Here is a 982,997-nt window from a genome sequence, read left to right as displayed (position 1 = left end):
AGGGCTGGGACGCAGACTTGCATCAAGAGGGCGGTATTTTGCGTCTGTTATCACGAAGCGAAGACCGGTGCGGAATTCTGCTTTTTAGCCGTCGATTTGATCTGGAAGGATTTCTGTAATTTGCGTGGCATTTGTCGATCCAATACGCTTTGTTCATTCTGTTGCACTTGCAGTATATTTCGGGTGGCTATCTGTCTTTGCGTTAGGCTTTTCGCCTACGGTTTTGTATTGTTGCATTTCAACCGTTTATTTGGGTGGTTAACTGCGCCGTCGTTTTGCGAAAAAGGGAGGCTCTCTCTGTTTTTCACTGCCCGTTCTAATCTGTTTTCTATATCAATATCTCTTTTATCTTACCCTGGGAGGCTGTCTGATCATATTTTAACTAGTTATCATTGCAAATCATGATCACTATCTATTATTGCATTATCTAGCATATCCCTAGCCTACATGTACATTGTTGAATATTATAAGCCTTCGGTGCCTTACATATAGAACCACATTATAAGATCACATACTCGTTCTTTTTCCCTACTCATAAGAAGGGGAAACTTGGTGGGGAGTCATTACATTAGATGAACTACTAATAAAGTAACGCTCGCACATACATGAAGATGTAGCCTAACTGTCACCCCCAGAAACACAAATGAAATGGCAAGGAAATGCATGAAACGAGCGTGAGAATCAGATAGCAAGCTCGCACTCAGTAGTATGGGGACTACTGTGGCTGTGCCAATTCCGTCAGCAGCGGGCCCCTCAGGAATCAGGATGGAGCCGGCTATTTCGGATCCCGGGGACTGGTGGGGTTGGTGGGGTTGGTAAGAAAGTCACTGGCTGTATGTAGTATGCATGTCGGTAGAAGAAAAACAGACGTCGTGTCGTATCACCGGATTCAAATCAAGCCAACGCAAGCCAGGAAAGGGAGAGGAAAGTAAATGGGCCAATATATCAATCAAAACACCAACCAAGCTAGTTAACTGCTTCAATGAAAAAAAAATATTGCTATGTAATATGAGATGGTATAGCTCAAGCCAATTGAACGAATGAGGAGGGCGTAAGCGAGTGGATGAGTGAGTGAGTAAGTGGGTTTATGAGTTGGTCATTGCATGTAATCACGCATTGGGAAACGCATCAAGCACCTGCACCATTCTCTTTGCGCGGACCGGGTCCTCGACTACCAGGCCGCGCTGCTTCATGACCATGGAGAGGGTGTCGACGACTTTGTTGAATGAAGAAGCGGCGCCGCGCTCTTGTCGGAAGCGGACAAGGCCGAGGTTTGCTTGTCGGCCGTCTTCGATGACTGTGTAAAAGTCTGCAGAGAATTCGACGGGGCGGAGGTGGAGGACTGTTTGGGGTTGCTGTTAGTGAGCTTCTTTTTTTTATGTCATGAAATAGGGTTGACAGTTGGACTTGTACTCTCCGGGGATATGAGAAGGGAGAAGAGGGGCCGTAGATACGTACAGTTTGATTCGCCAACTCGGCCGTAGATAATACTGTTGGCTTTATCTAGGTGGATGTCCTCGATGCCGTACTGCTTCCACTCGCGGAGGATTTTGTAAATCTCCTTGCGGCCTTTGACCTTGGTGGTATTAAGAGGTACGACGCGCGTAGCAGGTTTGATTTGGAATACGCGGGCAAACCAGTTGCTGCTTCGCCCACCGGACTGCCGGCTTCGGCGAGTCTTGGATTTCTTGGGCTCGGGTTGTTGCGTTATTTGTTGTGGTTGTGGTTGGTGTTGCTGTTGCTGTTCGTTATCAAGACGAGCATCGCGGAACGGGTGTGGGGGTGTTGGTTCAGGGTCTGGGTGTGAGGCTTCAGTCAGTGAAGGAAGTCAGTAGATGAGGTTAATGGGTATTGACATACCAGGATTCTTGTTTGTCTTCCTCTTCATGAAATTCCAGAAAGAGCTCTTTGGTGTGTCCGATGGTGGTTTTCGGAGCTTTGGTGGGCTTGCCGGTGTTGTTGTAGTTTCTGCTGTAGGGCGAACCTCATGGACGATCACTGTTGCTGAGCTTGGATGTAGAGGCTTAATGACCTTAGGTGATCCTCTCGCGATATCGTCTTCAATGTTCTGGGATTTCCTAAACCAAGACCACTTCTTGTGGTCGGAGGTTCGGGCAGCACTACGTCGGGGTGACGCTGGGTGTTCGTCAATCGGATCCAGCTCGCAAGGCGTGCGAGAATGCCTATGAGTAGATGTTGCTCGAGTGACTGTATCAGATCCCACGTCACTCTGCTCGGAGATTGCGCGGGTCTTGCCGACTGCCAAAGGACCGGCTTTGCCCATGGACTGAATAGAACTATGAGGCACCATTCGAATTGAGCGCTTTCCGCGGCTGATGTCACTTCTTCGACTGCTTGCAGCAGTTGAGTCCGAGGCTTTTCTACCATCTTTCCCAGCATTCAGGCTGTCAGACCTCACGGGTATCGTGTTCAAGTGTTCGGACACGATTGAGAGCCTGGTGGGCTCCAGTGAAGGTCCGGAGCGTAGGTCACTCATTGAACTGCCGGGTTCCCTGTCCTTGCAATTCTTTCCATGGTGCCGCGACTTTTCTTGTTCGATCAGCCGATCAAGATGGTTTATTACTGTTGTAATGTATCCTGGGAGGTCTTTAGAGCCATCCTTCGTTGAATGCTCGATGAGCTTGCGGCGGGTTTCTTCTAGCTCCTTGCTGGCTTGGGAAGCCTTCGGCGATGGCACCGGTGTCTTTTCTGTGAGGCAGATAGTTGAACTACCATCATCCATCTGGTAATCTGATGCTCCCGCACTGCCCATTGATACCGAAGTAGCAGGAGTTTCTGATCCTGCGCAAGTGGTATCCGTACATCCAGTAGACAGCGAGCTCCCATTGAAAGCCTCTTCGCATATCTGACTGAGTTCGTGTGAAACTTTCCGCGTGTCATCTCTCCAGATGAAGTCAGAATGGTGTACCTTCCGTTGTATACTGTGTTTGACGGCGGCGCCAGCACCGCGGACCATTGTTGGCTGAGCCGGTAACATAGGGCTACTTTGTGGGTCTGAGAACGGGTCATCCCCAAGCGATGATATGAGACTTCCTTCGCTTGCTTGTCGTCTTGGGTAAGCCGTCTTCGCCCTAACGGATACAGAACTTTGTGAACGGTTTCTGTTGTGGCGGAAGCAGACATTTCGCTTGTAACTGGCTGACCGGGGGTTGGATACGGAATTTGGTACTCGACGTGAAGCAAGCGAGGTCTTGGATTGAAATGACTTGACCGAAGCGACTCTTGGTCTCTTTTTCCGCACTATTTTAAATGGCGGGCTTTCTTGGCTTTCAATTTCCTCCTTGTCGACATCGAGGAATGGGTTTGAGGGGTCACTCTCAACTTCGATAGGTTGGCTCGTCTCAGGCGCATCTCGGTGGATAGTGACACGTGCGTACTGTGGTGACTTGTCTGGCACTCGCTGGAAAGGTGATCGGAAGGGGTCGTAACTCTCAACTGTACATGATGATGCTGGCTCCCTTAAAGAGGGCTTGCGTTTGCCGGTTTCTTTGGCGGCTGGGGTTTGCGGTCGCCTTCGTGATCCATTCTGCGAGCGGCTTCGCAGGTGCTTTGAGAGCCGGGCCTGTCCTCGTGAAATGTGGTGATAATCACTTGCTGAATACTTTAGAGGCTGGCCTTGGTAGTTTTCCAATTGTTCGTTCCTAAACTTAACCAAAGCATAATAGAACATCCGCTCCTGGGTTGCCCTATAAATTGTGTTAGACCAGATTGCATACTTGACATAATGTGGAGCAAAGAAGTCGGCACTTACTCAAGGCTTAGTAGTTTCTCGATGAGCTTCTCCGGTTTCACATCATGCCACAAAGTTTGCAGATTCCTCAGCAGGTCCACGTCAATGTCTTGTCTTACAACTGGCGGGCCGCAATCCTGGACTGTCAGAGGAGGCGCGGGTCCTAGGTGATGGTTGCATATAGCCTGGTGGAACTTTTCGTACTTTTTCAGCAACGGATGCCGCCAAATATCCCTCATGCTGATGCGGTCGTCTGGCCTTTTCTGTAGGATACGCTGGATAAGGTCCGCTGCCTCGTCACTGATATTCGGCGGGATCATGTAGTCGCCCCGTCGAACAAGTTGTAAGGTGGTGTGAAGATCGCCTCCATCAAATGGAAGGAAGCCAGTTAAGAGCGCGTAAAGGATAATTCCACAACTCCAAATGTCAGCACTGGCGCCCCTGTACTTGCGGCCATAAATGATCTCCGGAGCCGCATAATGCGGACTTCCGCAGGAAGTATTGAGCCAGTGTCCTTCGGGCTGAAGGGCAGCCATTCCAAAGTCAGCGAGCTTGACATTATGTTCTCCGTCTAGTAGGATATTCTCCGGTTTTAGGTCTCGATGGCAGATGCTGAAGCGATGACAATACCCAAGACCTGCTATTATCTGTCGGAACAGTCGAACAGCCTCTTCTTCTGGCAGCGGGCCATGATTAGAAACATAGTCGAAGAGCTCGCCTCCCTCAACGTATTCCAAAACAAGGTATCTAATCACTGTCAGCTCAATAGAAAGTGATAACACCCGGCTTCACTCACAATTCCCCGCGATTTTCCCACACGTCATACAAACTTATCACGTTAGGGTGCTCAATGAGCTTCATGATCACCACCTCACGTTCAATGCCGGACGGCATTTGCCTTCCTCCACTCCCAGTGAAATTCCCCGCACTTCTATCCATCGCAGCGATGCTGTCACTCTGTGATATGGCAGCGCATTTCTTAGATACGATCTTGATCGCCGCTGTTTGGCCTGTGACCGCATGCTTCGCGAGTCTCACCCGGCCAGTCGCCCCGCTCCCAAGCGTTCTGCCCAGTTGCCATGGTCCAACATGCGTCTTCCTCTTCCCCTTTCCAGAGATTATGGAGGTAGCCGATATTGTAGAGTTCCGTTTAGAGCCCGCCCTGGAGTCGACTACTGGCGAGAGACATGTCTTATCCGCATTGCTCTGGGGCGATAACGGGCTCGTCACGATGGACATCGGTTCCGGTGAAGTCAGCATGTATTCCTCCCTCATTGATGCTTGTTCTGGAATTGGTGTTTGGCAGTTGTTAATTCTGTTGCTGGCATCGGTTAATGGTGACCGCATTGCTCTGGAGTAGAAATTAGGAGACGACTCCTCCATTGCCAGGAAATACCCTAGCACGACGCGAATCTCTTATCGCAAAGGCCCATGTGGACAGTAGTAGCGTTCTATCAATCAGGTCAGTTATGACTAGGACGGACAACTTATGGAATATCGGCTTCAACTGCGGGGATTCACTAACCTCAAAAATCTGAATTATTGTAGGTGCTAGACTATATACGGGCGTGTGTCGTTGTAGAAATAGATACTCGATAGCTGATTGATCAGTTGGCGTCCTCAAATGTGTTGTCGAATAGTCCCTGCTTGTTAGTGGTGAGTAGTCGCAAAAGCGTCAAGCAGGCGAGCACCGGTTGGAAAGACTGAAGGTCCTCCAAAACCAAGATGGTGGGAAGAAGGCTCTTCGTCGTCGTGGAACGGTGCTGGGAATGATACCAGTCCGGCATAGGCTCAGCGAAAACCTCCAAAATGTCAAGGTAATTTCCTGCAAAAATGCTACCAAAACACATGCCCAAGATCCACCAAGTACAAAACCAGGCAGCTGGAGATGCTTGGGCATGCCACAGAGAGGCCAGATGCTGTGGAATGGGCCAGTGTTGAGATTTGAGCTGTTTGTTTTGAGAAGGATTCTTCTTGTTCCTCCGACACCGAATGGCATCACACTGAAGAATGCGGCTTTTCACTCAACTATGAACATCAATTCCTCCAGTTTCTGCGATGACGACGTTTTTCAGATGATTATCGAGAGGAAACATGAGGATATTGTTGCAGCGATATTTCCAACCCTTCTCGGTCTAAGATGGAGCGCGACTGAGTGTGATCACGATCAGTGTCAACCTGGCGGTCTTTCGGAAATTATATCCTATTGAACAACGGGCGAAGTCTTTCTAAAGAAGGGATGCTTCATCCTAAATCGATGTTGTTCAATCAATGTGATCATCAAGTCCAAAGGCCATACCTCGCTTACAACACCCGACCCGAATCCAGCATGCCCATAATCCTGATCAGCTCTCATGTAGAGTTCATGTCTCCGTTGTGGCGATATTCCAAACACCTTCTCCAGCCCATGCTGCTTCGCTTGAGTTCAGAGAACAGGGGTGAATATGCTCATTCAAGGGAGAAGGGATGCCCATCCAAGTTCGATCAACATACTCAACGGGTCAAACATTCCAACCGTCCAAAAATACTGTCAGTATTAATCTCTGAGGCATCACTTAGTCCGTTGCAAGTTGGTAGACATTCAGAATAATAACTGCAAAGTATTTACCTCCATAATCCGGGGCGCAAATAAATCACCAGTGCTCCTCCCCGATATCTACATCCTCAACATCAACTCCATCCACAAACCACCGCCCTTCACCATTCCCATCAGGCCCAAGTAGGATATCATTTCCGCTCATCATCCGCTTACGCATTTTCCCTGTTTCCCTATCGAACGTCCAGTCTTCAAGTCCGTAACACCGCTTCCACCGCATGGAGTCACTGGCATCCTGAAACTCGTACCAGAACTGAACAGCAATACGGTCATCGGTATACGAGAAAAGTTCTTTTCGTAGCCTGTAATTCTTCTCGCGGTTCCACTTCGATGTTAGGAAATCGATGATAGTCTCTGTTCCGGAGAAGAATGAGCTGCGGTTGCGCCAAATGCACGTCGGCGTGTATGCCTGAGCAACGCGTACGGGATCTCTGTCATCCTAAGTAAGCACGAGCCTGTAAACTATTTTGAATTCTCGACGATGAAGCAATCTGCACCGTGTGGTTGTTCGAATGCGAACTGCAATAATACTGCATATAAGGGGTTGAGGAGTGCAGCTCCATAAACGCGTGGAAATGCGATATGCAAGGGATGGGGACGAATCAGCATTTCACGCCTCGAGCAGAGTTCCACCGTTAACAGATATAGTGATAACAAACACTGCTTAAAGAAAGAAAAGGAGAGGAAAGAAGTAGAAATGGGAAACTTGATCAGGGCAGATTATAAAGATCACTAAAGTTGTAGAAGAGGTCCGAGAAGTTCTTACTGGGTATTCCAGAGGTTTTGGGCTACCTTGACTTTCTTCCTTGCTGTTTCTTCGGTAAACGGAGGCTTGAGATCCGCCATACTCGTTACTGGAATTGGAGTGATTGAATTGAAAGAATCACGGATAAACTGTTTATTTAACTATGTTTCAATAGTCCAACACGTCAGTGATATATTTAAGCCTCGTCACGTGTTACGGGCTTATGCATCTTAAATTAACACCAACTGAGGAAGAGTCGGAGTTTATGGTGGGTCAGAAATATGTATCTTTGGAGTAAATCTTTAACACCAGCTAAGGAAGGGTCGTCTACCTATTAGGTGGAAATATGTTGGCCTATCAAGCACTGTAGAAGGACGCCTTGTTTTTATGGTCGAACGGTCAAGTTCGATAAAATATATATTTTTGGAGTACATCTTATCAATACAGTTCAAACCCTTGTTTTCTAAATATACCCCTACCAACAGGAAACTGTTTTTGTATTTTTTTCCCAAATTACTACCAATCTGTAGTCTTCCTGGAAATGTTGTTCAATGTTTTTGTATACGTATTTGTATACCAACTGTTTGCAGTTGCATGGTGTACCGCACAAGGAGAGATGACTTCAACATAAAGATATCCATCATATGACCGTATAAAGACCCCGGGATAATTTGGAATTACGATTTCTGCAAATCAAATCCGACCGAGTATTCTTCGTTTAGCCACCCGGGCGGCGAATCTTATCAGATTTCAATAACCGAGTCTAAGACCCGATGGCGGCTCGGATAGTGGGGGACTACACTGATTTCCGGTGGCGAGCAGCTAGCCAGGTGAACGCGGATACCTATCGCCGAGCTCACGGGGCAAAAAAGAGAATTCATGAATAATCTATAACACTCTGTACCAAATCCCTGAATCTACTCAGAGTCCAATTATTAAGGGGGCTGTTTCTCGGAAGGTCTTCGGAGCTGGGCCCCGAGGCGACTCTCGGTCGTGGGCCTCCACGTGAATTCTGCCGGTCAATTGGAGGGGTATTTCTCGGCGGTAAATATTTCCTCACTATCTCTGGCTAGAAATTGGCAGGCGGTGGGGAATTATTATCATTCTTAGGTTTTTTTTTTTCTTTTTTTTTTTTTTTTCGGATTGGACAAGGCAACCTAATCAGTTCCGCCGCTTGCACACCTCAGGCACAGGTCGACAAGGAGGGGCAAGTTCAGAGATCTTCCTCAGGCCCGAGGACCTTGGATAGTACGGCCCAAGACAGGCCTTATGCGTCATTGAGCTAATGCTACATGCAGCTTGAAGTCCCACTCAACTTGAAAGTACTGGGGGAGGGGTCAGTAGAAAGTGCGGTGTGAACCCTGTACTCGAGAGTAAATATGAGACGTCGCAATCAATTCTCACATTATTGAAATGAATAAACGGACGAAAATACGTTGGAAAGGGTGAAGTCACAGGCTAGAGAGCCCCGGTGATATCACTCGGTTTGAATTAGTCAATGCCGGGGTCTAGATAGCATAGTATTACTATTGCGTGGGTGCGGCGCCGAAGAGAGCACCCATGGTGGGGGGATGAGGGAGGAACTTAGTAAGGTGCTGGCCTCCCTGGGACTCGGAACTCGAGCAATTGGCGGGGCCTCAGTCTCGGCCCTCTTTCTTGATAATACAGACCGGCGAATCATCGACAGGATTCGTTCGGTATCCTTCTGCTTCGGATCACCTCACTATGGATGGCGTCTCTGTTGCTCGGAACTGCGCCATTCCCTTCCTCTTTCTGGAAGGCGCGATCTCCAACGGCAACTCTGGCACCGTTCCTATTTAATACCCACCTCCCCTCCCCTCCCGGTTTTTCCTTCGCTTTCCTTCACTATCCGTACTATAAAGTGAATCCTACCTGACCGATTTCTTGCCTTTTTTCAATCTACTTTCTATCTACCAAAACACACAACCACATCACTCACAATGTCTGGACTCAAGGCCGGTGACAGCTTCCCCGCTGACGTTACCTTCTCGTGAGTTGCTCTTATCTTTCAGCAACCCAATTGACCTCGAGGCTAATCGTCTGCGCTCTAACAGGTACATCCCCTGGTCTGAGGAACAGGGCGAGATCACCTCCTGCGGTATCCCCATCAACTACTACGCCTCCAAGGAGTGGGCCAACAAGAAGGTCATCCTCTTCGCCCTCCCTGGTGCTTTCACCCCCGTCTGCTCTGCTCGCCACGTCCCCGAGTATATCGAGCGCCTTCCCGAGATCCGCGAGAAGGGTGTCGACGTTGTTGCTGTCCTCGCCTACAACGATGCTTTCGTCATGAGCGCCTGGGGTAAGGCCAACGGAGTCAAGAACGACGACATTGTATGTTTTCTCCCCTGATCTTGTCTGCACATCTCGGATTGCCACTAACCCAAGTCCCTTAGCTCTTCCTTTCGGACCCCGAGGCCAAGTTCTCGAAGAGCATCGGCTGGGCCGACGACGAGGGCCGCACTAAGCGTTTCGCCATCGTCCTCGACCACGGCAAAGTCTCCTACGCCGCTCTCGAGCCTGCTAAGAACCACCTTGAGTTCTCTAGCGCCGACGCTGTTATCAAGAACCTGTAAATCATGGAAAAGAGACAATAGATGTGTTCTAGCAGAACGCATGTGTTCCACCGGTGGGGTAATGTCCTGCGAGAGCAGGTGTTCATATTAGATTTAGACCTTCCGCATATAGAGGAATGCAATGCCTTACGAAGCTATGAAAAAACACAAAAGAGCATCCTTGAAATTTCCCTGACATGTATTCAACGTATATTCCGATAAAGGGTGGGGTATATATAGAGTGAGGGACGATGTTATTGTTAGATGTGCTACTGTAGCATGAAACATTGAACACCAGGTGGCAAGAACCCGTAGAGCAAAGTAAGCTTAATATTAACTACCCCAGCTTCCACACGATCTACGTCGCTCAAGCGCTGTCGGATTGTTCTTCTCGCCATCGATTGGTTCTCGACTTTTCTGCGCTTTTCTCTCGGCCGGGAGGGATGACGCGCTAAAAAGGTCCATCTTAACGCGGAATCCAGACCCTTACGGATGTAGCTCTGAAGCTCCAAGTCCGACACTAAAGAAATTTTAGTTTTGTTCCCCAGACACCCTCCTACACCATCGAGTAGTGTCATTTCTTCGTCCCTCGGCCATTATGGCCCTCAACCAGCCAACAAAGCGTAAAACTGATTTCCCGGGCCAAAACTCCGCCGCCGCCCGCAAACGCGCGAAGACCATCGATGCTCGCTCACTTGCGGTGCAGTCTTCTGAAGCAGCACTCTCTGTGACGGGAGAGCTCGATGTGGCTGCTTATGTTAAAGCTCGCGAGTTCGAAATTCGCTCCCTTGAATCCGGCATCCAACGATCGAAAGCCGCCCTCACCAGTCGTGCTTTTCAGCAAGTGCCTCGATCGCTAAGACGGCGGACCGCTAGCCACAATGTGAAGAGAGTGCCGGGGAGACTCAGAGCTCGGGCGAAGAGAGAGGTATATCTCCCGATTTTATCATTCAGCGTTCGCCATTGACGTGGACTTGTTATATCTATATTTTATCTTCCCAGACCGTCTCGCTAATATCTGAATGACGAATAGATGATAGAGGACAACACACCGACTGTCACCGCACGGCGACGGAAACCTTCAGAGACAATGCGAATTCGCCTCGAGACTGCTAGACGCCTACAGAACCTCAATGCCAAAAGCAAAGCCAAACGAGCCGCTCTAAAGGCGAAGCAGAACAAGGATGGCGAAAAAGCTTTGGAAGAGGCGGGCAGTCACCCGTTTACTATCGCGCCGCGAGTTCCTAAGATCAAGAAAAACAAGCTTTCACGACCGCCGCCGCCGGAGTCGAAATACAAGAAGCGGCAACGTACGAAGATTTGGATGCCTACGCACATGTTTCATGCGAAACGCGCTCATATGGCTACGTCGAGAGACCCATTGTGGAGGTTTGCGGTGCCGTTATCGCCGACGGAGAAGAGCTATAGGCCTACGCATCGGGCGAGTGGTGCTAGGGGCGCAGTAGCTTGGGACATGAGTTATATTTCTACGATTCAGCTCGAGGGCGCGGAGGCAGCTCTGGAAAGTGTTCTGAGAGGCGTGGGCGTTGTGGGGGAAGACGCTTGGGGCGTGAAGGGAAAGAAATGGAGAGCTGGTGTGAGGAGCCTCCGCACGTGGGTTTTCGAATCCGAGGGTCAGCAGAGGCCGATTGCACCTGTTACTTTGATCCGATGTGCCCGAAGAACAACAGAAGATGTGGAAATGATCGATGTTGGTAGTGATTCTAACGCCAAAACAACGTCGGATCAAAAAGAGAAAACGAAGATGTTCGTCCGGGTCCATCCTTCTGCATTCTTGCGCCTCTGGAACGAGCTGCTTGGGATATCAAAGAAACAAAGCCCACCAGTCATGGTTGAGGACCTCCGATTCGAGATTGGCAGCATCGACATTACCGGTCCAGGGTCAACTGAGGCGCTGATTGCAACATTACGCCCATTGGAACACGGGGGGGAGGATGCTTCGACGGACAGTGTAGAGGCCACATGGCGTGCTCTTCTGGGGGTTACAAATCCCTCCTCGCTGCCACAAAATGCGCTCCTTTCATTCTCCATATCAGATCCTCGCCTACACTTCCCCCCTCAAAAACTTAAACCTTCATTTACTGAACAGAGAATGCAAGAATTGGCCGTATTGCTATCAACCTGGCCTCCTGATAAGAACCCAACATGGCCGACAATATTTGACCGTCGCAACCGATTAGTGGCCAGTCGCAACCTGGCCAGCCAAAAGGCCATCAACCGACGGCGCACTGAGGCAGGACTGGGAGTTTACCCACCCCCTCAAGCTTCTGATCCACAAATCCCAGTTCTTGTATTGGCAACCAGACCTAGCTCTCAACAAAAGAGCAGCAATTCACTCGGAACCTGGACCGTACTTCTCCCATGGAAATGTGTGGCCCCGCTGTGGTATTCCTTGATGTACTATCCACTCTCGAGTGGAGGTAATCCGAGGTTTGGCGGGCTGAAAGAGCAACAACAGCTCGCCTTCGAGGCAGGAGAGCCCTGGTTTCCTGGTGATTTCCCGGGCACCCTTGCTGGCTGGAAATGGGGCCTACGAGAACGTGAAGCATCCAAGAAAGAATGGGAACGACGGCCAAAAGGACGGCGAGTTGAATTCGACTCGCTGGATCTGGGGAACGGCCAGAAGGGCGAAATCGGTCATGGCTGGGCGTGCGATTGGGAGAAACTAGTTAAATCTGGCAATGTTCCCTCCGTGAAAAAGGATACAAGTACCGAAAAAGAAAAAGTCCTAGAAACTGATGACGCATCAGCTGAGGCACGAAAGGGTGAAGCCGAACCACGATTAAACATCCATCAACTGCCATATTCCCAGGCAAATCTTGCCATCAACGGCAAATCCTCACCTGAGGTCTGCGAGGGCGCTCTCGCAACAGTGAAGCTCACTCTCCATTCTCGTGGACACCCAACTCCACGAGCACGCATTTACCGACTTCCCTCGAATAACCCGGAACTTCGGCAGAAATGGACCTCGTTGGTGTCGAAGAGCGCGCGGTCAGAGGCACCAGGCCAGGCCGTCCCAAAAGCCCAACGAAATATGAATACCGACAATATCAACGTATCCCGACAACGTCTCGCCGCATCACTCTTGTCAAAAACTGAGTCCTCCAGCCACCAAGAACATCTACCCCTGCCTTTGGAAGAGGACCTTATCGGCTTCATCACGACAGGAAACTTTAACCTTTCTGAAGGGAAGGGCACAGGGATAGGTTCGATACTGGTATCGAAAGTAAGGGATACAGCGAAGGATTCTAAACGAAAGAGCAAAGAAAGGAATATGTGCATTGTTCGAAATGCAGGTGAGACCGTGGGTCGATTGGCTTTCTGGGAACTCGTTTGAACTCAGTTCGACCTTCGGAATTCCGAATAAGTCAAGTTCGAAAGCGATGTATGATGGCATGATACCCATAGATTAGATGCGCGAATAAACCGTATGCTGCTTATCAAGGAAGAATCTCTCCCCGTCTTTGGGCCACTGCCGTGGTTCTAGCGTAAACAAATCATATGACCTCAAGTAAAAAGTAGGTATACAAGTAATATAAATGAACAGTACCGATAAATCCAGCAATTCTATTTTCGGCAAAGACGCTCTGTTCTCGCAGCGATATCGCTCAGGCACACCACATCACATCACATAAAAAAAAAAATTCAACCCACAATCCGATCCACAAAGCCCTCCTCAAGCTTCGCAACCTCTCTCTTGAAGTTTTGCACCTCCTGCCAGCAATCCAGCGGCCGTCGGTCATTCAGTCTCAAACAGCTAGCCACATCCGCCTGGGCCTTCGCAACGCTTCCATCCAACTCTGCCAGCTTCTTCCGTCCTTCAAGCTTAAGCCTCAGTTCCTCAATATCCGAGTTCACCGACTCCCGGTTCAGGTCGTGGTTGATGGGGACTGCAGTCTCAATGGCTGCGGGCGCAGCAGGCGTGTACTCACGGCCCGCAAACGGGATCCGGGGTGCATCGAGATCTAGTGAGCCGGCTGGGTAGCTGCTGATGCTTGATGTTACGGGTGCGGCGGAGGTAGCGGCGCCAGCAGAATCCCTGGCTTCCGCAAGACGCTTCTCGACTTCGGCGAGGGTTTGTTGTTCGCGAGCGCGGAGGCGCTCAAGTTCTTTGGCGACACGTGCCTGGATTTCGAGTTCGAGGGTTTTTGCGCGGGCGGAGTCGGTCTGTTGATTTCGTTAGAACCTTGCATTTCCCCACCACATTTGGGTAAAGACATGTTTGTGGGCCTTGATGGGTGACATACTTCGGTGTTGGATTGGAGGCCATCAACGAGGTTGGAGGAGAACTGGATTGGGGAGTTGCTGTAGTCGTTTTATCTGGTTAGCTCCTAGGTTTTAAATCGCTCGGAGTGGTTCAAGGTTGTCTCGGGGAAAGCGCCATTGGGAACGAGAAACACGTCCAATATATCTAAATCAATCCAATGGACCTTCGATAGAGACCATTGTGCTTTCAGGGTAGTGGTCCGTACCTCTCGAAAATGTGTTTTGACCCGGCCGAGGCCTCGGGCTTGGAGCCGCCAGCGCCCATTATGTGCTGTATTTATAGGGAAACTTGGGGTCTCCTGTCCAAGTACAAGAATTCTCCTTATGTGTCCGCTGACAGCGCGCCGCAATGAGGTGTAGAGAGTGAATTGGGGAGCTATTCAAGGTCGTCGTCCGGAATGGAGGTTGATACTGCAGCCGACTTCCGCCGGCGGTGGTCACGTGCCAAGGTACATAGATTACATAAGTCCCTTGATGTTGGTCAGATTATAAGGTTTCTATCATCTGCAGATAACTACCTCTACGGCACGATGCCTGCCACCTAGCTGAATAGGCATTCGGCATGCGATGGAAGGTTTCGGGTAATTCCGCTTTAAAATGCGCCTGATTATATTGAACATGACACCAGCAGTGAAAAGATAAAGGAGGGCTCTGTATCTCAACTGGGGAGAGAAAACCGTCGTGGACGAGTACTGCCCCAGATGATACGTTTAAGATCGTTGTATAGCCCATGCCAACGACCTGGGTCGTCGCCGAAATCTGGCCGTCCAACATAAAGTCTGCGATGATACGACAAAACACGTTGATCCCCATTTTTATATTCGCGCTTTTGTATATCCAGGTTGTCTGGATAGTGTTTAATATTCAGGTAGACCTAGGGCTTATGATAGGCATCAGACTGAATGGAAGCAACCACTGAAGCTCTAAATCATATAACCTGAAAGGAATACAGCGTACCGATTGCGATGCGGGTCTCTAGAAAAGTGACGGATAGCGTGGCGTTCCAAGAAACCAAGAACAACTAAACCACTTCAAGGTATTAATATTACGGCGGTTTCTCCGCAAATCGAGGCACAATTGACAAAAGAGCGTGACCACCAAAGAGACTTCAGAATGTGCCACGATGGCCTCATCAGGTGGAAGACAGCGGGCTGCATGTCAGAGTGTCACCCATGTCAATCAAGATTCGCTCCCAGTACTAGTACAACAGGTTGAGCAATGGGGTGATTCTATTCCCGGCGACTTGAACCTGCAAGTTGCACTAGAAACACCCATGTCTTCTTTTCGCGTGTCTCCGTCCCCTGCCCCAATTCTAACCATTGTTTCTCACCGGTGAAGCAAAAACCCGAGCCATCCCCACTGTGTTTCGGAGCGTCATAGAATCAGAAATGGAAAAGCCGTGGACTAACTTTGGCCTCCGCCAATAATCTCGCTGTTTCTGCAGAACACTCGGGAGACAGGCTCGATGCAAAGGAGCTACGAAAGAACCCGAGCAAAATATCTCAATGCCCAGAGATGCCGATGATAGCCCGCGCCGGGCGAGGACGCTCGCAGCAGAACAGACTGGAACCCCGCCGGCCGACGCTCCCGCAAACAGAGACAGTTTGTTACCCACTCTACTTTGACAACTGACCTCATCGACCCCTCCGTATCCAGGAATTAATATCCTCTTGCTTCACTTTTATCGTTTTATAAATTAATATTCTTCGTTTCTCCCGCATCCATTACTGCTATCCTCATCTCCGCCATAATTTTCCCCCATTCCCCAGAACCTCCTCCGCATTGCCCCTCCTTACTTCAATCCCTCGACAAATCGTCGTCCTTGCTTTAAAACCTCGTCTACTCCCAGGTAGGATTCTTCTGCCACTGTTTTGACTTGGTCTGTTCTCTTTACTGACTCCGCTATCGTCTAGTTCCTCCCCGCAATTATGTCTGCTCTCCTGCAAGAAGCTGAGCGCATCGCGAACCAGTTCGACTACTCGCCGAATGGAGTGCAACGAGGCGTGAAGGAGTACATTAGAGAGGTTGACGAAGGACTGTCCGAGGAAGGCACAACTTTGAGCCAAATCCCAACGTTCGTGACGTCCGTGCCTAATGGCACCGAGAAGGTACGAGAATCAATTCACGAGCACGATCAGGTCGGCTCTGACATTATTTGAAACAGGGCTTGTACTTGGCCGTTGACCTAGGAGGCACCAACTTCCGGGTGTGCTCGATCGATTTGCACGGCAACAATACCTTCTCGCTCACGCAGTCCAAAATTATGATCCCTCGCGAATTGATGACGTCAGGATCATCAAAGGAGCTCTTCCTCTTCCTCGCGCGCCAGATCGAGTCGTTTCTGCGCATCCATCACAACGAGCACTTCGAGGCCCATCAGCGACGAAAGGTGGAGGCTAAGGAGGTGGACTTGTTTGACCTAGGATTCACATTCAGTTTTCCTGTTCGCCAGCTGGGAATTAACAAAGGTACCCTGATTCGTTGGACGAAGGGCTTCGATATCCCCGACGCGGTAGGCCAGGACGTTTGCGCGCTCCTTCAAGATGCCATTGACGAACTGAATCTTCCTGTGCGCGTGGCTGCGCTTGTAAACGATACCGTTGGTACGCTGATGGCTCGTTCATATACGTCTCCCGGTGAAACTGGAACTTTTCTCGGTGCCATCTTTGGAACAGGCACCAACGGTGCGTATGTCGAAAAACTTGACAGGATTACAAAGATGGACAAGATTGAGCACTCGAACTATGACAAATCAACTGGTGAGATGATCATCAATGCGGAATGGGGCAGCTTCGACAACCACCTGAGCGTTTTGCCAAACACCAAGTACGATCAGCAACTGGACGCCGATAGCAACAACCCCGGTATTCAAATGTTTGAAAAGCGAGTGTCCGGTATGTTCCTGGGTGAGATTCTGCGTTTGGTCTTGCTTGACCTGCATCGCAATGACTCTATGGGTCTCTTCAAGCCTAGTTCATCATCAGATGTCGTTGTTCCAGAGTCCTCCTCTTTCTACCGACAATGGGGTATCGACACCAGCCTTCTCAGTACAGTCGAAGCGGACAAAAGCAAGAACCATGAGCAGATCAAGTCTGCACTGAAGGAGCACTTGAAGATTGAACGCCCAAGCGACAATGACTGCAAAGCTGTGCAAACCGTGGTTCACGCCATCGGAAAGCGTGCGGCTCGTCTGAGCGCCGTCCCTCTAGCTGCCGTCCTCATCTCCACCGGCAAGCTGCAGACCGACGATCTGGTAGATGTCGGTGTTGATGGCAGCCTGGTCGAGTACTATCCCAACTTCGAGGGATACATGAGGGAGGCTCTACGTGAAGTCCCCGAGGTCGGTGCAGCCGGCGAGAAGAAGGTACGTATCGGTATCTCCAAGGACGGCAGTGGAGTTGGCGCGGCTCTGATTGCGCTCGTCGCAAGCAAAGAGGGAACGAAGGCCCCACAATAATCACGATACTCTGTGAACACTTCTCTTCTTTCTCTTTCTCTTGTTCATACTTTTGTGTCTTGGCCTTTCTCATATCTTCCGCCTCAGCGAAGGCTTTTTTTTTTTCCTGCTGTATATGGGCTGCAGTAGCTGGGCTCCTTGCCTATCCCCAGCGCCAACAAGAGAGGCAGCCAGTATTGCAAAATGGAAATGTATCATTAGAATTTTTGTGACTTGTCTGTAAATATCTCTATCACATCTAGCAATCTATAAGTTCAAACCGCTCAAAGATCTCTCACGCGGGATTGTATGCTCAAGAAGCAAGTGACTAACTGAGCCGGCACAATTAATAATTATTGATAACAAAAAGACCCCGGATAATCTAGCAAAGCCCGAAATCAGCCAAACACAACACAAATGAAATCAGCTAATCTATAACTTGATGATGACTTGGCCAGGGCTGGAATTTAGGGTACGCTGCAACACAACACCACCCCCAGAACAACCCCACGGTCTTGCAATGCGTCTAAACAGCTGCATACAGACTCAAATAACACCCCCAGAGCACTCCGGTGAAGCTCCCGAATACGACTCGACGGTCCAGTGGGATACTCGTGTACAACAGCGTCGATACAACAGGTCGGTACTTCAGCCGGGCTATCATGATTGGTTTGAAGTCCTGCTTTTTCGTTAGCAGTGCGATACGACGAAGTTAATATACGGCATACCTCAAGAACTAACTCCCAAGTCCTAGCCAAGCTCGCGCCTTTAAGCAGGTTAATCAGCCCAACAAACAGAACGATGTTCAAAACCCCACCGGCCGTCTGGTCTAGCAGGAGCTTCATGGTGAAATTGTAAAAGCGTCTTCGTTTTCCAGTTGGTGGTATTGCTGTCACTCTCCGTGGGATGAACTTGTCTTTGACCTCGACAACCTCCTGGCTTCCTTTTTCATTGGGAACGGTGGATAGTGGGAGTGAGCCCGGGTTAGGCGATGATGATGACGGTGAGCCTGCATCTGTCGTCGCCTGAAATAGAAATCCCGGAAATGTTACCTGTGACGAGCATGTTAGTAAGACGTGGATAGATCAACTTTGACGGGGGTGATAAGTTCCAAAACGGTGGATACTCACCTCCAACCAACGCTGCCACCAGTGGTTGATGGGGACAATGATAATACCATATGTGATGAACTGAAGGAACGCGGGGACGTTCAGGCTGAATGGTTTCTATATAGCACATACCAATGGCTCTCATTACTTTGCTGTACTTGCGATGTTTTGTTTTTATGGTAAGGGGGAGGAAAGAAGGTCTACCTAGTCTACGGGGGTCGTATCTAGGGGAGGGAGGGTTGATTGGGAGGGTAACATACATCTTTCTTCCACTGGTCTATAATCTGAGCCAGTATATTGGAAATTGCATTGAGAAAAGTGCTTTGGACTGTGATTGTTAGGAGGGTGTTGTAGGGCGTCATTATGATGGTCGCGGATAGGGGATGGTTGCTATGGTGTCAGGAGGGAATGCATTGAGCAGACTTATAAGTCCAGACGGCGCAAAAGAAGCACTGAGGAGAGTGTTTAGGGACTTGAAAGTCATGGGTTTGTGAATGGAGTAGTTGTCAACATCTTTCAATTGCAGGGACGAAGAGTGCCTGGTGGACGGATTCCGTGTTCACGTGTCCTCAGTGACAGTTCACCTGAAGTAAGGCATTGGCACTTGGCAGGAGAAATTTTTATTCATTGCCTTAAATATTGATTTCAGGCCTACAGAGCTGCTTTGCTTCGACGGTGTATACCGTCATATTCCACATGTCAACGGCGACATGGTTGGGTAAACTTTCAGGGGTCTGCAGCCGTTGTCAACCATGACTCGCTTGTCCATGGCCCAGATTGCATGTCTTCTATAACAGCCCGAGTTCAAACTGACCCATTCCTTTTAATTGCCTCAACAGTGTGGGAGTATTTTATTTTTTGTGGTCTAGGTCTGGTGCCCAGTCTATTTTTACTACGTCTCCGATGTTGATTCTGTATAACCGTGCAAACCTCCGTCTAAAATCCACTGCTCGTTATCATCTCTGTCATCTTGAACTCTTCGCCACGTCTGCTGTCGCTCTTTAGGCTCTCCCTTCTTCTCTTCAGGCGCTTTCCAAACAGGTCGCATCAGGCCACCAGCCGCAAGCAGAGGATTGCGACTAAATGCCTCACCGCCGCTTCGTTGGCGGCCAACATCGTAGGAGAGATCCTCTGTCTCCTCGTCCTCCGCTGCGGCGGAAGTAGTTTCAGTTGGTGCGGTCTGATACACCTTTCTAACACGACCGCCCTTGATATCCAAACTCATAATCGCCTTCTTCTTCTCCCACTCCGGTCGTGCTTTCTCCTCCATCTCGCGCATAATTCGTTGCTGCTTCTTGAGCGCCAGCGCTCGCTGTGACGGTGTCATCCACATCGTAGAGGAAACGTTAGGTGTATCAAAGTCGGCGGCCTCATCGACCACGCGCGTTCTCTTTGCATTCTGCGCTTGAAACTGCAAAAGCTTGTCCCTGTGCGCTCTCGCAGCATCCAACTTACTAGACGACTGCGATGGGCTGGAAGTAGTCACTCCAGGGCCGCCCTCATGGTGAAGGCTATCGTTATGCGCGCGCATTTTCTCTTGCCCCCGTTCCGCCCGCAACTCACGAATCATACTTTGAATCTCATCGTTAGACAACAACGGTGTCCCGCAGAACGAACATGGCTGCAGCCCCTCCAGCGAGCAGATTATCTTCCCACAGCTCAAGCAGTTCGGCGCCGCATCGAATACCGGATGTAGGGTCCCGTAGCATGTACATTTCCTCTTCTCACCACCTAGCTTCGGGTTCGTAGATACTTCCAGCGCAGCAATCGCGGCCGTTAGATCTGAAATGTTGTTCGTAGTCAGGGATCCTTTCGGCGTCGCCGTCCCAGAACCTCCGCCTCCTCCAGCCCTCGAAGGCTTTGCCGCCTTGGACTTCACATTTGGAAGAAGATCTGATAATACTGGCCCGGCAGCAGAGGGCGGGGCTTTCGATCCCCCACCTCCTCCACCAGTGGGCGATTGATTTCTTGACGATGTTGCAGATCCCTGGTGCGAAGGTATCTTCAAACTCGAGCTCGGTCCAACATCCAGCGTCCGGCTCCTCGAAGACATATAATCCTCATCCAAATCTGCTTTCTTGTAACCCCCAGCAACATTCCCGAAATTCTCAGGCCTCCGTGGAGGTCCCGCGCTATGCAGCGGTGGTTTGCTCTTCTTATTTTTCCTTGTAGAGCCTGCTCCGGGGCTTGGTGTCTGAGACGGCGAGGGATGCGACGCTGTGGTAGATTGTTGTTGACGCTCGTCCCTGTGCGAGTTAAACGCTGATATGAATTCGAATGCAGCGGGAGAGTCGCCTAGGAGATTTTTGAGGTGGTCGGCGGCTTCTTCCTTGGAAAGGTCGGCGGCGTAGGTGAGAATCTGGCTTAGGGAGTCGGAGTCGAGGGGCAGGATTTTGGCAAGCCGTGGGACAAAGGGGGAGATATTCATGGCGCGTGGAGCTGAAGAGGATTTTAGGGAGTTTTTGGGTCATAACATTAGGGAAGGAAAAAAGTAGAGATTATTTAACGTGGGGGAATAAGAAAAAGCGGAGAGAGCAGTAACTGGACATGAATCATAGTGATGCGGATATACGAATGTTTGCCTTGGTTCTCAGGCAAACTTATTGTACCACCCAACTTGGACGGTCTAAAGAAGAATGGTACGGAAGATATGAACCTGACTCTCTAAGAAGGATTCGTACCCTTTATAATCTTGAAGAGTCCTCAGGCTTTGTTTATTTGAGGCTACAGACACACAGAGGCCGAAGTCAACGGCATGGTCGAAAAGCAACCTTCCATGAATATAAAAGCACTGCAGCTTCTGAACCTGAAATCCATCATTCAGGCTATTGTACATTCGTTCAACCACATAATCGTCTATTCCCAAAATCAAAAAACAAAGTACCCATGAAGCCTGAAGAAACAAGGAAATGTAAATGTCACGTCATGATGTCCAGACTTTTAGACATGATGTGTAGTACCGTTGACGCCTGCGATGCCGGAAAATATGTACGTCGAGATCATTAAGTTAGGAAATAATATGTTCGCCCCGATACAGACACACCCGCATGTCCGAAAAGGGAAAAGAGTGTCAGAAAATAGCAATTATGCATCTCCGTTTGTTTCAGTCTTGATTTCGCGGTCCCCAGAAGATGCCATATCAGGCGTGATACCGTTCTTTAACTTCGAAGGAGGTGGTGGCTTCTTCCCAGATAACTTCTTCGGCGCACCCAGCTTCTTCTTCTTTGGCAGCGTTGTGGGAGTATCATCATCCAAGGACCGTTTTGTCGAAACGGAAGCCGGGGTGCTAGTGCCATTGTCCTGTGGTGTTTTGTTCCTGTTGACCTGTCTACCAGAAAGACCCAGGCATCTATCCAAATGCTGTGCAACTCGTGTAACAACGAAGTAGCGCGGGCAATTTGGGCATTTGACTGTCGGAAATGACACTTTCTCCGGAGCTGCTTGCTTGAAAGAGCCATCGGGTGTTGTGGGAGGACTCGACGCTGGTGTTGACGTGTTCGTCTGTTTCTTTTTCTTCGGATTCAGCTTGTCAGTCGCAAATGGGCTTCCATGGACGTCATGACCAGGTTTGTTAATCATCGGTTGCTTCTGACAATACTCCCTGTAGGGATCTGGCGGAGGTCGGGCTCCAACGCCAGTCACTGGGTATAAAAGACGAGGTAATCGACAATCAGGACAAACAATCTCTTTCGTTGTATGAAGTGGGTTTCCCTTAAGGTAGACCTTGCCTTCATCAAAAACTGCTGCATCGGTCTCAATGCGAATGTCCTTGAACTCTTCCGAGTCCTGATCACCTGGTTTCGCTGGGGCAGCAGGTTTGGTTCCAGCTTCTTCACGGCGTCTAGCTGCTTCTTCTTCGCCTTTCTGCCTTGCAACAACTACCGCAGAGCGCATCCGGGCAACCTTTTCTTCACGATGGGCTTTCGCAACAATGTCATGAATGATATTATAGAAAGTGTCATTCAAAACGTCGCAAGTCTAGACAATCAGCACAGTGTTTAACGGAGTGTTATAAGAAATCTTGAGCTTACTAATTTCGCAATCGTTCCGGCTTGGTATGCCCTTTGCCCGTCGGTGCCGTTTTGTTCGCTCATGGCTGAAGCTTTTCTGGATCCATAAGATGTTAGAATTTGAGCACACTCTTGCGGCATCCAACGGAAAGATGCTGTTTAAGGAAACTCGGTCGGTAATTGACTAGAAATTGATACGCCAAAGCCGGTGGCGCTTGCCTATGAAGTACCAACCCCAAGGCGCGAGTCTCCGATGCACACTATAACCGTAGAGCAACGCATAATCGAACTAACCTCTGTATTGATCTTCCGAAAGTCTCTCTAAAACCCTAGCACTGAAGAACTGGATAACAAGCGGGAGTCCAGCTGCAGAGAAATCTCGAACTCAAAGTCGTAGCTCCATGTACGGTGCGCAAGTAGATGGATCGAAGTGGGAAATAAGGAAGCATAAAACCGATGCCTCCAGAGATCGGAAGAATTGCGATGACGAGGACACAGCTAGGTGTTATATGATCGCAGTTGGAGCGGATGCCGGAAAAGGGACAAAGGAGCGTCGGTAATCAATGGAGAGGCGCGGGCTCGACGAATAGCAGAAAGAAATAACACTGATTATAGTCCATTCATCTATAGGATTATGAATGGTGGAGACTATTGTGGTCAGTAACACTGGAGCGGCAGCCCAAGGGAGTGAGTGTGTTAATGTTCGCATGGCAACAGCACCACCGAGGCTTACCTGTCCACACCAATCAACCACAAGATATGGTTTTATTGTATATATATATAATAGAGAGTCCACAATTAGAGCAGAAGCCCAAGAAAAACGATATCCGGATTGGAAGGCGCTTGAGGACGGTGCTGCTGAAGGGCAGTCGTGAGCCGAAGAAGTGGTGAAGAGCCACTGGCTGTGTTGGCCTCAGGTTTCCACCTTATTCATTCTGCCGCCCGATCTTATCTTATCGCAATCTCCGCCTTTGTCGCGTCCTCCGCGCTCCTCCGCTGCTTGACTTGTCTCACCGGATTCCTAGTCGCGGCCTTGCAAGACTACTGTCGTTACCCTATTCTCTCGCTTTATGTGTTAGATCTGCTCAAATACCACTGGCTTACTGACTCCTGAGCGGGTCACCTCCTTTATGGCATACCAGTTCTTTGCCAAAGCCCACCAGGCTAAGCGGCCCTCCGCTTCTCCCCCGCTCCCCCAGCACTCCTCATCTCCGCAAACATCGCGGAGCATTCATAGCAAGCCTCCAAAGTACCCCCCGCCAATGGTGGCTTCTCCGCCTCCAGCGCCATCAGTGCCCTCGACTGTCAATATAGCCACAAAACTGAAACCGCCAACCTCGAAAGACCCTTCATTCCAGCCCCGGGCGTACCCTCATCCCATTCAGCATGGCTATTCTACTCCGCACGATCATGTCACAGTAGAGCCAGTGAACACGGCTCATATTCAGTCGCTATCTCGTATTACCGGTCTCCTCTTGCCCATCCGCTACCCAAATTCTTTCTACACCGCTACTGTCACAGATCCCGTGATCGCATCTGTCTCGCGCGTGGCCATATACCATGATCACCCGGTAGCCGCCGCGCCGCCGTCGGCGCCAACGCAATCGCCTACATCAGGGACTGACAAAGTTATTGGTGGCATCCGGTGTCGACTGGAGCGACTCACCCCGGGCACCTCTGAAGCTCCTTCGCAATCAGGCAACGAGCGGGAACCCACAAACCTGTATATCCAAACACTACACCTACTCTCTCCGTATCGTGGCTACGGAGTGGCAGCATCTCTGCTCAATTCGCTGCTATTCTCGTCTCCGCCTAGCCCCAATCCAACCTCGAAATCGGGGTACAAATTGTCAGACCTTGTGAAACATTACAACATCCGCTCTGTCACAGCCCATGTGCACGAGGCAAACGAGGACGGCCTCAAGTGGTACATCTCACGTGGATTTCAGGTAGAGGAAGAGGTAGTCGAGAACTACTATCGCCGTCTGAAGCCTTCGGGCGCGCGGATTGTCAAATTAGAGCTCCAGCGGGGCTACGCCACAAATGACAATCAAGCCACCGAAATTCTTGCACAACCCCCAGCGGTACACACGGAGACTAGCAGAAAAGTCTCACCGGACGCAGATGATGACTGGGAAAAGGTCGAGGCGGAGGACGAACTCGAGCCCGAAGAACTTGGGGTGCAGTCGTTTACGGAGTCTACATTCTTAGATATAAATGAATCCGCAAGGAGGAAGCGAAAGGCCGATGAAGAACCGCAGAGGCATTAACTCATTTGATACACTTACTAAATGCCTCGTCTCTCCCCTAACTTGCATTAATTACTTCGCCCCTCCTCGCTCCACTTTCTTTGCATTTTGTCGTTCAGGATACCCTTATCGTTTATCAAACCTCCCTTTATTTAGTATTTAGAGCACTCTTGCATTTTCTACAGTTTACAATGCCAGACTCCAAGGCGAAACGAGAAATATAATATGTTAAATATGTAACTGGTCATTACTTTCGGATCTACATTACTAGCAATATTATGACCAGTAAACCTTCAAAATCGAAAAACGATCCCGGTAATCAAACTCCAAACACCATGGTATCAAGCTCCCAAAAAATGTAAAGTGGATAAGAGACAATAATGAGCATATATAGCGTCAAGTAGAGATAGGTCAGGTTGTTCAGATATTATAGTTCTCGGCGTGCAGGAATATCTCGTCCTTGGAAGAATCCGTGAGGACCAAAGACTGCAATCTGGCAACCGCATCCGAAACATCCATTCGCAAACTCGGAGGACCGCAGACATAGACACAAGTCCGACGGCCAAATGTCTTGGAGAAATCGTTGAGCATCTTAGGAACGTCTGGGCGCATGTACTCGATTTTCCATCCGTTGCGTTTTTGCAGAGGTAGAGATGCGAAACGTGGGTTGGGTCGAGCGGGGGCGGGTGGGATGGTTTGAATTGTGAGTTGCGGTTGCTCTTTTGTTGGCATCTGCTGCTGGAACTGGGTTGGATTCTGACCGAAGCCGAAGTCGAAGGGGATGTTCGTAGGGGTTTCAGGGGATACGGAGGCGAACTGCTGGGGCTGGTGTATGTACTGTTGGAACTGGGGTTGCTGGGACTGATAGGGAGACTGATATGGTGTTTGGTAAGGAGTTTGGTGCGGAGATTGGTATGGCGAAAAACCGGTGTTCTGCATAGGGGGTTGGTAGCTTGGAGACCGCGGCAAGTTTGCGGTATAGGCGCGTGGGAGGGCAGTGAGAGTGTCTTCATTTTCTCGGCGCAATTCTTTCTCTCGCTCCTCGTCTCCGGCAGCTTCCTCGCGGATGTATGCTGAACTGCGCTTCTCGATATCCTGTAGCGTATCGTAGATTTTCTCCTGCACCATGTCGCGGTAGAGTTGTTGGTCTTGTACCTGAAATGGGTTTCCATGGTCATCCTTGGCCCCTGTCAGGAAGAAGTAACAATGCACTGTATTGAAAGGTGCATGGTCCCTGCAGATACGCAGCTCTTCTTTGAACCAGTCAATGGACTCTGGATCTCTCAAGGCCCAGATAACTCGAACTGATCTCGTGACAGCCTTACCCTCACGCATCTTCTTAATCAGATCGAGCAGGTGGCTTGCAATTGCTGTGATGCCACTGCCGCCGGCGAAGAAGATCACGTCGTCGAAAGCTGCCATCTGTCGCCGCATACCTCCATAAGGCCCTTCAAGGAAGGCAGTCCATGTCTTGAACGGACCATGTTCGGCACTTTTGCGCAACACACTCCGCGTGAAACCACGAAAAGGTCTAAATACAAGAGCCAGGTCGCGATATTCCTCGCCATATGCGGACGGCAAATCGCCGCTGCAAAGAGAGGCGATGGTGAAAGGATGATTCTGGAAGAACGCAACTCCAGGCATACGTAGGTACACGTACTGTCCAGGACTCCACCTCACCTGGGTGGGAACCGTAACTTTAATGGCGTTCTGTGGTAAAATAGTGACCGCGGAATCTTCTCCAATCATGAAGGATAATCGCAGAGGATTGGTCCAGTTGAGGTAAAACAATCTCAAAACGTATGAAAGAAGGAAGATTACAAGTGTAGACCACAAGTAAGCCCACGAGGATAGAAAGTTTTTCGTGTGCCAGAAAAGCATGGCGACGAAGATGATGGACACAGGGAGGTGAACTTTCAAAAACAGCTCATACATCCAGTCCCTCACAATTGGCAGTGAGTGAACACACAGAAATGCAAGGGGCACGAGTGCCGCCACACCAGTTCCATATACGTATATGTTCCGTGGTTGGAGGTACATTTGATATACTGACAAAGCAAGCCCATCTTCCCAGACGGGAGTGATGTAAAAAGGAATCGTGTGGATCAGGCTCAGGAATAGGCAAATATAGCCAGCCCAGCGATGAAGGACATTCAATCTCTCATGGCCGACGCCAGTCAGCATACTGATAAAATTCACCCTTGTGCTCATGGCCACAATCCACGGAACCATTGCGACTGCTAGCATTCCCGCGCGGATAGCCAGGGGCGGAGATCCAACCCTGATAGTCGAGTAGTAGAACGGCTGCGGAATGAAGGTATATAGTGTAATAAAGATTAATGCCGCAAGGATGATCACCGAAGCACCCAGCGATGGGAAAATAATTCGGTATCTCCCTACTCGAATCTCTGGAAGCGATCGATAAAAAACCCAGCGCGCGAGTGCGATGACTTTATTGAGCGGGGAAATGGTTGAAGTAGGCGACGCCTGCCGCTTCTTATTATGGACAGTATCTGGAGGCGGGAAAAAAAGTGTAGTCGAGCTATCGGTGGCAGCGCTTGGAAGCTCATATTCATCCTGAGGCGACTGAAAACCTGCCTGCGGTTTCTCCTTGTGTACAGCGATTCTAATTCGGTCGCTCCATGTATGGTAAAATCGAATTGCGGTTGTCATAGCTAGCAGCACCAGCGAGAAATATATCCAGCCTCTCCCATACTTTCCAGCTTCGGTCCATGAATCTCGTTGGCGTTCAGCGAGTATCGCATCATCATAAGGCGCGTCGGTAGGGAATTTAATGCGCTTCACTAGGGAAGCAACTCGATCCCAAGAGGACATGATTCGGCGTGTTATCTCGAATCACGAATTCGGTTGTTTGGTGTCTCGACGAGATACAAGCTGAAGGATGCGTTCCGGAAGACCAGCTTCGGAACTAAATATGAGAGTAAAAAACAAGTATCCGTGTTGCTCGTCGTCTGTTTCCCAGCTCTCACTCAAATCATTGAGTTGAGCGTCCGTTGGCGACCATATCACTTTAACTGCTTGGTGCTCTTGACAAGTATGTACACCGTACCGTGTAAGATTCTTTGTCTCAAATCGCGGTCTGGCCATGTATGTATGTACAAGAGAAATTGGATATGATCGGCTCAGGAGGAATAAATCAAATAGCTATAACTCCTGTGGGAGGCCGAGAGTTGAAAAGGCCGCATGGTCAGAGGAGGGGAAAGCCAGCCGAACTCTGAGCTTACCCTCAGCACCCTGGGCGCCAGCCATGATGAACTCTGTGGCAGGGTCGAATCGATAAGGACTGATTGGTTGTCACATTGCTCATGCGGGGAGCACACAGTTCGGCGCAACGCTTCGTTGACCCTCTGGCCAGGGTTATGCTTGCATTTGGCAGAGGGAGATCTCCAGCGGCGAGGAATAGATTGGTTGCACGGGTTCCTGCTCGGGCCGCAGCCAACCATCGATTGTCGCGGGCGTGCCAGTCTGCAGCTCGATCCCCACTAATGCGCCAGCCTGGGCGCTCGTCACTCTCAGAAGCCGTCGTGGCGGCGTGATTGGCGGTTGCTCCATGGGGTCGGCGGCAAGCCCGACTTTCCTACTCGTTCGCTCAGTCGCTCTGTGCGAGAGGCAGTCCCCTGCCTGGAAACAGGTGCAATGATTTGTCAGTGCTCAGTGATGCAGCATCTTCGAGGTTTTGATTCGAGGAGTTGCTTTCATTGCGCTTTCACCGCGAAATCCGTTCCGAGTTCCGGGTAGTACATTATTTAGAATACTCGTCGCCGAGAGCTTTTGCCTGAACGGGAGACTGGTCGAGACAGCCCATGCTATCACCTGACTTCACCTGACCAGGAAAGAGAAGCCCTATTCACAGGGCAGTACTCCATACTGGACCTACTAGATGTCTAGATATTCTCGATTCGGCGCATATTGGACATACAACTGATATACGCGCAAATACCTCCGCGCCATGTCCACTTGTATAGTCATTTTAACCTTCATAACCAAGAAGATTATTCATAATTTCAATCAAAACACTCAGGGCTTTTCTCATCCATACTGAAAAATGAAGTGCTTCGCTCAAACCGGCATCTGCCAAAAAACTGAGTCGCTATCATTGCTCATTCGCTAATATGCGATGTAAGACAGTCAACGCCGAGATGCCCTTGTTGCCAATAGTTGCCACAGTCCCAGCACCATTCCCCCAAACACATTCCGCCTATTGAACAATTATTACTCCATTTGCAGAAAATGGCGGTCATGTTTCAGAGAGAGAATACATACATCGCATGTGTTTGCAACCCCCTGCCCTTTCTGTCGCGGCGTGACATTCAGGACACGCACGAGTAGTTTCCTGAATGGTTCTTTGACTTAGAAACTCGTCAGATAGAGGCCGCTCTTGTCTTGCATCGTCCACTCTTTGTATGTCCAGTGGCCCTGTTATCGGGTTGTCGTTTATTGCACTCTGATAGTCGGTTGTCTCGTACTCTGCACAGGTCAAGCCGTCGTGCCAGGGCGCAGTCCGATGGTTGAAGCATGTCCGCGTACCACATGCCCGACAGGCGACGACGGGATTCTCCAACCCACCAGCATGCAGCTGTCCAGAGCTACAGTCTGGGTTGATACACATGACAAATTCCACATCCTGCTCCAGTATTCGCCATGTCCGAGCCATATCATAAGCAAGAAATGTTGGCGTGCTAGCCCACCGTTCAACCTCTTCGTCAGATAGTTGTGCATGGCAGAGGGGGCAGGCCAATAGCGCTGATCGTGATATGGAGAACTGTGCGTCGAGACTGCGGCTCAAACAGATAGTGCACATATGTGTACCAGATATCGATGTATGGTCACACCCAGCAGCTATCGGTGTTTCTGGATAACGGTGGGGTTCGAGGACCTCGAGGCACACAGAGCATGTTATGCGTGAGATGCGTCCAGTTTGCTCGCCGATGGGAGAAGTTCTGGATAGAGAGTCCGGTGGTTCCTTATGAAGCAGAGAAAGCACCGCACCAGCAGTTGTAGCGTCGCTCCAGAGGCCATCATCCCACGATTCGCTGGGGTCTAGAGGAGAGATATCACAGACTGTGTTTGGAAGACTGTCTTCCCTCTGGCGAGCCGTTGTGCCATGCGTGCCTGGTGTGGGAAACGGTTCACGACGAACGACAGGAGTTAATGGAGAGATAACATCAGCTTCGGTCGATAGTCCCAAGCTTGAGGGCGCAGAAGTATCGTTCAAGGCAGCATTGATGGACAGTTCCCAACTTCTCTGTCGACCTTCACCAAACGCGACCATCATAGTTTGTCATTCCCTCTGTGTGCTCCTGGCGGTCATTTGGAACATGAGCAGACACTGCAGACATATGAGTACTCACACACGTGCCAAGGGGCCCTTCTTCTATGCACAACACGTGGAGTGAAAAGAATAATAGCGATATTTTATTAAAATAGCACAGATAAGGGCCTTTGGAGCCCTCAACGCCAGGAGGGGGGGAATGATACTCAGTTTCGATAGTGTCCAAGCACATCATTCCAGTGGGCTCGTTAATACGAGGCTAAGGGTCACCAGAACGCCACTCGCATCACATCAAACACGGCTCCCAAGACGACGGAAGCATCTTGCTGCATTGACGCGAAGGGAATGGGGAAATCATGATCCGCTCGTTGGGAGGGACAATTTGGAATCCTCCACTTAGTCAGGCCACTAACATCGGCCATATGGCTTCTTGGAGGGTGGGCGTGATGGTGATCCTGGAATAAAGGTTCTTGAGAATCGGGTAGTAGAAGGAAGTTGGGAGAAAGAGCGGTTCACAGGCGAACTAACGGAGTGCCGGAGAAGTATGCAATATCTAATGAAGGAACATGCGATATAAACAGGTACCGTTAGATGCCACAAGGCACAGCATTAACATGGTTACAGCCTTACAGGAATCTGGAAACACAAAATAGGTATTCCGTTCTGTTTGGTTCGTTGCCATTCCATGAACAGAGAAAACAAGGAGGTATCTCAGGGTTCGTCGGATCGACACCTTCTCGTATTTATATATAGATTTGCTGAACCATAAAATTTAAAATGACCTCTGCACTCGTCAGAAATTAACAAATCAGGTATGGTCAACTCTGGGGAGCACTTGTCAGTGGAACCCAAATCATTCCGTCCACATCGTGACCGCATCCTGTCGGCTAGTACTCGTGTGCCTTTTCAGTCTTCAAATGCTTCACCTTTCCAGCGCAGACGGATTGACTTTCGTAGTGGGCTCGTATTAGTATTTTGATCGGATCATGTAAAATTCAACAGTTTGTCTACCTATACCGTAGAAGCGGAATTTCGCCCAGCCTGTTCAGGGACAATAAAAACTGTCGCGAAGCAAGTACGGTGCGAGTTTTGAATACGGCTACCAAATGAGTAGAAAATCCGACTCGGGCTCGTGAGCCAAATGTACCCATTGATGGCTAGACCAGATCAAGTAAAGATCCTTGTTCATGACTCGAAGCAGACCACAGTGTATGACTTGTATGGGCGTAGATCCGGATGAGATGGGTTATGCACACGGCGGCTGTCCTTTGTGCCCTTCCCTGTCGTATATCATTCTCACCGCCGTGGTGCATGACATTATTCTGCCGCATAAAAACGATTTTCTTTAGTGTCTGTCAGTCGCCAAAAAACCAAATCGACTGACATTGAGCGGAGTATTGGGAAGCAGGATCCAGCACCTTGGACCCTCAAATTTTAACAGGATGGCATCAACCACTACAACATCAGCGCCACAGTCCGCGCCGCCATCTCTCGCGCTCCCACCCTCCCAGTTCGCCCGACTCCAACCACATGCCTACCTTCTCGCCCACCTCTCACCCCCCGCATCGAGCCAACAGCCTTCAATTCGAGCCAATGGTCGCGCTCCTTCACAGTTCCGTGTCACATCCGCAAACACAGGTTCGCTAACACATACAAATGGGAGCGCCGTGGTGCGACTCGGCGACACCACGGCCGTGTGCGGTGTAAAAGCGGAGATCCTACATACAGAAGATATTGCCTCATGGAGTGTCTCGCACTCATCGTCCTCCGACTCAAACAAACGACGGAAATTTACGAACCCAGCCGACAAGCCTGGTGAAGATCGCGAAGATGGGTCAAAGGAAGACGAAGAGGAGGAGAACTCGTACATCGAAGACTTTAGTTTACTCGTGCCCAACCTCTCTTTGAGCACTGGATGCGCGCCAGGATTCACACCTGGCGCACCTCCTGCCGCTCTAACCCAGTCTCTATCGCATCAGATCCTCTCATTACTGCACAGCTCCCGCCTAGTCCGCCCCGAGGATCTGCAAATATGGTACGATCGACCAAATCTAGGACCAGAAGATCTGGAGCGTCATAATGAGGATGAACAGATGGATGTGGACGTTGAAAAGCAACCGGGCGAGGATACTCTACAGGCGCGTGAGATTAAGGCGTTCTGGGTCCTCTACATAGATATCATGATTATTTCTCTGGCAGGGAACCCATTCGATGCAGCTTGGACAGCTGTTCTAGCCGCTCTCCGTGGTACGAAACTGCCGCGTGCATGGTGGGATGTTGATAATGAAACGGTAGTGTGTTCGGATCTCGTTTCGGAAGCTCGCAAGCTATCGCTGCGGGGTCTACCTGTCGCTAGCTCCTTTGGTGTCTTCGAGGCAGATGCCGCGGCTGGTTGGAGAGCGGTTATCATCCCCGACGCTGAAGAGGAGAAACAATTAGCGGAGAGTGACAGGAAAGGTATTCAAAGGAGATGGATTTTGGCTGACCCTGACGGTTACGAAGAAGGGTTAGCTGCTGAACGAGTGAGCTTTGTTGTTGATAAAAACCCAGATAACGGCAAGGTTACCATCGTAAAGATGGAAAAGAACGGTGGGCTCTCTGTTGATAGGAAAGAGTTGAAGGCGTTAGTGGACGTATCCGCTCGGAGGTGGGAGGATATCAACCAAATTCTTGGACGATGTTAGAAATATTAAAAAAAAAACACAACAAAAAAAACCGACATTTACGGCATTTTCACATTTAATATGGCCAATACTACCATTAATATACACATCAAACCCCACATGTATGTTTGCACACAATGATTTGCTTAGAAACTCCAGTAAAAGCCCGTCAAACGCCTTCCTCTGCTGTCCAAACTGCGTCACACGCTAAGCTCATTTATGAGGAGATGCTGCTATCCTAGGACTCCGCCGTCGCCTTTTGGTAGGGGGCTCGTTGTCCTGTTTACCGACGCCAACGTAACAGCGTTCGTCGTCGGGAGCAGACTCAGCAGTATCCCCTTTAGATTCGAATTTCCTTGATCCTGCCTTGCGAGGGACATAGATTGATACTGAAAATAGATCCAGCTTCTTGGGATTGTCATTGTTACCATCTGACTGCGGCTTTCCCTTGTCATCGGTTTCGGATTCCTTCTCGGTCTTACCAGCTTTTCCCTCTGGGGTCTCATCGGCGTCATCCTTTTTGTCAGAAACTTTGTCGGAGTTCTTGGACTCGTTGCCGTTACTGGGGCTGGAAAAAATACGAGCGAAGAGTCCCCGGCTTTTGTCTGAGGATGGCTCCCGGTTTTTCTGGCCGCTTTCGCTATTCTTCTTGTCCGCGTCTTCGTCTTCACCTTCATCTTCGGAATCGTTGAATTCCCACATTTCGCGAATTTGACCTTTAACCAAGGCAGTTCCCCATAATGAGAGTACTACTCCTGGAACCAAGTACAAGAGCGCCGGCTGTGCGTGGTGAAAAATATGCATAACAGCAAGAGTTGAGGTCATTCCAAGCGCGTACCCAACAATGCTGGCCTTGAAGTACGTCTTGGGAAAGGATCGGGCATCGCGATAGGGGGGCTCCATTTCAGATTCACTTGAACGGGCTTCTGGTGCCCAGAACCGCTCTCCCCATCCTCCCGTAGCTGACTGATAGGTTGGCTTGATGACCCCCGAGTCTTCGCTCTCTAACCGTGATTTTAGGACGCCTTTCGCCTTGTAGTAAAGATAGAGATCGAATCGTAGGGCCAGTCCCATCATCATGCCTGGGATAACAATGTCACCTAATCCCAACATCGACAAAGAAACAGCACCAGCGGGGTCAGTAGGATCTGACGGACGAGGAAACAAGAGTTTGACTGGAACATCGAGTTTTGTTGCGACTGTAACCATCAAAGGGGTGAAGTAAACAAAGTAGATATCGTAGAAGAAAAGCGAGCTCAGAATGAGAGAGCCGGTGACGAAGGTAGATGGTGACATCAACTGCAAACTACCATAGCAGAAAGAGAATCCGAGAAAGTTGGTTAACCACCATGGTTTTGAAATAAACGCGAAGTAGGCCACCGCAGGTAAAGATAAAATGGCACTTAGGATATCCATGGTGCTCAATGAGGATTCGAAATGGATAATGCGATGTATATGGACACGAAGCTTCGCACGCCAATAGAGTGCCGCGCGGCAGGCCCAGAGTCCCTTCAGGACAAATATAGGCAATGGAATTGAGCCGAATACTCCTGGTAAAGGCGACTGCCGCACATCATTTGCCCTTGAAGCATCTGAACTGGTCATGACTGAGAAGATGCGTTCGGACGGTCTAGGTTTCCAAGTCCGCCCACCGGATGCATACTTGCGCGGAAAGACAAAAGACCTCAAAACTGAGAGGGCATCTTTCACAAAAGCCATGGCGAAGAATATACCTATTTGAGAGAAATAAAACCCGAGTATTTTGTTCAAGAGGTCGGCTCCCTTCCATTTGATGATCAGATATAGGCCACCAAGGGTAGCACCAGCGGTCAAGGGAAACATTATAGCATCACCGGGTGAGAGTCCCTCCTTTTTATTGTCGTCGTTTTGGCATTCTTCATCTTCGTCTTCATCTTCCTCTGACTCGCTCTGGGCATCTTTGTCAGATTTAGGAGGTTTGGCAGCCGAGTTTGGCCTCGAGAGTGAGGCATGAGCTCCGATATATATCAGAAACAGCGCCGATGCAATCACATGCCCGTAAGTTGGCAACATCGGTTTCACGAGTGTGAATTGGTACAGCGCCTGCCCCAGGAGCTCTGCGAGTGGACTGACCTCAGCCATAATACGCTGGCAGTTTTGTCGTAGTACAGGGCAGGTTGTAAGGCAGACGAGCCCAGGCGAGCGGTTTAAAGTCTCAAGAAATAGACTCTATTGTATTGGCTGGTGAATGCGGGATTCTTGAAGTCGCGGGTGTTTGTTGATGAAACGAAAAAGTCTCATTGCGCCCAGTCACAACAACATTTGATGCCAAGACCAGGTACTGCCTTCTTGCTTCCGCCTCGGAGGTCAAACTCAACCGCAACCCCTCCACACATACAACTGACGATAACATCCTCTATCATGGCAACAGGCGTGACATTTGACACGAGCATGGTAAGGGCTGTTGATTAGATACTATGTATAAACTCTAACCTGCTGCAGGGCTCATTTACTGTCGAGCTCTACGACTCGCATGCTCCCAAGGTCAGTCGCAACCATTCACCGCAGCACTCGGTGTTCAACGCGCAAGTTACTAACTCTGGTAATCACCATAGACGTGCAAAAATTTTGCGACGCTCGCACAGCGCGGTTACTATAATAATGTCATATTTCACCGCATCATACCCAACTTCATGGTCCAGACTGGCGACCCTACCGGCACTGGGAGGGGAGGAAGTTCTATCTACGGCGAGAAATTTGAAGACGAGATTCGCTCAGACCTGAAACATACTGGAGCAGGGATATTGAGCATGGCAAATAGCGGGCCCAATACCAATGGGAGTCAGTTTTTCGTCACATTGGCGCCGACTCCCTGGCTCGACGGAAAACATACAATATTCGGTCGCGTAAAGAGTGGGATGAGGATAATCCAGCGCATGGGGCTTGTGAAAACGAACAACGAGGACCGGCCGATGGACGAGGTCAAGATCCTGCGCGCCAGGATTGTGGAAGAAGGGAACGAAGAGTGAAATGCCCCGAAAGCTCCAACACGGTTGCCATTCAGGTGCCGCCATTTCGCGGGCAAGAACACAGCCACCTACTGTCAATTTATCTTACACGAGGCGGACAACGATCAGGTTATCAGCTAGATGCGAGAACCCATGGCCGCATTGGCTATAACACTCGCGTCGAATAGGACCTTTGGGGGTACAGGGTCCAGCTTAGAAACCCAGAGTCAGGGGCGATATGGGTAACCGTCGAACCGACTACTAAGCTTAGATTGCCGTCTCGATGATAGGAGATACATCTAGCGTCTAGCAATATAGAAGCTTATAATAGAGATGTGTCACTACAAACGAACCGCTTCCATCAAATGTTTCCATCCAGAGCAGCAGATACAGAGTGACAAGATTCTATCTACCACTCCTAAACGACAAAGCCAATGAAGGTTTGTGCGAAGAAGGCAAACTGCGACGGAGATGACGGCAGCCTGGCTATGCAGAGCACTAGGAGTGGTGTGTAGAAAGAAAGAGCCTGTGCTGCGGGAGAAAAAGTCATTTAAGTGTGCCGCAGTAGTCGATCTAGCCGAATTCAGGATAGCGTATATTGAGCTCTGTAGGTCGACATGGCAGCTTGAGGACACAAAGCTACTACTATACAAAACATTGCATAATTATCTCGACAAAGGCCGACAATGTAATATTATCCTTGAAGTTTGCTTTCTGTTCTCCTTTGTATTTCTGTCCGCACCAACTCTGTCCCTCCCTTACCCACCAGCTGCAACTAGTTATATCACGTGATCTAGCGACTCCATTTGTATTTCTTCAGTGGGTTTCTCAGGTTTTCTTTTCGTTTTTCTCACGGCGTCTCGCCCGTGGGCAAACGATTTTATCAGCCACCACGAATAAGTGACAGGACTTTCCAAGGGCGCATAGTATTTAGCCAGCCGACGTGATGCTAGCTGGGCCAACTGCTCTACACAACAAGCGATACTAACGCACAGCTCTGACCCTAGTTAGGTGCTAGCTACAATGGAGTCACTGGAGGAGACCCAGTGGGATGTGACAATCTCTGGTACTGGCATTGCCCAGTCACTTCTAGCTTTGTACGTTCGCTTCCTGTTACGGTTCGACATTTGGCTAATATCACGCCAAACAGAGCTCTTTCTCGGTCAGGTAAAAAGATACTTCATGTTGATAAAAATCCATATTATGGTGGCCCAGAAGCCGCCCTGAGCCTCCAAGAAGCTGAAGACTGGGCTTTGGAGGTAAACAAAGGTGTGATTTGCCTCTGTTGATATTCGATCCACTTGCTAACTGCGATATTTACAAGCTAGATACCACTCATCTCCCATTTGAGGATGCTACTGTCTTTACACCGGGCCCATCTGGGTCAGGTTCGGGATTGTCTTCCTCTAGGACTTATACACTCTCCTTGTCGCCACAAGTTATATACTCCAGGTCTCAATTGGTGCCGACTTTGGTGTCATCCAAGGTCTATCGTCAGCTTGAATTTCAAGCCGTTGGGAGTTGGTGGATATATAAGCCAACGACTGACAGGGCCAAGGATCTATACAGAGTTCCTAGCAGTCGTGAGGATGTCTTTGCGGATGACTTTATAAGCATGAAGTCAAAGAGAACCCTCATGAGATTTCTTCGGCATCTCGGCCAAAATCAGTTGAACCGGGAGTCACCAGTTGAAGAGCAATCAACTCTGGTAGACGAGGATTCGGCCAAGCCTCTTTCGGAATACCTTACCTCGAAGTTTCAGGTTCCACCGGAGCTTTACGATCCCCTACTCTCGCTCTCCTTATCACAAGCCCCACGACAGGGAACTGTAGCCCAATATGCTGTTCCGCGCATCCAAAGGCACTTGACGTCAATCGGGGTCTTTGGCCCAGGATTCGGAAGTGTTTTAGTGAAATGGGGTGGTGGATCCGAAATTTCCCAAGTGGGATGTCGCGCTCTTGCTGTTGGCGGCGGTATATACGTCTTGAATTCTGGGATTGAGTCGTTGAGCCAAGCCGAGCAAAACGGGGCCGACGATTCACGCGCTCAGTTGAGATTACTCAGCGGTGAAGCCATCTCTACAAAGTGGGTGGTTGGATCTGACTGGGATTTCCCCCCAGAGAGCCAAACCGCGGGTGATTACGATAAAGTCTCACGATCGATTTCAATCGTATCATCGTCCTTGGCAGGTTTATTCCCAGTCACGGCAGAGGGTGGTCCGATCCCTGCTGGGGCCGTTGTAGTATTTCCGGCAGAATCACTCGGTCTTACTGACGAATCTCCCTCTGTTTACATATCCGTCCACTCTAGCGAAACTGCCGAGTGCCCGACAGGCCAAAGTAAGTTTCCATTTATTTTCTTGTTATCTTTTTTCTATCATGCCCCTCTTGTGATGACTTTTTTTCAAAAACTTATCTACATTGCCTGAAATTGCATTGTTGAGAACTCTACGAAACTGATCATGGCATTTGACGTTACCAAATTCTCGCGCCAATTTTTGCATTGTGACATGCTAATGTTTGTGCAACAGGTGTTTTGTACGGTAGTGTCAGCATCCCGGGACAGCAAGGGCAATCCTTGATTGAAAGTGCCGTAGAGAAACTCCTCCAGTCCGGTGCGGAGCCGGCTGGCAGGGTATTATGGTCCCTCCGTTACACCCAGCTTGGACGAGCAGCCGTTGGGGGTGAAACACGCCCCGCCAACGTCGTGTCCGGCAACGTCATTCGGTTCCCTGCGCCGAGCCTAGACCTTGCCTTCGACGATTCCACCATCGATCTGGTGAAGGACGCCTGGACCACCATCATGGGAGACGAGGCTTCTTCCGAAGAGTTTATGAAGTTCGAGGATCGTGAGGCTTACGATGATGATGAATGATTTGACGTAGACTTTGCGACAGTGCATCTGTCAATAATCGCACCCCTTCCGTTGAATTGCGGGCAAACAATGCGAAGGGGCTGTAAATAGCTTTACTTTTTACGTATTCGTATAAATTTTCAATTATTGTTCGACTTCACAAAACTCTGTCTCTGGTGTGCGTAATCAATCCTTCAATAAGGCATGTCGATGACTCGATAAAATCTCCCCATCATCCCACCTCAGCTTACTCGATGTATGCCCGCCCAATGATATGTTTTAGCTTGACACAATAATCACAAATTCATTACAGGCATCATCCTATCATCCCATCATGCGCCGGCAAGGCATCTAGTTGGTCTGATTCAGAATCTCCCCGCAGTTTGAAGAATAATTCAACAATAATACAATCAATCAAGCTACGTATACTGTCTTACTCCAGGGTGAAAGGGGAAAGTGTATGCGTACTGCACATTCAGGCAGGCAGTGTAAGTATGCCAGATGCCAGATGCACAGATTTCATACTTAGACGGATGATCAACACCTAACATTTTCCAGGTAGATTCTCGAGTCTCGACTTTTCGACACGGTAGGCATCGACTCTTCGAGATTTAGTGATCTGCCGAGTTGTTGTCAAATCTTCCGTCTTGAGATCTGCCCTGCCCGACCCTTCGGCATAGCGATCTCAGATTCTCCGAGGCAGCAGGTACCCGTCCAAGTCAACGTCTTCAAAATAATCGGGCCTTGCGGCACCGGAGCAGACAATGGACACAGCACGGGAAGTGGATGCCCTTCCACCCTTCAAGGAAACGATGATTGGATAGGTAGGTGGATGTCATGAACCCCTATTTTCTGCCTTTTGTAAAATCGATCAAGGTTCGAGCAAAGCGAGGTACGGAGCAAGCTATGAAGACGGGCAATGAAATATCATAATCTCTAGCCGTAATGGCGAGAGATCGCGTCATAAGCCAATCACTGGGCAATTTCCCCTATCTTAATCTCATGGAAGGTTCGAAAAATGTGCCTGATGAATGATGATCGTCTGTAATTTCGCTTAAGAGAGAACCCCATAGACGCGGTTGGAGTTGAAAATTTCAACATTATTGCTTGCTTTTGAAAGATCCAAGACCATGGACTGTTCGATAAGCTACTGGTTAAATGGTTATTCGAAATACGTATTTCGCTGTCTGTTGTTGGCAGTTGCTTAGGTCCAATCTCCGTGGCTCGAAGTAACGTGCGTAATTGCCCCTTGAAAGGGTCTGGTCGTGAGAGCTGGAGAGGCGCTTATTTTGGGACGGCTGATTGGTTCGGATTGGATTGGATGGCGAGCTTGGCTTTCTTGTCCACGTAAGGTACTTGACGATAGCAGTCCAATTCCTCACCTGGAAAAAGCAGGGAAGTGTACAACAAGATGTTGTCATCCGCAAGAATGTAGATTTCGCTCAGTGAGCCCGGCGGTCTCAACCGCTTCCTTGGTAGCCCTGTGGCACTGTGGCCCCTGTTGGCGATGGGTCGAGATTCAAGAAACCAGTGATCGGCGAGGGCCATCAATTCCAGAACCTGGACCCTGCCCTGTCAGTCGGTTGATTCAGTTCAGGGCAGTCTAACGGGAGGCTGTCGAGATAGAAGTTGATGGCTTGAAAGACAGACACCTTAAGTTGTGGGCGGGTTAGTCCGCTCATTAACTTGAGGGTCTGCAGCGTCGGTCTTTCCTTGGTCTCTATCTAGAGGCGAATATCAAGAGCAGAAGGAAAAAGCCCCCCCCCTCCCATTCTTGCCTTTGAACAATCGTATGCCTCGAATTGATCTGAAGGGCCTCTCTAGTCTCTACGGAGTACGTGCAATTTGGCGGACGTTTGATACAAAGTTACGTATGTGGCTTCGGTGGACATAATTGGATCACCGGCGTCGACTGTCTTGCGCGTCTAATAGCTGAACCGTGCAGATCACCCTCCACTGCTGGGGCGACACTTGGGAAATGTTGCCATCTGTAATCTGAGGCTGACCAGTCGACAGAGCAAAGGCGATCCATGCGCAGGAAAAGCGTATTCCTGAAGGAAAATACCGCGGATCGGTGAGCGCTGAGTCTGTGAATACAGGCAGGAGCACAACATCCGAAGCAGGAGGGTGGAATCCGCTGTCGGACTGTGAGCAAGCGTAAATTCACTTCATTCTGCAGACCTCAGCTCCTTTCCGAGAGCCAAGCGAGAGATTGCGACGCGGATCCACGACAAAAGCTTGGGAGCGGACAAAGCCCAGTCCAGAAAGGCCTGGATAAAAGCTGGAGATCTGGTCACAACAGCGCGGCCGTACACAGTCGTCAGCACTCAGCAGGTGTTTCGTGTTGATTCTGTCGAGTCTCAGGAGAGACGCCATGCATGGGACACGCGGCCCGTGGGGCAGGCAAAGAGAACCACAGGAAACCACTGGAACAATCCCTCAGGAGCTCCGCGCTGAATGGCCCAACCGGCGGGAGGCGGCGCCGATCGATTGCGCTTCCTCCTCGAAATTTTTGCATCCAAGGGTCACACCAAGCTGCCAACAGGTTCGCTGAACCGCGTTATTTTTATTACGGCGACATCTGACGCAGACGCAAAAGCTCCTCAGGCATCCGAGATTCAGCACTGCAGCTTGAATACGGCAAACAAAAATAGAAGACGCCGCCACTCGAACATTCCGCGAGCCACACTGAATAAGAATAGCATATCATGCACTCCACCGCCTTGGTGAATGCAAAAAACGGGAGTGGCGTAATTTCAACCCCCCGTTTGCAGTTTCCAGGGCTTGACGATCACCAGTTTGAGAGTCCGAGGATGAAACATCGACATTTCTCAAGACGCATGCATGCCATGCACAACCTTGCGATATCTGTTTGTTTTCTGATGGGTGGACAATTTATGCTTTGATCTGCTGCTCCTGCCTGAATGGACAATCCAGTCTGGGGTTGCATTCTCTCCGTGCTCTTTCCCGGGCGACCCAATGACTGGTAGTTCCATGAGGCCATGACTTGGATGTGCCAACCCTATATCCCCGAAGACTCCGAGATATCGAACAATTACGGTGTCGACCAGAGTTTTAGCGCACGGAGCATTCGTTGACGTAAGTATCACAAACGACGGAGTCTCCCGGAGTAGCCATAGCACCCTGAGAGAATGGGAATTGAATCCCTATACAGAGTATGTAGACTGTAGAGAACGGCGAGAAGCCACTTGGCAGGGTCCAGGTGAAAAATACGCATATGGATCCGTCACTGGAGGACTGTGCCTGCGCCTGTGGACTTGCTGCATCCACTGAGCTCACGAGTCACGACATTCCTCCGTCTATGATCGGCATCGCAAACAGAGAGCCAGGCGCACAGTATGCGATTATTCCGGCCACAATCGGTGTCGAAATGGGAGGGGGAAATGCATCGACGACGGTTGGGCAAGGATCATAAACAGCGACGGCCTCGCTCTCTTGCTCTGCTGATCGATCGAAGCTTTGATGAAATTGAAAGTACCGCGTCACCCAGGCTGAGTGTAATTTTGCAGATCAATTTACCGCCCCGTGGTCCAAATAGTAACCATTTTCAGTTCCCGCTTCCCACTCGGGGTCGCCTGTCCACTGTCGCCTTTTCTGCGTCTCCTGCCACCACGTCCTCATCAACTTTCCCTCTTCCACTTCGTTCGTTCTTCGCTCCTCTCTCCCTCTTCTCTTCTCCCCAGAGACTCGAGGTCTTTGACACACTTCAAACCCTCCTCGTCACCCCGGCTTGCCCATCCAACACTCAGGGCCTACGTCTAGCTGTGCTCTTTACCTGCCGCTCCCCCTGGATTTTCGTTTCGTCCGCGCGGCTCGACTTGTTGACTTCACAGACATAATCCATCTGTGAACCAGGCAACAAATCTCGGCGCCGCCTGTCCTTCGTTGATATTCTTGTTTGACAACCCTCACTCGTCACATTCACTCTTTTGGTCCCTGACCCTCCAACGATAACGAGAGCCCTTGTCTTCTCTCCGGTCGATGCTTTTTCGATACTTCGGACTCTAACATTTCTCAACCACTTGATTTTTTTTTCGAACCTCTTCATGCTGAAGAACACTTCTAATACTCCGCGCAAAATGCCGACCTTTCGCCTGAAAACCGCTTTCCCCCTCATTGCCCTATTCTCCATAGGTCTTTTCTTTTGGTGCATCCAGCGATATGATCGCGAAGCGCTTATGCGGTTGAGACACCCCGTTGATCGGGTCGGCTCGTCTGGTGCTCCGCAGATTCAACTGCAGCCTACACCACCCACGTCGAACTCGCACTCGAATTCGAAGCAGTGCGAGGTCGAAAACATTATGCCGCCTCTGCCTTTCAACGAGTGGATCCTCCGCAAGAACTACACCCGGGCCTACTTCCGCCCCAACTTCCTGCCTCCCAAGACCGAGTTCAAGTCGCTCGAAGACATCAGCGTTCCTGTCCTTCCTCCTACAACCGTTCTCGAACGTGGTATGGTCATCTCCCCAGCTAACCACGAAGATGGGATGGCCTGCCCGCCAGTTATCGACGTAGACGTCGCCGCCGACCATGACATGGATGAGACGGATAAACTACTATTCGGGTTGGCCACATCTGCCGATCGCTTGGACCGCTTGCTTCCTTCTCTTCTGTACTCTTATGGAAACACCAAGGCTGGTGTTATTGTTCTGGTTCCCAACTCCGATGACGACATCGCGAAGCAGGAGACCTATTTCCGTAACCGTGGTCTCGATTTGAGGTTGATCAAGTCGCCCCTGGATTTCACTGCTCGCTACTTCGGTCTCGTCCAGGCTTTCGCTGAGATCATCCGAACTGAGCGACCCCAAACCAAGTGGCTCGGCTGGATTGATGATGACACTTTCTTCCTTTCCCTGCCGACTATCGCTCACGAATTGAAACTGTTCGACGTGAACAAGAAGCACTACATTGGTGCCCTCTCTGAGGCTAGCTGGCAGGTAGACAACTTCGGCCACATTGCCTTCGGAGGAGCAGGAGTGTTCGTTTCCAAACCCTTGCTCGATACTCTCGAAACCTACTACGATGAGTGCCAGTCCTGGGGTGAACAACCCGGTGACCAGAAGCTTGGGCAGTGTATCCAGAGATTTGGTGATACTCACCTGACCCTCTGGCCGTCTCTATACCAGATGGATATGCAAGGTGATGTCGATGGTGTATACGAATCCGGTCGCAAGATCGAATCTCTCCACCACTGGAACAGCTGGTATACTAAAGATGTCGTCAAGATGACTTCCGCTTCTGCGGCTGCTGGTCGCCGATCTATCCTTCGTCGCTGGGTCTTTGACCAGGAGGAAATCATCAACAACGCCACCGGAAAGTCTATCCGCACCTTTTGGGTTTTGACCAACGGGTATTCTCTTGTCAAATATACTTATGATGAGAACACTCCCGACGATGCGATCGACTTCGATCACACCGAGAAGACATGGGAGGAAGACCCTCGAGGCTACGAAGCCCGCTTAGGACCTCTGCGCCCTAAGGACCACCCTGGAGTTACCAAGGACAGGTGGCTCTTGCGGGAAACATTTGTCGTTGGCGACAATGTTCATCAGTGGTATGTGCGTGAGGAAGATGAAGGCCACAGTGTCATTGAGATCGTGTGGCTCGGTCCCAAGGGTGGCGGTGGTGCTGGTGTTAGGGATTTTGCTGTCAACATCCACTAAATTTACTTGCGGCACATCCCGAGGCTGGACCTTGGACTCTGTGAGGGCCTTCATTTCTTGCACATTATTAACATTCATTACTCTTCTTCTCATTTCCAACCCTTTTTTTTTTCTTATTCTTGTTCCCTTTTTTCTTACCAACAACGAAGACGGACGACATGTATGAAGTGGTAGAAAATGAACGTCCGCTTCAAACCACTACCGAAGTTGGACACGCACATTTTCAATCGGCTATTACTCGGCGTTGTCTAGGCGAAATATGATGGCGCAGTCTGTTTCAAGCTACGAGTCTATTCTCTGAACCAACAACATTGCTCACAAGCGACCTTTCTGTGTCCCTGCCGTTTACTTCTGGGGAGGAACTGCTTTTTATCACTGCATGCATATGTAAAAATAGAATTTTGTTTCCTTGGTCATTGGCGCATTGTCATTTCCCAAGAATATGATGAGTTAAGTCTAGATCTTATTATAGTTAGGATACCGTTGCCCACTACGGCTAATATGATAACTAAATTATATATTATCATATGTATTCTTTTACTCCACGTGGTGCTAGGGTTGACTGTTTCAGCCTGACGTTTCATATTAAGTGTTGGCGACATCACGCACATTCTCTGACACCGGCCGGGGATATACGACTGGGCCATTGATCTCAATGCCCCGGAGTATATGCGGGGAAATGGCGCAGTAGTTTTATGGACAGTTTAAATTCTGTAATGCTGAGATTGCGGGGTTGTCATTGACTCATTAGTATTATGGCCATCATCATCCGACAACTTGGCCAATTGAATATAATATGCTGCAACTCGAAATTTGGAGTATACGTATGAGCTTAGTCGAAATATATTTCTCTCAGCCAACGAAACCGTCTCAGTCGCCTTGATGAGATAGCAAGAAGTGGAGTTTCAATTGAAAGCTGTCTCAGTAGTTACAGCACTTCCTACGTATTTAGCTCAATCTGGTGGTTGTCTTGATTATGGAGACGCGCACTGTTTCTTCCTGGAAATAAGGCTGAAAGAATGAAAGAAAACGGTTGGAGCGTTATTGACGAAAGTTGTGACCCATGCCCAAGTTCGCACGAGGGACTCGGCTTTCAGAATCCAGCCAGCCCTAGCCGACTTGGTGCGTCTCGTGCTGGTCTTTGTGACGATGCAGGGTAGAATGACAATGATACCGACTAGAGGTTTATTGGCATGGATATTGCCGATATGGCTGATAATTATTGGATCAACTATCGCTGCCTATATCCTATAGTGGTGTGGATTTCGATTTTCAGGGTTCACAAGACTCAGGAGTCAGGAGCAGTCATTTGAACTTTGTCCTTTCGTCTAGACTCTAGTCCGTTTTGTCGATCTAAATCAATCATGGGAGGTTTGCTAGGGGCTGCACTTGCAAAGTCCGTGAATACTGACAGTGTATTGTACTCCGTACGACCAGTTCATTCAGCTGCTGGCCAACGACTCCCTTCCTGCGCGACTGCAAGACAGCGGAAAGAGGATATCACCTCCCGAAGCAAGGTACTTCTGTCCCCAACAGTGAGCCGTTGTGATCCAGGTGCGCTGGCCAGCCTCTGCATTCCTTACCCACTGATCACCTCTGTTCGTTGATTAGGCTAGAGATGCGTGATTCCAAGTGGTGGGCTTGAGGAGGTTGGTATGCTGGGACTCCACAGGTTACATGCTATTCTGGTCCAGTTGCGGACGAGACCGTGTCCGTGTTCGGTGAAGACTAAGGATAGTTTCAGCCGTCTAGTAGATCAGAAAGACATGCTTGGAGAGTCGTTCCCCCCCTCTGGCCCCAATGTCCAGAGTATCCTCCAGGCATGCCTTTGGGCCTTAGGGACTTCTGGAGCGATGGACAGGCGGGCTGGACGAGGGCGCTGGCCGTCGGACGGAGTACCGGTAATATTACGCGGTATTGGTGGGGAATGGGCGACTGGCAAATCACGACTCCAATACCTCACTGCGACTGATCCAATAATGCGCGCTGCCAAGAGGAGATTGTCCCCACTAGAAGGTCTGGACAAACTTAGTACCGGCCGGATTCCAGCCGTGCACTTGTCACCACTGCGACTCTTGCTTCCTGATTCGAGCTTTTATGAGGGGGAGGAAGGAAAATCTGGAGCTGGACGAAGGGGATCTCTGAGTAACTCGTCCTCTGACTCTAGGGAACGTAGTGTCAAGGAAATTGGTCGCTAGTGAAGGCGAGGCAACCAAGTTGGGGGAGAGTGACAAGCGGTGGGGCAGTCACGTACTGTAAGGCACACGTGAGACACCGCCTTCCTCTCTGCACCGGCACTTTGCCTTCTTCGACCAACTTCCCAGCTCTCCCCGTTTCCCTCTTTCTCTCGTCTTGAACCCAAACCCTGCGAAGCCAAACGCGTTACTCGATTTGGTCATCCTCCCTTCCCCTCAAAAGCATCATTCCTCTTTGGGCATTTGTCCTCAAGTCCCCCAGATCCTTCCTTTTATTATTTGACGACTCGATCCGAACAATTCTTCTCGTCGCCTCCATTTCAATTCAATCATGGCCGACATCACCGCTGTTGGTGAGGAGAACCCTTCGCCCACTCAGGACGAGCTGCAACAGGCCGCCGGTAACGGCGCCGCTGACAACCGCGGTACCAAGCGCTCTCGCATGAGCGCCGACGACGACGATGATGACGAGGATAAGCCCGGTCGCGAGCGCAGAAAGATTGAGATCAAGTTCATCCAGGATAAGTCGCGTCGCCACATTACGTTCTCCAAGCGGAAGGCGGGTATCATGAAGAAGGTGCGTACATCCGCGTCTCGAGTACCAGCCTCACAACATCTGCTTTGCAGCTCCCTGCATTGCGATATCTACCATTTATCTTGTCCCTTTTCTTTAAATACATCGTCATCTTTATTCCTTTACCCCGAGAACGTGTATTGTTGGATTCCCACTGACATGTCGATGCGGTCGCGTAACAGGCATACGAACTCTCCGTCCTTACTGGAACCCAAGTCCTTCTCCTGGTCGTGTCCGAGACCGGTCTCGTCTACACTTTCACAACTCCCAAGCTGCAGCCATTGGTGACGAAGCCCGAAGGAAAGAACCTTATCCAGGTGAGTCTTTGCCCAGGCCGACTTTCTTCGCACGAGACTGACGTCCCTTGAACCCCAGGCCTGCCTCAACGCTCCCGACCCCACTGCCAACGAAAATGGCGTCGATGCCCCCGATGTTCCCGCTGAGACTCCCGAAGATGTGAGCCACAGCAACGTCAATGCCCAGCAGTCGAGTATCCCTCGACCTGCGGGTATGCACCCAGGCTACATGACAAACGAGCAACAGCAGCAAATGGCCTATTATCAAAATCTCCAGCAACAGCAGCAGGCTGGTGGGCAATACCCTGGAATGCCCGTTGGCAACCGGATGCCCACTCAGCATCAACCCACTGCGTAAACTTACGCATGTGTAGCCACCTAGAGAAATGGAGAAGCGTAGATTGCGTTGCAATCCATATAGCTTCTTCTTGCGCAATCGCGCACTCTCTTGGCCCTATCTTGATACCCAGCGAATCCACGATTGTTTACCCTAAATCCGGTCTTCGTTGTATAACAAACCTACGCAAGACAATAACCTTTCCCCATAACCTAACCTGTGTATATCCTGAGCCGCCTGGCTCTGAATGTTGCAGGACGCTAAATACTCAATTACGGCGTTTGGCAATATTTTTTTTTTTCCCTCTGCTATCTATCCCGTTTAATGACGTCGCCCTCTCCCCTCTTTTCCCTCGCGAAAATGGTCAAAAAAATCCCAGAAAAAAAGAAAATAGAGAAAGAAACATGAGCGCCCGGGATGGTGATTGATCGATGCAGGCTATGTGCAACCTTGACCTGGATCTCGATATTATTATTTGATCTTACTGTCCGTCACCTCATAATCATTTCCTAGACGAGGGGGAAGATGCGGTGTTTCTGGTGCCTTTTCGTCTTGATTTATTCTCATATTACTTAACGGCGAATGTGGTTGTCTTTGATTCAATAGTCTGCGGCTTGTCGTGCTCTTTATTTCCTAACCTATCTCTGTTCTCTTATCTTTCTCGATTTCCCCTATGCGATGAGTGATTGCCTTCCTCCCAAGATGATTGTCTTCCTCGATACAATACTGGCTTGCGGGCAAGTGGAGAATAATAGCTCAGGCAGCAGGAGACACTCGTGGAGAGAGGCAAATGGCTCTGCTCCAAGTTGTTTTGGGAGTGTCCGATATGATAAACACGTCATGTATGGTATGGAGAAAATTGGACTTTCCTTGACTACTCTTACAAATGCAACTCTTAAAGAAATACATATGATTCTACATTGACTGAATGGGTATTATATTATAAAGCTCTTCAACAGCCCGTACTCAGCAACATCTCTGAGGCCAATTCTTCCCACTCCTAAAAAGGTAGATATATCGGGTATATAGTGTAGATAAAGCATAGGAAGAAAGCGGAAGGCATAAAGCAGAATATATAGGGAAATGCCATGATGTTTGATAATAAATTCCTGGAGTACTATACATATCTTGTGTTTCTGTATTCAGAACAATAAAGGGCGAAAGGCGGAGACTGCGCCAGGTCAGATCGGACATGTAGGGTCCACGACTCCATGGTAGGTGTTACTGGTCTGGCGCATGCCTGTTGATTGGGTTTGCTTCCGGGTCGGGTGGTTCTCGTTCACGGGCTAGCGGCTCCCCTCTCTCTTGCCTTCTCTGAATACTAGTCCCGGTTAGACGAGCTAGGTACTGTATGCCTGTTCGCCAAACCCCTAGGGCGTTCCTCGAGCCTGCGAGGAGACGGTCTCGGGCGGTGTCCGAGTACTGCGGTTGATCTGATTCTTGAGGAATTAGTGGATTGTGTGAAGTGTCGAAGGAAGTCCCGTATCCGGTGGAGGCGGGTTGTTGGTCTCTATTATTAGCAGCTGCGGGTTGGACTGGTGTTCGCCGTTTGGGGAGGAGAAGGGCATGCTCGGTGCCCGAAAGGGATGTTCTTCTAGGTTTGTTGCGAGCCTCGTGAACAGAGTGGGGAGTCCGACGTGGGCCCCAGCCCGATGGGAGACGCGGCGCGTTGCTTTTGCTCCGCGGGCGGTTTTGGATTGGGTCGACTGAGAACCTGGTGAGGAGGGACGATCGTGCACCCGTGTCATTTGTTGCCTCCACGTCAGAGTCATCCAACTCGGCCCAGATGGAAGTTGGGTCCAGGTTGGAGGAGGCGGAGGCTCGTTTGGACATTGTTGAGTATAATGGGAGACTAGGTGCTCGCTGGCGGTGGTATTCATGGAAGGTGTTGGTTGAGCGAAGCAAGGGTTCTCGTTCTCCGAGGCGGTTCTCTTCATCCTCTAGTTCCAGCCTGAGAGGAGATTCTGTGTTTTCGTCAATAGCGGCCATTCCGGGCCCTATGGCCGTTTGGGATGGACCGGCGGCTGCTATGGGTGCATGGCTGTCAACGTCCTCTAATCGCCAAGATAGGCAGAGGACACCGGCCAGAAGGACTACTGTACCTAAGGCGATGAGTCCGGCATGGAAGCCCGTGAGCCGGGACATTTGGCGAAAGTATATTAGACCGTCTAAGATGGCGATGATGTTGTAAATGCAGAAGACGAACGGGTAGAGAACACTGGTACTGCAAAGCTTCAAACCTCGATGAAGGTAATACAATTGCAGGAGAGCAAGTCCGATCATAGAAAGCAGAATTATCCACGACTGCCAGCGATTGAATTGATTATGGCGATCCACGATTGTCCGGACGAGTAACTCCACGGCCGACTTGGCTAAGAGCAGCGAGTGGGCAGAGAGAATGCCGCTTATCAGACCGTAACATAACCCACGTATGAGACGGACACGGCTATGCGTGATATTCAGGTGTGGTGTATACGAATTTCGGAGTATAGGGTGTTTCGATCGAGGGGAAGTGATGGCTTTGAGGAGTTTCGATCCGGCGAAAATGACTACTGACAACACAGCTGTCGCGGCCACCCAGAGGATAAATCCCCAGCCACGGAGAAGCTCGAGGAGTTGATCAAGGGTGTGCGCTGGCTCTCCGATAGCACCAAAGACCGCGATCAGAATTGCGCCGCCACACACCAGAAGGGTACCGATCAATGAGTATCGAGTGAAGGCTTCTCCGAGGATCAACGTAGCAAAAATGGTATTGAAGACGAGGCCCGACTGTTGGAAGGAGTTTAGTTAAGCTTAGCATTTGGGGAATCCGGGTCACTGACTGCTTGAAGCGTCGAAAGCACAGGAAGCGGAAGTGTTGTGATCTGGATTGTACTCCCGACGATGTTTGAAACAACAAACATGAACATTCCCAGCTGCACGAAGTCAGCATGCTGTAACTAGCAAAAGGCTTCACTGCTCATTCATACCTGCCATCGTCGCCGCTTGTAGGGAGGTCTCCGTGATTCGTATGGGTGTTTTCCATCTTCAAGAATATGCGACTTGCGCTGGAGGGTCAGTCCGATCGCTTGGAGGCTAGTCGAGATCAACCCGACAAGAACCCCGATCTGAATAATGAAATCGCATTAGCGATTGAAAGATAATAGATATTGTATTCCAATATAGAACCTACCGCGACACTCCCCTGCGGCGACAGGCCACCAAGATTGCCCATCACGGGGTATCCTCATGCATTGGATACAGAGTGGGGAGAGGACTAAATTCGGGTACCGCACGGCGTCAGACAGAACGAGTGAAGAGATGGCGAGGAGGGTTGGCCATGTTGGTATAATGTAGAGCTTCTAAGTTGCAAAGGATAAGAGGAACGAGAGTATGGAGAGCGATAGACCAAGGAGATGGGGAGGAGGAGTGATCTCATGGTTGCGGGCGGGAGGTCTGGAGTTTAACCCGCCAAGTCATCCAATTCCAAACCGACTAAGCAATGAGCATCCGTCCCCGACTGCACGCCGTCCTCTGCCCCATCATTCCGCCCGTTCCCCTCTCACAACACTGGGAAATAATACTATAGACCTGAACTAGGTGACTATGCACCCCCATGCTGAATCCCTTCTGACCGCACCACATGCTTCGTCGACGCCCGTGCCGCAGGACCCAACGCTGACCTGTCCAACCTCACTCCAGACCAAGCTCAACCCGCGCCCAGCTCCCCTTCCTTGTCCTCCAAAATCGTCGATCCTAGCTCTAGACGCAATCTATAATATCAGGCAAAATGTCACAAAGTCATGCTCTCTCGGATGATCAGGTACGGCGCAGCTCCGGTGTGAAAGGCAGTGGTATCCCCAAACTCATACAGTCTTGAAATGATCAGGTGGCGGGCGAGCTCCGCAAGATGACTGCGTTCATCCGGCAGGAAGCTCTCGAGAAAGGTCGCGAGATTCAACTCAAGGCCGACGAGGAATTCGCCATTGAGAAATCCAAGCTCGTCCGCCAGGAAACTGCCGCAATCGACACCCAGTACGAGAAGAAGTTCAAGCAGGCCGCCATGTCCCAACAGATCACCCGCTCCACCCTCGCCAACCGCACTCGTCTTCGTGTCCTCTCCTCTCGCCAGGATCTCCTGGACGATCTATTCCAAAAAGCCCGTGGCGAAATTTCGAACATCGCCTCCAAAGACGCCAAGAAGTACCAAGCTGTGTTGCAGGCCCTGATTCTGGAAGGTCTTTATGCTCTGAACGAGGCGAACGTGGATGTTCGTGGGCGGAAGAAGGATAAGGATGCTATTAATAAGGCGATCGGTGAAGCGGAGAAGGAGTTCAAGAAAACCGTTGGTAAGGAAGTTAAGGTCAACTTGAACGAGGATGAGTCGCTGCCAGACGACAAGTAAGCCCTTGTCACACACCACCGCGTTACGATTCCATTTACTAACGCACTTCTTCTCTAGCGCTGGCGGAGTGGTCATTGTTGGTGGCCAAGGCAAGATCGAAATCAACAACACTTTCGAGGAACGACTGCGGCTACTCGAAATCGATGCCCTCCCTGTCGTGAGGGAGACGCTTTTTGGTAAGAACGTCAACCGGCGGTTCCATGACTAGAACACCAGCATATGTCGTTCTAGTTTCGAATTCGCAACCAGCGTGCCTCTTTCTCAGTTTCAGCCTTGTAACTATGTAACTTTTCATTTTATCTATGATTTCCTTGACTATTTTTCTGGGAGATTAGCATACTTTATATACAGTGGTGTTTTCTCGTGAAATACTCTATGCGAAGCTTTTGCTACGAGTCAAACCTGTTCCGTCGTAATGTTGTACACGTACACGCTCAAAAACGTGGAGCGAGTCCATGCGAAATATTCTCGAACATCACCTACGTTATTGGGTGGAAGATAAGGGGACCTTGAGTAGATATGTACTGATGTACTGATTTATTGATGTACCATTTTTCAAAAGGGTCAATATATGACCAAACTGACAAATAACGTGCACCCCTGCTGAATTTCCACACCGGTGCCGTATAGCTCTATAGTGTTTTCCATGTGAAGGGTCCTATAGAACCTCGAAAACATGGCAAGTTTAGATAGAGTCCGAAGCAAATAGGATGGAATTTTCGCACGGCCATATGCTCGATACAATTAGATAGCTCCCCTAGTTGCTTTTTGCCCTTATATCAAGACTGAGTTTGTCCGCAATTGGTTTATAAAGAGCAGCGAAATGCAGCGGATACGCTCGTTGGCAAGATCCTTAGCCATCACATTGTGATGAATGGCAAGGATATCCTCTGAGAAGGGAGGAAGCCGTGTAGTATGCCAGGAGTTCGGTAGTGGGCCTGACACATCCCGGTGAGAGTTCTATTGGTCGCCAATATCCCAGGGTTGTAGGGAAGTATGGATAGGCTGTCCTTTAAGCATCCTGAAAATGCGATTTCATGCCTAACGACTTCAAGATCCAGATTTATCGCTTAAAATCACCACCTCTTTCTTCTTGACAAATTTGAGGATATTCTGGGTCTTTTGCTGTGATTCGTATTCGCCAAAGTAGGTCTTCTTCGGACGTGGCTTCGTTCTGACAGAGTAGACGACGCGATAGTGCAGAGTCTCTAAGGCCTCCTTCGCGAGAGTGCGCTTAAGATGAGACGCACCGGAATCTTCAATAGCAGTAAAGACCTTCTTAATCCTGTCAGCAAGAACGTCCACTTCGTTATTGAATTCGTCCTCTGCGCCTTTATCAGGAAACTGGGTCTCGGACCACCCAGAGTCAATGATAATATTGAGAAATGTGGTGATGGCCCTTAGTGCGCCGTAGTCGTATTCAGGCTGGTCTTTCCTTTTATACCGCTTCACATCGTAACGAGGATCTTTGAGGATATTAATGATTCTTTTAATTTCGGCCGTCCTGTCCTGGGATCCAGCATCGACTAACGGATCGCCTGTCAGGAAGATGTATGCGAGACGACGCCTTAATGTTGCAATCCAGTCGTTCACTGGGGCGATGTGTTCCAGAAGGCGACTTTGTAGCTCTGCATCTTTTAGAGTGGCGTATAAATTGTCACAGACATTAGTTGCCTAATAGTGGTCAGCAACATTCTCTCTATGCGAAATTCGAAATGCCATACCAACTCATCAGCTGAATCATCAGTGACAGCGTCGAGCACAGCCGTGATGGTTCTTTCGATTTCCGAACATATGACTGTATTGCGAGTCAAGGAAGCATCGAGTGGAAGACGGAGAAGAATACCCAGAATGTGATTCCGGGTATCGCCAGCGAATCTAGTTGACTGTTAGTGGGCTTTGTTGCAACGGGCAGCACTGACTAACAGCTTTGCTGAATCACGGAAGACATTCAGGACGGATATCAAAGCTATATGATGTTGAGCTTGTGAGTCCGAGGCATTGCCTATTGATATTATTAACCAAAACGAATCGAATATATATGGGGTTAGCCTACTGTTAGGGTGAGCGTCCGGCACAACCGCTTCAGACGTAGCTAACGCCTCAGGCCTAGCGCTCAACTGCCAAAAGAGAACATCAACATCGCTTGGCCGTATGAGTGCCCTCATGCGTTCCGCCGGAATGCGCTTATAGAATATTAGTTAAACGCCGTTCGTTGACAGGGCAGGGATGGTAAACCTTCAGTGCTCTCCCATAAGCATGCCTCAGACTATCCCGAGGCTCGGATGGTACTAAGGGACGTGAGTAACACGACCTTTAGAAAGAGACAGGCCCATACTAACTGGAATGAAATATCCACTTGACCAATTCATCAGGTAGGAGTTCCCTAGACAGGGCAAAATCAATGATTCCGGAATAGAAAGCTCGTACCCGAGAATCGGGCTCTAGGGATTGTCAGATCTCGTAACACAACTTCTAGTGACACCGATATACCCACCTCGTAGCACACCTAGGTACGTCCTGGGGGAAACACACTCGCGTGGAAAATCTGGGCCGGGGGGTAGGGGTGTCTGAAGGTCAAAAAATGACCAAGATTTTCCTAAGTCAAAAGCCTCCGTTCGCCGCACAGCATCTAGCAGTCGTTGAAGCCCCATGCTATCATCATTCCCATCATCAATCGCAGATGCGAGAACACCCTCATTCAAATTACTCGCTTTGTCCGGGCCGCTATCGGTATTACGGTCAGATTCATCATTCAATGATGCCCTCAGTTTCGCGATACCAACTTCAGTCTCGTTGTCAGAAACCGCCTGTCTGACGAGATTTTCCAACGAATTCTTGTATTTTCGAGGCGCAGACTCAGTCCTTACGACGCTATTATGTTTTGGGTTCTTCCGGTCAGGCTGTGTCGTTTCGTTGTCATCGCCAGCGCGCTCTTTTGTTGTCACCGGGGATTTTGGAGTTAAAAACCTTGCCAAAAGATCGTCCGGCGACTCAAGAGACCCTGCTGAGTCGGACTCATCGCCATCGGAACTGATGACGACCTCCTTTCCATTCTTCATCATGCGCTGCGCCGAGTTAAACGATGTTCCTGTTTCGGCACTTTGGAAGCTCGATTGTGGTGCTGGGTCATTATCAGCTGGCTCATCACCTGCTGCGCGTAGCAGAGATCTATTCAACTGTGAGGAAGGTCCATTAGGCGTGTCCGGGGCTGTGATATCTGACGGCAATAGCTGTGAGGAGAGTTCAGTGAGAGGCGAGGACTGCGGCGAGGACTGCGGCGCGGGGTCTTCTCCGGGTGATTTTGACCGAGTTCCTATTGCCGCCGACGCAAAGGCCGGGCGCTTGAAATAATTAGTGATTTTCCGCGGCGGAGGCATGGCGGAAAATTGGTTGAGCAAACGAAGTCTGGACTCTGGAGGCTTGAATTTGATACCTAATCGTTGGTATCGCCATTCACGTCTCACGCGTGGAACGGATCGCGAAGTCACATGACCCGTCAGTCTAAATTTATCCGGTGTCTTTGTCCTCTGGACGCCTCAAGCAAGATGATGAAAGTATATTTCCTTTGTTTGGATTGAATCTATCTGAGCGTCTTTTAGAGGGTGGAAATCTCAAAATGACACGACTGCGTTATCCACGGTTAGCCTCAATTATCCGGAGCCATTGATGAGTATGGGGTTGTTTGGAATATTGGTGTGAAGGTGAGAGAGACTGTTTCCAGTACTATGCTGTCGCTGTATGCAAGATTCTACGATGCAGGATTGCGCGCGGACGTTCGGAATTGGCCACCTGGCACCTCGTCATCGTTCGAGGTTTATTTTATAGACTTTTGCATAGAGCGGACAACTCAGCGGGGGCGGGGAGCTGGCGCCAGATATTACTGAGTGCAGGGCAGGGCTGTGCAAGGGATTGTCCTACCGGCCATCGCGATTCGCGAATCCGTAATCCAGATCAGACACAGTCAGCTTGAAATCTGAACGCACTGTGCAGGCCAGAATGATGGGGCGTCAGATCACTAGGTAGTATCAGACACAGTCAGATCGACCACGGGGCAGTGAAGACCAGGCGCTCCGTATCCGTAATCCGTATCATTTCTCCTGTTTGGGAACAGTTGCGGGAACTTTCGCCCGGCCCCTCTTTACTGTCGATCTCTCCTTTCTCCGTGCGTCAGAGGATCGCAACACCAAATCTCCAGTCTCCACCAAACTTCGGAGTTTGCTACGCCTATTTGCCCCGGCTCTCCCAATGGTGAGGCACCAGTTGACCAAAACCAAACCTCCGTATCCGATTTGAACATAGTGAAGCAATTGAGCCAGTGTGCTGTAAACATGCCGTATTTCCGCTCGGGCTTGAAAGAAATTTCTGCAGGTTGCTGAACATGTCAGATTTATAATCGGATGGAGACAGCCTGTGCTAAGCCTGACAGTGACAACGCAGTGCAATTTTGCAATATCAAAGCTAAGGAATCGAAACCGTTTCAAGATGACAGCCTGAGGTGGTCCGAAAATCGAACCTTTTTCGAAGGGTAAAATGGTGATGTGCTCGGTTTACGCGTTGACTGGAGCCACACTATACGGTATCGGGAAGCTGGCCTGTGCCGCCCAAGAAGCCAAGCAGTAGACTTTGGGGTGAGAATAGGAGAACAGAACAAGGGAGAAAGGGGAAGGGCTGAGGCAATTATTGTGCAAGAGTACATAGTGGCCGTGTGCATTTGTAGGTGTGCACAGTTCTTGGACTCCGAAGGTCCGAAGCCCCGTAGACAAATTGAATCACATAAGTAGGGAGTGCGTACTGTACAAGGGTAGGGTCCGCAACAATCTCGAAGAGTATAGGGGAGTGGACAGCATCGACGGAGTAGTGTATCGTCGTACGATGCTACAGAGACCAGACCCCCTTTTGCGCGCCTCTACTCCGTACGCTGTATGCGAATTTCGGCCTCCTTTCCCTTAAGGCTGGATCTTCTGGAAGGAATTGTACTCAGGGGAGAATATCCATTTCTCGGAGACTTCTGCTGTGTGATCGAACTGTCCTTTACGATAGGTGGAGTGATGTCGCGTCGCCAGCCCACGATGACCCGTTAACTATCCTAATCGAAGTCTAGTAAGTTTCAGTCTGAAGACTCCGAGTATGGAGTCGATCGATATCAATGTGGTATTTTAACGACAGATACGGGGCTACTACGGAGTAGCTGGCGAGTTGACCAGCTTTTGCGCACGGAAATACCAATCCAGGCCGATGGCGAGAGCCCTGATGAATCGATGATATCCTTGGTTCAGCCGAAAGTGTTCAAGCGGCCAATTTGAAGAGACGCCGAATTTCCGACCGGCATCCCTCGACTCGGATCAAGAACCGTTGCTGAATAATTCTTCACTGACGTCCACGGCAGTCGCCTCATCTGTACCAACGTTTGGCCTGCGCCATGATGTCCGTACCAGCATTGTGTCGTAGGGTGTTGCCACATTGAGGATTTTGCGTGGGAACCATATCCTGTCACTGCCGGCTTGGATGAGGCTGGAGGATCCTCGTGGGAGTGGGAGAGGCCCAGCCTGCCGTATTTATGGTACCATTTGATACACCAAAAATTACCGGAAGAGGATGGATGTTGCTCGGTCAGCTTTGAGATTCGAAGAGTATAGTTGCCTACAAAATAGTCCGCAACTGAGCTCCTGTAAACCTGGAACGTGCAGCTTTAGTTTATATCTGTGTAGAAATCTGTGTATAGCCTCTGAGACGACGGGGAATAAGCGAAAAGCATCATAGTTGCGCGTCCAGGCATAGTTAAAATGAAACTCGTATTGCGGAGGGTGAGGATGATGGTACATCTTTATGTAAATAAAGTGACGGTAATCCGGTGCAGCTGACCACCAATCGTGCGGCGCAGCTGCGTATTGCAGCGGTAATACACGTTCCCTGTTTCCCGCGCCTTCGAGAGGAGAGTATGTCAGCCTGCGCCAGCGCTCCTCCAGAAATGCTGTCCTTAACGGTTCTTGCTCTCACTCGATCTTTCACTACTCCCCCCTCACACGTCCTCCAACTACATGAGGGTTCTTCCTCACGATACCCTTGTCTTCTTATATAACTTTCATTTAGCATATTCATGGCTCATGGTGTTTGATTTTCTTCGCTCGTTCATCATTTTTCCTCTAAAGCCGCCCTTCCCCTGTGTTGTGTCTACCGGACGTCTCTGTCTCATCTCGACGCTCTGCCCGATCGCATCCTGACGTTTACCGACCGCGCACTCGCGAAATCCGACTCGAACTATCTAGGTTTCTTGTGAATAATCTTACGCCGCGCGATATAGATATAAAACTACGTCGGCAGACTGGCTACGCTGTCGGGTTCGGCTCGCCGGAGCGTCGGCTCCCTAATATCCTATACGATTTAGTTGCGCCGCTTCACGCCCTTTACGAGCGAGTCCATTCAAGATGGCTTCAGTCAACTTCGACCAAAATGCGATTGACCCTCCGCCGCCTCCGCTGCGCCCGGAGGAGAGTAATATCTCAACGCCGACGAACCGTCAACGATGGGCGACTCATCGAGCCACCAAAGCCGGAGGTATGCGGAAACGCGTTTCTATCATGGATCGTTTCCACAAACGTTCGGAAATGAGAGATGAGAAGCGGAAATCTACCGCAGCCAACTCGACAACGACAACAGAGCCATCGCCCGCCGCATCCCCAGAGGACGAGAATAGAAAAATTTATTTCAATATTCCCCTCCCCGAGTCGGAAAGAGACGAGGATGGCCATCCCAAAGCAAATTACCCGCGAAACAAGGTCCGCACCGCCAAGTATACGCCTATAACCTTTGTTCCAAAGAACCTGTGGTTCCAGTTTCAAAACATCGCCAATATTTACTTCCTTTTCATCATTATTCTTGGTGTAAGCTTCTCCATTGTCATTTCCTGATTCAGCTCATTTGCACACGCGCAAAACTAACACCGATTTTGTTAGTTCTTCTCTATCTTCGGTGTCGATAACCCTGGTATGAACACTGTACCGTTAATTGTTATCATTGTCGTCACAGCCATAAAGGATGGGATAGAGGATTGGCGCCGAACGGTACTCGATACCGAGTTGAACAATTCCCCCGTATATCGATTAGTCGAATGGAACAACGTGAATTCTACCGATGACAACGTTTCCTTGTGGCGACGCATCAAGAAAGCTTGTACTCGAGGGACGATTTGGACATATCGGCACCTTCGAGATTTGTTCCAGAAGAATAAGAAGAATGCCGAACCCGCAGATGCCGAGCGACGCGCCTCATATCTAACTACTGTCTCCCCAAGGGCATCTATGGACTCGGAACACGGAGATCGTGGACGGGACGAAGCTATCCAAATGACCCCTGTTCCTTCACCAGTTCCCGATGCGCGCTCGGATTGGCCACTCTCAAATTCAGAATCAAGCCAGTATTTGCACCCCGACAAGGCAGCGCGTACTAGCAAGGCCCCATCAGAGATTTCTTCGCTATCTCCGAAAAAAGGTGGCAGTGTGGTCGATCCGACCAAGCAAGCAACTGGCAATGCGAGATTTAAGCGTGACTACTGGAAAAGTCTACAAGTCGGTGACTTTGTCCGGTTGTACAATGGCGACCCCATCCCAGCAGATATTGTGGTGATGTCAACGTCCGACCCAGACGGTGCGTGTTACGTCGAAACGAAAAGTCTTGATGGTGAAACCAATCTAAAGGTTCGACATGCGCTCCATTGCGGTCGAAAGGTCCGCCATGCACGCGACTGCGAGAAGTCGGAATTCATAGTTGAGAGCGAAGCTCCGCACCCCAACCTGTACGCGTATAATGGTGCCGTTCGTTGGGATCAACGTGATCCCGACTATCTCGATGCTCCCCGAACGGAGATGGTCGAACCGATTACGATCAACAATATGCTTTTGCGTGGTTGCTCTCTCCGTAACACAGAATGGATTCTTGGTGTTGTTGTTTTTACCGGTGTTGAGACAAAGATCATGCTCAACTCTGGTGAGACACCGACTAAGCGGCCTCAGCTTGCGAAGGATCTCAACTGGAACGTTATTTACAATTTCATCATATTATTCTGCATGTGCCTCGTCTCGGCTATCGTCAACGGTGTGGCATGGTCCGAAACTGACAGGTCTTTGAATTTTTTCGAAGAGGCCTACGGTTCAACCCCCGCAGTGACCGGTGTCATTACTTTCTGGGTCGCTCTCATCTTATTCCAAAATTTGGTACCAATCTCCCTCTATATTTCACTAGAAATTGTCCGGACAGTCCAAGCGATTTTCATCCACAGCGACGTTTTCATGTACTATGAAAAACTTGGTATTGCTTGCATACCGAAGACCTGGAACATATCCGACGATGTCGGACAGATCGAATATATTTTCTCCGACAAGACCGGCACGTTGACTCAAAACGTTATGGACTTCAAAAAATGCACTGTCAATGGGGTTTCGTACGGTGAAGCTTTTACAGAAGCTCAGCTTGGCCTTGTACGGCGGGAAGGAGGCGATGCTGATGCTATAGCTGCAAGTGCTCGCGAAAAAATTGCTGCGGATACTACCAAGATGATTGGGATGCTTCGAGAAATGCACGATAATCCGTATCTTCGCGATGAACAACTTACATTCGTATCCTCGGATTATGTTGCTGACATGAGTGGTCGGTCTGGTGGAACTCAGAAACAGGCAACAGAGCATTTCATGCTTGCTCTTGCCGTGTGCCATTCGGTTATTACCGAGCACACTCCTGGTGACCCCCCCCAGATAGAGTTCAGGGCACAGTCCCCAGATGAGGCCGCTCTAGTTGGTACGGCGCGTGATTTGGGCTTTACACTACTCGGGAGATCAAACGATGACCTCATTCTCAACGTTATGGGCGAGGAGAGGACGTACACTGTTCTGAATACCCTTGAATTCAATTCTACCAGAAAACGTATGAGTGCCATTGTCCGCATGCCTGATCGCAGCATAAGACTATTTTGCAAGGGTGCGGATAGCATCATCTATTCGCGTCTGGCGCCAGGGAAGCAACAGGGATTTCGAAAAGAAACAGCCGAGCACTTGGAGACGTTTGCGCGTGAAGGTTTAAGAACACTGTGTGTCGCGGACCGAAAGCTTTCGGAAGAGGAGTACCGAGCTTGGAGTAAAGAACATGACATCGCCGCCGCAGCGCTTACAGACCGTGAAGAGAAACTCGAAAATGTGGCAAGCTCCATAGAGAATGACCTTATGCTCATTGGCGGTACCGCCATCGAGGATAAGCTGCAGGATGGCGTACCCGATACGATATCTTTGTTGGCTAGAGCAGGAATTAAGCTTTGGGTCCTCACTGGTGATAAAGTCGAGACTGCCATTAACATTGGCTTTTCGTGCAATCTTTTGACTAACGAAATGGAGCTCATTGTCTTCAATATTCCGGGCGATCAACCGCAACAAGCAGCACGGGAATTGGATGAACATCTGCAAAAATTCGGCCTTACAGGATCTGATGAAGAACTTGTTGCCGCACGACGGGATCACACTCCACCTGAGGCAACCCACGCTGTTGTTATTGATGGCGAGACCCTGAAGTTGATGCTCACGGACGAGATGAAGCAAAGATTTCTCCTTCTTTGCAAGCAATGCAAGTCCGTCCTGTGCTGCCGAGTCAGTCCCGCCCAGAAAGCGGCCGTTGTAAGGCTCGTGAAGGAGGGCCTCAATATTATGGCTCTCTCTATCGGCGATGGTGCCAATGATGTCGCCATGATTCAGGCCGCTGATGTCGGTGTTGGTATTATTGGCGAAGAAGGTAGACAAGCTGCCATGTCAGCAGACTATGCCATAGGCCAGTTCCGATTTTTACAACGACTTATTCTTGTTCATGGGCGGTACTCGTACCGACGCCTAGGAGAAACAACTGCCAACTTCTTCTACAAGGTAAGTATTTTTGCAAATGACTTTTAAGCTACTCGACTGACGATTTGAAGAACTTGGTCTGGACTTTCGCACTTTTCTGGTATGCGATCTACAATGATTTTGATGGCTCTTATCTGTTCGACTACACCTACATTATCCTGGTTAATCTTGCTTTTACATCTTTACCCGTTATCTTAATGGGGATCTTTGATCAGGATGTGGACGACAAAGTGTCGCTCGCAGTTCCTCAACTATATATGAGGGGCATCGAGAGACTTGAGTGGTCTCAAACGAAGTTCTGGTATGCCACCCCTTTTTGAAATTCACCTAGGCCATCGAACTAAGTGACGCAGGTTGCATATGCTTGACGGCTTTTACCAGTCCGTCATATGCTTCTACATGCCATATCAATTGTATGAGCCAGCAAACTTCGTGCACGCTAGTGGAAAAGACGTTAGCGACCGGAACCGAATGGGTATACTTGTTGCCTCTTGTGCCGTTATTGCCAGCAACACCTATATCCTTATCAACAGTTATAGGTGGGACTGGTTGACGGTATTGATCAATGCCATCAGTTGTTTGCTTATCTTCTTCTGGACCGGAGTCTACTCCTCTTTCCAAGCCTCGGCCCAGTTCTATAAAAGTGCTGCTCAAACGTACGGGACATTGTCTTTCTGGGTCGTTCTTCTGGTTACAGTTACGATATGCCTCACCCCCCGGTTCGTGGTCAAATCCGTTCAGAAAGTGTTCTTCCCGCTCGATGTCGATATCATCCGTGAACAAATCACACTCGGCAAATTCAAATACTTGGATCAGTATGAAACGTTTGTACCGAAAGCAGCTGGCTCTGCGGATGATTCCGCGGCCTCTTCTGATCTGGGCAAGCCGGTCGATTCTGGTACGAGGCAAAATCCTTTCTCAGATGATCAGCAGATCTATGCGGAATCCGTTGCCCCGACGGTTCGTACGCATAATCAGCGCGGCCAGAATGGTAGTAACGGAACCACCTATGCTTCTAGTATTGACACCACACGACATCCCCACCCGCAGGCAGTCGACTACGTGCGATCCTCAGCCGAGCGAACGCGGCATTCCTTCGATGGGGCCCAGCACGGTTTCGACGGACCCGACGGCTTTGCGCACCCCAATACGTTAACACGCGTGGAATCATCCTTGACAACCGGTGCTCAACGGCCACAAAGCCCTCATAGCCCGCTTCAGGGTTCGAACTGATCTCCCATCATATCGCGCCTGAACCAATTTTGACTCTTGCATATACTAACATCATGTCTTTGACGGCTTCACGTCGGTATCTTACCGCTGCATTCTGATCTGTTTCTTATCTTTGTTTGATGAGTAATCTTCTGTTTCTTCTGCTTGTCGCACCATTTGTCGATTCCCCGATAGAAGGCGTTTGGTATACACATATGGGTGGTTGGGTGCAACTTTACTTTTGTTTTTATACCTATTATTCCCACACTGGGACTTTTTTTCACGCTTATCTCTCGTTCGTCCCTGTCCTTGTCTTGTTTACGGCATACAACTTTGCTGGACCCTCTCTTTTTACTGTACAAAAGCATTTGTGCGAACGCATCGTTGCCTGAGCCCCCGTTACAGTTGCTCTTTCATAATTTTTCTTTTCTTATAAATAGTTTTTCTCTCCATCGATGGTGAGATTTGTTATGTCGGAGTCTAGCTTGGACATGAGAGGCGTATGAGGGGGACGTTTATGGACGTTATGTACTCTGCCGAGTTTTACAGAGACATTGTTAATTTTGAATGATGATTCTCAAGACACTGTATGTCCTTAATTGATTCATGTAGAGTCCTTGTAGTGAAGGAAAGGCTTCCTTGAGCGCGTAGGCGCGTAAAGCGGCCTTTAGCGTGTCTCACCGCCTTCCTCTGAATATCCCCAATAAACGGATCAATTGCTAGTAATTATTTTCTTTCTTCAGTTAATCCCAGGAACTGAGCACCTCTCACTTCACTTGGGAGGTGAACCACTCTGAATCTCTTGGTCCATTAGGGATTTCTTTGCTCCAGCCATACCCCGATCACTTGACACGCTGACGTACATTTAACATCTGCACATTGGCTGTCGCAGCCTCCTCTTGAAGTACTGAGTTTCCTAAGCTTCACTATGGTCATCTAAGCTGCTTCAGTAAACCCAGCCCTGACCGTCGTCAGTATAAGCTCTATTTATACCCTAATATTCACCGCAACTTCATACCTCGCTCCTTGCCGGAGGAATGTGGTGCGACCCTTTGCTTGCCTGTGGAACATATCACTCCAGGTGTATTAGCAGATAGCCATGGAATTCATGGATATTGTCGCGTAAGAACCAAGCGCAAGCCTTTCTACTCTCGTCCTCCCTTCTTGTCTAGTTGGATGCTGAACAAATCTTCTACTATCAGGGAGCTTCAGACCCTTCCTAGCGAACTCCATATTCTATGTCCGCGACAAAACGACGACGACCATTCACGATACGATAACGATAACGAAGTCGATGAGTCGGGGAGGAGTGTTTCGCAATTGGTGGCGGAGGCCAAAGACCGCAGAGAAAAGTTCTTATCTTGCTTCCGGATCCTGGCTTACAATGAAGAGGTCGCAGATATACAAAATTGGATTTGGCATAAGGTAGACGACACGTTGGAGAAATGCGACCTTTGCATTAAACAGTACTACGTCGGGAAAATATGGCTTATGGAGCAACTCAAAGAGAACTACGATGACGAAGATATCGAAAAGTTTTCTCGCATGCTTGACGGGTGGGACATCAAGCGGATTACCAGAAATCTGACAACTGCAACCGCCAAATTAAAAGAGGTGCCTCCAGATCAAATCGGCCTACATGTGCTGGATAGGGCATCGCTGTTGTCCATCTTTGAGACCTTGAGCTGTGATGCTATGCTACGCAACGACAGCTTACTGACGGAGCATTTCGACGAGCCGTTTAGATTGATTCAAACCAAACGCACTCTCAAGGTTTCGGATTACATTCCCGCTGTCACCCGCTTTTTATTTGATCCCAACCAAAGCCGCAGCTTCTGGGCCATTCATTCTTGGATGCGGTATCAGCGACCTCCAACCACATCGGAATTTGATTGGGCGATCAAAGAAGGCCTTGTTGATGCGTTAAGGACAGCATCTCAGCAGCCGGTGCAAGTAGCTGTAATCCAGCGGCTGTGGCGCGGCATGCAACTCATAGCAAAAAAACTGGATAAGGAGCAAATAACACACAATCTACGCGCGCTGGAAATCGATCCATGTCGCCTCTCCGTTGAGCATCTTGCCATCCAATCCCATGGTTTACGATTCACCCTTAACACCGTTCAGATATTTCTAGAGAAGGCACCTGGGGATTTTTGGGATGCAATGCAGACAATATCGCCTCAAGCTATTATTGAACTGGTGTTTTACAACCCCCAACTGGACGCTTTCCTTATGCAAGCCACCGAGGGCGAGGCATATGAGAAGTCAGCCATGAAGGATATGTTATCATGGGTCAAACCGTTCATGTCATCGCTGAAAGGCCCTCATCAGCCTACAGCATGTAGGTCGCTTGTTTATCAACTGATAGATCGCCTGCAGGACCAGCGCTTTCCAAACCTAGCGAGGTACCACTGCTTTGATGTCGGATTGGACAGCCTACTCCATACGCTTCGCAGTTTTACCGACCACGAAGCATCAAGAGAATCAGTAGCGCGTATTGTTCTGTCTGAAACTCTGGGGGTCGTGAGCGAATATATCAAGACAATCCTCAGGCCTCCACAGTTTGCTGTTGAACAGAGTCGACAACGCAATATCAAAACACTTTGCATGGACGTCATACGCAACACTTTAGCCCTCGAGTGCCAGTCCCTGAAGAGCGATTACGAAGTAATCCTCAAGCAAGGTTCGCTTCAACATGGTGTCAGCACATATTCTTCTTCCATATGGGATGCGGTTATCGTAAACCTTCACGAAGATGATCTCGCTCTTTCAACTTCCGCTTTGCTTGGTATCTTACCATTGGTAGGTCTTGAGAAATTTTCCACGAGAGAGGGGACCGTCCCAGAGAAAACAAAATTCAACTCCATATACGACCACCTTACTCATATCGCCTGCCAAATCATTGAAAGGCTGGCCGATTTCAAACCAGAGCATCTTGATGAACTTTTCAAGAGCCAGGATACTGGCAGTGCTCTTGTATCTACTCTTTTTGCTGCCGACTCCGATACCTACCAGGCGGCGGTGGATCTCATCAAGAACGTTAGCAGCCAGTCCGCTAGAAGAGATGCAATTTCCCACCTTCTCCAATCTTTCTTTACCACGACAATGTACGGATTTAGTTGGTCATTCCGACGGATCTCAAATATGAAGACATTCGCTTCGGCACCGAGAATGATTCATACCGGTACAGATATCGTGGATATCCTCTGCGACAGCCAAACTGGTATACTCAGAACCCGAAAGCTTGTTGATCGCAGAGAAACCCTGTCTCTTCAAAAGCTCTGGGAATATCTTTGGCAAGCATTGACGACCATATTCGACGAGACAGAGGAGTGGCATCGTCGCGGTAATGATAAGTCAGTGATGTTGGAATTTTGCCGTGACAGCATCCAATTCGCGGATCTTTTATTCAGTCAATATGGTGTCTTCTTAAGTGCTGTTACAGATGCAGATCCCTCCCAGGCGGCTGCTGCTAGTGAAAACTTTCTCAAGCCGCCCACGGTGACAATGAGTGGAATGGCTAAGTGGCTCCGACTCAAGGATGAATATCTTGCGACCACATTGGTTGGGCTTGTATCCAAGATTCTTCGTCGTCTAGGTGAACTTAGCGTGACAACGCTAAGAGCCGATGCTTTAAGCTTCATCGAAGGAGTTGCAGTCAAGAATACTGTCAAAACTATACTCACTCCGAGGGAGAAGGCGGAACTTGTGAGAGCTCTAGAGGCCTATTACAAGAAACCTGTGGTGACTGCATCAACTGCGAGCCTCAAGAAGCAGAGCATGATTACTACATTTGCCAAGCCAACCGAATCTTCTGCCTCACCGAGTCCTTCAAGGGCGACAGATGAATTTGATGAAAGCGACGTTTCCGACAGTGTTCTACTACAGCTCTCCCGATCTGTTGAATTGAACAAAGAACGGATTGCGGCAGTCGAGGCGAAGAAGGCGGAGAAGCCTACGCGAACACTTCCTGTTACTTCAAAGCCGGCGCCTGCAACTCCGTTGAAATCCAACTTGGCCGTTCAATCCTTCCGAGAGAAACGTGAAAAGGAAAGGGAAGCTAAGAGACAGCGCGACCTCGCAGCATTGGCACGTCTGAAGAAGAATGCGCCCACAGGTGTTGCCGAACAAACAGCCATGCAAGGCTCCGCGATTGCCGGACTGGGGGTGAGGGGCAAGGATCATTCTGCTCCTGCTGATAGCATGATGGTTTCTTCTGGCTCCGAATCCGAATCAGAAAGCGAAGATGAACTCGATAAAGAGCTGTTTGGCCCTAGAGCAAGCTCCAAGCCAGATGCCGTCAAGGCTTATGAGGAGAGTAAGAAAAAGTCATTGAAGCTTCAAGGTCCCGTCAAGAAAATCAAACAAGTGCGTTCTGCAAAGGATATGCGTGCTCGATTGGCTCCCGACCTTTCTTCGCTGCACCGTACTATTCTTGCTTGGGATTTTTTTGCAGGCGGTGACCTACCTCCTAATTCAGGACGCACTGATTATAGTCTTGTATCGAACGCTTTCCGAGATCCAATCGAGTATCAGAGAACATTTGAGCCTCTCCTAATACTCGAAGCCTGGCAAGGCTTTCAATCGTCGAAAGAAGAAGGTTCCTTCAAGTCTTTCGATATCAAAGTCGCAACACGTCTGTCGGTGGACGCGTTTGTCGAAGTTAGCACCGTAATGCCGGGCACTGAAATCAAGGATTTGGGTATCGGTGAAGCAGATCTCGTTTTGCTTTCTAAAGCAAGTACCCCTGCAACCAATTCGTCAGCACCTCACTGCATGGCCAGAGTTGCCGGTATCAATAGGAAAAAGGGCAATGTTGAGGTTTCCTACAGGGTTAACCCTGGTAATCCTTTCATTAATTCACTTGGTCCCGGAGCAGCAATTTTTGGGGCAAAAATAACATCTTTAACGCCGCTTGAGCGTGAATTCGGTGCCCTCATGGCACTTCAATACTACGACCTTTGCGATGAGATCGTCAGAGCCAAACCATCGCCTATCCTTAATTACTCGGATGCCAGTCTCAAGCCTCTCACAGATAACTACAATGTTAATCCTGCTCAGGCAAAGGCCATCAAATCCGCACTGGACAATGATGCTTTTACTTTAATCCAGGGACCTCCAGGCTCGGGAAAGACAAAGACCATTGTAGCGCTCGTGGGTGCACTATTGACCAAGTCCCTTGGGGATCAAGGAGTTTCCATATCACGTCCAACTGCGCCAGGCAATTTGCGGCCCGCTGCAAGAGCAACGACCTCAAAGAAGCTCCTTGTCTGTGCACCCAGTAACGCTGCTGTCGATGAGTTAGTCATGCGATTCAAGGACGGTGTCAAGACAATTCATGGCCGCAACGAGAAGCTGTCAGTTATTCGTTTAGGAAGAACAGATGCTATAAACACAAACGTCCTTGATGTTACTCTCGACGAACTAGTGAATGCGAGGTTAAACCAAACATCTCGCAAAGAATCAGGTGAGACAGACTTACAGTCGATATATATGGAACATAAGGCCGCAGACACCGCGTTTAAAGAAACCCGCTCGAAAATCGACCAATGCAGGGCACAAAGCCTCCCCGTTCCGCATGAGCTAGAGCGAGAATTTGATCTGCTCAAAAAGAAAAAGACCCTCTTGAGTCAACAGATCGATAACGCGAGAGACAAGAATCACACTGCTGCCCGCGACGCGGACCTTAACCGCCGACGGATTCAGCAGGAGATAATTAACGGTGCTCATGTCATTTGCGCGACCCTCAGTGGTAGTGGGCATGAGATGTTCCAAAACTTGAGTATCGAATTCGAAACAGTTGTTATTGACGAGGCGGCTCAATCGATCGAATTGAGCGCACTTATTCCACTCAAATACGGCTGCTCCAAATGTATCCTTGTCGGAGATCCAAAACAGCTGCCACCTACGGTTCTATCAAAGGTCGCCTCAAAGTACCAATACGAGCAGAGCTTGTTCGTTCGAATGCAATCAAATCATCCCAAGGATGTGCATTTGCTGGACATTCAATATCGTATGCATCCAGAAATCAGCATGTTCCCGCGCACCGCCTTCTACGAGGGTAGGCTACAGGATGGTCCCAACATGGCGCGTCTACGTACTCGCCCTTGGCATCAGAGCGAGCTTCTTAGTCCGTACCGTTTCTTCGACGTGCAGGGTCTCCACCAAAGTGCTACCAAAGGACACTCCTTGGTAAACTTTGCGGAATTGAAGGTTGCAATGCAGCTCTATGAACGCCTTTTGACAGATTTCCGGGACTATAACTTCAGTCGCAAGATCGGTATCATCACTCCCTATAAAGGCCAGCTAAGGGAGCTTAAAAACCAATTCGCCAACAAATATGGAAACTCGATCTTCAATGTAATCGACTTCAACACCACGGATGCCTTTCAGGGTAGAGAAGCTGAGGTCATCATCTTCTCCTGTGTCCGGGCCTCTAATAAAGGAATTGGTTTCTTGTCCGACATTCGTCGTATGAACGTCGGTCTAACCCGTGCCAAGTCATCACTTTGGGTTCTCGGCAATTCGCAGTCTTTAGTCCAGGGAGAATTTTGGAAAGGTCTAATAACCGATGCTCGTCAAAGAAATCTATACACTGATGGTGATATCCCGACTATTCTCAAGAAACCCCAGTTTACTGGCTATAAGAACGTGGAAATGGCTGAAGCCGACGCCTCAGAATCTGCGGTGCCGTCGAGGGCACCTTCTGCCGGGTCTATCTCCCGACCATCTTCAACATCTCTTGATAACCTTCCATCTGAGTCCCCATTCTCTGGAACTGCGCCACGGAAAGGCACGCCTTTGATATCAAAACCTGAAGGGCCATCGGGTGGCTATAACGGCTTGGACGAAACGCGCAACTGTGGTATTTGCGGGAGCTTCGCTCACCTGACGCCTAAGTGTGACAACGAAGAGTCGAAAGAAATAGCGCGGGGCAATTGCTTCAGGTGCGGAGAAGCCGGCCATACAAAGTTCAATTGTGCCGCAGAACGCTGCATGGAATGCGGACAATTTGGCCATGGTTCAAATAATTGTCGCTCGACAACCGTCTTACCAAAGCATGAAAAGACGCGAATCGCACGGGAGGAACTCCATCATTCTCGAAACCAGAAATCACGAGTTGAGAAGCAGCGCCAAAAGCAACTAGGCGGGCATGATCCGAAGGTGCCCGTTATCCAAGTCCCTACAGAGAAATCGAAAGTCCAAAGCACCGATGCTTCGGGCAAGCGCAAGCGTACAGACTCTCCAGCGACTGATGGCTCCAAGACTTCACGACAAGGAAAGGCTGATCAGAGTGCACCTCGAAATGCACCGACTGGCCCAAAGAATCAGCGACGCAAGCTTGATGCTAATGTCCCCCCGCCAAGCACAGCGGTAAGTTCACGATATCTTATGAGCGTGATTTAAGTTTGACTGACGGTGTGTACCTCAGAGCTTGGTGAAGCCTTCACGGGACGGGCCAGCGTACGCTCCGCTGAACAATAATAAAAATATGGGGGAGCAGCAGACAGGCCCAGGTTCTGCAAGTGTATGTTTAACAAGTCCACATATCGGGCTACGATTTGAAGTATGTACTGACTGACATCCCTGCCTCAGCATCCTCCTCGTCCACCACAACGACCAGGAAACGGACCTCGGCCGCCACCACCCATGCGGAAAAAGAAAGAGGCCGATCCGTTCATTCGCCCAAAGCGACGATAAACAATACATCTTCCGCTCGGTCCATCTTACATACGTGCAGCCTGCTTGAAAAAGCGCCAGTGCTGTATCACTTTTCCTGCCTCACATTATCATCATTTTGCAGTACCCTTCCACATTATCTGTATTACCTTAACCCCGTTTCATCCTCAGGCCTTTCGAACTCAACTTGGGATTGGCCTCAGCATCATTTCTTCGCCCGGAGATTTAGACTGGTTGTGCATGCCATCATCGAACACATAGCGGCAAGCATACAGTGGCGTTTGGGTTATTGCTTTTCAATTATTTTATTTACTTTTCTCGGTTTACCTTTTTTTTTTGCTATTCTTGCATAGGCCTGAGCATTTTTGTGCCAGAAAGAGGGGAGGCAGGCAGTCTTCATGTGCATATACCCGGTGATTCTCTAAAGCAAGACGGATTTTTCGCTTCCTCGTAGATATGATACAGTCAGCCGTGGTTTGAAAATCGCCACCATATTTGGGATATAGCTCTCTGAGCCACTTTGATTGATCGTTAAGCTGATTAAAGTTTGGTCCCATCTTGATTTCGTCTTCAGATCTCCAGCAGTAGATTGATCGCAAAGCAGTCCCCGCAACTTCGGAAGCCATTCGGGAACGGGCATAAGGCATGACATATTCCTCCGAAAGATGGAGCTCTGGTTCACACCTCCGTAGGGAGCCAAACCAGAATAAAGCTCAAGTAATTGGAAAGCGCGCTCTTCCAGTCGCAGGTCGCAGTTAGCTGCAAAAAAGGTTCAGCCTTTCCCGGAGGAGCACATTAGTTGCAGGACAGCGACTCATGCCGCCAGCCCGCACGGCCACTGCATAGAGTCAATGTCACAAGCCGCGGAAAATGGAAAGTCAAGGCCGAACCCATACATCTACTGGCTCAGGGTTCAGACCACGCATTGATATCGGAGAATTTCAACTCTAGCATGGGCGATTTGCACATTGATCTGCCGCAAGGAGGCGGCCTGTTCTCTGGCCTGAGCAGTGGCCTCGAATTTAGGGCAACGCTACCTACCGTAGTAAGGATCCTAAGAGTTGCCCAGCTACTGTAGCCTCAAATTTACAGCAATTCAGAGCAACCTCCGCTCATTATGGCATATGCGCTAGCATATTCTCTCCTCTTTTTTTCTTTCTTTCTTTTTTTTTTTTAACTTCAAGTCAGAGGTAGCAGGCTAGCAGCATCCTTCAGGCAAACAGACAGCAGGCCCGGTCAATGTTGAGGAAGGATTCAAATCGCAGCTCGCAGTGCTCAGTGCTGGAATAATGGAAATACTCTTACGTACTTACTTATCAATTTTACCTCACAAGCTCAGCATTTCCTTATCTCTTCAATTATTATCCTTGGACAAGTATAAAAGTCGATAGTCTGGGCTGGCGAGAGAAGCTCTCACAGAGAAGGCATGTTTGCTTATTTACACTCCATGATTTGCGTGTTATTGTTTGGTATTGTTTCTCGCCGCTATTTTTACTTTCTTGCATCAAGCTATTCTCCAACGGTTGAGACTCTTAATATTGGGGGTTTTCTTTGGTATTCGGCGAGTTGACAAAGACTAGGCGGGGACTGTGTGCAGCGGGAGTAATGTGATCTGTAACAGCCACCTCCATTCTCCTTTCTTTCTTTCTTCTCCTCCTCTCCAACCTCCCCCCCTCTCTCCCTCATCGAGTCATCGCCAATTGTCCATCTTCCCCTTCGACCCACTCCTCCATTGCATTCATTTGTCTTTCTGGTCCTCTGATCCTGGGACCCACTCTCCTGGGTTTGCTGATGCTCCTCCTGTTTGCCCATCTGTCACAATGACGAGGGTTCCTGGTCTGCCACCATCCCATTGGCGCCAGCTCTGTGTTTGCCCATTTTTCAGCTCTGGCAAAGTACGGACGGGCCTGGCCTCTCGCCTGGCAGCTGTCACTCCACTCTTTATCCTGACCCACCAGGGATCCTCCGTCCATCTATCCGCCCAAACTCCAAAGCGTTATTCTGGCCGTGAAGAAAAAGGCGTCTGTCTCTCTTCCTTTGCCTTTGCAATAATGATTAACACGTCTAGAATCAGAAGTAGCCTAGATTGCGATCCATCCACAAACAGAATTGTAGTCCACTCTTGTCTTTCCTGAGGGGCAAGGCTTTAGGGATACTACTACGAGATACCCCTTGCATCGATCGACTTCAGGAACCCATGCCCGAAGCATTGACTCGGGAACGGTTCGAGGTCCAAGATTACACAGCCGGCAGACTAAGCATCGATCCAATCGCTTTTATGTTGGGGGGCATTTCAATGGGGCGGGTCCACACCCCAAGCCATTCTCTTTGAGACCTGCATCAGCGGAATAATGAGGCAGGAGGCAGGCCCGTAGCCGGGCGATTCTTCGAGAAGCGAGGCTTCTTCGACGGAGCAAGAATGGGCACAAAGGCCCGAGGAGGACAAATTTTACGTTCTAAAATACCGTACGCGGGCGATCTCCGGGCCCCCGAATCTCTAGATCAAGTATCATTTCTGGTTTACAGACATCTATCATCTCGATTGACAGTTGACTGGACCTGGTTCTGCGCCAGCAGAAACTCCGATCGATGTGTTCACCGTCTGACAGGAATGACGATCAAGATTCAGGATCTCCCGCCGACGTTTCTTAGTCGAATTTTGCTTTTTTTTTTGCCATGTCCACTTCGAGGCTCATTCCCTCTTTGGTCGATCAATAGATCCACAATCTGTGCCTACTTTCTCCAGTTCATTGCCAATGCTTCCCCTCCTCCTGGCCTGGATCGCTCGAGATCCGAGCACGTAGGAAGACCTAGCATGCTAGCTCTGCTTTGGTCCAACTCTATCTCGTAATGATCAAGAGCGAGATATGGGTCCCAATTGGCGTTGCACCTTCTGCACTGTTGCATCAAGCGTCAATTCGATGAAATATCCCCGAATACAAAAGACTTTTGCAGTACTGATTTCCGAACTGCACCTTCTTAAACTCCAGAAGCCCTCTCCCTTCTCCCGAGAGGTTTTCCTTTTCTGCTGACGATTATTAGTTTTCAACCTTCGGAACTGTATTCTCATTTGCTAGTTGCTTGTAGATATTGGCATCCTCAATACACATTCGGCTGCCTTCCCTTGCTTTTCTTCACGCTTGGTATCCCCTTTGGGATCTTTTGGCCACCTGCACGACGTTGATGGTCCTTATTGACCTTTTTGGCAAACGAACACTCCCGTTTCGGTGACTTCCATGAAAGAATACAACGCGCACAGAACTTCACATCCCTGAACCGAACAAACGCTAGCCCTGCAGATATTGTCGAGCATTGAGCTTCCATACCCCTGTTGAAGCCGCTAACGTCATACCTTCCCGGTGGCTTCACCCTAGCTGCGAACACTTATGCAGAAGCGCAACGAGATCGGATGGATCCTCGAGGCACCGAGTCCAATTATCCCCATGTATCGGCCCGCTTCACAATCATCCAAACGCGCAAATTACACTGTGACGGCGTTGTCCCCGAAATACCAAGAGCATGTATCCATGGCAGATGATATACATTCTCCCGCCACTCCCAAACCACGATCGAGCAACGAGAATGTCACAGAGATTGTTCAGTTCCTCCAAGCCCACGTATTTCCCCAAGACCAGTCGCAGTCGATTGGACCGAAAGACATGATCAAAGCTGGACAGAGGCGCCTCAGGTTGGCCCTCCGCAACAGGAAGGGCACAGAATCAAAGGCCAAAGCCCAGGACACATCTAGTCAAGTGGCAACACTACACAATAATAGCTCCTTCCCGATATCTCAATACCGCAAATGGGGGCACAAGCGAAACTCTGCTTCAACTGCGTCTAGTTCCAAGTCTGTCTCGGACCTCAGTTTCCAATCGAGTTCTAGACGGGACGTCGAGACCATTGGCCAGCCATGGCTGGAGAGCCCACTTGAAACCAGAGATGAGCCGGGCTCGAAAGCAAGCAGTCAACTCTCATCGCTCGACCTCCGTGATCTCGCATCATTTGTTGAGGCTGCTGTGAACTTCTCTCAACTCGAAGATTCCATTCCACCGCCTTATCAGCCACCGACAGAGCAACATACAAACACGGCAATCGGGGCCCTCGCCGCTCAACATGTACCACACCTTGATACACCGGTTAGATCAGCAATCAAGGGTTCAAACTCGGACGCGGAGGACATGATCCACAAGGCTAGTAAAGAATCACCAACAGACCCAAGGTCCAGCCATCCTGCTCAACCGAGGGCACCGGCCAACAAGAGCAATGTAAAAGTTCTATGAGTGTACCTCATCTATGGGCTAGAATATGCTGACTTGAAGCAGTTTGATATCCAACCATTAGAATTCAAGCCAAAACGCGCTAGCCCAGTCACTACTAAACCGCCTCCATCCAACACGGCAACCAGCTCTAAGAGCTCGCCAACACTGAAACTATTCCCAGATGCGGCTGTCCCACGCACTTCGAGTCGAACGACGTTACGTGTTCCAGCTGGCCGGTCACCAACCCCAAATCGGTGCTTTTCGCCTGCTCCTGGATCTCAGAGCACCCCAGCGTTGGCTACTTTCTTCGGGTCAAGTAGCAATGAGTCCAGAAGTTCCACCAACAGCATACCCAGAATTCAAGAGAACACTTCAGAAGCACGTAAATCCACCAAGCCTTCCTCACGTGGATCGGAACGACCTTCAGCAGATGGTATGAAAAGTATCAAGCCTGGGAACACTCAATTCAAACCAAGTCGCCGTCATTCGTCATTGCTCCCTAGTTTGGTTAATATCTTTCCCATCCCAGCACCATCCAGACCATTGCCTTCAGTACCAGTGCCAAATCCTCGATTCCATGATGTCAATGATCAAAAGGTCTCTTTGGACCGACAAACTGCACAGATTGACACGAGGCATCTAACTTCAAATACTCCAAACAGCATGTCGTCGGGACTTAACACGTCGTCGCTGAAGAGTTCAGAACTTAGCAACAGTCCTACCCGTGGCCGTGACTCCCCGTTTCCAAGGCTAGCTACCGAAATCGAGGATCCCGCAACCACCAGTACAACGGCCGTCGGACCACCAATACCGGTACAGCCGCGCCATGGCTCTCTAGGGAAAGCCGGGCGTAGTCGTGAAGCGAAAGTCCGTTCAGTAATAATGAAAGACTTGCGTGCGAGTCGCCTTGAAAAAAGCCCAAGTAAGGGTAAGACTGTGGAGGAGCACCCATCTCAAGTCCATGGCGGCGGCCACATATCACTAACGCAAAGCGATGATTCCCAAATAAGAGCCCAACGGCAACATCAGAGAAGGATTTTGTCTGGGCCTTCCTCGCCGCCTCCTACCTCTCCTCCACCAAACAACCCTCCGCGACATGCCTTTCAAAACCGACGATATTGCACATCCCCAGCAAGTACTATAGCCGCCGCACTTGAGGTTCTCGAAGGTGTTTCGCGCCCGACTTCCGGCCGGGAACACGGCATGTGTCAACAAAAGGATAATTTCCGGAGCGTCGAAACAAAGCGTCGGCGAGAGTCCACAGAGCCGAATGTACCTGATGCACTCGAGATACCTCTTCCCTCTTCAGATGATGAAGGTCCAGACGGGGACTTTTATTGGAATCCACCGCGTAAAACCTCTGGCAAACGCCGACGTGGGAAAAAAACTCCTATCATCATCGATGAGCCTGCGTCTGAGAGGGGCCGGTCGTTAAAGAAACGCCAGGTAGCCGGAAACGCCCAAAGACAGCAGGTTTACAAGAGATGCGATTCCGAAAAGGCCCTTGGGAAACATCGCTCTCCAAAAGATTGCCAACCTTACGAGACCTGCCGCCACCAAGAACAAGAACCCAAGGCAAATTCTTCACTTGAGGGACGCATCGAGCACCTCGAACGCCAGAACAAAATCCTTCAGGCTGCACTCCTTGCGGCTTTGGATGTGGGTGTCAAACAAGATTTATCCAGTCTGCTAGCAACCTCGACAGCATCGACCACAGCGCCTCCTCTTACGGCTAGATCTTCATCGTCGACAACGAACACCTCGGTCTCTGAAGTTCCTTCGATGGAACACATCAAACGCACACGAGGTAAAAAGGTCCCTTACCGTCCAGAAAGCTGGATTGCAAGTCCCGACTCGTTCACTACCTGCAGTTACGACGGAGATTGTAGTGCACAAACCAGGGAGTTGGAGGAGATGATAGACAAATTCGATCTCAACTGGGTCTCAGATCCATCCAACATGATGAACTAGGAAGCCTTAAACCAGACGGTCGACTATCTACTTTCATTTGTTGTTCAACAAGGTTGCCTGCCATTCACTTTGGATTTCCTTTCTACCTCAAGTCCGCAGTTGACCGCATATCATGGTGATCATTGCTCATACTTTCATGTTCCTCTTGTTTAGTTGTCGCTCGCTTTGTTGTGTCCCTAATACCCTGTGATCTTCGGCAAAAAGTCCAGTCGTATTGTACATAGCCCATTCCATTCTATCAAGATGCCGTAATATTTAAGACTCCTTTATTTCAACACCCAAGTCACTTCATAGAATTACAGTGTCTTCTGTCTCCAACGAGGGAAAAATCACAGTCCTTTTACAATATGAGAGAGGAGACCAAAGTAGGTGTCCATGACGGCATGACCCCTTGCCCTAGCCAAGCCAAAGAAGGTGCTTAGTCATCTGTTATTGCAGCGGTTGATCATCGAGATTTGTTGACAACAGCACAAACAGCTTCAGTTATCCCACAATTAAATGATCCTGGCGAACCGTGTCGAGCTCTACGGCTACTAAATTTTTGAACATCCCGAAACAGCGCTATAAAAAAAGCTTGATGCGTCCGCTGCATCTCTAATCGGCCCAAATAACTTCACCATTCTCGTCACCTCCCCGCAGCAGCTCAGCAAATGGCGAACTCAACAACAGTACGCTTTCCCCTCCACCATGGATCTCGCAAAGGCAAGATAAAACAAACATATACTGACAAAATCATCTACCAGTCCCCGCAAATCCCACAACACGTCTCAGCTCTTCTCTCCCACCTCACTTCCCGCCCAGGGGTCCAATCGACCCTCATCCTCTCCCGCAGAGATGGCTCCATTATCCAAACAACCGGCCTCTTAGCCCCTCCTAAACCTACAAGAAGCGAAACCTCCTCCCCAACTCCAGTTGGCGCCTCTACAGAAGACGCATCTACTACCACCGCCGTCGCCGCCGCCGCTCCCTCGTCTCCACAAGCAGAACCCCAACAACCCTCCATCACCTCTCCCACATCAACATCAACACAAACGAAGCCCTACCAACCCTCCGCCGCAGAAGCTCTGGCAGCACATATATTTGCATTCGTGTCTAGCGCGTCGAATCTCAGTTTCTCGCTCACTCACCCGCAAGGCGATACCGCGGCATCATCCAACGGCGTCCATGAGACGGTATTAGGCAATGGTTCTGGATCTGCAGGCGGGTCTGCGCGGGAGGATGGTGAGGGCGAGGGCTCTGAGGGACAGGATGATGATGAGGTGAAGCTACTCCGGTTGCGCACGAAGAAGCATGAGATTGTGGTTGTACCTGACCGGAAATATCTACTTTGTGTTGTGCAGGATGCGACTCCGAACGCAGCGGGTGGTGCCGCGACGGGGACGGGAATCGGAGGGCGTTCCTCGAGGTAATGATAATGGTACGATATGGTTCAATTTACTGGCTTCTTTTCTCTTCTTGTTTATTCTTCCGGATGAGGGTTTGCCGATGGTTTGTTTGGTGTGGGATACTCCTTTTGAAGTAGCATTTCTGTTCAAAGTTTGGTACCTGTTGTTTTTATGACAGTGTGGAATTGCTTGGGGTGTGAAATTGAACCTAAGCGCAATGGATGTAATTAATTTAATACAATGGTCTATAGATGGGTTGAGCTTCTGAAATATATATGTGGAGATAGTTGTTGAATTAGCATTTACAACCAACGTTCGCGTTACCGTTGTAGCTGAAGATAGACTTCGGTAAGAGTGAATTTAAACTCGCCCGGAATACATAAAATAAACAACGTACAAACCATGATAGTTAAGTGGAAAGGAGTGTAATCACCCACATGGCCATACACCCAAAAAGATGGCATCTGTATTTGGATTAGCGCAGTGGAAGAAATATCCCACGTGAATTTATGCTGATGCATAGACTCAAACTGACTCATCATGGCCTCATAACTTTATTAATGAGCATGTGTAGACACCTTCCTCATCAGGAAAGAAGCCAAACCGCTTCAGGAACATTCGCCGGTAAACGGAAAGATTGCGCCTCTTTGCTCTCCGTCCAAATTTCCGTTCTTTGTGTCGGCTCGCCTCTTGACTGACGAATCTGGTTTGCTGGAGCATCACGAAAAATCTCGTCCTTTTTGCTGCCAAAAGTCCCCCTCCTTAACTGCTCGAGACTAGGTTGTCGAGAGTTTGTCCGAGTTTCTGACGCGGGGAAGCCAACCAGGTGCTTGAGAGAGATCCAGAATAGGTGTATTATGATTGGCTGGGACCGGGGCCTTTCAGAAAGTCCTGGCAATGGCATGACTCAAAGTACGTGGGGCACCGGTAAAGGAGGGAATCTCTCTTCAGCTCCAACTCCGGCCAAGGCTGGAGATGGTGCGGTGGCAGTGAGAGCTTGGGGATTATTATTAGGATTTGTCCTGCCTTTGCTCAGCCTGCGGCCTGCGCCGGCCTGGCAGGGTATGGGCGAGTTTTCTCATCTGATGATGTGTGTTGCTGAGTTCTACGATCCCACGTTGTCGGTCGGAACGCGACGCCATGGCCAATGGCCCACGGTTTCTCGGATGGAATGACGGTGGAAAATCCTTAGTCGTGTCTGCTATGGCTCTCGTGATTACGGGGTTTCGGACAAAGTAAAGATGCAAGCTGTGAGGATGGCGAGGGCCGGTATCTGAGTCAGGTCAAGCGCCCTGCACAGCATCTGCTCCCAAACAACATACGATTGGGTGCAGGCTGGCCATTTGGAAGGTGCTGCCTGGTTGGTTCCACAGACAGTTGTCATCAATCTGCGTACGACCAGAAGCGCTCTGGCTTTGGACCTCCGCGTCCACCTCCACGGGCACTTTCTACCCGTCAAGCTAATAATCAGAATTATTCACCACCCTCGGGTGATAACGCGAGAACCACCTCAACTTCACAAGTATGGGCAGCGACAGCCTGGTTGGGTGTTGCTGCCTCCGTTGAAGCTCAGCCTGACCTGGGCGGGATGTCAAGGGGTGGCGTGGCTGGCAAATCCGGCCGTGGTGGTTGGCTGACCACCGAATTTTTTCTTTGGTTTGGGCCGCCGTCAACCTCCGCATCAACGCAGCGAATCCAACTGGCTGGCCGCATTCAGGAGCAGGGTGAGGGAGGGATGGATGAATGGATTCATAGGTGTTCATGCTCTTCCTCTGCTTCCATCGAATGGTGGGCACGCGGATGGAGACAGGATTACTCTCTTCGGAATTCCATACATGCACGTCCAACCACGATCGCATCCTATTGTTCATGCCAACTAGCCGATATCGCGCTACTCTGTTAGTCTGATTAAAGTATGGAAGTGGATTTCGAGTCGAACCTCCCCAAGACCTAGAGGCTAGAAGACTACAAGACAATAGTTGACGGAGCATGACGTTTGGGGAAGGAGATTCTAGCCTCGACGGATGAAGGCCGCTATCAGTCCATGTCGGTCTATCGCCCGTTATCATAATGACTGTCAGAGGAAGAAAGCCTCCCGGGGGTCCGGACTCGTAGCCAGCATTCTGTTAGTCATTTCAAAAAAAGACAAGGTGAAAGTCAAAAAGTGCATGACACAAAGCGTGGTGGCTGTCGGGATGGGAAGGCAGACCTCAAGAAAGAGAAGGGGGTGAAAATAATGAATAAATTATTAAGTTAAGATTAAGATAGAATAATTATAGAATGAAAAGCAGCACCAGTCAGGTCGGGCTGTGTTGCTACGTATCTCAGGTCGGGGGTGAAGACGAAAGAGTCATCGACATCCGCACCCGTCCCTCAAGTCTCATTCTGCTGCCGTCGCCGTCGCTCCAGCGCTTCCGACCTTCTCCCTCTTTCTCATTTCTCTCCCTCAGGGCTGAACTGAATCCCTCTCTGCCTTTTATCTTTATTCTCTTCAGAAGCCTCTTTTTTTTTTTTTTACACTTCTGACTTTTCTCAATGATTATTCCGGCGTCTGTATAGTTGTCCCTGCTATTTCTGTTCTCCTGTTTTCGCCATCTCGGTGGTCCCTGCATCCGCTCTCTCCCTCAGTTCCGCCACCACTCTTGCCACTCCACGGTGAGTAACCCTCTGATCTTGACTGTCTTGCAAATCGTCGTTTCTTATTGTCCCTCCTGTGCCACCTTCTGCCCAGTTCTCTCTCTCTCCTCCTGCCTAACCCAACCATTATCTCTTTTTATCCTTTGTCTTTCACTGGGTCCGCAAGTTAGTCATTTGTCTTGGGACTCCGCCGCCCTCCCCGTATAGTCACCAGACGGCGGACCCTTGGTTTCTGCCCGTTCGCCTTTACGTTGGAGTCATAACCAGGCGCCAGAGGATCCATAAATTCGGAAGAATCTCTTCGCTGACTAGCTCTTCCTCACATCAGCCTATTCGAGCCTCATAACGACACAGTCTTCCTCGTCGCTTGATCTCGTGTTTGCCTCCCAATAAACAGCTGACTGCCTGGACAAGCGCCGGACGACATCGTACCTGCCTACTTGCTTAGTCGGTCCGCCGTTCTATCGGCTCACTTCTATAACTTCACATTCGCCTCTCGGTCACAATGTACCCTGTTGCCTCGTCTCTTGTTCCGGTCACCTTGATTGCAGAATCCATTACCCCAGATCTCCGAGCCTCTTCTGACATGGTTGCTGTCTCTTACTGAGTCATATTCCATACAACATCTGTCTTTGGAAAAGAGTCACTACCAACGTGTCTCTTTGCCATCTCACTATACTCCCCCGGCTTGATCTACTTGGACTCTACAATCGGTGACCGGAACATTAGACGGTGAACCCGTTCACTCCCTTCTCTTCCGACTTCGACTACATATTCTACCTAATCGCCACGACCTTTTACATCCAACTACCTAATATTCCTTACCCTATCTTGATACTCTAATACAAACTGGAGTATTATCGCTCTTAGGCTCGCCGTCGCCTGCGAAATCAAGACGGTTTCTTGTCTTATCGCTTCTCGTTCACGGTTAATTGCACAACGGTATTTCTGACAAACTCACGGTTACAATAACATCTCCACATCGCCATCACCATATTCGACTGTTGATCCTACAACGACGAAAGTCCTCTCTTAACAAACATATTTTGAGGGTGCTTGGGTCGTGAGACGATACAGAATCTCGGATATGAACGCGATTGACGTGTTAGGTTTGAGGGACTCAAACCAAAGCATTCAATACAAAGCGCCTTATGCGCATCCATATGCCTCGTCGATCTCGTCTTCGGCATCCTCCTCTTCCTCCTCGGTTTTCTCATTAGATGCGGTATCCACCCAAAGCTCCAACTCTTCGACCTCGACAAGCTCTGTCGATGTCATCTGGGAGAATGAAGGTGAATACCAGGCCGGGGGAAGAGGACTAGGTGCCACCGGTGGTGTGCGTGGTTGTTTCAGGGGCAACGCCCCAACTACTGCTGATGCCGCTGTTCCGCCGGAGCTGCGCAAGCATCCTCGACGTACCAGCAGTGGCTTGCAGTCTAACGGCGCATCATGCACGCGCCCTCCGCCCTGCCTTTTACGGCAATCTGAGCGGAAGGTCAATTTTGTCGATAATCTTGTCGGTGAGTGGAGAAACAGCATTTTCTTTTGTGAATAGTCGCTAAATTTATACCCCCTATGTAAAGACACTGCGTCATTGATCGTCGAAATCATTTGGCCCTTGTCCGCGGTCTCGCTTCGGAGTGATTCAAATACGGGATGTAAAGGTGTTTTGCCTCTTCGGACTTTCATCCAAGAAACACTTCGTCGTTCGCGGACTAGCTACAGCACGTTGCAAGTAGCGCTCTACTATTTGATTAAAATCAAGTCGCACGTGCCAAGCCCAGAACAGACGCAGGATCAGTCGCGAGCTAAGCCGGTTTGCCGGGCTATGCAGTGTGGCCGACGCATGTTCTTGGCGGCTTTGGTCCTTGCCTCAAAATATCTTCAGGACCGAAACTATTCCGCTCGTGCTTGGAGCAAGATTTCTGGTCTGAACACAGTTGAAATCAATCAGAATGAGCTGATGTTCCTGGAAGCTGTTGACTGGAAGCTTCACATTTCTGAAGCCACTTTCCAACGCTGGACGGACATCGTTCTGAAGTACACTCCTGGTGCCGGTAACATGTTCGCCCTCGACGGGCAATCCTGGCGCACCGTCATTCCTAGACTCACACCCGATTTGGAGGAAATCGACAATGAGCCCATGACTCCTACGAGCGTGGGAGGATTCGAGGGTGGCTTTGCATCAAACTCCCCATCGCCTCGCAGCGCCTGCACGCGGGCACCGACTTATGCTCATTCGGTCAATGCAGAGCCTAAATCGCTTCCTTCTATTGCTCAGATTCCTGAATTCAACCGATCAGACAGCTCCCTTCCATCCTTGCCATCAATTCCACGACTTCCTTTGTTGCCAACTCCGCAGCTGACCCCCCAACCGAGCAATGCTTCCACTCCTGCAGCGAGTGCTAGTCGCCCCTCCTACCGACGTCAAATGTGTGCTGCCATGTCCCAGAGTATGTGTACAGCGCGGTCAATATATGACCAGCGTCCGTCGCTTTGCTCAAAGGCTAGCAGCGCACTAGATAGCTTCCCGACATTTATGCGTCGTTCTTCGTTGGCTCGCTCGACGTCATCTGCATCATCGCCGGAGTCGATGGTCTCGGATGTCTCAACCCTGTCCTCCCAGTCCTCTCGCTCTTCCATGTCCTCCAGTTCTTGTGGGACTAGTGCACCAACTCTACCTAGCTTAGCTATGCAGGCGACTTTACGATGCACTGGCAACTCGATGAAGGGAGCCCGGAAACACATGCCAATGGTCTCACCCATTGATGAGCCTTCTTACAGCGATGTGCCTAGCTCGCCAGAGACATACCCGCGGCGAGTTCGAGAAATTTCCAGCTTCTCGACTGAACCTCCGTCGGATATGACGTCGACTCATGAAGCTGCACAAAGCCTGTGCCAGCTGTCGGGTGTCGCGTCTCATCCCCAGAAGTCGGCCGGTCAAGCGTCACCACGACGCCAGTGCCGGAAACGTGGCCGGACCGGATCTGATGATCTGCAGCTACAACAACATGTGCGGCATTTGATACGTTCCGACACTGCTCCGGAAGGAACCGTTCTCCCGGACAGTAACATGGCAAACTTGCTCCGCATGTCTCAACAGTCTGTAGACCCTTCCCCGTCGCTCCCCTCACTGAGCGCTCTGGGTTTTGGTGTCCCGTTGTCTGGTCCAGCTGGAATGAAGCGTGCTTGCTGTGGAAGTGAAGCAAGAAAGATCGCTCTACACCCTGCGTTGCGCGTGGACTACTGACCTGACTGGGTGGGCTTTGTCATAAAGGCTCTCGTTTCCCCTGCGCTCTCGGTCCTGTTTGAAACCCGGGTTTACCTTTTTGCGTTTCTTTTCTGTAACAAGGAAAAGTTGCCATTATTCACACCACCTATTGCGTAATTTTTATTTGGTGCCGGCTCCTACGACTCGTCGACCGAGTCGCTCTCTTTCTGCAAATTTTCAGCGGCGCAAAAGGGCAAAAGGTCGAAACAGTTCTTTACGAACTTCGAGGTCCATAATTGCAACGGGAAAAAAGCGTGTCCTTTTTTCTACTCATTGTATATACCCTTACTACCGTTGTTGGGCTTCGGAGATGGGAGTTTATAATGACTTTGACCTATGTTCAGTGAGCCTGGTCCAGCTCACTGGTGTATGATGTATGTTGGAGAGGACCATTGCACTCGTTGTCATTTCCTTTTGATGTCACCTACTTGTTTGATCTGTTCATATCATACGAACTGGAGTGATTGGGAGGAAATGGAATGGATTGATTTACGCGCGTGCAATCTGATATTGCCCCGACCGGCGAGTATCTCTTATTCTCGTCATCTCATCCATGGAGTAGGGGATAGGATTGCATATTGCAATCAGGTGGAGTTTACTGGGGGTCCCTTGGAGTCTCGACGGGTTTTGCTTTCTTGAAATGTGATTTGTGATTCTATATTTTATTCTTGTTTGATATTAGATGCCAAGTCCATCGGGTTTCCATTTCATAACTTGTTATTATTCTCCTTTTTAACTGTAAGCAGGGATTTTATTTCTCCCCTCATGATGAACTAACCTCTCAGCTCCTCTTTTGACGTTCTGATGAGGCTTCTGACCCACTGGTTACGCTACTCAGCTGAGGCTGGCTGGACGCCCGAATTGTTAAAGATAGGCCGCAAGCTCAAGAGCTGCCTGTGGTCAGGGAACTGAGCCTCTCACTACTCAGGTGATGCTTCTCCCTCACCTTTATCCTTGGTAACATGAGACTAACCTGCTGAGCATTTATGACTCATTGGCCCTGCGCCCCGGTTTCGATTTAACCGGCATCGGAGGAGATCGTCTCAAAAAAATCCCCCAAAAAAGTGAGTCACGCCGGTTTCCAATCCGATGAGGAGGGTGGCGATGAAAGTGCGCCTGAGGCAGACAGGAGCTGGGTGCCTGAACAGGCACCAAGACCATAACTTAGTTAACTAGTTAGTTAGTTACTTTAGTTAACGTATTTATTAGGTGATCCGCCCACCCATAGTGATCCGCCCACCGCCTTAAAATCTTCCACGCTTATTAAACTTGAAGTCATCACCAACAACGCAATTTTTTGAATTAGGAAATAATTTAAATATAGCTAGGTACAGGACAATAAGTTCTCTTATGGCCCAAAGTTCCATAGTTAGAACACTTAGGGGGACGTTGTCTTGGCGCAGTTGAAGATCCTGGAGCACTATTATCAGGAAGGTATATAGAGGTATTCAAAGCCTTATTCCTCCGTGAAATTAGATCTCTAGCCTCTTATACTGAGATACCTTTATTAGGTGTTATTTAACGTTTAGATTGTTACTTTTTAAGATTCTCTGCTGCGCTTTTAAGGCGGAGAAGGCGGTTTTTATAAGCCAGAAATTCCTTATTATATAGTGCCTCTTCAAAGCCTTTTTGCAACTGTTATAGGTTATGAATAGCGTTATTTACAAGCGCCTCGGAGGCCTTGTGTATTAAGTTTTAGATTAATAAAGTTTTTTGATGCAGATGTCGAACTGTATAAGGCGTGGCAAGTATAGAAGAGGCCTGAGAACTCCGGGGCCCTGTTAGGGGGGGGGGTGTTGGGGTAGATAGTACTATACTAAGCTTGTTAATAACCCGTTCAGGATTAAAAGGGTTGATTCCTGCAGCTGCAAAGCCGCTCTTGATATTCTGATTATTAAATATCTTTATATAGGCTTGGGGATAGGCCTCTAAGAAGTCAAACTTATTAATATAGTATTTGTTAAGTCGGGATCTCGATTTAATAAGGCCTCCATATGCCCGCTTTAGAGGTCTAAAACAACCGACATCTAGCAGTTAAAGAAGGTGAGATGAATGCGAAGGCATATAAAGTGGTATAATATTATTATCTTAACAGATCTTATTAAATTTAGGTATTAGATGACTTCTATGGCTGTCTAGAACTAGTATTCGATATCGGGCCACTGTACAGGGTGTAGTTGTAGGAATAAAGTAGTTTTAAAGCTAATAAAGGCCTATTTCATCGGTTATCCAGCTATTCTTGCTAACCTTAATATACCAGTCTCCAGGGATGCGTTGCTCTGAATACCAGCCCTTAATATAAATCTTTTCTTTGAAGATAATCGTGGACGGGATAGCCCAACCTCTAGTATTAATATATTTAATTATAGTCACCCATTCCCGGTTTCCTGGCTGAATAAGATAAGGCTTTCCAGGTATATCATGTCTTATAACTACTCTTGTAGTTGCAATAAGGCCTATCGCGAAGCTAGTTTCGTCGAAATTATAGATATCATCGGGGAGGATGCCTTTGTTATTGTAGATAGTTTTATAGGTATTAAACCAGTCTAGACATGCACAACCCGCCCTGAAATCCTATACCCGATCCGCCCCGAACCCACCTGGGTCCGGGTCCGGGTTAGTTTTCTTATACCCGCTGTGGGTTGGGTTGAATATACCTAAACCCGCGGCGGGGTTAGGTTATTTAATAGGTTGGAGATCTAGGAATAACCTGAACCCATAACCCAACCCACCCTACTTATAACTAATATAATTACTTCTAATAATAGTTAGATTATAGATCTACTGACTACTCCTGTAGGAGAGAGATATATACTAAAATATATAAGAAGTTAATCTTAAAATATATATTATATAATATATATTATCTAGTATCTACTGACTATTATTTAGTTGATGATAATGGCTGGGGGACTGTCTCTATTAATATAAAGCCCGTGAAGTAGGTACTATAGAAGGTTAGGAAGTTACTACTACTAGTAATTCAACTCTAATCTATTCTTCTAGTATATATAATAGTACCTGTTCCTCACCAGTACTATTAATACCTTTAATATTATTAAAGAAACCTCTATCCTAAGAAAGTTTATTGTCTTCTAAGCCAGCTTTATTCTCTGAATTACTTATTCTATTATTATAATCGAATTCAAAAACCTTCTTACTTATTAGATATAACGGAATATTATGCCTCTCAGGATTCTTAATACTATCTTGTAGGAATATATACTCTTGCTTAAGTTTAAACCAGTTACTATATATCTGTATAATACTTACCTTAATAGTCTCAGGTGCCAGCTGACTTTAATAATAGTGATAGATATCCCGAGCAGTATTAAAGAGATTCTTAATACTAACACCTGATACCGGAATTACAAGGAAATCACAAGTGATGCAAGCAAGAATCAGGAAGTATAACTAGTGTATTAACTACTAAGTAAGAATATTAGAGCAGGCTAATAAATATTTAAGATCTGTATAATTTAACTATAGTTAGAATTATTATATCAAGAATCCAGTATTAGAGAAGGTACAAATACTTACTTTTAGTAAGATAAGTTCATAACTTTAAATATCTCTCTAATAGAGCTGTCTCTTCTGGAGATAGACAGCAGTATTTTAAATTATATAAAGCTTTTTTAAGCAGACCTGTAGGCTTCTCTAATACTAATATCTAAACTAGTAATAGAAATTATATTATATAGTAGATATAGATCTTAGTAAGTTTCTCTTTATATTATTAAGTATAGTTCTGCTCTCTATTATTACTCTAGGATATATCTCTAAAGCCCTCGAGTTTATTATATGGATTTAGGATAGTTATAATTATATATATATCCTTATAAAACTTATAGGTATCCTGATAGTATTTCCTTAGCTTATTTTATACTACTTCAAGGTCCTTGTAAAGAATCTTCTTCTAATAAAACTGCTTATTTAACAGTCTTGTAAGATAGTCTTTAATATGGTTAAAAAGTGAATCATATATATCATAGATATAATGAATTATTATTCTGGTATATTTAGAAAGACTGACGGTATAGATAGTAAACTTATAAAGAAGCTCTTAAAAATATATAACTTAATACTATTCTACTAGTATTATCACAAGACTCGAGAGATCGTACTTTGTATTTACTATAATATAGTGATTAATAGTAATCTGAAGCTGATAGGCGCGCTTAAACATCTTATATATTAAGTTCTAACAGGTGCGGTAATCAAGAAATAGTACTAATAGGTATCTGATATAATCAACTAATTTTTGTTGTTTAATCTTAAAGGCTTGTCAGCGCTGCGGGCTTGTATTAATAAAGTAGCTAATCTTACAGATCTAGGATAGATATTATATATTAGTAGTATTCTAACTATAATTAGAAATAATAGAAGTATTATATCTTCTTAAGTATACTAATAATCCCTTTCTATTTTATTTAGCTCTTACTTTTATCCCAGGAGAACTAAATATTATTATTCTTAGGTGTAATTCTTAGTTTATCTAAGAATACTTTTACAGAGAGTTAAATAATATATATAAGATAAGGAATATAATAGGCAGATTAAAGAATAGCAGCAAAATTAGGGTTAACTATAGTACTAAGAAGTAAAGAATACTTATTATTTAGCTTATTCTTTAAAATTTATATTAGTTTAGTAAATATAGTAGTATTATTAGATGTATTATTAGTTATAATACCTAGTATATGAGAGCTAAGCTAAAACTTGCGGATTATTAAAGTAATAACCCTAGCTAGTTCTTTACCTGAGTAATCTCCTTGTAAAGGAGGAAACCTAAGTAAGATCTCCTAATAATTCCAGTCTAAATTAATAAAATAGCCTATAATTACTATAAAAAGCTTCTAGTATAGGCTCGTCCAGTAGTCAAGTATAATTAATATTCGGGAATCAGGAGGGAAATAGTTGAGAATATGTTCTGATATTATAAAAGATAGTTCTAAAAAACATAATTAAATCTGATTATAGCCAGGAATATACAGGTTAATCAAAGAGCTATATATTATATAAAGAATCCGGCGGAAGAATATATTATCTATAGTTATAAATAATAGTTAACAGCAGATAATAAATCAGGTAATCTCATTAATAAGATTCTGATATAAATATTAGCTAAGTATCTTATTATTCTTCTTTATTATAAGTAGAATATCTAACTATAATTAGAATTCTATGACTCACCTTTCCCTGTTCAAGAAGGCTAGCAATTGCATGATATATTAATTAAGAAGTATTATTAGATTTTAGTTTATATCTTCTGTAATTTAAACTGTCTAGATGGGTGTTTATAGACTTAGTTCCTATACACCTGTAGAAGAAATAATTTATAACAGTCTTATAGTAATAGTAGTAAACCTTAGGCTTTCTACTTAGAATCTCAGTAATTTTAATAAATAGATCCTATCCTCGTGATCTTCGACCCTCTACTCTCTAGTAAATTTACTTCTTAATATAATATATAATATATTCTCTAATAGAGGTTTTTTACTATTATAGAGTAAATTATTCTCTTACCTAGGATAGTTCTCTCTAGTCTGGAAAAAGCTGTGGTGTAGGGTATTTATAATACCTCAGACCTTAGATAGATTCTATGTTTATAGTTAAAGAAAGATAGTTTAGTTCTTTATAAAAGAATATTACTATTAGATTAGAATTTAAAAGCAGTATTAAATATAATAGTGTTAATTATATTAAAGGTAAACTATAGTTATAAGAGAAATCAGAAAATAAATCTGATCCTAAATATTATGATTAAGACATAATAAATATATAGTACTGTAAAAGTAAGTATACTATAAAGTATTAAGGATATAAAAGAGAGCTATAATATAGAAAGAAATAAAATCCTAATAATACTAAGATTATTATATTAATAAAAGAGTTTAGAAAGAGAAATTATATTAAGTTATTCTAGCTTATAAAGTCCTGTCTCTCTTTACTTATTTTAAGATATAATTATTCTTCTTCTCTAACTGATCTTCATCCCTACTAATTTCCTTCTGCTTGGTTGATATTATACCTCTTAGATTCTTAAATAGTTTTAGATATATTATAGTAAGAAAACTAGGATATATATCTACTCTTTTACTATATCTCTATAATTAAGATATAGTAAAAGCCTCTAGATCTTTATTTTAATTATCTAGATATACCTGCTATCTATATTTATTTAAAATTTCTGCCTTTTCTTTTAGAAGGATAACCGCGGCCTTATATTAATCCTAGAGAAGAAATAAGAATCAGTAGTATTAGAACTAAAAGTTAGAATAATATATATACCAGGGATTAGATACCTATTATTATAGAACTAGATAACCCAGAATTATAAGTTTTAAGTAATACCTATTTTAGTAGATAATAGTATACTATTGCCCCAAATAAATCTCCTTCTAAAATAATATATTAATAATTCGGAGGAGTATTTAGTCCTAGAAGCAGGCGTAACTGTTGGTTATGCTTAAAATTAGCGTAGTAAATATTAAGCCCCTAACTTAAATAACAGGATAAAGAGTCCCCCTAGGATTATCTAGATCAGTATATTTTCTAACCAAAGTTAGATTATATAGAAAATCTATATTATTGTAAGGCACCAGGCTGGCGCCAAGGATCTAGCAACTATGAAGAGATGTCGACGGAGTATAGAATTACTGGTTCGGCCAATCAGAAGGCTCCGTTAGAAACAGAATGAATTGCTTAAGGATCTATAGAACTGGAGTAGCTAGGGGTTCTATATAGAACCCTGCAGGAGGGGTCCCCGATGCCTGGCTCAGCTGACCTCTGGTCAGCGCCGTCAGGCTGTCATGCAGTTCTACCTAGTTGATCCTTCCTAAATAGGAATATGCGAGGTCTTGAGGTATATGACATATCAACTTCTTGGTGGTTGCCCGGATCGGAGCTGAGCAGAGGTCAGTAGTTGGTAAGCAGTTGCCGGTCTGAGGTGTTCCGGAGGTGCCTCGGCGGCGGTCCGCAGGGGTCACATGGGAGGCATCACGTGGCGCGGCCTTGGCGGTCGTGACAATTATAAACTACTTTAGTTAAATCATTTAGTAGCTCTATTAAGCCTCTTAATTATAAAGAGAATAATACTACCACTAGAACTAAGACCTAATACTAATATAATAGCTTAAACTACTGACAGTATTTATTTATTTCAACACCTCCAGATATAAAGGTTTCTGATAGAAGAAATACCAGAAGCTTAAAACCAGATCAGCCTAATCTAATAATAAAAGATTTTATAGATACTAAGTTACTTACTAGATTTTTATAATAAGGATTATATTATTATAGATCAGACTTTACTTAATCCTATAATTTAATAATAAAAACCTCTGCCTGTTTATAGTAGGCTGACTATAGTAAAATAGAATATTTATTATAGATCTTCTATAATAAGTATATAAAGTAGTTTATCTAGAAAAATTCCTTCAGCTTCTTACTTATATATTCTGGATAAACCCAGTCTAGTTACACCCAACAAGTAATATAGTTCAGGATACTTATAACCTTTAATAAAATATTCCTCTTACTTATATATTATAAATACCTAAACAAAATATTTAAGTACTAAATCAATAGTTAAGCCATAACAGTAATATATTATATAAGAATAATAAACAGCTTTATATTATAAAGCCTTTACTATATATCTTAGTACTTAATATCTGAAAGACTTAAAAGAAAGCCTGAATATCAGGAGAGTATAATACTTTCTTTAGTAATAGACATATCTAAAGAGCCTAGTACAGGATAATCCTTTAAGAAAGTTATAAAGGCCCTAGGAAAGTTAGAGTTACTTTCCCCATAGCTATTATTATAAGATATTAAGAAAAACAGGACTTATAATTAACTATTCTAGTCTTCTGGCTTAAATTTGAGTATCTTAACCCAGTCATCAGATACAATATTATTAATATAATGTTAGAAAATAGTATAGCCGAAGTTAAGAAATTTCTTAATCTCACAAATCCATATCTAACCATGGTTAATTAACCAGTTAAATAAATATTATAGCAAAGGGGAGGAACTTATATAATCCAGTTTAGAATTTATAATCTATTTAAGAAAAGACCAGGTAAAGAATTTCTTACTATAGTCTATTTTATATAAATCTAATATAATATATCAGAAGATATTATACTAGATTACTACTAATACACGTGCCGTGCTTACCTTCTAAATATCTAGAGAATTATAGAGCCACTTATTAAATACTCTAGGTTTTAGTAATTCCTTCTACTAATTAAGGGAGAGTCTGGTAAAATAACACAGCAACTGACATACTATAATATCTTCTATCTTAAGAGATAACTAGGTTCCACCTCATGCTATAGTTATACTATAAAGCGAGTAATCTAACTATAGTTAGATTACTCTGTATATAGTACTGTTTAAGATATAGTTAATTAAGGAATAAGGTTATATATAAAGGAATAATAGGGAAAATAAAGAATCAGAATCAGAAATACTAATAAACAGTAATTATAGATTATTAATATCTAACCTAGTATCATAGATTACATAAGTAGAACTAACTAATAAAGGCTGCGATTTATAATAGTCTTAAGATTACTAAACTAATAATAACTACAGTAAAAGAACTAAGAATATATATAAAAATATATATCTATATTTAAGCCAGCTTTACTTTATATAGTATAAGAATCTACTACTTAATACTAGTCCATAATATCTTAACTATTAATCCTAAGTATATCTACTCTCTACTATATATATAGATAAATAATTTTAACTTAAATCTTATATTATTTTAACTATTTCCTATATAGTATTGTATTTACATCTTTCACTAAATTATAGAGTAGGCTGTTAGATAACAGAGCTATAAAGTCAGTACCTAATACTATTACCTTACTCAAGATATTCTAACCATAGTTAGAATATTTAATTAATTAGGTATCTCCTAATCTACTTAATCTATATCCGCTATTTTAGCACCTGCCGCGCTATTATCTTTAGGAGTTAGTTTTACTTTAAGATCTTCTATTTTATCCTCTAGTATCTATAGCTTGTAATAGATATATAAATTCTTTAATTTTAACTATTTCTGGATATCTTGAGTCACTTAAGTCTTGTCAGTCATATTAATATATTCCAGGTATTTTTACTTAATTCAGTTAGTTACTTACAGATATATATCAGCATCAATACGGTTTCTATCCAGTTACCTGATATTAACAGATATTAGTATCTCAAGGATAGTACAAATAGTTATAAGTATAAGATCAGCTAATATCCTATTAGTAACCCTGTAATTTCTAACTATAGTTAGAAACTTATAATTATCTCTCTTATATTTTCTAGTACCAGATCTTTTAATTATTATGTTCATCTGCTGACGCCGGGCGTGTTTAAACTTATTAAGGTATTCTTTCTCTAATATCTTGTACTTTAGAGGGCGTACATCTTAAAAACCTAGTTTTTCTGGTTAAGTATCAACTAGTCAGGCAATATCTCTCCTAAAAGTAAATAATCCTAGATCCTTATTAAAGTTATTATAGTTAAGATTATACCCTACTTTCTATAATATTATATTAAGTTCTATAAGTACTTCAGCCACAGCTATATAATCCTCCTGCCAATAAAATTAATAACTTAATCTAACCATAGTTAGAAAAAGAGTATATAAATACTAACTATAGAAGTAATTAAATTTTTTAGATAAAGAGAATTCTTTCTAAGCGGTATGATATAGCCCTACTCAAGAATCAGAAGTATTTTTCGCTTTAATTCACGGTAGTAGATTAAAGCACTAAAAACATCCCTCTCATTAGTAAATACAGCACGGGTCAACAGGTTATCAAGAGCTAGAATCTTAAATAATATTATATTATTATAAAAATTAGTATTAATAATAATATTTCTCTATATTAGGGTTAGCAGGAGTTTATCTTACTATAATCCTATTAATATTATTCTAACTATGGTTAGAAGCTTCACTTACAAAGATTATTTTATTATTAAATTAAGCCATATTACCCCTAAGACAGTCTGCTTTCTGGTAGATTACCAGATTAATAATATTAGCCTAATAAATCTTAGTAAATTATTATAGATAGTCTTTATTTTTTCCCTCATCTAATAAGTTTATCAGTAATATCTTAAGCTAGTATTTATTAGCTAAATATTTCTAATATTAATTAGAAATATTTTATTTCTGTTTTGACCACGGTGTCTCTCCATATAGTCTCCTATTTAATCTCCTTAAGAATTATTAGAATAAACTACCGGGTAATCTCTATATCTATATCCTTATTAAGTATAAGTTACTTAACCTCTATTATAAAATAAAAGTATTATAGTACATGATTCACCCGCTCAGAAAACTTCTATATTAGTTCTACCTATATTAGAATATACTTTAGTAGCTGGCAAGCTAGCTTAACTAAATACTTCTTAAGTTAGGTCTAGTCCGACCTTCTTATTATTAATATCAAGTAATATTTAACTTTGGTTAGAAAATCACCTACCAACTAGAACACTCCAAGTCACGGTTATCACAAAGTATATAGAAGATACTAATATATTATTTCTTATTTAATATATTTATAAAGTCAGGCCGATAATATTCGAAATTAGCTCTACTAATATAGACTAGTTTAGACAGTTTCGGTAGAGCCTTATTTAATTAATATTTAACCAGAAGAACAAATAGGCATTTATGCGGGGTTTTCCCGTCCTAATAATCAGATATATTCAGAAAAAATAGAAGATATAAGTAAAAGTCAGGTCTTCCAGCAGGAAGAGAGAAGATCTTTATAAAATTATTCTTATACAGCAGGTTTTCCGATCCCCTAAGGATCTTTAATATAAAATAAAAGTACTTCTTAAATTCAGTAATCTAAATCTAATAATAGTTAGAATAATAATAAGAGAGTATACATAAAAACTCATAAAATTAAGTCGAGTTCCCAGTATTCTAGTGATCAAGGTCTAATTAAATATCGCCTTACTATAGCGAGTTAACATATAACAAAAATAACTATTCTTCCATATATTATTACAGAGAATTAGCTTGATTCAAGGGGTGGTATCCAGGGTGATCCTAAATATTTAATATAGCCAGCTATTAAATTCAGTCTTACTTAAAGTTAGTTTCTACTAATCCTCAGCAGACAGGATATTCTATTTTAATATAATATAATATACAGTATAATCCTTGGAGTTTTAAAGACTAACAGGTTTACTATTCGCGCAGAGTGCGGCCAGTAAATTTAAATCCAGATTATTAATAGTATATAAGTCAATTGCCCAGTAATAATCCTACTAATTATTAGATAAATTTTAATTTTAACTATAGTTAGAAAATAACTACTTTAACTTCAGACGCTTGAATTATATTACTATACTAATTATTTACCCCTTGCTGTATAAGTTTCGCCTGTTCCTCTAATAATATAAGAAGTACCTCAACGCGATATTAACTATTTCAGAGAACAGGTCAAACCAGCCCGGAATATCTAATAAATAATCCCTAGTTTTATTAGTCCAGTATCACCCAGAAAAAACTAATTATAGTTAGAATTATATCTCGCTGTCTCTACTAACTTTAACTCTATTTTTTATATTCTTTAAAGTCACGCCATCTACTATATATAACTGAAGAATACTTGCAAACTCCTCCTTCTAAACAGTTACAGTAAGTTGTATACGATTAGAATATTATTAGATTCCATATTAGAACGCGCTGACGAGTTGGTAAACTAGATAATTAGAAATTATTTAGTTCTGTTCTTACTTAACTAATCATACCCGGTCAAGGCGGCGTATATTAATTATTAAGGTTTCTAGGAAGTGGTCTCTAAGTTTTTCCTGTATTATATCTTTAGTTATAATAAGACCGGTTTAGGACGCTCGCGATCTAGTCTTAGGAGAGGTAATCTGCCTCCCAGCACTTTTTAGTAGCATTAGAATCTAATAATAGTTAGATTTAACTAGAAACTACTAATAAGTTCATGAAAAGATTACTGGATTTCAGAAATAGGGTTCAGAAACAAAAAACCCAAACACCTAGAAAGAAGAAATCAAAATTACCCTTAATAAATAAGAGATAGTATCTTAACCCTTCTATATATTCACTACTATATTTACTAATAATAATAATAGAAAATCTAACTATTATTAGATTTTCCCCTGTTCATGAACGACCTAACCGCCTGATCCTAGTAACTACTTAATCCTAGACTTAATATCTCTTATTTACAGACTACTTCACGAACCGCTTTATAAACCACTTAACCACCTAATCCTAGCCTCTGCTTGATTCTAGCAACCGCCCGATCCTAGCAACTGCTTGATCCTAGTCTTAATATCTCCTATTCACGAACCACTTCACAAACTGCTTTATAAACTACTTAACCACCTAATCCTAGCCTCTGCTTAATCCTAGCAACCGCCCGATCCTGATAACTGCTTGATCCTAGTTTTAATATCTCCTATTCACGAACCACTTCATAAACTGCTTCACAAACTACTTAACCACCTGATCCTAGCCTCCGCTTGATCCTAGTAACTACTTAAATCTAGCAATCATCTAATCCTAGCCTTAATATCTTCTACTTACAAACTATCTAACTGCCTAATCCTAGCCTCTGCCTAGTAACTATATAATTCTAGTAACTATCTAATCCTTAGAACTACTTAATTCTTATCCCTATTCTAGTACTAACTTAAAATAATATTATAGTATAAAAAATAGGTTGGATCGGGTTTTCTAACCTATTCTAGTTAAATATTTAGTCTAGCTCTATTTAGTATAGTATCTTACTATAGTAGGTTAGTCCTATTAATCTCTGGGTTTAATAGGTTAAACCTGCAGAACCCGCCCCAAACCTATTATGGGTTGGTTTAATATTATTAATACCCAAACCCGCTGCGGGTTGGGGTCCGCGAGGCCTTGACCCGCCCCAACCCAACCCGTATGCATGTCTAAACCAGTCTATAATAACTTTAGGATCCTTATACTGTGCCCGCTGTCGATTATAGCGTCTTATAAAATAAGATTTTAGCTTAGGATAATGCTTTAGGAAGTTGGTGACCCAGTTTCCCCCTAGGGGATCCGGAGGGGTTGCAGAATCTGACTGGAGTATAATCTTAGCTATTTTCTAGATATAAGAGTGTCTTAGAGCATATCCGCGCTTATCCCTGGATATAATCTATTGTACTAAGTAATCCTCTTGAGTTTTAGATAGCCTTATATTCTGGTTGTAGAGTTCTTACTAATTTTGTTGACCCTAAAGTCAATCTCAGAGCGTACCACGCGGAATATTAAAAACTACTACTGCTCGATGTACAGACGCGATTTCGTGGTTTTTTAACACGCTTATTATAAGTTGGATCCTGCTCTCTTGCTTAATTAATTCTTGACGCGATCGACGATTATTTCGTGGTATGGTGGATAATTAAACTCAGGGTGTTGGAATGCGCTACCAAATATTGAAGGGGTGGGCGGATCACTATGGGTGGGCGGATCACCTGATAAATACGTTAGTTAATCCGATTACATAAACATTATGTCATCCATCACATGACCGCAATGTAGAGCAGCCCGTTTAGGAGTAGCATGATCTGATAAGATCAGACCACGCCGAAACTAGGCCCAGAGGGGTAATGTGCTGGGTGAATCCGGGATACACAGGTGCCCACTGCCCACGCGCTTTTTCCAAGTCTCCCCTCACTTCTTCTCTCCACCTCTCCTCCCTGATCTGTAGAGGTTAGCAAGAGCGTTTAGTATACTATTCTTTGACTGTTCTTGCTGAGAGATTTAATTTTCCAGAGATTTTCCGTTTGTTTTAGCCCTCGAACGTCTCAAAGACAACGATAGCCCACTATGGCACCTTCCCCGGTCGCGAAGCTGGTCTACGGCCTCTCTGTGCTTGGAGCTCTGTCTCAAGGAATCCTTGCAACACCTTTGACCTCCTTCAATATTGAAGTGTCCGGTCAAGCCGTGATGGCGGAATCCCAGGACTCGTCGCCATACGTTCCGACCGAAGAGGGCGATTTTATCTCCGTGGACCCCGGCTCTGCGGAGGAGATGGAGGAGTCGTCCATCCTACCACCTTCATGGTGGACCTCTACTTTAATGGCCCGGCGACTCCTTGCTCTCTCTAAGTCTGGCGTCATCTCAACCATTTTCCCGGACCCTTTGCCGCCCCGAAGCCACGCCCCAGAAAGCGTTGCTGGCCAGTCCATCAGTCTGAAAGAATACTTTGCCGACTGCGACGAAGCGCTGCCCTCCGACACTGGCAATGGAGGAGATGGAAACCCGACCTTTCTCGCCCTCCGCGTTGCAACCACCTTCCGTAACACTGCTGCTGGATCAAATGTCAGTCTTTCTATCGACTGGTGGGATCACCTGAACAACACTAAGCCTGTGTTCCCGGGTTTCCCGCTCAGCGAGGCCGGTCTCCCTCGCGTCACGCTGTTTGGGTACATCGAGTCGTTTGAGACGCCTGTGCCGTCGGACACGGAGGCGGCGCTGCGGGCTTGCTATGTGGCTGCCCACCCCGACTCGAAGGTCTGGCTCCCCGGACGGATTGGGTCGCCGCACTCGAGCTACTGGGCCAAGATGGTGGTCACGCATGTGTACTGGATTGGAGGCTTTGGTGGATTCCAGCAGATTGGATGGATGAATGTGACGGAGTGGAACGGGATTCGGCGCAAGGGGAGCCTGCCGGGGGTTGGCGATGGGAGGGGATGGGAGGATGTTCGGCTTCCGGGGGAAATTTAAATGCTGCATTCCAATGTGCGCAAGGGCTTGTGAGCTGGAGCGATGAGGTTTGATGGTGGACGGGGGTTGAGTGTGTCTGAATGGGGTGGCTTGGCTGGCTGGTGATATCACCAAAACAATACCATATTATTAACAACCCACTGTGGGTATCATGAATAGTTATGAACTAGGACAATAATGGATTATATTGTGTCCATGAGATAAGCTGAGAGACTCGGGGATCAACGCGCCAATGGCAGCAGCTGCAGGGTTATCACTTCTATCTCTGTGCTTAATTGCTTATCTTGCATGCAGCCCAGTTCGCCAATGGACTGATGGTCACTTTTTTCCCCAGGCCATCCCTCTGAAAACGCACATTCGAGCAGCCTGCCTCTGTCTCGCACGATGAAGCTCCGTCGCCCTCAACTCCGTCTCCGCGTCGCGCAATCACAGTCTGCATTTGCCGGGGGCAATGCGCGCTGGACGAATCTCGACCTGGACCCTGTTCCCCGCGCCGGCCGACTCTGGGGTCCTCTTAGCTTCCTCTGTATTCTCCCCGCATTCTCTTCGTAGTCCCAACGGAGTGCTTGATTGAATATTGATACACTGCCCGCAATAGCATACTGGATCTCTGACGCCTTCAACGCCGCGACCTGGCAGTTTGCATCGAGCATCATCGCCGTCGGCCTCTCCTGGCGCGAATCGCTCGGCATCGTCGCCCTCTCGTTCTTCATCATATCCTTCGTCATCGCTGCCAACGGTGCTGTCGGCTCAATATACCATATCCCCTTCCCCGTCATCGCCCGCGCAAGCTGGGGCTTCTGGGGCTCGTACATCTCCATCCTATCACGCGTGATCCTCGCCGTCTTCTGGTTCGCGATCCAGAACGTCAACGGCGCAAATGCCGTCAAGGCGATTATTGGCGCGATCTGGCCGTCGTTTTTGACGATGCGCAATGCGATCCCTGAAGACCAGGGAATCGAGTCTAATACGATGGTTGCGTACTTGATTTTCTTCGTTGTGCAGTTCCCGTTCCTTTACATGCATCCGAACAAGGCGCGCTGGCTCTTCGTTGTGAAGAGTATTATTGTCCCCATTGCCTGGATTGCGATCTTTATTTGGGCGCTTGTCGTTGAAGGGCCCGGACGGATTTTTGATCAGAAGCCCTCTGTCCAGGGGAGTCAGTACTCTTGGGTGTTTTTGGCTAGTATGACCTCTGTGCTGGGGAATTATGCTACTCTTAGCGTTAACCAGGTATCTACCCACTGCTTACCTAGCCCTAACTCCATACCAGTTTGCATATGCTAATGTATCACTTGCTTGCTGCCAGTCCGACTTCTCTCGCTATTCCCGCGTCTCCCCCAAATGGCAACTGCTCTACATTCCCCTCCTCCCTATAATATTCACCTTCATTTCCTTCATCGGCATCGTCGCCTCCTCCGCGGGCTGGACGCGCTACTCAACCCCCTCTATTCCCTGGGACCCCCTGGTGCTAATAAGCTACTGGCCCAGCCGCGCCGCACGCTTCTTCGCCGCCTTCTCCTTCGCCCTCGCCTCTCTCGGCGTAAACATCAGCGCGAATTCCATCTCCGCCGCGAACGACCTTATGGCCCTGCTACCGCAGTACGTGAACCTCCGGCGCGGCCAGATTATTTGCGGCATGCTGAGCTGGGCGCTTGTACCCTGGAAGATCCTTGCATCGGCTGGAAACTTCCTGAACTTCATGTCTGCGTATGCGGTCTTCCTCGGCCCCATTGCGGCGATCATGCTCTGGGATTTCTGGCTGGTGAAGGAGATGAAATATGATACGCTTGCGCTGTATCAGCCTGAGAATCCGGTGTATCGGTATGGGAGTAGGTGGCTGGTGAATTGGCGAGCGGTCGTGGCGTTCCTCGCTGGTGTTGTTCCCTCCTTGCCTGGGCTGATTCATTCTGTTAATGAGCGGATTGAGGTGGGCAAGGGCATTCATCCGTATCAGTTTGGGTGGTTGCTGGGGTTTGTCGGGACGAGTGTGGTCTATGTCTCCCTGTCGTGGGCGTTTCCGGTGGAAGAGGCGTTGGTGGATAGGGCGGTTTTGGCGGATGAGGTTTACGAGGCTAGGGAGGTGGACGGTCTAGAGGGTGGAGAGGAGGTTAATATTGGGATTGAGGATGGGGGAAAAGAGAAGGGATTTGGAGTTTGATCGTTGGACTGTTTATGATCAAGGCTTGTATTTTGGTATCTATATACAAAGTGAATTGGTATTCAGACGGCCCATCGCTTCTGCGTATATTATGAGAATCCTAGGGAACCTTGCCTCCTGATGCCCATCCAGCAAGAACAAAGCACAACCATGGCAGCCTAAGCTAGCTGAATGGTCGTCTTAACCTCGAGACAGTTCTACAGCCCAGATTTTGCCTCAGCCAACACCTTCCTAACCCCAGCACTCGCCCTCCCAACTTCACCCCCCTCGCTCCTCGCCCCCTCAACGCCTCTCTCCACAGCAGCCAAAAACCCCCTACTCTCAAACACCCTCCACCGATCCTCCCTCGTCTCATACATCTCCCCCTCCTCATCCCGCGGCGCCCCAAACAGATTCAGGTACAGATACGGCGCCGCCACAGAGCTCGGTATCATCTGCGACTGGAACTGCACAATAGGGAACGCCGCTTCGCCACCAAACTGATACCGATTCTCATCGTCCCCATCCTCCATAGACGAATCCGCCGATCCAATCCCCGCATCCAGAAACTCCGCAAGGACAGCCAAAAACCGCACCTGCGGTCGACCCTTCGCACCGGCCTTCCCGAATGACGATTTCGCACCTGACCCAGAGCCAGGTCCCGAGCCAGAACCAGAGGGGATCGGCTTGGCGGAAGTCCATTTCGAATCCGCCGCTTGAACATGCCATCCCAACACAGACAGGAAGCAATTCAGCGTCTTCACCCAGCCACCCGCAACACCCACGACCTCCTCGCCCGCAACGGAAAGCAACCACCCCAGGATCTCCACGCTGCTGAGCCGCACCTCGGCTGCGAGATGTGTCATCCCGGCGCGGATGTACGGCATGAGCTGTGTGACGTGGTCGCGGACGTCGTGCTCGGGTAGCACGCGCAGGAGTTTGAGGAGGTTTCCTCGTACTGCTGAGTTGGAGTCGAGGATGAGGGGGAGGAGAGGGGGGAGGATGACACTTACGGGGTGGGGGAGGGGGGAGGAAGTTGGTTTTGATTGGATTGAGGTGGTGAGATGGGCTAGGGAGTCGCGGCGTTGGGGGTCTGATTTTGAGGATAGCAGGGAGAGGTGGTGGGTGAATTGGGAGGTGGTGGAGGGGGCGCTTAGGGTTAGAGATTGTTGGTTTAGCGTTATTGCTGTGGGTTGTTAGCTTGGCTCTTTCTCTCAAGCAAATTCTCAATTGAAGATTCATATGGGACGTTGATTGCGGAGATGATGGCGATGTTGATAATGGAACAAGCTATCACCGCAGTGGAGAAAAGATTGGATGAGCGGCGTACATTTAGATTTGAAACTTGTGTCCGTGAAATTGTCTGGCTTGGCCTTTGCCTTGCCGACCTTGAGTTTTGGTTTCTAGAATTGTATTAGCAGGAGATTCACTTATCAAAGATCTCGATGACATACATGGAAGTCCTGCTGCTTCTCCTTCTTTCTCTTGGTGCTAGCGCCCATGTTGGGCTATTTGCCGATTTCGAGGTTACGACGAGGCGGGTGGATATTAAATTTGGAAAACCTGAATGCGAATAAAATTGTACCGGAAGCGTACGGAGTACTTTTTAAATCAGACGTGAGTGTTGTCGTTATGGAGAAGGAATGGATTCTTTACTGGTCGATGCTCTGGAAATTTTATATTATCACGTGTAGTCACGTGCAGCGTATCTTCTACCGTCTCTCATTGGCCAACTACGAACTACTCAATTTCAGTTCACTCAGTACAACTTTCAATGTTGTGCAATCAATATTCTATTAATGACTAAATCAAAGAGATGCGCACTTCTGCCCGGCCTTGGCCTCGAATGCAAACAATAAACAGAGAGAAATGGAGAAAAGCAAAAAACAAAAAAAAGCAAACAGACGAAGGCCAGGTTCCGGACAGACGCGGTTGTATCAAGCAGAAATCACAAGTCAAGCACACAAATAGCTGAAATGACACCTTCCCAGAGACAGACATTTGCGTATTTCGGTCTATCCCCGAGGATTCTCGTCAACCTGCAAATTAGAGGTAAAGAAAGACCCGTAGACAAAAAACCGAACCGAAAATTGCATCACTCGTCAACCATTAATCAGCGGCGTGAAGCCATTTTTGGCCGTCAATTCCGCTTCGTATCACCAAACGCCTGCTCTGGCGAGAATTCCAGCTCAGTAGTCATCATCAGGTCTATATGTCGCATAAAATATCATCGCGGAAGGGCAGGGAAAAAAGTCAAAAAAAAAAAAAAAAAAAAGAGAAAGATAAACCACACAATCATGAACGGCCGAAGGTGGGAAGGATGCGCGGAACACCCTACAAACTCATAGTCAACCACTCCCACTCTTGGCTCGCTCCTTGACCGGCAGCAATGCTATGGTTGGCGGGGTTAACTGCTGCTGGAGGCATGGCCGGAGCCAGCGGAACAACCTTGGATCTTCCACCAGACGAGTTGCTTGACCGACTGACATCATCAGCTGCATCAGCCTCAGAAGCCCTCTCTAAGCGACGCTGGCGTTTTGGCGCTACTGGGACCGCCGCGCGAGCATTAGGCGTGCCCGGAGACGTAGTCGTCGGGTTAGATTTAGGCGGCGCAGCCGCAATAGGAACGACACCGGGCCCTCGATTGGATGAGTTACCGGGCATTGCGGGAGGAGACTCGGACGCCGTGTTGTTTTGAGTTCGACTGGAGATTGGCAGGGATTGAGGCAATTGTTGAACCGAGTTCTTGCGCGACGATTTCTTGGATACCCGCGAGGACCCAACAGCAATGGTATTGGCACTGTTGCGGTTACGTTTTTTGATCACGTCGGTCTTGAGCGATAGCGGTCGTACCACGCCATGCAACTTGAGGAATAAACCACATGCATTGCACAATGGCTGGCCTTCTGGGTTACGCCGCCAGAGTGGTGTAGTTTGCGTGAAACAGTTGGTACATGTGGTTGGACCGCTTGGCTCACCATTCTTGGTCCCACCTGGACTAGCCGGGCGGGATGGGGCAGCACTGCTCAGACCCGACTCGGGTGGAGTGTTGGGGGAGGTATGCGAGGTCTGCGCCGATGCCATGCTCTGGCGTAGCAGCTGGGCCGTGTTTGGAGTGGATGCTGTGCGAGCAATCTTTTGTCGTCGTGGATCCTGATCCCGATTGCGAACTTCACTGACGGACGCAACCGATCCATGAGTTCGACCCAAGCTCCCACTCTGGTTCCACTCTCCGGGGGTATCTATCATATCGGTAGACCCGATAGTGACATGCTTTCGATGCTGGGCGGTAAAACCAGGGAGCGATTGGAATGAACTGGGGTAGGATGTATCCCACGGCATACTGCCATTCAGATCACCCATGGTTTCGTCGCCGAGTTCAGCGGGCATCGCCAATCCACCACTTGTGAATTGGTTTCCGTCATCCTCATCCTCGTTATCAGAGTCTGCACCAAAGGCGAACATAGCAGAGTTGTTCCCATTGAAGTCGTTCGGATTCAACACTTGATTTGGATCAACATGCTGGGGAATCGAGAACGCCGGAGATCGCATCGAGGACGACTGATTGTTCAATTGCCCAGTTTGATGTGAAACATCCTGGGACGAGTTTCCTTGGTTATACATATATCGGGGTTGCAGTGACGCAGAAAGGTTTGACGACCGCTGAGCAACATAGTTGGGAACTCTGCGTTGCGTCCGCGTATCGGCAGGCATATCGAAGTACTTGGAATGTTCGCCATCGTAGCCAGGTTGTGGAGTCGACGCAGTGGACTGGTATCCAGAAGGCGGAGGAGAGAAGAAGTCGGTTGAGTTCAACGACGAGGCGATCGGAGTCTGAGCATAGAGGTTGGCAAAGGGATTTCCACTAGTCATTGGCGAATCGCTCGGCGGAAAGGTAAATTGCTGTTGATAGGGCCCTGCAGATGAAAGAATGGGATCATCGCCGAGGTTGAAACTATCCAGCGCAAACGCCATAGATGGAGAAGTGTGGTGGCTGTGAGCGCTAGCGAGATTCTGAGCATTCATCTGGTTATGTAGAGCAAATCCGTGCGAAGAGTCCAAGGCATACTCCGGCACAGCATGCGCAAAATCCGGGTCATGAGCCAACAGACTGTTGGACAAGGGTGGCACGTGAGGAGACGACTCCGCCGGCCGCTTGCGAGAAGGAATCTGCAGGTTGAAGAACTGACGCTCGTCGATGCTCGTCTTGCGAACTCTGCGCGGCACATAACCAAACTCACTATCCCTCCGCTGGTCCTGAGGGGGGTGGGGGAACGATGCAGGTACGGGAGTGGCCTCAGACTCGGGTTGATCCCTACGAGTCTTGATAGGGATAGCGCCACGCGTTGGCTCGGAAGGTCTCGTGGTTGGAGGAGAGGGGTGGTCGGGAGGAGAGAACGGAATGATGAAATCGTCAAGGTTCATGGGATCGGAGAGTGTGTCCGCAGCATTGGTCGGGGTATCAGAGGCACGATCGGATAGACGGAGCTGAGCAATACCACTCATGGCCGGAACAGGACTATTCAGGCTGGAGAGACTATAAAGGATTAGCGAAGGAAAAAGAAAATAAGAAACACTAGATCGAGGGGGTGATGACGTACCGAGCCTGTTGCTGGGCGCGTTCCCTTTCCTGACGCCTTAAACTCAGAGTCATCATCCGCCACGTCAAATTTTCCATGCGCTCCTGGTTGGGCAACTGAGCTTTGGTTCGAGAATAAAGCTTCCATATCTGAGTCGCTAACGGATCCCTCCTCTGCATCTCATCAGGACCGTCGATCCCTTTCGGAGTATCAGCCCTCCATTCCGGAAATAATGAGTCTCCGAGCAGGCTGTCAGGGACCTGGGCCGAGTCCGACGGCGACCCGAGCGAGAAATCGTCAGAGAGTTGCGACGGCGCAGCAAAATGATGGGAAACGAAGTTGGGATTGCGGCCGGAAGAGGGAGCTCTCGAGGACGAGCGATCAAAGTCGGCGAAATTATGCGTAGCGGGAAAGCCAGCAGCGGCGGCTTGTGTCGGTCGCACACGGCCACCAGAACCTCCCCCGAGAGTCAACCCAGACATGATCTTGGGTTGGAAATCTCGTGGGCTCCTCTAATTGGAAGCCCGGAAGGAAGAAAAAAAAAATAGATAGAGGCCAGAAAAGGAAGAGAGATAGACAGGACAGGGAAGGGGAAGGTGGTAGATAAGAAACGACGAGAGGGTGAGATGGAGGGAACGGAGGAGGCAGCGGAAGTAATGCAGCAGACGTCGATAATTGGCCCCTTCAGCCATGGAACAGTTAGCCTGGGGATCGAGAGACCACAGCCAGGAATGGAAAATTGAACTTACCCGCCGTTAACGACCAGAAGCCTCAGGGCCGGCTCCAAGCGTCACGGTGATGGCTGGAGCGCTGGAGGTTGCAGGGAAGATGCGAAGAAGGCGCAGAAGAGAGCGGAAACTAGGATCGGGTCAGTTTCGGTGGTGAGATCAATGGATCAACTCCATCCAAAGAATGGACAATTATTAAGTGACCAAATGAGCAGGCCTCTGAAACTCGGGATGCATACCCCAGTTTTTTTTCTTCTAGTTTTTTCTATTTGCTCCAGCTCTGACAGATTTGGGAGACTGGAGACGATCCGGGCTCAAGCCGTTACTTGTTCTTCGTCTTTTTTGGTATATTTGATGCTCTGAAATTCGGCAGTTGCTCCAGCCTGGGGTTTTCCGGGTGGTGCCTTTTTCTTTTTTTCTTGTTATCTTTGTGGGGGCAGCCCAGGATGAGCTCCAGCTAGATTGGCGTCGTGGTGCTGGGACCGCAAACGAGGCTCGTGCAGATACAGCCCACGAAGCGCATTGGGATTGGAATTGGATTGGATTCCGGCCGCAAGAAGGGGAGAGGAGAGAAGAAGAGGGAGAGGAGGGGTATACTACGAGTGAAGAGAGTGTTGGAGGGGGAGTCGGATGGATGATGCAGGTGGTTGACCAGCCAGGAGCGGACTCTTAGCTCGATGATAAACAGTTGTAGGGATGAATTATGGATTCAGGTAATAGCCAAAATAATGGAAATGACCCCCCTCATGCCAGTACGAAGTACCTTAACCCGCAGCATGGCTGCATTCTCACTCCGGATTCTTCTCTTGTCCAGACGGTCTTTTTTTTTTTTTTTTTTTGCTTTCCCGCCGTAAGAAAGCGAAAACCGCCAGTTCTGGGCAGGTGCACCGATTGTCAAGCTCAACGCTTAACTCTACTGATCTTAATATAGTTAATATATTCAACATTTCCACTGAACATCTACCATTTTCTGTGCTCTCTTTTGGACAGCTTGAGGCGGAGGACAGCACACCGCGACATCAATATACTTTGTACGGCTGTTTGAATGTAATACACGGTAATACAGTGGCAAGTAGCGCAGAGTTTCATAGCGGGCGGGGAGGACTGGAGTCGCGCTGATTCTCGAAGACGGATTACACTCTAAATCCGAGCTTAATAAACCTTCATCTATCGCTCGTACTTTTGTAAATTTTGTGCGTTCTCGAATCGCGAGACAATAGCGCTCGATTCTACTCGATCAGTGAACTGGGCATCACTGCGTTCCTGTAAAGTACTCCTGCGGGATCCCAAAGTACCGGCTGTGAACCCTGCTGCCTCTCAGTCTTACCTGGGAGTGGCGGCCTCGCGGGGATAAGCCCGCCAATCGCAGTAGACCTGTGTATTGCTTTTAGCGTGCGTTGATGACCACGGCGAGCTCCAAGACTAGCCCAAACCGCCAGGCTTTGGCCTCGGTATATCTCGTGCCGTCTACGATCAACCAAGCGTAGTTTCGGACGTTCGGCTGCTGAGTCTTGACTCGTGCGATGGCTCTTCTTTTTATATCAAACCGTCAATGCTTGGTCCAAATAGCCGCAGTTCTCAAAACTCGCAACAATTGGTTCCGATTCGAGCAGCATGAGCTCACGCACGCTTTGTCCGTTGGAGATTGGAAACCAATTTAACTGTAAATGGTCTAGCCAGATCGATTGTCGCGTGGTTGGGACAATGAAGTCTGAGGTATACACCGGTGTAGGCGCATCTCGCTCCGGTCCTAGAGGTACCATATCGCACACTGAAGGGTGCCGGCAACGTCCGCTCGTCGGAGGTGGGCTCGGCCGTTGCTACGCCCGATATAGGACAGCCATCGAAGCAGGCTGGCGGGGCGGACGACATCGGGCAGTCCGTCTGGACCGGAGACGTGCCGAGATGGACGGGAGGTTTGGTGCCCGAAGCAAACCATCCTCGAGGCAGCTTTCCTGAATCTCAATTGCCTCGGCCATTGTGGGGCTTGGAAACTAAGGAAGGTAGTACGTACTTCAAAGTTCAGCATCGTGGCCGAGCCTAAGACCGTACCGTGGTTCAGATACCCTCTTCGATGAGCCTTTTTTTTGGTGGTCTTCGAGATAGAAAAGTCGACTAGGCTGCTCGGAGATTGGTCTTGGGCGGAGCTGAGCTGCTGGTTCCTATCTTACCCGAACCCCGTATGATCCGGTATTGAACTGCGGTATCGATCGTTTCGTCAGCTCGTTTCAAGCGCAGCAAGGAGCGACTAAAAGCTTCATCCTGCGAGAACGCAGCCTATCCGCATCCATATATTCACAAAGCGAGGGGACGCAGGCCGTGTTGGTCCCACCAGGCATCGCGCAGACCCTTGCCAGCCGGCCCAGCCTAAGGGCGGACTGCTCACTCTGAATCTTTCCCGGTTGCATCAGTGTCTTGGTCTTCGTTCTTGTGATCGTCAGCAGTCATGGCAGTGGCTTGTCTGGTCGCCTATGAGACAGCTTCTCTCCGGTCGCACAGAGGGCGATCGCTTGGAACTCCACGACGGGTGATATCATCTGCCCTCCTACTGGAGAAGGAAACTGAGCCAACGTGCAACGCCAGCGTCAGGGAAGAGCCTCCCCATATACTATGTATGTATGTGTTAGTATTGCCCGAGCTGACGGTGCCTACTGTGGCTACGAGATCGGTCGAATGAACTCATCCAATGCTGCCAAGGCTACACAAGGTTGGCCACGCAGCCGTTAGGCCAACTGGACTTGTCCCTGAAGCGCGCCGAAGCCGACGATTCGAAGACCGAAGCAGGCCTGGAAAGAAGGTTGGTGGCAACTGGAAACTGAGGCACCGCAGTTCGAGGACAATTCGATAAACCCACCTTTGTCTCCAAAAATCGAAGACACCGAGAACAAGGCCCCGCAGGATAGACAAACGTGAGGGTCCACTGTTGAGACTCCGCTTGTGAGGATACTCGACGTCGTCGATTCGCCGAAGAGTCGGTTGTACCTTATCCCACTGTTCCCACGCGGCTGCAGTGACGGTTTCCACTGTAATCGGCGTGATAAGCTGATAAGAGTCTCGGCATATGTAATTGTTAATTGGATTTGTCGGCTCCTGGGGTCACTGTCACCGTCAAGCGAAGGAAACTGAGCGAATGCGCCGGCTGCTTTTTGAGGTCTGGACCAACACAACTCGCCCTAGCATTCACACCAAGCTGCAAGACGACATTGAAAGCAAGTTCCTGAGTCATGCTGGGTGGCTTTCAGTGTGGCAAAAAGCTCAGATTCCGCGTCGTCAATGGCAATCTTAAAGTGGATGAGGTGGCGGTCGCGATCGTCCATTCCTCGTAAGAGTGCCTTCGGATAATCGAAGCGAGTATGATATACGGATTGAGTGCCACAAATAAGATCAAGTAGCATGAAACGAAGGCCCTCGCCGTCCTTGAAAATGACGTTCGTCTTCCTCCCGGCGTCATACATCCCTAGGGACCGGAGTTTCGTGTTGATACCATTTTCGTTGCACCGAAACTATCGAGTTGCTGATCTCACCCATCGTGTTTTGGGCCTTGCGATAACAACCAAAAAATCCGCTCTGTCGCGTGTCCCCAGGCCACTCTGCCCAGTCATACTCGAGCGGAGTAAATCCTTTTGTTGCTGATGATGAGGCAACCTTTCTTCCACCCACCAACGAGCATCCTGCACCTTACTCGAAAGGATTCTCCCGTCTCGTTCTGTGCCGTGTGCAAAATAACAGACAGAGACCATGCCCTTAAGGATGCTGCCCAAAATGGAAAGATTGCATACCATCCGACTGATCACTAAAGGGATCCCTTGGCACATACCCCGCAGGCAGTTGTGTAATGCCCGACTGCCCATAGCCGGGGATGATTAATGCCTTAACTTGATGGGCTGGATTGACTCCCCTTCCCCGGGATGCGGATGGAGTGGATCTGATGGATACGGGCTGCGCCGTTGCTTGGACCAAGTGCCACCATGCCACTGCTGACCATGGGGAAAGAAGCAATCGGACTATCGGGAATCATAAGCCCTGTCTTCACTTCAGCGGTGTCGATTCCATGAAGCAAACAATATCAACCGTGCTTCGTCAGGGTCGCATCTTGACAGGAACTCCTCCCCCACGCGCTCAATTGAGGCGCCATGCAGGCTCGATAAGGCTTCCTTCAGCGTGTTTGATATTGGTGATAGATTCTTTTTTGGCGGTTGCGGCGGATGTTGGAAATGCACGGGACAATTGTGATACCGCGCACCCCTGCCACCGAATTTCGGAGTCGACCGCAGGGTGGTGCAGGAAGACAGCAGGAAGAAAAATAAATATTAGGGCAGGGAAGACGCACCTCGATCCTCGAAGTTACCGGGGGCTGAGCAGGCAAAAAAAAAAAAAAAAAAAAAAAGGCCGCACACTCAAAGAAGGATTTATCTTGTAATGGTGAGGCAGAGGTCATCATCACACGACGCCTCAGATGAATCCCGGCGGCTCGACCAGTATGCTTAAAGAGATCGGGGTACTGGAGAGATTCGCGGCGACAGTAGCGTATGCGTGACCACTTGCTTGCTATAAAGAGACGGCGAAAGTGCTGCTGTCGAACTGGTGACTGGATGGGGTCGGCGGCCGAAGAGACGATTGAGAGCAGAAAAGAACCAGGGCAATTCGCTTGGGTTTGAACGAGTTTACTGAACATTGTCGTCTGTCACTCATCTCTGTCAAGTGAGTCTCTTATGGGTTGGCTCTTAGTCACCTTATAGGAATCTTCGATTAGAGGGCGAAGAGCTTTCTTTTCAAGGCTTCAATTTAGCCTTCAACAGCCCAATGCGTAACTTCCTGGGTTTTGTACTACAGGGGATGCTGCTGTCGGTCAAAGAAGGCTATGCTAATCAATAATCGCAGAGAAAGCATCAGAACAAATGATGAGCTCGCTCCGGCTATCGGCCCTCGAAGTCGTGATAATCAAGATAACCACGGGGCAACTCCTTCATTTGCCGACTACAATGGTCGAGATAAGACTCAACAAAACACGTCAGATTAGCTCGGTTGACCCTTGCTGAGGGCAGCAACTAGGATTCGATTACGTGCATGTTACCCGTCAAATATTTGGCATGGTTATCTCTTGGTATCTCTTGGTATCTTGATATCTTGTCACTACCCTACCCTAACCGACCGGTCTCTCTACGTCCATACCCCAGACGACTTTTTTCTTGGGGGTTTTGTACGAGCTATTATTCTCCAAGTGGGACTTTGGGGAGTATAGTGATGAAGCGGTTCTCCCTTCTCCCTGATTTTATTTTCCCCCATTCCCCATACTGAATCCTGCCCACCGCGGAGAAAGGCTCGTCCCGTGCTGATCCGACCCAGCGCATCCTTGTTACAAGATAAGCAGAGATGAAGTGCGATCAGGAATGTCCCAAGCTTAGGTCCCTCATTGGTAGGACTGCGAAACGAGGGTTTTATCTCCGGTACTTCATATACTCTCGACCACCGCTGGCTTCGCCATTGGCCAAAATCTAGCTATCACCAGGCTGCACAAAACCTTCAGTATCTTGCGCGATATCTTTCAAGATAAACACGAGGTTGCCTCCTCTTTGCAATTTGCCCTACAAATAACCTGATGAGACCCGACGTGTATATCCACGGTGTACGAACGGGGAGACAACAGTGTCGGTTTCGACTGCTGCGAGCTCCGCTGCCGGCCCATGTGCTATCTGGGTCCGGCCAGCGCATAGTCATGGTAAGCCTTATACACTGGCGGATATAGTTTTCCGACGTTAAAGAGACATGGAATCTCCGTAGAAACAGCCTCATTAGGAGATAAGGTCGGGCCAAGTCGAGCAAAAGGTATCAGCCAGTTTTTCTTATCTTGATAAAGTATATCGATGTCAATACTGTGCGAGCACAACACCAAGTAATGTCGCTGACCTGTTGGTAGAAACAGCTGATAGCCAGTATTTTCTGCTTAGTCCGCGCGTATCTTTAATCAATTGTTGCGATATACAGTCCACGTTTTCATCCTCCAACCCCAGGTAATAACTTCCGGAGTACAACTCTAGTATAGAAATTAACTACCTACAATCCACACGAATAGTACTTTAGATCTACTGGTAAAAGGAGACTGTGCCAAGATTCACATGAATATTAACAACACTTTCGCAATCGCGCCTCACGTTACTTGATGTACTCCGTACGGAGTATATGCATGCCCCCCACCCCCGCATACCATACGGGTTAGGAACTTAGGTAGCACTACCGCTAGTAGTAGCATTAGTGTGTAGTCGCAAAAGAGGCTCAAGTATCTCGTTAGCATTAGCAAGCCTTCTAGACCAGGGAGACTAGAGTAAGAACCTGGCAGTGGCGCCCAGATTCTAGGTTTTACCTACTCGGCCCATCTGGTCAAGTAGATAGAACAGTTAAGTTAAAATCCATCACTCTGACTTGTCGGAGTAACCTGTTATAGTACCCACTTTAATGCAGATACTTATATAAGGTAGACACTACTGTAGTAACTACGTATTGAGATTGTCTACCTGTATGACCTCGGAACATCGGCAGGTCTACGGTAGCGCAATTATACCTACCTCTATCTCGTTAATGACATAGATTGACATAGTGTATATATATAGAAGTAGAAGACTGAAACGTGTGGATTGAGAAGTGCTGGTTGAGAAACATAGTAATCATGCATATGCGTAGTAAAAATGCCATTCAAGCGTGCTGTACAGTAACCAAGCTTCTCTAAGTAACATGCATAGACAATGCATCTAGATGGTCACAGGACACACTTTCCCTGTGGCTGATTATATCTAGTTCAGTTCATAAGACCACGTAATGAGTATCCAAAACATAACAAAAAAAAAGAGAGTAACCTGACCGGATGGCGAAAAGAAAAATGGCGAGAAGGTCACAAACATAAGGAGAGTGAGTGAGAGACAGAGACAGAGTCTAACCGCGAGCTGCGTATGTATAGTAATGAAGCAGGAGCACATGAAACAAACAAATGATGACGATGATGATGAGGAAAATGCCGCCCAGAAACCCTTGCGCCCGCTAATGCTTAGCTAGTATGTAGTATATCGAAAACCCCACCGGGAAGATATTTATGAAACCAAAAAGAAATGCAAAATATCGAATGGGGGTATATATTAAGGAACCGAAATCGTCGCTCTTCGCCGGGTTTGTCCTTTCTCTATAAGTTCGATTTTCTTCGTAGTTATTGATGTTGGCCGGGGTGCCCCATCGGGGGACTGCCAAACGCGGCCTGTTGCGTCGTTGCATCTGTGTAGACAGGGTATTGAACCATGTTCACCTGTGACAACCCGTTTACGTCCTGCCACGCACTAGGGTAACCCATTGAGGTGGGCTGGGCAGCGTATGAGACCGATACCGGCGTACCTTGGAGGTCGGCCGGGGGACTCTGCGGGTTCATAGGACCGGTATGATAGCCTTGACCAGGGCTTGTCACTCTGCGCTTGAGATCGGCGGGGATTGGTTGCGCGAATCCAGTGGGACTACCATACGGCGCAGTCATGTTCTGTTGTGCGGGGAACGTCATTGATCGCGTCGGGGTCATTTGCCAGACTGATCCATCGGGTTGAACGGTATACGGGGAAGCGGGACTGAGAGACTGCGATTGTGATGGCACGGTTGGTGCTCCGGGTAGCGAAGGGTTTGGCGGCATGGCGGCCATGGGAGTTCCCGGTTGACTCCATACATGTGGAGGCATGTTGACCATTTGTTTCCCTGCTGCGGACATTGTTGCCAGCATCTGGGGGTCTGATGGGAGGGTAGTAAACTCGTCCCAGGGAACGGACGGATCCATCGGCGCTGTCGCATCTAGAGCCAACCCGCGTCGTTAGTCGTCAATCTCCGCAGTTTTGGCGGTTGTTAAAAAGCGCATGGTTACTCACCTGGTGGAAAATGTGCCATCGGATTCGCAGGATAGCCCGCAGCACTGAAGGATGCTACCTCTGGGCCGGCACTCAAGGGCATGGGTTGGTAAGGATAATAGGCATCTGTTTGCTCACCAGTAGCCGTCGGAGGCGAAGATGAAGCCGTGGAAACATCTGCTGAGATCGTCTCAATGCGAGAACTGGGACGAGATTTCTTCTCGATAGGTGGCTGCTGGTCCACGGGGAAGAACTGGCATTCTTTTCGCAGCCGAATGCAGTTTTCGCATCGCCCTTGGGGGTCGTCTGCTGCTACGAGACACCGGATTTTGCGCCGTCGACAATGGACTATCGAGACACGAATAAGTAACGCATCGATGGGGCAGGACGATCGGGGAGAGGAAGATACTCACCGCATGCGACAGATGTACGATGGTATCCTAGCTTGTTGCGCTTCTTGTCGGCGGTAGAGGGGTCCATGACGGCAGTCTGTGATATGGTAACCGATGTCATACACTCGACAGCCGCGGACATGCTTTCTGGAAGACTGGGAAAGAGGAAAGCGAATAGACCCAGCCCTAGTAGCGCAGGCGCATTGAATACGCCCGGTGATCAAGAGGACACACGCGAAGTCAGTGGGCACTGATCGCGAGAGCTGGATGGGCGAATGGCAAACTGCGAGAGCAGACTGGCAGCGAGTAATCGTCGAAGCGAAACCACAGCAAGTTCCGCATGAAAGGGCCAATCCACAAATCCCAGATCCAGGCTGCTGGCGTGATGGTCGTACGTCTCTTGGGCGCTCGTTTCAGCGTTGGGACTCCACACTTGCGACGAAGCAGGAGGGTCGCCTGAATGGATTGAGGGCCAAATGGAGGGGTAGATAGGTGTTTCAACACAATTAACCCGAGGCCCGGCACTAAGGAAATAGAAGGAGTCTATATATTGTCGAGATTAAATGTCGTGGTTGTTGTCGTGTCGTCGTGATGCAGAAAAGCACTGCAGGTACCTCGGCGGACGTCACAGGAGAAAAAGGACCCACGAAGGCTGGAAAGAGGAATCCGGTGAATAAAATCAGGAGCAAAGGAGAGCAAGAAGTAGAAAGAAGAGAATGATAAAAAAAAAGGCGAATGAATGGACAGTGAAGATTGGGCAAGAAGGCCAGCAGTGAAGACTAAAGGACCCAAGTAGGTATGCAAGTGAGCGAGGATTAGGTACCAAGAGCAGCAGCAAGCAACCAGGGAATGAAACAGCGACAGGGCAGGGAATGTATCGGAGAAATAAGGATAAATTAGGATTATGGGCCAAGAAGCAAGCAGGACGACAAGGAGCGGACACGCGAGGATGGAAGAGCGAAGAGGATGCGATAGCGAGGAGAGAGTTAGTAGAAGAAGGCCAGAAGAACTCTGGAAGCAGTCCGGCCAAAGTCTCGGGAGTTTGACATCAACAGAGTTGATGATGATTTCCGAGCATCTTATATTTAAGATTAGGCTTGAGTTTTTTTTATTATTATTTTTCTTTTTTTTTTTTTTTTTCGCGTGGTGCTCGCTGAGGAACTGCAGGCGTGGTGCTGGAAAGGGGGTTTGGGGTGGAAATCAGGTAGGAAAATAGGCCTTGGCCTAAAATAATAAAATAAAATACAAATAATAATGGCGAAAAGTAAGGCAGTTAAATGACATCAAAGAGACAATGAGTAAAAAAGTGGATAGTGGCATGAGCGTTGAGAGAGTCAGAATAGAGGCCGTCAGACAAACTGCCAGTACGGAGTATCAGCGGCGCTGCCCACGCTGGAATGCAGAATGCACAATCAGAATGCAGTTTAATAATAGTACACCTCTATCTGACTCTTGAGGCTGTCATCTATCTGAACCTTGGGTGTGTCCCCAGATGAACATGAAATAAGCGGGAGGGAGTGCTGGAACTGGGCCATTTGTGGCGGGAGTTGGAGCAGCAATTCTGGCTAAGTATAAGATGAAACAGCTAACTAGAGGTAATTTTCCAGCCTCTGGAATCTGGGATTCTGGGTACGGGAGATTCACCATCAGAGGAATTGCCGCGACTGAGACTGCCTCTATCGCATTTACCACTTGCAGCTTCAGCTCCATCTGGAACGATGAATCTCGACCCGATCCTGGGCCCTCAAACACCCCCTCCTCCTCCTCAATCCATCGTCCACGGGCCGCCGGGAGAGATCTCAGCCCTCACAGGCTATTGCCCGTTGGGCGATAGGGCATGAAATGATCTATCCATAGTCGATGAGTCGGTTCCTACTTGATGTCCGATGTAGACCACCGGTAGAAGATTCAGATCGAGGCGTCGTCACCAGACGTGCGTTCCTCGACTCCTTACGCCGTACAGTCAAGCGTGGGTAACATTGGGATTCTCCTTGATGTCCCCAATCCGGGCTCCCAATCCGAAGACACCCATGGAACCAGATCTGTGACAGAGAACTGGATTAGGACTAGCCCAGGGTGGGGGGGGGAAGAGTCCCTGAAGGTGTTGGGAGGGCTGAATGTCATCATCTCTGTCCAGTCGCTGCGCGTATTATGGCGCGATGGACAAGTGAGGAAATGTCTCCGTGTCCGTGGGACTTGGGGTCACATTCTTCGCGTCCTTTGACTGCCAGCCATGGCCTGTCAGGCCCCAGGTCGCTTCGGGGAGGCTTTTCCTCTGTCTGCTTGTTGCTTGGAGAGTACACCCCTGAGTGTTCATTGGGCGGTTTTAGTGGGCCCGATTCAGCTGATGGAACCAATAGGAATTTGCGACGAGGGCAGCAGTTTCCCCTCTGGGCGGCGGACACCCCCGTAGCTCCCCGATGCGGCCTAGCGCCAAGCTGAAACAGACCCTCGAGGCATCGGTGGTCCTTCGAGAAGCCTGCACTCGTCAGCATCTCCACCTGCTGCAATTCCGATGCAATTCGTTATTCGAGCTCTCCATTTCTCCAATGCTGGCCCTGGCCCCATTCTTGTTATTATTGGAAGAACCCTGGGACATGCAACCGCTGCTGTGTCTTGCACCTGGGTATCAAGTTATTCTTGTACCTGCTTCCGTCCAACACCTACTGAGTCGTACGTGCAACCGGCCACGCCGCGGTGCGCGATGCTGTCTGATGGGGACTAACGAGCTGTCAGAAAGTGTCGGTGGACCCAGCAAGGTTTAATTAAGGATGATTCTCCAGCTCGCAGTCTCTTCAACGCTGCAATTTCTGCATTTTCCGGTGGGCCTTGGCCAGCACTGCATGGCTGTCTGCAAGGGGAAGTTCCAGAGCCAATCTGGAAGCCCGGCTTGCGTTTTCCCATCCAAAAGCAACAATGCAGGTGAACGATCATCTGGTCGATCTTCATCGCTTCATCGCCTTGCTCTGCGCCGTCTCCCAAGGTAAGAATGCAAGATCGAGCCTGCTGCGAGCCTGCGACTGGACTGCGAGTTGGGTGTGGGCATTTGATGACGAGTCGTCGTTGCTTACTTGCTGCTAGACCATCCAAGGTTCCAGACTAATTATACTTGCAAATAGGGGTCCATTGTCATATCCTGGAGAGGACCGGAAATTCAATGTCAATTGGCACCACTAGCTCGGATCTCGGAAAAATGCCCCAGGGGGACCAAGACTAATAAGAGACATGCCAGGAGCCCATGACAGCCTGACGTCGCTCAGCATTCAGGGTCTGGCAGTGGCTTGGGCTGACTGCTGACGCCCGCACCCTGGACAACCTGGGCCTGAAAGTCGAGCCTGAAGTATCACGCAGCCCTCGGCTCGTTCCGGAGTCGATTCCCCGGTCACTATCGCGACGCGAGGCGCGACTCGCACCATTGGAAGATTGGGCTGCGCAAGCAATTCGGAAACAAGTTGACCCTCATTTCTCACTGCCCAGTGCGCATCATGGTCTCTGCTGAGCTCACCTATTCTGGACTCGTAGTTAGGCATTACTGACTCGCCCAGAAACATATCGATAGACGATAGTGGACTAGTGGAGCTGGCCCAGTCAGCCCACGCTCCTCGTGCTGGCAGCTGGAGTAGTACAAAATAATAACACGTATCGGAGTCGTGCTTCAGGCCCGAGAACTGGGAGATCTGCTCCGAATGCCCGATTTAAAAAGGCAAACACGCAGGCCCGGCAAAGCAAACGAGCTGATCGTCCAGCCTCTTGTCACGTTGGGCGTTCTGCGACTTTCATTAACGCACACAGCAGTTCTGCGATACCGCGCCTGGTCTCAACTGAGCCAACTCCTCATCGCGGCTCATTGTGCATGGACTGGATCCATGTTAGTACGTAAATGCGAATCCAATAGCCTGGTCGTGTCGTCCAATCCAACGGCAGAATGCAAAACTGGGGTGAGACCGAGGGCGTTCGTGGACGGTCGCTGTGCCACCGTGGAGTCTTTTCTCAACGGTCGTGGCCCTCGTGGGGCACAGTTGCAGACAATCTGATAACGGTTTCTTTCCTCTTGAGTCGTGAGACTCGAGTCGTTCGAGTTTCGATTCCCCAGTCGTCGTCTGTCGTCTCGTCATCGCTTCGAGGGCAAATTTGCCAGCCCCCGAAGAAGAAAATAATCTCCGTAGCTGGCGACAAAGAGCGGAGGGAATTAATTCCCTCGCGGCCGTTGCCGTTTTGAGGGACGCGCGATTTTGCCTCACTCTCCTCTTCCACCCTGGCACCTCGTCGAGTCTTCGCTCGCCCATTATCCGATCTCCATTATTCAATCCCTTGGCTCGGCGCCTGCTCGGCATCCGACGGCCTGTTTCACCATCGTCTGTCGCTTACTTTCCATGTGGTGATCCACCTCCTCCATGCTTCCTTCAAACCGACATCTTACGCGTCCTTTCTGGGGCCTGCGCCAGCCCTGCACCAGCTCTCAATCTGGTTCGTCTCCCCAGGTCTGCTGCCCTCGTCGACCATTGCTGTCCTTCCTCGCCTATATAGCGGACGGCTAACCTTGAATCATGTGCGTGCCAGTTCGGAAATTCGATCTCCTCGACCAGATCCACGCCTCTTATCGCCTCGGACTTCGCGCTTTCTCGGGCTAGTCTCGACTTTCAATTGGCTCCTATCGGCCGCTTCCTTGGATTATTACTCCTGTCGGTAATAATGGCGATAAGGCGACGTCGGAATATGTGGGGAAATGTGTGGGTTGATACTGCAACAACACGCCCATGACTCGAAAGCTCGAACAACATCTACGTGAAACCCGTGACTGACTCCAACGCAAATTCCTCCGTATCGCATTGGTCCTGACTCTGAAGTCTTGTCTCTCCTGTTTTCCCCTCCGAAACTTTGCCCACTCGGCCGTCAGAACGTCAGACAGCCCCTTCGGACTCGACCGATGAGTTTTTGGAATGCGGGCGAAGCCATGTTCTAGAATGTTTCCTTCTCGGGACCGCAGTGAGTGAGACACCAAGATGCTGTGCCACATGGGAGCCCAGTGGGTATGTCCAGATGCCGATTGGCATCTAGGCGGTGTTAACCCCGGGGCAGAGTCAACGGGAATGGCGGGTCGCGTATGAAGGGGAAAGCTATGGCGATTATGCGACTGCATTTGCGGATGTCGACTAACGCCCGAGCAATCTTGCATTTACTCGACGCGCAATACGTTATGGACTAAGCGCGCGGGCAATGTTCGTGGAGTGGAATAACGCGTACATTCCATTCAAGAGTGCGTCAATCCCGAAAAGTGTTATCGCCAGGGTCAATGAACGGACCAACTAGCCACCCCTTAGCCATTTGACGGAGTTCCGTCATCTGTGTTTCGGCGGTGCCATTGTTACTTTTTATATGAAGCACCGACGAGTGGAAGTTGAACATGATTCTAAGCAACTGATATGGCGCTGGAGTAGCGAGGATGCTCTGCATATTAGGTGGCCGAACTCGAAAAGGCTAGTTTGAGAGGTATCTTCCTCAGTCTGCTGACAAGACGGGTATTCGCAGCTTTGATCACAAATTGTGTGTTTCTGGCAATTCCACCGTCCGAGCATCTACGTTGTCGCACCGAAATCCCTGCTATGTTTGTACCAGGACTTGAAGCCACTCCTGCGCCAGTTTCCATCACAATATGAACACCAGCCATGGAGACCCGCAGGCGGCACGAGCCGGATCATGGTAGCATGTTGGTCTTTAAAGTGTTGTTCAAATTGCAACTTGGGTGAATAGCCGGATAGCGCGCACAGGAAGCCAAGTAGAACGTCCGCCGTGATACCTTTCCGAGCTGTACCGCAGTCACGAACCAGCATATTTGCGCGCCTGCTGTGCTAGGCAATTGTCTTGCACCCTGTTCGATCATCGGGAAACATACACCTTCCGCTTCGATGACCTACGGCCAGCAAATAGGTCAAGTCAATCGCAAACCTCCACTGTCATATACGGCTATGTTCATGCAGAGTTCATTTAGTCCGCCGTGGTGTTTGATCATCCTTTGCTTTCAAGGAAACTCGAAATTCTCAAATGGGTGACTATTTTGCCTGTATGGGGCAAGCAGGGAAGCCGAAATATGCTGCCATCGCGTCTTCGAAAATAGATGAAGCCCGGGGAGTCCAGGCAGTTTCCGGGGATGGGGCCTATTGACTTCGATTGCCAAAACCAGAGCTTGCTTTGGACAGTCGCATCGTCGGACAGTTGTATTTGCCTGAATTACCCAGTTTGCAATTGATGCGTGTCTTGAATGGTACAGAGTTATACGGACCATGCGAAGGATGCCCTTACCAGGATAACAGAATCATAGCGGTCAAGCTGCAAGGTATCATGCAGATACCGGTTTTCAGCGTTCCCCTGCTGCAAAAGCCAGCATTTCAACAGTTCCCCTTGTTAGCACCCTCAAAACAACTCGGTGGTACTGCAGCCGAGGGTCTTGTGCGATGTTACCGACTCGGCTACGGGTGCAACAGCTTGTTGTGGTGGGGATTTAGACAAGGAATGACCGCTTGACTCCAACGAGTACCAATCTCGGCAGTAAATATCCGGCATTCCACAAGATGGTCATTGAAGCAGCCATGCACCTCCTTACTGGATTGCGATGCTGAAAATCCTCCGATTTCTTGCCCGAGGCCGACCCCTGGACTCGGCAACAAAATCGCGTAGGTCGAGGCCCGTTCTGTACCGCCCGGCGTCGCCCTTTTGCCGACGGCGACTTCTTAAGGCCTCTAGTAGGGGTTGCAGGTAGGTGAACGGGCGAATCGATAGCTTCGGTTATGCTTTAGGCATGTCAGGTAAGTAGGGTTGGTAGGTTTAACGTTGATTTGTAGTTTATCGTGACGTCTGCACTTTTGTCCATCTTCTATCACATGTTTTGATGAGGCGTGGTACATTTATCATTTAATTAATTGAAGACCTTGGTCCATTTCATAGCACTTGATTAAAGGAACGGATGGAGTTATACACCGGGCATACCAGACGGTTAGCATCGCAAGCGTTACTATACTATACTATACTATAGTTATCTGCCAACACCGAAGTGCATACAAACCTGCCCCACGGATCATATATATCATAATGTATCATAGCATAGCATAAACATGGAAGCGTAGAAGCTTAAGCATGCTTCCCCAAGAAATCAAGCGCAGTGCGATAACCGCGCTCATACTCCTTCTTCACATTTTCATCCTCAAGATCACTCCGGGCCGCCATCCAGCCGTGGATCTGGGACGGGAAAGTCTCGACATAGTGATCCGTCTTCAACCCCGCGTCGAACTTGGACACATCGTCGGGGTTCTCGTCCTTACTCGCCAGCAGGGCCATGGGGATATTGATGTTCTTGGCGTCATTCGGGTCCAGCATGGCCGGGTGGCACTGCACGGCTGCCTTGAATGTTTTGTTCTCGGTGCCCGAGGAGAGAACGCTGATCTTGCCGCCCCAGCAGTAGCCGAGAATGCTCCAGGAGGTGAAGCCGCCGCCGGAGGGGGTCGGGGGTGCGAGGGAGTTGGCTTCGGAGACGACGCCGGGAATCTTGGAGAGGGTGTTCGGGGGTGCGGCTTTGGTTTGGAAGAAGGCGCCGAGCTTTTGCTTATGATCGTCGGTTTGAGGGGGGAACCAAGAGATGTCGGCGGGTTGGCCTTCGAAGAAGTCGGGGATGAACACGCGGTACTTTTGCGAGGAGGATGTGGAGAGGATGTCGGCGCCCTGCAAGGTTTGAGGGAAGAAGCCAAAAATGTCTAAGTATCCAGTACCTTGGTTAGCTGGGGTTTTGGATTGGGGGGTGTGGGGGAGAGGGGAAGTACCGTAGATGACGAGAATGGCCTTGGTAGCGGATTCAGGGCCCGTGACATCTGTTGCCATGTTAGAGTGGTTTCAGGTGGTTGGAATGGAGGACGGACATGTCTTCAGGCCATTGATGGTCTTGTATTCGCCCTTGGGCTGGTAGCCCTTGGAGACGATCGGGGGGATGCTGTTGACACGGCTATGTTAGCTGTTTGTGCAGCTGGGGTTGCCAGAGAGACGCACGAGCAGCAGGCCTTGCTAACGCCAGACATGTTTGAAGCTGAGCAATGGAGTGGTCGTTGGAATTGGAATTGGAATGGCGAGCTCGAGATGCGGGGTTGTCTCAGAGAGAATATGGACCTACGAAGGGGGTAGGTTAGAAGCTGGCGGGTAAACATAGACAATTGAGAGACAAGAGAGATTAACGTACAATTGACAGCAGTTGATGAATTGGGAGAGAGTTGGGAGGGAGGATATGAGGTTGAAGAGGGCAAGCTGGGTGGTGAACGTTTACCCGAGCCCCGCGTCGACGTCATTTCGGCGTCGGTCGCTCGGTTACCAGCTGCGATGTTATCACATCAAGCATTTCAAATAACTAGCTGTTTGATATTCCAATACTTCAATTATTTTCGATGGCGTCTAAAGCAGGATTTAACCCTTGTGACAGCTTTAAATAAAGCATGGACTGGTCACAATACGTGGTATATTAAGCGATATATATAACCGATATGCTAAGTATAAAGGCTGTATACGATCGACGATTACACAACGCCTCCCAAACATGGCACAACAGCGACAACAGCAACATGGGAATAGGCTGTAGCCAATGCTGAATAAACTACCGCCATGGGGGAATAAACTACAATAAAGTCCCAGAGCAGACGCCACGACAGTGCAGCCACGGCGCCATTGCAGCTTAATCCATGGGCAGCGCAGGAGGAGAGCAGGGCCCAGGCTCGCCTGCGCATTCCTGGCCAGGGCGGAGCAGAAGTCTAGACTCTCGGACCTCCTGGATGTCAAAGAAATGCAAGGATGCACATGCGACCCAAGATTGGGAGTGGACGGTTTCAGGAGAAGCTCACCGACACCAAGGGCGAGCAATGTGACGGGACCAGCGCATTCTTCCTCAGTCTCATTTCTCCAGAACACAGACCGAACATCCTAATCTCACACGAGAGTTTGGCTAGCTTGTTTAGACTGGTCAGCTTCGGAAAGCGAGGCAGAGGAAGGCAGCGACAGGTAAAATGCGAGACATGCCAGCGGAAAGCTAATTAAACAGCCTTGACTGGTCCAATCCCGGGTCGATGCATAATTTGAGTGGGCGGAGGAAATTATTTTTATTATTGAGTGCTGTCAGTGTCAAGTCCGCCACCCGACCCACCGGCACCGGCAGGCTGGTGCGGAGCGAGCCATTCCGTGTGATGGACAGTTTTGGAGAGAATTGTCAATTGAGAAAGACAGGATGATGGATTATGGAACAGAACAATAACAGAGAACAGAGACCAGAGACCGAGGAGAAAGACAGATAGCGCTGGAAAAAAGGAAGAGAGACCGCGTTTTCCCGACAAATCATGCACGAGACCCAATTGGGAGCCCAAACAGCACTAGCCCCATCCGGCTAGTGCTGACAATGGGGGAATGCAATTGGGAGCCTGCGCCCCGCTGCCTGGGCACGCTGGCCGCTGACTGGCCGGGACCGGGCAGGACTGGCAGGTGACTGGGCAGGTGACTCGCGCGGTCGTTGGCCACTCGCTTTGTTTTCTGAGAATCCGAACTGGACAGCCCAACCGACACCTGCGACGGAGTGAATGATGAGGGCAGGAAGAAGAAGTGGAATGGGATTGGAATGCCGAGGGAGGCCCACCAGGTGTCCGTGCCACGGATACGAGCGAACCCCAGCGCTGGAACTGGGAGAGTTCATGTCGCTCGCTTGGAGCCTTGGAGGCTGTCAGAGTCAAAGCAGGTTGTCTGATCGATCGCAGACTCGCTATTAGCAGAACCACACGGCTGCCTCAGCTGTCATGCAGCAGCAACGCAAGGAAGCCCCTAATCTTACTCTCTGACTTGAGTCGGGTTATTTAACCTCGTTAGCTTGCGATAGTACTGTTAGCAGCATTCACTCTGTATTCCTAATCCCCGTTATACTCTGTCCTGCGCAGTGCGCGCCCCTAGACTTCAAGCCGAACGGTGGACCTCTTCCCTGTCAACCACGTTGCCGAGTGATCATCGTGAGATACAAAGAAAAGAATCGAGATCAGAGTAAAAGACAAGTCGAGGCAATCGGCCTGTGAGCACTGAGCAAAAGCCGGACGAGGCCATCGCAGTCGTTAGTCTCGCTCCTCTCGTTTCTTTTTCCTCCTTTTGCTGCGCGTCTCCTTTTCTGTTTTTCTATTTCTGTTTTTCCTCCCAATTTTCACTATTTTCACCATTTGCACCCCCGCGTTGGCCAGACCCTCGCAGACTCTGCCTGATATCGAGCTCTTATTCTGATTATTATTATTGCAGTCTGACTTTTGGCTCCTCTCTTTCGTATCTGACCGCTCTCTTCTTTCTTTCGCCTCCCTCTCTCTCTCTCCCTCGCTCTCCTTCCCTCTCGCCCATGGGTGACTGACTGACGGACTCTTTGTCTCTCCACGCCATGTCTTTGTCCTGAATCCGCTGGTTCTCGCTGTCAACTCCCAAGTCCTGCTGCTTGTTTAGAATCCCCCGGGTATGCCTGTTAGTTGAGATCTCCACCGCTCCAGCCTCTGCATCGCAGGCTCTTATCTCGGCCGATCCTTTACTGCTCTGAGAGATCGCGCTCTGCGATCCCACTCGCCCTGGATCCTCCCGACATCTCGGGGGCCCTCTCTGGGAATCATCGTTTCTGGCACCTGGGTGCCGGTGCCGGTGCCGGTGCTGAGTCCGCTGAGCAGTTTGCCTTTCATCTTCCTCCCTCGCAGTCCTCGCTCTCCCCGGCCCTGGCTGTCGCTCCTGCAGCATTGCCCAGGGACGCGTCTGCAAACCTGGCGACTCTTGCGGTCCTCCCGGGAATGGGGCCCGGCCTGGACATCCAACAACAACCCTTGAATGCACGTCGACCGGCTGCTCCGCCGCTGCCGAGTTTCGAGTTGCCTACACCGTCATTCAGCAACGGCGCCGTGGCCGCCTTGAAGTATCCCCAGCATCACCCGCATCTTCCTCCGCCGACATCTAGTGTCGGCAACATCATCGCGACCCAAACAGCACATGCTGGTGACATTCCGATTGCGACAACGGCGACTGCGGCTGCGACGACTGTGACTGCGCCGACGTTGAGCGCGATCTCGTCTTCTCCCGAGTCGACGTCTTACTGGGCCTCCCAAGGCTCGTATAGCGGAAGCGCTGGCCGTCAGCCTTGGACCCCAGGGCTCAACTCGTCCTACTCAAATCGAGATCCCTTTTCGCCATCATTCAACCCTTCTCTCCATCGCAACCCGGCGACCTCGACCCCCGGCGCCGATACCATCCCCCCAGGATACGATATGAACCATCTACCCCCGTTCCATCAGCCGATGGGGACAGCAGCATCCGCGCATGCTGGGATGGCCCCTCCGATGATAAGCGCTCCGCCGCATCCGTCTGTCCCGTCGAACGATCCGTACATGGCCAAATCTTCGTCTGCGCCGGCCTACGGAGCCGTCCAGCAGCTGTCGAGCCCGACGAACGCCTACCAGCCGTACGGAGGGGCACAACAACCGCATCCTCCGCCACTGGCGATGCATCACGCTCCGCCTCGGGTTGCCTCAAACCCGCCTCCGCCACCACCACCACCACAGCAACCACCTCACCTAAGTTACCAACGCCAGCCGTGGCCGTCATATTCGCTGCCTGCCATGACAGGGCCGGTGATGTCCAACGTCCACAGCCCGGGTGGGCAGATGTCGATAATGGGCCCGTTGCAGTCGGGGATTCTCCCAGGCTTCAACAGCGGACATGTGGCTAGCATGCAGCAGATGTATGGCGGACACCCGCCACATCCGATGCACGGAGGCGCGGGCCCGACAAACGACCGGCCGTTCAAGTGCGACAAGTGTCCGCAGAGCTTCAACCGGAACCACGACCTGAAGCGACACAGTCGCATCCACCTTGCAGTCAAGCCGTATCCGTGCCATAACTGCGACAAGCAGTTTTCGCGCAAGGATGCATTGAAGGTACGTTCCGTTCTTTGTTTTCCGCTGAAATTCCGATAGTGTACTGACATGAGTAGCGCCATCAACTGGTCAAAGGCTGCAAGGATGAACTGGAGAAACCGGTCAAACAGGAAGTCAAGGTCGAGGAAACTGGCGAGCACTAACTGCTCGGACCGTCCATCGTTATAAGCTGGCGCCCCTTTGAGTGTACAGTGCATGTCACGTCACTCAGACGGGGTTACTCAAACGAGTACCTGGTACTAGTAGCGACCGACTCTACGGTGCGCACCCGGGAAAGCGGAGCGAACCAGGAAACGGCCGCAACCCGCCCCGGAATGAAACAAAGCTGGGAATATAGAGAGTGAGAAGCAGGAGAAGCAGAAGGAGAAGCAGACTGGCACAATCAGGGATGGATGGAAGGAGTTTCGGCGGAGGTGGTGTCCCGTCCGCCCTCATCGCATGTTTGTTCGGCGTTTTGTATGTACTGAAGACGGATTGATTGATTCCACACGTGGAACGTCCAGGATTATTGTGACCTGGCTTGAGGTTGGCTTGGCTTGGCTTGGGATTCGGCTGGGTGTTTGGTGTCTGTCCGTTTTTTGTGTCCCGTATGTATGTATCTGTATGCAATAGCAAGAGCACTGAGTAGCATTGCTGTACCGTGCCGTTGTGCTGTGTCACTGTATGACCTCCTGCACTACGTTATATTATTACAGCGCTTCCATTATCACAGTATAAGAGACCAAGAGTATAGACCAGACTACATAAACAACTTCCAAACCCACCAAATCAACCACTCATCCAGACATTCTTGATTCTTTCTCTTCTTCAACATGCATCCAACCCTCCTAGGCCTACTAGGCCTAACCACCCTAGCAACAGCCCGCTACGCCCTCAACATCCCGCCAACACTCTCCACGGGCCCCATAACCGCCGACTACCTCACGCCCTCCCTCGACCAATCCGACCTAGACAGCCCCAAGCTCTCGCACGCCAACGCCTCCACGTTCGACTGGTGGCACTTCGACGCAATCGGGATCGAGAACCCCAACGCCAGCGTCGCAATTACCTTTGCCAATGCCGGGCCCGACGGGTATCCGCTTGACAGGCCGGGCATTGGCAATTTGACGCAGCCTCTCCCGGGTAATGGGACTGGGACGGGGTTGAATGGGCACTCCCTCTGGGCGCATATCTGGGTGACTTTTGCGGACGGCAGGCGGTTTCGCCATGTGCAGGCTGTGGACAGTGCGCGGATGCATGGGAGTGGGGATTCCAGTGTGGCGATTTGGCATGGGGCTGGTGGGTGGATGGGGAGTGAGGAGGGGTATGAGGTTGAGTTTGATGTTGGGGATGGGGTGAATATTACGGGGGGGATTAGTATGGAGAGGGTATGTCTTTCCTATTTCTAGATCTCTCTCTCTCTCTCTCTCTCTCTCTCTTGATGTTATGGATTGATGATGCTAATACAGATCAGATAACGCCCTCGCACTCCCGCTGCTCAACAGCCTCGGATTTCAGCGCTGCGCTTGATATCGGAGACTCGGGGCTCGGCTGGGTGGCTGTTATGCCGGATGCGATTGCCAGGGTGGATGTCAATGTGAATGGCGAGAGGCTGAGCTTCGAGGGGTATGGGTATCATGACAAGGTAGGTTCCCCCCCCCATATTGTATAGACGAGGACAGAGGAGACTAATTATAATTCCAGGTCTGGTCATCTCGCCCATTCACCTCATCCACAAAATCCCTGCAACGCGGACGAGCCCATCTAGGACTCTACTCGGTTCTCTGGCTGTCGTATACCAGTGAAAACAACCCGAACCAGGAAGTCGTGAGTTCGTTCCTGGCGCGGGACGGGGAGAATGTGAATGCAGGGTGTGCGGATGGATCAGTGACGATTATCGCCGGGCAAGAACAGACGGAGGGAGGGCTGGTCAGTGGGTTCCAGGTTGGGATCCCGGGGGCGCAGGTGAATGTTGCGGCTGATAACGAGGAGAGAGGGGGACAGGGGGCGCATCTGCGGTGGAATGGGAGGGCGAGAGGGATGGTGGAGGGCGTGGACGAGGAGGGCGTGGCCATTTTCGAACGGTTTGAGTATTGATCATTTAAGTGATGAGAGTGGACTGAGTAGATAAACAAGACAGACAAACAATTACGCAACAATCTTCTCGTCCCTCCCCCTCCACTCCCCAACAAGCCCAACATAATCCTCCACCCCATACGGCTCAACACACCTCTTCCACCCCCTGTCACTCTTCCTCGCCCCCTCAATCCCCAGATCCTTCAGAAGCACATCCACATACGGAATCGCATCGAAGACAAAGTCCGGATTCCTCCGTCCAAGACCCCCGGGGTACCGATGCACGCCGAACTGCGTGTGCAGGGCCGTTTCATATAGGATGTCCGCGTCTGTATTTGTACCCTGTTCACTCACATCTACATCCACACCCTTCCCGCTGCTCTTAACACCACCCTCCCGACAATAGCTCCGGGCAAGCTCCACCGGACACCGCTCAGTGGTGATCCCCTGCAAACTCAAGCGGTCGGAAAAGAATGCCGCGATCCAAAGGGCCTGAGTCTGCGCAAGCAAGGGGGTATTGATCGTCATGGCGATGCCCGCGAACGCGACGCTGCGCTCGGCCGCGAGGGGCGACGCGGGAACCATGAACCGCGTCAGGCGGTAGGGGTGCAGCGACTGGGTCTCTGTCTGTGCGTCTGGTGCCAGAGGCGAGTATTTCGACGGGGAGGCGTGTGTTGGGCGCTTTGCGAGGCGGGGGAAGCGGCGCAGGATCTCTGTGTCGGCTGCGCTGATGAGGGGTTGGGGGAGGGGGTCTGGGGCGTTGGGGAAGCCGAGGAGGGAGGGGAGGGAGGCGGGGAGGAAGGTGATTGAGGGTGTGGGTTCCCAGCCTGAGGCGACGATGAGGGCGGAGATGTTGGACAGAGGGTCTGGGGTGTTGGAGAGGTGGATTGTGCCCTGGGAGAGGTGGTCGATGTGGTCGACGTGGATGCGGACGTGGCCCTGGGTGACGAGGTCGAAGAAGTTGGTGGGATAGTTGAGGATGGAGAGGCCCGACGCCACCCAGAAGGGCGAGATCCAGGGCTTCAGCTTGGCCAGTTCAGGGTGCGAGTTGAACTTATTGAGCGAGACGACGTCGTTGCCCAGGATGGTCCAGAAGGTGTCGGTGATCTTGCGTCCCAGCCAGGTGCCGTGCAGGAAACGACGCACGCGCGAGCCAGGCTGCTCGGCGATGGGATCAGACCAGATGCACGGGCTGAACCAGGTCAGGAGGCGCGTCGTGACGAGCTTCTCGAGCCAGCGGTGCAATGGAGTCACATAGGGGGGCGCCATCCAGCAAGGGCCGTGGCCGTTGTCGCGGATGATCCAGTCGACCTGGGCGCCGGCGGATGCAGCTGTATAGACGGCGTCCCAGGCGGACTTGGTGGCTCCCAGCACGGCAATGCGGTTCTGGGCCTGCTGGACGGTCGACTTGTGGTGGATGGGCATGTCGACCGTGTGGAAGAGCGGCCGGTCGAATGTTTCCTGCCCTGGGATGTGCGCCAGATAGGGCTGCGACGTGATGCCCGTGGCCAGGATGAGCTTGCGCGCGTGCACCTGGACCTCAACATCGCCGTCTGCGGTGGAATCGACGTAGGTCACTGTCCAGGTAGTGTCGTCGTGATGCTCCACGACTGAGACCCGGCACTGCAGCCGGATATTCTCCACGATGCCAAAGTGCTGCGCGTATCGCTCAAGATACCGCTGGACGACGTGGCCCGGGATGTGCTCGCCGTGCTTGACGCCGTAGGAGTCGTCCATGGGGAAGTCCGAGTACTCGTACGTGCCGCGCATGTTGTTGGACTTGAGTCCGTCCCACAGTCGGTGCGTGGCCCAGACGCCACCGACTGAGGATGCGCCCTCGAGCAGACATACTGAGGCAGAAGGGTGGACTTCGCGGTATGTCTTGAGGGCAGCAAGGCCGCTCCAGCCTGATCCATTAGAATAGAAACAGAGTCAATTGAGGGAAACGTACCAGCGCCGATGACGAGCAGGTCGAGGCTCTCCATGAGACTTATCAATGGGATGTAGGAGACTAATGTACAGGACGCAGACGGAGGAGCAAATGCGGATATAAATGCGACGCTGCATCCGAGAATGCAATGCACAGGCCTTTTGTTCCGCCGATTAGTTGCCTGATTAATTACCTTGACTGCTGTCTTTCGCCAAAACTTAACGGTCGCCCACTTGGTCCACCGTGTCCACTCTGTCGCTGTCATTCCACCAGTCCCGCTGGGTCCAGCCGTGATTGCAGGTTACGTATTGCAGGCTCGACCGCGGAGAATAAGATTAAAAGCTGTGCAACTGCACTCGGGCCAACTTGCCCTGGGAGCTTGTGAGGTGTCTGTCGGCTGATCTGTGCGTCTCTGTAGGTTGTGATTCGTACAAACGAGGGGCAGGATTGAATCGGCGAGAAAACTCCCTACATGCAGAACTGGCTGGAACGATGTGCAGGCTGACTGCAGACGGACCGCAGATGGACCGCAGATGGACTGCAGATTGGCTCTGCGATTCGAGCAGACTTTGGTCGGCAAAAATAGCCTTCTGCAGCTGGCTGTGCTGTCACGGTCAGTGCTCAGCGCTGTCAAAAGTCCGATGCCGATCGCAGCGACACAGACCCGGCGCGTCCCTTGGATTGGAATCTATCGACTCTTCGATCCGCCTGTTCCAGTAATACTTAACGGTCCGGTGGGGCTGGCAACGGCATATCTATGACCTATATCGTCTCCAGCGGGTGCACTGTCTGCGATGTGTAATTTCGTCTCTTCAAGGGATGAGAGGAGATTGTTTCAAAATTCGAATGGGTATATCATGTAGGTACCCTTCCACGTTTGCTTCCTTACAGCAAAGCAAGCCTCTGTTTCTGCAAAATGGCCCAGTTTGAAGTCGAAGCGTTTACTCTGCTGGCCATCGCGGTTGTGGCCATTGCCATTCGTGTCGCTGCACGATGGACCACCGCGGGGCCCAGCAACTTCCAGCTCGACGATTATCTCATGCCATTGGCTGGGGTATTGCCTCTACTCACTTGTTTATTTGCGAATGCCGAATGCTAACTTGGCCAGGTGGTGTACGGCCTTGAAACAGGCGCTGCTTTCTGCGTCGGAGCCTGGTGGCAGGGCCTCGCCAACAACTCCATGACAGACGAGCAGCGCGCCGCTCTCGACCCTTCGTCACAAGAGTATGCCCTGCGTGTTGGCGGGTCCAAGACGCAGGTCCTCGGGTGGTCGCTGTATACGACCCTGTTGTGGCTGCTGAAGGCCTGCATGGCTATCTTCTACTCGCGGCTTACGTCCGTCACCACCACAACAACTGATAGAAAATGATATGCTAATAGTGAATAGAGCCGGATTAATCAACATGAATATCCGCGTCAAGATCGCATACGTCCTCATCGGGGTGACCTACATCGCCGTCATCTGCTCCATCCTCTTCGGCTGCCACCCGATGAAAAAGAACTGGCAGATCTACCCTGACCCTGGCAATTATTGCCAGCCTGCAGTGTCCAAGATTGATGTCTATGTTACGGTGACTTTGAATGTCGCCACGGACATGTATCTCATAACCATTCCTACTCCAGTGCGTCCCTTACATTCTTACAGGACATATGCAGCAATGACTGACAGATATGATATCAGATCCTATTTAAAGCACGCCTCCCCCTCCGCGAGAAACTCGAACTCCTGATCCTCTTCTCCGGGGGAACATTTGTCATGGCCGCTGGAATCCTGCGCTGCGTGTTAATCCTTACTGTAAGCCTCATTCCCATCTTACTCATTACCATCTTACACATAAGAGAAAGAAAGACAAAAACTAACACTAAACCCCCAGGCCGGTGCAAACGGCGCCTCCCAAGCCGGCAGCTGGGCGTGTCGCGAGACCTTCGTGGCCGTGATAATCGGCAACGCACCCATGATCTACCCGTACATGCGGCGCGCCGCAAAGTCCGCGGGTATATACATGACGTCGACTCGGTCGCGGTCAGGGCGTTCCCGCTCAGGACGCAGCCAGAGCTACCCGCTCTCAGACGGGGAGGAAATGAAGTGGAAAAGCCCCGGTGTCTCGCAGGCGTCGAAGAAGAGGAGGTTCCGACACCCGCTGTCGTTGCCGGACAGTCAGTGGAGGGATGAGACAAGGACGGGCGATGAGGCTTGTATGCTGGATATGCATCCGCTGCCGAGGCAGGTGAGTGTTGAGGGGTTTGAGTTTCCGCCTAGGAGGGAGGGATCGAGTGCTGGGGCTGTTGTTACGAGTGGGAATGGTGGCAGTGGCAGTGGCAGTGGGAGTGGGAGTTTGGATGAGGAGTTGGTCGCGGAGATTGGAGGGATTAAGGTTGTGCAGGAGACTATAATTGAGAGGGGGTGATTTATTATATATCTTTTTGAAGTTGGATTGGTTCTGTTGTATATTCTTTGGTTCTGTGTCTATATTGCCTGGTATATACTTAATATAATATCGTCAGCCCTAACCGGATCCTTCGCCGACTTGCCAATCAGACAGACAGGCCTATTCTCGGCATCTGACACAGATGCTCTTGGACTTGAGCTTATCTGCGCTTGATGAGATGTTGATTGAGTTTCTCTCGTGTAGCAGCTCTGCTCAGGTTGAGATATCTGTTTCCTGGCTGTTCAAGCCATTTCCTATCTCTGATAGCCATTTCAGCTTTCACAGCGAGTAGAATGCCTGGAATGCCTGGAATGCCTGGAATGCCTGGAATGCCTGGAATGCCCTCAGTTGAATCTTTAATGCTTCTGCGACCTGATCAGGTCGTTAGAGGCACCGCCGTAGTCTCCGAGTGCCTGAACTCGGTGATCCCCGTCCTGGTAATCCTCAACTGCGACGGACAGTTTGGATCAGGGCACGCAATGATCGAATCGGTGGTCATCCAGTCATGCTCATGGGTCATACGCTGCTTGCAAGCCAGAAGAGGGAGGACCGATGCTGCAGTATCCAGTGAGTAAAGCCCTACATGCTCACAGTAAAAGTAGACGCACCCAGGCTGTATATACTGATTCCCTGGCCCTCCGGGAGATGCATCATTTCGCCCTTGAGGGTGAAGTAGTCGCCCTGCTTTGCACCGCACAGGATGCGCTTCCCCACGGGGCAGATCACCTCGACGCGCAGGTCGTACAGTTGGAAGGAGTCAGCCATTATTGTTGATGAGGGGAAGTATTTACTATTTGCGAGATTGAAGCTAGATATGCACGGCGAAATGTCGGATGCCGGTGTTCTAGAAGCCCGTATAGAACACCGGCGCGCCACACTAACAAGCGATTTCCCCCTTTCCAGTGACTGACTGCCTGACTGACCAGTTACTCGCCCTTTCACAATCCCTTTGTGTCTGGTGGAGAAATAGACTTTCAGCCTTTCGTGTTCCGATATCTCGCCTTCCCTCTCCATAAGTAGCTGGCCTGAGCTTGCTGCTTGCCTGACGACGATGCCCTGGAGCGATCGTCAGTTCACTGCCATGATGGACTCGTCGCCTGGCTACGAGAAGACGGTCGGCGGCGCCACAACAACCGATATGGAGATGTGGCCAGGCCAGAGGAATGTCGCGCCCGCCGCCCCTGAGGAGATCAAGCGGAATCTCCAGTCGCGGCATATCACTATGATCGCCATCGCGGGCATGATCGTGAGAATACCCAAATAGGATATATCCATATAGCTACTCCGTCTCCGTCGCTAATGTACCGTCAAGGGAACGGGGCTCTTCCTCACCTCAGGCCAGGTCATTGCGACCGCTGGCCCCGCGGGCGCGTTCCTGGCGTATATCGTCATGGGCCTCGTCACGGCTGGAGTCGCGTACACGACTGGCGAGATCACGGCGTTTATGCCGACGACTGGGGGCTTTATTCGGCATGCGACCAAGTTTGTTGAGCCTGCGCTTGGGGCGGCGACGGGGTGGAATTTCTGTACGGGCTGTTCTAGACATACTGTTCGTTGTATACTGACTGCCGACACAGGGTATACGATGTCGATTACGGCGCCCACGGAGATCACTGCCGCGGCGACTCTGATTGAGTTCTGGCAGGTGGATGTGAATATGGCTGTTTGGATCACCGTCTTTGGTGTTTTCATTGTGGCCGTCAACTTCTGCGATGTCCGCGTATATGGAGAGGTGACAGCCAAACCCGGACCTCTGAATGTGTCTAGTCTAACATCATACAGTCAGAAGTGTTCTTCTCCACGCTCAAGATCATGCTCATCGTCGGCCTGATCATCGGCGGCATCGTCATCAACGCCGGCGGCGGCCCTAACCACGAATACCTGGGGTTCCGATACTGGCGAGACCCCGGCGCATTCAAGGCGTATATCGAGACGGGATCGGCAGGCCGATTCCTCGCCTTCTGGAAAGTCCTTTTAACGTCTGCCTTTAGTTATGGCAATATCCAGGTCGTGGCCATATCTGGCTCGGAGACGCGGAACCCGCGCAAGATCATCCCCAGTGCGACTAGGAAGACCTTCTTGCGCGTTTTCGTCTTCTATGTCTTGAGCATCTTCATCATTGGTCTTATCGTGTATGTCTACCTTATCGTTATATGGATATCCTGCTAAACTGCTACTGCTACAGCCGGTCCGACGACCAAGCCCTCAACAACGACACAGGAACCGCCCAGCAATCCCCCTTCGTGCTCGCCTTCGACCGCGCCGGCGTCGCCGTCCTCCCGCACATCATCAACGCCGTGGTATGCACGTCGGCCATAAGCAGCGCATCGGGGTGCATCTTCATCGCCTCCCGCACCCTCTACGGCCTCAGCCGCGACGGCCACGCACCCCGGCTCTTCCAGCGGTGCAACCGGTTCGGGACGCCGTATCTGGCTGTGGGACTGTCGTGCATCTTGATGCCGCTGGCGTATATGGTGCTGGGGGATAGCAGGGCTGCGACGGTGTTTCAGTGGTTTGTGAATATCACGACGGTGGCCGGGCTGATTGGGTGGGTTGTTATTGAGGTTACGTATTTGAGGTTCTTTGCTGGGTTGAAGGTGCAGGGGTTTGATAGACGGAGTATGCTCGCCACGTTAACTGGGTGTATAGTGGTATAAGTGTCTTTTGCTAATGAGTGTAATAGGACTGCCTAGCCGGAATTTCTTGCAGCCCTATGTGGCGTGGGCGACGCTGTTCATGGTGGTGATGGTTATCTTGTTTTCTGGTATGTTCTAGCAGTCAAAAGACTATTTTATACTGATGTTTATGTCCAGGCTTCGATGTCTTTACGACCGGCAATTTCACGGCCGCTGGGTTCCTGACGTCCTATCTGAACATTGCCATCTTTGCTGGTATGCACCCACCTCACCCACTTGTTATGCAGTGTATACTTACAACCCAGGACTATACATCTTCTTCAAAATCTCCCTCAAGTCCAAGGTAGTCTCCCTGAAGGAAATCGACTTCCAATCCGAGTTTGACGCCATCGAGAATGAGAAGCTGTCAGGGGAGTACGTGCCAGAGAGCAACCAGCCGTGGTGGAAGCGGTTCATTCACTGGGTTTAGCATTCATTCATTCCTATCTATATAAATACCCTCCTAGTCTCTGATATCATAATACTCATACTTATACTGAGTGGGTACATCACCTATACTCCCCACCACAATCACCCATACTCTCAAACATCTCCGCCCTCAGACTCCGCTGCAAGATACGATCAATACTGGCCCTATCCTCCCCATCTAGCGTCCACCCCAAACTCCCCAGATTCACTGCAGACTGCTCGCTGACGCCCATGCGCGCACCGACAATCACGGCCCCGACGTACGGGAAATCCAGCACCCACCGCGTCGCGACGTTCGAGACAGTCACGCCGTGCTTCTGGGCGATGGCGTGCAGAGCGCGGAGCAGCTCTTGGAAGAGCGGCCAGCCGCCCCAGGTGCGGATCATGGTGTAGTACTGCCACTATTAGATCTTTCCTGTGACTCTAGATATGGGTATGGTTCATTGTAACGGCGTACCTTGCGCAGACTCGGGGTTGCCTCGTCGCTATATAGATCTGGGGGCTCTTGGCCGAGCCACTTCTCGGCTAGGAGGCCGCCGCAGAGAGTCCCGTATGTGAGGAGCTTGATGTTGTGTTTTTTGCACACTTCGGCCATTTTTATAATCGGTCTTGAGTCGATCAGGGAGAACTGGACTGGCTGTTAATGAAGGCAGACTAGTAAGGTATGGATGTGATGCTGACCTGGACTTGGTTGGTTACTACTTTGACGCCACTGTCGATGACCCTCTGCATATGTTCTGTGTCGAAGTTGCAGAGCCCGAGATGTTTCACCCGTTTGTCTTGTTGGAGGTATTGAAGGGCTCTGATATACTGGTCGTCATTGTACTGTTCAAGTGTTCAAGTCAGTTTGGGAGGGTATAGTGGTATGTTATACATGGTAAGAGACTCACAAATTGCCAATGGAACTGCAGCAGGTCGATACTCTCCGTGGACAGCCTTCGACAGCGCTGGTCTACATTCGCCCGGATAGCTTCCTCAGAGACCTTCATCGGGTGGAAGACACAGTATTTCGTCGCCGCGAAGATCGAGTCCGAGTACGCGCTCGAGGACCGGTATCCGCCCTGCTTCTGTTAACGCGGCACACTGAATGCTGGAGGTATGTAGCATACGAAGATGATTTCCGCGTCGCCGTAATGGTCGGCCATATCGAATGCCGTGAACCCGCGCTGGACGTGGTTTGAGAAGTGCTCGATCATCTTCTCTCGCGGCGCGGAGCCCCAGGCTGGGCTGGAGAGCTGCCATAGTCCGGTGAATATACGGGGCAGGTTTATTCCGTCTAGAGTGAAAGTCTCGTTGATGGTCGACGGAGGGAGTTCGGATGGCGGTTTGATACTGGCGGGTTTGGGGGTGTAGAGGGCTCGCGACAGAGGGCCTAGCAGCTGGGCTGTGGCGTCGAGGCCTCGTTGCAGGAGGAAAGACTGTCCGTTACTCTCCCACGACTTTTGGCATGATAGAAGCGACTGGAGAAGCTCTTGCAGTGGCTGGGCTTCGCTTTCTGAGAGGTCTCTTGTGCCGGCAGGGACGAAGAGCGTCTTTTGGATAGCCGTGAGGGTCTGGATGATGTCGCCGTCCACAGCAGCTATCTGGGCAGTCAGAGCACTGCTCAGCCTGTCTGATGAATTGAGACTGGCAATCTGGTTGACGATATCGCGCAGGAGAGGCAGGGCCTGGTAGCACAGGCCGCAGCCGACCATGCAGCAGATGCGCTGGCGGAGGTCTGCAAACGCCGGAGTGGCGCTGATGGACTTGTCTGCCTGCTGCGCGGTGATTTTAGAATTTTCGTACCGCGAGGCAGTCTCGTATAGATAGTTGCGCGTCAGCTCCTCGAAGACCGGGGTGAGGCTCGGGTGGGCCGCCAGCACGCCACGCATCACCGACCGCACGCCATCCAGAGGCAGGTTGGCGATGATGGCGTCGGTCATCATGTTGACATGGCCATTTTTGGGAGACATTTTGCTCGCTGTATACTCGCTGTACTCGAACTGGATGCTGGATCGTTATCTAGTTAGCATTACGCGCTAAGAGAGACTAGGAGACCGGTCTTTAATCGCCGGCGATGATCGCTCCAATTCCTTCATCTCCAACTCTCCACCTGGCGAGTCTGAGATGCCGTGTTCCAGTCCGGAATATTCTGCTCGCCGCCTTGGTTTGTAGCAAAAGACCCATCTCGCTGTGGGGAGGCCCAGCATGACGGCGAAGAGGCCCAGCGCCACCAACGCCTGTCTTCCATGCCGCAAGGTGAAGATGAAGTGCGTCTCGTCAGGGGCTGGCGATAAATGCAGTCGCTGCGCCCGCAAGTCGCTGCCCTGCGTCTTCCAGCAGCACTGTCGCGGCCGAAAGCCGGGCACCCGGTATGTCGCCGGCCTCCTCTCTCATCTACTAATACTAATCGACCAGGCTGTCCAAGAAAGAGGCGCATGGGCCCGATCCGTCGCCCTCAGGCCCCAGGGACTCGGACTTCTGGGCCGAGTCGGAGGGATTCCAGCCGCACAGCCTGTTGAGCCACCAGGCAATGCAGGGCCGGTTCTCGCTGCAGAACATCCTCAGCGTCAACCACGGCCCTGGCCCTGCTGACTCTGGGATGTCGACTCCAGACGCGATCTCCCCGGAGGATCCGATCGTGCTGGATCTGGTCAACGCCCACGTCGCGTCGTGCCTGCTGGAGTATTTCATGCACAGGATCAACCCGTACATCAGCCAGCTGGACCCGGCCCTGCATTCCTTTTCTTACCTGCGCAAATCCCCCTTCCTGCTGACTGCTGTGCTGGCTGCCGCTGCAAAGGCGTTCGAGTCGTCGCTGTACCCTGGCCTGCATGCGCACGCCGAGCATCTCTTCGTCGAGAGCTTCCGACGCGGTGACAAGTCCACCGAAGTCATCCAGGGCATCCTCCTCCTCACGTACTGGAAGGAGCCCAACGACACCAGAGCATGGACCTCAGTCGGCCTCGCGATCCGCATTGCCATGGAACTGGGCTGGCATAGGCTGTCACCGCAAGTCAGCCGCAGGCCAGGCCTGAGCGAGATCGAGCGTCGAGAAATCCGAAATGTCGAGCGGACGTTCCTGGTTCTGTTTGTATACGACCGCAGTCTGGGCCTGCAAACAGGGAAGCCCTGGATGATCGAGCGAAACGACTTGACCGAGTGTGTCGACAACTGGTGGCAGGACCCCGTTTCAATCCTCAACGACCGATTGCTCTGCAGCTTCGTGACTCTCCGACTGCTCACGGCAGACACATTCGACCTGCTCATCCCCTCAACGACAAACTCCATGTCTCGCCTCGAGCGCACCATCACCGTCCTGGACCGCCGCATCCACGCCTGGCAGAGCAACTGGGTCGGGATCGTATGCGCAGGTCGAGCACTGGACGAACTCGAACCAGTTCCGCGCTGCCACGCCTTCATGATCAGGTTCTACGGATCCCATCTCCGCCTGCAGCTCTTCTCGACGCCGCTGCAGGAGACCGGCATCCAGAACGTAGACCGGATCTACGACCTGAAGCCCTTCTGGCTTAGCTATCAGAGCGCCCTCGCCATGCTCGACCTTGTAGCGGAGTCCTCGGCCCTGCTGTATCTAGTCCAGGACTCGATCCACGTTATGACCGCATACGCCGCCATCTTCCTAATCAAGGTATGTAGCCCGTCATTATATCATATCAACCAAGTTAATGAGTCCCATTGTAGCTCCTCCTTTCTTCCCCCATCGCCGTCGGACAGGAGATAGAGCCCACAGTTACCAAAGCCATCCACGACGCGGCCAACGCATTCGCTGCGTTGTCGGCACCGCCCAACTCGAGCTGTACCTACCAGGCGCGGTTCCTGGATAAAGCTCTGCAAGAATTCGCACGCATAAGCCGCAGGCGGATGAAAAACACCAGCTCCAAAATAGAATCGCCTTCGTCTGTTCAAGGAGGTACCGGTAACCCCCATCCACCCCGGCGCGAGCAGTACCCCAGTATCATCAACTCCGATATGCCCTCCAGGCCGTTGCAGGATCCTGGCGATTCGGGATTAGGGGTCATGCATGTCCCTCAGTCTGCGGTCCCTGCGGCTGCGGTGCCTGCGGTATATCCGCAATATAATGGACCTGTTCCAGAGGGTCGAGACGGACTGGACCAGCAGTCGTTGAGCGTGGGGTTTGAGCTGCAGAACCAGGTCAGCGAGAACTGGGACTTTCTGCTGGGCGATGAGAGTCGATGGGATGATATGTTTGCCAGTGCCGGGTTTAGTATTCAGGAGGGGGTGTTTTGGTGTTAGACTTGATATTTGGATATATTTGTATAGATTGGCTATTAATTGATTCACGCAATACGAGAAACACGAACAGTTCAGGAACAGTATTGCATATTTGCTCGTATTAAACAAGCCCCTCACACGTGATAGACTTGATTGCTTTTGCTCTTCAGCCTGAGTTATTTCGAGTATTTCATCCAGCAAGAATGAAGATGTCAATGGCCCTTCTACAGATGCCAAACGAGATCCTTCTGCTCATTTTCCACCAAATGCCAACAATCCAGGATGCTGTAGACCTTGCCCACTCATGTTCACACCTTTATCAGTTATTTTCAGCCCCCAGGAACAAAATCGACATCCTTTGCTCCGCAGCAAATGTACCACAGAAGCCCAACCACAGCCTGGACGAGGCTTTTTCTGGTAAACCTGGACCATTATGTTGGAGACAGCAGGCTAAAACAGTCTATCAGTGCTAATCCGCCAGCCGCCATCGAACTGGCTCCTCCAGAGCGCCCACTCATCCAAGTACATGCTTATTGAACTTGACGACGAAGAGATCCTGGATGCATCTCCATCAACCTTACTAGACTTCACAGCCATCCAGCGCCTCCCGAAACACAGCGCAAGCTCACCCACGGAAACCCTCGACGCATTCCTCACGCAATTCTACTACCTGGACTTTTCCTTGAGCGGCTACTACGAAAATATGACCTCGGAACTGATATCCGGAGCAGCTCGACTCCAGCTCCAACTTCTACACGCGTCGCATAGTGCACCGCCTGCGGACCTTTCCGGCGACACAACAGTGCTTGCGCTGGCTCTGCACTGCCTCGCGATGCTGTACATCATGGACATGATCGACCTGTATAACGTAGACATACCAGAACCCGAGCTCTTCCGCGACGGATCCCCCGTGGTGCTCATGGAACAGGGGGATGACGAGCGGCGGTTTCTTCCGACTGTACGCGTTCATAGGCCAGAACATCGAGACCCGTCGGAGCTGGACTGCGAGAGAAACTCGGGCGGCTCAAGCCTCGATCTGGATAGAGAGTTTCACCGCATGCTGGAACATGTCGTCCATGTATCGTTTTTTCGTCTCTTGGATACCGCGGACCCGAGACACTGGCCTACAGTGCTGTATGTGCTTGTGGTTCTTAACATGGGGGTCCGGGATAGTCTGCACCCATTCCTAAGATGGAGGCGGAAGCTAGGCGATGCACAGAAGGGGTTTGATTTTGTATTCCGGGATCTGGTGCGGTATTACTACCTCTGCACGGATGGTGGACAGATCCTGAGTGACCGCTGGGAGAAAAGCGAGTATGCGGCGCGGGTGCAACATGATCAGGTTGCTGTTGAGCATGCTGAGATGTTGAATCGTTCATGGCTGGGACTAGGTATGTTGGATCTTTTGAATCTGCTGTGTTTTGCTGATATTCCTAGATAAGGTAGACTGGGACTCTAGGGACGGGGAGGATGGCGTAGAAGGGTTTGGGGATAAAGTCGAGTATTTTGCGTCTGGCGGTGGTTTGTTATAAACAGCTTCAGTGGATTTCGTTGTCTCATATACTATCGCCAACTAATAACTATGACTGTCAAATAGGATATCACTGAAGACAACCAGGCATCAATGTGGATCATGATGAAATCCCATACAGGGTAAAGAATCAAATTGACCGAGTCGCGCAATATGTATGCGGTTGCGATATCCTCGATTTCTCTTGTCTACGACTGTCCACTACTTTGATGGCCCAGACAGGAGGACTGTAGATACATGGATTATAAAAAGAACGTCATTGAAATGCTAGGCTTGAACAGTACGCCTCTTCAACACGACTTCACATTCCTGGCTCTTCATGAAGAACCCTTCACGGAGAACAGTATCGCCAACAAAAACGCGCTCCAGGTGAAATAGCTTGAATAAAGTTGCCAGCGTCTTCAGCATCTCCATCCATGCGAAACTACTACAGTGTTAACATTGCCAAATGGATCGGCAAGTATACCTTGAGAAATACGTACTTTCGACCAGTACAAGCCCGCGGACCAACAGAGAATGGAATAAACGAGTCCAGGAGCCTGGAAGAATCCTCGCCAATCCACCGTTCGTAGCAGAAGCTTTCAGAGTCCTTGCTTCGTCAGTAAATGCCAGTAAGCCGATGTGCGAGTTTACCTTGAATACCACCGGATTATGGTGGATGTTGAGCGTTGGCACGCTTACTAGAGTCTATATACATTGTTAGTCCCTGGTCTGGATGAAATAGAGTGCCTCATGGTAGATAGCAGACATACGCCCTCCGGAAAAGACCTTCCTGCTATTACCTTCCCCCCCATGGGGGTGACACGCTCGAGGCCCGTTGCACTGGTAGGCCGAAGCCGCAGCGCCTCGCGGACGATGGCGTTCAGAACCGGCAGACTCTCGACGGTTTTAAAGTCAGCAACCCAATCCGCGGCCATATCGCCGGGAAAGGCAACATCCAGTTCCTCCTGCAGATATCGCTGGACGGCCTCGGCTCGAGATACGATGTCGACAATATTCGTCATGCTGCTACTAGTTGTATCGCTGCCCCCGACAATAAATGAAATAGACTCGGCAATGACTTCGTTCTCCATTAACGGGTCCCCGGTTGTAGGGTCTTTGGCATTGAAGAGGAAGCTGAGAAGGTCTTTGCGCGAGCTGGCCTGGTCTCGTCTCTTGAAATATGCCCTAGTTCCGAGAGTGCCTAGTACTTGTGTGCCTTGGACTCCCTTTAACCAGAAGGAGTCGAATGGGAGGTATTTCATAAAGGCCCTGAGAGACCGTGGGACGTGGCCCAGGGCATTCAGTACTTCTCCACGCGCATCTACTGCGTCAATGAGGTTGAGGTAATCTTCTTCTCGGTCTAGGAAGCCGAAGGGCTCGCCGAATGCGAAATCGCCTAGATAGTGAGCATGGGCATATAAAGCGGGAGGTTTGAGACAACCTACCGATAGCATCGAATGCCAGAAAGTTTGCTGAATATGCATCAGTAGGATAACTATACTGGATGATGTGGATCGTACCGTATACATTGAAGTCTAACGCCGCAGTCTTCGAACCCTCTAACCGGCGCTGAAAAGAGTCTACGAGCTTCCGAATATCCTTGCTCATATGCGGCTCGAACTCCTGCAGATTCTTTGCCGAGAAAGCGGAGCTCATGATCCTCTTCTTCCGCTGATGGATTTGAGGGTCTCTGGTGTTGAATAGCACCGGTTGAACCTGGTGAAACGGTGAACGCCCAATGTCAGCACTACATATCGATTTGAGGAATTTGGTGAGAAACAAGGCAAGGCTTATCTTCATAGAAAGGTCCCTTCAAAAACCCAGACTTGTGGCCGTATATCTGCAGCACCGCTGCTGGGTCTGCAATGGAGATGTGATTAGGCGCAATTCGGACGAAGTCCCCGTACTCCCTGTGCAAGTCAAGCACAGCCTGAGACCTCCTTCCTCGTCGACATTGCAGGACGATCCATGCAGGAGAGAGTTTTGCGAGTAGAGGGCCTGGATAATCTCGCAGGGGCGAGGCGAGAAGGGTATAGAGAGCCCATGAAACAGCCTGACGAGAGAGGGCTGATTTCAGTTTCGTGCAGAGATGGGGGCATTATTAGACGTACCATGCAAAGCAGGCCCACGAGGGCCGTGAGAGTAGTTAGCTCCATCATTCGCTGCCCGGATAGCAATCTGCGGCTGGCGTTGTAGATTCTGCTTTGCAGTTATAACCGGGCATTCAACTCTGCTTCAACTCTGCTGTGAAAGAATCTCCCGCATGCGAACTGCAGCTCGACGTCATAACGGACTTTGGGGAGAGAATCAGTCATTCAGCCGAGAGGCTAGTAGGGATATATAGTGCTGGACGCTATACTATGTTGGTTGATGACTTAAATGACTATTATTTCTAGCAGGTTGACCAGCAACCCACAGCTCCCTAGTTATAGCACCTAACGCCCTGGCTATAAGAACATTGCAGTCGTAGACTCGTATGCTGACAGCTAAACACAATAACAACAATCTTTTCGTTCCCTCGTTTGTTCATTCCCGCCACCGATAAACATCACACACACTGCATTTCCACCTGCTGGCCCTGTCGCATCATTCTCATCTCGCGCTCCCTGCGCCACTTCTCGCCGTACTTCCATTCAACCCAGATCAGCGGCATAAAGGCCACCATGACCCCAGTGACGATCAAAAACGCACGCATGGCCCTCACAGCGTCGAGTAAAGGCTGGATAGCACTGACCCCAGCCGCACCCAGCAGACAGCGGCAGAGGTTATTCAGCGCCGTCGCACTGGCCGGCTGGTCGGGGAAGCAGTCGATCAGGAGGGTAGAGTTGATATTAAAGATGGCCGTGGAGGTAAAGCCAATTAGGAACTGCAAGAGCAGCGGCGCAACGAGGTTCGGCCCGTAGCCGCGGTGGATGTCATTGAACATGAAGCTGGGCCCGTATAGGCCGAGAGAGATGGCGAGGACGACGCTGAATAGGGGCACGCGGCGCAGGCGGGTGTGGGTGAGTGGGAAGTCGATGGCGGCGCGGCGCGGGATGGGCTGGTCGAGGGCGATGCCGCGTCGGTCTTTGAATTCGGCCTCGGCGAGCCGGAAGTCCTTGTCGAGGAGATAGCCTGTTGTCATGGAGCCTGCGATGCAGCCGACGCCGTTGGGGAGGAAGCAGAGGCCGATTTGCCATTCGGGCATCTCGGGGAAGCCCAGCAGGAGGAGGCGTGTTCCTGAGGCGGCGACCATGCTCCATGCTGTGAAGGCCATGGCACCCCAGACGAGCAGCGCGGCAATGTCCTTCTCGAAGAGGTTGGCGAGGGGCTTGTGGATGTCTGAGAGGGAGATCTGGCGTGTTCCAGTCTTGCTGTGCTGGGTCTCGGGCAGGAAGACCAAGAGGCAGACCAGGATGATTACACTCATGACGAAGAGTAGCCAGAAGATACTTCGGAACCCCCAGGCGCTGTTGAGAAGGCCTCCAATGACCGGGCCGATAGACTGCCCCATCATACTGGCCATGGGTTAGAGATGCTCTGGGGTGTGCTTGGGATTGACTTACCGAATACCTGCATTCAACCCCATAAAGCCACCACGTTCCTCGGGGAAGGCAATATCTGCAATAGTACCAGCGCTGATGCTAATGGTTGCGGAGGATCCCGCAGCCTGTATGCCTCGCAGAACCATAAGCATTGCATAATTCTTCGTAAAGGCAAGTGCCAAGTTGGCAAGTATAAAGATAGTAAGACTGATAGCAAAGGTAATACGACGTCCACACGAGTCCGACAGCGTACCGAACAGCGAGGGAGCAATGCCCTGAACAATCATATAAACAGTGATAGTCAATGAAGTCAGGGAGGCGCTGACTCCAAGATCCTGCGATATGCTTTCCAGGGCCGGGAAGTAGATATTGGACGACAGCGGCGAGAAGGCGGCCGCAACAGAGACAAGAATAACCAGATTCCACTTCTGCTTCTTCGAACACATGGTATGGGATGGTAGTTCGACTTCGGAGGGAGGGCTGTTGGAGGCAACGGCCTCAAGGGTCGGCTCGGAGGTCTTCTTCTCGCCCATTGCTGCTTATCTTCTGCGTTGTTGCTTGCGGATCCTAGCAGAACAGAGCTCGACAGGCCGGGAAGGATCATTTTATAGACAGTTCAACGAGAGCCTCGAGATAGGAGGTTGCAGATACGTTACGGATGCTGGTAGGAAGCGCCAATCGGCTCTTGACCATCGCCTCTACATGTGGATGGTCGATCATAGACCAGAATGAATAATGGGGGTGTGGCAGACACGTATCTTGGTACAGGTACCCAGAGATCTCCACGGGTGATCATCGGTGCTAATTTTCATTGTCTTATTCAGAGTCTAGACTCACCACGCATAAACCGAATCTGGGAACATAGCTAGCATATCATGATTCGCCATGATGTCTATAAACGCTCGCCCGATCCACCAATCTCTTCTGAATACGGGATAGGCGCCTACAGTTACGAGCTCCAGATAGTCGCAGAAGTACATTCAGTTTCTAGCCAGGCCAAAACGGACATGCTATGATAGGAAATTGGTAGCAGTATTCAATGCTTCATCCCCGATCAGTCTTGACAGCACACTGACCTCAGCTTCACAAAAACGTGGGTTTGACATTTGGCTACTTCGCTCCTGAAACACGAACCCTGGTTGAGTCAAGCACCTAGCGCGTTTCCCTATTAAGGAAAATCCAGGGCCTGGAGCGTGCACTGGCGATTAACAAGCTGAGACAGCCCCACGGACTGTGCCACACGATCGCCCTGGAAGAAAGACGAGTCGACTGAGCCACGCCAGGGAGTGCCTAAGTCAGCCCTGGAGCATCCGATAGGCTATTAGTAGTCCTGATGTTTGTAGGTTAAACGATCTCTGCAGCCTGATTACCGCATACAATGCTCTCCCACCGCGGCCAATTATTTCGTTATCATGCATTAGAAACCACCTCTCCACGAATACCAGTCAGAATACATCGGATGATATAGGAATGGGGTTTGTAATATTGAATAGATCGTCGTTAGGGCTGTTGGCTCACTTCATTAAAGTTTGGCCATCTGCATGCCTGCGACACTCGCGTGGGAGATGTTGATGCCTCCAATGTACATATGCGGAATATGCGCATTCAACGTTGTAGCTTGTGTTTTCTTGATAGTATTTTATTATTTCGTATCTAAGATCTTAATCCCAGGTTGGGATATTCAGTTGTCTAGGCAGCGGACGGCGCGGAATTGAGAACAGTTCACGAGTGCTATGGTTTCGCAGCGCACAGGAAAAGCCGACGAGCGGCAAGAACAGACCATCTTGGCCATGTTGGAGAGTTGCTGTGGCTGTTAGTCTGGTAAGGGGAGGGGCTGTTTGATGATGGGCGAGTGGCCAGGGTCATCCTCGCATCCCAGGCTCGGGTCTGGGTTCTGGGGCCGACAATCGAGAGCTTCGAGATTCGGCACAAACGGATGAGATCCCATTGGCCTTGGGCGAAGACTTGGTGGAGAAACTGATTCAGAGCATCCTTTTACCTGATCGCGATATCAAACCGCGGGGCGGCGCTTACCGCACCTAAGCACGGACTGCATAGAGGACCGGGTTCCTGGTAACCATCCCACATGCCCCAAACAGAAAGAGGTTCTTGGCCTGATCAGCGTAGCCACGTTGTCAACAACAGGATAACCGGATGGACGGCATTCACAAGTGTGAAGAGCCCGTGGCTGGAACGGCCGTTAACGCTGTGATATCATACGAATCCCTTCGAGGCAGCACGGCCGGATTAATGACATTTCCATTATAACACATATAATCGCAAATTCAGGCAATCTTAAGAGACCTGGCAGATGGCAATGGCCATTGGTCATATATGGTCATCCCATATCAAGCCACTTCGTAAAACTGTCTGGGGTTTCTACAGGTATACCGTATACACAACTCAACAGCAAATAGGTAGACAGGTAAACAACAGGACTCATCAATTTCTGTCTCTCATAACCACGTGTCTTCCTGCAATCGTACTTTTAGCCTGCATGCATCATGTCCCCATAATCAACGGCATGCCCGATCTGGAATAAGGGCCTGTCGCGATCACGTGACAAAAGAGAGCATTCTCGGCCTCTGATTGGCCAGCTCCCTCTCTTCCACATGGACTCAACAAACTCCAGTGCCCTCTATATTCTCCTTTTTCACAGTCTGATCTGTCTCCATGTGTGCTCCTAAAGTCTGACTTGGCCCCAATAGCACCGGAGATCCTTCATTCCGTTCCATGCAATATGCGTCGACCCGAACCCCTGCGTCTGAGATGCGTAATTGCAAGTACCACATCGAGCCCAAAGCAATACTAGGTACAGTCAATTTCTCTCCTGTCTTCACTCCACTACCAGTTATTGCAGTGCCAGTGGCGAACTTTGGTTTCACACGTGGCTGCGTTCTTGTAGACGCCGAGGCCTCCAATGCCGAGTGATCCGATTCGACTTCAACATCTCTGTAAGTTCTGGCCGAAGTATCTCCGTCGAAAAGCACCCGAAGGTTATAAGTTTCATCATGCTGGCGAGTGATGGCCGGAAGATAGAGTTAAAGTAACGAACTTCAATACTGACGTCCTATAAACTGTGTTTATTGACCCGAGAGGCGCGTGGAAAGACTTACCTGCTGTTACTAATGACGTTCTGTTCCAATTCAGCTTCACCTATGAATACACTATGGCAGGGAGCAAACTTGTTATCGGGATTAAGGAGAGACGTGGTGATTTGTAACCAGACGAAGGGGTGATCTAGCACCAACGATACGAGAGATATACTTGATTACAAAGGAAACGGTAGTGCCTTAGACTGTAGTACCATAAACTAATAGATAGCCACCTGAACAAGGTCTCCATCAAAGAATGAACCCGTTTCTCACGCAGCAGTTTGTCAGGTCCTTTCCCCGACGGTACGGACGCGAGACCGATGCGAGTACGCCGGGCAGACTTCACGACGGAACAATAACTGAATCATTCCCAAGTGCCCGTCCAAACGCTGTCACGTTGAAGTTGACTTCCTTCCTACCATCATTCAGACTCGCTATGTTCCAATGGACGGTGACCGTGGGGAAGTAGTGCACTCGGCCGTCGATTGGAAACTGGCCCGCATTGGCCAGAGTTACCTGGTTCAAATGACAGGGAATCATGCCCATTGCTATAATGGCTAGTTCGATATCAGCAGAGGTAAATGCGGCACACACTGCGCATCAGCAAAGGCAGGGAGTCATTGACGATGTTACTTACGCTGGCCGATCACCTCCGGAGGCATGTCGCAGCGCTCGGCTGCAATGACCATAATTCCCTTTGCGAGAGAGTCGTTTTCTTGATGAGTAAGTGTAATATCCACGCTTCCATGACGGCCCTCCTGGAGCCTTTCGTTCTGTGGTTGGGTTAGTTGGGGGTCGACTAGGATGTTCAGGGGATGATATGTGCAGACCCTTTTGAGGATCCAGCAAGGAACGTGCTGCGTCACGCCGCCAATTGTACCAACGGGTGGCACGCACACAGACTGTAGACCGAAATGACGAGTACACAAGGCACTCACACGTCGCGCGGCTTCAAGCCCGCTTAGGGTCGCGCCGTACGCAACGGAGGGTGCCCTGGCGGATTAGTGGAGGCCCAGATGCGGGTATAGAGCGGGAAAAGAACAGCTCACCAGTACTGGTTGTGTTCCTCCAGCGGGCAGAGTCCATCAAGCCGTTGCTTTAGTCTGGCCCTCAGATATGGAGACTGCCCGAACCCTCCCTCGAGGAGCACCCTCTGGTAGATAGACGTTAGCCGTCTGTGCACCAGCAAGGACGCCGATGTAGGATATACAAACATCCAAGTTCAACGGCTGGTGATACTTCGTGGCCGCGTTGATCGTGCGTATAACGAGAATTATAATCTGTTCCACAACTGGGTCCAACGCCTGCTTGATTTTCTCGGGGCTCAGGACCACCTGGCCAGTTGGGAGGTCGAGGATGCGTTGTTCACACCCAGAAAAGTTAACCTTCACCTGCTCAATGGAACCCATCACATTGGCAACATTAAGAGGGTCTGCCATCATATCGGCGAACGTGGTGCCCTGCGCGCGGTGCTCTGCTTCCAGTAACTCAAGCAGCTTGCAGTCCACCTCAGCTCCCCCAATGCGCATACCTATATGGGGTGTCAGTGGTCTCGGTATAGTGTTGGACTATACCTGGGGATGCGGTCATCATACCAGTACTGGCTGCTATCTGGGTATACTGGAGGCCGGAAACCCTGTTCTGGACGGACATTGCGGTGATATCCTTACGAAAGATCAGCCTGACTAGGGTCCATGGTTGGGACATATACAGGCCTACTTACCGATGTCCCCCCTCCACAGTCGCAGACGAGGAACCTGAATTCCTGGTAGAACTAGTTTTCCACAACCGTATGTCAGCGGAAAAGTAAAGGAGCACCTGGGAGAGATCAAGGAGGCCGACCTGAAGGTTGGGCGCGCGGTGAAAGGTGGAAATCGCCGCAGCCTCCGCCTCGGTGATTAAAAAGACAGAGTGCAATGGGTCAGAGAGGTAGCCAGCCTCAGTGATGACCGTTATCATCCGCTGTCGAGGTTGTTGATCCCATACCGCTGGAATACTGAACCGCCATTCGACCGGTGGTAGGGTTTGGTACGTATTTTCCAGAGCTGTGCTGATCTGGATGCGCAACGCCCCCAGGAAGTCAACGATAACGCGCTCTTGCTTTCGCGGTGGGCCCAGACGCAGAACCCCGTTCCTTACGAGGCTGGACAATACCCCGGTCTGGTGGCCGTCATGGTGTTGCTCAGGGTCGAGCAGAACCTTGCTCCAGGTGTATCCGGGCACCACAGTCTCTGCATCGCGACCCCAGAAGACTCTCTCGTTCTGGCCATATGCAAGCTTTGACGGTGTGCTTGGGTTCCCATTCCAGTCCATTGTGGTGGCCCCGGTTCTCGCCGGATTGTTCGGGTCCCATAGTGCGTACGCCACACCTGGTCAAAGCATAATTACCATCTATCCTCCACTCTCTTGTCTGGCAGCGTCGTGAAAGAGATAAACTTACAAGTCTTGGTGGTTCCGTAGTCGATACCGACGATGATCTTTCGCTCTGCAGCAGCCATGATTGTGGGGGGCCGGATTAGAGAAAGCCGTGATAAACACAAAGAGCAGCTGAGGGAAAGTCGACACAGAAGAAGAAGAAGGGAAGCCTTTGAGTTTGGAAAAGAAGAAGGCTGCTGAAAGAAACCAAGCCGTGTACAGACAAGGTGCTGCGGCATTTCGTCCGGGGCCAGGGCAGAAGGTCGCCCTGCCAGTGGTGCCAATAAAGCAAGGAGAGCGCGACGGCCCTGCACATACCCGTGTTCACTGGGACGGGGCCATTGCATGCGACGAACGCGCGTTGATCCAGGATGCTGTTTGCTGCTCGCTGGGGGCCGGTGGAAGAGGGTATTTGCAGGACACCCGAGGGGGGCTGCTTTGTCCGGATCTGGCCACAAAGAACGGGGCACAGCAGCAAACATTTATTTAAGAGTTTGAGCATAACGGGATGGCAGTCATGTCCATTTCCTTTACTTTCTTATCTCTCCCCCTTGACTACCATCGCTTACTCTTCCCCGACTATGGTTGAAACTCGCTCGGCCCTGAAGAGGAAGGCCATGGAGGTATTGCACCCCGTCCCCCTCGAGCCGGCTACAAGCCACTATTGGAAGACCCAGAAAGAAATGGAGACCGAGATAGAATTCCGTAGTAAGTACGGCGGGGGCTTCATCCAACGACCCGACTACCACCGCCTGCTGGGAGGGGTGACCCAGCTCATCAGAGAAGGCGCCGCCGAATGGGCATTTGACTCGGACGGCTTGCGTAGCTTTTACTGGGAGATGTTCACCTATTCTCGCTATTGGTGTTCTCAATATTCGATCTCTGACATCGATGTCTTGTCTGACGACCAGATCCGGCGTCTGATTTCCAGCGTTGACGGCTTCTGTGTGCAGATGGACTGGGCTCGGTTGCGTCCTATCCTCCCTCCCACTGCAGCCGAACGGTTTGGCGAGGTCCTAGGCGAGCTGCTAATCTATCTTACTGTGCATGAGCGCCTGTTCGAGAACCCCTTTTGGTATTTCGATGGCAAGGTGGCGCCGGATGACCCAGACGAGGACCCAAAATTCGGAAGCAAGCTCAAGCATCTCTTTGACGAGTTCTACAAGAGTAAGTCTGGCCACCTTTAATCTAATGCTGGCTCTGGAGTCTGATCAAATGTTTGTCGCCAAATAGCAAACCCTACCTACGGCGTCCTGTGGAAGATGCAAACGCAGCGCCTCGCAAACTCCAACAACCGCCACTATGGCCCCAACCCCGAATACGGGCAATACAACGCAGAACGGCACGAGGCGGCTTTGGCTGGATTCGCGGATGACCTGCTGGCCAGCGAGCCTTTTTGCTGGTTGCTGAAAGAGCTGGACACCTCGGAGCTCGTCAGTAAGAGACGCGATGACCTTATCGACATCTTCCGCAAGGCAGTCCGGGCCATGATCAAGTGCGAAACCTGGATCAATGGCCAACCTGTTCTGCGAGGGATCAAGGAGCTGGGTGGCATCTTCCATGACCGTTCGAAGTTGGTTGGTCTTCACCCTTACTGCTGGAGGCCGAGGATGGACTTCTGGAAGGGCCGCAAAATCCTCGTTGTTTCGCGCCCAGGACTTGTGTATGTGGATAGTATCAATGGCTATTCTCCGGACACGTCGCCCAGGGCAAGGGAGATCATAGGGGCCGAGGTCCTACCGATGTACATATTGGGGGATGACGCCGAAACCCAAAACAAGATGGAGGAGGACACTGAAGTCGAGGACAAACAAGATGAAGATGACGAGGAATATGTACAGGGAAGAAGCGACTGATTTTTACGACTAAATTGAGTTCGATTATCCGTATCATGGCACTGCGTAGATTTCCGGCTTCTAGTTCCTTTGAAGTTACTAGAATATAAAACGTTCAGTTTCGTAGCACCGTCCTCTCAGTATTGCTCCAATTGCTCTTCTCACAATCTTATCCCCTGCGAAGCCCCTGCCCAAACCGTGGTGATTGCATCCTCCCGCTGGGGCTTCGCAGGACGGATACAGAGAGGCTGGCCAGCACTATGGGATCCATTCGGAATCAGAACCTGCACCTACACGACGGATATGCTGATCAGACTCCGCGAGGAAAGGCAATAATATCTCGCTTCTCAGCTGCTTCCAAACGGGAGTCACACTCATCAAAAGTACCAAATTACCCTTCAGGTCGACTGAGCAGACACTGTGCGTCTTCGTGTTACACGGATGGCGCTGGCCCCGCGAGGCCAGACTGGACACTGCCTGGCTGGTCTGTTTGTACGAGGAAGATTGTTACATCGCCTGGCCTTGTTTCGACGACGATGCAGATACTGCAATGAGGCTACTGATCTATTGTCGCAGCCAGACAAAGTTCTACCACTTATTGTGTGGGGACTTCCCAAAACCTCGTTTGCAATGCTGTTGGGTCCGGAGCAGAGAATACGGATGCTGCATGTCGATCGACTCTGGCAAGCGAGGGGCAAGTTTTGGCAAGGAGCCTGGGATGGTCTGGGACTCTGGGTAGAGCTGCAGGCCTGGAAACTGACATTGATGGGGCGAATCTCTTCGGACGAGGCTGGCCCGGGTATGGCTCTTGTTAAGGCTCCATTCAGTGTTTGTTTCCTGCGTATTTCCGGCTCAGGATCCCCGTTTTTGGCTCCTGATAGGAAGTGGGAGCTCTCGGCGTGGAGCATTCATGTTCTTCGATTAGGGCTTTACTCCTCACCAGTCAAGCCAAAGCGACTAGCGAAAGCCCGTTTACGACATCCTCAGGGTTTACAGTTCAGCCGTTAGTGGCGTGAGTCACACCCAGGACAAGTTGAATCCCACGTCTAGCCTTGATGTAGCCTTGATGATCTTTGTAGAAAATGTGCTGAAGCGCCGAGATATCCCTCAAACAAACATCGATAGGGAGCGGGAAGTCGCAGCAGACGTTGATCACTGCAAAACGCACAGGCTTACTGCATTGGATGATGGCGACTGACGTGATCCTTCAAGCGTCTACACGTTGCGGATAGGTTACGCCCTATTCAATTGGAGACAAACACCTGTGACAGCTGCTCATTCTATAAAAAGCATCATCGCAAAAGCAGATCGTTGACCCACGTCTTAAGTCGCCTCACGCTGAGAATAACTGCCACATCAGAACAGGGTGGCCTGCGTATTGAGGTAATACAGTATTGCAGATAATGCTATGTCTGTTGTAAATGCAAATGACCCGATGCTTCAAGTTGATGATATCCTTGTTTGTTGCCTATGAGCCTGGGATATACTCCATGATATGACCAACATTCCCCATGTTTGGTAAAGCCCTGCCGTAAACCAATTTATATGTTCGACTTTCCATGCATCCAACAAGTCAAGGATACTGCCCAGGCTATGTTCACTATCCACGCGATCGCCGTTGTTGTGCCTCCTGCTGCTCCAGGTGTGATGTTGTCGCTGCAGCGGGGGACACGGGACATGCGCTTACCAGCACGGCGGGCTCATTGAACAGGTATACGAGATTGAAGCTCTTTGTTTGCAGCTGCATGGGGAGATGAACGATGATCAGTGCGACGGCAAGAAAGCCCAACCAGCATGTAGGGAAACACCATCTGCATTCCACTACTATACTTACGAGACTGAGAACCATGAGGTCGGAAGGTATACAACAGATGGATTATTTGGAGTTGGAAACTGCCGACGTAGACAAATAAAGCAACAGATGATCTGCCGATATTGAGATTGGGTGTACGCGATGAGCCGCGTATGAAAGTACGACGCCACGGCCAGTGTTAGAGCGCATCCCCAGGCAGAGAAGGATATGGAATATCCTCAACCGCCTTCCCCCTACAGGCTGCGAGGATTAACCCACCAAAAGGGGGAATTCCATGGACTAGACCGTTCTCCAACATCCCCGAATACTGATGAAGCGACACTATCGAATCAGCCGGGTTATCCACCCCATTGATAAAACTGTCACTAGTTTCATCCCACAGCGACGTACGAATGTCGAATGGAAGGGAGTCCACAAATGGAGTGCGTACGGAGTAGTTTCTCTTCTTGAGAGAGTACACACTCCGCAACATGAAGCCAACAATGATAGTGCGCCGCACACTTTCGGCAAGGATCCACGCGCGTCTGGGACTGAGAGTGCTGGGCAACTGGATCGGAGCTTGTTGCCATAACTTGTGGCTAACAGCGAGCAGCAATGCGTGGTTTGCTTCGGAGTAAGGAATGGACGGGTTCTCTATGCCGATGAGCATGCATTGTGTAAGGAGCAAAGCCTGCGCGGAAGCGAGCAGACCCTCAAAGTCGACATGGCTTGATATTCGCCTGTGGTGATATGCCAATGTCTGTTTTAATAGTGCGAGGAGAATAGTGGTGTTGTTAGAGTGAGCGTAGAGTTGGCAGATGGCATGGACGTCCTGGATCGGTGGCGGGGCCAGCTTGCCAGGCCAGAGCTCAGGGTGAATGAAGTGGGTTTTCATGCTTTCTGCAAAGAGTAACGGTAGAGAAGAGACTCCGGTTACCAGAAGCGAGATGATCCGCTGCTCGTAGCCCTTGACGATTTCCATCTGCAGGGGCCGGGGTATGGAGGGAGAGGTCCCTGCATTGGCTGGAGACTCTGCAGTAAGAGGCACATTGGCATATTCGCAGTTTATTCGCCGCCCCTGGCACCTGCTGCAACGCGGCCAGCGCTGGTCGCAACGGCGTTTCCCCCGGGCGCAGGCTTGGCAGGCCCGGCGCAGGGTCATTTGTAACGGTTTGGGGTCCATTTATTTACGATGATAGGTTGATGATAGGTTGATGGTGAGCAGAATGCAGGATCTCAGGCTGGGCTGATAGAAAAAGAGACTCGGCAGCAGCTGCGGAGACTAAACCAGAAATGGACAGTGGGCCCTTACCCTAAATGGCAAACAGTCAGGCCTGGCTAACTAGAGCGAATTAATTGACACTGTTCTTATGTTACTCAACATTGGGTGGACCCGCCAAACATCCTCCGCCAGAAACCGAAGCTCCTCTGCTGGAGTCTCAATATCGTGTTCTTCCTCAGTGGGCAGTGGCTGTCTCAAGAACACGTTATCAAGTTCTGGACGGAGCTCTAACCACGATGTCCGGGCAGGTTGTGTATATGTGGTTGCCCTGTGTCGGTGGTTGAGTTGGTGAGGTTGGCTAAAAAGGAGGTCAGAGTGCGGCAATACATGGTCGCGGGATGTCATCTCCATGATCTAAGCGCCAACGGGGATATTATTAGCTGCGAATGAGTGCGTTGCTCAGCTGCAGGCCAGCCCACCTGAGAGAGCCTATTCACAGGCCTAGACTGCCTGCCTGACCGTTTTTTTTTGCGCCTGGGGAGTATAATGGCCGTTGCTATGAAATCTAATGCAGCTTAAAATAGACAAAACGTCCGCTGAAGTTGAGCTTAAGAGAGGTGACTGAGTAGGGCTTGGCAGGTGCAGAATAGTGGTGTGAAGTAATTTTTTGGCTGTCCTCTTGGTCCCTTGCTAATAGACATGCATACGGGTTGGGTCAGGTCGGGTTAACCTGCTGGGATTCAGGTTTAACTAGTCAGAACCCAGTCTATATATTAACTAACCATGAGAGAATTCGCAGGTCCATTTTACACCGTACATCCAGGTCCTTCTATAGTTGGCTACCGCAGAAACTGTTTGATCAGGCCCGACAACATCGTCGTCATCTCCTGGTAAAGCTGCTGCCTCTTAAGCTCAAACGCCTCAAAGATATCCCTTGCAGAGCCAACAGCAATCTGATCCTCTCCTTGACCTAGCCGATGCCAAACCTCATCGGTAAATTCATCCAAGGGCATGCCAATCAGATGGCCATCCTTCAAATCAGGCTGATGTTTCGCATCATGCAATTCGGTTTGTACGGCCGGCGGGTAAATCTCCAGAACCCGCACATTGCCAGGGCCATCCTGCAGCTGGGTCCGAAGGGCTAGGATGAAGTGGTGAAGAGCTGCCTTGGAGGCGCCGTAGTTGGGACAGCGCATCATTGGCACGAGAGCCATTTGCGAGGTAGTAAAGGCAAGAGCGGTTTGTTTCTTCTGTGACTGCAAATGCGGGAGAAATGCCTTGGTGAGGTGAACCGCGGAGGTGTAGTTTGTCACCAGCTCCTGGTCAAAAATGGATAGGTCGACGGTATCGGGTTTGGAGAAATCAAAAGGCCGCTGGATTCCGGAGTTTATGAAGATGCAGTCGATGTCGGGATTCTCGCTGAGGACCTCTGATGTAAATTGAGGGACCTAAGCGGTTAATTAGATATCTCAGCTGTAGGCTTTGATAGATATATATCTTACTTCGTCCAGCTTGGTCACATCGAAGACTTTGGTTTTCACCTTGTCACTACCATGTTGACTAGCAAACTCCCTAAGGTTCTCCTCGCGGCGACCGGATATAACCAAGGGGATGTTATTCTCAACCAGCCTTGTAGCAAGGGCTTTGCCGATGCCGGAGGTGGCACCGATAACGAGAACTTTGTTGTAGTTGAACATGCTAGCAATGAAAAGAAATAAAAGATACACAGTAGGGTGCTACCTGGAGGATATCTACACCCTTTATATGTACGAATTTTCCGTAATGTGGCGCTTGAACTGGTTGTGATTGAAAAGCATCTTGTATAGAGTGGAGCGGAACCTTCAGGCGGAGTCTAATCCTAAACGGGCAACTGAGCCCGCAGCGTTCTCATCCTTGAATGTGATTGGCTGCGGAAGACCCGGCTGTCGATGTCGTCATCGCATTGAAGCAGCCGAGGTTCGTCCAAGTATTGAAGGAAGGCTTGAAATACGTATAGAGATTTCAATTCGTTATATAAATTTCAGAAGTGTGTCCCCGGGCACATTCATTACAACACTTCACGGAGTGTCCGCAACATTATACACCAGTTTCTCCCCACTCACTTTATCCTGCTTCAACAGCTCCAAGCCCTCCAAAACACCCTTCAGCCCTCCTGGGGAGACCTTGGGCTTATGCACCTTCACCTTGCCATCCGCCAGAAGCTTTGTCGCAATAGGAACCCACTTCTCAGCAAACTCCTTATCCTCGGGCTTGGCAGGGAACGGAGTCTGGCCAAACTCGAAGTACTCCCCAACGGCGGTATATCCTAGAGTCCAGCGGTCATTGACGTTCTCACGCTCAATCCCAACAACCAAAAGGGCGCTGTATTCGCCGCCCTTGGTAGATATCGCATTGTCGCAGAACTTTGCGCTAGATTCAAGAGAGATCGTGTCGAAGACAAGCTGGAGGTTGTCGTTGGTGTACTCGCGGATCTTCGCGGCAGAGTTGGGATCCCTGTAGTCGAAAACTTCATCCGCGCCGAGACTCTTCACCAGATCGAAGTTGTGCGGAGAGCAGGTCGTAATAACCGTATAGCCGGATAGCTTGGCGAATTGGATAGCCAGTGTACCAGTGGCCGTTGAGCCGCCGTAAACAAGGACCGTCGCAGCAGTCTTGGTAGGCTCAGTGGGGAGAGCGAGCTTCAAGCTCTGGTACAGGCCCTGACCGACAGTGAGGATACCGACACCCAGAGTGGCGGCTTCTTCAAAGCTGAGGTTATCCGGGATCTTCATCTGCACGTCGCCCTTGGCGACAATGTGCTCTGCGAATGCGCCGTCTTCGGGCTGCACGGCGTTGGACCCGTGCACGAACCCGCAAACGCGGTCGCCCTTTTTGAATGGCTTCTTGACGTCCTTGCCGACTTCCTCGACAACGCCGGCGTAATCGCAGCCGACGAGTACGCCGACGGGTGCGAGGAAGGCGATGTGCTTCCAGTCGGTGGGGTTCAGAGCCACACTGACGGTTTTGACCAAGATGTAGTCATCTCGGAGGGCGGGGATAGGTCTGTCGGTGACAAGACCGCCCTGCTTCTCCGATGCGATGACGACGGCTTTTTGGGTAGACATTTTGAGAGGATGGACCAGGTCAGGGTTGTTGGTAAAGGGCGTAGACGACGTTGGAGGGGAAGGGGATGGTTTTGTGGGAACTCTAGCAACGAACTACGTAACTACGTAAATTAGTTAGTTAACTATATCATGACGATGACAAATCTCATGTTAGTCGCGGAGAGTTTTACTGAAATATGTTTGGATTACAAAGAGCAGCGGTGGAACTGTGATGCCGCTGTCCAAGACTCTGCCCGAGCGGGATCCAATCTTTGCAGACAAATGGATACGGGCCCACACGGCTGGGACCAAAAGATATAGTGATTAGTGAACACTGTGAAACTAATTGCGGTATAATTACTCATGCATCCCGCGAGTGTTAGGTGAGGGCAAGGTTCATAACTTGGACATATTGGACTTGATTACCATACAGCGTGATACTCCCATTTTATGATTCAGCCCTCCAAAGCATCGTGATAAATATCGTAATATCCACAATGCAGGCATGTAAACAATAAAAACCTGACATAAGGTTGGATACCGATGCGGTATTAGAACCAGGGTCCATTACTTTCCAAGAGCCTCGATAACCTCTTGAGCACCACGGTCCCCAGACAGAACTGCTCCCTCCATGTACCCATTCCATTGAGTGGACGTCTCCGTACCTACAAAATGGACATTGCCAAATGGCGCGCTTCGTGATGCTGCACCAATTTCCGTGAGAAGACCTGGCCGCGGTGCAGGACAAGGAGCACCGCCGAAGAATTCCTCCTTCGACCACTCCATCTCGATGACATTGATGGGCGGTGGAACAGAGACATTTGCTTCAGCGCAAGCTGTCTCAAAGGCCTCTCGGAATTGTTTCCAAGTTGCATTCTTCCTTTCCTTCTCGGACAATTGCGACCATTGACGTCCTGTCTCTGCAACAATAAAGCAGGTGATTGACCACTGTCCATCACTGGGGACGCTGGTGTCTCGTGAAAACAGGATGGGGCCAACCTGGGACTGGATAGTCCCCGATAGTTCGGCAGTGCGCCACCATGGCTGCTCGAACACATAGATCATCTTGCTGTAGTAGCCCATGGTAGTTTCCTTGGCAAGACGGGCTTTTGCCTCGGGCAGTTCAGGGTTGAAGTCTATTTTCTTGTAAAGCGTACTCGGAACCGAGACTATGACTCGCTTTGCCTGGAACGTTCTTTGGTCTGATGATTTCACTGTACAGAGACCCGGGTCAAAGGCCTGTTCAATCCCAGTAATTGGCGTCGACAGGTAGAGTGATTCAGGTTCAAGCTCCTTAGCCATGTTTTGGGAGAAGGATTGGGTACCTGGTTGGATGTGGATTAGCGGATGCCTCATTCGCTATTGGGATATCCTACCTTCGCGGACTCTAAGATACTGTGCCCCGTCGACCTCGTCCGAGATTAAAGGGTCAATCCCCGTACCAGATTTGCAGCCGAAGACAAAGGAAAGCATGCTAATCTCATCTCCTTCAAGACCGAGGAGTGACTGCACAATAGACTCCACCAAGCCAGTCACCACGTCGGAGAAGTGTTTGCCGCAGTATTCCCTGACGGTCACTCTGTCCAAGTCTTTGCCCAGACTGGTCGAAGTAGGGTTGTTCAGGTTGATATCGGATACGAGACCTCTGATATGCTCGAGGGCAGACGCGACTTTCACCTGGTCTTCGTCGGGAAACTATACCCGTGAATTAGCTTCTAAAATACGATCAGGTATCGGACGATATTACTGGAAGTTCACCATGAGGGTGCAGAATAGATGTATCTGGAAGCTGCATCACACTCATGCCCTCTGCGCGCTGGACCTCTCCATGCAACCCATACTTCTTTAGCAGCTGGTACATCTCCTTCTGTGTGGTGTCGTTGATCCAGGCCGCGCCGATATCGTTGACACCGGGGCTACCGGGGTTGGATGGAACGCTTAGTGCCTTCCCACCGACACGATCGATCGCTTCGACAACTGCACAGGAATATCCAGCAGCCTGGACCTTTAGGGCAGCTCTAAGTCCGCTGAGGCCGGCACCAACAACCAGGACGTCGACCTGTTTCGGAGTGATGGAAGACATGTTTTGGAAATAACAGATAATAATTTGAGCTGAAATAAAAGCAACGAATCTTTGAATAATGAGGAAAGAAGGCCACCAGGTCCGTTATATACCGTGGTGAGATGACGAGCAGTGCATTACCCTTTTAGGCAATGGGCGATAAGCGCGGCAGAAGATAAGATAACGCCGATAAGCATTCCTCTCTCTCTCCTCTCTCCTCTCTCCGCATTTCTTCTCTCCTCCCTGTCACTCCCTGAATTCCTTTATCAAATGATCTCATGAACGCGACCCGCGGACTCCATGGAATCGCCTGCGGATTTTACCCCACGGCCCCATCGGTTTCGCTCCACTGCCGGCTGCCTAACATGCCGGCGCCGCAAGAAGAAGTGTGACCAGACGAAACCGCGGTGTACTGGATGTACTCGCAACCACTTGACTTGTAACTGGCCTCCAGTAGGTAAATCTCGTGTCCTGTGCCGAAAGGACCCGGCAGCAGTTCCTTCGAGTAGCAGCTTTTCAGAGCAGCCTCTTTCTTGGCGAATTGCAATGCCTGATCTAGCACACCTTGATGGGAGCCCTGGAAGCCTGCCTGATCCATCAATCACCTGGTCTTGTTCAATGCAGACCTTCTTGTCGCCAATTAGAGCGACAATGCTGACTTCTGTTTCTGATACCCTGCTCGCGCACTATCTGTCTAGCACGGGCCCGATGCTGTCAACTTTGCCTGCAAGATATAGTCCTTTCTTGACTTTTCTTGTCCCCTTGGCGCTCAACGATGATCTTGTAATGCATTCTCTATTAGCATTGAGTGGGACGCACTTGAGCTACCAGAACCCATCACGAGAGATCCAAAGGGCGACAGAGTGCCATTATGGGGCAGCAATTAGTGCCCTGCGTCAGTCAATGTTTGGAACGACCCTGGAGATGTCCAAGACACTCAAGATTCTAATAACACTATTGATACTCGCTTTCTTTGAGGTCGGTGACCTAATCGAGCCTTGCAACGAAATCCGATACTAACATGTATCAGACGTTATCAAACAACGTACAGGGTGCAATGTTTTTCCACCTGCGTGCTGGCCGCCCTCTCATGATAACCCTGATGGAAAGCATTCCCCAACTAAAGGCCCATGATGATCGTCGACGGCTATATAGTTTTGCCGTCGAGGTATACAGCTACTTGGTACTGGTCAACACAATCACGCCCTTAGACGCCATCGAAGATAGGAAACTGCCACTTGATTCATTTCTTAACAACCTTGGTGACTTAGGACACCAGTTCGAATCATTCGGAGCGGTATTCGGCGGCAGCCACGAGCTGTTTGAACTCTTACCATCCATTGCGAAACTTTCCTCCCGAAGATTAACTGAGCTACGGTCCTCTCCATCTGGTGACAGTTGGAAAATGTACCATTCCCTCGATGATCGAATCAAGAATTGGACACCACCCGCGATGGAACTACCGCACCCCGATCCCGGCTGGCTAACCGAAGCCAAATCCTTCCTCAATGTTTACAGGCACTCCGTTTCGATATATCTCGAAACTGCTATGCACCCCTTGGGACAGCAGGATGATGTAGATAAAACATCCAAGCACACTATCCAAGGGCACCTCGATGCGATAATGCTTCATGCCAGCAATATAATAAACTCCCCTTTCGAGACACTGCTCCTGTGGCCGGCGGTCATTGCGGGATCCTGCATGACTCGCGAGGAGCAGCGGGCCAGTATACGCTGCGGACTACATGAGTCCCGCTTCCAGATGGGCCACTGTTACCAGGCCGCGTCGCTGCTCGAACATGTATGGCGAGACCCTGATGAACGGATATTTGGGCCCTACGGTTTGAGCGTGATGATGAAGAAGCATCACATTAGCCTTGGGATCGCGTGATGATGATTCTTCATGGGTTCGGTCATAGCTCAGGTGAAGTTGAATATTAAACCATTACCAAGTGAGATAAGAACAATGAGGTCCAGTGATTGATAGGGCATCGAATGAGTCGGCGATTGAGACACAGCTCGGTTTGCGTCGGATTGACAGCCCCTTGCTCCGTGATATCAGCTCGGGCCGGGAATGGCATTATTGACCGCATCTTTCACCCAAAAGTCATCTGGGCTTCTTTGATTTGTCTATCTATCCTTTGGCTGCAGCTAAGCCCCGCCATTTTGAACCGCCAACGCCGCCCTCTCCGCAGCCTGAAGCACATCGCGTTTCAGATCCTCCGCATCCTCAATCCCACAGCTAAGCCGAACCAGATCATCAAAAACGCCCGAGACCTCCCGCTCCTCACGAGGAATTCCCGCATGGGTCATACTAGCTGGAACCTCACAGAGAGATTCAACCCCACCTAGGCTTTCCGCGAGGGTGAAAAATCGGGTATACTTGCAGAATAGATGGGCTGCTTTCTGTCCACCGCGAATCCGGAAACTCACCATCCCCCCGCCCATCGCGTTCCGATGTTGCTTGACCGTGATCGCGTGTTGCGGGTGTGTCTTTAGGCCCGGGTATCGGACTGAAATCACGTAGTCGGATGCGCTGAGTGCCTGCGCGATTATCTTTGCGTTGTGCGATGACTCCCGGACGCGCAAATGCAATGTCTTCAGACCCCGCTGAGCGAGCCAGCAGTCAAACGGGGACGGGACGCCACCGATTGCGTTTTGCAGAAATGTTAAGCGGTCTTTGAGCTCGTCTGAGTTAAAGGCTGCGACGCCCATCATGACATCCTATACTAGGGTTTTAGTATATGATACCGGCCCGGCGTGAGGGAATGCGGTGCTTACCGAGTGCCCATTGATATACTTGGTTACGGAGTGAACCACAATATCAGCCCCATGCTGCAGCGGGTTCTGGATAAAAGGACTGAGGAATGTATTATCGACCACCAAGAGCAGCCCGTACTTGCGCGCAATCGCCGCGACGTTTTCGATATCAACTAGACCAAGGGTCGGGTTAGACGGAGTTTCAACCCACACCAGCTTTGTGCGGTCCCGCTGTATCAGTCTTTCTAGATCCTGCTCGATTGTGGTCGTAAAGGAGACATCTACACCGTGGGTGTTGGCGACTTTGGTGAAGTAGCGGTGCGTGCCTCCGTAGACGTCCGAGACGGAGATGACATGGGAGCCGATGGGCAACGACTGCAGGATCACGGCAGTAGTCGTGGATCCTGATGAGAAGGCGAGCGCGTATTTGGCATTTTCAACAGCTGCGATGGCGGATTGGAAGTCGTCGCTGGTATGAACTTTAGTTTAGATATTGATAACCTTCGACGAAGCAGGCAAGCTTACCGGTTGGGATTTGCACTTCGCGTATACTCATACTCTCCGACTGGGTTTCCAACGCTGGCTTGGGCGTAGGTAGTCGCGAGGGAAAGCTGGAGAGTTAGCCAATCTATGCGTGCGGGCTCGATAGAAACCATTCCCATACCGATGGAATCACAGCGCCAGTGGCAGGATCTGGCTGGCTACCGACGTGGATTGCTCGCGTCGCGAAGCCCAATTCGGGTTCTTTGTGGGCGACAGTCATTGCGAGTAGAGCCAAATTACCAATTGGGTGTTGGGATCAAGATATTGTGTTTATTTCCGCCTTTCCGGGAAAAAGGAGTTTCTTATAACGCATATAACCCCCCAAAGTTGGAGTAACTCGCGCCCTGCAAGGACACCACGATGTTGTTCCACTTTCTCTGATTTGACCCTCAATCGCCGAATGATGGGCACTGTGTATGCTTCCCAAACGCCGATGGAGACAAGCTAGCTAGCCCACGCATCAGATATACTGAAGACTGGGGTAGGCCACTACTAGAGTCTAATGGTGAGATGGCAATGTTGGAGTACATGATAGTCGGCGAACCCCGCTTCCCCGGATTCTAACAGTGAGCCCTAAGTACTCGGATTATGATATACTGTACTCCATGGCATAAAAGCGGAAGCCCTACGTTGATATCAGCCAGACTCTGCACTGCCATATTCTTGTTTTTGTTTATCAGTTGGTCTCATTCGACTCCAACTCGGGCCCAGGTTTTAACTGGGCGTCAACAATTATCACGCCTTTATACAAACAGTGCACCAGCCATGGGCAACGACATCGAGGAACAGCCCCAGGTGGGCGAGAAAGAGTCCATCCAGCCCCCTAATCCAACCATCGACAATGCAAAAGGCGAGGTGGCGCCAATACAAACCAACAAACTCGCCCGAAGGCTGTCTGCGCGGCAAGTCTCCATGATTGCCATTGGAGGCACAATCGGCACGGGTCTGTTCCTGGGTACCGGCAAGAGTCTGGCTACCGGTGGCCCTGCATCGATGTTGCTATCGTATGTGATTTGTGGCGGCATTATATTCGTCACCATGCTTTGCTTGGGCGAGATGTCGGCGTTTATCCCGGTCTCTGGATCGTTTTGTTCGTATGCAGGGTACGTTAGTCTGGCTCATGGTGTGGCAATTAAGCCAACTCTGACATGTTCTTAGGCGATCTGTAGATGATGCTCTTGCGTTTGCGCTTACCTGGAACTACTGGTTCAATGATGCAGTGACGACGGCCTCAGATACGCTGGCCTTGCAGCTCTTGATGGAGTTCTGGACGGACAATTGTCCAGGCTGGGCGATCAGCCTTATTTTTCTTCTCCTTCTAATCGGCTTCAATCTGTTCTCCGTCCGTGTGTATGGCGAGGTACGTCCGGCACTTGCTCTTTACTCCGAGTTCAAGTTCTCATGGTCTCGAACAGATTCAATACTGGTTGAGCCTGCTGAAGATCGTTGCGATTTTTGTGAGTTACCATACTCGTTTTGTTGTGAATCCATCTAACTTCAATGCAGGCTTTCATTTTGGTGGGAATTGCCGTCAACTGCGGCGCCAACACTGAGCACAAATACATAGGAGACAAATACTGGCACCTCGGCGAGGCCCCGTTTGTCGGTGGCATCGGTGGTTTCGCCTCAGTCTTTGTGACCGCTTCATTTGCATAGTAATGATACCTCCTTATCCTATTTGATCCTCCATTGACACTTCTCAGCGGTGGAACCGAATCCATCGCCGTCACAGCCGGCGAAACCAAAGACGCTGCAAAAGTGATCCCCCGCGTCGTCAAAAACGTCTTCTGGCGCATCCTGCTTTTCTACGTCTTGTCGATCATCATCGTCGGATTCGACGTGCCCTACAACTACCCCAACCTAGACGAAAAGACGTCAAGGACCAGTCCGTTCACCGTGGTCTTCGACAAAGTCGGGAGCAGCGTTGCGGGGAGCTTCATGAATGCTGTGATTTTCACGAGTGCACTCTCCGCCGCTAACCACGCGTTGTTCGTTGGTTCGAGACTGCTGTATACGCTGGCCCTGGAGGGACATGCCCCTCGGGTCTTTGCAAGACTGAACCGGTTTCAGATACCCTGGCTTGCGGTGCTGGGGACATCTGTTATCAGTGGGCTATGCTTTGGGGCGAGTTATATCGGGGCTGGTCAGTTGTGGGTTTGGTTACAGAAGTAAACAGCATGATTTTTATCCACCTTTTACACCTACTGTGCCATTTCTCTAAAGCGAATGCATGCTAACATATCTCTGTTATAACAGCATCGTTGGCGTATCCAACCAAGTCTCCTGGGCAATAATCGGCATCACCTCGCTCCGTTTCCGCGCAGCAGTCCGCAAGCAAAACCTCGAACACCTACTCCCCTTCAAAAACTGGACATACCCATACGGCCCGATTCTCACGATCATACTGAACATTGTCCTCATCCTAGTGCAGGGCTGGACGTGCTTCAGCCCCGTGTTCAAGGCTGTGGATTTCCTGTCGTTCTATGTCCAGATTCCGATCCTGTTTGCTATGCTGCTGGGTTGGAAGCTGTATAAGAATACGAAGATTGTGCGGCTGGGACAGATGGATTTGGTTACGGATCGGTATGATTTGGTTGATGATGGTGTTGATTGGCAGGGGAGGGAAGAAGGAGTTGAGGAGCGGGACGGCCATGGAAATCGGAAGAAATGGATGCAGAGAGCGAAGAAGTATGTGGGCTATGTGTTTTGAGGCATGGTTTAAAGTACATTTGGAGCTGCGTTTACGATTCTCAGGTATTTAGAGTTGGGACTACGCAGGGGTATGTGTTGGAAGGCAATGGATATATATTTATATTTATTATAAACGTATGGATGACTGGAACCTTCTGAAAGTTTTGCATATTATTAAAGCATTTTATGCTATCGCCATAAACCTGTTCGATAGTTGGCATATAAAGTAATAAAGATGAATGCCAATCGGTACTTGTATATCTGTAATTAGTATGGTAAACCTAGGCTCATGGGAATCGAACTACATAACGTATTCAGGATGAGGTAGTTTCATAATTTGTTGTATTGGTAAAATATTAGATGCATAGCGTATAACCCCGCCAGGAGGCTATTTCTAGAAAACAAACGCCAAGAATACCGCCAAGCTGAAGAGAATGGGTCATGCAGTCATTAGAAATTGGTTAGAGAAGAACTGAAAAGCGATCATTCTGACGCCTCGTTCGGCCGTAGGACAGCCCGCGCCTGTGGCACATAGCTGGACTTCCCTGTGGCCTCGTCGAAGATGTGATACCCATAGTCGGCTGCGTTGGGTGGAGTATACACTTTTCAAAGTTAGCAATTTTGCAGTGTCTTGTTGGCAAGAAAGGGAAACATACAGTGTAGCGAAACAGCCACCTTGGTAGGGTGTGGGTTATAGACCCGGTGAAGCCCGATATCGTCAGCGATGTAGGTCACATCATTCGGAGAGTGTGTTGTCTCGGACTTGATTTGCAGAGGGGCAGCACTGCCGGCGTCCGTCTCTGGAGCAGTATAAACTGTTTCTGTCAAGTTGCCTGCTAGAACTTTCATGATGCAGTGGGCGTTGGCGTGGTCGTGGATGGGCGAGCCCTTTTGCGGGTTCCATACGAGGAGGAGCTGTAAAGTAAACTTGGTTAGAATTTATGGGAGTACTTTCGGAAGCGAACCTGTTACTTACAATATTGGCTTTGTGGTTGATGTTCTCGATCGCATTGCGCGTGTAGTTCTTCTGCAGGTCGTTGTGGTAGAATTGTGTCCAGCCGCCGTCGCTCGCTTCGTACTTCTTCACAAGCGAGATCAGGTAGTTTGAGTCGACATCCGAGGAGGCAATGCCGTTTGAATCGCCGAGATAAGCCTTGACATCGCGGACGAGGTCGTCTAGGGAGTATTTCTTGGGGGGGTGTTCTTGGCGGTGGCCGAGTTTGTCGGTCACCGGGACTGTGGGACGTGAGAGGATGGACATTGTCGATGCTGCGATAAGGATGTGAGTGTGACTTGGATTGAACTTGCAATGTGTTCTTGCCAGGGCAGTGTATCTCTTTTATGGGTCTTTTGTTGTGGCACAATCTCGGGCTCCCGTCAATCGGCGAATGATCAGTCGGCGACCCAATTGTGTGATGTCAGGCGCTTCGAGACGGCAGTCAGGGGAATGTCGGTGAAGATAAAGCAGATAACAAAGGTTGCTGGATTTATGATGATAAGGGACAGATCTCATATTCATTCTCCTTCTACCTCTGAATCCATCTATGTATGTGTATATATGCTGTAGTGTATCGTAGACAGAGCAGGCCGATGTGGCGACTTGATTGGTGGAGCCGGGCGGACTCGCTTCGTTCACTGACTGCATCGACGAACTGAGACTGAGTCCTTCACTCATCCATATTTCACACTCATTCCAGCCTTCGTAGCTGCAGCTGATTCTCCCAACTCACATCTGGATCGCCCTATGGCCTGAACGTGCAATGCCCGTGCGACCGACCAAGGAAAGCGGTCTGACCCCCGTGGCCTGCACCGACTGCAGGAAGCAGCATCTCAAGTGCGATGCAAAGCGCCCTTCGTGCTCGCGCTGTCTGCAAAACGGCCTTCTCTGCCAATACCTCGCTTCTCGTCGGGGCGGTCGTCGCAAGTCTCGTCGCATCCAGGAGCCAGGCGCCCCTTCAACACCAAGTCCGTATCAGCAGAGCCTGCCAGCAATGCAGCCTGTCTTCCACAGCGCCACCCCCGATCTGTCCATCCAGGCTAATCCGCAGGCGCCGACTCCGACAAATACTTCGTTCTCGCGACAGGTGGCCAGTGCTGACCTGCCGGATGCCGCTGGGGATGAAACTTCGTGGCTGGGGATGCTCCCTGCTAATGACTACAACTCCGGCGCGTTCTCAAACAAATCAAGCGTTGAAAATGACGACCGCCTGCGGCGACTGTACTACGAGAACTTCCATGCTGCTCACCCAATTCTTGTCCCCAGTGGGTTGTACAGCGATCACAATTATCCGCTCTACCTCCAGACAGTAGTGCATTTCGTTGGTTCGCATTATACTGCGACCGGTCGTGCGACCGAGTATAAGAAGAGGGTCGTCGAGCAGCTGGGGGCCCATACCGAGCATTCTCCCGCTACAGTGCAGGCGTGGCTAATATATGCCATTGTTCTGAATGCCCGAAGGGAGTCAGATGAAGCCCAGGCTGCCTTGACCCAGAGCATTGACCTGGCCCTGGAACTGGGAATGAACAGGGCTGGGTTCGCGTCGTCTTCTCATGCAGTGTGCTCGATAGAAGCTGAGAGCATGCGGCGAACGTGGTGGGAACTGGTAATCACCGAAATATACATGGCCATATCTCTGAACTCGTTCGCCTTCCGCTGCAGCGCTCTTCCTCCGGAAGTGGCTCTCCCATGTGAAGAATCAATTTACAACGGGGGCAGGGATATCCCCAGGCCGAGCATGATGCTCGATTTTCGACGACGCATCCTCGCAGCTGAGGATCCCATCTTCTCTTCGTTTAGCTACCGGATTGAGGCCACGATGATTCTATCCAGAGTTATCGTGTTAAATCGTGTCCCCGAGTGCCATCGCGACCAGGTCCAAGCTGCTGAGAATGCCCTGGTGAGCTGGACCAACCACCTCCCGGCGAAGAAGCTGGACATTGTCGATGCGTATGGAAACGTGGATGAGATGATGTTCCAGGCTCATCTGACAACAGGCTATGCTGCCATGCTGCTTCACCTGCCTCGTAGCGACTTGCAGCCAGTGCTGGCACAGCCGGAAAAAAGCCAATTCTGGCCAGGAGCGTCGTGTCATTTGCAGCTCTCATCGACATCCACTCGCCTTGTGCATAGTATCAAAGCTGCTGAAGCTTCGCGGCAGGTGTCCGACTCAATCTCCGTATGCCCCAATATCCTCAAGCACAGTCCCTTTATCATCCCCTCTCTTTCACTATGCGGCTTGATCCAGCTCGCCACATCCACACTGCACTCAGACGAATGCTTCGACCACCATTGCAACCGTGTCAACCTTATCCTTGGCTGTCTTAAGAGTGCCCGGCGGACATGGGAACTGGCCGAGTCAACGTACCAAAGTCTCAGATCGTCTGCAGCAGAGCTAATGTCTGCTTCGCTTGAACGGTGCCAGTGGAACTGCGCACATCTTAATCAACTCGTCCCGACTGAGTCGCTGCCATCAGATCCGACGCGGCCAAGCTCTGCGTTGGATGGACAGGATCTGATGGTGACCGATCTACCGTCGAATTTCTTTGATCGCGCCTGCTTCAATGCGTCGTTCTTCACAGCGGTTCCGGATCTAAATATGATATGATTTCAAGTCTGTATCTTCTAGCGATGGCGTTCTATTCTATATCGTGTTTACATGGCGTATGAGCCAAAAATATGCATCATTTCATTCAGTTTAATATGCGTTAAAACGGCGATATTATGCTTGTTTCTGTAATGATACTTGAGTATAAAGAACTATGCAACTTGGATAAAAACACGGCCATAGCGAGTCAGAGGGAAATGCCCATCATCAGTCCCTTGAAGAATAATTGAGATAGTTTGCCCGGTCTTCGCGTCTGCAGGAACAGCCACATTTGCGTTGTTACCAGACTCAGTCACAGTCACCTTCCCTGGGTACGAGCCCTCGTCGAGATACTGCCACCAGGATGTAGTGACAGTGCCATTATCCGGATCACTTACAACCCCTGCCAGAGTAACAGTCGATCCTGCTCTCGCCTTAACCGTAGTCCCATTGGCAATCTTCACCTCTGGCGGATGGTTTGCAAGTTCATAATCCGGCGTAAGGGTCCACTGCATCCTCGCCGCAAAGTCATTCTGCACAGCTGCCATCCAGCGATCTGTCGTATAACTTGCATCTTCAGCCCCAGTCTGGTTCTTCTCATTCTCGACCAGCTGCCACAGATTCGGCGAGCTGCTGTTCTGCTTCGACCGCCCACCCCAGCCACCCAAGGCCGGATTCGCCGGGTCCTGGATCCCAGTCTTCAACAGCGGGTTGAATACCACATTATCGCCCTCGGATAGGAAGTCATACGGGCCTAGCGGGTCACAGAATTGGTTAGGGTTCGCTTCTAGCTTCTCCAGATCACCGAATAAGTCCATCTGGTCTCCGGGCATGGACTGCCCGTCGAGCCAGGAGCGGTACAGCTTCCCATATGGCCCCGTCTGGATATTCGTCTTCGTCCAGTTCCCTGTGAAGTAGACATGGTCGTCTGGTAGACCGCGGACATTGCCATCCCCGCGCTCGCAGTTATACCCCCAGGTCGCATACGCAGCGACAAATTGCTCGACGCGGATGTCCGGCCACTGGGGCGCAATGTACTTCTCGTACGTCTCGTCCTGGAACCCGCTCGCGAGGATAACTGCCTTCGTAGAGACGGTGGCCTTGATATTAGCCCATTGAGAGGACGGTGAGTACTCCTCTTCGATAGACTTCAGCGCGCGCGCAATCGTGCTCGTCCCGCCCCAGGCCTGGAGATACAGCGGCCTAGAGTCCTTCGTATCCAGCAACAACTCCCGAATAAAATCCGACCCCTGCGTATCCCGCTCCATCTCGCCCTCAAAGTCAATATTCCCGATCTTTACACTATCCAACAACTCCTCCGGGCTTGGGTAGAATGGGTCATGGTTCCGCAGGTTCGGATATACCTCTGCATATGCTTTGAGGACTATATCCTGGATATACCGCGTGCCGGTCCAGCGCCAGGTCCATTGTGGGCTTGTGTACTCGCGGTCTGGGAGGTAGAACTTTGTGCCGTTGCCGTCGCCAGCCCAGTGGTACCGGCTGGATGAGTAGATTAGGCCCTGGGTGTCGAGTTCGTTGGTGTAGAGGAGGTAGCGGATTAGGGAGGCAAGGTCGTCTTGTTCCATGTCTGTTGTTACTACGGTGCGTGGCATCTGATTCCTGGGGTTGAAGTTGACTGGGTATGTCTGGACTGTGGCCAGTAGGCCGATGGTGAATAGACAGTGAAGGAGGAACTGCATCTTGTGTATATCTGTATCTGTATAGAAGGGTACCTAGGTAACTGGTAGTTCCCCGGCCACTCGGACCTATTTAATACTAAATAATCTAACCCATCGTAGGCTACAGTTACTGAATTGGGCTTCTATTCATGCGGTCATCCAATACCTCATCTGTGGGGGACTGACTGACTGACTGACTCCACCCCCACATCGGGTGTTTGTCGATCATCATACGCGGGAAATCTCGCTCTCTGCAGAAGACATGGATTTTGATGCGGGGAATTTGGGGAACATCGACCCGTACCCTGTTCATGGCGCTTATTCCTGCCTTCTCCAGATGGCGCTCTACCGAGGTTTAACCACCTGTTTATATCAATGTGCACAACCTTCCTACTTCGGACAGGGAGATGCATGAATCGCATGAACTTAGAAGACTACGTCATGGTAGGCAATACTGCGGTGCATAGGCTTGTTAATCTACCGATATGTACAGACGAGGCTATTAGAATGGACTTTCGGAGAATTAAATATATGGCTTTAGAAAATATAACAAAGACAGCTTTTCAATACTTCAACTTCACCAGAACTATCACCTCCCAGCCTCAAGATTCCGCTCTCGCTTCTCTCGTAGATCTTTCAGACAAGGCGCCACGAACAGAGTCTGGTTATAAATGCCATGAACGGTGAGCCCCGAAACCACAATCCACAGCAAGACCACGCACACAGAGAAAACCTGTATAACTCTATTAGTAAATAAATCAGATAGTGGTTTAAAAGAGCCATACCGTCCCCAAAACAGCAAAGAACCTCGAGGGCAAATCCCGCCCAAGCTGCGTCGTGCATGTCGTGAATACCCCCAGCGGGAAAGTAAACGCCCACCAGCCGAGATTAAATGGGAACTTCCGGACCCGGAGAATCGAACTGACGGCGAAGAAGAGCCAGAGTGAGCCAAAGGCCCAGAGCAGCAGCCCGATCAGGAAGCCCATGTCGTCTAGTGTCTCCCCAGTTCCAGGGTGTAGGGTGTGCGTCTTTGGAAGGATTTCGCGGGCGACGTTTCCTAGTTTTTGGATTCTAGATTATTCATTAGTTAGGCTATGGGCTGTATAGGTTTTGGAAGGTAAGAGCCAGAACTCACCCGTATCCTCCTTGTCCAAGAGGCCCGACAGGCAGGAATGTGCTAACGATAATGGCCTTCGGGGGCAGCTTGTGCAGCATCAGGCGGTGGAGGTAGATGACAATCACCATGAGAGCGAGCGGAACCCCTACACCCCAGAGGATATAACTGGCGAGGATGGTAGCCAGGGCATACTGCGGATCAGGCAGGACCTCGGCGACTATGCCTCCTGAAGCTGCGGCGACGACGCATGCTACAATCGGCAGCAGCCAGGCGGCTCCCATTGCTGAAAGATCTGCTTCGGACTTTCGTGTCATCCTGGTTGCAGATGTTAGTCTTGGGCCTCACTCGGGGGTTAGGACAGAGTATACTGACATGATAAATGGGATCCCGAAGCACGTCAGGACTGACACAATAGCATCTGCGATCCACATGGCCCAGGCGAAGTAGGCCGCCCATTCACCCCAGGCCGGGACACAGACGAACACGAACATGTTCACGATCGTAGCGAAGCCCATGGGCAGCGTTCCGAGGAAGAGAGACTGGGCCGGGTGGGCCACCATCACAGGGAAGATATCAGGATAGAGGATATAACGGATGGCAGTTATTGAGAGAAAGATGCCGAAGAGGAGCACGTTGAGGGCAAATATTATGATCGATAGCCAGTAAAGCCATGTTCCGTTGTAGGGCAGGGTGTTGAGGAGAATCGAGACGATCCCTGTTCCCATGTTTACAGAGAACCAGCTGGTGGACGGTTAGTACATGTCTCAATGGTTTGGATTGGGATTCATACGCTGGTGTAAAGTTCTGCACAATGTATCGCCATTGGGAAAGTTTGGCGTCCTCTGCGCCCTGTTGCCTAGAGCATGGCTGACGTGTAGCTGGCTTGTCAAAAGCCGCCTGTGTTCCTGACGAATCGAACATTTTGTGTAAATGTAGCTGAACTGAAAGCCAACGCGAAGATTTTATATAGAATTCTCGAGCGCCACCGAGGTGGAAAAGCAGCGGTAGTGGCGAATGAACTGTTCTAACAACGGCAGGGAGACCATGGGTTAAAAACCAAACATACTTCTGGATCTCGGCCGACATCCGATATATTTTTTCCAATTAACGATGTCATAGGCCGAACCCAATGTGACGGTTGTTTTGGTGAATAATGGAATAGAAGCAATCGCCGACTAAATCGGGTCTCTCGGCATGTGCTTGGACCCCGACAATCATCTTTCTATATTAAAAATTTGCACTGGGGTAATACATTTTAACAGTCTCCCTGAATTTCATTAATTAAGGAGTAACAATTTGGTCAATTACAAGTGACGGTCGTGGGTGCTGATGCGGTGACACAATGAGTCACTCAATGTAGGGCTGCCGAACGTCCCGGGGACCAGCATTGACCAAGCATCGGGCAAGGAGTCACCGTGTTTGTTGATTACGGTCTTTGTTTTCATGCGAATTATTTCTCATTTTTCGAAGCAGTTGATTGGTATATTTTCAGACTGGTTTACATGTTATATAAAGTTGCAAGATCACTTCCATCGACCAGCCTCAAGAGTTTCCGCTATTCAACCGTTGGAGGAAAGCAAACTCATGAGAACCGTCCAAAATAATTCTAATTGCAAGTCCGCACGGCATCATCAACAGCATCAATAAAATAATCAATGTTTTGCGGATTCAGTCCCGCCACCGAGACCCGTCCGTTTTCGGTCTGAGAAGCAAAAGCCATTCGGCGTTAGAAACAAAAGCCCACATACCGTATTCCGACCAGAAGAGACTTACCATGTATATATGCCATTTATCCTTCAAATGCAGGATCTGAGGCCGAGACAGCCCAGTATAGCTGAACATTCCGATCTGAGTCGGCAAAAAGTCCCATGAACCGGGCGTCCCCCTCGCCTGCAACTGCGCGCTAACGGTCTCTCGAATCCCCGATAAGCGCGAACTCATAACACGCAGTTCACCCTGCCACTGAGAAAAGAGCTCTTCATCATTTAAAACAAGACTCGCAATACGCGCCCCGTACGCAGGCGGGTTGGAGATCTGGGCCCGTTGCAGGATAGCAAGCTGAGTAGCAACGCGATTACAAATCGCCGATGCATCTTTCCCAGGGGCAACTATAATATGAAAAGCCCCGACTCGTTCCCCGTAAAGCCCGAGATTCTTGGCAAAGGACTGCGCAATGCAGCATTCCAGCCCCTGCTCCACGAAATAGCGACAGGCCCATGCGGCGCGCGTGAGATCCCCGGATGCGAAGCCCTGGTAGGCGCAGTCGAAGAAGGGGAAGTGGCCGCGGTGCCGGATCACGGAGGCGATTTGTTTCCATTCTTCTTGAGTTGGGTCTATACCTGTGGGGTTGTGGGCGCAGGTTTGGAGGATGACGATCGAGGCGCGTGGGGCGTTCTTTAGAGTATCTAGCATTGCGGTGATGTCGAGGCCTTTTGACGTCGGGCAGTAGTAGGGGTAGGTCTCGACTTTGAATCCGCACTGGGAGAGGATCTGATAGTGGTTTGGCCATGTTGGGTTCGATATCAAAGCAACTGGTTTCTCTAATCCGGAGTGATGGCGCGCGAGAAAGCTCGCTCCGAGGTAGACCGCACCAGTCCCTGATATGGTTTGAAAAGAACAGATCTGTGTTGTTTAGGAATGATACCAACATAGTGTAGCAATACTCACCCGCTTTTCTCTGATAGCTGGGCTGCCATCCCCGAGAATAGGATTCTGCGCAGCACTCAGAAAGAAATCTAGACCTCTAATGGGTAAATATTCGTGATTCGATTGAGGATCCTCATGTAGCATATCTTGAGCCTATAGTGGTGTTTCGAACGAGGTTAGCTCGATGGATTTGGCCGTTGACCTCAACATGGGATACCTTCTTGACTACCGGCAGAACCCATGGCTTTCCGATCTCGTCTCTGTAGGCGCCTATGCCCAGGTCTATCTTTCTCGCACTTTGGTCCTCGCGGTATTCCCTCATCAGACGATAGAGGGGATCTTCGGGGGCTGCGGGAACGCATGACAGGTCAATACAGCTCGCCGGGTTATCAAGCATTGTGCCAAGTTGTTTAATGAAATACCACTGAAACGAATAAGAATTTATCTGCGAACAGAAGTTTTTCCTAATTCACAGATAGATATATTAAGCCTTCCAAATAATCCCTACTCCTACGTGGAATTGTTTGGGTTTCACCTCCGATGAATCGGCGAATGGATTTTTTGTAGGCATATGATACCCTAAACGGACGCCGGCAAAGGCGCATAGACAGAAAAGACAGTCTGACCACCGGTGTGAATGAAAAGTACATTGACCTTTTCAAAGCCCGTGTATCCATTCTTCATGGCGTCAGACATCATCTCCCCACTGCTGAGAAACGAAAGCATACCCCGTGCTGCCTTCCCCGAATATACCGGGTCCATGAGTATTCCCTCCTTGACAGCCACATCGCCCAGCGTACTCTGCAAATTATTATCGAAGATGCCATATCCAGGACCGCAAAACCGGTGATCAAGTCGGACGTCATTTAAAGAGTGGTCTCTCTCAGAGTCAAGCCCGATTTTGTCTCCGACCGTTCGAGCAATTGACAGCACCCTTTCTTCCTGCTGAGTCTTCGGCGATACCATTATGCCAATAATTTGTCTTTTTGGCAAGGTGTTTTCTTTCTTCGAAGCCTTCTCCAGCAGCCGGAACCCTGCAATGAGGCCTGCAATTGTGCTTCCACTTCCACAGGGAAGGAAGATATAGTCAAACCGACCGGTCCCTCCAAGGTCCATTTCAGCCTCCTGCGTTGCGATTTCAAACGCACACTGCGCGTAGCCGAGACCACCTAGAGGATGTAGACTCGCGCCTGACGGAATCCAATAAGGCACTTTGCCCTGTGACCGTAGTTCACTCAGAACATCGTCCTTGTTACATTGCCCCGAGTGCACCCGGGTCTGGGCTCCAAGAAGGTTGTAGACTTGGAAGTTCCCAGCGCTACGAAAGATATCGGGACTCTCTGCGGTGGAAAGACCCCCGGACCTCTCGTTAAGCAGTAAGACACACTCGAGCCCGAGCTTCGCTGCGACAACGGCTGTTTGAGCGGCATGGTTGCTCTGAAGCCCACCCTCTGTGACCAAGGTTGTTACCCCTGGTGTGGCTAGAATGTCAGGGATGATATACTCTAGCTTGCGGTACTTATTGCCACAGCAGACAAGCGGGGCAGATTGATCATCTCGCTTTGCCCAAACTTGAATGGGAGAGGAAGAGTCTAGTGCATGGTTTGCAAACTCGTGGATCGGGGACGGCCCAGGGTACCGAAGACGATGAAAAGGCACCGATGCAAAGGGTTCTGGGAGGTTGACCATGTTGACGAGCTGTTGTAGCTTGCTGACAGTCAGGAAGTCATTGCCAATATAGCTGAGGGATAACGAATGTCACTGCTTGCTTTACCTGAGCACCCAATGACAGTTAGCGAAGTTAACTATTCCTGATTGGCTTCGGCGATTGCACTCGGGGTCAGTGCGTTCGTATTGTTCAATCGAATGAGGAAACCGCGACACGGGCGAGTGCGGTGGACTGTACCTTCCAGTTGATATGGATCTATTGCAGTTGACACATACGGGGGGTGCGACTGTCTATATAATAAACACTGCAGGGTCAGGGCCATCGCGCCTCCCCAAATAACAAGCGTTACATTTACTTAGGAAGCTGCGATGGTCAAAATGCAGAACTTGGAAGGAACTCTGCCCACCGTCCTCTTTAATGTTTCTTTGGGGTGCAATATCCCTGAAGAATACTCACCAGGTATAAACCACGACCGGTACAACTGCCAGTAGAGGGCATATATCTAGAACAAGTATCGCTCGTCAAGAGCGGGGTAAAGAGTCTCGAGGGGGGAGTTCCTTTGCACCGAGAGAGAAGTTCCAAGCGCCAAATACCCTTGTCAAGTAGAACTGGATGTGGAAGCATTTCACGATTGCAACTGGTGAGTCGGTGACCAACAGGGCTAACCAAAAGGTCCCTAGCAAAGATAATAGGCCCAAGAAAGAAGACGACTCGGATGCATGACTCGGCCAATTGACGCTATTCACACCGACCAGAGTGATCAAGGGCCACGGTGACATAGCAGACTCTGGGCAATGTCTTGGCTGCCTCCGGGCTCTGTCAAGCGTACGCCAGAGGATGACAGTGTGCCTAGAGAAGCAGCAACAACGCTGATCCCGTCGTTTGAGGCTTTCCATTCGTCTGGTTTCAGGTCTCGAGCCCATGTGCCAAGTTCCAAGTTAAATTGTCGAGCGGTCTCATTGGATGGGTAAATCCGCTGTCATGGTCCTTTCGACCTTTGCAGCCCTGGGGTGAGGCTCTCCTAAGATAGATATAGTTGCGACAGTGAGCTGAAGGCTGGACTATTATGTCCTGGTCGATAACTGATTTATAGTGCCCTATGATGATAAAAGCTGGGGTCTAGACCGCATTCCTGGACTTGACTGATTTTCGTATTGAACTGCTATTAAGGTAGGAATCCAACACCATGGCCCCAACTCTCATATCATTAGCAGCCCTTTGGCTCGCTTTCTGCATGCCCTTTATTCATGCGGAAATACAGTATCCCACCACCCTAGAACTAGACATCATTTATCCACGTCCCGACGCAAAAGCCCGCGATGAGTGGCTCCCCGTTGTCTTCGCGATCCAAGGTGCCGAAGCGGCATACTACCATGGCTTTACCATGAGCTGGTTTTTATACCCGGAAGGCGGGGGGGAGTTCGAATATGTCCAGACCTACACTCCATCTAATTTCGAAAAATTCCATTACGGAATGCTCGATTCCGACACAGCAATCGTGATCGGTGCCCGCAGCAACACCGCGACTGTTGATACGGGGAGATACAACTTCACCTGGGAGTTCTCTATGGTTCCATGTACCGTCAGCGGCAGTCTGACAACAATAGAAAGTGCGACGGTTGTTGCGTCAGACTCCTTCTTCGTCGACATCGTTTCTGGCGATGCGGGCAACGTCGGTGATCTGGAGGACTGGATCGACAAGTGTCCTGAAGTTGGTGCGCAGGTCACGATTGCTAGATCGGTTATTTCGAGCTGTCCGGTTCTTGGAGAGGGCAACCAGAGGCATCCTGTTAAGCGGCAAATGTGCGATACGTTGCTGCTGGATGCAGAGCAGCGAGGGTGTATCCATTCATACTTTTCTGGTATTGCCGAGAACGGGCATGCGTATACCCAGGATAATGGAACCATTTCATGCAAGACTGGGTTTGATGTGTTGCCGATAGAGTGGATGGACCCTGGCTTTGAGATATCAACGATCTCTTTTTCATCCTCTACGCGCAGTTCTTCTACTTCTACAACTGCCAGCTCTTCTACGACAACAGAAATTTCGACCGCAACGCCAGGCGTTGATGAGGCTGCTCCGACTGGTGCCGAGTCTACGGATAATGACAGTAACCAGTCAGACGGCGATGAGTCTGTTTCACCTATACATCTGGCTGGTTTGACTACGCTGGGGGGCTGTATGGTGGTTGGCTTTATATTTCTAGGTTTCATTTAACAACTGCTCGAGTATTAATCTGTCACGACAAGGGCTGATATAAAAAGATAGGTCAATCAATTACATAGGATATACACGAAGTTGCAAGCCCACAACGCACCCCCAGTCTCCGTCCATGTCAATAGCAGTGCAGCTTTAGTTGGTCAGGGAACCACGCGGATTATTAGATCCTCGGGGTTCCGTGCATAGTACTCCCCACACCAGCTATGGTAGCCGTTCGTGCCCCGGTACAGATAGTTCACATATCTATCTCCCTCCAGGAAGCTCTGGTTGTAAGCCGTCAGAGCGCTAAGCTGTGCCGGTTCTCCCATTCTGGGGTCGGCAGCGTCCAATATCCGGCGGGCCCTTCCTGGAGAATAGATTATCTGGCCAGCTAAAGTGGTTTTGATCTGCTGGTTAGTGATCAAGTACCACCTTGGATCATTGAGCTCTAGTCCAGCTCCAAGGTCCACCCATTTGGTAACGACAATTGCCTTGGAGTTCGTCTCGAACTGACGAAGCTCAATGGTGAAGTCAATCCAGCAGATTGGGCAGCATCTCAGGGCACTCGGCATATGATCCCTTCGCCAGCCTCCTCTATGCAGGGCACTTAGCATGTACTGCCGCACGTCGTTGGAACTTAGGTATTTGTGAGCACAAATTGCCAAACGACAAACGTCTCCTGTGAGACCCAATGCGCCGGTGGACTCCCGGTTGCCACGGTAAACAACCCATTGTTGGATTTGAAGAATTAGGGTTCTGCGGCCCTCCCCCAGGATGCAGGGGTAGGCGTCGACGGAGAGTAGGGTGGTGACCAAGCGATCGTGCTTCCAGTTCAGCACCTCCGTATAGCACAGAGACCGTGATGTAACTTGGGTCCTGATGCCGGCATAGTAATTCTTCATGGCGATTAAGAGGTGATTGTGCCGGAAATTGTATCTTGTTGGCGCCCAATGGGCCTCGAATAGATGTCCCAGCGGCTCGAATGTGTCTTCGCGGAATGCATTGGCCAGGCTGCCTCTGCACCAATCGCCGCCTGTAACCAACCATCCTGGCGGGAATACATATTTGGTAGCATGCAGCTTTGCACAATAGTGGCAGCAGTAGTCGTCCGGAAGGTCGCCTGCTACCTGGGTAAGGGCGGCGACATTCAAGTCCTTGTTCCCCCTCAGCCAGTGCGTGTCGATGCTGTTGAAAATATAATGGCTGCAGAGGCTGAGACAGACGAGATCAGACGGTCTCAGCAGTTCCATGACGCTCAGGAGGAGCTCAGCCGGCAGTGACTCCAGTCTGGACGGTGCAGTTGGCGACCCTGCTTCTGCGATAGGCTGTGATTGTATGCCTTGAGCTGCCTGGCTTTGTAGTCTTAATGATCGTCTCCATCCCTGCCGTCCTTTCTCTCTTGTTGCTCCTCTTCCTCTTGCTGCTCCTCTTCCTCTTGCTGCTCCTCTTCCTCTTGCTGCTCCTCTTCCTCTTGCTGCTCCTCTTCCTCTTGCTGCTCCTCTTCCTCTTGTTGCTCCTCTTCCTCTTGCTGCTCCTCTCCCCCTTGGTGAACTTTTCGTACCCCGTGGCCCTTTCGGTCTCTCAGGCCCTGTTCCTGGTAACGGCCTTGTTGGGCCAAGTGCGCATCCGTCTCTGGATAGTGATCCCGAGTCAGAATTGCTTGGCGATCCGCTCCTCCTTCTTCGTGCACCTTCTCTCGATGACCTCTTGCGAGAACCCATTTTCCATGCTGTTTTTTGTTGGAATGGATGTGAAGAGCAAAGGATGACAAGGCAACAGGACCAGGCGACATATATAATTTTGACTACATTTGTCTGCTAGTGAATCTCCCCATAATGGGGCTGGTGAAGAGAGCACTGTTTTCTCATATACATATACAAGGCCCAGACCATCACTGGGGCCAATTTTAGGTATATCTTGTGAACTTTAATCCTTAAATCTCACAAATGCAGGGCCAAGTGAATGTAGTGCTGCAAATACTGTCTTAGTATTATATCCTATAATAGGGAATGCAATATTGAAGTGAATTTTATTTCTTGAAATATACATCTACCTAGTGTGATTCTTGTGTGTAACTTTGGTGTCGACAGAAGAACTGCCAACTAAGGTCATGTGAGGAAGCATGATATCGGCTATGGAGGATGGACATACTTATATTTATGAGAGTTAGCAGAGAGTCATCTCGACAAAATAATATCCTATGTGCCGTGGTTATACATGTTGAGATTCCAGCTCCCCATAGTTGTCGAAAATAGCTAAAATGGTTTAGCGTTGGATTTTATTACGCTAGCCTTTTTGGGTCACTACGTTCCCAGGACCATATGGTGGCCATGTGGGTGGCTGGTCTGGGAGATCGCAGTGCGAACCTTGTACGGAAAGTTGATGCTTTATCTCCAATATTCCCGAAGCAGAATTATTGATTTACTCCTGCCTATATTCCTGAGTATGCTTCATTTCGTAGACTTAAGAATGCTTGACTTGTTTGCCTTGCAGCCTGAACGGTCACGCCGCGGCCTTCCCAGAACAGAAGCGGTGAGATGGAAGCAAGGACCGCCCGGTATTCTGCCGGGGTCTCCATCCTGAGAACCAGCCTCAAAGCCGAGACAAACGGCCAATTCAACCCAATTCTCTCTCAACAACGCCTTCTCGGTACTGCCTCGACCCTAAACCCAGTTTCCCACACCCATACCAACCCAATAACCCCACACAACCCCGGTCGGTCCGTCCCTCCCTCCCCAATTGCGCACGGAGAAAGTCCCGCCGGAGGCTAATCGTTCTGGCGCCGCTCCCAGATCCGATCACGATGCGGACGCACGATGACTTCATGCGCGATCTCGCGGATAGCAGCAGCCCAACTGCCGACGCCATAGACCGCAACGATACAGAAGGCGAATACGACCGGCGCAAGAAAACGCGCATGGTGCACCCGTCCGCGTCGATATGCCGCGACTGGATGATCGTGTCGGGGAACTGCCACTACGCGCGCGACAAGGCCTCATTCGCCACATATGCGCCGGTGCACACACTGGTCAAGAGCAATACCTTCAATCCGCATGACGAGAAGCTGGTTGCGGGGGTGGGGAACGTCCATCTGCCCGTTCGGAGGGGCCCCAATGACCCGGGCACGCATGTCCTTGTCCTGGAGGGTGTCTTGCATATCCCCGAGGCGATCTGCAATGGGTTTAACCCGTTATTGGTGGGGAGTAGTATGTCCTGCCATCGGGACTACTGGGAGGGTGCGGATGCGCGGGGGACGCCCATGTGGTTTGGACTGCCGTTTGCTGGGCTGGGCAGGTTGGTGCTTGCTGGGGGGTTGGAGGGCGAGTCGGATTTGATTGAGGGGAGGCCGTACACGCTGAGTTTGTATATTAGTCCAGAGGAGAAGGAGGCGATCATGAGTCAAGCGATGAATTCTTGAGGGGTGCTATGTATATTATGGGTTATTGAGGTATGATTGGTCTAGTTACTATGGTTGGAGTTAGGGCTGCATTTGCCTGCGGTGGTAAAAGTTGGATTCGGCATTTGCAAGAATCTATTACGTATTTCAGCCTTATTAGAAATGTGAAAATTCACTCTATGCATCTCAGGGAGTTATTCTCCATGCAGCAGTTGGCCGGACTAGGGCTTGGGATAACGGAATATCTCGGTGGTGCAGCCACCACCACAACGGTCATTTGATGATTCAGTCGAAACCGCACAATGCAGGTCCGCTTCATCTTTCGTCTCTGACAGACCTATTTGGGCAATTGGCCGGCGCACTGACTCACTGGCCTGCTAGAGCAGTGTGATGAAACCAATTCCCCGCATCAGCCAATCCAGCCAAGCCTCTATATAATCTAAGATCATTAGCGCTCTGACAGCCTTCTCAAGTGGACGGGTTAAAGGATTCCCTCCTTCACCAGAGAAGGCATTCATCGACATCTCCCCACCTCCTACAGAGCCCACCTCGCCGTTTGGTCTATGTTTCGCGTGGCTCCCCGGATTTCGCTACGTGATACTAGAATCATACTGCAGAATCTTCGCTTGACGGAATCTTATTTCTCGCACAGGCCAATGGAAGCAAGTTTGCCTTCCCCTGCATTGTGGCTTTTGGTAATAAAATGCACCGCAGCCATTTCCCCTTTAGCGACGGAGACTCTGTTGGAAATTTGGAGTCTGAGCCACAGCTGGACCTCTTTGTCTGGCATGCACTTGAGACTAGGCCCTGAAACCAAATCCAGCAGGATGGCCAGGAGCATCCATCCTAGACTTCTTAGGGGATCCCTGCAATCCTGGCAGCCTAGTAGCCCTCCAGGGTAGTTTCGTCCCGATTTCCCTGATTTACCCTATATATCCGGTTGACATCCCCCCATCCCCTCCTGTTCGCTGGATCATCGAGTTACAGAGTATTTGACTGCCATGCACCATGCAGTCGTTCGAGACTATCATCTCCAGTGATGGAGATAAACGCGTGTTCGGGGTCAACAATGCGGCCTTGCACATAGCTACCCTGCGGGCGAAGCCCCGGCTGCTCACGAAGCGGATGATGAAGGTGAGATCTGCCTGCCTCCCTGGCTGCAACCGTCACTGACACTTCCAACGCGAGTAGTTGTACTGGTGCATTATCGTAGCAACCCTCAACTCCTGCATCAACGGATACGATGGCTCCCTGATGGGCTCGATCAATAGCTACCGCCAGTACCGCGAGTACTTCGGCTTCGATGTCGACGATGGAACGCCGACAACGGGGATTGTGTATGCGATTTACACCATTGGAAACATTGTAGGATCGTTCTTTGCGGGGCCGTTTACTGATTTCAAAGGTACCATGCACTCACTTCCTCTCTATATACTGTATGCAGACTAACGAACTAGGCCGCCGCGTGGGCATGGCTATCGGCGCATTATGGATCATAATCGGAACAATCGTACAAGCAACCTGCACGAACCTGGGTGGGTTTATGGCTGGGCGGTTTATCCTCGGGTTTGGAGTCGCAACTTCAGCAACTGCTGGCCCTGCTTATGTCTCGGAGATGGCACACCCAGCCTACCGCGGCGTGATGACGGGGCTATACAACGTACTGTGGTTTGGAGGCGGGATACCGGGGACGTTCATACCATGGAGAACGAGCTTTATTGAAGGGACGCAGAGCTGGCGCATACCAGTCTGGCTGCAGATGTTTTTCTCGGGATTGGTGCTGTTGCTCTGCTTTACTATTCCAGAGGTAAAATCTTCCCTAATAAATAGGAAAGTAATATAGAGTCTAACGAGTACAGAGCCCCCGATGGCTGATATCGTGTAACCGCCACGAAGCAGCCATCCGCGTCCTCGCTGAATATCACGGAGAAGGAGACCGGAACTCCCCGCTGGTCCGCCTGGAATATCGCGAGATGGTAGAGGATATCTCCAATGTCGGCTCTGATAAGCGCTGGTGGGACTATCGCGAGCTCTTCAACAGTCGCGAAGTGCGATATCGCTCGATGCTCGTCGTCTTCATGGGTATGACCACCCACTCTCCACTTTCTATACTATATCACATCCAACTAATATGTAAAACTATATACAGCATTCTTCGGCCAATGGTCCGGCAACGGCCCAGTCTCCTACTACTACCCGCAAATGCTGCAAGGCGCCGGAATCTCCTCAAACAACACGCGACTCCTACTGCAGGGCCTCCAAAACGTCGTCCAATTCAGCGGCGCCATATTCGGCGCCCTGATAACAGACCGCGTCGGGCGCAGGCCTCAGCTTCTCTTCTCGACACTCATCATGGTCTTCCTGTTCGCGATCATCACAGGGCTCAATGCCACGAATGTCACGGATGGGCCGGACGGCAGTGTCGTCGCCAAAAGCGGCATGACGGCGCGCGCGCAGATTGCGATGATTTTTGTCTTTGGGTTTGTGTATTCAGCTGGCTGGACGCCGAATCAGGCCATGTATCCCGTCGAGTGTTTGAGGTATGAGAGTCGGGCGAAGGGGATGGGGATGAGTAATGTATGCTTCCTCACTCCTACTCAGGGGGTTTACTTTATTTGGGAGTATAGTGTGCTAATCAGGGATTGCTTGACAGTTTTTCATTAACATTGCCTCCTTCTACAACACGTTTGTGACGGGAATCGCATTCACGCGCGCCCGGTGGAAGTACTACTTCCTGTTTATCTGCTGGGATACGCTCGAAGTGGTCGTTATTTACTTCCTCTTTGTCGAGACGAGCAAGCGGACGCTGGAGGAACTGACTATGATTTTCCAGCAGCCCAGCCCTGTGAAGGCAAGTCTGGATAAAGAGGAGATCTTTGTTTCTGGGGATGATATTGTGGAGGTTCGGAGGTGGTAGTTGTGTCGTATTCATGGTTTTCTTTTATAGTTTTTATATAGTTTTTCATGAGAATGGAAACGAATTTCGTATGTTTGACAAAATTGAGATTTGACTTCCATTGTAAAAGTAGTTCTCGGTCTTGTTGGCCGAGGAAATGCAGTAGATCGTCCATTACTGCATTTACACCGACTGTATGTAGGGACAGTGTACGGTTCCCTGAACAGGTCATTTGTGATCTGTCACCTAAAGAGAGACGGACCGGGACGACCCGCATATGGCCGTTTCATGTTCATCATAAACTAATGATATATCGCCGCCCTGATTTAGAAGCTAGACGTGGCTTGAGGTGTGACTGGAGCAGAGGTTGACGTCAATGGCCATACGTCATAACGCCTGGCTCTCGAGTTTCAGCCTGCACTATGTAGTTCCTCCACTGCCTCAGCCTGCCAATTGCTAACCGGCGAGAGAGCATGAATGCTAGACTGGGCGGTTGATTCGTCGGTGCTGTCGAGATAGAAGTGCGCCAGTCGGGATGGGCCATTCTTGGAGTTGTAAAGTGCATCAGTAAAAAGAGATTTCATCCATCTTAATACTACCATGATCTATTAACTGCCTCATACTTCTAATGAGTCGATCGTCACTTCGAGTCGTATCGCACGTTAGTCGTAAAAGCCGTCTCAACGTCGGTGAATCTGAAACCGGGGGATCTTCCGAGGACAACCATGCTGGCCAGGATAGCTAAGACATGTTAGTATAATTGTGATAGATAAATTAGCAGACATCTCACATTGGAAGAACCCATCCACGTCCAGTGTCCATGATGCTTGCTCGGCACCCTCCTTAGCCTGCGTGCTCTTTGGGCCATTCCGGTCCAGAATCCCCTTCTCATCGAGATACCCGATCACATCACGGCAATCAAGCCACGCCCCATCTAACCCAGCGAGTCTCAACAGTTCCCCCCTATCAATTGACGATATATTCTCGTCAGAACACAGACTGACCACATTCCCTAGCGCACGCCTGGGGAGACGCATGCGTTCAGGGTAGACAGGCTTCCCATCTTTGACCTCTGGATAGTGCGTTCCAGCACCACCGATGCAGTAAAACGGTAGAGCGGGAATCTCGAGAGGTTCATGCGAGTTTGAGCGCACAAGGCAGAATAGGTAGCGGCTCATCTTCTCTTTGTACTTCACACAGGGAACCAGTCGAAAGACGCGGTAGAATTCCTCCGGGTCGGAGCGCGGGTCGGTAAACAGGCGGTAGATGTGCTCGAGACAGTATCGCTGCAGCATTCTGGAGGGATCGCGTTCTTGGAAGCTGTAGGTGTGGCTTGAGATTCCGGGGAGGGGCCAAAAGACTTGATTCTTTTGTGGTCGATTAGGTTCGGGGGCAAGGTTTTGGGTATCATTTAGAAGTATTTCGCAGTCCATATCGTCACGGCGGTTGACTATATACCCAAACGAAGATGGGTCTCTAGAATTCGTCCCGGTAGGAATAATGGTGGGAAGGTCTAGATCCTTGGGCGATTCATTCTCTATACCGGGAGTCACCCGTTTCGCATAGGAAAGAGTGACGCTCAGATGCTCGAATAGTTGCGGATGGGTAACATGGAGATCTGACTCGACAGCCATGTCATGGAAGTCGGCGATTGAGTCTGATAGACGGCCCATGGCCCCCTCGAGCTCTGCGAGACGGGTCTCCATGTTCCGGTACATGACATCTTTCTTGTGCCGGTACGTGCGCTGAGCATATCGGATTTGCGCGCGACGGTCCTGGAACGACGTTAGTATATCCAATCATTATCCATATAGAGGAGTGCAAACCAGGCGCGAGGTGTCGGCGTCGGGTGCCATTCTTGGGCGACCGCGCTTCTTGCCGGCATCGGGAGGCGAGCTGCTCCTGGGCGCATGCAGGGCCCTGCCGACACGAGTCTTGCCGTTTGGGAGGAAGCAGCGGGCTGATAAGGTTTGGGAGAGATTGTCGGCCATGATGGAGGTGGAGAATGGATGCAGAGCAGAAGTTGTTCTAGTTGGGAGCCAAAGTGGATTAAAAGCAGCCGCAGATCCTCGGCCCAACTCTGATATTCTAATCAGCTCGGCACATCTCCGCCAATCACACCACACTCTGTATGGAATGTTGGGAATGCCTAATCCTGTTGTATTAATTGTTGGCTGCCACCAGCCTTGCAAGGTCTTTTGGGGTAGAGGTCTCGCATCTCATCATTAATTGCCAGCATTACATTCAGTATCCTAAAATCATAGTGGAGTGGCGATCAGCCAGCCAGGGAGAGATAGCGATCTTTAATCTGCATCTTTTAGTCCCTGATAAGGAATGCCCAATAACAGACCGGTAAAAATAGTGGATAGGCACCCTTAAGCCCCAGTGGTTTGTCCGTATTGTGGTAGAATGATGGTACTCATCCTAGGAAACTGCTATATACACTCAAGTATATACCCCAGAACCACATAATTTGGGACTCACATAGCAACCCACTGCTGGTAGATATGAGACCATTCCTCCTGTAGAAGCGCATGCCCAACGAACACCCGGTGCATCTTATCTGCCCACCAGAAAGCTTTTCACCAACAAGCTTTCGACTGGAGATGGAGAAGATATGGGAGCATCGACTATAGCACCCGCATGAGGCTTGAGGAAGGAGATCATTCGCATCTCGGACGAACCAACGACGATCAGAACCCCGTATATTCCGATCGAGAGGTTTGGTGGACTCCAGGGACTTCTTATCTCCCTTATCAGACGCAGGAGTTCCAAGTCTTAGTCTTGAGATTGCTTTCTCCGCGGCTTCGCGATAAGCCAACTATCCATCCACTGTTTGGGAACAGCAGTTGCTCCTTGCTATTTGCCCTATTAATTGTCTAGTTCAAAGGTGGTTTGATATCTGCCATGGCGATTTCGGGTGACTATATGGACGATCCAGATAAGGATATCCACACCCTGATTGGACACTGCTGGAGGTATGCACCATGCTGGCGTTCTTAAAGGCGTCACCCTCGCTCGATGGATTACACTCCTGGGCGAGCTCAGTCAACCCCGTATCCAGAATCATGCCCGCCTCGATAGATGCTTACACCCCGGTCGAGGTGACCGAGTCCGTCGCCCGGGCCGGCACCGTCAAAGGCAACATGCGTTTAGACAAGGTCTTTTTCAGTGCTGTGTCCGCTGGATGTCTGCTGGCCCTTGCATGTGGAACCACCCTGAGCACAAACAGCAGCCCCTGGTACCAAGAAAATGCGCCAGGCCTGATGCGTACTATCAGTGCCTTGGTCTTCCCTTACGGGTTGACCTTGATCATTCTCACTGGCGCTGATCTCTGCACTGGCTCCTTTATGGTCCGTTATCGTTATCGTGATATGGTAATTATATTTAGTGCTAATTGACTGTTCTAGTTCACCACCGTCGCAGCTCTCCAACGCCAAATCCCTTGGTACAAGATGCTTCTCCATTGGTTCGTCACCTTCTGGGGAAACCTATGCGGTTCCCTATTCGTTGTCGCCATTATCTTTGGCTGTATGTAACTCATATGTCATATAAATCTCTCCAATTAACAAGTCCAGATGGAGAGGTCTTCAGTGCAGACCCATACAAATCCGCCGTCATCAGCTTCGCAACAAAAAAGCAAGTCACGCCCGAGTTCCACAGCATTTTCCTCCGCGGTATCGGCTGCAACTGGCTCGTTTGTCTTGCATGTTTCCTCGCCCTGCAAGGCCGCGACATGGCCTCGAAGATAATCGGAATCTGGCTTCCGATATACGCTTTCGTCTCGCTGGGCCTCGACCACGTCGTTGCTAATATGACTTTCGTTCCGATGGCGATTTGGCTTGATGCACCGGGTATTTCGGTTGGGTTGTATATCTGGAAGGGAATTATTCCGACTTTACTGGGGAATATCGTTGGTGGGGGGTTGTTTGTTGGTAGGTCGAGTATACTTCCGGTTCTCGGGTTCTGTGCTAATCGACACAGGGACGTACTACTGGTACATGTACCTTGTGGAAACCAACCCTGTTACCCTTGTTGGTCTGCGTAAAGGAGCTGGTAAGACGGAGAGCGAGGGGACAATTACTCCCAGGCATGATGATATTGAGGCATCTGCTGGCACTGTGCCTACTTCTTCTAAGCTAGCATAACTTGGACACCTACCATGATATACACCATGTGAGCTTCATAATATAGTAATTTTAATCCAAGTGAATACACTATAATATAGTTTAACAACCATCTAGCCCAGTAACGCCCTCCTCTACCGTCCACTTACAGCTCCCAGTAATCTCCCCATCCTCTGTCAGGACATCAAAGTTTTCAAAGTCAATATCAAAACAAGGATGCACCTCGCTACAACTGACAGTGACCTGATTACTCGATCCCAGCATCCCTGTATAATTCTCAAAGCGTATCCCCGAAATCTCCATCTTACTCGTACCTCTAGACGTCTCATCATCCCCATTATCCTGCGTAACCACGACCGCACGCTGCGCATCCCCAACATCAATATTCAAAAACGTAACATTCCTCACAACACCCCATCCCCCTCCGCGAGGAACATACCCAGACTCGTAGTCGTCTGTTGGAACGAGCTCGCCAACCCACGTTTTGATGTACGTTCCGAAACGGGTACCGGGCACTTTAGCATTATCGATGACGACATTCTCAACGCTTGAGTCTTCAAGATATTGTCCTAAACTGCCGATAGCGATTCCGTTTCCGCCGTTGCAGGTTATGTTTGATATGTGGATATTTGACGAGCGAGGCTTTATGGCGATGCAGTCGTCGCCGCCGCTGAAGGTGAAATTCTGGAGCGTGATGTTGGTGGCGTCCATTGTGTCTGGCTCGTTAGCTTTCTTTATCATTCCAGGGAAGATATTAGCTAGGTAGGTGGGTAAAGGGTGAAATACCGAATCCGTCTGTGTTTTGTGCCCAGTTCTCGCCCTCTGGAGCAGAGGTCGCATTTACGGCGACTGTGATGTTGGTGAAGTCCATGTTCGTGCCGTTCATGATGTTGATTGACCATAGCTGTGGCTGCTCGATTGCAAAATTGGAGACTTGCACATTGGTGACGTTCCATAGGACGAAGGGCTGGTGATTATCAGAAAGGTCTGGAAATCGAGATTCTGTTAGGGCAAGGTAGGTACGGTACCATGGGACGTCCGGGCTGCGTCTTCCCAGCCTCGGCTGTATACCAAGTGTCGCCATTACCGTTGATGCTACCGGTTCCGTGGCCATCGATGCGGATGTCACTACCTGAGAGGATGAATCCGGCTGCATGGTTCTGAAAGCTTATCGGGTAGGCGTTTTCTCGCCAGTAGGTGAGGTTGTCGGAGAACTGGCCAGAGTCAATGCCTGTGTTTTGAATATTATGGGAATCAGCGTACCAGCCATGTGCCCTTCCACTCGATTGTAACGTCTTGCACATGTGGATTTAGACGCTCTGCGATCCAGTATGTTTCGTTCTCTGGGAAGATGATTGTGCCGGAGTGGCCGCATTTGCGGAATGCGTGCAGGATGTTAGGGACATCGCTCTGCTGCTGTCCTAGAGGCTTGACGATACAGATGGGCCGGCCATTATTTGAGACAATTTGGAGAGATGCAACAGCTAAGGATGCGAAGCTCACGGCAGTAGTGAAGAGACGCATGTTAGTATTGAGACTATAGATGGACCAGAGAAAGCAAGAATAGGGCAGAGTACCGCTTTATATACTGTAGACTTACCATGTCCGTTGTCATTTGAGGTTGGGTTATTTAAGAGCAACCCCTACAATGTATATCTCCATCGATCGTATATTTCCCACCTGTTAGAATTCCACCGATCGGTAGATCATACCAGCATACGGTGTCGGTCTCGGTAGCCCCGAAGCCTCTTGGCCGTGACCGTTGATGCTGTACGTGATTGGCAGTGTGACTGTGGAGAACCAACACTCTTTCAAGCTGTTGGCTGGGTATCCAGTTGGCCTCGTGGGGCCGGGGTGTCTTCTCAGCGTAGTCTTGTGGGTGGTTGTGGCTGCGGCGCTGCTTCGGGCTTCACTGTTTGCGTTCTTCCCCGCCTTTGTTGTTGTCTTCTTCTATCCCCAGCCCACCTCAACCATCCGTTTACCATCAATTATCATTTAAATACTTTACCCTCAAATCTGTGTTATGCCAGGATCAGAAAACGAAGACTACGTGTTTGTCGACGAACGTGCACTCTGCGATCCCCCATCCCCCGAGCTGGTCGCCGAGCTGAGAGCCTGGCTGAAACCCACCGATTACCTAGGAGACTCTTCGGATTTCAAAAAGCATCTCAATTCCCATGTCCCAGGCACTGGGGAGTGGCTGCCCCAGACTTCACAGTACCAACAGTGGCACGATGGAACTGCGGGCACGCTCTGGCTGAAGGCCATCGCTGGCGCTGGCAAGAGTGTCCTGGCAGCCAGACTTATTTCGCAGCTACAAACCACCGAAAGCAAAACGCCTGTTCTTTTCTTTTTCTTCCGTCAGATTGTTGCTCTGAATCACGATGTCCACCCACTTGCTCGAGACTGGTTGGCTCAGCTGGTTGAGTTTTCCTCGTATTCAAGGTCCATACTAAAGGCGTGGATTGAACAGGAACGCACCATAAAGGACGTGGCATATTCAGAGCTTTGGAAGCTGCTACTGGATAGCTTTAAGCTTCTTCCCAAGGTTTACTGTGTTGTGGACGCACTGGATGAGCTGGACTCCGAAAAGACGAACGACTTTCTGCTTCGCCTCGTGGACTTGGGCCAGACACGCCCAGACGCAGTCAAGGTGCTCATGACCAGTCGACCACTACCGCAGATTCAGAAGGTCTTGAATCTGCCGTCTGTCCTTCAGGCCAGACTCGAGGATCGGCAGACAAATAAGGACATTTCGCTGTTCATCCAGCACCGGCTGCACGAAATACACCATGTCAGCGAGGCTGCAAAAGACACTATCAGAAGAACAGTGGAAGATCGCGTTCATCCTTCGTTCCTCTACGCCCGTCTGGTCCTGAATGATCTTTTAGACGACCATAAGAGAAATTCGGTGGACACAGCATCGGCCGAAGATGCTCTCCTCACACTCCCTTCGAGTATGGAAGATATGTATTCGCAGATGTTACACGACCACTCCCAGGTCGCCGAAGTGCCACAGGAGAGACAGATGCTGATCCTACAACTTGCGACACATGCATCACGCCCCCTGCGGTTGCTCGAGATTGCCACGGTCTTGGACTTTTTGGACATGGTTGACGATGGCAACAAGCACGGCGACACCAAGAACTTGACGCGGATGTCCTGCGGCCCCCTGCTTGAGATCCTGGAGGATGAGACGGTGTCAATCATTCATAACTCTTTCACCGAGTTCTTGACCGACGGGGGTCGAAAGCAGGATACTGGCGCATTTCCCGTGATCGACTCAACGACGACGCATGAGCTTCTGGCACTGGTCTGCATGCGGTATTTACTGTCAGGACCACTGTCTTCATGGGAGATTAGAAAGTCACTCAGATCACCTGGCGAGGCCACTGAGCCATTCCTGCAGAATTCGCTCCAACTACAGCATCCTTTCCTTGCTTATGCGCTCGCGAACTGGGATCACCACCTGAAGTATCTCAAGGAACTCAATGAGCCGTTGGTGGACGTAATCAAAACCTTAACAGGTTCCGGATACCATACTTTCGCATCATGGATCGACATGGTTATTCGGCCGACATTCTCCGTGGACCTAATGTCCCCCCTGCATGTCGCTGCATGGGCCGGACTCACGAGCATGGCAAAGCTGCTGGTCGAAACAGGTTCCAGCCAGCTACTTTCCACACTCGACGGCAATAATAATACGCCGTTAATGCTAGCTGCGCAGCGAGGACACGCCGGGATGGTAGGCTTCCTGCTGGATTGTGGTGCACTGCCAGATCAGCCCGACAAGCGCGGCCTGAGCGCCTTGCACTTTGCCGCGAAGTCAAACCATCACGCTGTCGTTCGGCTGTTCCTGGCAGCTGGAGTTAGCCCATTGACCAAGAAGGCTTGGGAAGACCCGGGGAGGAGATGTGGTAACGCCGTCAGCACGGTCGGGGACACCCCTTTGAAATATGCCTCCCAGTCGGGGTTCGTCGAGTCCGTTCGTGAAATGATACCATATCTGGATGCGGAGAGTTGCGTCATGGCGCTTCAACTTGCAGTCAGGTTCCGACATGCAGCCCTTGTCAAGCTCCTTATCGAGCCTGCGGGTATCGATGTAAAGTCCCCGCTGGCGGGCAACCTTCTGCTGAGGGCCGGCAGCAACAGAGACGTGGATACTATGAAATTTCTGATTAGCAAGGGCGTGGACCCTTTTTATCGTAGGGAACGCCGCGGCCTCGATCTATGGATCCACCGTGAGGACAAAGACCTGCCAGATGAGGACTCACTGCTCCTTGCCATGTGTGCTCCTCTTTATGATAAAGAAGTCTTCCAAAGAAGCTCTGCGGAACTTCCCCTCGAGGCAGCTCTGAGTTTGGCCCTTGAAGCAGGATGCGACGTCAACGGTACAGGACGGTATGGCGTGGCACCATTGCATTACTGTGTTCAGACCACCGTTTGTATCGTACAGAAGCTCTTGGATCATGGCGCGGATGTTCATGCGAGGGACAGCGATGGAGATACGCCCTTGCATTCATTCATACCATCCTCTAAAAGCCTCCCGATACTGGATCTTCTGTTGCGCCACGGAGCTAGGTGGGATGCTGTTAAAAACCACAAGGGACAGACACCGCTCCATGTCTGTCTGAGATGTTGGCGAGTTGATGATGACTTGGGTATCATAGAGCCATTCGTGGAAGACTGGAACATCCAAGATGCGGATGGGGATACACCGCTTCACATATTCGCCAGAAGAACGGCGTATCTCGAATCCAATGCCCGCCTTCTTCAGCAGCTCATATCCTTCGGGGCGGATCTGGACCGGAGGAATAATGCCGGTAAGGTACCTCTACATGAAGTAGGTTCTTCGAACCTAGATCTATACGGTCCTGTATTTGCTGCCGCTGGGGCAAACCTCGAAGCACGAGACAACCAAGGCAGAACCTGGCTCTTACATCTAATCGGGCGCCGCTCGGACAGCTGGCCAAAAGTTGTGAAATTAGGCGTCGATATACACGCGGTTGACTACGACGGGAACAATGCCCTCCATCTTACCCTCGCCGATGACAATGCAGAAAAGAATGTCGAACACTTGCTGGAGGCCGGGGTTGACCCTTTGCATATCAACAATGGCCGAGACACCTTGTACCACACGTTTATGAGATCATACTTCGAATATGGGTGCAGGAACTTTGGTGCCCTCTGTCAGCTGCGAGCTACAAATATCCCTGTTCTTGCGAGAAATAGACAAGGCGAGACTCTGCTTCATTGTGCCTTCAGTAGATCCCCGGAATGGTACGTGACCCCCAACCTGCTGGATTCGACGCGCAACCCATTGTGTCTGTTCGAAGAATTGGACATCGCCTCGATGATATCCATGAGGGATAACGAAGGGCGACTGCCAATCCATGCGGCAGCTGCCAGTTGCGAGGACTATGTCGGGTGGTTGATTGATAGAGGCGCAGAGGTCTCCGTTCAAACATATAAAAAGCAAAACCTACTCCATGTGGCTGCTGCTGCCAAACAAAGCAACGTAATCGGCCTTGTACTAGAGGCCTACGGGGACGCCAAAGGCTGCACAGCTGTCAATGAACAAGATGACGATGGACGCACACCGCTGCATTATGCTTGCCAGTCCGGTCGCCCGGAGAGTGTCAGACTCCTGCTGGATGCTGGCGCCGACCCAAATCTTCGTGATATGAGCTATTGGACACCACTCCATATGTGTGCGCACTTTCACAGGAAGCCTAATAGGAGCAGGCCTGGGCCCGAAAAATATGTCAAATCGGACGACGACACACTCAGGGTCAAGGACATTGTTCATCTTCTCTGCCGACATGGAGCCGACATTACGAGCTTCAATTTGATGACGATGAACCCCATCCAGTACGCTATACATACAGGCAACGGTCTGATGGCAGTTGCTCTTTCAGATGAGATCGATAATGGACCGGCCGAGCAGAAATCCAAGTGCGAACGATATACTGCTCATTTCCTGTGGCGACAATTGGTTTGTACTCATCAGAACGCCAGCTTTATTGTGGACCAAGTGACACAGGACGAGTCCTCTGACATTATAGACATCTGTCAGGAGGCCCTCGCAGCTGGCGCCTTTGGTTTTCTCAATGAATTGGCCAATCGGGGCGTCCAACCACGGCGCAAGATGGGTGATAGGAGCGAGGACTTCTTGCACACTCTGGCCCGTTGGGGCTTCACTGAACAGTTTGAGAAGTTTGGATCCAAACGACTAGAAGATGGCTGGATCAACGGCTCCTTGTCATCCCCCAATAGCGACTACCCCGGTGTTCGCCCATTTATTCTGACAGTGGCGCAAAGCAGTCTACCCAACATGGCTCTCCTCTCCCTAGTCGTGGAGACTTTCCAAGCCGATGTTAATATAAAAAATCCTAAGCATGACCGGCTTAGTATTGACAGCTGCGCATTGCATATTCTCGCTCAAGGCACGCATTGGTGGCAGACTGGTGCTATCAAATACCTCCTCGACCACGGGGCAGATGCAAATATCACCGATGCCTTTGGACGAAACGCTCTTCATGTAGCGGTAGAAGGCGGGTATCAGCGCATGCACATCGTCAAGCTGCTATTGGAAAATGGCGCTGATCCGAACGCACTGAGCGAGGATGGGACGACACCACTAGGTTTGGTTAAGCGCGATAGGGGGATGGCCAACCTGCTCATCGACTATGGCGGCGATATCATGGCTGGCAAGGTGTCATTGTTCTCGAGTTGCATCCAGAAGTTGGATACTGACATGCTGGAAGCTATTTTGACCACCGGCACAGACTGCAACCATCAAGTCCACAAGATCCGTCGCCCATACTCCTACGAGTCGATGGGGAGTATGGCTGTGCTTTGTGTGTCTCTTGGCACCAGCGATTGCTACGCCCTTCAGCTCGCTGGGCTTCGGGAAGGAAAGTCTGATATAGAGCGAGGAAAGGTCGCCGCTACTGTGCAACTACTGCTTGACCATGGAGCCGATCCCTTTGCTCCTGTGAATGGGGATACGACTATCTTGCACGACCTGTTCTCGCAAAGGGCTATGGTAGACACATTCCTTGCCCAACCCAACATAGAGATTGACCAGCGAGATGCCCGTGGTAGGACTCTCCTCCTGGCAGCTTGTCATGAGCCCGACAAAGGGTATAATCGGGATATACAATCAGTGTTGAAGCTTATTCGGAAGCTTTCGGACATGGGGGCTGATATAACCGCTGCAACGAATGAGGGTAACACAGTGGTGCATCTGCTACTGCGTACCAGCGGGCTTAGGGAACAAGATGATGGAGTCGCTGTGATGCGCCAGCTGCTTCAGAAGTGTCCGTCTCTTGCCCACTGTAAAAATGTTGCTGGGTACAGCCCGGTTCACATAGCAGCCAAGGGGCGCCTCTTCGGCTTCGTTCGACAGCTAAAAGCCGCAGGTGCGGATAAACGAGCCCCCGATCCTGAAGGAAACACCATTTTGCATCACTTGGTTCCCAATATGCCTGATTTTGGAGAGGATCTCCTCCATGAGTATCTCACCCTAGGTTTCGATATCAACGCGAGAAATAATGATGGTCTCACCCCTATTTGGAAACACTGCGTCGATGGCGCTAGGTTCCCATTTGTAGTGTTGAGTACCCAGCACATGGAGACCCTCCGTACTGCGAGGGCAGACTTGGTTAGCAGAAATGAAGACGGCGAAAGCCTTCTTCACTTGGTTGCCAGGATGAAGACCGACTGGTATGGCCATCGGAGAGCCGAAAATCCGGCGAAAAGTCCAGATACTGCCTTGTTCAAATACCTATTGGAATTGGGGCTCGACCCGCTTTTGGAAGACAATAAACAAAGAACGCCGATGGTAGGTTCTATCTTGTTTATATGATGCACTATTTGCTAGTTGGATCGAGACTGATATAATCTAGGACGTTGCTGCGGCGTATGGAAAGCATGGTATTTTGGAGCTGTTTCGGAAGAAATGATACCATGCAATATAGGGGACGGTTCAGATTAGACTTGATGCTAGGTACTAAACTCTTGGGTATCCATGCAAGCACATAAACAACTATCGATAAGAAGGAGGCCTCAACTTTGCATCCCTCGGCGACTGTTGCGGCGGCCCTATATCACCCATCATCTCAAACGCATGGTCACCACCAACCTCAGAGTGCACATTGCTCCCCCTCTGCAGCCGCAGCCCCGGGCTCATCCTCTCCTCTCCACTCCCATCCTGCATCTTCTCCGCAATACTCTCCCACCAAATCGTAATCGGCGAATCCGCACCCCCAACACCAACACCAACACTGGCAAGGGGGGCACCATTCCCATCCGTCCTCGCAATCCTAGACCTAGCAGGAATTTGATCCCCATTCGCACTCCAAAGCTCAAACTGCAGCCCCGCCGGCTCGATAAGCAGCTTCACAATCACATTAACTAGGAAGTACACGGGTGACCGGTTATACCAGTGGTGGTTCTTGATCTTCTTCTCGACGTTGGTCGTGTCGACCTCTAGCTCGCAGATGAGCTTTGCGTCGCCTTGCGTCATGCTTCGTGGGAGATGGTCGCGCGGCTGCTGCGACATGACGATCTGCGCGACGAAGGGTTGAGATAGATCCCGTGGTGAGATTTTGCGGGGGAAGGATTTGGATATTCCAGTCCTTGGGACGAGATCGCCCTATTTTAAAGCAAATTAGCATTATGGCATGTCGATTTGTCGGCGGTGGGGAATGCATACCTTCATAACAAGCCAATCAATCTGATTCACCGCATAAGTCTTCATATTGCGCTCGTCGAAGCGTGTAGTTTCACCGGAGTGTTTTCTCGGGTCATAGATCCAGTCGCAGATTACTCCGTAACTGACGGGACTGTAGAGGTGGTTGAAGACCGTTGCGTGGGTGCGGAGTTGTTGCGTGCGGTTCATGACCTGGCCTTGGACGACAGCTAGTTGCCTGCGCTTGTTAGTGTACTAACATCAATACAGCTCAGTGAGGGGAGAATACGGTTCATCGACAGTTAGCACTTTAATGCCCTCTGGCCAGAGATGCGTGGGCGTTTCGTAGCGCTCTTCTATGCAGTTGCGGAGGTAGGGACAGCTACCGAAGCCGCCGGAGAGAACGAGGAAGGACTGTCGCATAGGTTAGATATTAGATAAACTTGGTGACTTGGGAGGGTGCAGACAATTTTCTGAGCTGGGTGGGTAAGTTGTAGATTGCGGACTTGGTCATCCAGTAACTGGGTCAGGTCTGCGACTTTTTCGTCGAATATTTCTTTGATTTCGGCCCTGGACGAGTCTCGTTAGTTTGTTGCATCCAGTAGGATGCTACCTTCTGGGTATGTATACATACCTGGGTATAAGTAACTGCCGGTTCCAGATCCCCTGCTCAGGGAAATCTGACTCCGTCACTGACGCGGGCAGGCCAAGCCTCAGTGTCTCGAGTTCTTCGCCCATCATCCCAAAAGCGCACTTGAAGCGCTCGAACCGACTTCCCATCATCTGCCAAGCGATCTCGTCTGTGGACGCCGGGAGGGAGTGCTTGATGGGTTCGAGTTTGGTGCAAACGAGCTGCTGAACGCTGACGTCGATGAAGACTGACCCAACGGGTTTTCCTAAGATGCATTAGACAACCAACCAAGAAGAATATAAGCAGGTTATTGTACCCTCAACAAATCCCAGCGGGTCGTAGACTGTAGGTTCACCAGGAGCACTGGCGAGCTTGAGAACGTTCACGTCCGTAGTCCCTCCCCCAGCATCGCATACCAGGATCACATCGTTTTTCTTTTCCCATCAGCCACCCACCATCTAAATACGGGGATATTGGTTAATACGAAAGACAAACCTGATAATGCAAACCCGAGACATAAACAGCCGCTGCCTCCGCCTCCGTCAGCCCAATAACAGCCCTATGGTCTCGTCCGCGATCAAACTCCACGCACTTCCTCAACCCCTCCACCATGCGCGGATCCTTCCATGTCGTCGGCACGCTAAACACAAACTCGACCTTCATGCCCTCAAACCGCGGAAAGCTGCGCGAGAAGTAGTCCACCACATACCGGTACACGCAGCCGATATAGTCGCGGAAATAGCACATCGCCTGGTCGCGCGAGGGCGCATCAGGCCGCGAGTCCGTGAAGTCCGAGTCGAGGTTTAGTTTGAAATATTTGATGATGTCGGTTGCCTTTGCGGCGACTGTGTCACTGGTTGAGGTGGAAAGGGTGTTTGAAGCGGAGAGACTGTCTGAGACGGTTTCTTCGCATTGGAAGCCCCATTTTAGAGTGTTGGGCGTGTAGAGAAGATGTGAGGGCACTTTTGTTGCGATTTGCGACCCGATCAGGCCCGGCCAGTGCTGGATCGGTTTTGGGGGCGGCCAGTTAGGTCCATACGAGTAGGCGACGCCTGTGCCTAGTTAAATACTGTATTTTTAAACATTTTTAAAGAGGGATAGGCACCAGTGCAGGTCATGCCAAAATCGATCCCGACGACGATGTCCGGGGTCCAGCCGTCGGTCATTGTGGGCGATCGCATTCAACGGCGAGCATCGTCGGGTCGGCAGGGAGGTGCGGAGGGGGTTTGCCATTTAAAGATGCGGAAATGAAATCGAGTGGCCGGGCACTGCCATTATCCATTTTAATGCACCAGGCTGAGCAGTGAGAAGCCTCGCGACCTCGTATTGTTGGATCTTTTCCGTCCTGGTGCTAGTTGGGCACCACGGCCTTGGCTGGTGCCTTCAGCCTCAGGCAGTGGGGTGCCATGAGTTAAACGTAAATTGGTTAGATTGCCGAGCATTAAGATGTTATTACTATGTAGTATGTACTGCAATTCTATGTCCATCTGGACTGTGCGTTGTGGTGCTTGAGATGGGCGTAAAGCCCATCCCCCCATGCACTGCCCCTTCTCGCCAAGATCGTGCCTCGGGGAAATGGCCGATCAGGGGGTCCCCAGATGAAGCCTAAGTGGATATACAAATCATATCGCTGTGATTGTGGTGCTGGCGGTGCACGCGAAGCAAAGGCCCGCTGTACACACTGTGCTGCACCATCGGATAGTGAGGATACAGTGGGATGGAGGGCGAGCCACAAACCATATCAATGCCGAAAGCCTAGATCTTGGATCTATACGCGGGGGTCCCAAAAATCAGGTCGCTTAATCATAATATATACTCTCGCGACTCGTCGGCTCGCTGACGGTATCGCGGTGCACCGCACTCACAGTAATATTGTACTGCGGGTGTCATAAAGGGCCTTTACGGATCCGAGATGGTCAGATTGTCCCATTTCTCAAGGAACCTGTCGAGGGCCAAATCATCCGGCCGGGTTGGGCCGTTCCGAATTACCGTTTGGAAGTGTGGGTAGAAACTGCTAAACGCTTCCCGGTCCTTTTCAGTCCAGTTCTCGGCAGCGAATTCGCTGAAAAGGGCATCGGTTTCCTCTGGGAGAGAGAGCTGCATCTGCTTCGCGGTGAGTTGGAGCATCCGCATGATACCCTTGCCAAGGGGAAATTGTCTAGAGAAGGACCGGGCCAGAATGCATAGCTCGGTAAAGGCGTTACGGTTATTGAGTGAGTCAAGTGCCCCGAGTAGGGCGTATAAGGCAGTTGTAACCCACTGGATAGTACAGGGGGCCATCCGATCGATTCCCCAGCGCTCACGATGAACACCGATAAGCTGCGCGATGCGCCGGGCATTCTCATGAGTCATCTCCCGAGCCGACGCAGCTTTATCGTACTCACTACTAGAGTCATAGTACGACGAAAGCAGCCAAAATATGTGAATGATGGTAGTATGGTAGAAGAGGCTAAAAGGTCAGTCATGGCAACCATGAAGAGCGGGGGAGTACGTACTGGAGACCGACAACATGCGGCACTTCGGCTGTTTCGGTGTAAAGGCACGGCGGCAAATTCGCATACCAGTCCTGCAATCGTCGATGTACATCGCTGACCATAACGACTGTTTCAGAGGCCGGGACCCGATGCTCAACCGAATAAAACGCCTTGCTGACGCTAAACGCGATGCAGCAAAGGTCACACCATCGGTCGAAAACACAGAGGTGATGACCCGGTACCGGGTCGATGCATCGAGGATATGGGGACCAAACGTCGCTTGGGTTCCGGTGGTCGACGGGAACGCGGGGCCGTGGAGGGGGTTCAGCTTGCATGTGTTTCATGAGCGACGCCGAGGCGGTACTAAGCAAGTTAGAGAAAAGATGTCAGATCAAGGACCGCAGCGAACGTACGCCGCCATGCTGAAATTGCCCCAGAGGGTCCAGTTCACGACCTTTTCCTCAATCCGCCTCTCTTCCTCCGTTGCTTGTGATGAATGTGAGGCTGCATACTCTTCTGCTGCGCGACATGCAAGATCCAGGTACATCCAGCCCACGCGATCCTTGCCCATCAGAACCAGCCTGCTTGCATCAGCGCCTGTAAGTCGGACTCACTAGTAGAAAGGAACTAACCTAACCCATAAGATCATAAGTCCTTGAATAGTAGTAATACTGACTGTCCCCTCCCGCTCCTCCTCCTCGAGCAACCGTCGGGCTTCGTCATGAAAGTGCTGGCCCCGCGACATCGGGTCATTTGGTGTGGTAAAGACCTCGGCGTAATCGGAAAGATACTATCGAGGAACACGGTTAGGAACCCCTGGTGCAGCGGTTGAAGACGTTTACCGTGGATTTATTTAACATACACTGGCTTCAGCGAGTATTGCATTCACCAGGAACGGGCTGCAATACCGGCTCTTTATGTCGCCCCGTTGCATCTCCCAGACAAAGATCTCCCGGTCCATCCAGCAGAAAAAGGGGTAGCTCCAGGTGAAGTACAAAGAGACGAGGTGGGAAACGAGGTCGTCGTCGTCGGTCACAGTAGTCCAAGGTTTAGCCGGTACCCTATAGACAGGGCTATCGGCGAGGCGGCGGACGTCCAGCATCCGCCGCGGCTGCCGTGGCGCAGACTCCCCCGCCTCCATCATTGTATCAGCGGAGCGCAAGACATGACGCTGAAACTCACGCAACTCAGGCGATTTCTCAATGTCTGACCGTGTAAAGTTCACCTGGAGGAATTTGTGCAGTTCGGACATGGAGGGGTGGCTCCGGATAAGGTTCATCAGCTGGGCGACGCGCTTGTTCTCGCTGTCGCGGATAGCGCTGAGCAGGCGCATCAGGATGTCATTGGATTGCTCCAGACCCTCGAGCTTGCGTTTCTGGGGAAGCTTGCGGCGCTGATCGGCCATTTCGTCGACGCGGCATTCGATATTGTTGGCGGCACAGTGCTGGCACGGCGGGTCGCCCCGACACTAAAGGCCCCGCGGGGTTAACACGAGGTCTGCAGACGGCGGAAGTCAAACAGAAACGCCAAATTAAAAGACATACCTTGAGCTTCTTCTTCTTGCATTCCTCACAGGCGGTGGTCTTGTGCCTGCGTCCGGACGCGCCCTCGTCAGTCGCGGCATTCTGGGCGTCAGGGCCCAGCGGCGGGGCGGGGGTGCGCGAGGGCAGCGAGGGCAGCGAGTCGGACATCAATGGAACTAGGCGAGGGCGAGTCTCAAGCCGGACGTCAGACTCTCGAGGTCTTTAGTCTGAGCTGGCAGTTGGCGCTGGCGGGGAGGCCGAGGGGGGGTTTAAGGATGGTGGTGTATTTGACAAAAAGTCCGTAGGCCCAACGGACATCTCGGAAAAGTGTCCCACCTCGCGCATTTATAAGTCATCGTCAGATCTGGGTCGCTGGTATCGAGACCCAACAGCAACAGCCGGAGGGACGCGAGCCAGCGATGAGTGGACACTAAAGAGGAGGGAAAAAGGACCGACTTTTGCGCTTCTTGTCCCCTCGCAGCCGGCGGTCAGTGCCAGCCAATCAGCGGCCGCCTGCTCCTGCGCCCAAAGCAGTCGCGGCGCGCGTGTCCACAGAATGTTTTCCAGTCGACAATTTGCATTAAGGCTGATGACCTGCCCTTCCTGGCATCCATGTCGCCCATCGGTGGAGCTGTTTCTTCAGGTCGTTGACCCATGTCGATCTGCTTGGGCCTATCCTTCGCGCATCATCGTCAGTGTCCATCGTCTGTCATTATTGTCAATTCCATGCCATGTCTTCAGATGCTCGTGGCGGCATGGATTATTGTTCCGACATACCCCTGCGCCCTCCCGCGACATCCTTGTCGCCCTCCGCCAGTAGGAAAATACGTACCTGTGCGCAGAGCCATTTCGAGTGCTCTCCGCAGTCCGCAGGGCAGCGATCGGATCCGCCGACTTATCAGTCAAAAGCCCCGCGGGGCCGAGCTGCAGAAGCAGAGTTCGAGGGCTCGAGCACATTGACGTAGTCGTCAAGCCATGAGCCAGTGAGCCTGGTACTGTGGGCGAGGGTGCGTCGGCCATCCCGCCCCTACTTCTACTTCTTCTGCTGCTCCTACTACTTCTAGCATACCACATTATTCGTCCAGCGCTCATCAGGCCAGCGATACTCCCCATCGTCATCGTTGGACCATGACGTGCTTTAGCTCTGCCCAGCTGACTGCGAGTCGTATACACCGCTCGGAATGCCCCGCCGCGTCGGCCCGTTTCCGAAATAGGGCACTGTGATGCTATACCGGCCTCGCTGGCCTACCCCACTTGATGCGGTAAGTGAGACTGATTGGTGACTTTACCCTTAAATGCAAGACACCAGGTCCATCAGGATGCCAGAATTCATCATCATGCATGCCTCCAACCCACCGTCGGCCAATGTGATCGAATCCTTTGGAGATGAGTACGGCCCCGATCCTTCAGTGCGGGAATATCTCGGAGCTCATAGTACGTAGTAGTCGACTGTAACGTAGTATTCGACTGTCTATCCTTGAACTATGGATAGTTATCAAAACAACGTCCCATCCCCCGAGTTCAGAATCGGACTCGACTTGGTCTCTGGCCGTTTCTCTGCTGCAATCTCCCTGCCTGCCTTCCACGATCCTGCCTCGAGCACCTGCGGCAATGAAAGCCTCACATCGCCAAAGTCCCCACTCTGCGAAATCCGTGCGTGCACCTCGTCCAACAGCGCAACCGTCATGGCCCTCCACTCGACAATCTCTTCGTCACCTGCGCCAAAACACGGTAATTTCCCGCCGCCAGCGTCCCGCTGACCCCGTTCCAACGCCTCGGGTTTCAGTGTGATCACCCCCATGTCGACGAATAGCCCACCGTTTCGGTACTCAGGAAGACCCGTGCCCAGCTGTGCGTTTGTCCACGTCGTCCCGAGTAGCCGTTCGAAGGGGACCTTGAGCGAATATGCAAGCCACTGGGTCAGCTTGTGGAATGGCGCGATGCTTCCCGTCGCAACGGCTTCCGTGGCCGTTCCTTCATGCTTGCTGAGCACACTCAAAGGCCAGGCATCGCCAACGGGCTTCCCAGCTACTTTTGTCCTGTCTGACGGCCAGATCGGGATAAGCAGCCGTTGAAGGACACCCCAGAGCTCGGGATAGTCGAGGTTCTCGCTCCCGTTGCGGGTCAGATAGTCTTCCACGTTAGCGGGACCGTTGACAGCATTATTGATAGGTGGATACATACCAACAATTCCTCCCGGTCTTCCCTGCGGCCCAAAAACGTCTTCGTTCCCCAACAAAGACGCCCCCAGCCGTTGCAGGATTTCGACTCTTGCACTGGCGCCCACAAGGGGATTTGCTTCGTCGATCTGGAATCCTTTTGATAACGCCGAGACAGAGAAATTCTTCAGGGCTTGACCTACGGACGCAGAACTTCCACGTCAGCACCCACCACCCGCCTATTCACGTTGAATTATGGGTACATATGCACAACCTACCAGTAACAACATCGGCCCTCTGTCCGCCGTCTCCCGAGAAATCCCCATTCAGAAACATATACAAACTAGCAACTGCAATCCCTTCACTCCGGGTATAAACATCCCCACTTCCGGGCTCTGTAAACCGCCATGTATCGCCCGCCCCAGCATCCAGCAGCACCGAAACAAAGAACAGATCAACCAGTCTGCGGACCTTCTCGAGGGAATCGTATCCGCGCGCATCCCATTCCTTCAACAGGTTGTTTATGCGCGGGACGGATCCGGTCTCGAAGTGCTGCCAGCGGCCGTGCGGGGGGATAGCGGTGTAGTTATCTGGGCCGTAGTCGCGCTGTCATGACCTCTAAATTAATGTCCAATGACGACATTTAGATGGGGGGCTTGTAGAACCTTGATTATGCTAATCACGTAGTCGACTGTCGCGTCGAGTCGGTCTGGGTGGTAGTCGAAGTGGTTGAGGGCGTTTCTCTTGGCGAGATCGAAGACGCGGTGGGCTTTGGTGCGCACGGCTTGCAGGGTGAGGAGGGTGTTTATTTCTTCGGCTGACATGTTTGATGATAGTAAAGATGAGATTGGCAGTGATTGTAAGACAGAAGTGAGAGAGAGATGAGGATATGAAGGGATGAGCCTGGCAGTCGTGCGGGGTTGGTTACACTTTGTATGCACGCCAGGATGCCTTATCTCATTCACTGATGCAGTTGGAGATACTGTTGGCATTATTCATAGGTAAGTGTTTGGGCCTCTATGATCTTATATTTTAATGGGAAATCTATTTTCAGGCTTTCGCTTTGTTTGAATCTAAATCGAGAGGTCGTTATATATAATTCCGCCGCTTCTGTGGCTCAAATACTTCCTCCGATGTGAACGAACAATGATACACCTCCGATCCTCCAGTGCCAAAAGGATTCTGATATCCACTGCTTTGGATTGGGCTATCCAGTGAAGGCCAGCTGGAACCTGGGATTTCACCCCACTGCACCGGCTTGAGCGCATGGTTCGCGTCATCATCCATACTCGACGTGCTTGGATGACAAGCAGCACTGATGACCGCACTACACTGTCCGGCCAGCGGCATAGGTGATTTAAAGCGGCTCAATCCAATGAACAAGACTGAAAAAAGAAACAAAACACCGACGACAACCGTGAACGTAATCCCAATGGGCGAGTATCCACATGTGATGATTTCGCGCTCCACACCATTGATATCCGACGCAACAATCTGTACGAAGAAAAAGCTTTGTGAAACGAGCCAGTGCAGGAACGCGGAGACCACAAGCATCGGGATGCTATATCTATATGGAAGGGACAGGTAGTAGGTTGATCGCTGGGCACCGCGCGGCCAGGATACGCGTAGCGGCTTGCCCTGTTTCGCGTAGCTGTTATATTCGCTGGCACCGACCATGATGGTTACCAGGGAGTTGAGCATAAAATATCCGCTTGAAACGACGAGCTGGGGGGCGTTAGGCAACAGGGCCTTGCCGAATATCTTGCTGCTGCTGGCACCAGGATCCAGTTGCATCCCTGACATGATTGTCGATGGACGTGCTTCCCCCAATCCCGCACCCCAGATGGATTGAGGCTTGTTAGTCCGTGGAAATGATCCTTGAAAATTGACGATACTGGTGGATAGGATGTAGGTTCCGACGGTAACCAGTCCGATTATTCTGCGATGTCAGTGCCAGTCGGACTTGTGGTGTGGAGAGACCTACAGTTCAAGTGCGAGGACCCATCGCTCAGTACTCGCGGCTTCCAACCATCGTTTTCGAGATTCCAGTTGCAAGGGGTGCTTTGATGATGCTGCTGGAGTTTTCGGTATCGCGGACTTCCATTCAAGCAGTCTTGGCCTGTTATGCCAGTCCTGGCTCCCCTTGTCGATTAGAGGCTTGGAAAGCAGACAGGTGCCCTCTGTGGTCCGATCAGGATACGTTAGATACGATGCGATTGCGTCTCCTGTCGTAACTAACACCTCATCTCTGCCATCTCGAGCTGTAAATAGCGCACAGATGAGCTTCACCAAATTGCATCCGATCACGACCAGACAAATCGGCGGGCTAAAAACCAGTTGACAAGTTTCCTCCTTTGGGCCTGTCAAGCAGTACTCAATATGATAGCTCTGTTGCCTACTCTGATGTTCTTTTGGGACAAATTGAGCCATACTACATGTCGACGTATGGCCCAGGATAGTGACACTGTCTGGAAACGAAGTATTATGCCAGCCGTCGGGTTTGCTGAGGTCACTCTTCACTTCGTCCTCATTTTCGTAGTTGTACAGCGACTTAGAAAGCCTTTCTAAATCCGCCGTGCGAGTTGCATTCATATCAGAGACGCCCGGCATGTCCAGCAACCCGTTGCTAGTGGGAACCTGCGCATGGACGTAAGGCCCTGACCCCATATTCCATGCGTCTCCATCCCACCTCTGACTTGCAAACTCTTTGGTGCAGTTATGGTTACCACACATCCACATATAATTGCTGTTTTCAGTGTCAATAATGTTACCGGAATTGCCCATTCCCATCAACACCACGGGCTCTCCTGGTGGCATTGGATCGTTGGTCACCAGCACAACCAATCTCTGCCCGGAGACAAAGTCTCGCGCGAAAGTGTCAAAGCACTCTTTAGTCGAAAGAACCTCGAGATCGGACCGACTCATCTCAGCAGCCAATGTCGTCTGGTTCATCAAACCGCGGGTGTCGAGGCAGTGATTCCAGAGATCCGTCCCATTGTCACTCATGGGCCTAGGTGGCGCCATAACAGCGGCATACTCACTCGGTCCATATACGAAGAATATCGCCGAGTTGTAACTGAACGCACGATCAGCATCAATGCCAGTAGGACATCATAAATATCATCAATAGTGTGAAAACAAACATCAAATGAATCGGCAACGAGGTCACCAACAAGATGCAGCCCAAAACCTGTCTCTTGCCCCTCTGCCTCCATACCAAGTCCAGTATATTCGGTATCCCAATGGACACCCACCTCCTCTTGCTATGCGCCTCATCCGCCTCTGCCCGCGACGGCGATACAAGACACTGCATGCAGTAGTTACTGGCCCCCAGCATGACCGTGCTCAGAACGTTAATGGCCAGGTGCAGCCCCGTTGCCCAGTTCCTTGCGAGCTTGCATTTCCCTCTGTATAGAGCTGCGAAGGAGTGGTCCGTTTCGCCGTTCTTGGAGTAGGCAATGCCCACCGCGATAATGGTCAGCAGGATGTTTATACAGAGGACGAACGCGATGATCCAGGAACAGACCACGACGCCTTTGATCCAGGCGCGGCTGTGGGGTGGGCGTGGTCGAGGACTTTGACATGAGTCGATGGAGTCTGACCATGAGTCTGGCTTGGACTCAAGCTTAGTTTTGGATGAGTCTGATGGCCATGATATGAAACTAGAGATAAACCTGGGCTGTTCCTCGGTTCCTGCATCCTCCGAGCGGGTGAAGGTCAGCATCGTCCTGACTCCTGACTGAATTTTGTGTCATTTCTCACGTCCACAAAAGGGAGATGGCCTTGATGTAGCCTGGGAGGCTGAGCAAGGGTTGATCGGGAACTGGCACTGAGAGCTCTTGGCGATAAAAGTCAACTTCCTGATTAGGAAAACGTGAAGGCTGTGCGTGCATGATCGTCAGCGATTTGATGCCCTGTTCGCTGATCTCTGTGCACACATTACGTGGAAATATGGGGGCTAAATACCACCGCGATCTCTAAAGAAGGGAAATGAAGGAAGTTATACAGATTCAACAAACTATTACCCTATCATACATATACCCCAACGCCTACCATACACCGAACGGACACCAACACCAAACTAAACCGCAACGCTCGCAGCCAACCCATCAAGCTCGCGCTGCCAGTGTCGATGCTGGCTAATCTGGTAGAAGAATTTGCCAACAAAGTCCGTCGCATTTTGCACAATCTTCACTCCCTCACTAAAGCTCTCCGGCTTCTGCGGTGTACCTGCAGTAACAACACCATACCACTCAACCGGCGCCTTCGAGTCCGCACCAGCAACCTTCACATCGACAGCACTGCCCAGGACCTCCTTAACAAACTGAGCACCCTCCCCTGTAGCTCCAATCGCCTTGAGATGCCCAAACGACTCGGAGATCCAGTACCGGAACTGCCCGTTCGGCTTGAGGGCCTTGATATGGGACCCGCCGGGGATGAAAGTCGCGTCGAACATAGTCGAGCGCTGTCCATCATACTGGTGATCCGGGACCACGCCCTTGGAGGAGCCCTTTGATTCGCCATCAGCATAGATAGCAGAGCGCTTCGTCCCAATGACGAACGGCAACGCCTGCGCGGCGAGAATGGCAGCCTTAATGCCGTTGAAGGCGACCTTGTCGTAGCCGTCTCCAATCAGGATAGCGATTCTGCGACTGACGATTCCAGGCGTCTTCGGCGGGAACTCGAGCTGGGATAATCGCACCGACTTCTTGCCGTGGTTCGGACGTAGGGCTTTCTGCGGGATAGGCGCGCCGACCATCTCGGCTACGGCCTGGGCGAGGGGCAGGTCCAGCTCTGCGAGTCGGTGGCCGGCGAGGCGCTCGTAGACGATCGGGTCGTCGCAGTGGTCGAGTTCGAAGGAGAAGGCCTTGCGCATGTGCACCTTCTCGATCTCGGACATGGAGTTGTAGAAGAGCTGCGCCTGGTTGTGGTATTCCTTGAACTTGGGGGTCAGGTCGCGGCGCTTAGTGCCTGTTATCTTCTGGGGGTGTGAGACGAAGCCCTGCTGGCCTGGTTTCGATGGAGGGCCCGCTTCGTAGCGGTTTGGATAGTAGTTGACGTTGCCCTTTGAGACGCGGTGGCGCATCGCGCCGTCGCGGTTGAAGTTCATGAATGGGCAGACAGGGCGGTTAATGGGGAGCTCTTCCCAGTTGATGCCCAGGCGGCTGATTTGGGTGTCGAAGTAGGAGAAGTTGCGGCCCTGGAGGAGAGGGTCGTCGGAGAAGTCGACGCCAGGGACGATATGGGATGTACAGAAGGCGACCTGTTCAGTTTGGGTGAAGAATTCGTCCACGTTACGGTTCAGTTCGAGCTCGCCGATTGTTCGAATGGGCACGAGCTCCTCAGGCCAGATCTTGGTTGCGTCCATGATGTCGAATTCGAACTTGTCCTGGTCTTCTTCGGCGATGACTTGGATGCCCAGGTCCCATTTCGGGTACGCCTTGTTCTCGATGGCTTCCATGAGGTCCTTGCGGTGGAAGTCTGGGTCTTGCCCGCCCAGCTTGAGGGCTTCGTCCCAGACGAACGAGTGTACACCGAGGTGCGGTGTCCAGTGGAACTTGACGAAGTGGCGTTTGCCCTCCTTGTTGACGAGAGAGTATGTGTTGACTCCGAAGCCCTGCATCATGCGGAAAGATCTGGGGATGGCGCGGTCCGACATGGCCCACATGAACATATGGGTGGCTTCAGGGTGCAGGTATACAAAGTCCCAGAAGTTGTTATGGGCCGTCTGCGCCTGGGGAACCTCGTTATGGGGTTCTGGCTTGACGGCGTGAACTGCAAAAGGTTAGCTATCTTCCTCCTACTCGGAGACAGGCAACGTACCCATGTCGGGGAACTTAATGGCGTCCTGGATGAAGAAGACGGGAATGTTGTTGCCAACAATGTCCCAGTTTCCTTCATCAGTGTACATCTTGACTGCGAATCCTCGGACATCGCGCACGGTATCAGCACTGCCCTTGCTGCCCTGGACAGTAGAGAAGCGCACGAACACCGGCGTGTTCCGCGAAGTATCCGTCAAGACACCAGCATACGTCAGATCCTCGATACTCTCGTGCAGCGTGAAGTTACCAAAGGCACCAGTGCCCCGGGCATGGACGACTCGCTCTGGGATGCGCTCGTGGTCGAAGCGATGGATCTTCTCGCGCGCAATCTGGTCCTCCAACAGCGACGGGCCTGATTGCTGCTCGTTGGCAACGCGCAGCCAGTGGTCGGGATCCGTGATTCCTACGCCATGGTCCGTTGACTGGGGCTGCTTTGAAGTGCTGTCGACGGTCTCTGCCTCGAGGTCGACGAGCTTCTTATTCTTGGTGGCAGTGTCCTGCACTGCTTGCTGGGCCTTTTGCAGGCCGGCGGCAACGTGAGTGGCCATTTTAGTGGAAAGCAAAATTCAGAGAAAAACAGCTTTGTTGAATTAGGATCGTTTAATCAAGTCCCATGGTGCAAGGTACGCGAGAATATATCTGTTCTGCGCAGGCTGCCTGCGATGGGCGTCGTGACATCATTGGCTGTATACAAAATGATGTGAGGATGATGAAAAAACATCACACAACCTGAATTACCTGCCTCCAGCCTTGGATTTCAAAGCTGCCACTCCAGACCCGCCGATCATTCCCCCGATCGCTTGTAATTATTAATTATCTATTGGTCCCCGCATCGACGCCTGTATGGCCACTGGTCATCATGATGCTGCTGAACAAAGCATTCATCCTCACTGGCCACCCCGGCTCCCAATATCGCAACTCTATCGCCTGAGCCTTCTAGGTCTTGGTCGAAATAATATAGAATAGCGACTGTATTGGTCGCGTCAAATATCCTTCAGCATGATGTCCAAGGGCAAGGTCCTTAAGTAGATGGCTGTTCGTAGCCGCGACCGATCGTATACTAGGTATATATGGGATGATTGAGCCAGCAAAATGTCAACCCGTCTCGTTAATTCCACACGCATTCCACCGAAGAGATTTGTATTTTCAATTCAAAATCGCTATATTTCCCAATCACGCATCGCTATGGCACCCACCATCACCGACGCAATCACCAAAGACCACCGCGAGCTCGAGGACTACTATAACAAGATCCTCACCGCGAGCACCGACAAGGAAAAGACCCAGTGGCAGAACCAGTTCACCTGGGAACTAGCCCGGCACTCTATCGGCGAGGAACTCGTCGTGTATCCTGTGTTCGAGAAGAGCCTCGCTGATGGCAAGGCAATGGCCGATAAGGACCGGAGGGAACATACCACGGTACACCTCTCGCTCTGTCTATATTATGTCCACCTAACCGTACCTTGACAGGTGAAAGAAGAGCTCAAGAAGTTCCAAAACATGAAAGCAGCCGACCCAGAGTTCGAACCGACTATCAAAGCTTTAATGGCGGATCTCTCCAGCCACATCAAAGAAGAAGAGCTGCAGGATCTGCCCAAGCTGGAGGACGTCATTTCCAGAGAAGAAAGCGAGAAGCTGTCCACCTCGTTTGGCCGTACTAAGATGTTTGTTCCTAGTCGCTCGCATCCCAGTGCCCCTGATAAGCCGCCTTATGAGACGGCTGTTGGTTTGTTGGCGGCTCCGATTGACCATCTGGCGGATTTGTTTCGAACTTGGCCGCATATTTCTGGGATGCCGAATCCATCCATTAAGTAGCTGGCTATGAAGTAGCTGAGGGCCGGTGGGAGCATAATGTGCGTTATTATGTCCAGTATGTATAATATGATATGATATGAGTTATTGTTGCGGATGGCGAGGAATATTTCTTGTCAGCAAGTACTACTAGTAACTTTATTTACATTGTTTAAATTTATTTAAAGCCCAATTACAGCTAAATCGTATGAAGTACGGTACGTTTTACTAGTGAATCACAAAGCAAACCGACCGAAATGCATTTGTAAATTCTGTATAGACACAGGAGAATGAGGGCTTAAACCAATGCTATCGATATGAATCTGTATAACCTCCAACCCGAAATTGTAATACAGTCTAATAGGTACAATAATTCAAACTAAACCCAAGCTATGCATATTCCAAAAGAGTATTAGTGAAGGCTTCGCCCCATTTCGCACTTTGCATCAATCAGCCACGTCCACCTAGTGATATAAAGAGAGACATACCTAGTGTTCGTGGTAACAAACTCCTCCAACTCCAGATACCGCTTCTTCTTCTCCTCAACATCCATCATCGCCGCCTGATAGATCGAGTCTGACAGTTGCTGCGCGCTAGACGGGTTGAAGGTGATGCTCCCCGTGGCCATGAATGCTGCGGCGCCTGCAAGCTCTGAGAGAACGAGGACGCCATACCGATCCTTTTGGCAGGCGACGTATTCGGCAGCGACGAGGTTCATGCCGTCGCGGCGAGACGTGATCAGGCAGATGTCGGCGATGCGGTAGAGCGCTGCAAGGTCGTTGAAGGGGACAGAGTGGTGGAGGTAGACTATTGGGGATCCATCGGGGGTTGCTGCTCAAATTAGCATCAGTATCCATTATGGGGACTCGTGTAAGGTATCAACGTACAATGCTCGCCGTTGATCTGGCCCACGAGCATGCTCAATTCCCTCTCCAGCTCCTGGTACTCCTTCACGTCCTCGCGGCTGGGAATGGCCACCTGGATGAGCGTCATACGAGGCGCCAAATCCGGATGATTCCGCAGGAAGTAGGCATATCCTTGCAGTTTCTGAATGAGGCCCTTTGTGTAGTCAAGGCGATCAACACCCAGAATGACAATTTTCCTGCTATACTCGTCCTCCAGCTCCTCAACCCGCTTCTGGACCGCCTTATCCAACAGTCCTACCTCGAACTTGTGCGGATCGACACCGACAATGAACGTCCCTGTGTGCACTTTATGTCCCTCATACTCAATATCATCTCCATCAACCTTGACATCCAGCCCTCGCGAACAACACTCGACGAAATTACGCTTATACTCGTCCGTATGGAACCCGACCAGATCACACGCCAGAACCCCAGCCAACAAGTCCTTCTGCACCGGAAGCGCGCGCCAGAAATCCTGTGCAGGGAATGGCGTATGCAACGTAAACCCAATCGGACATTTCTTGCCCTGCCTCTTCAGTCTATCCCGCAGGTAAGCCGGCAGCAGAAGGAGGTGGTAGTCATGGATCCAGATCAAGTCGCCACTCTGCACAGAGTCCGCGACCGAGTCGGCAAAGGTCTCGTTTACGCGCTGGTAGGCCTTCCACGCGTCTTCTTTGAAGTCGACGCCGGATTGGTAGTGCAGGATGGGCCAAGCGATGCCGTCTGTTTCGGTTAGTAAGTCATATAGTCATAGTCGTTGTCGTCACCACAACATGAGATGGAGAACAACACGAGTTGGAGAAGCAAACGCGTACTTACTTGAAAACACATTGTAATGATTGTGCGCGACCTCCTCGTCCAGGAATACCCCCACCGCGTCTTTATCTGCCAGTGCCTTTGCCACTTCTCTGCGTTCGTCGGGGTCTTCGGTGTTTGAGCCTGGCCAGCCGAACCAGCGCACGTTGGTGGAGTTGCTGATTCCTGAGAGCGCAGTGACGAGTCCACCACTGGATAGACTCGACTCGTAGTGTCCCTCTAGCTTCTTGAGGGACAAAGGGAGACGGTTCGAGACGATGACGAGCTGGCGCTTCTTGTCGTCTGGTTTGGCCATGATGGGATATTTGCTGTATGTTTAGGCTGTATGTTTAGAACGCTTTGTATATTGTAGACTCAAAGGGGTAGCCTGCTGACGGGAATGCTCTCTATTCACATGCAAGATGTCCTTTATATGTTTGTTATTCAGATTACCCTGGGTTCTAAGGGGCATTACGAGCGACATGAGATGTACGTGGGAGGCTGATGTCAGGCTTGCCTTGGCTTCAGCCTGAGTCCCTGAATTTATCTATCAAAGTGGCTATCCTTGTCTATCTAGGAAATGGCTGGGGCGCTGTTGTCAAGATGAAGTTTGGAGGTGCATTTTTGATGCCATCCAGGGTGATGTGTCCATGACGTCACGAGATAACTCAACCACCCACACTCAGAACGCACTCTTCACGCTCTCCCCTCCCAGGTCCATATCTGAAGATACAAAGGGTCGCAAACTCTGGGGAGTCCCAAGTATAAGAGTCATATATAGGCCCAACTCTGGAACTGACGTCGCGCTGACACCCTCGACTCGGCCTTCGCCAATGTAGCCAATTGTATAAAAGCCGACATGTTAACTGGCGACATTAAGCGTCAAACAAGCTCGAGACATTGACCTACCACCAATCGGAAAAGCGTATCCTACATTGTACATTGGACAAAATGGCCGACAACATCCTAAACCAAGTGCAGGGGTATGTGCCCTGTGACTCTCTGTGAGGGTCGTTAGCTGACCAGTTAGGGCTACCAACAACCCCATGGCCCAGTCTGCTAAGAACAAGGGCCAGGAGTTCGTCAGCAACAAGATCAGCGGCAACAAGGACCAGCAAGGACAGGGCGGACAGGGCGGACAGGGAGAGAAGAAGTCCTCGAACCCTCTGAAGAGGTATGTCTGCGCATTCCGTGGCGTCAACGTGTCTGTCGCTAACTTGATACTGCCAGTGCTATGGACAAGGCCAAGGAGAAGTTCACTGGCGGACCGAGCGAGTAAGATATTTGCTGTTCACTTGTCATACGAGGTAGAACGACTTAGTCTAGTAAAATAGCAAGGGTTGTCCTGCACCATTCAAGTCCCCCCGTAGGAGCTACATTCCTGATTGGGTCGTGGTGGAGCAAGACATCATGACAGCTTCATCGCTTTACATCATCACCCTACCCATGCCATATACTCGGCAGCATTGCATATACCCTTCATCGTACTTCACTTCCAGTAGAGCTGCCATTGAGATATACAACATCCAATACCTACCACCATGAGTTTCACCACACCCCGTATCTTCCGCGTCTCACGAGCCATTGGCATCAACTCAACCCGCCGCACCTACGCAACAGAGGGGGCACCATCCCCACCTCAAAGAAACAACAACTCAACATGGTACTGCCTCCTTTTCCACAAGAGAGCCCCAGTAAACGCTAACCGAACAGGGTGGTCATCACCGCAGCCCTCGGTATCCCAGCTGCCTACTACTTGCTGCAAGGCAACAGCTCCCGCGGCAAGGCGCCATCCGAGGTCGACCAGCCCGCGACGAGAAAGGACCCAGGGGGATTTGGGACCATGTCGTCTAAGCAAGAGGGCTTGGACAATGCCGACAGCAGTAACCCCTACATCAATGAGCCCGGAAAGAGTGTCAAGGGCGAGGGCGAGACAGAATCAGCGAAGCTGAAGGGAACTGTTTCCCCGAAGAGACCGCAGCAATAAGTCTAGCCACTTTGTATACTCTCTAGCTGTTATATCCTTCGAGACAAAATTCAAGTCTTAGCTTAGAAAATCATGCCAGAAAGGAGCATTCCTCGGGAGCCCTATCCAGTGTCAATCCAGGGCCGCCTGTCATCCGCTTATGTGAATTCCCCGTGTCCACACTTCCCGCATAATGGCGTCAATCATCACCACAGCACGTAGCTAGATAGGGACTCGATGAGCGTTCGGAGCAGAATATCTTGGTGCTGCAGATCAGGTATGCCTGACGTCAACCTGATCTTCCCTTCCCTGTATAAGCCATACAGAATTCGTGGAATAAGATCTCCTAATACCCACGGTACCTATATATCGGAATCAAGCGTAGTTCCATATCAAGCAGACGACAACTGTTTCCACGTACCTCACGTAACCCCATAATACGTACTAAATTGGAGAAAAACAGAGCCATGGCCTCATCTTCCGAGCCGCTACGCCCTTCTATAGCCAATCCACTACCTGGCCGATATTCCGCAGTCAGGAGTTCTCTCCGTGGCACAGATAAATGCCGCTGTCAGTAATTATTCCTGGTTCCTCTTGGTTATTAAGCCAATGGAAAAGTATCTCATACTCCCCGCACACTCGTCAGGGGCGGCGGTGTCCAAAGTTGGATGTACACGGGCATAGGGCCGACATAGGCCCTTGGGGGATCAGTTTCTAAATTGTGGGAATTGCTTTGGGCTGTTGGGATACTGCTTAGGGGATGTAAAGCAGGGTCAGTTCAGGGGGCCTACAGTGTCTATAGTGGGCGTGCTAGCAAGTTCATATATGTGTTCACATGGAGTGTCGAATTAAATAGTCGAAATAAATGAGGGTAATATTTATGTCTCACAGATACATACAGATTCGTAACAGCTATATACTTAAAAACACCAAGGATAGGCTAAATTCAAAGACAAGTACGCTTTTCAAAGGGCAGATCCACGCTCCACCAACTTGCGCCAGATTTCGTAAGTAAAAATAGTAAGTATAGACATCAGAGGCCGCAAAGGCAGAATTTCCCGTGATATAGAAACAGAACGATTACGATATACCCATCTGGAGGTCAAAGATATTGGCATCAGGCGGCTCTCCAAACATCTGGTGGTGCATCATGGGCTTCTCAATACCGCATGGCAGTCCCCTGGTGTCACCCATGCTCATCGGGATTCGATGTGCGTGATGGGAATGAAAGCCCTGGGGTGGTGACATCGAGCCCACCGACTCCTGCCCGTGGCTACGTGCATCTTCATCGGCAGGTTCACCCGTTGAGGCGGACGAGACAGAGTCGTGCTTCGTGGCCTGTTTCACCATGCGGCCGAGGTAAATATGAATAGCGTCGTCCTCGCACCGCGAGTGCATGAGGATCTGGTCCTTCAACGAAAGTAACTGGCTGTGCAGGGTTTTGATCTCGTCCTCAAGGCCAGACCTTCTGCGAGAGACCTCCTGGAACCGGTTCCGGAGCTGGTCTGTCTCCCGCTTCTTCTTCTGGCGGGATTTGCTGGCTGCTGCGCGGTTGCGCTCGAGATGCTTCGCGCGCTTGTCTGTGTCTCCGTTCTGCCAGCGGAGTGGTGACGAGGATTTGTTGCTGCTTATATCTGAGTGCGGAGAGACTCGTTCATTGTCGACGCCGAATTCCGGGTCATGGCCCCCGCTGCTAAATGAAAATGGTGAGAATTTCGGCACTGATGGATACGAGTGCATAAACGGTGCGCCTTGGTTCATTTCGGCGTCAATTGAGCCTTTCCGACTGTCAGGCGGAGCTGGCCGGAGTGCGCGGTTGCGGAGGCGTGGCCGGTTGGTGTCGTCGCCCTCACCTGGCATGTTTCGTGCTAACTCCTGCGCAGTTCCTGTTTGGTTGGGTTGAAATTGCATAGATTGAAAGCCCATGTCTTCTTGGTGGTTTCCTTTCTCGAGTAGTGATAGAGGAAGAAACTGGGGAGAGAACCCATTGCGCATGAGTAGGGACTCCGGAGCAATCGACGGGTCGAAAGACGGGTCGGTCGGGTAGAACGCAGTCTGGGTCGACATTTTGCCGAATCAAAGTAGAAAATACTTGACTTTGGAAGTTTGGTATGCGTAGTTAACTAGGCGGCACGTATCGACGGCCTTCTGGCCAAAGCATGTAGAATGACCGGCAATCGAAGGTGGATTGTCTGCGGTATCACCGCTCGACGACAATAGCTTGTTGTGATATGTACACTTTCTGTACAAGAGAAGCTCGAGGTAGCCTGACAGCGAACAAGAAGGCAGGCCTTTGATAGATTGGATGGATGCGACTACAAGAACAAATGGGTCCGAGCATACAACCTAGTGTTGGATCGAAAATAAACGTTGCAAAGAAATCTTAAAAAAAGAGAGAGAACAATGGATTCAGTAGAGTTGAGGTGGTCATATATATTGATTCTGTCGACAACAGTAGGTGGGGAAACCCACATCAAGTAAAGAAAGAACTCAGATCACCCAAGGTCTTGACGTTTTCCATTCAAAGACGGGTCGATCATGGCTACACAGTCCAGGGGTGTGGATACATTCAAGTCAGTATGACGCTTCCACATCTCGATTCAGACACAGTTCAAACATCTCGACCAATCAGAGTGTTGGGAAAAACAGGTGCGACACGGGCTGAATCTGCTCCAGGATAGAAGCGATGGACCCAGAGAAAGGCACATCGTTACCTTGCCAGTCGCTTTGCGTTTGAACCTCGCTTGTCTCGACCTTGGATGGAACCACAATAGCGTTTCTTCGGAGAGTTCAGAGTTCAGAGTTCATCTGGCGCTGTCATACCAGAGAACGAGCGACCGAAAGAGGGAGCCCAATGGAGAAGACACCGATCGCCTAGCCAGATGAGCAAGGCGCCATGCAGCCAGCAATAACGCCAGTTATTCGGGTCGTTGTCAATCAGCCAAAAGGGCAAGAGAGAGATGCTCAACGGTCGCGATGACTCCTGTTTCTCAGATGCAGGCCGTAAACGTTAGCCCGGGCGGCTCATCCGCCACTCATCGTAGGTATCGTGCAGACTGCAGAGTCCAGACCACGTTTCAGGCAAGCCACTGGAAACCTTGGGCGGCATGGAACGGACAAAGTTGACAAACAGCGAAAACCAGCGATAAATCCGCCACCTGCTACGCAGAGTAACTCGAGTCCAGGAAGGGGGGTCCAGCCAATCATCAAGGTCCAAAGCTCAAGCTGCAAGAGGGCGATCGTCGCGCGGGCGCAGCTATCCGAGTCCGGCAGAGAGTACGTTATGGGTCTTGAGCGTCGTATAAGGCCATAGAAATCCCTGGATGTATTATCCCCTTCCCCCTCATCACCACCAGCCGCACGAATGTCAGGTTCTATCTGGTTGCATCACCAGTGGGCCCCGGCAAGGAATCTGTGAGAGGGAGAACTAGGAATGTTCCATCGTGGTTCGCTGTCTACGCAGGAAGATGTTTTTTCTTCGCAGTCCCAGAGTTATGGTGTGTCATTTCCATGGGGCGCGGGCGGGTTGCCCTCGTACAACCTTTCGAGCTACCCTCCCCCCTTCCTCCAACGCGCGGGATCTGACGTCGGCCGCTGCGTCATAGACGGTTGAAGGATTCGCCAACTGATATTGTAAGATAGCGTATGACTCGGGGTAGTACGATTGCAATCAAGGGTTGCTGGATGATCCAAGGACTGTGCATTCCAGGGCACTCCCCCAGACACTGTTTGGAATGTGTGAGGCTGGGGTAAATTTGTCCATCACAAATGCCATATTTCAGCGGTCGCATGCCTTCTCCATCGACGCAGCTGTCGTAATGGGCAATAGAGGCTGCTCAGACGGTGGATATTTGCCGGCGCTGGGACCGTGATATCGCGCCATATTGCTGAGATGAATAGGAAGTCGGAGAATAATGCAGGTGCATTTCTTGCCGCATCGAAGCCGACCAATCCGGTATGCCCCCATGCCCCAGCTCCAGGGTCTTTCTTTTTCAGGTGGCCAGTATCAAAAGTTAACATTGGTACTCTTTTTCGACGTCGCAGGTCGACATCATCGCACGCAAATCATCGGGGTTTGGCTCAGGTCAGACCCCGCCGTCTGCGACATCGGCCAGGGGCCACGGAGAAAGTGCTGCCATCAAGTCTCCGTGGGCATCACAAGAGAGCATACAATCCTCAGTAAACAGTCTCCGCCGCAATCCAGAGAACAATTACTACCGACAACATGCATGTCGCGTATCTCGACGAGTATCAGTGCTGGATGACACTCCCAAATCATACTGCCGTTCAAAACCGGAACGCCCGAACTCGCGAAGTCGCAGGTTCCTCGACAAGATGAGAGCAAAGATCCAGATTCCGGTCGTCTTGTCTGGTTTGGGGAATGAGCCGCAAGAAGTTATTCCAAACAGTAACAGGGGTTTCTTCCTCCCATCTCGGGCGCTTTTGCTTGCAGAGAGTCGCCGTGAGTATCCTGAGAGAAGTTATTATGCCATGAAGGGTATGCATTGTAATTTGAAAACGGGGCCACAGGCCTCCGATATTTGTTGATATCATTCAAGGGGCGTTCATCATTGTTCACAATCTTGTCTTTTTTTTTTTGTATGCGTTGCAAGTCCACTGCTCTCTGGGCATAGCTCAAGTAATATAGTCGAAAAAGGCGCAAGTGTCTCATATAAGGCTGGTGTGAAATCCCGCAGCATCATTGTGAGACCGTTGCGTCCCACTCTAAGATGAGACGGTGAAAATTCATCCGGCTGTTTTCTCGCGATTTGATTGCTCACAGGCGATTGACATCCCACGCAATAATTCACCTGCGCTGTCCAAGTTTTCCGGAGCCTACCGGGTCATTCCCGGCGTGTCGGAGAGAGAAGGTCGGATAGAGAGCTGTTATAAAACATTGTCATTGGTTCTGGCTGAAGTTTCCCCAGATTTGCAGGACTGTGTTTGGGTCGATGTCGACCATGTGAACCGGTCAACATCCGAGGCACACGTGTCGGCGCGCCGTGCTGTCCACAGGGTCCCCAACAGTCCATCCATACTATAACCGCCAGCTTCTCAGGAACGCTCCTTGGACTACAGATGCAAGGAACCAACAAGCTCTTTCTCGGTTCGCAAATCGGAAACCACGGGCAAAGGTCACCATGGCCTTTCAGAGTTCAGACGCATCATTGTAGCAATCACGCGGCCTCGGAATCACCCGACGTCATCCTGTTTTGAGGATGTCATGTTGGCCATTTCAAGAGGCAATGATTGGACGCAATTCAGTGCGTAGCCCGCGGAGGCTGTGTCCCAATACAACGCTGGGCCCTTGTTTCTGACCACGGGGCCATAAAGGAGGCGTACCTCGTAAGACTGGAGTCCCCTTGTCATGGTACACGCCATCAACTCGATCCATTTATCGCCGATTGCACCCGACGGTCACAGCCTCTGACGTCCATTATATCCACCCTAAATCTGTATCGGAGAGGTTCTATTTGCGCTCAGTGACTGGGAGGCGCGGGGGAGGGACTCCCCAGCATTTGTTCCGGGGTAGCGTATGGGGATGATCGGGAGATCGTTGCTGTTTAGCCCTTTGGCATGGAGACAACGGCTCTTGGGTGTGTTTGATGTCGGTGGCTTATCCAGTCAAGCGAATCGCAATTAGAATGACAGCAATCACAGAGACCCAGATTAGCGATGTAGTTGGGTCCACCCGTAACAGATCAACTGAACACAGACGCAGACGCAGTTTAGCTGGCACTGGGCAGAGATTTATACTCACAGGCACATCAAGTCCCAATAATATAGCAGGCCTCCGAGGTTTTGTAGCTCTGGATAGCCTCGTGAAGGGCGCAACAGGAACAAGCAGTGGTGGCTGACAGGTAGCCAAGCGACCCCGTGGGAAAACGAGCAGGCCAAAATGCGGGGTTGCGCAATCATCCCGGCCGCCTCCCGGCTTCGTTTATCGTCCTGTCACCCCCGTTCCTCCAGACTCGCTCTCTCCTCTCTGATTCAAGTCGAAGCAGTCAGGACCATGGAGACCATGGAGACCATTGAGATCGCGCAGTCCTCACCCCCCACGCCCACCGAGGGCGCCCAGAAGAAGCGTCGCCGCACCGAAGCCCAGCTGGCCCGCAAGCGCCAGGCTGACCGCATCAACCACAAGGCGAAGCGCGAACAGCAGAAGCGCCAGATGGAGAGCCTCGAAACACAAGTCACAAACCTGCAGGAGGCTGTCCAGTCCCTGACAGACCAGGTACGCGTTCTCAACGAACGACTGCGGGATCAGACGCGATATTTCTCTTGCTTCGACATTGGTGAGACACCAAGTCCCGTTGCTGCCGCTGGCGGCTCGTCTGCCTCGTTCAGCCAGCCGCGGCCTCTCCCCAATGCACACGATATGCTGCTCTTGCCGGCGGATAAATTACCGATGCTTGTTCCTACGCCGGCAATGGGGGAGCCCGATAACAACGTTCCTGTTGACTGCCGCTGTGGAGTCGACCATCGATCTTACTACGAATGTCTCGAATACTCAACCTTCTCCATCCTCCTGCGAGCTCACCAGGGCCTCAACAAGAGTATCTCGAATAGCACGCGCCTCCCCCGCACGCCCTCACTCGTTCACGTCTTCCGCCCAACCTCGACCGATAATCCCGTCATCCAGATCCTGGGCTTGGTCTTCAGCCAGGTCCGACCGGCGAATGTCCGCACGCTCTTCGCCTGCTACGTCGTGATGTATCGGTTCCTCCGAGTAAGCTTACTCCCTGCCTGTCGCCTTCTAACCATGCACTAGGTAGTAACACTCAGCTAACTCTTTTCTCCCCTTAGTGGCGCCTTTGCCCCGACGAAGAAACCCAACGCGACGTCCCAGCATGGCTGTACCCGACCGAAATCCAAAAGACGATCCCGCACCCCGTATGCATCGACTTCCTCCCTTGGCCGGGCCTCCGCGACCGGCTGATTCACAATGTACAACAAATCCAAGACTCGCGGCACTCTGTCATGATGTATATGCGTTCAATCCATTTCCGGTGGCCGGAGGACCAGGAGTTTATCTACACCAGCGAGAACGGGGAGTTGATGCCAACGCAAGGTTTCGAAACGGGCCTGTACGAGTATGAGAACTGGCAGGTGTCACCCGAATGGGCTGCGATGTTCCCGAAGTTGAAGAAATATGTCAATGTTGGTGAGGCTGCTTGAATTTGTATGGTTTGAGATGATAATCGCCTAACCATCGCTTGTTCAACCCTACCACCAACCTACCGACATTTGTTTTTGTTTTGTTTTTTGTTTAGCCATTTAGCGACCTTTTGCATTTACCTCCTTATATATGAGCTTATGGTCTCGCATACTGCCGCTGTATTCAACGAAATATAGTGATTGCTTTCCATGTCGTCATCACGTCCAACCTGGAAAAGGAATCCACGATATAATAACTGAATATCACTTGGATTCTGGGTCAACTACAAAAGCGTACAATTGAATATTTCATGCGGGTAAACACCCTCTACCAATTATTCACCCACTCCCCTTGTCCCTAGCCGAGAGAAAATCGCAAGCGGATTTCATCTGAGATTCCTCCGGCACTTACGTCTAACCCCTCTCTTGACCTATAATTTGGAGAAGACGTATATATAGTCGCCTCTAAACGGGGATACAAGGATACCTCATTAGGCCTAGGTAATGCACTGGCACTAGGCCCTGCAGGAGAAGCTAGGTGTGCAAGGCACCACGGACCCAAATCACTCCAACGGTTCGCATTTTGGAGAGAGCAAGGACCACGGTACTACCCAAGGAACCGGGAATGGGAAATCAGGTTTTCGCATCCATGACTGTGTAACCGACTACGCGTATTTGGAGACGTGGGACTCTATTACGGTCTCCGGTACTCGGATGTCGCAGTGATGTATGCACCTGGGCCCAATGCCAACTTCCCAGTGCAAGGATTGCGTCCTTTCGGGATTATTTACCACATTAAGTACATGATAGTTCTGCATATCTTCATCCAAGCCGACTGCTGAAGTTTTATCGGCTGTTCTGGATGATTCTTACTCGCTAGGGCATGGGACATGCAAGTATGTATCCCATGGGTTATCCATGTCTATTTGGGCCGTTTGATCGTGTTTCTGAGCGTCCAATCGGATGATTCTTCGTTATGTTTCTGCCTTGGTTAAGCGTGGCGTTATAGTGACTCTCCAAAGTGTGAGCAGGTTTGTGGCACCAGATCTTGGATCATGGACAGAACGTATCAATTTCAATCGATTAGCTTAACATCTCCCAACGTTGGTTCCAATACCACTGATAAGCTCCCTTGTCTTTCTCTTCTCGGTGAATTCTCATGCCACCTTCGATTGTGATCACAAATCGCGTAGGTTGTTGTTTAGCTAGTGATTGAATGAGGTGCAGTGTGGTAGGCTCTCCAATGCCACTCCCACAGTGTAGAAAGGAGCATTGGTTGCTCTTCCGAATTATTGATGATCTATCTTATTCGGATAAATTTGGGCAACGTCCTGTCGGTTTAAGATCTCTTTAATGATGGTGTTGAAATATCGTGGTGTATATAAGCAAGAACTATATATATAGTCGAACACTCACAGTAGGTTTGCTGAATTGATTCAGCCACGAGAGTGAAACCGTAAAACTAGAAGATTAAAAGCAAGGAGCAACTCACCGTGATCGCATAGTCGCCATTAGCTTGCATATTCCGTAGTTTACAATTGTTTTGGTCGTGGATGGACTGGTTGCCACGTGATGGCGACAGATCGCGCGCGTTTCTGTTTTGGTTTCCATCATGGCTCATCTTCATCCTCGTGCACGATGATCTTTTGTCCTTGGAAGCAAACAGGGGGATAACGTTCCACTTCGCAATTCTCTTTTGTAGTTGTGCCTACGGAGAGAACGGGATGGATCGCCCTCATGAAGATGGGTCGCCCCGACTTGCAGAATGGGCGATCACTGGTCCAGACCTACGGTAGCTTTTATGGTGCAGATCTCATTACCGGCTGATTCGATACACAATTCGCAATGGAGATGGTCCTGTTTGAAGGGAGGTACCCATATCGACATTCCGAACCTTTGTACACGGTTGCTGAAACAAAGCTGATGTTGAGTGGTGGTGTGAAACAGAGGAGTGTTCGTGTGTGTGTAGCCAAACCCAGGGCAATAAAGCTTGCTTACTTTCCCGGCTGAACACTGTCCGCTGCGTTGCTGATGGCACCTTCCCTTTGTGCAAATAAAGGCCTCACAATTTCTCAGGGAGGAATATGGGATGCTATGCGGACCTAGGATGAAGCGCCGGGACCCGAAGACTCGACACTCCGAGATGGCACTTTCCCGAACGCAAACAACTGCTAATAACCTGAATACCTGTGAAGGTCGGACTTGGCTTAGTCTGCCATGCAGTTCCTTGCTTCGAAATAATACGATCATCTGCCACCTTGGCGAACATATCCTATGCGCATCACAACCGTCGACGCCGGAGATCAAGCGGAAGAAATACCCACAAGTTGACTGACCGGAGGAAAAGTCCGATGACATTTTAGGATCAGGATTACCTATTGACGACTGCGTGATCTGGGCAACTAGGCGGCAGTCGACCATATCAGCTGCATGAAGACAATGCCCATTTTGCCTAATAATCATTCATTCAACAACAAGATGGAGCCATGAGCCAGTATATACCCTTCAGATCGAGAACCTTGAAGTACCAGTTCGTCTGATGAGTGAGCGATGAAGCCACGAGGGCCTATCGGGTTATTACCTTGCGCTAAGGCGAGTGTCGCATTGGATTCCGATCGGTGATCAATTTCTACGGCAGTCTGTGATTGGGACACCCTGTGGAAAGCCCAGCAGGAGCTGCAAGAGACAGTTGCCAATCCCGATTGTACTTTGCACAGATGTTCTACAATCCCCGCGGAAAAACCGGCCTTCGGATTTCAATACTCTTAAATACAATGAACTAACATGATCCCACCGGATTCGCTCCATATTTACCACTGTTAATAAATGTTACCCACTCTCGCCTGGGGTGAGATATATTTTATTATTCCACCTGAGAAGGTCCTATCCTCACTTCTTTGCTGCATGAGGATCTCGGGATCCAGTAGACTACGACCAACAATACCAATGCCCTTTTGGAATACACGCACCGTTACGCTCGGCGCAGTATTTCGATTGTTTCAGAAGATATGGCACGAAGGCGTTTCCGAAGGTCTTCCTCTAGTTGAGAGAATGTGGCCCCTGATAAGGGCGATGTCGGTATTGCCGCGAACAACGAATTTTCAAGAGCTTCAGCTGAACTTGTTGAACCAAAGGTGGAATCTGACGCAAGACAAGTAGTTAGTCGAATAATTTCCAACCGCGATGAAAGCACGTTGACCAGCTGCTGTACGCGATGCAACTCGCTAAGAACTAGCTGCGCTGCCATGCGATTCTGGTTCTTAGAATATATGCAGTAACCCCCTGCCATAACAGGGGAAGAAAACACTCGCTCATCGGAAGGTGAAAAATCAGATCTTCCTGGGAAAGTGACAACATCGTGACCCCACTCCATGCCATCGCTCGATGTGAATGTTTTGTCTCGTGCTGCAGCGATATACCAGCCCATGACCTTGAAAACGGCGAGCGAGACTATTGATATAACGTATCCATCATGAGAACAGGGGCAATCCAGTACCGCATTGATAGTGTCGATGATTTGTTTATTCTGTGAAATAACGGAGTCTATTGTCCGAGCTCGACCAGGCCCTTGGTGGCCACCTGGGTGTTTGCATGCTGTTGGTGCATTTGGAAACAAACCCCTGATAATATCCAAGACTATGCTCAAGCAACACACTAGATGGTTGGCTGACGCATCACATGGCGCCGTTGATCTTATGTCTGAGAGTTCTGGTGTAGGAAATAACTGGTGCTCGGTGACCGAAGCAGAACCCCCAATCCCCTGCGTGGGGATCGAATCAATGGTGCAGTTGTCGAACTGAGGCGATGGCATGACTGATGCAAATATATCCCCGACATCATCCGCCATGGGTATGAGTGAGGAGAAGTCTCCGACATCTGTGTTGAATGCACTGGGCGACAGAAGAGACCGCCAAAGATCTGGAGTTCGGGATATACAATGCTCCGGCGAATGATGAATGACTGGAATCGTCGCAATATGCGTTAACAATGAGTTTTGTGATTGACCGCTGGTGGCAACGGTGGATGAAAGCACACTCGAGGCTGTACTTGTACCAATGTTTGCCGGTTGAAGTGCTGGCGATGTTGATGTTCCCGTTGTCCTTGTCGCGGCGGCTATTCCTGACAACTGGTTTACAGCCCGTGAGGTTCGACCAGTGCGACGGGAGACCTTATATTCACAATCCAGGCGACGGCGAGCACAGCGACTACATACCGGCTTCTCCTTATTGCATTTGACTTTTGAATTTGCGCAGTGGATACAGCTGTCACGGAGCTTTCGGGGCTGCTGCCCGTTGGGTATGCGATGGGGACTGGCCTGCGAGGAAGTAAACTCTGATGCAGCGGAGTCCGTCATGATTAACTGGTGGATTTGAGTAGAGTCGAGCTGATCAAAGTGACGGGGATGTGGTCGCGAGGTCGAAGGGCAGGGAGGACATTTACGCTGGAGAGGTCCGAATGAGTGGGAATAGGCCCATCATGCCTTATCAGCCGGTTTTGTTATGTTTGTGTCCAACATTAGAGGGGCCAGACCACCATCCGATTCGGGGCCCTGTCGTGTTTACTTATCTCCTCCCTCCCCTGACGTACTGGGTTTTGCTTTTCCCGACCAGAGGGGAGCACTGGTCGAGCTATGAGTAACCTAAATGGGCAAGGGCACGATGGCATTCAATTTGTGGTAGGTTGATCGCCTATGGAGCTGGCGGGCTTGCAGGATCTCACGCACAGCAGAGCTAGTAATTCGGGAGCAGAGGAAATGGAAATACCTCCAACCCTTTGTGGGCGGCCAGGATTATCATGCACTACCTAGTGCTGAGCTGGCCGAGACATTCCGTGGCCAAAATAAGATTTGTTTCCCGCCGACATGCTGTTAGTTTGCCCCCTCCATTAGATCCAAGGGCATTGTCACGAACAGGGGTTGATTTGGATTTGTCGGTCTGTGTTGTTGTTCGCCCTACATACAAGCTGCCGACCCTAGACCGGCGACGGACGACTACCAACGCCTTTCGAACAGGACGGGCTTCCATGAACATTGTCTTAATATGGCTTAGGTCTATTTTTGAGACATGCGCGAGCAGCTATCTGTCGCCGAATACTCTCTTTCTTAGTTCTCCGCACACTCCCTCGGCCAACCCAGCTTGCAAGGGGCCATCGGAAGTCCAAGGCACATTGTTGGATGAACAACGGTTTGGACAAGATCCGACACTTCCGCATCCTCGGCCTGTATACACGACTGTTGGAGATCAGCTGTGTGCATACAAAACACCCTGTGCACTTTCGATGACCAAGCCGGCAGACAGGTCATTGGGCCATGTCAACACGGATCTATCATTTCACCATTATTATTAGGTACCATCTTGAAAATGTCTCTTTGCCGACGATCAAATTACGGAGAAGACCCCAATGTTCTCGAGTACGGGCAACGCACACGACAATACCTGCGCGTCGCCTACTTTATCCACCCGTCATGTAGCTGACCCATGGGCGCCAAATCTTGTACGCTGTGCTCGTCGAAGGACAGTGCTGATCGCGCGGCATATGTCTCTTACGTCAAATAAAATTTTGCCTCGTGCCACCAGTGGCTTTACGCCGATCGAGATAGCATATGTTGCCGTGATCCTGAATTTTCCGTGGTGGTGCGCATTCATCTCCCCCTCATGGAGAGATATTCTTGTCCTCAGCCATTTTTGCTTTCACGGGAAGTGATGCTAGGTAGTTGACAAATACCCATAAGCAGGTCTTGAATCGGCAAATTATTCGTCCAACTGCTTCGCTGGGATGGAAGCTCGTGCATCAATTTCGCCAAACAGCATATCGACTGCACCGGGCCTCCGTCGCCAACATGGGATGCCGAGTTTGCGCCATTGCTCGACGTGCTTTGGGGGCGAAACCGCGAAAACAAAAGAAAATAACCTCCTGGTGAGGCAATCGCTCAGCATTTAGCCTCAAGGCGTTCACCTGCGGGGTTCGTGACATCGAGCGGCACAGTTCGCAGTAAGATACAAATGAGGCATAATACCAACATGGAGAACCCGATGGAATGGTCTTGAGTGACCACGTATTAAAGTGTGCTGCCGGGGAGAAGATCCCCCGGTACTCATTGTTTGCTGCGGTAGGATCGCCACTTTGCTCCTCTGAGAAGCAACAAATGGAAAGCTTGCATTCCATGATTCGATGTAGTTCATCATCCAGCCTTTCGCACTGCTGTCAACATCGTGTTTTAGCCCGCAATATTCTAACAATCGACGCTGCACACACGCCCAGCCCTTTTGCGGATAAGGGGCGGTACGACAGTTGGCGAGCACGCCGATGGAAGGTTAGCACCATACTTAGATGCGCTGGTTCTTCCCTTTCGAAGCCTTCTCGAGTCATGAAAATCCATCACTGGGTTTGCCATGATCCTTCAGACCCAGCAGTCAGACAAGTTTCCGCCCGCTTTCCTAAACTCTGAACCAACCCGAAGGAAGAAGCAGGATAAAAGCAAACACACCCCCCATACTGTACATCCGCAGGACGCCATCTCAAGGATCCAGGCCCTTTGGCTCGAAAGGGCTAGGCTCAGCGATTGTGGTGTCGATTTACATAAAAGACCCCCGCGAGAGTAACTGGTATCGAAGATCAACACCGAATATGCGAGAATAGCCACATGTTCTGTTATGAAGGGTGATGATCACAAATTAAAGATCGAAATGTCAAATTGCGTAATGTGGATTCTAGGTAAGTTAATAATTGGTCCTTTGTGGCGATAATCGAGTTGTTTCCGCGCCTCTTGCTTCCTCCCTGCCCATCTCGTTGCACAGGGTGGAAACCACACGTAGGTATGCTCTTGGCAGGACAAGGCACCAGGGACCCCAGCAGCCAACGGCGAATGATAAATCGTTCAAAGTCCGCAGGCTGACATTTGAAGGCTCCAAGAAAGAGGCTGGCTGACAGTGCGCAAGTTCTCATAATGGGAGCCTTACATTGACAGTAGGAGACCCTCGCCGCGTAGGGCACACCTGGGATCCCCTCAAGTGACATCTAGTTGTGAATGATTTCAATCCCAACCATGTCCGCCGATTTCCACCGAAGCAGCACCGCGATCCCTGTAACAAAGAGGAAAGTGTCTGTGCTAGTCCCCGATACTCCAGTCACTCGACACGATCGAGGGGGTCGAAAGACTCGGAACCCTCTATCCTGTCATTGGGACATGGGATCATTGGACTTGTCGAAGCTCCATCGAGTACGGACACCCCCGTGCGCTGTGCGACCTCATGGCGATATCTTGATACGTAGGATGTCATCGAGCCTCTTCGCTGCTCACGGAGCACACAGACCAAGTTGTATCCCGCCATAATACAGTCTCATTTGCGTCCCGCCAGTCTTGGATGCTTCTATATGATACGGTTGTCATGCTGAGACCACCAAGTGATGTTGTACCATGGATTTTTTTCCTTGACGTTGGAGGAACTTGGTTACTCCAGGTTGGATTGAGCTATCGGACTGAAACACATCTTATCTTAGGAGGAACAGGATGGCATATTCTGTGGCGCCGTCCAAGCGCCCAGGGTGTCTCGTGGATGTCACTATTGGGTCGCGGTGTTGAAGAGAGGCTCGAATAAATGGCTCCAAACTAGGTAGTTATCCCAAACCTGAATTCATCTTGGATCTCAATGCACGGACAGGTTCCAATCAACACCTATTCTGTGAACCTGTCACTGATATTGGGGATTCGAGGAAGCATCCATTAGATTTCTATGGATACGGTAGCTAACGGTGATTACAAGCGACACTACCTCGACGCCTTGCTGTGGAACGTCCCACACACTTGTCTGGATTCGCCTCTGCTCCAGAAACCCGGCCAAAGCTCCATGGGTAGCCGGTCAAAATTGATATAGATATGGAATCAAACTCGCCCTTGCAACAAGCAGCTCAGGTCAGAACTTTCTCCTGCGGTGTAAGATACCTTCAGGCATGCAAGCGACTCGAGCAGCGCGTCGGCTCAAACATCCGATAATCGGGCGTTACCCCTTGCAGTGATGAAGCTCTCGCTGTGCTGACAGAGACAAGGATGCTTTTTTTCGACTAACCAGTGACGCTGTCGGGGAAGAAGAAAAGCAAAGAGCTGTCCGATCTTGTTGTGGCGGAGATCGCCGTCATTTAGAGTTTCTGAAGAATGTCGAAAGAGAACGTGTAGAATCACCACGCGCCAGCTTTAAGGGCCTTGTACATCTCGTCCTTGAGGAGCTCGCACGGTTCAATTGGTGCGCATCTGAGAGAACGTACCCAAGTGCCATCGACATTGTAGCCTTGCCATTGAGACTGGTCTTGGTTTCAGTCGCAGCAGGTGCAGTCGCAGTGGAAGTCCTTACTTTAACACAAGCTGCTCAGTGGTCGGATTCCGAAACAAAGGCCTTGTTCCGTTGATAAGGTCTAATTATTCGCTGCGATCATACTTCTGTCCTGTCGAAATCGGGCAACAAAGCTCAACGCCTGATCTCAGCAACCAAGACCGGCGCCTACCTGGACCATGAGTTTTTGAAACAGATCTTGACCCCACGTTCAGTCCACCGCGAGCCGGTCCCTGGTTATGCTTTCGACAACTGACAACTTCACAAGAAATGGCCTTTTTAGCCAAGACTTCGAAAGTTTTCAAGCATGGAAAGCGTCCGATCACTTCCCAGATGATGCGCATTCCGCGAGCATCTGCCTCACACTAACTCCACCAGCCCTCGTATTCCAGAAAAAGCCGCCAATCAAACTCGCTTGCAGCATGTCGCTTGGAGATCCCTTCTCTCCTTCATTTCCAGTTCTATGAAAAGATCACTGCGCGTGAGTGACGATTTCGCAGCGAAGCTTGCAAGAAAAAGAGCATGGAAATGCGATATTTCGGTCGTCACCATGAGGATAGGGACAGTCTGTTTCTCGCGGAAATTTCATCCACAGGGCCAGAGCCGCGAGACCCAGTCTGGAGACGGGACAACCCTTGAGAGTTCAGGCCCAGGGTCTGCCCATTGCCCTGTTTCTAGTGGGACACGAATGGCACGCCTCCAGTCACAGATCTCGCATGGGGCGATCACCTTGCTAGCTCACTCATGACCAGTCCACCCAGGAAATGTGCCTCTCTCGCTGCGACTTAAAGACGAGCTGAGGAATTCGAGGCCCAATGCCCGTTCAAAATTCTCGAGTTTCTCCTTTCGCGCGTCCCTTTCGCCACGATGAAGGGCTTTCTCTCGCTGATATTTTTGCTCCTCAGTGTCACCACCTCAGTCTCCGCCTGGGCCCTAACGTGGACCAACTCGAAGGGCAAATCGTACGTCGAGCAAGGTCACAGCCCCGTCAATTGTAGAAAGATTGAGCAGGCGAAGAGCGAGGAATACCGATGGAGCCCAGAAGAAGACGGGCTCTCTATCTGGCTGTTCGAGAACGACCAATGTGAAGGCTCCCGAGCAGGATACTCACCACCTTCACAATGGGAGCATATCTCAAGTCGAGAGCTCCTTTCATTTCGCGTTGCCTTGGCCGACGCCAACGAGAACCCTACCAGCACCTCCACTCCCACGCCGACGCCCACATCAACGTCCACTCAGACCGAATCTGCTACAGCAACAGCATCCGCAACCCCCACTGGCGAGCCCTCAGGCGGCTCATCTGTCAATTCTGGTGCAGTTGCAGGTGGCGTAGTCGGTGGTGTTGCCGGCGCTGTGGCAATTGGCGGCCTCTTCTTTTACCTAGGCCGTCGCAAACGCTCACCCAAAGCCGATCCTGAGCCTCGAGAATCCGGTCCAGATAACGGAAATTCTACATCTAGACCTAGTCCTCCATCACCTTCCGCGCCGCCATCCGCACCAGCAGTGCCTCCATCCGCTGTGGCAGGGTACTCGCATTACGACGCATCTTCGTACGAAAGAAAAATGGAACTGGACTCGGCGCCCGTATATCAGTCAGTTGGCGGGGGGCACCACGACGAAACTGCGAAGCACTCTTATTCCCCTCTTGAAACGTCAACGCCGGCCCATTATCCACCTGCTCGCATTATCTCTGAACTTCCGGGTGATGCGGGAATGGTCGAGATGAGCGATAGCCATAGGCTGCAGGAGCTGGAAGCTAGGGGGACCAAGATGGGGTGATTTATGTTTTTGCTGAAACTTCTAGGCCGGCGTACATTGAAATTGGCGTCTGTTTCTTGATCTGCTGTATATATTTGTACCGAATACCCACTTTGGGAGTATAACTTATCCCTACATTGAGCCATCTGAGCCAAGAATCTCATTTCATTGGGAACTAAAATGCCCTTTGCCGTCAGCTCCGTACCTCGCTGGTATCTCAGCGGGGAAGGAGAATGCTCAATCATGGGCAGGGATACGAGAATTGTGAGCTATCTATTGTCGCCATCATATCATCCGAGGAGCTTCGGGGTGGGGTACGTGGGGCAATACTTCATCGATCTATGATGTCTTGTTTGCAACTGTGGTCTACATCAACTCATCTTTGAAGCCATGCCCAGTTGTGAACCCTGGATTCAAGTTCATACGCATCTTTTATCACTCAACGCCATTGATATCGAGCCCAAACCATGCCACGCAAACGCAAAGCGTCCAGCATCACCGAGAGCCCATCATCATCAACGATGTACGCGCAGGACAACGCCACCAAATCTGCATTCGAACCATACCCACCATCAAAGGTCTACCGCCTCATAGAACCAGGACCTGTCCTCCTCGTCTCAACAGGCTCTCTCGCAGAATCAACCCACAACCTCATGACGATTGGCTTCCACATGATGCTGCAGCACGACTCCCCGCCGCTAATCAACGCCTGCATTGGGCCCTGGAATACAAGTTTCGAGGCCCTCAAGAAAAGCGGAGAATGCGTGCTCGCTATCCCAGATGCGCGCATCGCGCAGAAAGTCGTGGACATCGGGAACTGTGATAGCGATGAGGTGGATAAGTGGGAGGCCTTTGGGATGGATGCGCTTCCTGCAGCTGTAGTGAAAGCGCCCCTCGTCAGTGCAGGTGATGAGGGGATTATTGCGAATGTGGAGTGTGTGGTTGTGGATAGGAGTATGGTCAAGAAGTACGGGATGTGGGTTCTTAAGGCTGTGAAGGCCTGGGTGAGCCCAGGGTTTAGGGAAAGTGGGAGAACGCTTCATCATCGCGGAGATGGGACGTTTTCTGTGGATGGGGAGGTGCTGGATTTGAAAGAGAGAATGATTAAATGGAAAGAATTCCAAGATTGAACTGAAGTAGACTACAGTCTAGCATATAACAACACAGGAAAGCTTGATAGTGTTTTCGCAAACAAACAAACCAGACCTGAACAATAATTTAGAAATCTTTAAAAGCTGTCGCCTATTCCGGGATTCCTTTGGAATAGACCAGCGTAACCCAGTGGACCACCTCATAACTTCGATATTGTTTTCATAAAACATGGAAAAGAACTGGCGTGGGTATAGCTTAGACTGCGTCGAAATAAATTTAGTGGCGGATTGATTTTCCGGGCCCGAGTGCGTGGAATTAAATCCACGCGGCCCGCAACGATCTGCAACGCAAACATTGGACGCTGGATAGTGATACCACTGGTGACGATCATGGTTGACAGTGACACCACTTCGCTGCGTATCGGCACTCGTCGATCAAACCTGGCCGTCGTCCAGGCTGAAAGAATCCGCGAGAGCCTGCGCCGGATCGCCCCCGATCGGACCTACGAGATCGAAACTCTCCACACACTGGGCGACAAAGACAAGTCGACCGAGCTGTACAACTTCGGAGCAAAGAATCTATGGACATCTGAGCTTGAGGAGAAGCTGACCTCCGGTGATCTGGATGTCATCGTACACTGCCTCAAAGGTACTCTTCGTCCAATCCCCTCATCCTACGCGTCCGAACGACCTCAAACCGTTGACTAGACTTGCCCACCAGGCTCCCCGATTCCTGCGATCTTGCCGCCATCCCGCTCCGCGATGACCCCCGTGATGCCCTGATAGTCAAATCCGGCCTTCCCTATACAAGCTTGCAGACCCTACCCGGAGGCGCTGTCGTTGGTACGTCCTCCGTCCGACGCTCCGCACAGCTTCGCCGTCTCTACCCCCACCTCCGCTTCGCGAACCTCCGCGGCAACGTCGAAACCCGTCTGGCGAAAGTTGATAATCCCGAGAGCGAATATACCTGCATGGTTATGTCCGCCGCTGGTCTCGAACGCATTGGCTTGCAACATCGGATTACGCAGTACATGGGTTCGAAGGATGGCGGGATTCTACACGCCGTTGGTCAGGGTGCGTTAGGGCTGGAGATCCGCAGGGGAGATACTAGAACTTTGGAATTCCTGAATCAGTTGAGTGATCGAAAGTCTACCCTCGCCTGCCTTGCGGAGCGGGCTCTCCTCCGTACTTTGGAGGGAGGTTGCACCGTCCCCATCGGTGTTGAGACGGAGTGGGTTGATGATGCGCAAGGTCTGTTAAAGATTTCGGCCATCGTCGTTAGCCTTGACGGCACGGAAACCGTTCAGGATACCATTGAGGCAACAATACGGAATGAGGAGGAGGCAACCGCGCTCGGCGATGAATTGGCTTCACGACTTGTGAAACAGGGCGCAGGCTCGATCCTTGCTGCGATCAATGCCGATCGGCCGCCGAAGGGTTGATTGATTCGAGAGGAATGATGTATTTGGTATCTAGGTAAATCCACTAGCTTGCCCGCATTTAACGTCAGGGGAATATGTCGAATTCATACAAAGCGGCAGCGATAGATCCTCTGCTTTATCATTCTTTCTACCTACGGAAAACAAACCACTACTTTTTCGTATTTCTGGGAAGCGGCAAAGTCAACAAATCTTGATCATTTACTTGACACCCATCTTGACTCAACTAAAACAAAGTCCTGGTTACAGCAGATTCACCTGAGTCCCCAAAACGTCAATACTCTCCCTTCCGTTACGGCCAAAAAAGAGCCATCCCTGGCACAAAGCGCATTGCGAATGGTACCCGTCTCACCAGGGAATCTGTACAAGGTAAGAGACAACATATCATAAACGTCAGTCGTCCCGGAAGCGGAGACCAACATCAACTTCCTCCCTTGATCGATGAACTGAATGGAATCGGGATATGCAGGGTTGTAATTAGGCACAGACCAGTCCATCCTCGTTGGTCTCTGGTTTGCGCTGGGATCCCACAGCGATATCCCACCTTTTTCACGGAGTATCGCCAACAGAGTACCGTCGTGGTTCCAAGAAATAGGCTCGGAGCATCTCGCGACATGCCGCAGTGAAGAGACGCGTTTCCCGCCCGTAAGGCTGTGGACATGGACCGATGCTTTGGAATCGTCAGGGTGGTTGATCAGCGCAATGTGCGACGAACCAGGCGAGAACACTCCGTGCCGGATGAGCATTCCGCGTAGATTCGGTGGATCATTGAAGCGGCCTGTCTGCGAATCCCAGATTTGAACAGAGTCGTCGCTTTCTCCGAACGCTATCAGCCGTGAATCCGGGCTTATGGCGATCCACCAGATCTTGTTCGAAACGCAGGGGATGTTGTGGCGAATCTCCCGCGTCCGCAGGTCCCATAACACTAGGGGTGCGCCGTTCGAAGTCGAGAGGGGGTCGTACATCACAGCTGTGATCAAGAAGGTGCCATCGGGACTGAATACCACCCGGTCGCCACCCAGTGGATACGGCATCTTGTGTTCCTTCTGCCCCAGGTCGAACACTGTGCGCAGCGTGTTTGTGACCCCGTCTGGGAACTCACGCGTTTTATCCGTCTCCTTTGCATTGTGATACTCCGTCAGAATTGAGGAGATATCTTGACCTAGTCGTTCGTATAACCCATTCCTATCGACAGCTTGGCTGACGTCCGCTGGGTCTCGCAGTCTTCCGCGGTGGTCAAAATACCAGAGCATAGCACCCTCGCATGTCTTTGACACTCCAACCATGTATCCGTTATTGTGTGGCAAGCTTGGCGCAAAGGAAAGCCCAAAGACTTGGTCCGACCCGACCTGAACGGTTTCAACAAGTTGGAATTCCTTGACACAGTAGATCTGGAGCTTCGCTTGTTCGTTTTCCCCGACGACCACCGCAGCGAACTTATCGTCAGGGCTCAAGGCGATATTCATAGCAGAACTGGGGAGCTGGATACTGGCGAGCTTCTGGTCGTCTCGGTGAAGATAGTTGGGTTTCCATTCTGGTTTCGGTTGGATCTCCGGATGGTTCTTTTTGGAGCCGGTGTCGTCCTGCGAGTGCTTTCTCTTCTTGCTCTGCTTCGCCATTTTGGCGTGGGGCCGGGAATAGATGCGTTAGAAGACAAACCGGACAAGGAAGGAGTGTTATGGTTGTAAGAATGGGAGATGGGGAGAAAGTGAGAGAAGGTCCTGTTGGGGGAGGAAGTTATAGAGGGCCGTCTGTTTGTTGAGGGGCAGTAACACATTCACCTCGTCCGTTTGCCAGACCAAACGGGCTGTTTTCCTGAGACCCATATTCAGAGAAGGGAGATCGATGAGCTGAATCATTATTTGTACGATTCTATTCTCTCCATGTTGGCGACTAGAATCATGTGCAGCATTGAGTTCATATACTGTGAAAGGCAGCTGTTGTTGGCGCGCTGCTTTAGACTGCAGAGACATTAACTTGCCATAACATGACTTAATTGAGTCTTAATTCTCTCACATAAATGAGGTTGTTCTTTATTCCTTTGCCTAAACAAATAGAGCAATGTTGATACTGGTTTGTCCGCTGGCATTTGCCGTCTCTCAGAGCGCCCAAGCCATTTAATTTCATAGAACCTAGTCGTAGGTCTTTCTTTTTTAAAGTACTGAACTGGCACATACAGCGTTCCATAATAGTTTGTTCTTCATTATTCCATGTCTATTCCTGTTTTGGAGTGCAATTAGGGCCGGATGAGCCATTTGATAATCCGACGACCCTTGAAGGTGATACACTGGAGCCTGAGAGTATCCCTGCTGGATCAGACCTCCGTGCAGTGTCTCCAATCATGAAGTGCATGTCGGGCTGAGCATCTGCAGGCGAGTGACCTTCCATCACACGGTTACTCAATTGACGTGGGCATTCACCCGGACAGACTTTAAATTGGCTTGAAGGTTGTGAAAAAATCGCTTGGCCAGCCCTTTCTTGGCTTGTTTCAGCCACTAGAATCACCGCCGAAGGTATCACTACATCTTTCTGAGGCGCAGTAAGACAGGACTGCAGTCCTGTACAAGAGTTTGCCCTCGAACCAATCAGTCAGTGTCTTTGCTGTCGAGTATTCTTGCTGCCTAAGAGCAGGCTGGTTCTGTTGTCAATGGTTTGGCAGTGGGTAGAGCCCAATTGTTGTGCGGACTCCGATAGTATAAGTATACCGCGTGTATCCGCAGCCAGGAGAAACCAATACAAGATATTCTGTATCAACAATCAATTAATTGTCTTCATCATGCCGACTGCAAGCACAACTCTTGGATGGACTCTGGCCAACTGGGGCTCGGCCCCGGCCACCTGGACACGCTCGTCCTCATGCAGCCAGCCCAGCCATATCTACTACGCAGACAACGACGTCCCCTCTATCCCCGCCATGTTTGAGTCGTGCCCTGCTACGACTCTAGATGATTGTGGACCACGGCCAACTAATTCAGACCTGGTCGACGACTTTCTCAGCGACCAGCGCAATATCCCCTACTGGTCCCCGGGGGTCCGATGTCCTTCAGGGTGGACATCTGTCGGGGCTGCCTCGCGCCCAAGCGATGGACAAGTATCCACGACTGGCATCTTCACCATAGACGCACTACCAACCGGTAGCTGGAATGACAATGACCCCATTGCGCTGGGTGTTCAAGGTGCCCTTGGCGCACTCCTCGATCCCAGCGAGACTGCAATCGCGTGTTGTCCAAGGTAACCCCCAAAGGGATCTATCTGCGTATGTGGCAGTAGACTTAAAGTGATATAGTTCAATGTCCGTCGGCAGAAACGGGCTCTGCTACTCGACGCTCCCTTCGCACAGCATATCGACAGCCTGCTTCGCCGACTTTGGCGGACAAGACCCCGATCTGGAGGGCGTCAGCACGACATTCGTTCTGTTCGGCGTCACCCATACTGGCGATATCCTTGTACCCACGACGACTGCCCCAAGAACACCGACTCACACGACGACTCGGACTCTGAGTGCCCGCGAGACTGATGAGCTGGTCGCTGCGACTATGGCGGGGCCGATTTATCTAGTGCACCGGGCGAGGGATGGGAATGGCTCTGATTCGAATGGGAATGACAATAGCAATGATAATGACGATGACAGTGGATCGTCGAACTCGGATAATGACTCGTCAAATGGCGATTCCGGCCAGGACAATGGGGCGTCGAGGCTGGCGATGGCTGGGGTTCTGGGGCTTTCTCTGCTTGCTGGGATGGCGCTTGTGCCGTGGTAGAAAACATAACTGTATATCGGTAGTTAAAACGGAATAAGAATGGTGAATTAATATATATCTACCTAGTATTCAGTACGGGGTTGAGATTGCGCCATCGAGGGTCCATCCGAACCCCACCAGCCCTAAAGCGATCCCAACAAGCAACCTGATTGACTGAACCAGGGTTGACGCAGAGTTTGTGACTGACCAGCGATTGACACTTTGGACTGCAGAATCAAGAGGGTCCGGAAGGCGAGAATCCGGTCAGCCACTGCAGGGATCCCGATGGAGTCAGACTGTCAGCCAGCGCAGTCTTTCCCCTAGCCTTTCTCCTCCACCATCTCGATTTCTCACCACCAAAGAACTCTCAGGTCCCATCTTAATGAGCCAAAAGGCCACTCCGACAAACCGCCGGGTCTCGCTGGCCTGCGTGCCCTGCCGCTCCAAGCACTTACGCTGCGACGCAACAACCCCAGTCTGCGCCCGCTGTCGCTCCGAAGGCCTACAATGCGTCTACGCCAAATCTCGTCGCGGCGGCCGACGGGCGCGACACCCTCAACCTGAACCTCAACTTCCCTCAGATAACTCGCTTTCAGCCCAGCGACCGATCCCAAATACTTCAGCCCCGCCCATTGCGCCCTGCCCCGCCGCTCTAACAGATGATGACCGCAGCACCTCGCGGAACAGCAACAGCAACAGCAACAGCGACGCCCTCAGTGACTCATCGCTCCCAGAGCAGTTCATCGCGCGATACTATTCCTTCTTCCATTTCGCGCACCCCTGCGTTCTCCCGCAGTGGGCGCTGAAACGGCGTCTTGCGAACGACCCCCAGCCGCTGCAAGCCCTCGTCGCCGTCTTGCAGTATATCGGCTCGGTGTACGCGAAGTCGGCATTAGCTGCGTCGCTAAAGGTTGAGGCAGAACAGGCCATCTCTACTCTAGCAACGAATGGAAATGGCAGTGGCAGTGCCATGTTTACCGGGTTCGACGTCCAGGCGGTTTTACTCTTCTCGATCGCGATCTACTGGGGCAATGAGCCGGAGAAGTCCATGACTTTGCTCGATCGAGCGATTGCGATGGCTCTGCAGCTGGGTATGCCATCTAAGGAGTTTGCCTGTAGTAATGGCGACAATGACCCGCTGCTGGAGGAGTGCTGGCGCCGGACCTGGTGGCAGATTTATATGACCGATGCGCATATTGCAGGCAGCACGAGCACTTATCCCTTCCGGACGAGTGGGATGGATATGAGTGTTGATTTGCCTTGTGATGAGGATGCGTATGAGAGTGGTGTAAGTCCCTGGTTGAATATCCTTTAAAAATATATGCCCTTGATTAACGACAGATAGAAAATACCTACTCCGCGAACACTCCAGGACTACGATATGAGGGAGTTCCTAGACGACGACGAGCGCATGTTCTCCTCGTATGCTGAACTCGTTGGTCTAACGCGCGGACTCGATCTCGCGCTCGCAACGCGCCAGGGCATGACTATCACCAATGCCCCGACGATATGCGCCAACGCTGATGCCGCTGTGACGGCGTGGCGCTCGCTACTGCACCCTTCGAAGAAGGAGATCGTGCGGGAGGATGGGACTGTCGACGAACTCCTCTTCAAAGCCAGCATCATCATCCAGACGTGCGTCACCCAAATTGCATATTCTCTGCTAAGACCCACCAAGTAACTACAGTACATACTGACACCATCCAGCTACATCGTCGACATCCACCGCCAACTCTCAACGCTCGCATACAGTCCAATAGAAGCAATAGCGCACTGCTCACCCCCGCCACCACCAGAAAGTCTACGCGGGTGCAACTCGCCCCAGTGCCAGCTACACACAGCCAAAGTCCTGCGCGCAATTGACCAGTTCGACGACCTGCTTACGCTGCCGACGAATATCACCACCCACACCCCGTTCATCATCTGCATGATCTCGAACCTGGTCATCGCGCATCTCGCGGCGTGTCGATTCCATTACACCGGGCAGCCGCTGAAACTCGCCCGCGAACGCGTGCGGTTGAGTATGGGCGCGTTGAAGGTTCTGGGGGAGTATTGGCCCATGGGGCAGCGGACGTATAAGGAGGTAGGGATTATCGCGAGGGAGATTCTGGGATTGAAGGAGCAGAGTAGTAAACAGGGTGTGGATGGAGAAGCGAGCCAGGAGTCAGTGAGCGAGACGAGTCCTGGATCTGGATTCGTCCCTAGATCTGAGCCAGAGCCAGAGCCTGACTTCGGGCCTGCATTTGAGGCGCATATGCCTGATGTCTCGGTGTTTATGGATCAGCCGTCGTTTGCGGATATCCAGCTGCTGGATACGAATTTTGACTTCTGTGGGCTGTTTGATATGAATGTGCCTTCTATGGCTGCTGTCTAGGTGGTGGATTACTGGGATATCTCCGCTCGGATTAATTAATTAATGATATAATGACAAAGTTTTAGAATGTGCTTGTGAAGGACATCTAGTATCGACTGCGTTTCACCATGTATGTCTCCATATCCAAGACAACAGACCGGCAGTCTGAGACTGGATGGCCGGATGTGGATTCCGGCCGGGACTATTCGCTGGCTGCAATAGCCTATGCTTACCTTCCTACCGGGTTCTGGTCTTGGACCACTACATTGCTGACATAGATAGGCGTTAGTCCAGGCAAATACGAGCTTACCGGGTGACTGATGTCGGTGCATGTGGAAGGCTGGTAGATGGCGCATCGTTTCCGACCGTCAATTCGTCACGACCTGAGTCTCTAATTGGCTGGTTAAGGCAACAAAGAGCCAGCAGGTATAGCCGCAAGCGTGGTGGTGAGTCAGTGACAGATATCCGGGCCAATAGCCTATTGACGCTGTATATTGGATCCGATGCCAACCACGTCAACGCAAACTCTAGAACCACTTCCGGCTGTTCGAAGATCCAGATACCTCCCCTCCCCAGTTATTTTCTTGATTATCTTCATTCACAATTCACCAACGTTACACAGCATAAACCTCAAACTACCACTACCACCACCATGGCAGACACCACGGCAAACATCCCCAAAACCATGCTCGCAATCCAACAACCAGACGCCCACTCCCCGCACCTAACCCTAACAACCCTGCCCACCCCATCCCCATCCCCATCCCCAAACTCAACCGAACACCTCATCCGCGTGCACGCAGCCGCCCCCTGCGCCGGCGAACTCCTCTGGCCCCAATACTTCCCCCCCTCAAGCGGCAGCCGCGTATTCATCCCATGCCCCGACGTCGCAGGCACAGTGGTAACCGCACCAGCGGACTCGCCATTCCGGCCAGGCGACGCGGTGTACACGCGCGCGAATTACAGACGCAATGGCGCCGGTAGTCAGTACACCATCCTGGCGACTGAGGAACTGGCGCACCGGCCGCGGAATGAGCTGTCTTGGGCTGGGGTTGCGGCGATTCCGCTGTCTTCTATGACGGCGTGGCAGGCTTTGTTTGAGCAGGCGGGGGTTGGGGGGTTGGAGAGTGGAGGGTGGAAGGGGAAGAGGGTGTTGGTTACGGCGGCGTCTGGGGGGGTAGGGATTTGGGCGGTGCAGTTGGCCAAGTTGGCGGGGGCGAGGGTTGTGGGGACGTGCGGGCCTGGGAATTTGGAGTTTGTGAAGGGGCTTGGGGCGGATGAGGTGGTCGATTATCGGACGGTGGATTTGAAGAGTTGGGTTGCTGGTTCTGGGAAGGTTGATGTTGTGATTGACTGTATTGGACGCAGGGCGTTGGCGGATTCTTGGTGGGCGCTTAAGGACGGGGGCACTATCATCAGTATTTTCCAGCCGCCGAAGGATGTGCGGCCAGAGGGGTGTGATGTCAAAGGTGTTAAGGAGGTGTTCTTTATCATGGAGCCTGTTAGGGAGCATCTTGAAGCTATTACCAGGCTGGTTGAGGAGGGCAAGTGTCGGGGGTTTGTGGACAGTGTGTGGCCGCTGGAGCTCTTCCAGGAGGCGTTTAAGCGTGTGGAAAGTGGGCATGCCAGGGGGAAGGTTGTTATTGATTTCGGACTGAATCGCGAGCCATTTCAGTAATAATTGTATTGAATAATATCGAGTGTACTGGAATAGTTATGACTGATACTGCACACAGAAGACCAGAATTAATACAACGCATCTCAACCTGAAATTCAATACATCAAAATCAGGTCAAATCAGCCCATCATTACTGACGAAACCGAGATATTAAGATGTTGAGGCTACAGGTTGGCGCCCTCCTTGTCAGCATCCAAAACAAAGATATTGTGATATCCGTCCTTCACAACCTCGTCGTCAATAATCAACACAGCAACAAACGCAGCCTTCTCCCCGGTGTTGTTCTCGCTGCGAACGTGATGACATCCAGGCCCCTCGTAGAAGATCTCTCCCTGCGAGGAGGTGATCGGGTCATCGCTGTTCATCTGGTTGAGGACAGTCCCGTCAGTCACAACACCAACGATGGCGGCTCCGCTGTGCGTGTGAGGCGGCGAGGCAGCGTTGGGGTCCATCCAGATCTTGGCCACGACGATTTGCTTGCCCGGAATGTTGGGGGGATGGAAGATGTTGAGGATTGCGAATTCCTCGCGTGGACGGCTGAGATGGTAAGTTATCCAAGCAGTGTTGACTTGACTGTTGAGACTTACCCCTCGACCTGGTAGGTGTCGCCGGCCTTGACGACCTTGATGTCGGAGGCTGCAATCCTGGAGGCAGACATGTTGCTGGGTGGGATGAGGGTGATTCTGGCTTACTGTGATAGTCAAGGCGTAGCTGCATGACATTTATAGCTGGACGGGGATCAGACAAAGAGAACAGGCTGGGCGTGATAGTCATCGATAGCCGGCCGGATATCGTCGCCACCAATCGCAGCCCTAACTCGCCCTCGATTGCCGGGGGGTATGCGAACCAGCAAACTGTCTGCACGTCAGGCACCAACGCATCCCACCATCGGCTATTCTGTTGGTCTTTGATAGGGCCAAGAGATCGATCGTCGTGCTACTCTCACAAGCCTAGCCTATTGCGAATGCATACCAACACGCAATCTGGTTGCCCGGCGTCACGCTCGGTCGATTAGCGCCAGACAGATGGAGGACCATTGATTAATCATTGATTGCCCTCCAGAGTCCAGCCTCGTTGATTGTGGGCCCAGACCCGGGACTTTCCATACGTACCCCCCACTGTAGCTGCTCACTAGTCATGGGTTCCTGGCTAGAGGCTTGTAGAGGCGTGCAGTATAGAGGCCCTGCTGAAATATACACTGTCCAAACTATGAATAGATTCATATTCACACTTGCTTCACTGCGGTAGTGAGTACGGCGGGAGTGAGTATGAGATGTGTCAGTCTAGACTGTTCACACCACCATCTACGCCTAGTACTGTATGTGTCCTTCATAGCCTTTAGCCAGATAGACTGTCTATATAATCCACCTCGTAGAACGGCGGGGCCTTCCATACATCGCCAGATTCAGTTCCATCCTATTTCATCCTATACCATCTATCACTATACCATTAATCACTACACCATTAATCACTACACCATTAATCATCAGATCGTTCATCGCCTTATGGAGAAAGTTAGACGCCTCAAGACGAACAAAATGACGACATTGGAGACTAAGCCGCTGATAATCCCCGAGCGACCCCAGGCCCCAGAGGCCACATTAATACTACAAAGACTGAATTCCGATAGCATACACCACCATAATGAACCAGTGAGTAACTGTCCTACTTTAGAGAGACGGCCATTCTAACAAATCCAGACAAATATCCTAGACATCACCCTCTTAGAAAAGATAAAAAGCTTCCTCACATTCGCAGGCTGTCTCCACAACCCAAGCCTAAACAACATCCCAACGATCCTGTTTAAAGTCAAATACCACAGCGGCGCAACAGGCTTCGTCAACTGCGCCTCCACGATCCGCGGAAAGCCAAAGAATATCGAACAGTCCTTCCACATGCACGCGAAAGTCCGCTACGCAAAGGACCTCATCAGCGACGGCGACTGGGAGTATATGGCCCACCGGTTTGGATACTCCAAGGCGCGCACGATGCAGTTTGAGTGGCTGCAGGTGATGCGTGGCAAGGCGCTCTATACTGAATTACCTGCTGTGAATGAGAACGAGAGCCACGGCGACGGGGCGAGTTGCGTTGGTTCTGGCTCGTATGCCCCGAGTGCGAGCACGAGTAGTAGCTGCATGGGGCGTGGGAAATGGGGAGTTGGGGTTGGGATTGGGATTGCGGTTGCTGTTGGACTCGGGGTTGGCGTGGCGCTGGGCTTTGGTGTTGGGCTGGGCTTTGGATTGGGGGTTGGGATAGGGTTGTTTCTCATGCGTTGAGGCTCGTTGTGCCTGCAGATCTTGCTGTGTTGTATTTGTGATGCGTCATATCAAAAGCATCAATCTGGTTTCTGTTTTTGTCTTGGATCGGAGTTTGTTTCTAGATGTCTAGATTGTTAGAATTGTTATCTTACGTACTTAACGAATACAGAAGAGATTCCATAAATATTTGTTGAGATAATCACAAAAGACACCGAGGTGATTTATAGGAACGGACACGGACACGGACTCGGGCACCGGTCGGCCTCACTTCTGCGGGCTGTTTGTCCCAAAACATCATCGAACCAAAGAGACGCCCGAACTCAGCACGGCCTGCAGAGGAACCGTGCTCCATCTGCTCCAGCTCTCCGCTAATCCAGCCGTTGTCATTGGGCGTCTCGTATCAGCTGGCGGAATCCGCGTAAACCGACTGTATGGGGAAATCCATTCGGTGCGGATGAATAACTTCGCCTACCGTATGAATCATATGCCAGGCGGTATATAAGGCACGACATTCCCAGGACTTCTCTCAAAACCAGCAGCCACAGCTTCCCTCGACCGAAAACACACATTATGATTATGGCACCTCTCAAGCCCCTATTCGCACCAACCACCACTCCACCAGAGTCAGCCTTGGATACAAAGGCCCCCCGTCAGCGAGTACGTCAGAGCCAGTACCCTAACTAATAATTAATAATCCATACCTAACAGCTTCCCAGCTCCTCCTCAACAATTTCCATCCATCCAGCTGGTTCCTCCTCGCAGCGTCCCTGCAAGGACTGCTGACATGGCTATTCCCAACAGCCTTCACATTCATCCCGGCGGCGCTCATCCTCGCATACCGCGGCGTCAATGTGCTCTTGATGACATACGGCCTGAAGGCAAACCCGGCTATGGACGGCGTCATTACGCAGAAATTCTCCGCCCAGATTCCAGATGAAAATGGTGATTTTGGCGAGAGGCCGTCGCGCGATAGTGTCGTCGTCCTGTTGCTAGGCGCGAAGTCGAATCAGTATGCTTTATCTCCTACCTGAGATAGATATAATAGAATAATGGGGACAGCTAACGAGATACTTACTAACCAACAGCCCCCTGGGAATCCTCACGCCCGGATTCCAGAAAACGGGACAGTACTTCGACTCAATGGGCAGGGATCTAGAAAAGAACAGGGAAGAATATGGCTGTAAGCCCCCCTCAAATAAATCCCTATCATACCAAGGTCCCCTAAACCTGACAAAGTGGATAGACCTAACTAGCACCTCCTACATCGCCAACAACGACGCATCACACAGCGCCGCCAGCGGGACACTGACAGTCTACTACTTCCGCTCCATGGCCGGTCTGCACAGATTCGCACACGCGCCTGCACACCGCGCCGGCTGGGACTGGTGGAATCACACCGTCAAGGAGCATCCGTATCTCAGTATCATGCATGAAGTGTATGAGGCGCCTGCTGGGGCATGGGAGAGTATTTATGTTAATTATAAGCCGATTGGCCTGGGTACGTGCTTCTGAACGTGAAATTGGGGCGAGAGTGCTAATATGGTTTGGCTTTATAGCGACGGCGGTGTTCCCGGTCAAGTCTGCTGGGGGTGAAGATGGAGACAAGGAGAGTGGCGAGAAGCAGTGGATGGGGAGTATTGTTGATGCCTCGAGGGGGAATATGAAGTTGGCGAAGAATAGGCTGGGTTGGGATGCGAAGTGAAGGTGATGCGATACTTATTTAAATTGTGATTACTAGACTGTATACATACGGGAGTTCATTTATATCGGTAAACCACATATACATATCCTTCACGGAATCTCGTTGTATATCCGATCTCCCTCCCGCGGTGGCCTGAGGAAATCCTTCGGTATATGTTCAGGCAGCTGATGCTTCTCTGCCCAGTCCCTGATTTGCTCGAAATTGCGACACTGGTGTTCCGTATTAAAGTCTACAAAGGCCGAGGGTTTATCAGGGTGAACCCAGACCTGGCCGAGAACACCGATGTCGACGGTGCACATCAGCTGCTGGCGGATGATATCGAGGCAGTGTGCTGAAGGTGTCAGTATAACTACACACTTGGAGCGATTGCATGGTTGGTGTACATACAGACATGATAGCGTACAATGAAGTCTTCGTTCTTAAATGCACCGGTCCCTAGGGAGCGATAGTAGTCGTAGTTGTAATAGAGAGATTGACGGAGGAGGTTCTGCAAACGGAATCAGCAGGTGAAGCTTATCATCGAGATTTGAAGACTACTGACCAAGCAGTGTAAATGATGCAGTCCTTCGACGTTCGCTGGATATCCACCACCGTAGGCTTCGTTTATCTGGACCTGGTCTGGCGCGATACCAGAGCGGGCTGCGTCCTCGACTGGGACACTGATAGGTCGGACTGGAGCCGTTAGACCATTGCTTGAACGGTCAGTACCTGGCGCTGGCTAACTCACAATTCACACCGAGGGATTCCCATGCGGCGTCTACTTCGGGGCTGGCGGCCTGGCGAAAGATATTATCTTTCAACAGGGACCCGTTGAAGCGTTGCCGGTGGTATCTGATTGGGATATTGGACATAACGGTAGCTGCTAGAGTCAGCCTGAAGAATCGACCGTGTATTCAGGATTTAATAGGGGGGAAATGCGTACAGTAATGCGAAGTACGCCGTGAGCAGATCTCATCGCTATGATGGTGTTGGTACCCAATGAACAAGCCAGTCAAGCAAGACAGGGCGCTTGTTACAATGGTAAGTCCGACAGTCCGCCAGAATCCGTGATTGCCGTGGTATTTGCCGTCAGTATATGTCCATGAATATACACTTTCGCTGTCTTTCAGAAGCCGATCGCTGTCTTCAGTATCTAGATCGTGGTTCAGGATAGGCATTTTGTGCTCGGCCACAGACACAGGTGGTAGATAATTCATGATGGAAGACCTAAAGGAAAGATTGCTTGACCTGGTCTGTTCCTGCAAAAGGCACGGCTGGCTCTGGAAGAAAGGGGGAGGGGACTGGAGTTGCAGTGCATCTGCCAGGAGACTGCAACATGGACCCGGCGAGCTCATAGTAAGGCCGGGAATGGGATTGAGGGATAGCTCCCAAGTGTAACATCGGTATGTTTCGATCTTTAGGCCGTTGAATTTCATGCGCGTTGCCATCGGGCTCTCAACCCGTTGATTATCACGGTGGGACAAGGGTCGCATACCTGCAGAGCGGTTTCATCTTCCGGGGGGTAGACGCCTGCGATCTGAATCAGGGGCAGTAGATGGCCGATAAACTGGCCATCTAGGCCATCTAGGACAGAGTCATGCGGTACGGAAGACCGGGTCGGTGGCAAGGTAGGGCGATGCTGCAGTGATAGGAAGCAAGGGGACTGGTAAAGAATGCACGAGAAGGACTCAGGGATCAGGATGGACAGGACCATCTCCTTCCTTGACAAAACCCAGCAGCAAGGGAATCCAAGCTCGCCGCAGTTGCTTTGCTGGTGGGAAGGGCGAGGTGACACTGCATCCGCATTCTGGGCCGTTCCAGAAGACCAGACAAATGGACCGACGCCTGGAAAGTTGCTGAACAGAGCTCGCAGCTTCCTCTGGGTCTTTTGCTTACGCGTATGGATGCGAGGTACCATAGCTTGATGGCAGACGTCGATCGGGACAGGACCATGTCATGTATAAATACTGCGAGCATCTCCCACGATGTATAGACTACAACACCTCTTAACCACCCAATATCCTCAAATATCAAATTGAACACTTCCTCCAACCAGGCCCAGACTCAGCCATCAGCCATCAGCCATCATGCAGCTCATCCCTGCCGGACTCCTCGCCCTCTCCGTACACCTGGCACTAGCCCTAGGCCAGCCGGTGCGAAGCCCAGCCGAATCCAGCCCAGAACGATGCATGAGGGCAACAGACAAAGAGTCAGGATTCTGCATGCCCCAAGCCGCCGCTCCAATGATGAAAATGGCGCATGAGCGCAGATGGATTTTTATGGACGCGCACCAGCAGGACAATGATGCTGCCGCTGCCGCTCCCATTGACATTGAGGAAGCGCACAATTCGATTCAACCAATCCTGCCCCCGTCCCCTTCGCCGACTGCAAGTGGGATTGTGACACACACGCCGGTTCCAGTTATCACCAGTACTTTCACGACCTCTCCGTCTGCCACGCCCACGCCCACCCCACCGGCCGATTATGGTGAGTACTCGGACTACGGAGATTATGGCGAGTACGCGAGCTACGGTGACTACGATGCAGACGTTGTCAGTCGGTCAATGAACTAGCTATGGTCATTGATTGCACTGACCCGAGAGTTGTTCAGTGGAATGCGGGGTGGCAGCCAAGGGTGATCACTATGTGCTTTTCATTCGATATCAACCGTGTATGCAGGTAATTTAAACAATGCAGATATCTCTCATCCCAGTGAAACTGCTCATAGAGATGCTATTCCGTGCATACAATGCAAGGGAGCTGCATATAGACAACCAGGTCTGACAGTAAAACATTGATCACGCTGAGGCCGACCACGGTGGAAATAGGGAGCCCTCGTTCTAGAACGGAACTATCCATTAAGCCTTATAAGATCATTGGAAGCAAGGCGCTTATCAGCAGATCCTGTCCAGCATCTCATGCTGTCCTACTCTGCGTGCACAGAGGGCGTAACATGTGTGCTATCTGGCCAATCCAGTATGCAGCTGCGACGTCGAGCTGGCCATGTCGATTTCCAGTCGGTAAGGAGGGACTGGAATCCTTGGGGTGCAGAGAGTATGCATAGAATAGTGTACGGCAGATCATGAGGTTAAAACTCGTATATATCATCGCCTGGCCTTGCGATATCTGACTGAGTTCTCAAACAGGTTGAATCTCAATACAACGCCACAGAATATCATTGGGAAAATGGGAAAGCAAGGTCAGTCACATACGACCATTCGGCCAGGTCGCACTCCGAGTAACGTTCCCTAGAAGATAACAACGTCGAGACCGTCGAGACCGGAGAAGTCTCGGAGACTCAGATCAACGAGAGGAGACTGTTGACGAGGATCGACCTCCGCCTGCTGCCATGCCTCGTAGCAATGTACCTGATCACTTTCCTTGATAGGTAGATGTTCCATTGCTCCCTTCCATTACTCGGAAGCTAAGACGTATCACAGAGTGAATATCGGAAACGCGGCTGTCCTGGGAATGAGGGAGGATCTCCGAATTGTGGATGGAACTAAATATAACGCAGCCTTGATGATATTCTTCATTCCTTATGTCGTGTTTGAGATCCCCTCCAACTTGGTCCTGGTGAAGCTCAAGCCCCATGTTTGGCGTATGTTACACTACACTTCCATATTAAAGCTGCCGCTAACCCTCAGAACCTAGTATCGTTTTGTGCATTCAGCTTCGGTCTCGTCACGATCTTCCAAGGGCTCGTCACCAGCTGGACCTCGTTAATGGTCACCCGCTGGTTTCTGGGGACGTTCGAGGCCGGGATGATTCCAGGATGTCAGTACAAATCACTCTCTACAAGGTATCCCATTAACCATCCGCAGGCGTATACCTGCTCAGCATGTGGTACAGACGGTACGAGGCTCAGAAGAGGTACACAGTGTTTGGATGCTCCACAATCCTGGCCGGTGCATTTGGGGGTCTACTCGCCAGCGCGCTCGGTAAGATGGATGGAGTGGGAGGGTATGGCGGCTGGCGATGGGTGTTTATTATCGAAGGCGTGGCGACTTGCCTGATGGCCGTGGTCGTATTCTTCACGCTGCCTGATTTCCCAGAGGATTGCAAGTGGCTTAGCCAGAGAGAATTTGAGTTCCTTCGTGATAGAGCGGCCCGGGAAAATGGGAGTCTCGGCGCCAGTACGAGGATGCGGTGGCGCGACGTCTTCCAAGTGTTCAAGGATTGTGGGTGTCTTTTGGACTGTTCATCTGTTTCATAACTGACATCCAACACAGGGAAGGTATTCATCGCGGCGCTCATGATGTTTGGGCAGGTTGTTAGCGCTTATGGTACTCCCCTCGCGCATCGTGTTCATGGACGTGGCTGATGGGGTGTAGGGTACGCCTATTTTGCGCCAACTATTATCAGAACATATGGATATGGGCGTGAGTGACGGTTACCATGCACAAGTAGGATAGGCTGACATATACAGCAATCAAAACGCAACTATACTCCGTCCCTCCATGGGCTGCCGCCTTCGCTTGCTCTCTAGTTGTTGCATGGCTATCAGACTACTTTCGAATCAGATATGTCTTTGCCGTGATATCCATGCTCATCGCTGTAAGTGGCTACTGCGTTCTGCTGAGTCTCGGCGAAACCGTGCATCATAATGTCCAATACTTCGCGCTGTTTCTTATCACCTGCGGCTGCTTCAGCGCCACTCCGGTGTATCTCTGCTGGTTCGGTATGAACCTGGGTGGTCGCACGAGGAGGAGCGTAGGCACAGCCTTTCAAGTTGGAATCGGAAATAGTAAGCGACTTACTTTCAAGCATACCTGGTGGGAACTGACCATGGCGCAGTCGGGGGTATTGTCGGCACATACTCTTTCTTAGAGAAGGATGCTCCACTCTACCGGAATGGCTATATCATCGGCCTGTCTTTCGCCTGTTTCTCGGGCGCCATGGCTACGATCTACTTTCTTGGGCTATGGTACGAGAATCGACAACGGGAGCGCATGCTGGCGGAGGGAGTTGAGGTGACCGCGGAGGAGGAGAAATTGGGGGACTTGGCGTGCACGTATCGCTATGCGTATTAACCATAGTATTAAGGGTCAGGCCATGGACCGGCGTGTTCCAGGTTGCTCTGCCTTGACACAGTACTGATTAACAATCGCTTGCGTTTGGCTCGGGGAGGAAGCAGTGCCAACGCTTGGCCGAGTATTGGCAGGGACGCGTTCCAAGAAGCACAAGAGATGATCAGCATAGTATGCACTATCCAGGGCCAATCAGGCCAAATCATGCCTCCACGGGACTCGGATCTAATGATATCGTGCTTTCTGGATCTTGCTTTTCTCCGTATCTCTCTTGGCTTCATTTCCATCCTCGCTTACCCTCTGAAATATACGGGTGCTCCATCGTAGAGAGCGTTCAAGGATCCAATCGACTTTGACAGTTACAGCACGTAGACAGTGGGATATATTGTCGCTCTGCATGTGTGAGATAGTAATTCTGCTATTGGTTGGAGGACAATATCGGATATAACAGTTCCTGACTACATGCATGTACAGTAAAAAAATATAAAGGTCCCAATTGCATTGCCCGTAGAATAACAAGATATCGACGAGATCTATTGCAATTAGCAGGCAATATGGTCTACCCCAGCACGCTCCTCTCGCTCCTGGCGCTGTCCTCCAGCGCCATCGCCGACTATGGCGGCAACCTGAACTACCGTAGCCCTTCTTTAAACCAAGAACACACAAACATGGGAATCAACGTGAACGCCATCCAGCGCCGCAGTCTATCAAAGCGCGCTGAAGTCCCCTACGAACCCTCCCAGCTGAATTTCACCCACAGCGTCGCCTCAGGCGACCCCTACGCCGACAGCGTCATCCTCTGGACCCGTATCGCCCCGTCCATGGAAGCCTCAGACAGCAACACCACTGTCTCGGGAGATGTGCCTCTCTACGACCACGAGAATGAGCGCTACGCCAAGGCATCGGCGCACCCAATCTGCGTTCAGTACCGCGTGTTCTCGGACAAGAGCGCCCGTGATGTTGTCGACCAGGGCCGCGCCTTGACTAGCAGTGATATCGATTACACTGTAAAGGTCGAGGCTACGGGTCTCAAGCCGTTCACGACTTACTGGTACCGCTTTAATGTGTGTAACTCGGATAATGTCTCTCCTCTTGGACGGACAAAGACTGCTCCCAGCGCGAAGGACGAGGCTGAGGAGGTGAAACTTGCGGTTCACTCGTGCAGTAACTACCGTATGCCTTTTTATCCTTTTGGAAGCTTGCATGTGATATACTGATTGATTGTTTCAGCCAACGGTTACTTCAATGCGTACGGCAACGTCGCCCGCAAGGACAATGTTGACTACGTCGTCCACCTGGGCGACTACATCTACGAGTACGAAAGCGGCGTCCCGGGCGTCGACGAGCGTGCTGTCGTTCCCCAGAGGGAGATCTTCTCCTTGTACGATTACAGGACTCGCCTTGGGCAATATCGGACAGATGCCGATCTTGTTGCGTCGCATCAGAAGTTTCCCTGGATTACCGTGTGGGATGACCATGGTATGTCCTCTCCACCCAACTCGTCAGTGGGTATCCGGATGGAGCTAACGGAGTAGAAATTGCAAACAACGGCTATCGCGATGGCTTCAGCGGCCTGCGCAATACTGAGGATTCTTTCCTCAACTATGGGCCTCAGATTAGTGTTGACCAGCGCAAGCTGAACGCCGTCCGTGCTTATTTCGAGTGGATGCCTATCCGGTGAGTTCTTCCACGGTATATAATTGCAAAGCTAACAATACCAGGCAAGTCGACATGGACGACGGCCTGCGCATCTGGCGAAACTTCCAGATGGGCAACCTCTTCGACCTGATCATGATTGACACTCGGAACTATGATCGCTCGATCACGGATATCAGTATGGCCTATTTATGACTGATAAACATGCATCTGCTAACCAGTCCAGGTGACAACGCTGACTACATTGAGCGTATCCACGACGACGCCGGCCGCAGTATCATGGGTCCACGCCAGGAGAACTGGTTCTACCGCCAGCTCTCCGAGAGTAAAGACCGGGGCGCGAAATGGCGCGTTATCGGAAACCAGCTGGTCTTTGCGCACATCGAGCAGCAAGATGAGGACGGGTCAATCACGTTCAGCACCGATGCCTGGACGGCGTACCGGGCCAACCAGAACAGAACGTTGAAGCATATGTACGAGAATGAAATTACGAATAATATCAACATTGCAGGAGACACACACGTTAACTGGGTATGCCCTTTGTTCTCTCCTTTAAGTCCAAAGCTAATGGTGATGGGTGACAGGTATCCGACATGATCTGGGAGGGCACAAAGCCCTACAACAACATCACCGGCGAGGGGGCAGTTGGCGTTGAGTTCGCCGGCACTGCCGTCTCAAGCACCGGCCTGAGCACCGTCTCCCGCGAGCACGGTGAACAAAAGGCCAACTCGTACAACATCAATCCCGAACTCAAGTGGGTGGAGGGTTACTACCGCGGGTACTTTGAGCTGCACTTGCGTCAGGAACAGGCTGAAGCTCGCTACTTCGGTTGTCCCACCGTCGCGACAAGGAATAGCTGGGAGTTACCACTGGCGAACTGGACGGTCAAGCACAGTGAGAGCCATCTGCAGCGGCCGTTGGCTGGGGGTGTTGTAGAGGCCGGATTTGTCCAGGAGGGGAAGTTGAAGCACAGTGATGTGTCTCTTAATACAGAGACTGGTGAATGGAAGGCAGTCAGGTTTGATCAGATGTTTCTCAAGACCTAGACATGTTATATAAACGAGATAGACGTGCTACAATTGTACAGCAGTGACGAAGATATCAACTGTCTTGTTGATATGGCAGTGATGTCACCACCTTACAAATAAAGACAGTGGCACCTTCCAAAATACCATAATGTAAACCCGTTTATAGGGAAGGAACGAGAGGGACAATCGCTCCTACCCATTGTAGATATCCTCGCCGTTGGTCGTGCCTTCTCGTCTTTCCAGTATATTGTAAGGCAGGAGCAACCCAAGTTGCCAGATCAGGCAACTGGGAGTCCCTTCCATCCTTGTCTCGTATCGAGAGCTGGAACAAGTTCGGTCGTGATTCATTCCTCTGATGTTAACGTGACTCAGTCAAGGGGTGACTCGATTATCGATAAATATCCGAGATCGTGGGTAGCGAGGAAGACGGGGCATATCGACTGGGTAGCAATAGGCCTGTGCTGCCTTTTGAGATTAGTGAGTAGTAACATAATTCCAATACTCTGGGGGTGGTGTTCTAGTTGATTCTCTGTCGGATGGTGCAAGTTCCTTGCTGGGTATGTGCGAAATGGAACATAGAGTATATTTCCGAGCACAGTCCTTCCAACCACCCCATAACCCATCAGCTGCAAATACCGTCACCGCTTATCGGAAAGCAAAAGTGAGCTGATAGATACTGATCATATGACTATCAATAGGTGACAGAGATCGTTGTCGTCGGAGTCACCGATGTTCGCCATTCGCCACCAGCTGAGCTACTATACTGCGCAGCCACAGCCACGTCGTATAGAGACAAACCACTGATCGCACGAAAGAGCAACTTTGAGAAGTAATTTGCGAGAACATAACATAAGCAATTTCCACCATATGGATGATAGTCAGCGTCTTAAAATAGGTCTGGGGGTCGTCAGACACTGACGCGGTGGATCTGACTACCTAGGGCAGCGATGCGATTCTGGCTGCCTAATGGTCCGACGCAGGTTTGAAAGTAGCGACAACACCCCGATGGCCAGATCGAGATTCTGAATTGTTTGACATGGAGTGGAGGTGTTTTCGCGGGATCAACCTCTGGCGAAGTGAGGCGAGTTGTTTCTACTGGTCGCCTCGTCCACACGGCTCGTCGGGACGGGATGTCGAATGGATTGACGACAATGAGTAACGTCGTTGAGATGAGGCTGGGCCGCAGACGAGGATATCCCTGATAAGACAGTTGTAGGCATATATCGTAGATCTAGGGGTGGTTAGTAAAGTGGACGAGTCAAGTCTGATCGGCGAGGGTGCAGAGCCAAAGAAAAGGCAATACAGTACTTTTAACATATTGAGTACAATTACAAATTATCAGTCAGCATAGGAAGAAGAAATGCTGTCTCAATCTATTTCCAGGACTTTCCATGCGGGCTATTTACAGCTCTGCAGCATGGATAGCCAGTTATAGACGTTTGACGACAAGAACAACGAAGAAGCCGAGAAATCACAGTCACAGAAACAGAAATGCAGATAGATCTCAAAGCCCGAAAGAGGATAAAGCAGGCACAAGGAAACTCGTTTCAGTGGACAATATAAGCAAGGTTGCTAGACGCTGTAGGGCCTGGAATTTGGATGACCAGAACCATCTCCTAATTGCGCCTCGCCTTCACACCTGTAATGCCTGGACATGGGCAGCAAGACTGTTATATTCAGAGTCCACGCAATTACGCTGAAGAGACTGTAGAAGATCCTTGAACTGGCCAACCTCCGGAAGACGTGTGCTATCCACCTTCATACGATCCAACCGGGCACGCCGAATATCAGCAGCTGTGTAGACTTGGTTATCAGCCTCCTGTTTCAGCCGCAGTTAAATAGATAGATGTGGGCTTACCAGTGAATCGGGCTTTGAAGCCTTCCATAAGAGTCGTATCATCCACCTTACGTGGCAACAGCGCAAGCAGCATAATCGCCACGGGGACAGCCCACTGTCCACCAAAACACTGTCTGGCTATATTGACGGCAATTTCAACATCAGAATCCGGAGTAGGCACTACCTTCTCACTGGTAAACTGTTCTCGAAAGGCAAGGACCCGCTTGGGCCACCATTGCCACTGGGTCCGATCTGCAAGCAGTGGCTGCAGCTGGAAGAGGCCCAGGTCAATCATTTTCTGCACAGAGGTGCATACACACCGGTCCTGGATCTCGAGTCTGCCTTGGGTGATGTACTCGCCGAAATAGTATTCTGATTCTCGGAACTCGACGAATTTCTGCAGGCGCCGGTCACTGTCCGCGAAGGAACGCATTATTTCCATGTCCTGCATGAAAGTGCCTCGTGCGAACAGCGTGGTGTCTAGGACTATAAGCTGGATCTGGCCAAGGTCGTCGCCGTCCTTCCGGTGGCGATAGAGTGCGTATTGGAGGGCGAATAGAAGAGAGCTGGTCCAGCTCATGAGGTTGCAGCCATTCTCGTGGCCGCGTTCCCACAGGAGATGGTTGAGGAGAAGGGCAGCTGCTTTCTGGGTCGGGAGATGGAAGATATCGGTTTGAAGTTGGATGCGAGTTGGGGGGACGGCGGTTGAGGCTGTGGTTGAACCCACCGTCTGGGGAGCAACAAGACGGTATAAGTATCTAGGTGTAAAATCGCGATTGAATAGGGGCGTATGTTGTTGATGGTATGGGTTAGGGTTAAATGGGAAGCCGGATTGGGGTTTGACGGGCTCGACGTATAGACCAGGCATTGTGAATGAAGAACTGCGTGTTATGATGGCAGTGTAGAAGACATAAATTGACAGAGACCTCCAGTGAGTGCAGCGTATAGTAATGATGAAAGTTGGCGCCAGAAGAACCATTGCGAGGGAGTCTCTTTTATAGTTTACTTGCAATGTGCGGCGTTGAAAGGCTACTGTTACCTTACTCTTTGAGGTATGCGATACGCTTCAAGGCTGGGCATGAAGGCCTGTGGAAATGGTACTTGTTGATCTCTTCAAATATGTATCGATTCAGTACTAATCGGGCTTCCTTACTTTATTACTGAAGAACTCATTCATATTCTCCTATTCCTCGCAGCTTCCAGGCCCTCAAACCAAGCGACTCCTATACAATGAGGATTCTACATCCTCGATAGCGGAGGTGGTATGTAGAGGGCAACCAGATGTAACTGATCTTGATGCGAACACTGGAAATGCGGGAAGTTTTGGAACCAGCCAATGACAGTCTCGTGCTCCTGCACCACTGCGCCCGTTTGCCTGGGCAAAAAGCTCAGCCTCACTATGACCACCGGTATCGAGGTACGCCCGCTTGGACCATCTTAGACCCCTGCCCCAACTTCGAGCTGTTCTTTGCAACAGGGCGGACCATGAAACTGTCGTGGCCGAGTTGGGTGTTGCCCAATGGTGCGATGCAATAAATAGTAGAAGCACTGCACTCGGGAAATATATAGGGGGCTAAGAGCGTTGCGTTCGCTGCTCGGAAGGCATTAAGACGGTCATGCTTACGCGATATATTTAGTGGGAGTTAAATCATTGCCTACTCCGTACGAACTGGCTTCGTATCTCTCGGCGTTGTTGCTCTTCGGCGGGTATGGACTGAACCGGTCCCAACAGTGCAACCAACAAAGCAAGGGGTTTTGCTCCACGTACTCAATACCGGTAATGTGGAAGGATTCATGGCCCTTCTGAAGTCATAACCTGCTCAAATCTAAAGCAATTAACGCGTTACGGGGCTACTCCAGACTGCATCCCTCACCCTCTGGTTTGACCTTGTGCTTACAAGGCTCGCCGGTGCAGGGTACAATCCCCGGTACGAGAGGCTTTAAGGTCTTGTGCGTCGTCACAGTGCATGTTGGATGGGCTGCCCTACACAACAATACTAGGGGCATCTGCACCTTGATAACCTGATGGGGTACACAAGCCTTGACTCACAGAGCCTCTCTTCCCTTGCCCAAGCCTGCACAATATTTATAGCCCTAGGATTAGTGGGTTCAGAATGCCTAGCGTGGCCTGCCTTCTACTGCCCCAAGGACTTAGACGCTGATACCCTATTATAACCACCGGAAATCTCAACCAGCACGGCTGTTAGCAACCAAGCCGACCCTGAGCAACCAAGAAAGGCGCAATATCGGTCCCTCTAGCCCCGACGACAACCGCATCAAACACGTCTCCATGCCCTCGTGATAGCACCGGAATATGCCCAGCAAATCTGGTGATCCACTGCGGCACATGGCCATGACGGCGTGGCACCCTCTCCGGCACCCATTTGCGCCAGGTGTATGAGTCTACCCCAGATACGGCAACAGCCTGCGCGATAAATCCTGCAGCGCGATTTCAGCCGGCGAACAAAAACCCAGACATTTCATCGAGAAGGTGGCCGGCTGATTCCTTCCGCTGCAGACAACTCCATCTAGTGCTGAAATACCGAAGTTCGGCCGGTATCACGATGAAGTGTTCGTTGATTGTATAGGGTAGCCTTGGGAGTCAATGCAAATGGGGCCGTCATTTCCGTCAGCTGAGGTGGTTTGTTAAACGTAGGCATCGACGGAATTACGTGGTCCTAAGACCATATTGGACGCCGAAGGCCTTACAATTACTGCTATGACATGAGATGTGATGTGAGGGTGTACAGTTTCCGCGGTCTTCCGGGAGGCCTTGCCTATCATGCATCGGAGTCTGGGTTCTCGGTCTAGGTAGCAAACATATTGCTTCATGGTGTAGTCATGGTGCAGGTATCGAGGCGGTATGCCTCACAGCCTCGCGAAATGCGGGCATGTTTGACACTGCACTGCGACGACGATATGTCTGGGTTGAAACTTGGCCGGGGATGAATACCCCACGAGGCTGACATGCACTGCACAAGGAACCTTCCCAAGTTCACCCAATTACGGGGCCCGTATATCCCAGCCACATTCAGGGATTAGCTGTTGACCAATCAAACGCCCGCCTCGAGATTGTGGCTCAGCTGCTCCAACACTGAACATATTTAAATAGAATCACTGCCCCCTTCTTCAATTCCAAATAAATTTACGAAACTCGTCTGAAGCTATTAATTATGCTGCCTTGATATAATGCCCCCCAAAACTATATCGCCACTTTCGTGATAAGATTCTGCCTCATTCAGCTCCAGCCGCCTTCTCAGGCTTCCTTCCGTAGACGACAGTGCTATCGACAGTTAGTCAGTGGCCCAGATTGCAAAGAATTGCCCGGCGATCTTACAATTCCTGATATCCGTGGATTTTGGGGTTGCGCAGGGCCTTGCGCGTGCGCGACAGATACAGCTCAACCTCTTCGCGAGACCACTAATCACAGTATAGTGAGTATCCTGGATTAAAACAGGTGTAGAGATGGAAAACGAACCCCAAGCACAGCGGTAAGCAAGAACATGCACCAGCCCTCAACACCCTCTTCCCACTGCAGCCGGTTGTAAAGACCCAGCTGCTTCAGACGCTTGTCGCTCGCCCATCCGCCAATGGGGACCTTGAAGCGGCGCTCAACGACATCTACGAACCCGGCCTTGATCATGCCGTCGCGAGAGGTGTCCAGGGCGCAAAGCGTCTTGCCGAATTCATCGCCGGCTTTGACGGACACGTCGCCCCATTCCTGTAGCGCGGTGCCGTCGGTGGTGCCGTCATCGGATTTCGGGACGACGCCTTGTTCGGCCTGTTCGATCCAGGCGCCGGGCTTGAGTGCGCTGTTGCAGGTTATTAGTTATGACTTGGTTTGGCTGTTTCGTGATGGTGCAGTGACGTACTTCAAGGCCTGCTGGTAGAAACGGTCCCAGTCGGACACGCAGCCGTACAGACCGCGGATGTGAATGAAGTCGAAGGCGTCCTTGCCGTATAGCCACTCGTCGCAGCAGTCGTCGACTTCGAACTGCACGTTGGGCGGGACCCAGCTGGGTTGGATGGGCGAGAGATCGGTGCCGACGACGGTTGCGGATGGGAACAGGTCAGCAAATTCCCTGAGCGAACTGTCAGCAGGGCTCGGTTTGTTGGACAGCAATAAAAGCATACATCGCCCAGATACCCGTTCCGGTACCGACATCGAGGACTTTCTAAAAGATCGTCAATGGGACATCTTGGCAGGCTGACAAGATCCGTACCTGGACATCATCCGGGATGGGCGCAAGGTACAGCTTCCCGTATAGCATAAGGTTATAGAGATGGTGTCTATTCGAGTTAGCCGCATCCTGCACATCACGCGATAACAAGACAAGATTCACCCAATGTCTAGCTGTTCCTGGGCTTTCTCGTCATTGGGTCCCCTAGTCCGTCAGTGGCTTCCACCTTCACGGGAGTAACACCCATACCAGTACGACCCAGCCCGGTAAGCATGGTAGCGTCTGCCATTCTCATAGCGATAGTCCATGATGCTGCTGCGCAGCGAAGTCAACTCCCTAATTTCCAGTCAGCCAATCATGCTCGCTGGTCCTGAAGGATCAATCCATCAAGCAAAGACGAAACACGGCAAACTGACGACTGGTAGTCATCGCTGAACACGGACGAGCTGTCGTCCTGCGTCTGCAATGTGAGTAATCAAATGTCAGCCCGATTTGGCAACACTGTGGGGTGAGATGAGGCTGGCATGGCACTGGCAGATGGTGATGCTGCCGGGCTCTGGGGGCAGCGTACGTTGTCGACCTCGAGATTGCGACCTTCAGCCATTGTGGGCAGCAGAGAACAGCGACAGGGATGTTGAGAGCAGCACGGCCATCCAGGTCGTTGAAATGAAGAGGGTTTGGTTCCAGCTGGGGAGTTAAGGAAGTGACAGAAAAGCGGGTGGGCGAGTGGGACAGCAACACCGACGCTATCAGCCACTAACACCACTAACACCACTAACACTCCTTGACTCTGGACGGTCCGGCGGGCGCGGGCCGGGACAACGTCCTTATTTCCAGCTTGTCATTGGCTGCGGATCCTGGTCACTTCGTCCTTTTGACAGCCCGCATGGACCGCCCAATCGCCGCCATTCACGTCGTCCATCCGTGGAACTCGAACGGCACAATGCCCTTGTGTGGCCCCTGTTCGTGCTGTCAGTGGCCTTCATCGCGCCCATTCGCCCACGCCGTGCTCCAAATGTCGTCCGCTTTAAATAAGCTGCCCGTTTTTCTGCGACGGTGGCCGGAGAGTCAGACCCGACACCCTCCACCCTGTTCGCGTGTCCTGTGTTGTCTCAGCTGCCCGGATGTCGGATGCTCGAATTAACACCATGGACGCCTCACTGCCACTCTACCTGCTGCTGCTCCCGGTGGCACTGCTCACTTATTTAGTGTACCACGTCTTCTACACCTTCTATTGGCACCCGCTCGCGGCCTTCCCCGGGCCTCCACTCGCGGCCTTGACCCGGCTCTACAGGACGTACATCGACTGCTCGCCCAGCCGCTCCTTCGTCCACACCCTGGGCCAGCTCCACGAGAAATATGGTACGATCTCCACGCCGTTTGCTGATCTGTTTTGACGTGTGCAGGCGATATCATCCGAATCGGCCCGAATGAGGTGAGCCTGCCTGCCTGCATGAACCAGTGGGAGCGTTCAACGTTGTGCCCGTCCAGTCCACTTACGCTAAACTAGTTGCACTTTCACTCCCCCGCGGCTTACCTCGAAATATACAATGCGAATCACCGGTGGGACAAGGAGAAGAGTCTGTACCATAGCTTTGGCGAGGACCGCTCGTCGTTTGGGTTCCTGACCTACCGCGAGTCGAAGGAGAGGAAGGATGTTCTCTCGCGCAGGTTTTCCAAGAAGGCTGTCCAGGACGCTCAGAGGATTGTGGAGGGAATAGTCAGTCATTTATCCGTTCGTCAATGGGTTTTCTGGATACTAACGGGGCAGGTCCTCGATCTATGTAACACATTCGAGCAGAACAGCGCTTCGCCCGTTGATCTCTTCTACGCCTTTCGCTGCATGTCCATCGATGTTATTACTTGTGCGTTTCCTATTGTAACTGTCCTGATATTGACTAACTTCGATAGACTTGTGCTTCGCAAACTCGGTGGACGCCGTCCATGCGCCCAACTATGAGGCGCCCATCATCCTGGCCATGGATGCGTCGCTCCCGGTGTTTGTCCGATTCAAGCATTCGTCCTTTTATAAAAACATGATCATGAACTGCCCCCCGAAGCTGTCAAAGATTATTAGCCCGGCGACTGCTGGCCTGGTTGATCTACAAACTGTACGTCAACTCCGCCGTCCACTACTACTCCGACTGACTGCAATCAGCTTCTCAAAGCCCAAATCGAAGAAATTACAACTGATCCTGGAAAGCTGGCCAAACTCCCACACTCGACTACAATATATCATGAGCTTCTCCGACCGGAGGCTTACCGCACTGGAACCGCCCCGAGTAGTGGGAGCCTCTTCGAAGAGTCGCAAGCCCTGATGTTCGGTGGCGCAGACACAACCGGCACTACCCTCATGCACGGCTGCTTTTACATCCTATCCTCCAAGGAGATCTACGCCAAAATCAAGGCCGAACTGCTCACCGCTTGGCCCATTCTCGATGGTCCCCCGCTAAGCTGGGAGGAGTTGGAGAAGCTGCCGTATCTGGTGAGTTGCATGATCCTGCGCCGATCTATGCATACTCCCTTACCTACAATGTCGACATACTGATTCACTCTGTAGACTGCCGTCATCAAGGAGTCACTCCGCATGAGCCCGGGAGTTGCCTCGCCGCTTCCGAGAGTCGTTCCTGCGACCGGCGCTATCATCACCAAGACTCCGATTCCTGGGGGTGTAAGCTATACCTTACCCACATACTCCGTAGTTGGCATATGCCGCCAATAGCGCACGTACTAATAATCCTGAATTAGACCGTTGTCGCCCACGCGAGTCATTTCGTCCACCGCAATCCTGACGTCTTTGGAAACCCCGACGAGTTCATCCCTGACCGCTGGCTCGGCGAGCACGGGCGGGCGCTGGATAGATGGCTGCTTAGTTTCTCGCGCGGCCCGCGCAGTTGTCTCGGGCAGCAGTAAGTTTGGCTTCAAATACCCTTTCTACATTACATCTCATTTAATACTGTTGCAGTCTTGCTTGGCTGGAACTTTACTTGTGCTTCGGCCATCTCTTCCGCAAGTTCGATGTGGAAATTGACCCTTCGAGGTTTGTTCTTTTACCTACGCTCCATGTCTTGCTTGGAACTGACAGTGCTGTAGTCCAAAGGAACTGGAATGGAGAGACTGTTTCCTTCCGGATTATGTCGGGCCGCATCTCCGGGCGAAAATGACGCCGGTGACCAGCTAATTTGTCTTGTCTGTTGGATTGGATCTAGTAACGGAACTAGGTATATAGGTAGAGTGTAGCCAGTCAGAGTGTCCGTCATACATAATTTCCCATTAATGCACAAATCCCATCGTATTCCATCGGAACTCTATCCTACTCCGGTAGTAAGCACAGACTCCGGTCTATCCCAATTTCGGTCCCCGACTCGTCCAGGTCACCGCAGCTGCTTAACTCATTGTTATCTAATGTTGAATCAGCAAGGCTCCGGCCACAGCCTCGCGGGGTAACCAGAACTACAACCCAGTAGGTTTAGAGTCAGCAGCAGCCTTATTCCATGTGCAGATCATGCGGCAGGGCCACGAGCATAATCCATGCGGCTGAACGCCAGGGCTCTTCCCGTTGCCGTCTGCACGTAAGAGCAGATGCTAGCTAGGACCCCGGAACCACCTGCATGGGAAGATGCATAGGTGGCCGTGCGCCCGAGGCAGGAAGACGATGATGATGATGATGTCGATCCGGTAGGGGCATTCCGTGTTAGTTAGTTGCCTGTCTACTTTCAGCCGCAGCCGCAGCCTCGTCAGACTCGGCCGGCCTGAACAGGGAACATCCACCAGCGCCCTGTTTGCCCTGCGGCGGAAACTAGCACGAGGTAGGTAAGAGACAGGGATGGCGGGTAAGCTTATGACCCGATCGTCTCGTGGATGTGCCCTGTTGGTGTAGGCTCGTTTAAAGTTACCCGGACAAGGCATGCGGAGCGACCTCCAGGGCTGCTGACGGTCCTTAAAGGATGCGGCTCTGTCATATCCCTGCTTATTATGCATTTGCCTTTTGAGCCTCAGTATTGCTGACTTGGAGTTTATTTATAGTTGGATCCTTATTGGTTCATGCGTGGTGGATCGCGAGGCTGAATAGCAACATCGCATTCAGCCTTGCCCCCTGCCGCAGGGTCAACACTTGAAACTGGGAAGCTCTCTCGAGGTTTCAAGGCACCGGGAATTGCCCGTTGGCCTTGATTGGCATCGATAGCCTGGTTTTGGAGGGTCATTCTGGGTCGCCGAATTGGGTATTTTCTAGAGGCCAATGGGCGTAGATATCTCCGTACGACGAAGATGAACAGGACAACCGATTAACCCGGGCTTGTCATGTGGAGTCCCCGTCAGTCAATATGCAGAGGGAAGGTGGGCGCCAGTTGAGATTTGCTCTGCCTTGTTCTTTTGGAGTGGTAACCCCGTCATCTACAGGCTGTGCTAAGAGCCTCGTAGTTAGGACTTTGAGGAGAAACTACAGCATAGGGGCCTCGCGAGGTGTATCTCGGTCATGATACCTGTAGCTGGGAGTGCCAGGCAGCAATTGCAGAAGTTACGCAGAGAGGAACGACCTGTTACTAGCAGTCGTTTGGTTTTAGGCAATGTTCCAGGATGAGGAATCCGTAACGGAGACGCTCCATCTCCCATCTTCGTGGTATAATCTAAGATAATGTTCCTCCCTAGTTACCAGTGATATCTATGTTCATCTCGGCATCTAAGCTCCGCTGTCTCTGGAGGAATGAGGAAGAGATGTATCTATTGTTTGAGCCATCGAGATGGTACATTTTACCATTCGACCATAAAGGCACTGATATTTAGTCGTCCTTCTACTCGCTTTATATTACAAGCTTTGGGTTTAGGAAATAGGGTTATTCGGTTTCGATGTAAAATGAACGGTACGCTATCCAGCATTCATGTGTCTTGTAATTGAGTCCTATCATCGGACTGTCCATTATAGCTCACTGGTAGAAGGCTAGTTAGATATGTGCTCTTCCTTACACATTGATCCTCCAGATACATTCCCCTCCGTACACAACGACCTCTCAACGCCATGCACAGGCCGCGCTTCAAACTCAACCACACCCTCCAGAGCCCTAGCCACAACCTCAACAAGCTCCTCCCCCTCCTCAAGCCCGACACTGATACGAATGATATGCCTGGGCACGCCATACTTTACCACCTTATCCTGATTCCAGAAATTCGCAAGCTGGACATACGGCACAGCCAGCGTAAAGTTCGTGCCAAAGCTCGAGCCCTTGCAGGTATCGAGGATATTATAGAAATGTTCTGCGCTGCGCGGGTTGTGGAACACCACGCTGAGGAGATTCCCGTACCCGCCGTCCTTGCGCATTAGGGATTTGTATAGGTGCGAGGTTGGCTCGGTGGAGGGGTGGTGGACTGCTGCTACTGTGGGGTGTGAGGCGAACAGATCAACAAGGGGGAGGGTGTTTTTGTTGCATTTGTTCACTCGCCAGGCCGTGCTTTGGCAGTTTGTCTGGAGTTGCGCGACGTCGAGGGGGAAATATGTCTTCTCGTAGTTGTCATTGAGCAGCTTGCGGAGGGTACTGTGATACCGGGATCCAGGGTTCAGGACAAGACTATAACCAGTTAATTAGGAAACAGAGACAACGCAAGCTGGACAGACATACCCCCCACCGGTCACATTTGACGCACCGCTGAAAGACTTCGTCAGGCTCGAGATCATGACATCGACGTAAGGAAGTGCATCAATGTCGTGATATCCAGCAACTGTATTATCGCAAGCAACAATGAACCCGTACTTATCAGCCAGGGCGCGTATTCTGCGGAGGTCAGGCGTATATAGCGTGATATTACTCGGGATTTCGCAGAATAGAGCCTTGATCCTCTTTCCAGACTCTAGAGACTCCTCCAAGTGGTTGTATTCTCTCTCCGTCCCGAATCTATATGCGAGCACTTTGCCCCAGCCAGCCCGCAAAACTTCGACTGTTTCAGGATATAGCCATCTGTTGTTATACCGTTAGAATATAGAGCTAGAAAGGGGATCTATTGGACATACCCAAACGCGGCAACCCTTGAATCGCCGTCGAGCTGGAGTAGATTCTCCGAGAGTGAGAAGATGGCATTCATCCCGGTAGGATAGAGAAAGACGTCATCTGGACTAACAGTGGGCTGCCCAGGCTGTTCGGATGTCGCGATGCGCGCGAGGATTGATTTCACACCGTCGAGTGAAGTCTCTGCAGCCTCTGCAGCCTCTACCAAGGCAAGCGACTGTGGCAGCGAGTGGCGATTCCCTTTGCGAGGCGCCCCGGCACAGAACTCCTTGTTTGAGGACTCCGAGCCGAGATAGTGCAGCACTTCCAGACAGAACTCTGCATGCCGGGTGGATAGTCCGCTGCCTGTATCCCGCCAGAATGCCATTGCCTTGTTCCATGACTCACTCGGCATCACGACCGCTGAGAAACTGGCCCAGCCCCAAGGCCCAACTCCGATATCTGGATCGGCCGGTGTGCAGAAGTGGATGATGTCTGACTCTGATTCGTTTTCGGGATCTGGGCTTGCTTCGCGAAGGGAGGTGGCGCATTTCCGAGCGTTTGTGGATGAGAATAGCATGCATGATGTGTTAGGATCTGCAATGTTCAGGCGTCGAGCAACGGCACCTGCGAGGTCTCGGACTGGCTTGTTGATATAGAATCTCCATCGCTCGTTAGATATGGGTTGTTTGATCGTCTATTTGAGCATACCGAGGATAGGCCCATTCTAGCTTGTCATATACCCACTTCTCCTTCCTGGATTGGCCTATTACGGAGTCCCATGTTGGTAGAGAAGTGCTCACAGGCTGTGTCGATTAGTCCATGGCTATACACAGTCAGGGCGTAACTTACGTGACGACCACCAGGGGGGAAGATATTCCCGTGTCCCAGCGGCAGCATCTGAGGTGCTGGGGGCAGCCAGGACTGAGAGCCGTCATTGCCGGAGCCCATGGTATGTGAATCCTGTTCAGTGTATCCACAGAGAAGAGACCGGATCCAGCCTCCCAATGTTGACGGGGAATTGCAGGGTGGCGGAGGAGATATATGCCAACCGAAGCCCCATAAGCAGCCTTCCCCAGGCAATAGTTCAAAACAGTGGAGATCAACATGATGCATCAAGAGCAGTGGCCAGATCTCATCGATGGCTGGGGTATGAGCTTGGCGATACACTGCATGAGTCCAAGCTGGACGTCAACCAACCATCAGGACCGCCATCTGCACTCGGACTTGTCATAATGTTTGCTCCAGTCTGCAGGTTTCCCTCGAGTCCTTTTTTGTCCAATCGCGTTGTTAAAACCTAGCACGCTGAGTTTCAGACTCGAGAATGAAGTCTAGCCTTTGCCTCTGTGCATCTGGTCGACAGCTCTCAGCTCCACCGCGAGGGCGAAGACGAACAAACTGGATGTTTATTGATATGGATAAATAGGCTGTAGAATCAAGGCACCAGGGCTCTCCAGTAGCACGTTAAGCTGAGAGTCGGCCCCTGGCTGAGAAGCCATGAGGTGGGTGGCACCCTGGGGAAGACCTGCATCTCTTGATCCTGTTCAGCTCATCAGCGAACGGCACAGTTACACTGTATGTCTGGGTCTTGCCCTCCGGAGCTTTGTGCAGCCGACATCGCAGCACGTCCACCATTCATCAAGAGCCACCTTGCCTCCAAGTGCATGGTCCCTGTTGGGCCGTAGGACAGACTTGTGATGCAGAGCGCCCTGGCCGTAATCAGGCAATCCTGGGCCTCCAGGCTTTCTTATCCCTGTCATGACGAGGTTTAACCAATGAGGAGTTCTTTGAATCCTATATTTGCTTTTGGGTTGCTTGCGCGATATCGCGTCAGTCCGGCAGGTTCGTGTCCTTCGCCACGGGCCTGCATGAAGCTACCACTGCGTTATATTGTACCCAGAAGTTGGAGCCTGGGGCATCTGGTGACCGTCGTGAAGCTGATGTAATGATGGGTTGTCCAGCATACATAGGTAAAATTGATATCCTGATGCGATGGGGTCAAAAGTATATTCGAGACAGTATACCGACGTATCGACAGTGGGTATGATAGAGCTGGGCCGTGCTACTACAAGAGTACAACTTCGACCGATACCCTTGTTGTCATCAGAGAAGGAATCATGATTGCGATCAAAGGACGACGCGGATTAGGGCACGGATGCTTTAACGATCCTTCCATTATTCCACGAGCAGGCCCTCCCATTGCCATTTCGTGCTCTTTCATAATTCCATGTATGTCGTCACAGAATGCTAATTCGCAGTCTACACAAAGATATCTAACAAAGTGGCCCGGGTTCATTGAGTGATCCACTTACCCGTTAGCCACCGGTGGGCATGAACATTTACGACCACCACCGGAAATCCATTCATCTCAACGCAGTATTACACGTGCGCCCTCTCGATCTATACCAGAGATGGCATTGAAGAATGCTTGGCCAAGGGGTGATTGCTTTAAAGCTGATTACGCAGCAGGTGAATGTCTCGAGGCTGGGGCATAGATACCACTCCCTCCATTCAACGCCGGCACCAGGTATGTGTTTCAAAAATTGCAACTAAATTATTAAATTCTAGGCCCTGCGCCAGACGTTCTCTGAAGCCATTAGAAAAGACCGCCAGGAGGGAGCTGCGCTGGGATCTGGGGTGTGCCGTCACACTCAATACTTTGACGTCTTATCTTTGCGACAGGGAAGCTCATTGTATACAGTCTCAGATTCAATGAAGGCTTGGAATATTAACACTGCAATCCTTTCCTCCATACAAGTCCTATCCACTCATTGTCACTCGACAGGTTTCAAGATCAAAGAACAGCAGCTTCACCCGCGCAGTGAACAAGGCAGTGAAGGGCTCAGACCCCTGTATAAAGAGCGGCATCCAATCAAACGATGACGGACAAACAGCTGTTCACTGTCTACAGGCTAATCTGGGCCAACGTCCGCAAAAGCAAAGCACATTGAGGAGGGAGTGTATAAATATACGGTCCATCCCGCACGACCCAGTCCCCGAACCAGCTTCTTGCAACCTTCAAATCCAGACACTACAACACCAACGACACCACAACTTCCACGACTCTGGGACTGTCCACAATGCCCAACAATACCCAGAAAGTCGCATACACCGTCTACCCCCCGCCAGGACCCCCAAAGGCCCCAGGGCCCCCAAAAGCCCGTATCTCGCACCAACTCTACCTCGGAATCAGGCCCGCCACCGAGAGCGCCCCGGCCCATTTCGGAATCATCGTGCGCTTCCCAGAGCAGCACCCCGATGGCGGCGACTGTACGTGGTACCACTGCTTGGGATCTGGATCCAGTGAAGACCCCTATCGGCGCGCCGTGAATTCGCCAAATTTCTTCGAGGACAAGACGTTCAAAAGAAGGGTGCCTATTGGCGCTCTGCAACAGACCCAGCTTAAAGCATTCTTGCGGGCGTTCAAGAAGACTAGACCACAGCCGGCCGAGTTCTTTGTCTCCAGCTTCCTTTACCGGTTGGGTCGGGTGGGTGTGCTCAAGGAGTATGAGCTCGTTCACTTTCTGAGAGAGCTGGGGGTGTCGCTTGAGGGGCTAGACAGTGACCCAGAGTATGAGTCGGATCCGGACCTTGAGAAAACAGTTACTAGTCCGCTTCCTTATCCCTCTGAGATCTGATGCCGTTTTTTAATGTTTCTTATATGTATGATACCAGGTCCGGAAGCGTCTCTTGATTTGTCTTTCTTTAGCATATATTATGAATCATCATTGTAAGCCTTGTTTCAAATCTTGTCCCTCTAACTCGTTCTTTGATGTAGAAGTAGAGAATGTATGCCGTTTCAATAAAAAAGAGACGTGAAACATGATATTGTGCTCCCTGCATCAGAGATAATTGAGAACAGCCAAGGCAGTTGCTAGGCGGTTGTATCAAGAGCCTTTATTCTTGCCATATTCTCCAGAATGCCGAGGCATCTAATGAGTCGTTCCTTCCTAGAGTCCACGTAGATGTCGCACCTTCCTGTATGAATTGCGTTCCTATAAATCTGAGGAAGGAGCGATCAGATATTGGACCTCATGGGAAGGCACTACCTGCCCATCGCTCTTTCCTAGTATAGAATCAGATATTCCAATATAGGAAGGAGGCGCTGAAGGCCCGGACACTGGAAGGAGCGACGGGGATGTAGTTACCTCTAGTACCGATCTCGCAGCCATACTAGTATCTCTACCAAGTATGAGTACACATGAATGTTGAAACAAGGGAATGCAGGTAGAAAAATGGCCGCTGCGGTCAAATTCTGATCGGTAGTCTGGTTTGAAGTTCCATTCCCGGTACGCACTGGCCATCAACCAGGCTAATAGCCCTCTACCCCCTACACCCCATCCCAATAGAATCAGGACTTTCACCCATTCTGCTACTGCCCAGGCGCTATCATGCCAAACTCCAACGACATCAACTGCCGAAGTGCACACACATCTGCCGAGCATCCCTGCTCATAACGAGCAAAAATACCAACATGGCCTCGGTTGGGACTCCGTAACTGAAACACCAAGGCCTCAACCTGATACAGAAGCTGCATAAAGCCAGCCGTTTTCCCCAGTAGTTTCGCCCTCATCTTGCATGTTTTCAGAAAAAAATGAAGCTCCCTACCCTCTTCCTCGCATTTGCATCTGCCACCGCGGCATCCGCGGCAGCCCTAACCCAAGTCCTCGACTTTGGCGACAACCCAGGGGACAATGAGTTGTGGATCTACGTTCCCGACCAGCTATCTGAGAATCCAGCTGTCATCGTCGCGGTATCACCCTCCTTCCTTCAACCACATAAGGCAACGTCCACGCTAAGTAGACTATGTAGCTCCACGGCTGCCTTGGCTCCGCAAATGACTACTACAGCCAGACAGACCTCCCCGCTGCCGCTGACGAGAACGGCTTCATCCTCGTCTACCCGGGCTCCCACGATGACTCCAACTGCTGGGACGTGGCGACAGAGGAATCGCTTACCCATGGTGGGGGAAGCGACTCCCAGTCTATTGTGAATATGGTGCAGTATGCGCTGGATGAGTATAGCGGTGACAGCACCAAGGTGTTTGCGACAGGCTCCTCGTCCGGCGCTATGATGAGTCTTGTCCTGGCCGCGGCGTACCCGGATGTCTTTTCCGGGATAGCGGCGTATAGTGGCATCCCGTATGGTTGTCTACGCGGTTCACCGGGCTCCTCGCCAATCAGCGCTGATCAGGCGTGTGCGAGGGGAGAGGTGAGTAAGACTGCGCAGGAGTGGAAGAGTGAGGTGGAAAAGGCGTGGCCTGGGTTTAATGGAAGCTATCCCAAGGTGCAGGTGTGGCATGGCACCGCGGATTCGGTCGTATTGCCGAATAACTTCGACGAGGAGGTGAAGCAGTGGTCCGCTGTTTTTGGTGTGGATGTGACCGAGGAGGAACAGAATAGCCCGCTGGCTGGGTATACGCGGTCTATCTTTGGGGATGGCAGCCAGTTTGAAGCATATCTTGCAGAGGGCGTTGGACATGTGGTGCCGACGCAGGTCGACTCGACGCTGCAGTGGTTCGGGCTAGTATAGGAATCATGATTCATGAATTAAATAGTCTATACAGAGAAAGTGGTATATGTATACAAAAGTTAAGTCCACTTGGGCTGTGGACAGGTCCCCAGGGCCTTTGCCCTTGCATCAATCCTCTGCAGCATCCAGCCAGACCCGTAGCCCTGCCTTGCCTCTCCCAGTCGGGCGTCTCTCCCAAAGACACACATCCCATCGGGCCTCCTCGTGAACTGCAGGCAATTGCGGTCCTTCTCGCAGAGCTGCCTGCAAGCCTCGACGCTCCTGACAACCGTCCGCTCCTCCTCACCCTCATTATCCCAGTCGACCAAATTGCCCTCGATCATCCGCGGCCGGTTCATCTCATTAAAGACATCTTTCCAAAGCACCGGCTCTTTCGCACCATTACTACTCTGCCTCGCAACAGCACCCTCCATCTTGGTGATATCCCGGATCTCATCCGGCTTAAGATGATGAAACGACACAGCAGGATAACACCACGGGGTACGCCCATACTTGCCCGCAAAGGCCTCAATCTCCTTCGGCGGCGCAATCTGGAGTATCGGCCAGCTCCATTCCAGATTCACCCCTGCGTCCCGCAGCAGCATCCCCAGCACACAATCGCCCGCCCACTCGGACTCGGTAACCGAGTCCCAGTGGCTGCGCTGCGTCTCGATCAGCTCCGCTGCTTTGGAAATCGCAGGCCGGCTCAGTACGAACCCGCTGCCGCCGTGCGCGAACAGCACGTCCCGGATCTGCATCTGGTTGCCCATGTAGTAGGGCTTCGTGTAGTCGAGGCGCTCGAGCCAGGAAAGCAGCGAGGACCAGAGGATGTATGTGTCGGCCTCCATGAAGACGTACCACTTCAGAGAGGGTTTGTTGAACAGCCGGAAGGTGTGCTCGATCATGGGCACGAATTTCCATTTGTCCAGTTTCCAGCCTGGGTTGGATTTCCCGAACGGGGTTGATGGGTCGTCGGATAGGTCGATTTGGGTGAGCCCATTGCGACCGTAGGACTTGACGCGCGTATAGAGGTTGAAGTCGGGGAGTTGGTGCAGGTGTGAGGATTCGTTGTACAGCACATCGTGCACGGGGATGTCGGCGATTTCCTCGTCGTAGTCGGACCAGACTATGTAGTTGGGGATACAGCGCAGGGTGGTGTTGCGGTGGATGGGCAGTTTGGAGTTTGCTTCTGTCACACCGGTTTTGAGCACCAGCACCACGTCGGACAGCCCGGGTAGCGACGGGCAGTCGGCGGGGATGCGCCCGTTGATGGAGTAGACGGGGCTGTCGGGGTGGTAGTGGTTGTAGACGGCGTAGAAGTGTAGCAGCAGCACGAGGGCTGCGAAGATATAGAGGCGCCGGTACGCCCGTTGTGACAGCGACAACATCACATCCGACAGGTACACTACGATGACAGGGATGACAGGAATGTACAAGTGACACTGACAGCAGTGACAAGCAAGGGATAACTTTCGACTTAATAGATTCTGATCATGATCGACAGCGTCGTCATCACTTGGCGTCATCGGCACAAGCACCAACCACGGTTCGTGGTCCCAAATCCAACCAACTCCTCTGAAGTCACCCCAGTCCCCACGGTCCCTGAACTACTGACAGAAGACTGCTAAAGTCTTAAAGGGGCTTACTGCGCCTCCAGCACACCCCGGTACCGCATCTTGCCCTCCTCCAGCGTCTGCACGCACTCCCGGACGCCCTTCTCTGTCAGCGGAAACTTCACCGACATGGGCTTGATGCCATGGAAGGCTGCAAACTCGAGCATGTCGCGGTGCACCTGGCGCGCGGCCACAATTCCCCCCTGCACACGCAAGCCTCGCACCATTAGGTCATTATGCGGGAAAGTAAAGGGCTTGTCCGAGACCGTGAGCGGCGAGATCGTCGCCCGCGCATCCAGCACCGCCAGGTAGAGCTGCCAGTCCGGCAGCGCGCTCGTGCTCACAATCAAATGGCTCAGCTTGTGCGCTCCGTCCAGTTTCAGCTCCTTTGCGCCCTTGGTCGCGTGGAACTCGTGCGCGCCCAGCTTCAGCGCCTCGTCCTTCTTCGAGTCCGTCCCCGAGAACACCACAACGTGGCATCCCATCTTGTTCGCAAACTGGATCGCCAGGTGGCCCAGCCCGCCTATGCCCACTATCCCCACGGTGCTGGTGGGTTTGACGTCCGCGCAGACCATCGCGTTGTACACCGTCGCTCCGCCGCACATCAGGGGCGCCGCGGACGCGTTATCCAGGGCGTCGGGGATATTGAATAGAAATGCCTCGCGCCAGACGGCGTGGCTCGCGAACGACCCCTGATCCAGGTCTGCTAGTCCGTACATCTTGCGCTCCGGACAAAAGGTCTCCCAGCCGGACAGACAGTGGTGGCACCAGCCGCAGCAGTCGTGCTCGTAGCCCCAACCTACGCGGTCGCCCTTCTTCAGGGACCTCACTTCCGGACCGACCTCCTCGACGTGCCCGACGCCCTCGTGGCCGAGCACCATGTCGGCGGATTTGTAGTGCAGGTCGGTGCCGCACACCCCCGAGTGGGTGACTTTGACGAGCACCTGGTCGCGCTGAAGAGAAGTGGGTTTCTTGGATTGCGACTCGACGATCCCGTCGGAGGATCCTTTGTAGACTGTGAATGACATTTTGACTCGATTTCGAATAACTCGAATAACTCGGTTAACTCGAATTGAACTTGACTGGTAGAGCTTACGGATTTGGCGAGTGGGTGGTGAATGCCCTTAAGTATACTTCATGACATCACGATCCCTTCATCCATTCCAAATTCTTCGATTGCAGCAGCGAAGGAAATGGAGGAACCAGCATGACCTCATGGGACTGTGGACCACCACCCTCTTGAACCCTCCTTATGAACCCCTCGTCAATCGTCATGCCCGTTCATGCTAGTTCATTGGTGCGCGTGTTCAAAACCGCAGTCGAGACTCTCAAATCATCCACACCGACAACCCGAAAGGTCGGCATTCCACGGCTGCGTCCAGGAACTGCAACTCATATTTCTGATCGTCGCTGTTACAGCCGATAGATGTCATGGTTGAGAGATTTTGACCGAGGTTGAGTCGCGTGGCCGGGTTTGCGACCGTGAAAGCTGCGACCGCGACCGAGTCGGTCGGCATCATTCGAGTTGGCGATGTGACGAGTCCGATCGAGGGGTCGACGGCATTCCGATCGCCGATTGCACGAACTCAGAGTCTCAGCCGCACGTTCTGGTCAGGATCGCGGGGTCAGGCTTCATTCTGCCTGGCGTCTTTCGGTTGTATGCGGCCTGCCCGACTTCTCTGTAGGTGATAATTTCAAGCCGTGCGTTGCCAGTCGGAGTGGATGTGTGGCAGTAGAACCTGTAGTCCACGGTCCAGTTCAGGTGTTGACGGTCACAAATAACGGACAACGAAATAAAATAAAAAGACAAAAACTCAAGCTATCTTCACTCTCGTATCTATATACTCAAGCAAGGACCTTGGTGGCAATGACACACTCATGACTCTACATCTATAGCCATAAGGTCCTCAACTCGTCCCAGCTCTGCAGCAGTAACACAGTCCTTTAGACTCCCAAAGTGCACCCCTCGATGCACTATCCCCGGTGCGTAATGCGCATACTTAGCCGAGTTCGTCATCAGGTTCACCACATCCTTCCTAATCGCCGACTCGGAGATCATACACCAGCATGTATCCGTGATGATATCGGCTCCAAAAGCTTCGACGGTGCTGATATATCCAGCAGCGCAGGCTTGCGCGTAGATTTGCCGGTTCGTAGTGATTATCATCTGCACCGATGATGCTTTACGCGTGCCATCGCAGAGTTCGCTCAACCGGGCGAACTCTTCCAGAGAGAAGTGCGGGTTTCCCAGCGAGACAAGCCCAACTGTCTCATCGCTCGCCGTGGTAAGCTCATACAAAGCAGCGCATAGGTTCCTCTCCGTCAGCTGAACCCGCCGCAATCCAGCCGGATAGAACTGCGCTGCTTCAGGTGTCACACCAGCAATATGGAACATAGGCGCCGAAGCCGTCGTAGCAAACGCCGCGCCAAAACCCTTCAAATCAGACATCGTAGGCTGGCTCTTCATCCCCTCCAACCCCGTAATCAAGGGAATCTCACCCCCTACGACCTTGCCAACCGCATACCCCAGTAACGGCCAAAATGCATCTTCCATCGCAAGCACCTGGTCTGGCCTTACAGACACTTCAAGGCAAACCACAGGAACCCGACCCTCGCCCGTCTGCGCCCCAGCAAGCGGCGCCCTCCCTGTCAGTGCAATACAAACATCAATCAAATCCGGATACTTCTGCGTGCGCGCCCCAAGCACACTATTCGCAAACACCACCGCATTCGACTCCGCCCAGCCGATACTCTCTCCAGCCTGCGGGACGGAATCATCTAACAAGTACGGCGCACAGGTGAAGCTATTTGTCGCGCCCATGGCGACATAGCTATTCGCGAGCTTGTTCGCTTCCCGCGCGAGATCCTCGTCCATGCCGAGCTCGCGCCATCGCCGCTGGTCGATTGAGATGGAGTTTAGGGTTGTGGGTACGGCAACGCGCGCGTGCTGGGTGAGGAATGTTTGTGCGATGAGGTTGCTTGCTGGGCCGGTGTAGATGCAGGCGTCGATGTGGGCGCGCGAGACCGGGGTGAGTTGGTGGGCGTTTTGGAGGTGTGCGTATTGTAGCAGGATTTTCATTGCGAGGGATGCGGCGGTGCCGTTCGAGCCGCTTAGGATTGCTTTGTCCGTTGGTGTTAGGTAGATGTGGTTTGTGATGTCTGGGTTTGGTATTGCGGTTTGGGGTAGTGGCGAGTCTTCCGGTTGTGTTGGGAGTCGTGCTGGGCTGCCTAGGAGGTCGGGGTAGTCGGAACTGCAGGTAGAGATGTATTTCTGCGATCGCAGAGTGTTGAATTGCTCTGTGCTGACTCGGTAAACTGGGATGGAGAGGTTGAGGAGTGTTTGTGCGACGAGGACTCCTGTTGTTACGATCTCTTCGGCGTCTCTGAAGATGAGCGCTGCAGGGGCAACTTTGTTCACCAGCAGTTCGATCATCACTAGACTTCCACTGCAGGATCCGCGAGTTGAGGGTAACACAAGGACCCGGTCTTTGATGTTTTGGCCGAAGAGAGGATGGTGGTGGTCGATGATCTTGCCTGTGTCCTGTCCGACGCCTCCCCAGAAGCTGAGAGGCGTGGAGGAGTAAAGCACCTCATCTGAGGCGGAGCCGTTGACGATGGCTTTTGCTGCTATCCTCATGTTGTCAAATGGTACAGTTCAGCGGGATGTTGACAGAAGGAAGTTTTCACTTCACTCTCCAACTTCTCCAACTCCTAGCACTCTCGTTCTTCTCTCGGTTTCTACAGCCGCTGATAACCGAGTCCCAACAAAAAGACACTGCCCCTCGTTTATATTCAGGAAACAAACATTACACTGTTTATTATCGGTTTTCACTTGTTTCTTGTTTCATGATATGGTTGGAGGTGAGATGGTATCGAAGGCCAAACATGCTTCCATAGCTTTGTTTTCGTCTATATATATACATCAAAGTGAGAAAGCGATCATCATATGCTGAAAATATTTTGAATTCGTCCAAAATTTTCATACCTTTCATTCAATCACACCGAATCACTCTGATCTATCCTTTGCCAGACTTAGTATCCCCGATGGTCCAATGTCAACTGCGACATCCAACGCCGACGCCCAAACAACATCCGGATGGGCAACAAACAACCACGGCGGATCCTCCTGCACTCTCCTCAAACACTTCGCATACGCCCTCGCCCTCTCTTCATAATGAATCTTCCTCTTCGCATCACCGAATAACCTCTGCACCTCTTCATCATGGTATCCCAACCACCACGTATTCCTCGCCTCACTCGACACTTTATCATCCAGCACCCGGAACGTGCTATTCGGCGTCGAGTCAAACAACGCAAGATCCCCAATCTGTTTACGCAGGCCAATCGAGCGCGCATACTCCGGTCTATTCGTCTCAATTTCAATTGAAACCGTAAACCCAACTGCTTCCAGCGAAGCCGCGACGAACCGCGAGATTTTCACCGCGTGCTCGGGCATCCACTCCGGCGTACGGAAGATAATGGGCGTACCGGTGCCAAGATTCTTTAAGAGAGACCTAGCTCGTTTGGGGTCATACGGAATCGGTTGCAGGTTTGCCTCTTGGAATCCGAGATGAAACGGACTTACAATCGTTGCGGCTGGGATAGCGAAGCCCTGGTATACCTCCTTCACGAGAGCGACACGATCAACAGCGAGGTTGGCAGCAAGGCGGGCATCGGGTGACTCGAAAATTCGCGCTGTGCAATTCAGGTAAAACATCGCAGATAATGTGCTGGTTATCCGGCCCCAGCGGAGGTTTGGGCTGAAGTCCAGGACGTCCAGGTTGTCGGCTCTTTCGAGGTTGAGTGCGACATCGACCTGACCGGTTTGAAGAAGATGCAGTCGCTTCTCACCATTTGGCTCATGGGTAGCAATGATTTGCTGGGGCGTGGATGAAGCTTTATCAACGAGTTCCAGTATCGCATGTCCAATGTCATCTACGCGTTCGAACTCCGTTACCCTGTACGGACCGGTTCCAAGCACAGGTTTACCGGCGGTGTCGATTCTCGACGGCCAGAACTCGCAGAAGATATCCAGGATATCGGCGATTGGGTCAGGGTTTTCGACTCTCACTGTCTGATCGTTCACTGCTGTGAACGTGGTGTGCTTGAAGTACCGCGCGTAGCTCCATCGCATACCGAAGTAATCTCGCGAGTCGAGGAAGCCATTGATATATGTAACGACCTCTGATGCGGTGCAGGGCTTACCGTCGTGGAAAATGGCGTTGTCGCGGATATGAAAGTGCCATGTTCGACCCTCCTCAGATTGCGTCCAATGGTCGAAGAGAGCAGGCTTGACGGCGCCTTGCGGTTGCCATCGGAGTAGCGGTTCAAATACCAAGCTTTTCAGTGCCACTACACTGTTGTCATCTGTTACTTGTGTTGGCAGTCGGAAGTCGACATTTTCGAGGACAATGCGGAGTGTTTGTCGTGCCATAATGGGGTTGCAAGCAAAGCAATACTCGCGAGCTCGAGAAATCTCCTTGTTTACTTATAGTTGTTGCCAGCCGATCCACATTATCTACTGAAACCCAAGAGCGTGAACAGGCAATAAAAAGCGGATGAACTCCGACGTTTTGGATAGGGTTGGGATGCCACCATATAAGACGGCACTGACGGCAGAAAGCGGAATGGAACCATTGGCCCATTGGAAATACTGGTTTTCTGAACCATTTAACCGCATCATTGGGGGTTTGGGTCTCCAATATTTGGAGTACCTAGGTGACTACTCATGACTGTCGTTGGTGGGGGAGTGAAAGCTGTGATGCCATAGCGCGATGTAATCGCAGCATCGCGCTATTCGAGTCAGACTACTGCAAAGTGAGGAATATACTGCTCGTAGGCAAGTCTGATAGGCCGTGACCGGCAGCTGTATCACGACATGGGGGACATGGATGCTGCCATATAAAAAGCGGGCTGCCTTGCGTCCTTTTGCAAGCTTCACGGCGAGTTAGTGGTAGGAAATAGCCCCTGCCACAGCAGATATTACCCCAATTTCAGTAGGTCCACTTGGCTGATATAAATGTAGGTCTCTAAGAAATTGATATGATATTAGGGGCTCTTTTAAGAGATAATCTCCCATGCAAAATGGGTGGACAGGGTTGTCTTTCCACGTGGTGAAGCAGAGTTCAAGTGGCCATATCCAGAATATTGAGAAAAAAATAACATCCTATATAAAACGGCGAACAAGATTCGCAGGATATTGTAAGTCCCTGCAGCCACCATGGCGACTAGAAAGGAGATCGGTCCTGCTCCTGCGTCAGACACGAGCCCCAAAGACAACAGTTTGGTTACCACCGACGAACGGCCCATTGGTTCGCACGCTGAAGCTGCTTCTACCTCTACCTGGAGACGAGTTGCTGGTCTCATTTGGGACACAGCTGAAGGTGACCCGGAATACCGCAAATATGTGCAACGACTGGATTTTATCTTTTTGTGGGTTCACCTCCGTGACCGTTGATCTGATCCAGGCAACTAATATTTTACAGCCCGACGGTATGTCTCGGATACTTCATCAAATATCTGGATCAGACGAACTACAGTATGTAGAACCCCCTCTACTATGTATATATGCTGACCCGCAAGGCAACGCATTCGTTAGTGGCATGCAAGAAGAGCTCAGCCTCTACGGCAACGAGCGCAACTGGTTGAATACCTGGTTCAGCCTTGGTATCATGGTCGGCAGCGTTCCATCCCAAATGACCCAGCTCAGCTTCGTCCGTCCGTCCATCCTAATTCCCTGCTGCGAACTCGCCTGGGCTGCCTTGACGGTCGGGATGGGATTCACTAGTAATATCAAAGCAGTTCGTCCAGTCCCTTCTTGGCCTTTGAAATCCGAGATGCTAATTTTTAGATGTACGGTCTGCGTTTCCTCATCGGGCTATTCGAAGCCTGCGCATTCCCTGGATACATTGCCATGCTGGGCAGTTGGTACGGTCCTAAAGAACTCACCAAACGAACCGCCATCCTGCTACAAGTTGAGTCGATTGCAAGTATGTTTAGTGGGTATCTTCAAGCTGGACTGCATAGTAGTATGAATGGACGGCATGGCCTTGCTGGCTGGCGGTGGCTGTTTATCTTGGATGCGATCATATCCGTCCCTGTCGCCATTTGGGGCTTCTTTGGACTGCCGGATACTCCCCATACGACCAGGGCGTTTTACTGGTCTTCCGAGGTAGGAATACCCATGATATACATCGGAGGGATACTGACAACTGTCTCAAAGCATATTCGATACGGTATCGAAAGGATCGAAAAGATCGGCCATCGAGAGCAGCCAAAATTCACCTGGAAAGAAGCAAAACGGGTCTATTTGCGCTGGGAACTTTGGGTTTTCGTCGCTACATACACGTACTACCCATTCCGAAAATTGTCCAACGAAAGGCTCAAATATACTGACGGGGACTAGGATGATCGCGGCCTGTCACACAGCAACCAGCTACTTCAATCTGTGGCTGAAAGCCGCCGGATACAGCGTCAGCAAAATCAACACGCTCCCAACAGGCGGCAATGCCCTCGCCATCGTGACTACGATTACGTGGGGAATTTTGGCGGACCATACAGCGCAATATTACTGGTTGATCACAGGGCTTCTCCTCACGATGATGTTGTCGAATATCTTGCTTTCGGTGTGGTATATTCCTAAGGGAGGGTTGATGTTTGCATATTATCTTTCTTATGCAGGGTCGGCCGGGACACCAGTGTTAATTGTAAGTTTCCTCTACCTCTGCCTTGATTTGACACCATGTGCAATCGTTCTAACGGTAGCAGAGCTGGGCGACGCGGGTTAATGCGAATGATGCGAGCTTGAGACAGCTTCTGGTGGCTACTGCGAACGTTGTTTCCTATGCTTGGGTGCTGTGGGTGCCGTGTAAGTCGGCCAAATCAGGAACTACTAGATTAAGGGCTAATGTGAGTATGATTTAGTGGTTCTATTCCCAACATATGATGCGCCGAAGTATAAGTACGGGTATCAGATCTTGATATTGTTCGGTGGTCTTGCGATCATCAGTGTCACAGGCTTGTGGCTTATTTTCAGGAGAAAAAGGTAGGTCTTACTTGAAGAGCAGTTCTTATTAGAAAGCTAATTGCTTGCTCAGTCAAAAAGAGGAGAAGGAGGGTGGCCAGGGTGTTGAGGCTCAGCCAGCTAACTCCCAGGACATTAAGTAGCACTTCCCCGGTATTTATAAAACCTGTATCCTTAACTTGAATATTACATACTTATCTACTAATCTCAAATTTGGTCCAACGAAATGTTCAGCCTATTGGGAAACATGTGATTGTTCGCTTCGACCCGAGTATATGACGAGGCAGATGCGGGCCATGCTGTTCTCGAAATGTTCCTGCGATGAGCGCAAAGAGTATGGAGATGGCCCGTGCTAACTGAACAAAATTATATTACACCTGTATCAAATTGAACTAGCGGCAGCACCTTCTTGACCGTTGGTAATATCTTGAACAGGTATCCGCATTCCTTTTCAACTTCTGCACAATCCTTATCTGGCCAATGCAGGAAGACGCGAAATTCCATTGCTGGTTTAATTCGCACTAACTCGTCCAGCCATGGCGCCCAGTCATCCTTCCCGCTCATGCCCGGAGCGTGATCTGTCTCTCCAGTTAAATGCATCGTGAGCTTCTGTAACCCGGCAAGACTTGCAATAGCCTTACAGCTCTCACGCCAGGTGCCAGTATCATAGGGGACATCGTCGGCCCATGCGATATTGTCCTTGAAATCCCAAGTAAAGTGCAAGACACGAGTCTGATTCAAATGCTTCGGCGGGACCGACCGCCGGAGGTATAGAGGCGTGTCGACGTGGTTAATGTCGAATATATTGCTTTGGTAAAGCACTGGAATTGCCTCACTATATATCATCCGACATGTCTGCAGCAAGGGGAGCAGATTGGCCGGTTCTGCGGAATGAGGACTCTTCGGACAAAAGTAGAAGCCAGGCGTTTTTCCTAGGGTCAGAGGATCATATGTGCTCCCCCAGCACCAATGCCAGCCGGTGTCGAGCTCAGGATCCCACTCCTCGACACACTCGACGGCGAGGAGCTTCTTCGGGGCCCGAGCAATATGTAACAAACGGCCTCCAAGGAATTCGAACCAGATCTGTAGGCGGACTTCTGATGGTAAGTGGAAGAGGAGCGATTGAGACTGATCGAATGTCTGCTGGATAGACTTGCTAAATGGATTCCATGGATGAATCGGCTCGCCGGAGCGTGGATTCGACAATGCACGGGGCCGCACTTGGGGGAGCATTCGTGGCGCATTGGTTTTGCGGTCCTTCTGGGTTTTCTTGATGTCCTCGACGTTCCCACATCTCCGGCGCCTGCGAAACAACATCCTGCAACGGTGCAAAGATACAAAAGTGCAAAAATGCAAAAATGCTTACCCAGGGGCCTATTGGTGATAGGCTCCTCCAGGCTTTCGACGCTGTCGACGCGTCGTGGTACGAAGTGTGGCAGTCAATTCTTTCGGCGCTTATCGCAGACGCTACCGATCCATACATTACCGGACTCCCTCTTCCACGGAGTCCGCTGATGCGAGCTCATCCCCCAAGCCTCTTTTCTCTCCCCAAACATAATCCAAAATATGTATGACCAAGATGAGACAAATGTTGGAAAGTGCGGCCATTCCTACCTCGACAATGGCTGCCTTATTAGGACTGACTACCACTTTAACTACTGATTTGGGGTTTTGGTATTACTGAACAACCGAAAAGAAATCCCTGCAATATCCGTAAACAGTATTAATTCAGGCGTAAATACATAACAGGCTATCGCTTCGGAGCATCCATCAATGCAGAGAAAAGAAAGTAACACAAAGAACAGTGCTATATCCTATATGCTTGCCGACCGGTCACCAACAAACTTGCTAAGCCGGCCACGATCCAGAATCTGGGCTTCAGCTAAACGGCCAGTCTCTTTGACACTTCCATCAACAAGCTCGTAGCGAACTAAAGACGGAACGGCGTTGACATTCCACTTTGTCCGGTAGACGTTGGAGGGATCCTTCCACCTGGGGTGGTAGTCAGTATGAAGCGCACTGAAATGGGATATGGGGGAACATACTGATCTCTTTGGCCAACATTAATGAATGCAACCTGCGGCGCTTGAGGCGTGGAAAAGACTTCCTGTAGATGGGGTAGTGCGGCGACGACATCAGGACACCATGGCTTTCCGGTGTTGGGGTCGGGTGAGGCGTGAAAGGAGAGGAAGGTGACTGGTTTTTCCGCCGACAGCTGCAGAGCTGAAGCTGAGCTGGGGAGAGAGAAGTCCGTGATAACAGGCATTGTGGATAGTTGAAGTAGATAGATGGAGGATGGATTGTTTGTGGAAGAGGAGAGCAGAGAGTGGTAGAAAGTGGGATGGATTCCTCAGGCCGAACTCCAACCGGAGGATTAGGTAGGTAGTGACGCCCCACTCACTCGGCGATTGCGCTTTTTGCTACATTGTCATCAAAATGGCATTATTTTCGCTGGACCTTCCATTCAGCCTTCAATTATACCATTTCCCACAGCTGGACAGTATTGGAGTCACATATTCTTCAATTGGTCGACAGGAGGTCCGAGGTGCCGTCCCGTAACGCTTGCCCTTTCAGCAAAACTTGCCATAGACATGAGAAACAGCAACTGTAAGACCACAAAGGGCGGTGATTTGAACGACACCATCATCTGTACTATCTATTACTATCTCATGCATCTAAAGCGCCGCGAAAGATAAAACCAGCTTAGTTAGTCTATTTTGAATGGTTGAAGGTGGATGGTGACAGAAGTGGGACCAGCGCCCTTGAAATTCCACGCCGGGCTTGAATGATGTCCTGTCGCATGAATAAGCAGTTCGCCCTTGGAGTAACTATGCTCATAAGAAGGGCTGAAGTCGCAATATTATTCTACCTAGAGAGCAAATTATTCAATGGCTACTGTAGGTGAGCTCCGATCCACAGCAGCGGGCTTCGGAAGCCGGCCGCTGCTCATTTCGCCCCAGGGTGCGGTTCTGGATCTGCAAAACGGCTATATCCCGTTGCTTACGGACTTCACGCATGAGGACAAAGCGGCTAAAGGGTTGAGGAAGCGGACTTCCGATGATAAACCAGAAGAGCCGGTTTATTTTACGGCGTTGGAGGTAGTGCGCGATAATCGGGTGCTGCTGCTGACCGGTCCGAGTGGCAGTGGGAAAACGACATTTGCGAAATACCTTTGTTTCTGCTTGGAAGCGCACAAGCGGCAGACGGTTCGAGGTGTGCTTCGAAATGAATCGGGGGAGTTACATGACGAATTTTGGAATGATGTCGACATTTTGCCGTGTTATTTCGCCATCGAGTCCGGTGAAGCCCTAGAGGATCTGGTGGACGCTACTATACCCAGGATTCTAGATGTCTCAGGTAGCGGGGCAGAAAGATTTGATCAAAAGCAAGAGATCTTGTTCGTCATCGATGGAGGGAATTGGGTAACCGACGATGGTCTGAACGCCCTGACGAAGCTCGTCTCGTTGCTTGAAGGGCTAGACCACGCTCGCCTACTCGTTCTAAGTGACACCACGGCGTTGCGATCCTGGAAGCCGCCTCCTGGAATTTCTCGATACAATTTTCTACCGCTTTTACACACTCAGAGGAAGGAGGCCGTTACTAGGCTTGCGGGCATGGCCGCGTCGCAAGCCATCGCAAATGGAGGTGCGGCCTCAAACCCCGCCGTGTTCGCCCTTGCACTGCAGTCAGGGCACCCGGGAGGAGAGGCCGAAAATGTGCTTGACTCGTGGCTTTCCACTATTTCTCCTGATGGGATTGCCGCTATTGAGTTCGCAAGGACTGCCTTCGAACGGCTTGTCGACGTCAAATTACAAGATGACCACGGCACATCAGCCTCGGAACAACATATACTGTCTTCGGTTGGCGCCGTGCAGCAATTGCTGGCCGCTCGGCATTTGGAAACTTTGTCAGTGGAAGAGGCAGTTCATGTTTTCCATCGGAATTCGGTGACAGCAGAGCCTGTTATCCGAAGCTTATTGGTTCGACTATCCAAGTCAGGTAAATCGCATAACCTAGCAAGGGCCCTCGTGGAGGGCGCGGGGCATATTTCCCAGCGAGGTGCCCTTCTTGTGTCTACCCTCAGGGCAGAATGTGAACTGCTCCATGAGGAGATAACTGCCCATATGCTAGCAATCATCAACGAGGCTGCCCTTTCAGTCGGCGAGCGACAACAAGCAGGCCGCGTCCTTTCTCGTCTAGGTGATCCTCGCGATCTAACGGAACTCGCCAGTGTCCCTGGTGGAACATTCGTAATGGGGTCTGAGAGCCATCCCAACTCACAGCCTAAATCTCCTGTAACATTTGGAGGTTTCCGAATGGGGGTTTATCCTGTCGTCAATCGAGATTATGCCACCTTCGTCCAAGATACAGGCCGAGAATGGCGTAGTCCAGATGGCCTCGATTCAGAAAGACAGAATGCCCCAGCAACGGATCTGACGTGGCACGACGCAAGGGCGTATTGCAAATGGCTAACGAATCGATGGCGGGCAAGCGGCAAGATATCTCAAACGTCGTACGTCCGTCTCCCAACAGAGCCAGAATGGGAACGAGCGTGCAACGGCGATTATAATCAGCTGTCCGCGCAGGGTCCCATTTACCCATGGGGATTGGAATGGCGCGACAATGCCGCGAACTATGAGGAAACCGGTCTGAATAACACATGTGCCGTTGGATTATTCCCTTCAGGACGATCAGCGCACGGCTGCTATGATATGGCTGGCCAGGTGTGGGAATGGTGCACCACACTCTGGGGAGAGGATATGAGTACCCCGTCGTTTGGTTATCCGTGGGCAGATGACGGTCGTGAGTATCTGGATGCACCGGAGTCCGTCCGACGGGTGTTGAGAGGAGGGTGCTTCTCAAGTGGGCGGCTGAAGGCTTGTGGAACGTATCGGGGCAGCCTGGAGCCTGCTGGTTTCTGGAGAGGGAATGGATTTCGCATTGTAGTTGAAGATATATAGTGGTGTTCAATGGTATAAATAGTTCCTTGCAGTGGTCAGCTTGTCCAGAATAATGCACAACCCACATTAATGCAAACTTGGTGCTTTCACGGGAGCTCAATCTTCCGCTCTGACGCAGATTAGTGTTGAGAATTGAACTCAGCGATGAGCATCCTGCCTGGAGGTCGAGGGCAGGTTTGTTGACAGAACAACACAAGGGGACCAGGAAGTTGGCCAATCAAAGAAGAGGCGCTTAGGCGGTGGAGTGACTTGATTCCCTGACATTGCGGCCTCAGGCAGGAGGAAAATTGTATCACGACGACACGCGCTGCACTCGTCGACAACAATCCAGACTCGAGCAATGGGCGTCATTGACTTCATCAAGGACATTATCCGTCCTGGAAATGGCGTCGACTACCCCAAACAAGGGGACATGGTGACCGTTCACTATCACGGCTACCTATATGATCCGACGCGTTCGTGGAATAGGGGCCGACGGTATGTTACTGTGGGCAAAGGCAAATGATCTACTCCTCCTTGGCCTCTCATTTGCAGTCAAAATACAATTGTGTCTAACATAGCCAATACAGATTCGACAGTAGCATCAAGCGAGGCAGACCCTTCACCTTCCAGATCGGGATGGGCAAAGTTATCAAGGGTTCGCTTTTGGCCTTCGCGTTTTTTTTTTTGGATTCGCTACTGATGAAAACAGGATGGGAAGTTGGGATTCTAGGCATGAGCCTCGGTGAAAAGTCCTATCTAACCTTCGGCCCGTATGTTCTTCTGACCCTCCCTTCTCTCACTTGGCTGACGCGGCACCTGGACCAGACACTACGGATACGGCGCAAGGTACGTTGCACCTCTCTATTGAGTGGGTGTATTGAGTGTCATGATGTGTTGACATTTTCTGCAGAGGAGCTCCACCGTTCATTCCTGGAAATTCCCCGCTGGTCTTGTAAGTCCCACCTGAGCTCTTCGGACCGGATGCTCATTTTCTGCAGCAACGTTGAACTGCTGGCTATCAACGGGCGAACTGTCCAGTCTGATGACTCGGAGTAATATTCAGAGGGGATCCACCCCTGTCAATCCAATGATATGATCTGTCGTGGCGGGTTACATTCACTGGTTGTGAAGGACATGTCATATTTCTGCCTTTCCTCTTCCCCGCCACTGTGTTCACTGTGGACCTTGTGAAATGACACCCATTGGAAGCACCCCTCCCCGTGCGGAAGAGGCTGACGCGAAAACTCTCCGCGATCCCTGCTGTGATCCAATGGCGTCTGATTCTACCCAACCTGTTCGTCGTTCGGAGCTTCAAGCTGCGAGTCTACCCTCTGCCAGGAACACTCCCGCCAGGCGGCTCACACCGGATTCCCTCTTTCAGTAACTCGTCTTTATGCAACCTCGGTTTTCTTTGCCCCCATTATACGCCCATTTTCAAATTCCTTTGTGGGTTTCTTCCAGTCATGTGTCATTGTGTAGCTGTCCCAAATCTTCAGACAGCAACAAAGAACAGAGGCACAAAGGGATCTCAATCTCAACAACCGCACTCCTGTTTCATAAGATAAGAAAGTAGTTTCAATGCGGTTTCGCCGTTGTAGGCATATCTCTCATCGCACTCTGCATTGTTAACAATAGCTCATTGTCAACACAAAACGAGGTACCTAAGCAGAGCATCACCCTCTCAAGCAGGGCCAGGTGTCGCCCTGGCACTGCCCTCGGCGGGGTTGTTCTTGCCCCTCGTTCCCCAGATGCTAAGGCATCGAGCTCTGCTGAGTCTGGTGACAGCTGCCTGGACTGTTCCCTCGATCTCGAGTATGCGAGATGGTGACCGTTGCTACCTTTGATCATGTCCCATGTCTTTCAATCACATTCGTCTCCTGTGGTGTTGTTCCAGACAAGAGTAATTGTGCTATAATTGGACATGAACGAGCCTTTGAGGTCCCCTCGATCAGGCCTGCCAAACAAGGCCACATTGTGATGCTGCAGGTGTTTCCCTTCTGTTATAACCCACACTCTGTCTAGACGGGTGTCCTCCTCGATCTCTCGAATTTTCTCAGTAATTTCCCCCCCCTTCTTTTCTTCGACCCCCTTTCTATCGATATTCCTTTCCACATCTCCAGTTCCAAGGACCGAGGAAACAAAATGGTACAAACCCGGTCTTCAACACGGAACTCGCTCGACAGCGAGGATAATAACACCAACCAAGAGAATGCCACTCAGCACCCGAAACGCGAAGACGAGCCCGAACTCAGCGAAGTAGCAAAGGGGAAGCGTCCCGTCAAGAGATATCATTCGGACGACGACCCCGACCCCGATGAGAAGAAGCCGAAAAAGAGGAAGCGACTCCCCAGAGGTGGCCAGCGAAAGACTCACGTCTTCCATATCCCTATTCCAAATTCACGGGACCTAGAGATAATCCGCGACTGGTTCAAACGCCCGCTAGACCGCCAGTGCTGGGGCGTCATCCGAGACAATTTCTCTGCTCTGGAGGGGCTCTGGGCGGAGCATTACAAGTGGAATCTACCGACGACCAGGACTGAGATGGACTACGCGTTACTCGTCCGGACCATCTGTGAATATAGGAATATGCCTAGTTCTAACGGAAGGACTTGCGACCGATGTGCGGTAAGACTACTTCTCTCATACATTTTGCTTTCTTTTGCTAACGACTGGTTGTGCTGGAAAGGCCAGGGGGCAGACAGGGTGCCTGCACAACGGCTTTGATAGATGCAAAGGCTGTGTCCGCAACAGCGTGGCATGCACTATGACAGACAAGCGCACTGGAGAAACGAAAGTTCTTCTGGGGGACAAGTACATCAACGAACCTCTGTCAGATCCGGATGCGCTTGTGCAATGGTTTACCCCCGATCAGCACCCGCCTGTGCCAAAGCTACCGGGGAAAAAGCATCGTAATGATGCTAGTCTTGGTGGCCCAGTCAGAGAAACCCGTGCAGCTACGCCTGGTCCCTCTACCCAAATCTCCCAACAGGGCTTTGTTCGGCGTACTCGAGGGAATGCAGCTATGACGCGTTCACGGCAGCCCCGACTCCCTGTCAAGCAGCAGGATCCCACCGTCTTTTTGGGAAACAACTCGTACACAAATAAAAACTTCCTTAACTCACCGCTCTACCCAGACGAGACGTCCTTTGGGGATCAGCAGGGGATGGCATTTGCTGGACAATATCAGACGCATCCCGAGTACCCCGTGCCGCCAGAATCAACAGCCTTCAATCCTCATTTCCCACAACACGATCAGGGAAACAATGGGGCAGGGCTTCATCAACAGCTCGCCCAGCTCAGAAATAACAATGCCATGATGATGAATACGATTCTTAAACTTCGCGGTGAAGTGCGGAGACTCGGTGGCGACATAAGCATTGGTGTAGATGTGGTAGGACTGCAACCCATTCAACGTGCTCCTGCTACTTTGGAGGGCCCAGCTCCCTTTCCTGCTCGCCGGCAGTCACAGCTCGGGAATGCAACTACAGCCTCCCGCACCACCACTGTCACCCCTATATCTCCGCTTTTCGAAAACACCCTGGAAAATATAACGCCAACATCGAGTGGGTTTGAATATAACACCCAACATCAAACTCCGGCATCAGGGTTTCTCGATGCCAATGTGCATCGGGCAACACCCACATCGGCTGGATTAGAATATAACGCCGAACATCAAACTACCACTTCGCCATTGTTCAATTCCACTGCACATCATTCGAGGCCGACCTCGGCGCCATTACTCAATAGCATGTCGCATCAAACTCCAGCGCAAACGCTCTTCCCATCCGAACTACAAGACTTCGAACTGGATTCAGGATACGCAAGCTTTCCCTCAAACTTGCAACAATTTGGACGACAGGCCTCGGAAACCCCTGTCGACCCAGGTCTACTGGACTACTCAAACGACTACTCAAACCTTCTGCAGCTTGACACCGGAAATACACCGAATAGATCCCGACTCGAGTCCTACGACGCCACCGGCGAAGCTACATCTGCTCTTCAACAGGAAGGAACAATGAGGAGGTCACGACTTAGTGTAGCCGCCGGCCTTGAGCTGGGCGGTAATAGAGCTGAGGCACAGGAGGAAAACCGCGATCTTTCGCTGCGATCAACGAAAGAGAGGTTGGGTGAGCATGTTGAAGAGGTCTTGCGCGAGGAAGAGCAGAGTGCTTCCCTGGACCGCCTTGATGCAGGGTGGACTGAAGGGCCTCCGGTGCAATTTGGCCGTCTGAATGCTAATTCCAATGGAGTTCAGTCTGGGCTTGATCACGAGTCACGGCATGGGTCTCTAGCTATCGATCAGTTTGATCGCACGCTGTTTGGCCTATCGGGCGATTTGGACTTCTAATTTTATCACGATGCGATATGAAAATGTTTATGATGATTTCACGTCGTTGGGCGTTTTAAAAGGGAACAAGGTTTTGGGTTTCCTATTAGCAGTGGTGTTCTGGTATTGTTTCAACTTGGTGTTGGGTTTGGATCTGGGGATGCTGGCGTTCTCTCGGTGGATGTTGTCTTTTATCGGATGCGGGTCGTGTTATCTTTTTTTGTTCCCTTTTTTTTTTGGACATTTTTATGGCTTATGTACGATGTCTGGTTTATCTTTGACAGATAGACGCCATCGCGCGTGTACTTAGCACAAATCTCCAGCTTAAAAATGATAGAAATAATGCCCTAACTCGCCTCTCCTGATCCAGTATCCACCGCGTAGGGACTTTCCAGTCGTAAGCAATAAGCATTAATGGCGTCAGCACCAACTGAATTTAGATTAGAGCCCCTATTTAAGCCTCGCCGATCACCATATTGGCACCAGGAATTTCCCTCCTGGGCCAAGTGAGGCCTTGGTGGCTGTAGATAGTGTGCTGTCTGCACAGCCCGATCGGCGGGGGCTGAATTTGAAATTTCCCCTGATAAACGAGCACTCACTCTATTTGAGCTGAGAATTTCCTGCTTTTCGATATATTCTTCTCGCAAATACTTACTTGTTTCTATTTCAACCCCTCTGCTGTTCCAGGTATGTTTCACACTCGACCTGGTAAAGGCCAGAGCTGATCCCGCCAACAGATTCCAGCTCCTACCACCAACTTCTTACTTTATCAACCCCACCAAATAGGCAAAATAAGCAAAATGTGTCTCGCACTTGGCTTCATGAACTCATACGCCAAGAAGGCTCACGAGAAGAAGGGGAAGAAGACCGATGAAGAAGATCAACCCCCGCGACCTGTCATGGCCAATGCTCCACCTCAGACAACGGCAGCGGTCCAGGGAGGCGCGCCTGTGTCGCAATAAGCTATGAGGCACGGTTATGAGAAGGGGAATTGCTAGTGTTTTGGGTTTTGGTATTTGGGCTGTGCTTATGGCTTGATAATACTTGGAGTTGGGCTTGTGATTTGGATAAGGATTGGTAACTTGCGAGATTAAGTTAGGTTGAATACAGTGGAGTTTTGAAACTGGGGTTTTGCATTTGCAATTCCTATTGCGTCAGTTGCTGGCATTTTCTTTGTGGGATTTCTTTGTTGAGGCTTTTATTTCTTGATATGAATTCTCGTTTCCAGCAAGTTGTTAGTATAGTCGGCAGTGTTTCCCATCAACCAAGATATCCCGGAATATAATACTACAGCGAGGAAGACCTCGTTCTTATTATAATTCATACTTGCTCCCCGAGAAAGCAGGAACAAGACAATTCGGCATATCGCGCGCAATCTGGCACTTGAATCGCCATCCGGTACAGTGCCCAGCTAGCATGACCTTTGGATCAAACTTCTTTAGGTCTTGCATCGTTGATTCGAGCTTTACCTCGGCCGCATCTGCTAGGTGGTACCCACCTACGACACTATACAAAGGCGCCCCATTGCCTAAAGTTACTGCATCGCGGCAGGTGTTGACAACCCCGGCGTGCCCGCAGCCTGTGAACACGACTAACCCTTTGCCTATGAGGAGGTTAATCATGAGAAAGCCATCGACTGTATCTCAGGAATCAGTGGAATGAATTGGGGTACCTTTGAGATTGCACATCACGTAGCGCTCGTCCATGATCATCGTATCCTCCTCCCATTTCCCCCTGGAGATCTCGTACCGCAATCCGCCGTAGATACCATCTTCATACGGCGTCTCGCGCGGCACTTCCCCCGAAACACAGAAGAAGTCATCAAGGACTGCATGCGACTGGTCACTCTTAAACACGGTCGCACCAGCGGCCTCAAGCTCAGCAAAGGACGGGTCAGCTTCAAGCGATATAGCCATGTCGCCAGCCTGGACGCCTCGGAAATCCGGCCGATTGGGATGGACGTCCATTATGACCTTGTCATTGGGCTCTTTGTTCTGCTGGATTAGTTCGATGGCGCGGACTAGACCGCCTGTGGTTTCTTCATTTAGCTCTTCTCTTACCTTATTTGAGATAGGATGCGGATTGAAGCGTACCAGAGTGATCGCGATGGTAGTGCGACAGCACGATATGCTCGATCTGACCGACTTCTGAGCGCAGACGGCGAGAATTCCGTTCCCAGACCTCGCCTTCTGGACCGGCGTCGAAGAGAAGGGTATGCTTTTTGTCTCCTTTTGTTGCGATCTGGTTGGTCCTTCGTTAGTCTACATTGTTTCCGTGCCAATTGACATTGCCCGGTAGGATTCGAAGGGAGAGAGGTAAAACAAACTAAGAGGAGTGAAAGCCCGTGCGCAGCGCAACAGATGTTATCCATGCGCATTTCCATCGTCGCCCCGTCTCGTTGCGTGCCGGCGGGTAAGGGCGACAGAGGGATGCCCATGAACTGGCTCGCAACTTTGACGGCGGGGTTCATGCTTGGTGTTATGGGGTCCAGTTCGTCGTTGACTAGGACGTGGATTTCCAGATTGTCGATTTCAGTTAGCATATTGGCAGCGGTGATGTCGTGAGTCGCTTCGTGATGTGGCATCGATATGCGAGTTGAAAGAATTTATATAAACCTGCGAGTCTCGATTGCGGCTTCTTGCTAATCAGCCGTCAAGCAATTGCCTGGCCATAAATTGCCGCTGGTTACCAATCGATTGTCAATTGCCGAGTTCGCCTTCTGTTACGTCAAATGTTCACTTCCCGGGCATTCGGCGATCAAAGCGTTGGTTCGCCGAATGGCGGTCCATACTACACACAACATGGACTGTACAGTAACATGGACTTTATATTGATGGGCATACAAAGAAACACAGACGCAAATAGCAAATACAGAATACCACCACGCTAATTAGACACACAGAAAAAAACAACTCAAGAAGCAACAGACCGAACATCCTTCTCATCCTTCTCATCCAGCGGAAACATCTGTCCCCAAAGCCCAAACGTCAACAACTGCAAGGCCGCCCTCCCCAGCTCAGCAATAGAAGGCTGATATCCCGCCTTATTCCCACCCTCGGTCTCACTCACTCCATCTTCAGCTAGACTAACAGTCCGATCCCTTGGGAGATACCGACCGGGGTTGAAAACATTCCACAGCCACGAGTTCGCCAGCATGACTGCCCCATCGAAGACATAGAAGAACCACTCATACCGCAGCAGGGGACTGAGGTTTTGCATTTTCTGCGCGTCGTCCGTGTCCAGCGCCGTATTCCCGGCGTGCTCGACGATACGGTAGATACACCGGATCAAGATGAGAGCCATGCTGGTGTAGAGCGTGATCATGAGAGTTGGGATTTTTCTCTTCTGGACTGCGGCTCTGGATGTTACGCATCGTCGGTGGAAGAGCCCGCCGACGCAGATAAATATTGTTATCACACATAGCTGGATACTGAGTGCGACGAGAATGAGTATGCTGCCGAGATTCTGCTTGTTGCCTTTTGGGTTGGATGTGAATGCGACGCCTAGCGCGTTGATTGCTTCGACGATACCCATGAGGGCGCCGAAGATGCCGAGGACTTTGTTTGGGGCTATGGGGGCGAGATGGGGGACGTAGTAGAAGATTCGGCCGAGGATGTGGTAGTTTGCGAGTTCGAGAAGAGGACTATTGGAGAGATCTGGGTTAGTTGCGTTTTGGGTGGGTGTGCGAGTGTCTGACGTACGGGCATATGTTGATGAAGACCTGGCTCATGATGTAGATCGTCATGGTTTGCTGGGGCGTGTCGGTGGTGTATATGTAGTTGTATGCGCCGTATTCGCGCAAGGCGTACCCGGTGGTGAATATAAGGGCGCAGAGTGGGTGGAGTCCGATGATTGTCCAGGAGTTGTACCGGCTGGGATTGTTAGACGGTGCCACGAGAGAGTGCGTTGTTGCTTACCAGCATTGCCAGAGGTGACCGACAGCTGAGATTCCAAAAAGAACAGTGAACAATATGGGTGCACCCATGTTGGGGGCATAGACATAGAGACTATGAGGGACTGTGCGAGTTAGTCTAGTGCTGCCACTGAAGTCAAGAGCCCTTACCAACTTCGCCGTCTGCCATTTTGTAGGTTGATGTCAAACGAAATCGATCTATGTAACAAGAAATATCTCTGTGAAATGGAATAAACTGGGCAAGAAGAGTGTTTCTCCTTAAATATTCATCTGTAGATGGACATCTTTTCCCGATTGAGCGAAATCGCCTGCCAAGCCGCCGATCTGAGCTTAAGACTCAGCCACTGCAGAGGACAGCCTCGTCAGGCTATTGTAGATATGTACTCGTGCTTTTTGATAATAAGTCGTAATATTACTATTCGTTGCCTATTCATATTTCCAGAACCCAATCCAAGCCTGTGGAAACCCTTCTGCAGTATACCACTCCAACCCGCCAAAACACCAACCAATATCCCTCACGGCCACTCATTAATCGTCTGGTTCTCAATCGTCGTCTCTTTATTCCCATTGATCGCAATATCAAGCATAGCCCGCGCAAGAAGATCCATCCTAACAGACGGAAACATGCCCCAAAGACGATCGCGAAGAGTTCCCTGCGTAGACGGAACCAGCCCAGGGCGCATGATATACGCCTCGAATGCATCTGGATTCGCCTGAGCATGTCTCAGGAGAACATTCTCCGATTCACCCTGTGTCTCAGTATCAGCGCGGCCCACAGCAGATTAGATGAGGAGGACAATCAGGGGTGACAAACCCTCAGACGACGAAAGTTGCCCATATACCAAAGCGACTTATTCTGGTCCCGCTCTACGCCAGAGCCACTGATATATACGAACCGCAGTTTCCCACCGGGAGCTGATGTCGAGGCGATATCTGTCATATTCGCCGCTGCTGCAGCAGGGTAATCTACAGAAATCACACGGGTGCGCTCGTCATTCCCTGCGTGGGATGGGCGTAGGCCGATGGACCACAGACAGGCACTTGCACCTTTCAGTTCCTCTCTTAGTTTTGGGTCCGAGTAAGAGAGGAAATCCTCATCCTTCATGAGGTGGGTGCGGAGCTTGTCGTTTTTGATGTCCAGGTCGCGTCTGGTCAGGGCGATGATGGAGGTGATGGATGGGTGCGCGATGCATTGCGAGAGTATTTCCTGGCCGATGTAGCCTGTTGCGCCTGCGATGATTACCTTCATTTTGGATGAGGAGGTGTAAAATAACGGTGAGATGGTGGTTGGGAGATGAATGTCAGACGCGATGAGGCTGTCACCTGTTATGTCCTCTAAACCCCGTTATCTCCGTCGTTGATAATCCCAGCAGTTCAGCTGGGCGCCTTGTATTTCACTTCTGCCCTGAAAATGATTATCTGCACTTATTATTGATTTAATAAAGTACCATGGTAGGAACAGCTTTTTCGGCCTTCGTAAGAGTGTGGCGAGCTTTATCCCGGCCGATATATTTATCGGCGGAACAATATGGCAGCATTATAACTGTCGAATACTATAGAATGTAGGATACCGGGATTTTGAGCAGACGCCGCAATAGCTTATAGGGAAAACATCAAAGTTATGCAACTAACGTAAACGATTGTTTGTAGTCCTCAGAGTATTAAGGGCCGAAATATGCATCAGAAAGACTACATATACCTTACGTTATATGCAGGCTTGATAGTCGTACGAACGGGACAATCCGGCGTGTCCGACTGGTGACAGATCGGTATCTATGGACTCTTGATTGATGTAGATCCGAAAGCCAATTAGTGCATGGGGACAGGTATCAGTAACTGCGAAAACGTGAGCATTGCCTTAGCTCCTGCTGTGTCACCGATGGATGTTACACCCGGCCCAGAACGTGCTCAGGGGCGCAAGGAGTGTCATCGAGAAGACACTATACGCAGGGGGCGACGAGACATGAACAGTTATAGATAGATGCATAGCTTCTGGACCCTCGTGGGTGCACTACAGTTTAATGCTGCAGGGATCCCGGAAGAGACGGCGACTTTGATATCAACTACCCTGTGCAGAATAGATTGTCGACGCGCAGTTTTCAGTTAACCAACAGGGAAGACAACAGCAGTAATCAACTGAGACCCAAAAGCATAGCCGAACCTATCAAGACGAGGTATTTGAATTAGGCACCAATCCCCATTCTTGCAACCTTGAAGCCATTTCCACCATCTGCCTGAGACCCATGCTACCGGTGAGCGATTTGAATTCCTCAATACGGCCATCACGCTCTTCAACCAGCTTGGTCAGCGCTTCGACCTCGTGGCAAAGCTCGCTTATGCGAGTATCGCGCTCTGTAACCTCTTGCAGGAGGGCCTCAGCCCGGGTATTCTGGAGACGGAGCTCCTCGTCACGCTTTTCTACCGTGGCCTTAAGCTCATCTATTGCCCTAGGATCGACGGTACCTTCTTGGAGCTTCTGGATCTGGGACTCGTACTGGTCTACCTTCTTGTTAAGATCATCTATCTGGCGAATGAAATCGGCGACCTCATTTTTGTTGCGAAGTTCACGCCCTTTCAATTGGACAGCCAGCGTTCCCGCCTGCGCCGCGTATGATTGTGCCATTATTTGCGCAATGCAGGTGTTTTTTGCTAGTAGTTCTGCGCTACCAACTAGGGATCCTGAATGCCTGGCAACTTCTTGTGCAAGTCTAGAGTTTAATTCGCTGTAGGAGAGGTATCCGTCTGGTTCGGCTGCTGGGTCTGGGCACTGGTGGTCCGCGGCAGGGTCATCTATTTCCACCTCAGGCTTTATTGCACCCAGGGCTGGCGTGGCTAGGATGGAGGCTGTGGCAATGGCGTTGCCAGAGACAGGGTCTGGTGTTGAATTTTGGATATAGTCACCGCCCCTTCCGGCCGGCTCAGATGCGGCAGTTATACTTTCCCGCCTCTGTCTTTGTTGGATAAGAGGTGCGGTAGTAGCCCTGGCGAGGGGTGTTGAGAATGCGGGGGCGTCTTCGCTGCTGGATATCGAGGTATCCGGAGCAGATGCGTCGTCGGGGCCAGATGCAGAGTCGGGCTGACTGCGAGAAGGTGGAGGTATTACCACTTATACAGTGCGGTTTGGCGATGCACCGGCCGACGAGTCCCCCTTCCGCCGGATGGCGTTTAACCGGTTGGCCGTTTCATCCGTCATGCTTCTCTCCCGTTCAACTTGGGCGGCGGTTGAGTGTGTTGCTACATGAGATAGACCCTTCCTGGGTTCAGACATTGGAAGAGTACTCGGAGGCTTGGGGGGCAGAGGATGAGGGTTCCGCCTGGCGGATGAACTCGGAGATCCTGGATTCGAAGGCATTGGTCGTGATTCCAATGCAGCCTGGCCGGCATCCTGGGAGGGCTTGCCTTGGGCAATAGCCGCAGTGGAACGTCTTTTCAGAGACGGCATAGACGTGCGCCGATAAAGGGGCGATCTTCTCATCCTGCGCCGTGGTGTATACTATTCAGCGGAATCAACTATTAGTAGAGGCGACAGAAGCTATGAGCTGGATCACTCACAGGTTCTATTTCGCCATCGGCAGTGATATCTCCGGCACCAGGGTCACTATCACAACTGTGCTCGCTCGCAGAGTCGGACTTGCCTGAATCGAAGTCTTCGTCAATATCCATATTCTGCTGACTCTCTCCTCTCGGTAGACTTTGTCTCGTCTTTGTTCTTGTGTTAGCCTTCAAGTCAGAGGGATCCTCGCCGACGTAGTCCGTGTCGTCACTGTCATCTACAATTGAATATCGAGTCGACTTGCGTCTGACGCGTCGTCCAGGTATATCATCAGCTGGTCGTTTCATAGGAACTTCAGGCTCTGACATCTCGCTTCCTCCTTTCTCACCTCGAGCGGGCTTGTAGCTGACCAGCTCGAGCAGCTGCCTGCTGATGCCTCCTACAGTTCGACCGGGGAAGCGGTTTTCATGTTCCTGTTTTGATAGCGAGAGCCAGTTAGCCATGAATGCCAGGTACTTTACGGTCTTGTCGTGGGTGGCCTGCCATCAGGGAAGTGGTAAAACGGGTTGACCTACCATCCCGAAACGATTGGCGGACAGACCGGGCCTTTTTGTATACAGCTGGAGGAGTAGGGAATTTTCCTCTGGCGTCCATGCCTGCTTTTGGGACGACATCCAGAACACCCGCTTATCCGACTTGTGTTATTCAAAGAAAGTGTGCTTGTGTTATCGGAGCTCACTTTGATTGGTTGTGAGTAGGTAAAACAAACACCTAACAATTAACAGCAAATGATGCAGTGGCACACCAGGCTCAGACGCAATGGCAGAAAGGAGAGGACCACTGGGGAGCTTTCAGAGATATCCAAGCAGTTGGGCAACGGGCAGGAAGGGTAACAGTGGTGGGAATCATAACATTGAAAATATGGGCAGTGAATTACCTCAGGAATGGGCCAACAGAGTGCCAGCAACAGGAAATATTCACGTACAATCAGGACCACGATGGATTCAAGGCCGCCAGGCACCATCAGGCACCGTTTCTATAGCAGTAAGGATATTCTATTTATTCATCGCGTACTAAAGAGGAGAGGTAAAGAAATGAGGGTTCTGGATGGTTCGTAATGGAATATCAATATTGAAGGTCTTCGCTAATAGATGCTTGCTTGGTCACGGTTGCTGACGAAGAGTTCTAATAAACAGGTGGAATACCATGACCCCCCTGGCTCTTTCCTCAACATTATCTATGCATATCATTGCATCCGCACCGCCGCTGTTGCCTGTTGATATCAGTCGTCAGTCCACCTCGACATCTACCATTCTACACGTAACCAGGGCAGAGATGTGAACCTACACTTTTCCCAATCCTCACCTTCACTACTTTCATCCGAGCAACTACCATCCGCAGAACATTCTTCGCTACAAGGGCATCCAGCGTGGTGACCTTTGGTGCACTAACCCTTGAGCGGCTCGGAGTCCTTGCAGCGTGCTGTAGTGTAATAATCCGGAAATGTTCCCGTCGGATTCGGACTGCAGCTGGGGGCGCTACAAATCCACCTGGGATAATGAGAAATGGAATTATGGCTGGGGCGCCAGACCTGTTCTCTGAGTCATTAGTATTGGTTGGAAGGAAATGAATAGATAGCTATGCTGCCCAGACAAGACAGGACGGGAACAAGAACAAGGTAACGACCTACCCAGGATCACTTGTCTCCTCCATATATTGGTGTTATTCCAGCATTGAGAGGGACAATGGCTTGATCTACCTTATCAACATTGTTTACACTCGTGGGTGATACAACGCAGCTCGCAGTTTCAAGATCAGGTCCGCGTCCAACTGGGGTGCTCATAAATCCTCACGGGCTCACACTCTTCAGGCTGATTAGGTGTCAGTTCGCTGTTCCTAGTGAGCTGAAACGGGGCATGTCGAAGTAATTCCTCTGAGGCCTCATTCTCCGGCCACGTCACTTCGACATTAAAATCCCGCAAATGATAGACCCCTATCAACGGCGCAAAGAACCTCCTCTCCTGCTCAGCAGTCATGAAGTTTCCCTCGGGATCTCCAGCTTGTTCCATTCTAAGGCACGCTTGGATCTGCACAAGGCCCTTCATAGCTGTGATAACGTCCCGTACGCCATTTCATCCGGCGAACCACCTTTCATCGAGGACTTCATTCCAGCGACTAACCTTGAGGTGCCCGAATGATATCTCCAACGACCTGATAGCGTGGAAACGGCATGGCGCGAGAGCAGCCTTCATGTTTGGAAATACGCGAAAAAATAATGGACCGCCCAATATCTGCATATGGATTGGGCGGGAGGCCCACACGACCTTAACTGACTCAGGGTAGCTGCGAATCCGGCACTGTAAGCATCATATACGGAGACCAAATGACGAAGCCGATGTAACGTACATCTGGTGACAGGTCAGGAGCAGAGAAAGCACTCCTCCGGTCTAGACACACTTTCCCTAAGTAGTTAAGCCCTAAGTACCCTTGTCTAGGGCCGGAAACATTACCTAGCTTTTGCACTGTTCCCGTTATGCATATGGTGTCGTATTCTTTGCAATAAGCAATGATCCATGCCGGATTGCATCAGTTGTAGATATGTAACTAGTGTGTGTGTAAAGGCCGGTGTGCATGCAGCCCTTCGCTATGACGCTATTCGACCGAATTTCCTCTGGGCCTACTCTGGGGTGTAACAATGCCAACGAGCACTGGGAGGTCTGTGATTAGCTGTTGATTCTGTCCATTAAGTATTTGCTTGGACGCTTGGACGCATCGTGCGGTCTCCCAGAGTAAGAGGAATGGACACTGTAAGGAGTTGTGGTATGTTGTGTGACAAGGTGTTCGTCAGGCGCCGCAGTAAATGCTTAAAAGGCCTGGCAACTGAGCTTTTGTCCATCTGATTCTCCTAACATATCTAATTATTTCTGAGATCACCTTTGCAACAATGAAGATCAGTCTTGCCTCAGCTTCCATCCTGCTCACCGCGCTCACTCCAGCTGTTTTGGGACAAGATAATAACGACCCGGCTGACGCACTGGTACGGATGCCACTCGCACCAGGAAATCGCTGGTGAATTGAATACTAACATCCGAGGTCCATCTGAATAGTTGTATCTGTGGAATACCCGTGGAGCTGCCTTTAAAGCTGTAGCATCGACGGAATGCAAGACAGATTTGGACCCGTAGGTCCCCGACGTACCACCGATGCGAATAGATTGGCAGTACTAACTGGTAAACTGCAGTGACTATTATTCATTGACCCAAATCAAAATTGGAGGGAAGAAAGGACAACCGCCGCCAGACATCCAGTGCGACTTCTACACGTGAGTCCCCATCATCTGCTGTTGCTTCCGGGAAAACGCATCGACTGAACTGTCTTCGAGTAGAACCCAGGAATGCGATGGTGAACCGTTTACCGCTGTAGCTGGTGTGACCTACGAGTTTGACGATGATGATCCATTCGTCGTTGGTAGCTACAAGTGTGAACCTGTAGAATGAGGGGGCAGTCCTAGTAGAGGGGATCATTAATCGCGATCTGTTCGTTCTGTTATGAAGCTGGTCATTTGGTATAGTAGGCTCAATTTGATTAATCTGCCATCTGCTTATACAATACCCTTCCTATCAATACCCTGCCCATATTCTTCAAGCTCTCCACTCCATGCTAGCATCCAGGTAACTAGGATTTGTCATTCTGATCACAAGAACCAAGACTGGTAAATTCCTTTCCACGACAAGACACGCCAAAGAATGATGGCTCATTCTTCGGAGCCCCAGTGTCGAGACTTCAGGTAGTTTTACCACGTAAGGCCCCCCGCACTGCGGAGTTCGTACTCTATCAGCCGAACTCCAAGGATATGCTTTCAGTGCAGTAAAGAAGGATGTGATCAGCTTTATTCTTCAGTATATCAAGACGAAAGTCAGCAAAGGCATGGGGAGGCTGATAGCCACCCAGAGTGGATTGTAGACTCAAGCAACGATGCCGCCCTGGGAGTAGTAGACGTCGATATCGCTGTGACGGTATGCTGCGAGGGTCGCCATCGGAGCGTTGCGTTTGTTGAGGATCTAGCTGGATGTCCTCGGAATTATTCTTCCCAACTGCGTCAATGGTGTTGGATAGGAGCCATGTCGCTTTCAACCTGCCCCTCAGGCAAAGACTATATCACAAGATCGACAGCAACAACAATTGCAGAGGAATGGCTACGAAGATTACAGGTAGCTTATATACACACTATGGAGCGAAATAATTCGTATCCGCAAGGCTCATAAAACGAATATGGGACTGAGAAACTTGGAGGGGAGCCTATAGTAGGCCCCGTTAAGAGCCACCTGCCATACCTGTCCTTCTACGATCTCCTCCTTCAGGTTTTATTTCTGTTTATCTCGATTCGTTTTACCTTCTTCTTCGGCTCTTCGGTCGCAAGGTCGGCTTCTAGAATCTGACATGTTCGTTCGCAGATCCAAAAATGCAATGCGCGGCCGTGGGTCGGCAGTCAGACGAGGGCTGTAGGTTTGGATGTATTACATCTAGACTGCGTAAATCCCAATAATTCCATTTCATAGCCAATTATTATCAAGGTGGGTTTCACTGTTGCTGACTGTGTACCTGCATATGTACCTATAGACTATGGAGTACAGACTATAGACCCGTCGTTCTAGATCGACTTACTCGCAGCGAATATTAAATTTAATAGCGAATCCTGTTAAGCCGAGCTACTCCAAACAGGAGGTCTCTTTTCCAGAAACGCCGAAACGCCTTCTTTCTTATCCTTGGTCCCGAAGGACATGTAATAGAGGGACCGCTCGAAGGGCTCGTCTTGCCCTAGCTGGTCCGCTGGAGGCACGAACAGAGCATTAGGACCAAACATAACCAGGAGTAGTTAATTCCACTTACCAGTGGAAATAGCCTCTTTCGCCAGCTGTATAGCAGTAGGGCTTCGCGATGCCAGTTTGGCAGCCAGGTCCAGCGCACGTTCGCCAGCTTTCCCTGGCTCTGCAAGGTGACTCACCAAGCCGACATTGTGTGCCTCTGATCCAGAAAGAAGCTCACCGAGGAGGATCACATTCATTGCCTATATCGCATTAGACCTGGGAAATAGTAAACGAACCATGGACGTACCCTATATTTGCCAAGAGCGCTGGTCAGTCTCTGCGTCCCCCCAGCGCCGGGGATAAGACCGATAGAAACTTCCGGTAAGCCGAACTGCGATTCGGGCGTTGCGACGATGAAATCTGCCTGTGTCATGTATAAGCAGCTCGCTTGGCTATGGATTATGTATGTCTATATCCAGGAATAGATATGTTTTGAGTCTCTGACAGGTGAGATCAGCTTACTTACCATCAACGCAAGCTCAAACCCGCCCCCAAGCTGCACGATTAGTAGGGCTGCATCCAATCAAGGGTCTGGAAATGCCATTGGAATGGGACGTACAGCTTTCCCCTCGACGGCGACAAGAACGGGCTTGCGCACATTGCGTACGCCGTCGCACAGGTCCTGGAGATAGCGGACCCGCCGGGCATCTTCGGCGTCTAGCTGCGAGATTTCTTTGATGTCGGCCCCGGCTGTGCAAGTACCCTGTCAGTTATGCCATGCTTAGTTATTTTGGCTATTTTGTCTATTTTTGGCCGGGCATTTCCGTCCCACGTGTGTGCTGTGCTGCGAGTGTTGAGATCGTGAGGCTGTGCTGCATTGTTGGGGGGGCTGGGAGGGCTGGGCGGAGGCTGGGGAACCAAAATCAAAAATAGTGGCACGGCTCACCGGAAAAGAAACCCCCAGCGCCTGTGATTATGATTGATCGCACCTCTGGATCAGCCGAGGCTAGCTGCAATTGACGGAGCAGTTGGTCGATGAGGTCCTGCGATAGGGCGTTGCGCTTGGCCGGGCGGTTCAGCGTGCAGACTCGAGTCCCAGGCTGCGGCGTCGTGGAGATGACTAGGTCGGTGGGCTGGCTCATGGTGGAAGATAAAGTACGCAGTAACAGTAATGAACAAAGATACGGCACAAAAACGAGATCGGGGCCAGGTTTAACAGCTGTTGAGATTTCGCCGCGATGGAGGGTTTAGCGTTGTGGGTGGAGGACAGAGGACTTGGAGACTCCCACTTGCTCGACGCTGGTCAATTCCCGGTCGGCTGGTTTTCGGAGGGACCGAAGAGGACGAGATCGACTGGCCCGTTCGTAAAGAGACTAAAGACAGCGAGCGATGGCCTGAACCAGCAGTTCGCACATCAGATCGGCTGGCTCGATTGACGTCTCGGAGCGGGTCCGCGATAAAAAGACGGTTCAGAGGAGGACCACTGGCACTGAGCCAGAGATGAGCCAGAGACAAGAGGGGTTACACGGGACGACAGACAGTTGGTCGAGAAGCGGCGTGGAAGAGCCCTACCTGAGTCGACATGCAGGCCACGCCCATCGCCAGGCATTTACCAGGGTTCATTGGCACCCTGCCAGCAGAGCAGCTCCATCCGCGACGGAAGAAGCAGAGCGCAGAGACCGGGCTATGGCCAAGACATTCCTGGCACTACCAGCGGTGTAGTTGCAGTGCTAGCAGCCGATTCCTGGCTGGTGCCCACTGGGTCCAGTCCAGTCCGGTCCAGTCCACAGCCCAGTCCACCTGGTGTGCATGCCGGTCCCAGTGATCGACTGCTCTTCTGGCGGACGGCGTGCGGGGGCGCGGCAGAGAGAGAGTCAGAGAGTGAGACTTGGTTAGAAGTTAGGGTTGGCGCAGCGACAGTCACTGTGGGAGCCGCCTAACCTGCTGTGCTGTCCCGTTTCCAGTGGCCCGGTCTGCCTGCCGCCGTCTCATCGGCCAAGATAAGATACAAATCAAAGTTAACCTTGCCTGCTGCTGCTGATGCTGATGCATCTCGGCCCTTGCTGACCGCAGCTGCAAGCATTCATCGTGGCTCCCACTCCAACAAGGGGCCAGGACACGTCGCTAGTCTGCGTAATTGCAGCAATAACTGGTAATAGCAGGGAAGGGCATTGGCACTGTACTCTGTAATCAACGTCAAACACGCTCCACCTGCCTGCCCTTGTCACTTGCAACCTAGCAGCCCTAGGGACGCATTTATTGTGTTGGAAGCAGGGGGCGCTGCACCGTGCACTGCCCATTCTGCTCTTAGTCTTTGCTCTTTACTAACAGAAACGCTGATATATAACTTATTAACTGACGCCACCCGTAATCCAAACCAACCTCGCTCCACGACGCTTCCGGACAGCTTCCCTGGATGGCTGCACTTGTCAGCACGCTTTCATCACACTCCCCCAGCGCACCATACCCTTTGGGGCATCAGACTTTTCCTTTCCCTTTCTTGATTTTGCTTTCTTTTTCCTTCGGTTGATCCCTACTACTGACATCCCGATATACGTTGCATCATTCCGGAACAGGCAAGCTGTTGAGGAGGGGTAGCCTGCTTTGACAGACCCATAAGAGACTAAAGACAGGGTAACCTGTGCGAGAGCTATATAGAGGAGCTCGCGCCGCATGTAAGGGTCGTGCTTAAAATCTTTTTTTTTTTACTTTTTGCATATCAGCTTCTCTGCATATGAGCCATCAGATTGCAGGTTCGACACCTTCAACAATGGCCGTTGTCGCTCCAGATATAAACTCCAACCCGGAGCCCTCAAAGGACAGCGCAATGACTCTCTTCCGCCAGTTCGGCTTCGGCGACAAGACCAGGATTCCCTTTGGGACTGTCCACGAAGCCTTCATACACCATGCTACACAAGCACCTTCAGAGGTTGCCCTGGTGGATCTCTCCCCGGGCACGCCCAAGGAAGTCACATACGGGGAGCTTCTGCGGCAGTCCCAGTTCATTGCGACCCAGCTGCGGGCGAACGGAGTGATCCCAGGACACCGGGTGATGCTTCTGATGAAGCGCAGCGCTGAGATGGTGGCTGGCATCCTCGGGATCCTCATGGCTGGGGCTCAGTATATCCCGATGGATGGCGGGGTTGTCCCCGACCACACTCTGCAGCACGCGGTCGAGCAGTCCAGCATTACTGTTGTGCTGTGTCTCCACCCGTTCGAGGAGCGGATCCGGTTCTTGGGGACTGCTGGTGTCTCCATCCTGGTGCTGGATGACCTGCTCCAGAGCCCTGCCTTTACCGACTTCGCTGTGGATCAGGCGAGCCTGCTTTGCGAGGGCAACAAAAATTCCGGATGCTACCTCATATACACCTCTGGTGAGTTCAATTCTGAGTTTTTGAGTTTTTGTTATTGAAGTTTATCCATTTATTCAATATTTTCTTTTTTTTTTTTTTTTTTTGTGAAAAAAAATCTAACTGGCCAAGGTACAACCGGAGCACCGAAAGGTGTGTATGTTACGCACAAAAATGTCACCAACATCCTCTGCCAAGCACCGGGCAACCTGGGCATGGCCCGCGGCAAAAAAGTCGGGCAGGTGCTGTCCGTGAGTTTCGATATGGGTTCGTAAAAAAAAGCGTTCAGTTCGTGGGAAAAAAACGTGTGGGGACAAGTCAAAGCTGACCAGAATCCAGGCGCCTGGGAGGTCCTCGGCAGCATGTCGAATGGAGCCACGCTGGTCCTGCGAGGATCTGACTGGAATAAAGCTTTGCAAAAGGTTAGTCACTGGCCCATGATTGGCTGTCCCCGGTTCTTTTGCGCGATAATCTGACTTGGTACGAATGGTGGCCCCTCAGATCGACACGTTGATCTGCACACCGAGTATTCTCAACCGATACAGCCCCGATCAGTTTCCCAATATTCGGTGCGTGGCCACGGCTGGCGAGCCGTCCACTCAAAGGTGAGTCTGCCCATTATTTCTTTTCTCGGCCATGTCATTGGCTAATGCAATGGAGCAGTCTGGCGGACAAATGGGCGTTGGCTGGGGTGGAATACTACAACTGCTGTGGGCCCACCGAGATCACCATCATAAACACCATGCATAAGCATACTGCTGGCAGCGCGCTTACCATTGGGAAACCCACGCCGAACAACAACGTCTACATCTTGGACGGGAACAAGGCCCCGTGCCAGATCGGGGAGATTGGCACCATCTGGGCTGGTGGCGCTGGTGTGACAAGGGGTTATATTGGCCAGCCGGAAAAGACTGCGGAAAAATACCACTACGATGTGTTTCTGAATGATGGGTATGTTTCAATACATGGCACCTTGTATTTACTCCCTTGTTACTAACTTGTTTGCAGAAAGTCGTTGATGTACAACACGGGCGACCTCGCGCGATGGCTTCCTGACGGCAACCTGGAGACATTCGGTCGTGACGATGATCAGGTCAAACTTCTTGTACGCACCTCCAATTATAAGCGCAAGCAGATGCTAATGATTACAGGGGTTCCGCGTGGAACTTGACGGGGTCAGCCATTGCCTGACATCGGCTCCCGGCGTCCAGCAAGCCACAGCCCTAATGATCGGGGGCCAACTGACTGGGATTGTCTCACCAAAACTATGCAGCATCGAGAAACTGAGTGAAGATCTGAAGACGAGACTTCCGTACTATGCGATCCCGACCAAATGGCACACCGTGGACGAGTTCCCCCTGACGTTTAACGGAAAGGTCGACAAGCGCGAGCTGGCTAAGCAGGTCCAGGAAGCCAGGCACTCCCAGACAGAGCTCTACTCTGCGCTCGGCAAACAAAAGGAGCTGTACACAAGCACAATGTCCACTGGCTCCGATTCCTTGTCGGATCCCAAAAAGGACCCGCTGCCGCTTCCTGTACCGGACAAACGGTGGAACAAGCCGTGGCGCGGCCTTAGACATCGCATCTTTATCGTTTACCGGACCTTATTCTCGCTTATATTCCTGTCTAACATCGCTGTTCTGATTGCCTTCTTGACGGTGCCGACAATTCCTCGCCAGCATATCACGACCATCGCGTTCGTCAACCTCACGATCGCGATCCTGGTCCGGCAAGACGTGGTCATCAACATCCTGTACACTATCTCCTGCTCCGTTCCAAAGTCCTGGCCCCTTGCAATCCGCAAGCGATGCGCAAAGATATACCACCTGGGCGGCGTCCATTCCGGCGCCGCAGTCATGGCAGTGGCCTGGTACACCGGCGGCATCTGCTACAACATCACCGTGTTCGCAACCCGACCAGATGATCCCCTGAGACCATCAGTCCTGACAATCGTTCTCTCCCTGATGGCCTTATCTATCTTCATCTGCATGATCACACTCGCCTATCCCACCATTCGAAAGAAGAACCACGATATCTTCGAACGCGTCCACCGTTTCGCTGGCTGGACCGCACTGGTGATTATCTGGGTCCAGAACATGTCCTCCATCCGCGACCAACGACCACCCGGCACATCACTCGGCGAGCAGGTTATCAGAACGCCCAGCTTCTGGATGGTCATCGTTATTACAATGAGCATTGCCAGTTCGTGGTTATTCCTCCGCAAGGTCCCCGTCGACGCAGAGGTCCTCTCCAACCACGCCGTCCGTCTGCATTTCGACTACACGGTGCCTGTCAATGGAAGCTTTACTCGACTATCGGAACGCCCCCTCATCGAATGGCACTCCTTCGCGACTGTTCCAGCCCCAGTGCCGAAGAATGGCCGGCCCAAGGGATACTCTCTCGTTGTGTCTCGTGCGGGCGACTGGACCGGCGGTCGGATCAGTAAACCGCCTACTCATCTTTGGGTGCGAGGTGTTCCAAGTACGTCCAATTTACATCCCTTCCTCTTCCTCTTCTTCTTCCTGTAAGGACATTGCTAACCAATACAGCCTGCGGCGTAATGCGCATCGCAACCCTCTTCAACCGCGTCGTCCTGCTCGGCACAGGATCCGGAATCGGGCCTTTACTCGGCCACATCCAGATCCCAACGTGCCCATTCCGGCTGGTCTGGTCGACCTCGAACCCGATGCAGAACTTCGGAAAGGGCATTTTGGACGATGTATACAACGCCGACCCCGGTGCTGTTGTGCACGATACGAAGAAACAGGGACGGCCCGATCTGGTCAAGCTTACCTGGAACGCGGTGCGGGAGTTTGGGGCCGAGGCGGTGATTGTTATCTCGAACGAAAAGCTGACGAAGAAGGTTGTTTATGGGATGGAGACGAGGGGCATTCCGGCCTACGGGGCTATTTGGGATAGTTAAGTGAAGGTGCTGTCGCTGTTGTGACTATTGTGGATGAGGAGATGTACTACTCAGGCTGGTCCTTCCTTTCTTTTTGAGCCAGATGATTTGCTTTTTGCTTTTGTTTTTCTTTTGCTTTGCGCGGCATGTAGAGATGAGATGATGTATAACGATACCATTGTTCAGCATGTATCTATGATGTTATGAGTACGACACTTGTTAGTCTAGCACTGACTCTCACGAATATGGAAGCTCTTCAACTTATAAAACGCATCGAATGCCTGTGGTCCTAACGAGGATCCCAGTCCTGAATTCTTCCAGCCTACCCATGCAAGGTCCTATACACTTTAGCAAATGCCGGTTAAATAGAAATAGGGTCAATAGAAGTTGAAGAATCATACCGGACTCGGGTAGTCACATCGGTTAATAAAGACAGTCCCGGCTTCGATTTCGTCGATTAGGGCCTCGCCACGCTGGATATCCCTTGTCCAGACGCTTGCCGTTAGGCCGTACTCACTATCGTTCATTGCGGCAACTGCTTCCTGGTCATTGTTGACTTGCATAATAGGGATTACAGGACCAAATGTCTCATCGCGCATCACATTCATATTGTGAGACACATTCGTAAGGACTCTGGGCGCAATATAGCTGCCAAGTTTCGGGGGCGAGTGTAAACCAGGGCTGTTGGGGGTAACATCAATGGCACCCTTGGCAACGGCGTCGTCTATATGACCCTGTATATTCCTGACAGCTTGATTCGAGATCACAGGCCCCACGGTGGTCGCCCTATCAGTGGGGTCGCCGACGACATACCTGCTTCTGTTAGCTAGTTTCAGATTAAATTCTTCAGCAGGAGCCCTACGCTGCTAGTTCCCTTTGAACCTCCTCCACAAAGACGTCATGCACGTCAGAATGCACGTAAACCCGTTCAATGGAACAGCAGCTCTGCCCCGAATTAAACACCGCCCCGTCAACAATCTGCGCAGCTGTATACCTCAAATCCGCATCTTCACGCACATACGCCGCGTCTTTACCCCCTAGTTCCAGGTTAAGTGGGAGGAGTCTGCGTGCGGAAGCTGTCCGAAGCTGGAGACCCCCCGATGTCGACCCCACATAGCAGACGAGTTTAATTTCAGGGATGGTGGTGATGTCGCCAAGGACTTCGCACGATGCACAGTGGATCACCTGCATGAATGGTTTCGGTAACTGCGCTTCGTGGAAATAGGAGGCCAGCCGGTCGCCCACGAGTGGTGTTTGGGGGGAGGGGCGCAGGATAACAGGGTTTCCGGCGAGGAGGGCTGGGATTAGGGCGTTGATGGTGATCAGGTAGGGATACTAGCATGCATTGTTTCTGTTAGTGGCCGTTGGGATAAATTAAGGTGTCTCATACATTCCAGGCTGTGGAGATCAGGACTGGTCCAACGGGCTCTTTCTTGACGAATCGCCTGAATCCTTCTTCTGGCTCTCCGGGGATGGTCCGCAGACTGCTGTCTGCAATCGAGAGAAGGTAATTTCCGCGCTTGCAGGCCGTGTCGATTTCCCCCGCAGTGTAGGAGATCGGACGCCCCATTTGCTGTGTCAATTCACTCGCAAGCTTCTCCTTGTTCTCGGAGAGGATGGTCAAGAACTTGGCAACAATTGCCTTGCGTTCTCCGAGTATAAGTGATCTGAACGAGTGGCAGGCATCTTTTGCAACATTTGCAATCTGGCGGACTTGGCTGATGGAGTGGCCGGGGTGTTCAAAGATGGCCTCTCCAGTGGAGGGCGAGATCGTTCGAATTTGGTTGGACATTATAGTAATACTCAATGAACTCTTCTTTGCGGTGGTATGAAATTGTCAGCGATGGTGTGGTCTTATAGTAGGTAGCAATCAACGGCCAGGCGTGGTGTCCTGTTGATTGCGCAATATAAATATGTGCAATATTTAATACGAGTGCCCTGTAACTCTTTCTCATCATAATGGGTTTCGCTTTCCACAATGATCCGCGATCTGTTGTATACGTGGAGTCGTCGCGGACCTGGCGCGGCAAACGAAGCCCAACAAATATCTTGATACGAAGAGTGCATTTGAATGAATCTCAGCCGCCATATTGCCTGCCAAAGCTGCGCTGGAAATGGTGGTGCTCATTCGCAGCGCGCTCACTGCTTTTCCGCGCTCCCATCGCGGTCCGGTCTCGCAGCGCGGTTAACCACCGTGCAATCCAGGCCATATCATACTCAAATACGCGGTTATGATCGCCGATATGTCATGATCAGCTTCTATACCGAAACTCCTTGACCGGCAGAGACACGCGACCGCATTGACGCGGCCGTGCTTTTTAACTCAGGGCGCCTCGACCTCAACATCTGACAGCAAAACAGTTCCATCACTCACATCCAGGAACAATTACCAGTTCTGTTCATCATGGCGAAGAATATCACGGTAGAAGACCTGCCCAAGCTACTTGAGAATGACATCGCCGTCAAGGTCGCCGGCATCGACTGCGACGGCATCCTCCGCGGCAAGGTAATGCACAAGGACAAATTCCTAGGCATTGCAGAGAAAGGCTTTGGTTTCAGTTCCGCCGTCTTTGGCTGGGATATGCAGGACGTCCTGTATACGAATGATGCCAAAATCACCAGTCCCGAGGCAGGGTACGTTGACTTTATTGCGGTTCCTGACCTGAACACCTTCCGGCGCATTCCCTGGGAAGACAACATTCCATTCTTTCTCGTCCGGTTCATTCAAAATGGGGACGAAGTTGTTGCAGATGGTCGCAATATGTTGAAGGAGATCTCACACAAACTGGAGGCTGCAAATTGCCAGGCGTTTGCCGGAGGTGCGTTCTTCCATCTAACATGCTGAAGGGATTGCTGATTAGTCTAGTGGAACTTGAATTCATGAACTTCCAGACTCCATCGCAGGATGGCTATGGAGACATCAACGGACAGGTCCATGATCTGGCTGCGTTCCTGGAGAATAATCCTCCTCGAGCCCTGCGGCCGATCACCTCAGGCAGCTTCTCCTACAGCGCAACACGGCCGGTCGCATTCAAGGAATACTTCTATGATATTTTCAACACGAGCTGTCGATTCAACTGCCCTATTGAAGGATGGCATACAGAGGGTGGGCCGGGTGTCTATGAAGCTGTGAGTGCGATGGTTGTATATTTACTAGACTTCAGCTCACAGTCTAGGCCCTGAAAGTATCACCAGTAAACGAAATGGCCGATAAAGCAGCACTCTTCAAGTAAGCTCTCCCTAGTTTTCCAAACTGAGCTAATGGTCCCAGGCTCCTGGCAAAATCAATTGGTATTAAACACGGCATCACGCCCTGTTTCATGGCAAAGCCAATACAAGGCCAACCCGGCAGCTCAGGCCACATCCACATCTCTCTCTGCTCCCCAGAAGGAAAGAATCTCTTTGCCCGAGAAGCTCAAGACCCGAATGCCCCCTGGCCCGACGCCGCAGCAGTATCAGATCTAGGTAGACACTTCCTCGCAGGCCTTTTAGAGGCACTGCCCGATATCATGCCGCTATTCGCACCGACTGTCAACTCATACAAGCGCCTCGTCGAGAACTACTGGGCCCCGATCAATATCAGCTGGGGATTAGAGGACCGCACAGCATCGATCCGGGTGATCGCGCCGCCGGTGTGCAAGCCAGGAGCTACGCGCTTTGAGATCCGGATTCCCGGCGCAGACCTGCATCCCCACTACGCACTCGCTGCGATTCTAGCTGCTGGATGGCGGGGTGTTCAGAAGAAGGTTCCAATAAACGTGCCGCCCCTATCAGCCATTACGGCGGACATGCTACGGCCAGAGTTACTGCCGAATACGCTGGAGCTGGCGCTGAAACGGTTCGGTGCGGAAGGAAGCATTGCGCGGGAGATTTTAAAGGACGAATTCGTGGACTTTTTTGTGGCTACGCGGGAGCATGAGTTGCGTGTATGGCGTGAGGCTGTGACGGACTGGTTTGTTTATCCATTTACCTTGGTTTCTTTGCCAAAAGCTGACTGCAATAGGGAGTTTAAGCGGTATATTGAGACCGTATAGTCCGTTGTCGATCCATGGATGCTATCCCTGTCTTGCTCTTATCTAGTGCAGGTAAAATACCTAAAACTATCTATATCCTCTGTTATTTCCATTCAACTCGATACCTGTCAATGCAGAATTGCTGTAGTGTACGGACTCAACGTGGATCGGCAGCAAAGCCTCAAAAGGACGTCATCTGGCAAGCATTAACTTCTCCCTGATTTTGATCTGCACACCCGGGTCAGTATGCCGAGCTGCGTTAGATTATGAGACCGTTCAGTCATAACTGGCCCGATCGCATCCTCGTCGACGATCATATCATGCGGGGATCTGCCAAGCTCGCATCTTTTCAGCGATGTACTTTGCTTGTTGCTCTAGATGGTGGTTTGGAACAGCTGAGTGATGTCTTCATAAAGATGTCTCGTAAAGATATCATCTTGTTGGGGACGAAGAAATATTCGAACACTTGTCCATGGAAAGTAAGGTCTGTATTTGAATATCATTCTTTGAGTTTCGCATACGGCGCGGATACTCGGTATCCAATACCCCATTGAGTAGTCCCATACTCGTGTGCATCGGCTGCTATATGAGGGGCTGGCCGTCCCTTCCACTGTCCACTGTGCAGTCCCTTGATCGTCACTTGATGAACAAGTCAGCCCCCTTACACCGTACATCAGCCAACGCAGACATAATCGTGTGCTGGACGTTACACAGCCGCGACGCAACCCCCATGAGGGCGGTAGTGCAGGTATGCATGCATGCGCTGTTCCGACCATCAATAATACATATCAATCCCGTCAGCAAGGGTTTCACATTGACACCGGGGCTGGGACTGTTAAAGATGTTCCAACCGTAGCACTGTAATAGATGAGGATAGGAAAGATTCCATCAAGAGGGCAAGGCAGCGCGAAAGGCAGGCTCAGATTTCCTGCGAGGGTTTAGCGGTGGCGTCCTTCCCCGCAATATAGGGGCCATCCAGGCTTAGGGTTGTCCATCCCTGGTGGAGATGTCCGAGATCCGTCTGCCAGATGCGGAGAGAGTTCCTCTACCCCGCGTTCTCCTGGCCTTGTTCGTCATGGCAATCCTGAAGTATTCGCGGATCTGGGGGAAGTCTATGGCCATGCCCGGATAGGAGGCTGGATTAGTCGTATAAGATGCGCCCTCGTCGCTCGTGTTCTCCGGGTCGTGCTGCTTCTGGTTTCTTTATTATTGTAACCAGTGGCCTCTATAATATCAAATGTCTCTTCAGTCTGATCCGCCGCTGTATACTTCCAAGGAGGATGGGGGTAAGCCTCAGGACAGCGCCGAGCCAGCGCTCGAGGAACTGGGATATACCGCAGAGCTCCGGCGGAACCGCTCATTATTCACGCTCCTTTTCCAGTCATTATCAATAGCTGCGATCCCGTTCGGTGAAAGCGGTGCCTTCATGCAAACAATCTACGGTGGCGGTCAGCTCTCGATATTCCTTGGCTGGATTATCGTCTGCGTCATGGACCAGACCGTTGCCATGTCTCTGGCCGAGCTGGCCTCTCGATATCCCACATCTGCTGGTCCGTACTACTGGTCTTTCCAACTGTGCGGGAAACATGCGAAGCTGCTCTCCTTCATCACCGCTTGGATATGGTTGATAGGAAACTGGACCGTCACCCTCTCCGTCAACTTTGCCCTCGCCGGACTGCTTGTTGCGACTGTATCAATCTTCACCAGCTGGGAGGCAAACGACTGGCAAACCCTTCTCGTATTCTACGCCATCTGCGTCCTGACATTCTTGATATGCGGCTTCGGCAACCAGTTCCTCCCGATGGTCGACACTGTCTGCGCTGCATGGACTCTCGTCACCATCATCATAGTCTTGATCTCAGTCTCCGTCACAGCCAAGGTTGGCAGGCATTCTCCAGGAGACACCCTCGGGCATTACGATACCACGCTTTCCGGCTGGAATGGCTTCTCCTTATGCATTGGCTTTCTACCACCAGCCTTCTGCTTCTGCGCCATGGGCATGGCCACCTCAATGGCAGAAGAAGTCCGGTCACCCGCAATCAAAGTCCCCAGGGCAATGGCCCTCTGCATCCCCGTCGGCTGCATCGCAGGTCTGTTCTTCGTCGTCCCGCTCTGCGCTACCCTCCCAGCCCTGGTAGACATCACAAACGCACCAAGCGGCCAGGCAGTACCCTACATCCTGCAGGTCGTAATGGGGACCCGCGATGGCGCAGTAGGTCTGGTCGCTCTTATCCTCGTCTGCGGCCTTTTCTGCTCCATCAGTATAACCAACGCGGCATCCCGCACGACCTGGGCTCTCGCGCGCGACAACGCAATGCCTCTCTCAAAACTCTTCTCCCACGTCGACAAGCGCCGCCATATCCCGCTGTGGGCATTAGGCCTTGTAACCGTCGTGCAGATGCTGCTAGGCCTTATAAACCTCGGAAGCAGCAGCGCCTTCACCGCGTTCCTCTCATCCAGCGTCATTGCCCTTGCAACGACGTATGCAATCCCAATCAGTATTTCCTTATTCTATGACCGACGCGCACAGGTCTCCAAGGCCCGCTGGAACTGCGGGAATGTGCTCGGGAGTGTATTGAATCTGCTTGCTCTGGCCTGGATTGCGTTTGAGCTGGTTATCTTTAGTATGCCCACCGTTTTGCCGGTTACGGCCGTGTCGATGAATTATGCCTCGGTGGTGTTTGCGGGACTTACGGTTCTGGCGGCGGTTTGGTATATTGTTTATGCGAGGAAAGGTATGTCTTGTGTTGTTTATGTGGAGCGCTCGTGGCTAATGATGTTTAGTATATGTTGGTCCACCGTCTGTAGAGGGGGCGAACGAAACTTGGTGATTGCATATCTGTTCAAACTGACGGTAGGATTGTGGAGGTTGTCTATTCAAGGTGAATTGTTCGCCCCATGTGTTGTAATCCCAGTAGACAGGAACTGCGCTGGAGTAGTGTAAAGTTCAAGCATCTCTGGATGTAATATACCTATACATTTCACCGAAATTATGGAGACTTCCTCATACTTTTGTAGCGACAATATTATTAAACGGCCCTCTAATACCGTAACATATGCGACCAATGCTCTATACTAGCTAATGCCCAAAGCCCAATTCACTGAATTAGCAGTTTCAGAAAGGCCATCCCCACCGCAACGCCATCGTGCGGCTTCCCTGCTCTGCCGAGTCCATCCTCAGTCTGGTCTTTGGTGAAAAGGCCCTGGGCGCCTCGTAATGTCACAACCTCCACAGCAATGTCCTCACTAAACTCAGGGTGTCCTTGCACCGTAATGACACGACTGGGCAGATACATCCCCTGCACTTGACAAATAGGAGATTCTCCCAGGGGAATGATATTTGGCGGGTACGCACACACAATGTCCCGGTGCATCTGGTGGATTTGCTGATCGAAGCGATATCAGTAACAAACCTAAAGAAAGGCAGGGGATTGATAGAGATCTAGGCCTACAAGAGTATCAAGTCCGAATAATTCCTTTCCCGCTGGTGTAAGGCTGACTTCGCAGACGGAAATCTCCCATCCAGCAGCGCTCCGGCTGACTTGCGCACCCAGGGCGCGGGCGATGATCTGGTGACCGAAGCAGACTCCGAGAAGTTTCACGCGGGGGTTTTGAATGGCGGTTCTTGTGAATTCAACTAATTTTAGGATCCATGGGGTGTTGTCGAATGCGTTGTGCTCTGTAGAGTCGGTAAGTAACTTCTCGAGATAGCGACAGATCCGACACCGAAACGATCAGACTTACTTGCCCCTGTCAGTACAATTCCATCTACGCTTTCCAGCGCTGGATACGCCTGCTCTGTGACAACGTCCCAGCGGGATATCTCCAGTCCAGAGTCAGGATCAAGCTGCTCAGACTGTCCTAAGGCTTCAGCACTGCGGCGGAGTAGTTTCGAGAATACGCCATAGTAGCCGTCGTATTTGACGTTTGTCTTTTCTGGCGGAGTGTCGCATTCAAGGACGGCGATTCGAATCGGTCGATGCATGACAGAATCACAATAAAATGGGTTGTTGGAGATTTCTCATCGACAGTGATTATGAGTGTGTTCAAGCCGGATGTCAGCAAAAGCACGTCAACGTCTTGACTATGAGGGGTACTTGTCAGCGCTCAACCCCGACCGTGCGCGGGTGTCGTGAGAGTCAATATCAAGACCAAGATCAAGACCAGGTCTCACAGAGGCAGTTGATGACAGACCTCAAATGATATCCTTCTATAGATCTTCATTCCGATGTAATCTTCTAACCGCGGTTTCTGGTGAAGTCGTTGGGACAATCCCCACAGCGCGCTCCCGGACCGCGCTCTACTCCAATTCCCACCGACTGGGTCCGCGTACCTGAGTTGGAGTTTCTATTCTGGAATGATATACTATCTGAATTATATGAGTTGGGAAGGGTTTATCACGGGGACTGTCATCATCATTATTTGCTAGCGGGGCATATATTTAATAATGTCTTGCCTTTCTAAACAAACCAAGTCTCAGTACATATCTACAATTCAAACTATCCTTTCCTTCCTTCCTGCGCTTTAAACCCCCATTCTTTATAGAAAGTGATCAAGCACAATGGTCGGCCGACTCGCAGGGAAGAACGCCATCGTCACCGGCGCTGCTGGGTACACCGCCCTCCTTCTTATCTAGAACTCAACACTGAAAGTTCATGCAGTGGCATCGGCCTCGAAACCACAATCCTCATGCTGCGCGAAGGTGCCTCAGTCCTAATGACCGACATCAGCGGCCCCGGACTCGAGCGCGCCCTCGCAAAAGTCAACACCGTCGTCCCCACGCACGATGGGAAAGTCGAGTACCGCGTCGTCGATGTCTCCAAGGAAAACGACGTTGAAGGCGCTATTGCACACCTAGACTCATGGGGTGGATTGGATGTCCTGTTCAATAACGCTGGGATCATGCACGCCCAGGATGGCGATGCCGAGCAGACGAGCGAGGGGATTTGGGACCTCACGATGAATATTAACGTTAAAGGTGTGTGGTACGGGTGCAAGCATGCCGTGAAGAGTTTCAGGAAGAACGGCAAGCAGAAGGGCAGTGTCATCAACACGGCGAGTATGGTTGCGCTTGTGGGCGCTGCGACGCCCCAGTTGGCGTATACGGCGAGCAAGGGCGCTGTTCTGGCTTTGACGAGGGAGTTGGCAATTGTGCATGCGCGAGAAGGTACCATCCCCCTGCGGAAACTTCATTCCATCAGTTGCTGATAAGATATCGCAGGCTTCCGATTCAATTCGCTGTGTCCGGCGCCACTTAACACGCCTCTCCTGCAGGACTGGCTCGGGGATGACAAGGAGAAGCGCTTTCGGCGGGAGGTCCATTTCCCGACCGGTCGGTTTGGAGAGGCCATCGAACAGGCTCATGCGGTTGTATTCCTGGCAAGCGACGAGAGCAGCTTCGTTAATGCCGCAGACTTTGTTGTTGATGGTGGTCTCACCAAGGCGTATGTCACCCCTGAAGGACCTGCGACGAAGGCGCCGCAGAACTTGGGGCAGTAGATAGTACCGTGAAATATAACATGGCTGCCTGAGCCATCTATTTCAACGGTTTATTCTTGTGTAAAATTATTGGGAATTTGATTGAATATCCTCACGCGAACGATATCCATATTTGCTTCTGCTGCATGGCGCGGCATATATTCCACGGGCCTGCGTCATGAAGAGGTAGCTGCCACATATGTTCAAGTAAAAGAAGAGTCCTATGCATATTTCCCAGGCCAAATGCATTCCCCATAGTGGTGAGACGCTGTCTGAGTTCCTCCTGTAGTCCTGGGTCTGACAGACAAGAGCCCACAACGGCAATAGGCCAACAGAGACCAGAGTTGATGCGCGATGTCGGCGATACACGACGAAGAAGCGCCATTGCTTCTGCAATCGCACAGTTCATCAGCGCACTACCGGCGCTGGTTGTGGTGTCCGAGAACATGCCGAGCGATGTGACTAAGTATAGCAGCATCGCCTGCTGAAATATCAAACCCGCTAGCTGTGTTTCTTGAGAAACGAAGGCGTAAGGTGTCCATCGCATAATTTCCGCCTGCAGTGACCCAAATACAACGATGTCATCTGCTGCTGGAGCACCTGGCTGATCATCTTGTATCATCCATCGCCGCCCGAGGTCGAAGATTCGAGGGATCACTAGAAGAAGTTCTAACCAACATCCGGAGAGGTTTCCGACGTATTTGCAGTTTATCAGACGGTGGGCTCGTTGCTCCATATCGGAATCTAACAGACGCTGGGAGCTCACGCGGGCGTCGATGGAAATCATGCTGACGGTAGCCGTGTACGTATAGTAATCGATGATAAAGTCGTCCAGATCTTTCGGAATGGTATTATTGCTCCGCAGAAGAAGCTGAATTAGTAGAGAGTGGGCTGCAGATAGGTGGTCGAATACCGTCCCGTTCATATCGCCTTTTGCTGTCTGCTAGCCGTCAGTATCACACTATGGAATTCATAGTGCCCAAGGTACCTCTGTAAAGCACATAATAAGCGCCCCGACCGTAAGAAGGAGAGGGCTGGACTCTTCTCCATCGATAAATTCCGTGACGCCCTTCCGGAAGAGTCGCAGGGCCTTCGTGTACTGACCCTCAGCCGTATCATCCACGTCCCTCTTCGAACGGAATGCTCGGTGGGCAGCGCTCTGTGTCAAAACGAGCTGCAGCACTAAGTCGCTGGAGAAGGCGAGTGGGACAACTTGGACCAGAAAAGGATTTATCGGTGTTGATCCGTTGGACATGCAGTCGGCAGTGGTCCCAAGGTAGTGGCTCAGCAGTTGGAAGCACTCGGGGTCATGGCCTGGTAGCATGGAAAGACTCCGAGGAAGCATATTCACGATCCCCATGTCATTCCCTGGTGTTTCGGGAACATTAGAATTAGGGCTTCCCATGGGGACCATCTCTCTAAGTAAAAGGTCAATCGAGTTATCCTGATCGGTGGGATCCGTATACAGGAACTGGTTCTCCGAGGGAAAATGCCCGCTCAGGGGGGGCCGGGGATCTGATAAACCAGGAGAACTGGGACTGGACGGGCTATCCTGACGCTGTCTATTGCTCTGCACATTGCAACTTTGGAAGCCTCCGCTGGGTGTTGCATCAGAGTCTGGTGTCGGTGTCGATGTCGGCCATGAACAGTCGAGCTTGTTCCGCGCACAGCCCGCGCAGACGGGCTTCGACTCGTTGCATTTTTTCTTGCGGCGACGGCAGGTAAAACAACCTGTTCTTACGCGGACAATGGGCTCTGAACGCTGCCGTCTGATGGGAGGCATTGCAGTGGGATGGCGATGGCTTTGTAGGAAGAAGAATGCAGGAAGAGAAGCGACATCGAATGGCGGGGAACTTTCTCCACGTTGAGCTCCACTTGGTGCTTCGTTGTGTTCTACGCCGTTTCTATTCTACCTATGTCATTTATTCAATCTTATTTTTAATGTGAAGACCGTAATGTGAATACTGTAACCCATGGATTCGTAGCTCAGCTAAGAAATTATTGTCGTCAAAATAAAACTAGATAGCGCCGACTGCCTAATGGGGCGACAATTTGCGCGCCAGCTGCACTGCCCTGAACAATGATATTTTCAAGCTTATGCCCCCACAGCCTCACGAAATACGTGAAACTTATAGGTCCATTCCAGAGTCTCAAAGGAAAAGCAATCTCTGCTGCTGCCAAGGTTCCGTTGCCAAAGATGGATACTTTCAGCGCGCATGGGGTATATATTGTCCACAACGACCATAAACTGAGCAGTCAACACCAGAGACGAAAAAACTCTGTGACGCATTACTATTCCCAAAGATACACAATGCTGGCCCATTTAGCTGCCATTGCCTTCGCCGCTGGCACCATGGCTACAGATGGAATCTTCCGCCATCCCATCGCCAAACCTACCTTTGAAGTTGAACTACTTTCAGGCCTCCCATACAACATAACGGTGCCTGGAGGCGATAACGTCGCAGCAGTTCCTAACAGGGGTGGTAAAGTCTCTGGTGCTTTCAACGGGGAGATTATCGGCAACCTGACTGGAGCGCTCGAGACTTTGCTGCCGTCTGATGTCGGCGAATACACCGTGCGTGATAAAGTCTCTTGCGATTCCTCTGCTAATACCTGTGGCTATAGCGATGGGAGAATGACCTAGTCTTCACCAATGCCAACAAGGACCGCATTCTAGTCTCGATAACAGGGACAGTTACCTATGCCAACGAGGCGCTCCATGGATTCGGATATGCGTACGTTAAGCCCTCCTAATTTACGATGGCGCTGAGCATAGATCTCACTAATGTCCTCCTGAAATATATAGTACCTTCAAGACCGATATCCCCAGTCTCCAGTGGACGAACTATGCGATGTTTGTGGTTGAATGGCTGGCCGACTTTTATACCGGTTCTGGTCAAGCTGAAATATTCCACATCACAACCGGTGGTCGACTGGATGGGAAACCAATTGATGCTCTCCTGCCCCCGGGAGAGGCATGAGTATCCTCCGTACGAGCAATGATGCGAAGGGGGTAGAGAACTATGTACCTAGCTTCAGCTCCATCAATTAACGTACAATACATCAAACCTATATACTTGACCACGCCCTAGGTTGACAAGTGAGTCATCAGAGTCTGGATCGCGATGGATCCTCCTCATCTAATCTTGTAGTTATGGAGAATCCTTTTTACCTAATACCACTTGGCATCTCCACAACGAGCACACACTGTTTCTGCCTTTATTAAATCGCCGTTTCTGCCCTCGAGGGGGATTTCCCGGCCATTCCGTCCATCGTCGCTGTTGGTCGTGTGCCTCGACAACCTCAACCATGTCGACCACCATCACCACAACAGCTCCACGCGAGTCAATTGAGCTGCACCTCGTATCTTCAAAAGAAGACAATGGCAACAACCGCGCCCACAATGCTGCCTCTATCCACTCCCAGCACCCCGCACCCCGCGTTTTCCGCCTACAGCAGGTCATCGCCATCATCCAGCTGTGCGGTATTACCCTCATGGGCAGCGTGATCAACGGCCTGGTAACAGTTGGTCTTCCTGCAATCACCAAACAGCTGGAACTACCCCCGAGTTTAGCCTTCTGGCCGGCCTCTGTAAACAGCCTGGCAACTGCATCAACCCTGCTTCTGGCAGGATCTATTGCCGACGCGATCGGGCCGATCTGGACGGAACTGGCCGGGTCGTTTACCAGCGGTGCCCTTATCATCGGACAAGGCGCTTCGACTACGGGCGAACAGTTAGTTATCATGCGGGCTCTCCAGGGTGTCGGCCTTGCCTTTCACTTGGCGTCGTCGGTGTCCATTATCACCCAGATGCTCTCGCCGGGCAGAGGGCGGAACCTGGCCTTTTCGTGTCTAGGCGTGAGCCAGCCCATTGGGTTCTCGCTGGGTCTTGTGCTTGGGGGCGTCATTATTGATACCATTGGGTGGCGAGCGGGCTGGTATATCTCTGGGGGGATTACCATCTTCATGACTGTGATCGGCCTTTGGGCGTTCCCCAAGAGCGAGGGATCCCAGTATCAGAATAAACTGCTGAATATCAGGACCAAGATTGACTGGGTTGGGGCTGGTATTGCGTCGGTCTTCATGGCGTTACTCTGCTACCTGCTAGCGTAAGTGCTCTGACAGTTAGAATATTCGACAACTAATGGTGAATAGGATTCTGAGTGCGGATCCTACTCAGATCAAAAGTGCCCAGAGCATTATCATTCTCTGCGTCGTCGCGGCTGCCTTTCCATGCTTCTTCGCCTGGTCCCACTACCAGGTCAAGAGAGGCAAGCCGGCCCTGATTCCGAACAAGTTATGGAAGAACAGTTCCTTCTCGAGCATATGTGCCACGGTTGCCCTCTCATTCGCGGTGATCAACTCAATGGAGTTGTTCGTTAGCTTGTTGTAAGTACCCATCTCTATAATCCAGAACAGTACACTAACCCACTACAGTTTCCAAGAAGTCCAACATCTGTCCGCGCTCCAAGCATCCATCCGCATTCTACCCAGTCTAGTCGTAGGAGCCCTCGTCAACGCCATAATGGGCTTCTTCGTCCACAAAGTCCCAGCCCCCTGGATCGTCTCAGTCACCTCAATCCTCTGCGCCGGCGCCCCACTGCTCATGGCCGTCATCCAGCCCCACTGGCCGTACTGGGGCAATGCCTTTGTCGCGCAGCTTCTCCAGCCCATCAGTGTGGATGCGCTTTTCACCGTCGGACTTATCATGATCACGGATATTTTCCCGGACAATACCCAGGCTGTTGCTGGTGCGGTCTTCAATACGTCGGCGCAGTTCGGGAGCGCTCTCGGTCTGGCTGTGCTGCAAGTTATCTCGACCATTACGACGGATAAGGCGAGTCATAAGGCGGAGACCTCGGCGCTTATGGATGGCTACCGCGCGAGCTTCTGGGCTATGTTTGGGTTTATGATGCTGTGTGCCTTTATTGGGTTCTTTGGGTTGAGGAAGACTGGAAGGATTGGGTTGAAGCTGGACTAGGTTCCTGGTTCAATCCATGGCCTACAGGACTTCTATACTGGGTGCGTGTTTTGTGCTGGTATGTTGCAAATAGAAGTGCTTTTCAATGCGTTGCTAGACAATGCGACGATTTACGCAAACAAAAATAGAGATATTCAATTGTTCAAAACTCACAACTAAAGACGGCATATATAGAAATCAACTTACGAACTAACTCAATCTACTTCTTCCTTTCTGAAAGATGGCAGCAAACAATCCTCGTCTCGTCCGACCCTCCTCACCTTAGAGGCATCACATGGAACCCCCGGGCCTACCTCACAACCAGCTCCAATCGGCGCAACCGCGAGATGTAGTGGGCGATCTTCAGTGTAGATATTTAACATCGACACCACTAATCTTCTCCGACGCGGGCAGCGCATCCCAGCGCGCCTGACGCTGCTTGTTGCGCCAGATATAAAACAGCTTCATGCCGATAAACAGGGCAATATTCGCAGCACAAAGTCCCGTCAGGGCCTTGTTAGCTGTGTGGTCTGCAGAAACAGCAACATCAATTGTCAGCGTGAGACTCATCATTACTTAAGTATGGGGGAGGGCTAACAGTAAGGCTTATCCTCCTCGCGATAAATATTGACCGCAACAATACTCCCAACCTGGTACGACATATTGTATATAGCGGTCGAAACAGCACGCATGCTGACCGTCTTTGCGTTCGCGGACGTCATCCCCACCAGGATGGAATGCGTGTAAGGGATGCCGTTGATGCCTGTTAGCATTGCGTAGCGCACCCAGGGGCTTGCAGAGTCGGGGATGCAGACGAGCGCGATGAAGAAGGGGAGCATCCAGATGTTGCTGAGGGCGGCGACGAGGGACCGTTCTTTGAATTTTTCGGATAGCCAGCCTGCGATGAGAACGTTTACTGCGAAGAGCACGTAGCCGGGGATCGCGAGGAGGTTGGATTCTAGGACGGTGTAGTCCATGCCGCGCAGGATGAGCGAGAGGTAGTTTGCGACGGGTTGAAATGGGATCCAGGCGGTTAGGCCGAGCTGAGAAACAGGTTGTTAGCAACGTAGGGTGGGATAACAGGGTATGGATACGTACGATATAGATGGGCCAGACGTCAATGTTGGTGATGGCGTTCCAGACTTCTTTCACTCCAACGGGCTGTCGGTTGTTCATGTCGCCCTTGGTGGGATCATCGCGAAGAAGACGGTTTACCAAGACCTTTTCTTCTTCTTCTGTCCACCATTTGTTGCTTCCGTCTTTGCGGCGGAACAGGAATGCGGGCTGGATGATGGAGGTCGACATGACGCCGGCGCTGATGAGCCCCACGACAATGCAAATTAGACCTTCGATGAGGAACCTGGATAGCTGTTAGCCATTGAATCTCGGCTATTGCATTTTCACGTACAGCCACTGCCAACCAGCCCATCCTCTCACTCCTCTCATCTCCAGAATCCCACTGGCGATAAGCGCGCCGTATATCTGCGTGACCGGAATAGCAGTGTAGAATATCGACAGTCGAATCGGAAGCTCGTTACTCTTATAAAAGTACGAAAGGTAGAGCACCATCTCAGGGATAAATCCTCCTTGCAATGTTCCGATTATCGCACGCATCGCGAGGAACGATGCCCGTCCGGTCATAGCAGATTGAGCCGCGCATGCTATACCCCAGAGCACAATACATATGGGGATGATTCGATCGGGCCCGAATTTCTTGCTGATCAGGTTTCCGGGGAGTTCTGAGCCGAGAAAGCAGATGAAGAAGACTGTCTGGCCGGTGTTGTAGTCGCTGCACGGGTTAGGGCTGTACGGAGTTGTATGGGGACAGCACGTACTTGGTGTCTATGTTCAGGTCGTCCAGCTATTACCATCAGCACACTTATTCCGCTCACATATTGCAGGCCATTTACCATGTTATCCGACACAGCACGGTTAATATTCCGCCGGACAAGGTCCAAAGACGAGAACATGATCCAAACCCAGAGCATGATTCTCAGATCCAGCTATAGCGGAGACAACAATCAGTTCAGTTCGGGAGAAACAAATAAGAAATACCAAGTTCGTAGAATCTACTGTAAATTAAGAACACAAAGAAAAAGGAATTACTTTCATTTTCAAACGTCGTTCGGTCTCGGCAGTCCAGGTCAACTCTGGGTCGAACCTGGATCTGCCTTCATATCTGACCGTTTCATAGAGATTCCTCCAATATGCTGCACGCGCAGGGTCCGAAAACACATGCGGCTCAACGGATCCAAGCTGGGCCTGGGGAGCGAAGCCCTGCAGGTGTTGGTCTTCGGTAATGGCGGCAGTAATTGAAGGCTGAGTTGAAGGGGTCCAGGTTCCTTTTTCGTCCTGAGAGAGCGCAACGTTGTCGTTTTTCTTATGGATCTCGGTATTTGTAGCCATTTTGATCAGTGATATTGCTTGTTTTGTTCGCCAGGCTTGAGCAGAGAAATTCGACGGATGCATGCCGTCTTTAAGCACAACTCGTGGTTAGGGAGAAAACGGTTGCCTCCGATTTCGCCATCAGTGCTTCTCGCACGGAATTGTCAGCCTGTCATGTTTTAATATGGCGTCTGAGAAGCGGATCGCAGCGAGAAGTCTAAATGGATAGAGCCAATTACAGCGTGGTCTTCAATCGGCTGAAGCGACTGACATCGCGTGGCGTCTTGGTGCGACGAGGGTTCCGGCATGACGTTCCATAGTCCATACAGGTCAGGCACGAGATACTATACTACTGGGAAACCTCGTTCTACATTATAAGTCATTCAATTACCACTTTAGACTCTGTAGCCACTCTTTCAAATGCACAGAGTACAGTGAGCGATTTAGCTTCATTGATTGTGAGGTTGAACTTTGAGCGCTATCACCTTATTCCCTCGAAAATGGCATCATCCTCGTACCTTGCATCGCCTTCTCATACACACTTTTTGCCGCCCGTCAATGTCTTTCGCCGGCTACAAGTGGTGGAGTGATTCTAGAATTGTGAATGGATTGTTTGGGGGGTAATGTCTTCTTAGCTGTATGACGAATCATCCCCCTCAATCACGACATCGTAGGATTGATCCTTGAGACAACACCTGTGAAGAGCAAATTGCTTCGGGACCAGCGACTCAGAGCAAGCGACATTTTATATGGCTATTAAAGTTAAAGCTGTACGCAGCAAGCTTATTTTATCTTGTATCGTTCAATGGTCCACTTGGGCTCTCGTTCGGGGTGCGCTGTTAAATGGTGCCCATCGACCCCAACATAGACTCCATATCCCTCCTGATATTCCCGAAATTCTGGTCCTGCCATTCGGGGACCGCTTTAGGGAAAGATTCATTCGTGGAGATATCTTGATCTGAATCGCTGCAGAATCCTATTGCATCATCCTTAGTGCGAATGACGGAAGATACGAACAATCAGTGCGAGAGCGCCGACCGATATGTCAGGCAAAGGTTGAACTTAGAGTTCCAGGCAAATGCAGCACAAAATGACACTGATATTTCATTGAATAGGGGTCTCGATTCACGGTATGCTGTTTTTATCTTGGCTACCGTATGTCTAATGCCAGACCCCTGACAAAACCGCCTCTCTCAGCATGTCGGGATATCCGGCGACTTTAAATAACATTAACTATAGATAGGATGGCCTGGGCTGTAGTTGTTATCAAGTGTTTAATTTTATATTTCCTATTTCCTTCGGTGTCAGAGCCATGGAACCCACAACAAAAGGGTATCGATATATATAATCTACCTTACCAGCGTCGACCACTGGAAACAGCTTAACCCGCGACCACCAAAGGAATTCCACACTACGTTAAAACTAAACCTAGATTTGTCCTCAGTGAACAGTGAGCAACGGCCAATGAGGATGTGTTAACCGCTTGGTTCAAGTTCTTCAGAGTCTGCCTATTTACGCCGGGTATTTAGCCGCCAGAGCTTAGCGGTTCTAGCAGAGCAAAGAACACGCCTGCGGGGTACCTTGCCGCAACATCCAAGTTAAGGAGCAAACATAAGCTGACATTTCGCTAGCCTGGATGCACCTCTGCTCTGGTCCGACGGGCACCTCGTGGTCTGGACTGGTTACTCAAGTTGACGCCGGTCGCAACCAGACCTGGACTACTCCCCAAGGATATCCCGAGTGAGGAGGGTGGAGAATCGAATCTTTAGGACTCGGTCCGATACTGCTTTTTACAGACCCGGTTCAGGAGAGCCGGCTGAGGAGACTTCGGGGTGAATGTTGATGTTTTTCGACGAGACTCGGGGCCCCAAGCAAAGAGGCAGTTTGTGATTGGCGGATTTTGGCCCCAATCCGGGGAATCTTTACTGGACTGGGTATAGCGGCTTATTTCAATCGTGAGGGGGTTCTCCTCACTCTTGACTCTTGACTCTTCAATGAGAGTGAGATGAAGATGAATGTCGCTGAAGATAAGCATCAAGTCGATTCCGCTTTACTCTGGCTCTGTTGGGACGGCATGGAGATGAAATCGAGGACATATCCACAACCAACAAACGGGATACCGATGATTGCTTCGATGATCCTGGACACAACCAACAGCGTCTTCACTCCTCCAGTCCATTCGTCAGACTAGCAGCTGCCATGCCGAGAAACAGACCCCGAGTCTGCGGGCCAGCCCGATGGTGGTGGTCAAATCCAGCACTAATGTGCATATGGCCGCCTTATCACCAGTTTTGTCTGCATAAAGACCTCCGCCAGCCTTGTGAGGGAGCGATCGGCCCCATTAGCCGGAACTCAGAGCTTGCACTGGCAAAATAAAAAGAATCGCACCTGCTCCTACAACTGCACTGTCTTTGCGACTCGAATCCTTGCCAGTCAGAAGGCTAGACAATCAGACAGCCATGGCAGAACATAGCCCAAGCCCTAGTCCCGAGGGAACACTGGCCGACCCCGCAGAGAAACATCCCAAAGATCCCCCGCAGGATCTCGACCTGGAGAAAACTACCACCACCGCCGAGTCCGTGCTAGGACAGCCCGCAACGCGGCAGGCCATCCCAGAAACCGACCTCGATCGCGGGATTGTCGGCTGGGAGGGCCAGGAAGACCCGGCGCACCCCCTGAACTTCCCCTCGTCGCGGAAATGGACCCTGCTGGGCTTCGTGAGCGCCGTCACCTTCATCTCGCCCCTCGCCTCTAGCATGTTCTCGCCCGCTTTGAAGTCACTGTCGGAAGACTTGGGCGTCACGGACCAGACACTGCTGTCGCTGAGCGTAAGCATTTACTTGCTGGGTTATACTGTAAGCTCCGCCATACCCGCCTCGGAGAGCGCATGCTAATCGGACTCACCATAGATCGGCCCGATGCTGCTCGCACCCCTCAGCGAGATCTACGGTCGGAGACTCATCTTGAGTTGTGCAAATTGGTTCTTCGTTGTCTGGCAGATCGGATGCGCCCTAGCGCCGAATATCGCCTGCTTGATTGTCTTCCGCTTCTTCGCTGGGATGGGCGGCTCTGGCTGTATCACCCTGGGCGCGGGTGTCATTGCGGACCTCTTCCCCGTCCACCAGCGCGGTGTGGCCACATCTATCTGGAGTATGGGCCCATTACTAGGTCCTGTTGTTGGTCCGATCGCCGGCGGCTTTGTTGGCCAGGCTCTGGGCTGGCGCTGGGTTTTCTGGATTCTGTTAATCGCCGGCGGCGCCCTGTCGTTAAGCATTGAGATATTCAACAAGGAGACATATGCGCCGGTCCTTATGCGCTGGAAGACGGCGAAGCTCGCGAAAGATCTGGGTCGAAACGACATGCGCAGTGCTTATGACCTGGAGGGCCGCGGCGTGTCGGTGGCCAGTGCCCTCAAGCTCGGCATGAAGCGCCCCATGGTGCTCTTGTTCAGGTCCCCGATAGTCCTGTTCCTCGCAAGCTATATGGCTCTCATATATGGCCTTCTCTACCTGTTCTTCACGACAATCCCCACCGTCTTCGAGAATCAATACGGCTTTTCGCCCGGCATCACGGGCCTTGCATATATCGGTATCGGAGTAGGATTCTTCTCAGGCCTGATGACCACCGCTCTGACGAGCGATAAAGTCCTGATGAAGCTGGCGGCGCGCAACGGCGGCAAACTCGAGCCCGAGATGCGTCTGCCTGCGCTTGTGTTCTGGGCGTGCCTGCTCCCGATTAGCTTCTTCTGGTATGGATGGACAGCCGAGAACAAGGTGCATTGGATTGTACCTATTATCGGAATGGCTCCGTTTGGAATCGGCATGATGGGCGTGTATATGCCTATCCAGATCTATACCATCGACTGCTATCCCGCGTATGCCGCCTCTGCGAACGCGGCTTTGACAGCATCCAGATCGCTAGTTGGGGCATTGCTACCGCTTGCTGGACCCAAGATGTTTGATACCCTCGGTCTGGGTTGGGGTAACTCTTTGCTCGGATTTATAGCATTGGCGTTCGTGCCGATTGCCATCTTGCTGACGCGATATGGGAAGAAGATCCGTGAGAAGTTTCAGGTTGACCTTGAATCCTAGATGAATTTACCTTGATAGAAATAGACCTGTTTATCCGCAATATGCCTGCATCGGTATCCTGCATAACTGGCCTTTCTCCTGAAACAGAGGCGCCGCCTTCAGCCACATTGGGTTTATATGGGTGGGCATGAAAAAACCTTTCATGTTCAAGGGAAACTCTGAGATACGGTGTAAGGACACCAGGCCACCTTAGAAAAGAGAGGGCAGCGTGCAATATCTCCCCAAAGAGAGGCATCCTTAGGGCTGAGGGGTGGTCGATCTTGTTACCCTTTTCGAAAGCCCAGCGAGGATATCCTTTCAGCTTCCACCGTGCCAATAAACGATTGGCGCGCTATGCTTCCTCACCCGTGTCAAGTCCTTGGCACTCATGCTCGCAGTCGATAACCACTTTAGGACTGGACCCTAGACCCTAGACTTCTTCAGGGGCACCTTGCATGTTGGAAACATCGAGTTGCCAAGATGTAACACGAGATTCAATAGCTTGGCAAAGACTTGAAGGATTTTCTGCACACTGTCATCCACTCAGGGTCCAGCAATCTCGGGCCAGCTCCCGACAATGTAGTAATGTACGAGTCAGAACAGCCCAAGCAGGCCCACACTTTCGTATTGCCAAAATAGAACGAAGACACACGGACAATGGCTCTGTGACTGCGAACATGCGAGGTGTATGACCAAGGTAGACAACCGTTTCAATTCTGAGGGTCCTGCAATGCGCTGTCCGAACCTTGCAGCAAGTCGAAGTAACCTCTTCAAGAACCCTCCATCCTCACAGGGCCCTGTTCCTTCGCCTCTCCTCTGGGTGGTCAATGTAAGGCAACCCTATAGGACGAATCCACTCTGAATACGAGGAGGTAGGGCTCGTCCCCCTCAAAGTCGCCCTGAGTGGTGAGGCTGAATACGAGCGATGTGCATTCGCAATTTGATGAACCTCTGGTTCGACTGATCGAGCCCTGATCGAAGTTTGTTTTTGGCACGGGGTCTTTCGGGCTGCTGGTGATCCCAACGGTATTTTAAAGGGGCTTTCCCCATGGGAAGAAGAGGCGTTGAAGAAGACGTGTGAAGCCTTTTGCTCATCATCCATCTAACCGTCCTACTTTCCCTCATATTTTGTTCTTACGCTCATTTGTTTACTCTGCTTGATACCCTTGTTGATACCTCAATATGCACGCAAAATACATCTCTATCCTGGCACTGACCTCAGTGGCCCTGGCGTCTCAGCCGGCGTAAGTCATACAACCGTCCCTTCCACTGAAGCCTTCATCTAATACTAACGTCTGCACAACAGCAACCTCCCACGAGGACCCGACGACGTTCCTTCACTCGACGACTGGATTGAGGACCATGACACCGGCGACATTCCCACCACGACCTTTGGCGGCTCTGGTTCATTCTCCACCTCCGGCTCCAGTTCCGACTCCAGCTCTGACTCCAGCTCCGACTCCAGCTCGAGCTCCGACGACGACACCGTTGAATTCGCCGGCATCGAGCTTCCCAAGTCCATCGTCTCGGAGGTGCAGAACCTCCCGCCCTCCCTGAGCTCGAAGCTCACCGACCCTACCGAGGTCTCGTCTGCATACAAGGCCGCTTTGGACGGCCACCCCCCGGCATGGGCTGCCGAGCTTCCTGATGGTCTGAAGGACTATATCGGCGAGGCTTGGGGTGTCGAGCTCCCGGAATCGACTGGTTCATCTAGCAGCGGCAGCAGCAGCAACGATGATGATGACAATGATGACGACTCCTCGTCCTCGTCTCCGTCGTCTACTAGCGGCGGCAGCTCGTCCAGTGACGAGAGTAGCAACAGCAGCTCATCTGACGACGACGAGGATAGCAACTCCTCGTCCGGCAACGGTAGTGGTGATAATGACGGCGCGGCTGGCATGCTGAACCCATCTGTCCTTGCTAGTGTTGTCGGGGCTGTTGGTGTCTTGGCTGTTGCTGTTGCTCTGTGATTTCCTTGCTGATAACCAACAAGAGCCTGTTGACGTCTAGTCGAGCCTTTGCTACTGTAACTTGTTTTCCCGTCCATTCTTTGACATTTCTTTTAAAGCATGCGGTTCAGCAGTGCTTGGTTTTCCATGGTATAATTAGAAGTAATTAACGATTAATATTGAAACATTATGCTGCGGCATATGCCAGTTCATCTATGACGAGCAGCGGCTGAGCATATGGGCTGCTAATATCCTTGGTAATCGTAGGCGGGATCCCTATGTAGATATATGGTGGATGACTAGGTGTTTCCTCCTCCCATCTGGTGCACTAGAGGAGACCCGAACAATGCAATGAATCTGTGCCACATCCATATTGGTAGGTACAAGCCCGATTGCTCCTTCCCAGAGGTTGCAATCCCTTCCATTAGACCGAGGGCAGGCGCGGCTGAGCAGAGGAGTTGGTCGTTCCTTCCTTTTCTCCATCGCCCGTCGTGCCTCCCCAAGTTCGCTTTTTGAGTCCAGTAAATTGAGAAGGTGCGACTGACTCTTGATCGCTGTTGCCTATCCGAGCGAACTCAGTCAAACAGGGCATATGTGTTGACTTTTACACCTGTACATGTTGTACGCTCCACACTAGAACAGGTTCAATTAAGCACCCTTCGACGGATATTACTAGTTACTAGTATCCCCTCTCCCACGGCCCATGCCAGAATACCACGGGCATTGAATACGCGTTTAAATCATGCATACGATCCTTTATACATCTAACTTGACCATATACCTGTCCAGCAGCTGTTTAACTCTATCAACGGGCAATGCCTCCTGCGTCCGCCCCTTGAAGCCGGCCAATGTCTCGGCCTTGCAGAGTGCATTAAGAATTGCCTCCTCTGTCGCTTCAGACGTCGCGTAGAATAAGGAATCGATGACTTCATTCTTGACCGTCTCGACGCGCTGTGTTTCAATTGGAGGGAGGTAGTCGAATCCGCTGGAATCCGACGCCAGTTCGTTGGGCGATGTCCCGGTTGATAGAGCGAGGAATATCTCGCCGGAGAAGTTCCGTCCTGCGGAGTGGCCGCCGACCTGTGATCACTGTTTACTCTGATTCTCTGGGTGGGCTAATGCCTGTACGTACCTGTGTGACACCCATTCCCGCGTGCTGGGCGATACGTCGCAGTTGGTGTGGGAGTAAGGGGGCGTCGGTGCTGCGTGTTGGTTAGGGTATGGAAGTGTAGACGGCAGTGATGGAACTCACACAACTACTATGATGATACCTGGAGGTACATATATCAGTATAAAACTTTTCCTTGATAGCTCCGAGGATACGTACTTCCCTCTGCGGCCCTGCCTGCCGCTGGCAACTCAACCTGTTTCCCAGTAGCAGCATCTTCCCTAGCTAAAATCTCACCAACTGGGACGTTCCCAATTCTTAGATCTTGCTTCTGGCCATGATTAGCCTGTACAAGAACACCGAGCGTATAGTCCCTTTCAACCCCGGGAACAATCCTCGAGCTTGTCCCCGTACCACCTTTATACCCGTGGCATCGCATCGCGGTCCCTCCACCATGATTCCCCTCCAAGATGTCACTTTGCGTCTTCGATGCCTGGACAGCATCATAGACGTCATTCTTGCCGATTACAGAGGCACTAATGTCGTTGAGAAGGCCGTCGTACGTCTCTCCCACGACAGGTATATTCATCCTCCTCGCGGCCTGCAGGTCATCCTCTCCAGACTTCTCGGCCTGTTCGAGTTCCCACAGAAACACGCCGTCATATACCTTCCCGACGCTGACCGTGTTGGTCAGAGCGATCGGCTGTGTCATGTCAGCTCCTACAAGAACGTTGAATAAGTAGGATTGATAGTGGGTAGATGCGTACAGTGTTCAGAAATCCCCATTCAGCTATCGCATGCGACCCAGTTAGTTCGCCCATCCCGTTGAGGTCGTGGGTTGCCGCATAGCAAGGCAAGTCCCTGGTGTGTTTGACTCCGCGGGGGAATATCAGTGTGAGGCCAGTGTGGATGTCGGGGTTTTGGTGGATGGTGACTTGGCCGACCGTGACGCCTGTAGACTGTTAGATTGATAGCATCATGGAGAATAGCAATGGTGATGATCAGGGTGTGCTTACCCTCGACATCGAGGAGGGAGTTCTTGGGGCCTGGGGCGAATCTGCCGGGGCTGTACCCCAGATCGCGAATACGGGGGCGTGATGACATGTTGGATCTTTAATGGAGTTGTAAGACGATGGATGAAATACGTATTCGATGAAAAGAAACAGCTTAAAAAGAGAAGTGGGAAGGGTTGCTTACTTTATATTGCTACCTTGGGAACTGCGGGCCGATGTTGCATTGCAGCTAAAGCCAATAAGACACTAAGGTATACAATATATTAGGTGTAGAGGTATGAACGACTCCAACCCAACTACTCGAACACTCGGTTAAGAAAAATCGTGAAGGGTAGATATTGCTAAAAAAAGATGACGCACAGGTTATGACTATTATTGCACAACAGTCAGCCTACAAATAGAACCTTATCCCTAACGACCCGCTGCTCTTGTTCTCCGCCTCTTCACTGGAGCTCGGGGCGGAGTAGACTAGTGACATGTCTTGGCTATAACCACTGCTAATAGGAGCGGACATTATCTTAAGGTATATCTGACTTTATTATCTCATTGCTATTGCGGCAGGAGAGGATACTTTGCCCTCTACCGTCTCTATTTGTTTCTTCCAGCGTATATACAGATCCTGCGTGGAGATTCCGTCCTCATCAAAACCATCCAAGCCCGCTCCATACCGCAGTAAGAGCTCCATGGTTCTCTTCGAGTAATCTACACTATCCTCGGTTACCACACAAGCCTTCAGGAAGAGAAGTAGTGGTGAAAAGCCAGCTGCATCCCTGGCGTTGACATCCGCTCCGAATTCGAGAATCTTGCCGCAAAGTGAGTATTGCTTGGCATTTATAGACGGACGACGCAAAAGGCAATGCAAGGGGGTGTCTCCTGCATTGGTCCGGGCGTTGACATCTGCACCTAGGGGTAGAAGAGTAATCCCAGAATACCAATAGTTCGCATCCTCAGTTGCAGTATGGAGAGGAGTACACCCGTCTTCATCTCGTAGATTGATATCCACCCCGCGGTCAACCAACAACTTGAAATACTCACGGAAGGCGCCGTAAGAGTTTGATATGCCGTAGTGAAATGCACCACGTCCCGCACGGTCCACGACGTTCACATCTGCCCCGTGGTCAAGGAGGAATTTGACTATGTAGCCATCTCTCAACCGTTTCATGGCGGACAACAATGGAGTAACCCCTTTGTCATTTGCTATGTTTACGTCGGCGCCTAGCTTAACGGCGTTTTCCACGACGTCCCAGCCATCGGTCCCACTGTGACGGGGGCCTAGATGTACAGCGAGACGTAGGGGTGTGTTTCCCATGGAGTCCTTTAGGTTTAGGCCAACACCTTGGGCCACTGCATAGTCGAACTGGCTCCCAGAAGCGCGCTCTCGCACCATCTTGTGAAGCAGTGTCTCTCCCTTTCCATTCCGCACGTCGGGTGAGAACCCCCGCGAGAGCATCAAGTCAACGATTTCTCTCCTCTGACAATATATGGCGACATGGAGGGGTACAAAGTCCGGACGAGGGCCCAGCATTGTTGGATCAGCTCCGTGATCGAGCAGAATCTCCACAGCTCGGAGCCTGTTCGCTTCAGCCGCGAGGTACAATGCATTTAGGAAGCAGTCGTCGTGTTTGTGAACGTCCCAGCCTTCGTCGAGCATGAATTCAATCAAACGAGTGTCTTCCATACCTAAGCTCTGGTGCACGACCCAAGTTTGGTGTGATCGCATCTGCTCCAAGTCCCCTATTCGCCGGAGATGGAAGTGCTTCAGGTAAGCCCTCAGTTGAAAACAGCCGTTGAGCATCTGTTCTGTCAGGTGGGTTTGGAAGGCATCAAGCGAGACCACTGGGTCTGGATCTCCATCTCTCCAGTTGGTAATGGGACGCGCCCATTCCTCTGTTCTGAGTATCGTCGGCCAGTCACTTTGGCCCCCATGCGACTGGAGCAGAGCTGCCACGTCATCTGCACCATATTCAACTGCGAGAGCGAGGGGTGTCTTCCCCTTGTCATCTGCGGCGTTGATGTATGCCCCATGGTCAAGCAGCATCTGTGCCATCTTCAGTTGGTTGCCCATCACTGCATAATGCAGGGCCGTGCGGTTGCGGAATGCTGCCCTGAGATTCACTCGGTCCTTCAGTAACAGTGCAATCTCCTCTTGGCCGTAAAGAGCGGCCCAATGCAGAACAGGCGAGAATGATCTGTTCTCCACAGCAACAATAACCTGGCTTCGACCCGCATCGTACTCTTTGCATTCGTTTGAGCGCCCTGGGTATCTGTGCGTGTGGTCTAGTACCAGATATGGCCGACCTCTCTCGATTAGAATTTCCATCGGTCTTCTGCCTTGGTGCTCAGGGATGCCTTTTCGGCGGGCATCGTCTCTCCGGATGGCCTCTAGATACTGTGTTTTGGGGATCCGCGAGAGGACATCTCGGATAAAGTCGGTGAGTGGCCGACAGCCTGCTAGTTTGAGGGCGTAGTAGTCCAGGACTGGGACATGGGAAACTATGATAACGAGCACGTCGTAGGGGAGGATGTCGAATGTGCGCGATGGCATTTTCAAGGGAGTTGCAGAAACAAGCTGGAATTAAATAGAAATAAATAAAATAATCGACGCCCTGCGATCCCCGCGCTAGCCACGTCGGGCAATAAGCCAGTTCAGCTCAACTACAGTGTATAAGTTATTACATTTACCGGTTAAACATTAGGATAGCGGAGTAGTACTATAAATGAACGAGAATCTTCCAATATCGAGTAAGCATCCCGACCGTGGAACAACCGTCCAACTGGGGACACTCCACGTCATACTCGCCAACCACAGTTATATAAGGCCAAGAGCCACTCGAAGCTCTCCCCAAGTCAAGCATCACTACAAACAACTACCACAAGAACAATGTATCAAATCCTACTAGGCCGCGGAGGCCAACAAGCAGGAGTCGTCAGCCGACGTCTCCGCTCAGTACGTCTACATCCCAAAAGACGAACTATGAGATACTTATGTCAATTAGAAAGCCCAGCCAGAGAACCAAATCCCGTACAGCTCGCTGTACCGCCAGGGAGCCGCCTGGACTGCCGGCGGAGTCGGAGTCGCCTCGACTTTGTTTGGCGTCTACAGGACTTTCCATTCTATGAGGATGTTCAAGTATATTAAATAGGCGATGCGGAACTGGATTAGGGCTGGCGTTGACGTTATTGGGCATGCTTTGCAGCAGACACTCTTTAATGAGAACAAATGAATAGTAATGAAATCCTGGCATTTGCCATCCTTCTCGGCCGGAGACCATCCCTATCAGTCACAAGACTTTGGGGAATAAATGGCTAGATTCATGGTGGCGAGACTGCTTCCCCGCCTGATCCATGGGTCAGAGCTCCAGCTTTCCCCAGAATCCAGCTGTTCCAGCCTCAGCCCACGCGAGTGACAGGATGGGGATGTATGTGGAATTACAGCCCCCTGCATGAAGCTGTATCTGTCAAAGTCTTCTGGCCAACGTACGCACCATGAATGAGTCCAAATAGCCCAGAACATACGAGATAAACTCTTATATGTGGCCTATATAATATAATATTAAAGCCTGAGAAACTCAAGGAAGACACATCATATATCCGGTACCGTGACGTCAAAACCAGCACCATCCATGGACCAGCATTCCCAGCCCATAATAAATAGTGCACGGGGCCTGCAACTTCCACTGCCAAACAGCTCTTACAGAATAGAGACTTACCAATCTACTGAAACAAGCTATCGAAATGAGTTTCCGAATCAGATCCTGTACACAAGGCCTAAGAGGCCTCACATCCACCCCTCTACATCTACGCAGCAGCACACTGAGTCACATCCGTCCCCTATCAACAACACCAACAACCCACCTCCCCTCCCTATCCTCTACCAAAGAACCCCTCCGCCCGCCAACAACAGCGCAAGAACGGCAGGAAATGCTCGAAACGCTCGAGCGGCAAATCCTATCCCCCGAGCGCGCCGAAACCGCCTACAGCGGCACAGACAACGCCGTCGGCGGCGACAACTACGCATACGACCCCTCGATAACAAACCCCGAGGGCGAGTTCCAGTGCTTCGAAGAGGAGGTGCGTGTTGACGGCGCGGTTGATCCGCTCTACGTCTCCCCTGCGAATCGGGATTTCAGCCAGATGCTGGATCCGAATTTGGATGGGAGGGCTGTTGGGAGTGATAAAGGGGATCGGCTGGGTGCGGCGGGCAGTGTGAGGGGGTGGGTGAAGAAGGGGAAGGAGGTTAAGATTCGACAGGCGAAGGGGAAGGGGGTGAATGTTGATGAGTATGAGAGGTTGTTGAAGGGACTGAGGAAGGTGCAGATGAGGTGAGTGGTCTGGCTTTCGTTCTGGATAAGGCTGACGTAGTATAGGCATATGGGCAAGGATGCAACGGAGAAGCCAGCTTGAATGTCTGGAACTTCTGGTAATCTGGAATTGGAACACAGTCTGCTTGCATCAGGAAGACTGAAGTTGACTTTGCATATCGTGGTCTCCGGGCCAGTCGCTCGTTTATAACATTACAATAGCATCAAACAGATAAATGCTACTATATGTATTTAAAGACCAAAACACAAAGAGTTCAACTCAAGTTACTGCCTCCCCTTCCATTGCTTCGCACAATCACCATACGTAGAAAACTCCACACCATCCCACCCCTTCAACCACTCAATAACGCGATCAATCATGCCAATGACATGCGCCATTCCACTCGTATCCGGATGCAGAACGAGCGGGAAGACAAAGTCCTGCGTCGCGCCATCAATGGTCTCGTGGTAGAGATACTCGAACCGGGCCTTCCAGTTCTGCTCGATCGTGTCTGGACTGACGAAGCCGTGCGAGTTTGCTACAGCGGGGAGATATTGCATGGGCGTCATGTCCTCCATGTACCAGTTACATGGAATTTCGACCAGTGTGCTTGCTGTTCGTGGTGCTGGGGGTGGGAGCGGGTGCATCCAGGATGAGGCCGGGACGGATGGCGAGAAGTCAATCGGTTTGGGAGTTGTTCTGGAAAGGAGAAAGTATGGCGCAGAATCATGGTGTGTTAAAGACGTGTCTGACTAGATTAGAAGATAGATCTGCCGAGGGCAGTAGGTGTCGCACCGTATAGGAACCCTTGTTCCTCGAGAACCTTGACCGTATGCTCTCTAAGCTGGTACAGAGGTGCCCTCCAACCAAGCGGCTTCTTCCCCGTTAAATCCGTCGCAAGCTGAACACATTTCTCAATAACATCCTTCTCCTGCTCCTCAGAGAGCTGCGGTGCACCCTCATGCGCGTACCCATGACATCCGATTTCAGCGCCCGAGTCGACAATGGCCTGTGTCTCATGGGGGAACGACTCCATCGAATGCCCCGGCACAAACCAAGTTACTGAGGACGAAATTGCATGTTTCTGGAATAGGCGCAGCAGGCGGGGGACGCCCACTTGCGCTGCGAAATAGCCGCTGCTGAAGTCCGACAGGCCGTTTGTGGGCGATGCTCCTGTTCCGAGAAAGCCGGAGACCGCGTCGAAATCGACGGAGAGGAGGATTTGGATGCGGCGATTTGATGGTGTGGCCATTGGGTAAATTACAGCAGAATGGGCGATTGGAGGAGGAGTCAGGAGAAGTTGAAGTGGGAGAAGTGGGAGGAGTGGGATGGATGGATGGTTTATGCAGAGGATTTGGTGGGGACGATGGAAGATCCACTTAAGGTCTGGACTACACTGGGATCATATCAAGTTCATTGAGCTAAGCCCTACATTACCATTAATTACTAACTTGCATATCATTTTCACTATCATCCCTGATCCCGTTCACATTCTTATACAGCGTAGAGACGACTCTAGAGGACAAGATTGCCAATTATTCCCAGGCCGCCGAGAACAGCAGCAGCGCCGCCAGCGAGGTGGGAGTTCGCACCGCCAGTGAACTCCGGGGGGGCAGGGGAGGAGCTGGCTGGGGGAGTGCCAGAGGGAGTCTCGCTGGTGCCGGTTGGGATAACGGGGCGCGAGGAGGTTGGCGACTCGCTCTCAGTAGGCTCTGGGGCGCTGGTGGGTTCACTGGTGCTCGACGAGGTGAGGGTTATACCCTCGTTCTCCGCGCAGGTCTGGGGGTCAATGCCCTGTAGCAGTTGTTAGTATTGCTGTTCTTCGCAGTAGGATAGGCTAGGGAGTACGCACATCAGGACAGCAGAGACCCTGCTGCAGACAGAAATTGCCGGCAGGACAGGCCCCTATACTTCTGTTAGTATCACAAATCGATGGAGGAATGCGGTACGTACAAGTTCCATCGGGACAGCAAGTGTCTCCGCGGCGAGGGTTGTAGCAGATATTGCTAGTCCCGCACGTCGGCCAGCCAGATGGGCAACCAGGGGTGGTGGGAGGAACGAAAGACTGGTCGTCGCCCTGGCGCTTGCTGAGGACGTGGTTAAGCTGCAGGGAGTTGTCGGCAACAACAGCCTGGACAGCCAGAAGAGAGCCGAGGGCAATGATGGAGGCGTACATCTTTCGAACGAGTGACTGAGAAGAAAGACGGAAAGACGAATAAAGTATAGAGATGGCGACAATTCCGCTCCGGGATGGGAATCGGCTGGTCCTTTTATACGGCGGCGTTAGGGCATCTGCAGCCTGGAGACAGAGCCCCAAGGACTGGGATCGCAAGATTGCCTCCACCCCCTCTTCTCGAGTCTGGGCTAATTTCCGGAATACGAGGTGCTGCAGGCTGCCGATGGAGGAATTGACAAGTCATGTCGCGAAGGCTGACAGCGTTGTCGCAGTGGCTGGATGTGACTTTGTGTGGCGTATCAGGCACAAGGCGTGGCAGATCTTGGCCCATTAAAGGCATCAACAGCGGGGGATTTACAGGCTGCTATCGAGCCTCGTCCTGAGACATTCTGGGCTTGGAGAAGGCACGTTTCCAATCAAGCTGCGCTGGTCAAGGAGCCCAGGCCTTTCAAAACTCGGCATCGCTGCCGCTCTTCCCGGCGCGAGACGTGGGTGGCCACGACAGGAAATGCGAGCAAACTAAAGTATGAGTCGCATAAGAAAAACAGGCCTCAACATGCAGATCAATCCTGTTGTCGCGGGGGCTTGGGGTTATTGGTGGTTTTGACGGCTCATCACCGGCTTGCTGGCCAGTGACAGGAAGAATCACCAAAACATTCAATGCGGAGATGGCGAGAGAACAATGAGCCTCCAAGTCTCTGCTTTGGCCTCTGGCGATCGGACTGCTGTCATTTCCCCACGTTGCAGGGTGACGCGGCCCAATACGAGGTCTATCTCAGACTGCGTGGATCCTCGCTTTCAGCCGAATAACCTCCAACACTCTCCCTCCATCGCGATGAAGGTGCTATAGAAGATAAACTGGGTCAGCACACGGGGAAGAACGACCCCCCCCCTTGTCATGAGGCACGTTAACTCGAGCCCGTCTGTATGTCTGGCATCTTCATTGCCAAGTACGCCAAGTACGCGCTTGATCGAGATCTTGGAACAATCCGGTGGAGTATCCCAGCCCTAACACTGTCTTCTTACCAGAATCATCACTCTGGTTGCGAGGTACAGTAGAGCATACCTGACGGAGTATCATTGGCATCATCAAGTTGTCTAGCGCCTCGAAGCCTTTGTCGAGTTGCGCACCATTTATGCCCGGGCTGTCATCAGAGAGCTTGCGCCCGTCTTGGGTATGAAGAACGTGGGCAAGCCCTCAGGCGATCTCGTTACTCTGCTTATAGTGGTACCGCCGAATGTAGAATATGGCAACATCCCACTAGGACCGGATCCAGACGAGATCGTTAACTCTGCTGCACTGGATGCTGGAATCCGCAACTGCCAGTTCTTCTTCCATATATCAAGACTATCGCATCATGTTCAGCATTTGCCAGCTCACCGCGCTACAACATTTATATCTTAACGACCAGCTCTATAACATGTTTTGGATTGGGTATGGGGATTATTCGCGGCTATCAAACAAGTTCGCCCCGTCTGGGCGGCCAAATGTGGGAGATTGAGCATTGGGAACCCTCCTCTTTTTGCCCAAGTATCACGCGGGGTGTTTCCGAGTTTGGAGCGAGTTGTATGGGATGCCCTAAATGGGATAAGGGATGAAGATACTGTTGCTGCCTTGCTGCGACCTGAGGCGTGGGATTCAGTTACGAGAACTGGCCAGGATACATGGTTACCATTAATGCTCCTGACAGGCTCCCCACACCAGGCCCGTGGGCGGGGTGTGGAGGAATTCTAATGGCACAATCCTAATTGTATCAATCTCCAGGAAAATAATATCACGTCAGCGGAATAGTTAGATCATGAAATGTGATTAGTATGTAAAAGCATGCCGAGGATATGCAATCCACGGAATGCGCCATATAAACAACAACACTAATAGGGTATCTAGAATACAACTCGCTTCATTTATTCGGCGCCGGGGGCACATAACCAGCTCCAAGCTCCCTCATCTCTGCCTCCTTCTGCTTCCTCCGCCTCATATAGAACCACAATGCCGCCAGGATCAGTGTCAGACCGGCCACGCCTCCCACCACCCCTCCTGCGATTGCCCCGACATTCTGTCCCTTCCCCCCGTCGTGTTCGTTTCCGGAGTCTGGAGGAGCCGTTGCAGAGGCCACAGTTGATGGCGGAGGCGCAGGCGTAGCAGTGGAGGTCTCGGCGTCTTTCACGGAGGAAATGTAGGACGCTATACCGATTTTCCGTCAGTTCTGGCACGATAATCGTCGTCGCAGCCGGGACACATACCTGATCCTGTTATTGTCGTTGTTACGGGCACTTCGAGAGTCCAACTAAGATCCGTCCTGTAATCGTCCTCCTCCATACATACATACGACGATGCAGTCCAGGGCCCGGAGTCGGTCGCGCTGCCAACGACGGTTCTTCCACGACATGTCTCCGAACTGTCGATCGCGCATTAGCTGTAACTGTGTCGTCGTGCCCTGGGGGCTTTTTCCATCTCATTGTACGTACCATCTAGAGCTACTAGAACCATCTGCCCAGAAAATCGTAGATCCATCACAGGAAACGCCAAACGCACATCGTGTTGCTGTGGTGTGGCAGCACGCGCCTAAGCCGGTGGTGTCGGTGTTTGTGATGTATATGCTCCCAGACTGGCACTCAACTGAACCGACTGTTGTTTTCCTGGTTGTTAGGCGCGCTTCGAATGGTAGCAGAATAGGAGTGTGCTACACCTACCTCTGCTGCCGGTCTGATAATATCCAAGGATGCCCCAGCTTGCCTGATTGCCGTAGGTAGTGTTAGTCGTTAGGACTGTGGTGATGGCTTCCGCCATAGTCGTGCCCTCGATGGCGGTTCTGGATACTCAAGCGAAACGCCTGGAAAGACGAGAGGCAGCAGTCGCAGGACCAAAGATAAGCAGCATCTCGAGGAAAGTTGGGGGATTGGAAACTCAGCCTCCTCATCAACAAGCACCACCGGATGCCAAGCAGGCCCGGGCAAAAACGACAGCCTCGTTTCTCCATATCAGTCACGCCAATTGGGTGGACGGCTGCAGTTTCTCGTGTCTGCTGGTGCGCCAAGCTGGGGCCGTTCGGTGCCTCGTGGGCCAGCGTCACTGGCGTGCACTTCAGGGGCAACGATCTTCCCTTGGGAACCATGACTATGATCGGGCGAGTTGATCAGACTAGAGAGTTATTCAACTTAGCCCTAGATATTGAGTGGTATAGCTACAAGGCCTCCAGGGTGGCCACGATAGACGATTTCGACGGTGGGAACAGCCTACATCGACAGGGATCGTGCACTGCCTCTACCTCGTATTCGAGATCCTGATCGTCGCAATCATGGTCTCTCTTAGCGGAACTTGATTCTCTAGCTTGAGCATACCATACAAAAGGCACATGTTCCAACCGTCCACCAATGCTTGTCTTCCACCATCAAGTCTCAAACAGCGAATCAAGGGAAATGCATTTAGTCCTCGCGTCCATCCACTCCAAGCTACTCAAGTAGGGAAACTCTTCCAGCGCGTCGTTGATCTGCCGAATCTCAAGAGCCGTCGCCAGGTCATTCTTCCCTATCGCCCTCGCATACAATATGCCCGCGTTAACCAATAGACCCATCGCACGCCTAAAACACCTCTTCAAATGATCCAAAAGCCCATTCAGAGGCCCCGGCTGTCCTAGCTCAATGGCCCTGAACAGATACTGCCTGTCAATCCTGAAGCTCATCCCTTCAAAGATGAACGGTGCGGAATGCTTCTCCAGGACACGAACGACCTCCTCGTTGACCACCGACCCATTGCCCTTCATGATCCAAACACGGAATCGCATACTCAGCGCCGTCATGTCATATCCATGGGTAAGGAAATAATCCAGCGCCTCCGCATCCCCCATACTCATCGCGTTCGCAGCAACCAGAATCCAGTATGTCTCCTCCAGCGGCTCCCACGAATACATAAGCAAATCAGGAACCCGCGTGCCCTCATCCGCAGAAAGGCTCTGCGCAGCCCTAAACACTTCAACCGGTATCAAGTTCCCGACTGCAGCCCCGCCGATCAGTTGCTGGATAACGTCTTCTCGGAAATGGGGGTCTGAATCGTCAATGCCTCGAGACTCTAGCATGTTCTCAACCCAGACGGAGAAGGTCGTCGGTGATCTGGAGTGCCGGTTTACCTTGTTCCACATGAAGAGCATCTTGAATCGGAGAGGGAAGTGCTGCCATCTGTCGTTGCGGACATCTCTTGTTTCTGGACTGTTGATGCCAAGCTCGGTTTCTAGGCGTGTGCTGCGGATCAGGAGGCTTGTGATGGAGTCCTGCCAGCGGTCTGGGCAGGTGACATTTATTAAATACTGTTTTCCTTTAGATTTGGAGGAGGGATCTGGGTTGACGTACAGTTCACCAGCCTTGTGTTGACAACATGATCGATGGGCTCGGCTTCTATCACGTATCCGAGGATCTGTTGGTAGATCTCCAGAGGGAGAGAGTCCATTCTGGGCCAATTGCCCACTGACCAACTGGCTAGAATAGGAAAACGCAATTCAGAATGCAGTCTATCATGGGTGCTTTGGTGTTGAGACTGTGTTAGTCGCCTGGGGATACCCTAAGGCACCCTAAAGCACGTGCCATTTCCTGTCTTCACTCTCCCTCACCGGAGAGCAAATTACTGTGAATGTCAGCTCTCCATAATAAATTGTTATTTTGATGGCAGACGCTGTATTCCTGCTGCTTACATGCGAAACAGCTCGAGATTAGCTCTGGTTTGGACAGCTTTGTTGAGATCTAATTCTAGAATAGGTTATCGATAATCTATTAATGGATACATTGCAAGCCGGTGTGAAGTCAAAAAGCGAAGGTAAAATAAATACAAAAAGAAACCTCATGCAAACATTCATACCATCCTGTTCCCTCATCTACCTGCGATCTGTCTCCCTGTCCCAGTCTGCGGCGGATGAGCATCAACCTCCAACAGCCTATACGACACTCGAGACTCATAGACATCCTTATCCGCAGTTGGCCCATTGACACCAGAGTAAGCCAAGGCATGGAGCTGACCAGGTGTCCAGTAATTCAGCGGAATTGCACCAGCACGAACCCGCTCATCATACTTCTGCCGACGTAGAGTGTTCGACCCGCAGAACTGCCACAGGATACCCCATAGCGAAACCGACGATGGTCCATTGATAAGCTGGACGCGGTGGATACTTGTGTTCCCCTTGATGTACGGCGAGACTCCCTTGTCCAGTAGCATCTTCACGAGCCTGGAGTGGCCGAGGAGCACGGCGGCAACCAACAGCTGAGACCGCCGACCCGCAATCGGTGAATTCGGAGATGCCGGGTATACGTCTGCTCCAAAGTCTAAGAGAATAGAGACAAGGTCGAGGTCCTCTTCGCTGATGGCCTGGTAGAGTGGAGTTGGGTCGCTCACCCTACTGGTGTTGGGGTGGACGCCACGTTCGAGGAGGGCTTTGACCAGGCTCGACCTATACCACTTGTTTTTGCAATGTTTGATAACGAGGAGCAGTAGGTTTCCGCTTTTGTCCAGGTGTACGAAGCATGGGTCGAAGTCCTCGTCGGCAAGGACGGTGTTGATAACTGCGATCTCATTGTGCTCGACAGCGCTGACGAAGGTGACATGCTGTATGTTCTTATTGGTAACCGTGTTGGACAGTGACATCCAGAACCATTCCGACAGCTCTCTTTTGTGGATTTCTGGGTCCGCTGTCAGGGTTTTCATAATGCTGACTGTGGTAGCCTCGAATGTGTGTCCAGGTAGTTTCTTCAACCCCTCGAACCACACCTCCAGTGCCGCACGGTTCTCGCTCGCGATGGCAATGGGTACCAATGCACGAGTAAACCCAGTTTCAATCCCCCCGCTGACTGGCTCGGGTCGGAGACGAGTGGCATTCCCATACACATGGTTTATCCGACTTGTCTGGCTGGCATGGAGCTCCTGCGTCATGGTGTAAGGAAGCAAGATCGTCAGGATCTCTCGGCTTCCTGCCCTTGCAGCCTCCTCCAAGATAGATAGCTGAAAGCGATATCCGTATACAGCGTTGCATGCGGGGAATATCGCTTGAAACTCGCTGACATCTTGACGGTGTATGGCTCTGCACGCGAGCACAACGTTGAAATCGTCCGCGAGTGTCCCATGACTCCAGGATTTCAACCAGGGCGTAGATCGCATTTCAACCTTTGGGCCTAGGAGGTATCTAAGCCGGTAGTGTCCATGAGCAATGCCCTCGATTAGCTTGGTCCTCAAGGCATCCTTGTCTGCGGCTGTATCCAATGCAAGCATTTCATGTATAAACGCGGAGAGGTAGCAGGAGTCCGGGTTGGGATCATATTTCCGGTGCAGGTACTTGACCCTCAGAGAATGAGGAACGGAGTCCCATTTCCTGGGCTCTCTGTCCAGCAGTCTGAACAGAGTCTTCTCGGCCTGGTATGCGAATGTCTCTGGGTGCGTTTGTTAGTCGATTCGGCAACAGCAATGTAAGTATGGAGATGAACGTACCATTTACTCCCCAAAGACCAAAGATCTCATTAGTAGGGAGGGTCAGGACTGCTATGTCGACAATTTCGAAAAGAACTTCGAGTGGGAGATGGTGGTCGCTCTTATAGCCTTTCGCAGGCATCTTCCTTCACGTTCCCGTTAACACGGAGGTTTGAATGCGGCAACGGGAGTCTCTGTGGTGGGCAGATGGAAGGTGTTCTTAATAAGCAATTAATAAAGTGATTGAAGAATTGTACCAGGCCAAGGGAAGAGTGAAGCGAAAAGGCAATCTCATCGCTATTGATCGTGGTTATATAGCACCTTGGTGGCGAAACATACTAAACACTGACACCCTGAGCGATGAATACACCGACTTCTTATTACATGGCTCTTAGAATTTCCTTATCTGAAACCACAGTGCCTTTCACAGCAATCCGGACATTTGTGAATAATCTGGTTATTGATTCAGTGTTAAGTGGCACAGCACTCCGCTATCAACACCTACCAAGGAGCCTCACCCAATAGCCCTTGGGTAAGTGACAGCTTGTGTGGGTCTATATTCGACTCAGGCCGGACAAGAAAAGAGAGAACAGTCTCGAAGACATTCATGCAGTATTCAGAGCCTGCACCTGGATATGCGACAGACCAAGTGGTCTATATTAGTCTGCGCCTTGAGGGGGTCCAAGTTACAGAGAGTCTTGTAGAATGCAGTAGGATATAACAATAACGGTGAATCTTAAAATCAGGCATCTCACATATCCTTCTGTTTGGTTGTTGTGGTGACTGGGCGAGGGCAAGAGCTGGATAGGGCTGTGTGCCGGGGTTAACGGGTTTACACAGACTTCACCTTCTCTGTGAGCAGTCAGGTTATTTTGAATTATAGGAAGCTGGGGTATTCGGCTTTTGGGACTCGGGCCTACTCATGGACCATGTACTCTTTCTTCTTAATACATCGCCCTGGTGGTGTCTACGGACAGACAGAACCATGTATCTCACCCTCACAATTTCAACACACCAGATCTTACGATATTGATGTTACAGATTGCAAATTCCAAGATATCAGGATATTCCATTTCCATGTTCTTACGGTTGCTATGGACGAGTATCCCATGTTCAAGATGCTTGTTCTCCCACTCCATTACAAAGTGTTGTGGCCATCATTCGATATGTACTTCGATAGTTTCCAGCGTGAATCCAATCTTCATGATGAGATTCAAATCAATACAATTTGGTTTCATAATCCAATGAAGAATTGCTATCTGCATGTCCATCCATTCTGATTCATTCCCATCGAGGTATTCCTGGTCAAAATGTGAGCTGAGACATCTTCACCGTGAGATCCCATTCATCCTCGTTCAATTCAATGTCGGGATGTAACTCCGCTTCGAGATCCTCCCATTCTAAATCGTCATCACTTCTCTCGCCATCATCGACCTCATCGTCATCCTCCAAGTGATCAGACTCGCCGGTCGTAACCAAGACCACGCGCCTACCCTCAACTCGACGCACCCACACGTCCGCATCGAAGCCGGCACTTACGAGTATCTCAATCATGTCCTTCCTCTCCTCTTGGTCCTCAAGATCCTTTGCAAGCTCAAGGGGATGGACCCAACAGTAAAACTCAGCATCCGATGCGTCGAATAATGGATAACGCACGATGAACTCCACAATGTCAATGTGGCCGTACTCGACAGCAATCGGAAGAAGCTTGTAGTACAGGACACGGTCCGTCATCAGGCACCTCTGGAGGACGAATTTTACCATGCCGGGATTTATGAATCCAAGAGGGCCAACCAGGGCGGCCTCCATTTCATCCAGGAAATTAACATCCCACTTCGCCCTCAGGATGGGCATCCACACATTCACTGCTTCCTTATTCCCTTTGGCCACTGAGAGGCGAATGAGTGTTGAAACACCCAGTTTGGGGTCATTGCGGAAAACGACGCTCTTCCTGGCTACGGCCCTGGCCATGCTGAGTGTGCCGTACAGGGCCAAAACGTAGATGGGCACAATGTAGAAGCGTCCGCATTCCAGTGGTATCTCTCCGTCGTTGTCGAAGATGCGGGCGAATTCTACCTCGTCGCCACGACGTATGGCGCTGGCCGCGAGGAGGACATCATAGGATACTTTAGGATTGAAAGGCTGTCCATTTCCGTGTTTGGCAGAATGGTGATCGCCGTAGGGCTCGACGAATCTGGTGTACTCAAGTATCGGGGTGGCTGTGGCGCCGTAGAGCAGTTTCTCGCGTATTACGTCCTGCTCCGCGGGCTCAGCGTTCTTGACCTCATCCATCTGCAAAATCTCAGTCATGTAGGTAGTAAATGCGGTAGGGTTTGTCTGGTGGTTTTGAAGCTTCAGGCGCAGGTATTTCACTTGGAGTGTCATTGGGCAGCTTTCCCATGCAGTCTTCTGAATTTCATGAAGTCCTTTATCGCGGGTGATGAAGCCCTCATTTTCTAGACGGCCATTGCGCACCATTGCCTTGAACAGTTCGTCTGCGAATAGGGCTAGAAAACAGGAGCGGTTAGTATTGTGTCTTCCTGGTAGCTGGAATTGCTCATACTGTTGACGCCTCTGAGGGTAAAGACTTCATCCAGGGTGAAGCCCTCAGCTGCTACGCGACAAACTTCAAGGAGGATCTCGTCGGGGAAGATGGGGCTCGTGGTCTCCATGGTTCGAGTAAAATGGATATTGTTTCAACTTTCTGGTTGGTAGACAGGTGAAAGAACCACTGGGCTTGTTATGGACAATGAAAGGGAAGAAACAGTCCGGGGATAATGTGAGAAGGCGGGCGGATAGCTTGCTGGGCTTGTTTACTTGTTATTCCAGTGAAGATGTTACTTTGTGTTGATTCACAGTAAGGAATTCCCTCAGCCGATATCGGGGTTGACAGATGCAGGAAGCCAGAGAGAATATTCCTGAAATAACTTGAAGAACCAGAATCTGTCCAGGTAATGGAAGCTGTTTTGCACAGTCTTTCTTTATACAATCCATCATTCCTACACAAATGGATCTCCGAAAGCATAGCTTTGACGGAATAAAGTATTTAGGGCTACAGATCATCCTTTATCGTTCTCATGTCACCTCACTCGCTAAACCCTTCACGCACTCCTTGTTGAGATATGCTCCTGGTTTTCCGTTATGAAGTGCTGCAGAGGCCTAAATATCTGGATATGACCCTAGCTAATCATACTCTCTGCAGCAGCGCGCTTCTTGATCCACCACTGCATTATTGACGCGAAAGACACCATACAGTTGCCTCCCTAGAACGCAGCTTCAATCCCTATTCCGGAGGCACCCTCTATCAAAATTCCCAAAGTCAACCTTCTGTGCCACCGTACATTATAACCAATCGATCACTATCTGGCCGTTATATGCACTATTATCCCCGGCTGATGGTGGAAGGTTGTCATTCGGGAAGGTGGTCAGTATCAAACAAAACTTCCCTTTTTCTTTTGTCCAACGTTCAGTCACTGAAAGCTATGAACTACCTTAGATAGAATGCTTTACGCTATCGCCGCTCCTATTCCTACCTGAACGTCCGAAAATATACCAACCTCAAACGGTCCTTGTCGAGAGCTGCCCACGCAAAAACCTCATCGCCCAGATTACATCAATGATGAGGATCTCTCCAAACGAAAACACCAAACTTCCACCGAAGACAATACTGTGATATGTCCATGCGTTATCCGGGCTCAGATCCGCTACCTGGCAAACGATCGCCCAAGGTAGCACGTAGAATAGGTTCGAGATGAGAGATTGTGCCAGGTACAAGGATGTACGCGTTGCTAGTAGGAGTGCGGCCAGCTGGGTTGATACTGCGTACAGGACGTAACACCTAATTTGTTAGACCAGAGTAAAACAATACAGGAGCCTGGCTATCAAACTCACCAGTCGATGGTACGCCACATGTGCGCGACGATCCCGGATACATCGTCACTCTGGCTCAAGAAGAAGGCGAACCTCTCGCAACCGAATAAGGCCATGAATATAAGTAGTGGGATCTCGATCGTCACGGCTATTGCTACCGATAGGGCTGCTGGTCGAACGACTCCTATTAGAAATTAGCATTATTGCTTGTGTTGATCAACAGTCGAAAAAGAGACACCACGCACTGTAGAGGCTGAACCATGACTAGCGATTGTCATCACGTCTTTGTTTCAGCTTCCCCCAAGCATGACCTACAAATGTCAGGGTAGTCGCCTCCAATGCCTGAACCGGTACCATCACTAGTCCCCATCGAATTGTCGTGAACACCCCCCATGCCGTAGCATACTCCGTTGACATTGCGACTACCCCGTGGACAAGCCACAGGTATAGTGCATTTCTAATTGCAGATTCAAGAAACGTGATGGATCCAGGTTTGAGCAGAACAACAAACGCGCTCAACGTTGGTAATTCACTACCCTGACGGATACCTTGTCGACTTCTAATACTAGTCGTGAAGAAAAAGTAACATAACCCAGCGGCGGCAGCAATGAGGTCACAGCTCAGACGAATGGCAGCTTGCATGTTGACATTCGGAACCCAGCCCCCGACGTGAAACTTCGATATAAACAAAAAGTCCAAGACAATATTCACTGTAAACTTGATAGAACTGAGAACGAGTGGGACATCGGGTTTGTCAAGAGCGCGAGTTGCGTTGGATACCGCGACCTCAATGGCGGAGCTAAGTGCTGAAAAGGCGCTGATCCGAACATATGTTATGCTAGCCTCGCGAATATCGTGGGGAACAAATGCGTCTGCGAATTGCTTTGCAGCCGCCGCAAATGCAATGCTCATGATCGACCCAAGTAACGATTGGAAGACTACCAAGGTATACGCCAGTCCTACTCGTTCTTTGAACGACCGGGCTTCCTTATCTGCGATGGTAACCCATACTGCCCGTGGAAGGCCCTCGTTTAGCACCTCTGCAACAGTTCCGATATATGTGTAAATGTCGGTTGTGGCGACCAAGGAAGAGTTGATATTAGCAATCCATATCTTGACGAGGGTGTTGTAGAGGGCGGGCAGGATGAATGCACCCGTGTTGAAGAAAAGGGCACCGGCATAACTGGGAAGTTAATTGACCTCTATCATCCACTCAGTCCAGTAAACTCTCACCTTGAGCGCTGCCACCAAGGATCACCGACAGTCCACTTCAGAGAGAAGATGTTCCCAGATCCAAGGGTCTCCCGGGTGTCATCGGCATAAAGGTCCTCGCTAGCTACCACTTCAACGTGCCTTGCTTCCAGATTCGGTGCCATTGTCGCACGGTCAGTGTAATGTAGTCCAAATTAAGATAGTGACGCCGCATGAATTGAGGGGCTGCGACCCTGCAGCTGCGAGGATGCACTTCCCCGCTCTGCCTTGCAATCCGGCGGAGAAAAAAGAAAACACGAGGCAAAAATATGCGAGCGCGTAAAGTTCATACTAAGCGAGGGATGGATGGCGTCTAAATCGGAAACACTACCAGAACTTGGCAAGCAGAGAGAAGCGGGCAATGTTGTAGTGAATGGTAGAGAATATCGCCCTACATTCAAACGAGAAAACCTTGGTCACGGGAAACACCAACAGAGCGGTAGCATTCTTAATATATCATTAACAGCGTTTGCATGATAGTCTGTATCTAACAATCGAGTTAAAATGTCACATTCCTCCCATTATGTTTTCAACGCTGGCTTGATAGTCGATATATATTGCCTAAACTCTCCATGCGCGTCAGCTTGTCGGCAACCTCCAAAACTATCTTTTTTGCGATAAACGACTGTTTATTATTTTCAGTTAGTCCGCTAACAGTAGCCTAGGCATATCCCACATTCTCTTGCGTCCGTTGTACCTGGGCAAGGCGTTGTTTACGGTCAGGGCGTAGCTGCGGCCCCAGGCAGACATTTGGAGATGGACCTCGTGGCCTGAGGTGGCAAATCTCGGAAGAGGGAAGCCTCAGGCAGCAGTTTGTTTTGGCGGGAGCTTGTTGACCTAGTGACGCGTCGAGGGGCACATGGCATTGTATCCCAACAACGCGTTCTTCGAGCATTGAAATAGCTCTAGCTATGTTTTTAGCCTGAAATCTGTAGCATGTTCGAGATTCCCCAAAAATGACGCAGACAGCGAGTGTCCAGCCTCCGAGGACGATCTGGCCTGGATCTGGGCACGACGAATGAAAACACCTTGGTGGCTCACGACACGGGTGTCGACGGAAGCTCACTGGCCGATTGGGACCTTTTTTCCGTCCCGCATGAGGGACCAGGGCATGAATCAAGAGAATTAATTCGAAGGGCCGGACAGATTGACGTGCTTGGTGTTGAGGGCGAGGTGGGCTGTAGCTGACAAAGGCGGGGTTCTTCCTGTGCCCCGCACCGAGAATTTATGATATAAGGAGCTGCTCCCCCCAACTCTCCTCTCTTGCAAATTTCACATCGTCCACTTCTTCCCCCAAGAACACTCAATTCATCCTCAAAATGTCTAACGTTTACTTCGATGTCACTGCCGATGGCCGTAAGTTCCCGAGTGTCGTTTCTGCCTCGTTTTCCCCTGTTCTAACTCCCTCACAGAGCCCCTGGGCCGCATCGTGTTCAAGCTCTTCGACGACGTCGTCCCTAAGACCGCCAAGAACTTCCGTGAGCTTGCCACTGGCCAGCATGGTTTTGGCTACGCCGGATCTCCCTTCCACCGTGTTATCCCCAACTTCATGCTTCAGGGTGGTGACTTCACCAAGGGCAACGTGAGTCGACCTCCACAACCGTGATAAATGCAGACATATTCTAAAGGTACACTTTAGGGCACCGGTGGCAAGTCCATCTACGGAGAGAAGTTCGCCGATGAGAACTTCCAGCTGAAGCACACCAAGCCCTACCTTCTTTCCATGGCCAACGCTGGCAAGAACACCAACGGCTCCCAATTCTTCATCACGGTTAGTGCGCCTTTTGCCCCCTTTCGCTAAAGAAAATCGCTAAGTGGATTTTAGACCGTTGTTACCAGCTGGCTCGATGGTGCCCACGTCGTCTTCGGCGAGGTTGTTGAGGGCCAGGATGTCGTCAAGACCGTCGAGGGTCTCGGCTCCCAGAGCGGTGCTACCAAGAAGAAGATCGCCGTCTCTGCTTCCGGCACCGTCTAAACAGGGTCTACCGCGGAGGATAGCTAAACTCAGAATAGCGAACACTAAACAATCAAACTGAGCTTCGATGCACTCAGTGCAGTCCTCGAATTGAGGCTGCCTAGCCGAACCACATGAAATGTCGTCATTAAATCCTATTTCCGTAGACTAAACCCAATCGCACGAGGAATGCGGTCTGATCGTGGAGTGCCAAGGTGTGTCTGCACGTCTATTTATGGTCTCAGACCCTGCATCCTGGTCCCTGACGACAGTGACGATGGCTTTGTAGACAAACGTACGATTTGGCCCCAACGATATTCTTTCTGCCTTGATAAATCCGTCAGCCTGTTCAGGTTCGGACCCTGTCGTTCGGGGATTCTGCACTAAAGATCCTACGGTCTGGGGGCCAAATCCAATTGTAGTTCTCAAAATCCCAACAGAACATCTCGGAAGCACCAATAACTACGCGGCTGTGAGAGAAACTCTCGCTTCACCTCGAGATAGATGTCTCACTCTCGCCTCTTAGCGAGCTTATCCAGAGTACAACTACGTAGCCACGCCGATCGCTGAGATGAAGATATAAAAGGTGCGCTGAATACCTCCCTCTCGTAGTCTTCAATCATTCATCGCATCCTCTCAATCATCAATCAATCTCTACAAAGACCAAAAAGCAAAGTCATCTTATCCATTTCACCAAACCTCCCAAAATGAAGGCCTCAACCACCACCATTCTCGCGACCCTCACGGCTCTCGCAAGCGCCCAGTACAGCGGCACCATCGTCTCCGAGAACAGGGGCGCCTGCCCCATCCCTCACTCCGATGGCGACCAGCTCAAGTACTCCTACGATCCGAGCGAAGGAAACCTGTGTCTCGACCTGAACCAGCACGAGGTTTACGTCGAAAGCTACCATGCCATCCTGTATGGAAATGCTGAGCTTCCTGACGCCGATAAGCCAACCCTGTTTGGTGGATGTGCAGATTCGAAATGCACCCAGTGCGATCTTGTCGATGTGAACGTTCGCTCGGATCGCCCTGGTTCTATCGAGTCAGAGTGTACGGTGTTTAAGAACAAGCCGTACTTGTTCATTGGTACCCCCGACGGTGACCGAAAGGACCTTTAAGCTATAAGCCATGGTTGCTCTATAGCTACTGCTGTTATCGACAAGTCTGGTATTGCGACGTATATTGGCACTCAATAGTGTTTACTCTCATTGTACTACTTCCGTCCTAGCTCATAGGAGCTTCGCTCAACTACATTTATAAAAATGTCATCCTCGCTCGTTTGGATTTATTATGACATCGACTGCTCAAGTAATTCGTGTAGAGTCCCTAGAGGGGCATAGTCTGGACCCTTGGAGTAGTGAATGTTCCAAATCGGGCAAGTGGCCCGGGCCGCCTGCCCAGCGACGCCCTATGAGTCAAGAATCAAGATCGGTCTCACTGAACTACTGTGTAGTTATAAGGATTCCAGGCAGCACTTTCTTCGCTTCTACACCCACCCCACAGGATCAGGATCAGACAAGCAACAACTATATAAGACGAAAATGTCACACAGACCGCTAGGCGACAGCGTTCTGCTCCCAGAAGCAACCCGTCCATCACCAACCACCCTGGTGGGACGCTCAATCAAATTAATCCCCCTGGAGGAAACCCACGCAGACGAACTCTTCCCACTATTCAACAATGACCACCCTGACCAGACCGCGCTGTGGGACTACATGCCCGATGGCCCCTACGACGACGCGTCGCAGCTGCGGAAGGAATTCGCCGCCAGAGTCCCATCGTCAGATCCGGTGTTCTTCACTGTAATCGACAGCAGACCGTCATCCGCCTCCCCCACAGCAGGGAAGCCGATCGGGTACCTCTCGCTGATGAGTATTGTGCCCGAGCACCGCAGGCTTGAGATCGGGCATGTGGCTTTCACCAAGGCGATCCAGCGCACAACGGGCGCGACAGAGGCGTTTTATCTCTTGCTGAAGCACGCGTTTGATGATCTGGGGTATAGACGGGTTGAGTGGAAGTGTAATTCGCTGAATGAGCCTTCACGCCGTGCGGCCCTGCGTCTGGGCTTCCAGCCCGAGGGCGTCTTTCGGCAGCATATGGTTATCAAGGGGAGGAATCGTGATACTGCTTGGTTTTCGATTGTGAGGGAGGAGTGGGAGGGGGTGAAGAGGGGGCTGGAGGGGTGGTTGGATGAGGGGAATTTTGATGAGCAGGGAAGGCAGCTGAGGAGGTTGGAGGATATCAGAGACAATAAATGAAGCTGGACGGTGTTATATAGAGGAGTGCATAAACCTAAAGGGGAATAATTGTGCATCTTGTGCACAGTTATGGATGGATTTCAATGGAACCAGCTGGAGCTTCACCCACCTCAGCCAAGAAGCTCTGAGACTGAGGAGAAGCTGGCCAACCTCGGATGCTCGCTAGTCTCTCCAAAAATGAACCAAGATCTGCGGACCCTCAATGGCAAAATGACGTTTCCACCTGCTTGTGATCGTTCAGGAGACCCGCCATCGTTGCACACTCAATTCGGTATATTATAGCCATGTCCAGTCTAAATACCCCGGTCTCCGTCACTAAAAATTCCCAAATTCAACCACAGCGACCATGTTCATCACGTCAGCAGCAGAGTTCGTTTGGGCAAACGTAAATCCCACCAACTACATTGGCGGCGTCAGCTTTCGCCCCGAGCGCGACATTCCGGATCTTTCGGGCAAGGTTGTTTTCATTACAGGAGGTTAGGATAATATCCCAGTGTAACAATCTCCTGCGCGAAACTAACATGGCACAGGAAACGCCGGTCTTGGAAAAGAGACGATCCGCCAGATCCTCAAACACAACCCAGAGCACGTCTTCCTCGCCGCACGGTCTGAAGACAAGGCGCAAAAGGCAATCACCGAGCTTCAATCCACAGCCCCAGACGTCAAAATCACCTGGATCCCACTGGACCTCTCATCAACAAAGTCCGTCCAAGATGCCGCTGAGAAATTCAAGTCCCAAGCCGACCGCCTGGACGTCCTCGTCCTCAACGCAGGCGTCATGTCCCTGCCCCCAGGCGAAACCGACCTCGGCCATGAGATCCAGCTAGGAACAAACCACACAGGCCACTTCCTGCTCACCAGACTACTCCTCCCGACCATTCTCCGCACAGCAGAGGACCCGGCCGCCGACGTGCGCGTCATCTCCCTCTCCTCGATCGGGCACAACCTCGCGCCGGACTTCGAGACGATCCTCGACCAGCAGCGGCTGAAGAGTTGCAACACGCACGCGCGCTACGGCGCCTCCAAGGCCGCGAATATCCTCTTCGCCGCAGAACTCGCGCGGCGATACCCCTCCATCACGGCGGTCTCGCTGCACCCCGGGATCATCGCGACGGATCTGTACACCCCGGTCGGGGAGGGGAACCCGATCGCAAGGGCTGGGACCAAGGTACTAGGTGCTGTTGGGACGACGGTTGAGCAGGGCGCGTGGAATCAGCTCTGGGCTGGGTTTGGCGCAAAGAAGGACGCGCTTGTCAACGGGGGTTATTATGTGCCTGTGGGCATTGGCAAGACGTGTAACCGGTATGCTGTGGGGGAGGAGATGGGGAGGAGGCTTTGGGAGTGGACTGAGCAGGAGCTGGAGAAGGGAGGGGCGAAGCTTTGATTGATTGATATCATTGGATTTTGGATAGATAGATTATCCCTGGAAATATTAGGTTGGGTAATATACATCGATTGGTTCGGTTTGTTTTGTGATTCTAGACTGGTGACAGTGGTGACGTGCATGGCAACTGTGTCCACTGGGCCTTCGCCACGCGAGTCTGACCACGCCTGGAGCTGCAGTACAAGAGCTCTAGACTTCCCCGCATTTTCGGCCTTGCAGGAACTCTGTTGCGCTGTGCAAGTGATACTAGACAATACAACAATACTACACTAGAGACGCGACAATGCCCGAAGGTTCGCTATAGCCCTCCTGAATCCCAGGCCTTGTCCCCCATGCCTGTCGCTAACAGTCGGCAGAACCCGATCCCAAGCAGAACGAGATGTTCATGGAGCGCATGCTATCGCGACGTTCTAGCCAGGGAGAGGCTGATGCCAAAAAGCCCGAGGGCCTTCCGAGTCAGACGAGCCAGGACGAGAACCAGAATCAACCCCAGCTGCGTCGCCAGCGGAGGGATTCCAGACTCCAGAGGTTCAAGGATATTTTGCACAGTGAGGAGGAGCTGGATGAGGCCGGCAAAGTTTATGCAAAATTGATGTGATATGTCTCTTGTTTGGTGTTGTTTGCTCTGTGTTGTTTAGGGCTGCGTTGGAATTGGGAACATCTGTTAAATCGCTTTCACTGGCCATCTTACAGGAGTTTTTATTCTCACATATTCAAATGGAAGATATAATAAATTCCTTTTGTCGAGAAGTGAGGTTTCATAAAGGACCCTGGGGACGAGCACATCTGAGAACTGTCGGAGCGTTTATGGAATGTCTCCGTCTCCAGTCAATACAACAGTCTCACTCCCGAATTACTTACTTCTGCTTCGAGACAAAATACCCTTGGCCGGACCCGTCTAGCCACTCGGAGACATTCGCAGACTTTCATGACTTGGATACCACCAAGGTGACCTTATTGTATAGTGGATATCCCACCCCGTAGCCTACCTCACTATCTATATAAGCCGTCCTTCCTCTCTCTTTGACATACATCAAATTCCTGAGAAAACATAACTTATTCACTTACTCACCCACCAATCAATCCACTTAATGAACCTGACAATTCCCTTCCTAACAATGTCTTCTCCAGCTGCCCTCTTCGACGCCCTCATAATCGGCGCCGGCCCCGCCGGCCTGTCCACCGCAACAGGTCTCGCCCGTCAGCTGCATACAGCTGTGGTCTTCGACTCGGGCGTCTATCGCAATGCCCGCGCACAACACATGCACAACGTCCTCGGGTGGGACCATGTCAGCCCCGCAGAACTACGTGAGAAGGGGCGGGCTGATCTCCTGGCGCGATATCAGACGGTGAAGTTTGCTGATGTCGCTGTTGCGAGCATCCGGAGGATGAATGTGGGTAACGGTACGAGCGATGGCAGCAGCAGCAGTAGTGAGGATGCGAAGAAGCAGCTGTCCATATTTGAAGCCGTCGATGCAACCGGAAAGGCCTGGCATGGGAGGAAGGTGGTTCTTGCCACCGGCGTCAAGGATCGGTCGTTGGATATTGAAGGGTTTGACGAGTGTTGGGGACGGGGGATGTAAGTTCGTTTTATTTATTCTATACCAGTCTTTTTAACTGCTGAGAGAACAGTTCTGACTGACACTGATCCAGATTCCACTGCCTCTTCTGCGACGGCTACGAAGAGCGCAGCCAAAAAAGCGTCGGCTTTCTAGCCATGGGTCCTCTTGCGGATGTCCACAAGGCTCTGCATGTTCTCAGGATGGCACTACGACTTGCGGAGGGTGTTGTTGTTTATACAAATGGGAATGAGGAGCTTGCTGCTGAGCTTCGTGGTGGCATTGGTCGGCTTAATGCGGTGGTTGATACGAGGCGCATTGCGAGGCTAGAGAAGATGGATGTTGGTGCGCAGGTGGAATTGCATTTTGACAATGGGGATGGGGATGGGGATAATTCCAAGGTTGAGGGGTTCCTTGTAAGTTGTTTTTCTTTCATATATTGTTGCTTATTTTGTTGTCATTGCATGGTGTTACGCAGAAACTAATGTCTACAGGTCTACGCCCCGGAAAGTGAAATCAATGGGCCCTTCGCCGAGCAATTGGGATTGGAAGTGACGGCTCAAGGTGATATCCAGGTATCGCAACCGCTCTGCGAGACCAGTCTACCAGGCGTTTTTGCAGTGGGAGACGTTGCTAGTCCGATCAAGGCTGTAACGCCGGCAGTATATTCGGGGACGATGGCTGCGGGAGGAGTCGCGATGCAGGTGCAAGCTGAGCGGGAGCTGCGAATTGAACATCTGGGGATATAATACGTTGGAATTTGGTCGCAACCTTGGCGCGCTTTTACTGGGATTTGCAGATGAATGGTATATAGAGTTCAAGGTAATTGTGAGACCTGCCCGTTGGTTCAATATGCTAAGTCTGATACGCTTACTAGTAGGAGATGTTATCCCTACCAACCACTAGTTGGTTCTGGGGTTGTCGTGAGGCCTTCATGAGGAGCTGCCGCGATTGCAAAAGCCTCCTCAGTGGGCACCGGAGTTGATGTAATCACAATCTCTTCTTTGTCTAGCGCAACCATTGTCACGGGTGGAATATACCAAGAATCGTCACACACCGACCAGCCCTTATCAATGCCGCGGACTTCCTCAGGAAGCTTAACCCAGGGCGTATAGTCATCACGGATGATTGTGCATGTGTCGCTGTCAGGGAGTGGGCACTGCTGGCCCCCGCGGTACTGGGGCCACGGGACCAGCGTCTGATGGTATTCCCCTACATCATGTGTCATAAACTCCGCAAAGTTAAACGGATAGGAAGTCCCGATAACTGGGTATTTAGCGTTCCGGTGGCCGCGTATGGAGGACAGCGTGCTTGGGTTGACGGAGATGACAGTGTTGCTGTGGTCAACACCGCATTGGCTCCCTGGGTGACCGCGGCGGTTACTCCAGGCATAGATTGTGGTAAAGGACAGGTAAACTGTTGGGGAGACGAAAGTTTCTCCGTTGACAACAGCCGTACTGGGCCCCGATGCTGGGAGGGTGGTTCCGTTCTGCAGACAGAGGTCCCCATCGGCGGTGGTGGCGGGCCAGTAGAAGAGAGTGGCAGTCCCGGGAAGGAAGTGACAATTTGAGCAGGGATTTTCCTCCGGATACTGACGTAGTGTTTGGGGACATTCACCTGGGCGGATGGGGCTGTTGGTGTCTCCAGGCATTGATGTGACTATCGAGTCGAAGTAGGAGCTGGAACGGCTTGAGTACGTTTCCCAGATAGGAATGCACTCGCTCGTTTCCAGGGGACAATCCGGTACGGGAGACGGCTCGCGGTAAAGAGTGTCGGTGTTGGTATAGGTAGTGTACCCCGTCACACAGGGGCCAGTGTCGGGGTAGTACGCTGTTACCGTTTCTCTGGGACCTAGTGCGCGAGGGATGTCATCGCACAATGTGGTAAGAGGCCCGGAATGAGTGTTTGACCATCTTTCAGCGGAAACAGAAGTACGACACGCCCCCTCGCTTGTGGCATATGATCCCAATGAGGTGGTGGTCGCGGTAGGTCCCAGAGACCGCAAACCGGAGGACCGTCCGAGGTATTCCACCCAGGCAGCATTGCATGAGACCACAGATGCGCTGGGACCAGTAGTCGGACCATAGAAGTAGTCCGTAGACGTAGGCCAGAAGATTGAAGTATTGAGAGTTATAAGCCACTGATCGCTGGTGATGCCTAAAGACCAGTCAATTCCGTACGCCAAACACCCAAAGTGGAATCAACATACCACCGCTCTGGCCGGCAACAAGGCCGAAAAACAGCGTGAGGAGCAACATTGGCAAGACGATGATTTTGAAAAGAGGAGACGGACCAAACAGCAGCAGTTCAGCCCCCAATTTATAGCTGTTCCCGACACTGGCCAAAAATCGAGCTCGGATCCCTGAGACATTCCATTGGACGAGTCCTGCAGCTATGCCATTCTCCAGCACGCTCATGCAGATTGCATGCAACAAGGCGTCCTTGGCACTCGTGAAGATTGGTTTCCGAGTGAGACATCAGCCCAGATCGTGCAGCTTGGTCAACTTTCGAGAGGACAGGTTTGACAGTCCCCTGTCGATACATTCGTGACACTTCCATTTCTCGTGTTGATGCAGGGCGCTGCTGCAAGCCTCCAACAATCTGCACATGTCTCACATCGAGCAGACATTCAAATTCACCAAATAATATCTCGGAAGCTCCCGAGGAGAACACGCATCATCCACTCATCTTCGGCGCGAAGAAACAGCACTGGCGGAGGTCGGGACTCGTGAGGAAAGGGACGAGATCTCGCACCCATTCCAGTGGGGAACATATTTTGGCAAGCTAGGCTGTAAATAGCACCGGTCCAGACCAGTCTGCATTGCGATCAAGAACAGAGCCTCGTTTGTTGCCAAATAGCTGCCCAGGTAGCCTTCCTTGCTGGCAGGGTGTCAACCATCCGACCTTCCAAAGCGAAGACAAGGGGCAGCGTGCCACATTGTCACGCCTGTCATATTTAGCCTAGTCAAAATCAAAATCCTGACGTCGATGAACGAAACAGCGATCGCATAAAGCTTTTAATAACGAGTTAAAAGGCGTCGGGCTGAACGGAGAACGGACGAGGAAGAAGAGCGAAAGGAGTCGGAAAGGGTTGGTCCGCTCGTGCGAGCGCTGAGTCGGAGATTTAAGCGCCGACTCGCCGATCTCCTGCGCAGTCGCCGCATCCACGCGACAACGGGGATTTCCTGCAGCCTCAGTCCTTGGCCAGCAGCTAATAAGCAAAAAAAAGGTGCTTGTGAGCTTAGTGTGCTTACACAGCATGATGTGAGATTCGGGGTTAAGATGTGAATGAATGAGATTATCTGATTAGGTATTATGTGACCGCTATCTATACATTGGGGTATGTCTAAGTTAATGAATATGCATATGCAATCTCGTTTCTGTCGTTGTCCAACTAGCAACTAAACCTGGGTCTTGGGCTCAGCGGCAACCTCCCGCTCCTCGGACTCTTTCCTTTCCATACCGCTATAGTCGCCAGGCTGCGTGGAGCCGTTGGGAACGTGGAATCGCTTATCGATGCGGCTGAAGGTTAACAGGCACAGAATCAGGATCTCCAGCATAAAGTTGAAAACATAAAAGGCGGCCTTGCCATGGTACCAGGCTGGGTTTGATGCCGGTCTCGGTGGACTCCACGTCGTACCAGCCTTGAAGCCTGAGATCAAGATACACATGCAGCTGGAGAGGGTAATGATGATCACTTTTGCGTTCATGCTGCCTTCCCCAAATGTCTCTTCATCTTTGGACCGTGGCAAGGCAACGGCCGGAATGACATGGAGTAGTGGGAGGCAGGTGAAGACGAGCAAGTAGGTAATCGCGGCCAGTTGCACATCGCGGCAGCGGGTTTGGACCGTTGGGTTGAGCGTGTACATCGAAATCACCGTAGCCGTGATGACCATGATGAGAGCACCAGGTATCAAATAGTAGAAGACCTTGCTACCGGTGCGCGGGATCGGGTGCCATCCAATGCGAGGCTGTTTGGCACGGAGTATACGTTGGGCGAGGATCAGGTTGATGATGTAGACTAGCAGAATACCGGCATTGACGAGGATGTTTGCGGCGATTCCAACGCGGACGTTGTGTTGGCGATTGGCCCAGACAATGCGCAGGATGAGAGTTGTGATCCGAGCCATACAAAAACCAAACATCATCCCTGACAAGACAAATTTATGGCTTCTTCTGTTGTTCTTCTGCAAGATCGTCATGTTGGCCACCGCGAAACAAATGTAAAGAGCCATGAAGACTGCGCAAATAGGGGTATCGGGAATATTGCTGGGAAGGCCCCCTAGACCAGCGGCTGTCGAGGCATAGGGGCCGCCGCGTTTCTCGAGCGATGAAAACATGGTATGGTATATCTTTTAGGGCTCGATGCGAAGGGCGCGGGTCGAGTACTCGGAATGGGGGGGTAATCCAGTCCGCGAACAGAGAAAAGGTGAGGATGGCGGTGGTTGTACTGTGGAAGTGTGAACAAAGTGCAAAGTCAAAGGGTACCTTGTCCACTATATATTGGGCACTGGGCAGGCACAACAAGGAGTCGGTGGTTTAAGCGACGAGATGCCGACTCCGACTCAAAACGGGTCCGATCTCGTAGATAAAGGATGGAGCTTGCTGACAATAAGAGATTGAATGCCCAGAGGCCCCAGACAAAGGTTGGGCCAATCCAGGAACTGGTGACACCGAAAGACTCGCGGCGATAGTGAAGGGATTGCCCGATTGGGAAAGGCCTGCTCGGACTCACGATGTCCGAAGTCCGAGGCCGACTCTTTCGTCCGCTTTCGTCCGCTTTCGTCCGTCATCCGCCCCTTCGATTTGCCTTCCAGACTTCCACAATCCCATCCCCACGTTCTCCTCCCTTGCATTATCATTATCCGATTATCGGTTTATTAGTACGTCCTCGCCCTCTCGCACCGTCGACCGCGGTGTAACGGATTCCGCTTCGGACGAATGCCGGTTTGTTCCACGTGGCCGCCATGCTCGCACAGAGTCCTGCCTCCGTCCGAAAGGGCACCAAGAGCTGCACCGAATGTACTTCTTATCAATCGCTTCCCCGGACTCTAGTCCTAGACTAATGTCATATAGGTAGACGACGCAAAGTTCGCTGCGTTCGAATCCCTGAGGATGCCGCAACATGTCGTCAGTGCACAGAGCGCAATACAGCCTGTGTCGCTCAGACATCGAGTGGCCGGTCGCGACAGGCGCAGCGTCTGCCCTCGCGGTACCGGATCGCGCAGCTAGAATCTCAGGTTAGCAGACTAACCAAGATTGTCAACAACATTGAGGTCAAACTCGGGGGTGTTGTATCGACTCAGGTTGACCGAACGACTACACACTCACCCGGTTCCGACGATTCTGGTGCAGAATCAACCGCGTCGGAAATGCTTATTGCAGAAGAGCCTTCCCATTTACGCTCATTGTTTCAAAACGAGTGGTTGAGTGTTGATACGCATCGGCGCAACGAGCAGCAGCAGGAACGGCGGGTGAAGGCCTCTGCTCACCTCATGGAAAGCCTGCGACCATCATTGCAAAAGTTGATTCCGACCAAAGAGGACACAGTAGAAATGTTGTCTTGCTCCTACGACTGGTTACAGATGATGCACTCTATGCTTCCCCAGCCGTCCCAATTCAATTCGAATCAGGAGGTAATTGAGGATTATGAAGAGATGTGCCGACAAGATGTTGGTGTTATACGTTTGGCTTCGTGGCTATTAACAGTAGCGATCACGGCTCAACAAGTTCCCGAAGGGGCTAAGACGCCAGAGGCCCAGGCGGAAAGCTACCAAAAGAGAATTGAGTTTTCCCGTACCGTCTCGGACATTGTTGAAAACTTCATTATGACCCATGATAGATTAGTTGGAACGCTCGAAGGTTTGGGAATGACTATACACTTTATTCGGCTGTAAGTGATCCCCGCTATTTCCCTCCATAGAAGAATTTGAAGCACCATAATATCTATCTATTCACAACGGCAAAGATCTGACTTAGAGTTATAACTAGGCAAATGGGACGAGGTAATCCCCAGAAAGCCTGGCTTAGGCTGCGGCATCTTATCGCCCTTGCTGAGCTCATGGGCTTGCCCAAGGCGGCACAACTAGCCCGCATCAAAAAGGCCAATGGAGTCGGGGACCAAACTCTTCAGGATGAAAAGGTCCAGCTCTGGGAGTTAATCTGTACAGTCGATCGGCTGGCCGGAATGCTGATCAATTTACCGCCATACACAAGACGATATCCGGTTCGGAATCCCGATCCTCTTCTAGTTGGCGGTGTTGTTCAACCCGCGATATATATGATTCGTCTAGTGGATATCACGCCTAAAATCTACGACCTAGAAGACCTCAGCGTTTCACAAGGGTCGACCACAAAACTTTACACCTCGGCGCTGGAAATTGCTCGCGAGGCAAGGGATCTTGCTTCCCAGACTCCAAAATCTTGGTGGGCCATCAGTATGGACGATGACTTGAAACCTGATCATATTGTTCAATTTATGCACTACTGTATTGTCATGAAGGCCCACCTTCCAGTCGCCCTCCGGCAAGATCAAAGTGAAGAGTATCTCTACAGCCGCTTAGCCTGTATGGATGCTTGTGAGTCCATTGCACAACGATACCAATTCCTCCGACGGAAGCTTCCATCGGGATTCTTTACTCTGCGATTGCTTGATCTCCAGGCCTTCGCAGCTATGGTGTCCCTGCTCCTCACGGCTCATTCCTGCCCCTCCACCGATAACCGTAGCTTCCAGATTGACAAGGCCCGCCTCGAAGGCGTAGTGGAGGGGGTGATTGAGCTAATGGAAGAAAAGTCAAAAGATGGAGCTGGCTCTGGGTTTGCAGAGCATGGAGCCACTTCACTTCGTGCTCTACGTAATCTTTTGCAACAAGAGGACAGTAACACCGAATCTATCCGCGAGTTGACGGTCGTTGTGCCTCTCCTGGGAAAGATCCATGTCCGGCGTAACCTTCCCACAATCCAACCCCCTATACCCCATGGTCAGGCAACCTCAAACGTGGTGCCCCAATCAACCAGCTGGTTTCCCCAGGAGCAAATGGTACCAGCCACATATAACCCACAACCAAATACGAGTACCTACATGCAGGACGCCTTAATGTCCGGTAATGGGAGGCCGGATATGCCCTGGGGGGACTTCTCGTGGTCCATTGAAGATGTTGGTAACAATCTCCTAGACGATGCCCTGATGGCGGACACCTTCGGCCAAACGGCGTTATGGCAGAATGCTGGATATTATAACATACCCCTCAGTTGAGACATTCTCTCAGGCAGGGCAATTTGGAAATACCTACCCTCCATTGACAATTCATCTAAGAGCATGACGATAGTTGCCAACATGATGGCGTGTCAATAAACCACCTTTGGCGCCAATATCGAAACAGCACTAACGTAAGTGCTCGGTGCTAGCGGAAACCAAGCTCCTTGGATGGTTATATAATGGCGATTAATGATGCTATACACGAATTGCAGTTGAAAGCTAATTTATCGCCAAGTGCCGGTACACTCAGCCGAGCGACGGGTCTCAGTGTGGTTTAGCCGACACCCCACAAGCACAGCGGCGCAGGCCGACCTTGAGGGTCTGGGACCCCCCGCCCGGGGAAATGGCGCCATTTCTCCGACCCCATTGTTAAATATGAGTGATTATAAATGACAGCAGGGTCCCTGAAATAAGCCGGGGCTAGGAAACTTGGACTTTTCTATCCTGCGCAAGTTGAGGTCCAATTAGGATGTCGCCAACTACCAGTAGCCGAGCGAGCATCGCATCGGAAGCCTATCCAGGCAGATCGACAGCCCAGGCAGAGATCGCTAGGAATGGCGGCGAAAAGCCCTCGGGTGGGCAACAGGCCGTGCCTCAGGGACAGTTGCCGTCGCGAAAGTTAATTCCAAACGGTGGCTTTGAAGCGTGGCTTAGTGTTGGGGCAGTATTTTGCGTCTTCGTGAATACCTGGTGAGTTGGCAGCGAGCAGGCTTGGGAACGCAACCTAACCTTTATCCAGGGGAATAATCAGCACATATGGCGCATTTCAGGAATTTTATCAGACACAATTACTCTCTGGCGAGTCGCCATCTGCAGTGTCCTGGGTTGGCAGTATCCAGGCCACGCTCATTGTTATGGTGGGCCTTGTGTCGGGGCCGTTGGTCGACCTGGGGCACCTTCGCATCCTGATCGTCTCGGGGAATTTTCTCATTGTGTTTGGAATGATGATGACCAGCCTGGCCTCAGAGTATTACCAAGTTATCCTAGCCCAAGGCTTTTGCGTTGGAATTGGTGGCGGTATCGCCTACATCCCAGCACTGGTGGTGATATCCATGTATTTTACCACCAAGCGCGCGATCGCCATTGGCTGTGCGTCAATAGGATCTAGTGTTGGAAGCGTCGTTTTTCCGATCATGTTCCGCCAACTCCAGCCAAGGATCGGATTCCCTTGGACGGTCCGTTGTATCGCATTCATCAACCTGTTCCTCGCCATCATTACGTGCGCGGTGCTATGTCGCCGATCGGGTGAAAAGGTCGGCGCTCGAAGCCTAGTCGATTGGAAAGCATTTAAGGACGTTCCATATATGATGTTCTCATTTTCTCTACTGCTTGTCATGCTTGGTTATTGGATCCCCTTATTCTACGTCGCCTCTTATGCGCGCACAGTATTGGAGACATCCACAAGTCTTTCCTTCTATATGTTAGCTATCATCAACGGCGCATCAGCATTTGGTCGAACAGTGCCATACCTTTTGGGCTCCCGGGTGAAGCCCATTTGCACACTTTTAGCCTGCGTGGCGGGAGCAGCAATTGCCATGTTCACATGGATCCCCGCAACGAACACTCCAGGCTTTATCGTATGGTGCTGTTACTGGGGATTTTTGACTGGCGTAATAGTGACCGGACCAACGTCCATAATCTCGCACCCTGCCCTGTGCCCGGATATTAAAATGCTCGGAACAAGAATGGGGATGATGTGGGGAATCAGCTCCATCGGCTCCTTGGTTGGGACACCCATCGCGGGTTCGTTGGTCAATTTATCAGAGGCAGATTTCTTGCGTGCTCAGATATTTGCGGGCTGCTTGATGTTGGGTGCTGTCGGGTTGCAGCTGTGGCCGGTACTTGTTGTCATTCGGTATGACCGGCAACACGCGCCGTCTCGTTAGCTTAGCAGTACTACGCCTGCCTAATATAAGGACCTGTTCACAACCCATTCCTGCCTTCAGACCTCCAACCACCATTCTCCTTTTCATTTACCAAAACGGGTAAATCCATGAGCCCTTGGAAGCCCCCTTAGAGCGTTAACCCGGCTACCTAGTACCTAGGAAATACAGCTTACCTGGAATGGAAGGAGCAATGGACGCCATCGTTCCTGCCCCAGATGGAATGTATAGCTCCTTCCCTTCCGGTTGAAATTAAGACTGCAAGCCAAGGAAAGCGCACTGGCCACGATAAACCTTGTTGTATACGGGAGGAGCAACTACTGTAACTGGTTGAAGCTGATATATAAATATCTACCATTTTCAATAAGAAATCGCTAATCCGAATACGCTAAATAACAATCCAAAAAGCCGGTTAGAAATCAAATATCAATAAAAAACGCAAGCCGGAGGTAAAACCCAAAGAATGAAGGCAATTTGCAAGAGAAAAGCAGCAAACTCCAAACTATATTAACACAATGACAAGCAATTTATGCTTATGACGAAATGCTCTCCCTCTTGGAGAATTTGCCCATGATACCAAATGCCTTTTTCCACCGAACCTTCTTCTCGGCCTTCTCAGCCGGAGTGGGGGCCTCTTCTCGCTGCGCATTTATCATGTCCTCTTGGAGGCTTTGACCCATAGTATCCTGTGCAAGCACTGCCATATGCCCTAGAAACGTGGGGCGATCAAGTAGATCCTCGATCCGGATTTGATATCCTTCTTGTTGGAGGAGCCATGTTGCTTGACCGAGGGCAAAAACGTCGCCACCCAAATCATAGAATGAGGTGTCGAGTTGGAATGTCTTCTGGTTGGATTGCATGGCAGGCAGGACCTGCTGCCAGGTTCTGCTGAGGATGGCAGAATGCAGCAGGATGTCGGAGATGTTTTGGCTCTTCAGTTGGGAAGTTAGAATCTCGTGGTCGGGGATCCTAGGGAGGTCTGGGACGGTCTGTGGGGGAAGGGACCGGAGGGTAGTCGGCGATGGAAGCGGCGCAGTGGGGTTGGAGGTGAGGGTGACGACGGTATCGGCCACCAGATGAAGCACTCGAGATGCGAAGATCTCTGTGATGGGACCCTTGGAAGGGTACCCTAGTGTGAGGCTGATTTGGTTCGCATTGAGAGATTTGGAGACCAGAGTGAGATCAGCCAAGTTATCGACAGCCCCTGCCGCACCGACACGATACTGGTTGTTATCGAGGCCGATTTGGCCCTCGAAATCGACGTTCTGGTGAAGAACTGCAGTCGAAAAGAATGTGCTGCAATGCCAATCAGTGCAACGCTGGATGATTTCGCGGAACCCAAGGGATTCGTAAGGCATCGTAGCAACCAGCTGATCTTGGAGGTATCGGATCAGATCGAGTCCCGTCCATCTATTGCCAAATGTCACTCGCACGGGGACAATGTTTAGACAAGGGCCAACAACATCTTGAACTCCAGGAATGGATGCGTTGCGCCCGTTGGTCGTCAATCCGAATACAACATCGGCATCCCCGGATAGCCGCGCAAGAGCAAGAGCCCAAGCCGCTTGAACAATTGTGCCAACCGTAATATTTCCGATTGTTGAGTTTTGACCGATATTGATTGTTGTGCTGACATCAGTGGAGGCACCCATAGTCTGGTATCTGTTAGGATAATCTCGCGAAACAACTTCAGTCATCCGTGATCCTTTCAGGAGGTTGGTCCAATATTCATAATGGTCGGCGGAAATGGCACTTGGCAGCAGGCGCATGTAACTGGAATAAGGCATAGCCGGGGCTAAAGTACCTCCCTCATACCCTTGCTTGAGAGCTTCAAAGATTTTGGAAACGCACATGCCATCGTATTGAGCGTGGGACATTCTAATGAGAAGACGGTGTTGGTTGGTGCCCTGGCGTTTGGCTACCACAAATTGAACAAACTGTTCGCCTTGAGGCAGAACTTGGTCCCGGTCTCGCTGCTGCAAGCTGGCCGTGAAACTGTCCAGGTCCGTTTGGGTCTCGTAAATCGCAATAGATGGCCGGACCTTTTTGAGGATTACCTGGTAGAAATTGGCTCCAGAGCACACAAACACAGTTCGCAGGATATCGAATGCATCAACAATACGGGCGCAGCTCTCGCGGAGTCGTTTCAGGTCAAGCTGCCCTTCACCGTCAAGGTAGAAGTAGTTTAACATCCACCGAGATTCGAATAGTTGGGCTGTCAGAGACAAGGCTTGGAAATCAGTGACAGGAAGGACGTCAGCGATACCTCCCTTGAAAAGTCCGACCTTAGGGCAGATGTCTTCAGGTAGAGAGTCGATCAGCATGTCCGGAACATTCGTAATATGAAGAGACTGGTGGGAGACCGTGCCCGAAGGGAAGCTATCGTCGACGATTTCGCCGACTTTCTTGGAGCCTGGGTGATATTCCTCTTGGATGGCCTCACCGGGGCCCATGGGAGCGGTATGGAAAATAGCCGTTGAATATATGACGGCTAGCATATCTTCAAAGACTGGGTTTCGAAAGACATCTGCCACAGTCATCACGAGTCCTTCATCGCGAGCTGCGCTGGCCATCTTCATTGCTTTGATGCTATCGCCGCCAACACTAAAGAAGCTGTCCTGTCGGTCGATGCTGTCGATGGGTAGATTTAATGCGGAAGACCAAAGCACCAAAAGCTTCTTTTCGAGGTCCATGGACATTCGGCGGCGGCTTGTCCGGGAAATAACCGAGAAACGACGGCGAATTGACGACATACGAGATACCGGAGAGATTGGAACTTCGCTTGGGTAATCAGGATTGGTAACTGGGTTGGCTGGATTCTGGGGCACTGTATCACGGCTAGGCTCCTGGAGTCTGGCTAGGTCCTCTTTGTTCAGAACTCGGCTGAGGATCTCATTGACCCGCTGATCGATCTGCTGTTGGATAAGGGGATCGCTGACTGAAAGCCTTGGGGATCTGGATCTGACACTGCTTCTCCGGCGGAGACTACCTGGAGCGCTCATCTTCTTGAGCTGTTGAGGCTCGAGGGCGACGAGGCTCCCGGTGGCTGGAATCGTGCCAGACGAGTTTTCGATAAAGGCAACAAATACGCGTGCGATGCCTGACACTAGGAGATTTGCCTGGGAATCCGATATAGCGCTAGACCAATACCGCATAAGTATACCTTCGCCGCCCGGTGTGGTCATCGCGTTCACGGTGACGGGGAACTGGTATTGGTAGTCAGTATTTGAGATTGATACCTCGTTAGGGGTTGCGCTTACCTCGCTAGGGTCATACGCCTGTTGGATATCAAAAGACAACGCATCGGCTCCAGAATTGGCGGACGGCATCTTATTCTGGATAGACAGAGCGGAGTTGAATAACATTTGACCATCCAGACCAAGCTCATTCTGTACAGTTGCCAATGAGCAGGACTGGTACGGAATGCTGCGGAAGAAGTCATCCTGGACTCCCTTGAAGGTATCGGCTAGGGACTGACCCGGTGAGAATTGAACACGGCAGCAGAGCATGTTGATGAATATGCCGACGGCGTCCTGGATACCAGCAACGGGGGCATCACGCCCGGCAGACAAGTAACCGAAGCACACATCCTGGGTACCCGTGAATTCTCGGAGCACGATAGCCCATGCAGCGAGTATCAAGTTGGCGAGAGTGGTTGACTCCCTTTGACCAAGCTGCCTTAATTCCGCAAAGCGGTGGAAGTCCATCTTGACAGACTTCAGTTCCTTTGTGCCTTGCCCAGATGGTGGAAGATGGCAGGGTTGAATGCCACGAAGATACTGCGTCCAAAACTGAACACCCTCTTCTTTGGCGTCGCTGCGCATGTGTGCGATATAGTCACGATAAGACGGGCCGGGCTGCGAGGGAAGCTGACGCTCGTATGCCAATGAAAAGTCTCTCAGAAGGACTCCAACCGATGCCCCGTCAATGATTGCATGGTTCATTTCGAGCTTCATGACCGCCGCACCGTTAGATCCCTTGCAGACAGTGATCTGATGTAACTGCTTCATACTGTGCTTGCGGTTTGTGTCTTCAAGCGACACCTGGTTGAGCTGGTCTAATATATTAGAATCGTCGCACTCAAGCTCCACCATGTCAGCGTGGAGATTCCTCAAAACAACTTGGTCGAATGATCCGTCCTTGGAACTACTATCGACGAAAATAGTTCGCAGAATGGAATGGCGGTCAACCACCTGCTGCCATGCCTTGCGAAGCCGTGGAATATTGATCGGTTCGTTGTTCCGGGTGTCCCTGACATTGAAGATGGTATGAAGAATGTAGGCGGAAGGGTCCCGGAGCTGGCTGAACATAATTCCCTCCTGCATAGACGAGCAAGGATAAATGTCTTCAACGAGGTCGCGGCCGTGGACTCCGAGCTTTGGTAGAGTTTCTTTAAAGAGAACCTGCAGACCTCTCTGCGAGGTCGACAACAACGGGTAGTCTGAAGGCATGATTTCAAGCTGTGAGTCCTGCTGAAGAACGTCGAGTGCTTCATGGAGAGTTGCCTCGCACTCAGATATCCAACTGCTGATCCGAGCCTGGTGTTGCATATTCTTGTTATAGGTAAAGGAGAACTGGAGCTGGTCTCGGATAACGATCGCCGAGACCTCAAACAGCGAGAATCGAGGAGTGTGCGGACCCATGTCGCCGGCTACCATGAAGTCGTTCTCGTCATAGGCCCTACCATAGTGCTGGAACAGGGAGTCATTTCGCTCTAGCTGCTGGAGCTTGCCCAGGTAATTGAAAACAATCTCGAAGGGAAGGGTCATGGGTGAAGACTGATTGCCGTTCTGTGGTGCAAGGACGTTCTGGGCGAAAAAGGAAGATCCAAAATTTACGGTCTTATGTCGTGCCTCCTTGACCATTCGGAGTGTATCAATAATGTCGTCTGGGCGTTTTATTAGTTCCAAAGACACCCAAACATATCGCAGGGCACTTACCAGAAGACAAATTTGATGGGAGAGGGCATATGGACGTGAACCAACCCACAGTTCCTGATAGATCGATGTCACTATCCCAGGGATGTCTACCATGGGTTTCGTTGTAAACCGTTGGGACTTCCCTGTCAGTGAATGTCCTCCGGAAGGAGTGCATCAGCACGGCCAAAAGCAAGTCAAGTGGCTCAGTTCGAAGGCGTGTGTGACACTTTTCTAGCGCAAGAGCAGTTTTCTTGGTGCTCAACGAAAACTTCTTCATCTTCACGTCCCCATAGCAATTTGGGAAATTCCTCATGCCCCAGTATTCCGGCATGGCTGGTGCCGGAGAAAACGGGAGGTGATTCTGGTAGTCGCCCTTTTTGGAGTGTTCAAGCTGCTTCGCGCACCAGTTCTGGAATGGGAACGGCCAGTCAGGTGTAAGGGAGCCAGAGTGAACGAACTCCTCTAGATCCTGAAGGATGAGGCGCCACGATACCATGTCAACACATAGATGATTGGCAACAAGGAAAAGGATCTGATCAACGCCAGGAGCCTCGAATAGATTGGCGGCGAAAACAGGACCGTTCTGAAGGTCGATAGCGTTTTGTGTTATCGCTATCATGCGCTGAAGGTCATGCTCCTCTCGCAAGGCAGTGACTTGAAAATCGTAGCAACCCTCACCAGGCTAATATAGAGTTAGACGGGTACAAGTAGGAGACCGGCATATTAGCCCTGAATACTCACTGTGATGATCCGCTGCTCCCACTTTCCATTAACCTGCCTGAACCGAGCTCTTAACATAGCGTGCCGTTTTGTAATGGCATTAAGTCCGTTGGCGATAACTGAGGGTTCAATCCGACGGGGCAGTTGTAGAGTTATACTTTGGTTGAAGCGAGCTGACCCTTTGAATTCCGCGGCATACTCAAAGTAAAATTTTTGAATGGCCGAAAGATCAAACCAACTATCAGAGTCTTCGGCTTGGTTCAGACTCGTGACACCTGTCTCGGCAGCCTTGGCTAATTCTTTCATGGATGTTGCCTGAAGAATACCGAGAAGCGAAAGAGCGATACCACGCTTGCGAGCATGGGAGACGAGGGCCATTCCGGTGATACTGTCACCACCTTGAACTTTGTCAGTAATATACACGGGCGGATAGGAATACTGCCTGATACTTACCAATGCTAGTAAATGACATGCCAAGGTCGACCTTGTCTGCTGGGATGTTGAGCACATGGGCTAGTATTTCGTGTAAAACTGACAGTGCGTCATCTTTCTTGCGCGGTACGGGTGCCTTCGAAACAGCGGCCTTGCTGCGCTTGAGTTTGTCGTAACCTCTCATCACTCGGTTATATGTGGTATCATCCACGGCCTCAACCCAACTAGTGATCTTCTTCCTATCGATCTTGCCGGAAACAAGCATGGGAAGCGTGTTGATGACAGCCCACGTTTGGGGTACCATATAGGGTGGAAGTTGGCTGGCGAGGTTAGCCTGGACCTCCATCAGCTCAGCCATACCCTGCCGCTCCATTAGGTGTTCTTCAACAAGACTGCAGCCGGCAGAGGATATGAGGCTGGTCTCAGTCGACAGGCTGTTGAGGGAAAGAATCGCGACCAGGCGCTTTTGTAGGCGCCCTGTTTTGGGGAGAACAATGACAACGTGTCGTACATGTGGGTGTTCATGAAGTCGGTATTCGATCTCTCCCAGCTCCATCCGTTGCCCATGGAGCTTCACTTGATTGTCTTTGCGGCCGACGTATTCAAGTGACCCATCGATGGTTAGGCGTGCTAGATCGCCCGTGAGGTAGATACGACGGTTGGATGTGCCGTGCGCCTTGTCCCGTGCCCACTTCGGGTTCGTGATGAAGGCACTTGCAGTCTTTTGAGGATTCTTAAGATATTCCCTCGCAAGCACTGGCCCCTCTAATGCAAGCTCACCAACCGTTCCCACAGGGTACAAACGATCATGGTTGTTCGGGTCCACAATCCAGGCGTGAGTAGATGGGATGGTTTTGCCAATGTTGGCCGGGTTGCGGTCCTTGCCGATATTCGGGTTGAACGTGGCATAGACTGAGGTCTCAGTTGGGCCGTACGCATTGATGAAGTGGACTTTGTCTGACCATTTGGTCATAGCCTCGTGCGACATCATCTCCCCACCACACACGATGACCTTCAGTGAGGGGACAGAGGATGGCTCCATAATGCTGGCCAGCGATGGGGTGCAGAAAAGCCACGACGCATCCAGGCGTCTGATAGCGCCTGATATATCATTCAAACGTTCCTCGTCGCTTGGAATGCAAACACAGCCACCGAATATCAAGGTGCCTAAGATTTCCATTACCGCTGCATCGAAGGTCAGGGACGCGAATTGGAAGACGCGAATGCCGGCCTTCAGGTGGATGATGGGACCATATGCCATGGTACTGCTCGTGAACGCCCGGTGCTCAATAATGATCCCCTTCGGTCTACCGGTTGAGCCGGAGGTGAAAATCGAGTATGCGATATTGGAGCTCGTAGCACGTGTAGAAACATTCGCACGGGCGGCCTGGTATGATTTCACTGTTGTCTGATCCACGCCTAGAACCGTTGCTACCTTACCAAGGTAGCGGCTTTGGTACTTTGGTGTGCACAGCAAAATCTTCGCTCCAGTTTCCTCCAAAATCTCCTCATGTCTGGACACAGGGTGTGCAGGGTCCAAGGGCACAAATGCACCACCTGCGATAAGGATGCTCATTATCGTCACGATCATCCAAACAGACTTGTCCATGCACATCGGGACAAGTGTTTCGGGGCCCACACCCAGTGCTGAAAGATGGTTTGCGAATCCGGAGGCCGTGTCAAGGAGTTCTTGGTACGATAGGTTGCCGTCCCATGATGCTACAGATGGCGAGTCGGGGTACTTCAACCGCTGGTCATTAATAATTTCGTGGATGGTTCGGTCAACGAACGTTGGGTTCCCACGATTCCACCTCTCCATATCTGTACGGTCATCCTCACTAACTACCTCCAGGTCGGAGAGCAGCTTGGTATCAAACTGTGGAGTATCAGCCAGCTGATTCAGAACGGCACTGAATTGTCCCAAGAATCGTTTGAGACGCCAGGCTGGAATCACCCGATCATCGAAGTATGCAGTAAGATTCACCGTTTCGGACACTTTGCATTCAACTGTGAGTGGGTACGTGAAGAATTCTTGGTTTGTCTCGGTACTTTCGATAGACCAAATGGCGGAGTCCATCTCCTTCATGCCAGTCTGGATGACTAGGAGGTTTTGGAAGCCGCTGGCCTTGCGAGTATCTTTGCTCAGCTTCCTGATGCGCTGTAGGCCGACGTGCTGATGAGGAATTATTGTAGCTGTAGATTGATGCACGCGCTCAAGGTATTCGGTGACCTTCATACTGGAATCAACAGCAATTCGGGTCGGCACGGTTGTAAGCAGCGGTCCTGCAATCTCGGCAGCACCAGAGACTTCGATGTTCCGCCCCATGATTGTTTCCCCAAAGCACACATCTCCGGATTCAGTGTGTAGAGAAAGGACTAGTGCCCAGGCAGCTCTTATCAACGCCGGGAGTGTGACATCCTTCCTCTGGGGCGTGATGCGGGTGCTAATTTCAAGACGGTTTGAGGAGATGATTTTCGACACTCCGGCACTCTTCATGTCAGGGAATTGGGGCGCAGAGATATCACCCAGGTACGTCCGCCAGAAATTTTCAGAAGCTGCAACATCACGCTTTTGAAGGTGGTCGATGAACGCGCTGTAAGGAACCAACTGCCTGCTAACTGATGGCCGTGAAGCATTCTGACAGATCGAATAGTTTTCTTCAACCCTCCCGAACACGAGAGGCAAGCTCCATCCATCATAGATTGAGTGGTGAATAGACCACGTGAATGTCCTTGAGTAGCCAGTGTCCATGATGCGATATCCAGCCAAGTGTCCTCCAGGGCGAGTAGCAACGTCAGATGCACTCCGGTCCCAGTCAATTGGCGAAGGCTTCAGGACGGCCTGAACGAAGTTCGCAGCGGCAGTGTGGATGACTCTCGTTCTAAGGATATCGATTTCGTCGACCGTCTTCTGCCAGGCTGCCTTGAACGTTTCAACGTCGACATTGCGTGCAAGTTTCAAAACGGGATTCGCGACGTAAGCCCCCGGCTGTCGAAATGATGCAGTGATCAGGCCTTCTTGGAGTGCACTGCATGGATACGCGTCACAAATTGCGGACTTCGGAACGCCGCAAGTACTAGCCACTTCGGCCAATAGCTCTTCGCGGTTGACAGTACGCGGTAGAAGGCTAAAGGGCTCAATAATTTGGGATGGCTTGACGGGACTATCAACACTCTGGCAACACTTGACCATATCCTCCAGCTCCGGATGAGCGAAAATATCAGCAACGCTTATCTTGAGTCCGTCTGCGCGAGCGGCGCTTCCTAGGCTCATAGCCGTCAAAGAGTCACCCCCTAGCTCGAAGAAACTGTCGTCACTATTGATATCCTCGGGCTCGACTTCCAGTACTTCAGCCCAAATATGCCGAAGCCTTGTTTCCGTCGAGCCCTTGTTTGTGTGACCATCGCGATTCTCGATCTCCGAGACAGAACTGAGACTTGACTGTGAATAGCGTGGGGTCAAAGCGGGAGTCCCAATGCTGCTGGTGTTTGGACTCGAGCTAACGCCCTCATCTACATCCATTGTCATAGACACAAGGGGTGTAGATGGTCGCGGTCGCTCTTTGAGAGCCAGGTCACTCGTGTTCCTTGGCTCAGGGAAACAACCGCCGCGACTGAGGGTACCGAATGCTTTGACAAGGAACTCATAGCTGGATATACTCTCGAGGTCCGAGATACCACGACTTTGATTCGGAGCATACTCATCCGCGGCCGAAGAACAGCTGGCGGCTACCTCGCGGTGATTGAGCACAATTCGTTTTGACAGGTCTGGTGGGAACGCGATGTACGCCGAGTCTGTTAGCGCTGTCTTGTGCGAGACATAGTCTCCTGTCTCCAGTGTCTCCAGAAATTCATATGTGATCGGGATAACATAGGGGGTGATTTCCTCCAGAGATTCGGCCCTGTTCAGAGAGGACATGGCAACCTGGAGATCTGCTTCTAACATCCAAGCGTGGGCATCCTCGGTTAAGGAATCCATCTCAAGAGGCACACAGATCGCACCTGCCTTCCAAATTGCTAGGATGGCAGTTATAGCCCACGGAGAGTCGGTGTTGTCGAAGCTAATCGGCACCTCAATCCCAGGAAGCACCCCGAGGTTGATCAGGTAGTTAGCTAACGCGGATGAGAACTCATTCAGTAGTCCATATGTCAAGTCCCGTTCTGCAGCCGCGATAGCAAGGCTGTCTGGTATTTCTGATGCCTGGGACTCGATCAAAGCCTGGACACAGTGGGTGGGTTCTGGCGCCGCAGGTGCGCTCCGTCGACCAACTTGTACATTATCATCTGAGAGAGAAACCGGCGGCTCCGTGGGTTTGACGGTCGTCTTGCTGGCCATCTCTGACAATGATCGTAAGAAAATATCGGCAACTGTTTCGGCTTTGGAATCCGACAACCAATGACTCCAGTAGTTCAAGTCAAGTTGCGCATCGGTGTCCGTGGCTTCAACGTTAATGTATACTGCAACCTCCGCAGGGTCGTGGATCCGTCCAACCGGTCTGAATTGCATCGATGACGCTTCTCCGCTTTCACTCGGGAGTTTTCTGTATGAAACACCGGTGTTGAATAGTGATGTTCTGGATGACTTCATGGCATGTTGTATATCGATCAGCGAGACGTCGCGGTATGGGTAATTCTCCATATAGTCCTCCTGGATACGTCGTGCAATATCAACAACGTCCGATGAAGTAATCCGCAGTCGGCATGGTAGGAGGTTTATAATCGGGCCAACCATGGATTCCATTTCCGGGACCGGTGCATCTCTCAGTGAGGTCAGGTAGCTGAAACATACCTCCTTTGTCTGACAGAGCTCAGCCAAAGTAAGACTCCATGCAGCATTCAACGCGTTGGCCACAGTAATATCGTTGCCTGAGCAGAATGACTGCAGCTTATTGAAACCAGTAAAGTTAAGGCGGATGGACTGGAGAGACTTGCGCCCGGTCGTCTTGTTCATGTCCGATGGTAGGTGGCAGGGCTGCAATCCAGATAGATAGTTGCACCAGTGGTTGATCCCTTGCTTATTTGGCTGACGTTGCAAGTAGTGGAGGAAATCTTTGAACAGGGGCTTCCGTCCCTGATCTATGCCGCCGCCATACGCACTTCGAAGGTCACGTAGCAACAGCGAGATAGAGTTGCCGTCCATAGCTGCATGGCTAAGCTCTAGTTTACAGACGACGGTTCCAGAGGCACCCTGGCAAATAGTAAGACGATGAGCCGGCTTTGCTGAGCGGTAATCTGCTGGTGACTGTTCCTTGAGGACCGAAATAATATCCTCATCATTCGTGCACCGAAGAAGCACTGGAGTCGACGTGTATTTTTTCAGCACAATGTGGCTAAAGGGGTGGCGCCGGCTAAGCCCAGTAGCGAATACCGTACGCAGCATAGCATGGTGGTCAACCACTTTATTCCATGCGTCTACCAAACGCTGGACATCAGGCTGGGACGCGCCGGGTGCTGCTTGGATTTCCCAGGTACCGGAAACAGCGTAAAGCATAGGGTCTCGGGCCTGGCTCAGAAGCACACCTTGTTGCATTTTGGAGCAAGGGTATATATCCTCCACCTCGTCCATTGTGTGTATTCCATGCCGACGTAGCTTCTGTGTCTGCAATAGGGAAAGCTCTGGGTAGGTCATTGTCATGAGCGGGAAGTCACTTAGGGTTCGCTGCAGCGGCAAGCTGGGCAGTTGTGTCGCCAAGGATTCCAGGACATCCTGGCATGATCTTACCCAGTGCTGGACGTCATCTTTGCGCTTCATGGAGGCGCTGAAGGAGAACACAAATCGCAATCGACCACCAACCACGGCTGCGGAAATCTCAAAGAGGGAAAAGCGAGGAGTATCACGACCAAAGTCAGCAGAACCACCTCCTTCTCGGGTCTCGCCAACCATCTGCTCTGCAAGCTGAAACAGACCATCAGCCCTCTGGAGGTCCCTGTGCTGCCCGAGATAGTTAAGGTTTATTTCCATTGGGCAGTCATGGGCATGCTGGCTAGACGATTGTTGGAGAGCTCGACGCGCAAAGGACGAACGACCGTTGTCAGACACTTTTCTGCGACGGTCCTTCACCCGGATGAGAGCATCAATTGCATCCTTTGGATTCTCGATCAGAATGGGGTAAAGTGTAGTAAACCACCCCACGGTCCGTGAAATGTCAATTGCCGTGTCCCATGGTTCCCGACCGTGACCCTCATTGTAAATAACAGGCAGGGGTCGATCGGCAAATGTCTGGCCAAAGCTGAATAACATGGCAGCGAGCAGCAGGTCGACGGGCTCGGTTCGAAGAGGTGTATGGCAGTCAGACATGAGACGCGAAGTCGTGTTCTCGTCCAGGCAAAACGACGCGCAGCTAACGTCACCGTAAATAATATCCGCTGGTGTGAGGCCCCAATAATTGAAGTCTGCGGTAGGCAATGTGTCTAACTCGGGTTCCTGCGCTTCGATTTGCTTGGTATGCTGCCGTTGTAACTCAAGCCAGGTCTGGAATGGCATGTATGGAGCTAGGTCTTGGGAAGGGTTGGAGAGAACGTCTTCCAGATCTTGCAGGATCACCCGCCAGGAGACAATATCGACAACTAGATGATGTGCAACCATCGATAGAACTTGCTTGCTGCCTCTAACGTCGACCAGGTCGATAGCAAGGAGCGGCCCAGAAAAGCAAGAAATGGACCCCTGACTAGCAGCAACAATAAGGTCGATCTCGCTTTCGGAGTCGGCGTGATGATGGGTCCATCGGTACGAGCCGGCGACGTCGTTCGTAATGCGTTGTTTTATTTCATTGTTGGACGGCGAAATCTCGAAACGAGCTCGAAGCATCGAGTGCTTACGCACCAATGAATTGATTGCCTTCCGCAGACTGTCGCCCTCGATACGTCGGTTAAGCCGAGTCAGAATACTTTGGTTAAAGTGTCCCTGGCCCTCTTGACGCACTTTGAAGTGAAGGGCTTGAATTGGGGACAGAGAGAATGGCTCCTCGACTTTCTCCTCCTGACAGGCAGCAAGGGTACTTGATGTTGCTTGGGCGCGAGAAGCCAAATCCCGGATAGATGAGCTGCGAAGAACGTCCTGCATGGTGACAGCAATTCCATACTTCTTACATAGGTTCATGCAGGTCATCGCGGAAATAGAATCGCCGCCAAGCTTCAAGAAACTCTCATGCAACGGGACTTGCTCAGCAGGAATATTGAGAAGACGGCTCCAGACCTGAAGGAGGATCCGTTCCACATCGTCTGCTGGTACCACAGCAGCTTCAGCTGTTGCTGTGGTCGCCTCAATCAGATATGGATTCCGGCTCATGCCGCTTAACCAGGTTAGGATGCCCTTGCGGTCGAGCTTCCTTGAAGGAAGGAAGGGCATATCACCGACAGAGATCCAAATCGCAGGTACCATATATGTAGGTAGGCGACCTGATAGTCTCTGCCTAAGGGCTGAAACTGATTGCTTGTGGAGCTCTCGTGGAATTAGTTCCAGTGGCCCTATCTTGCTTTGCCGGTCATCAGCGCTGTTGAGAGACACGACAGCCGTGAGCTTGCCCTGGGAGTAGCCTCCCTTGGGTAGGAACACAACGCAGTGTTTCACAAGAGCATCCGCATTCAGGCAAGCTTCTACTTCACCCAGCTCCACTCGCTGGCCGTGGAGCTTAACCTGGTTGTCCTTTCGACCGATGTATGTCAAGGATCCGATATCGTTATTGTACCGCACAAGGTCACCTGTTTTGTAAAACCGACGGCGACCTTGATTGGGTGTGGGGTAGCGCCTCACAAACTCTGGGTCGTAAATAAATGCCTCAGCCGTCTTCGATGGGTTGTTTATGTATCCTCGTGCCAGAGTCGGTCCTTCAAGCAGCATCTCGCCAATAGCACCAACAGGTGCAAGCTGATTCTGATCATCGGGATTGACAATCCAGCAACGGGTGTTCAGTGGTAGACCAATGTCTCTGCAGTCGGTAGTGGCGGTGACTTTGGAATTAATAGCCGCAGTTACTGAAGCCTCAGTCGGCCCAAATCCATTGACCAAGTTAATAGTTGACCATTTGGCGCGGTGGGTTTCGCTCATGGCTTCGCCGGCAAGAACCAAGGTTCGCACCTCCGGTATCATTGAGGGCTCAATAAATTCAATGAACGAGGGTGTAAGTGAGGCGTAGTTTGCACGTAGCCGCTTTATGGCGCCAACTATGTCATTCAACCGGTCGTCTTCGTTCGGGACACAGACGCAGGCCCCATGCATAAGCGGTGAAATCGACTCAGCCAGGCTCGCATCAAATGTGTGGGCGGCAAACTGTAGCACCCTCGAGTCTGGGAAGATTAAAAGCCTAGGGCCGTGGACCATAGCACTAGAGCAATATGCACGATGCTCAAGTAGTGTGCCCTGCGATGTATGTCAATTCTCTATCGTTAAATAACATCAATAAGGGCTACTAACCTTGGGTTCTCCAGTCGATCCAGAAGTAAAAATCACATATGCAGCATTGCTACAGTTCACTTCGTCCGAAGAAATGAAGCCAACTGGTGCAGATGGGATACGATCAAAGGTCGTCCGCGACAGCGGAATGACAATTTCAGTCAGGCCGAGCAGGCGGTCTGCGTGCCACTCGGAGCAGAGCACAAGCCTCGCATTCACCTTTTTGATGAGGGACTCGAGTCGAGCTGGTGGGTGCTTGGGGTCTAGCGGAACGAAAGCGCCTCCAGCTTTCAGAACCGCGAGCACAGCCACAAAGTACCACATCTATGCGCATATTCCGTTAGACTTGTAGGGCAGCAGGCAGTGGGACCTATACTCACAGATTTGTCGAAGCAGAGGGGAACAAGCACTTCGGGCCCAACCCCTTGCTCTTGCAGGTGATAGGCTAATTTGGTTGCTTGTTTGTCAAACTCGCTATAGGAGAGACTTCCATCCCAGGCACAGATGGCCTCATCATGGGGGCGGGAAATAACTTGTTCTCTAATAATATCATGGATGCAACGATCATGCACTTGGGGCGAAGGACCATTCCAAGTGCTGATGCGCTGCGAGTCTGGGTCTGTAAAATAATTCAAGTTCCCCACGGGGATATCCTCCGGTGAGAGCACCTTGGTTAGTAGGGTTTGGAAAAGAGTAGCGATACCTTTGACGTGGTCCATCGACATTCCATCATTCCGCCATTCGAGAAATATGCGGACATTCTCACGGATAACCTTGACGTGAAGCCGTAGGAGACACTGTACCCGAGATGTTAGGGCTATCCCGGAGAGCATAATTTCGAAATATTCACATACCTCTTGCGGAAGAGTCAATGTGGAGGGAGAAACGGCCGACGGCCCGACAGTTCCCTTAGAATCAGGTCTGTACGAGCGAATCAGGACGACGGTGTTGTAGAGCCGGTAGCTGTCAACGATGGCATTTCGGCCTTCGTCAACAACAGTTGCTTTGGCTCTTGCAACCACCGATTTGACGGAATCTCCCTCGTTCATCACCAACTGCACCGTGGTTGGTTGCATTGTGTTTGGTGATCCTTCGGTGGGGTTGATCTGCTCATTAGCGTCCACATGTCGATAGCCAAAACAAACATCGTCAGAGCCCATGTAACACCTAAGGATCAGACCCCAGGTAACTTGGATGACTGCACACAGCTTGTCCTCATGCCACGCTGACAGCAAGTGACCATCATCGCCAGCATTGGGGTTGATGCGGAGAGACATTGGGCTCTGCGACGCTTCAGTGGCCGAGCCGAACTTGGGCAAACAGCAAGGGGTAATCTGGGCCATTTTTTTAGGTATTAGGAGGGTATCAGAAAAGGGGTATATCAATTGTCGGATGTATTGTATGTAGTATGCTTTCTCTCTTGTTGGTAAACCGGTTGGAGAGGCGTTGGCGTCGTGGAACGTGTGCAGAATATTGGTGTATGTGTATGCGCAAGTGGGATGGTATAAGGGAAATATGATAGAAGCTGGTGCACAAGGTAAAGTCTAGAGTGGGATGTGATAAAGGTAAAATGCCGGTCGCTCAATTTGAGTATAGAAAGTTGAAGTCACTGAGGACCAAAGTCGAAGCGTAGATCGTGGTTGATCTGCCAGATCGTCGGCTTCCAGCTGCATTATCTACCAGTCGAGCTCCAGGGTATTCCAACACCTGGTGAGTATCAACAGCAGCAAGCAGTTGCTCCAAATCCATTCCTCCTGTTTCTAAAAAAAGGGTCACCAGTCCAAACTGCCGGCAAGATGCAAAGCCAGATCGATCAGATACGAACATCCGTGAACTTAATGACCAACGCCTCTTTCCCTCAAGCCTGAAGTACCGCGATCAATTGCAGCAATTTGCTCATTGTCAGCATGCAAGTTCTGATAGGTTAGTACTCGAAATGGATTTTCGTATTCGACAAACCACTACAGAAAGTTGACAGTGCAAATCCATTGGAGGGTAACCTCGTATCCGATTTCAGGACCCAGCCCTCCAACAACGGTTCCAAAAATAAATCTGCGGGGCCGGTTTGTGACATCAATGCTCTGATGCTGTTCTATTGAGATTGAGTAAACCATACCTTCTCTTTCGATATTTGTTAAGAGCAGTGATGGAGAGACAGGGTTTCCCTTGCACACTGACTCCGCCTGCCACTTGCTGCGGAAACCTTGGTCCGATATGTGCTGTCAGTGAGATCCTTTACAATCCGGTCCCTACGAAAGGAGACATCGGTAGTTGGCTAACAGCGACTTCCGAATAGAAGTGTTGATACTTCATCCGTAGACGGTTGGATGCCTCCTGCCTTCGTGGTGCCGTCGGCATGACACATCGGCACCGCCCCCATGAATACGAGCTACACAGAGAATCGTCATGGCCCGGAGCCAAGCCGGATTGGCGTGAGTTCCGCCGATATGGGGCGAAGCTAATGCATGATTGAAGCCTGCGAATTGAGGGCATCAAGCCTACGTTAGGGCTAAGCACAGCCCAACGGAGAGACACCCGATCGATCATAGTTAGCACGCGGCAGATGCACGGGTCCACTAGAATTGATCGGAGCTGCTTTATTTTAGTAATCTGATCGTATTCCATGCCGCTGATTGTGTTCCGGTTGGCTGAAGTAGGTGTCCCCTGCTCCCTTGCGTTGGCTGGAATGTGGTATCGGATGAGCTGGGCAGTTACGGCAAACAGGTATTGGCTATTCCTGCTGTATGCAACCTGTCGCTGATTTCTCGTATCGACAATGAGGGCGGGAAATAACCCCACAGCTTCTAAAAACGGAACGCCATGAGCTATGGGCCACAGCTTAACCAGATCGCCTTCCACGAGGCGCACGCCTTCACCGTTATTTGTGCACCCTCCCCGCCAGCCAAGGAACCTATGGCTTTTTGAGCTCACCTGTTTTCCATTGCTGCTCTAGGCTGCGCTGAGATACGAGGTGTCCAATGCTAAGCTTACAGAAAGCCAACCACCACGCGAGCCGGGGCATCAAATCAAGCCACCACTGGCTCGGTAGAATGTATATCCCGGTTGTATATCTATACATAGGACGATCTGCAATGCAATGCCCTGGCCAAGATTAGATCTGTGTGAACAGTCCCTCGTACTCGCTCCTGGAGTGGCTTCAACAGGCTTTCTGGGCTAAGAAGTCGAGCAAGCAGTGGCCGGGTGAGTTGGACAATCGCTAACTTTGTCTGCTGCGGAGACTTTGGAGGATCTGATTCCCCTCATCGCCCCCATCCAGGAATTATACTGGCGAATCATTTGGACAGATTACGGTGACCATGAGCAGAATTCCTCCAGTTTAGCTCTCCGAGGTGAATGCCCGCTAGTCATGAATGACATAGCATCTCGTGTCCGATGCTCGAACAAGTGACGATGCTGACGAAAATAGATTCCTTTGGCTCTGTCTCCCATTATCCTCTCGAGGTTAGATCCATGGCGCCGAGTTTGCATGCCATATATCTCTGCGAGGCCCCGAAAGAAGTGTAAGGAGATCGACATACCTTTTCCTTCATCCGATCACCCTCACCTTCATCTTTATCTCGCTGTCAACATGGCAGAACACGCAACTTATTGCACTGGCGTGGACGACTCCTGGAAGGTTCACGCATCGACCTGTCGAGGGGGGTTCGACTTCACACTGCTCTTCGAAGAAGTCGTGTTAGGTATCCTACCAATCGTCCTCGCCATAGTCATATCTCCGTTTCGGATATATGGTTTACTTCGAACCACCAGTAAGATCGAGCCCTCAAAGCGACCAATCTACAAGGCGGTATGTGTTGTATCTGACTGTGTCCTTTTTCACCTGTGTCTCAATCTGACAAGTTGTGTTCAATAGGCAGCATGGATTCTTTGGAGCGCGTTGCAATTCCTGCAAGCGGTTCTGTGGGCTTTACCAGATGCTCGAAGAACCAGGCTCTCCTTTGCCTCAAACCTGATTATGGGATGTGGATCCATAATTCTCTGTGTCCTGTCATACATAGAGCACTCTCGCAGTGTGCGTCCAGCATTCCTGTTGGAGCTCTATTTGCTGATCACTCTTCCCTTTGACGCTGCGCGGATAAGAACTCTCTGGCTGCGCGAAGGGGGGGACGTTGACAAGCTGATGGCAGTCGTCGCCAGCTTCGCAATCGGGATCAAGCTCCTTCTTGTCCTGTTGGAGTCATGGCAGAAGAAGGCCATCCTCAAAGACCAATATAAGCACTATCCAGCAGAAGCCCGCGCGGGGCTTGCCAGCAGGGCATTTTTCTGGTGGTTAAACCCTCTGTTCCTCACGGGTTTCCGCAAGACACTGCAGGTCGAAGATTTGTATACCCTAGACAAAAGATTAGAATCTCCTCGTTTGCGTGACTTGTTGGATTTCCGATGGAGCAAAGGTTGGTGATCCGGACAGGGAGACTTTGTGTACAACGCTAACCTTTCATCCAGAAAATCAAACCGGGAAATCTTCGTTGATCGGCGTAGTCTTCAAAACTTTCAAATGGTCAATCCTGGCAGTTATTCCTCCTAGGCTGTGTATGATCGGATTGACATTCTGCCAGCCCCTTCTTCTCCATAAAGCTATGGAGCTGTCTTCGGAGGAGGTGACCATTGAATCAACCCAGATTGGATATGGACTAATCGGCGCGTATGTGCTGGTTTACGTTGGAATGGCGGTATGTTGGTCCTGCAGGTCCCCGGCCCTCAAATAAGAAACTAACACTCGACGTCAAGATCATGATGAGCCAACAACAGCATCTAACGTACCGCGCGATCACTATGGTCCGCGGTGCGTTGGTTTCTCTGATCTACAAGAAAGCAAGCGTGCTGTCGATCCAGGATGCCGATCCGGCAGCTTCCTTAACTCTAATGACGGCAGACATTGAAAGAATCGTCCAGGGGTGGCAGACGATGCACGAGATCTGGGCGAATGCTACTGAGATCGCGCTTGCTATTGTCCTTCTAGAGAGGCAACTGGGCATCGCGTGTGCTGTTCCCATTGGGGTCGCCATCTGTGAGTTCCCGTCCAGCTTGATGTGAGTAGCGTTGAGCAGCCGCGCTAACATTGTCGTCATTAGTCGCCCTCTTGGGTTCCATGGTTGCCATGTCCGGTGTAATGGCCAAGCAAGCAAAATGGCTTGAAGCTATTGAGAAACGTATTTCCTCAACTGGTGCCATGCTTGCATCGATCAAGGGGGTCAAGTTATTAGGACTGAAACCAACCCTCATGGCTTCGATTCAGAAGTTGCGGTTGGAAGAATTGGACATCTCAAAAGGTTTTAGAAAGCTGCTGGTCTGGAACATGGCATTTGGTAACCATTCCGATCTCTGTACGCTGACTCTCGGGCATACTTGCTAACATTTGGTGATCAGCATGGCTCACGCGAATTTTCGCTCCCATTGTGTCCTTCGCAGCATTTGTTGCCATATCCGAAAAATCAGGAGACGGCGCTTCGCTTGATATTAACATGGTATACACATCGCTGTCGCTATTCGCACTCCTGGCCGATCCATTCTTGTCTCTGGTGATGGCACTCATGGGGTTCCTTGGGTCTATTGGGTCTTTCGCGCGGATCCAGGAGTTCCTTAACAAGGAAACTCATCAAGCCGACTCCGAGCCACCGCGCTGGAGCTCGGTAACAAGTTTGACTTTGCGTGAAAAGCGCGATACCTCAAATACATCCAGTACCCTCACACTCACCGAAGACAAGAACACACCGCCCAGTCAGATGAAATTCGCCCTCCCCCTCATGGACATGATCATGGTTGAGAGCGCAAGCTTCGGGTTCGATCCTAAAGCTGAGCCAATCCTTGAGGGCATCGGAATGACTCTACCTGGGCGGAGTTTCTCAATGATTGTCGGACCCTCAGGCTCTGGTAAGTCGATATTGTTGAAGGGTCTGCTTGGGGAGGTTCCGTGTCTGGAAGGCAAGGTGAAGATGTCCTCAGACAGTATCGCATACTGCGATCAGACTCCTTGGCACATGAATGGCACTATTCGCGACAGTATCACGGCCATGTCTGAGTTCGACCTACTCTGGTACACGACCGTCATCAGAGCTTGTGCTTTGGAACAGGATCTTGCACAATGGCCGCAGGCGGATCAGGCTGTCATTGGCAGTCGAGGTGTTGCACTCAGCGGTGGACAAAGCCAAAGAATTGTATGTCAATGTGACTTTGTTTCCCATCCGTGAGGCAGGGCTTGGTGCTAACCATTATCCAAAATAGGCACTGGCGAGGGCAATCTATGCCCGGAAGCGTCTCTTAATCCTCGACGATGTATTTAGTGGTCTTGATGCGGCGACAGAGAATCATATTTTCTGCAGCCTGCTTGGAGTGAACGGACTCTTGCGGGAAGCTGGGACCACTGTCGTTCTTGCTTCGTCCTCTGTAAAACGCATCCCGTATGCCGACCACATTGTCGTGTTGAATGAAGAGAGGAGGTTGACAGAATCGGGGTCATTTGGCGATCTCGCTGAACAATCCGGCTACATCTCCAGCTTCTCTCTCCCATCTCCAAACTGGGATTCAACCGTCGAGGCGGAATACGTCCCCAAGTCCAAGCCCTCCCGAACATCGGTCCAACCCGTCAAGAAAGAGGATTGGAGTGAGGAGAATGTGCACAAACATAGGGGCAGCTTGGGGACCTACGTGTTCTACATCCGTGCAGTCGGTTGGATACCTACCTTGATCTTTCTAGTGACCATCGCCGGGTTTGTTTTCTGCATATCGTTCCCAAGTAAGGCACCCCCTCTTTCCACCATAGCACTGCTAATCCGTTGACTCATAGGTATCTGGCTGAAATGGTGGGCTGCCGCAGATGCAGCAGAACCTGGGGAGCACACCCAGCATTACGTCGGTATTTATTTCGTGCTGGGAGGACTGGCCATGATTTGTCTGCTTGTCAGCTGCTGGGATGTGATCGTAAGTTCGGTGCCAAGATCAGGCGAAAGGTTCCATGGGGCTCTTTTGGATACTGTTCTAAGGTGTGTTGTGCCTCTCCTGAAGAGAAAAACTCATCGCTGATTCAGTTTGCAGTGCACCGATGCGGTTTCTGTCTACTACCGACAGTGGATCAATTCTCAACCGATTCAGTCAGGATTTGCAGCTTATCGATATGGAGCTTCCAGTAGCCGCCATCAACGTTGTTGTCAGTAAGTACCCACCAGAGTGAGCCCCTTTGGGAGAAGGATTGGGCTAAAATGTAACCATCCAGCGTTCTTCCTATGCGTCGCACAAATGATTCTAGTCGCCGTGGCGTCCGTGTATGCTGCGATCGCATTCCCCGTTGTCCTGCTATCACTATACGGGATACAAAAAGTGTACTTGCGAACATCTCGCCAGCTCCGAATTCTGGATATCGAAGCCAAGGCGCCATTACTGTCACATTTTACTGACTGCCTGAGTGGGTTGGTCACTCTCCGGGCATTTGGCTGGCAGGATGCGATGGAAGAGAGGAGCTTGAAGATCCTCGATTACTCGCAGCGGCCGTTCTATTCGATGTACTCAGCTCAGCGTTGGCTAACCCTCACCTTGGATCTTGTTGTTGCGGGCATCGCGGTTGTCCTGATCATCCTTGTGGTTGCCCTGAGGGGTACACTCAACGCCGCTTACGTTGGGGTCGCCCTGTTCAACGTGATTCTTTTCAGCCAGACGGTTAAGCTCCTAGTCCAGTTCTGGACAAACATGGAAACTCATATCGGCTCTGTCGTGCGGGTGAAAGACTTCACGGCCAAGGTGGAAAAGGAAGATCTGCCAGGCGAAAACAACCCTGTGCCGGTGACATGGCCAAGTCGGGGAGGCATTGAGTTCCGCAACGTCTCGGCAGCATATAGGTATGTAAAAGCGGGGAGTTTGGGTATCAATTAGAGAGCTGACAACGTGGAAACAGTTCGGACCTCGTGTTGAGGGATGTTTCTCTATCGATCCGACCAGGGGAAAAAGTTGGGATCTGCGGGAGAACAGGAAGGTGAGAACCGATAGAAAACCGTTCCATCCGAGTCAGGCTAACCATGAGGACAGTGGCAAAACATCTCTGATGCTAAGCATATTCCGCATGATTGAACTCAATTCGGGCACAATCGATATCGACGGTCTTGACATTTCCACGATTCCTCGTCAAGAAATCTGCTCCCGTCTAAACGGTGTTTCGCAGGATACGGTCTTCATCAAGGGTAGCGTTCGACTGAATGCCGACCCAACTAATTCCAGCTCCGATCGCGCGATCTGGGATGCCTTGAAAAGTGTCCAGTTAATGAACGTGGTCCAGGAGAAGGGCGGCCTCACGGTAAACATTGATGACCTCCATTTGTCACACGGACAGAAGCAACTCTTCTGCCTTGTGCGCGCAATTCTCCACCCAAGCAAGATTCTCGTCCTAGACGAAGCCACCAGCAAGTATGATAGCCCACTCCTCCTTCGTTTGTGAGCCGATATTAACAGTTGTCGTGTAGTGTGGATAGTAAGACTGATCAGACCATGCAACGAGTGATTCGGGAGAAATTCTCCAACCACACCATTCTCGCCGTGGCACACAAGTTGGACACCATTCTGGATTATGACAAGGTCGTGGTGTTGGACCAGGGACAGGTCATCGAGTGCGAGGATCCGTATTCACTATTGACGCGTGACTCGGCATTCAGCAAGCTATATGCTCATTCTCTATCGTCTGAAGAAGAGCAGCGGTGATGGGCATGATCAGTTCGGATGTTTTCCGGCGGTGAAGTACTTTCGGCGTTTCTTCGTTTGTTATGATAATTGACGCGTCGGGGGGGCAGACGCGTCAGTCTCACGAAATCCTGGCTTCTTTGACGATAATGCTTTAATGTGTCAATTAAGAATAGATGAGATAAACGGTATAATCACCTTCGTATTTTGAAAGGATACTATGATCTGAGTTGTGAAGTCGGCGGTTTAGTAAGGGAGATGATGGATAAGTGGCTTCTAAAATTATATATTTTCGGTAGTGTTGTTGAATCCCTTGGTCATAATACAACCAACACGATCGACTAGGAATTTTTATCAGAGGCAGTAGCTTTACTATTTTCTTTAATGCAAGTCAGAATTTTTCATTTTCGTCGCCTATACAATTGTTTATGATCCCGGCAGAGTATCCTTGTTGACCCTGTCCTAAAAGAGGGTCTGGCGCGGATCAATGGGGAATTTACTATTTTGACAGGAGGCTCAACTCAAAAGTATCAACTCAAACCGGATGAAAGAGATCTTCGCAACAACATTCCCAATGCCTGTAACGCCTGTCATGCAAATATCCACACAGGGGCGCATTTATCTGCCACCGCTGCTCTGATACCTAGTGGTTTCAGCCGCTGCCTCCAGCAGACCTATAATATTGCCCTGTGTCCTCAAACGCCTCGCTAAATCAACAGGAGTCCCAGCAGGAGAGCCCTCAGATAGAGGATCCGCTCCAGATTCCAAAAGCAACCGAATAATTGTCTCCCCATCGCTCTGGCTACTGGGGCCTTCTATGGCAGCATGTAATGGCCTTTTACCCTGATGATTAGCCACATCAGCATCAGCACCATTCACCAGCAAAAGCCCAACAGCTTCAACATTCCCCTCATACGCAGCCCAATGCAGAACTGTCTCACCACGCTCATGGTCTCTCACATTGGGGTCGATCCCGCGCCCAAGTAGTAACTTCAACATCGGCATATTGGCCCTCCCATATGGCATAGTCCAATGGATAGCAGACCGCCGATAATGCCACGAATTATCAATCGCGGCGCCTTTGTCCAGCAGAGCCCGAACGAGTTCTATATTCTCTGAGAACACGGCATTCGCAACGAGCGCGGGCGCGTTGATATCGGCGCCCCGATCCAATAGCAGCAGGACCATCTCTCGCTCTCCAAGCCGCGCGGCGTGTTCCAGTGCTGCTGAGTTGCTCGCGTTGCATCGAATATGAATATCTGCTCCGCGGTCGAGCAGGAGCGTCGCCGTCTCAATGTATCCGTGCTTCGCGGCCCGATGGAGAGCAGTACATTGGTAGCTGTCCTCGACTGCGACGGTGCCGTCTAGCTCTGCGCCCATCTCGAGGAGGAACATTACTGCGTCTGTTTGCCCGCGCTTTGCGGCGTGGGAGAGTGCCCGGGTTTTGCATTTGGGGGGGATTGTTGTGCTAGCGTTGGGGTTGTCGTTTTGGTTCCCGTATTTGTCGATTTTCTCGAGGATGTGTATATGGCCCTGCTCGGCAGCCCAGTCGAGAATCATTCGTGACTTGCCTGGTAGTTTGTGTGTTGCTGCGTGGGCGTAGAGGTATGGCTCTAGAGTGGTGGATAGGAAGTGGGATGTTTGCCTGAGGCGCGCGACATCTTCGAGAGACAGGAACTCGGCGATTATGAACAAGATCTCGATTGGGAGGGTGGACAGTATGGAAGGTCTGGGAGGGCCCCATAGTATCCGTGTTATTGTTCGCAGCTGCTCCATATGGCGATTGTTGGAAGTGGCAGCCTGACAGGATTCATTGTTGGAAGTGGGGTTGCTGGTCTCACTAAGCAGCAATAGCAACAGCAGCAATATCAAGTATTGAAGCACTGATTTATAACAGTCCGAATGGCAAGGAATTTCTCCAAACAAAAGATGACCGACTTGTGTGTGGGGGGTGACAAACTGCGGCATCTCAACTTATTATGTTCAGTCAAGTAATTTATCTCTGACTTATTTTCCTCGGATTTGTTCTATTATCGTACACGGCTAATAAGCACGAGACCATCCTAGTCATCTTTTCAAATGCTTCAAAAACCCACTCCGTCCATCATGCGAACGAGAGTTATTTGTCCCAGCTGTCTTTAACACAGGAACGTAACCTCCCCCATGCCGTTCATCTCGACGACCGGCCTCTGGGGTTCCGAGTCCATACAGTGTGTCTTTGCCGGGGGAAAAGGCGCCGTCTGTCGTATTCGACCGATAATCGGCGGGATTCCGCGTGCCATACGGCGAGCGTGCAATACTGGGTACAAAATCACCGCCATGGTTCAAACCATGATACTGAAGATGAGGCATCGTTTCTACTCGTGCTGGACGTCCGAGATGGGCTTGTTGGATGGGGTTGTGGCTGTGGTTGTGATTGTTATTTATTTGTGGGTTGCTCGTGTATGCTCGAGGAGGGGGAAGAAAGGGCTTTCCGTGCAACTCATGTCTCGTTGAGTGAGAGACGCCTTTTGAGTGCTCGAAGTGCTGGTAGCTGTCTCGGGGAGCCGCTCTTGGGCTTGGTTCTGGCTGGGCTGTAGATCGTCTTTGTATGGGGAACGAGTACGGGCCACCGAGGGCCGGCACGTAGCCGCCGCCGTGCTTTTCGGGTGGGGGCATGATGGTCTTGGAAGACGGTAAATACGAGATGAAGCGATTCAAGCCTTTCGAAGGAGAGACAGAATCTGAAAATATCCGCGGGCTTTGAGTCGGGGGAGGATCACGCGCAGCCTCGTACAGGCGGCTCAGCCTCAACCAGTCAAGCTGCAGCCAAGATAGACAATCCCTGCCACTTATATTAAGGGGGGCAGGCATCCATCCCACCGATCTGCCTGTCGAATCTCCAAACGGCCACGCAATGGACGAAGTATTCAATGATCCGACAGTTCTTGAGGGCTGCATTCTGGAGAAGAATAGACTGGGAGCTCGCTCGGTCGCCGACATCCGCATCCAGGCTCTGGACTGGGTTGACGGCGCTGATTATCCAGTCGCCCAGAGTCTGTCTATTGGGCAGCTGGCAAACTCTAGGCCGCCGCTTAGGATCATGTTTGTTTGCCACTTTGAACTATGTGACTGCATCTAACGAGAAGACGCCAGATTCCCGCAAAATGCGCGAGACGATGGCCTGTTATGGCTGGTGCAACACTACTCCATCCCAACGGCATTTCTGGAGGGAGAATATCGCGCAGTGACTCATTCATTTGGGTCATTGGATACAAATGACGGATACAGATGTGCCTTACCTGTTCCAGTTCGATCGCGACAAGAGAGCTGACTTAAACAGGCTGCTGGTTCAACTATCTCTGCAAAAACATCACAGTCATCCCGGGGCCAGAACCAGTCATCGCAGACCCCAGGATAAAAAACCGAAACAAAATCACGCAAAGTGACTTTACATGGATGAAATCGGCATTCTTCCTGCGATGGCCGATTGACCTGACTGCTTCCCCAGGTGTGACTCTAATATGTTTGGGAGGGCACATGGTGATAAACCGCCTGCAAACTCTCTCTTACAGTGCTGTAAAAAATGGAATTATACACGATCCACTGAGTTTGTTCGTCGTGATACTAAACCGACTGTCGGCACATATGAATAACGCGGTGTGGGATCTATCAAAAGTGTTTGCAGGGATTGAGACTGTCTGCCTCCCCTTATAGCATGCGAGGACTCTTCTAACAACGCTGCAGAAAGCACTCGGATTGAGCCATGACAGGGAATCGTTTACTGGCCTGCACAATATTTCAAAGCACGTCATATTCCTCCAGGAGAGCTCAGAAGCGGCTCTTGAGACAGTGAAGAATCTATCTCGCCACCACGAGGACCTCTCACCGAAAACTACATCTGAAGAGCAGGCCGCTGGCAAGGCAACGAGGCGGACTATTGCACAGGTCGAGGCGGAATTCAAAGGCGTCAAGCTGCGCCTCAGGAGTCTGGATAGACGCATGCAAAACGTGATTGCCTTGGTGAGTCCGCGCTCTACGCATTGACTAAAAGGACAGTGGCTCATCTGCAAAGTCATTCCATCTTGTCACCCAAGAGGGGAACGAGTTCCTCCAAGCAGACAGCAGCACCATGGCGACCATCGCGTTCGTCACCCTAGTGTTCTTGCCCATCACCACCGTATCTGTAAGAGCCCCAACCACGGCGCGCAATAGTTTACTGACTCGAGCACAGACAATCTTTGGTAGTCAATTTTTCAATGTAGCCGACGACAACTCCGCCATCGAGGTGTCAAAGGACTTTTGGATCTTCTGGGTAGTTTCGATCCCGCTAACACTTATTGTCCTGCTGGGATGGACGCTGTGGCGGAAGCGCGGACTCGTGGCAAACCACGCCGCCTGGATGCGTGCACTGCGGCCATTTGCACAGGAAAAAGGAGGCAACTGAAAGTTAGAACGTGGGCCCTGATAATGAATAGTCAATACGATTGAGATGTGTGCTCAGTGACGCGTAGTACGGTGCCGCAAGTTGCAACGTCAGAGTGAAAGGCAAGGCTGATCTAGGATTGCGCAAGCAGCATCTGCGCCGCCTGTGTCGCAAGCTGATGCAGGAGGGTGTGATAACTTAATGATTTGCGCCATCCACAAAACAGACATGGGGGAATACGAGATTTAGTTCCTCCAAGCTTCTCGGCGTCCCCTGTTGGGTCATGAGCCGTGGCGATCAGCATTAAACCAGTCCGTCCAGGGTTAGCCTCCATGCTTTGCCCTGTCCGCGCCTCGTCCGGGACGATGGCGAGATGTGACTGTGCGTAATCCAGGCTCTTTTCCGGGGGTGCGCGAGTGAGGCTCAAGTGCCTCGAGCTGGTCGCATGCACTTATCAGTGGACTGTCGACCCTGCTCTCGCCCGCTGCTCCGTGACTTTCTGGATGAACTGCCGCTTAAGTTGTAGCTACACACTCACCCAGCCCAAATGTCGGACTCTCAAACAAATCTGGCACCAAGCGCCTCCTCGCAGCTGCTGGTAAGTTCTCGTATATTTCACATGATCGGCGTCTTCCGAGTTAACAATTCATAGCCTCAAGGACAGCCCGCAGCACCTCGAAACCCATTCTCACCAGACGTGACGGATTCATATGAGCACCACATTGATCTCGGTGCCTATCCCATGAACCCTCAAAGCAGCAGTTCTCCCCTTGGTAGTCACACCAATGTATACCCAAAGGTAACTAACCAAGCCGCCCAGTGTACCTGGGTCATATGCCCAAGCTGACTGAATCCACCTCCTAGGATAACCCCGAAGTCCATCAAAGAAAAGGCCCTCTTCAGAAAATCGACGTGTCTCGCTACCTCAGCAACAACAACATAGCCGCCAACCTCCCCTGGGTAGACAGACCCATCGAGAACCCCGGCCTATCCTACGCCGATCGCAAAGCATACAGACACCGCGACGCCCTTAGCCGCATATGGACGGGCCCAGAAGATGACCGATACCTGAGTGCTACGGATGGGCGGCTTCGCAAGCTGATTGTCCAAGCAACCGACGAGGTCCGGCGCGGGCCCAAGAACGGAACCTGGGCGCAGAGGGGCATTCGAAGCGTCACGCCAATCCATATGCGCGTTGTGCATTGGGTCTTGAAAGATATAATCGAGGGGAAGCAGGACGGGGTGTCGTTGGAAGTGTGTTTGAAATGGTTTCCGGCCTGCCTTGCGCTTCTGGCTTTGGTGAGTAGTTGGACAACATCCATGCTGACAATCAGAGTTGCTGGATAGGGCTAATCCATGGCAGTTGTTTGTGCCTGCGGATCTTGGTGGTGAGATACGCAATAATGGGCGATATGAGCAGTTCAAGTATCATTTCTGGGGATACCCTTATATCCCTAGCAACCCGCGCGAGGCAGCGCAAGGATCTTCGGCAATTTCGTTGACAGCAGCGGAAGAGATCAATGGGATTGCTGAGAGGCCGTTGCGACCTAGATACTTGTGCTTCCTAACTGAAGACGGAGTACAAATAAGAAGCGTCGCCGACTGGGAAGAAGAGCACGGCCGGGAGGCTCTCCTGCAATATCTCTTCATCTCCTACACCTCTGCGCAATTTCAGGGACCAGCGGACTGGGAGGAGCTTCATGTTATTGCTGCAGCTGCAGCACAAACGGCCGGAGTATCGGCGTATTGGATCTCATGCAGCTGCATGCCAGAGCCTGACCAGGTCTCCGAAGACGTTTACAGAATCAGCGATATCGTCCGCGGAGCACATTCCCTAGCTGTTATTCTAGGACCCCCGGCGGCAGACCCGTCCTCGAACCCGGATATGAAGACCATGCTGCAGCACTGGGGAGAGCGCATGTGGACATTCCCAGAAGTCCTCCTCAGTCCAACAGACAGGCCCATCGCCATCTACACTCGCGGCGGCGACATCTGGAACCCCCATTTCCTGCCCAAGCGCAATTTCCCAGCAGAGGCTTGGATCGATGCCCCGGTCTCCAGGCAGCTCGTCGACCACTACGAGGGCTCCGTTGTCCTCAGTCCACTGGAGCTGGTTACCCTCGCCCTGCAGTGCCTGAGCACTCGCGCAAACAACACAACAGCCTATCTCGACGGCGATCTGACTTACGTCCTCATGGGTCTCCTCCGGCGACGACCAAAAGTCAACTCCCAACACACTGCCTTTCAGGAGTTCTGCCGCCTTTCTCTAGCAAACGATAGCAACCGTCTCCTCGAGCGCCTTATCTGCCTCCTTCCCCGGAACAGAGACCAACCCTGGCACCATATCGACGACGCCTGGACACGTAGTCTCTGGGACATCACACCCCTATGCCAGGTAGACGGTGTCGGCGAGAACGACACTGTTATTCTAGGTGGAGGGTTCGCGGCGCCCATCCGCTGGAAGTCATTCACACCTGTCAACCTTATGCTCCGAAACACGCTGAAGCGCATGATTGCGCAGATTGCCATCCGCGGTGTGCCCGCGTTCCTTGTCGCAGGCGCCTTTCTCCTTGGAGTGAGTAAGTCCGAGGGCGGGCCGTATGTGGCTTTTACTGTGCTGGGCTGGCTGCTCATGGGACCGGCGATTATTGCCGTCTTCTGCTCGCCGTACCTCCTGGGCGCTCTATATACGGGGAAGCCGTGGCGTGGGCAGCCGTGGCTGTTTGGGTTCGAGGGCTATATGGACAAAGCCGAGATTGAGACGATGATTTTCGGGACGAATCTGAATAGGTTCAAGTGGAGCCCGTATTCGAGTGACTTGTCCAGACACGAGAACGTACAGGCTGAGTGTATTGGTGTTGACCCGACGCTTGATCCTACAGTGCGAGAGACCATTGGTAGATCTCAGGGGCTTGGATACGGCGCGGAGAAAGTGTTTACGCTTGTTGATACGAATCTTATGACCGTTACACTGTTTACTGCGGTGCGGCCCCCAGTTGCGCTTGTCTTGTGTGGGAGTGAGGGCGGCATGCAGCGGGGACTGCTGTGCTCGTATGACTGGAAGAGCCAGACGCTGTATAAGGAGAGTGTGCTGCGGGTCGATACGATGGTGTTGGAAAAGATGTCGAGAGTCGATCGATTCCGATTAGGGCTGAGGAGGCCACTGGCGCAGACGGTGCCTGTTCCTTATACTGACACACCCATTGTCTAATGGTGGTATATCGACGAGGAATGTGGATTTGAGTGAAGATCGCATACCGGAAGACCGAGGAAGTTAAGGAAGTGATCGCGGGTTGCCTGATTAGGACATCCGAGACTCGACTCCCAGATGCCCTACTGCACGGAAGATAATGTATGTAATGATATTAATAGGCTCTATTCACTTCTGTCTATTCGTTTTGAACACGAATTCCCAAATCACCGAATAGTATAACCTCCGTCCATCTTGATATCCCCACCATTAATCATGCCACTCGAGTCCTATAGCGAAGTCAGCCTCCCAAACCCAACGAAATAACCGCAATAACAATAATAAAAAATAATTAAAAAGAAGATACTCACCCGACAGAGAAAAACAACCGAATCCGCAACATCCTCAGGCAAACAAGCCTTCCCGGTGGGGATCTTCTCAAGCAGGCCCTCCTTCACCCCCTCGGCGCCCCAAGCCTTCTTCCCCAACTCCGTCCATGCCACCGTCGGCGACACCGTATTCGCTGTAATCCCTCTAGGCCCCCATTCACTCGCCATGCACCGCGTAAGACCTAGCACCGCCGACTTGGACGCACAGTACGCGCCGTGCTGGTGCAGCGCGACATGCGCCGCCTTGGAGGCCAGATTCACGATCCGGCCTGGCGGCGCAGGGTCACTCGCTGAGGCTGCTTGAGAGGCAGCGAAGTAGAGATTCGCGAATGCTTGTGCGCATAGCATCGGCCCATAGACGTTCGTGGTTAGGTGCTTGAGAGTCTCCTCGGGCGGGGTGAGATGCATGTCGCTCAGGGAGACGTAGCCGGCGGTGTTGATGAGAATACTGGGAAACGCGCGGTCGGAGAGGTCCGCGGCGGTCATCTCGTTCGTGATTGAGGTGAATGCATTGCGTACGGAGTCGGGCGATGTGATGTCGCATTCGTACGTGCGGATGTCGCTGGGGGATGACGAGGCGAGCGCGTCGCTGTATCCTGCGGCGAGGAGCTCATCGCGCTTCGAGGCTTCAAAGGGAGCGTAAAGGATCGCGATCCGAGCGCCTTCTGCGCGCAGCTTCTTGCCGATGTGAGAGCCCAACCCCCCTGTTTGATTATGTTAGTATAAAGTAGGGCTGCTTGTGGAGGGGGAGTCGCACCGAGGCCACCAGGGATGATAGCTAGTCTGCGGGCAAAAGCCATTGTCTGGGTGCAGAAGCTCTGTCTAGGGAGTGCCTATAGGTATACAGAGTAAGGAGAATGCAATTACGAGGAATTGAAAGAGTTGTAAAGATTTTAATGTAGCTCGTGCGGGGAACCCCCGCGATGTATAAGCGGGCTCGGGCGCATTCTTCCGACACCGCATACGTCAGACCCCCCTGCTGTCCCCTGCTGATCCCCTGCAAAATCTTTTCTGCTCCGGTTCACGTAGTCGGAGTGTCGGTCAAAGGTCTGGTGTACCCTTTGGCGCATCTTCTGCGTACTCCGACATGCTCGGCGGTAAATCTACAACTCGCGTCCCCCAGTCGCTCTCCTCTGCGCCCAATTCCAATTCCAACACACCACCTTTCTCAAAGAAGTCGTGCCCAATCCAGTTCTTCGTCCATGGATTTCCGTCGCGAGTTGCACTCTGGATATAGATAGACTTGTAGCTTGAATCGAAGTTGACGTTCCGGATAGTCGCTATCTTGCCCGTGATATCGTTGCGGATGCTGACATCTTTGAAGAACGGCGGAGTGATAAGGTAAACGTCCTGTCCGTGAACTGGGAAGAGACCTAGCATGCTGAAGACAGCAAATGATCCCATTGCGCCGCTGTCATCATTGCCAGGAATGCCTCCAACGGTAGTATTGAATTGTGATGGGATGTACGAATGCGCCCGCTTCGCTGACACTGCAGGTCGACCGGCATAGTGGAATTGGAACACCGTTAAAAAGGCCTGTTCATCCCCGAGATAGAGAATACCCGAGTCATGCAAGTAAGAGAGGCGAGACACAAATTCATCTGCACCTCCGAGGGTTTTGACCAACGCGGCCATATCCTGCGGCACAAAGCTGGATTCAGTTAGTAGAGCCCCATGCCAAAAAGGGGGAAACGTACAATGTATAAAGCCAGCAACTTCCTTCGTAGGTCTCGTGGCCGTCTTCGTTCAAATAGCAGGATTCGAAATTCAGAAGAGGGCTGCAAAAGATCGGATCCTGGTATGCCCAGCTGCCGTCGGCGTTACGAGGCTGGACAAAGCCGGTAAAGTTGGTGTCGACGCCGTTGATCGCGGATGTTTGGTCTGCCTTGTACACATTACGCCAGTTACCGGAGCGCTTCAAATATTTGTCGCGGTCGTTGGTATGCCCTAACTCGTCTGCCATCAGGGCGATACAGTAGTCGTTGTAGGCGTACTCAACGGTGCGTGACACACTGCGCGTTCGAAGGCCCTCGGTTCCTGCGTCGACGTCGTTCTTTGGGATGTATCCAAGGGTCTTCCAGCTCTCGAGGCCACCTCGACCTTCCACGTCCCAATTTTGAGGTTCCACTTCCGCATCTTTCACGATGGCCTCGTAGGCAGTATCCCAATCGACATCAACAACGCCTTTCAAGTAAGCTTCTGCGATTAGTACATCAGCATTCGAGCCTCCCTGAGTCCAACCCTTGCAAAGAGACATGCGACAATCTGGCAGATAGCCCTCATGCCGGTATATATCCACTAAACTGCGCATCATTCTGGACTGCGAAATAGGATCTACCAGCGTGAGCAGCTGATGGATTCCGCGGAACGAATCCCATATGCTGAAAACACCATTAGCTTCATTTCCGAACACGGATGGTTGGTATCCCACCAGTAGAAACTGTCGTAGTAGGGCTCATCGCTTTCCCAAAGTGGATTTTCCCCCGTGTAGTCCTGGGGGCTAATCATTGCGCGGTATGCACCACTCCAGAAAACGGTTTGGAGTTCGGTCGACACGCCAGCAGCGTCAACAGTCATGACATCCATCTTGCGCCTCCACGCAGCCTCGGCGGCAGCAACAGTCCCGTCGAAATCGAAATCAGGCTGCTCCTTTTCTGCGTTGGAGCAGGCCTGACTAACGCTTACGAAGCTCACACCAACGCGTGCAGTAATCACATCATCAGCTGGTACGGAATCGAACCTGACAAACGTACCAGCAGAGAACTGATTTGCCGGTTGTGCTGAGCTGACTGATACATCAGTTTGGCCAACATTTGCGGCCGCGTTTGTCCACGAACCAGTATCGTGAATGTCGCCCCCCTGGAAGTCAACGCAGACGTGAAGGTTGTACGTGCCCTGTCCGAAGCTGGGATTGAAGTTTCCACTCCCGGTTAAGCGACCTGTATCTGGGTCTACGGAGGCGGTGCCATTGTTCCTTGATTCCGGTAGGTCAATGATGTCGAGAAGTATTACTGGATCGAGGTTCCCAGTTGCACCAGGGAAACCAAACCGATAGAGAGCAGAGTGGTTTGTCACCGTCATCTCAGCATGCACGCCATTTTCCAGTGATATGCTAAAATAGCCAGGCCGTGCCTTCGGGGAGTCGCGTTTCCATGCGCTTGCTCTGTCCGACGAGTTCCAGCTGCAGTTTGTTAGGTTGGCTCCTGGGCAGTTTGGCTGGACAAATATCGGGAAATTTCCCATTGAAGATGCCTAGGTCATTAATTTGGTATCCAAGGCCAATGTGGATAGATAAACTTACCCCTCCAGTCCCAGAATCATGGGTATGCGAAAACCCCGTTACATGGGTTGTGTCGTAGGCAAAGCCGCCTTGGTTTTCACCCTGGGTATCGGCAACTGCTTTGACCATGCCTTCAACATGCATTAGCTATTGAAACGCGTTGGGGCCAGAGAAAATACCGAAAGGCAAAGTCGCCCCAGCAAACGAATGACCTAGTAAGGCGATAAGTTTCTCATGATGTACGTCGATCAATTTGAAGAAGAGCGCTCAACTACCTCCATTCTCTGTGCCGATGAAGGGATCGATATAATCCAGGACGTCAAAATCAGAATTTCCGTCGCCTTGCGCGTTGGTTACTGAGGTAAACAGCAACGCACTGGTCGCGATCACGGGGATCCTTCCCCACGACCTCGCTTTCATGACGATCGAAGCCAATTCGGATGTTTTAAAATACCAAGAGTGCATTAAACTCTATGTCGATGGCGATTTCAGTGGTTGTCGGTGACTGCGTTCTTGTTTTCTGAAATCCCGAAACATGCAGCATTCCAGAGTTGCGGATGGGTAAGAAAGAATATCAACAGAATCTCCACAACCCCGCTAAATTAAATCACGACAAAGCGAACCGGATGTTACATCGAAATGAGGGGGATCGTCTGGGGTCCTGGCGTCGCGCCTCGCCTACGGTGACGGCCGTCAGGCACGCCCAGCGTCCGATGAGTGATCATCGGGGTCGATCTGGAGCAGGTGCAGTGCCCGGCGCTAATTGGCCGGTGCCTCGATTGTACGCAGAGCGTGCAACCAAAGGAGACACGGCGTCTTCCAGCATTGATAGCGCGAAGCCACCCCTCTTCGTTGCGGCGTGGCGTGACAAAGATGTCTCCAAAATATATGGTCGCCACTCGCCAGACTTCCGTCCGTACTTCAACGGGGTAGCCGCTACATAGGCTGCCTGTCTCTCTTCTTCTGGCCTGTTCAAATCAAATCCATCACGATTCTATCCCATGACTTCCCAGTCGTATCAGTGGAAGGTCGCTGGATAGCCGATAAATCACCGCCAGGAGGAGCAATCGGCATTCCTGTCGTCAAGTTGGAGTCCAAGTACGCTCTGACGTTCGCGTTATCTTGTCGCAAGTGTGTATTTTCCGATGCCAATTCTTGGACTTGTTCCCGATGAAGGTCAAGCTCTGCCATCATAGAGCCAAGTTTCAAAAGTAAGTCTGCCGAGAACTCCTGAGACTCTGGAAAGCCACCATGAGTGCGGAGAAATTCCTGGGCTCGGGTTAATATGCGCGGGTCAAAGACGTTTGGTACTGGCATAGCACGGCCCTCAGCAGATGACGGAGCCTGCATTTTATGCGATGTTGTTCGTGTTGACTGCGTGCAACTGCCAATTGGTTGCGGAGGACTCATGATGCCCGCCGTTGTACTACGTACAACCGGCGTACTAGACCGGGAAGCTTCAGGAGATACCGTAGCTGGGGTGCCAACAGTCGACGTCGAACGGCTCCATTGTCCGCTACTGCACGCTGGGCAATAAAATCGCATCGGCTGAGTAGGCACATCCGGCGGTGATAAACATGAGGTGTGGTAAGATCTACAGCAGGATTCGCATAATATCAGATTTTTCGGCTTGCGGCATTCTGAACAGACAATATTATGAGGTGTGCCAGCTGCTGTGAAGTGAGTTAGTTTGATTTACAGACATGAAGAATATGTGCTTGTAACACACCGATCCACTGTTTATATATTTGATGTCTGTCCGCCAAGATAGTGGATGGGTCATTGGGAGTAAATTCATGGCGCGGCGATATCCCCACTGGGACACCATCTTGTATACGGTCAATTGGTATTGTCTGACAGGCGGGGAGGCCCGAACCCGACGGCGCCTTGAGCATTGTGGGTGTTGACTGTCGATGGACAGCGCGACAGGTGACGAAAAAAGAGACGAGACGGCCGAATGGGGTAATCCCACGGAACAACACTGATCCGACATCCGAGATATCTCCGGTGGCGCTGCCGAACTTCCGACGTCAGTCCTGGACAGGGCGAGGATTTGCAGCATTTGCCCAGATCTGCAGTTTCACTCTGGCAGTGGTTGGCATCAGTCCGTTCTGCACAATTCTGCAATGATGCTCTTTCGAGAAACCTGTGTCCGATAGACCCCCTCGACCTGCCCCCCTGCTACAATGCCCGGTGTGCCGTCGAACAAGGCTTGCGAGCGCTGCAAAAAGCGTCACATCAAGGTTTGATGTCCCTGGCTTTCGTTTCTGGACGTATGCTAAGTGACGTAGTGCGATGAGACACGCCCACGTTGTCAGCGCTGCACAGATGCTGGGGTTGAGTGCCCAGGGTTTGTGCAGACGCGCAAGTTCATCGACCAAGGCGCCTCAGTAAGGCGCCGATATGCTCCATATCAGGAGCATGTGCCTAAGCCCGGTTCAGGGAGAAACACCCCTCGCGTAAGCTTTTGATATCCCATCATGAAACGCGTCGTCTTACACAATTAGACGGTGAAAAGCCATCATCCAGAATCGGAGCAAAGCGAAGGCAGTGGCGCTGACCCCCAAGGCCCTCCTCACTCTGAGTCGCCTCCACTCAACGCTAGTATTGGAATTCAGCCGCCGTTCCCCCCTGCAGCCTCAGCATGGCAGTCAGCTCGTATCTCCCAGCCAGACCAAGGTCAGAATGCCAGTAATTTGAGCAACCAGCCTGGAGTTGACCGCACGTTCGAGCCCGGACTTTGGCAAGATTCAAATTCTCGTATTAATCAAGCCTCTATGCCATTAGTCAATTACAGCGCTAATTCTGGCGGCACTACTGATGACCATCAACGACAGGACTCAGCTACGGGTGGCCCTTTGCCGGGGACGCCGTCTGATCGCGGTGAACGTGAACAGTTCCAAGACATATTCTCAGAGTTGATGACCGGAACCGAGCATGAACTATGCTTCCTGGTTCGGCATTATTGCGAGATTCTAGCTTCTTGGTAGGTCCGATTCCTGTTCATTTATGAATGGCATTTACTTATCCCTTCTCAGGCTGGACATTTCAGATAGCGGGAGATTCTTTGCCGCTGCTGTCCCAGTTCGAGGTATAGACGAATTGTCATTGCGGTATGCAATGGCAGCCCTTTCGGCAAAACACCTGGCAAAAATGAAGGGGGTCAAATTGGCGGGTATAGCTGGGATGTTTACATCTCCTGCGACAATGGAGGCCTACCCAAATACCCAACAGGTTGACTGGCCTCTGAAAGCCGCCAATTACTACTATTTGGCTGTCACACATATGAACTCGTCTATCTCGGACTATGCAGCTGTGTCCACTTCAGACGTCCTTGAACCGCCAATATCCATCGTAAATCGCTGGCTGAACCTCCAGCTGAGACAAGCCCAAAGCCACCTGGTAACTAGCGACGCGACCTGGAAGACAACTGAGAACCTGTTGGCTAGCTCGACGATACTCACCCTTTACAAGATCCTCGATGAGCCCGGAGAGAATTGGCAATCGTATGGTGTCCCGCCATCTGTAATCGTTTTCAAGGCACTAATTTTCTATCTAGGTATCTTTCCGGAGTCAAACCGCTTTTCTCCCAGTTTCTTAATCTGCTTGCCCAGGGCAGTGGAGACCACAACAGCTTTCCCTCCGGCGTCACGGCGGCTTTCTGGAACTTTGCCAGAATGGATTATCTAGCCTCGTACTATAATCGACTACCTACCCACCTCGACGCCGACGATTATGCGTTATGGCGAGCTGCTGGTCTTTCGGTCGATGATCAAGGAAATCTATCTTCGCCTGACAGCTTGCCCAAATCCCAAGCCTTTTCGCAAGAAGACATTGCCGCAAACTCTCTGATACGCCTCCTGAACAAATTGACGAATTTCCTGGCCGCTTCCAAGAGATCACAACTTGAGCACTGGGTCGGAGGGGAGTCTCCTGAAGTAACCGCCTCAAGTCGTACAACTCCTAGCTCCCCTGATTCTTATCCAAACAGCGCGACGTGGCTTAAACTCTCCTTCGAATTCCAATCTTGGGTTGAGCGAATGCCTGAAACATTCCGTCCCTGTCTGCGCCTGGAAAAACCAACACAGTTCCCAACCTTTCCAGAGATATTTTACAGTCTGACATCCTGCGCTGCCGCCATGCAACAGTACCATTTTGGACGTCTTGCATTGTCTCTCAACCGTCCATCAGATGACGTTTCAGGTCCCAGCACCTCCTTCGATCGTCTTCAGGGCTATCGAGATCTTACAAAAGAGGTCGACCACCGTTGCCGAGAAATATGCGGAATCGCACTCGGCAGGCCGCCGAGCGGTGCGCGCGTGCATATGATAACCATGCTCTACGCGGTTGGACAGTGTTTGGAGAAACCGGAAGAAAAGCAGGTTGTCGTCGACTTATTGCGGGGAATCGAAGCTGATCTGGGCTGGTCGACCGCTACACAAGTGGAGAAGCTGCAGAAATGATCCCTCGTCGTAGTTGCAGCGACGTTGGGTTTTCACCTTCTCTACAAGAGCACCTGCAATCGCAGCCTCTACCGCAAAAAGCGGCCCAAAAACCGGAATTTAATCCAGTCGGTTGATCTAAGACACGCCCACGTTGCGTTCACATTACTGGCTACTGGTGAGCAGGGTTCAGCCTCCGTGCCGGTTCAATATGTGCAGGACATCTTTGACAGTGACTGGTTAGGGTTTGAGGACGTATTGGGATCATTTTTAGAGCCTCGTCCCCAGCCCTGTCGAGACCTCTTAGTTCCACTGTTCGTCTTAACGGCCATAATACTCCATTGGTGCTATAGAGGGTTGTGGGTAGCCGCACTGCCTCTAGTATCGTGGATCATACGGATACAGGTCTCACAAGTGAAACTATACACGAGAGTTTGGTGCTATATGAGGTTTAATCCACGCACCAGTACATTGTCGCATGGAGGGAATGTGACTCATGGTATGGACCTTTATTCCATGCAGCGCAAACCTTTATATATGCAAATAGACTGGAAGTCAAGCCACCCAAAGAATTTGTTCACTCTTCACAGATGAAGTAACTAATGAAAACCTCTGGAAAGAATACATAAGCCTGTTTCCATGCCCGACCTTTATGTGTACAATTACCCATACTCGGTCTTGCTCTATCCATATATGTTATATGCTTACATAAAAATGTCAATTATGTACCCTCTCTACTGCCCCATTTGCGTCTCGACACCGTGCAGGGATTGCCTTCGGGAAAAGCATGTCGATCGATGTGAAAGATGTGGGTGGTGTTATCGTCCGTCCCCCCATGGCCGCTGCATTGTGTGTTCAGGGATATCCAGTCCACAGTGGGACCACGATTACTGGCTTAGTTGATGGGAGAGCATAACCGAAGAGTGGATGACTATGTCCAGGAGAGAGTGCCTGACAGAGCTAACTACAGCACGACTGGAATTGCTCCTCTGCATATTATTGGTGGCAATCACTAGCAGAAGGCAGTGGGTGTATAACCAGTGACGAGCTTAAGGATGAGCGGGAGAGGATTCGGGGATGCACCGTTGTAGGGTCTATCCCTATGCGAACTATTGCCTCGATGTTCCATTAGCTTAATAGATTTATGGATTGGGACGACTGGTATGGCTTCTCTTTGAGTGTCAACATATATTTTCTTTTTCGGAATGTAATTTCCCAAATTTCTACAGTTCAATCTATGTACTCGTTATGACCCACCGGCGTAATCAAGTAGGAGGCTCTACAATTCTAAGGGTTGTAGACTATGCCATAGAACGTATTATTATGTATTTGAAAACGTCTAGCCGTTGATTACTGATGCCTGCCATCAATTTATGAGGCCTTGGGTGCAACCAACGCCTTGATAGTATCTCCAAACCCTACCATACAGATTGTCGCCCAGCTAGCCACACCAATTCGAGGAATAACTCCACGGAACAGACCCTTGACTCCGGAAGTCTTGACAATATGCTTGAAGGTAGATAGGATAGTCGGTTTCTCTGGCCGCATTGGGTCCTTCGTCATGGATTGCATCTCGACTCGTAAGACCTATGTCGAATTTAGCATCAACACATTCATGAATCGGGCATAAGTATCACAACGTACCTCAAAAGGCTGGTTCCAACAACTCAAAGCTCCGCCGATAGTTGACGCCATTATTTTCTCACCAAATAATAACTTATCCCCCTTCTTCTTTCCGCGCGCAGAGCGAATACTGTCTTCTGCGAACCTGGAGATCCCAATCCGCGACGACCAGCCCGTAACTTGTCGTAGAGCAACGGCGTTGACACCTTTATTGACGCCCCGGATACCCTTTTCACGAAATATCTGGACAAACACCTCTAACGGTCCTGGTGGCTTGATGCCCTGACCAGCAACTTTGGACCGCGTCACTTCAACGGTTTTCATGCACGTTGTCATTCCCATAGTTAGGTAGGCCTGGGCAAAACCACCCCCAATGCCACCGAGAACTCCACCCAGAGTTGACGATGCGTTGGGAAATTTTGTTCGCACATGGTATTCAATCTCACTAGATGTGAGAACTAGAATGGCCCCTTTTGTGGAGGCCTCAAGCCATGCCTATAAGGACAGGATGATTAGTACTGGCGATTTGATACTAGCGAGAACTTGAATCGTATGTATACCCATGGTATTAACCCCTGATAATACGCGGTCCATCGTCCCCGTGCCCATGTCTTTTGAACAGCATCTTTGATTGTGTCATGTCTGTTTGCCGCCAGCTTTGAACTCTAGATTAGCCTGGTATGGCCGTTTTTGTATCCTAGGGTGATAGGGGGAAGGACAGCATACATGTGTCTTGAGCACTTCCATCGGTTGTCCCAATGTCGTAACTAAATCAAGTTAGCCAATAGACTTCCCACCGGAATATTCTTAATCTCTCTTAACTCACCCTGGAAAATATTCATGAACGCCCCGACCGCAAGATTGCGGTACGGTATGGGCCTCCTCTCTTCGACGGAGCTGGGTCCCGTCGTTGGCGACAACTGTCGCAATGGTGTGTTCTGCAAAGCCATGTTCTTTCCTCCTATAGATTTATTTCCTTACGTATACAAAAGAGATCATTATATTACAAGCTGCCCTTCTCTTATCTCCGGTTTTGTTTCTGTGTGGAGCTGATTCAGTGGCCCATCGGATGCATCCGACGCCCTGATTCGAAGGGCGGCAACTGCCGATAGCGGATATTGGGCGGGGAGGAGAAACGGAGGAGCGATCGGACGGCACACTGTTATGAAATGGTTGGAGAGATTCACGATCGGGTGTCACGGTTTTTATTTCATGTCTTGTATGAAGCCCATTGGTAAACCCTCAGCGTTGGCCAGAGCATATCGCACCATGGCCGCAGCACACGCACTCACATCGGATACCCACACCAGGGTAGCTGCAACCGTTCCCAAACCTGCGTAAGTTAAAAAAGCACTATAATATATATCAGTTTTTAACCTATATTTAGCTCCCTACTTCCGCGGGGCGCTTTCGATAGCCACGTCCATGTGTTTGACCCTACAATAGGCCCATATGCTAGCAATCGGGCATATACTCCCGAGGATGCACCGCTAGATCGGCTGATTGCGTTTAACAAGAGCATATCAAAATACGGTACTGGAAGTTCAATTGTGCTGGTTCAACCGTCGCCGTATAAAAGCGACTGCACCGTCCTGCTGAAGTGTCTGCAAGAGCTCCAAAATCAGAAAAGGGCAGCATATGGCATCGCAGTTGTAGACGTCCAGGCCATACAGGATACAGAGCTCGAGAGAATGCACAAACTAGGAGTACGAGGCATTCGGCTTAACTTCCAAGCCGATGGGAAAGGGGTGGACATCCCTGGTTTAATGGCGAGTCTTCGAACGGCTGCCGCTAGGATCGCACATTTACCGGGCTGGATAATCCAGTTGTTTGTGCCGGGGTTTGTCTGGGATAGTGAGTATTAAACCAATATACACATTAATAGTACTAGCTAACCCAGGTGTGTATTCAGATATCTTCGATGGTGTTCGTACCTTGCCTGTACCCATAATCGCGGACCACTTGGGAGGGATGCGAGGTGCATCCAAACTGGGCCCAGACCTTGCAGAAAACCCTTTGCAGCAGCCAGGATTCAACTCTTTGGTTCGTCTTGCTCAAATGTCGAAGCTGATAATCAAGGTATCCGGATTATATCGAGCGTCAGGTAGCACAGAGACTTGCTATCATGACACCCGGCCGATTATCGAGACTCTTTCACGCGAAGTGCCAGATCAGTGCATATGGGGGAGTGACTGGCCACATACAGGAGAAGGGAAGGACCGTGTAAATGGAGATTTGGGTGTAAAGGAGCCGTTTCGGTCCATTGATGATGCTGCTATCTTGGAGAATGTTAGGGAATGGGTTGGGGGCGAGGGCGCTTGGCAGAAACTGATGACAGACAATCCATCTAGATTATTCCAATAGATCATTTGTGAACCGATTTCGTTCGTCAATATATACCTTAATTATGCTTCGTACATCTTGGTTCGAGAGTATACAATATATGCCTCAGGTGTCGATAGTGTGCACGTGATCTCCTCTCCAAATCCCCGGACGTGTCGAATTCTCCAGATTTCCTCCCTCATCTTTGTTAAAATCCCACAATATCGTTCTCCATCAAAGCCTAGGCTCCAATTGGCTGCAATAATATCCCTGCAGATATGTCATGATGAGCGCATCTTAGGCTGTTTGTTGATACGGATCCAATGCCATGGCCAAGGGTGGCAGTGTTGGCACACCCTCTCCGTCTGTAAGGAGGCATCGGCCAGGTTTGAGTCGCAGCGCCGCGGCTTGCGAACGCTGCCGGCGGCGGAAACAAAAAGTATGTCTTGTCGCATCTTAAAAAAAATATAGGCCTAACCACAATATTAGTGCGATGGAAAAACTCCAACCTGTGGCCCCTGTGAGACTGTCGGGGCAAACTGTGTGCCATCACGTCGATTAGTTGTCCAGCAGGAAAACCGGGAGTGTGAATGTGACTTGCTGCGAGGTCGATTGGCTTCTATACAGCAGGATTATGACTCTTTATTGCTCCAATTCGATCAGTTAAGACCCGAGAAGCGGTTCGGGGCTGACAAACAGCCCGAGCCCATCCAGTTTGATACTGCTGTGATTGACTTGCAACCATCCGATGTTTTTCATACACCACACGACGATGGTGTACTTCCTGCCGTTGGTGCTCAACCGCAGTTGACTGATACAGTTTTGAATTCCGATTTGTCGTACACAGGTCGGATCTTGCGACCGACTTTCGCACCGTTGCCCAACTTCCGAGATGCGTACCGCAGTGCACTAAGTAGCGCCTGGGACTTATGGGGTGACGATTCGACAAGCGCAGAGACGTCGTTGGTCAATGCGAACTCCCAGAATATTTGTGCGCCGGCTGGCTTCGATGACGCTGCGTTTGCCAGCCTGGTCGACGTATTCTTTGAACGACGGTGGCCATACCTGCCTGTTCTCCATCGACCAAGCTTCGTCAAGGACCATTTTAATCCGTTCATTGCAAGGCCAGTTCCAGTGCCGGTTTCGAGCTTCCTAGTGAACATGGTTTGTGCAATCGCCGCGACAGAGAAAGCCTCCACTCGACAAGGGAATGGCGAGCACCGTATTTTCTTCAACCGAGCAATACAGGACCTGCACGTTGTTATTCAGGCTGATGATTTTGAGTGCGTGCAATGTCTTCTTCTTCTATGCATGTATGGCCACAATGAGCCGCAGTCAGTCAATATGTGGTACACCACTGGCCTCGCGTTGCAGTTAGCTTTAGGAATCGATCTGCACCGCAAAGAAAGCTTGAGTGGTCTGAATATGCGTCAGGCAGAGATGTCAAAGCGTGTCTTTTGGTGTGCGTACGTCATGAGCTGCAGCATGGCGATCAACATGGGCCGCCCTCTAGGGATTCACGAAGACGACATCACCACACCGCTACCCCTGCCTCTAACGGATGAGCAGCTCGATGAGACGTCAGGCGCGCCTGACCCGCCACTGGTACCGCAAGTGTCGGACACATCGACGTTTATACACATCATACAGTTACGGAAAATCAATGCTAGGGTATACGGCTCGTTTCATTCCATCGGCCGGACAAGATCCGAACCGACTGACCTCGAGGCGACTCGCAACGCATTCTTCTCGGAGTTAAATCACTGGCTGATTACTGCCCCGAGATACGCTCGTACTGTTTCTACATTCCAGTCTCAAGAGTGGTTTCAGATCGCGTTCCATCACGCCGTCCTATCGCTCTACCGCCCATCCCGCGCGGTTCCGATGCCATCCTCCGAGGACCTTCGGTTATGCATGGAGTCCGCCATCGGATTAATCAACTCGTACAGCTCCCTCTACGCACGCAACCGGATAAAATATACGTTTGTTGCAATCCACTCGCTGTTCATGGCTGCGGTGACGATGCTCTATGCTCTCCGAGCATCACCTGTGCTGCGCCACGAGTTGACCAGGCCAGTCGTGCAGACGAACATCCTCACGTTTCTGACTCTATTCCGAGGCATATCGAATGGGCGTGCAGTAGGTGAGAAGTGCTCGTCAATTATAGAACGGTTGGGCAACTCCATATTGACTCTATTCGATGCAAACGATAGCCCAGGCGTGGAATTGGACCCGGAGTTTCAATCATGGTTTGGGCTACAAACACACACATTCCCTACACCTAGCCCAGGAAATCTGGTTGATGGCTTAACCACCGGGCGGGAACATTTGGACTTCCCGGATATCCGGGTTGACCTTCCTTGGATGGATCTGTTCACCGAGGGCGTCGGTCTGGGCTCTGCGGATGCTTGGAGCTTTCTTTCGTAGACAGCCAATCAACCACCCCACTACCGTTAACATGGTCAAGGTCTATGTCGGGGATTTCCGATGGCAGCAGAGCTGTTAGGACTTTGGGAGTGACCTCCGATTTCGCCGTCCATTACGGTAGCCGGATTGTTCGGATCCATCCGAGGCCCCGTTCCACCTGGCAGCAGCAGATCAACAAACACACCTAGAACATTATTGCCAACGTCAATGCTGAAGCCCAACCCCCGTTGTATTATTATTATTGAAGGTCTATACAAATTACCCAGCAAAAATGACCACCAAAGCAAAGGCCTTCCAAGCGCTCAAACAATTCTCTAGCTGCGATGTAAGTCGCTTGCCTTCCCGTAACGAACATTCCCTGACAAACTTGCGACGTAGATTGGCGACGCGCTTGTCAAACTTCGCTATCCCTATGGAGGCTTCCTTGATGGCCTGCGCATGCGCTCACCGGCGCTGCGCCCGGACTCACCCTCACCACTTCGCATCTACGGGCCGGCCATAACCGTCAAAATGATCGAAACGAACAAACCTGGACCAACTCCCGACTTGCATTTCGTCGATGCCAATAAACCTGGCCATGTCATGTACATCCAACAACCGAAGGGACTTTATTCTGCCTGCTGGGGTGGGCTCATGTCTACACGCGCAAAAGCCACTGGCGCGCTTGGCGTCGTTATTGATGGACGCATGAGAGATGTGCGGGAGCATTGGGACCTGGGCTTTCCTGTATGCACACTTCCCACAGCACCCATACGTCTCTCACCGATTCGAACAGCGACTAATATCTGTGTATAGGTATTCTCACGCGATACGTCCATTCTTGGGTCCGGGGGCTTTACACGGGCGTCCGAGATCGATGTCCCGCTCCAATTCAAGGAGGATCTATGGATTAATCCTGGGGACGTGATTGTTGGGGACGAAGATGGAGTGGTTGTTGTCCCGCCTTCACTCTGCGAGCAGGTTGTTGAGTTGTGCCGGGAGCGATGGGAAATAGATGAGAGGACCGTCCAGGCTTTGAAGACAGGCGAGCTTATGGGGCCCACTATCAAGAGGTTGAGGAAGTAGTGCTTTGATAGCTAGGAGTCCGCTTAGCCAGTATTTCCCCTCTATAGTATAGGGTTCTGTACTGGGAATGAGCGGCCCTGTCAGGTTCATCGTACCTGCTTTGTATCTAATGATATCCCACCAACTTAAGTGGAAGGCGCAGCCAGCGAGGAAGGAGCCCTTGACTTGGCATAGCCACTTGGCAACCATGTACTTTTATTATGTACTGTAGCTCATATAAAGTCAATTCAAGATTGGAACCCTATATAATATCTATTTTCCGCCGTAGCACATGTCGCCAGGCCTTTGCATAGCAAACCTCAACCCGTCATGCCCTCTCAACATACGCACTCCTTGTTTCCATCTTTTCCTCATCCCTGTATCAGGTTAGCAAGATGAAACCAAAAAGCGAACAGATATAAAAGTTCACCTACTTGACTTCTACCTCCTCTTCCGCCCTAACAAGAGGCTGCGCAAGCCGATAAATCGGCCTCTCAAATATCATATCAATCTCCTCTAAACTCAACCCGCTCGTTTCAGGAACGAAGAAGTAGGCATAAGCGAACGCAATCACACAGAATGCCGCAAATAGCACAAAAGCCCCCCACTGATCCGTACCCTCCAAAAGGGCCGGCGTTGCCTTCGTGATTGCAAAATAGAAGAGCCAGTGGAACCCCTGCGATAGGGCACCTCCAAACGATCGAATCCTATTTGGCCATAGTTCTGCCCCGAAGAGATACGGGAGACTGTACAGCCCCATTGCCCATCCGAGGGCGTGGATGAAGACTGCTGCAATGGCGGCGTCGGATGCTCCCTTACTTACTGTGTCAGGGGCCTCCAGGTCATATTTGAGATACCCGGCGAGGTAGGCGTGGCAGACCGCTTGGATGCAGACGCCCGTCATCATTGATTTGCGGCGGCCGATCACGTCGACGAGAATGAGGGATGCGGCGATGCAGCAAATCACTTTGGTCAAGGAGTAAAGGCCTGTTGAGTACACCTTTACTCCAGAGCCGGTGATTCCGATTAGGCCGTATATCGTGGGTAGATAATTGGTGACCGAATTGGCGCCAGACATCTGCGCTAGAATATAGGCAATTACGGTGAGTTGCACACGGCGGAGATTCGAGCGGACGAAAAAGGTCTCTTTTACAATGCTGAGATAGCTGCTGTCTGTTTGTTCGACCTGGGTTGTCATGCCGTGATATTCCTCCGCAGCGTAGGCGTTACTGACGGGGAGACAGCGAAGGAGCTCCAGCGCCTCGAGACCTTCTTGCTGGCGGTTTCGGAGGAGGAGCCAGCGTGGAGACTCGACACTGAAGAATGATAGGAATATGCTGATCGCGGGGGCGAATGTCTGCACGAACCAAGGGATTTGGTTTTGGAGATGACTTGTGCCTGGTATGTGGATGGAGCAGCCATATACGGTGAAGACACCGTTCATTTGGGTTGTCAGCATGCAGATGTTGAACCAGAGGGTCATCAGGCCGCGAATATTCTTGGGTGCTATCTCTGAAATAGCCATTGGGCCTACAACTGATAGAGCACCGATGCCTAGCCCTGCAACAATGCGGCCGACATAGAGCACACCGACATGGCCGTATGCAAAGCATGAGATCAGAGAGCCAATGATGTAGAGAGTCTGGTACAGTCGCAGAGACCAGATACGGCCGATCCGGTCGTTTACCAGGAAGGAAAGGAGGGCTCCGACCCCGGCACCGAGATTGACGAAGGACACGAGGTTTGAAATCGTGTCGTCGTCGATAAGGTATGTTTTCTGGAAAGAGGGGAGTTCTGTTATGGAAGCGGCCGAGCCTTCATCCCAACCTGATTTCATTAGCTGCAACGCTCAAGGTATGCGATAGATATGGAGAATTTCGTATCGTACCTTTTGCACAACCACCTAGGGCAAATGCAATGACCGAAATAAAGAGGTGGCGGTTGTATATCTCCCGCGGAGACTGCTTGATGGCGTTGATATACTTCACCAACGAGGCTTGTTGTTTGGCCATTTTGAGTAACAACAGCTAGTCAAACTCACAGATCCTTTCTTTGCACAAAGTCTTCCTTTGTAGAGTGATATGAGAATGCATGCATTTACATAGTTCAACCCCGGATCGTCTAATAGCCAAGATTTGCGGAGAACGCTGGGGTTCCCGGATGCATCCGACGGAGCAGCCGCAGCCAGCGGCGCCTCCATTTGTAATATGAATTCACCGAGTAATCCACATTTAGTAATGGGCTCAAATAATAGGCTGGATGGGTTCAATGGGGCCTCGAACTTTTACATGCAAGCCGGATGCATACCCCGGGGAGGAGGCGGAACACACAAAATAGCAAGCCACAGCGTATGTTGAATCCACAAATGTCGCATTGCTGATCGCAATCAAGATACAACCTCTATCATCAGCAGTTTGCACATTATTATCGAGTCATGAAGATGAAGCTGTCCGAATACGTTGGTTATGAATCTGGCATCGTGTGGCAACAGCCGCGTAGGCGTGGGATCCTTTCCAATCGGGACACCGTCTTACATTATTCGGGATACGAATATAAAAGCCTCGGTTATGTGCCAATTTGGCTGTAATAGCTAAACAGTGGGGAGTCGACAATCCTGGTACTTTCCATATCATGAGAGGCTTCGAAGGAAATGTTGAAGGTAGGCTACAGGTGGTTTTCCTCAAATGGTTGTAGAAAGTGCGAAAATGGCTGTCCATGGAGAGACGATGTAAAGTGATCCTTTGGTAACATTTCGGGTTCCCATACGCTATGCAACAAGTAATATAGACAGCCGATATCCAGAGTATCAAAACTCAACTCTGCCAACCCTAACTGCCGGCTTCGGATGTAGCCGCTGCCAGGTCACGTGCATCATTCTTTAAATCCGACCGGCCATCGGACTCCGACATCCACCGACTTCCTATCAACACATACTACACGATGCTTCGACGCGCAGTCCCGAGATCATTACAGGATCCTAAAGTCTGGAGGCGCTGTGTGTCGAGCACAAGCGGCAGCCAGAACTCGCTCGCAGCGGCATATTACCGCGGGGGCACATCCCGCGCAGTGTTCTTTAATCAACAAGATCTCCCGCAGAACCGCGCGCAATGGGATCCCATTTTCCGGGGCGTAATCGGCAGCCCTGATCCATATGGTCGCCAGCTAGACGGGCTGGGCGGTGGAATCTCCAGTCTATCCAAAGTCTGCGTCGTCGGTGCGTCAACACATCCCGACGCAGACGTGGACTACACATTCGCTGCGCTGGGCGTCAAGAACACAGACGTTGACTACTCCAGTAACTGCGGTAACATGGTCAGCGCAGTTGGTCCCTACGCGGTTGACGCAGGGCTCTTCGAAGCAGGAAAAGATGCCAACTCTGCCCTCGTGCGCATCCACAATACCAACACCGGCAAAATAATCAACGCGACGTTTCCTGTTGTTAACGGCGAGGCTGCAGCAGGTGGTGACCTGGCGATTGACGGTGTCGCTGGGAGCGGCGCGGCTATTCAACTGGACTTCGTGAACCCGGCGGGTTCGAAGACGGGGAAGCTTCTCCCTACGGGTATTGTGAAGGATACGTTCGACGGCGTCGAGGCAACCTGTATCGATGTTGCGAATCCCTGTGTTTTCGTGAAGGCTGAGGATCTCGGTGTACCCGGTACATTAACACCGGATGAGATCACGAATACACCTGGTCTTCTCAGGCGTCTTGATTCGATTCGACGGCAGGCAGGCGCACGCATGGGCCTGGCGACTACACCAGAGGGTGTCCCGGGAAGTGTTCCGAAGATCGGAATGGTTTCGACACCGAAGAACGACAGTAAAGATGGGTCCCAATCCGAGGTGGATCTGGTGGTTCGGGCCCTCTCGGTGGGCCAGCCGCACAAGGCGGTTCCGATTACTGTCGCCTTGGCCCTGGCTACAGCGGCGCGTTTGCCGGGGAGTACGGTGGCGGATGTTACGAACTCGCAGGCTGTTGACTCAGCGGGGATTACTATCGGGCACGCGAGTGGAAGTATTCTTGTTGGGGCTACGTTTGGGGCGGACGGGGGCTTGGATTATGCGACTGTCTTTCGCACAGCGAGGCGGTTGTTTGAGGGGAGGATATTCTGGAAATAAGATGGAAATTGGTTACGAAAACTAGCTAGGAATGTATATATTATTCTTTTATCCCGACAATGTGGCATATCATCCAAAACAAAGCAATGTCTAAAGTGTATAGTACAACCATTATGCCCTCCTCGCCATCAAGTTCAGCGCACTCCCGGCTTTGAAATACTCGATCTGCTCCTGGGTAAATGTATGCTTCAATGATGCTTCCCAAGCCTCTCGTCCATCGGTAGGGGCAACCTTCATGGTTAATGGCCTCCCCGGTGCGAAACCTCCCAGGTTAACGATGCTGATCAAATCCGAAGCCCGAATGCGATCATAATCCGCCTCATCAGTGAAAGTACCAGCCAACATCCCCTGCTTCTTGAGGTTCGCCTCATGGATTCGTGCAAAGCTCTTCGCTATGATGGCAACACCTCCTAGATATCGTGGTTGAAGCGCTGCATGTTCACGAGATGACCCTTCCCCATAGTTGTGGTCTGCTACCACCACCCACTGCCGACCTTGGGATTGATAATGCCTTGCTGTACCCGGAACATCCCCGTCAGTATTTGTGATTTGGTTGTGGACTTTGTTTACATTCTCCGTTTCTGCATTCACAGCGCCGATGAGTGTGTTGTTAGAGATATTCTCCAGGTGCCCGCGGAATCGGAACCACGGGCCTGCGGGAGTGATGTGATCTGTTGTACATTTACCCTTTGTCTTGATAAGTATCAGGCAATCATTGAAGTCTGCACCTGACCAAGAGCTAAAGGGTGCTAGCTTCTGGAGACGCTGGGAGCTGGAGTGGATATCGACCTCTAGCTCGGAACGATCGCCGGATGGAGGTGGAACATATGCTCTGTCTGAGTCAAGATACCCTTCACTTGGGAGAGTCTCTCCGGTTGGGGGATTGAACTGAAACTTCTCCCCGGATGGCGTTGTCAAGGTATCACTTGCTGGATTGAAGCCTAGGTCCTGGGAGAAGACCTTGGCCATGACAACTTCCGGAGAGGCGAGAAAGATGTGTGTAGCTGGGTTGCTGTCCAAGCGTCCAGAGAAGTTGCGGTTATACGAGGTGATGATCGAGTTTTCGGTTCCCTATACTGTCAGTATATTGTCCCTCCTGAAGAGCATGGCTTGGGCTACCTTTTTCATATCAGCGCGATCCCACGACCCGCAGCACGGTCCACAAGCATTGGGGAGCATGGTAGCCCCGGCCTTTTCAAAGACTTGCAGGATGCCAGCTTCCTCCAGTGTATCCCGTGTTTGCAGACTACCTGGGGACAGGAGTAAGGGCATGGCAGGTTCCATACCAGCGTCCAGCGCTTGTTGAGCAACACTAGCTGCCCGTGTCAAGTCCTGGAATGAAGAGTTGGTGCATGACCCAATCAGGCCTGCTGTCAAGGATGGCCATTTATTTTCCTCCGCAGCTGATCCAAACTTTGAGATAGGAGTAGACAGGTCAGGAGTGAAGGGCCCGTTGATAAGGGGTTCAAGGGTTGATAGGTCAATGTCGATGACCTGGTCATATTCGGCCCCTACATCAGCTTGGAGCTCGTGCGCAATCCCATCCACAGCAGCGGCCATATCAGGGCGCCTATTGGCATGCAGGTACTGGCTCATTGGTGAGGCATAAGGGAAGATCGAAGTTGTAGCACCGGTCTCAGCTCCCATATTGCACACCGTAGCCATGCCCGTCGCCGATAGTGTTTGTGTGCCGGGACCGAAGTACTCAATAATGGAGCCAGTCCCTCCCTTGACGGAGATGAGGCCCGCAAGCTTGTTGATAATATCCTTGGGCGAGGCCCATCCAGACAATGCACCATGGAGTCGTACACCAAGCACTTTAGGCGCGGTCAATTCGAACGGCAAACCAGCCATAACATCAACTGCATCTGCACCACCAACACCAATAGCAATCATACCCATTCCACCCGCGTTAGGGGTGTGAGAATCCGTACCAACCATCATCCCGGCTGGATACGCGTAGTTCTCCAGCACAATCTGGTGGATGATACCGGCCCCGGGCTTCCAGAAACCCATTCCGTACTTCTGGCAAGCACTGCCCATGAAGTCATAGACTTCACGGTGCGCCTCCAGCGCTCGCGGGAGATCTTGGTCTTCGCCATCGCGACTCACGATCAGGTGATCGCAATGCACGGTAGTGGGTACTGCAGCTGTGTCCATACCAGCAGACATGAACTGGATCAAGGCCATCTGTGCGGTGGCATCTTGGCAGGCAATGCGGATAGGACGCAGCCGTAACTGCGTCTGGCCCCGGACGATATCCTGGTCGAATTCGTCATCTAGATGGCTATACAGGACTTTTTCTGCGTACGTCAATGGGCGCTTTAACCTGTCACACTATTAGCTTCGGCATATAATCCGCAATAGGGGAGTTTTACCTCTCACGCAAAGTTCCAATTTTGGATGTGAATTTACCGAAGTCCACACGCTTCTCTGGTTCAAAGCGACTCAGCGCCGCCGTCGCCAGCCCACGACGAGAAAACACGCAGCGCTGTAGTTTAATTGACCGGCGCGACATAAACATCTTGGTAATCACAAGGATGTGACTTGCTGAAGGTATTAACGCTGTCCTTTGCCGTTGCTTTAACTGAGAATACACGGGAATTGTTTCGATCGGATCTATCCGACGGCCGCGGAAGGGTCCGACAGTCGCATACACTCCTCAAATTATGCTTAATTCTTGTTGCATCGTCTTAATAGCCTCTTTATGATTGGGTAGCAATAATCGCCCCTTCCTATTCTCGGAACGCAGCGGTCGCAGCTTCCATATACGGTCATGCCGGGCTCCAATCACAAGGCAACTGCGACGCTGGTAGCTCTTTCCCTTGATTTAGAGATGAAGGTGCTTTATGTATACAGGAAATAAATATGTATAACAGAATATTCTGTCGCCGTGAAATAACGGGTTGAATCTCAAGTATTAACGAACAACTTTGCATCGAGGCAGGTATACATATATATATGTACGCACTGCAGGCGCTATCTCCAGTGGCGTGTTAGCTGTTAAGCAACATCCCTGCGATGCTTGCTGACGACAGTGTAGAGATTATCCCAGAGCAAAGAGCAGAAACAGCCACCTTGGATATATCGCCCGCTCGACCCGGCGCTACTTGCGACAAGATGGCGATTTGGACTCCGAGCGAGCCGAGGTTCCCAAAGCCCTAGATGCTATGTTAGTTACGTATAAGACTCCAGAGGCCGCGCTATCCACTCACACAGCATGCATATGTCGCAATCAGCATGCCTCGAGAAGTCATGCTCTTGTACGGTTCCTCCGACAGTTTCTGGAATGCGACGAACTCATTGGCAATGATTTTCAGGCCAACTACCTGGCCGAAAGGACGAAGGTCCTGCTTTGGAACGCCCAGAAGCCAAGCCACAGGATAGAGCAGATATCCCAGGATCAGGTCGAGCGTAAGGTAGGGGTCCACGATACCCCAATACCTCCCCCACCAGGTAAGGAACCCGTTGATCAGGGCGATCAGAGATATGACGCAGAGGATAGTCGCCACGATCGAGACGGCAATCTTGAGGCCCAGCCAGGCCCCGCTGGCAAAGGCTTGAATAGCATTCGCAGCTTTATGCTCATCCTCAGGCACGTTGACGCTGCCTGAGCTTAACGTCTCCTCCGTCTCGGGATACCGCATCTTAGAGACTGCAATGGAGGCGGGAATCGACATCACGCAGGAAGTGACCAGGGCCTGGGGGTTGACGCCTAGATTTATGTATGCAGCGAGCATGGAGCCGGAGACTGTCGCAAAGCCACAGGTCATAACCTGATGGATCTCTCCCAGCGTGAGGTACGGTATAAACGGCTTGATCAGCATCGCCGACTCGCCCTGGCCGACAAACGGCGTGGCCGCTGCAACGACCGCCTCAGCGCCGGAAACCCGCAGCATCCAGAAAAAGAAGACGGCGACGTGGCGGACTACCCACTGCAAAATTCCCCAGTGGTAGAGCAGAGAAACGACCGACACAAAGAAGATAATGGGCGGCATGGTGCCCGTCATGAACCAGCCTACATCCTGCACTTTGTCGTCAGTCAAGAATGTCAAGCCATCATTGGAGAAACCAAGGAAGATTTCGGCCAGGTTCGAAATAAAGGAGAATATATCGTATCCAGCAGTGGTCTTCAGAACGAAAACCGCGATGATGAACTGGGCCAGCATCCCCCCGATCACAGTGTGCCAGCGTATCTTCTTCCGGTCGCGAGATGAGGCGTAAAGTCCCCCGATCAGAACGAGCAATCCGAAGATGGACACTCCCCGGTTCGCTCGAGTATTGTCGCCGGACTCCCCTGGAACCAGCGACCCAACCAAGATCGTGGCTACAGTGACGAGTGCAGCAAGGGGCTGATGGAGTCTGGACGGGATAATTTCATACAATCTGTATAGCGAGTTCTTCCAGACAAATCTGGCAGGCTCCATGACCAGCGAGGTGGACAGCCAGCAGAAGATGATCCTCAGGGAGATGGCCAGATACAACAGAAAGGGTATGATCCAGCCAGAAATACCAGTGCGGTGGAATATCAGCCCGTAAATCCACCATCTGCGCCCTGTTAGCCATGATGTCGGGCGAGCCTGTCAATAGGGTTGAACTTGCGCTGTCCACAGTGACAATACGAAGACGTAGAAGACCGTTCGTCGGTGCCTGCGGTACAAAGCTAATGCCCTTGTATATCCAGGGAATTTTCCCCTGCCCGCCCGGCTCTGTTCGTCATGGTTCAACACATCCCCGGTTTCCTCATCCTGTAGTCCATCGCTCTTGTTTCCGGATTCGACTCGCTTGCAGTCAACTATATCGTCTGATTCATTGGATGCTCTCCGTTTATCGGATCCACCGGAAGTGGGCTAATTGCGAGAAGTCAGCGCGTCGATGATCCAGTCTCCCTTGGTCAGTGGCCAAATACCGCAGTGTCATTGGCGACGGTCATGGCCAGGGAACGTCTACCTGGCAATAATCTAATCACAAACAGACGGCAAGTAACATGTCCAAGGGCCCACCCGATGCTCTTTTGTAAGGAATATGGGGCCCCGGAAAACTGTGGGTTCAAATACTGTTCAGCATGGCGGGGTTTGGAGTATGGGGATCAATTAGGGTTTGCCGACGCAGATCCCGGAGATATGAAGCCGGCTTACAGTCACTGTAATTCCGGCGGATATACCAGCACAAAGCAGTATATACTTGGTGGTTTATTCCTTCCAGAGAGCCCAGGCGGACCAAGCCACGACCAAATTAACAGCTTCAATATGCTTCAATGGTATGTAGAGATAATAAACTGAGGGCCGACTTGCTGACTCTACCGTAGGTACCAGCGCTGTCTTCGTTCCTCGCCCCTTCTCACGCAAAGCGTCACGACCAGCGTACTCTTCGCTGCCGGCGATATCTCAGCACAGCAACTCATTGAAAAGAGGAAACCTGAAGCGCATGAATGGGCGCGAACCTGCCGCATGGCATGCTATGGAGGCCGTGGGTATTCCCCTCCTCATCCCGAACACACTCGCTTCTAACTGCAGCAGTCGTATTCGGGCCCGCAGCGTCAACTTGGTATAGACTCATTGCTAGCCAGATCAACTTTCGAGATATGAGAAAGACTCTTCTGGCCAGAGTGGCTTGCGATCAACTGGTCTTCGCACCAGTCGCTACCGGCGTCTTCCTGTCGAGCATGGCGCTGCTCGAGGGTGCAGATCCAAGACAAAAGCTTGACGAGAGCTATTCCACAGCACTGGGAACTAATTACCTGGTTTGGCCCATGGCACAGTTTGTCAATTTTAAATTTGTTCCCGTGCAGCACCAACTCTTATTCGTGAATGTTGTCAGTCTCGGCTGGAACTGCTTCTTAAGCTGCTTGAATAGTGGCAGCAAAGAGGCGATTCAGCACTCGCAGGTTTTGTAAAAGGTCACCATATATATAAGTGATTAGCGTATTTAGTTCGCAATAGACTGTCTACCTACTATTCGACTACATACAAGACTCCCATCGACAACCCGCCAGCCGCCAGTTAGTGCCTTCTTATAATATAATTTGGATAGAGTGACATGATTAAACTCAGAATCTTGCTCGCTCTCGGCTCTCGAAGGCTTTGTTCGCTTCATCGGCTCTTTCAAGACAGTCCTCGATTGCAGTCCAGAACTTAGGCACATCCAACCCTCTTGGAATCGTCACGCCCTCTTCGCCAATGGGACACTTTTTGGCAATGGTCCTTCCCGTCTGTTTCTGCTCAGCTTCCTCAAAGCGACCATGTGTGATGACAGTGACTTCAAATCGCTCGCGATGTTGTGGACCCTGGCTCCTCGTAGCATCCCACTGGAAGAACGGAATACCCCCCGGAATATCAGCCAGGACAGCAGCCACAGCTATAGGATCATGCAGCGGCGGGCCGTCGGTAATGCCAAAGACATCCCTGCTACTGGTCAGCCGACGAGAAATACCAAGGAGCCCGCGATGGAGCCCTGCTTAGGCCGTACGCATAAGTTTTCGAGAAGAAATAGAGCAACTCAACGAGCATCCTCCTCAATGTCGACATCCCAGCCTGACCATTTGCACCACCTTTATCAAAAAGCAACAGATCCTTGACTTCCGACGTGGCTCGGACTTGATGCGTCAGATCCAGCGGCGCAATGATGGTCTTCTTAGCGATCTCCTTGTTATGGAATATATCCGCCGCGGCTTCAGGATCAACCAGAATATTAAACTCAGCCCACCGCGTCCAGTTCCCGGCACAGTCCTGCTGCTGCACGTTAGATTTCCCAAGAGGTGCATCTGAGAACCCGGCCCCGATTGCTCCGCCCATAAGACTCAAGCCCTTGACGTGTGCCACGAGGTCCGGGTATTTCCTGAACAGAGCCCCGACGTTGGTCAAGGCGCCTGTGGCAACGACCCAGGCGGTCCCTGGGGGCTGTGCTTTAAGAGCCGCCGCCATGGCGTCTACACCGGGCTCGGAGGAGGGTGCGCATAATGGGGTTGGAAGAAGGTCTGTACCATCTAGGCCGCTGGCGCCGTGGATCTCGGTGGGAGCGTGCAGCGCTGGCCGATCGAGGGGTTTCCGCTCTCCAATGTACAGAGGGATGTCGTTGTGCTTTCCCATCGCTGTAAGGAGGGCTGCTGCGTTATGGGTGGTGTTTCTGCGGTTGCCGCGTTGTTTAGATGGCTTCCTTCTGTCTGAGACTGGCGGGTACTAACTCGATGGAGGCATTCCCGAAGACGCTGGTTATTCCCAGGAGCTTGATATTGGGATGGTAGGCTGCAAGGAGGATTGCAAAGGCGTCCTTTATATAGGTGTCAGCTAAACTCGTTGGAGAGGTACGCCCAGGCTATACAAGCAGAGAAAGGCATTGAACGTACATCATGGCCAGGATCGCAGTCGAGCCATACGGGGACATGGGAAGAAGCCATGGTGGCGATATTGGACCAAGGGTATACACTGTGCAAATGGTCGGGCGATAAGTATGGCTATAATTGTAGATATTGAGTTTACTGGCGGCAGTACGGTTGATTAGTGTCGGCTAATGCACCAGTTAAATAAACTAAACGGATATACGCGAGATAGTGCCAAACAACTGCCGGATATCTATCTTTCCGCACTTGAAGGTCAATGGCGGTCTTGCAGAGGCAGGATATGGATATCCTCGCTGACCGCATGGGTACCGCTGAGCATGACGAGATCAAGTACGTGGGCGAACATGATGGGCGAAAGAACTAGACACCTTAGAGGACTTTTCTTATCAAAATTACGGACTAGCAGTTTCTAGGGGGGTAGGTAGATAGGGAAAGTAGCAATGATCTCGTCGGCTTTTATTAGGTGCAGAAGTGATTCTAGGGAGGGTTGCCGGACTATGGCTATAGTACACACCACACATAGACCAGCCCAGGACGACGATAAGAACACTACCGGACACTAATGGCGATCTCCGGATTTGGTATTCCCGTTTACCGGTACTTTTTCATATCCGAGTCTGAGTTTATTCCGCCCCACACATGTCAGTATCATGGCTGATATTGAAGGACAACTGTGGATGTCTATTCCGTTATCCTTTTCCATATCCGAGCCTTTGGAGTCTGGATCCTGGGGTTTATACGGGCATACTAGTAGAAAAGGAAAACGGCGTCAACCCGTTACATCGCCATTCAAGCTCGGATCTCCCAAAATTAGCGCGATGCAGACTACATGGCGGATTTCGCTCTGTCGCACTGTTCGCCCATTACGGACGACCACGGGAGCGGCTTTCACTCTGCCCTTAAACACGCGAATCCAGAGTCCGGTATCTCAGCTTCGGTATAATAGCAGCCACCAGGCGAGTCATAAAGGAGCATTACAAGGATTCCCATCTTTCGCATTTGCATTCGAGTAAGTGTGCCCCACCCGCATTATTCTGAGTAACAAATGCTAATCAGAAGCCAGCATTGACGGGGTCCTACTTCGAGAATCAGAGCCGATCCCAGGAGCCAAAGAAGCTCTCAGAGGGCTACAGGAGCGGCGAATCCCGTTCATGCTGCTCACCAACGGCGGCGGAAAGCACGAGGGGGAACGAGTCAAGGACCTCAGTCGGAAGCTCGAAATCGACCTCCCGGTAAACAGCCTCGTCCAGTCACACACTCCATTCCGCGAGCTGGTGAACGGACCCGATGGGCTAGGAGACAAGACCGTGCTCGTGACGGGCTCGAATGCAGCCATCAAGTGTCGGGAGATTGCACATGACTATGGCTTCACGAATGTAGTTACCCCGGCGGATATCCTCAAGTCGTACCCGACATTCTGGCCATTCGATCCGCTGCTGGATACCGCGTACAATGCCACTGCGAAACCTCTACCGGAGATGCCCCCCAAGATCGACGCGATATTTGTCTACAATGACCCGCGCGACTGGGCATTCGACATCCAGGTCATCGTCGACCTGCTCCTCTCGGATGGCGGTGTGCTGGGGACTTACTCTGCACAAAACGGGGACAAGTCGCTTCCAAATGATGGCTGGCAGTCGGGCAAGCAGCCACAGCTGTTTTTCTCGAACCCGGATCTGTTCTGGAGCACGGCGTATCACCACCCGAGACTCGGTCAGGGGGCGCTCCAGGCTGCGCTGGTGGGTATATGGAGAGAGATTACGGGGGGGAAGGAACTGAAGCGTAGGACTATGGGGAAGCCGTCCAGACAGGCGTATGAGTATGCGGAGCGTGTGCTCAATGCGCATTGGGGGAGTATGCTTGGAACAGGCGGGGGCAAAACAGCGCCGTTACGCAGGGTATACATGGTGGGAGATAACCCAGAAACCGACATCAAGGGTGCAAATGACTTCAAGAGCCCTATCGGGACGGAGTGGACGTCGATTCTGGTTCGGACTGGGGTGTGGATGGAGGAGCGAGGAAGCCCGGCGCACCCCCCGAAAGGTATAGCGGACGACGTGGGCTCTGCAGTCGAATGGGCTCTACGACAGGAAGGTTACAGTTAGGGGAAGTGCTAGGATTGAATATCATCTCATTACTATAGAGACATAGGTTCCATAGTAAACAAGTTACAAAGATTTGTTGTCATCACGTCAAAGTCCAGCTGCGACAAGCCTTGTCCGTCACCAAGCTCGTGTGCATTGGGAGGCGCCATTGTAGACGCCCCGGCAATGGCATCAACGCCCCTGTCGCCGAAAAATATCAAGTCCTGTGAAGTATTCGGGGCCGCTCCGTCAAACGACAGAAATTGAGAATTATGCGGATTGTTTCCTGCGTACGCGCCGTCAAGGCCCACCCCGTCGCTCGCTGCGCTCACTGGCATCGCTGGTGATATTGAGCGCTCGACTGCTTGGAGAATCCGACCAACTGATAGGGCAGTGTTCTCGGCAGGTGCTTCGCCAACTATCTCCCTCAAGCAGCTGACCGCAATATCGATGTACTCTCTGTTGTTTGGATGCTTGGATGAGTGACAGAGACTGTCATAGAGGAGCACAGCACAGCTCGTTTCGAGGAAGAACGAGTTGAGTCTTCGGTTCTGCGATCGTCAGCTTCACTATTTTCTATTCCTCTCTGGCATGGCGGACCAAACCTTGCATGCATCCGAGACGCGGAATATGCCGTTTACAAAGACAATATAATCCTGCGCGGCGTCTGTGGCGCGCCGACAAGCCTGTCGAATCCAAAGCTCCTCCGCTGGCCGTCCTGGCGATGTCGATTTCAGGGACGAATACGCGACTAAGAAGGGTCTGAAAGAAAGAAGTATCAGATAGAAGTAGCCTAGGATTATCTTAGCAAGCAAGCACTCAAACGGAATTCTCGCGTATGCTACTTGCCACTGTAGAGCATCAACTTCGATACATCGTCCGAGAGCAGCTCCTTGTTGCCCTCGCTGTCTGGAAGAAGGCCGTTGTCTTCAGCCCACTGTCGGATCTGAGCATAGAGCGCCTCGGCCGTAGAGTATACTTCACGCAGCGACCGGGGCTTCCCCATGTAGATGAGCTCACAGGCCTGCTGCAGGATCGCCGAGTAGCCGCCATGAATGCCGCACAGGGGCTGGTTATCAGGGAACGGACAGAGGATATCGTCTCTAGTCAATACCCCCTTCCTGCCAACGGCTGAACACGTCCATCTGTCGCCGTCAGTGCCGGCCACGGATTCTCTAGCCGGATGTACCTACGTTTCAAGTTGGTATAAGCACCAAACCGTGCGGCGACGCTCTTGCAGTTCCTCGTTATTGAAGGCGCCGCTTGTTGCCGTGGTATGTAGGCCCATCGCCAGCGCCTTCCGGCAGGCCTGGCCGATGTGTAGATACGCCGAATTGGGCCGGCCGATGTTATTCTGGTAATCCGCTGCCAGCAGTGAGAACTGGATCATGGGCAGCGTCACGGCATCCTCGTAGATGACGGCTTCCTGCTTCGCGCGGATGAACAGCTGCTCGGCTAGGTCTGTCCGAGGTGTGCTGAGTGCACCAACTGCCAGCACTGCTAGGAGCACAACCTTCTTCTGTGACGACGGTCCCATAGTAGAGACCTCGGAGTCCAAAGCCGGCAGAAGGTCATCCAGCGCAGAATGGGAGAGGAACGGCAACGCTTTATGAGCGGACGCTTTGAAGTGCTCTAGCAGTGCGCGAGCCTGGTGGTGTGGTAGGGGGTAGTGCGATGCCACATCGACTCGAAGCGGCCTGCCGAAGAAAATAGACCGCTGCATGAAGGCATCCAGCCCGGGTCCAGCCTCTTGTACATCGTGGCCGCGGTGCTGTGCGTGTTTGGCGCCGGGTAGAACCCCACGGTGAATCTGCTGCAGAAATGCAAACGTCGATGACGGGCCGTAAAACAGTTGGGAGCTGTCCGTGGGCTGCGGCGCATCGTGGCATGCAGCTACGCTGTGATAGACCCCTGGACGAGTGGAATCATTTCGTTCGGGTTCCCCAGGAGTTGTAGCTGCAGCTGCATCCGCATCCACATTCGCATCCGCATCCCGGCTGCCTGCCCGATCGACAGGGCCCGACAGGCCTTGCGTCCTGGATGCAACTCGCGTGCGGGCTTTCAAGCGATACCTGCATGGCGAGCGCTTCGCCCGGCACTGCCTACAGGGGTCGGCTCCATCGCACTTGGACTTGCGCCGGCGGCAAGATTCGCAGGCCCTGGATATCCGTACAATTCTGTCTCCTTCCATTTTCTTGACTGCTGATACTGCGGAGTTGTAGGAGCGGAGTGCGGAGTTGCGGAGTAGTGGGCTCCTTTTAACGTCCGCATATCCGGGGGCATATCCGACGACTCGGAAAACAGCTTGGCGTGGGGTAGACGTCTTGGGCATTATGGTAAACATTTAAATCCGTAGAGACCGGAGCTGTTGTCATATTTCCCGGTCAATTATAACTTCTGATTCTGACCTTGCGACGGACGGCGGTATCTTGGTGAGACGCTGCTCTAGACTTGAACAAACAGCGCTGAACGCTGTCTCTCCGAGGGCTATTGGGAACTGTTGACGGAGCGTAGTGGAACTTGGCCAACTTGCTAAACCGCCTCGCCGGCCTTCTCCAACATGCAGCGCGGTCGACTTCTCAAGCTGCCAACGCGGCCGGACCAACGCGCTCTCTGCCAACGTTACGGCTGGAAAAGCCCACTCCTACAAGGGCCCCTGGGAACAGCCAGCGCTTTTCGTTCATACACCACTTCAAAGTCAGCAAGCCCTAGCGCTCTCTCCGGTATCTTGAAAGTGTCAGAAGAAGTCCAGGATGCCGTGGAGACCAATAAGCCTGTTGTCGCACTAGAGTCAACAATATACACCCACGGGGCCCTTGGCGACCTTGGTCTTGAAGACATCGTGCGCCGAAATGGAGGCGTGCCTGCAGTCTGCGGCATCCTGGCCGGTGTACCAACCGTCGGCCTGACGCCTGCAGAAATCGATCGGATGGTGCATGAATCGGCTCGAAAGGCGTCGCGGAGAGATATCGCTGCTCTAGTAGGCTTGGTCAGTCGTCCATGTAAATCGAACGAACGACGACTTGCTAACTGTCTGACACAGGCCGCTACCGGGCGCAAGCTTCACGGAGGCACAACTATCGCGGGGACTATGATTCTGGCTAGTTTGGCCGGAATCCGTGTGTTTGGGACTGGCGGGCTGGGCGGCGTCCACCGTGGAGGCCACGATTCCCTCGATATCTCGGCCGACCTTGCCGAGCTTGGTCGCACGCGCATGGCTGTGGTTGCATCCGGTTGTAAAGGGTTTCTGGATATCCCCCGGACGCTGGAGTACCTGGAGACGCAAGGCGTCGCCGTGTCGACGTTCAGCCAAGGCAGGGATCCAAAGGACGTGGCATTCCCGGCTTTCTGGGCCCGAGATAGTGACGTGAAGAGTCCGGCTGTCGTTGAGAGCGAGGAGGAAGCGGCGGCCATTATCCTCGCCCAGGAGCAGCTCGGTATTGAGTCTGGCCTGGTCTTCGCAAATCCGATCCCCGAGGAGTTTTCCATTCCCAAGGCCGAAATGAATGCCATCATCGAACAGGCCGTCTCCGAGGCTGCTACGGGCCAGGCGGCGCGAGGGAATGAGAATACACCGTTTATCCTGAAGAGGATCCGGGAGCTCTCCCAGGACAGGAGTGTGATTGCCAACACTAGTTTGGCGCGGTCCAACGTGGAGTGTGCTACGAAGATATCGGTGGCGCTCTCTCGACTCATTTCTGGCGGATTGTAAGCACAAGGCTCTACCCCAGCCCTACCAGTGCTTAACCATGTATGTAAATAGGAGCCCGCCATCAATCCATTCTCATCAATCGAATAACCCCGCACTTTCCCACCAGAAGGTATAGCATATTTTGTAACCCTGTAAGGCACCGGCCTTCGGCTGCTGAGCCATGTTGATCGACCTGCTCATGATGTGCAGGCCCCTTCTCCGCGAGCCGACATCTTGGTCGCCGGCTCTGTCGCTATAGACCTCGCCTGCGATGTTCATGGAAGCGGAGGAGCAGCCGGCGAACCTCCTCGTTTGCACACGTCCAGCCCAGGGAGCATCACGCAGTCAATCGGCGGCGTCGGTCGGAACGTTGCCCTCGCCGCACATAGGGCGTCAATAGGACCGGTCCGACTATGCAGCATGATTGGGAACGATCCGTAAGTTCAATCATGTTCCTGCTAAATAGCGTGTCTGACATTTAAGTGCTGGGTCCGTTATCATGAAATCTTTGCAGTCCACTGGCATGGACACGTTGGGGATTCGACAGCTGGATTCGACTGGAAACAAACCTTGCGGTCGAACAGCGCAGTACGTAGCCGTCAACAGCTCAGACAAAGACATGTTCGTGGCAATAGCGGACATGAAAATATTCCAAGATCACCAATTCGCTGGCGACTGGGAGGCCATGGTTACTGCGGCCCAGCCAAGGTGGCTCGCCGTGGACGCCTGCTGGAGCGCCTCTGGAATCAGAGTCTGGATCAAGGCAGCAAAAAAGAACGGAGCCAAAGTCGCCTTTGAGCCGGTCTCCCGAGCGAAGTCAATGGCGCTCTTTGCTAGCAGGGATGCAGTTGGGCCCTTGCAAGTGTTTCCCTCCCCGAGCGTCGATCTCGCATCTCCCAACCAACACGAACTGGAAGCACTCTACGAGGCTGCTCAAGGTAATGGCTATTTCGATGACCCGCAGTGGTTGACTGTTGCAAAAGATCTGGACACCCCCGGCGCTTGCGCACGCCTTACAAAGACCATTCCGGCCAAAGCCCTGGATGTTGAGGCCTTGCAGAAGGCTATCCACCTTTTACCATATATCCCAACAATTATCACGAAGATCGGGGCCGAAGGCGTCGTGCTCTTACAGCTCATGCCGCGTGAAGATCCCCGATTGGAAGATATGCCATCTCAACCGTTCATCGTCAGGAGCCTTAGCTGTAGCGAGTCTGCGACTAGTGGGATTTATGCGAGATTCTTTCCGCGCGTCGAGAAAGTAGACCGGGTTGTCTCGGTTAACGGTGTTGGCGACACATTCCTGGGCGTCCTTCTAGCGGGACTGGCAAACGGAAAGAGAGTCGAAGAGCTCATCGATGTGGGACAGAAGGGCGCGGTTATGACTTTGAAGTCTCCAGAGTCCGTGAGCCCTGAGCTTTATCGGCTGAGAGGTGAGCTTCGGTAGCCTTACTGTCGTTTCGGGCTCAATACCTGCTAGCTGTTCTATACATATATATATAAATCACTTTCAATGGCAAAACAAACAAGAATGCCTGCTGCACATCGATACAATTAAATCTACTGCCTTGTCCCTCTCCAACGAAATTCTGGACTGTTTATTTCGTGGGATACATCCCCGTCATACGGGCAGAACCTTATACTACTAAAATATGATAAGGCCCAGTGTCTCCGAAGATGCAATAAGTGTGAAAGTATGAACAACCAACTAATTATAATTCAACAGGAAGGCAATGAAGAGCAATGTATGAAATCACAATACTAGATCGTCCCACGACAAGACCGGCTTTATGACCTGTGGGAGTTGTTAGGATACATAAAATAACAGGAATCTTGAGCATCCACTTACTCGACATGCTCTGAGATCACCAAGTGCTCCATCTAGATCACCGGCGGGATAGAGCTTGACAAGTTTGTCAACGGGAAACTTTCCATCCATGTACCACTGCACGAGCTGCGGAATAAGCTAGCGAGAGTAATTAGCGAGAAAATATAGACGAATAGTAAATATGAAGCTCATACCTCCTGGGGATCTGACCACGCCTCAATAACACCAATGATCTTCTTGCACCCCGTCAATATGTCCAACGCATCAACCTGAAGCTGTGTACCTGGAGGCATGGCTCCAACAAGGGCCAATGTACCCCCGTGGGCTAATGCTCCAAGAGACGCCTGGATAACCGACGGAACACCTGTTGCATCCAGGATGAAGTCTGCCCCCTCGGGGATGTGCTTGCGAATGGTTTGCGACAGTTGAGGGTCGTGCTTGGTATTGATAGTATGACTCGCTCCAAGTTCAGCTGCGAGTTCGAGCTTTTGATCGACAATATCAACGGCTATTATTTCGGTAACTCCAAGGGCCTTGGCTGCAAGGAGTGCCGCGATACCCACCGTACCCATTCCCAGGATGGCAACTGTGGATGTCTTGTCTGGTTGCAAAGCATTTGCTACAGTTCCAGCACCTGTGAGATAGCCACACCCAAGAGGGGCGAGGAGACCCAGGGTCTGGAGGTCAAACTCGGTGTCACATTTGACAACAGAACGCTCAGAAACAACGGCTAATCGGCTTAGCGAAGACTGTCCAAAGAATTGCCCATGAACGACCGTTCCATCTGGCAGACTAATCGGCGAGGGTTTTGAGCTGTCCAGACGAGACCGGACGAAGTTGTAATCAGTGGTATGAATGCATGCACCACACTTGCCGCTCAGACAGGTTGTGCATTCTTGACACGATCGGAAACTGAGAAATACCTGGTCCCCTTCTCTTAACGCCTTGTTCTGCACCCCTGAGCCTACCTCACGGATGATACCGGCTCCTTCGTGGCCGAGGACAACAGGGAAGCTGCCTGGGAGGTCTCCTTGTTGAACGACGAGATCCTGTGTTCATTAGAATCAGGACATTGGACATGGATGGAGACGAACGGTATGGCACAAGCCGGTAAATTTAATCTCGACAAGAAGCTCATCTGGCTGCAGTGCATCAAGAACGACATCCCTCAGCACGAACGGCGCTCCTTTTTCCTCCACAACGTATGCTTTTGTCGGGATGCCCATTTTGTATATTGAGTATCGGAGAACGGCCTTAGTTTACCTCGATGAAGGAAGTATGACCCCAGGAAGCTCGAGCCACGACTTTCGTCAGAAGAGAGGGACAGATGTCAATTGGCAATCTCTGAGGCGGGGCAGCGAGTCTTCTGGTGCAGATCGTACTTGTTCAGTTGTTCTCCCCGAGCGATATCCATTGCCGAATCCGGCCCCACATGCAGCGATGCCCCGGCCTGATATAGACCACATTCTATACACTTCTACGAGTTAACATGATTTACGCTGTTATTACGGTGGTGTACATACAAGGTTAAGATCTAAAGTAGTAAATATATTAATTCATACAATAGACTAAGAGGACGAGACATCAGACCACTGCGTATACACAAAGATTAGTACCTAGCCCAGTAATCATGACCGGTGAGGTTCTGGCATTCGTCTTTGACAACGCGAATGGCCTTAACAGCGTCAGTAAGCTCATTCCGGGGCTCGCTCATAAGTACCTCAATCCCCTTAACCGCCGTTTCAACCTCGTTCTCACCGGGCGGCACAGTCTTGTAGATCAGTTTGACATACTTCTCTATAGCTAGCTCACGATCACGGGCCAGAATTGCAGCTGTGGTCTTCCCTTTACGAGTACGACGGTTGCGTGGGTTTTGGATGCACTCAAGCGCATGCCGGATCTCTGCCTGAGAAGCCTTGCTATACTTCAACGATGCCACGCCCATCGGCCGATTGACCTCGGCTTGTCTCCACTCCGTGTTCAACTCGATAAGCGCATGCGCCGCCTGCAAGGCATCAGAGTCCACGGGGCCCTTATAGCTACCGGAATCACTAATCGTCTCGTCGTCATCTTCACTTACTGCAATCTTTCCCTGGTAGTCCAAGAACCAGTCGACCATGTAGTAATGGTCCCAAATGGCCGCCTCACCGGGTGTCGGGAAACAGTTTGGGCACTGGTATTGTTTCCAGGGACTCCATGTCACTGTACATTGGCGGCATACCTCGATGTGCCCACTCTCAATACATGAGTGGCGGATGCCCTCTGCGCAGACTGGACATGTAGGCACGGGTCGCATGGTGGACGACCGCTCTGAACTCGTATACTGGTTGTTGCGCATTTCCTTGGAGAATCGAATAACCAATACTCGGTTTGTGAGTCGGGAGTTGGGAGTGAGCGAGAGATGGCTGATGTTAGATAGCGTAGGGCTACGGCAGGAATATATAGAATTGCACTTTATTGTATATTTTCTTTATGATTGTAGTTTCCCTTCTTGATAGGGGATCTTGGTATATTTTTCAAGGAGCTTTGTTTGTCCTCATACAACAAAGGTTGTATAAGGTGTTGATAATGTATGATAGTATCAATGTATTTCACTGCAGTGACTGGTAAAGTGAATTCTGCCCATTCACCTGTTGCATCCACGTCAATACCTTCATTTGGCACAACGAGTGCCTGGTAATATAAAGGAGAACGATGGTAAGTCACAAGTGCTTTCATTATCATGATACAGTAGTCTAATTGTCTACTTCGTGGGAATTATAAAGAAAGACTATTGTTTGGTTAAATATGATAGAACCTTGTATTCTTATGGTTTTATATTACTATTACATCCACGAACAAGACAAGACCTTGCCACTGAACAAACGCATTCTTTCAGCAAGGATTGTAGAACAATTGCACAGGGGTATCAAATTTACTAAACATGGCTCATCAACAGTCGAAAAGGAAAACGCAATTTCAAGTCCCATCGCCCTGACTCTGAAAGAGCTCACTGGGACTCAGTTCCGCCGCGAGCTGACGCTTTGCCACCACGACCTCTCCCAGGTCTCCGCAGCGGTGGATTATCATGCCCAAAGTTCCTGAAACTAGAGCCACGCGCAAGACCCGAACTAGAACCGGTTGGCGCGAGTGATGGAGGACCATTGCCAGCATGCATCCTGGTGCCCCTGCCTGGGGTCGCAGGCCGAGCGCCAACGCCAGTCGGCGACATTGACGGTGCTCTCATGGGCACGCGAGATCTAGTAGTATTCTGCCCAACTTGATTCATACCACTGGCAAACAGTTTGTTCGCGACGGTGTGCAAGTTTGTAGCACCGCTGGTGGGTATGAATGGCTTGTTGGCAACAGGTGGACTACTGGCACCGGTAGGCGATGTGTATGCCGCAGTGTGCTGATTTGAAGGAACGGAGGGACGGACGGATGATAGAGAACCGCCACTGGTATTGGGTATGGAGGTAGAAGGTATGTAGCTTGGGTTACCGAAAACTGGACGAGCCGGGGTATTCATGACCTGTCTGGACGCTGGACGTCGCATCGACATGCCAGTGGACAGATTTGTAGAGCCTAACGAGAGAGTAGCAAGAGGGTTGGTAGTAGACACACGGGAATTCTGAACCTGCGGGCCCCCAAAGGTGCGTGCAGTCCGCTCAACGAATTTCGAAGTATCGTCAAGAAACTTCATCATCTGGCCATGCGTAATGCGGACCCCCAGCATTCTACACCCAGGACAGCTGTTAGAAGTGAGCGGCGAGTACTCGTACCCACAGTGGTCACACGAGATGATATGGCCTGGTTTGAAGCATGGGGTGGTGCCCTGGCTGGGGCATATGGGGCACATCTGCCTTGGGAGGCGGAGGGGCGGGTCCAAATTGTATGGGTTGCTCATCTTGGTGGATTTGAGTGATGAATGAGGTTGAAGAATTTGAGCAAAGTGGATGACGGGTGGGGATGCTATGTTTTTATACCTGATTCTCATTGTATGTGTGAATATCTGGTGAATTTATGACGCGACGGTAACATCCTGATACAGCTAGAGATATATAGATTCCGAAGTTCCATGAAGGATAGCAACCCAGACCCATCCTTTTTGACCCAAGTACCCTACGAGTTCAAAGCTGACGGTATGCAAAATATGAAAGATCCTAGGTGGTCAGTTCAAAACTACGAAGCATGATTGGATCCTACACCGAGGAGAGAATTTAATAATATGGTTAGAATGTAGTTTGTTACAAATGTACACATATCTTATTGTGAACTGGAGAGTGTGCGTTGAACATTCACACGTCAAGGCTTCTGGCCACTCATAGCCAATGCCTTAACATGCAGAACGCAATCACACGGCTCCCTTTCACTCTTCAGTAGCTGTACAGACTCTGTGTCAAATCAATCGGGATCAAGAGGAGGGAGAGGAAAGGACAGTCATAGACATACAGGACCTGGACACTGAGTTGAAGAATCGATTCCCACCCATCATAGAGGCAAATATCAGTGGTGATCATCTAAGAGGCAACGGTTCGGGCAGCTGTAATAAGGTCAACCAAATCAGCAGGAGGCGGAGACTCAGGATTGAAATGATCCAGGGCAGCTTTCCCTTCGTCGTCTCTCATGTCGACATCGCAACCAGCAGCTACCAAGATCCAGGCAATACCTATCCATCCCCACTTGCACGCATACATCAAAGCCGTCTCACCGGTAGACGTGGTATGGTTTAGATCTGCCCCTGACCCTACCAGCAGCTCAACGATAGCGGCCCGCCCTTGTATCACGGCGAACATGAGAGCGGTTCTGCCCATTTGATCAGGTTGATTGAGAGGCGTGTTCCGGAGCACAAGGTCGGCAACACTTCTCTCGTCGCCATTTCCTATTGCAACCCGCAGGGCAAGTGGGAAATATACGTCAGTGAGAGAACGGAAACCTTGGCCAGGACCGATCAGTGCTGCTACGATACCGACATGAGGACGGATCACAGCATAATCAATCGGGTTCCAACCCATATCGTCTACAACATTGACATCAGCCCCTGCAGCGAGCAAAGCGCGTACAGTCCCTTCGTCTGTGGATCCAGCGGCATGGGATAGAGCTGTACGGTGCTGGGCGTCACTCACGCATGGATCTGCTCCATGCTCTAGGAGGACACGGGCAGCCTCTCCGTGCCCACAGACCAAGGCCTTAAGCAATGGGGTGTGGCAGATTGCCTCCTGGGTTGTAACCTTCGGTTCGGCCCCGGCGTCAAGGAGTAGGCGGATGGTTTCCACATTGCCACAGCAAGCGGCATGCATCAATGGTGTATATCCCGCAGTGTTGGCAAGATGGACGCCAGCGCCGTGAGCGAGGAGTACACGCACCACGCCCACGTTTCCAACCGCTGCCGCTCGTGAGATTGGGGTCGTGTTAGTTGGGTCCTGCGAGTTTACATGCAGGCCTTGTGCGAGCAGGAAAGCAATTGTCTCCGCATTTCCCAGGGATGCCGCCATGTGCAGGATATATTCCTCCCCAAACGGTGATAGTTGACGCCGATTAGTTTCACCCGGCCGAAGAAGAATCATCATGGAGGGGAGATCTCCAGTTATAATGGCCTCGCGGAGAGGAGATGAGGAATGGCTTGCACCGCAGACATTTGCCCCGGCCCATATGAGAGTCTCCATTGCACAGAGATGCCCCTTTTTGGTTGCCTCTATTAGTGCCGTTGTGTGATTCATCCCGTTCCCCTTTGCAATCCCCGGATTTGCTCCAGCCGCTAGTAGCATTCCAATAATGTCCGTCTGTCCAAACCGCGCGGCCTGGATAATAGGGGATGTGGATTGTCCTTCCCTGTCCGGATGTACTCCGGCTGAAAGTAGTAATTGAGTTGCTTCGATATGACCCTCGCGGGCTGCGGCAACAAGCGGCGATGGAAGACCAAGAGCGTGAGCACTTGCCCCAGCAGCAAGTAAGACTCGCATTACGTCCACCTGGTTGTTTCCAGCAGCAGCCTCCATTGGAGATGTTACCATTGATGTGAAGTTGGGATTTGCCCCGTATTGAAGCAGCAGTCTAACTACGCCGATATGGCCTTCGTCGGCTGCAGCTATTAGTGGAGTGTCACAGACATTATCGACTGGAAGGCCCCCGATATTCCATTCTTCAATGTCTTCATCGTCTATCGAATCGTCTGTCGAATCGTCGTCATCATCGAGATTTCGTGAAGGGCCGAGCTTAATTCCGGCATCGAGTAGGGCTTGCACGACTCGGAGGGAACCACACTGTGATGCAGCTGTTAGGGCTTGGTAGCCCATTCGTGGGTCTTGTTTATTCATGCGAAGAATTCTGTCTAAGAGAACGACCATAGTCTCCTCCCACTGTTTGTCTCCTGAACGGACGAACACCTCCAACACCTCCGTGTCCGTCAGCTTGTATAGGACCGGACGAACGATTGCGTTGACGGTCTTGGACGTCCTTGTCAGCGCTGCTCGATTGGGTCTCGTTGAAAATTTGGCAATCTCCCAAATTAACTCGTTGGGGAGTCGAAGAAGACTGGGGAGTGGCCGAAGACGGGGAAGCATTGTAGCTGTGGAGTGCACTTTGTTGCGCAGCAGTTGATGTGTCGATCTAAACTAATTAACAAATGACTGCGCATGGCAGGACTGGTTCGATCGTTTTTAAGCTGTTCCTGATGTTGTTGCTTTGTATACTTCTGCTGTTTCAAGGGCGCGATGACAATGTTGACATGGAACAGAACAAAGCAACTAGTATAAAGCGTTGTCAGAGCTGCGTGTATCAAGTCATTATCAAAAGAATGGTACATTGTCTGGTAGACTTTCCTTTGATGGTTCCGATGTTTTTCTGTTACCAACTCCTGTATCACGGGGGTGGATATGTTGATGGGTGCCCTAACTTGGAGTATGCAGTGACAGAAATACTCCTATACGATGGCTTAAGTCCGGAGAAAAGCTAATCATAACTGAATAGATTCCCGAATATCTATATGAAAATCAACACGGACGATATATCACTGCTTCTGAACTGAAGGTCTATCGAGAACCCCTTCTAGGTTAGTTCTACCCATGCTTATTTTATATATATTACAACATAAACATCTAATGGAGGTTTTAAGATTTTTTTGTATTTTTCAACTATTTTATGATATTTTTGACCTTTGCAGATGGGACGCATTCATCGAATAGCAACCCACCAAATATTCTTCAAATCGCAACAGCAGACTGCATCCCGACACTGAATCTCCTTAAAAGCTCACTCTTACGAAGCTGGTCACTCCCATCGTCAATAAGCATCGAGTCATCCGGGAGCGCCTGGCAAGCACTGCAGAACACCTCCCAGCTGCCATCATCGATTTCCATGACATCAAACCGGTAAAAGACACCTCCTTGCTCCTCAGAAACGGCTTCATCGTCTGAGTCGCTCATAAAGGTGTCGTCCTCGCGATCGCGCATGGGGGTTGCCTGCTCGTCAGTACCATCTACACCACCCATCACCGAGTCCTCGCTATCGGCGTCAGGACAGACGCTGCTCCAATAGTCCGCGCTATACACCCCCTCGGTATCACGGGGACTCCGTCCGGGAGCAGCGAACTCGTCAGGGTGCGGGGGGTGGTTAGCACCACTGACATCGCAGTTCGCCAGGTGGCTGACCAGGAAGCAAATCGCACATCGACCTTGCTGAGACATGGTGATTATAAAGGTGTATGTATATATATAAACAGGGTTCAGACGGTGGGTAGCGAGAGTACTTACTTCAGTTTCGAGTGTAGTATCGCTGATGCTGTACAGAATCTGGTGATTAACTTGAATACAGCGGTAGTTTCTACGGTATTTATTTCCTCGGGTTCGTTGATAGACAAAGCCCTTTAAGGGTGTTTGATATTATTATTGTTTGTCGGTTACCCACATTGTGTCTGTACGTGAATTGTATGATATGCAGATTCGTGTGAGTTTTGACTGTTTGAGAAGCCCTTCAACTGGTGGTTAACATGTGGCATGCGTACAAAGCGGCATTGACAAAAGAGAATACAAGGCATTCAGAGAAGTTTGGTACGTGATGAAATAAAGAGAATATTCATTCCTAGATGGCCAATAGAGCATTCAATATATAACTGAAACCTATACTTATGAACTAGACACAAAGGTATACACTGGCAAGACCGAGGAGACCCACGGTAGACATCGAATGGCCTTAGGGACGTGGGACATCGCACCAGCGCGCACATTCGAAACAACGTCCATCGATAACCGAATCGTCCATTTCCCCGAGTTGCGCAAGAGTCCCTGCCTTGATTTTGGCAGCGAGTGTGAACTCGAATTCCTGTAGACCCTTGACCCATTCCTCGAGGACCCTGGTATCGATCAGGCCAGGGCCTTCATTTCGTTTTTCCAGTAGTTCTGATACGAATTGCCGGATATCATCAAATGTAGTTTCCCACAGCTTCGCAATCTCTTGGCTATGGCGTACATAATGGCAGTATCGCCCTAATCTAGAGATGGTAGTGTTGGCCTCCCGCACGTACGCATCTATCCTGCCTTGCTTTATGGAAACCTCTTCAGGGGACAATGTGGGATCCGACTTGGAGCGTCCACGCGCCTTGAAGTTGGTGTCTCGGCTAGTTGAGGTATCTGACTTATCGCTGCAAGTGCCGTCGGAAAGCGTGAAAGTTGCATCCTTCGATAAAGTGAAACCTGGGTCATCGATATCAAGTACCATTTCACTGTCCACAACGCCGTCAAAGGAGGGCATATCAGCAGGGTCGTCCAGCGGGTCAAAGACCGGAATGTGTGTAGGTTCGTAGCTTTCATCAAAGACATGGAATCCTGCAGGTATATTCTCAGCAAGCTTCCGCATCTCCGGAAGGAAGGCCTCTTCGAAGTGACTGATTGGGACCTGGTCCGTGAGATGCAATTCATGGTCTCTTTGGCATTCGCCCGTGGCCCAGGCCATGCATGACAGACAGTACATATCAGACGCCATTGCTGTGGGTTGTGATGGGTATATTCTGAAGCAGATGTCTCAGCAAGTGAGAAATGGTGAGACCAACAAGGTGAAAGGGCTTGGTATGGTGGACTATTATATACAGCGTACGTTCAGCTGCATGTCATCCATTGCTTGTCTGGCATCCAAAGGCCTAACAAGGGAAATTGTCAATTTGAATAATGGCATAAAGGCCATTTCACCTTTATTCACCACATCACGGTTCTAGTAATGGGGTGGCCACCGGATTTTGTCTCTGTGACGCTGTAAGTTCAATCGGCTTTATTGAATGGAGACAAGGGCCTTTGGACGCCTTGGGGTGCGGTCCCATCCTGTGGAGGGATACTACAGCAGCCATAATATGGTGTACAGTAGAACTTACGAGAAATGAACCAATACAAAAACCCACGATGGAGTAAATGGAAATAAATAACCGGAACTAACATTGCAATAAATAATCTGAAGATCAACCGGGACTCCTAAACAGGTGCGGACGATTAGCCATCTAGGCTTACTGCTCCTCCTGCTGATGGATTGGGATACTTCTCCGTGATATACTCATGAAGCAAAATCATCATCCGCAGCTCCTTGCTTTTGTCTTGAAACAACTTATCAAACTCCTCGTACTTGCGAGTCAAGTCATCAACATCCGCCTTCAGCCTCCATACTGCGTTCCCAAGCTCCGCACGCTCGTGAGGTCCAAGCTCGCCCCCAAGAAGCTCATCAATCATCTCCATTCCCAATTCAACCTCTATCTCCGCTGACCGCAGCTGCACCAGTGACTCTCGTCTGTCGGTTAGGGCATCTTCAACCACCTTCCTCTCCGGTTCAATCTCATCCCCAATCACCTTTCCAATCCGCCGCAAAACATCAACTGCGACGCCATGGTCATAGGCCTTCTCCTGAATCCCAAGGGTTCTCATGGCACGTTGACAAATGGCCCGGCAGCGGGCTCTCTCCTTGCTTCTTCCCTTGAGGTGTACAAATATGGAATCCGCCGGGACTGTATCTGTCGTCGTTTCGACATCGTTACCCTTAGGAGTAGCACTCCGGACTGGAAATGCACTCTGGTTCACAGGGGTCGAATGGTAGGGTGGAGCTGGGTAAAGCCCGGTATCTGTGCCAGCGTACACTACGTCAGGACGAGGTGTTGTTGCGCCGGTGGGAGTAGCCAGGGACGAGATAGTGGAGTCTGCATCGGAATCAGGGATGTACTGCTGTGTATGTCGCTTTGATGGTGTTTGTAGCACTCTAGACGTGCGCGGATAGCGCAGACAGCACAGAATGATATGTAAGGCATCGTGAAATGGCTTTAGGTTGGTATTCGAATGCTTTGTGGGAACGGGGGTTTATATGATATCCACTTCTACATAGTACAGTTTGTGCATGCGCTTTTGATGTTCGCCTCTGTTTAGAAATAATGGTGGACAGATTTGTTTACTTGCTGTGAATTGGTAGGGAGTGAACCTGAATAGTCAAAGAAATCCTTATTGAGTTGATCTTACCTTGGTGCCCTTTGAAAGGACATGTCTCGCATTCCTTTCAACTGCTGGAACTAAAGGCAATGATGGTATGGCAACTACAACATACCAAGGTTATGCTGAAGGCCGGTAGCCTTAATGGTTTCAAGTTGTGTATACACTGCAACCGCGGTGCTTAGGGAACTGTACATTACTATTATATGATTGCAAAAACCAAGGCAATTATTCCCTCTAGATATTAGACTACAGTATTCCTATCCAACCAGGTATTAATCTATGGCTAACAAGCGCAAGGGAACTCAACACCGAGCTTTCAATCTTCCATACCATGAATAGTCCACTCTACAAGCTAGTTACTGCGGTCCTACTAGTGAAAGCTACATGCAACATATTAGAAGTATCAATCATTGTCATTCTGAAAGCACCATGAAGTAAAGAAGTCAATCTATGTTTGTCTACCGAAAGTTCATTGTCCACTGGGACCACCGGCGCTGTTCTCCGGCTCCATCCCCCGGGCCACCTGCTTCTCGATGGAGGCCAGTATCCAAGCACTGCGCTGCAACTTGGCCTTCAGTTCCAGATTCTCTCTAACTATTGGTGCTGTGTCCCTAGGCAGTCCATTGACAACCTTATTGAGTTCCTCTTTAAGGCGAATAATCTCCATCTCGAGTTGTTCCTTGTCCGCGTTTAAGTTTCGCGTGTCACGCTGGAGGCTATTAATAAACAATTGTAACATCTCGTCGCTGCTGAGGCTCTCGAGACGCGCAGCATGTCCTGATACCCGGATCGAGTGTTTCAGTTCCTTGCGCAATCCCGCATTCGCAGCGTCGGATTGTCGGAGCCTTGATGCCAAGTCAGACAGATGCCTCAACCTAACTGCATTCACCTCCTCAACTTTCCGCACGTGGGCTTGTAGGTCGCGGATCACAGCAGCCGGTGGCACCATAGTGATTTGACCCATTTCCGAAGGATGTTGTGGCTGTGGGTGCGCCGCTGGGGGCATTTGGGTGCTCATCTGGCTGGGTGTTGGACTGGGGCGTATAGGGGGCAGTGGGTAATGAGGGGCGAACTCGGTGCTAGGAATGCTTGGGTTCCGTGAGGCTGAGATGGAGTTAGGAGTCATTGAGTAGTTTGCCTGACCAGTGGTCCTACCGTACTGGGTCATTGCGGTGCCTGGAGGAGGATAATACGGTCCCGCACTCTGACTCGGTGCCCGGTGTGAAGCTGAGCCCTGCCGGCTATTGCGCATCGAATGTTGATTGGAATAAGGCCCCGAAACCCCATACTGGGTACCCGGATAATACCCTGGCGTCTGAGCCTCCTGGACGGGGACTGGTCCAGTTGCAATGTAGTCTGCGTCTGAGTTCTGGCGACGCCGTTGCGACTGATCCAGCGTTGTTTCACCGGGGGGTTCAAGAGTCATGGCCTTCCTCTTCTGGCCTCGTGTAGTCATAAAAGCGTTGCTCGGGCCAGGCATAGTAGAAGCATTAGTCTGGCCCAAGGGCTCTGCGCGTTTTGCAGGCGGAGGCGCGGGCCCTTGTATGGGGCTCGGGCTTGGGGATACACTCATAGCAACGCTGGCTGTAGTAGAAGGATGCCGGGCTGCAGGTTGAGCATCGTCGCCCGAGACGTGAGCGTTGACCTTTCTCCGTCCCATAGTGCTCGCGGAATATGGTTCACCGGTCGGAATTTGGAGGTTCCTCGCGCGCAGTGATGGCTTTCAGTTGTGAAGCTGGAAACTGCCTTTAACGAAGTGTGGAACCTGAAAAGGAGGATGAAGTCTTCCTGTGGCAGCTGCCAAGCGAGACACTCTAGGAGGGCACAGGAGCGGATTCTTATATGACTGATGGCGTAGCACTTCCTCTCGTTTGTCTATTAATCTCGTTTGTCTCGTTGTTAAGTGGAATCTGCGGTGAATGACATTCTCTTTGTTACTTGTGCTTCAACGCCATGGGAACATGCTAGACAACAGAACAATGTTCATTTGTTGCTTTATTTCACTTGTCTGATGTACATAATTGCCCCTTTACTCCCGAAGGGGGTCCCTGTCTGGACGTGCCTGTAGGTATGTTTTATGGAGTCTCAAGGCTGGAGGTTCAAAGAGTCCCCTGTCGGAGGTGGTGGCGTCGGCTCCTTGAACTTCAAGAGCATGAATAAATGCCAGTGGATACAAGACTCTACGTGAAAAGCCTATTCAGAATCCCCGTGTCTGTCTACTGATGATCCTATCGGGCTGGGGGGGGGGCAATGCTTTACAGGCAGATATCATGCAAGCCCTAATATGACATGCACTTTGTGTGGCTACCCACTTCTGCGAACAAGTATTTTTCCATTGACAGTAGACTCGTGATGTGTCAGAGATGGGCCTATATTGTGTGCACTATTTGAATACCATTTTATTCCGTATGTAGATACTACTTGCTTATTTAGGCTCAAGAGAAAGATGCAACGAAAACATTAAATAGATTATAGTCTACTGGAATATACCTGCTCTATACACTGGGTGACCTGCCAACAACCCGAAGACGCTTCATACTGAGCTTCCTTAGTATGGGCGTTCGTCGTGGGCTTTCGTCCTTCGAACGAGCTATATTCCCCAACTTACGAGCGACATAAGCATCTCTTACAGACCCGTCGATGGTTGGCCTCCTCCGTGTAGGTCCACACTTGGATCTTGAAAGCTGTCGTTTCAGGTCCTCGATCAGACCCGCCTGTTGTCGAGCATAGTCGTCAGCCTTCATAATAGAGACCGCAAAGTCTTCAACTTGCTCACCCTTCCTGTGCACAGATGCCTCAAGCCTGCGGATCCGGTGTTCCTGGCGCTCTATCACCGTGTCTGCATGTGTGAGCTGGCTCTTAGTGTCTTCACGCTGCTTCCTGAGTACCTTGAGCACTGCCCCAGCTTCGGCTCGCTCTTTCTCCATGCCATCGACCCGGGCTTGGAGGATTCCGATCTCGACTTCCTCTTCAAGACTCATGGGCTCGGCATTATTTGGACTCTTCACTGGACCCGCGAACCTGTCCTGCTGTTCCTTTTTATGGGTCTGCAGCTGCTGCAGTGCTGCATTCTGCTGGGCCAAATCCCTTGTTGTGCTGGTGAGAGTGACTTGCATCTGACAGACATGACCCCTCAGTGCTTGAATCTCAGCCTCGCACATCAGTATCCTTCGATCGCCGGGGGCAGTATTGTTCTCAAGAGCCCTCGACTGATTCATAGGTCCATTATCCTTGATCGTCGCCGTCGTCGGGGCTTGATGTGGTTCGGAGTCCAGGCTTCCAGCGTCCATATGAAGTTCAAAACGCTCACTTGGAAGCCCAGGCGTGGGAACCACTGCATCCGATGCTGTACAATTCATCTCAGGCATCCAATCAGTATGCACCCATCCGGTAGTGTTCATTATTGCGATTCGTACTAGTTGGAGACCTGTAGACTATCAACTGAAACGGCTAATCGAGAATGGACCTGGCAGTGATATCAAGGTATGAATGTGAGCTTTTAGGCCGAGTAGACTATGCTGCGATGCTTCGGTTCCCTGGGGCCCATGAGACCGTCTTATATATCTGCCGGGCGCCGTCTTCAGCTTAGGCATTGTCCTCTTGAGTGTTTCAGCCGAGTTGGTAGTATTCAGGACATTTCAATGCCATTCAAGAGCCCTATTGTGCCCTTCTGGACCGATGAACCTTTGATTGTGGTTTGGCCATCCTGGCCTGATCGGGGTTTACTCATTCCATTATGAGGAATTCCAAAGGGTGTAAGTGGAAAGAAAACAATGCCCATCCAAGACCTTCGCGTACTTTATATATCTGCAACACTGGTGGTTTCAATCTCACAGGGGGCTGAGGGGAGACAGTTCCATATCCTTGATACCGGTTGGTCTGCATTGTTGGCAAGGTGTGGCTGACAAAGATTCATTCTCTGCTCCAGACACAAAGGGGGTATTTGATATAGATGCATGGTACAAGGTAGGGTATAACGCTTCGTTCCGTTTCGAAACTTGTCCGGGATATCTGTGCGTCCAAGGGCCCCTCGAAAACAACAGACATTGTCTAACCGTTAATACACCTGTAGCAATGGGAACCCCAGAGTATGGATACCAGGAGGATTGCACTGGACTAGGCGAAACATATCAACGCAGAACATGTAACATTACATGGCGAACGCGAAATTCCCCTAATTGTTCCCTGGCGTATACACTCCAATATAGGGCCAAATATACGTTCTACAGTTACGCAAACACAGTCACATCTATTTTCACATTCCGCATTAATTTTAAACTCAAATCTTCCTTGTACCTAGAAACAAAAAATCAAAAATATCATTCGCGATAGAATCCATGCTATGATAACACGTGTTCCACTGCAGCCACGTGGTGTAGTTCCCATGACCCTCAATAGCGGATGTTATATTGATGAAGTATCCGCCGGAGACGACCTATTTCCCAATACGAGGCGCGTAGTTCTTGCGTAAACGGATCTACCCGGTTCCCTGGTTTGGGGACGTACCGGGGAACTGGTCTGGGACCAGGTCTGGCACCGTAGGTAATCCCAGGACTCGCAATCAAGTGCCTGGCGAGCGCTGCGGCGGATCTACCTGGGCCCGTGCTACTGTATGATGCCACAGACCTATTCTGTTGACTTAACGATTGGGCTGGCATATTTGTCCGCTGGGGCACGTCGGGCTTAACGGGAATCGGGCGATTCCTGGGCCCAACAGCTTTGTGAACTCCGCGGTTGGGATTGTCACCCGGGACTGAGGGTTGGATACCAGGTCGGGCGATGTTGACTGCTTTTGGTGGAGGAGTAATGAGACTCGTATTTGGCGGAGTGATGCAACTGTTGGTCTTGTGAGAGGTATCATCGGAACGGTGCTTCGGGTGGGCTGTAGATAGAGAGCTCCCAGTCGTGAGCTGCTGTGGACTGACAGTAGCAAGCGGTGGTCGTCCCAGCGCAGTACTAGATACATGATCAGCATGAGTCTTTATCATATTCCGCGACACTTCCAAAGCTTTGTCAATTTCGTGCCAATCTATGGGATCCATCTCTGGCCAGCCAGATTCATTATCAGGCAGGGTCCATGGACCAACGTCCGAGCACCAGGAGGCGTCGGCCTGCTGCCCTTGGAATTGGGGGTTTGACCCGAACATTCCATTTGCCTGAAGGGCATCTGTAATGCTTATAATGCTTTTCGCCCGGAGTCTACTGTCGGTAGCTGCTTTTCCATGCATGTCTGACTGTGGACTAGGAGTTGATAACCCGGTTGACAAGGTCTAGACTATGCGCGCCCTCCGTACCTGATCCGTGTACTCTGCAGATCTGCTGCTACTTATAACACGACTCAGACAGTATGCGTTGCCGTTGAACAAAGATGCTTGTTGTTAAGGCATCTCTCCTAAGAGGGCTCTTTGAGAATCTCCAAGTCATTACATGGTGTTCATTGTGTACCTCGCGGGGTATCAGGGCTTTTATATCTTTCATTATGCAAAAGGTATGAAACAAGACTCTTATTGTTTCTTGATGCCAGAACCTTTTCTGTACATTCTAATACTTCTTCTTACAGGCCTTTTTCAGCCAGTTCGAGAATTTCGATGATACTTATCAAATCCTGCCATGATGGGCATGTGGCTGTTTTTGCTAGGTCTACAATCCATCTTTTTTTTGTTCGGTACATTCCAAGTCTTAAATCAAATTCTGTGTACATTGCAGGTTGTTCAAAATAATAGGTTCATTCAAGGAGTACATGCTATATCAACGCCAACCATGCCCCCCCATGCATCTACTAGAATAATCTCCCCCTCTTCGTGGACCGTTCCTCCTCCTCATCAAACTCACACGGCCTCTTCTTCAAGCTCACCACCTGATCCTCCAGACACTCTATTTCTCTCAATGCATTAGCAACATCATCCTTTCCCTGATCCACCATGTAATTGAGATTATGGACGACACGCTCAAAGTGGATAATCCGGTCCCTGTCATACGCAGCTTCCCGGTGTAGTTGAGTATTCTCCTCTGTGACCAACCTGAGACGCGCTTCAGCAGCGCTATGCTTTTCTTTCAGGCGACGTATTTGCGTTCGGGAGTTGGACCTCGTCTTTCGAAGGATCCTCATCTGCTCGTTCACTCGGTGCAAACTCTCGTATAGATCCCCGTCCATGGTTTCATAGTCTGCGTCTATCGCGTGGTCATCCCCTGATTGATTACCAGTGGGGTGGCTGACGATTGACGGGGTTGAAGGGGGCGTTGGGTACGACTGCAGATTCGCGCTGTTATGATCCCAAGCAGAATCATGACTGACCTCGTAGGATCGCCTGGCGCTCGGAGTGTGGGTGCGGGTTGGTCCTAGGGAGCCAGGGGGCGTTGGCAGGCCGTGCTGAGATCCCAACACTGGGGAGAAATAAGGAGGTGATTTAATTTGCTGCTCTGTATGGTGAGCACTATCCTCCCAGTCATAGATCTGTTGTTGTGCCTCAATACCGGAGTATCCGGTCTTATCGCCCTTACGGGAACTCTCACGGCGCACGGCCTTGTTCATGTTTGCTTTGAGATGCCGGGTTGGGCGTGGAATTTTTCTTTCGCGCGGAAGATTGTTGTCCACTGGTGTAGGATCCCGTTCGTCCTCTGCCAGGTATGGCAGGTCTGTTGGAAGGCCAATAGTCGTCGGACTGTAGGGCCTGATCCTGTTAGGGTAAGCAGAAACCCTGTGTGCTTGTTGTTTGATAGGTTTGAGGACGGTGGGTCCGCAGGGAATGAATAGCGGGCTGAACGATCTCGGCCACGGTGGATTCATAGTAGCTGAGCGACTCTCGGGAGATATGATGTCGATACAGTACTCAAAACCGTGGGGAACGATGATGGAGGGTTTGTGGACGTTGGGTGGTAGACTATTTATCCTCCCAGTTTAAAGTGCCTTTATGGCCTGAGTGGTAAATTGGCTGGGACAAGGGACGAAATTCGCATTGCTTTTATGATAGTATTTCATTGGTTGACTTGCGTTTCAGATGTAGGCCATTGCATGCATCAACCATATAATACTGGATTTGTTTTCATAAGCTCAATGGATATGGAACAGGTATTGTTACCCTTGGTTTCATCGCCTTCAAGGGAAGACGTAAAACAATGAGGATTCAAGGCCGGTGTTCTCACTGTGTCTTTGTGTCTCTATTGGCCATGGATTGTTAATACTGGATCGTACCATGTCGTCGAATCGCTTTCCACAAGCCCAATATCCATGAATATTCGCATAAAGCCCACAAAATCATTGTTGTCACGTTACTGAGTGTTGCTACAGGCTAAATCCTATCGCTACTCTATTTTGCATTTTGTGTTCTGTATGAAGGAGAATGCATAGAGTATTTATTCGCCCTAGAAAACACATCGATATTCTTGCATAAAAAGCGTGTGATCCATACGGTATACAGAATAGCGTAGCTTGGCATTAGGGCTCGAAAACAACGCAGACGTGGCTGACAGCGACACTGATTTGAAAAATCCTGCACCTGAATTCCATTTCAATTAGCATTCAACATTGCCAGTCTTCCAAATGGACCATCTCCGTGATTCTCTTCTGAGCTCTCTGCCGAGAGACACACCATCTACCGCAACCATCGACCATGCTCGCAGAGACCAGGAAGGTACACGCCAGTCTATCGCTCGGGGCGAATTTAGGGGGGTTCGAGACATGGCCTTCAGTAACCGGACCTGGGTCGTTACCAGCCGATACTGCGATATTGGAGACGGTGTAGACTCCCTCGAAGGCCACATCCATTCCCTGTGGCATATGTACTACGAGCTGGGCCGAACAATCTCGTGCGAATCGCCTGAACATGAGGGAATAGTCCTCGATATCCTCCGCATTCAAGGAATGGGCCCTTTGATCAGACCCGCACGCGGAGGTCATGGGATTGATATCGCAAGAACCGTTGACGGGACACTGTGGAACGACCTCCCCTTCTTTGTTGGTGATATGACCGATTTCTGGATCAATCACGGTGCCTCGATGTCGGGAACACACCGTCTGAACTTTGCAACATTCCTGGCGAAGCTTGCATCCGCTCGTGTTGCTAAGGATAGACTGTGCCAAGTTACCCTTCTGATCTTCCGCACTCTCTTTGAAAATCCTCAAGTACTTCGCAGTGGGGAAGAGTCAGACGAGGAAGACCTCAACCGAAGCACCAAGCAGCTTGAGGTCTTTCATCTGTTACCAGCTGCCGTTGCTTGGCTGGGAATAGCAAGCCATAACCTGCTTTTGCTATCAGAAGTGTATTGGAACGACTGCCCTAGCCACATCAGCAAAGGTGGTGAGGAGTTCCGTCAATCGGAAGTGGGACAGCGATCACCTGCTGGATTCTCCCCATGGAGATATTTGTTCTGGCTGAAGCGGCTTCATGAGATCCAGGAAGAAGCTGACGAGGCCCATGAGAAAGCTCTGGAGGGCCTTGCCACTGATGGCATCCAGTACATGGTCAACACGATCAAACAAAGGAATTCTGAGATTCTCACAGCTTACAAGAATGGTGGTGATGTCCTGCATCAGGATAAGTATCTTTCCTGCCTCAAGCCCCTAGCACTCGTGGAGGAGCTAGAGGCGTAAACTCTTGGATGGAGCTTGGAAGGAAAAGTCAAAAATGTCATGTACACATTCTCCTTATACCAGAGATTGTTGATACTGGATTGTCCCTACTTGTTGAATAATTCTGTCCAGTCCTAATATCCTAAATATAGCTATAAGGCTATAAAACTATTATTACCATACTATCAAATATTCCTACAATATCAGCTCTGTCGCTCCTCTATGCTGTATTCTGTTAGGGTCCACGTTATCCTCGACATGGTAGTTTTACCTAGTACGGGTATATATGTACCATCGTTCATTATACATCGACCTGCTACGTGTCGACATTGATGATTATAGTGAAGGGGTTGTTCTTCACCTCTTTTATTATTAATATATGAGTCACAAGGTCGATATTCACTATTTATATAGTGATTAAATACTTTAATATAAAGATTATACAGGAGACCTTACTTATTCTTAGTATTAGGATAAACAGGTATAAATAGGCCTTATATAGCTGTGTTTAAATAAAAATCATGCACTCCTCTAATATCAATCTAGTAGAGACTTTTCCACACTACGCACTACGACCTACACATCTACCTGGTTCTGCTTGACTCGATTATTTGCTATGAAAAACCTTTGGTAATAGGACAATATAATCTGGAAAACCAAATATCTCCATACATTATCTCCCATCTAGTATGATACAAGACTGAATATGAATACATCAAAAACCAACTAGACAACAACATCATGTTCTGTGGACGTGTCACTCCGACTGGAAGTTTGGCTCAATACATCACTACTCAGCGGACTCCTCCTCTTCAACAAAAGGGGAGTCACCGCACTACCTGTATAACCTCTGCGAGGATACGGTTGGAAGCGGCGTTTCATACGGGCTCGTGGAGGTGCCTTCGTTGGGACAAACTGCTTAGCTGTAGAGCTGCGCGCGCCCTTGACCACTGTTATCTGGGCTGTTGCTAATGCCGCATCTGGCAGCTCCCCTATTTCTGTACCCTCGCCACTGCAGTGCAACATCGAGCTCCCGTCACTTGAGCTTGGCTCCGGCGTGAAAGCTTTGGTGGACTCATCGTCGCCCGACTGAGCCTCGACAGTCATGCACATATCCAGGTGGTCGCGGGTAGCAATAGCTTCGGATTCGAGAATTTGCCCATTGCCCTGTGGAGATTCAATGCAGGAAGTCATTTTCGGTGAAGAAATGATATATTAGATCCAAAGGATATAAGCAGGGCTTTGGTTAGTCCTCTCGGCTCTAGATAAGACAAACCCAATGCTTCAGTACGGCCCGGGTTTCTCTGCTATTTGTAGACATCGGCGTGGAGTTTTGTTCCATTGTGGCCTATATCATTTCGTTTTTCTTTCATCTTTGTGTCTATCGGAATGATTGCGCCTTTGATGTAACGTTCATTGTGAGTATTGGTGTGTCAATGGCGCGCCTTGGAATGCCCTGAATTCAACATAGCCTTTATCCAACATCGCTATCAACACCTGGAGCCCGAATGGGGAACTCTGTGTCTGGATAACCAACGTATTCAGCTTCAAACGAGGTCTTACTACGCCCTATTCCGGCTTATTCTTTGTTGACAGTTAAATTCGAAATTGTATTGCATATTAACAACTATCCGACACCTCTTCTTCTACCACGTCCTCCTTCGGTTCTTCCTCTATCAGGAGTGCCTCCCACTCATCGTCCATTTCCTCGACCCTGCGTCGGATCCTCTCGAACTGCAGTTGCGAATCTCTATTACGAGCTTCCAGCATCGTCGTACGAGCGTTCAATAGGCGAGCCCGCTCTTCTACAGGTACCCCCCTTAGCATCTTCCACGTCTCAATCGTGCCCTTCAGGACCGTGACTACATTCTGCACCTTTGCATGACGGCATGCAGTTTCAGCACTCGATCTGTTCTTTTCGCGAATCATCCCGACAAACCTCCGTCGTGTCTCTCGCTGCTCCCTGATCGTCTCTCTTAATATCTTTCGAAACTCTTCAGCCTCCCGTCTTGATTTCATTCGTACGTCATTGAGTCGGCCCTGGAGAATCGTAATACATCTCGTGGCTTTACTCAACTCCCCTGCCGTTTTGCGACATTTCTTCTGCTCTTTCAGAAGCATAGCGCCGAGTCGTTGAATCTCCTTCGTTGCCGTTCTTACTTCCCCCCACCCCTGTGCGCGGCCGATCTCCTTATCCAACTCGTTCAGTGAATCCTGTAACCTTTCATGCGGCCCAGGGACAGACTCTACAACGGCCGCTTCTTCAATTGGTGTAGAGATGGACGGCTCGTTCCCGGAGCTCGCTGGGCTATCTCCACTTGACCTCATCACCGAGTGCATTGAGTCCTGAGGCGTATTCCCGTCGGTCATGCCATCGCCATTCGGATCATATGTTGCGCAGAAGTCGAGCCAGGCATGGCCATGGTTTCAAGGAGAGCGTTGTCGAGACAGGAGTCCGCTTGGCAGGATGCATATTCGTTGCTTGTGTCCTGGTTGTTATGGTTGAAGGATTCCAGGAGTTGCGAAATGCCTGCGTCGAAGTATTGGTCGGTCATAATGATCTACCCTCTGCTTAGGGCTATGTTCGATCGAGAGCTTGTATGTGAGAATCTCTCTTTTGAATGGGCTCTGGTCGATTGTTCCTGGGATGCTGAATAGAAGTTGCAATAGGCGATCGGGTGGACTCGATGACACTCGCGTGATGCGTACTGCGCACCATTTTATACGATCTTCGGTATAATGAAACTATTTGGTAGCTTTGACGGCGTTTCAGGTGATGGTATATCTCCCCCTCCAGTAGTGTTCACCACGATCAATGCGTCTCAGAGTCATATTCATACAATGCCACACCCCTGGAAATCCTACATTGGATGGAATAAGGTCTTTGTTTGTGACAATGGCCAGTATTGACACTAACAAGCCCTTTACGAATACAATCACCAAACTCACAACAAAGATATATTCGTACAAGTGAAACGCCTATTATACTATCAACATCGAATAGGTAAAACCCAATCTACATAGAATGCACCTTAGACTTGGCCGTAAACCTCCTCAGCCTCTTCCCATAAACATAAAACGGAATACAGCAAAGGCACCAAAGCACAGCAAGCGACATATTCAGCATAATCGGCTTGACAAAGCCATCCTTCTCAATCCAGGTCGTGATGAACTCACTAAACCCATAACCCCACAGATTCTTGTTCACGGTGATGGTCACGAAGATGGACCCTGCGGCTGGTTTGTAGCTGTCGACTGCGTATGTGCTGATGATTGCTGGGAGTGCAGCGACTTGGATTCCGGCGGCTGTGTAGCCGATTATGACAATTGCCTAGGCAGGTTTATTATTAGTATCTTGGACTCTCAGTAGATGTATAAGGGAGGCTTACCCTCCAGTCCCATTTGTATTGGTACCCAAACGCAACGATGAAGTTCCCGATTATACTGACGATGAGGTAGGGAATGACAGCTGGAAGCCTCATCTCGGGCTCACGGATACCGCCATTCTTAATTGTCGCTCTCATGGAGATCCAATCCGACAATGGCCCGTTGGTGAGCAGCCCGATTATCGCTCCTATCAGGATAGCGATATTGAAGAACCCGATTGTCTCGCTGGAGAAGTTGTATGGTGGTGCAGCGAATGCCTGGCTCTGCGTCAGGTTCAGAGTTAGGAAGACACTAGCAGACCACGAGACATTGAACGCGGCGAGTTCAACAATAGGGAAGATGTGTAGTTTCCAAGGGATCCAGAAGCTGGTGAGAAGTGTCTTGAACCCGTTACTTGGTGGTTGCCATAGCTTGAATTGCTGCTTGGACGGAGTTCCTTTGCCTACGTGCGAGACGGGAGTGGTATTGTCGGTTTCGCCGGTGACGTTCTCGTGGAATGTACTTTCGCCCGGCTTCTCAGGGTCCGACGTAGTATCCGACGACTGCAATGCAGCGTCACTGCCGTCTATAGGGGTAATGCGACTCCATTTCGTCTCAGGGAAACAAAATACTACCAGCAGCAGAGCGAGCCCTAGAAGACCGACGTTCAACCAGAAGAAGTTACGCCAGCCGACCCGCTCTGCCATCGGGCCAGAAACGATGGGTCCGACCATGAGAGAGCCGAAGTAGAAAGTAAAGTATAAGGTGTTGTATGCGCCTCTCTCGTGGAGGAAGAGGATGTCTGCGATGATCTCCGGCTGGGATGTCTCTGCGGGTCCAGCGCCGAATCCATTCAAGACGCATGCGCCCATGTAACTCCCGTAGTCTTTTGCTGTTGCTCGCCAAATATTGCTGACGACGAAGATAAGCGTGGAGAATATGAGGACTGGTCGTCGGCCGAAGGTGGTTTGGATTGGGATCCTAGGACAGTCAGACGGCGGTGTAAATATCAGGATATTCGGAAAGATAGGTCTACCAGAAGAAGTTACTAAAGCCCAGTACCAGAATACAAACGCCGGTGAACTTGACCACATCGGCGAGGCTGGCATCAAAGGCCTCCATCAGTTGGGGGAACATGGGAGCTAGGGCTAGCGGTCCGAAGCCCTGGCTGAACGTCATGGTGGTAACACTGGCCATGACGACAAGCTTCCTCATCCTCGACCAGTTCTGGAAGTATGGTCAATGTATAATCCTGTAGCATCCAGAAGGGAATCGTACGAGGGGATCATGAGGGTCATTCGATGGCTGCGGCACGAGCACTCGGTCTGGATGGGAGGACGACTTGACGAAATGATGTGTGCCAACATCGGTCATGATCTCTGTCCCGGGAATGATCTCAGTATGGAGCTCGTGCTCCAGTCTAGTCTGTCAGTTACTGTAGACTGTGAATAGAGAATCATAGGTACTGACTCGTTGCGCTCCTATACGCGAGAACGTGTGTCAATAGTGCACCACCCAACCGAATTCCAGGCACTTACATTGTCATAATTAGAATTCATCTTGTCGGCTAGCCACAGAAGTGGACGACAGATACTGGGTACTCCAGGTAGAATAATCCTACCGAGAAGTTGGAACAAACGCGCCCACACAACCCCCTTTTATAGTATCCACCTCCATAACAGAATGCGGGGAGACGGGGGCGGCATAAATCCGCTATGGAGCAAAGTGCAAGTCAAGCTCCGGCATTTCATCTCGGATTCCGACTGGTGGCAATCCCCCATATGCCCCAGTCCAAGCTGTCATTTCCCCGCATTCTTTCTCTTCATCGTTACGCGCGGACGGCCCAGCTGTCTGCTTGCGCGGCAGATGTCAGGGGTGCATGTCCCGGCCTTGCCCTCGTACTCAAGCATCGAGATAGCCATTTAACCATGAGATAGCCCAGAACCATGGTTCTGTCGTGGTGTCAAGCTTAGTCGACCGAGGAGAACGCAAAGGACCTATCGGACCGTACCGTCCTCGCTTGGGAATGCCTTCTTGATGCGCCCGGCAATGGGTTCCTCTGCCAGATGCCGCACCGTTTCGCCACTAATCAGCCCCCTGCCATTTCCGTCTCGCACGGAGCTCTTGGGTTGCTGTCTTCCGTCCAGTTAGAATGCCGGTTAGCTGCTCGTCCATGCAGAGTACTGCTTCGACTCTCCGGGTCATCATACTGACCATATCAGCCTCAATATGAGATCTTGCTACAAGCCTGATCAATCGGGTTATCCCGACGACAGCCCCATCGGCAAATCTGACATTACGAGGCCCTCGTTTCTCGATTAAACTTTGCAGCTCCTATGGTCTAGACCCAGTTCCCCGCCAGGTCTTATTGGCGTACTGTCAGTTCCGCGGCATCTATTCAGTCTATGACAGTTGCATTCCAAGGTCTGGGGAAGCCTTCAGTTGTTTGGGTGGTCGCGAGGCAGCCAGGTGTGTCTGGGCCTGTATCTGAGCAATCTTGGGCACATCGCCAGTCTCGTGGAAGGCACGTTGCCTCACATTAGCAGGGACAGGTACTCGATACGCGATGGCTATAGTATTCAGGGCAAATACTAGATATCGGAATGACTTTCTTTTTACTCTCTCCGTAGTGTAACCACCCTCTGTAGCTAAATATACTGTGCCATTTTGGTGGCCACCAGCCCTCTCTTCAATGGAATAAATATATGCACTCGCCAGGGGGTAGAGCGTATGCCAGCAGTACTACATCCGCTTCAGTTCGACCAGGGCGGCTCTCCAGGCGGGGTTTTGAGTCAACGGTCTAGACCTAACCTTCAAGGCCCAGGGCTCAGGATATTCTGTCTATGGGTGTGGCGCCGGTCCCAAAGAGGAAAGTCAATGCTTTCAGCAGTGCTGGGTATAGCCACTTTTGCTCTGGACTTTGGTTAATGTGTATTGTTCCCTAAACTACCGCAATACATATCCAGTGATAATCCCAGGGTGGTTTGAGGTCTTTGTTAGGCACAATCAAAGTCTGCACAAACCATCTTTCATATCAATCGCAACATGCTGAAAGACGCTGATCACAACTCGGTCAAAAGCCCTTTATATGGCGTGAAGGAGTACCGCTTTGAAACGGCATACATAATACTCACCATGTCCGAGTCTATATATGATTTATTCTCATCACTTATCACCACATCGACACCCCTGCTATCAGAGCGTTATCACCACCAGATACCCATTCTAATATATACATATATATATATTACTTCGACCATATTAACCACTATGAAACTCTCGAATTCCAGTCAAATCGCGGAATCCGCCGCGTGCTATCACAACGCAGCCACACTGTTCAGCCAGGAACTCACTCCTGAACCATCAGACGACGAGGATATCGTCTACCAGGGGAGAAAAGGCCTCGATCGCAACGGTCGGACTATTCATACCTCAAAGGTAGTCTCAGGAGAAACGGCAGATGACTGGTTTATTCCTGGCGCGGAAGACCCAGTTCCCAGCAACGAAGGAGTCAAGACTGAGCTAAAGTGTGAAGACGACCCCCTCGCATTTCTGTCTGAGTATCCCGAGGACGACGACTTTTTTTTCGGCCCGCCGCTAGATCTTATCACACGCGCCAGAGCTATTGAAGATGCGTATAACCAGAGACTATTTGAGCCGCCGTTGAAGGCATCTGCACGGCTGGGCCGGACACACCCAGCTGCAGACAAAGAGAACGCAGACTCAAAGGTCATTCACTTCACAGGCCGAGATGAAATGCCAGAGTCTCCGCTTAACAGTACCATCCTCGCGTGGCTAAATGAGACCGAAATCCCTACTATTACCACTGCTGTCAGGCCCGTCTCTCAGGTGAAGGTTGTCTCCCAGAAGACAACCACCAAAAAGCCAGACACAAAGGCCCAACGACAAACGGACAGCAGGCCCTCAGAGCGACCAACTAATCAGGTTAAAGCCGAAATGCGCCGCCAGAAGAACCGCAGCAAACAGCTGAAGACGAAGACTCCAGCCCCAAATAGACCTCTCCCACCCCTCCCTGTCTCTACTATATCCCAACCAACCACTACAATGTCGACAGACACAGAGTCAACCACTAAGAAAACAACCGTCATCAAGCAGGAGCCAGAGAACTCTCCAGCACCCACGGATCAATTCGCCTTTCCCAGTTGCAAAGGAGTGCCTTCCAAGGGCGAAACCATTGTGAATCCCGCCGCCGACCCACGCCGGCAGCCCAGGCCCCTGTCTCCAGCATCACCTGGCAGAAGACCGGCCGTTCCTGTCATCACCTGCCACGCAGATCAGGAAATGGCAGACGAGGCCCCGGTCGTACCACCCGCTCCAACAAAGAGTGTCATTAGCGAATACACCGGACCCATTTACGCAGGCCGCGGTCCCTTCTGGGCCGCCCAGTACAAAGACACCGAGACCCATACAGACAACCCTCTCAAACACCGTCCAACAAAGTCTCTTACTCGCGACGAGGCCCTTGAGGAGCTCGACCGGGCCAACAAACGGATCTGGGAGTTGGAAATCGATGCCTCGCGCAGCGCGTGGAAGCTCGGGTTCGCAGATGACCAGCTGAGGGACTTTGACGAGGCCCTGAATAGGATTGGTCGTCTGGAGAATACGATCCGTCGATTGCAGGCTGAGAAGGCTTGTGCTGTGGACCACCTTGATCTTTTGGGCGAGGAGATTCGCAGGTTGAAGGAGAGGAGTGAGTGGGATGCGTGGCAGCTTGAGTTTGCCCAGCAAAAGATTAGAGAGCTTGAAGGGGGAGAGCGGTCTTCTGTTTATCTCAGGAAGCGCAAGTGGGAGTCGCCATCTCTGTCTCGGAGTAAGAGAGCAAAGGCCAATGATGAGGATTATCTGCGCAGGCGCGAGACGTGGCAGGAGAGGAAGAATACGTTTTGGGCGGAGACGGTGCGATAATAACGTGTTAATGCGTTGCTCTTTTCTTTTGTTTTATTTGAATGAAGCCAACTTCGAATACACCAATCCTACTGTTCGTAATAATGTAGATGTATTGTAACAGAGTATGCAGGTGATATTATACAGATTGGTCTTGGTAAATAGTTCCTCGTAAGGGGAGGAATAGACAGTTGAAAACTATGAACCAGATGAAGCCTTCATTAACGTCACCATCAATCCTCATCCTCATCCGGATCATACAGATCCAAATCCAACGCAGCCTTGGGCTTCGGCTTCGGCGCCGGAGCCACCGACACCCTAGTAGTGGCCGCAGACCCAGCATGCGCAGCCGCCTTTGCAGCCTCATTGACACGCTTCGTCTCCTCCCCAACCGGAGCAGGCGCAGGGGCGACAGCATCCGCAACTCCCACGCCCTCAGCCTCCCGGATCAACCTCTCAACCTCCTTGTCTGAATCAAATCCAGGTCTCCCCTCCGCCGCCGCAAGCTGTATCTGCCCCATGAGCCCCATCCGTATCCGGTCTTCCATCGGATAAGGAAGCATGTACACCTGCCGCGTCATATTCGCCGACTCGTCCAGCCACGACGTAGCGTCCTTCGTAACGGCAGCAACGGGCTCTGCGTCTGAATTCCCATCCTGGGCCCCATTTGCATTTATCCCGCCCATTTCTGTATCCTGCCCTGTTGTCACTTGACTATTCTTCGTCATCCCCGCCGCTGCATCGGCCGCCGCCTCGAGGTTATATTTGCTTATCCGCCGTGCAAAGTCAAGCAGAAGCTTATAATCGATCTCGTTCCGCCTCCGAGAAATGCGCTCCGGTTTGTCCTCCGCGTCCATATCTTGATCTGAACCGGAGTAGTCGGAGTCGTCAGAGTCACTATCTGACCCGTCATCGCCGCATGTTTCCCGGATGTCCTTCTCGTAGCGCACGACTAGGCGGACGATGTCTTTAACCCGATCTTCTAGGCTCTGTGCTTCTGCACGTAGCTGCAGGATGCGCGCGTAGTTGGCCTGGTGTTGTTTTAGGGTGTCGATTGTGGATGTGAGCGTGTCGTCGGCGGTGAGGAGGTTCACTGCTGCAGTGGGTGCCCCTGAAGCCGTCGGTGATGTTGTGAGTGTTGTGACGAGGGAATTGAGCCGGCTTTCGAATGTTGAGAGCGCGGATTGCACTTCGGCGTTCATCTTGGTGGTCTTCGAGGTGACGACCAAGTCACAAAGGGTTGGGTTTGCGTGCCCTGACGAGTTTTCGCTTTCACTGCAGCTGTATTGCGAATGCAGGGATGAGGGAGAGAGACAGGGTTAGGGGTAGAGGAGGGAGCGATCGTCAATTCGTCAAGTTGTGTTTCTGTTGTCTTGAGCTGTGTTGACTTGCAGCTCCCGTCGCAAGTGAAGCTACTCCACGTGACACAGCTGTCATGTCACCTGATCGGCTAACAGCCGTGGACACCTGAGGCAGCGCTCCCCGCATCTTGTACTGAAGATCGTCCCATCACAGCTTTCATTTTGTAAGCAAACATTGAATGCACTTCACCAGTGTACTATCCAATTCTATCCAATAAAAGTCATCGTCCCTCAACCGGAAGTCCGAGCCAATTTGGAGACTCCGAGATCCGCCCCGAACGCCATCCGCCAGGAACATATCCGCCCATATAGTCTACTTCTCCCCTCAGATTTCTGCATTGAACCCATACAACAACAGATCGCCATGTCCTCTGACTCTACATCTATCCCCTCTGCTCCCTCCGTGGAAATCTCTCCCGGAATTGTGCTGCAGCCTCCTCTATCACGGCGCGGACGTGGTCCGGGTTTAGTCTTAGTTAGAGCCGCCAGCCATGCGGAATCACAGGCCAATAATCATACCCTGGACCCTGAACCACTACAGAAGTGGGCGGAGGAAAGCTTTGCAGTCGCTCAAATTACTTTCGATTCAGAGTCAAGCGCGAGCCCGTCTTCTGTATTTGATCTCCTGCGTGATGCCGCTCAGGCCTTGGCTTCTTTGACGGAATGTGATAAGAAGGATAGCTTTGGCTTATTAGGTCTGACCAACCTGACTTATTGTCTTGATGCTCCCGTTAACAAATGCAGTATACGGTTCTCAAGCCGACTACGCCCCGGGGTTCGGAGATCTCCTTTACGGCGCAGCGGTATCTGAACCCGGGAAGTTCGCTGCCGGGGTATTCTTCGATGCTTGGGACGTCGCAGTGACCCCATCTTTGCTGCATTTGGATGCGTCAAAACCGAAAAAAGAAGATTCGGAGTTGGTTAAAGTCCATTCTTACCCCGAGGTATCCTCTTCCGGATTCATCATCCCCGGCCATGCGGACTTCAATATGTCCTCCGCTGGCGTGGCTCACACGCGCTCCTTGACATTCATCAAGAAACACTTGAATGGCCCGTACTTTGATCTCGAGAAGATTTGGGAAGAACACACGTACTTTGAGTTTGCCGATCGCTCGGTCGAGAAGACGATGGCCACTATGGTCCAGGAGCCATATGTCAACCACGTTCCCACTGTGAGTAAAAGCAGACCGTCTGCTACTGGCAGTCATACTAATATCTCCAGTTAACCGGCGGTATTGGGCGAGAGCGCTTGAGCAAGTTCTATTTAAACCACTTCATCTTCAACAACCCCGACGATACGAGTCTGGAACTCATCAGCCGGACCGTGGGCGTGGATCGTGTGGTAGACGAATTTATCTTCTGCCTCACCCATAACAAGGTCGTCGACTGGCTGTAAGTATTGACTGATCGCACTGCTTATCTGTATACTCATGAATGATAGAATCCCCGGCATCCCCCCAACCGGCAAGTCGCTACGAATCCCCTTCACGTCGGTGGTAAATATCCGCGGCGATCGTCTGTATCACGAACACATTGCCTGGGACCAGGCGACGGTCCTGATTCAATTGGGTCTACTGCCAAAGTATCTCCCATTCCCATATCCGTTGGCTGATGGCCGACTACCGGGGCCTGGGAAGCGGTTTGAGTATCGTGTGCCAGCGGCTGGTGTAGATACAGCCCGTAAGCTCCATAATGAGCACATGGTGGAATCTAATGGGATGATAGCGTTTGAGGTTCGGGAGGTGGATGATAAATAAGAAGTAATGTTCATTAGAGCTTTTCTACATATATACTGGTGTCAATGACCTTTCCTTTCCATTTTAGTACTTATTGAACACGCCCTGAGAGATTGATTTAAGCAGATGGCAGCAAACAGTACTATTGTTTGTTTTTTTTGCTTATTTCCTATTAAAGGAGTCAATTCACGAATACCACGCGCCAGCCCTTAGTAGGGTTAAAGCTTTGCAGGTAATTGTTCACAACACTGTCAGCGCGGGAGACGAGGGATGTCTGGGCGCCGAGAAGCTTGTCTGGACGAAGACCTTCTGCATGCCATCTGCACGATTGTTAAATAGCTCATAGACCTTCTCCATATCGCTGAGATCAAAGCGATGGGTGACCATATCACAAGGAGAGATTTTGCCTTGCTGTATCAGGCGAAGTAGCTCCTCCCAGTACTTCTGCACAGGTGCCTGGCCATTTCCGTTCAGGTGAATCCCCGTCTCCATCAGGGACCCGATATTGAAGTGGTTGCACTAAACAAGAGTTAGCACCAACAGACTCTATCAGCCTGGTCACATACGTAGCCGGTATACACGCCAGTCACTCCACAAGACCCGAATCCCCTGACCGATTCAATCATCTCGTTCAGGAGTTCCGACGTGTCGTTTTCCATGCCCAACGATCTCTGGATGGCGTGGCCGAACCCTTTTGCGTACTCGCCAGCGGCACACTCAATGGCGATGTCTGGACCGCGCCCATCGCACAACTTTTTCAACATAGTCACCACTGTTTCGCCGCGTGGAAGTCTGGTAAAGTCAATGGTCTCCAGGTTCTGAACCTTCGTCTTCATGAAATCCAGCCGCCATCTTCCATCTCCGCCGTCAATCATGATGATTCGGCTTGCTCCATTCACGACGGCAAACTCAGCTGCCATCTGCCCAATTGGGCCTGCTCCCCATATGGCAACCGTGTCCCCCTGTTTAACGCCTGTGTCAACAACAGCATTCCACGACGTGCCCAACACGTCAGATAGATAGAGGCCCTGTTCATCGGGGACATTGTCTGGCAACGGCAGTAGATTCACATCCCCAAACGGAACCCGCACAAATTCAGCTTGCCCCCCTGCAAACCCCCCGGTGAAGTGCGAGTATCCAAACATACCTATATTGGGTTATTGATGAGTCCATGGGCTGGAAAATCCTCCAGGCAACATACCTGCGGTTCGGCGTCCATAAAGTGATTTTGCGGTGGCGCTTCCATTCGTTCTTTCACACAACGACGACAATTTCTTTTCGCAGTAATAGCACTTCCCGCACGCGATCTGGAAAGAAGCCACAGCTCGCTCGCCAATCTTGCGCTTCTTGACCTTGGGTCCGATTTTCTCTACGATCCCGCAAAACTCATGCCCTAAAATGTCGCCTTTGTGCAGTTCAGGGATGGCCGCTGTGGACGGTATCAGCATGCCGCTAGATTTGGGGGCAAGGCACGTACAATGAAGGAGATGGAGATCACTGCCACAGATCGTACTTCCTGTTATCTTCAGGATAACATCCTCGTCATCAACGATAGTTGGTCGGGCTGTCTCCACTTCAGCCCAATCGAACTGTCAGCACACTTTCAATTATAGCTATATATTGTGGTGCCCAATGGTATATTTACCAAGCTTGACCTGATTCTTTCCTTGCCAAGTCAGGGCTTTCATGGTCAGGCTGTCGTCTCCATAGCCAGTATCACCATAGTTGCTGATGTCTGTAGTGATTGCGGGCTTCTCGCTGGACATTTTTGCGGTAGGATAGGTCACTAATATGTGAGGGCAATGAAACTCCTGCACGTTGAACGTGGGTGGTAGATTGAAGACTATATAGACAAACGCGGCTCCCTTGGCCCCAGTACAGCCCGTGTAGCGTTCCACGTCATTGTGACGTTTGATCTCCGAAGAACCCCGAGACCATTTTCTTATTTCCTGTTCACGTTGCTTCCAATGTATCCATGCGGCCTAGAATTCTACATCATCATGACTGCCATGTAGAAACCGTCAGAATTGCCTTGTTTTCTTGTGGCAAAACTATCCGGCCAGTCGGAAATCATTCATACTGTTTGCGTTTGAGAGGACTCGAACCTGGTTGGGTGTCAGGCAACTCCGGTGTATTGCGAGACAGCTTTGTTACCACGGTTTATCCCTTGTCGTCACTGCCTTTGCGTATATGACGCACTGGTATTCGAATCTGTCTCGACCTTGTCAGGGTCGTTATAAGAATAGTCAGAACTCTCGACCAGTATCTAATCTATTAAACAATCCATATTATATTCAATTAATCTAGCAACAAGAACGTCAAAATGGCGCACCAACCTGTTCCCTTCAATCGAATAATTACCACCCACGACCGCCGAACCGGAAAGGCTGTTTTCGACAACGATATTGATGCCCACGTTCCCTTTGCAGGGTTCCCAGTGCCCCCAGGAAAGCCGACTACATCTGACTATGCACTCGCCTACGCGACCACAACATTTCCGGTTAAAGGTCTTTCCCCCCCTACATCGGCCACACCAGAAGCGGAAGCAAATCTCGACATCAAACAATACGCGGCCAAGCTGGATGACCCCAGCCCTTTGAATCCAGAAAACGGCACATCCTGCACAGTCATCGAGGTGCCGCCTAATATCGACGTCCCAATGCACCGCACTGCAAGCCTTGACTACGGCGTTGTCATTGACGGAACTACAGAGTTGGTTCTTGACTCCGGTGAGACCAAGACTCTAGAAAAGGGTGATGTTTTCGTCCAGCGGGGCACCGCTCACTCGTGGCGGAATATTACCCGTTCAGAGGACAATAACGGTGTCTTACGTGTGTTTTTTGTTTTCCAGCCCATTGAGCCTGTAAAGGTAGGGGGGAAGGAGTTGCATCAGGATCTGGCACTGTCTCTGCATAAATGAATAATCTATCAGCCCCTAGGATCAGGCAAGTTGGAAGGCACGTGGAATAATTGTTTTATGAGTAAATTCTACAAGGAAATATGCGAGTTCTTATCGCCAAAAAAGTTTTAAGATATTCAAATGGACGGCGGTTTTTCGGTCGGCGAAATCTATATACCTGATATGTACTTGTCAAAGCTAGCTGGGGCCAGCTCGAATGCCGGACACCATTTAATGTGTCCAACCACAGTTTAAGCCAAGTGTTGTTCTTCCTCCCCGGGGCAGCAGACCCGCCGACGGCAATTGGTTGATTGGGTGTCACAAACTGACGACTCATTTAGAATGATCCCGCCGGTGTTACTGGCTGCGCCAAAGCCCCGAAGATTAGAGCCAATGTAAGGCTGATCTAAGCGACGATGATAATCATCCATTCAACTCGCCTTAGCTAAGGGTTCTGCATTCAGGTATGAAGACCCTTTGGAATGCGAGAGCCAGAACCTGCCGGTCACCAGCGGAACCAAGCGGACTCTTCTGTTCCACGGTAGACCTCCATGACAGTTCCCCGATACTGTCGGATTTCACGTTTTGGAGGCGTTAATGTTGTGTTTATGTTTCTAGGGTACTGGTTTCATTCTCAAGTTGGAATTGTTAAGGAAAGAGCGAGGGAGGTCATGATATTCTGCCTGTTTACTAGAACTCTTCATCAATACTATCATGAACCTCAGCCATGACCAAGCAAGCATTCATTAGCGAAGGTCTTTGATATCAATATCTCCATCAAGAACTATTCAGAACTATCATTTCTTTCGCTTCAAGAACCTCTTCCAAAAGTATATTCCAATGATGCCTATTCTATGGATGCTATCTCCATTTGTCGCTCACCTCCCTCCCTTGCCTTAATTAGACGGGAAACAAGAGTTCTTGTGTCAGATTTCTGGGAATAGACAATTGGCTAATAGATCACAGTAATTCTTAATCTATATAACGTCCCTAGAGTAGTACGGTAATATTTATTATGCTCCGTGGCTCATACCTTAGTCAGTTGCTGCTTTTAGCGGGCCATTTTCCTCCCTATAGTTGTCCGCAGGCCAGCGTCTAGACCACTGTTAGGAAGGTAATATATCTAATTAGAATAATAATCCTAGCTTTGATTTCTATTCTATATAAAACCGAGGCCTGTTTATATTCGTATCTTACTAAATCGGAAGTAAATGTGAGAGGTTTATTAGAGTTATAAGATATATAATACTATATTATAGTCTTGAAGCCCTGGGATTGTCACGGAGTCATATCGATTCATCAGCGAAACACTATTATGGCCTGACCTTATGATGATTTCATGACTTCAAAGTTATAATCTCATTATTACTGAGTATACTCTACTCTAATTCTCTTATTATCTTGCGAATTCCCGGAAGACAGGAGAAGAGCAAGGATTAGTTGATGTCAATTCTGAATCACCATCGATTCTATACCTTTTCGATACTCCTCTACCTAATCAATTTGTTTCTTTGTACCTGGACATGAGCCTTGACCGATAATAAGAAATATTTGATAAATAATCCTCTGGGTACCCTTACTAAAGCAGCCCCATCCAAACAGGGCTAGTTACATTGGTTCTAGAAAATAAAGTCTGTATAACTATATATAGTGGAACAACAATATACACATCCCGTTGGCGAACAAGAGTTGCGTAAGCAGCATTGGTCGGGATTAAACAGGTTGGACAATTGAATTAAACCCGCCACCGTGATGAACTATTCAGATTATGTTAAAGATATTGAATAAAGAGGAATAAGTCTGTAGTGGCAGTCAGCCTCCATCGGTCTATGCCAAGGATGTTCAGCCTCAGGCCGCCATGTTGACATTCATCAGCGACAACAACGACAACAACGACAACAACGACAACACCATCGACAATCCATCAACTGTCAATGCTTGATTGTCTCTATGCTTTTACCGAGATGTCACAACGCCCTTCGAGGTCTTCGAGTTCGAACCCCTCATATTTCGATGTAGCCAAATGATTGGCTGTTGGGCGCACCTCAAGGCATTTTACCCCGCGCTGTTCAGCCTCGAGATCCTTTCTTGATTTATGGGCTTGCTGAGCAGTTTGGGGTTCGGATTCTCTCTTCGCCACTTGTCGCACCGGCGACAATGGCCTCGTTCCGGCATGCCGACTACACAGTCGCATGGATCTGCGCCTTGCCACTAGAGATGGCAGCTGCAAAACTCATGCTGGACAAAGTACATCCTTCATTATCCCAGCCTCTCACCGACCACAACGTCTATACACTGGGGAGTGTTGGCAGTCACCATGTTGTCCTGGCCTGTCTTCCATCGGGAATCTATGGGATTACATCCGCGGCGATTGTGCTTGACCAAATGCTGTTGACGTTCCCTGCTGTCCGCTTCGGTCTCATGGTGGGCATTGGTGGTGGTGTACCCAATACAAGGACTGATGTCCGCCTTGGAGATGTAGTCGTTAGTACGCCAACTTCTACTTCGACCTCTGGGGGCGTCATCCAGTATGACTATGGAAAGACTCTCGATGATGGATCTTTTCAGCACACTGGGTCGCTGAACAAGCCTCCCCGGTATTTGTTGACGGCGATATCCCAAATTCGGAGTGAGGATATGGTCAAAAGCAATCCGGTTGAGAAAACAATATCGGATATACTGCAGAAAGACGACAAAATTCGAGGTCAATTTTCACGGCCGGATGATGACTGGCTGTTTAAGCCCAATTATCATCATCGGAAAAGTGACGATACCGACTGTTTAGCATGCGACAAGACGCAATTGGAACACCGGGGGCCACGCGACCTCAAGCCATTTATCCATTACGGGCTGATTGCTTATGGAAATCAGGTAATGAAAGACCCTGGGAGAAGAGACGCTATAGCACAGGACATGGACATTCTGTGTTTCGAAATGGAAGCCGCTGACCTGATGGATCAGTTGCCATGTCTTGTTATTCGGGGGATCTGTGACTACTGCGACTCGCATAAGAATAAACAATGGCAGGGATATGCAGCCCTTACTGCAGCGGCCTACGCAAAAGCTCTCCTCGACTTCCTGCCTGCGGAAAACAACAATGCGAATAATTTTGGGAAGGAACGAGCCCACTGGATAGCACCATCGCTAGGAAACATCGAGCGCATCAAAGGAGTTCTGCAACCCTCCGTCCACGGACTCGACATGTATCAGAACATTAGAAAGCGGCGGGTTTCGGGCACTGGAGACTGGGTCTGCAACGAGTTGCTATTCCGGGCCTGGATTGAAAAGGATGATAACCCGTTATTGTGGGTGTCCGATAGTCCAGGATGTGGCAAGAGCTTTATCGCGCAGAACGTCGTCGCTCACCTTGAGGAGCAGTTTTCTGATCATACTTCGGTCGGATATTTCTTTTTCAGACATAATGATCCCGAGACCAGGAAGTTTCAGTGTGCGTTGAGAAACATTGCGTTTCAGGTCTATCAGAGCGACTCTTCATACAGGGATTATGTGGATGGCCACTGCCATTCGCCCGACGACATAAAATCCATCCAGGCGGCATGGAGGGTTCTATTCATGAATTATTTTGTCAATGCAGGAAAAAGTCCGACTAGGAGAGTGATGATTGTCCTCGATGGTGTGGATGAAGCGCTTGAAGAGGACTGTCGAGAGTTTCTAAGGCTGGCGGCAGAGCTCGTACACGGTGAGGACTGGAACGCTGGATTATTTACTGTAGTGGAGGGAAGCTAACATATTGGGTTGGCTAGGTCCTATAAAGTCTCCCATCAAACTTGTTCTTCTAGGGAGACCAGAAATATACGACGACCTGGTGGAAGCGTTAGAACAATCCATTCCAACCATCCATGTCAACGCCAACAAGAACATCGCGGATATCACAACCTATGTCCGTAAGAGCACCCGCAAGTCCCGGTCCATCAGCCGTGTATCGAGGGCACAGCGCGAGACAATCGAAGAATTCCTGATCGATAAGGCGGAGGGCATGTTCCTTTGGGTCGACCTGATGCTAGCCGAGCTTAACGGGAAAACCAGAGCTAGCAGCATGCTTGAAAGCCTTCGAAAAGCCCCGAAAGGCCTCGATGCGATACTGAAACACGTCCTGGAGGCATTTAGCAGCAGACTGACCGAGGAGGAGGCAACCGACCTCAATATCATTCTGGCCTGGGTGGCATGTGCAGAAAGACCGCTGACATTGAATAACCTAGACGAGATACTTCGAATCGAATTGGGAACTGATGATAGTAAACTAGGCTTGGAGGACGCTTTACGTACACAGTATGCGTCGCTTTTCGTGCTCAATCGTGAGGACGGCTTGACGACAGCAGATTTGTCCGATGCGTCAATAAGAGGGTTTACACAGCTTCAAAATGACGACTCGATTGAAGACAGTGACTCTTCCAGCGAGTTGGGACAGGAATTCAATTCCAACAAGGAACGAACCACAGTGGTCTTCTGCCACGCGTCAATTCGCGACTTCCTGCGGAACCCTCGCCACGGAAAGGTATCAGCAGAGGATTGCTCAACACCTGTTGGTGTTGATATCGTGCACGCGAGTGTGGATGCCTTGAATATATGTTTATTGAAAATAGCTGCATCTGAAGGTCCTACCACGTCGAGTGTGCGTGACTACGCACTTGGCGAGTGGGTGAACCAATTAAGGCATGTTTGCGAACACTTGGACAATATTGATCGAAAGCAGAAACACAAAACGATTGTTCTATTTTGCCAAATCTTCAGGAGCGCGAATCTGGAAATGTTTCGCACAGACGCCTCAATACTCCCAGTTGTCGAGTTTATCGATCGTGAGACTACAGATTTGATTGTCTCTCTTTTCGCCGATGAGAAGTGTGTCGATAGCATTGAGGACACTGATATGAGGGAATGGATTCGAGCCTGTGTTCAAGAGCCTGCTCAGCTATTCGTGCCATTAGCTCGTGAAGTGGCTAGCAGATGGCTCACAGGCTCTTGGGCTCCAACTTTCTGCATGTCTGTGGTTTGGGAGGTCCTCCTTGTACTTAATGGAGAGAACCCACGCGACATTGCAACAGGCCCCGTGTCTGCCGATACCGTCATAACTGTTGCTAGGTGGGCGCAGCTTGAGGAAAATGCGCACTGGCATGATCGTGTCGCGGGCTGTCTTGGACAACTGGGACATGTCGACGAGGCCATCGAGCACCTGAATGGCGCGCTGAAACTGGAGGCAACATGGGATATCAAAAAGAATCTTGCCGTGGCCTATGCGATGCAGGGTCGATTGGAAGATGCCATCCCGCTGTTCAGCGAGTGCGAGGTGCATTACACACAACAGCTGGTGCAGGATAGCGATGACGACAAAATGTCTGGCCTTAAGAACAATGAGGCTAGACCCCTCTCTTCGATCCGGTATTACCTGGGTGTACTTCATGTTGAACTGGGAGATTACCCTAATGCCCTTCACTGGTTCATGGAATGCATCGAGCTTCGTGATTCATTTTACCTCTGCGAGGCTGTGGCTGGGGCTATTCGTGTTCTCATTGCAATGCAATTCTTGCAATACGAAAGAATCATGGAGCTAGCCAGGAAAATAGACAGGGAACCCGGGGCTTGCGATGAGAACGGGTTAGTTAGAGTTTTCGAGGACAACTTTGGTCGTTGGGGCCATCGTCACCGTTGGGATAGCTGCCAGCTTCCTTTGATATTTGCTGTGTCCGCAAAACGCTGTAACGAACTGCAGTGGCTGGAGGGCAAGTACCAGAGTGCTATCACCGGAAGAAATATGCAGGATGTTGAGGTTTTATGCCTGAAGGAGTCCCTAGCTCACTTGTATGACAGATTCCTGGGTGACGAAGATAAAGCCATTCGGATCTGGAAGAGTATCATAGCCCAACATAGAGTGCCCGAGTCTTTCCAGTATGCAATTTTCTGCAGAGCAAGGAATCGTGCTGTTGCTGCTTACGCGCGCCGACTCTTAGCTAATGGTCTCAGAGAAATCGGAGATTCCCAAGCTCTCATTGTCCAGGAGCTAGAGAAGCTTTGCGACAAGGAAATTGAATCCTGGTCGACGGATAACGCTCTGGTCGATGGCCAGCCAGGCATTTACATGGGCGCATGGCATCGGCTTCACGGGCGCGAACAAGAGGCCAGGAATTACTTTAAACCATATGTAATCCAGGCTTTAGCTAGGTGCAATGACCCAAGGGATGAATATGCTACGAATACACAGCGTATCCTTGGACACCTTTTCGCTATGACTGGCGATGATGAATATGCCATAACGCTTCTCCAGATCATCCATAGCCCTCTCGACATCCGTGCTGGCACTCCCTCTCAGGCAGAGGAACGCATGGCGTCACCCTGGCCGTTTGTCGGCGAAAGCCACGTTTGGTATTGTCATATCTGCCTTCGATCATGGGGGAACTTTGTGAATTGCAACATCTGTCGCCTGTGCAGTGCAGATATTTGCGAAGGATGTCTCGAAGGTCTTCAAGCTGGGGATGCAGAAGGCCATGCCTGTGATAGCAGCCATGAATGGCTATTTATTCCACCGCCGCCGGGTGTGCCTGGTACATATCAACTTCGTCGGGATGGCCAGGTGCTGTCAGTTGAAGGATATACGGCCGCTATCGAGAGATCCTGGATGTGAGACATTGCATTACAATTTATACAATCGATTTATACAATTAGAGCGCTTGACAAGTGTTACTGTTTCTTCTTTGCCTGCAGTATGGCATGAAACCCGATTCAGAGTATTGTAAAGACGCAGGGCACCGAACTGGACCGGCGAATCTTCGGCAGTGCCCTATTTCTAGAGTATGCAGGCTGATTCGAAGGATCTGGTTAAAATGGCGAATCAACATCCAATAAGAGCCAGCAGCCACGGCGTTGGGATCAGCATGGGCTCTCCCAACGACAAGAGTGTTCGAGCAGAGATTTCTCCCGAAGGTACCTCATGCCGGTATCCAAGTCCAGTCAATGCTCCTGCTGGTGTATAGTCGTGTAGGACCCACCGTCTAGCTGGAACTGGGAGGTCGAACCGCCGACAAGCAGGCACTAGGTAGCAACATTCTTCTTCACTATACACGGCACGGTTCACTCTTTTGTAGACTCAGCTGAACCTAAATATTTCAGTCTCGAACGGGTGCAGTCGGAATCGTAGGGTTCCAAGGCTGCCTCCATTATACGGTGGGCCGAATGAGGCCAGTGCAGGTAAGCCACCAGTCGACAAATTGCCCAATCAATACACCAATTGCATTCACCGGCACTTCCATTTCAAGTGTCAAGATTTGAATATTGAAAAACTCAAACTGGAATGTGCTGTCAACTGTCAGCAGCCGGAGCGTGGACAGATTCTAAAGGCATTGGATGGACATCAACCAAAATATACGAGCCGCACTGCCGAGTGGCTGTGATTCACGCCAGGATCAGTCGTTCAAGTCATATCGAGTCATGGCGGCAGAGCTTAGCACACTGGACTGGGAAGACCAGCGTTCGGTTGGGATAAGCCGACAAAATAAAATGGCGATCACCATCAGCACCAGCGTTGGACTATCGGTGTTAGTTGGGGCAGTCTGATGCTTATAAGTTATAACTCATGGCTCCAGCCCCAACCAACACTCGATGCTATCCCGAACCCTTATTGATTAGAGTAATCGCGTGGGGGCTGCAGGGTTTAATAACAGGACCACAGAGAATCTGGCTTTGCCGGCAGATGAGGCGAATGATGTTCGTGATGTATACAACAGAGTCTACGCTTTCATGATATGCGTAGTTGGAGAATCCCTGCACATTTATCTACGGATGATATTGGCTGCACTACCAGGGTAATCATCCCCCCTCTTACCCCGCTCTGTTGGTAGACTTAACTGCGAGATCAAGAACCAGATTACCCTCCAACTCATTCGCAAAATGGCCCAGGCTCAGGTTCAGCAGGCTCAGGTTCAGCGCACTGCAATCGTCACCGGCTCAGTACGGGGCATGTAAGTCACGGCAGATAGACAGGAAATCCATAGATTAGATACTCCTACTAACAAGTCATAGTTGGAAAGCAATTGCCCTCCGGCTCGTGCAAGACGGCTATTCGGTGTGCATAAATGACATCCCCAGCAGCCAGGATGCGATCGACGCGACAGTGAATGAACTCAGCACTGCCATCCGTCAGCCAGCGCAGCCAGCGGATCCAGAGGGAATCGCACCCTCTCGCGTGATTGGGGTCGCTGCAGATGTCACGTCCTCCACCCAAGTCGAGAGGCTCGTAAAGGACGCAGTGGAGAAACTGGGGCCCCTAACGCTCATGGTAGCCAATGCCGGGATCGCGCAGGTGAAGCCGCTGCTGGCCGTGACCGAGGAGGACATTGACACCGTCCTGTCGGTGAATGTCAAGGGCGTGTTTAACTGCTACACGCAAGCAGCGCGCCAGATGATCGCACAGGGCGACCCGGGTGAAGCAGCTGGGGTGGGCGCGTACAAGATCCTGGGGGCGGCGTCGATCGTGTCGCACAAGCCTTTCCCAACGCTGGGCGTTTACTCGGCCAGCAAGTGGGCGGTGCGAGGGCTGACCCAGGCGATGGCGATGGAGATGGCACCGCATCGAATCACGGTGAATGCGTACGCGCCCGGCATTGTGGACACGGCGATGTGGGAGCAGATTGACGACGGGCTGGGGGCGCTGGAGGGCCGTGGAAAAGGGGAGAGCCTCAAGCTGTACTCGGACCGCTTCATCGCGCTGGGGCGCACGAGCAGGCCAGAGGACGTGGCGGGTCTGGTTGGGTTCCTGGCTGGACCAGACTCGGACTATGTGACGGGGCAGACGATGGTGGTAGACGGGGGGGTCATCTTCACGTAGGACGGTAGCAGACAGGCAGACGGGTTACCAGAACCGGCTACTGATAGCGAATTTCTCATTTGATGTTTAATGAAATGTTTAATGAAATGCGCGATAAACTACTGCTAAGCTTTGGGTGCCCATCCCTGCTCCGCTCATTTCCGGCCGGCCTGCAGTCGGACCCGGATCCAAGACGCTGCAGGCCCACTGCGATTCTGGCCAGACAGTAATCAGTAATGCCAGTCCTGAGGTCTAATGGGAGCAGGATTCTGAAACAATCAGACGAATTCGGCGAACCAGCAGGTCGAACCCCGTTGATCGCTGCGAGAACGCGCGCTGAGTGGGCGTGGCGACAGGCAGCCATAAAAGAGTAAAGATTGGCATTTCTCATCCCCATTGAAGCACAACAGCACAGCCAAGCGGCGAGTCAGAATGCAGCGCGTAGTTTCACGGCCAGGGTCTGGTGGAGCCGGGTCTATGGAACCAGGCGCAGCACTCTCGTCATCATTCTTGCTGTCGTGATTTATATGGACCTCTCCCTCTGTCTCTTGTCTCCCATACCTCATCACATACCGTCCGTCTCTCTACAATGCGTCCCCTGCAACCACTGCTTGTCGCTCTATTGAGCAGCCTCGCTGTCTCTGAGGATATCGACTCCATCGACTCACCTGCTGTGCCAGTCACCAAGCCCTACACCCTCAACCTCTCCTGCGCACAGTGTGCCTTTACATACGGCGACTGCATCAACAGCGTCCAGCTGCCTTCATTCCTGGTATGCCATCATCCTAACCACTCTAGAGTTGAAGCCATACTAACCAGCCAGTCCATCACATTCCACACGCAAAATGACACCCTCCTCGCCAACGACAACATCATCTTCCCCACCCCATTCCCCATGGAATTCAACGCCAAACGCACCACCGACAGCAACATCGAAGACACCGTGCCCGTAGCATACGCCCTCGACGTCCAGCCCCTCCCCCACCAGCCCGACGCCGAACTCAACGACCTCTACCGCCTCGTACTCAACCTCTTCGACCTGCAAGGCCGCACCGCAACAGAGAGCCCCGTCTCGCTAGGCCTGGTGCGCGATGCCGACGGGAATCTCAAAATCATCTCCGTCGAGCAGGGCCGTCCGCACCGGCGGTTCCATCACCACCACCACCAGAACGAGAACGGCGGGAACTGGTGGAGCCTGAAGTCGTGGAAGTCGGCGTACGCCAGGTATCTGCACAGAATGTCCAAGTCAAAACACTGCAGGGACGGCCCGGTGCGTGTCAACAACGGTGTCGAATTGGACTGTCATCGCCGCCAGCGCGTCTCGGACTGGGCCGGTGATAGGCACTATATGAGACATCTGCGACCGGTTCTTGTCCCGGCTCTGATGGGCATGGTTGCTGGGATTATTGCGTGCATTGCGGGCTTCCTTGTGGGCAAGGTCATGGTTGCGACGTACTACTGTTTCCGCGAACGGAGGGCTGCAGGCGCTGGACGTCGACAGCAGATCTGGATTGAGGCGGATGAGGCTGTGCCTGATGAGAAGGAGAGGCTGATGGAGGTTTATGGGGTGGATGAGCAGGACGATTGACCTGTTGTTTTCTATCCCTTCATTCTTTATTGTTCCTTTTCTTCTTTTTTAAATACATCATGTAACCGGTAGAATGGATTGAGCGACGTGATTGACACAAGCATCATTCTGCAGTCTGCACGTATTTTTTGCTTCATGAGACATCCTGATCAGCACGATGCCAAAACCCTGAAAAAGTCCACGTCAGCTCCGATCATCGTGTGCGTATCCCCGCGGGACCCAGCGCGTATGAATGGCCCACTTGCAGATCGTCAGTATCTCAAACACTTGATGGCTGCCTAGAATCTTTTACAACGGCTGGAACAGCGGAGTATGCTGTTCAGTGATTGGCTTGATGGTCTTGGTATTCGTATTGGTTCGTAGTCTACATGGATCCCCATATCAAACGATACTATGAGCCATGATTAATGAATACTCTATAGAACAGCCCTGATCGGCTTGATCCTTTCCACATTTCCCTCTCCAGTGAGCTTCCTCCCATCAGCATCATACACCGGCTCAGCAACGACACTCGCCTTGATCCTCTTCCCAAAGTACTCAATCTCAACCCCTGCCCCCTCCCCCAACGACGCCGGCAGCCAGGCATAAACCACCGGCTTCCTGATACTAAACCCAAACGCCGCAGTGGTGACATACCCAACAGCCCTCCCCCCACTATACACAGGTTCCTTACCCATAACCATCGACCGCCCATCATCAACAGTCAAACACCGCAGCCGCCGACCCAGCGGTTCTCCCTGCCTCCGATACAACGCCGCCCTCCCCACAAACTCCCCCGTCTTAGCCCCGTCCACTGCAAACGCCAATCCAGACTCATACGGGTCATGCTCTGTAGTGAGGTCGCTTCCATACGTGCGATACCCCTTCTCAACCCGCAGCGCATTAAACGCAGCCCTCCCGCCCGCAACAAGCCCGTGGATCTTCCCCGCCGTCCACAATGCATCCCAGAGTCGACGCCCATACTCGGCTGTCGTCTGGATCTCCCATCCGAATTCCCCCACGTACGACTTGCGGAATACAAGCGTCGGGATACTGGCTATCGTGACGGGCTTTGCGTGCATGTATGGCAGGGACTGCGGACTGAGGTCTGCTGCGGCCGTCCCTGGTAGGTTGTTGATTACGTCGAGGGCGCGAGGGCCCCATAGTCCGATGGCGCAGGTGTTTCCGGTGATTTCGTACACCTGGGTCCAGGTATTTGGTGATTTTGTCGACTGGGATCGTGCTTCGCGCCGGAGATACGCGAGATCGGTAGCGGAGTTCGCCCCGATCTGGTACGTGGTGGCGTTTAATCTCGTCACGAAGATGTCGCTGCGGATACCCGCGTTGGTGTTTAGGAGGAGCGTGTATATGATTTTTCCTGGCTTCGTGTTGACGTTGCTCGTTGTCAAGTGTTGTAGGAGGGACGCAGCCCCCGGGCCTGATACGATGAAGCGGTGGAACGAGGACATGTCGTACATTGCGACTGCGTTGCGAGTCTTCCATGCCTCTGCTGCTGAGATGGGGGAGTAGAATTGGCTGGACCAGGGGTCTCGATCGACAGGGCGCCAGTGTGCAGGCAGAGACCGGACAAGGTCCCTATTCGCCTCGTACCAGAACGGGCGCTCGAAGCCGCCGAGTTCCAGGAATACCGCGCCGAGGTGGACCTGCTGCTCGTAGAATGGGCTTGTCCGCAGGTTTCGCGGTGACTCTTTTGGTTGTAGCGGGTGTAGGATGTCGTAGATCTCGACGAAGTTCTGCTGCGATGTCTCGGAGACGTAGTCCCTGTTCAACTGTACTTCTTCGAACCGTGATAGCTCGCACTCTGCGACGTCGATACTGGCCCAGCCGCGTGTGAGGATCTCTGCTACTGCTTTTGCGACACCGGCAGAGTGTGTAACCCAGACTGCCTCGGCGACGTAGAATCCATCGAGGTTGGGTGCCTGTCCGATCAATGGACCTCCGTCTGGTGTAAAGGAGAAGATGCCATTGAAGCCATCGTCAAGCTCAGTTCCTTGTAGCGCAGGGAGTAGCTTCTTCGACTCCTCCCAAGCCGGCGCGAAATCCTCGTCTGTGAACTCCAGTCGCGAGGGCATGTTCTTCTCATCAACATGCGCAGCGGTAGGCCCTAACTCCCCGGCGACAACAGGCATCGGCCGGTGTCCATAGTACCCAATCCCGTATCTATCACCATGCTCGCGGTAGTATAGATCCTGATCCTGATGCCTCAAGATCGGTAATGTCGCATTCAACCCGTTGATCTTCTTATTCACATCGCGGTTCGACAGCGCCGCCACAGGCCCTGTCTTTGCGTACTGATGTGCCAGCGGAAGCAACGGGATCGATACACCGGCCATAGCACCGACCTCGACGCCCCAGAACCCAGCACAGGAGACAACAATATCCGCAGGAATGGTCGTACTCCCCGTTCGCACCCCCGTAACTCTCCCCCCATCCTGCTCAATCCCCGTCACAGCAGTATGGGCCAGATACCGCACGCCCTGCGCCCTCGTCGTCTCAATCAGGATCTGCGTCGCGCGCGCCGCAAGCGCCAATCCATCACTCGGGATATGCAACCCCCCCAATACCATATCCTTATTCAAATGCGGATACATCTCCAAACACTCTTCCCTCGAAACAAGTCTCGCCTCAACCCCCCACGCCGTCGCATACCCATGCCTCCTCTTCAACTCCTGCACGCGCTCCGGCGTCGTCGCAACCTCCAGCCCGCCAAGCTGGTTAAAACACCCTTCTCCGTCCTGTTTGATAGAGAGAAGTTTCTGCACCGTGTACTGCGCGAAGCGCGTCATTGCTTTTGACGGGCTTGTTTGGAAGACGAGCCCGGGTGCGTGTGATGTTGACCCGCCCGGTAGGGAGAGCGGGCCTTGCTCGATTACTGTGATGGAGGATGCGTTCCATCCCAGGCTGAGGAGTTCGTCGGCGAGGTTTGTCCCGACTATGCCGGCGCCGATTATCACGACGCGTTGGGAGGGGGATGTCATCGTGTGTGATTGTGTGTGTTGAGAACAGAGGAGAGAGAGGAGAGGAGAGAAGATCTACCTAGCTGTAGGAGCACCTATAAACCGTACATCTAGAAAAATCCCGCCGGAAAACAACTAATAACTCACTGCCCCTCCATCCCCTCTACAGTATACCCCTCCTCGGACCCGACACCGTGGCTGCAACGCAGCCCAGAATGGCAATGACGTCTCCAACGGATGCCGTTCCCGAACCGAACTCTCAAGTGAAGTAAGGAAGGCAAAGCTTACCTCCCAAAAGGGACAGCGAAGAGAGAGTGTGGTGTGGCAGGCGATAAGACACGGCTCAGCACGGCTGCGAACCGTGTCCGACTCCGATCCCCGCACAAAACCCTGTGGTTCTGCCTGTTCTGGAACGTGTCTAGTCTGGAGATGTTTGAGCTGCTGGAGCTTAAGCTCTGCTGCTCGTTTTCCTGTTTGGGGCATCAGGTCCTGGTTTCCTGTTTTGTTGCTAAGAATATCCATCCCCAGCTATGTTATTATGATGCGATATTGATAACCCGGGACTGGGTGGTTCGTGTGGCGCTGGTGGGGATCCCCGCACTGCACTGGGAAGTTAATGACTTGAAGTAACTTGCTTCTAAGATTTATTCAATTAATTAATGTTGTGGTGATTGGACTCGGCTGCGTTCCGATATGAATCTAGGGGTATCTGTGTCTGGTGAAGAATCGAATCTAAATATAGAGGTATCCATTACATGCTTAAGTCAATACGGATGGGAGATTAAAAATACCAACGTTCATATTGATTATATCCAAAACACGATAAGCGTGGTAGTGTCAATGCCACGCACTCCGTGGAACGAAGATGGAAGAAGAAGAAGATAGTCAGGAATGTGGGACTTGTATGCACTCCAACGGAGCTGAGTCCACTGTTGCACGCGCAGCGCTTACAGACTTACAGACTTACCAGGGCGTAGGATTATCCATACTACGGAGGAGAGGTTGCCTTACCTGGCATCGCGTATTGCACGGATGCACAGCAGTTGCCAGTCAACAGTGAAGTCTCATCGGAGACTCCAGTATGACAGGTAGGTAGGCAACTGCCATTCACGGACTGTCCGTGAAACCCTAGATATAGTCAACATCATTCTATACTGTTTGTACAGGACGGCAGTGCAGTGGGGTGGTTGGCGTGGGTGGAGACGCGTGGAACGGTCTGCTACAGCTAGCTACCTAGGGCCGGTTGTTGAGGGACCGTCGTTAGAGGATCCGGTGCTTGGATTTTCATAGTATGGGGCGAGTTGGCGCTTGGAATAATCCGGGTCATACGGCGAGTCTGCGTGATGGCGCTTGGAACGTCTGGCTCTGGTTCATACGCGGTGGGCATAGTTTCCTGCCTCGAGGGCTGGTCGGGAAACGTCGCAATGGATGATGATGGGTCGGCGCTTGCGGTCTCTGCAATGTTGAAGCAGAAGAATGGCTGATCGTGGCATCTGCCAGTGGTGAGTGGGTGGCCAGCTATCTAGCTAGGACAATCGAAAGATTTCTTTTCTTTTCTCAGCGAGCAAGGCAAGCACGAGAGGCGAGAATAACATCTGCTATGGCCATAGTCAAATCGTAAAGCTCCAGGATGAATCAGATCAGATCAGATATTCTTATAAATTCCCGAGATTCCACCACGCCGAGCCCTCAATTTCTCCTGGAGGCAGCGCCCCCGAATTGCTGCCGTTGTTGCCGTTGCCGTTGCCATGGTATTCCACGTCGTCCATGTTCCCAATGCCCGACTCGGCCGCCCACAGCCACGGCGTGTTGAGCATGAGGCTGTCGACTGGCGCGACGAGGGGATCCCGCAGTGACGTCGTGCGCAGGGACTCTGCTGTCGCTGTTGTCGGGCTCCGGTATAGAGGCATTGGAACGGCCTGTCCGCCGTCTGTTGTGTTCACGCTGACTTCTGGTGAGGCTGTGACAATTATATCTAGGGTAGAGAGTTCATTAGGGCCGGGGGGTATGGAAGTCGGTGCTAGTGAGTGGTGAAGCAGGCCTTCGCCTGAGGAGTGGTCAGCGACGTTGAATTGGAGGATATCCCACATTAGGGGGATGTTTAGGTGGATTTTCGACGGGACCCAGTCGTCCAAGTCAAGAATGTCGGAGCCAGAGGCGATGCGTGTGAGTTCGTCCAGCTTTCGGCTCTATGGATGGTCAGCTCGATTGTAAGACGATTCCAAGACAGTCATGGAAACGTACCAAGACTTCGCAGGCACGCGAGAACGGGACAAACGTCCGGAGAAAGTCATTGCACTTTGCAAAGTCGGCCCGCGACTTGAACTTCAGCCGGGGGTCATCAGCACAGCAAAAGTACAGCTGGACGGTGGCTGCGATGGTGGCGACATGGGCAAAGAATGGGTCTGCCAGTCGGACATTTTTCTCCGCCACCATGTCGATCAGACGCACTATCCAGGTGGCGTGCAAGAGGACGACCTCAGAAGAGCGGCGCCAGAACGTATTCGGAATTGCGAGCTTGGGGTTGTGTTGGGAGGCCATAATATACAGGAAGGGGTGGTTCAGCACGGTCAGAATGGCATGATATGTGAACTGCAGTTTGAGCCAGGGGACCCAGTATGCCCGGTTCATGGCCAGGTCTTCCGCCGTGCGTCGATAGAACTGGACAGCATCATATCGATGGCATAAGGGCGTGTTGTTCTCGATTTCAGTCAAGTCTGATAGAACCACAGCGTACATCGACTCGTGTCTCCAAGGCTCTGTGAGGCGATTGTTCGCACAGTGAGATACATATGCTCGGACATTACTCCAGACCCAGCCAAAATGGATGGACATGCTCCAGACTCCAGTGTCCTCTGGAGACGCGCATCCAACGGCGTCTCTGGGCTCTGGAGGGGGCTTGGGGGTGTTGTCCCTCTCGTGGTCTGCTGGGCTGCACCTAGAAAGATAGGAGGGTCTCCACGTAGCAGTCGGGATATTCAGGAGACCGGTCTGCCGACCATATGACTGTTCCAGTAGTTGGAGACTCCAGAAAAGACGTTTCTTGCGTTCTGCCTGTCGGTCTTCTCTCGTATAGGCCGCCTCAGTATCCAACATGGCCGCCCGACAGAGCTGCGACCCAAGGCCGAGATAGAATCGTCCCAGTTGCAACTGGCCATCTATTATTGTTAGCAGATACACGTAGTCGCAGCTCGCAATGCTCACCTATGAATGCAGAGTAGGCCAGTAAACAGATACTCTCGATGGTAACCAGCTCAACAGTCCCGTTCGCAATCCGCAGCATAATCAGGCTCTTCGCACTGTCTGCATAGCGGTCCCCCGACTCTCGTAGGAAACGCGATGTCAATGCAAAGATGCTGCAGAGGAGCTCCTCAGGGTGAGTCTCCAGATTTCCAAGTTCCTTAATATTCAAGCACCAGACCGGCTGGCGATGACAGAATTCCAGGTAGAGGTCGACGGCCCTGGCGACGGCGAGCGACGAGGCCGGCGGACTGGAGTCGTCGAGCCCAAAGATCGACGGGAATGTATTGTCCTGGCTGTAACTGATATCGCCGTGTGAAGTCTGGGTGGAAAACTCGGTCGCGTCGTCAAGATGGACCTCCTGCTGCGTTGGCTGTCCAGACCTGCGACAGTCAGTACGTATACAACCACAAGGTGTTTATTCCTACCCAGCCCCTCGCAGTATTCGATTCACCTTCTCTTCCAGTTCCGCTAGACGGTCGCTCTGTAGCAGCGGTTAGCGCTCAGCCTTGTATTCCACGAAAAAGCATACGTTTGGCCCGCTAGTAGAGCCTCCAGCAGCAGCGTACGAGCACTGCTGGTTGAGACGCACGCAGCACGAGCAGGCCGGCTTCTCGCCCGGACACCGTGTTTTCTTCCTCCTGTAGGCTGTCAGTCTGCACCAAGGCAAATACGGGGGAAGCGACCGACCGGCAGTTGATGCACGCATGGTTTGAGCGTAGGCGGCGACGAGTGCCAGCGCCCTCGTTCGGGGTCATTATCAGGAATCACAACGCAGACAGAACGCAGTGGCAAAGATGATGCAGTTGGGATAGAGACAAACACGGGCGATCCGCAACCAAAGAGTGCCTTGAGGAGGGAGACATCAACATGACGGCAGGGGAACTGGACTGTGACTGGAACATCTGCGGGGTTCAGGATCAGTTCACCCTGTCTGGCAAAGCGTGCCATGCGCTTAACTGCCTCCAGTTAACAGTTCGAGGGGCGCTGCCAATAAGAAGGGCGAATTAAATGGGGCGCACATTCCCCTCACAGACACTCTTGGTACGCTCGGACTATGCCCGATAACAGCGGCCACCTGGTGCTGGATCCGGCTATGATTGCCACTGAAGATAACTGAATATAACTCATATGATATCGCTAATTCACTATCTACTCGTAACTACTCGTAATCTAGGCTCGTCACCAGGCTACTGCTGCTGGCGGCTGGCTGCCAATCGTCGAGCAGCACTCGCCCCCATTAGGGTTGCAGCTCAGACTCTGGCAGAACTGCACGTCCTGCTCGCTCACAGACGCCTCCTTGGGCAGCGACTGGCGCGATGGCCAGATCTCCTGTCCCGCCTTCTGCTCCTTCTCGAAGTGCTGCACCACCAGGTCTCGCACTGACTTTTGGAAATACAGTGGCCCCTTCTCCATCGTCGGGTGCAGCTCCCCACTCACAAACACCCCCGCGTTGAGGTTCTTCTGTGCCTGGTTACACAGGTACTTGTCCTCGGACATGATGCGCTTGAACATGCTGTTGACCTTCTCAAAGTCTGCCTCGTTGGAGTTCCTGTTCCGGTAGACTTCGTACTTCATGTTTGTCTTGGTCGCGGAAACAGGCACGAAGCGCTGCATGAAGAAGAAGTGTGGCCTGGAATGTCAGCATAAGACAGTATAATTACCGGCGGATTCACTTACGAGACAGTCATCGAGGCGTTGGGGAAGTAGTACGTGCTGCAAATCTTCAACCCTGCCGCAATCTGCTCGGGCGTCGCGTGTCCATCATGGATGATAGACCCATCCCTCGTGTCCACCGAGTAAGTCGACAGATCAGCAATCGAGGGAACATCCGGGTGGGCAGTGCCGCAGTGGTAGCACTCGTTGTAGTTGTCTGCCAGGACCTTCCAGTTGTAGTCGCCGTCCATCTCCCAGATATGGTCGAAATCGTAGTCCTCCCACTTGATATCCTTGAGCCGGGGCTGCAGGTCAATGTCCTTGAAGTCCTCCTCCCACGAAACATCCGGCTTCTCCTTGCCATCCATATTCACCCAGATGAACCCATTGCTGTCAATGTGGACATGGATCGGAAGCAGCCCGTTCTTGCTCTTGTCGAACCCGTCCAGGTCCTGGTATCCAGGCGCCTTGGCCAGCTTCCCGTTCAGCCCGTACGACCAGCCGTGGTACTTGCAGGAGAAGATCCTCGAAGTCCCGCCGTCTTCCGTCACCACGGGGAATGCACGATGCCGGCAGACATTGTGGAAAGCGTTGACCTCGCCCTGGCGGTCGCGCACAAGCACGAACGAGAAGCCCGAGACATCGTACCTTAGCCAGTCGCCGGTGTTTGGGAGTCGCAGCTGGTGGGTCGTCAGCAGCCATTTTCGAGAGAAGATGGCCCGCCGCTCCAGCTCGAACATCTCCTGTGACGTATACCAAGAGGCTGGCAGGGCTCTGACGGAGGCAACGCCGTCATCTTGGGCGGCTTCGCTGTTGATGCCTAGGTGATTTAATAGTGAGGCCATTATGCCGTTGTATGATCGCAGGCTTGTAACTGAGTAATAGTATATTAAGTAGAAGGTTGATGTATTATAAGATCTCCTGCGGACACGAGGCCCTTGATATAGGCTTCAGACATAATCTATCTTCCCCAGACCTCATCTTGACCATTATCCACGCGAACCTTCACGCCAGACGGTTCTTCTCCGGCCGCCACGTAACATCATAATCAGGAGGACGGACCACGAGCCATCCAGTTTCCTAGTTCGTCCAACGTCCCTCCCATCTGGAACAGTCCATGTCAGGGATCTCCAGCCCCTCCGGGCCCGTGACGGAGCTGGTGAACCGGGACACGGTTCGTGGGCCGAGCTGCCGACATTGGGCTTTCCCGCGGACTCGACCCACCAGAGCGTGGCAATAACGCCTTCCCCAGTTTCACCAGACTTACTTAGGGCATGAGAGATATGCCAGTGCATATCTTGCCCTAAGTCCATGACGATAGGGGAGGTAGCGTCCAATTAATATCCCTCAATTACAGACTTTCCCCGTTACCCTATCTCTGACTTCCCGCGGAATCCCCGCATCCACCATGGGTAGATCTTGTAGAAGCTGAGGTATATCAGGGGGTTTAGTAGTGTAGCCTAGCCCTAGTCCTGTTGTACCTTTTCGGTGCACTTGAATAAACTATACTTACCATTTGATTCATACAATGTCACCCAAAAGCACTATACACGACCCGGCCCCTGATGCCCAGGGGAAGGAGTCCGAGAAGCCTGCCTCAGTCTTAGCCAGCCACCCGGAACTCGTCAGCGACCATAGCACAGAGGAGGGTGGCCTGCAGCGTAGGCTGGAGAACCGCCAGATCCAGCTCATCGCCATCGGAGGCTCCATTGGGACTGCCCTCTTCGTAAGTATCAACGAGGGACTCAACAAGGGAGGGCCTGGCAGTCTTCTCATTGCATATGCAGTCTACAGCGCCATGCTATCTCTCGTCAACAATGGAATAGCCGAGATGTCCACGTACATGCCCATCAGCGGTGCCTTTATTCGGCTTGCTGGGAAATGGGTGGACGAGGCGTTTGGTTTCATGGCTGGATGGAACTTCTACTTCTATGAAGCCCTCCTTGTCCCGTTTGAGATCACAGCGCTGAATCTGGTGCTTGGTTTCTGGAGTGACAATATCCCAGTAGGGGCGATCTGTGCGGCTTGCATTATCCTATATGCGTGAGTTTATCTCTACTCGACACCTTTATATTTTGTCAAGGCTGTAACATGCTAACCGTTCAGCGTCCTCAACATCCTAGCAGTCAAAGCCTACGGTGAATCCGAATTCTGGCTCTCCAGCGGTAAGGTAATTCTAATAGGCATCCTCTTCTTCTTCACCTTCATAACCATGGTCGGCGGCAATCCCCAAGGCGACGCATACGGCTTCCGCTACTTCAACACCCCAGGCGCCTTCGCAGAGCACAACTCCCAAGGCACCCTCGGCCAGTTCGAAGGCTTCCTCGGCGCCCTCTGGTCCGCCTCTTTTACTTGTGTCGGCCCCGAGTACGTCTCGGTGGTGGCAGCCGAGGCCAAGTTCCCCCGCAAATACATCAAAACGGCCTTCAAAACCGTATACTACCGCTTCGTGGTCTTCTTCGTCGGCGGCGCCCTCTGCTGCGGTATTGTCGTAGCCTACAACGACCCAGCCCTTGTCCAAGCCCTATCCGGTGAATCGTCCGGATCCGCCGCCGCGTCTCCCTACGTGATCGCCATGCGCAACCTCAAAATCCAAGCCCTACCGCACCTCATCAATGCCCTCCTCGTCACCACCATCTTCTCCGCCGGCAACACGTACACGTACTGCGCAACTAGAACCCTCTACGGCCTCGCCATTGACGGCCGCGCCCCCGCCATCTTCACCAAATGCACCAAACAGGGAATCCCCATCTACTGCTTCGCCCTGACAATGCTCTTCGCCTGTCTCTCCTTCCTGCAACTGTCTAAGAACTCCGCCTCCGTGCTCTCCTGGCTAATAAGTCTCACCACGGCCGCAGGAATCATCGACTACATTGTCATGTGCATTACGTATATCTGCTTCTACCGCGCGTGCGTCGCCCAGGGGTTCGACCGCAACACTCTCCCCTACAAGGGCTATTTCCAGCCCTACTGCGCGTACATCGGGCTCGTGTGGATGACACTGGTCGTGACGTGCTACGGGTACGAGAGCTTCAGACCCTGGGACACGACGGGGTTCTTTACGCACTATACCATGCTGATTGTGGGCGCGGTGCTGTTTACGGCGTGGAAGGTGCTCAAGCGGACGAGGTGGTTGAGGCCGCACGAGCTGGATCTGCATTGGGAGGCGCCGAGGATTACGGCTTATGAGGAGCTATTGCTGTTGACGGAGAGTGAGAATTCGTTTTGGGGGGAGGTGTTTGGGGTGTTTAGACGGGGGAAGGGGGGGAGGGGGGTCCCTGTCCAGGAGTCTGTTTAGGGCTTCATTCTGGATTGTTAACGTGCGGGGGTGGATTGCAGTTGGGGAAGTGAACTCGGGTGTTCGGAGTGGTCCGGGCAAGGAAAAGTGTACTGGAAGGGTCTGGTTGTATGAGTTATTTAGTTGTAGTAGGTTGTTTGTCAACTGGTGTCCTGTCAATATAGCTCAGTGTGCAATAATGACTGCAATATATATCTCCGCATAACATCAACAACCAACGAAGTCCTATCAACCACCTACCGGACCGGAAGGAACGAGGGGATGAAACAAATAAAGAATAAATAAAATAAAATCCAAAATGAAATAGGAATAACAAAAAATCAAAAACCCCTGACGAGAAGGGATACTCCCGCGAATGGCTGGGCATGATAACACTGCGGAGACGGATTGGAACCACAAACCCACTCCCTGAGGACTCCCCTCTTCATATCTTCCATATATTCATGTACGTAGTCTATAGTTCTGTCTCCAAGTCGACTTTACCGGCGGAAAAACGGATCGGAGCCGCCGGGGAGCAGAATGCGGGGATGGCAGCTGGAGACCGTGGAGTGTCTGGAGAAGAACAGCAGCTGGGTCAATCTGGTCCATTCAATGCCCTCTGATTGAACACCATTGTGTCTTGCGTGCAGCTTTAGCCTGCGGGATATCCCATGTATTCAAAGCATCTAATCTCTTGGCTCGATCTTTGCTCCAGGATTCACCGGCGGGAAGCACGGTTCCGAGCCGATGACAATCTCGGTCCTGTGGGGTAGCTTATCGTCAATGATATCAAACAGCCGTTTATGAAGAGTCAATAGTATGCAGGAAATAATTTGTCGACATAGCTGGACCTGCTCTTCACAGAATTCTCAAAATGGCTTCACCAGCGTCATAGCCTTGGCCGGACTACTCCGCCAAACTACTCCGCAGGCTCCATCTCATCAATATACCCTAGTATATGATGATTACAGTTACAACGATGTCGAGGCCCACCGGTAGGATCGTTTCAAAGTGGCTCCGACGAGCACTTCGCATTGAACAGAAAGTCGATCCGCCTGTAACTACAGCTTTGACACTCCAAACCCATTCTCTCTGGCCCGTCCCAACATAGACCTGGATATTCCTGCCAAAGAATCCACACCCATGAGAGCCATAGTGCGCCAAAGTTCCCTTTCCAAGATATGAAAAACACTTTCCAACCCGGCTTGCCCGTCGTAAGCTAACCCCCATAGTGCCGACCGACCTATAAGGCACAAATCCGCCCCGAGTGCCAGGGTTTTAAACACATCGCTGCCTTTGCTGATCCCGCCATCGAATAAAATAGGTATGACTCCTTTGACTGCATCGGAGATTTCTGGTAGCATCTCCAAGGTGGATGGCACACCATCCAGCTGTCTTCCACCGTGATTTGAAACGACTATGGCGTCGACTCCAGCTTCCACTGCTCGGACGGCATCTTCAGCGGTCATTATACCCTTAAGGATGATTTTCATTTCGGTTTGAGACCGCAACCAGGGGATGACCTCCTCCCAGGATAGACTCGCATCGACCAGGGCCGAAGAATGCTCCCGGGCCACCTTTTTCGCATCCGCAGCTGTTCTAGCCTCCAGAAGGAGCCGCGCTTTGTTGACGCCCCCCGCGGACCTCGACTTGACATTTTCCATACTCAGACCAGGTGGAAGCTTGAAGGGATTCTTCCTCATTGGCAGACGGTTGCCTAAAACAGCCGTGTCCACCGTCAGGACTAGGGCTTCATAGCCCGCGGCTTCGGCGCGTTTAATCAACGCTGCGGTCACGTTTCGATCGCCTAGGAAGTAAAGTTGAAACCAGGGACTGGGGTGATTACCGCCGCGGGATGGTAGGGCTTCTATAACGTCTTCCATCGTTGTTGTGGCATTGGTAGAGAGGATGAAGTTGGTGCCGAGAGCACGGCACGCACGAGCGACGTCTATCTCGCCGTCGGCGCTCACCAGCTTCTGATATGCAGTAGGAGCAACGGCTATTGGGATATCGTAGCGCTTTCCGAATATTGTTGTGGCTGTATCCACGTTGGCGACATTTCTGAGAACTTGAGGGCGCAATAAAACCCTAGGCGTCAAACTTCAGCAACAAGTAAAAGCCCGGCCCTTGAATACGCACTTTTTGTAAATCTCCTCGTTGCGGTTTATTGTATTCTCGTCATCAGCTCCGGCATTATAGTAGTCCCATACTGGTTTCTCAAGGCGTTGTCGAGCAATCTCCTTGAAGTCGGCGACGGTGATAGGCGTGGTTGGACTTTCAGGCCCGGGCATTTTGCTTAAAGCGATAATTTAACTAAGGATGACAGGCCGCCGGAGGTTGTTTAATAGTTTATATAGTTTCATTTGATCCGAAGGCATCGGAAATTATCCGGGCTACCCTTCTTCGCTGAACCCTTTCCCCTATCTTGCAACGTTATATTATCAAAATATCGACAAGAAGTGCAGAATAAATTTATGTATTTTGGATCCCTATACGCCAATTCTTCAAAACATACTTTAATTTCCTTTCGCAACCGTATATCGAGTTTTGAAAATCATTTCGGACTGCGCACAACTGTACCGGAGTTTTCCCGTTGAAAACCAACCCGGACACTGTAGTTGAACTGAGTGAGGAGAGGTCTGTGTTCCAGAGAGGCCACTAGAGGAACACAGTATATCCCTCGAATTCTAGCTAAGAGCGTCTGACCGTGGCTCTTTAGCATTAAAGGACAGCCGCGTACGTAGATGGCCCTGGGATTTCCGTGAATGGCCACATAATCAGCTGGATTCGGTGCCAGCCTCAATATTGGCATTGTTGCAGAGGAAGAATGAGGCGAATTTGGTCAAGGTGTCTTCGGATCCGAATTTCATGTTCTGATTACGAGCTTTCTTGCTGCGGATGGCGGTTTAGGGTTCTAGGCTCACTGGTCCACGGCGGAGGGCTTTCCTGAGCCATGGTTGCTGTCTTGGCCAACTGAGATCGTCTAACGGTCTATCCACGTTGACTGACATTGTTGACTGACATTGAAATGATTGTGCAAGGCCATGAGAAATTAATCAGGGCAATGTTTTCTGGCCCTGGTGCTGGTTCATTGTCACTGTGTGAAATCACCCGGAGATCCCCACACAACCCAGTATAGACACCACAAGCTATGGCGTCTCACGATGGGAGCACGGTGACTTGGGTTTCCGGTTCCATGGAGCTGGGCTCGAAGCTCCAGTGAGCCAGAGCTATACAAACTCTACTGACAGCTTTCCATGTAACCGTTGAAAAATCTGCTGGAACAGCCGGGGTGGCTCCTACTGCCTCGCCTCTCGATGATACATGTCAAATATCATCTCAACGTCTTTCCTTCACCTCACCGACTCAGTAGGGATGCCCCCCCAATGTTGTCCGATAGCGTGAGCGTCACCCTCACCCAACCGCAGGAGTATGCCTTCACAGCCTTCTCCGCCATTACGCTCTACAACTCCATCGAGCTGATCATCCTCTGCCTGGCCACTTTCAAGCGCTACCACGGCGTCTACTTCTGGAGCCTGTTCATCACATCATGCAGCCTCATCGTGAACACCCTTGGCTTCATCCTGCTCTTCTTTGTCAACGTCACCCCATACGTCTCCGTCACAATCGTGCTCATCGGGTGGTACTGCATGATAACAGGGCACTCGATCGTGCTCTGGTCGCGCCTGCACCTCGTCCTCCATCAGCCTCGCATCCTGCGCGCAATCCTCTACCTGATCATAGTCAATGCAGTTGTCCTGCAAATACCCACCACCGTCCTCCTGTACGGCGCCGTCTCACCCTCTGTCGGGGAGACCTTCACAAAAGGGTACAACATCATCGAGCGCATCCAGCTCGTGGTCTTTTGTCTGCAGGAATCGCTCCTCTCGAGCATCTATATCTGGGAAACGGCCAAGCTGCTGTATTTGCGCCCGCAGCGCGCCCACCGCATTATTCTGGTCCAGCTGCTGGCTATCAATATTGTCATTCTGGCGCTGGATATCGTGGTCGTTGTCTTCCAGTACGCGGGACTGTTTGCGCTGCAGGTTGTCTTTAAGCCGGTTGCGTATAGTATCAAGTTGAGGCTGGAGTATGCGATTCTGGGAAGGCTGGTGGTGTTTGCGACGGGCGCGCAGGGGTCCTCGTCCAGCGGCAGATCGCAGAACGAAAGTGGTCCATCGTGGCCGGGGATGGTGGGTGTGAGTGATGAATCGTGGAGAAGCGGAGGCAGTTCGAAAAGCAATCCCTGTAGATGTGGCAATTCATAGAGTCGAGTAATAGAAATAATAATACACTGCTTCCTGTGTTTTTTATACTGCATCCCGTCTCCGGATCGCGCGGGTTATCTGCCCCAATCATGAGATCGAGATGCGGTGACGGGCGGAGCAGCCTGCATTAGTTAGTCTATTAGTCTGCTCTGATCAGGTCAGAAATCAGAATGCCGAGATTCCGTTGAATCCGTTCAGAGATTTCCAGCTGCCTGTTCGGGCAGGACCCCCTGACGCATTGCAGGATGTCTGTGTGATCGCGATCCAAGCGCAATATCTCGATTCATGCAATCAGCGACAACCACAACATGGTTACACGAGTCAGTCATTGACGAGTCAGACTCACAACGGAGGGAATCTCGAATGATCCGAGATTCCACTTGCCTTGCACAGCCAAGAGTAAGCCAGCACCGACAGCTGCTCCTAGCGCCGCCTAGTGTGAATCCTTCGACCGACAAGTGTCCCCTGCCCCCCGCGTTCGCAAGCCGGCTTCTTTGTTCTCTGGCTTCTTTTTCAATTGCCAATTCCCAGCCTCGACGGGCGAGTCGCGATCCCTGACTTGGTCTGTAACCAGAAAGTGAGTCCAGCATGGCTGCCACAACACGGTTGGAGATCGCCATTGACGAGGACGTCGCGTCATTTACCGACACATCAAGCACTGGAACATCACTGGCCGACAGCGTGCTGCAATACGAATACAAGCACGGCCGGCGCTACCACGCTTATCAGGCTGGCAGTTATGCGTTTCCTAATGACGAGCCCGAGCAGGACCGGTTGGATATGGTGCACCACGTGTACTACCGCGCCCTGAACAACAGGCTCTTCCTGGCTCCGTTCGACCCGGCGGGGAAGAAAGTTCTGGATATCGGCACAGGGACGGGCATCTGGGCAATCCAGTTCGGGGACTGGTATCCTGAGGCTGCTGAGATCGTGGGGAATGATCTCAGTCCAATCCAGTCTGCCTGGGTGCCGCCCAATGTACGGTTTATTATTGACGATGTTGAGAAGCCATGGGTCCCCGGAGAGGAGTATGACTTCATTCACTGTCGGTATATGGCCGGGAGTATTAAAGACTGGCCAACGTTAATACAGCAGTGTTTCGATAACCTGAAGCCAGGCGGGTGGCTGGAGCTACAAGAGACAGCAAACAGACTCTACAGCGAGGATGGGAGCCTGAAAGACGACAGCGCCACGAACAGGATGATCGACGGCCTGATCGAAGCCTGCGACAAGATCGGGCGCACCATGGACCCCGCGCCGCAGATGGAGCGGTGGGTGCGCGAGGCCGGCTTCGACAAGGGTCAGATCCTGACGGAGAAACTCAAGCTGCCTGTGGGCATCTGGCCCAAGGACGCAAGGCTCAAGGAGTGCGGGGCGCTGCTACGCGTGAACTTTATCGAGGGCGTCTCTGGGTTTACGTCTGTGCTGTTTGGCGATGTGCTGGGGTGGACGCGCGACGAGATCGAGGCGCTGAACGCCGGTGTGCGCGCGGAGTCGCTGCGCAATGATATCCATCCGATCTTTGATTTCCATATTATCAGCGCTCAGAAACCGCTCTAGAGGATGGTGATTGGTGGTGGGGGATCTTGGTGTTGGGCCTGTTGGGTTGGATGTTGGGTTGGTGGCCTATGGGAGCTGGCATAGGGCTGGCTCGGTGTATGTGATATTGTGATGGGCTCGCAACGCGCAGGCGCTTGCAGGGCTGGCCGATTTTGGAATTTACTGTCCAATCATGAGCGTTGGTTATCTGGGATGAACACATGGCCTTGATTTTCACATTCGTTCTTTGTATCACTACTAGCGAGGCTGAATTTTGTGGCAGCCGAACTATAAAGCAGCACAGCAAACTGACTTTCTGACGCCGTCGCGTCCTACGGCATCTCTTCCTGTTTTTCTACTTCTACTCTCGAACATCGTCGAAAGTCGCATCAAGTATGGACGATTACATTGTTCCAGACGAAATCGAGGTCCTTCAGCCTCCGTTCAAAGAGGAGTTGGTCTCGCTGAGCAAGCCTGACCCTGACCTCGCTGCTGTACGTTAATAGCACAATCTCACAAGAGTATACTGACGACCTAGCTATTTGACCAACTGCCATTGCCCTCTGGTGGGTTCTTCACCGGCGCCCCCCTCGATGACCTTCGCACCCAGCACACAGCCATCGAGAAGGAATTGTACGAAACTGGCCCGACCCTCGGAACCAGGGAGTCAGTAGGCAGGATCCCCATGCGAGACGGATACAAAAGTGAGATCCGCGTATTCAGGCCCAGCGTTCTCCCCGACGACGGAGGTCCTGTGTTCGTTCTGATATATGGCGGAGGGTATTTGGTCGGCAGCAACATGCAGCTCGCTCCGTCCGCGCGAGCCCTGTCTGCCTTGTACAACGCAACCACCATCACCGTCTCCTATAGGCTGGCCCCAGAGCACCCTTTTCCTACTGCTCCAGAGGACGTCTGGGACTCGGTCAAGTGGATAGCCCAGCACGCAACCCTGCTCGGCGCCGACCCATCCAAGGGCTTCATTCTCGGCGGCGTCTCAGCCGGCGGCCACTTGACTACTCTTACAGCCCAGCGCGCCGTCAAAGAGAAGCTCTCGCCCCCTCTAACGGGTCTCTGGGTGGCTGTCCCCGTCACGACCTTGACAGAAGAAGGAATCCCCTCGCAATACCGCAGCGATTGGGTGTCCCGAACCCAAAACCAACACGCACCTATCCTGGACGTGGCCGACATCAACTTCTCGAAAGAGGCATACAAACCCAACAGCACTTCCGACAATTTCACACCCTTCATGTATCCCGATCGTGCGCACCAGCTCCCGCCCGCCTATATCCAGGTTGCGGGTTTGGATCCCCTTCGCGACGACGGCTTGATCTATGAGCGTTATCTCCGGGACCACGGGGTTAAGACTCGTCTGGATGTTTATCCTGGTGCTCCACACTGCCACCACGCCATATTTCCAGAGCTGGAGTCGTCCAAGAAGTTTCGTCGTGACACGCCTGTTGGTGTGGGTTGGCTGTTGGGCAGGGAAGTCAGTGACGAGGATGTCACCAATGTTGCGGGCGAGGCGCTGGGCTTGGTCGATATTATCGCCCGGGCAGCGCTGTGAGGTCCTTGAGGAATGTTTGCAGCGTAGTATTATGAACAATAAATATTTGTAACTCGTCCACATTCTTAACTGCGTAAACTCCAGAATCCGCGGCGGGATTCACCGAAGTCCGCCCAGATCACGGGACTCCCTCTCCTCTCAGACCGGCCCGGGGTTCGCCGAATCCCGCCCGGCTTTCTCTCACATCAACACAGTCCTTCTTCTTCCTCAGCCCAACCCCGTTCTACAACTCCAGGCTTATCATCGTTATCCCCGAAATGAGCGACTCCGCTTGGACAACTGCCCCATACGGCCGCGCTTGCGCCAGTTGCGCGCAGGCCAAATGCAGATGCCTGGTTGCGGATGGTGAAGGAAGCTGTGCCAGGTGCGTTAGCCGTTGCTGTATAGTCGGATTTGGCCCAACTAACTCAATAGATGTCGCCGATTGAATCGAGAGTGTATACCCGCTCCGCGAACACGAAAGATGAATCCCATGCGGAGATCCGTCGCTGCAAAGACCGCTCAGTTGGAGCGCAGACTGGACGAACTCACCACCCTGCTCTCGAGCCAAGCTGTGCAGTCCAACGCTGCGTCTAATCCCACTCCTGCTGCCCCGGACGCTCCGCTGTCGGATTCGGGGTTCAGCAGTGCGTCTCAGGCGCCTGGGCGGTCTCCACCTTGTATACAGGCGTATGTGGGTGATATCCCACAGCTTGGTCCTGCTCAGCCTGTCACTGGTGATAATCATGCGACGGATGACCAACAGATTCTCGATGAGTTTTGTGCAAACAGACTTCCTTATCTGCCTTTCATTTACATTCCGCCCCTTACCCCAGTCGAAAAGATTAAGCGCGAATCTCCGTTCCTGTGGCGCAGTATGCTTACGCTGCATTGCAAGGACACGGCCCGGCGGATGGCCCTCCATACGGAGTTTAAAACCGCGGCTGCCAATGCGCTGCTTGTGGAGTGTCACCGGAGTTTTGACCTGCTGCAGTCTCTTGTAGTATACCTTGCGTGGTATGTCCTCGCCCCTCGTCGCTAAGCCCTTTGCTGACTCGCCCAGGATCGGGTTTGAATGCCAGCCGCGCAAAATTTCCCTTGGCCCGTACATGCAGATGGTCACCGGCTTGGTCCTGGACATAGGCCTCAACAGGCCTCCACCGCAGACGCCTGATATCCCTGGAGCACAGTTCATCAGGACTGGGACGGGGTCCTGTCGGCCTTGGGTGTCTTTAACTCGCAGCATGGACGAGCGGCGGGCTGTTCTTGGCTGTTTTGTTGTCTGCTCCGCGTGAGTCGCCTTTCCCTCCTATGTCAAATCTAAATCTAATATTGATAGTCTATCACATACTCTGGGCCGCACAGACTCACTCCGGTGGACACCCCATATGAAAGAATGTCTAGATGTCCTTCAGGAAGCAAAAGAAGCACCGGGCGACGCTGTACTGGCGCAGATGGTCCGCGCCCAGCTGGTTGTCGACAAGGTAATAAAAGAACTAGGCCATGACTTCGAGGCAGTAGGTGATGCAGAGCGCAAGGCACCGCTATCTGTCTACGTCAAGGGGCTGCAGGCGCAGATCGACGATGTGCGCAATTCCACACCACCGGAGCTGTTCCAGAACAGTAAGTGTTTCTCGCACTGTCTAGATACTCACACTGACACTAGTAGACATTCTACCTTTACATTTGTATCACGCTGAAACCACAATCTACGAAACGGCAATGGCGAAATCCGCCGCAACCGACGAAATCGACTTCGCCCGCCTCGACCATCTTTACGCCTGTCTCAATGCAGTCCAAAAGCGATTTGATGTGCTTCTCAGCCTCCCGGCATCTGAATTCGCATATATACCCTCAACCATCCTCTTCCCCACAGCTCATTCCCTAATCTCACTCCTCCGTTTATCCACCTTTGAATATCCCGGCTGGGACCCGGTGATGGTCCGCCGAACAGCCGACCTCCTCTTCCTCACCCAGCAAGTAGCCGACAAATTCTCCAAGGCCGCGGAAGTAGTAGGCATCCAGAACCCACCCAACAGCGAAACAGCAGACTGCTTCACCACGGCGTCCCGAATACTACTAGGGCTGCGAGCTGGGTGGGCGTCTCGGCTTCCCGAAATACCCAATATAGAGACCACAGCCGCAGCGGACAAGGTCCCACCGCTACCGGAGATCAATCAGGAGCTTATAGACACTTGGCTATCCTCTCAAGATTTTGCTTTCCTGTCGGAACCCTCGTTTGGAGGTGCTTGGTGGTACTAGGTTCCAATATTAATTGTCCGACTAATTCTCTTCCGGCGTATCTCATGACATCCGCCACATAAGACCTAGCAAACAGCCAGTTCGTATTCATTAACCAGACTTCCGTGAACAGCAACAGGCGCAAGTGAGCCACGAATCAGACGCGGCATTGGGGGCTGAAGAGTCATCGCGATATTGGACCAACTCCGCTCCGATCCCGATTCCGTCTCGGAGTTAGAGCACAAGACGGAGGAAAACAATCCTGACGACTCACAGGGATCACCGCTAAAAGGCTTTAAGCACTGGGTCTCCCGATTTAAATTGTCAGGTTTTCCTCGTTTCTGTGTATTCTCGATCCATCAGCCTTATTGACATCCATGGACGAAAAATATGCCATAGAGGGGGCGGCCTCTAACCCCGACCGACGCCAAGAAGCCTCTTCACACCCAAATAGCACCAGTGAGATCCAGGGTAGATTATCTTCAGACCAGGAGACGCCATCCGTAAAGGAAGAAGGTTTTAAGGATGCACATTTGGCGCCACAGGCTGGACCCGACGATGCGACGAGCCCTACACCAGATGGCACCGAGCAAACACATCAGGAATGGATTGAAGGATTCCAGCTCTTCGTGGTGATGGCTGGTATTACGCTGGTTATATTTTTGATGCTACTGGATACTTCCATCGTTGCGACGGTATGCGTGCACTTGACCGTTATAGTACGAGTTTAGGATTGAGGCTGACTGTTGCAGGCTGTTCCCAAAATCACAAACCAGTTCCACTCGCTGCAAGATGTTGCGTGGTATGGCAGTGCATATACACTCGCTAGGTATGGTGACTATGTATCAATTGGCTGTTCATTGTTGACGTTCTTTAGCTGTGCTCTGCAACCCCTAACAGGCAAATTCTACACCCATTTCAAGTCCAAGGTAGGTCTACAGTTTACTGTTTACCACGCCGCGTTATTAATGGTGATAGATCGTCTTCATGAGTTTCATCGCCATCTTCGAACTTGGATCACTCATTTGCGGTGTTTCAACGTCTTCCAAAATGTTGATTGTAGGGCGCGCCGTGTCAGGGATGGGAACTTCAGGCATGATCAACGGCGCCTTGACCATTATTGCAGGTGCTGTTCCAATGCACAAAAGACCAGGTATGCTCAGAATAGCTATTCCCATGTGCAGAGCTAATAGATGCAGCCCTTATCGGAATGCTGATGGGCTTCACGCAGCTGGGCCTGGTCATCGGTCCACTGGTCGGAGGTGCTCTCACCACATACACAACCTGGCGATGGTGTACGTCCTTGAACCCTCAATTAACACCCATCTTACTTACCTCGCTATAGGCTTCTATATCAACCTCCCAATCGGCGGGCTAGTAGCCCTTCTCCTCGTCTTCACCCGCATTCCCGAACAGCGCAAAAAGCCCCCAGCCCTGGAAGTCCTACCCACCTTCTACAAAACATTCGACCTTGTCGGCTTCGTCCTATTCGCCCCTGCAGCCATCATGTTCCTCCTCGCTCTAGAATGGGGCGGTAACGAGTATCCATGGAACGACTCGCGTATCATCGGTCTCTTCTGCGGCGCGGGCGCCACCGCGATTGTCTTTCTGGGATGGGAGTACTATAAAGGCCGCGACGCCATGATTCCATTCCACCTCATTACCCAGCGCGTGGCGTATACGAGTTATGCGAATGTTGCTGCCCTGTTTGGTTTGACTATGGTCATTGCATATTATCTGCCCATCTATTTCCAGGCTGTGAAGGATGATTCGGCACTTATTAGCGGTGTGAATCTCCTTCCGCAGATTTTGTCGCAGCTTGTTGCTTCGGTTATTTCTGGTGTTCTCAGTACGTTTACTACCCTCATTCCTTTATCTCAGGTGTTTGCGTTACTTGCTGACTTTAACACCCCAGTCGGAAAACTGGGCTACTACATTCCCTGGTCCGTCGGCGGTGCAGTCATTGCCGCCGTCGGTGCCGGTCTGCTCTCAACTCTCACACCTAGAACTTCCACAGCCGCATGGGCAGGCTTCCAGATCCTGGTCGGTCTCGGCCGCGGCTGTGCAACACAAGCAGTGCGTCCCCATAAACTCCTTTTTTACGTACAGCACTCTAACAGTACTCCAGCCCATGCTCGCCGTCCAAAACGGAATCGCACCAGACGACCTCTCCACCGGAATGGCCATTCTTACGTTCTGCCAAACATTCGGCGGATCCGTATTTCTGGCCGTGGCCAATGTGATTTTCAGCGAAGGGCTGAAGAGCCAGATCCCGCGGTATGCGCCCAATGTGCATCCTGACGTGGTGATTGCAGCTGGGGCGACGGGTTTCAGGCAGACCGTCAGCGGTGATGACCTGCAGGGTGTGTTGAAGGGGTACGCGAGGGCTGTGGGGTGGGTGTTTTATCTTGTTGCCGCGCTTTGTGTTGTTACGTTTGCGTCTGGGTGGGGGATGGGATGGGTGGATTTGAGGAAGAAGAAGGGGGATGGCGATGTTAAGGCGAGTGATAATGGGAAGGTGAAGGATGAAGAGAAGGGGGAGGCTTCCGTTTGATACAGCGTCAAAAGGGGAAGGGCAATGTATATTATGGCATCTACACTCATAGACCGCCAAAGTATAGACTAATTCTACTCAACATCAGACGTACAAAGTATACCCTGCTACTCAAGTACATCTCCACGCAAAAAAAAGACGTGAAGACTGCCCGTGCTATCTCCCTGCTGTCTGATATGCTGTGGATCTAGCATCGGAAGTATTTCCGATGATATTTACGTCTAGTAAAGTGGAGTGAGAGGCACTGCCATCCCACGTCCATGACCTGACAACGACCCATTTACTACTACTGCGAGTCATTAAGAATTCCCTTCAGTAGATTCATACGCTTTGTAATCTATTTGCCTACGAATACTGATCTGAATAGGCTCCTATAGGTGCTCCTTCCTCTTATTTTTAAGCAGCTCCAGAATGCCATTGCTGACCGTCAAATCCGTCAAACTCACACCGATACTCTTATACGCAACGAATCCCTCGGAAATGAACCTATTCGTCTGCTCGATCCTCTGTCTCGAGCTCTTATCCTTTTGTAGAGAAATGATCTCACCCAGCTCAACCACGTCCTGGGCCGCGATTCCACTACTGACCAGTTCCCCACAGTTCTGGAGCGCAAAATCTCGGTCATCGGTCAACACAACGCCTCGACTCTCCCCAGAGACAGGGTTATACCCATCCCCGGCGGAAATAGCATGATGTAACAGTCCATGGTCGAGTTCCCACATCTCCGGCAGCCACGACCCAATAGCCGAGATGAAGGGCTGGCGTATTCTGCCCTGGGTAAGGTACCTGGCAGGAATTAACGGCTTCTTAGACGGTGTCGTGCAGAATACTGCGTCTGCCGTTTTGAGGAAAGCCTCGAGGTCGCCCTGGTAATTTGACGACGTGGTATGAAGGAAATGGAAGGAGGCATTGGTGCTCCAGCGATCTTGTTTCTCTTTGTTAATAGTTGTGATCAAGTTATCAACCCGGTCCTTGCTGGTGTTGACATATGTGATTTTGTTTACTTCTTCGCCGCGAAGAGTCAGAATCAGTCGCGTGTGCCAGAGGGCTTGAAGGCCGCCTCCGAAGATGACGATGTTGTTGACATGCTTCCGCCATGAGAATGGGACCATGACGTTCATGGATGTCCGGTAGCCGGTTATTTCTTCTGAACCCAGAACTGCGGTTGGAATTCCTATCCCGTCCGTTAAGATGATGGTCCCATGCAGGGGCTCCTTGGTGCCATCAGGATTGGGTGCGGCGTGGACGGTGATCTTGGTCCCGACGCTGGAATCGGATGTGAACGGTCGAAAGAGAGTATTTTGGCCATTTGCGCGGTTGGATACACTGGGCATGGGCTGGTACTGGCGCTCGCCGCCGACTGAGACGTCTTCGAATGTCTTCTCCACGATGTCGCGAAAGCCGATCGCCTCTTCTTGGGAAAGGTTGATGAGCAGATCGTGGATTGTGGGGCTGTCGAAGAACTGGATATTGGCCATTTTGGATGATTAAAGGCTGGCCGCTGGTGAATGAGCTGTCTGACAGGGGGTTTGGTGTATTTAAACAGGGACAAATGTCGTCAGATGAGGCATCCAGACCTGACCGGGAGAGCCCCCGAATTGATTTGATAAATGCGGAGAAGCCAAGTTCGGCCGCGGATGTAGCAGGATTAACTTTCTTCATGACATTACTTTTAATATGTAGCAGCTTCTCCAACTATGGTTGGCATCGATCTGGTTCGTTATCTTCACAACCGAAGCCCCACGCGCGGATGTATTACCGGAGGGGCAGGGACTGGATACCCCAATGTAGACATGCATTTCAGAGCAGGTGGCTATGCATTGTAAAAGGCATCTATCAAAGCTAGCAGCAGAGAATTATTCAGTATTCGTACTGCTGACTTGTTCGTGGGGGTCGGTGTCTATTATATACTACGAATCCCCAATATGCCACTGGTCCCCAACCCTAAATCCCTGCGGAAAAGGGTCTGAAGCATCCAGCAGCATCTGCTTATACCCAGTAATCCAAGCACTCCCTTTGACCGTCGGGTGAACAGCTTCGTAGTCCCCAACCCTTGTCGTTCCCCTGATATGGCAGTCAAAGGTACTCCCAATGATACTGCGGTGTTCGAATACTTCTCCAACGCCCAGCTGTGCCCTTGCATGTAGAACTGCCATCCTGGCACAGCTTCCAGTTCCACACGGACACCGGTCAAACCTGCCGGGCGAGACCACAACGGTGTTGACTGCAAACTTCTTCCCATCCAGTCCCTTCTGCATCGGCTCCGTGAACTCGAGGATGCTGACACCCTTGATCTCAGGGTTCTCTGGGTGAACAGGCGTATAAGCATCCTGAACAGCCTTCTTAATCCGCTCTCCAACCTCAATCAGCTTCGGCCCATTCTTGTTCTCAATCGACAGTCCCACTAACGCCGCATCGACAATCGCATAGATCATCCCTCCCCATGCAACATCCACATTCACAGCCCCAAGCCCAGGGACGTAGACCTTCAAGTCCAAGGCAAACACAAACGCGGGCACATTATCGAACGCCACGTTCTTGCACTTCCCATCCTCACACTCCGCAGTCACCCGAACCAACCCCGCCGCTGTATCAAGCGCTAATTCCGTAACGGGATCCTTCATCTTCACCATCCCAGTCTCGAGAAGGACAGTCGCAGTAGCGATGGTATTCCCCCCAGACATGGGCGGGTACTCCTCGCTCTCCATAATCAAGAACCCGGCATCGGCAGCTGGATCGCACGGCGGGAGGACGAGATTCGTACACATGGCTGGACGCCCGCGGGGTTCATTTAGCAGCAGCTGGCGGATGTCGTCGTCGTTGTCCCGGAAGTGCACCAGTTTCTCGTACATGGTTGAGCACTTGCTGGGGGCGTCGAGCACGCCGCCGACGATGACATCGCAGACCTCGCCGGCGCAGTGGCAGCCGACGACGTTGATGGAGCGTTTTATCGGCATTTCTTTCTTATTGTTTATAAGTGTGGTTTTGGGTGGTTGAGGGGCTGTGTAAACGCGGATTTTATAGTTTACCTCGGACTTGGTGGAGATGATGGAGAGATATCGGGAGGCCTCCCGGTGGCAGTCAACCCCGCTTGTTGGGGGATTGAGCTACCACCTCTTGACTAATGTTCTTTTGGTCCAGACGTGCCAGATGTTCTGTATCTCCCTGGGAAGGTGGGGTTGGGTTATGTTTGTGGTACATGGGAAATATATCTCGCTCAGTATAGGGTTCCTATTTGGGCTCTGGGGCATATCAACACCGGAACTGGATTGAGCTATGATCTTAGGTAACGGAGAGTTTCAATTACTAAAGGACCTGTAAAACTAGATGCATCGGATCAGGCCCTGGATTTATTTTTGTGTATTCCTCCAACAATAACCTGAATTTTGAACAGATGTTCGAACATCAGGGCATTATTATGGGATGCCTTGGAGAGATCGGCCTCTGAAGAGTTCCATTGAGACCAGGGTACCTGGATAGAATGGCCCCAGAAGGAATCAGACCGCATGAAGCTGTTTCGTGCCTATTGAGCTTACACAGCCTCGCATTTGATAAGCCGCCCCCTTTCGTATCCGGGAGATCAGCTTGAAAAAGGGGTGCCAGAAACCAGGGGAATTGTTTACCGTGGGGTCTGCAGGATTCTGGGGTGGCAATCCCCCGCAGATCGCTCTCATTCAGGGTCTCGATTCTGCCTTGCACCATGCAATTAGGGTTACTACCCCGGTCGCAGGGAGCTGTTGGCCCCATGGTCGCCTTAATTGCCGGGCCTAAATTTGGCATAGCCACCTTACATAGCCGGCCTTGGTATGAATATCATGACGAGCTGAATAACTGCAGAGATGTGGAGAGCTCGATGTGGGGGTGGGGGCTAGGCCAAGCGAATGGCAGTGTTGTAGCCCAGAGTATACTTACTGGATATGGTGCTTTGTTGCGCTGCGTTCAGCTTTATACCAAGACTTGCAAAATAGACTGCGCATTCATACATGAGACTATTCAGGGTTGACGTCTATATAAGGAGAGCAAGATCCCATCCAGTAGCACCATCATCAAAGTCTTTACTCTGCCATTACTCTTCTTCAGGGAACCAAAAGAAAGCCAGCCAGATCCTCTGATTTGAATATCTATACTTCTACCTCCATCCACAATGCGTTCCGTCCTGATCACCCTTACTGCAGCTTTGACTGCTCCCCTTGTGGCTGCTCTCCCACATCCCGACGACTCCAACACCGCAAAACTATTCCACAGAGGATCCCAATCCGACTTGATCGCGCGTGCGGATATCCCGAAAGAGGACCAGGTCGGGCACTTAGTTACCAGCCACGGCTGCTTCTCAACCGGCGGTGGATTCCCGCAGTGCAGAGACCTGATCCTTATGTCGTGGGGAGAAGACGGCGACTACGGCGACTGCAACACCCCGTCTGTGAACTCAGCGTTCGAAGACCCCTGCGAGATCAAGGGGTCGGACGAAGTGAAGATCGATACGCCAATGGGCGAGGGCATTTTCCAGCCAGACTCGAACTGCGGCAAGGACGGGAAACAGGGGACTATTATCACGGCTTTGGATGATACCTCGGTCAGTGGGTATGAGTGTGTCAAGGACGACCATCAGTTCACGACGTGGTGTGGATTTTCCTGGGCCAATAACGCGGTTATGAAGTGCACTTATAAGGGAGAGTTCGAATGAGCGTGGCTGTGAAACTTGTCTCCACAGATTTGGGTTTCTTGTTGTTTTCTTGTTCAGTTTATCGTTATTAAAATTCGTGAATCTACTTTGGTTCGAACTGAACCTTCTTTCCAAGCACTGGCATCCTCAGCAGTATGAATTGTAGGGATAGTTTGTGGATATCGGACCGATGACCCGATGATGTCCGGGCCGGGCATTGCGAGTACAGCTCTCTGGCTAGGCAGTAGGACTAAAACACTGCTATAAAGCTGGATTTTGGGCCGGCTCATTTTGTTTCATGTACCTTTCCTCTTTCTCTAAGCAGAGAATGGAGTTTGTCAGCTCAGTTGAGCTTTCACGATGACCCCGGGTATATCCAAGCAAACCAGGCACCAGTAGTCCTGCTACCACATCGGAATGGCCTAAGCGAATAGGGATAGGTAAATAAGGAGTACTGAAAATGGTAACTGAATAGCCTGTCTGCTCGGATGGCAGGCCAACTTAATTTATCATCGTCGTCGACAGGTGGCGATGGTCCGTCGTCGGGCCGATGGCACGCTCATACCACAGCCACTCCTACACAGAGGATGATCGGATCCGATCTTAATATTGTCCAGTAAAGGATCCGAGTACGGTCCGAGCTCATGCCATCCCCGTAAGCCCATTTCCCCCGGAATATGTCGTCGATCATACGGGGTATGATGGCCTCGTCGCCCCTCCATTTCGGTCCGACAACCGATCTCGTCCATACAAAATGGGAGAGGTGACAGCGCACGGAAGGGCAGTCACAAGCCTGGAACACAATAATGGACTCCCCTGATAGCAGCTCTCCCCGCTCGGTGTCTGTGGAGGCCCGGTATAAAAGACCGCGGTCCAGTATAGCCTGCAGGCTTTGTCGCGCGCGCAAAGTCCGCTGCGACGCAGCTGTTTCTGGGTCTCCGTGTACAAACTGCAGTCTCGATCAAGTTCCCTGTGAGATTGTCCCTGGGAGGCGGCGTCCTCGGTAAGAGAGATATCTGGCCTGCATATAGAGTATAGCTGACGAACACAATACAGGAAGCCCTGCGCGCAGTCGCACTTCCAGTCACCACTACCAGAATACATCCAGCCCATTCCCTCCCATATCGGCGAAGACGAGCTCACCTACCTCCGTGCAAAGGGCGCACTGCGTTTACACAGCCCGGCTGTCCGCGACAAGTTATGGCAAAGCTACTTCGAGCTGGTACATCCCACTCTGCCTGTCCTGGACCGTGCCGCAACGGTCGCATCGTTGAAGGCTGCAGAGGGCGCATCCAAGATCAGTCTTTTGCTGTTCCACTGTGTAATGCTGAGTGCCCGACTATTCCTCGATGCCCACGAAGGCAGGCATACCAAGCCAGCAGCTCTTCGTGCGATGTTCGATCGCGCCCGTGTGTTATTTGATATGGGGTATGAGACTGATCGGACCCTTTTGGTTCAGTGTCTGCTTTTGATGTCTCTATATCCGCAGCCAATTAATAGCCCAAAGGGCTCACTCAACCTCGTCTCACAGGCAGTTTCGCACGCATATGTGCTGGGATTACATAGAAACCCGGCGAGATTCTCAGAGGATATTCGTGACAGAAGTCGGCGCAAGCAGCTATGGTGGAGTTTGTATATTCGAGAGCGGATGGTACTGCTTGACCATGGGTCGCCGTGGATTATCAATGAGCGAGACCACGATGTCCCATTGTTGACACTCGACGACTTCGCCCATGACCCTTTATGTAGCGAGATGAACGCCAAAGACATATTTACGCCGGAGCACAATGCCAGTTACCAGCGAAAGCTGGCGCTTATGCTCATCGAACGATCCAAACTAGCAGTCATTGTTGGAAATCTCGCTCCGATATCGACCAATATTACACATAAACACGACCAACCCTGGCCATCTATCCACCCCGGAGTATCAGACTGTGAAGAGGTGCTCAAAACCGGCCAACTGCTCGATAAATGGGTAGCGAGCCTGCCCATGGAAGTTGCCTGCCTACAACCGAACAGCTACGCTAACGGAGAGAGCGACATGAACAGCCTGCTCTCCGTCCACATCACCTCCCTAATGCTGCTCTACCACCTCGCCTCAAACCACTGGGCCGTGCTCCGCTGGTTCCAAGTCTCATCCCCAACTCTAGACGTATCCGAATCCGCCATTAAAACCCTCTGGACAACGACCTGGCCGATAATCCACTTAATCGACAACCCGCCCGCCCAGCAGCCGTTCGCGCATATCCAGCTCCTCGCTCCGTCTCTGGTCCGCCCTTTGCTCCTATGCGCTATGTTAAGCCGCAGTACCCCGTTCTGGCTACGGCTCTCCTCTGATACGGGGTACATACCCTCCCTGTTTGAAAGAATCGGGGACGCGGATCCGTACTTTAAGCATGCAGTCGATTATGCACGCAATGGATTAGACCAGGCTGCGACCCCATTGTCGCCTCCTGATTCGCGTACCGAGGGTGGCTCTGAAGACCTTGAGATAGATACTATGAGCCCGGATACCGCGACAAACGTGTTTGATGAGCTGTTTGCCAGTTGTCCGTCTGATGTTGATATCACCGGGCTAGAGGTCCCGTTTTCGGATGAGCTGCTGCTTGCATTGGAGCCTGGAACAGTCACCTGAAAGGTGTTGGCATAAAAGGAAATAGAAGGAAGTCTCAAGGGATATAATATGGCGGAAGTGATACATTCTAGAACAAATACAAATGACACATCCAACGGGGGCGATTCCCTCTTTTGTCCACCAGACCATGGTCGATATAATACTGTAGACGGCGGAGCATTCATAGCAACAGTACAATAGTGAGACGTTATTGGGTTACCATTTACTGGGTGGTATTTTTGTCAAATATAAAAGAAGAAGGTGCATTGACGCGTGCTTACCGGTTTCGCACCGATCTGAATCGACCAGGAGCAGCCATCCAAAACAAATCTTTCCCAGGACATGGACCACCGAGATTTGGCGAATTGGAACGCCTATAAGCGCTAGCAACACACATCAAAAGGTATTGACGAGATCCTATCCTGACCTCCTCCACGACCTTGACGCGTTCTTATCTTGCAAATCCCCGACACACGGCTAACACTGTCTCTATAGCTTATACACAAGATAGCCAACCGCACCTCATCTCAAAACGCTGAAAGCCAATAACGCTCAAATACTACCAATAACCCTCATATCGACACCATGCCTGGAAGTGGAGCTGCCCCAATATGCCAAGTGGAAATATCCCTGACGAAACCTGGGTTACGAATATCTGGGCGATGGTCTTTGCCTTCGGACCAGGCTGCATGGTAAAGTGGCAGATGCACCGAGCATGGTTCATCCATGGTCCAATAAGCCTGTTTATGTGGTATTCGGATTCCTGGGCCCGAGGCCGAAGAAAGATGTATGATATTCATCTGCCCTCCAAGGTAGGTATGTATAAGCTGGGCTAATACCATAGGCGACTGAAGTGCTCAACCAAATGCGGAATTAGGAAGAAGGGCGGGCATATCGCGAGCCGATCCCTAGGGGTGTTATTGCCTGCCAAAGAAGTGGCCTCCGATGCCCACGACGGGCCAAATTCTTCTCCTGCAGATTCACCGCGACCGGCTTGGTGGACAAGGGGTTTATATATATTTGCCAAACCAAAGCCATATGATAAAATTGTGGGGGAGCGTTGTTTTTAGGTGGCGATGGTTTATTTCCGCTTGATCTGACAAGGCGAAAGGCACCCAATGCTGTATAATTAATCATCTCACTGTCTCAAGATTCGAAGAGCTGAGTATTTAGCATCCTTTTGGGACAGGGATGTAGGTGTCCTCCGTTCATTGACATCTATTGGCTCGCCATTATTAACGAACTTTTCTGGCACTTAGATTCATTGTCAGATTTAGAGACTCCTGCCGTGCGGAGCCCGAGGATATCTGGAGAGATATCAAGTGGATTGGCCGGCACATCGCTCAATTGCCGGAGCACTACCGCTGGGCTAACGAGATGATGATGAATCCTATCGTTGACGACTGGGTCCTGTACACTGAGGTCAAGCCAATGATCCAGGGATAACCGAACTAGAGCCGAATTATTCTGTAAACCGTGGTCAAAGTAACACTCTAGGGAACGTTTGAACAGAGCATAAATCCCGATTGTATTCTTCCAACTATAGTCAGGGCAATACCTGGGGGCTGTGCGGACCAATGCACCATCAACTTGGGCAAGTATAACACCGTTCAGGCAACGGTGTAGAATATCAAAACGAGAATAGCCGCCGGTAGAACAGAGCTCCTCAGCAAACCAGCAAGATGCAGCTCTGTCTCATTTGCTATCCACTACACATGCTGCCCGGGGTCGGTGATGTTGCGGATAGTCGTGCGGAAGCCCATGCTTTTTGATATATTCTGTCGCGCTATATTCCAGTGAATTGGAATAACATTCTGACATCAGCTGCTCCGTACAACACCCAACCAGCACTCCGCCCAATTTCAGTTTCCGGGGTAATCCCCGGGGCAATCTCCTGGGTTTTGCGGGGTGCATACATACTCCTTCGGGCTCTCCGGCCCCAGGACATGTTGGCAGAACAATCAGCCGATATAGGCACAGTGCACATACAAATACGCCATTCTCCGGTCTCAGTTGAATTTTAACAAGACAGGCAGTAGATGAAGGATCTCGAGTTTCCACCTACATTTTAAACAAAACAACGATGAAGAACGCATATCTCCTTTCAGGCACACTTCTCCACGCGGCCTTTGTCGCAGGCATAGTTCACCCCGGTCTCCTGCACACGGACGACGACTTCAACCGAATCCGCGGCTACGTCGAGGACGCGGCCGAGCCATGGCTGACAGGCTGGAACAAGCTCGCCGCGCGCGCCAACTCAAGCTACGAGCCCAATGCAGCAGAAACTGTCTGTCGTGGTGCATCCTGGTGCGTCCCACAGAACTATCCAGACTTGTACCGCGACGCGGCGGCAGCGTATGCCAACGCCATATACTGGAAGGTCACTGGTGAGACAGCAAATGGGGATGCCGCCGCTTCGATCTTGGATGCATGGAGCAGCACCCTTACTACGGTTACCGGTAGTTCGGATAAATATCTGGCGGCGGGGCTGTATGGGTACCAGCTTGCGAATGCGGCAGAGATCCTGCGAGACTATGACGGGTGGGATGGATTGACTGCTACGGTCGACATGATGCAGTCGGTCTTTCTCCCCTTGAATAGTGACTTCTTGGTCGCCCACAATGGGGCGGTCATTGACCATTACTGGGCTAATGTAGGTCTACTAGTACTTTTGCTTCTGCCCCCCGCCCCCCTTGTTGAAAGCTTGAGTAACTGATGGAATTGCATAGTGGGATCTCTGCAACTTAGCTAGCCTGCACGCTATCGGAGTTCTCAGTGACAACCAGACCGCAATTGACCAGTCCACGGACTACTTCCAGAATGGGGCAGGAATGGGCGCGCTGGATAATCTCATCTGGACGCTTTTCACCGAAGAAGGCAGCGGGAAAGCGCTTGGTCAGGGTCAGGAATCGGGCAGAGACCAGGGACACAGTCTACTTGATTTTGCCCTTGCTGGCGTTCTTGCCCAACAGTCTTATAACCAAGGGTTGGACCTGTTTGCCTTGGAGGACAATCGGATTCTTGCAGGGTGAGTTTTCGCTTTTGTTGTTGTCTCTTGGTTGCTTCTGTCTAGGGAAGGAAGAAAAGAAAAAAAAAAAAAAAAAAGGAACGAAAGAAAGAACCGACAATTGATAGAGGAATTAGGGCTGAATACGTCTTCAAGTACAATACCGGCCACGATGTTCCATACAGCACCTATACGAACTCCCAAGGTACAATGTCCGTCATTGGGTCTAGTGGCCGGGGTGCAATGAGACCTATTGCGGAGCTGCTGTATGCACACTACAGCGGAGTCAAGGGACTGAATGCATCGTGGACGCGAGAATACCGGGATCTCGCAGTGGAGGATGGAGGTGGCGCGGAGGGAGGTGGTGGCGACTACGGATCCACCAGCGGCGGCTACGACCAGCTTGGGTTTGGAACCGTGCTATTTCGTTTGGATGAGTAGAGCAGGTTGGTTGCGGGACAGACGCTCCATCGATGCGAGCGAAGGGTGTCGGCCTTTGAGGGAGCTGGATAGCATGTTTAGTAGTTGACGCTGTAGGAGTAATCCAGCATGGATGATCTGGCCTGTGGTGGTTCTGCATATGCCCTCGAGAAGCATACCCATACTCCGGGTAATTGAGAAATATGATTTCCGTGTGTAGATGCATACTATCCTTCATACCCTATAAATTAGGCTAATAGATATTGTCCGGGCTGGCTAGGTAGGTAGTTAGTCATATGCACCTTGCGCTAGTGTATAAAACACCTACCAGGGCGATGACGAGGGGATTATACTGCAGATATCGGGGGAAACCCCGGCCAGTCTCCCGAAGGCACTGTGCTAGGCAATTTCTGTTAATTAGAGCGCCCAGAGACAATCCCTCCACATCTTCCATCTCACCACGAGCCAAATTCTCTGCGTAAAGACAATGGCGACAGAATCCCAACTCCAGATCGTTCCAGGAACGACATGGACAGCTGTAAGAATCCTGACGATGCTCACAGATACATCCACTGACCATACCCTACTCCACCTGCCCAGATCAACACAGGCCTCCATATCCAAGCACACGGCGTGGGATTTCTCGAAGTCGATGGCGTCTTCTACCTGATCGGCGAAGACAAAACCAACGGCACATTCTTTCAGCAGATCAATGCCTATTCATCCGGGGACTTAGTCCGGTGGAAACTCGAAGGCCCGTTGCTGACTGTGTCCAAGGACAACAAGGAAGGTGACCTGGACGCTCGGCGCATCGTGGAGCGGCCGAAAGTCATATATAACGAGCAAATGGCCACGTATGTTATGTACGTGCATATTGACAATGAGGACTACACGGATGCGCGGGTGGGGGTTGCGACATGCAAGACTGTTACGGGGACGTATGAGTATCGGGGCAGTTTCCGGCCGCTGGGGTATGAGTCGCGGGATATTGGGCTGTTCCAGGACGACGATGGGGCCGCTTATCTGCTTACCGAGGATGTGAGTAACGATCCTTCTCGAAAGTGGGGGTTGGAGCAGGCTTTCTGACGATCGAATTGATTCCTCCTTGAAGAGGAAGAATGGGCTTAGGATTGCGTCTTTGACCGGAATGCATCGAGTCTCCGGCAGTCTGGAAAAAGAATGACTACTATTATGTCTTCGGCTCTCATCTGACTGGGTGGGACTGTAACGATAATGTGTGTATGCGTGTGTACTTTGAAGACTGGACTAATACGGCTCCATCATAGGTCTACAGCTACGCATCATCAATGTCTGGCCCTTGGTCGCCGTGGAAGGAGTTTGCCGATGTGGGCTCCAACACGTGCGAGTCCCAATCCAGCGCCATCGTACCTTTGAACCAAGAAACGGCCCTGTACTGGGGCGATAGATGGTGTCCCTCGAACCTCGCCCAAAGCACATACGTCTTTCTGCCGCTGGAGAAACGCGGCCACGAGATCTACATGCAGAATCGCGGGTCGTGGGTGCTGGATACAGCAACGAAATCCTGGGAAGAAATGCCGCCTGGGACTGTCGCTCCCAGCCAAGGGCGGGAAAAGGACTTTTCCTGCCACCTGCGCAGCTCTACTGCAGGCTTGACGACATTGCGCATAAGGTATAGAAACCCGTCGGCGAAGAGTCAGCAGGTGGCTGTCGAGGTAAATGGGAAGCGGCAGACGGTTGACTTTCTACCGACTGGGGCCAGGAAGCAAGGCGTGCAGGAAGAGGGAGAGAGCGTGCTTCATTGCGCACTGGTTAGCGGAGATAATTCAGTCGTCATCCAGGATGCGAAGACTGGCCTGGAGATACTCGGTGTTGGGTTTGTCAATCTCGCCAGATCATGAGATGCTGCAGTTTGCCTTGGCTTTCTTGGTCTCATCGGACGTAGTAGGGTTTAACCTTATGCTGTCAACTGTAGTAACCACATTCTTCAACATATATTACTTTATAACAACCGCTAGTGTGTACACAACATGGATCTACGATTGGTCTTTTACTGAGTAAGGTACGATAACCTCAAGCAGGATGTTGAACACTTGTCAGCATCTAGCAATGATCCATCAGAATAGTCGCAGCAGGGATTATTACTCTGTCGAATGGTTGAATCAGCACTGGACCCTGCAGCATACCAGCCTATCATCTGGCTTGGCTGGGTCCCCCTGCAGGTTGACGAAATATCCCGTCGGTCAATTCCAACCTATCATGAAATAGCCGTCTACATAGCCGATCTGAGCATACCCCGGACATGTCATGTCCGGATCTGCACGTCTAGCCCACTGCACTACGTACTCCGGAGTACACTACTTGACTGCCATGTCGATGCCGGGGGAATGAGCGGTGGTTCTCCTGAGCATCATCGACAAAACATGCCATGCTCATCCGGTAGATGTCCCGCTGGGATCATCCCATGTCCAGTGGTGGCGTTATATCAGATGCACATGTAACATTTCCGAACCAAACAGAGCGTTAGATAACAATGAAAATGCTCAGAACCATTATTTGGGGAACGGCAGCTGTTGCCCATCTTGCCCTTGGAGCAGCGCTCTCGTGCAATTCCACCGCTCCAGTTGCGGTCCATCCAATCCCTGCCGGAATCGCAAGTCGAGATACATACTCGGTCAGCGTGCGCTCCCTGAACAGGCGCCATCCGCAGCATTACCCCGTCGACCCCTTTCTGTTCACCGTTGCCGAGGCAAACATCACGACCGGCGCCAACATCCTTCATGACACGTCTGTCGCGGCATTCGACTTCTGCGGCCCCATTGAGGTTTCGGTGACCTACAACAACGGCCCCATCGACACGGCAGAGATACGCCCGCACTCCTACAACATCAGCCCCCGAGTCCATGGAAGGACAATCAAGTTCACCCTCGACGCGCCCAAGCATGTGGTCGTCCAGGTGAACAACGATATCTGGGACGTGCTGCATCTGTTCACCCACGCGATCGAGACCAATCCACCGGCTCCCTCTGATCCAGCCTATCTGTACTTCAGCCCCGGAATCAACAACCACACCATCGCGGCCAATCTCACCGACCGCCAGCTCCGAGTCCCCGCGGGGAAGACAATCTACGTCGCCCCGGGGGCCACCGTCAGCCTCACCCTCGTCTTCCAAAATGTCTCCAGCACCGGGATCCGCGGCCGCGGACTCGTGCGCACAGGCGGGATCCGGATCCGCAACTCAACGGACATCCTCATCTCCGACGTGCTCCTCTTCAACAGCAACGTGGCCACATACATGTCGTCCGACGTGACCGTGCGCGGAATCCCCTCCATCTCGTCGGGCAAATGGGGCGACGGAATCGACTTCTACTGCAGCCGCAACGGCCTCGTCGACAACGTCTTCCTGCGCAATTCCAACGACAACGTCGCCCTCTACCAACACCGCGACGATGCCTTTGGCAACTCCAGCAACATCACCATCCAGAACGCCGTCCTCTGGGCCGACTACGCACACCCCATCAACATCGGCACGCATGGAAATACCCCCAACCCGGAGGTCATGGACGGGGTTGTGATCCGCAACATCGACGTCCTCGACCACCGCGAACGCCAAATGTGGTACCAGGGCTGCCTCTCCATCAACGCGGGCGACAGCAACCTGATCCAGAATGTGCATGTCGACGGCATGCGCGTGGAGAACTTCCGCGACGCCCAGCTAGTGAACCTGCGCGTCATGAACAATACGAAATACAGCACCTCCCCGGGGCGGGGGATCCGCAACGTCTATATCAAGGATTTGTCGTATCGGGGGAGCAACGCCAACCCGTCGCTGATCCTGGGGTATGACGCCACGCACAAGATCTCGAACGTCACGTTTGAGAATCTGGTTGTCAATGGGGTGGTGGTTTCGGATACGATGGTGAAACCGAGCTGGTATTATACGGCGGATTTGGTGCCAATGTTTGTAAATGAACACGTAGAGGACTTGAAGTTTATTGCCTCGTAGGCGGGTGTATCTCTGGGACAGGGTTTACAGTGGACATCTGCAGTCAGGGACAAACAGAGGGTTGATTGATCGAGTGACTCAGAAGCCGCGATCCAGTGTGTATCTAGGTGCATCCTACTAGGTAGTCAACATCCTGTACCACAGAGACTTCTCATGCCGGGGAGCCATTCCGAGACTTTCACCGGACAGCCTGAGATTTTCCCTATTTTTCCTAATTGCCGATCTACCTACCACAGGATAAAGAGCCACTATGCCTAGATATCAAGCCTTCATCAATCATTCCAGTCCAGTTCCCTTCCTCAGCTCAGCTAAGCTCATCCCCAGAAAGACCAGGGAAACCAAAATGGCCAACAAACAGCACATCTGGTTCAACGAACCCGCTTCGAAATGGGTCGAAGCCCTCCCAATCGGCAACGGCAGACTCGGAGCAATGATCCACGGCAAAGTCCACAACGAGATCTGGCAACTGAACGAAGACTCAGTGTGGTACGGCTCACCCCGTGACCGGAATCCGCCGGACGCGTTAAGGAATCTCCCCAGAATAAGACAGCTCTTGGAAGCCGGGAAGCCGCGGGAGGCCGAGAGCCTGGCCGCGAAGGCGTTTATGGGGATTCCTGAGTCGCAGCGGCATTATGAGCCGCTGGGGGAGGTTCAGTTTCGGTTTTGGGGACGGCAGGGACAGGGAAAGAGACAAGATGAAGAAGGAGATGGAGGTGTCTGTGACTACAAGCGGTATCTGGATATCGGGCAGGCGTTGTGCGGCGTGGAGTATGGGGTTGATGGTGTTGGGTTTCGGCGGGAGGTGTTTGCCAGTGCGCCGCAGAATGTGATTGTTTCGCGGTTTTCAACGTCCCAGGGTGGGAAGCTGTCGTTCGATCTACGACTGTTTCGGGGTGAGGATACGAATGTGTTTGTGGATGAGATCAAGATTGTCGATGGAATGATCGTGATGACGGCGCAGACTGGCGGTGGTGGCGTGCGGCTCTGCCTGGTGGCGAGTGTGCATGTCGAGGGAGGTTCGTCTTTATCAGCATTTCTAACCTCCTTCACCTTTGGTATGAATTATATCTGACCCGGGATGTAGGAAATGTCGAGACGATTGGGGAATATATCGTTGTGCGGAATGCGGACAGCGCTGAGATCCGACTGACTGCTTGCACGACATTCCGGTATCCAGACCCTGAGGCTACCTGTTTAGGCTGGATGAAAGAGCTAGCAGGCCTCGCTTACCAGGATCTCCGGGCTATGCATATCCAAGATTATCAGTCTCTGTTCTCGCGGGTGGAGCTCTCCCTCGGCCGCGCTGAGGGACAGAGTGATGAATCCCTCGCCTCTCGATCAACTAAAGAACGAATGGCACTGGCTCGAAAGGGCCAGGTAGATCTAGACCTCATAGCCCTATATTACCAGTTTGGTCGGTACCTGCTAATCTCCAGCAGCCGACCTGGATACAAAGCCCTACCAGCAAACCTTCAGGGCATCTGGAACGACAGCATGAGCCCACCCTGGGGATCCAAATTCACGATCAACGTCAACACGCAAATGAACTACTGGCTCGCCGAGGTAACGAACCTCTCCGAGTGCCACGAGCCGTACTTCGACCACGTCAAGCGCCTAGCTGCGAACGGATCCGTCACGGCGCAGACAATGTACGGCTGCCAGGGCTGGGTGGCCCACCACAACACCGATCTCTGGGCGGATTCTGCGCCGCAGGATCGATGGATCCCAGCAACTTTATGGCCGCTCGGGGGCGCCTGGCTCTGCACCCACATCTGGGATCGGTTTATGTTCACCCAGAATCGGGACTTCCTCCGAGACCTGATCGGGCCCTTGCGCGGGAGCGTGCAGTTCTTCCTGGATTATCTGATCGAGGATGGTGGAGCTGGGTACATGGTGACATCTCCATCGCTCTCCCCGGAGAACCAGTACCGACACCCGAACGGCGAGGAAGGCTGCATGTGCATTGCGCCGACAATGGACACCCAGATCCTGCGGTCGCTATTCGAGGGCTATCTCGCTGCCATTGAGATCGTCGGCACAGAAACCGATACCCCCATCGCCACCCACGTCAAGCAATACCTGGCCAAGCTGCCTCCCCTGCAGATAGGCAAACACGGCCAACTCCAAGAGTGGCTCGAAGACTACGACGAAGTCGACCCGGGCCACCGCCACGTCTCGCATCTCTGGGGTCTGTACCCGGGCACCCAAATCACCGCCGACCACACGGCCCTCCTGGACGCCTGCAAGCAGACGCTGCGTCGTCGCGCCGCACACGGGGGCGGACATACAGGCTGGAGCCGCGCATGGATGATAGCCCTGTGGGCGCGTCTGCGCGACGGAGACGAGGCAGGGCGCCAGGTAGCGGAGATCCTGCGCACCTCGACGCACGACAACCTGCTAGACGACCACCCGCCGTTCCAGATCGATGGCAATTTCGGTGCGCCGGAGATTCTCCCCGCGGAAGCAGTCGATGTATCGGGATCCTGCTTCGGTCTCGCGCTCTACTTGGATTGTATGCTCCATCATGGCTAGAGTAGCTTCGAGGTCGATGGCTGCTTTGCTCGACACCAGTCTGCGGAGATTCTTCTCTGCGTCTTCACGCTGGCCGTTCCGGAGAAGCAGCCATGGCGACTCGGGGGCGAACCAGACGCAAATGATCAGCGGGACCGGCCAGATCCATTGCAAAGCGAATGGGATCCTGTACGCCCATTCCGTCGTGCCCGTGGAGAAGGCCTGCTGGACCCCAGAGGCCAGCAGCAACCCGGCTGCCCAGCAAAAGCATACATAGTTGGCAAGATATCCCCTGAGAACAGTCGGGCAGATCTCAGAGGCATATGCCGGTGCCAGGATAGCAAAGACCCCCCACGGCAAGCCAGACAAGAAGCAGCCAGCACACAGCATTGCCAGGTTTCGAGCAAAGAAAGTAATAAAGATCGACCCAGTGCAGAACGCCAGCGATCCCAGTAACGTCTTCCGATACCCGAACCGCTGCGAGAGCCAGCCATTCGCCAGGGCGCCGAAGATCGTGCCGACGCTCGTGGAGTTGGCGAGCCCTGCTTGCCATGGGCCGGATATCTGGTAGCCTTGCTCGGGCCCGTAGTATGAGCCGTAGCGTCTTTGAAAGGCGGGCTGCGCGAGGAAGCTGCTAACGAGAATGATATCATATCCTTCCATGACGACTGCCATGGAGAACACCACGGACCACGCGATGGCATACGGGTACGCCTTCGCGCCGTCCTTGAGTGTCATTGCATGTTCATTGTCCGCTCCGGCTTTTCCGTCCGCTCTTGGGGGAGGCTGGGCAATGGCGCTGTTTGCCAATTCAATATGTGCAGAGCCCGGCACCGCCACCCCCTGCTTGTCGCCATCCTGGGTAGTAAAGACAGCCATGGAGAGTCTGTGATTATTGATGTGTAAACCTATGCTTTCTTCGGCTGCTGGTGGGGGCTTCCGTGGTTTTATAAGAGGGCCCTAACCAGTCGTTCTTGGTCTCCCGCTCCGGTTTACTTAGGGGTTCTTTACCCCGACTGCACATGTTGACTTGAACCAGATCAGACCAGGCAAGGCAGGAATACTCGACCGACGGCTTTGAGGCCTCGTTACAATTACCCTATGTTCCGATTGCTGCGTACCTGTTAGCTAGCTGGAGCTGGTGGACCCCGACTCACCCAGCCGAACCGACTAAACGACCCATTCCACTGCACTTTGAGTGAGTTCATGATCAATCTGCCCTCTCCTACGCAAATTCAATCCTGAGTTAATGCACCAACCATTGCCCGCAGACGCTGAAGGCTGCGAGATGGCAGTCCTGGACTCCTGGACGGGGTGGTCTCCGGGGATTGTCCCGCCTGCCGACTGGAGAAAAAGAAAGGACTCTGCGTCACTTTACGTCGGCAAATTCAGAGTTCTTCTTTTCCTTTTCTTTCACGTAACAACCGAGCATCGGGTATTTGGAGTCTTGCTGATTGCAGCGTCGTTGTTACCCAACTTCGGTGGGGGGCGGCGTGGTTTGGATGGGCTACGACACGCCACCGCCGTCTATTTATATGGTCCATTAATACCGTGGCTTTTCTGTATTCTGCAGCTCACTACCTCTCATATTGCAGCGTTCACACTCTCGGCATCAGGTAACAATGGCCCTCAATGAGGTCCGTGTTGAGAATGTTGACATCACTTCCTCGTTCTGGTCTCCGATCCAGAAACGTGCGAGGGAGAAAGCGACCCCAGCTATGATCAAGAGGCAGAAAGAATTGGGCTATTGGGATTGTCTGACCTGGAAAGAAGGTGACCCGAGGAAAATAGGAGTCAGTTTTCATTCTCCGACCCCCCTCTCCCGACTCGGATTATCAGCATTAGTTGATAAGTAGTAACTGACAATCTGCGCCGTGCTCTAGATTTTCTGGGAAAGCGACATCTTTAAAACCATTGAAGCATGCTGCTACTTCCTCATGACGAAGCCCGACGATGCGCTCATGGCAGAAGTTGAATCTGCCATCGACATGATCCGCCTCGCGCAACATCCAGATGGGTATATCAACAGTTACTACACGGTGACTGGCCGATCCGGGCGATGGACGAACCTGCGGGACATGCATGAGCTCTACTGCCTAGGCCATCTAATCGAGGCCTGCGTCGCCTACGAATTGCTCACTAAAAGCGGACGGCTGCTCGAGCCTGTCCGGAAGGCAATCGAGCATGTGGACTCTATATTCGGGGACGAGCCAGGCAAGCAAAGAGGGTATCCTGGACACCAGGAGATCGAAATCGCCTTACTTCGGCTGTACGAGATGACGGGGGAGAAGCTGTTCTTTAAAGTCGCGGAATACTTCCTGAACGAACGGGGCAGGCGAGACGAGAACGGCGAAATCTATTTCGACATTGAGGCACACCGACGAGGCGGGGATCCGTATGTTAACATGTTCTTCGAGATGAAGGCGTGGTATCGGTTTCCCCGAGATTACGCATACCACCAGGCAGACTGCCTGCTTCTGGAGGCCACGGAGCTAAAAGGCCACGCAGTCCGGGCCATGTACTATGTCACTGCTGCAACGGATTTGTGCCGCCTCACCGTCGATCCCAAGATCAAGGCCAGCATCGACCGCCTGTGGAGGGACATGGTCGACAAGAAGATCTACATCACCGGGGGCCTCGGCGCAATACGGCAGTGGGAGGGATTCGGCGAACCCTATTTCCTGCAAGACACAGAACGCGAAGGAACATGCTACGCCGAAACATGCGCCTGTTTCGCCATGATCCTCTGGTGCCAGCGGCTGCTGCGCCTCGAGCTCGTCTCGGAATACAGCGACACGATGGAGATCGGGCTGTACAATGGGTTCCTGGGCGCCATTGGCTTGGACGGCGTCTCGTTCTACTATGAGAATCCACTGAGAACGTACACGGGCCAGCCTAAGCTCCGAACCCCTTGGCTGGACTGTGCATGTTGTCCGCCGAATGTCGCGAAGCTGCTTGGACTGCTCGGCACCCTTGTGTACTCCTACACTCCGGATCCATCGCTTATTGCTATCCATCTATACATGGATAGTACCTTCTCGGTGCCTGGCTCCAGCGCCGTTGTCTCACAGGTGACCAAGATGCCGTGGTCTGGCGAAGTCGAGATCAAAGTCCAGGGAAGAGCGAAGCTTGCATTACGCATTCCTGGATGGGCCCATGGGGTGTTCAAGTGCTCGGTACCAGGAACACAAAAGACGGGTTATCTCTACGTTGATGTGGAGGACACGGTGGTGTCATTGCAGTTCAACATGGAGGCACGAAGGGTATACACAAACCCCAGTACCAATAAGGATGAAGTATGCCTCATGCGCGGCCCATTGGTGTACTGCATCGAGGACGTGGACAATGACGGGGTGGATATCGATAAGATTGCGTTACTGGATGAGCCTCTATCTGAAGGCCAGCCCTCGCAAATCGCCGGGGTCGACTCGGTGGTCCCGATTGTGGCGGTGGGGAAGGAGATTATCAATGCCGAGTCCTCGCTATATCGACCTCAGCCGTGGCAGTTGACTCCCAGCTCCAAGAGTCTCACATATGTGCCATTTTTCCTCCGAGCCAATCGTGGCGGGAACGGGGGCATGCGGGTTTGGTCGAAGTATTCGAGTGCAAGGTCAACGTGAGGGCCGTTTGATTGTAGCGTATCGGGGCTAGGGTGGGCATCAATGGGTGTCTATGTGTTCTGGGTTGAGATCGTTGAGGTTGTTTCTAGTGTTATATCGTTCCAGTATCACGGTGGCAAAGTACGCCCAGGCCTTTTAGTCGTACGGTTCGGTCAACAAATTAGTATGTTTACATATCTATACAGAGGCTGCTGCAGAGGGTATATCAGAGTGTTCTAGTTTCATAAGTCTCTACAAATGTATGATCGTAGTTAAGGTTAGTGACAATCGAGAGAATAGACAATCTATGAGGCACGTTCGGCTCATCTTCACAGCTATACTATCCGGAAATATCAGAGATCCAGCGGGTAGGTTGTCGATTCGATGCTCTCTGGATACACCAACCCCCCCTGTTGACGGACCTGGTCCATAACTTCCATGATAACAATACTCTCCTCCCAAGGAAGTGTATCACTTTCAGGCTTCCCGTCACGCACACAACGGGCAACTTCGTCGGCCTCCCAGAACATGCCCCGCGCATCTCCGGGAATAGGGACATGGACGTCTTGGAAAGTTGCGGTCTGACCTGGCTCGGCCTTTGGTACAACCCGGTATCTCTCCGGGCGATAGGCAGGCCCAAATATTAAGATATGGCCCTTGGTTCCGTGGATCTGAATGGAGGGACCAGCAGAACCGCGGTTGTCTGGGTCGGTTGCAACTCGAAAGGCCGTCATTGCCACGGCGTGCGAGGTGCGTTTGGGGAGTGCGGACGGTGTTGTCGTTGGGAATGTTAAGAGCATTGTTGCCTCCTCGTCTGATCCAGTCCCAGGATATTTGGACATGTGAGAGGTAATCTGAGATGGGGCTCTACGCTGAGCACGAGGCAGGGTGTGGTAAAGAATTTGGAAGACCCAGGTAAGAGCATAAACACCCACTATTATTTGGTCAGTCACTTATCTTTGGTCTTGAAGGGACGTCATACAGTCGAGGAGGGCACCACCCGCCAAATCCTTATTCACCATGCGATGGTCGCTCTTCCAAGCCGTCTCAGGATCAGCTCCAATGCTCAGGTCAGAGACCACACGCAGAACCTCCCCGACAGCTCCGGATTGCACGAGCTCTCGGACCTGAATGCTGAGTGGGAAGTACCGGGTCCAGACAGCTTCCATCAGGAAAAGGCCTTTCTTCTGGGCAACTTCACATAAGACCTTGGCCTGGGCTGCGTTTACGGTGAAGGCCTTTTCACAAAGAACATGCTTACCAGCTTCCAAGGCAAGCATAGCGTGTTGAAAGTGGTGCGAGTGAGGACTGGCCACATAGACTGCTTGGACGTCGGGGTTGGTAACGGCCTCTTTGTAAGATCCGTATGTCGCGCATGGTCTGGGAATCTGGAGTCTTTGGACGAATGAGTCCGCTGAAGACTTGGAGGAGGAGGATGCGACAGCGACCACAGTGTGAGCAACGTCTGTAACTCCTCTCTTACTTGGGTTCAACAGCAGATCCTTTACAAAGGCTTAAATCACAATATTAGCTTCGAGTCTCGGCAACGTTTGAACTGGCAGTTAGGGTATCTCACTTTCTGCGATTCCTCCGGTAGCTATATTGATTAAAGTCAGTATTAGCTAGAAGATAGGATTCATCCGACTCACCGAGGATCCCCCATCGAAGATTGTAAGCCATGTTTGGTTGAGCAATATTTGCAGTATGCAGACGGTGCAACAGGATGGTGGAGGATACGTGGAAATGGATTCATTGATCAAGGTATTTATATACGACAGTGCGGGGATTCAATATTGGTTTCCAGCGTGATAATACTTGTACTTCTATATTTCTCTCTATTAAGCAAGCCCCACTGCCCCACCGCAAACTTTGCCCTCGCATCGACCTTCCTCCCTCCAGATTGCTGACATCACTGCTGATCCTGTCCCATTTGTACTTGAGACTCTTTCATTTTGATGTTCCTTTCCCTTCTGCACACTCAATGCAGTGCTAAGAACAGGAAACTGCCTGGTATCATGCAGCCTACCTTAATCCGGCACTTGAGTACCCTGGGTCGCTCTAAGAACAGTGAATAATGAATCAGCCTTTATATTCTCCAGCCATCTTATGGAACCGGCAAAGATGCAACGACAAGGGAAGAATTTGTCTACGCGGTCTCCGCATGGATGCTCAAATTGCCGCCGTAGCAAGGTCAAATGCGACGAGCAAAAGCCATCTTGTACCCGATGCTGGCGGAAAGACCTGCAGTGCTCAAGCCCTGTTCAACTGAGATGGGAATCAACCTACCGTGATCGTGGAGTTGCCTTCGGTCGGTCTGGGGTCTGGGCCAAAAGTCTTCCTACGAAGGGACAGGGACAGGGACAGGGACAAGGACAGAGTGCTTCCTTCCCCAACGGCACTACATGGCTTTCAACACCGACTATCCATTCATGGGCATTTGTCAATAATGATACGTCCTTTATCCAGCGACTTAGTGAGGAGGAACAAGACCATGCTAAGCGGCATCTCCTACCCGCTTTTGATGCCAAAATAGCTATCGGGGAGCAACAGCCCAATGAGATTATATTATCGTCACTCTCAAGTCCGAAATCATCTCCTCATCAGGCAATATGCATTGACGAAGCGTTCACGCCTACCATTCCATCGTCTCCCGGGCTATTTCCGTCCCTCGATGTAGTAGGGAACCGAGTGCTGTTCGACTACTATATCAATCAAATATGCCCTCGAACAGGACATGGTGCTCTGTCTCAATCACCATTTGTATCTGTCATTCTTCCTTACTGTATATCAGCTCCACCCACAGTGTTGCGAGCAATCCAAGCGCTAGCCGCCTGCCATTGGTCTCAATATGACCCCCAATATACCAACATCAGCCTACGACTTAAGTCCCGCGTTCTAATGGACTTTCGAAAGCAAATTAATGTTGGCCGAACGGTTCTAGCTTCTAAAGACCGGGAACTCTTGGTGATTGCAATGTTCCTATGCCTCTTCGATATCGTCGACCACTGCGATCAGCAGTGGATTGTTCACCTCCAAGGAGCAAAAGATATCATTCGGCTTCGAAAGCGCCAGCAGCTCTTAACAGGACCAAATGAAGGTACACAACAGGATGAAGTATCTTCCTTTGTGGAGCTTTTCTTCGCTTTCCAAGACGTAATGGGCCGGACTGCCTGCGCAAAAGCAGACCTGTTCGGGTCAAGCTATTGGTGTGAAGACGACATAACGATCAATCCTTGGATGGGATGCAGCCCGGCCCTTGTCTCCATACTATTTTCAGTTATGGACCTCAGCAGGTCACGGCGGGACATGGTCTCGGACGAGGACCAGATGACCTTCGACCTCCGAGCCAACGCGTTGAACAATAACCTCGCGCATCTCAAACAAGAATGTAGTGTCCCTGAACAAGATCGGACGATTCAGCGGGTTGCTGAACTGAAGAAACTCGCTTGTCTTGTCTTTCTAAACTGCGCATTATTTGGCGGGCGGCCATCAGATCCTTTGATCAAAAGTTATATACGGAACATGTTGCAGGAGATTGTTAAGCTCCTAGACTTGGAACGCTCCTGCCATGTTATCTGGCCTCTTTTTGTTGCTGCTGTTGAATTGGACCCGCTTGACGTTGAGCTATCTGTACACCCAGACACTCAATCAATGACAGATGGGAGAAGGCTTGTATTTGAATTGCTCGAGAAGATGGCCAAGAGCAGTGTCTCGAGCGTCTCTCGGACGCGTGTGGTTATCGAGCAGGTCTGGAAAGCGCGGGACTTTAGTTTATCGAGTTCCTCTGAGCCGAAGAGGCCGTCTATATCTGATATAAATGACTGGGAACAGTATGTTGTGCCGGTCAGCGATGCTTTAAGCTTGGTATAATTCAGAGTGATGTTGGACATGGTTCTATTAACCTAGTCATTGCAATCTCATACTGTAATATATCATGTATTCTAGTATACACTGCTATTCAAGCTTAAACCCCTGTCCCTCAATAGCCCCCCGAATCCTCTCTCTCCCGTCCTGCTCAAACGGCGCCACCTTCCCAGCAACAAACTCCCCCCATCCCATCCGCCCATTCTTCCCCTCCTCAATATAAAACTCCCCAAGCGACCCATCATAAGAAGCAACATTCCCCATCTGCTGCTCCCCCTCTTCACCCCACCGCTCTATATGCACAATCTCCCGCATCGGCAGCCGTGGCTTAATCCGCCTCCCAGCTCCACTATCCCGCAAATCCGGATACCCAACCGCCATGCCAAACACCCCCCCACGTCAGCGGAGGCAGATTCAACAATTCACACAACTCCGCCGCGTTATTCCTAATCGCGCCCACATAGCAAATCCCCAACCCCATCGCCTCAGCCGCAATAGCAACATTCTGCCCTGCGATTGCGGCATCGACCACGCTGATGATGAACATGTCCATGCTGTCTAACGCTCTCGCAGGCTGCTGCCCATAGTGCGTGGAGAGGGTATGCAGCCGGCGCAGATTCGGGCAGAAGACTAGCAGCAGGGGCGCTTGGCGGATGAACTCTTGATCGTCTGCGAGGGCGGCGACTTTTGCTTTGTGCTCTGGTTCTTGGATGGCTACCACGGACCAGGTTTGGTATAGGGAGGATGTGGAGCCGCTTGAGCCGGCTGTGAGCAGGGTTTCGAGGGTTCCGTTGGCAAGAGCGGCGGGGAGAAAAGCACGGCAGGACTTGTGGGACAGGATTGTCTGCAGGGCTTCTGGGATGGGGCTTGAGGATGATGCTGTTGGATCTGCGAATGTGGAGGATTCGGTGTCCCGGTAGCGTTGGGAGGCTAGGGTGTTTAATTTTGTTGCGGACATGGCCGGTAAGTATCTGGATGAGATATAGCAGTTTAGGAATGAATCATTCGAGTTGGTAGAGGAGCACGTCAGTGTTACTTGCGCGTATTTATAGGCGAGTAGCACAATGTCCGTGAACTTGCTGATCAATCCATCGCGCTGTCCTACGCGATGGTCCATAGTATGGGTGTCGTGGTGTAACGTCGTGGAGAGAGCGCGGATATCAGTGATTGGCTAGCTTTATGTATGTATCATATTCTTTTCTTAGAAATCGAACCCACTTAGATACCGTTCTAAGTCTGTCTCTATAGCTTGGTTATAACTTCACAGCAAAGCGCTCCCTGAGCCACCCTCCGTAACGATAGAAGAAATATGGCACCGGAAGAAAAGCCACGCCTATAAAACCCAAGACGCTATTTCCCCACCCAAGTCCCAGGTCCGCATACAAAGACGGCCCTGCCAATGGAATGAAAGCTGCAAAAAGAAGGCGGAGAATCACGTTCGCCGCCAACGCAGAGGCAGCAGCCTCAGGGCCAAACGCATCCAACAAGTAGAGCTGCGTCGGCAGTACGACCCAGAGAAAGCCAAATCCAAAGCAACAAGTGCCGAGGATGGGCACGATCCAATGAGTCTGCTTCGCGGCTGCCCAGCCGTACCAGAATATACCGACGGGCACGGTGGGCATGACCCACATCATGGGCTTCAGGCGTCCTTCAGGTTTGGGCGAATCTCCAAGTGCCTTGTGCAGCTTGTCGCTGACGCCGGCGAAGGCTGCGAGAGAGATGACCATTCCAATTCCAAGGCCGAGATATGCCAATCCAGAAACGCCGGCGGAGAAGTGGTATTGTTCCTCGAAGACCGTGGGAAACGTGGTGAATAGTAGAAAGAGGAGGCCGAAAACGAACGCGCATAGAAGGGAGAGGAGAAGCACGATTGGCGACAGGATCAGAAGCTTTGTTGGTCGAGTAATAGCGCGGATGAATAGCTGGCCGGGGGTCAGGCCTCGATCCATCTTTGAAACCAGAGCAGCATTGCCTGTTTCCTTCCGCAGGCGAGCAGCCTTCCATCCTAGCAAGACAACAGCGTTGGTCTCGCGAAGGAGGAAGATTGACAGGACAAAAAATACTCCTGCCTAGGTCGAACCGTCAGCGACTCGAGAATAGTAGGGGCGATGCTCTACTCACTAGGATTACGATGATCCAAAACGTCCACCGCCAGCCAATCGATTCGGACACAAATCCACCAACAATTGGGCCCAACACCTAAGGATTGTCAGTGTCATGACAGTTTGTGTGGGGTGATAGCACCTACTGGTCCCAGAAGCGGTCCCATGGAGAACACAGACATCGCCTTCCCACGCTGAGCTGGCGGGACAACATCGGCGACTGTTCCTCCACCAACAGTCAATGGACCCGAAGAAGCACACCCGGCAAGAAATCGAAAGACGAGAAACATGCCGGTGTTTTTGCCGAGCGCACATCCGACAATGAAGCCAATGTAAATGATATTACAGATGTGGTAAACCACCAGACGTCCGTACAGTTCGGATAGAGGTGCAATGAACATTGGCCCAAGGGCGAAGCCGCAAAGGTAAATGGAGACGGTGAGACTGGAAACGGTGGAGCTCGTGATATGGAACTCCTGAGCAAGCGCGGCAGCCCCAGGTGCAAACATTGTCGCGGCGAGGTTTCTGTATGTGCAGTAGACAGTCAGTACAAGTTTTCTTCGCCAACATAGCACAGGCTGCCTTACGCAGTGAGCAAGAAAGCGCTGGCCAGCCCGACTTGGGTCAAGCGTTTCCATGCTGGCCAGTTCCGCGGGTTTTGGGGATCGTCTGGCCCATCCCAGTCAACGACATTGTCCTTGGTCTCTTGTTCAATTGATGTTTGTTCAGGCTCGCCGTGGCCGTCTTGCGCTCTGGCCGGTTCCTCGGGGGCAGATTCCAAGTCAGCCATGATATTTTGTCGGGGGTGGTATATCTCTGGGCTATTGGCAGACCTGCTTGTTATATATTGGAAGACAGGGCGACCGGACCATGCCCGGACGAAGGCTGCGTAGACAAGTCATAGCTAGAGTTATTTGGGCATGGGATAGCTCCGCCAGCTACTAAACCCGAGAAATAGTCCGTAAATACGGAGCAAAGGTGGAGGTTGGTTGAGCGAAGGCAAGGAGACATGGTTGCCGCACGGACGGTGGAAGCGGAGGGTGGGCGGACGGTCGGACGGTCGTTCCTCTCTCCATTTCTCCATCCTCCATTCTCCATTGTCCATCTCCATCTCCGTCTCCATTCCCACTGCCTGGAAAACCGCATTGTCGTATGTTCAATCCAATCACCATGGCCGACAATGCCCAACGCCCCCGTCCGCCGCCAAACCGCCGCAGAGACAAAGTCCAGCTTTCCTGCGACCCTTGTAGACACCGCAAGTACGTGCTCGATAGCCATTAGCAAGTCATGGATGCTTAACTTTGCCAGGCTGAGGTGCGACCGACATCGCCCATGCGGAGCTTGCACAAGGCGTGGCATCACCAACTCCTGCATTTATGCGAAGACATCTTCTACCCCTGATGCTCAGCGGTCTGTTGCTCCGCGACAGTCCGCCAGCCTCCATGGACGAATTTCTGAATTGGAGAGCCTTGTCGTGACGCTCATGGAAGGCCAACCACTCCCAAGCCTGCCCACACCAAACTCGCCGAGACCATCAGATGTGTTCCCTCATCCCGAGAGACTAAATAAGTCCCCGGATGCAGCTGCAGCCCCGGCAGACCCTGGCACCCTAAAGCTGCGCGAGTCCGGAACAAGCTATGTCCAGAGTGTCCATTGGGAGGCCATTCTGGCCAAAATCAGAGGATTGAAGGAGGACATCGTCCCTGATAGCAATCCGCCCGGTTCACACTTGTTCTATGGCCCGAACCGTCATGCAACTCGAGATGAGATCCTGGCCGCTGTTCCACCTCGTCCAGTTGTCGACCGCCTGATGGCCCTTCACTTCGATTCCCACATTGTCACTCCGTGTCAGTATATCCAAAATTTCCATCCGCTTTCAGAGCCACTAACTGTGTGTTGTAGATCTCATTCATCGCAAGAAGTTTCTCCGAGAGGTGGGTTCTTTCTAACCTGGCCGATTACAGGCAGCCTGACATTTGACCAGTACGAAGGCTTCTGGGAGGATTCCTCTGCAACTTCCATCGCTTGGATCGGTCTAATGTTCTCTATGTTATATATCGCCGCGCAGTTGCAGACCTTCACCATTGACTCCACCGATACACGAGCCGAGTCGCTCAAGGCAGAATATCTTACCATGAAGGATGCCTTCCGGGAGAAGGCCGTTCAGTCTCTGATTCTGGCCAGGTATACGAGGGGAGGGCCGTATATTCTGGAAACCCTCATAACGGTCCTTACTGGAGAGTTTGTACTCTTGAAAGACAGCGCTACCGATGGTTGGCTTTTCATCAGTACCATACTCCGTATTGCAATGCGTATGGGCTATCACCGGGACCCAGATCACTTTGCCGGAATATCCCCATTTGAGGGTGAGATGCGTAGACGAATCTGGACTACAATTCTTCAGTTAGACCTCAGTCTATCTTTGGAGATGGGCCTTCCTCGAAATGCCACAGATACGCATATCGATACAAAACAACCAAGTAATCTGCGCGATTGTGACTTCGACGAGGACACAAGCGAGATGCCTCCGCTGAGGCCAGAAACAGAATGGACGCCGATCCTCCCTCTCATCGCAAGAGGGCGACTGATCACAGCTCTCGGCTTGATTTGCGACGTCAACACCGATATTAATCCCCTTTCCTACGAGCAGGTCCTCAAGGTCGACGCACTTCTTGAAGACGTACACAATCGTGCTATCCCCCCTGTACTGCGCTGGGGAACTAAGCCAAACGCCATCACGGATAGCCCAAATCTTGTGGTGCAGCGTATTAGTGTAGAAACGACCTACTACAAATCACGCATCCTCCTGTACCGGAGATCTTTGATCAGCTACCCAGGTCGACAGGCTCAAGAGCAGGGCAGGGAGTCGGTGCGAATTTGCTTAGATTCCGCACTCAAAATTCTATCGTTTCAAGAAATGCTCCATGAAGAGTCTCGGCCATTTGGTCGTTTGTGTCAGCTTCGATGGAAGGTCACCCATATTTTCAACCAGGATGTTCTCCTAGCGACGAGCGTGCTCTGTCTCTACCTCCAAGACGTGGATAAGTTTGAATTGAATGACTTGGCAGGACAGACAACGCGACTGCCTAGAGCCGAAGAGATTCGACAACAACTAACGATCTCGCACAAGATCTGGCTTCAAATGAGTACGACATCTGCCGAAGCTGGAAAAGTGGCGAAAGCACTGAGCATCGTCCTTGAAAATACAGAAGCGACTGGCGATGACAGAGACGGGCCCGTTTCCTATGACTTTCAGACCGATCTTGGTACCGTACCCCTGAATGAATTTGGCACAACGTTTACCAATGAATGTGAGAATCATACCGGTACTCGCTCATGCTGATTGAAGCTAACAAAAATAATCAGCAGATTTTCCTCCCGGCTTCTACTCTCCTCTCACTTTTTTTGATAATGTATTGGAAACCTGGGGGTCATGAAACGATGGTTGTTTTTCTTGATCGTCATCGAGGATTGCGGCATTGATTTAATATATAGTGAAAAATTGTGTGGATGCTCTGTTGGCGTACAATTAGCACTCTTCGCCTGATATATATTTCTGCTTGAAACGCAACCCTGACTTATCCACATCACGACTGGCACGGATTTTCAAAATCTTCTAAAGAATTATCCGGTTTGACCATGACGAATTTCCAACATGCATTGCAGTTGAATTAATTGTTTACTGGAGATGGGTGTGGTATCAGGGGTATTGGACTAGTCTTCCTTGGGATTAGCTTCAATACACCAGATAAACTGCCTCGAAGTCTTCCCCTCACTTCTCACGTCTCACTCTGCATTCCGTATCTGCAAGATGATGGCAGATCTGTTTCCCTGGCATGGATCGACCTATTCCCCAGAGACGACGTAGCTTCAAGATCAAGACCAAGTTCGGTGCTGCCCGCCAATGGAGAAGCCGCAAGAATCCGCCCTGTGACACCTGCCGCCGGCGCAAGACTGCCTGCATTATCGAGACTGTTCCGCCATGTGTGTTGCTCCAATCCCCATCGTTTCGTAATCTAATAGTCTAGGTCGGTTCTGTCGATCAAAAGGCCAGGCTTGCAAGTCGACCGATGGCGGTTCCATTCCCCCATCGCGTCAGAGATCGCGCGACACCGAAACGACTGAAAACAGAGCCGTCGACACGAGTTTCACCAGCATACCAGCACTTACATCTCCCGAAAGGTTAACTACTGATATAACTTCACCTGGGAGCCGGACCGAGGCAGCTTCGCAGACGTCGCCTGCAACATACGTCAGCGACAACGGTCCCACGGTTGACACCCTTGAAGACAATGAAAACCGGACCGCGCACTCTATAGGCCTCGCCGGCGAGCAAGACACAGACCTGCTGGCATCTTTCAGGTCTGTGATCACCAACGAGAGAGATGGTATAAGCGCAGACGTCATCCAGGCGAGTGCAGGAGACTTGGATACCGCGTTTCCAGTCCACTTTAACTTGTTAATGGACGAGTTCCAGCCGGCCGACGATGTAGCAAAGCAAAGAATATCTAACGAGATCGAGTCCATGGTATCACCACACGGCAAAACACTGGTTCGACTATTCTTCAAACATGTCCATCCGGTCTATTGCGTTGTTTCCAAAGGACGATTCTTGAAGGCATACCTAGAAGACAAGATGAAGATTCCGGCGTCACTACGAGGTGCTGTGTATGGACTGGGTTCAACGTTTTGGAAGCACGACCCAGACGTCGAGGGCTCTCTGCAGTTCGACCTGCATGACCTCTTCGAAGCGGCCCAATCATGCCTGCAGCGGGAACTACATGCCCCAAATTTGTGTGGAATCCAGGCTTGCTTGCTTCTCTTGTATGAACGGCCAGCGGATAATGCTACGATTGAAACGCCAAGGACATGGATATTTACGTCCCGTCTTGTTGCATGTGCACAGATGGTTGGACTCCACCGAGATTCGTCTGCGTGGCACCTTGTACCGGGAGAGAAGAAGGTGCGAAAGAAATTATGGTGGGCAACCTACATCAGCGATATTTGGTCATCCGTGTGCCATGGCAATCCCCCGCTAGTATACCCAGGTTCCTTTACCACATCCCCGCCGGCCATGGACGACATCGCATTTGGCGAAGAGGTATCTGCAGATCTCCAGAGTCTGGTGGATTCCTCTAGCCACACTGTTGACATATCTACGAGTGCGCGATTTTTGGAGATGGTCAAACTAAGCCGGATCCTGCACGAGCTGATTGACTCTTACTAGTAGGTTGGCATTGGATACTGTCGCGCCCAGTACTGATGTATGTAGTCTGGATTCCATTTACCAACAAACAATCGCCCAGCCACAGCTCAGAGAAGCCAATCTTCTCGGTATCCAGCGTGATCTCGAGGCTTGGTCATCGATGGTTCCCAACTGTGTCACCATGGCATACAATGCAGATACTGCTAGTGCCTTTCGCAACAATGGTACGACTGAAGCTTCCGAATTATGCTACACAAACTAACAAACATAGGTCCATTGAATCTAGCTTATTTCGCGGTTCAGGCCCTTCTCTTCCGCGCGTTGATGAGCCCTGCACGGATGTATGCCAAATCCGACCCAAACTCCTCCCTTTGCCGGTATTTCGACTCAGCCGTCAACGAGTTCCGCAACTTCACTGTGTTCATGGGCCGGATTACCAGCGCGTGTTTGCATGCCTTCTGGGGCGGTCGTACGTATTGTTTCCCGAGTGCTTGATTATGCTGACCAGTCATAGACGCCCGCTCTCAGATGACACTATGTGGGAATTTTCTAATCTACCTCTTTCTGCTGGCCCCAAGCCCGGAACAAGTTCATGCTGCATTTGAGCTTCTCGGAAGTTTCCATGGATCGCTGCAACGATTGCGGGAATGGGCGGACGATGATGCCTCGCTTGCACTCCTACGTCCTGTTGCCCTCCGCATTGATTCTTTCTTCCTTCACGCGGCGCGAATAATGAGGAATGGAATGGGTCCACAGGGTCCTCTCTGAGTAATTATACAATGGCATATTTCACGAGTATACTGCGGTTTATATACAAGCATCCCAAGGTCATGCTCCTTACAGCTCCACATCAGCGAAGGCGTCAATAACGCTTCGTGGCTCACTGTATTTCCCAATGGGCACATATTGTATTCCCTCAAATCCCATAGACCCTGGCCCTCCTATTTCCATACCCCTCGGTGTGTCGGTCCACCGTGGGGAAGCAGCAATGGCAATGATCATTACTCTCAAACCGTATTTATATTCTGGTGTCCCCAAGCCGGCACCTGTTTCAGCATCAAGAACGGCGATGAGGTCTGGCACTGAGGCGAGTATCTTGGCTTCGCCAGTCGGCAGGATCGCCTCCACAAAGGCATTCTCGTTCTTAAAAGGGACCTTGAGAACCGCTTTGGTTCCATCCTGGAGTTTTCCGTCTACTTCTAACACTCCATAAGTGTGCCCGGTCTTGAGCACGCGCTCAACACTCGTAATCTTCCCCTCGCCAAGGATCGCAGCGCTGCCAGAACCACCAACCTCATCAATTATCCGCTTGGCTCTCTCGGCGATGTTCTTCTCCAGGGCAATCGCCCGGCCAATCCACCATGCGAGGGATACCGTATTTGTGACTGCCTGGTCACGGACGATTCTGGACGACTTGGGAGCACCAGCACTCCCGGCGCGACAGCCCATTTCCACACAGGAGGCGCGCAGAATTTTATCAACAAGTTTGTCTGTGCGCGAAGCCGTCATTGTCACAACGGAGCCATCTCCACTGGCTATCGTCATAGGAACGAGCGCTTCACCACGGGGCGTTCCGTAAACATTTGGCGTGATCTGCCAGGCTGTCGGATACGCACGACCCATGTAGTCGGCATCCACACAGGGCACTCCAAACTTCGCTGCAACACCTAGGTTGACAACACCGTTCCCTCCGCCGATTTCCAGGGCCACGAACCCAGAAACGGGAGGAAGGCCAGTGGCACGGATCAGTTCTTCATGTGCTTTTAGACATTCCTCGTTTTCAAGACGCTCCATGCTCACTTCTGGGCTGCCCATGCATCCAGTCCAGCCGACGAGGGCGTCGTCTGCGAGATAGCTGGGTGACACCACTTTGACAGAACCTGGGCTCTTCCGGACAACTGCGCTGACTTTGAGATACTCCTGGTATGGGTCGCCGCCGCCTCCGCACCCAAGTACTTTGCAGCCCTGGGCGATGAATTGGAGATCGGTCGGTGAGATGGTCCATTGGCGATTTTGGATGAATGGACGATAGGTATGGACGTCGACAGGTTTATCGACGGTCTTATCAATGCTGGAAGGTATAGCCCTGCTCTGAGCCTGGGGCGCGTCATGCCCATCGAAACTGGGAAGTGCCTCTGTTGCAAGCCCCTGAGAAACAACGGCCAGCTCTCCAACAGCACGAACGGCAATTCGTGCCTTCGCATCAACATACTGTATTGGAAGCATAGTCACTTCGGCAATCTGAATTGAACCAGAGTTCGCGCCATTACTGACAGCTTTCTCAATCGCCAGCTGCGAGACAAGTTCCTGCGCCTGCTTGACTGTTTGGTTTGAAGTATCGACGACGGTATCGATGACGCCTGAAACTCGAGAGATGGCAGCTCCAACAGCGTTGGCCACTTCTGCACCCGCCACTGTTCGGAGGCTGCGGACGCCAGTCAATGGTTCATCGGTCTTGATGATTGGAGCTCCTCCCCCGACGATTAAGACATCGACGTCTCCTTTATGCGTCTTGGTTCGATCGACCAGCGCCGCAGTCATCTCCCTCATCCTTTCGCGTGCCTGGGATATTATTTCTGGCGTGACATCCGCTAGCCGACATAGATCTCCCATATCCCGGAAAGGATTTGGCTCGCTGGGGGCGTGAATTGCAGACGCTGCCACGATATCCGTTGCCGTCAGATATCCACCACCGAAGAGTTTCGCTTTCTGTAGCAGTTCCAACGCAACACTCTCAGGGCCGACAGTCAAGTCTTCACCCGCTCCTCGAATGATACTCCCTCCACCTAGCCCAATACTCTCGACCGCTGGCAGCGCAAAGTTTGTCCTCACACCGCCAACTAATCCTGTAATGGAACTCATCTGGGGTAGACCATTTGGGAGCAGTAGCCCCGCGTCCGAGGTGGTTCCGCCGATATCAATCACAACCAACGGCTCTGTCCTCTCATCCCGTTCCTCGCCATTCGCTTTGCCAGCAGCGCGCCAGAGAAACTCCCCACCTCGGATGGAGTTTGTCGGGCCAGAATTGAATGTCCGGATCGGGTAGTGGATTGCGTCCTCGGCGCTCAGTACGCTGCCATCGTTCTGTGTGAGATACAACATGCACGGACTTCCCTGGAAAATATCCCACATTGCCTTCTTAAATCCGTAGATCGTTCGTTCTGCGAGAGGGCGTAGCGTCGCGTTTAGTATGGCAGCATTTTCCCGAGCGAGGAAGCCCAGGCCTGAGACCGCGTGGGACAGCGTTATCCGTGGCTTGGAGGATGAATTACTTTGGCCGTTCCTGACGGATTGATCTATAGCTTGGAGGAGGATGTCCCGAACAGCGACCTCCTGCGAGTGATTGAGCGGGGCGTACATTCCAGAGATAACCACATTCTCGATTCCTTCCCCGACGAGCTGTTCAGCTACGCTCCGAATTTCCTCTTCGTCAACAGCGCTGATTTCTTCGCCGGAGATTTGGTAGCCCCCGTGGCAGAAATAAGGGGAGGATTCGATACAGAACCGCAAATCAGCAGGAAAGTCGATGAAGGGTGGAATTCCGCGGCCGAAGCCATCATCTGGTCCACCGCAGAGTCGAATTACTGCGACTGGGCGTAGGGATGACGAGCGTTGCACGACGGCATTGACGAAGTGCGTGGTGCCGACGATGACGCAGCCGATAGCGCTCAGAGCGACCTGGGCGGTCTCAATGACCTTGCGGACGGCACTGGTGATCCCGGTTGTTACATCGGGTGTTGTAGCTGATTTATGCGATGCGATGATGCTCATCGAGTCCAGGTCGATAAGAACTGCATCTGTGTTTGTACCTGCGACACGGTGGATTAGCTGCGTCCGAGGGTTGTTGACCTTTTCGGGACGTACCGCCGACATCAACACCGATGCGGTACCTCTGATCTGAGTGGCTCCCCATATCTCCGTGCTTGTCGTCAATGCCTGTGTAATGACTACTGGTGCATTGACTGCGGGGATGTCATATAACTACCTCCCAGTTGGAGACACCATGGCGTCTGGTTAGGCGGGATGGCGTTACTCCAACAATGTCAGCCGATCGTGATCGGCCAACAACTTCTCTTGACCGACAGACCAATAGGACAACAGGTACAAATGAAAAGAACAGAAGTGGAGAGCCTCGGCTTCGCGGCATACAAAGTGCCCAAACCACCACCACTAAAGCCGCCGATATGGAATTCACCACTGCGGAATACGCGTGTACAGCAAGACAGCCATAATGGTGCCTACCGTGTCAAACATCCCAATAATTGACCTTGAGCCAGCGCGCACTGGAGGCCCGGAAGATGTGGCCATAGTCGCCCACGAGGTGTATCAGGCTTTCAAGCACGTTGGATTTGCATATATCAAGAATCACGGTGTAGCTCAAGACCTTGTCGACGAGGCATTCACCTGGGTAGCCATATCCATTCAAAGGGATTCAAACGTCCACTAACGTTTTCTACCCGGTAGAGTTCGAAATTCTTCGCCCTGCCTGACTCGGAGAAGAACAAAGCACCTCACCCACCAGAAGGCTGGTACCACCGCGGATACAGCGGGATCGGGCGAGAGAAGGTCGTCCAGATGGTCTTCGACTCCGACGGTATCGCAGAACGCCGCAAAACCCCTGACGTGAAGGAGTCTTTTGAACTAGGCAACGAGAATGACGAGCGGATGCGCAATATCTGGATCCCGGAGGAATCCCTCCCAGGGTTTCGAGGCTTCTTTGCAAAATTCTTCACTACATGCTCTGGCCTTGAAACACTAATGCTGAGACTGACTGCGACTGGGATGGGTCTCGACGAAGCATTCTTCTTGGATTACCATAAAGACCGCACGAACCAGTGTCGACTCCTGCATTATCCACCTGTGGAAGAAGAGCTACTGCTGCACGGCAAGGCTGAGCGCATCGCCGCACACACCGACTTTGCAACGATGACAATCCTCTTTCAAGACGCCGTCGGTGGGCTCGAAGTCGAGGATATACATGAAAAGGGCAAATTCAACCCCGCGCCGTACATTCCCGGCACGGCGGTGGTGAATATCGGCGACCTTCTGATGCGGTGGAGCAACCACGAGTTGAAGTCCACAATGCACCGCGTGCGCGCACCGCCGCTCGTCAATGCTGATGAACTTGGTGAAGGATCAGGACTAGATGGTAGCGGCCAGGGCCGGATTACGAAACCTCGGTATTCGATTCCGTATTTTATCAGTCCGGATAGGGATCGAGTGATTGAATGTCTGCCGAATTGTCATGGAGACGGCCGGCCGAAGATGTACGAGCCGATTACTAGTAGTGATTATATTGCGATGCGGATGAACGCGACATACTGATCTGGTACTTGGAGTCTGACTTTGTGTAACCAACCGTTTCAATTCAACATATTGTATACAAATATCTAAGAACCTATTCATTATCAGGACCAGGGATGCAAAGCTGAGCATCTACTGATCACCTCCGAGAAAAACCCTAATAGGCATCCACGCATCTCCCACAACTTTCGCCCTCGTACGGATTCCACTAATCTCGCCAAACTCATCCTCCGTGAGATTCCATCCATACAAGTCAAAGTTGTTTTCAATCCGCCCAGGCGCGACGCTCTTTGGGATAACGCTCACACCCCGTCGGAGCCCCCACATTAACCTGCGCCATTAGTATCGTGATTTGTATAGAAGAGGGCACTACGTGGCCGTACAGTATCTGAGCAGGCGTTTTGTCCCTCGCCTCAGCGACCTTTAGTATGATGGGATCTTTGATTAGGTCCGTGTGCCCGTTGATCGAGGACTCGCTGTGACCACCTAGACAGGAATATGCGGTGCAGTGGATTCCTTTGGACTTGCAGTACGCGAGGAGTTTGGAACTGAATTGTTAGACAAGATCAGACAAGCGTCAGGGACAGACTTACGACGGGTTGTATGGGTGGAGCTGAGATGTTAGCAGCGGTATATCAGATCAGAGCAATAAACGACATACCTCGATCTGGTTAACTGCTGGGACGACCGTGCATGATGGGTCATTCAATAGCTTCTCCAGATGCGTAATCTGGAAATTCGAGACCCCGATGTTCCTGACCTTTCCTGTTTCCAGGAGCTTTTGCATATCTTGCCTGCAGCGCTGTCTGTCAGCGTACATGAATTCCTTCCCCAGAACACCGATGCATAACATACCAAGTCTTGACGAAATCCCAACCAGACAGACACCTCCCCCGATCGTCTGGATCAGTTGAGCATGGGAAATGCACAAGATATAGATCCAAGTACTCCAACCCCAGAGCCCTCAGCGACGCATCAAGCCCCTCACGCACCCGATGATGCCAGTGGTTATCTAGCTTGGTAGTCACCCAGATCTGGTCCCTGGGCACACCAGACGCTCTGATTCCCTCGCCAACTTCCTTCTCGTTGCCGTAGTTTAGCGCGGTATCGATATGTCTGTAGCCATGTTGCAGGGCGTGTTTCACGGCATCACGGGTTGCGCTCTCGCTGGATTGCCAGGTTCCCAGGCCGATTGCGGGAATGGCACCGGTGCCATTGGGAAGGGGGTATTGCTTAGTGGTCATAATTGCAATCTGTATATTGTATATCAGGTGGAAGATTCAGAAGCAGACATTCATATCTATGTCGGCTCCCTATCGTCTCCGCAGCTACAGCTTCTCCAACTTCTCGGCTAACGCAAGCCAACGTCTGCCGATCATGATAGGGTAGTCTTACATGGGTTCTCCAAATCTTCTTATCACAGTTTCCCTAGCTCATACAGGCTAAGTCTGTGTCTAGCGCAGGCCAACATGTCATGCGGAGAAAGATCGGCCAACATGATCGGTTAACTCTACTTAATGCTATACGGTGATATGTAACCGCCCCAGACACGGGAGAGGCAGAACAGGGAATGAACCTCCAATGAGGAATGCTGGAATGTTTTGTGTAACGATAAGCGGGGAGTTCTAAAATGCCGGCATTATGCATCCCAATTCTTCAGCGACGTGAGCTGCGCTGTCACCCACGTTCTGCCTATTACTGTCCCAGTGGTCGATCATAATGCCTTGGTCGTGGCCTGAAATTAAGCAACGGCTCCAATGGTTTGACTCGCCTGAAATATCTAATGCACTATTATGCTAACTGTTTAGTCCTGTTGATGAGGACGCAGAATATGAGAACACAACGTGGTGCAATCGAGACCTGATTCCAATTCCCCCAGAGCGGAGAACATATGGAGTCTGGTCGTATTTCGGCACGTCACTTATTCTTGGCCTATTTTCTTTCATTGTGTTTAGCTAACGAGCTGCAGGATACTGGACGGTATCGGGGTCTTGCATTTCAGCCTGGTCCACTGGGAGCACGCTGCTGTCGTTCGGACTCAGTCCGCAGCAGGCTATTGGTGTAGTTGTACGCTTTCCCCTTCTCCTGTTAAGTCTGAAGCTCACGATGTTAGATTCTTGGCGGGTTTCTGTCCGGCCTCCTGGCCGTGTTCTGCGGATGGATGGGAGAAATACATCATATCGGCTTCACTGTCTCCAGCCGGTTCTCCTGGGGGATGCGAGGTTCCTACTGTATGCTGATCCCCTGATATCGCACACTATGCGATGGCTAATAAGTACAGTCCCCGTTATCCTTCGCAGCTTCGTCGCATGTATGTGGTTCGGCATGCAAGCCTTCTGGGGAGGACAAGCAACGCGCGTCCTGATCGGTGCAATCATCCCAGGTAGACAGGGCCCTATACCTCGTTGAGGGTGTGAGGATATACTAACAAGGAAGGCTTTGCACATATGAAAAACTACTTTGCTGAGAGCTCCCACCTCCAGACCAACGACTTCATCGGACTCTTGATCTGGATGTGCGGGTTTATTCCTGCCGTTCTAATCCGCCCTGAGAAGCTTCAAATTCCATTCTTCGTTTGTTTCGTCTTCTTCTGTGGATCCTGCTTTGGGATGTTAATCTGGTACATATCCGCACCTTTCTTACAGAAATTAGCTAACAGGACCAGGGCCGTCTCACAAGCTCATGGCCCCGGCGACCTCTTCCATGAGCCTGGCACAGCCCCTAATACAGGATGGGCCTTTATGTTCGGTGTCACAGCTATACTAGGTTCTTGGGGCTCAGGTACGTTAGGCCAATCCGATTGGGTGCGCTATTCAAAGAGGCGATACGCGCCTACGCTCTCGCAGCTAGTTGCATGTCCGGCTACGATTGCAATCACGGCAACGATTGGGATCATCGTCACAAGTGCCAGCAATAAATTGATGGGCGGCGATATCCAATGGAATCCGATCTACCTTCTTGCTGATATCCAGGAGTATTACGGTTCCAGTCCTCGGGTGCGTGCGGGTGTGTTCTTTGCCAGTGTGGGTATGGTCGCTTCTCAGTTTTCAGTGAGTCACTTTAAATACCTATCGTCAGCTTCTCGGTATTAATAAAAGATAGATCAGTGTCGTCCTGAACAGCGTCAGCTGCGGCATGGATCTCGCCGGTCTATGGCCGAAGTATATCAATATCCGACGAGGAGGGTATATAATGGCCATCATCGGGATCGCCACTCAGTAAACCTCACTATCCACATTTCTGTTACCGGGCTAACAGTATAATAGGCCATGGCAGCTCCTCTCTACCGCGGACAAATTTCTTTCCGTGCTCAGTGGATTTGGCGTGTTTATGGCTCCTGCAACGTATGGCGGCTCGTATAATACTTATTCTGGGAGAAGGTAGTGCTAAAACGTACTTATAGGGGCCTAATGCTGGCTGACTACCACCTCATCCGGAGGTATAGGCTTAAGCTCTCCGACCTGTACCGTGGCGACAGCACCAGCATCTACTGGTTTCGCCACGGGGTGAATTGGCGCGCCTTTGCAGCGTTCACGGCAGGGATGTGGCCGCTTCTTCGTGAGTTTCCTACCCTGCCCTCTCGTATATTCATACAAATTCCCGCGGGCAATGGGAAGAGTTATAGTTACTAACGACGTACGACAGCTGGTTTGGCAGGAAACGTGAATGGCTGGAATTCACCACAGTGGGTTGGATGGGTGCGCCTGTACAACCTTACCTTCCTGGTTGGGCTAGCGATCGCCTTCTTGGTATTCCTGGGGCTAAACTGGGTATTTCCTGTGGTGGGTATCGATGAGACTGGGCCTTTCCTTGAGGTTGAGGATGTTATTGACGGCGTTGAGAAGTTGGGAGATGTATCTAGTTCTGTGAGGGGCGACGATACATATCGGAAAAGAGCGGAGGCCTCTATTGTTTAGTTTATGGACTCTGTATATGAATTGAATATAGTCGTTCTATTTGGATATATACATCTATCACCTTCCTGACTCAGGGGTGACTTAGGGCTACTGCCACTCGGATCCGGATATCAGCCATCGTCGCTTGATCTATACTCGCGGTCTCGTTGATCTACAAGAGCCCCCCAGCCCCTATAGGGGTATATCCCCGATCCGCTCTCAGTCAGTGTCTGTCCCTGGGGAATTACTTGAGAATAACCTGGCAACCGAAGGTATAAAGATACCCTTCAAACCCCATGGGGTTTATCAAGCAGACAGATAATCAGACAGCTTCTCTATCCTCTTTAAGACGACTCCCAAATCTTTATCAAAATGATTCTCTCTACGCAAATCCCGATGTTAGCTGCCTTCGCGGCCCTGGTACCCAGTATCCTTGTTACTGACTGCTCTTTTCAACTGAGCATTCTCACTACCCAGGCATACTTATAACCATGCTGTATAGTCTGTTCCTCTTAACAGCTTTATCTAACTACACTCTATCCAGAATTTCGTCAGTGTGGGCGATGTCACCCACTCCTGCTATGCACGGGTTGACTACGGCAATGGTGAAGCAGAGAGTCTCACAGATACCTGCAACCAAGTCGCCAGCTCCCGCTGCTACGCATCGAGACTCCCCTATAGTATTTGGTATATGGCACTTAACCTACTCTATTGCACTGCAGATTCTGTCTACGGTGTGCGATATAGATAAGAGTACTTATTGCTTTACAGCGTCCATACAAACTCTGATATCTCTGATGGATATGTCGAATACGCCGATCAGCACAAGGACTTTAACGAGAAAGGCTGTAAGAAGTACAGGAAGGCTGACCCCTTTGGTGCGCGTCAGGAAACTACATGTACTTTCCCTTGCTAGACTTGGGACTATATTTAGTTTTGTGTCCACATAGACCTCTACTGGTGGACATGAGGAAGAGGGATACTTTCAGTCCTATGTCAAGAGTCAGCAGGCTGTGCAGTGAACCTTGACCTAGGCCATGGCAAGATCTCATGATATGTAAATTAAAGCAAGAATTAGCTACGAGTTCCTGTGTTCCTAAATTACAAAGGTATCCATTGATTCACCACCGATTCAATAACTAAGGTCTAGATCCACAGTGACTTCATGACTTTGGACTTTATAATCTTATTATTATAGTTTATAGTACTTGGACTCCCTTATTATCTTATATATCCCATGGTAATTAAGAAAAGACAAGGCTTATTTAATTTAAATATAAGTATCTCTCTGAATCCTGTACCTTTCCGTCAAGTCCCTTTTGATACACCGACGGATGGAATTATATTATTAGGGTCCTATATATAACGTTTACGGCGTCCACGTGTAAGGCGTCCAGCTGACGGAGGGTGGCGCATTATTTGACAAGAATGGCTCTACAATTACTAAAAGCTTATGCTGCTTATTCCTGATTCCTGCTTGCTGCTTGCTGCGTGCTGCACCACCAGGATCCGTGCGGAATGCGGTGAACCAGAAACCAAATCTGACATCTTGACCCTCACACCCCGACACCCTGACACTTCCCCCGTCACTTCTTCATTCTTCTACCCCTTAGGATATCTCTATCATAATAAAATACATCATGCCACACAAATCACGATGGGCCGTTCCCGTTCCAGAGGTCGACATTCCTACCTATCTCTTCGGCAGCCCTACCGCTCCGCTAGGAGATGCCCTGGCCTTTGCTGACGCCGAAGACCCAGAGAGGCTGCGTCTGACCTGGACTGAGCTCCGTCTCTGGTCGCAGCGTTTCGCTGCCGGTTTGCAGGCTGCTGGACTACAGGAAGGTGATCGGGTCCTTATCCTCAGCGGCAACGATGTCTTGTTCCCCGTCGTCAACTTGGGTATTATTATGGCCAGTGGCATCTACCATTCTGGCAATCCGCACTCTAATCCTCGTGAGTTGGCATACCAGCTGGGCCTTACAAAGCCGAGATTTATCCTGGCGAGTGAGGAAACTATAGCCTGTGCTCTTGAGGCCGCTGCCATGGTGGATATACCCCGGGAGCGCGTTTTCCTCTTCAACGATGGCCCTCTAATCCAGGATGGTGGTGGTGATGACGATTATAACGCTGGAGTAAAACATTGGAAGCATTTACTCGCGCCAAAAGAGGCTGGCAGCCGATTCGCGTGGAAGAAGCTAACCCCGAGCGAATCGAAGTCCACAACAGTATACACGATAATGACATCTGGGTTTGTTATCCTGAGCTGCTCATCTCCTACACAGTACTGATGTATTGGCTTCAAGAACTACTGGACTGCCCAAAGCAGCAGAGGCATCGCACCACAGCATAATCGCAAATTGCGTTCAGACGGACTTCGTCATGAACCTCGATCCCAGCGTTTCCACGAAAGAGTTAGCGGCCAGAAACTCGAGATGGCTATGTGCAATTCCACTGTATCATGGCCTGGCCCTGTGTTATTTCTGCACCATCTCTATCGCGCGACGCATCCCGTCGTATATCATGCCAAAATACGAGATTACCCGCATGCTGGAAAGTATCCAGAGGTTTCGGATCACAGAACTACATCTTGTACCGCCAATCATCGTGGCCATGACCAAGCACCCTGCGGTGAAGAGCAGGAAGTACGATCTCAGCAGTGTTACAAAGACCTTCTCCTGTGCGGCACCGCTAGGTCCAGAGCCGACTGTACAGTACGAGGCGCTTTGGCCAAGGGGGCAAGTAAATGTCAAACAGGGCCTTGCTTCGACTGAGTGAGTCCTTTCTCTTGTACCTGGAAGTACTAAGGAACTAACTGAGTAAAGATCCTGTTGCAGCTCTCTCGGCTGGGATCCCACCCTCACGGCCGTGGCCGGCTCCGTTGGCGAGCCAATGCCGAACTGTGAGATCAAGCTGGTGGACGATGACGAGAATGAGGTCCCGCGTGGACAAAGTGGCGAGATATGGTTTCGTGGTCCAAACATTATGCAGGGCTACTGGCAGAACAAAAAGGCTACCGATGAGACTATTACTGAAGATGGGTGGTTGAGGACAGGGGATGTAGCTCGCCAGGATGAGCTTGGGTGGTATTATGTGGTGGATCGGAAGAAGGTGGGTCAAAGCACAAACACATTGCATAATAATGCCTGACAGTGTGCCAGGAAATGATCAAGGTCAAGGGCGTCCAGGTCTGGCCTGCTGAGCTGGAGGCACTTCTTCTCGATCATCCTTCAGTCAATGACGCTGCTGTGATTGGCGTGAGAAAGTAAGAATGAACACTGCTATGTTTGCCCTAACACGATCTGTGGACTAACAGAACAGGGGCGACGACGAGCATCCCCGTGCGTACGTCGTGGCAGCTCCAGGAACCTCCGTCTCGGCTGAGGATATCTTGGAATTCATTAACAGCAAGGTATCAACGATCAAAAGACTCACTGGCGGTGTTGTCTTCACTGATACCATTCCAAGAGCGCCTGTAAGTGCTGCTAACCTAATGACAGTGGTATATGCTGACGCCCAGGGTCGTAGTCTGGAAAGATATTGCGACGAGTTATCAGAGACGGCGTTGCGAGCAATTCCAAATTGTAAAATGTAAACAGTTTCCTGGCCTGGCAGTTCAGAATTGATTCATAAGCCAACTTGAGAAGAAGTAAATGTTCATCGCTGGCGTCCTGCGCTCTGAATTTGTCCGCGGTATTCATACCAGGGACCACGGTGCCATTTGCAACCCAACGCTCAGTAAAACCCCTTCAGTATGGCTGCATATTCCTCTTTGCAATCCTTCCATGGTGTGCCTCTGGGAATACACAGTCGTTGACGGCGATTCTCATGTTTACTATGTCTCAAAAGGCATAAGAGCAATCAGCGCAAACGTGCAGTCCTGATGTCTCTGAACAATATAACCAGCCTGTTCAACTCAGCGCGCCGCGGTGTGTCGGCAGAGGTGGCTTTTGGGGGGGCCTTATACTCCCTTACGACGTTCAGCCGCACATAAACAGGGAAAGACATCGACAGGCGGACCCCCAGGACGCCTAAATCCCATCCGGTAATCCTCGCCGCCAAGCTCATTATATGTATTAACCATTATTCCTAATAGGCTACTCCGTAATACTCTGCGTGGCCGACGCGATCCGATTTGCCCGTTTATCCAAATAGAACAAGGTGGGGACATGTTAGGCGACCCGGTAATCAACTATCAGGTTTCAGGAGGTTTAAAAAGCCAGTCCTCCGCTGAAGGTCCCCGTTATACTTACTATCCGCCATGGCTCGGACCCCGACGCTGTTATTTATCCACGGTGCGTGGCATAGCCGCGACTGTTGGTCCAAGGTTATCCCTGCACTCGAGAAACACGGCTATCGTTGTCTCGCCCCCCAGGTTGAATTCTGCGGTACAGATACTCCAGTCGGCTCTCTCACTGGAAGTATAAGTCAGATTCAAAGCATCATTGCCGACGAGACGAGAAATGGACGCAATGTTGTTCTGATTAACCATTCCTTTGGCGGCGCGGTGGGCTGTTCGGCTGTCAAGGGCTTCACGGAGAAGGATCCATCGCGTCTAAACAGCAATCCCGGCAGAGTCGTTGGCATCATCCAGCTCTGCGCCTTCATGCCACCGTCGAAAACCTCCCTGTATGACGTTCTCCGTCCGGTCATCGATTCCGGCGCGTGCTTTCACTATGCAGGTCCGGATGGCTGGGAACATATCGAAACCAACGCCGACCCCAATGATTTGTTTTATAACGATCTTTCTCCCGAGGTAGCTGAGAGCTGGAAAGGACGCCTGTTGAAGCAGTCCACTGGTTGCTTTACAGATCGTGACAATATCTACGCTGGGTGGATGGATGTGCCAGTCTCTTATATTGTTGCCACCCAGGACCATGCGATCCCCGTCCAATCCCAGGAAGCATTGATTGCGGCGGCAAAGTCGGCTGGTGCCTCCATCACTTCCAAGCTATTGGAATCCGGCCACAGTCCGTTTCTGAGTAGGGTTGATGAAACGGTGGATCTTGTCCTCGAGGTGTTAGGGGGGTTCTGAGCACTACAATCAATTCCTGTCCATCTTTCACCCAGCCCTGTCTGTCGAGAAGATCTAATATTTAGATGGATGTTTGTAACCAAAGACAGTTCTGTGAATTCAGAGATCCTTGCTTTTGCAGATGGTTCAATCAAGTGTTATATATGTCAAATGCTCCTAGCTTTATGTCAAACATACAGGAAGTCCTCGCTTTCTAGAGGATTCCCGATTCAATAGGCTAATGACACCGGGATTGCCTATTGACATGGTTCAAGGCGACCAGGGCACAAGGTGCAACCACATCGCACGTTGTTATCTGCAAAAGATGATATCTCAACCTACGGCATCGCCAGCATCCCAGGGAACTGCTCGGCGCCTTCAATAGGGTTGAGCCAGCTCACCCTGTTACTGGTAAACAGTTCCACCACGGGCTTCCTCTGGTCCAGCACTTCAGGATCATCAAAAATGCCCGCGCGAAAGACTGCGCTATTGGCAGGCTCTCCAGATTTCTCTATTCTTTGCCCATAGATTGGTGTGCCTGTGGACATGTTAGATACTGGTACTCGTTGTCAAGTAGATGTTTGATTTTTTTTTAAAAAAAAACACCAAATAACGCACCGCAGTCTGAGCAGAAATAGTTTATGATGTGATTGCCGCTATCTGCTGTTTTGGCGACTTCCTTGGGCGTTCCGGTGATTTTCAAGTCTGCTCTGTTGATAACGAGGCAGAAGCTGAATACTGCTCCTGTCTGTTTGCGGCAGTCGTTGCAGTGGCAGAGTCCCTGGCGAATGTTGAAATTAGTTTTTAACCCATGTCCGAGTCGTTAGTTGAAATGTAGACGAACCGATGCGACGGGCTGGCCGATGTATTCTATCCGGATCTTGCCGCAGAAACAACCACCGCGAGCCATTTTGATTTTGACTGAGTTGAAAAGACTGGGTTGATTGGGTTTATTTATATGAAGCTGCCAAGTCCGACTTCCTCGCTTACCAATCTGGCCCCAGGGCTTAGTTACAGCGTGGGGAAACTAGCATCTTGGATTATTCAGCTCTCCACTCTTTCGTAATCTGCATATATCATTCTGTATTCTATGGTTAAGCTCAGGATTCAAGCTCCGATGGTGTATAAGAGACAGTCCTTTCAGAGGAAGCGTTGTTTTCTATCTTAACAACGTCATCCAGCAACCGCACCGCCATCGCAATGCCTGAACTCCCCACAATCTGTCGCATGTGTCCGATGATCCATTGCCGTGCTTTGTCTGTTGTGACTGGACATTTTCCCACCATGTAGAGAGACCAGATCAGTAGGTACCCACCAGAGACTCCCGCGTCCGAGGAGGCAGCGGAGAGACGGTCTGGGCCAACCCGGCCTAGGACCTGCGGAACGGTCGCTATCATATCATTTCCTAGCCCGGCCAGAATCTGCACAGTATCCTGCAGCTTTGCCTTTGCAGCTGCTACGGCCGAGGCAGGTGGAGGCGGATTTGACCTGAGAACCCCGTTGAGTAGGTAAAACATTATCTCACTGACAATCATCTGCATGATGCGCGCATTATTCCAGACCCTGATTGCCCAGGGGCTACTATACACATCGTACCGCCCATTATATGCTACTGCTGGGTCGAATGTTGATTGCCGGACTGTGGTATACGGTTCCTGAATGCCCAGGACTCCCAGGATATATTGAAAGTCGGATTGCAGGGTTGCTGCCTCTTCGATCCAGTGCGACAATGGAAAGTCACTGACCTTATTATGCACCCCGAATAGCAGGTTCACACACCTGGTTGCGTATACTCCCAACAGCCAGAATGTGCTCATCGGGTCAGTATAATTGCACGCCTCCTCCTGCAACGACAACATATCCTCCGGAAACGGCCTATTCGTATGCAAACAAGCGATGATCATATCCGCGCGGACTTGATTGAACATCAAAATAGAGACTTTACTCCGGAACTGAGTCCTGCCCCGAACGACAACCAGCGCCGCCGCACCCTGAACATGGCGCACCCAAGACTCAAAATTAGAAAAGTGTTCGAAAACGCCCAGTGAAATCACGGACATCAGCACGCTATCCTTGCATGATTCAACGGGACACGCCAAGGCTTCGTTTAAACTGCAAATCGCCTGCGAGTACTTGACTCGCGCATGCCGCACCAACTCGGGCTGCTGCGTGGAGTTTGCTAGCGCGACCAGACCCACGGCTGCCATGCTTGCCACGAGGGTTGGGTGGTCCCCGTCAGCGCCGAGCACGGCGGGGATGTAGTTGAGATAGCCGCGGTCTGGGCTGTGGTCGCCGGTGACGAAGTGGTGGAAGAAGTAGTTGACGCCTCTCTGGCCCACGCTGGGGCTAAGGCTGCGGCTGCAGGGTGGCAGAACCAAATCGGACTTGGTATGCTGTGTTTCAAGACATATCCCGTTCTTACTCTTTTGCTGTTCCTTGGATCGTTGGATGGTTTGGCCGGTCTGGTCGCGGAAGACCAGCTCCCACTCGTCCCGGTATCCGGGACATTTTTCCCGCAGGCGGGTGCACTGTCCGCAAGAGGGAACTTGTTTGTCGCACTACCCATGTGTACGTTAGTGCTTATTCGAATGAACCAACGACTAAAGAGGAAGGCTTCACGTACTCGACGTTTGACAGCCCGACAGTTGCCGCAGTTGCGGGAGGCTCTAGCACGAATGACGGGCGGTGACATTGCTGTCTGACAACGCGGGGCTTAGATATAGACAATGAAGGATAGAACAGCCAAGAGAATGTGCGTGAAGACAAGACGAATCAAGCTTCCTGCCAATGTTGACTCCCAAGCAGTTTGCGCGGGGACAAGAAATACTCGCGCAGACGAGGCTGCTGGTGGCGCAGTTCTGGCCCCCACACGCTAAGCATTTTCAGCTGGAGTTTCGTCAGGCACTTGCAGATCTGCTGCCAGAGAGGCCCAGCTGGAGTCGTCAGTCGTCAGTGTCGCTCGACCAGAGCGCCGTGTCTTCACTTTGGCCCCTCTTGTGGGCTGAAACTGGCCCGTTGTGGTTGGTCGGACGATCCCGATCCGACCCGCTCTGCCATCCGGAGCTAGTCCGCCTTAGGAATCTGAGATGCCCGGCCAATCAACGCTCACCATTGAACTGGATGGACAATAGGGCTGTGTTGGATAGACGGAGGCAATGAACATAAAAGAACGTAAAAGAATATAAAAGGGACTCTCTTATGTCTTTGAAAGAAGCAAGATAATCTCTACTCTCTTTACTTCCGACTTTCTCGTCATTCTATCAAACTTCTATCACAATGGGCACCGTGACCTACCGCCATGGCATCGCTATCCTCCAGCTGATCGTCTTTCCCTTCATCCTTGTTGCTGGTGTTTTCATCTGGAGTCGAGCCGGCTGGAAGGTCGGCAGCAAGATCTGGCGATACCCCGTTACGCTCTCTCTCATCCGCATCGCCGGCTGTATTGCTTCGCTGGTGTCAATCGATCATGATTCCCACGACACCGAAGTCGCCGTCGCAGTATGCGAGCTCATTGGCATTGCCCCTCTTCTATTGACCTATATCGGGATACTGAGGCAGATGTAAGTAACGCCATTCTGTACATCTTCACCTCGAATGTAAACTAATAACAATATCAGTGATACGGAAAAAAGAATGCCTCCCCGGTTCATTCCAGCAGTAACCATCATCTGTATCATCGGCCTGATCCTAGGTATCGCCGGGTTCAGCACAGCAGACACTCAGAACGGGACTTACCACCCAAGCAAAATCGTCAAGGCATCCATGGGCATCTTCCTCGGCGTCTTCGCGCTTGTCCTCCTTCTCACGGCTTTTCTTTACATCCAGCTTCAAGGCAGATTGCGCGCATTCCAGAAGAAGCTCTTTCTTGCTATTGTCCTTTCAATGCCCTTTCTAATTGTTCGATTGGTCTACTCTGCGATCAGTGACTATGGTCATGACTCGCGCTTTACGGTTCTTGTGGGTGATCCGACCGTCTTCCTGTGTATGAGTGTGCTGGAGGAGATTGTTGCCATGGTTGTAACTATGGTTCTTGGAGTATCGGCTGTGCGTGAGGCAGACTTTGTACGGGTGGCTTTGCCTGAGCAGAATTCTGGGCGGAAGGTTGAGCGTGTTTAGTCGTGATAATGCTATTTTTAAATTCTTGTTGGGTGTTGTTGCGATATATATATTGGTGCCCTTGAATGTTCTCGAAATTTTGAATGGCTTGATAGTATATGAATCTGTTCTTTAGGGTACATACCTAAAACAAACATTGCTATAGATGTATTTAGACTCAATTCGAATTGTTTGAATTATCTCTTCCTCGTTTAGACAGTGTTGGGTCAAATTTAGAGAGAAAGGGCACCCTGTGAGCTCCAGGTCGGGCACAATACACCGTGGACAGCCACAATAGCTGCACCACTTGTATGACGCACTGTGAAGAAGCAACTGTTGTCGTCTGAGCACTAGATGCAAGAATAGAACATCCAGGTAGACGTTGAATTGAAGTGGACCATGGATAGATCTACGTATCGCATTCCCAGAATGGCAATCGAGATGTTCAACCAATGAAATATCGCCAACTAAAAGACGCAGACTCAGCCTCGTTGTGGAGATATCAGGGCTGAACTGCAACGTCTCTCGCCTGCCTTGTTATTCTTAGTCTACTTTCCATACTAGATACTCCGCTAGATGTTTTCATGCTATATAATCCCCGATACACCTCCCATTGTCCCAGCCATCACTCCCAAGCTTCAGTTGTGAAATAGAGCCAATCTTAACGACATGGCGTACTATGCTTTAGGACTGCTTGTCCTTTCCACTCTTCTATCCCCTATACATTCAAGACCTCTTCAGGATTCCCAGCCCATAGCTAGCTGTCCGACCTCAGATGCAGTTCGCTTCAAGGGAACGACAGCAAACAATGTCGAGTCCTTCCTGAACATCCGTTTCGGCGAAGACACCTCTGGTGCCAACCGATTCACACCTCCGAAACCATTCAACTACCCCCCTGGCACCCTGGTCAATGCCACAACACCCGGGGCTGCCTGTCCACAGCCGAAACAGGCAGTATCAACCATGCCCCTGTTCGACAACGTCACACACATGTCCGAGGACTGCCTGACGCTGCGAGTCGATCGACCAGCTGGTACTCCGGCATCCGCAAAGCTGCCCGTCATGGTTTGGATCTATGGTGGAGGTGACACCTTCGGCCAGATCTATGACTCCGCATACGACCCGACGGGATTGGTGCTCGGTGCAGCGAGCAAGGGATACCCAGTCATCTATGTCGCGATGAACTACCGCGTCGGGGTATTTGGCTTTGCCGCCTCGCCTGCTCTGAATGCAACGGACTCCTTGAATGCAGGCCTACTCGACCAGCGCCTCGCCATTGAATGGGTTAGAGACCATATCGCGGCTTTCGGCGGCGACCCAGAGAACGTCACCATCTTCGGCGAGAGTGATGGAGCAACGGGTGTCGGGCTCCAGATCACAGCATACGGAGGCAAGCAGAAGGCGCCCTTCAAGCGAGCCATCATGCAATCTGGAAGCCCGATGGCAGACAAAGAAACCGCCGGCACCAAGTCTCTGCGGCATACTAGAGAACTGACGAAACTTGTCAATTGCACCGCTTCCACCAGCGAGGCCGAGCTGCAATGTCTGCGCAGTATCCCCATGGCAAAGCTCAACTCCATCGCTGTCACGTACGAGAATAAAGTCGGCGGCAACTCGGGAATGGGCGTGTTCGTCCCGGTTGCCCCATCCACGTTTATCCCGGACAGCCCGTCCAAACTGCTAGCTACAGGGCGGTTCTCGCGGAATATCGACACGCTGGCTGGCTGGAACGAGGACGACGGGTCGTTTTCTACCCTCCCTACACTCTCATCGGATGAGGACGTCTTTGCATACCTCAAATACGAGTACCCAGCCTTGTCCAACAAGACAATCAAACAGGCCATGGCCCTCTACCCAGTCTCGTCCTTCCCCGACCTTCCATCCGAGAACATCTCCGCGCATTACTTCCGGACCAGCCGGATGGAACGTGACGCAGAGTTTACATGTCCGACTTTGTACACGGCGCAGATGAACCATAAGTTCTCCCCGGATACAGCGAACTATCTCTTTTCCCTGAACCAGACAGTCTACCGGTCCGCATATGCAGCGGCGAATGTATCATACCTCGGTGTTTCGCATTTCAGCGACATTCCGTACGTATTTAACCAGGCGTCTGCGGAGGCCTTGGCCCCGTATGCCACGAAAGAAGACTTGAGGCTTTCGAATGAGATTAGTGGGAGCTGGGCTGCGTTTGCGAATACTGGGCAGCCTTCAGCTGGGAATGGGACTATCACCGGATGGATTGATGCTTTTGGTTCTGGCGGTGGTGCACTGGATGAGTTCCTGCATGTCCTTGGGGGGCCAGACAGTGGGAGTAGGAAGACCAAGTATGATGATCTTGGTGCCAGATGCGCGTTCTGGAATTCGCAGGAGGCGTTGGCTGGGAGGGGGGTTTAGAGTGGTTCTTTAAATGGTTAAGCGTTAGGGATCTCTGCAATGTTATCCGCCATTGTGAACTCAAGCCGGTTCCCGAAATTGACTGATGAAAACGCCAAACGCAGATCCACAGAATCCGTGGCGGTCTACGGTATACGTATTGGCGGTGCTGAATATCTATGCGAATTTGATCTGTATTTGTAACGGAGAATATAACGGTCATTTATTTCTATTGTACAATTGCCCACGTTTTCAAACTAATCAACTTTCAAGCCAAGTCTCTCCTGGCCAGTAGGATCAAAATAATTGATGTCCTCTCGGGCGGGCAAGCAATTTCAGTGCGTTCCCTGATGATAGATCAGTGGGTACGAGGATACCTGGAGGGTCTCGTTGATATCAGCTGAGTACCAAAACAGAATAATGGCCAGGATCACATCCAGCCCATAAGTGGGCCATCATGCGATTGGGGATACCCGTTCTCCCCCTCGTTGCACTCCACCAAGCGATAGGCATTCCTGACCGTGGTGAGAAGTCTGCCCTATACAACGTAAACAGCATCGCCGTCAGGTGAAGCTCGGGGTTCACCTGCATCTGGAACCGCACCGCAGAAACCCGGACGTGGAAGATGAGAGTGTAAAGAGCAAAGAGGCAGAAGAAGAGGACCTGCAATTCCAAAGGAAGCGAACTACTCTGATTATATCAATAATTTACAAATAATCACTAATCTTTCCAACCAAGCCTCTTCGCCAAAAACTTGACAGCATACACAAGCCCCAACAAAACCGGAACCTCAATGAGCGGCCCAACAGTCGAAGCAAGCGCCTGGTTACTATCTGCCCCAAAAGTAGCAACAGCAACAGCAATCGCCAGCTCAAAGTTGTTACTCGCAGCCGTAAAGCTCTGCGTTGTCGAGAGCTTATACCCAAACCCTAACTTGTACGCCACAAACAACGTCAAGAAGAAAATAACCGTAAAATAAACGATCAGCGGCGCAGCCACCCGAACCACAGAGACGATCTGATGGACAACCTGACGACCCTGCGACGCGAACAGGACTAAGATCGTAAACAGAAGGCCAATGAGAGACCAGGGGCTGGCCCATTTCAGGAACACCTCGTCGTACCACCGGCGACTCGTGGCCCAGCGGAGAATGAAGCGCGTGAGGATCGCGGCACCCAGCGGGATGCCGAGGAAGACAGCGACGCTTTTGGCAGCCGTGGAGTATTCGAAGGTGATGGTATCGCCACTGATGACTTCGATGAAAAAGACGCCCATGGGGGCGAAAAGGACGATCTGGAGGAGGGAATTGACGGCGACGAGAATGGCGCAGTATTCGCCATCTCCGCCTGCAAGGCCAGTCCAAATCAGAACCTAGGGCTTTGTTAGAATCGTCGAGTACAGAATTATTTGAATTTTGGGGAACTTACCATGGCAATGCACCGCGCTAGTCCAACAAGAATAAGTCCCTGGCGTAGCTCTGGCTCGTCCGGGAGGAAAGCCCAGGCTAATGCCAACTATAAACAGTATTCCATGTAAGTGGCTGCTTCATGACTTGGTGGGCTAGTGAAAGGATGGCTTACCATGAAAAACGGAGCAATAATCCAGTTAACAACAATACTGAATGCAATCTGGATCCATATCTGACGGGTTTGAAAAACATGATGCAAGCTCTCATACCGCACCTTGCAGAGTATAGGGTACATCATGACAAGTAGACCGACAGCTATCGACTATTATCAGCCCATGTAAAGTCCAACGCATCAGAAGCGGCAGATGTGCTCACCGATAGGAACTGAAACTCCCACAAACTCCCCCCTTTGCAACGCAGGGCCAGTACTGGGAACAAAGTTACCCAAGATGATCCCGACAGCCATGGCGAGGAATATCCAGACAGCGAGAAAACGGTCTAATAGACCCATGTTTTTGAAGGCGGATTGCTTTTGTTGCGGCGGGTCTGACGCGTTCGCCTCGGCCTGCTTTTCAACGTCGTTGGCGTTGGCCGGGGAAGGCGCCTGAACTGCAGCATCAGCTGCAATTTGGTTTTGATTCATCCTAGGAGAATTCTGTTCCCAGACCAAATGCAGTGAAGCTAGATGGCTGGCACAAAGTCGTTCATAAATGGCTTGCGGCGCCGGGCAACAGGGGCATGTAAAGTAAATCGACACAGGATAACTGTATTGGACGGTGATTTTGCTATTGTCGCGAGAAAATAAAGAGTATGAGGCGCACCTAATGCTGACTTGATATCTAGTGATATTTGCAGCGGTGAGAGGTGGTTTTATATTGAGTGAACAACCGTCCTTGATGCTCTTCTGTCGCTGGATGATCGACCCGGATGTCACTAGCAAGTTCTGATTGGTTGAGGACGGCCTGTATGATTGGTGATTCTTGGCTTGGCCCACCCGGAGCAGGGCTTGCACCTCAGAAATGCAATTCAGTAGCCAATCATATAGCCAGAGTGACAGACTGGGAACTTTCCAGGCTGTCGCCTCCACATCACTCTGTGTTGACGAACTTCACTCCTGAATTATCGACCTGATTAGCGAGCTATCGTGGTCTGGACTGACCACGATTTTCCTGGGCATGCTTTTTGCAGCACATTATTTTTCAAAGACAGCTGATTTGATACAGATTGACGAGTAGCATGCAATCACTCCCATTCTTCTGCGTAGCAACGGGTTTCTCGCCAGGACCTTCAGAATGATTTCGCTCAGGCAAACACACCGGCAGGGATTTTCTGCTCGTAGGCTTATGCTGTATAAACCTTGAGGTATTCTTCCTTTTTTGGGCCAGGGGGTTTGTTTGACAGCGGACAGGTCCCATTAGGGTGTCACTACCAGATGCTTATTGGGCAAGAGTTGCAAACAGATCATCGACACCAAGTTTGTCTTTTACCCTTTTGGTTTTGGGAAGTACATTCCTCTTGCAACCAATCGGCGCACGGCAGTGACATCCAAGGCTGGTTCCTAGCTCGAGACCAGTACAACTATATCATGGCTGTTGGAGCGCCGGCACTGGGCAGCACTGGGCAAGTTAAAACTACAGCCAGCATTTCTGTCAGGTCAGCCTCCTTGGACGCTGTTAGTGAGAATGAGTCTTACCAAACGAACTGAATAGTCACTAAATTAGACACTTGCAGATTTTCCCCTGGTAGTCCTTGACTGTTACAAAAACACCCCAGAATCTTCTCTTTCGTCACGCTTCAGCAGCTGCTTAACCGCCCAACCAACCATTAAATGGTGATGATGACCGACACGCCCAGCGTCCTGTTCGTTTGCGTCCACAACGCCGGTCGCTCACAGATGGCCGCTGGCTACCTCACGCACCTTGCAGGCGACGCTATTGAAGTCCTCTCCGCCGGCTCGGCCCCAGCCGACTCTGTTAATCCTATGGCCGTCGAAGCCATGCGTGAAGAAGGTATCGACATTGGCAATCAGAAACCTAAGATCCTGGATGCCGACGCTGTCCAAGCTAGTGATGTCGTGATTACCATGGGGTGTGGGGACGCTTGTCCCTTCTTCCCTGGTAAACGCTACCTCGACTGGCAGCTTGACGATCCTGCCGGGCATGGACTTGATGCTGTCCGTCCGATCCGCAACGAAATCCGTTGCCGCGTTGAAAAGCTTATTGCCGAGCTTCAGCAGGAAAAGAAATGATAGAAATATTTGAAAAGCGGTGTTATGTTATAAGACTGTGAGAAGGATGAGCATAGCTTTGCATTAAAAGCTAGGAGAGCAATGGGACGTTCCTCTAAAGTTACCGACACTCTTCCCTATGCACGAAAAGCTCATATGTCATCACAAAGTGAATATGTGGAGGGATATCTTTCTTGTTCATAAAGATTCGTTCTAGGGATAGGTTCATTGGTTCTATATTTCGGCGTGCCTACAAGCCCCTTAGACTGCTTGTATATATCTGCTTCTGAAAATACATGTTCACTAACTGTAAAAGAGTTCAAAATCAATATCATACATGTTTGCTATGTGCCAAAACGAAAAGACGCAGACTGAACGGGCTATTCTAAACAATATATTCTATCGACTAGGTATATACTCTCAGAGTTGGACCTCTCCAATGCCTCCCAATATATACAAAACCCACTCCTCCTTACTACGCCAATATTGTCTTTTTGCGCGCTGCCCTTAGCTTCTCTTATATCACCCTCTTCTCCCGCTCACTGAACCGATCACCAAAAAGCTCGAAGTGAGGACGCATGAGGATAGTATATTTCACAAACTCTTCCATGCAGTCTACCAGCCGGTCTCGGTTACCACTAGGCATAAGCCTCTGATCTCCCGGTTGACCTTCGTCAGGGAAATGGGTATATGCTTGGGGAATAGAGGACTGATTTGGGATAGTAAACATGCGCATCCACCGGCCGAGAATACGCAGGGAGTTGACAGCATTGAACGATTGCGATCCGCCACACACCTGCGCAATAGCAAGGGTCCTGCCCTGTGTGGGACGAACACTCCCGGTGGTAAGCGGGATCCAGTCAATCTGGTTTTTGAACACGGCGGTCTGAACGTTGTCAGTTATCAGAAATTAAGAATAGGGAGGAGGGGAATACTAACCAGATTACCATGCTGTTCCGGCGAAACCCAAACATGACCGTCACTCCATTTGCTCAGCTCCCGGAGCTCTTGCACCTTGGGATGGCCATGCTCGGTATCGTTCTTCACTGGTAACCCTTCAGGATTAAACACGCGGACATCGCACCCCAGACGGAAGAGAATTCTGCTGGCTTCCAGCGCCACCAGGCGAGAGTAGGACCTCCGACGGAGACTGCCGTACAGAACGAGAACTTTTAACCTGTTGTGCGACACCTGGAGTTCCTTCGCCGCCATGTCCAGGGCGGTTGTCAGCTCCAAGGTACTAACCCAGTCCTCAGCCGCATCATCCTTGAGAATGAATGGGCGGTATTTCTGGCGGATGTCCGCGTTATCTTCATTCTTGGGTATGGCCAGGGATGGGTGTTCAGAGGAAAGCCCATCAAGAAGCCCATGGACAGTTGGCCCCGGCTGAGCGGCAGCGGGATGGGCCATTGTGGTGTGTTGGCAGCGCGGGAAAAGTAGTTGGGAGCGAAATGCGGGCTTAGGTGTGAGTGACAAAGGGAGTCTGAAACGACCGACCATCGAGGAGATTCCTATGAGCTTGTATTGGTATCTGGTAGTGGGAGGTGGTGAATTGCTGCTTATTTATAGATCCAAGCCAGACGAGTCTGTCACTCGTGGGCTGTGATTGGACGACGTTATGGAAGGCCTGACAGAAACAATTATTCCGGACACAAAGCCTGCTTAGATAAGTATTATACCAACTTTCCCGCACCTTATCCTTGCATTACCCGATTGCCACCCATCAGTCTGTTGGTGACACCGAAGATCAACCTCATTTTGTGGCCTGTAGGGCATTAATAACGGTGGACCATCAAGGCCAGCTTCATCCCCAAAAAGGATTGACATTTGCCGGTCTACCCGGGGCCAAATCTCACATCCTGCGCCTGCAGCCCTCCTCAGCTGCCTTGGCCATGACCAACATGAAGACTAAGAATGCAAATAGCACAATGATGACAGCCAAGGTCAGTTAGTTACGTCAGAGAGTGAAAGACATGCCATTTGACACACTATGTGCCGACTAACAATACTCAGACTGACCAAGTGACATCTTCAGCGCGAATCCGCGACAATCAGCGCCGTTCGCGTGCACGGCGCAGAGAGTATATTCAAGATCTCGAGCATCGCCTGCAAAAGTTTGAGGCTCACGGGGTTCAAGTGACACAAGAGATCCAAGCTGCGGGGCGAAAGGTGGCTGTTGAGAACACTCTTCTCCGGGCGCTGCTTCAACTACATGGCGTTTCTGACCATGATATTGAGGGATACCTGGCAGCGCACACCGGGGATATTGTTTCATCTACCTCTCACTCAGAAGCTTTACCAGAGCCAAAACCGCACTTGTGTAAAGGGAGAAGCGGAAATGCGGTCAGCAGCAGTTCCTCGCAACCGATCTCATTGAACGAGAGCAGAGGCCCGTTTCACGAGAACGAGACAGCGACTCCCGAGCCGACCTCATCCCCGTCAAGTCCGGCTGCCAGCCGACAGGTGGCTATCCCCCAGAGTCAATGCTCTAACACGGGGCAGCCTGTCCCAGATGAACCTCCTACCAATGATCCCTCTAGATTACAATCACGCAGTAGGAACCAAGATCCAGGGCAATCGACACCATGTGAAACCGCAGCCGGCATCTTAACCTCTATGCGAAGCTACCCGGACGCACAGGATGTGCGGTCGGAACTAGGGTGTCAGTCGAGCTCTAGCTGTATGGTGAGGAATATGGATATCTTTCAGCTACTGGATGGACGATGAAGCATTGACATTGGATTTTGCTCTCCAACTGTTCCGACCCAAGCTCTGAGAATATACCTCTCTTATAGAATAGTACAGCTACCTAAGCCTTGATGGCATAGATCTGAAAAGAACCTGAAAAAAGGGTTAGCAGCGAAATCAATCCAGGACGGGGGACAATCACTGACCAACCCATTCATTAAAGTCCAACTCGGCAATATCACTGGTGGTTTCCTTATTCCCACAACCACCACACGAGCTCTGAGGCAAGTATGAAGACCGCTTGTAGAGATTAAGGTCCGACTTGGCATCAACAATGAACACTCCTACCGCCAATTTAGTATTCTAGTACAGGCGGCCCTTTTCACGACGCTGTACATACCTTCGAATCCAGCCTGCTCAAGATAGTCTTCGTACTCCTTGATCTGACTAGCGCCAGCGACACAGCCAACGAACAGCGCCATGTTTCTGGTAATGTTATCGGGCAGTGGCTTTCTAGCCAAGATGTCACTGATAGCGACCCTTCCACCAGGCTTTAGCAAGCGAGCAATCTCTTTGAAGACGGTCGCCTTGTCGCTAGCCGGAACAAGATTGATAACACAGTTACTGATAAAGCAGTCAACAATAGTGTCTGGCAGCGGGATAGAGTGGATAGTTGCTTCAATGAACTTCGTGTTGGAAAGTTCTGCCTTCTGCGCATTTTTGTTGGAGAGTTCGATCATGCTCTGAGTACATATCATCAGTACTGGTTTCGAAGGGGCCTGGGAAACAAGACATTACCTTGGTCATATCGACCCCGATTGCTTGACCACTCGGTCCAACTCTGCGAGCAGCCAGGAGGACATCGATGCCACTGCCGCTGCCTAGGTCGAGAGCAGTCGAGTAGTCAATAATTCAAGGCGTAGTTGTACTTGTACATTTGGTATGATTGAATCCAGTGCGGGTTAGGCTTGGTGGTATCTCTTATATCCATGCAGGGGCCCACATTAAATGGTCCTGATTATCAATAAGTGGTAAAAAGTGAACAAGGTGGTGACAGACCAGAATCCCCGATGGCTTTACTCGCATCTGCTTTGGGGCAGGTCGTCGATAATTGGCATGTCACCAATTACTCGCCTTTCAAGGACCCCGCTACTTATCTGTTCTAATAATACACCGCAACACAAGTAATCTGCCCACGGGTAAAGTACATACAGGAATGCCTAAAACCCAGGAACAGCCCTAACAACAACCCTCAACCCATTCCTCGGCTTCGCCGTAATCCCATCCCCAACCTCGACCTTCGCCAGATCCATCAACGCCTCATCCTTCAGCCGAAACTCGTACCTCCCAATCAACCCAGCAAGCAAACACGCAAACTCAGCCCGCGCAAAACCCTGCCCGATACAGCTCCGCGGGCCCTGCGAGAATGTCAGCATGGCATAGTTATTCGATGCACCGCCAGCAGGCACCATCCCTAGCGTTTCGTCGCTGTTGCTGTGAACCCATCGGTAGGGATTGAACTCGGCCGCGTTAGGGCCCCATAAAGCCTTATCTGTGTTCGTTGCACAAGACGAGATCATGACTTTCGTCCCCCGGGGGATGGATACCCCTTGGAGGTATGTATCCTGTGTTGCTTCACGCATGGTAAGACGAACAGGGGTGAAGAACCGCAGCGTCTCACTACAGATTGCTTGCAGGAGAGGAAGGCGGTTGATATCCGTGCTGCTGATCTGTGCATTCGCATTCCAGGAGTCTATTGGGGGGAGGTTTTGCCTGATCTCCTCCCGGAGCTGTTGCTGGAGTGTCCGGTCTCGGGAGAGCATGTATATCGCCCAGACGATGGACGACTCGGTTGTCTCGTGGCCTGCAGCGAGGAAGGTCATGGCTTGGTCGATTAGGCCCTCGTCTGTGAAGCGGCCGCTTTGGATGGCGGTGGAGAGGATATCGACGTCGACATCCACATTTGTTCCTTGGGTCCTGGCGAACTTGACTCGCTTCTCGGTGATGATATTGCGACAGACTGCGCGGACGAGGTCTGACGCGCCGGAGAAGTCGCGGTTATGTTTGAGAGGGAGGTTGTTAAGCAGCCACCAGGGCAGAAAGGAATTGAGGAGGAATATAATGCGCTGCTGTTTGGAGACCTTGAATACAGCATTGTACGTCCTGACAAGCGGGTTCGCGTCGTCTTGGATGGCGCCAAAGTCCTTCCCCAGTGCGGCGACCCCAATCACGTCGAGGGCGTACCGCGATGCCCAATTTGTGATCTCCATATCTTTTTGTCCGCTATTGTTTATCTTACTTATAGAAGTTGTCATGGCATGTACTGTTTCCTGCACTTTACTCAGGAAGAGCGGGTAAAGGGCGTCGATGCGCCTCCGCGTAAAGGCAGGCATGAGTCCCTTTTTCTGGACTTTGTGGTCATGGCCTTCACTCAGCAGCAGGCCGTTTCCGAGTATCACGCGCATCTGGTTCGCAAGGAAGGCCGGCTTCTGGAACGAGTAGCACTCGCTTGTGTGGATGTCTGCGAGGGCTTTGGGCGAGTATACGATCAGCCGTTCGCGGTTGAAGAAGGTGAAGTAGCGGATTATGCCATCATGGGGGACGTTGGTGAGCCTAATCATTATCCCGGTTTAGCAATGCACGGCTATTTCTGGGTAGGGAGTATCTACCATTCTCGCGAGGCCTGGCCCTGCGGCTCACGCATGAGCTTGAGGCCGTGTCCCCATAACCAGTGGTTTCCCCCGGGTGTGGGCAGATGTCTGAGGGGAGATACATAGTGGGGGTAGACAAATATCGTCCACACAAGCCATGCTAGTAGGGCTAATAAAACGGCTTGAAGAAATGTCATAAGGAACCATAGCAGACCCAACATTTCTACCCAAGTGGTGACAAGGACTGCCATATTTGCAATTGCACAACGTACATTGACACCAGTTCAACCATACAGCTCGGTGCAGAGCTTTCCCAAATAACAGGTGCCGAATGAAGGGGCTGTGGCGAGCCCTGACAGGGAGCAAGGGACGTGGGTGACGTTATTGGTATGGATCTCCAGAGGGATATGTTTTGACTTTGGGCAGACGCGGTTCATGCCGATCAAGTGCGAGACCAGTCGAATATGCCATGCCAGCCAGACACTATCCAGCATGCAAATAAAGTTGATCGTGGACGAGTCAGGGAAATGAGACCCAGTTCGCTGTCAGCATTGGGACGAAATCCAGATCTGCGAACCGTTTCTTGGGCACTTGCTGAAGAATGGATGGCCTGAAGGAGTGAACTGTTAGGCTTTTCCGAGCCAATAATTGAAATCCCTTGACGATCGAGCTGATCCAGCTTTGTGGTCGCTGTTTTGACATTCCCACGTGTTTCGCAGCACTGTTCTGCACCCGCGAAGCGTTCGAGTCTGATGTTGATTGTTGAATCAACACTGAACGCTCGGCCTCAGCAACTTTCAGGCCCTCTCAGGTCTAGTGTTCTTCTTTTTCTGCCAGAAAACGGACCCGAATTTCCATAACGCGACAGCTATATTGCGTGGACTCATTTACCAGCTTGCTGTACAGGAGACTGTATTAATATCCTGCATTCGCTCGGACTATGACAGCCGAGGCCGGTCACTGTTCGAAGATGCCAATGCATTCTTTGCTTTATCGCGGATTTGTCGTATTAAATAAAATAGAAGAGAGTGAAAAGAAGGAATTGGGTTCAGAGAGGCAAGGGCAGTCCGTGTTTACTTGGAGGAGCAGGCAGTAATGACAGTACAGTCTACCTCATTCTGCGATGGAAAGCATCATAAGTATTATACTCAGCCCTAAACATATATTATATTATCTACTTATAGAATTCCCAGAGTGGGCGGTTACAAGCGGAGCAGCAGCAGCCAATGATTGGTCTGCATCGCTTGACTCATTCGCGGGGTTGATCTGATATCCAGACAATATTGGTGACATTCTCCTGAATCAACCATGGCTTGCCCGTAATAACCTCCCCGTATTAATTGCTCTGTCGTCATTTGATACCATGCCTCCAAGGCGACGGACCAGACCTGACCCCGCAAGGCAGACATCACGAAACTCGACCGAAGCACCAAGTGACCATGGCTCGAGGAATCTGAAGGGTGAAAAGGCATTCCGGTGTCGCTTCTGTACCAAGGCCTTCTATCGAAAGGAGCATTTACAGCGGCATGAAAGACTCCGTGAGATCTCTCTCTGTTTAGACGTTGCACCGAACTGACTCTTTTAGATACGAAGGAGAAACCTTTCCGGTGCACAATTTGCCCTGCTGGCTTTGCTCGAAGGTGCACCTGGTCTTCCCATGATACAGAATTTCCAATATAGCTTGGCTGACGGTATTCTAAAGAGACCTCCTCGCTCGCCATGTTCGCCTGACTCATGTAAAAGACGTAACGCCTCATGGGGATCCGAAAACGGACGAACCTAGCCACAGCGACTGTCCATCGCTGTACGGGGACCATTCAGAAATCCTAGACAGTGGATCCAATCAAGAAGTTTCACACCAAATGGCAGCTGGCGTTCTCTCGGACCAGAGAGTGGTCCCAACGTCTGCAATCGAATGCTCGTCCCTCTCAGCACCTCTTCCATCGTCAATCCCTACACTCGGCGTGGGACTTCCTCATCAACCCAACATCATAAGCGACTTTGATCTGTTTATCGACAGCATCAATGGGACATACGATGGGGATCTATCGTCGTTTTATGTTGATCCAACCATTTTACAGACGCCTCCATCTGCCCTTTTTCCTATTATGGAACCATCTCAACTAAACGACTCAAATATCCGGCTTCCTGCGTCTAATGGGGTATACGCTACAGAAACTCGATTCTTTGATGAATTCACGTCTACATTGCCGTCATTCGAGCCGTCCCAGGAAGCAAAGGCAGGGAGGGAGCCCCAGATGATCACGCCGCAGGACTGGGACTGTCTTTTTGCCGAAATTCAGAAATTTGGTTTTATCATCCCTCAGGGCTTCTTTCTCCCTTCTCGGCATACCATGACCAGGTACATTTCAACCTATTTCGCAGGGTTCCACCGTCATCTTCCTTTCATCCACTTCCCAGCATTCGCCACTGCAAAATGCCCGGTTGAGCTGATCTTGTCAATGGCAACTATTGGTGCGATATCAGCGTTTGATAACAACAACGCTGTCATGCTATTCCGAGCTGCATTTGCAATTTGCAAAGAGCGTCTCCGTCAACGCAAGGAGCAGCGGCACTGGATGACTTTTCAAGCTAAACAGCCGTCTCCAGCACGTCTACAACCAAAAGAGGCCTTGGATGACATTGCTCTTTCTGGCGAAACAATACAACTAGAGCACGGCCGGGAGATGGAACATGACTCCCGATTCAACCCGCTTCCCCTCGCACAGACATTGCTTATCCTTATGGCAATGGCCACATGGGGAAATTCTGAAGCTATATATGACGAGGCAGTCGGGATTCAAAACATCCTAGTCAACTATATGAGAGCCGAAAAGCTGTTAGAGCCACGGCCATGCGGAAGCTTGAAGTGGGATGCATGGATTCAAGAGGAGGGCTTTACGAGAACGATTGCGATTATTTATTGCTTTTTCAACTTTCATACAATAATCTACGATCTGCCGCCGCCGCTTCTCAACTCAGAACTTAGTATTCGTCTACCGTCGCGCGAACAGGATTGGGAGGCCGAAAGCGAAGAGCAGTGGCAACAGGCTCGCAGTAAATACGGTCCTGAGCCTGACTTTCAATCTGCATTCTCGTTGTTATTCTCTCCAAAAAGGGAAAAAGCTCGCCAGCAGCATTGTTCTTCTTTAGGTGGTTACACGTTGATTCTCGCCTTGATCCAGCACATCTACTTCCTGCGAGCGATAGCAAAGTCCGGGTCTGAAGGAAACCAAACGATTACCCCCGAAGATACAGCCAACATCGAACGAGCATTGATAAACTGGCAGAGTGGATGGAACCAGGACCCAGAGTCATTCCTAGGCCCGGGAAGCCCACTCGGCCCTATCTCGTTCAACTCAACAGCCCTGCTCCGAATGGCGTATATCCGATTTAACGTGGACCTTGGGCCATGGCGCGCTCTGAACACTCATATCCCAGAGGAGATTGCATTGTCCATGTATAATAGCCCGCCTCTCCCGACGAACCGCAGGATCACCCGTGCGGTGCTCTACTCCGCGCATGCGCTGAGTATCCCTGTGAAAATCGGAATTAATATCGTAAAACACAATCAGGCATTCTCGTGGTCTCTCCAACATTCGCTATGTGCGCTGGAATGTGCATTCATTATCAGCAAGTGGCTGATTGCTATACAGCCCCGTGTCGCGGGAGGGGCCATGGACGAGGAAGAGGCGAGATTGCATGCGTATATAGTGGATATGGTGACTGAGGCAGAGGCTGAGGCTGAGGCTGGAGGGGAAATGGATTCGATGTCTTGTATTGACTTGTGTGCGAGGGTTGTTCGGATTTGGGCGGTGATATTCAGTGGGAAGGCGCATTGGGATGTGGTGCGGATGGTGGGGGAGACCTTGGATGCATATGCGAAGGTCTTGGATGGGCGGGCTATATAGTGATCATCGATTATATTCAATATTGAGAGGGTGATGTGGAATTCCCTTTGGAGGTGTTTCTCCAAGTCTACCAAAGTTTCTCCAAAATGCCAAGTCTGCTGTATATATAAGTATGATCAACTCCTCGGTGTTTCGCTATGACAACTCTTGGTTAACATTCTCCGTTTTACTGCTGAAATAACTCCAACATGTCTTCCCCTTCTCCGATAAAGGCTGCTCCTCATATCCAACAGCTCCTTTCGCAGCTACATGAAATATCTCTCGAGCAAGAAGCCGACGTCTCGAAAACAGGGAAGGTCTTTTCGTCGGATATCCTCGGTGAGCTCGAGGACAAACAGTCTAAGAGTAATCCAAAGGATGACTTCGACCGCCTGATGCTCGACAAATTCATTGCTCTGGACGAGGATAAGTGCCAGCTCACATATCAACTGATCAACGCCATGGGCGCCACCAATATCGTCGAGGCAGGGACGAGTTTCGGCGTCAGCACCATCTATCTAGCCCTAGCTGTTGCCAGGACTACAGCTGCTACTGGTAAACCGGGTGCTGTAATTGCGACTGAAAAGGAGAGTGAAAAGGCAGCGATTGCGAGGAAGTACTGGGCACAGTGTGGGCTCGAGGTTGAGCGGCATATTGAATTGAGAGAGGGCGATCTGCTGCAAACTCTCAAGGATGGGTTACCGGAGGTTGATCTTCTCCTGCTGGATAGTAAGTTTGGTCTATTGTCAGCATTGATGCCGTTTGTTAATTCAAGCAGTCTGGTCTGCACTGTCGCTGCCCACGCTCAAGACTGTTCTGCCGCGCCTTCGACCAGGAGCTGTTGTGCTTACTGACAACACAATCTCCGGAGCCAAAGGTTACGCAGATCTCCTGTCTTATTTGCGAGAACCTGAGAATGGATTCCAGAATATGACTCTTCCGTTTACTAATGGGTTTGAGATGAGTGTTTACAGACCAGGTGACCGGAGATAGTAGGACACTATCAAGCAGATTGTTGGCTATTAACCTCCACCAAAATATGGTAGTTAAAACCGAAATGCACAAATGGGACTGCCTTCGTTGTATATCTGGGCCCTTTCACTCTGTAAACCAGACAGCTACCCTGTATAGATAACATTGTGTCCCAGTGTAGCGAATAATTACAACTATCCATCAACTTATTTGGTCTCCCCATCGCCAATACATTGTCAATACAGAGGCTTTGGACCATGGGTAATGCCAAACATGCGATCATCGGGCTGCTTCTACTGAGCCAATTGCCTTGTCTGAGAGAGAAGAAAGGCTTGGACTTGACATGAAACATTCCACCCCAAGCGATCTCCCGTTAAATTGGACGGAGTGGGACCGTATGAGTCGCTGTGATTATTTGGCTAATCGCCGGGTTGTCTTGAAGATTCCCCAAATCTGTCAGTGGCTTTTCCGGGTTGGCATTTTGGAGAAGCAGGATGTCATGTCCGGGGAACAGAACTGAAATTGAGTGTAAAAAGTTGAAATGGAAATTAACTATGCTCTTTTGGTGAACCTTTATGTGTTAAATAAGAAAAAAGGCAAGTTTCGTGACCCAAATCCGGAAATCATACGGTTAAGCCATATAGTCCACCGCTGCTACTATGAGAAAAAGGGACAATGATCGCGAGCACCGATACCACTTATTCAGAGGATTTGGAACAGAAATTCAGCTTGTACCTGTGAAGTGTCATCCCAACGTCCTCCGAAATCAGGAAAAGGTCGGAACTCGTGTTGAGGAAAACTCTGCCGACGATCAAGCAAGCAAATCTAATCTGATCAGTCCTTCATCAGTAAGTAACCAATGAGGGAATCTTATGGGCTTCCCTGTTAGAGTAGTGTCATTGAATACGAGTTCCACCGGGCTCGCACCCCACGCATCTCACCGCGGCTGGCTCGGGCCTGCACGCATTGCTCCCAGGAGCCAAGGAGTATATAGATTGATAAGCTGTTTGCCTTGACTTGACCTAGAGTGTTATAATTAGATGGCTGTGATACATATCCCACCTTCTGGCAGAAATACTAGCAAGTTAGTGTGACAAATGACCCGAATGGGGGACCTTTTTCTGGGAGCCGATATGCAGATCTGCGTACATCCCCCGTTCCAAGCCAGACCAGAGCCAGTGATATCTCGACCAGGAGAATAAGGCCCACTTGGGGGTGAAATTATCTTATCAATCTCATCAGAAGATCCAAGCATTGCCGTGCATCTGTGTAACGCAACAGAAATAGATTGTCTGTATTCTTATCAATACTGTATACACACGTGGATGATCTTCCTGTTAATTCTACTCTCTGCCGTCTATAAGCGCTGTATTTACTGGTGTGCATTGGGTAGAAGTGTCTAGGAAGATCTGGCTTCAGTGGAACAGCCTGGACCCATGCCACGCCCAGCATGAGCAGATCCCTCAGTCCTTAGAGTGTCTAGATAGAGGGTCTACCAATGTAAACCCCGTAACCCCACTGTTTCCCACGATGTCTCGGTTGTCAATTAGTTATAAGTGTGACGAGGGCCCGGTTAGGAAGCGAGTCTGCAATTCTCCACCCGTACAGGGAGAAGACTCACCATGCGGCACTTCATCGTCCTCTGGCCACTGTTTTCCTATGTAATTGTCGCCACCAGTAACCCTGGAGACTGCGGCGATGCTTGCAAATCCGTGATCTCTGGTCTTACTTTTACAGGGGTCTCTCCCCTCTCGGACTACTATGGCTCTCTATGTACCAACACCCTCAGCGTTCAATCAACCTTCCTTTGCATGAAACATTATTGTACGGACAGTGAAAACTATGCGACGTTCGAAGACCTGAGCAGTTTCTGCGAAGAATATGGAGCTGTATCTCTGCTGCCCTGGTCAATTATCAGCAATATATCGGATGCCAAATACCTTGAATACCCTCATATCGGCCCCGATGATTTGACCAGCACCACAACGTATACTACTCCTGTTTTTGTGGAAGCACGTGTGCATTCTCTCGCTCTTAAGACTATCGTATGACTTCACATCACCATTTAGTTGTTGCTTCTGACGAATCTAAGTAACGTGGACCACTTCCACCGTGACGCGAGCCAACTATGGGTACGCCTGTCACATTTAAACTTCCCCTTTTACATCCTGACCGATATTAGATACGCAATGTTTGGATACTTTGGTATCATAATTGTCGTTACTGCTTTCATACGACTGGCTGGTTATCTCCTTCACACATGTCCCTTTCCCGTTCCTCAATCTTTCCCAACTCTACGTCGCCAACTGAAGCAGCATATATCTACACCTGCTCTCATTGGAAAGAGAGTGTCACAGCCTAGCATAGCAGGAACAGTACCAACACGACTGCAGTCTCTAACCATTGCCGCCTTTGTCATAATCAATTTCGTTATCTGCTGCGTGCACCATGCTATCTTCGAAGGGAATATCTAGTAAGTTTTGCTACAAAAAATCAAAATCATAATACTCTGGCTGACCGTCAACTAGCTGGCCGAATCTATCCTCACAACTCGCACGATACGTCGCGGACAGAGCGGGTGTTTTGGCCTTTTGCAACCTCACCCTCCTCTGGGCGTTTGCTATGAGGAATAACGTGCTTATATGGCTTACGGGGTGGAGCTTTGCAACGTTTAATCAGTTTCATCGATGGGTCGCTCGTCTTGCGACGGTAGAGGCCATTTGCCATGGGATATGCTACACGGTGTTTGAATTCAACGGTAAGTTTCGGTTTAATACATCCAAGGCGACCTAAATATTGCTAACAGCTGCCACAGAAGTTGGATTTGAGGGGTATAAATTCGTCTGGACCGAGCGATATTGGTGGATGGGTGTGATTGTATGTTCAACGTATTAGTAATTTCCTTTAATTCCTCTAACCGGTGTTTAGGGTGTTTCTTCCATGAGCTTCCTAGGGGTTCTCGCCGTTTATCCCCTGCGAAAGCATATGTATGAGTTCTTCTTACTCGTCCATATACTCCTTGCGGTCCTTCTCCTGGTGGCAATGTGGTAGTATGTCAACGACGAATTCGATCTAGTGTCGTCTGTGCTAACTATTACAGCCACCTTGAGATATTCAACGGCGAATATGACCCTTACATCTGGGCCTGCGCATCCGTGTGGGCATTCGACCGAGCACTCCGCTACGGACGCATCTTGGTCATCAACCGATTTACAATGAAGTCAACGGCGCGATATATTGAAGAGGCAAATGTAGTCAAAGTCACCGTTCCAATACGAGACATCATCCGTCCGAAACCCGGTACATACTACTACATATATATGGTCAGCGGTCTGAAAATCTGGGAATGTCACCCATTTACACTCAGCTCATGGGAGTCCTCCCACTCCAAGACCTCAAACGACGGCCCCTCTACAGTGACGTTCATGTTCCGAGTATACAACGGTTTCACGCGGCGAGTGCGCGAGCGGCTGGAGGTAAACACCCACGCCGATAATGGGTCAGAGAAGTGCCATAAGCCCATTCGTCTGCTCATTGAAGGTCCATACGGACATGGTCACACGCTTTCTGGGCATAGCTCTGTGCTGTTTATCGTGGGTGGTCTTGGAGTCACGGTTGCGCTATCGCATTTGCAGGCTCTGCGGGAATCTGCGGCGAGGGATGAAAATATGAGAACGAGACGTATCCATGTTGTGTGGTCTGTTCGGGAGGAGGGGTTGTTGCACGAGGTTTATGAGGAGGACCTTGCGCAGTGGCGGAGCTCGGATGCTGCCAGGAGGTTTGATCTGCGTTTTGATGCCTATGTCACTGGGGCTGGGCATGTCTCGTCAACTGCTGTTCCGGTAGGTCAGTCGCCTACTGATAAACAGATGGTTTCAGACGAGACAGATCTTGGACTTTTAGATTCTGGTATTCTGCCTGAGACTCATCCCTCAGTATCATTCCAGAAGAACATCTTCCGTCACAGACCCCGCGTCCACGATATTGTCCATGAAGCCGCAGAGGCATGTGCCATGCCCGAGGAGGATCTGGCGGTTGTGTCGTGTGGTCCTGGAGCTCTTTCCGATGATGTTAGGGATGCGGTAGTTGAGGCTCTAGGGAGGGGCCACAACTCCATAGATCTGTATCCTGAGACATTCACTTGGTAATAAAACGGGAGAGAGAGTCCATGTAATTATTATATATAGTATAATTCCGTACTCAGCGTGTCCATTTCTTTTTCCGCAGCCGCTCAACACTGTCTCTGTTCCGCTGGATTCCATCGACACGGATATTCCAAGTCTTGCGCCAGAGCCACTGACAGGCCCCTCCCTGATGGAATTCACAAGGGCCCTCGAAACATGTATCAATACAGCCAACTGCGACGTGAAGCTGGGTGCCGGCTTGTTTACACAGTTCCCAAAGACCTGGATATGGTTCTGGACCATTTGGCTCTATTCCTACATGGACTCCACCTTCGTCAGTGATCTTAGCCTTGGTATAGTACGGCACTGCTAGGTAATCATCTATCACAAGACACTTCAAAGGCCGTCTTCGCTCGGATACCAGGGCCTGAAACTCGGTGTCCGGGAAGTCGAGATCTATTTCGTCGACCCAGCCGGGATGCAGGACTAGGGTGTCCAGATTCTCGGGGATGGTATCTTTCAATCGGAATGGCGCGAACCGGTCTGGTGTCATGCCGTCGAGGAGAATGTTAAGCTGCGTGTCTAGTCGCTTGAGGCGTGGAAATGCCTGCAGAGAACCGAAATGGCCTGGTAATGGTTCGTCGTTCTGGTGCACCTTGTAGAGGACTGCTAACTCCTCCAGACTCTCTCGATGCTTCTGTAGCGCGTCCCAGAGCTCAGTGACTAATATAACTGGGGCCGGGTCTCTCTGGCGTGTAATGTGGTTGCGTATATTGTGGTCCCAGTATATTGAGAACGATGTGAGGGACTGCGGCAGATTGACCAGGGCCAGAACATCAGCAGAAGAGCGTGTCGGTGTAGATTTTACCACAATGCTCAAGCTCTCGACTTGACAGATCCGCCCCTGGTTCTTTGCCAGGAGCGAGGCAATCCCCTCTGTTTCCAGGTTATACAGAGCCAGCGTGCGCAGCCCGGAGAAGTAGATACACGGCCATACATTGTCCAGCCGTAACGCTGGCTCAGGCCACTCCAGAGAAACATCTTTCTCGGGCCCATAGACCGGTACCTCAGCGAGCAGATGCAGATGCACCAGATGGCGTAGACAGGGAAGCTCACCACCCTCGTCCTGCCGCCGTAGCAACTCCTCGAAAACACACCTGAGCACCGAACACTCTTCTGGCAGATGCAGATAAACCGTCTCAACCTTCGACAGGCAAACCAGCAACAGCGCAACCAACGGCCGACAATCCCTCTCTGCCAAACTTTCCGGGTCAAGCACCTTCGCTTCCAGCACATCACCCCGAGTAAAAGCCCGCCGCATCATCTCAACCTCCCCCTCCGTAAAGTCAACATTATCCCCAATAACACCGTTATCGTGGGCTATGACATCCGGATAGAATCCCCAATTCCCGATACTCAGTGCGCGCACCAGCACCGCGATTCGCGGATTCGAGATGACCGTTCGCACGAATCGCCAGAGCGATGTGTACGAGTGGCGTGCGCCATTGTGTGTATAGCGGGCGTAGAGTGTTGGGAGGAGCAGGTCGTGCCATTGTCGGTTTATCAGAGTGAGTTGGGAGAGGTGCGGGATGTTTGTTCCGGAGTTGAAGTCGTATTCGCGTGCTATATCATGGTTTTGAGTGTTTGTATCGGCCGGTGGAGGGCGCTGGAGGGCGAGCGTTATTATCTCTGTGAAGAGCTCTGGGGGTAGGTCGATAGGGTCGCGCATTCTGCTTCCTTCCCAGGCGTGGTAGGGAGATGAAGAGGGAGGAGAGAGGGGATCGGCTGTTTAAGGAGAGCGGAGAAAGAGGCCAAGCATTGATCTGCGTGGAAAGCCTTGGAGATTTAAATAGAATCACGATCGAATACTATTATTGAGAACCCCTAACACACTGTTTCTCTACCACAAGCACCACCGTTTCAGAACTGATTTGATATCTACATCTCTATTTGCCGCTCGTATTGGGGCGCGCTATACGGTATGCAGGGGCACTTGGGTATCAAGCGGCGGGGATATATCAAGCATTCATGGCTCGTGCACGGAGGTCCCACTGTGGACAGACCCGGACCTGTATCCGTGCCGTCGTCGTAGTATCTGTACTCTGTATAATCAACAATCTCAGTCTGAGCTCGGAATTCCCCCCAGTCCCGCCGGGGCGCTGGCTCCATAACTCATACCATGCAGCGTAATCGTCCCGAGCCGCGTCTGCGGATGAGACACGTCTGTACCGGTCTCCGTGGCTGGTCAGGACCATTTTTGGATCCCGTTGACATCGGGCACATATTAGTTGATGCTCCGGTACCGAGTTTCCGAGGGGCTTGCTTGATCGTATCGGTGCCGGGTTCGATATCGGACATCTTATGTTTTAGTGCTGCTTGGCCGGGATCGTATCTGCGCCTTCGTCTTGGCCTTCATAGTGGGAGTATTTGGCTTGGAATATGGGCGTGGCATCGCAGAGCTAGGCTGTTAGGAATTCTATCAGATAATAATAAGAGCTAGTGATATGCACTTGCTCGAACTACCAGCCCTAGCGCGGATGTCATCAAGACAGCGGCGCCTAGCATCACGGTGACTGCCCCATCGGAGTCCGGGAGGTGGGGTTGCCATTTGCTCCAGGACACAGTGAAATCAGTCTGGCCTGGTGCCACCTTTTATCGCTATCCGACCCTCGTTCGCGGCCATTCGTGATTGAAGCAATCCGGAAAACCCCGACAGCCAGACCCACCGCCGACGCAGATGCCCAGGTCCAATCTCTGGAACCAGACGAACCGGCAAATCACAGTCCTTGTATTCGCCACGGGGGTCCTGCACAGGCCAAGCGAAGCTTCGCCGCGGTTTGTGTCTGGGCGTTTTTGCCTGTTTCGGGCTTTCGGCCGGTGAATCTTGTCGACTCGCCGGACGAAGCCGTCCCCATCTGGCCCATCAGACTACCTGGTCTAACTGATACTGGCTAGGATGCTGGCTCGGCTGCTGGCTAGGCTGCTAGCTAGCCTGGGAGAAGCAATTGGTCGTGTGCGCAGTTAAGCTGCCATCGCCGTTATGAAGACAGCTGTCCCTCGAGACGTCAAGCAGATTTCTCTCAGCGTCTCTTTCACTGTACAATCTGATTGTGCTATTAAGACAACTGCTACAAACTAAACCAACATGGCCTCATGCTGCTCCACTGCTGAAGCCAACTCCGACGGCCGCACTGCCCTCCATCTGGCAGCCCTCCACGGCCAGCCCGACGCTGTCCGTAACCTCCTCGACGCCGGAATGTCCCCCTCAACCCCAGACAACAACGGCCAGACTCCCCTCCACATCGCAGCCCAGGGCTCCTCCCCGGAAGTCGTCGACCTCCTCCTGGAGACAGACAAAACGGGGGTTAGCTGTTCCGCACGCGACAACCACGGGCGCACCGCCGTGTTCTACGCATACTCGAATCCCTGCCTTGACGTCCTCGCGCGCTTTCTCTCCTACGTCCCTGTCTGCGGCACCGGGTGTGCCCTGACGCCGGAGATTGTGCTCCAGTCGAATGCGAATATAAGCGATTCCAGTTACTTTGCCAAAGCGCCTTGTGGACCTGCCTCGGCTGCGAATAAGTGTTGCATGAAGTCGTAGTTGACTCCCTTAGCATCGCTGTTCTGTTGTGATGCTATTTTCTGTTCCCTTGTGTCCTTGACTGTATCATTGCTTCTTAGATCGGAACGTTGCCTTGCAGAACAGCCCTGCTGTCATATGGTCATTTTGCCGTACTTTCTACCACCGTCGGCTTATGACCTTTCTAGCTGCTCCGTCGTCCAGGGGAATGCGCTTAGGGAATGGAGTATGGACTGACCCGGTGATCACCACACAGGGTTGTTGCAATATGCTCCCTTAATATTACACCCAGGAGAGCCCAATCGCCGAGCCAGGGCTGGGTGGTAGGGAACGACGCGGCCACGGCATTGTCGATTCAATTGAACTGTATAACTATATACCCGGGTGTTGGATGTTGGATTGTATTTGCTGTACTCAGCGGAGTTTTCGTTCATAGCGATATTTGAGCCTGTTTTACGCAATATTTACGACTTTGGCAAAGAATAACTAGCCATGCATCCACTGATCGAATGCCGAACTCGAGACGGAATGTTTCCGGCAGACACTATCTTTTAGGCTTATTATATCTATAATACTAAGTAGCGTATTCCCGTACACCGGTGATCTAGTTGGGAGTATTTTCCGACAATTGAAATCGCCGACATTCAAGCTTCTGCTTCGCAAAATCTGGCCCGCTGTGAAAATCTTGTTCTGGCCTTCGACCTTTGCCACTGAGTGCGAACAAAATTCTCATATCATCATATCTTGGCGACTCTAGGCACTAAATAAATCTGGCAGGTTCATTCTTACAGCCAACAGCACCATGTCCAGGTCTGCGCCCAGGGAAAAAGCCATCAGGTGCATTTCTAGTGCTCCGAGTAATGTTGACTCGATGATTATCCACCAATCTCCAGGCGTCCTCAATCCAGGCCGACTAAGTTACCGACCGGTTAATATATGGCCAGTTCATGAAATGGCATCTCCACGCTGTCGGCCTAGGGTACACAACCCGACCCTGTCCAGAAACACCCGGGGGTTTCACGATGAAATAAAGCCTGCACTGCTAGCCCGACGGAGACTGGCTGCTAACACGATGGGCTTTGGCGGCCTCGTGGGCTTCTCGTGGTTTCTTCCTCTTCCACCTTGCCAACCTCTACCCTTGTCTCATCAGATCCCGATGTCGACGGCCTCTACCATTATGACCATGAGATCTGTCTCCAATGTTGACGTATACTCTGTACACTGTTAGGGCGAATGCGCCACTGCCTGTTGCCCCAGTTGTTCCACCGAGCGAATGAACAAGTCAGGTAGGGTGTGCAAATCTCCATAACCAGTCCCAGTCTTCCTCTCGATACACATCTTGCTTGTTTGCATATACTGCTCTCGAAATGCCTTCCATCTATCCGAACCATCAGGGCGAGGGCAGAAAGGGTCGTTCTTCCAAAACGCCCTAACAGCCTGCTCAACGCCCTGTTCGTCCATGTCCATTCTGCGAACTAGGTCAAAATCAAGTATCCAGATTGAATGCTGGCCCAGGATATTGCACCATTGCCCTTGCGGCTGCGTTGAATTGATGTCATTCGGTGCGGCAAGAACAAACTCCACGTCGTTCCCATCGACCTCGGCGTCCCAGTGCATGACAGCCAGAGCTTCCGCCATACTCTGTGCATAGCCGGTGATGTCGCTTTCCGGAATCCCAAGTTCCTCCATCTGGTCCACGTGTAAGGGGTAGTTGCGTAGAGAAAATGCTTGGAATCTCGACGCTCTCTTCCGGGTGTGGTGTCGCCGTCGACCCAAGTACGGCCGGATAAGGCAGTCTCTATTTGTCTCGCTGTCCATGATCTCCGCGACTAGCTGTGCGGGACAATACCGTTCGGTTATGAGCTGTCTGGTATTCGCCAAGATGGGAGGGATTCGCTGTGCGTGGATCATGTTGCATGGCTGGTACCCGTGTGGGAATCGATCGAGGTTGTCGTGCCACCATGCACTTGACGGGGTGAGGAGCTCGTAGCATATGGGTATTTGGATTTGGGGCATCGAGGGTTTGTGATTCTGTAGATGCTGGTGCATGGTGTAGTCGTTTAGCAACGACCTGTCTGGGCCTCCGTCCTCGCGTTTGAAGGCTGAGCCATGATCCCCTGCTGCCCAGACAGTGCCGCAGAATCCGGCGCCGATGCGCCGTAGCTGTGGGTTTGTATCGCTCATTTTGGTTTCAGTAATCTTTTGATAGGTGTTGATTAGTGTTCTGTAATGTGGTAGATGTATGAAGGAACGAAGAATGGGCCAAGAAGAAGCCTTTTGGATTAAACCGACACCAGTGACTCAGGTCGGATGATATCCAGTTTGGGCTGCCAGAACTGTATTTGCAAACTTAACGTAGCTGGGTCACTCACAACGGTCATTCGGGTTTGGCCTTACACATAAAGTTTGACCTGAGCTGGTTCCTGGACCCTGGCCCTGGAAAGGTACACCCAATGACAGATCGTGAGCTTGGACATCAGAAGTGTAAAATCGGTGGCCAGATGCCTATAAGTTAGTCAGAGAGCCCGCAAAGGGAAATTTTTGAAAGCTCAAACAAATGCTACTCGGTTGCATAAAGTCTCCGGACTTGTATTTCCAGTCAATCTTAACGACCACCCATGGTTGATAGTGTATGCCACAGCCGCGACGTAGCCGGTGATGGACTAGCAAGCAAGGCTGTGGATGTAGGGCCGTATCTGTGCCTCTATACCCATTGGTGGAGTTCCCCAGGCAGGGACTAGACTATAACTAGTTCGTTTTTCAAAAGAGTCTAAACAATCTATATAAGATCTCTAAATATTTAGTTCCTATTCTTCAAGTAATTTATTCTATCTTTAATTAATACTTCTAGTTAGTTAAATCAACTCCTTGACTTCGTTGACATCGCTGATCCTGCCTTAAATATTGAATCCTGATGGATAAAAGATGGACTTGCTGTGATGGTCATCAAGTCTTCCACTGTCCTTGTGTGGGAGCGGACGTAGGTATATAGATATATTTTCAACTCACAGTGCCACGAGCAGATCGCCAGGCACCAGCTCAGCTCGACCCACACGTTCCCGTGCATTTGCCGAATCGGGAGATCCAAGATCCTGTCGCGTCATTGTAGTGATTCTGGTGAAAGACGCAATTTGATTCTCTTGGCTTATGTCGCCATGAAGGCGGTTGAGGTATTGTCAGGAAGGAAATTAGAAAAGTTGCATTCAATCCGCAGTAAGAGCTGAATATTAAGATAAGATACAGCAGATAAGATAGCAATATTTGAGAATTGGGTGGATCTCATTGGTACGAGCGGCCTTCACGGACTCACAAACTCCCCCACAGTAAATCTTGCAGATCAGCCACGAGCCAAAACTCCGAAAAACATCCCCTGAGTGTCGCGATGCAGGTTTCCTCACTCCAATGGCTGGCCAACTCAAGAAAAAGCAAGCCCCCCGTCTCTATATCCCATATCAGCTACTAACAGACACAGAACCCTCAGTGCCGGGATAGCACACATCAGCGTGGGGCCCGCGCACACGCCATTCGACGTGCACCTGGAGCTGCTGTGCGAGTGCTCCCCCTATTTCGACGCTGTCTACAGGGACAGGGCCCGGTCGGGCGTCATCGAAGGCCCCCCCGTTATCTTCCCAGCCGAAAGCCCCGATGTCTTTGCTGAGATAGTCAGTTGGATGTACCGCGGCGCGCTGTCGCCCGATCTCGAGTCGCGGTGCCAGGTCATCTTCCTATTCCAGCTGTGGGTGCTCGCGGGGAAATTCCAGATCGGCGCGCTGCAAACCCAGGCGCTGTCCATGTGCGAGAAAAAAATCGACAATAATAAGAAATCGGTTCTCAGCGCCGCGACCGTGAGTTATGTCTATGCGCGGACGGACCCGGGGGCGTCGCCGCGCCATCTGGTTGTTGACGCCTGGGCGAAGAGCGCGACCGTTTTGGAATATGCGCGTCAGAAGGATACCTTTCCGCGCGACTTTTTGGAGGATCTCTGTGGGAAATTAATCGCCAATATGGAACTTACGCGAGAACCGACGCCGGTTGAGGGCCGCCCGCCTGTGCCCTTGCAATCACCGCAACGCGTCAAGTCTATGCACAGGTCGAAAGACAGTTCGCCTACGTCTGAGGGAGATCAGTCTTGGAAGACCGCAGAGTCCCAGCAAAAACCTAAAGAGGGTCCTGGGGAGAAATCGGGGAAGCCGGTCGAGACCCAGCAACAGCCGAAACTAGGACAGCTTTGGCCTCCGAGGGCGTCGTCTACGCAGCCGATCGAGCTGTCGGAAAGAGTCAAACAAGGACCGCCAAGGTCTGCGTCTTCAGGAGCAAGAAGGGGTCTGAAGATCGCGAATCTCATGTCACCGGAGCAGATGCAGGAGAGGAAACACAAGGATCCAACTCGATTTGGCGCATCTTCATCTGCGTCTGCGCCTGGTCGCTATACGCAGGAAGGCTCTGGGGAGGGCAAGGACGGTGCAGCGGAGAACAGCGAGAGCTCTTAGGCTTAAAGTGTGGCATATTCATTTCGAGAATTTGTATAATAATTTTTCGGCATATTTGCATATCTCTGCATATTTCTGTATATTTCTGTACATAGCGCTAGATAATTTAATATTTGTCATTTGGTCGGAGATGGCGTCAACATCTCTTGCTCCACACGTTATTCTTTAAACAATCATGGGAAAACTATAGTTATTCCTTCTAGCGTTCCATACCGTGCTTAATCATCTGGCGCCCGGACCCACCTGGCGCCCGATTTCTCTTATACACCGACATTTTCCTGTAGATTTCAGCACCTCATAACTCATTCAATATGACTTCAATGGATGCGGCGCTGGCATATTTGGATTCTCTGGATCCTAGCGAATCGATTAACTATACTAAAGTTGTAAATAAGTATGGTTTAAGCCGATCAACGCTTTCTAGGCATCATCGCGGGGTTCAACGCTCGAAAGAAGAGCAGTATGCCAACCAACGATTTCTCAACAACCAACAGACAAAAGACCTTTTAAATTATATTAATAGATTGACGAGATCCGGCCTATTTCTATCCCACCAGATGATTGCTAATTTTGCGGAGGAAATTGCTGGAAAACCGCCTGGAAAGAACTGGGTTTCGCGCTTTGTAAAGTGATATGAGGACGAGCTTGTCAACCGCTATACAACTGCCATGGATGCCTCACGCAAGCGGGCTGATTCTGCATTATATTACTCTTTATACTTTGATGCGCTTGAGCGGAAAATACGGGAATATGACATTCAGCAAGAGGATATTTACAATATGGACGAAAAAGGGTTTCTTATAGGAATTCTTCCTAAAGGCAAGAGAGTCTTTTCTAGGCGCACCTACGAGCGTGAGGGTATTCGACAGCGGGTTCAGGATGGTAATAGAGAGTGGATCACAACAATTGCCTGTATCTGTGCAGATAAGACCTCTCTTTCTCCTGGTCTTATATATCAAACGGTATCTGGAAAGCTTCAAGATAGCTGGCTGCAGGGCTTTGAAGAGAACTCACACCAGTGTTTTTTTGCACCCTCGCCATCTGGATGGACCAACAATGATCTAGGATACGCCTGGCTTCGAGATGTATTTGATCGCGAGACCAAGGAGAAAGCTAGAAGGCGTTGGTGGCTTCTAATCCTTGATGGCCATGGATCTCATGTCATAATGAAGTTTTTAGACTTCTGTGATAGTAATAAGATCCTTACTATTACCTTTCCGCCTCATTCCACGTATTCCCTGCAGCCATTAGATGTTGGGATCTTTGCTCCTCTCTCCAAGGCGTATGGGGATCGATTAGAACGATTTTTACATAATTCTCAAGGCATCAGTGTAATTAGCAAGCGAGACTTCTTTCCTCTCTTTTGGGAGAGCTGGGAAACGGCTTTGACAGCAAAAAATATTGAGAGTTCATGGAGATCTGTTGGATTATGGCCATGGAATCCGGAGAAGGTTCTAGCAAGGTTTACCAAGCTACCAGAGGAAAGACCATCATCTAGTGAATCGTCAAAGTCAGTACTGCAAGCAGAGGACTGGCGGAGGATAGAAAGACTTTTAAAACAAGTTATTTCTGATGTTTATGACCAAAACACCAAGAAACTAAGCTCTACGATGTACCACCTCTCTACAGAGAATATTATACTGAAACTCCGCTGCCAGGGCCTTGAGGAAGCGTTGGTGAATAAGAAAAGGAAACGCCAGCGTGGTAAACCGCTTATATTCCAACTTCAGGATGCAGAAAGTGGTAATACAGTGTTCTATTCTCCAAAGAAGATCCAGCAAGCACGGGATCTCCAGAAGGAGAAGGACCAGGCAATTAAGGATGCTAAAACTTCAAGAGAAGAGGCTAAACTTCGCCGCCAGCAAGAAAAGGAGGAGAAGCGACTAATTATTGAGGAAAGAAAGAGGATTCAGGCGTCTAATAAGCAACTCCGCGTGCAGCAAGCTGAGGAGAAGAAACGTCAAAAAGAGGCTGCAAAGGAGGAGGCGCGGATAGCTAAGGAAGTAGATAGTCAGCTTCAAAATGATATCAGAACTGCTAAAAAGGGTAAAAAGAAGCAATCTACACCTTCAACGCCTCAAAATAAGCACGATATCGTTGTCCAGGAAGCTGAGGTTGTTGAAGAGTCCTCTACAACGATAAATCGTCGAGGGCGCCAGATTCGCCTCCCCCACCGGTTTCGTGACGATTAAAAAGTGTATATAGGGTTTTCAGCGCGTCAAATTTGCCACACTAAAAGATCTTTAAGAAATATAGAATGTATTGGGTTCAAAAGCTTCGTTTTTAGTAGTGTTGTTGTGTATAGAAATCGGGCGCCAGGTGGGTCCGGGCGCCAGATGATTAAGCACGGTATGCCCAGCTGGTCACCGTTATTAAGTCTACCGACAACCTCCCGTCCTTTCTCCATCGCCGCGCACAATTAAACGCCTTAAATTCTACAAATCGAATTCTGTACGAACCTATTGAAGATGTGGAACGAATGGAATATTACAAATGGGGGATATCATCCTGTAACTATCTGGCATATCATTTCGCAGAGGACCCTATTTGAAGGCCTTGTAGTAATTGGAGTCGCAATGGCATAGTTCCGTGTTCGATCTGCTCTACTCTTCAGTGCCATCTACCAGAACACTCAGCGGATAAATATAAGGCGTTCTATGAGGCGCTGAATATTCTCATCACCCCATTGGCAGTCTCTCAGCTGAGAATGCCCAGGCCTCTTGGGTTTCAGCCGCCAAGTGTACCCAGCTGATGGATAGCCGTGGTATCCAATCCGAGCACGAACTCCCTCTTAGCGCTTACTCTCATAGACTCATGGTACAACCCTAGAGTGACGCATTGAGTATGTTGCCACGACGTGTGGGTCTTGCCCATTTGACTCTGTGCTGGCCGTGCGATTTATATAAATCACCAGACGCCAGTACAGACTTTCTTACGGCGCTCCCTATCTGAATTGAATTGAATTGAATTGAACTACACCAAATAAAGGCGTCCGTTCGCCATAACCCAAATGGGCCAAAAACCCTCAATCCCCCAACCTGGGAAGAAAGTCCAGGTAATAGGCGCCGGCCTTCCACGCACCGGAACCGCCTCCTTCAGCGCCGCGCTATCCATATTGTTAAACGGCCCCGTCTACCACAGCGGCACCCAGATCACACTCGGGCCAGCGTCCGAAATAAAATCCTGGATCCGGATTCTCCGTCTCTGGGGTACAGGACAGCCGAATGACCGCAAATCCGCTCTCGGGATTATAGAGTCTACCTTGGATGGATACGTCGCTGTCACCGATTCCCCCGGTGACCAACTCGTACCTGAACTGCTGGAGGTATACCCCGACGCCTTGGTCATTGCGACGACTCGTGATGCGCAATCGTGGGAACGGAGTATGAGTCAAGTCGCGAGTCTTTCGACACTTTGGTTCTTAAGGGTGGTGTTGTTACCGCTCCCTGGGATGCGCTGGTTCGTGGACTATACGCAAGAGCTGGAGGTGCTGTGGATAAAGATGTTTGGTGTGGATAGGCCGAATGTCGGTGTCTATGGGAAACATCTTGAGCGGTTGAGGGATGTAGTCCCGCCGGAGAAACTGAGGCTTTTTAATGTTAAGGATGGATGGGAGCCATTGTGTGAGATGCTTGGGGTGGATGTCCCTGAGGTGCCGTTTCCGAGGATTAATGATTCCGAGGCGATTGATCGGACAGCACAGTATCATATTCGGAGAGGGCTCTTACGATGGGGTGCTGTCGTTGCGGTTGTTGGTGCTGTTGTATGGGGTTGGCGGTTATAGTGGTAGTAGTGTCTCAAAATTTACATCTATATCCAGACACAACGTCCTTGACTATCTACCTAGCTCATATGCTTAACGACATTATAGTTGCCAAAAGTATGTGCCACTCCGACTGCGTCTAATATCATCCCCGTCAGCAACGATATATGGAGATATGATTGGTGTTGGCTCTTCCAGCACTTTCAGCAAGGCTGAGACGACAATCTGCATGTCTGGTTGGATGGCAGGAGCGCAGCGTGACGTGTGAGGGGGCTCAGCCTTTTTACGACAGCCTCGTCACGCTTCATGAAGTGGTCGCACCCGTTGTTCTGAAATTTTCTCTTTCTTATTTCATTCCTCCTCGAGCGCCTTCTCTATGCCCATCTAACAACGCAATGGCAGAGCCATTTGGAATCGCATCTCTCAGTATCGAGGCGTGCAAAGCGCTCGTCTCGTACTGTGATGGCTGGCGTGCATTCGATACCGAGATCGACAGTGTCAAAATAAAGGCTGAAGGGCTCTTATCGACTCTTCAAGTTCTTGATAAGTTATTAGGTGAAACTAGTGCAGTTCGTCCGATTATCACCGCCGATATCGCACTTAAAATGTCTCAAACTGGGGCCAGGATAACAGCTGTTTGCCAGAAAGTTACCAAATGCTCTGTCCTTCCAAATAGCAGTGGAGTGGACCAGAAACTGCGAAAAACAGCGCAGAAGGCGAAGTATCCGTTTCGACGGGATACTCTGAAAAGTGCGGCGAATGACCTGCAGGATATCCAGATCAATCTCAACACAGCATTGTTGGCGTGAGTTTACTCTATTGCGTGTTAAAAGGCTTTGTATTATTGACCATGACCGCAATAGATTGCAGATCCAACAGGCGCAGTCACTACGCAAAGTCGAGGCCCAAGGGGCTTCAATCATCACTACGGTCGGCCAGCTCCAGTCAAGCCTTGATAGGATGGTATGCACGGGATGATAGTATTGCAGGAATCATTCAATTGACCGCATCTCCAGCAAGTCGTAGTGCAAGGGCCCTCTATTCCCTCTGATTCGCAGCTTCAAATAGCATCGAAGTATCCAGCACAATGTCGACCTGCATCCCACAAGTACCGAAACAACAAAACAACGAAGCGGGTTCGTTTGGTCAGTGGCTGGTTACGGATGTCAATTGAATTGATGATGACCATTGAAAATGGGACGCAGGGCTTTGCTCTATCCCCTACACTACGTTTTCGTGGCATTGTCCCCAAGACCTCGCCAGCATTCAGGCTGATCAGCCAACTTACGCATGAAGATTCGAGCCCACAACGGAATGAAGAAATTTCTAATCAAGCTATCCGCAGCCTGCAACAAATGTTCAATGAAGGGCGGGCCAGACCTGGTGACCAAACGCAGGACGGGGACACATTAATGACGGTGTGTGCTACACGGATTAACTGTGTGCTTTTAGACTGACAAAACCAGATCCTATCCTTTCAAATTATTTATTCCCTGATGATCTCGTCGTATACGGGCTTCCTACCGTATTATCCGATCCTACGGTATCTTGTTGACGCAGGATGCCCAATAGAAAACGGTTGGAATTCCCAGGACTTCCACCACATTTTCTTCAGATTTCCGTACCATCACGGCAAAAATATTCACAGTTTCGTAACGAAGCTCACCGGGATTGGATTTCAGATCACCGACACCGACCTATCAGGCATAGATGTCGGAGCGTGGAGATATACATTCATACACAGCGAGGAATGTAGGTCATACAAAGCATTATGTTGTTGGCATAATATCAGAACTGACTTCGGCAGCGTTTATGATATCAGACGTTACTCGCGCCATCTTGTCTCGGTCCGAGACTGGGCTTAAACGGCTCATTGCATCCGGGAAAGTCTCTTCTGATGATCATAGACTCTGCCATATGTGTTCGAGCTGGGCTCCTGGTCTAGGCATCCTGCTCGAGTTCATGCCTACCGTTGAACCGTACGAACTTGAGTCGCTGTTACAAACTGCTGTAAAGCATGGCTGCCTGGACTCTGTTAAACTTCTCATTGACCATGGTTCCCCAATTGCCAATCCCACAGTTTGGGTCTGCGATTCTAAAGAGACAAAAGGGATTGTATTCGATGCTTTCATAGCCCGCCGGAAGCACCTGCTGCAACTGGCCAGAACTATGCTACCCGAATACTCACAAGAGGAACTCCGTCTCGAACGTGGTCTTTTGCCTGACTCAAACGCCGGCAAGATTCACGCTCAGCTTAAACGGCATAACATCTTTGTGCCTTCATTTCTCCGGCCTTATATTTATGCGTGGGATCGAGATGTGTCTGTATTCCATGGTCCAACCCTCTCGGTAGACGATATGGTGCTTCTATATACAGCTGGATTCCGCGATATTGATGCTCTTAATAGCGGGGGATATACACCTATAAGCAGAGCAAATCTTGAATTTATGGGCAAGCAGTCGATCGGTGAGTGCATTGAAAGACTCAAATGGTTTGTGAGCAAGGGAGCGAGGCTACACTCTCCACCAACAATTACAGGCAGCGTGCCGTCCCACCATGTTTCCATAAACATAACCTACTTTTTGTTGAGGCCGCTTAAAGCTGCCCTCAAAACCACACTCAAAAATCCCCAGAGCATATGGACTGGGATTCTTGATACTCATCATCGTGATTTTATTCGACTAGTATATGGGTCTGGGCATACAGACGACTGCTCTTGTTCCTGTTCAGTAGCAGGCTGTACTCCCATCTCCATGGCGTTGCGCATTATACTCGGACGCCCTAAGAAGTATTATACCGGTTTCGGGCTTTCGGGAAAGGAAAAGGGGTGTATTCTTCCGCAATTTATTCTCGATATACCAAGCTTTGCAGCTGCTGCACACGAAATTCTTCGATTCATTACATTTACCGACCTTGGATTGACACACACCTGCTGCCGTTTCAATAAGTACGGCGGCGGAATAAAGGAATTTCCATTCGATGAAGAGGAAGCAGTGGAAATTCAGGATGAGGAGAAACATCTTCTGATCGACTTTGAAGGACTACTTGAAGAGATCATTCGGGAGTACGATCAGCTCGAAATTCCACTATTGGAGTATATCCACACTCATTGGTGCCGTCGTGTCAGGGAGTACCTTTGGAATAATGGCGAGAAGGTAGAGTCTCATTCTCTATGCAATCGTCTGGACCCGGACTTTTCGCGGCAGTGGGGCGAAAACAAGACATATAAGCCGCCTAAAACGAGGTTAAGTATTCTAGCTTGACGGAATCAGACGCACGGAAAGGTCTGCCCTGTGACTGGAATTGGTCCTACCACAATAAACGAAAGTCGATGATGTACACTCGCTCTCAGTATTCTTCTATGGGCCTTTGGCTGTTAGATGACGTGGGTGAATAAATGCGCGTACTGAGCTTTTCCCAACAGCGTAGAACCGTTCTCGATGAACTGTATAATGGCTTGAAATTGGCCCACAGCTAACCCGAATGGTAAAGGTACGAGTCGTCCCATTATACGATGGGGGGTCGTCGTTGTGGTTCTTGGTGCTGTTGCACGACGCTGCCTGGGATAATGGTACTGGCGTCTCGAAATTTACATTTATATCGACATACAAATCGGGCTATGAAAGCATCAAATACAATCCCTTTTGTTTCTTTAGAATGACAGGCCCAAACTGTTGAATTGGTAATCGGGGAACCATATTTAATACAAACATGAATACCTTTCGCGGCTGTCCCGTCAATCGGGAATAAACTATCACCACCGAAAACAAAGCACAGCCCCCTTCAATGATCAATGTGTTTTCGACTTAAAAGCCATCTTCATAGCCTTGGCTATCCACGACAGCCACAGCGAACCAGCAGGAGAAGAACTTGGCGCACCATTGGCACCGGAGGTCACGTCTTTGGCAGGGATTGGGCCACTGCCGGCAATTATGCCCCTTGGAGTTGCTTGAAGATAGACATGGCCCTCTTCCAGGTCTCGGAGCTTTCGGAGTACTTTAGTAACCTTTAGCATTAGGTCTGTTATATCAATCATCTCTAGAAGTTAGAGTAATATCATACAATCGTCTTGGGCCTTGGTGCCCAGGAATCTGCTGAATGCCGTCCTCTCACCGGTGAATTTGCAGTGACCGAGAGTAAGTTCCATCTGCATGTCATTGCTATAAGTCTATAGTCAGTACTGGGACATCTAACACAGCGTCTAGTATCTCAAGGGCTAACCAGGCGCGATGTCTTTGCCATATAGCCCATGCAGCCTGGACTATAAAGAACATGATAAAGCAGACGATAATCGGCCCGAAGGCGAAGATCACAGCCCACACCTGATTGACCCAGGATTCGTCTGGGATGTTGCCAGTTGGCAGATTGGGGGTAGGCCCACTTCCAGGCATGGTTTCGGATAGAGATCTTTGATGTGAAGGGTATTGGTAGTATTTGAGGGTTGCTGGTAGTATAATATTAGAAAATAATTGCTCGCGGACAGGTAGTACGTAGCGTTATAAGGTAAGGAATTGTTAGATGCCTACAAAACAGCAGAAAAACTACTGGGCTGTTTAAGGGAGGAGGCAGGCGCGTACTCTGCCGTACCTGCCGTTCTAGCTACAACTACATAGGGCAGGTACAGCATGGTCAAACGCGCTGTCCGGATTAGGACTGTCTCCGACTGGGCTGTATGCATTGACGCGTGCTTTCCCGGTTTGGTACCAGATTGTTCTCGGTCTCAGTTCGAATCGCAGCTCGCGCCTTCCATGCGGAAAGCCCTATAAACCCGTCAAGTCCCGGGTTTCCTGTACTCCTTACTGTAATAATCTATGCTAAGTTACTAATAATATCTTTCCCCCTTCAAAAGTTACATCTCTTAAGAATTTCCATCTTCCATAGTCTTGTCCAGAACAGAATGATCCGTTATTTGATTGCAGGCTAGCTTGTGAGAGCTGCATCCCATGCTCGCATTTCATCACAAACTTAACCTCCGGGTAACCGGCGGTGGTTCTCGGGTCACAGCTATCTACACAAACGCCAATACCTCTGAAGGATTGAAATGGAAGACTAAGATAGTCTGTTCCTAGAAATGTACCGAAGGCCTTCATTAATATATACTGGCTTGCTGACAGATGGTTGTTCAGGACGAAGAGTTCCAATGAAGCAGGTGAAGTATTATGCCCACAATACGGAAGTATAATCCAGGAACCGAACATGCAACGCGAATGATCATGCTGAAAACCTTGTCCATGAAACTCAAATCAGGCGTGAGTCAACCAACAGTCTTGCATCCCTATAAAGGCCTCCCACAACCCACCTTTCGCATCTTTCTATCCACGCCTGCACAAGTAATCGAGACGAGAAAGGACTTTCAATATGGTATACACTACCCAAATGCATCGCCGCATCCGCATCCGCGACGCTGTCACACCTTACTGCGTTTTTATAGAGCGTCAATTCCCACCGATTTTATCCCAACCGTTCCGCCGCCTCCAGCATCTAATCTTTGGTCTCACAGAGGATGAGTGGAACACCCTTAGCACGTATTTTGTACACTTCGAGGATCTCGGGGTGACGGTGCAGCTGGAGACCGGGCTAGAAAGGGAAACCCAGCGGCTAAAACGCATCTTGAAGAATGAATTAAGCCGAGGAGAGCTGCCCAGGCCGGACCTTGTGCAGCAATACACTGATGCCGTACACAAGAGGGCGATGAATCAACAAGCTTCTAGACTCGCGTTCGACAAGTGGAAGGCAACGGCAGACGGTCTCGGGAATACTGCGCTATCTCGTGGTCTCAGTTCAAATCGCGAAATGTCATATTGGTGGTATGCGCGCTGGCTAGACAAGCAGTGCGCACAAGCTGGAGGGTGCTGTGGAAGGGGTTGTAAGTGCTGTATCAGGAAGGAGGTACGGGATCTTGACTTCAGAACTTGGGATGGCCACTGCACGCCGGCTTGTCCTTGTTGTCTCCAGCATCTCGGCGTCGACAGGGCGATTGAGCAGCTGGGGAGCGGTAGGGAACCACGCTTTGACTCGAGGGAGGTGCGGAAGAAACGATTCAATCGCAAGATGATGTCCGCCTATGCGTTTGGCTTGTGGTAAATGATTATTTGGTAATCTGGGAAATTTGTTTTAACTTATTATACTTCCTTTCTCCTCGAGCGCCTTCTCTATACCCATCTAACATCAATAGGTAGAATCTGGCACAGAATCAGCTACTGGCGCAACATCTCTTGTTCTCATATGCGGAAGGTGCGGCTGTATTGGCGCTTGCGTCAACCGATCATATATGTTGTATGCCCGAATAGGAAGGACCCCGGCCGGGCCGTAGTCCCCACCCGACGCGGGCCGTTCCTTCCTACGTTGCTTGGATTAACTCCTGGGGAAGGAGCGATGTGAGCAGCGTGGGCAGGGGGCAGTCGCTACACCAAAGACCGTGGTCAGTCAACTATATAGCTACGTATACTAGCTTGAAATAGGCCCACAACTAACCCGAACGGGAAAGGTACATATCCGTAGGCTGCCATGAAACCAAATGTAAGACTTCAGTTCTTCACATCCCCTCCGATCAGGCATTTTCTTTCCTTGACTACCATGTCAGACCCTATTACACTTATCTGTGATAACCGATTTCACCGGCGCATCACCCTCGACACTCCTAATGGCCCGCTATCCGTCTCGTTCGCCGATATAGGCTGTCCAACCGGTCCCGCGCTACTGTATCTGCCAGGCATGTTCGCCTCGCGCTATCTTGGAGTGCCCATGCACGTCATGGCAGAGCGGGCTGGCGTTCGCATGATTGTCGTTGATCGCCCGGGGATGGGCGGCTCAACAGATGTGCCACTTGCACGGCGTTTTGATGTCTGGGTTGACTTGGTCCCGCGGTTGTTGGCGCACCTTGAGATTCAGCGCGTCAGTTTGGCCTCGCATAGTGCGGGTACAATGTACCTGTTCAATACATGGTTGAAGTGTCGGGATTTTGTGAATCCGGTTATTTTCTTGTTAGGTTGGTATTCCTCCTTCAGAAGCCTGTGCCGGCCATGTTCAATCAATTAACTGCTACTAGCCCCCTGGGTTGATCTTGTCCATTCGCGCGTTACTTCACTACAGATTGCCAAGTATCTACCTAATAAAGCATTCGATTACTGGCATCTTATTCCGCGCTTCTTCGTCAAGCAGGCCAGTCCCGTGCTGGCTTCCAGCGGTGCTGTGATGCGCCGAATGTCCATGTCATCAGGAATAGGAACTAGCCGGGCGGAGGAAGATCACACATTCCTAGACGAGAACTTCAGGCGCATTGAGCGGGATTATGGCGTTCCAAAGAAAGAATCAGAAGAGCTGTCCCGCTTGGCTGTCCAGTTTATGTTCACGGAAAGTACAGTTGGTGCGAACAGCGAGGCGCTGCAGTGTCTTCGGAAGGGCGACGGAGGTGAATGGGGCATTTGCGGAGATTATGTTATCTGTAGAGATACTCTTGCAGCACTGGAGCGGCAGAGGGACGATAATGATAGAGCCACCGTCAGGACGTACTTTTCTGAGACGGATGCGCTGGTAGGCGGCCGAGGGCAGAAGTATTTTCAAGAGTGTTGGGCACCGGGTGTTGAAGGCATTGACTTTGAGTGTAAAGTAATTAAAGGGACCGATCATGACACAGTGGCGCAGTCGGTGGGAGTCTGGGAGGAGATATTCTCTATGGTACATTGATATTTTCTGTTGTAGCTGCAAATGTTAGCGTTGGTCCAGGCTTCTTATCCCCAATGTCTTCGGATGTTCATCTGGAAATGGCCATATGCGTCTTGCCTCCTCTGGTGATTTCTCCCCCGCGGCTCGCTCGATATACATAGACAGCAATTCCCTATTGTGTCGACGCTTTTCAGCAAAGTCAAGCTGCGGCGCAATCCATCCTTCTGCATCTGTGTCCAAGCATTCTTGCGCCAGCTGTCGAACTTGGTTCCATTCTCGATACTGCACAAATTGGCGTTCATGGTTACTGATCTCTTCATGGCTGAAAGAATATGAGCACTGCCCAGGGAACCCCAATTCCGACCAATTTTGAAATATCTCTATCAAACACTCTCGCAGCGGAACAGCCCCAGCTTCAGATACATCCCCGGCGCGGATGAAAAGTTCTCGAAAGACGCGCGGAACATTCATCGCGGTATGTGCAGCTCTGCTTTCGATAAACGTTGATACTTCGTATGCTTTTGCTACCTTGGACTGTGCCCACTCCTGCATAGCGACGGCCTTTTCGTCCTCGTCTAGAGACCCAAAGTCATTCGGTAGGCTTGGTTGTACAAAGCCTCTGGTATACTCTCGCGGCGGCTGCAGAAACACAGGCCACTGAGCCTGGAGAAACAGCGGCAGTATGGATTGGCATTGGACATCGATAAGGGATGTAATTTGGGTGCTGTCATCAGGTGAGACGAAAATATTACCCATATGGAGGTCAGTGTGCCATAGAGTTGGTTGTGCCGATTCGACGAGGCGTGGGTGGGAGTCCAAAATTTTCATCACGGTGATCGTGGTTTCTAGTAAGCGACTTTGTTCCTCGATGCTGTCTAGATGGTCCATAACCTGGTGCTTTTCTGAGCCCCGGTTGGAAATCCGACAGAGCCCCCGCCGTGCAATTGATATTCCAAGGTCGGACAATTTATCCCCTATACAGCTATTAGCTCCCTTGAAGAAAAGGTGGCAGGATTATGCATACAAGGTCCTTGATCGAGACCAGGTTCATCTACGGCGAAAGATCTCTCAGGCGAAGGTCCAATGAAAAATTGGCTCTGTTCATCCAGGGCCACATCCCGTTTCTGATGCTTGAGGCGATTCGCGTCTACCTGCAAATATAGTCCACAATATGCAGGGAATGCAATGGCGGACAGTTGCGCTTCAAGCTGGGTTAAGCGTTTTATGAGTTGCAGCTTCTCGATTTCGGGCATCTTGCCCCATTGCTGGAATAACGGAACCCCGTGAGCCTTTTCCATGATAATATACTCGGCCCCGACGGGGTTTGAGGCGTCTGCGGACCAGGAAAACACCTGGGGAACAGGAATTCCAGTGTTTTTATGGACTAGAATGGTATCAGAAGCTATCTGCGAATAATGGATGGGATTACACATACTGTATTGTAAAGTCCCTACTTCAGAGGCTGTTGTTCGGAAGACTGGCCCGGCAATATAACATGGAATCTTCGCCATCACCTGGCTTCCATCTTCTTTGGTCATTAAGAAGGCTTTGCTAAACCCTCCCTCGAGCTTTTCGATAGTGCTGATGCGCGAACTACTACCCCCAGCGGCTCTGGCTACATCACAGAGTGCGTCTACATTGAATTCGCGGTACCGTCGCTCAAGCTGATGTTCTTCGTCAACCAAGAAGTGGCCATTGGTGTACGCGAAGAGATTCTCGCGACTGATGGGCTTGCCTGTTTATGTTAGTGTCATGCTACACGATAGAGGGTAGCTCGCTTACCGCGACAGAATATTGACATATGCGCGACTGGCTGTGAATTGCGACGAAGTTTCGTCCAAGTTCTCATGGACAGCAGCATGGTTAATAGCACAGATCCATCAGGAGTATGAAATAGACTTGGGGGTGCAGCAAGGTTGAACACAAGCCTCCCTTGAACAAAAGGAGCAGTCGGACCGAAGTGAGTCCGAGTGAAGCATTGACTGTGACTGGGCATTTTGCCAAGGAAGCTAAGCAGTTCTGCCTGTATATGTCAATATTTATGACAAGCTTCTGATATCTTCTGATATAACCCAGAATAGGTCTGAATCCTGAACAAGGAATTACTTTAAAAATTATCTGACTCGGGGTCATTCTCCATGAATGTAGAAGTGTACCATACTGCATTTAGTGCTGCACATTCGAATCCTCCACCCTACAGGGCCAGTATATATGAGACTATGAAAAGCTGTAGAATGCTTCCTGGCGCAGGCTGATTTTAAGACGAGGCTCATCTCGGACTCCGCCATTCCTTTTGATGTCTATCATTGCTACGAGAAGTATGGGGCGTGCATATCAAAACACCATCCAGGGCTCTCCAAGTCTATAACACAGCCCCATCCACCGACCCATCTGGGGCCAAAACTGCGATCGCAACTGAAGCCCAGTGCCCTGCTCTCGCTACAGCAGCTGACAGCACAGCCGCAGCCTCGCATTAATATGGCTGGCGATGCCCAAATTCCTTCGAGCCTGGCCAACTTCACTCGACACTTTTCCTTCGGTTTATTGACACACCATGAATGTGAATGCGTTCAAGGAGGACCATGAAACCCCGTTGATTACCACAAACTCGTACCGGTCGCAGAGCCCCATTGCCGACAAGGAAGACCGGCCGAGGCGAGGTTGCCTGCAAAGATGGCGCTATGGGTGGAAGATCACCCTTTCCCTGGCATCAGCGTCCTGTGTCGTCGTTCTCGCCTTCAATCTGGGCTTCCTATCATGGGCTGTTGCTCGTCATCGCGTCCACGGTGACCAGGGAGTTCTTTACGAGGGGGAATGCGACCATGTACGGCATCTAAGCACGGGGATTCATTTACTCATTAACATCCTGGGGACGATTCTCCTGGGGGCTAGTAATTATTGCATGGTATGTTTGATACTCCTCCCTGCGTGCTCATTCTAACTGAAATAGCAATGCCTGTGCGCGCCCACGAGGAGGGACATCGACAAGGCGCATGCAAAGGGCAACTGGCTGGACGTGGGTGTCCCCAGTTTTCGAAACCTGTTCTACGTGTCTAGATTGCGGTCATTTATGTGGATAGTCCTGGTTCTCTCATCGTTCCCTCTGCATCTTGTGTAAGCTTGCGATGTCGGTATCTACTTGCTTCTGTTTCCTGACATTCATCCAGCTACAACTCCACCATCTTCTCTACCACAGCCGCATATTCGTATATGATATTCGCCGGTCCCGACCCTACTAGGCAAAGCGGCCAGCCGAATATTACGGCTAATGGCTTTTCTGATGAGGTACAGGCTAACCTTAGACAATTATACAACAATGCACGGAATGGGTCCAGTGAATATGAACATATGGACAGCTCCGAATGCATCAACGCCTACGCAACAACTTATCAAACAAAATATGGCGACGTGCTCCTCATTCCTCCAACTGACAACGGCACCAATCAATATGCCGTAGTCGATAGCCAGAGTGTATTCGATCCCCCCTCGTATATCCCTGGTCCATCCCTCAAGGACGATCCATTCCAGTGGCTATGCCCCGCAGGTCCGAACAAGTCTTGCAGCTCCTATGTACCGAGTCTCCAGTCACAGGCTGACGAGGGCAACTGGGTTGTCCATGTGAATTCTGGTGACTACCGCGCGAATTCCTGCCTCGTCCGGAAAGTCCCTGAGCTCTGCAAGTTGCAGTACTCTTTAGCCCTCACAATAACTGTGATTGTTGCGAATGTTATAAAGGGTGCCATTATGCTCTATATGGCCATCACGTCTGCAGAGCCGCCCATGCTGACCACGGGCGATGCTGTTTCTTCCTTTCTACACCAGCCGGACAACGTCACCCAGCGCAGATGCTTGATTACCCAGAAGCAGTTCCGAATCTACCATCACTATCCTTTACACGGGAAGAATATTTTCGATAAGCCCCTTGCGTACAGTGCAAAGCCAAAGCGATGGTACACTGTAGTGTCGTTGCCTAGATGGATGATGATTTCTTTAATGTAAGTAACCCCAGCCTCCCAATGATAGTATCAAATACTGACAGGTCGCAATAGGTGGGCCATTTCTGCCTTTGCATTCAGCAGTCTGCTTATAATTGGGGTGCGAAGCGATGGAGGTGCAGCTTGGGCTGCGGAGTTTGGAGCCATCAACGCCCAAGCCCTAATCAGAGACGGGGACTGGCCCACGTCTATCGTCGCCAACACGATCATAGCGAACATTCCGCAACTCATGTTCTCAGCCCTCTACTTCGCCTTTAACAGTGTTCTGACCTCCATGGCCTCTGCAGCAGAATGGAGCAGGTTCTGCCTCGCACGCAGGGGACTCCGCGTATCCTGGAATCCACAGGGTAGCCAGCGAAGCAGCTACTTCCTCTCTCTACCATATCGCTACGCTGTTCCCCTAATGAGCTGCTCTGCTCTCCTGCACTGGCTCATCTCGCAGAGCCTCTTCCTGGTGGGGATCGACGCTTATAGAGTAGGGTTTGGCCGCACGCCAGAGCGCGATGTCATGACTTGTGGATATACCCCTCGTGCAATTATATCCGGCATCGCCATCGGTATCTTCATGTTTATCTGCCTTGTTGTTGTGGGTTGCAAGAAGCTTGCGTCTGGCATGCCCGTTGCGGGGAGCTGTACTTTTGCAATTAGTGCCGCGTGCCATCCGACCTATAATCCTAATAACGAGGAGAGCAAACCCGCGGATCCGCTGGAGGGAATCGAATTCATGCCTCTGAAATGGGGCGCTGTCCCGGTTGATGGGCCAATGGGTCATTGTGCATTCTCTGAGAAGACGGTCGAGATGCCTCAAGACAGGAATCTGTATCAATAGCTTCACCAAATCAATATCCAGCTAGCATTTAAGTCTAAAATAAGGAAGTGAGGCTAATTAATTGGCTCTCGCTTTGTCTTGGTTTCCCTTGGATAGCTGTAATCTGATAATCGTTTATATTTCAGACAAGGATATTTTGTCCAACTATCAATACATGCCTAAGCAGCAGTCATATTCGACCACCTCGCCTTCAGCGAATGCGCCGCAGCCTTGGGCTGTCTCTCTCTCGTAAACACGCCCTTCTTATTCCCATCCACGCGATTAATACCGACATTGGTCTGGAAATCCGCGAAATTCCACACATGCTCACCCACAACCGCCTCGACGCGGTCAAACACCCGGTGGAACATATCCAGAAGCGCGACCTGGAACTCCTCGCTCCACATCAATCCAAACACCGAATGCAGCCCGGCGAGCGTATCGGCGCCGTACTCTGAAAATATAATCGGCTTTTCGGGGTATTTCTCCGTCCATCCGTCGACTTCTTCTTGGAGTGCGGCTTCGGCTTCCTCGAGGTCCCCGGTGTTGTAGTACCACCCGAAATAGCGATTCAGACACAGCACATCGAACAGATCTGAGATCTTATCCTTCTCATACGTAGCATCACCGACATTCGCAAATGTAATCGGGCGACCAGCGGGATCCAGACTACGTGCGAGTTTCGTCAACGGCTCGAAGTAGTCGCGGGCCCCGTCTTCGAAGCTCGCCGGCTCGTTCATCAGACTCCACATCACAACGCTGGGGTGATTCTTGTCGCGCGCGATGAGCTCGCGGATTGCCTGGGCGTGTGCCTTTTGCGTGTTATTATTGATTCCCTCCGGGCTGAAGGTCACCGCGGTTCCGCCCTCTTCGCCCGCCATGAGTTGCAGGTTCAGACCCACGGCTGCGGTCTCGTCGATGATGACGATGCCGTGTCGGTCGGCGAATTCCATCACCTCCTCTGCGTATGGGTAGTGGCTTGTCCGGAACGAGTTCGCGCCGATCCAGTTGAGGAGTTGGAAGTCGTGCACTAGATAGGCCTGGTCGTGGCCCTTGCCGCGGATTGCGCTGTCTTCGTGCTTGCCGAAGCCGGTGAAGTAGAACGGTTTGTCGTTGATGAGGAATTGCTTGTTGGATACTTTGACTGTGCGGACGCCGACGGGGACGGTGTATGTGTCGAGTACCTTGTTTGAGCTGGAGGTGAGGCTTACGGTGAATTGGTAGAGGTAGGCTGCGCCGGGTTGCCAGAGTTTTACAGACGGGATTGAGGCGATGCCTTGGGTGCCGGAGGCTGAGGCGACTTTTTTGCCGTCTTCGTCGGTGATGGTGATTTGGATTTTCCCGTTGGTGTTGGTGCTGGTGCTGTTGCTGTTGGAGGTCTTGACGGTGTAGTTGAGCACACCGGTGTCGCCGTTGACGTCTGGGACGACGACAACGTCCTGGATATACTGCTTGGGCACGGAGTAGAGCCAGACGGACCGCGCGAGACCAGCGTAGTTATAGAAGTCGTGCTGGTACTTCTGCACGCGCTTGCCGGTCCATTCTGAGACTTCGACGCTGCCTGGTGGGATTGTTTCGTGGGTTAGTTCGTTGTTGACGCCGATGGTCAAGCGGAATTTCTCGCCTGCAGGGACGAGCGTCGTGATGTCTGCTTCGAACGGGGTGTATCCGCCCTGGTGCTCGGTGACGAGCTTGTCGTTGATATACACGCGGCCGTGGTGCGTTGCGGATTCAAGGCGGATCAGGTATCGCTGGTCAGACCAGCCCCGGGGGACGATTACATCGCGCTGGTAGTAGACCCAGCCGACGTGGTCGTGGATGGACTTGTCCGTGAAGATGTCGTTGTATGAAGCTGGGACGGGGCACTCCAGTCCCTTTGGCAGGGGGGCTGTCCAGGGAGTTGCAGTTGAGTTGTCCTCGCCTAGGGCAAACTTCCAGATGCCGTCGAGGGAGACGAGCTCTCTGGTGGTTGTCTGCTGCGGCTTCAGTTGGATCAGGAGAGGATCCTGGGCCTGGCTGCGGGCATAGTGCTGGGCAGAGGGAAGAGATAGAGAAGAAGGAATCAGTGATAGCAACGACAACCCTGCGAGGAGCTTCATGACTGCGAGACGCTGTTTGAGCTGGTTCTATCCAGTTTACTACCAACAACAGGACGTTTATATAGCTTGCTCTCAACGGCGGCAATTGCCCTAAGAGCATGCCGGCTACTGATTCCCTTGGCAAACGGCAGTATAGTGCCCTCCATTTGACAGTATTTGGCTCCCACCAAATCAAATCATCTTCCCCATCGTCCCTGCGCTGTTCCCTGCATGGATTCCCCGCGGGGACGGACCTGGGGCGCATGCCAAATGGCTGCGGAGAAGAAAAGAACGGCGTCCCAGCCCCACAGTCCAAGAGCGCAATCACAGATATCAATTACCGACTAGCGACCATTGGTAGAGACTCCATGCTTCTGTCATTCGTGATCCGTGCTACCCGATCTCTTCCCATCGCTGAATCATGTAGCCGACTTGCCTACAACCATCACCACACCCGAGTAGACACACAGACGTCACAGCTTCTCCCCTCTCGCAATAAACCCCAAGGCGCTACCCTGCTGTCCAAAGAGGGTAAAGCCGAACCGCTCCTCGAAAACAGCATACTCGAAGCCCCTCCACATCCCGACCCCCTCATACAAGTCCCGCATTTCCGCCTCGGTGAATCCATGCTTCCCAATCGTGTCCAACACGCTTCCCTCATGCCCTAATTCTTTCAAGTCATGGTCATCGCCAACTTCAGCACTCCCCGGCACCATATCAAGCACGACACACACCCCACCAGGCTTCAGCAACTCACTAAACCGCTTCAATAGCCTCCCAGGCTCGGTAACATGGTGCAGCGCCATCCCGACAACAATGACATCAAAGGGCGCAAGTGTTCCGCTGGGAAGCGGATTGTTCTCCGCATCCGCAGTGCCAGAGTCGGAACCGGAATCAGAATTCGAACCCGCGAGTAAATCGTGCTGGAATCCTTCCATTCGTCCAGGTTGGAGTCCAGGTCCGTGCGCTCCGAATATTTCCCGCGCCGCTTTATTGTACTCGGCCACCATGTTGGCTGAGAGATCGAGCCCGATGGTGTGTGTTGCGTGCGGGGCTAGAGCCTGGAATTGTCATATCGCTTGTTAAATACCTTGTAGGATGTCACTTGTGTATTGGTGTTGAGGTAGGTAGATACCTTGGACACTGTCCCAGAACCGCACGCATAATCCAGCAGGCGGACCTCATCTCGTAAGCCAACAGTGTCAGTGTCAGTGTTTGGGTCGCCGGCTAACGTGCCACTGATCCAGCCGCGGCGGCGTTTGAGCTCGGCAGTGACTGCGGCGATAAGTTCGCCAAAGTCGGTTTGGTGGTTGGAGGCGACTTTGCTAGTGGTTCATTAGTTCGTAACTTTAGGGTGTGGATCTGTGGGGATGTGGAGGAGGAAATGAATCCGTACTCGAAGTGTCTGCGGTTTGTTTCTGTTAGGTTGGACATCTTATTCTTGCGTTTGAATGATGCTTAGATGGTGGTTTTGTGTATGTACGATAATGAGGTGTTGATATAAGGACTTTCTTTACCGGTGAGTACCTTGACATTCGCGTCGGAGACTTCGGAGAGTTTCGTGCAGCCACTTTACTGTCATCATATTGTGCCTAAGAACTGTAATAGCTTGGCTAGCTCTGCTAGACTACGGAACGTGCTGGATTCTTGCTGGATTCTCGCTGTAATCCCTGTTATCTCCTTACACAGCATACGGATCACGAAGGACCTTGATAACCTTCGCCTTCACCATCAAATGCCCCTTCTCCGGAAACGGGACCCCGCGGTCTCGCGCAACAGTGACATTCTCCTCTGTCGTCTCATGCAACTCGTAGTCGAAGAAGGTTGCAAAGTACGCGAGGGTCAAGTACAACTCTGCGTAGCTGAGGCTGTACCAATATAATATTAGCTTGTTGTGTTTATATTTGGGAAAGGGTTGACGTACTTTATGCCCACGCATTGTCTAGTCCCCTTGCTAAAGGCGGTGATGAATCGCGTGAGATTGTAGCCTCGTTTGGTGGCTTCGATCCAGCGATCTGGGTTGAAGACTGTCGGGTCAGGGAAGAGCGTCGGATCCATGTGGACGAAGTAGCTGGACATGGCCACGGGTGTCTAATACTTTGATCAGTGACACGGTACATCCTGGGATAGATCATGGAATAGGTAACGTACTCCAGCGGGAATACTGTAGCCCTTGTACATTAATGCCTCTGTAGGTGAGACCCGGGGAGACCGTATAACAAGCCCGTGAGAAAGGCGCAGTGCTTCGTTGACAACTCCGGTCTGCACCGACATATTCAGTAATCAAACTCCAAAATCAGAAGATAGAAAGAACTGACCAGGTATGGCAGCCGTTCAAGCTGAGCCAGAGTACCACCACGATCCATAACCCCGGCCCCAAGCTCCGCGCGCATCTTCGCCATGATCTCCTTATTATTGATGATATGGAACGCAGCAACCGTCAGAGCATTCGCCGCCGGTTCCATCCCCCCACTAAGCAGAATCATACCCTCATCATGGATCCGCGACAGCGTCCTCTCCTGATCCGGCAGTCCAGGATCCGTAAGTGCATCGAACATGCCGTAGGAAATTCCACCCGCCTTCCCATTCTCCGCTTTAGATTCAGCACTCCGACTCCGGGTCTGACTGTGAATCGCCCTCGCCGACCTCTCCGCAACAGTCCTCTGTATCATCGCAACCACGGCCGTAGCGGGCTTCACAAACTCAAACACCCAACTGGGGGCTCGCCGCATAACCGCCAGCACAAACGGAAACAGACGCGTGATGTGGTCCAGCTCCTCGGTCTCCATGATCGCCGCACGCACTTCGCTCCGGAAACTCTCCGAGTCGAGGAAGCCGAAGCTCTCGCCGTACGAGTAGTACGTGATGATATCGGCCGTGAGGGCTGCGAATGCCGCGCTTAGGTCGACTGCTTTGTTATTCTGGCTGTTGTTCTTGCTGCTGTTCTTGTCGGTCTGGTGGAACCCGTGCAGGCGTTCCATGAGTCGCAGGATCTTGCCCTTTATCACCGGGGTGAGGGTTGTGATGGAGCGTTTGGAGAAGAAGCTGGCGAGGATTCCGCGTCTGAAGCGGTGGTGGGCGTGGTCGATGGTGGCGATCATGGACTGGGGAGAACCGAACAGGCCGACGAAGTTGGGGTCTTTGCTGAGCTTTTTGCTGTTTGTGTAGATGGAGTCGTAGTAGGAGGAGTCTTTGATGTGGATTTCGTGGGGGGTGATGCGGACGATGGGGCCTTGAACAATGTAAGCCAGTATAGATGCTTAAGTAGAGGGGGAAAGGGAAGGTAGAGATACCGTATTTCTCATGCATCTTCTCGATCTCCCAGAGGAACTTTCCGCCGCGGATGACATCGTAGTAGATCTCGACAAGACCGGTTGCTGCGGTCAGTTTGGGGCCGGGGAATTTGCTGAGCGGGTGGAAGTAGAGACGATAGATTGTCCTGGTCAGGTAGAAGGCTGCAACGAGAGCCGGGATGGCCAGGTATGGAGTCTGATTGGTCATGTTGGATAGAGAGCAGTAAGGATGTTGATGTTGAAGAGATTAATGAGTGTTCAAGACTTCAATGTGTCTAAATAGCCGGCTTGATCTGGTCAGGCGGCTGTGTTACTCTCTGCTGTAATGCTGGTGTGTTGCACATGGACTGCTGAGAATATCCCTTTCATTGAATCATCAATCACTCGATGATGGAATTCTCCGTGGTCTCAGCATTCATTATTGTATGGGTCTGGCTGGTGTTGTTGATACATCAAGAAAATTTCCAGACCTTCTAAAACATGCACTTGGTATTTCTCTTGTTACCTCTACAGACCCATCTATTGCGAAGATGTTATCTCCACTTAGTATTCGTCTTGCTATTCCCTCATATCATTCATTGAAGATATAATGAAGCTGAAATTGCCTTCTCTCCAAGATGTGTTACTCTCTCAATGAATATTGCGCAAAAGGCTTCAGAGTTTTCTCTTACTGTGCTATATAGTTGACCCTCTTTCTCTGCTCTTGGCTGTCTTGTTGTCTCTGTCTTCTTGTCTTTCATCTCTCAGCTTTCTCTCCCTTCTTGTAGACTCCATCGGCTCAATTGATCATCATGGAGCAGGTTTCAGCAAAAGACCTCAGCGAGATCCTCGTCCGATTCCTCCACCGGTTCGAGTACGACGACAACGACCGCCTCCCCCAGGCTGAGCTCGAGGCCATCTACAACTTCGTGCTCCCATACATCCCCGACAACAAAAAGATCGTGCGTGAAATGGCCGACTACGTGCACTGCACCTTCTCCTTCCTCCCGCTGGAAATCCGCCAGGCAGTGGCACTGTACGACGCTTTTCAAATGTCGATGGACGACACCCCTGTCGAACAACACGATAGCCTCCAGGGTCTGTGCGCGGAGCTCTCGGCCGGCGACAAGGTGCAGCACCCGGTCTGGAGCGAGTTCTTCAAAGCAATTCCGCTGCTGCTCAAGCACTACGGGCCCTACGTGCAGACTACATTGTTCCGCGGCGCGCTGGAGTTCATCCAGGCGACCTGCCTCGAGCGGACCCTGTTTCGGGGCCACGCCGACTCGTCGTATCCGAGTTATATCCGACGCATGAGCGCCCAGGGACCCGTCCAGACCTCCATTTGCTTCCCCGAGGCCGAGTTCCCCCAGGAGAAGTACCTCTCGCTGATCGCGTCCCTGGAGGCCGAGTCGGAGGACTTTGTGGCACTTGTCAACGACCTGTTCTCGTTCTACAAGGAGAGCGACACTCCGTTTGAACGGATCAATTTTCCGCTTAACGAGGCGGCGTGCAGCGGCCGGTCGGTGCTAGTGGTGCTAAATGAAATGGTGGAGAAGGCTGCCGCCCCGTGGGAGAGAGTACAGAAAATTCTGGGCTCGATGGACTGCGGCGAGCTCCTGTACGGTCGCGTCCACGCGTTCTTCAAGGGCTACGTCCGCTACCACCTCTCGTGTGCCCGGTACAAGATCGCGAGTCTCTGCGCGGAGGCGGGAAATGAGGAGCTCCATCGGTTCTACCAGATGAGTGTTGTGGCAAGAAACGGGCAGGCGAACTAGATACAGAGGTGCTCCGAGGAGACGATAGCCAGTACCAGGGACAGAGTCGGGCTCGCCGAGCAGACCAGAGTGATAGATCTACCAGATCAAGCAGGATGTGCGAGAACCAAACTCTACCAAGTTTTCTGATTCCGATCCACGGTTGCTAGGCAATAGTTTTTTGCGTGGGGCCAGATCCAGCCACCATTGAACACAGTTTATCAATGATAAACACACAGTTGCTGTGGCTGGTTAGACTCGCCGATCGGGCTCTTTCTGTCGTCGAGTCTCTTTATTGTACGCAGTTTGTGTCTGTATTCCATCTGTACGGTGTGTGTTGTTTGCTCTGTAGGCAGTAACCGGTCTGCGTGATGACGCTGCCATTGACGTAGCGGGTCGCACAGCTATTCCCTGCTTCCCCGATACTTTGTTTCCTCGTCAATTAGGCTCCGCTCGGCCACTGCCAAGTGCGATCTGCGCGCCCAGTGGTCCCTGGCCCGGCTTGAGTCTGATTGTGCTCCAGATCCGTACAGGCGACAGTGGGGTGACAACGCCACCTCCTCCTATGAAAACTCTCAATCTCCCCCGGTGGATCTGAATTACAGATTGCTGGGGCTTGCTTCCTGTTCGATGACCTCAGCTGGCTATTGGCTGTGGGGCCTAGTCGCCACGTTGGCCGAGGACTGCGGTCTGCGAGGTGAAGCTCTTGGTACTGTGTCCAATCACCGTCGCCACCCGACCCTGGGTAACCAAGCAATTCAGGGAAAATGAAGGAAAAAAAACGAAAAAGTCAAGCACAGATTGTGGCCGGTGGAAACCTGGAAGGTTCACACGGGGGGGCAGGCACGGCCCAACCAGCCTGCTTTGTTGTTCTGCGCCCTGAGCTGCTGCCGGTTTTTAAAGTCTCAGTCCGCCCTTCGTTGCTCTTCGCTCGCTTTCCTCCTCTGCATCCTCGCGTTCCCTTCAAGCTCTTCATCGCGTTATCTGCTTCATAGCGTTAGCCATCTACATTCCTCTCTTATACCCTCATCTCAATACACAATGAAGTCTTTCGCGCTCCCCATGGCCCTTCTGGCCTCCGTCGGTCTCGCCGGCGCCCAGGTCTCTGTTAGCCAGTGTGCTGTAAGTCGGAAACTGTCACATTTCAATATCTTCATATGCTGACTCTGGCAGAACATGTGCCTGAGCAACATGCTCGCCAAGGCCGACACCCTTGGTTGCGAGAAGGGTGACCTCGCCTGTCTCTGTGACAGCGAGAACTACCGCTTCGGTATCCGCGACTGCACTTCTCAGGCCTGCCCTGACGATGATGCTTCTGCTGTTGTCCGTTCTGCTCTTGACAAGTGCCCTGACTCCTCCGCCAATGGTGGTGGCGGCTCTGGCTCTGGCTCTGGCTCTGGCTCTAGCACCTCCGGCTCTGGCTCTGGCTCCGACTCTGAGCCCACTAGCACCTCTGGCTCCGACTCCGACTCCGACTCCACTGGAAGTGCCAGCGCTACCTCCACCGGCGACGGTGATGACAGCGCTACCTCCACCAGCGGCTCTGACAGCGACAGCACCAGCACCGGCGGTGCTGGCGGTGCCTCTGGCTCCCCCTCCCCTACCGGAGTAAGCTTTGCACCTGTACCCTGCTATTGACCGTAATGCTAATGATGTATAGTCTTCCGGCGCTTCTTCCACCGGTGCTAGCAGCACCCTCGGCACCTCGGCCTCCACCTCTGGTGCTGGCTCCTCTACCTCGTCTGGCAGCGACTCCTCCTCCACTGATGGCAGCAACTCTGACAACGGTGGCAGCGGCAGTGGAAACGGTGGTGACAGCGGCAGCGGCAGCGGCGGTAGCGGCGAGGGCAGCGGCGATGGCAGCGGCGATGGCAGCGGCTCTGATTCTGACACTGGTGCTGCTACCCGTATGGCCGTCTCCAGCGGTGCCCTTGGTGCCCTCGGTCTTGCCGCCATCCTTGTCTTGTAAAGGATGGACTTTGATGAACATGCTATAGCCTTTTTGGGCTTGCTGGATACTCCTTACGCTAATGATGTATGGTGAAGATGACTACTGTTGGGCCCTAATATGTATATTTTATCACGGGTTACGTTGTAATGGCCATTAGTAGATACTCTTACACGTCAATAATTAATTCAACTGATACGATCTTTAATCCATCTGCAATAGCCTGTCTAATTCTACTACGTACACTCAGCACCTCAATTCCCATCTCGTGAAGCTATTCAGATCTTGATATCCTCAAGCCATGATACAGGGGTTTTCGCCAATTTTGCATCAGCAAATAGAGTGATTATATCAGATATATTAATTATTGAATTACGGTCATTTAGATATATTAAGAAAGCGAGATAACGGCCATTCGCTGAAATATTGGACCTTGAAGTTCATTGATTGGAATATATAGTGCAAGGTGCATATATATATTCTTGAACGCAACAACCGAATGGTGATATACTTCCGGTACTTTGTGGGAACATCTCATTGAATGTCTCCAAAAACCTCACCAGGGAGTTATGTACTTGGATAATAATTATATGACTATACTGCGCAGGAAATGCAGCAGTCCGTTTCTTATTCGGACGGGGAAGGACTTTGGTAGTCAGGCGTGCGATACCTTGGACGCATCGTTTACATCGTACAATATAATATCCACGCATGATGTCAGCCCTACATATTATTTACCATTACCAATAATCTGGTTGGATAATTGTATATAGTATTTGGTTGTTTCATACTGGTAAGTGATGAGCTTGATGACCCACTACGAGTCGGCGACCGATGCTTGGGTATTTCGAGTTCGTCGGGTATGGCGGACTCGTAACCGAGGCGCATTCACAGAGCACAATGAGCAACAACAAACAACGACCATTTTACAGAGGAGGCGGGAATTGAAAAGACTCCAGCACGGCCTGACAAACAACATAAGCGTGTCTACACAAATGTTGCACAGTACGTACTACGTAGTGTACGGAGTACAGGAGCAAGTGACTCGGAGAGGGAGCAGGCTTGTGCAAGGCGTGTGGAGAAGCGGAAGCGGCGGAAGCTCGAGGTTGTGATTTACAGCGGGAGTTGAAGTACGTACTTTGTATTTCTTAGTGTACCCTATAGGGTGGACTGAGGAATGTTCGATTGTGTTCCTGAGACTCGAGGAGTCGGGGGTCGGCACCAGTGGACACCGTCTGGTCTGGACGGCCTCCTAGTCCGTACTCCATAGGTACGTACGTACTACGTAGTCCATACTCCATACTGATACATTTGGCGGAGCGCGCCGAAATGGAGCCCTAGCCTTGGCCTTACGGAGTAAGGCTTTGTGGAATATGGGGGAGGAGTTTCATGGTGGCTTCGAAGGATGGAACAATATTAGAAACATTTCGGTCTCGATGTATTCAGGGGCAAGTTCAAGGCTGTTGGAATAAGGCGCCAAGCGGCGATCATAATGGGGGTTTGCAGCCAAACGTGGGGAGCTTCTGCAGCCCTGAGAAACGGCTCGTTCAATAGCACTGAAGGATGCGGAGTAGTCTTGAAAGAAAACCGCCGTTTAATGGCTGGTTCCTGAGTTTGGTGGAGTTGAATATATCCACCATTGGTACACCAAAGCACGTCATTTTCTTGTCAGGGGACGGGGTCGATACTGGAGCTTCAATGTTAATGGGTAGGTTCTAGCTGTCTGTGACCGATTTTCGTTCCTGAACCGGTTATGGAGAGACGGAACCAGTCATGGCGAGAAAATCATCACCAGGGGAGGCAGGACTACTGGGGTATGCTGCTCCATGGAAGGGGAAAGGAGATGCAGTGCTTGCGTGTTGACCTGGCACGGAGAGGTATAAATATGCCTCTGATCTCGTCGAATGTTTTGGTGTACATTCATATCTCACACCTCTTGAAAACCTACGTTGTCAACTTGTCAAACATACCTCAAACAAAATGAAGCTCTCTTGGATCGCTGCTCTCGCTGTCGTCGGCACTGCCATTGCCGTCCCTGCCCCTGGCGGACCCAGCACTCAGGTAAGTCGAACATCTTGTCTGAATTCTGCTCCTTGGTACTCTGTACAGGTGGACTGATGGTGTCTCAGCTTAAACCCGGCGCGCCATGCAAGAAGGACGGAAGCCTTGGTATTTGCCCATCCAAGGTCTGCATCGTATGTATCCCCCGTCCTCGCAGTGTTTGGTCTCGAGACATGGTAGGCTGACTCCTATATAGCAAAAACCCGACCAGGACCAGGGCCACTGCAAATAAGCAGCAACTTGGAAATTGATTCAGCGGGCGCATGGAGAATTTGATGGATAGCTGGGATTGAGAACAGCCCAATCACAGCGATGGAAATATAGGGACATGGTGCCCGGGTGCTGTATTATATATACTCATAATTCAATCGAAATTAATTTGAGACTTGACTTGTCCACGGTGTGTTCAGTGTTCAGTGTTGCCTTGTAATGCTCAGTGCCGTTCATGTGATTGTCTTGGCGCCCATGCGATGACGACAGGCGGACTGTAGTCCCGAAGTGTGACCTGCCAGGGGAAATGGAGCATATGGTGCAGACTGTAGGCGGTGAAATTGGGCGGTGGGTGGGATCCTGTCGTCCGGAGTCGGAGTTGCGCCTCTGGGTCGTACTCGTTGGAGACGGATTAAAGGCACAGTGGAAGAGACGTCAGCCATGCCCAGCGGCTCCGTTCACCCGAGTTGTGATGGAGTCCTGGGAACAGGAGAACTGGTGTCAGTAGATATGCGTATACCGTAGATACCAGGAGATATGAGTGCCAACAGCTGGTACATTGTCGGTATCTGAGCTGGCGACTGCCACTGCGATATCTGGAGAGAGACTGTGGGGAGAGGTGGACACTGGACCGTCGGTGGCAGCCGGAGAAGCAATGATCCGAACCGAGCCGAGGCACAAACCGTCGGCCTGCAGCTGTTCCCAGATTCGGCTTTCGGCGCCCTGTCACGGCCTGCCTGCTCTTTTTCTTCTTCACCCTCCGTCTTCCTCTTCAAACGGTCGTCCAGCTCTCAATTCCTCTTCTCAACTCCTTCTTTTGTCACTCTCCCTGTCCTTCAGCGTCTTGCGACTCCTCTGCACCGCTGTCTCTCGCCTCGCCCGCCTCTAACCGCCCTCGGCATCTCCCCGCCATCATGTCATCCGCCGAATCCCCCACGTCTGACACCGTCCAGGAGTCGTTCAAGGATACCGAATCCAAGAATGTTAACCAGACCGCTGCTCAGCTTCGCTCCTTCGCCGCTGGCGGCGCTGGTGGTGTCTGTGCGGTTGTTGTCGGCCACCCCTTCGACCTGGTCAAGGTGCGGATGCAGACTGCTGCCCAGGGTGTCTACTCGGGCGCCATTGATGTGGTGAAGAAGACTATCGCCCGCGAGGGTCTGGCTCGCGTGAGTAGTTGAAGGTCGAAACCCGTGGGCTTGCAATTGACATGTGCAGGGTCTCTATGCTGGTGTTTCTGCTCCTCTGGTCGGCGTTACGCCCATGTGTAAGTGGCGGCTCTCAAATAAATTTCCCGACAAAGCTAACACTTGCGGATTTTAGTCGCCGTCAGCTTCTGGGTATGTGCTTATGGAAAGCGACTTTGTCCAGAACAACAATTGACCGCATTTAGGGTTACGATCTAGGAAAAACGCTTGTCAGCAGCGTGTCTGAAGTCAAGGTCCACAACAACACCCCGCAGTACACAATTGGCCAGATTTCCGGTGCTGGATTCTTCTCCGCTATCCCCATGACTCTCATCACTGCTCCCTTCGAGCGCGTAAAGGTGTTGTTGCAGATCCAAGGGCAGAACCCCCCGCCACCTGGCGAGAAGCCCAAGTACTCCGGCGGTGTGGATGTCGTCCGACAGCTGTATAAGGAGGGAGGAATCCGTAGTGTGTTCCGTGGAAGCGCAATGACCCTGGCCCGTGACGGCCCCGGCTCGGCTGCCTACTTCGCTGCCTATGAATACATCAAGCGGTCGCTCACTCCCAAGGACGCGGAAGGCAACGTGACCGGTGATCTGTCGCTGCCAGCTGTTCTAGCGGCTGGTGGTGCTGCCGGTATTGCCATGTGGATTCCTGTTTTCCCTGTCGACACAATCAAGTCGCGTCTGCAGAGTGCACCGGGCAAGCCCACGATCGGTGGCACCATTCGTGCCGTCTACGGCAACGGTGGATTCAAAGCGTTCTTCCCCGGGTTTGGCCCAGCCTTGGCCCGTGCTGTCCCTGCGAACGCCGCCACATTGTATGTTATTTTCCGTTTATCCTTGTCTAATGGCAGACTGCTAACAATTTACTAGTGCCGGTGTCGAGCTGGCTCACAATTTCATGAAGAAGCTATTCGACTAAAAAGGTGTCTTTGAAGCGACTGGAGAGTGTCACGATATCCATTATTTGCGGCGTTTCTTTACGTATTTTGATTCCTTGTTTAGAGTGAGATGTCTTTGAGCATTGTAAGCTTGTGCGAGACTTGCTTAGACCTGGCGATCTTTTGGTTAGAATACCCATGCCTGAGGGTGTTTTCATTTCCATTTATACTCCTGTGCCATGTAAACACCTACTAAATAGGTAAAATATGGCAAGTAGTTCGTTTCTCAACATCAATCTTCCTTTACAACCAATAATTTCCCTTACCATCATCGAATTTTAGGCGGCATGAACAGCAGTAGAGAAGAATAGTACTAATCATTGGGATGGTCTTATACGGTAAAATCCAACTCTATCTTCTCATAGGAGCTGTGAAGCATCAATGACAGTTTTGTGCATTGTTTACCACTATGTCTATCTACCACATCACCCAAACAATCCCAATCCAAAGTCATCATCCTCATCATCGTCCCCGTCCCCGTCCCCGTCAGTTCCCCCATTCGCCGACCCAGATCCATCATCTCCTGCACCATTTCCAGCCTCCTGGCCCCTATCGCCACCACCCCCGGTGTTGGACCCAATGCCTGTAGCGAGCTTGGACGTGCCCTCGGCGATCAACTAGGTATACGTCAGTCCAACGCCCGATTTCAATATATTCAAGAGTTAAAGAACTACAGCAGGACTAACCTCGTTGATATCCCGCCCGCGTAACTCGTTCAAGAGCTGCCCCAGACGGCCTTGGTCAGCGTCTATACCGACCGATGCGAGAACCTCCTTGATGTCTTCTGCCGAGGGCTCGCTGTTCCCGCCGAGGGTGAGGAGGAGGTATGCGGCGAGGTGCTTCATAGGGAGTTCACTGGGATTGATTTATAGTAGGGAGTTTGTGCTGTAAAGAAGGTGTTTAATTTGTTATGGAGGTATATTATACGTTCAAGAGACGATTTAAATATGTATTATGATATTTACTACTGTTTTAATTCTGTGAATAGTTGAGATGATTTAATTTGGAGGAGATTTTGACTCACTGGTGCCTACTCCGTGAGTCATTGGATTAGGGCTTCGACTTAGTGCAAGCCACTGCAGCATTCTTTCTAGACTATTTAATAATGAGAACAGAATTAAAGAACATGGATATGGAATCATAATCGACTACCGAACTATCAAAACCGCCTTCTAAAGGAAAGTTAACACCCTGGAGAGTGTAGAAGGGGCTGTTGGAGATACGGTTGGTATCGAATAAATCGAGCCCCTTTCATTATAAACGTGAGACATATGTATAGCCATGCACTCATTAAGAGATAGCGACCAGCAATGTGTCATCCGACAGCTGTCTCACCGTCTTTCTCTCGGGGACCTAATGCAGTATCGACGTATAAGCTGTGGACTCCACCTAGTCTACGTGGATAGTATGGAACTGCACTGAACGGGGGAGGCTTAGAGGACCATTATTAGTAACTAGAGAATAGACTGCTCCAGCCTGGCAAACGGTGCTGCGTTTAACATGCGGGCACCGGTTTCAGATTGCCTCTTGGACGCGAAGAGATTGTTTGTTGACGCAGGCTCGATGGCTGTGTAGTCATTTGCACATAATCAGACTTTACTAGTCCTCTACATGCTTGGTTATATTGATTTACTGGTTCTTCGACAATGAGCTTAGTACTTCAACTCTCTGTATTGTTGTCAAATTAAGTATAGACTGGAATAAATGACAGCAAATTCTATCTCAACATCCCCTCTACTGCTCTAAGCCTCGACCCCGTATACATCATCTCCCCCATAACAAACATCCACCTAGCCACGCAATTGAGCATCTATCCATCCCCTAAGAACAGAAACACTCGAATAAACACTCGGGTAGTAATCACTGCCGCAGGTGGGTTCTCCCCACGAGACAATACCCACAAGCGTGCCATCAACAGCAACGGGCCCGCCACTATCTCCATGGCACGCAGTTTCCTCGTCCTTGAAGCTGCTCAAGCAGAACATGGTGTCGGTGACGTTAAGAGGTTGATACTTATGGTGTTGCCAACGCTCGATACATTCACCCCGATCAGCGACAGGGAACTCGAGCACCTGCAGTGTATCTGGTAGAGACGGCGTGTCCACATCCGTCGACCCCCAGCCAGTCAGGTTGGTGATTGTTCCTGTTTCGGGATAGCCGGCGCTTGCAGAGGCGAGGCGGATGGGTGCCACGGCGGGGCCGAGCTCGAGGGGCTCGGATAATTTGATGACAGCGACGTCGTGGGTGAGGCTCGTTTGGTTGAAGCGTGGGTGGACGTGGTAGGCGGATACGTTGAGCAGTTGGCCGCCGTGTGCGTGGTAGGTTGACCCGGCTCGCACGCCTAGCTGTGAGGTGTTCTGGACCCGAGCGAGGCAGTGGCCTGCGGTGACAATGTGGGTTTTGCTGACGATGCTGCCGCCGCAGTTGTGTTCGCCGTCTTGATGGAGACTGATTTGGTAGGGGTAGGATTCGATCTCGGTGTCGTCGCCCCCGATGATGAATTCTCCGGCGAAGGCACCGGATATGACAGATGTGAGAAGGGGGAGGAGGATGTTAGAGACCTTCATATTGAATTGTCCTGGTATGAACGAGTAGAACGAAGAAGTTGGTGCTGATGAAGAGCGAATTTGCAGGTGGTTTGGCCAGTCCTATATAGTATCTGAATGCCTTGGCATCTAGATCCTTGGGGCTATATACAGAGCCAGGCAACATGTTTAATCAGGGCTGTGTTCTGAGAATGGAGCTTGCAGCACTGAGTGTCGGATTTCTACAGATGGTTTGTACAGCGTGACGAAGCAGAGTGGCTGTACGGGGATCCGAGGATTTGATCTACGCTTTCGTCCTCGGTGAGAAGCATCATTGGACTACCCATAGGGAAATACAATCGCCCGAGGCAGGGCAACAGGGCAATACCATGCTAGTGGTCATGCTAGAGGACAAGGCCAAAGTCCACTATGTACCACCACAGTCCGCGGGACCAGAGTATATAGTAGATCCAGCTTCTCCAAGAGCTGCGTGTCGACCTTTTGCAGCTTGGGCCTTGCCAATAGCATGTTTAAGAGCCTCCACAAATGTTAGTATATCAAGTCCGATTTGTCCGTCAGTCCGATGCCCAGGAATCACAGCCTCAAGTGACGTACCCACTCGGTACTTTTCAGCCCCCATCCCGATCCTTCATAAAGACAAATCTGCTTCCCCCACACGCTTCATTTGGCCACTTAGAAGCAATGCACAACTCAGATCCCATTCTACCTGCAATAGAGGCGGTATACTCCGCGGTATCCGCATCCGGCAGTGCAGGCCACGCTCAGCCCGCAGCGAGACAGATTAGGTACTAGCTCGTTACCCTGGACTCCTATGTACCAAAAGCTATCCTGGAAATGCCAGAGATATCGAGAAATAGGGATTGTGTCGGAAAGGTATCTGGCAATAGACAGCTCGCTTATAAGGGGTAAGTTGTTGTTGGATGATTCACGGTTAGTGTGGAGTCAAGCCGGGCACCTGCAGCCACCCCGTCCTCCCAAAGGACTCAGTAATTTTAAGAAGGCTGTGACGCGTCGTGTCACGTCTACGGGAGCTTTATCGAGAATAGTTGTGGCTCAGTAGCTGCTGCCCAGGGCGCCCAGGACGGTCAGGATGCCGTGGGATATTGAGGCTACGAAGCATGCGCCTTGCCCTAGCCGAGAGGTGTACCCGATCAGTCAGAACTAAACGTGTGATGCTATGCTGGCGATGAAATATTAGGCCATATCTAGCCATGCCCCGATATTCCCGTCCTTGAGAGAACCGTGGTCGTAGAGTTGCCGTTCGTGCCCTAAAGTGCCAGGCGACTACCTACCTATGGTAATAAGCTCGAGGCACCTATATTGTGAGCTATTAGCTGTGCCTTACCTATCGGAAAGTGCCTGCCCCTTTCGTACTAGGCGAGTTATATCCTTTGTGATGAATGATTATCGCCTTGCTAGGATAGTTTTGGAATCTTACAATGTTAGCTCGATCTAAGTCCGGACCTGCATTGTCAACGAGGCATATCTGCAGATTTTCTAATATACATCCAGGCGTCAAAGTGATAGTTTAATCTTACAGTGGTCAGAATTAGACGCAGAGTCCAATACGATATTGACTGACAAGCCATAAAATGGGGAATGGCCGTTTCCGGCTATTCTCGTAACTATGCTCTAACCGCCATGACAGGAAGATACCAAGACAAAAGCCCAGGAATATTGGGCAGCTTGCAAGCTGGGGGCCTGATTTGGACTTGCCCTAAGGTTGCAATGAAATCGATCTACGTCATTGGCCCCGAAACGCGATTAACGCAAGAGACTTGGGACAATCCATCGAGAAGGGACGCCTTAATTGGAAAGTCAAGCCTGTTAAATTCCAATGCAACCCCGCGGCCGTCGCAGCATTCTTTAAATCTTTATTATCTTCAACTTCCCACCTTCCATCTCAACATACCACCATGTCCCGTCCCACACAAACAAAATGCTGGATCGTCAGCAACAAACCCCATGGCACGCCCACCATATCGGGCCCCGATCCAACCTTCACTCTAACGACAAAGTCCCTCCCTTCAAGAATAGGCCCAGACCAAGTCCTAGTCAAAGTCCTACACCTCTCCAACGACCCCGCCCAACGCAGCTGGATAAACCCGACCTACCCGCAAGAGCGGTTCTACATTAAACTCATCGCAGAAGGCGAGGTCATGGCGTCCCTGGGCGTCGGCGAAGTCGTTGAATCGACATCATCCAAGTTCAAGCCCGGAGATCGTATCTCGGGGGTGATGGGGTGGGCGGAGTACGCGGTGCTCGGGGACCAGGATCTCATAGTACATGTGAAACCGCTGCCGAATGGGCTGGGCGAGACGCATTATCTGGGTGCGTTTGGACTGACTGGGTTGACGGCTTATTTCGGGTTGGTCAAAACTGCGGCCGTTAAGGAGGGTGAAGGGGTTCTTGTTTCTGGGGCTGCGGGGGCGACGGGGAGTATGGTTGTGCAGCTTGCGAAGAGGGTGCTGGGCTGTAAGTATGTTGTTGGGATTGCAGGGACGGAGGAGAAATGTCGGTGGGTTGAATCGTTGGGTGCTGATAGATGTGTGTCTTCTACCTGTCTTTCTGGTTGTGATGCGTGCTGATCTGGGATAGGCGTCAATTACAAATCGCCATCATTTGTGCAAGACCTCCAGGAGGCGACGAAAGACCGTATCGATGTTTACTTTGATAATGTCGGCGGAGCAGTCTTGGACGAAGCGCTCGGGGTGCTCAATGTCCATGGCCGAGTTGTCGCTTGTGGGTTTATTGCTGGGTACAATGGAGATCATGGTCCGCCGCTGCGCAACTGGTATAATGTCGTCACCATGAAGCTTCGGATCGAGGGGTTTGTTGTCTTAGAGTATTACAATGAGGCGGACAAGGCGATCGAGGTTATAGGGAAGGCCGTTGTTGAAGGGAAAGTGCAGCTGGAGGAAAAGAACGAGACGATCATCAAAGGAGGATTGGAGGATGTGCCGAAAGTCTGGATGAGACTATTCGAAGGAGCCAATACTGGGAAGCTGGTGACGACTCTTCAATAGCATCATGCGGTGTCAATCTGGACGAACTGTCGTTACGAATTCAGGGCCCCGTCGTACATAGATAGCCATATCCCCGAAATGCTCGTCGTAGGGAAAGTCAAAACATTCGTAGAAATCAGAGATCGTCTTCCTTATCCGTGGTGAATCCGGGCCAGTCCTATACTGAATCAGCAGAATACAAAAGTTATAGACACATTCCATACGTCAAAACATCACTAGACGAAACCCTATCCCACAGCAGCACAGCAGGCCGAGCGATATCAGCTACAACCTGCCTAGCTGGGACATCAGGAGCGCATGGAAATACCAGCGAGGAGTCATCAGTCTGGATAAAGCTATCAGGGTCTTTCAGGACATTAATTCCAGAAGAGCGAAGAACGGATATATATCCCAGTCGGTGTAGGCGGGGTCCGGGACAGCGCATATAACTTCATGGCCCCAACTCTCCTCCACAAACTGTTGCAGCGTCAGGAGCAATGCATGTTGAAAAGCAGCGTTGTATGACGTGTGAGGCACATCATCTGAAGCAGGCATTCTCCCGCATCTGAATCCGATGATCTTGGTTATCTTGTCTGCAGTAGCTGCAGATGATAGAATGTCTTTGATTTCTGCCCATATACTGCTCTCTTCCCATATCTGAAGAGCGGCAGCAAATATACGATGGACTTCATTCATTGACTTAGATTTAAAGTCTGCTTCAGGCTCACCAGTAATCGTGTTACGACCGATTAGGGTATGTTGAATGCGCAGGCTACAGAACGCCAAATTGGGGCTTTCACAGGCTGATTCAATTCGCCTTTTGAGAGACTGGTAGGAGACGTATTGCAAGATTGGCTCTTGTCTGGAGCATGTTAGCTTGAGATTGTATCCAAGGAGTGCTCTCACGCTGTATAAACTACGTTGCCGATGCGCCGGTGGGCCTGAAAATCGTCCGTTTTCACTTCGAAGAAGACAGGTACATCCAGGAGATCAAGAATTCGTATTTTGTCTCCTTTTTTGAGCGGCCGTTGTAACTGTTCCTGGATATGGCGGAGTGAGCTCTTAGAGAAGAATGACTTTCCCTGGTTGAACCATTCGTACAGTTGAGAGAGACTCAGAAATATCGACAGTCCCAGCCCGATCACATACTCCGGTGGTCAGATACAACATGGCGGGATCGAATTCCAAGAATATGATCTGAATAAGAATGGATGAAGAGAAAGCGTGACGTCCATTGAAGGCACAGCACGTGCGTTATGCTTATCCACTGCAACAAATGAATTCTATTGGAAGTCTATACGTATATCGTCTCGTCATCTATATCTATATCTAGTTCTCGTTGACCAACACATAGCGGTACCGCGCATCGCCGTTATGCATGTCGACAATCGCCTGGTTCGCGTCCTTCATCGGTCGCTCCTGAATCCAGGGCTGCACCTTCTGGTCCGCAGCCAACTGCAGCATCTCACGGATAGTCTCAGGGGACCCGACCAGGGAACCAGCAAGCTTGACGCGGTTCATCACCAACGCCGCAGCAGGAATAGTCAGGGCGCCGTCCTCAGGGACACCAACCTGGACAAGCGTCCCATCGACCTTGAGTAGGGAAACGTAGTCCGTGATGGGCATCTTAGACGAGGAAACAGTGCACACAATCAGATCCAACGAGCGCTTGTTCTGCGCCATCCACTCCGTATCCTCCTGCGTCGAGACGTAAAGCTCAGCGCCCATCTTCAGCGCATCCTCGCGCTTATCTGCCTTTCTGGAAATAGCCACAACCTCTGCTCCCAGCGCCTTCGCGAACAAAACACCAAAGTGTCCAAGTCCACCAACACCAATAATTCCTACCCGCTTGCCAGGGCCACATCCGAAGTGCTTCAGCGGCGAATAGACAGTCACACCACCGCACAGCATCGGTGCCGCAGCAGCCGAGGATAGAGACTCGGGGATCTTAACGGCGAAGTGCGCAGGGGCGCGGTGGTACAAAGCGTACCCGCCGTACGACTTTCCGCCGTTCATGTATTTGCCGTTGTATGTGCCCGTGAAGTGCTTCACGCAGTAGGGTTCGTTGGAGGCGGCGCATTCGGCGCAGTCGCCCTTGCGTCCCTGGCAGGATTCGCTCTGGGCGCCGAATCCGACCCGGTCGCCAACTTGGATGTCTTTGACTTGGGAGCCGACGCGCACGGCCGTGCCGACGATCTCGTGTCCGACGCAGCAGGGGTAGTCTGTTGGGCCCTATGAAGTCATGTCGGTTAGCTACTCAACTAAGTCGCAGGGTGGGGATCTGGAGGATAATAACATACCCAACCGCTTCGTAGAGTGTGCAGGTCTGACCCACAGATACCGCAGTGCGAGATCTTGACGTCGATGTCTGTTTCCTCCCAGGGCTTGGGCTCAAACTCCTTCCACTGCATCTTGCCATCGGCGGCGCTAGCGTCAAGGCCGAGCCAGCCTTCGAACTTGTAATCGGTGGTCATCTTGGATAGGGATGGAGTATAGTAAAGTGGAGGGTATGTGATTGGATAGTGTTGTCTTGTAGAAGGACCTTGAGAGAATCAACGTCCCTTCGAAGGCCCTTTATACAATCGCAGAGTGGCACCAGTTATTGCCACGCATCGGCAAATCTTGATCAGGGTCGATCTGTAAGTAGCTGCGTATCCATGGGTCCCACAGAGAAGGTCATCGAATTCGGCACAATGTTTGGATCGACCAACAACATTATCCCAGGATCCAGAATTAAGTCCGTGGTGGGCCCGTAAGCAGTCTATTTTTTCTGCAGCATCGGTAGATGGTGGATAGGTCTATGTACCGCCCTCCGTACCTGAGTGGACTTAAGGGTAAGCAGTCTGGGCCTGACACTCGGAGACTTTAAATGCTTGTCTTGCGTGAGTCCATCCGATCCCGAGCGGTACAGCTTGTCTCCACTGCTTACGAGCAACCCTAAATGTAGCTGACATAGTTATACCCTAGCATGTAAGCAGCTTTTCCAAATACCATTCATGGTTCATGTATTATAGTAATCCATAGTCAATTGCTTATCTACGGCTGTGGAACATTTAATGGTTATCACGAACTCACTCCATTGGTCTCCCCAATGCGCACAACATACTTGGTAGCACTGGCATTGCCCTCCTTCAGGTTTGTCAAGGCCTTCTCTAACCCCCCAAGTCCACCGGGAACGACCTCGTGCGGATGTGGTTTAAACCATCCGTCGAGCAATCCCTTGGCAAGGTATCGAAAGTAGACGTACCCTAAATCCTTTTGGTCCTGGTGGACGCAGCCAACGGAGTTCTTGATCACCTCAACGCCATCCGACACTCCCGGGTAGTCCTTGCCGGGGAGGACGGTAACAATCTTGCCTCCGGGCGAGACAACATTTCCTAGGTTGATGTAGCTTGAGCCCTCGCTAACACAGTCATAAGTGTGCAGCAGCTTGGCGCCCTTCAAGGCATCTTTAATTCCAGAGATCACAGCTTCGTCGCCCTTGCGGTAATCCACAATGGTATCGCCCTTGGATCGATCGATAAGACTTTCAACGAAAGGGGCGCCGCGTCCAGCAACGGTAATGATAGGATGGATGTTGCTCTTTTGGGCAAGTTGGATAGCATAAGCCCCGATTGCTGATGCTCCTCCGTAAATCACCAATGGGATTGAGGAAGTTGCCGGACGCCATGGCTCTGGAAGTGCAAGATGATGGTACAACACAGCGACGGAAGTCAATGCCGCTAGCGGGATTGTTGCGGCCTCTGAGCTTGTCATTAGCTATAATTCTTAGTCCACGTGGGGTTAAACCTACCCTCGAAGGAAATATGCTTCGGGAGGTGAATTGTAGTATGCTGCCAGGCAATAGCGTACTCAGCATAGCTGCCACCGGGTGTCACCATCTCATGGAAGGCAGCAACGCGGTCGCCCGGCTTGAACTCGAACACCTTGTCGCCAACTGCCTCGACGATACCCGCAATGTCATCGCCTTGGTTTCCCGCTCTATCCAACCATTCTGGGAGTTTCCTGGCAGCGGTCGATCAGCATTAATTTGCTACCGGCGGCACCAACTAAGGATACTTACCAATCTTTCGGGTTGGTTCCACTGGCGACAACCTTTATCAAAACCTCATCTGGCCGAGGGCTAGGGATGGGGCTGTCGACAATCTCGACGGTCGGTCCTTTGTGCACCAAAGCTTCCTTCATGTTAGGCATGCTGGCAGTGATATTGGAACCAGGGTGGCATGACGGGAATCTGGATAGACACAGGCAGTGATGCAAGCGGGGACCCGAGGCAATTGCGCTTACAAATCCGCATATCCAACAACGGAAGGCGCGACTGTCGTCATTGCTCTAATTGACTGCCCTCATCGCTCCTCCCCGGTTTGGCCGGAACTCGGCTGTAATTCGGGGCAGTTCGCCACATGCCGAGTGCCGGTTGCACCACTCGATTCCATTGGTTAGAGCTGTGAATAACCTGTCAGGAGTGGAGCCAGTGCACTAATGCACAATGCTTATCCCCAGTCCATGGTTCATTATCCGTGGCAATACTGCGGTGTACTATATACACTACTTCCAAATCATTTGCAGGGCTCCAGGAATATACCGTAGTACTACTGTAGTAGTAGTTGTGGATCCAGCCTTGTGTCTTGCAGGATAACCCTTATTCGGATATCTAAGCATTTTGTGGAGAACATAAGCTGCCTGCATCTGCAGCAAAGTAAGCAGTGATTACTGATTACTTGTTCCAACTTCCACCGGGTAATCATTGTTGACAACGCTGACAATTCAACCAACCTTCCACCGTAGGATAAATGGCATCGACTATTTACGGAGTTATCCGTTCCTCAGGTCATCTGAGGAGGGGTACATCTTTAGATTGATATTACAGCGAGAAAAGAAAAGCGCCGATATGCTTATAAAGCAATTGAATAGGTAAAGTGAGCGAATCCAAAGCTCTACCAGTTGTTTGTCTATCTAACAAAAACAAGCATGGATGGTCAAGTCGACGATTTAGCGGCTAAAACTACTGTGAACATCAAATGGCGTTGATCCATCGATCTGTTAAGCCAAGCTGAATACGACACGATGTATTTAGGACTAGAGATTTCAGCAGTTCATGTCGGGGAAGGCTTGCCTCGGTGTTTCTCGTTGGCCCCGTGGACATCGGCAACCGTATTCTGGGTTCTGAGTGACCAAAAAGTCAAGGTCAAATGGCAGATTTCGTGTACAGCTGCGACTGCCCTGAACCGGGGAAAGGTGCTCTCTGAATGTGCATTTTCAATGTGGTCCTGAGGGTCAATGCACCATCCGCCTCAAGCAAATATGCACAGGCTGCAGTCTGCACACTGACAGCAACTCGGCCAATCCCGCTCGTTCATCATTGAGTCTCCAGCTCTTAGATTGGTCTGGCCGTCAGCTGAGGAATGACTTGGCTCCTCTCTTCAAATTGTTTGGCTGATCCGTCCAATGAAAGCCTGCCAAGTCCGGCATGCAGAGAACCTCGGGGAATCGCCCATCGATCTTGCAGCGATTGCACGAGGAGATTGGACCGGTTGGGTTTGCCTCGTCAACTTGTTCATTCTTTTCAGTTAGTGGAGGAATTGTCGATCCGTGATATCCCCTGTTCATCTCAATCGAAACTAGGCTTAGTTCCCATTTTGGCTGCGGGTGCGCCCTTTCTCCCTCGTTCAACACCAGTTCGGCATTAACATCGATTTAATTCCTATGAACCAAGGCAGCTGACTAGCTGCCCTCCCCTTGCATGGCAAATGGACACCTGGAATCCGGAATGAGCAGGAATCCTCCAATGATCCGATGCCCCACTGGGGAATCGGGGCTGTACTCTTCATCAACACGCCAAGGGTTCGTGGGCCCCTGCATGATCCACAAAACACGAACTACCTACGATTTACCAATTGTGATCGACCGAAGGAAAACAAGTGCGCTCAAGCTGCAGAATGCGCTGGCCATGGATATAAGAGGATTCTGTTCGCTCTGAATCTTTTTCCCCTGTCGAGACCTGGATCAGCCCTTCTACCCTCCAGCCATCCATAACCTAACCGGGACTCCCATCACCAACCATGCATTTCCACAAACTCCTGTTGGCATTAGGCGCAGTAGCACCAGCTGTCTTTGCGCAGGACCAGCTTGAGGTAACACCATGTCCACTATATCACTAGCGCTTCCCATACGGCCAAGCTAAGTGACTAACTCACCCTCGCACCAGTCCCTATTCCCTCGACACTGCTTCCCAGACCCCTGCAAGGGCATCACATCCACAAACAACACCTACGTCTGCGGCGACTCCCGGCTCGGTCCAGTCAAATACCCAACCAAATTCCCCCTCCGGACTGAACTACGCACATACTCGCGCTTCGGCTCGCTCTGCCCCGCCGAGTTCCTCGAAAAATGGGCCACATCGGTACAACCTGATGGGGGATACATCTACCCGCCCTCCAACGGCTTCATCGTCGACACCGAGAATGTCGCCATCATAGGCAACGTCTCCCTGCCCGTGGGTCAGAAGCTGGACCGCTTCGGGTCCGAGTACGGCACGTTCCTAGCACCCTTGGGGTCGCCGTATATTGAGCGGTCGTTGCCGCCGAGTAACTTGGTTACGTATGACGGGGAGTATCCGTTTAATTATCATGTTTACCAGGTGACGACGGAGTTTGTGGTGGGGCTGGGCCCGATTGCGCCGTGGTTTGAGCAGCCTGGCCTGGGGACACAGTTTGTCGCGCCCATGAATGTGCTGGGGTTGATTGACGGTGGGTTTTTGAAGAGGTTGGAGCCGAGTGAATATGATGAGCGCGTGGAGTACTCGAATTCGTACACTGACGGGCCGAATTAAAAAAGAAAGGCACCAATAGAGGTTGGGTTGGGATGTGAAGGCCGGCGGCGTGCTAACTTGCCGAAGTACCATGAGAATATTGTTAATCCAAAATTTACACCTAACGAATAAAAGTATTGCTCGATATCTGAAGGCCAGACTGGAGCGGGCAGGTTGCTTACTCCCCAGGCCTTGTGTACGGTAGCAAGAATAGAAGAGATGGAGGTTGAGTGGAATAGAGCCAGTAAAAGAAACCGCGAAAAGACCGAGTTCGAACCATTGGAGGCTAAACCAAGAGCACTTGATAATAAATCGTGGCTCTTGATTGAGTTGCAAAACCAGACCACAAGGCGTTACTGCGTGCTGTGCGGCGCAGTATATATCCTAGGCAAAATCAACCCTAGTGGGAAAACAAGGCATCCCCGTGAGCCTACTCATATCTCGACGGTCTTAAGACCCAGCCGCCTGCCTCTCTAGAAAGTTAAGACAAAAGTCTTGGCACGTTCTGAATCTGAGCAGTGAACATCCACGTCGCCGACGTGGGTAGGTGGTCAAACCCGCAAAAGTCCTGCCAAGGGACGGCAGTTTCAAACACGGCAGCCAACCCGGCAATGAGCAGAGATAAACGCCCCTACACTCGTGTTGAATGGTGGAACCAGACGATGCCAAGTTCTTTAATGAATTCCCCGCGCTGCGCCAAGAGGGCGCGAGCAGATACATCTTATATGAGGACATCATGCCATCCGCTAAACGATGGTGACGTTGGGGCAATCATAGTTCGTGGAGAAAACGACCAGGTGTGAGAGGAATAATTGCCATGTATCCATATAGGAGATCATTGTGAAATGGTTTACTTGTCAAAGAGGACGGCAGGCCGTGTAATGGTATCCCCTGTGAGATCCGGGGGTACTCCAGTTTGGGGAAATCGTGGAGATGGTACGCATCAAGACGCTCTCCGCAACTCTAGACCCTTGGCATCAAGTCAATATGCGGGGTAAGGTGGCCATTTCTCCAGATTCTCCTATATGACTGGCAGTGGCTACTGGAAACTGCGACTGTCTGGTGATACTATGGACACGATGAGTTTATGTCCTAGGTTAAACTCGGTTAAACTCACTTCAATGACCAGTAAAACGATCGAATGAAGAAGGCTTCTTCGGTCAATGGATAGTTATATGCATGCGTAGTGGCTATAAGATCTTGTAGTCCTGCTTTTTGGTGTCTTTGTTGTGTGGATTCCGTGTCTCCTAGTACTTGATTCACACTTCACGACATGACAGAAACGTCCGACCGCAGCATGGAGGAAAAGCCCTCGCCTGTGCAGCACCTGGAGTCAATTCATCTGGAAGACGGGAAAAATGATGAGAGTCCTGTATTTGGCATTGATGAGGCGCATCAGAAGAAAGTAATGTGCGATTTCTGTCGACCTCTCCCACGAGTCACGCTGACATCTCATTGATCCGCAGGCGACGAGTTGACTTGCGCCTTCTACCCATCCTAGGAATCATGTACTCGATATCCCTGATCGATCGTACCAACCTTGGCCTTGCCTTTGTGGCAGGCATGGAGGAAGACCTTGGGCTTAATATTGGCACACGGTATACTATTATGGTGATGGTATTCTTTGTGGCTTATATGTAAGGTTCCATTCATCCATGCCATACAAAAGCCGCGCTCTGACCAGGAATATGACAGTGTATTTGAAATTCCTAGTGTTTGTGTGCCATATCCCCTACCACGAACGACTAAGCTCATTGGGGTACCTTAGAATCTTATTCTCCCTAAAGCCGGTGCGGCGAATTGGCTTGCTTTTCTCGGCATAAGTTTTGGGGCGATACTGATCGGAATGGGATTCACGTATAACTGGAAAACAATGACAGTTTGTCGAGCTCTCCTTGGTAAGACTTCCATCACTGGCCACTTTTTGGGTGCTAATGCATATGGTGATAGGGACCATGGAGGCTGGGTTTATGCCAGGTAGAGAATGCCAATGGAAACTCGTTTGTTATAATTGGGCTAACAAAACCAGGGTGCACCTACTTGATTACCTGCTGGTACAAACGTTTTGAAGTCGGCAAGAGACTGGCGACGTTCTGGTTGATGTCGGTGGTCTTGAACGCCTTCGCGGCCATTTTTGCTTATGCATTGACCCTGCTGAATGGGACTCATGGTCTCAGTGGATGGAGATGTATGCGGCGCTGCTTTCCAAGATTGAGACCCACGGCTAACTCGCGAGCACGTAGGGATCTTCATTATCGAGGGCGCTATCACGGTCGGAGTGTGTGCTATTGGATGGTTCATCATCATCGATTTTCCAACCAAAGCAGAGGGCTTCTTGTCGCCCGAAGAGAAGCAGTTTGTTATCGATCGTATCAACCATGACCGTGGAGACGCAGAAGAGGATCCACTCACTGCGGCAAAGATCTTGCACCATCTCAAGGACTGGAAGCTCTATTTCTGGGCGTTCAACCTCATGGCGTCAACGCTCCCTGGATATGCGTACAGCTATTTCAAGACAATTATCCTGACCGGAATGGGATTCACAGGGAAAGAGAGCCAACTGCTTAGTGCTCCCCCGTATATCCTTGCGGCGGCCGCCACCTACGTCTCTGGCTGGCTGACGGATCGATATCAGATCCGAGGCCCAGTGATTGCTGTACATCAAGTGCTTACGGCGGCTGGTATGTTGGTTACAGCATATGCCAAATCAAACGCGGCGCGATATTTTGGGGTTTTCTTGGGTAAGTTGGCGTAGCCAAAGTTGTTCCGGATTCCTACTAACCAAACATCATCAGGCGTGGGGTTCCTGCAGTTCTGCATCCCAGGGGTCCTTGCGTACCAGGCAAACAACATCACCTCACACTCGAAACGAGCTGTGGCATCCGCGACTTGCTTGATTGGCGGAGGGGTTGGTGGGATCATTGCGAGTGTGACTTTTAAGTCGGATGAGAGTCCATACTACACGACGGGGATCTGGGTGACATTTGGAGTAACGATGGTCAGCGTCCTGATGACAGCAATGATGGACGTCTATTTCTGGAAGAAGAACAAAAAGGCGCGAGAGACAGGAGGGCAGATTGAAGGGATGGATAACTGGTACTACACGCTGTAGGCTGTGAGAGAGCAGACCCAATGGATCGAGGTGCTCTTTGTTGCCTGAGGCGGTCCACCCAAGGCGCTTAGCCCTGTTGGGACATTGCGTCACGTTCCAGTTGCTGTGCCACCAGGAACCAACTCTTCGATAAACATGGATATTCTAGACAATACTGGACCTGAATGCCTTCATATACCTATTTATCTAGACTTCTGGGCTATTGAATAACAATTAGAACCTCGCCTGAAACTATCACGAGCCAGTGTGCAACAACGAAATCAGCCTCTTGAAACACCAACACTCCAGCCTGATGCGATTGGCTGGCGTAGCGCCGCGCTACCTGGGCTGGGGATAGTGTAGGCTGCTCAGCCTCCGCTTCTGCCTGGGCTCACTGGCCATTTCCAATAAATCGCCCCCCCCGATCCCCAGTTAAGAACATTGCTTGTGCCTCTTGTTTCTTCCTTTCCATCCAACTCCTGTCTTTACTTTGTGTTTTCTCATCAGTTTCCATCTCATCCTTGTTCAGGTTTGAATCCGCTGTTAATCCTTCATCATGGCGATCTCACATCTGGTGCGTCGCGCCGACGAGGCCTTCGTCCAGAGCGGCGTCATCGAGCCCTCGTTGCCAGACTCCCCCTGGCGCATCTTGCTCTTTATCTTTTCGGTTGTAGGGTTTGGTTTCGCCATTTTCGTTGTAAGTTGAGACCCCCTGCCCTATTGCTTAAATCAGCCCGGCTGGTTGGCTGATGAGAGTTATCGTACAGATCAATTACACTTATGGTGCACTAGTTCCAACTCTCGCTATCGTCGAGGACTCTGACTCAGATTTGCTTCTCCGCGTCGATAATGACCCTGCCAACAAGCAGCCTGGAGACCCGACGGCCCAAGACATGGGCGTCGAAGGCGTCGCCGCTAAGCCCATCACCAGCAAGCTGCGCACAACCGTCCGCCATCTCCGTGCTCGCGGTGGCCGTCTCGCTATTTTCCGTGGGTTCGGCATGGCCATGCTTGGTGGCTTCATCGGAATGGTCCCTTCGTTCCGGGTGCAGTATTCGGTCGTCTGGCTACTCGTTGCTAAGCTTATCACCGCTGTTCTGGTGGCCAATATCCATGTCGCGTGGGTGCATATCGTGATCTCTGAGCCCTCTTCCAAGAGCTTTTACAGGCGTATTCCAAGCTTCCGGTCTCTGCCTAAAGTTTTCCCTGCATTCGCTTTGATGTACGTTGGCAGTTCTACTGTTGCCGCTACGATTACCTTCCTCGGCCTACTAATCGCCGGAACCGAAAACGACACGCCCGTTGACTTCACCAAGGGTGTTCGCGAGTCAGACTTTATAATATACACCATCGCTCTCTTAGTTGGCTTCCTCGTCTCTGTTCCCGCCGAAGTTATTTTCACTCGTGTGGCAGCCTCGACGCTTCCCGAAGAGGATGAGTCTATCGTCCCGTTTGACCGCAGCTTCGGCGGAAAGGTCGCTCCAGCCGTCACTGGTGGCGGTGTATTGAGCATCGCCGACGCATGGAACACCTTTGACCGTGATGGCTGGAAGCGTTACATCAAGGCTACTGTGAAGGCCTGGCTTATGCAAGTCGCCGCCATCGTCCTGTTCTCGGTCTTGATCGTTGCCCAGTCTGTTGTTCAGATTCGAAAGGAGGGCAGCGACAAGTCCTAGACTACGAAGGAGTCTGTCCCGGAATCTTTGCTATTGGCACGACAGTTTTGGATATCGCTTTTTGGGGGTTGACTGCAAGCACCATACCTTTACCTAGTGTAAATGGGTATCTACATTCTTTAGTTATTTTATGTAGCAAGAATGAGGATCTCAATTTGATGTATAACTAAACGACATGCTGTTTTTTCCCTCAAACTTGTAAAAGATTATACGGTGTAGAAAGTTAAAGTCATGCCAGACTTAGCCCCCCTGCCATACCCGGGGACCTCTGGCGGGAACAGGGAAGACAAGGGCAGCGCTCGGCTCAGTGCTGACTGTGCTGCGTCCGATGAGGGGAGACTGCGAGAACCCCGCTGCCCTCCGCCAACCAGAGCGCCTGCTGCACCACACCGCCTCCCTCTGTGATTATTTCACCATCAACTGACAGCCTCTCCATGACCCTCTCCTGGTCTGCTGGAGGCTATTCCGGGCTTTCTCTCTCCATTCTCGCGCCGTCCTTGCTATTTATCGCTTCCTATCGCTCTGCTTCTCGCTCAGTATCAACCATCTTCCTCTCGCTCTCGTCATTGCTCTTCCTCTCTTCCGTCCGTCCTACAACACCCCGCCCCCGCCATGGCCACCACACCAGCTGGCCGCATGCTGTCTCGCCAGCTCCAATACATGCAATCGGATAAAGATCTGCCAGGAATTAGTTGCGGCCTTGTGGATAACAATGTGTTTGAGTGGGAGGTCATGCTCATGATCTCTGACGATGTCAAACTCTATGGTGGTGAGTTCTCCAGGCTCTCATGTACCCCCGCTTAGTGCCCTGCTCTCTGCAGGTCTATCGATCAATCTGGACGTTTACTAACTCTTCTTTCTCCATAAGGCGGCTTTTTCCGTGCTAGACTTTCCTTCCCCTCTGAGTACCCTCACATGCCACCGAAGATGAAGTTTGAGCCACCTCTATTCCACCCCAACAGTACGTGCTCCTCCTATATACCCTAGGATCCGATCTACAGAATGAAATAAATACTTACGATACTCTTCCTAGTCTACCCCAATGGCGAAGTCTGCATTTCAATCCTCCACCCTCCAGAGGAAGATAAATACGGCTACGAGTCTGCCGCGGAGCGCTGGTCCCCCGTCCAAACGCCCGAGACTATCCTCCTCTCCGTCATTTCAATGCTCTCTAGTCCGAACGACGAGAGTGCTGCCAATGTCGAGGCCGCCCGTTTGTGGAGAGACGATCCCAAGGAGTTCAAGAAGCGCGTCCGCAAGTGCGTCCGCGAGAGCCTTGGGGAGGAATAATCTTTCTATGGATTAATGGTCCTTAATACGTCCACCTTTCTGTTTTTGTTTCTTCTCTCTATACGGCATCTCGATCCCTTTTTCTGGGGTCATACAACGAACAGGTGTTGGGCGTTTTTCGACTTGATGGCCCTTTCTATTTACGTACTTGTTTCTCCTTCACCGTTCCTGGACTCTACCTTCAGTATAGACGATTCAAGTCCACCCGGTTCTTTACCTACCGGGTTGTTTTGGCCTCTTTTGGAATTATTATACGTCCTTGCTTGATCCTTTTGGGCATCATATCATGGTGGAACGGTTTTTATTTCTTGTTTTTCGCTTTGCGCTGCATATCATCTTAGCACAGCTTGCCTAGGTATATATTTAGCATCGAGTTCTGGCTCAGTAGTCAATGAAGATTTCATTCAATTATGGATCGTCTGTAAGTGAATTAGTTTAAGAAATGTGGGCTTCTGGATTGGTGCAACATGCATGGGTCTTGGAGGTCAAGACACGCGCGAAGCCCATGGGCGCGGAGTGCATGTTCCACAGAAACGGTATGCTTATATACAAGTCTAACATAAATATGTATGCGGAATGTACTTCTAATTATTTTGTCATGATAAGTACTCATGGCTGAGCCTTGACCCCCTTCCTCAACGTGGGAAGGAAGAATCCCGGGTGGAAGACTGTAAGCATCAAAACAGCGATAGCAATCATCCTGCATGACGAATTAGCGTTTCTCTTGAATAAATGTGACAGCCTCAGATTGTGACAAACTTACATTCCGTCGAGCACCAAGAACTCGTCTTCCTTTTGCATCAGCGGGTTACCCCAGCCGCCGGCCATTTCGGGGAGACGATAGATACACCGGATCAACACGGTAGTGTAGGCGAAAATCTCCGCGAATAGGATAAGGTGGATGCTTCTCCGGCCGACGGACTTCTCGCTGAAAGCTCCAGAGCCGCTGCGCTTAATCCGCCAGAAGAACTCGGCGGCGAGGATGCCACATACGGCCATCGTGGCGACTTGGAACGCGATACCGGCGATGATAATGTCGTCGCCAACCTGGAGGAGTTGCTGGTCGTTCCCTGCAGCTGCCGCGACACCTCCACCAACTGCCTGCAGGATAAGCGATCCGACGTCGCAACTGATGAAAATCCAGGTGAACAGCCGGGGCTTCAGGCGCGAATGTTCGGGGCCGAGCGCGAGGATGATGTGTTTCAGGGTAAGGTAGACGCCGGCGGCGACGAAGGTCGGGGCGAGAATGAGGCAGACGATCTGGAGCTTGAATGCGTCTGAGTTCCAAGGGTTATTGCTCATTAGCACCCGCCCAATGTAGCCTGCTAGTTCCATAAGCCCGCCAACAGCCAGGGCAACCATCATCGTCCATGACCGGTAGTAAACACCAATTCCAAGTTGAAGGACGCCGAGAAGACCGAACCAGACCGCGAAGAAGACATTTCCGCCGAAGTTGGGATAATATCCGTATGTAGTCGCCTCAACAGGACAGAAGGGACCAACTTCAAAACAAGAGTCGTAGGTGGGCGGAGGGATTGCCGTGCCGTTGTTCGCCATGGGGAGCAAGCGATCCGTCGATATAGTACGATGGGAGATAATCGACTGGTTCAAATAAGGAGGGGGGAAAGCGCAAGAGAACGAACGAAGGGCAGATTAAAACGTTGACGCCAGCATCAAAAGAACAATCTGGATATTTTGATGTCTAGAGCAAGAGAGTTTGGAAATTTCAGGCTTACCAAGATTTACGAACGTAGGCCTGGTAACTAGTTAGTTATTTAATGAAGGTAAGATCCCTGAAACGGGGCTCACCCCCCCGTTCTTCGCGATTTCGCGATTGAGGCGCTGCCATCGTTTGGTGGACCCGAGTCGGTTAGAATCCATACAAAATCTTCCGTCTTATATCCGTGATTGGCCATATCTGTCGTGTTCGCTCTCGCTTTCGTTCTCGCTCTCGCACATGCCCCACCGATCCAATATCAGATTCTTATCCCCGGCCCCAAAAGCCCAGGCCGACCAACGGGAGAGGAGGAAATTGATCAGATTCTTGGTCATACTTCCTGCTGGGCGCTTTGCAGCCTTCGCTTAGCACAGTAAGCCATTGACCATGTTGAATGTTCACCTCCAGGTCATCTTCGGTTTCATATCTGATTCGTCAACCTTTCCATCTTTCATCGGTTTTTCAAAGATAAACATGTTGAGTAGGCAGCATCCAACGGCGATCGGCCTTGTTAACGGCGGCGTTCTCCGGCATTTTTTTCTCCGAAAAGGTCAGCGAGATTTTCATGGACCATGGCCGTCGATGCTGAGATAGAGTTGTCGGTCGGCATTCGGATACGACTAGTGCCCGTTAGCTAGATCATGTATAGCTCATTTTCCTTACTTCCAACCAGGATTATGCAATGTTACTCAGGCATGATTGAAGAATAAACATCATCGGCTGCAGCTCTAAACCTGTCTGGCCTGTAGAGAATGGTGGGGACCCCGACCTTCCGGAGTTCGGACGCAGATACAGGTCATGTGTAGATAAGAGATAAGCACATGGACCCACGTGGGCGTCGGCTGTTGTCTCCGTCAGCTTCAAGTTCCCCAAAAGCATTCTTGCATCAATCAGCCGGCGGCCAGGAACTGTTGCTATTTTCGTCAGGTGCGTCGTGGGATACGGGTACGGTTCATGTATTTCCCGATATGCCACCCCGGAGATCCCATACAAAATCCCGCAATGGTTGCGGCCAGTGCAAGAAGCGACGCGTTAAGGTAGGATGGGGTCTCCTTTTTCTGCTCTGAGCAGCTCGTTAGCCATATAACGTAGCCTTTACTCCCATTGTCTAACAATTCTAGTGTGATGAACAAGGCCCGCCATGCTCCAATTGCGCGTCCAGAGAGCTAGAATGCTCCTACCCGAACCCACCGGTATCCCGCAGCCTATCTACTAGCAAATCGATAAGCCCGCCACCAGGATATGGCTATAATACCACTCCATTTGTCGCCGATACATATCGGCAAGCTCCCAGTGCCTCGCAGAGCGATTGCTCAAACGCCGCAGAGTCGCGCAAGTTAGAGTTGATGCACAAGTTTTCTACCGAAACATTTCAAAGCTTCTGTAACTCTTCAGCCGACTTTTACACCTGGCAGATTGCGGTCCCACAAAAGGCGCTCAGTCATGACTTCTTGATGAAAGGCATTCTAGCGACTGCCTCTTTACATATAGCGTCCTCAATGGATCCCTCAGCAGCACTTACTTATATCAATACGGCACTTGAATACCACAACCAGACACTTACCCCCTTCCGCCACGCCATAGACAAAATAAACCCGGATAATTGCGATGCAGTTTTCGCTCACTCGATCGTAACTACGATCATTAGCATAGCCCTTCCCCAGCTGACAACTGAGAAAGATGAAAGCAACGGTGCATGCGAGAAGATAGTTCTTGCTACAGAACTACTTCAGGGCGTAAGCAAGATCCTCAGGATTTATCGTGGATGGTTGAAGATGAAGCCCTTTACAGGAGGAGGCGATTTCTGGGATCGGTCTGATATAGGCCTAGATCTTGAAACTAACGCAGCATTGAGGAATCTGTCCTATTTGACTGACGACATACCTAATGCAGACCAACGTGAGATGTTCCGAGAAGCGGTGAGACTCCTCACCCAATGTTTCACTAGGTATGCCAACTCCAGGGATATTGCGTCCATACTTGCCTGGCTTGCTGCGGCGGATAAAGAATTTATCTCCGCCTTAAGGTGTCGTGACCCGCTTGCTCTGCTCATTCTTATGTACTGGGGCGTCCTCCTTCATGAACTTCACGGTAGACTATGGTGGGCCCACAATTCAGGCTCATCCCTTGTGCTGGAGTTATTAGCCCAACTACAACCCTGCCGACCGGATTGGGAAGACATAATATTGTGGCCGAAGCAACGAATTGGCCTTCAGGGCCCTTTGGTCCATTCCAATGGCAGTGGCATGAAGACGCCGCATTGAACAAGCCAGTACGACAGCAGACCAGAATACACCCTATCCTCGAGAACAAGGTGCTTTGCCCGATTTTAATGGAATACATACTGCTCGCCACTCAGGTATGTCAATCTCGGTTTCTATCTCTTCGGGTATGTATATGAGTGGATGTGATTCGTTTAAATGCAGTACTGACTATGTGCTAAATAGATCGAGAACCACTAAAGCCCAGCAGCTAGCCAACGATGACTGAAGCCGTATATACTTGTACGTCGGTGGCTACTAAAGCTTTGCCATTTTTTTCATGTTTTTCTTGAAGATGTCTTCGATCCGCGCCGTATTCAAGCGATCCGCATCATATTCGCACGCTGCCAAACTCAGGGGACCACCCATTTGCTTCAGCCAAAACGATCTTCCACAGTCGAATATCCAGTTCCGGCTTGCAACTTTCACCAGCTCTGCAAGAAACACTTGTGGGATACTTCTGTCTTGCACGAAGGTGACCTGTGGCAGCTGCTCTCGGATTTCTGCTGGAGCATGATCTCGCACGATATTCAAGAAATCATCAAACGTTCGCTGCACGTACAACTGCGACCCAACCTGTACAATTCCACGCGACTTTGCTGCGGCGTGTAGTAGACAAGCGTTGGCAACAAAGTCGACGGGGATCTCGTCCAAAATATTCGCACCACTCTCGTATCCCTCGGCCGCATGCCACGTCTGCTTTCCTCCACGGTCTGAAAGAAAAAGGTCGGCGAAGTTATTAAGAGGATGCGAGCCATCAGGACCATACAGTGGGTACGGATGACGGAGCGCGGGCGCAAAAATGGTCGGGCGGACGAATAGCAGGGGAAGGGTTGGATAATGTTTCAATATCAAGCGCTCCATGAGGTGTTTAGAATAAGTATACGTGGCCGAGAACCGAGATGTATGCGTAGACTGGCCGGAAGATTGTATCGATGCGATCTCGTCATCGCAGTCTATGTCAGAGTGAGGATATAGGCGCTCTCCAACATATCCATCTGGAAGGAAACTATTGGCATACGCTGTGGACAACTGAACAAAGAGCTTGATCCTCTTGAAGGATGAAGCAAGCCGCGCCAGCTCTAGAGCCGGGAAACAGTTGTTTTCGAGAGCATCCATGATATTGGAGTCAAGGGAGATCTTGGCTGCCGTATGGATAACAAGGGTCACCTCGTCTCGTAATTTCTTGAGGTTCGGAATATCCATCCCTAGGTCTGGCTTTGTTATGTCACCGATAACAAAATGAATTTTCCCAGAGGCAAGCAACGCCTCAGTCTGGGCAGGCATGTTCTTCCTCCATTTCTTCACTGCCAGCTCCGATGACTTTCGCACAAGAACAAATATCTTCCGTGTCGGCAGCTGCAACGTCAGCTTGAACAGCAGACATCCTCCCAGGGACCCTGTGCTCCCAGTTAGGAACACAGTGTGGGCTTGGAAGAAGGTTGCGTAGCCTTTCTTCCTGACCTCATCCTCTTGCGAAGCCATCGGAAGAGCCATTTGTATATGGAATCAAGCGCAACAGCAATCTTGACCGCAGGCGCCAATATAGAGAACAACTTCTGGCGAGCGACGGAAATAAGCAAACGACGCACTCCCTGTATATACACTTCATAGGCGACCCATGTGCCGCCGAGGTTCAGTCTTGTTGTACGACCTCATTTATCCAGCTCATGAAGTTGGTCTATTTGATACCCCGTTTGGCCGCATGCACAGCTAGTCTAGGCCATATTACATCCCATCTAGACCATCTCATTGGTTTCCCTTATTATACAGGCCTCTATGTATCTTATATCCCAGCGATAAGCGCCTTTCCTTCAAGAGCATCGCTCTCCTTCTTAGTGGTCGTTCTTCCCATTGGTATAGTCTAAAGTCCAACTTGAGAGGACAAGGCGTTGGTTCGATCAGCCACTTCTCGGGGAATAGCACATCGAATCTAAAATATTCTTGGGGTTTATATGGAAATTTGAGTGGGGATACCAATAATCATAGTTGAGGGGAAATGGTCTAGATCTTCGGGGCTTATCTCTGATTGCGAAAAAAATATATATCCACGAAACCTTTCCTTTCTACGGCAAACTCCAACAGAATATTATTTGGTCCTGGATTAGCTCTATTATTATGCGTGATTATAAACTTCCCACTCAAAAACAACCCGTATATATAGATGGTGCTTGTCGGACTGGTGACGCGACTATTTAATTAGCAGAAAAGGTAGCACAAACCTTCAACCTGACCATGTTCCCTTCGGCTTTTTTTTCCTACCAAATATTTCCGAAGGCGCCAATTCCTTAGAAATGTTGCTACTGGTAAAAAAAAAAATAATGCAACCGAAAGTTTGGTTCTATGTATTGTGAAAAAGTTACAGTAGCAAATACGGAAAAGCTAACTACAATGACATTTAACCGTAATCACTCAAAAAAGCATAACAGTGGCCGTTAAATCGGGCATGCGATGGATAGAACCGTAGGATCAGGAAGCCTTGAGATTGCCTCCTCCATTTCCGTTGACTCCTCCGCCGCACCAACAGCGTCCCTCGCCTTCACGTTCAACCTGCACAAGGATATCCATCCCCTTTTCTTGCAGGAATTCAACCGTACGTTGCCTGACATCATCCAGGTCTGCTGAGCGGGAAGCTATGACATGAATCACGCCGAGGACTGGTGACTTGCGTTTTTCTTGGGCATGGTCGTGGTCGTGGTCGTGATCATGATCGTGGCCGTGACTGTGGGTGTGGGCGTGAGACTGATCATGGTCATGGTCATGGTCATGATGATGGCTATGGCTATGATCGTGAGTGTGACTATGACTGTGGCCGTGATCATGCCCTGAATGTTTTGCCTCCGAGTCATCCAACCAAAATTTGGGAACGGTGTAGCTGACAACGCCTCTTAGGGTACTGACGCCAGACAGGGTGTCACGAACGTTGTATTCCACATCAGCCGGCAGAGTGAGCAATAAGCTCTTGGCTGTGCTACTCACCAATGGGATAGCCGAGGCAAAAATCAAGATCGCAATCATACAAGATGCAATAGGGTCATACCCTGACCAGCCAGAATAATGAACTAGGATAGTTGAGATAACAACCGCAACGGATCCGAGGGTATCCGCTAGAATGTGGAGGAAGATCCCGTGCATGTTCTCATTTCCGTGAGAATGGTCGTGTCCATGATCGTGGCCATGTGCGTGCCCGTGGTCGAAAGCCATAATTCCAACAAGGTTAACGAGAAGACCGGCTACACTGACGGCCAGGAGCTCCCCAAGACGATGCATCTGACTGCCTGAGGAAAGTCTCTCGACTGCCTCGTATATAATCTCGACGCTGATAATCCTGTACAGGTTCAGTAATCTAATCCATAACATTTTCTGATCATTCTTACATGAGAAAAATTCCGTTCGCGAACCCCGAAAGCGTATCTACCTTACCATAACCGTAAGGGAACCTAGTGCTCGGAGGCCACTTGCTCATAACAGAGGCACATAGTCCAACAACAAGAGCAAGGCAATCGAAGAACATATGTATGCTGTCGCTAAGTAGCCCAAGGGAGCCAGTTGCGAAACCGTAGGATAGTTGGACCAGCATGAAGCCAAAGTTTAATCTGCAGGTCGTTAGTCATGGTGGGAAGTATGTATCAAGAGTGGGGTGAATATACGTCATGAAGTAAAATATGCGGCGAGAATCGCGCTCCTTGAGGATGCTGTACAATAGTGGATAGGGCTCGCTGTAACGGAGGATAAGCTTCGTTGCCGATGAAGATTCCGAAGCTGAATGGTGATGGTGAGTATGGTCGTCAGATCTGGAACGTTTGTCGTCAAACCTCGCGGCAAAGAAAGACGTAGTAGCTAGCAAAGCCCGAATAATATAAACAATATAAATGTCATCCTGAGCAGGTGGTGAACAAAGCAACGCAGCGCCCCCACTGGCAATTGCAACGCCGATTTTGCTAGGGGAATATACATGACTAAGGTCTAGATACGTTATGCATGTGGCCATGGTGCCCGCAACTGCTGATAAGTACACGATATCAGAAGCACCGAAAGAGAAAGTCCTTGTACTGAGAAGGGTCAAACATCCCAAAACAAGGCCGGATAGAGTAGCCATAGCTGGGTCAAGGCATGGCTGGGCTGGGTGAGAGAGGCTCTGTGTTGATCCATTGAGATGCCCGGGGATAGAAATTCCAAGTCCATTGCCTTTTTCGGGGGTTGGGCTAGGCGCTGATGGGAAAGGAGGCCGAATGATAAAGGCGGAGGCAAGTAAGGCGATGTATCCAAAAAACGGTGTGCGATTCCATAATGAGTTCATGCCGAAAAAGCTCAGCACCACGACAGTAGGGACAAGAGCGGCAGTGAGCTTCTTGAAACTTCGCCTCCCTTTATCATCGGTAGGCGCAGTATGATCGCGAAAAACTGTTGGCAGTCCGGAGCCCACTGCAACTGCCAAAGCGAATGCGACGAGAAACCCGCCCACTTGAAGAGTTGCATAAATCGGCAATGCAATTGAAAATATTTGGCTGAGTGCTGCGGTCCCCGTTGAAGGGTCTAATTTGAGCTTCTTTAGCGCGTATTCACCCTCACCGCGCAGGTTCAGACGGGCCAAAGCCCAACCTCCGTACACTATCAGCGTTGCGGCGGTTAATCCAAATGTCCGTGAGATAACGCGATCGAGATTTCCAACGGACGAGGTCGAGGTGGGTTCTGGTCGCGTCCACTGCGCATAGTGTTCGTAGAACCACGATAGGGCGATCCATGGTAACGCAATCATAAGCCCTGCAACTATCTCATTGCTGAAGATTGTCAGAAACCGGAAGACTAGTATTAACGCAACACTCACAACTGGTTTGGGGTAGCCTCCGCTTGTATCACGAGGCTCTTGTGGCCGTGGCCAACGGACGGCAGCTCCGAATGATCGTGGTGGATGGAAGTATGGGAGTGCGAATGATGGTGTGCTCCCGGCTTTGAGTTCTCAGCGTGACCGTTCAAGCCATCCGCATCTGTAACTGGCTGCTGCTGGGCTGCGGGTAGGGCATAGGAGATCGACTGGGAGAGCGGCGTCGAGCGGCGGGTGTGGCCGCGACCTCGAGAGTGGCCAAGACCATGTCCATGCGGAGGAGAGGGAATTGGTTCCGCAGAGGACATGGTGTTCCCCGCCAGCATTGTATACGGTCTGGCGCAGACGTTCGACACCGGTTTCGCAGAGAATTGGACCGCTGGGCGGGGGATAGGAGGCGAGGAGGACAGATGCTAAGGTAGTTCGAGGAGCGGAGCGGCCAAGAAACGGGGGGGCGATCGAGCTTTAGGAGGCCAGAAACAACAACCAGCCGAGCAATTGTGCAAAAGACAGCGGCATAGCGCGAGAAGGAGGGACAGGTCTGAGACACCGAGCGATCAGAAGAAATTCGCTTTGCGCAGGATTGATCAAAAGGGACAAAATGCTGCAGCTGCTCTCCACGATCCCATTCGGCGATAACGAGCCCACACGTGATCGCCGCGCGTGTTATCGCAACATTGCCTGGAAATTCAGGTGTCATCGAATCTAGGCCATTGTCAATCGTCACCTTCTGAACGTTCGCTTCGCACTCTTCCAGGCCAATTCCCCCGAGTCCCAGGCTGCTGTTCAGTTAAGGCTTGCTCGATACTTGTTCGCCAACATAGAGTCGATCGCCGATTCTCTCGCTACTATACGATGCCAAAAACCCTCCCTTTCCAGCTCCGATAAGTTGCGGCCTCCACTCGCCATGATCGAACTCGTGATTGAAGTCGCATTCTATATTTCCACCGCCGTGACCTTGTTTATACTGTCGCTCCCATCACAATACGAGCCGAAGCGCCGTGGTAGTGGCGATGTCTCTACTGAAACGAAGACCACCGCACAGGTCCTTGTGCTCGGTGATATCGGCCGCAGCCCCCGCATGCAATACCATGCGTTAAGCATTGCTCGTGGCGGCGGCCAGGTGGATATCATTGGATACTGTGGTAATTGATGCCATTCATATCTCTTCAGAACCAACTCTAACGCAAGGTATTGTAGAATCGGAAGTTCATCCTGATATTTCGGCGGATCCCCGGATCTCCGTGGTCCCCATTCCTCCTCATCCTCCCTGTTTACAAACGAGCAACAAGCTTCTTTTCCTCGTCTTTGCACCCTTGAAGGTCATTTTCCAGGTCGTCTCTGTGTGGTGGATTCTAGCATACCGTACAAAACCCGTCAGATGGCTTCTGGTTCAGGTTGGTCATTCACGCCTGTGAATATTCGTCCGCATCGCCTAACGGATCATGTTGCAGAACCCACCCTCTATCCCGACTTTGGCGGTTGCGTCCCTCGCCTGTTACCTTCGACAGACTAGGCTGGTTATCGATTGGCATAACTTCGGGTATACCATTCTGGCCTTGAAACTTGGTGACAGACACCCATTGGTCAGAGTGTCCAGGTGGTACGAGATCGTGTTTTGCAAGACCGCCACTGCTCACTTCTGTGTTACCAAAGCCATGGCATCGGTATTGAAGAAGGAATTCGTTCTTGAAGCACCAATTCTGCCATTGCACGATCGGCCGACAAGTCATTTTAAGCCGATCTTAGACGAGCGAGAGCGTCAAGAGTTCCTCCTATCTCTACCCGAAACAGCACCCATACGAACCCTTATAAAAGAAGGGAAGGCCAAAGTCGTTGTCAGTTCAACCTCATGGACACCGGATGAAGACTTTTCGCTTCTCCTTGACGCCCTGTGTCGTTACTCTGAATTGTCCAGTACATCTAGTCCACACTTGCCCGCGATCCTTGCCATTATAACCGGGAAAGGGCCCCAACGTGAGATGTATATGGAACGGGTATCTAACCTACAAAAAGATGGAAAACTCAACAAGGTCACTATCTGTACTGCATGGTTGAGTACAAGCGACTACGCGCGACTGTTGGCATCCGCCTCGCTGGGGGTAAGTCTGCACACCAGTAGCAGCGGAGTGGATTTGCCAATGAAGGTAGTTGATATGTTTGGGTCTGGTTTACCGGTGGTTGGTTGGAGCAAGTTCAGGGCGTGGCCCGAATTGGTTACCGAGGGTGTCAACGGAAGAGGCTTTGGGGGATCCGACGAACTTGCAGAACAGCTAATCGATCTCCTCGGGAATCCGAATGAGCTAGAGACGCTCCGTTCGGGTGCGCGAGAGGCAAGTTCTTACCGCTGGGACGATGAGTGGAATCCAGTAGCTGGGAAGCTATTTGGGCTTGCATAAAGTTGAGATAACATAACCTCAGAATGGCTCAAGAGCGGAACGAGAGTCAAATATGAGGTTTGACGGCCAAGCAAAGTCGAAGCATTAAGAATGGAATTTCCCTTCGCAATATACGCAAGTATCAAAGACGTCGGACAAGCTCTTGCAGGTCTGCTGGATGTCTTTTTTCCCAGAAAGACCAACCAGGTCCTCGTCTAGATATTCGTTTTCACACTTGGAGCAGAACTTTGAAATTCCAGGCTCTTGGATTGCCAGGAAGGTCAGATTGCACCGGACTGGTTGCACCGTCAGCGAGCCTGACTCCATTTATAGACGCCTGCAGCGACCTACCGAAAACATGGCCTGTAGCACATTGGGCCTCCCGAGCCGAGTCCCAGACAATGCCAGCATCGCAAATTTCACACCTCTCGAAAATATCTCCGCCAGGTGCATTTAATATGTCAGTAGATCTTGGCTCAATGGTACTACCGGGCGCGGAACATTTCGCAATTTCGCCTGTCATGTCCACACCGCTAGTGGCTGCGAGTCTCTCAAGAACCACCTGGGCGCTCGAAACTAATTCAAACTTTTGTGACTGCACAATTGCACAGCAAGCTGCTGCATAGAGGACCTTTGGAGATAGCGTATTCTTGGTGCCAGCGTGGTCCCCAAGGATGTACTGTAAGACGATGTCCCGGCGTTCCCGAAGGAATTCAGGCGAGCCAGTCGGGCTTTCATGAAGAAAAGGCACGGATTCAAGATCTACTGGCTGTCCATTCGCAGTGGAAAACACGACTGTTAGTCGTTCTTCTGCGTTAGTGCGATACTCAACCATATCACCCGGATGTAGTGTTACAACAACTGCAACCAGCCCGTGTATTGATGCAAGACCCCAGACCCTCGCAACCGCTAGGCCGCCAAGATCCCGGTCGATATCAAACCGTTCCCTGATGTCTTCTACCTGACCATTCCACGGTGCCGGAGACGGCGCTTCCGTGTTAGTTAAAGCCTTGACCGCTGCATGGCCCCCAACTGAACCAAAATGTAACACCGGCGTCTCAGATTCCGGGTCGATAGCAACCGTCATTCCTTTTAAGCATCAGTGAGGCCATCGGTTCGATCTTTGGCTGGGGACTTACCACTTATTCTCTCCTGGTGCAGTATCACTGTATCGGTAGTAGAATCGTCGAGCGATGAGTAATAGAAAACGTGCGAATCGCTAGACTCTGGTTTTTGCCCTTTGTATACATCCTCTGGTAGGTCTAACAACGCTAGACCAGTCATGGCGCCAACTGTCATAGTAATCCTTCCAGATCCAATCTATGATGTATGTTAGAAAAGGCAGAGAGTCGCGGGTGCCCAAGTGAAGTGCCCTACCTTATGCGCCCAATGCATTGGTCCAGTACACTCGAACTCTTCCATACGCGCAAGAGGCATTACATTATTTTCTACGGCATGGAAGGTTAAGCTGTAGCGTAATTCCCCATCTGAATCATGGGCCCGTGATTCGATACCAACTGTCAACTTGGCAACGCGAAGCCTCATTCCCTGTAGAGCAGCCACATTGAGAGTTGCAGATATTGTGTCTTGCCCACTTCCTGATGGCTGGTAAATCCACGGCCCACTGGTTAAGAAGGACATCCGAGCTTGGGTTCGGAGAGCGGAAGATAAAATTGAGCCAGGTTGAAGGACTCGGCCATAATCTGTCGAGTCTGGTAAATGAATGCTAGATACCGCCTCCACATCCAGTGACTCCGAGGAGTCTTTCTGGGATTTAGGCTGCTGAACCTGTAAAAAGACCAAATCATTGTCATCATTCGCAACGGCCAGTAGAGGAACACCCCACCGGCTCTCAGGGCCGGGATACAACTGGTTTTTGGTTGGAACTTTGAGAGGCGGCGTCCATGAAAATGTACGTATATTGGTTTTGCGTGTTCTTGGAGACTTGTCCTCGGCGTCCCTGCGGAAGAAGCTTTGGAAGCGTGTTGTTAGAGTGTTATTCTCAATGTTCTCGCGAAAGAAATGCTCTAACGCTTGGTTGACTACTGCAATTCGCGACCATTTCCCCGAAGTTCCCGAAAGCGCATAAAGCGATAAGACCATGTTGGTCGTCAGGACTGCTAGTACACTGCGTCTGTACTTGGCAAGTCCCGGTGGTGACCAAGTAACGCCGACAACGGTGCTCAGAGATTGTTCCGCACCTACTGAGAAGTTGTCTCGTGGCTGCGGAAACATAATCGGCCACTCATTGATAGTGAAGACATTGGTGCGGAAGCGTGTCCTATGCCAATCGGCACTTGAGAAATGGGAAGGAGTGCCATTTGCTTTGTCTTTTGTGGATACTTTTGGCGTCTGCATGTGTCAGCTTGAGTGGTTGTGCTGTCTAATAGATATATTATGACTCACTAAAATATGAATATATTCACCAGCAGCAATTGCAATTTCTCCATCCTCTGACCAGGAAACACAGTTATACGAAGACGGAAATACTTGGAGCTCAAGCGGGTCGAGCATTTTTAGTATACAGAACAGTCGGCCCTCAGCTCGGGTCTGTGCCGAATATCAGAGTCAAACAGCAGATAGACCACCTATGCTCCCTCTAAGGTGACAGATAACAGTGATGATGCTGTAATTGCGATAGCATCTAGGTGTAATATTGTTGTCACTGTTTTGGGTTAGTGGGATGAATTATCACATGATTTAATCCTCCCTATTCGGGTGGTTTCTCCATGACTTCTCCATTAAGAAATTTATGCCGCCTGTGCCGAGAACCTTGCGGCAGGCTAGCGGCAATGGGGCCGTACATTTTAGCGCCTCTTAACTGAGCGCTTGAGATATCGGCCCAAAAAGCGGTCCCCTCCCATGCTGTTATACCAACTCTCGTGCTCACCTCTCTTTCTTCTTCCCATTCTCCCTGTGTTCTCACTGTGGTGAGCCTCTATTACCTTGACCGCGACTTGCTGCTGGCATTGCAAGGTCAGTTGCTATTGCTGCGAGAGTTCCATAATCACAATATCGGCTGCATTCTTGGATCTTCTTAACACCCCGCTACCACTATGTCGACCTCCGCACGCCGTCGTCTCATGCGTGACTTTAAGGTAAGTACCTGATATGATGCCCAAGACTTTCAATTTTCAGGCTTTTGACATTTTTATGCCATCCTGGACCCTGTCTATTAAATTACCGTGCTGTTTAAATTTACCCGGCTAATCCGCTTCTGCTTTGCCAGCGCATGCAAACCGACCCTCCAGCAGGCGTCTCAGCCTCCCCGGTCGCCGATAATGTGATGACCTGGTAAGCCCCGACGACTTTCGCCATATCTAGTGGCTTCTAACGCTGTCATCTCTAGGAACGCCGTTATCATCGGCCCCGCTGATACTCCGTTTGAGGATGGTACATTCCGGCTTGTCATGCATTTTGAAGAACAGTATCCAAACAAGCCCCCAGGCGTCAAATTCATCAGTCAGATGTTCCACCCGAACGTTTATGGCACAGGAGAGCTCTGTCTCGATATCTTACAAAACCGTTGGAGCCCAACTTACGACGTGGCGGCGATTCTCACTAGTATTCAGAGGTAAGTTTTAGTTGCGTTCGCCGACGCTCGCAAATCAAACATATGTTCTAACACTTTTGTTTTCGAACATAGTCTACTCAATGACCCGAATACATCATCGCCGGCAAACGTGGAAGCCTCGAACCTTTACAAAGACAACCGCAAGGAGTACATCAAACGTGTACGTGAGACCGTGGAGAAGAGCTGGGATGAGTAGATTGGTCGGAATCGAGAGTCTCTGGGTGAAGACTATGACAATTTGACAATGAAACTGGAGTGTGTTCTTTCGGCCCTTCAGCCGCAAGCAATTGGGACTATTCGATATTCCCAGGGTACGACCGCCATGTCGCGCCTGGGTGCGAGGGGACATCCCAGTATATAATGATATGCACAGCGCGGGGTTATGGCGCCTGGTAATGAAGGTTCTCTTGTCTTTGTGGATAGCTGCATGATTTGTTAGTTTTATTGATTGCTTAATGCAAAAAATTCCCCCTTTGTTCATATGTCATGCATGAAACATTTATTTTCTGCGTGGAGTAAAATTACACGGCTTCCATGCCCCAGTAGAACATTCTGCATTCCATACCGTCGGTGATGCGCGGGTGGAGGGGCGCCAAGAATGACTCTAAACGGTGGTGTCGAAATCATGCCGCGCCGACTCTTCGACCACACCGTTGAACATCATTGTTTTTCTCCACGCTCGTGGCCGTCCGCCCGATACCTCCCTTCGAACTGAGTCCAACCCCCTGCCAGACTCACTCGGGCTTCCTGTCTCTTGAACCCCCTCTCCAGGCGTTCCTGCAACTCCCGCATTCTGTACCTATTGTTCGGTCGGCACGTGGACCCCTGACCCAAACAACGCCGCCCACCAATCTGAATCCCAAACAAGCACGTCTGCTCGTTTCCTGTTGGTCTGAACGAAATCACCAGTTTACTCCCCTCCCATCGGGGCCTCGCGTGTCCCTGATTACCTATCTATACCGTTGTCAACTTGGGCGCTGTGCGAAATATGGCGTGAGTTTCGCCCGCTTCTTCACCGCATCGTTATCGTTGGATGTGAACTGATAGACCGGGGAATGACAGGTCCAGCGGCAACCCCTCCAACACCATTAAGGGTGCGTGTCTCCTATCCGAATACCTCCCACTAACTGCAACGTTCTAAATCTGACCCTTGCACAGTGGTTGCGAGATTTCGACCTCAAAACAAGGTTGAGCTTGGATCCGGAGGACAGCCCATCGTTGATTTTGAAAACGAAGAAACATGTGCTATCAACGTGAGTCTCACGCATCCTCGGAAATCTGGTAATATATGCTGGAATGGAAGGGAATACTAAGGTGGGAACAGTCAAGGGAGGCCTCCGGGTCGTTTACATTCGATCGTGTGTTTCCGATGGATTCGATGCAAAACGATGTCTTCAACTTCTCGATTGCACCTACCGTTGACGATATCCTGAATGGTTACAATGGAACGGTCTTCGCTTACGGTCAGACCGGTGCAGGAAAGTCGTATACTATGATGGGATCGGATATTGATGATGAAGTGGGGAAGGGTATCATTCCACGTATCGTCGAGCAGATCTTCGCTAGCATCCTTACGAGTCCGAGCAACATCGAATATACCGTCCGGGTGAGCTACATGGAAATTTACATGGAGCGTATTCGCGATCTTTTGGTGCCACATAACGATAATCTTCCGGTGCACGAGGAGAAGTCAAGAGGTGTTTACGTCAAAGGGCTTCTTGAAGTCTATGTCTCTAGTGTGCAGGAGGTTTACGAGGTTATGCGACGTGGTGGAAACTCAAGAGCGGTTGCTGCGACCAACATGAACCAGGAATCGTCCCGATCACATTCTATCTTTGTTATTACTGTTACCCAGAAGAACCTGGAAACTGGATCTGCGAAGAGTGGTCAGCTGTTCTTGGTTGATTTGGCAGGTAGTGAAAAGGTCGGCAAAACCGGAGCCAGCGGTCAGACACTCGAGGAAGCGAAGAAGATCAACAAGAGTTTGAGTGCTCTCGGAATGGTTATCAACGCGCTCACGGACGGGAAATCGACCCATATTCCGTACCGTGACTCTAAACTTACCCGAATCTTGCAGGAAAGTTTGGGAGGTAACTCCCGAACGACCCTGATTATCAACTGTTCTCCCAGCAGCTACAACGATGCTGAAACTGTCTCGACACTCCGGTTCGGTGTTCGGGCGAAGGCAATCAAGAACAAGGCGAAGGTCAATGCCGAATTGAGCCCTGCAGAACTGAAGCAGTTGCTTCGCAAAGCCCAGAGCCAGGTGACAAGCTTCGAAACCTACATATCGGCGCTAGAATCTGAAGTTACTGTATGGCGAAGTGGTGACGCAGTTCCTAAGGATAGGTGGACGCCTGGTAGAGGCGTCGAGGCTGTGAGTGCTGCAAAAGCCGAAGCTCGTGCTCCACGCCCGAGTACTCCCTCCCGTCTACAGGACGTCTCTCGATCTGAAACTCCCCGGCCCGATTCCCGCCTAGGTGAACGCTCCAGCACACCTAGCATCATTCTTGAAAAGGACGAGAGGGAAGAATTCCTCAGGCGCGAGAACGAACTTCAGGATCAGATCGCCGAGAAGGAATCCCATATTGTCAACGTTGAAAGGGGCCTGCGTGAGGCACGGGAGGAGTTGAGAGGCCTCAAGGAGAACTCCGCCCGATCAGGGAAGGATAATGACAAGCTTAACACGGAGGTCAATGAGCTTCGAATGCAGCTCGAGAAGGTGTCCTACGAAAGTAAAGAGGCTGCCATCACCATGGACAGCCTGCGTGAGGCAAACTCAGAGTTGACTACAGAGCTAGACGAAGTGAAGCAACAACTTCTAGACGTCAGAATGAAAGCAAAAGAAACCACTGCAGCTCTTGATGAAAAGGAGAAGAAGAAGGCCGAAAAGATGGCCAAGATGATGGCCGGATTTGATCTCGGCGGAGAAGTGTTTTCCGATAACGAGCGCAAGCTGCAAGACCTTATACAACGCGTCGACTCGTTGCACCAAGTCAGTGAAACTGGCGAGGTCGTTGCTCCAGACGACATTCTAGAACTCCGCGCCAGTCTCCTGGAGACGCAAGGGTTCATCCGACAGGCAGAACTTACAATGAACGACCGGAGTGAACTGAACGTGCTGCAGGACAGCCGCAGGGTGGAGCTCGAGCAGAAGCTGGCGAGTCTCGAGCAGGACTATGAGGGTCTCCTAGCCCGCAACCTAGGGGAGGAAGATCTGGTGGAACTTAAGGAGCGATTAGAAAAGGTGTATATAACCAGGAAGGATGCCGAATTGGCCGCTGCATCAGAGCTGCAGCAGGAACTGTCACGCAAGGATGAGGAGCTCACGAAACTGCAGAGCTCCCTTGTAGATTCGCAATCACGAGGCTCGACTAACGGCGCTGCGAGCAAGAGCCTGCAGCAGCAAATTGCCGAGTTTGACGCGATGAAGAAGTCCTTGATGCGCGACTTGCAAAACCGCTGCGAACGCGTGGTGGAGCTTGAGATATCTCTTGATGACGCCAGGGAGCAGTACAACAACGTGCTCCGCTCATCAAACAACCGGGCTCAGCAGAAGAAGATGGCGTTCCTCGAGCGCAACCTCGAGCAACTTACCCACGTCCAAAGGCAGCTCGTGGAGCAAAACAGCAGCCTGAAGAAGGAGGTCGCGATCGCAGAGCGCAAGCTCATCGCGAGAAATGAGCGGATAGCGAGCTTGGAAGCCCTGCTCCAGGAGAGCCAGGAGAAGCTCACCCAAGCTAACCATCGGTACGTACCATTCCTGTGTACTCTCACCCGTAGCCTATCACATCATACTAACCCACTTCTCCCGCAACAGTTTCGAAGCCCAGCTCACAGCCGTCAAAGAGCGTCTCGAGGCCGCCAAGCAAGGCTCGACGAAAGGCCTCCCAAGCATGGACAGCAACGGCGGGTTCAGTTTCACGGGCTCCAGGATCGCAAAACCCCTCCGCGGTGGCGGGGGAGGCAATGAGCCCGTCGCAGCCGTTCAGTCCCAGGATACAGGGAAGCGCACAAGTTGGTTTTTTGATAGACGATGATCCACGAATTTTCCTCTTCTGCTGTCTCTTTTACCCTCTTCATGCAGATATTTAGATGGAGATCACAAGACTCTCAACCTGGAAATGCTTATGATGTTTTTTTTTTCCCGCTCCTATTCCCCTCTTCCAACTTTTCCTCCTTTTCTTCGATCAAGCGTCTTATCATACACAGTACAGTACAGATTGGCGCTTCTTTTTAATGGTGGGGATATCCTATGCTTCCAATTCTTCGGTGCTAAGTACTAGAGTGCGGACAGAATAAGAGGCGTTGGCTCTAGTTTTCGTTCGATTTCCCTATCCATTTCTTTCTGTTTCTTTCCTCATGTCGTACGCCCCCTCTTATTATGCCCTTGTCGATATGCACATCTACATACTTCCGATGTTTTCCAATCGAGGGTTCCTCGATTTATTTTCGGACCACAATCTCCAGTGCTGCGCCTATAAAATTAGAGTGGCTGGGCTTGGTCCTTGCAAATACCCCATGTATATGAAGAACTAGACAGCAAGTAATCGCAATCTTAATCGGAAGCGAAATGCGGCGTTGGATTACTGTAGATTTGTTTGTTTTCTTCTAGTTGTCAAGAATGAAAGTCAGGATGCATTGAAATTATACTCTAAGTCTCAAATGCTAAACTTAAAGAAGGGAAACCCAAAATGCGCTTATCCGATACACCAAAAATGGGGAAGATGGGGAAGATATATATCCTCATAATCCTAGACTCCTTGCGTACCTCAAAATCACCCAAATTAAGTTACAATAATCGAAAAGACGGTCATCGCTCCGTACCTGGGTATCAAATCAAGAAAAGGAAAAAGAAAGGGAAGAAACCATTTACAAGAAGAGAAGGAGAGAAAGGAGGGGGGGATATATCATATATCGAATCGTCGGAGGTAGAAAAGAAAGGCTGGCGGGGAAGATAGAAAAGACTGGCCAGGGAGGGTAAAGAAAGGGAAATGAATAACCAGGATGAGGGGTCAAAAAAGGAAAGAAAAAAGAAAACTCGTAACAAAACGCTGCGCAGTCCAACCAACTCCAGCTTTTTAGCATCCATAAACAGTGGGGAAAATATACAAGAGTTTGCGCCCGGTTATCCAACCAGACAGACGTGAACAGCCTCAAGACCCATCGTGGTAATGATGCGGTCCATCCAGTTGGTCGTCGGCGGTTCTCTTGTTTCTGCGGTTATCAATGACTGCACGACGATACTTGGTTTGCCTGGCGATTTGGGGGGTGTGAGTGGAAGATTGTATTTGAAGGTTGGATGTGAAATTTGCTGATTGCGGGCCATGTCATTGAGAAGCATAAAGTTATCAGAATCGATCGTTGCTCGCTGTTTCGGATCCATGATCACGATCAGATAGTTGAGTATTAGTAGGGCTAATCGGATACCGCGGGCGAAAAGGGACGAATAGCCTTCGAAGAAGAAATGAGGCACAGGACCCACGAAAGTATCGTTGGCTTCCTGACCGGACCGAAGCATCGACATTGAAACACCGAATTCCGTGTATATGCCTCGAAGTGCGGCCCGGAGTGCCTGTACATCCTGGAGGAGTGCCGGTTGAGTCCCGACTCTTTCCTTCGGTGTTTGACGCTGCAGCCCGCGCGTTCGTTTCACGAGTCCGGGAATCTTTAATACTTCAAGGAATCCCCGCTCCACCACGTCGGTATATAGCGACGAAGTTGGCAGTTTCGCGTTGTCCGCAGCGATTTTTTCATTGAGTGCCCGCCATTCAGGCTCTTCTAAGAAGCAAGCTTCGCCTTCAACTAAGGCAGCAGTGATGAGAAAATTGCGGTAGACAATGTACATGGCTCGGCCAAACCCCTGCAAATGGGCTTTCGCCCCACGTAATTTCATCAGCGTCCGGATACCAGATGCATGCCGCAACCATGCGTCCGGACTGCTGCAATTGTGCTTTTCGAAAATGGCTAATGTAATTGCAGCAGCCAGGGCCTCGTCCGACTTGGCGGTTACTTCACTTGATAACAGATTAGCAAGACCGCGAAGGGCGCGATGGTACAAGCTCTGCGAGGCATGAAGATATCGTAAATCGTTATGGAGAAACCCCACATATGCAGCCGTACATGCACGGACGGCCCAGTCAAAGCAAGAGTTCATGGACCCCCGACGTTGGTCAACATATTCAACCCAGTTGACAGGAACACGGTCTTCTGTACACCGGAAGAAACAGGGAAAAGATGCGAGTATATAGTTCGTAAAAACCTGAGTTTGTTGGGTGCCGATTGCCTTGACTGTCAAGGATGGGTTTATGTATTCATCCATGGGGAGCGAAACTTTTTTATATTCGGCCCGCGGGGAAGTTCGTGAGACTCGTGAGGAGGGTCGCGATGGAAGTTCAACAACCTCGCCGGACCGTGGCGGATTAATAAATTCGGGAGACGTGGAAGGAGATGGTGACTTTGAGGGAGAGGGCGAAGGTGTTGAATGGTAGCGTTGGCGTAGAGCAGGAGCTTCGTCTCTGAACTTGAAGACTCGGCGACCGCTCGAACAATTAATTCTCATAGCCTGGCATCGCGAACAGGGAGACCTGCCATTGCACTGTAGCGAAAGTTAGAACAGCTGACAGGGATATAGCAAACTTCAAGCTGTGAACGTGGAGGAGGAGGTGGTGGTGCTAAGTAGTCGAAGGAAAATGTTCGCACCGACGCAGCGGTCGGGAGGCGGGGGAGCTGGGGTCTGTCTGGTCTGGGCAGTCTGGGGGGCTTGAGAGCAGTCGCACAAGAGGCGTTGTCTGCATGTTCTCTCTCTCTCCGAAAGAAAGATAACAACAACGACCAGCTTGCGGCATGATTGAGATGTGACACTAACCTGAAGCTGAGCATCAACGCAGGCCTGACAGCCGCGCGACACTCTGACCATGCTGGCCACAGATTGAAGGAAGAAGCGCAGCCGGAACAGCGATAAGCGGGCGCAGCAACATCGAGGCGCACTTTCTGGGAAGAAAGGCCCGGAGCTGTGCGCGAAGAAGAGCAGGCGAGGGCAGCTAGCAGGCAGAGAAAGCTGGAAGATAAGACGATATTATCGAGCAAGCAGCAGGTGTGGTCAGAGTCGTGAGGAGTGGCGAGCGGTGGAGCAGAGGCGACGATCGGGGACGAACAGCAGCAAGCAGCCAGCAGTCTCGGACTATTTGGGCGAGATCGTCGAATATCCTGACTAGTTGAGGTGCGGGCTCTCACAATTCCAAAAACCAATACTAATCCATGATGCCATGTGTGGTGTCCCGGCAGGTAGGAACGCGGTCTTGTCTAGCCAGAGTCTGCAGAATCTTAGCATTCCTTGGATGGTTTCCTCACGGATGCTGCCGGTTGTCTCCGGCGATCTGCACCATCCAGGAATAACGGCCCCAGGAAAAAGAAACACGCACGAAGGACGACGAGAAAATTGAAAAAAGAAAGAACAGAAAAGAAAAGAAATTAAAAAGCACTGACCTCTGTCTCTTTTGCAGAACCATGCAGTTCTTGGGTTGCGCTCTCAAGTCTCAACTGCATGCGACTCCATCCCTTAGTATCTTGTCTCATCGAGGATAGTTTTTCCAAATCTCATTGGTTCAGAAGTCTCTTATTTTGGTTCTTCACGCAAAACTATTTGTACGGGTAAGGCATAGACTACATACATACATCTGAGATAGAATTGGCACCCGACCATGCGTAGTATGCACCAATCAGAATCAGGCTGAAACGTCTGGGTGGCGAAATGGGAATGGGAGAGGGAATCCTAGGGAAACATGATGTCGAAGAAAAAGGGCAATGTAGTATATAAAAAAAGAAATGAAAAGAACATAGATACGAGCGCCGATTTCGCCAATAACAAGACATCAGATCGCCAGCCTGAAGCAAAGGAACGGACCTGATAAAAGCAATTATACCAGTCCATCATACAGCGACAGCGCACTGACAATCGTCTCGTCGCGCTTGCTCCCCTCTTTAAACTCTTCCATGTCGAGGCTGCCGTTCTCGTCCTTGTCCATCATCCGGAAGATCTTGCGAACCCGCTTCTCTGGTGTATCCTCGTCCTCGGGGAGCTTCACCATCGAGCCAACCTACAGGTTGCGGTTAGTAAGCCGCGCCGTTCCGTGCGAGGGCTGCAGAAAGATCAATCCAATATCACATACCATCTTGTAGATCGCCTCGACAATCGCCAGCATCTCGTCATATGTGATCTTCCCGTCGCCGTCAATGTCGTAGAGTTGGAAGGCCCAGTCCAGCTTGTCCTCCATCCTCCCACGCGAGGTAACCGACAGCGCGCAGATGAACTCTTTGAAATCGATCATGCCGCTGTTATCTGAATCAAAGACCCGAAATACATAATTCGCGAATGACGACGGATCACCGAAGGGGAAGAATTTTCGGTAGATGTCCTGGAACTCCTCCTTCGTCAATTGCCCGGACGGGCAATCCTTCAGAAAGCCTAGCATGACGCGTCGTCAGCAACCACCTTGTCACGAATATATGAACCCTTTGGCTATATCACTATTCATCCGCAACATCACGTACCCTTATACCATTGCTGCAACTCCTTTTTGTCGAAATGCGTCGCTTTCTGAAGCTCTTCAAGCTGGCTCGGGGATAACTTTGACTGCCTGGGCGGCGTGACAGGGCTGTTAGTCCTCGTAGATAAACAAACGACCGTCCAGGCAACAGCAAAAGAATCCAGCTAGTCTTGTGGCAGTGCAGGCCATTGAGTTCCCCACACAGTGCTAAAGCTTGTTTGTCTGGAAGGGAGAGGGGGAAGAGAGAGCGGTTGGCCCGAGGCAATGAAAACTTACGACTTGCCCATGATCAATCAATTCTGCGGGAGGGCTGTTTCAGCAATATTGCAAATCCTGTGTCGAGACAAGGTCCGGACTAACTGAGGCTCACGGTTTGTCATGCGACAGGAGTGTTTGGCGTCGGTTGGAAATGCGGAAGGCCGCGGGGTAAGGGAGTGGGAGTGCGAACTGATAAGATCGGTGCACCGGCCGCCTGGGTGTGGAGGGGCTGGGGCAAATACGAAAAGCGAGCGAGGGCTGCAAGCCAAAACAAACAGGCTGTCACAACGAAGGGATTTGAAGCGAAAAATCGGCGTAGTAGAGTCAATCTGACCTGTAAAAGAGAGGTTGGAGAGATTATGGCACCCGAGTACACTTGCTCGCAAGAAGCTTCCCTGAACAGGTCCAGAACCCCGGGCGGCTTGGCGCGCTCTCCATCGATCGTATCGCCAACACCAGCCAGCTGGCACAACCTGAGTCAACTTTATTCGAGCCTCCAAGTCCAAGACTGCTGGCCTGATGATCGGCAGCCTAGCTTTTTGCCATACGCTGCCTCTCGGGCTGAAAAAGGAATACTAGTAACAGTACGGTCTGAATGCTTCTACATATTGTACATATCCTCTTACCAACGCAAACAACAGGACTCAAAACGCCATTCTCGCACCCACATTATGTACAGGGCATGGCATTTACAAGACAAAAAAACAGAAAAAGGACATGCATAAACAAGCGCTTAAAGAACCCCGATATGGATGAGTCAAAAGCAAACCTCTACCGTGCCACCGCGCAATCACCGATGATAGAAGTAATTAGTCGACCTTGATCGAGCCGTAAATGCGTTGCACAAAGAGCCAACTGGCAAAGAAACCGATCGCGCCTAATTAAGATTATCAGCGAATTGCCAATTCCGATAAATCCAGAGGAGATACATACCGGTAAGGATAAAGACGATGAATCCGATCAATGCCGAGTAGCCCACGTAGAGCACAGCCCCGGTGAGACCGCCGAAGCTTACCCTGGTGGCCCAGAAAAGAAGAGCGTTAAGGAAGACATACAGACCGGTCATTCCTGCGCCTGCAAAAGCTCGCCAGTGCCACCTGTAGTTTTCAGCGCAAAGGAGGAAGTATACCAGCAAGACTGTCGTGGCAGCGGTGGTGACAACCATCAAACCGTAGCACAGGAACAGAAATCCAAACATGTAATAGATCTTGTTGGTCCACAGAGATGTCATGATGAAGTACAGCTCCACAAAAATAGCGCCGAATGGGAGGATACCAGTCAAGAAAAGCGATGGAACTGTCTTCAAGCTACCTCTCATGGGCGGGATTTGCCGAGGGATTTGGTTGGTTTTTGTTGGGCCCTCAATAATCTATATGACCGTTAGAAGGCTATTTAGGTGCATGTGTTGGCTCGTTCACTTACCTGCTGCTTGAACCCAAGCCAGCTACCGGCAACACTCAATGGCACGCTGATAACGAACCAGATCAACACGAGCGCAAGCATTGTGCCGAATGGCACAGCACCACTTGAGCCCTTGGCCCAAACAAATAGGTTGAGCAGGAAAAAGACGCTGAAGATGAACGCTGGGACCAGTACGGGGGTCATAATAATGTTACGTTTCCAGGCTTCACCACCAAATGATTTGTAAACCCTCGATGAAACGTAGCCTCCGATGAATCCAAAGAGTGTGTAGATAAGGAGGATAGCAGTTGCAAGGAAACCTCGATTGGCAGGGGACAACAGGCCAAACATCGCAAAGACTGTGCAAGGAGTTAGCAAGCAATACGAGTGTGCCATAGTATTGAGAACGTACCAACAGTGGCGCCGGTCATCATGAAAAGTTGGGCTCCATTTCCGACAAGCACACTGAGAAGCAAAGGTGACTTGGGACATCGGAAGACATCGCCATGGACCAGCTTCCAGCCCGAATCTTCCTGGATCCCGTCCTCGACAGCGGCGGATGTTCCGTCCAAATCGTCCAGGTTAAACGAATCCAGGCGGTTATACCGAGCAATATCCTTTTTGAGAGCACGAACAAGAATCACGCTGACCATTCCGACGAGGAAAATAACGAAGACAGCCGCGTTGACAAGTGAGAACCAGTGAATTTTCGGATACTGCACCTTCAAGTATTTGTCCCATCGAGTTGCCCACGGGGTGGCTGACTCCCGCCAGCTCACACTGTAAGTCCAAGTAACCTTTGTCTCGCCATCGTTGTCCAAATATATTGGGTCGCCTTCATCGCACGTTGCCGTTCCATCTTCGGAGACCCGCGAGCCGCTCCGGGAACTTGGTTGGACTAGCACACCAATGACTCGATACTTTTGCTTGTTTCCAACGTTCACGGGGTGGTAGTCAACCAAGATATCAAAGTGGTTGTGCAAGACAGGCCGTTCGGCCTCATCAAGTTCACCAAGGGCAAAACCAGGGCTATAAGCCTGAGGCTCATTCCCAAGATTCTGCTGAGCGGCCGGCAGCCCGTCCACCAGCCAGTTGATATTGTATCCCTGCCCGATCTTCTGGTTGGTAAACGTGGCGCTTCTGGCATCAAACGTAGCCTCCTGACAAGTCGCTTTGCAGGTCTCATCCTTGCGCATGCTCAACCCCAATGGTGAGGTTTGGATCCTGTCTCCGAACAGGATGCTCCCCAGCGACTCTCGAACATCCTTTGGGCCATTTTCTGGAACACAAAACCGGAAAGCTGGGTGATAATAGTCGTATGAGAATACAGAATGTAGCTGCTCGTCCTGCTGGGCTATCCCGGGGGTGAGATGGTTCACGTAGAGAGGTACGGACTGGCCATCATCGTATGAGGTGGGTGCTACACCTGGAAGATAGAAAGCCGCAGACAGCGTGGGGGCTGTTAGGAGAAGGTTAATTAATGGCGACGTCCGCCTGTCGAACCGCATTGCGGATGTCTTCTGAAAAGGAAAAGGCTCGATTAGCTTGGAACAGTCGTTTCGAGATTAGTCCAGTCGAGGGATAGACCGTGTTTAGTCAACATACAGTCTACAGCTTTCGCACCACTAATAATCAAAGGTTCCTGGGATACAGATCTAAGAATGGCACCCCTAGCTTGCAAAGAAAGGAAAAGATTTCAAGAGCAGTGTCGACAGAAAGGTGTCGTAATCAAGAAGCCTAGCGGACACATCCGCAACAGCAACAAGGCAGTCGGTTTAGTCACGTGATTCAGCCTAGAGCCGGCCTTCACGTGCCGATAAGATAGCTATTGAGTTTTTTTTTTTCCTTAACGAATCTCGGACTCTTGAAAATTCCAGGCACAGCATATCAATCAACAATGGCACTGGTAGCTTCACAATCACAGCAGCCCGAGCTGCAAAATATATCAGACTTATTGGAAAGTCTCACCGCATCTCTTTCCTCCACTGGAACGTCGCTACCGAGCAACAAACGCGAATCGCCTACGGAAGTTTCGATCTTACCCCCGCAAGATGGCATTTCGCTGCTCGACACCAAATGCGATTTGCTGCTTTCGTACCTTCAAAACCTCGTTTTTCTAATGCTTCTTCAACTGAGGGAACTACCTTCGAAAGGTGATTCAGCAGAGGAAGATGGCGATTCCGAGTCGAGCCAATCAATTCGGGCACAGGTCACCAATAAATTAACCGAATTGCGAACATATTTGGATCGCGGTGTCCGTCCACTAGAGGGGAGGCTGAAGTACCAGGTTGATAAGGTGATCAAGGCGGCCGAGGAAGCAGAAAGGGCAGAGAAGGATGCGCAGGCTACCAAGCCCAAGCCGAGCAAATCTAAAAGCCATGACGAAAGCGGCAGCGAGGGTGAATCAGTATCAGAGAACGCCAGCAGCGACGAAGAGGATGACAGCGAAGAGGACGAAGACATTGACGAGATGGCATATCGGCCTAACGTGTCGGCATTCTCGAAGAAGGTGGAACCCGAGGCCAAGGTTGACAAGAGTGCGCGGAACGCTACGAGTGATGGCATTTACCGACCACCGAAGATTATGCCGACCGCAATGCCTACTACTGAACGAAAGGAACGCAAGGAGCGACCCACGCGCAGGTCCAACGTTATTGATGAGTTCGTCAGCGCTGAGATGTCTTCGGCGCCGATGGCCGAGCCAAGTATTGGTAGCACAATCGTTAATGGAGGAAGATACTCAAAGAGCAAGAAAGAGAGAGAGCACGAGGCCGAGCGTACTCGTTACGAAGAAACCAACTTTGTTCGTCTCGCAGGCGACAACAAGAAGGAGCGAGCCAAGAAGGCCGCGTCTCGTCGGGCTGAAGGTACTTTCGGAGGCGAGGAATGGAGAGGTCTTACTGAAGGCGCGGATCGTATCTCAAGACTTACGAAGAGGGCCAAAGGAAGCGGAAATGCGCTCGAGAAAAGTCGGAAGCGCAAGCCCACCGAGGACGGACAGCGTGGCGATGGCGTCGGAGTCGGCCAGATATTTGAGAAGCGACGGAAGAAGGTTGAATCTTGGAAACGGTAGCTTGTCGCTGTCTCAGGAGTTAGGAGTCAATTATCTTGCTTGGATATTCGGAGCACATCCTTGTGCTGCTGTTACATGTTTTATAGATTACCCTTTGCATGAGCGTTTTGGCTATCGCCAGCCACGCGATATTAAACAATTGCAGAGTACCATCACCTTACAAGTTCAATTGTTTCTATCGAATAACATACATACATTCTGCCCCGAAAGGGCTGAATCTCAGAACCTGAGTCAAGAATTCTTGGTAGCTCTCAACTTTCACGTGGGAGTTATCAACCACTATGACATCATCCCCTCCGTTTCCATTTAACCACCTCCCAGCCCTCAGTAAATTTCAATGTCCCTAAATTTCTAAAATCAAATCATATCGACAAGATGGAAAACCCAGGTCAGTATAATCAATCTATTCGACTTTTCCAACGCTTCCACGTCATGTCAAACCCCAGCTGAATATCCCCAATTTCACGCCCAACTCTTAACTAACGCATCTCAATAGTCGCTGAAATTCCAACTGTTATTCACCTTCTTACTCAATCACCACCTTCTCTTCAAGAAGAGACAATCGACCGATTTTTTACCCCTGATGCCTCATTCGTGCACCCATTCTGTCGCATTTGGAGGCACAATGGCAGCCGATGGGGAGTGAAGAAGATATACCAATGGTACAAGATCATGTCGCCGCATATAGAGCTGGACGTTGGATCTGTTGGTATGTATCCTCCGTAATTTCCTGATTAGCCCCTGTTGTTTATTTTTCAAGTAAAAGGATAGTGGATGGATGCTAACGAACCCATTTATAGCATATGATAAAGAAAACCTAAAGCTCTACGTCACCATCTTCCAAATATTCTCCATCTGGCTCGTTCCATTCTACTCTGCGCCTGTATCCCTCACGACCGTTCTGGACCTCACGACGGACCCTGGTGAGGAAAAGAAGGATGCAACGCGAGGCGAGGGTACAAAACGGTACTATATCCAGAAGCAGGAAGACTTTTACCAGCCGCAGGAGTTTATCAAGTTTGTTATGCCCTTTGGAGGGAGTCTTCTTGTTGCGATGTGGCATGCATTTGCTAGCCTGTTTTCTATCATTGGGGTCTTTGCCTTGTGGCCGATTATGTGGGCGGAGGAGAGGGGGTTTTTCGACTATAACTACCGCGTTGCGAATGGGGCCCGGGAGGGGGTTGTTGACGTTCTGAATAATCATGTTCAGGACCTTAAGGTTACATAAAGGAAAGATGGTAACTTTTTGGATGTCTTTGGTGCATGCTAGCCTATATAATAGTTCGAATACAATGTTCATTATATTTTGACATAGCCATAGCAGATCTGTCAGAATGTCGTTGAACAAACTCGTCTTTGTCTGGAGCTCAGCGGACAATCAGTAAAGTCTGCTCTGATTTCATAAACCTAAGCAGTTTAGGTAGAGCGCTGCTTCCTCAAAGTGTTGCGGAACGCTTCTTCCTGCTTCACCACCTGGGCTGGTAGACCTCTACCAATACCAAACAAAACGAAAGGTGCCCACTTCCATCGGAAGGGGTTGACAAGAATGACAAACACAAACCAGTAGATCAGCTCAGTGTAGGTGAAGAAGTCGAAGGCACCGACAGGAGAGAGGCGCTTCATAAAGCGGGTGAAGTCAATCCAGGTCTTCATGCGCCCTTCAGTAGGGCGCGACAACGGGTCAACGAGAAACATGAGTAAAAACCGTGTATAGATGCCAATGTGCATATTTCCAACAGTGCCGATTGCGTTGACATAGGTGCTGTTGTTGGCGCAGATGGTGGGGTACATCGGAGGGAATACTTGCAGATACCAGCTAGGTGGGCCATATGGATCCTCGAAGGCATCTTCAGGAAGGAAAGAAAGCGAAGGGCGCTTGAAACCGGTTGCCATGATAATAACTTCGCCTGGGACAACGGATTCGCGTCCAGGGCCGCCTTGGGGAACCCCCTTGGTCCTGAAGTTGAACAAGATGCCATCTTCCTTGACAGACATAATATCACCGCGAAGCCACCGAGCCTTGCCCTCGCGGATCTGATCGAAGAGTTCACTGTTTGCCATCGGTGTCTGTGTAAAAAGACCACTAGAGGGAGCAATGTCTTGGAGATCGCGATAGAAGAACTTATGTAGGAGGCTTTCTGGGATCCAGGATAAGAACGTCTCCTGGCCGAAAATGTTCATTGCCAAAAGAGACTGAACCCAAACGTTTCGTGGAATGATCCATTTGTCGGAACGTGATAGAACATCGATCTCAGAAGCGCCAGACTTAACAGCAAACTCCAGAGCCTCAATAGCACTTGCACCGCCACCAACAATGAGTATCTTCTTGTCCTTGACGTCTTTGCCGTCCAGCTCCGACGAATGGTAGATTGCGCCTCCAAAGTCTTTCTGGTCGGGCAAAGTAGGCATTTTCGGATCACCGCAGACTCCAACAGAGGCAACGACACCGTCAAACCGGCCCCATTGGTCTTCGTCATTGTTAATTATCCATTTGCCGGTCCTGGTCTGTTTGACGGACTGGACGGGAGTGTCGAAAACGGTACGATCCTCAAGCTTATACCGCTTCCATACATCAATGATCTGATCGCGGACCTCTTCTTGGGTGGGATAAGCAGTATCGTAGTGCACTGATGGGTGGAAGCGGTACATTATGCTGTGAATCTGAAGCGACGAAGTCGAATTGACTCGCTGTCTACCATCAGTAAATGCTCAATTGCAAAGATCAAGATAAACTCACACTCCAGATACCGCCTAGACCTTTATCTTTTGGTCTGCCTTCAAACAGCTGAACGTCGAAGCCATGGCCGACACAGTGCGCAGCTGCAGACACTCCTGTCAAGCCGGTACCAATTACTGCGACTCTCTTCCTAGGAAAATCATTGACAATTGGGCTTGACGGTGGGGGACTTGGGGCAAAGACCCAATTGAGGAGGTGTTGGAGAAGCAGGTAGAGAAAGGTGTAAGTCTGAAGAAAGGGATTGCTAATGAAGGTTGAGAGAGAAGACTGGGAGCTGCTCGTGTTGGGCATGATGGTTTCACATGTGATAATTGAAGTATAGGGAGCAAATGGGTAACGTGGGGAGTGGAAGTCCCAGCGAGGCGTAGGGAAAATGCGTCGCTATGCAGGAGCAAGCTTGGATCGAAGAATTTGCTTAGGAAACCCCGGGGGAAATTGACGGAAAACCCCTCTACTTAAAAAGTGCTGGGAACAGGATCCAGGCTCTGGAGAGGTGGTGTTGCTGTTTTATTATGACGTATGAGTGGATCAGCCCAGCCGACACAATTACGTTTACTACACCATGTGCAACGTGCTTGCGCTATCGGAAACCATGATTAGGATATGTCCTGATTCTTCTTTTCCTAGACGTAATTGTAACGTCTATCCTTGCATTGGAAACTGATTCTTGTTGAAACTGAAGCTCAATATGAGCTGTTATGCTACATATATATTCCATGCACCACATCAAGATTCTCAAACAAAATGTTCAAATACTAGGGGGATAAGTGAGAATCCTAATCTTCCCAGGCGACCAGAATACGAGCTTTTGGCCACAAATAATTTTGAGTACCTTGAATTCACATGCTTGGTCAAGAACACAGATGGTTCCAAGTTCTTTATGCATGTGGATCCGCGGGCGGGCGGGCGCCTTTTGGTATAATCCCGATCCGGACTAGCGCCCCTCATGCGGAGTTCTCGCGAGGTGAGAGCTTGAAAGTTGATCCTGGCACCTTTGAGCTCCTCACCACGAGTTTCCCACGCGACAATCGCGTCGTCCTCGAAATCTAGATCTATTTCGCGACGCACGGGAAAATTCGAAACCACCCCTTTTGAACATGCGCGAGCTCCGATAATTTCGCCTTCTACGCTCCCAGCGCGAGATTCGAGCTTCTATGACAACGGCATCACCCTAGTCACCAGGCCCTCCTTTCACCCCACGACCCGCCTCCTACGGACGATACGATGGCGTTCCAAGGCACTCCTGTCCTTGACCGGTTTATCACATCACTGGCCGAGATAGTTAGAGACCGGGATGGCGCCAAACTCCAAGACTTTTTGCAGATCGAACCGCCGCTACCCGACGTGTACGGACGGATGGTGGTTGAACTGCAACACAGATACCCCAATGGATCACCAAAAGAAGCGGATCTGTTACGGCGCTGCGAAGGATTGGTGCCCAAATCTAAAGGGGGGAGCTCATGGACTGCTTTCCCAACATTCATGAAGCTGTACTTCTCCTTCCTGCGCGACGTGAATGTCGAGAATTTGCTTGAGACATATGATGTGTTGAAAGGGCTCCTAAAGTGAGTTTGATACCTCAAATGATACTCACTGCCTTGTATACTGACTGCTTTGCTCTATATCAGCCAATGCGTCATGGCACTTGGTGACAGCCAATTCGGTATCGTTGTCTTGCCCACCGTACTTTACCTCTCCAAAGTTCTGGCAAAGCTGGCCATGGGACTAGATCGCCGACCTGAACTGGTTGCACACTTGTTGAGACTAGAGGGTGGTGCAGATCAGGATGAGAGCACCGAGAAGGTCACATTAGTGGAGAAGTCCGCGAATGTGGTTCGAGAGGCCTTCATTAAATGCCTGACTGACCGCAGCGGCACACCTGGAGTCCACGGGAAGCCCGAGGGGAAGCGTGTTGGGATCTATCTGATGGCTAACTTGTGCCTCAAGCTTCTTTTTCAGGTGCGACGATCCTCGATGCATTTTTGGTGAACGGCCACTGACACTGATTTCTAGTGTGGCAAGCTTCGAAACGCAGAGCAGATGTTTGCAAGCATCACTGCTCAATCCCCGCCACTGAAATACTTTCCCGCCGGTCAGAGAGTCACCTACCTGTATTACCTTGGACGCTACTTGTTCTCGAACAACCTGTTTTTTCCGGCCCAGATTGCGTTGCAATCCGCTTACGACCAATGTCACCATCAAGCCATAAACCAGAAACGACTCATTCTCACATACCTCATCTCGTGCAATATTGTAATGGGCCGCTTTCCATCCCTAAATCTACTACAGCGACCCGAAGCACAGGGGTTAGCTGACAAGTTTATCCCGCTTTGCCAACTTATTGCCCGCGGAGATTACATTGCCTTCAGAGACCACCTTAGTATGAATTCACCAGCCACTGAATGGTTTGCCCGAAAAGGCATCCTGCTCCCATTGCGCAACCGATGTGAAATCATCGTATGGCGCTCTCTTGCACGGAAGGTCTTCATACACGGTGGCTTTCATGGAGAGCCCCAGGGTCAAACCCAGAGAGGGCCACCTCCATTCCTGTACCTCAACAAACTTGAAGCTGCCGTACGATGGCTACAATCCCAACACCCTTCATCATCCACGATGCCAACAACATCCCCATTCGCAAACAACCTACAAAAACCAGCGAACAAGAGCTCCTACGGGTCACAGGTCGTGTCAGTAGCCCCTGACCAGGACTTCGTTTCGCTTAACGACCCTGTCACGAACGGAAATGGTCCCGACCCGTCCCTCCTATCCAAATACTCTGACTACCTTTGCCCCGAGGGCTCCTTCGACCCAAAAGGGGAGTGGCAATCGAATCCATCCAGAACCCTGGTCGATGGGGCCCTAGACTTAGACTACAGCCAATACGAACTGGACCCATACGCGGAAGGATTCGACGAAGAATCCGACAAACCATCTACACTGTTGCGTGAAATTGAATCCATACTCGCCTCCCTCCTGACTCAGGGTCTTATGCGTGGGTACCTCACACATCGGAATCCGCGATTCGCTATCCCCGGTGCGCGACTGCGTGGTGCTTTGCCCACGGGGTTCCCCAATGTATGGCAAACCATATATGCTCGTGAATCGGAGGACACGGGTGTCCCGGGCTGGGTTCAACCCCCTCCGACTATGGCTATTGGTGGTGCCGCCGCTTTAGCTGCCGGAGGAAGAGTGGTGAACCTCTCTGGTGCCAAACCTGTTGGTGTTCAATAATCAATCTGCAATCAGAGACAATTTTCCCCGTCAATACCCAACTTCTACAAATCAGGAAGTGGCAGAATTGCTCATCAGATGAATCGATTTCTTGATTCGGATACCCGAAAATCTAAATAAATGTGTATAGACGAAATCTCTACGATAATGATATCCATCCTTTTTACCAATAGCACCTCATTTAGACCGTCATGTCACGCATGGCCAGAATATCTACCAAGTGGTAGCCAATAAGTAGATCTCCTATCGTATAGTCGTAAATTATCTCTAGCCCTGAATATGCTCACGCCTTCTCTTCGATGACAATCCTGCCCTCCAGCCGGGGCGAAATTCCTGGCGTCCAAGTCGGTGTAAATGGATCGTCCTGGTTCTCCTGGTCCATAGTCGAGCTGATCCCTACCTTGCGCAACCAACGGCGCGTCGCCCAGCGCGCCAGCCGTAGTCGGGACTCCTCGTCTTCTGCTGACCGCGCGGGAAGGGTGACATAGTTGGTGATGGGCCGCGGAGAGATAAGGATGTCCGGATCTTCGTCAGAATCCGAGTCCATTGAATCGTCTATCGCCGGCCCTTTTGCTTCTTCGCTTACGGCTTGCGTCCGAGCTTCGGCGAAGCGGCCGTAGTAATAGTGCTGTTTGCGTTGCATGGGCGGGCGTTGTGAGTGGCTGGGGACCTTCTCTGCGTTTGGCGATGGAAGGGCGGACGGTGGTTTTAGGAAGCCACTGTCTTGCATGTTCTTCTGCACGTCGGCCCAATGCCGGGTCATGCTCTTTCCCAGGCGTTGCCATTTACCTAGGACCTTTAGACTTAGGAAATATTGTCGTATTAATGTGCTGATGAGAGTTCCGCTTTCTTCGTCGACGAGCTCTTCTACCTCGCCGCCTTCGGATTGAACGAGAAGGGATTCGAAGCCGTCTTTCCCGCGTGCCATGTAGCCTCTGGTAGCTAGTGTATAGCTCTGTTCAAAATCAATCGGTTTCCCGCCTACCTTGGCCCAGTTGATGCGAGAGCCGGTAGGCGCGGATGGGTTGAAACTAAAGGTGATATTGGAAACCTGCGTGAAGCGGCCTTCCAGGGCCGGAAGTTGGCTTACGCCGTTTTCCAGCGCATCAAAAAGGGCCTTGCCTTTCAGGCGTAGTAAAACGACAGGATCTTCGAAAGGAAAACAGTTCAAAACATCGCGGAGACGGAGTACCCCAGGAGGGTATATTTGGTCACCACGAATAGTACCTCCTGCCATTAACGCACAGTCAGCGCGATAATAGAAGCGCATCAGATCGCAGGCAAAGTTGCCCAAGTTGGACTCTCGGCAGCGTACGGTAGAGAATCGTCCATCAAGGGGGCGGACGGTATATCCAACGGGCTTATCTAACTTAGCCTTTAGGCTACTTGTAAGCTTAGCGACTAGAGCTATACTTGATGGGTCCTCGGGGATCGATCGGTTCATGTCCCGTCGAATGATATTAAAATCCCAGCCTGAGCCGTCTGCTTTCCGGAAGGCCTCGATATAGCTCAGCTGCTTGAAGTCGGTACCTGATCGTAATACGTGAACGCCATTCAGGAATGCATGGCCGTAGAAATGGTCATGACCTCCTAAGATAATATCTATCATCCCATGGGGGATGTTCTCTGCTAGTTTATGGTCATTTGGCTCTCGTTGGTGCGTAACAGCAATGATTATTTCTGCTCCTTGCTCTCGTAAACCCGGGACTAGCTCGATCGCGGTCTTTGAAGCGGATTGATAGATAAGATCAGGAGGAAGGGAATTGATCGTTCCTAGCCTGTAGAGACGAAAAGATTAGTTCCATATTCGCATAATATAAGACATGTAGGGCGCACCATTCGCGTTCCCCCAGACCGATTACTCCCACTTTGATCCCATTGGAGGATGTCAGCATGCATGTCTTCTCGCAGTTTGCAATCGGCACACCCTCGCCCAGTGCTGGATCTAAGACATTGGCCAAAAGCCAAGGGAATTGGCACTGGTCGCGCAAATGGCGGAATTGCGCAACGCCGAAATCAAGATCATGATTCTACCAAGAGTCAGACAATCACGTTGACACGATTCCACAACCATCAATTGGGACCGGGATCCACTCACGCCCATGCAAGCTACATCTGTTCCTGCTTTATTGAGGAAGGGAACCATATGCCTCCCTTTTGTAACGGTACTCTCGAGACTGGGATTGAACGCATCGCCGGAGAAGAAGGTGAGGGGTGCGGGTTGGCCGTCGAAGCTGGAATGCGATCGGTAGTGGTTTATGATGGTCTGGAAGCGCGGGGCGCCGCCTGCTGGCTCGGCAGAACCTGGCCTTTAAGCATCAATTAGTCCCATACGGAAAGGCATAGGAAACAAAGGATATAGAGTATTGACACACTCAACGTGATAGACGTCATTGTAGTGGATAAGGCGGAGGTCGGGGACGCCGGTTCTTTCAGAAGAATAGGTCACGGATGAACCATCGGTTTCAATGGAAGCCATGCTGGGCGCGTATATATGCAAAAAAGGGCGGAGTGCTCCTGGCTACGCAGCAACGAGGGAGAAGACTAAGGAGGGGGGTGGGTGGATAGAAGGAATCATTGTTTGGAGTCTTGGACACGGTGAGCACGCGGGAGCTGCGGGACAATTGCTGTCAGGCACTCAGGCACCGAGGCGTGCCCCGCCAATCAGCAATTACGTATTGCGGAGGATCGACCAGGCTACTTTAGTGGAAGAAGGTTATTATAGATGCAAATATTCCTATTGGGGGGCGTTTTTGTACAGCGTGAATTGAGATGATATAAGCGAGTCATAACTCAAAGACCCAGTCTGTCAACTAGACTGCCCTGAAATGCCAAATCGTTTCAGTCATTATACGTAAATGTCGTGAGGCACCTAAAGCCTAACTGGGCTGGTGTGAGAGAGGTATGCAATAATAACAACAGGGAGTGGTGTCCATAAGACAAATTCATAGTGGTCTCTCAGCTACTGTCCAACGCCGATTTGAATGAGCGGACCGCTCTTTGTTAAGCGGTGCACTTCGCCAGAGACCGCGTTGGGACGGTGTTCGCTGCGGTAGTGGTCCTGACGGTGTTGACTCCCCAGAAGTCGGCCCAGGGTTCAAGCTGAGACCGTCCATCCCTGAAAGTGATGACGGGGGTGGAGAGACAGGACTTCCAAAATTGGGAACCAGATCGTCGGCCGTATCGCGATCGCCTGAAACAGAGCTCCAGAGCCCCGAAGAGGCCCGAGGGGTTGTCCAGGAGTGCAAGCCCATACCGGGTTTTAGAGACGGGCTCAGTAGAATGGGGCCTGAGGAGATTGTCGAACGATGTCGATATGAAGGAATGGAGGGAGGTGGTGTACTGCTCGTGATGGGAGAGCGGATCGAGGCACTCGGACTTGTTCCGGGTCGCAAATGATCTGTTGATGCGACGTCGACTAGGCTGTAATCTTCCGGCCCGGATATCTTACTGCGCGAGTCATATACCTTTGTTCGCCCGTAGATCGATGATGTCTCTCTCATACAGTCCTTACGAACAGCGAGTGTGAGAGAAGCTGTGGCGACGTTTACCAGCGTTGGCTGACCCGATAGCGCACCTATCAGCGCATTGCAACCGGCTCCGTGAGTCACGATTATTAAAATGGTGTCGCCCGCAGAATCCTCCACTTCATCCTGTCCCAAGAACTGTAACTGCGAGCGGGTCCGGCGATGAAGAGGTGCTGTCGAAGCATCATCGTTTTCGTACCATGAGATCATCCGCTCAATACCGTTGCTAAAGCGCGTAAGCATGGTACTCCATTCATCGCCATATTCACCTCCACTGCCCCAGTTCTGCGGTTCACGCATGCTATCCCACTGATAGTCAACCAGGACGCAAGCATCACGCGCATGTGTTACGTAACCGTCTGGAATAGGATTTGAGGGCGAGATCGCGTAACTTGGGATAGGTGGTGAGTATGCCGCGTCAGGAACGGCGGGAATATCTGTGTTGACCTTCAACATTCGTCGGCCCCATGGGGTGTGTATTGCCTTCAGAGAATCGTAACTACCAGCACGATTCCTTTGTCCCGGGTTGGTGGGAATGGGCGCCGACTCGGTTTCATTTTTGGGTTCTTCTTCCTCCTGGCTGGGATTCGGACTACTCCAGCCGCTAGGAAAATGGCGCGAGGTTGGAGTAGCATGTTTGTCGGCCGCTGGGATGATGCTGTCATCACGGCGCAAGAGTTCTGTCTTTGCGGCCGCAACCATTCTCTCTGACTTGGGAGGAGGAATAATGCTCTCGAAGTACTCGGGGTTCAGCCATTCTCCAAGACAGGCGTCAACGCGTAGAAGGGACCGAGGGTTATTTTTAGAGTGAGTCGCTGATCCGGCACTGGCTATTGACTCGGGTATAGCAGGATTGTTGTTTGAACTGGGTGACGTTGGAAGTCGTGACCCATGTAGGGATTCTAAATCGGTATAGTTTTGGTTGATACCGGAGCTAATAGCGATGGCCGTTTGCACGCAGCGCAGGAAAGGGGAGGTATGGAGGATGACTCTCGGCTTCTGTTTTCGTTCTCGAGGACGATGAGCTTGGAGGTGCGAGTCTTGCGCATCGTGCGTCGATCCGCCTAGTTGGTCCTCCAACAAACGCACCTCGTTGATGATTCGTGACCCAAGAGCGCGCGACTGGAGCCAGCCTCCATACGATAAAGGTGGGTCATAGGGCGTTGAAGAAGTCAAGTGCCAGTCTTTGTTGGCAGCATCTAGACGCGCACCGTGCCTATTTTGAACAGTGAATCAGCATTGATCAGGGTCATAAGGTGAGAGATGGTATTGCATACCGAGCGATGATTATAGCCGCTGGAGGTTTGCCCATGATTGCGTTATAGGAAACAACGAGAAGTGAAATTGGGTCAAGGAAATGATCGGCCTACAAAGACAAGGGAAAAAAGAGGGGAGAGCTGGCACCAAACAGGCTGCCAGAATCAATGTAACTGGTAACGCTTGCTGTACCTAGGCGGGGTAGAGAAATGTCAGAGCATTCTCACTTTCTGTTTGTCAGGGCGAACGCGGAGACACAGAGACACGAGGCCTGCAGCCCACGAATCAGCGGAGACACGAGGATAAAAGTGGCATGATGACAGGTCAGCTACCTGCATAGTTTTGTGAGAATGCAGCTTGCATTATTCATAGAAGACTGGGGAGTTTCTCCGACATCGCGAGCGCAAAAAGGGAACATTCATTTTTCTCTTGGCATTTATGTTGCAAGCATGTGATTGTGATTAGGTCAGCCTGTGGTGACTTCTTGTTAACTTGACTATACACAATGCAGAGCATTCAACCCTCCAGATGGATGGATTGGATCAAAAAGATGTAAAACGAGTGCAGGACAAGCCTCTTTGCTGACCTGTAACTTTGAAGGTTACCATGTGCAATTATGGTTTCCAGCGAACTGGCCAGACCCTGGGCAGATCACACCATTTGCCATGTTAAGTATGGTGGATCAAACTTTCCAACATACTGAGGCTCAAGTTTCAACAGGACTACATCTACGTATTATTTTCTTTGGCTCTTTGTTACACAAATCGGGGCTGCCTGAAGTAATTCGACGGGCCACGGGAATACTATACGGTCAGGTGGAAGCCGCGGACTCCGATGCACCCAACCCCTTGCTTTTGGTTCCGATATTAAGGTTACGATGGTATTGACTAGGTAGTTTGTCTTCCATCAAATTTATGTTCTAGCTATTTTCCAACAACGTTATAAACGTGCAGCTAACGATATATATCGCCATGCCTTGGAGCTCGACTGTATCAATCCCGGTCGTATGTATGGCCTGTGGTGACCGTTTATTTGGAAATAGCTGATTGAGTGCGAAGTCTGCAGGAGCTTCTGCCTTGGCTGTGGAATCCATCATCCACCCCTTTGATACGCTTATCACGCGTATCCAGTCCCCTGGCTATTTGACGAAATATAAAAATGCCAAAGGCGGGTTTCGACCAACCATGTTCCGCGGCCTGTACCAAGGCATTGGCCCTACGATAGTCACAGCTATCCCGTCATCAGTCATATTCTTTTACATATATGAGACTGCAAAATCTGCCCTTTTGAGTGGCAGTGAAGAGACAAGCTCCGAAAAGATGCCCGCAGCAGCGGCCTATGCAATCAGCAGTGCAGCGGCCGAGCTTGCGTCCTGTGCCATTCTCAATCCTGCAGAAGTACTGAAGCAGAACGCCCAAGTTTCCAAGTCTCACGGGTCAGGGGGCCATAAGTATCCTGTCCTGACCATGCTTCACGAGCTTATGAGCCGTCCTCGGAAGCTGTGGACGGGGTACACAGTTCTTGCCGCTAGTCATCTCCCCGGTACTACCATGACATTTTGCCTGTATGAATACTCCAAGGCCTCCTGGCTAGAGAGGTTTAAAAACCCTCCGACCATCCCGGAACAAGTCAGAGTGAGTCTGTTCTCTGCAGGAGTGGCGGGTGCTGCTGTTTCGCTGTGTTTGGTGCCGATTGATGTGGTAAAGACGCGAATGCGACTCGCCGCGGGGAGCCGAGCTAGCCAAAGCTCATTGCCACCAAAGATAATACCAATTAGCCCGGAACTTAGTGGCGCGAACTCAACTTCAACGTCACCTCAAGGGCCGATTGCCGTTGCGCGCGGCATTCTTGTCGCGGACGGAGTTCGAGGTCTGTTTCGAGGCGCCTCTTTGACTTGTGTCGCAGCTATGCTGGGAAGCGGCTTGTTTCTTGGCTGTTACGATGGCATCAAGCTGTATTCCCAGAAGTCGAGCGCCTCACAAGAACAAGCTAGCCCTCACTGAACTGCATAACGATAGCGACTGTTGGCAAGGCACTACCCAAGTCCATGATGATATGGATCTGCGAATCAACCTTTGGCTCTCAAGACACTCTTCAAGGAATCGGGTATGTGAAAGGTGTCTTATGCGAGAATTGGTGCCTTTGAAGGCGTCATTATCCGGGATAGCCCACTTGGATGGTAGGGCCACGAGATGGTGGTCATGGCGGCTGGGACCCATACGGTAACAATCGCGGGGCACTTTACGTCGTCACCTCGGGTCTACGGAGTAGGTCTGGACCCTCTTTGGACTGTCTATCCTCGCGCTTGAGCTGGGTTATAAAAATACCGAGCGGATTGGCACCATTAGACGCAACTCCGGAATTGATAAAAGCATGTATAAACGGGAATATTCTTCGGCCTAAAGCGTGGATTTCAACAGGTTCATCGGACAAGAAATCGCCAGGGAACTTTCTTCCGGTCTGTTCACTAAGGCACCGTGCATATGAGCTGGTCGATCAGCAGAGAATGCTGCCCGAACACAGGCAACAGTGGATGGGTGACAGATCCGGGCGTGGAAGGCAACTGCGCATGCATATAGTAGCGGTGACTCAAGTTGGCATTCGATTGAGCTAATAGGAATGGGTAACAATCAAGAGCGAAGTGAAGTACCTTGAAGGCTTGGACAGCACCAATTTCTCGATTTGAAGTAGATTAATCTCGGGACGCCCCGGGTCCCCGACTTCGGGATCTCACGGCCGACATCATCCTTGAATATAACTAACTGCCTGCCGCCAACTGTCGCGTTCTTCCTTCCGATCAAAATGCAGGTTGAAATCAATCATGGCACTGGACTTTTGAGTGAACCCGATTTGATTACTCTTACTGTTACTGTAGCCTAGCTATGAAATCCCCGCCACCAGTCCACACGATAATGCTTCACTGTGCTATCCCCGGATACTCTCGTCCATGGTCGCGTGCGTAATCGCGGCTGCGCTAGCTTTAGTGGTCGCAAGTCTATTTCATCTACTTTATAACTATCGTCGTGTGAGGTACATTCCAGGACCCGTGTTTGCTGCGTTTTCGGATCTTTGGTGGGTGAGTGTGCAGCGGTCCTCGGGCCACGGTCGACGCCTAGCCCAATGGCATCGGAAGTATGGGAAAGCCGTACGCTTGGGACCGAACATTATTAGCTTGAGCGATGCTCGCGATATTGCAAGAATATATCGGGCACGGGTTCTAGATGAGGTTCGCTCGTACCTTTTTTTGTGTGGGTGGGCATATAACTAACTGCAATCCAGTTGAGCCGGAATAACCAGGGGGATCGACCGCCCGATCAACAGGAACCACTCGGACAAGAGGACCCTGTCGCAGAAGCCATGCGGGACACTGTTCGGACAATCCGGCGACATCGAATCATCGACCTGAGCCTGTCACTGCGTCTATTCGCAGATGAACTCAGGGCCTGGTTCGCTAATGGTGCCTATCTTTCTGAACCTAATAACAGGCGCCAGAATCAACCCAGTTCTTCATTTTTCACGACAGTAGAAGAAATGTTATTACGAGGTCCTGTTTACATTCTCAAAAGAGATCGATTCTCATGCTATGGTCTCTCGAGCGACGTCTCGGCGCCAGCATACGGGCATTATCCTGTCCCTCCTCGCGACATCTACAAAGACGCTGGCCGCCCTGATGAATCGTCCGTCATAACCGCCAGTGTTGAAACTATAACAGCGACCCTAGTCTCCGTATTCACGTTTCTCCTGAGTCAACCAAGAGTCCTTCGCAGACTGCAGAACGAAATAGACAATATGCCGCGGTTCTGGGACCGAACAACCGTTCCCCACTCGGGGGACATGACAGGAGCCTTTTACCTAAACGCCGTTTTTAAGGAGACAATGAGACTGATCTTACTCCAAAACCACCCTACCGGTATGCGAATCAAAACCGGACCTCGCGATATACCGTTACCGTCCACACGGATACCCCAAGGAACTACGGTGATATGGCACCCGTGCCTTATCTTAGCGAACAAGTCTATATATGGAAACGACCCGGCTACATTCCGCCCTGAGCGTTGGCTTGCTGTGGATCGGCGACAGCGCGCTTTTATGGAAGGATCCCTTTTACCGTTTACGGCTTGTACGCCTCATTGCCCTAAGTTAGAGGCTGCTTGGTTACAAGCGAAGAAGGCGGTTGTTGTGCTGTTGCGGGAGTTTGACGATGTGAGTTGGCCTTATACCCTGACAGAACATCTTAGAAAATGATCCGTTAGTTTGATATCCTTACTAAATCACATTTGCACTTTTAGATTCATTTACTCCAGAATAGAGACCAGGACGTGAACTTGGAGATTCCTAATTCCCTCGAGTCGTCCTCCATGTTGGTTGAGTGTCGACCCAGGGTTGCTAGAGGCAGGGGCTACTTTGGAGAGCTGGCGTGAAAATGCAATGCTTTTCGCCCGGCTAGACCATATGCCATATTTTGGGAAATAGTTATTATTTTGGGTTCGGCTATACTTATTTGTAAATTGTAAACTTTCGTCCTGTAGAGTTAAGATCCACAGCGTGAATCATTCACATGGCCCAGGTGGCGAAAGCCCTACGATTCGCAGTTGGAATACAATATAAAGTTTAAAGATACCGACGGACAATATTCTCTCATTCATGTGAATTCGGCCAATCCCTGTTAAATGTTTCGGTGGAAGTGATCGCCGAGCCCCTCCCTTCCGAGTCGGGTGGCACGATGCCGATGGTGGGATGATGCCATAGGAGACTGTTGATATCAAATAATTTGGACGAAGTGGTTACAGATCGCTCAACGGGGGTGGTGGTTTATCCTACGGTATTGGATGGAACGCATGGGCTTACATGGTGGAATAGACTGACTCTGAAGTAGGGAATGAGGTATATAACTAATTGTATTGCATAATAGTAAGCAACATAAACGTCATGATGATCATCAAGACCTGTATACCGACAGTTCTAGCTAGCATTCATCCTGCATCCAATCTAGTAATCATCATAGCAGGTCTTCAAATTTATCGTGCAATAATAATTTGCTGGCAGAGAATGTAATAATGAGGGTGGGTATCAATGAAATATCAAACAGTGCAGCTATTACGTGATGTAGGCCAGCCTACGCCTCACGCAGCAAACACCTCCATTAGAACGCTTTGCCCCTGGGCGAGGATCTGGGAAGGCTCTTCGCCGAGCCACTGGGATTCTAGACGGTCGATGTTGTTTTCGATTTCCCAGGCGCGGGTGCCCGCGACGTACATGGAGGTGCCGTGGAGGGAGTCGTCGCATAGAACGCCGGCGGAAACCTTGGCCACATCCTCGGGAAGACTGATGGGTAGGCCTTCCTCTGTCCAGCGCGCCGCCACGGTCTTGGGAAAGTTGTTGTTGGTTTGGGTAACCCAAGGGCAGATAGTGTTAATACGGATGCTGTGCCTGTATGGCGAATTGAGGTTGGAGCGGAGAGAGCGCATAAGTCCTTGGACACCGTGCTTGGCGGCTTGGTAGACGGACACAACAGGGGTCTCCTTGAAGCCGGCGGCGCAGGAGAAGAGGAGAATGGAGCGGTCGACGCCGGGGCCGCGGTTGTGGCGGAGGTAAACGCTGGCGATGCGGGTGACATAGAGAGTTCCGACTAGGTTCACATCGATGTCTTTGCTCGATGGAGCCTGGATGACCATTAGTACTAAAGCCTTCGCCATTTGGTAGATGTCTTACCTTGCGGATTTGGGTGAGGTTCAGGGTGTGATCGAACCATGTCTCGTCGGTCTCAGTACTGCCAGCAGTGACGACGACGTGATCGATACGCTTGTATTTCTTGAAAGTCTTTTCGAAGAGGTCCAGGACAGCCTGGTAGTCTGTCACGTCTGTCTTCTGGAAGACGGAACGTGGTGGCTTTGGAGGCTGAGAAGGGTCCCAGTAGACAGGCCAGTTCTCAACGCACTTGCTGGCCATCCGCTCTCCGCGGGAGTCATCGACATCTCCGATTATCACATAAGCTCCATTTGAGCAGCACAGCTGGACAAGGCTTGCACCAATGCCATTGGCCCCACCTAAAGCCTGTTTAGTAGCGTTGTAGAGATGGAACCTTCAGGTACCTACCAACAATGATGATGACCTTCTCGTCAAGAGAGTCCTTATAAATTTGAGGAAGGAACTGGGCCACAGGGACGTTAGAGTTGGACTCAACAGCGGGATCTATCTTCGAAATCATTTTGAAGGTACAGATGAAGTCACGGAGGTTTCTGAGATAGCGAAAAATGTAATCTGAAAGACAAGAGGAGAACGCGGAGGAGAGTCATGCTAGCTGGATTTGCGGACGATGCTGCGGCCTTTATATCGCCCATCCAGGCCATGTCCTCGCCAGGCTCGCCATCCAGTCACCCCCGGACCTTCGCCAATCCTTCTGAAACGGACGATGCATTGAGCTAAGACTGCGAGGAATGAGTTGAATGCGACTTGTTTTGATCCTCGGGTCGGATTGGAAGTGGAGCCTGCATGGGCGACATTAAACGATTGCAGTAGGCAGTGCCGCTGGGTCCTGAGCCTGAGGCACATCGTTGGATGGCGCGAATCCACCTCGCCTGATGGTGTGTGCTTTCCCTGCCAGTGCTTCACACCCACTGTGGACCACCGGATCGGCGAGACAGCGCGGGGGAGGGGGGGAGGAGACTGAAAAATCTGGAGAAGACCCGGGGGATTGACAGCTGCATCGTGGAGTGTTCGTGGTTCTGGGACGGTCGAGACTCTGATAGAAAGTCCAGCAGATACAGAGAGGAAGAGTGTTGATGGAAAGTGAGGATTTGTTTTCGGATGGCGAGGAGCTGAAGAAGCTGAGGTCATTGTTGCCGGCGTGCCTGGAAATGAACCTGAACCGCCCTCCTTGGCCCGCACCCCTCTCCTCTTCCCAGTTTCCATGCTCTTCTTCCCCTCTCCCTCGTCCCTTGTTTCCCCTTTGCCTCGCCGTCATCCTATCCATGCTTACTCGACAGCTTCACGTTCATCCCCGAAAAGGTGACCAATTATTTCGTTTGCCTCATCCTAATTGACTTTCGGCTTGTTGCTGACCCCTTCTTGTTCCAGCGACCTACAGGCATCCATGACGACTCACACCTCTCGACCCAAGCCATCCAAGATAAGAGGAAGTCATGGCGGGAAATTGAGGCGGCTAGGGTCGTGCCCAGGAGGGTATACGAGCTCCGTTAACGACCTCGACCGCGGGCGAGAACACCACAAGGGCAAATCGGAATGGCAGGCTGATCCATCCCCCAGTTCGGTTAATCAGGAAATTAAAGACGCACCCGGCCTCTTGGGATGATTGGTGGCGCCACGCCGCATAGGTGGGCCGACGTCATTCCGTTGACGAGAGGATCCGATATAACAGCAAGAGGTGGAGAGCGCCAATCATGCATGGCCCCTCGGATCTGGAGCAGCCTGAAGTTGAACAGGACCTCGACCTGCCAGATTCCTGTTCTTGGACGGAAATCGCTCGGCTGTGCGATGATCTCCACCCCCATAGGCAGCCGCCATGAACTGTACTAGCCTCTGAGCCTGGAATTCAGAGCCCCACTGCGTCTGCGCTCTCACTCTGGGGTCAATGAACTCCAGCTATGAAAATCAATACCAAGTTGTGAGTCCGAGGATACGCACCCGTTGCCTCTTGTGTTACTTTCGCCGTAGTCCGTAGTCCGACAATCACCTAAAAGCGCCCTCTGCAATATGATGCAATCAATCCTTCACAAGGGCCATCGGGAATGATGCGACGCTGACCATACGGAAAGTAACGCTGTCACGCTAGATGCTCGTGGCGTTGAGGTTATTGGTCGATCCGATATATCCTTGCTCAGGATCAAGCCAAAGCTCCCTCACCTCGGATGACCGTGCTCCGTTGTACTGTGGAAAGTCTTGGAATTGCCATTGTGAGAGGATTGTGCAGACCAATGGGATGTTTGAGGTAGCATACTGGTATCGGTAGCTGTCGGCAGCAGTAGAATGCGGGATCCGAAGTTCTCCTTGCAGCGCTGAGGAAAAACATTCCACGCGTGGCCCCCCACTGGGCCCACCCCTTCGGATTTCTCTGGCACTTCTGGTCTCAAGATCACCTTCCTATACACAATGTGGCATAAAGAAGCTGAAGTTGCATGGGTGGCGCTCTTGATGCGGTATGGCACTCTTTTATCGATGTGCACACCGGCATAAGGAAGGAGCGCCAAAGCAGAGGTAGGCTTGAGACAAGACGCTAGGCTTGGGGTCATAGTTCTTAGCAATTTAGGCAGTGGAGGGGTTGTATTCTTTGTAGGCTCGGCCATCCTTCCATTGATGCTGTGCTAGGGCCTCTGATACCTCGATAGCCCAACAGCTAAACATGAGAAAAGAACAGCGCCAAGTCAGTTTGAGCTCCATCCCGGGGCCTGTTCGGCCGAATATGGCTAACTACTTTAAGTAGGATTCCCCCAAGCCTGGACAGATTGGACTGAAGTAGAAATCCGTTGCTGACTGAGTCAAATGGCCCAGTTAACTACTTGTTTCATTGATGTTAGGATGTTGCAGTCCGAGATCGGAGAGCCGCCTACGTCGAGAATCGGCTGCTGATGCTATACGGCCTTTCCAGATCTGGGCTGATTAACTAATTTCACAGTAGTGGCTTACAAAGATCGGCTTCATGCCTGGACGTTCGATACGGCAAAGTGTCTACTCGCATGTTCTGATAAATCTCTATGGTGGAATGCACCTACTCATGATGGATGGCGACGTCACACCCGACACCACCGAGCCACACAATGACGGCGGATAGTCTCAGTCATGGCAACATAAGAACCATGGCCAGACACCGAAATATCGCAAATCAATTATATCGATGATGAATAGGTTTTCACTATTTAAACTGTCCAGAAACCTCCGCCCCGACATCCTCGCGAATATCAGATTAACGCGACAACCGATTCGCTCCGCAGCCAAGTTATACTCAACAAAATCAGCCCCAGTTCAGGGATACAGGATGGTCAGCAACCCACCCCCAAATGAGATGGTCTACCTTCCGGGGATTCTATCCCCGAACCGCTCGTTTGGAGTGTTCCGCAAAGTCGTCCATACCGGACTCTACTCGCAATTCGTTGCAATGGAAATCCCTGTGAATGGAGAAATAGGCGATGAGGTAAGTGGACCATGAATCAACGAAGTATATTTTGTGAAATGCTAACTTCTGCACTAGAAACACACCGTCGACCAGATCCTGCTCTTCACACATGGCACCGGCAAGGCGATTGTGGCTGGCAAGGAGCAAAAGATCAAGGAGGGGGATGTAGTAATTGTCCCCGCGGGAACGCAGCATCAGTTTTTGAACGCAGGTGATGTTCCGCTGGAGGTTGTGACTATCTATTCTCCTGCCGAGCATGATCCTAGGACGGTTCATGGGACTAAAGCCGAGGGGGATGCGCAGGAGGAAGCGGGAGAGGATGAGGCACCGCAGTGGAGTCAGAGAAGCAAGACTGAGAATGAAAAGTTGGGTATAGTGAAGGTGGATTAAGTATTGGTTATAACCCAGCCTGACTTTCAATTCTGCTTGCTGGTGTTTGAATACTCCTGGGAGGAATGTGCTTATAAGCAAGGGGAGCTGCAAAATAATCTGATGTAACAAAAACTATAGCCACGGATATATACAAACAACATAATATATACAACGACTTCACTATACTAGCAGACTACTTCCTCGTGCTGGTACCATTCGCCTGCGACGCATAACTAGCAGGAACCAAGGAGTTCGCCCAAACCTCCAACCACGAGTAGCCCGTGCTGCTATCAATCTCCGTAGAATCTTTCACATTCGGATCAGTCCCTAAATCAGCTTCCACATCATCGGGGATACCATCGCCATCGGTATCAGTCGGCGTGGAGCCGCCGTCCAACTCGCCAACTCCACCAAAGTCGTCCTCGTCGGAGATCAAGGCGCCGTCTGTTCCGTACGAGAGGACCTGCTCGACGAGATTCGTGTCCACTTCGTCGCGGACAAGAGAGGCGCCGACGTCTATATCACACGCACTTAGTGAACGGGGCTATTTTTGTATGGGGATAGGAAAGGCAAGACATACTCTCAGTAACATAGGTGACGGCCTCATCGGGGGTCAAGGTATTCTCCACAGCAGGATAGTCATACTTGGTGTCGACGATCTCAATGCCGCCGTAGCTATCAGATGAAGCGCCGAGCTCAGAGCCAGATAGAGTCCCATCCTGGTCTGGGTCGTAGAAGTTGTTCTCGACATAGCCGTGGAAGTTGGCATTTCCTCGCGTAAACGCCGTCACGCTGGTTGAGGGCCCGCTGATGAAGTAGTTGCCGATGATGTTGGCGTCTGCAGTACCAGTTAGTTAGGTATGTGAAAATAAATAGATAAAAGAAAGTAAAACGAAGTCAAACATACGAGACTCCCCATCCGAATCCCCCGCAATATACCCCCCGCCGCCGCCCCAGTTATACACCACGTTATTCGTAAACTCATTCACCCCCTTCACCTTCGGATTCCGCGTCTTGTTATCGATATAAAGGTTCCGGAACAGCGACACCCCGCCGTCCGTCTGCATCAGGCCCCCGCACGAGTGCGTCTCCAGGCCCTGCGCGATAATCGTGTTCTGCACCGTGATATTCTCCGCCGTCCCGCTGATCGAGAACGTCTCGTCCCGGCCCCAGGACACCGAGACATGGTCGAAGATCATGTTTTTGCCTTCGGCGATGGTGAGCCCGTCTTTTCCGGAGTCGCCACCGCGGCCCATTCGACTATTAACACGTTAGTTCTGCAACCTACTACAAGATATGTGGGTAGAGGGGTGGGGAGGGGGCTGTACATCCGGATATACCGCACAATCGCATCATCCGCATTCGAAAACGACCAGCCATTCCCATAAACCGTGATTCCGTCGCCTGGCGCCGTCTGGCCTAGGATAGTCACGCGCTTGGAGACGACAATGCGATCGTCGATGTTGATGACTCCGCCGACAGCGAAGACGACGATGCGATCGGTTGCGGATACGGCGTCGCGGAGGGATCCCTCGCCTGAGTCCTCGAGGTTCGTGACGACGTAGATATCACCGCCCCGACCGCCGACGGCGTTGGCACCGAAGCCTTCTGCGCCGGGGAAGGCGAGGAGGGCACTGGTTGAGGTGGTGAGGCCTAGGAAGGCGAGGAGGAGGGCTCGGGGGAGCTGCATGTTGTTAGGATCTTGGATACAACGTTTGACGCTGTCTAGGTAGATGGTGGGAGTGCAGGGTTCGTGTGTGTTTTATACGCACCGGATCTTATATTAATGCTTTATTGGCATGATCAATGCGCGACGCTGCCCAGGACCACCTGGTGAAGAGCATTGCTCGATGAGGAACAGACCGAGCGTGCAGAAACGACGAGCTCAGGTCCAGTTTTGGATAGATTAATCTTGCTTACACTTTAAATTGCTGCACGAGTCAGGAGTCAGGGCTGTTGACTCGCTCGGGGCTAATTTGTGAAACGTGGAGTTGATCTGCGTATAGAATAGATTGGCAGCGTTCGAGGTTCCACCTATGAAGGCGCGACAATGGATGGGAAGAATGCTATTGGCTTGATTTAGCCTTCATTGTCTGTGCGCTGTTTGAAGAATCAAAGCATGGATACGAGATAGACTACGCATCGTTGGTGTTCGCGTGTATACAAGCAACCTATACTAGGATGGGTCCATCGGAAGTAGATGGCAGGGCGAACCATGGTTCTGTCCCCTTCACCATGACGTCGAGGATATCCGAAAGAACCGCTCTAGACTGGCGGATGAGAAATATACCGGTGGTCCTCATGACCTTTTCAGAATATCCCCGTCGGAGTGGTTGTCGCCCATCTTCCAAGTCGAGATCCTATACTAACAACGACCCTCTATAGTACTGAAGCGTAGCCATGACGCCCAGCATCAGCGCCACCCTCAAGCAAGACCACCTCCAGATCCAGGCCATCTACCAGCGCATCGTCGCGTCAGACAGCCGCGATGAGCAGATCCGCTGGCAGAACCTGTTTGTCTGGGAAGTCGCGCGCAACACCGTCGGCGAGGAATTAGTTCTGTACCCAGCACTCGAGAAGCACGTCCAGGGCGGCGATCGTCTTGCAAAGAAGGGGAGACAGGAAAACCAGGAGGTATGCCTATAATCTATACCTATTCCGCGTCTATCCGGGGCAAAGGCTGACCAGAGACGTATGGTGGATGTATAGACTAAAAACCGCCTCAAGGCATTCCAGCAACTCGACCCGTCAAATAAAGACTTCAAGCCAATGCTCATGACCTTGATGGATGATCTGGGAAGGCACATGCATGCTGAGGAAATGGAGGACCTGGCGATCCTGGAGGAGACGCTCTCCCCACACGAGAGTCGGAATCTGGCCAAATGGTTCTCCAGGACGAAGATCTTTGTCCCGTCAAGAGCTCATCCTCATCTACCCAGTAAACCGCCATTTGAGACGGCCGTGGGATTGGTCGCTGCGCCTTTTGACCAGATGATGGATTTGTTTAGGAAGTGGCCGAATAAGGATCTGGTTGGACCCGAGTGATGTACTATATATATTTGCACCTGATACGTTGATAGGCTAGCAGTGGTAGATTGTAACATTGAAGGACCATAAGGGATTGTACTCTCCACAGTTACTGCTATCAAGCACTTTTATATTAGCTGTTCATACCTTCACATCCCAATCCACCATTCCCCCATCCCCAACCTTGCCTCTGATCATCTTATGACTGAGATCCCACAACGCTGAACCCAGCCCTGAATGCGATGCCTGGGCCGTCTCCTTACCCGGCTGTCCTGGGTCTGTGAAGTAGTACCCATTCCAGCCCTTCTCCTCGACCTCCGGACTTGTAGCCGCATACAACGCACTGAAGGACCCTTGTTCCGGACTGCGACTGATGGCCGTCATTGCAGTCGTTAGCAGTTTACCCAGGAGACCGGGGTACGCCTCCTTCCATTGCTCCTGCATAGCCGTGTTGACCTAATATCATATTAATACCATTCAAGGCTCAGTAGAAAGAGAATTAGCTATACGCACAGCCCCAGGATGCACAACCAACGCAAAAACCCGATCCCCATTCGGCCGAATTACCCGGTCCAAAAGCCCATACTTGACACCAAGTATGATCGCCAGTTTCGTGCGCGCGTACAGCTGCGTCGGATCTTTACTGGGGTCGTTAATTTCCTCCTTTGACGCGAACTTCGTACTTGATGTCGTCGCGCGATGAACCTCGGACCCTTCGAAGACGATCCGGGGCGCGGGTGTATCTGTCATCTGGGATGTCTTGCGGAGGAGCGGGTACAGGAGGTTCACGACGTAGAACTGGCCGAGCCAGTTTACTTGGAAAATCCGCTCGTATCCGTCCGCTGTTTCGCCGTATTTGTTTGCGTTTATGCCGGCGGAGAGGATGAGCTGTGGTATGGTATAATTAGCAAGCCTCCCTATACACTCCAACGCCCAATCCATGATAAACTAAACGACATAAGGGAACGGAGCCATACAAGATCCAACCTCTCCTCGCTCTTACAAATCCCCGTAAAAACATCCTTCACCTGGTTCAGATTCCCCAAGTCGCATTCCACCCACTCGATCTGCGCCTTTTGGTCTGATTCCTCTTTGATCTTGTCGATTGCGGCCTCGCCCTGTTCTTCTTTGCGGTTGACCATGATCACGCGCGCCCCGTTTAGGGCGAAGGCGCGCGATATCTCATATCTGACCGGTGTATTTGCTTGGGTTAGTATTTGAGACTGCCATGCGGATATAAAGATAGGGTTAGGAGGCAGCGAACCCTATACCCAGTGCACCGCCGGTAACCAGCGCGACGCGACCGGTTAGGTCGTGGATTTCCTTCTTGGGGCCGGTTATGGGATGGAGGACGGATTGCATTTTGGAGTTTAATATCTGAGGGGATTGTATTGATGGTCGTTTAAGGTATTTTGTCGAGAGGTTGAATCTGGTGGAGATGCTGCTGGTTTTGTATACCCGGGCCAGAAAACGGGCGCGACAGGTCAGCTCCATGCAATTGTGATATCAGATTATTATTCAGAGGTGACAATAACTTGATACAGATGATGAATGTAGATTAGAACATTGGGTTAATTAATCGGACTCGATTGTCACTTCATTATGACGTTAAGATCTAGATTAGCTTTCTCGGCAGTAAAGGCTGGACTACTATGACTCCTTGTATACCAACCTTTGTATATTGAGGTAAAATTTTAATAATGCCACCCAAATTAGCAGGATAAACAACCCTGGACCCCGAGGTATCCAACTTCCTCAACTCCAACCCACCAGGAGTGCCGCCGTCGACTCCGTATATATCCCCGGGACAACAATTAATACCCAAACTAAAGCATCTCCCGCCTGCAAATATTTACACCTGTGGCGTCGACTGCCTGCGTGATGTTGGTGTCGAGCTTTCCTCCAAGTTAGAGGACGCTGGCAATCAGGTCAACTGGCATCACTACGAGACACTATGTCATGGCTTTTTACAGATGGATCCATGGAGTACAGCTACCATGGATGCACTACTGCAAGTTGCAAGTGATTTAAAACAGTTGGTCCAGCAAATTCGGGCACAATGGAGGTATTTTTCGGTGTGTAATAATGGTTATATACAGATTAGAGATGCGTGTAAGAATGCCACCCACCAAGGAACAATAACGTATCCTATCCATGGCTTTGAAGTGCGAAAATAAGGATAGCGTGTCATAGTAGAATCCTTCTGGCCGTTTCAAGATCTTCGATTTCTTTGCAGAGTCGTAACCGCTGTCTGTGAATGGCAGGATCCTCACCGGCAATATCCTCCAGTTCCTGATCCGACAGCCGGTACACGAACGTCGGCGAAAGAAGCTTCATGGGACTATTCAGGCCATTAAGCAGATAGTGGTTTGTAGATTGCATGCAGACGTTGTCGATGAAACGGGACTGTGCGACATGGTAATATGACTGCAAGATATCATGGACCTGTCGAACCATGTACTCCTGGCTGCTCAACAATGGCAATATGGCCTTGATATCATCTACCTTAGCTACCTTCCCCATAGAGCCAGCGTGGAATGTTTTGTCGGTGATGAGCTTTTGCATCTTTGTTTCCGGCCTGGACATTCTTAGCACTTCCAGGACAAGGTCCTTGGGGATCATAGCTTACCGAGACTGCAGGGTATCTGTGAATGACTGATGAAGTGACATAAGATTATCACTTCGCTCGTTCTCTAGCAAAAAGATAGTATGCTTTACAGCCTTCGAGTATGCCCTATGGAGACCATCTGTCATTATAGACAGCAGACCTCGAGATATACGTGGATCACCGCATAGATCGGTAAGGACGCTGACAATGAACGTATTCACAACTGCAATGACGTCGCTAATATAGCCTAATGAGATACCCTTCCACTTCTTAGACTGCCTTCTCATGACAGTGGGTAAGAGGGAGGTGTTGAAAGTCCCAACCTCGAACCCTCGTGAGCTCCGATACTCAGTTTCTAGCCATTTGTAAATGTCGTCTGCCACGGGTGCACTCAACGGTTCGGACTCTATGAGGTTATCGTGGACATCAAGTCTAGTTTCGACTTTACGTGTGGTGGCTTGGATTTCGGTACCCCTGCTGTCGTTCGGACTGGTGGACAGTGGCTGGGAGGTAGTCTCGGCCTCATTGCGAAAGCGATAGACATGCCCAAGTTGCATCATGTCAGACTTGAACTGTTCATTGCGGTCTACAACTATGGTCGCAAGTCGAAGGCGCTTGTGTTTGTCAAAGATACCGTCTGCCCCATAGTTAGCACGCAGTGCATTGCCCATAATCTCCTGGAACTTGGAAACGATATCTAGCAAGAAGTCGATTTGCTGGCTGCGATGGGCTCTCTCATTGCCGAGGGCATGTAATGCAGCTTTGGCCTCTCTCAGCTTCTTGTTGATATCCAAGCGCACCTACTTGAGTTAGCAGATATGACTGGTCACTGGGCTGTCATCGATTACCATTGGAAACTCTCGACGAGCATTCTCAGTTACTGTCTCTTGCAAGCGCTCTCTGAGAGATTGGATACCATATCGGTCTCGAGGAATGGCACCCCATCCACCTCTCGTCCTGAGCTCTTCCTCCGCCTCCTGACGGGCCTTGTCACCGATAGCGAGTTCACTCTTTCCGAGATTGCGAACAAGCACCCAGCCGTGCCTAAGGGGCATGGTCCTACCGGATATCAGGTCCAGCACCTGCTGCTCAGCTCCGCGATCCACCAGATCAGGTTTCGTCAATACGCCTAGAGTTCGCTGGCCTTCAGGATCGACCTCGCGAGCCCGCTCGATAACTTCCTGGGTCGCAGCGTCAACGTTCGCGGGAACTACGGCAAGGATTATTGACCGGGGGTTCTTCATATAATCCTGAACCATTGTGCGAACCATCTCGATGTCGTTCTTCGTTGTCACACCTGGAGTCACGCTTTTGAATGTCCCAGGGACGTCAACGACAGCAAGGTGGTCCTCATCAGGACCGCTGATCTCGAGACGAAAAACATGCTGCGAGAATGCTGGCTTTGACTGATCCTCGAGGCCTCGGACTCCCATAACGTTGTGCACCTGTGGTATGTCAGCGGTGAATCCATCGCTACTACACTGTCGCGGGCTCCTACTTCACGTATCATACTCGAAAAGGCTTTCGGATCCAAGGTGATCATCTCTGACTTCGACCATGCCTTCAATTTGGCAACGCATTCCGGGGTCGAGTGTGGTGCGGGTTTGATTGACGCCCTGCTGCGGCGAGACGCCTGTCCAGTGGCTCGACGAAAAACAATTTGGGTGGCAAAGCGAGTACACAACGTGCTGTCCCGAGGAAACGGAAGGCCAGTTAGTCCCTCTAGAACAGAGCTCTTACCGCTAGACTGGTCTCCGACTGCAATGACCTGTGGGAGAGAAACATAGTCGCCGACATTGCACGCAAAGAGCTTGTCGAACTTCTCGAGCAGGGCAGGGTCAGTGAGCGAAGTGGACTGAGGTTCGAGATCCTGCCGTTCCGCCATTGTACTTGGTGTTTAACGAGTGACTTGGATTAACGATAGTATCGACAGTAACGATGTCCACGCGGAGTAGCGTACGGTGTACACCCAGACGGGTTGATGCTGGCAGGGCGTGTCGAACCAACATATTTACCGATCCATGAACGCAAGTTAGGAAGGAACGAACAAGGTCGCGGCTTCCTAAGTAGGGGTTTTCATACCATAGACACAGGCCATACGGCAACCGCAAACAGGAGCAGGTCGGGTCGCACCTGCCAAATAGACAGTGCAGTCAGTTGCCTTAGTTGTGCCTTAGGCATCTAAAACCAAGCGACAAATCAATGAAGGAATCAGAGTCATAGATACAGTGGCAGTGAATGATCCCAATCCGACTCCGACTCCGTGTTAGGGCTTCGGACCTTTCCAAATGCCATAACCAAAACAGAGGCGCTCTTAGTGGCTGAGGCGAGGAGATGAGTCTCGCCAACGCAGGAACAAATAAAGAATGCCGATCAACAGGGTGAGGACGTCGTCACTCTTCTCCCATTGAGGGATTGAGGCCGACGAGCGGGGCCTTCAGTTCGGGCGCCAAACCCGATGAAACTTAACAGACATCGTTAGAGTGTGGCTGACGAACTGGCAGTTAGTAATCGGGATTCGATAAACCCGAGCACGTCGACTTTTTGCTCTGCAGGACAGACCGTGGAAAGACTTGGTGGAGCCGGTTGAGGATCCGCTAAGCTCATACCAAGCACTGGACTGCAAAGGCATACGCGGCGCCAAGCGGTCCCGCTGCTTCACACAGCCTTGCAGAACGAGCGGACTCTAGTCTAGCTCTATTTTAAGGCTGAAGAGAGCCTATGAGTTTTTTCCGATTACGCATCCCGTGCTTCAATTCCGATATGGATGAAACCGCAATGGATAGGGGTTACGCGGTCTCGAACAAGGCTGCCTGGAGGAAGCATACTATAAGTAGAGAGCGAGATGCCGGGAATTGAGCAAAGATCATTAACGATTCCTTATTATTCGAATTGACTTCATAATGCGCTTCTCCAGCTTCCTCGCTCTCACTGCCGCTACTCTGGCGCTCGCCCATCCGGGTGAGAAGCACGACCCTGCCGTTCTCAAGAGGGAAATCAGGGCTCGCGATGCCCAGGCAGTCAGGGCAAAGCAGGCCTTGAACACCTGCTCCAACTCGAACGCAGCTGTTCAGTTGAACAAGCGCAATGTCGCTCGTCGTGCACGCACCACGCGCGAGCTGCGCAAGGAAAAAGGCATTACTGCCAGTGAGTCTCCTTTCCCCGTTGCAGGAGCTAGTAATTGACTTGTTAGACCCTCAAAAGTGGCGCAGAGATCTAGCAGCCCTAGAGGAATGGGAGGCTATCGATCACAACAAGACCGGTATCCTGAACTACGGACCCAACACTCCTGAGGAGGCAATCTTCGGCGGCAACACCAGTGCCATCCTCTCGCCCACGATCACTGACGGCCCTTACTACATCTGGGGAGAGACGACTAGGGAAGACGTGAGAGAAGAGTTGTACTGTGATGGCGTCGACGTCTTCCTCGAGGTTCAATACATCGATGTCAACACCTGCCGGCCCATTCAGGGTGCCTACGTTGATATCTGGAACGCCAATGCTACTGGCATCTACAGGTACGCCTCCTTCGATCATATTCGGCCTACCAGGTCACTAACATACTGCAGTGGTGTCGTCGCCCAAGGTAACGAGGCCCAGGACGGCTGGGACTCTACCTACCTCCGAGGTATCCAAGAGTCCAATGAAGACGGCATCGTCACCTTCAAGACCATATTCCCCGGCCACTACGACGGCCGTGCAACCCACACCCATCTCCTCACCCATCTCGGGTCTACTGTCAACCGCAAGAACGGAACTCTCCAGGTTGGAACCGGCAGCGTCGCGCACATTGGCCAGCTGTTCTGGAACGAGGTGCTCCGCTCTGCCGTGGAGGAGCTATCTCCCTACAGCGAAAACACACAAGAAATCACCAGCAACGCAGAGGACATGTGGAGTGTCGAGCAGGCCAGCTCTGACTACGACCCTTTCCCTGAATACGTCTACCTCGGCAACGGACTGCAGGATGGCCTGTTCGCGTGGATCCAGATCGGTATCAATGCGTCTGCCGATTACACGGACAACTCATACTACAGCATTGCTGGGTACTACGATGAGGACGGCGGCCACGAGAACACTGACAGCAGCGCGATGGGAGGTGGCGGTGGTGGTGGCGGTGGCCCAGGCTCGTCTGGTGCTCCCTCTGGTGCTATTCCAAGTGGTACCGCTGCGCCTTCATCGTCTGCTTAAGCGCTTCAGATTTGTATTACGTATAGAGCAGTGCCTTACATTATAGATCTGATTTATAATAGAACCGTTGATCATCACATTCGCCAAGAATGGTATCTCGCATAATGTAAATCCCTGCGATTCGGACCTTTATCCGAGCAAGTGGAAACTTCTATCTTCATATAAAATCGGCTGGGTGCCCGACTCGTCAGGTGAATAATTAAATGTCTATAAAGGGCGTGACCTGGACTTGATATTTATGCATGTGTGACGTGCCTCGAATACCTACACATTGATCAGCAAGATTGGTGACTCACCCTCGTATTGACAGTATAAGAACCGCAACTCCACCACAAAACCGCATTTTCGATTAACAACAACTTCAATCTATCTTTCTCAATTAGAATCAACTCCAGCTAGGACAAGAAACAATCTGGAAAGGAAGAAAAAAATGCCTCTCCCCAAATCCCCCAAACAATGGACAAAACAAACCAACAACCAATCTTTCCTCATCTCAACAGACAACTCGCTCCTCTCAATCGCAGCAATAAACGCCGCGCTCGCCTCTGACGCCATCTACTGGGCCAGTCCATTTCCAGAGGAGATACTACAAGGGGTCGTCAATAGCTCGTTCTGTTACGGGCTCTATAAAACGACATCGCCATCGCCAAGCCAGAATACATCCGATGGCCCAAATGGTAATGGAAGTGGAAGTCTAGAGCAGATTGGCTTCGCGCGCCTCGCGACAGATTGGTACACATTCGCCTACTTAACCGACGTATACATTCTGCCTGAGTACCAGGGTTTTGGGCTGGGCGGGTGGTTGCTCGACTGTGTTGATGAACTTGTGCAGGCGATGCCGTATCTGCGGTGGTTTATTCTGCGAACGGGGTCGGAGACTAGCGTCAAGGCTTATGAGAAGAGAATGGGGATGGAGATTCTTGCTAATGGTGATGTTGCGAATGGGACTGTCTGTATGGGGAGGAGGGGGAAGGGGAATCTAGTATAGTTAAATATTTCTCTTGTTTTTTTCCCCTTTGTTTTTACATGGGATGACATTTATTATACAGAACTATAATTAGACTAGCAAAACATAGGCCAAATCCCCTGTTCCTTCGAGACATCAATCCACGTTGGTAACGGCTCTCGGCGATTCGCAGCTAATTGTGCATCCTGCCTCCTCCATACCTCGAAGATCATATTTTCGGCGATTTTGAAAGGCGCAAGACCGCTTTTGAGCTTCGCCTTCTGCAGCAATTGAATAATCGATTCTCGCTGCGCTGACATTGTCGCTTCACACCCGGCAACAAATATAGGCCACAAAGTCCCCGGCCCCAAGGGGTCTTTCTCACTTGGACCCGAATGAAACGCCGAGAGTGCGATGATGACATGCTCGACTTCGTTTTGTAAGATTGCAGGGTGGACTTGGCGCACACGGCGGTAGAAGAAGATTAGGAGGGCGGAGTTGAAGGCCCGAAGAACGAGTATGTAATTCATTGCGTTGTGATGTTTGGTAGGATGAGGGTCTGGTTTGATTTCACGAGCACCAAATGAATGGATGGCAGTCTCAAGACGCGAGGCCCGGTCCTGTAACGCTTGATGCGTGTTACAGTTCATTATGATATCTGCGTTTTGAGCGCTGCGCATTGCTTCCATCACGTTTGCGAGCCGGGTTGTTTGCGAGAGTAGGCTGAGCCATGTTTCGGGGATGCCGTAGACTTGCTTGCCTAGAGTTTCGGTTGAAAGACGGGAATCCTGTAAATGGAGGTCTGTGAGATCGGCGCGCCGGCACTTTGGCTCGTCGATGTTGAGGTCGTTTTCGGAGTTTTCGATGTGGAGGAAGTCGTCTAGGCGGATGCCTTGGATGGTTCGCGACATTGGGCGCTCATTGTGGATGGGGGCTGTTGAGCGCCGTGGCTGTGAGTGGTTGAAAGAGGTGAAGGCGTTGTAATGAGAGTTGGAGAGACTGTAGTCGTGCAGCACGTAAGTACTTTCACCTGCAATCCGCAGCCAGGTGTAGACGTTAAGCAGAAGGCGCAGTTTTCGCGACACTCGGCGCTTTGGCAGACCACGAAGACGGAGGAGGCGCTCTGCATCCACAAGACTTCGTCTGGCGTCTCGGTCCTGACCAGAGAAAATCTATGTTTTATTAGTATCACTTGGGATGGGATAGGAAGGGGGTGTATACTGCAAACTCCGTCATTCCATAAAGCGCCATCAGCTGGTCCTTGAGCTTGGCTTTCCGTGGGCTACCTGTTTCTTCGCTCAGGGATATCCGCATATGGTATTTTGCTTCCTCGTAGCCCCGATCTGCAAGTCGTTTCCAGTAGTTCGACAATGAGTCGTCACTGACCATCGACGGCTTCATGGCAAGGTCAATGGCAGAGCATGCCATAATAATATACAAATGTGCCTGTCGGGCATGAGTGACATTCTCACACTCAGTTACTGTTAGCTCTCCCAACGTAAGCAACGCAGCAGACATGTTGATGATCTCCCAGGGAGACTTTTTGCTCAGCGGAACAATGGTCATCTGCGGTATAACGCTGCTTTGGAAGTTCTTCAACAGCTCAGATGCGTGCTTCAACAAGTCCCGACACGAATCTGATCGACTGAATGTAGCTCGTTGATGAAATTCCTCGTCTAATGACTGGGGTAGAACTTCACAGCCGTCGAACGTAGGACATGGTGTTGATGAGCTACCCCCTAGAGACGTGTCAAATGGAGATGCGGCTGCAAAATCAAAGAGGGATTCGGGATCAAATGGAGGAAGATCATTATCGAGTTCGAGGAGGTCAGCCCACTGGAGCAGATCATCCAGAGAAGGCGCGGGGACATCTGGAACGGGCTGTGATCTAGCGGGTGTGAATGCGATGTTGAGACTGGGCTCCCCCAGATCTGGGTTAAGCTGCGTATCTTGCAGCTTGGTTGAGGCAGGAGAGATATTGAGAACGCTGAACGGGCCAATCCTCGCCTCTTGCCCGTTATCGCAGCAGAGGTCTTTCGTCCGCAAATCGATCTCATCCAACGACGCATCAACAGAGCCTCGTACGAGACCCTTGCCAAGAGCCACCCCCATCAGCCGTCGGTCCTGTTCTGCACAAAGTCAGCATTTAAGTACATGGTATGGGAAGCAAGGCAGTTACCGGTGGATAGTTGACGACGGATGCCAAAGCTAGCAACAGGCCCGTCCTTGATCACCGCGCGTGAACGCTTTCGAGGTGGCACCCATCGGATTTCGTCAGTGAAGCCTTCGCAGACCAAGCCTAGTGCTGCGCATGTCTCGCAGGCAGGGCGCTTTGTGTCGCATCTTACGTGCCGCCGTCTGCACGTCTTGCAGCTACCTAGCAGGTGTGTCCGGCGGGCTTTGGACCTGGGAGGCATAGCCGCAGAACGAGCTGAAGCGCCCATTGAGGCTGAAACAAAAGGTGAGGTACGAGAGATATAACCATGAATATGGGCAATGTAATATGGTCCGTTGAGAATGGTTCTAGTTCTGATGGTCGGAGCAACCCCGCGGGGATCAGCTGACCGGAACGACTTGCCTCGTTTCTGAATACGAAATACGAATGGCTTATCCAGTCTTTTATTCGCTAAACTAGATACCTACTTCGATACTCCACTTGTACTTGAATTTATGTACTTTAACTCGAATTCGAGTTGTCGGCGCACGACCACGCTGCTGAGCCCCCCGACTCCTGGTAAGTCTCGATAATGGCCACAACTGCACCATATGTTCCCCCAACCATAAGGAAAGTACCAGCAAGTAACATGAACCCGCACCAGGCAACCATCAGCTTCTACTTCAGTGTCCGCTCTGCTGTTTTCCAGTTGTCGTACAACCACATCCCGGCGTATGGGTGGAAATTCAAGAACGATCCCAGCAACGCCCCGATCAGTGCAATGAGGCCCGAGAAAACGGGGATCGCGCTCGCAACGATGTACGCGACCAGGGCCACGCCGAATGTTGAACTAAGCCAGGTGGTCCAGTGAATGACACTATTCGACGTGAGATGGTCGGAGCCGCGGAGGATGCGGACAAAGATGTGTTTACCGGGGAGCTGCATAGGCAAACCGCAGATATTAGTGGATGTAGGTGCCAAGGTGGGTTGGATACGTACGTGGACGAAAAGGACGCAAGAGACAATCAGCCCCGGTAGGGCGATTCCGTATGATACTTTCTTCACTATGTCTCCTGCTGATCCCAGAGCAGGCGACGCGACATAGGATCCACAGTAATAATATACAACAGTGCCGACGATAATATATACGATAGTAACGGCAGTCTGGCACACTGCAAGGGCTCGTGGGTATAGCAGTGGTTCACGCATCTCAGAAACAATGTTGAAAAAGATCGGCGTTCCAGTATAGGTAAAGACAAGACTCGACACTGCTGAGATTGCGTCGGTGAAGCCTGGAGAATTGACCAGTTTATAATCCGATGTCCATTCGCCGGCTTGGGGTGCTGCTGAAGGGCGGTCCTGGAGGCCAACTCCAACGGTGACGACAAATACTGGAAAATAGGCTGTTAGCAAAGGCAAATAGTAAAGGGCACATCGGTAAGTCTCACCTGCAGTAATGATGCAAATCGTGCCAATCCAAGCAAGGATACCGATTCTATCCAGGGTTCGGATACTGCCAATCCCGAATCCAGCAACCGCCGCAACAGCCACAAAGATCGCAGTGCAAACAGCGTGGCTAGACAGCGCATTGAGCGCAATAGAGATACTCAACATGGCGGATCCAGCGGAAAAAGTGAACTCTGAAATTGTTAGCAGTGTAAAATTCTGTCAACTAAAGTAGAACTCACGAAGGGCATAGGCACCACCAAAGAGCTCGTACCCTACTCGGCCGAAGAACATTCCTCCCACATCACCAATGCCATAAACCTCGGGATGGCGGATCTTGAAGACGCCAATCATATAACTTGACCAGGTTGTGATTGCAGCAATGGTGACTATCAGGATGTTTCCTGGCACAATACCCAGGGTCCCCAGGATGAGCGGCATGGAGAGGACACCGAGGCCTATCTGTGTTTTCATCATCAGGGCAATTGTACCAAGTAGCCCAAGCTAAACGGTCAGCGCATTTCTGTTGTCCAGGTGTTGGAGAGGCATATACATTGCGGTAATTGGGCCCACCCTCTGTGATGTTGCCAAAGACAGCATCGTTTGTAACGATATTCTCGACCTTGCCAATGGATGGGGGTCCAGTATCGATACCTTCAGGGTCTTCGCTGCGCTTGATGTCTTGGTTCATCGCTGTGAATGTATAGGATGTTAGAAAAGAAAGGGAAGCCTACCAACGCGTCGCGCGGTGAAACGCTGGACTATATATAATACATGACTACCACAAGTCAGTTCGCCTGTGGCCAGCGGGGCCCCGCTGACAGATAGGATAGATACCTATTATTATCGAAGAAATGCATTCCGGGGAAGTGGAGCTATCCCCAGTTATCAGGAGCGAGAGATATAACTGTGAGGGTTCATTGGTACGTGGGGGCTGGGGGAGTGACGCGTGGAGGCCAGACCCCGGATTATCTACAGGGGGGAAGGCATCTATAAAAGTCGAAGCAATTAGTTCCGGTATCACCAATGATAAGAGTACGTCAAGAACGTTCATAGGCCAAGATCACCGACCTATGATGTGATTGCCATATTACCGTGCTAGAAGGGCTTGTCATTCCCGGAACCACATGCACTTGGAAGATAAGAGAAGTATGGGGTAATCTCGACTTCTTGCCCAAATTTCTCCAACATGCAGCTGGGACTGATTATTCGGGGTTCCCCGGCAATTACGCATCGAAAGTCACGGTCATACTTCTAGGATAACTTCCTAACGTATCTTCCCATTACGGCATAGCGCCGGGACCTCCTGCCCTAATTTACGGTATATGCATGCGTTCGACCTAGGCATTCTGAGAAAGACGTCGCTATATAGAAGGTGAATTCCACATATAAAGCCAGCTGGCACGTACTTTATTTCCAATCTTTTCAGTTATTACATTCAAGACACTTCTCCCGCTCATCTCCACAATGACTCAACCTCAAGAACTCCGGGGCATTATGGTCGCCCTGATCACGCCCTTCACAGCCGACCAGTCAGCAGTTGACTATAAAGCTCTCGATCAGCACGTGAACCGCCTCATCGACGCAGGAGTCCACGGTCTCGTTCCCGGCGGAAGCACCGGCGAGTTCACGGCTCTTACCACGCAAGAGCGAAAAGACACGCTAGAACAAACCATCAAATCCGCTAACGGCCGCGTCCCTGTCATCGCTGGAATTGGAGACCTCTCTACAACAAAGACTCTTGACCTGGCGAAACACGCAGCGGCTGCTGGAGCGGCTGCCCTCATGGTTGTACCGCCTTTCTATGACGCCGTCAACCTTACAGAGTTGCGTGCCATGCTGAAGGAAATATATGATGTCTCGAAGCTCCCGCTTGCCTATTATAACATTCCATCCGCCTCGGGCGTTTCATTGACTCCGCCTGAGATTGCGTCGCTGAGTGACGTTGGGGTGAAATACCTGAAGGATACATCTGGAAATGGCCCCGCCCTGACTGAGCTGTTGTTCAGCAAGCAGATTAAGAGCGCAGTAACCAGTTTCAACGGCTGGGATACTCTAACATTCTACGGCCTCGCTGCTGGCGCCAAGGGTAGTATCTGGGGTGCTACTAATATAGTACCGGAACTGTCCATGCAACTGTGGGATGCTGTTGCTGTTCAGAAGGATCTAGAGAAAGGCCGTGAGATCTGGGAGAAGATATTCCCGATCTGCAAGATTTTGGAATCTGGGAACTACGGTGCTGGTGTGAAAACGGGGATGGAGCTGCGTGGGTGGAAGACTGGGGGGCTGAGGAAGCCGTTTGTTATGCATGAGGGGCAGTTGAAGAGCGACCTGGCAGTGGCGCTTAAGGGTGCTGGAATTAATGTTGTTGCATAAGTAGATCAAAAGTGTAACAACAATGCAATTACTCTCAAGATACCTAGTTTCGTGCTCCGCTCTTGGTCTTCTACGATCATGGATGTTGTAAGATTATGCTTCTTAGTAGATAATCAGGATAGCACAGTTGAAGGTCCAATCACTTGGATATGTAATCATATAACGAGTTTATCTGAATTCATTATCTTTACATAATAGACGCTTGGCTGCATCTTTCCATAGGAGGGGCAGTATCCCAGGCAGGTTGTTCCGGACTGTCTCCACCTCCTCCACACTCCACTTCCCACGTATCCAGAGATTAAACATTCATTCGAAGCACTGATGACTGTCACCTAGCGCTGAATGTATACGGAGTACATTGCTTTGAAGGTAGAGAGAAAGATATTCCGCGATACCCCATAACCCAGAAAGTTCAGCCCAAACAGCTAGTATATCGGCCCATCTACGGGAGAAAATATAAAATCGGTTGCGTATTCTGTTACACCTTCTCTTCTCAATCAAATAACACCCTTCAACCATCAAAATGGACATCACAATCATCGGATCAGGCGTTATCGGCCTTTTCTCCGCCCTTGTTCTCACTGATGCCGGCTACAAAGTGACCATCATCGCCCGCGATATGCCCGGCGACGAGAACCAGAACTGGGCGAGCCCTTGGTATGTCATCTCGAGCCGGAGATAGAATTTATGGCTGACACTGGACCAGGGCTGGAGCGGCCATCTACCTCCACCCCGACGCCGACGCAAGGGGCCAGTCCCTCCAAGCGGAGTCGTTCAGGTACTACTGGGCTCTTGCGCACACAGATCCCACCAGCGGGGTGCAGGTAAACAACTTATCTTACCTTTCACACTCTTGGTGAAAATAATGGTTAATCATGTCTCTGTCCAGGTCCGCAAAGCAACCGAATACTACGACGACCGCAACGACGACTCAACAATCTGGTACAAAAGTGTCGTGCCGGAATACCGCCGCCTCCCGAAAAGCTCTCTTTATCCAGGATGCAAGGTCGGCTTCACGTATCGCACTCTCGCCGTTAACCCGGGTGCGTTTCTACCCTGGATGCAGCAGAAGCTGGAGGCGCGCGGGGTGCGTTTCATCCGGAGGGAAATTACATCTATTGCCGATGCGAGGCGGATTGCGCCGTGTGATGTTGTTGTGCATGCCTCTGGGCTTGGTGCGTCGTACCTCGCGAATGACAAGGATGTTGTGGCAGTCCGGGGACAGACGATGTTCGTTGAGACGGAGTTTGATGAGATGGCTATGGTCCAGGGGTCGCATTATACGTATGTGATTCCGCGGATGTTTACCGGGGGTGCGATTGTGGGCGGGGTGAGCCAAGAGGGGAATTTGGATACTGCGGTGGATGAGAGGTTGAAGCCGGATATTGCGAGACGGGTGAGGAAGCTGGCGGGGGGGAGACTCGATGAGATTGACCCGAATGGGAAGTCGACGAGGGATATCGTGGCGTTCCGGCCGGGGAGGAAGGGGGGGCATCGACTTGAGGCTGAGGGGGATGTCGTGCACGCGTATGGGTTTGGGAGTCTGGGGTATGTCTACAGTTATGGGGCGGCGCTGGAGGTGCGAAGGCTGGTGGAAATGGAGTCAGGTATGCCCAGGAGTCGATTGTGATTGTGATTGTCAGTTGAGATTTGAGATTTGATACTCCGGTAATTATAGCCAATATCCGTTCATATATTGTCAGTCCTTGCATGGACCCCCAACATTGAATAGTACGGAGTAATCTTACACTCCCGGGACTTCTTTCAGGCGGGAAACCCGACACATCCATACCAAGCCGCCCCTTTCTGGTGGCTGGCTGCATGCACAGGGCGAGGGATGTGCGGCCGCAAATAAACATTTAGCCGCCTCCCTGTAAAGATAGCATCAACCAGCAAAATTGCGCGATCGACGCGTATCGCCGAGTTAACCGAGCCACTGCAGAAATGTCGGCCGACTCCGACCACACAGAATCCCCATAAAGCTTGGCCGGACCCGTTCCTGGCCCTGGGTTTATCTGTGCTGCGCGCTGGGCTGGGGATCGGTTTTGGCACGACAGGCATTATGGGCTTCATCCAATCAGTCCACCTCAAGGCCAATGGGACATCAAGTGGCGAGAAGCCCCCAGAGGAGCTTATTCCTGAGTATCTCGTCAAGTGGGATCAGGACGACCCGATGAACCCCCAGAACTGGTCCGACCGGTACAAGTGGTGGGTGACCTTCCAACTGGGCATGCTGGCTCTCGCGAGCAGTCTGGGCTCGAGTATCCAGACGCCAGCCGATGCCACTATCGCGAAATATGTGGGTGTCAGCCACGAGGTTTCGGTGCTGGAAGTTACCATGTATCTGTATGTTATGTATTTCGTTGCTTTTTTGCTCCTTACTAACTTGTTTAGGGTTGGGTTTATCTTTGGCCCTATTATCTGGGCTCCCATATCGGAGATCTGGGGCCGCCGAGTGAGTATTCTACCAGCAGTCTTTATCCAGATGCTTTTCGCCATTGGCACTTCCAGGAGTACCAACGCAGCTTCGGTGTTCATCACCCGGTTCTTCACCGGCTTCTTCGGGTCCGCCCCGATCAGCAATGTCACCGCTGCGCTGGGTGATATATGGAGTCGCGAAAGACGAGGGGTGGCCGTCAGTATGTACGCAGTAGCAGTGAACGGAGGCCCTTCTCTCGGTCCTCTTATCGGTGCAGCTGTAATTACGAATGAGAATCTCAACTGGCGGTGGACCTCCTACATCCTCGCCATCTGGGTCTTTGTTATCTTCGCCATGGCCTTCTTCTTCCTCCCTGAAGTGTATCCACTGCTTCTGCTGAAGCAAAAGGCGCAACAGCTTCGCAAAGAGACAGGCGACCAGCGCTACTATCACCCTCACGAGCACATGAAACTCGACATCCACTCAATCGTCACCAAGCAGCTCTCCCGTCCGTTGTTCATGCTCTTCACCGAACCGGTCGTCACCTGCATTGCCATATATGCCTCCTTCGTCTACGGCGTACTGTACCTCACCCTCGAAGTATTCCCTATTGTCTTCCAGGAAATTCGCGGCTGGCACCCCGTCGTCGCTGCCCTCCCCTTTCTAGCCCTGTTACTCGGTGTCATCTCCTCCGTCTGGTTCAACATCTGGAACCAGTATCGATATAACGAAATCGCACGCCACGCCAACGGCAGAGCAGTCCCAGAAGCCCGACTATTGCCCATGGCATTCGGCGCTGTATTCTTCGTCATCGCTGCCTTCTGGTTCGCATGGACAGCCAAGCCACCACACCACTGGATTCTGCCGTGTCTTGCAGCTTTACTCCTCGGAGTCGGGTTCAACTGTATTTTCCAACAGTGTCTCAACTATGTCATTGATATGTATGGTATTTATGCAGCGAGCGCGACTGCGGCGATCACCTTTCTCCGGAGTATCATGGCTGCTGGCCTTCCCCTTGCGGCGAGGCCTATGATCAGTGCTTTGGATGTTGGACCGGCAGTTTCTATCATCGGTGCTGTTGCAGCTGTTCTCTTGCCGATTCCGTTTCTGTTTATGAAGTATGGTCCGCGGTTGAGGAAGTTGTCTAAACTTACCCCTGATAGTCCGAATTAGATTACTAGATAAGGTGGCCGGGGTCATGCCCCTGGTCATGCCATAGTGTATAAAAACTTTGTTCCCCCCTTTAGTTTGTCTGGTCAACGTTAAGCTTTTACGCTCAGGTTCGGCTGTCAGGAACTGGGAAACCCCCCAGGAACGAAAGAATTTCATCTACAGACACTATTGACCAAGTAGTTCTTCAGCGGTATTCGGGCCTCCCACACCTGATATCAACAACTGTCACTAATATCAATCTCGGATTCCCACGAGGTCTCACAAAAGCAGGTAGGCTTGGAATACCCACCTCGACTGGGTACGTCATATAACATCTCCTTGTTGGATTTCAAGACGGACGAAAACGATCCTAGGACACTAGACCAACCTCAGCAGCACAAAGTATTATCGAGCAAAGAAAATTCCTCTACCTGGCTCTGATAACATCGGCAACATCACCAGAGGCTATACTCTGGTGCCAATACTCCATGGTTCGAGAGCATTCTCCGCTGGGCGAAAATATCAGTGGTAGGGGCGACCTACACAGCAGAAGAAAGTGCTTTCTCTGCAAGCAATGTATTTGTATGTTCCCTCCCCATTCTGCAACCCTCGCTCTCTCTCTCTACATGTCTTACAATATCCAGCTTCCTCCTTGAACAGCGGAAAGGACTTCAAAGAATTCATAGCCCTCGGTCACGGCTCTTGGGAGGCCACCATGCGTGGCTTTTTGATACACTTCGCATGCCATGCTCTTTTAAGCGAAACATTCGCTCCGCCAAAACGGCCCAGTGTAGAGAAGCTCAAAAGACTTTCCGACGCCACGAAATATTTGTATACACCTAGGGACCCGGAGTTGGAGACGCTTGCTGTGAGACAGGCACTCCTTAGCCCGCATACACGAGACGTTGTGCACGATACATGCAACCAAGCATTGTTTGGAAAACTGCCACCGGAGATCCAGCTCATGATTGCCCGATTTACTGGGTCTGTTTGGTACTTGACCATTCTTGCTGAAGTTCGTCCGCTGCTCGATGAGTTAACGCCTGCTCCTCTCTATCCTGAGCAACTGAGCTTGACAAAGTCCGTCTTTCTCAGCCGCATAGAGTACCAGGGACGCTCTTACCTGTCAGCGATACATTCTAAAGCGTCAGAGAACCAGGGAAAGAATGAGCAACAGTGCATCGACTTACCGAACCCGATTGACAAAATAGTCGTCTCCGTTGATCATGTTGGTGTACGAGGGGTGCAATTCTTGGGCCGGAACGCGTCCCCTGCTCCCGATGGATCGCCCTGGTATGAGACGATTGACGTGAGTGACAAGCAAAGTCGGCTCTTTATACACCATAATGTACATGGACGATGTCCGTTCGGTAGATATTGGCTAATTGGTTAACAGGGCATATTCGTACGGGCCATGAAAGTTAGGGGAGATAGACCGTCGTATGGAAGCTGTGTTTGGACTGCTCCTGACCCTCCAAACCTGATTATGCGGAATATGCGTGATTTTAGCAAGTTTTGCCGGTTGGAGTACCTCAAATTCACTCCCGATGTCAGGGGCCTTCTTGTCTGTTGTGATAACTCCGGCATCCAGGGAATCCACGCCTGCACAGAACTCTATCAACCTCCTCGCTGCGTAGTGGATTTCACTGAACGAGGTCTGGGGTCTAAATTAATCTTTTGGACCTACTTCCCCATCAACTCTGGAGAGACTATAGAGAATGCGTGGAACTATCAGCATCAAGGAGGCCAATGCATGTCGTCCTCTTTGACAGTGAGTTGCCGCGAACTCTGCCCTCCCGACTGGTTGTATACTGATTATTGCATAGTTTCGCACATCTCTCGGGAGGACTGTCCTTTTCGGACCTGAGCAGCCTGCTATATTAGCGGACACTCATCAATACCGCAGCCTCCGCCGCAAGGGTGACGGTTACATCTCGGGCATTGTCCACGACGGACTCGACCCCGACCTTGGCCCGTTCCCCATATGGACCTTTGGTGTTGTTTGTGATTCTAACCGCGCCGCCAAAGACCCAGAGCCGGAGCCGCCATTCCGCCGCTATACTATGCCAAGATTTGGTCGTCCAGGCATGCCTGGTTTCTGGTTCATTACCGAGGCCAAGCTCGATGGTGTTCGTCGTGTGCGGGTCTCGAGAGATTCAAAGAAGAGTCATAACCCGTGCATAGGCATGCTGCTTTACTATGAGGACGGACATATTGAATCAGTCGGCCGGGTCCACTGGAATCTGGAAATGGAGCGGGACATTCATACCCCGGTGGCTATTTCGACTGCCTTTGGCGCCGGTACGAAATACGTGAAGAGCATTGTGCCTTGCAGTCCGCGGAGTCGTGCACCAGAGCTCCTGATCCTGCCTGAGCGTGGAACAATTGTCTGGTGGTTTAGTTATCGCGGCGACGAGGTTGTTATCTACGATGATTAATTGGTGCAGAGTCAGTCACCACAGAGCTAGTTAATTTCGTATGGTGTTTTATTTTGTTTACATCGTTGTCGGATCTGGCGTACTGTTAGGGAGAGGCCGGCGTTCATGGTTTATGGTACTCTTCGTCCTTTTGCTTGGAACTTAACGCCACTAAGAATTGTTTCTTCTGTTGCCAAAATTTATATCGCGGGTGTAAAGCAAGAATAAACCAGGTAAGCACCATTACGAGGTATTTTCTCAGTACTTCTTAATGGCCGCGACCGCAGCCTGCTCAGTGGGTGGTCGTAGCTTCAGCAGCTTGTGGTCAATCAGGCAATCAATACTATAGTTTACTCACTGATTATCACTTTCAATGACCATTGGAATTAAGAATTAAACAAAAAAGATTGTCGAGTGACTTATTTTCCTCGGCTTTGTTGTGGAAGACCAGACCTCCTAGTATTTTGACAGCTACCTGGAGCTTCACGTCATCACACCTTATCAAGGCATTCCATTACACTCCCAACTGCCCTCTTCAACAGGCTTACGTTCTACTCCCAATACCCCAGGAGGAAGAATGCTAGCACGGGGGCAGTCAAAGAGACCAGCTCATCAGCGCCCGTGCGCAGCAACCCTGGGATCATGAGCAATGCATTTACAAGTACGGAGTATTCCAAGCCCTAACACTATGATGTTCATTAAATTCGGGTGCGGCATCTTCCGGCAGAAGTTATGAATCCAGTTCCCTCCTGCACAGGCGCTTGAAGTTTGAACCCTGGTACAGAAACATGAGTAATGAGTACACGAACCCAGGTGTTCAATTAGATGTTTCGAGCACCCTGATCGCACGCCACAATGGAGCCGAATTATCTAAGGTTTCAGATAAAAATGAATCTCGTGCCACGATGCGAGTCGTTGCGCCATACGTAGCCTTGAATGGGCAATGGGCAATTCATGGCTTGGTTGGTCTCTACACCGAATCGCACATCGCGGAAAGCGGTTGTGTCTGTGCGTCATAATCGGCGCGCGAAATCTGGATTGGAACGGAGCTTTTACGGCAGTCTTTGTTCTTCGGCCGTGCTTTGTTTCAGTTTCAGCCGGGGGACGTCACTAAACAGCTGCTTAACAGGGAAGCTGATTGTTGACGTTGGAGGTGGGATGAGAAGCAGGGAAAATCGACGGGATCGGCAGCACTAGAATTGTCTACGAATCTCGCCGAAGAGCGATCATGCCGTTACCTACAGAGTAGATGGCGATCGTCGTGAAGGGCTAGTTGGAATCACGGCTCCTTAACTGTGGTGCCTTGTGGCGGCGACCGCATTGGCTGCCATTGAATGGCGCAAGAGGTTCATGACGACGGCCTGTGTAATGATATGCAGCGTCCGACCGGCCTGATGTCATTGCGTGGATGGGGATCCTATGGACTTGGGAGAATTAATAGAAACCGCGAGCTGTTGTGGGGAATTGCGTCGTGCAGTTGGCAGATGAAGACAGCAGTGACAGCCTTGAAATCAGCGTGACGTCATCCCATCGCGGCCAATCAGCCCTATATAACTCCCCTCAACACCAGCAACTGTCTGGATCTCATCAATTCAAATCTATACCTCAAAGACGAAACAATGTCTGGATACAACGCATCTTCGAACACCGGCCCGCACGCCTCCAACCTTGCGAACAAGATCGACCCGCGCGTCGACTCCTCGCAGTTAGGAGGTTCTAGCACTACTCGCTCCGGTAACCAGTACGGCTCTGGAACCGGCGGCTCGGGCTACGGCGATACCTCTCAGTACGGCTCCGGATCTGGCGGTGGCACTGGCACCTCCGGCTACGGCAATGAGTACGGATCATCCACCACCGGCGGCAGCGGATACGGATCTGGATCCCAAGGCCTCGGCGGCGCAGGCGGCGACACTTCCACCAGGACCTTTGAGGACGCTCACTTTGGTGACAGCAAGGGCACTGGCTCTGGCACCGGGGCCGGCGGTGTCACCTCTGGCTATGGTTCCAACACTGGCGGCTACAACACCGGCGAATACGGCTCATCCAACACCGGCTACGGGGCCGGCTCGGGCAGCACCAACGCTGGGCCCCACAGCTCCAACGTTGGAAACAAGCTCGACCCTCGTGTAGACAGTGATCTCGACAACCGCGGCAAGTACGGTGGAGCCGGCACCACGGGCGGCGGTGCTGGATATGGCTCTGGCACCACGGGTGCCAGCAGCGGCGCTGGATACGGCTCTGGAGGTCAGTACGGCTCTGGCACTGGTACTACTGGTACCAGCGGTGCTGGCTATGGTTCAGGAGATAAATATGGATCCGGCACTGGAACTGCCACCAGTGGTTCTGGATATGGATCTGCCGGTCAATATGGATCACGCACAGGTACTACTGGTACTACCGGCACCAGCGGTGCTGGCTATGGATCCGGCACTGGCACTGGCACCAGCGGTTCTGGATATGGATCTGCCGGTCAATATGGATCAGGCACAGGTACTACCGGTACTACCGGCACCAGCGGTGCTGGATATGGATCCGGCACTGGCACTGGCACCAGCGGTTCTGGATATGGATCTGCCGGTCAATATGGATCAGGCACAGGTACTACTGGAACCACCGGGGCCGCCGGCGGTGCTGGCTATGGATCTGGCACTGGTACTCATGCTGGACATGGTGCCGAGAGCGGCTACGGATCTGGAGCTCGCCACGGTGCTGAGTCTGGTCAGTACGGCTCTGGAGGACAATACGGATCTGGCACTGGCACTGGCACTGGTACCGAGTCTGGTCAGTATGGATCTGGAGGCCAGTATGGCTCCGGAGATAAATACGGCTCTGGCACTGGCGCCGGCTCCCACGGCACCCAGGGTACCCAAGGTGCCCAGGGCGCTGCATCTCACGCCGAGAAGGCTCACAGCTCTAGCCTCCTGAACAAGCTTGACCCCCGCGTTGACAGCGCCACTGGTGCCTTCAAGCATGGCCACGGTGGCCATGGCGCCAGCGAAACCGCCAGCAAGGCTGGTGACTACAGTAGCCAGGCCGGCGAATACGGCGGCAAGGCTGGAGATTACAGCAGCAAGGCGGGCGAGTACACCAAAGGCGTCTAATAAGGTTATACGCGCCCAAACCAACGACCCAAACCCAGTCCATTCGAAAAGAAACTTTTATCTAACAGTTCTTGGTTTGATCCGAGAGGGTGAACAGCAGGTGCGCTCTGGGAACTTCCGTGGTTATTAATTGGGATGGCCTATGCTTGCGATGTATTGTTATGATATGAGCGATGTGTTACGATTGATATCAGTGCGAGGATTCCTTTGGATCTGTATAATAGTCTGTTTAATGGATCATTAATCCCTTACTTTTTCCATAATAGCTTTCAACCAGTATGCTCTATGCCTTTCAGCCATTTTATTAGGTGAAAATGGACTTGAAGGGCGCTTTGACAGGGTAAGCACTCCATTTACAGATAATGTGTTAAGATATCAATAGTAAATTAAATACCAGCCTGGTTTGATGATGTAGACCGGCTTATCCGCTTGCCATATCGCTGACCCGTAAAATACCAGTTGATTCCGAGCTTTCCATCTTGGCAGAGGCAATTTAGAATACCAGTTATGATAATTCTTATTTTATGCATCCGTCCTGTGTATATGCCAAATTTCCAAGTTGCTGGGGTCGTTTTCGGAATAATGTGCGGATATATATATATACGATGGCCTAACCCCTAGTTATTGTAAGTGCGAAGTTGGGTAAGTTATAATGAAGAGGCAGCATGAACTCTATCCCACGTTGTTATCTTTCTTGAGAAGATTGTTATCAATCGGTATCTGCAACTAGGCTGTCATCGTCTCATCACTGTTGTTGTTGTAGTGCCCGTTACACCTTCGCTGCTTCCATAACAGCACCAGGTTCCGCGTCTTTGCACCAACCGCCATTCTCTAACTTATTAGTATCGTGTTCATAGACTTGAGCTTATTTTGGGCCTCGTGGTTCTGGACCTTTTCTTTTGCTATTCCATGGCCATAGGTGCCTCGATTAAGATGCTAACGGTCATTTATCAAAACACGCTATATGTCTTGGCCATCCCAACTGGGACTAGTCGCAGCCACGGTCGCCGAGAGCCGCCGAGGCTTGCAGATAGACCAGAGAGCTTTAGGCAGCCCCGTGTTATCACAACAAGTTATTATCTGCCTGAAGTCGTGACGACTGCAACGATGCTGCCATCCTCATCGGTCGCATAAAGTTCGGAGAGTTGAAAGCCACAACTTGTACAACAGGATGATGACCGCAACTCGCACATTCTCCGACGAGTCATGTAGCGAATGCTGACGGATCGACCCTGGATCGGCCAAGTCTCTCGTCCTGAATGCCACCTACCCCTCCCGGTTCAAAACATGGACGATGGACGCCTCTCCCAGCCTCGCCGTCCCATCCATCAACTTCCGCCATTATGAAACAGACTGGATACGTCGTCGAGTGTGGACATATTGGACGCCCGATGACTTGGAATAAGGCTGTAAGAGGCGCACTTATAACCAGGGAAACACAGCCGCTGACGTCGACCGTCGTTTCTCACCCGCAGGCAAGAAAAGATCTGCTTGCTAGTGCGAGTCGGTTCGCATACGGACTGCTCGGGCATCTGGGGTCTTTGCGTTGAAACGAGCCCATTTCACTGTCGCTACGAGGGGCTATAGTTGGATGGAACGGGGATGCCGCAGGGTTCCGGGCAGGGAGGACGGCAGCGCACCGTCTTACCCCAACGAGGCTGATTGAGACCACCTGGGCGGGCGCAGTTGAAATATGGATCTTGCTGTTGCATCCAATCTTCTGTTTCTTACGGCATGATGGTGTGACGCCACCCCGCGGGGGCCGAATGAGGAGTTAAGCCTTTCCAAGGATTCTTGACCACTCTTAGCTGTTCTTGGGATCCTTAGCTGCTATCCATGTGGAGATGGTCTGGGGTAGACATTCAGATGACTGGCCCATGTGGGAACTGTTTGGCGTTGATAGGGTGAATCTGGGGATTTCAAACTTCATCATCTTCCCTGGCTCGCCGCCGTTCCTCTGCTGGGCGTCATTGCTCGTTTCCAACACAGGCAGTGATGATCACTCCGCAACGAGCCATGTTGTAACGCCCTGCTGTCATTCGCGTGCAGTACCATGGAGTCGCGTCCATAAGCAACAGAATGCCGGACTGCAGATGCTGGGGGTGGGGAAACAGATAAAAGCCGCCTCGCCCATGGTCTGACGCCCCTGACCGTTGTGCCTCTCCACCCCGAGAACTCCTTCATCGTGTGCTCATACCAAGATGGATGGCATTACGCAGTCTTCTGATAGCAGCAAAGAGGCTAGACAGCCTAGCGTTGCTCACAGCGAGGAGCCAAATGACCATCGTCTCTTCGATATTGAAGCCCGAGATCGCAACAACCTGAATGCGATCTTTGAGAACCCGCTCCGGGGTGTCTCACGCGATGAGCTGTTCAAAAAGGTCGATGAGTTCTGCAAGAAATATGATTTAGAGGAGCACAATGACCTCTTTCGCAGAGGCGCCCTCATCTCTCAAGATCCATCGCGGGTGGAAACAATGCCCGATTTGAGCGAGGATGACCGCGACGCCTTGCGACGCGAAACAACCCACAAATGGTCACAGCCCTGGATGCTTTATTTCATGGCGAGTAAGTCGACCTAATCCCTTGTTGGGTAGGATACTAATTGAGCTTCAGCCATGTGTTCTATGGCCGCTGCTGTGCAGGGAATGGATGAGACTGCCAACAACGGGGCTGTTGTTATTTACCCCAAGGTTCGTGCATTTGTTCTGTTGGCTCATTTATCCGCTCCTAGCCCTAACAGGTCACTAACGGCCATAGCTCCTTGGTATAGAATCCGATCGCTTCTCTCCCCAGATGCAAGATAATATCACCGGCCTCGTCGTCGGTGCTCCGTATCTGGCCTGCGCGATCCTGGGTTGCTGGCTCACCGAACCCCTAAACAGACTTTTTGCCCGACGCGGCACCATTTTCATATCATGTGTTATTGCTGCCGTGGCTTCAATCTGGGAAGGTGTGGCCAACTCTTGGGTCAATCTCTTCCTCGCCCGCTTTGTTCTCGGTCTCGGCATCGGCTCCAAGTCCTCGACTGTTCCTGTCTACGCCGCTGAATGCGCGCCGGCTCCCATTCGTGGCGCCCTGGTCATGCAGTGGCAGATGTGGACGGCATTCGGTATTATGTTAGGTATGTATTGTAGCATATAGCTAAAGATGGGATGCTAACCTGTGTAGGTAATATCATGGGTGTTGCATTCATGGGCGTGGAAGAAGACCTAAGCTGGCGCCTCATGCTTGGCAGTACGGTTGTCCTCCCTATCATTGTATGCGCCCAAGTTTACTTCTGCCCGGAGTCTCCTCGCTGGCTCATCGAACACGACAAAATACCCGGCGCGTTCAAGTCCTTCCGGCGTTTGCGCAACACAGACCTGCAGGCCGCACGGGATCTCTACTATGCCTATGTTGGGGTTGAGCTTGAGCGGAAGGTCAACAAGGGCAAGAACTTTTTTACAATGTTCGCAGAACTCTTCACTGTCCCCCGCAACCGTCGTGCAACTCTCGCTAGCTGGATCGTCATGTTTCTTCAACAATTCTGTGGAGTGAATGTGATCGCCTACTACTCAACCACGATCTTTGCGGAATCCGGATATAGTATCCAGGAGGCACTTCTCGCGTCGATGGGAACCGGTATTCTGAACTGGGTATTCGCAATCCCAGCCTTCCTGACTATTGACACGTGGGGACGACGCAATCTCCTCCTATTCACGTTCCCCTGGCTTGCTATATGTCTCTTATGGGCTGGATTCTCCTTTTGGATTGAACCAGACAACCCGACAAGTAAAGCGCGGGTCGCAATGGTCACCACAGGCATGTACCTCTTTGAAGTCTTCTACTCGCCCGGAGAGGGCCCGGTGCCGTTCACATACTCTGCCGAGGCATTCCCACTACATGTACGAGAGGTCGGCATGTCATGGGCTACCGCGACTACGTGGTGCTTCAATTTCATTCTCTCGTTTACCTGGCCGATGCTGTTGCGGGCATTCAAGCCGCAGGGGGCCTTTGGTTGGTATGCAGCGTGGTGTGTGATTGGTTGGTTCTTAGTACTGTTATTCGTGCCGGAAACAAAAGGTAGCCCAGCCCTCTTGCATATTCTCTCGGTGGAGCCATAAATGCTAATATTAACAATAATAGAACTCACACTCGAGGAACTTGATCGCGTCTTCTCGGTCTCTACGCGCCACCATGCGACTTACCAGATAAGGAACGCGATCTGGCACTTCCGGACCTGGATCCTGCGTCAGAAGCTCGAGCCGCTACCGAAGCTGTACGAGCTGGACGAAGTGAACCCCGAGAGAAGGGAGTCAACGGAGCCGGCGGGGTCACCGGCGGGATCTGTTGAACATGCGCAACAGACGACCGAGAAGAGGGCGAATGGATCATGGCCGGCGGAGTAGGATGCTGTCGTTCTAGGCAGTTCAGACGCTGTTGTAATGTAAGAGGTTTACGTGATTTGGGTGAGGGCAGAGGAACTTGAATATGTATTGCCGTGGTTGTTAATACTTGCTTTCTATGTATTATTGAGAATGCTATATACTGGATACGATTGTTTAAAACATCTTTACTATGTCAATGAATACAAGTTTTAGCCAGCAGACTGCGTTTCGTGCGCATAAATAATGCAAAGATGGATGGCATAACGGCCGGGGGGAAAATGTGGGGCGACCTGGGGATGTTTAGGCAAAATAAGCTATGGAGTGACTACGTATAATTGAACAACTAATGGCCTCGTTCAAATTACTCGGTGAGAAAATGACGGTTACCAATTGCACTGGTAAATCGACACCCATCCCCTGAATTTCACCAGGCTGAAGAAATCATGAATGTGGTCTGATATGCCCACTGTTGGGGAAAGAGCGAGGGGGTCAGGATATTCTACCTGTTTTCTAGAACTCTTTGTCAACCAACAAACCAACCATCCGTGACCAAGCAAGCATCTGTTAGCGAAGGGCTTCAATATCAATATTTTATGAAGAACTATCCAGAATTCTTTCCCTTTACCTCTCCTCTTCACTACCGAGGTAGTATAACCACAGCACAAGCATACCGGCGCTTCCAACTTACCAAACCAACGGCCAAGAAGGACAAGCTACCGGTAAAGCTGACACGGCAAAACATCGGCAGTTAAACGGCCAGCAAGACAGGTAATATCGGAGGCCCCACGCCCACGCCGGTCAATCATTCCCTTGTTCGGGGATGCAATGAAGATAATCATGCACCGACAGGGGTTTCCCCACATCTTGACGCCGGAGTTTACTCTGCATTCTGCAGGTGGACATGGATTTGACATGCGAGTCAGAGAGGAGTCAGGACGGACAGTTACATTAAGAGACCTTGCACGTCATGGGTATGACACTGCTCCGCTCCGCTTTTGGTCTGTGGACACTGGGATAGACACCGCAGTCCACTTCCCGACTATACCCCCTTTTTTTATAAATATGGTACCCCGGCTGGGGAGTTCTGCGCGGGGTAGCGCTTTTTCCCTTTCGACTGCGTCGAGATGTTGCTGAACTCGTTCCTCGGACTATCTGTCCTGGCAGTGCTGGGTGCTGCTGTCCCGAGCCCGAGAGCTGTATTGCCTCCTACAGCGGATGTCCTGAACGGCACATACGTTGGCGTGAGAAACAACAACTACAACCAAGACTTCTTCCTCGGAATTCCCTTCGCGCAGCAGCCGGTCGGGAATCTGCGGTTTGCATTACCGACGCCCCTGAATGAGACTTGGGATGAGGAGCGGGATGCGAAGGCGTATTCGGATATTTGTGTTGGATATGGAGTATGCATGCATCTTGTTCTTTCTAGGGAAGGAGACCGCAAACTAACCCGCGCAGAGTGATTCCATTTGGTATCCGCAGTCGGAAGCATGTCTGACGTTGAACATTATCCGCGACTCTTCCGTTGATGAGGAATCTGCGCTACCTGTGGGAGTCTGGATCCACGGTGGTGGGTTCTATATGGGCTCTGGCGCGGACGAGCGATACAACATGTCTGCGATCGTCGCAAACTCGCATAGAATTGGTAAGCCTGGATTTCGCACTCATAGGAAATTCGTAGACTGACAAGCTGGCCAACTAGGCAAACCGTTCATCGGCGTGACAATAAACTACCGCCTCTCAACCTGGGGGTTCCTTGCCTCGAAGGAAGTAACAGACAGTGGAATTACAAACCTGGGTCTCCGAGACCAACGGCTGGCCCTACACTGGATAAGGGAGAATATTGCTGCGTTCGGAGGTGATCCAGACAAAGTGACCATATTTGGCGAGTCTGCCGGTGGGATGTCCGTTGGTTCGCATCTTATTGCATACGGGGGTCGCGATGACGGACTGTTCCGCGGCGCCATCATGCAGTCTGGTGGCTCAGTCACAGCAAACCCTGGAAATAACACAGCTAATCAAGGGATGTATGATGATATTGTGCGTAAGGTTGGATGTACCGGGGAGCAGGATACATTGCAATGTCTCCGGGAGGTACCATTCGAGGACCTGAATGCTGTGTTCAACGGGACTGGTGGCAACCCAGCGTATTCCTTCTGGCCTTCAATAGATGGAGACCTGCTCCAGGACCGGGGAAGCGACCAGCTTGACAAGCAGGAGTTTGTCAAGGTTCCCATCCTCGCTGGAACCAACACAGACGAAGGCGCCTCGTTTGGACCTAGAGGGATCAACACCACCGAGCAGTTCTACTCATACCTCACGAGTAAGTTGACCCCCCGAATAAGTCTTTTGGCCAGTTATCTGACTATCTCGTAGGTGGCCAATCCGGTTTCAAGTACCCGCCTGCGATCGCGAAGGAAATCCTAAGGCTCTACCCGGATGACCCATCGCAGGGTATTCCTGAATTCCTGGGATCGCAACGAGTTCCATCAATGGGATACCAATGGCGCCGCACTTGCGCTTACTCAGGAGACTACTCCATGCATGCGAACCGCCGACGGCAGTGCGAAGCGTGGGCTGAATCTGGTACTCCCGCATACTGCTATCGGTTTAACACGCGCAGTGCGGAAATGCCTTACATTGGTGGAGTTGGGCATTTCACTGAGGTTGCGTTCGTGTTTAATAATATCGCCGGCCTGGGGTATCACTATGGAAAGCCTTTTGATGGAACCCCCAAGTCGTACGAGAACTTGAGTGTTTTGATGGCTAGTATGTGGGCATCGTTTATTCACGATTTGGATCCGAACTCGGGGATTGACGAGAGCGAGAGGGTATACTGGGAAGGTTATAGTGTGAAAAAGCCGGTTGATTTGGTCTTCGATGCGAATACAACGAGCCATATCGAGCCGGACACTTGGAGGAAGGATGGAATTGATTATATCAACTCTGTCGCAAAGGCGCTGTGGAGATAGGGCGAAGATATAGTTATGGAGCAAATGGGGAGATGCTTGATAACCGTTTGAATTCCTTGTACTATGTCATCCGCTGTATGTTAACTCCATCAACCCGATATGGCGAACGAGATAGTATATATGACATCAGATCAATAACTCTCCTGATCATTCCAGTAAAGCGTTCCACTATGCACCATTGGCCCCGTAGCCGCCATCTCCCATCCAAACTTGATCTTCACCCACTGCATAAAGTGCGCTGCAATCTTGATATGGCCGACATCCGTTGGATGCCACATCGGCCCTATATCGTTCTGCTGCAGGATGCCAGTAGTGTCGAAATAGTGGACAAAAGTTCCGTTATCCTGGAATAACTCGTAGACATTGCGGATCTCCTCCACGAACAGTGGGCCTTGGACGTATGTATCACCCGAAGCTCCGAAGCCACCCCATAGAGACTGGCTCGTTAGTCGCAGGACAAGATACACAAAACAGACCAAACACACCATAAGAACGATCTGAGCCTCTGGCCATATCCTATGAACGTCGCCCACCAGCTTCACATAGTCGTTGTAGTAGTCGGTGCTTGATACATTGTTCATTTCGTTATTGTCGTTTGTCCCAATGTTAATGACAACAAGATCTGCGGGTTGTTGCGCTTTGAAGTCCCATTCTGGAGCATTCTCTCCATGGATCTGGGCAGCCCGCGGCGATGTATCGCTAACCCTGTACCATTGGTGTATCTAGTTGGGTTAGATGGAGCCAAAGCATAGGCAATTTAAATTACCTGGCCCCTGGGATTACCCCAACAGTTTTGATCCACCAAGCAAATTCCTGGGTACGCCTAGTATGCTTGTCAGTTGTGCCAAGGAACGTGGAGATGCAACGCACCGTGAGATGATATTCAACGTTGCCCAGTCCTGCAGCAAAGAGGTACGCCCACGAAGACAGTCCTTCATATGTTGCAAAATCGCCCGAGCTCAAACTATCCAGATTAGTTTAATTTGAAGGTTTAGGTGGGCACGTACGAGTCGCCAATGACCTCAACCATCTTCGGGAACGGCTGTACATTGTACAAAGCAGCACCTAGGTCAACTGCGACACCGGTCAACTGCACTGTGCAAGAGGTTAGCGTTGAAGGGGCAAAAATGAGGTAACGTATCCATATGCCCAGTTTGTCACTACAATAGTTAGCGAGGTTGGATAATGATCAGCCAGGAGTAATACCTCTGAGTTCGAATGTTTTGTGCCCAGCCGCCTCCGTGAAATTGACACCGGTTGTCCAAGGCCCAACAAACTGATACGAATTATTTGCAGTGACATTTGCGAACTGCCAATCCTGGCCTCCGACTCTGGGTACAATCAGCAAGGCCAACTAGCGACAGACATATTGTATTGACAATGAGCGACGTACCGATAGGCAACCAAAACACCATCCGAAGTATGGTTACCGAAGCTTAACGCGAGCTACTCCTAGTTAGCCCATTCCATGGAGAAACGAGGCTTGGTTTCCCACTTTCTTGCCAGTAAATGCGAACTTGATTCCGGCAGCCCTTGGGTTTTCAGTTTCAGAAGTCTTGGAATAGGCGGCCAACTTACGACCACCCTGGATGCTCATTAGAGGGTTGACAGAGTTGATGGATTCATAGACTTACAAGACACATGCTCCTTATCCCATCTACCCTTGTACGATATTTCGTCCGCGCCTGCTCCATAAGTCTTCCACCCTTCAGCAACCTCAGATCCTAGCAGCTGAGCCTGTCCGGGATACGGCTTGAGTCTGGGCTGGCCATTCTCGAGGATTGTCGCCGCGACGATCGATATCGCTGCCAGAATGGCGAGGAGGAAACGCATCGTGCAGTGGCAGATACTGCGGGGGGTGGTGCGGATGGAAAAGAAAGTCTGATGGTTGTAGGGAGCTTGTGTTGTAGGTAGAGAGGCGGTGTTAAGCAGACCGAGGCCTAATCTCCGGACTCTTTTGGGAAGGTGCCACTCGGACAATATGCAATTAAAATGGGAAAGTCCGATTTGAGATAAATTGCGATAAATACTGCGCAGTGCGGAGTACTCTAATGCTGCTATGCGGGATTTGCTCCGTGTTATTCCTGGGTGCACTATACTCTACCCAACATCTGGGAATTGTCTAGCTCGACGCTGAATGAGGCAGCAATGGCAGTCTAGCTATCAGTTGGTGGACATGAGTCTACATATGTCCTGTCTCATTGTCCCGTCAAGTATTTTCTCCGTGCGGTCCTTGCCGTGCACAAAACCGGACATTGTCTTTAGACACGGCAAATACAGTCACATTTCATTGTCCCCGATGAGTCTTTTTCCTGATGGCGATCAAATTCCTCTATGCAGATAATATGTAAGAAGAAGAGCTTAGCAAAGGAGGAGGATAGTATATAAATAAACCTAGGATAAGCGGGCTCATGAATGCGAGGCTGTCGCGGGCTAAATTTCCCCACCCGCATGGACAGCAGCTTTTTAGCAAATAGCAAGAATTATTCAGTAAAGTAACCACATAGGTAAACATCAAAGCGTCCCAAAGCTCCTCCATCGATATTGTGGACCGCTGTTGAATCTCCATATTCCATAACCGACCGCGCCTGTCCATGCAGGGTTTACATTTATACATATGGATGAAAATCGACAACGCCTTTAGCCTCCGAGGATCAATGGTTTCAGGAATGAGATCGTATCCCTGATGTGCTATATGAACGAACAAACGGACGACACCAGGTCCTCATCTGGGAGCAGGATGATCGCCCGCGGTTGAGAATGGGTCGGATTGCTCGTAATGGCGGTTTCTTCTGCAGCATTTGGAGTGGTCATAGTGGAAACCACCGGCGAAGCTAGAGATAGGACTTTTATACAGACAATGAAAGAAAATCCGCGGCCTTCAATTACAGTGTTTTCGTCGGTGTTGTTGAAAGACTCTAAGGTGAAGCCCTGGAAAGGAGTGCATGGAACGCGTACTTATCTATTTACATCGTTGGACTAGTAATAGGTGGAGACCCGTTTAATCTGATGGCGAAGGCTTCCTTTACAAGCGGTGGATAGTTCGCCTTGCCATATTGACATTGATGGAGAGGTAAATATCACCCCTTCACCGATGCCGTCAATGTCGACAGGTGTATATTACTCAACTCGGTTGCCATTCCTAATACGACAGACCCACCGGAATGATAGGCTGCATCTGTCATGAGATAGCATCGAAGCCCATGGTGCTAGCGCAGGGTTATAAATACAGACATTCCTGTTAGTAAGAATTATCAGGTGTAAAAGAATGTAAGAATGGACCGGCAATTTTCTGAAGACTTAGGGCCCTATATTGTACTATTCACTGAAAGTGTTAACAACCTCGCTGACTATTTAGATGCCATGCCCAGAAAAACTTCTACCAGGATGTGGTATTGAGAGCCCTCACGGTTTGAATAAGCGTAGATCTAGGAAATATTCCAATCACTTCCGAGGCCTCAAGGTAAATATTCACTGTGCAGCAAAGTGCTTTTCACAAGCGACATTTTTAACACATGCCAGGCACAGCCCCATCTCATTCCAACACTGATCTAGCCCACCAAGTAAAGTTGCCCTCTGTGCAGTTCTCGAAAAAGCAGAGCACTCGCAGCCGTCATCGCCAATAAATTTATTTTCTTTCATACGCTGTGCATCGATATAAATTTGCTGAAAGCTCTTCTCCGCAAGTGCGTCCGAACCGGGGAGAATGCCGGAATTCCTGACGGCTCGAAGATAGTCGCGTACGAATATACTTGCCTTTTCGCATTCCAAGGGTAGGAAACTGTCGGCGACGTACATGATTGCCCGCTGGACATGCCGAGTAACGCGGCTGTGTTCATCATCAAATTTATCGATGGGGCAGGTTGTTAGTAGATTAAAAAGACGCTCTCTGAGAGTTGTGGCTGAACAGACCTAGCATAGCATCAGAGAACACACCGAGGTCTTCAGATGGGTATTCCCAGCAGCGGAATCGGCCTTTTACAGTCCACAGAATCTTGCGGGATATATCATAAAACTGGTGTCTGAGGTTCACGACGTATGCCAGGTGTAGCAAGTCCCACAGCTGCTCACGGCTTTTGCCCCTCAGTGTATGTGAAAGCCATACACGAGCTGAATAACGCATTGCTTTACCACAATTGTATTCTTCAATCAGGTAGGCGACAGTTCGAAGGCAGCGGGGCGTGGGAATATCGGAGAGATCTGTAGATTTGTGGTGGGCCACTTCGCCGAAGATGCGGAAGGCTTCTGGGTCCTGATGCGGGAGGCTCACAATGGCATGTTTGCTGGATTCGTCTTTGATGGCCAATCCACCTTCCACGGGCGCTTTCACCATCCAGGTAAGGACGGGGGACGCCAGGGACAGGGCCTTTTTAGAGACTAGGAAGGTGACAGTTCCTGAGCAGCTGACCAGAACGTCACCGTCGGGATCGATTTGGACTGCCATTCGAAATGACTGCTTCTTAGGGATTGGATCGGAAGGAAAGGCAAGTTTTCGAAGTGTTGGGGAGCGGGAGAGGAAGAAAAACACGAAGAAGCAGAAGTCAAAGTGAGAAGGAGGAACCTCTCAGAACTGACAAGCAAAGCAAGACTGCAACACAACTGGAAGCTTGCATAGACTTATGTACCGCACAAAAACTTCACATTAAAAAAATTTAATTTCTGCAGCCCACTATCGGCGTTTCTATACGCTCTAATGTATATAAACCCACCTCAGGTCGAATTTGAGTTATCAGCACAAGACCAAGCCGCACTCCCTCCAGTCTCACGATACGAATCAATAATCGCTGTAACAGAGCCATACGTCCCCGCGATAATGAGAAAAGTGCCAGAAATAAGCACAAACGCACACCAGAGCACCATGCTCTTCCACTTCCACGTCCGAGCTGTCCCGTCCTTCGTCCAGTTGTCGTACAGCCACATGCAAGCCATCGGGTGGAAGGCGATGAAAGTGCCCAGCAGAGCTCCGACAAGCGACACCAGATCGTCAAAGACTGGGATGCCGCTTGCGATGACATAGGCTACTATTGTGACGGTGAAGGTGCATCCGAGCCAGACTGACCAGTGGATGGGGGAGTTTGAGGTGAGATGCCTGCTTCCTCGGAGCAGACGGACGAAAATGTATTTGCTCGGAACCTTTACCTGTCAGCTTTACGGGTCATTGCTATCACGATCAGAGGGTTATAGCTTACATGAGTCAACAGGATTGCAGTCACGAACAGTCCTGGAAGGGCGATTCCATACGCCACCTTCTTGACGAGCGGCCCAGCTGTACCCAGGGCCGGGGAAGCAACATACGATCCAGCATAGTAGTAAACGATGATACCAACAATGACGTACGTGGCCGTGACGACACTTTGGCACACTATCAACGCCTTGTTGAACTCACGAGGATCGCGCATTTCAGCAGCAATTGAGAAAAACGCGGGTGTTCCGCAGTACGCGAAAACCAGGGAGGCCATTGCAGTGGAGGCCTCGGCGAACGTAGGGTTACCGAACAGTTTATAGTCGGATTCCCATGGGATATCTTTCGGTGCTGTAGTTGGTCGGCCTTGCAGTCCGACTGCGATAGTCACGGTGAAGACTATGGAATAGGTCAGATCGGTCGAACCCCTCGAAGGATGCAATGGTACTTACCGGCAACTATGATGCAGATTGAACCAATCCATGCCAGCCAGCTAATACGACCAAGAGTCCGGATACTTGACAAGCCGAACGTGACTACCGCAGCAATGGCGACAAATATGGCAGTGCAGGCACCATGCACTGAAAGTGCGTTCAACGAAATTGAGATACCAAGCATCGCCGATCCAGAAACAAACGTGAAGACTAGGGACAATCTCTGTTAGACAATGCATACTCAGGAGGCACAAGATGAAGAAAGGGAGTGTTACAGAGGCAAAATGCAGCGCCAAACACTTCGCGACCGATGGGTCCAAATATCATGCCCCCGGCATCATCGATACCGTACACATGGCGATGGTTGATCTTGAAGACACCCACAATATAATCAGACCAGGTCGTGATAACCCCAATAGTCAACATAATAATGACACCGGGTATCAGGCCTAATTTGTTGAAGGCAGTCGGTATTGACAAAACACCCAGCCCGATCTGAGTTTTGATCATGAGGACTGAGGTTCCCATCCATCCGACCTTTTTGATGTTAGACCACTAATGACACGCAGGGGCACGGAAGACACGAACATTCCGGTAATTAGGACCATCGTCTGTTATGCCACCGAAGACAGCATCGTGCTCATGAGTGTCCTTGGCGTCAAGGATCTCGCCCACCTGTGAGGGAGCAGGCGCAATGTCCTCGAACTCGTCCTCATACTTGGGCTTCGACATGGTCAAGAACGCGAGGAAGGAAAATGAAACTGCGAGAAAAATAATAGACAAATGAATTGCGGGAATTAAAGAGAAGCGAAGGGGACTGAAGGGACAGTTATATACGCCGATCTCGTATCTTCTTCAGACAGGCATGATAAGTAGCCCAAGTCTACTGGCGGTGGCAACAAAAAGTACCCACTACCCCAGACAGATCCACCAAGATTGCTACCCCGGATATGGACGCCCCTCCTCACTGCCAGCAAATCAGAGATCGCAAGATAGACTTTTGGGGCGCAGTAGTGTCGTCCATTACTGGCCAAGTTGCCTCCTTTCCCTGGGGGTGAGGAATGGAGACCTTTTCCAGCTGCCACGTTCAGAGATTGCTTTCCCCATAAGTCAATTATGGCAATGGCAGCCGGCCCTTCCCCAGCCTCCAAAGGGGGTCACAGATAAGAGATTAATCTACGAGATAAGACACCATGCCAATGTTGCAACTGGAGAGATATCTGTGCACCGTAAAGCTGCGTATGGGGCGATAAATGTGCATGATAATCATATGGGCCCATGCTGTTCTTGGGCCATTGATTCGATTGGAGGGAGATCGTAGCAATTTCCCGTCCTGGCCGATTTCCTCCTGTCACGAAAATTAATTAACGCCTGTCGATGACGTTCTAGTCATGCATGGCACGGTCGCCCACGATAAACGAGCTGCGACATCGAGCTCTCCATTTGCCAGGCTTTGTATGGACGTGCGAACTAAGTTGATAAGCCCCTTCCTTCTCCCGCTGTTGCCTTCCTGAACGGCTGCAGCATCCGTGAGAACCGGGAATGTCACCGCGAGAGCTTATCATCCCCGCCGGTTAATCCACGGGAAACGGCGGGAGCGCCTTCTGTATAGATACCGGCTCCGAAAAAAGGTGGACTATTTGCTTTTCCTCGGAGAAACGTCAATAACTGGCCTTCTTCACCCCAGACAATTGTCGTCGGTCTAGGCATCTTATCACCCAGCTCCATTTATGTGTCAAAGTTTAGGCGCAATCAATAACCGGCAGCCGGGTCGCATATGACAGGCGCACCACGCAGATATCTCTCGCCATCGCGGTGGACCGACCTATCACGACAGGCCCAGCGCCCCTCATGCGGGTGTATTGACGGCGCGTTTCCCATGGGCATCCAGACGGCAACAAATCATTATACTATTCGATAGAGTTCAACGACGCGAGGTTTCTGACTGCCGCTCGACGGGAAGCTTCGGTTTTGTGGCGTCTCGAGAGTTCCATACACTCGGCATCGTTAACGAGACCGGGACGGCTGCCGGTCTTGGTGGCTGTTGGGGGTAGCCAATTGGCATGATGACAAGACGCGGTTCTCTTCAACAGCGATAAGTGATAGGTGGTTTTGACTTCTTGTCGACGGAAGCTTGGATTTTGTGGCGTCGCGAGGGTTTCATACACTCGGCATCGTTGACGAGACCGGGACGGTTTCCGGTCTGGGGTAACTGAGCAACGTGGTGATCCGGCGCTGCGATGTAGGTTGGCCCTGGTAGTTGACGATTGATGTTGTCGCTTTTCTGGTCCTTGGTCGATTTCCTGGGCTGTTTTAGAACCTTACCTGAGGTGATAGGCGTTTGCTGTGGCTTTTCTCCAAGGCGTATGAGGCAAAGACTGGTCCCACTGGAGACATTGGGCCAATCTAACATTTTTTTCTTGCGCATTGATGATAGTTTGCCGAGTGAGCAGAGTGGTGATTCCCACAATCAAAACTCCCCATCGCGCCCGTGTCAGGACTCAGCTGTGGCAGCCTCGGCAAGTGCTTCCTTTGCGGAAACGCCCTCCGCTTTGGATCGCGGAACCGCCTTCCCCACTGGAAGCTCTAACCCCAGATAGCTGAGTTGTATCCCAAACCTGGGGCTGGCATGGACGAGTTGGTATTCAGTTTTCAGCCCGGTCGGCATTCGTCGAAAGTCAAATTGTTCATGAGGCCTTCACGATGCCACGAAGGAGTGATAATTATCAGGCGGCGTCGCCTCTGTTTTGATTCACGTCATCTTTGATGTTTTCTCCATACCAAGATTTATCCTGCGCACCGCTGACGAGGTACAATGCAAGAACGAGGACAGGAATCGTGACCGGAGATTTCCTTTGGACTAACATCCCGATAAGTTTCTATGGCGGTGTTGACTCCAAGACAGGAGAGGTGAGCGATCGGCAACACCCTCTGTGTTGAACAGAATATCAAAGGTAAGATCCTGGCGATACCTGGTGGGAGAAGCTCTTGTGCAGGGAGCGGTGGTATCTTGGAACTGCTCCATGCTCGGTGCGCACGGCAGCCCTGGTGTTTGGCCAGCGAGAAGTCCTAGTTACCCTTGGGGTATGGGTTTCGCGCACTATGTTCAACAAGTCGATCCCTGTGTTAGTCGTCAATCCTTCGTTATTCTCCAAGTTCAGCACCAGGGCCCGGATAGCAGATCAGCAGGGCATTCCAACGCTGCGGCATATGCCAATAGTGTCCTGGGTGCTAGAACGCAGAAATACCCGGACCATCTGGATGTCATGATTGCCATTACCGGATGGGCACCGAATGCGAATTGCAATACTGGTAGTGGACGGGTTCCTACTCTCTGCATTGGTTTTCCGGAACTGTATGACTTTGATGACTCCTTATAGCCTTTGCTGGGATACTTTGTTGGCCAGCGAGTTGGAGCAGAGTTTCCTTTCATCCTTGGGTTAAACAATATCACACCCGTACTTAGCATTCGAGAGCCAAAGCCTTTCGGAGCAGCCGTTGCTATGACACCGACAACCCCAATGTTTCAAATTGAAGGAGTCACACCGGAAGCGCAAACCCGACCATCTGATCCTGAGCTGAAGCGTGTCCGGATTACCTTATGTGCTTTGAGGGCGTGTTTGGAGAAACTGAACACCCACGTCGACAACTCAGTCGCACTGACATCTCCGGGAAATCCACATTTCGCATCTGATGAGTTCGCTGGCCTGGTGAAGCTAACAAGGGGGCGAACAAACATCACCATCGACTCAGATGATAATCACGACGAGTCGGGAGGGGTATGAAAGGGCTGCTGGAGCTGGATATATCACTTCGCTGGCGGAATTCGAGGCGACCTTCATCACGGATACGTGCTGGTGTCTGATTGACGAGCCTGTTCTTCCACTAGACCCCAGGAACCTGATGACGAATTCTGCGAAATATGCACATTATGGCGCTGGGACGGCGAGGCGCGGTATTCATTTTGGTAGTCTTGCGGCGTGCGTGGATACGACAGAGTGCAGATACAACAAGCAGGGGATGCCCTCATGGTTGGGAGCTGATTTGTCACCCCGGGATGATTAGAGAGAATACTCCCTGGACAATATGTAAGTGGCCTTTTTTCCGTGAAATGATGCAATATACCGCAATCTCTATTACCTTCCTCCACGGAATGGCCTTCCTGATTTGGTTGTTGGCGGGGATGTTATAAGAACCCCGCCGTATGCTCCTTCCAAACCACCATCACACTCCTACAACTCTCGTCATGCCTCAAGTCTTCCTGTAAGTGTAGAGACAGCTAGATTGACAACTTGGTCACAATCTAATTTGTCAGAACTGGCGCAACAGGCTACATTGGAGGCCAAGTCCTCCACGCCCTATCAACAACTCACCCTGACTATGAAGTCGCAGCGCTGGTCAGAGACGAGGCGAAAGCCGCAGCCGTGACCAAAGCATACCCCAAAATCCGTATTGTCCTTGGAGACTTGGACCAAGTCGAGCTCATCGAAAGCGAAGCCAAAAAGGCCAATGTCGTTGTGCGTGAGTTTCACATACCGTACAGAAAAGCAGAAGTCGATTGCCAGATCGCTAACAGTGACGTATAGACGCCGCTAGCAACAAGCATCTAGAAAGCGTGAAAGCAATTTCCAGAGGACTCGAAGGACGCCAGGATGGTAAACTCTGCACATCACCGAGTTTCCACAGATAGCCGAGCAATAGGTAGCTGATGACCACAACAGCATACTACATCCAAGTGACAGGCGCCAGCGTCCTCGCCGGCCCCGAGATCGACTCCAACACATACGGCGAACCCTCAGATAGAATCTTCGACGACCTAGATAACATCGGCGACCTTCGAAAAATCATCCGCGATTACAGGAACCGCCGCGTCGTGGATAACTTCATCCTTGACCTTGGTGATAAGGGTCCCAAGACGGCGATTATCTTCCCGCCTATTATCTTTGGACGGGGTGAGGGACCGGTGAATCGACGCAGTGTGCAGATTCCTGCTATCGCTCGCGCGACGCTGAAGCAGAAGTCTGGTTTGTATCTCGGTAAGGGGCTGAGTCGTTGGGGCGCGATCCATATTTCGGACCTCGGACAGTTGTTTGTGAAGCTCGTTGAGGCGGGAGCTACGAGTTCCCCGGCGGCAGTGTGGAATGAGAACGGGCTATTCTTTGCTGAGAATGGGTTCGAGGTATGCTTAAATGGCAATGACAAGGTTTGCTTGGTTACTGACGCTGTTACAGGCATTCAAAGACATCGGAGAGCAGGTGGCCAGGGCCGCGCACAGTCTTGGGTACATTCCATCAAGCGAGACTCGTTCAATCAGCCTAGAAGAGTCTAACTCGGTGATTAATGGAGGCGCGGTGTTCTTGGGCTCAAATGGTCAGGGTCGGGCCCTGCGATCTCGGAAGCTCTTGGGCTGGGAGCCGACGAAGGGGAAGTTGGAACAGTACATACAGGAGACTGTCGCTGACGAGTCAGAACTTCTCTGAGATATACAGGTGAGCCAGGTGGCTCTTGAACAGATGCAAAATACATTGCAAACAACTCCATCCAGTGCAACAGGTGCGCAGTAGTACATACAAGGAAAGCAAACAGGAATATCAAATTGCAATACACCCCACGAGCCACCCCTTCAATCTTCCGTTGCTCTCTTATCAATATGCAGATCGCAGTACTCACCCTTCAAGCACAAAAAGCAAGGCCCTTCTTCGCGGTCCAGGCATCTCTGCAATTTCATATCCAACTGCGTTGTCACCCACATATCGTGTGGTAAGCTCGACGCGGCAGTGCGCATATCAGTAAAGGTCATCTTCTGATAATTCGGTGACCCGGGCATAAGACCTGCCTCCAACAGCGATTCGGTGTATCGGCCAATCTGCTGGGTGGCCTCCGCGTCGTCCAGGTGGTCGTACGTCGGGCGAAGAATGTATAAGATCTTCTCGCCTGCCTTGGCGAGGAGGCGGTCTTGACTCTTTTGGATCTCCTCTGGAAGAGGAAAAAATCTATCTTAGCACGGCGATACATCCAACAGGCAGCCGTAGCCAGATTGATATAGAGAAAGGGTAAATGGAAGAGAAACAAACTGTAGAAAGATTCCGGCATCGCCTCGCAGTTGCCGATAATACTAGCCCAGTCCCTGAAAAGAGGCCGAGCGCTCGTCGTCGAGATAAGCCGTTTCCCAATAACGCGGAATAGAGCCCCCATGTTCATTCGGTATGCAAAGACCAGCATCATCCAGAGATCGCTGTGGGGTCGGCTCTCGAGGTCACACCGTAGCCAGGTCTGGGCCGTGAGCGACACCCTGTCGCGGCATTTGTACTGGTCGATGAATTCAAGTAGAGGGTGTAAGAGGAAGGGCTGAGGTCCTGCTTTCACCAAATCCATTCCAGAGTACACCAAGTTGCAGAAGACATCGAAGGCCTCGGGATTAACGTCAGGAAGCGCGATAACTATCTTGCCGTTGGTGTCTTTCTCGTATACTGCGATTAGCTCAGGAGTGAGCATCTCGCCGATGCCGGACGAGACGCGCAACATGACGTCCGTGGAGACGTAGAAATGCCTATCGTGGCATACGATGTGGAGGTCGCCCTTGGGCTCGTACCAGGATATCTGCATGTTTTTGTAGAAATCTGGCAATGCGTCCATCTTCCCGGTTTTGATGAAGGCATCACAGTCCGCCGGAAGGTAAGGTGGCATTTATAGACAGGCCATGAGACTGCGTTTGCAAGAAAACAGACGTCTAGCTAAGCGAGATTCATTTCTATTGATACTGCTTTCGGTTGGCAAACTGGGGATAAAGAAGTTAGATCAGTTCACGGTTACTCCGGCTGTTCAGGGACGGAATGAGTATCGTTTGTAAGTCTGGATAGCAACGACCTTACAAATCAACCCTACGGATAATCATGGTACGAGATACATTTCCAAATAAATTTATCCAAATAGGAAACAACACGACAGTAACAAGATTCCAACTGATTCATCAAGCTTCTGGGTGCTTATCGCAAGGGCCCGGGGTCACGCATTGCAAACACAATCCCCTTGATACAGCCTGCTCCAACCTGGCAGCCACTCCACCTTGAATTAAAAGCTCAGAAAGCATGCAGAAGTCGAAGCACCTCCCGGTGGAGAATACGCCCACAGCAGGACGCAGTCGGCGAGCCCTCTCTATGATATCTAGAGGCCTCTTCCCCCGGAAGTCGATGGAATGAGGGAGAGGGTAGATGGCAAGTTGCCCAAGCTGGTGCAGATAGTCTCCAACACTGCACTCCCTGGGTGCGCAGGTACAATCAATGACGATGTCCTGCGGGGTCATAAGGATCGTGCTGATGGTGGTCAAATACGACTTGGACAAGGCATCAAGCTTGTCTGGCAGTGCACTGAATTAGTATGGAAACCCAAGTAAATTGAAAAAGGCCCAGGCCACAAACCTTTGATCTCTTCGACAGGTACAAATAGCTCTATATCCTCTCCTGCGAAGCAACAGCTCGTCACCTGGCCTGGTACTTTGCCTGGTAGTCTGACTGCTAGTCGCCGTGAGAGCTCACCGAAGAGGGCTTCAGATTTCAGGACATAGGCGTATTGCAACAACATCCACCAATCGTCCATCAAGGAAGTATTATGTAGCACGCGGTAAATGAGGATTTCTCCGTAGTTCCTCAGCAAGGGAGCACAGTCATACTTGTCGGCAAACACCGCCAGACGGTGAATATAGTTAATGTCGAGCTCCCGCGGTACGCCAAGTATCTGGTCGTGTGCTGTGCGAACGAAAATGCGAACCATATCTGGGTCATCCCCTGGAAGCTCGATCGTAACGGGACTATTGGGCCCTGCTTTTTGAATGGCCTGGCCTTCCCTCCAATGGTGACGAAAAATCGCACGGAAGACTGGTGATGCGTCTGCAATGACTTCTGAGCAGACCTGGAAGGAAGCCTTCTTGGATTTGAGGATGACATTACCGCCGGGCTTACTGATCTGCGGTACCATTTTGTTCTAGGGGAGATCAAGGACTGATGACTGGGAGGTGGATATGGTAGATGAAACAAGAGCAGTGAGATGAGAATTTGAAGAAGAATTGTTTTGCTGGGAGCTCATGTCCCAGCACCTTCAAAAGAGGCTAGGATAAAATCAAAAAGGGAAGCTGCTTGAACAATTCTCTTTTTCTCAGTAGTGGAACTAAAGTGTGCGTAGATATGGGGCATTCCTTGGATAAAATCACTGAAGCGTGTAATCTAGGGCTGGTGGAGTGCTTTCATAGTACTGGGTTAATAGAGAATCTATTGAAGGTTCCTCTTCATGTATTTAGGGCTAAATCAGTTCAAATACTACCTCTCCGTGCACTGGCTCTTTGAAACTCAACAAAAGCTAATTATAAGAAGTGTCTCTGTCGTCTGATGGCGATAACTACAATATTAAAGGCTTCATCAAGAGAGATATTCCACGTTGTATTCTGGCTCCTTTGGTGGCCATTATGGCAGCCGCTCACGGACTAACGTTGGAGCAGATCCAACCACAAAGTCCATGATTATTTGGGAGGGGCTATAAAATGACATAAATCCTTAGTAAATGCGAAACTATCTTCAAAACCTTTGTCCTGGCGACTGCATTTAAATCTCCATATCTCCTGTGCTGTCATGAACCGCCATGTTGACAACCAACTAAGCCATCCCAAGAATATCAGTGGTCCTCCGACATCCTGCTCAAGCAATCCTCCAATTTCTCCAACAGGTGCCCTCTCTGTTCTAACCAAATGTATGTACTGCAGCAGCCGCTGGCGTGAGCAGGATACCAAGCAATAGGCAGCTGTCGTGCTTGGCCGCGTACTTCGGAGTATGTTTTTGACTGAAAGGATGTAGTCCCTGGTAGAATACCCAGTCTGCGTAAGGACTGCATATACGAGCCGATGAAAACCTGGGCCTGCTGGCAGTCCGATTCCGCGAGTAATGCGGGCATGTCCAGAACGGCTTCCAGGGTCACGAAACGAAGTCTTGTCTGATGTTTGTCTAGTGCATCTAGAGCGAGTTTGTTTATTAGCAATGGTTTTTTTTTTTTTTTTTTTTTTTTTTGCTTCCAAGGGAAAAATGCTGGTGATGGTTGCACAGTTAGTTGCACATACCTAGGGTGTCCTCCGGCACAGAACTGTTGTTGTTAGCGGCGAAAGCCCACGAGTGGAATGGCCCCGCATGCGAGGTAACCAGCTGTCGAAAGATTTGGATGTAGTCTTTTTCAATATTCATAGTGCATGCGAAGCGAAGTGCTTTCCAAAGATCCTCTCCGGATAAGCCCTCCCAATTCCTCTGCAGCCATTGCTGGGCGTGAGCCGTTATCGCGGAATGACATTTATACTTGTCGACGAAATTAGCGAGGCTCAGCACATCATCACCATTGATCACTGTTGGGACATCGTCGGAGAGGTGGTGGGCAATATTAAGGAATATGCGAACAGTCCTTGGGTTTTCTGAGGCAAGGAGCTGGATACTGGCGCGGCTGAGCTGGGGCGCAGCGAGTGAAACAGACTTGGAGGAAACGAGGAATTCGGTATCGCCGCATCTGAGGGTGTAGTCTCCTTCAGGGTCCAGTACATCTAGCGTCATGTTGTTGTGATGGAGATATTAGGTAGAAAACGAACTGGGCTGTGGAAGTAGAAAGGTAGAAACAGAAAGGTATGAAGCAGTAAATGAGAGACAGGTAGAATGCAGACGTAGAATGGGAAGGTAGAATGGAAAGATAAGAAGCAGTAAATGAGGAAATTGGGGAAATATAAAAGGCTGTTCAAAGCTGAGCAAACGACCAGGTTTCCCGGTGCTGTTCGCTTTATAGATCATATTTTATATCTACTGAAGCTGCCAAAGAATCCACAAACTTTCATTTTGCATATTGGTGTTAAACACTCGCTCTCATAACAGGTATTCGCTTTCATAACTTCGATGCAATGGCCATTCCCTGTCTAAGTCCTTCGATGCCGTTCGCAGGGCAGATGGTTTACACACCGCCGACACAATTTCAATTTATCGTCAGCAATGCATCCTGCTACCCTCTCCGTTAAATAGGCAGATTGTTCAAGTGGCCCGCGATTGCATATGTCACAGTTGCCCTGCGCAGTACACTCTCCTGGCGGATAGTAAGTGGCCGGCGGGAATTTAGCGACGATCTGGCATATCTGGTGATGAGATTTCGTCTTGAAACCTTCTGTCCCCGGCATGATGTCTAACCTCACCAGTGTCATGAAATAGGTGCGGGCAAATTTCTGGGCCGCGCCATGGCCACATTTGTTCAGCTTCCCAAGCAGGGCCATAAGCGCGATCTCGGTTCGGAGAGCTAGCTTTTTTCTGTTGGACTCGAGTTCGTCTATTTGAATCATTTATTAGCACCAAGATCGGATGAGAAAGTAGTGTTTCTAGATCCATACTCAAAAAACTCTCCGCAAGCCAGTAATTCAAGTTGTCGGATTCTGTCTCGGATTTCTTGAACTCCTCCGCGTTTCGGCAAACAAGGCTCTGTGATATATCGGAATACATATCATCCAGTTCAAAAAGGTCTGCGCATAAAAGGAACCCCGCTATTTCGTTCAGTGAGGTACGTTTCTGCATGGCCCTGTAGAGCCAAGCTCGACCATAGCCGCCCAGTATCGATACACATCCGGCTTGGGAGGCGATTAGCCCAACCCCATGCAGTTCCCTGGGGCCCAAATCGAGGGGGACTGAGTGAGACTTGTGGTGAATGATATTCAAAAAGATTCGAGTGGACGTTGCGTCATGGTAGAACGTAAAAGATGTATCATCGGGTGGCGCTGCTCGTTCCACAAGTACTTGTGCGCCGGCTGCCGTAATGGCATCTTCTGAGACCTGGAATACGGCATCCTTGCACTCAACCTCCCAGTCTCCATCGCTGATGATTTCCACTTTACGATCATTGTCCCCATCACTCATCAATTTCTCCTTATGCTCTTTGCCCTTCATCACAGTGGTGAATGTTGATGTCCTGGGTGGAGTGGGATGGGATTGTGTCGTGAAATCGGTAATTAGTAGGGGGGAAAGAGAGCAGAGAGCACAGGTAGATTTGATAGTCAAAACGGATGATCAGAGAGACGATAGTAGAGAGACGATAGTAGAGCGATAGAATGAGGGAGGAAGAGAAAAAGTAAAAAGCTAAGAAGGTCAAAATACGGAGAAATATAGAAAAGGGTTGCGATGGACAAGAGACGGCAATCACTCTCACGCTTTCTCTCCGTTTGCTTCATTGTCATAATCACTGGCATCTCACTTTTTACACTTCATGGGCATGCACCAGATAATGTTACATCCATAATAAGATCTCGCTAAACACCTATCACATCAAATTCTAGCCTTGTTTTGATGTCACCGCAGCCTGACTAACCTGTCCCTGAAGCATAGGGGGAGAACCACCAGAACACCCTAAAATTTGTTGCATCATGTTTTCCCCCTTCACCTCAGCCATGAAACTATACCCACGTATTCCGTTCAGCTTTGACCAGACCGACCAAGGAGCGCACAGGACAAGCAAAGTCGGGGAGGCCGGGAAAACACTAGCGAAGCCAGCTTAGGAGCCTTGCTTTCCGCCCGCGGGGTCACGTCGTGGTGGTATACTCTCTTTCTTGAAAAAGCCGCTATCGCTCGGTCCACTGGGAGGGGCTAAAAGGCGTCCCATCTGGTTCCCCTCCCTTACTTCCGCCATAAACGAAAACCCACGGATCCCGTTGAGTTTGGACCATGTTGACCAGGGGCTGCATAAAATGAGCAAAGTCGACGCAGTCGGGTATACCCCTTCAAGGGTAATGCTGGAATTCTCCGGTAGCGTTCGAATCCAGTTGACGAAACTTCTGAGGGTAGTTGCGGTCAAATTGTCGGCTATATGCACTCCAAATACTACCCTCAATGCGGACGGGAGGCGTTGAGGATCTACAGCGACAAGGCCGGAGAAGGGGATGCATATGGAAACTGCACCGAGTCTAAGACCATGCGATGGCTTCTTAACAGCATTTGGTCGGTCTCTCAGTGTTGCGACGACGTCGGCGATCTCAACATACCGATGCCCGTCACGTTCTCGACGCTTGACTTCCCCTGCCAATTTTGCTGTAATGGTGTTCCGAGGAGATGAGAAAGCTTCTGGCTGATTTTCGTCTGTGGCAGCGATCACCTCGACGATGCGTTGTTTGGGCTGAGGGGCACGACGTGCGATAAAAGAATAACAACAATCGAAAATAAATAGAACATCAACTTTATCTTCATCTCCAAGGCCGTAGCCCTTGCTCGGTATCACAGTTGATATTAGGAAAGCCATTGCGCAAAAAGCATTACCCCGGGTCCGTTCAACAAGCAGTAGGCTGTTATTATCTTGGGCACCACGCCCAGCATAATGCACGACGACAATGGCACGACCGTTGGTTTGTTTGGCGGCGACAAGAATTTGTTCCAATTCAGTTCGTGCTGTCAGCCCCGGTTTCAAGTCGTCTGCTGCAATGACAACTTCTCTGGGTTCGGCAAGTCTAAGGGTTGTCAACAGTGATCTGAAATGGCCCACGTCCTGATGGGCTAGCGTGTCATCCCGCTCCCAACGGATAGAGAGGGGATATGAGTCGGTGTATTGCGTGCTTCGTTGAAGCACGGCGTCTTGGATGGTACGACGAAATTGGTCAGTGGTTATCCTTTCGCCCATTGTCGAGGTTTGATTGATATGATCGGGTTCAGAAACATGGTTTTACGAATGTAAACGAAATATGAGTCTTGAGGAGTAGGTGTGTGGAAGAGAGGATATAACCAAGAAGACACGGGATTGAAGAGATGTCAAGGAGATAGATGTCTTGGTGGTGGAGATGTGTTATGGAAGAAGAATTAAGAGGCAAAAAATAGAAAAAGAAAAGGCCACACAGTCACAGGCAGAAATTGCATTGAAGAGAGAGATTTCTTCACTTCACAAACACCAACACCACCATCAGCCCATGGTCAGACCATGGTCAGACCACCATTCACCCCTTCGATGACCTCCAGCGACCATGGCCAGAATCACAATCTCAATGACTCCTTCATCCTGCCCAACCTTCACCAAATCTATCATCCCTCAGCCGTCTCCTCTCCCAGTCCATGCTCTAATGACCATGGACGAAGCGCAGCATCTTCATCCACATACATCTTCTAGCGACGAACCTTGCCCTGAGATCTTTTCCATCGATGAGAGTTTTATCCGGGCTGAATCGGTACTGTGGAACGCGTCTAGAATGCAAGGCACAAGGTACACACTTTGCTTCCCAGCTGCGTCACCCGCGATGAATACACTTTCGCCCTTTCCGTCCAGTCTCGATGAAGGATGAAGATATTCAGGTACAATCTCATGGAAAGGCACGGCGCAGTCAGCTGTCAAAATACCGATGAAGTCTAGCCTGTGAAGTGATCCCCAATTCCCCATCCTATGACGCTGGGCAGTGGCCCCATGTGCGGGGAGGGCGCTGATGATAGGCTGATGGCAGCAGGGGTCCGAATATCGCGTATATAAGAGGCCCGCCCGCCCGCATTTCTTGCCCGACAGCCTGTGCAATCAACCTCTGTCCCTCTCTCTCATGCTCTCCGACTACTCAATCTTTACATTTACAGCAACGATAAACTATAGAAAGCGAAATGTCCAGATAATCACATATTCGATTCATTACCACGACTAAAATGCTCTACTTATTTATATACGTCTAAATTGCGTAAGACGACGCAAACCCAAAAGCGACAAGCAGCAGCAACAAACACAAACAACAAAACAACCCATGCGACAGTTGATGCGAAAACCCAAGCAACAATCCCAGTGCAACAATTTACGTCTGTCTAGATCGGCTCGTCTCGCGGCTCAATCAGGATCTCGTTCATCGCGACATGCTCAGGCTGCCGCAGAGCGTAGACAATCGCGTTGGCCACGTCCTCCGGAACCAGGATCTGGGCCCCTGATGCCCCGCCGTACTTCTTGACGGCCTCTGTGTCGGTCGACATGTCCAAGAGGTCGGTGTTTGTGTTTCCGGGCTGCACGGCTGTCACGCGCAGACCTTGACCGGCGGTCTCAAGACGCAGTGCTTGCAGGGACGCCTCGACGAAAAACTTGCTGGCTGAGTAGACTCCCAGGCCGGGGAAGACCTTGCGACCGGCGTCTGATGAGATGGCGACGACGTGTCCACGCCCGCGCGACAACATACCCGGTACTGTAGATGCCAGAGAGTTGAGAATACCCTTGCAGTTCACGTCGACCGTACGCTCCCACTCGTCCATCTGGGTGTTGGCCATCATTGTGAAGTACATAACACCAGCGCAAGCGACCAGGATGTCCACCGGACCGAGCTCGTCGCTCGCGGTCTTCACGAGGGCCTCCACCTGCTTCTTGTCTGTAACGTCTGTTTTACAAATTGCGACCTTGCCGCCGAGGCCAGAGATCTTGGCCTTTAGTGATTCCAGTGCGTCAAGGCGCCGAGCACCGAGCGCGACATGGGCGCCTTCTCTAGCCAGAGCAGTAGCGACCGCAGCTCCAATTCCAGACGAAGCACCGGTGACAACGGCCACCTTGCCGCTCAAAGCACCGCGAGAGATAGGGCTTGGCGGTCCCTGGCGAGTTGGGGGCTTCCTCAGCCACCCTCGAGCAAACCAGTGGCGAGTATACGTCTCGAGCAGGAAGCGGTCGACCTTTGGTCGCTCGACCTCTCGGCGAATAGGACGGGTAACAGCGTTATCCAGCACGACGATGCCGCGCAGGAACTCGATCGATGGCATACCGCTGCGAAGGATATCGACTGTGAAGCCACCATCACCACCCTTGACCTCACCGCGCTTGCTGGTCCAAAGTGCCACCCACTCGTCCCAAGGAAGGGGGTCGGTCGCATATCCGAGCAGCTTCAGGTTCTCAAAAAGTGACTGCGTGTTGACTGGGTCTGGGTCACCCACATGGAAAACAGTTTGTTCGACTGATGACTGGTTTGCGAGGTGAACGATGGCCTTGCTAACAAAGTCAACAGGGGTCATTTCCGCGCGCCAGCCCTCCACGTCGGGATACTTCCCGAGCTTGATGGACTCGACGATCAGCGCGGACAGCAGATCCCAGGCGTTCGCGGCACCCGATTGACTGTGGCCACTGATCGTACCGGCACGGTGGACTCTCACTGGCAGACCCCGACGACCGGCTTCAAGGACGAGCTGTTCTGCGACCCACTTGGTCTGCCCGTACCCATCCAGCAGCTTGGTTGGCACATCATCCACGTCCAGCATTGTGTCTTCGGGCCAACCCTTCTCTCCAGATGGCGGTAGAACACCATTGGTTGAGACGTACTGGACGGTTGCACCACCCTGGGCTGCCAGGCGAAGGACTTCACGAGTACCGCCTACGTTGGCTGCCCGCAGCGCGGCATAAGGATAGACAAGGTTGACTGAGGCGGCGGAGTGTACGATAACATCGACCCGCTGGGCAAGCTCTTCGAATGCATCAGGGGCGAGACCGAACCGCGATCGAGAAAGGTTACCCGGGAGAATCTGGACACGCTCCATGATTGAGTCGTGCCAGATTCCCAGGTCAAGGAGGTTGCGACGAATTCGGGCAACACCGCCAGGTTGGTCATCGTCCTCAGGCTCGGTGAATCTTACAAGACAGATGATGTGCGCACTGGTGCTTTCAACGAGATCCTTCAGGAGGAAGGCTCCAAGGAAACCCGTCACACCGGTCAGCAGCACTGTCTTTGCATCGGTAAGCGAACAGATCTTTGCATCTGTCGGTCGAATACTTTCGTCGAGCGTGGCATCGGCGCGCAACACCGCAGGCAGATCCGCCTGTACAGCGGCTGCGTGGCCGTCTCGGACACCACGGACGGTTTCCACATGGCCAGCCAGGGTCGAGTTCTCTGCCAACCGCGCAATGGGAACGCGGAATCCGAACTTCCGAGACAGTCTGGAGGACAGATCGGCGATAGAAAGCGAGTGACCACCAAGGTCAAAGAAGTTATCTTCGGCCTGCAGTTGCGCCTTGGGAACCTTCAATGCGACCGCCCAAACCGCCGCAATATCGTCAAGGCCGATAGGATCCTCCTTCTTTCCATTTCCATTGACAGCGACCTCCGTTGGTGGGGGCGGGAGACGCTTGAGATCGACCTTTCCAGAGACCTCGTGTGTTGGGAGCTCGTCTACTTGTACCCACAGGGCTGGGATCATGTAATGTGCGAGGAACTGTGTAAGGGCTCTACGAGCACCTGGGCTGTGTCCCGACGGGTTGATTTCAACAACCGGGCGTTGTTCACTAGACTCTTTGTCGGCGACAATGTATGCCACCAATTGTTTTTCCACGCCCTCACCGTGAGGGATCACGGCGCATTGGCGGACGGCCAGATGTTTAACGATGTCGTTCTCGACCTTTCCGGGCACAACTGAGTACCCGCGGAGTTTGATCATAGCACCCACGCGACCGGTGATTTCGAGAAGGCCAGAGGGCAGCATGCGCGCCTGATCTCCGGTTCGGTACATAAGGTCACCAGGGATCCCCGAGAAAGGGTTGGGAATGAAAGTCTTGGCCGTTGTCTCCGGTCGGTTGATGTATCCCCTCGCAAGCATGGGTCCGCCGACACAGAGCTCGCCACAGGTACCGTCTTTTATCTTTTCGCCCTGCTCGTTCACAATGTAGGTGTGTTTCGGGTCCAGCGGCGGGCCGACCGGGCAGTACTGGGCTTCGTCATCCAAGATTGTGCGGATGTCACCGCACGCAATTTCATGTGTTTCGCAAGCGCTGTAGCAGTTGAGCAGGCGGGTGTTTGGCAGTGCTTTGATGGCTCGTCGGGCCAAGTCTGTGGTGACGACCTCACCGTTGAGCCACAGCGTACGCAGCTCAGGCAACCGAGTGCCGATATGCGGGTGTCGGGAGAGAATGGTAGCAAGGAGAGTCGGGGTCATGAGAGTTTCGCTAATACGCTTCGATGCAAGAAGGTCCACCAGCGCGGCGGGATCGTAGCTGTGGTCGTCAGGGACAGCGACGACTGCAGCTCCACGCAGCAGGGGACGAATAATTTCCCAAATGAAAAAGACGTTGCAGGCCACGCGATCACCGGGATGGAGGTCCTGCACGCCGAAACGCAGATTGTATGAGAGAACTGGAGCCCGGTGTGGGTTTGCAATGCCCTTTGGTTTCCCGGTTGTGCCAGAGGAATACGAAACAAAGGCCAGTCTATCCAGGTCGTCGCTGGCAGGCAGCGGTGCCAGCTCGGTAGTGTGGCCATTGGCGTCGGCAGCGGACTCATCAAGCGTGATGACGGGGACATTGCCCTTGATTTTGCCGGTCTCTGCCCGGTGGGTGACTACCACTGCAGGAGTCGCGTCTTCAAGCACATCCGCCAACAGGTCTGGAGGGTAAGCCAGCTCCAGCACGAGGAATGCTCCGCCGGCACGCAAGGCGGCCAGACAGGCAATGACATAATGTGCACTGCGGGGGAGCAGCACGCCAACCAAGCTATCCCGGCTGACGCCATAGCGACGCAGACGCTGCGACAGATCCTCCACTTCCTTGTCTAGCTCAGCATATGTGTATGAGGACTTGTCGTCCTCCAAGGCAAGGGCGTCAGGGGTCGCCTTGGCTTGCTGCGTGAAGAGAGCGGCGAGGTCTTTCGTGGTATCAAGGATCGCCATGTTCGATTAGCAATGGTCCAGCGACCGATTGAGGAGAGAAAAAAAAGTGAAGTTCAACGAAGGCCTCGCACGACAAGCAGGACGGGCAGCTCTCTTATACGGTCAACGGGGGCGGGGGGTGGAATGTGTGGGGGATGGCGAGGGCTCCGGAGGCCTCTCGGTGGTCGCAGAAAGTAACCTGCGAGAAAAGCAAAGAAAGAAGAGGGGAATTGGAGCAGGGAAAGAGATGCAGAGGAGACAAGTGACAAGAGACAAGTTGACAGAAGGCAGATAGCTTCAGTGTTATCGCCAGTGGGGGTTCACATGCTTTTTTTTTTCTCGTTTCGCCCTCTACTAACTGCTTCCAACCTAGTTCCAGCCTGGCTCTTGGGGCTGTTTCTCCAGCCAAATCAGGGCAGCCAGGGACACGGCTCTCCAACTGCCCGTTCAATTGCTGCGGCTGCCCTTCCAGGACTTCGCCCTCCCAAGGTTCTTGTCCCGAGTGATGAGATCATGGCGGGTGGCAGTTCCTGAGATTGGCTGTGCAGCACAGACAGTCCAAGATGTATGGGGTTCGCGGTCCACCCCCACCGCAGGTCCTTCATCCACTTCACCGTTTTTGCTTCTTTGATCCCACAGTGCGCTCGTCTAACTTTTTACATGGCGAATTCACCCCAGAAAATGTCGCCACCACGCAGCCCAACAGCTGCAGTTTTTCAGGGTCCTGAACCCTGCATCAGATCTTCCTACGCTCAAGTTTTCACTTTTCGGATGTAAATTTGTGTTCCGGCTCTGCCCGACCGCCCTAAGACAGCTCCAGCTTTCAGGGACTCGCTGCGGCCCTGTCATTCTAGAATCCGCACCGAACGGAGTGGTGGGGTCGATCCCGCCTAATCTGGAAGAAGTCGCCCGCGATTGGTCCCAACAGATCCGGATTGGGTTGCGTCTGGTGGATCTGCTCCCGAGCCTCACGCTTCATTGGCCATCTCCCGATGCTCTCCGATCACCTGACCGGCCCAGGCCTTGGGTTTCTGCCCCAGGCACCAATTTGACCATCCTGGTCCTGTGCGAATAGCTTCAATTTGGCCCGTTTAATCCTTGTCGCCACATTCTCCATCCACGTCAGCGAGTGGGATGGATTCCCGCCACTCATGATAAAAGTCAAGGCAACCACCTCGGAAATCGCGCATCAGGTGTGCAACTGACTGCGATATCGCTGACAAGATCCGCAGCTTCACGGTGGCCGATTCGTTATTACCCCGTTCGAAGGACCATGTGTTTTCGTTGACGAGTTTTTATCCGTGATTAGGAGAGACTACCCCGCGGCCTACGCTCTCGGCACTGAGCGAGCTCCTACGATATGGACGTTGTACGACTCAAATTTGAACCAACTCATTGGCATTCTGGTCGACTGCTATTACATACATGATTACGCCCCGTCCGAGATCAACTGTTCACCTCGTGAATTAGATTCCATTACGGCCCAAGAAGTCCAAAATGAGTGATCCGATCTCCTCAGTCTCGGTCTCAACAGCAAAGTGTCCGGCATCCAAAAGACGCACCTCTGCCTTGGGCAAGTCTCTTTTGAACGCTTCCGCACCAGGTGCAACAAAGATCTGATCGTTCTTGCCCCAAACAGCGAGCACTGGCACGTTAGACTGCCGGAAGTATTCCTGGAACTTGGGGTACAGCGGCAGATTGTTCCTATAATCCCAGAACAGATCGATCTGGGCATCCGCGTTACCAGGACGCTGCAGCAGCGCATAGTCAAGGTGATACGACTCCGGCGCAATCACCCTGCTGCTCTGTGTTCCCTCTTCATACTGCCACTTGGTCGCTTCGAAACTGAGCAGGGCCGGTACAAGCTTAGCTCGGATCTTGGGGTCGTTGTTGTTCTTCCACAGCTCGCGGATTGGGTCCCAGAACGCTCCTAGCCCTTCGTCGTACGCGTTGCCATTCTGGGAGATGATGGCTTGCACAGCGTCTGGACGTTGCAGGGCGAGCCGGAGGCCGGTTGGAGCGCCGTAGTCAAAGATGTAAACGGAGAAGCGCGTGACCGAAAGCTTATCCAGGAACTCCGAGACCACTGCTGCGAGATTGTCGAAGGTATACTTGAAGCCCTCTGGGATGGTGGTGAATCCGAATCCTGGGAGGTCTGGGGCGAGCACGCGGTACTTCTTCGCCAGGATGGGGATCAAGTTGCGGTATTGGTGAGAGGACGACGGGAAGCCGTGGAGGAGGAGAATCACTGGGGCGGATTCCGGGCCGGCCTGTCTGTAGAAGACCTTGGCCTTGGTGGTTGGAAGGTCCTGGTTGAGTAGCTGGACACGCGACATTTGGCTTGTAGTGGAATCCTTGTAGTAGGTAAGGTAAGTCTGCGTAGAAGTGCTGGTATACCGAACAATGGTGTAATGTCTGTCAGACACCGCAGCTATATATACGCTGAGCATGCAAACACCGTAGTCAGTCTGCAATGACCATCATGGCTGTTTGCAGCGAATGCATACGCCGTTCCCACGGTGTTGAAGTGGTGTGATTCTATAGTTGCTGGGCTATCGTTGTTTGACTGCGAGACAAACTCCGCGATTTCTAACGCCCATGACGTCATCATTCATATTCATTGTCTTTGCCGGTGGGATAAAGCTGCAGCTCTAAGCAGCAGTTTCTCGGTGATTGCTCTCGTTGCACGGGATTTGAATTGAAACTCAATGATTAAGATATCCTGTTCCTCTATTACGTGTTTGTTCTGGTGACCATACTTGGTCTTGGCAAGTTTGAAGGTTATATATTTTTATCCCACTAGGTCGATGTATTATATTCAGGAATGAGTAACGACCTAATGACGAAAAGAAACTAAGCTCGAAAATCGTGAAAGAGCTAAAGAAAAACATCGTTTGAAAATTGTCCATTCAAAAATTCCACATTCCAAGCAAAAGCGAGGGTCCAATGCTTTCACCCAGTTCATCCGATGGCCTGAAAGTCGCCGATTGTAGATCTGCTTAGCAACCACCATCAGCACACCGTAAGCCGACGAGACAAGGTACAATACAACATATATAAACAACAAGCCAACGAAAATACCTAAAAGTACCTACAAGAGTAACAAACAACGAATCCAATAAAAAAATAAAAATAAAAACCATGGCTCCAACCAGCAAAATCCTCGTCCTAGGCGCTGGCGAGCTGGGAACACCTGTGCTCCTCGCCCTCGCCCAACACCCGAATATCATCAAGAGCGGCAGCAATAATATATCGGTATCTGTCCTCCTCCGCCCATCAACAATTACCTCTCCAAGTCCCGAAAAGGCGAAAGAACTGCAGAGACTCCGCGATAACAATATCTCCTTCGTACCGGGCGATATCGCCTCAGATTCCACCCAAGCCTTGTCGTCTATTTTCAGACAATTCGACACGGTAATCAGCTGTACGGGTTTCGCTGCTGGACCGGGAACACAGCGTAAACTCACCCGTGCTGTCCTTGAGGCGGGGGTAGCAAGGTATATCCCCTGGCAATTCGGGGTCGATTATGACACTATCGGCCGTGGCTCGGGGCAGGATCTATTCGACGAACAACTGGACGTGCGCGATGCACTAAGAAGCCAGAGTTCCACGAAGTGGGCGATTATCTCGACGGGCATGTTTACGAGTTTTCTGTTCGAGCCTAGTTCTGGGATTGTGGATCTTGGGAACGGGGTTGTTACAGCGCTTGGGGGGTTGGGGAATCGGGTTACTGTTACTGCGCCGGATGATATTGGGAGGGTTACGGCGGAGGTTGTTCTTGGGGATTATGGGGAGGCCTTGCAGGATAAGCCTGTTTATGTTGCTGGGGATACATTGAGTTATGGCCGGTTGGCGGAGATTGTGGAGGGCGTTACGGGGAGAAAGGTTGAGAGGAGGGTGAGGACTGTTGAAGCTGCAAGGGGGGATTTGGTCAAGGACGCTGACAATGCGTTGTACAAGTATCAGATTGTGTTTGGAGAGGGAAAGGGCGTTGCGTGGGACGTGGAAGAGACATGGAATCACAAGCATGGAATTCGACTTCAAACGGCCGAGGAGTGGGCGAGAGAGAATCTGCTTTGATTCAAATCTAGAAGTAGGTCTAGAATACAAGTATAACAAACTATTCAGCACCCTTGATGATATCCGCAGCCTTCTCAGCAACAGCATAGACGGTGCTCTGTGTATGTGTCGACGGAACAACAGGGAAGACGGACGCATCGACAACGCGCACTCGCCCTCCAGATCCATACAGTCTGAGCTTATTATCGACACAGCCGCCATCCTCCAGCTTCAGCATCGCGCACGACCCACTCGGGTGCGAGAAACTCGGCTGTCCGGCTGTCCGAACCAGCTCCACGAGTTCCTTATCAGACAATCCCGGCTCAGGAGTCTGGACGACAGCCCCGATCGCCTTGTACGCGCGAGTCTGCGAGATGACATCGGCATTGAAGCGGAGAGACTGGACCAGGATTTGCAGATCCAGCGGGTTAGTGAAAGTGCGGTAGTCAACGAGGGGCATCTTATATGGGTCTGTCGATGCAGCGTGGACCGAACCACGGCTAAGCGGTTTCTGGAGACTCGCGACATTGCCGAACAGGTTCTCAGTTAGGGCTATTTTGCCCTCCGCTGTGGCCTTTAGGACTGCGGATTTGATCTTCTCGTAGCCGTGGATGATTGTGCTGTCTAGGCCGGCCCGGAGGTACTGCTCGGCTGGCTGAGAGGTGGCGTGGGTGATGGCTGCTGTTGAGACGTTGAGATGCTGTGCTGTTAAGAAGGCAAAGACGTTTCCTGTTGAGAAGGTCCAGGGGCCTGTTCGGTTTCGCTCGTAGAGCTGGCCCATTGCGGCGTCGTAGGTGGCGTTTGTGCTCAGGTATGATGGATCCTGGGTTGGATCGTCGAGGTTCGTCAGTTTCATTGCGCCGTAGAAGACTGGGTGGTCTTGAAAGTTCTCTCCCACACCTGGGACGTCAAGGACTTGCTCGATGCCCAGGGACTTGAGGACGGAGGAGGACCCTATGCCGGAGAGCTGCAGGATCTTGGGCGTGTGAAGGGCACCGGCGGCCAGGATTACTTCCTTTCGCGCTTGGACTTTGCTGCTCTTTGCGTCCCGAGGAGCGACCTTTACTGATGGGTTGTAGTCGGTGATATACTCCACGCTAGACAGGTCTGGGGTGAGGTTGGTGACGAGCGTCTCAGCTAGGACGTGGTAGTTGGGTCTGCTTTTAGCAATGTCATGGAAAGTTGTCCTTGCGTATGAGCGCTCTCTTGCCTCTGGATCTAGAGAGTTGGGGTTCCAGAATCCACCGATTGCGTTGGCGGTTCCGTCGAGTTGGATAGGAATATGCAGCTGGCGGAGAGCATCGATAAAGGCCTCTGCTGGAGTAAGTATTGAGCGTAGTGTAGTTGTCAGATCACTTACTGCCAGTTGTAGAGATCCATGGGGGATAAGACGACTGGACAGGGCCTGAAGTTCCGTGGGCGTCCAGGTCGAATGTAATCCCGAGCTCCTTTTGCTGGGCTTCGGTGGGAGGGGTGAACGTTTCACTCTGGACGGTGTTAATGCTGTTCTCTATACAGAGTCTGGCAACCTACCTTCTTGAAGTACGGCAAGAGCCCTTCCCAGCTCCAAGCATCGTCCTCAATAAGCTCTGCCCAGAGGTCATAATCACCCGGAGAGCCTCGATCAAAAGCCATGCCGTTGATGGCGCTTCCTCCACCGAGAACTCTGGCAGATGCAACTGATGCAGTGCGGTTATCGAGTGCAGGAATTGGCAGCGAAGTGATGGGCCAGCTGTAGTTCGTTCGAGCTATCGAGGCAAATCGGGGATACTGCACGACGTGGGAGTAATTGTCACTGGAGGTCAGCTTTGAACTAGCAGTGATAGACGAGAAATTACATTTTGCCGGCTTCAATCACCAACACGGTAGCTGTACTCGTTAGCCCTCAGTAATACTCGACAATGAGGAGACATACTATCAGGATCTTCAGAGAGACGATTCGCGACAACCAGGCCGCCGACACCGCCGCCAACAACAACATAATCGTACGAGGGAAGTAAATCTGTCTCTCGTGCGATGATTGTTCCAAATGAAGGGACACCTGCCGCACTTCCAGAGCAACTGAAGGCGAGCGCGACAAACACGGGCAAGAAAGTGGGCTTCATGATGTGCTACGATCTGTCAGATCAGTCTCCACGGACATGAGACTGGAGGGAGATCGGGGAGGGCCATTTTAAATATCCCAAAGTGCTTAATCAAATGCAGTCGCCATAACTCGACCGGGCGACTTAGTGGTTTCAGTCGTGATTTAGGGCTGTCGGCGTATTCTCGGTTTATTATGCATCATGCAGGCCGGGAATGCCTTCATCAAATCTCACCAATCAGACAAGTCTCTGTAAATATCCTTGTCTGTGAGAGATCGAAACAGAGCGTGCTCCGAGTCCAATTACCTAACGACGCGCCTTGGCTGCTTAGATTCTATCGCCATTCCTGACGATCTTTTCTCATCGCCGTGTTCTGTCTAAATGCCATGTTCCCTTATGTCTTGGTGTTTATTATTCAGACTATAGAAGATATATACGCTTGCGCACCACATTAAAAGTCTAATATACAACGGCACGTATGCAAACGTGCAAGATTAAAGATAGACATAGCAAAAAGGCCCACCCGTGGTATCAAGCAGCTCCCGAATCGTCCTATCCTTAGCCAGCACATGGAAATACTGCATATCATCCAGTGTCGCATTCACCGTATTCGGAATCCCAAATCCAGGAAGCACAGTCGGGCCCTGAACGACAAACGTACGATCGCGAGGCGCCAGATTCTGCCACGTCCAGAAGACTCGATCAATCGCCGCGTGGTGCAGGTAGAAGACAGGGTCACCGGGGGAAGCGAAAAAGTCGCCAGCAGGGTCACCGCTGATGGTATAGTGGCCGCCGCTGTGCACGCCGAGGTATTTATTGGGAAAGTCGCCCTGGAGACGGTTTTGGAAGGACGTGATATCCGTGCGCTCGAACAGATCCAGCACCTTGTCGATTGTTGTCCAGGACGCGGCATCGGGGTTGAGGTCGCGGCGCAGGCAGCGAGGGTTATATTCCAGGCCTGTTCCATTTTGTGGTTCCAGACCGGGGACTTTGAGAGTTACAAGGGTCGGTCCGAGGTTCACTTTGAAGCTGTCGGTATGTCAGTGAAGGCTCTTGATATCGCGAGGAAATACATACTCCTTGAACGGTCCAGACGTCACACAGCCACCGCCGTGACCAGGCTCCAGGAAGATATCGGGACCGGCTTCAGGCCCTTCGTGCGGGATATACGACCCATCGCCCGACATACTATACTCGGAACCGTCGAAGATGGGATTGCTGTGGGGATCATCGGCGTATTTCGGCCACGACCAGTACGGCTGGTAGCCCCTGTATCCGCACTCATTGCGCAGGGCTTGCTCGTAGGCCCAAGTGAAGTAGCGATGCCATGTCAAGAAGTTGCCCTAAGCAATCAGTACCAATCGCCGCACATATCAATTCCCAGACATACCGTTGTGTGGATCCAAGCCGTCTGATTAATATGAATAGCGGTAAAGTCATCGAAGCGAGTGCGTGCGCCAGGAGCAAAGGCAGGATCAACCTGGGATGGCGAGTCGATGAGGCATTGAACAGCCTCGATGTACTCTTTGCGCTCACCCTTGGTTAATGTACCCCTACACGATCGGTTAGAGAAGCCAAACAACGATAGGAACAGGGGCACCTACCATTCCCGACGGACAGCAGCGTTCAAGGGGGTACATGTGCTCTCGAAGTAACGGGGTTTTGTGGATTGGTAAAGCACCTGGTTCACCAGGGCCTTGCCTGCGAGGATATCCCACTCGTCGATGTCCAGGGAGGCCGTGGCATGGGGGACAGCAGCCAGAGCTGCCACCACGGCAGTGAGTGAGAAACGCATGTGGGGAGAGCTTTTCTGGGGAAGAAAACGAAACAAAGAAAGAAAGAGAAAGAGAAAATGCCGAGCGTGGGAGTGAAAAGAAAGCAGGGATCGTCGGGAGCTTTCTTATACGACTCCCAAGTCGGGAGGGGGATCGCTCAGGAGAAAGTTCCTTTTCTTACGAGAACACACTTCTCCAATTAACCATACCCGAGAAGCGAAGGTCTGGCCACACTGGCGCGGAGGAATTGATTGGTTTTGTTTAAGTGGCACTGGCTTAGACTACGTGGTTAGGGCATCGCCGGAGAACCGACAGATACAGCAAATGGGTGCGGCTTTTTGGCACGTTTCCTTGGCTGGAAGACAACAAATACGGCCAGTAGCGCAAGAGAGAATGCGACTACCTGAATCGCAGTGGGGGTTGGGCTACGATTTGCAGTGTGCCGCAGTCAACTTGCATATAAAGTTGGCAGGACGTCCGGTACGGTGGGTCAAATCATCTGGTTGTTGGGACAAAGAATCGATTTATCTCCACCAGCAGTCCCAGAGAGTGAGACTCAGAGACTCGCGAGATTGGCTTCTGCCTGTGGGCGCTTCCCGAAAGCCTAAAGAAACGAGGCTGCAGCATGCTTATATGATTATATCCCTTGTTGTGATAATGGGATTCACATTCTTTATACCAGAATGAAAGCAGGGAGAGCGGCCAAGCTGGAGGCTTGGAAACACAAAGAACGGACACGACCCGTAGGGAACGGACGGACAAGCCGTGTTTCAGTGATTGACAGGGTTCATTATTGAGTTAATCTGCGATCGCTTTCCTTCTGGGGCTTCCGACTGCCCGACACTGACAGGGATGCGGATCCTGGTCCACCCAGTCTTCCAGTCCCATTCAGGGCGGAATAATTATAGTAATGCACTATGGATAATGCTACCATAAGTCCCATAATGTCGCGGTGAATTGGCGGTATATTAGCGGTGGGATTACTTGTTCACCAAATATTAACCGTTTCCTCGCAAGCGAACCTGGTCTCCAGCTGGCGTTGGTCTTCCATGATCGGCCCAAACCCTGATTCGATTGGAGTCACTGCTAAGAGCCAATGGTGCCATGAAAGCTGGACAGCATCTCGAGTCAGGCACTGAGCAGTGGGAATGCCTGGTGCTGCGAATCAGGACGTCCAGCTCCACGGCAGCCAGCACAGCTGCACAGCTGCACAAGCCTTCGAGAATCTCGACCGTGGAATGCAGCGGACACTTAGCCCGGCCCTGTGGAGCCTTGTTGAATCAAGGTTTAACCGGCGCTGTTGGCGTCAGGATTTGGCCCCTGCGATGTTTCATCGTGACTGCGCCGGCCTCTCGCTGCTGCTGCTCCCTGCATGCTGCCTAGAAGGGCAACAGCTGTCCGGTCTGAAGGCGCTCGCTTGTGAGTGCAATATAAAGGGACCTGGTATTGTAGATTGCGGGATACAATTCTTTTCAGCCTGGTAAATTATGAATTTATCCTCTTGGAAGGCTTAGATCGTATCAGCACGATCCAGCGTAGCTTGCCATCGCCCAGAAATCTCGCAGACCCAGCAGTGTACGCTGTCCATCATTCGCCGTCTTGCCTGCAAATCCTCCAGACTCCAACAGGCTCAGCACTTTCCACTTTCGTCCGGGCTAGCCCTATGCCCCATGGATGGCTGCCTGCATCACAGCAACGCCACATGATGACAATTAGAATAACAAAAAGAGTGATAGTGATCGTAGTGTATTGGCTCTTCCACAATCCTAGATTCGGTCTTCCCGGGTTCATTCCGGCCCAGCCTTAAACCCATGTCGTGCGTGGCTTATACGTCCCGGAGGCACAACCGCACTCGGACAGGCTCATCTTCCTCCGGAGTTCACGTTTCACCTCTCCAGGGGTCCGGTCCAACTTCATGCAGGGCGCAGGATTCTTCAAGCGGGGGTGCATGTGGTCGTTTCGTTCTTCGGTTCAGACATCATCATCTCTCCGCCGTTTGTGTCTGATTTCCAACTTGACTCCCCTGTATAAACATCAATTGGCGTAGTATAAGCCTTCAGAGGACTAGGTGGAATCGCTGTGTCTTGCAGGCAAATAATGGATGGCTCGTACGTTCGAGACTTGATCGATAGACTTTGCACCATCTGGCCCCTAAACCATTCTAGAATAGTCAAACAAGTTATCAAATACAACCTTTCTATCCACTCGCATTCGCTAGAGCTCGGGAGAATTTGGATCGGACCTGATCTGCCTGGCGCCCCGTCCACCTTCTTCATTCAATAGTTCGACGATGAGCCAGGGTTCGATCGAAGGAGCCATCACTTGCATCTGATTGATATACCCCTCCTGGACTTCGTTTCCTTCCCCCTTCTGTCTATTCCTATCATCCATGTAGCCAAATGGCGACAACGCAAGTCTTTCCAGGCCTGGCAGCCAGACAAGAACCCGATCCTGACCCCTCGGATATCGACTTTTCCTCAAACGCCCCTCGTATTCTCGCCATCGTTGGTACGTTGACAGGACTCGCTGCGCTACTATTAGTCCTACGATGCTATGTCCGAATCTTTATCCTGCGCCGGTTCTACGTCGAAGACTGGATTATGGTTGTGGCTGCGGTACGTATTACATCTAAAAGCCCACATACTTTGTGCAAGACAGATACTTATTCCAGATTATCTCGTAGATGTGCTCCTTCGGCGTCCTCGCATGCTTCGTCGGCGAAAGTCACCACGGTCTGGGCCAGTACAATGCCGCCATCGCGGCCAACAATGACAATGAGACGCTGAGCAAGTGGTTCTGGCCGCATGCGATTCTGCTAGTGCTAGGGATTAGTCTGGTGAAGATATCCATTGGGTTCTTTCTGCTACGCTTCACGACACAGAAGAAGTTTTTGAAGCCGTTCATTATGGGATCTCTCGGTGGGTGGTCTCGCACTTGCTCTCCAGCAAACTGACTGGCTAATGAGCGATGCTGTAGTATTTCTTGTCTTGTTTACCATCGCCTGCATGTTGACACTTATCCTGCAGTGCATTCCCATCGAGGCAGCGTGGGATTTCAAAAAGCGTCTGGCCAAGGGGACAAAGTGCTACTCGGGTGAGACTTATCTCAAGATTGGGAAATTCAACAGCGGTATGTCCGATTCTGATACATTAAGCCTGTTGATATATTAAGCCTGTACTGACAGCTGTAGCAATCAATATCATCACAGACTTCATCTACGCCACGCTACCGGTGTTCATGTTCTACGATATCCAGGTCAACCGAAGAACGAAGGCTTCGCTCATGGGGATTCTCAGTCTGGGTTACTTGTGAGTACACTCAAGATACAGCAGACAAGCACCTAACATCGACCAGTGCCTGTGCCGCCGCGATCACAAAAGCTGTTCTCCAAAGCAGAGTCTACGAGGAGAAAAACATGTACCGGTGCGTTGCCCTAGTTTACCATAGTATCTCTACTAACAAACCCCAGCAATGCCGACTACCACATCTGGAACTCGTAAGCCCCCATCACCCACCATACAATAGCACGTCACTAACAAGAATCACCAGAGTCGAGCTCAACGTCGGCATAATCGCCGCCTGCTTCCCCACAATCAAGCCCCTGGTCAAGAGCATAATCGGCAGCACGAGGAGTCTAACAGGGTACGGCTCGCGAACACGCACACGCAAACGCACGGGCGACGCCTACTACGGCCCCAACAGCAACATCCACCACAACAGCCACGTTCTGGCCTCGCTGCACCGCAGCCGGATTGATCCCGAGGAGCAGAAATACCACGTCCACATCCATGGGAATCATGCGTCGCTCTCGGAGGGGTCCGAGGAGGGGAGCAGCCAGGAGAATCTGGCGTCTGGGGCGAGGGTGGCGTCGCCGAGGAGGATGCATACGGCTGGCAGGATTGTGCAGACTACGGAGGTGATTGTGCAGAGTGAGGATGGGAGTGACCATGGGGTTATGGCGATTGGGCCGAGGAGGACGGTGGAGGATCGTATATAGCGGTATCTCTTATTTCTTTATTTGTATATAGTTATACCTCGGAACAGCGATACCGCGTAAATGACAAGCAATAGATAAGTATCAATGTGTTTATTATTACTGCATTGTTATAGTGCAACTAGCCTGGGATGCTAAAGACCAAACCACCTGGAAACCTCTATCCCGAGAATAGGAGTCCCATATCAGACAGATTGCATTAGACTCCATCCCAGCCTGGCGGTTGGCTAATATGTCGGACCGACTGCGACGAATATGGCATTTTTTATTATTGCCTAGATGTTACGATAATATCGCAGGATGCACCAGGCTATGGAAAGTTTCCATAGTGTCGGTGGCCTTCCAGTAAGATCTCCCTCGGATCCATGGCCATTAGCCCGTTTCAAGTGAGATACAAGGGACTCCTGATTTCTCTGACATTTGATGGCCCGCTCTGTGGGGATACGCGATACGCATCGGAGATTGATGTGCTCAGCCTCTGTTGCTGGCGGCGTGTGGGATTTGGGAGACGAGGTCTGACTGTAGTAAGTCTTCCAACAGCTCGGCATAAGATGGGAGGCTGCCCGTGCGACTTTAACGAGCAAACAATGGTCAGGCTGACGATTGGAAACTTCCAATTGTGGTTCTCTAGCTCGTTGAATATGGCAGGGAAGCTTAATCTTCTTAAAGTCCTAAAACACTCATCAGTCACTAAGAAAAACAGAGCTTGCCAGAGTCGGAGGGTAATGGACTGGCTAAAGCTGTTTATAATACATTTACTCTGCTCACTACTCCGGCCTCGTGGAATCGGAATGGCTAAATATAGGGCTCGCGTACGACGCTGGACTCAGTCCGAAACGTTATATGCCGTGTGCCACCACGCTCACAGCTCGTGCCAATACGCATCCTGATAGTAATTCATTGACAATCGGTCTCCTTCCTATTCTGTCGTCTTGTTTGTCTGGAAATCCAGGTAGATCGTGGGTCATGGGTCGTCGCTCCTCCCCTCCACCAAACCGCCATGAACTCTGGCACGAACCACGGAGCACGAACTATGTTTGTTTGTCCCTTGCCAACCCTCGTATCGGCCTACTGAGCTTCTACAGGGATTTCACTGGGCGGTTAACTCCTGGGCAGCGCGTGACATCTCCTACTCTGCACCCCAGACCCGACCAGACGGTAGGTTTGTCACAACGTCCGAAGCGAACTCGAGGATCGAGTCTGCGTAACCACGGAAGTAGTGGCAGTTTCTCTCAGGTGATCCCAAGAGTGCTGGTAATGACAAATACTCGGACTCGCTGCCCGATCATCCTTGTGCATGACAGCAAATAGCTTCAAGAAACCTGCGTACCCCGCCAGCCCACCTGCATGTCTCCAACTCAGGACAACCAACGAGATGAGGAGAACGAGGTCTCCCTTGATATTTCTTTGTCTACCTGTGTTCGAATACCTTTCCACTTTCGAGTCCACATTATCGGGGGATTTTAGCTGCACGATCAGATTATCAAGATTTCTGTGCGACGCATCGAGTCAGCCCCGACTGCTCCGAACGTCTCCGCGAGAGAGTTAGCCCTGATCCGCATCCATGCAGCCTGACGCACACCAGGCAGACGCAGTAGATCGGATCTCCTGCTCGCAGACACTCGAATGTGAGCCTCGCTTCCCGTCGTGTCCGAGACATTCCAAACCCACCCGCTGCGGCATCTCAAGGGGCCCTCGTCTTGCCAGAGTTGCCCTGCAAGCTGGAGTCGAGAACATCCTCGCAATATACGGAGTAGATGATCTTCACTTCGCCGATCGCCTTCATTATGTAGAGAATGGCGATAGCATATTCCGTCATGATCCACCGCTACCCCAACCGCGAAGGAATCCCGAGGGTGTTTGCTCCGCAGCGCATGAACGAGAGGCTTGAACTAGTCCTGGCTGAGCCACGTCAGAGTGCCACGATGCATAACAGGATTCCGTTCCTTTGGGACCTCGTTGGGTTTTCAAGGCAACCAAGCCGAAGTGACAGCGAGTGGGAGGCCTCTGACCAAGGCGTCCTAAAGGCGAGCCAGGGTTTGGCTGGGCTGGGTAGCACAACCCCTTGCCCTTGCTCGCTCTGGGTCGTGGTCTTATATACGAGGGACCCGGGCAGGAGATACTGAAGCCGCAGCAGGATGGGATATTCCGACCCTATCGTGGCAGCGCGGGCCATGCATTGACGCTGCGGGACAGAGCGTCTTCCATCGGACCTGCTGGAGACCCGAGACGCACAGAATAGCCCAATTCCTGGTAGATCCTAGAGGCGGCACATGCGTTATGCGTGGTTGAGTTTGAATCCAGACTGGATGGATCCGGGACTGGCCTATGATGCCAGATATCGAGGGCACGAACGATCACAATCCAGGGACGGGGCCTGCCCACAGGGAAGCACGCTCGGTGCGCCAGTTCATCTGCCAATGCCTGTGAAGCCATGAATCCATGAAGCCAATGGAATCCCTAGAATAGCAGCGCTGACGTCTGACTGGGCTTGCCTGGACTGGCGCTGTTTGCGAAAATACGCAGAATCAGCCGACCTGGTTGCCACGAAGCCTTGGACTCTGTGCTGAAGGTGGGTGCGTTAAATAGTTCGGTTCGGTCTGGTTTGGAGCCTCCTCTTCTGCTCTGATGTGTAGCATTTCGCTGTATCTTCTATCCCATTTTGTTCCAGCCTCAGCCTGCTTGTATATCAGCCATGGGAGCGTCAGATGCAGCTTCAGCGGCAGCCCTTAGATACAACAAGAACATCGAACATGTGCGAGCGGCTGAATACCCTACTCTGCAAGATGTCATATATGTAGACCACGCTGGATCAACGGTATACGCCCAATCACTTATCCAGTCGTACGCGAGAGACCTCCAGAGCAACCTATACGGGAACCCTCATTCGGACAACACCCCATCTCGCGTGTCCGGCGCCCACGTTGATGCGATTCGCGAGCAGCTCCTTCGCTTCTTCGGAGCAAGCCCTAACGAGTTTGACCTTGTTTTCACAGCTAACGCGACTGCTTCCATCAAACTCGTTGGCGAGTGCTTATCCCACTATACTCGGCCCCGTCGAGCGTCTCCCTTGAGCAGGCGGCGGGGATTCAAGTATGTCTACCACCAGGATTCTCACACGAGTCTGGTCGGACTGCGTGAGATAGCCGCTGGTGGAAGCATGTGCCTGTCAAGGGACGCGGCCGTCGAGCACTGGATTAACCAGAGAAATGGTGACTGTGGACGACGGACTATCACACTCTTCGCGTATCCCGGCCAGAGCAATATGACGGGTCGCCGGATGCCACGTTCATGGTACGCTTCGTTACTTCCCCAGATCTGGAACTTAGACTAACTCCTGCAGGCCTCGTAGGATCCGTCAAAACTGCAAAAACACATACGTCCTCTGGGATGCCGCCGCGATAGCCTCTACCTCCCCCCTAGACCTATCAGACGCTGAATCCGCCCCGGACTTCACCGCGGTCTCTCTATACAAGATATTTGGATATCCGGATGTCGGGTGCTTGATCGTGCGCAAAGCAGCTGCCGACATTCTCCAGCAACGCCGGTACTTCGGTGGCGGCACGGTGGACATGGTCATCAACTCGCCCTCAGCCCGAATCCCCCGCTGGCACGCAACCAAGACCGAGTCTATCCACGAAGCCCTAGAAGACGGGACACTCAATTTCCACTCGATTGCCGCGATCCCACACGCCATCGAGACGCACTGCCGGTTATTCGGGAGCTTGAATGACATCTCATCGCACTGTGCGTTCTTGATCGCGGACTTATATCAAAAGCTCGTATCCGTGCGCCATTCAAACAATGCACCCCTCTGCCGGATCTACACCGGCTCAGGCCAGCAGAGCTTTGGGGATCCAAATCTCCAAGGCCCAACCATTGCGCTATCTGTCTTAAACCCGTCAGGGAATATCCACGGGTACGCAGACGTCGAGCGCCACGCAGACAGAGAGAAGATATACCTCCGCAGCGGGAGCGTCTGTAACCCCGGGGGCATGGCATATCTGGGCTGGGTGCGGATGGAAGATATGAAAGCGGCGTGGAGTGCGGGCCATCGCTGCTCAGATCCTATCCAGGAAGTTTATGGGCAGACGACTGGGATTGTACGGGTTAGTCTGGGGGCGATGAGTACTATGGCAGATGTTGATGGATTTGTGGAGTGGTTGGGGCGGAGTTATCTTGACCGAGATATTGGCTTCTTGTGCTCGGAGAAGTCGGGGGAGTCGGAATGTTCGCTTGAGATGGCGAAGGCGAGAGCCAGATCTGTTAAGCAGGGAAATAAACTGTTGGACAGATTGGTAAAGAGTATTTGTTGGATGTTTTGTCGATGTGCGTGATTGTTGACTTTACGATATATATGTAGCTATACAGACTTGATTTTCTAGGACCATCGTGACTTTCCCTATTTGGATGAGGCCGCTTTAACTGAGGGCGCTCAGGGGTCGCTCACTGAGTATTTCTCATCACCGGTCAAGACTCAGTGAGCGCTCAGGTCCTGCTCAGGGCGGGATCAGTTGTCAACCAGAGGAGGTGGAGGGTGAAGCTTAGTCATACTGATATTCAGCACCTCGCTCTAATCCCCCTGATCAATGTCTTAAATACTTAATATTTTAAATCTTTTATAGTAGCTATCTTAGATAGCCTAATTAGGAAAGAGATTAAGACTATTAGAAAGCTATATAAATCCCTAGATAGTTATTCTTTTAGAGGATAAGCATTAATTTAATCTAGTTTCTATTTTAGTAATCTAATTCCTACTAAGTAATCTTTTATTAAATATACTATAGCTTATAGTTATAAGCCTAGTTTAATCTTAATTAATTAGATTTAGATATTTTATTATTTTTTTTATCTTTATTAAAGCTATTTAAAGCTATTCTAATCTCCCTGTATTAATATTAAAAGAGTTACTGTATATATATAAGATATAAATAGAATAAGTAATAAGATATTTAGCTTAATCTTCTATTAAATATCTTAAAATTACAAAATAACTTAATATTAAGAATCCTGATTTCTTAATATAAATAAAGTTATAGCTATTAATATTCTAAGGCTTATTCTTACCAGTTACTACTCGTGAGGATTAGCATGAATAGTTCTAAAATATTAAGAACTTTATAGATAGCCTGGAAGTATAGGAATATTTTAATTCTAAAATCTCTAATAATAAAAGAATAAGGATATTAATAGTACTAACTATTCCAGGAAATAATATAGAAGAAGAAAAGCTAAAATAATATAAGATAAGAGCTTATATTTATAAAAAACTTAAGGATAAGATTCTTTAAGTAAAGAATTATATTCTTAATACTATAAGTACCTTAATTTAATAGTTAGTTTTAGGAGAACCCTATAAATTAATATTAAAGATTTTAAAGCAGTAATATAGAACTTTAGATAATAAAAAAGAATATCTAGCTTTTTAAAAATATAAAGTAGCTAGGAATTAGTTAATTAAGTAAGGAAAGATATAAATATAGCTTAAAGAGTTTACTAATATATATAATCTTATTAAAAGAAAGTAACTACTAGAAAGTAATAATAAGTATATTAAAAAGTAGTTTTTAAAAGTAATATTAAAGATATTCTATTTCTTTATAGATAGGTAGGCAGAACTTCTTAATAAATTTAATAAAGCTAGAGAGAGTTTTTTAATACTTTTAGAATAATATTATACTTATCTAGCTAATAATACAGAAATCTAGTAATCAGGAAATCTAGCCTTTACTATACTTAATAAATAATCTATAAAAAATTTATAAAAAAGTTTAAGAAAAAAAGAGAAAAGCTTTTTTATTTATATAGTAAATACTATTTTTATAGAAACTACTTATATCTTATAGCTTTAAAATATCCGAAGGAATAGAATCCTGATAAGAAGATTAAGAAAAAGATTAAAGAAGGTTTTTTAAAGTAAATTAAAAGTACTAGTATTACTAGATACCTAATTAAGAAAGACTAGAGCTTAATAAAGACCTTAAAAAAAAGAAACTAAGTTTATTAAAAAAAAATATAAATATAGAAGAATATATAGTAATAGTTCTCTCTAGAATATTTAATAATAATATAATAGTTAATAATATAGTATTTAAAGTAAGAAATAATAATATAATTTAAGCTATTTTTATTCTTAATACTAGAGCTATATTCTATATCTGTAATAATCTTTTATATTTTAAAGATATTTAGATAATCTCTATAATACTTTATATAGGGAATATAACTATTATAGTTCTAGAGAAGGATACTATTAAGATTATATTAATATCTAGCTTAAATTAGTATATAATATTTATATTAAAAGATATATTATATATACTAGATATATATATTAATATTATCTGCTTTAGGAGACTTATAAAGATAGGATATATATAGGATTTTAAAGAAGTAGTAGTTAAGAAGAATAAAAAATCTATTTTTAGATTATAAGATTATCTAATAAAGCTTTAGTTAGTTAAAGAATTATTTAACTTTATTTTTACTATAATTTAAAGTAATAAATTAAGCTGGGAAACCAGGATATCAGCTAAACTACTTCTTAAAAAGAAAATAATAGTAATCTAGTATTAGAGAATAGCTTATATATATAATAAAGTACTCTAATACTTATGTAAAGCTATTGAAAATATCTAGATTACTAATATTAATACTTATTAAGGTAAAAAGATCCTGTATAAAGACTATAAAATAACTTATATACTAAAATAGGTTTTATATTAATTAATAATAACTACTGCTAAGCTATTTAAATAGGTATATTATAATTTAATTAATATAGAATATGGTCTAAATAAAGACTGTTAAGTTACTTACTTTTATAATAAAATAATAAGGATATATACTGTATATATCTATTACTTAAAAAATAACTACGTGAATATAATATAGTTATTTATTAATTAAGCTATAAATATCTATAAAAGAGATATTTATTTTCTTAAAAGTAACTAAAAAAGTTCTCTAGGTTAATTTATTCAGACTATTAAAGAGGCCCACGGATTACTTATTAGTATTTTATATAGATAAGGCTAGATTGGAATAGTACTATAGAAAGAGCTAGAGTAATTCTTATTAATAGAACTTATAAAATTTTAATAGCTGCCTGATTTCTAGTAAATCTCTAGCTATAGATTAGACATGCATACAGGTTGGGTCAGGGCGGGTTAAAGCCTCAGGCGCCCTAACCCACTGCAGGTTTAGGTATAAGAAATATTAACCTAATCTATAAGTAGTTTAGGACAGGTTCTATAGATTTAACTTAGAGAATCTAAGGATTAGTAATATTAATTTATTATAATAATATATTATACTAACTATAGTTAATATAAATTTTAAAATAAAATAGATTTTTAAACTTATTCTATTTATATTTTTATTTTTAGAGATTATTAAATAATTTATTATTTATAAATTACTAATACTCTATTAAGGTTATTAACTAGATAAATATATAAGACTGCTAGAATAGAGACTTTTAAGCAGGTAGATATATAAGATTAGACATGCACAACCCGCCCTGAAATCCTATACCCGACCCGGCCCGAATCCAGGTGGGTCCGGGGTGGGATGACTAAGCTAGAACCCGCAGCGGGTTTTTACCTGTTTGGGAAAACCCGTGTGGGTTTGGGTTTAACCTACTAACTCCAGAATGACGTCATCCGGCTAGAATTAGATATTTTCTAGAAATTTAATATATATTTTATTAAATCAATATTTAAATATTCTATTTCTTTTAATTAGAACCTAAAATATTGTATAATAGTGGACTTATTAAGGCTTTTAAAAATATCTTGGCAACCTATTTCAAAATATATATTTTGATATAGAACCCCTAGTGACCACTAACCACCTTTCTAGACCTTATTTTTTAATATTTAAATTATCTATTTTTTTAGTTCTATATAGATTTTTATATAAAAATTTTAATATTTTCTAAAAATTCTATTTTTAGGAAGGGTTTGGGTTTATAGGGTGTATAACCCAGTCCTGAACCCATAATCAATCCCTTCCTAAAAGAGATAGTATACTGATGATCATATCTGAATTAGGTCTAGCTTAGAAATTCTGGGTAGAACCCGCCCTAACCCGGCCTAAACCTATAAGGGTTTGGGCTGACCAATCAGATCCCCGAACCCGCTGCGGGTTGGGGCGCCTGAGGCCTCAACCCGGCCCAACCCAACCCATATGCATGTCTATATAAGATTATAAGTATAGAGGCTATTAAGCAGGTAGATATATTAAGATATTAAGTAGATAAATATATAAGGTTACTAGTATAAAGACTATCAAGCAGGTAAATATATATAGTATCAAGCAGGTAGACATGTAAGATTACTGGTATAGAGATTATTAGATTCTTGGTTACTGGTATAGAGGCTATCAAGCAGGCAGATATATTAAGGTATTAAGCAGGTAGACACGTAAGATTACTAGTATAGAGGCTATTAAGCAGGTAGACATGTTAAGGCATTAAGCAGGTAGATATATAACATTACTGGTATAGAGGCTATCAAGCAGGCAGATATATTAAGATATCAAGCGGGCAGACATATTAAGGTATCAAGCAGGTAGACGCGTGAGACTACTAGTATAGAGATTATTAGATTTTAGAGTAAATCTAATAATAGTTAGATTTTTAATATATCTTATTATTTATTTTTTATTTAAAAAGTAAATTAGGTATTAGTATCTTATCTTTAGAAGTAAATATAGCAGTTAATCTATTATATTTATTATTACTAAAAATACTATAGTAAATATTTAAGTTAATATCTCCTAATAATAAAGAGTAATTATAATCTCTTTTTTTTAAATATTATAGATTTTGATTTTCTTATCTTATTTCTAAAAAGTAGTTTTTTTTATTAAATTATACTACTTATAAAGCTAAAATCTAATTATTATTAAATTCTAATACTATTAAAAGAGTTAGGGGTAGTTTCCAGACTAATACTAGATTAGTAGTAACTATAAATAAAATCTAGAAGTATCTAATTAAATATTTTCTAAGAATCTTAATTATTAATATTTATAGTCTTAATATAGTATAGTTAGTAGTAGAAGAGTATAATTAAATAATTTCTAATTATTTAGTCTATTAACTTATTAATATATTTTAAAATAGAATCTAGTAATATTCTAACAGGACTTACCTGATTACTATTATATATAAGAATTAATTCTTAGAGATTCTTTAATCCTATATAATATACAGGTTAAGTTTAGAGTGTGATTCTCTGCAGTTTTCTGCAGTGGTGGACAACGATATCGGTGTCCCCGATGGGTAATCAGAGGCGTTGATATCTGGTGGTTCCACTACTAGTTAGGGCTACTGCTGATATTTCGGTGGTATCTATATAGAGGCCTAAGTAGCTAGTAGATTTAAATAATAATAATACTAAAAGTTAGTCTTTAAGCTATACTTTAATATTTTAAAAGCTTTAATATTTATTAACCTTAGGATATTATTATATCTGGTAGCATATCTTTAGTTTTACTAGTAATATTAAAGAAAGAGAGTTAGTAAATTAAAACTTTTAAAATCTAGCTAGATAAAAGTCTATTAATAGTTATAATATTAATAAGTCTACCTATAAAAAATCTTCCTATACTTCTAGAACCCGGAGGATAATTAATAAAGAAGTACTTTAGAAGATATAAGAATAATATTCTAAAAAAGATAAATTTAAGATTAAAAACTATTAATTATAATAATTATAATAATAATAATTATAATAATAATAATTATAAACTAGTAATCTAATCTTTATAATATTCTTAGTAATACTAACTATTATAATCCCCCGGGTAATTAGAATAATAATATTAAAGTAGTATAGTTCTTTACAGAATAATAGTCTAACTAGACTTTAGTCTTTAGCTAGATTCTAGAATAATAAAACTAATCTTAGTAGAAAAATCAAGAAAAACTATAAAAAATAAAGACTTAATAATAATAATAAATAAAAACTCTTAAATCTCTAAGAATATAATAAGATAATAATATAATAATCTAGTAAAGACTGCCTGTAGAAATTATAATCTTAAATTAAGAAATAACTACTTAGCCTAGGATAGTAAAACCTTACTTAAAGCTTTTAGATATTAAGAAACTATTAAAGTATAATAGATAAGTTACTAATAATACTATAAGAAGATAGCTTCAGATAATAGAAAAGTACTTTAAGACTAAATATATCTTAGTAAAAAAGAATCCTTTAGATATATAGAGAATTTATTATACTAAGGACTTTCTTAATAGAATAATAAGGACTATATAACAAGTATAAAAGAAAAGAATATAGAAGAAAAAAATTAGATTTATTAATACCTAAAAGAGATTCTACTAATAAATCACGGATAACTTCAAGAAATTTTTTAATAAAAATAAGAAGTAAGAATACTTTATTAATTATATATAAGAAAATACTAGTATAGTAAATTATAATAGTTAGTTCTTAAATATAATTATTTAAATTAAATTAACCCTATTAGAATACTTTATAGTTTAATACTTTAAGATAGAAACTAAGTCTATTTTTTAAATCTAGCTTACTAGGGACCTTAATCTTTCTATAAAACTTAAAGAACTAGTATAAAGATTTAGCCAGTATAAATAAGAAAATATTATTATAAGATATTATATAAATATAGTATAAGCTAGTATTAATTAAACTAATATTATAGATCTAAGCATACTTACTACCTGGTCTAAATAGCTAAATAGAAAATTATCTTAATAGAGAAAATAATACTTAATTAACTATATATACTTTACTTATAGAATATAGGGATACTAATAGCCTGAATATCCTAATACTAAGGATAAGAAGACTACTAAGCTAAAAAGCTTAGGAAAAGAATAAGACTATTAGATAAGAAGAAGAAACTAGTAGCTAAAATAGTAAAAATCTCTAAAATAAAAGTTTAAGAGTTAAAGATTCTAGATATATTAGAATCTTTATTAAAAGAAGATTACTTACTAATATCTCTTTCTTAAAGATATAAGACTAAGTTATATATTATAGAATTAGATATTACTTTATATACCTATACTATTAGATTTAGAGTACTTACTAAGGTTATTAAGATTCTTATTAACTCTAAAGCTAGTTACTTATTCTTATTAATCTAGTTAGCTGAATAGCTTAAGACTTATTAAATTCCTTAAAGAGTAATATAACTAGATATTAAAATAATAAATAAAGAAACCCTATAAATAAAGAATTATCTTTAATTATTAATAGCTTTTAGAGAATAGAAAGCTTATATAAAAATCTATATATTAAATTTATCTTATTATAATATAATCTTAGGGTAGGATTAGTTAAAGAAAGTAAATCCCTAAATTAACTAGACTATATCTAAAATATAATTATTAGGAAAGAATAGGAGGTATCTATATACTATTAAACTTATTAATATTAGAAATTATATTTTAAGTATAGAATTATTATTAGAACTAATAAATATAAAATAAATAATAAAAATCTTTAAGAAATAAAAGAAAAAAGTTATTTTAATTATTATTTAACTACTCTAAGAGACTAATACTATATAGGAGAAGAGAGTTAATACTATTATTAAGAAATTTACTATTATTTTTTAAGAGAAACTATTATTAATATTATCTTCTAAACAGGGACTTAAATACTATATTAATATAGCTAATAAACTACCTATTAACTAGCTATTTTATTCTTTATTATAGAAGAAGCTAGAGGAACTAAAGAGATAATTTATAGAATTATTTAATAAAGAGATTATTAAGATCTTATCTAGTCTATAAGGCTTTTCTGTTATTTTTACTCTAAAAAAAAATAGGAAGTAGAGAATATATATTAATTATTATTTATTAAATTAAAAGATACTCTGAAATAGATATCTACTTCTATATATTTAAGATTTTATTAACTAAGTAGGTAAAGTAAAGTATTTCTCTAAAATTAATCTTTTTTCTAGCTATTAGTAGGTTGAGATAAATAAAGTATTAATTTATAAGATAGTATTTAATACTTTCTTTAAGAAGTATAAGTTTCTAGTCATATCTTTTAGCTTATTAAATATACTAGTAATATTCTAAATTTTTATAAACTATATTCTAGTTTTTTATCTAGGAAACTTCTACTTTATTTATCTCAATAATATACTTATCTTCTCAGAAATATAAAAAAAATATAAGTAATATATTAAAATAATTTTTAAGATACTATAGTAAAATAAACTATTTATTAAGAACTTAAAGTATATCTTTAAAGTTAAGGAATTAGAATTTTATAAATATATTATTAAATAAGAAATAGTCCGGCCAGTACTAGTTAAGCTTAAGATTATTAAGGAATAGCTATAGTTAAAGAATATATATAAGTTATAATAATTTATCAGATTATTTATATACTACTATTAATTTATTTAAGATTTTATTAAGATAGCAGCACTATTACATAAGCTTCTGAAGAAAAAAGATATAAAAAAATAAAAAAGATAATATTAATTAGTACTATAAAATACTAGTTATAAGAAAGTATTTTAATAGTTAAAGATAATATTAGTTACAGCTCCTGTCCTTACTATCATAAATCTAAAGAAGCGGTTCTGGATTAAGATAGATATATTAGAATAGACTATTAGAATAGTTCTAAGCTAGCCTACTAAGAATAATAAATAGTACCTGGTAGTATTTAATAACAGGAAACTAAATAGTATAAAAAGAAATTATTTTATATAAAAGAAGAAGTTATTAACTATTAAAGAAGCTCTTTAATATTAGGAATATTACTTAAAGAATAAAACTATAATAGAGATACTAATAAACTATAAAAGCTTAAAATATCTTATAATAATATAGACTTACTTAAAGTAATTAGTTTACTAAATTAAAGAGTTCTAGGCCTATAATCTAGATATTAGATATATCTAGGTCTAAAGATAGTAATCCCTGATACTATTAGTTAATAGCTAGATTTTATTAAAACAAGGCTAGTAAATAAAGAGGATAGTAATAATAAAGTATTTATAACTTAATAATTTAAAAAAACTATAGGCTAATTTATATTAATATAGTTAATAAGTACTAAAATATAAGAGAATAATCTATTATAATATCTTACTAAAGAATTTTTATTATTTAATATCTTATTTATAAAGAGTATAGAGGTTAATAGAAGATATTTTATATATAGTAGATACCAGGATATAACTAATCTAAACTCTAGAAAGATTATATTCTATATTAATAAGAATAGTATAGAGATCTTATACCTACAGGACAGACTCTATAATATATTTATAAAGAGAATATACTAGTTATATAGCTATCTAAGATATGTAAACTTATTAAGCGCTATTAGAACACAGACATAATAATCCTTAATATATAAGAATATCTAAGTAATACTCTATAAGTACTTGGTATACTAAATCTTATAATAATTATAGACTAGTCTAGAAAGAAAATAATAATACTATATATTCTAAAAGAATATTAAACTCTTTAAATAATAAGGCTTAGACCTGATTAGCTCTCTACTAATAATATCTAATAGAAATTAATAGATTATTATAGCTATTAATTATACTATAGATTAGCTAGTAGTTAAAGTAATCCTTAATATAATTAATAAAGCTATTATCTAGTTTCTTTATAAAGAAATCTTTATCTAGTATAGTACTATAAGTAAGCTTATATTAAATAATAAACTAAATATCTTATTAAAAATAGTAGTATACTATATATAATTATTATAGATAAAATATAGAGTTACTATCTCTTACTATCTATAAATAAATAATTAAGTAGAAAGACTAAATAGGATTTTAGATTTAATACTTATAAAGATACTAGTTAGTAGGCTAATATAGTTATAAAATAAATATCTATCCCAGGCCATGCTCATAACTTATATATAAATATATAATATAGCTAATATTAGCTTATTTAAGCTAGTCTATAATATTAAATCCAGACTGCTGGAAGATAATATAATAAGTAAAAGAATAATTTAGAAGGATTAATTAATCTAAATTCAGCATGCCTGAGTATTAATAAATAAATACTTACTAACCTATACTATTAAATAATAGGTAATCCACAATAATCTTATAAAAGAATATTCTTTTAAAAAAAATAATTAGGTTTTTATATATAATAAGATACTATAGAAGTTCTAGCTAAAGTAATTTAATCTATATTAGGTATTAAAAGGATATCTATTAAGTATCTATATTATTAAGAAGCCTGATAAATATATTATCTAAAACCTAGTACATAACTAATATTTAATTTAAGCTAATATTAACTAGCCTAAAAAGCTTTAGTTATTAATAAGATTAATCTTAAAGTTAAAGTAGATAGAGCTTATATTATAATACTTATTAAAGATCTAGTAGATAATTAATATTATTAAACTAGTTCTTTCTTTATACTCTAATCTATCTATATAGACTAAATAAGAGTAGGAACAGTAAGAGTATATAAAGATATATTTAAGTTTAGTAAAGAAGAAAAAAGCTATAAGAAAACTAAATTAGAGAGATATATAAAAAGCTAGAAAGCTATATATTTATAAAACTTAGTCTTAAAAGAAAATAGTAGTATAATTAATAAAAAAGTATAACTTTATATAGTATATTTAAGAGTTAAAAGAAGAAAAAGCCTAGATATCTAATAAAAACTTACTTATCTTAAATAATAATAATATAGTTAAAAGAAGTAAAAGTCCTTAAAAAATCTCTATTCTTAAAGAGATACTAGATAGATAGATTTTAATAAGCTATTTATTATAATTATTTTATATTACTAGGAGTAATTAGGATAAAATCTATAAAAAAAAACTATATAAATATAAAAATAGATCTTAGTATTTATTTTAGGCTAATTAAAACTAGGACTAGGCTACAGCTAAACTAGTTTTAATAAAAAAAAGTATTTTAAAATAATATCTAGAGTTCTTTATTACCATTCTTATCTCTACTATTAAAAGTATTATTCTTATTATTATTATTCTTCTTCTTATTATTATTATTAGTATTATCCTCGTTATTACCTATCTTATTAAGGATAAGAAAGGAACTAGCTTTACTAAACTTAATAAAACTAGTATATAATATATTAACTACTTAATTATAGAATATAAAATCTTTAGTATTATTATTATTAATTTTAAGAAAAAAGCGCGCCGGAGTCTTAGAAATAATAAGACTAATTAAGAATTTCTTTAAAACTAACTTTCTAGTAGTATACTATCTCTTAAGAAAATATCTATTATTAAACTTATTAATAGTTATAGTATGGTAATCAGGAATTACTAGAATAGAAATACAGGAAGAAAATAAGCTTAAGTTATAATTAAAATAGCTCTAATAAGCAAGTACTTATAAAAAGTTAAAAGATAGTAAGATAGAAAAAAAAGCTAAAATATATATAAATATTTATATATCTTACTTTATAAATCTAAAAGTTATAAAAACCGGAAGCCTTGATTATCTTAAAAATATAAAGATAAATATCTATAATTTACTAGAATATTTATAAGTCTTAAGTAATATTTTTAAGAGTATTAGTATTATTTTATATATAAAGAGAAATTCTCTATATAAATATCTATTTATTAAAAAGAGTTTAAGAAGTACTAAGTAGTTTAGAAATAATTCTAGCTTAAGACTAGAAAATTAATAAAGAAACTTTACTAGAATAAAGAAAAAACTTATAAGTAAACTTTAATTATATAGAATCTTAGATTTTAAGTCTTTTATAAATTTTTTTAATATTATTAAAAGCTGGGACCTTACTATTAGACTCCTATTAATAAGATTAATTAAGATAGAATTAGAACAGGCTGGGATAATTACTTATTCTATATATAATTAACTCTAATTCTTTAGATTATAATCTTAATAAATAGTATATTTACTACTAGTATTCTATTAAAGATAGTTTAAGCATATCCTAAACTATAAGATAAACTAGTAATAGATAGATCTAATAATATAAGATTAAAATATTCTAGAGTTTTTATAATAGGAATAAATCTTATTATTAGGTAATTTCTTATTATATAAATAAAGCTTAAAACTATTAGTTTAATATATATTCTTTAAATCTTTAATAAAAATATAGCTATAAAAATCTAGAGACTAGTCTAATTTATATACTACTAGAAATATTTACACCGCACGGGTACTGGGGCCTAGGAATCAAGATAACTAATATCAGCCCTAAACTAGAGAATAGCTAGAGAAAAAGACTTACCAGACTTAATATAGTTAATATTATTAATAGTATCTAGAGTTCTACTAGAAATTAAAATAATTATAGAAGCCTTTTTCTTATAAGATAAAAGAGTATTTCTAGCTATCTTAGAAAATTATAGATAAGGTTTAATTAAGATAGGATAAAAATAATAAAGATTTAAGATAATAAATTAATCTTAAATATAATAAGAATAAAGTAATTAATAAGAGTAAAAATTAAAAAAAAAAGTAGATAAGTCTCGAGAAATAAAAAAATAAGAAATAAAGATAAAAAAAAGATAAATAAATAATAAATAATATAATAATATTAATATAAGCTAAATTCTTTAATTATAATAATATACTTTAATTTTCTTTACTAGCTTATTATTATAAGGAATTATACTTTTTAAACTTACTAATTTATTATTTAATAATTTTCTATCTTTCTTAACTTCTATTTAGACTTCCTTTAGATAGGATAAATATCTTTAATTAGGATTTTTTTTAATAGAATATATTATTTTAAGCCTAATCTTAGCTTATTTAAACTAGGAGAGTACCTGTTTTCTTAATACTAGACTTATCTTTAGTTATAGTAATATACTCTTCTATAAGATCTTCTATTTTATTATTTAATAGAGATAGTTTATATTTAGTATAAATCTTTTTTAGCTCTAATTATTTTATAGTATTATAGGCTGCTTATGTCTAATTATCTATCTTAATATATTTAAGATACTTTTATTTAATCCTGTTAGAAGCAGCTAGATATTACTTAGGTATAATATATTACCTGTCTAGTAAAATAATATGAAAAGAGATTAATATTTCTATAATTATATATATAGCAGTAAGTATAAGATCTATTAAAAATTAGTTAGTAATTTCTTAGAGTTTCTAATTATAATTAAAAATTTATAGTTAGTTCTTTTATATTTTCTTATTCTTAACTTCTTAACTATTATATTTATTTACTAGTACCGGGCGTGTATAAATTAATCCTTATATACTTTCTTAATAGTTCTATACTTAAAAAAGCAGGCCTTTTTAAAACCTAGCTTAGATAATTTAATAGTAGTTAGATACTTAATATTCTTTTAAATAATAAGTAAATCTAACTTCTTATTAAAATTATCTATATTTATTTAATACCCTACTCTTTTTAATACTATATAAAATTTAATAACAATCTTAATAATAGACTTATATTTCTTCTAGTAATAAAATTAATAATAAATTATAACTATAATTAGAAAGAGAGACAGAACTTAAAATTAATTATTAATATAATTAAATCCTTTAATCTAATAAAATTCTTTTTAAATAGTATAATATAATCCTACTTAAGAGTTAATAATATTTTCTACTTTAATTTATAGTAATAAAATAAAGTATTAAAGATATCTTTCTTATTTATAATCTAAGCTTAAGTTACTAGATTATTAAGGGCTAGAGTCTTATATAATATTATATTTTTATAGAAATTAGTATTAATAATAATATTTCTCTAAATAGTAGTAAGTAAAAGCTAATCTTTCTATAATAATATTAATATATTTTTAATTATTATTAGAAGCTTAATCTATTAATTTAGTTTTATTATTAAATCGCGCTATATCTTTTTATAGATAATCTAGTTTCTTATATATTATAAAATAGATAATAGTAATCTAATAAGACTTAGAGAATTATTATAAATATATTTTATTCTTTTTTTTATTTAATAGATTTCCTAGGAATACCTTTAGCTAGTAATATAATAGTATAATTAGTAGAATATTTTTAATATTAATTAAAATTATTATACTTTAGCTGTAATAATAGGATCTTACTATAAAGTCTTCTTTTTTATAATAGTAAGAAATTTTAAGATAAACTAGTATAAAATCTCTAAATCTATTTTTTTATTAAAGATAAGCTGCCTGACTTTTTATAAAAAATAAAAATCTTATAAAATACTAGCTATCTATTTTAAAAAATTTTAAGTAGACTTTATCTATATTAAAATATATTTTAGTAATATAAATATTAGTCTGACTTATAACTTTTCTATCTTAACCTAATTTAATCTTTCTATAAATTAATATAGAGTAATATCTAACTTTAATTAAAAAAAATCTATTAACTTAGGTACTCTAGGTTGTGATTATCTTATAAAGTAGTAAAAATATTAATATATATCTTATTTTCTAATTAGACATGCATATGGGTTGGGTTGGGCCGGGTTGAGGCCTCAGGCGCCCCAACCCGCAGCGGGTTCGGGGATCTGATTGGTCAGCCTAAACCCTTATAGGTTTAGGCCGGGTTAGGGCGGGTTCTACCCAGAATTTCTAAGCTAGACCTAATTCAGATATGATCATCAGTATACTATCTCTTTTAGGAAGGGATTGATTATGGGTTCAGGACTGGGTTATACACCCTATAAACCCAAATCCTTCCTAAAAATAGAATTTTTAGAAAATATTAAAATTTTTATATAAAAATCTATATAGAACTAAAAAAATAGATAATTTAAATATTAAAAAATAAGGTCTAGAAAGGTGGTTAGTGGTCACTAGGGGTTCTATATCAAAATATATATTTTGAAATAGGTTGCCAAGATATTTTTAAAAGCCTTAATAAGTCCACTATTATACAATATTTTAGGTTCTAATTAAAAGAAATAGAATATTTAAATATTGATTTAATAGAATATATATTAAATTTCTAGAAAATATCTAATTCTAGCCGGATGACGTCATTCTGGAGTTAGTGGGTTAAACCTAAACCCACACGGGTTTTCCCAAACGGGTAAAAACCCGCTGCGGGTTCTAGCTTAGTCATCCCACCCCGGACCCACCTGGATTCGGGCCGGGTCGGGTATAGGATTTCAGGGCGGGTTGTGCATGTCTAGGTTTATATTATTTATACTAGTAAGATTAACTACAGTTACTATAATTATAGCCTAGCTATAACTATTACTTTATTATAGAGTAAGGTTATTAGAATCTTATAGCTATTACCTCACCGCGTGGCTATGGTGATAGTTAACTATAGTTAACTGTGGTCATGCCGCAGCCTATTCACAGGTGTCCCGTACTTCCAAAGGCGTCTTTCTCGAGTGCCTTCGGGGCACAGGGGATGCCCAGGCGACGGCGGGGAGGAGGAGTGGATCTTTGCTGTTCAAAGGCCTTGGACACAAGATCGGCCTTGAGGGCCCATGGCAACACTGGCTGACGTCTTATTCAGTGAGGCTAACCCGGAAACCGGCTTATGCTGCCTGCCTCTTTCTTCATCGCGGTGAGACCTTGACCTTGATCAAGTCCTGTCTTTTGGGCAAGGCAGGCCGCATCCGCCGCCGCTACTAGCGAGGGCTATGTAGTCGAATTTGACGGTCCAAACGACGCGTCCTTTGCTCAGAACTCGCCGTTGAGGAGTGTTTTCACTGATGCCGGCCTGCTCTTTATAGTCATCCAGCTGTTCATCTTCTCACAGCAGAGGTTTGCTGGTAAAGAGGCCTGCTCATCCGGCAAACCTCCGTCCTGGGTAGCGTATAGGAGCTGAAATGCCATGGTTCTTTAATGCCAGTACCGCGGTACCTTGAGGGGTTATTTAAGGGCGCTGAAAAAATGAATCCTAAGAGATAAAACACCACGTGAGCCGTGAGGGGATAGTGTATGCGAGAGCTACAAGGATGGATTTAATATGTGTAATATGATTGATGACAGCTGAATCTTGTCTAAGCGGTTGATAGGCTGCATCAGCTTGGACATACTCTGGAGGATCTCAGATAAACGAATCCATGAGATCGGAGTACATCACATTCGGCTGTACACCTGTTGAGATATACATATATATTTGTAGAAGTGGCCAGCAGATGCTAGGTGAGGTAGCCGTACCCTAATGCTTTTTGGCCTATCATACATTGATGTAATGAATCCCGCTGCAATCACAGCCAAATCAAGTACGCGTCACCGTGTTAAACCCGAACGTAAACCGGGCTTAGGTGAGACATACCGCCAGTGGACGCACCATGGACATGCCCATTATGTCTCGTTCGAAGTCCAACCCGCCTCCGTGTCTTGAACTCTTCTCTCTGTGCATCATCCGTACTTCCGGCCCCAACACCCAGCGGGGGGCGACATTAACGGCGTTTATGTCGGGCTGCCAGAATCATGCACTGCCTCGGTATCACCCTGCGGATGTGATGGCAGCCGATGGGGCCGTGGGTATGAATTGCTATGTCGGCAGTCGTGGACGAGAGCGGTGTTAGGAGAGAGAGACGGTGGCGATCGCCGCGCAACACGGGTGTAAAAAGCTGCCAATGTCCGGTAATGCCGAGGCTGGGCGCAGCGGCCGTGTCCGCATTGGTTCATTTGGTTGCAATCGGCATGGACTGTGATGGTGCATCGGCTTAAAGCATGGAAACTCCGTCTAATGTCATGTCTCCGTCGGCACGAGCTTCCAAGATGCAGTGGTGGACGCACTGTGATCCATGGCCAATGGCCAACTGGACACCGACCAAGCCGTGTACATAAGGGGTGATGGTATGGTATCGGAGTTAGATATGCTACGTGCTGGCGTGAAGCGATCTACATGAAGCGCTGAGGAAGCTCGCCCACGGGTCCCTTGGAACGGCCCACCAGACGGATACTTCGATTTTGCAAGGGATCCAATTGGCATGGACAAGTGGGGAGGGCTGATTTTGCAAAGAACGTGACGATTCCCACGTTTTCAGGGCCTGTGAGGGCTGCGTTCACCTGTCTTTCTGTTCGGTCTCCTACGTGACCTTTGGGTCCGAGTGTAGAGACATCTTGTTGGCTAACGCCCTGTGGAGAGTCATACAACGGTGTTGAACAGGTTGCAGGCTATGTTGATTTCACAGGTTCAGTATCTAGTTCTATTGCTTTCGCAGCAGACCCAAGGGCTGCATTTGATGTACAGGAAGTATGTTGCACTGGCACTGGCACCGCCAGCTTTGCCATGTCATTGTTTGTATCAAGTCTAAAACCATGTATATTCGCAGTGGCGCCGAAATTCAACAAACTTGGTTTTGCCGGGGATCCTCGGGCCCTTCAGTGGCAGAGGAGGAGGCGAGACACTGCCTCTCTTCATCTCGACCCCAAAGTACCATCTGAGAAGAGCCCACAGGAACGTCCACGCAATCGCATATATAAGGTGTCTGTAACAGACTCCATGAAGCTCATACCACGCTGTGGCTCATTCACCTCCTTATAGATTCGGACCACGTCCTCCCACACCGCCTCGCATCCCAACTCCCGCCATCAATCCTCAGGGTAGGCGCGCATCAAGTACTTGACATTATCATCGTCACAGTTAAAGTTAGTCCAATTACCGTTACGCGTCTCATCAATAAACGGATCAAGATTAGCTGCGATCTTGCTCTTCATATACACCCAGTCCGGGTTCGGCTTGGGCGCCGCGTGGAATGACTGGAGATCGCTGGCCCAGTCAGAGATGCCTCCCAGGCCCCAGCTAGCATATAGAGTGGTACGGGCGCTCTTTATACTAGTACTTATATAGCCCACCCACTTAGTCTTACCATAGACAAGAATGTTACTGTGGCTGCTCAAGTTAATAAAATAGCACGTGACCCGGCTGGAATCCTCCAAGATCTCGGTAATCTCAGCATCTACAAGATATCCGGCTGTACCTGTACACCAGCCCTTTATTACATGCGAGGACAATCGGTCGCCGGTAAAGGTACAGTCAGGATTATAGCATCCTGGCTGGGCCATCTTAAAAGATCGTCCATAGGAGGTGACACCCACAACAACCTTGTTTCCGGGAACGCCCGCCTTCGTGATCATTACAAGCGACTGCCGGGTCTCGGTCAGGTTAACTTGGCTGCGGAGACAGTTACCGGTCTCACACCCTTCCTGTAAATTACTATTATGCGCATCCCATTATCCATGAAGATCATAGGTCATATATACGATATAATCAACAATTCTAGAGATTTATACAATCAGGAACTGCTTAAGATACCAGTAGGAGGCAGGGGTAGTAATAGCAACAGACTTACCAGGCAACAGGTTCTTCAGGACTACAAGGAACACCAGGTAGTTCAGTCCATCCTCTTCCGTTCCTGGGTTAAAGGTCGGAAGATCTGGTGCCCCGGGATACTCCCAGTCAATATCAACACTATCAAGGTCGTGATCTTTAATAAAATCCGCGATCTTGGTTGCCATTATGAGCCGGTGTCCAGGTTTCACCCCGATCGGTAATATCATATACGTGTCAGCCTCAGTAGAGAAGGCCCAGCCACCAAATAAAAGGATCCTCTTCGCTCCTTCCACCATTTTAAACCGGTTGAACATGAAGGTTAAATACAGATCTCCAACCTCAATATTAAACTCAGGCGTTAGAGTCCCAAACCCAAAATGCAGATGAGTGTAAATCAATATATTGATCTACAGCAGGTCCTGGTATAAGCAGTCCCGACTCAGACAGTAGCCCTGGTAGTACCCGATCTTAATCTCACCATTCCCATTGCCCTGCTTAATGTCCATCCCGCAGTTCGATATGCAGCCGTAGGTGCCCTTCTCAGCTGTCCCCGGCGCGCCAGTATTAGTATCGACACAGAAATCCTTTGTAATACCACACTGTCCCCAGATATTGCAGCACGCGTTTAACGGGCACGGATTCATCTCGGAGATAGAGATATCCTCTGATACATTAGCTGGAGCCTCGGAGCCGGCTTTCTGCGGACCACAGATAGCATTGGCAATAGGTGCAGGGAACGGAGGCGTTCCCTTGCTTAAACATATAATACTATGCTCGAAGAGTGGATCACACCCGCTGAAGCCCCAGGTGTTCTTATTAAACTCCTTCAGCTTATCTATTGTCAAGCTATACTCGGCTGCCAGACTATCACAGTTATCGTCGCCTGTGACGGGGTACGAAAAGCAGGAGCCATCCTCATTAGGGCTGGGTGAGAAGTCCGGAAGGTCATCTTCGTCGCAGCACGCGTGCTGCTTTGGCTTGAGGTTGATGCAGAAGCCCTCCTTGTCATTGATCTCGACGAACTCGGCGTAGGAGATCCCACACTTGGCGGCGAGGGAGTCGCAGTCGTCGCCGAACACAGCCTGCACTGTGGTGCACTCGGCACGACGATGGAGGCGGCCCCTTGCGCTATTGGACTGGTGGTGCGACTGACCATGCCTGTGCCGGGAAACGGCCACCGCGGTGCGATTCTGCTGCAACGGAGCTGAGAGTTCGACTGTTCCAGCGAATGTGGTAGACCCCGCAAACTCCAGACAGGTCCCGTTAGCCCATGACTTGATGGCGTCCTGGAGAGGCGCGAAGGTTCCACCACTGGTTGCGATCACACTAAAGATATGGCTGGGAATATACTCCGGGCCATAAAGCTACATTACCATACTAGGGGCTGCGACACTAATACTGAGCAGGTTGTCCTGGAAAATCCTCAATGCTTCCTGGGCGAGGCCCTGGTTCAGCAGCCCCGGCCCGATATAAAGTCCCACAGTAGCTAGTCCGCTTTTTCCGTAAAGCATGAACAGTTTACCATCTGCATTCCCGTGTCCACCCTGGACATACGCACGCAGCTGCTTGACAATGGACCGGATCCCCGCTTTAGCGAGCCTAAAGCCCTCTTTGAACCAGCCCATCTCGAGCTTCACATCAACGGACTGCGCGGCGGCAGAGGCAGTCCTGACAGCCGGATCGGCAGGAAGAACATTGAAATCGGGGCCGGAGGACGAGCAGGCGTAGACCCTGTGGTTCAAGCCAGCTTCGTCAACGGGGTCGTACAGTGAAAAGGAGTAAAACATTGTATCTTGGCATTTCGCGATCTTGTCGAGGCTCGGGTGTGCGGACCAGTTTCCGGTGCTTGGGCCCGAGGTCAGGCATCGTTCGGGACAGACGTCCGTGCCACGGTAGCTGGGGCTCGCGGAGTTTCTGGAATAATCTTTCGCTGCGGACGCTCCTGGGATGCGGGAGAGGAGGGCTATGCCAGCAGCGCTCAATGCTGTGGCCAGTGATGGTAGTGCCCGCATCACGGCTGGAATGAAAGAAGCCAATCCGTGGAAGATTCGATCAATGAATGGTGCAAAGAGTGTATGGATCGATGAGAGAGAGAGAGAGAGAGAGAGAGAGAGAGAGAGAGAGAGAGAGAGAGTAAAAAGGAGAGAGCAAAGGAACCAACGAAGAAAATGAATGAATCAAGATAAGCAAAGAATGACTCGGACTTAAGGAAGTGAGGGGGACTGCTGTATCGGGATCAACATTACTTATAGTTTTTCTTGTAGAAGGTGACATGTTCCCTCTAGTTCGTGTCCAGCATCCTTGAGCCTCCACGGAGCGACTTCGCACGGTACGCACCCCAAGCCCTGCTCCCCTCTCATGCATGAGCCGATGCAAACTCAGTAGGGCCCATTTCAGGCCATCTCCTAGCCAACCCTCTCATTTCGTTTACAGGTCTAGCGCGGTCACCGCAACAAGGTACGCCGTCCTGCGGTACAATGCCATCGTAACTGTGGTGATTGTTGGTGGTACCGGAGAGCCCGATCTCCTGATTAATATCTCGGGCATGACTCGCGCAAGAGTGTGCTCTGATGTACGGCGTATACAACCAGAAACTCCATCGGGCCACGTCCATTGCCAAGGAACAGTGTAGTAGTCCAGTATGGTATGCAACGTTGTAGCAGTGGGCAGAACGTGCCTCACGGAGGCAAGCACATCCTCGCCCAGCGGGAGCTACCAGCCCACCAAGAGAGGAGGGCACGGACTAGCTACTAGCAGGCCTCGCCGCAAGTCCGGCCTTGTACCCATGCGAGCATCTGGAATAGAGCCAATACTAGTGCCAATACTAGTGCACTATGAATCCTCGACCCTCAGTCAGAGGGTTTGAGTTCTGACTAGCTCATTTCCGAGCCCTCAGTCCACGGCGCCAAGCAAGCCCGGTGCCTTGGCGTCCGGGCGGAATGGAATCCCTTGGGTGAGGGAATCATCTGACATAGGCGAAAGCTAAGACTATGTTTGAATTGAGCCCTCGAGGCGAGAGGGGAATCAGGCGGTCCCAAAACGCCACGGGGCCTCTGTGCCATCGGCCACTCCCGCGTCCCTTGCTGCCCAGACCCTTGGAAGGTTGGCAGCGCCTACTGTATCTTTGAGCCAATTGCTGGTTCAAACTCTGCTCGTGAAGTCTTGCATGATGCGGTGGCGGGGCGGTCCTGGGTAGCATTGGCGATTTGGCATCCTGCTCCTTTAGCTTGTGTTGGTTATTCTCTGGGCGTGGGATGTATTCTGACTTCTGTTTACATGTTGAGATTCGTTATGAGCACAGGAATACTATGCTGGCGGTCTAAGGCGCTGCGGTGCAGGGGGTTCCGGATCGCCCGCAGACTGCCGATCACAGTTCATGCGGCGGGAGATGGACATGATCATCATTGTTGGTTCCATTCGCTGCTCACTCCAGCGCATCAAATTTCAATTCAATTCAGGCGGAACGATGTTACCGCACAAAAAGAGACTTATTATATAACAATATCGAAAGAAACATTTCATATCACATCAATTCAAGAAAAAGAAAAGCCCCAGTGTCCCAGTGCTCCACACAAAGCGAAGCCCGGAAATGCCACCCACAATTGCCCTTCGCATCGGCGGAGCAGAGTTCTCATCGTCCCCATTCTCCTCGGGACAATCATCTGGCGGGTTTACCGCATGTCTGCAGAGCCAGGCCTGGTGCGAAGCCTGCATACTCTCCGCCACGGTGCGATCAATGTCCACCCTGCACGGATCCGGGACCGTGGTGGTGGGAGTCGTAACGGCACAGGTGTAGTTCATCGCTTGCCGGGCATTCCAGTCAACCCAGTGGGGCAAGGGCATAGTTTCGGGTACATTGATGGCGAGGGCAGAGTCCGAATTCGTGTCGGGGCAGGGATCTTCAGAGCTGGAGGATACGAGATCCACATCTACGCTGTCTGGCATATCCTGGACAGCAAAAGAAACAGAAAAGCTCGTACTGTTGGAAAGCATTTGGGAGATTGTGCTCCCACTCTCGAAACCCTCTTTGTCGCACGAGCGCCATGTGATCGACCAGTCCAGCCGCCAACTGCCTGGTGAGCCAAACATGTCGAAGTGTGAGGATGCAAAGTGCGGATCGATGGAGGACAGATTCTCATGTCGGAATTTGTGAAAGCTGGTGCGGCTGGGGTTCTGATCGTCGATGGAGCGGAGGTAGTAGGTGATTTCCATGTCAAGGTATTGGGCGAGCGATGGGTTCTGAAGGGCGAAGACTACCGGAAACCATTCTGTAGGCGTGTACGTCCTGTTCTGTGGAAAGACGAGGTCCACTTCTAGAACACTGTTCCCGGTAGTGGTAGAGCCGAGCGCGGAAGCGACCATGGCCCCCAAAATTGCTAAATGAAGGTGCATGATGCCGTTTATTCCGGAGTCCGAGGAGGGGTGTACTATCCGGATACGGGGCCTAGCTCGAGATTTATGTAGGCGAGGAAGGATCCATGAGCCACCTGCAGGGGAAAGGGGAGCCCGCCATAATAAATATTAGCATGGCCTGAGCGAGTGGATGAAGTGGCGTGCCGAGCCGTTACGGGGTAGAATAAGGGAGATGTGATGGAAGGAAAGCAGCCTGTGCAACCTGAAGAAAAATATCCGTACCTCTGCCTCAGCCCATTCCTCCTACAAACGAGTGATGCATAAAATTCAGTTTCGGGAAATGATGTACCTCAGCTCTGCATTGCTTGATCCACTTTGTTGCCTGTGAGGCTGCCACCGCTAGGCAGTAGGAAGGTGAGCTACTGTGACTACTGAGTACAAGTAGCTAGCTCTTTCATACTCTAAATCATTATCACACTTGTACGTCAATTCAGGGCTTCAACTTTCATTTGCGAGGGGAGGATATCATCCATCCATCCTACTGTACTTCTATCTTGTAATATGGGGACGCAAGTGCTTTACCAGAGTTAAGCGCGAAGGAAACAAGGCGATCCGTCATGGGTCTAGCTAGGCCATCTGGGCTAATAAGACGAAGTGCTCCCCTTAGGTATTGATTGCGGCCAAAGAGAGCCGTCTTCGCATCTAAACCCTCAAGTGCGGGTGCCCCGACAAGTGTAGCCCATTCTCGACCAAGAGTCCCAAACGAATCTTTAAAAACGGCCGTCGGCGCCCGCCCGGCCTGTGGCACAGAGTATTGAGATCATAATCCTTTATATTGAATCTCATCATGGTTGATACCTTATGAGGACAGTCAAAACGAAGCTTGTTTATCATGGGTCCTTTCGCCTCAGTCTTCGCACTCGCATCTGAGTCTCTTTTATTCTCGGTGTCCATCCAGGGATGAATCTTAGGCTTACTTTTGATTCGAGGTAATTGTGCTTGATGGCTGTGCTGATGGACTGGATTATATTGTTGTGAGCACAGGCTAGAAATAAGGAGAAGTGGGTATAGGTTAGCAATGAATCTATGAATGAGAGTAGACTGCTGATTATTGAAGGTATTGTTAATTACCTTTGTAGTTAGAAATCTGCTAAGGAGCCCCCTTCACCTGGTGATTCTGACTTCTCAAGGCAAGAAAATCGCAGGGTGGAAAGGCCACAATTTCTGGTCCAAAAGTCACGCACAATCGTGGACTCTTTGTCGACACCTATATTTACTCCGTAATTTCGCCCCCCCCCAGTTCTGATGCGTCAGAATTCTTGCGCACCATACACGAAGACGGAGGCGAGATCTTTGGAACCAGATACCCGCAGCACAGTCTGCGGACAATTTGGTCATCAAGATGTCGACCTGAAGAGCATGCCAAGCCACTTGAAGAGGACCAGATTTCTTAATTTTTCCCCAAAGATATTCTAAAATGTTAAATCTCATATTAGAGCCAAACATATGCGGGGTCAAGAATGGTTCTCAAGATATATGTATGGATACTGGGATAGAGTTGTGCGGATATATAAGTATATAACAGGTGATCCCACCCGCCATTATTTATATAACTTGAATAGGACGTTTCGGCCCTATGAAGATTTCATAACCAGTACACCAGGCCATTCGTACTTAATAATTGCAGTGTCCAATACATCCAAGCAGAAAGTCGTGCACTTCCCTAGAACGTAAAAACGGTATGGATAATACACATTTGTGTAATCCACAATCACGTGTGTAAATCCATCCAATGGAAACATAGTCCAAGGTGACACTTGCTCCCAGAATAGGAATGTGCGATCCACCTATCGTCAGATTCTGTAATATTACAGCCTCGGCGGCACCATCTACATCCCATTAGGGCACAGCCAGCGCAGCTGGAGCTGGACGAGACAACCTTTAGCACTTTTCTGCTTGTGACTGGAGGTTGAATACCAGAGAATGCAGACCCGAAATAGAAGACCAATAGCTGACTCGACCTCGTGCTCTCGCAGGTGCCGTTTCATTTCCTCTCATTCAGGCGCAAATTGGCCTCGCCTCGTATTCGCAGCCCAAATACCAATAAGACAAGGTACTAGAGTGTTTTCGGCATGGTTCTGGCGTAGAAAAGTCTTGGACTGTGCGAAAAGGCCCAGGATCTGGCTCATTCAAGAGGACGCGCCCTGCTGGTTGTTTTTCAGTCTCGGCGTTGGAATTCGTTCTTCCGCGAGATGGAGTTGACCGTGGCGGAGGCCTCTGGTCTCATCGCTGCTGGTGTTTTTGTCCTGCAGGTTTTGCTTCCTCTTGCTATTCCATGGGCTCTTATTGCTTTTCTGTCGAATGAAAATTCTATTCTCACGTGGTAGGTAGGGCTGTTTCTTTCAGTTGCGCGATGTCGACCTAACAGTGGTGTAGGACTGTCCTTGGCCGTACCCTGCATTCATCACTCTGGCCGAGTATTCTCAACTCGAGCAGTGCAGAGACAGCGGGAGTTCCATGGCGCATTTATTTGACATCGTGGGGCCAGACTATTTTACTGTTTGTGCTATCGGTCGCTGCCATCTGCTCGCCGCTGGGGCTTTACTCGTCTATTGAGCCCGCCGGGTCATCCACCGAGAAACCGTTCCATTATATCCCCGATAAATCTGCCTTTGGGTATGGAACGCCATCTCGCAGTTCTGGACCGTTTACGCGGTTTTGTGGACTTGAAATTTCGTGCCCGGGGACGACCCTTAATCAAACATGCGAGACTAGAGGATTGACGGAGGTTTGCAATAATACTGTCTACGAGAGCCGTGTTCCGCAGGATTTAATGACAGTCTTCAACAATGGCGCGGCTTCTATTGGTCCCACAGTCTCTAGTATATTCGATATCCAGTATCGGATGTACAGGAACTCGACGGACCCGTACAGCATTCTGTCGTGGTACACGAAGCCAGATTACCGGACCATGTCTACCATCATTCTAGAAGACAAGATAAAACTGGTGGAAGGGCTAGTTACTGATCTCGAGCATGGCGGAATTGGATTTCGCAATCACACTGCACCAAACGCGACTCTGAAGTATGGGGCTACCTGGACGGAGGACATTTTATTCATTGAGCCAGAGACAGAATGCGTCTCTCTGAACCTGAGCATCAACGCCGTCACGCCGCCGTGGAATTTCAATGAACGATATCTGCTGAATATATCTCTTGTTGACGAGGGGGGATTCGCTGCTCTGCCCCGGACAGTGCCGGCGATTGCTCGGTCAGGAACCGTCAACGGACAGAATAGATTTGACTTGAAAGAACGAGCGTCCAGGGCAGCGTGGGTGAACAACTACTACACCATGTTATTCTTGAACCTGACAGATCGTGACTCGAAATCTATCACTCGCGTCGACTCAACCCAGGGGAAGAGATTTGATCTCGGGGATGATAAAAGCAATAACTTCACCATTGCCTTCTCTGCTATTCAAACCAACATCAACTTTGGGTCGTATCTGAACCTGACTACTAATCATAGCCAGAGTTCGAATCCGCATAATGTTACTGCTATCGACTTCGACACCGCATGTACGTGCCCTACAACTGTGTCCATAATGATGCTAATCCCATGAAGCCAGGGCGTGCGGCGGCACAACCAGCCAAAGTCCATCCAATATCAACAGTTCTTTGATCGCCTGCGGCCTCGTTCTAGGGGCTGCGACGCGGATAGATGGAGGCGACGACCTTATCCTAGACCCGGACACCAGATGGAAGATTCCACTATACTCATGCGCGACAGCCATGAAAGCAAGTATAAAGACCGCCGAGTTCCAATACAACGGAACAGGGCTGGACGCACTCAAAGTACGATCACTAAAGCCTAAAAAGTACGACGATACCAGCCTCCCGGTCTGGGGCGTTGAAAGTCTACCACGGCAGAGCATCGACACGGCACCTCCCATGTGGGGGATTGTCAGTCCTGGTGCAACTACCGCCGAGTCTACTCTCGACCACTACAACATCTCTTCAATCACAGCAGAAAGCCTTTATCTCCCGGGATACATGGACCAGAACTACCCCCTGCTCCGCGGTCTCAATTCCGTACCCTTAGGAACCGGCCAGAATCTCCCTGGAGTTGAGTTTTATAACCAGGCGCTGATGACAGCATACACGATCGGCGCCGCAGGATTCAACGCCGAGGCAGACTACTCTGGCGCCCGCAGTCTGGCGCTGTATGCCAAGTGGCAGCGGCTGTTGAAGTCTGCAGATGGAGCTGCGTCTATCATCAACCTCGTCTGGACGGACATTGCGACTAATGCCGTTGTTGGGACGAAGGGATGGGGATTGGATGCTGCTGCTTCGAGACTCTCGCTATCGTCGGCAGTAGACAGTGTCCCAGTATCATCGAATACAAATGTCCCAGTTACTGTGTATGATAGCCACATCCGCTACCATATCCCTTATGCGGTCCCAGCCTTCGTCACGCTGGGCGCTACCACGATTCTCCTAGGCTTGCTTATCGCCTTGTTGATTATGAGACGAACTGGACTGAAGCGACTGCGGGTGTTTCTTGAGTCGACCACTATTGGAAGAGTTCTCTCTCCGTTTGTCCAGTCGGATGCTACATCTGAAACCAGCTCTTCGAAAGACTGGGTGAAGCGCGTTGGCCAGCAGAAGGTCATAATTACGCCAGACTCTATCACAGTAGACTCGGTGCCTCTTGGCCCTCAGAGTCCTGCACTTGAATCTGAAGTTGGATCTGAAGTGGATGCGGAAGTTGAAGTTGAAGCTGTAGAGCGGCCAGGAGTGGAAGAAACCAAGCCTCAAACCTCCGTAAACACTATGTAGCTTATATTCATTCAAGTCATTAAATACCAGCCCAATGCCCCGTCTCATTCACCCTCTGCACAGCCTTCTTCAAATCCTCCATATACTCTAGATGCCTCCTCCCCCTCCACGCCATCGGCAGCATGGGATATACAGCCCTCACCCACGCCACAAACGCAACATACACAGCCTGATTCACCAAAGTCGGCTGCAGATTATACTCCCTCGCCAGCCTCCCCGGCAGCCAATTCACCGTCAGCACCCTCGCAACAGGCAACGTCCACGCCATCTCCCGCGGCAGATTCTTCGGATACATCAAATCCCTGGCCAAACTCCGCGCCATATCCGTAACCTGCAGCGTCGCAATATTGTAATCCCAGTACTCCCAGAACTCCTCCACGGAATCAAACCACATCTCGGGGGGCATCCTTAGCGACGTCCCAAACACCGCGCTCTCCCGGAGCATATTCTCCATCTCGGCCTTCTCCATCTTCCCAAAGAATGTCTCCCGCACTAACACAATCGAAAAAAACAACGTCGCCGCCGTCCATTTATGCAGTTCTGGATCATCAGCGCTATAATCATCCCCCTTCACGCGCGAGTGGTAGCGGTGGATAACGCCGAATATAGCTCTCTTCTCCTCCTCTGTTCCGCAGACAGCGACGTTCAGGAACCGCGCTGTATTGCGTAGACGCTGTGGGATGCGCTCGGCGAAGGAGGAGTGCTTGAAACTGCCTTTTGCGAGGGCTGGGTGTGCGAATTGGCATAGGATGGCGACTTGCCCGCCTAGGAGGTAGATGTCGTTTTCGATGATGGAGTGCAGGGCTCGTGGTTGGGTTAGGGGTTCGTAGATGGGGATTTCTTTTTCTTTGCCTTTTTGTGCGTCCTTCACGGATGTGGATGTGGGTGAGGATGATGAGGGGGCTCTATGAGTTAATGTCGTTGTGGTTGTTGTTTCTGACATTTTGACGGAAGTTGGTTTTGTATGACCGTTGGAGTGTGGAGAACTGCTGCTCCCAGACACCTTTATATTGATCTTATTTCTTCAGACCAGCGGGAACGACGGACCGAGGAATTCTGTGGAGAGGATCTGGATCTCTGGATGTATTTCTAGTGGCGGTGGTGGAGGAGGCTGAGCAGCGACCCAGAAGACCTGATTCAGGCACATGTGAGCTCCCCGCAGATTTGCGCTGCCAACGGTGAATCACATGTAATGATGTCAAGGTTGAAAGAAGGATGTAGTTAAAGGACAGCAGGTGGTCTAAAGAAAGCTTGGTGTACTGGTCTCAACCATAAAGATAGTGACTGGCCTGCTACACTTCGGAAACAGCTCACCTGTTAACAAAGACGATAAGGCTTTGCTGAGATGGTACAGGATGCACACTCTTTATTGTTTGTTTCTGTTCACTTGTTATCGTCTCCTTTGTTATGCGGCCTTTGTCATGTAGGCTATAATACTGCTGTAGATGCCTCTCAAAGCAGGTAAGAATATCTTACCCAAGCAAAGTACCAAGCAAAGCACCAACTGGCAAAATGCTCTGCACATCATACGAAACCATGTGCGCCGACTGCAAATACCACTTCAAAGTCCTCCGGCAGAACAAGGTGAGCGCAGCGTACCTCGAATACCCACCAAACACCTTCCCAGTAGTCTTCACCTGCACGCAAAAGGTCACAGTCCCAGAGCGCAGAGGAACACTCATGCAAGCAGTCTACGAGCAGCGCGACAGGACGGTAACTCGCCTAAAGCATACTCTAGCCAACCACTTCCACCGGTCCGTCAATGTATTCGACCACTTTGACCACGGTGAGTTCCGGCTTGGCGACAAGACGGCCGTGACGTATAAAATCCTTGTTGACTTCCCCGGTGTCATTGCAGAGCCTAATGGCTGGGCAGCCTGGATTTCGCACTTCATGGGCGAGATCAAGTTCTTTAAGTTGGTTGTGCGGTCGGATCTGAAGAGGAATGCCCTTCCCAGGGCGCTTGTTCAGCCGGAGAGGGATCAGTGGGAGGGCTGTGCCCCCAAGGATAAAAAGCATCTGTGTTGGACTCGCTTGGAGTTCTTCTTGGAGAGGCAGGGCCTGGTTCCCTCTATTTAGTTAATATCCACCATGTTTAACCTTCTACGTACAGAAGATAGACTACTATACTAGAATCCTTCATATGCTTAACGTGTATACTTCCAGTCAGCTTTTACCAGTAGAACAATTATATTGTCGTCTTCTCGCCAATACTCCCTACCAGGCGATAAGACATAATAAACAGACTAATTCCGTACAGCATTCCACTTCTCTTCCACATCTTCCCAAGCATCATACTTAAACAACCACCTCCCAACCCCATATCTCCTCCACACCAAAGGATCCTCCCCATCTTCCAACCCGTCAGGTAAAGGTCCCCGTCCCCCTTGAAGATAATCCCTCTCAACAGCCTCAAACCCACGCATCTTCCGATCCCGCTCCCTCTGTTCCTCCCCATCGTCAAGGTGATTCAAATCCTGCTGGATCGACCCTCGCTGCACAACAGTCTCCGTCCGCAGTTTCCTACACAGCTCATAGACGCCCAACGCCTTAGCCTTCTCATCTTTAGAGCGGGATTGGATCCGACTAAGACACTCGCCTAGCACGGCTGCGTCTTCAAATGTGATTCCCGCCCCGCTGGCGAGGTAAGGGAGTGTCGCGTGCGCGGAGTCGCCGAGAAGTGCAAAAGCCTGGCTGGGATGGACCCAGGAGTCGATGCTGTTGCGGATGCAGAGGCGCCATCGGAGGACGGATGGACACAGGGCGAGGAGTTTTCCGATTCTATTGTGGTTAGCTTTGTCTTTTGTGCTTCGTTGCTGGTTTATATAAGTAATAGGTGACAGCGTACTTTGGATCCCACTCCTTGAATAACCCCTGCATCTCGTCCACGTAGCCCTGTAGTGTTGACGGGCCTTCTTCGGGCATGTTGTCCGGGACTAGCAGGACGAGGTTGAGCTGTGATGCGTCGCGAAGGGGATACGTTACTGCCATAGTCAACAGTTTGAACGACTTCCAGGGTCATATAGTGGTTCTTACCAGCATGCGCCCCAGGCCCATACCAATAATTCACGGCCCTCTCATCCAAATACCTCACCAACTCTGGATCCCTCCTTACATCTTCAGCATCAAGGAGAATCCGATACGCCATATCACCCGTCCGATGCGGTGGTTCACGCCGTCCGAGCAAGATCTCGCGGCACCGCGAGTTGATTCCGTCGGCGCCGATGACCAGGTCTGCAACTTGAGCGTCTTGGTCCTTAATCAAGACCGTGGCGATGCTCTGCTCATCATCGAAATAGATGTCCACAACTTCACTATTCGTGCGAATATCCGCCCCGAGCTCCATTGCCCGGTTCAGCAGGACAGAATGTAAATCCGCACGATGGAAATCATAAAACGGAGCACCGTGTTCTGTCCCGGCCGCCGCAAAGTCCATACTTGAAATAAGACCCCCCCTCCAGTTCAGGATATTGCATCTCTCTGTTTTCGAGGCTTTCGATGGAAGTATCTCGTGTATATCCCACGAGCGTAGGATTCTGGTGCTGTTTGGGAGACACTGGATGCCCGCGCCGACTTCGCTGATGCTGCGCGCGGATTCGAGCACTGTTACGGGGTGCCCGGCGAGCAGGATTGAGATTGCGGCGCCCAGGCCGCCGAGGCCGGCGCCGATTATTATTACCTATATACGTCGTGTTAGGGTTTAGAGCTTGGCTTGTATAATGGGGTTGTTGGTGGTTACATTGAGGGTGGAGCTTTTGGGCCGTGATTTGGGTGTGGCTTGGGGTGTGGGTTTTTCTTGGATGGGCATTTTGGGTATTTGTTAGATTGTTAGATTGTTAGAATGTATTGCTCTATGATGGAGGGACATGCTGGAGATGTGGTTTTATTCTATGCGGTTTGAAGTTTAGCAAAAGTGGGGAGCATGCTTGTATACGGAGTAAATAGTCCGGAGTAAGTTGGCATGTCCAAGGATGGGGGCAGAGAGTGGAGGTTAGCATGATCCTCGCGGATGTGGGAGATTAGTGTATAGATCCCAGACTGGGTCTTCATGTTCTTTATATTATTTGATAAAGTCTGTAGGGGCTTGTAGATCGAGGTGCGAGATGTAAGTCGACTCCACCAGCGCCCAGAAGCAATATTGGATCTGCAATCTGCTGTTGTTCTATCACAAATTCACAATAGACCCCACATCCCTGTCAGTGATCTACATAGGGCAAAAGCAATATAGAATGCGGTTGTCGAACACGAGTCAGCGAAGCCACCCTCCTCTACACTCAGACGCGGGGCACCGCTTACCCTCGGTGCTGCAGAAGTGACTCAATATAAATAGATGAAAATGCACCAGCCAAGTCCTGCAGGGGAATGCGATGCAACTCTTGCTCGCCTGCGAGTGGACAACCAGCCCGAATACAGACAAACTAAGCCTGTCGCGTGACGGTCCAAGAACCTGAACTGCGCCAGGCCACGGATTGCATCGCGCTTTAAACTCGAGCGTTTCATGTTCGCGGGCGAAGAGACGATATTGGAATATGCTGCCGATGAAGGTCGTGTTTGGTGAGGGGATGGTACACATTAGGGAGGAGATACGGTGAGGTCGACATCGACAGCTGCATGTCCTGGCGGGGCTCTGCAGGAGGTGCATATATTGGCTTGGTGGTCGACACATATAAAGGGTACGACGGCGTGGCTTGAATGCGTGTCTGGGTAGACAAACAGCAAAAGCAGGCCGTTCTAACTATCTTTCGCTATCAACCATGAAGCTGCAACTTGCCATATCTCTCCTAGCTGCATTTGCTGCAGCAAGTCCCATTCCTCTCCAGGAACGCCAGTGTATGCAAGGCCTATTCATACGGAGCCCCCGCTAACCATCACAGCTGCGCCGTCCGGCCAAAATGAACTGCGTGATGGCGATTGCAAGGATATAACCCTCATCTATGCCCGCGGCTCGACGGAGTCGGACTACCTGGTTAGACCACTCTACATCTTAACCACAGCAACGGACTAACCATCTAGGGCTCACTCGGAGTCGAGGTCTGCGATGGCCTCAAATCGCTGAACCCTGACCAGGTTGCGTGTCAGGGTGTTGCTCCGGAGTATGAAGCGGACCTGGGATCCAACCTTCTTCCCAAAGGAACTTCCGAGGCGGCGATTAGTGAGGCTGTAGAGCTTTTCGAGCTTGCGGCGTCTAAGTGTCCCGATACTAAGGTTCTTGCGGGTGGTTATAGGTTTGTTTTCTTATCTTATGTCGCATTTACTGTTCTGACGGATGATATAGTCAAGGAGCAGCGGTAATGCACGGTTCCGTCTCGACTCTCTCTAGCAGTGTGCAGAACCAGATCAGTGGTGTCGTGCTATTTGGGGATACGCGCAATGAACAGGATGGTGGCCAGATTCCGAACTTCTCGACTGATAAGACGAAGATTTATTGTGCAGAGGGGGATAAAGTGTGTGAGGGGACTCTGATTATTACTGATGCGCACTTCTCTTATAGTGCAGATGTACCGGATGCTCTTGAATTTCTGGCTGGGAAGATTTAGTAGGCCAATGAGAAACAAGTGCGACTTTCACATATTGACCTAACAGGGCGAGATCTTTATTCGTAGCCAAACATCTCGTTGGTCGAGAGTAAATCATTCAGGTTGGCATGCTAATGAGCGGAGAAACAATATAATGTACAGTAGTAGAGATACCTTAGTATACAACAGTAGAGAGCCAACACCACAATCAAACAGGAACCAACTCCTCCAAAATCCGTTCAATATGCCTCGCAAGCGTATAATGCGAATCATCAAACTCCGTCAACACACAATGCGGCATCCGCCCCGCCATATACCGAATCATCTCAATCGGCGCATTCTTATCCCTGACCCCATGCCAAATGCGCACCTTGTCATAGACCACATCCTCAAACTTGAATCCCCAAGCATGCGATAACAGAACAGCCTCTTGCACGGTCGCACCACTCCCCTGCGCAAACGCCTCAAAGGACATGTCTAGCACCATCTGCCGGCGCTCTTCTATACTCAGGGTCCCCTTTTCCGAGGTCGCTTGTTTCTCAAGCCAGGCGTCTATCCATCGCGTTGCGGGGCCGGTTGTTACGGTCCATCGTAGAGTACTGACGAGCCCGTCCAATATGACCCGGAATCCAACCGGTGTATATGTCGCCGCTAGCGACGTTAGCCGTCGTGCCAAAGAGACATACTGCATCCCGGCACTCCAGGGCCCCGCGCCCGCGAGGACCCCAACGCCGGATAGCCGGTCGGGCGGTAATGAGTGCGCGCATGCGAGGGCATACGGACCGCCGCCGGATCCGCCTAGGACAGCGAAACTGGGCAGCTTGAGGTGGTCGGCGAGGGAGTGCACGTCGGCGGGGTAGTCGGGTATCTGGCGTCCCGGTTGGAATGTGGACTGGCCGTATCCGGGTCTGTCTGGGGCGATTATGCGGAGGTTTCGGCGCTTGGCGATTGGGTCGAATGCGGAGGCTTCGAGGCGGGAGGAGGGGAAGCCGTGGAGGTAGAGTAGGGGTGTGCCTGTTGGAGTGCCGTACTCGGCGTAGCTGAGGGTGCGGCCATCGGGGAGGGAGAGGGTTTGGTTGGTGCGGGTTGAATATGAGCGGATGGTATTAACGAGGCGGATTGACAGAGGTCTGGTCGTCATGGCGATGTTGTAGAGGAAGAAGAGTCGTGCTGACGCTGTTGGACACGAGAATACGAAGACGCGACTAAGGTAAGCACTAACCAGATGCCAGTTAGCGTGTAAGATGCATTGGAATGTCCCGGTAAGATAAGATATAGATGATCTGTTTACAGAATGCCGTTTAGGGCTACGAGAACCACCGGGACTGGCCGGATGATGAGGTCATAATGGTTTAACCCTGACTCACTCCGACGTCGCTCCCAAAAAGTTACTTGCTGCAAGATATTAACATAATGAACCTAGCAGCATCCTACGATGAAACCCCCGTTCAGGACTATTCCGCGATATCCTCCCCTACGGTGGCCGCCGTCGCAGCGCATACGCACCTTCGCCGACATCCGCCAACATCCGGGTAATGATAAGGAGCGCGTCGTCGTCCTGGGCTCCGGATGGGGAGGATACACCCTCTCGCGAAAACTATCGCCGCGACACTTCGCCCCAGTCGTGATCTCCCCTCGCTCGTACTTCGTCTTCACGCCGTTGCTCACCGACACTGCCGGCGGGGACCTGGACTTCTCGCATATCGTCGAGCCCGTGCGCGATCCCAGGTTCAAGCTCGACTTCATCCAGGCTGCGGCGCGGGCCATTGATATAGACCGCAAGACTGTCCTCTGTGAACCGACTATCGTCCGGAGCGGCGTTACCGAGACTCACACGGAGGAAGACCAGCAGAAGAATGGGAAGGATGTGAATAAGTGGGAACACAGCGAGATGTTCCACGTCCCCTATGATAAATTGATCATCTCAGTCGGTGCAATCAGCCGGACATTCAAAACGCCAGGCGTCAAAGACAACGCCATCTTCTTCCGAGACATTGGCGACTCGCGCCGTGTGCGCCGCCGCGTCCGCGAATGCTTCGAGCTCGCTGTTCTTCCGACGACCAGCGACGAAATGCGCCGCCATCTTCTGCATTTCGCCATCGTGGGCGCTGGTCCGACCGGTACTGAACTCGCGGCTGCGTTGCGCGACTTTATTTACACGGATCTGATCACCCTGTATCCGACTTTGGTGGGTTTGCCGCGCATTTCACTGTATGATGTTGCGCCGAAGGTGCTGTCTATGTTCGATGAGTCGCTGTCGCGGTATGCCAAAGAGACCATGAAGAAGGAGGGGATTGATGTGCGCACTTCGCATCATATCGAGGATCTCCGATGGGGTGTTCCTGGTGCTGAGCCACCATATGAGATGGATCCCCGGAGTTGCCTAACCCTTACGACGAAGGAGGAGGGTCAGGTTGGTGTAGGGATGTGTGTCTGGGCAACAGGAAATGCGATGAATGAGCTTGTTAGGGATTCTCTGCGCGATGTTGAAGTCTTCCCTGCGAACTCGGCCGTTATGCAGGACGGTTCGAAGCCGCCGCAGGATGCATCCAAGCGGTCGTGGTCGTATAAGAAGGCTTCGCAGACAGGTGCACTTTTAGTGGATGGGCACTTGCGCGTCCAGCTTCAGGACGGATCTGGTACAACTGCAGTTCTTAAAGATGTATTTGCGCTTGGAGACAATGCGATGCCGGAGAATGGAGCACCCCCAGCAACAGCCCAGGCGACCGCCCAGGAAGCAAAGTGGCTGGCGGCGCGACTTAATCACGGCGATTTGCAGAAATCGCCCCCGTTCTCGTTCAAGAATATGGGCACGCTGGCGTATATTGGGGATGCGCGGGCCCTCATGCAGCTGCCGGACGAAGGCGATGGGAAGTTTCTGCCACAAAAAGTAACAGGGAGAATGGCCTGGTTAGTGTGGAATTCGGCATATCTGACTATGACTATTAGCTGGCGCAATAAGTTGAGGGTTGCGTTTCGGTGGATGCTGAATCGGATTTTTGGGAGGGACATCTCGCGGTATTAGCATGAATCAAAATTATGTGCATATCTAGTGCAATCTAGTGCTTATTATACATTTGCGAGTACATGTCGATCCCTTCGTTTGCCTGCTTGGGTGACGTTGTCTACCGTACAGTCTGTGGCCCCAATTTATTTCTGTCCAGACACGTCCAGGTTCCACCGCAGACTTGAACGATTCATCCAGTCCAGTCCGGAATGTCGTGCAAGCCAGTCGACTGTTCGGGCGGTGGTTTGAGCGACGCGCATCTGGAACCGGACCCTGACATTTCGGGGATTGGGGTATGCTCCTGTCTTGGAAATCACTACACAACGCTTATGTGGACAGGTTCTGGTGGCGTCCCTTGGGGCTGCGTGGTTGACCTTGATATCCTTGGTAGTCCATTATGTCGCAGTCCCAGTTGAACCGTCATCCAGTCTATTGGACTCGTCACTGCAAGGATCCATACGGCGTGCCCTAAGGTGGAACTCAAGTAGAGACTGGTCGAGGCCGCTAAAAGCTGTCAGTGCATACTGTGCCCTGAAACACCATATACTTGTTGGTATCTAACCAATGCAGCTTATCCTTGCAATCAGCGACCAGCAGCTTGTCACTGGGCTCGCTATGCTCATCGGGGCATTTAGCCAGCTCAACTGCGGCATATCATTCTACCACTGGCAGGTGGCAACTACTTTGGCTTGGTTCGCCTCGATCACCCATCTCGCAACTCTCCCATTCCTTCAAGAGTTCCTCCAAAGGCGCAAGTTCCTCCTCTGCTTGAGGGTGATGCTGATGTCAGGGGTCGCTATTATGCTGTCGATAGCCCTGCTCCGAAGCGGCAATCCGGAGATTCCGGCCATGTGTGGAACTGTGGCCAATGGATCTGTCGCAGTCAGTATCTGGATGTCTCAGAACGGCGTGTACACGATCTTATCGGAAGTCATACTTCTTGGAACCCTCGTCACTCGGCTTCTGCGAATGTTTTCACATACCAGCCATGCCGGTATGAGACTTATGGGATTTGTGCGTGCAAAGTGGCAGGCCTCCATAATTGGGCTTTGTAAAAGGCTCCAAGCACGCAGCGGATTGGCTGCTGCGGTCACTCTTTGGGTACCTGTATTGAGTCTATCAGTCCTGGTCTCGGTTCAGACTCTGCTTGACTTCATGCGCTCCCGCACATGGGAGGTAATAGCTGGCCTCATATTGTGTATTCTGTATGCTGACGATCAAAGGTACTATGGCTACTGTTTTCCCTCGTATGGGGTACCCTGCGACTATTTACTGTCCGTTACAGCATGCAGAGAAGCCGGGATATGTTGGAGGAGAGTTATTGGGGCTTCGGCCAGGTTATCCCAGTATTGCTTCTTCTTGTACCAGGCTTGGTGGTTGTGGAAAGCCTCTCCGGTATGCTCTGGCCGCCTATATTACGGGCTTTCTATACTAAGACAAACAGATTTGTCTGGTGAAAAGGCTTCAAATACCCCAACCCGATACGAAAATCTGCAACTCTTAGACCTGAGAGACGGCCAACAAGCACGGTCAACGCCCAGTCTCCAAAATGACACCGAAGCCCCCCTGTGGACAATGTCAAGAACTCGGCCAACTCCATCGGCGAGCGATTCGGTATACGACCTTATTATAACATCCTGTAAGCACGACTTTCGCTCGTGCCCCTGGTACCTGGATAACCTGCAATTTATTATATCATTCATATGCGGGGCAGCACCGATTTACCTCATGTTCGCCGAGGAGGACTTCGAGCAGCTGAACCTGTACTTTGTGCAATATGTATGCTTACTTCTCGGGGGTTGCTGTCTCTGTCTCTCAACCATACCCCTTTGCGGAGTTGTGAGCACCATTGAATCGGGCCGATCCAAGCATCATGCCTTTTCCATTATGCGAATCATAACTGACCCTGGTCGGGCTTACCGGATATGTCGTTGGATATACTATTATGCCTCCCCGGCCCTTGTTGTATTGAGCGCGATTGCTACTTATATGTGGTGGATAATGATACCAGGCTACCCTGGGATCTTTTTGGCAGTCTGTACTTGGATAGTGTTGTATATGCTTCCATTTTTGTTGTCGGTCTTTGGTGCTACTTACTCATTATATCGCATGCCTGATAATCGACTTGCCTGATAATCGACTTGCCTGATAATCGACTTGCACGCAGTACTGTTCAGCGTGATATTTGCATCTCTGGGCTTGTGTGGCTGTTGAACATGTACACGGCCATGCTATGTTATATAGTATCATCCATACTCATGAGGCTTTGTATTATTTCCTTTAATCTCTGCCAGTAAAGGCTCCCAGCTCTGGCTTGGGGAGCACCTGCCCACTCAATCGTGTAGCTAGCAGTCGCCTCTTCCATTTTGAAAGGTTGCCATTCCCAACGGGCAGGTAGGCAGCAGCGACTGTCGTTCTTTCCTATTCCAGGCTTGATCCCACGCGGTCCGATACCCCACGGTTGCAATCAAGGATCGCAATCTCTACATGCTACAACATGTCTCTGCCTCTGCCTCCGCCAACCACCTGCGACCTGTCATGGCACTCGACCTGCTGACTGCGGTCATGGTGGTCTCTGCCAGGTCTGACCTCGGATTCGGCCTCCTCTCTTGAGTTTGCGAGCTGCTGTGTAACCAAGACGCATGGGGTTGGGGTTCGTTCCAGATTTACGAAACAGCATTGGATGGGCGATCTTTGGATGCGCCAATCAGTGCTCGGACCTACTGTGCTCCCCGTGAAGTATGACTGGACTTCCAGTAAAAGCACCCCGGTGGTTCGTCCGTCAGATGCGTGTCTTGGATGAGCTGGAGAAGTTACATCAAGTCGTGTATCATGGTTCATTACCTTAGAAAAGAAAGGAGGCAATTTGATCTTGGTTGGCTCATGACTTATCAAACGTACCTCTCATGTTCGAAGATGGGTGGCTTTTTGGTCTTTCCAATCCTACGCCGGTGAGCCAACTGCAGGTATAAATAGAGCTTCAAACCCTCAAGGTCGCTTATTCCAGCAAACAATCTTCCTCAACTCAGTGTTCTTTACCTTATCTCAACGTCCCATAAAACAGAACAATTTTTACAAATGTACTCGGGTGTCCCGTTCGTTGCTGCCCTTGTAGCAACCACGGCCGCTGTCCAATGCATCTCGCCCCCGCCTCCAGGCACCGTGGACCTCTCTGAAGACTGGGACGTCGAGTGGAGCCATGTCGAGTATGCCCTATCTCCTATACTTGCTGTATGTACTAGGCGGCAGTAAGCTGACCGTTATCGCTCTAAAGCACCGACTCTTCCCAGCTCTGCGTCTACCTCTCCAACTTCCAGCTGGCGCCGAACCCGCACACAATCTTCGTTGCGGGACCAGTAAACACGAATAGTGACGGAACAACCGTTGCTGGATCCTGCGACTTGCCAATCGTAGATAGGTGAGTCACTCTTTTAGGTATGAGAACAGCACTGACTATTTGCATTTCTAGCCCATACAGGGTCCGGCTTTCCGAATGTGGAAATCCAAATACGATTTACTCAGAGTGCAACCAGGTGGATGTTTCTCAGGACTCCTGTGATAACAACTAGTTGTTAGGTGTATGGGTAACGTGGGCGATATGGTTGGGAATTCGGCGCAGTACTCATTTCGTCTCGGTGTAGGTTTTTGCCTTGGGTTAGGTTTTTCCTATACTGTAATGCGAATGCAGAGACTGGGGGTGTACAATCTTGGGTGCCAGTACTTTCTGATGATTCAATGGAAACTCCTGATGGCACGCGGCCAATACCTGCTGGGCATTCACAGTGGAGGTTTCTTGATTAAGCTCGACGCCAATAGTTAAAGGCTCAGACCTACGTGCTTTCATTAAGACCATTTAGCAGATCGTGTTACACAGCTTGTAGCGTGGCACTATTCGAGGCTTGCCTAAACTATCCTCGTGTCTGATATGGCGGCCTAAGCGAAATCTAAGCCCGACATTATCGACCGATAGTCAGCTGCAGCTGAATCAATACATTCTCCAAACCAATCCTCCATCTCGTGGGTATTTACACTTCCCTGAGATGTATCATAGACGAGGTCCTAATGGTGCAGCCAGCCTTTACCATTCGGGACATACGCTCTTCCCTCCATACTCTTGATTCCTGCCTTTGAACCCAGCCACAAATCCACCAGTTTGTCCCCCTTCTGATGTGCAAGCATTGCGTCCCAACTAGCATACCGCTCAAAAATCCTCATCTGGGTCTCACTATCCAGGCTCTTGAGCACAAGGAACGTACTTGTGCCGTCTTCGTGTTCCTCGATGTGCTCCGCGATAACGGCGAGCTTATCTAAAATAGTACTTCGATCCTGCTGTGCATGGCATTCAATCCGGGTGTCGTAGATAATCTCACACCCCTGGCAGTTTCCCGGCTTATCTAGGAACCCCGCTGTCTCGGTGTAGTGCGTGAGGTCTAGCCCGGTTGACATGGTGCTGGGAACGGCAGCAAGGAATTCTTGCATCGCGGTAGAGTTCAAATGAGTGTCGTACAGATCCTGCTCCGAATTAGCGTGAATCGCTGGGTGTCTTGTTCGAGACAACGAACCTCGCGCGTGTTATAGGCCTCGAATGCCAGCATGTGTGGTATACCTTCAAAATTCGTCTTGAATTCGAATGGGATCCCAAAGTAGTAGGTTAATGTCGAGGTTCGCTCTCTAACGGCAACATACTCGGCCAGTTTGTCGTAGGCAGTTTGCCACTAGAGGTATTCGATGAGGGTCTTGGGGTGGAAAGGGAATGAATGATGTTTCTCACCTCGCCGTATCTACCAGGTATGAACTGGACATTGCCGAAAATTATGAACATGTTGCCTAACTTGAAGAAAATGGTGCTTTCGATATCTTGTCTCAATGCAGTTACTGGTACTTGTATTAATCGCCTCATGGTATAATTGTCTTGATATGTTCAGTGCCCATGGCCAAGCATGCCGGAAAAGCATAGGATAAAGATTACCACCTGAGGCCCGAGCTACAATAACGATATGACTAATTTGGCACAAAAATCAATGCCTTGCGAGTGTGTAGAAACTAGCTTATCTAGTCTTGGTGAGGTGAAGTTGGTCGCCATGGAATAGGGGTTTGTAGTATTGGGTCTGGAAGTATCATTAGTGCTAAAAAGCAATTGTGATTCTGCATGTCTGTGGGATGCTGGCTAAACAATAGAAATGAAAACAGTAGAAGATTCATCAATTATTAAGGATTTTTTTTGTTTCCTGCTGAGATCATGATATGTTTATGAAGATATATATGTTTTCGTAAGCCTGTGTGCCCGAGCTCACTCTAAAGGTAAACGACACACCAAACGAATAGCACTCTTCTTAACTACCGTATGTTTATAGAACCCAGCGATATCATAACTTGTCTGGTTCGAAAGGAATAACACCATTTCAATACTTCAATTGGAATTCTGGTGCTGGACAATCGCCCTGATGAGTCAGCACCACGCCATCCACGACGCGACGAGACGAGACGAGCACTCAACACTTCTGTCGATGGTGATCAGCCAACCCATCTATGTATACCATGGTGTCTAGTGCGACTAGAGCATTGCCATTCATGACATGTCAACCGACCTGAGAAGGCCCAGAGCCGGGGCCTGCGTCACTTGCCGGTAAGATCTGGCCGACCGGAGCGAGAGTAAACACTGACACCCCGCAACAGCTCTAGAAAACGTCGCTGCATCCCATCCTCCACCGGAGACGCCTGCCAACTCTGCCATTCACTCTCACGACCCTGCAGCCTGAGTGTTCCGCCGGCCAGAAGAGACATCGATGGCGGATACCCCCGAGCCAGCGAGGATACTGGTCCGTCGAACGCGTCGGAAGATCCCCTCACGGGATTGACATCACGGCAAATATGGATCGAGCTGGTTCACCTCTACTTTCGCTTCATCCACGATATCCCCCACACCATATTCCACGAGCCCACATTTCTGCGTCGCCTCGATGAAGGTACGGCACCGATGATACATGTTTATGCGATGTGTGCGTTGGCTGCGAGGTAAAACTTGACCGCGTTATGAGCTTGACAACGCCCAGCATTAGTAACTTCGCACGCGCAGATTCTCCAGTAATCCAGTATTCGACGGGACCGCCCCCTGTGATCGCGGAAAGGTCTTCGCTACCGAAGCAGTTCGTCTCAGCCAGCCGTACATGATATCCCCGAGCTTGGAAACCGTCCAAGGATTCCTATTGATAGGATACTTTCTCAGTGGGGAGGGAAATGTCGATGGGAAACACATTTATATAGGATTGGCTCGGTTACACGCAGAGAGGCTGTCACTTGGCGATAACGCTAGTGCTGTACATGAGGAGGAATACCGGCGGAGTTGGCTGTCAATCCACGTGGCAAGCCATTGGTCGGCCTGGGATATGGCCATGGAACCTATGAGTCTACCTCAAGAGCCGGACTTCATGCCGAATATTGACGATGCGACGTTTCACACTGTCAGCGCAGAGGTGCTGAATGCCAACTACGTGCAAGATTCTCCCCGCTGTGATATGTGGGCTCAGATGGCACGCACTCTTGGCATATATGCGAAAGTAAACACTCTGATGCGACAGCTTAGCTGCGACAAGATCTCGTTTGCCGACTACTGCGCGCAAGCAGCCGAAGTGGAACTTGCGTTGGATGAGTGGGCGGCGAATCTGCCCCCAAGACTGGCCTGGAATTTCGACAATCTCATGTTCCTGGCAGGAAGGAGGCTCGGACAAATATACCTCGCGATGCATATCGGCTACTTTCATTTCAAGCAGATGCTTCTTTTCCCCTTCCTGGATGCGAGAGCAGCGAGGAACTCGAGGCCGGATCATGCATTCAAGTGTAAGGATAGTGCGGCCGTTGTTTCGTCTATTCTACAGTACTCTAGGAACATCAAGCACTGCGAATTGGACTACTTCATTTACGGCCATATTGGGGTGGTCAGCTCATGCGTTCACCTCCACACTCTGCTATTCAGCGACGACTACCGCGAGCTTCCAATGGTGCGCCAGCGCCTGGTGTCGAACTTTCAGTATCTTATGACCGTGAAATCATATTGGCCTATCGTCGAACACTATGTAGGGAGGCTTTATAAGATACCTTAAACCTTTGCTAATATCAATCCTAGACTACCCATCTGCGTACATTCCAGAACTCCTGCAGAGACTCAATGTCGGATCCGTTTGTGCTTGACAACTGGATGGCTCGTTTCCTGATCGAACACTCCTCACTTCTGTCGGAGAGGCAGCTGGCTCCGCACGCGGAACCTGGCACATCTATACAGCCTGATCATAAAAGTAGCTCTGGGAATGCTACCCCTGCGCGTCCAAGTATCGAATTTCTTACGGCCCAGGGAAGCGAAAACAATGAAGCGATGGTTACATTGGAGGAACCCGCTCAGTGGGATGACCTTTCTCGATTACTGCATGATCAGGAGATAACTGGGGAGGCCCTGATTAACAGCGCCTTGAGCTGGCTACTAGATGACCGCTACGATAGCAACCAAGTCACCCCGACATGAGTTTTATAAGGACTATATACGCAACGATTTGCACATGTTCCTCCAATTCAATTACTGGACCTTTGCCTGCGTTGATTTACGCTACCTTTTCCACATGCATCGATCTGGAGTCTTTGTTTGCATTCACCTCCGTGGATGGCAGGTCATCGTTTATCTTCGAAGGACTGATGGCAACACTGTCTCCGAACAGTTCAGCTATTTCTTCGAGTGTCTTACCACCCGTCTCTGGAAGCAAGAAGAAATAGACGAGCGCAGCGGCAAGGTTAGTGGCAATGAAGAGGGCATAGTACCTCCAACCAACGTTCTCCATTGCAGTTGGTGTGATTTGCGAAAGCACGATGGCAGCCACAGACTTGGAGAAAACACCAAGGCCCATCCCGGTTGAGCGCAGGAAGAACGGAAACAGCTCGGAAGGCACGACCCAGATAGTGGCATTGAAGAACACGGCGTATCCACACGAGTAGAGGAAGATCATGGCGATTGCTGCCCTGGCCCCATTCACATTGCTGTTATCTTCGTCTCCGTACACCGCGGATAACGCCATGCAGATAGCAATCATCGCCGACAGGAATATAGAGCCGACCCAGAGTGTGCGGGTGCGCGGCCACTTGTCCGCGGCGCAAAAGAGATAGATAACTTGGCCCAATACACCCATGATTCCGTATATCCCGCTGATCAGGAGTGATGTCCGTCCAGTAAAACCAACAGCGGCATAAAATGTTCCCTGATAGTTTTGAATGACCTGCGACCCGCTGAACTGGCCCATGACAAGTAGAAAGCAGGCGAGCAGTGTGCGGTGCAGGTATTTCCGCGAAAACAGACTTGTGATGGCAGTCAAAAAACCGGTTGCAGTGGCCGATTCGGCTCCGATTTGATTTCGGATTTCACTGAGTTCTTGCATCGCCCGGTCGTCGTTATGGTCGTCCTGACCATGAATGACTCGTAAGACGGCTTGCGCTTCCTCGTAACGCTCCTGCTGGACCACTATGCCATTATCAGTGATGGGAGGGCAAGGTAACGCGCGCTTGGGGACATACACCATCTCGGACTATAAGGGACGAAGCAGCAACCAACCGCCAAAGCGAGTGGCGCTGGTATTTGCATAGCCAACGGTATCCGCCATTGTGAATCACCATTCGCGGCATCCCCTCCGTAGCCTATCCAGTTGGCTGCGAAGAAACCCATGGCAATCATGAAACCCTGCAGTCCCACGATCATTCCTCGCTTCTCAGGAGGGGAGACTTCGGCAATGTATATGGGAACGACGGTGAGGATGATGCCACAGCCGACGCCAGCGAAGAAGCGTCCAGCTATCATCATTCCGGCGTTCACGGCTGCGCATTGAAGCACGGCTCCAACGATAGCTACAACAATGACCAATTAGTGTCTATACTTTTCAAAATCAATTAAAGAACTTCAAAGGAGCATACAAATTAACGCGCTTCCGCAGATCGTCCACCGTCGGCTGAATCGATTGGCCGAGTATCCTGCCCCAAAAGTCCCAATGGCCTGCCCAACGTTATAGAGAGATACGATGGCACCTACCTATATCAGCAGGGGAAGCCAAAGCTTTGGTCAAGAGCTACCACATACCTGTCAAGGCCGCATTCGTACCTGTCGGTCCCAACATGGCATATTTGATTGTGTCATGGCCCAAAGTGGTCGCGATGATCCCTATATCACGTTAGACATGGTGTTCGAAGTAGCCAGCGGTTCGAGCCAACCTGAGTCCACTCCATATGTAAACCCGCCTATGGCGACAACACAAGCAATCAGAACAACGTAAAGGGAACCCATTATGCAGTATACAGCGCAGTCTGCAATTTCGTGAATACCCAAGCGTTCCTCGATGACCAACCGAGTCCCGAGGCCAACTTTATACGTTCCCGAGGAGAGGTGACGGGCTCTCAATGTCCCGAACAATTAACGCCTAGGACCCCCTCCTGCAACAGAGCTGCCGTAGAAGATGACCCCATGGGGAAGAATGGAGCATGGCTAGGAATTTAACACGGCGACCTCTTGGAGACGAGGCGGACAATGACAACCGCAGCAAATCGGAGCGCAAGTACGCCGCCTGAGTCTCCACAAATGCCCGCCTTCGTTTGACTCTTGGACGCAATCATAACCCTCAAGTCAATGTCTGCTTCGAGAATCCGAACTCCAACGCGCTTGCGGTGTCATTCTCCAATGCTCCCATTCTCGGTGTCTTGTCGCCCGAGTGGGTTGCTGCAACTATAGAGCATGCTCTTTGTGTCTTGAACATGTTACGTATAAGTTATTGACTTTGGTGGCTACTGCTCTCTAAGTATATGAATGTTCCTATATGAAGATAAGCATGGGTCTAAAAGCGACCGACTACTCAAGGCTTAAATAGTCCCGGCTGTCCTCTATAGAGAGCCTCTTAGAGCTATTATAGAGTGTTGAAATAGTATAAAGGGGACGCATCTTACAGTATAATAATATTGTCCGCAGGTTACTGAATATTCAGGTATTTCCTATTGAACAACCAACTCTGGGGTCGAAGTTGTGAACTAATTATTGAGGACTACAGAGTAATACAATTGGGATACTGGTATCATATAGAGTATATTTTTACGGCGCAAGTATGAAAAGAGCAGAATGCGCTGAGATATCAAGAAGCCTTAATAAACTAATTTACCATCTGTACATAATACCTGGGGCTAATTCAATATTATCTGCCTTGGGATTCATCAGAAGCTGGCAGACTCATGGAACACCTGGCCGGCCGCCTTGGTGTTATTATCATGCATGTTTTCCCGGAATGTATATACAGGCGGCTTAATAGTAGCACGTTATAGCACTCCCCTCAACATATATTCTACCAACAGTCAAGCCTGGGCGGATCAGCATCTTACATATAGAGAAAGACAGATCTACCTACTTAATTGGTACCCTTGAGGTCGTCCGCAGAAACCCGATCATACCACTCCATACCCCCGAATGAAACTGCACGGTGGATCATCGTACTGCCCTCATCTGAACCGTGCCAGTGGACAATCCCAGGAGGACACCAAACAATGTCGCCTGCTTTGATTCTCCGGGGCTCTTCGCCTTTGTCGCCCACCCACCCAGAGCCGGTGGTTACTTCAAGCAGCTGGCCCTTTTCGTGCCAATGCCAGTCTGTGCGGGCACAGGGTGAGAATTTGACGTCGAGGATTGATACGTGTTGGTCTTTGTGGAGGTGGTGGAAATACACGTCGCCGGTGAATTTCCCCAGGGTTTCTTTTTTGAAGGAGTCTTCCTGGATTGCGGTGGATGTGATGGCCTCCTGTTCTCGTTGTCTGTGTATAAACACCCATCTGATTAACTTGTAGGTGGAACTATCCCCTTGGAATAGCCTCATGGAAGCTTGGGCCTGCCCTTGCGTGCGGCAATACTGTCGTCATCAAATCTTCAGAGCAAACACCGCTGTCTATTCTGTACTTCGCGAACTTGGTCGCCGACGCCGGATTCCCGCCCGGGGTGGTTAATATCATTAATGGGCATGGGTCTGAAGCTGGCGCCGCCCTTGTCCAGCATCCTCAGGTTGATAAAGTTGCCTTTACCGGGAGCACGGCTACTGGAAAGCAGATTATGAATCTAGCAAGCAGGACCTTGAAGAATATTACTCTGGAAACTGGCGGGAAAAGTCCTCTTATCATCTTTGATGACGCAGATCTTCAAAACGCCGTTCATGCCGCTTACTTCGGCGCGATGGGGAATATGGGCCAGATATGCACGGCGACGTCTCGGGTCTTCGTGCACGAGCGTATCTATGACTCTTTTATGGATGCATTCGTTGCTCATGCCACCAGGATCAGTGTTATTGGCGACCCGTTTGATAGTCGTACGTCCCACGGATCCCAGGTTTCGAAACAGCAGTTCGACAAGATCCTTGCGTACGTCCAGGCTGCAAAGGAAGAAGGGGCTACTGTTATTGCTGGTGGCACAGTGGCAGAAAACAGACCGAATAACAAGGGTTTCTTCATTTCACCGACCGTTGTGGGAGACGCCCGGCCTGAGATGCGCGTGTACCGAGAGGAGATATTCGGGCCATTTGGCGTCTTTGTCAAGTTTAAGGATGAAGAGGAGGTTGTCAAAATGGCCAATGATACGGACTATGGTCTCGCTGCTGCCATCTGTACTCGCGACAACACCAGGATCCACCGGATTGTACCGAAGCTCAAGGCTGGGATGGTTTCTGTCAATGCTACCAATAATAGTGATTTTCGGGTCCCATTTGGTGGCGTTAAACAGAGCGGCATTGGGAGGGAACTCGGGCAGGCTGGTCTGGAAGCATATTCCAACATCAAGGCTGTTCTGATGAACATTGCTTAGCTTATTTGCTTCAATATATCGCTGTCAGAGGCATTCAATATGATTGGCTGGCTTCAAGTAGGCGGGCATTTGCGGGACTCGGCGGCCTTCTTTAATTGTGATTGGGTGTAGGTAAAGTTGGAGAAGAGTGACAGACAGCGACAGGCGACTATAAGACTGCGACCATTCATCCCATAATTATTCAATCTTTATTACTTCTCTTCGCTGTCTCTCACAATGACTAGCCAGATATCTATTTCGGCACCCACAGTCGAGCAGCATCCCACTGGGTTCGGCGTGGGAACTGCCACTCCTCGAGTATCCTGGCGCTTCCTTACTACCGAGAACTGCCCGCGCGACTGGCAACAAACATCATACGAAATCCAGATTTCCCGTAAGGATTCGGAGGAAGAGACATACTCTGTTACCAGTGATGCCTCTGTTCTGGTTCCATGGCCAAGCACGCCGTTGAAATCCCGAGAACGAGCCCGCATACGAGTGCGCTCCTTCGGTCGCGGAGAGGGCCAGGCCCAGGTAGAGCCGACAGATTGGTCGCCCTGGACGGATGTTGAGTGCTCGCTACTCGAGAGAGACGACTGGGTTGCACTTCCTATTACAGAGACGAGGGAAGAAGTTGTCGACGGCCCACTACGCCCCATACGCATCAGGAAATCATTTACTCTCGCCGGCAGGGGAACCATCGAGACGGCTCGGCTTTATATCACAAGTTTAGGAATTTACCGAGCCTTCATTAACGGCAAAGAGGTTAGCGATCACTGTCTCGCCCCGGGTTGGACAAGTTATCGTTATCGCCTGAACTACCAAACCCTGGATGTTGCGCCGTTTCTCAACCACGAGGGACCCAACGTACTCGCCATCGAAGTCGCAGAGGGCTGGTATGCAACGCGCCTAGGCTTCAAGGGTGGAAGAAGGAAGCTGTACGGGGACAGACTCGCTGCCCTTGCTCAGCTTGAAATTCAATTTAAATCTGACCCTGAACGGTTTTCTCTGGCCACGGATCGCACCTGGTCTTGCCAGCCGAGCGCAATCGTGAAGAGCGAATTCTACGACGGTGAGCTCTATGATGCGCGTGAAGACAACCGTAACTGGAACAAAATCTCTCTCGACGAGACAAGCAGCAATCCCTGGGGGCCAGTTCAAGAACTCCCTTTTCCGTCTGCTACCCTGGTCTCACCGGATGCGCCGCCTGTCCGAATCACAGAAGAGATCAAACCGGTGTCAGTTCAACGAACCCCGTCCGGAAAGACCATTCTGGATTTCGGTCAGAACCTTGTCGGTCGACTGCGCGTCCGCTCAATAAACAAACCGCGTGGGGAACGGCTTGTTTTCACGCATGCTGAAGTGCTGGAAAATGGAGAACTCGGGACTCGACCATTGCGTATCGCGAAATGCTCGGATGAAGTAGTTTCTGCCGGAGGTGAGCTGGTCGATTGGTCACCGCAATACACCTTTCACGGTTTTAGATATGTACAAGTTGATGGCTGGGATGAAGACCAGAGTGGCCCCTTGCTTGCGAACTTTATTGCGCAGGTGATGCACACTGATATAACCCGCACTGGATGGTTCTCGTGCTCACACCCTATGGTAAATCAACTCCATCAGAACGCGTTGTGGAGCATGCGTGGCAATTTTGTTTCTATTCCGACCGACTGTCCCCAGCGTGATGAGCGCCTCGGCTGGACCGGTGATATTCAGATCTTTGGTCCCTCTGCCAATTTCCTCTACAACACTGCCGGGATGCTGGGCGAATGGCTTCAGGATGTAGCGGCCGAACAGTTTAATGATGGCAAAGACGGCTGTGTTCCTCCATTTGTTGTCCCGAATGTCATCTCTGAGGAGCTTTGGCCTCCAACGCCACAGGCACAGTGGGATGATGTGGTGATATTGGGCCCGTGGGCTTTGTATCAGTCTTACGGTGATATCAAGATCCTGAGTCGACAGTACAAGAGTATGTTGGCGTGGATTGATGGGGGTCTCCAGCGTGGCCCTGATGGCCTCTGGGATCCGGAGGTGTGGCAGTTGGGCGACTGGCTGGACCCGACTGCACCGCCGGTAGAGCCTGGAGATGCGCGGACGAACGGGACATTGGTGGCAGATGCATTCCTAATACGCATCACCTCAGTTATATCACAGATCAGTGGTATTCTGGGACAAGTCGCTGATTCGAAGCGATTCGCGGAAGACCTGGTACAGTTAAAGACTACCTTTCAAGCCAAGTACATCGCTCAGTCCGGCCTTCTTGTCGGGGACAGTCAAACGGCATTGAGCCTTGCAATTATGTTTGACTTGCATGCTACCCCCAACCAAGTGAAGATTGCAGCAAACCGCCTGGTTGACTTGGTACGGTTGGCAAAATTCCGGGTGGCCACTGGGTTTGCAGGGACTCCAATTATCACCCATGCCCTCACGAAGGGAGGCCATCATCAGGTTGCTTATCGGATGTTGCTCGAGAAGGGCTGTCCATCTTGGATGTACCCTATCACAATGGGCGCAACAACCATGTGGGAACGCTGGGACAGTATGCTTCCTGACGGCTCCATCAACCCAGGGGAGATGACCAGCTTCAATCACTATGCCTTTGGATCAATCATCAATTGGCTTCACAGCACTGTAGCCGGCATCAGTCCCATCTCACCCGGGTGGAAAGAAATCAATGTCCAACCAATTCCTGGCGGTACTCTTGATTCCGCGGAGGCGACTTACAATACGCCCTATGGACGACTGGAATGTCGATGGTCCATTCAACCTAGCAAGGAACTATTCATACTAGACCTCTTGATTCCACCGAATTCCCGAGCATTGGTAACTCTTCCTAGTGATGGCCATTTCACCGGACAGGAGCAGGGGAGGTGGGTAGGGTCTGGGCAGCATCACCTCTCAACACCGTTTAACTGGGACCGGTACAGCAGTGAATGGCCACCAAAACGCAGGATTCCCTTTATGCGTCGACCAGAGCCAGACAGTATTGCTTGATTTTATATATTTATGTTCGTACGGGCTTGATAGAGGGTAGACTGGATTAACTTATAGACGGATGAATGCGACTTGCTCACGCAACTCTATAACTGGCTTCCAATAGACTCGTAATAACCACCCATCCGATCTCCCTGAAATACCGACTCCACCGAAATTCAATGCTCGTTGTGATCTGATCAAGTAGACTAAACCATCGCTGCTGCAGTGGTCTCTCCCGCCCGGCGTAGTTTGTCGCTCTGCTTTGTCTCCCCCTCATCTCCTCACCTTCTTCAACTACCCTTCTCAAAGCAACTTTTGTGGTAATATCTATACTCGTGTCATCTTCAGTTCCATCTAATGTAATTCTGTTATCTTTGACTGATGGGATTCGCAAAATGCGGCTGGCCTCGTCCTGCACCAAGTGCCGGCAAGTACATCGCACAACCCCCGGCACACTGCCACTGACCATCATCTAGTTCTCGAAAGAAACGATGCATAGTCCGGATTCCAGGGCATCCTTGTTCTTCATGTGCCAAAAGCAAATGGCAGTGTGAGCTGGCCAGCGACTCTTGGGAGCTCCCTAAGAATGGGCCCCCTTACCTTCTCTAACTCAGGCCGCTGCCTCAGATGAGGACCACTCCTTCAGCAGTACAGCCAGCTCCTGGTGCATTCCAGACGGAAACAAACCTGCCACCGGATTCTGTGTGTAATGAGATTGTCGACCTTTACTTTGACCTTATTGACAAGAAGCAGCTGCTTCTCTTCCACCGCTATATATTTATTACCGCACAGCGCGCGGGCCATATTCCTAACTTTCTTGTGCTTGGAATGATTGCTCTGATGGCTAAGTAAGTTTTGATTAGATTTTTCCGATCGCAGTGCTTGATATTGACTGCTATTGTTGACGAACAGATTTTCATCTAACCCTTACTTTGATAATATCCACCTCTGGCAGAGAGCCAAGTGCTGGTTCTCAGCTGCAATGCAGTCTTTTAATGCTCGAACGGAATTGATCGATTTACCAGCTCTGCAAGGATGCATTCTTCTCTCCTTCGTCGCGCTTGCGGAGGGAGATTCCGCGCAGGAGGCACTACTTACGTCCCAGGCTATCTGCATGGTTCGAATGCTGTGCTTACCGGAAAGCTTAAGCTTAAATCCCATCCAGCGAGAAGTAGAAATTCGAAGTGAGTATGAACGCAGTTTAAATGATACCCTCCAAGCTAACAATGTCCTACAGTTTTCTGGGTGATGTGGATGATGGAGAACTGGCACGCCGCCCGTGCCCTTATCCCCAAGCAACTGATGGCGAGTCCCACTTTTAAGCGTCCACTGGAAGAAGAGACTTACAAGAATATGAGACGGGACGACCTGGCTGGTGAGTAATCGGAAGTAAGGATCGATACTTTAGGACTCCGAAAGTGCGGCCTGTGGACCTGGATGCTTTCCTTGTCGCAATTTCACGACCAGGTCATGCGACTCAACAATGAAATAGTTCAGAATACAGCGACCGATGTTGATGTTCGTGGATGAGTGAGAGAAATCTCGCAACAGCTGGATAGCTATCTTCAAAGCCTGCCCGAGCACCTCCAGCACACCCCCGAGAACAGGGAACGACACGCTAGTTGTGGGTTGGGACGGGAATTTGCTATTTTATAACTGAACTATCACCACCAATGTCAAATGCTCTATTATCAATTTCTTAATAAGAAACCTGAATCGCGAGAGGGTGGCACTGACCACGAGGCTGTAATGTACGCGGCGCGGTGCAAGACGCATGCAACGGCTCTTAGCTAGGTGATGTGGGACACCAACTCATGTCCCGGAATGGAATGCCTCTGGTCGCCGGTTAATGGTTATTTTCTTGTTGTGGCATCGTCCGTTCTATTATACAGCCTTCTTTTCGACACTGATGATGAAAGTATTGCCAAGGCAAAGAAGTTGTTGGAGCAAAATTTCATCATGCTTCTTCAGTTTCGGAAGCACTGGTCGCTCGTGGAGCTTTCCATGTCGCGTTTAAGAGCGTTTCATCGAGCCTGCCAAATGAACAGTACTCAGAAGAACTTTGATATGGACCGTTGGATGATCTATTTCCTGAACCGTTACGATGCCAACGTATCTGAGCGATATAGTGACGGTGTCTATGGTGAGCCAAATGCCCATACGACAACTGACCCTCTATGGAGGGAATCATCAGGGGGAAATTTACCATTGGCGGTGGATTCGTGGGAGTCTATGTGACTGGCACTCATTCTGCCTCACCTGGACCGCGTCAACGCTCTTTATCTTATGCGTTGGTGGCAGTGGGCGCTGCACCTTTGGGTATTAAGTGGTGTCATCTACTTTCTATATCGGCCGACATCGAGATCCCATAAACCTATTATTACCCCAGGCGATCTAGATAACGAAAGTAACATTATTCATAAAGGCCTAACCGTCTCGCCCATACCGTCATGCCACCCTTTCCTCCCCGATTGGCCCGCAGGAAGTATGGGACATAAAGAAGGCTCCTCTCTTTCCCATACTTCCAAGGCTCAGAGGCGTACAGACTGGTCTGTCCCTCGACCAATTCCCTCCCGGTAGCTTTGACTGGAATCACACCCCTTACTGCCGCAATATCGATCGGGTTGCCGTCGCTGACAACGTCGTCTACCAAGCCAACATGGTCGACGTCCACATCGTTGTCCACATCTTCGATGCAGTATACCAACGGACCACGCATAATGCAAACCTGATCTTTCTCGGTTGCGGGATTAGGGTATACCTTGCGTGCTTTGAGTGTGAAAGAAAGGTCCACCTCCGCGTCCTGCGTTTCAGGAATACAAAGGTAACCGTCCTTGATTTCCCCTTCCACGGAGCTCGTATAGCCATCTGCCCAGGTTGGGATGCGCAGCGCGAGAGCCACTGTACCTTGTACCTTTATGTGGACGCCGCCCGACCAGGGCATGTTCGTTTTTTGGGAAACAACCACGTTCGTTCCGGGAACTGTGAACTCGCTTTCGATGTACAAGTGAATAGCGACGACATTGTCCTTGAACGAGTATATGAGAGAGCCCATCGAGCCCAGCAGCTTGGCGACATTTGGTGGGCAGCAGGCCACTTCAAACCATTCACTCCTTTGCTTTGGGTGCCCGGTATATGTTCGTAAGGGGTTCTGATAATAAAATGAACCACCATCCAGGCCAACAGCCCCAAGAAAGCCATTATATAACGCGATTTCCATCACGTCAGCGTACTTGACATTCAAATCCAGCTGAAGCATTCTTTGACACCAGAGGATTAATGCGAAAGACGCACAGGTCTCGGCGTAACATGTCCCTGACTCTTCAGTATCCCCGAGCACGTACTTCGCACCGAACCCTTCCCACTGGCGCATGGCTCCAATACCACCTGTGATGTACAGTTTCCTTTCTGTCATGTCGGTCCACATCCGGTCGAGTGCCGCTTTTACCTCGCTGTCGCCTGTAAGACGAACCAGGTCGGTTGCTGCAATATAGTAGTACATGGCACGCACTGCATGACCCTTGACCTCAGTAGCCCCTACGAGGGGCCGGTCAGCCTGGTTGTAGCTATAGTCTCGCGGATGCTCGAACCAGGCCTTCATCTCGCCACCAAAATGGTCATACGGATCCCCGCCGCGGGATTTAGCCTCGTGGTCGAAGTACGTCTCGCCATTGGCATCCCTCTGCCCTCGCTCGCTGATGAGGTATTTGGCGAGTTTCAGGAGAACGGGCTCCTCGCATAGTTCATATAGTCTTAAAAGACCGATCTCAATCTCCTGGTGCCCTGGGTATCCCCTCTTCGATCCCGGTTCAGAGCCAAAGACAGAGTCTACATGCCGGAGTGCTTTTAATACCGGCTCCAACAATCTTCCGCTATTGGTGAGGGTCTCGTATGCAACGCAAGCCTCTGTAAGATGGCCCAGACAGTATAGCTCGTGCATATCCCGGAGATTCGTCCATCGCTTATCGATACCCAGCACGGTATAATAGGAATTGATATATCCGTCCGGGTGTTGAGCTGCCCGGATCATGTCTACCGCTTCCTCCACGGTAGCCATCAGCTCTTCATCCATGTTCTTCATGAGAAAGTAGCACGCGGCTTCGACGATCTTGTATATATCACTATCCCAAAATGGCTGCGAAATTGGTCAGATTCATTTCCCCATTAGGTTTTCAGGCAGCGTACATGGGGTTGGATCTCGTGGCCTTCTTTCCATGTCAGGCAATACCAATGCCCCAAGGACTTCTGGGCCTTGATGATAGCCGGGATGGTCTTTTCCCTGGAGCAGCGTTGCATCTGCGACCAAAAGGTCGACGTGATTTCGACACTGCGAACAGGTACCTGCTGGAAAGACATGATGGCCTAAGATGTTTGGTTGGACTGGCGAGTTCGTTTGATTAGTAGGTTAGGTCCGAATGAGGATCAGAAACATCAGAAAGGCCGTGAAGTGGTTTTAAAGCTCCGTCGACGGCCTCCTTGAGCTCAAGTTCACCATTTCCTCTCGGTAAATAACCGTACCGGTGCTCGCGATGCCACCTCCATCCACAACCTGCCTGCCGTGTTACATTTAGCCGTTTACTGTGGCCCGGAGGCCCCACGTCTCTCCTACATGCGAGCCTCCATTCGCGATTGGCCCATGCCAGGTGATGCTATTTCCCCGCATCACCATAAAGTGCATCAGCGCTGGACTAGAATGTCGGCGCTGTCTTGATCTGATTTGTCGTCGTGTCGGAATTCATCCTACAGGTTTAAACAGCCGAGAGCCGATTATGGGCTACGTATGGTCTATTGCAAGGATAAGGTGCTAGCTACTTTGGTCTCAGTTATTGACGCGTTGTTGCCGATGCTCAACCGCGCTACTCTTTACAAGGTAGTTGATACACTCATGCACGAAGCGAGGTTGGCTACAAAGTATGATTTGCTATCAACGTCCTATCCACAGCTCTTTCTCCCTGTTCCGACTACTACCTACGAAAATATCCTACCGAGATCTCTGCCAGTCACTCCACATTCTCCCGGTGCTCAACTTCCTCCTTGGATAAGTAGTCTCCGCCATGCGCGAATTCTGTCGACCAGTCAGTATCCGCAAAAGAAGGGGTGATTTGGGAAGGACATACGGTCAACATGAGTAGACTTGAACTTCCTTGCCGGTACACGATGAGTAAAGAGCAAGTCGATTTCTCCAAAGGTCCGGTCCTTAGTTTCGGGCAGTCGGAACCAACACCATATATTGCAGAGTAAATTGGTGCCCGCGTAGAAGAAGGCCGCCTTGGCTCCCCAATTCCACGCTGTTCACGGTCAGACTTGCATTTGCCCTGCAAAAATGGCAGGGTCCACTTACATGTAGATGAAAGCATGCGAGGCGTGACGGAGTTGGAGAATATGCTGGTCAGATTGTATACGAACCGCCCGATAGTGATTGTCTTGTACCTCAGTCGTCCAGATGGTGTTTCCGCCACAATGGGGTAGCATGTCGGTCCGATTGCAATCATATTGCATAGTGTGGATATAACCAAGATGATTCCAATCGCTAGCTGTGCGTCCTTCCCGGGACCCCAGGAGAGACCTCCGATGGTGACAAGACAGAAGAACATGAAAGTCAAGCCGGTCATGTAGATCGTCGCTCTCCCAACATGTGGGAAGAGGAACCAGCAAATGATACCTCCAACGATATAGCAGCCTGATAGTGAAATGTTGATATTGAACGCTTGCAACTCGCTGAAACCGGCGGCTTGGAGAAACACCACTGAGTAGCCGAGAATGGCATTGCCACAAAGTATCTGGGCGGCCCAAACGACGCAATTCTGCAATATTCAAATTACCTTTTGCTTGGCCATAGTGGGGGTGATGGGTTATCTCACGATCTCAGTCCTCCGCAGATTGGTTCCCTTGAAGCACTCCAGGAAGCTTGCATTGGCTGTTTCAGACCTTTCCATCTCTGTCGTGTATTTGATATACGCCAGGGTCTGTTCCGCTCGTTGTTCCCTCTCTGGCATGTTATGATAAAGTCGCATTAGACTGCGTCTTGCCTCGTCGGGCTTATCCCGACGGACGGAGTTCCAGGGAGACTCTGGCGCAAAATAGGCCCCGATAAGTAGCGGGATGGGCCAGATCCATTGCAGAATAAATGGAAGTCGCCAGCCCATATCACCCTCTAGCCCAGCCACAGCACGGACAACGCCGGATGAGAGAAGGATGCCACCACCCCAGCACATACAAACATACGCTGTGACGTATGGTCTGAGAATAGTAGGCACGACTTCGGACGCATACGTAGTCGATAGGGTCTGTATGGACTATTAGTTGGAAACGAAGCTCGAATTCTGGCAATGGAGAACTACCTGAAATACGCCCCATGATATACCGCAGAATGCCTCCCCAAAGGCCAGGACTTGAAGCGATGGAGCAAAGACCGGAATAAATATCGCCACTGCCATCCACCCCATAAAGAACATCATAGTTGGCCGACACCCAAAGCGGTCCTGGCAGATTGCGTTGACGATGAGGCCTGCAAGCTGGCCAACGAGGGCCGAGTTTGAGAGGCCGGATTGCCATGCAGCTGGAATCAATTTCTTATCTGACGCAGGGTCATATACACCGAACCGTTCTTGGAACTGGCTTTGCCCGTAGAACGACGTTATCTGGCAGGTCAGCACTCTCCTGCTTTAAACAGGAAGGGGTAGGCTATCATACAATGACGAGGTCGTAGCCCTCCATGACCAAGCTGGTCGACAGGAACATAGCCCAGAAAACGGCTTTTTTGTATTTTCCCAGGGCCTCCCGGATTGTCAACTTTCGATCGGCCTCATCACTCTCGTGGGCCTGGCGGACGAGGTCCGCTGTTTGACCCTCTGCTCTCTGCAGCTGAGCGACCTCTCGGTCAGATGGGACAACACGCTGGGTTGTCATGTTAACGATGGTGCTCGGCCACAGATACCTTCGTATTGAATTTAGGAAGTGAAGCTTGAGATGGTCTCTTATGCAAAGGCCCCAATGGACTCAAAGTGGAGTCGACTCCAAGGGTTATATATGGCAAAAGTGACTAGATACATGGCTCCATCAGCTGCACGGGTAATTGAGCAGCTTGACTTCGGCAAAAGACCGATGGGAACGGCAAGCTCGTCTTACCCGGTAAAATGCGAGCTAGTGGCAACAAGGACAAAGAAATAGGAGCAACTGCTGTGATTCTTGGGTCCGATACAAACCTGGGGAAGTGGATGCTGCTGCATTCTGGTGCATGCGGGGAAGTAAATCCGACAGTTCTGTCCAATCATACACCAAAAGCCCCGACAGGAAGAAAGCAATGCATCAAATCAATCAACAGTAAATTTAACGGCACTTGATGATGGTACATCGGTCTAGCCAACAGCAATTTTACCACTGTACGATCACCCCAAATCCACCAGTCAGCGCAACCACCGCAGTATTGGTATCGACATCTATCCCCGGTCGCTGTATTGGGCGCAGGTGCAGGTAGCCAGGCGAATGGTGTTAGCCTCGTAGGGCCCTACTTCGCTGGACAGTTGCAGAGTTGGAGACAAAACTCAACGCCGCTTGCAAAATGAATTCACACCGAACGATATATTGGAAGGCACATCGGGTTATGGTACGCCACGTACGAACATTATCAAATTAACTATCTATGATGTAGACCGCCGCCCATATTTACTTCCCCCCAGTGAGTCCGATTGATCAGACTCCGATGAATCAAAGACGGAAGCCGGTACTTCGTCTCCGGTTGATATGACTATGGCTGGAGAGCCCTGTCCTCCTGGTATCGCAACCCCTGCAGTGGATACCGATGATGCTGAAGGACTGCGTCTTGAAGAACCATGCTGATGAGGGACCTCCAACGTATCCCGGCGCCGTCGGGGTTGAGCAAGAGGATCAAGGCCACAGTGGCTATCTGCTGGGCCAGCGTCTTCGTCTCGTCGAGAGGACGGTGGGAATGGAGAGGGAGACCGCGAGCGCGTCGACGCCCTGGAAGACCGCGGTGAAATGCCTTGCGATGTTGTCGAGCTGCGTTCACCGTCCCGCCACGAGGACATACTGATGGTTGAACCAACACGGGAGAGAGTGAGGTTACCATTTGAATCTCTTCTGGGGTTATACTGGTCGCGTATCTGCTGTAGTGTCTTGTTTCGCTGCGGCTCGGCCGGGATCTCAGGGAAGTCCTGGGCGCGGCCTATCCGGAAGTCGTAGTCTGTGAGACGATCGTGGGCAGCGATACTCAGGGTTGTTGCGAAGCGGATGAGGGCTCGGTTGATTCCACGTCGGTTGCCAATATCATCGGTTTCACGTCGAGCAGGGTGGGTATGGGCAGGCTCGGGGGTCGTTGTCGTCCTGCCGGAATCTGATTCATTTTCGGTAGCAGGAATCGACTGTCGCTTTACGCCTTCCACATTATGGCAAGTGCATTTACATGCAGGGCCTTGCTCTCTATCGTCGGCAGTAAGGAAGAGATACAAGGAACCGAATATTGCAAAGCCGGCGCCTACAATCGGTGCCCACTGGCCAATGCTGGCGATGGGCTCGGTTCCATGGTCTACCGGTTTACTGAAGAAGTTCTTTTCTCCCAGAATTAAAATTGCCAGAACTGCTGCCGCGAATACTGGGGCTTCCACTGTGCTCAGAACCGTCCGTACCAGGCCGTTTATTTGCAGCATCTTTCCCACGGTGGCCCCGTTTGTACCGTCAATGGGCTCATCGCGTGGGTCTGACTCTGTCTCGCCGTTGACGCGGTTGTTCCAGGTCTCTTGGAGAATCAAGGACCAGAAATATAGCATGGATATAATGGCGGGAATGCAACAGGCCGCGGCCAGCAGTGTCGCAGCGCCGAACGTGAGCTTCTTGGGTGCGGGAATCACGAATATTTCGTCCGTTGCTCCGAGTCGTATGGGTGAAAAGGGGCCTTCCTCAGGTGAACAGCGCAAGCTACACTTGGTGCCCTCGTAGGGGAACTGGGATACATCGCTGGATATTGGATTTCCGGCCTCGTCCTGAGTGCACCTCGAAGTCTCGACACGAAAGAGCTCGACAGTGATACTCAGCAGTCCTAAAGTCCAGTGTCAGAGGGGTCTATTAATGTTTGTTGGACTCCTACCAGCAAGAACAAGACCAGTCCACAGAAAAATGATATTCCGCCGCGGGTCCTTGAAGTATGTCCCGGACATCCTTGCAGTAAGGGGAGCAGTCAGGATCCCAATCGAGCACAGCTGGAAGGCTCCGTATACATCCATATCAATCGCACCATCAACGTGTATTGCGGCCAGGACGATCCCATGAACGGCAGCGATTGCCGGGAAGAGAAGGGCACCGGCAAGACAGGCATTTCTCAGCCACTCTTCCTTTCGTGCGAATACGCAAGCGGCGATGAGGACGTAGTATCTTGATCAAATATGTCAGTGACCACCGAATTAGAGGTTTGGGATAGACGTACAGGACCCTTGTACCAGGCCCGTACTGGCCGGACACTGGCCACGCACAGACGACTTCGAGGCCAATTTCTGTGGAATTACTGGGAGAAGACACATCTCTGGGGACCTGGAGGATTTGTGAGGCAACAGCAAGAGGCGGCATCGTGTATCATCCGCCTGCCATGGGCGTAGGGGCGTAAGGAGAGAAGGGGCTTGCATGAGTCTGGATGAGAGGCGATAACTTGGTCCGGGGAAGGTCTGGGCCTCTAACAGAGTATATATAGTGGTCCGAAGATAGGGCAGCCAACAAAAACCTTCGACAGGCCCCGGGCAAAAAAAGCAGGGTCCAGAAGGGGGTCATCGTGCCTGTGAAGAGCCGCAGGATCGTCTTCCACTCGTCGGGCATGGTAAAGGATCACCCTTAGGCCGAGGAATGTCAGCATTTTGACTTCAAGGCGCGGTCACTGCTCGCATGACCTCCTGCCTGAACGACAGTCGGACCCATATTATCTCGGTTATGCTGCTGAAGATGACGCTGTAGATGGCATGGGGCAAAGACAGGGAACCCTGGCGCTGAGGCATTTCGACAAGAGGAAAAGGGTCCAAGCGCGCAGCAAATGGGCAGCCAATTGCTGACAGTCTAATCAGGAATTAACTAACTGCAATTGTCTTAGATCCTGAAAGTCGCAGGTGCCCGATTGAGGCGGTGCAGGCCCTGTGCCCGGCTGGCCATCCTTCCAGCAACAAGCGAACCGCAATATGGCAGGCCTGACCCTGCTGAAAGTTAGGGATATTCCAATGACGCAGCCGCACTGAATATATTGACTGATATTTATTCTAGCGGTGAGATTGCGAGGCTGCATAAGAGCATTGGCATCCCGTTCCCGCCACCGACAACCACGAGCACAACCAGAATTTGACAATTATCGCTCCATGGATCACCACCAGGACACCGGCTTTGGAACTGCGTCGAGAGCTATACTCCGGGAGTCTTGATATTTATCTCGGAGAATTAAAAAAACTTGCCCATCAGTGGTCGTACTGCAAGTGGTACAGGGTCACCTTCGGAGCACAAGTGGGGAACGCGGGGCACTTTATCTTTATCTTCATCTTATATATTTGTGCCAGCTGGATGCCACTTTGCGCAAAGAAATCAAAGTTCAGATGGCGGACGAACTCGACACAGATCGCATTAAAGACTGGCGATCGATCATCACCCTGATTGTCTTTGTGCTTGCCAGTAAGGCCCTTGCACCCTCTGCTACCTGCATGTCTGACTGCCACAGATATCGTCGTGCTCTTCCCCTTCCACGTCCCCATATACATTCCTCGCTCTTTCGCAAATGCGACACTACGTGGACTGAGTACACTGCGAGTGATTGAAGGCCGTCAATATGGCCGCGATTATGGCAACTTTGTGCGCCTCAACTTCCCCTTCAACTTCGTCACAGCGCCCTTGATTGCAGATCTCTTCCTTCTGGCCATCCTGGCAATTGGACGCAAGGAGGTGCACGATGGGACCATCGAGGCTGACAACATCTCGCCCATTGATATCATGGTCTTCTTCCTCTCCCTTGCATACATCGCCATCTCCATTGATGCGTCGGGCCTCATCCGGTACCTGGCCTTCAAGGTGCTGCAAAAGGGTGGCAAGGTCGGACATCGCTTGTTCTTCTATCTCTATGCGTTTTTCTTCGTCTTGGGCAGCTTCATCGGAAATGATCCTATCATTCTTTCCGGAACGGCGTTTCTGGCCTACATGACCCGGGTGTCCAGCAATATCGTGCATCCTCGAGCGTGGATATACACCCAGTTCGCCGTCGCCAATATCGCATCGGCCATCTTGGTGACGTCGAACCCAACTAATCTTGTTCTGACGAGTGCATTCCAGATCAAGTTCATTGACTACACGGCGAATATGATCGTTCCGGTTGTCATCACTGCGATAGTGCTGTTCCCGTTTTTGCTGTACATCATCTTCGCCGACGAGTCGCTTGTCCCGTTATCAATCGAGATGCACGAGCTTCCGGAGGACGTGAGATCAAAAAAGCCAGTTAATCCTAATATCCCAAATGCCCGTGGGAATGCAGAAGAGCAGGAGAAAGAGGCGGCGAACGGCGAGGAAGACAAACTGTTATCACTCGAAGAGATCCTCAACCCTTTTCTCGACAAGAGAGGAGCGGCCTTTGGTGCCGTCATAATGGCTGCAACACTCATTACCGTGCTGGCTCTAAATGCAGCGAGTCAGGGCCACACCCATCCTGTCTTTTGGGTCACTCTGCCGGCTGCGTTTGTCCTCTTTTGCTGGGATATCGCATATGGGTGGCACCACCGCCATGAGACGCGCAAGATCGCACGGAAAGGCCGAGAGGACGTGGAACGTATGCGGGCGCAAGGGATTCCGCACGATGAAGAGATGGCTACAGACAGCTCTGATCCCCAGTCCACAGGCGCGTTGAGCGTTCCTTCGCCAGTGGTGCTCCATCCGTCAGACCGTGAAGACTCCATTCCCCCGTCCACTGCATCGGTCCAACCATCTCCTAGTCGAATAAGTACCCTGGATGAGAAGCAGGGGTTGGGTCTCGCAAATGTCAATTCTCTTCTGCCAAACCCGGCCAGTCCTGAAAAGGCAAAGGAGATGCAGCCACCCTTGGCGGATGTCAATGAGCATAACAAAAACAAGACACTGGAGTCCCTCGCGATCAGTACCTATCGATGGCTGCAAGAGACCTTTCCAACCGTTACAGCTGTAGTGTCACATATGCCGTTTCCGCTCGTTCCGTTCGCCTTTGCCATGTTTATCCTGGTACAGGCGCTGGCCACCAAGGGATGGATTGAGGTCTTTGCATACGGATGGGATCACTGGGTCAACCGAACTGGCACTATTGGGGCCATTGGAGGAATGGGCTTTCTCTCGGTGATACTTTGCAATGTGAGCAGTCTCTCTAATTCTGTGGTTATTCCGCGCTGACTGCAATAGTTCGCCGGCACTAATATCGGGACAACCATCCTTCTCTCACGAGTGGTCCAGACGTGGCAGTCGATCCACGAGGCAAATGGCACTCCCATCAGTGACCGAGCCTTCTGGGCCACCGTCTACAGCATGGCTCTCGGTGTCAATTACGGGGCATTCAGCACGGCTTTCAGTGCCTCTCTGGCTGGTCTGTTATGGCGTGATATCCTGCGCCGCAAGCATATCCATGTCCGGAGTTTGGATTTTGCTATGGTTAACTTGCCTATCATTTCCATATCTATGGCTGTTGGGTGTGCTGTCCTTGTGGGCGAGGTTTATCTTATGCGCGACAATTCTCCGTATAATTCGTGAGCACGCAGCTTACAGCTATCGGCGCACCCAGTCCACCCAATGATATTACTGGTCGACTGGGCAGTCTTGGGTAATATAATATAACCAGGAGGTCCTATGCTTGTATAACTCTCGCTGGGCTGATATAGAACCATGGCATGCGCAAGTACATATATAATAGACAGCCAAACTTATCAGTTAACTCTAGTGATCCAGTTTGGCAGAACAAGTCCTTCACTACTATAGAATATAGTACCATTCTTTGTTATTAAAAGAATGCATATTGTGGGTTAGATACCCATTAGTAAGTCGCAATCACTACGGAATGGTTAAAGGCTTCATTTTCAGCAGTGTTGTTGTCTGTAGAAATCGGGCGCCAGGTGGGTCCGGGCGCCAGATGATTAAGCACGCAGGGCCACTGTGAATAAATTGGAAGATCCCAATGAAGTCATCCATGAGCGCCGTCCCCGTCCTCACCATCTCCATCGCTTCTGATTCAGCTCTAATACCCCGGTTTATCGCAGCTCACACGATGGATCCCGTCTTCCCCGCCAACACGCCCAAAGGCCTCGCCTACACTCCTGCCTTTGTCCTCCAGCCAGGGACCCATATCAAACCCCTCGGCCTGATATCGCCCAAAAGAGACGGAACCGTCCGCACTTCAATAGCTGATCAAACGCGCGATTGCTTGCTAAACCTCTCTGATGCTCTGTCCAGCCATGGACCCGACGCGAAAGCTGTCAAACTTGTCCGCTTCATGACAGATGTGCGTGAAATATGGTCCAGCCAGCCCGAGTTCGACAAGCATTTTGGATCTAATCTCCCGACCAGCACGCTGATTGAAGTTCCTGTTTGCTCTGTGCCTGGATTCCGCATTGAACTCGACGTTTGGGCCGCAGTGCCGAGCTCTCAGGAGGGTCGTTCGCGGTCCCCTGGTTTCCTGGGGTTCGCCAATGCAGGTGCCGGCCTTGGTGCCGGGAAAGGCGCGGCTGCGGAGTTCAATGCCGCCATAGATGCTGTTACCAATCGCATATCCGCAGTCGCTGGTTCAGGCCATGTTGTCAAGCTGGAAGTATACCTGTCGGATATGCGACTGTGGCCTATCTGCCAGGACGTTGTTGCGTCACGCTACCCTACTCGCCCCCCTGTTGTCGTACCCATTTCTGCCCCGAAGGTTCTCGAAGAAGGCACAAGCATCAACGTGGAGGCTACGTTTGCACTGTCGTCTGTGACTGAAGGCACTTCTGATATTGCTCGAGTGCCCCTCGATGGCCGTATAATTGCAATTTCCGGGCAGCCTGCGATTCCTGTTTTTGTCGGCGGAATGGCGCGGGATACGTACAAGCACCCCCCCGCAGGCTCTGCAGCTGAGCAAACGATAGTCTCGCTGAGGAACCTCGAACATATCTTGGCGGCGGCAGGATCTGACTGGGACAATGTCTTTAAGACAACGTGGTATGTCATGGATCTTCGCGAGTGGCCGCAGATCCAACAAGCTGCCTACGCTGTTCTCGGTCGACCTCCCCCGAGTCCAACCGTGCTTGAGGTCTCGAAGCTGGTGGCACCGGCAGTCCGTGTTGAACCTGATATATGGGCAGTCGTTAAGGCTGATAGCTAAATTGATTATTTGATACTAGTCCGCCTCCTGAGCACCGGAGCGAGTATCGATATGAACATGTTATATATCAATCCTACTTGGGTCCTCTAATACGCTATTGAAATTAGCTACTTATAAAATGAAATAAAAGTTTAAATTCTAAAAATCAAGTGTAAAGATCACCCCGTTGACCAAGGCGGCGACTGCACCGGATCAGGTAAACCATTTATATCAGGGATATACCCTGGTCCCCAAGGAAACCCATTCGTCTCGGATAGTAAGCCAAAAAGGCCCATGGCTGAGGGATCAAAAAACCCATCATTCCTTGAGGGTAACATCTCCATCAGGGGGTCATCACTCGGCGTCAATGCCATATCTACCCCGGATCCCCGTAAAGGCGGGGACGTCAGCCCCAGTGGCGCATTGAAGTCCCCGGCCACTGCGCTGGTGTTTTCTGTCGATGGTGATTGAGATTGCGACTGTAACTGCGACTGCCATCCACCAGCAGACCTCCAGTGATGCACCACTCCAGCAGGATGCGTCGTGGCATTGCGGATCTCACGCACGTAACGGGCCCGCGCCATCAACCGCCGGATAGGACGCCATAGAGTCCCCTTCTTGTCCAGGTCCATTGTGACCCACCGGTCGTACACAGCCGTAACGCATTCCCAGGCGCGATCGCACTCCGCGGACGGGGGTCTCCAGCATAGCTCAGCGAGCAGGAAGGCGACCGAGTACCACTGGATATGCGTGCGGGAGTGCCATGCCCACCGGCTGACGTCTTCTTCTGTTAGCAGCGCGGTCGAGAGTTCCAGCACTTGAATTGAGTCCCGAAATAGGCGTTCTCGGATGGTTCTGTCCTTGCGGGCGACTGGGGAGAGGATTCCCATCCACATGCGCATTGTGATGATTCGGGCAACGGTCGAGGCGACCCGGAGTAATGGGATGCTTGGGTCACAGTACTTGAGGAATTGGTCGTGGAGACGATGCTCTAGGTCTTCTGCTAGTGCGATTCGATCGGCTGAGTCTTGCTGGTCGGTTTCTGAGCTGTAATTCTGGCGAGGTGCCATGTACCCGACTTTCCAGACGACTCGCATGGCGGTGCAGCGGATAAGGGAGAGTGTCATTTCCGTTGTGCCCTCGTGCTCTGGCGGTGGTTGGGTCATTTCGGCGGTTATATCGGAGTCGTTGATGTTGAGTGGCATCCTCGTGTCAAAGACGGATTCGTGCACGATGGGCTCGCTGCCGTGGTAATCTGTTGAGCGGTTGTCGAGGAGACAGATGTGCCACCAGAGCCGGCGTCGTAGTTCGGTCTCTAGAGGTCTTAGGCCGAAGGCTTCGCCATCGCGATGGAGGCCCATGGCCTGTGCGATGTGGTAGACGAGGGCAGTGAGGGACCAGACCGTGCGCGAGTCGTCTTCATTGCGCACAGCTGTCAGGAACAGGACCGTTGCCTGCAGGAGGAGGAGATTCTGGGTGTTGAGGAGATTCGCGCGAGCCATGGCCTGCTCGACGGCAAAGCGATATGTCTCGAGCGCAGAGGACCTGGAAATCCCAAGCGCGGTGAAGCATTGTTCAGAGTCCAGGCTTATTAGTGCGGAGTAGTAGATAGAGAACAGGAGGGCTTCCATGTTCTTCTCGATGCTATCCATGGAGGCCACTGCATCCCAGAACAGCCTCTCCAGGGTGGGCATATGGAAGACGCGCACAAGAGGCGCCACATTGGCCTTGAAGACATCGAACAAGGCGACCGCGTGCGACAGAGGGGGATGATACTGATGCAGAGAATGCGCCAGCGCGCGAAAGCCCATGATGGCTCCATTCATGCCGGGGCCAGGACTGTGCCCCTCCAGCGCGGAAACGGACTGTTCTTCCTCGTCGTCAGAGGCAGGCTGATGCAGCAAATCGCGCAGTTCCTCAATCTCATCGCCCAGCTGCGTCCACGGCGCACTGCTCACGTAGCAGCTCTGGTTGTTGTCGATGACCAGCCGGCCGAATTGCTGCTCGACCTCCGGTTTGCGATCGTCTGTTTCACCCTCGACAGCGCTGCTGGAGCTGGTTTCCAGTGGCTGGCCCTCCATGCGCTTAACGGCACTCTCCAGACGCGACAACTGGGCCAGCAGTCGTGCTTCAACAGCCTTGCGAGGTCGTTTTGGGGCGCGCCCAACACCGGCTGGGTACACGCATGGCGACTCGGATCGCACGCAGTTGGCGCATGGTTGCTGGCGGTCGCATTTAACCTTGCGCTGGCGACACAGGACACAACTGCGCAGAGGGCGTTGACTGTCCATCTTGCTTCTGGTCTATGGTTTGAAAGTAAAAAAGAAAAGAGAAAGGATAGTAAAGAAGACAGAATTGTTGCTGCGGCGGCGCGGCGCATAAGCTTATGCGAAGCCGATCGGGTCCACACGCATGCTTGTTCCTTAGTGCCTAGTTATATCCACGGTTACTATTGCTACCAAATCCAGTAGCCTATCTAAGTGCTCTTGGTGTTCTCCTGATGCATACTGCTGATTCCGTCCTTCTCCAGGTCGCGGTCTTCCCCTGATGTCCCCGGTGGTGACACTTTGCAGAACCCTGTGCGATACCATGGCAGCGAGAAAATCGCACTGACGCTCTCCATGCTCCTGCCCTTGCATTCAGGGAAGGCAAAATATACCCAAACAGTTGCACATCCTGTGAACGCCGCAAACAGAGCAAAGGGGCCCCATGCATGCATATCTTGGGTCATGTTCGGGAATCCGCGCGAGATTCCAAAGTTCAACAAATTTTGATATGTGAAGGCAATAGAGACTATTGGGCCACGCAAGTGCGTCGGGCATATTTCCGATGCTGTCAGGGAAAATACAGGTGCCCACCCAAAGCCGTAACCTATGGCGAAAAGGCAGATTGCTACGATCGCGACCCAGGCTGCTGGCGAAGGCGAGCCTGTGTCGGAGATGTTCGCAACGCCGAGAAAGGCTGCAAGATATATCAGGCACGCAACGTTGACACTTGACCCTATCAGAAGGAGCGGCCGTCGGCCGTATCGATCGGTGAGGAAGAATGCATAAAGAATCACAGAGACGACCTTGATCAAGCCATAAACAGCCGTGAATAGGAGGACTTGATTTGAATCAAGTCCCATGGACGAGAGAATGGTCGGTGCGTAGTAGGTAATCGAGTTACCACCGGACATGATAAAGAACGTCTGGATAAGCACCACGAAGAAGAGGAGATGGCGTGTTGCGGAGTCTTGCACACATTGTTTGACAAGGGACTTGAGCGCATCCAAGCCACGCTTGCTCTCAGAGCCAGCCTCTGCCATGCTCTGTAGCTCTGTGTATTCTTTGGCCACGTATGGATCACTTTCATCCAAGCCACCGCGGAGCTTGCACAGACTATCACGAGCGTCATCGACTCGACCACGCATCAGTAGATAACGAGGACTCTCTGGAAAGAACATGAACCCCATGAAAATCGCAATCGAAGGAATCAGCTGAAGCACCAAGGTGGTCCGCCACTGCCAGCTGGAGCTAGAGGGGATCACTTGAAGCGAGGCGTAGTTGATCCAATAACTGCCAGCTACGCCACCCATAATATTGATATTGTAGAAAGTGGTCATCATTCCTCGCAGCTCTCGTGGCGCCACCTCGGAGATGTAAACTGGGCCGGCAGTCATACCGAATCCAGATCCCAGCCCTGAGAGCACGCGGCCGACGAGCAACTCGGCAAAGGAACCGACGTTGGCGCACATCAGGATGGCTCCAATAGTGTAAAAGATGGCACTGGCGAGGATAACTGGCTTGCGGCCTCGGCGTTCTCCAAGAGGACCTGACAAGATGACACCGGCAGTTTGGCCCTGGATAGAGATACCGTGTCAGGAGAGCCAACAGGCAAGGGAGGTCGGTGGTTACTTACAAGCAGCATGGACGAGACTGCCCAGCCAGAGTTGTCTGATACTTTTTCCTCAGAGAGGTTGGTCCAGCCAAAGTCACGAACAAACGGATCCAGACCCATGGCGCCGGAGATGTTAGCGGTGTTGAAGCCATGAAGACCACCACAGTAAGACGCCCAGATGGCTGCCAGCCATATGTATGGCCCACAGGCAGCCTTGGGGACTTTCTGGAGTGCACTCCGATCAATTCCACCACCTGCTGCTGGCATTATGACAAGGTGTAGGTTGGATTGAGTGCAAAGGGCGTCTTGGTTCAGGGCTCTGCATATGAAAAAGTCAACGGAGGGGCAAGTCGAAGTGTCTTTTATAGGGAAAGATACCATAGTACCGGTACAGTATGCCGGTCCAGCTGGCTCCAGGTAGGTCGGCCGGCTGAACGAACGTCTGTCTGTCCATTGTCTGATGCTCTGGAGAACAGAGAATGCGGAGAGAGACCCCGGAGGGCTCCGGACGTGCCTTTCTGGGGTCCTGGGCTACCCCGGGCCCAACCAGGGCAAATCAGAGCACAGGAATTACACGCAGTATTCTGCGGGTTGGAGTAACGCCTACGGGGTTGTGGGGAAAATTCGACTAGTGGACTTTTGTATGATTTCTATTGCGCTAGAGCCGTGGCTTTGATATGATTGAGGGCGCTGCCAGCCCGGAGCCATGGGATTTGCCCGCCGTGGTAGCTGTGCGTCAGCTCTGCTTCCCAGGTGTCGCCCTGCTTGGTTCCGACTCGCATCGTTACTCGCGATCCAGGGCTCAGCTCGCCCTCCTCTACTCCGATCAAAGTTATCCGGTCACCGTCAGCAATGCGATCATATGTCGCGATATCCGCAAATGTCAGCGGCAGCATACCCTGCTTCTTTAGGTTGGTTTCGTGGATTCGTGCAAATGAGCGTGCGATTACTGCGACTCCTCCCAGATAACGGGGTTCAAGCGCTGCATGTTCACGCGAGCTGCCTTCACCGTAGTTGTGGTCTCCTACTATGCACCATCGCACACCCTGGCGCTTCAAGTCCCGAGCTACTTGGGGAACGACCTGCATATCTGAAGTGATCGGATGGCGGGTATGGCCGAGCAAATTTGGATTCTCTGCTCCCAGGAACGCGTTGGTAGCGGTTGTGAGCATGTTGTTACTGATGTTCTCGAGGTGACCCCGGTATTTATACCACGGCCCAGCAGGAGATATGTGATCAGTCGTGCACTTCCCCTTCACTTTGATGAGTAACTCCATTCCATCAGCGCATCCGGGTTTCCAGGCCTCGAATGGCTGGAGTAGTTGTAGTCGGTCGGATTCCGGGCGTATTTCCACGTTCAAGTTTGACCCGTCTATGGAGGGCTCCTGGAAGGTATCGTTCCCAGTTTCAAAACTCGGAGGGAGCTCGTGACTGACAGGGGGAAGGAAGCGCAGCTCTTTGTGCGTGTCGCCGGGGACCGTGACGGTGTCCGTCAGAGGATTGAAATCCAGTCGACCTGCATAGGCAAACGCGGTCGTCAACTCGGGTGAGGTCACAAACGAGTGCGTCGAGGGGTTGCTATCATGGCGTCCAATAAAATTGCGATTGAAGCTGGATACGACCGAGTTCTTTTCCTTGCCACGCACATCGACATCTTTGCGATCCCAGGATCCGACGCAAGGGCCACATGAGCTGCTGAGCACGACAGCTCCGGCGTCTCTAAGTTCATCGAGAATGCCATCTGCCTCCGCTGTAGCCCGAATCTGTTCACTGCCAGGTGTGACCATGAACGGCGTTGGGAATTTTTTAAACCCTGCCTGGCGCGCCTGTGATACAATCTGCCGTGTTTTGTCGAGGTCCTCGTACGAACTATTGGTGCAGCTGCCTACCATGGCATGACTTAGCTCCACCGGCCATTGCTCCCCAATGAAAGCTGTCTTCAACTTGGATATCGGATGCGCGAGGTCGGGTGTATATGGGCCATTGACGTGGGGTTCTAGCGAGCTGAGATCGATCTCAATAACCTGGTCATAGTAGGTGTCGGAGCCCTCGTCGGCCGTCAGGAGCACGTTCCTTGCTTCCTGCGCCTTTTCAATAACGTGTGCTCGTTGAGTGGCCTTCAAATACCGACCCATCGCGTCATTGTATGGGAAGATGCACGATGTTGACCCGATCTCTGCTGACATGTTGCAAATGGTCGCCATGGCCGTTGCTCCCAGTGTCTGGGTCCCTGGACCAAAGAACTCGATAACTCGACCTTTCCCACCCGATACTGTCAATAGACCCGCAATCTTGCAGATAATATCTTTTGTTGACGTCCATCCCTTCAGTTGCCCTGTCAAGCGCACTCCAACCACCTTGGGGGCCACAAGCTCCCAGGGCATCCCTGACATCGCATCGACGGCATCTGCGCCGCCAACCCCAATCCCTAGCATGCCCATTCCTCCGGCATTGGGGGTGTGAGAATCCGTCCCAATAATGAGGCCTCCGGGTCTGCGCATAAAGGTCAGTTATGGTTGCCAGGCGGGAAATTTTTACTTGGTCCTCTTACGTAGCATAATTCTCGAAAATCACGGTGTGTATAATGCCCGAGCCTGGCTTCCAGAACCCAATACCGTATTTCCGAGACGCACTGCTGAGGAAATCGTACACTTCCGAATGCTCACCCAGAGCGCGACGCATGTCTTCCTCGGCGCCTTTCTCCGAGATGATCAAGTGGTCACTGTGTACCGTCGTGGGAACCGCGACTCGTGGAAGTCCCGCACTGATGAATTGCAAAAGAGCCATTGTCGCTGTAGCATCGTGGCACGCTACACGGTCAGGCCGCAGTTCTAAGATAGTCTTCCCCCGGTCAATGCGCTCTACATCCCAGGAGCTTTTCTCCGACGTGATTAAGTGTGAGTAGAGTAGTTTCTCGGTCAATGTGAGTGGTCGAGTTGAGCCACCTTTCACGACCTCAAGGTCGCGGATCTGACGAGCGTAGTCTACGCCGAAAAGCTTTACATAGATGCGACCGGTAAGCGCGATGGAAATTCAATGTTCATTAAGGTATGCATACCACTGAGGAACCTTGGTGCGTTGCGAACCGTCTTGTCAATGTGCTTTTAGCGAGATGGCGCGCGATTCCGTCTCGCCGCAGAGCTGGGAGTATTCGCTGCATTGTAGGTAATATCGCGCCACAAAGGTTATCGCAAGAAAGAAAAAAGAATCAACAAATTCAATCGCGAACGAAAAGATCAGTAGCTCCCAAACTGCCGAGGTCTGCAGGCCTTGTCCGACTGCGGCGATTCTCTGCATTGTATGCGGAGTACTCCGGTGGTCTTAGGAGGGGGCTCGGAGCAGTCCAGGCGGGCGATAACCACTCCATCCATAACTCCGAATAAGAGCTCTTAAACCATGCTCGCATCTTAATCATCCCTTCACACACATATCATGATGGCATTGAAAACAGAGTCTCTCCGCGCACTACAAAAGTTCGCCTCGTGCGACGTAAGTGACCTTGCCGACAATGACACTTTGACGGGAACCGTTGCTAACCTCCGGGCCGGTGGACAGATTGGCGATGCCCTCGTCCGACTTGGAGTTCCCAACGGTGGTTACCTCCCGGGCCTGAGGATGTTCTCCCCCGGAGTGATGTGCACCAAAAGTAGGATTTTCGGGCCGGCCTACACAGTACGCATGGTTCGGGATTCCGACAAGACCTCCCCGAGTCCCCCGACACACTTTGCCGACGCGATTCCAAAGGGCAGTGTTGTCTTTATTTCACAACCGAAAGGACTAGTGAGTGCATGCTGGGGCGGATTGATGAGCACAAGGGCGAAGAAGTTGGGTGCCGCCGGGGTTGTGATTGACGGCCGATTTCGCGATCTCGCCGAGCATCAGGAGCTAGGGGTTGGACTATTCGCGCGAGATATCAGCATACTAGGCTCGAATACCTTCACTAGATCGTCTGAATTGAACGTACCCGTCACATACACCAGCACCGAAGGTGGAGAGGCGGTTGTGATCGAGCCGGGCGACTACATTGTGGGAGATGCTGATGGGGTTGTCGCGGTGCCAGTGGACAAGGTGGAAGGATGCGTGGATTTATGCCAGAGCAGATACGATATAGATGAGCAGACTCGGGAGTGTCTTGAGAACGGCGATGAGATGGGGCCTACCATCAAGAAGTTGAGGACGTGACATGGTGTTGTTGTACAAGTAGTTGAGGCCTCAGGCATATGGTAATAGACTAGTCCAAATATAGTAACCGTGTGGGAGCATCACATGACCTGGCACCCTCCTCCTTCCCTTTCGGTCTTCGGAGCGCTCCGGGCTTCACCTTCAGCATCACTCCCTCATGTATCGGCCACCGCGACTGGCGCTCTGCTCATCATGAGATCTGCCGATGACCAGGTCACTCCACATAAAAAAGTGCGCCTTGCATGTCGACGATGCAGGACAAAGCGAATAAAGTGTGATGGGGGCATCCCTGCCTGCTCAAACTGCGCAAAGGCTGCTGTCTCCTGTGTCGATGTCGACGGTCGCAATAATGACCGTTCCATCCCTCGCGAGTAAGCTTACTTGAACCTGGTTGCTTCTCGTTGACATCCTGTTGACCATACCAGTTATGCTGCGCGATGCCGCTCTCGCATCCAGTGGTTAGAGCAGCAAATCAAGATTCTCGATGCTGATTTCGACCTCACACAGGGTCCGCAGCTGGACACCAGCGGCTCTGAGGTCAACCATGATATAACCATAGAAGCTGCTCACCAATCCACGCCTGAACAGACGGTTGAGCCACCATCATCACGGAAACGACCACATGCTGCACTCGAAAATTCCGACTCCTATGCAGTTTCCGATCCTGCACCGGCTGCTGAGGCCCGTTCGGTTGCTGTGGACCTGGGAATGCTGTCCCTTCACTCAGACTCCCGCCAAAAGCATTACCTAGGCTCTTCGTCTGGCCTTTTCTTTACCAACCTGATCGGTGCCCACAGCGATGCTCTAGCAAGTCCAGCCTCGACATCGACAGGACCGGTAAAAAGTCGACGCAAACGCTCTCACCCGTCGTTAGATTCGTTCTACTTGCTATATAGAACGCTCTCGGCGGATCTCCCTTCCGCCGAAGAGGCCACGACATTGTTCAATGTTTACCTACAGGAAATCCACATCGATCACCCATTTCTGCACCCAATATCACTGCTCGAGGCTTATAGCGCTCTTAGCTTCTGCGCGGGACAAAGTCTGGAACAATCTGCCAACGTGGACGCGAATGGCTGGCCAGACGAGATGGCTCCATTTCCCTATAATGGGCGCTATGATAAAGTGGCCGACAAGGATGTTACGCCCATCTCCATTTTTACGGCTGTCCTGCATGTATTTATGGTGTTCTCCGTTGCAGCTACGGTTCTCACTCGAAATAAAAATTTTGACTTCTCACCAACTCGTTTTTATAAAATTGCAGCCAGCTCCGCGCCAGAATGTTTGTCTAGCATATCCCTTTCGGGACTACAAAGCATTCTCCTCTTTACAGTTCAGGGAATGACTGCTCCTACGAATCTCAACATTTGGACTTTGGTGCACGTGGCCATGTCCCATTGCATTGATTTAGGCTTACACCGCGAGCCCAGGGGTGTCTCCGATGGAACACCTGTTTCGCTTGCGATGCGGCGTTTTATCTTTTATACCGTTTACAACTTGGACAGATCAATCTCAACCATCCAAGGTCGACCACTCGGCATACGAGACGAAACCTTCGATCTCCGAATTCCACGATCGGCCGATATCCCCGTTGAGCATATTCCTATTGCGAATGGCCTGAGCGGGTTACGCCCAAGTATCCCGCACGATATGACATTACCCGTTTATCGTTTCTTATTGGACCCTTATATTTCAGAGATTAAAATGTTATTTTATCATCTCCCGAGCCAGGGAAGTGTATTCCACTGGCCGGCGGACCACTCGGCGGAGCAGGAACGTATCAAGGCTTCGCTTGACAGCTGGCTCGCCGAAGCCAAGCTCGCTTGGTCGGAATCCAACAGGGACCAGCAAGAGCCGGACGAGTTAGCAAAGTCCCACCTCAAACAGCTCAGGCTGGAAGCTCTGTATCATGGTACGGTAACGCTTCTGTACCAACCATCGCAGGCATTCCCGTCCCCCACACAATCTGCCCTTCTCCAATGCTATCAGTCCTCCAGTGAGCGTATCCATATCTACAACCATCTAAACAATGAGGAGGGTCTCTATTACAATTGGCGGAACATCCATGGCATATTCTCGGCTGGAGCCACCATAGTGTACTGCCTTTGGGCATCGCCGGATATACAACTAGTGATTCCTTTTGCAGACGCATTGCGCGATCTCCGAGTCTGCTCAAATCTGTTGAGTATCGGAGGACAATGGTGGCCCTCGGTGCGCAATGGGAAAGAGAACTTCGACCGGATTGTTGATCTGACGATCAAACAACTGAGTCGTTTACGTGCCACCAACACATCCGCTGAGACTCAACGGGCAACTCATCGGAGCCGGATCAGTGGTGATGGACAACCAACTGACCCTTTCCTGAATAACGGGGCGGGGCCGCTCTCTAACGACGCATTCCCTGGGTTCGATAGCCCCGGACACCAAACTGCTCATCTCTTGGCACCGCAGTCATTCCCCTACGACATGCGACATCCTGACGAGGCTGCAACCACCCCAGTAGACTCTGTTATGGAGAACTTTTTCGCAGAGTTCCTCCACGGGGACTGGGGCTGGGACCCATTCTCGGTCTGCCTAGACACTTCAATTCTCTGAAATCTTGACGTGCCTACACAGAGCAACAATACGAAAGCAAATCAGCGTCTCGCGATAGTCGTGTCTGTATGTCGCCCCTGACGGGCCCACCCTGCGACAGTCGCGGCAGCAAGCATTCCGTCGAACCCCTCGAAAATGTTTCCCTGAGGCAGGAACTGTTCCACTATAAGGCAGGGCTAGCTGTGGGGCTAATCTCCAAGGCATCTGTTTATTGGGTGCTGTCCTCCTACATTCTCAACTAGCGCGCTAAGCCATTGATGGTTTATGCACCATCAGTTCTCGATGAGGATGACTTTCGCTGCCTGGCTCGTCTCCGACTTTACACCATATATCCAGTCTTCTCAACTGGTAAAGTGATTGCACTCCTACGGTAGATGTATTTGTTTAGTGTAACCAAACCTAGGGGCTCTTGTGTACCCCAAGTTGAACCAAATATATATATTCCTGACATGATCTATACAACATTTCCACCCACGTTTTACTCCCGTAGAGACCAAGTCCATTGAATGATAGTTTCATAGATAGTGAAGCTTATGGCTCCAGATATCTGGGAATGCACGTTAATATAAAATCCCACGGGGAGGGTGAATTGGGAAACGTACACTCAGTCGAGCTAAACGAGGAGTTGTGCCACGCCATAGAACAGCAATGCCTTCGCGGGATATGATGGAGCGCAAGCAATCAAAAGTCCCCGAGTACCTCTGCCGACCGTCAAGAGCCTGCAGCCGGGTCTTGATGGTGTCAAAAGGCATAGTAGCATAAACAGTGACAACACCGGCCAGCGCTCCAGCAATGACACTGGCTCCAGCGATGGGTCTATCCTGCCCCGACAGCGCGCGGAGATGTCCAAGGAAGAAGTTATAGCTTGTGAAGCGCACCATGGCATTGGCTGATTGCTTCAGCGTAACCGGGACTACTCCCCGGTAGAGGCCCGAGATGCCCTCGGTCGAGAGCACAGATCGGATTGCATGCGTGGCCGACGTGTATCGCTTTGCTCCGGCCTGGTCGTCGATGATTTTGGTCTTGAGCGTCTCGCCCGGAGTCACTACCAGGACGCTCTCCGCGGCCCCTGCGACCATCCCGGCGAGCATATTACCCCATGCTGTCGTTTTGCCGGAGGAGTCCGTGGGGACGAACTGTCGTGCCGTGTCGAATGCGAAGAAACGTACCCCGGACTTGCCCGCGTTGGAGACGCAGAAGGCTGCGCTTCCGGTATACATGTGTCCCGGTCCATGTTGCCGGATAGTCCTGACGAGCAGCCTGCCGGGTGAAATGGGCTTCCCGATCTCTGTAGCCTGTAGCTGCTGTCTGGTCTTGAGGTACTCTGTCGGATACTATGAGAGTCAATGTTGGTGCCTCAGTGGTGCAGCGAGAACGTACAGTGAGAAGGCTCTCGAGGCCGCCAGCAGCCCCGCCGGCGAGAATTGACTGCCAGGGAGACGGGCTTCGGTTTTGAGCCATGATTATATTTAATGATCCCGGCTATACTTCTTCTAGACATTGTATGCATATATAGCGGGAGACTTGTATACAGGTCGGTCCCCGGAGTGCTCCGAGCCCCTAAGAGAGAGCGTCTCGGATTAGCCCGGCGGGCACCAGGAGCCGGAATAAGCTGATCACGACGGCCAAGGGGTGATCATGCTTATTATTATTATCTGATGCAAGATATCCAACAGCTGGAATGGGTTAATCGACATACCACCCTCCTGGCCAGTAAAATGGAGGTCGCTACTGAACTGTTCCCTAACGGCGCGTGGGATGTGCACCACCACATCTTCGACCGTATGTCTTCTCCCACAATGCACGCAGTTTCTTAGTGGTAAACATGTTCGCTGTTCATGATACTAACTCTGCTTGTAGCTGCGCGATTCGCATACTCTCCCAACCGCCACCTGACGCCCCCTCCGGCAACCATCGACCAGTTCGTTGCATTCAAAAAAACACTCGGCATCACCAAATCAGTCCTCACCCACGGTCTATCGTATGGCTCTGACTGCTCGTCACTTCGGGGATTCGTGGCCGACCTAGGCACGAACGATACCAAGGCAATCGGGGTGATTGACCCGCAAACAGTAACTGCAGGGGAATTGCAAGACATGCGCCGTGCTGGCATCTGCGGCATCCGCGTGAACCTGTATCAGTATAAAGCAATGCACGACGTGGAATTGCAAATGGCTGCATTGCGCGCCCATGCGAGTGCGATTCGTGACCGCTGCCCTGACTGGAGCATGGCCTTCACGCATACCCATCCTGAGTTCTGGGTGGAGTTGAAGCCGTTCCTTGAGAGGGAGATTATTCCCATTGGGATCCGAATAGTCACAGATCATTTCGCCCTGCTGAAAGGTGCCAGTATGCTGTCCGGACAGGGCGAGGTCATCGAGCAGCCTGGGTTCCGGGAGATCATTGGGCTTATTAGATCTGGACATCTATACGTCAAGATTAGCGCTCCGTATCGAGTCAGTAACCAGGCCCCGGCATACGAGGACTTGAAGCCCCTTGTCCGGGCGTTCTTTGATGTAAACCCGCGGCAGATTGTTTGGGGGAGTGACTGGTAAGCACCCGATTACTGCAGAATACCTTAAAAGAGACACTTAATTGACCAGTTAGGCCGCATACACCGCACATGAAGGTCCGCACGCCGGAGGAGGCTTTAACGGAGACTCCGTACCTGAATATTGACGACCTGGCCTGGTTGCGGAGCCTTCGTTCATGGCTGTCGGACGAGGAGTGGAATGCTCTCATGGTGAATAATCCAGCGGCCCTATACAATTAAGAGAATTAGAGACTATTCTAGAATAAGAGTACCTATTGTATTTAGAGAAACTGAAACGGTGGAACTTTTGTATATTCTATTGAAGTCTATATCTATATGTTAATGGCCAGCCCGCTCCCCAGTAAGTCGTTCAACCGCATCTTTGGCCCTGTTCACAGTCAGTATCAAGTCCAATAAACCATAGAGACACATACATATCACCCAGCGCAACCATGCAAACAGTCTGCCAAATCCCCAGCCCAATCCGCGGCGTCGCTCCCCGATATAACCCCCGAATGCCATTCTCCCGGTATATGTACTTTGCAGCGCTGGCAATAGTCATATTGGACGGCCGAGACGGATCCTTCTTCATACTCTGAAGTTCAACCCTGATCACCTCAACTGGCTGATTCCAAGCAGATAGTCCACCTCCAATTGACGACGCAAGGACCTTCTCAACAGCACTCAGCTTATGACCCTCCTCCTTCCCTGCTCCCCGCCGGATCACGTCCTCCGCCAGCCGCGAGAATCCAAAGCGAGAACCCCAGTTCGTTACCTGCCGGATGGCGACAGCGTGCACGCCCTTGTTAATCCCACGGAGACCCTCAGTGCGGTAGATGTTGCGGAACATCTCGAGTGTGCTGGGCGGTTTTGTTCCCTCCGACGCGAGCTTGGACCGGGTGATCTCCGCTGTCTTCATACAGGTGCAGAAGCCCACGGTGGCGTATGCCTGCGCGACACCCCCGACCATCCCGCCACCGATTCCGGCGAGAACGTCTGCCGCCCCGAGGCGTTTGATGTGGTATTCGGCTTCCGAGGCGACGAAGAGGAGCACGGCGCCTTTGGAGGAGGCTTCGATCCATGCCCAGGGGATTAGGCCTTGGTAGACTGCGGGGTGTTAGTGTTGTTTGAGTAACAGAGGGATGCGTACAGCCTGAGAGACCGCCTCTTGCCCAGACGCGGCGCATGGCAGCTGGGACGGAGTCTTTGCGGTGGGCGGCCATGGTGGTTTTGATCACTTCGAGGGGCTGGAATCTTAGTATGGACTATGAAGGTAATGGACACAGCATACCTGGCCGAGCGAGGTAACCCTGGATGAAGGTCAGTAGGAAAGGTCAGGCGTTGTGCTGTCTACGTACTCGAACATGTTCAGCGATGCGCCAACTGTATAGTTAGTTAGACGTCTCAACAAGAGGAGTTGAGGCTCACGTAGAAGGTTGCTGAGAGTGACATCTTTCTTCTTGATCTCCTGGACCGTCATCTTGCAGTATATCGATACAGTACAGTCTACACTACGCACTAATCATTAATCATTTGGAATGGCTGTATATAGACGGCGGAATCGCCGATTATCGGATGAAGCCTCTCCAAAGCTCCCAGACTCGGATCTTTCCGACAAAATATCGCACAATCAAGGCCTTTAATTTCCCTACTGCTACTTACAAGCTCCGCTTTGTCTCCAGAACGATGCAATTGTATGTTCCCAATTCCTAATTCCTGCGCTGTTCGGAGTGTGCCCGAGTCCACTGCGTACCCTAACCCCCAAGCCCAGACAGCTCCATAATATTAGAGGCATTGGTATCTCCTAAAGTCGCTACAATGAATTAGACCCCATCCCCAATCCACTTCCATAATACCTTCAGCAGCTGGTCGCGGTGGACTGGCTTGTCGATGCAGTCGTTCATCCCCTTGGCCATGTACGTCTCCGCGTCGCCCTTCAATGCATTCCCCGTGATTGCAATAATGGGAATCTGCAGACCCATCTCCCGGATCTGAGCCGTCGCCGTTAGACCATTCATGACCGGCATGGAGACGTCCATTAGCACGGCGTCGTAGGATAGCGGCTTCTGCTTGACCAGGCGCACCGCCTCGGCGCCATTCCACGCCCCGTCGACTCGTTCAAACCCGATACTGCGCAGGAGTTTCAGCATCACCGTGTGATTGACGATGTTGTCTTCCACGAGCAGGACATGCTTGCACGGCGCGAGGGTTCGTATTTCGGTCGCGATGTCGGGCTGTATGGGCGTTACGGAGGCGCTCGCTCGCTTTGGCGTCGACGATGGCAGTGTAATGGATCCGCCGCCCATTTTCGCGGTGAACCAGAAAATGCTACCGTGGTCTGGGTTGGGCGCATATCCGACTGTCCCCTGCATCAGCTCTGCGAGGCTCTTGCAGATCGAGAGGCCCAGACCGGTGCCTTGGTACTTGCGTCTGGTGGAATTGGCGAAGCGCGTGAAGGGCGTGAAGAGCGTGTTGATTGCACTATCGGGAACGCCTATTCCGGTGTCTATTACTTCTGTTTTTACGGTAGAAAAGGCCGGCTCTTGGTCGTCCAGCGAGCAGGATATCGATACGCGAATGGTGCCCTTTTCGGTGAACTTGACGGCGTTGCACACTAGGTTCTGCAGGACCTGCCTGTACCTGAGGGGATCTCCTCGCAATCTCTTAGGGAGATCAGGAGGGATAGAGGTGGTTAATTCTACGCCATCGTGGAGCGATGGTCGACAATTGCGCACGACGGCGCCTACAACATCCCTCACGTCGACCATGTCGGCGTGCAGCGAGAACGAGCCAGACGACAGTTTCGAGTAGTCCAGCACGTCATTGACGATCTGAAGCAGCAGCGACATTGAATCTTGAATGATGGTGGCATGCTCGGCCTGTTGCGACGACAGCCCAGTATCAGCCAGCATGGTCAGGGCCATCTGCATCCCATTCATCGGCGTGCGAATCTCATGGCTGATGTTCGCCAGAAAGTCCGTCTTCAACCGCGACGACTCCTCGAACGCCGTGATCATACGCGCCTCAGCCTCCTTGCGCTCCGTGAGGTCGCGAGTGACTTTGGCAAAGCCCACATGCTGCCCGAACTGGAAGATCGGGGTGATGAGCACGTTGGCCCAGAATCTGGAGCCATCGCGTCGATATCGCCAGCCCTCGTCTTCGATGCGGCCGTCGCGCATGCACACGTCGAGTGCCTTGGCTGGCTTGCCGCTTGCTCTGTCCTCTGGGCTGTAGAAGATGGAGAAGTGCTTGCCGATGACCTCCTCTGCTTTGTATCCCTTGAGGACTTCGGCGCCTGCATTCCAGGTGGCGATGCGCCCGTGCGGATCGAGCATGAAGATCGCGTAGTCCTTGACTGTGTCGACGAGGATCTTGTAGGTCTCGTTCATGTATCCATGCTGGTTGTTCACGGCCTTTTCCGTGAGTTTCTGGGCCTCCAACACGACATACAGCAGGGTTGCCCCGTCGAATATGGGAGTCACCCTGAGATTATGTGCGATCTTATTATTGACAAGGATGTGCTCGATCAGCTGGGTCTCTCGAGTCGCACAGGCCGCGCGTAATGCGCCGTAGAGGGTGGGAATGTTGGGAGCAGGAATCGCCTCTGGATCAAGGTCGCCGACGGTCGCATGGAGGAGGGAATCGCGCGGCTCGCCAGAGATAGCTAAATGACTGTCGGAGACCTCGACGATGGACATGGACGGATCGAGGACGAGGGTTGGGACGGGCGTATAGCGGAAGATGCGACTCAGCGATGGAGAGGGAGGGCGCGAGTGCGCAGGCGCAGGGCCATTCGTCGCGATCATGACATCAGAACCAGGCGAGCAGGCATCTTGATGAGAATTGACTGGCTTATTATGTTGTTGTTGCTGCTGGTCGTGGTCTTGTAGAGAGAGCGCGGATACCTGTCCGTGCAGCATCATGTTCCATACTGGCTGAGCAGAAGTTGAAGGGAGAATCAAATCGTCGAGCCATCATGATCTGTTCTCGACCCCAGTGACAATGCAAGGAACCCATGGATGATGAGCGTGGCGTGGACACTGCGGAGTGGCGGAAAGAACATCCAGAGCTGGTTATTGGGTCAGCATTCATATCTGGAGTCCAGCAGTCAGAGACCATTGGATTAGACAGTGGTAGACCAATTAGATATCCTCCTGGTCAAACTGGACCTCCAGGGCCAATCATGTTGATATTAAGCTGTTGCTGAATGGATGGTGAATACCAGGTACTATGCATAACCAAGATGCATTCCCACTGCGACACTGACTATGACACTTCAACTGCAACTATGGTATTGTAAACCGGAATAGTTCATAAGAATTTATCTCTCATAATTTATCTGGTGCTAAGTGTAAAGGCATCGGGTATCGGAGTGCGGAGGCGATTCGGGCCAGGAGTCGAAGGGAAGGATAGCTTCGAGATAGCTCAATTCTGCAGCAGAGCCTCGGTATGACTCTGAACAACAGCTAACAGCTAACTAGTAACTACCGGAGACAAGCCAGACTTCGTATCGGACACGGTGGGACCGGACGAGCCCCGAAGCTGTCGGAGAAATCCCGTCGCATACACGAGCCAGCCAAAGACAACAACCATTTAAAGACACCAACCCCAGCAACGTCTAAGGACATTATACAGAAATCTCAGCCCTCTTCGATATCTAACATACACAATGGGTTCCATCGCCCCCCAAGACACCGTCGCCGTGAACGCGCCCTTCCGGACACGCGTCGTCAACGGCCAGATCTGCCCCGTCATGTCCATCAAGTTCTGGACCGGAAACGAAGTCGCGATTATGGCGCGCATGGCCGGATTCGAAGCTGTCTTTATCGACATGGAGCACTCGGCCCTCAACTTCCAGACCATCGCCCAGCTCATCCTCGCGTGTCTCTCCGCGGGCGTGTCGCCGATTGTCCGCTCGCCGTCCAAGTCGCACTGGCATATTAGCCGCATTCTCGACGCTGGCGCTGCGGCGGTTGTGGTGCCTCATGTTGACTCTGTCGAGGAGGTGAAGGAGCTTGTGAAGCATGCGAAATATCCTCCCCTGGGGACGCGCGGGTCTGCGAATAACCAGCCCATCCTGAACTTCCAGAATCTGCCGACGAAGGTGCAGAATGAGGTCTTGAACCGCGAGACGATGCTGATTCCTATGGTTGAGACGCCTGTTGCGGTCGAACTGGCTGAGCAGTATCTGGCTGTCGATGGCGTGGATGGTATCCTGATCGGGTCGAATGATCTGTGCACCGATCTGGGGATTCCAGGGCAGTACGACAGCCCGCTGTATCAAAATTCCGTGGAGAAGATTGTGCTCGCTGGGAAGAAGGCTGGGAAGCCGATTGGTATTGGAGGTATTGGAGGCAGGCTGGATCTGCTGGAGAGGTGGTTCGCGCTGGGGGCAACATGGTCGCTCAGTGGTGCAGATGGCGCGATTCTACAGGCTGGGATGAAGAAGATTACGCAAAATTACTCGGAAATCAGTCAACGGGTTGAGAAGGCGAGGGCTCAGGGATAGTATTGTATGTAGTAATATTATAGAACCTGTCTGTCATTTCATTTTGGTTATAATGGGAACGTCCCATCGTCCCAGACTGGAATGCCGTGTGGATTTCCGTATGCGTACTCCCCAAGCCCAGCCTCCATATTCCATACAGTGTCGTCCCAGAAGAGCGTGCCAAAGGACAGTAACTCCTCTGGCATGGGTGGTTGGCTGCCAATCGAGTCGTCCGTGCCTGCAGGAAGGCTGTTGGGAGTCGGCAGCGGCCAGTCTCCGAGCACGCCGGAAGGGAGCTGCGTATGAGACATGCCATCCTCTACTGGGTTATGATTGGAGTGGAGGGCATATGAATGCACATTGGCAGATGTCAGGCCACTCCATCGCCCGTTCTGCCGGAGTTTGTGCGATATATGCCGGTACAACGCCTCGTAGACAGCGACATACTGAGATGCATCTGGTAGATCGTCTCCCAGCTCTTTCAACCCTTGCTCACACTGTGCAAGGGCGTCCATTGCTTGTTCGACTGTGCCGGGATCTGGATCGGGTGTCACAGACAGGTAGAACAAAACAGAGAGCCCGGCGGTAAAGAGAGTCTGGAAATAGCTTCGCGTGTAGGTCATTTGCTGGGTTCCATAGAGACGACAGTATATAGTAATGACCTTGGTCGCGTTTTGCAGGCAGAGCGAAAGAAGGTCGCGAGGAGGAATATTGCCACGCTTCGGAACCAAGTCCATAGCCTTCCGCACCAGAATCAGTCGCTCGCGCATCCATCGCAGGTCGAACCAATCCTGCGTTTCGTACAGACAGCGGGGATTTTCGAAGACAGGATTCGATCGTCGCCAGGTGTCCAGCTCGTCCAGCAGCTGGTACAGGTTTGCGTATATGCGTCCGGTGGCTGTGACAGATGGAGCACCGCCTGACGGGCCTTTGGACTGGAACAGACCGTGAATCTTGGATGTGATCTGGCGATGACGCACAGAGGTAAAGAACACTGTCAATTCGGAATGCCCTGACCGGACCTGGGGAGAGACCTGGAAGAGGTCGAGGTCGGAGATCGTCCCCTCCGCGGCCTCCAGTTCCTCGTCGTTGGCATCAACAGGCAACAAGACGCGTATATCTCGATCTGCGATAGCCAACGGCCGATCGAGAGTAATGGAACTGTATCGGTCAATCACATAACATTCCCAGAACACCCTGCGCTCCAGCTGCTCCTGGAGCAGGCCTTTGCGGGTCGTGGGTGGCTTGTGCAGGCCTTGTTCGATGCAGAGACGAATGCACAGCTGGGTCAGCTCCCAGATGGACGTGCCAATGTGGTGATAGATACCAAACCGACCGACCAGCAGCAGGTCCTGGATCGACTGGATGCCGCGCGACAGGAAGTCGGACTTGAAGTGCTGCATGGCTGACAGGAAGTACCCGTACGGATGCCACTGGTGAGAGCCCCGACGATAGGACTGTATAGATCCAGTGGCGAGCAGCATGAAGGCACGAAAGAGATCGTGCGATGCGGACTGTGATGCCTCTTTGCCAGAGAGAAAGACGCGCTGGTAGACGTCCTCGATCTCTCGACGGAGCAAGAACGGATTCAGCACATGGCCCCCATTAATACTACCGTACTTTATTAGTAAATGATATTGAAAGCCTTTGATAGATACATACTACGTGTCGAATATAACCCGCGCATCCTCTGCAGAGGGCAGGCCATTCGGGGTGACTGCGGCCTCAGCCAGGCGCGCAGACCGCGACAGATTCTGCAGTATCGTTGGATTATGCGCTCTCCAGCCAGGATCAGAAAACAGCGGTCGCATAAAACTGAATGGTTAGCATTGATTCACATTCAAGACCGTAAACCGTAAACCGTACCTCAGTCCCGCCCCTTCGGTGAAGTTGGGCGAGCTGTATGTCGAGCGCGTACTGTTCCTCCGCTTCCTGCTGTCACCATCTCCAGCCCCGTCCCCAGGCAGTTCGTCGATGGCATTCTGTAGGTTGCTCTGGAGCGACCGTACTTTCTGCTCGAGTTCGGCGATGTACCTGCACAGGTGAGAAGATGCCTTAATGGGGAGACGGCGAAACTACCCTCGAGATACCGGCTGGTGGCCATCAAGACCAAGCGTAATGCATTCTGCTCCGCTGCGCACGCAAGGCGCACATTTCGGTCGATTGTTATCGCACTGGATTGTCAGTCCGATGCAGCTCTGGGGCAGAAGGGAGACCGACCTTGGCCTTTTTCGTGTAGCAGGCGTGGCACGCAGGGAGGCGCGGAAACCGGGAATCCACAGTCATAATCAAGCTCGGTGATATCTGTCGGACATGCATGCAATGACTCCTGGTGCTGATGTCCTGCAATGGAGAGAATCCGGGGCTGATCTGGAGATGAAGCAAAGACTGCGGGGGACGGAGGGTCGGAAATTCCCCGTCGCTTAATGACTGAGTGTAAGAACTGAGTCATGCATGTGGAGATTGGAATTAAATTATTAAACACTCCAAAATGAAATATGCTTGGACTTTTGCCTGTCATACGGTGTCTTTTAGTTTGGTTGTAGCTGCCCTTCGAGTTTCAATATACAACTGGCCATCTTCAATATACAGTGTATCCCATTAGATATAGACAATACTGTCCTAGTGCCACTATAATAAGTTCGACAGATAATCTATATTCTATGTTATATACCTAAACCCAGCCACCACAGCACGCCGCTCATCCTCATCCAAACCTGCCAACGCAGCCGTGTCACTGCTATCAATCTCCGCGCTAAGACGCTCAAAACGACGGTTGGCACGGCGAAGACGATACCGCAGCGTCAAGATACTAGACAGACCTAGGACTTGGAAGGCCAGAATGCACCCCCAGGAGACCCGGAAAGTGGGCCCGTACTTGTCCAGCCAGAAGTAGTTCGCATACAGCGAGGCCAGGTTCGCGCACGTATTGGCGATTCCGATGGCTGCTGCTCTCTTTACCGGGGGGTGAGTCACTGTTGATGAGAGCCAGGCGTAGGTTGTTGAGTAGACGCCAAAGGTCCCAGCAGTGACCAAGAAGGTGAATGCATACCGTGCCCATTGGAGCCGTTGGGGGACCCCGACCAGGAGGACTGCGCCCACGATGGCAATGACCTGGGAGAAACCTGCCTGGGGAGAACGCACCTGCATCCGATCCGCAGACCAGGCGAACCCCAGGGCCCAGAAGAAGGCGAACAGGTAGGGCGGTGATGTCAACAATAATACGATGGTATTGTTCTCGAAGCCAATCTCCTGGATGAGGGTGGGAAAGAAGTGCGAGTATGAAATGGACGCGGTCGTCGCCATCTGCAGACAGGCCAGCAGCCAGATTCGATAGTCGCGCAGTGCTCGCCCAATGCCGCGCACCATGGGCACCTTTTCCTCGTCTAGGAGATCGGGGCTGCCTGCGTCTACGGCCAGACGGGCTTGTGCGATCACCCTCTCGGCCTCGCTAAGCCACTTGGTGGTTCCTGGGAAATCTGGAAGGACAATCATGGCCAGGAGCCCAAGAAGAACAGTCGCGATGCCCTCGAGAATAAACAGCCACCGCCAGGCTGCCAGGTTGCCTACCCCGGCCATTCCAGAGAGAATCCCTGCCGAAATCAGGCCAGCAAAGGCGTTGGACAGAAGAAGCCCACAAATCAGCAGGGCCATACGCACACCCAGCTCGCGCTTTGTATACCAGGAGCTGAGATAGAAGATGGCCCCGGGGAAGAAGGGCGCCTCGACGATGCCAAGCACGAACCTCAGCACCAGTAGACCGGCTGGACTGGTGACAGCTGAGGTGCAACCGCTAACGATTGCCCAGATAATGATACAGCATGGCTGCGACGTTAGCAAATGCCGAACAAGCGAAGAGGGATGCATACCAAATACAGCGAGGGCCGCAGTTTCGTCATTAACAAGGCAGACGGGAGCTGCATAACAATATACCCAGCGGAAAAAATGGAGATGGCCGTCTGATATTGAGCACCCTTTACTCCGGTGTCCTCCTGTAGACCGTACAGACGCGCTTGCGTGATGGAGTTGCGGTCGAGGTAGTTGAACAGGTAGATGGTCACAATTAGAGGCAGGATTCGCGTGTCTATCTTGCGACGTAGTTGAGATTCTGTCGTCCGTATGAACTCCTCGTCGTAGGAGTTATACACTGCCATGACAGAGGATCCATTCTGGCCGTTTGATTCTTCGATCCAGGCATCCTTGTCCAGGTCGGTTTTGATGGTGTCTTCAGGAGAGGCAGCAGAGGGAGGCATTATGGAACGATATTGCAGTACACTGCAAGGCCCAACATGCAGACGGTCTTTATTGCAAGAGATCTTTAAGCACAGAAATGGACAGAAATGCAGACAAAACCCCAGACAGCCCCAGAATTTCTCCAACTCAACCGTCTCCATCGGAAATCGTCCGGCCCAATGGGTCCACTCGCGCGATATGCCTCGGCGCCTTGTCGTCTCTTGACTATCTCTTAGCAGGCCATAGCTGCTAGGCAAAGATCCTAGGCAAATATCGTCTTGGGGTTCTCTTCCATCATGAATCTCCATTGGTCTGCTGTTAGCCAGCTTCGCAGCAGCTGCAGCTCTTCCGCCACCTCGGCTGGGCCCCGGAGAGGAGGCAGCTCGCGACCTCCAGGAGTACTGTCGCAATGGGGCCAGTCGCTTCCCCAGAGTAGGGCTCTCGGTTCTGCTTGGGCGAATGCCTCAATGATGGGCTGCATGGCATGGATGTTGTCGGGGCTTCGTCGGTACAGTGCAGAGACCTTGACGCTTGCCCTCTTTGCGCGGAGGAGTTCCAGAAACGATGCGAATTCAGCGCTCCCCGCCTCAGCTGGAGTGGCACATCCATTGTGGTCCGCAATCAGGTGCAGGTTAGCTAGGGCTGGGTCTGTAAGCAGCCTCTCTGTCAAGGCGGCCCATGTGCGGAGTGGCAACTGCGCGGACACTGTCCAACCCAAGGTCCCAACGGCGTAAGAGCGAGACAATGATCGCAGGAGCGTGTACATGGCATTCCAGTCATCACCTCGACCGCTGTGAAAGCCGTGAATGCGGATTGACCGTACACCTAACTCATGTAGAGAATCCAGCGTAGCCGTGTCTGGCTCGACCCAGGGCTCTTGAACCGCAATAGTGCCCCGGATGACGACGTCACAATGGTGCTTTTGACAATGCGATAGAGTTGCTACTAAGCCAGAGTGTCCATCCTCGACTGAAGCCTGCACAACCATGACATGGCGGACCGGACTGTCCCGGAGGAAAGATTCCAGTAGGGCCGGGGGTGGAGTGTACACGCGACCTGGTCTGTATGGGTACCGGTCAGGATCCCAGACGTGAATATGGCAGTCCCAAGCGCTGGCGGACAGATCATTAGACGACATTGTGAATGATAATCGCTGAGGTGTGGTGCATGGAGGGATGTGCTGATATCAAGCAGACAGAGACACCGGAAGATTTCCGATGGAGAATGCGACCGGAAATCCCCCGAATGCCTACAAAGACGACGCCACGCCTGCCCAGTAACAGTAACAGACGAATAATGCAGACGGACACTCCGCCAAAGATGGCTGCCAGCACTCCGACGCACAGGGACCGTCCGACTCCGATGTCCGCCAGCTCGACCCCGACCAGGCGCCCCCAGGCCTGCGAGCGCTGCTGGAAGCGAAAGCAGAAGGTTTGCCCCCATTCCCCAGTACCGTATCCACTCAAGGCTAATTGAAGCAGTGCGACCGGGTGATTCCCACCTGCTCGGCCTGCATCGAGGCCAGCGCCCGCTGCAGTCCGCGACAGATTCGCGTCGAGTCTGCTGAGGACAACAGCGGCTTGTCGCATGCTGCCCTGCCTGGCTATGTTGAATCGCTGAAGCAGCGGATCCACGTCTTGGAGTCGCTCCCCGACAGCCATGGAGGCCTGGATAGCTCGGTGCAGGCTGCCATGGGCGAAATTGGGTTCCTCTCGCGCAGTGCGATGGCCGAGCCTCGCGACGGTGCAAGCGGATTTCCTCGACAGCTTGAATTGAGCGAGATGCTGCAGGCAATGCTGAGCTTGAGCGGTGGCAGTCCATCGCAGTCTCGCAGCACCGACGACGAGGCATCGCAGTGGAATTTCCTCACATTTTCAGATCCCTTGCAGGCTCTCAGTAGGGACAGCATGGCGCCGTTTCTGGATCGCTTTCTGCAACAGATCGGTATGTTCTACCTGCACTTCGACAGCAAAGAGCTGGAGGAGCAGTACGAAGCATTTTTCGCCGAAAGGAATGGGCCCCCTGGTGATGGAGTCGACTCTGCACGAAGCCATCGCGATTTCAGTGTCTATCTTTCACTCGCCATTGGCATGCTGCTGTCTCCCCAGTCTGGCCGAGTTGACCTGCTGGCCCAGGGTCTGCACTCGGCGGCCGTCAAGCTGCTGCCCCGGATCCTGCAGTCCGGAAACTATCTCAGTCTGGTTCATTGTCTGCTGCTACTTATAGTATACTCCATGTTGAGCCCGAATGGAGGGTCCTCATGGCATCTACTTGGATTGGCGATGAAGAGATCGATCGCCTTTGGACTGCATAAAGACCAGGAGGGCGATTCTCCTCTGCCGGTCGAGATAATCACCAAAAGGATGTATCTCTTCTGGACTCTATATATGCTTGATCGCACACTGTGCACCACCATGGAGCGGCCATTTGGCATTCAAGATGAGGATATTTCACTATCATTTCCACGCCAGCTATCTAGCGACGATGACAAGGACGCCTTTGAACTGCATCTACTAATGCACGCGAAGCTCACCTCCAGCATCCGCGACAGCGACGAGCGATGCCCGGTATTCCACTATAGAAATATCTGCTTCTGGCGAGAGGTGCCCCGGGAGCTACGCTCATTCCTAGCCTCGAACGAGGTCGCAAGGAACCATGTCCACCAACTCTCCTGTCGCGCATTGATCCAGGTCCTGCCATTGTACATTACGACAGGCCATGTCCATAGCGACGCCATCCCCGGTTCACACCAGTTAGAAATTGAGCACGATGTACGGAGTAGCTGCGAGCAGATTATCGAGCACATGTATCGTAGTCTAGACCATGCGCCGTCGATCACTGCGTTCACGGATGGCTACGATGTTTTTGCGGCTGGAGTGGCCATTATTTGTATTGGGAGTCTTTCTCCATCCGCACATACTCTGACAGACGCCGGCGTAGTTAACAAGTGCGTTGCCATCCTCACAGCCCTGGGAGAGCGCTTCTCTGGCGTCAAGATCTTCCGGAGGGTCTTGCTGGCGGTTTCGGACACGGCCCTGGGGAGGTCGGACGACATCTCGGTATGTATTGCATCACCACAACCAGATTCCAAGCTGACTTGAGTAGCTATTGCAGGGACTTCCTGCCGAAATCCCACATGGGATTCGCCTGCTGATCCAGGACTTTCTTCGGAAGTGGTCCGGGCCCAGTCCGACGATTTGACACGCCTTTGGACTGGACCTGGGGCATGTCCGACGAGGATCGGAGTAGCTGGGAGATATATATGAATGAGTCGAAGACGCGGGTTTCCTGTCCGCCTGTATCGATATTTGCAACTCATAAAAATGGCGCCTGGAATCAGCTACTCCCCCGAAACGACATCCCAACCCCCCGTGTCGTCCGACAAGCGCACAGTCTACTTTCTGGACAACCTTCACCCCGACGCTGTCGAACACGCAAGGACACTCTGGAACGTCGTAGCTCCAGGCGACAAGGAGTTGAACAACTGGAGAGAATATGCGTCGGCCGTAGTCATCCGGGGGTCCTATATCACGGCAGACGACATCGCCCGCTCCCCCAACCTCATCGCGATCGGCAAGCATGGTGTCGGTATTGACAAAATTGATCAGGCTGCCTGCGCAAAGCGGGGGGTCAAGATCTTAAATACGCCCGGTGCAAATGCCAGAGACGTGGCTGAACTGGTGGTCGCACTCAGCATGACCGTCGCCCGAACTATTCGATCCATCACTACACGACAGATGACAGCGCCGGTCCCCAAGGAAACATGCACGGGGCTGACACTTCACAAGAAGACGGTCGGTGTTATTGGGATGGGCAACATTGGACGCACTGTTGCAGATATCTTCCACCGAGGGTTCGATGCAGAGTTGATTGCCTACGATGTTTATATGCCAGAAGGCGCATGGCCTCAATTACCGCATCGCCGGGCGCAGAGTATCCAGGAGGTTATCGAACAGGCCGATGTGATCACTCTGCATGTTCCATTGACTGACGAGACCCGGGATCTCCTCTCGTACACCGAACTGCGACAGATGAAGCACGACGCCATTCTTATCAACGCTGCCCGGGGAGGCATTGTCAACGAGGAAGACCTGACGCGCGTTCTGTCCGAGGGTCATCTCTGGGGAGCTGGACTGGACTGTCACGAACAGGAGCCTCCTTCAGCCGAGAAATATGGAAAGCTGTGGGAGAATCTCAACGTCGTCAGCACGCCGCATATCGGGGCTGCCACAAACACAGCGCAGAGGGCCAGTTCAATGGCAGCGGTGGACAATCTATATCGTTATCTGTCTAGTATTGAGAAGAATTAAACCAATAGAATATTCATACGTTTACAGTCTTGATGTCTAGTTTGTCTTCCTACTCTTTATCCAGTCCATCCCAGCGCAGTGCCATTTCACATACTGGACATTCCCCTTCAAGCTGTCCGTGATAAACAGAGTCCGACCGTCTTCACCCCCAAAGCAGCAGTTTGTGAGATTCTTTCCTCCCTCCAGCGCAGTGACTATTCTCGCCTTGGGCACTCCCTCTGCATCTACGACGAACACAGAGCCGAGACTGGGGTGGCAGATCAGGACGTTTCCCTCCTCGTCAACCTTGAGCCCATCGGGGCCTGCGTTTCCGAACGACTGGAAGAACAGTCCGACTTTTGTAGTTGAGCCGTCGGCGTGCAATGGCAGACGCCAGACAGCATTTGCGCGGGTCATGGCCACGTAGAGGAATCTCTCGTCCGGCGAAAGCGCGAGACCATTGGGAGAGACCCCGTTGGATACAAGACAGTCCAGCTTTCCAGTTGAAGAGAGTCTATAGACACAGCCAGTTGGATCCGTCAGTCCTGTTTGGCCCTGGTCGGTGAAGTAGAGGTCGCCATTCGAAGCCACGATCAGGTCATTAGGGCCCTTGAATCTCTCTAGATTGCGCCGAGTAAGGAGCGGTGACGTCTTCCCAGAAACAGGGTCAAACTTGAGAATTCCCTATATTTACGATTCGGTTAGGATGAGTACATCAGGACAATGGGCCATAGGTTTGAAGTGTACCTGCTTGTAGTCTGCCACTGCGAAACACCCGTCCGGCAGCAGGGCGAGTCCATTCGGCTCTCCGTCATACCTCACACTCTCTGTAACCTGTTTGTCCGCGTCCAGTCGCAGGATTCGCCCGTAAGGAACGTCCACGAGGTACAGAGCTCCATCTGGGGTGCAGATCGGGCCCTCCAGGAAGATGTCCGATGCGGGCCCTGCGAAGCCACCACGCCACTCGGTCGGCTGACCTGTGCAGCGCAGCGAGTCAGGAATGTGGAGATAGACCTCCGCCTGGATTGTCGGGGGTGCGGGATAGAAGTTCATGGTGGACGAAGGTATCCTAGGTGCTTGTGCTGGGTCTGTCGCAAGACGCGCTACTAATACTTCTCCCCCGGGCGGATTATTTCCGACCACTCTGGGGCATCGGACATCGGCGTCTCCAACACCATTGCGGAGGCTGGGCCCGTATTATAGTGTGGAGAAGTACATTCTCTCTGTAAGTGTCTTAAGGGAATCGGAAGATGTCTCTCAGGTCTGGGTATCCTTGTCTGCTCTTCTACCCTCAACCTTGTTACTGCGCCGCATATCATGGGACTAATCGCAGATACACGGAAAGCTTTGCGAGAGGCACCCAAAGGCATCTTCAATGCCTACCTCTTTAGCGTGACATGGATCTTTGCCTTGGCTGGCGTGGCCAAGGGCTTCGACGAAGGTTAGCCAGTTTGATAGACACAGGCCGTCCCATACTAATACGACGAACCAGGAAACATCGCATCTATCGTCGTCCAGTCACACTTCAAGAGGCAATTCGGGATTGACCAACAGTCGGACGATGACTACGCCGACACGAAAGGATGGATCGTATCGATTGCCACTGCTGGTGCTGTGTTTGGCTGTCTTGGTGTAGGCACTTGAACATTCCACGCTGAGACTACGAGACTAATACCAGAGGCAGGTTCTCCCACTCAATGACCGCCTCGGCCGACGCTGGTCCCTGCGATTAGGGACATTGGTATACATCGCCGGCGTGCTGGGACAAGGGCTATGCGACGGAGACCTAGGGGGGTTCTATGCATCAAGAGTGATTACTGGCATGGGGATCGGGGTGACAACGATAGTGCCGCCTGTTTACATTTCTGAGATTGCGCCCAAGGCCATACGAGGTCTATTGACGCTTCAGTATGCTGCCTGCCAGCAGTTAGGGGTTGTCCTGGGCTTCTTTATCAACTACGGCGTCACCCGGAAATACGCTGGGACCAACACTCAATGGATGCTCCCAACGCTCCTCCAGCTGCTCCCCGCCGCCCTCTGGGGACTCGGGACATTCATCTGCCCTGAGTCGCCTCGATGGCTACTGTCTGTTGGCCGACGAGAAGAAAGTGCTGCTGCCTTGTCCAAGCTGCGCCATCTGCCTGTCGAGCATCCAGTCGTGGCTGGCGAGCTGGCTGGCATGGATGCTCAACTCCTGCACGAGCATGAGTCCGTTGCTTCTGCGTCCCAGTGGCAGCTCCTCAAGGAGACTCTTATCCCCGTTGAGAACCGTCGCCGCTTCTTTCTCCTGTTCATGGCGACGTTGTTCAGCCAGTGGTCCGGGGCCAACGCAATCACCCAGTACAGCCCGACCATCTTCGGGTACCTGGGTATTGTCGGGGACGAGGCCACCTTCCTGGCGACGGGAATCTACGGTGTCGTCAAGTTCGTCAGTACCCTGGCATTTGCCGTGGTTATCGTGGACTTTGTCGGTCGCCGACGGTCACTCTTAACAGGAATCATCCTGCAGATTCTCACTCTGGCCTTTGTCGGCGCCTATCTGGGAGCCACCAAGGACATGTCTACAGATGATATCAAGGCCTCGCTCAATGCAGAACGGGCATCGACTGCTGCGATCGTGGCTATCTACCTGCACGCCGTCGCCTGGAGTATCGGCTGGTTCAGTATCCCATATCTGATCGGCCCAGAGATCTTTCCCACGCGCATTCGGTCCTTGAACATGTCCATCTCGATGGCGCTGCATTGGGCATTCTACTTTGGATGCTCGAGGGCAATGCCTAGCTTACTCTCCGCGACGCATAGATGGGGCGCGTTCCTGTTCTTTGGAATTATTTGTCTAGTAGGGCTGGTTTATGTTTGCGTCGCTATGCCAGTAAGATACATTAATGTACACTTTTTGCTCAAGGCCATGCTAACAAACTCAACAGGATACCACCGGCAGATCTCTCGAGGCCCTTGACAAGTTGTTTGAGAGGCCTTGGTATACCATGTACAAGGTTGCATATGCCAGCAAAGATGATATGCAAATGGACGCCCCTGGTAAGGACTTGGTAGGCAGGAAGGAGGACGGAAGGGCCGAACATCTGGAGTCTGCATAGTCCTGATATATCGGGTTATGGGGACGATGGAATCATCAACAGGCAATCGCCGTGGCTGACTCCGTTTAATACGACGCAGCCCAATCCGCACATTGTCGCCCTTGGGCTGCACATGGCGGCTGACTCGCTTTGTATAATATTAAGGGTGCAGCATCAGATATGACTGATATATCAGATTGGTCAAAGTGGCAACTCGCAGTACATTAGATCTCGTAACACACAAGTAGCGAATGACTCGTATTTTATTTTAGACTCAGTACATTGAGTAGATCATTGTGCCCCGTGAATATCGAGGACTAGTGATGTGCACTGGGTCCCATGGCCCTAAGAATAGCCATTGTCGCAGAGTCCCCGGAGAGGGCGCTGATGACTCGTCACACGCAAAGCGATATCCAAAGCACATTCTCTCCTTTCGACAGTTCCTGAAGAGATGGTGGTGACCGTCACAGATTGTAGTCACATACTATTGAGCCCCTGCCAATAATTGAATCTACCACAGTCCTGGAGGAAAGCCGCGTGGATGGGTGGTCTATGTGAGCGCGATTATATTAGTCTGGACACTTGACATTCAAGGCCAGCTCATTATCAGGGAGTACTTATTCAGTAGTTTGAATCCTTTGTTTGTATGCTCTGTCAGCATCGCGATGTCTCTGCAGATTTCCTCCCACTCCCTCACGCCTCTGGACCATTTGCTCGCCCCGTCATATCGCAGTCCTGTATCGACCTTCGACCTGAAAGGCAAAGACAAAGATGCAGCCCTGAGTAGGCTGCAAGTCGCCACGACCCGCCTGGCGTCCCATCTGCCGTTTCTGGGAGCCTCTGTTGCGCCATATGCAGACCCTGATGGCAGAGTCAATACATTTGGAGTCTACAGTGCAACCGACGATAAAATCCCATTCTACCAGCTTCAGGAGCATGCACAGCCTACGCCCCTCCTCATTGACGGCGATCTCAACCCCGAGTTGATGCCCAGCGTAGGACACTTGCAGCCGTCCGATCCATGCCCCGTCATGCGTCTTAAAGCCAACGTCGTGGGTGATATGCTCTATCTCGTCCACTCCTTCTACCACAGGGCCATGGATGGTATGAGTCTCACAATAGTAATGAAAGTCCTTGCCCAGCTGTGCTGCGACCCTGATACCCCCGAGAAAGATCTTGCGACAAGTGCTGCAGAGCAGGAAGACATGCGCACACACCTCGCTGAGCTTGGGGTATCCTCAGAGCCCCAGTCCCTTCGCTGGGAGCCAAAGCCCTCATACCGCCCACTTTCCAACACGACGGAGTTCCGGAATATACCTGTCAACCGTCAGTGCGTGTTGCGGGCGGATCGGGTCCGACAGATTCAACAGGCGTGCCAGATGATACTGCAGGAACATGCGCTGACCAAGGGGAAGAAGATTCGTCTTTCCACAAGCATGATCATGGGCGCGATGTTTGGAATCTGCAGTCACCGTGCACGAAGGGCTTCAGGGCTCGGGGAGTTGTATGGGTCGAGATTCCACGTCTTGTTCAATATTCGCAGCCTGCTTGGTTTGCCGTCAACGTACATTGGAAATGCGCTGGTTAAGATCAGTTGTTCCTTGGATGCGCAGATACTCCCTTCACTCGGAGTCCCTCTCACGCATTCTGCCTCCGGGCTGGCAGCTAGTGATGTGCAGCGAGTTTGCAACGTTGCTTTGGCCCTCTTGCAGGAGATTCAGGCGTATACTCCGGATCATGTCGCGGGGATGATGGGCACGCTGAATACATTGGAGGACTGGTCATCGGCTGCACCTCCGTCTGACGCACTCCGTTTCTCGGACATGCGCAAGATGGAAGCCTACTATGACTTCGGGCCTCTGGGAGAGGTGCAGGATGTGGCGATAGCTGGAAACAAAATCGCAGGAGTTGGCTGGATGCTCCCTACTAAGCCTCTGCGGCCAGGGAGCAAGGGTCCAGCGCACTATGAGTTGACCATCGCTCTCGAGAGGGCTGCAATAGAAGAATTGGAAAAGGACCAGCTGTTCCAGTGGGTAGCTGGCACCGGTCCCAGCAAGAGCAAGCTATAGTCATCATTCCCTGTCTTGAGTGATGGAGATATTCTACCTATACCCTTTATTTTAGACAAAATAATATAACCCAAATATGCAACTTCATCCACTTCTTAAACTCGGCTACTTCCATCGACAATATGTGGTCTAAATCACGTACTGACAAAAGTCCTTAGACACCGTCCTTCATGGTCAGGGGTTGGTACATACCGGTATGAAGAGATAGGGCACCAGGCGCTCATACTCCGTCCGTGTTTCGCCATATTCCTTCCTGCACTTGTCCACATCCCGCATGGACCGATGGACGATCATAATCGTAAAAAGCACAGAGTAGAACCAGGGGAGGGACTCTCAAATCCAGTATTAAGTCCCCGGGGAATGGCAAAGAAAGCGTCGCAGGCTTAATGAGTCGCCATACCATCCATCGGCCAAGGTCTTTTCACAATAGCCAGTGCTAATCGTTCGCAGATTGTGGATCTCTTGCCAGGGACATGAGAAAGAGATTACAAAAGTGCTTTCCAAAGTCCCTCCACGTTTGGCCATCGTGGGTAATACGTAGTGCCAATCCACATATAGTACATGGAGAGGGAGAACCCAACCATTAGAGCAAGACAACCCACGGAGCCTCTAAATTTGAGCTTTCTAAGGTCTTCCGCTCGAGTATCGTGGTTGTCACCGCATAGACTCCGCTTCTCATCGAAGTCTCTGAGAGGCTTTGCGCGCCGGAGACGTGTGTTCTCTGGGGGGGCTTCCATCGCGAGGTTGCTAATGGCTTTGGACGAAGCTAGCCAAATAGTAAATGGCATTGAATGAAATGTGCGAGCGCTCGTCTTCAAATAGCTTTGTCTGCTCGAGGGACAGAGAGAATGGCGGTATAGGCTGAAGGATGCAAGGGGGCTACATGAGAATCTCACGCTCTTCGTTCGCCAACGCATATGCATGGAGAGCCAAGGAAATGAATAGAAGAGCAATTCTCATGCTCTATGCTTCTACTCTCTGCGGTATGGAATGCCACGTCCGTGGGCGATAGATGCAGATACAACTGGTGTTTGGCGGGTATATACAGGCAAAGACACTGGAACTCCGGTGCATCAGCCTCTGTCTGTCGAGGATACGTTTATCTATAGTCTAGTCAGGTCCAGACTGTCAAGAAAATCCGGTGAGCTTATAGGAGACTGCCTGTCTCGCAGACAACGCAGCCAACTCATGAGTCTGCCAAGGCCCCAACCCCGTTCAGCCCTGCGTGGATAGACTCTCGGCCCACGGTAATCGCTGCCTAAAAAATATTCCATCTTGGATGGAACACGAATTAGCCAACTGAAGCAAGCGCCAAGGGAGTTTATGTGATGAAACTGGCGCCCAGACACGCGGCTGAACAGGGCTGAGCCAGACATGCTGTAACAGTTACAGCTGGGAGGCCTGAGAGCTACAGTCCTATAAATGCTGCAAATATTCGATAGCGCCACGCTAGATCTCTACATAGCTTCAATCACTTCAATCAGCTAGTCATACAGATGCCATCGTCTCAGCCCAACCGCCAGAGGGCTTTTACCAAACGGTCCCGCACTGGATGTCGAACATGTCGGTAAGTCGAAGCTATTCACAGGTTGATCGGCGTCTCTGCTCACTTTGTCAGTGTTCGGCATGTCAAGTGCGACGAGGCCCCTGGGGGATGTCGTAACTGCAAGACCAACGGATGGACCTGCGGAGGATACGAACAGAACCGACTGCCCCGTCGCGCTCAGATATACTTATCAACGTCGTCATTGACACGATCTGCTCCTCCGGCAACCGGGTTCTGCTGGGCGATGACTGCCGACGAGAAACGATGCGTCTCGTTCTTCCTCCATCATACCATTTCGAGTCTCACGAGCTACTACGACTCGTCGCTGTGGAATAAGCTGGTCCTCCAGATGTGCTGTGAAGACTCTGCTGTTTTCCATGCCGTCGTTGCCCTCAGTGCCGTCAATCAGGACCTTGAGAGGCAGGGCTTGCCAACGTCAGGCGTTGTTGCTACTAGCTCATGGCGTCGATACGCATTGGAACAATCCATGCGATCGTTTTCGCTACTTAGCAAACGGCGGACTGCTCATGACCCTCAATTGCGCCAAGTTGTGTTGGTTTGCTGCCTCTTGTTCGTAATACTGGAGTTGGCCTGCGGTCAGTTCGACGAAGCCACCACACATCTGCAAAGCGGCCTTGCGATTTTCAAGGAGATGAAGGTCCAACGCAAGATAGTGGGTGTCTCCGGAGGTCCTGTTGAGAACAGTCTTCTCGAGGCCTTTCTGCAGCTGGAGTCCCAGGCCACGTTCTTTGGCGCCGTGCAGCCGCCTCTTTATATTGACCACCAGCTCGTCCATGAGCTGCGATATGAAGCATATTTATATGAGTTTCGCAGCCTCGAAGATGTCCAACAAGCGTTCAACCCTCTTGCCAACAACACCTACCCCTTTTTAGAGCAGTGTTCTGGCAAATCCGAGGCCGAAGTTGCCGCCAACTACCGACTCCTGCAAGCCAAACAACAGCGACTCTTGTCGTGCCTCCATCAATTTGGCTCGAATCTGACGCAATACCTCCAGAGCTTCTACCATAGACTGACACAGAAAGAGCAGCGGGGTGCGGGCGTAATCCAACTGTTTCACCAGACAGCGGTGCTAATGGTCAAGACATGTCTGTATTCAAGGAACCGCCCCACGCCCGCGTCCGTTATTGCTGAATATGAAGACCTGCTGTCCAAGGCATTGGCAATCATCGGCAAGTTCCCAGAGCGACCATTTATGACGGTCGACAGCAGCATAAACCCGACACTGTACGCCATAGCCGCACGGTGTCCCGACTATTCACTTCGTTTGCGGGCAATCGATGCCCTTCGAAGATGGCCACACTCTGAGGGATATCTGCATTCGATCGTCATTGCTAACTTTGTTGTCGAGAATATGAAGCTTGGACTGCGCGAGATATGGCATAGGGTACAGTCCACCAACTCTGATCTCCCTCCACATGTGTCCTTTGAAAGGCGCGAGAAAGGCCACCCGATTGCACATATTCGCGATATTAGTGGCAATTACCACTGGATCCTCCCTCTTGAACCCGACCGAAACGTAGCTGAGGCGCTGCTGTCCATTCGGTCTGTTCGAGATTGGGCCTGCATTCGCGCATCGGGCCTTCTTTCTCCCAAATCAACTGCACATGGTCAACCCCCTTTAACCTCCCGTTGAATGGCTCAGGCAAGGTTAACCCTCTTCGTCTCGTCTTCAATCACGTCTTGAGCAAGGCGATTACGCCTGTCTTAAGAATTGTTGCCCCTGCCAAGGACTGTTATCGCCATCTCTGGCCAGTTGTTGGATGGGACGCGAGAGCCTGCAGATGAATACGAGCAAACCCTGCAATCCTTCAATAATCCCCACCTACTACTCGTATTCCTCGAGGACTTTGGGAAGTTTCTGTAATGCAGTTCAAGGGGCTGATCCTGGGTTTTCTTTCCCAATCTTCCATCTTCAAGCCAGAGGGCCATGTCGATATCCAGCTCCTGCGCACCAAAGTTAATCAATGGCCTCCAGTCTCTTCCTGGTGCTTGCGGTGCTGCTACTACTGAAAGTAGCTGCGATTGAACTTATCGACCCTCCTGATGGCTATGAATTCACGGTTGGTGAGCCGACGACAATCAAATGGAAGCCGGTTGATTCAAACGGAACGGTGACTCTGGAGTTTATGTGGGGAGCAGCCATTGCCTCTGACGATGGCGATGTTATAGCATGTGCGTCTGATCCCTTTCTATCATTATTAATGCGTTGAATCTCACCCTTGACTGCGTCTAGCCGAAATCCCGGATTCAGGACGGTTTACGTGGACTCCGCCGGACGATGTCGAGGATTTCGATAACTACACTATCTGTATATACCCGGATCAGCCGCCTCAGAACTTCGACTGTCTTCCTATCTTCTCGATTGATGGAGCAGGCAATTCCACGTCCGAGGCTTCCTCTTCGGCCACCCCCTCGAGCTCTCCTACCAGCACGCCCGAGCCTACACCCAGCGATGATTCAGATCCTACTGATACGAGTGACGGTCTTCCAACAGCAGCCAAGGCTGGTATCGGTATTGGCATCGGAGTCGGTGTTGTTGTGGTGGTGGTCTTTGGCTTTTGCTGGATGAGGCGTCGGAAACAGACTGGACCAGGAGATCAGTCCATTCCCCTTGCCTCGCATCCTAATCCAAGCATGACCAAGAATGCGCATGGATCGACAATGGAGCTGCATTCCGAGGCGTCACGCCCAGATACAAATGAGTTGGCGGGTCAAAGTGTTGGTGAGCTCCATTGTATGCAGCAGTATCCGAACGAGCTCTCAGGAACCGGGCTGCGCGAGTTGGACGGTGATATGAGGCGCGCACATGCGAGACCTCCAATCGAGCTTCCAACTATGGAACGAAGGTTTGTATAATCATTGTTTAGTTTTGGTGGCTGGCTGAATGGCTTCGAGTCTGACAGATTACAAGCTATATTCGGAATATAATTCATACTCATATCATATTAGTGTATGTCATGCATCTCAACTTAGCCCTCATATCCAATTCAGTATTCCATATTTACATGGTGGTTCATAATATATACGAATAGGTCGTCACTCCGATGTAGCCATCTCATACCCTATGCCCTTGACTTCTCTAAGTAATATATCTCCATTCAGACACGTTTCCACTGGCTGCCTCAGCTTCATCCAACTGCTTGTTCTTCCTAATGCACCACCAACGGGCTGCAAGACAAAACATGGCCGACAGTGCACACCCGGCAATGATGATTCCGCCACCAGTCTGGTATCGCGGCTCCTGAGATCGAAGGAAGAAGTACGGCGTGAACCAGTGCGAGACCGAAGAGACACAGTTGGCTATAGCAACCAACGCAGCTCTCTTTGTTCGGGGCCGCGGCACGACTGTGGTTTCCCAAGAGATTTGTATCTGGATTATGGTTAGCTGCGGTCTAATGTTCAGTAATAACAAGGGAGCTTACATTCAGCCCTACAAAAGGTCCAGTGCAGAGCAGGATCAGACTGAAATACCGGGCTCCCAGGTTCAGGGTTGAGATCATGAGCACTGAACCGACCAGGGCGACCAGAATTGGCACTATAATATGCCAACAATGCTCGCCGAATCGCCCTGACGACCAGGAGATGGCGAGAGTAGCGAAATAAGCAATAACATATGGCGGAGCCTGCACAAGGTATGTCACGACCTTGCTGAAACCAAGCGTCTCGACAATCTTTGCACTCATTAGCATGTTATCCTGGGTCAAGTACGCGAGCTCATCATACCGATGGAAAGAAGTCCTTGAAAGACTGGGCAATGATCAATGAAAAGTGAATCCCCGCGAACAGCCATGTAAACGGATCTTTGGCTGCCATTATCACTCCACCCCAATAGCCTCCTTCTCCCTCTCCTCCTTCGAGAATCCCACCGGCAGAGACAGCCTGTCGGTATTGTGCCATCGCCTCCTCTTCTTCAGAGAACCATCTTCTGCTGGTGTTGTCCGGGAAGTTGGGCAGGAACCGAAAGCCGAGCAGAGCAACGATGATACTCACGATGCCTTCAAGCAGGATGAACCACTGCCAGGCACGGAGCTTTGCGATGCCATCCATGTTTGTGAGGATCGCCGCGGCGAGAAGGCCCGAGAAAACATTAGAAATGATATTCCCTGCGTGCCAAATCCCCATACGGAGCGGTGACTCCTTCTTTGTATACCACGACGACGTGAGAAGAGAGACTGCCGGGACAAACGGGCCCTCTGTGAATCCAACCAAGAACCGGCAGAGACAGAAGCCCCAGCCAGTTGTGAGTGCAGGCATGCAGATCGTCACTGCAGACCACGCCAGCATAATCGAGGGCATCAGGACGCTCGGTTTGCCCTTGGCGATGATAACATTAGCCGGCACTTGCGAGATAATGTAGCCAACATAAAACAGAGATATGCCAGCAGACCAAGTGGTGTCTGACATCTGCAGGTCGTCCTGCATGCCGGCAAGACGGGCATTCGAGACGTTAATACGGTCAAGGTAGCTGGATAAGAAACATGTAAGCGCACGACTGCGAGTCAAGGGTTGTCTATTTCCCTACCTCATCAGGAGCATCATCGTGACGCAGGGAAGGAAATACCAGTCCAGTTTGTGAAGGACTGCTTTGTTCAATTGTTCCAACTCCTCTGGCGACTTGTCCTGTAGGATTGGGAAATGTACCAGCAGCCGGTCTGCCTCTGATACATCCTCCAGGGCTTCAAGTGCTGCCTTGGGCTCTTCATCGTTGAAGGTTGTTTTGTTATCTGTAGCCGGCATCTTCCTGGATAGCTGGCTGCGATGTGTGAAGAACACTTCCGCTTTTCGCGCGGGTCAAGGATTCCCTTTTATAGACCGTGCTGAATGATAGCTCTTGGAGCTTCTCCGTGCCCAGCCCCGGCTTTTACTCCAGATCAACGTGGTCCAAGGGTCTGCTTCCCCAGAATATGCATATTGCGGACTGGGTACATGGCATGACATCTATGGATGATCGCACGTGTCCGATTTGGCCACTCCGCAGTGCAGATGGAACCCCCGAACTCCAGACGAAGAACGGGAAATCTCCGCATCCCCAGAATATCTGCTGGGTTGGGACGCAGTCGGTGAAGCCATCGTCGTGTAACCCCGCCTTGGGGTCCGACTTGGCAGGTTGTTTGTCGGAAAAGCTCCGTATACACGATGAATGGCTGAACAAAGCTCGCATAACATCTCGGTAGTTACTGGTGGCGTTCTATGGCAGATTTCCCGTCATGGCGCAGCTGTCTGTGCTACAACCTTGACAGACGCTCTGGTTTTGGGGGGGTTGGGACGGCTACTGATATGTGATGGTCTGGTCACTGGTTACGCGAATCTCTGCTGCTGTTTATTATGAGTGGCAGCAGCAAATTTCCAAATTGGGAATCTACTCTGTCAAGGGAGTGCTTGACGCGGGAACAGGTGTTGCATGCAATATATGCTGGGCAAGAGTACAAGTGCCGGCAGAAGTCTGCAAGCAAATGGTATCATACCTGAAGGTAAACAAATTAAATACTATCATTCCAAAGTTCAATTCAATTGGCTCGGCAATTTTAGTAAGCAAATCGTTCGTTTGGAAAAGAGAAAAGGTGCACTACGAGGCCTGTACAGGAATATATATCTTTCGGGTCAATATAAACAGTTCTTCCTCAAGCCAATTCATGCCACTCAACAAGTTTGCACCGTCGATAAATAACTATTTTGAGATTCTTTATATCCATATCAACTTTTCAATAGCAGATTTAGTCCAATTTAGGCTTGTGTGGAGGTGTCAAAAAGATGGTCAGTCAGGGATTCGATCCGGAAGCCATTCAAAAAAAAGTGATCAAAAATAATGCGGTGACCACTGCACTATTTAATAGCATATTCAAAACCAGCCTCTTATTAGCATGATGCGTGTTACGGGGCCAGACACGTATTGCACATGCATCGGACGATTGATCGGAGAAAAGACGATATAATAAATAGAACAGAATATGTATAGTGTTATACTAGAAGATATCCAAAGTGTTTACTCTCGGAGCTGTTCAGCTCCAGGTGTGGATAACAATAGGCAGCGCATCAGAAAGACTCCCGGAAATGCGATCGCGGTGCATTAGGGTAAAACTAATGAGCGCTCCTAAATAGACCATCAGCAACACGGATCGACCCCTCCTCCACATCTCGAATCGCCTTCAGTGGTTTGTTCTCAATTATGGCTCACGCACTGGTCTTTGGCGCCTCCGGAATCACCGGCTGGGGCGTCGTTAACGCCTTGTTGAGCGACTATCCATCCGCGGATGCCTTCGAGCGTGTCACTGCCTTGACCAACAGACCTCTCTCGGTGGAGGACTCGCAGTGGCCTGCGTCGAAGAAGCTGTCGGCCGTCTCTGGGCTGGATCTCTTGTCGGGCGACCAGGCTTCTTTGGAGGAATCCATTCGCCAGCGCGTCCCGAATATTGAATCCGTCACACACCTCTATTTCTTCGCATACCTTTTTAACCCCGACCCCGAGAAGGAGATTCAGATCAACGTCGACCTGCTGAGGAGGGCTGTGACCGCAGTAGACAATCTGAGCACCAAGCTGTCCGTGGTCGTTATCCCCACTGGAGTAAAGGTGGAGTTTCCCGGCGCCCTGCAATGGCATAACTGCTAACTGGAATTTCTACAGACTTATGGAGTCCATCTTATAGACAAATTCCCGTTCGGAGACAAGCTGCCCCTGAAAGAGACTCTGCCGCCTATTCCTGAGCCGTTCAAGTCGCAGCTTTTCTACTACCCCCAGATCGACCTGCTGCAACGGTTGTCCGCCGATAAGCCCTGGACGTTCATCGATGTCATTCCTGACATTGTGGTGGGCTTCGTCCCGAATAATAATGCTTACTGCCTGGCGCAATGGCTGGCTTTGTATCTCAGTCTCGTCGCTGAAATCCACGGCAAGGGAACTGAGGTAGCCTTCCCCGGCAATAGCAAGAGCTGGACCATCAAGAGCAACGACAGCAGTCAGGATATCATTGGCCGGTTCACCGTGTATGCCAGTCTACATCCAGAGAATACAGGGGGCCAGAGATACAATGTCGCCGACAACGCCCAATGGTCGACCTGGTCCGCCAAATGGCCCATTATCTGCGAGTACTTTGGCCTGCGAGGTGTGCCGCCGCCTGCCCAGGGGTCTGGACCGAACCCCAGTGCATACGTACAGGAGAACAGCGAGAAATGGTTTGAAATGGAGAAGAAATACGGACTGAAGAGTGGCAGGGTGGGAAATGACCGCAGCTTGACTGTTGTGCCCAACTTCCTCATGGGCCAGTTTGACTTTGACCGGGAGATCGATGCCACCAAGATGCACGAGGCATGGGGCGCTGCAAAGGAGGAGATAGACATCCAGGGGGGCTGGCATACGGCCTTTGATCGATTCCGTGCAGCCAGAATTATTCCTTAGCTTGTCTTTCTTGTATTGAAGTATCGCATTCCTCGATGTACTGCTTTTTTTTGCTTTGTTTGAAGTTACTCCAAATCAGAAGCTCAACCAAGCTAGCAAGCTTCCCCGCAATGAATTATTGAACTAGTGAGTCTAGTATACTTAGTGTAGTTCTGGTCGTTCTGGGCAGTCTTGGGCTGGAAATCGATACCCGGACTGCCTGTCGATATCCGCCTGCAGCACGGCTCTTGGCTGCCCTTTTGGTCACTCAAAGACAATGATAGGCGGTAAAAGAACCAGATATATTTATTCTATATTTATTCTGCAATTTCTAATAATACATAGCAAAAGCAAGAAACCAATGGCGGGCACACTGCGTCAACCCATAGACGTGCCATCGCTGGAGCGATTCATTGCCTCCCATGTACCTGAGATCCAAGGTCCGATAACCCTCAAACAGGTAGGGCTGCTCAATGTGCTAGTAGAACGATCTGACGTGATCTGTAGTTTGGCTTTGGTCAATCAAATCCGACATACCAGATCACTGCCTGCGATGGAACCAGGTTCGTGATGCGCAAGAAGCCACCAGGCAAACTGCTGTCGAAGAGCGCGCACAAGGTCGAGCGTGAGTATCGCATTCTCAATGCCCTAGCAAGGACAGATATTCCAGTCCCGAAGGTCTATTGCCTTTGCGAGGATGAGGGCGTTGTTGGCACCCCGTTCTATATCATGGAGTTCTTGGATGGACGCATTTTCGAAGACCCGACGTTCCCTGGAGTTTCTGCTGGGGAGAGGAGAGCTTTGTATGTGTCGATAAACAATGATTGGATAGTACTGACTTGTTCTAGATGGCGTGAAGCCATGGTCACCCTGGCTAGATTCCACCGTATTGATCCTGGGGCTGTTGGGCTCGCAGGCTATGGGAAAGCAGGGGGATTCTACAATCGCCAACTCGACACGTGGAGAAACCTCAACAATGCCCAAGGCGAAGTGCTTGACAAGGAGACGAATGAAGCGGTCGGCCGAGTTCCAGGGACTGAAGACTTGCTTCGATTCTTCTCTGATCCAGATTGCCAGCCCAGAGATCGAGTTAGTCTCATCCACGGGGACTTTAAGATCGACAACATTGTCTACCACAAGACTGAACCAAGAATCATCGGAATCTTAGAGTAGGTGTGAGCCGACCTCTGTATTGGGGACCAAGGCAAGCTGACGTGCTCAGTTGGGAGATGTCGACTGTCGGCCATCCTTTTGCTGATATCGCCAACGTTGTGCATCCATGGACCGTCAATGCGATCTCACCCACCGCTGCTCAGGACCTGTATCTCCCATCTGTTGCCAGCCATATAGATGGGCTGCCATCCGTGGCCCAGTGCCTTGCCTGGTACAGAAGCGAAGCTGGATGGGACCCAGCACCAGAGCTGAAATGGGCAGAAGCCTTCTGTCTCTTCCGATTGAGTATCATCTACCAGGGCATTGCAGCCAGATATGCCGCGAGACAGGCCACGAGTCCTGAAGCGCGCAAGCTTGGTCGAGCAATGTATCCATCTGCTGGGCTGGCAAAGCAGCTTATTGGAGATATTAAACTACGGAAAGCAGGTAGCGCACGATTGTAGAACCGATAGAATACTATAAATCATTTCATAGAGGACGGCTCTAGGAGTATCGACTTAAACAGCAGCCTTCACGGGCTCAGTTTGGTTCTCCAGCTGAACGGCAGTTTCGTTCGTCTTCCTTTTCTTGTCGATGTCTCGCGTGGTTAGGGCTGTAAGAATGGCCAGGCCACCGAAGACAACTGCAATCTCGTAGACCCGCTGATAAGACACTGCATTTGCGTCTTTAACAGCCTCCTGCACGGCGCGAATGGCCTGTTCGGTGATCCCAGGTATTTGCTGATATGCAGCATCTGTATTGGTCTCTGCGGCCGCAAGAAGGGTAGATATAGAGCCCTGATACCCGGACTGGCTGGCAGCCGAGCGCACATTATTGCCGACGATGCCACTGTAAGTGTTTGTTTGGATAGCCGTGTAAATGGCTGTGGCAATGGCGCCACCGATCAGCCGGAAGGTGCACAACAGTCCTTGGCTGAGCCCACTGCAATTGGATTATAATGAGTATAGCTCACAGATAAAGAAGGGTGAGCTTACATATCAGCCTGTGATTCAAGCCCGAGGGACATCATGCCGAATGCGAGAAACTGCGGTGGTGTCACTGTTGCAGCAACAATGATAATCGTCGCAATGGCCTGCGCCTTGTCATGGACACCCACTGAACCCATTGACCCTATCATGCCAGTCTGGACTACAAGGAATCCAATCATCTGCCACCGCTCGTGGCCACATCTTGGTACGATAGTGAGGACCATTGTGCCGGCCAGGATTGTTCCAAAGGAGACCATGTTTGCATATACTCCCTGCAGTGTGGAGTCGCCGGTTGGGACGTAGAGAAGAGTGGATTGACGGGGCCACAGGCTGTTATGATATTCAGTCACTTCAATCAAGATGGGAAATGGATGCAGGTCTTACATGTTCATGCTGTAGTAGAGCATTCCACCAACGAACGTCACGGCGATGATCGAAGAGAAGCTGTACAACGCTTTTAGTGAAGTTTATGAAGTAAAAGATCAAGAAACGTACTCGCGCCACTTTTTGAACAGCCTGGGAGGTAGAATGGGATATTCCAGGTTGGCATATGTTTCCCAGCATCCCAAGAGTACGAAGAGAACAGCGGAGAGAATGGTGGAAACTATAACAGCAGCACTTTTCCATGCAAAGTTGCGGCCTCCCTGTGTCCAATATTAGCACTCGCTTTCAGATCGAGAGAATGACAAGAAACATACCCAGTTCAGACCTAGAAGGAGGAGGATGCAGGCAGCCAGGAATAGCAAGACACCGACATAATCGAGGGCAGCCACAAGCTGTCTCTTGGTTTTCCCGTCGTCGCGATGCTTCGTTTCAAAGGAAGGCGGCTTATAGAAGAAAAAGAGAGCAATGGCTGTGAAAGCCTCAAAAGCAAACATCCACCAGTAGCAGACTCGCCAGCCCAGTTTGGCATGCGTGATGAAGGCATATCCGATCATCGGGCTGAGCATCGCTGGGAGGTTCGATATTTCCACACATCCTGGAATTCCCGTCAGCAATAGAGAAAGCGAGATGATACGAGAGAGTACCTAGGATGAACAGCCGACGTTCGTTTGGCACAATCTCCTGTACACTGGCGAAGATCATCTCGCCAAAGCCACCTCCAATGCCCATCAGGACGCCGGCGCCTATCATCTGGGGAATGGTCTGGCCAGTGGCCCCTACCACTGCGCCGATTGCACCAAAGACTGCACCAGAAATAAGAAACCAGCGGCGTCCGAAGATGTCGGATAGACGGCCACCGATGGTAACGACGACTGCTGCTCCGAGATTCCAGCTGCAGACAACAATCAGAGCCAGCGTCAAAGACAGGGATAGGGCGTACCAGATAGTAATCCATGGATAGTTGGGATCTGGTCCAAGGTCCGCATTGATGCTTGAGAGGATGACGGCGGGCATCAATTGTGTGAAGAGGTAGGAGTTATACAAAAGGCATAGGGACTGTCCGTATCAGCAGATGTCATTCTCAAGTTGTTCACCGCAGCAACTTACGACAATGGCTAGGATGGTCTGCGGTGCCAGACGGGGCTTCTTTTTACGTCCAATCGTCTCCACGACCCCGGCACTGCCTCTAACCTCTTCATCGTGAATCTGTTCGATCTTCTCAGACGACATTTCTAGGGGACGTGACTGCTGTAGCCTCTGACTTCGGAGTGTTGGTACTTTATATATTAAGATCAAGGTCTGCATTAGTTACGTAGAGCTGTCAGAACCTGGGGATCAATCTAGATCTGACTCCAGGCCAGTGCTTTTCCATGGATAAATACTTCCGAGTCTCTCCCCAGTTCTTTGTTAGTTCTTTGTTCGTTGGGTCTGGGGTAATGTGGGGAATTCTTATTCTAGTGTAAGATGGATTTACTATAGTTAACTATCTGAAGTCATATTGGAAGAATGGTGTTATCAAGTACAGTACAATAACATCACTAAACTCGCCCCCTGTCCAGGAAACGCTTGGGCAAGTCTACTGTCTTTGCCCGTATATACTCCATGAAATTCTTCCCCAAGGTATCGTAGCTGGAGCACGCGTTATACTCGCCCTGCATGTGGTCCTTGAGCAGGAAATGGACGGTGCGTATATGCGGAATCTCAAACCGATCGATCGGCTTGCCATTGTACTCCTCTGGGCCCAGCAGTTCGATGATCTTTTTGACCGTCAGGAAACTGCGTAGCCAGTCCCATTCGTCGTCATGTCGCACGAAGAATCCGCCGTTGCAGTCGGACGCCTTGTCGCCACTCCGTCCAAGCACGATGTATCCCAGCGGTGCCCGGACTGTCTCGCCAACGGTCGACAGGTCAACCGGGTTTGTGGTCTCATAGCTGGGCTGCTGGCGAGGGTACTCGCGTGTGATCTTGGGAGCGGGGATGTCGATTATCTTCTGATCGTCGTATAGAAAATGCAGGCGCTGCCTGAGTGCAGTCTGTGGCAACAGGGCAGGCCAGTAGCGGTAATATGGCTTGCCCTCGGCCTGTCTCATGTCGTTTCCAAGGGAAGCACCCTATTGTCATCAGCGTCAAGCTCCATCTGCAATCTGGGATACATACCGGGACACCCTCGAGGAAGGTCACCATTGATCGCCGGAAGAAGCCATCTGGATTGGTCATTCGCAGGAGATCTTTATCGCGAGACTGGGCGAAGATGCGGAAGTCCACCGTCGCAAGATCTTGATTGCGCGCGTCGATGGGCGACGAACCGTTGACATGGAACTTGAGCAGCGTGAATTTCTTCAGAATCTCAGGGCCCAAGGATTCGCGGACCTGGTCTTCAGTAAACTTTGCCTTCTCCTCGATGTCCAGCCCAACAAGGTAGACGTGGTACTCGGCCTGGTAGCCTGCTGGTGCGGTGATCCTGCTCTATTAGCTCGTACTATACGGTGAGGAGTAAGACGAACATACCCGACTTTGGCTGTCGGAGGAGGAGGGAGACCTTTGACGCCTGTAATTCGTACTTGGTCTTCACCAACCTGCTCCATGCGGATGCCCTCCAGCTGTGCAGTGACATCGGAGTTGTAGTACAGGGGACCTTGGATTTCGTAGACCAGCTGCGAGGTCACAGAGCCGACTGTGATGCAGCCACCGGTATTGGCTTCCTTGGTCAGAAGAGTCTCGCCGGTATGTTCAATATGGGCGATGGGAAAGCCGACGTTGAAGTGCTTCTTCGCCCGCAGGAGATCCTTGAACGCCGAGTAGTAGCCACCGCACACATACGAGGCGCATTCAATCAGATGGCCAGCGACGAGGGCACTGGCTAGCTCGTCAAACTGCTCAGGGCCCCATTGATGCCACCATGCTGCTGCTCCAATCGCTGGCGATGCGTCGGCAACACGTCCGCAGATGACGATATCAGCTCCCTCTGTTAGGGCTTTGGCGATCCCAAGACCACCCAGGTATGCCTGAGCACAGACGGGCTCGAATCCCCATTCCTCAAGCTTCTTGCCATGGACGAGACTCTCGAACTTTTCACCCTTGCCGACCAAGTCGCTGACTGCATCTGTCACATCGTCCCCTTCCAGCCAGGCGACTTTCATGGGGCAACCGGCGTCCTCACACTTCTTCTTCACCAGCTCCGCCAGAATCTCAGTATCACTGGCTCCGGCATTGACTGCTAGCTTCACCTTGTTGTTATATAGATGTGGAATGGCGGGTTCGAAGCAGTCAATGAAGTTCTCTGCGAACATGGCGGTCTTCACCCTTTCCTCCAGCGAGAGAGACTTGGCCTCTTGCTTGTTGCGCACTTTGCCGACGCCATGGACGGTCATGGTCATTTCAGACAGCCAGTCCCCGATGATGATATCGCACTCGCCATTCTTGGCTAGCTGGCTGATGGCGCATACTCTGTCGGAGAATCCACCGCTCGCGCCGCCAACACGCACTGGGCCTCTCGTTGTTGCTGCAGGAGACATTTTAGCTTTGATATACAAGACACCTTGCATGAGGTGAATGTGTGGAGTTATCCTTGGAGTATTTAATAGGACTTTGAACTATCGCGAGGACAATGGCGGACATCATTCTCCCACTCTCCGGGTATTGTTTTCCAGAGTTCCAGAGACTGAAATGTATGGATTGTCTACTGCTTGAGACATGGTAAACCGAAGACAGTAAATATTGACTATTCAATTATGTTAAATTATATTGCCTGTAGTGTCATCGAACATATCCAGCTATTGAATGCCCGCCACCCACTGCACTCCGTCCAGCATCTGAGAAAGGAACTCCTCGCGATGCTTGTCAATGTGCTTCGAGGGAAAAGTCCAAGAGTAATGAGGAAACCCGGGATATGCATCGTAGGAAACAGCAACGCCATCCCTTTCTAAAGCCTCCTTCATCAGACGTGCGTCATCTCGCAGCGTATCCAAACCACACTCGGCAATGTACACCTTCTTCAGCTGCTTGAGATTCGGATGCAAAAGACACGACGTGTACTTGTCATCTGGTGGGGGGCTGTAGGCCTCAAAGAATGTCTTCATCGCAGCGGCAGAGTTCACAGTGGAATTGGCATTGACATCGTACGAGGTGTACTGCGCTCTCGATTCCTCAGGGACGGCGTCTCGATGTACCGTGATAGGAACAAGGGAGACTACACCATCGATCTGCTCGCCGCGTCCCTGGTCGATCAACTTGAGTGCTGCACCGAATGCCAGATTTCCGCCTGCAGAGGCCCCGATAATAACAGCAGACGATGCCTGCAGATTTGCCAGCGCCCACTCTACTGCTTCCACGCAGTCATCGAGCGCAGTCGGGAATTTGTATTCCGGCGCGAGTCGATACGAGACACTAACCAGCGTCATTTCGTGGTGTTTGCTTATGAGGCGACAGATGGCGTCCTCCTGGTCAACGCTGCCCATAGCCCATCCTCCGCCGTGGAAGTAAATGCCCACTGGCTTGTTCGCTGTTGTTCCAGGAGGAGTGTACACCCTGAGCCAGATGTCCCTGACAGTGACGTCCTGGGTGTGCACCGTCTGGTCTGGTTCTGGCAGCGTGTACTTGGTTAACATGGTCTGTATGATTTCTCCCCAGCGATTCTGGATATCACTGAGCGAGCCATCGAGCGCTACAGACTCGCCCAGTTCGTCGAGGAACTGCTTGTTGTTAGTGGCAGTTCCATATTGGCTTGGACTACTTGCCTTTTGCCATGCTGGTGCACATTCCGGCTTCGTCATATTGAAGGTAGATATTTTGCAAAAGATGTGTATAATCCTGGTTAATTTGACGGGGCTGTTCATTCATAAACGGGAGTTCGTTCTGCGGTAGAGCACTGCCTACCAATATCCGGGATTAATGTCGTCGTATTCTGAAAACAACGACTTCTTTGATCTGAATTAGACTTTTAGACTTCTTGATAAATTCATCTATTCGAGGAGCCTGCTACGTTTCAAGAGTCGCCATGACTGGGAACAAACCCGACACCGCTGCGCTGCCGTTCAGCAAATATCCAACATGGGCTGTCGCAAGCCTGCGACCGATCGCCATCGAGAAAATTCAGGCCGTCCACGACTGGGTTGAGACGAAATGTATCCCAGCACAGGGGATCATGAAGGCACAGCTGGCGAAGGACCGGTGGAAGATGCCACCGCTGATGAAGGAGCTGCGGGCTGAGGCGAAGGCGCGCGGGCTCTTCAATTTATTTCTACCAAACCACTTTGCAGAGTCTCCTGGCCTCACGAATCTGGAGTACGCATGTTGCGCAGAGCTCATGGGGAAGGTATATTGGGCTGCGCAGACCATGAACTGCCACGCGCCAGAGACCGGAAACATCGAGCTGCTCGCCAAATACTGCAATGAGCAGCAGAAGGAGCAGTGGCTGAAGCCTCTTTTGAGAGGAGACTTTGCCTCTGCCTACTCCATGACCGAGCCAGACGTGGCCTCGTCTGACGCGACGAATATCTCGATCAGAATCCGGCGTGAGGGAGACGAGTACGTGATCAACGGCCGCAAGCTGTTTGCAAATGCCAAATGGAACCCCGAGGTCAAGCTGTATATCCTGATGGGATGCACAGATCCGACGAATCCAGACCCCTGGAGGCGCCATTCCATGCTCCTGGTGCCGAGTGATACTCCCGGTCTGCGCATGCGCCAGAATCTGTCTATCATGGGCTACGACTGCGCCCCGGAAGGCCATGGGGAGTACATCTACGAGAATGTCCGCATACCAGTCGCGAATGTTATCCTCGGCGAAGGGAGAGCATTTGAGATTGCGCAGGGCCGGCTGGGACCAGGGCGCATCCACCACTGTATGCGATTGATCGGGCAGTGCGAGCTGGCATACGAGTACGCTCTCGTGCGCGCGACAGATAAACGGAAACAGCCTCGAGGGAAGCTCATAGGGCAGTTTGACAGCAATATAGAGCGCATTGCGCAGATGCGACTGGAGTTGGATGCATTGCGCCTGGTGGTCTTCAATGCAGCGCATACAATGGATGCCTCTGGCAACAAGAGCGGTCGATATGTCATTGCACAGAGCAAGATCCTTGTCCCGATTGCAGTCGCCAGAATCATCGACGAATGCATGCAGCTCTACGGGGGACAGGGCCTCACGCAGCACACTCCGTTGCCAGAGATGTGGACGTACGCCAGATTTGTGCGTCTCGCGGATGGACCAGATGCTGCCCACCGTCACCAGGTTGGGAGAGACCAGCTGAAGACGGCCGATAGCGTCCTGGCAAGGCATGCGCAGTACTTTGAGATTGCGCAGGAGCTGAAGAAGCAGTTTGGACTGGAGGACGAGCTGGCAGACGACTGCACCTGGGAGTATATCAACATCCCGGGTGCCCAACCCAAGCTCTAGTCTATAGAAATTACATTGAATAAATTGTTAAATGTGTACATGAAACTGGCCAAAGAGTCATTAGTACTTGGTGTAAAGCCCGAGGTTATTCAGGCTGGTTAACGTTATCCGGGCTGCGGCATCGCTCGCATAAAGGTCTTTTAATATGTACGAACCTGGAGACTCTCAGTCAGATTGAAACAAGTAGAATTTCAACTTAGACGAGTACACCATGGCCTACAGCTCGGTATTCCCCCCGCTGGACATTCCCAGGTCGAACATCCTGTCGTATCTCTACCCAGCAAACCAGACAGTGTCCAACCAACCGATATGGATCGATGCCAATGACCCCAACAATTCACTCTCGCCCCGGCAGATGCTGTCCTGGGTAAGACGACTGGGATATGGACTGGACCGTCTGGGGGTGGGGAAAGGCGAGGTGGTCATGATATACACGCCAAACCACATCTTCGTGCCGGTCGCATATCAAGGAATCGTGGGTTCAGGGCGCATCTTCAGCGGGGCGAACCCGATATACACGCAGTTTGAGATTGAACATCAAATTAAAGATGCCGGTGTCAAGACGATCCTCGTGCATCCAAGCCTGGTGTCTACGGCGGTTGCTGCTGCATCGCGAGTCGGACTGTCAAAGGAGCGCATCTTCCAGTTCTCGGATTATCCCTGCACGCCGAAAGAAGGTGTTTTGGACTGGAGAAACATGATTGGGACTGAGGAAGAGGCGAGCAGGTGGAAATGGGACGAAATGGTGGACTCGTCTGTGTCGACAGCAGCAACGATCAACTATTCCTCTGGCACGACCGGCCTGCCCAAGGGAGTCTGTGTCTCCCATTACAACCTCGTCGCAAATGTTGAGCAGACCATCTTCATGCGCGATCGAGAGCTGCCTCATGCGCTGGTGCCTGCGAGTCGACCGGAAGAGCGATGGGTTGGCTTTCTGCCCTTGTATCATGCATACGGTAGGGTTTACTTTCTTGAGGAATTGCCAGTATCTAATATAATATAGGACAGCTGTACGCCTGCCTGATGGCCCCAAAGCTGGGCTTCCCAGTCTACATCATGCGCAAGTTCGTCTACGAAGAGTTCCTGGACGTGATCCAGCGATATCGCATCACGCATCTGCAGGTGGCGCCTCCCATTCTGATCATGCTGGACAAGAGGCCTGAGACTTCGCGGTATGATCTGAGCAGCGTCAAGAATATTCTCTGTGGCGCGGCTCCTCTGTCGTTGGACTTGCAGAACAGGATCCAGAAGCGCTTCCGCACGAACGTCGTGCAGGGCTGGGGAATGACAGAGGTGACATGCGGTGCAATCCATGTCCCTGGCGGTCTCTACGACGAGTCTGGAAGTGTTGGACAGTTGGATCCGAACTGCGAGTGTAAGCTGCTGGATGAGGATGGGCGCCCGGTGCCAGCTGGTGAGCCTGGTGAACTGCATGTTCGAGGACCCAATATCTGCCTTGGATACTGGAGGAACGACGAAGCGACGAAGGCGAGTCTAGACGGCGATGGGTGGCTGAAAACCGGCGACATCATGGTCGTCAAGGATAACTGGTTCTGGGTCGTGGATCGCAAGAAGGAGTTGATCAAGGTCAATGCACTGCAGGTGTCCCCAGCAGAGCTCGAGGCCGTGCTTCTGGCCCACGATAGCATTGCAGACGCTGGAGTAGTTGGTGTAATGCTTGACGGCCAAGAATGCCCGCGGGCTTACGTTCAAGCAAAGGACGAGGCGCGTGGGAGACTTTCTGCAGTACAGATCCAGGAATACATGAAGGACCGTGTCGCAAAGCACAAGCAGCTGACTGGGGGAGTCCAGTTTGTCGACGAAGTGCCCAGACTGGCCAGTGGGAAGATCCAGCGAAAGACCTTGAAGGAATGGGCGCGCAAAGACGCTGCCATTAGAGCAAAGTTATAGACTAGTATTCAATGTTTAATGTAGTATGTCTATATCTTTGGTAGCCAACGTAGAACAATGAGTCTGTGACACGAATGAGACCACAGAACAGACACTAGAGACACCTTGGATATTGTTTCCCAGTAGCTGCTAAATTCCCTGCCCAGTCTTGCTGTGCTGCTGTTGGCCCTCGCTGTGCTGTCGTTGGCTCATGGAGAAGCTTCTCCGGACTGTGAGGCCACCAAGTTGCTCGGCAGGGCGCCCTAGAAATTTGATATATGCTTGAAAAGAAGGTTAAGAAGCCGATATTAGCTGCCAGTCGAATCGTGTTTCTCATGAATGACGCTCGTCGTCGCTTTCTACCCTACATAGCGTCCCATCGATATCCTCTAAACCGCCAATCTTTTAGCCAAACTAGAAAAGATGACACGGTCTACTACCAATGGTACTAGTAATGGTACCCAAAACGGTACCGATACCCACGATGAGTTCGCATATCCAGAATCCAACCCGAGCGGCGCATACAGAGTCCTAGATCAATACCACTCGAAACCGGCCAAGCTGCGAGTCGCCTGCGTTGGGGCCGGTGCCTCTGGTCTCTGCCTGGCGTATAAGATGGGAGCAATGCTTGAACCGAATTCCTGGGAATTGACACTGTTCGACAAGAACCCGCACTTTGGAGGCACCTGGTACGAGAATACATACCCCGGCGTGGCCTGCGATATCCCCTCCCACCTTTACACCTTCTCGTTCGACCCGAATCCGGAGTGGTCGCACTACTTTGCGTATGGTGATGAGATTCAGAGGTACTTTGAGGGCTTTGCCGAGAGATACGATCTGGGAAAGTACATGAAGCTGAATACTAAGGTGGTCGAGTGTCGCTGGGACGACGAGCAGAGTATCTGGAACATCACGCTCGAGAATACTCAGACCAAGGAGCAATGGCAGGACTGGGCACACTGCGTGGTTAATGGCACGGGAATATTGAACTCGTGGAAATGGCCAGACATCGAGGGATTTCAGGACTTTCAAGGACCCAAGATGCACTCTGCGGCATGGGACCACAGCGTCGACTTCAAGGATAAAGTTGTTGGTGTTATTGGCACAGGGTCTACGAGCGTCCAGGTTGTTCCGGAGCTGCAAAAGGTCTGCAAGAAGGTCCAGGTCTACATGAGAAGCCCGACATGGATCAGTCCCCCGTTCGGTGCCACGGCGCTCACGCAGGACCTGCGCCACGGTGTTGACAATGACCCTGGATGTCGTCAGTACGAATTCACAGAGGAGAACAAGAAGCGGTTCAGAGAAGACCCCGAGTATCACCTCGCGTTCCGGAAGGGCATCGAGGCTGAGATCAACGGGCTGTTCGGCATGTATACTCAGGGCTCGGAGCTGTCCAAGATGTTCAGGGACGTCATCACCGACGAGATGATGCGACGAATGGGTCCAGGGCATGAGGAACTGAAGACCTTTATCATTCCCAAGTTTGCTCCGGGCTGTCGACGTATATCCCCGGGGGATGGCTATCTGGAAGCGCTCGTTCAGCCCAATGTGCAGCCTGTGTTTGGAGATATCAAGAGGGCGACCAGGAACGGCCTCATGGCAAAGGATGGAACAGAACACAAGGTGGATATTCTGGTATGCGCCACTGGCTTCAATGTCGCCTTCAGGCCTGCATTTAAGGTGATCAATGGCGAGGGCAAGTCCATCCAAGAGGACTGGGGAGAGAGTGTCAACTTGTACTTTGGAGTCTCTGCACCCAGGTAAGTTGATCGAACAATAACCACTACAAATACTGATAAATCATAGATTCCCCAATTATTACACCATCGTCGGACCCGGGGCGACATGGTCCAGCGGGACTCTGCTGCCCTCGATCGAGACGACAATCGAATACAGCGTCAAATGTATGAAGAAGATGCAGACCGAGACAATCAAGTCCATGTCTGTCAGGCAAGAGGCCCTCGACGACATCTACGAGCACTTTGACGAATTCCACAAAAACACAGTGTTCCAAGAAGAGTGTCGCTCGTGGTTCAAGGATGGCAAGATCAAGAACCGTGTCTATCTCTGGCCAGGACCGACAATCCACTTCCTGAAAACTATCAAGGATCCACGATTTGAGGACTATGATATCAAGTATCGCTACAGGAACCGGTTTGCTTTTCTGGGCAATGGGCCTGTCAAGGCTGGGGTGAAGCAGGATGCATTGGGGCTGGCCACATATGTCCGCAACAGCGACCATGACTGGGCTGTTGCTTAATGAGTATAAGTGTGTCATGTTATTGTAGTGTTGGTTTAATAGCAGCATAAATTATAGTCTGATGTATTAACACCAGGAACACTGGAAAACAATAGCCGGCGTAGATATGTATGTAAATAAACTTCTAACACAATTAACATAAAATGCATATGCAGGCTAAGAGCCGCAAGGTACCCCGGAGCTCGCCTAAACAGACCCGACTACTGGCGGATAGAAATAGACGGGGTTGCATCAAGTAACTGTAGTTCATTAAGTGAGTCTAGGTGCATGTTCATCCAGATCTTATTAGTAGTTCTCAATATACCCTGCGATGGCGTCTCTACTGCGAGGCGCAGGTTTCATCACCGGCGCTGCGTCCGGTAAGCAGAACCCCTGTTAAACATGAATAGGCTGACAGGGATATAGGGATAGGAAAGGCTACGGCGTACTCATTCGCCAAACATGGTGCTACCCAGCTAGCCTTAGCGGATATCAACCTCCCAGCAGCAGAGAAAGCTTCCAAAGAGCTCGAGTCCAAGTTTCCAGGCATAAAGGTCATTCCCCTGGGAATCGACGTGACTCAAGAATCATCAATCAATGAAGCGGTGGCTGAAACGGTTCGGCGGTTTGGCCGGATCGATTTTGCTGTGAACAACGCTGGCATTGGAGGGCCGCCGACCCTGTCTGCAGAGCACAGCGTCGAGGAATGGAACAAGACAATCAATATCAATCTGCACGGCGTGTGGATGAGCAGCCGGGCTGAGATCAGGACGATGCTGCAGCAGGAAAAGAGGGAGGAGTACGCATACCGTCTATCTTGTGCCTCTTCGTGCCTAACGTCTGCAGCTCTCTCCGGTATAACCGCGGTGTTATCATCAATGTAGCCTCAATGTACGGGCTTGTGGCAACATCGCTGAACACTCCAGTAGTGGCATACACAGCATCCAAGCATGGAGTGGTTGGTCTCACGCGTGCAGATGCCATTGCCTATGCCTCCAAGGGCATCAGAATCAACGCCGTCTGCCCTGGATACGTGGCAACGCCGTTGATCCAGGGAACAATGCAGTCTGCAGTGATACAGAGGGAAATCGACAAGATCCCCGTGGGCAGAATGGCAGAGATGGAGGAAATCGCAGACCACATCACGTTCCTGGCGTCGCCGTTGAGCAGCTACATGTACGGTGCCTCAATGGTAGCTGATGGGTAGGTTTTGTACCAATTCTTCTATACAATCAACTGACTGGTCAATCAACTGACTGGAGCAGGGGCTTCACGATTCAGTAATAAAGCATATATTGTCACTATGAAACATACCTAACCAACTCTTGGGGAATTTACACGGAACAAGGCTCGCTTCGAAATACACTTAGACAACGGTAATAGTATCCAACAGATAAAAAACAAAAAAGAAAAAGATGAACGCTAGCTGATTATCTCCGTCCAAATATTTTCTGGCCTGGTACCAGGAGCCTTTCTCTTCCCCTGCTGCCCTCGTATCCGCGAGTTTGAGGGAGACAAGCCCGGGTCAGTAGAGTGCGTAATCCCCTGAGAAGAAAGCCCTGCTGCTTCAGGGATACTGTCGCCAGCGGTGCCCTGCGCGGCCCGGTCAGCGTCGCCCACCAGATGCAGAAAGTCGCTGTTCATACTACCTGGCTCCATCGCCGCGTCGTTTGCCAGCCGGAAGAACGAGGGCGTGTCGGCGCTGGGCCAGGGGGAACAGAAGGCTGAGGGCGAGCCATGGCCGGCCATGACATTGTTGATGGCGAAGCGATCTGGCGCGCTGAAGATGGACCACGAGTCGTCCATGTTGGCCATGTTGCTGTCTGCGATGAGGTTGTCTTGGTCTGTATAGCGACGTGCAGCGGGCTTCTCTGCCATTGACTGGTAAGTCAGGGCTGGCGACGGCATAATGGCCGCAGTCGTTACGGGCTTTGCGAATTGACTCTCGCCCGGCCATGACGTTGACTGCATCGAGTGTGTATTTGCTTGCGTCCGAGTCGATGGGCCTCGTTTAGATGGCATATGGTCTGGCTCGCTGTCGCAGTCCGCTGAGCTGCCTCGACGGGCTGGCACCGAGTTGGACGGCTGGAGGGCTGGCTGAAGCTCCCTGAGCTCCTGGATGACCGACTTGACTATGGCAGCCATCTGCTCAGCCGGTTGATATGCCTCTGTCATGTCGTCCAGCACGGCAGCGAGACATTCGAGGTATCTCATGCTGCGGTCGTTGGACACCAGGTCGGTGGACGACGCAATGGCAGCAACCAGCGCAGTGGCTGCATTTCCGACATGCTGCAGGCCGGTCACGAAGATGCGTCTCGTGTCGAACCTTTGCCGCTGCTGCCAGAATATCTGGGCTATGCGACCGGCGCATTTCGTGCAGGTTGCGTGAGAAAGTGCCGACAGATGCTTGCCAGCTGAGTCGGAGGCGCCGTCCTCCCCCCTGCGCTGGCCGCTGCTGTCCAGAATGTCGTCATAGCCTGCGAACGGTCGATGCAGCATGATCATGGTTGAATAATACTGCTGATGGAGCAGGAAGAATGATGGGGGCGCTGAGCTGGCGTTCTCTGCAGTGTATCGCAGGGTCTGTGGCAGGCGGGCATACCACCTATCCAGCTCGCTGTCCAGGGCTGCCATGCGCAGATGCAGGACCCGGTCGATATCGGCGTTGCGACTGGACATGTTATGCTGGATTCCAGTGATCTTGCCCCCCAGCTCCATGAGCTCGAACAGGGCCTGGTATATCTGCATCTCGAGGCTCTTCTCCGGGCCTGGCTGCGAGGTGCCCAACCGGTCGAACTGCTGCGAGAGCTCGTAGATCTCCAGATCGTCTGGCTTGAGAGCTGTTGGCCGGCCGAGGAAAAGAGCCCAGTATCTATCAAAGATCACGCACGCCCACAGCGTCATGCGCCCGATCTCGATGTCGCTCTGGGAGAGGCCACAGCCGGACCGGTCGAGATGCAGGCCAACATCGAAGCACAGTCTATAAGCCATGCCAGAGTACAGCCAGCCGACATTATCGCGGCCGCAGCCGACCTCCAGGTCGCCGAGAAGCAGCAGGGCAGCAATGGAGGGAAGACCACCCGGTCGCTCTATCTCGTAGTCGAGCATATACTTGGCCTCGCGGTGGAGGAGCGACTCCCTGCCAGCGAGGGTAATGCGCACCATGTCCGGTCGCTGCTTGTCGGCAAAGCGATATCCAGCTGCGAGGATGCAGACGTGCAGGAAGCCTGAGTAGAACGGTCCGTCACCGGCCTCTTTGCCCTCTTCGAAGGCTTCTTGATCGACTACGCGGATTACAGAGTTGTAGTATTTCCAATATAGCTGCATCAAGTAGTCCTGAGAAGCCTGTGGCAAGATAGACAGTACTCGCTGGGTCCGCCGACGCTGCTCTCTCGCCTGTCCCCGACTCTCCTCCGACTCTGAAGACGGGTCCAAGTATATATGGCAGTTCGTGGTCGGGCCAAAGTAGCGCTGGCGGCCTGCCAGCTGGTCGAAGCTGACATGGCCTCGGGTCGACAGCAGGCGATGGGTCATGGATGCCTTCCTGGTATGCGATCTGGAGGGTGAACTGTGTGTATTCGCGGAGGAAGCCTGTTGCTGGAAGAAGGTGTCTGGATGGGGGAATACGGGGGGTTCGGGAGGATCGGGGGAGGGAGGCGTCTCGACAGCGATATTGTGCGAGTCAGACTGGGCAGACTGGGACGAGTTGTCGCCGGCAGCATCGGCTTGGATCTCCTGATTTTGCTGGGCATTCTGTGTGTGGTTTGTCGACGGGGTGTCTTTCTCCTGTAGCGCATTTTCCAGCTGCTGGATGCGGTCTTGCAGAAGATTCACGTATGCTTTGGACACAGGCCTATCCGGTTAGCCAGACAACCAAATAAACAGAGAACTACTCGCAGTAAATACGCACTTCCGGCGCTGGTCATCGTTCCTGATGATGCATTCTTGCCCACTGTCCAGGCACTGCGTACACGAGCCTTGGCCCGTATTGACCACGCACCTCGTCCGGCGCTCTCGACAGGCCACGCAGGCGACAGACGCTCGATGGCGCGGTTTGGACGCGGTCTCTGTGCCAGAGCCGGACAAGTCAGGCTGACGGTCGGCAGATTGTGCAGTCATGGCGGTTGGAGGGGGATAGAGACTGCCAGGCCACCCCCTGCTGTGATCATCTACACTATTTAAGGGCCTTCCCCGCATTATCTGGCGGTTCCCGAGGCCCGCAGTGAACTTTGCGAGTCAGTCTGAGGTTCTCCACGTCTAGACCTGATTCAGACGCTCTTTGTGTGAATCAGGATTGGCTTATGGAGGCGCAGGAGTTGCATGAGTCGCAGGAAGGCCGCCGAATTGGAGACACGGCTGGAAAAGGAATCCCTACTGGCTGAGGGTCTTTGGATCTGGCTGTCTGCTGCTGGACAACGTTTTCCTCGCCACTGGATCGTCTGTCCTGCTATAAGTGGGCAGGATGCAGTGGACTGGCCCTCCTTTACCAGTCCAGACACAGCAAGATGCTCGACTTTTCACGCAACAGGCTGCCCACGCAGCTCTTCATCAACAACGAATACGTCAGCCCCAAATCCCCCGCCGTATTCTCCGTGTCCAACCCCCGCGACAACTCTCTTGTTTCAGACAAGGTGCCCCTCGCCGGTGCAGACGACGTCGACGCCGCTGTTGCCGCTGCGGACGCTGCATTCCCCCAGTGGAAGGCCATCTCGGCCTCCGAACGACGCGCAATCCTGCTGAAGTTTGCAGCCTTGGTGGAGAAACATGCAGAAGTGCTGGGCGAGCTGACCAGGATCACCCTCGGCGCCCCATACCAGGCCTTTGGCCGCTTCGAGGTCGGTCTGTGTGCGGAGTCGTTCCAATACAATGCCGGCTGGATTGACAAGTTTGCGGGCGAGGCCTACCCCCAGGAGAATGGCTTCATGCGAATCACGCGCAATGAACCTCTCGGTGTGACTGCAGGAATTGTGCCCTGGAATGGGCCCATGGGGACGGTCGGTCTCAAGGCAGCACCAGCCCTTGCGACCGGCAACTGCTTCATTCTCAAGCCCTCGGAGAAGACACCGTTTGCAGCACTGGCTCTGGGTCCGCTGATTCGCGAGGCTGGATTCCCTCCTGGTGTCTTCCAGGTGCTCTCTGGCGACGGCACGACAGGCGCCCTGCTGGCCAGCCACATGCGTATCCGCAAGGTCAGCTTTACGGGGTCTATCGCCACGGGGAAACGCATCCAGAAGATGGCAGCGGAGTCGAACCTGAAGCGCGTCACCCTCGAGCTGGGTGGTAAGTCGCCGGCAGTGGTCTTTGACGACTGCAACTTGGACAATGCAGTGACCTGGTGTGTCAATGCGATCACAGCAAACAGCGGCCAGGTCTGTTTCGCAGCGTCGAGGGTCTACGTCCAGGAGGGCATCCGCGACGAGTTTGCCAAGAGATACAAGGCTGCCTTGGAGGAGCGTGCTAAAAAGATCAACGATCCAGAGAAGGAGGATACCCTGATGGGGCCTCTGGTCGACGAAGCCCAATTCCGGCGTGTCAGTGGATTCCTCGAGCGCGGAGTGCAGTCTCATTCCCTGCTCACTGGTGGACAGCCCGTCGACGACAAAGGCTTCTTCGTCCAGCCGACTGTCTTCACGGGCGTCGAACCTAGTGCAGAGCTGTACCGCGAGGAGATCTTTGGCCCAGTGTCCATCCTGAACTTCTTCAAGACCGAAGAGGAAGTCCTGCACAAGGCGAATGCAACGGAATATGGCCTGATGGCGGGCGTCTTCACCCAGGACATCAACAAGGCAATGCGAGTTGCCAGTGAATTCGAGTCTGGCATGGTCGGCATCAACTGCATCAGCCTGAACTTCCTCAATGTGCCCTTTGGGGGCTCCAAGCAGAGTGGCCTGGGTCGCGAATGCGGTCGCAGCGCGCTGGAGCACTTTACCGAGCCAAAGACTGTCATGATTAACCTGACCTACTGATCTTCTGTACGTAATGAATGCATGACTGTTTAACTTGATTCCTGCTGGTTGTATACTCTTTCGTAGACCGCTTGAAGGGTATAACCATAATATACATTGCTACAGACCCAGTACACAACATTACCTAGTGAGCAAGTAGTATTATTTATTTCCGGTTATACTCGAACACAAAATGCCGATATGCATAGTAGACTTCTGGGAATAAATGAGATTTTAAGGCAGTTCTTATATGCTAACGGTACAAGTTATAAGCCGGACTACAGGCAAGACAGCTAGATCCGTGGAAAGACCGTGAATGAAGTGGCCTCTGGCTGGCGAGTCCCAGACTTGTTCAGGATTCGCAGTCTCTTCCCTCGACTCGTGTATTCGCCGTCATCGCGGTCGCGGATATAGTAAGCCCAGTCGGCCGTCTCATCGACCTCGGTCTGGCTGTAGCCATTGCCCATCCATGCGAATCGGTTGCCATTATACTTGACCTCCCAGTCATCGAGTCGCAACTCGTCCATCGCTTCGATATAATGCAGCGTCGACCCCGGCCACAGGGCTGTGACAGGGGCGTCTGCCTGGTTGGCCTTGTACCACGAGCGGCAGCCGTCCGCCCAGACGGTGTTGCGCATGAACTCGTCCTTGAAGGCGATAAAGTCCTGGACTGCTTCAGCCCGGGGTGCGAAGCTCTTGATGTTGGTCGTTTGGTACCGGTCAATCAGCTTCATCATATGGTCTGCTTGGGCTTCTACGAGGAGTTAGAATTCGTCAAAAAAAAAAAAAAAAAAAAAAAGGCTGTCGTACCGATTGCAGACAGAACAGGGCCATTTCCAATAGGACTATTGGGACCCAGGAAGGTCAGATAGTTGGGGATTCCAGCAGCAGCGATGCCAAAGTACGAATGCGGCTCGTCCTTCCACTGGTCCTGCAGATTGTTGCCATTCGGCCCAATAACGGGGAACCGTGGCCGGAACGAGGTATCAAACCCCGTGGCACAGATCAAGACGTCCACTGCATACTCGTTGCCGTCGTCGCAGATGCAGCCTTGCTCGGTGACCTGGTCGATGTTGCCGTACACGACGTTGACCTTGGTGTCGCCCAGAGACTCCAGATAGCCGACTCCTGGCGTGATGCGTCGACATCCGACAGACCACTCCGGGATTAGTACCTTTTCCAAGTCCAAATTGTGTAGCTTCTCCTTCATCTGCTGGGTCATGTATTCCCGCGTCTCCCTCTGGCCTTGGGTGCCGCGCAGGAAAATGGCGAATTGGCCGTTCATGCCTCGTTCGATACCCCGGCGGTACTCGGTCAACGTCTCGGAGTCCCTTTCAAAGGCCTGCTTCTCCTCACTTGAGAAGATGTGCTGCTCAAGGCCCTGGACGGGCGACACCCACGTTGGCTCGCGGATGAATGTTGTGATCTTGCTAACCTCCGGGAGAATGGCCGGCAGCACCTGGATGCCTGAAGAGCTGTACAGGTCAGCGATGCCCGTGATAATCTGTTTATCTACTTACCCATTGCCAACGAGCCCGACATGCTTTCCTTTCAGTGAAATGGAGTCATCCCAGTTCGCTGTGTGGACCAGCGTCCCCTTGTAGCGCTCCAGACCTGGAATGGCCGGCCATCGCCACGAATTCAAGATGCCACCGGCGTTAATGAGGATATCGCACGAGTCATTCCACTGTCGCCCAGATTCCAGGTCTTGGACATGCACATCGTATCCGCCTTTTCCAGCATCCCATACGGCCCCGATGACTTGGTGGCGCATGCGGCAGTACTGGCGCAGCCCGTACTTGCGTGAAAACGAGTCAAAGTAGTTGAAGATTTCTTTACTGCTTGCGTAGGTCCCTGACCAGTCGGTCTTGGGCTCAAAGGACCAGGTGTAGTTATGCGACGGCACATCGCAGGCGCAGCTGTCGTGAGTTAGAATTATTGTAGAATTATAATAGGCCCACGCAACGTACCCTGGATACCGGTTCTCGAACCATGTCCCAGAAATGTCCGGGTTTTTTTCATAGATAACAAGGGAGAAATTCGAAAAGCTCCGCTGCAGCTTGTATGCAAATAATAACCCAGATGCGCCAGCTCCAATGCAAACGATGCGGACGTGGCGCTCTGTGTGGATGGGCTGGCTGGATTGGCGGTAGTTCGCAGCCATGGTTGATGATGAGAATGAAAACGTGGAATAAGGTTGTAATTGCGTTAAAAGGTCTTGTATTATAAATCTCCTGGATTGAGGTAATGGTATCTCGATTCGAGCTGCTGTATAGCCTCGGGCGGTTGTGCTCAGGCTGAATACGTCCGGATGGGAATGCATATCGTTTCCAATAATGACTTCACAGCAACCGGAAGTGCATGTCTCCACTTGTCTGCCGATCATTATTGTGTATCGTGATGCGTACGAGATTGGTAACTAGAAGCTACTGTGGCAGCATGGTGAAGATGTCAAGTTAGAGGCCCAGACGGCAGTATTGATGCATCTTGATATGTAACAACCAGTGCAATTTAAAGACTTTAATTAACAATAATAGCTATCTGTAACCTTATGACTTCTGTCGTAACCTCTCCGCCTGGGTCTTTGCTGCATACGAGCTAGAAGTCCGTCCACCCTCACCCTGCTGCGCCCTTGTCACTCGTACGTTGAGATCAGGCTTCTGCCACGTCGTATACGCCTTCATGTGCTTCATTTCGCCCTCAGGACTCCACTGCCAAACCCCGTCTGTACTGACGACGTCAAAGTTCCATACCAGCCGAGCAAGAATGACGCGCATTTCCATGTAGGAGAGATTCTTGCCGATACAGCCCCGAGGGCCCAGCGAGAAGGGCTGCATTCCGCTCTTTATATCGGTCGCAAAGGCTCCACCTGCGCCATCTAGCCAGCGCTCGGGTATAAAGGTATCGCAGTCCCAGAAGTTGGCTGGATTGTGCGATGCAGCCCATCCACCTGTCGAGACAGACGTCCCGCCGGGAACCCAGTGGCCATCGATCGTATCGCCAGCTTTGGGCACAGTTCGCAACAGTCCAACTGGGACTGGAGGATGGATGCGCAGTCCCTCTTCTAGGCATGCGTTGATGTAGGGCAGCTGGCTGGTACTGTCGTAGTTGATCTGGTCTTCGCTCTGGAACGTGGAACGCACCTCGGCGTAGAGCTTTTGCATCTTGTCTGTATTTCGAAGAAGCCGTGCAAACAGGCCTGAAAGCAGGTTCGCCGTGGTCTCGCTGCCAGCAACAATGAACAGAGCACTGTTGAGGATGATCTCGTTGTCGTGCAGGTCGTACTTCTCCCGCTGTCGCAGGATATAGTAGATGAAGTCCGTATGGTCAGTTCCTCCATTCCGTAGACGTTGCTCGACCTTCTCCTTGCTGAGCGACAAGTGATCGCGGCGTCTTTTCCTCAGATATTCTGGGATCATATGCAGCAGGAGAGACTGCGTCCACGAGCCTGCCTCAGCAAAGCGCCGCGTGGCCTGCTCCAGGGCACCGACTTTCACTGTCTCGAAGATCAGGGCTACCCAGGAGTGGAATGCACCCAAGTCCAGACAGCCAAAGGGCTCTCCAAAGGCCAGGTCGCCGATGATGTCGAAGGTGGTGAAGTTCAACCAGTTGACCAGGTTGAATTCTTCCGCCTGGTCGGCCTTGCTCTTCAATTTGGTGATCAGGATGTCGACATAATGCTGGATTATATACTCTTGATCCCTCAATGCACGCTCCGAGAAAGAATGCGAGAGCGCCCGTCGCTGTCGGGCGTGGTTGGTGTCGTCCGCCATCGTCAGCGTCGAGGCCCCTGGCAAAGGGTCGACTGAACCGACATGGATTGGATCCTTGTGCATGTTCTTGCGTCCACCAGTCTTGAATCCGTAGATGTCTTCCCAGGACTGGGCTGAGTTGAACGACAGCTCGTTCGGCGAGACTCGTACCACGGGCCCATACTTGTCGTGCAGTTTCTTATTATCGAACCCCAATCGACCGCGCAACAGCGAGTAAATCGATGGCAACGAGCTAATTGCGCGGAGCCTGGGCCCGGGAAACTTTGCCAAAGGGTGTAAATTCAGGCGATAGATGGCCAGTACAACAGTATAGCAGGAGGCCAGCACGAAACCGACTGAGGCCAGATACCAAGCACTTTCGGTGGCAGTGCGTGCGCCCAACATGTTTACGATGATTAGAACTGGAAATCCCTGGTTGGATGGTCTTTCAAACTGGGAGTTGTATAATAGAAATGGAACTGCCTGGGATGAGTGGCCATGTAGGGCTAAACAGCAGGCCGGAAAAAGACACCCGCCAACACCATCCAGAATGTCGAAAGTGTCGAAGAAGGAGGGGCCTCGCATGTACGATTATAAGAGCCAGACTGAATAGGACACCAGTTGACTTGGTCGTGTTTGAATTCCTAAACCAACGATATCAAACCCTTTGAACCATGGCAGCGTCCTCAAGCCAGAAGGACATCCTCCTTCCTCGCCCTACCAGCCCCCTGATCCGAGTGAGCTGTTTCTTCCGCAAAGATCCTTCGATATCGCAGGCCGAGTTCGATACCTACTGGCGGGATACGCATGGAACGCTAGTTGTCGCGTCTAAAATCTATCGCGACACCAGAATCCAAGGATACACTCAAGTCCACAACGCCCGCGAGCTTACCAAAGAGGCTGCAAAGATGGGACTCTCAGTTCTCGACTTCGAATGGGATGCCTGCTCGGAGATGTATTTCCACAGCTGGGAGGACTATCGCCAGTTTGCAGCCAGCGATGAGATGCGAGACGTTCTGGGGCCCGATGGAGCGCGCATGATGGGCCCTGACAAGACAGTGAGGGCCATTGTTGCTCTGGTTGATCCTGTATCCAGAGAGCAAGCACTATAGGGTAGAAATTGACAAGCAGAAGTGTCAGCTGGAGTCTGGAATTGGCTTCTCTGTACATCATAGGAAGAGATTACCCATTGCATGAAATCGAGATGTGGCTGTTTATTCCCGAAAGGTGTGCGTGCATGCCTGGCAATATCCTTGTGTAAATCTTATATCGAAGAGCAGCCTCTATGCTCGTCTGCCATTACATACATTCTAAACCCAAATCTGCAATATGATATCTCTATCTGGTAAAGTGATTGCCATTACCGGTGGCGCCTCTGGAATTGGCCGCTGCACCGCGATGCTTGCTGCGTCTCTAGGGGCCAAAGTATCCATTGGCGACCTACAGCAAGAGGGCCTGGACGCTGTGGCCAAGGAAATAAAAAACGCCGGCCACGGTGATATCTTTTCAATGGTCATCGACGTCCGCAAGGCCAGCACGGTGGATACCTGGATCCAAGAGACAGTCAAATGGGGAGGGAGACTCGACGGGGCAGCGAACCTGGCCGGAGTCATTGGGAAGTCTATAGGATTGAACGGGGCAGGTCTGGTTGTTCTGCATTGGAAGTCACATTCTAACAGGTTTGATGCACCAGGTTAAAGACATCGACAGCGATGAATGGGACTTTATCATGGACATCAACCTCAAGGGCCTGATGCACTGTCTGCGAGCTGAACTGCAGGTCATGGCTGACAACGGCTCTATCGTCAACGCATCTAGCATTGCTGGCGTCCAGGGAATGGGACGGAACGCCGCATATGCTGCCAGTAAACACGGCGTCATCGGTTTGTCACGATCTGCAGCGAAGGAGGTTGGGGAACAGAGCATTCGAGTCAACTGCATTGCGCCGTAAGTTTGTTCCCAATGCATCCAGGCTTGAAGCTGACTCTACCAGGGGTGCCATCCAAACACCAATGCTGGCGCAGTCGAATAAAATCAGTGGCAATGCCAGCGTCAAATCGTCGAATATTGCGCTGCCTCGCAATGGGAAACCAGAGGAGACCGCAAACCTGATTGTCTTTCTCTTGAGCGAAGCTTCGTCGTTTATCACCGGTGCAGTATATTCGATCGATGGAGGCTGGGCGTGTTAGGGTACACCAGATCATCTATAGGGATTACTGCTAGAATATCGTTATCCGGAATGCGAAATCTAAAGACTAATGGAGTAGTTTAATATAGTAGTTGGTCTGTACCATCCGACAGGGATTGTTCTGAAAAGGCATCGTACTGTATCGACCCCGTAGACGCGACCACTACCCCATACCAGATCCCCAACCCCTAGCAGCATCTGAATCTGGACCCAGCCCCCTGGCAGTATGGGGTAAATGCGGGGAGGAAAAACATTTCCGATTTCTACTCAGCTGGTTGGGATAGCTTCATATACCCCTTTTCACCAGACACAAGGCACAATATTTCCGAGACTGCCAGTTGATATGGAGCAGGAAGCCTCGTAACACTGAATCCACATCTAACCTGCTCCTAAACTCCTCCTTGTCGATCCTTTTTCTTGTATCACCGCCAAAGAGCAGCCATGAGCCATGATGACACTGAAAGCTCTCAGGAGCCAAGGCCGCAATACGCCGGAGCCAGAGCAGTACTACATACAGACGGCACTGTTAACTATGTCGATGAACATGCCATCGGGGGAGATATGCAAGACATGCCCAAGGGCTACTTCAGGAGCCTGCCCTTTCTCGGCACAGTCCTGGTACGCCCCAGGATATCCCCAGTCTCTGGATGGAGCTGGAATGGATCAGACCTTCTAACACTTAAGCAAGGCACAATGTCTAGGATCCATCGTGGCCTACCTGGGCTGGGTTCTGCCCTCCAATACCCTCACCCTGATCAACGCCGAGCTGGGCAATTCCCCCAATATCAACTGGGTTGCCACCGTCTGGACCCTTTCCAGCTGCGTCGGGTTTCTGCTCATCGGCCGGTTGTCTGATATATTTGGTCGAAAGTGGATTGTGCAAGGGTCCATGATACTGTCTATTGTTGGCTGCATAATAGGGGCACGGGCTACATACGTTGAGATGTTGATTGTTGCCAATATCTTCAATGGCCTCTCGGCTGCTGGTCAGTTGTCCTTTGGTATCATCCTGGGAGAGCTCGTGCCCAACAAGTACCGCGGCGTGATAGTCACGATCGTCTTCATGTCTTCTCTCCCCTTTGCTGTCTTTGGCCCTGTTATCGCCAGGCTGTTGATCCAGAACACCAGTCAAGGCTGGCGATGGAGCTACTATATCGGCCTCATTCTTGCGGTCATTGCGACTGTGCTCTATCATTTTCTTTATCATCCACCGAGATACGCTCAGCTGCATGTAGAAGGAAAGACAAAGTGGGAGATGTTCAAGGAGCTCGACTTTATCGGCATTTTTCTCTTCATCGCTGGATGTGTTCTTTTCCTTATTGGGCTCTCCTGGGGAGGCACCACTTACCCCTGGACCAGTGCGGCGACTCTCTGTACTCTGCTCATTGGAATAGCATGTCTGGTAGTATTTGTGCTGTATGGTAAGTCGAATCACCCGCATCAATCAGCCATCCATTCCAGCTGACGAATGCTGCTAGAGGGCTTCGTCTGCAAGACACGACCATTCATGCCCCCGAGGCTGTTCAAGAACATCGGATTCACTGCTATTGTGACTGATGCAGCTGTCGGGGCTATGGTATATTACTCATTCACGGTCCTGTGGCCGACTCTCATTCAGGGAATATATACCACGGATTCCATCAAGATAGGTCTGCAGAGCTCGGTCGTCGGTGGTGGCGTCCTTATGGGCCAGCTACTGGGAGGAATGGCCCTCGGATTTGTCCCTCGTGTCAAATATCAATGCATCATTGCGTCTCTTCTGGCATTCGCATTCATCACTCCGCTCAGTGCGTTGGGTCCAGATACCTGGTCCATGACTATCGCTCTGGGTACGCTTGGTTGCATTTGTAAGTCATTGGACTCCTTTAACATTTAGAATACTAACTGTTGTGTTAGCTGTCGGATACGTCGACAACATTACATTCCCAGCAGTGACGCTTGTGATCGAGCCTCAGGATATCGGCCTTGCCACTGGGGTTCTGGGCTCTCTCCGCGCCCTCGGAGGAGCTGTTGCGCAAGCTGTGTACGTGTCCGTCTTGAACAACGAACTGAACAAGAACATGCCCAAGTACGTCGGTGCAGCAGCCACCGCAGCCGGTCTACCGGACTCGTCACTGCCTGCCCTCCTGGCGGCCTTGACTGCAGGAACAGGCGTGGAGGCTGTCCCAGGTGCCACCGATAGTGTCGTTGCAGACGCCACTGCAGCACTCAAGATCGCTTACTCGCAGAGCTTTCGGATTGTCTTCTACTGTACTATCCCATTCAGTGTTTTGTTAATCATATCCAGCTGCTTTATACCTGATATGAAGAACTTCCTCCACTACGATGTCGCCAAGCGGCTTCAGGGCAAGACAGGGGCTGAATCGGACAGCAAGCCAGAGGTTGAAATGGTCGAGAATATAGACCGACGGGCTTGATATACATCAGTCTTAGATACTATTCTATTCGTCGTTAAGTGGAACCGTACTAGCATTAGGTTAGCCCTCAATAATACAGATTCCGGTACTTCGAGAAGGCATCACAGGATTATCCACCTATAAAACTGAAGTGAATATTTAGTAGAGTACAGACCAGGTGTAGATCTGCATGGATGGATCTGACTGAGCAAAAGACTGGAAGAGCACAGGAAAAGGATTCCCGGCCCGAGCTCGGATCCTCTGCGATCAAGCATATTAGGCCCACGCCTTCGCAATATTGATACCAGTAAAACGAATATCTGAGTTACTGCAGTTTAGCCAGTATACGAGAATGGGTTCTATAGGAAATACGATGAAGGCCGCACAATGGGATCCCAAGCAGCAAAAGGCCGTTGTGAACGAGATCCCAATCCCAGAGCCTGCCCCAAACCAAATCCTCGTTAAGATGGCATCGGCGTCTCTCTGCCACTCAGACATCATGGCAATTTCCCAGCCCGACAAGACCGAGCCATTCACCATCGGGCATGAAGGGGCTGGCTATGTCGCCAAGGTAGGTGCCGACTGCAGGGACAAGGGCTTCCAGGAAGGGAACCCGGTTGGATTCTTGTATATCAACGGCTGCTGTTTCGAATGTGAAGCGTGCATGGTGCATAACACGCAATGTACCCAGGGCAAGCCCAGCGTCGCTGGATTTGGCGAGTTTGGCTTCTTCCAAGAATATGCTGCTGTCGACTGGCAGAATGTCATCCATCTTCCCTCTCAGCTGGACCCAAAGCGCAGCTCAGCGGTATTCTGTGCTGGGATTACAGGTGTGCAATGAACTATTGTTTGAAGTTGGGTGATGCTAACGGCTGTAGCTTTCCACGCCGTGGACTCTTGCAATCTCAAGCCAGGACAGTGGTTCGCTGCCATCGGAGCTGGAGGACTAGGACAGCTGGCTACTCAGTACGCAAAGGCAATGGGATATCAAGTCATTGCCATTGATATCAACGACAAGACGCTGGAAGCATGCAAGAGCCAAGGGGCAGATGTGACATTCAACTCGCTGACCCATGCTGATACCTATGCCGCTGAAGTGAAGAAAATTACCAACGGTGGCGTGCACGCTGCAGCGGTTTTCAGCGGCTCAGCTGCGGCCTACAAGGGAGCACCATCTATCATTCGCGTTGGGGGAACCTTGATGGTTATTGGCATCAGCCTCAGCCCCATGGAGGTCTCTACGTTTGCCCTGGCAGTCGGCTTATACAATATCAAGTCAGACAGCACTAGTACGCCCCAGCGCATGGGCAAAGCAGTGGACTTTACTGCAAAACACTCCATTACCCCCGAAATAGAAATACGATCGTTGGAGGCCATGGATGATATGATACGCGAGATGAAGGCAGGGACGTCGACCAAGCGGATGGCAGTTGTATTTGAATAATAGCTCTATTGCAACATTTCCCAGTCTTTAACTTCATTATTCATTAAGATATTCCCGATAGGTTTGTTGAACGTTTCAATGTAGTGTTTAGGGGCTGCCGGAAAAACATATCCAAAGTTACAACGCCCCATTATCAACACAAAACGAAGTAGAAATCTGCAAAGAAGAAGACCCATTGCAGTGACGCTATCATGTCCGAATTACCTGAATTTCCTCGTCTTTTCCGCCTCGACGGCAAGGTGGCCGTGGTCACGGGTGGTGTGTACAATCCATTTCCCAGGACACAATTGGAACGCTGACAGGAAGTGTACAGGGTCTCGAGGCCTCGGACTACACACTGCTACAGCACTGCTTCTTGCAGGCGCAGAGAAAGTGGTGATTGTTGCGCGAAAGGCAGAAGGTCCGCTTGGGTTCAAACAGGCCGTGGACAAACTCAATGCCTTGCCTTGTTCTGGAACTGCGATCGGATATGCCGCTGACCTCTCGAAGCCCTCTGACATTGAGAGGCTTGTCGATCTGTTAAAAGCAGAGCATCGCGTTGACATTCTGGTTGCGAATGCGGCGGCGACATGGGGAGGAGCCTTTGAACCCACGCCGGACTGGGCTGTCACCAAAGTGCTAGACTTGAACGTCCGCAGCATATTCCACCTCACAAGACTGTAAGAGTCCGTTTATTGTTTCAAACAACACAGTACACTGATGGTCCGTGAAGCCTCACGCCTTTGCTGGAGCGATCTGGAACCGCCGACTCGCCGTCACGCATCATCATCGTCGGCGCGATTGCAGGGCTGTCGGTTCCAGTGGTGGGCAAGCATGGCACAATTATGTATGCAATCTCCAAGGCTGCAGCACATCACTTGGCTACAAATCTGGCGGTTGAATTGGGGCCACGCAATATCTGTTCGAACGTCGTGGCGCCGGGGTTCTTTCCGTCCAAGCTGGCCAACGGTCTTATCGACCACTTGGGAGGCGTTGAATCTATGGCAGCTGCAAATCCAAGAAGACGGCTGGGGAGTCCTGAGGACATTGCTGGTGTGATGGTCTATCTCTGCGGTCCTGCAGGCTCATACGTCAACGGGGCTGTGATTCCAATAGATGGAGGGAACCACCTGCAGAGCGGACAGTTCGCAAAGCTATAGATGTCTCGAGATTTGAGTAGAGAGGTTATCATTAAGAAGGGTATCTGCGTTTATCATACAAGAATCGTGAAGCATGCTGGCACGGTAGTTTCTTAGACAGCCTCATTTTCCAGCCGTAAAACAACCTCGCCCTCCCCAATTGGCCGCTCGAAGCCTGCGATGAAGCTCTCTAGAACCTGCTCTGTCACAAAAAATGCCGAATCGCCGTCTTTCACGGCCAGCTGGTTCCTTGCTCTGACTCGCCGCCGCAGCTCGTCTGGATCGACTTCGATGAAGATTAGCACCCACCGGCCTCCTGCGCCCTCGACCAGGGCCTTCCACTCGTCGCGGGTGGCCTGGAATGCAAAGGAGAAATCGAGGATGATGTTCTGGGAGCCCTGCTGAAGTAACTGCGCCAGTTCTGTTCGAAGGGCAGGCTCAGCCTCTTCCTGGAACTCGTTGTATTTGTCCTTGGGATAGTCGACGCCGTAAAGGCCGTACTTGGTGTAGATGTACGAGTCAATTGACAGACGTTTGAACGAGGGGTGGTTGGATGTGATCCATTTAGAGACCGACGACTTCCCAGAACCTGTTGTATTAATTAATTATCGTTCCTCCTGGTGAGTTCGTGGACTGACCTGCAACGCCGCAGGTCATCGCAACGACCGGTCGGGGGTCACTCTCGCTGCGATGGAGGAACGCGCTGAGCGAGGAATAATCGGTGAGGACAGATTCAGACATTTCAGTGATTGACTGATGATTTGGACTACTCGACAGAAATAACGTGGAAAGCAAGAAAAAAAGAGACGAAATACGAAGAGAAAGTGAGTCATCGATTGCTGCCTGAGGCAGCCAACAGGCCTATGGGAACAAACTGTACTCGACACGAGTATACCAACAATTTAGCTGTCCTGCAGCCTGTTTGTATAGCTGATGTCTATTTGCCGTCGAGATTCCGTAATAGTTTGAAGATGTGAAGTGGGACCCAAACTTGGAGCTGGGGGTAAAAAGATACAGATATATATAACTGCCATCATTGAGATATTGTTACATTGCTTCTGCTCTTCAATACTAACGCCTGGAGTATCATGCCCCAAGCCCTGCAGCATCATAGCCATTATCTTCCAAATATGCCCGGAACTTGATGTCCTCGCTTTCCAATTCCCGCTGCATATCCGGAATCAGCCACCATGCGATAATCCCTCCCACAATCGTAAACGCAGACCCAATCAAGAACACGGCCTGCTGTCCCTTACCGACATCGCCAAACGAGTCCTGGATAGGCGTAAATACCTCTGTCCCAATGCTCGCCCCAGCCTTGCCAACCGCCGCTGCAAAGCCAAGAAAGTGGCCTCGCAACGGGGTAGGGAAGGATTCGGCGGCGCACAGAAATGTTGACACGCCTGGGCCCATTTCACCAAGCGCGTTGAAGATGCCGTACATGACGATGAAGAGCGGGAAGACGGACTGGATGGGACCGAGAGCGCCTCCCAGGATGAAGCCCCAGATGGACCAGATGAGAAAGCCCAATGTCATTGTCTGTTTACGGCCGATGCGGTCCATTAGCAGGCCACCGAGGAGGCAGCCGGGCAGGTAGAAGCAGTTAATCACGGTCTACTTATTATTAGTAGTTTACCAGCAGAAAGTGCTTGTATGAACTCACGCCCCAACCGATGTTTTGAATGGTCGTGTTGTCAGGGTTCATTTGCGAGATGATGGTGGACGAGAAGAGGCCGAATGGATACGTGACGAAGTCGTAGCAGAACCAGGCGAGAGCTACGACGTCAGTAACTGCATGATCAAGAAAGGCGAGCACGTACATGTTCCCAGCATTGGCTTCCAATATCTTTTCAGCACCAGCCAGTACGGATACCTGGACTTGATCGCATGCTTACGGTACTGCGTCGAGTTGATCATGCGGATTCGGAAGAAGCAGATGATGACCGGGAGCTTTGCCGTGAGTAAATATTGAAGATTGTGAATGGAAGACATACCACGAAGCCCAGGCCAAAGCACACTCTCCAGACACCCTGGCGGGCTTCCTGGTGGAAGCACGCGAGTACAATCAGCGCGACGATGCCGGCAGCGACAAAGCCCTGGACGAATTAGCACTTCACTCGCCTATTACCAGAGGTAATTACCATGTCAATGGCAAAGTCCGTTGTCGACGCGACGAGAAAGCCTCGTTTCTTGCGAAGTTTTGCTGTTTCATCAGCGGCTTCTGTTGCGCTTGTCGCGCATACAGGATACTCGCCGCCAGCGCCAAAGCCAGCGATCCCCCGAGAGATGATCATCATCCAGAACATCCTGGTCCTTGTTAGTATAGTCACGACTGTGAGGGAAAGGATAAATACCCCAGCTCTGACGTTCCGTGGGAAGCGGCAGCGAGGGCGACACCAAGAACGAGGAACAAGGTGGCTGCAATAACACCAGTTCTCCGACCCAGTCGGTCGATTAAGGCACCGAAGAAGATCATACCAAAGATCTCACCGATCAGAAACGAGTTGGACAATCGAGACTTGATATCGGAGGACATGGAGTTGGGGTATCTAGCCAGTTAGCACGACGCAGCATAATGGCGAGCAAGACATACAAGACAGAGAATAAAGGCTCCATGTAGCCAACTACATTATGGAGCGTGGTTAGAGGCGATAGTTGCCGTGGTATTTGGCAACATACTGATTTGGGCGTTGTATCCATCGCTAAAGAGAGCAAGCCCTGCAATGGCGACGTTGAGAACGCCGCTGCGTGCTTTTGATATAGGGCTCGATGTCGCCTCTTCATCCACGGCCATTTCCTTCCTGCTATCGTCATGCTGCTTGCGGTCCACCGAGATCTGGGTCTCGCTGGCCGTTGAGCTATCCTGTGCAGCAGCCATTGTGGTAGCGTCGTTAATAGCGATGAGCGATAGAATAAGGAAGTATTGCTTCCTCCATGTTGTGGTCCATCATGGCATGAATTTATTCAACAACTGCAATATTAGCATCTACTCTACAGCGCCAATGGCTGCCCGCGACGAGAGCACGATGCTGCCGCAAAGTAGGGCGCGTCGAAGCTTGTTTCTGGCTCCACGCCGCTCAGCAAGCCCAGGCCACGAGGACCAAGAACAGAAGCACATGGGCTCAAGGGCCAGTCCACATTCTGACAAGCGCCGGGGCGAACAGCGAGACTGAGAACGAGACCGAGAGCCATCCCGGCCGTGGCGCCGGGGTGGGTCGACTTCCCCACGATGTTGCTGGCAGAACCAATCAGGAAGAGCTCATGTGAAGATAGAATGTGGAATCGATTTGTTCTTCCTTTCTCATGCTGTATTATCCTTGATCGAGTTTGGGTCGTGGTGCGGACTTCCATCCGGTGGTCTTGACTCACAGGCGCGACAGGACGTCGCCAGTTGGGAGGAATGCGTTATAATTAAATATTTAATTGTAGAAATTGGCTCTAAACGTGGACTGTCTTGCAGGCTTCATCTAGTGCACGGTCAATACTTCAACGAGTCAGAAATGGAAAACAGCCACTATCCCCTATCCCCCGAGCAGATCGCTTCTTACCAAGAGGATGGATTCCTCCTCCTTCGGGACTTTCTCGATACACAAGAGACGGGGCATCTGCAAGAATGGGCCCAGGAAGTCCATGATCTCCCACGCACGCTTGATGCTTCCTACATGCCTTATGAGGTAACCCCTCGGCCCAAGCTGAATGCAATGGACGCACAATAACCAGCAACAGGAGGTAAATGCCCAAGGGAAGCGCGTCCTTTGCCGCACCGAAAACTACGCGAACAGCCACTCTGGATTTGACAGTCTTCTTCGAGGGGAGCGTGTCCTAAGTGTCCTGCAGCAGTTGGCCACAGAGGAGATGCTGCTTTTCAAGGAGAAAATCAACTACAAGCTGGCTGGCAGCGGTATGGCCTAGTTGGTATTACCCCCAACCTCAGCTTCTGACTGTAGACATAGGCGGATTCTCCCCTCACATTGACGCCAACGCGTATACCCATGTGAAAAACATAAAGCACCTGACCGTGCTCGCCGCAGTTGATGAGATGAATTCAGAAAACGGGGGCCTCGATGTCGTCAAAGGCAGTCATCGCATGTCAGTGCCACTCGGCGAGGACCGCTGCATTGAGCCAGCCTGGGTTGAGAGCCAGGAGTGGACTGCCTGCGACTTGAATCCTGGTTTGTTGTATCCCGTACTGGTAACCAGCTATCCTACTGATAGATGATAGGCGATATTCTGGTCTTCGGGTCTTACCTGGCTCACAGGAGTGGTGCCAACCTGAGCTCCAAGGACCGTCGCGCCGTGTATGCGACTTATAACAGACAGGCCGAGGGTGATTTACATGATCAGTACTACGAGGACCGGAGGAAACTGTGGCCAGCAACGCACATGCGCAAGGAGGGGGAGGCATATGAAGAGGGGAGGATGCGGTTTGGCTACGGGTCTCCGATGTTGACGGTGGAGGGGCGAGGAGAGCAAGGGGTTGTTGCATAGTTTACCTAGTATCTTCGCATAAAGTCAGAATTTGATTAGTTTATGATTCTGTATTATCGAGAAGCTTGAAATAATCTTGCGTCAGTTGAATCGCCGGGTGGAATACCGGCATTGGCATGCTGGATTCGCAATCAACAACTGCAATCGCCGTATCCCCTCGCTTAAACGCCTTTGGATAAACGTGCTCAGAGCAGTAGAGCTCGTATCTTAGTAAATGTTCTGGTTCTACCCCTCCTGTGGTCTCCAAGAGTCCAGATCATCCAGTCTCGGCCTTCGCCCCGGTCGCTCTCAGGCCGACTTATGTCCACTTATCAACCTCATATCTTCGTATGTACTGTGCCGCTGCCAGAGGAAGAAGCAAGCCAACCTCAGAATGTCGTTACCTCCCCCCTCTGAGAGAGCAGAATACCTGATCAAGTCGCTGGAGGATCACGGTCAAGGCGACTACATCGGCGAATCAATCAACCAACTAGAGCACTGCCTTCAAGCAGCACACCAGGCGCAGAAGTCAGGTACGTCTACACCCATGACCCTTAATTGGCAACTCTAAATGGGTGCGCAGGGGCACGATCCGAACTTATCCTGGCCGCTCTCCTGCATGACATCGGACAGATAATCCCACTGGCCGCAACGAAGGAGGCCCGCATGACATTAAAGGACAGCAGCGCCGAGAATGTGGGACGAATTGGTCATGAATCAATTGGCGCCGAATTTCTGAGATCGCTCGGGTTTGGCGAGAATGTTTGTCGGCTGGTCGGGAGTCATGTTGACGCGAAGCGGTAGCCACCCTTTTCAGTGCCAACATCAGGTTTATCCAGATTTCAGCTAATGTTCCATTAGATACCTTACAGCGGTGAGCGGCGACTACATGGACACACTCTCGTCAGCATCGAAAAAGTCATTACAGTTCCAGGGTGGTCCGTTTAGAGGAGAGGAACTCGAGCGGTTCAGAAATGACCCATTAAGGGACGAGATGGTGGCGTTGAGACTCTGGGATGATGCCGCAAAGGTGCCTGATATCAAGGAAACGACACCAAGAGCTAGGGAGTATTTGAGCCTGGTAGTAGACCATCTGGAGAAGCAAGAAGGCGTGGAGGTGTAGGACTATGTACTATGCTTGACCTTATGCATGCCCCAATCAACCATTCTGAATAGAGCGCTATTGGAGACGATGATACATATTGTACTGATACAGCCTTTGCTATTTGCCCTACACCTGGGTTGTAGGCGATGGCGTGGAATTATGGAGCGAAGGCATTTCGTGCTTCTTTTCCTCCTCCAGCAACTCACTGCGCCCGTAGATGTACCAAAAAACAATGGCATCCAGGATGACTGCGCCGACGATGTTTCCCAAAGTAACTGGGATGATACATTGGTAGATGTATTTGCCGACCCCGAAGTTGACCCCGTAGAACATGCCGATGGGCACGAGGAAGAAATTTGCGATGGAGTGCTGATAGCCCAGTGCAACAAACGTCCAGATCGGGATCCATATAGCGTAAATCTTCGAGACCTGATCATGGGCAGCGATCGAGAGGAACATGGCCAGACCGACAAGCCAGTTGCAGCCCACGCCGCGGAGGAAGTTCACCGACCACTGCACATTGACACGCCCTTCAGCCTGGGTGACTGCAAACTGCTTCTCTGCATCTGTGGACAGCGTGTCAGACCACCAGCAGAGAAAGCCGGCGACAAACAGGGCACCGGCGAGGTTGAAGATGTAGGAGGTGACCAGGTTCTTCGCCAGGTCGACAATGCGGGCCTTGCGCAGCAGCGTCGAGAAGACAACAACAAACAGGTTCGCGGTGAACAGCTCAGTGTTGACGACAGTGAGGATGACGAACCCAGTTGGAAAGGTGAAGCTGGACAGCAGCGTAACCAGCCCAGGGTTCTCCTCTCGCATCTTGGTAGCGCCGCCAGCAATGACGAGGTCAAACATCGCCCCGAGAGACAGAAATGCGCCTGCAAGAAAGGCCTTTATGATCAAATCGGGCCATGGAAGTCGGGACTTTGCGGCGCCTGAACGAATGAGTAGCGAGATGGTCTCCTTTGTCGGGTTGAAGGGCTCATCCATTTTGGACGTGGAGGAAAGATTTCAATCAATCTTCAATCTACGGTGCGTCACTATTTAAGCATTTGACAGCAACTAAATTGAGGGAGAATACGACGCTTTGGGAAAGACTAAACAGCCAGTCAAGATTGACCTTCGTTAGGGTTAAATTGTGGGTTCACAGCCATGACGTATCACCACCCGAGAATATCTGTCGCCCATAGAGAGGCGTATCTGATTGCCCAATCATATGATATAGGGATGCGTCTTGATTTCAACGACTGGCGACGAGAGGATCGGGGGCATTATATGACGAGGGATGCGATTGGGGCCACTGGGACAACAGTTTGGCTGCAGTAACCATATATAGTGTGGTTCCAACTTTAACTGATTAATCGTGTAGAGTGACGCGACAAGAGCCTGCATAGTGCAGTTTTGCATAGTATGTCATAAGCTAGAAACTGCTTGATTATCTATTATCATCGACAGGGACTCAATAAAGGCCGTCCACCCTTATTATTATACATTAGTGTCGCCGGAAGTAGATCTTTCGTGCTTTGCCTGTCGCCGTACGGAATGCCGCACCCAGAAACATGATACCAGGGCCCAGAGAATAAGAAATCCAAAGAGAACGCCGAGCGATAGCCCAAATGCAATGTGAAACTGTACTGTCCATATTATGGCCGACAGACAGCCGATATAAACACAAACACCAAAGAACCACCAAAGAGTCAAATGCACAAACATTTTCTGGAAAGCGATGGATCTTTCGTACCGAATGTTAAACCTGACGCGGAATTCACAGTCCTGCAGGCAATCAACGGCGATCATGTCTTCTGCAGCGTAGAAGACGAACGGGCGTAGTGGCAGTCCCCTCCGCTCGGAATCGATGCCAATCGGTATAGGGAAGGGGATCAGGGTGATGAGCATCAAAACACCAAGGAACCCAATGAGAAAGGCAGGAGAGTAGAGATACAATACAGGGATCTCCCTGGTGCTACTCACAACAAAAGGAATCAAAGCACAGATCATCGACACCCCGTAGACCCACGAAGTTGCGTCGAGCTCCCAGCGCGACTTGGACAATAGAGGAGCACATTCCTTCGGATGTAAAACAAGACGACATACCCGCGCTACCAGAATATAAAGCTCGCCAAAGCCGAAGCTGATGATTGCATAGCCCAGGATGTCTTTGTCGAACTCGGGCTTCGTGAGTGGGCATTGATCTGGGGTGGCTCCATGCGCTTTACAGTCGTCCCTCCACCGAGACACATGGATGTCATACCAGGAATAGTAAATTATGCACGGCACCACCAGATCAAAGATCAAGATAGCAGGGGGTCCCAGAATTATCCATAGATGGTGCTTAGCCTTGGGACTTTTCTGCATGAGCTTTTCGGACGTTGAGCGCCGCGGAAGTGCCGGTTGGACATGACGATCGGGGGCATCTTCATCCATTTAGTATACCTCCATTATTACCCGAGATTAGTTCGCATGAATATCTTCTCGAAGCCGGAGAGTCTGCAACTGGTTTGTTTATAGATCGAGCCCATGATGTGTGACGTCATGAGTCATGTGAGGGCATCCGAGTTCCGTAGTATTTCCTATTTGGGATTTGCCCTAGCAGCCCTGGACCGTTTACAAGTAATCAATAGGTAATCATGTTCGCGCCACCGATGAAGGCAAGCTGGAATTGCATTGGCCATTGGGTTCGTTTCTATATCAATACTCTTATAATCAATACAGTAGAAATCACATACAGCAGCCGCGAAAAAGAATTAATCAGACGACTCTACTCAACTTTAGTAGCATGAATGTGGTTTGACTCGAAACCCGTCCAAGTCGTCCTCTAGACAGCAAGGCATTCACCCCAACTCCTGGCAGCACTGTTAATAACCAAATATGAAAAACCTCTTTTCATGGCCCTTCCTGGTCATGTCGGTTTGCTCCAGTTCGAAATCCTCCTCAGTCCAGGTGGCAACGATTCTCCTCCGGCGCCGATTCTCCCACATATACAACACTCGCGAGGGCACCAGCCCCAGCATGCCAAAGGCCACAATGCCTAGTGTGATGCAAACGCTGGTGTAGTAGCTGGGCCCATACTGGGATGAGTAGATCTGGCCTGCAATGACACCCGACACATTATTCCAACCGTATATCCCCATGAGGATGTTCCGTGTCGCCTTGTCCGGAGTGTTGTCGTTAATCCAGGCTGCCGTCAAGGGATTCACCGATCCGGCTCCAATCATTATCACAAACAGGAACCCGTACCGGATGTTATTCTTGCCGGTCCCACAGGCAACCAATGCAATGTACCCGATGATGGAGAAGAGCATGGCAGCCGCTGCCGTCAAGGAACGCTCGTGGAAGCGGTCGGAGATGTATACGAAGGTAGTGAGCGCTACAGCACCAGCCATAAATGGGGGGACTGACATGAGATTCGCACGAACGCCCTCGTAGCCCATGCCTTTTACAATGAGTGGCAGAAATATGGCGAACCCATAGGCCGGGACCGTTGCACATGTCGTCCAGAGGATAATCAAAAGCTTGCGCCAGTCCTTGAAGGCGGTCTTGATGTTCTTCCAGGAGATCCTGTGGTCCATCTCCTCTGAATTCGCACCGGTAGCTCTGTCGATGCCCGCCGTGTCCAATTCCATGCGACGAGCCGCGTGGCGACGTTCATCGGGCGTGAAGAGCCACGCGGTGCTGAGCTTATGAGGCAGGATGAGAAAGGCGATTGCACCAACGAACATGGTAATAGTGCCCTCGATAATAAAGAGCAGCTGCCAGTCCTTCCATGCGGACGACCGGACCTGCAGAATGCCGTACGCGATGAGGGCGGAGAACGCGCCAGACAGGGTAAAGCTGGTGGAAATTAAACCCATACGGAGGCCGGCCATGTAAGCTGGGTAAACCGTGCCAATGTAGTAGAAGGTCGTGGGGAGGAAGCCAGCCTCGCAGGCGCCCAGGAGCAAGCGGAGTCCGTAGAGGTCTGCGCGGTTGTGACAGCCCCCCAGGCAAGGAGCATCAAAGGGATCCAGCGACTGGGGCCCACGATGCGGCCTATGGCGACAGAAAGGGGCATGAAGGGGACATATGTTGCCGCAAAGAGCGAGACTGAGTCAGAAACATCAGTGTCCCGGATGTTGGTGTCGAACACGAAGGTCTCAGAGGTTGCCGCGTTCCCAATATTGGATTTGTCGATTCCTTGGAGCTAAGCACCTTGGTCATTTTTCATCGTGTATCAAAGAGAGTGAAACGTATCAGGAATCCCAGGGCGAGGACAGGAACCACGGTGAGGTCCATTTTTAGGTTGATTCGCTTGTCAAACCTAGATTCCTCCTCCGAATGGGCGGAGTACCCTTGTCGTCCTGTCGTTGTTAGAGCAGGGCCGGCATTGCCGACTTTCTTAATGTTCTCGATATGTGTCGCGTGTTCTGTCTTCATGTTGGGTATTGGGAGACCGGATAGACGTCAAGTGGTTACGATCCCCACGATCCCGTATTAAGTAGTCCATCACACTGCGGTGGCTTATGACCGGCAGGTCCTTTGTCCTTGAGCGTCACGGAGAGCGCAGCAAGACAGAGTCTCCGAGATTGCCACAGACAGGAATCGCCTAGCACCTGCCCACTCGCTTTGACCAGCTTGGCAACTGGCCAGGATTGGAGTAAAGCCTGAGTATAATCGAATCCTTTGAAACAGGGCGTAGACCATTGGTTGCTGTTTTGATGAAAGACGGAAATTGCAATATCAGATTGATCATGAGGGCAGTGGGGACGCAGTGGGAACAGTCTGGGGACCTGGGGAACTGGGGCTCTTAGGGTTCACTCAGTCAGGCCGGAAAAGAGGGGAAAGTGCTTCTCAATATCCGGGTCTCAACGACCGTACTTAAATGCGATTTCGGCCTGGATTCCAGTGAGTCAGGCACCGAATCTTGTATATCTTATATCCCCAAAACGGTACCGTTTCCTGGCCGGTTCGAGAGCAGCTCCCAAGAACTCCCGCAATGGAAGCACCAGTTACACGGCCTCGACTTCCTGAAGCTGCCGCAGATGGCTGGGATATCAACAGCAGCGCCCTCGTCACGAGCAACGAGCCCGAGAATATCTTCCGCGAGTACGACTATTTACGTACCAACTGTCCTGTTGCCCATGTTGACCGGCATGGCGGGTACTGGGTTTTGACAAGGTAGCAACTCTGGTATATGTATTCTTTTGGACACGCTAAGAGGACCAGATACAATGACATCAAGGAAGTCGCGTCTGACAACGACCAGTTCATCTCGTACATCTGTGCCGTAGTTCCTGCTGACCCTCGTGGTATCAGACGCCCGCCACTCAAGTTTGACGGGGAGAATCACAAGCCATATCGGACTGCAATTGATCGAACCCTCAAGCCAGCACGGCTGAGGCGTCTTGAGCCGATGATCCAGGCTCACTGTGAGAGAGAGCTGCAAACCCTCCTCGACCGGGGCCACGGGGATATCTATGAAGAGTTCGGGTCCAATTTCACAAGCTGGATTGAGAGAGAGTGGCTGAACCTTGACGAGGCTGATGGTGAGCTTCTCGTTGATGGATTCGGCTCGTTTGTGTACGCCTGGCGAACAGGGGACTGGCCCACGGTGAAGAAGTGGAGTGATGCATGGTATAGCATTGCGAATCGAGTGGTCGCAGCAAGAAAGGCGAACCCCCAGGATCCGGACATGGATCCGGCTTCAAGTCTACTGCTGGAAAAGGATAGTCACGGCAACCCATTGGAGGAAGAGCATATCATGTTTGTGTCCCTGCCTGCTGGGAGCTTCAGCATCGGGGTAGGCTAACGCTGTCAGTGGATGTATCCGGCAGATTGTTATTATTGCCATGGTAGCCCCTACCATCGTCATCACAGCCATCACCAAGCACCTTGCTGAGGACAAAGAGCTACAGAACAGACTCCGCAATGACCGCTCTCTGCTTCCTGCTGCTATTGAGGAGTTCATCCGCTTGCACGTCCCCTACCGTGGCTTCTCGCGGACTGCTGTGGCGGAAGCGGAGATCTCCGGCACCAAAGTGCCCCCTGGGGAGCCCATTACAGTAGTGTACTCGGCTGCAAATAGAGACCCGGCACAGTTCCCCGAGCCAGACAAGTTTATTCTTGGTCGCGAGAATATCACCACGCACCTGGGCTTTGGGAGGGGGGTCCATCGGTGTGCTGGGACGTGGCTGGCGAGGATGATCGTCAGGATTTTCCTCGAGACGATGCTGGATAAATGTGCTGATTGGGACGTAGCAGGCGAGGTTGTGTACGCAAAGCTGCCTGAAATTGGGCCGACCAGCTGTCCGATCAAGTTTGTTGTGTAATTTGGCAAGCGATATATATATATATATGGATGTATGTATAAAATTTGCATAATCGGCCATGCATTGCTTACTCAGCAAAGACGTATCCTGATTTATGCGTGGGTCTGCCTACACTGGAACAAATGGCAGAACCAGCGCCAGTTCCACTCTGATAACTGGTAACTGAGCAATTGTACGTCATTGGGTCCATCCATCCGGTTTACATCACCGTCGCCTCCAAATATTTCATGCGATTGCCCCTCGTCGAGTCGCAAATTCATTCCTCTATCCATTCCGCACCCAACGACCAGCCATGGCACCCACCACCAGAAAGATCGTTTGCTTCTCAGACTTCGATGGAACTATTTTCATGCAGGATTCAGGTCATGTACTGTTCGATAATCTAGGCTGTGGCGAGAAGCGCCGTCAGGAGCTGGACCAGCAGATCAAGTCCGGCGAGCGTTCATTCCGCGACGTCTCGGAGGAGATGTGGGGGTCATTGAATGTCCCCTTTGAAGACGGGTTCAAAATCATGGAAAAGGAGTTGGACATTGACCCTGGCTTCCATGAATTTTACCAGTTCTGCGTTGCCAATGGCATTGAGTTCAACGTGATCAGTGCAGGGCTCAAGCCGATCCTGAGCAACGTGCTGGCCACTTTTCTCGGAAAGGAAGAGGTACGATGATAATTGACAGTCCACTGAGGGTTCAGTCTCACTGATGAATTTGCGAATAACAGGCTTCCCAAATCGGGATCGTTGCCAACGACGCGAAGATCGAGCCCGATGGCTCCGAATGGAAACCTGTTTGGCGGGACAACACCGAACTCGGCCACGACAAGGCGCTGTCCGTCAAGGAGGGTCGTGCGATCGCGGCAGCGGAAGACGAGAATGGAGAGATTCCCCTTATCATCTTCATCGGCGACGGTGTATCTGACCTGCCGGCTGCGCGAGAAGCGGATGTGCTCTTTGCCCGGAAAGGGCTGCGCTTGGAAGAATACTGCATCGAGAACAACGTCCCCTATACTGGGTTTGACTCCTTTTCCGAGATCAAGAGGGAAGTTGAAGCCATCATGAAGGAGGATCAGGACAAGACTGGCGGAGTGGGCACGCCTGCTCGCTTCAATCCTCGGGCAAATCTGTGGCGGCGTGTCTCGAGCCGGCAAGCTGTAAGTTCAGTCTATCCAAGGCTTCATCACCTACTAACTGGTACCAGGTCCCGAAATTTGTTGCTGCGACGCCCTCCAAGGAAGACAAGATGTTCTTGTGGCCCGAATTCTCCGAATACAAACCTCGAAACCAGACGAACAATCCTTCCTCATAATGTCTGGCATAGGCTCCTTTTGTTGAACAGTGCTCGGGGCGTTAAGGTCAGATAGACAGCATGTACATAGACGAATGTGAATGAACCAGATCTAGATGGACCATCCAACTGCAAGAAGAATTTCAAAGTAACCCCATATTTCCAGATACTTGTGGGAGCGTTTAGGGTTTTTTTTTTTTTAAAGCATACGCCGTGGCAACTGATGCCTCAACATACTCCCAGAATCGAGAAAATTGCCAACTAGTTAGTTAACTACTTAACATTAGTCATTGGTACTAATTAAATAAATTGACTAACGTGTATTAGTTGTTGGAGATGACTTTGGCAGCAGACTCCAACTCTGCTCTCTCAGCGTTGGATCCCAACTGCCCGCCATGGACCGCAATCCAGCGGACGCCTGCCGTACGCGCAAATATAGGTCGCGCCGCCAGAGACCGTAGGTTCTGCTTCCCAACGCTTCGGCCACGCTGACTGCTGCAGATGTGACAATTGCCGGCGGCGCCGAGTGTGCTGCTTACGCACAGAGAATGAACCCTGCTCCCTATGTCGGAGCCGCGGTCTACAGTGTACTTTTGTGTCTTTGCCGAATCCAAAGTTCCGTGCATTGGTGTCGGCAGATGAAATAGATCAAGGAACTACTCAACGGTTACCGGCCGGGGGAGAAACCGTGGACAAGGTCGCTTCCAGCGGTCCGGGGACGGGGAAGACGGAGGAGACCTTGCAATATGTTGGCCTAACGGGTGACCAGGATCCCTTCATTCTGCGATTCTGCCGAACGAAGCGTATCGAGGGGAGTACTGGCATCCAATGGACTTGCCATCACCTTGGGAATGATCCGCGACGGCCGGTCAGCTTTACCAGTGTCCCTGACCTGCACCTCGAAGCGCGCCCCAGCTACTATCCTCGGAGTCCTATCGTGGAATTGCTGCCCTCTAATCGTAGCAGCCTGGTGGACACCTTCTTCAAGATCGTCCATCCGGCTTTGCCGATGCTTGATCCTCGACCGCTGCAGAATTCTACTACATCCTCCACCCTCCTCGCTTCGGTGTTTGCACTAGCTCACCCTTATTGCATAGAGGCACAGAGCCTGGATCCTTGGGACTTTATAGACTTCGTCAGCCAGGCACTGCCGATCGAAGCGCGGAATGTCAAGCTCGAAACCATTGAGGCAGCCCTGTTGCACGCGCAACGCCACACATATATCTTTCGAGCGCCAACCATGCCCGGGTTGTGGTCTGACATGGGGTCAATTGTCGGTATGAGCTATGACATCGGCCTCAATATAGATGCCACAAACTGGGACATCCCAGAAGACCAGAAGAAACAGAGGAAGAGACTTTGGTGGACCGTATACGTCCAGGAGAAGTGGACGGCCCTTACCCTGGGTCGACCGTCTTATATCAATGATGACCAGCATGACGTGGAACAGCTACAGACCATTGATATCATTCCTGCGCCGAACGCACCGCAGGGCACTGAACTGTTTCCTGCGAGGGTGTTTGTCGCCGCAGCTCGACTGACGACTATCCTGGCGGATATATTGTCCCGGCTGTATACTGTCAAGGCGACAAAGGCACTTCAAGAGCTATCGGCAGAACAAGTGGGTGTGATCGCCAGCGATTTCATCAGTCGGCTTGAACAATGGAAGGAGGCGCTTTTCAATCCTCTACTAGGGAATAATACTATGTATGATCCGACAGGTAAGCAATCCCAAGTGCTGGTTACTCTGGACTCCCCGGCCCTGACAATCCGAAAGGTAATTTGCAGCTGCTGTACTTTACAGCGGAAATCACTCTCCTTCGGGCTCTCCTCCGAACGACAGCCGGTAATGAGTTCCGGCAACGGTCTGCTGCCCTCATCTCAAATGTAGTCCACTGGTTGCGGAACCTCCAGGTCAACTCTCTATCGGCCTTTTGGTGGATGAGTATGTTATCTTGCACTCTCTTATACCAAGGACGCTCATAGTTAATGCTAAGGAACCCTGTTCAGGCTCTAGAATCAGCTTCGCCATCGCAGGAGGATTCATGATTGGCATGTTCCTTTCCGCTACGGCCGAGGAGGATGGGGAGTATTGGATGGTACAGCTCAATCTCTATCGCGATCTGCTCAAGGCGCATTCGGTAAACTTCGATATCACAAAATTGGCAGCTATCAGGCTCGACTTGATGCTTCAGCGAGAAAATGGGGAGAAAGCTGAAGAGGAGATACCTCACATTTCAGAGGCACAAGGCCCAGGAACTCGGGATCAAGATGAAATCCATTATCCATCTTCAGCTGCAGCTGACGATAATATAGTCCTCGAGCCAGTGACTATCACTGGGAGCCAGCAAGTACGAGATGACTTCCAAATCGATCCGTTCGTGGCATTCGGGAGCACTTACGGACTTGAATGGAGCGAGAACCTGGATTTCGATATTCTGTTTCCTTAACTAGTATATATATATATAGAGAGAGAGAGAGAGAGAGAGAGTCTTTGGGCGGGCATTTCAAGCATCATTCACGCGGTATAGCCTCGCTTCCCATGGCCGGAGCGCACCATCATCTTCCATCGGGTAGTTGGTTAACACGAGTTGAGCATCCTGTACTATGGAGAGTGTGTTCCCATCGAGTGCCACGTCTTGAGTCGAGAAGTTTAATAACACCACCGCGCTATTTCCTCCTTGCAATGTCCTTTTGTACACGAAGAGCTGCTCGTGGTCAGGGTGGAGCAGCTTGAAATCACCATAGACTAGCGTCTCCCACTGCTTTCGCTGCTGCAGCATTTTCTTCCAGAACGCCAATACACTATTCGGATCGTTTCCAGCGTCTTCCACATTGCAAGCAACGTAGTCCGGGTTCACCTTTCGCCAGGGCGCAGCCGTTGAGAAACCGGCGTATGGCTGCGTCCCAGACCACTGCATCGGTGTCCTCCCGTTGTCGCGAGCCCTCTTCTGTATGTCGTCCATGACATCTTCCATGTCTTGCTTCGTCACCACCTCCTGTTTCCTCTCTTTCTTTTCCTTTTCCTGGGCGTAGTGCATTTGCGACACGACGTCGTCGAACTCCTCGATTCCCCAGCTGCGCGGCAGATTGATCATTCCAATTTCCTGTCCCTGGAACACATACAGCGTTCCGCTAAGAGTTGCCAAAAACATGGCAAGCAGCTTGCCTGACAGCCAGCGAAACTCGACACTATCGCTTCCAAAGCGCGAGACACTACGGCCTTGATCGTGGTTCTCCAGATACAGGCTGTTCCAGCCCCCATGGGCCTGCATCCCCGTCTGCCACTTATCCACGACTCTTTTCAGCGTGGAGAGCGAGAAGTCGCGCCACCCAAGCATGGTGCCCGGGACACGGTCGAGATCCATATGTTCCCAGGGGAATATCATGCAGAATTCCTCACGGGCCGGGTGCACGTACTGCAGTGCCATGTCGACCTCCTCGACGTGGGGGGTTTCGCCGACCGTCATAACGTCGTATTTCGCCAGGACCTTCTGCCCGATATCGCGAAGGTACTCGTGGCACTTAGGCCTGTTGAGGTACAGATGCATAGCTGGCTGGTGGGTCGAGGAAGGCTCGATGATGTCGGCGTCGGGGAACCCAGGGGCTTTTGCGATGTAGTTAATGGCATCAATCTAGAGGAATAAAGTCAGTGGCCCTTTTCTTTTACCCTCAGGATAGAACTATACACGTACTCGGAACCCGTCGATTCCTTCTTCCAGCCAGAAGGTCATTATGTCTTCGACTGCCTTACGGACGTCCGGGTTCTCCCCTATGTTATCCTTCAGCGACATCGCTAAGAAAGGAAGAGAGAAAGCAACTTACAGTTCAGGTCCGGCTGCGTTCTCGTGAAAAGCCGCAGATAATACTCTTCGGAGCCCTCATCCCACTCCCAAGCGGACTCCGCGCCAAAAAAAGATCTCCAGTTATTCGGAGTCTGCCGTCGACCAAGGGCATCGTACTTCGCAGGCTGCCAGTAATACCAGCTCCTCTTGGGATCCTCGCGACTCGACCTGGACTGCCGGAACCACTCATGCTCGTCTGAAGTGTGGTTCACAACCAAATCCATAATGATCCTAATCCCGGCATCCTTCAACCCCCGTTTCAGTTCTCGCCAGTCCTCCAGTGTGCCATATGGTGGGTGGATGTCTGTGTAGTCAGAAATATCGTAGCCCATGTCGCGCTGGGGGGACTTGTAGATGGGACAGAGCCACACAACGTCAATGCCGAGGGACTTGAGGTAGGGGATCTTGGATATAATCCCGCGAAGGTCACCAATGCCATCGCCGTTGGAGTCACAGAAGGATGCTGGGTAGATCTGGTAGACACTTGCTTCTTTCCACCAGGCTGGGGTTTTGTGTAGTGCTGAGCCCGTGTGCTTGGTGGCCATGACGGAGTGTCTCGAGGCGCTATAATATCCGTTTCTAGGTTGGATTGACTAAAATGCTGTTGACCTTCCAGTGCATACCTAGGTAGCTCTTTTGTATCCCGTTCGGCGATGCGGTCAAATATTTGTTGCGCGGATAGGGCTGTACAGGGCGATTCGTCCCGCAACGCGCAACGGAGAATACTCCAACTGCTATCCTCCGAACTGTGTGATATTATTGGTAGATACCGTGCGCAACGCGCAACGGAACCCGCAATGCGCAACATTAGTGGCGCGGAGTACAATGCGGGCAGGGGCGCAATTGGTTCCGTTCGATCATTATATAGACTCACCCCTGCCCGCACCCGATACAGATTTAAGATAATGAGGATTGATGCAAGTAAATATGGGTTTAATCAGCTTCCGAAAGCCAGACATCTTGTCTGAGATGACATGGCGCGTGCTGGGCATTTATCTATTTGTCTCGGTAAGTCGAAGCTTCTTCGCTTGGATAACAAACATGCCGACTATATGCAGTGCTAACTTCCTTTAGTTTGGATCGTTTGTACGTTCATACAGGTCCTTTGGCCAGTACAGTGCTTATTATGATTAGAATTTCGGCTTCGACCTCGCCTGGTGGTCGTCCTGTCTCGGGCTTCAACAGTTCGCTGACGACTATGGTGTCTCGCCGGGCCCTGGTCAGGCTAATGTGATTCCAGCTGCCTGGCAATCTGCTGGAACAGGAACTCCAAACGCCGGGATGGCAATCGGCTGTATTGTCGGCGGCTACTGCAATGCATACATAGGCAGGAAAATGACTATAATAGTGTTGGCCGTTGTATCGATTGTGGGTGTCGTGCTACAGTGTGCCGTTCCAGTGAGTCCAAGCCCGAGGCGACTACTTGCGAATTGGATATATGGCCTGACATAGGAAAGTCATACTGGGCTGTCATCGCCGGCCGCACCATCAACGGTATCTCCATGGGAATGGAAGCCAACGTGATCCCAACCTACAGCGCCGAGCTCGCACCCGCGGCCATTCGAGGCTCGCTTGTGAATTTCTATCAGTGGTGGCAGATTGTCGGCAATATCGTCTCTGCGGGCTGTATTTACGGCACATCGAAGACTTTGTCAGGGCACTGGCAGTATAAGCCCGTCATGATTGCGCAAGCAGGCGTGCCATTGATCCTGCTCTGCGGCGTGTGGTTCATGCCCGAGTCTCCAAGGTCGGTACCACCCTTTTCGACAGCACACTCTCTATATACATTCCAATACTAAGCAGAGGAAATCCTCCAGGTGGCTCCTCATGAAGAACCGTCGCTCCGACGCGCAGACGGCCCTCGCATCCATCCGTAAAGGCAAATCGAGTCCCAGCGAAGTTTACCTAGAGCTGTTAGTTATTGAAAGCGCACTCGAAGAGCAACGATCGCTCGCCGCAAGCACCACATACTTTGATTGCTTCCGGGGCGCGAACCTCCGCCGCACGCTCATCGCCGTCCTCGTCCAGGTCATGCAGCAAATCCAAGGCAACAGCTTCATGAACAACTATCTCGTCGTCTTCCTGCAGCGCATTGGGATCCAGAACGGGCTACAGATCTACCTTGCGCAGAATGCGACACAGCTTGGTGGCGTTACGCTATCGTTTTACTTCACCGATAAGATTGGGCGCCGGCCGCTGTTGATTGTGTCGTCGTTTTTCATGGCTGTGCTCATGTGGACTGTTGCTGGGCTAGGCGCGTATACTGAAATACGGGGCTCAAGCAAAGCGCAAGGGTGCGTTGGTGCTATATTGATCTACCAAGCGATCGCAGCGGGCTGCTGGGGCAGCTGTACGTGGATCACGACCTCTGAAGCTGCCGCCGCGGTGGTGAGGGAGAAGACCATCATGACCGCGACATTTGTTAGTTTCTGTATGGTGCTGCTGGTTACGTACATCAACCCGTTTGTCCAGGACCCCGGGTATGGAGATCTTGGAGCCCGGGTCGGGTTTGTGTATGGTGGGTGCTCGCTTCTGGCCCTTGCGTGGGCATTCTTCTTCCTCCCGGAGCTCAAGGGGAGGAGCTTGGAGGAGCTGGATGAGATGTTTGCGAGGAGGATACCTACAAGAAAGTTTGGTGACTACGTTTCGCCGACTGGGACTGATGACACCAAGGCGCAGAATATTGCTGCAGAGAGTGAACAGGTTACCAAGTGACGATAACGAGATTGGGGTGGGCCGGGGGAATTGATGATGGGTGTTTTCCTTGGATCCTTATTGAAGGATACTACAGATCCTAGTAAAAATATTTGGATAAGCCTGTTACACAAAGGTACTTATACTCGTATATCTAAATTGTGTATTATTTCTAGATTCTGGCGACTAACCACCTTATCCATGGGACAGGAAAGAGAGTGGAGTAAACCTAAGTCTTATACCTGGCCTGAACCTTTATTCAAGCCATTATTCGGACTACCGTGGTAGCCTCGAGGTAAATCAACCGCTTATCGTTTGCCAAATCTTCCCATACCACGTGGTGGGTGCTGTGGTTTCCCAGAACTCCTGCTCGAGCTGCAGATGCCCGGTATAGAGATCGGCAGCCAGAGGCTCGACGAAGCTTGTGCGGTAGATGAGCTTATGGCCCAGGTACAGGATCACGAACAAGATCAGACTAATATACGCCACAAAGAAGTTGGACACGCTAAATGCTGGAACCCATGCCGTAAAGCCCTGTGTTAGGATGATGACGATGTTGCAAACGAGCCCGTACCACGCCAGGTATGGTTGCCACATCGCTCTGTATGGAAGCAGCTTGCGCGACATGTTCTGGGCCTTGAGTGCGCGCATGAATCCGATATGGCAGGCATTCAGCGTGGTCCAGGTGATGAAGCCTGCCACCCCACAGATATTGAGAAGCCAGTTGAACACAGTACTCCCGGAACTGGACACGTTAAGGAAACCAAGCAGGCCAAATGCAGCTGTAATGGCGACACTATAGTACGGGACACCTCGAGCCGATGTTATTTTCACCCATTTAGGGGCGAACCCTTCTTGTGCCAGACCGATTAGAACGCGGCTGCCACTGTACACATTGGAGTTTGCTGCAGAAAGCACGACTGTCAGTAGAACTGCGTTGATGATGCTGGGCAGGACTTTCACGCCGGCCAGCTTAGCAGCAATCACGAAGGGGGATGCAGAGGCATCGGTAGCTCCAGATAGCAGATTCTGATTATCATACGGCACCAGGATCCCAATAAAGAAGATGGTCGCAATAAAGAAGAGCAAAATCCGAATAAAGCTCTTGCGGATGGCAGAGGGGACAGTCTTCTGGGGGTTTTCTGCCTCTGCAGCTGCAAGGCCGACGAGCTCCGTGCCCTGGTAGGAGAAGCCAGCTTGTATAAGGACAGCCCAAAAGCCGACGAACTTTGCAGTCGGTCCTGGTGGAAGCAAATACGAGGCGAACGGTCCAGGATGAACCCAATAATGGAACCCAAGGTAGCCTTCCTTGCCAGCACCAGCGTTGATGCAGATCGAGAAGATGAGGAATCCCACGATGGTTACGACTTTGACACTGGAAAGCCAGAATTCCATCTCACCGTAGAAATTCACCGGTAAGAGGTTCAGCACAGTGACTACCACCCAGAATATCGCGATGAAGATAGATATCGGGATTGAAGCGTCCCAGTACTGAATGATGAGCCCGGTGGCAGTCAGCTCGAGGGCAAAGTTGACTGCCCAGGAGAACCAGCAGATCCAGCCCATGGCAAAGCCCAGGCTGGGGTCAACAAACCGGGTTGCATATGTCATGTACGCGCCAGGAATCGGGATGTAGGTTGCCACCTCGCCTAGAGATGTCATGACGGAGTAGACAAGGGTTCCGACAAATATATAAGCAATAAGAGCGCCGACCGGGCCTGCGTGGGCAATGGCAGTCCCGCTGCCGATAAACAGTCCTGTTCCGATGGTACCGCCTGGTGTTGTAGTAGTTGTAAGTAGGTAGACTTGGGCTTTATTAGAACGACAACCCACCGATTGCAATCATCTGGAGATGTCGACTCTTCAGCCTCCGTTGCAGGTCTGGCAAGGGGTTTGACCCGTTCCCTGCATGCTTTTCGGTAGTGAGGTCGTATATGTCCCCTGCATGGTTGCTCTGAATGGAAGGGTCGTGGTTCGCGTTATCCTGCACTGGCTTGGATGTTTCATTGCCCTGCCGCTCAATGTCCATATCGAGACGTCGCTATGTTGAGGCGTCGAGAATGCGGGCACTAGAGTTGGTTATAAAGTCGAGAGCGGCGGGCAACTTGAATCGGACGGCTCGTAGGCGATAACACAGGAATACAGTCACAAACGGGTCAATTTCGCAGTCAGAGTGTAGGCAAAGAGAATAATATAGAGTACGTACAGAAATGCCGACCTTATACCAGAATCCCCGGAGACGCCATACTACGGCTCGCGGGGATATCCTGGAGACGTTTGGGGTAAATCGTGGGGCTCACGACCGGATGATAACCGGTGGATACGGAGATTTGGGGTAATCGGAGCTGGCTCCATACTATTATCTACTGTAACTGTGGGAGCCTTTGCAGTGTTGGAGAGAAGCTTTGCTGGGATAGCGTCGACTTTCCTCATTGGGACAAGCGACAACCGGGACTGTTCCCGGCCTGCACAACCGGGCCGGATGCTTCAATTATCTACTGCAGTTTTCTATTACTCACAGTTTGAACTCCTTGATCCCCCGCTGCGCACTGACTGCAAAAATACCCACAGTATCGGGTACCAGATCCTCCGCACTTACCAAGAGGTGCTTGGATGTGAACCACTATCCATGCCCTGACTATATTTATGGAGCACTACCTCTACCATGGGTCAGATATTGACTCTACTTCTCCGCGCAGCCTCAGGCTATGCAACCTTGGATGGCCACTGTTGAACGATAACCAAAGGAGTAAGCTTCATGTTGGTAAATGAGATACGAGTCTCATGTGGTTGAGGATTGTGAAATGAATGTTTCGCAGGAGTAGGTGAGATGTCGCTGATTTTATAGTGTCTCTTTAACACCCCAGCCATATACAGTTTATATAAATGGCATAAATAAAAATGTTAACTAATGACTAGGTAAGGCTAATTGAGCTCTAGTCATGGCCATGTTGCCTGGAGGCTGGATATTTAGGCAGAGCAATACTGGCAGCGTCATAGGGTTAGGGCGGCTTAAGTAGGATATCCATATCAGAGGCGCATAGACTAATGGACGTTTCTGATCTTGTCCGTGCACTGGACGGAGGAGTGTGGGAGAGGGCTAAGCCTGCAGTGCTGCAAATAAAATCATCCCTTGGCGGTCATTATTTCGACAGACACGGTCTCTTTGGCCTCTGCCGATCAGGCTGTAGTTGCAGTTAAATAATCTTAGTACGTCCGTTAGGATATGATCCCAACATCGCTGAGTCTTACGCTGATCCGCCATGTCGGCCGCTGAACATGCCACAACCGTGGCGATCCAACACTCGGCGTACAGACTCTGGCTGGCTTTCGAACTTCCCAACTACGCCAACGATCTCACTCCTGGGCCCCTACTGACGGTGGCTCTCGCTCTCTTCGGCCCAGGGTCCCTCCCAGACCGTCTCATGCGTGCTCTGAATCTGTACACTAATCTACCGTTGTTTGCAAGACCGCGTCTGTGTGTTGATAGGGTCCCATTTGGCGGGCTTATTCCCTCGGTATATGGTCTCATCTTCAGCAATTTATATACCAGCCAGCTCCTCTCTCGGACCAATCGATGCATCACGGACGATAACAAGGCGAATAGTATGGATATCATGGTCAGCTGGCCTGCGAACTTTAATGCACAACCAGAGGTTATACAGAATGTATTCGCGGCTGCGGCGTTTCTAGCGAGCCAGGCCTGGATGCTGGACAACCGGGAGGGAGACCTCCAATTTATACGCTTGGATCCTGGTACAACGCTCCACTCGCAGTGTTTTGGATCAATCATGTACTGTCGGACAGGCATGGAATATAAGAATATAGAGTAAGTGATCGACAGCCGCCAAGGGCCAGCACCAGCAGAGATTTCTCCATTTCCACCAGCGACCAGAACAGCGCACCCAGCCTCCTCTAGCACAACGAGGATAATGCGCCCGATATGTTTGTCCGGTCGCGCCGCCTGCTGCTGATTACAGTCGCTCTGGGTCTCTGCTTCTTTCTGCTCCACCGACCAGCGAATCCGCGAGTGGTCGATCGTCCGCCGCAAGACCACGCTGGCAACAGCACGATAGGCGTAAGCCAGCCACCCCACTCTGTAGTCCGTACGTACTGACTACTGACACTCTCCAGTTTCAACAAATATTCGCCCTGTCGCACCGCCCCTCATGGCGCACCCGTGGGCTCGACGCTGCTGCTAACCTGACGGGGCTGGACATCACCATCCCACCACAGCCCCCCGTGGACGATCGTCTTGCTGAGGCGTTTGCAAGCATCGAGCCCCACATTGTCGATGCGCAGCAGCCAGCGCCCGGGGCAAGCAAGGCATGGCTCGCACATCTGGACTTGCTCAAGCATGTCTACCAGTTGGGCGTTGAAACTGCCTTGATCCTCGAGGACGACGCCGACTGGGACACGGCACTACATCAACAAATGCAAAACATCTCTCTGGCGGTGCGCAATCTGACCAACGTTGCAGAGACCGACTTGACGCCTTATGGTGATAGCTGGGACGTGCTCTGGCTTGGGCATTGCGGCGAACAGTGGGATGACCAGCTCGAGACCGTAGTCTTTGACGACGCCCATGTGAACCCGCATCAAGACTACCATGGCTTCTGGCCGGACGAGCTGGCTCGTCTACCGGATCTCAAGCGGGCAGTCTACTGGTCCTCCAGCCCCGTCTGTACCTTTGCGTACGCTGTCTCCCACGAGGGCGCCCGGAAGATTCTGCATGTGGCCGGCGCTGGCCAGGATGAGGCGTTTGATGTCAAGCTGCAGCACGAATGCCAGAGCCAGCGCCTTGCGTGTATCTCGGTGGTGCCAGAAGTCTTTCACCAGTACTTCCCGCCGCCCGAGTTTGACGTCAAGAGCGATGTGGATATTGGCAACCACAAGAGCAAGGACAATGCGGCGCAGGACGAAGCATTCGAATCGCTTATGGGCTCTACCGAGAACATCGTGTACAGTGCCCGGTGCCAGGCGTTGTGGGGGAAGCAGTGTCCACGTACAGAGGGATGAGATGGCTTTCAACGGAATACATCATCGAGAGCCGCGGAAAGGAACGCGAGCAACATGATAAATAAGATTGAAATGTAGTGAATAATGTAATATAACCTTAGGGCCCGACCCATAGTCAAATCAGGACCTCCTGGTAAATCCCGCAGCCATCCGGACGGCTCGAGTTGCTATATCCTAAGCAGGGCTATAAGCTATACAGGAGCACTGCTATTCTCGGATAAGAAAGACTCGTACTGTTAAGTACGCAGGAGTACTGTCCTGCTATGTCTGGCCATGGTAGATCGTGTTCTACAGAACACATTAGATAGGGGTATAAGATGCCTCTCCTTGGCCTTACTGCTGCCTCTTTACTAAGTCAGTCGTGTACAGCATATTACAGGCCTTGTCTAGCTTAAACGCCGTGTAATATATATCTCTATCTATACTATTTTAATATTCAGATTCCCTAATTAATGCATATTATTAGTGTGATTCCCTTCGATGGTGTTTCTTTGTGGGACCAAGTCCAGACGTTTCTCTCCCCTGGGAATAGTGATCGGTGAAAAGCCAAACCGCCGGGCCGGCAATACGGCGTGGCAAGCTACAGCCCGCTCAGCCTATGACGTGTATATACCTAGATCTCGGGGTTAGCTGCGCCCTCAAGACGATGATCGCAAGCGGAGATGTGAACTAAAATATATATTTTGTTGTTCAATAATATAAATCATACAAGGACATTGGTGACACATCTTCATGTTGTTATAAATAACTAATTTAGGACTTTTAAATCAAGTCATCCATGGGCTAAGTGTTATGCGCCGCTACCTGCGGACGCTGCATAATAGTGCCTCAGGCACACTACGGCCGCCAAGCGGCCGTCACATAACGCATAACCACATATTGCGCCGCTGGTTCTCAGCTAGGAGAACCAGCGATTAGTTCTATTGAATACAGACCTACCTTCCACCAACCACGTATCATGTCTCTATAATCCCTAGAGAGCCGCTATATTAGTATTGCGGCCTCACACTAAGGTAGTCCTGTCCCTCTGATATTATCCTAGAATATATCTAATTAAGCCAAGTTTTATTTTCTTTAGAGAAATACTTTAACTAAAGGCTCTATTAATACTATACCTGATATTATTAAATATTCTGGCTGCGGGAAAGGCTCCACTTAATTATGGTAGGTAGTATGGTTTACATTCTAATCTTCCTAGGTTATCTTCTATTATAATTAGCCTACTAGTAATACTAGTATAGATATCCATGGATATCCGGCATATATCCGTGGATATTGTATGATGATGTATGGGTATCCATAGGCCTTACATGAAAGTAAAAAGTTCTATATATTCATACTACATAATTAGGCTATGAAATTAAGATATACAAGCAGGATTAGAGAATAGAGTTAAAGTAATATAGTCTAAGAAGGCTAAACTAGGTTAATCTAGCAAGAATTATACTAGTATAGATAATAATAAGATATCCATATCATATCCGCATGGATTAGATATAGATAAAGATAGCAATTTAGGTATCTAGTATCCACGCGGGTACGATATAGATACCATTTGCTACCTGATATCCGCGGATATGCCAAAGTTTATACCAACTGTTTGTAATATATTTGAAATGTTCCTGCGACATTGTTACGATTTTCCTCTAGGGAGCTGTTCCAACTATAAAATGACCCAACGATCAAGTTCTCGGTTTCAGGATCCCTGCCGACGGCTCCTGACGTATAAACCAAGCTATTTAGAGCCACTGCCTGCAACAGAAATGGCTCAGGAACGGGTGCCTTTGTCGTTAGAACAACCTTTTTTTTTCTCTTCAGCTTCCATTGCTGTGTTTCTGTCAAGCAGATACTAGCAAATAAAAGACTTGCCATCACCGATGATGCCTACTCAGAGTGGGATAGAAACATGAAGCATTATTACTCCTACCATGCCCCTCCCCGTCAGGTACTCCCAACAGGGTTAACGTGCGATTAAACTTGCTTTTCTATTCGCCCTCTCCTACTGATTTCGGCAGAAATCCCTTTTTCATGGCTTCCAGAACCCCATTCATCCACAATTTCGCCATCTTTTCATAGCCCTCGTTATCCGGGTGTATACCGTCATCCAAGCAACCAATCTGGGGACCGGCGTCACAATTCATGTCCACAAAAACAATTTTCTTCTGCTCATTTGCTTTTTGCTTCGCGAGAGTGCGGAACTGGTCGTTCACGTACATGACGTTTGAGTTAGCCTGCTTGTCTGCGCTGACTATAAGACTAGAGAGAAGGATCGTCGAGTCAGGGGAAGCATGCCAAAGATACTCAAGCAAGTCACCTAATCGGGTCCTTGCTTCATCGAGCTTGAAAGATTGTAGGCAGTCATTTGATCCAGCATTAACAGCGAAGACATGGGGCACTAATTGTGAGGTGGAAATTCGAGCCTTCTTGTCGATTTCGTCGATTCTGAGCCCGGGCCAGCCCTCGTGGTGGCTATTTAGCATCGAGCCTGTTTTGCGCGAGCCAACCATCTGCACTCCGAAGCCATGGTCCTGGAGCAGTTTGAGTAGCGGTCGTCTATATCCTGCGCCAGTGGAAGAGCCAACCCCTTGCGTTACCGACCCACCAAGGGGCATGAGGCGGAAAGAAACGCCGCGACCAACCTGAAGACGTTTATCTAAGAGCGCATAGTCAATAAAAAAAAAAAAAAAAAAAAAAAAAAATCGGCGTAGAATAACTGCGATAGGCCTCTTTTGTTGCTTTGGCATCATGGCTCGACTGCCAGCGCCTGGCTGCCCAACGCAGGTGGTGATGAACTAACCGTTCTGCATGACCGATGAGATATAGGACTGTTGACTAAATTGATAACGGGTGTTTTTTGCTGATGAAGTCTGACAGCCCATGATTCGCGTGTATGGTTTCAAAGCCGCTCGCTGGGGGATCGAAAAAGCATTCGGTGGACGCATGGTGTAGCCATTCACATACATACGTACCCGAGGTCCTGGTGATGCGGGGATGCACGTGGATGGCACAGAGAGGGTAACAATCGCGTTTGGCCAGGTTGGGGACTGATTTTATTGCGCGTTCGAGTATTTAGCTTCCCTGGGTCTGAAGCAATAATAACTTCGGTCATCTGTTCGGCCCCCGAAAAAAGACACCGAGACTTCCGCCCGCCGATGGCGGTGTGCTTAAAACGGTGGGTTACTCGGGGTTGGGGTCATTCCTCGGCGTTGCAGTCATTCCACCGACAGTCGTGCGAGGAGCTCTACCACCCCGGAGGAGAAAAAAAAAAAGTTGAACCAGAATACTCTCTCCTTATCGACTTCGAGATTCGAAGGAGTGCTAGTATAGGCATATAGTAGACATTTTGGAACACTAGGCAGTTCAATTATTGAGTAGAGCAAAGCCTGGATTGACCAAGGTAATCACAAACGAGTGAATGTCAATGTTTGCAAGTGTATTTGAAATCATCCATCTAAACAGAAGTAGCTTTTGACTATTGAGCGAAGCATCTGGTTGGCAATGGCAGTCGCGGGGGGCAACTGTAGGTCACCGGTACCGTTAAGCGCGTCCCTGACTTCTTCAAGCTTGTACCAACGCGCATCCGCCAGCTCATGATCATGCTCAAGTGTCAAATCCTCATGATCCTTGTGGCACTGGCCAATGGCCCCAATCATCAGATTCGCTGGATACGGCCAAGGCTGTGTAGAATGAATAGACACCCGTGAGAGAATCACGCCAGCCTCCTCCCACACCTCTCTCCGGACTGCATTTTCCACGGACTCCCCAGGCTCAATAAAGCCCGCGAGCGCCGAGTATCGCTTTGGTGGTGCGCGCTTACCACGCCCAAGAAGGACTCGCTTGCCGTCGGCAGAAAGGACCACCGAAATAATGGTAGGGTCAGTACGGGGGAAGCATAAGTTTGAAGGTATCGTACGGATGCTGCACTTGAGCTGCAAGTTGGGCTCTATTTTGTTGGAAGAAAGACACACACGCTTCGTGCCCGCATTCACAGATACGGTCAGGCCACTGCAAATACCGCAAAACCTGTTACGGGTGTTCCAGTCTACCAATGAACGTGCCTGAGCATATATGGCAGCTATGGGCAATGTTAGATATGACCAACAAATATGATGACTATAATCCTTTTCTGGAAACATACCGTCTTCACCAGGAAGCGTGTTCAAAACTCGGGTTTGGTGGAAAAATAGCCCTTGCTCTTCCATCGACTTAATCAGCAGACTGGCATCTTGTGGTGCCCGAGACGCCTCTGGAGTAACATCGACTGCGAAGAATGGTGCTCCTGAGTAGATCTTGTATGAGAAGCTGCTCCCGCTATCGCAGGTCCGTAGCCCAAGGAAGATTACAGCTGCGTGCGTATCACGAGCATCAGAGCCTTTGATCAGCTCCTCCTCGGACTGCTTAAAGGTGTCTTCCGGGACGAGTTGGGAGATTTCATCATGTTTCGCATAGTATATTTCGGTGGGAGACCTTGTAAGGGGAGCAAGATTATTGAAGAGGAGGAATTGGGCGGTCGGATGCTTCAAAGCCAAAGAAAGGAATTCGGGCTCGGTTCGCAAGAATGATACACGATTAAGTGGAGAATCTATACATGGTTAATGAGTTGTTCAGGACAGTAGCGTGTAACCCCGTGTGAATACCAGAGAAGTAGTTTACTATCTCTCTGTCGGAGAAGTTATACCCAACGGTCGTATCCGATGTGTTGGGTGTTTTCGGTGTGTACATGTTTCTGACTGGGTGTAAGGGGAAGAGAGAACATCGGTAGGTGGCTAAAGTGAGCTGACGGGGAGTATTGGCTACTATATAAAAGTGTAAGTCTGTTGGCCGGTCAGCATTTAGGAGAGAAGGTCACACCTTATAAACGACCGGTGAGAACACATTTGAGACCTAGCTTGTGACAACGAGAGCAAGGCTTTGCGTACATGTTTTGATATGCATCACAGCGAAGCTATCGCGCGAAGGTCAGTGAGTTGGGACATCTGAAAGAAAGACGCTTAATAACGTACTTTTTGCTGCCTGCATGCCACACATGCCTTTACTCTGGTCGTCATGGTGTGCTGATTTCGGAAAGGGAGACGTGATTATCTCCTGTGGTGGGATTAACATGGGAGAAGAAGACCCCAACACGAGAGAAATCAATTACATGCCGGATCTTAGTAACAAACAGCTGCGTGCGGGGTACCGGTCCCATCAACCGAGATTCATATTCGCGCATCCAGTAAGTTTAGAGGTGGATAAAATCTACATTATGAGGAATTTAAATCCACTCCTGATAGAAGTGCCCCCATCCCTCAATATCCGCAACCTTGACACGGTTTTCGGGTAGCGAGGCGCCTTGATACTTCACTGAGTCGTACTTCTATAAAATTCACACTCGGTGGGTCATAAAACAGGTTTATTTTATAAGTGATGCTGATTGGTTTAAATTTGTGACACTCACCCCGGCGTCTTTGCACATTTTTCGGAGTTTGGCCAAATTGCCCGCTTGCCGCTTCAAAGAATGGCGCCAGCTCCTGTACTGATCCCTTATTAGTTAGTAACAGCGTCATATTTTGGACAACCATTGTATCCAGAAGATAAAAGTCGCAGTCTATCCATTGTAGGGTCTATTCAAGAAATCAATCACCTCAACTAGAGTCTTTCAAGTTGCTTCATAGACTCGGCGCACTGCTTGAAGCCTTTCGATACTATGGAAGCATCATACTGGCCTAACATAAAGCGCACATCAAGATTCTTTATGGCCCAGCTCAATGTACTCGAATCCTCGTAGATTCCAGCAATACCAAACAGTTTTTTATGGTTTTTGCAGGAATTATTAACGGTTTCCAAGGCTGCCCGGAACTGATCACTTTCGAATTGCCCTGATATACCCAAGTCAATGCAGAGGTCGCTAGAGCCCACGAGGAGGACATCTACCCCCGGCGTACTTGCAATCGTATCTGCATTTTCAAGACTCAATCCGGTTTCCATCATGACAATGACAGCCGAGCCATTGGCGTTGCTCTCATCCACGACTTGCTGGACTGGGCGCGTCACCATGGAGAACTGGGGGAGCTGTCCTGTCATTGATCTCTTCCCCCAAGGGGGATATTTTGATATGGACACCGCTGCTTCAGCATCGGCTTTTGTGGGTAGGATATGGCTGTCAGCTTGTGTTGGGTCTCTTGAGTATATAATACACCAGCAGAATCAAGGAGGGAACATCGAACATAGCGCAACATGAGAGGCTATACTTACATCTACTGTCAATGTGTGGAAATATGACGCCCATGGCACCTCCATCGAGGACTTTTTGTACCATTCCATTCCCACACTGGTGGGGAACACGAACGAGGGGTGTAATACCCGCCAGCAACCCCGCTGTGCAAAGCTGACTGACGTTGTAAATAGACAAAGTCGAATGTTCCATATCAATAAAAAGAGCATCGAACCCGGCTTTCTGCGCTATCTGCACCACCGCAACCGATGGTACAACCTTAACACCGGCAGCCTATTGACATAATCAACAATCAAGACCTGCAATACCAAACCGGACATAGCACGGCGCTTTAAACTTTGTTCGTTATTTGAATGTACTTACCTTGCATATATTACTCCTGTCGCGTGGCTGGTAAAGGTTATTAGAGTAGATTGGTGCCATGATTCCGAGAGAAGCCAGAGATTCCGCATAGGAGACCGGGGGATGTGTCACTTGAGGCAGTAAGAAAGGTTTGACCATGGTCTGCGTATGAGGTATTTATAAAGACCGTATTGTAGACCATGAAATCATACGTTTTGCGATATGAATTGAGTTGGAGGGGATGCCCGTACATGGGGTAGTTTGTGTATTTCGGAGTTCGGTCAAAGTACGGCAAAGACGCCGATCTACATCGAAAGGTCTAATGGCTCCTCCGATATTTGACTGACCTACGAATTAATACAGTCCGTAGTGCATGTGACAAAGTCCTCGATGAATCCACAACGCTGGTGGGATAAGCTATCAAAGTGAAGTCCTCCACAAGACCTGAGATTGCGAAACCCCGTGGAAATGGAAACTAGATTATACGGACGACATTATGCGACTTTGGACACGCGCTTTGACAATCCATAGTTTTATAATCCCTTCAAATTCAAGGTTCTCCCAAAGGCTGCTCTATTCTAATCCTGTTGAAGAGGGTTGATATGCCAATCGACACGTCGCAAATGGAGTGTGAAAATTGACATGAAAGAAAAGAACAAAAAAAAAAAAAAGAAATTGCGAGCTACTTAATTTCACATAAAAACAAGCTATCTCTGTCGCGAATAGAACTAAGTAAATCCGCGATAAGTCATCTACCGGTTCAAAGCCATGTTAATGTGAATAGTCTTGGATTGCAAATAACTCTTCAGGCCATCAGGACCACCCTCACGTCCGATGCCGCTTTGTTTCCAACCTCTAAATGGTGACAATTTGTTGGGCACGAATCCGGTATTTATCCCAAGAGTCCCGGCTTCAACCTCTTGGGAAACACGCAATGCACGGGCAATATCTGCAGTATAAATTGTGGCTATATGGCGTTAGTCAGGCCCATGGTACTGGCTTCTAAGCAGGGACCTTACCTCCCAACCCAAACTGGGTGTCATTTGCTAGAGCAATGGCTTCTTCTTCCGTTTTAAAAGTTCTCACACAGAGCACTGGTCCAAATATTTCTTCCGTATACACTTTACTTGCAAGGTCTGGGTTCAGCAGTACTGTCGACTTGAGAAAGTTGCCCAGACTTCCTTGCCGCTCACCACCCGCAAGAACCTCGATGCCTTCCATTTATGAATCCCAGCACGTGGTTGAAATGGGCCTTGTCAGCCAATGGACCGAATGTAGTCTCTGGTAGTGCTGGATCACCCAATTCCTCCGCGGCACTTTCGAAAGCGACTTTGAGCGCTTTGATGAACTCGTCCGCAATATCTTCCTGAACCAAGGCGCGGGATGCAGCGACACAAACCTGTCCCGAGTTCCGAAGTAAGCTTGTACAACTGTGGAACACAGCATTTTCGATGTCGGCGTCTTTGAATATAAGAGCGGCAGATTTCCCGCCAAGCTCAAGTGTAACTTGCTTCAGGTTAGACGTTGCAGCCGCTACCTAGACTACGCGGCCAGTTCCCACTGAACCAGTGAAAGCAATTTTCCTAATATCCATATGACTAGCAAGTGCCGCACCTACTGGACCACCGCCTGTAACAATATTCAGAACACCTGGGGGAAAGCCTGCTTGGTTAAATAGCTCTCCGTACTGATTCACGGCAGTTGGTGTCTTTTCACTGGATTTGAGGATAAAGGTGTTTCCAGCCGCAACAGCTGGGGCTGCCTTCCAGGAGGTCTGAAGGTGGCAACCGTTCCATGCACAAATTCCGGCACAGACACCGAGCGGTTCGTATTGAATGATTTTATAGACTCCATCCTCATCAGGAACAACACTCTCGCCAAAATCCGACTAGCCAAACCAGCATAGTACCGCCAAATGCTAATAGCAGTGATTAGGTTATTCCTCGCTGTTTTCAGCGGCTGTGCCATTGATTGGCCTTCCAGGGCTGCGATTCTGTCGCGATGCTCTTCGAGAAGATCAGCAAACTTGTACATTATAGCTCCATGCTTCAGGCCAGAGGTGTTCTTCCATGCCTGGAATGCAGCCTTCGCAGCGCCGACAGCCTTGTTCACGTCGACCTCATTGGCGGCCTGGCATCTGTTGGAGACCAAAGTTTCATCGTTTGGATTGTATATCGTCAAGGTCTCTCCAGTCGATGAGGGGACGTACTAAATTGCATTAGTTCAGGGGTGGTAAGGGTGACGTAGTATATTCCATAAAGCATACCTTCCCATTGATGTATAAGCCTGTTTGGACTAACATGGTGCAGGTGAAGAGAGATCACGAGCTTGATTGTATTTCTTTGGAATTCGTAGTCATTTGATTCAAGAACATCGAAACTTCAATGCTCCATCTCAGTATTAATATAGTTGACAAAGCGGCACGCGGTTTCGGATTACGGCGAGGTGGCCATCCTTCGGCAAACTTGCAAGCCCATTACTTCGGTGAATCTGATTATGTTTCGGAATCGGATAGGCCTACAATTAGTCTTGAGTTGGAACATCGGAGCACATGCCGCCCCTCGTCCCCGCTTCATTGTCATGAGATTAAACCATGGCCGGTGAGCAGCTCGGCCTATCCGCTACCACTCGTCTCTTGATAGCGAGAAATCTAGAATGAACACACTGACACTGGGCGCAGGTGAGTGTGATCAGTGAGAACAATGATGGCGCTAGGTCTGACCTTGGAAGAAAGTGAGGTGGAATTATAATGGTAGGAGCCAAAGGCCCTACTCACTGGGAGGTGACCAGCCCCAGACTATGAGTACTGAAGCCAATTGGACCGACAGTTAGTCAAGAGCTTCAAGTCTTGCAGATAATAAATGAGCCTTAGATAGCTGTGTTTAATGCGAATTCATGCACTCTTTTCCAAGTTGATCTAGCGGAGACATTTAGACAAATTATATATATTTATTTCGGTGTTTATGGACTAGCGTGGATTCGGAGAGCTGCCATTCAAAGATTCTCTATAACCCTGACAATACGGCAAGAATATCCGAACTAAAGGCCTCCGCGACACCAGAATTCTCTAAACCCTGCCCAGGGTCCGAAGTGAAGGGAACAAACTACTTTTTAAATGACATATCGGTAGTGCGGATGCCGATGCCCCAACCATTCTTCACCATACTTTGCAAATCTGTAATCCCTCTCTCCGCGCTCGCGCTTACCATTTTCCCATATAACATAGCAAATGTTCATAATAACAAGAATAATTGCAATAACCAAAGCTCCGAGGCAGATGAAATTACCAAGTCGGTATTCAGGTCTTGATTAGTTGTCAGGTGAGTTGCTCAGTCACAAGGGGAAGAAGCTAAACTTACGCATCCTTGGGCAGGTAGGAAAATGTCGCAATAAATGCTGCCATGTTTCCCACCGAGACCTGAAAGCCTCCTGCAATTGCCCTTGCCTGCAGTGGTTTTATCTGACTTGTAGTCCACCCTAAAAACAACGGAGTGCAGGGATAGACCCCAGCCGCGATAAAGAATGTTCCACCATATTTCACTTGGGCCTTGTCGCAAACTATTAGGATTATGTATCCTATCAACGATAGCAAGCAACAGCCGATAATCAGAGGTCCTTTAATCTTTATACGGTCGGACAAGGCTGCGAATGCCAATACCATCAAGAAACCGGCGAAATTCGGCGGGACACTGAGAAGCTGAGACACCAGCGTGGAGTATCCCAAAGCGTTGATGATCGTAGGTAGGAAGAATGCGTAGCTCTGAATATTTGATGAGTTAGATATATCCAGGCCAGGAGATCGGGTTCCGGAACAACATACATATAGGGGAACGATGATCGCAAGCCATGCCAATGAGGCCAAGATTGTGTTTCCTTCAAGTATACCAATTTTCACCCAGTGCCAGTGGAACCCGGTCTCAGATTCGGCTGGCTCAGATTCTGGTCCTCCCGAAGCTTGAACGAGTCTATCCTGGGCTACCTTTCGCTCCTCTTCGTTAAAGAAGGGAGATGTTTGCGGTGAATGAGGCAGCCAAATCCAGGTTAGTAGGCGGAATAATAGTGTCGCTGCGCCTTCAACGAAGTAGATCCACGGCCACGCTTGAAATTGAAGCGAATTAGATATGGATCTGTGATAAAGGCACGTTGTGAAATGAGGAAGTTACGAAGTTACTTACCACGGTAGTTTCCGACTTCAATCCTCGTCAAAGCACCAGCAAGGAGGCCACCGAAGGCGCCACTCAATGGAGACGCTGAATAGAAAAGCGCAATCCTAAACACAATTTGATGGCGGGGATAGAACATTGACAGGTAAAGCACGATTCCTCCTGTTATACCACCCTCGAAAACCCCAAGCAACAATCGCAGGACAACGAGCGAGGCGAAGGATCTGACGAAGCCGAAGCATATTGTCATCAAGCCCCATCCGACTGCCAGTCCAGGTAGATAATGACCTGGTTTTAGAATGATCAAAAGCCAGTTGGATGGGATATCAACCAGGATATAAGAAACAAAGAAGACTGTCAAGGCAATATTGAACTGATTACCCGTCAGAGATAGGTCAGTCAATAACCCATCGATTTTGGCGTTGCCAATACTGGTGCGATCCAAAAAGCAGAAGAACCACAATCCAAAAAGCCATGGCAAAACATGATAATCTATTTTGCGTGCAACGCGGCGTTTCAGACCAATTGATATCGATGTCTCGCTTGGGGCCTCATCAATGTGCTTGATATCGATCTTTTCTTCCGGGACGGCCATTTTAATAATTAAAGATAGACAACTGGATGGAAAATACAAGAGAACACAACATTCAATTTTGATACTGTGGCACTGGCATATTTATCTTATTTTTCTTTTCCCCCAATCTCCCGGAGGCCAAGCTTCCTGCACCCCAGACTTCATTCCTCTGCTTACGAGTCATGGAGTCCTTCTCTTACGCTTAATACCAGCATACGTTCATTGGCCAGTTAGTAGGCTTAGGTTTGATGTTCTGGCATATGACGGAGACTCCGTATCGGTGAGTTTGCACATAACTCGGAACTCCAAGGCCGTTTATTTTCCCCGGTTCTGGGAGCATTCCATGTCGCCAAAAAAAGAATTACTGACGGCAAATGCGCAGATTGTTCTCGGAATTCCGATATCACACAATAAGAAAGAATGAATGAATGTTATAAATCTGATTACTGAAGTCATAATCGAGCGCCTTTCAACATCAAAAATCAAACAATCACACAATTCATACCTCCTTCAATCAGTTGAATTCACACCACTCATTATGATCGCCAAACCATTGCCTGAAGTTGATCATTTCAACGCTGTGAAGCCTACCAAGGCAGATGTTCCATATGTCTCCCTCAGTCAGGTGGATTTATCCAAGTACAATCAAGGCCGTGAAGCCCAGGAGGCCCTCGCGAAGCAAATCAAACAGGCCATGTCAACTCAGGGATTCTTTATCCTAATAAACCACGGCATCACTGTGGAAGAAATCACTCGCCAAGTGGACATTGGCCATACCATTCTCGGTCGCACTTCGGATGAAGAGAAGTTGCGCCTGAAGGCCCCGATCATTGAGGAGGGCTCCTATTTCGGGTTTAAACCTATGGGCCACTGGCGCAACAAAGGCGCCGTCCGCGATAAGATCGAAAACTTTAACGCTTACCGGGACTTGACTTTGCGAGAGCAGCCTAAGGCTTTGGAGCCTTACCGACCGGAGATCCAAAAATTTATCGACGACTGTCACAAAAGCATCCTTCACAAGATTCTCCACTTGTTCGGAATCGCTCTCAAGTTGGATGATGAGGAGTACTTCGTCAAAGCATTTGATTATAAGAAACATGACGAGAGCTGGCTCAGATATATGGAATATTACGATGATTACACCGATGAGGAGCGCAAGGCTACAGGTGGACAGTGGCTGGAAGGCCACCGGGACCTGACAGCTCTGTCCTTTGTCTTCAGTCAGCCAATGGCTAGTCTACAAGTTCGCGATGTGGATGACAATGCTGAATGGAAGTACGTTCCTCACATCCCCGGTGCAGTCATTGTCAATGCCGGAGAGATCATGCAATGGTGGACAGGAAACTACTTCACGGCAGCTATCCATCGCGTGCATGAGCCTCCACAGGACCAACGCGGACACAACCGCTCCAGTGTCTTTTACTTTGCTGTTCCCAATGATGATATAGTGATCAATACACTCCTGGATCAGAGTCCAGTGCTACGGGAGGCCGGCGTTGAAATAGCCCATGAGCCTGAGAATGCACCAACTTCCAAAGAGTGGTGTAATGCGCGAATCAAGATCACTCGTCGTGGTACTGTGTGGGATAACGCTAAGGCGGAAGATACTGTGGTGACTGAGAAGGTAGGCAAAGTCACTACCAAGTGGTTCCGGTAGGGCATATACGGCCTTCCAAAGAAGCTCACATATGCTTGGAACTATGCCTCTGGTGTATGTATGCACGGGTGTAATGTTCCATTTTAGCTAGTTTGTATTCTATTCCTTGCTGTTTATAAGATCGCTTACACTACCAATAACATCATGTTTTTTGCTTTGCAGAATACAACTAGATCAGCTCCCGCATCAGTGTTATAGGTAATCTCAATTCCGGGGAAAGAAAGCTTCCCATGCATGCAATGTACTTCTTATAACCTAAAATATAAATGTGGAGAATAGATTTTACAGTAATCTGTCTCACAGGAAAAGAAAATAAGCGTGAAGGCAGAGGAAGTTAGTGTCAAAGCCACATTTCAAATTCACATATCTCTCATGATGTTTTCTTCTTCTTTCCCCTTGTTATTTCCTAATACTGATGATGAATGGACGCATCATAATTTTCATCAAAAAGGTACTAAACATGAGCGGGAAAAGAATGATCTTGCAGCAGGAATTAACAGGTCTTAAGTACTAAATATACCTTCTATTTGCTGATCTTACGTTTAATCCATGGATAATCTCATTTCGGTGTAACCTATCAACAACCATCACAGTGAATTGATATACTTGAAAACAATGGAAAAGTCCTTCGTCCTAGGAGCCATTGCAGCTGTGGCATCATAAATCTCCTCCGCACGATCACCCAAAGGCATCTGAGCACCAGCCTCCTTCGCAGCAGTGATCGCCAGGCGTAAATCCTTCTGCATCAGATTTAGTGCAAATCCGCCATCATAGTCACGGCTGGACGGTGCTGTGTCCAGAATCCCAGGGATGGGATGGTTACAATCAGTTGCCCAGCTTTTACCAGTGGCTGTGTTCATCAGGAATGTAAGAGCCTCAGGGTTCATGCCCCACTTCATGGCCGCATTGAAGATCTCTGCCGCGGCGATTGTGTTCAGGGCTGTGGCGTAGTTATTGGCGATCTTGCCGTTAGAACCCATGCCTTGGGGCCCCATGTGCCAGAATTTCCTGCCCATCTTTAAAAGACTGGCTTCGGCTCGTGGGATCATATTCTTGTCGCCGCCTACCATGAAGACTAATGTGCCGCGCATGGCGCCGACCTGACCACCAGACATTGGTGAATCCAGGAAGTGAGCAGCCTCATTACTGTGGACAAGATTGGCTACTTCGATAGAAGTGTTTGCGTTGATGGTCGAGGTGTCGATCAAGAGACGAGAATCCTGTGTTGGGGGTTTGGACAAAGGTCCGGTGTTAAAAATTTCCAAGAAGACGCTCTTAACATGTTGAGGCTCCGGAAGTGCTGTGAATATATTGTCCTGCGTCGTGTCAGTAATAAATTAGTCGTGGATCTCTCATGTAAGACAGAGCCTCTGGATAGCACATTGTCACTGGGACTTATATTGCTTGAGGAAAAGCCAAGGGATTGTTTGTGACTTTCTCACTGACTTCTCTACAAGTTCGCGCGCACTTCTAGCTACTTCAACCCTTGCAGGGGCAACTTCATTGATAAACTTCCAGATTGCCTCCTTGTTTAAATCGAACACCGTAAGAGTATCTTCTGCAGAGAGGTTGGCCCTTAGGTTTTTGGCCATGTAATATCCTGCCATGTCAGGTCAGCCCTTGCCATCTTCGAATGATTTGATGGAGCAATTTACCCATGGCCCCAATACCAATGAATCCATATGCTTGTCGAGGCATGGTGATGCTGTTTAACAAGTGTTTGGGAAGTCAGGTTTGAAGAGAGGGTCTGAGAATATTTGATTGATTAGTTTGGAGTCCCCGGGGCGACTTACGGGTAATATATGCCACCCCAATAAGGCTCATGTCGAGGCATTGTTACAATCTGACCATTTCCCAAGCGGGGAATTACAAGATACGACATGCCTCCCGCACAACGCAAGGCGACGCAGGTCCGATTAGAAGCCCGCAACTCCGAGGTCTGACAATTCACCGAGACATACAACCGAGACTTAACAGCTCTACCAAAATGTTATTGAGGTCATTAACTCAGCAGTTAATTCATTCCCAAAGAGGGCATTTTCAACGCCCGGCGCCATCTTTTCGTGCTCGGGGGCTTCGATCTGATCGCAGCAAATTCTGGCACCGATCTCAATGCACTACAAACTACATGGTATGGCCCAAATCGAGTCTTAAATCTCGCAGCACCTTTTGGTCGTGGAAGCTAGTATTGCGAGTGTTCACAGGCGCAAGGATTAGGACCGGACATTGTATATGCTTCATGAGCGGTCGAACATCGAGGCTGCTGAGAAACTCCGCATATCGCGCGAAACCCTCCCCTGTCGCCAGCTCCGCCTGATCCAGCCACCACGTTTGATATTCAAGGTCGGCCTGCCCAATACCGCCGGGCATGCCTGCCATACTCTCGTTGAAGCGCCGAGCTCCGAGCTCTCGGCACGCAGTAGGCCAGTCTCTGTATCCAAGTGCCCAGCTTCGCTTCGCTCTACAGAAGAGATTGATCTTCTCTGGGAAAACATGTTCCAGCTGCCAAACAGTCTGCCGCCGTGTCGTCTGATGGACCAGATTGGCCTCGATACAGTGGCGTTTATTGAAGACAATTATATCCAGGAACGTGGGCTAGATGGCCGCATGACAGTGGATTGGCTTCGAGAGAACTACATTAACCAAGGCAGACTCGGCCTCAAGAGTGAAAAGGGCGGATTATACCACACTGCCCCGACAGGAACCATCGCCGACGGACACGCTCAGGACCAGGATGAGAAAGCCCAACCGGCCCTATACCTGCTTGATGTCGGACTCGGCTCCAACAACGGACGGATTTCAGACATCCCAACCGCAGGGCAGATCCTACGATTCGAACCAAGCAGGGCCAAGATGACCACGTTGGTCAGTGGCCAGTCCCTGCCTGATGGCATTGATATTTCGCGCTCCCAAGGCCGATTGTTCTGGACAAACATGGGCCACGCAACGTCGACCTATGATGGCTCAGTCCACTCGGCGAACATCGACGGGTCCGATGTGAAGACTCTACTCATGCCGGGGACGGTGCATACACCGAAGCAGCTCATAGTGGACGACAAGTCGCGGAGGGTCTACTTCTGCGATCGCGAGGGCATGAGCATCCACCGTTGCGCCTTTGATGGGTCGCAGCATGAGATCCTTGCCCGCACAGGTCGGCTTGATTCAGCTGAACATCGAGGCGACATGATCAAATGGTGCGTTGGGATCGCCATCGATACTGTCCGCGGATATGTGTACTGGACGCAGAAGGGGCCCAGTAAGGCTGGTCGAGGCCGGATATTTCGGGCGGGTATTGACCTGCCTGCTGGCCAGACTCCTGACAGTCGGACTGATATTGAGCTGCTGCTGCAGGGGTTGCCAGAGCCAATTGACCTGGAATTGGACCAGGAGTCGCAGCAGCTGTATTGGACTGATCGTGGTGAGCACCCCCTGGGATGTTCGTTGAATCGCGCGGATCTGAGTGGATTGACCAAAGCTGGCGGAACAAATGCCGAAAAGGAGATTTTGGCACGCCATTTCAATGAGCCCATTGGACTGAAACTGGGGAGTAAGGGAGAGATATATGTCGTTGATCTTGGGGGGAGTGTCTACCAGGTCAAGGATGGAAAGAAGGTTCTGCTATGGAACGACAATAGGTGCTACACGGGAATCTCTCTGTAGATACCAATTGAGGGGTAGTAAAGAGCGTATTATAAGAGCCGGCTCCGAGGAATGAGTTGATGTCTAGAAAAAACTAAATATAAGGTATTAGTACATAGAATATATATCTTGATCCGGCGTTACACTTGGAATACATTTGTAACTATACCTAATAGACCTACAGTATCAGCACCAAATATATTGCCGAAATTACAACAGTAAGCTACCGAATCCCCCAGGTTCCAAGGTAATTAGCTAGTTAAAGTCTAACTGTCCTAACGCACCTGGTTCGGGTGGGCCTGTGAATACTAAAGCCGACTGTTAGTGACGTGAAGAGGAAAGGGTGGTGGTGCTTACTTGTCCTTGCGTGAAAAAAATACCATAGGATGCTCAGCACGATCAAACCAACAAACACCACAGCAGCATAGCTCATAGAGGCTGGGGTCACCGGAATACTGACTGGCATACAAAATAGAACAACCTGGAACAGAATCCAAGCCAGGGCGACCGAATTAACGGCCAGGCCAAGATGATGTGGCAATTTCCAGCGAGCTTTATTGACCTCCTGGCGCCCGGTGAAGATACTAATAGCTAGCGGGACACCGTAGGAAGCTGCAAGAGCAATGACACCAACGGATGCAAATGCTGTGAAGGCACTGCTGCTTCCAATGTATATAATTCCCAGTAGCATTTCCACAACTGTCACTAGCCCTAGTGCAGCGAGCGGTTGACCGTAGATTGTCCGAGACCACCATGCGGACAAGGGAAGGGCATTGTCCCGTGAAAAGGCCCAGGTGCATCGGGACGCGGTCGTGGTGATACTGATTGCACAGAAAAGAGTAACAATAAGGACTAGAACCATCAAGAACATGGTCACGGCATTTGAACCTGTGACGGCGAGCAGAATAGTGGGAAGCGGCTGGTTGTAGACGGTTTCAGCAATGATATCTCCCACTGGTGGAAGGGTGAAACATATGGGCAGGACGAATAGCAGACATATCAGCCCGCCAATCCCTGGAACTAGACTAATGGCTTGGGCAAGCTGGATTTCTGGATCGGTACACTCCTCCGCCATAGATGTGGCCATGCCGAGCGCCGAGAACGTATACGCAGGAGGCAGCAGGCCGATAAAGAATCCGAAATTGCCCCAGCCAGACAGGCTCGGATCGAAATGACCGAGTGCGTAGGATGCAGAATGTCTCCCGGCTTTTGCAGTGGCAGAAACAGCTATTGCGATGGCCAGTGTGGTGATCAAGACAAACGTGGCTGCGACGGTATCGACCAGCGGAAGCAGGGAATTGCATGTCGAGCATATCGCAAACGTTAGAAGGCATGTTAGCCAGAATATCAAAAGGACCTGCCAAGGTGATGGCTCCCATGTTGGTTCATAGATTGCCACAGTCGCCATCAACATGGAAACGAAGCCGAAATTGACGGATAATGTGATGGTCCAGTGGCCTATCAACCAGAGCCAGCCTGTTGTAAAAGATAGGAATCGTCGTTTACTCCGCTCGAGCTTCATCAGTCTGTATGACCAGTAGTAAACACCAGATGAGGCGGGATATCTCGACGCGAGTTCTGATAATGACAATGCCAGACAACAATCGAGCACCAACACTACTAGAAGCCCCACGAAGATTGCCAGTGGACCACCTCCATATACGGCGTTCAGTAGAGAGCTGCCAAGGCCATAGGGGACTGCTGTGATTGACAAGGAAAGGAAGAGAATCGTGGACATTCGTCGATTCGGCTGCAGTTGGGCTTCATACCCAAGTCCTGCATCCCTGACGCTACCAACATTAGCAGACTCGATGCGGTCCAGGGGGGGGGGTTCCCTCTTCTCGGTGATCGACATGGTGGGCTGGAAGGAGGTGGTAAGATGAGAGGCAAGAAAGAAAGTTGACAATGGGGAGTGCCCCATGCCTTGTCAATAGAGGCATTATATGAACGAATGTCATCCAGCGCAAGGGTTCCCAAGGTGCAGAGACTGGAAGAAAGCCCATATCCATGATTAGAGGGGGCAATGATAACTAGCTGGATGGAGAAAGTACTGGCAGCTCCTGAATGCGGGGGAGGGGATAAAGTACTGGGAAGCGCAACCTGCCGAAGACGATGCACAGTGTCTAGAGGTATCAGCAGCATGGGGATGTGGAGGGGTTGCCAGACCGGGGATATCACTTTGCACGGACCCTCCCCGGACTCGGATTGTCAACATCGCTTATATGTGCCCGGTTAGGACCTCTAAGCGCGCGATTCGCAGCACTGAGAATATTCGCTGCCACTCGCTACGAACGTATCCCCTATGTTATGGGGCCCAGGACGTCCAGACAACACTGTTAAAAAGTGGTCTTAAAGATCGTCAGAAACAGAGATCCGAGGCAGCGCTACGTACAGACACATACTTGCTTATTGTTTGATCTGCCAGATTTTATTGTCAAGTTTGCGTTGAGAACTGCCCTTATCATTGCAGGAAGGATGTGTCTGCACTCTATGAACATGGCCACTCAATGATACCCAAATTCTTAATATCTCCAAGACCCAAATAAACCATCTCACAGAATGGCTTCCACTTCAATCTCAACTTGCATTCCCTCCACCCCCAATTTCTCGATCTGGACACACGTCCAGATGGGCCGGTGCTTGGGCATGTGCTTCTTGAATCCGGCAATCACGAAGTCGGCAGACTTTTCGATATCGGTGTGCAGAGTACGAACCGCGTAGACGTTGTCCCATGACAGACCAGAGTTTGCGGCGCGTAAGGCCTTGGAAACGTTTTCGAAGGCCAGTTCAACTTGCTTCTCGACGTCGGTCGGAATGTTGCCGGTGGAATCCCAACCACCTTGGCCCGAAGTCTTGACAATGTTTCCGACTATAACAGCTTGAGAATAATAGAGGTCGTGGGACTGGTCCTCGACTTCCTTGTAGACCGAATAATTAAGTGAAGCCATTTTCTGAGAAGGAGGAGTTGGCAATGCTGGTTCTGAATGCAGAATTGCAAGGGAGAAATGATGGTTATTGTTATCATCTTCTCTGGGGTGCGGGTCTTTTATGTTTTGCTGTCTCTTGCTATGTTCAACCTGAGCACGTCTCATACCGCGTTTAATCCGTACTAAACGGGCAAATTCTCCCGCCAGAATATAGGGGTTTGCGCTGTATGTCATTTAGCACATCCAAAGGAGTTTCTGTATCCCGATTCGGGCGCTCTACGCGTTTCACAATCTCCCCATAGCCCGCTAAGCAGCGGAAAGCGTGAAATCGGCCGAGAACACCTTAATATCCTCTGGATTCTGTCAATTCGAATCCGCATACGACAATATAGCCAAAGCAGAAGTAGTACAAGCCAACGAAGCAAAAGCAACTCCCAGCAAGATTGCCAAGTAACATACTCCAATTCGGTGTTGATATGAATAATTATAATTAGGGTTCTGGCTTTTGGAAGTTCATGAATTTGGATGACTAGTACTATCTACCACTTGGGCAGAGGCCTACTCCATAACATGAACCAGAGACAGATCATACTTACACTAGTGACCATCAAAGGTCAAGACCCAAGTTTACTGTGGTATTTGTGAGCTGCGTGAGGACAGCTTGCATAGATGTTTGAGGGCTTACCATGAACTGCCTTGACCTGCGTATAAGACGAGAGCGCATACGCACCCAGCTCGCGGCCAATACCAGATTGCTTGTATCCACCAAACGGAATCCCAAAGTGAGAGTCTTGGGAGCTGTTTATCTAAAATGGTAAACAAGTCAGTCAGCCGTGATTGAAGATTCTAGAAAATTGCACGCAACACGCAATGCACTCACCCAGACGGTTCCAGCTTGGAGGCGATTGGCAACACGGTGGCTCTTTCTGATATTCTCGGAGAAAACAGCAGCTGCCAGGCCATATGTGGTGTCATTTGCCTTCTCAATGGCCTCTTCCTCAGTCTTGAAAGGGGCAATTGTAACACAAGGACCGAATACTTCCTCCCGCGAGATAGCCATAGAGTTGGGGACATCTTGGAATACAGTTGGCTCGATGAAGAAACCTCTGGTGCCACTGCGGCCTCCACCAGTTGCTTGCTTAGCACCGTCTCTCTTCGCTCCCTCGATAAACTGTAGGATTCTGTCAAATTGAGCCTGGGACACTTGAGGTCCGTGAGTGGTCGCTTCATCAAAGGGATCCCCGATCACTGTGGATGATTTGATTTCTTGAAGGAAGGCCTCCAGGAACTTCTGATAGATCCCTTCCTGGACGTAAACGCGAGAGGTTGCAGTGCATACCTGACCCATGCCGCCCATGATACCGGCACAAGACCACTTTACAGCTTGTTCGAAGTTTGCATCATCGAAAACAATAAGAGGACTCTTGCCTCCAGTCTCGAGCGTCACATTCTTTAAAGATACTGAGCTGGATTTCATGATTTGACGTCCAGTCGCTGTTGAGCCTGTGAAAGCCACCTTATCAACTCCCGGGTGCTCGACAATTGCTGCTCCCGCCTCACGACCAAGACCATTGACAATGTTGACAACACCAGCGGGAAATCCAGCCTCCTTGATAAGTTGTGCCAGGTATAGCGCGGAGAGGGGGGTTTGTTCAGCGGCTTTTAGAACAACTGTGTTGCCTGTTGCCAAAGCTGGGCCTAGTTTCCAGGCCGCCATCTATAATGATCACAGTGACCTGTGTAAGAACGTGCCGCATGAAACAGTATACAGCATGAGGTCTTTCAACGTACCATAACTGGGAAATTCCATGGGATGATCTGCCCGCACACGCCTGTCAAAATTCGTGAGTCGAGCACGGCTTAAACACTTTGAGAGCAGGGTAGAACTGCTTCAACATACCAATAGGTTCATGGCGAGTAAAGGCCAGCTTGGCCGGGTTGGTCTCGATTGTCTGGCCAAAGTTCTTGTCTGCCCAGCCACCATAGTACTGGAACACCGAGATCATCTCAGGGACATCCTCAGTTGACGTAGCAGCATAGGGCTTCCCCAGGTCCCAGGTGTCGATGGTGGCCAGTATATGAGCGTCTCGGTCAGCCAGCTCAGACAGCTTGAGAAGAAGCTTTCCCCGTGAAGCTGCATCCATGTCCCTCCACTGTGGGTTGTTGAACGCATCGCGCGCCGCGGCCACCGCTGCGTCGATATCCTCAACGCCGGCCGCGAAGACTTCGGTAATCACATCGCCAGTCGCAGGGTTGATCGAGGATAGCTTCTTCCCCGACTTGCTTGGTACGAACCTGTTGTTGATAAAGAGGCCTATATGAGGTGTCAGACGACGAATTTAACCCTAATGACCGTCCTCTTACCTGTAGGTTGCCCGTACTTGAGCCCGTTTGGGGCGGTCAATTGTATTGTGTCCGCCATATTAATTCGGTTGAAGCAGATACGGTAATTGCACCAAGGAATGGGTGGAATCCGTTGTCATGATAAATCCTCGAGCTGCTATCTCGACCGGCTCAGTCGAAAGATCGCTCACTCCACATCGCGCCTCGCTTTCCCTTTGCGGTTATCAGAATCGCCCGGACCCGACCAGGTGAAGCCCCAGTGGTATTGGCACGCGTCATCTTGTTCGGACCTGAGTCCCAGAAATAAACCTAAACGGTTGGAGATAACGAGCCAAGCATTTGTTCCACTATGGAGTATTATCGGCTCGTAGTTGAACAGCCACGCGCTAAGCGCGCTCCGAATGTCCTGATTTAGCGTAGTTGATGTATACTTCCTTCGCATGGGAACAAAGTAGGGAACGAATATCAGTTACTACTACTGGTATATACATGCATATCACGCTCGCCTAGACTTTCCGGAAGCAGTACTAGTATTCTCGATCTACTGTGTCCATACTCTAGACGAGAGATGTGCGCGCATCGTCCACCAAAGAGCGCAATAGACCTCAAGAAAGGAATAGATACTCCAGGACAGTCTATTTACTGAGATCCTCTTATCTAGACAAGTTGTACTACATACTGAGAGTAATTCCATGCCTGGGACTTTCAACGCGATTGGATATTTACCATGGATATCTAAAAGGGTTAAATAGAGCCTTTTACTATACTCAAATATTAGGTCGTTTTCGTGTGTAAATATGCAAGGAGAGAAGCTTCATTTAGACATTGTTAACCGACGGTCTTATAGTATGTCGCACATAAATATGCCGCTCATGAAGCGTACTGTGGCGATGCCCCTCCCGATAATTGACGTGGACAGATGAGAGCACCGGAATCAGAAGGGGAATTCCCCTTCTTCGCACTGATCCAGCAAGCCATTCTCAGCTTGCCTTTTGTGTTGCTCATCGAGATACGGCAGAAGGATATGTTCCCACTTATCTCTGCCCTTGTATCGCGACACTGTCTCATCCCAACTTCTAATCGATTCCGCCAAACGGCCTGGGACATGGGGCTCTTGGGCGATCACCGTAACTGGTTCAAAATAAGTTCGAACCGTGAAAAGTAGGACTTTGGAACGGGGAAGACGACGAAGTGTCTGCCGCTCGGATCGGAAATGGAGGTCATTGATGGTCAAGTTATCGCCGTTTGCTGTCGCCCATGCTGCAAAGTGTCAACATGAGCCGTGCGATTATAAGCTTGGGGAATAAATATATATTGTCAGACTCACAAGCAACGGCGTCACCAGTTTGCTCTCCCATCCGATGAGACCAATGCAGCCCGTCGTCTAGCTGAATAAAATACTAGTCGAGTCACGCTTAGTGTTTTGCCCTGGAGTAAATGGAACGAAATGTAGAATTAGAAACTAACGTTGTTTCTCGTCACCGGGGTTTCAGGCGCCATAGACTTGAAAAACTTGTTCATGGCTTTCTGTAGTTTTGCCTCGTAGTGTGGAACACCGGCTTCGATATGGAGTGTGTCCAGGGACATCCGGAATTTCTCTTTCAAACGCCAGAACCCAGGGAGACAGACACAGGCCGCATCGAGGTGGTACTGACCATCTGGTTTCAAATCACCTTTAGTGCCAGAAGTCCAAGGACCTGCAGTTGGGAAACTCACCGTCGTTCTCAACCATCAGGATAAGGTCATCCTGCACCAGCTTTCCAGCCGTGGCCAGGGCCTCTGTAGGGGTTGCTAGATAAACCTTAGTTTATATTCCGTGGGAGAGATGGACCTGTAAGCTCACAAGCAGGATACCGGAATATTTCTCCAGTCGCTGTGTTGAATAGTTGATTGTCCTTCAACTTGAACACAGTTGGATACCGGTGCTTCAAAAACTGGGCAAGCTCCTCGTAGACTTCGAAACAGGCCGCCTTTGTTGTGGCATTGTCAACATATTTAACATGCCCATGGAGATCCCTGTTAAGCTCCGACCCCTTTAAGTCGTGATAACTAAGGAAGTTGCTGTCCATTTCAATCCAACTGTCCCAGTGCAGTCGTCGAATGCCCATAGTAACATGATAGACTCCATGGCGGAATGGCCTATATAGCTTTGGGTTGGTTGCGTCTAATGCGAACGCCTCTGCTGGCCTCGGAATGGGTGTGGTGAAGGGGATATCTACCAGTCCTAGAGAGAATGTCAGCCTACCGGGTCGCTCTGTACCTGCAGTTGCGAGACGATGAGTATTGCGCCTGAGACATACCAGGTCCTTTCATGAAACAGACGTATGCTATGAGGCCAACGATAATCGCAGCAATAGCAAATCGGACAACGGCTGGACCGCTTAGCCCATGCGTAATTGCTTGACTGGCAAAAGCATCCATGACTATGATCGATACCGGTACTCCTTGGGTGCTGTTCAGCTTCTTCATGGACATTTACCTTATAGCCCGACAGCTCGATACATCGCTAATATGTACCTACTTCCTGTCGCCAAAGAAATCCATGGACATTCACAGAAAGGCGAGCTTAAAATGGCCGTATCCAGTCTAGTGCAGCGCGCTTCAGGCGGTTGCCCGGTTTCAGTAATGCGTTCCGATATGACGCTCCTCTTCTGGCTGCGCGCTTCCCCGGTGTACACTATTACGCAACGATGGAGACAGAGGAGCAGATGCCTACGTCGATTTACCCAAAAAGGTAGAGTGCTTATATTATGCATTACTTAGTTTCACATTTGGCGAGGAGCGTGGTGATTTCTGCTGCAGCCAACACAGCGAGTCAGATTAAGATAAGCTGCAGTTCCCTCCGTCTCATGAAAGACTGCCACGCCCACCAGCTCGGCGTGGATTGGCCAGGATCTGCATCGGCAAAGGTTGGCAAAGGATGAGCTGACGAGGCGGCATCTAGACGATCTTGCTCCTGCCACCAGTCCATCAGAAATCTGACCACGTCGTCAATATAGCCCATGCCCGACCAGCGGCTGTATGCTTGGACCTTTTCAATGACGAATTCGCGATCCTGCGGATTCTTCACGGTGACACCGCAGATGAACAAGGGGAAGAGCGCACAGGTTTGGGCATTATCTGTTTCTGAGATAGCACCAAGGTGCTGCATGAGCGACTCAACCCAATTTCGCACGTTAGAGTCGTCCGAGGGGTATGTTTGATAGAGGGTAAAGTATAGCATAATGTAGGCAGCACATTGGTAGCTAGCACCTACAGCCAATTGCTGGCGGTTGAGATAGTTGAAACACCAGGCTCGTAGAGCATCTTCAATCGCGAGGACCTGGAAGAACTGCTCTACGTCAAACCCTTTGTCGGACTGGTCACGGAGTACATTAGACATCCTTCTGGATGCAGTAAAACCACCTGCCCTGCCAGAAGAAGAATGAGCGTCCGACGACCTACGCGTAGGTGTTGTCCGTGACGTCTCTAGCTGGAGGGACGTATCCAAGGAATGTTCGTCATGGGTGCCCTCAGGTATTGAAACCTGGCCTTGTCGAAGGGCTAGAATACGCTCTAAGATCTCAAGGAGTCCATCGTTAGGACCAATCCAGAGTATTTCAGAAACCGGCCGCCTATTAAATATGGTAGGCAAGGTGTCTGACGGACTGGAGTTACCAACAGTCTCTACAGTTCCACTTTGTAAGTCGATATAGAATGAACGACTAGGGAAGGTGACCATCGAGATGACATCGTGGAAGAAAAACCACTCCAGCAGCATCTGGCTGGCCTCCGACAGAGGCCCAGAGGCACCGTGCCAGCCTTCTACCTTCCTGCGCACAAGCTCCCGGCTGGCGTTCAAGTGAATCCTCCAGGGTGATTGATCTCCTCCTTCGCACGTACTCCACTGGCATAGAAGCATTGTGGTGGCCAGGGCATAGTTGATTTGGTTGTCGTCGTCACTGGGTACGGTGTTCTCCGGCGAGCTCCCGCCACGGTTCAAAATCGAAGAAAGGTTCTTTGCATGTCGCCTAATACCGTGCCCGTAGCGAGTCCACTTGATCTTCTGAAGACGCCGAGTTTCGTCGGTGGGCTGGTGGCCTGATTCCTTGAGCAGGAGCCTGACAAGGTGGCTTGCCGCAAAACTGAGCAAAAGATCAAAGAGACCCCAATCATCTTGGTCATGTAGTGCCATGGGTAGCACAATGAGATTAAACGGATTTCTGGCTGGTTCGGAATGGAGGACAAGCTTGGGGGATAGCATATGAGTGAAATGGTGCAAGAGGCGTTTGTCGTCAGCGGTCCGGATCCCATTGATGAGAAAGGGGAAGGCCGGCGCCACGGAGGAGACAGGGCTTGATGAAATCGAAGGCTGGGGACTGCGCGATAGACTGGAGCGAAGGCGTAACCGCGGAAGTCCTCTGCAATTTACCAGAGGTTCTTGGGATTGAGTGCCACGCGATCGGCAGCCACTCTCCCCCGCCCGAGCAGAGTCCAGTGCCATCGTGGGAGGATCTATCGTCTCCGAGTCGTCGCCAGCAGCAATAATAGGGGACACGGCCTCATCCGGCTCGCTAGCGCGCTTGCTATGTGTCATGCCAGTAGTAGGTGCGTGAGATATCCACTTCACAGGGGCCTGGTATCCGTCGCACTCTAGATTGTTCCGCTCACAGTTGCAACAGCTCGGTTTGCGTTCATCGCACTTCTTGCGGCGCCGCCGGCAGGTCAGGCAGCCTGTGCGGGAGCGAGTATGGGACCGATTCGAGCCCATTGTAGCGGCAGTCGAGGCAGTGAATGCAGGAAGAGGGAGGGGGTCTATGCACGGTACTTGGTATGGAATCCTTTATCTCCCCCGCATTTTCCGTCGGGGCATTGAGCCACTAGAAATCACCGATAGTACACTTATTAATACAAATGATATGTGTGGCAAGAATAATTATGCCTTCCGAGTACAAGCCTAATCTTGATCCCTGCTAGTCAGACATGCACAGTACAGGGCTACATGTGTAAATACCGTGCACTACAGAAGCCGGGAACGTAACAGCCAGGACCGGGTACGCCTCTGTCGAGCTTGAATCCTTACCCTTGCTGTGTATGGCCCTCTGGCCCCATTAACGAACTTATATCTAACCTGTCTCTAAAATTAGCACGGCTAATATAGTATTGACAACGACTTCTACACTAAATCCGAGTTGGCGACAGGCGCACCGGGAACAGCAGCCCCGAACGGAAATAGCTGCATCTCTAACTATAGCACCAAGATTGTCGTGAGCGATTCCCCTATCGAGTACATTAATATTTGGCTACTTTGAAGCATACAATCTTGACCATCCCTGCCCGAACATGAGGATCACCGCCATGCACCTGATGCCCTACACGCACATCCATCGAACATTTGGCCACGTCTCCTCGAGAGCTGTTCTAGCAGTTGTAGGTACTGGTTATTGCTGGTAGGAAAGGTTACTCCGAAGGTGGCCGCGAGAGCTATAGCTAGGTTCGACGCTTCGCAGGTTGATTTAACGATATTATCATTGCTGGGCCTGCAATTCGTTGTGGGCACCATTCAAATAATAAAATCCAGTAGTAGCTCCAGGAGTAGCCAGTCGATAGCTGTGCCCTTTACTTTCCAATTGCTTCGATTCCGCTTACTGTTGTTGAATGATTGGAAAAGAATGAATACCACGCTTCAGTCGCACACTAGGTTATCATTTGCTAGACAAATTGTAGTATAAGAACAAAGATATTATAGTACAAGAGAGGAAGAATCAGCGCCGGGACACACAACAGAGAATTCCCGATCGCCCGAGGAAGTACAACGACCCAGTGAACCGAAACAGTGACAATCCTGCTGTAATCCACAAGATGGCCTGGAAGTAGCCTGTCGTCCTGGTGGTCGATGTATTCGTCAAACACATCTTATCCACACCAGTAGCGGTAATCATCAACGCCAGGAGCAAGTTACTAAAGACCCAAAGACACACCAACCCAGTTCGGAAGTTTTTATATGAGTCGTCTAATGTTTTGCCCTCATGCTCTTCGAGTTCAGCCCATGGCGCTAAGGCGCGTTTCACGGTAACCTCAAACTGGCTGTCAATATCGGCTTGCGGTTTGTCAATCTCTTCAATAAAGTTCTTCCTGCTGTTGTCATCTTTTTGAGTCGTTACAGACGGTAAGACATCTGCTTTGTCAGATCCCTTTGTGCCCCAGGAGACATCATGCCAATTGCAGAACGCGTAGACCATGAGCACATTGATGCCTGTTGTCATGCCAAGGAAGTATGCCCATGAGCTGGTTAGGATGTGCCAAGGGTCAAGGTAGAGAATACTCGCAGTTATGTAGATACCGTATGTTGATGCTAGCGCAATGAGCACGATACCACCACCAGAGGAGCTGAAGAAGGACTTTATGAAGGCGGCGACACCATCATCGAAATTGAAATCTAGCATACCGCCAGTGAAGACATTCACGACTAGGTAGAAGGAGAGGACGAGAACATAGAGCTGCACGAGTGAGAAGTAGAGGAAGGAGAACGTGTATGGGATGACAACCCTATTACTTTGTAAGCTACTGACAGCCAGTATTATGAGAAGGGCCACGTACCCTTTCGGTCGGTTACCAAGTGCTAGCATGAACTGGAGCATCAGCACCCAGAGATAACCGTATTTAACAAAGGTATTGACTATCGGGGATGCTTCATTACCCCAAGGCCAGCCTTTTTCCTTGTTGTGGCTGCTTGGGGTGCCAACCAGGTCCATAATGACCGAGCTTGTCAGCCAGTATGACGCTGCCCGAGATGTTAGTATGTACCAATCCCTATCCAACAAGAAAACTGGGGGTGTTGGGAAGACAAACCGAGAGAAAACCAGGTCATGATGAGCTGGCAGAGATTATAAAGCATCTGAATATGCAAGAAACACAATCGAACGATGCCATGGCCGCTGCGATAAATACGCCCAAAATGGATCATCGCGTACAAGCTCGCCGCAAACGACCCATTCAGCCAGCGTCGACGTTGACTGACGAACTCGGCCGCTCCCTCAGGGACATCAGTCTCACCCTTTGCTGCCTTGACATAGCTCAAATGCCACTTGAACCCGGCCTTGGCTACTAGTTCGAAGCACAAGATGCGGTCCTCAGCCAAAAACATGTTCTTTTTGAAGATATTCATGCCTTCAATTCCTTTTTTCCCAAGGCGTTTCGATAACGTGTGGTCGCCATGAAAGTACTGCTCTAAGGGACGGCCCATGATAGCCCGGTACCGGTAAGCAGAGAAAGCACCAGGAAGGACACTGACATAGCCAAAAGCACTCTCCAATGGCTTGTCCAGGATATTGGAGATCTTATATTCAAAGTTCTGGGCAGCAACAAGGGGGTTTATAACCTTGCGCCAGCCCGAGCCAAGCATTGCATGGATCTCGCCGCATGCTCCACCAAGTGTTTTGTCATTATAGAAGGCCTCCCATAGCGATAGCAGGGACTTCGGGCCAGGCTTCGTGCCTGCGTCTAGAAGGACAATGACTTCGGGATTTAGTATTCGGCTAAAGGCGTTGAGAAGCCATCGATGCGAGTTGATCTTTTTGCTGTTCTTCTGCTTCAGACAAAATATAAACTGTACCGGCGGGAGGTTGCTTGATTCGTTACCGTGAGGCCGCACTAATTGTTGAGCAGCAGTGACCGACAATTGGGTTGTGTATTCGAACTGCTGCTGTCAGTGTCAAATATAGCAAATGACCAGTTTACTGCTGCCCTGATCAACCGAGTTGTCATCAACTCACCACATGCGCGACAGTCTCCCGGCCGTCTACATCCTTCTTCATGATACCGTCTTGGTAGATGCCAATTGTGGCCAGCACGTCCAGGGTGTTCTTATCGCAGGGCTCAATGCCGTCGAAGATCAAACAAACAACAATCTTCTGCCACGCTGGGCCTCCCTTATTCCAGAACTCGGATCTTTTCAGGTTAACAATATCCCGAATATTCTGCATTACTCCGTGCAGAGTACGCGACGTCAGGACCTTGTCTTCGTTATAGTAGGTTACCGCAACAAGCAACTCGGTATGACGATTATAGATAGCAGGCCGAAGATTGTATCCATTGCGCAGAGTGAACTCGTCGGGGTCGCATGTCGCCGCCGTATCTGGTATTCAGGATCATCAACTCAGCTCAACCACTTCCCCAATTTCTAGAGTCAGGGTACCCACATCGCAAGTGTGTAAATTCCTCTGGGAACGCGTCCTCGGCATCACGATACTCGGGCTGAATCGCGTTCTGAATCGCGCTTGGAACCGGATAATCGACACTCAGCACAGTTCCCTTCACCAGGTTAATCTTTCTCGTCCCGTACCGAGCCAGCCCCGCGCGAGTCTTCTTTCCACTCGACTGGACTGGTTCGTCTTCCGAGGAGCCGAAGACCAATGGACCGGGATCATGCAGCCTATATCGCTGCTGTGAATCCGATTCAGCGACGGAATCGACAAACGGCGTGCTGTCATGGCTACAGCCGCTCCGCTGCAGGAGCGAAATCTCTTGCTCCTCCGATACTTCCGGGTAGTAGGAGTGTTGCTGCTGGTGTTAGAGTACGGCGCAGAGATTTCCAGCGATACTCACCTCGTGGCCGGGGTGGCAGCGGCTGCTCTCGCTGTCGTACGGTGTGCCGTTAGGAAAGCTGGGGGGCCTGCTATTCATCTTAATGTGTGCCGAGGAAGCGCTGGGGTACACCAAATCCAGTTTCAAAGGTAAGGGCAAGATTAACAGACCAAGCTGGGAACGAAGACAGAAAGCTACGAGCTCAAGTGCGACAATGGCTTGATTAAAGCTATTCTTCAGGCTGTGGCTCTACTCCGTACTTGGCTGTGGACCTGATAAATACGTGGACAAGATCTAAAAATAACATTGCCTGGGATAACAGCGGTCTTTAAAAGCCCATAATGCTAAGCACCGGATTTAATGACGCATTTCTTAATGTTAATATAGAAAGGAGTGGGCTTGCGCTTGGGAGCCGCGCGGACCCAGAAATTGTCGCCAGCACGCAATGGCAAAGTCTTTTTCCCACAAAGTCCCGACTCTGTGAAAAGATGACCGTTGATTGTTGCAAAAAAAAAAAAAAAAGAGGTGTATGTACCCACTACCGGGGCCAGTGTTCTGAAGGCTCTTAGCCTGGGCTTATAGTATACTTTTGTGGGGACGAGGTATCTAGTGAGCACATCATATATGCCACTCATCTCACTCCACGTTCCAGCCATGGTAACAGCACCATCTAGTAGAACGAAAAGAAAACTAACTACCATAGCTACAGGTACATTATCCCACGTACATGTTCCTGTTCTCTCCCACGCCTAGATCTGGCAATCTTCCCTCTTCCCTCTTCCATTTCCGTCCCCACAAAGCTCATTTAGCTCGTCTACCTCATCAACTGACAAAAGTTCGAGGCGATCGTCTAGAGACCCCAGCGGTCCAAAGTATCTCTCGTCAAGAAAGGTCCAATATATATCGTCGAGTATATAGGTCTTCCTCACAGCAAGACAAAACCAAAATAGCCCATTGTCCAGCGAGTCAACCATTCTATTTGACAGGCGCTGCGATGATTCTAATTCCCCCTTATGTATCTCGGTATCCTCGCAAGTTCTAAGCACCCGAAGGAACATGTCAAGACAAGGGTTGCATTTATTCTTAAACCGACGCAAATCTTCTTCCCACCCCTCCGCTGCTTGGAAGAGTAACCACCACGGCGCGGTGTAGGTGAATTCATTAGGAGCGACGTAAGTGGATTCCCAGTTGGTAACAGCCGTAACGCTAAAGTCCACATTATCACCAGACAAGACCAAAACACTCGACGGGCCGAAATCATCACAGTATAGCCGGAACGGGCCAGGTTCTGTTTCGAGCGAGCGTGCTATGCGCCGGAACATGCACCGGGCGATGTATTTCCCCTTCAAGTGATGCTTTTCAAGCAGGCCTTTGTGACACTGGTAACGCAGATGGCGGACCTGTTGGGTGGCTATGTCTGTAAAATATTCGGACGCGCTGGCAAAGGTCTTGTTAAGAATTGGGCTGTGGGGGGGATTGTCGGCTTGGACTAAATCATCAATGGTCGCAGTAAGGGCTCTCTTGGCCACACTCCATTTCCCGTCCAAGCTCTGCACGAGGGCTCCAATCCGTGGAAATGTTTGTTTAGAGAGCTCGAGCATGACCTGGGATATACAGTGATAAGCCCGTTCGAGATCGCGCTTGGCGTTGGGAAGGCTGGGCTTCAGGCGCTTGGATAGTGGAATCCCCTCGATGAAGTCGGTAATAATATATGGCCCGCAATCCCAGGTCCCCGCCCCAAAGACAGTAGGGACGGGGATTATCGTTGTTCGCGCAAGGTACCTCATCACAGATACCTCGTTGCTTAACTTCTCAGCGCACATGTGGCTGCCGCCGGGAAAGGGAAACCGGAGAAGTACACGGGTTCCATCCTCGAACGCCACAGAGCAACGTACAGTGGAGGAGCTGGTTGTTAGGTTTGAGACGTCAGTTACAGTGTGGCCAGGCCACCGTTGGCTGGTTAGTCGCAACGCCAATACAGGCAGTTGTTGCGAGAGTACTTGGAGCCAGGCCGCAAAGTGCTCGTGGCACTCATTTCCCTCAGGATGGATTCGATCCATGTTTGGGAATGATGGGTTGGTGATTTCAGTGGCAATGATAGAAGTAAGAACAGGTACAGCTGGAAACGGGAAATGGAACATGAACAATAATCCTGTACTGCATCCCGCCCTGTGGAAATAAGTACGTTATATACAGTGGTTTAGCCATTTTACTGCGTAAAGACCGTGGTCGGTTCTGAGACACTATCAAGTACGCAACATGCTAGCTAGTTTAGGGCTATTTATATACCACACGTACAGCTTTCGGCACCAACGGCTCTCTCCATACGTCGGCTGAAACTTGGTCAGAGATCCGCAGAACCATTCTTTTTACATTTGGAGTAAATTGCAAGACAAACCGATGAGGGTAGGATTTTACGAGCCTCGATCTAAATCGCAGTGCCACAGAAGATGCGTCGACGTCCCCTCATTGTGTGGAGATCCATCGTGGGGATTTTGTCTGCCACAGTGTTTCCAGCACTGCCACTGTGACGAGATCCAAAAATAAAAAAGGCACTCTCTGGATTTCGGCTGCTCCGGATGGGTCCATGATTTCCTTCTCCGAGACAGCAACATGGGCCCGGCATCGAGTCATTAATCGGCAAGCCGGGGGATCCCGGACTCGGATACTGATGTATGTTTTATCGGAGGCAGACACGGGCAGCTATGCCGGGCCATCGCCTACCCACGACGTCAAATAATCACTGGGTATGCTCCTGCGAATGATGAAGCTGAGATCGGAAAACAGGCTAGATATTGAACCACCGCATCGGTAGATCAATAACACATAACACCTAGCTACTGCAGTCCATTCATTCAGACTAAATGAAGGGCCTGCAAGAGAGATCACATCATACATATAGGCGAGGTGGGGAGTGGCCTACGAGTCAAGCCATGGCATTCGAGCTGGCACATATTTATAGAATATAAACGTTTATGAGGTCTGGGCTCACACCGTGTACGCCTGCTTTTTGTGGGGCCAGTATTCGCTTCATGGATCCAATTTTGGGTATGAATATCGGCCAGGTTCGAGCAGATATTTTTCAGATCAAGAACATGTCCTGACGCATTAAGGAGCATTACCAGGGGACGACTTCTCCAATCGTGCCTTGGCTCATCGTGCAATTAAACAAACATAACTCTTCATTTCACCGAATCCAACTCAAAATGTCCTCTACAACAACTACAACAACAACAACCACTGCCCCTGCAGCAACATCATCGTGCAACGCAACGCTCTATGAGATCCCAAGCAGGGATGCTGCGTGTGCTATGCCCATGAACGGCGCCTACCATACCCTAATGACCGACTGCTGTGGCTCCGCCAGCGTTATCTCTTACTTGGACTGCGACTACTACTGCCTTGCGCAGAACCAGACCATTGGCGACCTTGCAGAGTGTCTAATCAAGGGTTCTGCGGCAGGACAGGTATGGTGTAATAAAAATGCGAATGCTACAGCTACGGGAACTGCAACTGTGGCCACAAGCGCGACTGCGAGCGCAACGGAAGGTCAAAAGTCTGAACCGACTGGATCGAATGAGACGGTGGCTATGGGTTTGGATATTAGGTCTGTGTTGGTGCTCGTATTGGTGGCGCTTGGTGGCATTGCGTATCCTCTTGATTGAGGTTTATTTGGGGGGAGAGGGGGTTCTACATTTTATCTTTATGAATAGTATACTTGTGGTTCTTTTGGTTTGCTTTTTTAACTGAGTTGTATATACACAAAATTCTGGTCTTTTATAGCTTTAGGGCTCGGTATGGGTCGTAACCTTCATTTAAGAATAATATACAATAATCCAAGCCCTCGCTACGCTCCGGCTGGGAATCAAATTCTGACAACCTTGTCCGAAACATTTATATTCACGCACGTTATACACATAGTGAAGTTCAAGGGGTTTCACAAATTAGTTAATAAGCGGATAACTGATTGGCATTCCGCGCCATTTTCAAGGGCTGGTGTCGTGATAAGGAAAGGCTATATACTGAAAGATATGTCACCCTCTAACAAATAAGCCTATGCCGCAGAGCTCTGGGGAAGGCCGCCATCAATTGCCCTAGGGTCTCCATCCGCAGTGCCTTCCACTTCTACCGCTCCTGCGGCCGTGTAAACGTTGGTGTAGTATGGATAGTGCACGGCCGAGACGTTGACAGCCACGGTTATCCAGGCAAAAAGTCCATTTTCGATATTGTCTCCCAGGAATGCATAATTGAGCATGGGGTCAGAGTCCCCGCTCTCCGTCTCCTGGCCGACGACCCGATCCACCGAGTTAAGTGTGATTGGAATATTGTTGGTATTGTACGGATAGGTTGATTCAACTTGCTCAATCAGGTCCTGGTCGAGGAATATTTGAGCGACGTGTCCTACTGTCCCACCGGCAATGGTGTTGTTGGGTAGATGTCTCGCGCCAAAATGGGCGATATTATGGTAATGCGTGGTGCGTCCATCATAGTGGCCCGGGAAGAGAGTATAAAATGTGACAACACCATCTGCGTCGGTTTCCTGAATGCCACGAAGGAAAGTGCGGTTTCGATTGCCCAGGTCATTAGGGTTCCCATTCCCCTCTGCAACCAGGCCGGAGTAAACCCCAGTAGCATTGCAGCCCCAGAGTTCAGCATAGAGACGCGGAATGGGCTTGCACGTTTCGACGTCAATATACTGCTGTTCGAGAAGAACCGGAACTCCAGGTTGTCCTTCGCGGATCTCGGACCGGACTCGCTCGCCAGGTATCCAGTATGGACCGGTTTCTCCCTCAGCAGTGGGGCCAAGGATGCAAGCCTTCTGAGTCGTGTCATTGAAGAGTTCATCAGGAGACATGGACGGCGACACGGGATGGGTTGCCTGGTGTGATTTGCTGAGCACGGCATCGGTGTCTCGGGTGATCAACTGTCGGCGGTGCAACTGGACTGTTGCCTTACGGCGCGCTTCAGAACGAGCTTGAAGACCACTGGCCTCTAGCTGGCTTGCACATTTTGCAAGTCCATGCCCGACATCTCTCTTGTATGCCCTCACAGGAGCTGAGTCGCGCTTCTCGTGATGTCCGGGGTGTGCAAAGGCGAGGATGGCGCTTCCAAGGACGGTAAAGTGAATGGCATTCTTTAGCTGCATGGCAGAATGATAGAGAGTGGTAAAAGCCAATTAAGAAATATGATTCTGTCTGGATTTCCGGTTGTTGCTCTTCAGTGAAGGAGTTAACAGGAATATTTATACCTATCCCTCAACACCTAGCCAAGTCCAATCCGTACCTTATGAGTATCGGGTAAGTGTTTAATCACTACGACGCTGATGATCTTCCTCTTCTGGTCATTGCAGATCATTCATGTAAATTTATCTGTGGCCATTATCCGGGAAAGCAAAACACCGGTTGTGCACACACACACACACACACACACACACACGTATCCGGCATCACAGGTGCTTGGTGGCTTAACCAGGAACAAGTGGTAGCATAGTCGGATGGAGATACCAAGGATGTACCTTGAACAGCAGATCCCTCCCACAAACCTTCCACAATGACTGTGGGAGGGTATCCGTATTCCCTCAAACGCAGCGAATCGGGAGCCAAAGATCGCCGCCCACCTAAGTGGATTCGCTGATCCGGGCCCTTGGCGCCAGTCGGTGGGAGAGTCCACAGGAACGAAGAGTGCAATGAAATCACGCAGATAGTAATCAGAACAATCATCGTAGATACATGGCAGGTGGTTCGTCGGCCGCCTGGATTAAGTTGATTCGGGACTTTTGATTTACTAAAAAGCCGGGCAGTATGTAAGATAATAGGGAAATAGGGAAATAGGGTATTTAGGTTACTTCAATATATATATTACATACTCTCGGAAGTGCCCGACGTCCTTTTCTTGATACCCCTGCCGGAAAAAAAAAAAAAAAAAAAAAAAAAAAAAAATTCGGCTCAAAGTAAATATCATCACATCCCACAGAAGATATCTATAGGCTCCACCTGAGCCACAATCGTATTCAAAGCGTGTACTTGAAGAGCGGAGACTTGTCTCCCATCGCCAGCAACTGCTCGTCGGTGTACTTCTCCCGGATCTCCGTCTCGGTCAAGCTAGCATTGCGCTTGTTGCCATACGCAAAGGACAACTCGAGAAGAGCAGCTATAAATAAAGCCGACCCACCAAAAGCCAACGACAACCCAAAGCCGGTAGGGTAGGTGGGGGCCTCCTTATCAAGATACATGTAGCTACCGATAATGCCTCCGGTATTGCCCATGCAGATGTTGAACGCACTGCCGATGGCGCGGCGCTTTGAGGGGGCTAGGTTGTTCATTGCCCATGAAGCTGTGGCTGGATAGGTTGGGTAGATACCCATACAGGCCACGATGATTGCAAAATACCCAGGCCCGATGTTGGCCTCCAGCCGGCCCTTTAGGCCCATTATTATCGCGTACCCCGTGATGATTAGGAGAAGGGGTGCTGCAACGAATGGCATGCGCCAGTAATACCGGTCTGACAGTTTGGAAAATAGGACTGCGGATATGGCGCCGGCAATATACGGTGGGACGGTCATAAGCTGCGCATTGGTGCCGGTAAAGCCCATTGCCTCTGTAATGGTCGGCAGAGTGAATTTCGTTCCTAACATAGAATGGATCAACAAGGAGTTCCAACGCTAAGTGTGATCAGTAGCAGACCATAGTTGCAGGCAGACTGGCAGAGCATAATATAGGATAGCAGATAAACTCGCCAGTTCAGCATCATGTCCCCGATGTCGTTCCACGATGTCTTCTTATCCTCCTCCTTGAACTGCCCTCCTTCTTTGATGAATTCCTGTATCACTAGGTACCGGATCTCGTCCTGATCAAGCCACTTTGTGGATAGCTGCGGGGAGTCTACTAGCAAGAAGAAGGTCAACACCCCCAAAACAACTGTAATCAAGCCCTCGATTAGAAATATCCAGCGCCAACCGGAGTATCCACCGACGCCATCCATTCTCGAAAGACCAGCCGCGAGAAGACCGGAAAAGGCACCGGAGAGAGCACTTGCACAGAAGAATGCGGCAACCCGCGTGGCGAGGTCTCTGGGCATATACCAGCGCGAACATAGGTAGACCGAACCAGGAAAGAATCCAGCCCTACGCTCGAGTCAGAAGACGAGATCTTAGAAAGTAGGCGCGTAGTTTCTCCTACTCGAAGATTCCCAACAAAAGTCGCATGGCCAACAACCCACCAAAGTTTCGGACGACGCCAGTCAACGTCATGATAATTCCCCAGCTGACGATCAGGGTACCCAAATAGAGCGAGGGTCTGGTGAAATGTTTCAGCAGAATGTTGCTTGGGACCTCTAATACAGATAAGCGACAAGCAATTGACAGGTGATAACACCTACTCACCAAGTAGAACGTAGGGGATGAAGAAAAGACTAAGAGCAATATTATACTGGATACCGCTCAGGCCTAATTCTTCTGTCAGCCCCAGGATCTTTGCATTGCCAATATTGGCTCTGTCAAGGTGAGAGATCAAGTAGAGGATGCACAGCATCGGCACCAGCCTGATATCAACCTGCAATACATGCGCTGTAAGCTCCGTCCTGATCAGTGCGGTCATTGGGCCATGCCTTTCGCAGGAGCTTTTTCCTCCTGTCTGAGGAGAAGTTGCGATAGAATTCTGCATCGTCTGAGCGAAGACCAAGGACATGGATATCGTCAATGGTGGTGGTGATGGCGCAGTCCTCGATGTTCTCGACGCTGGAAGCCTTCTCGTCGACCAAGTCGTTCCTAGGTGCGTGTCCTAGGTGTACTGTGGGCATAGTGGCGTTGGTTTGGCTTTCAGATTCAGGCACGCGGAAAATGGATCATGGATAATCACATCATCCCGAGGCGGAGCGCTTCCTGCTATTTATCTCGAGCAACGCAGAAACACCAAGGAACCGTCGTCGTACAGAGGCCGATCTTGACCAGCTTTTTGGCTTTCCGAGTTAGCTCGTGAGACAGCCGGCGGCGGAGTGCGAAGCACCGGGAGCGCTGCCCCGCGCGGCCATTCCGTGCCCGTTTCTCGCGGGGGATAACACGCCGTTTTGACGCCCACAGGCCCTAAGGAAACTTTCCCTGCGGACAGCGGAACCCCGCCTCCCGCTAAAATGCAAGCCACGGTTGATGCCGCAAGATAGTCCTTCCGCTGATACGCAGACGGGTCCGACAAAACTAGAGAATTGCACGGATATGAACATAACCGGTGGAAGCCATAGCATGCCCATAAATAAGATCGGGATCGCAGAGAGATTGTGGCAGCAATCGGATTCCAACTTGACCAAGAAACCCTGTTCCCTCTTGTCCCACCCTTCAGACGAGCTTGCGCTACAACAACCGAACACGAACATGACCGGCTCCAGCATCTTAACCCGGCTCTCGGCCCTTGATACCAATGCAGTCTCCGATGCCCTGGACTTTCTTCAGCTTAAAGGAGCCACCTATGGCCTCCGGCCTCTCTGGGACTGCCCGAAGATTGTCGGCCGCGCCAATACAGTGGAAGTCGGCCCCAAGACGGGCACTGCGGCGACCGCCCACCCATTCGCGCAGGTCATAGATACAGTCACCACCGATCACCGTATCCTTGTCATCGCCGGCGGCCTGGACGGCGTCTCCTGCTGGGGGGATATCATCGCCAATGCCTCAAAAGTAAAGGGCATTCGCGGGACGATCATTGACGGTGTGTGTCGGGATGTCGATGGCAGCCGTGACGCCGGGTATCCTATTTACGGCCGAGATGTGACGATGATCAGCGGGCGTAAAAGAATGGTACAGGTCGGGGCTGGCACGGCGGTACGGGTGCGCGGCATCACTGTCCGCCAGGATGACTATGTGATTGCTGATAACTGTGGGACGGTGTTCATCCCAGCGGAGTATATTAACACTGTTGTGGACCTGGCCGAGAAGATCACCCATCGTGAGAACCTTATGATCGAGGACGTGAGAGCCGGGGTGCCCGTCTCGGATGTCATGCACGATGCCAGATTCCAAGCTATTGGTGAAGAGATCACGTCGGCGGCTGCCGCTGCAGGAGTGAAGTCCTTTATACAAAATCCTAACAAGGCCAGCCCTGAGGATCAAGAGCTGGTAGGGCTGTTTGCTGGATTGGACGCGCCTGCTGTCTCTGACGCGCTTGACAAGCTCGGGATCCCTGGCCAGGCGTTTGGTGTTATGCCTTTGGCTAACTATAAGAAAGCTACTGTTGGACCAGCCTTTACTGTGCGTTATGTTCCTGCCAGCGACCCGCCCGGGAGTGTTGGTGATTTTATTGATGATATTGCTATTGGTGATATCGTGGTGATCGATAATAATAGTCGTGCGGACTGCACTGTTTGGGGCGATATAATGACCCAGTATGCTGGAATACGGGGAATTACTGGAACAGTTATAGATGGTGTTTGCCGTGATGTGAATCTTGCTATTGAGGATCAGTACCCGATCTTCAGTACCGGTCACTGGATGCGGACCGGCAAGGATCGGGTACAGGTTGGAGGCGTCAATGAGGTAGTGGGAATTGGGAGAGTGCGTGTCAAGCCCCGGGATATAGTTGTGGCTGATGCAAACGGGGTTGTCATAGTTCCTCGTGATCGAGTGCGTGAAGTGGTGCAAGTTGCACGAAACATCGAGCACAGCGAAGCCCAAATCAGGCATCTGGTAACCGGCGGGGCGACACTCGCGCAGGCTCGAAGGGAGCTTGGTTACCACACGCTCCAGCGGAGAGCATAGACAACCCTAGAAGCAATACTATAGTACTCTGGACCTAGACTTGCATATTCTCTACATATTTTGAATTGACTTCGAAGTGTTGCTCGAGCCCTCATTTCTCTGGACTGTACGGTAGTTGGAGTCAAGACGGAATGGCGGACTCCGCGCTGCGTCATGCTGGCCCCCAAGCCCCCACAGCTCAACAGGCCACTGGCGGTGTGATTTGATTTGAATAAGAGTGTCTCGGATTGGACTGGACTGGGCTGGACTGCAGCCGAGCCATGGAGTGGAATGCGGGGCAGAACAGTCGCCCCAGCCCTAAGCTCGCCATTCCCCGGACTTGCTTGCTTGCAAATTCCTCATAGCCTGTACCGTGGCTGACTACGATCCTGCTCCCGATTGTAGGCAATCAAGCGCACTCGGCAACATGGCCCGGGCATGCGAGTTCTGCCGCAGACGCAAGATCCGATGCGACGCCTCCAAGCCAGCCTGCTCTACTTGCCGGAATAGCAAGAGGCTGTGTGTCTACCACAATGGACCACCCAAGCAGCGTCCTTCCACTGCGCTTATCGACTCACTGCAGAGCGAAAAGGCAGCGCTGGAAGATGCGCTGAGCCGGCTTAAGAGCGCAGATGATACCGAAAGGCGTGCTCTGCTTGACTCGGTGGTGGTGCGTAACGGCCGCATATCACTCTTAGACTCACGCAGCGTATCGACACCGCAGTCACCGCGGCCGCAGTCCGCCTATCGAACGGAATATGGCATGGAACAGGAGCTCTTGGGCAGTAATGCTGCCCGAACGAGGCAGGATGACGGTGACGCGACAAACAGCGATGATACCGACCGTGGTGATCGCGGTGTTGAGCACAAGGCCGATAGAGCGCTGTCTCTGACGAGTAACAGCCACGCAACAAGCGATGGAATCTTCAGCTCAACCTCCGTGGTCCATGTTAGTAGCTCGATGACCAGCCCCGAGCGACCCGCAGTATCTAAAGAGTCGCTACGGTACCAGCTGATTGCCAACGCTGCAATGGAGAGGCAGCGTGAGCACCGTCTGCGTAGGTTGACCGTTATAAGAGGAATACCGGCAGACCTGGCGCTTCACCTACTCGATCTTCACTGGAGCAGGCAGCATCACACCTTCCTTCTGACGTATCGACCTGCCTTTATGCGAGAACTCGAGCGTGGGGGGCGATACTGCTCTGACCTCTTGCTGTATGCTGTCTTTGCGTGTGCATCCAAGTTCTCCGAGCGGCCTGAGGTACGCAGTAACCCGATAGACCCGGAAACAGCGGGACAGCAGTTCTTCAGCCGTTGCCACGAGCTCTTGTTGGTTAAGGGATTGATGACCCAATCGAGTATACCGACTGTCATCGCGATGGTCATGCTCGGGTCCACACTGATTGCAAGAGGAATGGCGTCCAAGGGCTGGTTATATACCGGTTACGCTATGCGTATGGTTTACGACCTGGGCCTGCATTACGATTCACAAGAGCCGAACGAGCATAACGTCGAGGAGATTGAGATCCGGCGGCGGGTCTTCTGGGGAGCGTTTGTCTGCGAGAAGCTGCAAAGTCTGTACCTTGGGCGGCCACCTACAATCAGACTCCAGGATGTTCGTGTGTCACAGGACTTTATGGATACGTTCGAGGAGCTGGAGCCGTGGGAGCCCTATAATGAAGCGATCACGGATACAACTACTAACAAAGCAGCGTCTTCTCCGGCGCCGTTGGCGCATTCGATGACTACCTTCCAGCAGCTCTGTCTGCTTTCCCAACTTATGACCCAGATCATTGACAAGATCTATTATGTCGGAGCCACGGCTTCAAAAACAATAGATCAGATAGGGGCCCTTGACGATGCCCTCACAGCCTGGTACTGCGGGCTGCCAGCCCACCTGGCTTATGAGCCCTGGACGAAGGACCCCTTAGAGCCCCCGGTCATAGTTGCACCAAACCGTATCATCCTTCTGACAACCTACCACTCGCTCACTGTGCTATTGCACCGGCCGTTTATCACAGCGCTCAGCAGCACAAGCAATCACAACTCCGCTGACACAATCGGAACCCCTGCTTTCTCCTGGAAGCGGTGCACAGCAGCGGCACGGCATATCACCAGTCTCGCCCTCAGCTATCAATCCATCTACCCATTGCGCAAGTCCAGCTACTTGCTCAGCTACGCTGTTTACGTCGCGTGCACAGTCCATGTGCTCAACACTGCTTCGCTTTCAGCGGCGGAGAGCGACAGCAATGCACACGCGGAATCGTCTTACCTACTCAGCGCAAGCCTGAGGTGCCTAGATGCATTGGCAGTCCCAAACTCTGGGGCTGCCGATACAGCGCGGATAATTCGCAAGTTAATGACCGCCAAGGGCGTACAGGAATCGCCAAGTGAGTCTCTCTATTGTTTATTGCTGCAGATTGATCCCCAATGACACCAATTCTCTTTACTTCAGCGCACTCGGAGGTCCAGGCGTCGACCTTTCACCGGAACCTCGATAATTGTTGGCAGTTCCCCAGTGACTCCCCGACGTATGACGATATTGGACAGATGCAGCCCTTCCAGGATATTTTCATTCCCGGCCAGGACCTCTTGTTCGGGTTCATGAACGATAACATGCACCTTGCGGCATTTGATATGAATGACACAACCTTCTAACATGTATATGAAGATGGGAAATAGTGAATCTGCACATCGTCGTGTGGGGGTAGTGACGGACTAGGCTATTTGGCATAGAACCAATAGAGGCATAAGTACCTGTATGTAATGGACTTTAATGAAGGGCTGATACTACAGTAATAAATCCGGCTCCTCCTTCACCACCTGGTCATAGTACGGCTGGAAAGCTAGCCACATCTTATTTGCGTTACCACTCCTCCTATGTCCAAACTCTGCCTGCTCGTCGGAAATATATCTTTTCTCAAACCCAGGACACACCGCCGCATTCGCAAGCAGCTGCGCGTGGCAGCACCGATCCAACGCAATGAACAGGAACGCTGCCTCGTCAACGGTCCGCCCACAGGTAATCATGCCATGGTTCTGCAAAATCAAACTGCGGCAGGTCGGCCCCAGGGCTGCCGCGATCCGGTCGCCCTCCTCGACCGTGAGCACTGTGCCGCCGTAGCGCTGATACACAGCGAGGTCGTTGTAAAACCGCAGCGCATCTTGGTAGATCATCTCGATTGGCCGGCCGAAGCAACTGAAGGCTTTCCCGTAGACGCTGTGTGCGTGGCACGCGGCGTTGAGGTCCGGACGGGCACGGTGAATGGCGCTGTGGATGGCGAATGCCGGGCCGTTGATGGGGCTCTGCGCGCCGTCTGGGAGAACCTCGCCGGCCTCGCTGACGAGGACAAGATCATTGACGCGGATCTGGGAGAAGTGTCGAGAGAGCGAGTTGATCCAGAATAGGGATGGGTTGCCCGGGTCGCGTAGGGAGATGTGGCCAGCGACACCCTCGTCGAAGCCCTGTCTGGCGAAGACCCTGAATGCGGCGGCAAGGTGCTGCTTTAGGTGTGCGCGCGTGTCGCTGATGTTGCTGAACTTTGGAGGGCTGCGGAGCTCGACTTTGCCAGCTCTGTCACCTAGAAAGTGCACGTCTTGCCTCCACGACGAGGTCAAATTCGCCTGGACTGATGGGGGAGCTCCTGGCCTCTCGGCTCTCGAATCGGCCTGCGAGTGGTCAATGGGGTCGTCTGTGACAGTAGCTGGTGGCATGGCGGTGCCTTTTGTAAATATGTAAGGATCTTAAATCTAGATTCCTGCTTTCAGGCCCTCTTATGATCGAAACGGTCAGTCTGATGCGTCCGTATACTAAACCCCGCCGCGGCATGTGCAGTGCATCCTTCCATGGTGGAGATCAGGAGGAATTCTGTCTCCGTCAATGTTGTACCTTTTGCACGGAGTGCTACGGCCCGTCGCAGTCCGTTGAAAGCATTGAGTATACTGCAGAATAGAGAAAGTTAGGAGTGACCAGTCTCACCCTTACCTTGCCGTGGATCTATCGGACTAAACTGCCTGGCTACCCTTACCCGTTGTGCTTGCTTGCTAAGTTGGCGCTCTCGCGATCTAAGCGATGGATCTGTAGGAGGTCTATGTAAGTTCCAAGTCGCCTGACGCTTGCCTCGACCGCGTCAAACAATATTTTTTCTTGACAAGCTAACACGATTGACTCATTCCCAACCGTCGTATGAATTATTGCGCGCATTCTGCTCCCTGTGCGGCTACGGCAGGGATTGCATGGAAGCTGGATTGATGGAGAGGATCTCCGGTGCATACCACAGAAATAATGACACACCGGCTTCGAACCCATCTAAATAAGCCCCATATCTCCGTCATGCACGTCTCTTTCTTTAACTTTAGGTCGAGGCGGGATCCAGTGATAGTTTCTCGGATTGCAACAACAGTAGATAATTGAGCATACTTCTGCAGCCAGGAAAAACGCGTATTCCAGCCGCAGGTATGCAAGTTGTAGGTGTCACAGCCAGCACCTACTCCGCATAGTAATATGAACTTGAGAGTCGACCTATCGCCCCTTTCTTGTACATGCTAGTAACCCATTTGATCCCAACCACATAAGGATGCATCAGAGTTGTCTCTTGACTTTATTACGCCGACAATAAGAAATTTTCTCAGCATTGGGAGTGATACTGTAGAGAGCTCTTCTATCTCTATATCATAGATACTTCGGCATCGAACCTAACTTAGATCATAATAAATGTGATGTCAAAGAGGCCATTGCGGACGACGCTGGCTCTCATTATACGATACATTCAAGCAAAGGGTAGTTTCCGCAGATGACAATTATAGAAGATACTACTTTTGATATTGCCTTAAACTGTGCTATCTTTTGTTATATATCTCTTTCATTATCTGGATCTTAGAAACATGTCTACCTTCTATTTGTCGCCATGTGCTCTTTGAAGCTGCACCGCCCGCGCTGGCATGTTCTAGAAACATCTCAGATATAGATTAGGCGTGAGGCTGTTACTCATGTTTAATATATAATATAAAACCTACGCAGCACCTTATTCCAGAAATGGAAGAAAAGCCTGACGGTGTATGAACTGTTCTCTTTGCATTTTTTCAGCGTTGTAGTTAGGTACAGGTGCCTGCAATTTGCAAACCTAGGTCTCCCTCGTACAGTCCATCTCCACTAGACCCGGCCCAACTGGTATGTACCAATGTCCATCAAGCGTCCCTGGGAGCAATATCGGCATTGAATCGTGGCTCAGCCATGTGGGCCAGGATTGGCACTCGGCATTCTACTCCAAAAGCACGCCAGACCTAGGCGAGTCAGGTTGGTCCTACAGATGGACGCGCAGTTGCAATTCCCCAAGTGGTGTTCAATGGGCGCAGTGGCATGAGTTGCTTCCCCACGTTGTCTTGTGGCCGCCGCATTCCTTACCTCTGCAAATTTCTCACATCGTCGCGCATCCAGAACCGGTACAATGAAGCTGCCAATCGCTCAAGCGCAACAGCTCGCGCACGACGTCCTCGTGCAAACCGGGTACACGCCAGAAAACGCAACACGGATTGCCCTTCACCTTCTCGACAGCCAGCTCCGCGGCTACTCCTCCGCTGGCCTCGCGCGCATCCTCGCAATCCGCGATCGCCTCGGTGACAAAAAGCCCGCTGAAGACATCAGCATCACAACCGAGACCCCCGTCCTCGCACACCTCAACGGCAATGACACATTCGGATACCTCGTCGGCGAGAAAGCAACCGAGATGGTGATCGCCAAGGCCAAGGAGTGCGGGATCGCCATCGTCGCAGCATGCAATACCTGGACAACAGGGATGCTCGCGTACTACGCGGAGAAGGCAGCCAAGGAGGATCTCGTTACGATTATCACGGCCAGCTCGACACCATGGGTTACCATTGAAGGCGGGTATAAGGGGATCAATGGGACGAATCCTGTTTGTGTCGGGCTTCCGTCGAGTGGGAAGCCTGTTATTCTGGATATTGCGACATCGAAGATTCTTCATGCTGATATCGTACTTGCGCAAAGACTGGGGACGGAGTTACCAGCTAATTCAGCCTTCAACGCGCGGGGCGAATCGACGACGGATCCATTTGAGGTATTCCAGGGCTCGATTGCTCCCTGGGGCGGGTATAAAGGGTCGGGTCTTGCATCCATGGTTCAGTTGTTTGGTGTGCTGGCGGGATCACCGGCGTTCCCGCCGCCATTGGAGCAGTTCGGGCTCAGTATTATTGCGATTGATCCGGCGAGGTTTCGGCCCATTGCAGAGTACAAGACGGAGGTCGATAAGTATTGTCAAGGTGTTAAGGACAGCCCTGTCGCTGAGGGAGCACAGGCGCTGCGGCTGCCGTTTGAGGGTTCGGCGAAGGCGAGGGCGGAGGCGTTGGCCGCTGGAGAGGTCGAGGTTGACGAGACTGTTTATAAGACACTAGTAAAGATTGTGCAAGGAGTCATTTGAGACTTTGACATTTCGCAGCAGTAGCGGTGGAATCACAAACTAGGCAATTATACCGGTGAGGAGGGTATCCTATCGTGTGCTGAACGATCAGGTAACTCAGCAACGCAAGGAACCTCGAAAGGAAAGACGTTAGTACACCAATCCGAGACACACCAGGGATCAAATGCTGTAATTCCTGCACGCTTTTAAGCCGCGGCGACTGGGAGCAACATGTCATGTCCAGACATACCCCAGACGATGTGCGGTTCGTGCTTCAGACTTGGAGCACTCCGCGATAACGTCAACAGGGAGCCAGATTGCGTCTCCTTGTTTCCGATAATTGGAGTCTGCCGGACGCTTGTCTGCAACTTGTTCTTCCTGGCCTGCATGAGCACATCTTGGCCTCGAAGGCGCAATCGGCGACGCTAACGATCGAGCACATCCTGAGTGGAATCGAGGCCATGGGACATGGGGTTGACGCAGAACGTGCGGTTTGCAGGCAGGTCGAAGGAACAATCTCGTAATTATAGGGCGATATTGCACTTTCCAGTTCCAGATACCATGACTCGGTCTAGCGACACGCGATTCGGATGGGTCGAGAACAAAATCTACTGGCATCATATCTTACCGGATAATTTACCTTATACGCATCCCTGTTGCTGCATAAACACTAGGTCCAGCTCACTTGTTTACTTCTACCGCGGCGCTTTTTTACCCTGCCGCACTTAACATGTCGCTCAAGATCGGGCTTCAAGACACGGCACAGCTTTACCCACCAAGCCGAACTGAATCGAAAGATGTTGAACCGGTTGTCCTTGATCCAGCAGCGGAGAGACGCGTGCTGAGGAAGATAGATGTATTATGTCGTTCATTAAGCTGGAGCCGTGACTAACCTAAGAATAGCTGCACATTATGCCGTGAGTGACTATTTCAAGCGTCGAGGCGGGGGTTAACGGAAAGCCTGCAGGTTATCCATGCTCATCTACATCTTCAGCTTTCTTGACCGGTGAGTGACCTCAAATTGCTGATATCTGCACGAGGACTGACGTCCCTAGTGTGAATATCGGGAACGCTCGGTGAGGTTCTGTCTCAGCACCAGACGACTACACCATCTAACCGATATCGACTTCCCCAGCCTTTACGGGCTCGAAGAAGATCTAGGCCTACACGGAAATCAGTACCAGATCCTCGTATCCATCCTGTTTGCAACGTACATCAGCGTCGAGTTACCCTCCAACTGGGTGATCAAACGCATTCGTCCATCCAGATGGATTGCCTTCATTACCAGCAGCTGGGGAATTATCGCAACACTTGCTGGCGTCACGCAGAACTTTGGCGGCATGCTGGCCTGCCGCATCCTGCTGGGAGCCTTCGAAGGCGGAATGTGGCCGGGCCTCGTCACGTACCTGACCATGTTCTATACCCGGCGGGAAATCGCCCTGCGGATTGCCGTTCTGTTCGCTTGTTCTGCGCTGGCTGGGGCGTGCGGCGGTTTACTTGCTTTCGCCATTGGATACCTCGATGGTACGTCCGTTTTAGCTGCAACAGTCAAGACTGCTCCCATCTAATAGCAAGCTTTAGGGCACGGAGGCTACCTTGGCTGGCGATGGATTCTGATTATCGAGGGGATCCCGACCATTGTGTTCGGCATTCTGACCTGGTTTGTTTTCGCCGACGACCCGTCAAGCGCGTACTATCTGAACGAAGACGAACGCGCTCTCGTCCAGACCCGGTTAGACCAACAACCTGGCATGACTCCCTCCGCGAGCCAATTTCACTGGGCCGACGTTCTTGAAGCATTCTACGACTGGAAGATCTGGGTCTTCTGCTTCGCCCAGTTTGGCGCCGACGTGATGCTCTACGGTAGGGCTCTTTATTCATGATAATCCATATCCAAGCTGCGTGTGTCGCTAACAGCGCTCCAGCATTCTCCACGTTCCTTCCCACGATCATCAAAGGAATCAGTGCAGACTTCTCGACTGCCATAATCCAAGTCCTCACAATCCCATGCTACATGCTCGGCGCAGTCACATACCTTGTCGTGGGCTACCTGTCAGACCGGACGCAGCGCCGCGGTATCTTCGTTGTCACCCTCGGTACGATATCCGTCTGTGGATACGGAATGTTGATCTCAAACGGCGGAGTCGCGGTGCATTACGCAGGCTGCTTCCTCGTCGCCGGTGGACTATACGTGATCGTCGGTCTTCCGCTAGCCTGGCTCCCGACCAACATCCCCCGGTATGGGAAGCGAACGACAACAATTGCAATGCAAGCGGCTATCGGAAACAGTGCGGGGGTCATGGCCAGTTTCGTAAGTCCCTCCACCCTTCTTACAAGGTTCTGATTGTCCTCTCCGTAGTCGGGCTCCTAACTTGACTGCTTTCACCAGCTGTATCCGTCGGACCAAGGCCCTCGCTATATCAAGGGTCATTCGATTTCACTTGCGATGGGCGCGTTCGGCATCATCTCCTTTGGGGTCGTATGGGCGTATTATCTGTATGAGAATAAGCAGAGGAGGTCTGGGAGGAGAGAGGCGCTCGCGGATGGGAGGCCAGAGGATGAGCTTAAGGAGTTGGGTGATAAGAGTCCGAGGTTCATCTTCGTCACGTAGTGCAATTAAACCCCACGTTGCGAGGGGTTGGAGTTTAAAACAGAGGAGGTAGAGGCTGAGGAGTACTAATACAAAATGAAGATCATATCACACCTAAAGAATGAATTCAGCCACCTCACTTTGCAAACCCTAGCGTCTTTTCTGGTGGAGTCGCCATTCGACCCAGCCTCACCACCATCAGCAGAGACAACAGATGTTTTGGTATCCCCATGCCACACATCGGACTTCGGGATTCGCTTGTTGTAGCCTTCTCCAATGGTGTGATTTGGAGTCCTTTTGTGGTGCCCGGCAGGATTTAGCCTTGGCCCAGGCCAGGCCATCTAGACTACCGACATGGCGCGCATTATTATTATGATTATTATTACTCCGTATTCACTATGTGGTAATATCTAGCTCTCATTGTGACCGTAGACTTTCCATGCTAAGAAGGCCCGAATCGCCAACCTCGAATAGCGTCAAGATGCTCTCCCATATGGTGACATCTCTATCAAACCTCCTCTGGCCCTGGCTTCCCCTCACTGCTGTTATTGTGTGGCTCACCAAAAGCTACTTCAACAGGGGCTTGAACAAATATTCCGGACCACGCCTCGCGTCCGTGACCGACTGGTGGCGGCTTTACACTGTCTGGACAAGAAAAGCCCACTTCCGCTATCTGCAGCTGCACGAGGAGTACGGCGACATCGTCCGGCTGGGACCGAACACGCTCTCATTCTCGAGTCCGCAGGCCATCAAGGTGATATATGGGATGAACAAGAAACTTGGCAAGGTGCGCTCGCTTTTACCCCATTTCCTAATCCACCCATTTGCTATATGTACATCAAAACAAGACGGTGCCCTGAACTGTTCAGTGCAGAGCGACTTCTACCCCGTCCAAATGCAAGTGTCGCGCGGCGAGATCCTGCAATCGCTCTTCGGCACGCAGGACCAGGAGTACCACGCGCGCCTGCGACGCGCCGTTAGCAATGCGTTCTCGATGAGTTCGATCGTGCAGTACGAGGCACGCGTGAGCGAGACGGCGAAAGTCTTCCTTGATCGGAAGGAACAACTATACGCGAGCAGCAGCACGGGGCCACCAACACGCTGTGACTTTAAGCAATGGCTGCAGTTCTTTGCGTTTGATGTTATTACCGAGGTTACGTATTCGAAGCGTGTGGGGTTCATCGATGAGTGTCGCGATGTCGAGGGGATTATTGACTGGTTGGATCGCATTTTTCAGTATATGGCGCCGGTAGCTATAGCTATTCCTCCGCACTGACAAGGTCTACTGTAAACAGAGCAAATCCAAGCTGACTGCTACAGATCGGCCAAATGCCCATCCTGGACAAGTTCCTCGTGAAGAACCCGATTCTCATTCTTCTGAATAAATACGGATTCATGGACAACTCCTCGGGCACAGCGCGGTTCAGCAAAGCGCGTATGTCCGAACGACTGCAGGAACTCGCTGATCGAAAGGCCGCAGGCCTCGATTCAATCAAAGACCGCGGCGACCTACTAACAATGTTCCTCGAGTCGCAGCGGGAAGACCAATCTGGCTTCTTTGATGATAGCCGCATCCTTACGATGACGACCTCGATTGCCCTTGCGGGGTCCGATACGACGGCTATCTCGCTCTCGGCGGTGTTCTACCATCTATTGCGGAATCCGGGTGCTCTTGAGAAGTTGAGAAGGGAGGTCGAGGAAGCGGTCGAATCCGGAGTGATTGCAGATGCCGAGGTTTTTTCCTGGGCTGATGCGCAGAAACTACCATATCTCGACGCTTGCGTCAAGGAGACATTCCGGATCCATCCTGCTATCAGCCTGAATCTCGAGCGCGTTACCCCGCCTGAAGGGATCGATATCGCGGGCGAGTATATCCCTGGTGGGACGGTTGTCAGCTGTAACCCGTGGGTTCTACAGAGGAGAAAGGGGATTTTCGGTGACGACGTTGAAGTGTATAGACCGGAGCGGTGGATTCTCGATGAGTCTTCCGCTTCACCTGAAGAGCGCACGCGGCTGGGGGAGATGAAAGCCACGATGCTGCATTTCGGTGGTGGGTCGAGGACGTGTCTTGGGAAGCATATTGCGTTATTGGAGATGTATAAGCTTGTCCCGAGCTTTCTAAGGAAGTTCGATGTGGGTGCTCCCCGTCCTCTACCTATTTTATCTTGCCTCTTATGGCATACCTTGGTTAGGGCAGTCTATTGGTTGCCGTGACTAACAATGGTATAGATGAGCCTTACGACGGACAAGGAGTGGGACCTGGAGTGTTTGTGGTTTGTCAAGCCAACGGAGTTCAATGTTGATATCAGGTTGAGACGATAGCACTGTGCCTTTGAAGAAAAGGATAGTCTGCGGTGGGATATAATTTGCTTGTTTTCCAAGTTAAAATCCTCAGTCGAAAGGCTCCTGGGGGGGCGTTCAATAGGTCGAAGATGAAGCATCTCGATAACGTTTACCTGGGTCGAAAGACACTAGTACAACCGCTTTGTGGTCGATGCTCTGTCTACAAAGACTCTAAGAGGCAGTAGCAATACAAAAGTGAATAGAAAGACCACCAGCGGTTTTCTTTGATGTGGATCTCGGCTTCGAAACCCCACCACCCCGACTGACTTGTCGCGGGTCTCGGTGGCCCGGAGTGCCGAGAATAGACGGTCTCTCCATCCAAGATTGCACGGTTTGATTCCCCACCACACTACGGTATATATGCACCGACCCGACCTCCCCCACTTGTGACCGGAGCGAGGGCCTGAGCTCTACGATCAGGCGCACTGCTTTGATTAAGATGGTAGACGCACCACGTTTCAGGGGCTCTGGCTCTGGTATACAAAAGCCGGGGAAGACATCGTTAGCATGCAACACGTGCCGTCAGCGGAAATCACGCTGTGATGGGCTTCGGCCGTCATGCACCCACTGCTTTACCATTGGCGCTGACTGCTATTATCGGGCTACGCCAACCAATCTCGAAGCGTAAGTACTGGCAGGACTTTTGATTGAGCAGTTTCTGATGCAAACACAGTGATTTTTCTGTTTTACAACGATTAGCAGCTGTAGAAGCTCGACTCAATGCATTAGAGTATGGCCCACCTCGTCGAGAGATTGCAATTTCGGACCAAGTCTCACCCCAGCCGTCTGCCACCGAGAATGGCGTGCAAATACCGGGCTTCCACCATGGTGCATCTCATAAAATGCTGCAGTACTGGTCTCGCCTCCGGGTGCGACTGACTCTTCCGGACTTTGAAGTTTTGACATTCTTCCAAAAGGTTGATTCCCAGGATCAGCGATTCACTCGCATCTTAAGTTCTAGTGACTGTGAAGTGAATCCGATTATTCTGCCACGCAAAGTTCTGGAGCTGAAGGAGCTAGAGCACAGAGTCTTACAGCTACCTTCTTCCATTGTCATGATTCTGATGAACCCAGAAATGTTTCCATGGGTCTCCGTGAGCTTCAAACTTGCTGCCACGGCTGATGCAGCATGCAATATCAACGCAATGATCAACCTATCAGAGCTTTCTTTGGAAGAGCTGCTATATTGTACTATTGTTTGGCAACTTGACAAGGAGACGGGAATTGTATCAAAACCTTTAACATCTGCGTTGTCTGAGATGGCTTTCACTCTCGGGCTTCAGAAACTCTGGATGCTGGATCTGAAGGATGATTTAAACGCGATATCGATGAAGCTGATTATTGCATCGCTTTTTCTTCATCTTTGGGCAAGCCACTCACGTTCCTTGGCTATTTTGCGCGCCATTGACCCGGCTATATGTAGATATCTGAGCCAGTATGGGAAACAGTGAGTATATCTCCTTGTCTTTACATGCGATTCGCAACTTACCGGTCCAGGAAAACCCAGTCAGCTGCCATAATCAACCAAGTGTATTACTTGCTCCAAAGGTGTTTTCAACTTTACAAGTCCTTGAGCTGATCAAGGGATCTAATATAGAGTGGCAGAGGCTAATCCGGGGTTTTAGTGATATTTTGAACGAGGTCGATGGGAGTCCATCTCCTCGCTTGCCTATAATTGATGTCAACCTGTTCCTCAACCCTAATCCTGAGGCTGCCCAGAGATTATCGATAGGTAATCACAGTTTCCAAGATAGCGAAGGGGTCTCTGGGGTGTATGAGAGGTGCCAACAAAAGCATCAGTCACGCATCCACGATTTCGAGAGACTAGTATGGCTACGAGCGACGTTGAACGCAATACTGCAAAGCCTTTACACCACCGAGCAGGCGTACTGTCGCCCGGAGGAGGCAGGCTCAGTCATTACTAAATATCGATTGAAGCTGGATCTGTGGTTACAATCTTTGCCAGCCGAGTATCGTTGCCTTGCAGATGCGAGTAACTTCGATTCAATACCAGCCTATTCAGATCCCCTGCAGGTGCGTCTTAATCTAACTCTCGGAGGTTCAAGTACTCTAACATTCTAACGACAGAGAGAAATTACGATGAGATATCATGCTTGTATAATGATTCTCAACCGCCCAATCCTTTACTTTGTTCTTTACCAGGGGTTCGAAGGTTCTGCATCAGCCGAAGGCACGTCCATGGGAGCCCAACGCGACCCATGGGTATTGCATGCTTGTTTGGAATGCGCCAAAAGTGCTCGATCAATAATATCCATTGTGGCAGAAATGGCCTCGCAGATTGGGAACCACCCAACGGCAATGAGTCCAGGCTGGTATGCATGTCAGCTCGTGGTCGGGTCATACGCGGTTTTGCTTTCACTTCAGATTTCTCCCTCTTTATTCTCCACGATGCCATTACTCACGAAGATAGATAGAGCCTTAGATCAGGCTGAAGATATTCTGGTCCAAGCCAGCAAGAGCTCACTTGTGTTTCAAACCTTTTTGAAGGCTTTGCGCAATATCAGATATAATCATAACTCACAGATATCATCACTTGAATGGAGTATAAGGGACCGACAGTCTGACTATACAAACTAATAATATCATATTTGTCTGATTTTCTGATGAAATAAAAGATAGTTCTAATGTCACATCCACCAAGCCAGCACAGGCATAAGTAGGGTTTTTAGCGACTACCTTCTCCTCCGCCCTCCCGACCCTAAGGGTTTAGCCCAATATCATGTCTCTGTTGAGTATCTTATTTATGCCTTATATTCGAAGTCGGTCGTACAAACACCACTTATTTTTAAGGTTTTTCTATAATAAATCTATTATCAATGCTCTGGCGGAGGTCGCTAGTGTACGGTATAGTGGTTTTGATCCGGCCTAGACGCGGATGAATGGCTCCATGCGCAGGACTCCGGTGTAAGTACGGAGTAGATTGGATCGTATCCATAGCAGAAAAGCCCAATGGATGAAATCAGGCAGCACAATATTGCCCATCGATCTTGTTCCTGGAAATGCTCCAGTTAAAAGACTTCATTGTGCGCGACCCATATGTATATGTCACAAGTTACTGTATTGTTTTCGCTCAGAATTGAAGATCAGATTGATATTAATGGAGGTGCATCCACTTATCAAAGGGTGTATTGCCTACCCCATAACTCACAGCCGTTCCTTGGAGTGGAAAGACAGCCCTCGATAGTTTCCCTTGGTTGGGATTTGGGAAGGCCGGATGACTCCGACGGCGCATCCCCCGATGAGACCCACAGAAGGCCCTTCCCACCCGCGAATTACCGTAAATCATCTGTCTCCATGATGGGTCCAGTAGGTCCCGTCGGAGGGCTTTCGGAGCATCCCCCAGCTGCCTCTTCGTACACTCATCACAGCTGGAAATTGACTACAGATCACCCCAAGGCTTGCCAAACCTCGGGCATTAGCTGTATCCTGCAGAGTACAAATACTTTAATCACAATGCTCTTTGAAATACTCTTCCAAGCCCATTTTCACAATCCTTGACTCCTGTTCCCCCGAAATGCCATATATCATCGGACTCAACAGTGGCTCATCTTTTGATGGCATCGATGCAGTGCTCTGCAGCATAGAATTCGCCCCTGATGGACATCCAGCACGGCCAAAATTCCTCAACGCCTTGACTGTCAACTGGCCCGAGGAGCTGCAGCCCCTGATCATGCGAGCCTTCGAGAACGAATTATCACTCTTCGAAATGACTCGAGTCAATTACGCCGCCGGTGCAGTCTACGCCGAGGCAACCAACGCCCTACTGGCCAAGGCCGGTCTCAAGCCCGAAGAAATTGCTGTTGTCGGCTATGATGGTCAGACTGTGTATCAGGAGCCCCCCGAACAATCCAAGATCGCTGAATATTGTGCCGGCGGGAACCAGAGTTTGGTCGAGCGTTGGACGAAATTCGGATTTCCTTGCGGGTTTTTCATTGCTGAGTCTGGCGTTGTCGCTGCGCTGACCAACATTACCACCGTGACACAATTCCGCCCTGTTGATCACGCCCTCGGTGGTTCCGGTGCCCCCTTGATGCAATACCTGGATTTTGTGGCATTCCGCAACGATGGCCCCACTGTGACGTTGAACATAGGTGGGATAGCAAATCTCCAGCTTGCCGACGCAGACCGCAGCAAAATGATGGCCTTTGACACAGGTCCAGGCAATGTGATGATCGACCACGTCATGAAGGCTCGTCTGGGAATGAGCTATGATAAAGATGGAGAGACTGCTGCCAAGGGCCAGATTATTCAGCCCTTGCTTGCTGAGCTACAATCTAACCACTTTTTCTCCCGGAAGCCCCCCCGCTCGGCCTGGCGTCTGGACTTCGGTTCTTCATACGCTGACCAAATTCTCGAGCAGTACGCCTCAGCTTCCACCGAGGATCTGGTTGCGACCTTGACAATGTTCACTGCCTCCAGCATTGAACGCGCTCTGGTGGATTTCGTCCTTCCTAAATCGCAGATCACTAAGATTATTGCTAGTGGCGGAGGAACACGGAACACAACCTTACTACGGTTTATTCGCCAACGATTGGCCCCTCGTGGGATACAAACATGTCTGAGTGATGAATTTGGATTGCCGGCGGCGTATAAGGAGGCAATCAAGTTTGCGACCTTGGCATTTGCTACTACTCACAATCTGGCAAACAATATTCCTGCAGCGAGCGGTGCCTCGTTGTTTGCTGTGTTGGGCAAGATGACTATGGCACCCCGTGTGGCTATCTCCGAACCACATTGTGTCAATGCTGAACAAGGAACGAAAACAGTATAGCCCCCTCTAGGTGTCATGACCACCAAGTGTCAGCTGGCGGTGAACCAGGTAGCTTGGATATACAGGAGTTTAGTTATATAGTTCTACTATCTCAGATCTTATACTTTAAGAACTTATTAAGTACTTTTCTTTTATAGAATAAAATTCTAATAATTTAGTCTAAATTTAGCTTTATATAAAAGTATTTAATAGTTATAAATATCTCTAAATAAATATTTATTTAGAGATCTAAATCTTAATTTAATTTAATATTTTATAAGGCACCAGTACTGTTATGTGCCGCTGTACGCGGGCCTACGCGGACGCGGTATAAGTGTGCCTAAAGCATACTACAGCTACTTAGTAGTTATATTATAATATATAAATATATTTTATATTACTAGTTCTTAATTAGAAAAACCAGTAAAATACTCTCTTCGTGATGTTGTGTTAATACTTTCTTTTAAGCCTGAGAATCGTTCGTCTGCTCAGCAGGTTCTTGAATCGGAATAGATGGTAATATAGGCTATTCCCGAGTATCAGAAGATGTAAAGCTCGCGGGGAAGCTAGTACTGGTCGCAATTTGATATAGAATTCCTCCCCCCACGAGTCGTGGTCAAGATCCGTCTTTGGATTCGTTCCTTGACGCTCGGCGCCTAGTACAGTATCTACATCACTAGTATACAATTAAAATGTTCTATATCGGCTCAGCATAACACTTAGCTCAGAAATGGTGTTGCTCTGATACTCTGCTGATTTTGCGACCGGGGTTTTACTATTATGATCACTTTTCTGGTTGCTGGGGTGGATGTCCAGAGTAAATGCCCGGTGATTCTCTTAATGCCATTTGACATCATTCAACCAGTGTATTTGTCATCATTAGCCCTCTCAACTTGACCCTTTTTGGTGTAGTGGTAAAATCTGCAACATATCAGGCCAATCACGTGCATGGATCATTTCCCTGCCAGTCCCGGTCCGACTATTCTTCCGCATCAGGCCAAGCAAATGAATTACTATTGATGGTCCAGGACGAAAGGCACCTACAACACCGTTCAAACACCATGTGAGCCCAGAATGTCTTTTATCAAGTTCAAGCTGGACAGTGCCACTGAACGCTCTGCCCCGATCCCAATAGCAGCTGCCGTGTCTAGAACCTCGTCAAAGTGGCAAGATGGATCACCCAGAGAGGTTCCCTCGCGAGAGTCATCCGTGGAGAGAATACCCAGGACCCCTTCCGCAATAACAGCCAGCTGCAAAAGGTTGGTAACTATCGACCTAATATGTTCATGGTTTTGGGACACATCTGACTCCAAAGAATAGAAGAACAATCAAACCCCGGCGCAATACTGCCTGTATAGAATGTAAAGCCTCCAAAACTCGCTGCGAAAAGCCTCATACTGGACGTAAGGATAAATGCCATCGATGCCTGCGGCTGTCCAAAGAGTGTGCTCCGAACCCAGCGACGCAACTAGTACCTTCTGTCAAATATTTTCCACAACAGCCTGTCGCTCCGTCAACCACCAAGGGCTCGCACGCATTACAGTCCCGGTATGGGGCTTCTTCATGTTACCCCGCAAAATACGGCGGAGAAGAGGTTCTTGACACCAGTTCAGCATTGGAAACAGAGGTGTCTGCCGCCTTCTTAGAGGGGTTCGGTCCATGTGAGTCCACGGAGCTGAAATATTGTTTGGGGTGTGGTTGATTGACTGTGACAGCTTCACGGCCATTGCCGGGCTTTCAGAACAAGAAGCTGGACCTTAAGATTGATTCTATTCTCAGTTCGAGAACAGCCGAGCAAATACTTCAGCACTACATTAGTAACTTCTCTCCAAAATGCCCTATCGTCGTCTTTTCGCCCGGAGTAACGGCTACGCTTGTGAGAGAGACCAAGCCATTACTATTTCTATCCATACTTAGCATTGCCTCCGCTGGATACTGCACCGTCGATGAGCAAAAGATATTGGCGGCTGAGTTCAAGGGTTACCTGGCAGAGAGTGTGATTGTTCGAGGAGAGAAGTCGGTCGAACTCGTACAAGCGCTTCAAGTCGCATCGCTTTGGTACCGAGCCACAGATCATTACACACAGATGAATTTGAATCAGCTGGCTCACATGGCAACCACCATGGCCATAGATCTTGGACTGGACAAGATCGAGGTGTTGGGCTCGATTGGCAAATTCCAGGACAATTGGATCCGCGCGGAGGCGCAACGAGCCTGGCTCTGCTGTTTTCTCTTATCTGCAAGGTAATTGTTACACTGAATTATTACACTGCTCGAACGGCTTCCGGAACTGACCGAATACTAGTCTTTCCTTGATTTTGAGACGGCCCAAAGCAATTACTTGGACCGCGAAAATGGACGATTACCTTGCCGACTTGCAACGGACAGAGGCATGCCCTACAGATGCCTTCTTTATCCAGCTGGTAGTGACGGAGCGTCGTTGCCACGCCATAGACCAGCAGCTATTCTTGAGCGATCCCGCGACGTGGTTATCCGCGCGAGACCCGAAAACGATGGAGATAATCCAGAATTTCCAATCTCAAATTGATTTCTACCCCCTCGACCAACTAGACTCAATACAGAATTGTGAGTATTTTTGCCAATAGCAATGACTGACAATCTAAGGTGCTGATAACTGATAATCGTATGTGGATTAGCTCTTGTTGATTTTGGCAGGTTTGCTGGCTTAGTGTATGCGCATGAGTTGGCTCTGCATATCAATCACAATATCGATGAGTTCGCGGCGCCCTTTGCCGCAAGTTCTTTGAGGACATGCAGCTTTATCGATGCGCAATATTTGAATGCATCTCACCTGTCGGCCCTTAAAACTGTCATGGTTGCGTCACAAGGACTGCTGGATGCCTTTCTCGGATTATCTGTAACTGATATGCTCGTCTTACCACCGCATATTTACGGCGGTCGTGTGATATACGCAGTTGTACTTTTGATGAAACTGCACAAAGCAATCACAGAATCAGCAAAGGGGGCCGGCGACATTATCAAAGCTGACCAATTGCACCTGGAAGCATATTTTGAGCAGCTCGTCGTCGTCTCGAAGCTCCTTATCGCGAACGATGAACGTAATGCTCTAAGCAGAGCCTTTCTGATCATGCCTCAGCTGAGAGACTGGTTCTACCTATCTCTGTGCAAAAGACCGTCTTCTGCAGATCATAATAACGGGATAGGGGGCTCACCTATTCAGTCGGACAATGGGCAATTGAATTCTACATTCCATGTACCGACAGGGAGTCTTAATGACTCCTCAGTTTCTACGGAGTTATCAGAATGCAATGCAAAGAATTCCGGACAGCTGGGTATGCCTAAATCGCCACTTGACGAGCTTATCCAGCCTGCCATTATTCCTCGCTATCCTCCAACGCACAGCAGAAACAATAGCTCTGAAGTACATGGGCTTACAGCGGCAACCGACGATTGGTTTTGGGAGTTCTTCAATGTTGATATGCTCAACTAGCTTTCATATAGCGGGCAAGTGATGGTAATGGTTTTAGGCATGGTTCATATTGGAAGACAATTTTTTTAACTATCTATATGACACTCCTGGCTCTGGCGCCTTAATCGAACTTATTCTTTCGCACCGGTCGCGCGTAATAATGCAGTCTTCATGAACCTCTTTCCTTTGCCATCAATCGACTTGTTCCTACTTTTAGCCCTTGGGAGAACGTTTTACAGTTCGCCACTCGACACCCACAGCACCAACAATGGATACGCAGGCTAGGGCCAAAGCGACCACAAACGTTTGGAGGATCGCATCATTGTAGACCTTTAACACTCGAGCTACAATATCAACCTGACCTAAAGTTGTTCGACTAACCGTTTGCTGGAGGTTGGCTGCTCCGGATTGAATGATGACAGAAGGGTCTAGCTCAGGGACTCGGGAAAGCATTCCAGAGACAATATGGTTGCTGAAAACAGTCTGGCCCGCAGAGACGAAGATAGCCCCCCCAAGAGAGCGAGCAAAGACTATCAGAGATGTCCCGGTGGAAACGTCCTTTTCGGGGAGGACTGCTTGAACGGCAATATTTGGTAGTTCGAGCCCCATACCAGCTCCCGCGCCGAAGACGATTTGAAATCCAAGCCTATGATGCGTCAGCGAAAATAACACTGGATGATATCAGTCAAGAGTCACACACCACCTCGACAGGGGTGTATCTACTTTGAATAAGAGAAGTAGCCCTGCACCAACCGCCATAATTGTCGATCCTGCAATCATGAATGGGGTATAATATCCTACGGCAGTGACACCTAGACCGCCTGCAATTGCAAATACCACTGCACTCATAATCAGTGCCCCTCGATCTTCTAGTGGGTGTAGCATTGTACCGACATGTGTAGGGCTGTACTTACCAACACTCAGAACTGTGGGAAGATTGTGAATGCCCGACTGGGCTGCAGAGTCGCCCTTGATTGCCTGAAACCTAATTCATGTTCATAATTAGGAAAAGACCTGTGTTGGGAGTCTAGTATGACCCTGGTGTCCGAACTCACCAAATCGGCAAATAGTAAATCAGCAAAACAAACGACGCACTCCCGAAGAAGATATAAAAGGTTGAACATGCAACCGTTCGTTGTCGTAAGATGCGGAGCGGTATTGTGGCATTGTCACCCGCAATCCATTGTGATATTGCCCAAGCAATGATCAGCACCCCGAATACCGTCAGCAACGTGATCTCACGGCCGTCACTCCAATGGTACTGACTTCCTCCCCACTGAAGGGCAATTAAGAGACAAACAATACCTGCGACGAAGAGGACAGTTCCCACAGGATCGAACTGGCATAGCTGGGATGCCCAACCTTCCCGCTTAAGCTGCTGCTCCTGGGGTGGTGATGGCAGGAATCGAACTATGAAGGGGATTGAGATGGCACCGATGGGGAGATTAACTAAAGTCAGGTAAGCTCAAGCCGTATCAGTGATATCCAAGACCGGTATATTCGTACTGTAGAAGCACCAACGCCAGGACACATGGCCTGATGGAATTATGTTATGTCAGCGCCAACTTGGCCATGAAGCAAATGTCGCGGGCAGGGAAAACTGACTTGTAAACGCACCCCCCAGCAGGGGGCCTACCACGCTCGCGATACCCCAGATGGCGCCAATGATTCCCGTGAAAGCCGGCCTCTTTCCTAGCGGGACTGACTTGGCGATGATGATCAACGCGCCTGAGAAGATACCAGCGCCTCCAATTCCAGCAATGGCTCGCCCGACGATGAGGGCGACAGAGTTAGGGCTCGCACCACAAATAGCGGAGCCGACCTCAAAGATCACCACAGCACCGACAAAAGTCCACTTGAGGGATAACAACGTGTAAAGTTTGCCGAAGAAGAGCTGGAAGCTGCAGGTTGTCAGCAGATATGCGCTGCCGTACCATCCAATGTCCTCGATGCTGTGGAATTGGGCGGTGATGATCGGGATGGCTGTTGCGATGATTGTTTGATCCTATTTTGGCCTCTCATTCATTAGCTATCGCGCCTGTCTCTCTTGCAGAGTCATTGAGGTGAAGCAAGTGTGCAGATACGAACCAGAGCAACCAAGAATACAGTCAAGCAGAGGGCGATGAAGATAAATGCCAGTTCCACTCCAGAGGGATACTTTGGGCTGTCTGAGTCCAAGGGTTCGTTCAATCGATCAGCATTGTCGCTGCAAGTGGCTTGTTGGCTGTACTCGTGCAACCTGTCTGGTGGTTGGAGTGTCTCATCATGTCCGCAATTCATCTCGTAGCGATGTTCTAGGTATGTAGTGAGAGAGGGTAAAGAACGAAACAGAAGATTGAACTACAGTTTGGCTTGTATGGGACAAGTAAGATATTTAAACTACTACTGATACTACTACTGGCAAAATTGGAACAGCAGAAGTATATTCATGAATGGGGCTTTCTATTGGCTGATTGATTACCTATTCCGGTATAGCCTATCGGGGCCCAACGTAACCCCATTGGTTGCATGATTTCCTGATCTGGTAGCAAGCTAGACCGACTTGAACCGATAACGAAAAAGACACGGAGGTTTGAAAACATGCGTGTCCAATGAAGGTGTTTTGTGAGAGTAGCTGAGACTATTTACCATGGAGCAATTGTTTTATATGTAGAGTCACATAATCGAGCGTCAATGATCGAAGATTCTGGCATACTCAGGGGTCACTCTCAAACACAAAGCGTACCAGCTGTATAATGTAACTAGAGGGACCTTCAATTGCCAAATGTTATATAGACTTGGGCCCACTCGTTGCTGATCATTGCATTGATTATTAATGGGCCGGTGGGCAGGTAAATTCCCTGACAGACCAATACATAAACATCGGGACACACCGAGGGAAAAACCATCGGAAATTGGCCAACTGGATCAGTTTATCGATGTAAATTTGTGTTCGGAATCTATTTGTTGATATCTAAAGAAAAGTGAGCATGAAGTGCTAAACTAGCTACATAGCCAGAATATATATTACAGAAAGCTTACACCTTAATATTATATATCGCAGTGTTGGGGTTGCAGCAGTTTCCTCCAAGCAGGTAAGTAGCAGTGGCATTATCGACCCTAGGTATTTCTAATAGATGGAAGCAACTCAACTCGTGAGTAGCATGACAGAGAAGATCAAAAATAAAACACAAAAGTCAAAGGTGAGTAACTGAGCATAACATGCAATAATAACCAACAACCTCCCTCTCCTCAGTTCCAAATATCATTTGTCCCTGGATGCAGGGTGCATTTGCCATCATCATCACACTCAACCTGTTTATCATAGCCCCCACAAACCACTTGCTTTCCGCCAAACGCGTGGCTGACAGCGGTGCTGATATCGATGGCATTACAAGTAAGGGATGCCTTGAACCCGGCGTTCATCGTCTTGTCATCATCGGCGTAGTGGCAACCCCAGCCTAGTCCCTAGGAGTCGACGGGTCGCACCTGCGCCGGAGTTCTTCGCCCCCAGATTAGCTGCCTGCCTGTGACCCGGGCGTGCTCCACTGCCTTGGCAGTCACTAGCTTGATTTATTAGATCTAACCCACAGGCGGCGGGCAGTTACAGTGCGACTGCCCGGTGTGGAGTAGTTAGGGTTTTGCTAGATTATTCCGTGATTGGCTGCGAGCGCCCGTGGAAGGGGTATAACTCTATGCTTTTTCTGAGTATGACTCTATTTAATTTTGTAGGGTGATTTAGCTTAAAATTAAACAGCCTGTTAAGGATTAATTGAACTTAAAATAGGCAAAAATTCAGATGTATTAATTAATTAGAAAGGGTGTAGTATTGGTTTAAACTTGGTTAAGGTTATAGATTTAGTTTTGATGGGGGATCATCACTACCTGTGACCGACTATAGAAATAATATATTAAAGCTAATAATATATAATCAGCAGGAATTCAGGGGCTGTTTTTATACTTAAAAAGATTAGGGAATCTAGTTTCAGTTTATTTTTATTCTATATCCTGAGTAGACATGCACAACCCGCCCTGAAATCCTATACCCGACCCGGCCCGAATCCAGGTGGGTCCGGGGTGGGATGACTAAGCTAGAACCCGCAGCGGGTTTTTACCCGTTTGGGAAAACCCGTGTGGGTTTGGGTTTAACCTACTAACTCCAGAATGACGTCATCCGGCTAGAATTAGATATTTTCTAGAAATTTAATATATATTCTATTAAATCAATATTTAAATATTCTATTTCTTTTAATTAGAACCTAAAATATTGTATAATAGTGGACTTATTAAGGCTTTTAAAAATATCTTGGCAACCCATTTCAAAATATATATTTTGATATAGAACCCCTAGTGACCACTAACCACCTTTCTAGACCTTATTTTTTAATATTTAAATTATCTATTTTTTTAGTTCTATATAGATTTTTATATAAAAATTTTAATATTTTCTAAAAATTCTATTTTTAGGAAGGGTTTGGGTTTATAGGGTGTATAACCCAGTCCTGAACCCATAATCAATCCCTTCCTAAAAGAGATAGTATACTGATGATCATATCTGAATTAGGTCTAGCTTAGAAATTCTGGGTAGAACCCGCCCTAACCCGGCCTAAACCTATAAGGGTTTGGGCTGACCAATCAGATCCCCGAACCCGCTGCGGGTTGGGGCGCCTGAGGCCTCAACCCGGCCCAACCCAACCCATATGCATGTCTAATCCTGAGTTTGTCCCAGTGACTGGAGTCCGGAACCCCCACGCGATATATATATATATCTGGTAGATTCTAACCTGCGCTATAGAACATCAATTTTTTCAACCAATTCCTAGTTTATAGATTATTATTTGTCGTGGCTGCAAATATGGCGTGCACCCTAGGGAGATAGCCATATATCTGCGGGTGAAGTATTCTATTAAGCCCTAGGAGTATTTACAGGTAGCTGAGGTAATTTAGCAGTAGGATAGTGTAATCCAGGAACCCTATGCCGTTCAGATACCCCGGACGCTGCAGAACCTATTACCCGGGATTAAACTGCATACTAATGATATGTAGTGCTAATAGGACCCTGAGTATTACTAGTACATCACCACCCATATTAAAACCATGCGGAAATACTAGCAGCAGGTCTATGGGTGGACCCAGCATCGCTATAGTAGGTTTGTCAGTAGCCAGGAGCGGGAATAGGTAGACATGCACAACCCGCCCTGAAATCCTATACCCGATCCGCCCCGAACCCACCTGGGTCCGGGTCCGGGTTAGTTTTCTTATACCTGCTGTGGGTTGGGTTGAATATACCTAAACCCGCGGCAGGGTTAGATTATTTAATAGGTTAGGGATCTAGGAATAACCCGAACCTATAACCCAACCCACCCTACTTATAACTAATATAATTACTTCTAATAATAGTTAGATTATAGATCTACCGACTACTCCTGCAGGAGAGAGATATATACTAAAATATATAAGAAGTTAATCTTAAAATATATATTATATAATATATATTATCTAGTATCTACCGACCATTATTTAGTCAATGATAATGGCCGGGGGACTGTCTCTATTAATATAAAGCCCGTGAAGTAGGTACTATAGAAGATTAGGGAGTTACTGCTACTAGTAATTCAACTCTAACCTGTCCTTCTAGTACGTGTAATAGTACCTGTTCCTCACCAGTACTATTAATACCTTTAATATCATTAAAGAAACCTCTATCTTAAGAAAGTTTATTGTCTTCTAAGCTAGCTTCATCCTCTAAATTACTTATCCTATCATTATAATTGAATTCAAAAACCTCCTCACTTATTAGATGTAACGGAATATTATGCCTCTCAGGATTCTTAATACTATCTTATAGGAATATATACTCTTACTTAAGTTTAAACCAGTCACTGTATATCTGTATAATACTTGCCTCAATAGTCTTAGGTACTAGCTGACTTCGACAATAGTAATAGATATCCCAAGCAGTATTAAAGAGATTCTTAACACCAACACCTGATACCGGAATTACAAGGAAATCACGAGCGATGCGAGCAAGGATCGGGAAGCACGACTAGTATATTAACCACTAAGTAAGAATATCAGAGCAGGCTGATAGATATTCAAGATCTATATAATTTAATTATAGTTAGAATTATTATATCAAGGATCCAGTATTAGAGAAGGTGCAAATACTTACTTTCAGTAAGATAAGTTCATAACTCTAAATATCTCCCTAATAGAGCTGTCTCTTCTGGAGATAGACAGTAGTGTTTTAAATTATATAAAGCTTTCTCAAGCAGACCTGTAGGCTCCTCTAATACTAATATCTAAACCAGTAACAGAAATTATATTATATAGTAGGTATAGACCTCAGTAAGTTTCTCTTTATATTATTAAGTATAGTTCCGCCCTCTATCATTACTCTAGGATACACCTCTAAAGCCCTCGAGTTTACTGTATAGATTTAGGATAGTTATAATTACATACATATCCCCATGAAACTTATAGGTATCCTAATAGTATTTCCTCAGCTTATCTTATACTGCTTTAAGGCCCTTGTAAAGAATCTTCTTCCAATAAAACTGCTTATTTAACAGTCTTGTAAGATAGTCTTTAATATGGTTGAAAAGTGAATCATATATATCATAGATATAATGAATTATTATCCTGGTATATTCAGAGAGACTAACGGTATAGATAGCAAACTCACAGAGAAGCTCTTAAAGATATATAACTTAACACCATTCTGCCGGTGTTATTACAAGACTCGAGAGATCATACTTTGTATTTGCTGTAATATAGTGATTAATAGTAATCCGAAGCTGATAGGCGCGCTTAAGCATCTTATATATCAAGTTCCAACAGGTGCGGCAATCAAGAAATAGTACTAATAGGTGTCCGATATAATCAACCGATTTTTGTTGTTCAATCTTAAAGGCTTGTCGGTGCTGCGGGCTTACATTAATAAAGCGGCTAATCTTGCGGATCTAGGATAGATGTTATATATTAGTAGTATTTTAACTATAGTTAGAAATAATGGAAGTATTATACCTTCTTAAGTATATTAATAATCCCTTTCTGTTTTACTCAGCTCTCACTTTTATCCCAGGAGAACTGAACATTATTATTCTTAGGTATAATTCTTAGTTCATCTAAGAATGCTTTCACAGAGAGTTGAATAACATGTATAAGATAAGGAATATAATAGGCAGATTAAAGAACAGCAGCAAAATTAAGATCAACTGTAGTACTGAGAAGTAAAGAGTGCTTATTATTCAGCTCATCCTTTAGGATTTATATTAGTTCAGTAAATATAGTAGTATTATTAGATATATTATTAGTCGTGATACCCAGTATGCGAGAGCTAAGCTGAAACTTATAGATTATTGAAGTAATAACCCTAGCTAGTTCTTTACCTAAGTGATCTCCTTGTAAAGAAGGAAACCTAAGTAAGATCTCCTAATAGTTCTAGTCTAAATCAATAAAATAGCCTGTAATTATTATAAAAGGCTTCTGATATAGGCTCATCCAGCAGTCAAGTATAATTAATATTCGGGAGTCAGGAGGGAAATAGTCGAGAATATATTCTGATATTACAGAAGATAGTTCTAAAAGACGTGATTAAATCTGATTACGGCTAGGAATATACAGGTTGATCGAAGGGCTGCATATCATATAAAGAATCCGGCGGAAGAATATATTATCTATAATTGTAAATAGTAGTCGACAGGAGATAATAAATCAGGTAATCTTATTAATAAGATTCTAATATAAATATTAGCTAAGTATCTTACTATTCTTCTTTATTATAAGTAGAATATCTAATTATAATTAGAATTCTATGACTTACCTTTCCCTGTTTAAGAAGGCTAGCAATTATATGATGTATTAATTAAGAAGTATTATTAGGTTTTGATTTATGTCTTCTGTAATTTGAACTGTTTGGATGGGTGTTTATAGACTTGGTTCCTGTGCGCCTGTAGAAGGGATAATTCATAACAGTCTTATAGTAATAGCAGTAAACCTTAAGCTTCCTACTTAGAATCTCAGTAATTTTAATAAATAGATCCTATTCTCATGATCTTCGACCCTCTGCTCCCTAGTGAATTTACTCCTTGATATAATATATAATATATTCTCCGATAAAGGTTTTTTGCTACTATAGAGTAAATTATTCTCTTATCTAGGATAATTCTCTCTGGTCTGGAAAAAGCTATGGTATAGGGTATTTATAATACCTCAGGCCTCAGATAGATTCTATGTTTGTAGTTAAAGAAAGATGGTTTGGTTCTTTATAAAAGGATATTGCCGTTGGATTAGAATTTAAAAGCAGTATTGAATATGATGGTGTTAATTATATTAGAGATGAACTGCGGTCATAAGAGAAATCAGAAAATAAATCTGACCCTAAATATTATGATTAAGACATGATAAATATATAGTACTATAAAAGTAAGTATACTGCAAAGTATTAAGGATATAAAAGAGAGCTATAATATAGAAAGAAATAAAATCCTAATAATACTAAGATTATTATATTAATAAGAGAGTTTAGAAAGAGAAACTATACTAAGTTATCCTAGCTTATAAAGTCCTGTCTCTCTTTACTTATTTTAAGATATAATTATCCTCTTTCTCTAACTGATCTTCATCCCTACTAATTTCCTTCCGCTTGGTTGATATTATACCTCTTAGGTTCTTAAATAGTTTTAGATACGTTATAGTAAGAAAACTAGGATATATATCTACTCTTTTACTATATCTCTATAATTAAGATATAGTAAAAGCCTCCAGATCTTTATTCTAATTATCTGGATATGCCTGCCATCCATATTTATTTAAAATTTCTGCCTTTTCTTTTAGAAGGATAACCGCGGCCTTGTATTAATCCTGGAGGAGAAATAAGGATTAGTAGTATTAGAACTAAAAGTTAGAATAATATACATACCAGGGATTGGATACCCGTTGTTGTAGAACTAGATAACCCAGGATTATAAGTTTCAAGTAATACTTATTTTAGTAGACAATAGTGTACTATTACCCTAAATAGATCTCCTTCTAAAATAATATATTAATGATTCGGAGGAGTATTTAGTCCTGGAAGTAAGCGTAACTGTTAGTTATGCTTGAAATTGGCATAGCAAATGTTAAGCCCCCAACTTAAATAGTAGGATAAAGAGTCCCCCTAGGATTATCTAGATCAGCATATTTTCTAACTAAAGTTAGATTATATAGAAAATCCATATTATGAACTACTTTAGCTAAATCATTTAGTAGCTCTATTAAGCCCCTTAATTATGAAGGGAATGATACTACCACCAGAACTAAGACCTGATACTAATATAATAGCTTAAACCACTGACAGTATTCATTTATTTCAACACCTCCAGATATAAAGGTTTCTGATGGAAGAGATACTAGAAGCTTAAAACTAGATCAGCCTAATCTAACAAGAAAAGATTTTGTGGATACTGAGTTACTTACTAGATTTTTATAACAAGGGTCACACTATTATAGATCAGACTTTACTTAATCCCATAATTTAGTAATAAAAACCTCTGCCTGTTTATGATAGGCTGACTGTGGTAAGGTAAAATATTTATTATAAGTCTTCCATAATAAGTATATAAAGTAGTTTACCCAGGAAAATTCCTTCAGCTCCTTACTTATATATTCCGGATAAACCCAGTCTGGTTACACCCAACGAGTAATATAATTCAGAATACTTATAACCTTTAATAAAATATTCCTCTCACTTATATACTATAAATGCCTAAACAAAACGTTTAAGTACTAAATCAATAGTTAAGCCATAACAGTAACATACTATATAGGGATAATAAACAGCTTTATATTATAAAGCCTTTGCTATATATCTTAGTACTTAATATCTAAAAGACTTAAAAGAAAGCCTAGATATCGGGAGAGTATAATACTTTCTTTAGTAATAGATATACCTAAAGAGCCTAGTATAGGATAATCCTTTAAGGAAATTATAAAGGCCCCAGGAAAGTTGGAGTTACTTTCCCCACAGCTATTATTATAAGATATCAGGAAAAACAGGACTTGTAATTAACTATTCCAGTCTTCTAGCTTGAGTTTTAGTATCTTAACCCAGTCATCAGATACAATATTATTAATATGATGTTAGAAAATAGTATAGCTGAAGTCAAGAAATTTCTTAATCTCATGAACCTATATCTAACCATAGTTAGTTAACCAGTTAAATAAATGTTATAGCAAAGGGGAGGAACTTACATAATCTAGTTTAGAATTTATAATCTATTCAAGAAGAAATCAGATAAAGAATTTCTTGCTATAGTCTGTTTTACATAAATCTAATATAATATATCAGAAGGTATCATACCGGATTACTACTAATATACGTGCCGTGCTTGCCTTCTGAATATCTAGAGCATTATAGAGCCACTTATTAAATACCCTGGGTTTCAGTAATTCCTTCTACTAATTAGGGGAGAGTCTAGTAAAATAATATAGTAACTGATATGCTATAGCACCCTCTATCTTAAGAGATAACTAGGTTCCACCTCATACTATAGTTATACTGTAAAGTGAGTAATCTAACTATAGTTAGATTACTCTGTATATAGTACTGTTTAAGATATAGTTAATTAAGGAATAAGATTATGTATAGAGGAATAATAGGGAAAATAGAGAATTAGAATCAGAAATACTAATAAACAGTAATTATAGATTATTAATATCTAACCTAGTATTATAGATTACATAAGTAGAACTAACCAATAAAGGCTGTGATTTGTAATAGTCTTAAGATTACTAAACTGATAATAACTATAGTAAAAGGATTAAGGATATATATAAAAATATATATCTATATTCAAGCCAGCTTTACTTTATATAGTATAAGAACCTACTACTTAATACTAATCTATGGTACCTTAACTACTGATCCTAAGTATATCTACTCTCTACTGTATATATAGATAAATAATTTTAACTTAAATCTTATGTTATTTTAACTATTTCCTATATAGTATTGTATTCGCATCTTTCACTAAATTATAGAATAGGCTGTTGGATAATGGATAGACATGCACAACCCGCCCCAAAATCCTGAACCCGATCCGCCCCGAACCCGCATGGGTTTGGGTTCGGGTCAACTATCTAGAACCCGCGGGTTAGGGTTAAACCTGCAGAACCCGCACTAAACCTAGTATAGTAATAAAATAGGGTTATTATAATTAGCCCTATCCTACAGGCGGCATGGAGTCCTTGAAGGACTGCCCGCTGTGGAGCAGTTAGGGTTTTACTGTGATTGGCTCAAGGCACCTATGGCAGGGGTAGCACTCCATGCTTTTCATGTGTAGCACTCCATGCACTTTTGTAGGGCGATTGAGGTTAAACTAAGCCAGCCGGTTCAGTATTAGTTAAAGTATAACTTGGCGAAATTTCAAGCTGGTTGATTTACTACAAAGGGTGTGGTACTGGCTTGAAGTTGGTTAGGGTAACAGATTCAGGTTTGATGGGGGATCATCACCACCCGCGACCGACCGTACAAATGACATGTCCGAACCAACCATATATAGTCAGCAAGAATTCAGGGGCTATTTTCATGCTTAAGAAAGGTAGGGGATCCAGTTTCAGGCTATTTTTAATTCATATCCCAAGTTTATCCCGGCGACTCGAGTCCGAAACCACCATATAATATATATATATATCTTGCAGATTCAGTCCTGCACCATGGAACATCAATTTTTTCAAAGGATCCCTAGTTTACAGATTATCATATGTCGTTGCTGCAAATATGGTGTGCACCCCAAGGAGGTAGCCGCGCATCTGCGGGTTAAGCATTCCATCAAGCCCCAGGAGTGTACGCAGGTGGCCGAGGCAATCCAGCAGTGGGATAATGTGATGCAGGAACCCCACGCTGTCCAGATCCCCCGGATGCTGCAGAATCCATTACCCGGGATTGAACTGTACATGAACGGCATGCAGTGCCAGCAGGACCCCGAACATTGCCAGTACATCACCACCCATATCAAAAGTATGCGGAAACACTGGCAGCAGGTCCATGGATGGACCCAGCATCGCCATAGCGGGTTTGTCAGTCGCCAGGAGCGGGAACAGGGCATGGCTTAGGGTTAGGGTTAGGGTTAGGGTTAGGGTTAGGGTTAGGGTTAGGGTTAGGTTA

The 982,997-nt window shown here is 50.6% G+C and overlaps 428 protein-coding genes across 428 annotated transcripts; 216 read left to right on the top strand and 212 right to left on the bottom strand.

Annotated features, from left to right (window-relative positions):
- Positions 1 to 1,109: 1,109 nt before the first annotated feature.
- Positions 1,110 to 5,134, bottom strand: APUU_10428S (serine/threonine-protein kinase; the record flags this gene model as incomplete). The annotated part of the gene is made up of 5 exons (XM_041700685.1): positions 1,110 to 1,342; positions 1,459 to 1,797; positions 1,861 to 3,707; positions 3,773 to 4,498; positions 4,548 to 5,134. 5 exons carry the CDS (start codon positions 5,132 to 5,134, stop codon positions 1,110 to 1,112), a joined length of 3,732 nt encoding a protein of 1,243 aa, XP_041549794.1.
- A 1,250-nt stretch (positions 5,135 to 6,384) lies between these two features.
- APUU_10427S (uncharacterized protein) lies at positions 6,385 to 7,193 on the bottom strand (the record flags this gene model as incomplete). The annotated part of the gene is made up of 2 exons (XM_041700674.1): positions 6,385 to 6,778; positions 7,114 to 7,193. 2 exons carry the CDS (start codon positions 7,191 to 7,193, stop codon positions 6,385 to 6,387), a joined length of 474 nt encoding a protein of 157 aa, XP_041549793.1.
- Positions 7,194 to 9,053: 1,860 nt separating this feature from the next.
- APUU_10426A (peroxiredoxin family protein) lies at positions 9,054 to 9,686 on the top strand (the record flags this gene model as incomplete). Its single annotated transcript, XM_041700663.1, has 3 exons — positions 9,054 to 9,103; positions 9,168 to 9,444; positions 9,507 to 9,686. 3 exons carry the CDS (start codon positions 9,054 to 9,056, stop codon positions 9,684 to 9,686), a joined length of 507 nt encoding a protein of 168 aa, XP_041549792.1.
- A 577-nt stretch (positions 9,687 to 10,263) lies between these two features.
- On the top strand, positions 10,264 to 13,023 carry APUU_10425A (ribonuclease P/MRP protein subunit POP1; the record flags this gene model as incomplete). Its single annotated transcript, XM_041700652.1, has 2 exons — positions 10,264 to 10,593; positions 10,699 to 13,023. 2 exons carry the CDS (start codon positions 10,264 to 10,266, stop codon positions 13,021 to 13,023), a joined length of 2,655 nt encoding a protein of 884 aa, XP_041549791.1.
- A 308-nt stretch (positions 13,024 to 13,331) lies between these two features.
- On the bottom strand, positions 13,332 to 14,217 carry APUU_10424S (Mic19 family protein; the record flags this gene model as incomplete). Its single annotated transcript, XM_041700641.1, has 3 exons — positions 13,332 to 13,853; positions 13,934 to 13,991; positions 14,159 to 14,217. 3 exons carry the CDS (start codon positions 14,215 to 14,217, stop codon positions 13,332 to 13,334), a joined length of 639 nt encoding a protein of 212 aa, XP_041549790.1.
- Positions 14,218 to 15,880: 1,663 nt separating this feature from the next.
- Positions 15,881 to 17,409, top strand: glkA (glucokinase glkA; the record flags this gene model as incomplete). The annotated part of the gene is made up of 2 exons (XM_041700630.1): positions 15,881 to 16,060; positions 16,117 to 17,409. 2 exons carry the CDS (start codon positions 15,881 to 15,883, stop codon positions 17,407 to 17,409), a joined length of 1,473 nt encoding a protein of 490 aa, XP_041549789.1.
- A 505-nt stretch (positions 17,410 to 17,914) lies between these two features.
- APUU_10422S (uncharacterized protein) lies at positions 17,915 to 18,859 on the bottom strand (the record flags this gene model as incomplete). Its single annotated transcript, XM_041700619.1, has 4 exons — positions 17,915 to 18,067; positions 18,117 to 18,440; positions 18,519 to 18,614; positions 18,758 to 18,859. 4 exons carry the CDS (start codon positions 18,857 to 18,859, stop codon positions 17,915 to 17,917), a joined length of 675 nt encoding a protein of 224 aa, XP_041549788.1.
- Positions 18,860 to 19,389: 530 nt separating this feature from the next.
- APUU_10421S (C2HC5-type zinc finger protein) lies at positions 19,390 to 20,925 on the bottom strand (the record flags this gene model as incomplete). The annotated part of the gene is made up of 1 exon (XM_041700608.1): positions 19,390 to 20,925. One exon carries the CDS (start codon positions 20,923 to 20,925, stop codon positions 19,390 to 19,392), a length of 1,536 nt encoding a protein of 511 aa, XP_041549787.1.
- A 656-nt stretch (positions 20,926 to 21,581) lies between these two features.
- APUU_10420S (SGF11 family protein) lies at positions 21,582 to 22,591 on the bottom strand (the record flags this gene model as incomplete). The annotated part of the gene is made up of 2 exons (XM_041700597.1): positions 21,582 to 22,475; positions 22,529 to 22,591. 2 exons carry the CDS (start codon positions 22,589 to 22,591, stop codon positions 21,582 to 21,584), a joined length of 957 nt encoding a protein of 318 aa, XP_041549786.1.
- Positions 22,592 to 23,637: 1,046 nt separating this feature from the next.
- Positions 23,638 to 24,777, top strand: APUU_10419A (uncharacterized protein; the record flags this gene model as incomplete). The annotated part of the gene is made up of 1 exon (XM_041700585.1): positions 23,638 to 24,777. One exon carries the CDS (start codon positions 23,638 to 23,640, stop codon positions 24,775 to 24,777), a length of 1,140 nt encoding a protein of 379 aa, XP_041549785.1.
- A 399-nt stretch (positions 24,778 to 25,176) lies between these two features.
- On the bottom strand, positions 25,177 to 27,591 carry APUU_10418S (putative metalloreductase transmembrane component; the record flags this gene model as incomplete). Its single annotated transcript, XM_041700574.1, has 1 exon — positions 25,177 to 27,591. The coding sequence occupies one exon, from the start codon at positions 27,589 to 27,591 to the stop codon at positions 25,177 to 25,179; it is 2,415 nt and encodes an 804-aa protein (XP_041549784.1).
- A 1,286-nt stretch (positions 27,592 to 28,877) lies between these two features.
- Positions 28,878 to 30,052, bottom strand: APUU_10417S (BRcat and Rcat domain-containing protein; the record flags this gene model as incomplete). The annotated part of the gene is made up of 2 exons (XM_041700563.1): positions 28,878 to 28,975; positions 29,041 to 30,052. 2 exons carry the CDS (start codon positions 30,050 to 30,052, stop codon positions 28,878 to 28,880), a joined length of 1,110 nt encoding a protein of 369 aa, XP_041549783.1.
- Positions 30,053 to 31,491: 1,439 nt separating this feature from the next.
- Positions 31,492 to 32,733, top strand: APUU_10416A (3' exoribonuclease family protein; the record flags this gene model as incomplete). The annotated part of the gene is made up of 1 exon (XM_041700552.1): positions 31,492 to 32,733. One exon carries the CDS (start codon positions 31,492 to 31,494, stop codon positions 32,731 to 32,733), a length of 1,242 nt encoding a protein of 413 aa, XP_041549782.1.
- Positions 32,734 to 32,925: 192 nt separating this feature from the next.
- Positions 32,926 to 34,833, bottom strand: APUU_10415S (aspartic endopeptidase; the record flags this gene model as incomplete). Its single annotated transcript, XM_041700541.1, has 1 exon — positions 32,926 to 34,833. The coding sequence occupies one exon, from the start codon at positions 34,831 to 34,833 to the stop codon at positions 32,926 to 32,928; it is 1,908 nt and encodes a 635-aa protein (XP_041549781.1).
- Positions 34,834 to 35,112: 279 nt separating this feature from the next.
- Positions 35,113 to 35,720, top strand: cyp1 (putative peptidyl prolyl cis-trans isomerase (CypC); the record flags this gene model as incomplete). Its single annotated transcript, XM_041700530.1, has 3 exons — positions 35,113 to 35,145; positions 35,194 to 35,235; positions 35,307 to 35,720. The coding sequence occupies 3 exons, from the start codon at positions 35,113 to 35,115 to the stop codon at positions 35,718 to 35,720; spliced, it is 489 nt and encodes a 162-aa protein (XP_041549780.1).
- Positions 35,721 to 36,722: 1,002 nt separating this feature from the next.
- MRS6 (putative Rab geranylgeranyl transferase escort protein) lies at positions 36,723 to 38,573 on the top strand (the record flags this gene model as incomplete). The annotated part of the gene is made up of 4 exons (XM_041700519.1): positions 36,723 to 36,796; positions 36,850 to 36,968; positions 37,028 to 38,038; positions 38,230 to 38,573. The coding sequence occupies 4 exons, from the start codon at positions 36,723 to 36,725 to the stop codon at positions 38,571 to 38,573; spliced, it is 1,548 nt and encodes a 515-aa protein (XP_041549779.1).
- Positions 38,574 to 41,911: 3,338 nt separating this feature from the next.
- Positions 41,912 to 42,412, top strand: APUU_10412A (uncharacterized protein; the record flags this gene model as incomplete). The annotated part of the gene is made up of 2 exons (XM_041700508.1): positions 41,912 to 42,070; positions 42,125 to 42,412. 2 exons carry the CDS (start codon positions 41,912 to 41,914, stop codon positions 42,410 to 42,412), a joined length of 447 nt encoding a protein of 148 aa, XP_041549778.1.
- A 240-nt stretch (positions 42,413 to 42,652) lies between these two features.
- Positions 42,653 to 44,236, top strand: gfsA (glycosyltransferase family 31 protein; the record flags this gene model as incomplete). The annotated part of the gene is made up of 1 exon (XM_041700497.1): positions 42,653 to 44,236. The coding sequence occupies one exon, from the start codon at positions 42,653 to 42,655 to the stop codon at positions 44,234 to 44,236; it is 1,584 nt and encodes a 527-aa protein (XP_041549777.1).
- Positions 44,237 to 46,762: 2,526 nt separating this feature from the next.
- Positions 46,763 to 47,659, top strand: MCM1 (transcription factor of the MADS box; the record flags this gene model as incomplete). The annotated part of the gene is made up of 3 exons (XM_041700486.1): positions 46,763 to 47,008; positions 47,188 to 47,322; positions 47,381 to 47,659. 3 exons carry the CDS (start codon positions 46,763 to 46,765, stop codon positions 47,657 to 47,659), a joined length of 660 nt encoding a protein of 219 aa, XP_041549776.1.
- Positions 47,660 to 48,859: 1,200 nt separating this feature from the next.
- On the bottom strand, positions 48,860 to 50,852 carry APUU_10409S (DUF803 domain protein; the record flags this gene model as incomplete). Its single annotated transcript, XM_041700474.1, has 4 exons — positions 48,860 to 50,407; positions 50,461 to 50,553; positions 50,608 to 50,745; positions 50,811 to 50,852. 4 exons carry the CDS (start codon positions 50,850 to 50,852, stop codon positions 48,860 to 48,862), a joined length of 1,821 nt encoding a protein of 606 aa, XP_041549775.1.
- Positions 50,853 to 51,407: 555 nt separating this feature from the next.
- VMA4 (H(+)-transporting V1 sector ATPase subunit E) lies at positions 51,408 to 52,230 on the top strand (the record flags this gene model as incomplete). The annotated part of the gene is made up of 3 exons (XM_041700463.1): positions 51,408 to 51,440; positions 51,507 to 52,018; positions 52,080 to 52,230. The coding sequence occupies 3 exons, from the start codon at positions 51,408 to 51,410 to the stop codon at positions 52,228 to 52,230; spliced, it is 696 nt and encodes a 231-aa protein (XP_041549774.1).
- An 842-nt stretch (positions 52,231 to 53,072) lies between these two features.
- On the bottom strand, positions 53,073 to 55,402 carry APUU_10407S (uncharacterized protein; the record flags this gene model as incomplete). Its single annotated transcript, XM_041700452.1, has 8 exons — positions 53,073 to 53,696; positions 53,747 to 53,900; positions 53,949 to 54,027; positions 54,079 to 54,208; positions 54,261 to 54,313; positions 54,365 to 54,466; positions 54,520 to 55,193; positions 55,248 to 55,402. 8 exons carry the CDS (start codon positions 55,400 to 55,402, stop codon positions 53,073 to 53,075), a joined length of 1,971 nt encoding a protein of 656 aa, XP_041549773.1.
- A 3,048-nt stretch (positions 55,403 to 58,450) lies between these two features.
- APUU_10406A (uncharacterized protein) lies at positions 58,451 to 63,136 on the top strand (the record flags this gene model as incomplete). Its single annotated transcript, XM_041700441.1, has 4 exons — positions 58,451 to 58,906; positions 58,979 to 61,924; positions 61,975 to 62,204; positions 62,257 to 63,136. The coding sequence occupies 4 exons, from the start codon at positions 58,451 to 58,453 to the stop codon at positions 63,134 to 63,136; spliced, it is 4,512 nt and encodes a 1,503-aa protein (XP_041549772.1).
- A 1,078-nt stretch (positions 63,137 to 64,214) lies between these two features.
- SEN1 (putative tRNA-splicing endonuclease) lies at positions 64,215 to 70,816 on the top strand (the record flags this gene model as incomplete). Its single annotated transcript, XM_041700430.1, has 4 exons — positions 64,215 to 64,237; positions 64,318 to 70,489; positions 70,548 to 70,643; positions 70,712 to 70,816. 4 exons carry the CDS (start codon positions 64,215 to 64,217, stop codon positions 70,814 to 70,816), a joined length of 6,396 nt encoding a protein of 2,131 aa, XP_041549771.1.
- Positions 70,817 to 74,181: 3,365 nt separating this feature from the next.
- Positions 74,182 to 77,025, top strand: APUU_10404A (uncharacterized protein; the record flags this gene model as incomplete). The annotated part of the gene is made up of 2 exons (XM_041700419.1): positions 74,182 to 75,060; positions 75,118 to 77,025. The coding sequence occupies 2 exons, from the start codon at positions 74,182 to 74,184 to the stop codon at positions 77,023 to 77,025; spliced, it is 2,787 nt and encodes a 928-aa protein (XP_041549770.1).
- A 650-nt stretch (positions 77,026 to 77,675) lies between these two features.
- On the top strand, positions 77,676 to 78,434 carry APUU_10403A (uncharacterized protein; the record flags this gene model as incomplete). Its single annotated transcript, XM_041700408.1, has 2 exons — positions 77,676 to 77,693; positions 77,769 to 78,434. The coding sequence occupies 2 exons, from the start codon at positions 77,676 to 77,678 to the stop codon at positions 78,432 to 78,434; spliced, it is 684 nt and encodes a 227-aa protein (XP_041549769.1).
- A 3,700-nt stretch (positions 78,435 to 82,134) lies between these two features.
- On the top strand, positions 82,135 to 84,297 carry APUU_10402A (putative G1/S-specific cyclin Pcl5; the record flags this gene model as incomplete). Its single annotated transcript, XM_041700397.1, has 2 exons — positions 82,135 to 82,567; positions 82,631 to 84,297. The coding sequence occupies 2 exons, from the start codon at positions 82,135 to 82,137 to the stop codon at positions 84,295 to 84,297; spliced, it is 2,100 nt and encodes a 699-aa protein (XP_041549768.1).
- Positions 84,298 to 98,179: 13,882 nt separating this feature from the next.
- On the top strand, positions 98,180 to 99,079 carry APUU_10401A (uncharacterized protein; the record flags this gene model as incomplete). The annotated part of the gene is made up of 1 exon (XM_041700386.1): positions 98,180 to 99,079. One exon carries the CDS (start codon positions 98,180 to 98,182, stop codon positions 99,077 to 99,079), a length of 900 nt encoding a protein of 299 aa, XP_041549767.1.
- Positions 99,080 to 99,463: 384 nt separating this feature from the next.
- Positions 99,464 to 101,240, top strand: APUU_10400A (uncharacterized protein; the record flags this gene model as incomplete). Its single annotated transcript, XM_041700375.1, has 3 exons — positions 99,464 to 99,605; positions 99,678 to 100,312; positions 100,389 to 101,240. The coding sequence occupies 3 exons, from the start codon at positions 99,464 to 99,466 to the stop codon at positions 101,238 to 101,240; spliced, it is 1,629 nt and encodes a 542-aa protein (XP_041549766.1).
- Positions 101,241 to 101,437: 197 nt separating this feature from the next.
- Positions 101,438 to 102,721, bottom strand: IPI1 (IPI1/TEX10 family protein; the record flags this gene model as incomplete). Its single annotated transcript, XM_041700362.1, has 3 exons — positions 101,438 to 102,405; positions 102,550 to 102,622; positions 102,674 to 102,721. The coding sequence occupies 3 exons, from the start codon at positions 102,719 to 102,721 to the stop codon at positions 101,438 to 101,440; spliced, it is 1,089 nt and encodes a 362-aa protein (XP_041549765.1).
- Positions 102,722 to 103,553: 832 nt separating this feature from the next.
- APUU_10398S (uncharacterized protein) lies at positions 103,554 to 106,281 on the bottom strand (the record flags this gene model as incomplete). Its single annotated transcript, XM_041700351.1, has 2 exons — positions 103,554 to 105,756; positions 105,821 to 106,281. The coding sequence occupies 2 exons, from the start codon at positions 106,279 to 106,281 to the stop codon at positions 103,554 to 103,556; spliced, it is 2,664 nt and encodes an 887-aa protein (XP_041549764.1).
- A 7,441-nt stretch (positions 106,282 to 113,722) lies between these two features.
- APUU_10397S (putative C6 finger domain protein) lies at positions 113,723 to 114,932 on the bottom strand (the record flags this gene model as incomplete). The annotated part of the gene is made up of 3 exons (XM_041700340.1): positions 113,723 to 114,345; positions 114,420 to 114,746; positions 114,812 to 114,932. The coding sequence occupies 3 exons, from the start codon at positions 114,930 to 114,932 to the stop codon at positions 113,723 to 113,725; spliced, it is 1,071 nt and encodes a 356-aa protein (XP_041549763.1).
- Positions 114,933 to 117,210: 2,278 nt separating this feature from the next.
- APUU_10396A (uncharacterized protein) lies at positions 117,211 to 117,555 on the top strand (the record flags this gene model as incomplete). Its single annotated transcript, XM_041700329.1, has 1 exon — positions 117,211 to 117,555. The coding sequence occupies one exon, from the start codon at positions 117,211 to 117,213 to the stop codon at positions 117,553 to 117,555; it is 345 nt and encodes a 114-aa protein (XP_041549762.1).
- A 4,360-nt stretch (positions 117,556 to 121,915) lies between these two features.
- APUU_10395S (dienelactone hydrolase family protein) lies at positions 121,916 to 122,853 on the bottom strand (the record flags this gene model as incomplete). Its single annotated transcript, XM_041700318.1, has 4 exons — positions 121,916 to 122,535; positions 122,602 to 122,649; positions 122,698 to 122,768; positions 122,825 to 122,853. 4 exons carry the CDS (start codon positions 122,851 to 122,853, stop codon positions 121,916 to 121,918), a joined length of 768 nt encoding a protein of 255 aa, XP_041549761.1.
- A 2,760-nt stretch (positions 122,854 to 125,613) lies between these two features.
- Positions 125,614 to 126,896, top strand: APUU_10394A (putative C2H2 finger domain protein; the record flags this gene model as incomplete). The annotated part of the gene is made up of 2 exons (XM_041700307.1): positions 125,614 to 126,753; positions 126,810 to 126,896. 2 exons carry the CDS (start codon positions 125,614 to 125,616, stop codon positions 126,894 to 126,896), a joined length of 1,227 nt encoding a protein of 408 aa, XP_041549760.1.
- A 669-nt stretch (positions 126,897 to 127,565) lies between these two features.
- On the top strand, positions 127,566 to 128,829 carry APUU_10393A (uncharacterized protein; the record flags this gene model as incomplete). Its single annotated transcript, XM_041700296.1, has 3 exons — positions 127,566 to 128,120; positions 128,207 to 128,377; positions 128,437 to 128,829. The coding sequence occupies 3 exons, from the start codon at positions 127,566 to 127,568 to the stop codon at positions 128,827 to 128,829; spliced, it is 1,119 nt and encodes a 372-aa protein (XP_041549759.1).
- A 51-nt stretch (positions 128,830 to 128,880) lies between these two features.
- On the bottom strand, positions 128,881 to 130,793 carry APUU_10392S (flavin-binding monooxygenase-like protein; the record flags this gene model as incomplete). The annotated part of the gene is made up of 2 exons (XM_041700285.1): positions 128,881 to 130,715; positions 130,760 to 130,793. 2 exons carry the CDS (start codon positions 130,791 to 130,793, stop codon positions 128,881 to 128,883), a joined length of 1,869 nt encoding a protein of 622 aa, XP_041549758.1.
- An 861-nt stretch (positions 130,794 to 131,654) lies between these two features.
- APUU_10391A (uncharacterized protein) lies at positions 131,655 to 133,146 on the top strand (the record flags this gene model as incomplete). Its single annotated transcript, XM_041700274.1, has 5 exons — positions 131,655 to 131,792; positions 131,847 to 132,073; positions 132,126 to 132,360; positions 132,420 to 132,533; positions 132,613 to 133,146. The coding sequence occupies 5 exons, from the start codon at positions 131,655 to 131,657 to the stop codon at positions 133,144 to 133,146; spliced, it is 1,248 nt and encodes a 415-aa protein (XP_041549757.1).
- Positions 133,147 to 133,543: 397 nt separating this feature from the next.
- Positions 133,544 to 133,932, bottom strand: APUU_10390S (TIGR04076 family protein; the record flags this gene model as incomplete). Its single annotated transcript, XM_041700263.1, has 2 exons — positions 133,544 to 133,722; positions 133,776 to 133,932. The coding sequence occupies 2 exons, from the start codon at positions 133,930 to 133,932 to the stop codon at positions 133,544 to 133,546; spliced, it is 336 nt and encodes a 111-aa protein (XP_041549756.1).
- Positions 133,933 to 134,218: 286 nt separating this feature from the next.
- On the top strand, positions 134,219 to 136,272 carry APUU_10389A (uncharacterized protein; the record flags this gene model as incomplete). Its single annotated transcript, XM_041700251.1, has 8 exons — positions 134,219 to 134,413; positions 134,480 to 134,693; positions 134,745 to 134,899; positions 134,950 to 135,299; positions 135,353 to 135,786; positions 135,851 to 135,931; positions 135,981 to 136,058; positions 136,109 to 136,272. 8 exons carry the CDS (start codon positions 134,219 to 134,221, stop codon positions 136,270 to 136,272), a joined length of 1,671 nt encoding a protein of 556 aa, XP_041549755.1.
- Positions 136,273 to 136,351: 79 nt separating this feature from the next.
- APUU_10388S (aldo/keto reductase) lies at positions 136,352 to 138,223 on the bottom strand (the record flags this gene model as incomplete). The annotated part of the gene is made up of 5 exons (XM_041700240.1): positions 136,352 to 136,666; positions 136,729 to 136,899; positions 136,953 to 137,096; positions 137,162 to 137,332; positions 137,381 to 138,223. 5 exons carry the CDS (start codon positions 138,221 to 138,223, stop codon positions 136,352 to 136,354), a joined length of 1,644 nt encoding a protein of 547 aa, XP_041549754.1.
- A 235-nt stretch (positions 138,224 to 138,458) lies between these two features.
- APUU_10387A (Zn(II)2Cys6 transcription factor) lies at positions 138,459 to 140,525 on the top strand (the record flags this gene model as incomplete). Its single annotated transcript, XM_041700229.1, has 3 exons — positions 138,459 to 138,622; positions 138,669 to 139,899; positions 139,953 to 140,525. The coding sequence occupies 3 exons, from the start codon at positions 138,459 to 138,461 to the stop codon at positions 140,523 to 140,525; spliced, it is 1,968 nt and encodes a 655-aa protein (XP_041549753.1).
- Positions 140,526 to 140,707: 182 nt separating this feature from the next.
- On the top strand, positions 140,708 to 142,036 carry APUU_10386A (uncharacterized protein; the record flags this gene model as incomplete). The annotated part of the gene is made up of 3 exons (XM_041700218.1): positions 140,708 to 140,921; positions 140,972 to 141,895; positions 141,942 to 142,036. 3 exons carry the CDS (start codon positions 140,708 to 140,710, stop codon positions 142,034 to 142,036), a joined length of 1,233 nt encoding a protein of 410 aa, XP_041549752.1.
- A 266-nt stretch (positions 142,037 to 142,302) lies between these two features.
- On the bottom strand, positions 142,303 to 143,673 carry APUU_10385S (uncharacterized protein; the record flags this gene model as incomplete). Its single annotated transcript, XM_041700207.1, has 5 exons — positions 142,303 to 142,459; positions 142,518 to 142,624; positions 142,669 to 142,722; positions 142,788 to 143,413; positions 143,463 to 143,673. 5 exons carry the CDS (start codon positions 143,671 to 143,673, stop codon positions 142,303 to 142,305), a joined length of 1,155 nt encoding a protein of 384 aa, XP_041549751.1.
- An 892-nt stretch (positions 143,674 to 144,565) lies between these two features.
- On the bottom strand, positions 144,566 to 146,074 carry APUU_10384S (uncharacterized protein; the record flags this gene model as incomplete). The annotated part of the gene is made up of 2 exons (XM_041700196.1): positions 144,566 to 145,514; positions 145,563 to 146,074. The coding sequence occupies 2 exons, from the start codon at positions 146,072 to 146,074 to the stop codon at positions 144,566 to 144,568; spliced, it is 1,461 nt and encodes a 486-aa protein (XP_041549750.1).
- A 2,904-nt stretch (positions 146,075 to 148,978) lies between these two features.
- APUU_10383S (Hsp70 family protein) lies at positions 148,979 to 151,134 on the bottom strand (the record flags this gene model as incomplete). The annotated part of the gene is made up of 8 exons (XM_041700185.1): positions 148,979 to 149,193; positions 149,274 to 149,629; positions 149,686 to 149,789; positions 149,851 to 150,167; positions 150,232 to 150,301; positions 150,360 to 150,410; positions 150,479 to 151,005; positions 151,077 to 151,134. 8 exons carry the CDS (start codon positions 151,132 to 151,134, stop codon positions 148,979 to 148,981), a joined length of 1,698 nt encoding a protein of 565 aa, XP_041549749.1.
- A 498-nt stretch (positions 151,135 to 151,632) lies between these two features.
- On the top strand, positions 151,633 to 152,907 carry APUU_10382A (uncharacterized protein; the record flags this gene model as incomplete). Its single annotated transcript, XM_041700174.1, has 2 exons — positions 151,633 to 152,218; positions 152,285 to 152,907. The coding sequence occupies 2 exons, from the start codon at positions 151,633 to 151,635 to the stop codon at positions 152,905 to 152,907; spliced, it is 1,209 nt and encodes a 402-aa protein (XP_041549748.1).
- Positions 152,908 to 154,877: 1,970 nt separating this feature from the next.
- APUU_10381S (Zn(II)2Cys6 transcription factor domain-containing protein) lies at positions 154,878 to 155,861 on the bottom strand (the record flags this gene model as incomplete). Its single annotated transcript, XM_041700163.1, has 1 exon — positions 154,878 to 155,861. The coding sequence occupies one exon, from the start codon at positions 155,859 to 155,861 to the stop codon at positions 154,878 to 154,880; it is 984 nt and encodes a 327-aa protein (XP_041549747.1).
- Positions 155,862 to 156,739: 878 nt separating this feature from the next.
- On the bottom strand, positions 156,740 to 157,597 carry APUU_10380S (putative short-chain dehydrogenase/oxidoreductase; the record flags this gene model as incomplete). Its single annotated transcript, XM_041700152.1, has 2 exons — positions 156,740 to 157,348; positions 157,403 to 157,597. The coding sequence occupies 2 exons, from the start codon at positions 157,595 to 157,597 to the stop codon at positions 156,740 to 156,742; spliced, it is 804 nt and encodes a 267-aa protein (XP_041549746.1).
- A 360-nt stretch (positions 157,598 to 157,957) lies between these two features.
- On the bottom strand, positions 157,958 to 159,004 carry APUU_10379S (zinc-binding alcohol dehydrogenase family protein; the record flags this gene model as incomplete). The annotated part of the gene is made up of 1 exon (XM_041700140.1): positions 157,958 to 159,004. One exon carries the CDS (start codon positions 159,002 to 159,004, stop codon positions 157,958 to 157,960), a length of 1,047 nt encoding a protein of 348 aa, XP_041549745.1.
- Positions 159,005 to 159,550: 546 nt separating this feature from the next.
- On the bottom strand, positions 159,551 to 161,066 carry APUU_10378S (flavin monoamine oxidase family protein; the record flags this gene model as incomplete). The annotated part of the gene is made up of 3 exons (XM_041700129.1): positions 159,551 to 160,308; positions 160,360 to 160,678; positions 160,731 to 161,066. 3 exons carry the CDS (start codon positions 161,064 to 161,066, stop codon positions 159,551 to 159,553), a joined length of 1,413 nt encoding a protein of 470 aa, XP_041549744.1.
- Positions 161,067 to 161,696: 630 nt separating this feature from the next.
- APUU_10377A (uncharacterized protein) lies at positions 161,697 to 162,936 on the top strand (the record flags this gene model as incomplete). Its single annotated transcript, XM_041700118.1, has 2 exons — positions 161,697 to 162,023; positions 162,076 to 162,936. 2 exons carry the CDS (start codon positions 161,697 to 161,699, stop codon positions 162,934 to 162,936), a joined length of 1,188 nt encoding a protein of 395 aa, XP_041549743.1.
- A 260-nt stretch (positions 162,937 to 163,196) lies between these two features.
- Positions 163,197 to 164,568, bottom strand: CYS3_1 (trans-sulfuration enzyme family protein; the record flags this gene model as incomplete). Its single annotated transcript, XM_041700107.1, has 4 exons — positions 163,197 to 163,769; positions 163,827 to 164,274; positions 164,331 to 164,416; positions 164,470 to 164,568. The coding sequence occupies 4 exons, from the start codon at positions 164,566 to 164,568 to the stop codon at positions 163,197 to 163,199; spliced, it is 1,206 nt and encodes a 401-aa protein (XP_041549742.1).
- A 545-nt stretch (positions 164,569 to 165,113) lies between these two features.
- APUU_10375A (uncharacterized protein) lies at positions 165,114 to 167,058 on the top strand (the record flags this gene model as incomplete). Its single annotated transcript, XM_041700096.1, has 6 exons — positions 165,114 to 165,451; positions 165,507 to 165,708; positions 165,764 to 165,805; positions 165,855 to 166,003; positions 166,052 to 166,498; positions 166,605 to 167,058. The coding sequence occupies 6 exons, from the start codon at positions 165,114 to 165,116 to the stop codon at positions 167,056 to 167,058; spliced, it is 1,632 nt and encodes a 543-aa protein (XP_041549741.1).
- Positions 167,059 to 167,522: 464 nt separating this feature from the next.
- On the bottom strand, positions 167,523 to 168,300 carry APUU_10374S (uncharacterized protein; the record flags this gene model as incomplete). Its single annotated transcript, XM_041700085.1, has 3 exons — positions 167,523 to 167,641; positions 167,696 to 167,954; positions 168,016 to 168,300. The coding sequence occupies 3 exons, from the start codon at positions 168,298 to 168,300 to the stop codon at positions 167,523 to 167,525; spliced, it is 663 nt and encodes a 220-aa protein (XP_041549740.1).
- A 499-nt stretch (positions 168,301 to 168,799) lies between these two features.
- APUU_10373A (Zn(II)2Cys6 transcription factor) lies at positions 168,800 to 170,644 on the top strand (the record flags this gene model as incomplete). Its single annotated transcript, XM_041700074.1, has 1 exon — positions 168,800 to 170,644. One exon carries the CDS (start codon positions 168,800 to 168,802, stop codon positions 170,642 to 170,644), a length of 1,845 nt encoding a protein of 614 aa, XP_041549739.1.
- A 152-nt stretch (positions 170,645 to 170,796) lies between these two features.
- APUU_10372S (uncharacterized protein) lies at positions 170,797 to 172,323 on the bottom strand (the record flags this gene model as incomplete). Its single annotated transcript, XM_041700063.1, has 1 exon — positions 170,797 to 172,323. One exon carries the CDS (start codon positions 172,321 to 172,323, stop codon positions 170,797 to 170,799), a length of 1,527 nt encoding a protein of 508 aa, XP_041549738.1.
- Positions 172,324 to 172,891: 568 nt separating this feature from the next.
- Positions 172,892 to 174,340, bottom strand: APUU_10371S (TDT family transporter; the record flags this gene model as incomplete). Its single annotated transcript, XM_041700052.1, has 5 exons — positions 172,892 to 173,035; positions 173,088 to 173,373; positions 173,438 to 173,734; positions 173,792 to 174,160; positions 174,210 to 174,340. The coding sequence occupies 5 exons, from the start codon at positions 174,338 to 174,340 to the stop codon at positions 172,892 to 172,894; spliced, it is 1,227 nt and encodes a 408-aa protein (XP_041549737.1).
- A 685-nt stretch (positions 174,341 to 175,025) lies between these two features.
- On the bottom strand, positions 175,026 to 176,462 carry AAT2_1 (aspartate aminotransferase, cytoplasmic; the record flags this gene model as incomplete). Its single annotated transcript, XM_041700041.1, has 4 exons — positions 175,026 to 175,121; positions 175,193 to 176,041; positions 176,087 to 176,218; positions 176,283 to 176,462. The coding sequence occupies 4 exons, from the start codon at positions 176,460 to 176,462 to the stop codon at positions 175,026 to 175,028; spliced, it is 1,257 nt and encodes a 418-aa protein (XP_041549736.1).
- A 182-nt stretch (positions 176,463 to 176,644) lies between these two features.
- Positions 176,645 to 177,754, bottom strand: APUU_10369S (1-aminocyclopropane-1-carboxylate deaminase/D-cysteine desulfhydrase; the record flags this gene model as incomplete). The annotated part of the gene is made up of 1 exon (XM_041700029.1): positions 176,645 to 177,754. One exon carries the CDS (start codon positions 177,752 to 177,754, stop codon positions 176,645 to 176,647), a length of 1,110 nt encoding a protein of 369 aa, XP_041549735.1.
- Positions 177,755 to 178,920: 1,166 nt separating this feature from the next.
- Positions 178,921 to 179,952, top strand: APUU_10368A (uncharacterized protein; the record flags this gene model as incomplete). The annotated part of the gene is made up of 1 exon (XM_041700018.1): positions 178,921 to 179,952. The coding sequence occupies one exon, from the start codon at positions 178,921 to 178,923 to the stop codon at positions 179,950 to 179,952; it is 1,032 nt and encodes a 343-aa protein (XP_041549734.1).
- Positions 179,953 to 180,095: 143 nt separating this feature from the next.
- Positions 180,096 to 181,184, bottom strand: APUU_10367S (uncharacterized protein; the record flags this gene model as incomplete). The annotated part of the gene is made up of 1 exon (XM_041700007.1): positions 180,096 to 181,184. The coding sequence occupies one exon, from the start codon at positions 181,182 to 181,184 to the stop codon at positions 180,096 to 180,098; it is 1,089 nt and encodes a 362-aa protein (XP_041549733.1).
- A 113-nt stretch (positions 181,185 to 181,297) lies between these two features.
- Positions 181,298 to 181,726, bottom strand: APUU_10366S (uncharacterized protein; the record flags this gene model as incomplete). The annotated part of the gene is made up of 1 exon (XM_041699996.1): positions 181,298 to 181,726. One exon carries the CDS (start codon positions 181,724 to 181,726, stop codon positions 181,298 to 181,300), a length of 429 nt encoding a protein of 142 aa, XP_041549732.1.
- Positions 181,727 to 182,737: 1,011 nt separating this feature from the next.
- APUU_10365A (uncharacterized protein) lies at positions 182,738 to 183,352 on the top strand (the record flags this gene model as incomplete). The annotated part of the gene is made up of 1 exon (XM_041699985.1): positions 182,738 to 183,352. One exon carries the CDS (start codon positions 182,738 to 182,740, stop codon positions 183,350 to 183,352), a length of 615 nt encoding a protein of 204 aa, XP_041549731.1.
- A 987-nt stretch (positions 183,353 to 184,339) lies between these two features.
- On the top strand, positions 184,340 to 186,248 carry APUU_10364A (putative MFS lactose permease; the record flags this gene model as incomplete). Its single annotated transcript, XM_041699974.1, has 6 exons — positions 184,340 to 184,465; positions 184,523 to 184,736; positions 184,789 to 185,138; positions 185,191 to 185,413; positions 185,481 to 185,908; positions 185,985 to 186,248. The coding sequence occupies 6 exons, from the start codon at positions 184,340 to 184,342 to the stop codon at positions 186,246 to 186,248; spliced, it is 1,605 nt and encodes a 534-aa protein (XP_041549730.1).
- A 619-nt stretch (positions 186,249 to 186,867) lies between these two features.
- APUU_10363S (bZIP transcription factor) lies at positions 186,868 to 188,218 on the bottom strand (the record flags this gene model as incomplete). Its single annotated transcript, XM_041699963.1, has 3 exons — positions 186,868 to 186,968; positions 187,018 to 188,002; positions 188,054 to 188,218. 3 exons carry the CDS (start codon positions 188,216 to 188,218, stop codon positions 186,868 to 186,870), a joined length of 1,251 nt encoding a protein of 416 aa, XP_041549729.1.
- Positions 188,219 to 190,456: 2,238 nt separating this feature from the next.
- Positions 190,457 to 191,878, bottom strand: APUU_10362S (uncharacterized protein; the record flags this gene model as incomplete). Its single annotated transcript, XM_041699952.1, has 4 exons — positions 190,457 to 191,070; positions 191,141 to 191,321; positions 191,383 to 191,568; positions 191,618 to 191,878. The coding sequence occupies 4 exons, from the start codon at positions 191,876 to 191,878 to the stop codon at positions 190,457 to 190,459; spliced, it is 1,242 nt and encodes a 413-aa protein (XP_041549728.1).
- A 499-nt stretch (positions 191,879 to 192,377) lies between these two features.
- APUU_10361A (uncharacterized protein) lies at positions 192,378 to 198,321 on the top strand (the record flags this gene model as incomplete). The annotated part of the gene is made up of 2 exons (XM_041699941.1): positions 192,378 to 198,200; positions 198,265 to 198,321. The coding sequence occupies 2 exons, from the start codon at positions 192,378 to 192,380 to the stop codon at positions 198,319 to 198,321; spliced, it is 5,880 nt and encodes a 1,959-aa protein (XP_041549727.1).
- Positions 198,322 to 198,404: 83 nt separating this feature from the next.
- On the bottom strand, positions 198,405 to 200,846 carry APUU_10360S (Hsp70 family protein; the record flags this gene model as incomplete). Its single annotated transcript, XM_041699930.1, has 8 exons — positions 198,405 to 199,013; positions 199,074 to 199,287; positions 199,339 to 199,463; positions 199,517 to 199,619; positions 199,684 to 199,945; positions 199,997 to 200,114; positions 200,176 to 200,732; positions 200,786 to 200,846. 8 exons carry the CDS (start codon positions 200,844 to 200,846, stop codon positions 198,405 to 198,407), a joined length of 2,049 nt encoding a protein of 682 aa, XP_041549726.1.
- Positions 200,847 to 201,579: 733 nt separating this feature from the next.
- Positions 201,580 to 203,845, bottom strand: APUU_10359S (fungal specific transcription factor domain-containing protein; the record flags this gene model as incomplete). The annotated part of the gene is made up of 6 exons (XM_041699918.1): positions 201,580 to 202,129; positions 202,176 to 202,517; positions 202,568 to 202,735; positions 202,787 to 202,944; positions 203,017 to 203,622; positions 203,699 to 203,845. The coding sequence occupies 6 exons, from the start codon at positions 203,843 to 203,845 to the stop codon at positions 201,580 to 201,582; spliced, it is 1,971 nt and encodes a 656-aa protein (XP_041549725.1).
- A 412-nt stretch (positions 203,846 to 204,257) lies between these two features.
- Positions 204,258 to 204,697, bottom strand: APUU_10358S (uncharacterized protein; the record flags this gene model as incomplete). The annotated part of the gene is made up of 2 exons (XM_041699907.1): positions 204,258 to 204,383; positions 204,455 to 204,697. 2 exons carry the CDS (start codon positions 204,695 to 204,697, stop codon positions 204,258 to 204,260), a joined length of 369 nt encoding a protein of 122 aa, XP_041549724.1.
- A 475-nt stretch (positions 204,698 to 205,172) lies between these two features.
- APUU_10357S (URC4/urg3 family protein) lies at positions 205,173 to 206,660 on the bottom strand (the record flags this gene model as incomplete). The annotated part of the gene is made up of 4 exons (XM_041699896.1): positions 205,173 to 205,810; positions 205,862 to 206,035; positions 206,115 to 206,442; positions 206,502 to 206,660. 4 exons carry the CDS (start codon positions 206,658 to 206,660, stop codon positions 205,173 to 205,175), a joined length of 1,299 nt encoding a protein of 432 aa, XP_041549723.1.
- A 265-nt stretch (positions 206,661 to 206,925) lies between these two features.
- Positions 206,926 to 209,560, bottom strand: APUU_10356S (uncharacterized protein; the record flags this gene model as incomplete). Its single annotated transcript, XM_041699885.1, has 3 exons — positions 206,926 to 207,775; positions 207,821 to 208,912; positions 208,980 to 209,560. The coding sequence occupies 3 exons, from the start codon at positions 209,558 to 209,560 to the stop codon at positions 206,926 to 206,928; spliced, it is 2,523 nt and encodes an 840-aa protein (XP_041549722.1).
- Positions 209,561 to 209,917: 357 nt separating this feature from the next.
- On the bottom strand, positions 209,918 to 212,206 carry catA (catalase catA; the record flags this gene model as incomplete). Its single annotated transcript, XM_041699874.1, has 2 exons — positions 209,918 to 211,611; positions 211,660 to 212,206. The coding sequence occupies 2 exons, from the start codon at positions 212,204 to 212,206 to the stop codon at positions 209,918 to 209,920; spliced, it is 2,241 nt and encodes a 746-aa protein (XP_041549721.1).
- A 637-nt stretch (positions 212,207 to 212,843) lies between these two features.
- On the top strand, positions 212,844 to 213,473 carry APUU_10354A (uncharacterized protein; the record flags this gene model as incomplete). The annotated part of the gene is made up of 2 exons (XM_041699863.1): positions 212,844 to 213,077; positions 213,129 to 213,473. 2 exons carry the CDS (start codon positions 212,844 to 212,846, stop codon positions 213,471 to 213,473), a joined length of 579 nt encoding a protein of 192 aa, XP_041549720.1.
- Positions 213,474 to 216,100: 2,627 nt separating this feature from the next.
- On the top strand, positions 216,101 to 216,428 carry APUU_10353A (uncharacterized protein; the record flags this gene model as incomplete). Its single annotated transcript, XM_041699852.1, has 3 exons — positions 216,101 to 216,132; positions 216,180 to 216,323; positions 216,380 to 216,428. The coding sequence occupies 3 exons, from the start codon at positions 216,101 to 216,103 to the stop codon at positions 216,426 to 216,428; spliced, it is 225 nt and encodes a 74-aa protein (XP_041549719.1).
- A 262-nt stretch (positions 216,429 to 216,690) lies between these two features.
- On the top strand, positions 216,691 to 217,136 carry APUU_10352A (uncharacterized protein; the record flags this gene model as incomplete). Its single annotated transcript, XM_041699841.1, has 2 exons — positions 216,691 to 216,812; positions 216,863 to 217,136. 2 exons carry the CDS (start codon positions 216,691 to 216,693, stop codon positions 217,134 to 217,136), a joined length of 396 nt encoding a protein of 131 aa, XP_041549718.1.
- A 1,059-nt stretch (positions 217,137 to 218,195) lies between these two features.
- Positions 218,196 to 219,182, bottom strand: APUU_10351S (bZIP transcription factor; the record flags this gene model as incomplete). The annotated part of the gene is made up of 1 exon (XM_041699830.1): positions 218,196 to 219,182. One exon carries the CDS (start codon positions 219,180 to 219,182, stop codon positions 218,196 to 218,198), a length of 987 nt encoding a protein of 328 aa, XP_041549717.1.
- Positions 219,183 to 221,007: 1,825 nt separating this feature from the next.
- On the top strand, positions 221,008 to 221,663 carry APUU_10350A (uncharacterized protein; the record flags this gene model as incomplete). The annotated part of the gene is made up of 2 exons (XM_041699819.1): positions 221,008 to 221,070; positions 221,160 to 221,663. The coding sequence occupies 2 exons, from the start codon at positions 221,008 to 221,010 to the stop codon at positions 221,661 to 221,663; spliced, it is 567 nt and encodes a 188-aa protein (XP_041549716.1).
- A 1,465-nt stretch (positions 221,664 to 223,128) lies between these two features.
- APUU_10349A (bZIP transcription factor) lies at positions 223,129 to 224,294 on the top strand (the record flags this gene model as incomplete). Its single annotated transcript, XM_041699807.1, has 2 exons — positions 223,129 to 223,845; positions 223,923 to 224,294. The coding sequence occupies 2 exons, from the start codon at positions 223,129 to 223,131 to the stop codon at positions 224,292 to 224,294; spliced, it is 1,089 nt and encodes a 362-aa protein (XP_041549715.1).
- A 9,173-nt stretch (positions 224,295 to 233,467) lies between these two features.
- On the top strand, positions 233,468 to 234,379 carry APUU_10348A (uncharacterized protein; the record flags this gene model as incomplete). Its single annotated transcript, XM_041699796.1, has 1 exon — positions 233,468 to 234,379. One exon carries the CDS (start codon positions 233,468 to 233,470, stop codon positions 234,377 to 234,379), a length of 912 nt encoding a protein of 303 aa, XP_041549714.1.
- Positions 234,380 to 234,825: 446 nt separating this feature from the next.
- APUU_10347A (flavin reductase family protein) lies at positions 234,826 to 235,488 on the top strand (the record flags this gene model as incomplete). Its single annotated transcript, XM_041699785.1, has 1 exon — positions 234,826 to 235,488. One exon carries the CDS (start codon positions 234,826 to 234,828, stop codon positions 235,486 to 235,488), a length of 663 nt encoding a protein of 220 aa, XP_041549713.1.
- Positions 235,489 to 235,839: 351 nt separating this feature from the next.
- On the top strand, positions 235,840 to 236,891 carry HEM3_1 (porphobilinogen deaminase; the record flags this gene model as incomplete). The annotated part of the gene is made up of 2 exons (XM_041699774.1): positions 235,840 to 236,098; positions 236,158 to 236,891. The coding sequence occupies 2 exons, from the start codon at positions 235,840 to 235,842 to the stop codon at positions 236,889 to 236,891; spliced, it is 993 nt and encodes a 330-aa protein (XP_041549712.1).
- A 251-nt stretch (positions 236,892 to 237,142) lies between these two features.
- APUU_10346S (WD40 repeat domain-containing protein) lies at positions 237,143 to 238,507 on the bottom strand (the record flags this gene model as incomplete). Its single annotated transcript, XM_041699763.1, has 1 exon — positions 237,143 to 238,507. One exon carries the CDS (start codon positions 238,505 to 238,507, stop codon positions 237,143 to 237,145), a length of 1,365 nt encoding a protein of 454 aa, XP_041549711.1.
- Positions 238,508 to 239,535: 1,028 nt separating this feature from the next.
- APUU_10344A (uncharacterized protein) lies at positions 239,536 to 240,649 on the top strand (the record flags this gene model as incomplete). The annotated part of the gene is made up of 2 exons (XM_041699752.1): positions 239,536 to 240,119; positions 240,175 to 240,649. The coding sequence occupies 2 exons, from the start codon at positions 239,536 to 239,538 to the stop codon at positions 240,647 to 240,649; spliced, it is 1,059 nt and encodes a 352-aa protein (XP_041549710.1).
- Positions 240,650 to 241,010: 361 nt separating this feature from the next.
- Positions 241,011 to 243,002, top strand: APUU_10343A (putative C6 transcription factor; the record flags this gene model as incomplete). Its single annotated transcript, XM_041699741.1, has 3 exons — positions 241,011 to 241,916; positions 241,974 to 242,263; positions 242,336 to 243,002. 3 exons carry the CDS (start codon positions 241,011 to 241,013, stop codon positions 243,000 to 243,002), a joined length of 1,863 nt encoding a protein of 620 aa, XP_041549709.1.
- A 631-nt stretch (positions 243,003 to 243,633) lies between these two features.
- APUU_10342A (NADP-dependent oxidoreductase) lies at positions 243,634 to 244,659 on the top strand (the record flags this gene model as incomplete). The annotated part of the gene is made up of 1 exon (XM_041699730.1): positions 243,634 to 244,659. The coding sequence occupies one exon, from the start codon at positions 243,634 to 243,636 to the stop codon at positions 244,657 to 244,659; it is 1,026 nt and encodes a 341-aa protein (XP_041549708.1).
- A 164-nt stretch (positions 244,660 to 244,823) lies between these two features.
- Positions 244,824 to 245,317, bottom strand: APUU_10341S (cupin domain-containing protein; the record flags this gene model as incomplete). The annotated part of the gene is made up of 2 exons (XM_041699719.1): positions 244,824 to 245,196; positions 245,247 to 245,317. 2 exons carry the CDS (start codon positions 245,315 to 245,317, stop codon positions 244,824 to 244,826), a joined length of 444 nt encoding a protein of 147 aa, XP_041549707.1.
- An 880-nt stretch (positions 245,318 to 246,197) lies between these two features.
- Positions 246,198 to 246,935, top strand: APUU_10340A (uncharacterized protein; the record flags this gene model as incomplete). Its single annotated transcript, XM_041699708.1, has 2 exons — positions 246,198 to 246,311; positions 246,360 to 246,935. The coding sequence occupies 2 exons, from the start codon at positions 246,198 to 246,200 to the stop codon at positions 246,933 to 246,935; spliced, it is 690 nt and encodes a 229-aa protein (XP_041549706.1).
- A 552-nt stretch (positions 246,936 to 247,487) lies between these two features.
- On the top strand, positions 247,488 to 248,619 carry fmaE (monooxygenase fmaE; the record flags this gene model as incomplete). The annotated part of the gene is made up of 5 exons (XM_041699696.1): positions 247,488 to 247,574; positions 247,634 to 247,926; positions 248,003 to 248,097; positions 248,161 to 248,415; positions 248,474 to 248,619. 5 exons carry the CDS (start codon positions 247,488 to 247,490, stop codon positions 248,617 to 248,619), a joined length of 876 nt encoding a protein of 291 aa, XP_041549705.1.
- An 89-nt stretch (positions 248,620 to 248,708) lies between these two features.
- On the bottom strand, positions 248,709 to 249,815 carry APUU_10338S (oxidase ustYa family protein; the record flags this gene model as incomplete). The annotated part of the gene is made up of 5 exons (XM_041699685.1): positions 248,709 to 248,950; positions 249,007 to 249,106; positions 249,161 to 249,291; positions 249,347 to 249,478; positions 249,542 to 249,815. The coding sequence occupies 5 exons, from the start codon at positions 249,813 to 249,815 to the stop codon at positions 248,709 to 248,711; spliced, it is 879 nt and encodes a 292-aa protein (XP_041549704.1).
- Positions 249,816 to 250,685: 870 nt separating this feature from the next.
- On the top strand, positions 250,686 to 251,171 carry APUU_10337A (uncharacterized protein; the record flags this gene model as incomplete). Its single annotated transcript, XM_041699674.1, has 1 exon — positions 250,686 to 251,171. The coding sequence occupies one exon, from the start codon at positions 250,686 to 250,688 to the stop codon at positions 251,169 to 251,171; it is 486 nt and encodes a 161-aa protein (XP_041549703.1).
- Positions 251,172 to 251,784: 613 nt separating this feature from the next.
- APUU_10336A (uncharacterized protein) lies at positions 251,785 to 253,631 on the top strand (the record flags this gene model as incomplete). Its single annotated transcript, XM_041699663.1, has 9 exons — positions 251,785 to 251,797; positions 251,851 to 251,986; positions 252,039 to 252,199; positions 252,253 to 252,375; positions 252,423 to 252,779; positions 252,831 to 252,884; positions 252,933 to 252,980; positions 253,028 to 253,345; positions 253,396 to 253,631. 9 exons carry the CDS (start codon positions 251,785 to 251,787, stop codon positions 253,629 to 253,631), a joined length of 1,446 nt encoding a protein of 481 aa, XP_041549702.1.
- Positions 253,632 to 254,182: 551 nt separating this feature from the next.
- Positions 254,183 to 256,330, top strand: APUU_10335A (alkaline phosphatase D family protein; the record flags this gene model as incomplete). Its single annotated transcript, XM_041699652.1, has 6 exons — positions 254,183 to 254,801; positions 254,859 to 255,107; positions 255,164 to 255,305; positions 255,350 to 255,462; positions 255,511 to 255,815; positions 255,869 to 256,330. The coding sequence occupies 6 exons, from the start codon at positions 254,183 to 254,185 to the stop codon at positions 256,328 to 256,330; spliced, it is 1,890 nt and encodes a 629-aa protein (XP_041549701.1).
- A 1,615-nt stretch (positions 256,331 to 257,945) lies between these two features.
- APUU_10334S (uncharacterized protein) lies at positions 257,946 to 259,017 on the bottom strand (the record flags this gene model as incomplete). The annotated part of the gene is made up of 2 exons (XM_041699641.1): positions 257,946 to 258,106; positions 258,171 to 259,017. The coding sequence occupies 2 exons, from the start codon at positions 259,015 to 259,017 to the stop codon at positions 257,946 to 257,948; spliced, it is 1,008 nt and encodes a 335-aa protein (XP_041549700.1).
- Positions 259,018 to 261,383: 2,366 nt separating this feature from the next.
- Positions 261,384 to 262,934, bottom strand: APUU_10333S (class I SAM-dependent methyltransferase; the record flags this gene model as incomplete). The annotated part of the gene is made up of 10 exons (XM_041699630.1): positions 261,384 to 261,432; positions 261,487 to 261,569; positions 261,628 to 261,961; positions 262,022 to 262,231; positions 262,284 to 262,324; positions 262,373 to 262,439; positions 262,493 to 262,534; positions 262,580 to 262,666; positions 262,747 to 262,790; positions 262,902 to 262,934. The coding sequence occupies 10 exons, from the start codon at positions 262,932 to 262,934 to the stop codon at positions 261,384 to 261,386; spliced, it is 990 nt and encodes a 329-aa protein (XP_041549699.1).
- A 520-nt stretch (positions 262,935 to 263,454) lies between these two features.
- APUU_10332A (cytochrome P450) lies at positions 263,455 to 265,511 on the top strand (the record flags this gene model as incomplete). The annotated part of the gene is made up of 10 exons (XM_041699619.1): positions 263,455 to 263,692; positions 263,737 to 263,765; positions 263,841 to 264,050; positions 264,102 to 264,195; positions 264,242 to 264,441; positions 264,489 to 264,815; positions 264,891 to 265,001; positions 265,079 to 265,239; positions 265,296 to 265,370; positions 265,424 to 265,511. 10 exons carry the CDS (start codon positions 263,455 to 263,457, stop codon positions 265,509 to 265,511), a joined length of 1,533 nt encoding a protein of 510 aa, XP_041549698.1.
- Positions 265,512 to 267,269: 1,758 nt separating this feature from the next.
- Positions 267,270 to 269,259, bottom strand: APUU_10331S (uncharacterized protein; the record flags this gene model as incomplete). The annotated part of the gene is made up of 5 exons (XM_041699608.1): positions 267,270 to 267,894; positions 267,946 to 268,281; positions 268,335 to 268,970; positions 269,020 to 269,114; positions 269,161 to 269,259. The coding sequence occupies 5 exons, from the start codon at positions 269,257 to 269,259 to the stop codon at positions 267,270 to 267,272; spliced, it is 1,791 nt and encodes a 596-aa protein (XP_041549697.1).
- Positions 269,260 to 271,388: 2,129 nt separating this feature from the next.
- On the top strand, positions 271,389 to 271,946 carry APUU_10330A (uncharacterized protein; the record flags this gene model as incomplete). Its single annotated transcript, XM_041699597.1, has 1 exon — positions 271,389 to 271,946. The coding sequence occupies one exon, from the start codon at positions 271,389 to 271,391 to the stop codon at positions 271,944 to 271,946; it is 558 nt and encodes a 185-aa protein (XP_041549696.1).
- A 956-nt stretch (positions 271,947 to 272,902) lies between these two features.
- On the top strand, positions 272,903 to 273,840 carry APUU_10329A (alpha/beta hydrolase family esterase; the record flags this gene model as incomplete). The annotated part of the gene is made up of 2 exons (XM_041699585.1): positions 272,903 to 273,061; positions 273,121 to 273,840. The coding sequence occupies 2 exons, from the start codon at positions 272,903 to 272,905 to the stop codon at positions 273,838 to 273,840; spliced, it is 879 nt and encodes a 292-aa protein (XP_041549695.1).
- Positions 273,841 to 273,899: 59 nt separating this feature from the next.
- On the bottom strand, positions 273,900 to 275,207 carry APUU_10328S (uncharacterized protein; the record flags this gene model as incomplete). Its single annotated transcript, XM_041699574.1, has 1 exon — positions 273,900 to 275,207. One exon carries the CDS (start codon positions 275,205 to 275,207, stop codon positions 273,900 to 273,902), a length of 1,308 nt encoding a protein of 435 aa, XP_041549694.1.
- A 254-nt stretch (positions 275,208 to 275,461) lies between these two features.
- Positions 275,462 to 276,460, bottom strand: APUU_10327S (NAD(P)-dependent alcohol dehydrogenase; the record flags this gene model as incomplete). Its single annotated transcript, XM_041699563.1, has 1 exon — positions 275,462 to 276,460. One exon carries the CDS (start codon positions 276,458 to 276,460, stop codon positions 275,462 to 275,464), a length of 999 nt encoding a protein of 332 aa, XP_041549693.1.
- Positions 276,461 to 277,308: 848 nt separating this feature from the next.
- On the bottom strand, positions 277,309 to 279,069 carry APUU_10326S (uncharacterized protein; the record flags this gene model as incomplete). Its single annotated transcript, XM_041699552.1, has 1 exon — positions 277,309 to 279,069. One exon carries the CDS (start codon positions 279,067 to 279,069, stop codon positions 277,309 to 277,311), a length of 1,761 nt encoding a protein of 586 aa, XP_041549692.1.
- Positions 279,070 to 279,438: 369 nt separating this feature from the next.
- APUU_10325S (uncharacterized protein) lies at positions 279,439 to 280,866 on the bottom strand (the record flags this gene model as incomplete). Its single annotated transcript, XM_041699541.1, has 1 exon — positions 279,439 to 280,866. One exon carries the CDS (start codon positions 280,864 to 280,866, stop codon positions 279,439 to 279,441), a length of 1,428 nt encoding a protein of 475 aa, XP_041549691.1.
- Positions 280,867 to 281,652: 786 nt separating this feature from the next.
- Positions 281,653 to 283,598, top strand: APUU_10324A (uncharacterized protein; the record flags this gene model as incomplete). The annotated part of the gene is made up of 9 exons (XM_041699530.1): positions 281,653 to 281,864; positions 281,918 to 281,970; positions 282,015 to 282,232; positions 282,283 to 282,603; positions 282,655 to 282,779; positions 282,838 to 283,138; positions 283,200 to 283,299; positions 283,356 to 283,476; positions 283,529 to 283,598. The coding sequence occupies 9 exons, from the start codon at positions 281,653 to 281,655 to the stop codon at positions 283,596 to 283,598; spliced, it is 1,521 nt and encodes a 506-aa protein (XP_041549690.1).
- A 223-nt stretch (positions 283,599 to 283,821) lies between these two features.
- On the bottom strand, positions 283,822 to 284,772 carry APUU_10323S (uncharacterized protein; the record flags this gene model as incomplete). The annotated part of the gene is made up of 1 exon (XM_041699519.1): positions 283,822 to 284,772. One exon carries the CDS (start codon positions 284,770 to 284,772, stop codon positions 283,822 to 283,824), a length of 951 nt encoding a protein of 316 aa, XP_041549689.1.
- Positions 284,773 to 285,269: 497 nt separating this feature from the next.
- On the bottom strand, positions 285,270 to 285,721 carry APUU_10322S (uncharacterized protein; the record flags this gene model as incomplete). The annotated part of the gene is made up of 2 exons (XM_041699508.1): positions 285,270 to 285,447; positions 285,501 to 285,721. The coding sequence occupies 2 exons, from the start codon at positions 285,719 to 285,721 to the stop codon at positions 285,270 to 285,272; spliced, it is 399 nt and encodes a 132-aa protein (XP_041549688.1).
- A 564-nt stretch (positions 285,722 to 286,285) lies between these two features.
- APUU_10321A (uncharacterized protein) lies at positions 286,286 to 288,416 on the top strand (the record flags this gene model as incomplete). Its single annotated transcript, XM_041699497.1, has 2 exons — positions 286,286 to 286,352; positions 286,483 to 288,416. 2 exons carry the CDS (start codon positions 286,286 to 286,288, stop codon positions 288,414 to 288,416), a joined length of 2,001 nt encoding a protein of 666 aa, XP_041549687.1.
- A 340-nt stretch (positions 288,417 to 288,756) lies between these two features.
- On the top strand, positions 288,757 to 289,454 carry FPR1_1 (FKBP-type peptidyl-prolyl cis-trans isomerase; the record flags this gene model as incomplete). Its single annotated transcript, XM_041699486.1, has 6 exons — positions 288,757 to 288,893; positions 288,986 to 289,053; positions 289,108 to 289,168; positions 289,224 to 289,244; positions 289,309 to 289,350; positions 289,397 to 289,454. 6 exons carry the CDS (start codon positions 288,757 to 288,759, stop codon positions 289,452 to 289,454), a joined length of 387 nt encoding a protein of 128 aa, XP_041549686.1.
- Positions 289,455 to 290,540: 1,086 nt separating this feature from the next.
- Positions 290,541 to 292,746, top strand: APUU_10319A (uncharacterized protein; the record flags this gene model as incomplete). The annotated part of the gene is made up of 2 exons (XM_041699474.1): positions 290,541 to 291,023; positions 291,085 to 292,746. The coding sequence occupies 2 exons, from the start codon at positions 290,541 to 290,543 to the stop codon at positions 292,744 to 292,746; spliced, it is 2,145 nt and encodes a 714-aa protein (XP_041549685.1).
- Positions 292,747 to 293,525: 779 nt separating this feature from the next.
- Positions 293,526 to 293,687, top strand: APUU_10318A (uncharacterized protein; the record flags this gene model as incomplete). Its single annotated transcript, XM_041699463.1, has 1 exon — positions 293,526 to 293,687. One exon carries the CDS (start codon positions 293,526 to 293,528, stop codon positions 293,685 to 293,687), a length of 162 nt encoding a protein of 53 aa, XP_041549684.1.
- Positions 293,688 to 294,038: 351 nt separating this feature from the next.
- On the bottom strand, positions 294,039 to 295,267 carry APUU_10317S (MBL fold metallo-hydrolase; the record flags this gene model as incomplete). The annotated part of the gene is made up of 4 exons (XM_041699452.1): positions 294,039 to 294,328; positions 294,398 to 294,754; positions 294,819 to 294,966; positions 295,052 to 295,267. 4 exons carry the CDS (start codon positions 295,265 to 295,267, stop codon positions 294,039 to 294,041), a joined length of 1,011 nt encoding a protein of 336 aa, XP_041549683.1.
- Positions 295,268 to 295,638: 371 nt separating this feature from the next.
- APUU_10316S (putative RTA1 domain protein) lies at positions 295,639 to 296,807 on the bottom strand (the record flags this gene model as incomplete). The annotated part of the gene is made up of 4 exons (XM_041699441.1): positions 295,639 to 296,368; positions 296,427 to 296,597; positions 296,643 to 296,742; positions 296,789 to 296,807. 4 exons carry the CDS (start codon positions 296,805 to 296,807, stop codon positions 295,639 to 295,641), a joined length of 1,020 nt encoding a protein of 339 aa, XP_041549682.1.
- Positions 296,808 to 297,153: 346 nt separating this feature from the next.
- Positions 297,154 to 297,887, bottom strand: APUU_10315S (putative nucleoside-diphosphate-sugar epimerase; the record flags this gene model as incomplete). The annotated part of the gene is made up of 2 exons (XM_041699430.1): positions 297,154 to 297,387; positions 297,453 to 297,887. The coding sequence occupies 2 exons, from the start codon at positions 297,885 to 297,887 to the stop codon at positions 297,154 to 297,156; spliced, it is 669 nt and encodes a 222-aa protein (XP_041549681.1).
- A 915-nt stretch (positions 297,888 to 298,802) lies between these two features.
- Positions 298,803 to 300,634, bottom strand: APUU_10314S (uncharacterized protein; the record flags this gene model as incomplete). Its single annotated transcript, XM_041699419.1, has 3 exons — positions 298,803 to 299,718; positions 299,779 to 300,131; positions 300,191 to 300,634. The coding sequence occupies 3 exons, from the start codon at positions 300,632 to 300,634 to the stop codon at positions 298,803 to 298,805; spliced, it is 1,713 nt and encodes a 570-aa protein (XP_041549680.1).
- Positions 300,635 to 303,075: 2,441 nt separating this feature from the next.
- Positions 303,076 to 303,628, top strand: APUU_10313A (uncharacterized protein; the record flags this gene model as incomplete). Its single annotated transcript, XM_041699408.1, has 4 exons — positions 303,076 to 303,168; positions 303,239 to 303,312; positions 303,373 to 303,453; positions 303,517 to 303,628. The coding sequence occupies 4 exons, from the start codon at positions 303,076 to 303,078 to the stop codon at positions 303,626 to 303,628; spliced, it is 360 nt and encodes a 119-aa protein (XP_041549679.1).
- A 1,202-nt stretch (positions 303,629 to 304,830) lies between these two features.
- APUU_10312S (enoyl-CoA hydratase/isomerase family protein) lies at positions 304,831 to 306,081 on the bottom strand (the record flags this gene model as incomplete). The annotated part of the gene is made up of 6 exons (XM_041699397.1): positions 304,831 to 304,961; positions 305,022 to 305,199; positions 305,247 to 305,363; positions 305,466 to 305,495; positions 305,559 to 305,689; positions 305,886 to 306,081. 6 exons carry the CDS (start codon positions 306,079 to 306,081, stop codon positions 304,831 to 304,833), a joined length of 783 nt encoding a protein of 260 aa, XP_041549678.1.
- A 1,592-nt stretch (positions 306,082 to 307,673) lies between these two features.
- On the top strand, positions 307,674 to 311,212 carry tmpL (putative NRPS-like enzyme; the record flags this gene model as incomplete). The annotated part of the gene is made up of 8 exons (XM_041699386.1): positions 307,674 to 308,313; positions 308,422 to 308,556; positions 308,629 to 308,711; positions 308,791 to 308,894; positions 308,953 to 309,240; positions 309,298 to 309,394; positions 309,441 to 310,770; positions 310,839 to 311,212. 8 exons carry the CDS (start codon positions 307,674 to 307,676, stop codon positions 311,210 to 311,212), a joined length of 3,051 nt encoding a protein of 1,016 aa, XP_041549677.1.
- A 203-nt stretch (positions 311,213 to 311,415) lies between these two features.
- Positions 311,416 to 312,983, bottom strand: APUU_10310S (aldehyde dehydrogenase family protein; the record flags this gene model as incomplete). Its single annotated transcript, XM_041699375.1, has 4 exons — positions 311,416 to 311,529; positions 311,593 to 312,004; positions 312,054 to 312,526; positions 312,582 to 312,983. The coding sequence occupies 4 exons, from the start codon at positions 312,981 to 312,983 to the stop codon at positions 311,416 to 311,418; spliced, it is 1,401 nt and encodes a 466-aa protein (XP_041549676.1).
- Positions 312,984 to 313,595: 612 nt separating this feature from the next.
- On the top strand, positions 313,596 to 315,225 carry APUU_10309A (glutamine synthetase family protein; the record flags this gene model as incomplete). The annotated part of the gene is made up of 5 exons (XM_041699363.1): positions 313,596 to 314,010; positions 314,058 to 314,320; positions 314,368 to 314,420; positions 314,463 to 315,143; positions 315,195 to 315,225. 5 exons carry the CDS (start codon positions 313,596 to 313,598, stop codon positions 315,223 to 315,225), a joined length of 1,443 nt encoding a protein of 480 aa, XP_041549675.1.
- A 1,216-nt stretch (positions 315,226 to 316,441) lies between these two features.
- On the top strand, positions 316,442 to 318,035 carry APUU_10308A (putative amino acid permease; the record flags this gene model as incomplete). Its single annotated transcript, XM_041699352.1, has 2 exons — positions 316,442 to 317,939; positions 317,989 to 318,035. The coding sequence occupies 2 exons, from the start codon at positions 316,442 to 316,444 to the stop codon at positions 318,033 to 318,035; spliced, it is 1,545 nt and encodes a 514-aa protein (XP_041549674.1).
- Positions 318,036 to 318,302: 267 nt separating this feature from the next.
- On the bottom strand, positions 318,303 to 319,189 carry APUU_10307S (type 1 glutamine amidotransferase; the record flags this gene model as incomplete). The annotated part of the gene is made up of 3 exons (XM_041699341.1): positions 318,303 to 318,590; positions 318,657 to 318,883; positions 318,949 to 319,189. 3 exons carry the CDS (start codon positions 319,187 to 319,189, stop codon positions 318,303 to 318,305), a joined length of 756 nt encoding a protein of 251 aa, XP_041549673.1.
- Positions 319,190 to 319,765: 576 nt separating this feature from the next.
- Positions 319,766 to 320,703, top strand: APUU_10306A (oxidoreductase, short-chain dehydrogenase/reductase family; the record flags this gene model as incomplete). Its single annotated transcript, XM_041699330.1, has 3 exons — positions 319,766 to 319,815; positions 319,866 to 320,371; positions 320,426 to 320,703. 3 exons carry the CDS (start codon positions 319,766 to 319,768, stop codon positions 320,701 to 320,703), a joined length of 834 nt encoding a protein of 277 aa, XP_041549672.1.
- A 91-nt stretch (positions 320,704 to 320,794) lies between these two features.
- APUU_10305S (Zn(II)2Cys6 transcription factor) lies at positions 320,795 to 322,465 on the bottom strand (the record flags this gene model as incomplete). The annotated part of the gene is made up of 2 exons (XM_041699319.1): positions 320,795 to 321,622; positions 321,671 to 322,465. The coding sequence occupies 2 exons, from the start codon at positions 322,463 to 322,465 to the stop codon at positions 320,795 to 320,797; spliced, it is 1,623 nt and encodes a 540-aa protein (XP_041549671.1).
- Positions 322,466 to 322,993: 528 nt separating this feature from the next.
- Positions 322,994 to 323,663, top strand: APUU_10304A (uncharacterized protein; the record flags this gene model as incomplete). Its single annotated transcript, XM_041699308.1, has 3 exons — positions 322,994 to 323,257; positions 323,308 to 323,417; positions 323,489 to 323,663. 3 exons carry the CDS (start codon positions 322,994 to 322,996, stop codon positions 323,661 to 323,663), a joined length of 549 nt encoding a protein of 182 aa, XP_041549670.1.
- Positions 323,664 to 326,005: 2,342 nt separating this feature from the next.
- On the bottom strand, positions 326,006 to 328,048 carry APUU_10303S (uncharacterized protein; the record flags this gene model as incomplete). Its single annotated transcript, XM_041699297.1, has 7 exons — positions 326,006 to 326,172; positions 326,241 to 326,685; positions 326,741 to 327,002; positions 327,051 to 327,431; positions 327,478 to 327,503; positions 327,553 to 327,645; positions 327,749 to 328,048. The coding sequence occupies 7 exons, from the start codon at positions 328,046 to 328,048 to the stop codon at positions 326,006 to 326,008; spliced, it is 1,674 nt and encodes a 557-aa protein (XP_041549669.1).
- A 2,438-nt stretch (positions 328,049 to 330,486) lies between these two features.
- On the top strand, positions 330,487 to 332,118 carry APUU_10302A (MFS transporter; the record flags this gene model as incomplete). The annotated part of the gene is made up of 2 exons (XM_041699286.1): positions 330,487 to 330,855; positions 330,937 to 332,118. The coding sequence occupies 2 exons, from the start codon at positions 330,487 to 330,489 to the stop codon at positions 332,116 to 332,118; spliced, it is 1,551 nt and encodes a 516-aa protein (XP_041549668.1).
- A 1,161-nt stretch (positions 332,119 to 333,279) lies between these two features.
- APUU_10301A (uncharacterized protein) lies at positions 333,280 to 334,067 on the top strand (the record flags this gene model as incomplete). The annotated part of the gene is made up of 2 exons (XM_041699275.1): positions 333,280 to 333,341; positions 333,404 to 334,067. 2 exons carry the CDS (start codon positions 333,280 to 333,282, stop codon positions 334,065 to 334,067), a joined length of 726 nt encoding a protein of 241 aa, XP_041549667.1.
- Positions 334,068 to 334,802: 735 nt separating this feature from the next.
- On the bottom strand, positions 334,803 to 336,258 carry APUU_10300S (P1 family peptidase; the record flags this gene model as incomplete). The annotated part of the gene is made up of 6 exons (XM_041699264.1): positions 334,803 to 335,126; positions 335,179 to 335,248; positions 335,299 to 335,317; positions 335,374 to 335,857; positions 335,922 to 336,106; positions 336,171 to 336,258. The coding sequence occupies 6 exons, from the start codon at positions 336,256 to 336,258 to the stop codon at positions 334,803 to 334,805; spliced, it is 1,170 nt and encodes a 389-aa protein (XP_041549666.1).
- A 447-nt stretch (positions 336,259 to 336,705) lies between these two features.
- Positions 336,706 to 338,712, bottom strand: APUU_10299S (ankyrin repeat domain-containing protein; the record flags this gene model as incomplete). Its single annotated transcript, XM_041699251.1, has 1 exon — positions 336,706 to 338,712. The coding sequence occupies one exon, from the start codon at positions 338,710 to 338,712 to the stop codon at positions 336,706 to 336,708; it is 2,007 nt and encodes a 668-aa protein (XP_041549665.1).
- Positions 338,713 to 339,902: 1,190 nt separating this feature from the next.
- APUU_10298A (uncharacterized protein) lies at positions 339,903 to 340,571 on the top strand (the record flags this gene model as incomplete). Its single annotated transcript, XM_041699240.1, has 2 exons — positions 339,903 to 340,489; positions 340,535 to 340,571. The coding sequence occupies 2 exons, from the start codon at positions 339,903 to 339,905 to the stop codon at positions 340,569 to 340,571; spliced, it is 624 nt and encodes a 207-aa protein (XP_041549664.1).
- Positions 340,572 to 340,753: 182 nt separating this feature from the next.
- APUU_10297S (polysaccharide deacetylase family protein) lies at positions 340,754 to 341,721 on the bottom strand (the record flags this gene model as incomplete). Its single annotated transcript, XM_041699229.1, has 2 exons — positions 340,754 to 341,217; positions 341,265 to 341,721. The coding sequence occupies 2 exons, from the start codon at positions 341,719 to 341,721 to the stop codon at positions 340,754 to 340,756; spliced, it is 921 nt and encodes a 306-aa protein (XP_041549663.1).
- A 263-nt stretch (positions 341,722 to 341,984) lies between these two features.
- Positions 341,985 to 342,645, bottom strand: APUU_10296S (uncharacterized protein; the record flags this gene model as incomplete). The annotated part of the gene is made up of 3 exons (XM_041699218.1): positions 341,985 to 342,263; positions 342,322 to 342,374; positions 342,423 to 342,645. 3 exons carry the CDS (start codon positions 342,643 to 342,645, stop codon positions 341,985 to 341,987), a joined length of 555 nt encoding a protein of 184 aa, XP_041549662.1.
- Positions 342,646 to 344,546: 1,901 nt separating this feature from the next.
- On the bottom strand, positions 344,547 to 345,436 carry APUU_10295S (uncharacterized protein; the record flags this gene model as incomplete). The annotated part of the gene is made up of 4 exons (XM_041699207.1): positions 344,547 to 344,830; positions 344,890 to 345,044; positions 345,115 to 345,274; positions 345,340 to 345,436. The coding sequence occupies 4 exons, from the start codon at positions 345,434 to 345,436 to the stop codon at positions 344,547 to 344,549; spliced, it is 696 nt and encodes a 231-aa protein (XP_041549661.1).
- A 601-nt stretch (positions 345,437 to 346,037) lies between these two features.
- APUU_10294S (uncharacterized protein) lies at positions 346,038 to 347,089 on the bottom strand (the record flags this gene model as incomplete). The annotated part of the gene is made up of 2 exons (XM_041699196.1): positions 346,038 to 346,924; positions 346,993 to 347,089. 2 exons carry the CDS (start codon positions 347,087 to 347,089, stop codon positions 346,038 to 346,040), a joined length of 984 nt encoding a protein of 327 aa, XP_041549660.1.
- A 417-nt stretch (positions 347,090 to 347,506) lies between these two features.
- On the bottom strand, positions 347,507 to 349,232 carry APUU_10293S (ankyrin repeat domain-containing protein; the record flags this gene model as incomplete). The annotated part of the gene is made up of 2 exons (XM_041699185.1): positions 347,507 to 349,053; positions 349,112 to 349,232. The coding sequence occupies 2 exons, from the start codon at positions 349,230 to 349,232 to the stop codon at positions 347,507 to 347,509; spliced, it is 1,668 nt and encodes a 555-aa protein (XP_041549659.1).
- A 1,163-nt stretch (positions 349,233 to 350,395) lies between these two features.
- On the bottom strand, positions 350,396 to 351,762 carry APUU_10292S (uncharacterized protein; the record flags this gene model as incomplete). Its single annotated transcript, XM_041699174.1, has 2 exons — positions 350,396 to 351,597; positions 351,654 to 351,762. 2 exons carry the CDS (start codon positions 351,760 to 351,762, stop codon positions 350,396 to 350,398), a joined length of 1,311 nt encoding a protein of 436 aa, XP_041549658.1.
- An 886-nt stretch (positions 351,763 to 352,648) lies between these two features.
- APUU_10291S (uncharacterized protein) lies at positions 352,649 to 354,336 on the bottom strand (the record flags this gene model as incomplete). The annotated part of the gene is made up of 5 exons (XM_041699163.1): positions 352,649 to 352,928; positions 352,982 to 353,144; positions 353,206 to 353,224; positions 353,276 to 354,143; positions 354,194 to 354,336. The coding sequence occupies 5 exons, from the start codon at positions 354,334 to 354,336 to the stop codon at positions 352,649 to 352,651; spliced, it is 1,473 nt and encodes a 490-aa protein (XP_041549657.1).
- A 1,194-nt stretch (positions 354,337 to 355,530) lies between these two features.
- CPA1_1 (peptidylprolyl isomerase) lies at positions 355,531 to 356,186 on the top strand (the record flags this gene model as incomplete). The annotated part of the gene is made up of 4 exons (XM_041699152.1): positions 355,531 to 355,567; positions 355,624 to 355,793; positions 355,851 to 355,982; positions 356,037 to 356,186. 4 exons carry the CDS (start codon positions 355,531 to 355,533, stop codon positions 356,184 to 356,186), a joined length of 489 nt encoding a protein of 162 aa, XP_041549656.1.
- A 686-nt stretch (positions 356,187 to 356,872) lies between these two features.
- Positions 356,873 to 357,286, top strand: APUU_10289A (uncharacterized protein; the record flags this gene model as incomplete). Its single annotated transcript, XM_041699140.1, has 1 exon — positions 356,873 to 357,286. One exon carries the CDS (start codon positions 356,873 to 356,875, stop codon positions 357,284 to 357,286), a length of 414 nt encoding a protein of 137 aa, XP_041549655.1.
- A 423-nt stretch (positions 357,287 to 357,709) lies between these two features.
- APUU_10288A (GNAT family N-acetyltransferase) lies at positions 357,710 to 358,426 on the top strand (the record flags this gene model as incomplete). Its single annotated transcript, XM_041699129.1, has 1 exon — positions 357,710 to 358,426. One exon carries the CDS (start codon positions 357,710 to 357,712, stop codon positions 358,424 to 358,426), a length of 717 nt encoding a protein of 238 aa, XP_041549654.1.
- Positions 358,427 to 358,603: 177 nt separating this feature from the next.
- Positions 358,604 to 359,810, top strand: APUU_10287A (putative secondary metabolism biosynthetic enzyme; the record flags this gene model as incomplete). The annotated part of the gene is made up of 3 exons (XM_041699118.1): positions 358,604 to 358,697; positions 358,768 to 358,902; positions 358,957 to 359,810. The coding sequence occupies 3 exons, from the start codon at positions 358,604 to 358,606 to the stop codon at positions 359,808 to 359,810; spliced, it is 1,083 nt and encodes a 360-aa protein (XP_041549653.1).
- Positions 359,811 to 360,093: 283 nt separating this feature from the next.
- Positions 360,094 to 360,408, top strand: APUU_10286A (uncharacterized protein; the record flags this gene model as incomplete). The annotated part of the gene is made up of 2 exons (XM_041699107.1): positions 360,094 to 360,103; positions 360,167 to 360,408. The coding sequence occupies 2 exons, from the start codon at positions 360,094 to 360,096 to the stop codon at positions 360,406 to 360,408; spliced, it is 252 nt and encodes an 83-aa protein (XP_041549652.1).
- A 520-nt stretch (positions 360,409 to 360,928) lies between these two features.
- Positions 360,929 to 362,118, top strand: APUU_10285A (NAD(P)/FAD-dependent oxidoreductase; the record flags this gene model as incomplete). Its single annotated transcript, XM_041699096.1, has 3 exons — positions 360,929 to 361,389; positions 361,464 to 361,785; positions 361,864 to 362,118. 3 exons carry the CDS (start codon positions 360,929 to 360,931, stop codon positions 362,116 to 362,118), a joined length of 1,038 nt encoding a protein of 345 aa, XP_041549651.1.
- A 143-nt stretch (positions 362,119 to 362,261) lies between these two features.
- Positions 362,262 to 363,786, bottom strand: APUU_10284S (uncharacterized protein; the record flags this gene model as incomplete). The annotated part of the gene is made up of 2 exons (XM_041699085.1): positions 362,262 to 363,526; positions 363,579 to 363,786. The coding sequence occupies 2 exons, from the start codon at positions 363,784 to 363,786 to the stop codon at positions 362,262 to 362,264; spliced, it is 1,473 nt and encodes a 490-aa protein (XP_041549650.1).
- A 984-nt stretch (positions 363,787 to 364,770) lies between these two features.
- APUU_10283S (uncharacterized protein) lies at positions 364,771 to 365,709 on the bottom strand (the record flags this gene model as incomplete). The annotated part of the gene is made up of 1 exon (XM_041699074.1): positions 364,771 to 365,709. The coding sequence occupies one exon, from the start codon at positions 365,707 to 365,709 to the stop codon at positions 364,771 to 364,773; it is 939 nt and encodes a 312-aa protein (XP_041549649.1).
- Positions 365,710 to 366,336: 627 nt separating this feature from the next.
- On the top strand, positions 366,337 to 368,624 carry APUU_10282A (transcription factor domain-containing protein; the record flags this gene model as incomplete). Its single annotated transcript, XM_041699063.1, has 3 exons — positions 366,337 to 366,391; positions 366,446 to 367,262; positions 367,361 to 368,624. The coding sequence occupies 3 exons, from the start codon at positions 366,337 to 366,339 to the stop codon at positions 368,622 to 368,624; spliced, it is 2,136 nt and encodes a 711-aa protein (XP_041549648.1).
- A 472-nt stretch (positions 368,625 to 369,096) lies between these two features.
- APUU_10281A (putative MFS monocarboxylate transporter) lies at positions 369,097 to 370,513 on the top strand (the record flags this gene model as incomplete). The annotated part of the gene is made up of 2 exons (XM_041699052.1): positions 369,097 to 369,317; positions 369,367 to 370,513. The coding sequence occupies 2 exons, from the start codon at positions 369,097 to 369,099 to the stop codon at positions 370,511 to 370,513; spliced, it is 1,368 nt and encodes a 455-aa protein (XP_041549647.1).
- Positions 370,514 to 371,043: 530 nt separating this feature from the next.
- APUU_10280S (non-ribosomal peptide synthetase) lies at positions 371,044 to 386,316 on the bottom strand (the record flags this gene model as incomplete). Its single annotated transcript, XM_041699041.1, has 8 exons — positions 371,044 to 373,716; positions 373,771 to 375,398; positions 375,451 to 376,111; positions 376,171 to 376,547; positions 376,603 to 384,940; positions 384,995 to 385,297; positions 385,354 to 385,770; positions 385,828 to 386,316. 8 exons carry the CDS (start codon positions 386,314 to 386,316, stop codon positions 371,044 to 371,046), a joined length of 14,886 nt encoding a protein of 4,961 aa, XP_041549646.1.
- A 2,246-nt stretch (positions 386,317 to 388,562) lies between these two features.
- Positions 388,563 to 392,014, top strand: APUU_10279A (uncharacterized protein; the record flags this gene model as incomplete). The annotated part of the gene is made up of 8 exons (XM_041699029.1): positions 388,563 to 388,781; positions 388,848 to 389,385; positions 389,438 to 389,664; positions 389,723 to 390,002; positions 390,067 to 390,318; positions 390,362 to 391,149; positions 391,217 to 391,727; positions 391,779 to 392,014. 8 exons carry the CDS (start codon positions 388,563 to 388,565, stop codon positions 392,012 to 392,014), a joined length of 3,051 nt encoding a protein of 1,016 aa, XP_041549645.1.
- Positions 392,015 to 392,033: 19 nt separating this feature from the next.
- APUU_10278A (uncharacterized protein) lies at positions 392,034 to 393,676 on the top strand (the record flags this gene model as incomplete). Its single annotated transcript, XM_041699018.1, has 5 exons — positions 392,034 to 392,142; positions 392,205 to 392,823; positions 392,880 to 392,957; positions 393,011 to 393,385; positions 393,442 to 393,676. 5 exons carry the CDS (start codon positions 392,034 to 392,036, stop codon positions 393,674 to 393,676), a joined length of 1,416 nt encoding a protein of 471 aa, XP_041549644.1.
- A 597-nt stretch (positions 393,677 to 394,273) lies between these two features.
- APUU_10277S (uncharacterized protein) lies at positions 394,274 to 395,431 on the bottom strand (the record flags this gene model as incomplete). Its single annotated transcript, XM_041699007.1, has 1 exon — positions 394,274 to 395,431. The coding sequence occupies one exon, from the start codon at positions 395,429 to 395,431 to the stop codon at positions 394,274 to 394,276; it is 1,158 nt and encodes a 385-aa protein (XP_041549643.1).
- Positions 395,432 to 395,722: 291 nt separating this feature from the next.
- Positions 395,723 to 396,313, bottom strand: APUU_10276S (uncharacterized protein; the record flags this gene model as incomplete). The annotated part of the gene is made up of 1 exon (XM_041698996.1): positions 395,723 to 396,313. One exon carries the CDS (start codon positions 396,311 to 396,313, stop codon positions 395,723 to 395,725), a length of 591 nt encoding a protein of 196 aa, XP_041549642.1.
- Positions 396,314 to 396,551: 238 nt separating this feature from the next.
- On the top strand, positions 396,552 to 398,081 carry APUU_10275A (uncharacterized protein; the record flags this gene model as incomplete). Its single annotated transcript, XM_041698985.1, has 6 exons — positions 396,552 to 396,739; positions 396,791 to 396,927; positions 396,978 to 397,333; positions 397,382 to 397,657; positions 397,710 to 397,820; positions 397,869 to 398,081. The coding sequence occupies 6 exons, from the start codon at positions 396,552 to 396,554 to the stop codon at positions 398,079 to 398,081; spliced, it is 1,281 nt and encodes a 426-aa protein (XP_041549641.1).
- Positions 398,082 to 398,607: 526 nt separating this feature from the next.
- Positions 398,608 to 401,271, top strand: APUU_10274A (uncharacterized protein; the record flags this gene model as incomplete). The annotated part of the gene is made up of 4 exons (XM_041698974.1): positions 398,608 to 398,658; positions 398,713 to 398,859; positions 398,925 to 399,359; positions 399,424 to 401,271. The coding sequence occupies 4 exons, from the start codon at positions 398,608 to 398,610 to the stop codon at positions 401,269 to 401,271; spliced, it is 2,481 nt and encodes an 826-aa protein (XP_041549640.1).
- Positions 401,272 to 401,477: 206 nt separating this feature from the next.
- APUU_10273S (putative short-chain dehydrogenase/reductase) lies at positions 401,478 to 402,439 on the bottom strand (the record flags this gene model as incomplete). The annotated part of the gene is made up of 3 exons (XM_041698963.1): positions 401,478 to 401,540; positions 401,622 to 402,343; positions 402,397 to 402,439. The coding sequence occupies 3 exons, from the start codon at positions 402,437 to 402,439 to the stop codon at positions 401,478 to 401,480; spliced, it is 828 nt and encodes a 275-aa protein (XP_041549639.1).
- A 241-nt stretch (positions 402,440 to 402,680) lies between these two features.
- Positions 402,681 to 405,339, bottom strand: APUU_10272S (glycoside hydrolase family 92 protein; the record flags this gene model as incomplete). The annotated part of the gene is made up of 6 exons (XM_041698952.1): positions 402,681 to 403,290; positions 403,337 to 404,020; positions 404,071 to 404,891; positions 404,941 to 405,050; positions 405,099 to 405,131; positions 405,195 to 405,339. 6 exons carry the CDS (start codon positions 405,337 to 405,339, stop codon positions 402,681 to 402,683), a joined length of 2,403 nt encoding a protein of 800 aa, XP_041549638.1.
- A 552-nt stretch (positions 405,340 to 405,891) lies between these two features.
- On the bottom strand, positions 405,892 to 406,814 carry APUU_10271S (PHD finger protein; the record flags this gene model as incomplete). Its single annotated transcript, XM_041698941.1, has 2 exons — positions 405,892 to 406,592; positions 406,649 to 406,814. The coding sequence occupies 2 exons, from the start codon at positions 406,812 to 406,814 to the stop codon at positions 405,892 to 405,894; spliced, it is 867 nt and encodes a 288-aa protein (XP_041549637.1).
- Positions 406,815 to 407,105: 291 nt separating this feature from the next.
- Positions 407,106 to 409,382, top strand: APUU_10270A (Zn(II)2Cys6 transcription factor; the record flags this gene model as incomplete). The annotated part of the gene is made up of 5 exons (XM_041698930.1): positions 407,106 to 407,162; positions 407,211 to 407,378; positions 407,427 to 407,905; positions 407,958 to 408,425; positions 408,479 to 409,382. 5 exons carry the CDS (start codon positions 407,106 to 407,108, stop codon positions 409,380 to 409,382), a joined length of 2,076 nt encoding a protein of 691 aa, XP_041549636.1.
- Positions 409,383 to 410,732: 1,350 nt separating this feature from the next.
- Positions 410,733 to 411,934, bottom strand: APUU_10269S (uncharacterized protein; the record flags this gene model as incomplete). Its single annotated transcript, XM_041698918.1, has 5 exons — positions 410,733 to 410,948; positions 411,006 to 411,479; positions 411,545 to 411,640; positions 411,711 to 411,751; positions 411,811 to 411,934. 5 exons carry the CDS (start codon positions 411,932 to 411,934, stop codon positions 410,733 to 410,735), a joined length of 951 nt encoding a protein of 316 aa, XP_041549635.1.
- A 319-nt stretch (positions 411,935 to 412,253) lies between these two features.
- Positions 412,254 to 413,348, top strand: APUU_10268A (uncharacterized protein; the record flags this gene model as incomplete). The annotated part of the gene is made up of 3 exons (XM_041698907.1): positions 412,254 to 412,321; positions 412,372 to 412,838; positions 412,897 to 413,348. 3 exons carry the CDS (start codon positions 412,254 to 412,256, stop codon positions 413,346 to 413,348), a joined length of 987 nt encoding a protein of 328 aa, XP_041549634.1.
- A 286-nt stretch (positions 413,349 to 413,634) lies between these two features.
- Positions 413,635 to 415,733, top strand: APUU_10267A (uncharacterized protein; the record flags this gene model as incomplete). Its single annotated transcript, XM_041698896.1, has 2 exons — positions 413,635 to 413,745; positions 413,796 to 415,733. The coding sequence occupies 2 exons, from the start codon at positions 413,635 to 413,637 to the stop codon at positions 415,731 to 415,733; spliced, it is 2,049 nt and encodes a 682-aa protein (XP_041549633.1).
- A 271-nt stretch (positions 415,734 to 416,004) lies between these two features.
- Positions 416,005 to 416,798, top strand: APUU_10266A (RraA family protein; the record flags this gene model as incomplete). The annotated part of the gene is made up of 3 exons (XM_041698885.1): positions 416,005 to 416,058; positions 416,112 to 416,459; positions 416,529 to 416,798. The coding sequence occupies 3 exons, from the start codon at positions 416,005 to 416,007 to the stop codon at positions 416,796 to 416,798; spliced, it is 672 nt and encodes a 223-aa protein (XP_041549632.1).
- A 307-nt stretch (positions 416,799 to 417,105) lies between these two features.
- Positions 417,106 to 418,789, bottom strand: APUU_10265S (uncharacterized protein; the record flags this gene model as incomplete). The annotated part of the gene is made up of 3 exons (XM_041698874.1): positions 417,106 to 417,154; positions 417,212 to 418,604; positions 418,666 to 418,789. The coding sequence occupies 3 exons, from the start codon at positions 418,787 to 418,789 to the stop codon at positions 417,106 to 417,108; spliced, it is 1,566 nt and encodes a 521-aa protein (XP_041549631.1).
- A 928-nt stretch (positions 418,790 to 419,717) lies between these two features.
- APUU_10264A (DUF453 domain protein) lies at positions 419,718 to 420,896 on the top strand (the record flags this gene model as incomplete). The annotated part of the gene is made up of 1 exon (XM_041698863.1): positions 419,718 to 420,896. The coding sequence occupies one exon, from the start codon at positions 419,718 to 419,720 to the stop codon at positions 420,894 to 420,896; it is 1,179 nt and encodes a 392-aa protein (XP_041549630.1).
- A 111-nt stretch (positions 420,897 to 421,007) lies between these two features.
- Positions 421,008 to 423,420, bottom strand: ACO1_1 (aconitate hydratase mitochondrial; the record flags this gene model as incomplete). Its single annotated transcript, XM_041698852.1, has 3 exons — positions 421,008 to 421,967; positions 422,016 to 423,225; positions 423,275 to 423,420. The coding sequence occupies 3 exons, from the start codon at positions 423,418 to 423,420 to the stop codon at positions 421,008 to 421,010; spliced, it is 2,316 nt and encodes a 771-aa protein (XP_041549629.1).
- A 679-nt stretch (positions 423,421 to 424,099) lies between these two features.
- Positions 424,100 to 425,323, bottom strand: APUU_10262S (NupC/NupG family nucleoside CNT transporter; the record flags this gene model as incomplete). The annotated part of the gene is made up of 1 exon (XM_041698841.1): positions 424,100 to 425,323. The coding sequence occupies one exon, from the start codon at positions 425,321 to 425,323 to the stop codon at positions 424,100 to 424,102; it is 1,224 nt and encodes a 407-aa protein (XP_041549628.1).
- An 822-nt stretch (positions 425,324 to 426,145) lies between these two features.
- On the top strand, positions 426,146 to 426,792 carry SYM1_1 (Mpv17/PMP22 family protein; the record flags this gene model as incomplete). The annotated part of the gene is made up of 3 exons (XM_041698830.1): positions 426,146 to 426,156; positions 426,205 to 426,365; positions 426,416 to 426,792. 3 exons carry the CDS (start codon positions 426,146 to 426,148, stop codon positions 426,790 to 426,792), a joined length of 549 nt encoding a protein of 182 aa, XP_041549627.1.
- A 153-nt stretch (positions 426,793 to 426,945) lies between these two features.
- On the bottom strand, positions 426,946 to 428,292 carry URH1_1 (nucleoside hydrolase; the record flags this gene model as incomplete). Its single annotated transcript, XM_041698819.1, has 4 exons — positions 426,946 to 427,300; positions 427,365 to 428,021; positions 428,080 to 428,165; positions 428,242 to 428,292. 4 exons carry the CDS (start codon positions 428,290 to 428,292, stop codon positions 426,946 to 426,948), a joined length of 1,149 nt encoding a protein of 382 aa, XP_041549626.1.
- Positions 428,293 to 429,053: 761 nt separating this feature from the next.
- On the top strand, positions 429,054 to 430,340 carry APUU_10259A (uncharacterized protein; the record flags this gene model as incomplete). Its single annotated transcript, XM_041698807.1, has 2 exons — positions 429,054 to 429,244; positions 429,299 to 430,340. The coding sequence occupies 2 exons, from the start codon at positions 429,054 to 429,056 to the stop codon at positions 430,338 to 430,340; spliced, it is 1,233 nt and encodes a 410-aa protein (XP_041549625.1).
- Positions 430,341 to 430,372: 32 nt separating this feature from the next.
- APUU_10258S (Zn(II)2Cys6 transcription factor) lies at positions 430,373 to 432,651 on the bottom strand (the record flags this gene model as incomplete). Its single annotated transcript, XM_041698796.1, has 4 exons — positions 430,373 to 430,870; positions 430,925 to 431,081; positions 431,165 to 431,464; positions 431,513 to 432,651. 4 exons carry the CDS (start codon positions 432,649 to 432,651, stop codon positions 430,373 to 430,375), a joined length of 2,094 nt encoding a protein of 697 aa, XP_041549624.1.
- A 228-nt stretch (positions 432,652 to 432,879) lies between these two features.
- Positions 432,880 to 435,457, top strand: APUU_10257A (pseudouridine-5'-phosphate glycosidase/carbohydrate kinase family protein; the record flags this gene model as incomplete). Its single annotated transcript, XM_041698785.1, has 5 exons — positions 432,880 to 433,308; positions 433,363 to 434,027; positions 434,083 to 434,140; positions 434,221 to 434,447; positions 434,494 to 435,457. 5 exons carry the CDS (start codon positions 432,880 to 432,882, stop codon positions 435,455 to 435,457), a joined length of 2,343 nt encoding a protein of 780 aa, XP_041549623.1.
- Positions 435,458 to 435,763: 306 nt separating this feature from the next.
- Positions 435,764 to 437,064, bottom strand: APUU_10256S (NAD(P)-dependent alcohol dehydrogenase; the record flags this gene model as incomplete). The annotated part of the gene is made up of 4 exons (XM_041698774.1): positions 435,764 to 435,805; positions 435,860 to 435,976; positions 436,033 to 436,887; positions 436,933 to 437,064. 4 exons carry the CDS (start codon positions 437,062 to 437,064, stop codon positions 435,764 to 435,766), a joined length of 1,146 nt encoding a protein of 381 aa, XP_041549622.1.
- A 383-nt stretch (positions 437,065 to 437,447) lies between these two features.
- On the bottom strand, positions 437,448 to 438,134 carry APUU_10255S (uncharacterized protein; the record flags this gene model as incomplete). The annotated part of the gene is made up of 1 exon (XM_041698763.1): positions 437,448 to 438,134. The coding sequence occupies one exon, from the start codon at positions 438,132 to 438,134 to the stop codon at positions 437,448 to 437,450; it is 687 nt and encodes a 228-aa protein (XP_041549621.1).
- A 693-nt stretch (positions 438,135 to 438,827) lies between these two features.
- On the bottom strand, positions 438,828 to 439,724 carry APUU_10254S (uncharacterized protein; the record flags this gene model as incomplete). The annotated part of the gene is made up of 1 exon (XM_041698752.1): positions 438,828 to 439,724. One exon carries the CDS (start codon positions 439,722 to 439,724, stop codon positions 438,828 to 438,830), a length of 897 nt encoding a protein of 298 aa, XP_041549620.1.
- A 613-nt stretch (positions 439,725 to 440,337) lies between these two features.
- APUU_10253S (ankyrin repeat domain-containing protein) lies at positions 440,338 to 442,380 on the bottom strand (the record flags this gene model as incomplete). The annotated part of the gene is made up of 1 exon (XM_041698741.1): positions 440,338 to 442,380. The coding sequence occupies one exon, from the start codon at positions 442,378 to 442,380 to the stop codon at positions 440,338 to 440,340; it is 2,043 nt and encodes a 680-aa protein (XP_041549619.1).
- A 639-nt stretch (positions 442,381 to 443,019) lies between these two features.
- Positions 443,020 to 443,502, bottom strand: APUU_10252S (uncharacterized protein; the record flags this gene model as incomplete). The annotated part of the gene is made up of 1 exon (XM_041698730.1): positions 443,020 to 443,502. The coding sequence occupies one exon, from the start codon at positions 443,500 to 443,502 to the stop codon at positions 443,020 to 443,022; it is 483 nt and encodes a 160-aa protein (XP_041549618.1).
- A 505-nt stretch (positions 443,503 to 444,007) lies between these two features.
- APUU_10251S (uncharacterized protein) lies at positions 444,008 to 444,796 on the bottom strand (the record flags this gene model as incomplete). Its single annotated transcript, XM_041698719.1, has 1 exon — positions 444,008 to 444,796. The coding sequence occupies one exon, from the start codon at positions 444,794 to 444,796 to the stop codon at positions 444,008 to 444,010; it is 789 nt and encodes a 262-aa protein (XP_041549617.1).
- A 497-nt stretch (positions 444,797 to 445,293) lies between these two features.
- On the bottom strand, positions 445,294 to 446,324 carry APUU_10250S (uncharacterized protein; the record flags this gene model as incomplete). Its single annotated transcript, XM_041698708.1, has 2 exons — positions 445,294 to 446,047; positions 446,302 to 446,324. 2 exons carry the CDS (start codon positions 446,322 to 446,324, stop codon positions 445,294 to 445,296), a joined length of 777 nt encoding a protein of 258 aa, XP_041549616.1.
- A 419-nt stretch (positions 446,325 to 446,743) lies between these two features.
- Positions 446,744 to 447,934, bottom strand: APUU_10249S (uncharacterized protein; the record flags this gene model as incomplete). Its single annotated transcript, XM_041698696.1, has 1 exon — positions 446,744 to 447,934. One exon carries the CDS (start codon positions 447,932 to 447,934, stop codon positions 446,744 to 446,746), a length of 1,191 nt encoding a protein of 396 aa, XP_041549615.1.
- An 835-nt stretch (positions 447,935 to 448,769) lies between these two features.
- On the bottom strand, positions 448,770 to 449,675 carry APUU_10248S (uncharacterized protein; the record flags this gene model as incomplete). Its single annotated transcript, XM_041698685.1, has 1 exon — positions 448,770 to 449,675. One exon carries the CDS (start codon positions 449,673 to 449,675, stop codon positions 448,770 to 448,772), a length of 906 nt encoding a protein of 301 aa, XP_041549614.1.
- A 2,378-nt stretch (positions 449,676 to 452,053) lies between these two features.
- On the bottom strand, positions 452,054 to 452,806 carry APUU_10247S (uncharacterized protein; the record flags this gene model as incomplete). Its single annotated transcript, XM_041698674.1, has 1 exon — positions 452,054 to 452,806. One exon carries the CDS (start codon positions 452,804 to 452,806, stop codon positions 452,054 to 452,056), a length of 753 nt encoding a protein of 250 aa, XP_041549613.1.
- A 1,008-nt stretch (positions 452,807 to 453,814) lies between these two features.
- On the top strand, positions 453,815 to 454,864 carry APUU_10246A (DUF3632 domain-containing protein; the record flags this gene model as incomplete). The annotated part of the gene is made up of 1 exon (XM_041698663.1): positions 453,815 to 454,864. The coding sequence occupies one exon, from the start codon at positions 453,815 to 453,817 to the stop codon at positions 454,862 to 454,864; it is 1,050 nt and encodes a 349-aa protein (XP_041549612.1).
- A 705-nt stretch (positions 454,865 to 455,569) lies between these two features.
- Positions 455,570 to 456,037, bottom strand: APUU_10245S (uncharacterized protein; the record flags this gene model as incomplete). Its single annotated transcript, XM_041698652.1, has 1 exon — positions 455,570 to 456,037. One exon carries the CDS (start codon positions 456,035 to 456,037, stop codon positions 455,570 to 455,572), a length of 468 nt encoding a protein of 155 aa, XP_041549611.1.
- A 426-nt stretch (positions 456,038 to 456,463) lies between these two features.
- On the bottom strand, positions 456,464 to 457,213 carry APUU_10244S (uncharacterized protein; the record flags this gene model as incomplete). The annotated part of the gene is made up of 1 exon (XM_041698641.1): positions 456,464 to 457,213. The coding sequence occupies one exon, from the start codon at positions 457,211 to 457,213 to the stop codon at positions 456,464 to 456,466; it is 750 nt and encodes a 249-aa protein (XP_041549610.1).
- A 646-nt stretch (positions 457,214 to 457,859) lies between these two features.
- On the bottom strand, positions 457,860 to 459,768 carry APUU_10243S (putative MFS transporter; the record flags this gene model as incomplete). The annotated part of the gene is made up of 6 exons (XM_041698630.1): positions 457,860 to 458,174; positions 458,233 to 459,190; positions 459,246 to 459,436; positions 459,488 to 459,629; positions 459,680 to 459,690; positions 459,748 to 459,768. 6 exons carry the CDS (start codon positions 459,766 to 459,768, stop codon positions 457,860 to 457,862), a joined length of 1,638 nt encoding a protein of 545 aa, XP_041549609.1.
- Positions 459,769 to 461,479: 1,711 nt separating this feature from the next.
- APUU_10242A (uncharacterized protein) lies at positions 461,480 to 463,135 on the top strand (the record flags this gene model as incomplete). Its single annotated transcript, XM_041698619.1, has 1 exon — positions 461,480 to 463,135. The coding sequence occupies one exon, from the start codon at positions 461,480 to 461,482 to the stop codon at positions 463,133 to 463,135; it is 1,656 nt and encodes a 551-aa protein (XP_041549608.1).
- A 212-nt stretch (positions 463,136 to 463,347) lies between these two features.
- Positions 463,348 to 464,316, bottom strand: APUU_10241S (uncharacterized protein; the record flags this gene model as incomplete). The annotated part of the gene is made up of 1 exon (XM_041698608.1): positions 463,348 to 464,316. One exon carries the CDS (start codon positions 464,314 to 464,316, stop codon positions 463,348 to 463,350), a length of 969 nt encoding a protein of 322 aa, XP_041549607.1.
- A 523-nt stretch (positions 464,317 to 464,839) lies between these two features.
- On the top strand, positions 464,840 to 466,232 carry APUU_10240A (uncharacterized protein; the record flags this gene model as incomplete). The annotated part of the gene is made up of 4 exons (XM_041698597.1): positions 464,840 to 465,170; positions 465,220 to 465,647; positions 465,698 to 465,867; positions 465,917 to 466,232. 4 exons carry the CDS (start codon positions 464,840 to 464,842, stop codon positions 466,230 to 466,232), a joined length of 1,245 nt encoding a protein of 414 aa, XP_041549606.1.
- A 219-nt stretch (positions 466,233 to 466,451) lies between these two features.
- Positions 466,452 to 467,977, bottom strand: APUU_10239S (zinc-dependent alcohol dehydrogenase; the record flags this gene model as incomplete). Its single annotated transcript, XM_041698585.1, has 5 exons — positions 466,452 to 466,730; positions 466,778 to 467,358; positions 467,413 to 467,640; positions 467,689 to 467,784; positions 467,857 to 467,977. 5 exons carry the CDS (start codon positions 467,975 to 467,977, stop codon positions 466,452 to 466,454), a joined length of 1,305 nt encoding a protein of 434 aa, XP_041549605.1.
- A 557-nt stretch (positions 467,978 to 468,534) lies between these two features.
- On the top strand, positions 468,535 to 469,131 carry APUU_10238A (cupin domain-containing protein; the record flags this gene model as incomplete). Its single annotated transcript, XM_041698574.1, has 1 exon — positions 468,535 to 469,131. The coding sequence occupies one exon, from the start codon at positions 468,535 to 468,537 to the stop codon at positions 469,129 to 469,131; it is 597 nt and encodes a 198-aa protein (XP_041549604.1).
- A 2,136-nt stretch (positions 469,132 to 471,267) lies between these two features.
- Positions 471,268 to 475,747, top strand: APUU_10237A (uncharacterized protein; the record flags this gene model as incomplete). Its single annotated transcript, XM_041698563.1, has 2 exons — positions 471,268 to 472,810; positions 472,875 to 475,747. 2 exons carry the CDS (start codon positions 471,268 to 471,270, stop codon positions 475,745 to 475,747), a joined length of 4,416 nt encoding a protein of 1,471 aa, XP_041549603.1.
- A 1,262-nt stretch (positions 475,748 to 477,009) lies between these two features.
- On the top strand, positions 477,010 to 477,946 carry APUU_10236A (uncharacterized protein; the record flags this gene model as incomplete). The annotated part of the gene is made up of 2 exons (XM_041698552.1): positions 477,010 to 477,080; positions 477,142 to 477,946. The coding sequence occupies 2 exons, from the start codon at positions 477,010 to 477,012 to the stop codon at positions 477,944 to 477,946; spliced, it is 876 nt and encodes a 291-aa protein (XP_041549602.1).
- A 568-nt stretch (positions 477,947 to 478,514) lies between these two features.
- Positions 478,515 to 479,513, top strand: APUU_10235A (uncharacterized protein; the record flags this gene model as incomplete). Its single annotated transcript, XM_041698541.1, has 2 exons — positions 478,515 to 478,697; positions 478,749 to 479,513. 2 exons carry the CDS (start codon positions 478,515 to 478,517, stop codon positions 479,511 to 479,513), a joined length of 948 nt encoding a protein of 315 aa, XP_041549601.1.
- A 416-nt stretch (positions 479,514 to 479,929) lies between these two features.
- On the bottom strand, positions 479,930 to 482,491 carry APUU_10234S (GcvT family protein; the record flags this gene model as incomplete). The annotated part of the gene is made up of 1 exon (XM_041698530.1): positions 479,930 to 482,491. One exon carries the CDS (start codon positions 482,489 to 482,491, stop codon positions 479,930 to 479,932), a length of 2,562 nt encoding a protein of 853 aa, XP_041549600.1.
- Positions 482,492 to 484,125: 1,634 nt separating this feature from the next.
- APUU_10233S (putative C6 transcription factor) lies at positions 484,126 to 486,468 on the bottom strand (the record flags this gene model as incomplete). The annotated part of the gene is made up of 6 exons (XM_041698519.1): positions 484,126 to 484,659; positions 484,715 to 485,628; positions 485,675 to 486,093; positions 486,139 to 486,194; positions 486,243 to 486,351; positions 486,401 to 486,468. 6 exons carry the CDS (start codon positions 486,466 to 486,468, stop codon positions 484,126 to 484,128), a joined length of 2,100 nt encoding a protein of 699 aa, XP_041549599.1.
- Positions 486,469 to 486,892: 424 nt separating this feature from the next.
- On the bottom strand, positions 486,893 to 488,211 carry APUU_10232S (aromatic ring-hydroxylating oxygenase subunit alpha; the record flags this gene model as incomplete). Its single annotated transcript, XM_041698508.1, has 2 exons — positions 486,893 to 487,343; positions 487,391 to 488,211. 2 exons carry the CDS (start codon positions 488,209 to 488,211, stop codon positions 486,893 to 486,895), a joined length of 1,272 nt encoding a protein of 423 aa, XP_041549598.1.
- A 683-nt stretch (positions 488,212 to 488,894) lies between these two features.
- On the top strand, positions 488,895 to 490,664 carry APUU_10231A (uncharacterized protein; the record flags this gene model as incomplete). Its single annotated transcript, XM_041698497.1, has 2 exons — positions 488,895 to 489,409; positions 489,473 to 490,664. 2 exons carry the CDS (start codon positions 488,895 to 488,897, stop codon positions 490,662 to 490,664), a joined length of 1,707 nt encoding a protein of 568 aa, XP_041549597.1.
- A 1,040-nt stretch (positions 490,665 to 491,704) lies between these two features.
- On the bottom strand, positions 491,705 to 492,934 carry APUU_10230S (alpha-hydroxy acid oxidase; the record flags this gene model as incomplete). Its single annotated transcript, XM_041698486.1, has 2 exons — positions 491,705 to 492,731; positions 492,783 to 492,934. 2 exons carry the CDS (start codon positions 492,932 to 492,934, stop codon positions 491,705 to 491,707), a joined length of 1,179 nt encoding a protein of 392 aa, XP_041549596.1.
- Positions 492,935 to 493,960: 1,026 nt separating this feature from the next.
- APUU_10229A (uncharacterized protein) lies at positions 493,961 to 494,911 on the top strand (the record flags this gene model as incomplete). The annotated part of the gene is made up of 1 exon (XM_041698474.1): positions 493,961 to 494,911. One exon carries the CDS (start codon positions 493,961 to 493,963, stop codon positions 494,909 to 494,911), a length of 951 nt encoding a protein of 316 aa, XP_041549595.1.
- A 588-nt stretch (positions 494,912 to 495,499) lies between these two features.
- APUU_10228A (class I SAM-dependent methyltransferase) lies at positions 495,500 to 496,471 on the top strand (the record flags this gene model as incomplete). The annotated part of the gene is made up of 1 exon (XM_041698463.1): positions 495,500 to 496,471. The coding sequence occupies one exon, from the start codon at positions 495,500 to 495,502 to the stop codon at positions 496,469 to 496,471; it is 972 nt and encodes a 323-aa protein (XP_041549594.1).
- A 374-nt stretch (positions 496,472 to 496,845) lies between these two features.
- On the top strand, positions 496,846 to 498,014 carry APUU_10227A (alpha/beta hydrolase; the record flags this gene model as incomplete). The annotated part of the gene is made up of 2 exons (XM_041698452.1): positions 496,846 to 496,944; positions 496,989 to 498,014. The coding sequence occupies 2 exons, from the start codon at positions 496,846 to 496,848 to the stop codon at positions 498,012 to 498,014; spliced, it is 1,125 nt and encodes a 374-aa protein (XP_041549593.1).
- Positions 498,015 to 498,271: 257 nt separating this feature from the next.
- APUU_10226A (transcription factor domain-containing protein) lies at positions 498,272 to 500,255 on the top strand (the record flags this gene model as incomplete). The annotated part of the gene is made up of 5 exons (XM_041698441.1): positions 498,272 to 498,378; positions 498,429 to 499,010; positions 499,057 to 499,284; positions 499,333 to 499,616; positions 499,663 to 500,255. The coding sequence occupies 5 exons, from the start codon at positions 498,272 to 498,274 to the stop codon at positions 500,253 to 500,255; spliced, it is 1,794 nt and encodes a 597-aa protein (XP_041549592.1).
- A 356-nt stretch (positions 500,256 to 500,611) lies between these two features.
- Positions 500,612 to 502,788, top strand: APUU_10225A (MDR family MFS transporter; the record flags this gene model as incomplete). The annotated part of the gene is made up of 8 exons (XM_041698430.1): positions 500,612 to 500,929; positions 500,987 to 501,063; positions 501,112 to 501,163; positions 501,213 to 501,387; positions 501,434 to 501,529; positions 501,580 to 502,083; positions 502,150 to 502,310; positions 502,363 to 502,788. The coding sequence occupies 8 exons, from the start codon at positions 500,612 to 500,614 to the stop codon at positions 502,786 to 502,788; spliced, it is 1,809 nt and encodes a 602-aa protein (XP_041549591.1).
- Positions 502,789 to 503,159: 371 nt separating this feature from the next.
- Positions 503,160 to 504,266, bottom strand: APUU_10224S (uncharacterized protein; the record flags this gene model as incomplete). The annotated part of the gene is made up of 1 exon (XM_041698419.1): positions 503,160 to 504,266. The coding sequence occupies one exon, from the start codon at positions 504,264 to 504,266 to the stop codon at positions 503,160 to 503,162; it is 1,107 nt and encodes a 368-aa protein (XP_041549590.1).
- A 432-nt stretch (positions 504,267 to 504,698) lies between these two features.
- APUU_10223S (proline racemase family protein) lies at positions 504,699 to 505,745 on the bottom strand (the record flags this gene model as incomplete). The annotated part of the gene is made up of 1 exon (XM_041698408.1): positions 504,699 to 505,745. The coding sequence occupies one exon, from the start codon at positions 505,743 to 505,745 to the stop codon at positions 504,699 to 504,701; it is 1,047 nt and encodes a 348-aa protein (XP_041549589.1).
- A 1,187-nt stretch (positions 505,746 to 506,932) lies between these two features.
- On the top strand, positions 506,933 to 507,472 carry APUU_10222A (uncharacterized protein; the record flags this gene model as incomplete). The annotated part of the gene is made up of 1 exon (XM_041698397.1): positions 506,933 to 507,472. The coding sequence occupies one exon, from the start codon at positions 506,933 to 506,935 to the stop codon at positions 507,470 to 507,472; it is 540 nt and encodes a 179-aa protein (XP_041549588.1).
- Positions 507,473 to 508,257: 785 nt separating this feature from the next.
- Positions 508,258 to 510,086, top strand: APUU_10221A (Zn(II)2Cys6 transcription factor; the record flags this gene model as incomplete). Its single annotated transcript, XM_041698386.1, has 2 exons — positions 508,258 to 508,454; positions 508,508 to 510,086. The coding sequence occupies 2 exons, from the start codon at positions 508,258 to 508,260 to the stop codon at positions 510,084 to 510,086; spliced, it is 1,776 nt and encodes a 591-aa protein (XP_041549587.1).
- A 2,062-nt stretch (positions 510,087 to 512,148) lies between these two features.
- On the top strand, positions 512,149 to 513,513 carry APUU_10220A (uncharacterized protein; the record flags this gene model as incomplete). The annotated part of the gene is made up of 3 exons (XM_041698375.1): positions 512,149 to 512,718; positions 512,795 to 513,093; positions 513,210 to 513,513. The coding sequence occupies 3 exons, from the start codon at positions 512,149 to 512,151 to the stop codon at positions 513,511 to 513,513; spliced, it is 1,173 nt and encodes a 390-aa protein (XP_041549586.1).
- Positions 513,514 to 513,979: 466 nt separating this feature from the next.
- Positions 513,980 to 515,372, top strand: APUU_10219A (uncharacterized protein; the record flags this gene model as incomplete). The annotated part of the gene is made up of 3 exons (XM_041698363.1): positions 513,980 to 514,030; positions 514,093 to 514,530; positions 514,779 to 515,372. The coding sequence occupies 3 exons, from the start codon at positions 513,980 to 513,982 to the stop codon at positions 515,370 to 515,372; spliced, it is 1,083 nt and encodes a 360-aa protein (XP_041549585.1).
- Positions 515,373 to 516,004: 632 nt separating this feature from the next.
- APUU_10218A (uncharacterized protein) lies at positions 516,005 to 517,477 on the top strand (the record flags this gene model as incomplete). Its single annotated transcript, XM_041698352.1, has 1 exon — positions 516,005 to 517,477. One exon carries the CDS (start codon positions 516,005 to 516,007, stop codon positions 517,475 to 517,477), a length of 1,473 nt encoding a protein of 490 aa, XP_041549584.1.
- A 343-nt stretch (positions 517,478 to 517,820) lies between these two features.
- On the top strand, positions 517,821 to 520,009 carry APUU_10217A (glycoside hydrolase family 95 protein; the record flags this gene model as incomplete). The annotated part of the gene is made up of 2 exons (XM_041698341.1): positions 517,821 to 518,493; positions 518,562 to 520,009. The coding sequence occupies 2 exons, from the start codon at positions 517,821 to 517,823 to the stop codon at positions 520,007 to 520,009; spliced, it is 2,121 nt and encodes a 706-aa protein (XP_041549583.1).
- A 64-nt stretch (positions 520,010 to 520,073) lies between these two features.
- Positions 520,074 to 520,867, bottom strand: APUU_10216S (uncharacterized protein; the record flags this gene model as incomplete). The annotated part of the gene is made up of 2 exons (XM_041698330.1): positions 520,074 to 520,280; positions 520,337 to 520,867. The coding sequence occupies 2 exons, from the start codon at positions 520,865 to 520,867 to the stop codon at positions 520,074 to 520,076; spliced, it is 738 nt and encodes a 245-aa protein (XP_041549582.1).
- Positions 520,868 to 521,610: 743 nt separating this feature from the next.
- APUU_10215A (glycoside hydrolase family 127 protein) lies at positions 521,611 to 523,608 on the top strand (the record flags this gene model as incomplete). Its single annotated transcript, XM_041698319.1, has 2 exons — positions 521,611 to 521,781; positions 521,872 to 523,608. The coding sequence occupies 2 exons, from the start codon at positions 521,611 to 521,613 to the stop codon at positions 523,606 to 523,608; spliced, it is 1,908 nt and encodes a 635-aa protein (XP_041549581.1).
- A 332-nt stretch (positions 523,609 to 523,940) lies between these two features.
- Positions 523,941 to 525,267, bottom strand: APUU_10214S (Gfo/Idh/MocA family protein; the record flags this gene model as incomplete). Its single annotated transcript, XM_041698308.1, has 4 exons — positions 523,941 to 524,521; positions 524,570 to 525,100; positions 525,164 to 525,184; positions 525,237 to 525,267. 4 exons carry the CDS (start codon positions 525,265 to 525,267, stop codon positions 523,941 to 523,943), a joined length of 1,164 nt encoding a protein of 387 aa, XP_041549580.1.
- A 426-nt stretch (positions 525,268 to 525,693) lies between these two features.
- APUU_10213A (Zn(II)2Cys6 transcription factor) lies at positions 525,694 to 527,457 on the top strand (the record flags this gene model as incomplete). Its single annotated transcript, XM_041698297.1, has 1 exon — positions 525,694 to 527,457. One exon carries the CDS (start codon positions 525,694 to 525,696, stop codon positions 527,455 to 527,457), a length of 1,764 nt encoding a protein of 587 aa, XP_041549579.1.
- Positions 527,458 to 527,800: 343 nt separating this feature from the next.
- On the bottom strand, positions 527,801 to 528,568 carry APUU_10212S (uncharacterized protein; the record flags this gene model as incomplete). The annotated part of the gene is made up of 1 exon (XM_041698286.1): positions 527,801 to 528,568. The coding sequence occupies one exon, from the start codon at positions 528,566 to 528,568 to the stop codon at positions 527,801 to 527,803; it is 768 nt and encodes a 255-aa protein (XP_041549578.1).
- Positions 528,569 to 528,704: 136 nt separating this feature from the next.
- On the bottom strand, positions 528,705 to 530,343 carry APUU_10211S (MFS transporter; the record flags this gene model as incomplete). The annotated part of the gene is made up of 4 exons (XM_041698275.1): positions 528,705 to 529,520; positions 529,573 to 529,650; positions 529,700 to 530,078; positions 530,141 to 530,343. The coding sequence occupies 4 exons, from the start codon at positions 530,341 to 530,343 to the stop codon at positions 528,705 to 528,707; spliced, it is 1,476 nt and encodes a 491-aa protein (XP_041549577.1).
- A 380-nt stretch (positions 530,344 to 530,723) lies between these two features.
- On the top strand, positions 530,724 to 531,502 carry APUU_10210A (Zn(II)2Cys6 transcription factor domain-containing protein; the record flags this gene model as incomplete). The annotated part of the gene is made up of 3 exons (XM_041698264.1): positions 530,724 to 530,812; positions 530,862 to 531,400; positions 531,456 to 531,502. 3 exons carry the CDS (start codon positions 530,724 to 530,726, stop codon positions 531,500 to 531,502), a joined length of 675 nt encoding a protein of 224 aa, XP_041549576.1.
- A 185-nt stretch (positions 531,503 to 531,687) lies between these two features.
- APUU_10209A (fungal specific transcription factor domain-containing protein) lies at positions 531,688 to 532,990 on the top strand (the record flags this gene model as incomplete). The annotated part of the gene is made up of 2 exons (XM_041698252.1): positions 531,688 to 532,864; positions 532,920 to 532,990. The coding sequence occupies 2 exons, from the start codon at positions 531,688 to 531,690 to the stop codon at positions 532,988 to 532,990; spliced, it is 1,248 nt and encodes a 415-aa protein (XP_041549575.1).
- Positions 532,991 to 533,389: 399 nt separating this feature from the next.
- Positions 533,390 to 535,254, top strand: APUU_10208A (Zn(II)2Cys6 transcription factor; the record flags this gene model as incomplete). Its single annotated transcript, XM_041698241.1, has 4 exons — positions 533,390 to 533,537; positions 533,582 to 534,779; positions 534,826 to 534,983; positions 535,031 to 535,254. The coding sequence occupies 4 exons, from the start codon at positions 533,390 to 533,392 to the stop codon at positions 535,252 to 535,254; spliced, it is 1,728 nt and encodes a 575-aa protein (XP_041549574.1).
- Positions 535,255 to 535,596: 342 nt separating this feature from the next.
- Positions 535,597 to 538,672, bottom strand: APUU_10207S (uncharacterized protein; the record flags this gene model as incomplete). The annotated part of the gene is made up of 2 exons (XM_041698230.1): positions 535,597 to 538,568; positions 538,624 to 538,672. 2 exons carry the CDS (start codon positions 538,670 to 538,672, stop codon positions 535,597 to 535,599), a joined length of 3,021 nt encoding a protein of 1,006 aa, XP_041549573.1.
- Positions 538,673 to 538,990: 318 nt separating this feature from the next.
- On the top strand, positions 538,991 to 540,084 carry APUU_10206A (isopenicillin N synthase family dioxygenase; the record flags this gene model as incomplete). Its single annotated transcript, XM_041698219.1, has 2 exons — positions 538,991 to 539,167; positions 539,224 to 540,084. The coding sequence occupies 2 exons, from the start codon at positions 538,991 to 538,993 to the stop codon at positions 540,082 to 540,084; spliced, it is 1,038 nt and encodes a 345-aa protein (XP_041549572.1).
- A 111-nt stretch (positions 540,085 to 540,195) lies between these two features.
- APUU_10205S (uncharacterized protein) lies at positions 540,196 to 541,307 on the bottom strand (the record flags this gene model as incomplete). The annotated part of the gene is made up of 5 exons (XM_041698208.1): positions 540,196 to 540,394; positions 540,447 to 540,611; positions 540,657 to 540,676; positions 540,725 to 540,857; positions 540,919 to 541,307. The coding sequence occupies 5 exons, from the start codon at positions 541,305 to 541,307 to the stop codon at positions 540,196 to 540,198; spliced, it is 906 nt and encodes a 301-aa protein (XP_041549571.1).
- A 1,203-nt stretch (positions 541,308 to 542,510) lies between these two features.
- APUU_10204A (uncharacterized protein) lies at positions 542,511 to 543,980 on the top strand (the record flags this gene model as incomplete). Its single annotated transcript, XM_041698197.1, has 6 exons — positions 542,511 to 542,683; positions 542,729 to 543,113; positions 543,166 to 543,281; positions 543,330 to 543,407; positions 543,467 to 543,621; positions 543,709 to 543,980. 6 exons carry the CDS (start codon positions 542,511 to 542,513, stop codon positions 543,978 to 543,980), a joined length of 1,179 nt encoding a protein of 392 aa, XP_041549570.1.
- Positions 543,981 to 545,599: 1,619 nt separating this feature from the next.
- APUU_10203A (acyl--CoA ligase) lies at positions 545,600 to 547,547 on the top strand (the record flags this gene model as incomplete). The annotated part of the gene is made up of 6 exons (XM_041698186.1): positions 545,600 to 546,210; positions 546,266 to 546,733; positions 546,797 to 547,070; positions 547,121 to 547,224; positions 547,281 to 547,434; positions 547,488 to 547,547. The coding sequence occupies 6 exons, from the start codon at positions 545,600 to 545,602 to the stop codon at positions 547,545 to 547,547; spliced, it is 1,671 nt and encodes a 556-aa protein (XP_041549569.1).
- A 673-nt stretch (positions 547,548 to 548,220) lies between these two features.
- APUU_10202A (alpha/beta fold hydrolase) lies at positions 548,221 to 548,994 on the top strand (the record flags this gene model as incomplete). Its single annotated transcript, XM_041698175.1, has 1 exon — positions 548,221 to 548,994. The coding sequence occupies one exon, from the start codon at positions 548,221 to 548,223 to the stop codon at positions 548,992 to 548,994; it is 774 nt and encodes a 257-aa protein (XP_041549568.1).
- A 317-nt stretch (positions 548,995 to 549,311) lies between these two features.
- Positions 549,312 to 549,883, bottom strand: APUU_10201S (GFA family protein; the record flags this gene model as incomplete). The annotated part of the gene is made up of 3 exons (XM_041698164.1): positions 549,312 to 549,511; positions 549,592 to 549,754; positions 549,818 to 549,883. 3 exons carry the CDS (start codon positions 549,881 to 549,883, stop codon positions 549,312 to 549,314), a joined length of 429 nt encoding a protein of 142 aa, XP_041549567.1.
- Positions 549,884 to 550,073: 190 nt separating this feature from the next.
- APUU_10200S (Zn(II)2Cys6 transcription factor domain-containing protein) lies at positions 550,074 to 551,665 on the bottom strand (the record flags this gene model as incomplete). The annotated part of the gene is made up of 2 exons (XM_041698153.1): positions 550,074 to 551,531; positions 551,597 to 551,665. The coding sequence occupies 2 exons, from the start codon at positions 551,663 to 551,665 to the stop codon at positions 550,074 to 550,076; spliced, it is 1,527 nt and encodes a 508-aa protein (XP_041549566.1).
- Positions 551,666 to 552,249: 584 nt separating this feature from the next.
- On the top strand, positions 552,250 to 553,089 carry APUU_10199A (uncharacterized protein; the record flags this gene model as incomplete). The annotated part of the gene is made up of 2 exons (XM_041698140.1): positions 552,250 to 552,533; positions 552,591 to 553,089. The coding sequence occupies 2 exons, from the start codon at positions 552,250 to 552,252 to the stop codon at positions 553,087 to 553,089; spliced, it is 783 nt and encodes a 260-aa protein (XP_041549565.1).
- A 648-nt stretch (positions 553,090 to 553,737) lies between these two features.
- On the top strand, positions 553,738 to 555,465 carry APUU_10198A (uncharacterized protein; the record flags this gene model as incomplete). Its single annotated transcript, XM_041698129.1, has 1 exon — positions 553,738 to 555,465. The coding sequence occupies one exon, from the start codon at positions 553,738 to 553,740 to the stop codon at positions 555,463 to 555,465; it is 1,728 nt and encodes a 575-aa protein (XP_041549564.1).
- Positions 555,466 to 556,164: 699 nt separating this feature from the next.
- On the bottom strand, positions 556,165 to 557,495 carry APUU_10197S (arsenic resistance protein; the record flags this gene model as incomplete). Its single annotated transcript, XM_041698118.1, has 4 exons — positions 556,165 to 556,815; positions 556,872 to 556,958; positions 557,025 to 557,167; positions 557,228 to 557,495. 4 exons carry the CDS (start codon positions 557,493 to 557,495, stop codon positions 556,165 to 556,167), a joined length of 1,149 nt encoding a protein of 382 aa, XP_041549563.1.
- Positions 557,496 to 558,680: 1,185 nt separating this feature from the next.
- Positions 558,681 to 559,100, top strand: APUU_10196A (arsenate reductase ArsC; the record flags this gene model as incomplete). Its single annotated transcript, XM_041698107.1, has 1 exon — positions 558,681 to 559,100. The coding sequence occupies one exon, from the start codon at positions 558,681 to 558,683 to the stop codon at positions 559,098 to 559,100; it is 420 nt and encodes a 139-aa protein (XP_041549562.1).
- Positions 559,101 to 559,596: 496 nt separating this feature from the next.
- APUU_10195S (uncharacterized protein) lies at positions 559,597 to 560,489 on the bottom strand (the record flags this gene model as incomplete). The annotated part of the gene is made up of 2 exons (XM_041698096.1): positions 559,597 to 559,965; positions 560,019 to 560,489. The coding sequence occupies 2 exons, from the start codon at positions 560,487 to 560,489 to the stop codon at positions 559,597 to 559,599; spliced, it is 840 nt and encodes a 279-aa protein (XP_041549561.1).
- A 482-nt stretch (positions 560,490 to 560,971) lies between these two features.
- APUU_10194A (uncharacterized protein) lies at positions 560,972 to 561,806 on the top strand (the record flags this gene model as incomplete). Its single annotated transcript, XM_041698085.1, has 2 exons — positions 560,972 to 561,022; positions 561,093 to 561,806. The coding sequence occupies 2 exons, from the start codon at positions 560,972 to 560,974 to the stop codon at positions 561,804 to 561,806; spliced, it is 765 nt and encodes a 254-aa protein (XP_041549560.1).
- An 82-nt stretch (positions 561,807 to 561,888) lies between these two features.
- On the bottom strand, positions 561,889 to 562,507 carry APUU_10193S (uncharacterized protein; the record flags this gene model as incomplete). The annotated part of the gene is made up of 3 exons (XM_041698074.1): positions 561,889 to 561,920; positions 561,974 to 562,111; positions 562,168 to 562,507. The coding sequence occupies 3 exons, from the start codon at positions 562,505 to 562,507 to the stop codon at positions 561,889 to 561,891; spliced, it is 510 nt and encodes a 169-aa protein (XP_041549559.1).
- Positions 562,508 to 562,987: 480 nt separating this feature from the next.
- On the bottom strand, positions 562,988 to 564,471 carry APUU_10192S (cytochrome P450; the record flags this gene model as incomplete). Its single annotated transcript, XM_041698063.1, has 2 exons — positions 562,988 to 564,380; positions 564,437 to 564,471. 2 exons carry the CDS (start codon positions 564,469 to 564,471, stop codon positions 562,988 to 562,990), a joined length of 1,428 nt encoding a protein of 475 aa, XP_041549558.1.
- Positions 564,472 to 565,781: 1,310 nt separating this feature from the next.
- Positions 565,782 to 568,329, top strand: APUU_10191A (FTFMHR domain-containing protein; the record flags this gene model as incomplete). The annotated part of the gene is made up of 3 exons (XM_041698052.1): positions 565,782 to 565,956; positions 566,004 to 566,058; positions 566,121 to 568,329. 3 exons carry the CDS (start codon positions 565,782 to 565,784, stop codon positions 568,327 to 568,329), a joined length of 2,439 nt encoding a protein of 812 aa, XP_041549557.1.
- A 188-nt stretch (positions 568,330 to 568,517) lies between these two features.
- Positions 568,518 to 569,301, top strand: APUU_10190A (O-methyltransferase; the record flags this gene model as incomplete). Its single annotated transcript, XM_041698041.1, has 2 exons — positions 568,518 to 569,037; positions 569,087 to 569,301. The coding sequence occupies 2 exons, from the start codon at positions 568,518 to 568,520 to the stop codon at positions 569,299 to 569,301; spliced, it is 735 nt and encodes a 244-aa protein (XP_041549556.1).
- A 1,601-nt stretch (positions 569,302 to 570,902) lies between these two features.
- APUU_10189A (ferric reductase family protein) lies at positions 570,903 to 573,428 on the top strand (the record flags this gene model as incomplete). Its single annotated transcript, XM_041698029.1, has 7 exons — positions 570,903 to 571,296; positions 571,373 to 571,412; positions 571,463 to 571,753; positions 571,809 to 572,038; positions 572,096 to 572,157; positions 572,209 to 572,330; positions 572,381 to 573,428. The coding sequence occupies 7 exons, from the start codon at positions 570,903 to 570,905 to the stop codon at positions 573,426 to 573,428; spliced, it is 2,187 nt and encodes a 728-aa protein (XP_041549555.1).
- A 52-nt stretch (positions 573,429 to 573,480) lies between these two features.
- Positions 573,481 to 575,133, bottom strand: APUU_10188S (uncharacterized protein; the record flags this gene model as incomplete). The annotated part of the gene is made up of 1 exon (XM_041698018.1): positions 573,481 to 575,133. One exon carries the CDS (start codon positions 575,131 to 575,133, stop codon positions 573,481 to 573,483), a length of 1,653 nt encoding a protein of 550 aa, XP_041549554.1.
- A 289-nt stretch (positions 575,134 to 575,422) lies between these two features.
- On the bottom strand, positions 575,423 to 575,762 carry APUU_10187S (uncharacterized protein; the record flags this gene model as incomplete). Its single annotated transcript, XM_041698007.1, has 2 exons — positions 575,423 to 575,506; positions 575,583 to 575,762. The coding sequence occupies 2 exons, from the start codon at positions 575,760 to 575,762 to the stop codon at positions 575,423 to 575,425; spliced, it is 264 nt and encodes an 87-aa protein (XP_041549553.1).
- A 787-nt stretch (positions 575,763 to 576,549) lies between these two features.
- On the top strand, positions 576,550 to 577,005 carry APUU_10186A (ankyrin repeat domain-containing protein; the record flags this gene model as incomplete). The annotated part of the gene is made up of 1 exon (XM_041697996.1): positions 576,550 to 577,005. One exon carries the CDS (start codon positions 576,550 to 576,552, stop codon positions 577,003 to 577,005), a length of 456 nt encoding a protein of 151 aa, XP_041549552.1.
- A 1,203-nt stretch (positions 577,006 to 578,208) lies between these two features.
- Positions 578,209 to 579,168, bottom strand: APUU_10185S (zinc finger protein; the record flags this gene model as incomplete). Its single annotated transcript, XM_041697985.1, has 1 exon — positions 578,209 to 579,168. One exon carries the CDS (start codon positions 579,166 to 579,168, stop codon positions 578,209 to 578,211), a length of 960 nt encoding a protein of 319 aa, XP_041549551.1.
- Positions 579,169 to 580,386: 1,218 nt separating this feature from the next.
- On the top strand, positions 580,387 to 581,474 carry APUU_10184A (BTB/POZ domain-containing protein; the record flags this gene model as incomplete). Its single annotated transcript, XM_041697974.1, has 2 exons — positions 580,387 to 580,409; positions 580,457 to 581,474. 2 exons carry the CDS (start codon positions 580,387 to 580,389, stop codon positions 581,472 to 581,474), a joined length of 1,041 nt encoding a protein of 346 aa, XP_041549550.1.
- A 3,010-nt stretch (positions 581,475 to 584,484) lies between these two features.
- APUU_10183A (sulfotransferase family protein) lies at positions 584,485 to 585,258 on the top strand (the record flags this gene model as incomplete). The annotated part of the gene is made up of 1 exon (XM_041697963.1): positions 584,485 to 585,258. The coding sequence occupies one exon, from the start codon at positions 584,485 to 584,487 to the stop codon at positions 585,256 to 585,258; it is 774 nt and encodes a 257-aa protein (XP_041549549.1).
- A 374-nt stretch (positions 585,259 to 585,632) lies between these two features.
- APUU_10182A (uncharacterized protein) lies at positions 585,633 to 588,501 on the top strand (the record flags this gene model as incomplete). Its single annotated transcript, XM_041697952.1, has 5 exons — positions 585,633 to 586,042; positions 586,101 to 586,200; positions 586,254 to 586,655; positions 586,704 to 586,989; positions 587,045 to 588,501. 5 exons carry the CDS (start codon positions 585,633 to 585,635, stop codon positions 588,499 to 588,501), a joined length of 2,655 nt encoding a protein of 884 aa, XP_041549548.1.
- A 527-nt stretch (positions 588,502 to 589,028) lies between these two features.
- Positions 589,029 to 589,629, bottom strand: APUU_10181S (uncharacterized protein; the record flags this gene model as incomplete). Its single annotated transcript, XM_041697941.1, has 3 exons — positions 589,029 to 589,234; positions 589,301 to 589,398; positions 589,460 to 589,629. The coding sequence occupies 3 exons, from the start codon at positions 589,627 to 589,629 to the stop codon at positions 589,029 to 589,031; spliced, it is 474 nt and encodes a 157-aa protein (XP_041549547.1).
- A 967-nt stretch (positions 589,630 to 590,596) lies between these two features.
- Positions 590,597 to 591,322, top strand: APUU_10180A (uncharacterized protein; the record flags this gene model as incomplete). Its single annotated transcript, XM_041697930.1, has 1 exon — positions 590,597 to 591,322. One exon carries the CDS (start codon positions 590,597 to 590,599, stop codon positions 591,320 to 591,322), a length of 726 nt encoding a protein of 241 aa, XP_041549546.1.
- Positions 591,323 to 591,814: 492 nt separating this feature from the next.
- APUU_10179A (alpha/beta hydrolase) lies at positions 591,815 to 592,924 on the top strand (the record flags this gene model as incomplete). The annotated part of the gene is made up of 2 exons (XM_041697918.1): positions 591,815 to 592,226; positions 592,287 to 592,924. 2 exons carry the CDS (start codon positions 591,815 to 591,817, stop codon positions 592,922 to 592,924), a joined length of 1,050 nt encoding a protein of 349 aa, XP_041549545.1.
- A 24-nt stretch (positions 592,925 to 592,948) lies between these two features.
- On the bottom strand, positions 592,949 to 594,764 carry APUU_10178S (aminoglycoside phosphotransferase family protein; the record flags this gene model as incomplete). The annotated part of the gene is made up of 4 exons (XM_041697907.1): positions 592,949 to 593,877; positions 593,928 to 594,287; positions 594,339 to 594,638; positions 594,686 to 594,764. The coding sequence occupies 4 exons, from the start codon at positions 594,762 to 594,764 to the stop codon at positions 592,949 to 592,951; spliced, it is 1,668 nt and encodes a 555-aa protein (XP_041549544.1).
- A 693-nt stretch (positions 594,765 to 595,457) lies between these two features.
- Positions 595,458 to 597,727, top strand: APUU_10177A (uncharacterized protein; the record flags this gene model as incomplete). The annotated part of the gene is made up of 4 exons (XM_041697896.1): positions 595,458 to 595,808; positions 595,854 to 596,017; positions 596,071 to 596,898; positions 596,953 to 597,727. 4 exons carry the CDS (start codon positions 595,458 to 595,460, stop codon positions 597,725 to 597,727), a joined length of 2,118 nt encoding a protein of 705 aa, XP_041549543.1.
- A 158-nt stretch (positions 597,728 to 597,885) lies between these two features.
- On the bottom strand, positions 597,886 to 599,805 carry APUU_10176S (uncharacterized protein; the record flags this gene model as incomplete). The annotated part of the gene is made up of 1 exon (XM_041697885.1): positions 597,886 to 599,805. One exon carries the CDS (start codon positions 599,803 to 599,805, stop codon positions 597,886 to 597,888), a length of 1,920 nt encoding a protein of 639 aa, XP_041549542.1.
- Positions 599,806 to 600,257: 452 nt separating this feature from the next.
- On the bottom strand, positions 600,258 to 601,218 carry APUU_10175S (class I SAM-dependent methyltransferase; the record flags this gene model as incomplete). Its single annotated transcript, XM_041697874.1, has 3 exons — positions 600,258 to 600,845; positions 600,920 to 601,109; positions 601,181 to 601,218. The coding sequence occupies 3 exons, from the start codon at positions 601,216 to 601,218 to the stop codon at positions 600,258 to 600,260; spliced, it is 816 nt and encodes a 271-aa protein (XP_041549541.1).
- A 247-nt stretch (positions 601,219 to 601,465) lies between these two features.
- APUU_10174S (cytochrome P450) lies at positions 601,466 to 603,285 on the bottom strand (the record flags this gene model as incomplete). Its single annotated transcript, XM_041697863.1, has 5 exons — positions 601,466 to 601,652; positions 601,709 to 601,875; positions 601,936 to 602,046; positions 602,103 to 603,016; positions 603,078 to 603,285. The coding sequence occupies 5 exons, from the start codon at positions 603,283 to 603,285 to the stop codon at positions 601,466 to 601,468; spliced, it is 1,587 nt and encodes a 528-aa protein (XP_041549540.1).
- A 583-nt stretch (positions 603,286 to 603,868) lies between these two features.
- On the top strand, positions 603,869 to 604,831 carry APUU_10173A (uncharacterized protein; the record flags this gene model as incomplete). The annotated part of the gene is made up of 1 exon (XM_041697852.1): positions 603,869 to 604,831. The coding sequence occupies one exon, from the start codon at positions 603,869 to 603,871 to the stop codon at positions 604,829 to 604,831; it is 963 nt and encodes a 320-aa protein (XP_041549539.1).
- A 1,020-nt stretch (positions 604,832 to 605,851) lies between these two features.
- On the top strand, positions 605,852 to 606,779 carry APUU_10172A (CFEM domain-containing protein; the record flags this gene model as incomplete). The annotated part of the gene is made up of 3 exons (XM_041697841.1): positions 605,852 to 605,932; positions 605,984 to 606,418; positions 606,471 to 606,779. 3 exons carry the CDS (start codon positions 605,852 to 605,854, stop codon positions 606,777 to 606,779), a joined length of 825 nt encoding a protein of 274 aa, XP_041549538.1.
- Positions 606,780 to 608,738: 1,959 nt separating this feature from the next.
- On the top strand, positions 608,739 to 609,051 carry APUU_10171A (uncharacterized protein; the record flags this gene model as incomplete). Its single annotated transcript, XM_041697830.1, has 3 exons — positions 608,739 to 608,819; positions 608,888 to 608,953; positions 609,016 to 609,051. The coding sequence occupies 3 exons, from the start codon at positions 608,739 to 608,741 to the stop codon at positions 609,049 to 609,051; spliced, it is 183 nt and encodes a 60-aa protein (XP_041549537.1).
- An 892-nt stretch (positions 609,052 to 609,943) lies between these two features.
- Positions 609,944 to 611,137, top strand: CRC1 (carnitine:acyl carnitine antiporter; the record flags this gene model as incomplete). The annotated part of the gene is made up of 5 exons (XM_041697819.1): positions 609,944 to 610,195; positions 610,245 to 610,293; positions 610,350 to 610,366; positions 610,420 to 611,033; positions 611,089 to 611,137. 5 exons carry the CDS (start codon positions 609,944 to 609,946, stop codon positions 611,135 to 611,137), a joined length of 981 nt encoding a protein of 326 aa, XP_041549536.1.
- A 444-nt stretch (positions 611,138 to 611,581) lies between these two features.
- Positions 611,582 to 612,001, bottom strand: RPP2B_1 (ribosomal protein P2; the record flags this gene model as incomplete). The annotated part of the gene is made up of 2 exons (XM_041697807.1): positions 611,582 to 611,773; positions 611,843 to 612,001. 2 exons carry the CDS (start codon positions 611,999 to 612,001, stop codon positions 611,582 to 611,584), a joined length of 351 nt encoding a protein of 116 aa, XP_041549535.1.
- A 945-nt stretch (positions 612,002 to 612,946) lies between these two features.
- APUU_10168S (S1 family serine peptidase) lies at positions 612,947 to 613,723 on the bottom strand (the record flags this gene model as incomplete). The annotated part of the gene is made up of 1 exon (XM_041697796.1): positions 612,947 to 613,723. The coding sequence occupies one exon, from the start codon at positions 613,721 to 613,723 to the stop codon at positions 612,947 to 612,949; it is 777 nt and encodes a 258-aa protein (XP_041549534.1).
- Positions 613,724 to 615,618: 1,895 nt separating this feature from the next.
- Positions 615,619 to 616,728, top strand: APUU_10167A (MDR family NADP-dependent oxidoreductase; the record flags this gene model as incomplete). The annotated part of the gene is made up of 2 exons (XM_041697785.1): positions 615,619 to 616,249; positions 616,301 to 616,728. The coding sequence occupies 2 exons, from the start codon at positions 615,619 to 615,621 to the stop codon at positions 616,726 to 616,728; spliced, it is 1,059 nt and encodes a 352-aa protein (XP_041549533.1).
- Positions 616,729 to 617,076: 348 nt separating this feature from the next.
- Positions 617,077 to 617,877, bottom strand: APUU_10166S (uncharacterized protein; the record flags this gene model as incomplete). Its single annotated transcript, XM_041697774.1, has 3 exons — positions 617,077 to 617,569; positions 617,614 to 617,747; positions 617,809 to 617,877. The coding sequence occupies 3 exons, from the start codon at positions 617,875 to 617,877 to the stop codon at positions 617,077 to 617,079; spliced, it is 696 nt and encodes a 231-aa protein (XP_041549532.1).
- A 159-nt stretch (positions 617,878 to 618,036) lies between these two features.
- On the bottom strand, positions 618,037 to 619,181 carry APUU_10165S (NAD(P)-dependent alcohol dehydrogenase; the record flags this gene model as incomplete). Its single annotated transcript, XM_041697763.1, has 2 exons — positions 618,037 to 618,939; positions 619,008 to 619,181. 2 exons carry the CDS (start codon positions 619,179 to 619,181, stop codon positions 618,037 to 618,039), a joined length of 1,077 nt encoding a protein of 358 aa, XP_041549531.1.
- Positions 619,182 to 619,770: 589 nt separating this feature from the next.
- Positions 619,771 to 620,901, bottom strand: APUU_10164S (zinc-binding alcohol dehydrogenase family protein; the record flags this gene model as incomplete). The annotated part of the gene is made up of 3 exons (XM_041697752.1): positions 619,771 to 620,450; positions 620,501 to 620,712; positions 620,771 to 620,901. The coding sequence occupies 3 exons, from the start codon at positions 620,899 to 620,901 to the stop codon at positions 619,771 to 619,773; spliced, it is 1,023 nt and encodes a 340-aa protein (XP_041549530.1).
- A 1,868-nt stretch (positions 620,902 to 622,769) lies between these two features.
- Positions 622,770 to 623,539, top strand: APUU_10163A (TNT domain-containing protein; the record flags this gene model as incomplete). The annotated part of the gene is made up of 2 exons (XM_041697741.1): positions 622,770 to 622,841; positions 622,916 to 623,539. 2 exons carry the CDS (start codon positions 622,770 to 622,772, stop codon positions 623,537 to 623,539), a joined length of 696 nt encoding a protein of 231 aa, XP_041549529.1.
- A 1,252-nt stretch (positions 623,540 to 624,791) lies between these two features.
- Positions 624,792 to 626,630, top strand: APUU_10162A (uncharacterized protein; the record flags this gene model as incomplete). Its single annotated transcript, XM_041697730.1, has 8 exons — positions 624,792 to 624,928; positions 624,985 to 625,155; positions 625,214 to 625,232; positions 625,287 to 625,416; positions 625,469 to 625,495; positions 625,548 to 625,706; positions 625,762 to 626,259; positions 626,314 to 626,630. The coding sequence occupies 8 exons, from the start codon at positions 624,792 to 624,794 to the stop codon at positions 626,628 to 626,630; spliced, it is 1,458 nt and encodes a 485-aa protein (XP_041549528.1).
- Positions 626,631 to 627,165: 535 nt separating this feature from the next.
- APUU_10161A (uncharacterized protein) lies at positions 627,166 to 628,285 on the top strand (the record flags this gene model as incomplete). Its single annotated transcript, XM_041697719.1, has 2 exons — positions 627,166 to 627,306; positions 627,377 to 628,285. 2 exons carry the CDS (start codon positions 627,166 to 627,168, stop codon positions 628,283 to 628,285), a joined length of 1,050 nt encoding a protein of 349 aa, XP_041549527.1.
- A 612-nt stretch (positions 628,286 to 628,897) lies between these two features.
- On the top strand, positions 628,898 to 629,575 carry UBC15 (putative ubiquitin conjugating enzyme; the record flags this gene model as incomplete). Its single annotated transcript, XM_041697708.1, has 3 exons — positions 628,898 to 629,054; positions 629,154 to 629,246; positions 629,319 to 629,575. 3 exons carry the CDS (start codon positions 628,898 to 628,900, stop codon positions 629,573 to 629,575), a joined length of 507 nt encoding a protein of 168 aa, XP_041549526.1.
- Positions 629,576 to 630,184: 609 nt separating this feature from the next.
- Positions 630,185 to 631,132, bottom strand: APUU_10159S (RTA1 domain-containing protein; the record flags this gene model as incomplete). Its single annotated transcript, XM_041697696.1, has 2 exons — positions 630,185 to 630,275; positions 630,339 to 631,132. 2 exons carry the CDS (start codon positions 631,130 to 631,132, stop codon positions 630,185 to 630,187), a joined length of 885 nt encoding a protein of 294 aa, XP_041549525.1.
- Positions 631,133 to 632,260: 1,128 nt separating this feature from the next.
- On the top strand, positions 632,261 to 633,556 carry APUU_10158A (Zn(II)2Cys6 transcription factor; the record flags this gene model as incomplete). The annotated part of the gene is made up of 2 exons (XM_041697685.1): positions 632,261 to 632,329; positions 632,414 to 633,556. The coding sequence occupies 2 exons, from the start codon at positions 632,261 to 632,263 to the stop codon at positions 633,554 to 633,556; spliced, it is 1,212 nt and encodes a 403-aa protein (XP_041549524.1).
- Positions 633,557 to 633,811: 255 nt separating this feature from the next.
- Positions 633,812 to 635,038, bottom strand: APUU_10157S (fatty acyl-CoA reductase; the record flags this gene model as incomplete). Its single annotated transcript, XM_041697674.1, has 1 exon — positions 633,812 to 635,038. One exon carries the CDS (start codon positions 635,036 to 635,038, stop codon positions 633,812 to 633,814), a length of 1,227 nt encoding a protein of 408 aa, XP_041549523.1.
- A 984-nt stretch (positions 635,039 to 636,022) lies between these two features.
- MSC2 (metal cation transporter MSC2) lies at positions 636,023 to 638,704 on the bottom strand (the record flags this gene model as incomplete). Its single annotated transcript, XM_041697663.1, has 4 exons — positions 636,023 to 636,881; positions 636,931 to 637,149; positions 637,204 to 638,334; positions 638,382 to 638,704. The coding sequence occupies 4 exons, from the start codon at positions 638,702 to 638,704 to the stop codon at positions 636,023 to 636,025; spliced, it is 2,532 nt and encodes an 843-aa protein (XP_041549522.1).
- Positions 638,705 to 639,285: 581 nt separating this feature from the next.
- Positions 639,286 to 640,777, top strand: ALG1 (chitobiosyldiphosphodolichol beta-1,4 mannosyltransferase; the record flags this gene model as incomplete). Its single annotated transcript, XM_041697652.1, has 3 exons — positions 639,286 to 639,523; positions 639,579 to 639,775; positions 639,833 to 640,777. 3 exons carry the CDS (start codon positions 639,286 to 639,288, stop codon positions 640,775 to 640,777), a joined length of 1,380 nt encoding a protein of 459 aa, XP_041549521.1.
- Positions 640,778 to 640,985: 208 nt separating this feature from the next.
- APUU_10154S (uncharacterized protein) lies at positions 640,986 to 643,270 on the bottom strand (the record flags this gene model as incomplete). Its single annotated transcript, XM_041697641.1, has 4 exons — positions 640,986 to 641,845; positions 641,896 to 642,076; positions 642,134 to 643,108; positions 643,163 to 643,270. 4 exons carry the CDS (start codon positions 643,268 to 643,270, stop codon positions 640,986 to 640,988), a joined length of 2,124 nt encoding a protein of 707 aa, XP_041549520.1.
- Positions 643,271 to 643,812: 542 nt separating this feature from the next.
- Positions 643,813 to 644,526, top strand: ubc2 (E2 ubiquitin-conjugating protein RAD6; the record flags this gene model as incomplete). Its single annotated transcript, XM_041697630.1, has 4 exons — positions 643,813 to 643,854; positions 643,986 to 644,050; positions 644,106 to 644,330; positions 644,403 to 644,526. 4 exons carry the CDS (start codon positions 643,813 to 643,815, stop codon positions 644,524 to 644,526), a joined length of 456 nt encoding a protein of 151 aa, XP_041549519.1.
- A 792-nt stretch (positions 644,527 to 645,318) lies between these two features.
- KLP1 (putative kinesin family protein (KinA)) lies at positions 645,319 to 648,370 on the top strand (the record flags this gene model as incomplete). Its single annotated transcript, XM_041697619.1, has 5 exons — positions 645,319 to 645,323; positions 645,393 to 645,424; positions 645,489 to 645,583; positions 645,655 to 648,080; positions 648,151 to 648,370. 5 exons carry the CDS (start codon positions 645,319 to 645,321, stop codon positions 648,368 to 648,370), a joined length of 2,778 nt encoding a protein of 925 aa, XP_041549518.1.
- Positions 648,371 to 649,458: 1,088 nt separating this feature from the next.
- APUU_10151S (uncharacterized protein) lies at positions 649,459 to 651,249 on the bottom strand (the record flags this gene model as incomplete). Its single annotated transcript, XM_041697608.1, has 2 exons — positions 649,459 to 650,928; positions 651,199 to 651,249. 2 exons carry the CDS (start codon positions 651,247 to 651,249, stop codon positions 649,459 to 649,461), a joined length of 1,521 nt encoding a protein of 506 aa, XP_041549517.1.
- Positions 651,250 to 652,249: 1,000 nt separating this feature from the next.
- Positions 652,250 to 653,166, bottom strand: NCS1 (EF-hand domain-containing protein; the record flags this gene model as incomplete). Its single annotated transcript, XM_041697597.1, has 4 exons — positions 652,250 to 652,429; positions 652,502 to 652,797; positions 652,884 to 652,969; positions 653,156 to 653,166. The coding sequence occupies 4 exons, from the start codon at positions 653,164 to 653,166 to the stop codon at positions 652,250 to 652,252; spliced, it is 573 nt and encodes a 190-aa protein (XP_041549516.1).
- Positions 653,167 to 653,946: 780 nt separating this feature from the next.
- Positions 653,947 to 656,046, bottom strand: APUU_10149S (transmembrane 9 family protein; the record flags this gene model as incomplete). Its single annotated transcript, XM_041697585.1, has 4 exons — positions 653,947 to 654,014; positions 654,071 to 654,506; positions 654,560 to 654,897; positions 654,951 to 656,046. 4 exons carry the CDS (start codon positions 656,044 to 656,046, stop codon positions 653,947 to 653,949), a joined length of 1,938 nt encoding a protein of 645 aa, XP_041549515.1.
- A 389-nt stretch (positions 656,047 to 656,435) lies between these two features.
- On the top strand, positions 656,436 to 657,611 carry lcp5 (small subunit rRNA maturation protein LCP5; the record flags this gene model as incomplete). Its single annotated transcript, XM_041697574.1, has 1 exon — positions 656,436 to 657,611. One exon carries the CDS (start codon positions 656,436 to 656,438, stop codon positions 657,609 to 657,611), a length of 1,176 nt encoding a protein of 391 aa, XP_041549514.1.
- Positions 657,612 to 657,986: 375 nt separating this feature from the next.
- On the top strand, positions 657,987 to 658,839 carry APUU_10147A (uncharacterized protein; the record flags this gene model as incomplete). Its single annotated transcript, XM_041697563.1, has 3 exons — positions 657,987 to 657,999; positions 658,108 to 658,320; positions 658,412 to 658,839. The coding sequence occupies 3 exons, from the start codon at positions 657,987 to 657,989 to the stop codon at positions 658,837 to 658,839; spliced, it is 654 nt and encodes a 217-aa protein (XP_041549513.1).
- A 188-nt stretch (positions 658,840 to 659,027) lies between these two features.
- On the bottom strand, positions 659,028 to 660,639 carry APUU_10146S (uncharacterized protein; the record flags this gene model as incomplete). The annotated part of the gene is made up of 2 exons (XM_041697552.1): positions 659,028 to 660,299; positions 660,349 to 660,639. 2 exons carry the CDS (start codon positions 660,637 to 660,639, stop codon positions 659,028 to 659,030), a joined length of 1,563 nt encoding a protein of 520 aa, XP_041549512.1.
- Positions 660,640 to 661,572: 933 nt separating this feature from the next.
- On the top strand, positions 661,573 to 663,579 carry APUU_10145A (uncharacterized protein; the record flags this gene model as incomplete). Its single annotated transcript, XM_041697541.1, has 3 exons — positions 661,573 to 661,913; positions 661,977 to 662,307; positions 662,362 to 663,579. 3 exons carry the CDS (start codon positions 661,573 to 661,575, stop codon positions 663,577 to 663,579), a joined length of 1,890 nt encoding a protein of 629 aa, XP_041549511.1.
- Positions 663,580 to 663,862: 283 nt separating this feature from the next.
- On the bottom strand, positions 663,863 to 666,058 carry APUU_10144S (putative 5'-nucleotidase; the record flags this gene model as incomplete). Its single annotated transcript, XM_041697530.1, has 4 exons — positions 663,863 to 665,357; positions 665,416 to 665,609; positions 665,678 to 665,888; positions 665,955 to 666,058. 4 exons carry the CDS (start codon positions 666,056 to 666,058, stop codon positions 663,863 to 663,865), a joined length of 2,004 nt encoding a protein of 667 aa, XP_041549510.1.
- A 466-nt stretch (positions 666,059 to 666,524) lies between these two features.
- On the bottom strand, positions 666,525 to 668,418 carry APUU_10143S (uncharacterized protein; the record flags this gene model as incomplete). The annotated part of the gene is made up of 2 exons (XM_041697519.1): positions 666,525 to 668,322; positions 668,384 to 668,418. 2 exons carry the CDS (start codon positions 668,416 to 668,418, stop codon positions 666,525 to 666,527), a joined length of 1,833 nt encoding a protein of 610 aa, XP_041549509.1.
- A 916-nt stretch (positions 668,419 to 669,334) lies between these two features.
- Positions 669,335 to 670,366, top strand: APUU_10142A (putative mitochondrial carrier protein (Pet8); the record flags this gene model as incomplete). Its single annotated transcript, XM_041697508.1, has 2 exons — positions 669,335 to 669,367; positions 669,422 to 670,366. 2 exons carry the CDS (start codon positions 669,335 to 669,337, stop codon positions 670,364 to 670,366), a joined length of 978 nt encoding a protein of 325 aa, XP_041549508.1.
- Positions 670,367 to 671,310: 944 nt separating this feature from the next.
- Positions 671,311 to 672,784, top strand: APUU_10141A (putative cytochrome P450 monooxygenase; the record flags this gene model as incomplete). Its single annotated transcript, XM_041697497.1, has 3 exons — positions 671,311 to 671,589; positions 671,643 to 672,566; positions 672,653 to 672,784. 3 exons carry the CDS (start codon positions 671,311 to 671,313, stop codon positions 672,782 to 672,784), a joined length of 1,335 nt encoding a protein of 444 aa, XP_041549507.1.
- A 702-nt stretch (positions 672,785 to 673,486) lies between these two features.
- Positions 673,487 to 674,571, bottom strand: APUU_10140S (uncharacterized protein; the record flags this gene model as incomplete). Its single annotated transcript, XM_041697486.1, has 3 exons — positions 673,487 to 674,026; positions 674,076 to 674,410; positions 674,460 to 674,571. The coding sequence occupies 3 exons, from the start codon at positions 674,569 to 674,571 to the stop codon at positions 673,487 to 673,489; spliced, it is 987 nt and encodes a 328-aa protein (XP_041549506.1).
- Positions 674,572 to 677,214: 2,643 nt separating this feature from the next.
- APUU_10139A (cupin domain-containing protein) lies at positions 677,215 to 677,883 on the top strand (the record flags this gene model as incomplete). Its single annotated transcript, XM_041697474.1, has 2 exons — positions 677,215 to 677,511; positions 677,569 to 677,883. The coding sequence occupies 2 exons, from the start codon at positions 677,215 to 677,217 to the stop codon at positions 677,881 to 677,883; spliced, it is 612 nt and encodes a 203-aa protein (XP_041549505.1).
- A 175-nt stretch (positions 677,884 to 678,058) lies between these two features.
- plyC (polysaccharide lyase family 1 protein) lies at positions 678,059 to 679,555 on the bottom strand (the record flags this gene model as incomplete). The annotated part of the gene is made up of 4 exons (XM_041697463.1): positions 678,059 to 678,381; positions 678,446 to 678,703; positions 678,773 to 679,125; positions 679,194 to 679,555. 4 exons carry the CDS (start codon positions 679,553 to 679,555, stop codon positions 678,059 to 678,061), a joined length of 1,296 nt encoding a protein of 431 aa, XP_041549504.1.
- Positions 679,556 to 680,265: 710 nt separating this feature from the next.
- APUU_10137A (hemerythrin domain-containing protein) lies at positions 680,266 to 680,910 on the top strand (the record flags this gene model as incomplete). Its single annotated transcript, XM_041697452.1, has 2 exons — positions 680,266 to 680,499; positions 680,575 to 680,910. 2 exons carry the CDS (start codon positions 680,266 to 680,268, stop codon positions 680,908 to 680,910), a joined length of 570 nt encoding a protein of 189 aa, XP_041549503.1.
- A 123-nt stretch (positions 680,911 to 681,033) lies between these two features.
- On the bottom strand, positions 681,034 to 682,254 carry APUU_10136S (short chain dehydrogenase/reductase family protein; the record flags this gene model as incomplete). The annotated part of the gene is made up of 4 exons (XM_041697434.1): positions 681,034 to 681,348; positions 681,406 to 681,780; positions 681,870 to 682,080; positions 682,157 to 682,254. The coding sequence occupies 4 exons, from the start codon at positions 682,252 to 682,254 to the stop codon at positions 681,034 to 681,036; spliced, it is 999 nt and encodes a 332-aa protein (XP_041549502.1).
- An 825-nt stretch (positions 682,255 to 683,079) lies between these two features.
- APUU_10135S (uncharacterized protein) lies at positions 683,080 to 685,385 on the bottom strand (the record flags this gene model as incomplete). Its single annotated transcript, XM_041697323.1, has 4 exons — positions 683,080 to 683,470; positions 683,522 to 684,300; positions 684,349 to 684,945; positions 684,999 to 685,385. 4 exons carry the CDS (start codon positions 685,383 to 685,385, stop codon positions 683,080 to 683,082), a joined length of 2,154 nt encoding a protein of 717 aa, XP_041549501.1.
- A 1,018-nt stretch (positions 685,386 to 686,403) lies between these two features.
- APUU_10134A (intradiol ring-cleavage dioxygenase) lies at positions 686,404 to 687,688 on the top strand (the record flags this gene model as incomplete). Its single annotated transcript, XM_041697212.1, has 3 exons — positions 686,404 to 686,647; positions 686,694 to 687,018; positions 687,070 to 687,688. The coding sequence occupies 3 exons, from the start codon at positions 686,404 to 686,406 to the stop codon at positions 687,686 to 687,688; spliced, it is 1,188 nt and encodes a 395-aa protein (XP_041549500.1).
- A 430-nt stretch (positions 687,689 to 688,118) lies between these two features.
- On the top strand, positions 688,119 to 688,676 carry APUU_10133A (uncharacterized protein; the record flags this gene model as incomplete). Its single annotated transcript, XM_041697101.1, has 1 exon — positions 688,119 to 688,676. The coding sequence occupies one exon, from the start codon at positions 688,119 to 688,121 to the stop codon at positions 688,674 to 688,676; it is 558 nt and encodes a 185-aa protein (XP_041549499.1).
- A 74-nt stretch (positions 688,677 to 688,750) lies between these two features.
- On the bottom strand, positions 688,751 to 691,078 carry APUU_10132S (Zn(II)2Cys6 transcription factor; the record flags this gene model as incomplete). Its single annotated transcript, XM_041696990.1, has 3 exons — positions 688,751 to 689,806; positions 689,856 to 690,763; positions 690,814 to 691,078. 3 exons carry the CDS (start codon positions 691,076 to 691,078, stop codon positions 688,751 to 688,753), a joined length of 2,229 nt encoding a protein of 742 aa, XP_041549498.1.
- A 389-nt stretch (positions 691,079 to 691,467) lies between these two features.
- APUU_10131S (uncharacterized protein) lies at positions 691,468 to 692,926 on the bottom strand (the record flags this gene model as incomplete). Its single annotated transcript, XM_041696879.1, has 5 exons — positions 691,468 to 691,728; positions 691,789 to 692,180; positions 692,238 to 692,429; positions 692,478 to 692,739; positions 692,789 to 692,926. 5 exons carry the CDS (start codon positions 692,924 to 692,926, stop codon positions 691,468 to 691,470), a joined length of 1,245 nt encoding a protein of 414 aa, XP_041549497.1.
- A 776-nt stretch (positions 692,927 to 693,702) lies between these two features.
- On the top strand, positions 693,703 to 694,611 carry APUU_10130A (dihydrodipicolinate synthase family protein; the record flags this gene model as incomplete). Its single annotated transcript, XM_041696768.1, has 1 exon — positions 693,703 to 694,611. The coding sequence occupies one exon, from the start codon at positions 693,703 to 693,705 to the stop codon at positions 694,609 to 694,611; it is 909 nt and encodes a 302-aa protein (XP_041549496.1).
- Positions 694,612 to 695,134: 523 nt separating this feature from the next.
- Positions 695,135 to 696,241, top strand: APUU_10129A (FAD-dependent oxidoreductase; the record flags this gene model as incomplete). The annotated part of the gene is made up of 3 exons (XM_041696656.1): positions 695,135 to 695,268; positions 695,318 to 695,435; positions 695,501 to 696,241. The coding sequence occupies 3 exons, from the start codon at positions 695,135 to 695,137 to the stop codon at positions 696,239 to 696,241; spliced, it is 993 nt and encodes a 330-aa protein (XP_041549495.1).
- Positions 696,242 to 696,673: 432 nt separating this feature from the next.
- APUU_10128A (MFS transporter) lies at positions 696,674 to 698,203 on the top strand (the record flags this gene model as incomplete). Its single annotated transcript, XM_041696545.1, has 2 exons — positions 696,674 to 696,957; positions 697,006 to 698,203. 2 exons carry the CDS (start codon positions 696,674 to 696,676, stop codon positions 698,201 to 698,203), a joined length of 1,482 nt encoding a protein of 493 aa, XP_041549494.1.
- Positions 698,204 to 698,756: 553 nt separating this feature from the next.
- On the top strand, positions 698,757 to 700,620 carry APUU_10127A (uncharacterized protein; the record flags this gene model as incomplete). The annotated part of the gene is made up of 4 exons (XM_041696434.1): positions 698,757 to 698,764; positions 698,843 to 699,491; positions 699,579 to 699,953; positions 700,009 to 700,620. The coding sequence occupies 4 exons, from the start codon at positions 698,757 to 698,759 to the stop codon at positions 700,618 to 700,620; spliced, it is 1,644 nt and encodes a 547-aa protein (XP_041549493.1).
- A 1,598-nt stretch (positions 700,621 to 702,218) lies between these two features.
- On the top strand, positions 702,219 to 703,700 carry APUU_10126A (uncharacterized protein; the record flags this gene model as incomplete). The annotated part of the gene is made up of 2 exons (XM_041696323.1): positions 702,219 to 703,089; positions 703,198 to 703,700. 2 exons carry the CDS (start codon positions 702,219 to 702,221, stop codon positions 703,698 to 703,700), a joined length of 1,374 nt encoding a protein of 457 aa, XP_041549492.1.
- Positions 703,701 to 705,901: 2,201 nt separating this feature from the next.
- Positions 705,902 to 708,091, top strand: APUU_10125A (sugar porter family MFS transporter; the record flags this gene model as incomplete). The annotated part of the gene is made up of 5 exons (XM_041696212.1): positions 705,902 to 706,268; positions 706,317 to 706,393; positions 706,461 to 706,824; positions 706,872 to 707,765; positions 707,829 to 708,091. The coding sequence occupies 5 exons, from the start codon at positions 705,902 to 705,904 to the stop codon at positions 708,089 to 708,091; spliced, it is 1,965 nt and encodes a 654-aa protein (XP_041549491.1).
- Positions 708,092 to 709,194: 1,103 nt separating this feature from the next.
- Positions 709,195 to 711,039, top strand: APUU_10124A (uncharacterized protein; the record flags this gene model as incomplete). The annotated part of the gene is made up of 4 exons (XM_041696101.1): positions 709,195 to 709,470; positions 709,526 to 709,712; positions 709,770 to 710,390; positions 710,444 to 711,039. 4 exons carry the CDS (start codon positions 709,195 to 709,197, stop codon positions 711,037 to 711,039), a joined length of 1,680 nt encoding a protein of 559 aa, XP_041549490.1.
- Positions 711,040 to 711,170: 131 nt separating this feature from the next.
- Positions 711,171 to 712,872, bottom strand: APUU_10123S (SGNH/GDSL hydrolase family protein; the record flags this gene model as incomplete). The annotated part of the gene is made up of 10 exons (XM_041695990.1): positions 711,171 to 711,476; positions 711,525 to 711,761; positions 711,806 to 711,862; positions 711,910 to 712,003; positions 712,047 to 712,134; positions 712,246 to 712,370; positions 712,433 to 712,485; positions 712,535 to 712,571; positions 712,618 to 712,624; positions 712,674 to 712,872. 10 exons carry the CDS (start codon positions 712,870 to 712,872, stop codon positions 711,171 to 711,173), a joined length of 1,203 nt encoding a protein of 400 aa, XP_041549489.1.
- A 2,041-nt stretch (positions 712,873 to 714,913) lies between these two features.
- Positions 714,914 to 715,483, bottom strand: APUU_10122S (uncharacterized protein; the record flags this gene model as incomplete). The annotated part of the gene is made up of 1 exon (XM_041695879.1): positions 714,914 to 715,483. The coding sequence occupies one exon, from the start codon at positions 715,481 to 715,483 to the stop codon at positions 714,914 to 714,916; it is 570 nt and encodes a 189-aa protein (XP_041549488.1).
- Positions 715,484 to 715,749: 266 nt separating this feature from the next.
- Positions 715,750 to 717,387, bottom strand: APUU_10121S (uncharacterized protein; the record flags this gene model as incomplete). The annotated part of the gene is made up of 5 exons (XM_041695768.1): positions 715,750 to 716,172; positions 716,229 to 716,620; positions 716,674 to 716,865; positions 716,931 to 717,192; positions 717,244 to 717,387. 5 exons carry the CDS (start codon positions 717,385 to 717,387, stop codon positions 715,750 to 715,752), a joined length of 1,413 nt encoding a protein of 470 aa, XP_041549487.1.
- Positions 717,388 to 719,678: 2,291 nt separating this feature from the next.
- Positions 719,679 to 720,440, top strand: APUU_10120A (uncharacterized protein; the record flags this gene model as incomplete). The annotated part of the gene is made up of 2 exons (XM_041695657.1): positions 719,679 to 719,978; positions 720,036 to 720,440. 2 exons carry the CDS (start codon positions 719,679 to 719,681, stop codon positions 720,438 to 720,440), a joined length of 705 nt encoding a protein of 234 aa, XP_041549486.1.
- A 461-nt stretch (positions 720,441 to 720,901) lies between these two features.
- Positions 720,902 to 722,135, top strand: APUU_10119A (uncharacterized protein; the record flags this gene model as incomplete). Its single annotated transcript, XM_041695545.1, has 5 exons — positions 720,902 to 720,918; positions 720,971 to 721,176; positions 721,242 to 721,310; positions 721,377 to 721,834; positions 721,887 to 722,135. 5 exons carry the CDS (start codon positions 720,902 to 720,904, stop codon positions 722,133 to 722,135), a joined length of 999 nt encoding a protein of 332 aa, XP_041549485.1.
- A 143-nt stretch (positions 722,136 to 722,278) lies between these two features.
- Positions 722,279 to 723,291, bottom strand: APUU_10118S (uncharacterized protein; the record flags this gene model as incomplete). Its single annotated transcript, XM_041695434.1, has 2 exons — positions 722,279 to 722,631; positions 722,730 to 723,291. 2 exons carry the CDS (start codon positions 723,289 to 723,291, stop codon positions 722,279 to 722,281), a joined length of 915 nt encoding a protein of 304 aa, XP_041549484.1.
- A 334-nt stretch (positions 723,292 to 723,625) lies between these two features.
- APUU_10117S (BTB/POZ domain-containing protein) lies at positions 723,626 to 724,629 on the bottom strand (the record flags this gene model as incomplete). The annotated part of the gene is made up of 2 exons (XM_041695323.1): positions 723,626 to 724,011; positions 724,074 to 724,629. 2 exons carry the CDS (start codon positions 724,627 to 724,629, stop codon positions 723,626 to 723,628), a joined length of 942 nt encoding a protein of 313 aa, XP_041549483.1.
- Positions 724,630 to 725,319: 690 nt separating this feature from the next.
- APUU_10116S (uncharacterized protein) lies at positions 725,320 to 726,236 on the bottom strand (the record flags this gene model as incomplete). The annotated part of the gene is made up of 2 exons (XM_041695212.1): positions 725,320 to 725,654; positions 725,759 to 726,236. 2 exons carry the CDS (start codon positions 726,234 to 726,236, stop codon positions 725,320 to 725,322), a joined length of 813 nt encoding a protein of 270 aa, XP_041549482.1.
- A 448-nt stretch (positions 726,237 to 726,684) lies between these two features.
- Positions 726,685 to 727,601, bottom strand: APUU_10115S (uncharacterized protein; the record flags this gene model as incomplete). Its single annotated transcript, XM_041695101.1, has 3 exons — positions 726,685 to 726,793; positions 726,855 to 726,990; positions 727,052 to 727,601. The coding sequence occupies 3 exons, from the start codon at positions 727,599 to 727,601 to the stop codon at positions 726,685 to 726,687; spliced, it is 795 nt and encodes a 264-aa protein (XP_041549481.1).
- A 601-nt stretch (positions 727,602 to 728,202) lies between these two features.
- Positions 728,203 to 729,318, bottom strand: APUU_10114S (uncharacterized protein; the record flags this gene model as incomplete). The annotated part of the gene is made up of 1 exon (XM_041694990.1): positions 728,203 to 729,318. The coding sequence occupies one exon, from the start codon at positions 729,316 to 729,318 to the stop codon at positions 728,203 to 728,205; it is 1,116 nt and encodes a 371-aa protein (XP_041549480.1).
- Positions 729,319 to 730,469: 1,151 nt separating this feature from the next.
- APUU_10113S (putative NRPS-like protein biosynthetic cluster) lies at positions 730,470 to 734,285 on the bottom strand (the record flags this gene model as incomplete). Its single annotated transcript, XM_041694879.1, has 1 exon — positions 730,470 to 734,285. One exon carries the CDS (start codon positions 734,283 to 734,285, stop codon positions 730,470 to 730,472), a length of 3,816 nt encoding a protein of 1,271 aa, XP_041549479.1.
- A 1,445-nt stretch (positions 734,286 to 735,730) lies between these two features.
- Positions 735,731 to 736,714, bottom strand: APUU_10112S (alpha/beta fold hydrolase; the record flags this gene model as incomplete). Its single annotated transcript, XM_041694768.1, has 1 exon — positions 735,731 to 736,714. The coding sequence occupies one exon, from the start codon at positions 736,712 to 736,714 to the stop codon at positions 735,731 to 735,733; it is 984 nt and encodes a 327-aa protein (XP_041549478.1).
- Positions 736,715 to 737,405: 691 nt separating this feature from the next.
- On the top strand, positions 737,406 to 738,344 carry APUU_10111A (aromatic alcohol reductase; the record flags this gene model as incomplete). The annotated part of the gene is made up of 1 exon (XM_041694657.1): positions 737,406 to 738,344. One exon carries the CDS (start codon positions 737,406 to 737,408, stop codon positions 738,342 to 738,344), a length of 939 nt encoding a protein of 312 aa, XP_041549477.1.
- A 2,557-nt stretch (positions 738,345 to 740,901) lies between these two features.
- On the bottom strand, positions 740,902 to 742,202 carry APUU_10110S (tyrosinase family protein; the record flags this gene model as incomplete). The annotated part of the gene is made up of 4 exons (XM_041694546.1): positions 740,902 to 741,436; positions 741,485 to 741,750; positions 741,798 to 741,960; positions 742,012 to 742,202. 4 exons carry the CDS (start codon positions 742,200 to 742,202, stop codon positions 740,902 to 740,904), a joined length of 1,155 nt encoding a protein of 384 aa, XP_041549476.1.
- Positions 742,203 to 744,581: 2,379 nt separating this feature from the next.
- On the top strand, positions 744,582 to 746,179 carry APUU_10109A (uncharacterized protein; the record flags this gene model as incomplete). Its single annotated transcript, XM_041694434.1, has 7 exons — positions 744,582 to 744,797; positions 744,866 to 745,100; positions 745,159 to 745,311; positions 745,373 to 745,490; positions 745,537 to 745,605; positions 745,652 to 745,678; positions 745,732 to 746,179. 7 exons carry the CDS (start codon positions 744,582 to 744,584, stop codon positions 746,177 to 746,179), a joined length of 1,266 nt encoding a protein of 421 aa, XP_041549475.1.
- A 2,692-nt stretch (positions 746,180 to 748,871) lies between these two features.
- On the top strand, positions 748,872 to 750,513 carry APUU_10108A (putative secondary metabolism biosynthetic enzyme; the record flags this gene model as incomplete). Its single annotated transcript, XM_041694323.1, has 2 exons — positions 748,872 to 749,470; positions 749,520 to 750,513. The coding sequence occupies 2 exons, from the start codon at positions 748,872 to 748,874 to the stop codon at positions 750,511 to 750,513; spliced, it is 1,593 nt and encodes a 530-aa protein (XP_041549474.1).
- Positions 750,514 to 767,679: 17,166 nt separating this feature from the next.
- On the bottom strand, positions 767,680 to 768,606 carry APUU_10107S (uncharacterized protein; the record flags this gene model as incomplete). The annotated part of the gene is made up of 2 exons (XM_041694212.1): positions 767,680 to 768,294; positions 768,382 to 768,606. The coding sequence occupies 2 exons, from the start codon at positions 768,604 to 768,606 to the stop codon at positions 767,680 to 767,682; spliced, it is 840 nt and encodes a 279-aa protein (XP_041549473.1).
- A 222-nt stretch (positions 768,607 to 768,828) lies between these two features.
- Positions 768,829 to 770,433, bottom strand: APUU_10106S (uncharacterized protein; the record flags this gene model as incomplete). The annotated part of the gene is made up of 2 exons (XM_041694101.1): positions 768,829 to 769,732; positions 769,790 to 770,433. The coding sequence occupies 2 exons, from the start codon at positions 770,431 to 770,433 to the stop codon at positions 768,829 to 768,831; spliced, it is 1,548 nt and encodes a 515-aa protein (XP_041549472.1).
- A 1,516-nt stretch (positions 770,434 to 771,949) lies between these two features.
- APUU_10105S (uncharacterized protein) lies at positions 771,950 to 772,813 on the bottom strand (the record flags this gene model as incomplete). The annotated part of the gene is made up of 1 exon (XM_041693990.1): positions 771,950 to 772,813. One exon carries the CDS (start codon positions 772,811 to 772,813, stop codon positions 771,950 to 771,952), a length of 864 nt encoding a protein of 287 aa, XP_041549471.1.
- A 2,213-nt stretch (positions 772,814 to 775,026) lies between these two features.
- Positions 775,027 to 777,612, top strand: APUU_10104A (uncharacterized protein; the record flags this gene model as incomplete). Its single annotated transcript, XM_041693879.1, has 3 exons — positions 775,027 to 775,157; positions 775,211 to 776,352; positions 776,399 to 777,612. The coding sequence occupies 3 exons, from the start codon at positions 775,027 to 775,029 to the stop codon at positions 777,610 to 777,612; spliced, it is 2,487 nt and encodes an 828-aa protein (XP_041549470.1).
- Positions 777,613 to 777,631: 19 nt separating this feature from the next.
- APUU_10103S (oxygenase MpaB family protein) lies at positions 777,632 to 778,555 on the bottom strand (the record flags this gene model as incomplete). Its single annotated transcript, XM_041693768.1, has 1 exon — positions 777,632 to 778,555. The coding sequence occupies one exon, from the start codon at positions 778,553 to 778,555 to the stop codon at positions 777,632 to 777,634; it is 924 nt and encodes a 307-aa protein (XP_041549469.1).
- A 569-nt stretch (positions 778,556 to 779,124) lies between these two features.
- Positions 779,125 to 779,691, top strand: APUU_10102A (uncharacterized protein; the record flags this gene model as incomplete). Its single annotated transcript, XM_041693657.1, has 1 exon — positions 779,125 to 779,691. The coding sequence occupies one exon, from the start codon at positions 779,125 to 779,127 to the stop codon at positions 779,689 to 779,691; it is 567 nt and encodes a 188-aa protein (XP_041549468.1).
- Positions 779,692 to 779,858: 167 nt separating this feature from the next.
- On the bottom strand, positions 779,859 to 781,420 carry APUU_10101S (uncharacterized protein; the record flags this gene model as incomplete). Its single annotated transcript, XM_041693546.1, has 4 exons — positions 779,859 to 780,393; positions 780,461 to 780,596; positions 780,649 to 781,291; positions 781,352 to 781,420. The coding sequence occupies 4 exons, from the start codon at positions 781,418 to 781,420 to the stop codon at positions 779,859 to 779,861; spliced, it is 1,383 nt and encodes a 460-aa protein (XP_041549467.1).
- A 946-nt stretch (positions 781,421 to 782,366) lies between these two features.
- On the top strand, positions 782,367 to 783,149 carry APUU_10100A (cutinase family protein; the record flags this gene model as incomplete). The annotated part of the gene is made up of 4 exons (XM_041693435.1): positions 782,367 to 782,442; positions 782,487 to 782,578; positions 782,626 to 782,837; positions 782,888 to 783,149. 4 exons carry the CDS (start codon positions 782,367 to 782,369, stop codon positions 783,147 to 783,149), a joined length of 642 nt encoding a protein of 213 aa, XP_041549466.1.
- A 187-nt stretch (positions 783,150 to 783,336) lies between these two features.
- APUU_10099S (alpha/beta fold hydrolase) lies at positions 783,337 to 784,269 on the bottom strand (the record flags this gene model as incomplete). Its single annotated transcript, XM_041706928.1, has 1 exon — positions 783,337 to 784,269. One exon carries the CDS (start codon positions 784,267 to 784,269, stop codon positions 783,337 to 783,339), a length of 933 nt encoding a protein of 310 aa, XP_041549465.1.
- A 294-nt stretch (positions 784,270 to 784,563) lies between these two features.
- APUU_10098A (putative pyridine nucleotide-disulfide oxidoreductase) lies at positions 784,564 to 786,153 on the top strand (the record flags this gene model as incomplete). Its single annotated transcript, XM_041706817.1, has 1 exon — positions 784,564 to 786,153. One exon carries the CDS (start codon positions 784,564 to 784,566, stop codon positions 786,151 to 786,153), a length of 1,590 nt encoding a protein of 529 aa, XP_041549464.1.
- Positions 786,154 to 786,699: 546 nt separating this feature from the next.
- Positions 786,700 to 787,688, top strand: APUU_10097A (uncharacterized protein; the record flags this gene model as incomplete). The annotated part of the gene is made up of 3 exons (XM_041706706.1): positions 786,700 to 787,311; positions 787,359 to 787,530; positions 787,597 to 787,688. The coding sequence occupies 3 exons, from the start codon at positions 786,700 to 786,702 to the stop codon at positions 787,686 to 787,688; spliced, it is 876 nt and encodes a 291-aa protein (XP_041549463.1).
- A 1,525-nt stretch (positions 787,689 to 789,213) lies between these two features.
- Positions 789,214 to 789,704, top strand: APUU_10096A (uncharacterized protein; the record flags this gene model as incomplete). Its single annotated transcript, XM_041706595.1, has 3 exons — positions 789,214 to 789,341; positions 789,410 to 789,553; positions 789,605 to 789,704. The coding sequence occupies 3 exons, from the start codon at positions 789,214 to 789,216 to the stop codon at positions 789,702 to 789,704; spliced, it is 372 nt and encodes a 123-aa protein (XP_041549462.1).
- A 490-nt stretch (positions 789,705 to 790,194) lies between these two features.
- Positions 790,195 to 790,957, bottom strand: APUU_10095S (putative quinol monooxygenase; the record flags this gene model as incomplete). Its single annotated transcript, XM_041706484.1, has 3 exons — positions 790,195 to 790,647; positions 790,698 to 790,850; positions 790,907 to 790,957. The coding sequence occupies 3 exons, from the start codon at positions 790,955 to 790,957 to the stop codon at positions 790,195 to 790,197; spliced, it is 657 nt and encodes a 218-aa protein (XP_041549461.1).
- Positions 790,958 to 791,711: 754 nt separating this feature from the next.
- Positions 791,712 to 793,651, top strand: APUU_10094A (putative C6 transcription factor; the record flags this gene model as incomplete). The annotated part of the gene is made up of 4 exons (XM_041706373.1): positions 791,712 to 791,761; positions 791,812 to 792,150; positions 792,212 to 793,208; positions 793,259 to 793,651. The coding sequence occupies 4 exons, from the start codon at positions 791,712 to 791,714 to the stop codon at positions 793,649 to 793,651; spliced, it is 1,779 nt and encodes a 592-aa protein (XP_041549460.1).
- Positions 793,652 to 793,727: 76 nt separating this feature from the next.
- Positions 793,728 to 795,448, bottom strand: APUU_10093S (sugar porter family MFS transporter; the record flags this gene model as incomplete). Its single annotated transcript, XM_041706262.1, has 5 exons — positions 793,728 to 794,635; positions 794,689 to 795,015; positions 795,082 to 795,192; positions 795,245 to 795,325; positions 795,376 to 795,448. 5 exons carry the CDS (start codon positions 795,446 to 795,448, stop codon positions 793,728 to 793,730), a joined length of 1,500 nt encoding a protein of 499 aa, XP_041549459.1.
- Positions 795,449 to 796,784: 1,336 nt separating this feature from the next.
- On the top strand, positions 796,785 to 797,989 carry APUU_10092A (uncharacterized protein; the record flags this gene model as incomplete). The annotated part of the gene is made up of 2 exons (XM_041706151.1): positions 796,785 to 796,807; positions 796,987 to 797,989. The coding sequence occupies 2 exons, from the start codon at positions 796,785 to 796,787 to the stop codon at positions 797,987 to 797,989; spliced, it is 1,026 nt and encodes a 341-aa protein (XP_041549458.1).
- Positions 797,990 to 798,205: 216 nt separating this feature from the next.
- On the top strand, positions 798,206 to 800,962 carry APUU_10091A (glycoside hydrolase family 78 protein; the record flags this gene model as incomplete). Its single annotated transcript, XM_041706040.1, has 1 exon — positions 798,206 to 800,962. One exon carries the CDS (start codon positions 798,206 to 798,208, stop codon positions 800,960 to 800,962), a length of 2,757 nt encoding a protein of 918 aa, XP_041549457.1.
- A 609-nt stretch (positions 800,963 to 801,571) lies between these two features.
- APUU_10090A (fungal specific transcription factor domain-containing protein) lies at positions 801,572 to 802,327 on the top strand (the record flags this gene model as incomplete). The annotated part of the gene is made up of 4 exons (XM_041705929.1): positions 801,572 to 801,646; positions 801,698 to 801,792; positions 801,857 to 802,128; positions 802,182 to 802,327. 4 exons carry the CDS (start codon positions 801,572 to 801,574, stop codon positions 802,325 to 802,327), a joined length of 588 nt encoding a protein of 195 aa, XP_041549456.1.
- Positions 802,328 to 803,357: 1,030 nt separating this feature from the next.
- APUU_10089S (glycoside hydrolase family 127 protein) lies at positions 803,358 to 805,300 on the bottom strand (the record flags this gene model as incomplete). Its single annotated transcript, XM_041705817.1, has 2 exons — positions 803,358 to 805,079; positions 805,130 to 805,300. 2 exons carry the CDS (start codon positions 805,298 to 805,300, stop codon positions 803,358 to 803,360), a joined length of 1,893 nt encoding a protein of 630 aa, XP_041549455.1.
- Positions 805,301 to 805,944: 644 nt separating this feature from the next.
- APUU_10088S (putative MFS alpha-glucoside transporter) lies at positions 805,945 to 807,853 on the bottom strand (the record flags this gene model as incomplete). Its single annotated transcript, XM_041705706.1, has 6 exons — positions 805,945 to 806,009; positions 806,062 to 806,232; positions 806,286 to 806,748; positions 806,806 to 807,231; positions 807,286 to 807,585; positions 807,638 to 807,853. The coding sequence occupies 6 exons, from the start codon at positions 807,851 to 807,853 to the stop codon at positions 805,945 to 805,947; spliced, it is 1,641 nt and encodes a 546-aa protein (XP_041549454.1).
- Positions 807,854 to 808,584: 731 nt separating this feature from the next.
- Positions 808,585 to 810,523, bottom strand: APUU_10087S (uncharacterized protein; the record flags this gene model as incomplete). Its single annotated transcript, XM_041705595.1, has 3 exons — positions 808,585 to 809,999; positions 810,048 to 810,331; positions 810,384 to 810,523. The coding sequence occupies 3 exons, from the start codon at positions 810,521 to 810,523 to the stop codon at positions 808,585 to 808,587; spliced, it is 1,839 nt and encodes a 612-aa protein (XP_041549453.1).
- A 1,001-nt stretch (positions 810,524 to 811,524) lies between these two features.
- Positions 811,525 to 813,685, top strand: APUU_10086A (putative arsenite efflux transporter ArsB-like; the record flags this gene model as incomplete). Its single annotated transcript, XM_041705484.1, has 3 exons — positions 811,525 to 811,600; positions 811,647 to 813,292; positions 813,341 to 813,685. 3 exons carry the CDS (start codon positions 811,525 to 811,527, stop codon positions 813,683 to 813,685), a joined length of 2,067 nt encoding a protein of 688 aa, XP_041549452.1.
- Positions 813,686 to 814,196: 511 nt separating this feature from the next.
- Positions 814,197 to 815,282, top strand: APUU_10085A (RidA family protein; the record flags this gene model as incomplete). Its single annotated transcript, XM_041705373.1, has 1 exon — positions 814,197 to 815,282. The coding sequence occupies one exon, from the start codon at positions 814,197 to 814,199 to the stop codon at positions 815,280 to 815,282; it is 1,086 nt and encodes a 361-aa protein (XP_041549451.1).
- Positions 815,283 to 815,440: 158 nt separating this feature from the next.
- APUU_10084S (fungal specific transcription factor domain-containing protein) lies at positions 815,441 to 817,087 on the bottom strand (the record flags this gene model as incomplete). The annotated part of the gene is made up of 1 exon (XM_041705262.1): positions 815,441 to 817,087. One exon carries the CDS (start codon positions 817,085 to 817,087, stop codon positions 815,441 to 815,443), a length of 1,647 nt encoding a protein of 548 aa, XP_041549450.1.
- Positions 817,088 to 817,737: 650 nt separating this feature from the next.
- Positions 817,738 to 819,407, bottom strand: APUU_10083S (sugar porter family MFS transporter; the record flags this gene model as incomplete). Its single annotated transcript, XM_041705151.1, has 2 exons — positions 817,738 to 819,102; positions 819,162 to 819,407. The coding sequence occupies 2 exons, from the start codon at positions 819,405 to 819,407 to the stop codon at positions 817,738 to 817,740; spliced, it is 1,611 nt and encodes a 536-aa protein (XP_041549449.1).
- A 383-nt stretch (positions 819,408 to 819,790) lies between these two features.
- On the bottom strand, positions 819,791 to 822,300 carry APUU_10081S (uncharacterized protein; the record flags this gene model as incomplete). Its single annotated transcript, XM_041705040.1, has 3 exons — positions 819,791 to 821,633; positions 821,692 to 822,137; positions 822,199 to 822,300. 3 exons carry the CDS (start codon positions 822,298 to 822,300, stop codon positions 819,791 to 819,793), a joined length of 2,391 nt encoding a protein of 796 aa, XP_041549448.1.
- A 272-nt stretch (positions 822,301 to 822,572) lies between these two features.
- Positions 822,573 to 823,322, top strand: APUU_10082A (RraA family protein; the record flags this gene model as incomplete). The annotated part of the gene is made up of 1 exon (XM_041704929.1): positions 822,573 to 823,322. One exon carries the CDS (start codon positions 822,573 to 822,575, stop codon positions 823,320 to 823,322), a length of 750 nt encoding a protein of 249 aa, XP_041549447.1.
- An 84-nt stretch (positions 823,323 to 823,406) lies between these two features.
- Positions 823,407 to 825,917, top strand: APUU_10080A (uncharacterized protein; the record flags this gene model as incomplete). Its single annotated transcript, XM_041704818.1, has 2 exons — positions 823,407 to 823,693; positions 823,748 to 825,917. The coding sequence occupies 2 exons, from the start codon at positions 823,407 to 823,409 to the stop codon at positions 825,915 to 825,917; spliced, it is 2,457 nt and encodes an 818-aa protein (XP_041549446.1).
- A 478-nt stretch (positions 825,918 to 826,395) lies between these two features.
- APUU_10079S (uncharacterized protein) lies at positions 826,396 to 827,378 on the bottom strand (the record flags this gene model as incomplete). The annotated part of the gene is made up of 3 exons (XM_041704706.1): positions 826,396 to 826,464; positions 826,520 to 827,251; positions 827,298 to 827,378. The coding sequence occupies 3 exons, from the start codon at positions 827,376 to 827,378 to the stop codon at positions 826,396 to 826,398; spliced, it is 882 nt and encodes a 293-aa protein (XP_041549445.1).
- Positions 827,379 to 827,635: 257 nt separating this feature from the next.
- Positions 827,636 to 828,690, top strand: APUU_10078A (uncharacterized protein; the record flags this gene model as incomplete). Its single annotated transcript, XM_041704595.1, has 3 exons — positions 827,636 to 827,699; positions 827,778 to 828,468; positions 828,525 to 828,690. 3 exons carry the CDS (start codon positions 827,636 to 827,638, stop codon positions 828,688 to 828,690), a joined length of 921 nt encoding a protein of 306 aa, XP_041549444.1.
- A 99-nt stretch (positions 828,691 to 828,789) lies between these two features.
- On the bottom strand, positions 828,790 to 829,930 carry YHM2_1 (mitochondrial DNA replication protein yhm2; the record flags this gene model as incomplete). Its single annotated transcript, XM_041704484.1, has 6 exons — positions 828,790 to 828,838; positions 828,885 to 829,557; positions 829,601 to 829,697; positions 829,742 to 829,760; positions 829,809 to 829,833; positions 829,879 to 829,930. The coding sequence occupies 6 exons, from the start codon at positions 829,928 to 829,930 to the stop codon at positions 828,790 to 828,792; spliced, it is 915 nt and encodes a 304-aa protein (XP_041549443.1).
- Positions 829,931 to 830,273: 343 nt separating this feature from the next.
- fos-1 (sensor histidine kinase/response regulator Fos-1/TcsA) lies at positions 830,274 to 832,373 on the bottom strand (the record flags this gene model as incomplete). The annotated part of the gene is made up of 1 exon (XM_041704373.1): positions 830,274 to 832,373. One exon carries the CDS (start codon positions 832,371 to 832,373, stop codon positions 830,274 to 830,276), a length of 2,100 nt encoding a protein of 699 aa, XP_041549442.1.
- Positions 832,374 to 833,119: 746 nt separating this feature from the next.
- On the top strand, positions 833,120 to 833,959 carry APUU_10075A (HpcH/HpaI aldolase family protein; the record flags this gene model as incomplete). Its single annotated transcript, XM_041704262.1, has 1 exon — positions 833,120 to 833,959. The coding sequence occupies one exon, from the start codon at positions 833,120 to 833,122 to the stop codon at positions 833,957 to 833,959; it is 840 nt and encodes a 279-aa protein (XP_041549441.1).
- Positions 833,960 to 834,006: 47 nt separating this feature from the next.
- APUU_10074S (Zn(II)2Cys6 transcription factor) lies at positions 834,007 to 836,224 on the bottom strand (the record flags this gene model as incomplete). Its single annotated transcript, XM_041704151.1, has 5 exons — positions 834,007 to 835,549; positions 835,601 to 835,753; positions 835,805 to 835,972; positions 836,018 to 836,112; positions 836,159 to 836,224. The coding sequence occupies 5 exons, from the start codon at positions 836,222 to 836,224 to the stop codon at positions 834,007 to 834,009; spliced, it is 2,025 nt and encodes a 674-aa protein (XP_041549440.1).
- Positions 836,225 to 836,599: 375 nt separating this feature from the next.
- On the bottom strand, positions 836,600 to 838,191 carry APUU_10073S (uncharacterized protein; the record flags this gene model as incomplete). The annotated part of the gene is made up of 2 exons (XM_041704040.1): positions 836,600 to 837,763; positions 837,808 to 838,191. The coding sequence occupies 2 exons, from the start codon at positions 838,189 to 838,191 to the stop codon at positions 836,600 to 836,602; spliced, it is 1,548 nt and encodes a 515-aa protein (XP_041549439.1).
- Positions 838,192 to 838,433: 242 nt separating this feature from the next.
- Positions 838,434 to 839,309, bottom strand: APUU_10072S (uncharacterized protein; the record flags this gene model as incomplete). The annotated part of the gene is made up of 1 exon (XM_041703929.1): positions 838,434 to 839,309. One exon carries the CDS (start codon positions 839,307 to 839,309, stop codon positions 838,434 to 838,436), a length of 876 nt encoding a protein of 291 aa, XP_041549438.1.
- Positions 839,310 to 839,491: 182 nt separating this feature from the next.
- Positions 839,492 to 841,372, top strand: APUU_10071A (uncharacterized protein; the record flags this gene model as incomplete). Its single annotated transcript, XM_041703818.1, has 3 exons — positions 839,492 to 839,602; positions 839,653 to 841,230; positions 841,277 to 841,372. 3 exons carry the CDS (start codon positions 839,492 to 839,494, stop codon positions 841,370 to 841,372), a joined length of 1,785 nt encoding a protein of 594 aa, XP_041549437.1.
- A 122-nt stretch (positions 841,373 to 841,494) lies between these two features.
- On the top strand, positions 841,495 to 842,481 carry APUU_10070A (uncharacterized protein; the record flags this gene model as incomplete). The annotated part of the gene is made up of 1 exon (XM_041703707.1): positions 841,495 to 842,481. The coding sequence occupies one exon, from the start codon at positions 841,495 to 841,497 to the stop codon at positions 842,479 to 842,481; it is 987 nt and encodes a 328-aa protein (XP_041549436.1).
- Positions 842,482 to 842,517: 36 nt separating this feature from the next.
- APUU_10069S (SMP-30/gluconolactonase/LRE family protein) lies at positions 842,518 to 843,513 on the bottom strand (the record flags this gene model as incomplete). The annotated part of the gene is made up of 2 exons (XM_041703595.1): positions 842,518 to 843,144; positions 843,208 to 843,513. 2 exons carry the CDS (start codon positions 843,511 to 843,513, stop codon positions 842,518 to 842,520), a joined length of 933 nt encoding a protein of 310 aa, XP_041549435.1.
- A 264-nt stretch (positions 843,514 to 843,777) lies between these two features.
- Positions 843,778 to 845,558, top strand: APUU_10068A (sugar porter family MFS transporter; the record flags this gene model as incomplete). The annotated part of the gene is made up of 4 exons (XM_041703484.1): positions 843,778 to 843,901; positions 843,953 to 844,092; positions 844,145 to 845,332; positions 845,388 to 845,558. The coding sequence occupies 4 exons, from the start codon at positions 843,778 to 843,780 to the stop codon at positions 845,556 to 845,558; spliced, it is 1,623 nt and encodes a 540-aa protein (XP_041549434.1).
- Positions 845,559 to 846,202: 644 nt separating this feature from the next.
- On the top strand, positions 846,203 to 847,606 carry APUU_10067A (uncharacterized protein; the record flags this gene model as incomplete). Its single annotated transcript, XM_041703373.1, has 1 exon — positions 846,203 to 847,606. The coding sequence occupies one exon, from the start codon at positions 846,203 to 846,205 to the stop codon at positions 847,604 to 847,606; it is 1,404 nt and encodes a 467-aa protein (XP_041549433.1).
- Positions 847,607 to 849,102: 1,496 nt separating this feature from the next.
- Positions 849,103 to 850,806, top strand: APUU_10066A (Zn(II)2Cys6 transcription factor; the record flags this gene model as incomplete). The annotated part of the gene is made up of 2 exons (XM_041703262.1): positions 849,103 to 849,173; positions 849,225 to 850,806. The coding sequence occupies 2 exons, from the start codon at positions 849,103 to 849,105 to the stop codon at positions 850,804 to 850,806; spliced, it is 1,653 nt and encodes a 550-aa protein (XP_041549432.1).
- A 331-nt stretch (positions 850,807 to 851,137) lies between these two features.
- Positions 851,138 to 852,029, top strand: APUU_10065A (GPI anchored serine-threonine rich family protein; the record flags this gene model as incomplete). Its single annotated transcript, XM_041703151.1, has 2 exons — positions 851,138 to 851,345; positions 851,407 to 852,029. 2 exons carry the CDS (start codon positions 851,138 to 851,140, stop codon positions 852,027 to 852,029), a joined length of 831 nt encoding a protein of 276 aa, XP_041549431.1.
- A 223-nt stretch (positions 852,030 to 852,252) lies between these two features.
- On the bottom strand, positions 852,253 to 853,910 carry APUU_10064S (uncharacterized protein; the record flags this gene model as incomplete). The annotated part of the gene is made up of 4 exons (XM_041703040.1): positions 852,253 to 852,543; positions 852,596 to 852,844; positions 852,897 to 853,638; positions 853,696 to 853,910. 4 exons carry the CDS (start codon positions 853,908 to 853,910, stop codon positions 852,253 to 852,255), a joined length of 1,497 nt encoding a protein of 498 aa, XP_041549430.1.
- Positions 853,911 to 855,339: 1,429 nt separating this feature from the next.
- Positions 855,340 to 856,566, top strand: APUU_10063A (SDR family oxidoreductase; the record flags this gene model as incomplete). Its single annotated transcript, XM_041702929.1, has 2 exons — positions 855,340 to 855,741; positions 855,796 to 856,566. The coding sequence occupies 2 exons, from the start codon at positions 855,340 to 855,342 to the stop codon at positions 856,564 to 856,566; spliced, it is 1,173 nt and encodes a 390-aa protein (XP_041549429.1).
- A 549-nt stretch (positions 856,567 to 857,115) lies between these two features.
- APUU_10062A (phosphotransferase family protein) lies at positions 857,116 to 858,161 on the top strand (the record flags this gene model as incomplete). The annotated part of the gene is made up of 3 exons (XM_041702818.1): positions 857,116 to 857,348; positions 857,394 to 857,714; positions 857,768 to 858,161. 3 exons carry the CDS (start codon positions 857,116 to 857,118, stop codon positions 858,159 to 858,161), a joined length of 948 nt encoding a protein of 315 aa, XP_041549428.1.
- Positions 858,162 to 858,215: 54 nt separating this feature from the next.
- Positions 858,216 to 860,300, bottom strand: APUU_10061S (uncharacterized protein; the record flags this gene model as incomplete). Its single annotated transcript, XM_041702707.1, has 7 exons — positions 858,216 to 858,639; positions 858,693 to 859,016; positions 859,071 to 859,130; positions 859,182 to 859,330; positions 859,385 to 859,665; positions 859,715 to 860,126; positions 860,178 to 860,300. 7 exons carry the CDS (start codon positions 860,298 to 860,300, stop codon positions 858,216 to 858,218), a joined length of 1,773 nt encoding a protein of 590 aa, XP_041549427.1.
- A 308-nt stretch (positions 860,301 to 860,608) lies between these two features.
- APUU_10060S (acyclic terpene utilization AtuA family protein) lies at positions 860,609 to 862,585 on the bottom strand (the record flags this gene model as incomplete). Its single annotated transcript, XM_041702596.1, has 3 exons — positions 860,609 to 861,181; positions 861,228 to 861,531; positions 861,579 to 862,585. 3 exons carry the CDS (start codon positions 862,583 to 862,585, stop codon positions 860,609 to 860,611), a joined length of 1,884 nt encoding a protein of 627 aa, XP_041549426.1.
- Positions 862,586 to 862,843: 258 nt separating this feature from the next.
- APUU_10059S (alpha/beta hydrolase) lies at positions 862,844 to 863,842 on the bottom strand (the record flags this gene model as incomplete). Its single annotated transcript, XM_041702484.1, has 1 exon — positions 862,844 to 863,842. The coding sequence occupies one exon, from the start codon at positions 863,840 to 863,842 to the stop codon at positions 862,844 to 862,846; it is 999 nt and encodes a 332-aa protein (XP_041549425.1).
- Positions 863,843 to 864,066: 224 nt separating this feature from the next.
- On the top strand, positions 864,067 to 865,467 carry APUU_10058A (uncharacterized protein; the record flags this gene model as incomplete). The annotated part of the gene is made up of 1 exon (XM_041702373.1): positions 864,067 to 865,467. One exon carries the CDS (start codon positions 864,067 to 864,069, stop codon positions 865,465 to 865,467), a length of 1,401 nt encoding a protein of 466 aa, XP_041549424.1.
- A 211-nt stretch (positions 865,468 to 865,678) lies between these two features.
- APUU_10057A (acyl--CoA ligase) lies at positions 865,679 to 867,378 on the top strand (the record flags this gene model as incomplete). Its single annotated transcript, XM_041702262.1, has 2 exons — positions 865,679 to 866,423; positions 866,471 to 867,378. The coding sequence occupies 2 exons, from the start codon at positions 865,679 to 865,681 to the stop codon at positions 867,376 to 867,378; spliced, it is 1,653 nt and encodes a 550-aa protein (XP_041549423.1).
- Positions 867,379 to 867,780: 402 nt separating this feature from the next.
- Positions 867,781 to 869,617, top strand: APUU_10056A (flavin-containing monooxygenase; the record flags this gene model as incomplete). The annotated part of the gene is made up of 2 exons (XM_041702151.1): positions 867,781 to 869,117; positions 869,164 to 869,617. The coding sequence occupies 2 exons, from the start codon at positions 867,781 to 867,783 to the stop codon at positions 869,615 to 869,617; spliced, it is 1,791 nt and encodes a 596-aa protein (XP_041549422.1).
- Positions 869,618 to 869,927: 310 nt separating this feature from the next.
- On the top strand, positions 869,928 to 870,880 carry APUU_10055A (SDR family NAD(P)-dependent oxidoreductase; the record flags this gene model as incomplete). The annotated part of the gene is made up of 4 exons (XM_041702040.1): positions 869,928 to 869,976; positions 870,023 to 870,395; positions 870,443 to 870,799; positions 870,862 to 870,880. The coding sequence occupies 4 exons, from the start codon at positions 869,928 to 869,930 to the stop codon at positions 870,878 to 870,880; spliced, it is 798 nt and encodes a 265-aa protein (XP_041549421.1).
- A 138-nt stretch (positions 870,881 to 871,018) lies between these two features.
- APUU_10054S (Zn(II)2Cys6 transcription factor) lies at positions 871,019 to 873,715 on the bottom strand (the record flags this gene model as incomplete). Its single annotated transcript, XM_041701929.1, has 2 exons — positions 871,019 to 873,449; positions 873,507 to 873,715. 2 exons carry the CDS (start codon positions 873,713 to 873,715, stop codon positions 871,019 to 871,021), a joined length of 2,640 nt encoding a protein of 879 aa, XP_041549420.1.
- Positions 873,716 to 874,101: 386 nt separating this feature from the next.
- APUU_10053A (aldehyde dehydrogenase family protein) lies at positions 874,102 to 875,562 on the top strand (the record flags this gene model as incomplete). Its single annotated transcript, XM_041701818.1, has 1 exon — positions 874,102 to 875,562. The coding sequence occupies one exon, from the start codon at positions 874,102 to 874,104 to the stop codon at positions 875,560 to 875,562; it is 1,461 nt and encodes a 486-aa protein (XP_041549419.1).
- A 272-nt stretch (positions 875,563 to 875,834) lies between these two features.
- On the bottom strand, positions 875,835 to 877,705 carry APUU_10052S (flavin-containing monooxygenase; the record flags this gene model as incomplete). Its single annotated transcript, XM_041701707.1, has 4 exons — positions 875,835 to 876,295; positions 876,352 to 877,016; positions 877,062 to 877,460; positions 877,512 to 877,705. 4 exons carry the CDS (start codon positions 877,703 to 877,705, stop codon positions 875,835 to 875,837), a joined length of 1,719 nt encoding a protein of 572 aa, XP_041549418.1.
- Positions 877,706 to 878,090: 385 nt separating this feature from the next.
- Positions 878,091 to 879,698, bottom strand: APUU_10051S (cytochrome P450; the record flags this gene model as incomplete). Its single annotated transcript, XM_041701596.1, has 1 exon — positions 878,091 to 879,698. One exon carries the CDS (start codon positions 879,696 to 879,698, stop codon positions 878,091 to 878,093), a length of 1,608 nt encoding a protein of 535 aa, XP_041549417.1.
- A 269-nt stretch (positions 879,699 to 879,967) lies between these two features.
- APUU_10050A (EthD domain-containing protein) lies at positions 879,968 to 880,405 on the top strand (the record flags this gene model as incomplete). Its single annotated transcript, XM_041701485.1, has 1 exon — positions 879,968 to 880,405. One exon carries the CDS (start codon positions 879,968 to 879,970, stop codon positions 880,403 to 880,405), a length of 438 nt encoding a protein of 145 aa, XP_041549416.1.
- A 217-nt stretch (positions 880,406 to 880,622) lies between these two features.
- On the top strand, positions 880,623 to 881,482 carry APUU_10049A (SDR family NAD(P)-dependent oxidoreductase; the record flags this gene model as incomplete). Its single annotated transcript, XM_041701373.1, has 3 exons — positions 880,623 to 880,940; positions 880,987 to 881,240; positions 881,287 to 881,482. The coding sequence occupies 3 exons, from the start codon at positions 880,623 to 880,625 to the stop codon at positions 881,480 to 881,482; spliced, it is 768 nt and encodes a 255-aa protein (XP_041549415.1).
- A 440-nt stretch (positions 881,483 to 881,922) lies between these two features.
- On the top strand, positions 881,923 to 883,898 carry APUU_10048A (trichothecene efflux pump; the record flags this gene model as incomplete). Its single annotated transcript, XM_041701262.1, has 4 exons — positions 881,923 to 882,099; positions 882,170 to 882,902; positions 882,960 to 883,328; positions 883,378 to 883,898. The coding sequence occupies 4 exons, from the start codon at positions 881,923 to 881,925 to the stop codon at positions 883,896 to 883,898; spliced, it is 1,800 nt and encodes a 599-aa protein (XP_041549414.1).
- A 352-nt stretch (positions 883,899 to 884,250) lies between these two features.
- Positions 884,251 to 885,321, top strand: APUU_10047A (uncharacterized protein; the record flags this gene model as incomplete). The annotated part of the gene is made up of 2 exons (XM_041701151.1): positions 884,251 to 884,707; positions 884,756 to 885,321. The coding sequence occupies 2 exons, from the start codon at positions 884,251 to 884,253 to the stop codon at positions 885,319 to 885,321; spliced, it is 1,023 nt and encodes a 340-aa protein (XP_041549413.1).
- Positions 885,322 to 885,512: 191 nt separating this feature from the next.
- On the top strand, positions 885,513 to 886,460 carry APUU_10046A (uncharacterized protein; the record flags this gene model as incomplete). The annotated part of the gene is made up of 3 exons (XM_041701040.1): positions 885,513 to 885,579; positions 885,635 to 885,980; positions 886,034 to 886,460. 3 exons carry the CDS (start codon positions 885,513 to 885,515, stop codon positions 886,458 to 886,460), a joined length of 840 nt encoding a protein of 279 aa, XP_041549412.1.
- A 92-nt stretch (positions 886,461 to 886,552) lies between these two features.
- Positions 886,553 to 887,180, bottom strand: APUU_10045S (AAA family ATPase; the record flags this gene model as incomplete). The annotated part of the gene is made up of 2 exons (XM_041700929.1): positions 886,553 to 887,028; positions 887,078 to 887,180. The coding sequence occupies 2 exons, from the start codon at positions 887,178 to 887,180 to the stop codon at positions 886,553 to 886,555; spliced, it is 579 nt and encodes a 192-aa protein (XP_041549411.1).
- A 345-nt stretch (positions 887,181 to 887,525) lies between these two features.
- Positions 887,526 to 889,317, bottom strand: APUU_10044S (uncharacterized protein; the record flags this gene model as incomplete). Its single annotated transcript, XM_041700818.1, has 8 exons — positions 887,526 to 888,053; positions 888,103 to 888,215; positions 888,260 to 888,389; positions 888,434 to 888,535; positions 888,581 to 888,746; positions 888,794 to 888,988; positions 889,033 to 889,063; positions 889,119 to 889,317. The coding sequence occupies 8 exons, from the start codon at positions 889,315 to 889,317 to the stop codon at positions 887,526 to 887,528; spliced, it is 1,464 nt and encodes a 487-aa protein (XP_041549410.1).
- A 622-nt stretch (positions 889,318 to 889,939) lies between these two features.
- On the top strand, positions 889,940 to 890,927 carry APUU_10043A (phytanoyl-CoA dioxygenase family protein; the record flags this gene model as incomplete). Its single annotated transcript, XM_041700707.1, has 4 exons — positions 889,940 to 890,113; positions 890,166 to 890,340; positions 890,393 to 890,611; positions 890,662 to 890,927. The coding sequence occupies 4 exons, from the start codon at positions 889,940 to 889,942 to the stop codon at positions 890,925 to 890,927; spliced, it is 834 nt and encodes a 277-aa protein (XP_041549409.1).
- A 373-nt stretch (positions 890,928 to 891,300) lies between these two features.
- Positions 891,301 to 892,029, top strand: APUU_10042A (HD domain-containing protein; the record flags this gene model as incomplete). The annotated part of the gene is made up of 3 exons (XM_041700596.1): positions 891,301 to 891,439; positions 891,490 to 891,706; positions 891,768 to 892,029. The coding sequence occupies 3 exons, from the start codon at positions 891,301 to 891,303 to the stop codon at positions 892,027 to 892,029; spliced, it is 618 nt and encodes a 205-aa protein (XP_041549408.1).
- A 108-nt stretch (positions 892,030 to 892,137) lies between these two features.
- APUU_10041S (formate/nitrite transporter family protein) lies at positions 892,138 to 893,001 on the bottom strand (the record flags this gene model as incomplete). Its single annotated transcript, XM_041700485.1, has 1 exon — positions 892,138 to 893,001. The coding sequence occupies one exon, from the start codon at positions 892,999 to 893,001 to the stop codon at positions 892,138 to 892,140; it is 864 nt and encodes a 287-aa protein (XP_041549407.1).
- A 495-nt stretch (positions 893,002 to 893,496) lies between these two features.
- Positions 893,497 to 894,435, bottom strand: APUU_10040S (uncharacterized protein; the record flags this gene model as incomplete). Its single annotated transcript, XM_041700374.1, has 1 exon — positions 893,497 to 894,435. The coding sequence occupies one exon, from the start codon at positions 894,433 to 894,435 to the stop codon at positions 893,497 to 893,499; it is 939 nt and encodes a 312-aa protein (XP_041549406.1).
- Positions 894,436 to 894,866: 431 nt separating this feature from the next.
- Positions 894,867 to 896,424, bottom strand: APUU_10039S (uncharacterized protein; the record flags this gene model as incomplete). Its single annotated transcript, XM_041700262.1, has 3 exons — positions 894,867 to 896,094; positions 896,136 to 896,191; positions 896,269 to 896,424. 3 exons carry the CDS (start codon positions 896,422 to 896,424, stop codon positions 894,867 to 894,869), a joined length of 1,440 nt encoding a protein of 479 aa, XP_041549405.1.
- Positions 896,425 to 896,983: 559 nt separating this feature from the next.
- Positions 896,984 to 898,316, top strand: APUU_10038A (uncharacterized protein; the record flags this gene model as incomplete). The annotated part of the gene is made up of 3 exons (XM_041700151.1): positions 896,984 to 897,165; positions 897,214 to 897,750; positions 897,806 to 898,316. 3 exons carry the CDS (start codon positions 896,984 to 896,986, stop codon positions 898,314 to 898,316), a joined length of 1,230 nt encoding a protein of 409 aa, XP_041549404.1.
- Positions 898,317 to 898,608: 292 nt separating this feature from the next.
- APUU_10037A (putative 2,3-diketo-5-methylthio-1-phosphopentane phosphatase) lies at positions 898,609 to 899,617 on the top strand (the record flags this gene model as incomplete). Its single annotated transcript, XM_041700040.1, has 3 exons — positions 898,609 to 898,971; positions 899,034 to 899,462; positions 899,510 to 899,617. 3 exons carry the CDS (start codon positions 898,609 to 898,611, stop codon positions 899,615 to 899,617), a joined length of 900 nt encoding a protein of 299 aa, XP_041549403.1.
- Positions 899,618 to 899,991: 374 nt separating this feature from the next.
- On the top strand, positions 899,992 to 902,046 carry APUU_10036A (fungal specific transcription factor domain-containing protein; the record flags this gene model as incomplete). Its single annotated transcript, XM_041699929.1, has 4 exons — positions 899,992 to 900,053; positions 900,098 to 901,317; positions 901,374 to 901,541; positions 901,607 to 902,046. The coding sequence occupies 4 exons, from the start codon at positions 899,992 to 899,994 to the stop codon at positions 902,044 to 902,046; spliced, it is 1,890 nt and encodes a 629-aa protein (XP_041549402.1).
- Positions 902,047 to 902,103: 57 nt separating this feature from the next.
- Positions 902,104 to 903,986, bottom strand: APUU_10035S (glycoside hydrolase family 13 protein; the record flags this gene model as incomplete). The annotated part of the gene is made up of 3 exons (XM_041699818.1): positions 902,104 to 903,231; positions 903,292 to 903,368; positions 903,422 to 903,986. The coding sequence occupies 3 exons, from the start codon at positions 903,984 to 903,986 to the stop codon at positions 902,104 to 902,106; spliced, it is 1,770 nt and encodes a 589-aa protein (XP_041549401.1).
- A 382-nt stretch (positions 903,987 to 904,368) lies between these two features.
- APUU_10034A (uncharacterized protein) lies at positions 904,369 to 906,156 on the top strand (the record flags this gene model as incomplete). Its single annotated transcript, XM_041699707.1, has 5 exons — positions 904,369 to 904,449; positions 904,516 to 904,527; positions 904,576 to 904,839; positions 904,899 to 905,188; positions 905,259 to 906,156. The coding sequence occupies 5 exons, from the start codon at positions 904,369 to 904,371 to the stop codon at positions 906,154 to 906,156; spliced, it is 1,545 nt and encodes a 514-aa protein (XP_041549400.1).
- A 279-nt stretch (positions 906,157 to 906,435) lies between these two features.
- On the bottom strand, positions 906,436 to 908,164 carry APUU_10033S (uncharacterized protein; the record flags this gene model as incomplete). Its single annotated transcript, XM_041699596.1, has 2 exons — positions 906,436 to 907,910; positions 907,969 to 908,164. The coding sequence occupies 2 exons, from the start codon at positions 908,162 to 908,164 to the stop codon at positions 906,436 to 906,438; spliced, it is 1,671 nt and encodes a 556-aa protein (XP_041549399.1).
- Positions 908,165 to 909,398: 1,234 nt separating this feature from the next.
- On the top strand, positions 909,399 to 909,968 carry APUU_10032A (uncharacterized protein; the record flags this gene model as incomplete). Its single annotated transcript, XM_041699485.1, has 1 exon — positions 909,399 to 909,968. One exon carries the CDS (start codon positions 909,399 to 909,401, stop codon positions 909,966 to 909,968), a length of 570 nt encoding a protein of 189 aa, XP_041549398.1.
- Positions 909,969 to 910,078: 110 nt separating this feature from the next.
- On the top strand, positions 910,079 to 911,154 carry APUU_10031A (uncharacterized protein; the record flags this gene model as incomplete). Its single annotated transcript, XM_041699374.1, has 2 exons — positions 910,079 to 910,213; positions 910,270 to 911,154. The coding sequence occupies 2 exons, from the start codon at positions 910,079 to 910,081 to the stop codon at positions 911,152 to 911,154; spliced, it is 1,020 nt and encodes a 339-aa protein (XP_041549397.1).
- A 1,985-nt stretch (positions 911,155 to 913,139) lies between these two features.
- On the bottom strand, positions 913,140 to 914,117 carry APUU_10030S (SGNH/GDSL hydrolase family protein; the record flags this gene model as incomplete). Its single annotated transcript, XM_041699263.1, has 2 exons — positions 913,140 to 913,807; positions 913,952 to 914,117. The coding sequence occupies 2 exons, from the start codon at positions 914,115 to 914,117 to the stop codon at positions 913,140 to 913,142; spliced, it is 834 nt and encodes a 277-aa protein (XP_041549396.1).
- A 480-nt stretch (positions 914,118 to 914,597) lies between these two features.
- On the bottom strand, positions 914,598 to 915,876 carry NPY1_1 (NAD(+) diphosphatase; the record flags this gene model as incomplete). The annotated part of the gene is made up of 3 exons (XM_041699151.1): positions 914,598 to 915,229; positions 915,293 to 915,736; positions 915,792 to 915,876. 3 exons carry the CDS (start codon positions 915,874 to 915,876, stop codon positions 914,598 to 914,600), a joined length of 1,161 nt encoding a protein of 386 aa, XP_041549395.1.
- A 906-nt stretch (positions 915,877 to 916,782) lies between these two features.
- Positions 916,783 to 917,791, bottom strand: APUU_10028S (HpcH/HpaI aldolase family protein; the record flags this gene model as incomplete). The annotated part of the gene is made up of 3 exons (XM_041699040.1): positions 916,783 to 917,273; positions 917,389 to 917,641; positions 917,732 to 917,791. The coding sequence occupies 3 exons, from the start codon at positions 917,789 to 917,791 to the stop codon at positions 916,783 to 916,785; spliced, it is 804 nt and encodes a 267-aa protein (XP_041549394.1).
- Positions 917,792 to 918,462: 671 nt separating this feature from the next.
- APUU_10027S (aldehyde dehydrogenase family protein) lies at positions 918,463 to 918,931 on the bottom strand (the record flags this gene model as incomplete). The annotated part of the gene is made up of 2 exons (XM_041698929.1): positions 918,463 to 918,677; positions 918,730 to 918,931. The coding sequence occupies 2 exons, from the start codon at positions 918,929 to 918,931 to the stop codon at positions 918,463 to 918,465; spliced, it is 417 nt and encodes a 138-aa protein (XP_041549393.1).
- A 471-nt stretch (positions 918,932 to 919,402) lies between these two features.
- On the bottom strand, positions 919,403 to 920,012 carry APUU_10026S (uncharacterized protein; the record flags this gene model as incomplete). Its single annotated transcript, XM_041698818.1, has 2 exons — positions 919,403 to 919,918; positions 919,977 to 920,012. 2 exons carry the CDS (start codon positions 920,010 to 920,012, stop codon positions 919,403 to 919,405), a joined length of 552 nt encoding a protein of 183 aa, XP_041549392.1.
- Positions 920,013 to 921,065: 1,053 nt separating this feature from the next.
- Positions 921,066 to 922,468, bottom strand: APUU_10025S (uncharacterized protein; the record flags this gene model as incomplete). Its single annotated transcript, XM_041698707.1, has 3 exons — positions 921,066 to 921,470; positions 921,531 to 921,808; positions 921,886 to 922,468. 3 exons carry the CDS (start codon positions 922,466 to 922,468, stop codon positions 921,066 to 921,068), a joined length of 1,266 nt encoding a protein of 421 aa, XP_041549391.1.
- Positions 922,469 to 922,985: 517 nt separating this feature from the next.
- On the top strand, positions 922,986 to 924,104 carry APUU_10024A (uncharacterized protein; the record flags this gene model as incomplete). The annotated part of the gene is made up of 1 exon (XM_041698596.1): positions 922,986 to 924,104. The coding sequence occupies one exon, from the start codon at positions 922,986 to 922,988 to the stop codon at positions 924,102 to 924,104; it is 1,119 nt and encodes a 372-aa protein (XP_041549390.1).
- Positions 924,105 to 924,691: 587 nt separating this feature from the next.
- On the bottom strand, positions 924,692 to 925,802 carry APUU_10023S (uncharacterized protein; the record flags this gene model as incomplete). The annotated part of the gene is made up of 3 exons (XM_041698485.1): positions 924,692 to 925,420; positions 925,547 to 925,704; positions 925,760 to 925,802. The coding sequence occupies 3 exons, from the start codon at positions 925,800 to 925,802 to the stop codon at positions 924,692 to 924,694; spliced, it is 930 nt and encodes a 309-aa protein (XP_041549389.1).
- A 534-nt stretch (positions 925,803 to 926,336) lies between these two features.
- Positions 926,337 to 927,764, top strand: APUU_10022A (uncharacterized protein; the record flags this gene model as incomplete). Its single annotated transcript, XM_041698374.1, has 1 exon — positions 926,337 to 927,764. The coding sequence occupies one exon, from the start codon at positions 926,337 to 926,339 to the stop codon at positions 927,762 to 927,764; it is 1,428 nt and encodes a 475-aa protein (XP_041549388.1).
- Positions 927,765 to 928,018: 254 nt separating this feature from the next.
- On the bottom strand, positions 928,019 to 929,598 carry APUU_10021S (uncharacterized protein; the record flags this gene model as incomplete). The annotated part of the gene is made up of 2 exons (XM_041698263.1): positions 928,019 to 928,051; positions 928,153 to 929,598. The coding sequence occupies 2 exons, from the start codon at positions 929,596 to 929,598 to the stop codon at positions 928,019 to 928,021; spliced, it is 1,479 nt and encodes a 492-aa protein (XP_041549387.1).
- Positions 929,599 to 930,295: 697 nt separating this feature from the next.
- Positions 930,296 to 930,691, bottom strand: APUU_10020S (uncharacterized protein; the record flags this gene model as incomplete). Its single annotated transcript, XM_041698152.1, has 1 exon — positions 930,296 to 930,691. The coding sequence occupies one exon, from the start codon at positions 930,689 to 930,691 to the stop codon at positions 930,296 to 930,298; it is 396 nt and encodes a 131-aa protein (XP_041549386.1).
- A 586-nt stretch (positions 930,692 to 931,277) lies between these two features.
- On the bottom strand, positions 931,278 to 933,092 carry APUU_10019S (uncharacterized protein; the record flags this gene model as incomplete). The annotated part of the gene is made up of 6 exons (XM_041698040.1): positions 931,278 to 931,300; positions 931,356 to 931,476; positions 931,551 to 932,387; positions 932,462 to 932,502; positions 932,571 to 932,984; positions 933,035 to 933,092. 6 exons carry the CDS (start codon positions 933,090 to 933,092, stop codon positions 931,278 to 931,280), a joined length of 1,494 nt encoding a protein of 497 aa, XP_041549385.1.
- An 855-nt stretch (positions 933,093 to 933,947) lies between these two features.
- Positions 933,948 to 935,434, bottom strand: APUU_10018S (heme-dependent oxidative N-demethylase family protein; the record flags this gene model as incomplete). The annotated part of the gene is made up of 6 exons (XM_041697929.1): positions 933,948 to 934,273; positions 934,341 to 934,413; positions 934,481 to 934,671; positions 934,730 to 934,804; positions 934,857 to 935,237; positions 935,314 to 935,434. The coding sequence occupies 6 exons, from the start codon at positions 935,432 to 935,434 to the stop codon at positions 933,948 to 933,950; spliced, it is 1,167 nt and encodes a 388-aa protein (XP_041549384.1).
- A 394-nt stretch (positions 935,435 to 935,828) lies between these two features.
- APUU_10017S (Zn(II)2Cys6 transcription factor) lies at positions 935,829 to 937,763 on the bottom strand (the record flags this gene model as incomplete). The annotated part of the gene is made up of 1 exon (XM_041697818.1): positions 935,829 to 937,763. One exon carries the CDS (start codon positions 937,761 to 937,763, stop codon positions 935,829 to 935,831), a length of 1,935 nt encoding a protein of 644 aa, XP_041549383.1.
- Positions 937,764 to 938,757: 994 nt separating this feature from the next.
- Positions 938,758 to 941,677, bottom strand: APUU_10016S (uncharacterized protein; the record flags this gene model as incomplete). The annotated part of the gene is made up of 6 exons (XM_041697707.1): positions 938,758 to 939,541; positions 939,593 to 939,776; positions 939,845 to 940,691; positions 940,768 to 941,129; positions 941,194 to 941,554; positions 941,600 to 941,677. The coding sequence occupies 6 exons, from the start codon at positions 941,675 to 941,677 to the stop codon at positions 938,758 to 938,760; spliced, it is 2,616 nt and encodes an 871-aa protein (XP_041549382.1).
- A 650-nt stretch (positions 941,678 to 942,327) lies between these two features.
- Positions 942,328 to 943,638, bottom strand: APUU_10015S (uncharacterized protein; the record flags this gene model as incomplete). Its single annotated transcript, XM_041697596.1, has 1 exon — positions 942,328 to 943,638. The coding sequence occupies one exon, from the start codon at positions 943,636 to 943,638 to the stop codon at positions 942,328 to 942,330; it is 1,311 nt and encodes a 436-aa protein (XP_041549381.1).
- Positions 943,639 to 944,784: 1,146 nt separating this feature from the next.
- Positions 944,785 to 945,243, top strand: APUU_10014A (uncharacterized protein; the record flags this gene model as incomplete). The annotated part of the gene is made up of 1 exon (XM_041697485.1): positions 944,785 to 945,243. The coding sequence occupies one exon, from the start codon at positions 944,785 to 944,787 to the stop codon at positions 945,241 to 945,243; it is 459 nt and encodes a 152-aa protein (XP_041549380.1).
- A 389-nt stretch (positions 945,244 to 945,632) lies between these two features.
- Positions 945,633 to 946,724, bottom strand: APUU_10013S (intradiol ring-cleavage dioxygenase; the record flags this gene model as incomplete). Its single annotated transcript, XM_041696767.1, has 1 exon — positions 945,633 to 946,724. The coding sequence occupies one exon, from the start codon at positions 946,722 to 946,724 to the stop codon at positions 945,633 to 945,635; it is 1,092 nt and encodes a 363-aa protein (XP_041549379.1).
- A 611-nt stretch (positions 946,725 to 947,335) lies between these two features.
- On the bottom strand, positions 947,336 to 949,375 carry APUU_10012S (uncharacterized protein; the record flags this gene model as incomplete). The annotated part of the gene is made up of 6 exons (XM_041695656.1): positions 947,336 to 947,351; positions 947,602 to 948,205; positions 948,262 to 948,701; positions 948,757 to 948,910; positions 948,960 to 949,022; positions 949,138 to 949,375. 6 exons carry the CDS (start codon positions 949,373 to 949,375, stop codon positions 947,336 to 947,338), a joined length of 1,515 nt encoding a protein of 504 aa, XP_041549378.1.
- A 346-nt stretch (positions 949,376 to 949,721) lies between these two features.
- APUU_10011A (RraA family protein) lies at positions 949,722 to 951,320 on the top strand (the record flags this gene model as incomplete). The annotated part of the gene is made up of 1 exon (XM_041694545.1): positions 949,722 to 951,320. One exon carries the CDS (start codon positions 949,722 to 949,724, stop codon positions 951,318 to 951,320), a length of 1,599 nt encoding a protein of 532 aa, XP_041549377.1.
- Positions 951,321 to 951,726: 406 nt separating this feature from the next.
- Positions 951,727 to 953,957, top strand: APUU_10010A (Zn(II)2Cys6 transcription factor; the record flags this gene model as incomplete). The annotated part of the gene is made up of 2 exons (XM_041693434.1): positions 951,727 to 953,689; positions 953,755 to 953,957. The coding sequence occupies 2 exons, from the start codon at positions 951,727 to 951,729 to the stop codon at positions 953,955 to 953,957; spliced, it is 2,166 nt and encodes a 721-aa protein (XP_041549376.1).
- Positions 953,958 to 954,089: 132 nt separating this feature from the next.
- Positions 954,090 to 955,013, bottom strand: APUU_10009S (uncharacterized protein; the record flags this gene model as incomplete). Its single annotated transcript, XM_041705928.1, has 1 exon — positions 954,090 to 955,013. The coding sequence occupies one exon, from the start codon at positions 955,011 to 955,013 to the stop codon at positions 954,090 to 954,092; it is 924 nt and encodes a 307-aa protein (XP_041549375.1).
- Positions 955,014 to 956,746: 1,733 nt separating this feature from the next.
- Positions 956,747 to 957,736, top strand: APUU_10008A (Ldh family oxidoreductase; the record flags this gene model as incomplete). Its single annotated transcript, XM_041704817.1, has 1 exon — positions 956,747 to 957,736. The coding sequence occupies one exon, from the start codon at positions 956,747 to 956,749 to the stop codon at positions 957,734 to 957,736; it is 990 nt and encodes a 329-aa protein (XP_041549374.1).
- A 709-nt stretch (positions 957,737 to 958,445) lies between these two features.
- On the top strand, positions 958,446 to 960,326 carry APUU_10007A (uncharacterized protein; the record flags this gene model as incomplete). Its single annotated transcript, XM_041703706.1, has 8 exons — positions 958,446 to 958,571; positions 958,619 to 958,632; positions 958,683 to 958,721; positions 958,771 to 958,791; positions 958,851 to 959,239; positions 959,297 to 959,578; positions 959,641 to 960,026; positions 960,105 to 960,326. 8 exons carry the CDS (start codon positions 958,446 to 958,448, stop codon positions 960,324 to 960,326), a joined length of 1,479 nt encoding a protein of 492 aa, XP_041549373.1.
- A 460-nt stretch (positions 960,327 to 960,786) lies between these two features.
- APUU_10006A (cytochrome P450) lies at positions 960,787 to 962,627 on the top strand (the record flags this gene model as incomplete). The annotated part of the gene is made up of 3 exons (XM_041702595.1): positions 960,787 to 961,554; positions 961,626 to 962,438; positions 962,535 to 962,627. The coding sequence occupies 3 exons, from the start codon at positions 960,787 to 960,789 to the stop codon at positions 962,625 to 962,627; spliced, it is 1,674 nt and encodes a 557-aa protein (XP_041549372.1).
- Positions 962,628 to 963,087: 460 nt separating this feature from the next.
- On the top strand, positions 963,088 to 965,224 carry APUU_10005A (uncharacterized protein; the record flags this gene model as incomplete). Its single annotated transcript, XM_041701484.1, has 5 exons — positions 963,088 to 963,272; positions 963,322 to 964,095; positions 964,146 to 964,196; positions 964,274 to 964,682; positions 964,737 to 965,224. Coding segments are annotated over 5 exons (1,907 nt in total), but the record flags the coding sequence as incomplete, so codon positions are not given.
- Positions 965,225 to 966,183: 959 nt separating this feature from the next.
- On the top strand, positions 966,184 to 967,440 carry APUU_10004A (uncharacterized protein; the record flags this gene model as incomplete). Its single annotated transcript, XM_041700373.1, has 1 exon — positions 966,184 to 967,440. One exon carries the CDS (start codon positions 966,184 to 966,186, stop codon positions 967,438 to 967,440), a length of 1,257 nt encoding a protein of 418 aa, XP_041549370.1.
- A 1,053-nt stretch (positions 967,441 to 968,493) lies between these two features.
- On the top strand, positions 968,494 to 970,891 carry APUU_10003A (uncharacterized protein; the record flags this gene model as incomplete). The annotated part of the gene is made up of 5 exons (XM_041699262.1): positions 968,494 to 968,678; positions 968,740 to 969,080; positions 969,135 to 969,663; positions 969,725 to 970,005; positions 970,077 to 970,891. The coding sequence occupies 5 exons, from the start codon at positions 968,494 to 968,496 to the stop codon at positions 970,889 to 970,891; spliced, it is 2,151 nt and encodes a 716-aa protein (XP_041549369.1).
- Positions 970,892 to 971,083: 192 nt separating this feature from the next.
- Positions 971,084 to 973,150, bottom strand: APUU_10002S (MDR family MFS transporter; the record flags this gene model as incomplete). Its single annotated transcript, XM_041698151.1, has 7 exons — positions 971,084 to 971,516; positions 971,571 to 971,709; positions 971,785 to 971,855; positions 971,926 to 972,319; positions 972,377 to 972,406; positions 972,476 to 972,875; positions 972,959 to 973,150. 7 exons carry the CDS (start codon positions 973,148 to 973,150, stop codon positions 971,084 to 971,086), a joined length of 1,659 nt encoding a protein of 552 aa, XP_041549368.1.
- A 9,396-nt stretch (positions 973,151 to 982,546) lies between these two features.
- APUU_10001A (uncharacterized protein) lies at positions 982,547 to 982,945 on the top strand (the record flags this gene model as incomplete). Its single annotated transcript, XM_041693433.1, has 1 exon — positions 982,547 to 982,945. One exon carries the CDS (start codon positions 982,547 to 982,549, stop codon positions 982,943 to 982,945), a length of 399 nt encoding a protein of 132 aa, XP_041549367.1.
- Between the last annotated feature and the right edge of the window lie 52 nt (positions 982,946 to 982,997).

This window comes from Aspergillus puulaauensis, chromosome 1 (genome assembly GCF_016861865.1).
Source record: "Aspergillus puulaauensis MK2 DNA, chromosome 1, nearly complete sequence".
Taxonomy (NCBI): Eukaryota; Fungi; Ascomycota; class Eurotiomycetes; order Eurotiales; family Aspergillaceae; genus Aspergillus; species Aspergillus puulaauensis.
The sequence above is the reverse complement of the archived record's forward strand: the minus strand, read 5'-3'. Positions and strand labels throughout refer to the sequence as shown.